This window comes from Triturus cristatus, chromosome 10, assembly GCF_964204655.1.
Source record: "Triturus cristatus chromosome 10, aTriCri1.1, whole genome shotgun sequence".
In the NCBI taxonomy this organism is placed as follows: Eukaryota; Metazoa; Chordata; class Amphibia; order Caudata; family Salamandridae; genus Triturus; species Triturus cristatus.
The window spans coordinates 158,374,489-159,527,921 of record NC_140593.1 but is presented as its reverse complement, the minus strand read 5'-3'; the positions used below and the strand labels follow the sequence as shown (position 1 = coordinate 159,527,921).

General features: G+C 44.8%; 3 protein-coding genes and 1 long non-coding RNA gene across 13 annotated transcripts; 3 read left to right on the top strand and 1 right to left on the bottom strand.

Annotated features, from left to right (window-relative positions):
- The first annotated feature begins 143,951 nt into the window (after positions 1–143,951).
- On the top strand, positions 143,952–173,554 carry CCNB3 (cyclin B3). Its single transcript, XM_085630714.1, has 12 exons — positions 143,952–144,089; positions 157,892–158,009; positions 158,398–158,481; positions 158,634–158,755; positions 159,942–160,062; positions 163,280–163,378; positions 164,946–165,038; positions 166,178–166,315; positions 168,651–168,806; positions 172,079–172,228; positions 173,015–173,145; positions 173,238–173,554. Exons 2-12 carry the CDS (start codon positions 157,914–157,916, stop codon positions 173,305–173,307), a joined length of 1,260 nt encoding a protein of 419 aa, XP_085486840.1. The 5' UTR covers positions 143,952–144,089; positions 157,892–157,913; the 3' UTR covers positions 173,308–173,554.
- A 74,094-nt stretch (positions 173,555–247,648) lies between these two features.
- Positions 247,649–936,492, bottom strand: LOC146789135 (diacylglycerol kinase delta-like). 10 transcript variants are annotated; one of them, XM_085630705.1, is made up of 30 exons: positions 936,259–936,492; positions 815,041–815,324; positions 470,301–470,411; positions 448,639–448,719; positions 409,369–409,473; positions 407,597–407,729; positions 402,452–402,558; positions 402,233–402,358; positions 401,302–401,404; positions 352,559–352,721; positions 335,070–335,178; positions 332,069–332,208; positions 329,358–329,439; positions 325,925–326,016; positions 325,519–325,618; positions 324,346–324,613; positions 320,815–320,919; positions 304,172–304,271; positions 303,457–303,564; positions 302,655–302,751; positions 296,855–296,962; positions 296,625–296,738; positions 295,441–295,575; positions 294,328–294,494; positions 294,074–294,191; positions 279,260–279,346; positions 275,715–275,834; positions 272,969–273,077; positions 255,680–255,810; positions 251,434–251,648 (listed from the first exon to the last, which is right to left on the bottom strand). In XM_085630705.1, exons 2-30 carry the CDS (start codon positions 815,230–815,232, stop codon positions 251,574–251,576), a joined length of 3,486 nt encoding a protein of 1,161 aa, XP_085486831.1. In that variant the 5' UTR covers positions 815,233–815,324; positions 936,259–936,492; the 3' UTR covers positions 251,434–251,573. The 10 variants fall into 10 exon arrangements, 9 of the variants coding, with proteins under 9 accessions (XP_085486837.1, XP_085486838.1, XP_085486839.1 ...); XM_085630706.1 differs by having other exon boundaries at positions 302,655–302,748; XR_014970027.1 differs by lacking the exons at positions 255,680–255,810; positions 815,041–815,324; positions 936,259–936,492 and adding exons at positions 247,649–249,631; positions 629,374–629,534 and having other exon boundaries at positions 249,701–251,648.
- On the top strand, positions 503,586–509,201 carry LOC146789137 (uncharacterized). Its single transcript, XM_085630048.1, has 3 exons — positions 503,586–503,714; positions 503,874–504,200; positions 508,824–509,201. Exons 1-3 carry the CDS (start codon positions 503,586–503,588, stop codon positions 509,199–509,201), a joined length of 834 nt encoding a protein of 277 aa, XP_085486174.1.
- On the top strand, positions 807,611–888,754 carry LOC146789136 (uncharacterized). The gene is made up of 4 exons (XR_014970028.1): positions 807,611–807,935; positions 841,786–841,835; positions 847,182–847,231; positions 887,557–888,754. It is a non-coding gene; the product is annotated as an uncharacterized LOC146789136 (long non-coding RNA).
- Positions 936,493–1,153,433: the final 216,941 nt, after the last annotated feature.

Here is a 1,153,433-nt window from a genome sequence, read left to right as displayed (position 1 = left end):
TCGTTTGATCGTGATGTGTTTTACAAATAGCATCAATTCATAACCGGTCAGACGTGCACTGGTGAGGTGCTGTGTCTTGCTCTCATTCAAAAGTGTATCCACAGCATGGGGTACCATGACTTTGAGGTCAGTATCAAGCACAAGTCCAGCCGATTGTCTTATCGAGATGGACACAGCCGCAACCGCTCTTAGACAGCTTGGGAGGGCACTTGCGACAGGATCAAGAACAGCAGAGAAATAAGCACAAGGCCGTTGCTTATCTCCAAATTTTTGTGTTAAAACAGAAAGCGCACAACCAGCTGTCTCATGGACATATAATACAAATGGCTTGCTGTAGTTAGGCGCGCCAAGCACTGGAGCCGAACAAAGCACGATTTTTAATTGCTCCAAAGACTGCTGGCATTCAGGCATCAATGGCAGGGGTTCATGCACATCTTTAGTAGTCAAAGCAACCAGGGGTTTGGTTAGTAGGGAATAATTTGGAATCCACTGGCGACAGTAGGATGTAATGCCAATAAAAGCAAGCACATCTTTGTTTGAGGAATGGGCAATTTAACAATAACAATAATACGTTCCGGAGTTAGCTTCCTACCCTCCTTCGACAGTAGCTGACCTAAATAGGTGACCTCCTGTCGACAATACTGAAATTTGGAAAGGGACACTTTATGTCCGTGGTGTGCCAGGTGCAACAACAATTTAACTGTACTGTCCCTACAGCCTTGTTCTGTGTCAGAAGCAATGAGGAGGTCGTCAACATACTGAAGCAATACATTACCTGCAGGAAGCATAAGGGAGTTCAATTGAGCCTTCAAAGCTTGACTATAGATACTTGGACTTTCAGTATAGCCCTGAGGAGCTCGATAGAATCTAAAGCTTCTGCCAGCTAGGGTGATCCCAAATAGGTTTCTGATATCAGGATGAATAGGAATACTGAAAAACGCATTTTTCAAATCAATGACAGAAAAGAATTTAGCAGAAGAGGGAATCATTGTCAGAAGAGTGGTGATGTCAGGAACCACCGGAAACTGGGGAATAATTATTTTATTAATTTCACGCAAATCTATCACAAAACGATAAACATCTTCGTGGTTATCAGAGGAACTTGGGGTTTCCCTTTTAAAAATCAGAAGAATAGGGCTATTGCAAATATTAGCAGCAGTCTCCTCAACCACACCTTTCTCACTCAAATCACATACGATCTGCAATAAGGCTCGCTCTCCTGCCTGTGGTATTTATATTGAGGGGCAAGAGGTAGAGTGGCACAATTTTTAATGTGTATCGAAACAGGCGATATCTGCAACAATCCCACATCTGTGTCGCCTGTTGCCCACAGAGTACGTCTTTAAAAGCAGTAGGAAGGAGCGCATCTTTGGACAGACACTGCTTAGCGCACACCACATCCGGACCAATTGTCATATAGACACCTTCTGGAGAACAATAAATTGTGGCATGCAACTTTTTCAATAAATCCAGGCCCATCAAATTCTCACCACAATTAGATGTCAACAAGAATGGCGAATCCACAGTGAAAGGACCTATGGTCAATGCAAGAGGTTTTGAAATGGGGCTTACAACCAGTACACCAGAAAAAAAAACCTACTGAAACATTAGTATGGCCAGACAGAGCCACCCCAGGGACCAAAGAGCGAGAAATAGAACTGTTTGTTGCACCAGTATTCACCAAAAATACCTTAGGCGAGCCATGCAAGTTCGCAGTAACATAAGGACCACGCTGATCTAAAGGTATTGAAACTGGTCCCTCACTCTTTCCCTGGCTGTTCTAGCTGTAGAACATTCCTGTCACCTCATCTGTGTCATAATCATCATGATAATACTGTTCGCCCCGAGGGTCATCGAAGTATTTATTATCAGAATGACCCTGTGAGGCAGCAGCATTCTGAACCCTGTCTGCTCCTCCATCTCCACGACCCCGTCCACGAGAACCTCGTCCTCTTGGGACCGCCACCTTCTGCAACACAGGACACTGTCACTCCTCCTTACAATACGCACACTGATTCGGCCCTACAGGCGGAAGCTGTCGGGCAAACCACCACGTCCTCTATCATTCCCTCTAGAAGCCTGCTGCAACAACACCTCCGTCTTCAAATCCTAGTCCTCTCCTTATCCTCATTTTCCCTGCGCTCATAATGCTGTGCCATATTCAAAATGACAGAAGAAGAGGTGGACCAGGTGCTCTCGGAGCCTGCAATCGAGTTGCAATCTCGGGGAGCAAATTTGAAACAAATCTATTAACAAACAATCAGACACCTCCCTCAAAAGACAAATCTTCCCTACTATAATCCAGAAACACATTTTCAAACCGAGTGAAAAAATCAGAAACACTCAACTTTCTTCTGACAAGTCGATAACTTGTCCCAATCAACCTTTCTCGGTGGAATAAGAAAATACATATATGTTATAATGCGACCAAGCAAAGCAAATATCTCTGCCCCAGGCTCATCACCTGGCTTCCTCTCCTGATCCCATGCTTTTATTTAATCCCATGTACCAGCCAATTCCCCAACATGATACCTGTACGTGCACTTGTCTCAAAATATCAACCGGAACCAGCAACCCAAAAATCATTTCAATATCCGCAAGCGTCATTACTGTTGAAGAGGCTGCCTCAGTCAATTCTTTATAATATGCAGTAAGATTTTTCCTAGGGTCAGGTAACTTAGCCTTAAGGGACAAAACCTCACCCCTTTTCCATGGAGTATAAACCCACTGTTCTTGGAAATGGGCTGCTTCAACTTGTCTGATAACAGCATTGTGCTGGTCCCTTAACTCTGGTATCACAGGGTGATATATAGGGTGAACCTCCCGCATCTGAAACTGGGATACTGTGGTGGAGCTCTTCTCAATCAGCCTACCCAGATAAGCAATAAATGTTGCGAACCTACTAAAAACTTGGTCAGGCTCCATATTACTAGCATATACACGACCCTTAATATCATATAAAATCAGCGGTTCTCTATCGTTGAAACACTGCTCCCACAGACCAATCAGAGTAGCGGACATATGCTTATTGGCATGCTGCTGTACAAAAGGCTCATAATCCTTCATCACATTCCACAAATCCTCCACACTGTAAATGGGATTTCCAGCCCACTGGGTTGCCTGATTATCTACTACCTTTTTCTATTCATATCCGATATCAGAGTGTACTAACGTTCGTCCCATGCGTTCCTTAAATTTCGTCCAGTCTCTATCCTCAGGGCCGCGTAATGGTGTCCCACTACTCAGTAATGTCGGGGGGATGAAAGAACAAAGTGGGAGTAGCAACAGAAGTAACAGGCACCATCGTTGCTGCCGACTGCGTCGTAGGTGTAATAGCTGGCGAAAGGGATGCAGAAACAATAGTTGAGGCAAGGGTACTGACAGTCATCATTGCCGCAGACGGCGAAGACAAAGAAAATACAGGAGGTGCTGTACCCAAAGCAGTCTGAACAACAGTAGCAGGAGCGGAAACAGCAGAGACAGAAAGATTTGGTGACTGAGACTGGGAGGGAATAGCGGGGTATAGTCTCTGCGGGGCATATGGAGGCAGGGGGTCTAGTATCTAGTGATTTTTCTACGAAAGTATCATTTTCTTCTCGGGCTACATAAGATTTATCAATATTCAATCAAAACATCCTATGTGCACGTTCTGTTATGTTCCATAGGTACCCTAATATAGGCCCGGGTAATATCCTACCCCTTCACCTACATTACCTCCCCTACACTACACAGTAACAAGCCTTTTAAGATTGAACCTTTACCTAGTTCTAGTCCTGGGCGCAGAAGGAGGGTTTTCCCCGAACAACAGTGTTCTATGACTTCATCATTTAGACTGACACAGTATGAATGAATATTCATAAGGGTTCTTGGAAACCAGGAAGGGGCTACATCCACCTGCATAATATCTACATACAAGGTTCCGCCCATACGTCATCGTTAAATCCAACAATGCTAATACAAGAAACAAGGGACAAAGGAACCCTAGATACTTTCGGTATAAATACAGCACCTCTTGCTAGTGTTAGTTAGAGGGAGCGAGACTTCCAGGCCGACACACTGATCAGAGACGCTGAGGCTCCTGCATGCAGACGCTCCAGCTGACAGTGGCCTAAACATCCCTTGCGGGGTGTCCTACTAGAGACCAGGACGGGGTCCCCCACACTCTTGCTTCAGGTAATTGGGTTAGACTAAACCTAGAGGGATTCTTGGCTTCACACCTACTCACATGCTAGGTACACTTAGGTACATCTAGATTGGCATCGTAGGAGTACGCATACTTTTTTTTTATCATGCATGTTATTTCCATGTATGAGTTCATGACTATTGCAAAATGGTAGAACTGTACTATTCTCTTATATTCGCTGTACTGTTGACTATATATGTCTGCTACTGTCTAACGGTTGTTACAGCACATATATTCTATACTAGAAGAACAACTGTGCAATAAATACTTATTGTAACGCGCCCGATTGTTTCTTCTGTGTAACTCTCTGAGACCGTATAAGTGAGCACGAATGACTGAGCGAAAAGTAGTACATTGTTTCCACAATCCTGGGAGATCAGAGTTGTCATGTTCTAAGGTTGCCAGAAACTATTCTCTCCCTGATAAGAGGAGATTCTAGTGGCACTGTGAGCTAGCTAATGCAAACAGGCTAACATTCTCGGTGGGGGTTCGCAGAGTCAGTCTGCCACTAGACCCACAGTTTGTTATCCGAACGCACAGATTCTGTAAGGAATATATAGGAACTACACGACATGGTGCCCAACGCTGGTTGGGTACTTATTTAACAGTAGAATCTGAGTAGTTCAGTCGTGCTATTCTCATAGACCCCTACTCACAAACCGCCAGAGACGTCTGGAGTGGGTGGGCTCAAACTCTGCCAAAGCTGATTAGGCGAAATATCCTATTTTTTGGCTGCTGGTTAATTAAGCTTGAAGGACACAGTGTTCCTAAAATTGTGCAATAAAGTCTTATCTTAGTTCCCTTGAACAAACCGCTTCTCTGTTACAAAATGACTGAAGGCAGAAATAACCCAGTAGTGGATCTGCACCTCAAAGGAGGAGAAAAAGATACAAACGCAATTCAAATTGCTCCAAAATTCAGACATTCAATCACCCTGAAACTATTAGACAATGGTTTATAAGCTAGGGGTGGCGTAGTAGCTTTCGTGATTGAGGCACATGAATCAAACAAAACAGAGGTATTTTATTCATGGGTTACATTCCCAGCAGCAGAGGCAAGAACACAGACATTTCACTCTTACACAGGGAGAGATACACCATTGGAATACGGTCCGTTCAAGGACATAGAGATTCCACTCACGTACCAGAAACACCAATACTGGTTTAATAGCGCCCTACCCCACATAAGAGGAAGCATAAGGAAGACCAGGAGCAACATGGCCGATATTAGCAGCCTACTCACCTCATAGAAACAATGCCACAAGGAGACCTAATCATCTAACACAAAGATTTAATTAAAATCTACAGAAACTTGACACAATTCGTCATGAGGACTTTCACAGTCCAACCAGCAACAGTTGCAACACATGGAAATGTAGATTTTCCACAGCCTGATGAGCAGAAAATCTGGATTTTATTAAGGACACGGATTATGCAATCTCCTTTTATTGCCAGCTCACACAGCAGCAACAATAGAGAAGAATTTAGAACATTGAAAACATTCTGAACATCTATGTAGTCCTGCAACAGGCAGCCATCTTCCTTCTTTTATGTGCGCTGCGAACAAGATAAACTTTAAATCCAAAGGAATTCCTGAAGAACAAAACCAAATCAAGAGGAGAAAGTTTCCAAATTCAATCGACGTTATTCTGAAAGAAAAAATATAAAATAGGTTATTCCACCTGGGTGGGTAATAGTGGTGGGATAATCTTAGCCTCCGTGTCCTTAATAAAATCCAGATTTTTTGCTCATCAGGCTGTGGAAAATCTACATTTTATGGCACGAAACGGAGGCCAATATTATGCAAGTTCAAAGTGCATTTAATACATTATCAATTGCATTAGACATAGGTTTAAAATAACACGTTTTGAACATGCTTTCATTGGACCAATCAGCCGCTCTTAAGATATCCTGTAAACTTCCTGTGGCATCGTAGAATGTTTCTCACGTTGCCTGGACAAAAGGAATGTTTATGATTGAGGGGTTTGGAATGATGTGAAGGAGAGAAGCAGTTGAAGCCAGCTTTCGATGCTTACAGCAGCTTCTGGTGGATGGGATCATTTACTTGCAATAAACTTGAAGAACCCGCAACTATCACTGACTCTAAGTGCCTCTTTACACTTCCTCCTAGTATAAAAGCTTTGGAGGCAGAAGCGCCTCTAAGGGAATGAGCCCCAAAAATAGAAGTGTTCCCCCCCCTTCAATCATCACATCTTTCACCCATCTAGCCAAGGTGGGGGGGGGGAGAAACGGCTTTGTGAGGGCTTTTGTGAGAAATTAATAGTTGAGTGACATTGTTTCTTAAATTAGAGGATCTCTTTTCATATTCTTTCAGACATTGCACCACACACAACCTTGGGTTTACTTGAAAATAAGGATAGAAGATCGTTGAGGAAAGAGTCTTAGTTCTTCTTTTAATGTAGAAACATACTCCTTCAGGTTGGTATGCCCTACGGGTGACGTCTAAAGCCCTAACATCGGATGTTCGCCTAAATGAAACTAGGCATAGGAGGGTCGTGAGTTTATAAGAGAGTTTTTTAAGAGAAGTGTTGATTATCACCCCAGTTTTCTAATACTTGAAGTATTAATTTAACGTCCCAAAGGGAAGTGTATTTGGGTATGGGGGGTTTGAGGACCCTAATGCTTCTCATAATTTTCCTTGTTAAAGTATTCTGACCGACAGGAAGACCGTCTATGAGACAGTGATCTGCAGAAATGGCTGATCTGTAAACGTTTATTGTCCTATAGGACAGACCTGACTCTCAGAGTTCAGAGAGGTAGTTAATCACGTGTACTACATCTGTTGAAATAGGATTGATACCCCATTGAAGACACCGGCAAATCCATTTATTCCATGTCAGTCTATAAGCTTTTCTAGTGCCTGAAGCCCATGACTCAGATATGAGTCTGAAAGCATCTGGCAAAAGGCTAGGGATTTCCCATTGTCTCCAGAAATCTTCCATGCTATCAGTGTGAGGGATCCTTCTTTTCGGAGAGGGTGTATTTCCCCTCGAGGGCCTAGAAGGAGAGTTCTGAAATGTGGTAAGAGGAGAGGGAAGTCTAATGGCATTTCTAGGACTATGGGGAACCATGCTTGGGATCTCCAAAGTGCAGTTACCAGAACTACTGTTTCTTTGAATCTCCGAACTTGAAGGAGAAATCTGGGCAGCATCATAAACGGAGGGAATGCATATGGCCTCTGACCTCTCCAGTCCTGTAGGAAAGCGTCTACCCCAGCAGCTAGAGGATCTGGTTTCCAGCTGAAGAAACGTGTTAGTTGAGTATTGAGTCTGTCTGCAAACAGATCTAAATTGAAGGGACTCCATAGGTGTTGGATGTGTAGAAAGATTTGCATGTTCAGTCTCCAGTTGCTGGAGTCTCTGAAGTTCCTGGAGAACCAGTCTGCTACTCCATTGCTCAGACCAGGAATGTATTGGGCTACAACGGAAATTCCTTTGCCCAAGCAATATCCCTAAAACTCCTTTGTCAGGTCTGCCAAGTCTTTGGAATGTGGCCCACCCATCTTGCTCATATATTGGACTGCTGAAATGTTGTCCATGCGAAGCATCACACAACATTTCATTCTCTCTTGAGTGAAACTCCCGACTGCGAAGGAGCACGCTAAGAGTTCCAGGCATGTTACTCTCTTGATCTGACCATAGTCCTCCTGTGGAAGAATTTCCACATATCGCTCCCCAGCCCTCTAGGCTCGCATCTGAATCTATGACCAATTCAGGATTTTCTCCGAAGATTGCCCTTCCGTTCCAAGCTTGTGCATTCTTGAGCCACCATTCTAATTCCTCTCTTGATTCTTGATCTAAGGACAGCATTTGAGAGTACGAGTGATTTTTGCGAAGGCATCTCTTTTTTAGTCTTTGTAGGGCCCGATAGTAAAGTGGGCCTGGATGTTTGAGGACAGGAGCCCTAGGATTCTTGCTAAGTTTTTTAGAGAAATAGACTTCTCTAATAAGATCTTTTTTATTTCCTTGCGTAATTTTTTAAGTTTGTCTCTGGGGAGACGTAACTCTGTCAGGAGGGTGTCTACGATGAAGCCGAGGAATTGGGTATCCTGTGATGGCGTTAAGCATAATTTTTTTTAATTTATTACAAATCCTAATTTTTCTAAGATTTCTATTGCCCATTGAGTGTGCAGGGATACTATGTCCTTGGACTGACCCATTATTAGGATGTCGTCCAGGTAAATTATCAATCTTACACCTTTGGCCCTGAGCCAGGCTGCTTCTGGTCGGAGTATCTTTGTGAAGCACCAGGGTGCTGAAGAAAGTCCGAAGGGGAGGCTGGAGAACTCCCAGGTTTTGTTTAGCCATGTAAAACGAAGGTATTTTTGGTGTGGGGGCCAGATGGGAATAGTGAGGTAGGCGTCTTTGAGGTCTAGTCTTGTTAACCAATCCCCTTTTCTTAGGATGTCCCTTAGCAGGTATATGCCCTTCATTTTGAAGTGACGGTAGACTACCCACTCATTCAAGTCTTTTAGGTTTATTACTGGCCTCATCTCTTTGTTCTTTTTCTCTACCAAAAAGATGTTGCTGATAAAGCCGGGTTTTGAATCTGTGGTTTCTCTGATGGCACTTTTGGACAATAGGTCTTGAACCTCTTTGGTTACCAACTTTGAATGATCCTGGGAGAAAGAGATTTCTGTTGGGGGTTTGTCTTGAAAGGGAGTGTCTAAGAATTCTATTCTGTAACCTTTGACTGTTTGTAATACCCAGGGGTCTTGTGTCTCCAGTTCCCAGTTTCCAGAGAATTGGGCTAATCTCCCATCCACCTTTATGGGGGAATCTGAATGGTCTTTGGAGTAGCGTACCTGATGAGAAGCCTCTTTGTATCCTGTCGCCTCTGGAGTTGCGGAAGCGGCCTCTTTGCCTTTGGGGGTAGAAGCTGGAGTAGGGTCCATAGGATTGTTGGAAACCCCTATTCCCTTGTGCCATATAGGGTCTGGAGGAAGGTGTACCTCTGCCGGGGAACCAACCCCTCGTTCGCCTGGCCCTTGCAAAAATTCTATCCTGAAAGACTTTTCTTATATCTTTTTGGGACTTCTCTATTGAGTTGAAGATTCCGACATACTTTGCCATTTCTTTAATAAAATCGTCGCCAAACAGTTGTCCTTGTGAAGAAGGTCCTCCTTCTTTGTTGGCGAGTTCAGTGAGTTTAGGACCTAGTTTTATAAGGATGCTCTTTCTTCTTTCATTTGAGAGGGCCGTATTGGCGTTGCCAAGGAGGCACACAGCTCTTTGCACCCATTCTCGTAATTCTTTCAGGTCGACCTGAGAGTCGTTCAAGTAGGCCGTCTCGGCCATCTCAAAAATCTTTGTAAGGGGGCCAGTAATATCCAGAAGTCTATCCTGGCAAGATTTCAAGCCTCTGTCTAGGCCTCTTCTTGGGTCTTTACCTCCCTTGTTAATGAATGAGACGACCTTTGCGTCCAGTTCAGGTGTGACGGTAATTTTGTCTGGGAGGGATGGGCGAGGGCATTCTGAGTGTAATCGTGATCTCACCTCCTTGGGGATCTCCTTCTGAGCCAGAAGGTGATATAGTCGGCTACGTGACGGGAGGGGGTCCATTCAGGTGATAATGGATGTCTTATCAACAGCGGGTCAAACATGATGTCCCCAAATGGGTCAAGGACCTCCATCTTGGAACCAGAGGTCTTTGAAGCCTCATTGGAATTCCCCTTTTGGGTCATGGATGAATCATCACAATCGGAGTCGAACTCTGATGAGTACGATAAGTCTATTTCTGGCTGATAAGTTTCATCATCCTCAGAGTCGCTTGATATAGGGACAGTGGGACCTCTTTCATGCCCATCCACAGTGTCTGATACACTGACTCTTTTACCGGCGTTATCCGGTAGACCCTCTGGGACCCTTTTAGATTTTTTAGATTTCTTTAGAGGGTAATCACCTGATGGCCTGTTTTTTTAGACATTTCGGGCCAGGAAGAGCATCCAGGTTGATTGGTTGAGAGCTTATTAGAAAGGGTTTCTAACCTTTTATTGATGGTGTCATCGAGCGACCCCATCAATTTACCTAATGCCTTATTAATTATATCCTCTACTTTGTTTTGGACTAAGGAGTCTAAATCTGGTTGATCATGAGACATTCTCTGCTTTTTGTTTTGGTTATATATTAAATGAGGTATAAATTAGATAACCAAGCAGGGAATGGAGATAAATCAATTAATGTATGAAATCGGGGATTAAATTGTGACAGAAAGGGGCAGTCGCGATGATAAGCTCCTCTCCTGGTGTGTTAAACTGTCGTCTCTGTTTTGAAGAGGGAAAACGGTGGAAAGTAGCAACATTTGAAGGCCCTTTCCTCTAATGAGAGAGGAGGCACTTCACTTCCTGAAATGGTTCTTTCCTGGTGCGGTCGCGTTGGAGGAGCGGCCGCACCTGGAGAGAGAAGGTCGGGTGAATGCCTCGATACGAGGTGAGGGCTAAAGTGGCTAAAAATGTTTATTTGATCATTTGTTTATGCGCTAGAAGTCGGGTGAGCCGACTTGCCTGTTTGCCATGGTCTTGGTAACAATGAGGGGACGGCGCGAGGCATGGGTGCGTCCGCGTTTATAAAATGCTTCGGGTGAGCCGACTTGCGCGTTGGTAACAATGAGGGGACGGCGCGAGGCACGGGTGCGTCCGCGTTTATAAAATGCTTACGTTAGAAAAGAAACAGTAGAAGGGCAGGAGTGGGGATTAGGGCTGTATTAGTAACGCGGGCTTAGGATAGCTGTGAAACGCTAAATATTGACGTCAGGGAGTCCACATTCTGAAGGCATGGAGAGTCTACACTAATGAAAAGTGAATAATTTGTGGAAGAATACGTTTAGATGAATATAAACAGAACAAATCATTTTCTGAGCTATACAATCATTATAAAGCAAAATAAATAAGTCAAATAAGACATAAGAAAGGTTATAAATGTCAAAGTTAGCATTACATTAATACAATTGAAAGAGAGAGAGTAAGGATTACTTATCTGGTGAGCAGCAGCAATAAAAGAAGGAAGATGGCTGCCTGTTGCTGGACTACATAGATGTTCAGAATGTTTTCAATGTTCTAAATTCTTCTCTATTGTTGCTGCTGTGTGAGCTGGCAATAAAAGGAGATTGTATAATATTGGCCTCCATGTCGTGCCATAAAATCAATCTCAGGGTACAGCAACTAAAATTACTCCACGAACGTTACACGTAGTAATGGGCAAAATGCCCACGAAACGCGAACAAATGCCATTCTGGGTAGCTCAGAAATTAACAGTTAGAGGCAGTATTCCCAGATACTACCCGATAAAAACACAGAATGCTAACAATTTTCTTGCCCATGGGGATAACACCACAATTAGAGGATTGTACCACTTGGGGTACAGTCTTTGCTGGCATTTATACCAGGACTCATGGTATTCCTTCATTAGCGGTGATACCGGATGTATTAAGACCAATACAGAAAGAGTACAGAGCAGAGCCTGCTCTGAACTTAGAGATGAAGTTACTAAATAACTATGACCAGGAATCCGCCATAATACTAGCTAATATTAAAGGGGAAGCAGCATCAGTGGCAATCCGCAAACGCCTAAGGGAGTTCGGTCTGTTAGATCAACAACACAAACTGCCCCAAATAATTGAAACTGCGTATGCAGAATTAGGCAGAGACAGTTTGGGTGGGAAAGCTTTAAAACCACAACTAATGGGCAGTCCTGAAAAGGACACTTCTAAGCAGGCACCTGCTTCTTCTAAAAAGAAGTGGGATAATAAAAAAATAAAAAACTTTACAGAAAACAGATCTCAATCCTGAGGTAGATCTCCTCCACAGGAGCACTCTGAAAAGAGGTACAACCTTAGGAATGGGGATAACATTAGGAAACCTGACAGGTATCAGGATACTGATACACGTTCCTCTCGTTCCTTTCAAGGCTCAATGAAAAACTTTGAGAGAGAAAGACGGTCAAAACACAAAGAAGAGTGTACTAAGTCCAGAGACCAGCAGAACGCTCAAGACTATACTTCCAAAAAAGAAGAAAAGCCAAAATCAAAACCTCAGTTTAAAAAGAAGAAAGTTGCAGGTCTGAAGATCAGACATGCCCAGAATTCTGAGGACACAACTTCTGAACGGGGAATGGGCTCAGACGATGCTAGACAGTGCGGCAGAAGTAACAATAGCTCGACAGAACTTGATGGAATTTCTGGTGACAGCGAACTTGGATGATTATATCACGGTGGAAACACCAGATACTGGGGTGAGCGTCCCACATAAGTTACATGAAATAACACTCCAGATGGAGGGGGACAAGCCCAGGAAAGTTAAAGGTCTCTTTTGGGAGAACTTGTGATCTGGTTATGACATCCAATTAGCTGAACAAGATTGGCCGCCAGCATTCTTTATGGAGTGCCCTTGGGGAGAAGATCTAATTTTTCCAGCCCTCTCCAACCTCATTCCCATACATATTAAACACACATATGCACGGGAGTGGGCAGTTGCCCTAGCTCCAGCATTATACAAACATCATGCCAGATGGGATGAGAATTCAACCCACCACGTGATCCCATTAAAAGTTTAACCAAATGCACAAAGGCAATATCCAATAAAGCAAGAAGCTAAAAAACAGGTCAGGGAGATCTTAGATCAACTTGAATATCAAGGGGTCATTGAAACATGCACCTCACCAATGAATAATCCTTTGTTTCCCGTATCAAAACCAGACAACTCATATCGTCTAGTTTTAGATTACAGACATTTAAACACATGCACAAAGACATGTGCTGTCCAACATGCACACAGTGCCCCATTAATGAATAACATTGTGCGAAAAAAATACAAAACCACACTTGATATCTCAAATGGATTTTTCTGCCAAAATATAGCGCCTGAAAGCAGGTATTTGACCGCATTCTCAGCGTTGGGGTCACAGTGACAATTTTGTCGTCTCCCTCAGGGGTATAAGAATAGCCCGGGGTTATTTTCAGCAAGGGTAACTGAGTTAATCCAAAATTTTGATGAGGAAGCATTGTCCTATGTGGATGATATTTATCTGACGGACAACGACGTAGAAAGGCACTTGACCAGGGTGAACACCATAATTAGGGGATTTGCCTCTGAGGGCTACAAATTTAACATTAAAAAATCAAAAATCGCCCACCTCTAAGTTCTATTTTTAGGATATGAGCTGTTAAGTGAAGGGAAAAGTCTGGCAGCTAACTTTTTAGCAAAGTGTGCGCTGCTCCAACCTCCAAAATCATAAAAATTTTTACAATCAATACTGGGATTCCTAAATTTCGGCAGAACATACATTTTGGATTATGCAGAAGAGTAAAACCTTTCTACGACTTAATAAAACCTGACTTTTCAGTTAGGCAATGGACACAGGAGCACACAAATATCCTACGTTCACTACAAGAAGACATGATAGCTTCAAAACACTTACAGACACAAGTAAACGTACACAACTTAGTGATCCATGTAATAGCAGGTCAATGCGGGTACACTTACTTAGCTATCAATGAAGGCGAAACAATACCAATCGCTTACAAATCACACCTGTACACAAACGCAGAAATGCGTTTCACTTCAACAGAAACAATCCTGACAGCAGTTCAGACCGCTGGAGCAAGAGAAAGAGCACTGGCTCAGGGGAAACGCATAATTGTCGTAACCCCGGTACCAGCTTTAGAAGCTGTTACAAAGGCTATCATTCTGAATACAAAAGACTTACATCCGAGATGGATACAATGGGCTAATTCTCTTACTGCAACGGACGCTGAATACAGATTTGATCCAAGTCTAAAAACACAAGCATTTCTGCAATATGAGCAAGAATATCCTCTACCGAATGAAATCTTGCCTCGAGGTCAGTATGAATACATCATTTACACTGACCGATCTGCTCAACCGGCCATAGGGAGTAAGCAACAATACAGCGCAGCATGTGCTATCGTTAAAGGTCGCATGCGGGATGGAAAGTTCCATCCAAGTTGCACCAAAACACAATTTTTAGGAGACTGCACGGCAAAGTTGGCAGAGTTAAGAGCATTTATACTGGCACTGGTGAATACGGATTACGAATTCCCCACACTGGTAGTGTGTGATCCCTTTTACTGTGTTCAATCGTACAATGAATATTTACATCATTGGGAACACAACGGGTTCAAAGAGGCAAAAGATGGCACAATTAAGCATAAAATGCTATGGGAACAGGTAGTTGAGTTGAAAAACGATCTACCAAGGACTCACATGATCAATACACTGAGTCATCAACTTAATGGCTTTCACGTTGAAGGGAATTCATTGGCTGATGCAGCCGCAAAGGGGGCTGTACGCACGGCTTCCGTAGCTGCAATCACTCGTTCAAAAACGAGGATAGATGGTGATATTATGGTTGCTGTGATTGCATTGCGCAAAGGCAGCTCAGCAGTACCAAAGAAATTTCCACTCAAGTACTCCTACAAGTAAGATGCAAACAACATTCCATATGCTCAGATTTCTGGAGTGGGGGATAGAGTAATACCCAATATGGATCGTAGATTGTTGCAGCACACAAGGGTTTGGGCTCTGCGCACACAGGTGTTACAGCGACTATTTCATTATTGAAACAGCGCTATTGGTGGCCAGGTCTAACAAAACAAATTAAGGACTATGTCCTGTAATGTGACATCTGCCAGCAGATGAAAGGCTCCACCATAACACGCCCGGCACAGACACCGTTATTAAACTCAGACAAACCTCTCGCTTGTGTGTATCTGGACCACTGCGGCCCCTTATAATCTGATGGGGCTTATAAGTATATCTTGGTGGCAGTGGATTCATGCTCAAGATTCCCATGGGTTCGGCCTCAGCACTCAGCTGACACTCGAATTGTTAGCAAAGATTTGCTATTGTTTATGGGGACATATGCAGTTGGCACGTTACATTCTGACCGTGGCCCGGCGTTTAGTTCTGGAGCTTATAAAGAGGCTGTGGAAAGTATGGGCATAGCATTGCGGTACTCCTCTCCGTACCATCCTGAGGGAAATTCAGTAGTGGAGAGGAAAAACCGTGACTTAAAGCAATCTGTAACAGCTAGGGTACTGGCAAGGGTGGTAGTTGGGTCAATCACTTACATGGGCTACAGAGAGCCCTCAACAACCAGCCAAGAAGTTCTCTAGGGGGTGTCACTCCTTACGAGGTCCTATGTGGGACGAGAATGTGGGTACCTGATCTTGATTGTGAAGGCGCAGTGGCGGATGATAAACCATTTGATATCCATGATCGTTTGGCTGTTTTACAGGATCTAAATGAATGGCCGATACTAAGCAGTAGGCCTTGTGGACTTCACAGTAGCAGACGCCCTCATCTCCCTACAGTCCAAGAAGTTCAAACAGAAAGGCTCTTCACGTTCTAAGAGCCTCCTGTACGGAATGAAGGGCTATGCAACAATACTATAGAACTCACTCATCTTGAACCCGACTTCAAAATCAACCTCAAAATGATAACCAGGTTGCAATTCGACCTAATACAGACGTTTACGTCAACATGCCTCGACGACAGCAAAATACGATTTCAACAAAACATTATGCAATTCCAACAATTGATCGAACTGCTTCTGGCTACTTCATGAACTTTGATACGTATTCCTTGGATCCAAGTGAACCAGAAACGACGCCAGGCCAACAAAAACATGCAAGCAACAAATCAAGAACTTTCTGCACTTTCTTAAAAAGACTTACCTGGTATTGCCTTGGGTAGAACTCTCGGTAATTACTGGGATACTGTTCTTTCTTTTCTAGCTAGGCTTAGTTATGACTTTTAGCATGCTTATTACTGGACGATCCCTTCAACAAAGCTCTACAGCCCAAAAGGTTAATTTGATTCTGAAACCACATCAGTCGTCACATCGTGAACAAAGAGACTTGTCATCAGTGAACATTACAGCAGTTCCTATACCGGATGGTATAGTTTGGGACAAGTTTCAATTAATCCTGTGTACACATATAAGTAAAAGTCAGTGAAGACAACAGTAGGAACAACCATCCTATACACCAAGTTAGAGCAATCCCTTACGGTGAATTCCTAAGAGCCAGAAGGAATTGCAGTGAAGAACTAGAATTTGCTAACTGCATTGGCTAGCGGCACTACTTTTAGTTGTGTGGTTAATTAAGATTACCCTTCAACTCGTAAACCTTGACTGATTTATCCCGCCTTTCTTTTCCACTTGTGATTCGTGTACCAAGCCGGGTTGGAATTATCACCGGCTGTGGGCAATCACTACGTTCATGCAACTTCTGTCAGCCCTGAAGAGTCGTGGGTTCATCTTTCCCTGACGAAACACGTGTCGGCTGGTTACGCTTCTCTAAGGATTAAAGAAAATCTGTTTCCTCCTAATAATTGTGTATATTTCGTTGTTCCTACTGTTGTCTTCACTGACTTTTACTTATATGTGTGCACAGGATTAATTGAAATTTGTTTTGTCATAGGGTCTTCCCTACACACATTAAGGGGTTATAAGGGTTTCCCCTTCCTGTTTAGCACCATATTTACTTGTACATTCACATACCCTATATGCAAATTTGCGGAGCGCCAATTCTTCCTATATACCAATACCCTTTTCTAGTATTTTGTTATCTTGTGTCTTAGGAAGGGCTGCCGCAGTGTTTTTTGCCTTGAATCAACTTTAGATGCATTTAATATGGATCGAGACAGAGAGGCTAATGAACTCTTTGGCAATCTGGCCAAAGGCGCCAACATCAATATTCCCTCTACTAGTGGGAACCCAACACAGAATGAGGGTCTTGGAGAGAAATTTATTAGATTAGAGAAACTAAAAAAATTGGAGAATGCAAGATGGTGGGACGGAGCTACTCTCAAGCAGTATCTCAGACTAAATAGAGTTCCTAGAGGCTTACGTTCACAGATCTTTCTGACATATGACGATCTGGACGAAGCCCTTTTAGCCAAATGGGAAGAGGCACTTAATGTTAAATCCAACACACTTATGCAGATCTTAATCGAAAGTGCAGAGAGGAAAGTGGGTAAATTACAAGCTGATATTGACATTCTAGAAATAGAAATCAAAAACCTCAATCTTAAGGAAGCTACAGAAAAGAATTACTCTATTCTTCAGGATGTATTATCTAGTCACCAGAATGAGATTAAGGATAGAAAAGCTAGACAATTAAAGCGTGATAAGATTGATTACAAAGTGGGCAGGGTCTTTACCTATGCCCGCAAATATGATACTCTTTTACAAACAGGTGCTCCACATGATAAATCAGCGAGAGTAGACACAACGTCTGTCTCCTCCAGTTCTACTTCATTAAGTGCCCCAGCATCTAGTGATAGCGATATAGAAACCAACCCAAGTGTTAGACGCATGGAGTCTTCTTTTTTACGAGAGGTCAGGACCATTCGAAGAGGAAACAGAACCATGGGTGCACGGGCAACACACGACATAAAACCCACAGAGGAAACAGAGGTAGGCAAAGGATATTACGGAAAGAAACTGCGGTCCGGCAACGAGCGGAACTAGCAGAAGACATAGGATCGAATGTACAAGTGGTTAATCTCTCCTCCAAAGAGCTTACTCAAGACATGAATTCTCTGTTAAGCAAGGGCCTTAGTTTCAATCCACATGAATCAGGTGACATCTGCAGACTAAAGATTGATCTGTTTAAGTTCATTAGAGGTCTAAAATTTAAAAAACATTTTGCTGACAACCCAAATGCGAATAAAACAGTTACAAACATTCCCTGTGATGATGTGTTTGGTGTTTGGTTCCAACAATTCAGGATATACAGGCCACTAAACTTCTTCTGTCTGTAACTGATATTGAAGAATCACCTTACACAATGGTACGACTACTTGAGGAACTAGATATAGACACTGATGTCACTCCATCTAGTGGTCTCAAAAACAAGTCTAAGTGGATCCCTACCCTTTCAGGTGGCAATGTTATGATACTTTTTACAAACGGGTTTTGGAAGATCTGAATACGCATGAATCCAAAAGAAATAGAACTAGGATTAAATTTCAGGATAACCTTACACATGGCGAACGTCTGGCACTTAAAACACTTACCAGTGATAGCGATATACTCATCAGAGAAGCAGACAAAGGTGGGAATGTTGTAGTTATGAATCATGCTGATTACAATAACGAGATTTTGTCTCAATTAAAGGACAATACATGTCATCATCCCATCACACACAACCCAATGGGGCCGCTTACTATACTTATCAACAAACACCTTTCAGAGTGGCACACTAAGGGCCTTCTTGATGATGATGAAGTCGCGTACTTGAAAGTATTCAGACCTACCTTTCCCATGTTGTACACATTACCCAAAATACATAAGCATCTTCCTTTCCCCCCGGGTAGACCTATTGTGTCTGACATGTGTGGTCCAACAGAGAAACTAGCAGAGTATGTAGATCTTTTTTTGGGCCCTTTGGTGCGGAACCTTGCATCTTATATTCAGGACACTAAACATATTCTGAGCATACTGTCTGACTTACCTTGGCAACCTGACATGATCCTTGCCACTTTGGATGTGGTGTCTCTGTACACCAGCATCGAACCTGATCTAGGTCTTAAAGCAGTTACTAAATTACTTGACAATAGACCAGCCACACAGTGGCTACATAATGAGATGTTGATCACTATGATGCACCTTACTCTACATAACAACTACTTTATGTTCGAGAATAAGTGGTACAAACAAGTCAAAGGTGTGGCAATGGGGTCGAAATTTTCACCTTCATTTGCCAATTTGTTTATGGGTTGTCTGGAAAACGAATGGATTTGGGGTACTAATGAAGCACCATGGAAAGATTCCATCATCTTCTGGGGTCGCTACATAGACGATTGCCTTTTATTATGGTCCGGTAACCAAACAGAATTGGTCCATTTTTGTTCTTACCTGAATACTAACAACTTTGGTATGCAATTCACTATGGAGCATAGCACTACTAACATTACGTTTCTAGACATGGAATTGTACATCAAAGATGATAAATTGAACAGTCGACTGTTTCGGAAGAGTACTTCCTGCAATTCTATTCTACATGCCGACAGTAACCATCCTATACACCAAGTTAGAGCAATCCCTTACGGTGAATTCCTAAGAGCCAGAAGGAATTGCAGTGAAGAACTAGAATTTGCTAACTGTATTGGCTAGCGGCACTACTTTTAGTTGTGTGGTTAATTAAGATTACCCTTCAACTCGTAAACCTTGACTGATTTATCCCTCCTTTCTTTTCCACTTGTGATTCGTGTACCAAGCCGGGTTGGAATTATCACCGGCTGTGGGCAATCACTACGTTCATGCAACTTCTGTCAGCCCTGAAGAGTCGTGGGTTCATCTTTCACCGACAAAACACGTGTCGGCTGGTTACGCTTCTCTAAGGATTAAAGAAAATCTGTTTCACCCTAATAATTGTGTATATTTCGTTGTTCCTACTGTTGTCTTCACTGACTTTTACTTATATGTGTGCACAGGATTAATTGAAATTTGTTTTGTCGTAGGGTCTTCCCTACACACATTAAGGGGTTATAAGGGTTTCCCCTTCCTGTTTAGCACCATATTTACTTGTACATTCACATACCCTATACGCAAATTTGCGGAGCGCCAATTCTTCCTATATACCAATACCCTTTTCTAGTATTGTGTTATAGTTTAGGACAAGGTTGATTTCGATATATTCGGCCTGACCGAACTTTTAAAAATTTCTCATGTATTCTAAAATTCATTAAGTGATATAATTACCTCCAGTACATTTTCTGATCATTGGGACTCTGAAGCCACTAATAACATGTTGTCTGATTTAGAGAAAACTGCCGCATTTAGAAGCACTGAAATGCTGGAAGGTACTTCAGACTATGACACTTTGTACTGTTATCAACATTATGGTCATCATTTCCTACACAAATCTATAACACATAGAAATGTTTTTGAGTACCAACAGAGGGAACATTACCCTACACCACCAAAAAGTAGTTCGCAAACATTTTCATATTTTTCATGGTTTAACACCACTGACCTGACCTCATATTATTATAAGGTTACACCGACATCGACACTGAAAATTTGGCTAACACCAAACAGATTTACTCTGCTTCCTTTATTGACCATTTGTCTGAACAGGGTTTTGAACTATGGAAGGACACAATAGACTTAAAATCAGTCTGGGGTTCTAGGGACTGGCAAGTCCAGGGAACAGAAGCGCTATTTAGAGCATGCCTCATTCCACAGTAGATGATATTTCTAAATGTCACTGTGCAGCAGACATCTTGTCTTGGACTGGCCAAGAACAAGGACCTGAACACACCTTGGTTTCCAACACCATCTCGGATGGAGGGGTGGCAAAATTCAAGTCCATGGGAATGGGCAATAGTAGATGACATGTTACAGTACAATAGATCAGACCCTAATTGGAAAGAATGGTTGGTTTGGCCCTTAGACACGAACAGATGTCATAAAAGATTCTTGGGTATCACCGAAGGGTTCAATATCCATAGGCCGGACCCACGCTATGTACAAAGAGAACACCCAGGGATAGTGACATCCTACAGTGTTGGGAAGTTGTGCCTTGATTGGCTAGAAACCTCAACACTCACAGAAGTGAAACAACACTTATCCTTACGCTCACAAGACATGGATCTTAGGGATTTTTTACAAGGTCCCAGGAAACCCCGTCAGAAACGTTTCATATATGCTGGTATTTATGTTGCCTATAATGAGATTTGGAAAATATCCCAACAAGAGGCCGCAGAGAGAATACGGTAAATAGACCGTACTAACTTAGAAAAATCATTAGCTGTGGTACACAATAAGTTAACAACTTTGACCTCCAGGATATATTCTTTAGGCAACATTGTGTCTTCTGCGATAGACATACTAGAAAAAGATATGGCCATATTACAACACGGGCAGTTACGTTCTATTATGTTAATAAGATGGACGCTACAATCTTTGCATGCAGTCTATGTGCCTTGCCGTTTTATCAACAGTACGTCTCTGTTTTCTGAATACAATCTAACAGATAAACAGGTAGAAATGGAACAAAGGGGAGCTAAATATACATTGCTGCGCATTGAAAAACTGGATAGATTACCATTTACAGTGGCAGAATCACCATCAACGGAATGGCTAATCCATGGTCACATAACTGCCATTCACTACTTTTCAGTTTCAATATTGCCTTGAGCAAAGGCAGGCAGGTAAATATGAAAAAATGGGTAAGGAATACATTAAGGAATGCTGGGAATTACCATACAGATTTCGATGCCAGAGTGGGGATCGAGAAGTGTTTCTAAGCGGTACAAACTCCAAGAACGCTTTGAGCGGTACTCTCATGTGACAGGATATTTCACTGCACGGAGCTTGTAATGGTTCAGTATCGAACATGTCTTGCCACATGAAAGGGACTCCAGCAGCTGTGATTACTCCGGTATTCAAGCTGCTCTTGAATGGGAGTTACTTGATGCTGAACAGTCAAGGTTGCTGTGGAATGCTTCCGGGCATTGCCTATCTGGTCACTGTGAACTCCAGGGTTACTTGCTGTATGCAAGTATTGTGTCCCCCAATGAATACAGTTAGGGAGGTGCCGTTATGGCCTTCGTTGAATGTTTCCTTTATACAATTTGATACTTTGAGCAGACTGAAAGCCATACTTTTAAAGCAAACTGTACCCTTAACCTCAGCCCGAGAGATCTTTGATCTTCAAATCACAAGGACCTCGACTGAGATACAGGCCCTTATACGTACAAACTGACCCTTTCATTTCGCAGAAATGGTGGGTCGTATCTTTAACATGTCTGATCCGAGTGGTATTGTACACCTATTAAAGACGATAGGGTCAGGATTTCTAAGCACCTTTCAGACAATCCTCGGAGTTATTCAAAACTTTATACACTCCGTATTTGGAAGCATTTTTGGAGGTCTACCTCTAATCCTGCTCTCAATAGCAGTAATCTTGATTGGGCCATCCATTGCATAGCAGATAAATGACAATCACCAACCAGATGGCAAAAGCACTCCTGGAGCGGAAATACAGTGAACACATGGTACAACATCTGGGCACACCTCGCCTGCGGGAACTGAGCACCTCTTGGTCCCTATCCTTTAGACCAGTCTGGATGGACTGCATCTTACCTGTTCTTCGATGCCTGTTTTGCGGAGAAGAATGTGTGTTGGATCTCTATCTGACACTTGCATCAGACACACCTACGGACTTGAATACCAGGCTGGAACCCTTGAGGTTCCATGCTCAGCAATGTCCTCGGCGTATTCCTATATTGATGGCTGTAGTCCTCGAGAACCCGCAAGTGCCTTTTACTACAACTGGGTTACCACAAGCACCAAGGTATCCACTACAGCACCAACTGCCTCTGCACCAGCTATTGGCAGTTCTGAGTATCATCTGTGCTCCATTGACGTACTCTGCAATGTGTTACAAGGACCGTCCCCTGCAGCGGCAAGCTAAGACGATGTTGCGTCTCCCAGCCAGGACACTTAATCTATAATTGGCTCGTCGTGTGCTGGGAAAGAATTCTGATTTTTCCTTTTCGTTTAAAAAAACAACTCAATTTGGAACATTTCCTAAAGTTGACAGTTTTGCTAAGAAAAGTATGGCCTTCTGACGCTTGTAGTGGTTCGACTTATATAAACAAACTCATCTAGGACTTTGGCTTAAGTAACAATTACAAAACCTCAGACTATTTTTAAAAGATTTTAATGTTTTAAAAATGTTTTTAAATGGCTCATTGACAATTTTATGCGCGTCTACCTAGTACAAAGAGTAGTTCGCTAGCATTTTTATTATTGTTTGACTATTTGGAAGAGGAGTGGGTTTTATGTTCCATATAGGTTCCCTAATATAGGCATGGGTAATATCATACCCCTTCACCTACATTACCTCCCCTACACTACACTGTAACTAGCCTTTTAGGTTTGAACCTTTACCTACTTCTAGTCCTGGGTGCAGAGGGAGGGTTTTTCCTGAACAATAGCGTTCTATGACTTCATCATTTAGTCTGACACAGTATGAATGAATATTCATAAGGGTTCTTGGAAACCAGGCAGGGGCTATATCCACCTGCATAATATCTACGTACAAAGTTCATCCCATACGTCATTCTCAAATCCTACAATGGCTAATACAAGAAACAAGGGACAAAGGAACCCTAGATACTTTCGGTATAAATACAGCACCTCTTGCTAGTGTTAGTTAGAGGGAACGAGACTTCCAGGCCGACACACTGATCAGAGACGCTGAGGCTCCTGCATGCAGATGCTCCAGCTGACAGTGGCCTAAACATCCCTTAAGGGGTGTCCTACTTGAGACCAGGACGGGGTCCCACACTCTCTTGCTTCAGGTAATGGGGTTAGACTAAACCTAGAGGGATTCTTGGCTTCACACCTACTCACATGCTAGGTACACTTAGGTACATCTGGATGGGCATCGTAGGAGTACGCGCTCTTTCTTTTATCATGCATTTTATATCCATGTATCTGTTTGTGACTATTGCAAAATGGTAGAACTGTACTATCCTTTTATATTTACTGTACTGCTGACCATATATATCTGCTACTGTCTAACGGTTATTACAGCATATATATTCTACACTAGAAGAAGAACTGTGCAATAAATACTAATTGTAACACGCCCAACAGTTTCTTCTGTGTAACTCTCTGAGACCGAATAAGTGAGCACGAGTGAGTGAGGGAAAAGTAGTACATTGTTTCCGCGATCCAGGGGAATCAGGGTTGTCATGTTCTATGTTTGTCAGAAACTATTGTCTCCCTGATAAGAGGAGATTCTAGTGGCACTGTGAGCTAGCTAATGCAAACAGGCTAACATTCTCGGTGGGGGTGCTCAGAGTTAGTCTGCCACCAGACCCACAGTTTATGTTATCCGAACGTGCAGATTCTGTATAGTAATATATAAGAACTACACAGCAGTTCAATCCCTATCTCTTGCTTTTCTCTTTCATGTGCTACAGCTTTTGGAGTCAATGTTTGCATTCTCCCCTTCCGGGCCTGTTTCTCTGCTTTCATTCGCCTCTGTTTAGCTTCTTTTTGCCACGTTCGAAGAGAATCAAACATACACTGCCTACTTTTCTTCGCAAACAATTTGTCTTGTAAGAAACCAATCTTTTACACATCAAAGGTACCTGTAAACGGCCACTGTAACTCGGCATTGTCCCTCGTATATTTGTGGCATAACGTACTAAACATTAGAGGGCCAAGGCCATGCTTCACATACATATCAAAATTCGGAGTGCCTTCTGAAGGCGCTGGCTGACTTTCTTCCGATCGAGCATCAGTAGAGCAACAACGACAGCCCAAACAAAACAGTTTACTGAGACCAGGCATTCTCAAAAGAAAACAAGTTCACTACTTATGCCTGGCAAACTATTTGCAAACACTTTTTCCCCAAAATCGGTCCTTAGACCGTACCAAATACAAACCAAAATGGTACCATATCTACAAAGAACCCCCAAAAAATTCTCACCTGATATATACAGGTCAAACAAATGTATTCTCCACTGCCGACTTGTCGGACCAAATGGTCAGATCCAAGGGTTTCACTGTTCCGGACTCCAGTCGGGATGACCACTGGGTGAGGCACCGTCTAGCGGGACAGAAGGGTCAGCTGCGAGTTCAGAAACTCTCTTGTGTAGGGATCCCTGATCCGTCCGTAAAATCCTACAATAGCCCCGACCTCCAAACCCGTCCGGCGGGAGGGGATGGCTTACTCACCCATAACGGACCCGCCCATAATGGAATTTTCCAAGCAGGGGCAGCTAACACAAAGAAGTACAATAGGATGGGATCCAAATTCTGAGGCCAGGCACACAGTATCTTCTACCCAAGAAGATCTCAACTACCTAACAGACCTGGAAATCCAAACCCTTCTACTGTCATACGAATCCCCTGCTTGCCACATCACAAATGAAGAAGAACTCTCTATTCTCCCAGTCCCTATCAACCCAAACAGAACATCCCATCCAACACACCAAGGAATAAACCTGAACAACCTCCAATCGTTAACCCCCAACCCCGAAATTCATGAGCCGACCGTAAAGAATTCCTCAAAACTCATCTCCTGACTTCTCCTAAACTGCCACTCAGCCTTAAAACACACCTCGGACATCGCCGACCTCACCCTGAACATGAAAACTGACATAACCATCCTCATGGAAACTTGGCTCAATGAATCGTCCTCGCCATGCCTAGACCTTCTAGTCCCCCCAGACTACAACATTATTAGACTAGACAGACCTCTCAAAAAGGGCGGAGGATTAGCCTGCACACATCGATCCGATATCCCCATCTCAAAGTTTTACTCCGAACCCATGGACTCCTGTGAAGACCTTGGAATCTCTGTCAAATCATCAGATAACCACTCCCACAAACTACATATCCTCTACCATTCCCCAGGTAAGAAAGCAGTATTTACAGGCCAACTTATGGAAGAACAAGTTACTTACCTTCGGTAACGCTTTTTCTGGTGGATACAGTATCTGCCTGTGGGTTCCTCACCTTGTGAATATCCCCTGCGCCAGCAACATTCGGAAACTTTTGTAGCAGTCCACACCGATGAGGTCGAAGACGACGTCACAGAGACACGGCTCCGCTCGCGACTCCGCTGACGTCACCGGCTCCAAAAGAAGACCTCGTCGGCGGCGTGATGATGTCAGTTCCGCCCTTTTTTCCGTGCCTTCGAGGCACACGGACGGACTGACAGCAATATATACACAGTATACACAGTGCATAATATACAAATCAACACACACAGTGTGGAGAATAAATAGGAAGGCAAAAGAAATAGCACAAGGGTGGACAACGGGGAGGCGGGTGGGTCAGTGAGGAATCCACAGGCAGATACTGTATCCACCAAAAACAGCGTTACCAAAGGTAAGTAACTTGTTCTTCTGATGGATACATCTGCCAGTGGATTCCTCACTTTGTGAAAAGATTCCCACAGCAGTCCCACTCCCGGAGAAGGGTGTCCACCCATCTATACCAGAAAGTCCTGAAGGACGGAACGAGCAAAGTGTCCGTCCCTCCTCACCTCGGAATCTAAGCAGTAATGCTTCGCGAAAGTGTGGAAGGTGGCCCAAGTTGCCGCCCTACAAATGTCCTCCACAGGAACACCTCTAGACAAGGCAGACGTAGAAGACTTATCTCTAGTAGAATGAGCCCTTAAACCCACTAGAGGTTCCTTACCAGCCAAAGAGTAGCATATCTTGATGCACAAGACAATCCATCTGGAAAGGGTGTGCTTGTGCACCACTCTGCCTTTCCTACAGCCAACAAAGCCCACGAAGAGCTGGTCATCAACTCAAAAGTCTTTTGTCCTGTCAAGGTAGAAGCTCACCGCCCTCTTAGGGTCCAGACGGTGAAGCCGCTCCTCCTCCTTGGAAGGGTGAGGGGGAGGATAGAAGGTAGGGAGGATAATGGATTGCCCCAGATGGAAAGGAGTTACCACCTTAGGCAGAAAAGCAGCCCTGGTCCTGAGTACCATTCTTTCAGCATGAATGGTCAAGAATGGGGGTTTTGAACTCAGAGCTTGAAGCTCACTTACCCTCCTTGCCGAGGTGATCGCAATGAGAAAAACCTTCTTGAAAGACAACAGTCTCAAGGGACACTTGTGTAAGGGCTCGAAGGGAGAACCCATCAGATAAGTTAAAACAAGATTTAAGTCCCATTGAGGCACAATAAAAGGAGTTGGGTGAAACTTGTTTGTAAGGCCTTTCAGAAACCGTAAAACAATAGGCGATTTGAACAATGATGGTTGATCAGGCAAACAAAGGAATGCCGACAAGGCCGAAAGATATCCCTTTACAGTGGCTATAGCAAAGCCTTGCTGAGCAAGAGACAAGGCAAGCTGAAGAATGTCAGATAAACGAGCCCTCGAGGGATCAATTGACTTCTCCCCACACCAGACCACAAATTTAGACCACCTATAGGAATAGATAGATTTGGTGGAATGACGTCTGGCAAACAAAATGACATCTACAACATCCGACGGGAGAGAAAAAGAATTCAGGTTGCCCCGTTCAATCGCCAGGCATGAAGGTGTAAGCTCTGGAGGTGGGGGTGTAGAACCTGCCCCTCCGACTGCGAGAGGAGGTCTGCCCTCAGAGGGAGACGGAGCGGAGGGCACGAGGAGAGGTGGAGAAGATCCGCATACCACACCCTTCTTGGCCAATCTGGAGCGATCAATATAACTTGGGCCCGGTCTTGGCGAATCTTCCTCAGAACCCGAGGAATCAAGGGTATGGGAGGAAACGCGTAAAGGAGTTGTGAACCCCAACTCAACTGAAACGCATCCCCCAACGCTCCCTGCATCGGATACTGGAGACTGCAGAATGACGGGCAGTGAGCGTTCTCGTGAGTTGCAAACAGGTCCACCCGAGGAGTTCCCCACATCCGAAAGACGTAACGAACCACCTCTGGATGAAGCCTCCACTCGTGGTTGGCGGAAAACTGCTGACTGAGACTGTCTGCACGTACGTTCAGATGATTTGCCATCAGACAAATCTGATGATCCTGAGCCCAAGACCAGAGACGCAGAGCCTCTCTACAGAGACAAAGAGACCCCACTCCTCCCTGCTTGTTGACGTAGCACATCCCGGTAGTGTTGTCCGTCAGGACTTGAACCGACTGACCGCGAAGGGAAGGGCGAAAGACCTTGAGCGCCAAACGTATCACCCGCAATTCCAGAAGGCTGATGTGAAGCAACCTTTCCTCTGGAGACCAAAGACCCTTGATCTCCAGATCCCCCAAATGAGCACCCCACCCTAAAGTGGATGCATCCGTTATTACTGTGGCCACCGATGGAGGTAGATGGAAGGGCTTTCCTTGAGACAGATTGCCCTCCACGCTCCACCAAGACAGATCCGCTGCAGCTTCTCCGGAGATCCTCACAGACTCCCTGAGATCTCCTTTGTGCTGATACCACTGCCTGCGGAGGCACCACTGGAGGGCCCTCATGTGCCAGCGTACATGGTTGACCAACAGAATGCAGGAAGCAAACAGACCGAGCAGGCGAAGGACATTCAGGACTGGAACGACCGCTCCATTGTAAAACAAGGAAATCATTTCCTGTATGTCGAGAATCCTTTGTGGAGGTGGGAATGCCCGACACACAGTAGTGTCCAGTACCGCCCCTTCAAACAGGCTGCGCTGAGAGGGCACCAGGTGAGATTTGGGTACGTTTATCGAAAAACCCAATTTGTACAACAGCCGAGTTGTAACCTGCAGATGATGAAGCACCTTCTCTGGCCACTCCGCTTTGATCAGCCAGGCATCCAGATAGGGGAAAACTGAAATCCCCGACCTTCTGAGATGGGCTGCCACCACTGCCATCACCTTCGTGAAGACTCGAGGTGCAGTAGTAAGACCAAACGGAAGGACCGCAAACTGATAATGCTGCGACCCTACCGTAAACCGGAGATACTTCCTGTGCGACTTCAGGATGGGGATGTGGAAATACGCATCCTGCAAGTCGATCGACACCATCCAGTCCTCCTGTTGCAGCGCTTGAAGAACCGGCGCAAGGGTGAGCATCTTGAACTTCTCTTGCTTCAGAAAAAGATTCAAAATCCTGAGGTCCAATATTGGACGCAATCTGCCGTCCTTTTTCGGAATCAAGAAATACCGGGAATAGCATCCCTGACCCCTCTCCTGCTCTGGAACCACCTCTATCGCACCTTTTTTTAGTAACGTCAGGACTTCCTCCTGCAGGAGAAGACGGTGGTCCTCTGAGCAAGCCCCTTGACAAGGAGGGTAATTTGGAGGAAATTCCCGAAAGGGAAGGGCGTACCCATTTTCTACAAGATCTAGAATCCAAAGGTCTGTAGTAACCGATTCCCAATCTTGTAGAAAATGGGTAAGCTGGACCCCCCCAGGACCAGCATGATCCAGAATGGTGGATCTAGGGCTGCTTTGCAGTGGTGGGAGGGGCTGAGGAGGAGGAAGAGAGCTGACTACCTCGAGTGCGACCTCTGACTCTGCCTCTGTAGCTCTTATACAGAGTGTTTTGCTGCTGTTGCTGCTGGGGCTGTCTGTTAGAACGAAAGGTTGACCTTCCGAAGCCCCTGTACCTCTTGAACGAACCCCTTGGCTGAGATTGACGGCCCAAAGATTTAGCTGTGGTCTTACTCTCTTTAAGAGTCTCCGCTTTCTTGCGAAAAAGTCCGGAGCCATCAAAAGGCAAGTCCAAGAGCGTTGACTGGACATCAGGGGAGAATTCTGAAGATTTAAGCCACGCACTCCTCCTGGTGGCAACAGAAGATCCCATGACTCTTGCAACTGAGTCAGCTGTATCCAAGCCACTTTGGATCACCTGACGTGCCGCTGCTTGGGTGTCCGAAAGGACCTCATTGAAACTTATCCTATCCTCTTCTGACAGCTTTGGGACTAGCTGCTTTGCTGAGTCCATAAGAGCATGGACAAAAGACAGGTGGCATTCGTCGATTTAAGGGCCATGCTGGCAGAAGAGAAGACCTTCTTGGCCGATTGATCCAGTTTCTTCGCTTCCCTGTCACTCGGGACTTGGGGAAAAGAACCTGATGACTTTCTGGAACAGGCAGCCTGAACCACCAGACTCTCCAGAGATGGGTGAGATGTCAAAAAGTCTGGGTCCCCCGGAGCTGCCCTATACCTCCTGGCAATAACTTTAGAAACTGCCGGAGCAGAATAGGGCTTACGCCACACCTCCATTACTGGCTCTATAATGGTGTCATTAAAAGGGAGTAAAGGCTCCGAAACAGTAGAAGGAGAGTGCAGAACTTCTGTTAGGATGTTAGGCTTGAACTCTGCAGAAGGCAACTGCAGATCTAAAAGTTCAGCCGCCTTCTTTATAACAGCATGGTATGGTGCCACATCCTTTGAAGGAGCATCAGAAGGAGGAGAAATCTCCAATTCAGGTGATAAGTCCAGGCCACTAGCCTCCTTCAACTCATCAAACACATCGTCCGATTCCATAAGCTCACCTTCCTCCATCAGGTATCTCTGTTCATCCAGCATCCTTTGGGCCTCCCTCCTAGACCTGATCCTCACAACCGGAGTTGGCGGCGCTGTGACCGAATCCGACGGCGCCAGAGTCGAGCGTGGATCCAATGGGACAGCTGGCGTCGAACGAGGTCGAGTCGGCGCCGGTGAAAAGGGGAGCGGCGTCGATGTCCTCGGTGCCGGTAAATGCCAAGACGGCGTCTCTGGAAAAAATGGCATGAAGGGAGCCTGAGGATCAGCTTGGGGAACTCCCAAACTGAAGGCCATTGGACCCATAGGACCCGAAGGTGCACCAGAGGGGTACATAAATCTGGAGAAAACTCCGTACATCACATTAAGATAATGCGTAGGGTCCTGACCTGGTCCTGGAAATGCAGGATGTTGTTCAGGCATCACCGGACTCGGGCCGACCGGCACCAACGGTGGACTCAGCGGAGCCGAAAGCTAACCCGGAGCAGGAGGTTCCTCACACGGAACCGGAGACGGAGCCGGAGCCGGAGATGGGGCCGGAGAATGCTCCGGTGAAGCCATAGGTGACGATAGGCCAATAGGAGAATCAGAAACAGGCGAAGGAGATACAAAGTCCTTGAGGCGTCGGGAGGGCGATGTCGATCTCGGAGCCGCATCCCTATCCGAGTGATGTCGAGATGAGTGCCTCTTCTTTTTCTTGTGCTTCTTAGACTTAGAAGCATGCCCGAAGTCGACTTCGACGCCGACCTCGATCTCGACCTCGATCTTCTCCGGCCTCTTTTTTCCTTCTTCATCCTTGCGGTGAACAATTTCGCTTCCCTCTCCTTAAGAGCCTTGGAGCTGATCTTGCGACAGCAAAGACATCCTTCCACATCATGGTCCGAAGACAGGCACCACACGCAGTCTTCATGTGGATCCGTTATTGACATGCGTTTCCCACATTCTCGACAAGGTTTAAATCCAGACTTCTTCGTCGACATTTCAGCAGAAGAAGAGAGAAAGAAACCAGCAGAAAACAAAGTAACAAGTACAGCTACAGAGAGAGAGTCCTGAAATCCGTTGACGTCGACGGCGTGGAAAAAAGGGACCTGACGTCATCACGCCAACGAGGTCTTCTTATGGAGCCGGTGACGTCAGCGGAGTCGCGAGCGGAGCCGTGTCTCTGTGACGTAGTCTTCGACCTCATCGGCGTGGACTGCTACAAAAGTTTCCGAATGTTGCTGGCGCAGGGGATATTCACAAGGTGAGGAATCCACTGGCAGATGTATCCATCAGAAATCATTACTACAAACGCTACCCCTCATTCCAACAACATATTCCTCTGCGACTTCAAACTCCATTGGCAAAACTCCCTAGACAAGCAGGTCAATGCTTTCAAAACCTTCATAGCTGACCATTACTTGATCCAAGCTATCTCAAAGCCCACTCACTCTAAGAGTGCAACTCCTGACTGGCTCATCTCTAAACAAAATACAATTGAATCTATCTTGATCACCCCTTGTGACTAGTCAGACCATCACATCATCACCTTCCAAATCTCCTCCGCTACCAAGAAAACTTTCCCGCAACAAAACAAACCTTAACAATGAATAAGAAACACTAAAAACCTTGACTGGAACAACCTATCCTCCCACTGTGAGAAGGTTCTCATCCCCCCCAACATCATGTCAGACCTCAATGACCTCACCGATAATCACAACTCCATGATGACCAAGGTCTTTGACTAAGATGCTCCACCAAAACTCAAACGAATTCCAGACAAAAATAAAAACGCATGGTTCAACGGAACCCTGAATAAAGAAATACGTAAACTTAGATCATCAGAACAGAAATGGAGACAACATCCCTCCCCCCTCCATCTTAAACTACTTCGGAAAGCTAGAAACTCCTATACCAAAAGTATTCTACAATCTAAAAAAGACTTCTTTAGATCAGAACTAGACAATGCCAAGAATAGACCAAAGAAACTCTTTAAAATTCTTAAACAACAATCTAACAAATTGGCTAAATCCTCACTCTTGACTTCGAAATCACAGCTTAGCAGTGAAGAATTTTCTTCATTCTTCACAGCAAAAACAAACTCCCTCAAACTCAAGCTTAACACGGCAGCAACTGACTCGGCCACCCCAAAGAACATTCAAGCTGAAAACGCTGAACAACCCGAGCTACCTTTGCCAAAAAATTACTCTTACTGGTCCACTTTCAAACTTTACGATCTTAATGACATCACCAAAACTTTAGCAACTATGAAACTCAACAACCACTTCAATGACCCAGTCTTCTAAAATTGACTTCCCCACATCTACCAAGTCACCTTCCCTCTCTGGACCAAAATCATCAAGGCCTCACTAGTACAAAGGCACATACCGGACTGCCTAAAACGGGCCAAGTCACCCCTATACTAAAGAAACCGGCAGCAAACACCTCTGACCCCAATAATTTCCGACCCATAACCAACATTCCCATGCTAGCCAAGGTTTTGGAAAAATGTGTTCAGCAACAACTGAACCAACACATCATGGACTTCAACCTCCTGAACATCCACCAATCGGGTTTCAGACCCGGCCATAGCACAGAAACAGCCATTCTGCATATAGTTGACGTCGCCCTCCTAGCTCTTGACCGCAACGAAACCTGTCTACTAGTCCTGCTCGACCTCTATCAGCCTTCCACGCGGTCAATCACGACAAAATCCTAAAAAGACTGGAAAATAGGATGGGTTTTTCTGGCATAGTCCTTCAATGGTACAAATCCTTTCTGGAAAACAGAACGCAATCGTTCATGGGGAACAAAAATCTTTCTCCCTCCTCACCGAACCTTCTAGGAGTACCACAAGGTTCTACTCTATCCCCCACCCTATTCAACCTATATGTCGAACCACTACAGCAGGCGAACATTGTCTACCACATGTATGCGGACGACACTCAACATCAAGATCTCCTCCATTGAAGACATAAAGACGATGTACCTGGCACTTGAAGAGACCGTCCACTGGCTAACAACCAACTTTCTCCAGCTAAACATGCAAAAAACTGAATTTCTTCTAATCTCTCCCCCCTAATAACTCCCTGGAGACAAAGGAATGTGCAAACACACATCAACCTGTTAGCTAAAAACGCACGCATTCACCTCAGCTATCTTAGAAAAATGAAACCTTTCATCGGGAACCCGGACCTAAAATCGGCAGTTCAGTCCTTAGTCATCTCAAGGCTGGAGTATGGATGCACCACCCTTGCTGGGCTTCCCAAAATCTCAACCCCCCCCCCCCTTTAAAAGCCTGTCTCAACGCCGCAGCAAGACTCCTAACAGGATCTAGGAAATTTGACCACATATCGCCACACCTAAAAGTACTCAACTGGCTACCTTATGAAGCGCAAATCCACCTAAAAATGGCATGCATCACTCACAAAGCGCTTCACCACAATACTCCCCAGTACCTTTCCCCAAAACGTACCTTATCTGGAGGAATTAGACATTCTAGGAGCGTCGATAATTTACTCCTAAAACCCTCACGTTTCTGCAAGAAAAAAAACTCTGACAGAGCATTCTCCGGAGCAGCACCAAGAATATGGAGCTCGCTTCCTCCTTACATCAGAAAAATCTCCTCTACTCCTCTGTTGTAAAGGGAAAGCAAAATCATTCCTGATGTGCAAATTTCTCCTGTAAACTTTCACATGGACCATTCCAGTTCTACATCCTTAAACTTGCCCGTTCTCTCCCATTAAGGACACCCTCGCCCCTATGACCTGTTGCTCAGAACAACTCTCCCACCTGCGTCCCTCCAAACTTTGACGAAACATGTTGATTCTATGTATGCTATATTTTGCTAATTGTTTTATTCGTACTGTGCCCTCATTGTAAAGCGCTCCGATACCCTACCCTGGGTCTGGTCCGCGCTATACAAAACGCTAAATAAATAAATAAATAAAATTCTGGCCGTGCCTGCCGCTAGACTGGTGGGAGGAGACCTCTATCTAGTGGTAAAGGAATACGATAATAAGAACAGTGTATTCATTAGCAGAGCAAGGCCTAACCTTGGAGAAATTAAACTTTCCACAGCCTGTTTCACAAGGAGAGAATAAGCAGCTAATGACATGATTCAAAATGGAGGCTAAACATAAAATGGTGCAGTGAATGCTAAATTACATAAAACAAATGCACGAACAGAATAGCAAAAACATGTTCATTTCGTCACATATTTCAAGACAACGGAGCGTTTGTAGTAACTTGTGGTGGTGGACAGTGTCAAATGCAGCTGAAAAATCAAAAAGCTATAGCGCAACAACTCTGTTCTTGGCCACTGTACGTTTTAAGTCATCCTAAATGGACTAATTGCAAACTTTGTGCCTCTGCCTGGTCTGAAGCTGGACTGTTGGTCTGACTATAAGTCAATTTTTCTGTAAATAGGAGGAGGAGGAGGAGGAGGAGGAACAAGAGGAGTAGGACCAAGAGGAACAAGAGGAGGAGGAGGAGGAACAAGATGGAGGAGGAGGAGGAACAAGAGGAACAAGAGGAGGAGGAAGAACAAGAACAAGAGGAACAAGAGGAGGAGGAGGAACAAGAGGAGGAGGAGGAGGAACAAGAGGAGGAGGAGGAGGAGGAACAAGAGGAGGAGGAACAAGAGGAGGAGGAACAAGAACAAGAGGAACAAGAGGAGGAGGAGGAACAAGAGGAACAAGAGGAGGAGGAGGAACAGGAGGAGGAAGAGGAGGAGAAGGAACAAGAGGAACAAGAGGAGAAGGAGGAACAAGAGGAGGAGGAGGAACAAGAGGAGGAGGAACAAGAGGAGGAAGAGGAACAAGAGGAGGAGGAGGAACAAGAGGAGGAGGAACAAGAGGAACAAGAGGAGGAGGAGGAACAAGTGGAGGAAGAAGAGGAGGAGGAGGAAGAAGAGGAGGAGGAGGAGGAGGAGGAAGAAGAGGAGGAGGAGGAACAGGAAGAAGATGAGGAGGAGGAACAAGAGGAGGAAGAAGAGGGGAGGAGGAACAAGAGGAGGAGGAATAGGAACAAGAGGAGGAGGAGGAACAAGAGGAGGAGGAGGAACAAGAGGAACAAGAGGAGGAAGAAGAGGAGGAGGAGGAGGAGGAACAAGAGGAGGAGGAGGAGGAGGAGGAACAAGAGGAAGAGGAGGAGGAACAAGAGGAGGAGGAGGAGGAAGAGGTGGAGGAGGAGGAACAAGAGGAGGAGGAGGAACAAGAGGAGGAGGAGGAGGAGGAGGAACAAGAGGAACAACCCCTAACGAAGATTGGTTGGGGAGCAGAAACTCTAACAACAGAGGGAAAGAGCAAAGCAGGCCCTCACGCTGGAGAGGAACCAGCTGGAGGGATCCCTGGCCGGAAGAAAACGAAGAGGACAAGCCACCCAGAGAGAGGCGACGGCAGAAACCCAAGCAGAGGGCCCTTGCAGAACGGGGAGGAAGGGCGGGTCATGAAGGAATCTGCAGGTAGAATCGTCTCTACCAGATACATTGTTACCAAAGGTAAGTAACTTGTACATTTGATAGAGACTACTAGCCGCAGATTCCTTAATCTACAATAGATACCCTAGCCATACCCAGAGGGGAGGAGGGCCTGCGAGAGAGCCTCCCCACCAGGAAAGACACAGGGCCCCAGCCAGTGGCATGTCACAGGGACATGAAGAGAAAGGCCAGGAAAGCCTAAGCCCAAACCAGGGAGAACTGCCCAACACCCCGCAGGGGCAGACAGCGCCCGAAAAAGCCCCAAGGAGCACAAGGACCACCTGAACCCCAGGGGAGAAGAGGTAGAACCGAAGGCAGGGCCCACCTGAAGAAACACATACACAGTGACAGAAAGAGCCGTACACACACCATCCGCACGTAGCGGACAAGGCAGGGGACAGCTGCGTCGCCAAAAGTGCTGACTGAAGAAGAAAGGCACAAAAGACATCAAAGGCCACAACGGCGTAGTAGAACAAACAGGCCTGCACTGGCAAGCACAGTCAGCAGCAGACAACACCACGGAACGGTGCACCCAGGACAAGGACAAGCTAGACGCCAGCCGAAGGCAGAGGCCAGGAAGGGCCAGGACACATCACAAGGGAGGGGCCGGAACACACTGACCCACGAAGGAAGTGGAACCAGGCTGAAAGAAGGAAAGAAAGAAAGAAAGAAAGAAAGAAAGAAAGAAAGAAAGAAAGAAAGAAAGAAAGAAAGAAAGAAAGAAAGAAAGACGGGGGACGGACCACGCCGTCCACCAGGGGACCAAGGCGGACAGAAGTTGCAGGTCGGACTAGGCTAGCGACACAGCGAGCCGGGAGAGGGACGGACCGGGGCGCAACGCAATCCACTCCAAAACCACCAGCAAGAAGATCGCACCTGCGACATACTGTGACGCCACGGAGAGCAGAAGCCCGAAGGACGACTAGGAACACAAATGCATATTTAAGAAGGCACAAATCCAACAGCTGTTTTGTAAAAATAAACTGCAGGAAATGTTTGCCCAAAGTCCAACAAAGCCAAAAAGTAGCTGAAAATGAACAAGTTCCCTTGAAATTAACCAGTCATCAATTAATGAATATTGACAAACGAGAGAACACTTAAAAACCATTTATACGTATAGCTAACATATCTAGTCCATAGCTAACGCATTGTTGGAAACAAGAACTTTACATAAAATATTCTATCAATAACACCTGCAAATGTTCTCTTTTCATGGGTCAGTTAATCTACACCGGGCACTGTAGCATGAAAATATAGTATTGCGGGAGGCATGGCTTATCTACATGTTTAAAGATTGTTTATCATGTAGCTGGAACTACATTCAGTCGGTTTTAAAGGTAAGGAGCTAAATTCCCGTTACTTCAATGGCCAATGTCAGTCACTTTTAGACTTGCATTTTTGCAAGTAAGAAGACCTAAATCCTCATAAATTGGGAAAAGGCCGAGTATCAGAAGAAGTTTTCAAACAATGCATGTTGGAGACCTAGGTGTGGATGGCCAAGGAGTGGATGGAGAACCACTGATTAAAACTCAACTGTGACAAGACAGAGCCCTGTAGTGGGTGTGAAGGCAGACCTGTGAAAGCCTACATTATGGTCCAAAGTCCTTCGCATATGTTCTGCACCAAATAGGGTAGGAGCAAACCTGGGCCTCTTCATTGACGTAGACATACAACCAAGTGAATAAGTCTCACCAGTCACCTGATAATGTTCTTTCCAATGTGAAAACTATGAAGAAGCTTGCTCTACCCTACCATGAATGGATGCCCATTGGGGTATCACAAGTAGGTTACAGAATGACGTGCATGTGCACATGGCAAATAAATCTAACAATGAGAATTCAAGCAATCTAAAATAATATTGCTAAACTAACAAATAATGCCTCTTCATCCATTCAACCCTTATTGCCTTCCATTTGCTGCAAGGATCACTTTTGAGGTTCTATATGCCTTGTGCAGAAATGATATACAGAACATCTCCAAATTCTTCTGCACAACACAGTCATCATATAAACCTAACAGATTATTCTGCACATCAATTTATTATCTGCTGAATGTTTTGCCATTCAAAAGATGTAAATTAGGAGGAAAAGTCATTATTTTGGCCCCTAGTCACTTCTCATAGAACCTTGATGTATCCAACACCTGCTCCTTTTTTTTAAACCTTTCAAAATATGGCTATTTTCTAAGACATAGCCTCATTTTAGACCATATTTACATAGATTGCAATCTTGTTTGGTCTGTCCTAGTGCCAAGAAACTCTATGGATGTACGAGGCCTGTAAAAGATATGAAATAATATCTCTACATATATTTATTTATAAAGCATATGACTACCCCAATGGGATTTACCTCCGCTGCTATGAGGTAGTATGAAAACAGTCAGCTTAAAATAGCCATGTTTTTAATAACTTACAAAACTCCTGGTGAGAAGTGAAGGCATGGATTTTTAAAGGAAGACAATTCCACAAGGTAGGGCCCAGACAAACAAAAGGCTTGCCACCTTGCCTCAATATTAATATAAAGCAAGGTATTTTGGCAAGATGCTGGCTTCTAGAGTGAAGGTTGTGCTTTGGAGATTAAAAATGTACTAGTGAACTAAGATAAGTAGGGCCTTAATGGTTCGAAGCCTTGTTCATATTGCACAAGGTTTTAAACTGAATACGCTTCTCAAGTGGTAAATAATGAAGAGTGGGTAGATGTGGAGAAACAGATGAAGACATTGGTACATGACATAGTAGATGGGCACCTACATTTTGCACAATCTGGAGAATCTTCAAAAATATTTTTGAGGTACCCATACTGAACACATTTCCGTAGTCTATTCTTGAAATGATCAGAGACTGTACAACAGTTCTTTGTGCGGAAAGAGGAAGGAGCCAGAGAATTTTCCTGAGGCATTTAAGTAAAGCAAAGCAGCAGGCCGCAAACGTATTTATTTGATGATCCATAGAAAGCCTGGCGTCCAGCCAGACACTCAAGTTCTTAACCACCTTGGTAGAAGTGTGTAGAAGCCCAAGATCATCTGGCCACCATTGAGGACTCCAGAGCAGTGGTTGATTGATCATCACTAGCACCTGCGTTTATTCACAATTCATTTTGAGGAAGTTCTTCTCATTGACCCGGCCCCTCAGTGAGGCAGCGGCTAAAGTTAGATGACACATAACACATCATGACATAAGTATACATGCTGAAGTCCAGCCTGGGAATTGCATACTGTCTGATGATGAACCTTCTGCCTCATACTCATTAGGTGACCTGAAACAGGAACTGCCTGTTAAACCAAACGGACCTCAGGGGCATTAAAATACACAGAGACCTGTGGCTTGCATTTGTACAATTAACAACTGAAAAACAATTTGAGATTTTGCAAATTTATCACCAAAGCAAATCTGATTGACTGAGTAAAACTTTTTGAGATTTTCTAATTTAGCTCCAGAGTGAAGAAATCTGAAAAACAAATATGATCTCTGCCAAATAAAATTGAAATAAAGCACTTCTATTGTAAGTTAATATAGTCAAGGTGGCCAGTGCTCAATTGATCACATTGTGATATATAGTGCAATAAAAAGCATGTGTAATTATTGGCACAAATAATTACATTTGTTTTATTTTGATTGAATTGCTTTTTGATTGAATTGCTTTGGGGATAAACTCAAAAATCTTACACATTGACACAATGAAAGCCCTTATGTCAGGCTCCCCCACGGACCCCTGCCTTGCATAAGTGCTGGCCTCGGTAGCCGAGGTAATTAACCCAGCTGCTAATATTGTACTTAACTCCTCGCTGAGGAATGGCCTGGTGCCATGCAGTGGAAAAATGCCAAAACTCTACCACTGCTAAAAAAGCCTTCTGCCGACCCTTTGGTGGCATCCAACTACAGACCTATCTCACTCCTCCCGTTTTTTTCTGAAGCCTTAGAAAAATATGCGAACTCAGTCATCACAGATTATGTGGAAACTAATAACCTTTTCCACCAGAGCCAGTCCGGTTTTTGATCCAATTTCAGCACTGAGGCAGCTCTGCTCGAAACTTCTGAGTCCATTAAGGAGAAGCAGGATAAAGGAGGAAAAGCGGTGTTGATCTTGCTGGACCTCTCCAAGGCTTTTGATACCGTGCTACATGACCAACTCTTGCATAGATTGTAGGAGTGCGGCCTGGGTGGCACGGTGCTTAAGTGGTTCTCCTTTTTGTAGGATAGATACCAAGAGGTCTGGTCACCTCCTTTCGCCGCTCCTATTTCCCCTATGAAGGTGGGTGTCCCTCGGGGTTCTAATTTGAGCCTCACACTTTTCAACCTCTACATGTCCCCCTTGTTGAAGCTTGCGGTGCGACAATAATCTCCTATGCGGACGACACGCAGCTTCTGTTTACATGTAACAAGGGCGAGGACTTTGTAGGAGAGAAGATCAACAAATGCCTGATTGGGGTTTTTAGATGACTCAGAGAGAATCAACTTAAAGGTAACCCAGAGAAATCGGAGATAATCTTCTTCGGCTCTCCTTCTCAGGAGGAGTGGTGAAAATGGTGGCCATCAGACATGTCACCTCCGCTCGCCTCTGTTAACACGGTCAAGAACCTAGGTGTTAAGTTGGATGACACCCTGTCCATGAAAGTCAAATCCAGTCAGTCTCAGGAACTTGTTTTGGCCTCCTGTGGATGCCCAAGACATTTTTCCCCTTATTGCCTCTCACCCACAGGAAGACTGTGGTCCAAGCCCTCATTGTCTTAAGGTTGAACTATGTAAATGTCCTGTACCTAGGCCTCCCGGAGTACCTACTGAACAGACTTCAGGTGGTCCAGAATGCGGCCTCATGCTTGGACCGAAAGCTCGGATCTCACCTCACCTGAAGGCTTTGCATTGGCTTCCAGACCGAAGAAGAATCTGGTTTAAAGCCTTGGTTTAGGCTTTTAAGGCTTCACAAGTTACGGGTGCACACACTAGCTGAGAAGGAGAGTCTCACACTATTTACCCGGCAGAACCCTGAGGTCATCTTCACTGCATCAGGCAGTTGTCCCTAGGTTTTCCCGTACTGGAGGCTGCTCTTTCCAAGCTCAGGTTGCCCGAGTCTGGAACTTCCTGCGGGTGAGAAGATTCTTTACTGAGTCTGTTAACAGGGCCTTCAGAAATGTCCTGGGGATACTTATCCTAACTAGAACCAGTAGGTGTCACAGAGCATAAGTCCAATACGTTTAGTCGCCATATGGGTGCACGGATAGAGAAGCTGAGTGGACGAAATTTACGAAATCGAATATGTACTGTAGATACAGAGCTGAGTGGAGGAAAAAGAAAATACATGTAGGACACTAAAAACAGCAGGACGGTAACAAATAGGGTGGGTGAGAGACACTCCGGTATGGAGGGTTCAGGCTGGACCCTGTCAGGCAAGGAGCCCGATACCAGACTGATAACTTACACACTGGTTAGTTATAATGCTGGTGTGTAGGAAACTGGAATTGATTTTGTTTGCAGTTGTAATCCCACGTGTTGCCCCTTTTTTGACTACTATATACTGGTAGTCAACTGTGACAGCACACCGAGGCCTGCTAACCATACCTCAGTGCCAGTGGCTCCCTTCTAAACCTCCTGCGACTGACACAAGCTTGTGTGCTGACATGCTGGACCCAGATGATGTGTTACACCCGCGCTCCTCTGACTGGGCCCCCTCTGAAAAAGTCGCCCAGTATGTGGCCAGCAGGATTCGCCGTCCGCTGGAGCCTGCTACTCGGAATTGCCTTAGGGCAGAGTGTCCCCGCCCTACTTTAGATGGGAAGGTGGCTGCGACTCCCGACATTGACCCCAGAATGGCGACCTTCCTGCAAAAATGTGTTAAAGACCCTAAAAAGGGTATAGACAGGTCCTGGCTAGCCTGCCAAGAAAAGTTGTTGGATATCTTGGGGCCGATTACCAAAATTTTGGATATGGCAGAGGAAGCCAAGGTTTCGGACTCGTTAATCTCTCTAGAGCATCTCTCCTCATGGGCCCAACGCGTGGTGGTGTTCCTTGGAAACGCCAACTGCGCGCTTTCCACAGAAAAACGCAGGTCTCTCCTTATTAAAGTAGATCCCAAACTCGGAGACCTTGCGGACACTGAGGCGGGTCCTGTAGCTCAGGGTGGCCTTTTTTGTGAGCCCTTCATCAAGGAGATAGGGAGCTTCGTTAACACCTTCACCTCCCTAGATAGGGCTCAAGTTTCCATCAGGAAAGTATTTCGACCTCGGGCTTTCAGAGGGGCCGGACGAGGTAGGGGCCGCTCGTCCGGCCGTCCAAACCAGACCAGAGAACAAGGCTCCAACCAGGAACAATACCAAGATCAAGCCCGCTTTGGAAACTTCTACCCCACCAGGGGAAGACAAGGCAAGAACAGAGGCGGCAGAGGAGGAGGCGGCTCCATTTCTTCCCTCTGAGTATTCGCCCTTCTTCCTTTCTAAAAGTGGGGGGCCGTCTGGCGCATTTTTTTCCAATGTGGACTTCTATCACGGGGGACGCTTGGGTTCTACAGACAGTAAGGGGTTTTCATATCGCGTTCCAGGGAACCCCAGTGCAGTAAGTGCCTCCCAGACCACTTTGTTTTTCAGAAGTAGACGCGGGTTTGATCGACCAGGAGGTCCATGCCCTTCTGTCCAAAGGCGCAATAAAAGAAACTGTGTTGCATCCAAGAGGTTTTCTCAGCAACCTCTTCCTTGTGGACAAAGTGGATGGGGGTCAACGCCCGGTTATCAACTTGCGGGAGTTCAACGAGTGGTTGGTTTACCGCCACTTCAAGATGGAGGGGATCCATCTCCTTCGAGAATCCTGCGTCCAGGGGACTGGTTGGCGCGCCTTGATCTCAAGGACGCTTATTTAGCGGTGCCCGTCTTCCCTCCTCACCGCAGGTTCCTTCAGTTTCAGTGGCGCAACAAAACCTACGAGTTCACCCTTCCTTTCGGTCTGTCCTCCGCTCCCTGGTGTTTCACCAAGGTCTTGAGGCCGGCAGTGGAACGCCTTTGAGCGTCAGGTTTGAGACTCATTGTCTATTTAGACGACATTCTGCTGATGGCGCAGGATCCGAACACCCTGTCTCGACATATGCAAACCGCGGTAGATTGTCTCCAGAATTTGGGGTTTGTGATAAACGAACACAAATCTACTCTGGTGCCCTCTCAAAGAGTAGTTTTCCTTGGTTTTCTGATCGATTCGGTGGAGTCCACTCTCAGCCTTCCTGCACACAAACTGACGAAGATTCGCCACGAACTTCTGAGAGCTTTAACGCTGGCTCGGATCTCCCTCCGACAATTGGCACGGATAGTTGGGCTTCTGTCTGCCTCCATTCAGGCCATCTTTCCCAGGCCGCTCCATTACAGAGCTTTACAACGCCTCAAAGCGGAACATCTCCGCAGAGGTCGCCCTTGTTCATTCAAGGTGGCCCTGACAGCAGAAACCAGGGAGGAACTTCGATGGAGGCTGTCCCACATGGAAGCCTGGAATAGGCGGGCCATCTTTGGTTCTGCGCCCGATATAGTTATCGAGTCAGACGCGAGCAGATCAGGATGGGGCGCGAGGTGTGGCGACTTCACCACGGGGGAGTCTGGTTTCCGTCGGAACAGCGGTTGCACATCAACTGTCTGGAGCTTTTGGCGGGTTCATTCGCCATCAAGTGTTGGACCAGAGAGTCGGTTCGTTCCTGCGTCCTTCTCAAAATGGACAATGTCTCCGCGGTCCGATATATCAATCATCTTGGGGGCACTCGCTCGGGAGCGCTTTCGGACTTGGCGGCAAATCTCTGGCAGTATTGCCTGGATCGTCAGATCTCGGTCACGGCAGAATATCTGCCCGGCCAGGACAACCAGGTGGCAGATTTTCATTCACGGCACTTTCACGATCTGAGTCTCTGGAAGCTCCACCCAGGGGTGTTTGCAGATCTTCAGAGCCTTTGAGGTCCCTTCTCCATCGACCTATTTGCCTCCCGCCTGGATTTCCAGCTGCCCCGGTTTTACAGTTGGAGGCCAGACCCTCTAGCGGAACAGACGGATGCTTTCCTTCAGGATTGGAGGAACGAAGCGGGCTACGCCTTTCCCCCGTTCCCAATGATAACCCGGGTTTCGGCCCAGGTTCGCCAACAGGGAGCGTCCATTGTTCTAATCTCGCCACTTTGGAGGTCTCAAGTCTGGTTTCTGGTTCTATTGGAACTTTCCTGGGATTCTCCGTTCCTACTCCCCCAGTTTCCTGCTCTTCTTCTGAGTCCGGACGGACGTCCTCATCCACTGATCGAACAAGGCTCCCTGACGCTAATGGCGTGGCAGATTACAGGGGACGATGGACAGTCCCGGGCCTTTCAGGAGTGGCTGAGACTTTCCTGTCCAAGGCCTGGGCAGACAGCACTCTCAAGCGTTATCGCTCCACATGGAGACGATGGTGTCGTTGGTGTCTGCGACGGAATTTCAATCCCGTGGCAGCGGATGTGACCACCATCTTGAATTTTTTGGCCTCCCTAGCAGAGGATGGTCTCGCGTACAGAACCATCAACACCTTCAGGTCCGCCATTTCTGCTGGTCACGCTTTAATTGATGGTACGCCTGTCGGGGAGCACCCCTTGGTTTGTCGACTCCTCAGGGGTATAGGCCTGTCACTTCCCCCGTAACCCAGTTACGGGATGTTATGGGATGTTAACAGAGTGTTGAACCTCTTTCAGTCTTGGCAACCGAATAGGTTCCTGTCCAGGAAAGAGCTTTCGGCTAAGATGGCCATGCTGCTGTGCCTGATTTCTTGAAGACGGGTCTCTGATGTCAGAGCTTTGGATGTCTGCGGTAGGATCTTTTCTCCCACCGGTGTCATGTTCACTGTTCGTAGGCGCACCAAATGTGGGACTACTACTGTCACCTATCCTGCGTTCCCTGACTCCCCCAAACTCTGAGTTGTGGCCTGTCTCAAAGACTACGAGGAGATGACAGAGGTGTTGAGACCCCCTGGGGAAAGCCAGTTGCTTATTGCGCTCAAGAAGCCTCATAAGGCGGTTTCTTCTCCCACGATTGCACGTTGGGTTCGTTGGATTATGCAGGAAGCAGGCATAGATTTGCGAGTTTTTGGTGCTCATTCTACAAGATGAGCTATGGCCTCCAAGGCCTTTACCCTGGGAGCTCGTCTGGAAGACCTCCTCAATGCAGCGGATTGGTCTTCAGACTCAACCTTTAAGCGGCTTTATTTCAAACCGGTTATTGACATGGCTCATCTGGTTGTGAGCAAGCTTTAAACGAGCATAATCCTCGCCTCCGGTCCTGACATAGAATTAAAAATTTCCTAGCTAACGTAACGGAAAGTTTCAATTCTATTAACGACTCGGAGGCGAGGATTATCCCACCCAGGGTACAACTTTGTTGTCTTCCCTCCCTCGTATTTGGGTAAGTAAAGTGTTTACGTGACATTCTGGTATTCTGTTCTAGTATATGCTTTGTCACTTTCCTCCTTAGGGCTAATCCTTAGCCATTACTGTCGCTTACGCCTTCTTTTAATTTTCCAGGGGATTCGAGTAAACAAGACTCCTGATTTGAATTTGTTGGCTGACTGAGCGACGAAAGAGGAAGGGTTGTCACAAATAGAGGACTGTCAATACCCTAGGGACTCCTGATTGGTGCATTGAAGAGGACAATCTATCTGTGGACACTCTATGATTTTAATGTTTATTCCTATGGTTTATGGGAATGGTAGTTTGTTTTGACTTTGAATGGCTGCTATCCATAAAGTGAAGAAAGGATAGCATAATCCTCGCCTCCGAGTCCTTAATAGAATTTAAACTTTCCGTTACGTTAGCTAGGAAAGTTTTCAATCCACTCACTGTTATTGTCTTAGCAGAAAAGGTCACTTTATTAAGACAGGTAAAACAGTATATATATTTCCTTAAGCAAAGACTAGAACAAACATTGTCATATAAAAACCCCCTTTTGCGTTATGCTTCATCAAAATCCCCAAAAACATTTTATCATAATAAACCCAAATATTTCCAACAAGACTTTCAGAAATACACCCCATGTAATGCACAAACCCCTCATTTCCTTTCTCCTCCTTTGTTTATTGGCCTTTTTCTCCCCCACCCCAGAGGGATGGATAAGCCCGCTCCAGACTATCCAAACCCCCCCAAAAACGCTTATTAACAAAGAACCACTTGAAGAAGGAAAAAACTGATACCTGTCCTAATGTGACGTTCAAGATTTTTTTTTAATTTTTATTGTATACATATATACATGTATAAATAGGGTGGGTCAACTAAAAATAGCCGCTAAATCCCCTCAGAAGTGACCTCCCGCCATAACCCCACTTATTTAATACCTACCTGCAAGTCCCGCCCCTCTACCTACCTACACCTATCGCATCGCGTGGATTGTTCCACCGCGTGAAAAACCCCAGGGGGACACCGGCTCGCGCCAAGTTCCCCCTGGGTCCCCATCGCACAATAACAACAATCCACTCACTGTTATTGTCTTAGCAGAAAAGGTCACTTTATTAAGACAGGTAAAACAGTATATATTTCCTTAAGCAAAGACTAGAACAAACATTGTCATATAAAAACCCCCTTTTGCATTATGCTTCATCAAAATCCCCAAACGCATTTGATCATAATAAACCCAAATATTTCCAACAAGACTTTCAGAAATACACCCCATGTAGTGCACAAACCCCTCATTTCCTTTTCCCTCCTTTGTTTGTTGGCCTTTTTCTCCCCCCTCCCCCATCCCAGAGGGATGGATAAGCCCGCTCTAGACTATCCAAAACCCCCAAAAACGCCACCCAGGAAAACCAAAGAATGTTCCTGGCCCCACCTCCAAAGCTTGCTGTAACATAAAATTATAATACACTTTTATTGCACCAAAGATTTTCATTCCAAAAATTTGCCAACAAATCTCTCATCTCCAATAAATAATATGCTTGATCCATCTGAGATAAATGGACCCCATCCTCCCGAAATAGATTATCTTTAGTACCTGTGATGCTATCGTGTGACAATACTTTAATACCCATCGCCTGGCAAAAAACTTTAATTACCCGATTAAGCTTCCTGCGGGCCTTTTCAATTGCAGTGTGATTGCGAGCCCCCCTCCAATGTTGCCTGTAAATAAACTCTGTCCATACCAAAGACGTACCCGCCCAATTGTTCTTTAATACTGCCAAGTCCAATTTTATCTGCATAATAAGGGATAAACCCGACAACGGCACTAAGTCATGTTTCACCTAGATGGATAATTAGCATGTCAGGAAAGCATCTTGCAGACGACAAGTCTGTTAACGTGGGAAACAAACACTCTCACCTCATACCACCTTATCCTTTCCAGAAAACTTTGTGCCCTTTGCTGGGAAGTCCAAGTGCTCTGCCATATATCTGCTGCTCTGCAAAGACGGCTGCCCATTTAATGAACGAGTGTCCCACTATCCATGTGCGCATTTTTGTTGACAATGAACCTTTTACACAACCTAGACGGAAAAACAAAATTAGCAACAGTGCAATAAAATGTTTTATTTCCTGACATAGCGAGTACAACAAGCAGATTTCCACCTACCAATCCTCTTGATATCCTCCCAACCCCAACCCAACCTGGCCGCTTCAGTAGCTGCTCCTATACAAAAAAAGTGTGTCTTAAACAGTAAGGTTTTTTTTTCCAAGTTTAACCAAAATTTTTCGTAAAACAGCCAACAAATGAGCACTGGAAAACTTAGTCCCATTCAAATGAGAGAATATTGCACCAGGCCCGAAAACAGCCGAATTGACAAATGACTCCCACTCCCCCAAAGGGCAACAATCCGGCACACCACTGCTGTTTAAGTGTACCCACGTGCCTTTACCCAGTTGATCAGTTTTTGACCTCTTCAACCAAATCCTCAGTTTGTTACCGTGTAATTGAACCTCACTGCTTTGAATACCCATCTGATCCCTCAAGCCCAATAATTCGGAGACCCTGAAAGCACCAAACAATAACCAAATCATGCAAAGCCTAAAACGAGAAATCTCCAAAACATCATAACAGCAAGCTAGTAATTGTGACAACAACTGTTGCAAACGAACAAACGTAACTGGTTTGCGTAGTGGCAAAGAATAAGTGCGTTCTCTGCTGAAACCTTTCAACATTCGTCTTAACAAAACATCTTCCACCAAGTCCTGACCCCACCATAATTGGCCATAAAAGGAAAGCCCAGCCAATTTCCCAGAAATGGTTGTGTGTGACAAGCCCCTGTTAATCAAATGCTACACAAACTGCAATATGAAACGTTTGTTACCATTTGAATTCCCATCAAAATTGAGAGAGTTTGCATAACTTAAGAATTCGCTCCAAGTCTGTTGATAACTTCGTCTGGTGGAAGGAGCTATAGATTTTTCCACCAATGCGATGATCCTCAGTTCCCCAGCACCCAGGTGTTCTGCGGAATCGGAGTTTTGAAGTAGTGTGCCCCTGGCGCCAAACTGCGGAATTTCTGCCAATTAAAGCGAGACAACACGTCTGCTATAGAATTGTTAATGCCCAGAATGTGCAATGCTCTGAAAACAATATTCAATTTGAGGCTCTGTAACATGAAAACGCGCAACAGGCGTAGTACCTGTAGATCTTTAGCTTTTTGATTATTAATAAGATCTACCACAGACATATTATCGATGTGAAAAAGCACACACCTGTCCCGAAATTCCTCACCCCAAACTAGCAAAGCAACAATAAGAGGGAATAATTCCAGGAAGGCAATACTGCTGCCTTGTTGAAGCCAATGAGGAGGCCATCTCTCTGCACACCAGCGGCCCTCCCAAAACAGACCGAACCCATGGGCCCCAGACATATCTGAAAAGAGCTGTGTCTGCCAAATGGTATTGTCTTCAACAAAAAAGAGTGAGACTCCATTAAAATCTTCCAAAAATTTGAGCCACAGGAAAAGATCTCCCCTGATGGCCCTAGTAATTCTAATCTTGTAGTGAGGAAGGTATGCTCCTCACATTGCCATCCCCAAACGTCTGCAAAACATCCTGCCTGCCCTTACCACCCGACAAGCAAAATTTAGGTAGCCCAATAAGCACTGAACCTGCCTGAGCTCAATTTTGTCTTTGCCAATAACATCCAACAAAAAGAACCTGATTTCCTGTACCTTTTCAGCCGGCAAACGAGCCATCATAACCTGAGTGTCGATTTCTATTCCCAAAAAAGTGAGCTTGGTGCTAGGACCCTCAGTCTTTTCAGGAGCCAGTGGAACACCTAATTCTATAGCCATGTCCTGAAAAATGCTTAAAGCTCTTTGACACTGATCTGAATGTTCCGCTACAATGAACATAAAGTCTTCCAAATAATGACATACATATTTGTGACCACTTTTCTTTGAAAGACATCATTGCAGGAAGGTACTAAACATTTCAAAAAGAGCACAAGACACTGAGCAACCTATAGGGAGAACTCTGTCTACATAAAATGCTCCATTAAAAAACATGCCCAAAAGCTCAAAATCTAATGGATGTATTGGTAATAAATGAAGAGCTGACTGAATATCACTTTTCGCTAACTCTGCACCAGTCCCAACCATCCGCACCAATTTCAATGCATCGTCTACCGAGGCATAAGACACATTGGAATCAGCTGGAGAAATTAAATCATTAATAGATTGACCCTCAGGCCAAGATAGGTGGTGAATTAAACGAAATTCCCCAGCCACTTTCTTGGGTACTAAGCCCAACGGTGTTACAATCAAATTTCGCATGGGGCACTGCCTAAAATGACCCGCTATTCTGCCTGCTTTTAACTCTACATCCAATTTCTTTTGCACAATCTGTGGTGACTCCTTAGCAGATTTCAAGTTATCAGCCCATCGATTATATCTTGGCCCTTGATAACCAATCCTGAACCCATCCTTAAAACCCCAATAAAGTTTTGAAGCAATTTCGGAATCTGGGTACTCAGCCAGCCCTGATTCCAGAATCGACAACCTAATTGGGGTATGAGCCCTTTAGTATAGGTTGAAAAACTGATCCCCTTCTACTTTGGAATCTCCCTTGTTCCCCAAACCTCTGATTAGTGAAACATTGTGTAATGGCATGTTTCCCTCCACATTGAGAACATTCATGTTTGAATCTACAGAACTGTCTGATGCAGATACCCCGGTTAAAGTTCCAACAGGCTCCAGATATTGAAAACTGCCCTCTACCAAACCAACCCGCCCTGATTTGGGCGGGGGGAGGCTGAAAGGGCCGGTATGTCATAGGTAAACCACTTGCTGTATGTGTCGTTGCAGGCGGTTGGGTGGAGGACATCCACTGAAGCCAAAGCTTTGTATCAACATCGCCTCAAGGTTTGTCGTGGAAGATACTGACTCTATCCCTGAATTCCTCGCCGTAGCTGAGCCACGCAAAACCACCAAAGTGCAGTTGGGCCTTACGAATGATGTCCATGTATTTAATTGCCCTATCTTGATGTTTCTCACAATACACACTCGCGTAGATCAAAAATGCTGCAGTCCAATTCTCAATGTTCTTAGGGACCCTGGGACTTCTAGAAAGCTAAATCAACAAGAAGGGAGGGGGGGCCAAAAGGGCTTTTGGTAAGGTCCAGCTAAGTGTGCCCAAAGTATGTAAACAACAAGTGACAAAGCTGTTCCTAAAGGGAATGGGAAAGGGAGTACCATGTAGGAAGATATCTGTTATGGATATTGGAGCCCTCACACAGCCATCGGGATATTGTGAATCACATACCCTTCAGGATGTAATGTAACATCATCGGGCTGCTCCTACGTCGAGTCGGCTGGTGCAATACCCGACGGGCTCTTGTTTAGAGAGCACTCTTGTGGAGATCTTCTATATCCAAGATAGCCGGTTGTTCAACTGAAAAAAGTGTGGGGCTAGGTGATAGTGTAGATGAATATTAAAAACGGGAGGGAGTACTATCTCAACAGTTTTATTACGATGTATCCTCACCTGATTAAAAACATGAGGTGAAGTGGTAGTAACTCAGGTCTATGTTCTGGGTTATCTACACTGCCTCGTCATGGTCAACATGTTTCTCACTATAACTGAGCTGTACTCAAGTGATTCGTCAGGACCTAGAAATTCTATCTACAGGTCTATCCAAGAAGATTATGTGATAGACAACAAGCGTTTATGTGTATAACTGGTATTGTTACCTGCGGCTCGGTCTACCTGCATGGAAAATGGGAGACCAAAATCGTTAAAAAACGCTCATTCGCAAAACAGTTATCGTACATGGTGCGGGTGGAACGTGCATTTACAGTGAAGGTGCACATTCTGTGTAGGGAGGGGGAGGGGAATAAAAACACACAAAACCACGTGAAGTGATCACTCTAGAGAGAGTTACAACAGCAGTAGTTGGACTTACCCTATCTACTCCATAGGATAAACCACTGCAGTCCCTGGTAGGCTTGCGCAAGGAGTTCCTTGCGTACTGTATTGGTGTATGGGAGCAGTATTTAAAAACAAGTTAGGTAGACACAATACTCCAGGGTCATTAACACCCCTTCTCTTGGATGTCACAGTATTCAAAACCATGTGAAAGTAAAAGGTTGAAATAAATACAATACTACAGGGTCATTGACACCCCTTCTCTCGGATCCATACCAATCATATATTGCAGATGAAATGGGAATCAATGGCTATAGATGGAGTTTAGGAGGTGCCAGGTGAAGCCTGCTTTCAGTAAGGTGAATCAGAAAAAACGCGTTATCTGAAAATCTCACGAGGAACGGAAAATAGGAGCGTATCTCATATAAATGCTCCTTATCACAATTGTTGTGTTAGTCTATCTGTTCCCGTATGTATCGATGGAGGAGCAGGTCTCAAACTAGATAGAGCCGAAGAACTAGTAACTCGGCGTGACATAGCTATGTAGTTGTTAATATACATGGTAGAGTTAGCGATACTTCATAAAATCAGTAAAAGACATGAGGGTTTTACTTACTGACATGCCGAGTCCGTGTCGCTCGTAGACCTACCCCGCACTACCAGGACTGGGGGGTGGGGTTCTACGGTCTCGTGTGTGTTTAAAACGGCTATGCGTCACGGTCCATGTCGGTCTAGAATGCAATACTCATTCGAGATAGTGGCTAGAAATGGCCGCCATGTTGGGTGAAATACGAGTGGAGAAGTCGTCGATCAACCAGGAGTTGGTTGTAAAGTACATAGTTCCGGTTTAGTAAGCATTGTCTACTCTTGGTGATAAAGTAACCGGAAAAGTGCTGGAGTTTCATGAAAGCTATCAGATCTGGTTGGTAAACGGTTGTAGGTTAACCCCTAATATAGTTATGAAAATGGGTTACCACACTACAAATAAACAAGTAAACGAGTAAACCATGGCAACTGGATCTTAACAGCCATATATATAGAACACACGTGCATAGAATGAGCTGGTTGCTGTCCCCATAATAATTGCCTGAATGTAGAGCTTGATGTTGCAAGTGTGGGGGTCGCTATACAAGTGAGCTAATCAGAGAACAGGGTGGTGATTACAGAGCCTAGTATGCGCTATGTTTTAAGGTGGAATGTGTGGCCTAAAGGGTGGTACCATTCAGTCCAGTAGCAGTGTTACCTCTGTATGTGAGGAAGCTAGTGTGGTTGCTCAGAAGCTTGGTGTATCCTAGATCTCAAGGGGGTTTTAAGGAACACCATGGAATGGCGTCATTGAGTCCTGTGGTGTCTGTGCCACTTTTATACACCCACCGTTGTTCTTTGATTAGTAAGGCTTCTTTGGTTATGTTCGGAAATGTTTCCAGAATAAGCCATCTGAAGGAATCGGGGGGGTGTCCTTTCTCTAGAAAGTGCGTGCACATTTTAGTGTTTGTTCTTTTACAGCAGAAATTGCTGCGATGCTCTATGATGCGTGTCTTAGCAGAGCGTGTTGTCATGCCTATGTATTGAAGTGTGCAGGGGCATGTAATCATATAAACACAGTTGGTGGTATTGCAATTGGTGTGGCGTCGCATTTCCCACTTGAAATTGTCGTTAATATCAACTGTCTTGTGTATGTCGGTGAGGTGACATACAGAGCAGGAGCCACACGGGTAATGCCCGGTCACAGGGGGCAGCTCCCATAGTGTTCTTTGTGTTATCTGTCTCTGTGTTCGAGGACGAGTGTGTATTATAGAGTCCCTCAGGTTCCTGGTGCGTTTGAAAGAGAACCTAGGTGTTTCTAGGGTCATTGAGCCCGTGTTTAGTATCTTCCAGTGCTTTTTGATCACCTTGGTGATCTGGTTAGATACCGGGGTGAATGAGGTGACACACGTGATGTTCTCCGTTTCGCTCTTGATTCTGGGTTCTAGTAGGGCCTCTCTAGGGTTATTTCGGGCTCTTTTGTTGGCTTGGGCAATCTGTTTCGCTGGATATTCACGCGCTTTCAGATTCCTAGTTAGTTTTTCAGCTTCAGTCTTGTAGTCAGTTAGATTGCTACAATTACGTCTTATCCTTAAGAATTGTCCCACGGGAAGGTTATCTCTCAAGCTCCGCGGATGATGGCTGGAGTATAGTAACAAACTGTTACGATCCGTTGGTTTTTTATATAGTGAAGTAGAGAGTGTACCTCCGTGGAGGTTGATGTTCAGGTCTAGGAAAGGGATACTCCTGTCTGACACTGTGTGTGTGAATTTAAGGTGTGGATCTAAAGTGTTGATCCAGTTGCAAAATTCTAGACAGGTTGACATGTCTCCTTTCCATAGTATCAAAATATCGTCAATGAACCTCCTCCAGAGGTAAACATCAGTATTATAGGGGTTGGTTTGGTTGAAGATGTAGCGGGACTCAAAATCGGACATGTACAGACAGGCCAGACTGGGCGCAAAGGTGCTACCCATACAAGTGCCCTGTGTCTGTTTGTAGACCTGTCCTCTGTATTCAAAAAAATTCTCTGTCATGGCTAGGGTAGCACAGTCCATAATGAAACTTATGGGAGTGTTGTGTTGCCATGGTTCAAGTTGAAGGGTGTTTTCCACCACTTCGAGTGTGGCCCTCTGAGGTATGTTGGTGTAGAGGGCCTGCACGTCTAAACTCAACAGTAAGGTGATTTCATCTGTCGGGGGTAGAGACGATAGGAGTCTCAAAAGATCTGAAGTGTCTTGTATGTATGATTTTGTCTTGTGTACAAGCGGTTGAAAAAAGAAATCACAAAATTGTGACAAGGGTTCCAACACTGACCCAATGCCTGATACAATGGGTCTCCCGGGTACAGGGAAAGTGCCTTTGTGGATTTTTGGAAGGATGTAAAAGTAAGGGGTGCGTGGGTTCTTTTTTACCAGGAAAGTGGCTTCTTTCTTACTTATCCAGCCTTGGCTCTCAGCCGAGAAGACCAAGGCTGTGATCGTAGTAAGGAGACGTGGGGTAGGGTCAGTAGGGACAGGGGTGTAGTAAGTTTGGTCACTCAATTGTCGTCTACATTCTAGTTCGTAGTCCACTGTATCCATTATTACTGTGGCTCCCCCTTTGTCTGCCTGTTTAATGGTAATGGAGGTGTCATTGGACAAGGTGGAGACTGTCTCTGTTTCAGCCTTAGACATGTTATTAAAATGTCTAGTATTGATGATTTTGGCTAGATCCTTAAGAACAGCCTGTTCAAAAGTAATAACTTCAGGTGGAATCATATTGGTACTGGGGGTGAAAGTGGAAGCATTGTGTAAACCACTATCTGTCCGTTCAGGAGCCTCAGTGTTGGTAAAAAAGGCTTTCAATCTAATTTTCCGGAAGAATTGTTGAATCTCACATTGCTGTTTGAAGGGATCAATCTTGGGAGTTGGTACAAACCCTAAGCCCTTCTGTAAAACCCTCCGTTCCATTTCACTTAGGTTTCTCTGAGAGAGATTAACCACTAGGTCTTCTTCTTGTTGGTCGTGTGACTCCGTGTCTCCATGGTTCTCGGAGTGTCTTCCCACTGGATCCTTGTTCCTTGTCGCTGATTGTTTTTTCTTCTTTGCCCGTGCCCTCTGCCCCAGCCTCTGCCTAAAAAAGGTAGGTTAAACATAGGGGGGTAAAATTGGGGGGGGGGGGGGGGGGCGTTGTGGTGGCATAGGGTAAGGTGGTGGGCCCTGTGGGTGCGCCGAATATTGCCAGAATGTCGGATGTTGGTAAGCCGCCATTTGGAAGTCGGGAAAGAACTGGCGATTTCCTCTGCGAGAGGTACCGTGATTCGCCGAATCGGTACTGGAATTGCTGTTGCTAGATGAGCCTCTTCTAGAGGAGTTAGACCCGGAGTCTCCCGAGGTATTAGAATTTGGAGGTATGAAGTCTTCCTTCAGGTAAGGGTAGATTTTTTCTTTGTCAAAGTTATTGACATCCTTTTGTAGTTTTTTGACTTTTTGTCTCATGAGATATTCGCGATGTTCGGCCATCTCATGATTAATTTCAGTCAGCTTGGTCTTAAAGAGTGTGGATGTAGTTGCACTCTTTAATGTGCTTTCTGCCAGTTGGATCCTTGTCAGGAGGGTCTCTGCTAGTCTTTTCGCTGTACTGATGATTAATATAAGGAGGTCCCTGGTACATTTCCAGGAGACCTTAGACCAGTCGACTTTGAAGGTGCCGTCTTCCAGGAAGATTCGTGGAAAGATTTTGACTATCAAGCCATTAGGTGCAATATTTGCCCTCAGGTATTCAGTCATTAAGGCGCCATGCAGGGTGATCTTGACCCAATCTCTTTTCATAGATGAAAGGGACTGCCAGTCTTCTGTCTGACTCCCTGTGGCTGCCCCACCGTCTGCACCAAAGATGGATGGTGCATTAAGTATTTCATCAGCTAAGTCATCGCCAAAACTGAGGCCTTGGCCTTCCATTTCTATAGGGTGTGATATAAGGCTATGAGTCACCGGTTAGTGAGAGTGAAACACAAGGTGTGGTTTTAAGGGTTGCAACCAAAGTAGTTGACAACAGGGTGAAAGTCTAAAAAGGGGGATGTACACAAGTTAACCCACCGTTAAAGGCCCCACGGATAAAAATCCGTGCAAACGTAAATCAACAAGAAGGGAGGGGGGGCCAAAAGGGCTTTTGGTAAGGTCCAGCTAAGTGTGCCCAAAGTATGTAAACAACAAGTGACAAAGCTGTTCCTAAAGGGAATGGGAAAGGGAGTACCATGTAGGAAGATATCTGTTATGGATATTGGAGCCCTCACACAGCCATCGGGATATTGTGAATCACATACCCTTCAGGATGTAATGTAACATCATCGGGCTGCTCCTACGTCGAGTCGGCTGGTGCAATACCCGACGGGCTCTTGTTTAGAGAGCACTCTTGTGGAGATCTTCTATATCCAAGATAGCCGGTTGTTCAACTGAAAAAAGTGTGGGGCTAGGTGATAGTGTAGATGAATATTAAAAAGGGGAGGGAGTACTATCTCAACAGTTTTATTACGATGTATCCTCACCTGATTAAAAACATGAGGTGAAGTGGTAGTAACTCAGGTCTATGTTCTGGGTTATCTACACTGTCTCGTCATGGTCAACATGTTTCTCACTATAACTGAGCTGTACTCAAGTGATTCGTCAGGACCTAGAAATTCTATCTACAGGTCTATCCAAGAAGATTATGTGATAGACAACAAGGGTTTATGTGTATAACTGGTATTGTTACCTGCGGCTCGGTCTACCTGTATGGAAAATGGGAGACCAAAATCGTTAAAAAACGCTCATTCGCAAAACAGTTATCGTACATGGTGCGGGTGGAACGTGCATTTACAGTGAAGGTGCACATTCTGTGTAGGGAGGGGGAGGGGAATAAAAACACACACAACCACGTGAAGTGATCACTCTAGAGAGAGTTACAACAGCAGTAGTTGGACTTACCCTATCTACTCCATAGGATAAACCACTGCAGTCCCTGGTAGGCTTGCGCAAGGAGTTCCTTGCGTACTGTATTGGTGTATGGGAGCAGTATTTAAAAACAAGTTAGGTAGACACAATACTCCAGGGTCATTAACACCCCTTCTCTTGGATGTCACAGTATTCAAAACCATGTGAAAGTAAAAGGTTGAAATAAATACAATACTACAGGGTCATTGACACCCCTTCTCTCGGATCCATACCAATCATATATTACAGATGAAATGGGGATCAATGGCTATAGATGGAGTTTAGGAGGTGCCAGGTGAAGCCTGCTTTCAGTAAGGTGAATCAGAAAAAACGCGTTATCTGAAAATCTCACGAGGAACGGAAAATAGGAGCGTATCTCATATAAATGCTCCTTATCACAATTGTTGTGTTAGTCTATCTGTTCCCCTATGTATCGATGGAGGAGCGGGTCTCAAACTAGATAGAGCCGAAGAACTAGTAACTTGGCGTGACATAGCTATGTAGTTGTTAATATACATGGTAGAGTTAGCGATACTTCATAAAATCAGTAAAAGACATGAGGGTTTTACTTACTGACACGCCGAGTCCGTGTCGCTCGTAGAACTGTTGAGATAGTACTCCCTCCCCTTTTTAATATTCATCTACACTATCACCTAGCCCCACACTTTTTTCAGTTGAACAACCGGCTATCTTGGATATAGAAGATCTCCACAAGAGTGCTCTCTAAACAAGAGCCCGTCGGGTATTGCACCAGCCGACTCGACGTAGGAGCAGCCCGATGATGTTACATTACATCCTGAAGGGTATGTGATTCACAATATCCCGATGGCTGTGTGAGGACTTCTAGAAAGCTCCCATTCCTCCTCCTTGGACCCTTCCTTAGCGTGAATGTCCCTATGGAGTACTTCAAACACATCAACAACTTGTGTTGCCAAATCCTGTTTTTTGTCTTATCTGAAAGATGCGTCCCCAATGGCATAGCTATACCCATATAAAGGAGCTTCTTATGAATGTTAGCATCAACTCCCTCCACCTGCCCAGTACTGGAGTGTTGGAAACAGCCCACTCCCACTCCGCAGGGTGGTGATGGACTCCCCGAACACACTGTGGTAGCTTGGCTCGAGTGGTCCGGAAACAGGCACCGTGCTAAGCATACAATATACCCATACAATAACCATGCGTGCATCCGTTCCAAAAACGACTCTACACCGTAAAAATTATGAAAATATGCTTCTTTATCTTTTTCTCTTAGTTGCTGATTGGAAAAATAAATAAGACAATCACAATATACAAAGTTAAATAGTGCAGGTCAAATAAATACTGTCTGGAGATTCAATAAATAGGGATGATCATAAATACAAGGGACATAAATATAAGTGCAGGTAATACAGGCAATTAAATATTCTGAGGCAATAAATACTGAACCAATAAATATTGTACACCAACAAGTCCTGTAGACCAATAAATATAGTGAAGCAATAAATAGGTTAACACAATAAATACAGTGCCCCCAATAAATAATTAAAAGTATACAGCAGCACTCATGTAATCAGATCACTTTTCAATTCCTAAGGGCTGATTTGGCCCAGGCACAGCTTGTAGGGTTGTGGAAGGCTTGAGGGGTTCTACTCCCTGGCTGGGACAATAATTATAATTTATTGCACAGTTAATTAAAACCAATGCGATACAATAACACATAATAAAATTTGTTACAAATCTACAGCATAAATAATTCATCTGTGTAAGTTAAATCAAATGTCCTGTTTTGCTGAGTTAATCATGGATCAGTTTTTGGTAGTTTTTTTTCTACTACTTTTAAAAATTTCACAAATCTACAGCTCAGCTGAGGGTCCTGTCCTGAAAAGCAGGTTAGCACTGCATTCCTTCGTGTGCGTACCCCCTGTAGAATGAAATGGCGTTTCAGCAGGAGCTTCCTTTCTTCGTGCAGTTCCTCACACAAGCATAGCAGGTGCAGCATGTCTTCTGCCCCTTTGCCGCATAACCTGCATAATGTGCCTGCTTTCGGTCTCAGCCAGTGAGGAAGATGGAGGATGCATGGTAACAAGCCCAATCTATATCTTAAAAAGCACAGTTTGATTCTTTTTGTGTAACCTAAGGCAAGGTAAGGCTGGGAGGCTTGTGTCAGGTATGTATTTAATACCATCCAAGCATGAGATCTTTTTGATAGGATGGCTTTATCCTGAACCCATGACTGTAGCTTGATCGATTTTTTCACCAGTTTGTTGAATGTTTTATGATCTACAGGGGACGCCCAGAGCCCTGCCAACCCGGTGTTCCTTATGCTTTTTTCAAGGTGTTTTGCAGCTGGTGAATTTTGGGTCTGTTCTAGCTCTTTCCATAGATATTCGTTCAGCGTCCCTTCGGTCATTTATCTTATTTTATCCCAGGAGCAAATATATGCCCCCTGTCGTGCCAATAGCTGTGACCGAATTCCAAACTCCAGTCTGATCTGTGCTGGGGAGGATCGCCTTGGAAGGCTGAAGATGATTCTATATGCCGACACAATTGTGCTGTCAAGTATAACGGCATCTCTGCCTCGATGGACCTCACTCCCATATGTTAGTGTTGGTAACAGTTTGGCACGTATCACATGTAGTAAGGGGGACAGAGAAGGGCCGGAGAGGTTGGTATTTAATGTTTTTAAGGCAATTGCCAGAACAGTGCCTTTGCCTCTTATGCTAGCCCTTTGTTCGCTGAATTGGCCGCCACTGTCAATCTTCACGCCTAGATATTTATACGACGAGGTGTCTTTAATTCGGGTGTTGTTCCAGAACCACAAGAAAACTTTCTTCTTTTTGTTGTTATTGATTGTCATTGTTTGCGTTTTCTCGAGGTTCACTGTTAAATCATTTAACTCAGAATATTTCTGGGTCATATTCAGAAGATTTTGAAGCCCAACTCTTGTGTGGCTTATTAACACCAGGTCGTCTGCATATAAGAGGCATGGTAAATTGAGGCCTCCTAATTTTGGCGAGTGTGAATTGCAGTTGTTTAGTAGGGGCACCAAGTCCCCCAGGAACAGGTTGAACAATGTGGGGGCCAGCACGCAGCCCTGCTTGAGGCCATTATTAGTTGGCTGGGACAAGGCTGAGGCCTAAACTGAGGTAGATCAAGGGGGGAATACCAGTGCCCTGGCTTTCTCTCTCCACACAACCTCTCTAGGTTAGTCCCAGTTCACCCCTGGCACAGTCAGGTTGGTTTCAGCACCTCCCTAGCCCCTTAGAGCAGTCTCTCAGGTCTCCACAGGGCCTTAGGCGCCCTCTACTCCACTTACTGCCCTTTTTCTGATGTTCCGACGCCGCTGGAGTCGTGTCGATGCCGTGGGGCGGTTCCGGTTTGGTCTCGGCGGCCTCGGCACAATGTCAGTTCTAGACGGCGCCGGTAGGCGGTTCCGGTCCGATGTCGGCGGCCTCGGTTCGATCTCGACCTCCGATTCGACGGCGTCGGGCAGTCTCTACTCGATGTCGACCTCGGGCGGCTCCGGTCCGATGGCGCTCTCGGCTTCGATGACGTCGGCCGGCCTGGCCTCGATGTCGACTTCCGGCGACTCCGGGGTGCGATCCTCACCCCCGACCTCCGGTGCTCCTCCTCTCAGGTTCCGGGCGGCTCCGGAGTGCGATCCTCACTCCCGACCTCCGGTACACTTCACCTCGGTCTCCGACGACTCCGGAGGGCGGACTTCACTCCTCCGATGACGCCGCTCGCTCGACCTCGGTTAACTTCCTCCTCGACCTCTGGTATTTCTCACGACCTCCGTCGGCGCCCTCTCACGACCTCAGGCGGCTCCGGGTACGACGTCTGCTTCTTCAGTCAGCGCCGCTTCTCCACCTCGGGCTCCAGGTCTTAGGCTACTCGACGCCGGACTCCAGGGAAACCAGTTTCCAGGTCAGGATCTTGCTGCTTTCTGCTTCTAAGGCCTGTTCCTGCTGTCCAGGTCCTTAGGATGAGTTTTTCTGGCTTCTTCCCACACAGGGCTACAGGCTGGGATCCATCAGTAGGGACAAGTATCAAGGGTGGGTTTATGGACCCCACTCCAGGCACAAGTTTCCACCCCTGCTGCTTCACTCCTTCCTCCTTCACTGTTGTGCTGCTCTCTCTTCACCAGTCAGGTGCCAACTGCCAGCTCCAACTGCCAACTCTCTCTCTTAGCTCCCCAACATTCTAAACCGCCTCCAACTGTCACAGGGTTCTGGAATGTTCTGGAAGGTGCTAGCAGGTTCCAGTGGATGCTGGTGATGTCACAGGTGGCCACCATTTTGTGCTCCAGGCCCTCAGACAGAAGTTTCAGGGGTAGCTAAAATGGCTCCCTGAATCTGCAGCAACACTAAAAACGAAAACAAATGAGGGAAAAAGGGCCAAGTCCTACATAACCCCCTTCCAGCCAAAAGCCAGGGTAGACCGATCAATGCCTTGATGGTCTTCCCTGCTTGGGGCGAGAAAAGGTGGACGCCGGCCCGCAACGGCAGGAGCTCCCGCAAGTTCTCCTCCGCTCTGGAACCCAATGGTTCCCTAACAAACCTCCCTGGACCAACAAAACCACCCCACTGGGGCTCCCTAGCTAGTTGTGGCCAGGACCGGCCCCTGGGCCGTCCAGATGTCTCTGGCCCGGGTGATCTCGCGGAGTGGGGGGCAGTAGCCCCAGGCCTGTAGTGCCCGTTGACCACTCCGGTCCTCCTCCTTGCAGTCCTAATCTGCCTCTGGTCCTTCCTCCTGGGGTTCACACCCTTAGTCTGACCAGCCTTCAGGGGCGAGGCTCTCCTCCCCCTAACTCTCCTTCTGGGGCTCCTCACCCTACCCTGCGAGGCACCCTCAGACCAACACTTCCTCCTCAGTCTAGGGCCTTGACCCCTCAACTGATCCTTCAACCTAGGGTCTAAACCCTTAGGCTGAGTCGGTGCCCGAGGCGAGACCTTCCTCCCTCTGCACCCCCTTCCAGATTTCAGCACCCTCCTAACGGGAAAAGTACCCCTGGAAGTCAATTTCGGGGGGACCCGGTTAACAGAGGCCCCACCCGCCAGGTCAGGCAACCCCTGAGCCTGGCATCCCAGCCCAGGACCTAAACCCTGAAACTGGGCCAACCCCAGAACCTCAGGCGCGCTGGTTACAGTCGCCCTGGGTCCTCCTGACACTAGGGGCTCCCCTGCACTGGAGGGCACATCGGGACAGCCTAGGCTCCCAACCTGGGGCTCCCTTGTGGAACTCTCCAGGCCCTGAGACTTCGGTTGGGGCACCTCGGGACACCTCCCCGTCTCACGCCTTCCTACAGATAGGTCGTGAGGCCCTACAACCCTCTCTCCCTGGGACCTAGCTGGGCTATCTGCCACTTCTCCCACCTCGCTGGGTTGGGAGATCCCTGCACTACCCCCTTCAGGTTCCCACCCCAATGCCTCCTCAGACACCCTGGTGATGTCATCCTGGGGTAAATAAACTTCTAGCTCCTGTGGAGCTTCCGGTATGCTGCCACCAGTGTCCTCGCTGGACACACTTATCTGGAGGGCACGCAGCTCCAATTCCTTCATCTGAAGCTCGTGCGCCATCCTTCTCTCCTCCATCTCTTTCTCCAGCCTTGCTAAGTCCCATGTGAGCTGTCTTTTCTCCCTCCGGTCTGTTAACTCCACTTTAGACAAGCCACCGCTAGAGGCACTGCTGCCCTTCCTAGAAATGGTTCTGCGCCCTGCTGACAGGTTCCCCACCTCAGGTTGGTACATCTCAGCCCCCTCGGGGTCAGGCTCTCCATCCCTGTCTTCCTCCTCAGCCTTGCTTTCTCGGCGTGCCTCCCCCCAAGCCCTTAAGCTGGTTTGGAGTGCACCCTTCTTTGCTCCTGGGGGACAGTACACCCCCTCCCGCTGGCAAAACTCCCTGAGTTGGGCCACAGTGTACGTTTCTAGATTTTCTAGTACAAACTCCATCTTGCCCACTCAGGTTAGAGGACAGGTTTTGTGCAGTAACTATGCAGGGGGGTACCTTTAATAATACCTCCTCCCACCACCAGAGTAAATTTGGAAAAAACAAAAACCCACAATTAGGAAGGCCGCTTTTGAGAAAACTCCCGGTGTAGGCCTATGGACTACCCACAGTTATTGTTGAGTATGCGTAGGCACAGCTCTATCCCACCGCTGCCACCAATTTATGTTGGAAACAGCCCACTCCCACTCCGCAGGGTGGTGATGGACTCCCCGAACACACTGTGGTAGCTTGGCTCGAGTGGTCCGGAAACAGGCACCGTGCTAAGCATACAATATACCCATACAATAACCATGCGTGCATCCGTTCCAAAAACGACTCTACACCGTAAAAATTATGAAAATATGCTTCTTTATCTTTTTCTCTTAGTTGCTGATTGGAAAAATAAATAAGACAATCACAATATACAAAGTTAAATAGTGCAGGTCAAATAAATACTGTCTGGAGATTCAATAAATAGGGATGATCATAAATACAAGGGACATAAATATAAGTGCAGGTAATACAGGCAATTAAATATTCTGAGGCAATAAATACTGAACCAATAAATATTGTACACCAACAAGTCCTGTAGACCAATAAATATAGTGAAGCAATAAATAGGTTAACACAATAAATACAGTGCCCCCAATAAATAATTAAAAGTATACAGCAGCACTCATGTAATCAGATCACTTTTCAATTCCTAAGGGCTGATTTGGCCCAGGCACAGCTTGTAGGGTTGTGGAAGGCTTGAGGGGTTCTACTCCCTGGCTGGGACAAGGCTGAGGCCTAAACTGAGGTAGATCAAGGGGGGAATACCAGTGCCCTGGCTTTCTCTCTCCACACAACCTCTCTAGGTTAGTCCCAGTTCACCCCTGGCACAGTCAGGTTGGTTTCAGCACCTCCCTAGCCCCTTAGAGCAGTCTCTCAGGTCTCCACAGGGCCTTAGGCGCCCTCTACTCCACTTACTGCCCTTTTTCTGATGTTCCGACGCCGCTGGAGTCGTGTCGATGCCGTGGGGCGGTTCCGGTTTGGTCTCGGCGGCCTCGGCACAATGTCAGTTCTAGACGGCGCCGGTAGGCGGTTCCGGTCCGATGTCGGCGGCCTCGGTTCGATCTCGACCTCCGATTCGACGGCGTCGGGCAGTCTCTACTCGATGTCGACCTCGGGCGGCTCCGGTCCGATGGCGCTCTCGGCTTCGATGACGTCGGCCGGCCTGGCCTCGATGTCGACTTCCGGCGACTCCGGGGTGCGATCCTCACCCCCGACCTCCGGTGCTCCTCCTCTCAGGTTCCGGGCGGCTCCGGAGTGCGATCCTCACTCCCGACCTCCGGTACACTTCACCTCGGTCTCCGACGACTCCGGAGGGCGGACTTCACTCCTCCGATGACGCCGCTCGCTCGACCTCGGTTAACTTCCTCCTCGACCTCTGGTATTCCTCACGACCTCCGTCGGCGCCCTCTCACGACCTCAGGCGGCTCCGGGTACGACGTCTGCTTCTTCAGTCAGCGCCGCTTCTCCACCTCGGGCTCCAGGTCTTAGGCTACTCGACGCCGGACTCCAGGGAAACCAGTTTCCAGGTCAGGATCTTGCTGCTTTCTGCTTCTAAGGCCTGTTCCTGCTGTCCAGGTCCCTAGGATGAGTTTTTCTGGCTTCTTCCCACACAGGGCTACAGGCTGGGATCCATCAGTAGGGACAAGTATCAAGGGTGGGTTTATGGACCCCACTCCAGGCACAAGTTTCCACCCCTGCTGCTTCACTCCTTCCTCCTTCACTGTTGTGCTGCTCTCTCTTCACCAGTCAGGTGCCAACTGCCAGCTCCAACTGCCAACTCTCTCTCTTAGCTCCCCAACATTCTAAACCGCCTCCAACTGTCACAGGGTTCTGGAATGTTCTGGAAGGTGCTAGCAGGTTCCAGTGGATGCTGGTGATGTCACAGGTGGCCACCATTTTGTGCTCCAGGCCCTCAGACAGAAGTTTCAGGGGTAGCTAAAATGGCTCCCTGAATCTGCAGCAACACTAAAAACGAAAACAAATGAGGGAAAAAGGGCCAAGTCCTACATGGAGTTATCTACACCAGTAATCTTTTTATCTTGACTTGCATCCTTATTCGCCACTGCAATGTTGTTTACTGTTGATGACTGATCTGCCCCCTTCCCTACACCCTCCTCCGTAATCAACCCTACTGCCTCAGACAAAGAGAAATCACCCACACCCACAGATCATGTATTGCGGTTGAGACCAAGAAGCCCAAAAATGAGGCTTAACTGTCGTTATCTGAGCAGCACGTTTCTGAAATTCTTTGGGATCATCACGCTGACGATGACCGTGTCGCTGTTCCTGAGCCGTTGCGCTGTCCGCTCTTGACTTCTGCAACATTCTAAAAACATTGGTTGCCCCCGACCCTCCCTTTGAGGAAACATGATCGTGACTTAACGAATGTGCATTAACATCAGTTCCTTCCCCAAAATCCCCTTCATTGATAACCTCAGAAACATCCCCATAATGAAATTGCTCATCAAATGTTACCAAATCAGCATTACTACTTCCTGGCAATCCCCCCCCCCCCACCCCCCCCATCATAAAACTTCCAATTGGTCACAGGCATCCGCTCCGAATGCCCGGCCGTACACCAAAAATCAGCACCTGATCCGCCTTGTGTGCCTGCTTTTTTGCCCAAAGCCGCAAAACACTCCGCATTCACAAAACTGGAAACACCAGACATTGGCTGCGAAAATGCTGATGGTGGAACCTTCCAGCCGCTCTTGCTAGGAGACGCTGAAAAACTGTTAACCCCAGCCCCCCGTTCAGAGCTACTAACTGAAGTCGGCGGGGCGTTAGAATGTTCCACCCATACCCATTGCCCACACTGAGGACCAAATGAAGAATCAAAATTAAACTGAGGGTGACTAGGAGAAGGGCGTGATGCCGGAAAAAGAGACTCATTTCCTGATGAAAACCCTAACTGATCAGTAGTCGGGGCATTGTGCTCAATATGTGGAAAAAACTCCACTTCATCAAAAACCTCTTGGACATCCTCACCAACTGGAGACTCTGTTTGGTCAAATTGCCCCGTAGCACATGAATCCCTAATGAACAAGTGGGATTTATAACCAGGGGGGACTCTCGGCACAGGGGACTGAACAACACCTGAAATGGCCCCCACTACTGCTGACCCACCAACTAGGAAACTCACAGACAAATGCTTATTATCAATATTCCCATGAGCAGGAGACAATGCTTGAACCCCCAAAGCCTCCTCCCCACTGTCACTTGAGTAATCCACTAAAGCAGCAAAGCGTCTTTTAGGAAACACAGAGGGCGCTATATTTATCTAGGCACTTCCCTTGCTACAATAAGCGCTCTTTCTGAGCACCTAATCCTTCGAAAGAGCCCTTTTTGCAGGGGAGGGGTTCTCCGGCAAAAAACACGAACTGGCCGCCCTTTCAATAAAACCGCGCCCCCTCTCCACACCTCCACAAAGGAATGATGCAGAATGGCTCCTAGAGGCGGCCCCACTCCTACGTGGAGTACGCCTCTTAACCCGGCCCACACTAGGGGTGGAGACTGCCCCCAACTGACCTTCCTCCCCAGACGGAGCCGAAGAGCAACGCGAAGAAAACAGTCTGCCGCCACCTCTCCGCTGGGAAGAACGGCCGCGTCTCTGCTGCTTCACAGGCACCTGTTCACTGTTGAGTGGCACTAGCGGAGCTCGGCCGTGCGACGGCAAACATGCTGCCACCGCCTCCGCCACTCCTAGCACCGCATTTCGTCTCGGGCGTTCCTCGCCTGCCGCCACAGCAGCAGAAACACCTGGCTTCAGAAGGTTCTCCTGACCCGCCGCACACAGGACGCGAAGCGCGTTGCGCACAGCAACACCCTCCGCCATTAAAGCAAACTAAATATAAAGTAAGTCGTACTGAATGACAGGTGACGACACGCTGCCAGGGACAAAGCGTCAACAAAAACTAGCCGCTAAGTCCCCTCAGAAGTGACCTGCCGCCAAAACCACGCCTATTTAATACCTACCTGCTAGTCCCGCCCCTCTAACTACCTACACCTATTGCGCCGCGTGGATTGTTCCACCACGCGAAAAAACCCCAGGGGGACATCGGCTCGCGCCAAGTTCCCCCTGGGTCCCCATTTAGCTGGGCCTTGATTTCTTGTCTGCTCGACTCACTTTCTCAAAGAGTGAAAAAGGCTGGTAGGACAACCCTTAGTCACTAACCAAGGCAATAGTATAATGGTTGTTAAGGTGCGCTCACAATAGCCTCTTTGGATTTTGCCAAGTTGTTTCTGTGACAGCAATGATAGAGACAAAAGTCAGATCCCTCATATTGCTACAGAATATAATTCTGTTACACCGCCCGCAAGATAAACACGTTCCACAAAGCAAATGTGTCTACCTCCTTAGGCTACCATGCTTTACAAATAAGCCAAGACAAATCTAAACTTATGTATTTTTGATCTTAAATAAACAAACCTTGGTTGACTTGACGCTTTAATGGTGCTGACATTTAAAACCATGTTTCACATGTTGTCTCACAATATCAAGTAGCAGTAGACACCAGTATAAGGAGGTGTATTAAAAAGTCTCCAGTGATGTCTCCTGTCATTTTAGTTCAAATTGAACCAGGCATTTTTGATGATGATTTACAAGAAACAGTAACTGGTTGCTATCGACAGGATGTCCAAGATAACTTTCTTTTTTCTTTTTTTTTGCATTGTGCTCGAAACCTAAAATCAAGATATCAACAGAATGAAGCATAGTCCAATGCATAGCAATGTGTATTATTGCATCGAGAACATACATAAACATCCACCAAAGTGTCTTGGTGGTGAACTATATAACTATCCTAATCCCCTCATTTCCCACCTTAGCCCCTTTAACCATTATTGTCCTGTAATGACCGCAAACCAGAGAAGGTTCTCCAGGCTATCCTTCACTATCACAGCCCATCACAATCAGCAGTTGGTTATTACAGTAACCAGTTGTGGAGCTCTGGGTGGGATATCTTTTGGTGTATTATCCTAAACAATTGCCAATTTTAGTGCAAATCTGTCCACGGTGTCAAAGGTTACAGGCAAAGGAAAAAAAGCATTTTCAATGGAAAAAGGAATCTGAACCATAATTATACAGTGGTGACTGTTCTGCGTTGATTACATATATATGTATGTCAATCAATAAATCAAACAAACAGGATTTATAAAGCGCTGCTATTCTCCTTTGAGGGTATCCAGGCACTGGGAGCCATGCTGCTCTGGGGGAATCAGTTGAACAACCAGGTCTTGAGTCCCTTTCAGAGTTCGTGACAAGAGGGTGAGGTCTGGAGGCGAAAGGGGAGGCTGTTCCAGATTTTCGCGGTGAGGTAGGAGAAGGAGCTTTTTCCACTGTTGCTTAAGCAAATGCGGGGGTTGTGAGTAAGGGAGAGGGAGGCAAAGCACATAATTTTGGAGGGATGGTGCAAGCTCAAGCAGTGGTTGATGTATGCTGGTCCTTGATTGTGCAGGGCTTTGTAGGCGTGGGTCAGCATTTTGAATTGACATCTCTTGACATCTCTTGTGGACCGGGAGCCAGTGTAGATTCCTGAGATGTGTGGGTGATGTAGGTCCATTTGGAGAGGTCAAAGATGAGTCTGGCTGCTGAGTTCTATATGGTCTGCAGTCTCTTCCGGAGGTGTGTGGTCATTCCTACTTAAAGTACGTTGCCGTAGTCCAAGTGGCTAGTGACGAGAGCTTGAGTGACAGCACATCTGGTTCTGACTGGGAGCCATTTGAGGAACCAGGCGGAGGAGACAGCGTTGATCTGGTTTTTTATGGTGAGTATGATGTCCAGGATGATGCTGTGGTTCCAGTTATGGTCTGTGGGAGTGGGTGAGGGTCCTAGTTCACCAGGCCACCAGGTGTTGTTCCGCGGGAAGGTGTTGTTCCAGAAGATCAGTACTTCTGTTTTGCCTGTGTTGATTTTGAGGCAGTTGTTTTGAATCCAGTTGGTGATGCTGGTCATGCACAGGTGGAAGTTGGCCTTTGTGGTGGATGAGATGAGCTGGGTTTCGTTAGCGTAGGATATGATGTTCAGTCCAAAGGTTCTGACGATGTTGGCCAGGGGGGCACATGTAAGCATTGAACAGTGTAGGGCTGTGTATGTGTAGGTATGTGTGTATTTATATATGCCATGCTCTGTTTAATGCCAACAGGACCCCCGGCCAACATAGTCAGAATATATACATGTGTATTTGTACACACACACACACCTCCCCCCTTTTTAATTCTTCTAACTTACTAAAGGGGGAGCCTCCAGTAAAGCAGGCCAGCCTATCAAGAAGGTCACTGTGAAATGTTAAAATTGTAAATACTTAAATCCAGGAAAAGCAGACAGATCATTGTCTGCTTGCAATTGGGCAAAAGTTTTAATGTTGTTTTCACTTTGTCTCCCACCTTAGTGATACTAATGCTGTCCCTTCCCCTAAACCTTTAACGCCCCCCTCCACATCATTGTACCGACCCCCAGCATCCTGCCTTACTTTTCAAGTGACCCCTTCACCCTCTCCAGGCTTGAAATGTTGCGGTTGTCTCCACCAGCAGTGGATACTTTTCCTTACTCTGGAAAAGTAATACAGATAAGAGTTGTCACAGCCGGATTATCTAGTTGTAATGAGAGTTCAGTACTTGTGGCTTATACCCAGTCATTCAGAAGAAGAAGCTGGGAGACCAAACAATCAATTTGCAGGTCCAATAGAGAGCTAACTGTGCTACGGACGGGGATCCGTGTGCAATGCATGTGAAAATTATATATCCTTTCAAAAAGCGTACGATGTCCCCATCAAAGAGTGTGTCTGCTTATACCAATCTTTAACGTTTTCCTGAAAATTAGTCATCATAACCTCCAAATTATGCTCGACAAAAGTGTCCCAGCCCCTAAATACCTCTACACCATTGGTCATGATCCTGGCTTACTGAATTTTAAAGCTCTGCATTTGCAAACGTCCTGCCTTTCAACATTACCTTAAGCAGTACAGATTTTGGCCAAGTGGTCACGTATCTGGTGTATTCCCTATTTTGCTTAAAGATGTGTAGTATTTCCGAAATCATCCGGAGAGGATTTGCTGGATTTAATATGGTGTCTTCTGCATAAAGCAATATCCAATTCACTATTGTGCTTTGCTATTTTCAAAAGCCCGAATACACGCCACTGTTCTAATACTGCATGCAAGGGGCTCAATTGTCAACACAAATAGAAGCTATGAGGGGGAAAGCCCTGCCTTGTCCCCTCCCCAGCTTGAACAACAAGGAAAGCACTCCATGTACTCCCAGTGTACCTGTGGGTTCGGTATAGAGCAAGGTAACTCATGCACAAGATTAGTTCAGTCAGAAAGCATTTGAGGACCAGCATGAAGACCTTCCAATCAATAGAACCACATGCCTTTTTGGCCTCCAGTAAGAGGATCGCCATTGATTCTTCTACCTCCTGTGCTCTAGCCAGCCAGTAATCCAGTCCACAGAGATCACACTCACCAGCACCTCTGCAGGACTTTAGTTTCAATTTTGAGGAGACAGCTCAAATGATTTGAGGAGCAGTCAGACCTAGGTTTACCTCTTTACTTATGATCCCAATTGTAAGAAATTGGGTTGTTGATTAACTGGGGTGTGAGCCCCTGGTCAAACAGCAACCACAATCCTTGACAGGGTGAGGCACAAGCCAACCCTACATTAACCTGTCCCTAACCCTCTGGTAGACTGCCACAGAGCCGTCAGGCTTAACCTAGAAGCAATGTGTGAAGCATTTGTGCAATACTTCAAACAGTAATAAAGTGTAAATAAAAAACCACACAAAAAGGATCCCGCACCAAATTAGATAAACAGTTATTTAGCAATAAATAATACAAGCCACAAATGACAAAAAAGCAATCAGTAGAGCCAGAGATATGTAATTTTAAAGATTTCAATAAAAATAGCACCAAAAAGCACCAGCTATGGGTATCTGGAAGGGCCGGACAGGGACAAAATCACAAGTTCAGTTTGACCGTGATGGGGCGCAGACTGGCTACAGGGACTGAGTTAGGCCTGTTGAACAGAGTACCTTAACCCCTTCCCTGCTCATGACGGAGCCGCTCCGTCATGAGCCACGGTTGCCGTGTGCTCATGACGGAACGGTTCCGTCATGTTACGGCCGTTGGCGGCCGCTCCGCCTACGCGGCGCTGTTTCCCCGCCTGTGCGGGGGGACAACGCAAATGGGCGGAGTCATGACGGAACCGTTCCGTCATGAGCACAGCTCAACCGTGCCTCATGACGGAGCGGCTCCGTCATGAGCACAGCGCCACCGCGCTACCCCCCCGCACCCCCCAGCACCACGGCGGAATTCCCGCCGCGGTGAAAGGGTTAAATTCGTATTTGCAGAGAGTTGCGAGGGTCCACGTTGAAGGAACATTCCACAGCAAAAGGGCCTGCATTGTCATTAAGGATCACGTCGACGGGGCTTGCGATGCGAAGTCCGGTGTCAAGGATGTATCACCTAATCAAGGTGACGTGTCTGTTCCAAGAAGCTGTCAGGCTGCGACGCATAGTTCAATGTCTTTGTCGAGGCTTCCGTTGACAAGAGATGGCAGGGCCTGCATTGAGGGAGCAGTGCGCAGCAGCGGTTTTGATGAGGCTTTAGGCTGCGATGTGGATCCTTGCGACAGAATGATCCATGCAGCAGAACCGAAGCACTATGTCAGTTCTGCTCAGTTGCACATACATCAGACGAGATGCATCGATTTTGTTGGATCCACAGACTGGCAGAGCACCTAAGGCCCACTTCCAAGGTACCATGACTGGGGTGGAAGCGCTTGGCAGGGTATACTCACAGATGTTAGAGTCCAGGTGCTGGGGTCGAGGTTGTTGGAGCCTTCTGTCCCTTAGCCTCAAGTCAGTAGAAGGCCAGCCAACTAGCCCTTGGAGTCCTTCTGGAGTCAACAGATGCAGACCCAGTCATTCTCACTCAGGCAAGGGGGCAGCAGGCAGCTGGTTAGCACAGTAGGGCAGCAGTTCTTTAAAGCAGCAGACGTGTAGTCCTTTCAGCAGCACAGTTCTTCTTCCTGGCAGAGTATCCACAGTTCCAGAAGTATACTGAAGAGTTGGTGTCTGAGGTCCAATATGTATCCACAGTTGTGCTGTTGAAGTGGACAGAATATTCTAGAGGGTTCCCTTTATGTCCCCAAGCATCCTGGTTTCCTTACCCTGGCTGCAGACTAACTACAGGGGGTATGTAGCCCTTTCTGTGGAGGCAGGACACAGTTTATTCAAGTGTAAGTAGGGCTGTGCCCAGCTCTGCCCTCCCATCCTGCCAGTGGTGGCCCATCCAAGCACACCTAAGTTCTCTGATGTGTGTGGCAGTCTAGTAGGAATACACAAAGACAATTTGTCAGCTACACCAAGTCATGTGAACCAGTGCCAGGCTACAGGCACTTAATGGTTAATGCCAGGCTACAGGCACTTAATGGTTAAAGCAAAAAGTGCCATTTTCAAAACTGCAATTTAAAATCTGACTATAATTTCAAAATTGCAATTTAAAACAAGACCATACCATGACAGAAGATTTTACATAATGATTCCAAAGACACCAAACATAAACGTATTACCTGTTACCATTCGGAAATTAAAGCTTATTAATAGTAATGAGGTAACCCCAATTTTATCCTATGGGAGAGGTAGGACTTAAGGTACAGAAAATATAATGTAAGTGTTTTTCACTAACAGGACATGTAAAACTTAAAAGTACAATCCCAACTTTTTAAATACACTGCATCCTGCCCTCTGGACTGCCCAGGGCTTACCCTAGTGTTAACTTATATGTTTTAGAAAGAAAGGTATGGGCCTGGGACAAAGTTTAATTTGCCAGGTCAAAATGGCAGTTTAAAACTGCACAAACCAGCTGCAATGAAGAGCTGGAGACATGCTTAAAATCCTACTCAAGTGGGTGGCACAATCAGTGCTGCATGCCCACTACAAATATTTACAGGCCCTGGGCACAGGTAGTACCACTTTACTAGGGAATTGTAGGTAAATTAAATATTTCCATTGTGTACTGTAATAGCGTGTTTTCGTTGCTTCCGTTTCCACGTGTCAAAGTGTTGTCTGGGACGCTCTTGTCTCTCTCCCTCCTTATAACTCAAAGGTCTTCAAACGTTTATATTCTAAGACTCCTTCCCCCCCCCCCCCCCACATGTCAGGTTTTCACTCTGCAGAATCCAGTCGCAGCAATATGCTCCACCTCCGGACCTTCCAAACACCCTGAAGTATATAATGGTACAGGGTGTTCGAATGATACGGCGAGGGAAAAAACCCCTAAAAGGGGAAAAAACCTCAGGAGGGGAAAGGAAGGGTCAGCAGGGAAAGAAGCTGTAAAACAAGACACACAGGTTAGTACATTGACTACATACTACCCTCAATAATGTCTCGCTAGAATAAATGATAGGTCACCTGAGTTGACTCTGCTTAATATCTTCAAATCGACGGATCTCTCCTGGTATTCCCTCTCCCCTCTCTAACGTAAAACTATGACACCCAATGGATTCAATCTTATAAATCACATCTTGCCATAGGTCCTATTCCTGGTGCAAACCCAAGGCTCTACGAAGAAATGAAAAGAAAGTTCTCGGTGTATATTACTTCATATACTCCGGTTGCATCCAAAAACTCCCTCCGGACCTAGAATCCTCCAAGCACGGTAGGGCGTAGTGATCAACTACAGCCGTCCGCGTTGGCACTTGTAATCCACAAGGAGAGCTTACTTTGTGTCGGTAGTGCAGAGGATTCCTTCCCCTTGCACTCCGCCACTTGCATCCACCACACGATAACTCCGGAGGACAACAAACAACCAGTCAGCTCCCATGAGCCGCAAACCAACGGTCAGGACTATAACTTAGTTCCGCTGACAGTAACCTGGCTCGGAAGCACTTCCTAGAGCGTCCGCTCGTATAATGCTTCAAGTGCGTTGAGTCAGTCTACAAAACGATACCTGTTCGTAACGAAGTGAATCTGCGCCCACTCCTCGGATGCTGCAGCCACTCAGAAACTCCGGAAGCGAGAGCAGCCGCTCCCGCTGAACACCACAAAATCACGAACGTCTTCCCCACCGCCTTGCCTTTCTATATCCGGTCCTGCAGCAAGGGTTGCTGGGAACGGTAGTTCGAAACCCATTGAACCTGGGAAATGTAGTTTTAGGCAGGCGCAAAGGCTAAACCCTGACAGTACGTCCTCCTCCCAAGCGCCTCCTAGGACCAGGTTTGGACGGAAACCTCCGATGAAAGGACGCAATGGCTCTCGGGCGTGCACGTTACTCCAGGGCTCCCAGGAGTCATCCTCCACCGAATAACCCTTCCAGGAGACCAAAAACCAAAGCACCCTCCTACGCAGACTTGAATCACGTATGGACCGTACTTCGTATTCGAGACCTCCGTCGCCGTACACTGGTGGGGGACACCTCCTCTGGGACGTTAATGCTTTCTTCAATAAGTGCACATGAAACACTGGATGGATCCTTAGTGAGCACGGCAGTCGCAGTTTGTACGCTACAAGATTGACTTGTTTCACTATAGGATATGGCCCAATAAAGCGTGGATGAAATACACTTCGCAGCTTAAATCGGATATATCTGGTGGACAACCACACCTTGTCTCCCACTTGGAACTGAGGACCGGGGTTCATGTGCTTATCCTCCCAATGCTTATACACCTCTTTGGCCTTCACTAAATGAGTGTGCACCACCTTCTGCACCTTCCTCAACATACGTAAACGAGCCATCACAACGGGCTGGTTGCCAACTTCAGAAGGGATGTTGATGGGCAAGGTGTTAGCGTCGTACCGGTAATTGGCTCTGAAAGGTGACATGCCAGTAGAGCTATGCCACGCATTGTTATAGGCCAATTCGGCCAACCATAACAGGTCCACCCATGATTCGTGTGCTTCTTTAGAATAGCACCGCAGGTATTTCTTCAGGGTCTGATTTAGCCTTTCAGTCTGCCCGTCTGTCTGCGGGTGAAAGCTCGTTGAAAGTGCTGCTTCAATTGCCAGTGCCTGACACCAGGTTCTCCAAAAGCGGGCAACGAACTGCGGCCCCCTGTCAGACACTATCACCTGGGGAAGGCCGTGTAGCCGGATGACCTGAGAAGTCAGTAACTGGGCGGTCTGGCTAGCCGTGGGAAGATTCTTACATGGAAGAAAATGACCCATCTTAGTTAGGTTATCTACTACCACCAAGATAGCCGAACACCCCTTATCCATGGGCAACCCCGTTATAAAATCTAGGCTTATGTTCTGCCACGGACGAGCAGGCGTGGGCATGGGCATTAGTTGGCCTTTCATTCTGGTGTTCTCCCCCTTAGCTCTGGCACACTCCTCACATTCCATCACCCACAGTTTGGCATCCTTCACCAAAGAGTCCCACCAAAAGTATCTTCGAAGCAGATGCACTGTCTTGGTAACTCCTGGGTGACCTGCCATGGGCGTTACGTGACACCAAACGAAAGCTTTTTTCTGTATATCAACCGTGGGCAGGTACAGACACTCTCCCTGAAAAGGCAGCCCTTGTCTCACCACCCTTCCTGGTTTACCCGCAGCCCATCGTTCCCATGCTACCAAAGACCTAGAACTCCTAACCGTTTCCAGGAAATTCTCAGCACGAACCACACACACCACCTTTGTGGCCGGAATAATGGCCTGGGGAGCTGTTTCTTGTTGCTCCCCGGGCACCACCTGTCGAGACAACGCGTCTGCTTTCCGGTTGTCAATGCCAGGTCTATAGGTTACCACAAAGTTGTACTCTGCAAAGAAAAGCATCCAACGCATTTGTCGTTGCGTTAAATGCCTAGCTGAGGTCATATACTGAAGGTTTTTGTGGTCGGTGTATACTGTTACTGCCTGGCAAGCCCCCCACAGATAGTGCCGCCACTCCTGAAAGGCACGCTTGATAGCCAAAAGTTCTTTTTCGGCTACAGTATAGTTGACCTCCGCAGGGCTCAACTTTCTTGACAGGAACGCTACAGGATGGAGATAGCCAGTGTGTGCATCACGCTGAGATAAGACAGCCCCTATCGCTTCCTCCGAAGCGTCGGCTTCCACCACGAAGGGATGTTCTATTACCGGATGTGTCAAAACCGGAGCCGTAGTGAACGCCTTCTTTAAGGCCGTGAATGCCTCATTGGCTTCTCTGGAACATACAAACGGTACCCCTTTTCTCAACAACCTAGTTATAGGTACCGCTGTTTGAGAAAACTGCACAATGAACCGGCGGTAATAGTTGGCGAACCCCAAAAAACTCTGCACTTCACGCACGTTTTTTGGGGCTGGCCATTCCTGCACTGCCCGGACCTTCCGATCCGACATCTGCAACCCCTTAGGACTGAGGTTCACCCCCAAGAACTCCACCTCATGTACACCAAACTCGCACTTGCTTAATTTTACATATAAGTGATGTTCCCTCAACCTCTCCAACACTCGGCCCACATGCTCTGCATGACAAGATTCGTCCTGGGAGTATATCAGTATATCATCTATGTACATGACCACAAAACGGTCCACATAGTCCTTCAGCACGTCGTTAATAAAGAATTGGAAAGCCGCCGGGGCATTACAAAGCCCAAGCGGCATCACCAAATACTCGTAGAGGCCGTATCGCGTCTTGAACGCCGTCTTCCACTCGTCCCCCTCGCGTACTCTGACCAGGTGATAAGCCCCCCGCAAATCCAAACGGGTATAGATCTTTGCTTCCCTCACCTGGTCGAGCAACACCGAGATGAGGGGGAGAGGATAATGGTTGCGTACGGTGTTTTTGTTCAAGACGCGATAATCCACACAAGCCCTTAAATCCCCATTGGTTTTTGCAATAAAGAAGATGGGAGAGGCTGCCGGGGAGCGGGAAGGCCTAATAAATCCCAAGCGAAGGTAATGGTCTATGTACTCCTTTAGATGAACAGTTTCCGGTACAGACAATGCATAAACTCTGCAAGTTGGGATTGTAGCACCCTCCACCAAATCAATACGGCAATCGTACTCCCAATGTGGGGGTAACGTTTCCGCCCTGACTTCGCTGAACACATCACTATAACCCCTGTATTCAACTGGGAGTTGAACGTTGGTTTCCACTGCCGTAGCTGCCAAGTACGGGGTAGCTAACACTGCAATGTGAACCGGAGGACTGGGTGACATATGATCCTAGCAAAACTCGGGCACAAAACGGAGCGCCTTTGTCCTCCAATTAACAACGGGGTTGTGCCTTCGCAACCAGGGCATGCCTAAGATAACCTCGTATTGAGGGGCTGCAATGATATTTAAGGTCAAAATCTCAGAATGCGTCTTCCCTTGCGCCACAACAGAGAGCCCTACCTCACTAGTTCTTTCCGTTATCTGGCCTGATTTCAACGGCTGCCCATCCACCGCTAAGACTTCCTCAGGATTCTCTCTTGGAACACGGGGTAAGGCCAGACGGGACACCAAGCCTTCGTCTATAAAATTGCCCGTTGCACCTGAGTCTACCATTACCAAAACCTGATGGATCTCGTGTTCACATTCAAGCGCCATGCTTATGACAAGATGCGACTCAGTTTCCCCTACCCCAATGGTGGATAACGAGGTGAGTTTCCATTCATGACCTCCCTCCTCCCCAGGTCTTTGGTTCTCAGGCTATACATTATCAGCCACTAGGGAAGAGACTGTGACGTGCTTAAATCTATTGGCACTAGAGGTCTTGGGTTTTGAGGGGCATTCTTTAACGTAGTGCCCCTTCTTACCGCAGTACATGCAGAGACCCTGCGTTCTCCTGACTTCTCTCTCCTCTTTGGATAACTGGGCTCGAAGTGCTCCTATTTCCATAGGTTCAGGACTGTCTTCTAGCCCTCCCAATGGCTTACGAGGGGACCGCTCATAACTGCCTGACCCCCTGTCCCATCGTCTCCGGCTACCCCCTCTCTCTGTCATACGACTATCCAATCTTAACACCAGATTGATCATGTCCACACACGTTGTAGGCTGAGGGTCCACTTGGGCCACTACATCTTTCAACTCCTCTTTTAATCCTTGGTAAAAAAGAGACATTCTTTTTTCCTCTGGCCAGTCCGCCTCAGCCACCAATCGGTTAAACGTAGTCAAATACGTAATCAACTCATTTCTTCCCTGCCTTAACTCCAAAAGTTCCTTGTCAGCACTAAAGGTTGTGGCTCTACGATCAAACATTTTCTCAAATTCTACCTTAAAGGCTGACCAATCAGACAAAATAGGATCATGGCGCTTAACTAACGGCACAGCCCAATTGGCGGCGTCCCCCGCCAGATAGGATATGGCGAAGGCCACTCTGGAATGGTTATTAGGGAATGAGGCTGGTTTACAGGAGAAGTGTAATAATATCTGTGTTAAAAACACTTGTGTCTTACGAGGGTCGCCTGAGAACCTTTCGGGGGTAGCCAAAGGAATGGGTGGGGGCACCGTCACCTGAATGGAAGATGCAGGAGAAGAGGCATTAAAAGGGTTCCTAGACAACAGTTCTACTTTGTCTCTTAAAGCAGTAGTTTCGGCTCTAGCCGACGCCAACTCCTGCTGGACCAGGACTAACGCATGTAACACATCCTCCATGGACGCCATTATTACTGCGACTGAACCGGGGAGAATGCAATTCTTGGGTTCGTGATTCTGTCAGGTTTTCACTCTGCAGAATCCAGTCGCAGCAATATGCTCCACCTCCGGACCTTCCAAACACCCTGAAGTATATAATGGTACAGGATGTTCGAATGATACGGCGAGGGAAAAAACCCCTAAAAGGGGAAAAAACCTCAGGAGGGGAAAGGAAGGGTCAGCAGGGAAAGGAAGCTGTAAAACAAGACCCGCAGGTTAGTACATTGACTACATACTACCCTCAATAATGTCTTGCTAGAGTAAATGATAGGTCACCTGAGTTGACTCTGCTTAATAGCTTCAAATCGACGGATCTCTCCTGGTATTCCCTCTCCCCTCTCTAACGTAAAACTATGACACCCAATGGATTCAATCTTATAAGTCACATCTTGCCATAGGTCCTATTCCTGGTGCAAACCCAAGGCTCTACGAAGAAATGAAAAGAAAGTTCTCGGTGTATATTACTTCATATACTCCGGTTGCATCCAAAAACTCCCTCCGGACCTAGAATCCTCCAAGCACGGTAGGGCGTAGTGATCAACTACAGCCGTCCGCGTTGGCACTTGTAATCCACAAGGAGAGCTTACTTCGTGTTGGTAGTGCAGAGGATTCCTTCCCCTTGCACTCCGCCACTTGCATCCACCACACGATAACTCCGGAGGACAACAAACAACCAGTCAGCTCCCATGAGCAGCAAACCAACGGTCAGGACTATAACTTAGTTCCGCTGACAGTAACCTGGCTCGGAAGCACTTCCTAGAGCGTCCGCTCGTATAATGCTTCAAGTGCGTTGAGTCAGTCTACAAAACGATACCTGTTCGTAACGAAGTGAACCTGCGCCCGCTCCTCGGACGCTGCAGCCACTCAGAAACTCCGGAAGCGAGAGCAGCCGCTCCCGCTGAACACCACAAAATCACGAACGTCTTCCCCACCGCCTTGCCTTCCTATATCCGGTCCTGCAGCAAGGGCTGCTGGGAACGGTAGTTCGAAACCCATTGAACCTGGGAAATGTAGTTTTAGGCAGGCGCAAAGGCTAAACCCTGACACCACAACCTCAAAGTAAAGAACAAAGTTCTAGGCCCCAAGTGACTCTGTCTTCTACAATATTTGACAGCACAGCATGTTAGAAGTTAAGAGCTGTTTGCTTTGGGCAAGACTGCAAAATGCCTGAAATCGCCACCCATTCCCTCTAAATATGAAATACAAACTGCGCTGTGAGGCCTATATGACATTCCTGGGGCCACCTATGCTGTAAACAAAACCAGGCTTTACGCAATCCCCTCAGAAAAGTGACTTCTACCTTTGCAGGGCAGAGCAGAGAGAAATATTATTATTACTCGCAAGACTGTGCTAAGAAGGTGCTTCCAAAAATAATAGCACAAATGTGTATACATACAGGTGGTGCATATATAAGTACATAAACACATGTTCATACTTTTTGCACATGCAATAAGCTGCTGCAGTCTTGTATTTGATAGCGATTGTGCTGCGTTTTATACACAGCACCACATGCAATCCTGCAGGTTTCAAATTAAAATCTGAGAGAAATAGTGCAGTTGGCTTTGTGCAACTTGCACGGTGCATGTTCTGATCATGAAAAGTTGAGAAGTGGCATAGGCATCGTAGTAGGTTTTCCCCGAGTTAATATTTTCATGAATTAATAATGAAGATGGATAATGATTTTTTACAAGAGATCGAATACGCAAAATGATGATTAATAATATTTGCAGTTGAAACGAGTTTAATATGATGTGTTGAAGATTTTAAGGTAATTTAGCTGTGCCCCCTTTTCACAGAACGCATATTGGTTACCATCAATGGTGTTCTGATGCTGCTTATTCACTCCTCTTGCTCTTCCCTTCCCATCTCATCCCCTAGGCATCTTCTCCCCACAGGCTCCGCCGAAGCAAAGACTAAGATGATGTCATAAAAAGTTTTCCTAAAGCGCATGTATTGTGAATGAACTTTTGAGTGTTCCTAACCTGCAACATGTTTCAACATTCTTCCGCTGTTGTTCTGTTGTTGGGCTCAGCACTGTTCATTTTTATGTTGTTTATTGTTTAAAAGTTTCATATTGTTTTGGAGATATCAAGATAGCAACAACGCAAAAACTGCCCAATATTTTCATAAAAGAGGGATAGTGCTATAAGCATTATATTGATAATTTAATCTCTGGTCTACAACCTGATACTTACTATCAGTTCACTATGAAACTGTTTTTCTCTCATTTGCTATGCAAGAAATGGGTATAAGAACCCCTTGGTTTTGGGAGCGAACCAGAAGACTTTCCTGTTCTACTAGAGACTCTGCCCAATTTATTTCGGCGATTACTTTCTATACTACTAGGTATACTGTGCGATTTCTTTATGGTTTTGCTGTTTATCTGAAATTTATAATATTTCGGACTAATGACTACTCAGTATAGCTCTGCATTTGCGCCTACAGGTCATAGATTCTATGTTGCTTGATTTCTGGGAATTTTGTAACAAAACTCTTTGACTTTTCTCAGATCCAGAACTCAGGGCCTGATTATGATCTTGGCAGTCTTACTGCCGTCCTGCCATGGCGGCAGGAATGAGTACTCCGCCAAGCTGAATGCCTTCCCACCCACTGTATTTAGATGCTTCTGCTGGAGTACTCTGCCACCGTTAGGCTGGCAGTATACCGCCTTGGCGATTTAGATGTGTTATATTCCATATAGGTACCATTTCATAGCCTCCGGTAACTTCCCTACCCTTCACTTATATTCTCACCCATATTACACTTGTCACGGTTTACAGGGACTGACCTTTTACCTAGATACGACACTGCATTCAGAACGCGGGTTTTCCCTAGTTCGAAATCTCATACATTATGCATGAGGATTCTTGGAAGCACAGCAGGGAGACCATCTCCTGTATAATATCTATGTATAAAGTTCATACCCGACGTCATCCTTAGGCCGACACAGTAATACAGCGAGGAAGGACCCCTGGGGAGACCTGTGGGTAAATATACATCACATCTTGCTAAGATAGACAGAGGAGAATGAGACTTCCCAGTCGACACACTCACCAGAGACACTAAGGTTCCTGCATGCAGACACTCCAGCTCGCAGTGGTCTAACATCCCTCGCGGGATGTCCAACTCAAGACCAGGTAGGGGTCTCTCACTTCAGGTAAAGGGGTTGACTAAATCCTAGAGGGATTTTTGGCTTAATACCTACACACAGGCTAGGTACATTTAGGTACATCTAGTTAGGGAAGCATTGTAGGAGTACGCATCCTTTTATCATGTGTTTTATATACTCGAATGTATTCATGATTATTGTAAGATGGTAGAGCTATACCATCCATTTACCTTTATAGTACTGCTAATCATTTTTATCTTATACTGCCTAATGGTTGTTGCAGCTCATCTCTTCTACACCAGAATAACAACTGTTCAATAAATTCTTATTGAAAACTCCAAGCCTGTTTATTCTGTGGATCTCTCTAAGAGAAGCTAAGTAAGCACAAGTGACTGAGCAAAAGGTAGTATATTGTTTCCACGATCCTGAGGGATCAGGGTTATCCTGTTCGATGGTTGCCAGGAATTATTCTCTCATTGGTAAGATCAGATTCTAGTGGCACTGTGAACTAGTAGGTACAAAAGGCCAACATACCCGGTGGGGGTGTTCAGAGTTAGTCTGACACCAATCCTACAGTGTATGTTATCTAAACTTGCAGATTATGTATACTTTTTATAGGAACTACACAACAGATGTTCCCGATGGGCTGGCGGTCTCTTGGCGGTAGAATCCTGATGGAGTGAGGTTTCACTGCTGTAAGATAGGTAAGTACATATATATATATATATATACCTATATATATATATATGTTGTGTATGTATCATAATGTATATGCAGGTTATGTGCACTGTCTGTTTTGTTGCATGTAAAATTGCACAAGCCGAAAGTAACTGTTACCATACAACACATAGGAGAAGTGACAGAGAAGCTAGTCTTCCATTCTGACAACAACGGGGTAGCTGAGTGCCATGGTCTGGGGTAGCAGCACAGGAAGGCTCTGGATAATGGCATCTCACACCTACCTTTCTGCCGAGTTGCTCATTGCAGTGTCCCTGCCAGGAAAAGCTTGACTGAAAGGCAGATCATAATCTGGATAACAGGAAGCTTGGTGGGACTCCCTCCAAGACCTGCCTCTGGCTCTCCCCCCATCAACGTGGAAGCAGGAGTCTTGCCGATGGCGGCGTGACTGCGGCGGTCTTGTAGCCGAGATCCCGCCGTGATCAAAATCTGGCATTCGGACTGCCAAGGCAGCGGGAAGAAAGACCGGCTAAAAAAGCGACTGCGGGACCCATTCCGCCAAGATCATAATCAGACCCTCATTTATTGAACAGTTCCAATTATGTATTTGCAATTCTACTAAAATTCATTGAAGCGATTAATACCAACTCCATGAACCTTGACTTTACATCACACATCAATAATTCTAACATTGAATTCTTGAATGTCAAAGCCTACATTAGGGATGGTAAATTGAAAACAACTTTATTTAGAAAGCCTACATCGGGGAAATGCTACGCTTCATGCAAGCAGCGCTCATCCCAAACACCTCATAGCGAGTATACCCTATGGGGACATTTTAAGGCTGAAACGTATCTGTAGCCTAGAATCTGATTTTATCAAGTGCCTACTAGATACTTTGGACAGACTTAGAGCTAGAGGGTATCATGAGAACATTATAAATGAAGCTATAAGAAAGGCGAGCATTAGACCTAGAACTAGTCTTTTCAAGAATGAGGACAGTGGTACCCACAATTCTTCTAGTGACACAATGTTTCCAAACAGTGAGAATAACAGTCCTAGACTAATTACTACCTACAGTAATGAGGAGAGGAAAATAAGGTCGATAATCAAATAGAACTGGCTCATTGTCCTCACGGATGGTGTGTTACAAACTAGATTACCTGAAACTCCCTCGATCACCTTCAGGAGAGCGAGATCCATGGGTTCTATTCTTGATAAAAGTTGCCCTGAGACAAGCAAAATAACTACTTTGCTGAGGCCAGCTCAGGGCTTCAAAAAATGCTCATCTTGCAGGGCTTGTAAGTTTGGTATTAATAAGACCAACTATGTGACTCCATTCAGTGGAAAAGAATTAGCCATTGCTGGTAGCTTCAATTGCAGAACTGATTACGCAGTATATGTCCTGACGAACAAGTTACTTACCTTCGGTAACGCTTTTTCTGGTGGATACAGTATCTGCCTGTGGATTCCTCACCTTGTGAATATCCCCTGCGCCAGCATTCCACGGAACTTTTTTTCCCCAGCTCTCTGAGCCGACGTGGACGACGTCATATTGCTTCGGCTCCGCTCGCGACTCCGTATGACGTCACCGGAGCCATAAGAGAGCCACGTCGGCGTGATGACGTCAGTTCCACCCATTTTTTCCGTGCCTCCGAGGCGCACAGGTGGACCAACGACAGATTCAAAGTATACACAGTATACAATATACAATCAAATATACACAGTACATAAACAAAAGGAAAGCTAAACAAAATAAGCATTTCCTACAAATGTACCAGAAAGCATAACAACATCTCAAACAAGACAACTTTTAAGGTATACAAAGGTGGACAACGGGGAGGCGGGTGGGCCAGTGAGGAATCCACAGGCAGATACTGTATCCACCAGAAAAAGCGTTACCGAAGGTAAGTAACTTGTTCTTCTGATGGATACATCTGCCAGTGGATTCCTCACCTTGTGAATAGATTCCCACAGCAGTCCCCACTCCCGGAGGAGGGTGTCCACCTTCCTATACCAGAAAGTCTTGCAAGACAGAGCGCGCGAAGTGGCCCTCCCTCCTCATCTCAGAGTCCAAGCAATAATGCTTTGCGAAAGTATGGAGGGAGGCCCAAGTCGCGGCTTTACAAATATCTGCCACAGGAACACCCCGGGCCAAAGCGGATGTAGATGATTTAGCTCTAGTTGAATGAGCCCTAATGCCCTCAGGAGGAACCTTACCAGCCAGGGAATAGCAGATCTTGATGGCAAGGATGATCCATCTTGATAGAGTGCGCTTGTGCACCGCTCTTCCTTTGGAATGTCCAACATAACCCACGAAGAGCTGATCTTCCAGACGAAAGTCCTTCATTCTGTCCAAGTAAAAGCTTACAGCTCTCCTTGGGTCCAGGCGATGAAGCCTTTCCTCCTCCTTGGAGGGATGAGGAGGTGGATAAAAAACAGGGAGAGTAATAGACAGCCCCAAATGAAACGGAGTAACAACTTTGGGCAGGAAAGCAGCCCTGGTCCTGCGCACCATCCTTTCAGCATGTAATATTAGAAAAGGGGGTTTAGAACGAAGAGCTTGAAGCTCACTCACCCTCCTTGCCGAGGTTATGGCTACAAGAAAGACCGTCTTAAAGGACAACAGCCTCAAGGGACAACTATGAAGAGGCTCAAACGGGGACCCCATCAGAAAAGTTAAGACAAGATTAAGGTCCCACTGCGGCATTACAAAAGGAGTAGGAGGAAACTTGTTTGGAAGGCCTTTGATGAACCTCATTACAACCGGAGATTTAAATAATGACGGTTGATCAGGTAGACATAGAGAAGCCGATAAGGCCGAAAGATAGCCCTTGACCGTGGCCACAGCACAGCCCTGCTGAGACAAGGAAAGGGCAAACTGGAGCACCTCAGAAAGATGTGCTTTTAAAGGGTCAATGGATCTCCCTCCACACCATTTTACAAACTTGGACCACCTGTAGGAGTAAATGGACTTGGTGGAGTGTCGCCTGGCCGATAAAATAACATCCACCACATCAGGTGGGAGAGAGAAAGAACTCAGGTTGCCCCGTTCAATCTCCAGGCATGAAGGTGTAAGCTCTGGAGGTGGGGGTGTAGAACCTGCCCCTCCGACTGCGAGCGGAGGTCTGCCCTCAGAGGGAGACGGAGCGGAGGGCACGAGGAGAGGTGGAGAAGATCTGTGTACCACATCCTTCTTGGCCAATCCGGGGCGATCAAAATGACTTGGGCCCGGTCTTGGCGAATCTTCCTCAGAACCCGAGGAATCAAGGGTATGGGAGGAAACACGTAAAGGAGTCGTGAGCCCCAACTCAACTGAAACGCATCCCCCAACGCCCCCTGCATCGGAAACTGGAGACTGCAGAATGACGGGCAGTGCGCATTCTCGCGGGTGGCAAACAGGTCCACCCGAGGGATTCCCCTCGTCCGAAAGACGTGACGAACCACCTCCGGATGAAGCCTCCACTCGTGGTCGGCGGAGAACTGCCGACTGAGACTGTCCGCACGCACGTTCAGCACCCCGGCCAGATGATTTGCCATCAGAAAAACCCGATGGTCCTGAGCCTAGGACCAAAGACGCAGGGCCTCTCTGCAGAGACAATGCGACCCCACTCCTCCCTGCTTGTTGACATACCACATCGCGGTAGTGTTGTCCGTCAGGACTTGAACAGACTGACCGCGAAGGGAAGGGAGGAAGGCCTTGAGTGCCAAACGAATCGCCCGCAATTCCAAAAGGTTGATGTGAAGCAACCTCTCCTCCGGAGACCAAAGACCCTTGATCTCCAGATCCCCCAGATGAGCACCCCACCCTAAGGTGGAGGCATCCGTTATCACCGTGGCCACCGATGGAGGTAGATGGAAGGGCTTTCCTTGAGACAGATTGCCCTCCACGCTGCACCAAGATAGATCCGCTGCAGCTTCTCTGGAGATCCTGATCGACTCCCTGAGATCTCCGTTGTGCTGATAACACTGCCTGCGGAGGCACCACTGGAGCGCCCTCATGTGCCAGCGTGCATGGTTGATCAACAGAATGCAGGAGGCGAACAGACGGAGCAGACGAAGGACCTTCAGACCGGAACAACCGCTCCATTGTGGAATAAAGGGACCATCTCCTGAATGTCGAGAATTCTTTGAGGTGGAGGAAATGCTCGACACACAGTAGTGTCCAGTACCGCCCCTATGAACAGGTTGCGTTGAGAGGGCACCAGGTGAGATTTGGGCACGTTTATCGAAAAACCCAATTCGAACAACAGCTGAGATGTTACCTGCAGATGATGCTGCACCATCTCTGGGGACTCTGCCTTCAGAAGCCAGTCGTCCAGGTAGGGGAAAACCGGAATCCCCGACCTCCTGAGATGGGCCGCTACCACTGCTATCACCTTCGTGAAGACTCGAGGTGCGGTAGTAAGACCAAACGGGAGGACCGCAAACTGGTAATGTTGCGACTCAACCGTAAAACGGAGATACTTCCTGTGCGACTTCAGGATTGGGACATGGAAGTACGCGTCCTGCAAGTCGAGCGACACCATCCAGTCTCCTTGCTGCAACGCTTGAAGGACCTGGGCAAGGGTCAGCATCTTGAACTTCTCCTGTTTCAGGTAACAGTTCAAGACTCTGAGGTCCAGTATCGGACGCAATCTGCCGTCCTTCTTGGGAATCAGGAAATAACGTGAGTAGCATCCCTGACCCCTTTCCTGCTCTGGAACCACCTCTATCGCACCTTTTTGAAGCAAAGCTAGCACCTCCTTCTGCAGAAGAAGCAGATGGTCTTCCGAGCAGTAACCTTGGCAAGGAGGGTAAGGGGGAGGAAACTCCCGAAAGGGAAGGGCATACCCAATCTCCACGAGGTTCAAAACCCAAAGGTCTGTAGTAACAGATTTCCAACCCCGCAGAAAGTGGGACACCCGACCCCCCACAGGTCTTACATGATCCAGGATGGGGGATCTAGGGCTGCTTCCCTGAAGCCTCATTGGGAGCAGAGGAGGAGGAAGAAGAAGAGGGGTTGCGTCCAGAACCTCTCCGACCCCTTTGTCTTCCTCTATAGGACCTATAGAGGAGATTCTGCTGTTGTTGCTGCTGCTGCTGCTGCTGCTGCTGAGGCTGTCGGAAGGAGCAAAATGAAGACCTTCCGAAACCCCTAAACTTTTTAAAACCAAAACCTTTAGCAGGAGCTTGCAGACCCAAAGATTTAGCTGTTACCCTGCTGTCCTTAAATCTCTGTAGGGCGGAGTCAGCTTTTTCTCCAAATAATTTTTGTCCATCAAATGGCAAATCCACCAATGTGGCCTGAACATCCGTAGAAAAGCCAGATGAACGGAGCCATGCCTGCCTTCTCATGGCTATAGACGAGCCCATTATTCTTGCCACTGAATCTGCTGTATCAAGCCCCGATTGAATCACTTGTCTTGCAGCAGCTTGAGTATCTGCGACCACCTCCATGAAGGACGCCTTATCACCCTCAGGCAGCTTAGGGGCTAAAGACTTCATTGAGTCCATTAAGGCATGCACATAACGACCCAGCAAGCACGTGGCATCGGTAGATTTAAGTGCCATACTTCCTGATGAAAAAGTTTTCTTAGCTGCCTGGTCCACCTTTTTGGACTCCCTGTCCGCAGGAGACTGAGAGAACGCTCCCGAGGCATGCTTCGAGCAGGACGCCTGCACAACTAGGCTCTCTGGAGACGGGTGCGTAGAAAGAAAATCTGGATCCCCAGGTGCCACCCTGTATTTTCTCGCCACCTGCCTGGAAACCGCTGGAGAAGAAAGTGGTTTACGCCATACCTCCAAAACAGGCTCCAAAATAGCCTCATTAAAAGGCAGTAAAGGGTCAGAAGTCAAAGTAGGTGAATGCAACACCTCTGTCAGCAGGTTAGATTTATATTCCGCAGAGGGTAACTGCAAGTCCAACAGCTCTGCGGCCTTCTTTATAACCATATGGTAAGGAACCAATTCCTGAGGTGGAGAGGATCTAGATGAAGTATGCTCCCACTCAGGGGTCGTATCCAGGCCACTAGCCTCTTGTATCCCTTCAAACTCATCAGAGGACGTGTCCACTTCACCTTCCTCTACCTCCACTCTATACCTTTCCTCATCCAAGACCCTTTGGGCCTCCCTTCTCGACCGAATCCGTGGAGCCGGCGTCGTCTGCGTCATACGCGGCGTAGGTGGAGCCAGAGGTGTAGGAGTTGGCGGCGCCAAAGACGGAGTCGGCGGCGCCAGGCGCGGTGCCGAGGGAGTCGGCAACGGCGTCGAGGAAGGCTCCGAAGCATGACGATCCAGCCGAAGTCGCGATGGATCCCCAGACGGCGCTGGAAACTGCCACAAAGGCACCATCGGCAGAAAGGGCATAAACGGGGCCTGAGCATAATTCTGCGGTACCCCTAGAGTATACGCCATAAGACCCACGGGACCAGTCGGTGCACCGGATGGGAAGACAGCCCGATGGAAGATTCCATACATTGCATTTAAAAAATGCGAAGAATCCGTACCCGGAGCCGGGAACTGCGGATAAGGAACCGATCCTGGATCCGTCTGCAGAGTACCTGGGAACGGCGCCGCAGTTTCCTCTACCGGAGCCGTAGGATCCTCAGGCCCTGGAGAAGGCTCCTTCCTTTGTTCCTGCTCATCTTCAGAAACAGACGACTCCACTGGAACCGGAGACGGCGCCGAGGACTGCGCCGGTGACCACGCTGGAGTCCGCTTCGGCGAAGGAGATCCTTCTGGAGACTTAGAAGGAGAAGGAGACAAATCCTTACTTCGGCGTCGAGGCGAAGTCGATCTCGACGCCTTGTTCTTCGAAGACCGGCGCCGAGAGGAATGCTTCCTTTTCTTATGATGCTTTTTCGACTTCGATGAACGTGAAGTCGACGACTCCGGTATCGACCTCTCCTTCTTTCTACCTCTCTTCTCCTTTTTGGCCTTGGCCATAAAAAGCTTCGCCTCCCTTTCCTTCAACGCCTTCGGATTCATCCTCCTGCAGCTTGAACAATCTTCGACGTCGTGGTCAGATGAAAGGCACCACAAACAATCATCATGGGGGTCTGTCATAGACATGTGGCCCCCACATTCCCTACAGGGCTTAAAACCCGACTTCCTCGTCGAAGACATAATAGATTTTCTCTAACAGTAACACCGAACAACTACAAAGTAGCAGGAGAGTACTGGAAAAACCGTTGCGCGTTGACGGCGTGGAAAAAAGGGAACTGATGTCATCACGCCGACGTGGGCCTCTTATGGCTCCGTTGACGTCATACGGAGTCGCGAGCGGAGCCGATGTATTATGACGTCGTCCACGTCGGCGTAGAGAGCTTGGGAAAAAAGTTCAGTGAAATGCTGGCACAGGGGATATTCACAAGGTGAGTAATCCACTGGCAGATGTATCCATCAGAAATGCACCTGTGGCCTTAAGTACGTTGGTAGTACGAAGCTACAGGTGCATGTCAGAATTCTGCAACATCTACGAGCTATCCTACATAGCGATCCCACATACCCAGTAGCGAGGCATTTTAAGAGAACACATGAAAATGATGTAAATTGCCTCATTTACTTTGTCATTAACAATGTTCCCAAACCTCGACGAGGAGGCAATAGGGAACGTCAGCTTAGGCAACTTGAGACAAAATTGATTTTTGAACTCGATAGCAAATGGCCGAACGGTTTGAACAATACTGAAGACATGCATAACTTTCTTTAATTATCAATGACAACTTTTGTCTATTTAGCATATTTCTCTCTGCACTTCAATTTTGTACCGTCTTGGCGCACAGCAATGTGTATGAATTTGTAAATACTTAAGATTGCTATGGATGTTTTTAGGCAGATGTCTTTTGATTATGATGTAATGAAAACAATTTATATATTTTTTTATTTCTTTATCCATCTTTGCTGTTGCATCAATTTTATAGTGATATATCTCAGTATAATGTTTTTAGATTAATATTTGTATGGGTTTAACAGTATTGACCAGGACTAAGTTTTTACTGTTATTAATATATTTAATTTCCTTAAATTATACTGAAATATTATCTTACAATGCACTTTTGCACTATAGTACTATTTTGCACGTCATGTTTTTGCTGCTAGGTACTTATGCACTTTATTCTCTTTTTTCAATTACAGTAAATAGGTTTTAGAGACAACACATTAACAGGAGGAACTTAGGCAATTCCCCTGTTGCTTTGCTATATAAAGATTAGTAAGAAGCACATACCGCAATAAGGATTTATTCTGTTTAGTATTTTAAAATGCACTATTTATATGTCCATTTTATAACAACCTTTATCATTTTAGCCATACAATGAAATGTGGTTATTTTATGGTATTAGGACTGAAAACAATAGTGGCTCTCCATTCTTAAAGCAGTTATTAGTGCGAGGAAGTTTGCCATGTCTAATGGTATTGTGATGTATTGATACAATTACAGTACATGTTGCATTTTTTCACAGACTTTGTAAAAGTGCATTTATATATCTTAAATTTATCATGAACTATAAATAAGATCATGATTTTTTGCAACTTTCTGTCTATATACATATATTGTGTTATAAAGTTCCAAAACCTAGTCTGTTTTCACTACCTATTGTCATGTGACATGGTAATCTTGTTTGTGGGTGTGCACTTAGCAAACACTTAAAAACTATCATGACGACATTGCTCTGCATGTGAACAAGGGCTCTTGTAGCCCGAAACGCGTCATCATTGTTGTGAGGAACAGGTTGAAATAAAACATCTTGCCTGATATCGCTGGGTCCGTCTCTCCTTCATCGCTGCTTGGAAGTTGCTGGAGTCCGTGAATCTTTGGGAGATATATATATATGTATATATATATATGTTGTGTATGTGTCATAATGTATATGCAGGTTATGTGCACTGTCTGTTTTGTTGCATGTAAATTAGCACAAGCCGAAAGTAACTGTTACCATACAACACATAGGAGAAGTGACAGAGAAGCTGGTCTTCCATTCTGACAACAATGGGGTAGCTGAGTGCCATGGTCTGGGGGCAGCAGCACAGGAAGGCCCTGGATAATGGCATCTCACACCTTCTTTCCAACCTTTCTGCCGAGTTGCTCATTGCAGTGTCCCTGCCAGGAAAAGCTTGACTGAAAGGCAGATCATAATCTGGATGACAGGAAGCTTGGCGGGACTCCCTCCAAGACCTGCCTCTGGTTTTCCCCCCATCAACGCGGAAGCAGGAGTCTTGCCGGTGGCGGCGTGACTGCGGCGGTCTTGTAGCCGAGTTCCCGCCATGATCAAAATCTGGCATTCGGACTGCCAAGGCAGCGGGTGGGAAGACCAGCTCAAAAAGCGACTGCGAGACCCATTCCGCCAAGAACATAATCAGACCCTCATTTATTGAACAGTCCCAATTATGTATTTGCAATTCTACTAAAATAATGTTGGGTCTGACCTTTAGGGCAAGATCAACCCCAGAGCAGAACCACTTGAAGTAAATTATAGGTGATTTGAAATTTGGGGTGTCCTGAATTTTGGATTTCGGAATTCTGCTCCCACAGTATCAAGCAGCTTAGTGCACTGCCCCTGGATGTGCTATTAAGCTTCCAGATGTATGCAGCCCAAGACCACTGCCATAACTTTCTCTTTCAATGTTTGTATCTTTTCCAGTTCACTTTTCTTTTGATATCTAATTCTAGCTTGGGTCCATCCTCTGAGTAGTGTCTTGTGTGGCCCCCAGACTACTGGATTAGTCTGGACCAAGACAACATTGTCTTGGAAATAGGCTACAGCCACCTGTACAAGAGCTTTACCCATCTCAGTCTCACAGTTCCCATACATTCAATCTCCGTACAGTATAAGTACTGTGCCTAATACTCCTAATCATCAGGAGGAAGGGTGAGAGATCGGATATTCTTGAGATCAAGTATTCCACTTAGCTTACATGAGGAATCTCAACCGTTGGATAAAAATGTAGTCCAATCCAGAATATGTCCCATTCACGCCACAAAATAGGAGTAATGCCCGTCCCCAGAATCCTTAAGGCACCAGAAGTCTGAGTGCCCCAAAACCCTTGCAAACTGTGCGAAGTGTGTTGGAATTCCTCCAGCCCATTGTGTATGAGATGACCTATCCTTGTCATTAGATGATGTCACATCATTGAAATCTCCTCAAGCATGTATATGGAGCTAGACCTGTAAAGGTAAGGGACAAACTTTGTCCAGCATAGATTTCTTCTGCCTGGTGGTGCCTAAACATTAAAGAGGAAGTGGTCTGATCTAACCCTTTCCTGGAGACTCCAAAGTAACAGACACTAGTGGCTGATCAGGCATTTGGGACAGCAAACAGACTGACTTTTTCATTAGTATGGCGATTCCTCAGGAACCCCAAGAGAGGCCTGCCAGCACCCGGGTGTGTATTTCTCCCTCCTCAGGAATCTATGAACCGTACCTATTAAGTAAGGTTACTCAAGGAGTACTAAGTCAGGATCTGACCTAAAAGGGTACTGGGCCACTATGCCCCCTCTTTACCTTGTCCTTAAGACTCGTTCACCAACTTCTTGTCTTTTAGCCACTATGTAGACAATAGGAATAGTTCCTACAGAGCTGCACTCTATTTCTAGGAGGAGTGGTCGCTTTCTACCTCCAAGTATAGTTTCCAGTTCCAATCCTGCCATGCCAACCATGCTCTAGACATAGAAAGTTAACCGAAACCAATGGGTAGGTAGCATCCTTACCATTAAAGGCCTAAAGAAAACCCATCCCAGCCCCACTCCACTTTTCCATACAACTGACTCAACTGCTACCACCCCAAGGGAGGAAGTAATTTACCATCTAATCCCCCAGTAACTGTGTAAATTACCTAAAACCCAAACTGAGACACCTTCCACTTAAACCAGTGAAGATAGGTAATACAGACACAGATGAATAATATAACTCCCAATACACACACAGTAGTCCACTTCCAGTTCACACTCTGTCCAATTCTCACTTTATATGTACCATTTCCTGCACCATAAAACATTTTTGCTTGACAATCTCCCTACGGTCTTAGGTCATTCAGTTTAGCTTCAGTGGCCAGGAAGAACCCTTCTCAGACGGCCACTAACTCGCCTTCATCCCCCCTTCCTTTAGTAGTGCGATGGGCAGCTAGTTCCACCATCTGCACTTCTGTACATCTTGCAGCCATGTTTTGGGTTCAGGTGCTATATGTGCCTTTTACCCCATTGCTATATGCCTCCTAGCTATTATTAAAACTAGGTTGATGAAAGTCATATATACTTCAGTGGTTTTGGCCATTGCATTTGTTCCAGCAAGCATACCAAGAAGTCAAGCAAAACAGGCCAGCTGCGACCACTCCTGCAAGTTCCACAATGGAGACCCAAAACACCTGGATTTGTGGCACCCAAAATAACTTACTGGCTATTCTCTGAGGGGACAGATATGTCTGGTGTAGATAATTTATTTGGATAAACTTAAATTGTGGTTTCCTGGCAACTATTTTGGGGTTTCCCAGTATGATGGACGGCACTATCTGTGATGTCTCTTGTGATGCATCACTGACAGGCATCTTGACACGTTTCCTCAAAATATCTAATTCTTGGTATTCAAACATAGAGGCGACCCTGAACAAAGCAGTCAAGGACGAACATGTGAGTCAGGCCACAAAGCAGGGACAGAATGGCTGTAGCGGGCACCGGGCATTTTCCTGGTGGGCTAGAAGGGTGGGGTCCGGTTTTAGACCTGTGGGGGGGGGGGGGGGGTAGTTGTTACTGGGGGCTGATTTTGCAGCTGTGCTGCAATATCGGCCTCCTGTAACAAAAGCGGGGGTGGTGCTTCTCACTACCGGGGCCAGTCGAGCAGATTGCCAGGGCTGGTTGCTGTTCCTAGTCCGGCTGTGCCACAAAGGCCACCCCATGCCCCAAATCGACTCCACGTACAATGAAAGACAGAATATGATGGCACTAAGGAGGTAATTTCACACATTCAAATGACTGCCCAACCATACAGCAGAAATATTCAGCCCCTGGAAAACTCAGTCACTTTGCCGTCTTTCATTTCTTCTGCAGCCTTAAGGAGCAGGCAACTCTGTTATGGCTACTCTGCCAGACTCTTCTCCAGGCAACATGGAAGAAGAAAGTGAAGGTGTTGTACACGTGGTCTACACAGCAGGTAGGAACGGGGGAGGCCGATGCCCACAAAACTCATGCTGCCCAGGGCGGAACGCCTCCCCGCCCCCTTCCTCACCAATCCTGTTTGCAAGAAAACCAAAGGAGCAGCATATGATAAAGCAACTCGTTTGCAGACCTGCCCTTCAGCGCACCGAAGATAATGTCTCAGAACTAAAATACTCCTATCTCAATGTTTTCTGCACTAACTGTATTAGTGTTGTTTTCTTAGTCGGTCTTTTAGTCTGTGTTCTGAGCACACTTTTCTTTAACTTTTTGTAGGAGTGTAGTGTTGTGCATGTGTATCACTGAGCAATCTACGGAATTCTTTCACCTCTGCTTGTTCTACGAATTGATATAGCCCCGGTGACGTAGGATACCAAATTAATAACAAGCAGAGCCTGTGCTTAATTGCTTGCTTGGCCCTGCTACAACTCAACACTGTTCATTAGTGGACCACCGACAAGGCCCCCCCAACACCACAGCTGCCACCTTTCAAGCCCACACACATGTTAAAGCCCATGTGCCAAAACACATTATTAGTGTGTTCAAGATGTTGACTATAGTGAAACTACAGAGCATGACGCTATTGGGAAACTATTTTGCACAAAAAGAGCAAGAACAACTAATAATTTGAATAATCTAATATAACTGGTAATTTATCTTGAACCAAGGTGACAACCGTATGCATTGTACCCTACACATTTCATTGCATTCTAATTCCATTTATAGTGGGTTTACTACCACTGGGGGCAAGAAGCACTGTACTCCAAAATACAAGGCTAGTGGTTAACCCAGTGATAAGTTATTTGGTATTGGTATTGCAAGGAAAAACCCTAGTGTGGGGGCAAATAGGGCTGATAACCGGGCAGGAGATGAACGGTATAGATCTTGTATTACTTACATACATGCCCCTAATATTATAAGACTATGTGTGCTAGGACCTTTGCGGTTCTGGCCGGACTCAAAGGAGGAAGTATGTAACTTGCTGGGGGGTGTTAAGGTGTGGTTATTAAACGATTATGACGTAATCAGAGAACAGAGTGAGCTTATATGCTGAGGAATAAAGATGTATAATCCAGAGCTCCAGGTGTGGCATATTCATTCACATGCTTCCAGGTTGGGGAGGAAGCTACACCGGGGGACTAGTGTCAGATCTGTGCCCTGAAGTAAGAAATTAGACTGCTCTCCTTAGAAGTTTGCAATGATACAGCAAACAAACCAGTTCGAAGTTGGCGTGTGTGGAACTGAAGCCCCACTCCAGCCCATATACGGCCCTCAAGAAGGGGAAGGCCCTACAGAGGAGCACATTCAAAAGCCTGTCAGAAAACCACTGGTAAAGTCAAGAGCAGATACACTGCACTGCATCAAAACGCAGAGCCACTATCCATGCAAAGCAAACGCTAAAGGCAGTGACAACCAGGTAAGAAAGTGCAGACATACTTACCCGCAAGAGCGAGGAAAGTGCGACATAACTTCAAATCGGGTGTGACGACCAGGCCAGTCAAGCTGCTGATGCGTGCACAGTGGCGAGTGGCATAAGGTGTAATGGTAGTCCTTCCGAATAGTGAATAATGGCTGCCTTAAGAAGCGCAAAGTAAGGGACAGACCCATTTCTGAAACCACCACAACCATTCGACATGGCAAAGAAGCACAATATCGGTGCCAGATGGACTGCATGGATTGAGACATTCAATCATTTCATAGATGCCCTATAAGAGGTAGCTGATAACAAAATCATTAAGAACATATAGAACCTTGCTGGTGAGGGAGTAAGAAAAGTGCTGAAGAAAATATTACAAACCAACGAAGTTTCATACTGTCAAATCAAGGAAGCGTTGGAAGACAAATTCAATCCGATGCTGAACTTTGACTATGTAAGGTACATTTTAAATCAAGCACGACAGCTAGCTGGTGAAATATGGATGAGTTTGTTGAAAGACTCGATATGCTTATCAGACTCTGCAAGTTTAGTACATTTAATGATGAATATGCCATACGTCTCCGAGTTATCAATGGCTGTTTTTCAGACTCCTTCAGGAGACGCATGGTGATAGAGACCCTCAGCTTGGAGAAAGTACTAATGGCTGCCAGGTCCAAAGAAAGAGAGGATCGACATGCTGCTAATATGGAAGCTAGAACGGCGAAAATGAATCAGCGTTGGCCATGAAGAGTAAGGACAAATGCCGACTAGATGTATGCATGTCACCGTCTATAAAGAAGAAAAAGCTGTGCTTCCAATGTGAGTTTTCATATCCACATGAAGACATATGTCCAGCCGTAGGCCAGATTTGCAAAGACTGCAGTGAGGAGAACCATTTCATAACTGTTTGCAAAGCGAAATAGAAACCAACTATGTCACAGAGCTAAGAAAAAATGGATGGCAGAAAGTTCCAGAAGGCTTCTCGCCACACCCACAAGACAAGAAGATGGCATCAGTTACACAAGTAGAAACCAAACAAAGTTGATCGTTATCAAGTTCATCCTACAGAGGCTTGTCTTCATCAAGCACTAGTGAGGAAGATGGATGTATGTTGATGGCATCGGCCAATGAACGGCAAGCACTTGTAGGTCTGGCTGCTTGCAAGGAAGAACCAATGACAAAAGCAAACCTCCAAACGAAGCAGCAAAACTCATTTGGACATTGCCCCAAGATTACAATAAAGGTCAACAGTCGCCCCATAGCTTTCATTATAGACAGTGGTGTGTCAATTAACATCATGCCAGTTGAAAAATTCAACTGTTTATCTTCTGTACCACGTCTCCACCTGTCAAACATGAAATTATACACATGGGCTGCTTCTTTTTTTTTCAAAACTCTTTTCATTGAGTCAGCAGATATAGTAATTGCAAGCATTACAAAGTAGTGAAAGCATACAGTAGTCAGTATATTCATTTCTAAGCAGGTGACTATTATATAGCATTTGTAAAACAAGAAAGTAAACCATTCGGGTCCGTAAACAACAGCCACAAAAATTCTTAACATCTGTGTCGTATACCGCAGAACAAAACCCTGGTCATTCCCATCAAGCCTATCTATGTACAACATATCTAATTGAACAGCCTTACTGCCCCATGATGTATCTCTATATGATTTCAACTTCCCCAGGTTGTGGCGGAGGTGGTTCCAATAAGAGACCCCTAAAATCCGCCCATCGTTTCCATATTTTAAAGTGTTTCCAAGGGCACCCTCACGCTTTAAAGATGGGCTGCTCCTAACCCATACACCAGTCGAGGCCCGTCCTCCAAGCACTGAATTTAGGTGGAGACAGATCTTTCCATGCCCTTGCAATATCCCTTTTAGCTAGGGTAAAACCCAAGAACAGTAAATGTCTTATGTAGATGTTACCCCCAATTTCGTCAGTGATTTGCAGAAGAACAAGCTTAGGAGAGAGAGGTATGTCCCAACCTAATACTTCAGATAAACAACAAATACTCCCCCTTCAAAACCGTCCCAGTACATTTCAGCTCCAAGTTGTATGCAGTAGTGTACCTTCCTCGCTGCCACATCGTAGGCACATAGGGGAGTCTATCAGCCCCGCCCTCCAAAGTCGATATCTAGTAAAAGAGGCGCAGTGTAAATACTTGAATTGGATAATCCTGAGACAGGATGCAATTGCAGCGTATCTCGGGGACTCCAGAGCTTCTCTCCAGTCATCGCTGTCTAAGGGACCCAAATCCGTCTGCCGTTTATCTCGGAGGGGATCTAAAGTCGTGGAAAGATTTGTCACTAATGTTTGGTAAATCTTTGCGTTTTATGATTGCCCAAATCCCCCACCACCCCACCCCGCGCATTGAATCTGTCCACACTCTGAAAATTACTCATGTAGCTGGCAGCAGCTTACGCAGCTCTCTCGGCCTATAGAGCAGTCTGGGTGGCAACATATCTCCCATCAGCCATTTCTCTACCCGATAGGCCGGGTCATTGCTAATTCCATACCACCAGTCGTTCAAGACCAAGAGGTAGGATGCTGCAAGATACGATTGAATATCGGGGTCGCTATACCCCCACAGTAGGTTGATTGAAAGCATGTTTTAAGTGGTACCCTAGCGGCCTGATCTTGCCACAGAAAGCGGCTCAACCTGGAGTTTAGCTGTCGAAACCAGGAGATTGCTATGTGAAAGGGGTGGTTCTGTAGTTGATATAGGAGGCGGGGGAGGGATACTATTTTGAATATTGCCGACCTGCCCAGTATGGAAAGGGGCATACGTGTCTGAGACTCCATCTATGTCTGAGTGCGCATCCAGATGGGGGCAATGTTCTTCTCCCACGACACCGAGTGGGTGTCCGAGAAGTACACTCCGAGATATTTCAGTCCGGTTGTGGCCAACGTTACTTCTGTCGTCCAGGTGCCCATGTCCGAACTCCCACGGATAGGACAGAGAATAGATTTCCTAGCATTCATATATAAGCCAGTGTGCTGGCCGAAAATCTGCATGATGCGGATCATACGCGGTCCCGTCCGATGTGGATCCATAAGAAAAAACAGGACATCAGCCGCATAAAGAGCGATCCGATCCGAAAACACCCCCGTCCATTCAAAGCCCCTTACCTGTGCGTCGATACGAACCCATGAGGCTAATGGTTCCATAGCTAAGGCAAATAAATATGGGGAGAGGGGGCACCCCTGCCGGGTACCGCGTCCTATAGAGAAGGGATCGGATACCGCACCAGCTATTCTGACCGAGGCCAAGAGGTCGGTATATAAAAGTCTAATATAGGACATGAGGCATGGGCCTATGTTTAGGCGTTGCCAAACAGCAAACAGATAAGTCCATCCCAACGAATCAAATGCTCTGTCGATGTCTGCAAAGAGCAGAGCCGCCGGACCCCCGAGGTGATCAATTGCCGCAACCCCATTGTGCACTCGTCGGATGTTGTGACGGGTAGCCCGATGGGTCGTAAAGCTGGCCTTATCCGGGTGAACCAGTTCCGACATATATGGGAGAATACGATTGGCCAAGGCTTTGGCCAATAATTTAGCCTCGACATTCAGCAATGAAATAGGGAGATATGAGGAGTATTGATCTGGGTATCGGCCAGGTATGGGGAAGACCGTGATTTCAGCATGTCGCCAATCCGGCGGGAGTCTCCCCTCTTCGAGGGCCGTATGTATCACTCCCAGATAGTGAGGGAGGAATTGAGTTTAGAACAATTAAAAAAATTCACATGGGAAGCCATCCAGACCAGGTCCTTTACCGGATTCTTAGGTCAACCAGATTAGCACTCAGCTCCTCAAATGTCAGCAGGGCATCTGGAGCTGCCCTTGCGGCATCCAAAATAGCCTTGGGAGGCAAACCGTCAAGATATTGGTGAATCAGAGGTTCTGGCAGGGCGTCATTGGGAGCAGAGAGCTCTCTATAGTATGCCGCAAAAACTAGTAGCAATTTGGGTAGAATCCGTGCGTCCGGCCGTCACTCTCGAGAATACCCGGTATGCTCACTGGACGGAGAGGTCGCTGGCACGGGCAGTGAAGAAGAGACCTTGATTTACCGCCCCATTGATAAATTCTACTGCGGGACGCCAGCCAAACCTGTCTGGCCTCATCATGTAGCGTATCAGCATAGATTTGTTAGAGGAGCAGTTGGCGGCGATTCAGCCCGCCGTGCTCACCTCTACACTTCTGCTTTAGTTCCAATATGTGTTCCTCGGTCTGAATCAGTGCCTCCCAGTGCTTCTTCTGTTGAGCGGCACAGTACGCAATATCTGCTCCCCTAATGGTGGGCTTCATAGCTTCCCAGAGCGTGACTGGAGAATCCACAGTTCTCGGGTTATTGGCAAAATACGCCGTAAGTGCCTGATACATGTGTGAATTATATTGCGAGTCTTGGAGATGCCACGACGACAGGTGCCATCGAAAGGGGGGACGAGTACCCCTAGGCGCAGAGTCAGGGCCACTAGAGAGTGATCCTATAAACCCCTAGGTAATATATCTGTTGCAGCGATTCGAGAATAATATGAGCTTGGTATCAATATATAGTCTAGCCTGGAGAAAGAGTCCTGGACAGCCGAATAATACGTATAACCATATGTAGTTGGGTGTAGGTGTCTCCATGTGTTTAACCATCCCATATCTCCCATTAGTGAGTGCAGACGTGTATCCCTCGGTGTCTCAGGTGCAGCGAGCGACCGTCACCTGATCTGCGCCACATTGTTCCAGTCCCAACCTATAATAGAGAGGCCCATAGGTATCTCTAGCAGCATTGTCGTCAGGTGCTCTACAAACGATTCAGAAAGCGGGGGTTGCATATATAATGCCCAGTGTAATGGTCTCTCCGTGCAGTGTCCCCCACACAATAATGTACCTACTCTGGGGGTCAAACCACATTTTAGAATGTATATATAGGACTTGGCAGTGAATGAGGACTGCTGCCCCTTGGGAGCCCCTGGTGAACCCCGCATGAAAAACTTGAATATAGCCAAAGCGAGCGAGGTACAGTGCCTTGATACCCATAAGATGGGTCTCCTGCAGTAAGAGAACATCAGCTGTGGCGCGCTTGGCCTGTCGAAGGACTGCACCTTGTTTGATTTTAATTAGCGCCCCATATGTTCCAACTAACCATCTGAAGCCTACTAGCGGGGTCCATTACAGGGCAAGGCATCTAATAGAAAAGTGGAGTTTTGGCATTTAAACCACAGAAATAAGCGAGTAGAACACAGTATCATCAATAACATTTAACAAACCCAACCCAACCCCTCCAAAATACCTCAAAACAGCTGAAACATCTGTTGGGGTAAGTATTGCGCATCTGCCCCAACGGGAGCAGGGCACAACCCCATACCAAAAGGTTCTCAAAGAAACGGTCTGCGAACATACATAAAGTTCTCAGATACTAGAAAAGAGTTATGGGGGGGGTGGGCCTCATGTATGCACGTGAAAAAGCAAATGTCATCAGCACTGCAACCATTGTAATGAAAGCTCTCCAGCCACAAGTCATGTTGGTGACGGGTCTCGCCGAGTCTCTGCTATCCAGGATTCAGAGGCACACCGTGACTTGGAACGGCGTCTCGAGTGTGATCTACGGGCGGGTTTCACCTTAGGCTTGGTCGCTTGTCACATGCTTTCACCGGATGATGATTCAGAATTGAACCGTGGTGGAGTATGCGGTCTGTGTCTCTGTTTCTCATCCGTCTAGGCGAAGACTTCCTCTGGGGTATCAAAAAAATGAGTATGTGACTTTTAAATGACTCGCAGCCTGGCCGGAAAAAGCAAAGCATATTAGATCTTAAGGCCCCGCAGCTGGGCTTTAGCAGCTGTGAAAGACTGGCGGCGTTGTTGTACCAGACGCGTATAGTCTGGAAAAATTAAGATATGATGAGATTCAAAGTGAAGTTTGCCAGCCAGCCTGGCCTGGGCAAGGAGGGCGTCACGGTACTGAAAGTTCAAGAGTCTAGCAATAACGAATCGCGGCCAGGCCCCGGGTAAAGGTTTTTGCAATAGGGCACGCTTCGCACGTTCAATAATAAAGCACTGCGACAATGCCGTCTGAGGGTTCCAACTCGCTATCCATTTCGCAAGGAACTGTTCCATGTTATTGCCTTCACACCCCTCCGGAAAACCTACAAATCGAAGGTTGTTCCTCCGCACTCTGCCCTAGGCATCTTCCGCCCTGATCGCCTGCCCCTTCGTAATGGACTCCAGCGAGGTCACCCATGCCTGGAGGGACACAGCTGTATCTTCCACGGTGGAGATGCGGGTTCGGCCTCAATGATCCTATCCACCGCTTTACGCAAGTCCTGACGGATGAGAGCATCATCAGATCCCACTTCTCCAATCTTGGCTTCAAGCGCCTCGCGGGACTGGGTTGTCGCCGCCATCAAGGCAGCATTGTCCGGGCAAGCAGGGCTCTGGCATGATGTCTCTTCTGCGTGTGCCCCAGGTCCCGCATAGCGATCCAGGGTACTCTGTTTTGATAATTTGTCCCTAGTCATTGTTAATGCTGGCGATTAGACAATGACCCAACAATGAGGAGTATGACGCCACTAGGTATAGTTGGCCGCTGTCACTGCACACGCAGCAGGGAGTCCAATCCTTCGTTGCGTTCCAGATCGGCGTGAAGACAGGCCCAGAGGCAATCTGCACACAGGCCACACCAGGCCTAGCCCGGCCGCTTCTGCGCACGGGTGCCTCGGTGCCCCCTAATGGGTGTCACCAATCCGCCCAATCGTCGTACAATCCCAGTAGTGAGTGGCCGCAGCTGGGTCTCAGACAAATCCCAGAAGGCCTTAACGTACGAAGGTCATGCGCCAACTCTAGCGAGGATCCACAGCCAAACAGACCTGCACTCCCTTGTCGCAATCCTGGATCTCTGGGGGAAACGGGGGGGCCACAAGAGGAGCCCCACCACGATCAGAGGCAGCTACTCCGCTGCAGCCCCCCACTGCACATATGTCGATGTCTGTCCGATTGTATGAGGGGAGGGGGCCACACGGGACAGCAGAAGGCCCAAGGGTAATTTCAGGAGGGGGGACCCCACCGCACGGTCACAACTTCAAGTAGGCCTCAACAGCACCCCACGAGCACCAGGTGACGCCGGGGGACCCGTTGCACTCACTGCTCTGCCGTCCAATCACAGAAGAAGGCCCGGAAGAGAGTCGAGGCCTGATGCTCCCGACCGTATTGTTAGCAGTATCTAGCGCCGGCAGCCACTGCAGACCGGACTGCCGCCACAGAGATCAGGGTCTCATTTCATGCGGCCCAGGGGAAGGCTAATGCCCCATGCAAAGTCCGCCGGGGCGCGACAGCATTTCGAGCAGGGGGACCCAGCGGTGGCCTCAGCTAGGCCCCAGTAATGCTGTGCCACTGCCACGGGCTCCAGAGCATTCAATCCATCCGCAAGATGGCCGCCAGCCTGTGGAGCTGACAGGGCCTGCGCCAGGCTATGCGGAGTCCCTTCGATCGCAGGATCCCGTAGATAGCAGAATGCGAGCAGCACCAATGGAGGACTCAGGTGGGGCGTCCGGGGGCACCACACCACCCACTCTGGCCCCCAGAGGCAGCGGTCGGACTCCAGTGTGCGGTCCCACCGATCCAGCTCCGGCACGGCAGCAGCGGATTACGGCGTGAGCCCGATCATCGACCCGCTAGCTGCAATCGTCTCGGAGCGAACCTCTAGCTGCTGCACAATGTGTCCAGTATGTAGCTCGAGGGTTGGAGGAGTCCAGACCAGCTGATGACTAGGATTTATTTATTTATTTATAAAGTTTTATATAGCGCTAGCTAGACCTGTAGGTATCAGAGCGCTTTACATACAGAAAGGAAAAGAAAGATTGCATTACATCGCAGGACATGAGGATGCATAAAGATATAAGCAAAGACATAATACTTATGTATACAGTGAAGGGGAGAAAAACGCAGGTGGATGAAACAGTCAGATAACCACCATCATTGAAGGTCAGAGTGAGAGGGGAGTCCATTAGGTTATTGATGCCTAGGTTGGTTGACTTGGTCGGTAAAGTATTGGTTGAGGAGAAGGAGTTTCAGGTCCTTTTTAAAGCAAGAGGGGTTGCATCTGAGGTCAACAGGGAGTGCGTTCCACATCCTGGGTACATTACCAGAGAAGGATCGGCACTGGGTCGCTTTCCTTTTCAGTTTTGGAGGGATGAGAAGAAGTAAGTTGGTGCTTCTCAGAGTTCTGGATTTTCCTGCTTTTACCAGTTTGCTGTTTAGGTAGTTGGAGGATTGTAAATATATATATATTCACTGAAAAAACCATAGGTTTCACACACGTTATAGTTAGGAATTATCATTTACAAAACCTTGCAAATTCACTTAAAAAACCATAGGTTTCACACATGTTATAGTTAGCTGTACATTTCACTCGTAAAAAAACAATGAAATTCCACGTTATAGTTAGATCAGGTAACTATAACTTGCGCGCCCACAATAAACTGCTGATGACGTCACATAGTACATCACTCATGACATGGTCAGTGACATCACTCATGACATCAATGATGACATCTGAAATTACACATTGTGGATTGCGGTCGCGCAAGCTTACCGTACGCATACCCCGCGATTTTTTAAAAAAAAATTTACATTTATTTTTCGTACTTTTGGGTCCTTCTTGGACCCCCTGACAAACACTAGGGGGTCTGCAACTCTCTTCGTTGCCCCCGTTTCACGTTCCCCACCTTTGTTTCTCAGTGCGAGAGACATAAAATGGCGGCCGACACTTCCTGATTTCGACCGATTCGAATGTTTACAGTCATGTAACCACCAATCAGAATTGAGCTCGCGCACGGCACCGTACGCGTACGGTAAGCTTACGGTAAGCGCACGGAGCGCGCTTACAGATATATATATTGATTTAAATGCTATTTTCTCAGGACCTACTGAACAGATTTACACCAGACCTACAAAAGGCACTTCCTTGACCTGAGGACTACCTCTCTGCCAAATTTCAAGTAATTCTGTTCAGCCGTTCGGGCTGTAGCTGTGTCTAAAGGTCCTATGGAAAAATGCATGGGGAAAACGCGTTTTGGGACCCCCCTTTTTTCTCAGCCCCCGCTTGACGAATCCCCCCGAGACTTTCAGGGTAGGAGCGGAGCGTAGCGCCCCATTAGTTTTGAAAATTTCGCGAGCATTCGTCGACCGGCGCCAAAGTTATTCCAAATAGAATGTTACGGATTTCCTATGGAAACAGGGTCCTAACTATAACTATCTACTGGCGACCGCCAGTAGATAATATATATATATATATATATATATATATATATATATATATATATATATATATGATATTATGCAGGATATCGAACAAGCTCACAGAGCTCGTCTAAGATGCGTCCGCCATGTCGGACCTCTTGGCCACGCCCCACATGGGCTGCTTCTTAAACGTTGCAGAGCGACTTTGAAACATAAAGCAGTATAAGTGCAAGTGCCGATTCATGTTCTTCAAGGAGCTTCGTCCAGTGCTTGCCTATTCAGCTTTGCAACCGCTGCTGACATGGGAATGATATCTATCAATTACAACCTCCACACTCAATCTGAAGTTGTGATTCAGTTACTGCTCTTATTTCATGACCTGCATAGGCTCAAGACAATTAAAGTGTGACTTCACATCAATGAGTATGTTCGCCCTGCAGGCCAGTGGCACTGCAGAGACTCTTTCCACTTGCAAGAAGCCGTTGAGAAAGAATTAGAAACACTATGCAACCATGCGCTCCACTGGTCCTACACCACTGGTGTTGACCATAGTTGTGGTGCCAAAAAAGGACAGTGAGGGTGCAGTGCGCAATATGTGTTGATATGCGCCAGGCGAAATAGCAATCATGAGAGAAAGACATCCTGGACCCCATATAGCGGACATGATCATGCAACTGAACGGTGCCAAAGTTTTCTCCTGTCTTGACCTGAACAAGAATATCATCAACTCAAGTTGGAAGACAATTGCAGGTACATCACTACTTTTCGACTCATGTTGGTTTGTGCAGATACAAAAGGCTGAGTTTTGGAGTGTCGTCAGCTGCAGAAATATTTCAGTAGGTTATATGTTAGATAATTCAACTTGTCACACATTGTTTTAATAACAGTGATGACATACTGGTGTTTGGAGCAACAGAAAAGGAGCACGACAAGGCTCTTACACACGTTTGCCAGTTATTTGCTGAAGCAGGTCCCTCTCTGAATGCAGCAAAATGTGAGTTTCACAAAACCAAACAAAAATTCTTAGTACAGATATTTTCTGATGGGGGAATGACTTCTGACCTGCATAAAGTAAAGGCACTTGCCCCTCGCAAGATGTCACCATGCTGTGATCCTTTCTAGGTATAGCCAGTTATTGTTCAAGGTACATTCGTGATTTTGCTACTGTAAGTGCTCCATTTAGAGAGTTGACAAATCAAAATGTCCCATTCCAGTGGTCTGTTAAATGTGATCAAAGTTTCAAATTAATAAAGAATGAAATTGAGAATGCAAACCCAGATGGCCTACTTTGACCCCAAACTACACACTGAGATTACAGTAGGTGTGAGCCTGATGGGGCTGGAAGAAATCTGTGCTCAACATTATGGCCAACATAATGATCAGAGATAGATTGTAGCCTATGCCAGTCTGAGCCTGTCTGAAACAGAATGTGCCTATTCTAGCCAGAGAAGGAGAGTCTTGCTGTAATGCTGGCCTGCAAACATTTTCATGTGTTTCTGTACGGAAAACATTTCACCATCATAACAGACCACTAAGCGCTACTTACTATCTTTGGAAATCCGAAAGCCAAGATGCCCCCTCACATTGAGAGGTGGGGCCTAAGACTGCAAGAGTACAATTATGCAATTGTACACAAGCCAGGTAAAGAACAGAACACTGCTGATAATTTTTCATGAGTACCGCTACATCGTCACAGCTCGACATCCAAGACAACTGAGGAGTACATCAACTTCATTGTGAAGTTAAGTATGCCAGTGGCTGTAGGAAAGTGCCCCTTGTTGCATGGTTACCCCTCACTTTTTGTCTGATACCTGATGCATTTCAACTTGATATGCCCTGGGTCCCTGCCAATCAGCTTCCCAGGGTCTGTGTTCTTTTCCCAAAACTGTACCTTTGTGCCCACAATTGGCACATCTCTGGCCACAGCTAAGTCCCTTATAAAAGGTACCATGGGTACCAAGGGCATTGTGGCCAGGGAAGACCTCTAAGGGCTGCAGCACCTATTGTCACCCTTAGAGACCCTACACCTTGACACCCACACACTGCCATTGAAGGCTACGTGTTTTGGTGCAGAGAAAAGTGAAGAGTCGACATGGCACACATCAATATGTGCCATGCCTGCAATCCACTGACTCTGGCCTAGGTAAGTCAAACCTCTAGCAGGTTGCACTAGACCAGGTTGAGGGTACAGTTGCATGAGCACTGTATTCCTACAGTGTCTAAGTTCATTCTTAGACATTGAAAGTGCAGTAAAGCCATTAAGAGAATATGGTCACTACAAACTCCACAGCTCCATAATGGCTTTACTGAAACCGGGGAAGTTTGGTAGCAAATTTCTCAGCACATTAAACCCACACTGATGGCAGTGTGGGATTTAATATAAAATGCACTCAGATGGCATCTTAGAGATGCTCTCTGAGAAACGACCAGCCCTGGTGTGGTTCTTGAATGGCTGCCTGCCATTTGCCACCACAAGACAGGTTTCTGGACCCCTGGGTAGAGGTCCTATGCTCTCTGGGTCTAGAAACAAAGCCATCATAGGCAGAGGTGTCATGTTCCCTCCCCCAGGATGGGCTGGGTCTCCAAAGGGGAAGCTTTGAAGGCCTGCCGCCTTCGTAAGCTGTCCCTGCCTTTTGCTACCCCCAGCAACTGACCCACCGGTTCTGGCCCCCAATTTGGGTGAGAGAATCGGCGGGAAAACCAAGTTAGGAGGAGAGGTGTGCCCACCTTTGCCATCCCCACCCCTCAAGTGGGGGAGGCAAGGTGAAGCACACATCTCAGTCCCCTCCATCTTGAAGATGAGGGCATGCCAGCCAATTAGAGAGAGGCTCATGCCCCCCTCCCACTGGAGGGTGGCATAATAGGGGGTTTACTCACCCCAATGAAGGAACCTATTGGTCCTGACCTGCACACCCCTGTAAACGCCCTGAAATTTAGTATTTAGGGGTGACACTGAACCTTGCCTCCTCGGATTTGAGGAAGAAAGAAGGAACAAAGAGTTGTGCTGACCCAGGAAGAAGAGGACACCAACTGCTTTGGCACCAGCCCTACCTGCCTGTCCCGACTCTGACGTGCCCGCAGCAAAACCCAGACGTGTCCAGCAGCCCCCCAGGACCCGGAGTACCTGCCCTGCCTTCATCTCAAGGACTCTGTCTCCCATGAGCACCGGATTTGCTCAACCCAAGACTCCAAAACAGAACCTGGATCCAGGTGGCTCTGTGGTTCTGCATCACTCTGCACCCAAGACCCACAGCCCGAGTTTGAGTAGCCCCACATCACGAGGAGGTCTACCCAGCGACCCTGACGTGGGATCTGGTGATCCCTGACCTACCTCGAGCTTCAGACCGACGTTGGCAGTCTCAACCTGACCCGTGACTGGAGCTGGTAGGTAAATCTGACGCCTAAAGACACCCCTGCACCCGACGCCCCTCGGCGGCCCAACTAAGTGTCCAGGCATCCCCCAAGAGCCCAACTTACCTCTCTTGTCGGTGGTGGCCTTCAGGAAAACTCTTTTCCAGCAGCTTTTACTTCCAACCGGGGGTCTCCATTGAAAATCACAGGGCTCCCGACGTCATCTTGGCACTCTGCATTCGGCAGCCGCTGGTAGTGCAGCTCCTGTGCTTATTGTTGGCCCTTGCAGTGCTGATCTGAACCCCAGGAGCATTGCTCCCACAATCGAGTGGCCTGCTCGTAAGCAGCCCTTTACCGAAGGCCACCTAAACCCATTGGCTAACATTGTGCCCCTACACTCAGAACCTGGCTGCCCTAGTGCCGCTGGTGGTGCGATTTGAGTGCCTAACTGAACCTTGGTTCTAACCCCCAAAAGCAATTCTTGCAGGTCGTTTTCCCTGCAAACTGATAACCTTCTTTCCTCCCATAGGAACCAATGTTATAAGTTTTGTTTAAAAAAATTTCTGTGTTGCACTGACATGTTGTATGAAAACCAAAGTAACTTTCGTTGAATCATAAACAGTCATACTTACCTGTATTTTGTAAGAGCCATTGTGGGATATCTCGGCATATAACCACAAGTAGTCAAAGTAACTGAAATATAATCTAAAAGTAATCAAAAGTAACTCCTGTGCATTCTAAACTGTTTTAAAAGCAAATATAAACCTGTAACGATTCCAATTCCCCTTTTTCTTTTTTTAAATCATTTTATTTGATTTTACCAAGAGTCAGAACAGTTGTTACAATAGATTGTTGCAATATAAAGACAATTCTGCGGTATCACCATATTAATGCATAAGCTTGAAAAAAAAGAGAAATAGAGGGAGAGGGAGGAAGAGAAAAAAAAGGGGTAAATGAAGATCGGACTATAATATCTCAAATTGTAATTAGTTCATAGAAAGGGTGGCAAGCTTTACCCAGTGAAGACGAGACCAAATCCTTTCAGCTTTTTTGATTGATTTGGACCCCTGACCTTAGCAACTGCAATTCCACATTCATAGATTTGGAGCAGCATTGCCCAGAATTCAGTTACTTTAGGTGGTATAGGATCGATCCATACCCTGGCAATACATAAACGAGCACTGACAACTATAATCGTAATCAAAGAACTAAGGCTGGCATCAGTCCCGGGTTTATGACCCAACATAATTTCCTTATTGCTCAGATGAATTTCAAATCCCAGATGCACTGAGATCAATTGGAATAGACTATCCCAACATTCTTTCAGCTCGGGACATTCAGCGAACATATGAACTATATCGACAAAATAGAGACGACACTTGGGGCAGTATGACCACCCAGGGGTTCCAGACGTTGCCCACTTCGAAATATGATTTGGTGTATGATAAAGTATACAGATTGTTCTAAATTGCTGTAGCGTAAGGCTAAGCAAGATTAATGACTGATCTAATATTGCAAGTGCATCCTGTATTACGTTAGCCATGACTGCGATTGCAAGGCGCTGACTCCATCTTAAAGCTAATTGTATACTGTCATCCTGGGTATAAGACATGTATTTCTGATACATCGTGCTTATGTTTATTAGAGTTTTCTACCGAAAAGGCTGGTAGAAACAGGTGAGGAGTTCAGATGTTTTCTGATCATTACTAAACTCAAACCTATGTAAGTGATAATCCCCCACTTGTAAGTATTTGAAGAAGTAGTGTTGCAGAAGCCCATATACATCCAGATTTAAAGCAAAAGTCCGGAACCTCTGTATGTCATACAAATACCCCAAGTTATGTACGCCCAATTGAACCCAGGCATGCCCAGTATTATCAAGAAATATGTCTGGGAAAGATGGATTACCCCATAATGGAGTATACGGTTGAGCTGCTGGTAAAGAAAATTTTATACAGACTTCACGCCAGATCCGAGCTACATCTCTGATTACCTTGAATCTGACCCTATTAAAGTAGATAGGGTCCGCTAGCTCATGTAGCGAGTACCTGATACCAGAGCCTAATGCTAATTGATACTCGAGTGCAGTCAGCCTAAGTTTCCTCCCAGTTAGTAAACTTTGGATCCGACCAGTGAATCATCCCCAAAAGTATAATCGGGTAACTTGAACCCTTCCTGGATGGAGGGTAATTTCAAAAAGCGAATAGCTCGCCTAGCCCTCCTATAACCCCATATAAAACTACTAACTGCCCCCTCAAGGCGTTTAAAAAAAGAGTTGGGATCCCGCACGGTATAAGCGCGAAATAAAGAAAGAAAGAAATGTCTGCAGTATATTCATTTTGATAATGTTATAACGGCCCAAGAAGCTCAGGGGAAGCCAATGCCATTGCCGCAGTTTAGCATTTACTGTTTTCAGAAGAGGCTCATAATTAGGTGCAATGGCATTTCCCACATGACAAGATATGTAGCTGTGTCTGTAGTTCCTACTAGCGGGGTGGATGATTTGTAGTTAAGAATTACCTGTGTTTTGGATAAGTTCAATTTGTACCTAGAGAAGGCGCCAAATTGGTCAGTCTCCTTTGATATGAGATTGACAGCCAAAGTCAGAATAGTAGCAAAGACTGTTATATCATCAGCATACTCTGTTATTTTAAGTTCAATACCATTAATTCTAACAGGCTGTACGCTGTTATTTAGTATAAGATGTCTTAGATAAGGTTCTACGTAGAGGGCAAACAACAGAGAGCAAACTGGGCACCCCTGACTTGCGCCTCTGCATATTGTGAATATAGTGGAGGAGTTGCCTCCCATCAGGACCTTAGCCACTGAGTACTTATGGAGGAGCGTCTGCATGTGGAAGGCTCGGGCGGAAACAGAAGCAAGGAGGCCATATAGGGTTAATAGTGGATCTTTTATTACGGTGGGTTACAGGTTAAGCCAAACAAAATATTGGCCTATGTGTTGTTTCCACATTAGAGCGCACTGTTCGTTGTATGAGTTCATAAGATATACAGTGTCTCTCTCCTCTCGCTCTTCTTCTTCTTCTAAGTGTTCTGCGTCGTCAAGGTGGGGTCCCGGGTAGCTTGCGGTGGAGGGGAACAACAAGGAAAAGGAAAGAAGCGGTAAATATGGCTATTATGGCTCAAGCTATCCTTTCACCACACCCGAGTGGTAGAATGTGAGGAATAGTGGGGTAAACAAAAAAATACAAATGTAGACATATGCCTGTGGGTGGGATAGGCAGACTCTCTCTCACATTTCCTTTCGTCCCTTTTCTTTTACCTGGCTTCATCACTTGATATTGGAAGCCTTTTTGATACAATACGAGGAAAGAAACCGGAGGGGCTTAGAATGGTGAGGACAAACATGTGCGCAAAAGAAACAGTGGATAAAAGAAAAGAAAGGGTTTTAAAACAAATAAAATTGTTCCTAGAAGCGGACTATTGTTGCATTCATTCTCCCTTTTGGATCAACCACCCCCTCCGTTTTTCTTTTGCCCGTGTCACGACTGCGTGAGGCCGCAACTCTCCAGAGTTGCGGCAGACTGCTCGCCTCCTGCTGGGACCACCACTCCTCGGACCAGCTGTCGGGAGGTTCCTCGTCTTCCGCGTCCCTAATGGGGCTGTCGTCTCTCTTGGTCTCTCGAAGGTCGTCTCTTTTCGCCACGAGCGCGGTGTCCTCCTTTTCACCCCAGTTGGTTTCCTCGTTAGTGTTCCTCCTCTCAGCACCCTTCTGGATATTGGCGTCCCCGTCCCTGGTTGTTGTTCCTGACTCCTTTTCTCCTCCCTCTCTTATTTCCGATTGGGCCAGAGAAACCACTTCCTGGTCACGTGGTCTGCCAAGTTGTTGGAACGCGGTATCTCCGCTCTGTGGGAGCGAGGGAGAGTCAGTTTTTAGGTCTCGCCTGAGACAGCGCTTTAGCGCTGGCTCGCGAGAGCTTTTGTAAATGGGGGATCTGGAAGTGCAAACGAGTGCTTTCAGGCCTCCAAATAAAGTGCATGTGCGCCGGGCGCGTGCACCATTTGGCAGCCTGCACACCATTTGCTTTCACTTTCGCGGCCGCTTTGATGTTTGATTGCGATCACTTTCACTTTTGCGGCCGCACGGCCGCTTGTTTACTTTTCATATTATGTACGAACATTCTATTCTTGTTATAAAATTGCTGTCCAGACTCTTATTGTGTGACATAACCCTCAAGCAGACTCCTTTCTTCTCCCCACATAGTCGCAGGAAGAAGTCTGTGATCTGCTGCATGCCTCTCCTTTCCAGAACATTTTACCCCGAGTCTATATCAAAGGTAAGACTTCTTGTCATTGCTGGCTGAGTTTATGCTAGCTAGTCCTTCCACTTTCACTCTCCCTTCCTACTCCTCTGTACAGAGTACCACATGTACTAGAATGATTCTGCCGATTTTGAAGTAATCGCGGTCAACAGGCATTTGGAAAAATACAGTCAACGAGCCCACTCCCCCCTCCCCAAAAGAGTGTCATGCTAATGCACACAAACTTTACTCAAACTGATAAAACCCTTGGCTCATCAGACCTCCCATATGCCAGGGCACAGGCCCGAAAGTGCACTTCTCACCTCAAATGCTTTGCTATGACTTCATACAAGTAGCACCGTTTGTCAGCCATTACCTTGTTAACAAACATTGCTATTGTTATTCTTTAAGGCACACTAATGGCCGGTTCTGTCAATCCAACAAAGCAAGATTATACCTTTCAACTAACAGCATTCTAGAGACAAACAAAAATCACGTAATTGAACACTCCTCTGCACTTCTGTATAACGTCAGCAGGGTATGGCACGCACAACATGAAATAAACTAATTTGCACGCACAACATAAAATAAACAAGCATTTGCAATGCAATAGGTCTCGCATTTACGCAAGCTTAGGCTATTGGCTTTGTAAATGACAACGCCTTTTATTTAGGTTTTAAAAAGCATAACAAAACAAAAAAGGCATTGTCATTTACAATGCCAATAGCTCAAACTCGGATAATTGCGAGACCTATTGCATTGCAAATGCTTGTTAGTGTTGATTGCTGTAGATCTCAGCTCTCATCATCGTCATCGAGCCGCAAGACGTATGGAGACCATGGAGCGGGTGGTGAGTAAAGGGGTACTGGGGCGGGTTTTTTTGCAGGGATCCTCACATTGCACCAGTGTTATAAACCGACTATCTAACGCTCATGCACCTGTTGTCAGCCAGAGTGTATCCCAAGTGACCCGGTCAAAGGCCTTGTCTGTGTCCAACATTATCATGCTGATACAGTCCATGGTTTTCCCAGCAACGTCAAATGCTGCAATTGCAGTATTGATATGTGCCATAGTGTCCCTACCGGGGACAAAGCCATACAGTTGTTCTAAGACTAATTTGTGTATGAGTGGGGCAAGACTTGTAGCTAGAATTTTAGAGAACACCTTAGCGTCAGCATTTATCGGGAAGATTGGACGGTAAGAGCTCCTTTCCTCGGGTCGTTTCTCTTTTTTAAGGAAAACCACAATATTAGTCAGCCAACATGATGCTGGGGCAGCTCCTTCATTGCTAATAGATGTAATCAGACCGAAAAATTCTGGTGCAAGGATATCCGTGAATACTATAAAATCCAAGAGGTATTGTATTCTCTCCGGCGGCCTTCCCCGAAGGTAGAGCACTAATAGCTGCCTGGACCTCCCCTACACCAATATTCTTTTGTAGCATGAGTTGCTTCTGAGGATCAAGTCGGGACAACCCGTTCTCCTGAAGAAAGTTTACAACAGGCTGATGATTGTTACTAACAGGATTTTTATACACTCTCTGATAGAAAAGAGTGAATTGCTCGGCTATCGATTTAGGATGGTTGAATGCAACCCCGTCATCCCTCAAGATACAATTTATGGTACAACTTGTGCTTTTGTCAGAGATCTGGTGTGCCAAGAGGTGACCCACTTTCTCCCTGTATTCATACTGGAGCACCTTGTTCTTCTGGTAACTGTCAGCCACCTTCTCAGTTAGTCCCCTGTTAAGCATTTGAGGCCTCTCAATTAGCCTTAAATATATGGACTGCTCACATGGGTCTTTGGAAAGAATCACCTGCGCATGCTGCAATTTTAGAGCCAGACTGTCCTGTCAACATTGGGCCGCTTCTTTGTGCCTCTATTTATTTCTATTTCAAATACACCGGAGTGTTACCCTCCTAATGTATGCCTTCATACAATCGCAAACAGCTGCAGCTGGAGTAGAGACTTTATTAATTTGTATGTATTCTACCAGTAAGCTTTTTATATATATACCGATACTCCATATTAGCAAGAAGGTGACGAGGGAATGAAAACGAGTGCTCGCTTTGCCCCCCTGCTTGTATTGTCTGCATGGTAAATATTAGAGGATTGTGGTCTGATGTGATCTTAGGACAGATCTCGATATGCGCCCCTCCAACATCTGCTCTTGCGCAAGTATCATGTCAATTCAAGAGTACTGCCTATGAGGTGAAGAATAATAGGTGTAACCTGGTAGTAGAGGGAACAATGTTCTCCATACGTCCACTAACCCATGCAGCCGCATGATTTCCAAAATAGAAGCATGAGTTCTGGTCTGCTTGGCGATTAATAGAATTGATGCCGTAATCAATTACGGAGTTGAAGTCAGCCATAAAGATCAGGTTGCCGGAGCAGTCCAACAATTCCATACTTAAATAGTCAAAGACCACTAGGGCATCCATATTTGGACTATACCCAACACAGATAGTATATGTTTGCCCACTGATTGCAAGCTGAGCTATAGCCCACCTCCCTCTACTATCTGCGGAGGTTCTGAGAATCCTGGCTGCCAAGTTCTTAGATTTCATTATAGCAACCCTGTATAGATACTGTCTGGGACGTGCAAGTATTGCTGTCATACCCCAATTGTTTTAAAACTTTTCGATCTTTATACGCCAAATGGGTTTCGGTTATTCCCAGTATATGCTGTTAATAGGCTTCCAGTTCCTCACAAATTAGTTGCCACTTTGTATTTTGATTTAACCCAGCCACTTTCCAGCACATACGTTTTAACCTAAACATTGTGTTAATCTCAGATTGACTCGTTCCCTATCTTCAAACTCATGTTGACTCCCTTCTTCCCTGCTTATGCATTCTAGATACCATTTCTGACTCTTGAGACTGCCTCAAACCCACCACCCCTTGATATATGATATAGATAACAGACAGTGCTTCCAGCCTTCCTGTGACCCTTCTATCCCCCAGGAACCCACCCTTGCCACCCCATGCCCGGAAAAGGAATCATCCACCCCCTTTGCTGTCAGCTGGATTGGGAGCCGACTGGGGGCACCACTGAGACTGCACCCCATACCTACCCTCACCACTTAAGAAGTTAATAATCAGTCCCCGTGTTTTTGGCACACACAAGTCTCATGACTTATTGTCCAAGATATATTCCCCTGAAAGTCATTCAAGAAAGGAAGCAAAGCAGCAGCCAGCCATGTAGGACCCACTAACTTAGGGTCTGAGAAACCTCCAAATCAGTGTACAAAAACTGTGATAGTTCATCCTTAGTGACCTTAAGTTGCGCTGGTTCTTGTAGGAACACTTGTGCCCCAACGGACTTTAGTGGGTCTATTAGCTGACGCATCTTTCCGTCCACCATATCGTTCTAATCACAATTTCATTTCCTTGTAAAGTTTTGCATTTGAAAGTATATTCTACTTGCCTGTGCCAAGTCCTGCTTGGTTCTAGAAATGAAAACATAGGTATACCTTTGTATGCTTACCTAATTGGGGTCTGGATTCTGTCTCTGAGTGTGTGCCATCAGTTTTGATTGAGTGAATACAATAAATGCTTAACACACCCTCCTGATAGGACTAACTACTCGACCACACTACCACAAAGAGAGCTGTTATTGATTATCTAATTTAGCCCCCGCTGTACCTCTGGGGATCACCTATACTCTGTGGCACTATACCTTACTTTGGAATAGTATATGCAGAGCCAGCTTGCTACAGTGGCCATTTCAATCGAACAGATTATTGAGGCCACAAATGCTAACAATAAGATGCATATCTTCAAAGACATCATTCTGACTTAATCCTGTAAAAGGAGTGATCGACCTCTTGCTGACGATATCGAATTTAAAAAATTCAAAAATGTACAGGGTGAACTATCTGTGACTAAAGAATGTGTTGTATTGAAAGGCTCAAGAACTGTCATGCCTGAGAGCCTAAGACAACAGGTCATTGAACTAGCCCAGGAAGGACATTGTGGCATTTTAGCTTCCAAAAGCACCCTAAGAGACCAGGTGGGGTTCCCCTGCTTAGGCGACCGAGTTAAGAACGAACTAAGAGTGTCATCTTTGCAACTGCCTTCCCCCAAAGTGACCCAGCATCCATCAGCTGTATCTGACTTTCCCACAAAGGCTTGGGAAAGGACTGCTGTTGATTTATTTGAGCCCTTAGGAAACGGACATCATCTCATGATAGTCACTGATGAGTATTCACATTTCCCTTTGGTAGAGGAGTTATCATCTACAACCCATGAGAAGGTCATTGAGCGTCTAGATATCTTTGCAGCGTGAGGTATTTCTGCCATCCTCAAATCTGACAATAATCCACGGCTCAGCAGCAACGAATTCTGAGAGTTCCTGGTCAGAATGAATATCAAGCATCAAAAGAGTACACCTCTGTGGCCCCAAGCAAATGGTGCAGTGAAACAGTTTATGGGTACACTCTAAAGGGTGATCCGGCAGGCATCCATGGAGGGGATTGAATTAAAACAAGCCCTTCGTGCTTATCATTCAACTCCTTACTCCACTATGGGTGAAAGACCCACCACCTTTCTATTTGGGAGTGGGAGAGCCATCGGAACCAACCTGCCACAATGGACAGCAGAGCGATCCTTGAGTGCTGACAAGGTTTGTGTCACCGACACTGCTCGAAAGCGCAAGATGTAGACATACACTGATCAGCATTGGAGAGCCCGAGAAACACCTTTCAGTGAAGGTGATTAGTCCTGATCAGGCAGAAAAGAAAGCTGAAAACAGAGACTCCATTTGCTGTTGATCCCTTAAATGTTGTGACGTGCAAAGGACATATAATGACTGCCCATCGTCTTAGGCAGTGTATCACAAAGGACTTGTCAAGCACCTACCCCTGCAATTGTCAGCTCCTACACTTACAGATAAAACTATTCCGCCAGACAGCCAAGATCACGCATCAGTACCTATACCATCGGTGCCTGAGCAGAGTGCATCTTAACCACTTCATGCCACTTGATCTGGTGTGCCAGCGCCTCACTGACTCTTTGAAGAAATGTAATATATTTGCTGGTTGTACTTTTTATTTAACAAAGAAGGAGATGTAGTTTTGTGAGACTATTTGTGCTAGGACCCTTGCGTTCCGGGTGGACTCCATAGAGGAAGTACGTAACTTGCCAGGAGGTATTTAGGTGTGGTTATTGAACGGTTCTGAAGTACTCAGAGAACACAGTGAGACTGTATGCTTAGAAATTACGACATACAATCCAGAGCTCCATATGCAGCATATTCATTTGCCTGCTTCTGGGTTGGAGAGTACACGACAATGCCAACATTTTCAGAATGGAAAGTGGGAGATTTTGCAAAGAAATAAAATCAGGAAAATTTATTTTTCCTATAGGCTTATAGAGTCCTGCCAAGTATCACGCACCAGGTGTGACGCTAACACATTTCAGTGTGGTGCTCCGCATCACCGCACTGAAATGCACTGTCACACATATGATGCATTCTCCCTAGTGTCTAAGCTGAAGCGCTGCCTAACTGGCGTGTGACAGCAGGCAATGGTTCTTGCAGGCTTGGTATGCTCACCACTGAGCTATGGCTGCTGGTAGGTTAATGCCTGCAGTGATACAATGTATCGGTCTCAGGAGATTCCTGTGGCGCTGCGCTGCTCTAAATCAGACTGTAGTGTAGTTCCTATTTTCCTTATAGGCTCTGTGCATTGGAATAATATACACTATAGTTTTTGCATAGGACTACGGTCAGTATGCTCCTATCGAGTACATTAAACTTAATTACTTATGTGTGCCAGCTAACTCAGAGGTCACTAGTAACTTCTCGAATAAACAAGAAGGGATTAGTTTCTGACAACTGCATAAACATGACAACTTTGTTTCCCTTAGAATCGGAACGCGTCTCAGATTCGTGGAAACAATAGATAACAGTTTCACCCAGTCAATCGTGCATGCTTAGTTTCTTCAAAGTTACACAGAAATAGATAGACGGGCGTTTCAATAAAAGGGTTTATTGAACAGTCTTGTTTCTTGTGTAAGAGATATGAGCAGTTACAATCATTAGACAGTAAGCAAGATATAATACGCACAGCGTAAGCAGTAAGGAGAAATAATACTGCAATAGCATTGTCTTTTAGCTATGACATATATTCATATATACATACATAAATAACACAGGCTAAAAAGTGAATACTCGTCTGATGCGTCTAAATAGTTCTACCCCAGTGTACCTAACCTAAGTGTAGTACGAGGTAAGAGTAGGTGCTGTTTTCTATAGTATGGTATATACTAAGTTTTTATGCTAAGAGGCCCTCTAGGTTATAGTCAGCTCCATACCTTTAGAATGAGAGAGGTGGGAATCTCTTTCCGGGTCTCAAACTCTAACACCCCGCGAAGGGAGTCAGAACCCTGGAAGCTGGATTCTCTGCGAGCAGGGATGACAGCGTCTGGCCAGTGCGTCAGACCGGGATATGGTCTCTTCCGAACTTGCCGTGGTGAACCATGCAGTCAAGTCATGCCGAGCCGTGGTTTGCCGTAGTAAGGGAAGGTATATTTATACCTGGAAGGTGCTTAGGAATGCTAGCATTGACGTAAAGTCGGGCAGAGGAAGACGTCATGAATGAACCCCTAGGGAATAGTAGTTCATGCATAATAGATGAGTTCTTGGAGAAATCAATAATCCTAGTAGGGAAAGTACCAATGGCTTACGGGTCTGGTTTCTAAGAACTCGTTGTGACATGGGTTGGACGGATGTAGGTGACCATGCCTGTATTTGGTTAGCATGGCTAATGCCTAAATAAGGACTGGAATTCTATGCCTAAATAAGGGCAATGCGAATTGTGCCTATATAAGGACATGATTCAGGGAAACCTATGTACAGGCATCTAAATCGAAACACAACACCCACTCCATTGACGAATGATCGATATTACTAAATGCTAAACATGCTAAACACATAAAATTGAGTATCACATGTTCACTAAAAACATTTGTAACAGCATACTAAAAGAAGTCTTTGTTAAAAAAAAAAAAACTTTGCTAGTCATGAAATGCAAAGGTACTGTACATATTAAAGCAATGTTTCATTCTAAGCATATATTTCCAGTGAATGCTAAGTGAATGAACCGAAATATGTACACATATGTAATGAAATGGTCTATTTTTACTGAAAGGGAAAAAAAATAGTAGTTCAGAGCCATTTCATGTCATGATTACATAAATGCGAAGAAAGGTGACAATGTGTCCCTGGAAGTGTTTCAAAGAAGTCTGTTCTCTATGAATAGTTCTACTGTAAGCAGTTTTCAGCCATAAATGAAAAAGTCAATATACACAAAAGTGACCGTAGAAAAGTCCCAAATTTTGTCTTGTTTTGAAAAAAAAACCATTTGAAGGCCGAATTCATAGATTACATGGTACACTGTGAGCCAAATCAAAAGTTATTTGAAGATGCTGGAGAAAACATGAAATCTTCTAATCCTGTAGACAAAAATGTGTCTACCATTGTCAATGATAGGTCGATTACCTCATTTGGAAGACTAACTGCACATAGATGTGATGTATCGTCAGTAGCAGTGTTTGTTGCCGGTGTTACCTGTGTACCTGTTGATCCATCTCGTACCTCAGCAATAGCATGTTGCGTCTGTGAGATCTCAATGAAAGCCGTCATCAGGATCGGTAGCCTCTGGGGACAACACAGAGCATGGGCCGTTATCGGGTCCAGCAGAGTATCGATATCCGTTGGCATGACTGATGGGAGTGTTAGACAGATGTCTAGCACGCATTCTTCACCGCAAAACAGGCAGCATAGAACAGGTAAGATGCAATCTTGCCAGATTGGTCTGAACGACAGAAACCATGTGGTATTTAGTTCTTGTAGACGAGGTAAAGCCAATAGCTGTACTATGCGCTCAGGACACTTCCTTTCCAGGAGAGCATTCTCCAAGGTGCTGGGAGTGACGCTGGTGGATTGGCTTGCCATAGCGTAGCAGTAGGAATAAAAACAGGATTCCTACAACGAGTGCTAGAATTAGCGGCAGACCACCAAACACCAAGTGCATGAAGTTTAGAATGATTCCGAGGACTGCTCGAAAAGGTGTTAACATTCCCGAACATATGGTCTTAAATACATGCACAATACCGCTCGTATCAGCAGACATGTTTAAGATACGTCCCAACATTTCTGTGAAATGTGTAGGGAAATTTGTCCTTAACAGAGCCTGTATCTCAGCCGAAGTCCTTGCGACTTGTAGATCATAGGTTTCTTTGGCCGAGGTCAACGGCACGGTTGTAGATGATAACTCCTCTACCAAAGGGAAATGTGAATGGCTTTTATTCTGCTTAAAGTATCAATTCGTATAGAAGAGATGTTCAGTGAAGGCCATAAAGGCGACTCCCTGACTGTGTCTATTTGGGAGAACAAGACTTGCATACAGCAAATAACCCTGGAAGTAACCGTTACTATATATGGGATACCTGGCAACATGCCACAACAACTCTGATCATTCAACATGAGGTAACTCCCATTTGAAAGTTGTCCAAACGTTGGATTAATCACAGCGGCTGGTGAACCTTGCAGGTGGCAGGATAAATTTGCAGTGGAACCGCTACAGGCCCCGTGTAAACTAATATCCTGACATATGAGTGAACCGCTTAGTGCATTTTCACAGTGTGTACCGCTAATAAACACTTCACGCCCCCCACTCCAACATCTGTGTGTGTAAGGTAAATCCCAGGATGTCCTGATGTATTCTTTACCCAACCTTTCATATTTGCCTACTGGCATGTGTTTAAGGCAATACTGAAAATGGAAAGTTGTAACAGGCAGAGTTATTTTGCCATATATGATCCATTCTGTAGCTGGTTTTTCTGCTACAGTAAATGGCAATTTTTCCAGGTTTTCAATGCTCAGCAATGTATACTTTGCTCCCCTTTATGCCAGTCTGATCTGTTTATCAGTGAGATTGTAATCAGAAAACAGAGAAGAAGTGTTGATGAAACGCCAAGGCACATGGCCTGCACACAAGTTTTGTAGCTTCCAGCCTAATAACAGAATAGAACGTAATTGAGACTGGCCATGACGCAGCAGGACCAAATCTTGTTCCACAATGTCTATAGCAGAGGATACAATGTTGCCCAAAGAATATATCTTGGATGACAGAGTCGTTAACCCATTGTCGACCACAGCAAGAGATTTCTCTAAATAAATACGATCAATTTCTCGTATTCTTTCTGCAGCGTCTGCTTGAGTAACCGTCCATATTTCGTTATAAGCAGCATAGATGCCGGCATATATTAAATGTTTTTGATGCGGTTTTCTTGGAACTAGCGAGAATTCCCTACGGTCTGAGTCTTCTTTAAGTAAAGAGAAGTGTTGTTTCATATCCTCTAGTGTAGATGTCTGTAGCCAATCAAGGCATAATTTTCTTACACTGTATGTTGTTACTACCCCTGGATGCTGTCTTTGAACATAGCGTGGGTCTGGCCTATTGATTGTTAAACCTTGTATCTTGTCCAGGAATCTTTCTTGACAGATGTTTGTGGCTGTGGACCATAGCAACCATTTTTCCCATTCGGAATCTGATCTGTTTTGTAAAATAGTATGTACGTCGACCACCCCCTGTGTAGTGCTATTACTTGCAGGTGTAGGTATGGTCGGTGTGTTCATGTCTTTGATCGTGGCTAACCCAAGGCAAGACGTTTGTTGGACAGTGTCATTCAAAAACATTATCTGCTGTGGGATAATGCAGGCTCTAAACAAAGCTTCTATCCCCTGTAATTGCCAATCTGTTGTACCCCAGACAGATTTTGTGTAAATTGTCTCTTTCCAAAAGTCAAAACCCTGTCTAGAAAGATGGGCAATAAAGGCTGCAGAATAAATTTGTTTGGTATTGGTTAACATATTTTTCGTTCCTGTTTTGTTCACATTTTTAAAGTAAAACATTTCCGGATTGGACGTATTGTACCCTGAAAAATATGGAAACTTCATTGCAAACATTTTTGAGCTACCCCTTGGTGGTGTAGGACAATGTTCCCATTGGTTATACATAAATACATTTCTAGGTGTTGCAGATTTATGCAAGAAATTATGACCATAGTGGTTGTAACAAAAAAGCTGTTCATAGTCTGTTGAACCATCTAAGTATTCATGGTTAGAGAATGCAGCAGACCTTTCTAGATCAGACATCATGTTATTAACAGTCTCAAAGTTCCAATCACCAGAATAGGTACTAGAGGTAATAAAGTCACTTAATGATATCTTAAATAAGTGTGGAATCTTCAAAAGTTCAGACGGACCGAATATATCATAATCCGTTTTGTCCCAAACTATACCATCTTGTATAGGAACGGCTGTGATGTTCACAGCTGACAAGTCTCTTGCTTCACGATGGGATGATTTGTGTGGTTTCAAAAGTAAGTTCACGTTTTTACTTTCTGTGTCCAAATGAATGTATCTTCCATTTATCAGCATGTTCAGAGTCATTACTAAAGCTAGCCAAAGCAGTAAGAAAAATTGTTAGACCTGTCAGCCCTTTGGGTGGTCCCTCCTCATCATTATTTATTTTGTCCCACTTTTGCCTCAAACCCTGTTAGTATTTTTCCTTTTTGGGAACCACCAGACTTTTTAGTGTTGATGCAGGGTCAGGGAGCCATTTTCCCTACCCCTGGAACTTCTGTCTGAGGGCCTGAAACACAAAATGGTGGCCACCCATTGTCACCTGAGACATAGCTGGAACCTACTAGTACCTTCCAGAACATTCTAGAACCCTGTGACAGTGTGAGGCAGGTTCAGAATGTTGGGAAGCCAGCTCAGAGTTGGCAATTGGAGTAGGCAGTTGGCACCTGACTGGTGAAGGGAGAGCAGCACAACACTGAAGGAGGAAGGAGTGAGGCAGTAGGGGTGGAAACTTGTGCCTGGAGTGGGGTCCAGAAACCCACCCTTGATACTAGTCCCTACTGACTGAGCCCAGCCTAGAGCCCTGTGTGGGATAAAGTCAAGAAGAACCAACTCAAGGACCTGAACAGCCGGAACAGGCCTTGAAAGTAAAGAACAGCAAGTTCCTGACCTGTCTATTGGTATCTTCCTGGAGTCCGACGCCGAGAAGCCTAGAGACCTGGGGCCGGAGGTGAAGAAGCGGCGCTGACTGGAAAGCAGACGTCGTACCCGGAGCCGCCAGAGGTCGAGAGAGGGCGCCGACGGAGGTCGTGGAGACACCAGAGGTCGAGGAGGAAGACACCTGAGGTCGAGTGTGCGGCGTCGACGGGGGAGTGAAGTCCGCCCTCCGGAGTCGCCGGAGACCGAGGTGAATCGTGCCGGAGGTCGGGAGTGGAGATCGCACTCCGGAGTCGCCGGAACCTGAGGAAAGGAGCACCGGAGGTCGGGAGTGGAGATCGCACTCCGGAGTCGCCGGAACCTGAAGGGAAGAGCACCGGAGGTCGGGAGTGGAGGTCGCACTCCGGAGACACCCGGAAGTAGGGAGATCGTGTCCCTGTGACGCCGGAGACCGACATCGAATCGAGGCTGCCCAGCGACATCGAGCCGAGGCCGCCCGCCGACATCGATCCGGAACCACCTCACGGCGTCGACAGGAACTGACATCGAGCCGAGGCCGTCCGCCGACATCGATCCGGAACCGCCTCACGGCGTCGACAAGAACTGACATCGAGCCGAGGCCGGCTAGCGACATCGAACGGGAACCGCCTCACGGCGTCGACACGACTCCGGCGGAGTCGGAAGTTCATAAAGAGGGCAGTAAGTGGAATAGAGGGCGCCTAAGGCCCTGTGGAGCCCTAAGAGACCATCCTGGGGGCTAGAGAGGTGTTAGGACCAGCCTGGGAGTGCCAGGGGTGGACTGAGACTGATACAGTGACCTGTGTGAGGGGTGGTGTAGGTTGGGAGAGCCAGATTCCTAGATTACCCTTGATCTACCTCAGTTTTAGCCTCAGCCTTATCCAAGCTAGGTGAGACACCCTCAGGCCATCCACATAACCACAAGCTGTGATTGGGCCAAATCAACCCATAGTACCTCACAAATGTGACCTGATTTGAAAGTGTACTGATGGCTTATATTTATTGAGAGTATTGTATTCTTTGTATTTATCCTATTTATTGTCTCACAGTATTTATTGTCTCACAGTATTTATTCCCTCGCAGTATTTATTTGCCTATGTATTTCATGCACATCTATTTATTCATTGATTATTTATGATCTGAGCTTATTTATTTGACCTACCCTTTTTACAGAAGAAGCTTTGTGTACTGTAAGTGTGTTATTATTTATTTAACCTGCAACTAAGAGAAAACAAGATAAACACAGAGATATTTTCATAAATTTTTACGGTGTAGAGTCGTTTTTGGAACGGATGCACGCATGGTTATTGTGAGGGTGTGACGTACACTTAACACGGTGCCTGACCCCCGACCGCTCGAGCCAAGCTACCCCTTGTGTTGGGAAACACCGGGTGACTGCTAACCCGGTTGCCCGGGGTTTTCTAACAAAAATATTCCAGAAATAATCCATATTTCAATCCATGGTGAAACCAGAGAAGGCTTTTTCACGTGATAAAAGAAGTCTTGTGCTTGTTCTTTGAAAGTTCTTTTGGCTGGCGTTGTTTCTAGTTCGCTGGGATCCTCTGAAAACTTATCAAAGTTAATGAAATAGCCAGAAGCAGTTCTGTCAATGGATGAAATTGCATCAGGATTCGTTGAAATCGCTGGCACCAGTTGATCACGTGTTACGTTGGTGTAGACAGGTGTATCAGGACGAACTGTTATTTGGGTTTCAAGAGGAATGATAGCATTGTTGCTTAGTCCTTCATTTCTTACTGTTGGATTCTCAATGCTAATGAGTCTTTCAGTTTGAACCTCTTGGATAGTAGCTAGAAGAGTGTGTCTGCTACTTGGTCAGAGTCCACAACGCCTACTGCTTAGTATTGGCCACATAGTGTGGTTTGATGAAGTCGATGGACACAAATCTTTTGTCCTTTTTACCAGCAAGGGACGGCAAAAGTACTGTTCTTGATCCGTGGATTGCTAGGACAGGTACCGGTTGTCTGTAAGAAGGCCCAAATTCCTTCTTGTCCGCGATCTTCTCTCTGACTAGATCCCCAAGCTTTGGGATCCAGACAGGCCTTGCTGGGACAGCTGGATTTTCCCCAGTGGTGGTTGGCTTCAGGAACACGTTGCTTTGTTTCGATCTTAGTTCATTTAAGTTCTGTAAAACAGCCAAACGATCTTTGATATCAAATGGTTTATTTTCCACCACTGTGCCTTTACATTCGAGATCAGGAACCCGCATTCTTGTCCCAAATAAGACCTCATATGGAGTGACCCCCCCTAGAGAACTTCTTGGCAAATTGTTTAATGAGCGTTGGACCTCATAAAGATGTTTGACCCACCCTTCACCCAAACCTAATACTCTACCTGTTATAGACCGCTTTATGTCACGGTTTTTCCTTTCCACAACAGAATTTTCCTCAGGATGGAATGGAGAGGAGTACCGCAATGCAACGCCCAAACTGGCCACGACTTCTTTGTAAGCCCGAGAGCTAAACGCAGGGCCCTGGTCAGAGTGTAGCGTGCCTATTGCGTATGTGCCGATAAAGACTCGCAAATCTTTTATAGCAGTTTGAGCGTTAGCTGATCGCTGAGGCCACATCCATATGAACCTTGACTTAGTGTTTGTGGGATTGCATTTGTCCAAAAGGACGCCTGCACATAGATAGTCTAATGCTGTCTAACAATGGTGTCTGTACTGGGCAGGCTACTTCGTAGTCTGGAATCTAGTGGCGTTCTGCACTGCGATCTCTATTGCAGTCTATGCAGTTATTGATGAAGATGTGAATAAGTGTATTCATTCTAGGCCACCAGTACATCTCTTTTAATGTTAATATTGTTTTAGAGATCCCCTGATGTGACAGACTCTCTCCCAGATGTGCTTCATAAATTAAAGCTGCTCTACGTTCCATGTTTGGAATTACCCTATCCCCCACTCCAGGGATTCGAGCAAACGGAACATTGTTCGCATCAATTATATCCGAGTATTTGAGTGGAAATTTTTTAGGTAACGCTACACCACTGCCTTTGCTTGAAGCATTGACAGCCAACTATACTTTGATTAATTCGTAGAGAGGTTTAACCCTTTCTGCGTATTTTAGAATGTAAGTTCTTCTAAAATTCAGGAAATCTAGAATCGACTGTAAGTTTTTCAGCGTTTTTGGGAGGTTGGAGCAGCGCACACTTTTCTAAAAAGTTAGCTGCCAGGCTTTTGCCTTCACTTGAAAGCTCATATCCTAGGAATAGGACATTGAGATGAGCAATTCTTGATTTTTTTAAATTGAATTTGTAGCCCTCAGAGGCAAAGCCCAGTATAATGGTATTTACCCTGTTCAAGTGCCTATCCAGGTCATCGTCTGTCAGATAGATATCATCAACATATGACAATGCCTCGTCATCATAAATTTGTAGTAACTCTGTTACTCTTGCTGAGAATAACCCCGGGCTGTTTTTGAACCCTTGTGGGAGTCGACAAAAGTGACTCTGGGTCCCCATTATTGAGAAAGCTGTCAAGTACCTACTTTCAGGTGTTATGAAAGAAACCAGATGAAATATCCAATGTGGTTTTATATTTTTTACGCACAATGTTATTCATTAGTGCTATACTGTGTGCATTTTTGACTGCAAAAGTTTTAGAACAAGTGTTCAGGTGTCTGTAATCTAAGACTAGACAATATGTGTTGTCTGGTTTGGAAACAGGAAACAAAGGATTGTTCATTGATGAGGTGCATGTTTCAATCCCCCCTTGGTATTCAAGTTGATCTCAGATCTCCCTGACCTGTTTTTTAGCTTCTTGCTTAATTTGGTACTGTCTTGGGGCAGAAGGTTTACATTTTAATTGGATTTTATGGTGAGGTGAGTCCTCATCCCATCCTACATGATTTTTGTATAACGCTGGAGCCTGGGCAACTGCCCATTTACTGGCATAAGTATATTTTAAATTTATAGGAACATGGTTAGAGAAGGCTGGCATAATGATGTATTTGCCATGTGGGCACTCCCTGACAAATTTTGGTGGACAGTCTTGTTCTGCTAGAAGTATGTCATAACCCCTTGAAAGTTTTTCCCAAAAGAGTGCTTTCACTTTTCTTGGTATTTCTCCCTCCATCCAGAGTGTTATTTCATATAACTTTTGTGGAGAACTAACCCTGGTATCTCCAGTCTCAACTGTGATGTACTCATTCAAGTCCACTATCTCCAGAAGTTCCTTCAGGTTCTGGCGAGCTATTGTAACTTCTGCTGCACTGTCCAGCATTCTCTGAGCCCATTCTTCGTTCTTGAGTTGTGTTCTCAGAATTCCCGGCATGTCTGATCTTCAGACCTGCTACCGTTTTCTTAGTGAACTGAGGTTTTGAATTGTTTTTCTGAACTTTTTGATCGTCTCTGGACTTCACGCGTTCTTCTTTGTGATCTGACTGTCCTCTTCTTTTGGATGTCTGTGACGATGTCTGAAAGGTACGAGAGGAACGTGTATCAGTATCTTGATACCTGTCAGGTTTTTTCAAATTATCCCTATTCCTGAGGTTATACCTCTTGTCAGAGGGCTCCTTTTGAGGAGACCTACCTCGGGATTGAGAACCTTTCTCTTTTGAATGTTGTTTGTTATTTTCCCACTTCTTCTTAGAAGATGTAGGGTTGTGTTTAATTGAGTTCTTTTCAGGACCCTCAGACGGTTGTGATTTAACCAGTTTACCACCCAAACTGTCTCTGCGTAATTCTTCATAGGATTTTTCTATTATTCTGGGTAGTTCATGTTGATATTCTGTTACATCAAATTCCCTTAATTTTTGGTGGATCGCCACTGCTGCTGTCTCCCCTTTAATATTAGATAATATTATTGTTGAGACCTGGTCGAAGTTCTTCAGTAATTTCATACCTAGATTCTGAGCAGGCTCTGCCCCGTATTCATTTTGAATTTGTTTCAGGACATCAGGTATTACCGCAACAGACGGACCCCCATGTGTTTTAGTATAGATGGCAGCAAAGACTGTGCCCACAAGTGGTGCAGTCTTCCAGATGTGGTGTGATCCCCATTGGTAGACAGATTGTTAAGATTCTGTGTTTCTCATGTGGGCTAGTATTAGGGAATACTGCTTCAATTTGAGTAATTTTTTGAGCTATCCAGAATGGAATTTGTTCATGTTTTGTGGGCATGTTACCCATGACTGCGTGTAAAGTCTGTGGAGTAATTTTTAGTGTATTCCCCTGATGAGAGGTTTGATTTGGAATGGTTATTGGTGGTTGGACTGTTGAAGTCTGCATGGCATATTGTACTAACTGTCTGTACATTTTTATTAACTCTTTGAGTTGAGTGAGTAATTCCTCGTCTGACATATCTTCGATATCAGGATGAGGTGTGTAGCTGGCTAAAATCGGCCATGTTGCTCCTGGTCTTCCTAGTGGATTGAGCCTGCTTATGTGATTGTGATGTTTTAGGGCGCCTTTAAACCAGAGCTGATGCACCTGGTATGTGAGTGGGATTCAAATATCCTCGAAGGGAATGTATTCCTCAGGTGGTTCATCTTCTTTGAAGAAGTGAAACACATGTGTTGCTGGATTTGATTCTGGGAATGTAATCCACGAATAGAATACCTCTGTCTGAAAAGATTCATGTGCCTCTATCACAAAAACTGCTCTACCAGCTCTTGGTGTTAGGCCATGTTTTATAAGTTTTAGAGTGATGGCTCTCCTTAAATTTGGTGGGATGTGTATAACACCCACACGGTTTCATTTAAACCTGTAGTATTAAAAGCTGTTTTGACTGGATCAGTCGTAGCCGTATTATTATCCCCGTTTTGGGTCATTGTTTTTGAAAAATGTAGATGAAATTTCAAGGAAACAAAAGATGAGGTGCACAATATTTTGGAAGACTGTATCATACAACGTTGAACAAACCAAACAGCTAATACATAGGATTCTCGTCCTACTCAGCTATCGCGGATATTATCCCTACCCACTCCAGACATCTTATGGAGAATTATGAGTAGGGTTCTCTGAGAAAAGGACGACTGAGTTACTTCAGTGTCTAGCGTTAAATTAGTGCCTTACCAAACGTTGGGCGCCATGTAGTGTAGTTCCTATTTCCCTTATAGGCTCTGCGCATTGGAATAATATACACTATAGTTTTTGCATAGGACTAAGGTCAGTATGCTCCTATCGAGTACATTTAACTTAATTACTTGTGTGTGCCAGCTAACTCAGAGGTCACTAGAAACATCTCGAATAAACAAGAAGGGATTAGTTTATGACAACCGCATAAACATGACAACTTTGTTTCCCTTAGAATCGGAACGCGTCTCAGAATCATGGAAACAATAGATAACAGTTTCACTCAGTCAATCGTGCATGCTTAGTTTCTTCAGAGTTACACAGAGATAGACAGGCGTTTCAATAAAAGGGTTTATTGAACAGTCTTGTTTCTCGTGTAAGAGATATGAGCGGTTACAATCATTAGACAGTAAGCAAGATATAATACGCACAGCGTAAGCAGTAAGAAGAAATAATACTGCAACAGCATTGTCTTTTAGCTATGACATATATTCATATATACATACATAAATAACACAGGCTAAAAAGTGAATACTCGTCTGATGCTTCTAAATAGTTCTACCCCAGTGTACCTAACCTAAGTGTAGTACGAGGTAAGAGTAGTTGCTGTTTTCTATAGTATGGTATATACTAAGTTTTTATGCTAAGAGTCCCTCTAGGTTATAGTCAGCTCCATACCTTTAGAATGAGAGAGGTGGGAATCTCTTTCCGGGTGTCAAACTCTAACACCCCGCGAAGGGAGTCAAAACACTGGAAGCTGGATTCTCTGCGAGCAGGGATGACAGCGTTTGGTCAGTGCATCAGACCGGGATATGGTCTCTTCCGAACTTGCCGTGGCGAACCGTGCAGTCAAGTCGTGCCGAGCGGTGCAGTGGTTTGCCACGGTAAGGGAAGGTATATTTATACCTGGAAGGTGCTTAGGAATGCTAGCATTGACGTAAAGTCGGGCAGAGGAAGATGTCATGAATGAACCCCTAAAGAATAGTAGTTCATGCATAATAGATGAGTTCTTGGAGAAATCAATAATCCTAGCTAGGGAAAGTCCCAGGGCCGGACTGGCCATAGCGGGCACCGGGCAATCCCCCGGTGCGCCGAATGGGTAGGGGCCAGTTTTGGGCCCCTGGGGGCCGTTTTTGTTACAGGGCCACTTTTGCAGCATAGCTGCAAAATCGGCCCTGTATCAAAATCGCCCGAAAACCAGCCCTGGCAAAGATCTCGGCGTCACTCCCCCACCCCCGGGTGGGGAGGGGGCGGCCGAGCACTTTTTCAGGGCCGGTTGTGGTTCCCAGTCCAGCCCTGGAAAGCCCTGATGGCTTAAGGGTCTGGTTTCTAAGAACTCGTTGTGACGTGGGATGGACGGATGTAGGTGACCATGCCTGTATTTGGTTAGCATGGCTAATGCCTAAATAAGGACTGGAATTCTATGCCTAAATAAGGGCAATGCGAATTGTGCCAATATAAGGACATGATTCAGGGAAACCTATGTACGGGCATCTAAATCGAAACACAACAAGACAGCCTGCCACCTGAAATCACGAGGTAGAGCCCTAGAGCCAGGCCCATTTAGGTTATATGTGGTGTGGCACCGCAGGGGACATCATCATGTCCTGGAGCCAGAGCCGGGAGTTTGTGAGCAGCTGGCTACTGGTTTCCGGCCGCAATCATGGCCTCTGCTGGCATCGCTGCCTACTGCTCTCACCGGCCCTGGCGGGCCGCCCTTATTGACAGCCGCAGTACAGGTCGAGTTTTCTGGTGAGTTTATCTGCAGTGAAGTTCTCATTTCCTGAGGCCTCACTTAAGGTTTTGTGATTGTGTTTTTCTTGCTGCCTTGCCTCATTTGCAGATAATGACCTCTGGAGACCGACCCCAGTCTTTCACTGTAAACGAGTTTCAAACGTGCTGAAACATCGATATGCAGGAGTAGAAATAAAACTGTTAAAAGGTGCTTTGATTCAAGGCAAGTTTCTAGGAATGTGTCATTGTTCGGGCTTTTTGGGGGTTTGTGTCTGCAGCCCTCCTTGGCCAGAGCCTACTTCCCAGGCCTATTCGGCACGTGCAGGTGGAAGGCTGATTAGGACAGGTTTTCATCTTTTGTGCATTAGGCAAATCCTCGGCTGTGTAGTTTTACAGGTTTCTCTTATTTGCCCAGTGATTCAGTCAGTGGCGAGCAAGCCCCCTGTAATTAAACATCCTTGTGTTGCAATGCAGAAAGTGGCGCCTGGGAGCTTACTGCAGTCTGCACTTGCCAATCACGCGGCTTGGGAAGAAGGTGGCGCAAAAGGGTGGCATGGATATACCTGCTATAATGCAATCACAGTGGGGTGGGCAGCATTGACCGAGTGGTTAGTGCCCTTCTATTTACGGTGCTTTTCAGAAGATGAAATATCTTCTTGGAGTTTCTTGTTGCTCAAATGGGTGTAATTTATGGTATTTATGTTTCCTTTGTTTTCACTGCTTGATTTCGTTGCTTGATTTTGCAAGTAAGAAAGTGTCACTCGTATAAGTTGAAATGTCACTCATAAATGTACTGAAATTATGAAAATGTCACTCATAGCAATCTAAAACTTTGGCAGCTATGCTTATATCGAAACAAATTTTTAAACAACAAGGGGGACCCAAATTAAGTTTGCCAGGGACCTTGGGAATCAATTATTATACATAACAGTGGTCCCTAGAAAAAAGTGGAGATGAACAAACAGTCAATAAATACAGACTCAATAAGTGCTGTATTGGTTAAACATGTCCAGCCGGACAGAGGTTAAATGTTTAATTTATCAGCATTTCTATGAGATATGAACAACCAAAGATACTGAAAGTGGGACACAAGCCTGCATCCTACTACAGAAACATAGAAAACATACCAACACGTAGTTTGGGGAACATTTAAGGGATGCTCAGGTAACACTCACGGTTTGTTCTCAAGAAAAGTATTTCACAATTAAGGTAAACAAATCGCAAGGAAGACCTCTACGTGGTAAATGGTAACATCACAGTTTATGCATTAGGCGTTTTAGGGTGTCGACGGCGTTTCGATCCAAGAAAGTAATGCGTGGATCATCTTCAGGACATTAAATAAGCATGCCTGATTATAGGTGCCTTAAATTACGTGAAGGTTCAAGTCGGTCGGTCAAGGGTTATAGATGGTCTCAATGGGAGTTGCTTGGGGGCCCGCAGGTGGCATAGCAATGTTTAGCAACACGGTAGGTAGTTTAGAGGCATAGAATTCCTCAATGGGGCGTGGTGCTGTGGCCTACGCGTGTTGATTCAAGAAGGAGCCACAGGATCAACTTCCGTGGATGCCCCCGCATCCACGGACGTTGATCCCCCTTGACAGCACATCGCATCCCTCGGCTGCAGGCTATCACGCCCTTCGAGCACACGCCCGTGGCTCCTTCTTGAATCAATACGTGTAGGCCACAGCGCCACGCCCCCATTGAAGAATTCTATGCCTCTAAACTACCTACCGTGTTGCTAAACATTGCCACGCCTCCTGCAGGCCCCCAAGAAACTCCCATTGCGGTCATCTATAACCCTTAACCTACCGACTTGAACCTTTGCGTAATTTAAGGCACCTATAATCAGGCATGCTTATTTAATGTCCTGAAGATGATCCATGCATTACTTTCTTGGATCGAAAACGCCGTCGACACCCTAAAACGCCTCATGCATAAACTTTGCAGCACGCCGGAGGTGCGAGGGAGAGAGAGAGCGGAGCAGAGCAGAGCAGAGCTGAAGCGGAGCTGTAACGGCGGGAATCCGGCACTGCCGCCACCATCACCGTTACCGATACCGCTAGCTGCTGTCAATCACTGCTGTTTAGAGCCGTAGCACCAGCGGAGCTCCACCGCCCCGTAACACCAGCAACAGCACTTGCACTAAGCGGCCACTAAGCAGTTACAGCCACAGACAAATCAATCAACTATAGCCGCCATCGTAAGCCGCCTCTACAGCCACACATCAGCCGCAAAACGGGGAGCGGGGGCCCAGCCTGCACTCGACCTCTTCACCAGTGGCGGAGGGCACTAGTGAGCTGTCTTCTGTGATCGCCAGAAGCCACAGTGAAACCGCAGGCATAAGCCGTTCCCGCCGTTCCCGCTGCAAGCAACCCACGAACCCCCCAGGCTTTAGGCTACGGGCTTTAGGTCCCCAAGCCTTGGGGAGCTTCAGATATCGGCACTCTTCCCCCTGCGCTGCCACCTGCGACTGAGTACTAGAGCCTGGAGATGGAGGAGGCACAGCGGCGAAACTGAACTCACGGTGAGCACAAAGGGGGCAGCGCAGCGAAATCTTCTCATTTGAGCAGCAAAGTGGGTCCTCGCCTCTGCCCTCGCGCTCAGTCATTGGAAGCGAGTTGAGGAGTATGTAAAGAATCGGCAGAGGGGGCAAACTAGAGCAGGAGGAGCAGAGAGGAGCAGCGAACTAAGGTGCTAGTAGCCCTGGTTATAGATAGGTGGTCTGATACCACTGAGGGGTATTTGTCAAGCTAACTGCTAAGCACCAGTCAAACTGCTCGGTCCTCTGAGGTGGTGTAGGAAAGTATCAACTAATACCACATTCCCCTGGCTGCTTGTTTTTGGGCATCTTTTGACACAATTTAGACGGCCGGACAGCCCTGGTGATATGAGATCAGGGCGTATTCGTGGTTGGCCCACGAACAAAGGGGGGGCAAACAAACGCACTAATAAATGTAAAAGATCGCCGAAAGAGCTCGATGGGACAAGAGAAGAGCCACTGACCAAATCCAGGCACACAACCCAGAAGGAAGGCTCACTAATTGACTTAACAAACGTCAATCCTAACAGCCCGCGTAGCGAGCAATTGACACAAGAAAAAAAGAGCAGCAGAACAAAAACCAGTCTTGCAATGCTCCAACCGAAAATCTACACAAAGTTTAATTTTTTTTAAAATGCGGCGGACACACTACTCTCAAACACCAATGAATCTCTAGGTTTACAGCAACCCATTGAACCATCTCAGCTTTCTCAGCCCGCGCAGCACTCTGGCTTACAGGCAGACAATAACAGCAACGGAAGCCCCTGCCCTACGGCCAGGGGGCCATTACAAGTGACATCAACCCCTCAGCGCAATAAAAGCTGCATCACAAGGGGCGCGAAAACCAAAGGGTTTCAGCCAGGAATGAAAATTTTCTTAGAAGCAAATCTGATCCAAGTGCATAGGGCAAATAACAATAATAAAAAAGATCAGCCAACAAATATACCCCACAAAAGCTTCACAGACCCCCGCACTTATCCTAATGAAACTTCTTGCGAGGGCAACACATTTGGTACTGGAGACGAAGCCAACGGTTCTATGAACTGTATTGCAAAAAACAAAGAACAAACTAAGCATCCCAGCAACTACAACAACACAAACGTAAACACCAAAAAGGAGCGCTGGGAAGTAAATGATCCAATCCTGAGAAATCAAAACCCAACTCAAATTGAACAAGTAACGGATCATGATAGTACGTCGAGGCCTGGGAAGAACATGGCCCGCACAGATAGGTCATCAACCTCGCCACTAGAGGCAATAGAAATATCCTCATTCCTGGGAAAAGAAGAGTGGGAAGATCTACTAGCTGCTTACACTCAAGACAAAGGCAAAAGCAAGTCAAACATCAAAATGTTGAATACGCCTATCACAATAAGCGACATCTCACATGAACATCCAGTGACGGATGAGGAGGCACCAAAGATGGGTCAAAAAAGCCCCATAATTCCTGACAATCACGATGAAACCCCAAAGCACGAAAATGCCTGGTGCAGTCTGCTTAAAACAATACAACTCCTAGTAGAAGCCGTCAACTATCAATCGGATAAAATGGACACTCAATTGACGCTACTTGACACACTGGCTGTATTTGTGGTTGCCATTGATGGGAAGTTGGGCACGCTAAACACGCTTCTTCAAAACAAACTGGCTCAGCCGAATCAAGGATTTGGGATTACTAAAGAAGGGTGCAGATGCGGCCCAATCATTGACAAATTGGCAACTTTACCGACAATATTGAGCAATCTGTGCACACAGCTTAGAAAGCCATCCAAGTGCAAACAATGCAACCCTCGCAACAGTTCCTTTGTGGCTGACACAAACAACTCAAGGATCAAAGAAACGCCGGTGAGCAACAGACAAGGCAATTGCAAATTAAGAGCAACTCCATCTACAATCCCAACAAGTACAGGGACCTGTGAAACCGGAACAACAGAAATTCCACTCTCGGTAAACTCTGAGGAAGAAAAAGCAAGCCCAAAAACGAACGCCAAACAAAGACGAGCAAAAAAACGCAAAGGCAGGAAACACAAAATTGTCTCTCAACGTAAAGGCTTTATGCACCTCTTTGGGAATGTTCCAACTATGGAACGAAGCGCAGCTCAATCCGAGAATGCCTTGTGCCCACCGGAAATTGAGGAAGCCATCAGTACATCTGAGACTCCCACTAAGACAAAACTTCCTAACAAGACGGGGTGTAATATTAAGCCCAAAACAAAAACCAAGGAACCACCCGGGATCCGCATACAAAAAGAGCTTGAAACAGGAACACAAAATTCACACCCCCAAACCGGTGAAGCTCGCAATATTTTCCTTGAATCCAGCGCGAAACAGGCACAAAAAAGTGGCAGACAGCACGGCCCCAACTTACAGCAAATAAAAAACCAAGAACACACTTGGGGTGCGAAGCCTGGGAACAAACAAGGATCAGAAAACGCAGAGACAGGCATAGGGCAGCCAGCAAGTTATTCACTGATAATTACCCAAGAAGCACCGCCCACGAAGAGAGAAGAAGAAACAACATCTACTATAGGGTCAGCGGATTTTACACTCAACATCTCCAGGCCCGGCGAAATGTGCCACCCGGCCGGGCAACTAGCATTGAACAAGCATACTATCAGTCGTGACCTAAGAGTAACTGCACTCAACGCAAATCAGGCCAACACAAATGCAATACGACTAGTAGAGGACATGCGACTCAGCCCCCGCAAAAAAGAGGGAGGGCTGTCAAATGAACAAAGAATCGCTGAGTCTCCTGTTCGAACCCAGCAAACACCTGGCCGAGAGCTAAGAATCACTGCACCTAATTCTAACCAAACGAAAACAACTGTAAAAAGCCTAGTAGAGGATATGCGATCTAGTCAACCAAAAACAGAGAGTGAGCAGACAAGTGAACAAGGACATACAACAGGCGTCGTTTGGTTCAACCCGAACTACTGCTCGCAAGGAAGACATGATATACTGAATAGGGGTAACATCCTACGACTGCTATCTCATGTCACCTCTTTGGCAGAAGTAAAAAGCTCAGACCTGGTATCCATTGAATTTGTAGTCGATGAGCACACAGGAAGAGAAAAAACAAAAGCAACTTGGACAACCTTGGCAATCTCACAAAAAATATACGCTGAGGCTGAAACCTTTAAAAACTGGGGGATCACAATAAAACCATATATAAAGCCTAGATACCCTGAAATTCTTGCCCCGGTGGAAAAAGAGGCAGAACTAACTACTACGAAAAGCCTCAGAAATTCGGTCCTGAGAGGCGCGGCAGGGCCAGAGGGCAATAAGGTTGATCAATATAATGACAGTGCCCGACGTATAGTAGACGAACACATACAACCATCGGAACTGCCCGATCCAAGATGGATAGCCAGAACTTTAAATAACAACGAATGACAAACCGGCCTCAAGCCAGGGGAGGCCGCACATGACTCATTAAGAACATGCTCATGGAATATTAATGGCTTGGCCTCCAAAATATCAGACTCAGAGTTTATGACATACATCAGAAGCTTCGACGTCGTGGCATTCCAAGAAACATGGCTTGCAGACCCCCTGCACCTTCATGGCTACTTACGCTTTTTCTCCGCTGCAAAAAGGTCAGCTAAATACGGGCACCTTCAAGGTGGCCTAGCAACTTATATAGCGGCCACAAGCATTTTGACGGCAAAAGAAGTCGGCCCAACTCTCACAGCCTTGGTGGTGGTAAATATTCATCTGCCACAACTTATAATAGGCTCCGCCGAAAATGACATCACTCTAATCAACGTCTACATTCATCCGAGAAAGAAAAGAAAAGAAGCTAAAAACCTTTGCAGCTTCATGGAGTCTTGCATAAGGGAAAGACCTACAACAAACGTTATTCTCACTGGGGACTTCAACCTCAACCTCATGGGCGCCACGCAAGAAGACGAGCCACTAATTCAAAATGCAATCTGGGATATTCCTTCACAAGCAATTTCACAGATTTCCAAGCAAACAAAATTAGGTAATAAGATTCTGGAAGATCTGGTACACTTCAACATCAGGGCCTTAAATGGAAGGACATCTGGAGACAATCCCCCAGCTGCAACTTTTCATTCAACAAGAACAAGCAGCATTCTAGACTATACCTTCATTTCATTACCATTATTTCAGTTTTTAAAATCATACCGGATAGGTCGTAGCGGAGACAGTGATCACTGCCCCCAAGAAACCACCTTTAAGATTGCAAAACCCAATTTTGAACTCTCGAAAGAACCAAAAGAGTCAACCCATACCGTCAACTTCAAAAAAATTAAGTATTCAGCAGCAATAGACGGAACCTTAGCGGAAAGAGCAAAACAGCATTTTGGGAGTTGCACTGGATACAGCGAAATCACAAAATGGGAACAATTTACAAATACTATGTCCATGTACACTACAAGACCTGAAATACAGCCACAATTAAGCAACGAAAGATCAAGCAAATTCTCCCAAGAACATAAAGGAAAAATCAGAGGCATAAAAACCTCAATCTATCGCACAATGAGAGAACTTCAACAGAATCCTATGAACCTAGTAAAGCGTGATCAACTACGGAAATTAAATTAACACTGAAAAAATCAAAATGGGAAGCAAACAAATCCGCTGAGGATAACCTATGGGCGAGACTACACTCTGACATCAAACGGAATGACGGGGCAAGGTTCTGGAAATCAATAAACTCATTTAAAAGACCCATGCACCATGGGGTCTCATCTAACATCTCAGAGGACAAATGGGCAAACTATCTTGGCAGCCATTTTCACCAGGCTGCGGGACATAACCAGGACCATGAGTTTGACACTCAAAAATCTTTAACGAGCAACAACACAAGCTATACAGAAGGGCAGATTCGAAATGATAGAGAGAATCTGCTGAACTTACAAAACATCATTCAGCGTTTAATCAAGAAGGGAAGAAGAGAGGGAGCACCAGGGCCGAATGGAATCCCGCCAATTCTCTATAAACAAGATGTGGCAGGCTGGGCAGCAGCCCTGGAACCGCTTTTTCTGGAGATAAGACACTACAACATCCTGCCAAGCTCCTGGAAGGGCTCAATTATCTCCCCAATTCACAAGGCAGGAGACAAGGCTTCCCCTCAAAACTATCGACTGGTGGCTTTAATTGACAATGAGGCAAAATATTTTGCAGGCATCCTACTAGAAGAGCTGATGGCCTGGGCAACAGAGAGATCCTTAATCCCGGCAAACCAGACAGGCTTTGCCAAAGCAGTAGGGACAATGACGAACATCTTGAGCATGGGCATGCTAATAGATAAGGCAGAATCTAACAATATGCCCATACACTTCTGCTTCATTGACTACAAGGCTGCTTTTCACCATATAAATCGGAACCTTTTATGGTCTAAACTAAACGATTGGGGGATACCTAGACCCCTTTTGAACCTGCTAATCAACCTTCACACAGAGACTTGGGTACAGATAAAGGTGGGGGATGGATCCGCCCTGTCCAGGCGCATACCGACCAATAAGGGCCTGAAACAAGGCTGGCCCCCACCCTATTTAATCTGTTCCTAAGCGACCTTGTCCCCATTTTAAATGGCTGCAACTCCCTCGCCCCCAAATTAGGAGGACTGCAACTACCTTGCCTACTTTATGCTGACGATATCGTCCTTAAAAGCTATACCAAGGTAGGACTTCAGCACCTCCTGAATGCAACACAATGCTACTCAAGTAAAAATTAGCTTACAATAAACCTGGAGAAAACCCAGTCAATGACCATCAGCAAGAAAAGAAACAAATCAACATCATGGTACTGGGATAAAATAAGAATCGGAGACACGCCCATATATAAATATCTATGAGTGAAGATTGATAACGGAGGGCAGTTTTCCGCCCAAAGAACGAGCATTCGAGGGAAAGGGATATCTTTGGCAATTTCGCTAAAGTCTCTAAACAACAAACTTTCTGGCCCGTCTCTCCTGCCCTTGACGCAAGTAATCCGCGCTAAACTTCTCCCATCGATTACCTACGGGAGTGAGGTGCTTAGAGGAAGAGACGCCAAGACCCTTGATAATACAATAACAGCTGCCTACAGAATCATCTTCAGCCTGCCCAAGCAAACCTCACCAGCTCAAATCAGGCTTGAATTTGGCATTGATCAACAGATCCTGGCAAGGCAGGGAGCCTACATGATAGCCTGGGACAAAGTGAGGAAATCGATACAAGGAACATTAAATGAACATCTGTGGATGGAGTTAGCCCAACACCCGTCCTCAGCAGCAGCCAAGTTCCTACGGGACAGCCTGAAGAACACGGGATTAGAGCAGCTCTGGGATACCCCAGCAAACCACACAACATTCAAAAAATTGGTCAAAAAATCGATCAAACAACTATCATGGGTTCAAGACAAGGCAGCCCTTTCCAAAAGAACGCATGGCTGGATGATCCTAAACTCGTATTCAAAAAGGCACCACAGTGCTACTTTGGTGAGGGATATTCTAAATCCACCAAAATGTGCTTCTTAAAGCACAGGCTGGGCCTGCTCCCCTGCATTCAAAATTTTCCAATCTGGATCAAAATAAAAGCTGATCCTCTTTGTCGGCTATGTGGTTTGGGGCAAGAGGATATGCTGCACTTGATCTGCTCTTGTGAGAAACTACGCGATGAACGAAAACACTTGTTGAAACACCACTTTAATCAGCAAGGGATCCGCACACGAAGAAAGGCAGTTCTTGTTTGCTTTTCTTCCCACGATCCTCGCATGAATTGCAGCTTTGTAAAATTTATGAAGGCAGTGGGAAAAAAGATGCCAAAAATTAATCTATAACGGTCCCTGCATCATCGACTTAACATTGCTTGTCGATTGACATTACTGACCATACGAACTCATGAGGAAACCGAGAAAGAAGAAATAACCCTACTAACATGAAGTGCACAATTTTATTCTGATTTTACTTAGAATTGTATTTTTACCATACATTTTCTTAATTTATTTTGTATAGCAATGGTGTTAAGTAACTATGCTAATAAAAATTACTTACTTACTTACTTACTCATGCATAAACTGTGATGTTACCATTTACCACGTAGAGGTCTTCCTTGCGATTTGTTTACCTTAATTGTGAAATTCTTTTCTTGAGAACAAACCGAGAGCGTTGCCTGAGCCTCCCTTAAATGTTCCCCAAACTATGTTTGTATATTTTGTATGTTTCTGTAGTAGGATGCAGGCTTGTGTCCCACTTTCAGTATGTTTGGTTGTTCATATCTAGGGCTCCCGGTTTTCCGTTTAAACGGATTTTTACATATAAATACAGACGGAAAACAATTTTTCCCTTGTCTGTATTTATATGTAAAAACGGCAAAAGACGCAAATTTTGCCACGCTGCGTGTGTTCGAATCCAGAGTTCTCGCCATACCACCTTCCTGCTGCTGGAAATTCCTTCTAATCCTTCCAGCCAGGGTCTTTTAGTGACAAACAAAGACGAGGCGGGGAGGCGCGGCCCATAATCCCTCGTCGATTTCTCAATACCTGCTTCGTGTGCTTTAGGACTGTATGGGGGCACAAAATACCGTCAACATGCTTTGAATCACTCCCTGCTGGTGTCACAGTCATCTCTCCTGTCCCTAAAGAAGCAGACAATAAACAAAGTGTACACACGCCCTGTCAAATGGTACACCACGTTTTAAGAGCACAGAAACCCATCTCCCACTGATATTTAAAATCTTCGGTTACTATGTGCCAACAGCCGTATAACCTGTTTGCACGTTACACGATGACTAAGTAGCAGGCACGCAACGCCCATAGGGCTCAAAGGCCTTTTGCAACCCCCCCCCCCACTCCCCATCCTGTGTGTCAGCCCGGCTGAGACAGCTTCGCGGGCACACACAACACAGCCGCTTCACAGGTCTTTAAAAGACCATTTTTCTTGCTAACGAGGCCTTGTTGTGTTTTCACCCTTACTTGGAGCCCCTGCATCTCTCCACTCTGCATATTGCTGGAATAATCAGCCCCCCCACGACATTTTTTGTAGTCCCCCGCCCCCGAAATTTGGCTGTAGTTGCGCCTGATACCATCAATCTTATGCGAGGACATTCTGCAACGGGGGTGGCTTCGTAATTTCCCATTGTCCACAAAGGTTCTAACCCGCAATATGAAGGTAATTGTGTTAAAAGGCTGCTGAAGGGTATTTATTAGCATTCTGAATCACCCCGGGAAGGTAATAGATCACATTTCGTGCCGAGGAGGATATTTAACTGAGAGAATGAAAAGCAGGCACCTTTCCTATTTCAGGCATTTTGAGATCGGTAATATGGTTTTGCCCACTTGTCCCTAAAGTTTGAGAATGGAAAGGCTCCAGAGACCCGTGCATGATAGGAGTTTTCTGGTAAGCAGTTCTCATTAATTTAGCCACCCAAGCATTACAAACTCTAAAATTCTTAATATAAAACAGTGAGCTATTAATTCTCGTCGTAGAACTGCCTATCCACTGCAAAGTATACATTAGAGCGTAGCTTAAAGTTGCAAAAGGGGTAATTTGGTTAGAAATCGATTATTATTATCCAAGAGAACTCCCAACTATGCTGTTTCTTATACAGTTCTGAGTTTGTGTTTCTCCACACCCAGCACTCCTACAATGTACTGCCTACGAGTATGGACGACGTGCGACTCCCACAGTCTGGCGTCCGTCTTATTGCACCAACACCCGCAGGTCTTTAAAAGGCCAGTTACTCTTTAACAAGGCTTTATTGTTCTTTCACCCCTTCTTAGAGCCCCTGTATCTTCACTTTGCCGATTGCTGGTAGAATTAGCCCCCTCAGGCGCCCTGGATTCCACGCATCGCAACCAACCTCCATCCCATGGCTTTAGATGGAAATACAGAAGCGCTGGCATGTTTGCTCCTGATAAGTGCTTGTACTCCATCCTAAACTGTTTTATAGCAGAACTGAGAAGCACAGGTACTCTCCTTTTCAAATTACTCAGTACCGGACCATTTAAAGCACTGCTAAAGCCACAACAAATCGCTAGTTTAAGTGAGCGCATGTGGGCATTGTCAATTTAAATAAATGTGGAAAAATACTAGCCGTAGAGTGTTCTTTTGCTTGTGGCAAAAATAAATATGGATAAATACAGAAAAAATGCCCAAAAAATAAATATGGATAAATACAGACGGAAATGGCAAAAAAATAAATACCATGAAACCGGGAGCCCTATTCATATCTCATAGAATTGCTGATAAATTAAACATTGAATCTCTATCCGGCTGGACATGTTAAACCAATACAGCACCTATTGGGTCTGTATTTATTGATTGTTCATCCCCACTCTTTTCTAGGGACCACTGTTGTGTATAATATATGGAAACAAAGGCAATTTTACGCTGGAGTTACAAAAAATGATGCAATATGTGGCTTTAAAAATCGGGAGCCTCCCACCTGAATCATCTATTGCCATGTATGTATTTCGTTAAAGCGCCCATGCGAACAGAGAAAAAAGCCCACCATTATACCTACAAACCATGGATATCATTATTAAATACCATTCTGTGGGCAGCATGCCAAGAATAAAACCCCAAGTTCCCAAAAATAAGACATCCAGAAGAATGCACTGCGATCGAAAAGTGCTTTCAAACTCACTGTTAGCTAATCGGGTGTTCTAGGCATAGAAAATATGGAGCTAGTTTAAAGCAGACGGGGAAGAGGCATTGGTCCATCACTTACATGTCCCCTCAAATCCACCTAAGTAATTTGCCCACCCTAGCCAACCGTGCGCATCCAGCTGACTCAAACTACACCCTCCTCTGGTGCTTCGGAAATTCTGCCCACACAAGTATTCATAGCCAACGCCTCATTTGCCGTTGTCGATGAAGAGGCATATTGGAACAGTAGCATATTCTGCAAACAAAAAGACCGTCCTTTGGAATGAACAAGGTAAACGTAATTTTGAAATTAATGTATCCCCGCTCGAATACCTCCTATTCAAGTAGGAGTAGGACTACTGAAATACTTGTATACATCATTTTCATTTGGTGAAAACCCTAGAAAATGCATATTTTTGTTGAATATAAGAAAAGAACTCCCATAACAGAATATATATTTTTGTATTATTCAAGTTATATTTGTATTAATAGTAGTATTATTATTGGTAATGCGCTTGCGCAATAAAACGTTTCTTGTAAGATGGCTGCCACGAACACACCATGGCTTTACAGGGCTGTCCTCTTTCTATATCTTTCTTAAACATTAACCAAGGGCATTTAAACCAAGCTGACCCTCTGAGGCTGGGCGTGGTTGACTACTGCGTCGCCTCCTGAGGGCGCCGCCTTTCTGCAAAATCTTGTGGCTCTAATTGGTTTTCGCGGGTGCGGATTTTTCAAAGATTCCAAATTCGTCCCCGCCCCTTAGCAACCGCATTCTTGCTGGCATTGTGATTGGTTAGAAGATGACCAATCGGTGTCCGGTGGAAGTCTACCGCAGTTTTCAAATAATTCTATGCGAAGGCACAACACAGGACCTGTGCAGTGTGTGGACCAGCATTGGAGACAAAAAGTACGGCGTGCAAAGAGATCTTAGGGATACATTAGAGCTGCTCCGGTGGTCTGTGTAAGAAGGTAAGGAATATTCCCGTATTTAGTGGACCTTTCTGAAGCACAGCACGATCATAGTGGAACGAAGCAGAGTGGGTATATGGTGGTCTGTTGTGAACAAAGCTAAGTACGGATTTTGCACACTTACAGTGCGCGCAGAGACATCCATTAGTGGGTGGTCGTTAGGCTCGAGTAGCATAATGAGTAGGGAGAGTATATGTGTATGCCACCATGCCAAGCAAGCTGTCTAAGTGGGTTGAGAGCTGTTGCGTGTTTGTTTGTAATACCTGGAAGTCGTCCATAGAACGTAAAAGGATACTCCATTAATTGTGTATCGAACTTTATGAAAAGTATTTTTTGTTTTGTGCTGTGACACATTGGCGTTGTTGGGCAGCCCTACCGTGTTTTTAAACTGGTGTGCGTGTGTAGCTCGCTCCCCAAAATGAGTGTTCTTGTCTGAGCTTCCTCCCCCCGGTTGCAGTTTCTGAGGGGCTCTGATGTGGGTTTCGTTTTGTTAAAATGGACGTGCTTACGATGGTCCTGTTGGCACTCTGCCACAGTTCTCCAGGAGCTAGATGAGTTCACGATAGGTGTTTGTGGTCTGAGGTCAAAAGTTGCTGTTTTAGAGACTATACCAGGTAGGAGTCTCCGTTTAAAATTATCAGGGAATTAAAGATGGAAACTATGGCGACTCTGCGCTACCGTGTGCGATTTGGACCAGGGTTTGGCGTTAGGTGATGGGCAGCCTCGTGGAGTAAGCGGAATAATAAGTTTATTTTCACTGTGAGTCATGTGACACAACTGTGAATGTGCTCGTGCAGGCCCCTGATGGCAATACAGCGCTTTAGACATCGGCGTTAGCATAAACATTTGTGCTGTCCCATAGCAGTGCCATGGGTATTTGCGCTGTTGAATAGCATGCATGTAATGGTTGCTTAACATTACATGCCACGATGGTTTTTGCATCCATGCCCTGCTTTCCCAATTACCAAAATAAAGTGCTGGTCCTACAAGGTAGGTAGGCACAGATCCCTCCAATATATTTAACCTGTCAATGGAAATTTCAAAGCTGGACAGGCATGCTATCCTAAGTACACCGATTTGCTCCTTCCCTGTCTCTGCCCGATGCTACAGAGAACTAACTGTCTGGAACACTGGTCTGGATTTCAAAACGGGACTAAGTATTTGCATTTATTTAGAATTGATTTAACTATTATTGACCCATTCTCACATGTTGAGGCTGCTCCCCGCTAGAGGGCGCTGCACTGGGCGGGGCTGCTCGCTTCAGAAAGCTGTCATTGTTAGTGGTACTGCAGACCCCGCTCACTGGTTTTGTGGTAGGGAAACCCGAGTTTCGCCAGGTGTAGGAGCTGTTCCTCTGCATACTGCAGTTATGGCTTAATGCAAATTGACTGCTTCTTGGAGATTGTCCAGGCCGGTGACCTTTTAAATGGCTGCGAAATGACTTCCAGGATGTGGATTTTTTTGCTTTACCGAGATGTTATGACTGACGTTGGAAAGCAATGGCTTTATCAAAGTGTAGATTAAACTCGCCTTGTGCGTGATGCAGTTCTTTAGCAAGTGTGATGTCTACAAACTGGGTCAACATGCAAAGAGTGCACCTTTCAAAAAAGGTAGTGCAGACACCCATTCTGTATCGGTGAACCATAATTTGCCTCGCACATTTTCTTTAAAACACATTAACTATGGCTTGTATTGCATTATACATGGGGAAATGAGTCAGATCTTTTCACCACGTCGTTCCTCCCGGTAGATATGGGCGCACAGGTTGTGGGGCAAAAACGGCACTTTCACAACCATATCTGCATTCCACTTACACCTGACTCACCGGATGTTTTCATATTTAGGAGCTATTTATAAATATGTTTAAGTCATATCCGTGGCCTTAAGTGTAAGGATAGAACTCACAGGTGTTGGCAAAGCCCATAGCATGCAAAGGCAGGCATTCTCAAATGCTGTTTGAGTGTTGCATGCACACATTTTGCTTGTTTAGCACATTAAACTAAGCTTTATTGGCTTTCCCAATGAAGTAGCAGAAATAGGTTTGTTTTCTATAACGAAGGCATGCATGAGATACAAAATTTAACGTGATAACCAGTGTGACCATTCATCATAATTTCCACACTTTAAGTAGTTTCTCATGCTCTTTCAAGTAGGCGGAATGCTACATCAAACATCCAATAGCAGGAGGTGAGAGAAATGCTCACATGGCCAAAATGCACTGCGTATTTTAAAGAATTTGTAGCAATAGGTCTTGTAGACTGCAGAGTTGTTAAGCCAGACCCAAAAATGAGGAGCAGCATATCCAGCACAGACGACCATTTGGTTGAGGGAAAATGACTGCTCTGAGCCACTGCACTGGAAGCCTACTTCACATCCACCTGGTAGTGACCACGCCCACTCACTGTTGAGGATTGTGCTTTCAGCATCTTGGCTGGTTTCTATAAGGCAGGAATTGTGCCCGGTGGAAAGTCCATAGGGCTGCTCATCAGAGGCTGTTGGGCATGCATCTGTCAACAACTGCCCTTTCAGATGCTGATCTGTATTCTCGCTAGAGCAAATTCGATTTTAGCTACCTGATGGTTCACTCACTGACCGGAGGATGTATTCATGTATTGCTTGTGTGAAACACACAAGGATAGTCTTGTAAGAATAACTTTAAGAACATACTTAAAGAAATTGATTCAGTGAGCTCAATCATGTTTAATAGTTTGGCTAGCTGGAACTTTCCAATTAAAGAAAAGCCCAGGCTGCAATGGTAGTTCTTCAATGATGTCATGCTTCCACTGCGTCTGTGAGGAGGCTTTCCAAAGACGACCTACATTAAACCGCTAATGAATGATTTGGCCAACCATTGGTATTACTGATTATGATTTGATGCTTTCGGCAATCCGTTGTAATCCGTTTGTGCTAAGCAAAGCAAAAATTAGGCAATTTTGAAAAAGCACCACTCTAATGTTTAATGTAGATCTCAGTTTTTGGTGAACGCAGTGGAATATTAACTCACCTGAACTTGTTGCGATTAATAACCTGATGTGCAAGTTCCTTTTCTTCATATACTTTATTGGATTGGGTGTTTTTTTTTCTGAATAATTTGTTAAATGTCTACATTTATGCCTTGTGTTTAAATTGGTTGTAACGCGCCCTGTTGAATGTGTGGCCATTTGACTGAGACACCTTTATTGTTCTGCACTACTGAGGCCAATAGTTCAGAGTGAAGCTCTTTCATCTGCTTTACTAACATTTCTAGAGCGCACATTCACCAAACAGTTTCTTGGCAGTAAAACTAAAGATTAGAAAATTAAAGCTTAGTGAAAAAGCCACGTTTTTTGCATAAAACTGAAATACATTAAGTTGGCTTCAACTCTGATTCCATTCAGATTCTAGAGCCACTGGGCTAGAACAAAGAGAGGCTGCCACTCTGACTCTGGCTTTAAAAAAACATTAGGAACAGCCACCAGTTTACCAGTGGAGGATCATAATGTGCGATCGGTGATTTATCTAAGAGTTGGATGAAAGAAGGAGCTATTCCCTGGAGTTCAAGCTGAATATTCTGGTTGCTGTGAAGCCAGTGGAAGATTTGAGGTAGCAGACAAGCATGTGCGAATCTGGGAGTTCAAGATCACCTACGCTGCCCAATTTTGGACCTCTTGAAGGTTCTTTAAGAGTGGATGGTAGACAAGGAAACAAGTTGGTGCGGTCCATTCTAGATTCAATTATCGTGGTGACAGTGGTCCTTTTTTCCATCCTGTCACAAATGGAATCAGTTTCTTCAGGATTTTACGGTGAAAAAAAACCCACAAAGGAAGCTTGAGAGGGCATCTAAGTGGCCATTGATAGAGCACTATCAATTTTTACACCAGAGATTGCCAATTTCTACTGACCAATGTGTATCAAGCCAAAGGTCAGACTTCCATTAATAATTGACTCTTCTGTTTTATCTGCGTGCACTTTGTCAATACTTCCCATTCAATTTCAAGCAAATAAACTTAACTGATTAAATGCCTAATGGGAAGGTGGGTTATTGTCTTAGTGCAATAAAATTTGTTAATAGTTTTCATACATACACATCTTACTTGCCAGATGGTGTCAAAAAAGTTGCTCCTGGTCAAGATTCAGAATGGTGTTATTGTGTAACACTGGCTGCCACTTCTTTTGGTGGTTGGCAGGTGAGGAGTGAGGCCATCTGCTTTGCCTTGGGAGTCATTGTTCAGTGTCTGTGGCAGTAGCGGCTCCTGGAGGGAGTGCGGTGAGGAGGAGGAAGGGTCGCGGGTAGTAAACTCTGGCATATGGCCGAACGGAGGTAAGTACATAATTAAATAAAACGAATTACATTGCGCACGCTGCAACGCCAAATGGCGATGCAGCGTGCGCAATGTAATTTGTTTTATTTATTTATGTACTTACCTCTGTTCTGCCATGTGCTAGAGTTAACTACCCTGCCCCTCTCCCACCTGCCTCACCGCCCCGCAGCACTCCCTCCAGGAGCAGCTACTGATCTGTGGCTATTCTCTCTACTGGCCATACTAAACATATCTGAGTGCACTACTGTGAGTGGAGGACTGCCAGTGTGTGTAAGTTGCACAAAAAGAAGTCCAGTATAGTGAAGCTGGCTATTAGCCACTCCAGTAGATAAGAACCCCATATTGCAATTTTGATCTTTCTTTATGTATCCTTTATTCCAAAGGTGTGATTCTCATAACATCCGAAACAGGCAGCCGACACGTGTTTCGTCCGAAAGGACTTTCTCAAGGCTGCAAGTGACAATGAATATCCAATTAAAATGTATCTATCACATCACAAAATCCATATGTACAAACAATGTATAGGTACGCAGTATGTGTACTGGTGACAGTACATCCAATGTACTTGTAACCATAAAATACCAAAGCCAGAAAGCACTAAATGCTAGCACCAAGAATAAATCAGAAAGGTGCATGTGAAGAAAAATTAGGTTACAACAAAATTATAAGAGGAGAGAGCCAAGATAAAACCTACACCCAAATGTGATAAAGGTGCAAAGATCCTTATTTACAAGGTGCCCTAAACCAGATAATGAGAAACCAACCAAACAAACTGTGGTCGCCCTTCTCTGGTGGGGCAAATGTGAATTCGATGAGTGCTAAAAACAAGATTAAATGAGGGATGGAGGAGGATTCCATCATTACCGTTATATCACTATATACATCCGAAGTGCAAACAGAAACCGAGGCAATGCACACAGAAAGATCGACCCACTAACCAATAAAGCAATTGATCTCCAGTGCCAACTAGTATATTGGCCAACTAATAGTGCCATGCAAGAATCAGTAAGATACACTGTTTCTTACTTAAACACGAAAATTGACCATTGTGGAATTAAGAGTTCTCTGTCCATATGAAACGTGTACCACCTTCATTAACGGTGTAACACTTAGTAGGATCACTGTCACGTACGACTCGCAGTATCTGGTATGCATATACCCATTATAAAGGCATTCAAGTCCCCTCTAGAAACCATGATGGGGCGGGGATATGATAGTCAAAAATTCTATATCTTGCACAAGAGTTGTGATTGAAAAGCCCACATCCATAAAACTGCAAAGCCACAGGTCTGTACAACCGTGGTGCAAATGCACCTGCATCGGCAGCCCATTATTGCTGAAACAGATTTAAACAAGAACAAACAGGCGCAAATATCATGGAACCTTGTATACAGACAAGCTATACTCAAAACTGTACGACTTAGGCACCCTTACTTAGTAAATATATATACACAAACACACGGGTGCCGCCAATTATCCCAAATATCAATATCCGCAAGTAAGCTGTTATGTCGGCTTGTAACAATAAAATATATGGACAGTGAGTCTATGTAATATAGCTAAACATACGTAGCACTGCCACATGTGAAGAATTAAAGTGTTCCTAAGTATTTGGTACAGTGGTAATGTGCCCACTTTCAAAACTACAATAGAAAATCATTGATTTCTTTCCTTTATCTACACAAATTAAAAACCTGAAATGCAGCATAGATTGGCAAAGTCAAAATAAAAAATGCCAAACAAGTAAAAACAAAGACTCGAGAAACAAAGTCTAACGCGTTGCCTGCAATGTAGAGTCAGATATCTTCTCTCACTAAACTTCCGTGTACACAATCTAGGCCCTAACTCAAACAAACACGGTCCACATAGTCCCTGACCACAGGAATTACTTGCAAAAGTGGGCAGTCTAGTCGCGCGTGGTCCTGGAGTAAACGACAAGCAACCCCAAGACGCCGACGTATAAATCTAGTAAAGGTGCATGGGAATAGAAACAGGTGGTGGTTAGTCCGTAAAAAGTTTGGTCGCCATATTTAAATGGTCGAAATCGCAAACACTCTAATCGAACCAAATAAGCATAAGCAGTATAGATAAGAGAAATTCGTCTCTCAGCAAGGACACCCGGTGCAAAAGAAAGCTTAGTGCCAGGTTACTTTGCATCATATCTGCATATGTAAATGTATAGCCACATGTATTCTCATAATTAACCTGCTATGCACATCCATATATACATATGCTTAGACAGTCCTAGTCCTCTTATTTTATGATATTATTAAAAATCATGCATTCCAGTTTATATGTGACTCAGTTAATGCTTGGTAAACATATGATAGACTGATTGGTGTATGACACAGAAACCTTGGGTACAAAGTAATGTAGGCCAGCTGATAGTGAAATCTTTACAAATTTCCCAATAGAGATACCTTCAAGTATGTTAGAATTCAAAACCAATGCTAAGCGAGGGCACATGACTGGGAAGCGCTACATAAATTTGGCAGTGTATTTGTGAGTGTGCCTGCTCACTTCACACATCCTTTACTGTGAAATTACTGCGTTTTGGCTCGTCTGAATATGTTGTACGTGTGCATGGCCATGCATCATAAAGAGTAGGCAATGTGGTAGTTTACGATAGTCACCGAAATCGGTGCAATAAATGGCCACATTAAAATATCAAAACTAATCTGCTTTTCTGAGAATAGAAATAAGCAAAAGATAACAGAGGGTGGACCATGATGAATCCAGGGCTCGTGAAACCCTTAATAGAAGTAAAATCCCAGTTGAATCTGCGAGTCACGAGTAAGAGGTCACGCACCCAACAAACAGACAGCACAGCAAGTGCTGGAGCGTGGGCGGCTTGGCACAGTCCGACAACAGGTTCAGCCGTCAGTCACTGCTTAAAATAACTGCCCCCCTGGGCCCCCACACAAAAAAACCAGATGACCTAGGCGGTAGGTTTAAAGGGCCAGTTCAGTGCAGCCCAAACGCATGAAACCATGCACTGGCAAAGAAAATAGCTTTGGTGTTTACTCCCAGCCTTTTGGCTTTTGTTGCTTCCGTGTGAAATGGATCCAAAAAAAGAAGCCCGTGAATGGTGCGTGCACACGCGCCACTGCGAGCCATGTGCTTTCAATTATTGCGCCCGTGTCTGGGCACGATAATTGAAACCACGTGGCCTATTGGTGTCTATTACGCGCACCAAGCGCGTAATAGACACCAATAGGCCATGGGCGGAGCAAATGCGCCCGCCTTCGGCCAATTGCGTGCAGTCTTTTATAAAAAGACGCACGCAAAGGCCAATCGGGTAGCACAAAAGTAAAAGCACACGCACAAGTGTACAATTCCAGGCTCCGTTTCGGAACCCCGGACAAAAGGACTCTTGCTGCGCGAGCAGTGCCGCGCACTGCATCGCTAGGCGCGAGCCCTAAAAAGTGATGAGCATGTTTGCACTAAATCTGACCACTAGCTTTTACTCAGAGCAGCATTTCAACCTCTTATTTTTTTTTTTTAGCCCACCGTGCCACCTCAGTTTGCACCCAGCCATATACAAATTAGTCTTAACCCTGCTCTAATGAGTAGGAACAGTCCAGCCAAACTGCCTGGTCAGGTCCTCCCTTAACTGGAACACTAGCATCCCAAGACAGGGTTTGGAGTTAATCATTAGGGTGTAGGTTTGTTTCAATGGCACAGTAGTGAGCAAGTGACCACGTCCGGCAATACCCTTGTGCCATTTAGGGTGTTGGGGTTTTCTGGCAAAAGGATGAGGGGTTAGAATACTACCCTGAAGAATTGCCAATGGTAGCTCTTTTGAAAACAATCCCCCCCCCCCCCCCCCCAACCGCCTTTTGTTTGGTGATTTTCAAAGCCACATCAACCCAGCTGAAATCCCAGTTACCCAAAGACCACCAGGATCTGTATACAAAATTGGTATAACTACGGATGAACCTGGAGGAAGTGGGGCGGCTGTGTCATGAACATTTGTTCATGTTTTAAGATTCTCTTGGACAAGATACTTTAATTTATATAAAGTAGTATTTATTTGTTAGCATGGGTTTCTATTTGTGTTTACTTTGGTTGCATGAGCGATGTCTTGCCTCATGTGTTTCGTGTGTGACGTCCACTTGTTGGCCCACACATTTCAGTGCTTGTTTTGTTTGTGTGCACCTACAGCAACCGTTAGGTGACAGTATGAGTTGGTTTGTGAATATTGACTTTTCCTTATTGTGTACCAGTGCTTCTCCCATTTGCATAGATAACCTTTTTTGTCTCTTGCCTTAGGGGCAGGATGCATTGTCATTCTACTCTGCAGCTTGCAAACACTGCTTGAAGCCACAGCAGTTAAAAGTGCAAACAATGCTTGAACGAAGATAAACTAATGGCGAAAGCAACTCATTTAAAATGTTGACATCAGCTCCATTGGCTGCGAGCCTGGTTTTTGGAGGTTGTTAGTGTTTGGTGTCAGTCCTCGTCGATGCATCGTTTCTTTCAGTCCTAATACATACGGGGGTGGGTTGCATTTTGAGCCCCGATTAAATGCTAAAAAGGCATTCTGCAGTGCAAAAACATGTATTTTCTGTATACATTGCATGTACGAGATTACGCAGTGAATGTGGGACGATCCAGAGTACTTTTGAGATGTAAAATAGTTCTCAAACTTGGAGAAACAAATAACCAAAAACATAAGAACATCACTATTCCTCTGGGTGCAGTCAAATCTCACAATATGTCCTGCTGACCACTCTTTAAAGCACTCACTTGTTTCTACTTTGCTGGAAAGTGTTGTCGCGTGAGAAGGCACACCAGCGTGTGTGCGAAAGGTCACTTTAATGAAGCAGGTGCTCCTCACACTTGTGACATCATATCCTGGCCATCGCCTTACAGACTAACATTGTACCGCACTAAAATGTTTATATCCTCACTACATTTTTTATGTCCTGAATAATACACCCATCCTCCCCACAAGGACCACCCTGAACATTTCACATTCCCAACAGGTCTCAGATGTTCTTCAACACTCCTGCGCATTACTGCAAAACTCAATTTGTTGCATACCTGAACTCCCAACAACTGAAGCACCTCGCCCCTTCCTCCTACCTTGGTGACCGCTGTGATGTATTAGCCAAAATGGTGGCCAACCCCTTTCCCCAGTGACAGTTAACCCCTAGCCCCGCCCGCTCCTGACCCCTCAGCCAATAAGGTTCGAGGAGTGCACCATCATGCCGTAACGGCAGGAGGGCGAGGCTCTCTTGTCACCTGCCCTCAAACCCCAATTGTCGGCTTAAGCGCACATGCAAACATCTGTTTATATAAAGAAAGCATCATAAAAACAGCCCACTTTTCCTTCTGAAACCTTGTAGGAAAATAACTATTTTCAACCAACTCACCCACTGTTGATCATTTCACAACCTCTGAAGCGCGTGCAGTCTGTGTGTTCTAGGATTCCACGCAATGCACGGCCTCACCCAATGCACCTGCTGCTGCAGAAGGCTACCGGCTACAGAAGAGTTGTCAGTGTGCAACTCTACCTTCCTTAAGCCATGGGACTGTCCGCACGGTTTCTTGCTCAAATTCCGCCCGTAATGTTAGTTTATCCTCCTGGAATGCAGAGCTATTGCTCCATGCGAGTCTTCTGTGATTCTGTACCCCAGCTCTGCTGAGGCACTACGTTTAAAGAGGTAGCAACTTTGTCATTATCAAGTGCCACCTAGTGAAATACCCAGCAGTATGTATGCCAAATACTATACTTTTGTACAACTCCCTGCAATGGAAAGGGCCGCTTCCAGTGGCAGTAACACTGGATATATGATGACCCCGAAGCTGAATACCACTTTTAGGAAATGAAGAGAGTGCCCTGGATAAATGACACACAAATGATAAACGGAATGCAGGACAAATCAAAACATTCACCCCCAGTCAAGAGATCTGGGTTAAATCCATCATTCTTTTGCTCACCATGCCACCCCAGTTTAGACCTGGCCATATGCAAATCAGTCTTGACCCTGTGCCTCATGGGAACAGTCCAGCCCAAACTGCCAAGCCAAGTCCTCCCTGGACCGGAAGCAAGCATCCTAGGACCGGTTTCGGGTTTTCAACCTTAATCAGCCAAGATAGCTTGAATCCAGTGGCACAGTGAGCCCGGTGCCCACGTCTAGGTATACCCAGTGTACTTGGGGCAAGAAAGCAAAAGACACACAATTGAACATCGCATGGGCAGGTTTTAGTCCTCTATTGTTGAAAAACCTATTGCGTACAAGATTTGTGATCATCCTTTTGATTTGGGGGTCTTTGCTGTCATCTTGAAGAAAAATAGCATGTACTGATTTTTGTAGTTTTCCCTCTGTGCAGTGAATATATAATGAAATGATAATTTAGTTTGCTGCACATGGTGTATTCTTCATTCGAAACACCTGATTTTTAAGCATCGTCATGTACGTAAGTAGGATCATGTTTAAAGGTCTTATCAAGCACCCTTTTGTAACTGGGCTTGGGCATGACTTTTCATACTGGCTGTGAAGCCACACGGTGGGTGTTAATGACACACTAAAGGCCTGCCCCCCCCCCCCCCCCCCCCCCCTAGGTTTGCAGTTAACTGTCCTCTTGGTTTCAAATTGCCATTGCCGTACTTTTTTTCATTGAACTTTATTTAAATTAATACGTGTTCCAGGGATAATGTACTCCAGAACTACTGTATTTAGGTATGTCATTTTACGGGAACTGAAATTTTGTAGGTTTCAGTGTAGGTCATATGAAACTTTCTTCTACTTTTTCATTCTGTACTAACTTTGTGGATTGATATTTCATATCGGAAACCATGTGCTTCTATTACAACATGACTTAATAAACACCAACTATATATAAAGATGGCTTGTTCTACAAGGGTAATAGCTTAATCAAGTAACAGTAAGTCTTGAAGTCTGCCATATTGAGTCCCCAGTGTTTGCTGTATTTGTTAATACAATCAATAAAGATATGCAAAAATTAACTGTAAGCATGTTAAAACGTCTTCAGTCCGAAACTGACTGCTAGTTCAGGATGGAGCATGTGTGAATGTACTGTCACTGTTCGCATCAAGGATTATGCACCAACCTAACTCAGCAGTTCATATGCATCTGCATACTTGGGGCCTAATTTAGATCTTGGCAGACAGGTTACTCCGTCACACTGGTGACGGATATCCTGTCTGCCAAAATATAAATCACATTATAGCCTAGGGGATTTAAATTTCAGCGGACAGGATATCCATCACCGTTGTGACATAGTATTGTATGTATATTCATGTAGACAGTCTACATTGAGGGGAGAGTACATGCTTCCTGTGTAGCCCACCCTGCCAGAATCCTGCTTCAGTGTGTGGGTGTTGGGGCTGAGGATTAAATTAGTTAAAACTTGCCATCTGATTTTTGTGTGGTTGGGAATGTCTTTGGAATTGTAGCCAGTCTGGAGTTGGCGCTTCACGACTGTGCTTGTAATCTGCAGACTGCTTTGCTTATGAGGGTAAGAGGGGCATTCGGGTGGGGGTGAGAATTGAGATAATTTCTCGAATCTTCATCCAGCACATTCCAGAGGATTTTGGTCTTTGTAGAGCTCCAGGTATATTTTGGGTTATTTAGCAATCATGTGAGGGAGAGGAGCTTCACCTGTAAGTTTGCTCGCACTTAAATCTTTTTTTCACCTTAGTGTTCACTCATAAGTAGAGCCACTGGAATCTTCCGGCAGGAGAGGGCCAAATTGTGGCAGGGTTGGCTAAATGATTTTAGTTAAACTCAAGTTAAGTGGTATAGAAAGCTTTATATAGTATATCAAAAAGAGATGTACTGTGCAGAGTCCAGGTATTCCCCCTATAAGTGGACAGGGGCTTGCTCTAGCAATCCGAAGGTGCTCTTTGAGGGCATAGGGTGGTCGAGCAACCTTCGACTTATAATAGAGGAGTGCTAAACATCTGCCAAATACACACACAGTCAATAAATGAGGCACATGACTCCATAAGGAGATTCACACCAATTTATAAAAAGAACACACATAGGTGCAGAGGTTCATTAGTGTCGGGTGCCCAATGTTAGTCTATGGGAATCCGTCTTCCTGAAGAGGCTACACGTTTGGATTGGGAGGCCAGTTGGGCTGAGCCAACAAGGGGGCTCAGGCCACACGCTGCTTTTGGATGTGGGGACAACTTTGGTCCTTTTGCCAGGGCCTAGGGGCAACCGGTGTTGAGGTACTTAGAGACGTCTTGTTTTCGTCACTGGAGACACTGGTGGTTTAGGGGGGCCAGCACACAGGCTGCAGGCAGTGTCGGGAAGTCCACAGTGGACAAGTCCAAGGTGGCCTTTGGCTCTGGAGGGTCTGGAGACCACCCTGGCACCGCTGGCCCTCTTCAGCTTGGGCTCGGTGCAGTGGTGCTTTCCAGTGTCAGGTTTTGGTGGTCTGGTGCCCTCACAGGTCTTGTGCGATGCCTGCAGGGAAGCAGCACTGCTACTCCACAGGAATTCTTGGATAAAGTGCTGGCAAGTCTCACATGCTTTGGAGACACAACGGCTAAAGGACACGCTGTCTTTATTTAGCACAATTGTCAGTCAGTGGACAGGCCAGGAGGGTTGGCACCAAGTCAGATGCTTGGTCCAAATACAGCAAGAAGCAACAGAAAGATGACCAGTCAACCTCTGTGAAGGGCCTTCTACTGTGCAGCAGCATATTTTTTTGTAACTTTTAATCCTTTTGTGCTAGATGAATGTGTGGCAAAAGCAACAAATTCATTATTATGTGGGAAAAGTGCAGCAGCCACAAAATCGCACGATCCCAGTGGCCCTGCTTATAAGGGAATTTGCATGTTTGTGTTTCTGCTAGCAAGGCATCAGAAGGTCTTTAGAAATTGAATTATTATACTACAGCTATTCAATCTTTTAGTAGGATAGGAGTTCTCTATGGGGGTAGTTCAATGTTGAGCCGGAATTGCCTCTAGTATGCAGAATACAGATACCCTAAAGTACTTTAGTTTTTCCAGTATCCCCTTTCTCCTGTGGTTTGGGCTTGTTGCGTTTTCTTCTCAGGAAGCATCTCATAGAGGGATACGCTAAGTGTGCAGTGCTTTTTGCACAGATTACCATTGTCAAATAGTTCCAAATGGACACATGCAGATAAAAAAGCATTGGTTATGCTGGTGTGAGGGTCTTGTTTATATAGTGCTGTCTTATGGTGGTGGACGGCTAAATTGCACTTTTTGTATGGCGGTTGGTTAGTGGAGTGCTCTTATGTGGTGAGTAGAGAGATAGTTGGACCCTGGATTTTTGCCAGATCTTTGGATAGATGGATTCTAGCCTCTTTTGGCATCCCCGAATGCATGCTAAAATCATTGTGAACATTGCTTTCTGGGTGGCTTACAGCAACACGGTGATGGCTTTTACTTTGCAGTGTGGTGTCAAGGGGACGTGAAGCTGACTGCACATGTGTATTTGCTTTTGAGTAACTGTTCTGTTTTTTTTTTCTTTTGTTGTTTTTTTTTCACTCCGGCAGCTTTTTTGGAAAAGGCTGAACGATGATGCCCACCGCCCGTAACCCAAGGGCTGGGAACAGTAAACTACCACGAATGCCAGGAAAACATGTGGCAACACAGAACACCAACCCTGAAAAGGTAAGTGTGGTTCTTTGTAGATGTAACCTCCATACTTGTAATATTTAAATTCCTTAGCAAATATCTACATGACACCATGCAAAGTTGATAGTTTTTGCAAACCGTCAGTAGGTCTTGTTACTTATGTTGAATTCTCTTCGTGTTTATTTTTGCCCATTGGAGTTAAATTGCCTCGTGCATCAGTCCTAGTCTGTATACAGACCTGCTGAATAGCAGTGGTCTTTATTTACTCTGGAAAGAGGTTCTTCCACACCTTGCCCCCAACTCCTTGACAGTGAATGTAGTCACTTAAGTTTTTGTGAAGATGAAAAAGCTGATCTTGCATACGTCCACCAATGGGGGAAAAACTGTTATGGTTACTCTTAATTTCTTTTTCTGTTTTCTTTAGGATGACGCAAGTCAGACCAAGCGGTCTCCATCTTCTCCTCAGGGAGCACCCAAGAAGCGGTCTGCCTTCGGAGACATTACTAATGTAAGTATGCATACACCCTTTCATTACGGTAGCTCAGTGGGTTTATGCGGCGATGGCCTAATAAGGTATATAATGTCCGGGTCCAAAACGTCATGGGAGGTTATAGAGGAGCTTGAAGGTAAAAGTGAATAATGCATATTTTATCCTAACAGGCTCACAAGAATCCCGTAGTGCAGCTTAAGAAGAAGGATGGTGTCAAACAAGCTTCCAAGAAAATTCAGAAAAACAACGCTCCTCCAGGTGTATCCAAACACAATGAAATTAACCTGAAAAAGTAAGTATCTGGGCAGATTTGAGGGGTGTTTCCAGCGTATGTCACACTTTAAATTTCAACACAAATTGATACATTTACTCCAAATATATGCTGGATACAAAAAAATATTTAAAAGCTTGTCTACTCACAGCACTACTTTGGCTAAAGAGTCTTAGTACATCGTTTCCAAACTGGTTACTCCAAATATGAGAGCACAGCGGGGTTTGCTCTACACGCTTAAGCGCATGGCAAACAGTTTATAAGGGAAAAGCCTTGTGTCCCACAGCTTACTTGCTACAACTTCCAGGAAGAACTTGTGTGTTAAGAGGTGCCACCAACATCTTATTCTGCTTTGCATTGAAACCAACTTCTAATGGGCATTCCCCTAAACAACACCCTGCAAAGCATACTTTATTACATATATTGCTTCTAGAATCATACCAACACTGGACACCTGGTCACAGCTCTTTATCTGACACTGATCAAGGCAGCCAAGCTGTTTTTGGAAAGGTGCTTTACTGTTGCACATCTAAACTCTATCCTGGGAAACGTAAATGATGAAGCCTTGGCACAACGCCAATAACTTCTGGATTTTACCTTCTAACAAATTGAATGTTGAAATGCCTACCAGACCGTCCGTGCAGACCCTTCCAGTGATGAAGGTCTAAACTAGTATTGCCTCACCGTTGGAGGAGGCTTTGCCTCAAGCAATTGAAGCCATGTGCTGGTACAGTGGTGTTCTACACAGATGTCAACACGGGTATCTCCCAAATTAAGCCACTGTGAGGAAGACCCCACCAGGAGTAGTACACGTGCATCTGCCATGGATTCTGCTGCTTGGCTCAGGAGAGCGGTCTTTCCACTCCAATGTACTTAGAACCTTCCCCTTTCTCATCTGAATGTGCATTTGAAGCCTCATTGAACTTCCAGCGACATGCATCTTTTGGAGCTTCTCTGAAGGCCAGATTATCTTTTAAATAATACCACTGTGCATATTAGACAAGCCTTTATGCTGGCCCCGCCGGCGGTTCTCTTATGCATTGCATGTTGACTGCAACTGGGATGCCTGTGGCTCTTCGAAATCACCTCTGCATTTGGATACCCAGAAGATCCCTTAAATGTTTTGTGGAGTTGACTGAATTACTTGCATTTGCTAAGCTACTTCAGTTTCGTTTTGAACTTTGACTCCTTATTCTTCCTGCTGCAGGTCTATAAAGAAACCACCCTCCGAAGAGACCACAACAAAACCTGCGGACATTGTCGATAAGGATGTCATTGAGGTGCCCGTTGAGAAGCCCCTCCCGGTGGAAGAGAAGAAGCCTGAACGGGTAACGTGGCCCAAGGCAGCCCATTTGATTATGCCTTAGTCTCCATTGAAATGCTTTGGCCTGTCATGGTTTGGGACTTTTCAAAGCTTGTTTGCTCACAAAGTTGTAACATATTTTGGGTTACAATGTTGTGACTTTGTGCATTTCTCCCTTTTCTATATCTGGGGCCGTATTACAAATAGGATGCCCGGTACTGTTGGCACCACAGCATTCCTGTGTGCAGACAGGACCGCAATCCCATTTACTGGTAATGCTGCCCTTACAAAAGATGTGAACTTGCTACTGGTATAGGGTACCCAGGTGAGCAATGTAAGGTCTTTCAGAGCCAGCACACCCTTGTGGATGATAGTGCGCTATACAGATCTACAAAACCTAGAAGGGCTCAATCCCTGGCTATGCCAAAAGTCCCATCCAAATCAATCTTTCTCTGTTTGCGACTACCCAGTTTAGGGTCTTGGGCCCACCACCACTATGCCAAGACCAAACCGAAAAAGTTGGGCACTGGATGCTGTCATAGTTACTGTAACTGAGCATGAAGGTGCTCCAGGAGGCAGTACCTGCTGAACGCCTTTGTCTGAAAAGCCAGCATTAAAATAATCCTCCTGTTTGGTATTTCACCCCAGTAGGCTCGTCTGGCTAACATTGCCCAGGAAAGACCATTTTCTATCTTGGATCACCTGTCTTCCTGAATCGCTCCTCTGATTCAGGGCGTGGTCTGCTAGGATTTTCTTTTTTTTAATAGATTTCTGCTTTTACTAGTTTACAGCAAATAGGTTTTTTTTTCTTAGAAAGGAGACAAAGGAGACAAATTGATTCTATTTTTAAAGTGATTGAGGTCCACAGGCTTTTCAAAGACTAAATGCCAATAGGATGAAACACATTTTTTTTACTAGGTGTTGATCCCCAATCGGTGTGGCACCGGCGAAGCCAATTTGATTTTACTAAACGCATTTTGATTGTTCTGCCCTATACAGCATGGGAAATGGGTCAGCCCACTCTAGCCATAGGCTAACATCACTGTAATTGCATCCCGCTTTATTTACAAGGAGCACATACAAACACAAAGTTCTGTCCGGTGCAATTCCCACTTCCCCCTCACCCCCTCCCCACAAAAAAATTCACAAAAAATCATGACAAATAAAACTGGCATTCAAACAGTCAAAAGGCTGACCGCCAATACCAAATATGTTGGCTTTACCTGTGCTTATTTGTTCCAGTGAATACATAGGTAAATCTATTGCCCTATTGTTCCACAGAATGATGGGCTCTAGTCTGCTGCTTCAAGTTCACAAATGGAAAATGTACAAGGAGAACCACCTCGCTTCTCAACCCTGCTACAAATAATTAATGAATGATATTTATGGAGTGCAAAGTTATCCTATAAACAGTGTCCTGGCACTAGAGCTCTGGGTATACTCCTGTAGATTAAATTGTAAAAAGCACGGTTGATAGTTTCTTACTAAATTATAGATGGTCGTTAGATGTGCGAAAATCCAGTGGGACGGAGTTTGAGTTTGCAGCTGAAAAAGCACAGCAGCCCCCTCCAAGCATGCCATTATAGAGGCTGATGCCCTGTAAACATTTGCCAGATGCTAAGTGCAAGGCTCTAGGAGGCACAAAACCCTTTATAAAGATTGCATGTACAGGGGCCCTGAGTTTTGCAAAATAAAAATAGGGCATTGAGGATGGATCTTTTCAACACTGGTAACTTTTGAAGTGCGCTAAAAGGGTGTGAAATAGAAAGGTACAGAAAAAGGTGAGCAGCACCGTTCAACTATCTGCAGTCTGCACAGCAGGTAAGCTGGCTAGCCCATGTATGAGGTGAAGAAATGGATCCTGGGAAGATTTACTGCCTGAATCGCAGTCTACTGCAATCCTTTGGAAGTCATTGAACGAGTTTGAGAAGAACACCCAAATGGGGGAAACAAACATGAAGATACAACCGTGGCGATTTCTTTTGATGAGCGAAAGTCGTAAAAGCATTCCAAGACTGGAAGTCAAGGGGAGAGTCACGGGAAGTGCATTTATTTATATTGGCCACCAATTGGTTGACCAAGTCAGGAGGAGAGGCCCTATTGGGGGCTTTACTTCTTGTTAGTGAGGTTTAGAAGTTGATGCGTGAATCAGATGGTTTGGGGTTGATAATGCAATGATCCAATCAAATAAAAACATTCAAAGCTCAGATTAGAAAATGCACCTTCTATTTGCACTGTAGATGGATGCAGTGCTTAAAAATTGAGACATTTTCCCCTTTGCAACTGTTGAAAATTATTGATGACTGCATTCCTTTTGGTTATTAATAAATGCTACCCTCTTGTAGAAAGATACGTCCCAGGTCCAGCATACAGCCCGCTACCCCAAATATAATGTGCAACTAGAACCTTAGCCTCGCCCGCTCGCCGGTTTTTCCCACGGATCTAACCTAGTGGCACTTTGAATGTTTGCCTTTTGCAGCCCTACTTAGTCACTGAGCATTCTTCAGAACATATTTTCAAAGTCTGGCACAAGTAGACTTGTTTGTAAATGAAGCATCTCCGCACAAGCTGCTTTTTGAAGGACATGGTAGGAGTTAAACACGGTAGAACTGTAGGAAACGGGTGATGTTTAGGGACAGGTATAGAACACCTGCAGGTCAGAAGCTTGGTTTATCTGAAAGGCTGTTTACTCACAAATAATCCCATATGTGTACAATAGTCTGATCGCCCACCCACCCGTGCTCTTCAAGATGGCACCGATCCAGATGTGCAGGCTGGCGATTCTTTAGTAACGGTCAGTGGGAGGCTGCGGAGCCAACCGCTGTTTTAAGATTAGCCCAAACTGAGTTTAAGATGATCCTAATTTCTTAGATGTGGGTTTTGATTTGCAGGTTGGTGATCGATATTATGGTAAGAGGCATAGGTTCTGGTGTTTCCATGAGAACCACAACCTTTTTTCCCCCTTGTGTGACCATGTATCAAGCTTTAGTTTGAAAAAGGCTCTTTTGTGCATTTTTGGAGTGACTTTACTGCACGCTGGATATTTTTTCGCACACCACTAAAAGATTCCCCCAGTCTTTAATTGGGACAGTTTACATTACCCTCAAAGTAATATGCCGGTTGCTTCATCAGACTATCTACTTCACCAGTTGCATTGTGCCATTGGTAATTTAAATACATCAAAAAGTCGGTTAGCTGGCATGAAGAGTTTTGTAACCTCTTCTTGCTGATTTTCTTTTCAGGTGGCTCCAGTGATTGACAACGTTGACAAGGATAGCGATGACCCCTCTGTCAGCTCTATATATGCCACCGAGATATTCAGCTACATGAAGCAGAGAGAGGTAAAGAGCGGGGGGGCTGCGAGATAGTCGAGGAATGGTTTACAAAATCTCAACTAGTTCTCCAGTGGAAGTTTTGAAGTGTCAAATAACTTCTTTCTCATGATTCCTGGCTCCAAATGGCAAATAATGTTTGTGTTGCCCAATAGTTTGAGTGTGAATTTAGTGCTGGTAGCACTAAGAAGGCAGTAATATACAGGCACTCTTGCAGCGCCTTCCAAGCACATACCAGCTTCCATTTGGCGGGAACTCCGCAATATACTACGAGTTTATATTTCTGCAATGTGCCATGTAAAGTGGACTGAGTCTTTTCTTGCAACACTGGTGCCATGTTAGGCATGAGATTTGTGGTCCTTTTCAGTTGTAAATAGATGGCGAAGGTACCCGGATGAGTTATCCCCCACCGAGTCTTGATCCAAGTTCTAGACACAAGGTTGTTTCTAGATAATTCCTATATTGTGTGTGTTTGCCTTTCTAGCAGGCAACTGGCCGTCTCAATGAAGAGTAATTTCCCCTAGCAGTACAGTCTGCACAATATAGAGGTTTCTTGACCAGTACAAAATCATGTTTGATGTAGATAGGGGAGATTGTTCTGCATGGTGGGAGGGGAGAGAAGGGTAAGTTTAGGGTGGAGGGCAGAGGCAATAGGAGACTTGCCACAAATGGTAGAATTGTGGACTTGAGTTCCTGATACCCTGGGCAGGTGTAGGGCTTGTTTGTGTTGAACTTTTGTAGGACAGGGGAGGTTAGTTGGTAGTTTTAGCATGACTGGGTTGTGATTGCATAAAGGCAAGTCATCTCGTGGTTTTTTATGGCGCCTCATGTCATAACTTTAACATCTAGGAGTTGAGGAGAAGGAAATGGAATTGGCTTTAAGCATGTGTTGTCAGTTAGTCCGATATGCTCTTGGTGCAATAAACAGCAATCACCTAGCCTTGGGTGGATTGAATGACCATCTTGAGGTGAGGATGGCGTCCAGCAGCTTTAAGGCTTGGACCACAGATCTTGAAGCATGATGCAGTGGAAAAATTAAGTTTTGTGACTCTGAAAGACACTTCCTTGAGGCTCATTTGGATGGTCTACAGGAACAAAAAGGATTAAGTGATTTGAATTGCACATTCTCAGCCTCATGTTGTAGCTGAAATGAGCCTGCCTGTAGTAGTCAAGGACTTACCTTAAAAAAGAATGCATCGTGAGGTTTAATTTCACAGTATGTCCCTTCCTGTTTACCTATCCCATGATCCTAACTGATTTAAGGGTGGAGGGAGGATGGAATTGGAACATTAGCCATATAAATCTCCCCCCGCCAAAAGACCTACATTCATTCTTCAGACTGCTCACATTTAAAAAATATTGGCAGTCTGACGAATGAATAATCGAATTCACGTTTAATGTTAGCGGCGAATGGTTGTGACGGAGCCCCTCTTGGTTGTGGGACGCAAACGCCTGCAGACCTTCTAGGTGCCCTGTTGTGGCTTTGGCAAGCTCTGTAGGGGAAGGTGCTGATCGCAGAAAGGTCCCGTGGGCAGAGTCTGGGTTCCTAACGGCTCGTGTTCTTTCTCTTTGGCAGGCGAAGTTTGTGATTCCCAACTACATTTCGACGCAGCAGGACATCAGCAGGGAAATGAGGGCCATCCTAGTCGACTGGATGGTGGAGGTTCAGGTGAGAGGAGCCAGGCGTCCATACACAAAATTGTCGGGTCATCTTTCCAAAATCTTTAACAGCCTATTTCATAATTCTACCATTCTCCTGCTCAAGCGATTCCCATCATGTGGCTTTAATCCCCGTTATGCTACTTGACTATCTCGGGCGAGAGGAATTAAACACTGTTGGAAGGCCAAATTATGCTTCACAAAAAAGGGGGAAACTGCGCGTCCTGGGGCAATAGTTTCCTCTTTAGTCCTTAATGTCAGGGCAAAGCTTTCGCCTCCTTATCAGTTTTGCACTCAATAGAGCAAGTGAAAGTTGACTATGTCACCTTCCCAAACAGTTTGTTGCTGCACCTGCACTTTTTTTAGTATTCATTTTAGAGTAGAATTTTTTTTTTTATGTCAATCTACAGCGTATGCAGCAGATGATAGATTATCTAGCTAGTGTGGTAAATCCGGAATTATGCTTAAAACTCTGCAGAGGTTCCTAATCCCAGTGTCCCTGTAGATCTTCAATGAACACTTTACGGATAAGGAAACTTTCACGGTCCATGCACACTTCCAGTTTTCAGTGGGAGCATGTGCTAAAGGTTCACCCTGTTCATCTGTTTTTATAGACTCCATCCTCATGGTACTGTTGCTTGGACCCCTGATGAGCGACATACCCTTGCCACCTAGACGCTTCGCTTTGGAAATGGCAACATAGCAGTTGTACTGTAGCAAGGAAGTTGTATTGCCTAGCTCCACGTTCTGTATCACCATGTAGCCTTAATTTTTTTTCAGTGCAGGAAACTAGGTATTCATGCCTTTTGTCTCGTTAGTTCTTTTTATTTTGGGGACTTTGTTTTTTTTTAAGTGCGAATTTAGAGTATTGCATCCTTTAGCAACACAGTTGCTTAATCTTTGTCTGAAACATTTTAAATCCAGGATTTCAGACCGTTTTGTCTCTGGCACTTGGTGTAGTTTTGACCTCCCTAGGTCCCTTTTGTGTTCCGTCCCTTCGCTCCCACAACCCGCTTGTTATCCTTAGCACATGGTTCCCTCGATTTCTTTTTTTTCTCCATATAATTGGGTGAAAAACATTGACCGCCTTCTAGTGTGATATTGCAGTAAGGCGGGCAGGAGATAATGCCTTCCTTGCTCGTTTTTCAGGAGAACTTTGAGCTCAACCATGAGACGCTGTACCTGGCTGTGAAGATGGTGGACCACTTCTTGGCAGTGTCTGTGAGCATGAGGGAGAAGTTGCAGCTCATCGGCTCCACAGCCATTCTGATCTCTTCAAAGTTTGAGGTGACTTCACTTTCTCATTGCATTATATAAGTTCCAGCCTTTTAGAATGGAATTCAGCAGGGGGGGCTTTACAATTAATACAGAGGATGTGGCCTGCAAGCTAGAGCGGTCGACCTCAAAGCTGGGGAACCGGTCGTCCTCAAAGCTGGGGAACCGGTCGTCCTCAAAGCTGGGGAACCGGGTTCGAGTCTCAGCAGGGACATGCCACATCCTATGATTCTGGGCAAATCACTAAATCTCCCCGTGCCTAACAAAAATGAATGTGTCTAACGCAACTGATGCACATATAAACTGCTCTGATACCCTTGGGCCGTGTTTGCGCTCTATATATAGATGGAGATTGGGAGAGAGAGATAGGTTAGCCAGTGTGATAGACAGCCTTTCCTTCGCCTAACGCGTTTCGAGTCAATCTCTTCAGAGGCATTCAGGAAAAGTACGTGCTTGGCGGGCAGCTACTTCCTTTTATAATGTCACGCCCCTTATTCGCGTTCCATATGTCTTATTGGAATCGTAGTTCCACAAGCATTTCCAACCTTAATAGCGGTGCGTCCGCCTCAAAATTAAAAAAACTGGTAGCTGCTAACCTACTTGTCCATACCATGAATAAAGGCTGGTAACCTTCTCTGGCTCGAGTGCAGCCCATGGGGCTACCTGTTTGTTGGATTTTGAGGCGGACGCCCGTCCGCTGAGTCTGCACCACCCCATGATCCCCAGGGGGCCACGGGAGCGGATACACCACTCTCACAGTGGAACAGCGAGCCCGGATTGAGGACTGGTATGTAAGCTGGGGCTCACGTTTGGGCCGTATTTGTGACGGGAATCAGCGCACCGCTATTAAGGTTGGAAATGCTTGTGGCACTACGATTCCCATAAGACATATGGAACGTGAATAAGGGGCGTGACATTATAAAAGGAAGTAGCTGCCCGCCAAGCGCGTACTTTTCCTGGATGCCTCTGATGAAGAGATTGACTCGAAACGTGTTGGGCGAAGGAAAGGCTGCCCATCACACTGGCTAACCTACTTGTCCATACCATGAATAAGGGCTGGTAACCTTCTCTCTGGCTCGAGTGCAGCTCATGGGGCTACCTGTTTGTTGAATGTGTGTGTGTGTCTATATATATGTGTGTGTGTATATATATATATATATGAAATGTATCATACACAAAAATTTAGACGGTTTTGTCATCTTTTGGAGCTGAACTATGGACTACATGTGCAACAGTTAGAACACGGGGTCTCTGATCTACGTTATCCGATGCAGGAAACATTTGCATGTTCTCAGCTTCCTTTGGGCTACTTTGGGTTTTCTGCTGTTTATTTCATGGCTAGCCAATGGGGCAGAGAAACCAGACTGATAAAGGTTTATATTGAAAATAATAAGATGTCTTGGTTGATATGGCTGGGCATCCCGAAATAGACCAAAAAACCGAGTGTCCAAAAGGAGAACATGGCTTTGCAGCCAAGTTGCAGGTGAGGGCCACAAGTACTGGTTCACACAGTTTATGGGGCCACAGGGCATATTGTAGTGAGTCTGGTTGACACTCCCAAGGCAAGAGACCATTTAAGGACCCAGCTCCTCTGCCTTTCAAAGGAGAAAGTGATGAAATTAAGGTGTTTCCCAGTAGGTTCGTATTTAAAGGTCCTTACCTTAATAGTGTCCAGTTGTGGTCAATGTTTTCAGGTAGCGTCACCTGTTTTTCATTTCTGTAACTTGGACCTTTCCAAAGCTAATTGGTCAATACAGTAATTGAACCGATGTAAATTATTTAGCTGAGCTGTAGCCATGACTGGTTGTCTAAATTGTGGCGTCGTTCAGTGTCATTTTATTGACCCACATGGAAGATGCTCCCATACAATGACTGGAAAGCTTGGAGTGAATGTTTGCTACTGCGTGGGATCTCTTTGAACAGCTCACTAAAGCTACAATGATTTAAAGAGCTTGTCCCAGAAATCTAGAGCCAGCACAGCAGCCTTATTAGACACTTGCTGCAGGTTGTGTAAACTGTTGATGTCGGATGTGCAGGGCAGTTTGTAATTAAATCTCTGCCATGAGTCCTGCATGAAGCGGGTAATCCAAACTTTACGTAAACAGGTTAAATATAATTCAAAAGGGCAGTCCGGCTGGATCTGGTTTTGTGATGCAATGTTGCAATCTCTATGGATAGATCGCTATTCTTGCATCATCAGGATAGCTGTTTGCATCTATGAGAGAATCCAGATGGAGTTTGTTCTTTTTAAGATTTGTTTTTTGTTTTTTGTTTTGTTTTTTTTTGTCCTGTAGAGATAATTACTGTGGCACCTATTTGTACTAATTTAGTGATTTGTTTGTATCAGGAACGCTGCCCACCCTGTGTCGATGACTTCTTGTATATCTGCGATGACGCGTACAAAAGAGATGAGATCATCTCCATGGAGATGGAAATTCTGAGGAAACTGGACTTCGACATTAACATCCCCATCTCGTATCGCTTCCTGCGGAGGTTCGCCAAGGTAGGTCCTGACTTCCATGGGGAGCGCACCAGAACTCTACCATAGCAATTGTATCAGGATGCTGATGGCACATGCAGACTCTTCAGCCGCCTATATCTTTCTTGCCTCCTAGTTTCATTGGCTACAGCAGAGATATACTGTCACTATGCTGTAGTTCTCTTTAAATGCCACATAGCGAGGGTCTTCGTAAAATGCTGGTACGGTCTCGTCCTTCAGAAGTGTGGTGTATTTCCGTCTGCTCCAGTGGACTTAAGCAACATGCGTGTAGTGCTCTAAGCAACTGGGATTGGCTGTGGACGTGGGCATGCCAGAGCTTCGCACCCACACAGCAGCGCGTTTTCATTACCTTCCTTCCCATTTGTTAGGCCAACATAGTGGATCCACTTAACCAGCCCATTATCTTGTGATGATTTCCTCTGACACCGCTATCCCAGCCCCCTTAAACCATGCACCTCTTAATCACATCAAAAAGGTCACCTGCACCATTTGTGTCCTCGTTTTATTTGTTTTTCCATTTTTTTCCCCCCCGGAACACTTGTTGCCATGATTTGGTCCCACCAAGGTATGTGGATAAAAGTTGCTTCTTGAGTTTGTTTGACAACTCACCCATACTCTTTTTCCTATTTCCAATGACTGTTGGCTTATGCTTTTATATTAAGGCTTCAACACTTGCATTATTTCCAGAATTCAGATTGGGGCCCTCGCAAAACCGGTCTTAGGTTTGATGGATCTATTGTATTGTGGGCCTGGATATTTTTTGATAAGAGTGGTATGGGCACATGGACCGCACCAGTGAGGGCAGACTTTTTTTCCTGTGAATTCCCACCCAGTTCATTTGGGTCGAAAGCACAAAGACAATCTTGGGGTTTTCCTGTAAAGGGTAGAAGGTTGCACTTTCAGTTTTTGAAGTCTTCCATCTTTTCAGAGAAAGATATCCACGTAAGGGTACATCTTTGCTTTTAGAATATTCCATGTCACTGAATGAATTACTACAAACCCTTGCTACTAATTACAGAAACTGCTATAGGCCACTTTTTTTTTTTCTCCTGATGAGGGAATCTGTTCCTGTGGAGCAAGCCAGTAGAAAAGTTTGGATAATAAATTCACACTTTGGTCTGCCTCCCTAGTTGGGTGTTCAGTTTAACCCAGTTCTGTAGTAGGGGATCTGTGTATAGTCATAATCTAGTGAATAGTCCCGCCCATGTGCGTGGACTCCGGAGCAATAAAAATAATCTCTAAAAGGTGACAAATCATGCAGACCTGCATACACCTTTAAGAGAGAATTTAATTTAAAGACAGATAATGCAGCCTATACCCACAGGCTACACTGTCCAGTACTTCAACTAGAATTCCACCAACATGCACAAACAGCACTGCCTGTCTAGTTTTTCTCCACACAGGAAAAAACCCTGCCTCTACCAGCAAAAGCCTCTGGAATGATAGAGAGGAAGGAGCGGACAGACAAGCCCCATAGGCTGATATTTGTACAAATACTCTCTTTTTACTAACTAGCTAACTGCAGTCAGACATGATTACTGGGGCTATGAACTCTGGAATTTCTTCTCTCTCTTCACCCCCCCCCCCCCCCTCCCCCCCACCTCCCCGGGCTCTGCAGCCCTGATTCACACCTCAGTAACTCCCTCTCTGCTGCTTGAATAAGCAGAGGGGGCACTGCAAGAGTCTAAACCTTGGGTACTCTAACATTTTCCCCAAGGGCTACAGAGTTTGGTCTGTTATACGACCAAGGGCCGCAACGATGCCAGCAGGGTGACTATATTTAGGGGGTGAAGGGTGCTAGATGGGTTTGAAAGTAAAGTTGTTGCTAAAGTTAAGTGGTGTTGGAAAACCTTCCTTTCTTTAATTCCAATTAACCTTTAAATGAAGTCTTGCCTGTATAGTTAGCATCTTTTTAATGATATTCCTGAATCGAGTGAACAGCAGCTGCTGTTGGTCAGGGGCGGCATCCAGCTCCCGGGTTGTACTTCGAGTATCATTGGTAGGGACAAAAGAGCATTTGTTTTGAAGATTTCCAAGAGGGCGGGTGAAATGTGCAGGTTCACCGAACCGCCCTTAAACTGGGATATTTGTGTTTTAGGAGGATGTCTGGATGCTGCTACATTTTTTTAAAGACAGTGACCGACCGGGCAAATCTGGGATGTCTGGTCGTCTAGCTTAAAATGGATTTGAATTATTTTGGGGGGAGAAAAACAAAACCTAGTTCTGTTCAATGGTGTCGATTGCCGTGTTTGGGTGTTAAACTGGTACTAAGGAAGTGTAGTTTTGCCCAGACAATATTATTAGATGTTGAAATGACAAAATAAAATATTATCACAAATTGTTCAGAATTATGCTGCATATTTAGACATTTAATTTTTGTAAATTTTTTTCAACCCTACTGCGTAATTTGGTTCTCCGTTAAATGATTGACCTTAAATCGATTTTCAAGCTGGAGTAAAGGTAGACTTGTGCAGAACTCGTCACAGAAGATATTTTTGGTGTATGTGATTGATCTTGATCAATAGGAATCCCAAATGACTAACCGCAGCACCTTTGACGGAAGCAAGGCATTCATGTAGATCAATGGCTGCCTCCGTTTTGTCCATAGTTAGTTTTAGCCGGTTAGATTTCATCCTGCTAGCCACAGCACATAGACCATTATTGGATGTCCTCTGTTTAGGATTTAAATTAAAGTCTGAATGATCTAAAGTTTAGCTATGGCAACATCAGAAGTTAATGCATGTAGGACTGAGTGAAGCACCATCGGGAGTTTAACATGTCAAAGTCTCTTTAAAATCTGTTTCCAATGGGGGAAATGAGAGTGAGATCTTCCACCAAGGAAAATAGATATCCTACAAGAGCCTTATCACAAATACTAGATCCTAGCTGTCCTTTTGATAAGACCGCATGAGACATTGCATTGACTAGCCGATGAGAAACCCAGCAAGATTGGAGCTAAAGCATTGTCCTGATCTTGATTTAATCCATCCGGTTTTAAGTGGCCTACCTCGGATCCAAAACTGGCACTAAACTTTTATGAGCCAAATCCAGCAACAGTTCTGTTGGGAAGAACTGCGGGTGATACAAAAAAAATTAACACTAGATGAGATCCCGATTTACTTAGTAGAATGGAAAATTTCAAGCTATGAAATGATGTAGCTAGACATTCAGTGAATTATTAGCCTGTTTATTCATACATCACAAGTAATCAGATAAAGTCGATTTTTTAAAACTGATTTTTGTTGGTCACTGAGCTTCCTCTTTCTTGCTAACAGTGTGCACGTGCAAACATGGAGACACTTACCCTGGCTCGCTTCATCTGCGAGCTGACTCTGCAGGATTACGATTATGTCCAGGAGAGTGCCTCGAAGCTGGCGGCTAGTTGTTTGCTCCTGGCACTCTGCATGAAAAGTCTTGGAGGATGGGTAAGTTTCTGCTGGCACCATTCCACCACTTACCACCCAGTGCCCTATAGATCGATTAGTAATGGGCATCGTAATTGTGTTAAACATTCACTTGCATATAATTAGAATTCCCAATCTAAATATTTAGATGGCATGAACTGTACCTCCTTTTGGTTTTAACATAAAGGTACCTCATAGTTTCCACAGTGTAACTTGGGGGAGGGGGGGACAAGGGAATAAATGGCAAGTCTTTCTCATTACTGGATTATATTGACTGGCACCAATGGGTAATACAGTCCTTGGCCCACTTGCCATAAGTGAGAAAAATCTTAAACTTTCTGGGATTTTCTCCGACTTTTAGTCCATTTTCTTGAGTGGATTACATTTAAGAAATCTCTCGAATAGTAGTGTGAAGAAACGAGCATTGGAATGGGCGTAACTGGTGTGAGCTGAAAGTATTCAAGAAAAAAAGTCTAGTTCTAAATCTGCTTATTCTACTCTATATAATGTAGAGTGCTGGCATAGCTTGTAAGACCACTCGGCGGCGTTATACGGGGTAAAAGGATAAAGGGTTATTCCCCATCCATACATGGGGGTTTATCAGCCTTTCCCCTTTATCAAGGCAGATTGGCACCATATAAAACTGCCATTGTAAAATTGTGGCTGTCACCCAAACCATCACCAACCCTCAATGGAGCAATCTGATTAATATTTTTGTTAATAACAAAAGCTTTGCACCAGAATCCAGCACATGAAAGATGAGGATTAACTTGATGTGTTTTTTTTTTTTTTTATTGTTTTTTTTAGACTCCTACCTTAACACACTACAGTGGGTACCAAACAGCAGATCTCACCCCTCTGGTCAAAAGACTGAACTTCCTGCTGACTTATCAGAAGGACGAGAAGCTGAAAGCTGTCCGAAATAAGTACACTCACAAGTAAGACGTAAAAACTGAATATTGGTAGAAGGAAAGCTTGGGATGGATTCTCCGTTTGAAAAGTGTTGACTAATTTATGCTTTTGTGTTTAGGGTTTTCTTTGAGGTTGCCAAAATGGCCCCCATGGACATGTTAAGCCTGGAAGAGGCCCTGAAGAGCTAACCTTGGAAAGAAGAGCTGCACTTTCAATGAAGTTCTTTTGGCTGGCTCCACTTTGTATATAGATTGTAAATTCATATATATGTTTTAAATATTCAAGTGTTCTGTCTTAAGTTAAACTAAATTGTTGTTGTAAATATTTTCTTACTCAGATGTTGACTTGTAGACCACATATAAGCTGTATTGGAGGTTCGCAGAGGCGGGGTAAAAAAAAACCATGAGATTTGTAAATAAATATGTGAGGACTGTTCTTAATAGTGGTTCTTTCATTACTCCAGGTCTGGAAACAGGATATTTTATTGCACTGAGTTTGACTGATCTCACTTTCTGGTACCAGATAGATTGTTTTACCTTCTAAATGTCTTTTTTCTTTACTCTTATTCCAGACTGAAATGCATCATTAGTTGTGTTGGAAACCGGGCAACCGGGTTAGAAGTCACCAGGTTCCCAGCACAGTGGTAGCTTGGCTCGAGCGGTTGGGGGTCAGGCACCGTGTTAAGCGTACGTCACACCCTGACAATAACCATGCGTTCATCCGTTCCAAAAACGACACTACACCGTAAAAATTATGGAAGTAAAGATGAAAATATATATGTCTATCTTATTTTCTCTTAGTTGCAGGCTTCACATCATAAATACAATACAATAGGATTTTCCTTCAAAAGAGCAGGTCAAATAAACAATGCTACTTCAGAATTTCAACAAATGGGTTCAGGTCATCATTAAGCAAAGAATAAATAGATGTGCAATAAATACAGACTGCAAATAAATACTGTCAGACAATAAATACAGTGCAAGAATAAATTAGTGGAAGACAATAAATAAAGCACCTTCAATAAATAAGGTAAAGCAATCAATGACAATTACAGATCAGATCACTTTCATGAGGTCACTTGGTCTTACTTTGCCCATACCCAGCTTGTGGTCATTTGGATGGCATGGGGGTGTCCCACCTAGATTGGTCAAGGCTGGGGCTTAAACTGGGGCAGAACAAGGGTAACCTAAAGATCTGGCCCTCCAAACTACACAGCCCTTTATGGAGGTCACAGTACCAGTCTCAGTTCACCCCTGGCACTCCCAGGCTGGTCCTAACACCCCTCTAACCCCAAGGATGATCTTTGGGGCTCCACGGGGCCTCAGACGCCCCCTCTACCACTTACTGTCCCTTCTTCGACGATCGGCGCCGTGTCGACGCCGTGAGGCGGCTCCGGTTCGATGTCGCTGGGCGGCCTCGACTCGATGTCGCCGGGCGGCCTCGACTCGATGTCGCCTTCCGGCGTCGCACGGACACGGTCTCCCCGCTTCCGGGTGTCTCCGGAGTGCGATCTCTACTCCCGACCTCCGGCGCGCTTCACCTCAGGTGACTCCTTACTCGACCTCTGACGGCTCCGGGTACGACGTCTGCTTTCTGTCAGCGCCGCTTCTCTACCTCAGGCCCCAGGTCTCCAGGCTTCTCGACGTCAGGACTCCAGGAGGACACCACTGAACAGGTCAGGAACTTGCTGTTCTTCCTCTTTAAGGCCTGTTCCAAATGTTCAGATCCTTAAGATGGTTCTTCTGGTCTTGGTCCCACACAGGGCTTTAGGCTGGGCTTGGTCAGTAGGGACTAGCATCAAGGGTGGGTTTCTGGACCCCACTCCAAGCACTGGTTTCCACCCCTGCTGCCTTACTCCGACCTCCTTCTATCTCTGTCCTCTCTCCTCTCCAGTCAGATGCCAACTGCCACCCTGAGATGGCCTCCCAACATTCTAAACTGCCTCCCACTATCACAGGATTCTAGAATGTTCCAGGAGGTTCTAGAAACCTCCAGTAAGTTCTGGTTATGTCACAGGTGACAATGGATGGCCACCATTTTGTGTCTCAGGCACTCAGACAGAAGTTCCAGGGGTAGGGAAAATGGCTCCCTGACCCTGCATCAACACTAACAAGTCTGGTGGATAACAGGGTTTGAGGCAGACGTGAGACAAAATAATGATGAGGAGGGACCACCCAAAGGGCTGACAGGTCTAACAAGTTGTGACATGATTGGCAGCAAAATGCTTGCTTATCTAGTTCCTTTTTGATGAGATGTTTACTTCTTGTCTGCTTTCACTGTAGCAGATTAGGTCAATTTAACTCACTGCCATTCCTGTTCATTTTACATATTCTTAGCCCCACTTTAAGTTGGGTGTATGTCAGTCTTTTACGATAAACAAAATGACATCTGCTAACTTCAAACCTGTGGTTTTTTTGCAGTACAATGCATGTTGCTTTTGATTTGAATGAATAATCTTAGAAATCCTACTTGCAGGTGCTTGTATAGCAGTGGGTGATTTACTATATTTTTGGTATAATTAGTGCGTAAAGATCATACTAGGCCGGGAACTATTCATTTAGTCAACCACCTACTTGGGTTCTTCTGAATGATTCTTACCATCTCTTGAGGTTTTATCATCTTTTATACAACCAAGCAATCTAAGCCTAGGATAAACTTTGCCTTTCTGGATTAGCTGGCACAAGCTATGTCCACTCCCATTTCTAGCATGGAATCCATCTTTCAAAGGTCACTTTTTTTGTGCAAAAACAAAAAAGGAGCTCTCCTAGACTAGACAAACTTTTTTTTATTTTGTTAACTTGTTGGCAGGTCAGCAGAAGGAAATTCTTGCTTTTTGCCTATACCTTAATTCAAGGGTCCTGTAATGTAAGCGCTTCAGGTGCATTATTGTTTGGCATCCATACTCTGACTTCAAGTTTTTGTTCTCTAGCGATACGTCTATTAACTATTATTTTATCAATTTCAGTTTTTTTTTTCCCCCCTGAATCTCAAGATATGCTGGGGTCTCACTTGGCCACTTGCTGGGAATTTTCCTAATCGTCTTTGGTGTGGGTTCTGCTCACGGACCTCCGTATGTGCATTTTCTGAATGAGCTTCTATGCTGTCAGCAGATTCATTTTAACGTTGGCTCCATTATTGGCTGGGGTTTTTTTTTTTTTTTTACTCCTAGATAATGTCCTGTTGTCAGTCACTCAAATTACTTATTGTCTATATTCTACCTTAATCATTTACATGCTCGAATTTTTTGTTTTTGTAAAGTGCCTTTAAAAAGCTTCAGTGACTTGTGTACGGTTTGTAATTGTTTTTTTTATCTGAAACAAACACGTTAGTTATAGATTCCTTACCTTAGATTCCTTACCTTAGAATTACCCCCAGGCGTCCGACTAGTTCCGGAAAGTTTTTTCGTCAGCAGTATCTCTGCGCGTCGGAAGGTGGCGTCGGTCGGCTCCACGTCCGGAGTCGTGGCTGTCGGGATGACGTCGCAGCAGCTACTTGGACGCCACCCTCGTGTGCTGGCGTTCTTCATTTTTCCGCACCAGCCAGCGCAGATTTGTGAAGAGCGGTACCTCAGTCAATTTTTGCCTAACTTTTTCTCGACTTTAGTAGACTTCTTGTTTTGAGTCTCCGACTCCAAATAGGTGCACAAGGGATGCCCGGTTTCAAGGCCTGTGTTTCCTGTAACCAACTGATGTCGGTGACAGATCCGCACAGCTTGTGCCTCTTTTGGCTGTAGCATGACCACTACCCCAAGTCCTTCTTCTTTGTGGGAGCGGTCCTGAAAGCTGCTTGAACATCGGCAGTCGGCTCCGCACCATTTGAGGTCACGGTCGAGAGGGAGGTCGGGGGACTGGTCGCGGAGCCACCACCATTCCCGTTCGAAGTCTTCGCTCTCTGGGTCGGGTAAGTCGAAGCATAAGAAGTCGACGAAGCATCGTCACTCTTCAACTTATTCTCCTCGTCGGTCGATCTGACGAGGCACGCGGGTGGTGCCTCTCCAGCGGCTGCGCGCGGAGCCCGTAGGGTCAACTCAGTTTCCCCTCTTTCCGGGACCCGGAGCGACCCCTGCCCAGCTTCGTACGTTCTACGAGGTGATGCATGCCATCTTTGGGTGGACCGACTCTGCCGGCGCGCCTTCGGGCCCCGTGGACTTGGTTGGGGGGGGGGGGGCCTTTGCTGCTGGCGGTTTTGGCGCCACATGCCCCCCCCTTAGATCAGGCCTAGATCCAAATCGGCGCCGGTTGACCTCGTTACGCCTCCACTGGTGCTGCTTCTAAGGGCACCACTACCGCGTTCGAAGCCGGTTGGCCCCGGCCCCCATCCTGACGTGGGCAAGGAGTCTGACCCGGCGCTGGGTGGGGTTTTTGTGCCCCTGTTCACTCCTGGAGCCTCTTTTCAACCTGAGTGGCACCCAGACGAGGAGGACTGGGAGGGGTCAGGGGACCCTTTAACAGATCAGCTAGGTTCTGACCAGGACTGGAGAGAGGAACTGGGGGGTGCCAGTGATTTGGACACCTCCACTGACCTTGGCATGTTGGCACCTCCTACCGTGGCTATGGAGGAGGGAGCGTTATACGCAGTGGTGTTGCGTAGGGCAGCCGAGGCTCTCAACCTTGAGCTTCCTACGGTGGTGGTCAGGACTAACCTCCTGAGAGAGGTGTTTCAACCGGCTGCGAGCTATTCGGAGCCCTTGCTGCCGTTTAACGAGGCCCTCACAGACTTCCTTTTGGGCACGTGGTCCAGGCCCAACACTGTGGCTCCCATGGACAGGATGATTGACCGACGCCACCGCCCATCTCCGGGCGCCCCACTTTACTCCCCCAAAATCCCTCCCCCCCCCCCCCCCCACCCGGAAAGCTTGGTAATTCAAGCTTCCATTACCAAGAGCGCCTTCCGTGCCGCTCCACCGGAAAGGGAATCCAAGAAGATGGACCACCTTGGCAAGAACATTTTCTCTTCCGCCAGCTTAGGACTGCGGTCCGTAAACACTGCATGTCTCTTGCTCCGTTATTCGCACTCAGTGTGGGATACGGTGGGGCAAGTGCTGCCTCAGTGTCCGGAGGAGGCCCGGGCAGTGCTCTCACAGGCTGTTGCCACCGGGAGGGATGCAGCAAAGTTTTACAATACGTTGTGGGCTGGACACCGCCGACTCTCTGGACAGGACCATTTCAACGTCTGTAGCGCTTCGTCGCTACGCCTGGATGATGTCCACTGGCTGTCCAGAACACCTGGATGGACGTGCCCTTTGATGGCGGTCACTTTTTGGCGACAAAGCAGACAACGCCCTAGAGCGCTTCAAGGACTCATGGGCTATGGCCAAGTCCATGGGCCTCTCTACCCGCCCGGCGCAGTCTACTTTTCGCTCCCTTCGTGGCGATGGAAGGGGTGCCCCGCATGTCCCACTCAGAGCCACAGGCCGCAGCAAGTTACCCAACCTTCGCGCGGTCGGGGACGTGGAAACAATCTGCATCGTTCCGGGAGCCAGCGGGCGGGCCAGTCAACCAACCCCATCAGCCTCCATACCCTCATAGTCTGACCTTTCAGGTCCATCAAATGCCAGTGGGCGGCAGGATTCACCATCGCCTCCCCCACTGGCGCACCATCACGTCGGACAGGTGGGTTTTGCAAAAAGTCCGAAGGGGCTACTCCCTCCCCTTCGAGGCTACCCCTGCCACTGCATGTCAGAGGATCATCTGGCCCTTCTCCAGCAGGAAGTTACGGCTCTCTTAGCCAATGGAGCCATTGAGCGTGTTCCTGTCCCAGAAGTAGGTTGTGGTTGTTCCTCCAACTACTTTCTGCTCCCAAGAAGGACAAGGACCTGCGTCCTATCTTGGACCTCAGGGACGTCAATCGCTTCCTCGACCTCAGGGACGTCAATCGCTTCCTCTGGAAGGAGAAGTTCAAGATGTTGACGCTTGCTCAGGTCTGGTCTGCCCTCGACCCGGGAGACTGCAGGTAGCGTTGGACTTGTAGGATGCTTATTTTCACATTCTCGTCCTGCTGGCCCACCGGCGTTACCTGCGGTTTGTAGTAGAGTAGGATCTGCTTCTTATGGTTACCCCCCCCACACACACTTTTTGCTGATGTTTCAATGTTTTTCGACTTTAGTCTGGTTGGGACCCTGCTATTCAGGGCCCCAGCCTAGCTGCTTCCTCTCTAAATTGATTGCATGTACTTTAGGTACACTCCAGATTGGATTCTGGGGTACCCTTATAAGTCCCTAGTATATGGTTTACTATGTACCCAGGGTATAGGTACCCCAGAGGCCTACCAGGGGCTGCAGCATGTATTGTGCCACCCCTGGGAAGCCATTTAAATTGACACAACCGGCCTGCTATAGCAGCCTGTGTAAGGTGGTGTATGCACCCCGTACTGAGATATAGGTTACCTATATCTCTCCTTATCCCTGCACATGTAAGCCGATCAGTCACCCCTATGGCAGGCCTTAACAATCCTGAAGGCAGGGTTCTGGGTTTCATGTGAGAGGGTGCCCATGCATGAGCAGAGCCCCTCTGCAGCTTTCGGAACCTTTATTCCAGGGTTGTTTGTGATGCAGCCAAACCATATACTCTTAAGTGCATTATAACCTCGCGGTAAATGCTATCTTTGGAATGGCTGCATGGAACTATGTTGTGTTTGGTGTCAAACACCTTGGAATCATACCCCCACACCAGTAACTGGTGTGGGAGTATGATCCCACCCTTTTAGAGGGAGAGACATGACAGCACCGGTATTCCCGGTACCAGCTTAACAGACCCTGTCATTACAAAATGGATGCTGCCAGCCACAGACACAAGTCTGCCCTCCTGCTGCTGGACGAAACTCCGGCAGGGGAGGCCTCGACAATAGGTTTCCTGTCACAGGGGGTGTAACCACCTCCCAAATAGGCTTTAGTGTATTGGGGCTGGGTGGGTTCACTCAGAGTGCTTTGTCTGCACTGGGAGCACATTTGGTGTCCCTGTGCATAGTCCAGCTCAAACCGATTGCAGGGGCTACCAGCCCCTGCTCTGGCACGAAACTGGACAAAGGAAATGGGTGTAGCCACCCCTCTTTACTGACCCTCCCATAGGTGGGTCCCCAGAGTTTGTCCCACCCCTTCCTTGGGTATAAAGTAGGAACCCCGGACAACAGGACTGTAGATTTACCTGGACAAAACTCTGCTACAGAATCCCAGAACTTCTACTACCTACACGATGTTGGATGACCGAAGAATCTCCCTTGGATTAAAGGAGTTACTCCTCTTCATGGCAGGCACCAAAGACGCATCTGTCCGGTTTGCATCAATGTTGCTCCCAAAGGACACAGACTATTTTGCAACACAGGAGGTGGGTTTCCAAGCTTCCCAGAGGCCAATTCGTCCTCTCAGCAACTTTGAGATCCAAAACCCTCATGGGGACCGTGCAACCTGAACCCCTGTGGACCGTGACCATTTGCAGCAGCATATGCTTCTTGGCAATCCCTGAGGCGGTGCTTTGGGCTACTTGTAGTCCAGACCCCGAGCAGTGATTCCACCGAAGATTGCTGGCCTACACTCCTCTAGTGACCCGTGGGCTGGTATCTAGTGATTTCTCTCGAAGTCCCTTTGCGATCCCTTGTCTGTCGACTTGTGGGTCCCTAACGTTCAACGGGCTTTCCTGGTTGCTCCAGATGTGCCCTGACTCCATCGCTTGGGGAGTCCACAGGACCTTGCTGGTCCACACCGAAGCCATTTTTCTCACCGCGTGGGTTGCTGTTGCCAAGACTTGTTGGTCTCCAATCTGGAAACTGACCCCCCAGCACTCTACATCCTTCGTGGGACAGCTTGCCTGTCGACTGTGGTCGTCGACGCCTCCTGGTCCGCATGGCATTGGAGTCCAGCTGCACCTCTTCGCACCTGAAACACCCGACATCGGTGGGCATTCGTCTATCGTGCCCCTGGTCACTGGCAAGTGACCCAGACTCTGTCCCCTCTGCTTTCAGGTTCTTCACATCTTCGATCCAGGCTTGGATCACACCGGACACTTCTCCTTTCTACAGCAGCAGCACATCGCCATTGAAATCAATGACGATTCCCAACACCATTTGACACCTATGCACCCGACTTCCCTGGGTGAGGTAACACGAGTACTCCGGTGCTCCCGTGGGTGCTGGCCCTAGAACCCCCCCCCCCCCCCCCCCCCCCCCCCAAGTCTAAAAGGGTTTGCTCAAAGTCTTCTAAGTGTCCTTATTCTTTAAAATTCCAACCGCGACTTTCCTATTGAATTGTATGGGGCTCGCGGCTGTATTCTCACACTGCACATGTCTCCCGTGGGTCTTCTGTGTCACTGCTTTGGGTGGTTCCTTGGGGTCCCAGCGATTCTACATGCTCTAGGCACTGTGTATGGTCAAGTTGTGATTCTTGTACCACTTAATATATGGTTTGGTCTCCCCACCCCCCCCCCCCCCCACCGGGGGCCATTGTATATTGTGTTATTTACTGTCGTTTAATAACTGTTATTGTGTGCCTTGCTCGCTGACTTCATAAAGAGGTTAGTAGAGTGTTTAGAAATAAATACCTATATTTTAAATGTATATCGCCTACTGGCGGTCGCCAGTAGGTAGTTATAGTTAGAACCTATTTTCCAAAGGAAAAGCATTTTTGGAGTAGTTTGACGAATAAATGTGAAATTTTCAAAACTAGTGGGGCGCACCGGTCAGCTCCTGTCTTGAAAGTTTCAGGGTGATTCGGCAAGCGGGCCAGAGATAAAAAAGGGGGGGGTCCCAAAACGTGTTTTCTGTTATTTTCCATAGGAAACTTTAGACACGGCTACAGCCAGAACTGCTGAACGGAATTATACCAAATTTTGCTAAAAGGTAGCCCTTGGTTCAGAAAGAGCCCTTTTTCGGTCTCGCCGATTCAGCACGCATGCGTTGCTCGGAGAGACATTTTGTAGATGAGTTTTCAAAGTGCTGCTGGCTGGCCTAGAGCCTGCGTTCACGCGTGCTTGCACGCACGCGCGAGCCTGCCGCCAGCAGTCTTTCACGGGTCATTAGAACCGGGATGACTATCACTTTCGCATAAGTGAAGAAATAGAAAAAAAATCTTGCTTTACTTTTGCTATAATCCCGGCACCCACGCTTTACTTTTAATGTCCAAAGTAAAGCGACAGTGGCGCGATGCTTGTTATCGCGCGCGCGGCCAATGCTTGTTGTCATTGCAGAGTGCCCTGTTTTTGGTAGCTTCAAAGTCAGCAGCTCTCATGGTTTCTTGCTCTTCACTTACCCGTCTCAGCTTGCAGTTCCCTTAATCTTCACTTAATCTTCCCGGTACCATCCCACACATGACCACCTCCCACCACTGCTGCTTGTGTTTGCTTTTACTTTACCCAGCACAGTTTCCTGCTCGTCTGCCTCTGGACTTGGTCAGCCCCGGCACGCAGCTTCCTTTCTTTAGCCGTTTCTCTACAAAACTGAGGACTGTATGCTTTGCTGGCAAGAAACCCCCAGGACATAAGATTGCTTTCAAACTGCCAACACAGCCGTTAGTAGCTCTGTATGCATAAACCCTTCCAGCTTCCCAAACCCATTCAGCGCACAGCTAATCATCAAAATGCACTTTTTAAAAAGAACATATTTTATCTAGATGTGCACCGCGCTTCATGTTGGCGCACAGCGCCACTTTTTAGATTACACTACAGTGGCATTTTTTAATTACACTACAGGGGCAGGCAAATGGAGCTTCTATTATGCTCTGCTTCGGGCCGCTTATTGCCCCTTAATCTCCCCAACGCCGCCCCCACACTATCATCTCCCAACGTCGCTGCTTGTGTTGATCTGGCGCTCTGGGGGATCGTACACTCGCTCACGCTGCTTGCTCGGGCACACAATTTCCGTTAACACGTGTTCAGTGACAACTTGCATCATCCTGCACCTAGGCTCACCCTCCTGCATGCCTTTGGGATGGGAATCAAACCAGAGTGGTTCCAGCCTTACCGGATTGCGATCCACAGGCTTAGGCGTTTTGTTTGTCTCCACAATGGCATATATCTGGGGGCACTACATCTTGTTACGGGGTAGAACCTCAACAAAGACCCTGCTAGGTTAATGGAAAAGTACACTGAATGACCATAATAACTGTTAGAGGTTTGAAGATGTTCCTGTGACGGCATTTCTTACCGTATAACCTATGAAAGGAACGCAGATACACTGTGACCTACACATTTATAGTGAATCAAGTGTTTATTTCGTGATCTGTTGCATTGCCTGCCCTGAAGGTCTTTGTCTTTTATGCCTTTCAAAGTCAGTATAATAAGTACTATATGATATTCTCGGTTAGTATGCATAGTAATAATGGGCTTTCTGCAAACCTCGGCAGCTTAAAAATCTGTATTGAAAAATGCTTCCTGGGCTAATGGGGCCAAGCCTTTCACATCAATCATGTTTAACAGAGCCCATTTCTGCCCACACTAGCTCCCACATGGGTGCTTAAAAAAATTATATATCCCACTGCAAGCAAATAACCAAAAGTATACCAAGAGCTCCAACTTTCACAAACGCGAGACCGATTCCATTTCAAAGGCTTGTTTAATTTCGACACTTGCACTTTATTTGACTGTACCTTCATTGGAATAGGATACCCAAAAAGTAGGAAGACATAAATTCCTTTCTTTATTAATCTTTTGGTGACCTTTTTATGCTACACTTGTACTTTGAGGTTTTTAATCCCTTTTATGCACTGTACTGTTTCGAGATGTTTTGGTATTGTCCTCTTCCTTTATGATGTACTATTATGGTTACTCGGATAACCGAAATAAAGTTTAACTTGAACTTCAAGTCCTGCAGTTCACTTTTGAGATGCAATTGTGAGCAAGGTTCCAAGAGACCAAAAAACAACAATGCTTCTGCTTGAAAGGGTATTAGGGTGGCTGGTTTATTAATTCAAAGAAATCGCCCTTAAGGGAGAACTAGGATTTCCACAAAATAGCTTCCTTCATCGTGGGATTGTCAAATATTCATTAACACTAGAATAGGAGAACTATCCCATCCCTGGAGTTTGGAGACAGCTAAACGGGGAAAAAACAACATGCAAACCAGTAGCACAGCCAGGCTTGGCCCACTAGAGTGTCTGTTCATGAGTCAATGTAGTGTGTGGCTGAAGCGTGGATTGACCTCCAGATTGCCTGGTGCAGATTTCAGCAATTGAGGCACTTTTTGCTAACCGCACCGCCTACCCTTTCTCTTCAGGAATGACCATTTATACTACCCGAAGAGTGTAGAATCTTCCTTAATATCCGCTTGATGGTTATTTTGGGAAGGAGAAGAACTGGCATAAACGTGGGGGAGGAATTTTTTGACTAGTGTATCAAATAATACTTTCTTTGAAGTTGTACTTTAGGAACCTTGACATCAAGTTTAGGCATTTGGAGTGTCTTGCAGTGTTCCAACATTACCACCGAAATGGCTGAAGAGCTAAAAGGAACAGTCTGATTATTGCAATCTGTTCTCTAGCACTACTGAACTTCTACTTTAGAGTCATCTAACCTAGTTCAAAGTTGGACAGGGGTTTAGGATATGTTTTCATACTAGTCGTACTATAATTTGTATGACAAAATTTAGAAGATTGATATCCCGAAATGCACAGAACTGGCTATCCTTAAAATACTTTGAACACTCTTGCTTTGGACACTTATCAACGATCAGCCTTTCGGATAATCAAGATAAAACAAATTACAGAGCTAGAAAAGAAATTGATCTGCCAAAGCATCTGAGAATTATAAAAAAACACCCTGTCCTCTGAATGATACACTTTTGTGATCTATGTATCCAGGATGGTTTATATGGATTATGGATTTTATTGTCAAAGTTTATCTGAAGGCCCAACAAACATGGACGATAGAAGGTATTCTGCAAATCTTAAATCGCCTTTTGAGAGGAGTACGCCTTGATCAACCATCCGTCTAAGTCTGGGAAGCCAAATAACCCTTGACATCATATTAGAGTTACCACCACTGCCATGTTTCCAGGTCCCCATTTTAAGGCGAACAGTAAAACTCTGTATAGGCAATGTTGACAGAAGACCTTAAGACCCAATTGTTCATCTTTTTACAAATTGGTATGTGAAGAAATGTGTCCTGTAAAATCACGGGCACACATCCATTCCAGTTAGGCGTAATTCTGATGCAGAGCAATCATTCTGAACTTTTCTTCCAAATCTGTATGCAGCCTTTAGGTCTAGCAATGAATCAAATTTCTTTTTTGCTTCTTTCTTTACCAACCAAAAAAATCTTATAACTTTTTCTGTGTGTTCTGATGGGTACTTCCTACCAGCTGGACCAAGACAATTTACCTCAAAAGGGTTAGTGGAACACTAGGGCATAGAAACTTGGAAAAATTATCCCTAAAGCTATTCTCAACAACATCTAATACCTACTTGTCATTTCTTAACCTCTTCCATGCAAATAGCTAGTTGACTTTAACACGTTCCACAGGCAGTCGAGCAGAGAAGTTAAGAGTGACTAGTTATTGTGTGGTGGTTGTTTGAGACTTTCTCAATGAGTCTGACTACTGCTGGCTTCCTCTGCCTGTGAATGCTTCTGCTCCTTTTGACCGTGTTTGAACCTACCGGTGGGTGACTCCTCACCACATAACTAGAGCGGTACTATCACATTCTTATTTTCTCCAAAACTTCATTCTTCTTTGGGGTGTGCAACATTTGTGTTACACAGACTTTTATCAAATGCCTTATTATTGGGCTTGGAGTAGTTTTATACTTTTTCTTAGTTTGCACATGTAACTTCTTTTATTGTGAGTGTTCATACGGTAATGAAACTGAATGTGTTATCTTTTCTAGCATTTACTATGAAAGTGCATATGTGGAGGCTTGCTACATTTTCCTCTAGGTCGACCAAGTCTTGCAAGGGATGGTATCCCAAATGACATGGAGTACAAAAAAATAAACATTTTGCCACACTTTTAAAAATAAAATTACATTTTTCACATGCTGAAAGACTTTCTTTTGACAAAATGATATGCAATATTATATGTGGCGCCCAAATTCCGATTATCAAGCAAAAACCAAAACCTAATGAACTTTGCAGTTTTTAGTATTTTTTTGCAAGAAATATGCATAGATTCAAGAAGGAAACTTGAGACTCCCTACCTTCATCTTTTAATCTGAGCACATGAGACCCGACAAGGGAAGATCCAGATAATGAGGAGATCCTAAATCTTTTATATCCTCTATGGGTGCTGTAGGGTAAAGACTTTAAGACTTCTCACTGATGCAACCACAACATCAGTGAGATCCCCACAGACCTTTTCCTATCAGTTCTCTTCCTGCCTCCACCCTATCCATACACCTGTTTTTATTCTCAGCGGTTTGTGTCTGTTACCTGGAGTGTCAGGCCTTGGTCTACTCCAACACTCGTTTAATATGGTGTCTGTCAATGTGGAGACCTCTTTAGAGAACAAGATCTGGTCACTAGTTGTTAGAAAAACACACTCCCACACCGGAAGGGTGGTGGTGTTCTCCCAGACATACTGTGGTAGCTTGGCTCGAGCGGTAAGGAAGGCACCGTGTTAAGCATACGTCATACCCACACAATAACCATGCGTGCATCCGTTCCAAAAACGACACTACACCTTAAAAATTATACTGAAAATATCTCTATCTTCTTTTCTCTTAGTTGCTGATTAAATAAATAATACAATCACAGTACACAAGGCTTTTCCTGTGGAAGGGTAAGTCAAATAAATAATACTTCAACGATTCAATAAATAAGGTCGATCATAAATAATCAGGGCATAAATATAAGTGCATTACATAAAAGGCAATTAAATATTACGAGGCAATAAATACTGCGAGAAAATAAATACTGTGCGACAATAAATACTGTGAAACAATAAATACTGTAAGGCAATAAATACTGTGAGGCAATAAATAGGATGAATACAATAAATACAGTGCTCTCAATAAATAATAAAAGCCAACAGTGACACTTGAAAATCAGTTCACATTCCTGAGGTACTATGGGATGATTTGGCCCAATCCCAGCTTGTAGAGTTTTGGATGACCTGAGGGGTGTACTACTTGGCTTGGACAAGGCTGAGGCCTAAACTGAGGTAGATCAAGGGGGAATCTAGAGATCTGGCTCTCCCACACTACACAACCCCTCTGTATTAGTCTCAGCTCACCCCTGGCACTATCAAGCTGGTTCTAGCACCTCTCTAGCCTCTAGGATGGTCTCTTAGGGCTTCACAGGGCCTTAGGCGCCCTCTATTCCACTTACTGCCCTTTTTATGAAGTTCCGACGCCGCTGGAGTCGTGTCGACGCCGGGAGGCGGTTCCGGTTCGATGTCGGCGGCCTCGGCTCAATGACAGTTCTTGTCGTCGCTGGTAGGCGGTTCCGGTTCGATGTCGACCTCCGGCGGCTCCGGAGTGCGATCTCCACTCCCGACCTCCGGTGCTCCTTTCCTCAGGTTCCAGCGACTCCGGAGTGCGATCTCCACTCCCGACCTCCGGTACGCTTCACCTCGGTCTCCGGCGACTCCGGAGGGCGGACTTCACTCCCCTGTCGACGCCGCACACTCTACCTCAGGTGACTTCCTCCTCGACCTCTGGTACTCTCCACGACCTCCGTCGGCGCCCTCTCTCGCGGCTCCGGGTACGACGTCTGCTTTCCAGTCAGCGCCGCTTCTCCACCTCGGGCTCCGGGTCTCCAGGCTTCTCGACGTCGGACTTCAGGAAGTTACCAGTAACCAGGTCAGGAACTTGCTGTTCTTTACTTTTAAGGCCTGTTCCTGCTGTCCAGGTCCTTAAGATGGTTTTTCTTGCTTTCTCCCACACAGGGCCCCAGGCTGGGCTCAGTCAGTAGGGACTAGTATCAAGGGTGGGTTTATGGACCCCACTCCAGGCACAAGTTTCCACCCCTGCTGCCTCACTCCTTCCTCCTTCAGGTTTCTGCTCCTCTCTCTTCACCAGTCAGGTGCCAACTGCCAACTCCAACTGTCAACTCTGGCTTAGCTTCCCAACATTCTAAACCGCCTCCAACTGTCCCAGGGTTCCAGAATGTTGCAGAAGGTTCTAGTAGGTTCCAGTGATGTCACAGGTGACAATGGGTGGCCACCATTTTGTGTTTCAGGCCCTCAGACAGAAGTTCCAGGGGTAGATAAAATGGCTCCCTGAATCTGCATCAATACTAAAGTCTGGTGGTTCCCAAAAAGGAAAAATTCTAACGGGGTTTGAGGCAAAAGGGGGACAAAATAAATAATGATGAGGAGGGACCACCCAAAGGGCTGACAGGTCTAACACTGGTCCAAGACCATTATGCCCTATCACATTATTATAGAAGCTGTAGGCTTGCGAGTGCTGGCCTAATGCCAGTCTGCAATTATGTTAGCTGCAGCTGTGGAATAGAAACTAGCATCTGTTGGAGGTATTTAGTACTAGCCATCCTCAGTGAGACGCCCCTCCTGTAGCAAGGACCCCCCCACCCCCATTCATCCGTGTTCTAAAACATTCAGAATTTAATTTCCAGTTTGTTGAGGCAATTTCTCCTTATGGACCCTGCAGTCAGTTGAGGTGGGTACCACAAGTGCAGAGAGGGCAGCAACATTGCACTCTCGGCATTTTACTGGAGCCCAACTTAACAGTGGTCTGTCCTTTCTTTTCCCTTGAAAATCCAGCTTAATGTACGTTGGAGCCCCCTTGCTGTCTTCCAATCTGCTAAAGGACATCTCATGAAGTATGCCACAATGCTCGATGTGAGAGTCCTGCAGGATGAATGTATGAACTCATCATGGCGCTTATCTTTGCTAAGATTTTTCAACAGGAGGAACACCTATCAAAAAGAGCATTATAGTGCCTGAAAAGCAGTTATTAAATAGTTCTTACTGGTTACATAAAAGAAAAAAAAACTTTCAGGAAAAAAAAAAGTTGCATTAGATTGCCAATGCTATAAAATGTCAAGTGGAGCAAAAAATTCCAGGGTAATTTACTTTATTGAAAAAAAGAATAAAACAAAATGCTATGTTCGTGAATCATACAGCAAAACACGGACTGCTAACAAGCCTTGCTGTGTATTTTGGGCCAGTGAAGCTTCTGTAATAATATTTAAAGGGATGGTGTCAGAATTCCCATAACTGAAGGGCGATACCTTGAGGCTTCAATACCATTGAAAGTTTTAAAGCAGGCATGTCTGTCAAATGTATTTTAAATGTTACTGAATTTTAGTCTAATTGGCTTTATTTAGATACAAAATGTTGCCACCTGTAGGCATGTTAAATTTATGAAATGATGGTCAAAATCAAAACTATTCTTTTAAAAGGTTTCCAAGGACTCCAAAAGTAGGCGCATATGTTCTAGCATTTATCAAAAGAGATTTAAAAAAACTCACAACAAAATGCTTAAATAGAAAATAATGAATGCTAATGAATTTTGTAGATAACAAATTCTACTCGGGTGAAATTGCATCAAACATTGACAACATAAAACAAGCAATGTTTAAAAAACATTTTTAAAAACCTTCTCAATATACCACCAAGTAAGACTTTCAAATGCTTACACATTAGACTCCTAATATTTACTCTAAAGACTGCAAGCCCTATGACAATCCATTCCATTGATCCGGATAAAGCTGGTAGCCGCCAAAGCACCTCCTACAATCCTCATCACAAGCTACACTTCCTTCAATAGAACATGTCACTCACTATAAAAATACAACTAGACCACATTGTTACTGAAAAATCATAGCCTAGGTCCCTTGGATAGTCAGTCAAAAGGTACTTTATTTCGAATTTAGTATATAAATTCATAAAAAGTCACATACATACAAAGTTGAAAAACACAGCCCAAATTTAAAACAAAAAAAAAAGTCAAGTTCCTTTGACAGGTTTAACAATCCATATCCGCTCTTGATTTCAATATAGATTTTAAAAAACGGACAAAATATATACAATCCATATGCAATAGTTGTAAAAACATTAAGGCAGGTTTAACTTGGGTAAAATTCATTTTCTTTAAGATTGGAATCAGGTTTTCCTTGAAACTGAATAAAATTTACAAAAAAACAATGTTCTAAGTTTTGTGGTGAATGACCATCACAACCACATACTGGTAACATCTGTCCCAAATGACCCACTTTAGGTCTAGCCACTAAGAGGTGGTATGTGTTGCATCTAAACCTAGTTAATACAATTTTTTCGTGGGAAGTAAGAGTAGACAGTAAGTAAGGCTCAGCAGTAGGGGTAGTTATTAAAGTGAGGTATGACCGGACACTAGGTTTGGTAAGCTCAATCCCTTCCCTTTCTTGCATCCTATAGTTCAGAAAAAAAGTTTTAAACAATGTGATATACTTTTTAAGGATCTCTTCAGGCTTGGTAAATAGAGAACCCCTTCCAATTAATTCAAATCCCCTTTTGATGTAAGTGAACCAAGGGATTCGTGCCATGTTCTCTAAAGCCAAGCAATCCCTAAGTATGTTGTGTCAAGGGTATGTCAGGGTTGAGCCAGCACTGAAGCCAAAAAATCATGGGACTCATCGCTATCTGGTCGGCTATGTAGGGTACTCCCAGTTCTTCATGAGCCACCAGGTTTGGAGTACTTTGCGGAACACATAAGTCTTTTTAGGAACTTGTTTTCCTCGACCTGTATAGGTTTTGTGTTGGGCCTAAGATCCGGGGGTAGCTTGGCTTAAGGGGGAAGGCCTATACTCTTTCACATGGTGTGCTTGCACCACACTCGTCTCGCACTCCAGCGCACCACCACCAAAAAAAAAAGACGCTACACCAAGAAGCTGGAAAAGGTGGAAAAACTTTCTTTCCTTATTTCTCGTTTCTTCTTTTCTTTTCTCTTCAGAACAAATCAATTATTACACCACCCACAGCAGTGGCTTAGCACTTTGAATAGAGTCAGTCGATTTAGTGCCGCACATAACAATGACCTGGCATGTTGAATTGAGTGAAGAACTACACAGTCGCATATGATACTGACATTACCTGGTAAAGGGTCAATAAATAATATACCACACATAGCATGAACATTGCACTGTCAAGATAGTCATTAATTACAAGGCCGCACTTAGCATGGGCACTACTTTAAATAGGGTCAATAAATAGTATGCAACACATAGCATGAACCTTGCACTGTCAAGATAATAATTAGTTACAAGGCCGCACTTAGCATGGGCACGACTTTAAATAGGGTCAATAAATAATATGCAGCACATAGCATGAACATTGCACAGTCCAGATAGTAATTAGTTACAGGGCCGCACTTAGCATGGGCACTACTTTAAATAGGGTCAATAAATAATATGCAACACAGCATGAACATTGCGCAGTCAAGATAGAAATTCGATCGCACTGAAACCCAGACCCTAGGAACCTAGCGCTTCACAGCATGACATGGCACATAGCGCTACGCATGGCAGATTAATAGCGCCTCACAGCCGGACATGTAACCCCGCGCTGTACATAGGCCCTCCAGTGAAGCGGTGCCTCCAAATTTCCAGAGCGCTTGGGGACTGGCGCTTCAGCGGGGCCCCTAGTTCCACAACATGGCCCACAGTATTCTGAGCTTCACGGTGGCAGGCGGGTCAGTTAGGGAGCTCGGCAGGCTACATATAGGGGCCCGGGTCGGTCTATCCCCTTGTCGGGGTCAGTGGAGGCCCACCCGGCTTGCGGTGCACTTCCCCGGGGGAGGGGCGAGTCCAGGGCCTCTCTCCGGCCTTCCGCCCGCCTCCCCTAGGGGTTACCTGAGTCTTCGACCCTCGCGGGTCACAGCCGTCTGCTCCGGCCCTCAGGTCTGGGCAGTGCACACTTCAGCTCCCTCCCGGCGATGTCCGGGTCGAAGGGGGATGGCGCGGGGCTCCCGGACGGGCCAGACGTGGCCTGGGAGCTCCGCTGGGTTCCAGGGATTTCCTCGCAGTGGCAGAGGTCCGCAGCCGCCAATGACACTACGGCGGGGGCGCGGCCCAACCAACCAATGGCACTAAGGCGGGGGCGGCGTTTGGCAGCCCGCCCCCGTCAGGTGATGCGAGTGTTTGGCTTCAGGCCTAGTGCGGCCCACAGGAAGACTCTGCGACGCCTCCCCCTCTCAGAGGGCCGCGCCTCCAACCACCGGGACAGCGATTCTCCTCAGGGAATCCTCAGCGGGGCGGCCCAAGTCACGGGGGCGATCTGCAGCTTAGGAGCGATCCCTCTTCACAGTCAGTTCTCCTGGGACTGCGGCGCTGATCACTTCCCCACCTCGCCCAGAACAGCAGTCAGTTTCAAGGTCTGGGCATTCCAGGGCTCTGGGCAGTAATAGAGGTATAGGGCGTTGGGCCGGTGAAGGGAACTCCCTATCTTTATGCCCTTCAGGGGTCCTGGCTGGGCAATTAGCCCTTCTTGACGGCTTGTTCCCTAAGGTCAGAGGCTACCGGTCTGGTTGGGTCAGGTCACCAGATAGAGGGCGGTGTCAACCAGGGGGATATAGCAGGCCCTTAGGACGGTCAATTTCTCCCCTTTTAGCGCACCCTCCTCCCCACTCAAGCGCCTGCCTCCTGGCTTCTCACCTCACACCATCTACCTAAAATGGCCGCCGCCCCTCACCCCTTTATAGAGCCTGGGCCCTGACTAGCCAGAGAGACCCAGAAGGTTCTGGAATCCCTCATGACAGCCTATGGCCCAGGCTCGGAGGTGACAGTTTAGGCCACCATTTTGTAGAGGAGATCTCGTTTGCCCTCCATTTTAGGGGAGCACCTTGCGCCTCATCCTCAATTAGTGAAGATGGGCACCCAGGGCCTCTATGTTAACACCAAAAAAAATATAGTGGACAGAAAAAAAATGAGAAGGGGAAGGGACACAAAGAAAAAAATTGAGGAGGGAACCACCAAAGGGGCTGACGGGTCTAACACGCGTCCCCCCCCCCCCCCCAGCTGAAAGTGGGGAGAGCTACCCAACCCCTTGGGAGTCTTCACTAAGGCGGAAATACCTGGATAGGCCGTCAGCATTGGCATGGTCCACTCCTGGGCGATGTTCCACCCTAAAGTCCATTCCCTGTAGGGAGATGGACCACCTCAACAACTTGGGATTCTCGCCCCTCATCTGCATCAGCCACCTGAGGGGTCGGTGGTCGGTCTGAACCAGGAAGTGTGAGCCAAACTGATATGGCCGCAGCTTCTTCAGAGCCCACACCACCGCAAAGGCCTCCCTCTCAATTGCACTCCACCTCTGTTCCCGGGGGAGTAGTCTCCTAAACAGGAAAACCACCGGTTGGTCCAGACCCTCGTCATTAAGTTGCGACAGCACTCCCCCGATGCCATGCTCCGACGCATCTGTTTGGACGATGAACTCCTTGGAGAAGTCAGGGGCCCTGAGAACAGGTGCCGCACACATTGCCTTTTTCAAGGTGTCAAAGGCTTGTTGACACCCCTCGGTCCAGATTACCCGTTGAGGTTGCTTTTTAGAAGTGAGCTCAGTCAAGGGGGCCACGATAGTACCGTATCCCTTGACGAAGCGTCGGTAGTAGCCAGTGAGGCCCAAGAAGGCTCGAACCTCCGTCTGAGTCTTGGGGGGGTTCCCAGGCCATGATGGTTTCGATTTTGGCCTGGAGGGGTTGCACCTTGCCCCGACCCACCAAGTGACCGAGGTACACTACCGACCCCTGCCCGATCTGGCACTTACTGGCCTTGATCGTCGGACCCGCCTGCTGCAAGGCCTGAAGGACAGCCTGAAGGTGACACAAATGGTCCTCCAAGCTGCGGCTGAAGACAGCGATGTCATCCAGGTACGCAACCGAAAAGGCCTCCATCCCAGAGAGGACCTGGTTCACCAGCCGCTGGAACGTGGCAGGGGCGTTCTTGAGCCCAAAGGGCATCACACAGAACTGGTAGTGACCCTCAGGTGTGGAGAAGGCTGACCTTTCCTTGGCTCCATCTGTCAGGGAAATCTGCCAGTACCCGGATGTAAGGTCAAAGGTACTGAGATATTGGGCAGCTCCCAACCGGTCAATGAGCTCATCCGCCCTCGGGATGGGATGAGCATCTGTCTTTGTCACAGAATTCAGTCCCCTGTAATCCACACAGAACCGGAGTTCTGGGGTAGTGCCCGGTGGGGCAGCTTTGGGTACCAGTACCACCGGACTGGACCAGGGACTACTTGAAGGCTCAATCACTCCCAGCTCTAGCATCTTGGTAACTTCTCCATGGATGCTGGCCTTCACCTTATCCGACAGTCGGTAGGACTTGGACTTCACAGGTGGGCTGTCCTCTGTGTCCACATCATGGGTACACAGATGAGTCCTTCCCGGGATAAGCGAGAACAAGGAAGCAAACTGCTCCAGAACTTGGCGGCAGTCTTTCTGTTGTTCGGGAGTTAGGGATGGTGAGAGGATCACTCCCTCCACCGACCCATCCTTCTCTTGGGACGCAAAAAGATCAGGAAGAGGTTCACTTTCCTCTTCCTCTGACCCATCAGTCACCATCATTTAATTTAATTTAATTGTGGGTTTATATAGCGCTAGAATCGACTCCCGGAGGAGTATCTCCGCGCTTCGACCGCTGGGGAACCCGTCCTGGCTCACCCTGAGAGATGGTCCCTAATGGGTATCTCTAAGGTGCGACCAAGCATCCCCGGCGGTCTGGGGGGGCCGTTGTGAAGATGAGGCAAGCTAATGCCCAGAGTTGCCGAGTGTGGTCCCTGACTGGAGTAGGCACCGAGGCGAGAATTATCGAGCCCGCTGACCCTGGTCCATTAAAGTGACCTCGGGTCTCTCTTGGTGAGGCTTGAGGCGGTTGACATGGAGCACCCGATGGGGCTGTCTGGGGGTCTTGAGGTCCACCACGTAGGTGACTTTGCCCTTCTTCTCAACCACCTCAAAGGGGCCTGACCAGCGATCCTGGAGGGCGCTAAGCTCTCCAGGTTCCATCACCCACACCTTCTGGCCAGGCTCCAGCTCCACCGGGTGAGCATTTCGGTCATACCATTCCTTCATGACCGTCTGGCTGGCTTCTAGGTTTTCAGAAGCTTGCTTCTACAACCTAGCCATTTTGCTACGAAAGGCCAGCATGTAGCTCACCACATCCAGGGGAAGTTTTCTGGGAGTCTTTTCCCATCCATCCTTCACCAGGCTGAGGGGTCCGCGCACAGAGTGTCCGTAAAACAGCTCGAAAGGGCTGAAGCCCACTCCCTTCTGTGGTACCTCCCTGTAGGAAAACAGCAAGCAAGGTAGGAGGACGTCCCATTTCCTCCGCAGGCTCTCGGGCAGACTCCTGATCATGCCCTTTAAGGTTTTGTTAAACTTTCCACCAGACCATTGGTCTGGGGGTGATAAGGGGTGGAGAACCGGTAAGTGACTCCACACTCTTTCCACATAGCCCGCATATATGCCGACATGAAGTTGTACCTGTGTCCGACACATCTTCCTTGGGGAATCCCATCCGGGTAAAAATTCCCATAAGGGCCCGTGCCACCGCAGGTGCAGTAATGGTCCTCAGAGGGATAGCCTCTGGGTACCGGGTGGCATGATCCACCAGAACCAGGATAAACCTGTGACCGGCAGACATTGGTGGATCCAATGGCCCGACAATGTCGAAGCCCACCCTTTCAAACGGGGTGCAAACGACAGGCAGTGGTTCCAGGGGAGCCTTCAGCTTCACCCCTGTTTTCCCACTAGCTTGGCAGGTTACACACGTCCTACAAAAAGTGTCTGACGTAATCCTCATCTGAGGCCAGTAGAAATGAGTGACAAGTCGAGCAAAGGTCTTGTCCTAAGTGTCCCGCCAAGGGTATTTCGTGAGCCAATCCCAAAAGGAAGGCTCGGTAACGTTGGGGAACCACCAAGGCCCGGGATGATCCATGCACCGGAGTCTTGGGTTCGCTATAAAGGAGACCATCTTCCCAGTATATGTGGAAGTTCCCCGAATCGTTACCCGCTGCCTGGGCTTCGGCCTGCCGCCGTAAACCCTCAAGGGTAGGGCACTCCTTTTGGGCCCGACAAAACTCCTCCCTAGTAGGTCCTCCCTCCACCTGCCAGTCTGCAGGGGTAGGTAAGCCCTCCAGGGAAGTTACATCCCCCTCCGTAGACTCCGGGACCACTTCAGTCGCCCCATCCACCTTCGGGGGTTCAGATGCCAGGGCAGGCTTCCCTTGACCCCGTTTACCCTTTCCGGCAGCTGGTTGGGCCTTTGTCCCAGGCTTCAACCTCTGTGAACTCCCTCTTCGGGCAGTCACGGACCGTGTGTTGGCACACGTCCACTCAGGTGTCCCCAAAATTCCCATGTGGGCCCTGAACTCGACCTCCTTCCACGCCGAGTGTTCAAGGTCATTCCCCAACATGCAGTCGACCAGCAGGGCTTATCGCGACTCATAGAGGACCCGCAACCCCTCCCCACTCAAAAGGAATCTGGGCCACCGGATAGTGTCCCTCTCGGTTGTCAGCCATCACAACCGGGTGGACTACATTGGGAACCACCTGCCCTAGGCACACCAGCTGACTCCTTACCATAGTCATGCTGGCTCCTGTGTCCCTCAGAGCCTCCACCCTCTGGGCATTGATGGTGACCCATTGCCTGTACTTGGTAGTATTCGAGGGCACCTGGGTCTTAGGAACCATCTCACAATCCCCTAGGGACACTAAGGTTAGCCCTGTCCACTCACCTACCTTATCTAGGGGCAACTCCTCCCCAAGCACTACACTCGCCACCCCAGGGGTCTTTCCTCCAATGGGAGGGTGTGGCCTCTTGGGACACTTGGCATCCCCCTTATAGTGCCCAATCTCACCACACTCATAACATCGGACAACCCTAGGCTGCTGACCACGGTCAGGATAAGGGGGTTTGTGGGGGCCAACCTTAGGAGGGAATCCTACTCCCTTCCCTTGTGAACTCTTTTGGGGGCCTTTGGAGAACTTTCTTTTTGTCTCCCCCCCTCCTTCTGGGGGGCGCCCTGTCCAGCCCCTTGGAAATTCCCTCCAGTCCCTTTTGAGGATACCCGGGTACTGGCCCAGATATCCGCCTCCTCTGCAAGCTTCCTAGGATTAGTTAGCTTGCTGTCCACCAGGTGTTGACGCAGCTCCGGAAAACTTTTCTCGAGGAGGTGCTCCTTTAGAATCAGATTATACAATCCCTCGTAGTCCTTTACCTCACTGCCCTGTACCCAGCCCTCCAAAGCCTTCTTGGCGTAGTCCAGGAAGTCCACCCAATTCTGGGTGGCCAACTTTTGACTGCCCCGAAACCTCTGCCTGAATTTTTCAGGGGTAAACCCAAATTTCCTGACTAGGGCGACCTTCATAATGGGGTAATTGGTCTGATCTTGCTGTTCCAAAGCTAACAAGGCATCCCTCCCCACCGGAGGCATATACCTGTATAGGCCACCCCCCACTGAGCTACGGGGACCCCATGGGCTCGTAAGGAGACCTCATAGGCAGCCAGCCATTTAACGATGTCATCCCCGACACCATAGCTGGCGACTACATCTTTTGGCAGGTAGGGCCTGGGCTCCCTGGGGATTTCTCTAGGTACGCTGCCACCAATGGGACTGCTGGGGGTTCCCAACTGTAGGGCTTTGAGTTCCAATTCCTTTAAATGGAGCTCCTGGAGGAACCTCCTCTCCTCCCTCTTTCTCCAAACGGGCCAGTTCCATTTTAAACTGCCTCTCCTCCCTCCTGTCAGCTAAGTCAGCGGATGATAGGCTTCCCCCCGAAGCGCTACTACCCACTCTTGAAGGGGCACTAGGTCCTGCACCCATGTGTCCACTCCCAGGGGGGGAAAAGTAATTCTGGTTCTTCTGTGGTGTCCAGTTCTGGTCCCTCCTCCGTTTCCCGCTAGGGTGGGCCATGACCCAGGCTCTCAAGCTAGTTTGGAGTTCTATTTTCTTTGCCCCTTGCTTGAAAAACACCTCCCTCTCCTGGCAGAATTCTTTTAGTTGAGTTACCGTATATTCTTCCAGCCTACCCAACTCAAACTCCATCCTACCAGGTGGGACCCAATCCCGCAGAACAGAAGTTTACAATAAGAGACCTTTCCTTTAAGAGGAGATACACCACAGGACAGGACAATTTTGAAAATAAAATTCCAATTAGGGAGGCAACCTGGAGAAAACTCCAGTAAAAACAATCAGGTGTAGGTTGTGGCGCGCGCCAAACTGCTACTGAGCGGATGCAAGCACAGATTCAGGATCCCACCGCTGAACACCAACTTGTTGGACCTAAGATCCGGGGGTAGCTTGGCTTAAGGGGGAAGGCCTATACTCGTTCACATGGTGTGCTTGCACCACACTCGTCTCGCACTCCAGCGCACCACCACCAAAAAAAAAGACGCTACACCAAGAAGCTGGAAAAGGTGGAAAAACTTTCTTTCCTTATTTCTCGTTTCTTCTTTTCTCTTCAGAACAAATCAATTATTACACCACCCACAGCAGTGGCTTAGCACTTTGAATAGAGTCAGTCGATTTAGTGCCGCACATAACAATGACCTGGCATGTTGAATTGAGTGAAGAACTACACAGTCGCATATGATACTGACATTACCTGGTAAAGGGTCAATAAATAATATATTCAATAAATAGTATGCAACACATAGCATGAACATTGCACTGTCAAGATAATAATTAGTTACAAGGCCGCACTTAGCATGGGCACGACTTTAAATAGGGTCAATAAATAATATGCAGCACATAGCATGAACATTGCACAGTCCAGATAGTAATTAGTTACAGGGCCGCACTTGGCATGGGCACTACTTTAAATAGGGTCAATAAATAATATGCAACACATAGCATGAACATTGCGCAGTCAAGATAGTAATTCGATCGCACTGAAACCCAGACCCTAGGAACCTAGCACTTCACAGCATGACATGGCACATAGTGCTACGCATGGCAGATTAATAGCGCCTCACAGCCGGACATGTAACCCCACGCTGTACATAGGCCCTCCAGTGAAGCGGTGCCTCCAAATTTCCAGAGCGCTTGGGGACTGGCGCTTCAGCGGGGCCCCTAGTTCCACAACATGGCCCACAGTATTCTGAGCTTCACGGTGGCAGGCGGGTCAGTTAGGGAGCCCGGCAGGCTACATATAGGGGTCCGGGTGGGCCTATCCCCTCGTCTGGGTCAGTGGAGCCCCACCCGGCTTGCGGAGCACTTCCCCGGGGGAGGGGTGAGTCCAGGGCCTCTCTGGCCTTCCGCCCGCCTCCCACAGGGGTTACCGGAGTCTTCGACCCTCGCGGGTCACAGCCGTCTGCTCCGGCCCTCAGGTCTGGGCAGTGCACACTTCAGCTCCCTCCCGGCGATGTCCGGGTCGAAGGGGGATGGCGCGGGGCTCCCGGACGGGCCAGACGTGGCCCGGGAGCTCCGCTGGGTTCCAGGGATTTCCTCGTGGTGGCAGAGGTCCGCAGCCGCCAACGACACTACGGCGGGGGCGCGGCCCAACCAACCAATGGCGGGGCGGCGTTTGGCAGCCCGCCCCCGTCAGGTGATGCGAGTGTTTGGCTTCAGGCCTAGCGCCACAGGGACAGCGATTCTCCTCAGGGAACCCTCAGCGGGGCGGCCCAAGTCACGGGGGCGATCTGCAGCTTAGGAGCGATCCCTCTACACAGTCAGTTCTCCTGGGACTGCGGCGCTGATCACTTCCCCACCTCTCCCAGAACAGGGGTCAGTTTCAAGGTCTGGGCATTCCAGGGTTACGGGCAGTAATAGAGGTGTAGGGCGTTGGGCCGGTGAAGGGAACTCCCCATCTATGCCCTTCAGGGGTCCTGGCTGGGCAATTAGCCCTTCTTGACGGCTTGTTCCCTAAGGTCAGAGGCTACCGGTCGGGTCAGGTCACCAGATAGAGGGCGGTGTCAACCAGGGGGATATAGCAGGCCCTTAGGACGGTCAATTTCTCCCCTTTTAGCGCACCCTCCTCCCCACTCAAGCGCCTGCCTCCTGGCTTCTCACCTCACACCATCTACCTAAAATGGCCGCCGCCCCTCACCCCTTTATAGAGCCTGGGCCCTGACTAGCTAGAGAGACCCAGAAGGTTCTGGAATCCCTCATGACAGCCTATGACCCAGGCTCTGAGGTGACAGTTTAGGCCACCATTTTGTAGAGGAGATCTCGTTTGCCCTCTATTTTAGGGGAGCACCTTGCGCCTCATCCTCAATTAGTGAAGATGGGCACCCAGGGCCTCTATGTTAACACCCCAAAAAATATAGTGGACAGAAAAAAAATGAGAAGGGGAAGGGACACAAAGAAAAAAATTGAGGAGGGAACCACCAAAGGGGCTGACAGGTCTAACATTTTGTCACACCACGTCCCCACAACTCGCTACCGTAGGATGCTATGGCAATACTCTTTGCTCTATAAACCTGTAGCATAGCCCCCGTCGGTTTCTTCCCTATTTTGAAAGCAAAATTAAAAATTGCAGCATTTGCCCGAGCCAACTCCCCCCTTTTTTTGTGTATCACGGCATCCCACTTAACTTTGTCATCGAATAAAACTCCTAGATAAGAGAACACCTTGGTGCTGGGGATAGAATCTCCCCCCGTTTTAAATAAAAATGTCTTAGTTGAGCGTTTACCCAAACTCATAGTATGAGACTTTGTACTATTAATATTTAAATCTAGCTTATTCATAAATCCGTAAAAGGAATTTAGCAAGGTCTGAAGCCCGATTTCAGTTCTAGCTAATAGTACAGCGTCATCCGCGTATAGCAAAACTGGAATACCCCGTCCAGCTATACGCGGGAAATCTGCACCGGTCTCTAACAGGGTCCTCTCAAGATCATTAATGTAAAAATTAAATAAAAACGGAGCCATGATGCATCCCTGCCTTACACCTTTCTTAATAGGGAAGTCATTCGTGACTTTCAGATCTTTACCATACCTTACATTTGCTCGGGTTGAAGAGTGTAAGTCCCGTAGGAAGTTTATCAACCCCGCATCTACTCCTCTCTCCTCCATGGCCTGCCAAAGCTTTGTCCTGTTAACACAGTCAAAAGCTGATGAGAGGTCCATGAAGGCGAGGTGAATTGAGCCGGAGTACACCACAGTGTATTTGTTAAGCAGTAGGTACAGGTTAAGGCACTGTGTGATGGTAGAACGCCCTTCATTGAAACCATACTGACAGTCTGTTAAAATCTTATTATCAACTGCCCATTCCTTCAGCCTATTTAAAATAGCCCGCCCCATTACCTTCACGACCGAATCAATAAGTGATATTGGTCTATAGCAGCTGGGGTCGTTTCTGTTACCTTTCTTGAAGACCGGCACTATAGTTGACAGTGCCCAGCTATTCATACAACCTTCAATAGCAGCCGCATTAAAAACCGAACAGAGAATGGGTGCCCAAAATTGGGGGTCCGACTTGTATAGATCAGGTGAAATCCCATCAGGTCCCGGGGCTTTATTGCTTGTCAGACCCATGATTCCATCTAGAATCTCCAGTTCAGTAAAGGTTATAGCTGGAACGTCTCCACGACTCACTGTTATGGTATTAAATTCAACCGGGCTATCAAACAGTACTTTAAAATGATGAACCCAATCACCTTCACCGATGTGAGCCACCAAACCATCCCATCCCATCTGATGGATAGTCAGATTACCAGATCTGTTGTCAACCTTTTGTGCAGGAGATACTGTGACAAGCATTTGCAAGGCAATAGGTCTCGCATTTACGCGAGTATGAGCTATTGACATTGCAAATAACAATGCCTTTTATTTTTGTTTTTCAAACATAAATAAAAGGCATTATCATTTACAATGGTGTTGGAAAACTACTCCCACACTAGAAGGGGTGGTGGTGGTCTTCCGGACACACTGTGGTAGCTTGGCTCGAGTGGTCAGGAATCAGGCTCCGTGCTAAGCATACAACATACCCAAACAATAACCATGCGTGCATCCGTTCCAAAAACGACTCTACACCGTAAAAATTATGAAAATAACTCTCTTTATCTGCTTTTTCTCTTAGTTGCTGATTGGAGAAAATAAATAACAATCACAATATACAAACTTTTTAGAAAGTGCAGGACAAATAAATACTGGCTTAATGATTCAATAAATAGGGGTGATCATAAATACTGAAGGCATAAATAAAAGTGCAATACAGACAGGCAATTAAATATTCTGAGGCAATAAATACTGTAACCAATAAATATTGTGCATCAATAAATACTGTGGACCAATAAATACAGTGGAACAATAAATAGGTTAAATACAATAAATACAGTGCCCCTAATAAATACTTAAAAGCTGACAGTGACACTCATGGATTCAGATCACTTTTGAATTCCTAAGGGCTGATTTGGCCCAGGCACAGCTTGTGGGGATGTGGAAGGCTTGGGGGTGTCTACTCCCTGGCTTGGTCAAGGCTGAGGCCTAAACTGAGGTAGATAAAGGGGGAAAATACCAGAGACCTGGCTCTCTCTCTCCACACAACTTCTCTAGATTAGTCCCAGTTCACCCCTGGCACAGTCAGGTTGGTTCCAGCACCTCCCTAGCCCCTTAGAGCAGTCTCTCAGGTCTCCACAGGGCCTTAGGCGCCCTCTACTCCACTTACTGCCCTTTTTCTGATGCTCCGACGCCTCTGGAGTCGGGTCGATGCCGGGAGGCGGTTCCAGTTCGATGTCGGCGGCCTCGGCACAATGTCAGTTCTTTGACGACGCCGGCAGGCGGATCCGGTCTCGATGTCAGCGGCCTCGGTTCGATCTCGACCTCCGATTCGATGGCGTCGGGCAGTCTTACTCGATGTCGACTTCGGGCGGCTCCGGTCCGATGGCGACCTCGGCTTCGATGACGTCGGCCGGCCTTGCCTCGATGTCGACTTCCGGCGGCTCCGGAGTGCGATCCTCACTCCCGACCTCCGGTGCTCCTCTCCTCAGGTTTCCGGCGACTCCGGAGTGCGACCTCCACTCCCGACCTCCGGCACGATTCTCACAGGTTCCGGCGACTCTGGAGTGCGATCCTCACTCCCGACCTCCGTTACCCCTCACCTCGGTCTCCGACGACTCCGGAGGGCGGACTTCACTCCTCCGATGACGCCGCTCACTCGACCTCGGGTGACTTCCTCCTCGACCTCTGGTATTCCTCACGACCTCTGACGGCGCCCTCTCTCGACCTCTGGCGGCTCCGGGCACGACGTCTGCTCTTCCAGTCAGCACCGCTTCTCCACCTCGGGCTCCAGGTCTTAGGCTACTCGACGTCGGACTTCAGGGAAACCAGCTTCCAGGTCAGGATCTTGCTGTTCTCTTGTTTCTAAGGCCTGTTCCTGCTGTCCAGGTCCTCAGGATGGTTTTTCTGACTTCTCCCCACACAGGGCTCTAGGCTGGGCTCCGTCAGTAGGGACTAGTATCAAGGGTGGGTTTATGGACCCCACTCCAGGCACAAGTTTCCACCCCTGCTGCTTCACTCCTTCCTCCTTCACGTTTTTGCTGCTCACTCCTCACCAGTCAGGTGCCAACTGCCAGCTCCAACTGCCAACTCTCTCTCTTAGCTTCCCAACATTCTAAACCGCCTCCAACTGTCACAGGGTTCTGGAATGTTCTGGAAGGTGCTGGTAGGTTCCAGTGGATGCTGGTGATGTCACAGGTGGCCACCATTTTGTGCTCCAGGCCCTCAGACAGAAGTTTCAGGGGTAGCTAAAATGGCTCCCTGAATCTGCAGCAACACGAAAAAGTCTGGTGGTTCCCAAAAAGGAAAAATACCAACAGGGTTTGAGGCAAAAGTGGGACAAAATAAATAATGATGAGGAGGGACCACCCAAAGGGCTGACAGGTCTAACACGCGTCCCCCCCAGCTGAAAGTGGGGAGAGCTACCCAACCCCTTGGGAGTTCTCATCACTAAGGCGGAAATACCTTGAGAGACCGTCTGCATTGGCGTGGTCCACTCCAGGCCGATGTTCCACCTGAAAGTCCATTCCCTGTAGGGAGATAGACCACCTCAACAACTTGGGATTCTCCCCCTTCATTTGCATCAGCCAACGAAGGGGTCTGTGGTCGGTCTGAACCAGGAAGTGCGAGCCAAACAGGTATGGCCGCAACTTCTTCAGAGCCCATACCACTGCAAAGGCTTCACGCTCTATTGCACTCCACTTCTGTTCCCTGGGAAGTAGTCTCCGGGATAGGAAGACCACGGGTTGATCCAGACCCTCTTCGTTGAGTTGCGATAACACTGCCCCAATGCCATGTTCTGATGCATCTGTCTGGACAATGAACTCCTTGGAAAAGTCTGGGGCCCTTAAGACCGGGGCCTTGCACATAGCTTTCTTCAATTTCTCAAAGGCTTGCTGACAAGCCTCCGTCCAGACTACCCGTCGAGGTTGTTTCTTGGACGTGAGCTCCGTGAGGGGGGCTACGATGGTACCGTACCCCTTCACGAAGCGGCGGTAGTATCCCGTGAGACCCAAAAATGCTCGGACCTCAGTCTGTGTCTTGGGGGGTTCCCAGGCCATGATGGCCTCGATCTTCGCCTGGAGGGGTTGCACCGCTCCCCTACCCACCAAGTGTCCAAGGTACACTACCGACCCCTGCCCGATCTGGCACTTGCTGGCCTTGATCGTCAATCCAGCTTGTCTCAGGGCCTGGAGAACAGCTTGCAGGTGACGCAAGTGATCCTCCCAGCTGTTACTGAAGACGGCTATGTCATCCAGATAAGCAGCAGAGAAACTCTCCATTCCGGTGAGGATCTGGTTTACCAGGCGCTGAAACGTGGCAGGTGCGTTCTTGAGCCCAAAGGGCATCACACAGAACTGGTAGTGGCCATTGGGCGTGGAGAAGGCTGACCTTTCCCTTGCTCCATCAGTCAAAGAGATCTGCCAGTACCCAGAAGTAAGGTCAAAGGTACTTAGATATTGGGCAGCTCCCAGCCGGTCAATCAATTCATCCGCCCTAGGGATCGGATGAGCATCAGTTTTGGTCACTGAATTCAGTCCCCGATAGTCCACACAGAACCTCAGTTCTGGTTGGGCACCCGGTGGTGCAGCTTTTGGTACTAACACCACCGGACTGGACCAGGGGCTGCTAGAAGGTTCGATCACTCCTAGCTCCAGCATCTTAGTGACTTCACTATGAATGCTGGCCTTCACCTTGTCTGACATCCGGTAGATCTTGGACTTCACAGGTGGGCTGTCTCCTGTGTCCACGTCATGGACGCACAGGTGAGTCCTACCCGGGACAAGGGAGAACAACGAGGAGTACTGCCCCAGGACCTGGCGACAGTCCTCCTGCTGTTCAGGAGTTAGAGATGGGGAGAGAATCACTCCCTCCACCGACCCATCCTTCTCTTGAGACGCAAACAGATCAGGGAGAGGCTCGCTTTCCACGTCCTCTCCTCCGTCAGTCACCATCATCAAGATGACTTCGGGCCTCTCGTGGTGGGGTTTGAGGCGGTTGGCATGCAGCACCCGCAGGGGCTGACGAGGGGTCTTCAGGTCCACCAAGTAGGTAGCCTTACCCTTCTTCTCCAACACCTCAAAGGGTCCTGACCAGCGATCCTGGAGGGCACTAAGCTCTCCCGGTTCGATCACCCACACCTTCTGGCCAGGCTCCAACTCCACCGGGTGAGCATTGTGGTCATACCACGCCTTCATCACTGCTTGGCTGGCTTCCAAGTTGTCAGAAGCTTGCTTCCACAACTTAGCCATTTGGCTCCGGAAGGCCAGCATGTAGCTCACCACATCCTGGGGAAGCTTTCTGGGAGTTCTTTCCCATCCGTCTCTCACCAGGTTGAGAGGTCCACGTACAGGGTGCCCATACAGAAGCTCGAAGGGGCTGAAGCCCACTCCCTTCTGTGGCACTTCCCTGTAGGAAAAAAGTAGACAGGGTAGGAGGACGTCCCATTTCCTCCGCAGGCTTTCAGGCAGACTTCTGATCATGCCCTTCAAGGTTTTGTTAAACCTCTCCACCAGACCATTGGTCTGGGGGTGGTAAGGAGTGGTGAACCGGTATGTCACTCCACACTCCTTCCACATCGCCCGCATATACGCTGACATGAAGTTGGTCCCCCTGTCGGACACAACTTCCTTGGGAAAACCCACTCGGGTAAAGATTCCCATCAGGGCCCTAGCCACAACAGGTGCTGTTATGGTCCTCAGAGGTATTGCCTCTGGGTACCGTGTGGCATGATCCACCAGAACCAGGATAAACCTGTGACCAGCTGTCGTTGGCGGATCTAACGGACCCACAATGTCGATGCCCACCCTTTCAAAGGGGGTGCTAACGACGGGAAGTGGTTCCAGGGGAGCTTTCAGCTTCACTCCTGTTTTCCCACTGGCTTGGCAAGACACACATGTCCGGCAGTAGGTATCGGACGACACTTTCATCTGAGGCCAATAAAAGTGTGGGACAAGACGGGCGAAGGTCTTGTCTTGCCCCAGGTGCCCTGCCAATGGTATCTCGTGAGCCAACTCCAGAAGGAAGGCTCGATAACGTTGAGGAACTACCAAGGCTCGTGACGATCCATGTAGGGGTGCCTTGGGTTCACTGTAGAGGAGGCCATCCTCCCAGTAAACACTGTAGTTCCCTTCAACGTTCCCTGCTGCCTGGGCTTCGGCCTGTCGCCTTAGCCCCTCAAGGGTAGGGCACTCCCTCTGGCCCTGGCAGAATTCCTCCCTGGACGGGCCTCCCTCCACGTGCCACTCGGCCGGGATGGGTAGGTCCTCCAGGTTGGTAACGTCCCCCACCGCAGACTCCTGGTCCACCACCTCCGGTGGCCTATCCGTCCTACGGGGTGGGGACGCCGAGGCAGGCTCCTCCTGTCCTCGGTTCTTCCCTTGACTGGCAGCTGGCTGGGCCTTTGTTCCAGGCTCCAGCCGAAACGAACTCCCTCTTCGGGTAGTCGCGGACCTTGTGCTAACACAGGCCCAGTCAGGTGTACCCAGCATCTCGGTGTGAGTCCGGTATTCCACCTCCTTCCAAGCGTTGTGCTCCATGTCATTCCCCAGCAGACAATCGACTGGCACGGCAGGGCTTACGGCAACTCGAAGTGAACCTGCAACCCCCCCCCATTCAAAGGGAACCTCGGCCACTGGATAGTGGCCTGTTCTGCCGTCAGCCATCGCGGCTGGGTGGAGTACATCGGGGATTACCTGCTCTGGAGACACCAGTTGGCTACGCACCATAGTCATACTGGCTCCTGTGTCTCTCAGAGCCTCCCCTCTTTGGCCGTTGATGGTGACCCATTGCCCATACTTTGCGGTATTTGCGGGCACCTGGATCTTAGGAACCATCTCCCGTTCTCCCAGGGACACCAAAGTGACACCCGCCCACTCCCTTCCCTTAGTTAAGGGCATCTCCTCCCCGAGCACTACACTAGCTACTCCGGGGGTCTTTCCTCCAGTGGGGGGGGGTGGTCGTTTCAAGCACTTCGGATCTCCTTTATAGTGTCCAACGCCACCGCACTCATAGCAATGGACAACCCTTGGCTGCTGACTCTGGCCAGGATTAGGGTTTCTGGGCGGGTTAGCCTTAGGGGTGAATCCTGTTCCCTTCCCTTGGAAGTTATTTTGGGGGCCTTTGGAGAACTCCTTTTTCTTTTCCCCTCCCTCTTTCTTCTGGGGGGCGCCCTGTCCGGCCTTTTGAGTATCCCCTCCAGTCCCCCTTGTGGACACCCGGGTACTAGCCCAAATGTCCGCCTCCTCAGCAAGCTTCCGGGGACTGGTCAGCTTGCTATCCACCAGGTGTTGCCGCAGTTCAGGGAAACATTTCTCGAGCAGGTGTTCCTTCAGTACCAGGTCAAACAACCCCTCGTAGTTCCTCACTTCACTGCCCTGAATCCAACCTTCCATTGCCTTCTTCGCATAGTCCAGGAAGTCCACCCAATTCTGCGTGCCCAGTTTGTGACTACCCCTGAACTTCTGTCTGTACTTTTCAGGTGTTAGTCCAAACTTTCTGATGAGCGCCAGTTTCATGGTGGGGTAGTGGGTCTGCTCATCCTCCTCGAGGGCCAATAAAGCATCCCTACCCGCTGGAGGCATGTACTTGTACAATCCCCCTCCCCAGTACTTCTCTGGAACCCCATGGGCCCTCAATGAGACCTCATAGGCCGCTAGCCACTTGGCGATATCGTCGCCCACTCCATAGCTAGCTACTATGTCCTTTGGCAGGTATGGTTTAGGTTCCCTGGTGATCTCTTGGGTTTGGCTGCCACCATTAGGAACAGGTTGTGCCCCGATTCTCAAGATCTGAAGATCTATTTCTTTCAGTCGTAATTCATGGGCCATCCTCTGCTCCTCCTTCTCCTTTTCCAGCCTTGCTAAGTCCCATGTGAGCTGTCTTTTCTCCCTCCGGTCTGTTAGCTCCACTTCAGACAAGCCACCGCTAGAGGCACTGCTGCCCTTCCTAGAAATGGTTCTGGGCCCTGCTGACAGGTTCCCCACCTCAGGTTGGTACATCTCAGCCCCCTCGGGGTCAGGCTCTCCATCCCTGTCTTCCTCCTCAGCCTTGCTTTCTCGGCGTGCCTCCCCCCAAGCCCTTAAGCTGGTTTGGAGTGCACCCTTCTTTGCTCCTGGGGGACAGTACACCCCCTCCCGCTGGCAAAACTCCCTGAGTTGGGCCACAGTGTACGTTTCTAGATTTTCTAGTACAAACTCCATCTCGCCCACTCAGGTTAGAGGACAGGTTTTTGTGCAGTAACTATGCAGGGGGGTACCTTTAATAATACCTCCTCCCACCACCAGAGTAAATTTGGGAAAAACAAAAACCCACAATTAGGAAGGCCGCTCTTGAGAAAACTCCCGGTGTAGGCCTATGGACTACCCACAGTTATTGTTGAGTATGCGTAGGCACAGCTCTATCCCACCACTGAACACCAATTTATGTTGGAAAACTACTCCCACACTAGAAGGGGTGGTGGTGGTCTTCCGGACACACTGTGGTAGCTTGGCTCGAGTGGTCAGGAATCAGGCTCCGTGCTAAGCATACAACATACCCAAACAATAACCATGCGTGCATCCGTTCCAAAAACGACTCTACACCGTAAAAATTATGAAAATAACTCTCTTTATCTGCTTTTTCTCTTAGTTGCTGATTGGAGAAAATAAATAACAATCACAATATACAAACTTTTTAGAAAGTGCAGGACAAATAAATACTGGCTTAATGATTCAATAAATAGGGGTGATCATAAATACTGAAGGCATAAATAAAAGTGCAATACAGACAGGCAATTAAATATTCTGAGGCAATAAATACTGTAACCAATAAATATTGTGCATCAATAAATACTGTGGACCAATAAATACAGTGGAACAATAAATAGGTTAAATACAATAAATACAGTGCCCCTAATAAATACTTAAAAGCTGACAGTGACACTCATGGATTCAGATCACTTTTGAATTCCTAAGGGCTGATTTGGCCCAGGCACAGCTTGTGGGGATGTGGAAGGCTTGGGGGTGTCTACTCCCTGGCTTGGTCAAGGCTGAGGCCTAAACTGAGGTAGATAAAGGGGGAAAATACCAGAGACCTGGCTCTCTCTCTCCACACAACTTCTCTAGATTAGTCCCAGTTCACCCCTGGCACAGTCAGGTTGGTTCCAGCACCTCCCTAGCCCCTTAGAGCAGTCTCTCAGGTCTCCACAGGGCCTTAGGCGCCCTCTACTCCACTTACTGCCCTTTTTCTGATGCTCTGACGCCGCTGGAGTCGGGTCGATGCCGGGAGGCGGTTCCAGTTCGATGTCGGCGGCCTCGGCACAATGTCAGTTCTTTGACGACGCCGGCAGGCGGATCCGGTCTCGATGTCAGCGGCCTCGGTTCGATCTCGACCTCCGATTCGATGGCGTCGGGCAGTCTTACTCGATGTCGACTTCGGGCGGCTCCGGTCCGATGGCGACCTCGGCTTCGATGACGTCGGCCGGCCTTGCCTCGATGTCGACTTCCGGCGGCTCCGGAGTGCGATCCTCACTCCCGACCTCCGGTGCTCCTCTCCTCAGGTTTCCGGCGACTCCGGAGTGCGACCTCCACTCCCGACCTCCGGCACGATTCTCACAGGTTCCGGCGACTCTGGAGTGCGATCCTCACTCCCGACCTCCGTTACCCCTCACCTCGGTCTCCGACGACTCCGGAGGGCGGACTTCACTCCTCCGATGACGCCGCTCACTCGACCTCGGGTGACTTCCTCCTCGACCTCTGGTATTCCTCACGACCTCTGACGGCGCCCTCTCTCGACCTCTGGCGGCTCCGGGCACGACGTCTGCTCTTCCAGTCAGCGCCGCTTCTCCACCTCGGGCTCCAGGTCTTAGGCTACTCGACGTCGGACTTCAGGGAAACCAGCTTCCAGGTCAGGATCTTGCTGTTCTCTTGTTTCTAAGGCCTGTTCCTGCTGTCCAGGTCCTCAGGATGGTTTTTCTGACTTCTCCCCACACAGGGCTCTAGGCTGGGCTCCGTCAGTAGGGACTAGTATCAAGGGTGGGTTTATGGACCCCACTCCAGGCACAAGTTTCCACCCCTGCTGCTTCACTCCTTCCTCCTTCACGTTTTTGCTGCTCACTCCTCACCAGTCAGGTGCCAACTGCCAGCTCCAACTGCCAACTCTCTCTCTTAGCTTCCCAACATTCTAAACCGCCTCCAACTGTCACAGGGTTCTGGAATGTTCTGGAAGGTGCTGGTAGGTTCCAGTGGATGCTGGTGATGTCACAGGTGGCCACCATTTTGTGCTCCAGGCCCTCAGACAGAAGTTTCAGGGGTAGCTAAAATGGCTCCCTGAATCTGCAGCAACACGAAAAAGTCTGGTGGTTCCCAAAAAGGAAAAATACCAACAGGGTTTGAGGCAAAAGTGGGACAAAATAAATAATGATGAGGAGGGACCACCCAAAGGGCTGACAGGTCTAACACGCGTCCCCCCCAGCTGAAAGTGGGGAGAGCTACCCAACCCCTTGGGAGTTCTCATCACTAAGGCGGAAATACCTTGAGAGACCGTCTGCATTGGCGTGGTCCACTCCAGGCCGATGTTCCACCTGAAAGTCCATTCCCTGTAGGGAGATAGACCACCTCAACAACTTGGGATTCTCCCCCTTCATTTGCATCAGCCAACGAAGGGGTCTGTGGTCGGTCTGAACCAGGAAGTGCGAGCCAAACAGGTATGGCCGCAACTTCTTCAGAGCCCATACCACTGCAAAGGCTTCACGCTCTATTGCACTCCACTTCTGTTCCCTGGGAAGTAGTCTCCGGGATAGGAAGACCACGGGTTGATCCAGACCCTCTTCGTTGAGTTGCGATAACACTGCCCCAATGCCATGTTCTGATGCATCTGTCTGGACAATGAACTCCTTGGAAAAGTCTGGGGCCCTTAAGACCGGGGCCTCGCACATAGCTTTCTTCAATTTCTCAAAGGCTTGCTGACAAGCCTCCGTCCAGACTACCCGTCGAGGTTGTTTCTTGGACGTGAGCTCCGTGAGGGGGGCTACGATGGTACCGTACCCCTTCACGAAGCGGCGGTAGTATCCCGTGAGACCCAAAAATGCTCGGACCTCAGTCTGTGTCTTGGGGGGTTCCCAGGCCATGATGGCCTCGATCTTCGCCTGGAGGGGTTGCACCGCTCCCCTACCCACCAAGTGTCCAAGGTACACTACCGACCCCTGCCCGATCTGGCACTTGCTGGCCTTGATCGTCAATCCAGCTTGTCTCAGGGCCTGGAGAACAGCTTGCAGGTGACGCAAGTGATCCTCCCAGCTGTTACTGAAGACGGCTATGTCATCCAGATAAGCAGCAGAGAAACTCTCCATTCCGGTGAGGATCTGGTTTACCAGGCGCTGAAACGTGGCAGGTGCGTTCTTGAGCCCAAAGGGCATCACACAGAACTGGTAGTGGCCATTGGGCGTGGAGAAGGCTGACCTTTCCCTTGCTCCATCAGTCAAAGAGATCTGCCAGTACCCAGAAGTAAGGTCAAAGGTACTTAGATATTGGGCAGCTCCCAGCCGGTCAATCAATTCATCCGCCCTAGGGATCGGATGAGCATCAGTTTTGGTCACTGAATTCAGTCCCCGATAGTCCACACAGAACCTCAGTTCTGGTTGGGCACCCGGTGGTGCAGCTTTTGGTACTAACACCACCGGACTGGACCAGGGGCTGCTAGAAGGTTCGATCACTCCTAGCTCCAGCATCTTAGTGACTTCACTATGAATGCTGGCCTTCACCTTGTCTGACATCCGGTAGATCTTGGACTTCACAGGTGGGCTGTCTCCTGTGTCCACGTCATGGACGCACAGGTGAGTCCTACCCGGGACAAGGGAGAACAACGAGGAGTACTGCCCCAGGACCTGGCGACAGTCCTCCTGCTGTTCAGGAGTTAGAGATGGGGAGAGAATCACTCCCTCCACCGACCCATCCTTCTCTTGAGACGCAAACAGATCAGGGAGAGGCTCGCTTTCCACGTCCTCTCCTCCGTCAGTCACCATCATCAAGATGACTTCGGGCCTCTCGTGGTGGGGTTTGAGGCGGTTGGCATGCAGCACCCGCAGGGGCTGACGAGGGGTCTTCAGGTCCACCAAGTAGGTAGCCTTACCCTTCTTCTCCAACACCTCAAAGGGTCCTGACCAGCGATCCTGGAGGGCACTAAGCTCTCCCGGTTCGATCACCCACACCTTCTGGCCAGGCTCCAACTCCACCGGGTGAGCATTGTGGTCATACCACGCCTTCATCACTGCTTGGCTGGCTTCCAAGTTGTCAGAAGCTTGCTTCCACAACTTAGCCATTTGGCTCCGGAAGGCCAGCATGTAGCTCACCACATCCTGGGGAAGCTTTCTGGGAGTTCTTTCCCATCCGTCTCTCACCAGGTTGAGAGGTCCACGTACAGGGTGCCCATACAGAAGCTCGAAGGGGCTGAAGCCCACTCCCTTCTGTGGCACTTCCCTGTAGGAAAAAAGTAGACAGGGTAGGAGGACGTCCCATTTCCTCCGCAGGCTTTCAGGCAGACTTCTGATCATGCCCTTCAAGGTTTTGTTAAACCTCTCCACCAGACCATTGGTCTGGGGGTGGTAAGGAGTGGTGAACCGGTATGTCACTCCACACTCCTTCCACATCGCCCGCATATACGCTGACATGAAGTTGGTCCCCCTGTCGGACACAACTTCCTTGGGAAAACCCACTCGGGTAAAGATTCCCATCAGGGCCCTAGCCACAACAGGTGCTGTTATGGTCCTCAGAGGTATTGCCTCTGGGTACCGTGTGGCATGATCCACCAGAACCAGGATAAACCTGTGACCAGCTGTCGTTGGCGGATCTAACGGACCCACAATGTCGATGCCCACCCTTTCAAAGGGGGTGCTAACGACAGGAAGTGGTTCCAGGGGAGCTTTCAGCTTCACTCCTGTTTTCCCACTGGCTTGGCAAGACACACATGTCCGGCAGTAGGTATCGGACGACACTTTCATCTGAGGCCAATAAAAGTGTGGGACAAGACGGGCGAAGGTCTTGTCTTGCCCCAGGTGTCCTGCCAATGGTATCTCGTGAGCCAACTCCAGAAGGAAGGCTCGATAACGTTGAGGAACTACCAAGGCTCGTGACGATCCATGTAGGGGTGCCTTGGGTTCACTGTAGAGGAGGCCATCCTCCCAGTAAACACTGTAGTTCCCTTCAACGTTCCCTGCTGCCTGGGCTTCGGCCTGTCGCCTTAGCCCCTCAAGGGTAGGGCACTCCCTCTGGCCCTGGCACAATTCCTCCCTGGACGGGCCTCCCTCCACGTGCCTCCCTCCACGTGCCACTCGGCCGGGATGGGTAGGTCCTCCAGGTTGGTAACGTCCCCCACCGCAGACTCCTGGTCCACCACCTCCGGTGGCCTATCTGTCCTACGGGGTGGGGACGCCGAGGCAGGCTCCTCCTGTCCTCGGTTCTTCCCTTGACTGGCAGCTGGCTGGGCCTTTGTTCCAGGCTCCAGCCGAAACGAACTCCCTCTTCGGGTAGTCGCGGACCTTGTGCTAACACAGGCCCAGTCAGGTGTACCCAGCATCTCGGTGTGAGTCCGGTATTCCACCTCCTTCCAAGCGTTGTGCTCCATGTCATTCCCCAGCAGACAATCGACTGGCACGGCAGGGCTTACGGCAACTCGAAGTGAACCTGCAACCCCCCCCCCCATTCAAAGGGAACCTCGGCCACTGGATAGTGGCCTGTTCTGCCGTCAGCCATCGCGGCTGGGTGGAGTACATCGGGGATTACCTGCTCTGGAGACACCAGTTGGCTACGCACCATAGTCATACTGGCTCCTGTGTCTCTCAGAGCCTCCCCTCTTTGGCCGTTGATGGTGACCCATTGCCCATACTTTGCGGTATTTGCGGGCACCTGGATCTTAGGAACCATCTCCCGTTCTCCCAGGGACACCAAAGTGACACCCGCCCACTCCCTTCCCTTAGTTAAGGGCATCTCCTCCCCGAGCACTACACTAGCTACTCCGGGGGTCTTTCCTCCAGTGGGAGGGGGTGGTCGTTTCAAGCACTTCGGATCTCCTTTATAGTGTCCAACGCCACCGCACTCATAGCAATGGACAACCCTTGGCTGCTGACTCTGGCCAGGATTAGGGTTTCTGGGCGGGTTAGCCTTAGGGGTGAATCCTGTTCCCTTCCCTTGGAAGTTATTTTGGGGGCCTTTGGAGAACTCCTTTTTCTTTTCCCCTCCCTCTTTCTTCTGGGGGGCGCCCTGTCCGGCCTTTTGAGTATCCCCTCCAGTCCCCCTTGTGGACACCCGGGTACTAGCCCAAATGTCCGCCTCCTCAGCAAGCTTCCGGGGACTGGTCAGCTTGCTATCCACCAGGTGTTGCCGCAGTTCAGGGAAACATTTCTCGAGCAGGTGTTCCTTCAGTACCAGGTCAAACAACCCCTCGTAGTTCCTCACTTCACTGCCCTGAATCCAACCTTCCATTGCCTTCTTCGCATAGTCCAGGAAGTCCACCCAATTCTGCGTGCCCAGTTTGTGACTACCCCTGAACTTCTGTCTGTACTTTTCAGGTGTTAGTCCAAACTTTCTGATGAGCGCCAGTTTCATGGTGGGGTAGTGGGTCTGCTCATCCTCCTCGAGGGCCAATAAAGCATCCCTACCCGCTGGAGGCATGTACTTGTACAATCCCCCTCCCCAGTACTTCTCTGGAACCCCATGGGCCCTCAATGAGACCTCATAGGCCGCTAGCCACTTGGCGATATCGTCGCCCACTCCATAGCTAGCTACTATGTCCTTTGGCAGGTATGGTTTAGGTTCCCTGGTGATCTCTTGGGTTTGGCTGCCACCATTAGGAACAGGTTGTGCCCCGATTCTCAAGATCTGAAGATCTATTTCTTTCAGTCGTAATTCATGGGCCATCCTCTGCTCCTCCTTCTCCTTTTCCAGCCTTGCTAAGTCCCATGTGAGCTGTCTTTTCTCCCTCCGGTCTGTTAGCTCCACTTCAGACAAGCCACCGCTAGAGGCACTGCTGCCCTTCCTAGAAATGGTTCTGGGCCCTGCTGACAGGTTCCCCACCTCAGGTTGGTACATCTCAGCCCCCTCGGGGTCAGGCTCTCCATCCCTGTCTTCCTCCTCAGCCTTGCTTTCTCGGCGTGCCTCCCCCCAAGCCCTTAAGCTGGTTTGGAGTGCACCCTTCTTTGCTCCTGGGGGACAGTACACCCCCTCCCGCTGGCAAAACTCCCTGAGTTGGGCCACAGTGTACGTTTCTAGATTTTCTAGTACAAACTCCATCTCGCCCACTCAGGTTAGAGGACAGGTTTTTGTGCAGTAACTATGCAGGGGGGTACCTTTAATAATACCTCCTCCCACCACCAGAGTAAATTTGGGAAAAACAAAAACCCACAATTAGGAAGGCCGCTCTTGAGAAAACTCCCGGTGTAGGCCTATGGACTACCCACAGTTATTGTTGAGTATGCGTAGGCACAGCTCTATCCCACCACTGAACACCAATTTATGTTGGAAAACCACTCCCACACTAGAAGGGGTGGTTGTGGTCTTCCAGGACACTCTGTGGTAGCTTGGCTCGAGTGGTCAGGAATCAGGCTCCGTGCTAAGCATACAACATACCCAAACAATAACCATGCGTGCATCCGTTCCAAAAACGACTCTACACCGTAAAAATTATGAAAATAACTCTCTTTATCTGCTTTTTCTCTTAGTTGCTGATTGGAGAAAATAAATAACAATCACAATATACAAACTTTTTAGAAAGTGCAGGACAAATAAATACTGGCTTAATGATTCAATAAATAGGGGTGATCATAAATACTGAAGGCATAAATAAAAGTGCAATACAGACAGGCAATTAAATATTCTGAGGCAATAAATACTGTAACCAATAAATATTGTGCATCAATAAATACTGTGGACCAATAAATACAGTGGAACAATAAATAGGTTAAATACTATAAATACAGTGCCCCTAATAAATACTTAAAAGCTGACAGTGACACTCATGGATTCAGATCACTTTTGAATTCCTATGGGCTGATTTGGCCCAGGCACAGCTTGTGGGGATGTGGAAGGCTTGGGGGTGTCTACTCCCTGGCTTGGTCAAGGCTGAGGCCTAAACTGAGGTAGATAAAGGGGGAAAATACCAGAGACCTGGCTCTCTCTCTCCACACAACTTCTCTAGATTAGTCCCAGTTCACCCCTGGCACAGTCAGGTTGGTTCCAGCACCTCCCTAGCCCCTTAGAGCAGTCTCTCAGGTCTCCACAGGGCCTTAGGCGCCCTCTACTCCACTTACTGCCCTTTTTCTGATGCTCCGACGCCGCTGGAGTCGGGTCGATGCCGGGAGGCGGTTCCAGTTCGATGTCGGCGGCCTCGGCACAATGTCAGTTCTTTGACGACGCCGGCAGGCGGATCCGGTCTCGATGTCAGCGGCCTCGGTTCGATCTCGACCTCCGATTCGATGGCGTCGGGCAGTCTTACTCGATGTCGACTTCGGGCGGCTCCGGTCCGATGGCGACCTCGGCTTCGATGACGTCGGCCGGCCTTGCCTCGATGTCGACTTCCGGCGGCTCCGGAGTGCGATCCTCACTCCCGACCTCCGGTGCTCCTCTCCTCAGGTTTCCAGCGACTCCGGAGTGCGACCTCCACTCCCGACCTCCGGCACGATTCTCACAGGTTCCGGCGACTCTGGAGTGCGATCCTCACTCCCGACCTCCGTTACCCCTCACCTCGGTCTCCGACGACTCCGGAGGGCGGACTTCACTCCTCCGATGACGCCGCTCACTCGACCTCGGGTGACTTCCTCCTCGACCTCTGGTATTCCTCACGACCTCTGACGGCGCCCTCTCTCGACCTCTGGCGGCTCCGGGCACGACGTCTGCTCTTCCAGTCAGCGCCGCTTCTCCACCTCGGGCTCCAGGTCTTAGGCTACTCGACGTCGGACTTCAGGGAAACCAGCTTCCAGGTCAGGATCTTGCTGTTCTCTTGTTTCTAAGGCCTGTTCCTGCTGTCCAGGTCCTCAGGATGGTTTTTCTGACTTCTCCCCACACAGGGCTCTAGGCTGGGCTCCGTCAGTAGGGACTAGTATCAAGGGTGTCTAAGGCAATTAAATATTCTGAGGCAATAAATACTGGTTCCTGGGAGGTCGGGAGTGAGGATCGCACTCCGGAGCCGCCGGAAGTCGACATCGAGGCAAGGCCGGCCGACGTCATCGAAGCCGAGGTCGCCATCGGACCGGAGCCGCCCGAAGTCGACATCGAGTAAGACTGCCCGACGCCATCGAATCGGAGGTCGAGATCTGTGTGGGAGTGGTTTTCCAACAGTCTTCAACCTGCCTTTGGAGTACTGAAACTTGAGATTGAAGATGAGTAATGTTCTTAGTGGTATCCCCGATTGAGGAGACGTTTTACGCGAGTATGAGCTATTGACATTGCAAATAACAATGCCTTTTATTTTTGTTTTTCAAACATAAATAAAAGGCATTATCATTTACAATGGTAATAGCTTAAACTAGGGTAAATGCAAGACCTATTGCATTACAAATGCTTGTTGTTAAATGGTGTAAATCCGTTCAGTAGTTCCTGAGAAATTAATAAAATAGGTTGCAAAATCAATTTCCCATAGGAAACTTTAGACACGGCTACAGCTCAAACTGCTGAATGGAATTACACCAAATTTGCCAAAAAGGTAGTGCTTGGTTCAGAAAGTGTCCTTTTTTAGGTCTCGCTGAGTCAGCGTGCATGCGCTGCTTGGAGAGACGTTTAGTAGGTGAGTTTTCAAAGTGATGCTGGCTGGTGACAAGCTTGCGTTCACGGGTGCCTGCACGCGCGCGGCTGGCAGCTTTGCAATATGTACAGCCGCAATCGCTTTCGCGCGCGCAGTCTACGTTCACTTTTCATCCGCGCACCACTCGCGTTTCTGGCTTTTCTATTTTATAGATATACATTTTTCTGCCTCTGTCAGCGCTTTCGACCTGCCTCATTTTGCACTGCGATTTGTAAATTGTGGTACACCTACCCTCCCCTCAGTTAATCAAAATACTCCCTAGGAGCTGAAGAAATCTGTTGTACTGTGCCTGGCCTTCAAGTGGTGTGGTGGCCAATTAAAGCAAATCCTCCTTAGTCTTCTCTTTTTAGGTATCGCTTTTTTTTTTACATTACTAAAGCTTCCCGCGTCGCGCAGCCAATGCTTGTTACTTTTGACATGTAATTACCATATCCTGGCTGTGCGAATATGGGCGCTTACATTTATACTGTTATTTTAGATGCATGAGAATACAGCCTGGGTACACGTCTTTGCAAAGAGACAACCAGCTGGACGACTTTTGCACAACTCCACGATTTCTTGTTTAAGAAGAAAATTATAATTCAGGGATATGTCTCTAAGATAAGTTCACATTAATAACTTGCCCGTGAACACATACAAAAAATATACCTCCTGTATAATTATGAATAATATGTAAGATTTCTTAATAAAGAACCATAATGTTTAAAGATCAAGCTTGCTATTTCTGTCTAAGCCGAACTAGAAAATTAAAATCTCTTATAAATTGACATTCCCTTTCTGCCTCCAGTGGTCTGAAGGTCTCTTGATGTGTGTTATGAGGAAGAAGCTGTTTCACTGTCTCTTGATTGATTTTGTATTTTTATCCAGCCTATAAACAGCACAGTTTAAACAGGTTATTTTATATATGTCCTACGTCCAAGTGTGTAAAGAGCTCTGACGTCAACAATGGCGTATTCTGCACTACTCAAAACTTCGAAAATGGATATAATTTATCACACTTTTCACTTTCACTCAATTTGAGTAAATAGTGCTGCCTCGAAATTCCTGGGTGCTTTCTCTGTAGGAAGCTATGTCTCCGATGATTGACTCTGTAGCTAAAGACGGTAAGCGGTCAAATTTGTTCTGGCATTGTCAATGCACCCTGAGATTTCCCAGAACGATGCACTACGGGCTGCAGTCATATGCCTCGGCGACCTTCATGCTAGAGTGGTTTTAGGACCTCTCCGTATAATGTTTATTTTCCCCACTCACCAGCGAGTGACATTTCGCTTGTCCTAGCTAAATTTTTTATTTAATTTCCGCGTTAGTCTCTCCTGCCTTTTCACAGCACATCAGAAAGTCTTGTCCTTTTCAGCTTCCGTTTTCTGGTCCTCGCACAGCGACAGCCTTCTGGCGTTTTTTCGACTCGGAGTCACAATTTAGTTTCTTGTGTTGACATCCCAGGGGCGGCGTTGCTCCGCTACAAATGTAAGTGTAGGAATGTATCACTGTACATCCTGCCAAATTAGAAACATCCGCTGTACCCATGAGGAAAGGGTACTGGCCGCATCACTTAGAATGTTGATTGTTGCACCATCATCTTATGTTGCAACATTATAAAATTGATCAATAAATATATGCGATCTTTGCGTATGCTCTGTTTCTACACGAGTAACCTAGCGTCTCAATTTTAAAGGGTGCATGCTGTGCACACTCATTCTTTCCAATATCTGTTTTCTTTATCAGTAAGCAGACAGATTGCGCCGATGCCGCATGACAGTCTGTATCTATGGCGTGCGAGTTTGGCCGCAAGCCAGTGCATTACGTTCCGTACGGAGTCAGGGCGTGACCAGGTTTTGACAGCGGGCGGGGACTATTTTGTTCTCGTCGGTAGATCTGTGAGCAAATCTGGATACTGTCTGGGAAGTCTCCCTGCATCCAGTTCTGCCTCCCGATGCTGGGATGTGACCTCATTCGGAAACCTTTTAGCTGAATGGAGGAATTAATCGATGGGCGAAAAATAGCACGGTACAAAAAAAATGCCAAAAAGCTACATTGCAGTTTACCATTTCTGGGTGGCATTGAACTGCGGTGTGTTAGATGTGCCTTAGGGTGTGTGTGTGTGTGTGTGTGTGTGTGTGTATGTATATATGTATATATATATATGAGTCAGTTTTGCCCTTAGAAATCTATTTGTGTGACTCCTTTACTGACTACACTTCATAGGTGAGATTGCATCAGTTTTTCTTCATGACTTGGGGCCATATGTAGAAAGCAAAATTGCGATCGCAAACGCCGAAATTCGCCGAATTTCGGCGTTTGCGATCGCAATTTTGCTAAGTGGTATGTAGGAAGGCAAATCTTGCGTGCAAAATAAGGAATCGCTAAATTTGCGATTCCTTATTTTGCAATTGCATGCAATGTAAGGAGCACCAAAAAAGTGCAATTTGGCCTTAAGGAATCGCAAATTACCACCAACTACAGGTTGGTGGTAATTTGCGATTTCTTTCAAAAATGCATATTTTTGCATTTTTCAAAGTGGCATGTGGTGCACACACATGTCCTTAGGGAATGTATGTGTGCCACATGTGCACCCATGCTCATTTCAGGGGTGCAACAGGGTGTCCTTTTGACACCCTGGCACACTTGAAATTGCATTCTCAATTTGCGATTCTCTAATTGAGAATCGCAAATTGAGAATGTCTTCCCATTCATTCCTATGGGCCTCTAGGCCCATAGGAATGAATGGGGAGGTATTCCTTAATTGCGAATTGCAATTCGCAATTAAGGAATATGTAGGATTCGCAAAATTATTTGCTAATCCTACCTACATTCCGTTTTGCAATTCTCTAATTGCGATTCCCTAAAAATTGCAATTAGAGAATCGCAAAACACGTTCTACCTACATATGGCCCTTGGTCTCTGGCAGAAGTTAAACATTGATCCAGTTGGAACTTTCGTTTCTCACACCGTGGGTGTTTTACAGTTCTAAGTGGTGGCAGTTATTACAGTGTTTGGATTGTTGTAACCTGCAGAAGATTGAGTCTGGGTACTGATCTTCCTCTAAGTGGCCTTTTTACTCTGAACTCCATGAACATATCCACATTACTTGTGACTGTGTTATTACTCTGGATGTCTTTCACCATCAGGCCTTTTCTCTGCATCATCCGAGGTCAAGGTCCAACATGCACATGGAACACCTGGATGTCAGTCCTTCAGTAGCTTCAGGATGGGTCTCCTAGAAATGAGATCCATTTTGCTTGCTTATTTTATCACTGTTCTTTATTCTTTTTTTCTGTTAGCTGCCACCTCTGAGTTGGAGAGTACAAGTCTATATACTTTCTTGCGTAGTTGTTCCCACCATTGTCAGTCCTAAGAGGAAGCTTGCGGTGTATTCAGATACTTCCCAAAGCGGAAATTCTCAATTCAATGTTTATGAATTGTTCTTCAGCAACACAGGTGTTTTCTTTAGGGTATGCATGATGTGTAGCCACTGGGCATGATTTTGCAGTGCTAAATGCAGTCTTCAGGTATTTCTTAAACCTACCTACCCAGAAAGACAAACCATTATTCATCTTAATTTGATACATAAATCCATGCTTGGCCATCATGTTCCCAATCTCCAGAAGTTAACTGTAATAGCTTCACCTCTGGAAGGGCTCATCTTTCACGACCAGCAGATATCATCCCTCTAGGGAAGATACATTTTGAGATATTAACAGAGCAGACATCCATGTCCACATTAGTCTTTTTCTCAGCTTCCCTCTGCATCCATCTTGCACCTCCGGAAATATGTAAAAATCACTTTGGTCACTTCATTTTGGAAGACGGCTTGATGTTGGGCAGTTCAAGCCATCCAGAATTTGTCGAAGGAATGTCTGCAGTAGGTCAGGTCAGTGTATGCCCTTGACCTGGAAGTATATCTTGCCAGGGTGTTCCATAGCTGCAATGGCGTGATCCCACCCTCTGGACATTAAGGTTGAGTCAGGTGGCGATGATCCTCTGTAGCTCCTGAACTGTCATTCCACTGCATCGCATTCAAGTATAACACTTTTGTGTACACCATATTGTTAAGAACATGTGGTTTTTGGTGCCGTCCATAATGATAGTAGCTTTCCACAATTTGTTGTACTGAACAAGTCAAGTAGCTTTATTTCGATATCAAGTATCATAAAAGCATCAGACAATCCTTCGAAAAAGGAAAAAATACAATCTTATTAAGATGAATAAAATATGACAATACATAGGTTAAACAAGCATTGGCATAGCCAATAGGTCTCGCCTTGGGGACCTTATAAGTGTTTAGCCATGCAACGATTGATGTTGTTGCACCAAGGATTTTGTGCTGCATAACTAAATACTTATAAGGTCCCAAAAGTGAGACCTATTGGCTATGCCAATGCTTGTTTTAAATGGTGGAAATCCGTTCAGTAGTTTTTGAGATATTAAAGGAAAAAAATCTTTATTATATCGGGATGGGACCTAACTACACAAGCACAGGCTTGGTTCTAATTGGCTGCCAACACTTCAATCCAAGAAGTGTAGGCAGCCATCTTGGTGCAATGCTTTTTAGGTCTCTCCTAACTTCGCAGCGCATGTGCTGTTCATTACACAAACACCACTGCATTGCCCTAAACCCTAAAACACTACCCCCTGCACAACCCCCTACACTGCCCGAACACCACTGCACTAAACCCTAAAACACCATCATAACACTCTCCTAGAAAGTCAAGAATATTGGAGTTGCCTCCTCATAATCACCTGGAAAACACATTTACTCCTGGGTTTGACAGGAGTAAGTTTGTGTGGCGTAGTCCCATAAAACGTGTGAGTTTGAGTTAGCACCAGCTTTTGCATGTCGACACACCCAAAAAGAAAGCCCCCTCTATGTACCCCCTGCAGTTAGCACTGCTCACATGGAAATCCCACCATATCTGCAGAATTTCTATGACAGCAAATTCAAGTTCCAAGAGTAAATTCCCACCATTAGTGATTTTATAGATCAAGAATTAAATGTTGACCTTACAAATTACTTTATTTGCGCTTCTAAAAGGAACTAACGTGCTTAATTAGCATTGTGAATCAGGGCCAGCGTAATTAGGGGCGTGTACTATTGCCAACAACGGGATGTGTAACACCTAGATAGCGTTGTATAGTTCTATCCATTTCTAGGCGTTGTGCTAAGCGTTTCTGGTCTTGGAACCAACCAGGCACGAGTGCCCCATAAAACCACTTTTTTTTCTCCGTTTTATGGAGCCCATCTAGACCCGAAGGTATTTAGACGCTTTACATGAGCTCCAGTTACATTACACAAGGACACATTCATGGACTTACGGCATCATGCATTGGTGCATTGGATGGCCGGGAGCTTGCAGCGTTCATTCTCCGCTCCGGACACCTCAGAGGTGTTGGGCCGGGCCATGGCTTCCTCAGTCGCTCTCAGTCGCCATGCTTGGCTTCGGGACGGAGTATTCCCTGAGAGTATTCAGGAGCGACTCATCGACCTTTCGTTTGATGGCAGCCTGTTGGTCCATGCCACGGCCGACCCCGCCATCCAAAGGCTCTTGGCAGGGCTCTGTCCTCCTCCGTCCCCTCCTCAGTGACCTCTGAGTTGGGTTGATTCTGGACCTTCTTAAGCTGGCTGTTCTGGCTGTGCAGTGTGTTTTCTGGCCATTATGTCCTTCCTTGGGACTTTGGCATTGTTGGCTGCTGGACGGCCCTTGTGTTGATTGTGTTTGTTCTGCAGGAGTTGTTGCGCAGGCTTCGCCCTGGGATTGGGCTTTCTGCTTTGTTTGGGCTGCTTGTCAAGCCTTCAGCTGGGTGTTTTTTTCCCCCTGGCTCTTTTGTTTTTTCCTCTGCTGCGGAAGTTCTTCCTAAGAGGGTTCCCATATCTTGGGACTTAACGACCCTATGTGGGGTAGTGGTAGCTGTCATATAGCTTGTGCTCTGCTATAGGGTTCCGGTCGCCTTCGAGTACCTGTTCTCCATGGTGTTTAGGTAGGTTGCTTTTGCTTCCTGAGGTCGTGCGCGCGGCCACTCGTAGTGGTGGCCCGGGCATCTCCTCCTCTCCCTGCTCCTGTCCTGAGGTCTGGGATGTTCATGTGTTCTCCCTTGCCAGGCGTCGCCTACTCTGCCTTCCTGGGGCCTCGGGCTGTTCTTCTTGCTTCTGGCTTTGACTGCCCGCGCTGTTCTGGCTGGCAGGTTGCTATCCTTCTGGAGTGGGTTTACCATCTTTTCCCTAGTTTCCTTGGGCCCTCTAGGCTTCTTCTTCTGCTTTCCTTTCTTGGCATTGGGCGGAAGCTATGTTGCCTTGTGGGGGAGTGGGGTGCTTCGGCCTCTCAGTCCTTTCCCTTGGTTCCTCTGCTGTGAGTGTACAAGCCTCTTCAACCTTCTTTCCCTCCTACATCCCCTAGGGGTCAGTGGTGTTCTGCTTGCGGGGGTTCCCTTGGCCTGAAAGGGGCAAGGTTCTACCTGGTCCACAGATCTGGGCCCCTGTGGGGCCCTCTGTTCTGCAATGGCTGGTGGGGTCCTTTCGCAGACCCTCTTTCCCAGGGGTATTGCTAGAGTGTCTATTCTACATGAAGGAATCTGCGGCTAGTAGTCTCTATCAGATGTACGAGTTACTTACCTTCGGTAACGATGTATCTGGTAGAGACGATTCTAGCTGCAGATTCCTTCATGGCCCGCCCTTCCTCCCCTATTCTGCGAGGACCCTTGGGTTGGTCTTCGGTACTCGCCTCCCGGTGGGGGACTGCGTCTCCTGTGAGTGACTTCCTTGTTCTTGACGGGTGACTGTCTGGGGGCGGTTCATTCCTCCTTGGTTCTTTGGAGGATGGGGTTCCGGTGTTCCGGTGCCCTGCTGCTCTGGCTACTCCAGGTTTGAGGGGGATTGCTTCCTATCCCTGTCCTCCCTCCCCTCCTTCCATTGCTATCCTCTGATCAAGGGTCATCTGGCCAGGTCTTGCCCTTGTGGGTGGTTGCCCTCTAGGTTGGGGTGGCTTGGAAGTTTGTTGTTCCTGTCTGTCTTAGGACTGGTACTATTTCTTGCTCATGATGGGGGGGACTGGATTTACTAAGTGTGCCATTCGTTTACGCATGTTCTTTGCCTCCGGGCCACAGGGATGGGAGGATGTCTTTGTGCTGGCAGGGTGACTGCGTAGGTTTCTGCTTCTTCTTTCCCTGCCCTTGGGTTCTGCGGTGTTGGCACTACTCTGGTGGTGGTGTTAGTCTCCGTTTCTTTCCTTTTTACTGCTCTTCGCACCCTGTTCCCATGCTTCCACAGTTTATCTGGTGGTTCCGTGTTGTGGTGCGGAAAAGTTCTCCGAAGAAAACTGACGTAGGCGCGCCGGGGCGGGTCTTATGTGACCTCGCTGACGTCACGTACGCGGGCGACGCCTGGGTGGAGTTGTGTGATGTCGCCTCCCCCGGCGCGCAGGGTTGCTGTAGCAAAAATGTTTCCGGATCCAGTCTCACGCCTGGGGATAATTCTACGGGAAGGAATCTATATGAAGGAATCTGCGGCTAGAATCGTCTCTACCAGATACGTTGTTACCGAAGGTAAGTAACTCGTACAACACCACCCCTGCATGACCCCCTACACTGCCCGAACACCACTGCCCTAAACCCTAAAACACCACTCCCTGCACGACCCCCTACACTGCCCGAACACCACGCACTGCCCTAAACCCTAAAACACCACCCCTACACTGCCCGAACACCACTGCACTGACAACCCTAAAAAACCACCCCTGCACAAACCCCTACACTACCCGAACACCACTGCACTGCCCTAAACCCTAAAACACCACCCCCTGCACGACCCCCCACACTGCTCAAACACCACTGCACTGCCCTAAACCCTAAAACACCACCCCCTGCACGACCCCCCTACACTGCCCGAACACCACTGCACTAAACCCTAAAACACCACCCCCCCTGCACGACCCCCTACACTGCCCGAACACCACTGCACTGACAAAACCCTAAAACACCACCCCCTGCACAACCCCCTACACTGCCCGAACACCACTGCACTAAACCCTAAAACACCACCCCCTGCACGACCCCCTACACTGCCCAAACGCCACTGCACTGACACAACTCTAAAACACCACCCCCTGCATGACCCCCTACACTGCCCGAACACCACTGCACTGCCCTAAACCCTAAAGCACCACACCCAGCATGACCCCCTACACTGCCCGTACACCACTGCACTGAACCCTAAAACACCACCCCCTGCACAACCCCCTACACTGCCCAAACACTACTGCACTGCCCTGAACCCTAAAACACCACCCCCTGCATGACCCCCCTACACTGCCCGAACACCACTGCACTGCCCTGAACCCTAAAGCACCACCCCCTGCACGACCCCCTACACTGCCCGAACACCACTGCACTAAACCCTAAAACACCACCCCCTGCATGGCCCCCTACACTGCCTGAACACCACTGCACAGCCCTGAACCCTAAAACACCACCCCCTGCACAACCTGCTACACTGCCCGTACACCACTGCACTGCCCTAAACCCTAAAACACCATCCCCAGCACGACCCCCTACAGTGCCCGAACACCACTGCCCTGAACCCTAAAACACCACCCCATGCACGACCTCCTACACTGCCTGAACACTACTGCCCTAAACCCCCACCCCATGCATGATCCCCTACACTGCCCGAACACCACTGCACTGTCCTAAACCCTAAAACACTACCCCCTGCACGACCCCCTACACTGCCCGAACACCACTGCACTGCCCTAAACCCTAAAACACCACCCCCTGCATGACTCCATACACTGCCCGAACACCACTGCACAACCCTAAAACACCATCCCCTGCATGGCCCCCGACACTGTCCGAACACCACCGCACTGCCCTAAACCCAAAAACACCACCCCCAGCACGACCCCCTACACGACGTCTACCCAAAGACCACTGCACTACCATTGCACTAAACCCAAAAACACCACCCCCAGCACGACCCCCTACACGACGTCTACCCAAAGGCCACTGCACTACCCTAAACCACAACCCCCCTACACTGCCCAAACACCACTGCACTGCCCTAAATGGTCAAACACCAACCCCAGCACGACCCCCTACACTACCCGAACACATTGCACTGCCCTAAACCCTAAAACACCACCCCCAGCACGACCCCCTACACTACCCAAAGACCACTGCACTAACCTAAACCCTAAAACACTACCCCCAGCACGACCCCTACACTACCCAAAGACCACTGCACTATCCTAAACCCTAAAACACTACCCTCTGCACGACCCCTACACTACCCAAAGACCACTGCACTATCCTAAACCCTAAAACACTACCCCAGCACGACCCCTACACTACCCAAAAACCACTGCACTATCCTAAACCCTAAAACACTACCCTCTGCATGACCCCTACACTACCCAAAGACCACTGCACTACCCTAAGACCACTGCACTACCCTAAACCCTAAAAATCTACCCCCAGCACGACCCCTACACTACACAAACACCACTGCACTACCCTAAAAATCTACCCCCAGCACGACCCCTACACTACACAAACACCACTGCACTACCCTAAAACACTACCCTCAGCAGTACCCCCTACACTACCCAAACACCACTGCACTACCCTAAAACACTACCCCCAGCACGCCCCCTACACTACACAAACACCACTGCACTACCCTAAACCCTAGAAAAGTAACCACCACCCCATGCCCAATCCCCCTTACCTCTCACTCCTCGTGGTTCTTCTCTCCTCGTGGTTCCTACTTCATGTCGTCTCTGAGGGGCGGTGCACGTCGTTGTGAGGAAACGGAACAGCCTCTGTTTCCTTACAATGTGGATCGTCTACATTTTTTTAGAACTCATGGTCATTTACCATATATACCTTTACAACAAAATTCGTTGTAAATGCATGCGTGGTAAATTACCATGCATTCTAAAAAATGCGTTGTAATGATTTCGCGATGTACAACGCATGCGTGGTAATGCATGTATTGTAATGGTATCGCGAAGTAAAAAAGTCGTAACTGCTGTATACTGATCAAAGCTGGCCCCTGTTCTTCAGTGAGTCGTTTATTTGATAAATTAGGAGGAAGGAATGTGTTTGTTTTATTTTTTACCGAAAAGTGCATTCCCGGCTGTTGTATTGTGAAAGTGTTTGCGTGGCCTGGTTTCACTTCCAGTGAGAGAGTGGAAGAGTCTGTTTGAATCTAAAGGGGTTCTGCTGTTGGACGGGGCCGGCATGACGCGTCATCAGAAAACACAGCTAATGGAAAGCGTTGTCCCCGAAGTGTGGAGCAGTGCCATGAGCGGTCAACGAGTGTGCGTCCCACCGCAGTATGACCGTACCGCGTGACCCATGTGCTGCCTCCAGTGTACGGAAGGCAAAAGTGGCATCCATCGCAGGTCCTTTTGAAGACCATTGTGGCACTAATTCTACATTTTGGAACTAGGGGATTTTAACCTCGTTGTTCCTGCCAGATGCAAAGAGAAGATCCTGTGTTATTCAGTGCCCTTGTTACCTTTTTTGTGGGTAGTGGTGCTTGTCACTTCGCTGCCCCGTCGGTGCACACGACAGGGCTCCCCACCTCGTGTGCCATCTGCAGGGTCTCTGCCCTTGGATCACTGTTTTCGGTTTCTGGAGTGGCAACATAAACAGTTGCTCCCAAAGGACTATCCTGAACACTTAGGTGAATATCCCCTGCGCCAGCATTCCGTGGAAATTCTTTCCTAGCTCTCCCATGTCGACGACAATGCCATAATAGCACGGCTCCGCTCGGGACACCGTATGACGTCATAGGAGCCATAAGAGGACCTCGTCAGCGTGCTGACGTCAGTTCCACCCATTTTTTTCTGTGCCACCGAGTTAAACAGGTTGACCGACACATTTTCACATGTATAAAATATATATATATATGTGTGTGTGTATATATATACAAATGCATAACCAATAAAGGCATAAAGAAATAACAACAGATCAAGCATTTCTCACTATTAAAACATAAGCATGATTAAGACATTAAAAACATTCATGCCAAACAGTAAAAGCATCTTTTTGGTAGAAACAGGTAGACAACGGGGAGGCGGGCGGGACAGTGAGGAATCCACAGGCAGATGTGTATCCAGCAGAAAAAGCATTACCTAAGGTAAGTAACTTGCTCTTCTGATGGATACTTCTGCCTGTGGATTCCTCACCTTTTGAATAGAATCCTCAAACCGTACCTCACCCGGAGGAGGGTGTCCACCTGACTAGACCAAAAAATCTTGCAAAACAGATCGAGCAAAATGGCCATCCCTCCTAAGCTCCGAATCCAATAATAATCGAATAATTTTCAGTCAAAATTATATTGAAAATACTTTAAAAATACTTTTATGAATACATTTTGATAAGCACTTAAAGGAAAACTTTTATTTATAATTAATGTAAAGATATTTCATACTTTACAAATTACGCTGAAGTTGCGACCCCAGCACGACTTTTCAAAATGGCTACCGGAATGCACGCAGCCGTCGTGTAGTGTGCGTGACTTCTGTATAATATTAAAAAAAAAAAAAGAATGAATATAGTTTTCCTAACTAAAAAATATTCACAATTTTTTAAAATATATGTGTGTGTGTGTGTGTATATATATATATATATATATATATAGAGAGAGAGAGAGAAAATAAAAAAAATATTGGATTGAGGCACATTAGACTTACACATTTTCATTTAAAAAATCTTTGAAATTCACTGGAAAAACTATAGGTTTCAGGCACGCTATAGTTAGAAATTAGCATTTAAAAAACCATAGAAACTAACTGAAAAAAACATAGGTTTCAGGCACGTTATAGTTAGTTGGACATTTCACTCGTAGAAAACCATAGAAATTCTGGCATTATAGTTAGTTTAGCTAACAATAACTCGCGCCCCCGCAAAGCACTGCTGATGACATCACATATTACATCATTCATGACATGGTCAGTGACATCACTGACGACATCTGCGCAGATCAAGGGTTTCAGTCTTCCCCTATCTTCTCGACTGGCTGTTGAAGGTGGGCTCGCCCCAGGCAGTCGTCTCCCACCTCCAGACTATGGCCGACCTCCTGCATTCGCTGGGGTTCTCTATCAATGTGCTGAAGTCGCACCGATTCCCTCTCAGAAGCTCCTCTTCATCGTAGCGGTTCTGGATACGGCGCAGTTTCGGGTCTATCCTCCTGAACAGCGAGTCCAGGATATTCGGGCTTTGATTCCGATCTTTCAGCCTCGATCCCGGGTTTCGGTCAAAATGACCCTGATGCTGCTGGGACTCATGGCTTCCTGCTGGTCGATCATGCCAGGTGGCATATGAGGGCTCTGCAGTGGGACCTAAACTTCCAGTGGGCGCAGCATCAGGGGAATCGGTCCTATTGCGTCCAGATCTCGGAGGGCACTGCTCAACAGCTGCGGTGGTGGCTCATGAACTAGGATTGGGTCAATGACAAATCCCTCTCCCTTCCTCAACGAGATCACACTGTAGTGACGAATGCATCTCTTCTGGGATGGGGCTGCCACATGGGAGAGGCGGAGATCAGAGGCCTCTGGCCATTAGCAGAGTCCGGGCTTCACATCAACCTTCTGGAGCTCTGGGCGATTCGTCTTGCACTGAAGGCATTCCTTCCCTCTGTCCGGGGAAGAGTAGTGCAGGTGTTCACGGACAACACCACCGCCATGTGGTACTGCAACAAACGGGGCGGGGTGGGGTCGTGGACCCTATGTAAGGAGGCCCTCCGCCTCTGGACATGGCTGGAAAATCAGGGCATATCCTTTTTGGTTCAACACCTGGCAGGTTCTCTGAACGCCAGAGCAGACTCACTCGGCCGCAGGTGCATTATGGATCATGAATGGTGGCTTCATTTGAAGGTGCTGCAAGGTCTCTTTCGACAGCGGGGAGAGCCTTGGTTAGATCTATTCGCCACTGAAGAGAACACGCAATGTCAGCAATTCTGCACGTTGGAATTTCCAAGGCGGCACTCGCTCTGCGATGCTTTGTCGTCGTGAGTGGCATTGCGGTCTGTTGTAATCCTTTCCGCCTAATCCACTTCTGCCCAGAGTGCTGAAGATCAGGCGCGACTGGGCACAAGTCATTGTTGTGGCTCCGGATTGGGCACGAAGAGTCTGGTATCCCGAGCTGCTCAACATGGCCATCGATCCCCCAATCAGACTACCTCTTCGTGAGGATCTTCTGTCGCAGTAGCAGGGGACGGTCCTCCTCCCGAACCTGTCCAGTCTCCACCTCCTTGCGTGGAGATTGAGCGCGGGCAGATGACTTGTTTTGACCTGCCTCCCGAAGTCTGTGACGTAATCTTGGCAGCCAGGCGTCCCTCCACTAAGACTATGTACACATGCAGGTGGAACAAATTTGTGGCATGGTGCACAGCAAAGGCTGTGGATCCCCTTTCTGCCCCTCTTTCTGACATACTCTTGTTCCTTCTCTCTTTAGCCCAGCAGGACTCTGCTCTGGGCACTATCAAGGGCTATCTTTCAGCCATCTCTGCCTTCCTTCGGTTACCATATCAGCCTTCTCTTTTTAAGTCCCCGGTAGATAACCATTTCTTAAAAGGCTTAACACATCTGTTTCCTCTAATCCCCTTTGTTATGCCTCAGTGGGACTTGAATCTTGTGCTAACCTATTTAATGTGTGCTCCCTTTGAGACGCTCCATAACTGTTCTTTACGTCTTTTGACTCTTAAGATTACTTTCCTGGTAGCCATCACTTCTGCTAGAAGGGTGAGTGAGCTCCAGGCTTTCTTCAAAACCTTCTTTCCTGTCTGTTCATCCGGACAAGGTAGTTCTACAGACCCATCCATCCTTCCTTCCTGAGGTGGTCACTGCCTTCCACATCGGGCAGACCATTACTTTGCCCACCTTCTTTCTGCCTCCTTCAAAGGAGGAAGAGAGGCTCCACCGTCTGGACCCAAAACGTGCGCTTTCCTTCCAGCTGGATCGCACAAAACCGTTCCGGGTGGATGATCAACTTTTTGTGGGTTACGTGGGCGCAATGAAGGGTTTGTGCGTACACAAATGCACCATTTCTCGATGGGTCGTGCTGTGTATTAAGGCTTGTTATTCTCTGGCTAAAAAGAAGCCTCCAGTTGGGCTACGCGCTCACTCCACCAGGACGACGGCAGCCACTACTGCCTTGGGAAGAGGAGTGCCTCTGAATGACATCTGTCAGGCGGTCACGTGGGCATCGCTGCACATGTTCACCAAACACTACGGCCTGGACAGCCAAGTCCGGAGAAACGGCTTCTTTGGCTGTTCTGTTCTCCAGGATTTTCTGGTGTGATCTTGGTTTGCAGACCCACCCTGCGGTTGGTATTGCTGGGGTATCTATTCTGAGGTAAGGAATCTATAACTAACGTTTTTCTTTCAGATGCACAAGTTACTGACCTTCGTTAATTATATATATCTGTAAGAAACATTAGTTATAGATTCCTTACCGCCCCACCCATCCTCCCCATTGTGCAAACTGGTTTCTAGGGTTAAGGACATCCTTTCAGGGCCCTAGTTTTGTGCACCAGTGGTCAGTGTCTTGCATGGCTCTGCGTTTCTGGCGTGGAAAGTTGTGTACAGAACTGACATCTGCGCACAAGGGCTTCATCTAAGTAGCTGCCGTGACGTCATCCCGGTGACCGCGAAGCAGGTGACGGACGCAGAGCCGACCGACGCCACCTTCCGACGTGCAGAGGTACTGCTGACGAAAAAACTTTCCGGATCCAGTCTGATGCCTGCGGGTAATTCTAAGGTAAGGAATCTAAAGTAAGGAATCTATAACTAACTAATGTTTCTTACAGATATATTGTTACCAAAGGTAAGTAACTTGTGCTTTTTTCTTCTCTGAACTTGTCGGGATGATTAAAGTGTAGATCGAGTGTAAGCAGTAATTTCCCACCTGCGACTTTTCAAACTGCAAGGCGGACATAGGAGTTTCTACAGTCTTTAGAGAAGCACAGGCTTCAAGCACTGAAACTGCTGGCCTAGAGTGCACTTCACAGGACGAGGTGCCGGGATCCAACTAGGGCAAATACTGAGTGTAACGAGACGCAAAACTCCTAAAACTGGCAGGGCTGCATCTGCCATTTCAGTGCCCTTTCCCCTATTAGCCAATCTACCAAACAGCTCAAGGTTTACTAACCTTACTGGCCATATGCGATTGAAGCAGACCTCAAATAGCACACAATAGTCTCCAGTCATAAAAAAAACCTCATGTAGCATTCATCAGAAGTCCAGTTCCTGTGCTCAAAATACCCTCTCCTTACTCTGACACAATTCATCACCATTAACGCATCTTGGTGTTCAAGACCTTGATGCAAAAAAGACTTCTAGAAGGTCTTAAGTATTTCAAAAGTTGTACTTTCTTCTACTACAAAGACATTCAACAGGATGCATCTTTCAGTTTCTCACAGGAATTTGATGTCCTCCACTCCAAAGTCTAAAATACAATTGTTGACCCAGGTCCCTCTAGTCCTAATATAACAGCCATGGTAGATCTTACATTAGGGCACCAACAGCTGAGGCCAAGACCACATCACCTGTGCTCTTCAAACTCTTCAGCAACTAACTGTAGCTCCTTCAAGGCCACCTGAAAGAACACGAGTAATGCACCATGCAAGGCCAAATTTCCTGCAACAAACACCATGCACTTACCACTCAATGACCATTCCCAGGTTGAGAAAATCCTGCATCAGTGCGACCTCCTTTGCGTTTGAAAACTCTGTCCCAGCAAGAATCAAAGGTACTTGATCACCTGGTACTCGAGGCACTCTATAGATGTCTTGTCCATGCTGTATGAGCTGCCCTCCCACCGGCTGTCAATCCTAGATTACTTTAAGCTCCACAAATAAAACAACTGATTAACTGACCTACAACCCATCTTGGGGATAGTAGGTTACTCCTGTATCTCTCACATTCCGTGAAGTGACAGGACTGGAGTATCCTTCTAGCCCTCACCCATCACAGCCAGTGTACCTCACATAAGACAGACTATCAACATTAACATACTGGCACTCTAGTTCTTCGTAGCCGCACCAGTACTAAAAGAGGGGGTGTGGGGCAGACAATGGAATGTGGGGGAATCTCGAAAGTGATGAATGGAATCCCTAAAGCAGGCTCCCTGATTAGGAAATTACAGCTTATGTTCTAACAGCAAATGGAACTTAAATTCTTTGGTAGACCTGGTAGGAGAGAGGTTCCATATCAACATGGTGGTGGAGAAAAGAGGCTCAACACCTACATGTGACAAGCAATACTTGTATATGTTGGCCCACAATGTGAAGCAATCGCCTGACTTTGTGCTAGTAGGGCGATTAACACAAGATTTTGGAAGAAATCTAGACCTGTTGATCTGACTGTCCACAAGTGAACTCCACTTTGTCATAGTAATGTAATGAAAGCTAGGGCACTGGTTGTGGCCCGGTGCTAATATCAGGGTCGCCAGTGGATAAAGAGACCAAAGGCGATAGACCACCTGATAACTGGAATAACGCCTTTACTATGAACCGCCAGTGCTCCTACGTTGATGGCAATATGCAACACAAGTGAATAATATAACATTGCGAGGCCACTTGAACACCTTCCCAGAGCCCTAGCTGAAGGGCCAAAGAGTAGCCATTGCTGGACTTAACAGCATGTTGAGTCCCATCTAGCAGAGGACGGGTTTAAGCAGATACTTACAGGAACTTTACTCCATTGGGATACGCTTAAAGTGTCAAGGAAATGTATCGGAGCAATAACTGCATCACCAACATGCTTCCCTGGAACCACCAATCATTGCTCTCTAGCCCAGAGAAGGTAAGTTTAATTCAGTCCTGTAGGAATTGATTAGTTTAGGCAAAGGGGCAACTGATTCAGTAAAACTGGGATAATGGTTTTAATTTCTCCATAAAAATTACACACTGTCAAATGAACGTGTTTTGAGTGACCTTCTAAAATTTCGACAGAAAATGTAGATTCTAGACTTCAAACTACAAACTAAGTTTCCATGTGTTACATAATTTGGCACCCAAGAAGGACCTGCGTGCTGATGTCAGTTCCTTTCTTTCCGCGTCTACAGAGGCTGATCTGCCCTCTTGTCTCTGAGACATTTACATCAAATGTTTTCTAAATTTCTAGTGTTTAACGGATATCTCCCCCTAAAACCGCTGCTTTGAAGCCCTGTAGTGACTGTTGCAAATGTCTTACAGGTCCCCATCAGCTGTGCCTGGGGTCGAACCATGACTCCAAGGCCTGCAGAGACTGTGAGTCAATGAACCCGAAGACCATCCGGGAATGCAAGGTGAAACTCTAAATCACCAAGCATAAGATTCCCTGATAAGACCGTTCCAAGTCTCACTTCAAATTCAAACTTCACTACTGGTCCTGTTCCCAGAGATGTTGGAATTGCGCCAGTCGCTCAAAGTCTTGAGGTACGCGTATAAATCACAAGATGCCAAATCAGGATTCTGCTCCTTTGTGCCACTTGCATTCCCCTGAACAGGAGCGGGGTAGTACCATGCTTATTGATTTTGCTGCCAAAGTCCATTTACCGGGGCTTTCAGCCTTGTCTCGTCAGAATGAAGAGTTATACACAGCTATGCTGCGGCTCTTTGGATCTCTGACCCCCCCCTCTGATTCGCCTTCCGCCCCAAGGAGCTGAGAGGCCTTCCACCTGAGGTACTACCGGCGGGCTCACCCTTCGTGCCAGTTGGTCTCTACATTCTTACCTTGACTCCGGCTCTTGTTCCGACTGGGCTTGTGTTGCCATAACCCACACCAGCACTGAACATGTTAATGCCGCCCGAAGACACAGCCTGTTTGTCACTTCCAACGCCGGTACGATCTCTGCCAGTTTCATGCCGAAGGCACTGCTTGACTTGCAGCCTAGACAACATTCTCTCCAATCCCTTTTTGGGACTGACTCTAATAATGATTACGACCCGTTGATGAGTTTGCTCAGCCCTACCAAGATGACAATTGATATGAGGACTTCCAGGAGGCTAGCGGCTTGGATACCTTTTCGGAGACAGGTCTATTTCCTCTCCCCTTGGCCAGCCACAGAAGATTCAGACTCTTGCGCCATAGTTATGTGTAGGATTGCCAAAGTACTTGACTTCCAGCTCCCCACATTGGAGGTGAAAACTAATGTCTTGATAGAAGTCCTCCAACTTGGGCAAAGGTCTTTCAAGTATGACAGGATCACTGAATGCCAGGGCAGACGAGCTCAGCCAACAAAGCCTAGTGGATCACAAATGGCAGCCAGAGGTGGAACACGGTCTCTTCTGCTAATGAGAATGGGCTTGATCTGTTTGCCACCACTCGGAACTCACAATGTAGGCAGTTCTGTGTTTGAGTTTCCAAATCATCTCACTTGGAGACGCGTTCCTTCTTGAATGGAACTTGGGACTCCTGTATGCCTTACTGCTGATACCACTCCTGCTCATTCTACCAGGACCAAAGCCCGCACTGCTGCATTGGCTCGTGGAGTCTGTCCTAGACATTTGCCAGCATTATTCCGCCATCTAGTGGTTGGGTCCAGAATAGTCCGGTTTTTTTTTTCTTCTTCTTGGGGCGTAGTCTACCATCATCGTTTGCGTGACGTCAGACAGCGCCCCAGAAGCAAAGGGGGACATTCTGAAGATTTGGATGAAATCCCTGAAAGAATCCAAGAATTTGAATGAAAAAACCATCCATCGACTATGAAGACACCGGAGAAGACCTCCGGATACCTTTACCGTCGGGGGACCCTAATGGAGTAACGACGCACATGGAACAACAGAGAGCGAGGTAGGGGCCATTGAAGATACCCCTTTCAAATACTGCCCAAAGTGCCACCACAAGTTTGCTCTCACGGCGAGAAGGCAAAAGACACACAATTGATGGACGGGATGAACTGGAATGGAATGGTATGGAATGGTGAGGAAAAAAACAATGGATTTAGGCCCAGATCTCTGTACTGGGGTGAATATATGACAATGTTCTGCATTCTGTCCATCAACAGTTATTTTTGCATTTGTCACCACAAGTTTGCTCAGCACGACGTTTGTAACCTCTGCCTGCAGAGGGATCACAAGGATAAAGACTGCGCGGTGTTCGTGTCGAAGACACCCCAGGTATGCTGAAAGCAGAAGGAGGACAATTCCGAAGCCATGCTCCAAAGCCAGAAACAACCTTCGGTGAGGGACTTGGGCCTCTCAAGCGACGAGGATGACCAAGGAGTACCCGCAGAATCGACACACGGGGTGTCAGATGTCGAGATACTCGAAGGGGACGCTGAGAAGAGGCGTACTGCGAAGAAAGGGACAAGAACACTGAGAAAAACACTGTCATGGTAAGGAACCCTCAACCGTCTGAAACCATGGGCCATGAAAAAAAAGGTGCAAAAGGCAGACCAGGTGTCGAAGAAAACGATGACCGAGTGTCAGCTGTGACCAAAAGAACCCCATGGATCCCACCCTAGGGATACCAAATGGGGAAGATCATCGGAATCGACAAAGGCAAGCTCCGAACAAGAGACCACACCCTTGGAGCCTGAAACCACCACACCCAAGAAGATGATCTACCCGGCCTCAGACGCCGAACGGGTCCTCCAGGTGGAGAAAGACGCATGGAAGTGGAAAAGGCAGCACTCCTTCAATGGAAGGAGTTTGACGAGGCGCTGAAGGAATTCCGAATTCCAACAGGTGACACTGAAAATGCCAAAGAAGAAGAAGATATCCTCAAATCTCCATTAGACCCCGAACAGCATGAAGAGAATGTCGAAGCGGAGCTAGATGCTCCAGAAGAGGAGGAAGCCTCTGGGACTTTTGTGGAAGAATGGAATAACCTCGGCACAGAAAGCCCAGAAGAAGAGGTCTGTAGCTATCCCTCGAAGGCTTCTCCACCAGACGACATAGACTTCTACAACAGCCTCATCAAGAGAGCAGCTGATAATTTGGGGTCCCCTAAGAAGAGGAAAAAGGAGACTCCTACTTACTCAGAGACGTTGGCACCATCTACCAAGGGGATACAATACCTCCCAATGCTACCAAGCACCTTGGACCAGGGCAAGGAGGCTTTCAAGGACACTGTCTCTGCAAAAGGGGTAACCCCAAGGGTGGAGAAAAAATATGTAACCTCAACATAAGACCCAAAATACACTCCGGAAAACACAGTGCCAGACTATATCATTGTCACCACGGCAAGAAAAAGGGGCAACGCCCACTGGTCCACCTCCAGATGGAGAAAGAAGTAGTAACACCGTGATGCATTGCAAACTCCAATGCTCTCCTCAACAGGTATGGCCACCAACAATGGGATGACATCAAAGAACTGATGAACAAGCTCCCAAGGAAGGATAGAAAGAGGGCAAAATAATCATACAGGAGGGAATGAACATAGCTAACACCTGCCTGAAATCAGCCCTAAACACAGCCAGCAGTCACATGTGCACAGGGACAACGTTGAAAAGGCACACCTGGCTCCGAATATCAGGCGTCAAGCAAGAGGTCCAAACCTCAATTAACAGAACCTTCACAGGAGACTTCCTGTTTGGAAGCGAGGGTGAAGAATCACTTAACAAACAAGCATTTGCAATGCAACAGGTCTCGCATTTACGTGAGTTTGAGCTATTGGCATTGTAAATGACAATGCCTTTTATTCATGTTTTAGTTTTTGAAACATAAATAAAACGCATTTTCATTTACAATGCCAATAGCTTAAACTTGCGTAAATGCGAGAACTATTGCATTGCAAATGTTTCTTTTAAAAACATGAGGCTGGAGAGAAAACTACAGCTGTCTATAGGTCCGACCTTAAAATGCTCTTTGCAAAGAGGTCCACTGCTCCTGGGAGCTAGGGTCTGCGCTATTTCCAAAACATATATCTAAGAAATGACACACGCGGAGATAAGACAGTCTGCCCAGGACCACACACATGGGCCTCTATGTCCGCCCGCCACCGTAACGGAGCACGGTCCCGCCATGCACATTAGGGCGCGCCCGCCACACTGGTGGGTGCATCCTGTGCCTTTTCCATTGCGGGTGGATCTGCTGGCTGAAGACCCGCCCGCAATGGAAAAGGACTGTGCACGGCACTGCCATGCACTACATGGCAGGCACCATGTGGTGCCTGCCACATAGTGCATGGCAATGATGGGGGGGGGGGTACCATAGGCACCCCCATGTGCACCCCCCCCCCTTCACCCTGGGGGTCCGCAACGGGCCCCCAATGCAAGGACCGTATGCCATTGACCGCCAGCATCCTAATATGGATGGCGGTGTCTCGCAGACACCGCCACCATATGCAGGCACTTTTTCCGCCGGTCAATGAGTCGACCGGCGTAAAAGCGGTGGACGGTCTTCCCATCCGCCGCGGACCCCCAGCCATCCTAATGTCATTCTAGTGAGGATGGCGGGCGAATCGCCCCTGCCAGGCCGGCGATAGCTACGGCCCGCCCGTCGGGGGCGATCCGCCCACCATCCTAATGGGCCCCATAGTGTATTGACAGCGAAGCTGGAATTAGAGCCGGGATCTGATGGTTTCCCACTTGATAATTTAACGGTCAGACCTCACTTTTCCAGGTGTGTGTAAAATATGTCATATTGTAGTGACGTACGTTGAGAATCGAGGCTATGAAATAATTAGATGTTTTATCATTGCGTGTCGGCGGCAGATTCTGCTTATTGGTTTGCAGTAAATACCAGGTGTCATTAGCCTTCAACCCAATGGTACTAATTTTATTTAATTGTGAACAATGAACGGTACAGTTCACTGTGCGTAGATTGAAACCTGTTGCCTGCATTAAACTCACACATCCCCGCACCGAGCTCAGAACTCTTATTTTTTTTATTTATTAATTCATTGAGCGTAAAGTAAACCCGTCATGCCGACGAGCATGTAAACGTGCATTTTTGGTCATGTTTTTAGGAAGCTAAGTATGGAAATGTCAGGATTTTCCGACAAATATGGGGGCATATTTAGAAGGCGGCGATAGAGTGGCGATAATTTTATCGCCTGATTAGCAAGGTCACGCTAACGCGTGAAACCTTGCGTTAGCGCACCTATTCTTAACGTCCAGCTTTGCATCTCTGACCTGACATGAGAAATGTCGCTAAGCCACATTTCTCCTATCATCAAGCCCCACGCCATGAAGCATAGCGGCAGGAAAAGTAGCGATAACCCCTGTTATCGCTACTTTCCTTACGCCTGCTTCAGGACTGACTTAGCCATGATATCCTACGGAAGGTGGATATCATGGCTAAGTTTGTGAGTCCCTATCAACAAGCTAACGCCACATTTCGTGAGATTATCGCTGGGTTTCCAGCGATAATCTAACGTTAGGCAGTTAGCGCTATGATTTTTATCGCTATTGAGATAAGCGTTGCTAATAGCACGCTATCTCAGCGATAAAAATCCACGCTAGCCGGCGATAATTATCCTAGCGCCAAGTGCGCTTAGCGATAATTATTGCTGGTTGTTGCTAATATGCCCCATAATTCCTAACGCAACAGTCATTCCCTTTGTTTCTTCGAGGTAGTCTGTTTCTGAGCACCAATAGTTTTGAAAATAAAAGGGGCACAGACCAAGCCATAAAGAGATTTGCCCAGGATCACAGAGATCACAGGTGGAAGCCAAATTCAAGCACAGATCGCCCCAGCTGGCCCTGCATGATCTTTGTAGAAATATAATGTATGAATGCGAATAGTGATCATGTGAGTTCGAATTGTGTTCGTTTAGAGAAAACCTCAATCGGAAATGCTTTTCAGACATTCTGCTATTAAACGACGTGTACTTAACCAACCCTGTGCCACAGATTAAGATGTATGATACCTTACAATGTGTGGTCTCTGGCGTGTGCCATAGGGAGCTTGTCCTCCTTAACGGAGGGGACCTGGTACTCCACCCTGTGCTTCACGGAGATGGTGGGCATTCGGTACTGGTGAAGGGTGTGGGGTAGAAAGTACTAGGGCCTGCAGTACTGTCCATGTCCACCAATGGGCATCAAACCTCTTCAGGAGTAAAGGAACAGATGGAAAAGGAGAGAAGCCACTGTGCTGGCAAGGGAGACGGGAGGAGGACGAGTCCCAGGATCACACAAAGCTTGCTGTCAACAGGGTGGAGCTGGGATTAGAGCACAGATCTTCTAAATTGTCAATGCAAACATTTAGCATCTAGAAAACACCCCCCCAAAACTGATGACATCGCTGCAACAGGTTCCGCCAGGAAACTTTTATTTCAGGAGACTTTCGCCTCTTCGGTGTGAAATTGCACGCGCATATGACGGCATGTTCTTTATTTTCGCACACACATTCTTGCTATGTCGATAAAAGTCCCATATCCATCCGCCTGTCTGATACATTTCTACAAAGGCTCTCTTTTCAGGGTGTTTTTAATTAAAGCGCGTGTTGTAGTGCAGCAGGGAGTGAGTGGGCAGGGGGTGCTGCGTGCAGGTCATGGGGTCATGGTGCTCTGCTTGTTCTGGGGGCGGGGGCGTTAAGAAGCAGTAGTGCCACGGCCCGATTGGGCAGGAAGGGCACCCATATATATTTCATGTAGCTGAGTAGGATAATGAGGGTTACCCTAAGTAATCAGCGCGTTACCTTCTCTAGCTTTCCTCTTCTTATTCCTTACTTAACTGAGAAATTAACGAGGCCTGAATCTCACCATCTACTCTGCAGCAAAGCACACGAGGGCCCGGAGTAATGCGAGGAGCGCCTAGAAGAAGGCCCTAGATGAGTAGAAAGAGCGCAGCATCGCAGGTGGGACTGCAAGAAGCACACAGACCCAAACATTAATGGACGCCCCCGAGAAGAGGCGCCTGCCCCAGAAACGGGCCGACAACGGACACCGTGGCATGAGTGAGGGCCCGGCCAGTACAAGAGCAGGCAGAACACAAGCACGCTGACCTGACAAGCGAGAGCCCAAGAAAGACTTAGGCCAAGAGAACAGGCGCTCGGCCAGCCACACAGCCCACCTAGGGTCTCGCTATTGCGAGTTTTTAACCTATTGGCATTGTAAACGTTTAAAAAAATAAATAGGGTGGTGGTCCTGAAGAGGGCACTGCCCTCAACATAAAACTTTTGAAAATAAAATTTAAACTGAGCGTGGTGTCCCTAAATCGGGCGCCCCGCTCAGCATCCAAATACAAAAAAAAAAAAAAAGCAGCCGCAATTGTCCCTATTAGTAACAATAAACAAAATAGTGCTCGTCCACTACATAAAGCGTACTGTGTAACACGCCAAGTAAAAGATCCAGTGCTTATGGGCGGTAACAAATGGCGACAAGGCGGTACCCAGGAGGGACTAACCAGCCTTATAATGAATCTGAAGCCAGCGTTTACACAAGGCAAGGACACGAGCTTCCACTGCGTACTCAATTACAGCATGCCGCGCAGATTGAGCAGCGCATGCGCGCTGCCGCTAGGCTCAACCTAATTAAAAAGGACAATAAAATAGTCAGGGCTATGGGAGCCCTACAAGACAGGAGGTTTTAACACCAGAGACCCACAGGAAGGGAAGTCTTCATAACGGGCCAACAACAAACTCAAGGCAGCGGACAGCAGTCAAACCTGCAGTCCAGATACCAAGCCTGGCAACAGCAACCAAGGCCGCCCTTTCAGGGCAGAGGAATAAACAGGGTGCAAACATCGAGAGGGGGAGGAGCAAATTCCAAGTGACTTGCCCACAACAAAAGACCCCCACACAACACCAGTGGGAGGCAGGATAGCTCACACCTACGCCAATGGAAAGACGTTACTGACAGTTGGATTTTAAATGTGGTATGCCACGCATATTGTAAAGAACTAACCCCCACCAAAAACTAAGGGGCAGATTTAGGTTCCCTGGCGCATCCCTGCAAATCAGCATGGATGCGCCAGGGAAGATGCGTCACGCAAGTTTGCCCTTGCGCCACTGCAGATGCGCCGCATTTACAATGCGGTGCATCGTGGCGCAAGGACAAGCAGATGCGTGACGTATCTGCCGGCGTAAGGTTGGCGCAGTGCTGAAGTTGTGTCGCAAGTGCGACGCAACTCCAGCACTGTTCCAACCTACCCTATCCCTAACATGGTGCGTCAAGCCTTATGCCTGCTTCAAGCAGGCGCAGGGTTTTGACGCATCAGCGTTGGGAAAGTGACTCAGTGAAATCTTATAGATTTCACTGAGTCACTTTTCAGGGGCGTTCCTGCGACGGAACGCCCCCCCCCTGTGTTGCAACGCCCACATGAAACCTGACACAGGTTTCATGTGGCGCAGGGCTTTACACCGTGACGCATCTCCATAGATGCGTCACGATGGAAATCAGGCGCAACGTGGCGCAGGGTTTACGCCGCCGCTGCGTCACAAAAGTGACGCAACGGCGGGTGCAAGTCCCACATAAATCTGCCCCTAAAACGTTCCAAGAAACAGAACTCTTACAATTAAGACAAGAAATAAAGGAACTCCTGCAAAAACAAGCAATAGAGAAGGTACCAGAGGAAACTATTCACCTTACTTCTTGGTCCCAAAGCAAGATCTCCCGCTAAAACCAATCTTAGACCTCAGATTCTTAAACAAATTATTTAGCAAACAGCATTTCAAAATGTTTACACTACAGGAAGTAATCCCACAGCTGCAAAAAGGGGACTTCATGGCAACAATAGATCTAAAGGATGCCTAGCTTCACATCCCCATGAACCAAGCTTTGGTTGTTCAACGAGAACACACACTACAAATTCAAAGTCCTGCCTATTTGGATAAAATCTGCACCAAGAGTATTCACGAAGGACCTAGCAGTGTTTGCAGCATCCCTAAGAAAGAAATGAATCCACATCTATCCCTACCTAGACGACTGGCTGGTGAAGGCAAATTCAAAGCAAAGATGTTACACACATGTCCATCAGATGATCACGACACTGCATTTTTTTTTAAACCACAAAAAAATCAAAACTGTAGGAGCAAGATTAAACTCCAAGGTTGCACGGGCATAGCCGACCCAAAAGAGAATACAAGCTATCAGACAAAACCACCTGTACCAGAGGACTGTCATGAAAATCATGGGCATGACAACATTATGCATCCCCCCCTCATCACTCATGCACGCCTCCACATGCGTCCTCTGCAGGAGTGGCTTTGCGGCAGTTGGTCACAAACCACAGGGAGTTGGGAGGATCTGTGGTTGTAACACAAAGGGTTCAGGAGGAGATACAATGGTGGGCATCCAAGAACGTAACACTAGGCAGAACTTTCAAAACACCAACTCCCTCTCTGGCCATCACAACAGTTGCGTTCCACAAGGGTTGGGGAGCACATTCAGGAAACCTAAGGGTACGAGGTCAATGGAACAATGCCGACTATAAAGCACATCAACTTCCTAGAAATGAAGACCGTGTTCCTGGCACTAAAGTCATTCTAAGCCCACACAGGAAGGAAGGCCGTATTAATCCAAACAGACAACACCACAACTATGTTTTACCTCAACAAACAGAGAGGAATGAAATCACTCACCCAAAGCAAACTAGCTCAAGAAATATGGAAATGGGCCAATTCAAGAAAAATCAGCATACAGACAATTCACCTGCCAGAAAAAGACCATACTGAAGCAGATCAATTCAACAGACAGAATAGCAACTCGCACAAGTGGGAGATAAAACAAAGGACCCTGTAACAGGTCTTCAGCCTCTGGCGAACCCTAGAAATAGACCTAATCACAGCAATGGAGAACAAGAAATGCTAATCCTTCGCCTCCAGGTTTCAACATCACCTGCCAAAAGGGAATGCGCTGTCACTAAACGGGTCAGGGACATTTGCATACGTTTTTCCTCCGATTCCTCTACTACAAAGTATTCTGGAGAAAGCCAGACAACTAGGAACAAATCTAATACTCGTAGGCCCTCAATGGGCAAGACAAACCTGGTACTCAAGCCTACTCGAACTGTCTGGGGGACAAATGATCAAACTCAAAGCAGACTCGGACCTCCTGATAATGCAAAGAGGGCAAATCTTTCACCAAGAACCAGTTATGCTCAGCCTAGCAGCCTGGTGCAGGTACATATCGTTCGGACATTTAAACTTACATAAAAGAACAATGGAAATACCAAAGGAGGGAATAAAACCAACAACAGGGCAATGCTACGCAGCTAAGTGGAAACAGCACACCATATGGTGCACAAAAAAAACCAATAACCTAAGCTTCATTTTCACACAGAATACAGTGCTCGTATATCTGACACACTTGCTTGACAGTAACATCAACTAGTCAAGCAGAATCCGGCAGCAATTGTAGCCTACACCAGGGGAAATTCATGTAAAAGTTTCTTCACAGCACCAGTCATAAAAAGATTCCTTGAGGGGGTCTAATAGGTTTGCACCCCCAAGAAAGCCTCCAGCCATGATGTGTAGCTTAAACACAGTCCTAACCCAACTAATGACAACCATTTGAGCCCATGCACAAAGCAGAACTCAAATACATCACCATAAAGATTGACTGCTTAATCGCCATAACATTTTTACGATGAGCAAGTGAACTATAAGCCTTAACTATTGAGGAACCCTACATGCAAATCCTCAAGGACATGGTTATCCTGAGGATAAAACCGTCAATCCTTACCTATGGTAGTAAGCAAATTCCACATGAACCAAAGCATACAGCTAGCAGTTTTCTTCTAAAACCCGCAAACACAACTAGAAAGAAGCCTTCATACCCTGGACATAAGAAGGGCTTTACTATATTATCTACAAGAGACATAACAACTCCATAAAGGCAATCAATTGTTCATCTATAACTCAAGGTCCAACAAGGAAGCACCCGTGACAAAGGGGATAATTGCATGTCGGATTGTAGAGGTAATTCAAGTATGTTATGTCTTAGCAGGAAAAACTCTAAACACACAGCCAAAGGCCCACCCAACAAGGAAAAAGGGGGCAACCCTGGCCTTCATGGCCACCATGCCAATGGACACCATATCCGCTGCGGCAACATGGGGATCCCCACACATCCACCAACCATTACTGTGTGGATAAACAGATGAATAAGGAAGCCAAACAGGGACAAAAGGTACTTCAACCCCTGTTCACAAAGTCTTCCTCAACTTACCACAGTCACCCCAAGGAAGGGGAAATCGCTACATAATCTAATGCACAGCATGTGAATCCAGAAAACGATTCATGCTGCAAAATGAAATGGTTACTAGTAGGAGTAGTTTTGCAGCTTGAACGTTTTTCTGAATTCACATGCGACCCACCCACCTCCCTTCAGAGGAGGAATGCTAACAGGTGAGACTAAATATCACAGAAACCTAAGAACTAACATCTAGAGACAACAGGATGTAAGACATCACCTAGAGCAAAAAGTAATCTGAAGATGGCTACCACGCACAGGAACATCTGGCGCGCTGTCTGATGTCACACAAGGGATGGAACTAGCACCAAATGGTGGTCGACGACTCCCCAAGCAGAAAAACAAGACTATTCCGGACCCAACCACTAGATGGCAGAATAATGCACAGCATGTGAATCCAGAAAACTCTTCAAGCAGCAAAACTACTCCGCAGGTAATTAACGATTTTGTTACTTCAGTAATGCTCTTTCTGGTAGAGATTGGCCACAGATTACGCACCAGCCCTACCATCCTCCCCATTCTGCTGTTGGACTCTACCCTTTAATAAGATCTCAAGTCTAAGAATCTGCACAGTGTCTACTGATTTGCTTTTGGTCACTGTGTATGGGGGCACGGACAGTCTTGAAAGTAACTAACATCTGCTTGCAGAAGTGGCATCTATATAGGCCATGCAAGTAATTTCCAGAGCGACCGACATCAGTGTGGGAATATTCAAAAGGTTTGGAATCTGCTGCTAGAAAGTATTACCGAAGGTAAGTAACTTGTTTTATCGCAAACCCAGGTTTGAAAGACTTTTAAAATCTGGGTTTGGGTCAAAATACATGGGTGGATGCATGGGAACACCCAAGTTCCACTCATGTAAAATTTGCCTGACGCAAAGTAACGCAAGGCAGTGTTATGTGCTGCCTTTAAATAGTTAGACTTTACTAAACCATGCAAAGTTGTTTCGTGTGGATTAGTATTTTTTTTTTAAAACACTCTTATTTACTTTCAGCAGTAGCGCACAAACATAATTATAGTCGGAGCTATACAACATTACAGTAGTGGTGATCCCATCCTACATATTGTATATGCATATATATGGCAGGAGTCGTTGGTCCGAGTTATTTGTGTGGCTTAGTAAATACCACAAAGGATTTAGTTTCGGACTGCGCACAAGTAACACAACCTGATGCAAAATCATAGTAAATTTGGGCCATGGTGCCAGAGAATAAATTATTCTCATGCACCGTATACAGAATAAGTTATCCTTTCAACATAACTTGCCATAGAACAAGGAGATTGAAGAATATGGTTGGAGAGCATGGATTGACGGGGGCTTCTTTTTACAAAGTAAGATATGGGGGGGGGGGTTACAATCCCTCTTTTCCCCCAGTTTAAATAAAAAAAGAATCAACACAGCACAGGGTTAAGCCTCAGGCTTTATAGTCAGCAGCACAACGTTATAACAAGTGAAAAAAATATACAGCACAGTCAAGTTGAAACATTTTCTACAACACTCCCGTAGGAGACGGTGAAGGGCCAGACGTAGGAATTAACCACATTTCACGAGCTATGGGACGTGGTCAAAAGACTTATCCTTCCATGAAAATGGCGCTCGTTCAAAAAGTACCTTGGTGACTAGCAATATGTTCTTTGTGAATGAAAAAGTGCATTTACAAGTCAATATAACTAAAAACAATAGCAGCCCTCGGATTCGTTGCCTTCAGTGCATTACGTATTCAGGGCAGATCTACGGTTGGGTGGTAAGGGAAGATCTCCCATTTCTAGAACAAGCACAACATCTAAATGAGAATCAACCAATGGAATTTCTTCCACCGTTGTATACATGCCGGAAGTATTTCCATTAGTGGATTATCCTCTTGATGTAGCATGCTCTCCAGAAATCACAAAAGTTTCCGCAACCACCCAACTCCAAATCGAATGCTTAATTACTATACCTGAGCGATATGGCATTCGTTAAGGTCTATCTTGTTTCAGGGACTAATTTACTGCCAGACTGTCTGAAAATGTGTCAAGTCATATACCTTTCGGGCAATGCCAATTAGAAGGTGGTCAACATGGTTGTTCAGGAGGCAAAGTGTTCAGAGTAGTAAAATGTCCAATTCCTGCTATTTGAATCTGGTTTCATCTTGCTTGCCTGGTGTGTACAGCTTGCAAAGAGCTCTATTGCCTCAGTGTATTAAAGCTTGGTAATAACTGCTTTTACTGTAAAGCCACTTAATGGTAGTGCTTTTATCCACCTCAGAAGGTTGACCTGGTAAATCAGTCTTCCTATTATTTCTATAGCAGTAATGGATAAAACTTTTAGAAATATACAAAAAGTTGAAAAGTGCTTTTAAACTTAGGGGCATATTTACAAAGAAATTCACAAGAATACGGCGCACCCCTGATTTTTTTTTCACCTTGTACCGGTGCTGAAAAAAGCTGCCTAGCACTAACGCAGACATCCTTGTGCCACGGTGCCTGCGTTGCTTCTTTACGTGCAGGAAGGAATGCCATCCTGCCCATGAACACTCATTAAAGGGGATTTGCTTCTTCTATGTGTGCTGCAGCATGCAGCACATATAGAGCAAAAAATGACAAATAAAAGTATTTCTCCTCATTGTGCCACTCTAACATCTGCTTTTCAATGGCAGTTTTTGGCACTGCCCCAGATTTACAGATCCTTGTAAATCTGGGGCAGTGTCAAAAAGCAATGGGTGTTGCGGTGGAGCGCCCACAGCAACACCCATTGCACGCCCCTTTGACGCAGATGACTGTGTGAAAGGGTTTGATATGTACAATGTGGCGTTAAGCCACACAAAGTGGCTTAGCGCGGCATTGTAAATATGGAGCAGAGCATTATGCCACTGGAGCATCGTAAAAAGTGATGCGATGGTGGCGCAACGCCCTTGTAAATATTACCCAAACTTGCTTTGTAATTTGGGATGCAAGTTTCAGAATATGCTTCTGCATTAAGAATGCAAACCCTTGCCACCTTGTCGAATGCATGTCCCTCCAGGGAGTCTAATTCTTGATAAATTAAAAGGAGGATGCCCTATTTGGGGGTATCTTTTGACTGGACATTTTGTATGAGAACTAGCTTGGTGATGGCCCTATTCGTGCTCAGAACTGTTCTGGTTTCGAGATGACAGAGCTCAGAGTCACAATCCAGGGAAACTCCTGTAAAAAGGGAAGCAGTGAATTTCTGGGACTCCTTCAAGAAGGTAGTTAGTTGATTTATACACATGAAAAGCTCAACTTGAGTGCAGCCCAAGTTTTGTAATTCACTTCATACTTGTAAAAGGATTTACTCGCACTGAGTAGCCAGTGTGAGTAAATCTACTCTTGGTAGTGGGGAGTTGCCAATCCATGGAAGGAATGGGCATGGAGTTGGAGGTCTCCTATAAATGTATGTTTGTTGGTATTCCCAAATTCATCTCTGACTGCCTTTGAAACAGTCGGAGATTTACTCATACAAACGGCACCAGTCTATCCCTTGACAGAGCTGAAAGTGAAAGGGGGCACCACCACCCTGGAACTGATTAGGTTGTCTGGGAAGGCATTTCTCAGCAGGGAGAAAACTTTATTCCTATGATAGTCCAGTTTCTTCACCCATGTTTGTATGCAGAAACATACCAAAGTATATTTTTGTGAAAAATACCTGAGTGTATTTTTGCAAGCGAAAAAGGAATTCGCTTTTTCAGGATTAGGCCTCAAGCTGCGACTGGTGCACGTTTCTAAGCACAAAATGGAAACATTTTATGGCTTCTAAACATTTGATTCTGCTTCCATGTCCCTGTGCATTTAAACTGTTTATCGCAAAACTTTGGATAGCCAAGGTGTGTTTCTGACCAGTCATGGATTATTATGGTCAATTCATCCATTTAACTGAACATTTGCCTGAGATGAAATTTGCAGTCCTGGGCAGGAGAAACCTTGCATGAGGCCAGGGCGTCCCTGATCCGGAAGTGGCTTTGCCAGGTGAACAACCGACTAATAATCTTGGTTAAACTGATGCTGCAAACAATGCAGTCTTTAGGCTCCATAACCTGGAGCACATGGGTGAATACACATATTGCTAGTCACACTGAGGCCCAGCCAGATGCCACCGGAGTGGAGTTACAACTCTGTGATGGTGTGGGTGGTTGGCGATAACTTGCAGAATCTTTAATGCAATATCGCAGTTAAATCAGCAACAAATACAATGGCACTTCTGTCTCAGGAATGTACAAAACCAGCCATTTTCCATTTTACCAAGCTGATCATGCATGCAAGAGCTGTGTGATGTGCAAAAATGGCATTCAAACACCCAGAAACATGGGAAAACATATATCCAAAGAAGAGATACAGTGGTTATAAATGGCACTGGAACTGACCACTGACGCTTGTAGCAGTATTCAGGACACTTCAGCAACACATTACTGTTAGCGGCATACGTCTACTACTTGGTCGGGGTTGTGTTTATGTACCCATGGGTTATGGTGCATGATCATTCCGCGCATGAAACTGGTGTTCCCATCCTTGCTTCTTCTTCAGGACAGACCTGAAGGCCCACTTTCTACACTTAAGGTGGCCATCGTTTGGCTATCACTCACGTCCCTATCTACAGAGGCAGACTCCGGCGGGCCTCAAAGATCTTTGTCTGGAAACTCCAATGACCCTTTCGGGCGGCATCACTTCGAGAAGGGTAGAGGGATACTGGCATTGACGGGGAACCCTCTTTGCATCCAATTTTCAATAAGTACGATACTACAAGAAGCACTACCTCTCCAATAAAAACAAATAAATATTGCTCTGGTCAAAAAACAAAGTTCACAGTTAAATACAGTAAGTCAAACTTCCACGACCTGCTTCAAGGCAACGGGCCACAGTTTCACAGGTTTCATTCAAAGTAAACATTCCCTTTGTTCTCCATGTGCTACATGCAACATACAGTGTAAGTACCATTCCTCGGCTGCTAAAACAGAACCCTCAAACGGCCAAATAAGAACTCAAAGGCTCCTTTCCGTGGGAGACTTGAGGCCTAGTGTTGTGTTCTAGCCACACACAACAAGCATGTTTCCAGCTTTGTGTCCGTCCTCTGGGCAAGATATGATATGCGGAGAATCCGTTCCTTCTCAAGATAATTCCAGCCTCGGAAAATACACAAAAAGCAAACTTTCTTTGGCCAAAAATGGAAATGTAAACTTCCAAGAAGTCTTCTTCAAAGTCTGTGTGAAATGTCTCAATGATTGGAGGTTTTATGTATATCTGTACATATAATTGTCCACTGGTCCCAGGAGGGCGCTGAGATCCTTCGAGACATTCTTCTCCCGAACATCCCAATCTTCATTGTTCCTGTGTCTACGGGTGGCCACTGATGTCCTTAATTCCCTGGAGGATCCGCTTCATATGGCCCACCTTTGAAATCCCAAGATCCTGGAAGAAATCACAAATGATAGAGACGCATTGTTAATCTCTGAGGTTAAATAGCACAGCCTACTTCGACTTGCCTAACATTCCCTGGAAGTTTTGTTTAATAAATTTCTGTGCTTCTACATACATATTATTGAGCTTCTTATTTGTTTAGGACATAAATGTATCAGAGTAATTAGTCAAAATGGCTTCTATCTCTTCCATGATGGTTCTATTAGCTCATTGGAAGTTTGGAAGTGGATAGGAGTGTTTCTCCTTGCAACACCTGTAGGATATTTTGCAACTCGTATGGTGTAATAAACCTGCCTTTTGGATCTTTCGATACTAAGGCTTTCAGTTACTAAAGTTTCAGTGGAAGCTACCAAGACCCAAAGCAATATAGAGTTGCACATGAGGTAATTTCATATTGTAAGCACAATGACGCTCTCCTTTGCTCTGCTTCGTATGAGCGCATGCACAAAAACGTAGTAAATCTGGTCCCATGAGTGCTTTGCACCTGTTATAAACCCCTGTTTATCCACACTCGGCACCCTCGAGCTTTTAATAGATTAGAAGAAAAGACAACAACATGTCACCCCGGGTATAAGGCCATCCAGTCTGATGTCACTTCCTTTTTGCCGTTTAAGAGACTATGGTCATATGATGTTACTTCAGTAATGTCCAGGAGTTTGCTAAAGGTTACCACTGTATTAGCTACCACAGCATCTCTATATTTCATTAAACAGTGATTGTATCTCCAGCATTGTAATAATAAATTAACCGGTCAATGTACAATCGGAAGCATGGCGTGCGTGTGCTGCAACATTGCTTGATTGGTCTCTGCCATGTAGTCAACAAGTATTTGGTTTTGTTCTTAGGAAGAAAATAGGATGGAGTTAATTAATTTTGCTCTAGTTCAAGGTTCTCTGCTATTTTAAAAGTGCAAAAACTGCCAGACCTTAAATCACTGGCATTGGAAAATAATGTAGAAAAGTTCAGGGATCTGTTTCGCCCGCCACACTGCCCCATACCCTATGCATCTCCACAATCCCCAACGACTGGATCCAGCTTTGCATTTACGACAGATATGCTTTGACCTTCTATGCCACCATGGAGTACCTCCTATGTCCTAAATCATGAGGTTTCTGTACTAATGCAAGTGCCCTTTAAACCCAAACTTGCTTTTTAGTCTTTGGAGTTTGGGATGGTGCAAGTCAGCTTCCAACTGTGCAGTGTATGCAGCCGTTCTCTCTAGGTGAGCGCTTTGGAGCTGCCACTCTTAGTTAGGAAAAACCTCTCACCAAACCCAACCTGCTTCAGGGTACAACCAGTGTTTTCTGGGGTACACCTTTCTAATAAAGTGTGGGGACATTCATACTTGCTTTTCCTCCCTTTCAAATGATTTGCAAAGGCCATCAGAATTTTAGGAGAAACAAGAACATCGATGATAGCCCTGGCTTGGCCACAGCCATTTCTGTACCTTGAATAGTCTAATTTTGGACTACCAGTGAGGTTTAGACAATACACAAGAGCCAAATCTCCACCCAACTAAATAATGTCTACGCTGTAAAGCATGATTCCTTATAATTGGTTGTCAAACGCATCATGCTTATTCTTCTAAAAGTCTACTTAATTTCTCCCAAGCTTAATTCATTTTCTTTATTGTTTAGTGTGTGGATGGTATTATGTTATATTTCTCTAAATTCCTGTACTTTATATTGTAATTTGAGGTGCATTTTCACATCCGGACGTGCCTGTAACAATGACATAATGTCATTACTAAATAGTTATGTCACTGTCTTTTACTTAAAATCTCTGTTTCTGCCAAGTTTGCAGTCTGTCCACTACGACCTAGACTGTAGCATGTCTTTTTTCTCTTAATACATATTTATGTTGTTGGCAAATACATTCTTTTTTCAAATCAGTCAACCAATTGTCTATACTAGATTCTATGTGCTGTGCTTGCAGGGCTCAAGAAAAGAATGCCAGCTTAAGGCCAGATTTATCAAGGGCTTGCGTGATGCAAGTGAGATTTACAATGCCACGCAGAGCTACCTTTCTGTGGCATAGTAAATCTTGAGTAACGCAAGGCATTCCATGGGTGGAAAAGACCATATGAATAAAAAATAAATATTTAAGTTCCCAGATGATCTACAAGTCTGTGTAACATGCTCACATCTACACTTCACTTCTCATTCATATTGCTGACGCAAAACTCTCAGACAGGCCATCTGTGTGAACACATCTCTGCACTTGTACAAATGATAAAACACAGGAAACAAAGCAACAACACACAGTGCTTCCTTCCCCCCGTACAACAACAACCCTTTCTCTTAAAACAAGTAACACCAACACAGGATGTGTGAAGAATGCTATTATTTCATCAGACCTGGAAGAATCTGACCATGTACCAAATGGACCTTGCAAATATACAATTCCAAACCCAGAAACAACCTTCTATGACTTAGGGCCTGATTTCAAGTTTGGCGGTCCATGGGACTGCCAAAGTCGTGGTGGTAGTCGGGGACCACTGCACCAGAGGTCCGAATACAGCATCTGGACCTCTAGAGAACCTTTGCGATCCCTGGCGGTGGCACGGCGGTTTGAGGACACAATATGCTTGGTGGTGTTGCTGCGGCACTGCCAAGCATATTATGAGTTTCCTCCCTGCCCTCCTATTCATGGCGGTGAGTCTACCATGAAAAGGCACCTCCAGTTACAGCACGGCATGGACTTTACAGTCCATGCCGTGCTGGAACGTGCAGCAATTGTCCCACTGAGCTGCCTTTCTATGGCTCTCCTGCATGCCTTTGAAAGGCAGCACCTTCGGCCAGCTGCTGCAGGACCGCCCGCCCTGATTACAACTTGTAATACGGCGGGCAGTCAGTGGTGGAGTTTGACAATGTGAGAGCGGGGCGGTGGCATGCCGACCCGCTCCCACACCGCCAAACTCACTTTCAGGCCCTCAGTAATATGTTCAGCATCTCTAGCTCTCCTCCCAGAAGAACAACTTCCACAACATGCTTCTGCATCCTCAGTATAATACACTTTGACAACAATCACTTGAGCCCAGGCAATATTTTTGGCTTTCCTCCATCCTAGCAATATTTACAAAGACTGGCCTTCAATCTCGGTGGAACAAGCCAGTTTTTCCACACACCATGGATTGATTCATTGAATATTCTCAAATCAGGCAATAGTTGCATAGATGTTTTACAACCCAGAGAACTCTCACTCTTCCCTACCCCATAATTACTCCCCTAATACAATGTCACATCTCCTCACTACCACAGTTTTTCCGTGACACGCTACATCCCCCCACACGTCCCATACTGGTTCTGACACGCCACGCTGGATCCGCTGTATTCCAATGACTCCAACCCTGAAGGTTGCTACTTTCATGCAGACTGTTCATCCCCTAGCCGAACTAACATAACGCATGGTAGAATAAAACTACATCTATTGTATGTCAATTCTTCTAAGATCATTGCCGAAGATCCTGTTGAGCCTCTTCCTCTAGAGTAGGGGTGTTCTGCAAAGGTCAGGAGTTCTATGCCCATGACACATTTCAAGATAGCTTCATAAGATAAATGTACATGCAATTGATTTAAATGGGACAATTTATATAGTCGGTGGTTTATTCTAAAATTCTGGTGTGGAGTTGGCTTGCTGGGAACAACCTTGGACGCCCCTGCTTTTGCCACAAGCCCACCCCCACATACTGCTAGAACTATCTTTGCCTGCACCAGGCTCCATTATTCCATGGTTTATATATTTGAACATGTTTACGGAGTCAATCATTTCCATTGTAGTCCTACTTCTGAGTGTCTTTACCCTCCCGATTCTCAGATGTTGACAAGTTCCAAAAAACATGAACCGTTACGGATTTGCAATCTAAATGGTAAGCAGAAACAGCTTTTGTAGGCTATTGGCATCTAGGTTTGATGATGTAGGAAATGTGGGTATCCCGAAAGGGAAGAGTTTGGCGGAAAGCATGGGGTGGAGGCAAGCTCTAAAAATGGAGGTAGGGGTGAGACAGTAGAGAGACGAAGTACCTTCAAGTCTCTTCTTTCCAGCAGTACCAGCTCTGAGCCCTGGATGTCGTGACGGGTAAAAATATCTTTGTATTCCCCTAAACCGAGGGCATCCAGCCAGGCCGCCACTTCCTCAGTGCCCCACTTATCCACTAGCAAAAAAAAAGGGAGACGGAAAGGAGACTGAGAGAAAGAAACAGAAGTAGAAACTAAAGCAACACACAACAGAGTAATCAGCAAAGCATGATGAAATAAAGTAAGGAACAGAAGCACACACATAAATATATATGAATATATATATTTTTCAGAATATATGTATGTACACAATGGCAGGCATGAGAAATAGGATACAGTATTTGCCACAATTAAAAACTCTACAGAGATACAGTGTTTGTCCTAAACTTAAACATCTACGTCAAATTTCGAAATTAAGGAAGCTTATGTGATATGATCACACCTTTTAAAGTAGAATTTTGCTGTTTTTCTTTATTTTATTAAACAATTGATTGTGCTCATTAGCCTCCTGTTAATTTAGCTTATTTTCTCTGTTTCCTGACTTTTCCCTACTGATCTCTCCTTTAAAAGAATTTTTTGGGGGGACATCTTTTTTTTTCTGGTCCCTCCCAGCTCTTCCTGTACCGGTCAGAAGGTGAAAATATCGTTGAGTTTAACATGTAGCTTTGCACCATCATTGGGTCTTACATAAAATATACATGGTTTGAATCGCAAACCTACTGTTTCTACCCTTTATTAAAAAACAAAATTCACTTTATACCCAACTGGCAGTCACTATCTTACTTGGAAAAGATGGGTGCGTCAGCATATAGTGCATCCTCATTTCCCAAGAACAAATGTAACTTTTCGAAGGTAATATTTGAGTGAACTGGTTGCAGTGTCTCATTTTTACAAACTGTGAAATCTGAAATATTTCAGTTAGCCTGTTTTGGAGAGAAAGTACTAACATTATAGGCCTAAAAGGTTGGCATTCAAACCAATTTTTGGAAGATTAAATTAATCCACCCTAAAATTTGGGGGAGTTGATGTATTCTTAGACACACAATGGAAGTCAGCAGTCAGTGGTTAGTTGAGGGGAAAATCCATCAGTGCTGTTCAATACTGATAGTAAAATAGAAGGCAGACTAGCTTATGAGCTTTACGAGTTCTCATTTCTTCTAATTTGAGGAAAGGAGGTGAGCTACTGTGACTCGTTGGGATGTCCGTGGAATTCATACTACCGAGTATACATCGTGGTGGCTCTTGAAACAAGAACAGTGTACAAGTAGTGGAAATTACAGTTCCTTCATCAATATTAATTATGATTAGGGCTCCCGGTTTTATGGTATTTATTTTTTCGACATTTCCGTCTGTATTTATCCATTTTTATTTTTGCTCTCTTTTTCTGTATTTATCCATTTTTATTTTGTGTTTCTGTATAAATGCTGCAACAGGTATGTTTCTACATTTATTTAACTGATAAATGTATACTCGCTTTTAAATGTCCAAAAGGTTTCAGCAGTATACAGTGCAATAGCGTTATCTAAAACAACTTGCATTATAAAATAGCATAAATAACTGTAGATCTGCACTTAATTACGCTTAATTAGGAAACCTTTTGTCTTTTTACATCTCCCCTGCCTCTCAATCTGTATACCTACCGACCTGGCACTCATGATTGACAATAGAAAAAATAATCCAAAGAAGGCCTATTTTCTACATTTTTCTGTATTTAAAAATAAATACAGACAGGAAAATAAATAGTTTTCTGTCTGTATTTATCTGTTAAAATCAGTAAAGACTGAAAACTGGGAGCCCTAATTATGATTTACTGCTTTTAGAATTGTCCCATGAGTCTTTACTGGGCTGGTCTTTGTCCCAGTTGAAACTGGCCGTAATAATTAATACCTTTGCAAGCATTTGCTCATGAATGAAAATGTACGACTGTAAATCAGAGACTGAACTAGTACAAAGAGTTTACAACCGTGTTTAGAATTATTGCAAGAGCATAAAATTAGTATAGCAATATTCTTGTTAAGGTCATGGGATCTTTTATTAAGAGTTTCTACAGGGGAATGGGTGGGTTTTTCCAACATGAGCAACAAATCGCTCTTCTCTGTGCTAATGGTTTGAAAGAGTTTAATACTGAGTTATGTGGCCATTCTGCTGTAAGGTCACAGTGCAGTTTGTATGTCTGCTATTTCAAAAGTTTAATATTCAATTCCTAGATTTGGAATTTTATGCTGTCTCTTCCTAAAGAACAAGTCTGTTACTGTATTATACTTTTTGAACCTATTTGAACTTGCCTTTACATGTGAACATTTTTCTTACATTTTTATTGTGCTTTGTTACTATCTGTTGAGTTTTTCATCAATAAAATGAACTTTAATGAACTGTGGACAAGAAGTGAAGGGAAGACATTATAGAGAGAGAAAAAGGATGTAGGCAAGTTTTAGAGTACTTCTGATGCTCCAAATCTGGAAGTAAATGTTTTAACACAATGTGATCGAAGGAAGCTTTTGACTTTATGGGTCATAGCTCTACTATTTTTTAAATTAAAGTATCTAAAATGCTTAGCTGGAGCACCCTTTACAAGTGATGGATGATCATACATGTCTGTTGCCCACCGTCCCCTACTGTGTACACTGAGTAACTATGTAGTCAATGTTTGTCTGAAATGGAAAAAGGACAGTATGATACAACAGCTGTGCATGTTTTGTTCATCTGCCTATCTATGGAACACAAATGAATAATATCAACAGCACACAACATATATTTTTCACACAAACAAAACGAAGGAATACAAAAAATGAAGGAAAATTCTCAAACACCAAATCCGACTGGTCTTCCTGGGCATGAAATAGGAAAAAGTCTTGTATATTTGCAGTACATGAATTAAAAGATACACAGATGATAGGCACATTTCCCTTTTCTCTCTTACCCTTTGAAAAAGCTCCTACTTCTGTTTCCAGGTTTCTTTTTATATGGTTCGAACAGGCATGCTTCAAACCAAAATGGTGTGAGTAGATTGGAACATGTTTCTGTCACTTATGCCAAGTGTCCTGTATTTGGCCTCCGTCTCTCTCATTCAGTATCTTGCTTTACTACAAATTGCTCACAGCATCACTGACTTAAGGGAAGGATTGTAAACTATTTTTTATAGTAAAGAAAGGATGTCCTGTGGATGACAGTGTCCTAAGTGTTCTAACCCACTCCTTTCCCCCAGAGTGGGAGCAGGAAGAAATTTTTCTAGCTGTATGATTTTGTAACCCTCAGCGCAGAACCCTAAGCTAATCTTGGCCAATATACCTATTCGATATAGCTAAAGTGAAATTAAAATTTGCAACCCCTATAAATCATCATTGTGGCAAACTTTGCTCTTTCAGGGACAATCGAGTGCCCAATGATGGAAACCTGCACTTAGTATAGACTTTCTTTTGAGCTAGCTCTACTTACAAGTAAAGTTAGATTGTATATGATGTGGAAATAAAAGAAAGTGTCAAAGCAGGAACAGGGTGCTAAGACCCTGCAGTCACTGGACAATGAGGAACTGGACGCCTCTTCCGGGCAGCTGATGGGATGAACAGGAAGTGGTGGGGGTCCCAAGGCTGTCTTTGGAACTGGGACCACAAGGTAGGAACAGAACCTGCTCTGCACGATAGCGTTCCGCTGAGCATGCATCCTTTTAACCTTAGTAGAGGAAATGCACAAGCTGCACCTACTAGGCTCTGTGTGCTCGTTCCCCTTAAGGCACGACATCTGGGGAACAAAGATGGGTGAAGATTAATCAGTTTTCTGAGCCAAAGCATTACTCAAGGTTGGTGAGCAAGACCATCCTCGGTCGTCCCTGCAGCTGTCCACTGTATTACAAGTGCCCTGCCGCCCCCATGAAACAAACGCAGCCCAAGGAAGTTCACCAGAAACCCCGGTGGCTGATCCGTGATTGAGCGGGACCACCATAAGGACAAAAAGAGCACCCCAGAAACCATAGTGACCACTCTGATATCAAGCTCAACTGCCGTCCCCCAGTAAAACAAAATAGGCCCATAACTCTAAATGACATGTCTGTTTTCAGGCACAACTGCTTAGAATCCAAAAAAAGCACCGTCGCTGGCTTTAACTGGAAGATCTCACACGAACACAGTGCCATTTTGAAACCTATTTTGGTGGCCATTTTGAAATCAGGCACTTAACAAGTCCCTAAGAAATAAATGGTAAAAAGCCATTTTGAAGTCTGACAATTCAAAAACGTGGACATTGTGAGTACCGAAAGAGCTGATCTTAGAACCAAAACCTAAGGATTAGCCCCAAAGAAGCAACGCAGAGAGAACACCGCAACCAAACCACTAAAATGGCTGGAAAGGGCAAGCCTCGCTCTATCTTTTGTTGTCTCTTACTATTTGACCAATAGGACTCCCAGACCAAAGGAGCTAGGTGGGAAAAATGGATCAGGTGATTCGAGCATTACCTGCCAGCCACTTGCAAGAACCGTACTGACAAATAAGTCAGAGACCTTTTCCTCAACCTGATCGGAGTCGATATGGAAGATTTAGTCATAACATTCCCACTGGAGGCCATGACCACATACAAAGGCCTGATCAAATGCATAAAAGAAAGCTTTAACTCACAGAGTAATGTTGACTACGAATGCTACACATTTAACACGGCATGTCTCATTATAGCCATATCAAAACGAAACACAAAAATACGTATTTGTGAAGACCTGCATCTGCCAAACACGGCAACAGAAAGAGAGACACATCCAGGAGCACACCTAAATGACATGATTATTTGCCTAAATGGAGCATGCATATTTTCCAAGCTAGACCTCTTTAAAGGATACCATTACTAGATCTAGACCCTCAGTCACGATACATCACAACATTCTCTAAGCACCTAGGGCTATTCAGATACAAACGCCTCCATTTCGACATGTCATCTGCTAAAGAAAAATTTCAACAAATGGAGAGGAAAGTCATAATGCCCGTAAAAATCTGTTTAAACTACAGTGATATCTTAGTGTTTGGCTGCACAAAAGAGGAACATAACAAAGCATTATAGGAAAGGGTGCTTCCAGATCCAACTAAGGTTAAAACTCTTAACAAAACTCAAGTGCCAGCCAATGTTACTGACGTGAGATCTACTGTTACTGCTATAGTCATGACTTTGCCACATTGAGCGCTTCACTCAGAAAGCTCACCAAACCAGGTAAACAATTCATATGGACCTCAGAATCGGAGAAGCTCTAGAGAACATCAAAGAGTCAACAGTATCTGTAGACTATCTGAACTATGTTGACACCTCTCTATGCACAGAACTGGTAGTAGATGCCAGCTCAGTAGGACCGAGACTCTCAGAGGCAAATCCTTGCATACGAAAGCAGAAGCCTAACAGAGGTGGAAAAGGCATATTTGTACACAGGGAAAAAGTGCCTGCCTGTTGTATGGGTCATCACGTTAGTGTATGGAAACCCATTTACGATCGTAACACATCATCACACACTGGAAACCTTCTAGGCAAGCTGAAGGCAAAGATTTCCGCATGCATATAAAGTTGGGGAATATATCTAATGGACTATGGGGCCGATTCACAGAACTAACTTAAGACAAAATCCTAAACTTACTACTATTGGTATTCACAGAAGTTAGGATTTTGTCTTAAGTTTGTCTTAAGACAAACTTAAGACAGACTTGAGACAGTCTTAAGACAGACTTAAGACAGTCTTAAGACAGACTTAAGACAAACTTAAGACACACTTAAGACAGACTTAAGACAGACTTAAGTTAGGATTTTGTCTTAAATTTGTCTTAAGTCTGTCTTAAGTCTGTCTTAAGTCTGTCTTAAGTTTGTCTTAAGTCTGTCTTAAGACTGTCTTAAGTCTGTCTTAAGACTGTCTTAAGTTTGTCTTAAGTTTGTCTTAAGACAAACTTAAGACAAAATCCTAACTTTTGTGAATACCAAAAGTAGTAAGTTTAGGATTTTGTCTTAAGTTAGTTCTGTGAATCGGGCCCTATGATTTTAAAATTGTGCACAAACCTCGAAGACAACATAACCCGGCAGATAAAGTCTCTAGACACCCTATGCCAAGCACCCGCCCGCATGCTTGATGGCAGAGGAGCACATCAACTTTGTACTGTGGCAGAGCTCAACCCAGATCATGCTGGAGGAACTCATGCAGGAATCACACAACGACAATACACTGGAAGAGGTGAGAATCATCCTAACAACGCAACAATGGAGACACACCAACGACAGTTAGTAAAATAGAGCAGTCGTCAAAGTCGAGCTACCTGCATTTAAGAATGTGCTGGATGAGTTTTCTGAAGCAGAATAGGGACTACTCCTTCATGGCACCAGGATTGTCATACCACAGGCACTGCATCAGTGAACCAGCAACCTCTCATATGAAAATCACCAAGGGATAGTAGAAACCAAGAAGATGTTCAGAGAAGGAGTAGGGTTCCTAGGACTAGATGGTCTGATGGAAGAAATGATTCACACATGCCACCTATGTCAAAGCACAGGGAAGCCATCAAGAGCAGAACAGCTATGTATGTCTGACCTCTCAGACGCAGTGTGGTCAATAATGACAGCTGATTTGGTATGTATCGCTGGACACCGGCAGATTGACATCGATGAGTGTGCTCTTTGCCCTTGAGACACAACAGGAGTAACAGAAAAACCTAAAAGGTCAAATTTTAATTTGTGCTTGGAAGTGACTGAATAAGAGGCCAGTTACATCTAGCCCAAGCCAAAGGGGAGGGTCCATTAACTAAAGACCTCAGTTCAGTGCACACTACACTGCTCCTGCTTCCCCACCACGAAGCCTCCCTACCCTCAGACCAGCTTTATTCAATTCTATACTATGGAGAACGAGGCAATGAAAAAGATAACATGTACTACGGCACACAGACGGGTATAGCATGGTACAAACAACGGCCCCAGGCAGCCCTCTGACCCACATCCCGGTGGCCAAATAATCTCAGGAACAATCTGTGGCCCAAAAACTCAACCCTTCAATGCACCGCCCATATTAGGCATTGGGTAAACAATAAAATCAGAAGATAGTGAAATCCCAGACGATGAGTGGTGCATCCACTAACATTTTCAGTAAATCAATAGACAGGACAATGGATTATTTTGAGCTAAAGGAGCAAAAGCAGGTGATCTCATAAAAATGTAATTTTGTTCAAGCCCTATATATCTCTATGATTTATGTACCACATACTTTGCAACAAACATTAATGTTCTTCTTTTAGACTTCAGAGCAATGCTAGATACCTCTTTTACCAGCAGAATCACCACTTTATTTTTTAAATCACAGATACTGACCACTGTTTTGGGGCACCTAGAAGCAGTGCTTTATTTGTACCGGTGGTTGCAGGTGGGGCCCACCCGCACTCATTTTTAGGGAGTGCCACTTATTTTTCTTCAACAAACTTTGACCCAGAGCAAGTGTTAGAAGAACACAAAACGAAGGAAAGAAGGAAAAACACACAAACGTGTAAAAAAGAACCTGCAATAGGAAGATAAGGAAGCAGGGAGTGTCTGGTGGTGGATTAAACTGGCATCTGGTTGTGTTGAAGAATACACAGCCTTGGCATTCTTCAGTGTTGTTGATTGCGGGCATCTGAGCAAAATGGAAGGTACCAGCACTTATTCTCTCACAAATTAGGCACTTTCTAGATTACAATGAACGCTGTTTACCCTAACTATTGAACAAGTGCTTGTGGAAAGTTTTACTAATATTTTGTTGAGATCAGAAATCGTGGTAAAACTTTATTGGGCATATATCTCTGTCATCCTCTTTGCTACCAAGGTAAGCACCTGCAGAAATCAGCACATTGAAAGCTTCAACTATATTCACAATTAAACATCCCTCCTCACATTTCCTCCAAAAACATTTTATTCTTAAGCTCCCCTATTTCCATGTCCTCCTAGGAGGCTTAGATTATTGCATTAGTTCACACTCTGGCCAGCCTACTGACTACATGAAGAAGTTCCTTGTCACCCAAAATAGGGAAAAACTTGAAAGTTAAAAAAAAAAAAAGTCCTAGAATAAAGGGTAAAAATGCAATCTCTGTAGCTATGAAAGTTATCACACAAGAAATACCTAAACTGCGAACAGAAGAATCACAGCGAAACATAACTTATATTGGTAGCGCAAGTGTTAACATACCCCTGCTAGGCTTGTACCACTAGCCCTAATACAAAAGGCCAAGAACCAGAGAAGTAAATGTGGCAATTAACATAAATGTTTATAAGACACTAATGTGAGTTACCAACGAGGATTCAAATGTACACATTTATGTTCTGTAAAAGAAAATCACTTCCTCCCACTCTCCTGTTTTACGCAAGTTATGTTATGTTTAGCACACTTTCACCAGCTAGGTTATCCTGGCGCTGAGCAGGTGTGTGGGTCTAGACCTGCCGATGCTAAGCTGCGTAACTGAAAAGCCAGGTCTTCAGCATCTTGTGGAATTAATTTGGACAGGAGGAGGGTCTGATGTAAAGTGAGATGCTGTTCCACGCTTCAGTAGCACCGTAAGAGAACACCCGTTCTCCTGATCTGATTCTATGTATTTGTGGGATGTCTGCAAGCAGGAGTCCAACGGAGTGCAGGTGTTTGGGTGGTTGGTGGAAGGAGATGAGACTGTTCAGGTAGTTGTGTAGTGCCTTGAATGTGTGTGAGGAGTTTGAAATGAGCGTGTTTGTGGCGATTACTCCCTGGTCTCAGAAACTCCAGCCCTGGTGATCCTATTGGACACTGAGTTATCTGAAACCCCTTTACCAATGGCAGTTCCAGTATGGGCTGCTTCCATTGGGCTATTTATTTTCTGCTTCCACCAGTGCCAACATGTTGAGATTGGCTGGAGGCAGCTACATAAGCTGCCTCCAACCACTCTTTATTGTACGACGGAAAGCTAAAGTGGAGATCTGCATGATCATTGTTACCCACCAGGACTTATTCTTCAGATAATAGTATTACACCGGGACTTCGTATCTAAATAGGTACATTGACCAACTTTCTCTAAAAAGAAATATACTTCAAAGTCAGCGTTTGTATCTCAGAATCACAGAAGATGCATGTGCTGACAAGGGAAGTATGCTATGTTACATCCATGTTTCCAGCTATCCATCCAATCACCCATCCATCCTTTGGCTCTTCCCCACCTGTTCATTCTTCATTCAAACACACAAGTTAGTCCAACACACACGTTTGTTGAGGTTAAGATGTGGATAACTGTCTCCAAGAAAGGATTGACAGTCTGCAACAATAAATCATATCTTTGAGGGATTCTGACATATAAGGACAAACTCGGTTCCTTCTGCTGCACTGCCAAACATTATAGAAGAAAAAATGCGTCCCTCCACCATTATACGAAGCAGGGGCAAAACGCAGGTGCCTGCAGCAGGGGGGCAAATATGCAGGGGAGCTACGTTAATACTTTCCCCACAATGTATGTGTGATTTACAGTGCAGCACATGTTCAATGTGTGAAAAGTTAGTTGTACAAAACCCAGTCTCCTTGTTGTTAATGCCTGCCACAAGGAGTGATTATTATTTTTCTCAAAAACCATGGGCGGTAAAATAGGAACGCCCATGTACCACAATTGCGATGCCCCTTAACGCAATGTAGCATAAAGCGCTATTTGTATTATGTTTAGGGATACTTTCCAGGGCAGAGAAGGATTTGTGCTAGAAATGAAATAGTTTACCAACAATTTGTGTGGGTTTGTGGCCTTTTTTAAGACTTTACATTGCCAGGCACAACTATAGAAAATATGTAAAGAGAGAAAATATAGATGAGGCTGATAAGAAATGGGCCTCACTGCATAAAGTAATTTAAACAGAAGACGCGAAAAAATTTTGGCATCTAGTGGGGATTTCTTCATCCTTGTATAGGCCAGTAAGAGATTTTGACATTTCTTTCAACATTTGGGAGATATATCTCAAGACCCATTATGCAGCTTATGACACTACAACTTCTACATTAAATCAATATACTCATAAGGGTTTAGAAGTACCAGCTAAGCTGTTGGCATCATTAACAACTAAAAGTTAGAACTCGTGAGCCCCCGGTCCCAATGGGATCCCAATCGCCATAATGGAACAGGATCCTTCGTGGTGGTGCAGAATATTGAAACCAGTTTTTGATTGTGCCCTGCAGACCGGTGAGATACCAGCCTCATGGCAAGGATCGATGATACAACCACCCACAAAAACGATAGCAGAAAGGATCCAGCTAATTTTCGTCTATTAGCGCTTTTAGACGCTGAGGGCAAACCTTTAGCTAAATACTCATTGTTGCACCTAACAGGATGGATACCATCTAACGACTTGCTGCAGGCCTTCCAAACAGGGTCATAATAGGATTCACAGCTGTCCATAATATTGTAGCATTGACACTTCTAATAGAAAAGACACCCTAGAAGGCCACTATATGTCTGTGGTTGGTGGATTATTCATCCGCCTTTGGTCAAAACTCCACAAAATGGGAATGGATGCCAATCTGCTGCACCTTATAATCGCACTACATTCAAACTGTTTGGTATGAATCAAGTTATCAGACAGATTGCACGTCTCCCCAAAAATTACAATTGAGAATGGTCTTAACAAGGCTGTGTTCTAGCTCCATGTCTTTTTTCACTATACATCCCAGACATGGGTAATAATATGCAGAAACCAGAATTCTTGCCACCAAAACTGGTAAGATTTCCTGTACGGTGGAGTCAGAAAACGCCTATATTTACCTGGGATTTCATTTGGATTGCCAGTTAGCACTCACACAACACCTATATTATCTAAAAACAAAGGCCACCACTGTAAGAAATGCATTAAAACAGTTTGCTCAATTATACGGCGGGAAAAGCGTGCGATTAGGCCCACAATAACAGCTTTTAGGGCAACATTGATTCCCCTCTTGATACTCTTCAATAATTCTAGATGAGAATAAACTAAAGAAAATAGGAAAAGTGTTCATCTAAAATGCTCCCCTCTTATTTAACTTATGAAATTCTACCCCACATGCAAAGATTAGACTAAAACTAAACCCTCCATCAATTGAGACGGTTGACTTAACTCAGATGATCAATTACTTTTGAGGTAGTGCCTCTGCAAATGTGGATTCCTTGATAGGCCTGATATATCGAGACTGAAACAGAATTCTTCAATTGATTCTTATCTTTACCCAATCAAATCACTGCAGCTCTCCTAGGTCATAATTTTCTGTCCATTAAGGATCTTTCGACGTTGCCTCAGTTTACTCGCAAAAAAGTGATCAGGAAAAGCTTTCAGGGGTCGTTTCACCTGGGAGACTTACTAAATGCATCAACCTATAAACCTACAGAGTCACTTATGGAGTCTTATCTTCAGCTTAATATGGAGTCTTATCTTCAGCCTAACCAAGAGTATATTGACTCCAATCTAGAGGCATCAATAAAACTAATATTTCTGAGATCCCGCTTATTATATATCCAACTGAATGAGTTTGAAGGCCCCTGGAACTCTTAATTAAGCTCTCCTGCTTGTAGACTTGAATCTTTAGATCATAATGTCTGTCTCTGCCCCAGGCTGAATGATATCCCTGGAAAATATTTGCTACCTTCCTTCAGGCAGTTATCTTTGCACACTTTGAAAGAGGCTATCACAGCTTGCTTTAGGTTACAATCAAATTCCTTCATCGAGAAACTAACAAGATTTTGAGACATATCTTATGATAGACTAAAAGAAAAAGACAGCATAAGTAGGCAAAGGTAACAGCTTACATCTTATGTGCAGTAGAACAGCAGGACATCTTTATTAATTATGATCCCTAGGAATGATAATCTGTAATTGAGTGATTATTTATCCTTTCATCCTTTCCTTCTTCTTACGCTTGTTTAACATATGGTACATTGTAATGAATTTTACAATTCATAGAATAAATATTTTACTACCACTGGCACAAAGTGTTGCTAAATCTGCCCCACATTGTTCAATTGCAGCTGTCTGCCCTGTGAATGTGTATCAAGTGGTTCAGTACTGTTAAAATGGGTAATTCTGCACAAATGTGTTCACAGGTTTTACTTCTCCTTCCGTTTTAAGGACATTCTCCGTTGCTTAAACACTCGTATGCAAACAGATGTGTATCTCTGGCAAGGGTCTGTGGCCCTGTGCAAGATTTTTCAGCAGCTTGTAGCCAATTAAAGCAGAACGTTAATATTGTATTAATTCGGTTTCTAAATGCCCCCAATTTTAGTCCATTAGAGAAACGAGGTACTGTACAGTAACAACATTTTACCAAGATCACACATTGCAGACACATGAGGAATCTAGCGCTACACCGTAGGTCCCTTGGATCCAGCTGCAGCGCCAATAATTTAACCAGCCCACTGGCTGTAATTTGTTTAAAGGCAGTATCATCTCCAGTCCCCACCTTCATCGGCATCAAGGATGGCTACAAAAGTGGGCACACGCTTCCCAATTTATCTGACAGACTAGAAGCGGGTGACCTTTCACCAGGACCTCAAGACAGAAACTTACTTGGGTTCATGACAACAATGTTTTACTTCCTATGCCTGGCTCAATCCAGACAGCAATGATACCCACCTTGACCTCCCAGTGGCATGGGCACACTCCCAGTACTCCAGACAGCAATGGTACTCTCCCTGTCCTCCAGGCAGAAATGATACTCTCCCTGTCCTCCAGGCAGAAATGATACTCTCCCTGTCCTCCAGGCAGCAATCATACTCTCCCTGTCCTCCAGAAAGCATTGGTACTCTCCCTGTCCTCCAGAAAGCAATAATACTTGATCTGTCCTCCAGACAGCGATTATACTCTTCCTGTCCTCCAGACAGAAATGATACTCTCCCTGTCCTTCAGACAGCAATGATACTCTCTTTGTACTCTAGACAGCAATGATACTCTCCCTCTCCTCCAGACAGCAATGATACTCTCCCTGTCCTCCACACAGCAATGATACTCTTCCAGTCCTCCATGACACTCTCCCTGTCCTTCAGATAGCAATGATACTTTCCCTGTCCTCCAGACACGAATGATACTCTCTCTCTCCTCCAGACAGCAATGATACGCTCCTCATCTCCAGACAGCGATGATACTCCCCCTGTCCTCTGGACAGCAATGATACTACCCCTCTTTCCAGACATCAATGATACTTCCCCCTGTCCTCCAGACAGCAATGATACTCACCATGTCCTCCAAAGAGCAATGATACTCAGCCTGCCTTCCAGAGATCAATGGTACTCTCTCTGTCCTCCAGACAGCAATGATACTCGCCATGTCCTCCAGACAGCAATGATACTCTCCCTGTCCTGCAGACAGCAATAATACTCTCTTCCAGAGAACAATGATTCTCTCTCTGTCCTCCAGACAGCAATGATACTCCCCATGTCCTCCAGACAGCAATGATACTCTCCCTGTCCTGCAGACAGCAATAATACTCTCTTCCAGAGAACAATGATTCTCTCTCTGTCCTCCAGACAGCAATGATACTCCCCATGTCCTCCAGACAGCAATGATACTCTCCCTGTCCTGCAGACAGCAATAATACTCTCTTCCAGAGAATAATGATACTCTCTCTGTCCTCCAGACAACAATGATACTCTCCCTGACCTGCAGACAGCAATAATACTCTCCACCAGAGAACAATGGCACTCTCCCTGATCTCCAGACAGCAATGATTCTATCCCTGTCCTCCAGACAGCAATGATACTCTCCGTGTCCTGCAGACAGCAATAATACTCTCTTCCAGAGAACAATGATACTCTCTCTGTCCTCCAGACAGCAATGATACTCTCCCTGACCTGCAGACAGCAATGATACTCTCCACCAGAGAACAATGGTACTCTCCCTGATCTCCAGACAGCAATGATTCTATCCCTGTCCTCCAGACAGCAATGATACTCTCCATGTCCTGCAGACAGCAATAATACTCTCTTCCAGAGAACAATGATACTCTCTCTGTCCTCCAGACAGCAATGATACTCTCCCTGACCTGCAGACAGCAATGATACTCTCCACCAGAGAACAATGGTACTCTCCCTGATCTCCAGACAGCAATGATTCTATCCCTGTCCTCCAGACAGCAATGATACTCTCCATGTCCTGCCGACAACAATGATGCTTTCTCAGTCCTCCAGGCAGCAATGATTTCCACTCTGTCCTCCTGACACCTACACCACTCACCATAAGCTGCAGACAGCAGTGCTATTCACCTTGCCTTACTGCCAGCAGTGATACTCTCTCTGGCCTTCTGATGACAATCCCTGTTGTCTAAAACAAGGGCTTATCCAGAAGAATAAAATACCCTCACTTGTACCATACCTCTAGTCACACAAGCATGTGAAGCGACCAAACTTGACCCTCCTTAGAAGACCTTCATTTAACCATCCGCCCTTTTATGCCTATGTGTACTCTTTCATCTGCCCATTTCGTCCACCAACTTATACCTCCATCCTTCCACTCATCCGTCTATCAATACATCCATGTTTCCAACTATCCATCCAACAGCCCATCCATCCTTCCACTCTTCATATCTGTTCATTCTTCACCCTTCCACCCCTTTACCCTTTCATCTATAAATAATATCACTTTTCCATCAATCCTTTCACCCTTCCATCTAGACAGCCTTTCACCTTCCATCCATTTATTCTTTCACCTTCCAGCTTACCCTTCACCTCTTATTTGTTAATTTACTTTCAAGTTTCCGTCCTTCCACTCTTCTTTGATCATTCTCTTCTTTTGTCCATCTTTCTATCTGCCCATCTTTTGTCTTTCACCCTTACTTGTTATTTTTTCCTATAGTTCTCCTGCTCTTTTTTTATATTTGTCCCCATCTCCGTGTTTTCCCCTGTTGTCATCATTTAATCATTTATCTTTCCGCTTCCTTTGCTGTGCAGGTCAGCCCACCTCCCACGCCCTCTGCCATATGGTATTTCCTAATAATATTGGTTATGGGCATTTGTCTGCAGACTTGAAGACAGAAGAGGCTCATAATGTTTTAGTGACACCCAGATCACCAGCCCATGGGCCCAGTGGAGGCCCCTTCTTAAGGTGCTCAAGTGGGGTTCACTACTCTACTCCCTCTATGTAGCCACTGGAGCAACCGTGACCTCCTGGCAGCAACAACACTCTACGAAGCCTCTTGTGAGCATTCCTACTCTACCTGACCTTCATAGAGCAGTGCTGCTCACCCTGACCTCTCACAGCAAAGCTATTCACCAACCACCTCCCAACAGTGCTCCTGTCTTGGTACTTAGCAGCACCTCCACACACCATTATTTTCTCATCGCCAAGAGACTCTCGCTATCCTGCAGACAACAGTGATATCCAACCTGACCCCCATACAGTAACACTACTCACCCTACTCTCCAGATAGAAGAGCCACTCCCCATAATCAGCTGGAAGCAGAGCTACTTAGTCACCTCTGGCAGGAGTACTACTGGCTGTGACTTACCTCTAGCAGCAGCACCACTCACTGGCAGCCTCTGGCAGCAGTACTACTCAGTGTGACCTCTGGCAGATTTACTGCTCACTGTGACTTCTGACAGCAGTGCTAGTCACTGTGACCTCTAACAACAGTACTACTCACTGTGACCTCTGGCAGCAGTACTACTCACTGTGACCTCTGGGAGCAGTGCTACTCACTGTGATCTCTAGGAGCAGTGCTACTCACTGTGACCTCAAGCAGCAGTGCTACTCACTGTGACCTCTGGCAGAAGTACTACTCACTGTGACCTCTAGCAGCAGTGCTACTCACTGTGACCTCTAGCAGCAGTACTACTCACTGTGACCTCTAGCAGCAGTACTACTCACTGTGACCTCTGGCAGCAGTACTACTCACTGTGACCTCTGGGAGCAGTACTACTCAATGTGACTTCTGACAGAAGTACTACTCACTGTGACCTCTAGCAGCAGTGCTACTCACTGTGACCTCTAGCAGCAGTACAACTCACTGTGACCTCTAGGAGCAGTGCTACTAACTGTGACCTCTGGGAGCATTGCTACTCACTGTGACCTGACCTCTAGGAGCAGTACTACTCACTGTGACCTCTAGGAGCAGTACTACTCACTGTGACCTCTAGGAGCAGTGCTACTCACTGTGACCTCTGGGAGCAGTGCTACTCACTGTGACCTCTAGGAGAAGTGCTACTCACTGTGACCTCTAGCAGCAGTACTACTCACTGTGACCTCTAGGAGCAGTATCACTCACTGTGACCTCTGGCAGCAGTACTACTCACTGTGACCTCTGGGAGCAGTGCTACTCACTGTGACCTCTAGCAGCAGTACTACTCACTGTGACCACTGACAGAGCAGTGCTACTCACTGTGACCTCTAGCAGCAGTACTACTCATTGTGACCTCTAGGAGCAGTATCACTCACTGTGACCTCTGGCAGCAGTACTACTCACTGTGACCTCTGGGAGCAGTGCTACTCACTGTGACCTCTAGCAGCAGTACTACTCACTGTGACCACTGACAGAGCAGTGCTACTCACTGTGACCTCTAGCAGCAGTACTACTCACTGTGACCTCTGGGAGCAGTGCTACTCACTGTGACCTCTGGCAGCAGTACTACTCACTGTGACCACTGACAGAGCAGTGCTACTCACTGTGACCTCTAGCAGCAGTACTACTCACTGTGACCTCTAGGAGCAGTATCACTCACTGTGACCTCTGGCAGCAGTACTACTCACTGTGACCTCTAGGAGCAGTGCTACTCACTGTGACCTCTGCCAGCAGTACTACTCATTGTGACCTCTGGCAGTAGTACTATTCACTGTGACGTCTAGGAGCAGTACTACTCACTGTGACTTCTGACAGCAGTACTACTCACTGTGACCTCTGGCAGCAGTACTACTCACTGTGACCTCTGGCAGCAGTACTACTCACTGTGACCTCTGGCAGAGCAGTGCTGCTCACTGTGATGTCTGGCCGCAGCAGTGCTACCCACTGTGACCTCTAGGAGCAGTACTACTCACTGTGACCTCTAGGAGCAGTGCTACTCACTGTGACCTCTGCCAGCAGTACTACTCATTGTGACCTCTGGCCGTAGTACTATTCACTGTGACCTCTAGGAGCAGTACTACTCACTGTGACCTCTAGGAGCAGCGCTACTCACTGTGACCTCTGGCAGCAGTACTACTCACTGTGACCTCTGGCAGCAGTACTACTCACTGTGACCTCTAGGAGCAGTGCTACTCACTGTGACATCTGGCAGCAGTACTACTCACTGTGACCTCTAGGAGCAGTGCTACTCACTGTGACCTCTGGCAGCAGTACTATTCACTGTGACCTCTAGGAGCAGTATTACTCACCTGATAGAGAGCCGCTGGACTTCTGCTTCTGGAACTTCTCTTTCTCTTTCTTGGGCTTCTGGATCATTTTGAGCTTGAAGCTGCCCTTGTTTCCGTCCCTGTGGTTGTCCTGAGTACCAAATAGAGAAGACAGTAGAGTATGGGCCATAGGGAGTCATCCTCAAAACACAAATGCAATCTGAGATGCGCATACCCAAGCGTTGCATTATGAATGAAGAAAGACCTCGTGCACGCCCATCAGACCATCCAACCATCTTTCAGAAACTACTTCTCAGGCAAAGCAAACTCACTGAATGGCATCTTCTCTCCCCTATCGAGATACTGGGTGAGGGTCACAAAGTATGTAAAGAAATTAAAGCAGGATTTCTCCATCCACTTGTACGTGGTGCAGGACAACTCAGGTTCTCAGCAATTACTTTAACGAGCCCATTCAGGATATGCATGTACGGTGCGAAATAGCAGAGGCGGCTCCTCCGTAATGGCAGAGGAACGTCGTCTCACATGCCCATCAGCAGACAATAAATAAAATGATAACCATGCAAAGTTATTATCATTTTATGTATGCTGTCTGAGCCCAATACAACAGTATAGGGAGGAGCAGGGCCGAGCATGTCAGGGAGGAGTAAAGTGCACTCATGTGTGTGCATGTGTGTTTAGCCGACCGTTTGAGTAGACCAAACACACATGCGCACTTATGTTTCTCCAACCTGGCTGTGTTACACGGGCTGGAGAAACAGCACAGACTCCAGTGCACCGTCTGAGCAGCAAACGAGGCCACTCAGACCAATCCTGGTGCTGCTCTCGTGTGAGAGTAACGCCTGGATTGGGTGCGGAGCCTGTGCCCTCAGGGCCTATCCTCTTCCGGCTGTCGGATGCTGAGAGGAACAGCGATGCAGGCATCAGCTGGAGTGGAGCGGGCAGCAGGTCAGTCTTTTTTTTTTAATTCTTAGAGTTTATTCTACTCGCCCATTCCGCCGCCCTCTCCACCCGTGGCCGCCCTACTACTTTAGGTCGGCGTCAGCCGCCACTGTAAAATAGCATCTTTTTTGCCTGAGGGTTATGATGGGATCTACTGGATGGTAATTGGAGTCCCCACAAGTATATTCCCACACTCTTAACCCAGTTGTAACGTTTCACTAAAACCATTAGGGTGGAAGTAAAACTGAACGCCATTTAGTCACCCTATACCTTACAGGCAATGAAATCTGACCATCTATGACCGGGAAGACAGGGTATAGTCAGAGTCAGTGGAACTATGCGATTCTGCTGCCACGTTGTTTTTTGTACAATTTTGGATTTGCTGCATTTACCACACAATCCATCATCAACTAAACAACTTGCTGATTTTAACAAAAAAAATGTTTCTAGGTCAGAAGGATCAAAGGTTACCAAAAATCGCTGCCACGCGTGATGCCATGCAATGCAGAGCAGGCCCTTTGCAAAATGATCACTTTCAGTGGCTGATTGATATATTTAAGTGTTAAGCTGATATTAATGAGGTGAAATGTTTGTGCAGATAGACAAAAAAACATGTAAAAATGACAAATTAATAAAGCAATGCAACAAAATGTGGCGAATAATGCCACATAATTTGCATTTTCTTGTCACTTAAATTAGTCAATCTGGTTACAAAAGTTGGACCTCCCATTCCGCAGATTCCAATGGCTTTGGGAAGAATACATTGTATTTAAGCTATATTTATTGAAAATGTGATATTATAGTCTGTTAGGGCAACGTGATTCAAAACAGTCAAGAACACCAACTTCAGTAATTAAATCAGATGACTTAATGGGTCTAAAATATCAACAGGTTTTGGAAGCAGAAATTTGGGGATAGCGGTTACCACTCTGAGCTGACCTAAACAATGCTTCTGCTCAAATCACTGTTAACTTTTGTACGCGCCTCAATGTTGCACCAATAACCAGCATGAATGCGTATTCAAACAAACATTGGTAATGCCAATAGTTCTGTGCTTAACGTGCTAACGCATAGAAACACAGCCTTAGCACATTAAAGACAATGTAATATACAAAAGGCCATTGATAATGAAGGCTCCATGAACTTCAATACAGTCCTGTTTTTGTTTTTATGTCAAACAAAAATTGGATGGTTATAGAACCTTCACTCAGGTCCTTCATTTGTTTCTATGACATAAAATGGCGGGCATATGTACACTCTCTTTCCCATTGGATTGCTGTAAATGCTGGTAATATTGAGTAAAATCCTGAAAGGCTGCAGATTACAGAACACACACACAAACACTCTCTTGCTCTCTCTCCTAGGAGCTCAACAATAAATTGGATGGGGACAGTGCTTAATTTGTAAAATAATTAAGAGCTAGGGCTCTGACTAGGAGGCCACTGCAGCTTGCACCACCCATTGCCCTGTCATCGTTGCCAAAACAACAACTAACCATCTCTCTCGCCTGCAAGTGCGACAGTGCAGATTATTTCTGGGCCCAAAGCTAAAGGAATGGCTGGGGAGGCAGGTGTTAGTAATTTTTAATGTGCATTGTATTCATAAACACCCGTTGTTATGCTCATCTCTAAATTAGATGAACAGCGCCACCATGTGGCAGACTGTCATAAGTGCAATGTTGACAATTAAGGGCTGGTACCAAACGCTGGAGACCAATTAAGTGGCGGTGCGGCGCTCCAGAAACCTCCAGCTCAAATTAAGCACTGGATGGGGAACGTATTTGGAAAGCAGATCTTCAAACACAATTAAGTTGAACAACTGAACACACCTCCTCTGATGAGTTGATGATATCGGTCATCCAGTGGATGTCAGCCAGTTTCTTGAGGTCTTGGCTCACGGTGTTGAGTGAACATTGCAATCCTTCTTCCTCCTGAGGGGAGTCCAACTGCTAAAGATATTAAGAGAAAGAGGAAATGAGCGACTAAGTGACAAATTTAGGGTTCTGCAGGCAGCCTTTTCCCCAGGCGCGGGGACAAAGGCACCACATCTTAAACCCAGTGTATTACTGCCTGCTATTATTGCCTGAATGGAGGGGATCTTTTCAAAATGGTGCGGGCCAGCCGCCATGTTAAGACAATCAGTTGAAATTCATTTTTGCTCAGCAGAAACAAACCTATAAAGTAGACTTTTTTTCAACAGCACAAATATCCCCAAAGATCAGTGGACAATTCTTCTTTTTCACTGTTTGCTTCCACCATGGTTTAGATGAAAGTCAAGAACAACAAAAAAAAAGAGTGGCGGAAGACACCGCTTTATTAGGGTGGGCCTTTCTAATGCTCCAAAGCTGGCGGCCCTGTAGCTACCATCTAAAGGCTTCCTCTGGTGGAACCAGCTGAAGCTCTGCCAGTGGAAAAAACGTGGTCCGTCCACCTCTGAGTCTGTGTAGCTGCAGGTATGGCAGACAGGGCACCTGCTGATTTATGGCATATGCATGGACATCATTAAGTGGTCACCACCAGGGGTCGCAGCTGTGACCACTGGCTTGGCCTGTGCGACCCCTGGCCTCAGAGGTGGGTGGCAAAATCAGTGCCAAGAACATAGGGGGTGACTCAGACTCCATATTTTTTCTCCATTTTTCACAATACTAATAGTGAATAATATTCTAATAATTACTATAAGTGTAAAAAAATGGATCACATTTAGCAGGAATGGACCTGTGGTGGGAGCAGAGGCTAGTAAAACATGCATTTAAATATATGTTGTGTTTGTGCTAGTGGGTGAGAGTGTATTTATGTGTGAGACAGCGTGTGGGAGTGAGTGAATATACGTGAGTGAGAATGTGGTGGCATGCTTGCAAATCTGTTGTCATCCCTGGCGTACTGAAAGTGATTCTTGCATTAATACAGACAACAGTGGTGAAATATTAGTGCTGGAGTACTTGAGGCAGTGCATGACATACGCTTGTGACAAAATACAGGTACTGGCACACTAAAGGCAATTCTTGGCATAATAGGCATCCATGGTAAAATACTGGTAGAGGCATACTAGAAGCAATTCTTTGCATATGATGCATCTGAGAAAAAATGCTAGAACTAGCACATTGAAATGATGTCTGTGCAGGGGGAGCAACACAAAATGCTGCCCCTGATATTCTTAGGTAGTTTTTGGTAATTAGGGTCACCCATGGCAGTTGGACGGCATAAATGGAAATATTTTGGCACTGACATATGGTGAACCCATGACAAAATGCTAGCCATGGTACAATGGAGCTAGTTTTGATGTATGGTAGTATCCATAACAGATTTTTAAAAAATAGGGTTAATTCATTTGGAGCATCAGGTTTCATTGGCTCGGCACACCATTAAATGATGTGAAAATTCAATGAGAGCCATGCAAAAGCCTATGACGTTTTAGCAAATGTATGTGAAAATTGTACTTTATAATTAGGGCTCCCGTTTTTTTTTTTAACATTTCTGTCTTTATTTGTCCATATTTATTTTGGGACATTTTATCTGTATTTATCCATATTTATTTTGTGTTTTGTGTATAAATGAAGCTGTAAAACTGTGCATTTCTATATTTATTTAACTGATAGACGCGCATTCATACTTTGACGTCTGTCGTGATTTGGCTATTTCAGCTGCCAAATATTACGTAACAATACATCCACTAAATATTAGCATTATACCACAAATGTATGTTGACATATGCCAATATTTCAAGAAATTTCATCCTGTTTTTTAATTTCCCATTCTGTCCATCTGCTCAGCTGTTGGGCTACAATTCATGAAATACAGCACGGAGATTCACTTGAAAGAAGCACAATTTTCTGTATTTTTACACTTTAAAAAATAAATTCAGACAGAAAACACAGTGGTTTCTGTCTGTATTTATCTGTAAAAATCACTTAAAATGGAAAACAGGGAGTCTTATTTATAATGCACTATATGACCACATTCTTTTCAAAAGTTCTCAGGGAGGGGACAGCCTAGTAGTGGCCTAGCTTTTTCGTTTCACTCGCTAACTACAATACAGGGCAAGTATTACGTCCTCAAAATGTAAAAGATCAAGTCAGCACTATAATCTAGGCGTTCTCTAAAATACATGTTTGTCTGTGTTGTGTTATTTTATTAATCATGCAATTATTATGGAATTTCTGTGATAACAATTATTGTGCTGTCATCATGATTAAGGTCATGTGACATGACTTTTTAAAACCAAATCAGGGTGAAGGGTCATTTGATGTCACTTTTTGTGATGTGCTTAAGGTCAAATGGTATGTCACTTCAAACACGGGCCTCATTTATTGGTTTTGGCCTTGCGGCTGCGCTGCCCTACGGCAAAAGAAAAGGGATTGAATGCCCCATATCTATTAGATACGACGCATTCTTGTCCTTTTCCCTTGCACCACCGCACAATGGGCTGCCGTGCGCCAACGCAGGCACCATTACACCATGGTGCAAGGGTGCCCGCGTTGCGGGGATGAAGGGAAACCTTCCTGCACAAAAACAATCACAAGAGGCTTTTTCCTCTTTCTATGTAATGCAGCACATATAGAAAGAGGAAACACGTGGAGGAAAAAAGATATTTCACCTCGTTGTGCCTCCCTTATGCCTACCCTGAGAACGCCCCAGCAACACTCATAGAACGCCCTTTTCAAGCAGTTTTCTGCATGAAAGAGGCACATATTTTTAAGGACAGAAAAGCCATGTTATGTGGCTTTATGTGGTCTTATAAATATGCCAGTGGCACACTGCACCACCGGAATGTCAAAAAAGTGACGTTCCGGTGGCGCACTAGTGCTGGTAGGGCCTCATAAATGAGGCCCGCGTATTTTACACATGCAGAAGTATGTTATATCTCTGCAAAGTGTATATTCTACGTACTTGGGGGCCATGGCAGCGACTAGTAAGGAGTGGCCAAGAACACAATGCATTACACAGCAGTACATTTTTGTGTGTTTACAAAGGTGGGAAGTGCATTTCCTACACTTATATGAGCACCAAATATATTTTTAAATTACTTGGCTGTGCAGAAAGTGCAGTAATGTGCACAATACAGTGTAGTGCTTATTTACAAATACAGGAGGCGTAAACAACTGGGAAAAACCTTTTTCACATTCTTAACTCCTGATTCACAACAGTACACACTGTAAACTAGGCAAATACAGGTTTATAAAACAGGCCAAAACCCTGGAAATTGCCGAAAAGTCATACCATTACATGTGTAAATTACAAAACGTGTATTTACACATGTGAACAAGAAACACATGCATTTGTTGGGGTAAATTACTCATGTCGTAATTTACACCTATCTGTGGGAGACAACGTTTAGAACTTCTTCCCAAACTGTGACCACCACAACACAACTCACCATCTTTCCTTCCAGAAAGGCTTTGGTTTCAGTGTACAGCGCCTTCACGCTCACTGCCACGTCCACGGCCACATTTCTGCTCAGAAACTAGGAGACACGGAAAGACAGAAATAAACAACGGACAAGTCGGTAAGAAGGCTTCTGCGGCTTAATAGGGCATTATTAGGTTCAGTGATATAAATGGCTGCTGAAGAAGCACGGGCGTTATTACTCTTTCCAGAAGAAAATCCCAATGTATTTTATCATCTTTCATGCATGAAATTAGGAATACTCACCTCTGCCAGTTTCCCAAGATTGGGAATATAAAAAAAAATGAATATGGAAAAGCGGCAACATTTTGATGCCAAGACATTTCTAGGGAAAGTTTGCATTATTTTGTCCAATTATAAATGTTCCCAATTAGTAGCTGGGGAGAATGATGCATGTTAAGGGTTTGTGAAAACTGATACAAATAATGGGAAATATGAACACAACCGAACTGATTAACAGCAACAAATGTGAAGGAATTCCCTGCAAAAGTATCTGGAAAGAAAATCTGGATTTAGTATTGAATCATTTCCTGAAATTATATTTGCGCAGGAGATTTTGTCGTCTATATCTCAGAGTTTACACAACAAAAAGCATTATCGGCAGCCAATGCACATCCTCAAACTCCTTCCTATTAAAAAGATCTAATCCGCTACATTTGCTCTCTGAATAGTATTTTTTGGACACAGATTTACTTCCACCTCTCTCTCATCAGAGCTCCAGCTCCGGCAGCTCTAAAGCCATACCTAGATATTATACACAACACTTTGTACAGCCTCCTCAGAAAGTCCAATTGGTCAAGAACCCTACTTTCACCTGGCTGATCTCACAAATTGATGGCCCATCATCTTCCTCACCAACTTCAGTCTGACCCAGTAGAAGGCGGTGGCTCTGTAACTCCATGGCCACAAAGTTATGAATATACATTTTTTCTAATGCTAGGAATATGAAAATGTATGAAAAAGTGTGTATCTTAAACAAACAACAAGTCCCATCAAATGCATGTTCCCAGCGTGTTAATCTATCCTGTGAATGTTACATCAAATGGTAATAATTAAGTTCATGCAAGTCCAGTTCTAATAGTTAAACCTTACTGTTTGAGCATAATATTATCAGGTGCTACTATTACATAGAGTTTTTGAAAAGTTACTGACTGCAAGAATGCTTTGCCCCCTGATGTTTATTGTTATTCTAGCACGTGTTCAACAAGCTACCAGACTCAGCCATGTTCATTGTTTCTTCTAATGCTGTTGGACAAGATACCCGGATAAGATTCTGCTTAGTGTTTATGTTAACCATCTTCAACGGGTTCTTTTACTAAACCCTAAAAATCCTCACCAATCAGGCCATATGTCAGAGAGGAGCTTTGCCCTAAGGATACCGGACACGAAGAGCGCGACTTCAGCACCAACTTCAGTCAGAGGTTCCTGTGTGCTGGGTGGCCATCACGGGGGACTCACAGGCTGTGCACTTACCCACCGCTTTTGATCAATGTGAGGATTGTGGTGTAATAAATGGTATGGCTGTGCGACCTTACCACGTAATACACTTGCAAAACAGTCTTGGATCCACTCAGGTGCATTAGTAAAACCTTTAGCTCACCCCTGGGTAGATGTGCTTCAAGACGCAAGGCTTAAACAAGGGACTAGTGTAAAGCTCCCTGGAAGACAAGGAGAAGATCAGGGGGCAGCAAGGAGTATTTTTACAGTTACCAGGTCAGCAAAGCAGTCTGAAGTCCAGTTCCACACTTTACATCAAGATCGCCATAGACTTAAATAGAGTGGTCCTGATGCTGTGGAAGCAGGTTGCTGAGGATGCCGAAAGATGCTCCGTTTGCTGTGAGGTCAACGGGGGTGTCTTTGCAATTATTCCTCAGTCCACGGGTAAGGTGAGGCAAATTTGTCCACAAGGGTCGGCGTCCTTTAAAGTCCTCTTTGCCTCGGCTGGGATACCGATCTCCATACACAGCTGGTCCAGCAGTATCCTTTGGTGACCCTCTGGTGTCCCTCTTGGGTGACCAATCTGGACTTAGATGACATTCTAGAGTTGGACAAACTCGGGTGCAACTTTTGGCCATCGAAGAATGGTATCTTGGGGTGCCCAGTGGCGATTTGCAGAAAGCGGCTACTGACTGGCTGGAATTCGCTTCCTCAGCTTTGATGACTCTGGTGCTGGTTCCAGTGGGTCAGCTGACTGACCCTTGGAGTTGCTTCTTTGGTATGGGTTTAAGGAGTGACCTTTCCATGAACCAAGAGCCACAGACACATTCTTCTCTTTGCTAGCCCAATGTGTGGCAGGTGCAGAACAGCGGATGGTGCAGCCTCTCTTGCTAGGTCACAGGGGCAGCAGGCAGTCCTTCTTAGGTCCTTTCTCCAGTTCCAGCGTGATCTGAGATTCAGGGTGCCAGGGGTAACATATTTATGCACAGAAAGTACCCTGGGGGGATAATTCAATCACTAGCTAATGGTTTACCAGGATCCCTCCGGCCCTATGACGCCCTCCGGCTGTGTGTGGCACATAGCAGTCCCAGAGTGCATTATTCTTCAAACTCCAAAGATGTCTCAACCCTTCCTTGGATGGTAGGAGCTTGGCAGCCGACCCTATAGGTATGGCTACCTGTGGGCTTCACCCCCAGGGAAAACTGGTTTGAGCACTGGTCTCCTCTAAATGTTCCTGCCGCCAACCTGTCTACCTGAATAAAGGGGCAAGACCTTCAGGAGTGTGATTGCCATTTGCCCACCAAAAGCGGCATAGTCTTTGTAGCTTGCCTTCTGGGCCACCACCCTAAGTGACATCCTGCAACAGGGAGATAACACCTCTCCCTGTTCCATGCTTCTATTGTTCCCGAGCCTGGGAGTCATTCACACTTCACCGCAGGAGGGCAGAAGGCTGTGTGGTGGCCAGAAACTGTGCGAGGCCACTAGACAAACTGCCAACAGAGTGGTAACTTTCTAAAAGTTGCCTTTCCTTAAACGTGACATTACATTTGACTTGGGTATTAGGTCGGGTTTAATGTTACAATTAAACAGTTTACGTTTATTATATTACCCAGCAGGGACACACTGTTTTACATGCCCTGGCTACCCTTGGTAACTTTTACTAGGGAATTATATGTAAGTCAGCTTATGCCAATAGTCAATTCAACATACATTTTGTAATAGGTTAGAAAACTAGAACTGAAGTCTGGTTGGCAGGCCTCAGTGCAATCTCAGAGTCGAAAAAACAGCAGCCTCAGTCCAAACCTCTAGGGGTGATCATGCAAAAAAATACATTTCCTTACAATCAAGCAGGCTGGCTTTGTATACAGAACAATAAGGAATTGTTGTTCTGAAAAAAGGTATGTGGAGGCAACACACCACTGAAGCTCAGAATTAGGCAACTTATTTACTAAACTGCTTAAACTAGCATAGTGTCCAAAAATAGCACAAAGAGGCTGTTAGGACTACAAAATGCAATAACCCTGTTAGAATTGTTCCTGTTGTTTCAGTAGTTATACATTGCTTTCATGCATTGCTGTTTGTTTTCTGTCTGGTTACAATTCATATTATATGCACTAGGTTAGGATTTGAAAATGAACATTCTAAATGTGCATTCTGTTTCATAGTGCTTTTTGAGTGGGTTATTTCTTTAATAAAGTGGGGTTGGATGTTTATTTATTGTCCATCTCATGGGATTGATCATTATCAGAAACACTTGATTGATCAGTGGTTTGTGTATTGGTTGGAGCTCAACTGGAGTTTCTGAATTGGGCTGGCACATTGAGTAAGTCCTTAGTGCTAGCATGTCAGAACACTGTGACTCTAGGGGGACCTAGAGAATCTATCAACAAGCATCGCCACAATTTCATCTACTACGGGGACCTTGAGAATGCATCAACAAGCACCACCACAATTTCATCCACAATGGAGACCTAGAGAATGCATCAACAAGCACCACCACAATTTCATCCACAATGGAGACCTAGAGAATGCATCAACAAGCATCACCACAATTTCATCCACAATGGAGACCTAGAGAATGCATCAACAAGCACCACCACAATTTCATCCACAATGCAGACCTAGAGAATGCATCAACAAACATCACCATCGTTTCATCCACTAGGGGGACCTAGAGAATGTATCAACAAGCATCACCACAATTTCATCCACTATGGGCACCTAGAGAATGCATCAACAAGCATCACCACAATTTCATCCACAAGTGGCACCTAGAGAATGCATCAACAAGCATCACCACAATTTCATCCACTAGGGGGACGTTGAGAATGTATCAACAAGCATCACCACAATTTCATCCACAATGGAGACCTAGAGAATGCATCAACAAGCATCACCACAATTTCATCCACAATGGAGACGTAGAGAATGCATCAACAAGCATCACCAAAATTTCATCCACAATGGAGACCTAGAGAATGCATCAACAAGCACCACCACAATTTCATCCACAATGGAGACGTAGAGAATGCATCAACAAGCACCACCACAATTTCATCCACAATGGAGACCTAGAGAATGCATCAACAAGCACCACCACAATTTCATCCACAATGGAGACCTAGAGAATGCATCAACAAGCATCACCACAATTTCATCCACAATGGAGACCTAGAGAATGCATCAACAAGCACCACCACAATTTCATCCACAATGCAGACCTAGAGAATGTATCAACAAACATCACCATCGTTTCATCCACTAGGGGGACCTAGAGAATGTATCAACAAGCATCACCACAATTTCATCCACTAGGGGCACCTAGAGAATGCATCAACAAGCATCACCACAATTTCATCCACTAGTGGCACCTAGAGAATGCATCAACAAGCATCACCACAATTTCATCCACTAGGGGGACGTTGAGAATGTATCAACAAGCATCACCACAATTTCATCCACAATGGAGACCTAGAGAATGCATAAACAAGCATCACCACAATTTCATCCACAATGGAGACGTAGAGAATGCATCAACAAGCATCACCAAAATTTCATCCACAATGGAGACCTAGAGAATGCATCAACAAGCACCACCACAATTTCATCCACAATGGAGACGTAGAGAATGCATCAACAAGCACCACCACAATTTCATCCACAATGGAGACCTAGAGAATGCATCAACAAGCACCACCACAATTTCATCCACAATGGAGACCTAGAGAATGCATCAACAAGCATCACCACAATTTCATCCACAATGGAGACCTAGAGAATGCATCAACAAGCACCACCACAATTTCATCCACAATGCAGACCTAGAGAATGTATCAACAAACATCACCATCGTTTCATCCACTAGGGGGACCTAGAGAATGTATCAACAAGCATCACCACAATTTCATCCACTAGGGGCACCTAGAGAATGCATCAACAAGCATCACCACAATTTCATCCACTAGTGGCACCTAGAGAATGCATCAACAAGCATCACCACAATTTCATCCACTAGGGGGACGTTGAGAATGTATCAACAAGCATCACCACAATTTCATCCACAATGGAGACCTAGAGAATGCATCAACAAGCATCACCACAATTTCATCCACAATGGAGACGTAGAGAATGCATCAACAAGCATCACCACAATTTCATCCACTAGGGGGACCTAGAGAATGTACCAACAAGCATTACCACAATTTCATCCACTAGTGCACCTAGAGAATGCATAAACAAGCATCACCACAATTTCACCCACTAGGGGCACCTAGAGAATGCATCAACAAGCATCACCACAATTTCACCCACTAGTGGCACCAAGAGAATGCATCAACAAGCATCACCACAATTTCATCCACTATGGAGACCTAGAGAATGCATCAACAAGCTTCACCAGAATTTCATCCACTATGGAGACCTAGAGAATGCATCAACAAGCATCACCACAATTTCATCCACTAGTGGCACCTACAGAATGCATCAACAAGCATCACCACAATTTCATCCACCAGGGGGACATAGAGAATGCATCCCCAAACATCACCACAATTTCATCCACTAGGGGGGTGTAACGCCCTGAACGTCTCAGGATCGTTTAACAGACACGACAATGAGGACGCAACCACTTGTGAAGGGTTAGTTCTTTTAATGAAGGCAAATAAAATACAAAGAACAAACAAAAGTTATAGTCACTGGAATCCTCCAGGCTAAGTACGTTACCAGCCCACAGCACGGATGGTCCTAACCGTCCTCTGCATATACGCCGATCCCGGCGTATGCCAACAGAGGGCAGAAATGAAATGGCCGACAATGCCAATCGGTAGGCTGTGAGGGGTACGAAGAGTGTTGGGGAGAATCGAGGAGTCAGGGAAACACCCAGCCGGGGTCTCTACCTGAAGGGAGCAGCCGCTCAACCTCTTCCTCAGACTGCACCGGGACGCGGAGTCACCTCCTGGTGATGCGTCTCCGATACCCCAATCACAAGCAAGAAGACTGAACCGAGAGCAGCCGCTCGATCGATCCTGTGGACTTCCGAGTCTGTAACGCGGCAAACACCTCCTGGTGTGCGTTACAGCTGGCAGTCCCTGTGTCTCTGGTCGGGCTGGGAGTTACGACTCCAACCAGCAAAAGCGCCACTGCGCTTGGACTCAGCCGAGTCAAAAAGCGAAGCTCAATGGTTGACCGGTAGAGCTTCCGGGTCCTTCACAGGTGACGATGGGGCAAGACACGGCCCAGGGAGTAACGACTCTACCTACCTCCGTTCTTGCCTTACTGGAGCACCACTCCGGAACACTGCTCTTCACGAAGCAGGTACGTCGGTGTAAACACAATATCCGACAGCCTTGTACCTCCCGGTTCCTCCCTTTATAGGGCGTGTTTTCCTTGAGTTATGTAACAGCTCTCCTGTTTACATAAGGGCGTGTTTCCCTTGAGTTATGTAACAGCTCTCCTGTTTACATAAGGGCGTGTTTCCCTTGAGTTATGTAACAGCTCTCCTGTTTACATAAGGGCGTGTTTCCCTTGTATGACAGGAATTCTTGACAGTACATCCTCCCTCTCAGCGGCTCCCCACGGGTCCAGCGCTGGCAGGAAAACGCCGATGGAACAAGGAGACCAAGCGCGGAGCATGAACCCCTTCAGCCGGTTCCCATGAATGCTCCTCCGGGCCATAGCCTTTCCACGCAACCAGGTACCACAGCTTCCCCCTGCGCCATTTGGACGCCCGTATGCCCGACACTTCATACTCCACCTCCGACTCCACGCATACCGGCCTAGGTGTCCCAGACGGCTTGGAGGGTGCTGGTTTGAGCAATGATACATGAAAGACAGGGTGTATCCGCAATGACTGGGGCAAGCACACCTTCACGTTCACGGGACCCATACACTTGGTAATTCGATAGGGGCCCATGTACTTGGGATGGAACACACTGTTCTTTCGAAACCTCATGTTTCTTGTGGATATCCAGACGTAGTCTCCAGTGCGGTACAGTGGCCCGGGCCTTCTCTTCCTATCTGCCGCAGCCTTGTATCTTCTCTTGGCCTCTATTAGGACAGCCCTTGAGCGCATCAACGTGTCTTTTATGTGTGCCACCCTGTCCGCTGTGGCGGGAATCCTGTCCTCTCTGAACGGATGTAGAAATGGCAAGAACCTGGGATGTTGGCCATAGTTGCTATAGAACGGAGATGACTGTGTGGAGCTGTGAGTGGCGTTGTTATAGGCTATCTCTGCAACCCATAGCAAGTCGACCCATTCTTCCCTGCCCTGGTCCACAAAACATCGCAGATACTGTTTGAGCGTTTGGTTCAGGCGCTCGGTTTGGCCGTCCGTTTGAGGGTGGTAGCTGGTGGACAGGGCGGTCTTAACATGCAGCGCAGTGCACCAAGTCTTCCAGAATTGCGCAGTAAACTGCGACCCCCGGTCCGACACGATCACCCCAGGTAATCCATGCAGTCGTACCACATTCTTTAGGAGTAGTGACGCCAATTCCCCGGCCGTAGGGACTCTCTTGCAGGGGATGAAGTGCCCCATTTTCGTCAAGTAATCCACCACCACCAGTATTGCCGTCATCCCCTGGTCTACCGGTAGGCCCACCACGAAGTCCAGTGATATGCTATCCCATGGTCTATCCGGGGTCGGAAGTGGATGTAAGAGCCCTTGGGTTCGGCCATGGTCGGCCTTCATGGTAGCACACGTAGGACACTCCTGTCCCCACCTCCTGACATCCACTCTCATGGTTGGCCACCAGAAATGCCGTCCCATGCTAGCCACCGTTTTTTCAAAGCCCAAATGACCTGCGCATGGAGAGTCATGGCACCAGATGAATGCTTGTTTCCTAAGCCTAGGCGTGGGTATCAATAGGCACCTGCCCTTCAGGGGTATCCCGTCCTTCAGCTGCCATTCTCTGTGACTGAGGAGCCACCTCCGCCATGCGAATGACCTGATCCCTCTCTTTATTCCCCTCAGGAAAGTATCCGGTTGGATAACCCCCAATACCATCCTCGGGGAAATGATGGAACGCTCGGTTGCAGGCAATGGTTCCTTAACTGCAGATTGACGGGACAGGGCGTCCGCCTTCCGGTTTTCCGTCCCCGGCCGATATGTGATGCGGAAGTTGAACCCCGCAAAGAAGATCATCCACCGCAGCTGCCTGGGAGAAAGGTGTCTAGTGGCCGTCATGAACTGTAGGTTCCGATGGTCCGTGTACACCGATACCACATGTCTTGCCCCCATCAACCAATGCCTCCATTCGGTGAAGGCGTCCTTGATTGCGAGAAGCTCCTTCTCCGCAATATGGTAGTTGCGTTCGGCGTCGTTGAGTTTGCGGGACATGTACGCAACGGGATGAAGCACCCCTGTGTCGTGGTTGCGTTGGGACAAGATAGCCCCCAGCGCCACATCCGACGCGTCCGCTTCCACCACGTAGGGGAGATCCGGATCGGGGTGAGCCAACACCGGCGCCTTACCAAAGGCGCTTTTCAGGGCCTCAAAGGCTTTGTTCGCTTCAGGGGACCAGACAAACTCCTTGGACTTCCTCAGTAGCTGTGTGATTGGGGCCACCACTCCTGAAAATCCATCTATAAACCGCCTGTAAAAGTTGGCGAAGCCAATGAAACTTTGGACGTCCTTCACGCTTTGGGGCACCGGCCATTCTTTCACCGCCTTGATCTTTCGTTCTGCCATCTCCTGTCCCTCTGGACTCAGCATCACTCCGAGGAATTCCACGGATGTGACGTGGAAGTCACACTTGCTGAGTTTACAAAACAGCATGTTTTCCCTCAGCTTTTGGAGCACAGCTTTGACGTGGTGTACGTGCTCCTCCACACTGGACGAATAGATGAGGATGTCGTCGATATATACGACCACGTAGATATCCAACTCCTCTCTGAATACCTCATTCAAAAAGTACTGAAAGGCTGCCGGGGCGTTGCACAGACCGAACGGCATGACGAGGTACTCAAAAAGGCCGAACCTGGTCTTAAAGGCGGTCTTCCACTCGTCTCCGTCCCTCATGCGCACCAGATGGTATGCCCCTTTCAAATCCAACTTGGTGTAGATACGAGCTTTCTTGACCTGTTCCAGAAGTACACTGATGAGAGGCAAGGGGTACCGATTTTTTATGGTTATCGCATTCAATGCCCTAAAGTCCACACAGGCTCTCAGCTCCCCATTAGCCTTCGGGATGAAGAAGAGTGGCGAGGCGGCCGGAGACTTGGACGGGCGGATGAATCCTAGCTTGAGGAGTTTATCCAGGTACCCCCGGAGATGCACGTTTTCAGGCTCCGTCAGGGCATACAGCCTGCCGCTGGGAACGCTGGCCCCTGGCACCAGGTCGATCTGGCAGTCAAACTGTCTATGTGGTGGTAGCACTTCCGCCTTCACCTCATCAAATACATCCTCAAAACTGTGATAAGCCTGGGGGAGAGCCACATCTTTTTCTGCCGCTGTAGCCACCGTCTGACTCCCGCTCTCATCTGCGTCAAGGGATTCCGTTCTTATTCCACAATGCAGGATGCAATACGGTGACGTCATTTCGATGCGATGTGTTGGCCAATCCACAAAGGGGTTGTGTTTCTGTAGCCACGGCAATCCCAATATGACGCCATATTGGGGCGCTCGGATGATGTTAAAATCGATTTGTTCCAAATGGCTCCTCCCATATCTCATCGGAAGGACCCCCGTGTGCTGTCCGATGGGCCCCGTCACCAATCGCCTTCCGTCTACCGCATAGACGTCTTCGGGTACTGCTTTGGGAAGAAGCACTAGCCCTAGCCTGCATGCCTCGTTGTGGTCCATAAACATGCCAGTGGCCCCTGAATCTACCATGGCCACAACGGGTATCCACTGGTCATGCACTCCCACGTGCACCGTGATAAACAGGTGTCGTTGTCCCTTAGTGACCGAGTTGGAAAGTGAAGGGATGGATGAGTGACTCCGAGATGCCCCTTCTCTGGTCTTGGAGTCCTCTAGTTTTCCGCCGGTATGTCCACCACGGCTGTTACCGACCGGTTGGCCCGATAACGTGACGTCTTCGGTTTGGCAGGGCATTCACGTACGTAGTGGCCTTTTTTGCCACAATATAGGCACAATCCTTGTTTACGGCGTGACTCTTTCTCCGTGGCTGTGAGGCTCGCTCGTATTGCGCTGATGTCCATGGGTTCTCCCTTGGATGCGGTGGAAGTTTCAGGACTTCCCACCGTCACATAGGATGGAAGGGATTTTCCTTTTCTCCCATGATCCCCCTTTCTTTCACTTAGCCTATGTTCCAGCCGTAATACCAGGTTGATAAGGCCCTCACATGTCTTGGGTTGAGGGTCAATATGAGCCACGGCGTCCTTGAGCTCATCGCACAGCCCTTGATGGAAGAGCGCCGTCTGTTTAGCAACAGGCCACTTGGTTTCCGCAACCAGCCTTCGGAACGCGTTGAGATACTGCACCAGGTCGTTGGATCCCTGTCTCAACTCAAGCATTTCACGGTCCGCCGTGTACGAGTCAGCCCTTCTGTCGAATACCTTCAGGAATTCCTCGCGAAAAGCACCCCAATCACATAAGAGGGGGTCGTCCCTGCTCACCAGAGGTACGGCCCATTGTGCCGCGTTTCCAGCCAAATAGGATATAAGGAAAGCCACACGAGCCTGACTCGTGGGGAACGCCTTTGGTTTGCACGATAAATGTAGCGCCACTTGTGTGAGGAATACCTGCACTGTGTTAGGATCCCCACTGTACCTCTCTGGTGTTGCCAAGGGGATGGCTACCGGCATTTCCACTACTACCGCAGGGGTCTGGTTCGTGAGGGAGGTGCTGGGCGTGAGCGGGTCCATTTGGATAGCATCCAGTCTGGCTTTTACATCGGCTGTTTCTTGCCTAGAGGCAGCCACTTCAACTTGCATGGCCGCTAAAGCAGCCAGCACATCATCAAGTGTTGCCATGTCTGTTATCGACCGGGAGACAGTTAGTGTTATTAAGGTCGGATATTTTGTAACGCCCTGAACGTCTAAGGATCGTTTAACAGACATGACAATGAGGACGCAACCACTTGTGAAGGGTTAGTTCTTTTAATGAAGGCAAATAAAATACAAAGAACAAACAAAAGTTATAGTCACTGGAATCCTCCAGGCTAAGTACGTTACCAGCCCACAGCACGGATGGTCCTAACCGTCCTCTGCATATACGCCGATCCCGGCGTATGCCAACAGAGGGCAGAAATGAAATGGCCGACAATGCCAATCGGTAGGCTGTGAGGGGCACGAAGAGTGTTGGGGAGAATCGAGGAGTCAGGGAAACACCCAGCCGGGGTCTCTACCTGAAGGGAGCAGCCGCTCAACCTCTTCCTCAGACTGCACCGGGACGCGGAGTCACCTCCTGGTGATGCGTCTCCGATACCCCAATCACAAGCAAGAAGACTGAACCGAGAGCAGCCGCTCGATCGATCCTGTGGACTTCCGAGTCTGTAACGCGGCAAACACCTCCTGGTGTGCGTTACAGCTGGCAGTCCCTGTGTCTCTGGTCGGGCTGGGAGTTACGACTCCAACCAGCAAAAGCGCCACTGCGCTTGGACTCAGCCGAGTCAAAAAGCGAAGCTCAATGGTTGACCGGTAGAGCTTCCGGGTCCTTCACAGGTGACGATGGGGCAAGACACGGCCCAGGGAGTAACGACTCTACCTACCTCCGTTCTTGCCTTACTGGAGCACCACTCCGGAACACTGCTCTTCACGAAGCAGGTACGTCGGTGTAAACACAATATCCGACAGCCTTGTACCTCCCGGTTCCTCCCTTTATAGGGCGTGTTTTCCTTGAGTTATGTAACAGCTCTCCTGTTTACATAAGGGCGTTTTTCCCTTGAGTTATGTAACAGCTCTCCTGTTTACATAAGGGCGTGTTTCCCTTGAGTTATGTAACAGCTCTCCTGTTTACATAAGGGCGTGTTTCCCTTGAGTTATGTAACAGCTCTCCTGTTTACATAAGGGCGTGTTTCCCTTGTATGACAGGAATTCTTGACAGGGGGCTTAGAGAATGCATCAGCAAACATCACCGCAATTTCATCCATGCCTATGAATTGAGTTTCTGTGCCCGCTACTGCATGCAGATATCAATAATTTAAGCAATTGCTGACACTGTGAAGGTCAAGAATCAAAACAAACTCTGACTCCTTGTCCATTTCAATTTCTTGACAGTATTTGACACTGATGATTACCAAGCCCTTGTCAATACCCCCACCATCTATATGAGTATCACTCAAATACTCCTCAATTCTTAACTTACTCTCTTGTTGAAATACAACACATTCAGGGAATGTATTACCGATAGGGCACACTGTCCCTTTTTGCACCATGCAGCTCCTTCAAACTTGTGCACTAGGCGCATTCAGGGACAATGAACCCTATTACACCCCCAGGCCAGACACGAACTTGTGGCTGCTCTAAGGGCAGCACGTTAGTGAAAGACAAACCAACTGATTGAAGCAGCCACTCTGTCGTTCACTATGCAGGTAGGAATCTGCCTGTACTTCAAAGGGGGGGAAAGTGATCCCTCAGGTTGGTGGGTGCAAAAAGTGACTGCACCCACCTGCGGCAAGATGTTGAAGGATGCATTGGTCCTCCCTTTCCTCCCTCCCGAAGGGTGCCATCAAGTGGGCATATTTATTGTATGCCACCTTTTTGTGGTGCAAGTCAGTGTGCCTCGTGAAGGCCTTTTTGACACTGCACCCACATCCATAACATGGCACAGAGGCACTGTCCTTCTTTGAAAAAGTTTGTCTTTTTATGTTCTTTTAGAGTCTAGCATGTTTTTGGCTCTAGTTTTCAAGTGACTGAATTTTAGGAAGAAATCCTAAGCAACTTGGTATCAGCTAAGACTCCTCAGCCAGGTCAAGCCCTCTTTCCTGATTCAGAGCTTACAGTCTACATTACAAGGCATTGTCATTACACACATTGACATGGGCAACATTCTGCTCACTTGCCCAGGTGTCTTTCCTCAACTCTACGATAGCCTTTATCAATGCTGCTGCCAAACAAATGACTCTTGACTCAAAATCATTATCCTCACTGTGTACCTACACTAGCTATTCATTTTAGCTCACATCAACAAATTGTGCACCATATACAAAGATAACCACACATCAAAACTGGACTGCACACCTTGCCCCAAAAGTCAGCAACCAGCCACCTGCAGTACCAACGCACACACACACACACACACACACACACACACACACACACACACACACACACATATATATATATATATATATATATATGTTCAGCAGTCCTGTATCACTTTGCACAGCTTCCCAACTTCAACAGGTACAGACCACAAAGTGCGGCGTAAAAAGTTTTTATGCTTATTTATTCTTCCATAGTCAGCATAACGCGTTTCGGCTGTGAACACACAGCCTTGATCACATGACCCTCCGGTGAAACACATGATTTATATAGGGTGACATATTGGATGTTCAAGTTACGTTACGTGACGGTCGAAAAAAGGAGCTAAACAAAATACTTATATTCACACAAGTATATGTTAAATTCATAAATATATAAATAACTTAATAAATAAATTATTATCATAGTTAAATATATAAAATGTAGAAATACATATATATATATCCAGTAAGTGCGTACAGATGGGGTGCAGCCTGAACGTCGGCTGTATATATATATGTATATATATATATATATTGATATAGCATTGTGGATCATGGTCAGGGCTGCTGAAATTATGCGATTGTACAACTGCGGTGTTTTTCGCATAATTGTAGAGTTCCAGCATGTAGCACAAAATCCATCATCTGCTACATAAGGTGCAGACTTTAAAAAAAAATATGTTTTTCATCTCAAACGCTTCAAAGGTTACTGACAATGAAGCGACACGTGTTGCCGCACATCGGAAGGCCGTTTCAAAGGTTGATTAGTCACGTTTTTGATGCTAATTGCTATATTTGGATGTTAACCTGGCATTAATGAGGTTCAACCAATGCCCAGAGAGTGTTAAAAAATGTAAAAATGACAAAATAAAAAAAATACTATCATAGATTGTGCTGCATTACGCTGCATAGTTTGTTTTTTTGCCACATAATTTACACAACCCAGCCACATAATTTCACCCTCTCATGCCACATAATTTCAGTGGCCCTGATCTTGGTATTAAAGTTTGCTTGCATTTTCAATTTTCAATAAAGGGCTTTGTTTTAGTGCACTATATAGAGAGCCAGTTCCCTACATCTACTAAACTAATAGGGAATTCTGTAAACAATTACTTTTAACTAAATATGCTCCACCTATAGGTTGCAGAATTCCAGACTGAAGTTGCCTCTCTACATCTGGACTCTAAAAGGAATTATGCTCTTACCTCTGGAGCGTTGTTGGCTTTGTTGAGGAAGGCTTCATTAAGCACCATGGAGCTGCAATTCACTGCATGTGCTAGCTCCTGCTCCATTGTCTTCTGGGTTTTGGCTGTCTCGTGGATCCTGCATTGAAACAAACACATTGAGAAGCATGGTCACTGGCTGCAATGCCATTGTCCACTCTGACGTTAACCTCTGTTGCATCCGATATCATACCGCTATAACCAGGTGAGGCAACATATGGAAAATAAGTGCTTACCTGCTGATTAAGGTTTCAGCAGCCTGAGCAAACTGATGCAGCTGATTGTACTCCTCCTCCGTCACATACTCCATGGACTGCTGTGAGTTCAGCCTGGGCCGGTGATTGGAGCTGTAGTTATCCCCTTTCCTCTTGTCCTGCCAGGATTTGAGAGTGTTCTCGAACGCCTACAGAAAGATATGAGGACTCATAAGCCAAGCAGATAGACATGCAAAGCTTAGCATCAGTTGATCACCATCGCCCAAGCAGTTTGACTTGGTCTGACACAGGCCAACCTTAGGTTTGTGTCCAACAACCACTTACAAGTTCCAGTTGACCAATGCTTTCAGCATTGAATCACAGAAGCAAAGATTCCAATGAAGCTGGGATCTGCATTTCTTTTAAAGAAAACAAAGATAACATTGTACCACATAACGGCAAATGAAGTCTGTGCTTTTGGATACAACATATTTCTCTTACTGGGTGCATGTTTGTATTTATTTATAAACAATATTAATGGAGACCATACTGCACTCTATGCTAAACTCAAATTTCCCATAGCCAGTCAGCTACTTCTCTCTGTCTTTGAGCCATGGCTTTTAGGAATTAGCGGCAGACTTAAGACTGCTGGTGGGTGGCAGCCTGTATTAGTTTGCGGAAGGTGGGCTGTTCCCTTATCCCCGCTGCTTACTCGAGTTAATCACGAAATGCCACTAGGTGAGGGTTACACTAGTTACCTCAGTTTCCTTATGAATATTCACTTTTATTGCTGCCCTACGGCTGGAGAATTCACAACTGCATTGAGGTTCCAACACCACATACTCCTGAAGTTCAAACATGCTACATATGCTGCACGCTCCTCACTCCATTAAGTCAAGCATGAAACCAAACTGTGGCTGTCAGCATTGGACAATGTTGCACTACAATTCAATATCCAGAGAGAAATGTAATTTACTTTTTTGTTGAACTTGATGCAAACACCAAAAGAATGGGCACTTTCCACTGGTGGTCTGGTGTCTGAGAGGGGTTAAATTTTTGATGTGAGGAGAAGATGAGATGAAGACCCGGTTGATAAGCCTGCCTAACACGAGGCCGACAGTGGGGAGATACAGCGCTTTGATCTTGTGGACTCACCCGGTCTCTTGTTAGCATCTGGGCTCTGTTCTTGTGTTGGATCTTGATCATTCCTGGAGGCTGGATCCAGGCTTCCCCATCCACCTGCACCGGAACACCCTCTTCTCCCAAAATGGTGATCTTCACCATGCGGCACTACCGGGACATAGACAGAGTGGATTTGAAGTATAATTCAATGACACTAAACAGCTATAAGTAGGTGCAGTCAGAATCTTTTTAAAATGTGTTCAGTATCAGCAAAAAAGCAGAACAACATCGGAGTAAAGCATTGCCAAAGCCAATAGGTCTGTAGTAGTTAAGCCAAACCTAAGATCTTTGTCTAAAGCAGTGACGTGAGTTGGTGTTTTGCAGCAAAAGAGTCCTCATGATAGACTGAAACAGGATGTGGGAAAGTACTGGGAGACAATGTAGATTCTTGACAAAAGGGTTTTTGTGTTGAACATGAGCAAGAATAACAATGGTGGGCCTCAATTCTGCACCTTTTCCACATGTGGAAATGTGGTTCTAGTGCTTTCATGTAAACAAATTTCCAACAGTCTATCTAAGAGTTGATAGGAGCACAGGTAATCAAAAATGGGGATGCTAATCAAGGTAAGATTTTAAGTATCTGCATGGCCGAATGCTGTAATTCATAGTACTGATAACTGCTGCAGTTTGACACTTAACTGTACTTCGAAACATAAAAGCAACACATTTGCGGAGGGGAGGGGCAACTATCCATCCAGAGTGGAGGAGCTATAGATGTGGCTCGACAACCCCTTCAGAAATACACAAACTTAATTGCATCAGATCATCTTTCTAGGAAACTATGGATAGGCTGTTGGACCTTAAGAGGAGGATTTCATTCTTTTTACATAGGCTGGTCAAGGGCGTCATGAGCACCTCCATTGCTTCTGCTCCCATCATCAGCAGGATTCCTCCTTTGTAACAGTCTCGAAGCTGCAGGAGACTCTAGCTAGCACCCATGTCTGCACACTCCCCTTTTTACTTGAAAACATCCTTGGTCAGTGTAATTGCAATTGGTGACTAAAAGGTTCAGCAATTGGAAGCAGACCACGTTGCACGCAGCCATAGCCACTGATCCCACCGCCTTAGCTGACCTTTCAAAAAGGTTTAGGAGAAATATCTCTGTCTTCGAAGGTGACCATACAACTAGCTTCCAGAGTTTGAGCCAGGTGACCTACCTGTGCTATGCGATGATACTGAAGGTTAATCACCCGAGACACAGCCATCTGAATGCTACCAAACACAGCCACAACTTCTAGTTTCTTGTCATCAAAAGATGGTGCACCAAAGTTCTACAAAAGAAAGTTTGTGCAAGTTGCTAGGATTCGAAATAATGTGAAAAGAAGGTAACATGTTCATTCCTTCGGCAATCTCTTCAGGCATTGCATCCCCGACTAGCATGACTTACGTTATCTTCCTTGGTGCCTCCCCAGAAGTTGATTCCGCCAGCATAACTTGGAATGTTCAGCACAGCTATGCCCTGTAGGCTTGGCAATGAAATGTTGACACCATCACACTGAAACAAGGGAAAAAGAAATGGTTCAAAGAGTTCCCTTGTACATTTACATCAATCAGAACCACAATGTAGTATCATTGTATGATTACACCAGTAAACAATAAAGTATAGGTTCACAGCATCTGTTTACAATCGCAACACTTATTACCAACGTCTATTCTTATAGCATCTCTGTATGGTTTTGTGTACATCAGTAAGTAGAGAAATGTAACAATAAAGAATCCTTGCTTGATCCTACAAGAAACTACCATTGTGTGTTGTTAAACAAAGAGTCTTTTCACAATTAAACTTGCAGTACCAGATAGTATTATCACAGAATCTTTGATGGATTACACCAGGAAACTGCAAAGGGTTGTATCACAGTATAGTTTTGCGATTACATAATTAATTACCAAAATGGATCTATGTAGAATGATACTCTTAAATAGTAAAGTATAATATCACAGTATCTATACATACAGCATTAAATGACAAGGTGTAGTATCACAACATTGTTGAATGATTATATACAAGTAAATATCAATGTGCAGATAGTATAGCTCCATTTTGGTATACCTACAAAAATACATACCAAATTGTAGCACCACCACATATTTGTTTGGTTATACCAGTAAATACTAAAGAATAATATTCTCAGCAGCATTTTAGAGTCATACAAGTAAATGAAAAAGTGCAGCAGCATACGTCAAGAGTAGAATCGCTGCATTTATGTACAAATACACCAAAAAATACCAAAGTGTAGCATATTTACATCTTCATGATGTTACAATACAGATATCAAAGCATATTATCACATCTGTGTGATTACACTACTAAAAACCCAAAAATAATATCACTGCATTTTTTATGACTACACAATAAATAGCTAAATATAGCATTACCACATCTTTGTGCAACTGCATGAATAAATATCAAATTCTAGCATCTCAGCAGACTTTTACAATTACACCACTAGCAATGACGAAAGTGTAGGATCACAGTTGCTTTGCCTTTTGAAGTCAGCAAATATCCAAGAGTAAAACCATAGCACCACCGTATGATTGCACTATAAAATATTAAAGTGAATTATTATTTTACTGGTATACTAGTATGATTACGTCAGTCTCATAACTACAGGTTTGTAAGATTAGTCCTGCAAATGGTAACTCATCATGTTTGCACTGTTATACAAGTGAACACCAAAGTGTGAAGTCTAGTAACATAGTGATGTATTAACATAAAAACATAGTATCTTTGTACGAATGCACCTGTAAATATAAACATGTATGATCTTAGCGTCATTGTGGTAAGCAGAAGTACATATCAAAATGATTCTTTGTAAGATAACAAAACTAATAACAAGTGCGGTATTATGGAATCTTTGTATGCTTGCACCAGTAAAAGCCAAAGTTTGGTGTCACTGAATCCTTGTATGATTACACCAGAGAAATATCAAAGTGTAGTATGTCAACCTCATTTTAAATAGTACATAAAAAACGTGTATCACAGCATCATTGCACAGTTATATCAGTACATACCAAAGTTTATTATGACAGCATATTTGTACTCGCACAAATGCAAACAAAACGAGCCCATCATCTTTGTATCATTATACAAGTAAACACCAAAGAACTGGCTCGCAGCATCTTGGTAGAATTGCAAAAATATATAGCATATACCAATATGCAGTATCCAAGCATATTTGTATCATTATACAAATAAATAACAAAGTATAGTATAACAACACCTTTGTCATATAGCAGTAATGAATAAAGTGCAATATCACGCCATTCTTTGAATGATTACAAGGGTAAATACCAAAGTTTACCGAAACAGCATCCTTGTACAATTACACAAGGAAATACTAAAGTACAGTATTATACCATTTTTGAATGAGTATGCAAGTACATACTAAAATGTAGCATCATTGCATCTGTATCATTTCATCAATAGTAACAAGGTGCTGTATATAGTAAGGTACTCTGATGCTATTTTCAAAGTAAAAAGAGGATCACTGAAAATTTGGAAGAAACTAAAGAACCCGGATTCAAGTGAGAAGTTATTTGGTCTCTCTAAATGCAAACAATATCTCTCTTTTTTAAAAGGTCATATTGCCCCATATTAAAATTTTTATGTGCTGACCTATCCAATGTGGTTCTTTCTATTAAACATATCACAACTCTCATCTAAGCATTGCACATGACCATACTGTGAGGGAGCCTTTGAATGTGTGGTTGTTTAAAAAAAAAAAAGAGATGGAATCTAGAGCATATCAAGAGTATATACTAAAGTGATACTTGTCCAGCTGGGGCTGTTTGCATAGGGAAAACGCCTGGGTCGAATGTTGAATGAAACGCAACCATCGAATTGAAAATGTTGCTTGTGTCCTATTAGTGTCAAAAGAAATACATGAAAGCTTGAGATCGTTAACCGATGGGCCCTCCGCAAAAGCAATTCTTGCATAATGTTTGAATGCGTGCTTTGTTAATTTCCAGAAAGGCACTCTGTTGGCGGATGCTACTTTTACCCTAAAAATGTATTAAAGGTTGATCCGGGGATAGATCTCACTAAAGAAACTTTGGTCAAGAATATGTTTTTTTAAATTTATTTGAAAAGGAATGTTGCAGGCCCAGAAAGACAAATGAAATGAACTCTAAAACAAATATCCAGTAAGCATTGTCCTAGGACCGATGACATATACAAATAAATAAGTATGAGTATCTTAATTGGCCATGAACCTACACATACACAAGCCATAAAATGAATTTATTTCAAACAAACGCAAATATGCTATGTATTTCCAGCATTTCTATCCCTGTGCTGAGAGCATCTTTCATGTAAGGGGCAGAATTTGTAGATGGAGCCAAGTAATCTGAATGAATAAATCCCATCTTTATTAAACTTTAACATGCTACCTTGTAAGTATGCTTACAACTTAAAATCTGATGGCCTTGCTTCAAAGCTGTTTCCTGTTTCTCTGTAGATCAAACTTTTCACAGCAGAGGTAAAATCGTGTCACTTGTCAGAATTCCCAAAGGCAAAGAAATTGAAAACACACAAATAAACTGAGCTGCTCCCATTATAAAAAAACATAGACAATATATCTATTGACTCTATTCAGTCCTGGCATAAAGTATTTTTCCCTTTCTTTCTCTCTTCTATCTTGTGTTCCATTGTGTTTCATGCACTTTATTATATGTTACTTATTATTGTGTGAATTGATCTGCTTTCTTTGTATGCTATGCTACATTAAACACAAGTGTTAAATAACAGTTATAAATATCCTTTTATTTTAAATGCATCTAGTCACAATAAGAGATGCAATAGTTGGCACAAAGCAAGACTCCAGCAAACCTAAAAAGGAGGCTGTTCTCTGGCTTATGAAAAAAAGAGGTGCATTGAATCACAGAAGCCACCCCAAATCACCCCAACTCTTGGTAGGCTGCACTGTTTGCCAGTCAACCCTGGATCATTTAAACAGCCTCACTCATTTGCACAGAGAGGTCTACAATATGAACTGCTCTCAGGCAGTGCCTCCACTGCTCCCGAAAGCTTTCCACACAGCTCAAGGCATTCCTCGTTCACATATTTGCCTTCCTTCTGCTGAAACCATGGGCACCCCCTCTCAGTCTCTGGCTGCGTGAGTGGGCTTGGGCCCTACAGAGATGAACACTGTTTCCTTATTTGTTTCCCTTCTCTGCATCAGCCCTGTGAGGAAACTGGAATACAGTGAATGGCGGCTGACCTACTATCTTCTCATAACTACGTGAACCACGTAGCACTTGCTTTCTACAAACGAACGCCTTTTATAGTGGTCCAAATAATATCAGTAAAATGCTATAGAAAACCTATATCAGAGGTATGTGTTTAGAGACAGGGAATTGTGTCTTAATTGGGTGATTTAAGTACATCAAATTGCAAATAAATAGTCTCAAGGGTATGACTACTTGCTGATAATCGGGCACTTTTGCCCATCATTTGCTGTGCCTAACTTGTTCAATAATAGCATTCGAACCCCCAACCAGTGGAAAGTAACTCCTTAAGAATGGAGTTGGAGCAAGTTCCCATTGGCATTGGGTGGCTGCCAGAGGCGCAACTAGAGCCAAATTTCGGGGGGGGCTGAGCAAAAATTTCGGGGGGGCTGAACTTTAAGCAATAGGCAGAGTGGAGCTGCAGGGGCTCTTAGAAGGGGTGAAACAACAGCAAGGCCTCCTTAACATGCAAATGGTCTTTTAAAGACCTGTGAAGCGCTCGGGTGCGGCTGCTTTTTTGCCCGGGAAGGTGTCTCATCCCGGGCTGCCACACACGAGGGGGGGGGGGGGGGGGACTGAAGCCCTTTGAGTCCAATGGGTGTTGCGCGCCTGGTGGCTGCAATAAAGGTGTAAAACTGTATTGGCAGCGATGCAATCTAGATAATCTAGTTCCAATGTTACTAATGCCTAATTGGCATGCTGGTGGCTCCTACATTTCTGGAATTTATAATCTATGATGAAACACCACATTCTGCATTATTTACAGGGTGCACAATCTATGCCAAGGCAAAATTGTTATTCCACCTTAATGTTGACTGTAAAATATCGTGATACAGTATATCGTTTCAAAAATATCAAGCAGAAAAATCAAGATTTTGTTTATATAAGTAAGTTTAGACTTGCTTTACTTAACTCAACATATATGTACCTTGGTGATAAATATATCTTCAAAGTATGTATCGGTGAAGTCAAGAATTGTAAATTAATCCTTGCCTAAATGCACATACCTTATTGATATTTTTGTCCTCAACATTTTTGAGAAAAGATTCTGGTACCGCTATGTTTTGGTGATGATATTTTGACATACAACCACAATATCTTTATTCTAGCATCATAAAAAGGAGGAAATTCAACCAATACTTCACAGGCAGTGCACCAAAACTCTGGAACTCCATATCCCCAGTCTCAATCAACACTTTGCATCATAAGTCAATGACCTCTGAAGTTATCTCCCTCCTGATCTGCTGGGCAAGGGTTGAAGGCAATTTAACCCTAATTAATCTTCTTTACTGAGCAGGATGCCTGCATCCAGATCACCATGAGGCTGTTGCTTGTCCAGGAGTACTCTCCATCGTACAATAAAGCCCTTGCCGGCCACTGAGAACTCCCTCATTGTGTCCGCTTTTTATGTGCAACTTGTCCGTTTGTAAAGCGCTCTGTCACCCTTGGGTCATATCCGCGCTATGGAAAACCACAAAATAAATAAATAATAACGACTTGTGCCATGCAATTTTATAAGTGCCTTTCCGAACCACAGAAAATTGCAGCAGCCAAGGCCATGGAAAGCTATCCCCAAAGTAACACAAGTTTTCTTTTTAAATGAAAGTACCATTTAAATGTAGTTTTCGCCACTGCAGTTTTCAAAAACAAAAGTTCTGATTTAGAGATTCCTTGTAATGTAGAATCCACTGACTCCTGGAAGATGAAATAAATTCACCATCTGCTGGATTTCCACTTGCAGAATTACCACCGGCAGCGTAAGGCCATCATACTACAAGTTGGCCATAATTTCGATTGAAGAAATCCTGCTGACGTTGAACTTATTGTGCCTATCACGAATGAGCAAATTTTGCACTACTGCCCACTTCTAATTAGAGAATTAAGTACTACCACATTGAGAGGTAATAGAATATTGTTCAATAACTTCTCTAGGCATATAGTTTAGGGCAGTCATTCCTTACCTCCAGCTTCACCTTCTGTTCCAGGTTCTTGTAGGTCTTCTGGAGCAATTCCTTGGTCCCCAGCACTCCATACCACATCATATTTCTGGTCCGGCTGCTGCCGAGAGGAGCATGGGTTAAACAACTTTATTGGCAACTGTAAGCATGAAGCAAAGCAAATACCCATGCTCTGTGGGGCACACTGATACTTGAAACCTCATGTATGAATGCTTGAGGATGGGGGCAGGGGTATGTGTAGACTACATTTGAGCAACATATAAAAATGGCTTAGACAGCGTAATGTTTATGAAGATCACATTTCTTCAAGCAAGTGTTTTTAACTGTAAGATCCATGGGATATTTAGAAATTAAGATTCTACCACAGGACATTCTGATAATTTGGATATGACGAAATGTGCTTTCTTTCCAGAGCGAAATGCCCCAAAATGTATGTCAGAGGGTCCTGTGGTTTACAGATACTCGAGGGGTATGTGCAGGTAATCAAGATAATCATATTGTTCACCAAAAAGATGTTTTTCCCCATTTAATATTACTCGCCTTAGCAGTGAGATTATATGGTAGTGTCGTCCAATGGCACAATGCCTTCCTTGAAGGAGACAAACTACATTCCTGGGTCACCAGATCATACAAAGTGAAAATCCAAATTTTTGTAGGATTGTGATGTAAGACAATTGCAACTATTTTTACAGTTATCTGATGGTCAAAATGCCCAGTCCAGCAGCTGATAGAGGGTTGTTTCACAGGCTTTCCCTGCTAAAGAAACATAGGACATAGCCAGTGAGTGATGGCTGCATCTCCATACCTGCACTTTTTGGGATTCTCGTCTCTTTTGTGGTTAAATTCCAGTGAGATCTTTGCATCCAGTCCGATACCAAAGTAGTTGTTCATAGTGCATCTTTCCGAGAACTGTCTGTATTGAGAAATTACACAATTTAATGTAGTTTTGCTAAAAGAGGAAGATATAATTAGGTTGTAAAACTGCAACAAAGAATAGCTCTGGTTAACTTGTCATGTCTGTTCTACTAGAACATAATTCTTTCTGAAATAGTCTCGGTGGGATCTAAGCTCGGAGATTCCAGGAGAGGGGATTTGGTAGCCTTTTAGTCCACCCGCAGACAATTAAAACAAGCATTGGCATAGCCAATAGGTCTCGCCTTTGGGACCTTATAAGTGTTTAGCCATGCAACAGTTGCATAACTAAATACTTATAAGGTCCCAAAAGCGAGACCTATTGGCTATGCAAAGCGGCCGTGCGGCCGCGAAAGTGATCGCGATCAAACATCATCGCGGCCAAGCATGGCGAGCGCGCCCGCGCACATGCCCTGTAGCTCTAGGCTGGCCTGGTAGCACTTTTTGTAGCCCTCTCAATAAGTCTCGCCAGACCAGCGCAGGCGCTGGGTCAGGCGAGACCTAAAAATTAATTAGGAGCAGTTTTCTAAAACACAGATAACCCCAGGTAACAACTCCCCACTAAAAACCTTTGATTATAGCTGTGTGATGTCTACCTCAATACTTACATAGAGTTAGGATCCTCTGTGAAATGAAGGGGACTAAATGTGTCCGATCTGTCCAGAAAAATAGACGACGTCGTGGATGACACTGTACCCCGCCGAGAATCTGTCCAGAAAAAATAACCATTAAGAATTATACATGATGATCTATCATATGTCGGTCGCTGTTCCATGCTGCTATATTTGCCATTCCTCAGAAGTACTTTTCACCATAAAAAGTTTGCAGTGATACAAACTTTCACCTCGCAAATGTTGTTGCTAAAACAGACTCTGGTACATTGTTTATTGTGTAAATGATATTATCCTCTTTGGTACAAGTAAGACAGTTGCAATTGTATTGTGAGGTATTCAAAACTGTATGGCTGAGAAAATAACTATTATTACTTAATAAGTGAAACTTTCTCATTACTTAATTTCACATTCAATCTACTCTCTGCCTCATATACTAAAGCAAATGAAAATCAGTCAATTAAACAAATACCTGGATTTTTTCAACATAGAACAAATATTTTCAAGTTGCATGTTCATTGTTTATGTCTATTTGGACAGAAATAGCACAACTGCATTATCGGATTCTCTCCGTCTTATTTCTCTCTCTCTGTTCAGGAAGTACTATTGGACATATTTACCACAGGATAGAGACTAATGCAGTATTCAGTAAAGAGACAGCTTTGAAGCAGAGCAGAGTATGACTTCTGTTCAGGAGTGATCGTGTGAAATGCGTCAATAGAAGGAAGTCCACCCATTCTGCCCTTAGAACATGGGTACTCGCAAACATTTTCCCGGGGGCCGAAAAGTTTGGTCTTTGGTATGACCGAGGGCCGCACTGATGCCAGCGGGGTGGTGGTCGGGTTGTAAAGTGGGTGTAGCGGAAATGAGCATGTACATCTAGTGGCTGAGCTGAATTGTACAATGTGAAACCAGAAAACGTGGGGTGAATCCCAGTTTTCCCACTTGCCTAAATTGGGTAATCCTGGGCAATTGTTTTATTTCACTTTCCCTCCTTTTTTCTTCATTATCACATGTAAGAGGACCTCAAAAAACATGATTTCAGGATGCGTGCTGTACAAAACCATCTTGTGTGTTTGGTTCTAATCACTAATAGCACTGTTGTCAGGAGAGGGTAGAGCCTGAACGTTTTTAAATTGAAAAGTTTGAAAAGTATCCTTTAAAAAAAAAACTTCTGAATGCACTGCTAGAATCTGATTTACTAAGCTGAAATGGTTCTGCAGGTTAATGATATAAACTTTTTGAATTTTTAAGAGACTATAATATTTTTCCACGTTTGTTGTCTTTAAAAATGAAGGTGTTTCTAGAATGAAGGGGTGCAGTACACCCTAGTTACTGCCTTTCTTTAAATGCACTTAATATTTAAATAAATGCTTTCTATTTACTTAACATTTTTTTAATGGTAGTGCTGAGTCCAGTAAACAGCAGCCCAGAGCTGCTGTTGTCCAGGGGCTGCATCTAAAGGTCAAAAGGGCTGCGTGCGGCCTCCAGGCCATACTTTGAGTATCATTGCCCTATAACATCATCTGTTCTAAGTGGCGCGACTAGAGTGTTTCCAAGGATGGCTATGAACCAGGAACAAATGCAGATATATGGTCTGCAACAACTACTGCTGAATAAACTCCATATCTTACAAAATGCTGCCACCCGGCTCCAGTTAAACATTCCGAAATTCCAGCCCATCTCCCAAGCAATTGTTGATCTACATCGGCTGCCAGTAAAAAACACGGGTTACATTTAAGGCCCTCTGCATGGCTCATTCAGCACTGCATGGTCAAGACCACCTGTAGTCAAGGTTATGTTGGTATGCTCATCATAAGTTTCACCTCAGTTTCAGACAGCTCGCTAGCGCCAAGACGCCCAAGGGCATTTGTGTGCTTTATAATAGATAGGAAAGCAAAATTTTTATAAAGCTCACAAATGCCCTTGGGCGTCTTGGCGCTAGCGAGCTGCCTGAAACTGAGGTAAAGCCTATGGGAGTGTTAGTTAGAGATAAGTCAGGTTTTAAGCCATTTCCTAAAATGATTCAGGTTGGATTGAGCTTTTAAATGCATGGGTAACTTGCTACACATCCTTCCAGTGGACAGTATAAAGCTTCTCCCGCCCCAAAGAGCGCTGTTGAGCTTTGAAACTGTTATATTCCTGGAGACGGTAGATCGTAATGTTCTATTGGGAACAAAGATAGATAGATAGATAGATAGATAGATAGATAGATAGATAGATAGATAGATAGATGATAGATAGATAGATAGATAGATAGATGATAGATGATAGATGATAGATGATAGATAGATAGATAGATAGATAGATAGATAGATAGATAGATGATAGATGATAGATGATAGTAGATAGATGATAGATGATAGATAGATAGATAGATAGATAGATAGATAGATAGATAGATAGATAGATAATAGATGATAGATAGATTGATAGATGATAGATGATAGATAGATAGATAGATAGATAGATAGATAGATAGATAGATAGATAGATAGATAGATAGATAGATAGATAGAAGATAGATAGATGATAGATAGATAGATAGATAGATAGATAGATAGATAGATAGATAGATAGATAGATAGATAGATAGATAGATAGATAGAAGATAGATAGATAGATAGATAGATAGATAGATAGATAGATGCTAGATGATAGATAGATAGATAGATAGATGATAGATGATAGATGATAGATGATAGATGATAGATGATAGATGATAGATAGATAGATACATAGATGATAGATGATAGATGATAGATGATAGATGATAGATGATAGATGATAGATGATAGATAATAGATAGATTGATAGATTGATAGATAGATAGATAGATTGATAGATTGATAGATAGATAGATAGATGATAGATGATAGATGATAGATGATAGATGATAGATGATAGATGATAGATGATAGATGATAGATGATAGATAGATAGATGATAGATGATAGATGATAGATAGATAGATGATAGATGATAGATACATAGATGATAGATGATAGATGATAGATGATAGATGATAGATGATAGATGATAGATGATAGATGATAGATGATAGATGATAGATAGATAGATGATAGATGATAGATGATAGATAGATAGATGATAGATGATAGATACATAGATGATAGATGATAGATGATAGATGATAGATGATAGATGATAGATAGATAGATGATAGATACATAGATGATAGATGATAGATGATAGATGATAGATGATAGATGATAGATGATAGATGATAGATGATAGATGATAGATGATAGATGATAGATGATAGATGATAGATGATAGATGATAGATGATAGATGATAGATGATAGATAGATAGATGATAGATGATAGATGATAGATGATAGATGATAGATGATAGATACATAGATGATAGATGATAGATGATAGATGATAGATGATAGATGATAGATAGATAGATGATAGATGATAGATGATAGATGATAGATGATAGATAGATTGATAGATGATAGATAGATAGATAGATAGATAGATAGATAGATAGATAGATAGATAGATAGATAGATAGATAGATAGATAGATAGATAGATAGATAGATAGATAGATGATAGATGATAGATGATAGATGATAGATGATAGATAGATAGATACATAGATGATAGATGATAGATGATAGATGATAGATGATAGATGATAGATGATAGATAGATTGATAGATGATAGATAGATAGATAGATAGATAGATAGATAGATAGATAGATAGATAGATAGATAGATAGATAGATAGATAGATAGATAGATAGATGATAGATGGTAGATAGATAGATAGATGATAGATGATAGATGATAGATGATAGATGATAGATAGATAGATAGATAGATAGATAGATAGATGATAGATGATAGATGATAGATAGATAGATGATAGATGATAGATAGATAGATAGATAGATAGATAGATAGATAGATAGATAGATAGATAATAGATGATAGATAGATTGATAGATGATAGATGATAGATAGATAGATAGATAGATAGATAGATAGATAGATAGATAGATAGATAGATAGATAGATAGATAGATAGAAGATAGATAGATGATAGATAGATAGATAGATAGATAGATAGATAGATAGATAGATAGATAGATAGATAGATAGATAGATAGATAGAAGATAGATAGATAGATAGATAGATAGATAGATAGATGCTAGATGATAGATAGATAGATAGATAGATGATAGATGATAGATGATAGATGATAGATGATAGATGATAGATGATAGATAGATAGATACATAGATGATAGATGATAGATGATAGATGATAGATGATAGATGATAGATGATAGATGATAGATAGATTGATAGATTGATAGATAGATAGATAGATTGATAGATAGATAGATAGATAGATGCTAGATGATAGATAGATAGATAGATAGATGATAGATGATAGATGATAGATGATAGATAGATAGATACATAGATGATAGATGATAGATGATAGATGATAGATGATAGATGATAGATGATAGATGATAGATGATAGATAGATTGATAGATAGATAGATAGATAGATAGATAGATAGATTGATAGATTGATAGATAGATAGATAGATAGATGATAGATGATAGATGATAGATGATAGATGATAGATGATAGATGATAGATGATAGATGATAGATGATAGATAGATAGATGATAGATGATAGATGATAGATAGATAGATGATAGATGATAGATACATAGATGATAGATGATAGATGATAGATGATAGATGATAGATGATAGATGATAGATAGATAGATGATAGATACATAGATGATAGATGATAGATGATAGATGATAGATGATAGATGATAGATGATAGATGATAGATGATAGATGATAGATGATAGATGATAGATGATAGATGATAGATGATAGATGATAGATGATAGATAGATAGATGATAGATGATAGATGATAGATGATAGATGATAGATGATAGATACATAGATGATAGATGATAGATGATAGATGATAGATGATAGATGATAGATAGATAGATGATAGATGATAGATGATAGATGATAGATGATAGATAGATTGATAGATAGATAGATAGATAGATAGATAGATAGATAGATAGATAGATAGATAGATAGATAGATAGATGATAGATGATAGATGATAGATGATAGATGATAGATACATAGATGATAGATGATAGATGATAGATGATAGATGATAGATGATAGATGATAGATAGATTGATAGATGATAGATAGATAGATAGATAGATAGATAGATAGATAGATAGATAGATAGATAGATAGATAGATAGATAGATAGATAGATGATAGATGGTAGATAGATAGATAGATGATAGATAGATAGATAGATAGATAGATAGATAGATAGATAGATAGATGATAGATAGATGATAGATAGATAGATAGATAGATAGATAGATAGATAGATAGATAGATAGATAGATGATAGATGATAGATGATAGATGATAGAAGATAGATAGATAGATAGATAGATGATAGATAGATAGATAGATAGATAGATGATAGATAGATAGATGATAGATGATAGATGATAGATGATAGATGATAGATGATAGATGATAGATGATAGATGATAGATGATAGATACATAGATGATAGATGATAGATGATAGATGATAGATGATAGATGATAGATGATAGATGATAGATGATAGATGATAGATACATAGATGATAGATGATAGATGATAGATGATAGATGATAGATGATAGATAGATAGATGATAGATGATAGATGATAGATGATAGATGATAGATGATAGATAGATTGATAGATAGATAGATAGATAGATAGATAGATAGATAGATAGATAGATAGATAGATAGATAGATAGATAGATAGATAGATGATAGATGATAGATGATAGATGATAGATGATAGATAGATAGATACATAGATGATAGATGATAGATGATAGATGATAGATGATAGATGATAGATGATAGATAGATTGATAGATGATAGATAGATAGATAGATAGATAGATAGATAGATAGATAGATAGATAGATAGATAGATAGATAGATAGATAGATAGATGATAGATGGTAGATAGATAGATAGATGATAGATAGATAGATAGATAGATAGATAGATAGATAGATAGATAGATGATAGATAGATGATAGATAGATAGATAGATAGATAGATAGATAGATAGATAGATAGATAGATGATAGATGATAGATGATAGATGATAGAAGATAGATAGATAGATAGATAGATGATAGATAGATAGATAGATAGATAGATGATAGATAGATAGATAGATAGATAGATGATAGATAGATGATAGATAGATAGATAGATAGATAGATAGATAGATAGATAGATAGATAGATGATAGATGATAGATGATAGAAGATAGATAGATAGATAGATAGATGATAGATAGATAGATAGATAGATGATAGATAGATAGATAGATGATAGATAGATAGATAGATAGATAGATAGATAGATAGATAGATAGATAGATAGATAGATAGATAGATAGATAGATAGATAGATAGATAGATGATAGATGGTAGATAGATAGATAGATGATAGATAGATAGATAGATAGATAGATAGATAGATAGATAGATGATAGATAGATGATAGATAGATAGATAGATAGATAGATAGATAGATAGATAGATAGATAGATAGATGATAGATAGATAGATAGATAGATGATAGATAGATAGATAGATGATAGATAGATAGATAGATAGATAGATAGATAGATAGATAGATAGATAGATAGATAGATAGATAGATAGATAGATAGATAGATAGATAGATAGATAGATGATAGATGGTAGATAGATAGATAGATGATAGATAGATAGATAGATAGATAGATAGATAGATAGATAGATAGATAGATGATAGATAGATGATAGATAGATAGATAGATAGATAGATAGATAGATAGATAGATAGATAGATAGATGATAGATGATAGATGATAGATGATAGAAGATAGATAGATAGATAGATAGATGATAGATAGATAGATAGATAGATAGATGATAGATAGATAGATAGATAGATAGATGATAGATAGATGATAGATAGATAGATAGATAGATAGATAGATAGATAGATAGATAGATAGATAGATAGATGATAGATGATAGATGATAGAAGATAGATAGATAGATAGATAGATGATAGATAGATAGATAGATAGATGATAGATAGATAGATAGATGATAGATAGATAGATAGATAGATAGATAGATAGATAGATAGATAGATGATAGATAGATGATAGATAGATAGATAGATAGATAGATAGATAGATAGATAGATGATAGATGATAGATGATAGATGATAGATAGATAGATAGATAGATAGATAGATAGATAGATAGATGATAGATAGATAGATAGATAGATAGATAGATAGATAGATAGATAGATAGATAGATGATAGATAGATGATAGATAGATAGATAGATAGATAGATAGATAGATAGATAGATAGATAGATGATAGATAGATAGATAGATAGATAGATAGATAGATAGATTGATAGATGATAGATGATAGATAGATAGATAGATAGATAGATAGATGATAGATGATAGATGATAGATGATAGATGATAGATGATAGATGATAGATAGATAGATGATAGATGATAGATAGATAGATAGATAGATAGATAGATAGATAGATAGATAGATAGATGATAGATAGATGATAGATAGATAGATAGATAGATAGATAGATAGATAGATAGATAGATAGATAGATAGATGATAGATAGATAGATAGATAGATAGATAGATAGATTGATAGATGAAAGATGATAGATAGATAGATAGATAGATAGATAGATAGATAGATGATAGATGATAGATGATAGGATAGATGATAGATGATAGATAGATAGATGATAGATGATAGATAGATAGATGATAGATGATAGATGATAGATGATAGATGATAGATGATAGATAGATAGATGATAGATGATAGATGATAGATGATAGATGATAGATAGATAGATAGAGATAGATGATAGATGATAGATGATAGATGATAGATGATGATAGATAGATAGATAGATAGATAGATAGATAGATAGATAGATAGATAGATAGATAGATAGATGATAGATAGATAGATAGATGATAGATGATAGATGATAGATTGATAGATAGATAGATAGATAGATGATAGATGATAGATGATAGATGATAGATGATAGATGATAGATAGATAGATAGATAGATAGATGATAGATGATAGATAGATAGATAGATAGATAGATAGATAGATAGATAGATGATAGATGGATAGATAGATAGATAGATAGATAGATGATAGATGGTAGATAGATAGATAGGATGATAGATGATAGATGATAGATGATAGATGATAGATAGATAGATAGATAGATAGATAGATAGATAGATGATAGATGATAGATGATAGATAGATAGATGATAGATAGATAGATAGATAGATAGATAGATAGATAGATAGATAGATAGATAGATAGATAGATGATAGATAGATTGATAGATGATAGATGATAGATAGATAGATAGATAGATAGATAGATAGATAGATAGATAGATAGATAGATAGATAGATAGATAGATAGATATAGATAGATAGATAGATAGATGATAGATAGATAGATAGATAGATAGATAGATAGATAGATAGATAGATAGATAGATAGATAGATAGATAGATAGATGATAGATAGATAGATAGATGATAGATAGATAGATAGATGTAGATGATAGATGATAGATGAGATAGATGATAGATGATAGATGATAGATGATAGATAGATAGATAGATAGATGATAGATGATAGATGATAGATGATAGATGATAGATGATAGATAGATAGATGATAGATGATAGATTGATAGATAGATAGATAGATTGATAGATAGATAGATAGATAGATGCTAGATGATAGATAGATAGATAGATAGATGATAGATGATAGATGATAGATGATAGATGATAGATGATAGATGATAGATAGATAGATACATAGATGATAGATGATAGATGATAGATGATAGATGATAGATGATAGATAGATTGATAGATAGATAGTTAGATAGATAGATAGATGATAGATAGATAGATAGATAGATGATAGATGATAGATGATAGATGATAGATGATAGATGATAGATGATAGATGATAGATGATAGATGATAGATGATAGATGATAGATGATAGATGATAGATACATAGATGATAGATGATAGATGATAGATGATAGATGATAGATGATAGATGATAGATGATAGATGATAGATGATAGATAGATAGATGATAGATACATAGATGATAGATACATAGATGATAGATGATAGATGATAGATGATAGATGATAGATGATAGATGATAGATGATAGATGATAGATGATAGATGATAGATGATAGATGATAGATGATAGATGATAGATGATAGATGATAGATGATAGATAGATAGATGATAGATGATGATGATAGATGATAGATGATAGATGATAGATGATAGATACATAGATGATAGATGATAGATGATAGATGATAGATGATAGATGATAGATAGATAGATGATAGATGATAGATGATAGATGATAGATAGATGATAGATAGATAGATAGATAGATAGATAGAAGATAGATAGATAGATAGATAGATAGATAGATAGATAGATGAATGATGATAGATGATAGATGATAGATGATAGATAGATAGATACATAGATGATAGATGATAGATGATAGATGATAGAATAGATAGATGATAGATGATAGATAGATTGATAGATGATAGATAGATAGATAGATAGATAGATAGATAGATAGATAGATAGATAGATAGATAGATAGATAGATAGATAGATAGATAGATAGATGATAGATGGTAGATAGATAGATAGATGATAGATAGATAGATAGATAGATAGATAGATAGATAGATAGATAGATGATAGATAGATGATAGATAGATAGATAGATAGATAGATAGATAGATAGATAGATAGATAGATGATAGATGATAGATGATAGATGATAGAAGATAGATAGATAGATAGATAGATGATAGATAGATAGATAGATAGATAGATGATAGATAGATAGATAGATAGATAGATGATAGATAGATGATAGATAGATAGATAGATAGATAGATAGATAGATAGATAGATAGATGATAGATGATAGATGATAGAAGATAGATAGATAGATAGATAGATGATAGATAGATAGATAGATAGATGATAGATAGATAGATAGATGATAGATAGATAGATAGATAGATAGATAGATGATAGATGATAGATAGATGATAGATAGATAGATAGATAGATAGATAGATAGATAGATAGATGATAGATGATAGATGATAGATGGATAGATAGATAGATAGATAGATAGATAGATAGATAGATGATAGATAGATGATAGATAGATAGATAGATAGATAGATAGATAGATAGATAGATGATAGATAGATAGATAGATAGATAGATAGATAGATAGATAGATAGATGATAGATAGATAGATAGATAGATAGATAGATAGATTGATAGATGATAGATGATAGATAGATAGATAGATAGATAGATAGATAGATGATAGATGATAGATGATAGATGATAGATGATAGATGATAGATGATAGATAGATAGATGATAGATGATAGATAGATAGATAGATAGATAGATAGATAGATAGATAGATAGATAGATAGATGATAGATAGATGATAGATAGATAGATAGATAGATAGATAGATAGATAGATAGATAGATAGATAGATAGATAGATAGATGATAGATAGATAGATAGATAGATAGATAGATTGATAGATGATAGATGATAGATAGATAGATAGATAGATAGATAGATAGATGATAGATGATAGATGATAGATGATAGATGATAGATGATAGATGATAGATGATAGATAGATAGATGATAGATGATAGATAGATGATAGATACATAGATGATAGATGATAGATGATAGATGATAGATGATAGATGATAGATGATAGATGATAGATGATAGATGATAGATAGATAGATACATAGATGATAGATGATAGATGATAGATGATAGATGATAGATGATAGATGATAGATGATAGATAGATTGATAGATGATAGATAGATAGATAGATAGATAGATAGATAGATAGATAGATAGATAGATAGATAGATGATAGATGATAGATGATAGATGATAGATAGATAGATACATAGATGATAGATGATAGATGATAGATGATAGATGATAGATGATAGATGATAGATGATAGATGATAGATGATAGATGATAGATAGATTGATAGATGATAGATAGATAGATAGATAGATAGATAGATAGATAGATAGATAGATAGATAGATAGATAGATAGATAGATAGATGATAGATGGTAGATAGATAGATAGATGATAGATGATAGATGATAGATGATAGATGATAGATAGATAGATAGATAGATAGATAGATAGATAGATGATAGATGATAGATGATAGATAGATAGATGATAGATGATAGATAGATAGATAGATAGATAGATAGATAGATAGATAGATAGATAGATAATAGATGATAGCTAGATTGATAGATGATAGATGATAGATAGATAGATAGATAGATAGATAGATAGATAGATAGATAGATAGAAGATAGAAGATAGAAGATAGATAGATAGATGATAGATAGATAGATAGATGATAGATAGATGATAGATGATAGATGATAGATGATAGATGATAGATGATAGATGATAGATGATAGATGATAGATGATAGATGATAGATAGATAGATGATAGATGATAGATGATAGATAGATAGATGATAGATGATAGATACATAGATGATAGATGATAGATGATAGATGATAGATGATAGATGATAGATACATAGATGATAGATGATAGATACATAGATGATAGATGATAGATGATAGATGATAGATGATAGATGATAGATGATAGATGATAGATGATAGATGATAGATGATAGATGATAGATAGATAGATGATAGATGATAGATGATAGATGATAGATGATAGATGATAGATGATAGATGATAGATGATAGATGATAGATACATAGATGATAGATGATAGATGATAGATGATAGATGATAGATGATAGATAGATAGATGATAGATGATAGATGATAGATGATAGATGATAGATAGATTGATAGATAGATAGATAGATAGATAGATAGATAGATAGATAGATAGATAGATAGATAGATAGATAGATAGATAGATGATAGATGATAGATGATAGATGATAGATGATAGATAGATAGATACATAGATGATAGATGATAGATGATAGATGATAGATGATAGATGATAGATGATAGATAGATTGATAGATGATAGATAGATAGATAGATAGATAGATAGATAGATAGATAGATAGATAGATAGATAGATAGATAGATAGATAGATAGATGATAGATGGTAGATAGATAGATAGATGATAGATAGATAGATAGATAGATAGATAGATAGATAGATAGATAGATGATAGATAGATAGATAGATAGATAGATAGATAGATAGATAGATAGATAGATAGATAGATAGATAGATGATAGATGATAGATGATAGATGATAGATGATAGATGATAGATGATAGATGATAGATGATAGATGATAGATGATAGATAGATAGATGATAGATGATAGATGATAGATAGATAGATAGATAGATAGATAGATAGAAGATAGATAGATGATAGATAGATAGATAGATAGATAGATAGATAGATAGATAGATAGATAGATAGATAGATAGATAGATAGATAGATAGATAGAAGATAGATAGATAGATAGATAGATAGATAGATAGATAGATGCTAGATGATAGATAGATAGATAGATAGATGATAGATGATAGATGATAGATGATAGATGATAGATGATAGATGATAGATAGATAGATACATAGATGATAGATGATAGATGATAGATGATAGATGATAGATGATAGATGATAGATGATAGATAGATTGATAGATTGATAGATTGATAGATAGATTGATAGATAGATAGATAGATTGATAGATAGATAGATAGATAGATGCTAGATGATAGATAGATAGATAGATAGATGATAGATGATAGATGATAGATGATAGATGATAGATGATAGATGATAGATAGATAGATACATAGATGATAGATGATAGATGATAGATGATAGATGATAGATGATAGATGATAGATGATAGATAGATTGATAGATAGATAGATAGATAGATAGATTGATAGATAGATAGATAGATAGATGATAGATGATAGATGATAGATGATAGATGATAGATGATAGATGATAGATGATAGATGATAGATGATAGATGATAGATGATAGATGATAGATGATAGATACATAGATGATAGATGATAGATGATAGATGATAGATGATAGATGATAGATGATAGATGATAGATAGATAGATGATAGATACATAGATGATAGATACATAGATGATAGATGATAGATGATAGATGATAGATGATAGATGATAGATGATAGATGATAGATGATAGATGATAGATGATAGATGATAGATGATAGATGATAGATGATAGATGATAGATGATAGATGATAGATAGATAGATGATAGATGATAGATGATAGATGATAGATGATAGATGATAGATGATAGATACATAGATGATAGATGATAGATGATAGATGATAGATGATAGATAGATAGATGATAGATGATAGATGATAGATAGATTGATAGATAGATAGATAGATAGATAGATAGATAGATAGATAGATAGATAGATAGATAGATAGATAGATAGATAGATAGATGATAGATGATAGATGATAGATGATAGATGATAGATGATAGATAGATAGATACATAGATGATAGATGATAGATGATAGATGATAGATGATAGATGATAGATGATAGATAGATTGATAGATGATAGATAGATAGATAGATAGATAGATAGATAGATAGATAGATAGATAGATAGATAGATAGATAGATAGATAGATAGATAGATGATAGATGGTAGATAGATAGATAGATGATAGATAGATAGATAGATAGATAGATAGATAGATAGATAGATAGATGATAGATAGATGATAGATAGATAGATAGATAGATAGATAGATAGATAGATAGATAGATAGATGATAGATGATAGATGATAGATGATAGAAGATAGATAGATAGATAGATAGATGATAGATAGATAGATAGATAGATAGATGATAGATAGATAGATAGATAGATAGATGATAGATAGATGATAGATAGATAGATAGATAGATAGATAGATAGATAGATAGATAGATAGATGATAGATGATAGATGATAGAAGATAGATAGATAGATAGATAGATAGATAGATGATAGATAGATAGATAGATAGATGATAGATAGATAGATAGATGATAGATAGATAGATAGATAGATAGATAGATAGATAGATAGATAGATGATAGATAGATGATAGATAGATAGATAGATAGATAGATAGATAGATAGATAGATAGATGATAGATGATAGATGATAGATGATAGATAGATAGATAGATAGATAGATAGATAGATAGATAGATAGATGATAGATAGATGATAGATAGATAGATAGATAGATAGATAGATAGATAGATAGATAGATAGATGATAGATAGATGATAGATAGATAGATAGATAGATAGATAGATAGATAGATAGATAGATAGATAGATAGATAGATAGATTGATAGATGATAGATGATAGATAGATAGATAGATAGATAGATGATAGATGATAGATGATAGATGATAGATGATAGATGATAGATGATAGATAGATAGATGATAGATGATAGATAGATAGATAGATAGATAGATAGATAGATAGATAGATAGATAGATAGATAGATAGATAGATAGATAGATGATAGATGATAGATGATAGATGATAGCTAGATTGATAGATGATAGATGATAGATAGATAGATAGATAGATAGATAGATAGATAGATAGATAGATGATAGAAGATAGAAGATAGAAGATAGATAGATAGATGATAGATGATAGATAGATAGATAGATAGATGATAGATGATAGATGATAGATGATAGATGATAGATGATAGATAGATAGATGATAGATGATAGATAGATAGATAGATAGATAGATGATAGATGATAGATAGATAGATGATAGATGATAGATAGATTGATAGATGATAGATAGATAGATAGATAGATAGATGATAGATAGATAGATAGATAGATAGATGACAGACAGACAGACAGACAGACAGACAGACAGACAGACAGACAGACAGATAGATAGATAGATAGATAGATAGATAGATAGATAGATAGATAGATGGACAGACAGACAGACAGACAGACAGACAGACAGACAGACAGACAGACAGACAGACAGACAGACTCCAAGGATGCCCTTCTGTTCAGCTTTGGAGTGTCACAGCTTATCATGTATTTGACAATGATTTGCATTGTCTACATGCGCCTGAGACCACTTTAAGGGGCTGTTCCTGGGGTATCCACCAGATGGCTTATGGAGCACAGAGGCACCCGAATAAGAGGCGGCAGTCTGGACACAGAGGCACCCGAATAAGAGGCGGCAGTCTGGACAAAAAGGTTTTTAAGTTCAACTCATTGCAATGCCTGGGTGTGATTTAAGGGACGGTTGTGCAATTGAATAGCAAAACGTCGAAACGTGTTCTTGTAGACTTCAGGGAGCCACAAAATCAGTAATGAATCCTCAGGTGATAGCTTCTATATGTGACACGAGTGTGCACAACACTGAATTGCATTTTATGAATCTGCAGAGACAGAATTTGCTTGACAACTGTGAGCCTTAAAACCTGACTAATTAATGGAAGCCAACCAGTGCCTATAGATTCTAAAAGAACATATTTTAGTTTGGTAAATTCGTATCAATTTACTGCTTGTTAGCCCGAAAGCATTGGCAAATGAGCATGTTAAGTGGAACAGTACACTAAATATTTTGAAAATTAAATATTTCTTTTTTAGATGCGCAGGATTCATATCTCATCACGTGGAGCAGTTGAATGACAGGAAATTGAAAGCTGGCTTTCTGCCATTCCTTTTCCCAAAGTGGAACTGAAAAGAAATTCTACATCTTACAAATTTTGCCACAGAATTCATGCAAATGGCTTAAGAACTCATAAAGGTCTGCTATGGTAACCACAACAAATAAAATCTAGAAAGAACAAAAATTAAACATTGAAATGTTTTTTAAAATATTGAAAGAGGTATTTCCTTTTCACACAAAAAATAGCATATGGAGCATCAAAAGTACACAAACATTTTTGCTGCTCAAGTAGACAAAGTGGAGGAGAAGTGCAAATAGTATTTTAAAGCACAAAAGTGAAAAAAGAGAAACAGAAGCAGGAAAAGGTGAGTGATGGGGTTATATTTCCCCAAAAGCAAGTATGAACTGTTTACTTGTCACCGGTGCTGAGCAGCTGAAGGTCATCATACCCTATGTCACTTTCATTAAGAGAGCAAATCTGAATCAATACAAAAGGCATCCTTGAAATACTGCATTCTTTCAATAAACTGAAATAAATAATCTTACTGAAGGTATCGGAGTCCTTGCTGAACTCTTCGGAGAGCTCCTTCTTGATGGAGGAGGACGAGGGGTTTCTGTAAACCTGAGTGTGCTTGTTTTGTTCATCAACAGCTGTGGGATGAAGAGGAAAGACATAACATAGATGTATTGTTAAAGTGTTAGGTGATGTCCTTGACTTTTTGAAGCAAAGCCCAAACAATGTCTTTGTCTTGGATTTGAAAGACCAAATCTCTTTTCAAGGCCTGCATCTAAGTTCTGGCAGTTCAAGCGCACCCTGCTGGAGTGCTTCCTGCAAGCACACAACTTACTTGTGCACCCTGCTGGAGTGCTTCCTGCAAGCACACAACTTACTTGTGCACCCTGCTGGAGTGCTTCCTGCAAGCACACACCTTACTTGTGCACCCTGCTGGGTTGCTTCCTGCAAGCACACACCTTACTTGTGCACCCTGCTGAGTGTTTCCTGTAAGCACACACCTTACTTGTGCACCCTGCTGGGTTGCTTCCTGTATGCACACACCTTACTTGCGCACCCTGCTGGGGTGCTTCCTGCAAGCACACACCTTATTTGCGCACCATGCTGGGGCGCTTCTTGCAAGCACACACCTTACTTGCGCACCATGCTGGGGTGCTTCCTGCAAGCACACACCTTACTTGCGCAGCCTGCTGGGGCACTTCCTGCAAGCACACACCTTACTTGCGCACCCTGCTGGGGCACTTCCTGCAAGCACACACCTTACTTGCACACCCTGTTGGGGCGCTTCATGCAAGCACACACCTTATTTCCGCACGATGCTGGGGCGCTTCTTGCAAGCACACACCTTACTTGCGCACCCTGCTGGGGCACTTCCTGCAAGCACACACCTTACTTGCGCACCCTGCTGGGGCACTTCCTGCAAGCACACACCTTACTTGCACACCCTGCTGGGGCACTTCCTGCAAGCACACATCTTACTTGCGTACCATGCTGGGGCCCTTCCTGCAAGCACACACCTTACTTGCGCACTATGCTGGGGCCCTTCCTGCAAGCACACACCTTATTTGCACACCCTGCTGGGGCACTTCCTGCAAGCACACACCTTACTTGCACACCCTGCTGGGGCACTTCCTGCAAGCACACATCTTACTTGCGTACCATGCTGGGGCCCTTCCTGCAAGCACACACCTTACTTGCGCACTATGCTGGGGCCCTTCCTGCAAGCACACACCTTATTTGCACACCCTGCTGGGGCACTTCCTGCAAGCACACACCTTACTTGCGTACCATGCTGGGGCGCTTCCTGCAAGCACACACCTTACTTGCGCACCCTTCTAGGTTGCTTCTTGCAAGCAAACACCTTACTTGCGCACCCTACTGGTGGTGCTTCTTGCAAGCACACAACTTACTTGTCAATTGCAATTTCAGGACAATTGAATTCAGAACCCACTGCCCCATGAGGAATCATCAGTTGCAGTCCTGGAAACCAGTCACCAGGGGCGATATTACATGGGTGTACATATGCACTTGCTTTGTGTGCTCCTGGGGCACTATGGTGTAACAGACGGGCCACAGACACTTGTGCAGCCTCTTCTGTGATAATGATAGTGCTGCCATATATGTAGTGCCAGCTCTATCTTCAGAGGGTGTTACCTGGTTTGCATGGGGCTCATCCCTATGCAAATTAGGTAACTACAGTGCCTCTGCACCCACGCTGTATTACGGACCCAAGCGAGGAGGCAAACAGGTGCTTAGGATGTGCACTGACAGTGCGCTGCAAAAAGGTGATGAACCGTCTGTGCACCTCTGCAAGGCATGCCTCTAGCAGGGAGGAAGGAGGTCCCATGGCAGTCACTCTCTGCACCTGCCTGCTATGGGATCTCTCCACCCTCTTTAAAGTGCAGGTGGTATGCTGCCTACACAGTGAAACATAGGCTTGAAAACAGGTACTTCAAATTTCACTGAATGTGGAAGGCAGGCATGGGCTGGCACGTGCCCTGAGGGCAGCAAATTCATTTTAATACGGCGCACTGTCCCTGTTTGGGCCTTGCGTACCTGTTTAAAGGTGCGACGTGGTACAAACAAGTATAGGGCGCCCTATCTGTAGCACGAGGCCTAGTGTGCTTGCATTTTACCCGTTTTTGATGCACAGCAGTCACTTATTTACCCTATATTTTAAACAGCACTAAGTAGCTCCTGCATCTGGCAGTCAGGTGCAGGACACCATTGGGAACGGAGTGTATGTCAATGGGATCCACTGGGTTGTGGTACACTTATCTTAGTATCCTGTGAAAGGAATCTTTCGTTTCTGTGAGCTTTAGAGGGTGTCATAATCCCTCATGGTTACATATAGCTGCGTTCTGTGTCCACTAGTGGTTTCCTTTGACTGACATCCCACCGAAGCTCAGGCAGACCCCATCACTACTCCATTTTAGAACAGAGATGAAAACGCAACATCTCTGGAATATGGACTGACCTCCCGCAGCATATAGGAGCCTCCTCTTCGCTTCTTGAGCTACGCAACAAGTGGAAGACCTGGCTCTTCGAATAACTCTGCAGGGATCACATGCCTTCACACCTGCTCAAGCGCCTGGATACCCTCACGGGTGATAAGTGCGCTATATAAACCGCCATAACATGGGCTCCATATTGCACGTCAAAGTACCAAAATGCCAGGGCTTGCGCCATAACACGCTTTAGGATTGCTGTTCACTTCACTGGGGTTTTCCTCCTCAACAGCCTCCAAGTTCCTGTTGAGGGGATAAGGGAAGGAATATGGAGTGAAAATTACTCCAAAAGGAGAGCAGGGTTCTTAAAAAGAGCCCTGTTTAGTTAATGTCTCTGATGCTGACTCCAGAGAGCGGAGGAAGGAGGAATAGTTTTAAGGGTACCAAAGGACATGTACTTCACACACCAGTCGGTCATAAAAGAAACATGGGTCCTCACCCAACTTGACAAACCCCCCTTCGCATGTGCATGATCATCCTCACCCTGACTCCACCGCGCCGAGTACTCACTGACACGAATAGCTAGACTCGTCCCTTGTAAGGAACATTAAATAAACACAAACATACAAATATGTACATGGGTAACATTTGTGGTGCTGGAACAGTTAAAATGAGCATAGACCATTAAAAAAAATTAAAAGCACAAACTCCTGAAAGTTTCAGAAAAGATGGAACACAAGACGTAGGAAAATTTCTATTTTGACAGAGCTCAGTAATAGAAAGGAATTCTAAATATAGTAAACTCAAATATCCCTTCTTGCAATCTGCGTGAAATACGAAATAACAAGATATGGATTATTTTTCTATTTTTATTAAAATTGTTATACTTGGGAAGTGTGGAGGAGCATGAAACACTTCAAAGGGCTTGGTACATGTTCAAGTTTCAGTGTCCACTGTACCTTATGACAATTACTTCAACTTCCGCCCTTGCACTGACTTACTTTTCCCTCATTGGCTAAAACATGTGTACAATTATAAAAAATAAATAAGATTTTTTTTTTTTTTAAATACAATACTGCGATGGCAAATGTAAACCCCGCTCTTCGACCATCTTACCCTTTTCGGTTTGCTCAATGATCTGCCTCAAGGCCTTCTTCAGGCTGTTGGCACGCAGCATAAGTTGCTCCTTCGACTTGAATATTCTGGGCACTGCATTGGGTCTGAAGTCTTCCATGGAATCCTCCTTTACGCCGGTTTCTTTGCGGTCCTCCTTCCCCTCTGTGTACGCCGTAGTGTTGCTGATCCCGGAAGGCACAATGATGGCCTGCGACTCATCATTCAGAGCTAGGACCAGGGAGTCTAGCTTGTCGTTAAGCATTTTACACTGAAAAACAGAACATAGCATCGCAGTCAGAAGGTGGCACATTTGGACGGCCATCATTTCAAGTGGAAGTACTTCTCAGTTCAAAAAAATTACGCAGTCAAGCAAAACATTGTTACAATGATGTATCTTAATTAAGGCTCCCGGTTTTATGGTATTTATTTTTGGGAGATTTCTGTCTGTATTTATCCATATTTATTTTTTGCTCATTTTATCCGTATTTATCCATATTTATTTTCTGCTTAGTTAAAAAATGAAGCTGCGATAGTTATATTTCCAACTTTGTTTAACCAATAAATGCTTACTTATGTTTGAATTTCCAATGAATTTTATCCATTTAAAGCACACTACAGCAATCTGAAATCATTTGCTTTGTAGAACAGCTTACATATCTGCAGTTATTTAAGCTTTATTAGGAAAACATTTAAATAAATTTAAAAAAATATTTTTTACTCCTCTACCTGTCAATCTGCACAGCTATTGACCTCGCACTTGTGACTGACAGTATGGAGTATTATCTAGAAGAAACCATATTTTCCGTATTTATCTATGTCTAAAAATAAATGCAGACAGGAAAATAGATGGTTTTCTAACTTTATTTATCTGTAAAAATCTGTAAAAATGGAAAACTGGGAGCCTTAATCTTAATCGATTCTATTGCATCTCTGGAAAATATTTTTTAAATGCTCCGGGTAGCCTATTTATTTTAAACAAATGCATTATTGCAGGTATGGCTAGAAGACTAGAAGAAAAACTCAGTGTCTGGGTGTCCTGGGAGCATCTGTGGTCTGAAAACCTCTTTGCCTGTCCCTTACTTGCCATTCCACGTGGACTGAATGTGGAAGAAGTGTTGAGCTGACTCCGTGCATCTGACGGGGAGGATCCATGTAAGCAGTCACAGCTCTTACCTTCCTGGACATAGCATCAGCTTCCTCCTTGTTCTCGGTGACCCGTTCGTAAGCCTTTCCAACCTCTGCCACAAATTCATTCACTGTTTGGCACAGGAACCTGCAGCAAAGAAAGGTCAGTGCAGGGAAAATCAGAGATAGAAGTAAAGAAGCAAGGTGATGTAAGAAACATGGGTAGACCAAGACAGAGGGCTTGATTTAGACCTCCGCAGACGGGTTACTCCGTCACAATGCTTACGGATATCCTATCCATCGAAAAATAAATCCCATTATATCCTGTGGGATTTAACTTTCGGCGAGTGGGTTATCAGTCACCGTTGTGACGGATTAACCCATCCGCAGAGATCTCAATCAGGCCCAGAGTGAAGGAGTAGGCATATGACCATGCAAGGAGGACAGGACTTACTTCCCAGAAGAAATGACATCACAGTGTTTGTCGGATTCCAAGATTTTCGCCAGGTGAATGGCCACGGAATCCGCGTATTGGGCTATCTGCGCCTGCGGAGCGAAAATAGTAAGATGTATTAGAAGATTGGCAGCTGTACACACATTTAGTGATTTTTTTCAGGCATTATCATTCACAAGTAGAAACAAAAGACTCAACAGAAGACTCCACTCGCTCTATGATGCAACGACCCACGGTTTCCGTGCTGTGGCAGTCTGCCTTTAGGTAATATTGCTTTTGGTTATAGCGCATTATAACGTTCTTACGCCCTCCTTACAGACAGCGACAGATGGGAGATACGGGGCATGAAAAGAACCGACAAAAAAACAAAAGTGCCACTCAGCATATGGTGTGTCAATTTACTATACGGCCACCTCCAAGCTAAAAGCCAGCCTTGTTTCATGGCTGGTGATAAAGGGGCATATAATTATAGTGGGGCACTTTTTGGGAGTTGGGTGTGATTATTGTTTTCTTTTTTCACTTTCTATTCATGGTGCGTATGCCTGCAAATGTTTTTGAATTATACTTTATAACTTCTCATTGTGTCTCTCTCTGAAGTTACTCCATTCTGTAGTACAGAGATGTGTGTACATTCTCCTATCTGATTTAAAGACTAGAAGGTTCGCGATATTTGTTGACATGATTTGCATAGACCGTTACTATGAAAACTACATAAAAACTTTAAAAAATATATATATAGCCCACCCTGCGGTGCCAGTGACTGAACTCAATACCGTGTTAGTTGCCAATACAATATATGAGGTGGTTGCTGCATTCCAGTTACCTTTGGGTTGATCGGCTTCTTTGGCTGTCTTTGGTAGTTGCGTTATATAAAACCAAAATCACGTAAAATAACATTAAATGACATGACATACCATACAACGCCATAACCTAACAAGATATGGACAACCTCTCATCCACAGGCTTGCTTCTTCCGAAGCAGGTGGATAGACACCTTTGAGGAGGCACTAGATTCACCACTTTCGGTGAAATTGGGGCTCATTAAAAAAAATGACATACGGACAGGTACCCACCCGGCCAGTAGCTTAAAGACACGGCTAGTATTTGTTTGTCAATGCCAGTATAAAATTACGAAAACTCCGTAAAGCTGTTTTTTTTATACTGTGCCATATAAAGAGAGAACAGCAAACACTAAAAGAAATCTCTTCAAACTAATTTTAGAGAACTCAAAATTATACTTACATGATTATTACAGAAAACAGAGGCACACTTGCTATGTTACAAAAGAATACAGAAGATTGTACACAAATTCCTATTCAGGTACCAACTTGTAAACCTTTCATAATTTCTAAACATGAAAAAATGTCAGGTATTTTTCTAAGAGAAGAACTGAAACCTTATATTACTGTGTCTCTGATACTCATTTCATGTCATAATAGTATTTACTTTAGAGTTTCTCACTACTCTTTAACGTGATGGGTACAGAGTCACATTGGTCCTTTCTACAATGTACAAGTTGTGTTTAGAAGATAGTACTCATAAAGGAAATGCTGACGTCAATGGCATGGGCACTGAGACGTGATTGTTACCAGAATGTCTTACATTGTCCTAGGGATAATGGAAAGGGAGATAAGACTGTCGTGCACTGACCTGGTGTCTAGTCCCCAATACTGAGTGCAGAGGCAGACTGGAGCAAGCGGGCTATACCATTGTGTGACCGGCTCGTGTGCAGAGGGTAAACTCCTGCTGTGGAACCATTAGGATGGACGACCATTACACCTATCGCACGGGATCTATTTGATAGGGACCCTCTGTTTGGCTGAACATTTCACTTTATATTTACATGCTGTAAGCCATCGTCTTCAACACCGCCCCGCGTGCAAGTGTGATGTGGGGGTGCAATCTCAGGTTCTTTGAACCAAGGATTTGAACCAAGCACAAAGAGTCTTCGCCTGCTGTTAAAAACAAGAGTTCAAAGTTTTAGTTGTTCAGCTGGTAGGACTCTCCCCCTTCCTTCCCAATTTGCTCTTCTTGATTGAGTTTGACTAAGTACTGGTGAGTTTTGTGATGGTGACGGGGAGTGCCCTTACTCTGCTGGAGACACAACTAACTGAACAACAAGCTCTTTGCAGAGTCAATGTCGGCCGGTGCTCCAAGAGGGAACATAAGTCATAATTGCTCTCCAGAAAGAGGATCCAGCTGGTCCCATGGCACCTATTACATCATGATTCCTTCTTAGAAGGCTGAAGAATACATTATTTCAGGTAAGGAGACGTCAGTGGAGACCAAGGTGAAAAAAGCAGGCGTATTTCTGGTTGAGAGTATGAAGCTGCAGGCACAGATTTCCAACACAACAGTTTTTGGCAGTTCTGCTGTGTAACTGATCTCCTTCTGCTATTTAATTTGGATGAAAGGGTTTGATTTCAGTTGATTTTAGAGCTGTCATAGGGTCTCTTAGGTCCACTGACTGTAACTGTCCAACAAGATGCGGTTCATTGGATCTTTGGGCGAGAGAATGAGATCACAGTAGCTGAGCACACACTTCTCTACCATAGCTGGCGGAATGAGGGATAATTCGAGAACAGGAGCCAGTATAGCATTTAAACTTTTAATTATGCTGCACTGCAATATATCCATTCAAAGGTCTGTCTCTGCCTTCCTGCCAGGAAGGTGACATTCCAAAATCCCAACTTCCTGTCCACTTCTACATGACTTTCACTTTATGGGGCATCCACCCTTTCCGAAGCACAAAATCAAACTGTTGGGAAAGAAGGGTGTAATAGTCCATTTTCCATTCTGGGGTTTTACTATTAATGCCCTCCTTCAAATCAGGCCCTTAGTACAAAGCACTCTTTTGCCATTTCCAAGCGTACAACATTGGCCCCCACAATTTGTGAAGTAAGGCATGAAAGCGTCGGTCCAAGAATACTCAAGATGCTATGGGTGAGTGACGTTTCATACTTCGTCCTTCTACAGCTAGTGCTCTATTGACACAGATCTGCCATGGAATACATTATAAGACTAGGAGCATCTCAGATGCACATGAGGGGGCATATATTTTATTCACAAACACTTGTCCTTGAGCCAATCTGGAGACGCCTAGAATATCTTACACTCACTACTGTTCCTACTGTACCTAATGGCCCATACTGTGTCTTGCTCTCTAACACCTTACTGGAGCAACTCTGAAGAAACTCGGAATAACGTATCAAGAACAGAATCAGGTTCTCAGGTGGATAAGATGTGTAACCATCACTGGGTTCAACATAACGCACAGCCCGTTAGCACCAAGTGCTACAAACTGGACCTTGGGGACATGTCAGTACGGCACGCAGAAGATGAATAAATATGTCAGTTTTACCAGATGGGCAAGAACAGCAGAGGCCCGTGGAGCTGTCGCAACAGATGTGACTGCGTATGAGAAGCAACGTACCTGTATACTGGACTCAACGTTTTCATCTTCTTTAATGGAAGGAGGTGAATTTTTGGGAGACTCGTAGGTAAATATGCTCCACCTAAGAGAAAAACAACAGTGGTGTAAAAATCAATGTTATGATTAAGCAGATATGCTTAACCCAATTAGGCCTTCCAATCATACCATCCAAGTGACAGATGTTGGTCTCCAAGGTTTTACCCCAACACTCAGCCTTCCATCACGCCGCACGTTCCATCCAGACCCAATGTCCATTACAGCAGCTAGTCTATAGATATATGTTGGGCTTCACTGCTACAAAGGTAGGGTCAATCCATAATGTGAGAGAGAGAGATGGTTTCTACGTCCAGTTTCTAGAAATGGTTGCGGCAGGGCTGGACACCATGGAGGTCACTCAGAGGTCAGTAGAGGGAGAATCGGCTACTCCTCCCTACCGTGGCTTTTAGTACACCTGGTACTGCACCTGCTACCCTTGGTCTCAGGGGTCATGAATGCAGGTGAATAAACAGAATGTACACTGGTCTTTCAGTGCTGTTTATTATTAGTAGTTGTCAGTCCTTGCTCTTGCCTTAGTGTGTCTGTAGCTAATAGGAGGCTGTTGGGGCACTGAGGCCTGGACAAGAGCCCCACCCAGTATTGTCATTCAGCATCAAATGGCGTGTGATGTCACTTCCGCTGGCATTTTGTTGAATTAACATCCCTGGCTCAGGCAAGTTCTGGGCTTCGACTAAGTGCTTTGCCATTAGCTCAGCCTGCTGCGGCTCCTCATTCAAGACACTCTGCCATCCTAGAAGTCGGGGCAGGGTGACCGGCTGAATCAATACTTATTTTCCATCTGCACCTGATCACGATCACAAGGCCCACTTTGAGTTACCAGGCATGTTTTTGATCACTTCATGCCAATCTGACTTTGGCTCTCAGACATACATGCATGAACTATGCACCATCTGCCAGCATCAACCCTCCCTTCTTTTTAACTTGTTTGCCCATCTCCCATCTCTTTCTGGTAGCGCAGGCGTTCCTAAGAGAAATAGCGACACACCTCACGTGCGGGAACCCACCGGGTCCTCTCTGAGCCCTAGCACTGACTGAGCCCTCTTGTAGTAGGTTCCAGACACCCCTTAGATGTGGCTGTCATGCATGTGCAGTGTGAGTGCACAAACTGACTGAGCCACGTGAACTGAAGTATCTGCAAATCACAACTAAAGGGAACTCATCTTCCCTGTTAAGGTTGGGTGTACACAACATATAATCCCTACTACAATAGTTTCCATTTATATACTTTCTCCGAAATGCTTTATTTTGTTGTGTATTTCATCTATAATTGCCAGCAAAGGCATTCATTTCCAGCAGCATGGAACAGCCTACACGTGTTTTGCCCCCTGAGGCCGTGAGTCGGGGGCTTTTTCAAGCCTGGTGCTTATATGTCTGTGTCGGGGCCGCCTGTCCTGCTTTGGGATGCGTTTATACATTTGTGTCCTTTTTCCTTTTTTACAGGTACATACCGACACAAAACCATCAGTTCCTTTGAGTGCATTTATTTTAAATGTGGAAAAAAACAGCAAGTAAGCCTCTTTTTCAGTTATGCTCAATGTTGTTATTCATAACCGCCCAGCAACTTGCTGTGCAGACTGACAGGGGAGTTAAAAACAGGGAGAATGAAGCTTTAAACAGCAGCACACGCACATATCTTTAAACTATAATATTATTTTTTTCAGAAAACAAGAAAAACAAGGCGCAGATGGATGTTCTAGTTGGATTACTTACGGAACTATCCGAATATGAGTTTAAAGTCAAAGAATGCAATAAGTGTGTATTTGAAATGTGTTTCCACTTGCTGATGGACTGGGATCTATATTTAAGTCTATGATCGCTCAAAAGATTAACATTATTAATGTTGGTGTTAAAGAGTAAACTCAAACCCGGAAGTGACGACACACTTTACTACCAGATGATATGTTAAGGCAGGAGGAACATATACCTTTGTTTTTCACTCCTACTTAACGTCGGACACATCTTTTTGTGCCATGGCAGATTACTGTGCAATAAATGAAACAGTCCAATTAACATTAAAACAGGCCAGAATATTTCAGAATCCAGTCATAAATGTTAAGGATGGAAAAGTGTTTTAAATGTTTATGCAAAACTTCTTTAGATGGAGACCTTCAACTTGCTCATCTCTGAACAAACACATAGAATGCCTCAGATCCAACCTTAGCGTTCCAGAGAGGTCAAGCCAGTGCTTAATTTGAGAAATAAAGTAAGTGCCAGGGCCCATCTCTGTAGGCTACTGCACTGTGCACCACCCATTGCCCCTGCCAGGGCTGCCAGTGACAGAACCAACACAAGTAATAACCATAAAACTACTAAAAGTGTGACAATTCAAACTATTGCAGTCCACCCAAAGCTATAATTATGGTGCGAGTGACAGGTGTTATTCGTTTTTCATAAATGGACAGACAGCGCCACCCTGCGGTGGACTGTGACTAGAGCCAGAGTTGACAATTAAGTGCCGGTGCCGAGCACTGGAAACCACCGGCTCATATTAAGTACTGGGTTAGCTTTGGATTAGGTGGAAGGGCACCCACTGCTTTGATATTCCTGGTCACCCCCTAGTGTCCTTAAGCATGAGTTACTGCTGCAGCCTCGAAGGACCGCACCTATATGGAACCTATAGCACTGTGCGGTGTTGCATTTTGGCACTCGCTTACCTGTCCAGCATTTTGGTGGTGGCCCGCTCCAGTTTCTCCAGGATCTGAAGAAGCTGAGCGTCGTCGTCGCACAGACTGCCCCAACCCAGCACTCTGGCAAGGTCATTGCCCGTCCCCAAGGGCAGGACACCGAGCTGGCACTGCAACAGACAGAAAGGGCTCTGTGTGAGCAAAAAAGGCATCTTGGGAAATGGGCAACAGAAACTGAACTAGAAACAGAGGGGTATAAAAGCAGGCAAAGATCATAGAGTATTATAAGAGCTATCCGCGACACTGGCAGCTTTAACATTTGTGTGTTTTTGTCATATGTCATCCTTTATTTATGGAGAAATGTCTATTTACTATCCTACCATGATGCAATTATTGAAAAATGACATCCATCCATATGCAAAAAGTTCAGGTTCACTCTGCTTTGTTATCCAAGCAAAATATAAATATTAACTGTTTAAAGAAAGCAGCAGCTTGATTCTTTAACTAGGCTAAAAGAGGCATTTGTTGGCACGCTTTCGTCACCACCATCACTTATCCAAGCTGGGACCCAGTGCAACATCCCTGAGATGCAGCCATAGGTTGCAGGGGGATTCCTTCACCTGTACATAGCTCTGACTGATGTGTGGTAACATGAGTTAAAGTCCATTCTTTTCCAGAAGGAGGTTCAGATGCATTTATCTTAGCATCGCGCTGGTGTCTGGCACAACCGGGGTGCTGCAATGTATCTGCCTCGTCCTTACTTTTTCCTCAAAAACTATTTAGACATTAATATGTATTTTATCAGCACCCCAAGCACAACTCACAGCACCCCTTTTAAATGTCAGTGTTTTCCTCTGGACCCTCGTTAAGTCATGAGGTCAGAGGATGGGTAGGGTCTGGATGGCCAGCAGGGTTGGGCTGAAATCAGTCGTGCCTCTGACAGGCCATCAGGTCTGTGGCAAGGTCTGTTACATACCATTCTCAGCACTGAGTCGCACACGCCTGGACCATCTTTCAGGGGCTTGTAGGAAAAGGCTCATGAAAGAACTGCCCTGTGTCTTCCAGTTGTACAACAGAACAACACATGCCGTAACAACGCATGCCTAAACAAGGCGGTCTCAAACACGACCTCGTCTTTACCACTCATGCCTTTACCAAGGACATGCGTGGTTAAGGCATATGCGTGGTAAAGGCAAGCGTTGTTCTGCTTGCGTTGTAACGGCATGCGTGTTTTAGCCCGCCTTGTTAATGCAGTTGCCCGTGTCGTCCGAAAGCTGCTCAGTCACTTTCACCTGGCACGGATGGGGCACAGTTGGTATTACATGAGATCTGTGCTACTTGGAGCCCAGTCATTCCGGACACAGTTAATCCTGTGCTAAGTGACTGTTTCCAATGTTCGAGTCCTACTAATGCCACTACTATTACTACCACTCGTGTTCGTAGCAGTAATGGTAGTATTACTAGTAAAGATAGTAGAAGAGGTATTCAACTGCTGCTTCTGTTGGGATTGCTGTCACCAAAACAAATGTTGGAAGCCGCAGTGTACCTACTACTGGCATTGCTATTACTCCTACTGGTACTACTACTGGTACTACTACCACCACCACAGTGGAGAAGTGTGGCTCAATGGTTAGCGTGGCAGACCTCGATGCAGAGCACTGGTCCGGGACCAGGGTTCGATTCCCGTCGCGGCAGAGTCTCGGGCTATAAATTCCGCGGACCGGATATTCTCGCCTCAGTGCCTATTCTAATCATGGGTCCTACGCTGCAACTCTGGGCAATAGCTTGCTTAATCTCCACAACGGCCCCAACAGCGCTGGGACGCCTGGCCTTCACCATGGGGGTGCCCAGGAGTGGACACCTCACATGGAAAGCCAGGAAGGGTTCCTTCAGCGGTATGAATACAGCACTGAGATACCCGTAGTGGTGATCGGCGCTATATAAAAAAACATACATTTACATTTACTTCTATCACTCCTGCTACCTCTAAATAGTAGTACGGTATGCGTGTAACCAGTCATACTATTAGTTCAGGTAGCAGTGGCGCTACTAGGGTTACTACTGTTGGTGCTCTACTAATGCCACTATTAATAGCATGCAGCAGTAGGTATTTAAGAAGCGAACAATCATTTCCAGATTCCATTCTGTAGGGGTTTGCAACAGACTGTAGAATAAGGGTACTTTACACTTCATGCACAAGTGAGGCACAACCACTCAAAACAAGTGGTAAAAAGGCACAATCATGAGAAACCCCCTTAAAGCAAGTGGTAAGGGAGGCACAAGCAAGGGACAACTCCCTTAAAACAAGTGGTGAAGGAGCACAACCCCTTACAACAAATGGTAGAAGAGATACAAGCAAGGGACAACCCCATAACAAGTGCCAAAGGAGCACAACCCCTAAAACAAGTGGTAGAAGAGGCACAAGCAAGGAACAACCCCATTTAAAACAATTGTGATAGAAGAGGCACGAATAAGGAGTAACCACTTTAAAACAAGCGGTAGGAGAGGAACAAGCAGGGCACAAACACCTTAAAACAATTGGTAGAAGAGGCACAGTAGTTTCAAAACAAGTGGTATAAACTGTATGCTTGATTTGTTATTCCACCAATGGAAACTAATGGTGTAACATTTTATTTAGTTCAGTTATTCCAGTGTTTGTATCCAAAGGTTTTTTTGTGTGAACAGTAGAGCAGTGATTCTTGGTGATGCAAAAGGATTGTGAAAAAATGAATGTAAGTCAACATTTGGTTTGGCTTCTGGCTGTATTGTTAGAGATGTTGTGTTTGTTTAGTTGCTGCTTAACTTTCCACTGCAAATACACAGCCTGGAGCTAGAAAGAACAGCCTGGAGCTAGAAACACAGCCTGGTGCTAGGAACACAGCCTGGAGCAAGAAACACAGCCTGGAGCTAGAAACACAGCCTGGAGCTAGAAACACAGCCTGGAGTTAGAAACACAGCTTGGTGCTAGGAACACAACCTGGTGCTAGGAACACAGGTCTGATGCAGAGGAACAAAAATCTCCATTTCTCACTTGCTTGTGCAATCCCAGCTTGTCGATTTCTGAGAGGACCCAGCCCACGCTGCCATCGCCTCCGCACACCAGGATTCGGAAGGTGGAGAACTTCAGGAACAGACGTAGGCTGCCAAGAGAATAGGAGACAAGGTTAACTTCTGCAAAGCCAAGCTACAGAAGAAGTAATGGTGACTTAACTGAATAACAATGCATTCAAAGTACCTAAACGTGCACATCAGACCCCTGATCGCCTACCGGTCTTCATCTATGTGCACACTCAGGAACCATATTCCACCTGCTCCCCACAAAGCTATCTTCTGTACCATGCATCTGTAGTATCCTTGTCGTACACTCTAGCAGGGAGGATGTGTGATGCAATCTTCTGTACCATGCATCTGCAGCATCCTTGATCGACACTCTAGCAGGAAGGGTGCTTGATACAATCTTCTGTACCATGCATCTGTAGCATCCTTGATCGTACACCCTATAGAAAGGATTCTTGATACAATCTTCTGTACCATGCATCTGCAGCATTCTTGGTCGTACACCCTAGCAGGGAGGATGTTTGATACAATCGTCTGACCATGCACCTGTAGCATCCTTGATAGTACACCAAAGAAGGGAGGATGTGTGATACAGTCTTCTGTAACAATGCAACTGGAGCATCCTTGATCCTGCACTCCAGCAGGGAGGATGCTTGATATAATGTTCTGTACCATGCATCTGTAGCATCCTTGATCGTACACCTTAGCAGGAAGGATGCTTGATACATCTTCTGTATCATGCATCTGTAGTATCCTTGATCATAAAGAATAGCAGGAAGGATGCTTGATACATCTTCTGTACCATGCATCTGTAGCATCCTTGATCGTACACCATATAAAAAGGATGCTTGATACAATCTTCTGTACTATGCATCTGCAGCATCCTTGATCGTACACTCTAGCAGGAAGGATGCTTGATACAATCTTCTGTTCCATGTATCTGTAGTATCCTTGATCATACACCCTAGCAGGAAGGATGCTTGATACATCTTCTGTACCATGCATCTGTAGCATCCTTGATCGTACACCCTATAAAAAGAATGCTTGATACAATCTTCTGTACTATGCATCTTCAGCATCCTTGATCGTACACCCTAGCATGGAGGATGCTTGATACAATCTTCTGTACCATGTATCTGTAGTATTCTTGATCGTACACCCTAGCAGGAAGGATGCTTGATACAATCTTCTGTACCATGCATCTGTAGCATCCTTGATCATACACCCTATAAAAAGAATGCTTGAGACAATCTTCTGTACTATGCATCTTCAGCATCCTTGATCGTACACCCTAGTAGGAAGGATGCTTGATACAATCTTCTGTACCATGCATCTGTAGCATCCTTGATCGTACACCCTATAAAAAGAATGCTTGATACAATCTTCTGTACTATGCATCTTCAGCATCCTTGATCGTACACCCTAGCATGGAGGATGCTTGATACAATCTTCTGTACCATGTATCTGTAGTATCCTTGTTCGTACACCCTAGCAGGAAGGATGCTTGATACAATCTTCTGTACCATGCATCTGTAGCATCCTTGATCGTACAGCCGGAAGGACGCTTGATATTATCTTCTGCATTGAGTTCTGTATTGAGAAGGGATTCAGTGTTGCTATCCCTCTCTCTAGTATTTTGGTTCTCCAGGCCTTTCTAGTGCTTCTGTCTTCTTCTTGTCGTAGTTTACTCTCTGGTTGATGGTGACCTTGAAGAGTAGGCCAAGATATTAAGGCATCGAACACTCTCTAGTGTGCATGAAGTGATTCCTTATATTCAAGGAGGATGGTGCCATCTACAGGCAGGCCCAGTTCTAAGAACCTTGTTGCTTTTGACCTTTCATACCCTCTTTAGGACATTTGAGGACAACTGCCATCACAACCACTTTCCTTTCCTATCCCGCATTGCTTCATACCCTTTATTGCTCCGGTCAGACTCTAGTTCACTTCTGAGCCTTTCCATTACCTTCCGGAAAATCTGCTATCTTTGTCACCAAGAACCGGGCCTTCATCGTGTCTCTATCCTCCCAGCGCCTGGTCCTTTTTCTCATCACCTTCCCCATCGCTGCTTCAGACACTGTTCTAATTCATTACAACTTTTCCTGTCACTACCGCAGACCCACACAACCTCCCTTGTTACTTACTCATCATAACTACCATAACCTTCTATATCAATGCTCCTAACTCCAGTACACTTCTCTGTTACTTCACCTGACCCCACAGTGATCCCATTATTACCTTGAATGTCTTCCTTTGACATCTCCTTTCAGGGCGCTTTATCTTGCGTCAGTGTCCCTGGTCCTATTCGTATAACATTGACTCTCACCTCTTTAGAGCATCAGGACTACCTGGCGTTTCCCCTGTTGCTGCTCCGCACCTCTGGAACCCTGTTGCTGCTCTCGGCCATTATAACCTTCCTAGTCACTGCTCAGGCCCCACAGTTGGCTTCTGTTTCCGACCCCATAACCTTCTATTGTCCCTGCCTTAGACCCCATAACATTGCTCCTGTTTCCGACCCCTGGCGTTAGCTGTCACAGGTTTGAACCCCATATAATTGCTACCACTCCTGATCCCATAACCTTCCTTGTCACAGCTTCAGACCTCATACCATTGCTCCTGCTTCTGACACCCTAACCTTTGTTGCTGCTGCTCCCCTCATAAAAAGTTCCTGCTCCTGAGCCCATAGCCGTCAGTGTCGCTGACTTAGACCCCATAAGATTGCTATTGCTTCTGACCCCATCATCTTCCTTGTTGTTGGTTTAGGTCCCAATACCATTGTTACTACTCCGAGTTGTTAACCTCCCATCACTGCTCCAAAACCCCATAACAAACCATTGTCACTGCCCCAGCACCCATAACAAACCCTTGCCACTGCTCCCAACCCCCATAACAAACCCTTGCCACTGCTCCCAACCCCCATAACAAACCCTTGTCACTGCTCCCAACCCCCATAACAAACCCTTGTCACTGCTCCAGCCCCCATAACAAACCCTTGTCACTGCTCCCCACCCCATAACAAACCCTTGCCACTGCTCCCAACCCCCATAACAAACCCTTGCCACTGCTCCCAACCCCCATAACAAACCCTTGCCACTGCTCCCAACCCCCATAACAAACCCTTGTCACTGCTCCCCACCCCATAACAAACCCTTGCCACTGCTCCCAACCCCCATAACAAACCCTTGTCACTGCTCCCCACCCCATAACAAACCCTTGCCACTGCTCCCAACCCCCATAAAAAACCCTTTTCACTGCTCCCCACCCCATAACAAACCCTTGCCACTGCTCCCAACCCCCATAACAAACCCTTGTCACTGCTCCCAACCCCCACAACAAACCCTTGTCACTGCTCCCAGCCCCCATAACAAACCCTTTTTACTGCTCCCCACCCCATAACAAACCCTTGCCACTGCTCCCAACCCCCATAACAAACCCTTGCCACTGCTCCCAACCCCAATAACAAACCCTTGTCACTGCCCCCAGCCCCCATAACAAACCCTTGTCACTGCTCCCATCCCCCATAACAAACCCTTGTCACTGCTCCCCACCCCATAACAAACCCTTGCCACTGCTCCCAACCCCCATAAAAAACCCTTTTCACTGCTCCCCACCCCATAACAAACCCTTGCCACTGCTCCCAACCCCCATAACAAACCCTTGTCACTGCTCCCCACCCCATAACAAACCCTTGTCACTGCTCCCATCCCCCATAACAAACCCTTGTCACTGCTCCCCACCCCATAACAAACCCTTGCCACTGCTCCCAACCCCCATAAAAAACCCTTTTCACTGCTCCCCACCCCATAACAAACCCTTGCCACTGCTCCCAACCCCCATAACAAACCCATGTCACTGCTCCCAACCCCCACAACAAACCCTTGTCACTGCTCCCAGCCCCCATAACAAACCCTTTTTACTGCTCCCCATCCCATAACAAACCCTTGTCACTGCTCCCAACAACCATAACAAACACTTGTCAATGTTCCCAACCCCCATTACAAATACTTGTCACTGTTCCCAACCCCCATAACAAACACTTGTCAATGTTCCCAAACCCCATAACAAACCCTTGTCACTGCTCCCAACCCCCATAACAAACCCTTGTCACTGTTCCCAACCCCCATAACAAACCCTTGTCACCAGCGGCGGCCGGCGCAGGTAATTGCGGTGTGGCGGGGCAGGAGTCCGACAGATGATGGAATAGTTAAAAATAAATAAAACCTATTCCATCGTCTGTCGACTCTCTCCTCGCCCCTCCCCGCTTCACCGCCCCACCGCGCTTACCTGCACCGGCCGCAACTGCTTGTCACTGCTCCAACCCCATACACAAACCCTTGTCACTGTCCCCAACCCCCATAACCCTTCTCACTGCCTCCAGCCCTCATAAAAAACTCTTCTCACTGCCCCCAGCCCGAATAACTAACCCTTGTCACTGCTCCCAGACCCCATAACTCTGGTAACTGCTCCATGCCCCCATTAACGATCTTTGTTACTCCTCTAGGAACCTTTAACTATTTTCTGTCAATGCACTGGGGCCCCATAACTATCCCTTACTGCTGCTCAAGCCACCCCCCACATAAGTATCCACTGCCACTGGTCCAGGCCCTCATAACTACCCCTCGTCATTGTGCCGGGCCCCCATAACTACCCCTCGTCATTGCTCTAGGCCCTAGTAAGTATCTCTTGTCAATGCTGTGGGCCCCCATAACTATCCCTCATCACTTCTCCAGGCCCCCATAACTACCCACTGCCACTGCCCAGGCCCTCATAGCTACCCCTCGTCATTGGTCTAAACCCTCATAACCATCTCTTGTCACTACTCTATGTCCGTATAACCATCTCTTGTCACTACTCTATGTCCGTATAACCATCTCTTGTCACTACTCTGGACCCCATACGCATCCCTTGCCACTGGTACAGGCCTCCATAAGTGCCCCTGCTACTGATGCAGGCCCCTGCACTTGTTCCCTTTTCACTGGCACCTCTAAGTATCCTGTATCACTTCTCCACGTCCCTATCACTGTCCATTGTCACTGCTTTGGATCCCCCATCTCTCAGCCTATTCACTGATCTGGACCCCTAAAACAAACCCTAGCCACTGTCCATGCCCGCATTAACTAGGCCTTGTCACTATTCCAGGCACCATAGTGTTACTTTCTCGCAGCTTTGCCCCCAATAATTATCCCCTGGGAAATCTCTAGGCCCCCATAACTATGCCAGGGCAATGAGTAAGGTCCCTGTAACAATCCCTTGCTGCTGCTCTATGGCCCCATAAATGTCTGTGTGACTGCTGTCCAGTGCTTAATTTGAGCCAGTGGTTTCTGGTGCTCGGCACTGGCACTTAATTGTCATCACCACACGTATGACACTCTGCCACATGGTAGCGCTGCTCATCTAATTTAGAGATGAGCAGAACAACTGTTGTTTATGAATACAATATACATGAAAAAATACTACCACCTGCCTCCCCAGCCATTCTTTTAGCTTTGGGGACCTGGAATAATCTGAACTGTTGCACTTGCAGGCGTGAGAGATGGCTAGTAGCTGTGTTGGTACCGCCATTGGCAGCGATGGGTGGTGCAAGCTCCAGTGGCCTCCTGGTCAGGGCCCTGGCACTTATTATTTTACAAATTAAGCACTGCTGCTGTCTCTCCTCCATCACTGAGGACAGAATCTGTTTGCCCTCCCCCTGGGAGTCTCTCCTTTTTGCCCATTCAACAGCCTTCTTCATGACAGGCCTTGTCTCGCTGCTTCTTTACAGCTGTCACGTGGCCCTTCTCTGACGAGCCACCCACCAGCCTTACATTCTGATAGTCCTGTCTCTGCTCTGCAGACTCCATTCGGTCCACTTCAGAGACTGCAGAGAGTGGTCTTCAGCACATCTCCTCGCCCACGCTCACTTGTTCAGACTGAAGAGGCGAGGACCGCTGCCAGAGCACCTCCACTCTGCTGAGTGCACAAAACCCCCCAGGACAGAAGATAAAGTGGTTTCAGTCCTTGTGAAATGATTGTCCTCGCGGGTCGCGATCACGAGGCAGCAGGTTGCGCGCTCCAGCTCTCAGGGACTCTTGTTATTCACAAATACACATGAATTAATTCAATGAAAGTAAACAGACTGTTCAGGCACCCCCTAGGTGCTTCTGTTTAATTCTCCCTACATAGAGTTCCAAAACTGTGACAATTGTGACTTGCTGCAGTGTGATTTTTGGTGAGATCCGTCAAGCTTCAGTCCCGTTTGTGCCATGTTCCAATTGAGCTCCCTTAGGACTCTTTGCTCCTCGATACAAGAAAGTACGACAGGATAGAATTGCACCAGACTTGGCATGTAAATAAAAAGTTCCAGTCTGGTCAAGAAGAGGTTACATTTAACGATATCTGGACAGTTAATTTGCGGATCCGATGCCGATTTGCAAATTCATGGACGGACTGATTCGCTTGGACCGAGTTTTCTGATCTTCGCTTTCGGCATTACCTAGCCCTGGAAATTCCCCTGTGCATCCTGTGTAATACGCTGGACGCACAGGGGCATTTCACTGGACCACATCTACTTGTTGCTGTTGAACTTTCGCTTCGCTTTACTTAAGCCCTGATGAAGTTCTCCGTGAGAAAATGAAACGTGTTGGCTGAGCTGAATGTGTCATTAACATTTGGGAAATATTAATTGGAAATAAAAACTTTTCAAACTACAAGACTTTCTTGGACTTCTTTGCCTGGCGCACACACACTTGTTGCTGCATTTTAGTGATTTGTGAATCCAATTGAAAAAAATATAGGCGCACCATTGGACAATGGTGACTTTTCTCCCATCGTGCACTGCAGATTCCTGAGATTGGCTGAATATTTAGGACGCTGCTGCTCCGATTGGCTGGCCACCCCAGAAAAATGTTATTGCGGATGCTATTACCCAGTATGGTGAACTGAGCACCGTGTTGGGAAAAAGAAAACGGACATGAGGGGGCAGGGTGAACTTACCCTGAACCCCAGCCTTATTTGGGGAGAGGGGCCAATGGGACCCAGCCAGCAATAAAAGAAATATAAAAAAATATTTTTATCATGAGATTCACGTATCTTGGTTCCCTCCTGGGTCTGCTTGGCCCAGGAATCGTGAATCCAACATAGGATGTGCAAGTCCTGTAAAAATAATGGGGGAAAGAGTATTTAGTGTACTACTCAAGGACGCAGCGTGTGGCCACGTCAGTGTTGGCCACACACTGCGGATCGGGAGCAGGGCCTGGCTGCAGTCCATTGCCTGCTGCCAACACCTCTTGTGCATGGCCTTTGGGGGTTGGCCACATGCGGTATGATGGATCCCTGCAGCCAATCCCCTTCTATGAAGAAGCTCAAATGGTGCATGTTGGACATAGGGCACCTGCGGCCAACCCTCACTGCACAAAGCAGAAGTTTGTGTGCAGAGGAGGGTGGTCTCCAGCAGAGGCTTGTGCACTGGGTCAGACCGACGACTGAGCATGTCAGCCCACCCTCCTATGCACAGCCAAAGTCGGGATTGATTACTCGCGAAGCGTTGGGTGCAGGGCCAGGCTGCAGGCCAGCCCCTGTGCACTACCTTCACAGTGCACATTTAAAGTCGCAGGGGGCTGGCTGCTCGTGGTTGTTGGGTGCAGCGAACTCTTTGCATGTAGTATATGATCAAAACAAATAAAGGTAAAAGGGAAGCAAAGGTTTACCCTGGTTATAACACATTAACATATGTTTAAAAACACCTTAGAAATTCACTTAAGAAACACAGTTAAATTGCAGCTATAGCTATGAATTACAACTGAAAAACTACTGGGATTTGTAAGATATGGTTAGGACCACAATCCATACCTTTATAACAGCCAAGCAAACATTAACTCGTAACCCAAATGCTATGCTTATGAGGTCACAATATTTATGCCGACAAATACCCAAACCGGAAAGCAGAATGTAATTAAACAACAAATCATACTTAAACCGATAAATGAATCTACACTCAGAGCCGTCTCTTTTTTTTTTTTTTTTAAAGATCTGTTTTTATTTTCTACAAACAAAGTAGAACAGAGGTCCAGATAGACACAGCGTTAAGCCTACAACCCATTTAGGGCCGGCCAAGTTTCAAAAGAGCCGTCTCTTTCAAAGTGGTAAGGGTAATGTAAAATATAATCTTATCTGTAGAATGACTTCACATTTTTTCATTGGATCCGCTTCATTAAGTTTGGGGTAATGACCATTGCATTTGGAGTGCGTGTTTTGGTTTGCACGGTCCGCGGCAGGGTTCGCAAACCCACAGTAAGGCTCCAAGGTTCTCAAACCCTGCCTTAGGGTCTGCAAACCCTGCAGCAAGATCTCCCGGACATTTATTGGCCACATCTTTGTGTCATGACCCCTGAAGGAAGTCCAATGAGAGCCCACAAATCTCTAGATTTTTAGGTTTTGTTTAATAACCATAACTTCATCTCAACAGTGATTTTCTTAAAGTAAATTTCAGTGGTTGTTTTACACATATGTTAAGGTGTGAAAACTAATCCTACCCATAACTTCACTTTAAATGTAGTTTTTCAGTGAATATAGCCATACATCAGACAGCACAGCTTCATATGAGAATTAAAATGGGAATAACCCATTTTTAACACCTTCTTCCCCCAGCCATATTCGTGGATCTGCACGAAACTTGCCTTTCTCAACCCAAATGTGGTGAACTTTTTGCTGGAACATTTTGTGCGGATTAGTCAAGCAGATTGAGGGTAAGAAAACACAAAAATCCTTATTATTGGAAACTCTGACCTATCAGTAACAATAGAGGCTCTAGTAAACAGATGCACAGGGTGTAATATGCTATTTATTACCATTTTTCAGTGTGGGGAAGGACCATGACTGATTGAGGCAACGTTTCTAATAGGTCATGATGCCCCCCTCAACAATAGTAATAAACAACATATTACACAGTGAACATCTGCATATGTAGTTTATACCAGGCCATTTTTTATGGGTATTTGTTTTACAAAATTGTATTTAATCGAAACCTAGTTGCAGTGGTTCAAGGTTTGTGTTATGAGTCAAACTTCCTTTGGAGAGGCCTTGTAACCATTAGGTTAGTTGTTTCCCTGTATAAAGTCCTTGTAACATGCTATCTGAGAGGCAATACACAGCGCTTGTGTGAATTTTAGTGTAATGTAATAACACACATGTGAATGTGAGATATTAGTACAGTTAAATGAAATAATGTTGTGTCATTGTGCCACATTTATTTCCACTGCCATAGAATAGAAACATTCATGCCATGGTAATGAAAATAAATGTGGTCCAAAAGAAAGCTAATTAGAGCAACTGTACTATTAAACACACATTCATACTTTAATACTATAGTGCAAAAATCAAATTTCGGTTTTTCACAACAAAGTAAATGTCAGATTCCAGTTTATTACCACACTGCAGGGAAATAGACATGAGAAAAGCATGGCTTAGTGCATCATAGATTGCGTCTTATTTGCATATGGATACAACTTTCCTAATAGTCTTGAAGCCTGTTTAATGTGATTTTACCTCACCGCATGCATTTAACCCCTTGTATCCAGGTTCCATGCATCACCTTTGTCCTAGCAATGGTTTTGCCTTAAGAGACTGCTGGAATAGCAGCCAAAGCAATCTTCCAGCTAAGATAATGGTCAAACGAGAAAGAATTGAAGTGTTTTGAAGATTTAGATACAAAGAATCTTTGGGAGATGCGGAAAGACAATACAGCATGGCCAAATCAATATTTACAGAACAGTGTTAGGCACCGAAAGATAGAGCAGAACACACTCTGCTGCTTGGTTGGAAGGAAATCTGCTTGAAGCAGTGCCTAATTTGAGCCAGTGGTTGCTGGTACTCGGCACGAGCACTTAATTCTCAACAACGGCACTTATGACAGTTTGCCAAAGGGTGGTGCTGTTTGTCTAATTTTGAGATAAGCGCAACAACAGAGTGTCTATTATTCAATATACTATACAAGTTAATAATGCCTGCCACCCAGGGAATTCTTATGACTTTGGGTGGGCTGGAAAAGTCTGAATAGTCGCACTGGTAGGAGTGTGATGGTTAGCAATTGTGTTGGTTCTGGAACTGGCAGACAGGCACGGGCAATGGGTGGTTCAAGCTGCAGTAGCCACCTTATAAAGGCCCTGGCACTTACTTGTTAACAAAACATGCACTGGTTTGAAGATGAACTTTTAAGGGCAGGGTGTCCGAAAGCATGCAGACTTGTGAGGTACAACATAGTGGGATTTTGACATTTTCTAAATGTGATCGGCTAAGTGCTGAGCTGAGGGTAAGAAAGGAAATCGAATGATGCAAAGTGCTCCAGGGGAGTTTGTCTAGAGACTCCCACTATGGTGTTGTACGTGTGTTTGAGAGGGACTGTTAAATGTACATATTCCAGTGGATGTATTAAAACAATGCATGTGATTGGTACATCGCAGCTGTGATTGCTTTATCAGATGAAAAGTCCGAGTGGGCATACACTGCTCACGTCTATGTGCTGTGCCTATGACACGTGGGTCTCACTCTTCCGGTTTGGACCTGCTGATGTCATTACGATTGCCGGACGGGCAGAGCTGGGGCATAATATGGTGGCGGTGCCTTGAAGGCACCACCATCCATATTATGATGCCGGGTTCAAAAGGCCTTTCTATGGCGGCTGAAAGGTTGGCGGAAATTGCTTTGGGGGCCCGTTGCCATGCACAAGGTGGCAGGCACCGCGTGGTGCCTGCCACGTTGTGCATGGCAATGCGCAACATGCTTATAGCAGCACCCGCCGCAATGTCAAAGATGGGGAATGCGACCGCCACGGTGGTGGTCGCATCCTAATTGGCGGTGCGGGACCGCCACACCACTGGAGACCGGTCCCAGCACCGCTAGGGTGGCAGGCGGACTAAAGTCAGCCCGCCATCCTAATGGGGCCCTAAATACGGTGGGATCTGTGCTGTTTTTAAATCTAACCAGTAACATGATTCATTTATCGAAAAAGTCATGAGGAAAAGTTCCCAGCGTGAAATCTATTTATGAAATTGTTACAGGTCAAGAATTAAATTCCAATGTCTGCGAACAGCAAACTGGAGACCAGTGGCGGCTTTTGAGGGTGGGCTGGGGAGCTCTGGCCTTTCATCTGTTCGAGTTATGGATGGTAATTGCAAAAAGCAATTACCATCCTATATACCTTATAATAAAGGCATCCACTGCCCTGGCCTCCCTAGTCCCCTCCAAAATGGACGCCGGCAGTCAGCCAGTTTAAATTCGGCATGTGTGCTAGTGTGGATTTTCTGCACCCTACGGGCTGACGCGCAGCCAGCCTGGGTCTTCAATGACGTGATAAAGCATCACACTCTGAGGCAGCCCCAGGTGTGTACAGTGTCAGCCTTGTACTCCTGAGGGTGCTTGTCAACTCTTTCAAGCTGTCTCTTACTTACCACCAAGTTGTCACGGGGTGATGAGTCGGGAAAGGGAGGGTGTCGCATCCTTTGCAATAGGGTCTGACATCATAGATTCAAGAGACTCAACTCATGGCTCTGAGGCCGGGCCACGTGCTGTAAACACATACATTACGCATGTTTCTCTGCCTTAAGAGTGTTCCAGCCAGCCAGAAAGCATTTCAGGAGCTGCCAGCTTGTCCATGTGGAAAGAAAGCGCAGCCGACGGTTGGTATGCAGCGCCCCCTTCTGCAAGACCAAACGGACAGCAAGACTGTTGTTACGGTAAGTGTTGGCTGCAGATGTGGGTACGAGGCAGGATGGCCTGCCTCATCACACGCCGATGTTGGTGCCATGCACGTGGCTTAAACCCGTGCCACCGAATGAGTCGACCGTGCATCACGCATCCCTCAGGTGGGCACACGACTGATCTATCCTGGATGCCCGCATACACATGTGAGCAGTGCTGCACGTCATATCAACACATTATTCAGGACATGTTTAGTGTGTTTGATGCATGTCTGCATTCCTTGGCCATGCTGTGGTGCAGTGACAAGCATCCTTTCTCTACTCAGTTTGGGCCTAGTTCAGTGACCCTGGCACCCGGGGCATTGCAGCTTTGCATGCGGAGATTGATCGGTGCAAAGACATCTGACCAGACTACTGCAAGGTTGACATCTGCACTGAAGGAATAGAATTTTTACACCAGTACATTGATACAGGCGCCATGTTTGCACTGACCATTTAGTGGAGCTGTTGTTCATGCCCTGGTCGGTCAGCATCCATGCTGCTGTATGCTGCTCAGTCTGTGTGGATGTCAGTGTAAATATACCCTGCTCAATGCAACGTGTGTGTAATATAGCCCAGCACAGCTGCGAAGGATCAAGTATTTGCTCTCCTTCTCTTTCTCTCTAGCCAACAAAGTAACATGGAGAGCTGAGCCAAGGGTCTGGCTCGGCTCCTAAAGCTCGTGCACGAGCCGAGCCCTGAAAATGTTTGCTGTGTATATCAAGTAAAATATTATGATGTTTCTTCAAAACTCAAAAAAGTGTATTTCTTTACCAGCTGGAAGCTTTGAAATTAATGTGCCACATTATAGCTTTGCACTGAGAAGTGCTTTTTAAAAGTAATAGTTTTTAAACGAGAAGCATTAGTGAATTAAGAAGCAAAACAGAAGTCATGTAAACCCTGTACGCAGCCTGAATTTTTATAGAGCAACATTACATTCCATTAAATCAAACACAGTAGTTTTTTTTACAATTAATATCCCAAAATCACATATTAGAAAGTGTTTTCATACATGAAAAGGGGGGAAATTGATTTTTGGTGAAATACATTTTTTATCTTTTTGTTCTTTGTGCAGTTTTTTTATAGCACAAACCCAAATGTGTTGAAGCGCTCTACATGAACACCAATCACATTGCATAAGGTCACTTTCATTTTTTATCAGCACAGGGCAGAAGAAGTGATTTGCTCAGAATCACAGGCTGTTCAGTCAATGCTGAGACCAGGACCCGGTTCCCCAGGTCTCAAGTCAGCAGGTCTGGCCATAATGCCAAATCTTGTGTAGAGGGAGGGTGGCAAGCTGAAGCCAGTATAAGAACTGTATTTTTAGTTCATTTATCACAAAGATAGTGCTGAAAACTGCACCAAAATACACCCATTTTTAAAACTGTTCTCTGGGGGTGAACCTCCACAACCCCCTTCATAAACGTCGACCTCGCTCGCTTCGACGCTCGTGTTATAATTCATGTATTGAGCCTACACCCTACCACTTTTGAACTCCACCAGCCGCCACTGCTGGAGAACCAGCTCGGGCCGGCAAGTGAGATGTGCATACAGTCTGCATGCAAGACAGCTTGATGGGCCCGCTGAGTTTTACGTATGTCTAAGTTGATAAAATGAGTTTGGTTGAGTTGGGTTTTTCACAATGCCTGAGATGCGAACCGGCAACTCTGTGGCAGTGGTTGCTGTAGAAATATTCAGACGCTGAAGAAGCGTGTGATCCAGGCAAAATATACTTTTGCTTCTTGAGTCCTCCCAACCCTCTATGAAGAAGACAGTTTTCTTGGAATTTCCTTGTAGTTTGATGCCTCAAAGTGATGGCGCCCTAAAGCACTTTAAGAAAACGTGTGTTCAGTAAACGGACAATATTACAATTATTTTGCTACATGCACGTTCGCCCCTAAATTTTCTATAGAGAAAACGTATTGAAAGAGAAATTAAATATACTTCCCTGAAAGAGGCCCCTCGTAATTTATTAAGCTGGGCAAACTTTTCCTGCTTCGCAGCCTACTTTGGAAGTTAAGAAAGTCTTTGGCGCCACCGTGTGGCTCTTAAATATACGACATTTACGGCTCCTTAACATGTTCTAGTACTTTTCGTTTTAGTTTTGGATCCAGATCGGGCATGTGCGAGTTTTGGACATCAGAACTGAAAATCAAGCTGCCTCGAATCCTATCTTAGAAACTGACATTTCTTTCTGGAGCAGGGTTATAGTCGCAGATGTTCTCTTCTACCAGAATCAACACTAACTCATCTTGGAAAGCAAGACTTTGCTTCACATTTAGGTGCCAATTACGATCCTGGAAAAACCGGGTACGAACCGTCGGTCGGAGCGTTTTCTCCGTCCGACTCGTACCCGGTTGTAAAACTTTACAAACATGGAAGTACGATTCGCACGGAAACACCATTTCCGTACGAATCGTAAAAAACACAGACCGACGAAAATATACATACGAATGTTATCCGGGAATGCTCCGACGTCGGGACGCTTTCAGGCAGCGTTTCACGACCCAGGAAGTACGATTCGAACCAACAGCAGTCCGGACGGCAATATTTTCACGGCACCCAAAAAGTGCCGGAAAAGCGAAGTACGCCGCGAAACGACCAGATTAGGGGGCCCGGTACGCGCCGTACCCCCCCCCCAGCCCCCGTGATTACGCGCCGAACCCCCCGTGTATGTACACCCGTGTACGTTCGAGTCGTACCCCCACCCGTGTATGTACACCCGTGTACGTTCGAGTCGTACCCCCACCCGTGTATGTACACCCGTGTATGTACACCCGTGTACGTTCGAGTCGTACCCCGTGTATGTACACCCGTGTACGTTCGAGTCGTACCCCCACCCGTGTATGTACACCCGTGTATGTACACCCGTGTACGTTCGAGTCGTACCCCCACCCGTGTATGTACACCTGTGTACGTTCGAGTCGTACCCCCACCCGTGTATGTACACCCGTTTACGTACGAGTCGTACCCCCACCCGTGTATGTACGGTGCGTACCCCCAGCGCGTGTATGTTTGGCGCGTATGTGGGCACATATCTCCATGGTTGCTATGGGAGTTCGGTGCGGACGGTGTTTTTTCCATACGGTTGTGACATCGGACGCACGGGATGGATCGTACTTGCGCGGTTGGACTTCACTTTTCACGTTTGTACGGTAAATCGTCCGGGGACGTGTCGGACACATTTTCCGACCTGAGGACTTGTGGGGAATTATTCCCAATGCGATTCGTATGGAGTTTTTCCCATGCGAATCGTACTTGGCGGTTTGTACGGCACTTATACGATTCGTACGGTAAAAAGACCGGATACGAGTCGTACGGGGAAAATTTTTGCAGGATCCTAATCGGCACCATAATGTTGACTCCAGGGAACTCTCCTTATTTTCAACATGTCCTTCATATAGGGAGAGGATGTGGCGTAATGGCCAGAGATGCCGACTTCAGAGATGGGGATCCAGGTTCAAGTCTCGGTGTTGGCAAATCACTTAATCTCCCAGTGCCTATGGACAGCGTCTAGAGACTTTCATGGGTGATTAGCGGCACTATACAAATCCAAGTATTATAATTATATGAAATAATAATGAGGCTCCATAAATGAAATAGGCTTGCTTCTTATTCATTTCTATGAAGTATTCAGCCTGCTGGCACAGCCTAATTCAACCGGGTTCCTGTGCAATATTCGTGCTGCCAATCCTTAATTCCATCCGAGGTCATTAGGGGCTTTGGTGTTTATTTATCAACCTATTGCCCTAAATGTGTTTAATTTTGTGTGCAATATTTCCTGTTGTTCTAAGATGCATTTGCCCTGATGAAAGCTAGTTGGTGCTTATTATGAGGGTTGAAACATGTCAAAACTCTAGCAGACTTTCTAAGACTGCTAGCCAATGCTGTACAGTATGCAATTTGAGATGTTTGAATGTCCTTTAATTTTCTATCTCTGTCTCTTTGTGAAATCTGCATACAAAGCTTAGTTCTTTCAAGCCACAGGACCCTAAACCCTGTTGCCAATTCTTTGATCAAATTGTACATTTACTTGATACTTGTGCTTGTCATGAAAAATTAGGCAGACACCTATAGAATATTCTAGAAATCACTGATGTTGTTCCCATATTGATTTATTGATTCATTATTTAATAAGAAGTTTTGTAAGGCATTACTTCTAGTTATTCGAGTACTTCAGAGAGCTGATGCAGGATAAATAATTAAGGCAGGAGGAAGGAGATTTAAGTAACTGGATGTGTTAATAACTCTGTTTAATGCTCATTTGTGACACCTAATTCTGCACATTGCTCAGTTTAAGTCAGTGTTTCCCAAACTGTGGGTCGCGACCCATTGGTCGGTCGCCAGCTGATTTTAGGTGAGTCACAAAAGAATGAACAGTAAAGATGCCTTTAAATTTTGTGCTTATCTTTCACATTTGGTGCTTCAAAGACAGAGCTCAAATGACAGCCTATATGTCTTCAGACAAATTGCTACTTATGGGATTGGTGTTTACTTTTCTTCTTTGACTGCAAAGTGAGAGGAGTTTTTAAAGTGAATTATGTGACAATCTTGCTGAATTACAGGAAAGTGTGGTGTCCTGTATTTGCAACACACAACAAAATGTAGATTCCTGTAAATGAACTGTATTAATTCGGTAGTTAGGAAAACCAAAAATCAAGAATATATATTTTTTTGCAATTCTGAAGTGTGCTGGAAACAGAGATTTTAACAAACTAATCATAACACTTTACTTGGGGATGCACAAATAATAAATATTCAAGTCGATTTCCAAACATTATTACATGTGCGCTGTATAGTATTATCAATAAAACTGTGTCTGTGCAGTTAGTGGCCACTTCAGTAGAAAATGTGCTGTCTGTAAATGACAACAACGGTTTAGTTTCATTAAAAAACCACCCATTCTCATGTCTACTACAGTTAGGTGGGTTGTGAAAGTTTGTAGTTCTAAAAAGTGGGTCGTGGTTCTAAAAGGTTTAGGAACCTTTGGTTTAAGGCAAGACAAAATTGAAGCGTTTCCTAACCTGCTTGTGATTAGGTTTAGATCTCGCCTTATGATTGAGAGTGCTGCACAGTCTGCGTTCTTGAATATCCAGGATCCGGTACCATGTTTCATCCTCTTGAAGGGGTGTTGGCTGAATGGGGATCCCTGGCACTTGCAATCTCAGGTGCCAGTTGCATTGAATATTTTCTGGATTTACACAGGTAGTACGCTTTACGGAGGGTGATGGGGATATTGAATGTTATCCTGGTGTCACCAGTGATCTCTCAGGGAAGGTCTGATGTGGTTGCTCTTGCAGGAGGTTGCCCACATTCTGTCTGATTTGCAGTCTGCGTAATCTGGCATTGAGATCCTTGGGGAGACCAGTGAAAATGGCCTTATCCAGGTGTGCCAGGTGTGCCAAACCCAAAGATCTTGCATTTATCACTCAGTGAAAAGTTTGGAGCGAGTTTAGATTTATCGAAACTTCATAAGTTAAAGTTACACAAATGAAATAAGCTAACTTAAAAAAAAAGAATGGATAATCAATACATTAAGAACATACCATCAGCAAATAGAAAAAAATATAATACAGGAAAAATAATGAAAGGTTAATGACTTTATCATACTTTTGTTATTAATATTGGCGTATGTATGGATCAAAAATTGCCAAAGCCCTTCTACAAGCCTCCACCCTTTCAGCATGGTGGTGACCCCCCCTCCCCCCACAGTAGTGTCCGGTCTGTGAAATGCGCTACAACGCACTCTACGTACCCAAGGTGCGGCCCCCCGTTCATGAGGTCGAAGACTTGTGCAGGGTTCAGGAACTGCTTAAACTTCCTCAGGAACTTCACTCCTTGGTTATCTCCACTCTTGGAGTTTACGAAGACCAGGAGGGGGCTGGAGCAGGATGGCGGGCAAGTGGCCTTCCAGAACCCTGGGGGGGGGGGGGAGACAAAAACAAACAATGAGTGGAACTAAAAACACAGTGAGCCATGCTCCTTGGACCTGAAGATCCAGCCTCGCAGGTGGGCACAGATCTAGGAACAAGGCCATTCTTGTACCTAGTGCATGCAGTTTGAAGGTCAAAATGCCTAGACTGCCAGCATTAGAATCCATTAGTGTACAGTTACAATTAATGTCCTTGAACGAGGGAATATATGCCTTCACCTATGTCATTACTGGTTTAAGGTCAGGCTTTGGAAGTCAGAGATCCCACTGCAAGTAAACAGACCATTCCAGTGCCACACCAAACACTTACCTATAAGCACGTGGAACAAACAGATGCTCTTCATTGCCTGTACTGTACTCAACGGAGAGATATGTTTAGGGTCTGGCACAGCATTAACCACCCAATCCGGCAATTCAGAAGGATCCGGCCGAACTAAACAGCCCGACTCCTACCAACGCTGCACTTTAGCCCCTGAGCAATAGCCGAACCATTACCACACAACAGTATTCAATGTACAGTGTCTATTGGAAGGAGCAGTAGGAAACAATTATACTGATATGAACAGCTATCACACCTTACCAGTTTTAGCACTTTGAAGTGGCCATGAGATGACTCACTCAAGTCACACTTAGGACCCATGTTGGGGTATCTTATATCAGTTTCCACTCTCCCTCCCTGTTTGTGACTCCTGGCTTCATCTAGATCCGAGTAAAGATCTTACAGGTGAAGGTGACTAGGTTCCAAATTGGATTTCAGCTTTCAGACCCCTGAGAGTGGGTGATGCTCCCATCTCACGCGCTTTCTCCCTGGCACTGTTGGTTCTTGATCAGGAGATTTCTCTGCACCATGTTTAATCTTCCCTGGTTTCAAAAGTCTGCGGGGCCTCTTCAAATGTCAACCCCCTGGCCTACCCAAGCCCTCCTCCAAGACTCAGGGACAGCAAGGACTGTTCGCAACTAAAGAGACTTTTCAAACTTTTGACAAGCAACCTCTTTGCGCCAACTCTTTTCGGAAGACCTAGTGCTGCCAGGTTAAGCTAAACTTAAACAAGGACGTGTTGAGTTTTGGCCCAATCCAAACATACTGAGCAGCTACTCTTTCTGACCCACATTACTGTCAATTAATTAATGTACCCAATCAACTTTTTTAGTGCTGCATGTTGCTTCAGAGAGCTAGCCACAAGATGAAATCAAGAAGAAAGGACCTGCACTGGGAAACATAGGGACTTGGAGGCCATATTTATAAGAAAGTCACGCAGCAAGTCTTCTTGCTGTGCTGCCCTGTGTGATACGGAAGGGGCTGAAATATGTCATATTTAAAAGAAGATGGCACATTCCTACCTTTGGCCCTGTGCTGGAGCCGTTTTGGCTGCATAACGCCAACGCAGGAGCTCTAGCACCATTGTGCCAGGAAGCCTGCGTTGCATGCAGGGTTGTTTTTGTGCAGGAAGTAGTACAAAAACAATCTTAAGAGGCTTATTCCTCTTTCTATGTGTGCTGTAGAATGCTGCACGCATAGAAAGAGGATTTAAAGAGAACACATAAAGATATTTATCCTCATTAGGCCTTCCTTGAGAAGGCGTATCTTTTTGGCACATTCCCAGGTCTACCACTTGTGGCAAATCTGGGAATGCGTCAAACTCCATGTGAGTTGTGTGGGAACGCCCATGCAATGTTCATAAAATGCCTACCTAGGGCAGAGAAATGGAATGCAGAGATTTGCGCTGCGTTGCATTACTCTGGATTTATGAAGTCCCTCCAGGCCAAACAAGGTGCCCTTGTTTGGCTTCATAAATCGCATTTTGGACTTGCGTCATGCATGCACCATGCTGTGTGGTGCAAAAGCGACGCAACCCCAGCCATAAATATGCCCCTAAATTTATCAACGTTTTCACATATTCTTCTGACACATGAAACAGCCACTTTCTAATATAAATGATCCTATTCTCCCATCTAGTGGCTGAACTAGAGAATACATCACACCAATTTCAGTTTCCTTTCAAGTACACATTTTCAGAGCTCCGACAAGCTTTCAGTTTCCTACTGCAAGACAAGTGGAAAAGATCCTGTAAGGTCAACGTTGAGTGAGACCTGTTTGACTCCCATGGACAGTGCATGTGGCCAGGGCTTCACAGTAAAGGGGCCGGAGAGCCGGAAAGATAGAGCCAAAACCACAACCGCACTTTACGGAATTTTAATTTTAAGGAAGCTTGCTATTTTCAATAATGAGGCAAATTACATTGCCAAACCACTATATGGCGACCGATGCCATCTTTTTTTTCCTTTTTATTAACACTTAGAAAAGTACTAATGACACCTGCTAAAAACAAAATGAAGCGTTCAGAGGGCCCCACATTGCAGTGGCCCCAAACCTCACAATAACTTCTGGCAAGCCTACAGGTGGTCACAGCAGGGGTGCAACACAAGCCCCTGCAGCACAGGGGGGAGGGCAGCCGCCCAGGGACATCCAAACTAACCCTGGGCGGTGAACTCTGCTCCACTCGCCGAGTTTGCGGAATTTCCTGCACTCCGCGTTACGCGGAGATCACGGAGTTCCGAAAAACTCCGCTTCGCGTCGCAGAGTTTTTTTCCTCGCTCGCGTTCGTCAACGTCAAGTTGGCGACCGCGGAAAATCACCCTCCCGGCAAGATTTATCTTATTTCGCGATCGTCAACATGAAGTTGACGAGCGCGAGCGTGGAAAATTAACATCCTGGCGAGATTTCTCAATGTGTGGGGGGGGGGTCAGGTTTCTCATTGCGAGCGGTCGCGTATGCTTGCGACAGCTCGCGTTGAGAAACTGCCCGTTCGCGTTGAGAAACCTGCTGCTCGAGTAAAAATCTACTCAAGCGGCAGAAAAGGAAAGCAGGGACCGCTTGCACTGTGCATGGTTCAGTTCGCAATGATTGCACAGGGCGGACAAGCATCCAGCACTGTGCAATCACCACAAACTGCATTTTTCTATTGTACTCCGCCGCTCACGTAGCTCTGCCTAGTGCGGCAGAGTTTTTTTTGCACTTCGCATAGTGCCCCGTAGAGCAACTCTGCGAACTCCGCCCAGGGTTACTCCAAACCCATCCCCATTCATTTCAGGCCAATGATTAAATGACTAAATGTAAGATAATAGATACTAAAGGGGCCCTCTTCACATTTTGCGGGGGGTGGGGGTGGGTCATTTTGCATTATGCCCCACAGTAGAAGTGGCATTAGGAAGTGGTAGCTATAGCGGAGACACAGATAGGAACTCAATTCTTTCATGAACCATGAAACGTATGTCAGGAGAATTTTTTCACTGCCTCGCGGCACTTAACTGCTAAAACAACTGAAATGTAAGTAAAACTAACTAACTGAACTGCAACTATCATAATACCTTATCAGGACTGGTGCAACATGTTCAGTTTGCGAACCACACCTTTTAAATGCGATTTTAACACAGACCTTAATCAAACCTAGACCATTCCTAGCCACTACTTGTCACCTCATCCACTATGGAGGCTACTGAACTAGCCAAACCCAGTTGTTCCTGGAGGGAAGACCATTGCCAGATTGTCAGCCTAACAGCATGAAATAAAGACATTTGTAAAACAATGAGTGCTAGTGCCCAAAGCTCTGCTCAGAAGTCCGCGACCAATTCTATTAAGTGTTTGTGCGCTGAATACCAAGGCGTAGTCTTGATGTCCGTTTCATGCCGCCTTAAGTCACTACCAGGCCCTCCCTGCACCTTTATCTCACTCTTACAGATTCCTACCTTCTCCCTTTGTGACTTTTTTTTCCATCTTTCCCTTCCTTCTTTCCTCTTTGGGCGTTTTCCCTTACTCTCAATAAATGTCCAGTGAGGAAAAATAAGTGCTGGTCCCGCCCCTCCCCCCCCAAAAAAAACAGTAACCACCGGCTGAAATTAACCACTGGTTAAATACAATTACTATCAATGAGAACTTTTTGGCTAGCTAATGGTTATCCTGAAAATGTGGCATGGATCTCGTCTTTATACAAAAATACTTTTAGGGGCAGCTCCTCCACTAAGGTGGAGGAGTGTTGACCCACTGCCAATCAGTACTGCAAAAAAGGAAAAATAAAATGATAATAACGCGGGGTAATCACCATTTTATTTTTCGTGCTGAGGCAGTTTTGCAGGGCGGGACTAGACTAGGCAACACAGGGGAGAGGAATGGTGGCATCCGCTAAGTGCCCATGACTGTTTAGCTGACCGTCTTGAGCCGGCCAAACATTCATGCACACTTTGCATGCTCTCAACCCAGGCTGCATTACAGACTGGGTAGAGAACATGCCCAGGCTCCCATTCCCTGTCTGAGCACTGAAATATGGCGCTCAGACAAAACACAACACTGCATTGCAGCGTTGTGATTGGCTTAGGGAGCCTGGGTGCTTCCAGCTTCCTGTTCGCAGATAAGCCAGGAAGAGGACGGAGGTGGCTGGCCGGCTGGCCAGCAGGCAGGTAAGTGGCCTTTTTTTTAACCCCCACCCCTCCTTCCTCCTGCGCTCCTCCCTACCACTTCCCGGGAGCAGCTGCCCCTAGATACTTCCCTCCCTATCCTAATCAGATACAGGTCTTACTTTCAAACCAGACACTCGAAAACGCTTTCCCATGGCTTTGCACACGCTGTATCATCATCGCAAATCCTTTTAAAGTAGTTAACAACAAAAAAGGTGCAATTTAGAACTCTTCAGAGAAATGGGCAACGACAAATGACTGGGTAGTCTCCTGTCTAAGCCATGTGATCCCATTTGTTCAGGGAGCCAGAACCGCAGTCTGATATTTAATGGCTGCGGCAAATTGGTTGGCGTGATTTAAAAGGTGTGATTCAGAGCATTTAATCAGTGCCGGTCCCTTCTTCGAAGCCAAATGGGGCTCCGGCACGAAGAGCGAGCCGCAGAACTCATCGACTGCCACTGACAATATGCCCAGTCAGTGTCTGACACTCATCAAGGCTGATCAATTTCAACAGGGAGTCAGGAAAACACAGCACAGAGGGCTCCGCTGTGAATTCACAAAGGGAATATAATGTCTTTCTTTTGTGTCGTTGGCGTAAACCAGCTACTGCCCCCACAGCTCGTGTGGATCTCGACGACACAATAAGAGCAATATAGGAAAGTGGACAAAGGATACACCCAATAACACATAGAGAAGTGTGAATAAAACCCAACCAAATACCATTTTCTCATTGGTCAGTAGTTGACGACAGTCCCCATGATGTCTACCCTTAACTCGAAATCGACTTAAAAGATTGCCATTACAAAACACATGCGAGTATAAAGGATTTTTTTTATCCCTCCGACATCTTTTGATTCCATATGAATAACATTCAAGTCAACACACAAAGCATTCCCTGAATTGTCCCCAGGAGAGGTGGGCTCCCCTACGAGAATGTGCTATTACTGTTCGTAATCTACACTTCTGCATTGCCCATTAGAAACCCACAATAGGTGGTTCTGTGCCAGAATAACAATAACGAAGATATCGTCTGACATACAAATCGTGGTGTAATGCATTTACAAAAATATTGCTCCATTGGGTGTAGATTTTCTATTATTAACTCCTCAGGGGTTAGAATATTTTTGTCAGACAATATTTAGGTCACACTATTCTGGTGCCAAGAATTGCATGACCCAATTCAGGAAGGACCTCAAAACCTGGCTCTTCGACTGAACACCTTAGCACAGATGGTTCAGCAGCCCCCCCACCCCCGCCCCAGCGCCTTAAGACTCTCACAGGTGGGTAGCCGCGCTTTACAACCTGATTGATTGATTGATTGATTGATTGAATGAATGAGCATTGGGGAATCAAAACTGTCCCTGAAAGTCTTTCATCAGAATTCCAAATATTGGATCACTGACAGAATATCGGAAACAGAAATATAGTGTGGACATCATTTCGTGTCAAAAATATTAAGGACAAAAATATCGAGAAGGTATGTGCAAATAGGTAAGTATAGATTTGCTTTTTCTTAACTCCACATCTACGTACCTTGAAGATATATATATATACATCGTCAAGGTGCATATATGTGGAGTTATATATAGGAAAACGTTGTTTACTTACAGAAATTTACCTTCACGATATTTGTGTCCTCGATATTCTTGACGCAATATTTTGGTCCACAAAATTTCTGTTTCTGATATTCTGTCTAAATACCCTTAAAATAATTCATTGGGTGACTCAATAGGCAGAAACAACAGTGATTTGCGTGCACAGATAGATTTGGCATTAGACTGAAGAATTTGTATGGGTTGAGTGCAAGTGCACGGAGTCAAGGAAGCACTGACGCTGTGAGACGAAAAGCTGACATTATGGCCAGGGTGACATTGAGATGGGAGACAGCATCATGCTGACAGGACTCAGGTAACCTCCACATGTTTAAACCACCCTACCGACAGCCAACAATGCTACTGACACGTGAACATGGCAGAACGAACCTACTCAACTAATATATCATATGGATTAGTCCAGTCCTCCTGGCATGGCAAAGAAACAGTCCTTCTCTGACATCTTTCTTTGAGGTGGCAGTGGTGGCCTATCTCTAGCAACCAATGCCAGCACAACTATTTCATTTGACATACAATTACAGAACAGAAACAAGCACATGTCAAACCTAAGATGAGTCAGAGGAGCATCTCGCCAAACTGTGATTGGTTTTGGCGTTTCTCTCCAGTGTTTTGAGAAGGGAAGTGTTTGGTTGCTTCTAGTGACATAAGAGCATGACAGTCAGTTTGGAGGGGAGGAGTGGGGCAGGAGGATGGATGGCTTGCTCACACTGAAGAAGCAAACAAAGCAAGAGGCTAGTGTAAGCACAAGCATTGGCATAGCCAATAGGTCTCGCCTTTGGGAGCTTATAAGTGTTTAGTCATGCAGCACATTATCCCGGCTGCTGTGCCCTCTAAGCTATCTCAGGAGGAGTGAAGCCTAGGAGTGGGGGGCAGGGCAGTAACAGGCAAGCAGCAAGGAGTGTGAGGGGCAGGGCAGGCAACATCAATTGGAAAGCAATGATGCAAGGGGGAGGACAAGCAGCGACAACGGGGAATCAACAAGTGAGGAGAAAAAATGAGGATCAGGGGGGAGCACTGAGGTGTGTTGAAAAAAAAGGGCTGTGAACCCAGGCAACACACAACAAAATGTAGACACCTAAATGACTAGGTTTGAATATTGAATTGCTGATTTTGAAATGTACCCTGGTGAGGACTTTTTTCATCCTATGCAATTATTTAAAATCACATCATCTCCCTGTGAGCTATCGGATTCGGTGTGTCGGTGCTTTACCTGATACGTTGATTCATGTAGTACATGTCCATGGTCACATTTTGTTACCACTTTAAACTTTTGTGGTCACATTTTACACAATCACATGTACTGGGGAAATAGTTGTAAGCTTTGAGAAAGGCTTGGGAAGAGAAGGCGAGGACTGGGGTAAGTGTACAAGGTTCGTAGCAGTGTGGTAAGAAGTGTTACACACCAGCAACATAAAGAAAAAATGCACGATTATGCATGTAAAAATTGTTTACTGTCTGGGTGAACAGTAAACCCCCTTCTGTCCTCTATAAATTTCTTGAGCCCTTACAGTGCTCGTTGTGGTGCTGTGTCCAGCAGTGGACAGTACTGCCTGTCATAATAATGAATCAACTGCATTAACACCAACAATCGGTAAAAAAGAAAACAGAAGGCCACTCATGCCAGCACACACCTATTTGCATAGAAAAATGTAGACACACACATAACACGCCCACAGACACTCAGAAAAACATACACACAGCTAAACATATAGAAATATTTAAATAGGCACACACACAAACAAGACACAAAAACACAGAGCCATGAGCATATACAACCAAATACACAGACACACAGAAAGAGGGAAATTAATATATATATATTTTTAAAAGTCCCAGTGTAAATGTTCAATGCAATCATTGAACACACATTAAATATATTCATTTGGCTTATATTCTATGGGTACTGTTCCTCTTGCAAGTGGAATATATGTGAAGGGCGCCTTCACCCTTTGGGGTTGTGTCCGCGATATAAAACTACTAATATATGAGGTAATGCCCAAGGCTTTAACTGGGATGAAAAAACTGGGGAGGGTCTCTCAAGGGTGCGTGGCCAATGTAATTAAGGGCGTGGCTTAAAACACATAAGCTAAAAATCAGTGCTTAGCATAGCGTGCCGCCCCACTTGTATTTTGCTGTTTCTGTCATTGCATCCAGATATACGATACAACAAGTAACATCATACCTAGAACAAGTCTGGACTATTGTTAGTGGCATAAGATAAATAAGCAGCAACTAAGGCTTGTATATAATATTGAAAAAGCTTTCACTTAAAGCCCTGGTGACACCACGACAATGTTGCTGCTCCTGAGTTTCAAAAAGAGAAGGGAAATCCAGAGAGAAAATTACTCACTTTAAAGGATTTCCTTTCCCCTAACAACGCTCACCTGGCATGACGTCTTGAAGTAACCTCTTTACAGTGAGAAGTGAGCAGTGTGAGCAGCGCACAACGAGGTGCCTGCTGTCACTGCAGTCCACGAAAAAATAGACCGCCTGTGCCAGGGCACAAAACAGAGCCCGATAGAGACCCGTTTCGTGGCCCCCTTTAAAACAAGCATTTGCAATGCAATAGGTCTCGCAGTTACTTGAGTTCAAGCTATTGGTATTGTAAATGACAATGCCCTTTATTTAAGTTTTTAAAACAAAAATAAAAGGCATTGTTATTTGCAATGGTAATATCTCAAGCTTGCGTAAATGCGAGACCTATTGCATTGCAAATGCTTGTTTTTATGACTGCCTCGAAGAGAGGAACTCGATACAGCTCCCATGAGGTTGTTTGGAAATTGCTGGTTGTGATGCACGCTGTGTTGTTGTTACTTTTTTTTAACTCGGCAGAGTCTTTTATTGTAGGGTCCCTGTAAAAGAGAGATGTAGATGTTTCCCCGCGATTGGGACAGGGCTGGAGTAATTTACACAAACAAGTCACGGGCATGCAAACGCATGTTACAAGGCACTAACCAGATAAACTTTGCACAGAGCTTCCGCGGCCTCAGTCCCCAACACCAACACCAAGAGATTAGGGGTGAGGAAATGTGGCAATGTTGAATGGGCAGGCTCCTCTTGCTTGTGCTGTTTTTAACGCACATATTCACCCAGCGCATATTTTTTCTCCAAGAGAGTCTCTAGTTCAGTCTCTTTGTGGGACTGACTCCAAATTCTAGTTTTCATGTTGTCAGGACAGACATTTCCCTTAAATGCCGAGAAGGCACTGCCATTCTACACAACAGAAGCTTTGAAATGCAGATTTGTGATGGTCTGCAAGTTTGGGCATGATTTATGCATTCGTCTATATTGGCAAGTGTCGGAAGTACTACATTTCTGAGGCCCGTTTGCTAGGACGTGAAACAGGTATGCCCTGGCCATTCTTTAAACAGCATGCCGTGGTTAGCACGAGAAACACTGCATGCCAGACTTATTTCCCTTCTGTGAGGGGCATCCCGTAACACGGAAACCTCTCGATTTCCCCTCTCAACTAGTTTTGTTTTTGAAAGATTAGGGAAGGCACAAACCACAATAAAACGTACACGAGAGAAGAGGCCAGAAGGGAATGATCATGGAGCCAAACAACTCCATCCTCAGGGATGAAAGGCACGGGGGCAAGATGGTAAAAGTTGATTAGTGTGGCAGTAAAGGAAGATGTTTAGTTTTATAAGGGCACTTGTCGTGGTGCACGGCTGGGGAGAGGAAGGGGGACCCTGTAGTAAAAGAACGCTATCGTTGTTTACAAGCCGGCTATGCTGACCTCATTGAGGTCGCTGCACGGGATAACATACAACTGTCCACAACGAGCACACTCTTTACCGAAGTGATCTAATGGAAAGGAGCCTTTGTCCGGGGGACGAGGTTTAAATGTTTTGCTTCCAAAATTCATCGCAGTGGACATGATGACAAGAGAAAAGAAAACAGCGTCTGGTTATTTTCTGCTGATCTACAATGACAACTGAACGTTAACACAAGACTGAATATAGAAACCACTTCCTGATTGTGGGTATATAAACGGCATCCTCATTCGTGTGCCTCGAAAGATTCTTATTGGTTAGATAAAACTGTACATTTGATTGGCTTTGAAGGCTTTTCTAACGCACGTGTTAGGTGAGAATGCTTAGCGCGGTGCATTAAAAACAAGTAGGACAAGCCCGGCGAAGCGTGGCGCGTGCGCGCTTGGGGGCGGGGGAGCGGACCCTTTGAAGTGCTCCCAAAAGGCGGATTGCATGGCGGCACGATGCGCGTGATTGTGCGCGTGCTAGCCATGCAATCCGCTTTTTGGGAGCACTTTTTAAACCCGCTCTCTATAGTCTCGCTTTGCGATCGCTTACGCGATAGCAAGGTCGAGACCTAAAAACTGCTGGTGCTCAGCACCGGTGAGACCCGGCCCACTTAAAGCCCTGGAATTGCCAGAGAAAGAAATATTTGCTCTACGACAGTATTAACCCTTTCCCTTACACATAACATCGGTGCCTACTGATGAAGAACTCCAATTGAATGTTTCTCTTTTTCAAACAGGCAGTTTACCTTTCATGTTATAAATGCCAGCTCCTAAGTCTTCCACAGTCTTCACCCCATGTCAATTTGAAGTGTTATCAAACAGAAAATGAATGCTGTCTCAGCAGTCGGCAATATAGCGGGTCCTGGCTGCTGCTTCTGTGCGCTGAACAGACACCTTTAATGGCAATTATGTATGTAAAAGACAAACATGGCCGCACGGGTGTCTCTTGGAGGTTTGGTAGGAAATGGTTAAAACACACATCATGAAGCTGACATTTTTTGTGCAATGTGATATGCGGCTTCCAGTGATCTACAGCGCAAGAGAACCTGCGTGACTCTTTCCTTTCAGAAATACATTAACACACTGCATGAAAGGCCTCTCGTGAGCTGGGGCCGCTGGGGGCTGAGGTGAAGGGGAAGGGGCACCCGGGGCAGTAATGTTCATGTTATATTATGAGCTCCACTGTAAACATACAATGACGGACGGATTGGGCGGTCAAGCAGCAACGTTTTTACCTGTTTCTAAGTTGGCCGCCGTTCGTGACTCAGTCACCGTGCATGCATGTCCACTCTGGCTGTCCAGTTTGAGGTCCTGTGCGTGAGAGTGCCGGTGTTTAACACCTGTTGATGACATCGACGTACTGAGGTAAAGGAAACAAGCTTACCTGACAAACACGCATACTGTACCTATGCCATTGTTTTATCCCACTACATTGTCTCTTCACTAATAAATGTTGTGCATAACATTCAGCTATAGGTTAAACCAGCAAATGTGAAGATTAGCACGAGCCTTATAGTCTTCTACGTAGAAGAAGGGGAAGGCCGGTGTCCGACGGCATTTGTGAGAGTGCACATAGTGCCGGCTGTGTTTGGTAGGACTGACGTGGCAGCGCTCAGAGGCACTTGTATTCAGGGAGCTGCACTGTAATCTGAGACTTGCCTGTCTGCTGAAAGGGCGAGTCACTTCTGTGAAACAAGCGTCCCACGGAGGAGAAATGAAAAGTTACACTGAAGTGTGACTCGGAGCCAGGCAGTCATGCATTAAAAGTGACGGCTGCTACAAGCTCCATTGGGTGGGGGATAATTCTTAAATATGTTGACATTGATTCATTACATCCACTTTTCTGCTTGTTAAGCAATTCTGCCTCCTAGGAAGTGATGATGCTCATGAATATTGAACAGCAGCTCCAATTCAGTTTCAGCTTACCCTTAGTGCTGCTGGTGCAGAGCAAGTCGGTCTCTGGCAGAGCTATGTGCACGAGGCGCCACTTGAGTCCTCTAGTGGTAGGCGCGGTAAAAAAAAAAAAAAACAAGTTAAACAAGCGCAGCCATAAATCTGGCATCGTTCTTTCCTGTTATCTTTGCTGTCTGTCCGATTCAGGGAGCGTTTGGTTCTTTCGGGTATTTTTAACGGCAGCACGTTATGAAATAAAACTTTCATTGCCCCGGCATCTGATTCGCAACTAAATAGATTGAGAGGGACAAGCCGCGCGGCACCTCTGTCATGGAAGGCAGATTGCGAATTGACCCAAAGTTTGGAATCGGGCATAAAGCAAAGATGTGGTTAATGGCGAAAAAAAGCTGGGAAATTCAACAGCACAAACTTTTCGGGACATCTCTCGGCTAACAAAGTGTGTTGCCTTTTGAAAACCCTTGGTGCTGTTCACCAAGGCAAAGGTTTGCAGAGGCTCCCGCGGACTGTAGTAACCCTGGGATCCGAAAAATATCCACATTCAACGATGTGCAACGTATAAAGAGAAGTGCAAAAGGGTAGGCAGATTTCTGCAGGCACAGCTGTTTAACTGCACAGGTGTTTAAAGTCTAGACCGTTTGTTGTAAAGAGCCATAACTAAGTATAAACATTTGCGTGAAACGGAGAAGTTACTGAAATGGCGGCCTCGAAAAATGAAAGTGATCAACAAGCATGTAGAAACGATCCATGGCCGTGAAAGTCGCGCGAAAGTGAAAGTGATGGCAGGGACGCGCTCTGTGGTGGGGGAGGGGCAGAGCGAGGCGCTTGGGAGAGCAAGGCCTACTGAGCCATATAAGCTATATGGCGGCTGCGCGCGTGCACGCATGCGTAGCCGCAAGCTTGAGGGTAGGAAAAGATTGTGGTAGCACTTTGAAAACCCCCTTACTAAAAGTCGAGCAAGCAGCTCATGCGCTGCTCTAGGCTCGACCTAAAAAACAATAATGCATTGGAAAAGAAAAACAATAGTAGGGCTTGTACCATGAGGTTGTTTGGTACTGCCTATAATGGAGAAAACATTTCTACAAGACGCAACACTGATCTAAACCAGACACCAACCTGAAATCCAATTTGTGAAGGGCGGTGACCTGCCTGGTAGCCTTAAAGGTGGAGCGCAGCTGTACCCAGACTAGTGACAACTCCAGCCATGGGTTTAAAATGGTAGACAGTGATGAAGTGACAGGTACAACTTCTGACAACTTACAGAAAAAGAAACATTGAATGAGATTGCAAACATAATGGACGCTGTATCTAATACATGCAGGGGCAAAGGTTGCATGGATCCGAAGCAAAACCCACTGCATCTTAACCCTAAACATAACTTGGCATCCAGCCCATAGCCCTGAGCACTGAACATGACAATGACCTCTAAGAATAGATCTGTATCCTGGAATGTTTCTCACAGATGCCAGAAAGGTGCTGCACACACCCAGCAAAATCTCCCACACAGACTGAACTAAATATAGCATGCAGGTGGTAATTAAGGAGACCACAAATGTATTTGTTAAGAGCAAAGCAGCCACAACAGTTAAAATAGCACAGAACTGCTGTGCGAAGATGCTGGAAAGTCCCTCTCACAGTACTAGCACAAAAGAGAAGAAGGCTGACAGCAAACATAACGTGTCCTCGCACAACAATGGGGCATCCTAACTGGGAGCAACCAAGCGCACAAGCGCAGAACAGGACAAGGGCAGGCGGTAGCCTTATCAACAGTAATCCACAGGATGAAATAAACATGCTGATTTAGCCAACCATGTCCCCACAAAGAAGATTCAAGAAACATCTTCTCTCATCAGAAGGTCATAAACTTATCGTGGACTGTCGACGCATTTTTAATACGAGCCAATCGGGGCACAGGTTTCAGTTCAGAAAAAAAACTCTGCTCTAGCCTAATTTGGTCTGAAGCACAATGCAGGTGAGCTGACACTGCTGCAGCTTTGATCAACATGGATTAACAACGAAGTATTATTGTATTCCTTCTCAACAATACTGAATTGTGTGGGGGACTTCATCTTGGATAGACTGCCAACACTGAGAACATCAGAGGGACTGTGCGCATTTTGGGATGTTGATTTCCGTGGGGCTGAACTACTCCTAAAGCGAGAAGCATTTGGAAGTGATCAGAACTCAAGACCTTCAAACGCAACTGCAAATGACTAGAAAGATGTTGGTGCACAAGCAGAGACCCCTCCGACTGAACCGCTTTCAAATCAGCCCTCAATAGATACCACCATCACCTCAAGGATACTAAATGAGATGCCCTGATTGACCGCATCGAAGCAAGTGCCAACCACAGCAACAACGTTAGAGAGTTCGCCAGCTGGTCAGCCACGGAGAACACAATCCGTCCTTCCCAGGAACTCTGCGACACACTGGCAAACTACTTCCACGGCAAGCTATCTATCATTTACAGCAACTTCTAACCTCAACCCACCGACCTCTACCACCTCCTCACTCCAACAGACACTACCCACAGCCACCCGCTCACCGCCTGGAAACCTTCCCACCACACAGAACACGACATGACCTCAATCCACTGCCAAGCACCCATCTTCCGTTGCCCCCAACATCTTTTCAACCTCGGACTAAAACAAATCAGCACTCAACTCACCACCATTCTCGATGCCTCCATCACCATGACCCCCTTCCCCGATGGATGGAAACACGTAGAGGTCAGACCCCTCTTGAAGAACCCCCCCCCCCCATTGAACCCAGCAAACCAAAAAACTACTATCCCCTCTCGCTGCTCCAGTTCCCCGCCAAAGTCTTTGAGAAGGCCATCAAACAACAGCTCACCGAACACCTAGAAAGAAACAACCGCTTGATTCCTCCCAATCCAGCTTCTGAGCCAACCACAGCACTGAGACCATCCTGATCACTGCCATGATGACATCAGAACCCTCCTTGAACGGGGTGAAACAGCAGCCCTGATCCTCCTCGACCTTTCCAAAAAGAACAATTGATGGACGGAATGCTGCACAATGTCAAACATTCACCCCAGTACAGAGATCTGGGCCTAAATCCATTGTTTTTTGCTCCCCATGCTTTTCCAGTTCAGACCCAGCCATGTGCAAATCAGTCTTGACCCTGTTCCCTTATTGGAACAGTCCAGCCCGAACTGCCAGGCCAGGTCCTTCCTGGACTGGAAACAAGCATCCTGGGACCGGTTTCGGGTAATCACCCCTCATCAGCCAGTCTAGCTTGACTCCAGTGGCATGGAGAGCACGGGACCCATGTTTGGGCATACCTGTCCCTCCTCGACCTCTCAGCAGCATTCAACACCGTATCCCACCACATCCTCATCAGAAGACTCCACCACATTGGCGTCCAGGGAGATTACCTCAAATGGATCACACCCTTCCTCACAGGACTCACCCAGATAATTCACCCACCACGCTTCTCCTTAGAGCCTTGGAACATCATCTGTGGTGTACCTTAAGGCTCACCCCTCAACCCCACCCTGTTTAATACCTACATGACACCGACATCATCAATCCTGTCAAACCTCAACATCATATCCCACACCGACAACACCCAACTCATACACTCACTCCAAACCCTCTGCAAGCCAAGGAAAATCTTCAGATGGATCCCAGTCAACACCAGAAAAACTGTCACCCAAGCCCTTGTCACCAGCCGGTTGGGCTACGGAAATGCGCTCTAAGCCGGAATCACCACCCAGCTCCTCAAGAGACTCCAGACCAAAGAAAAAGCAGCAGCCACACTCGTCCTTAACCTCCCCAAATAGACTCCACCTCTCCCCCTACCTCAGGGACCTCCACTGGCTCCCAGTTCAGAAGAGATGCCATGCCAAGATGCCTACAATGCCCTCCACGTCCAGGGACCAGCTTAAATCAACCGCCGCATAAACTTCCAGCAACCCACCAGACACCTGCACTGCGCCTCCCTCGCACACACTGCATTCACCAAACCGGCAGTAGAAGTCGTTTCTTCTCCTACCTCGCCGCCAGGTACTGGAACAACCTACCTCTCCATCTGTGAATGCTGCCCTCTCTCACGGACTTCAGAAAGGGACTCAGGGCCAGGTTGTTCGACTGAGACCAGCAAAACCGCAGTGCCTAGATACTGCTATAAAATTACCGATTTATTGATTGATTAGCCGAGTTTTACAACTGAGTGGACTTGTGAGCTAGGAGCCATCCTTCCCTCACTTGAAGAATGATTGGCTCAGTCGCTGTGAACAGCAGTCATGAATACCACGTCAAGAAGCCACCTGAGACTGGTCTGCTGCTGCCCAGCCCTGCTGCCATCTGAAAGGCAAAGCCCACAGGGAGGCCCTTAGGAATTTAGTGGTATCTGGCACCTGTGGTTCCAGGAAAAAGAGGTAAACATTGACATAAGGATTATCTAGATGCCCATGAGTAGTCTAGGTATCTGAGAGCTGGCATCACACGGGTGGGTCCTTCTAATTAGCTAGTGTGGTAGCTCATTCACATTCAATCTCTCCCCTACAGCCTGGCAGTCAGATTCCCTATTGGAAAAAACACGGGAACAAATCTCTCAAGGTTAAATATGGAGCTCTTTGGATCACTGCATGAGATCACTGCACACTCTTTCAAGAAAAACCAAGAATCAGCTTATTAAGGGGAGTCTTCTGCATGTAACTCTGCATTCAGTTACCACTCCCTTCTGTTTTAACGATGGACTGGACCCCCACCTAAAGATCTGCAAACATCAGCTCACTTTGTTGGTGAGGCACCTCACTGCATGTCATTCCTTTCAATTGATTTGATCGTTCAATGGAAGATGCAATGGATGACTGTCGCCCACAGGTGTCTCGCATCCCTCATTTAAAAAGATGCATCCTTGCACCTGGAACACCTGGCAGCTGCAGAGCTGCAAGCGGCCGAAGGGCATCTGGTAGGGCTATGCACCCTTGGTACACATCTGTTTGGGTCTCCTTCTTCTCACCTCCTCCAAGGTCCGATGCTTGATGTGCAACTCTACATTGACATGACATCTAGAGTTGATGGACGTATACCGTCTCAACTGAACTATCCAATCACGACTGACTTACTAACATGCACACTATCCAAAAACCACATCACAATTGGAAGACCCAAACATACAAAAACCCATGACCAGCCAGACTGACCTTTCACACAGATAGTTTAGATGCGCTATGATCTCTGGACCACCACGATTCTTAGTCGTGGGATTGGAGAATGGAGGGAAATCCCAACCCTGCAGGAATGTTGCCCATATGCACTACCCACAGCAGGCAGACCCAAGCACTCTACATGTGCATGCTAGATGAAAGGATACCTCCAGGGCACCCACTCTCAAGTGGGTGCACCAGCAACGCATAATCAGACCGACACACCAAGAACGCATAATCAGACCGACACAGCAACAACGCATAACCAGACTGACACACCAACAATGCATAACCAGACCGGCAAACCAACAATGCATAACCAGACCGACACACCAACAACGCATAACCAGACCGACACACCAACAATGAATAACCAGACCGGCACACCAACTATGCATAACTAGACCGGCACACCAACAACGCATAACCAGACCGGCACACCAACAATGCATAACCAGACCGTCACACCAACAATGCATAACCAGACCGGCCACCAACGCATAACCAGACCGACACACCAACAACGCATAACCAGACCGACACACCAACAATGCATAACCAGACCGGCACACCAACAATGCATAACTAGACCGGCACACCTACAACGCATAACCAGACCGGCACACCAACAATGCATAACCAGACTGACACACCAACAATGCATAACCAGACCGGCAACCCAACAACACATAACCAGACCGACACACCAACAACGCATAACCAGACTGACACACCAACAATGCATAACCAGACCGGCACACCAACAATGCATAACTAGACCGGCACACCAACAATGCATAACCAGACCGACACACCAACAACACAAAACGAGACTGACACACCAACAACGCATAATCAGACTGACACACCAACAATGCATAACTAGACCGGCACACCAACAACGCATAACCAGACCGACACACCAACAACACAAAACGAGACTGACACACCAACAACGCATAATCAGACCGACACACCAACAACGCATAATCAGACCGACACACCAACAACGCAAAACCAGACTGACACACCAACAACGCATAATCAGACCACCATACCAACAACGCAAAACCAGACTGACACACCAACGAATAACCAGACTAACACACCAACAACGCAAAAACCAGACTGACACACCAACAACGCATACCCAGACAGACGCGCTGACAAGGCATAACCGGACTGACACACCAACAAGGCATAACCAAACTGACACACCCTGGGCCGGCTCTAGGGCAGTGCGATCGGTGCCACCGCACCGGGCGCTAACTTGGGGTGGGGGTGTCATTTTTGCAAGTGTATTAACATTTTAAAAGCACCTGCTGCCATGTTCCTCGCCTCCAGCAATTTTTAGACATCAATGTCAAGATAACTCTGTGATTAATCATCTTCCTGAAAAGAGACCAGAGTTTGTCTAGTGGAGGTTTTGACTCATCCTAAGGTAGCACAGAGGGTTAAAATGCCTCCTGCTAAGAACGTGTACTATGCAGATAACAAAGTGTAAATAAAGTAAATAGGTCAGTAGGTTACTGCTTCTGTAAGAGGGGTCTTTTTGTAACTTGTTGTTTATAAGTCAAAATCCTAATATACAACATTGAGCTATTAACTGTCATCAAAGAGCTGCATGCAAAATGCAAGATATATGTTAGAGCTATATGTTTTTTTGCCCAGTCTTTCATTATCCTAATCTTGTGAACAGGGTTTATTTGGGTAGAGATCAATTCTTATTATTAAAGAGAACCCCTAACAATGAAGTTACGTTTTAAATTCGGAATTTGTGCTTTTCCAGGATACGGACTCAAACATTATAGCCTACGAGTATCAATGACATACATAGTTCTGTCTGAAGTAACATTTCCTATACACTGATTAACACACATATGTATGTGTGATGTAAAGTGCTCTGACACCTTACACTGGTATGAGCGGTGCTATAATACTAAAATAATCTGAGAGACAGTGGTTATGGAGACTTGAGGGCCACTGTTAAAGGGTGCTAGTGAGGGAATCCGTGGCAGAGGTTGTCATTGGGGGGTGGCACCAATAGACAATCTCGCACAGGGAGCCACCAGTGTAAAAGCAGGCCCTGGACACACCAACAATGCATAGCCAGATTGACACACCGACAACAGATAACCAGACTGACACACCGACAACGCATAACCCGACTGACATATCAGCAACGTGTGACTGGAGTGATGCGCCAACAAGGCATAACCAGACTGACACACCAACAACGCATAACCGGACTGACACACCAAAAACGCATAAACAGACTGACACACCGAGAGCGCATAACCAGACTGACACACCGACAACGCATAACTGGACTGACGAGCCAACAAAGCATAACCGGACTGATACGCCAACAAGGCATAACCAGACTGGCACGCCAACAAGGCATTGCCAGACTGACACACCAACAACGCATAACCAAACTACCAAACCAACAATGCATAACGAGACTGACACACCAACGACGCATTGCCTGACAACGCATTGCCAGACTGACACACCAACAACGCATAACCAGACTGACACACCAACAACACATAACGAGACTGACACACAAACAACGCATTGCCAGACTGACAAACCAACAACGCATTGCCAGACTGACCCACTAACAACGCATAACCAGACTGACACACCAACAACACATAACCAGACTGACACACCAACAACGCATTGCCAGACTGACAAACCAACAACGCATAACCAGATTGACGCACCAACAAGGCATAACCAGACTGGCATGACAACAAGACATAACCAGACTGGCACACCAACAACGCATATCCAGACTAACACACCAACCTCCTTACACTGGTATGAGTGGTGCTATAATACTAAAATAATCTGAGAGACAGTGGTTATGGAGACTTGAGGGCCACTGTTAAAGGGTGCTAGTGAGGGAATCCGTGGCAGAGGTTGTCTTTGGGGGTTGGCACCAATAGACAATCTCGCACAGGGAGCCACCAGTGTTAAAGCAGGCCCTGGACACACCAACAATGCTTTGCCAGATTGACACACCGACAACAGATAACCAGACTGACACACCGACAACGCATAACCCGACTGACATACCAGCAACGTGTGACCAGAGTGATGCGCCAACAAGGCATAGCCAGACTGACACACCAACAATGCATAACCGGACTGACACACCAAAAACGCATAAACAGACTGACACACCAAAAACGCATAAACAGACTGATACACCGACAACGCATAACCAGACTGACACACCGACAACGCATAACTGGACTGACGAGCCAACAAAGCATAACCGGACTGATACGCCAACAAGGCATTGCCAGACTGACACACCAACAACGCATAACCTAACTGTCAAACCAACAATGCATAACGAGACTGACACACCAACGACGCATTGCCAGACTGACAACGCATTGCCAGACTGACACACCAACAACGCATAACCAGACTGACACACCAACAACACATAACGAGACTGACACACAAACAACGCATTGCCAGACTGACAAACCAACAACGTATTGCCAGACTGACCCACTAACAACGCATAACCAGACTGACACACCAACAACACATAACCAGACTGACACACCAACAACGCATTGCCAGACTGACAAACCAACAACGCATAACCGGACTGATGCACCAACAAGGCATAACCAGACTGGCATGACAACAAGACATAACCAGACTGGCACACCAACAGCGCATATCCAGACTGACATACCAAGAACACATTACCAGACAGACACACTGACTACACATAAACGGACTGACGCTCCAACAAGGCAGAACCAGACTGACACACCAACAATGCTTAACCAGACTGACATACCAGTAACGCATAACCAGACTGACAGAGGAATGCGTAACCAGACTGACACAGCAACAACACATAACCAGACTGGCACACCTACAATGCATAACCTCCTGACAAACCAACAATGCATAGCAAGATTGACACACCGACAACAGATAACCAGACTGACACACCAACAACACATAACGAGACTGGCAGTCCAACAACGGATAACGAGACTGACACACCATCAACGCATTGCCAGACTGACAAACCAACAAAGCATTGCCAGACTGACACACCAACAACGCATAACCAGACTGACACACCAACAACACATAACGAGACTAACACACCAACAACGCATTGCCAGACTGACAAACCAACAACGCATTGCCAGACTGACACACCAACAATGCATAGCCAGATTGACACACCGACAACAGATAACCAAACTGGCACACCAACAACGCATAATCAGACTGGCACACCAACAACGGATAACCAGACTGACACAGCAACAATGCATAGTCAGATTGACACACCGCCAACGGATAACCAGACTGACACACCAACAGCGGATAACCAGACTGACACACCAACAACGGATAACCAGACTGACACACCAACAATGCATAGCCAGACTGACACACCAATAAGGCCAGATGAAAAGTCTGAAAACAAATAGTGCTTTTGGATTGAGCTTCAAGCTTCAAGCCCAACATTTGCAGATACCACCTGCAAGCAAGACCTCCGAAGGCCTAGAGACTGGGGACTGTTGCACCACACAAAAGCCATACAGGACAGAGCAGAACCTTTTCTCAGAACCTACAGCAGGGTGTCTACTCAAATAAGACGAAGACAGGCACAACATGCACTGCATCAGCTCCATCAGTGACACAAACCCCCATGAGGCGCTCACTCCTGCGGTGCCTGCTAGGAGCATCTGTCCCGGCTCAGGCGCTTCATTAAGCGAGACATGCTTCTTGACGGGTGCAATCTGGGTGCGGGCCTGCTCGGCATCGAAGCATCTATTTGGCGAGGATCAGAGATCTGTCGTGGAGGGCTGGCGGCAAGCAAATTCGATTATTGTAATTGGCTACTTATGCCCTCTCAAAAGGCAGTGCTGCTGAGGCTGCTGAGGGGGGAGGCGGCTCCAGAAACCTCGTCTCGGAAGCACCTCGAGGGCTCCGCGGAGCTTCGCAGACGTGGAATTAGTTTCACTGACTCACAGATGCCACCTCACCAAATCCCCTGGGGTGGCATCACACACCCTTTGATCCCAATGACATCACAGCGTTGAGACGGTGTTACACGTTGAAAAAGGAGCTAGCGGGAACTAAACAATGAAAAAAAACGACTTTTATGGCCCTGTTTACTTCCTGGTCCTCCCTTCATTACCCCTGAGACCGAAGGTGATCGTTATGAAGCAAGCTCGGCACAAAAACCACCTTTTGACTTAAGTATTTATACTTACTTTCAACTCTGATTTGATGTATAGCTTATGACAAAGAACGGGACTTGAATTTCCAGACAAAGAGTAGCGGTTAAGGGACGGGAAAATACCTTCCACACAAAAGGAAGCGAATGAATGAGCAAATGTAAACAGATTCTACCCGAAGGACAATTATGTACGAATTGTTTTCCTATGAATTGTTTATAGAGCGCCCTGACACTGCAGCATTGCTCACTGGCGCTATAATCCAGATTTATAGATGATGTGCATGCTGCAACTCCGGGAGGCATAGGGAAACATCCTAAACTATTATAGGGTTTAGGAGGGTGCAGACATGTTTCAGCTGGGTGCTGAAAACATTTCTGTGTTCAGGTTTCTGCGAAGTGAGATTAAATGTCACTTCTGCACTGGGTGTACCGGAACAGGAAATGAACTACTCCTCCTGCAAGTTTTATACAACTTTGGGAGTTTGATAAACAGGGCCTCTGCAGTGAAAGGCGTTTGTAGTGAAGGCACCAGCCAGCACTGGCCAAGCGGAGTCCATTCAGAGACATCCAGCCGTATGTCAACAGTGCTAGAGTGGGGGAGGGGGTGCCTGTGGCGACAGAGAGAGGGGGTAAACACGAGCAGAAAGTGGCAAGGAGGAGAGAGAGCACAAAACCACACACAGGAAAGTGCCAGAAACCACAGAACACCTGTATTCATAGTGACTGCAAAGCTCCTCACACTGAAGCATGGACGATCTCTCATTAAAAGAGCTGACGACCAAAACACCTTCCAAGATGCCAGGCACAGAGGGCAAAGAAAGGGAGCTCAGTATATGGGGAACTGTCGATATGCTGTGAATGCTCTTCCGTCAAATGCCTTCTTGGATACATTGATCAAAATACAAAAAGAATGAGGCCAAGGACGAGGCCTCACAAGTGACAACGTGTGGAAATTACATTTCTAAAATCTCTACAACGCCAAGATATAGAGAAAAAGAAAACTGGACCAGATAGACACCTGCAACACACTGGGCAAACGAGAAAGTGCAATTCAAAACATTCACCTTATGCATAGCAAGCCCTTCAACACCATCATCATTTTCTCTCCTCACTTTGCCTAGCGCATCATTTTTACTTCTTTTTTTAAAATCGTTTTCCTAATATGTTAATACTTTTTTAGACAAACGAGCTGACATACTAATCAATTTAGAAATCTAAAATTCAAAGTCCAGTAGAAATCTAGTGACAAAAGGAGAGCTAATTGGACACATGAGAAGCATACAAACCAGCATAGAAACCTCGAACATGCACAAAACCTAATAAAATGGTCAGGTACAGAACCCTTACTCTGCAATCAGCCGTGGTAACAACTATTCAATCTGGAAATCAGCAAGAGACAATCTCCCAGAGAATGGATGGAGGTCGCATCACCATTGTATGCAAACATTGTCACTTGCAGAGTCCCATGAACTATATGAACCTAGGAAACGAGTTCTGTGACACTCTAAAGCACATAATCTATACATGCTGCAACAGCACAGAGAAACCTAAGAGAAGTACACTCTTCACAAATTCAAAAATACTTAACAAAATACATAAAGAAATATATTTAGAGACACCACCAGGCTACCATAAAGAATGCATACTGTAATCATGTGTCAATGAGCCACAGAATTTCATTACAAGACCGGAGGCTATCATTATACATTAATCCTTTAATGCAGATCACAAGCAGCCGCACTACATCATAAAGGCAAAACAGTTCTAGAATGCGGTGAGCAGAAGCAACAAAAAGCATGAGAGACAAACAGACTGCCTCTTTTAAATGCGGCTCACAAGCAGATAAGTCTATCTTTTACTTGCTTATTAATTTCACAATGTCTTAATCATTGTACCCCCTTTTATATATTTATTTGCCTTGATTTACCTTTTCTTATACTCCCTTCACCATTCACAACCTTCTTTTTTTATATCTGGCGCTTGTTTCCCCTCTCGCCCTCATGGGTGACCATGGTGCCCCTTTCCCCGTCACCCCTCCTCACACGACTTCCTATTAAGGTTGTCGCTTCCCTCCGCTCACCCCTACCTCTCTCCTGTCTCTCGTCAAGCTTCTCTTCCTTTTATATCTGTGAGCGCTTACAAATCTCAAACGCGCTGGTGTGTCAAACGCGCTTGAGTGTCTCCTTGCCGACACCGCGTTCATTAGGCCAGCGCGCTCCTTGCCTTTGAATTTCTTTTTAATTTCGGTATTTTCTTAGACGCGCTCGCTTCCCCCTCGCGAGCGCGTCGCTAACAGGCTCAACTAAGGAAAGTACCTTAGCAACGGCGCTAAAACATCAGGCTTTTTCTCACGGCCTTTTCTCTTCACCGGCAGCAGCTGATCTCGAGCGAAGTTTTCAGTTACTTCGCTTTCACGATCAGCTGCTGCCGGAGAAGCCTCAACTGTAACCAATATTTTTTCAATCGATTCCTATCATATAAATAGGGTTCCACACCCCTAATATTTTTTTCAGGGTCAAGGTGCTCTCTTTTTTTAGCCCCCCTTCTATATTATATATAAAAAAAATAAAAAAAAGGATATTTATTAATAATTTTAATATATACCTACCATACCACAAATAAAAAAAAAAAGTAAAATATATTAATTAATAATTTTAATATATATAATTACCTTACCAAAAAAAAAAAAAAGAGAGAGAGTATTTCGGCCTCTATCAGCTACTTTCCTTAGAGCTTATCCTTAACCTTTCCCATTATGTCTGACTTAGACTCAGACGAGGCTAACGCAAGCTCTCCAATTCATGACGATAATTCTTTTAAAATGTTTCTACAAAAAGAAATGAGATCCTGTATGCTCTCTACCTTCAAGGAAGTTATGTCCTCAAAAAGATCTCTCTCCCTTCCCAATTCTGATTCTACAGATGACCCGAGTATCTATCGCAAAAAAAGTAAAAAATCTAAGAACTGCGATTATCCCTCTGATTGCAATTTGGGAGGTCAAAGCACCTCAAACGATATGGGAGGTCGTAGCGCCTCATTTATGATGGGAGGCCATCGCGCCTCAAATGACTATAGTGTCCCTCGCGGCACAAATGTGATGGGTGCCTCCAGCGGCACAAACTTGATGGGTGTCCCTCGCGGCACAAACTACAATTCAAGGCAATCTGACGCAGTCTCTGACTCAGAAGAAGAGGAAGGAAATTTTAACAATCCCTACGATGAATTCGTATTAGACTTAGATGACCAAGACCTTGAATTCAACAACACCCCTGACCTCGATTCCCCTTCCTCAAAAAATGTTATCCTTAACCCTCTTGGAGAGGAAATGTTCTCCCCCCTTAGTATTTCACACCCCAATAGTTCAAAATGGTTCCCACAAGAACATGTGTCTAAATTTATCACTAGGTGGCTGAGAAACTATCTCGAAAGAGAGACAAGAAACACCCTGAGATCAGAGTGTCCTAGACCCTCTATCCAAGATAAGGTCTCCCAAACCCCCAACCTTGACCCTGACCTTATTAAATTTCTATTTAAATTGGGAAAGGACCCTAGAAAAGGTCTAGAGAGAGCCCTCAAAGGTTGTCAAGACCGCCTACTCGACATCCTTGGTCCACTCACAAGGATCCTCGACCTTGCCGAGGAATCGCATATCTCCAATACCCCCCTTGACGTTAACCTCATTCGAGGCTGGAGCCAAAGGGCAATAGTTCTCCTTGGCAACGCAAACTCTAGCCTCAATATAGAAAGAAGGAGAACTATCCTCAACAAGATCAACCCGAAACTGGGTGACCTGGCGGAAAAAGAACCCTCTGAGAACCCCAAAGGGCTCCTCTTCGGAGAGGACATGATTAAATCCATCGGAAAGTACGTTGCTACTTTTACTTACCGCCCTGGACAGGGCCCAATCCAATATGAAAAGAGTCTTCAACGCAAACCTTTTTGGACAGGCCGGAAGAAGAGGGCGTTCTTTCGGCCGTGGTATCCAAAGGCCCTTCTCATCGTTCAGGGGTACCGGAAGAGGGTTCTACCCATCTAACCAACAATTCTACCCACAACGAGGCAGAGGACCACGAAACAGAGGCTACAGGTCCAGAGGAAACGCCAACAGCTCCAATCCTCAAAGTAAGTCTCCCTCTTTCTTCCGTTTCTTCCCAAGTAGGGGGCAGACTAAAATACTTTTACCACATTTGGGAATCTATAACTCAAGATCCATGGGTTCTCGAAACCGTGCAGGGTTTCAAAATAGATTTTATAGACATTCCTTTTCAAACAAATCCCCCTCAACCGCTAACTCTTTCGGAAGAACATCAAAAGATTGTAGAAGAGGAAATCTCTTCAATGCTTCAAAAAGGAGCTATCGTTCAAGTGCCATGGTCACTAAAAACCTTTGTCAGCACTCTTTTCCTCGTACAAAAAAAGGAAAAAGGATGGAGACCGGTCATAAACCTTCGGGAAGTGAACAAATACCTAGTTTACAGACACTTCAAAATGGAAGGCATTCACCTTCTCAGAGATCTTCTCCTGAAAGGAGATTGGTTAGTCAAACTAGATTTAAAAGACGCATACTTTACCATCCCTATGGCCTTAGAACATCAGCCCTACCTCCAATTTATATGGAAGAATCGCCTCTTTCAATTCAAAGCTCTTCCTTTCGGGCTTTCCTCTGCCCCTTGGTGCTTTACCAAGATCATGAGGACTATCGTCTCTCTTCTGAGAGAGAGGGGTATTCGCCTCATCATCTATCTGGACGATATCCTCATCATGTCCCAGCTCTACTCCCAACTTTTAAAAGACCTCAATTCTACAATGAATCTTATCGAAAGTCTTGGTTTCATTATAAACAGGGAAAAATCTATCTTAACTCCCTCAAAATCTCTAGAATTCCTAGGGTTCACTGTAGATACCTCGAACTGCCTGCTCCTTCTCCCTTCCAAGAAAATTGCGAAAATTCGAAAAGAGATCAGATATGTTTTGAAACAAGAATCTCTAACACTCAGGGAATTAGCCAGACTCCTAGGTTTACTTTCCTCTTCCATCCAAGCTATCTTTCCGGGCCCTCTGAATTACCGTGCCCTTCAAAGAATAAAAGCAAAGGCGCTCAAGCTTGGCCTCTGGTACGGAGATTCTGTGACCTTAGACCTGGAAGCCAAATCCGAACTCTCATGGTGGCTAGAAAACTTGGATGCATGGAATGGCAAAGCTATCTTCGGATCTTCACCGGAATTTATCCTGGAATCGGATGCCAGCCTTCACGGATGGGGTGCTCGCCTCCTCGACCAAAACACTGGTGGCGCTTGGTCTCTCGAGGAATCTTCCCGTCATATAAATTTCCTAGAACTTACTGCAGGCATGTACACTCGAATGAGTTTCAAACACTCTCTCCAAGGGAGATCCGTCCTTTTGAAGATGGACAACATCTCCGCAGTCTCTTATATCAACCGCCTCGGCGGTACCAAATCTGCAGACCTATCCGCCTTAGCCACGAAACCCTGGATGTTCTGTTTAGAACACAAGATCTCTCTCAAGGCGGAATACCTTCCTGGAAAGTCGAATCTTTCTGCGGACTGGAACTCAAGATTCCTTTCAGACCTTACCGATTGGAAACTCAACGTGAATGTTTTCAATCTTATCTTCCACTTTTGGGGTCCACTGGATGTGGACTTGTTCGCCAGCAGACTAACCTTCCAACTTCCGAAATATTTCAGCTGGACGCCGGACCCTGGAGTGCTAGCGGTGAATGCCTTCCTCCAATGCTGGTCGAACCTTCAGGGCTACGCCTTCCCCCCCTTTGCCATGATCCAAAGAGTCCTACAAAAGGTCAGAATAGACCAATGCACTCTGGTTCTGATAACCCCCTTTTGGCCTTCTCAAGCATGGTTCCCGACATCTCTGGAACTGTCCTGCGACATCCCCTTTCTCATCCCAGCGAGCAAAGGTCTGATTTCCAATGCAGACGGAGAAGATCATCACCTAATCATTTCAGGGAATTTGAACCTTCTTGCTTGGAAAGTGTCAGGCAATCCAACGAATTGTCTGGACTTTCGTCATCAGCTCTCACTCTCCTCGGTGAATCATGGGCACCTGGAACGCACTATAGGTACAATAACATCTGGAAAAGATGGGTTTGTTGGTGCATGGAGAGGAACCTGGATCCCGTGGAAGCTCCTATCGTCAACATAGTTAATTTTCTTGTCGAACAGTTCGATAGAGGATTAGCTTATAGATCTATCAATTGCTACAGATCAGCAATTTCCGCTGGACACTCCCTTGTCAACAATAAGACGGTAGGTAAAAATGTTATTATTTGTAGAGTCATGAAAAGCATTAGACTCAAAAGACCACCTAGACCTAAATACCAGACTATTTGGGATGTTAAAGCTATCTTTGACCTTTTCTCTGCTTGGCCTGATAATGCTTTTCTTAACAGGAAATGCCTTTCGCTCAAACTTGCTACTCTTTTATGTTTAATTCCTTGTCGTAGAGTTTCTGATGTGAAATGCCTAGATATTTCTTATAGACAATATGATATGTTTGGAGTTAAATTTGATATATTTAGAAGGACTTAAACTATGTCAGACTCTATTTTTTATCCTCGTTTTGATCTCTGCAAAAGACTGTGTGTTGTAGACTGTATGAAAGAATATGATCAGAGATTTAAAGACCTTCGCCCTTTAAATGCTAATCAACTCCTTATCTCTTTTGTTAAGCCCTTTAAACCTGTTTCTTCCTCGTCCATTGCTAGATGGGTCAAGTCAGTTATGAAGCTAGCTGGTATTGACCTTTCTAGATTTCAAGCACACTCTCTCAGAGGTGCCATGGCAAGCAAATCTTTCTGGTCTGGTGGTAAGTTGAATGATATCCTTAAAGCTGCTGATTGGTCAAATGCTTCTACCTTCGCCAACCACTACTGTAAACCTATCGAGCACATGTCTGATGTTGTCCTTCAGGGCTACCAACATGCATAATGTAGCCTCCGGTCTTGTAATGAAATTGCGATTCTCATATTAACATGACTAGAGAATCTAGATTTCATTAAAGACACGGAGGCTATCATTATCCCTCCCGTCCCACCCTTGGACGGAGTTGCTCTTGAACTATTTTAATAGAACTTGGCTTATTTGTATTTACATGTGCTTGTAATTCTTTACATCTACCTCTTAGCGTATTTACATTTCATCTTTCTTTTCAGACCGCTCCACATGATGTCCTGCTACATTCCTTATCCAGGTTCAGACGTCTCTCCTTCTTCAGGCTCAAGTTACGTCTCTCCTTCTTCAGTCTCAAGTTCAAGTTGGATTTCTTCTTTGGACTTCCGCTGTTTCGCTTCATTTAAAAGAGGCAGTCTGTTTGTCTCTCATGTCTTTTGTTGCTTCTGCTCACCGCATTCTAGAACTGTTTTGCCTTTATGATGTAGTGCGGCTGCTTGTGATCTGCATTAAAGGATTATTGTATAATGATAGCCTCCGTGTCTTTAATGAAATCTAGATTCTCTAGTCATGTTAATATGAGAATCGCAATTGCTCCCAACAAAGTCTGACAAACAAAAAAAGGAACACATTCACTACCACTTGACAAAGTAAAATGGACCTCCAAGTCCCAGACAGGCTTCTAGAAGAGCAACAAAGACATCTTTTTAGCTCAGTGCAGTACAGACTCAGTTAGCCCCTTCCACGCGGGGGTAATTCTCCAGCAGCGTGGGGGAGAGGGCCGGCGGCGGTGGCGCTGTGCTTGTGACGAGCCCAGCTCGTCATGAGGCACAGTGGAGCTGTGCTCATGACGAACTGAGCTCGTCACGACCCCGCCCACTGATTGATTCTCCCGCACAGGCGGGGAATCAATCGCGCGTGGGCGGGCTGCGACAGTTATGACGAGCCCAGCTCGTCATGAGCACCGAAGCGGTTAAATGAACAGAAGAAAGACGATACACATCCGAAACAGACCGCTTCCCATAGAAACACACTGAATAGCACTACCTGATCTACAAGCGTAAGAGTTTAAAGACAATTATGGAACCCATTGGAATACATCAAAATGGAATGCTACAGAATTGTAGTAGAGCAAAATACCAGTCATAGCGATTAACACCAACACAGGCAACCATTGACTGCATAGAGTGTCCATACAGACAGGTTTGAAGGTAGATGCGAAACAGGTGGAAACAGGAAGCAGCACCAGCCCATATTTGTCAACAATGTGACTTGCACCTTATGAAAAAGTTACACTTCTGTATGTACTGCCCAGATATTAACTTCACAGGGCTTGAAGATAACCACAAGAGACCCAATTTGCTGTGATGAATGACTGCGCCAACATGAAGGCAGCAGAGTGCTTGTCAGAGCACGCACTGCCCCAGAGATTCAAAAGTTCTTGTTGCAACACCTGTGACTATTTAAGTTTTGGGAAAGCCATGCCCATAAAGAGAGCAAAGAGCAACAGAATGCATTCTGAGGTGCCACATTGAATCATGTTCAATTCCATAGCTAGACACTCTACATATGTGTAACATAAAAGACATTTAAGTGGGAATCGAATGGCCACACCGAGGCAGATGGTGTGGGCAATGAACAGTCAGGCAAAGGGTGTCACAGTAGGATTAGCAGCTCATGTGCTTTCCTGGTGGCCCTGGGGTAAGAGAGGCAATGCCGTCTATAACTACTCATGTTCAGAATTGGTAGCTCTCTGGAAAGCAAGCGTGAGTTTTTGACCCAGGAAGAGGGAACAGAGTTGTGGGGGTCAGGAGAGGGAAGCTTTGAATCCCTCCCACCACCCAATGTGACAAAGGAGACGTAAACAAACCGACCTCCATTTAAACCATATATAGAAATAAGACGAAGTTATAACTATTGGTAGTAGGTACTATGCATTGATTTCCCGGCCATGTGCTAACCCAAACCAAGATGGCTGCATGCACTTCTGGGTTAACACAGAAAGGGATATATGACAGTGCTCAATAAGGTAGGCAACAAGTGAGTGTATGTAGCACATCACAACACTACAAGGGTTTGTCTTCTTTGCGATCATCACCCGTTTTTTTTTGTGTTTTTTTTTTGCAGAGTTTTATATAGTGTGAACTTGACCCAAAGCGACTCAGGTATCAGAGCTGCTTTACATAGCACCAGTTACGTTACATGAGGACACACATTAATTTTTGTTAGGCATGGGGAGATGAAGTGATTTGCCCAGAATCACAGGATGTTCAGCGACATTACCGAGACTCGAACCCAGTTCCCCAGGTCTGAGGTCGAGAGCCCTAGCCGTTAGGCCAACTCCTCTCCCCAATGCATTCCCTGCTTTGTGCAGGTTACTGTTTCTGTCTTGTACTACTGCTGGTATTGTGTTTTAGAGGATTGTGCTGCTGTGTATGAGAAGTTTTTTGAGACTTTTAGCATTTTTCCTTTCTCTAGATGTCTTCCTCCATCTGTCTCCGTTTCTTCTTGTTTTTGGCACCTACAAACTTTTGCACTACACCGCCTACCGATCTTGTTACCAGTGAGGTAGGAAGACAGCGTATGGAAAGGTCAACCTTATAGCGCCTCTGACTTAAGAAGTTTGAAAATAAAAAAGAGATATTATCACACACATCAAAGGCAGGTTCAAAGCCTCAGTACCGCAGCCTGCAGCTAGATGTCCTTGCATAAAGTATATTGCTAATACAGGCTGCAGCAGTGATGCTCAGAAGCAACAGATATCCTTAAACATATCGAAAGTATTTCTAAGATGAGGTAACACTGTTCACATCCAGCTGTCCTCACAAAGAGAAACACAGGGAAACGATCTATTTGCTCTATCACCAAGCAGATTTGAAAAATGCAATAATTTGCTGCTGCAGTAAAATCACAGACAATGTGATTGGTGAAGTCACAGGAGATCAACACATACGTCACTAGTGATACATCCTTTGAGATCATCCATGTTCTTATTTGTAATGTCCTGATCAGCGTATTAAGGGGACGATGGTCACATACCTAACCATAACTGGGGAAGTTCATTGTACTTGTTGAATCATAAATATAATTCTATATTTTAAGGGATTTATTTAGCTAGTGTTTTACTACCTCATTTGGTAATTGCTTCTAGTCGTGTTCACGTGAATTTTGGGGGTTTTGAAAATGATATACTTTAAGAACTGCCCAGAGGTTTCCTGTTTCTTGACCTGCCGGGCACTGGGCATGGAATGTGGCCTTTAACCACACACTATAGCGCGCAGCCACACCCCTGTAGTCACGTGGCACTGAATGTGGCTGGTTTTTGGCACATGCCTTGCCTTTTGAGACCCTGCGACAGTAGCATTGCCCTCAGCTCCAGTGGGCCTGGCTTGACACTGTGTCCAGCATTCGTTGGGCACAGGGCCATGCCGTACCCCAGCCCCTGTACCTACCAAAAACATGGTTTGAGGGGGGTCTTGGTCACTTGCAGGGCTCTTCCACTCTGTGTAACATGTGCCTGGTGTAAATTGCTTTACCATGGCTGCTGCTAGTTTCCGCTCTGGCTCTGCTTAGGGTGTGGCAGAATCAGACTGCTTTATTTATGGAAACTCTAAACCTGTTTCAGGCTGTGTATACAACATGAACTAGACTTCCTGGTTGGAAGCAATGGCCACGCCCACTCTCCTTACTCATTCCAGCCTTTGCAATGCATGCACGTGTAACCGGCTCCTGCTGAGGCTGAAATCCCCAGTACAGTATTAAAAGCATACGCTTGGAAACCGATTTATGTAAAGCGTCCAAACATATGTTTACAAAATCTACAGGGAATCCCAGCTCCAGCAGCAGCTTAAAACATTTCCCTACACAGGAGTGCTGATGAGAAAATCAATCACTAACGACTTGAGAAAAGCGCTGCAGAGTGCGCTGCAGGCTGCGAGTCTTAAGAAAGAATTGTTTTCATGGCTTAAAATAATAGCTCGTATAATAAAATTACGTCTATGCTCTGTTTTAGGACAAAGTAAGGTAAGATCAAGGCATCTTACTCGTCTGATATGTGGCTAAAAACTCACATTATTGGAAGGTTTCTCTTGATGTGCTTACTTGAAGTTGCTTCAGAAAACGAGAGGGGGCCAGGAAACTAGGGGCGCCATTAAACGAAAATGCCAGACACCTCACGTGCATTTTTAAAGACACAACTCGGGAAAATGTTCCTTTCCATCACACTTCGCTCATGCCAGCCTGTGTGTCTCACTTCAATTGGGGAGCGAAAAATATTCAATTTGTTGGCATAATTCCCTGATGTTCCAGACGAGGATCTGTGGCTGTGGAACTCAGTAACTGGGAAAATCTATTAGAAAGGCACCTTTTATTATGTCCTACGTTAAGGTGTCAAACGGTTTAGGAAAAACACGTGATGCTAGGGGGAAGGGCAGATGAGATGGCTGGCCTGTGGGAAGACCCTCATCGTACACAAATCTGTTTAATTCCTAAAGAAACTTCCCAATAGATTGTCATACCTAAATTATATATTTATACTCTGTGAGAAGAAGCTTACCCTGGTTTGCAAATTAGCCGTGAAAAACCTCCAATCATAGTCATATTTAATAGGTTTGCAGGGATTTCTTCACCAGGAAAAATATATTTTTCTGGTGGAGAAAAAAAGAAAATAATTGAGGAGTAAATGAACATGTCTGCTGCAGCTTCTATGCACTATAAACAATCTCCAGGAGGAAGTGTAGCGACTACTGAAGTCTGTGACTCTCATAGATATCAATGACTATTCCAAGGGGTTTATGAAATACAACAAAAGCTGGAAATCTACTCAATTTGAAGGAGTAAAGTTATGATGAGTAATGTGGGTCAACTCTTAGGTGTCTATAGTCAGCATTAACACAAATTCAAAGTCATAAGAGAACTCCGACAAAGAGATGCAGTAATATTCCTAAAATCACACCATTTTTTGAAACCAAAGCCGGGATTAAAATCGAGACCTCGTGGTAGTGTATTTGACAATCTTCAGAAGATCACGTCATCCAAGATACAACAGCTTCCTGATCCATGAGATCACTCATGGTCACACCTTCTTCGCCAATATTTAGTTTATCCCACCATAAACAAATGATGAATGCCACAAGGATGGTATTTGTCATCCTCACAGGTATCGCTCTACATCACTATCAGCGTTCTACTGGGTTGAACTGTCCTAATCAATTTTTGAGGAACATACATTGTAATTTTTTTTCATTTTTTGACTATGGCACATTTTATACTCATTGGGGAATGGATTTACCATTGTTTACTTCCCTTTACACATCTTGATGATGCATTTATGTTGGCAAGGTACAAAGACGTAGAGTTAAATAGAGTACATAGACACATCTATATGGATTTAGGATGTAATAAATCCTCGTTTAGATACCGCAATCCTTGTGGCTTCAGTCCTTGAGAGCGCGCTGACTACGCATTGTTTTTACGGATTTAATTACCGGTAGCTCCGCCGGTAGCGCCCCACCTCCCACGGGTTTCCGGGTGCCCGGAAGGAGCGTTTGCCTGTTGTGGACATTATATATATATATATGGTCTCATGGTAGCTGATATTTAAGTTATCATATGTGTTGTCCTATATCTTGGATATGATATTCTGGTAGGATACGACCAGTATCACAAGATATTCAAAGACAAAAAGTAATCCGTCTGTTAGATTGGGAACCTAGAACCAGACGCACAAAGACATTTTGTGATAACAGACCTTGCGATTTGCAAAATCACCAGTTTTGTAGCTGCAAAATGAATTAACCTTCTTCCGCGAGTAAGAAAAGCTTTTCCAACCAGCATAATGGGTTCAGTGACTAATACCAATCAGGAAGGGATTTGAAAGGGATGTACCCTTCTAGTTGTGATTCTGTATGGCATGTCTTAATGATTTGGGACCATAACTACAGTTGCAAACCACTAATCAGTTACCCATACCTCAATAGAGGTGGTAAATTACCCTTGGGACATCTTACCCGTTGCCAATGGTGTTGGCAGCCTTGGGGATGGGACAGTGGGTAATTGCCTTCTCTCCCTGTTGTTTTCACATGTGGGAAACTTAGGGGCATATGTACAAGCCCCTATTTCCACGGGAATGTCACTTTTTGTGGCTTAACGTGGCTTAACACTGCCTTGTAAATAAGGCCTCCTTTCAAGCTATGCTTAGCGTGAAATGTGTGGGCAGTGGGTGTTGTGGTGGGCGTTCCACCTCAACACCCACTGATTTTGAAGCTGACCCCTATGTATCAGGGTGGCGTAAATAGGAGGCAGCACCAAAATTAAGACCAGGGAAAACCTTGTCTTAAATTGGCCAAATGAGGAGAAATGCTCTATTTCTCCTCGTTTTTGCTTTTTCCATGTGCACTGCCTTGTGCAGCACACATGGAAAAAGCAAAAAGCCTTGGATTGTTTATGTACAGGAAGGTTCATCTTCCTGCACATAAACAATCTTTAACCCGTTGACCGCTGCGTAAAATCCGCCGCGGTGCGGGTAAATTCTGGCGCGGGCGGGGCCGCGTCGGCCAACGGACATGCGCAGCACTACGGCGGTAGTGCTCGCGACGGCCGTTGGCCGATGGGCGCATGGAAAGGGTTAAAAAAATATGAAATTTTGTGACTTCCATGTGTGCTGCAGTAAGCACACATAGAAGTGAAAAAATAACGTGTAAAGAACACTTTCCTGCACATAAACAATCTTCCCTTGCACCAGACACCCTTGCACTATGGTGCAAGGGAACCTGCTTTGGTGCTACACGGCTAAGTGCAGCGCCAGCACAGGGGGAAACTCAAGGCTGCACCATATTGTTGTAAATATGGTGAAGCCTTGCGTATCTGAAGTGGCAGAGTGAGGCGTTAAGCCATGACGGCTAACGCCTCACTCTGCCGCTTCCTTGTACATATGCCCCTTAGTTCTTTTAATACCAGTACAGATTCCTTTAGGCAACACGGACCACTCTATTAAACAAAAGTTAATAATCAGGAAGCAGGTCGTCCTGAGACCCTCTGAGAATGGAGATTTTGCAATGTGACCTATTAGTACGTAGGCCGCATCATAAAATGAAAGAATGGACATGTGCACGATTTGTGACTCCTCCTTGTGACCAGTCTCTTAGTACACCCCGCCCCTAGTTAAGAACATCAAGTGCAAAACTCTTTAGCAGCAGACATGGTTAGTCCCACTGCGGCTGGCATTTTCCAGTTTATGCAACAGACGAAATACTGCTGCACCAGGGAGATAGCGAGAAGAGCTGGAACTAAGCTGACCACGCAGATGGGCTTAGTGAAAGGCGGACCAGCGTCAATGTAAAGAAATGTAGGCCAAAGTGCAGCTCAGCATGCACTTCTTTAACAGAAAGATTGCAAAAAGGATTTGACATACTTTTGCAGTTTTAACGACCAATTATTTTAGCATTCACAAGCATGGATGAGCAAATTATACCCCATCAAGGTATGACACAATGGGTTTATGTCAACTCCCTCCAGGGTCACCCAGGAGGACACAGCGGGAGGACAAATGACCATTAATGATCACGACCTTGATAAACTGATCTGAAAGATGGATTGTTGACTGGAACTCAGTGAGTTTCGTGTGCATTAAATGGAGTTGTGAAGACACGCTTAAAGGAGTAAAAACAGAGGGAAATTGTTTGATCCTCTGCACATCCTCGGCCCGACCAGGGGTCCCTGGTATACAAAAGTCAGTAGGTGTAGGTTTCTGTTGAAAATGGTCTGTGACGGCGGGAAAGTGACGCACACACTTGCAATAATATCCTAAAAGGAAACACACGGGGCTCCAGCGCCAAGCCTGTGACAGCCTGCTCTGCAATGCAGCACCGCAGCCTCCATCAGCGCGCGCCGCCCACGCCGGCGGTGCCAAGGCGCTGTTACTCACAGCCAAGCCGTGGGCTTTAAAAGGGGGGCATCACTTTACAAAATTAAACTGAGAGCAAAATGTTGGTGATCAGCAAAGCATGCCGCTGAGAGCCTTCTTGGAGGCAGCGCGCCGGTTCCATCTACGAGTGGGGGAGGGGGAGTCTCACTGGCCTGCACCTGCTTCTCTCTCTAGCGCCACGTGCACTCGGGTGGGCGCTAGGAGGCGGCTGCGGCTCGCAATGAATCATATTCATTTATTTATGTCCAGCACCAAATGTTACCATGCAGCTCCTATCGGGCTCTGCAGAACATGCGACGGGTGTATGGGCAGGGCTCGAAGTGGGACGAAAAAACTCGCGGGTCTCTCAATGGGGCGTGGCCGATGTAATATAGGGCGTGGCTTAAAAGCACAGTAAGCTAAAAAGCTGTGCTTAGCATAGTGTGCCGCCTAACATGTATTTTGCTGCTTCTGTCATTGCATCCAGCTATATGATGCAAGAAGTAACGTTACACCTACAACAAGCCAGGACTGATGGCTTGGTCAATGCTTGTCAGTTGCATAAGATAAATAAGCAACAACTACAGCTTCATTATATAGAATATTGAAAACCCTCCAGTTCTGACATGATAAGACTGAAATAGCTTTGACGAGTCGTTTTGAAGTTACATCACAGGCAGTGAAGGCTGGCACTGCTGCAGAATTAAGATTGTTTTTCACCCTGAGGGTGAGGGCAAAAACGGAGAGCCCGAGAGGGACCCGTCTCAGCACCTGATTTTTAGAACTGCTGCTCGTGAGCACCGGCACGACCCGGCCCACTTAAAGCCATGCGTATGGGTACACAGGCGAACAGATGTGGAGGTTAGTGAAGCGGGAAAGCAAGTCGGAGACGGAACTAGTGCTCCAGAAGTACTTCTTTATGTACTCACTAATGCTACTCACGGTTCTCTGACGCAGACCTTTGCCTACTTCTGTCCTGTCTCTCACGTGTAGAGGTTCCGCCACGAGTGCGGAGATCTCACATGGAGGTATACGCTTTCGTAGTAAATGTCGGAGGCATAAGGAGTAGTGTTTGCAAAATAATGAATATGTGTGTGAAAGGTTTCCCCTAAATATTTTTAGGTCCAAGAGGAGGGGAGAGAAACAATTGGGAATGAAGAACCTCTTAACTGACCTATATTATTTGTACAGTCTTAATCACTTATTTTTAGCACAAACCCCAGAATACAAGATTATTCAAGATACATTCAAAATTTCTTTTTGTTATTTTGTTGTTTTTATTTATAGCAAATTTATAAATAGCAAAACATGCATGTGAATTCTATTGACATATACTTAATATATACATAATACATTCTTACAAACAATATTTCCACATTAATGAAATTTCATAGGTACTAATAATTGTAGAAAACGACACAATTTGAAAAAAACCTTGTGGAAATGAACCCCCAGGAGAGAAAGAAAAAGCCGTCATATCAACATTCTCACCAAGCATTCACTCTTTCATACCTTCAGACATACCACATGGAGTGGGGAAAAGCAAATTATTCATAAAAACCCAACCACAAACAACTCTGGTGTGAGATCCAACTTAAGTTTTGGTTCAAAAATATATATACATTTAAGTTTTGGATAGTTCTTGCTAGGTCCTAAGATACTGGAATCAGGACAGTTGGAATTGAATTCCTTTAGGGATCTTCCAGGTGTGTAGTTGGTACTCCCGGTCTACGTACGTTTCGGAGACTGTATATAAGTTTGATGTCTCCTTCTTCAGGACCAGTGTATTTATAGAGGTATCTTAGTCTTCTGAACGGCGAAAGAATAAGGGTTCTCTCTATGTGGGATAACAAGGACAGAATTTCATGTGTAAGAATCTTGTAAACATACTGGGGATGGGTAGTATTAAAAGAAAACTTATATGTGGTTGCTCTAGTTTAGTTAGAGCCACTGCAGCTAATACATAAGTTTGGCAGCATCATTATATCGTTTGTAACAACTTAGGGCCAAAAAAAGGGATAGTGCCCAAGAGTTAAATAACCAGAGAGGGTGCTTCCAAACAGAGAAAAGGTGCTATAGAAAGAATTAAAGCCACTATAAGTTTACTAAGTGTAGCACTTGCTAAGAAGAAAAGGAGAAAGAGGAATGTTATTATAATATTCGCCTACATGTGTTATTTGCGTGGCCTCTCGTTTCTCGACCTCTGATCTATGTTTCAGCTAGTGCAGTTAGCACGGCGATTTTCCAAAGGTGTAGCTCTATTAGGCGGGAAAGATTGAGAGAAAGGTGAGGCCTTAACGATTACCAATGTTATAAATTTGTTACTTCAAAATATAAAAAAGTAATCTCACCTTCATAAAAGTGAGTAGGCATAAAGAGTTATATGCCTCGATATGTTATTCCATTGGTAATTCATACGTTCTGTTTACTCCAAAGACAAAGCGAGAACGTGTGTTCACACAATTTACAATATTTTTCATCAGGTCCATCTAAAGATAAAAACGATGAAAGTATGTATTTAGCAAAGATAAATTAGCACAATGATCCTTCAACAGGTTAGGATTTAGAATTTGGGTGGACTTGTGGTTCTTACCCAAGTAATGTACTTTCATCGTTTTTATCTTTAGATGGACCTGATGAAAAATATTGTAAATTGTGTGAACACACGTTCTCGCTTTGTCTTTGGAGTAAACAGAACGTATGAATTACCAATGGAATAACATATCGAGGCATATAACTCTTTATGCCTACTCACTTTTATGAAGGTGAGATTACTTTTTTATATTTTGAAGTAACAAATTTATAACATTGGTAATCGTTAAGGCCTCACCTTTCTCTCAATCTTTCCCGCCTAATAGAGCTACACCTTTGGAAAATCGCCGTGCTAACTGCACTAGCTGAAACATAGATCAGAGGTCGAGAAACGAGAGGCCACGCAAATAACACATGTAGGCGAATATTATAATAACATTCCTCTTTCTCCTTTTCTTCTTAGCAAGTGCTACACTTAGTAAACTTATAGTGGCTTTAATTCTTTCTATAGCACCTTTTCTCTGTTTGGAAGCACCCTCTCTGGTTATTTAACTCTTGGGCACTATCCCTTTTTTTGGCCCTAAGTTGTTACAAACGATATAATGATGCTGCCAAACTTATGTATTAGCTGCAGTGGCTCTAACTAAACTAGAGCAACCACATATAAGTTTTCTTTTAATACTACCCATCCCCAGTATGTTTACAAGATTCTTACACATGAAATTCTGTCCTTGTTATCCCACATAGAGAGAACCCTTATTCTTTCGCCGTTCAGAAGACTAAGATACCTCTATAAATACACTGGTCCTGAAGAAGGAGACATCAAACTTATATACAGTCTCCGAAACGTACGTAGACCGGGAGTACCAACTACACACCTGGAAGATCCCTAAAGGAATTCAATTCCAACTGTCCTGATTCCAGTATCTTAGGACCTAGCAAGAACTATCCAAAACTTAAATGTATATATATTTTTGAACCAAAACTTAAGTTGGATCTCACACCAGAGTTGTTTGTGGTTGGGTTTTTATGAATAATTTGCTTTTCCCCACTCCATGTGGTATGTCTGAAGGTATGAAAGAGTGAATGCTTGGTGAGAATGTTGATATGACGGCTTTTTCTTTCTCTCCTGGGGGTTCATTTCCACAAGGTTTTTTTCAAATTGTGTCGTTTTCTACAATTATTAGTACCTATGAAATTTCATTAATGTGGAAATATTGTTTGTAAGAATGTATTATGTATATATTAAGTATATGTCAATAGAATTCACATGCATGTTTTGCTATTTATAAATTTGCTATAAATAAAAACAACAAAATAACAAAAAGAAATTTTGAATGTATCTTGAATAATCTTGTATTCTGGGGTTTGTGCTAAAAATAAGTGATTAAGACTGTACAAATAATATAGGTCAGTTAAGAGGTTCTTCATTTCCAATTGCAAAATAATGAATGCCTGCTACTGAAAGAGTGGGGGTTTAGAAAAGGACATGCAAACACTAAAAACAAACCCAAAAAGAGTAAGACAATAGCTGATCACCAAAGGTACACCTACGTCTAGTACAAGAGTACTACTGACAAAACATGCTCAAATATGTTTCGGCAAAGCCTTGGAGTAAGTCAAGCACCACACATGGCCAATGACTGGTAGTGCAATGCACAACTCTAGGAATAAACAGTTGCAGGAAATTGCACTAATGCATATTGTAAAAATGTTGGTGCTATTGGGGTGGGGATACTGTAGGGCGAGATCCCTCAATTCCTGACTGCTTACTTTCAACAAAAGCCAGTGATTATGATTTTTCTCCCTGACATGGGAAAAACCAGAGAGACCTGGAGATACCGGGTCCTTTTCTATGTGGCTTTCCCCTGTCCTTGGAAGAAGGTCGCTGACATTATCGGGTTGCTCTGAACTGGTAGACAGTATCAGGTAGGTAATATTGTACAGTTAATAAAAACCATTACAAACCATCATCAATAAAAACTGTTTTGTGTGCCTTGAACAGCATAGAAAATTATATTTAATACTGTGGTAAGATGTAAAAAGCTACAATTAAAAAATGCTAAAGCTAAAACTATTAAAAAAAATATATATATAGCGGGAAGGAAAATTGGCCCAGTGGTGAGTCACTTCTATAGACAGTATCAGAGTGAAGGCTGGTGGGGATGAGGAGGGACAGGCAGGAGGACAATGGATCAGTGCTGGCTTGGCTCCATCGTGCTGCTGCAGTGGTCAGGCAGGGGTCCGGCAGCACTGCTGCCCACAGTCCCTTCCCTTGCACCATGTAACAGGCAGTGTCCAGTGTCTCTGGGCCAGAAGTATACGGTTTGGCGTTTGCGGGACTGATAGTTCTGGGCCCAGAGATACCCAGACTTGCACTTGGCAGAATTCACCCTGGAGTTGTCGCTTCAGATGGAATTCCATCGCTGGTACCCAGGCATGGGCTTGCACTTAAGAATTTGTGTAAATTGTTGACTTTCTAGCATGTATTGAAGTGTTCCAAGGGGTGCGCCTAGAAAGTTGCAACTGCCACAGCTTCCCAGAATCACTCACGTGTTGTCATTTCTGCATTCAGATATGCAGCATGTCCACATTCCTGCCTGAGTAAATACGACTTAGAAGTGCATTTGTAGAGTTTTACTTTATTTTGTTTCTATCACGAAGGAAGTCCTTTGTCCTACCTGCTCATCAGTTTTGTGGCTGCTCTCTCTACTGTCCTCCTCGAAACAGATGTACGTCTGTCCACGACAGGAGCAATCTCGGATTCTTTCTCTCGTGGGAAACTACCAGCAAACAGTGTCAACAACTGCACACTAAGGTTTGTGGGCACTCACCGACTTTTTCATGTGTCCCCACCCAGGAATCTCCAGCTCTGAGCAGATTTACTCATAGATAAAATAACACCAGGCTGTGTGAATTTTAAGTCGGTGTAAACCTAATTCACGAGTGCAAATTCACACTTTGTGAATGACTGCTGTTAATTTCCACCTATAGACAAACTGCGGGTATTCGTCTCTTTTGGGTGTGTAAATTCGACCAAAAGGAAGGTATCTAGGAAATTACATTGGTAAAAGAAGGCTAGACATACAAAAGTACATTACTAAAACTAGAAAAAAACTCAGTGTGTCAGCACAGTGTTAGTGAAGCTCAGAACATATAACATAATTCATATGTTCAACTGTGGGTTTCTTCGAATGGCGCCTAGTTTGATGACCGCGGGAGGACCCTGTTGGACCCTCCACAGTTTATCCTGTCACCAGGGCTAGGTGGCTAGGTACCTAAGAACCCTAAGTTAGCCAAGTTATGTGATTTACATATAATCTGTCTGTGGCCCCTCTCTAAGGGCACATGACTTCATTCGCAGTGATTCTCCCCATCAGAGCCTCACTCCTCCATCTTTGCTCCCTGTCATGCCATGACACTTTATAATCTGATTTTAAACCATTTTTTCTCCGTCTTCTCCTGAGTCCCATTTTAGCAACACATGTTAAAGCTCTGGTCAGGGATTAACCAAGCACCCGACAGACGGTTACAGACCCAAGGCCAGTGCACCCCTCCATCAGCCGGGTGGAAGCCGGCTGCTTTCATCAGCATCCTTTCTAATGGATCCCGTGCACTTCTGCACCACTTCACATGCACTGGAAGAGACCCTCTCAGAATAACAAGCACATGCAGAGGAGTCAAGACTGGTAGTCTACACACATTCAATATCCTGGATTCATTAGGAAACAAATGAAGCGTTCAGTGTACATCAGAAATCGTGACACAACCACAAAGTGGTACCACGAGGTCTCTTGAACTGTTCGAGAATCTCGCTTCCTCACATTTCACTGAAGTGTGCTGTAAAAGCCATCGAGGTGATCCAGCCGAGCAGACTCAGCCATCTATTCATCGGACGTCAAGCATAATTAAACTGGTAGTGGTAAGGTGCCGCTAGCCGATTTGGCGTTGCAGCGCGCGCAATGTAATTTGTTTAATTTTTTAATTTCTTTACTCAACTCCGGTTGGCCATATGACGGAGTTTACTACCCCCCCACCCTGTCCCTCCCCCCCACCACCCCACCGCCCCGCAGCACTCCCTCGAGGAGCCGCTACTGGCTAGCTACAGATATTGAAACAACAGAACTGTATTATAAAAAATGATTCAAGTTTTCCATTTCTACTGATGTTTACAGATAAATACAGACAGAAAACAAACTATTTCCTGCCTGTATTTATTTTAAAAAATTGAAAAATACTGAAAATTGTGCTTTTTGTAAGTGACTCTCCTTATTGTTGTTCACGAATTCCAAACCAACCGCTAAACAGATAGACGCCATGGGGAATTAAAAACAGGATCAGATTCCCTTAAATACAGGCATATGTTAACATATATTTCTATGTAATGCTAATATTTACCTGTCAGTGTACTGTTTTGTTATATATGGCTGCTTAATTTGCTAAAACACAACAGGCATTAAAATACGAGTGCATGTTTATCAGTTGAATAAATGTGGAAAAATAACATTTTACGACACCATTTATTCCAAAACAGAAAAAAATACGAATAAATACCAATAAAATGGCAAAAAAATAAGTATGGATACATACAGACGGAAATTAAAATAAAAAAAAACATAAAACTGGGAGCCCTAATTATAAATAGAGCTCCTAGTTTTATATGGTATTTATTTTTCCACCATTTCCGTCTGTATTTATCCATATTTATTTTTTGGCCATCCTATTTGTATTTATCCATATTTCTTTTGTGTTTTAACAATAGGGTAGTAACATGGTGTATTTCCACACTTACTTGATTGAAAAATATGCAGTCATACTTTGATGCCTGTTGTGTTTTAGCAAATTAAGCAGCCAATATAGCAGAACACTACACCCACATGTACATATTAGCATTATATACAAATATATGTTAACATATGCATATATATTTATGAAAATATCATCCTGTTTTTGACTCCTCATGCTGTCTATCTGCTCAGATGTTGGGTTGAAATTCATGAAGGATTGAGTCGAAAGTCACTCACTAGACGCACAATTTTTCTATTTTTTTCTGCTTTTAAAAATAAATACAGACAGGAAACACACTGTTTTTTGCCTGTATTTGTCTGTAAAAATCAGTGTAAATGGAAAACTGGGAGCCTTAATTATAAAGCTCTAAACAAAACACATTTTTCTTATCAGAGAAATAATTTCCAAAATTAAATAGAGTTCACTGCAGTACTGCACAGACACACTAGTACCTCCCTTGATAGAATGGACGGTCATTCATTTTCACCTAGTTTCGACCTACAACATTCTTTGTGGGCGTGGTTATAGTGCAGCATCTCTTTCATCGGTGAAGCAATGTTGCTAAAGATGTCACTAAAAGACAAGAACAGCCGGGTGGCATCTCATGTTCAGAGGCCAACCCAACCAAGACAGTAGGCCTTATAGAGGTCAGTCCCCCAGTCAGCAGAGGCATGTCTTACGCTGAAGACCGCCGCCCTCGCTTCGGGATTCCCACCAGGAGGCAGAGCTGTGGCAGCGGTGGCTCCATTGAAGGCACTGATGCTTTGCGGAGCAGACACCGCTTAAATCACACGCTCAGCAGTGTTTTTTGTTCTTTCAAAAACAACCTCCCAAGGTGGGATTTTGTTATTAAAAAACAAAAAGTAAATGTTCCTGAGTCACCCTAAGATTTCTCTCAGTGCGTAGGGAGGTAATTTCTTTGTTCTCCTGTTTGGGACCACCTCGCGGTCCCTACTGGAAAAATGTATGACAGAACTATCGCAATAAATAGTGTGGACTTTTTACTCATACTCTGACCAATGGCCCAATGGGGTTACCACTCTCTAAGTGTATAACCTATCATTGCGAGCGTGGGATGTCCCTTATGAGTTCCTCATGTGTTCTCTGCTCTCTCTAAATAGGACCCTCAAGCGGGTGAAGTAAATATTTGAGGCCTGCTCGGTCCTCTAGGCCTCAGCACTTGTAATATGGCGCGAGTGCAGAGGGAAATGTATTTCCTTATTTGCATGGGGCTGTGTCGCAGGTAAATATTGGTCTTCCTCTTCCACATTGCCTGACATGTTTGCAGGTGTAATGCGCATTGCATAAGGGGCCAGGCAAGAAGTATATGAAGCCTCTTGTATTATGCAGAAGAGCCCCAGGAGCACAAAACGTTGCGTAACTGCCCGCGGAGCTCCACCAGCACTTCCATAATCTTACTCCTCGAACCCTTTGGGCATCCAGTCAAGCCTGCTGCAGCAGAAGTATCCTCCCCACCAAGGTACAAAAGCAGAAATGCCTTTCTAGCTCACATACACCAGAGCTTTGTTTTCAAAGATATTTGTCCATCTGAAAAGCTGAGTCCTTGTCGTGCATTAGCGGGTGTTGAGCGGGCACACACTTCCGGCTTTCAGGCTACCATTGTCATGCCTTCAGCACATGCTTACACAAGGCTCTTGAGCTGGCTTTCCCAAGGTGACTCTAAAGAGCTTTTCACAAAGCACTGGTGGAAGGACCGCAACCCCTGGCAGCATCTCTGAGGGGTAAGCGGGATGGAGGTAGATATTAAATGAACTCTGTCGTGACAAGGGCCGAATGGAAGGTGAGGGAGTGGGCAGACCTTCACAATTCATTTTGCAGAAGTCTTGCAAGGCAGAGAAAAGCAAGGGCAGTCACAACAGGAGCAGGACAGGCCTGTAACACACGCTATTGAGTCACTTCTTGCCTGGGAAGTCTGTTTTGAGAGATGGGATTTTGACTCGATGTATCAGGTGCAGCGAGCGATGTCTCGTGGCACGCATGTGAGGCCAAGAAATATTGTGGACAGGTGAAACCTAGCCAGAAACCTACATGCCAATCTAGTAAAGTGAGTGGTGTTCAGAGTCTCTTTGACATGAGGACTTGACAAGAGCTGTCAAGGACACAACCCCACCCCGCCATCCACCTATCGACACCTGGTATCCTACCCGGCTCTCACTCTTCTTGTGCTCCTCTCTCGCCTCATCCATGTTTATCCATAAGCAGTGCCTTACTTTTCCCCATATGATGAGAATGGGTAGATGGAAGAATGGGGGAAACGTAGACTTCTTCCTGGAGTTTTGAGGGCTCCAGTCTTATACCAGTGCACCGTGTAAGGCTGGAACCAGTGGGCTTTACACCATTGAAATACTTGTTATATGCCCTACATATCTATTCTGGTTTTCCGTCTTTTCATTTTATATATATGTTTTGTTGTCTATACAATTGTTTCATTTGTTGAATGTGAGAATGTGGAGTGGCTGATTGGTGTAACTGATGTAAATATATGTGTTTGTATTTGTATATTTTATTGTATAGAGCTATATATGATATATGGTTTATTTGACCATTTAATCAGTTTTGGTAAAAATTGTATATTCCATTCAGGATTTATTTATTCTTATTGTATCTATGTTTCTGTTGTTTCTTTTTTCTTGTTGACTTGCTCCAATATATATAAATAAATAACAAAAAAAGAAATGTCTTTTGAAAAGTAATTACAATTTATGTATTTATATTTTCAAATAAATATTGTATTCATTTTATCTACTTTGTTAAGCTTTGCACTATCCCCTGATTGAAATTCAGGTGTGGTTGTTATTGTTTTGGAGACGTTTTTTCGCTCCTTTATTATTAGGTGGCAGGTGACATCCTCCTCCCTTTTTCTGAGGGTGGAATTTTCTTTATTTTTATACCAGTGGTACAGCCAGAGATCTGTGACTTTAAGAAGATTTGAACTTTCTGGGCGCTCGATAAGAGGTCTTTGATAGGCAGCGATGCAAGGCAAACACCTCTAGAGTAAACATTTGGAAAGAAACTAGAACTCTCATTCATACTGTGTTTGTTTGGACTTTACTGAACATAACCTGGAGCCAGAGATGGGACACAATCTGTAAGACCAACACCTCTATCATTCAGTTTTCTTTTAATAGCACCACAATCTCTCTAGTATGCCCATTCAGAAGCATCTACAAGGCCACCCCATTACTAAATTTGCAAATGCATAAAGTATATCATGCTGGGGAATTGTCATAACTTCACATTCATTTTACAAAATCAGAGTGAAATTTCTGCATTTCTGTGCTGCATTGGGTGCACTGCCCATGTCTGAAATGGGAGCGCCCGAGATCTCCGCACTTCAACCTGAGGTAATATAGCACTTCAGGCACAAAAGGGGACCCATTAAAACATTGGGCAATGCTGCACCACAATACCTCTCCTACCTGTCCCAGAAACTGACCCTATTGGGAGGAAATAGACCCTCCAGAAGCACAATCTCCTTACTTCTAAAGCCACAAAAATTCAAAAAAAGAAAACTTACAACCTCTGGAATGGTCCCAAACATTTGGAACGCTCTGCCCACGGAGATCCGTTACAACCCATCCACACTCCTCTTCCGGAAAGAGTAAACATGTTTTTATCCAACAAATTCCTCTTTCACTAGGACTAAGCCACTGGTTCCCCTACCCCCACCCCCACATAACCTGTACATCACTACCTCTGGGAAAACTAAGCCTGTACTCTCCCCACCCTGTAACTCCTTCCCTCTTCTACCACGGAATTTAGCGTTCACATATTCTACCGTATATTGTCTTGTTTACATCTTTTACATTCCGTTACTTTGTATTTTTATTTGCAATTATTTAACCTGAGTAATTGCTTCTTTTTTGTTTACATATCCCACTGTACTCTTTTTTATCATTACTATGTATTTTTATTAACTCTTTATGTTCCTCGCGTTATCCGGTTGTGGTTACTCTGTAAAGCGCTCTGACACCTATGGGTCATGTTCGCGCTTTTTAAAACTCCTCAAATAAAAAACAAATAAATGAATAGTCCATATTCTGTTTCATTCCCTTCTAGCCACTGTACTGAACATCTTGCTTATTCTCCTCTTTTCCCACTTATGACCACATTTGGAAAGCACACAGAAAACTCATATAAGCATGTGGTTATAGGCAGCCTCGAAGCGATACACCTGACCGGTACATGCGCATGCGAACATACTTCTGCTTCACACCCAGCTGTCTGGCCAGTACTCACCGTCTGAGTCGATGCTGTTCAGGGCTGTGGGCGGGATGATGGACACTTTGCACTGTCCTAATGGGCATTTCTTTCCCAGATGTTCTTTGCAGGCGCTGTGAACCTGGTGATCAGGAAATAACAAAGACAAGGGTCGGTTCTGTCCTGACTGCATCCTTCTCTTGTCCTTGGCTGTGCAGTGCGGCAGGTTGATCAACCAATCAGAGGGTAGGAAAGAGTGCACCTTTTCTGCACTTTCTTTTGACTGGAAGATCCCACTACCCAATAAGAGAAGGAAGGAAAAATGACTATTTCTGACCACAGAAGTGGTGTTTACGACAATCTCGCGGCAAGTCTTTACTTACTTTTATAACAAATAGTAAGCAACATCTTAGAAATTACCAAGGGTGCCAAAGACTAGAATCCCCCGAAATTAAAATCAAACATGTTCTATCTGCATTTCTGTGGTTGGCCAGTACCACGGCTTAAATTGAGCCATCTACATTGGTAATTGTATCCTCTTAGTCTCTTAGCTATCAAGACCAGCAGCTCCATTATTTAAGAATTCCAATCTAGAACAATCCTTCCATCCCTACCCTGAACTTCTCAATATTTACATCTCCATCCACGTGAGAAGCCCCATGTGGAGCTACAAGGTACATTCAAGAAACTATACCCTTATGTAAGGTACACCATCCTCACAGTCCCTGGCTCTCTTAATCCAAGGTAATAAAAGCCCATTTGGCAAGTAGCCCATCCATATTGATTCTAATGTCATGTGCCACCCGGTGACTTTAAAAATCACCAACGTCTAAGGATAAGACCACGTTATCGAAGCTACTATACATCTTGAAGTCAAGAGTTTGGATGTACGTCCTACTGAAACATACATACATGCTGAAACAGACAGAACTTTTCATGAAAAGAAAGGAAGGGTGAGCAGAGTCCTTACAATGGCCTTGCACCAGAGACACCGCCAGTCCTGCAGCCGCCTCACACTGCCGCACGTTCGGTCACATACAGCACACCTTGCGCTGACGGGCAGGTTCCCTTCTAACCACTGGTGCGGCATGGTGACCTTTGGGGAGAGAGAAGAAGGAGAGATTGGAAGAGGAGCATGGCCTACTACTCCAACTAAACAATGATTCTATGTCAGAAAATACTCCCTTACCCCATCCTCATCTTCAATGATGTCGTTTCCTACGGAGGCCAGCGTGGTCCACTTGCAATTGTTGGTAGCCCTCACAGCGCAACGTTTGTGGGCTTTGAATTTACAAACTGGATTTCAGAACAAGGGAAAGGGTAAGGATTGTTAATCAATTTCAATTTCCAGCATGATGTCAAACAATGAAAACATGTAAATATGTATATTGGCCGTTAGGTTATACTGTCATTATTCAGCTTGGCAGATTTACTATGTCAGGTCTAACTAATTCAGGAGCTAGAGGTAATTTCTGGTAATGGTAAGTTATTGAAATGGTAAAAGGCGTGATTTTTTAATTTTTTTATAAACACAAACATGCCAATAGTTAGAAACGAAATGTTTTGAGCTATTTTAATGAAATGTTTTAAACTGTTTTAAAATGTTTTAAACTGAATGAATTCCAAAATAAATTTTTCAACCTTTTCATAGAAAACTCCTTCCCCAACAACCAAGTGTGTGTGCAAGCTGCGGGCTACATCCAGGGTGTGTGTGAAGGTAGCCATGAGGGTATCATCTCATAAGTATGGGCATTGTGCCCCCGTATTTAGCAATTGAGGGAGGAAATGCTGACTAGTTGTTCTGGGTCACGAGGCGTGTGTGTGTGCCCAGTGATGGCATCACTCTGCCTCAGTGTCCTTTCCTTCTCTATTCTGCGGGTACTGTAGATAAGAGGAATGTATTAATATAGCCTTATTGTCCGCCTTAGTGTGCTGTACCAGCCATTAAAGGCCCGCTCCAGTGTTAAAGGTCCAAGCCGAAGGCAAGGGCCTTTCACAAGGGAGCGGGACTTTAATGCAGGTATAGACCAGCTACGGAGGGCTATAAAGCTATTAGAACATTCCAAACTAGAGGGAGAATGTTCTAACAAATGCAGCAAAGTGCTCCGTGAGGCCTTTGTTCACAGCGAGAGCTGTGAAGGACCCCCCTCTGGCTCCGTGAGGCCTTTGTTCACAGCAAGAGCTGTGAAGGACAACATTGGAACTTTGATGCTCCTGGCTTCTACCGGCCATTAGAAGCACAGATCACTTCATTGTTTTCAATGGAGCTTCCAAAATGCCAATGTTCTAATTGCTGTTTGAGATCACTGATGTATGCCAGCGCGAGTAGTTCCTATATCTGCATAGAATTTATTAAGCAAGGGTGTCTCATAGGTTGATTTATACTCTAATGGACCGATATAACAACAAAGCAGAGGACATAGAATTTAGGACTTGTTTCCATCCCAAGGTAAGATAAGTTTGGACTGGAATGAGATTTAGATTCAGCGCTGAACACTGATCATAACCATGGCCAGGGCCGGACTGGCCGTAGCGGGCACCGGGCATTTCCCCGGTGGGCCGCTACGGTGGGGGCCGATTTTGGGCTCCTGGGGGCCGTTTTTGTTACAGGGCAGTTTTTGCAGCATAGCTCCAATATCGGCCCCTGTAACTAAATCGGCCAAAACCGGCCCTGGCAAAGAGTACGGCCGCACCCCCCCGGGGGGCAGCTGAGCACTTTGCCAGGGCTGGTTTTGGTCCCAGTCCGGCCTGGCCATGGCATCAACATTGCCACGGATGACTTTCCTTGTGAACTGGGTGCAGTAGGGGTTTGTTTACTACCAGTGACCACATATCATGCAATTGATCCCCAGACTGCATTGATTTGTGTTTTCTCTGAAATAGGAAGCGGTTTTTGCTTCATGACCCAGCAGACCCTGGTGTACTGAGCCCACCCAGAGTATGATGTATCTGGTTTCCTGAAAGAAGCTTCATTAACGCATGCGGGAAATGATGCTGTTCAGTAGAGATCACATGTCAACCTGTGGTTAATGTTCTGTGGGTACACCATTGCCAATGGCAGTAGAAAACGAATACTTTATGCCATGTGCTGGCCAATGAGGATCAATTCGATATTTTAGTAATGTGCCTCTCTTGTTCCACGTCCACAGAAATATCTAGGTCCTTAGCAAAGCTATCAATAAAATATCCATCATTAAAGAAGATTCCAGGAGTGTAAGTGATCTGAAAACAGGGCAAATAGATGCAGAGCAAGGCAGGGGCATTAAGCGTGCTAAATTACAAGAGGGCTGCAGGCAACTATATGTGTGTGAACAGAGAGGTCTAAGAATCGGTACTGGGCAGGAATTCTTCCACTCTAGCTGTGCCTCTTCAATGCCAGCGTTGCCCGGTGCGTTGTCAGAGCCAGCGTTCTGTACAACGAATCAGTGCTGTAAGCCATGACTTTGATACATCTGGAAATGACACTGATAGAGACGCTAAGGGCCTCTTCTACAGTTCGGAAGAGAGGGAGGTCCACCGTAAATTGGGGTAGAAAGCAAACTAAATAGGGTGGCTCCTCTCCCCTACCCAGTGTCAGGTCTGCATACTGATTGCTGGGGGATTCCTGCCAGTCCACCAGAGTTCAATCGAAGAAGCGGTGTATCTGCCTCAAGCACCTTTGATGTATCAGGAGGAGGACTCTATTTAGGGTGTCCCCTCCAGTGCTTAATTTGAGCCAGTGGTTTTCGGTGCTCGGCACTGGCACTTGTCAGCACCAGTGCTTGTGACAGTCTGCCACAAGGTGGCACTCTCTGGCTAATTTAGAGATGACTACAACAAAAATTAATTATTAATTCAATAAACATTCAAAATATCCTATTACCTGCTGCCAAAACATTCTCTAGCTTTGGGGAACTGAAATAGTCTGTATTGTCACATTTGTGGGCGTGTGACTGTTAGCAGTTGTGTTGTTGCTATTATTTACAGCATAGCTGGGGCAATATGTAGTGGAAGCTGCAGTGGCCTCCTGATGAGAGCCCTGGCACTCACGTTTTTTTTTTTACAAATTAAGCACTGGCCTCTCTATGCATTTTTTCCCTGTCCTGCTCCATTGATGGAGCCAGACAGGAAAACAAGCAATGCTGATCCGCACAGAGAGAAAGCTCCCTGCGCATCGGGGCCATGGTGGGTTTTTGCCTGTTTCAACATGGCGGCTCGCTGGGCATCTGGCTGTACTGAGTGAGCAGCCACTGCACTGGAGGATGGAGTTCCGGCACATAGATTCTCACTAGTACAACAGGTATTTCTAAATCTGGCGGTCCATCGCTGGTGTTGTGGAGCCAGGGTCAGCCCTTAACTTGAACCAGCACATATTTTTGGAGACTGGCACATATTTTTATTAATAGGATGTTGACCAAGAACAAGAGAGTAAAAACTCAAAATGGGGAAGGAAGAAGGAAGAGAAGGACAGAAAAACAGTGACAAAGAAAGCAAGCATGGAAATGAACCTGAAGACTGAGATAAAGTGGCAGCGAATGTCTGGAGGTGGGCCTGGGCAAAAATGTGGGTCACGTCACTCATTCTTATGCAAATAAAGCAGAGCACAGAGCCTCCCCCAGCAAGGTGTGTCACCTGCAAGGGTCTAAATAAAGCCCTAACTAAAACTGTGGTTAACTAAAACTGTGGTTAACTGAATATTGACTTCTTCCAGGAAAGAAAAGACTCCATTCTTGCATTTCTGTAGTGAGGAAGAAAGGATGCATGTGGTGTACACAGTCCCCAGACGGTGCAGGCCCTGAGAGGAGACAGCATTGTTCTCCTGATGTATTATGGAAGAGGGCACATGCAGAATGGTCATGGTACTTATTTATTACCAAATACCTAAAAACAAAAGAACACATTGGTTTGTTTTACTCTGAAAGGATTCTACCAGGCCTTTTGATTTTAACAGTTGAAGCTTTGAAACAATACCTCATATTTAGGCTAGACAAGGTCAGGCTGTCGAGGAATGGGGGCAGATCCTTTCAAGTGGCAGCTTCTCGTTTATGGAACTCTCTGCCACTCGGTCTCAGACAGGCGCAAGACCTCCTCACGTTTAGGCGGAAATTAAAGACCTGGCTGTTTCAGCTGTAAATCTTTCGGATTACTTTTCGCAAGCAGAGTTTCTCTTTCTGTTAGTTGTTGTGTGGTCTTTGTTTCAGCGCCGGGACACTCCTGGGAGTAGCCGCGCGCTTTATAAGTGCCATATAACATAACATTTATACAATGCTTTTGGGTGACCCAGGAGCATTCAATAGATCAATGAGAGAAGCTGAGGGGAGTCGGATTCAGGGAAAAGCTGCCTCGGCGGCAGTGAGACAAATACAAGTGGCCCAGTTGGAGATGGTGCTTTGAAATAAGAGACATGTTTTAACAAGCTTTCATACCTAAGCAAATGTAATATCCCTAAGGCAGGCTGGTACAACGTTATGAAATAGAGGGAATACATGTGAAATGTCGTCTTGAACCTTCACATCAAGATTATAGATTTTACGTGGAAGAATTGGGGATCAATGAATGAATTAAATTGGGGGAATTTAGAATCATGGCCAAAAATAGATCTATTTGTGTATATATATTTCATTGTATACATTATTGGTTGTGTAGCACAAAAGGATGACAGCCATGTGCACAAAGCAAAAATATAAAAATCACATGAATATTAAGCATTTTGGGGGGGATGCTGTGTCTGTAAAATGTATGTTTTTAGTGTATTGGAACATATTGCATATGTGCCTCTTTAGGCGTTTATGACTCGACATAAACTTCCTTTCAAAGTGTATCCAACAAATTCCGCCAAAAACTTGCAGAGGGAGTCAGTCCAGTACTGAAATGACACACAGTATATCCGGTGTAATCAAGTTTATGGAGATTAAGGAGGGAAGAAATTGGAAGTTTACAACCATATTTTTTTTATTTTAATTTGTATTTTTTTCTTTTCTGGAATTTTTTGTCCACGGCCAAACGTAGTTTCAAGCCCTGACATTCCTATTCTAGCCTTCTTTAATGTAAAGCATTTTAGTATATGTATGGAGAAAATAACTAAATACATATCTATGGAATTAAAGAGATGGAAAAGACAGCAGGGAGCTGTGAGATTCCCCAGAGGAGAAGACCCACTTAAACAGGTTGCATATACCAAAAACAACAACGCAAAACAAAAGAACTGTAATTTATAAATAGCAGGAAATCCATAGAGTTAATGGGCACTTTTTTAAAATAAAAATGGACACCGGTACTATGGTGGGATTCTTACAGAAGAACAGAATGAGCAAGAGACAGGGACAGAGAAAAGTCGGGCTGTGCAGCACCTTACCTTCACAGGACAGGCCGTGGGAAGTCACCCCAGACAGCGCTTCCCGACAGACATTGCAAAAGGTTGGCCGGGCGTGGGAGCACGCGTACCAGTTGTGCATTCCAGAAAAATGCTCCATGTTGAACTGCGTGGCCTACAAGCATCAAATACAAGGGGTAAGTATGCATGCATGAAAACATATTGGTGGCTGTCTGTTGAGGGACAACCGCAAACGGTCTTCTTTTGTGTTTGGATTGGCACACTGGTCCAGTTCTGAAGAACAGTCGCCCAAGACATGCTCACACAAATGGCAAAATATTTGGTGAAACTGCCAATCAATCACATCTGAATAGTCGCCAAAGACAGGCTCACGCAAATGGTAACATATTTGGCGAAACTGCCAATCAATCACATATGAACAGTCGCCAAAGACAGGCTCATACAAATGGCAAAATATTTGGCGGAACTGCCAATCAATCACATATGAATGGTCGCCAAAGGCAGGCTCACACACACGGCAAAATATCTAGCGAAACTGCCAATAAATAACATCTAAACAGTCACCAAAGGCGGGTTCACACAAATGGCAAAATATTTGGCGAAACTGCTAATCAATCGAATTTGATCATGCTCCAAAAACAGGCTCACACAAATGGCAAAATATTTGACGAAACAGTCAATCAATCATATCTGAATAATTGCCAAAGACAGGCTCCCACAAATGGCAAAATAGTTGGCGAAACAGCCAATCAATCACATCTGCAACTGGTTGGTGGTGCCATCATTTTTATAGAACTTAATTTATAAACAGGGCATGTCACATATCCAAGCGGTCCCTGGCTCGCAAATCTACTTGCTGTAACCTTCCGCAGTGGACTGAAACAAAGTCACTGGCAGAAGGCCACCCACATGGCTTGTTGCCTGATACTCAACATGCCATTCATACACTCCCATACAGTAATCCGTACCTTTCCAAACCTCATGGAACATTATCTTCAAAGGTCTATCCACTTAGAATTCTTTAAATTGGGGCAGCTTTGGCAACTGGAAACATTGGCAGTGACAGCCAACCACAGAAGCCATCAATTCATCTTCCACCCCTGGGTGGATCCTGTGCAACTTCGGTGCTATAGACAGGTGCATAACACAACACAGTACAACACAAGGAAGCATCAGATCCCATAACATGAAGTTCTCAAACTGGACGCTGCATGGCTTGGTTGCAACATATTTAGTTTTCAGAAGGCGGCCTCGGCATTAAATGTAGAACCTCGGCGCTGAACGTTTCACAGACTCTTTGACTGCCACCAATGGTGCATTGACTGAGATCTGCGGGAAGGGCCATCTCTGCAGGCAAGCAAGACGCAGGCAAAGCTTCTTGAATAAAAGGATGGATTTGCACTGGACATAACATGAAGATGGTCTTGGAAAGCATAACAATTGTTAAAGCCATCCTGTCACAGAAGAAGCCAGTCGGCACCACTTCCAATCACTGACTTGTTTTTAGGCAGCTTTTGTAGCAGTCAGCAATAGTGCATTGAACAGTAAATTGTGTGGGTACATTTTCTGATTAATTTGAAATGGTCTCTTACTTTGGAGGCTGGACTATGAGTTAGGCTCGGAAGAATGCACACACACAGTGGCACATGCACACGCTTGCTCTGAATAGCTTACACACTGATACCCAGGCAATGACAGCACTTGACTTGCTCCCCAGCAAGTCAATATCACATCCACCGCACATAGCGCTAGCTCATCGCTGTCGATTCGCATCCAGCATGCCGCGCACCTACCTCATGGATCTCCCACTTCTGGACAGACTTGAGGGCACTGATCCAGTCCTCCATCTCCTTCCTGTTCTCTGCGCAGAGGATGAGTTTTCGGAAGGGGGTGATCACCTGCAGGAGATGCACAAGAGGAATCCCAGGGTTAAGGCGCGCAGTGACCGTCCGACGATGCTCCCCAGATCCCATCGATCCCCAGCCCGGCGGACCAGGAGGAATGGGAACGCTAACTGCGAAAGAAGAGAGCGTGCGGGGAGGACTATGATTCTCCCGTCAGGAAATCAATAGATGTCTATTGATCAGATGCGCAGGCTGCAGGAGAGGGCAGGAGCGATGCAGCAGGCGCCTGGTCTGCAGGCAGCCTTTCTGATTAAGCGATCTGTTGGCGGTGGCGATGTGGGACGCAGGCTGCCGGGGAGACTATCCAGATGATGCCACTGACCTTGGTAACATCACATTTGTTGCCCCTTCATGGGCTTACTCAACTGTCTATGATTGGGCAGAAAGAAGATCGGACGGAGAACCAATGGCAGCACACTGGGGTCCATGAAGGAAGAGTTGCTAGGGGGGAGACTATGTGGAATGAAGAAGTGTTCAGGCAGAGTTATCTGTTCAGTCGACTTATAATAAAGATTTTAATATCCACAACATTGTAGAATATTTATTGTTCGATAGCACATACTGTGGAAGTGATAAGTGAGTGATTCCTGCCTATGAATGTAATGCTCCCGAAAACAAGGCTGCTTGATGGAAGTGGAAAATCAATCCCAAGCGCTGCAAGCGTCTGCATGGCCCCCACCATTAGACATCCACAGTGCAACTGTAGGAGTCTCTGTGTGGGGGGGTGCAGAAGGTGGGACTTTGTCTAGACACCATGTTTATAAGGCGATGCCGCTTGGTTTGTACCAGTTATAATTCCAGCCCACTGGAAAAGTTAGCCAAGACAAACTACACATGTACCAAGTTTGGAATTGGACCCACTCAACAAGCACAGGTGTCCCTAGCAGCAGAGATGGCGGTCCAGCAATCTTCTGGCGGTGATGATGCACCACTTACCAGAAGCAATAGTGGTGCCTGCCCCAGTGCCACATCACACTCAAACACCGGTCATGATAATAGGGCGACCCCCTCACTCCAGGCTATTATGTACACTGCCTCCAGTCCTGAACTTTTCACCTGTAAATCATTGTTTTCAGGTGTGTTAGTCAAATTAGTACACTGGAATCAAAAGTACACTTCAACACCCAGAATGCACTAGGCTATCACACAAAGGTGCCGGCCTGAAAAACAGTGTCTGTGATGACCTGGAGAGAGATGGTCACCATAACTGTTCCTCAAGTATACCCTGCTGTGAGCCACTGAGCTGCCTTGGTAGAGTTTCTTATATATCTATTCAAGTTTATTGAGTACAGATTTAACTTAAAAAAAGATCTTCACAATGATTGAATGCAGCACAGTTATATAATGACAAGCACCCATTTCATAATGTGGCATAATGTTCAATATGAGAGATTTTGATAGCTATAAAGAGCAAACTAACCAGTTGTAGGCATCCCAACGAGGGCTTAACACTATACAGTTCTGGTGCACCCCTACTCCTTTCATGCCATCCATGCTGCTCCACTATCGCGAGAATGCCCGCTGCCCACCCGATAATGATGTCAGTTCATGCCTGTAGGTAAAGCTGAGTAAAACGGATTAGCTTCCTTCACTTGTTAGTTTCCTGCTTGAAGAAACAGCGGTGTGAACATACATTCGTCACAATGGCAGGGTAGCGGAAATTACATCACACTCCCTGTGACCGCCAATGACATCACAATGCTGACCTCTTGCCCCACTCATCAGCAGCCTCCTATTGGCATTGTGGAAGGGCGAGGAGTGGAAACCACAGGAAATGAACGTGGCTATTAAAGCCCTCTTTGGTGGTTGGTCCTGCTGCTGACGCCAACATCTCTGAGATCTGGGGTAGCAAGGGCAGTGTCAAGGGCACTAAACGACACGTCAAGGGTAGCAGTTACTACCCCTAACTACCACAATTTATGTTCATGTGTAACGGTTGTACAAGCTTTTTATGAGACTTGTGCAACAAATGGTAGCTTAACAGGACATGTGCAATTGCTTCACTAAACCTGGCACATAACCTACATATTTCTAAATTAAAAAAATATGTATTTTCAGAGAGTTGTATTTTGGAGGACACCCTCCCACACCACTGTAGATCCAATACCATGACCCAGAGCCATCAGGTTTTGAGTAATAATCATTTTTGATTTTGTTTAGTAAATGTGATGTGTTGACATGCATATCATGGGTATAACATGAACAACTGTTTCACTGTTACTTTCCATGTAGCACAGTTCTTTTTAGCTGATATTAAATGCAAATTAAAGTGAATCCGCTTAACTTGTTTATGCAGGACTTCTGAGCGCCTTCTTTCTTAAGCTGTGGGTTTTCCAGGGAGGGGTTGATATGTTGCTACTAGGCAATTCAAATAAGTCACACTGCTTATACTTTCTGCAAATTGCTGGCTTGATCGGTTCTCCAGACAAATCTTTAGTAAATGGACTTAGTGATATAGGTTGAAATGAAATTGCAAATAGTGGAAACACTTGAACTGATGAAAAAAATCTAGATAAAAACAAATACTTATACAGAGAGAAGCGTATTGTATTTTTACATTGGACACAGTCAACCTCTTCTGGATTAAATGAGAGACTTGAGTTTATGGCGTTTTTGTAGAACATACAATAACTACAATGGAGCTAAAAACAAGAGCCATGCTAACACGGGCTATAAGGTGACTATGCATTTACTGACATTTTGAACAGGGCAGATGAAACAGATGTAAATTGTAACTGTCAGAACCCCTGTCAGAGCGCCATTGGGCAAGCAGGCTTTACTGGGCCTAACCCTGGGGATTGAAGACTTTACTCCTGATGTCCCTGGGACAGACCTATTATGGATTCTGAGCAACAGGTACCCCTTCTGAACTTGACTCTCAGTAGTAACATGGTTGAGCAGTCCAACGTTGCCTCTGGTAGACGGTGGGAATGGGGGATGGTGTTTGGGTTGGAGGCGTGGATGCAGAGAAGTGAACACAGGCTCATAACTCAAAATGCGTGCAGCAGATATAAATGATTGTTCAGCAAAATACAAACTTTTGTGAAAAAAGAGAAGAATTGTATTTCTACCACTATCCACACAAAGGGAAGTATGACATTCACAAACAACAGCAAGTTCCCCTGCGGTCAGGGGTCTAGTGTTTTGTTAGGAGCCCCTGCTCCCACTCCCTCCTTGCTTCTAGCAGTAGTGGTTATTCCCCATTCACTATAGGCAACATTCAGAGTAAGCCGCACTAGTAGTCTGAGTCTCAAGAGTCCACTATGACACTATTTGTAAAGTAAATAGTGTTCCAGCACCGCAACGTCAATTAGCAGCAAGTCCACTGGGGTCGACTGGCCAAAAATCAGTCTTACCCACACCTCGCAGGATCGTAGTGAATGCAGTTCCTGAGCACGCCCCGTCCACGGGTACTGGAGCACAGCAGTCGATTCAGGTGAGTTCGCTGCAAGTGGCCCAAGCGTCGGTTTGCACTCAGCAGTTGGAGAGCCCTCATACGCTGTTGTGCCAAAGCAGAGACCAGAAATTCTCAACGGCTCCTCTTTGCAGTGTAAGTCTCTGTTGCTTCCCACGAAGGAGGAGGGTTGTGATATGAAGCTCTTGGTTCAAACACTTCATCCCGAACAGGTGCACAGGGTCCCACAGCGGCTTCAGTCCTCTTGGAAGTGACACCGACCTGCGCACATGACTTGCTGTTCCTGTTGATCCCCTCTGCCATACGGGGTCACCATCTCCTCAAAGTACACTAGCTTTGGTTCAATTGACAAAATCAAGTCCTTGGCGGCAGCCCTTCTTGGCATACAGGGTCACAGCCCATTACCACACACAGCAATGGCCCTTACCGCATGGAGTTGTGTCATGGCAGCCCCTCCTGACATATGGGATCGCCACTCCCTACTATGCACTGGCTCTAGCTTGATCAATGTAGCAATCCACATGGCTCGGTGTATAGCAGCCTTCATCTCACATACGAGGGTCGCTGACTTCGATCTGCACAGGGGCAACAACTCAATCGATCCAGTAGCCATCACCTCACACTTCTCAAAGGGAGTCCACTTCACAGAGCTCCCCACTCGCTCGCTCCAACGCGCTCCTCTTTCTCACAGGGCACACTGGTCTTGGCACGCAGGCAGGTGCTGGTGCTCCAGAGCAGGTGGTCTTGGATTCTCTGGGTGAGTCCCCTCACCCAGCAGCAAATCTAGTAGGCCTTGTCCCACTTTTCTGGTCAAAAGGCAGAAGTGTTATATAGCGTCCCCACCTCACACAGTCCGTCTGGCTGATTGGCAGATTAAACATTTTGGGGTCTCAAGCTCCACCTCGTATGGTCCATTTCCAAACATCAAATGTGATTCAGAGTCTGAGTCTATGAAGTTTATGTTGGGGGTCTGCTTCTTTGAAGTGCCCACTCCTTTGCTCTCTTGAAAGCAGTCTGTCACAGCAGGAGCGACTCCAAAGCTGATAGCCCCACAACACAGACCATGGGAGTGACTAGTGTTCTCACCTGGATGTCAGCCACAGTGATATGTGCATCAAAAGGTTAGTCCAGGTCCCAACCCTACTGTTTATGATTCCCTTATCTTATTAGCCCCATCATTTTACTGATATTTGCCTAAGCCCCTTGCTTGAAACCTCTCACTGAATCAGAGCATCCTTTGAAGTGCACAGGGGATGCCTGGCTCTCCCCTCTCCAGTGTGTCCCACTCAGCTTTCAGGAATACAACAATACACAAAGCTGGTCTGAGAGGATTCCTCTGTCTTCTCTCCATGTTTCACCAAGAAGGCCTGGCTCTTCCAAGATGGAACCCAAGGCCCTCCATCTATTGTACCATCCACAGGCACACATACACCCAGTGCATATATACAACCTACACACACTGCACAGCACTGCACCCTGCACCACTCATTGGCACACACACATCCAACATATCCATTCACCATGCATGCACTGAAGAACACTACATCCTCCACATATTGTACCACTCATAGACAAACTCACCCCCTGCACATGCCCTCACCATGCGCACACTATTCTATACTACATTATACCTGTATTGTGCCCTTCCCAGGCATACAAACTCCAAGCACATACAATCACCATGCACACACTTCTCAGTACAGCATTATCCCTGTATTGTACCCTTCCCTGGCACAGTTTCGTAAGGAAAGATTACGGGGCCCCCCTGCAATGTACACGGAGGTGCCCCCGCTCCGGCTTTTATCCGGAGCGCTCAGACCTGAGTACTGTGTTGAGGGGGGCCCCCTGCAGCTGGGAGACCTCTTGCACCGCTGGGGATGCGGGGGTCTGTGTTACGCCCCTGGCACAAATACACCCAGCGCAGATACACCACTTATACGCTGCACAGCAGTAAACACCAAACCGATGTAGGCTAAAGGTGAGGTAAGCACACAATAGCCAGTTACTCTTGGGACTCCTCTGTACCAAGAATAACTGACCAGGATCACAAATGTTCTTATTTCAGGTTAGCTAGTGTAGTCAAAGCACTACGTAGAGCGTAATTGATGCAAGATGGATGCACTGAAAGGATTTTTGCTTGTTTCTAAGTAGATTTGCTCTGATATTATACATATTTATGTATTATTTTAAATGCAGATTTTTTTAATGCCAACTATCAATTTTATCGCTTGATTTAGTTACAATTAATTCTGTAAGGTAAAAACCTATTCTAGAATAATTAAAAGAGCTAATAAAATAAAACAGACAGTAAAGCATTAATACAAGGCCTAACAGTAATCCAATCATGAGGGGATACACATTCACGGATGTAGGATTCACTATGATAAACAGGTTCATGAATTTATGAATTGGCTCTTTATCTACAGTCTTGTCTACTTTCTTTCACTAAAAATTATGTCTGGACATGTGCTGAGACTACTTTGTTTTTAGTTAGTTGTAGTAAATGGTTGTTTGTGCTGATGATCAATAAAGTTTACGAAACAAGTGAGTTTTGTTTAATATAAAAAGGCAATCCGCGAGTGAAGATGGGCTGAGGGCTGCCACTTCCAGCGACTGTGTCTTTTGTGGATATCCTGAATATCTGGCATTTATTTGGTCCTCTAGGACAGAGGCAGGACACCAGTGCTTAATTTGAACCGATGGTTACCGGGGCTCGGCACTGGCACTTAATTATCAACACTGGCGCTTATGACGGTCCGTCATATGGAGGTGTTGCTTGTCTAATTTAGAGACAGGCGATAAAAAGCAATGGGGTAGCCCAGTCTAGTGCAGAATCTGGGGATTTAACAGTATAAGTAAAACAGTGGTTCTGCCACCCTAAAGAATCAACGGAACTTTGGTAAATTATTTCTCTTTAAGTAAATGAGACCAATCAACAAATGAGAAAAAGAGGGGGAGGACCTTTTGTCCAAACCACAAAACACAATACTCATAACTTATGTCCAACAATATTTTATCTGTTTTAAGAAGAATAGTGTATATTTATCATGTTACATGTATTTTCATACACACAGAATCTCTCTTTTGACTTACATTTAAGACTACAAAGTGCACATACATTGAAATATTTACATGTCACAAAAACGTTCCACAGAACACATAAACATACATTACATAGAAACATTATATTTGAACACAGTGCGAAAAAAAGGGACAAAAAGAGAATATCAGCCCAGTGTGAGATTACTCTAGTAACTAATTTGAAATCCTGGGTGATCAGCTACACTTGTCATTAAAGCGTCGACGTTTCGACCCCTGAATGAACACGATAATTAAACCGTCGTGATGGGGTCTTCCTCGGGACTAGCTGCAAAAATCTGTGTGTTGCCTTTATGGGATTTCTGAAGGGGACTGCAATCCTATTCATGTGCCATGTATATTCTTCCCGGGTAATTCAGGTAAACATTCCTCCGGCGTCCAGCGCACGGGGCTCCGAGTGGATATGAGAAGGCGGCTCACGGGGGATTGACTTCGCCTCCCCAGGCCTTTTTACTTCACTTCAAAGGCTCCACAATCTCCTTTAGAACATAAAGAAAGATTAATTCCTTCCTATAGCCGAGCGGCGGGCAACCCTCGTCTTCGGCAGTCCTTTAGTGTGAGCTCGTCTTCGGCAGTCCTTTAGTGTGAGCTCACACTAAAGGACTGCCGAAGACGAGGGTGGCCCACCGCTCGGCTATAGGAAGGAACTAATCTTTCTTCATGTTCTAAAGGAGATTGTGGAGCCTTTGAAGTGAAGTAAAAAGGCCTGGGGAGGCGAAGTCAATCCCCCGTGAGCCTTCTTCTCATATCCACTCGGAGCCCGGTGCGCTGGATGCCGGAGGAATGTTTACCTGAATTACCCGGGAAGAATATACATGGCACATGAATAGGATTGCAGTCCCCTTCAGAAATCCCATAAAGGCAACACACAGATTTTTGCAGCTAGTCCCGAGGAAGACCCTATCACGACGGTTTAATTATCGCGTTCATTCAGGGGTTGAAACGTCGACGCTTTAATGACAAGTGTAGCTGATCACCCAGGATATCAAATTAATTACTAGAGTAATCTCACACTGGGCTGATATTCTCTTTTTGTCCCTTCTTTTCGCACTATGTTCAAATATAATGTTTCTATGTAATGTATGTTTATGTGTTCTGTGGAACGTTTTTGTGACATGTAAATATTTCAATGTATGTGCACTTTGTAGTCTTAAATGTAAGTCAAAAGAGAGATTCTGTGTGTATGAAAATACATGTAACATGATAAATATACACTATTCTTCTTAACCCCTTCAGTGCCACGCCCTTTCCCCCTCCTGTGCCGGGCGTTGCACTAGTGGGTGGGGTTCATGACGAGATAGTCTCGTCATGGGCACAGCGCAACCGTGCTCCATGACGAGACTATCTCGTCATGGGCACTGAAGAGGTTAAAACAGATAAAATATTGTTGGACATAAGTTATGATAATTTAGAGACAAGCACAATAGTTGTTTATTAATTCCTTATAGATTAGCAATGAATAATACCTGCCTCCCAAGCTATTTTTTTTTATAGCTTTGGGGTCCTGGAAAAGTCGTTATTGTCACACTTCTACAAGTGTGATGATGAGAAGTTGGTTTGCGACTGTCATTGGTAGTGCTGACAGGGCAAGGATGGTACCAGCGACAGTGGCCTCCTGACGGGGGCCCTGGAACGTATTATTTTACAAATTAAGCACACACCCCTGGCCTTGTTTGCATCAAAGTGCATGGGTCTGGTGTACCCAGCTGAATAGCATCCAAATTATGGCTATAGAGCAGACTGTAGTATGTACAACTGACACTCAGCTTTTTTTGAATAAATAAAGAGATTTGCTCGTATTTGACACATGCAAATTGCATTCAGTGTATTGTGCATGCAAAATAATTCGATTTGTGGCCAATGTGATGTCACAGGCAGGTCTGGTGGACGGGTATGGTGGCTCGCACAAATGAATGCAGTGCAAGAATCTATGGTTAATCTCGTGATCCCAGGTTTCAATACCTGTGCGTTACTCAGCCTTTCATCCAGTGGAGGTGGATAACAAGAGTACCTACCTATATGCTGGGTAGCTATAAACATATGCCCTCCTTCGAAGGCACCAAGAAATCTCCGTAGGGTGGATGCATGCTCTGCAAAGGTGCCTGTTAATTATGTAGACCAATTCATCTGTAATCCCGATAGGAAATGGAAATGTGAATTTACACCTTGAATCAGAATAACATTGTGTGGAGGACACATTACCACACCCGTCAATTTGCGTTTCACAACCCAGAACAGGTCGAAACATAAGGTTTTACCACCTTACGGTGAAAACTCATAATGATGTGGAAATGCTACTCTAGTTGTATTTCCGTGGTATTTTTGAGATTCTAGTGCTTTCAGATGCAACATTCCCAGCCTCACCTCTTGGATAAACACAGGAACAACATGTTGCAATAGTGAAAAACATTCAGAAATATCTGCACATTTACTTCAATACTTTTTTTCTCTCTGAGTTTTACATAAAGCAAACTTGACCCACATGTATCAGGGTGCTTTACATGAGCACCAGTTGCATTACACAAGGGCACATTCGTTTTTGTTAGGCACGAGGAGATTAAGTGATTTGACCAGAATCACAGGATGTTGAGCATCATTGCAGAGACTCAAACCCGTTCCCGAGATTTGAGATCGACCGCCCTAGCCCTTAGGCCACATCCTCCCCCTTGGCTATCTGACTGCTGATCGCGCCCCCCCCCCCCAATGATCTGCTGTAGCTAAAAAAAAGTATATTTTATGATACAACTAGGTAAGACAATATGTTGGCTATTCGACTGAAGCAGGAAGAGAGGTTTGGCCCTGCGGTGTGCAGGCACCTAGGTAATGAACAGGCTAACTGAAGGCTGAGGAAAGATTTAAACTGTGGGCTGCATAATTCTATTCTTGTTTTGGGTTGTGGTGGGATAAGAATTTGTGCCAGTCGTAGCCAAAACAAAGTCATCTAAGTGAACTATAATATAAATGTTAGCAAAAAAGTGTTCCTATAGTTCCTCAAAGAAGACAGAGAAATATGAACGCAAAGGCTTCAGGCGGATAAAACACACCGTACAGTCGTCAGCAATTCGTCAGCTAATCTTTTGGCCGTGTTAACAATAAGGATAAGGAGATCTCTGGTGCACTTCCAGGAAATTTGTGACCATTCGATTTTAAACTGGCCGTCTTCCCAGAAAATCCTGGGAAAGTTCTTTACTAAAAGGCCATTGGGTGAAATGTTAGCCCTGAAGTATTCAGTCATAAGTGCTCCGTGTAGGGTAATTCTTACCCATTCTCTCCTCATATCCGATAGCGATTGCCAGTCGCCTGATTGGCTGCCAGTGGCGCTCTCATTGTCAAGGTCCAAAATCGAGGGAATCCGGAGGATCTCAGCTGCGTGATCATCACCATAACTAAGGCCCTGGCCGTCCATTTTAGATGGTCAGGGTGAGTTAAGGGTGGTAGAAATAAGTCGAATTGATTGAACCACCGAAATATAGGGGTCAATGTGCAAAAAGAGAGAGAAGGAGTGTTGGGGGATAGAACCAGTCTCACCCACCAATAGTACGTCCCACGGGTTGAAGCCGTGCAAGAACTGAAGAACAAATGGAGGGACAGGAGAGGCCGTTTTCCAGTCACAGGGGAATGAGAGGTCCAAAAGGAACAGGGGCCCCTATCACAATAATAGCAAAAAAGTGTTCCTATAGTTCCTCAAAGAAGACAGAGAAATATGAACGCAAAGGCTTCAGGCAGATAAAACACACCGTACAGTCAGTGTGGAAAATCCTTATGTCGGATTTAAATGCCCTCACACACCCTTGGGCTGCTCCTCGTCGGGCCGGCGGTGCAATGCCCGACGGGCTCTCTAAAAAGGGGCTCTTTGGCGGAGATCTTCAATCCGACTGCCTTATAATATAAATGACCATTTTCAGAAATGTTTTGCTCACATGGGCCATCGCCACAGGGAGCAGGCAGCTACTTGTGGTATATTTCTGTAAAATGCTGATTGTATGCTTGGAAAAAAACAGGCTTTTTATGAAAGGTGGCAAGGTGGGAGAGATGATTTTCAGCTGCATTGGAACCATGCATTGGGAATTGTGCTGTTTTCAAAGAACAAACGCGTCAAACCTATTTTCATCCTTATGGGAATTGCAGACATTTTCAACAGCAACTGCTGTGATGACACATCTCTCAAAGCCCATCCTGGTGAGGGGTCGGATGTAAGATGACGCAGGCTCAGCCATGTGTTGGTCTTGGACATAAGGTGTGAATTGTATATTCGGCTGGGTTTGGTTTAGTTATATGTTATGTATAACTCGTTTCCTTTTATTATCATCGTTATGTGGGTTTATCCTGCTTCCCCCTCACACTATCTTATTTTGGTCTGCCCCATCTGCATCTGTTTTCAACATTCTGTTGAGAGTGATTACCGTGGTAGGTCACAGAGACTGGGGGTGCCTGCTTCAGTGGTTCTTCACCTCACAATAAATCACCTCTCCACTTCAGTTGGTTTTCTAATTCTATGCACTTTGGCGAGGAAGAAGGGGGAACAGTTCTATTCAGAGGCACTTGTGAATAATAGAGTAGGTGGTGTAAAGACATTAAATGTAAAAAAAAAAATCTTGAAATACAAAAAGACAATAACAACCAAGGCAATGCCTGCCTTCTAAATAGGTATAACCCCGGGGTACATTTCACCCCAAAACAGCGACCCTTATAAAAAATTAACACATTCAACTAACTCATTCGAGTCAATTAACATAAAAACATCCAATAAGGACATTCCACTACATTGATACAAGCAATTCCCAAGCATGAGAAACCCCCTTCAAGCCGACCCACTCCGAGGCACAAGTGTCGGTCTATGCAAAGTCCTTCCCGCAACATCTGAAACGAATCCAATCTTTTGCCACTCAACAAAAAAGCAAAAAAAATATCTCTACATGCAGACCGTCAACAGTGCCACACATCAACACTTAAGCACCATAGGCAAAGCAAACCATTATAAAGGCAAACAAAATTGGAAACACAAGCGTCTAAAACATCTGCAGCAGGACTAGTGATTGGTTAAGAATGGGAATAGGTACCCATTTTCAATTAATGCTTCTCCTCTTTGATTGATGGCAAATTAAAAAGGCAGTAAAATGTGACAGCACAACATACAGTAAATGACCTGTTACTGTACGTCATTGGGCTGTGCCAGGCTTCCAATGACTGCAGCAAGAACAAGGTTACGGGCCAACTCCTTTGTGATGCCACAAAACTCCAAGGTAAAGAACGCAACACATTATGGCAGCGCTATGGGCAGTTCATCATATCTCACATAGGACACCCATACCAAGATACAGAGAAACACACACTCATTGTACACAGTGTTTTAGGAAAGTCATCACTTATTATTCACAACTCAGTGCACACACAAAGTGTGTGGGTAGTTTGTAGAGAGCCCAATGATCCCACCCTCGTAATTCCCATGATGCTGGGAAGGCTAGCAAGTTGTTGAACATGTCTCTGTCCCGAGGACTAAGAAGAAGAAGAAAGGCAAGGAAAACTGTGTACCATCTGATGTCAAAGGTTCTATAAGAGAAACACAAAATGGTGATGCTAGAGAGACAAAAAATATCATTCCGCTCTTGCTCCGATGTCAGAAGCGCCCTGGTGCTTTGTATTATTAGCTGTAATCAGAACAACAAGCAGTCAACCTCCTGCAATACACCGAAGCCGGAAACACCTGTGTGAACAAGTGTGTCCACACCAGGTGTCGGCATATTGCTGGGTTACAACAACCAGTTTAGAAAGTGGCTTGTATCAATCTTCTTCAAATATGTTGTAGCAACAACGCTCGAGTTGAATAGTGTCGTGCATTTCCACAGGTACTTTTCTGCATTTACTCTGCATGTCTGCAGGCGCGGCAGCTCTGCCACGAGAAAGAACACGTTCCTAAGGATTTAAACAAGGGCTAGGAAGTGTGATGGAGACACTCATGTCCTATAAAGAAGCGCTTGAATGCAGCAATATTACTCTCTTTTGCCACCACTACCCTACCTCACCAGAAGACACCACCGTGAGGGGAACGGACTTCAGCAGCAGGGTCTCTCGCTCCAGTTGCGCGGGAAACGGCGCCGGGCACTGAAGGGACTACATCCCCCAGAGTTCTCAGCGAGGCGCCATCCGCTTGCATCATCCAGGGGCGCCGGAGGTCTTTAAAACCAACAGGGACCTCACGCAGCGCGGGACGCTTGAATGCAGCAATATTACTCTCTTTTGCCACCACTACCCTACCTCACCAGAAGACACCACCGTGAGGGGAACGGACTTCAGCAGCAGGGTCTCTCGCTCCAGTTGCGCGGGAAACGGCGCCGGGCACTGAAGGGACTACATCCCCCAGAGTTCCCAGCGAGGCGCCATCCGCTTGCATCATCCAGGGGCGCCGGAGGTCTTTAAAACCAACAGGGACCTCACGCAGCGCGGGACGCTTGAATGCAGCAATATTACTCTCTTTTGCCACCACTACCCTACCTCACCAGAAGACACCACCGTGAGGGGAACGGACTTCAGCAGCAGGGTCTCTCGCTCCAGTTGCGCGGGAAACGGCGCCGGGCACTGAAGGGACTACATCCCCCAGAGTTCCCAGCGAGGCGCCATCCGCTTGCATCATCCAGGGGCGCCGGAGGTCTTTAAAACCAACAGGGACCTCACGCAGCGCGGGACGCGCGCGGGCGAAGCCCGGGCCAAGGGCGGGCCCGTCCTTGCCCGTCACTGCCTGGAACGGACTGGGCTGGGCAACCCCTCTAACGTTTCCCGCACACCACTTCATCTAAGGTACTGTTGCCCCATCTTTCTCCACAGGCGCCTTGCATACAACAGTGTCATGTGAAATTGATCATTTATTTAATTATTATTTTTGCTCTTGTTGTACCAGCCCACCTTGCAGCTTGTTCTATTGGCCATTATTATGCCACCGAAGGACAGCAAAGCCAGGGCGGCAAATGCTCATTTCACGGGGACAATGGACCAATTTGTTACTAAAGTTAATTGTGTCATTGATCAAGAAATAATGCTTCTGGAGCGCCGCGTCTCCCAGGATCTGGCAGCCGCCAGAAGGTCCTCCCTGGGATACCTTGTTAATGCTCGGTCTCCAGCACGTCAAACTTTATCCCCCACAAGCTCAGCCAGATCTGACACAGATCCATCAGCCCAGGAGCTGCCAGCTAGCGGAACGGTTGCTGATACTTTAGTGGAGGACCAGTCCTCGGTCCTCGACTCTTTGTTATTGTCTCCTTGCCCACTGCCGTCTGCCCCTAGCACAGCCCCGGAGTGTAGCACCAGGCAGCTTCGGGAGCGTAACTTGGGGGCTATTCCCAAAACAAAACAAGGGCGCCCGCCCAATATTGGCAGAAAGGGCAAACAATCCAAAAGCAAACATAAGGTGCCAAATCAAATGGGAAAAACGAATAAAACCCCTGACATCACCGAGCAACCCTTACAGGGGGCCCCACTGGATGACTCTGTCCCCCAATCTATTTTAACATCAATAAGGACAATGAGCCAGGAGGAGGGAGATGGGCAAAGCGTAGTGGCCAAGGGAGGGACCCCTGACCCATTGCGCTTGCATGACATACGGGATTTAATTAGGTCCTCTCTTTGTCCCGTGCAGGACAGATTACTCAAAATCGAAAAACATCTAGCCAGGATCGAAAGCATCCTAGGGGGTCTGTCCATTGCACCAAGCACCACTCCTAGTCCAGAGGCCCCGAACCCATCCGCCAACCCTAGAGCTAAGAAAGTCCCGTTGGCCCCTAAACCTTTACCACCAGCCCAAACCGAAAGCCAACCCTTAATTAAACCAAACATCCCCATCAGAGCAGGCAACCCAAGGAACCCCATCTTGTCCAGTAAAACAGATTCAAAAGAGGTTGCTAGGCCCTCAACATCAGAGTCTATAACTATGGCTAATACTCCCAACTTACCTCCTGAAACAGCCCCATATGTTGTAATCTTGGCAGGAGTGCCCGAATTGGAGAGTAATGCACTTGAGTCACCCGCAACCCTAAGGAATAGGGTTGTGTACTGGCTCAACACAAATAGACCATTACCTCCGCACATCAGCGCCAAAATTCTTATGGTACGACGGGTTCCATGGGTAGGCCATTTAGCCAAAAACAAAGGGGGATTGCATCCTAATTAACTTCAAGGACACCAAAACAGTTGAGTATATTTGCAACTGGAGGTCGACCACCATAGGATCATGTATTTCAACTCTCCCCTTAACCTATTTTTATCCCCCTGGTCATTTCACAGAACCTTGGACAGTTGTACATGGAAAAGGGAGAGGCCCTCCACTGGGGAGTCGGCCTATACATCTGCCACCCTTAGACTTTATTCCTACAGTAAATCGTTTTAGCAGTCTTGAAGCTGTCGATTGACTGGAGGACAGTAAAGTTACCCCAGCCTCTCCTCCGCTTCTCTCAGTAAGTTGTCCCCTAGAGCCCACTCCAGTGACTGAACATTTGGGGTCGAATTTATCAATCATGTTAACGAGCCCGACGAGGTCCATTATTAGTCCTGACCCCCCTCAAATTTATCCTTCAAGTGCTTCAACTCCCGGGGTGTTTACACCTAGTCTTCTCAAGATTGTCTCCTGGAACATAGCTGGTTTACGCAACAAGCTAGACCTCCCTGACTGGAACGCATTCATAGAAGAACACGATATATGTATCTTCCAGGAAACCTGGAGTGTCGATCCAATATATAAATCGGGGTTCTGTTGCTTTTTTATACCAGCTATCTCGTCAGGCCGTGGGCGCCCCTCCGGGGGCCTCATGGTTTGGATCAAGGCGGATCTCAACCTGATGGTCACCATTGACGGTCGCTCCACGCCTGATATAATGAGACTCACTATCAAAGACACTCAGAACAGTCCACCCTGGGAACTTCTTAATGTTTATTCTCGTGGCACTCAAGGGGGTGCTAAGTCGCTTACCATTACAGCCCTTTCAGAGATACTCTCTGCATGCACCTCGAACTCTTATCTTCTTGTCGCCGGTGATTTCAATTGTTCTTTTGAACCACTTGCCGCAGAAGATTTATTGGGCGCACATGACGAGGACACTAGATGGAATATCCCTTTTCTCTCCTTGAACCCCGTTAAAAGATGGACTCCTGCTGTAATTCAAATGAATGCCATAGCGTTGGAATTCGGTTTAAGAGCTGTCAATGGGCGCACCCCTTCTGATCTAGTGGGCGCTAATACTTTCAACAGAGTAGGCAGTCAAAGTAGAATAGATTACATCCTAATTGACAGGAGGGGATGGAAATTTGTCGTTGATATGGTTGTAATACCATCAACATCCAGCGACCATAACCCCCTGTCCCTCACCATGCGTGAAGTCTGGCATAGACAGGCTATTTCCCCTCTACCAGGTAAACAGCTATTGACCAAGAAGCTTGAGCCTTCCAACTGTGGCAGATCCCTTAAATGGTCCAAAATTGCCCTTAGCGACACTAAACTTCTTGCGTTGGAGAACATCCTCGCTGATTACACCACCAGGCTTTCTTCACTATCCGAGGACAACTCTAGCTATACTAAAGTCTATGTGGATTCTATGAATGCAATTGGGGCATTGTTTATTGACCGCAGGAAAAAACCTAACTCCAGAGTTGAAAGAGAGAATGATTGGTTCAATAAAGATTGCAGAACTAAGAAAAATCGCCTAATTTCTGCAATCAAATCCAATAATCCCAGTGAGGTTAGGCAAGCGAGGTTGCTTTATAGGCAAGCCCTCGCATCTGCCAAAAAAGCCTGGGAAGAACAGCGATGGGTTTCACTGAAATTAGCGAGCCATGCAAAAAATGGCGAGCTTTTTTGGTCCATCATGAGAAGATCATCCAGCTGTGCCCAGGCGCAAATCCCTAACCACATCACGGATGGGGAATGGTTTAACCACTTCAAGAACCTGTACGCAGGTCCTGAGGTTGTGGTAGACCAGCCAACCAGCCCAGGGTCTGTAGTAAAATTCCATGATCATATCTTGTTCCCAAGTGTTGAGGAGAAGGAGGTTCAAATTGCAATTGACAAGATTGTATCTGCCAAGGCACCAGGTCCTGACGGCATTCCGGGAGACCTTTTCAAAGCGAATCCAATAGGCTGGGCTGCGTTCTTTACTATTTATATCAACAGTCTATTGAGTGGATCCCCGGTGCCGGAGTCATGGAAGGGTGCAGAAGTAATCCCCATCTTCAAGAAGGGTTTAAGGGGAGACCCGGCGAATTATCGCCCAATTAGCTTAATCGATTCTGGCCAGAAGCTGGTCGGCAGGGTACTTCTGGAGAGGATACATTCCTGGGTGGACGAGAAAGGGATTCTAACCAAGTTCCAGGCGGGTTTTAGGGCCTGCACCAGCACCATTGACCAAGCATTCAGGTTAATGCTTCTTTACTGGAAGACGGTCACCATTGGCAAGGGTGCTTTATACCTTGCGTTCATTGACCTTAAAACCGCCTTCGATTTGGTCCCCCGCGATCGTTTGTGGTCGATTTTGGAGGAGTTGGGCATCCCTTCCTACATCTTGAAACTCCTCATCCGAATGCATGAAGAGAACTTTGCCTGCATTAGATGGGGGACACAGGGCCAGAAAACTAAAAAAATTCCAGTGAATAGAGGGGTTCGACAAGGGTGTGTCATGGCACCAACACTTTTTACACTATTTGTGAATGGCGTGGTCTCTTTTCTGCTTGAAGTCGAAGCGGACGTTCCCGCTCTGGCGGGTGATAAAGTTCCCGCACTTCTTTTCGCAGACGACACTTTGCTAATATCAAAAACTCCGTCTGGTTTACAGAAGTTGTTACAGCGCTTCTCTCTGTTCTGTGAGCAAAGAGGCCTCGTCATCAACACCGCCAAGACTAAACTCCTCTATTTCAATCCCTCAAAATCTTCTGGTTCTATTCTGACCCTAGAAGGGAAACCTCTTGAGCGCGTCGGAGAGTTTGATTATCTGGGAATCAGAATCTCCGACAGGCTCAGATGGCAGCCTCATATAGATAAAATGGCACTTAATCTTAAAAGAGTAATTGGTGCCTTGGGAAAGGAATTCCGGGCCTCTACCTCTAAACCTATTACCCCAGTACTAAACATCTATGCTGCAAAGGCGGTGGGTAGCGCACTTTATGGCGCCGAACTATGGGGCTACAGCTGTGTTGACTCACTGGTGACCAGCGAAAATAAGTTCTTTAGGGAACTTGTATCACTCCCCAGGGGCACTCCGACTAAACCACTCCTTAGCGATTTTGGTAGGCGCTCAATTAGGGATCTAGCCACCCTTCGCCCTCTGCTATATTGGGCGCAGCTGTGGCGAACCCCTGAGCTCTCTAACTATGCTGAAGGGCTCAGGGAGGTTATGAACATGCAAGGTGCCCATAAAATTGAGTGGCTCACAAACACAAAAAAACTTCTGATCGCAACCGGCCTTACAACTGTTTGGCCAGCGGGGGCACCATTATCGAAGATCGAAGTTAAGCGAGCCTTTTGGGCTTGGGTGGATGCTTCGGAACAAAGAGATCCCAATATTGGAAGGCTGACAGAGGTTTTTTATCAACACAAATCAACTATCCTCTTAGAACCATACCTTGACTTCATCACTAAGCCCAGGGACAGGTCGCTCTTTATTCAGTTTAGGTTCGGGACGCTCCCATTACGTAACCATACTAGTAAGTGGAAACCCCCCCACAAGACCATCCCTGACTGTCCATTCTGTCCTGGTGCCACTGAAAACGTCTCCCATTTCTTCTTTGCATGCCCAGCCTATCTATTACCTAGGACAAAATGGCTTAGACCCGCCTGTTTACTCTTAGGAACAAGGGATCACATTGTCGCCATGCGAATCCTTAAAACCACCACCAACACCACCTTAGTCTGTGGAGTGGCCAAATTTCTAGGTTGGGCATGGCTAATCAGGCAAAAATCTATCAGTTTTAATTAAATCTTTTAAATTACTGTTTTTAATCCCCAAAGCTGTGAAATCTAATACACTTTTTAGATATTTATTGCATATTTCAAATTGGATTTTTCTTACGACATGTTTTAAAAATAATGAATTTGTAATTGTTTTTATGTGTCTTGTGCTTTTATGACATCACGTGTCGAAATAAAGCTTTGTTGATAAAGAAGCGGGTCCACCCAGCTGGGTGTAATGAGATCCCCTCGGAGGTTTGAAACTGCGTTCAAGAGCTTAGCCAATGGCCTCCTTCCTCTATGGGGTCACAGAGCTCCACTGTGCTTTACAATAAATATCTTTATAAGTTCATAAGGGTACCTCAAGAAACATGATACATAAGGTAAACTAGGGAGTGCTTTATGCCAAACACAACTGCGCTAGACAAGAGTCAACGGAACAAGGTACCAGTCAGCATCACACATATGCCACGTGCAAACCCAAGCATGCAACTATTGCAACATTCAAACTCCCTCGTCCATAACCCACTCTAGAACTGGCCATACTCTCCGCCGGCTTTCATGGGTTCCCTGGGCTGACACTCACCTGTAGGCCAATCCAGTAATTCACAAATGGATCTTCTAAATGTATTTTAATGTTATTCGTATACAGCAACAATGCTGGGCAGTACAAGCTTCAAGGCGCTAACAACAACTATTCCCAAACAGACCCGCCTAACTCAAATATTAACCAACAGCTATAAAACTCGTATCCAAAAGATTTGAATACGCGCACACACACCCACATGATTGTAAACACACACCACCACGCACACACACAATGACTTGCACAGAACGGTATAACTTGGACACAAGGAGTAAATGGCTAGCACTGGACACAGGAGACTGCACACAAAGCAATGACAGCCAACAAACACTCAAATACATTCAAATAATTCACAAGGTCCACACAATAAAGTGGCACTTCTACACACCGACAACCTCCAGCCCTCTTCCCGAGTTTGAGTAGCTGTACAATAATGACAAACACAAATATTCTGCAAACGTTTCACAGTCGACACGCACAGGGTCCACTTTCTGAAGAAACGTGTCATCTCGCTTATATTTAGTTTTAAAGCACCAAACACCACACGGAAATAGATGAGATTGAAACATTTCAATGGGCGATACACTGACGCGGCGTGATTTGACTGCATACCGCTGGTTGCCTTGGCAACCAGGTATTCTGAACCGTGAGATGAAAAGGCAACGCACTGCAGGACGTCCCCTGTCTGCTGCTACAGGACGAGCACCGGAAGTGAGACGGACGGAGGAAGTGCGCCCCATCCCTTCTGGGATGGAGTGCACCTGCATCTCCCGCATAACTGTGTGTATGTGGTACATTCAAAGGTCCTCCCAGAAACCACATATGAGGGCAAGTGTCCCATGACCACCTCTGACTCCTCGTCCCATGATCATATTTAATGTAGCGCTCAGAAGTGACCACAGCGGGTGGTGGCATCTTTACCTTCCCGCTGTCCTCAACACGCTATTCTCCATTCAGTGAGATATTACTGTTGAAGGGGAGACAACCCATCCACGTGGCTTCTATATTTACAAATATCTTAAACCCTGAAGGGAGTATGTGGCGTAAGGGCCTGAGCAGCCGACTATGGAGTTGGGGAACAAGGTTATAGTCTCGGCATTGACTCAAACATCCTGTGATTCTGGGTAAATCACGTAATCTTCCCCCGCCTACCCGAAATGAATGTGTCGTTGTGTAACGGAACTGGTGCTCATGTAAAGCACTCCAATACCTTGGGGTTGAGTTCAGGCTATATAACACTGCAAAGAAAAAAAATAGCAAAAACAGAGACATTTCAGTGTAGACTGAAAGCTGCACTACATAGGCCTTCCTTATCAGTTGGCCGTTATCTGATTCCATATTTATGGCATCTAATAAAAAAAGACCTCAGAAGTTTGGTATTCATTGGGTCATATGTTGTGGATCCGTATGTTCCCGTAAAAAATGGGTATCCTCCCTATACTTATTGATAGGTCATATTCTGACATTTATTGCATAACTCGCAATGAGGGATACAGTATTACTCTGGGCTTTAAGTGGGTTAAGTCCCGTCAGCAGCAATAAAGGCCTTAAAACTGGTCTTCTGTTTCACTTGAAGAACTAGCAAAAAGAAAAAAAAACAGAGGCCGGAGAGGGATGAGAAAAGGAGTGAGAAAAGATAGACAACAAGAAGCCCTCCCAGTAACCTCTGACCTGCTGACAATCCCTTATGACCCATCCACAGCCTTTGGGTTTTGCCTGCACAGCGCTTGTGTTGTTCTTTCCAAATGTCTTATACTAAAAGTTTTAAAGATCTTCAAAGGGGCTTAGAGCCTGCCCATTTTTTACCTTTACTCATGATTGGCTGGTTCCCACGTGGCTGCCACATCACATCACTCTCGTTTCGTTGCTTCCTAATGGTCAAGACCTCCTCCTCACCTCCTCCTGTGCTTTTAGTCTGCTTCAAGTCTTCGTCCTGCTGTGGAGCCGGGACAAAGTACTGCTTCCTTTGGCCAATGTCCTTCCACTGCAGGCTCCTGCAGGTACTCTTTTTGTCTCCCAAACCCCAATCTCTTTTGGTCCAGCCCCACCAGCTTGTCATTTTGTTTCCACTTGCCCTCTTCCCTCGTGTTGCTCAACCCTCCCCACACTGCTTCGCTGTACTGCACTATAAAGCTGTTCACAGTGACGAGGTTATGTGTGTGTATTCTGTAAAACAATACATTTCAATGAAACTCTGCCTCTAAGCCAAGCTGGCTGCTAAAGATAAAGGCCCTGTGTGTGGTGCAGTTTTATCTTCCTTGATCTGTAATGTGCTCCTTTGGGTGTGACCCACCCACTGGGCCATACCGCCACTGGAGCGATGTTCATTGAAGGATTTTCACGCCCTACAGTGAGTAAACTCTCCCACCGCCAGACGGGCCTGGAATGAGTTCTATACATTATACTTTTGAGCATTTTCAGGCATCAATTCATTAGCACCTTACAGTCCGAAATAAATTATCTATTTTTAAAAAGGGGGCTGAAGAGTGAGGGACCAAAAATGACATTTTCGCGGCCTCCCAATGTAAGTGCGCCAAATATTAACCCTTATAGCTCTGGTGGCATTAATGATGCATCTAGACAAAGCAGATTTCCCCTCAAACTAGTCCATATAATACCATAAGGAGTGGCCGGTGAGCAGTGCAGGTTTTATAGGTCAGAGGGAAAGAGATGCTGTGTTTCTTTCTTTGTGCAGAGCTGTCGCATATTTTCTGGCTGTTCTAGTGCTTACTGGGACTCGCCCTTTCTGTGCGACATTTACATTACCTTTGTATCAGCTGCTGCACAAAGGTGTGCAATGCATTCTGTCGTTCATCTCTGGATCAAAAGGAAATAACGATCAACACTGGCTGGGTCAGTGCTTTTTTTTTTTAATTTAAGCTATGTTGCACAGCAGCCCGCGCTACTGTGCAATATGTACTAAAAACATTGACAAAGCCAATAGATATCGCATATACGAAACCTATTTGGTTTGCCAATGCTTGTTTTTTCATAGGCGGCTTAGTGTAATTTGGCTGCAGAGTGATCAGCCAAAGACCTGCAGCAGATGGAAGAGGCAGCCTCACTCACCCCCTGCATCTTTAAAATGTAATCTTGGTGTAGCAGCACATCAGTGTTGCGCTGAACGTCAGGGCAGGAAGAAACTAAAATGTCTTCCAAATGCAGAAAATGTAATCTTACAAGTTTCTTGGTACTTAATAATAACTCAACACCCAATTCAGTCATTCTCATTTTCCGGTCCTAGTTTGCTTGCATTCCGGTTCAGGCAGTACCTGGCCTGGCAGTTCAGGTTGTACAGTTCCCACTGGAGCAGGCTCACGACTGATTTGCAAATGGGTGGGGACAAACTGAGGTGGCATAGTGGGTGAAAAATGATGGATTCAGAAGTGGCCCTGAGCTTTTGCCAGTGACTGAGATTTATTCAAGTATTCCATCCATCACCTGCGACGGGTATGGCCAAATGTGGGACCTGGGCTCACTGTGCTACTGGAATCAAGCTAAACCTGGCTGGAGAACCCATAACAGGGGCGAAACCGGTCATATGTTGCTTGTATTCTGTTTCCGAGAGGACCTGGCTGGGCAGTTTGTGCTGGACAGTTCCCACTGAGCAGGGCCAAGACTGGGTATAACCTGAGTTGGCACGGTGGGCGAAAAATGATGGATTGGGATGCGGCCCAAGCAAGCCAGTGGCTGAGATTAATTCAAGCATTCCATCCATCACCTTGTTGTTGTTGCAATTTACGCCTAAAGTGTGACGGGTATGCCCAGATGTGCGTCCAGTGCTTAGTTTGTGCCGGTCGTTTCTGGTGCTCAGCACTGGCACTTTTTTCACAGGGCCGGGTCTAAATGATTTTTCTCCCCTGGGCAGTAGGTCTGGTAATTATTACAAAATAAATACACCTGTCCTCCTTCAGTGTCTGCCTGGTATGTATTCACAGGCTGGCCCACCCTGTTCCAGGCATGCTGAATGTGCATCATCATCACGTCAGTGATGTCAGCAGCGCACGCCTGCCTTTCAGGATGAACATTGTCATTTGCATTGGGTAATCGTGGCTGAGGAAGCGTTCATGGCTGAGCTGGGACAAGGCTGGCTGGGAAAGTGCAGGACAAACTTTTCAAGACATTGTAGAGCAAAATAAAGTACGTATCATCCATTTATATCGCTTGCACTGAACTGAAATCATCTGGAGCGGTCTCTAAGGGCCATATGCATGAACTCATTTTCCCATAGACACAGAATGGGCAAAACCCTTTGATGCCTCTGGCTCTAAATCTGTATTTGACATGCTCGTGGCCGGGGCCCACCGCCAACCGCAGTCACTGTCGGACCTAGGTGTGCATGTGTTTAAAAAACTGTGCACACTCTTAATGGCCGTGCTGCATGAGCCTGGCAGTGGCAGCCTTACGGGGAGCATCTGGGCAGCAGACACAGCAGGGCATGCTGAGCAGCAGACACAGCAGGGCATGCTGAGCAGCAGACACAGCAGGGCATGCTGAGCAGCAGACACAGCAGGGCATGCTGAGCAGCAGACACAGCAGGGCATGCTGAACTGTAGACGCCCGGCTAGCCTGAACAAATTAATTAGAGCACCAATCTGATTAGCACACTGGTGGCCAGATGTGATCCCCCCTCACAGATCGGGCAAGTGGAGCAAATTATTGTCAGCGCTGGTATGGCCCTTTCTGATACTGCTGCACGTGTGTTTGCCTTTAAAAGGAGTACCATGTGCATTTTTGTAGGGTTTTCTTTTCTTCGCTGTGGGTATCAGCACTGGCTTCCGACCTCAGGAGGGGGAAACAGGATTGCAATGTGCAAGAAGTCCACATTTGTTAGAAGAAATAGTTGAAAGAAACAGCAGATATCTGAATGAGAAGGACATTTCAAGCCCACAAGTTGCTTTTGACTGCACCAAGATGAAAAGACGGGCTGCGGGGGGGATAAGAGCCATGAGCACACAAAATCTTTTAAAAACAGCACCCATCATCCAGAATCAAGTTAAGTGCTTTTTGGATTTAAAAAGTTAATGTCAATGGGCTCAAGAAGGTAAGAAGGTTACCTAATGGCAGGAAAGAATTTATGTATATGAATTCCACTTACTTGCTCACATACAGTTTTATATTTGCAACAAAAAAAGAATCTCTGAAGATTCTATTTTTGTTGCAAATATAAAACTGTATGTGAGCAAAAACAGGTGTATTTATGAATAAATCCAACTTCCACTCAGCGTTTGTTATGGCAAACAGATCTAAGAACTTTTTCTGCTTAAATTGTGCGTGGATGTTTTAAAAAAATATATATTTAAAGCTCTAGTCACATACATGGACACACAAACTCGCTCAAGTGGCAATCATGTGGCGTAGTGATTGCAGCTGCCGACAATGAAGCAGAGGTAAGCAGATTTGAATCCCTGGGCTCAGCACCTTGTGAATTCAACAATTCTCCCTTTTCTTGAAAAAAAGTATAAGAAAAAAAGTATAATGTAGTCTGAAGTGTTTAGAAGTGCTGGTCTGTCCTCTGTCCGGGTTTGCACCAGGTAAAACTTCCAAAAATAAAATGTGTATTTTGCCTGTCAACCCTGCTCTAATTTCATCTAGTATGAACCAAGGAAAAAGCATTAATATTTGACATCAGAAAGAGATGCGCATCTGATCATTTTGACTGAATTCCACAGTGTGAAACTAGAGGACCTGGCATCATATCCATGTTCCCTGCTTTCCCAATTCATGTGATCAAAGACAAATGCTTTATTTCACAGAGCTACCTTTTTGACAAAATCGTGTTTTAAATGCAGTATTCGCTTTCATTTTTTTCCCAAACTTTTCTCAGGGTGAGAACATCCTACCAAAACCTTACTTTAGCAAGGCTCGCTCGCTGAAATTCAAATCAGTATTACACTTGGCTTTCAGCCATACCACTTGTGGATGTGGGTGGAGCCACTGGAAGAAGTGGATGGAGCCGGGGGAAATGAGTGTGACCTCCTAAGAAACGTTTTGGGCACCTGCACTTATTATTTTACAAATTAAGCACTGTGTGAGTCCCATGCTCGCTGTGCCACTGGAGTCAAGCTATACCTGGCTGAAGAGCCCATAATAAGGGCAAAACCGGCCCTGGGCTGCTTGCATTCTGGTTCAGGGAGGACATGGCTTGGCAGTTCGGACTGTTCTCACTGGAACAGGGCCAAGAGTGATTTGCATATGGCTGAGCCCAAACTGAGCTGGCATGGTGGGCGAAAAACAATGGATTGGGATGCAGCCCAAGCAATTGCCAGTGGCTGAGGTTAAATCAAGCATTCCATCCGTCACCTTGTTGTTGTCTCATTTTATAATCTTCAGCTGAATGAACACTTGAGTTACTTTTGTATAGTCTCAAACTTGGGCCATCTGCATTACAGGAAGTGTTTGCATCATGGGCGTAGCTAGATGGCCTACCTATCGGCACTGGAATTTGTGACCTAGAGCCCCATCCTAATCTCCACAGCAACTCACTGAACATTCTAGGATGCAAACCTGCAACCAGCAGATTACACACAGCAACAGAAACATGAGCCACCTGTACTAATTCGCCGTTATTAACAGCTGACACTAGCTGAATTCACATCTCTTTAGTGGGTCTCTTAATGCGTTGAGTTATAACTTATAGTACCAGCTGATACACTTGGCCAAAAGATGTTACCTTTTAAGATAGCCCAGTGGACTCATCACTTGGGAACTTTGTAGGAAATGGGAAGGTCACAGATTTAAATTTCGTTTTGTTTTCTTTCCCATACTGAAAACAAGCATTGGCATAGCCAATAGGTCTCGCCTTTGGGACCTTATAAGTGTTTAGTCATGCAACAGTTGCATAACTAAATACTTATAAGGTCCCAAAAGCGAGACCTATTGGCTATGCCAAGCAGCCGTGAAAATGATCGCAATCAAACATCAAAGCAGCCGCGAAAGTGAAAGTAATCGCGGTAAAGCGCTGCACGCGCGCCCGCGCACATGCACTGTAGCTCTAGGCTGGCCTGGTAGCACTTTTTGGAGCCCTCTCAATAAGTCTCGCCAGACCAACGCATGCGCTGGGTCAGGCGAGACCTAAAAAGAGTGCTATGAGGTGGGTCCTAAGAACCCCTGCTGTGCAAGTACTGCATCAAAGGCAATGATGGAGGATACAGTGCTTGGGTAGCAAACTGCAAAATATTGCAGTGCTCTCTATTTCTCTATTTACAGTTATTCTACTTGTACACAAAAGCTCTATTTGTGGAGGCGTGGGAATCTTATCCCCTTATACTATGCCACAGTTATTTTCGTGGGCCTTGCTTGCATCTTATAAAGGAGGTCTTAGATTTTAGGCCACGCCCCCATTAGAAACAGGAAGTCCTTCTGACGTGACATCACCTGCCCCATCTCACGCGCACCTGAGGGATTCTCAATTTCGTACACTCGAATACCGGCCGTTTTCTAAACCCTTAATGTGACCTCACACATGCGTGTCAGATAAAAGAATAATTTTGGAGGTGTTCGACATCCATTTCAATAAATCACACAGTACTCCCGGCTTAGGAACATGTCAGTTCAGTGTTTCAGAATGCGTATCTCTGGCGTCCGCCCTGTGAAGAAAATGCGGCATCTGATTGTCTTAGCAGAAGATATATCACCCACAACCCTTTAATACCGTATTGCATATTATAGAGGGTATAATACGACCCACACGATAGTTAGGAGTTGAATCACAACTCTACAGCGCTCCTCATCTTTGGCATGAGTCACACAGTACCAATACAAGGCATAATTGTTCATTTGATCTCATATCCTTCTGCCCGCCACATTTGTCATATTAGAAGTAAACACTGATCCCTCTTAGCAGCACCCATACTGTGGGGCGACAACTGGGACCACAAACCAGCCATGGCAAAACCGCTCCCCCCTTAGCCTTCTGGCCCACCGGAAAAACACGGGTGTCCCCTACGGCCAGTCCGGCCCTGGGCGACAAACAGCGTGGTCTGGTCTGGCCTGGAGTGGCCTGCTCCCCTACAGACCTGTGGGAGGTCAGCAGAACGGTAGGACTAGAACCAGGAGATGAGGCATAGGGGTGACTGTGGGGAAAGAAGATAGAAGCAGGACACGAGGAATGGGGGATGAGTGTGGGAACAGAAGCAGAACCAGGAGATGAAGCACAAGGGATGAGTGTAGGAACAGAAGTAGAACCAGGAGAAAAAGCACAAGGGATGAGTGCGGGAACAGAAGTAGAACCAGGAGATGAAGCACAAGGGATGAGTGTGGGAACAGAAGTAGAACCAGGAGAAAAAGCACAAGGGATGAGTGCGGGAACAGAAAATAGTATCATGAGATGAGGCACAAGGGATGAGTGTGGGAACAGGAACAGAAGTAGAACCAGGAGACGAAGCACAAGGGATGAGTGTAGGAACAGAAGTAGAACCAGGAGAAAAAGCACAAGGGATGAGTGCGGGAACAGAAAGTAGTATCATGAGATGAGGCACAAGGGATGAGTGTGGGAACAGGAACAGAAGTAGAACCAGGAGACGAAGCACAAGGGATGAGTGTAGGAACAGAAAGTAGTATCATGAGATGAGGCACAAGGGATGAGTGTGGGAACAGAAGTAGAACCAGGAGAAAAAGCACAAGGGATGAGTGCGGGAACAGAAGTAGAACCAGGAGATGAAGCACAAGGGATGAGTGTAGGAACAGAAGTAGAACCAGGAGATGAAGCACAAGGGATGAGTGTAGTAACAGAAGTAGAACCAGGAGAAAAAGCACAAGGGATGAGTGCGGGAACAGAAAGTAGTATCATGAGATGAGGCACAAGGGATGAGTGTGGGAACAGGAACAGAAGTAGAACCAGGAGACGAAGCACAAGGGATGAGTGTAGGAACAGAAGTAGAACCAGGAGAAAAAGCACAAGGGATGAGTGCGGGAACAGAAAGTAGTATCATGAGATGAGGCACAAGGGATGAGTGTGGGAACAGAAGTAGAACCAGGAGAAAAAGCACAAGGGATGAGTGCGGGAACAGAAGTAGAACCAGGAGATGAAGCACAAGGGATGAGTGTAGTAACAGAAGTAGAACCAGGAGATGAAGCACAAGGGATGAGTGTAGGAACAGAAGTAGAACCAGGAGAAAAAGCACAAGGGATGAGTGCGGGAACAGAAAGTAGTATCATGAGATGAGGCACAAGGGATGAGTGTGGGAACAGGAACAGAAGTAGAACCAGGAGATGAAGCACAAGGGATGAGTGCGGGAACAGAAAGTAGTATCATGAGATAAAGCACAAGGAATGAGTCTGGGAACAGAAGTAGAACCAAGAGATGAAGCACAAGGGATGAGTGCGGGAACAGAAAGTAGTATGTTATGTTATGTTAAAAATACTTATTAAGCACACGTACACCAAGCGGTTTCATGGCGCTAAGAGCAAAGGGGACGCTGCATTGATGGGACAATTACCTTACTGATAAGCTTTGGAAAACAGCCAGGTCTTAAGCTTTTTCCTGAACTGAGCATAGGGGGTCGCCGACCTCACTTCTAAGGGAAGCGAGTTCCAAAATTGCGGAGCCAGGACCGCAAATCTAAGCCCTCCATGCTTTTTGCGTTTGAATGGTATAGAGGTCAATAGGTTTAGAATGGAAGAACGCAGTTCTCGGGAAGGGATATAACGCAGAATCTTTGAAGAAATAACAGCGGGGCCATTCCCGGCAAGGGCTTTAAAGATGGTACATCCCAGCTTAAAGGCGCAGCGTTTGGCCACTGGAAGCCAATGAAGACTCTTCATCAAAGGTTTGACATGATGTCGGCTGGGCTGACGGACGATTAAACTGGCCGCGTGGTTTTGCACCAACTGGAAACGGTGTAATTGATATGCTGGAATACCAACATATAATGAGTTGGCGTAATCAATACGCAAGATTACCAAGGCTAGGATGACCAAAGTCAAAGCCTCAGTGGTCAAGATTCTACTGATCCTCCGGATTCTGCACAGGTGGAAAAAGCAGGCGGAGACCACAGACCCAATCTGGGCTTCCATGGACAGATCGACACTAATCACAATCCCCAAGCTCTTGACGGAGCCTGCTGGAAGTGGGGAGCTACCCAGAAATGAAGGCCAAGGTAGACTGGAAATTGGGCACTGAAGAAATGGAAGAACTGATATCAAACACCAGCTGCAGATAGTCAGCATAGTTAAATGTTTCAACCATTCTTTCACGTAGTGACCAGATCAAAGGTAATAGAGGTACAAATTAAAAAGAAGGGGCGACAGGGAAGACCTATGAGGTACCCCACAGGTCAGTTTCATTTTTTTGGATGAGAAATTGGCAAGGCGGACTGCTTGAAATCAATTGCTGAGGAAGGAGGAAATCCACTTCAGCGCCAGACCCTGGATCCCGGCATTGCTGACACGGTCGATCAGGAGACCGTGATCGACCGTGTCAAAAGCAGCTGATAAATCAAGGAGTACCAAGTCCTGGGTGAGGCTCTTGTCAGCCCCACTTCTGAGCTCATCCATAACTGCGAGGCGAACTGACTCTGTTGAGTGTGCAGGTCTAAATCCTGCCTGATGAGGATCAAGGAAGTGGGAGTGTTCAATGAAGGAACTAAGACAATTCGCTACATGAGCTTCCAAAATTTGTCCTAGGTAAGGCAGCAGCGAAATGGGGCGGTAATTACTAAGAACCAGGGGATCAGAGTTGGGCTTCTTCAGAACTGGAACAACTTCAGCACTTTTGAAGGTGTTGGGGACAATACCAAGTTTAAGGGAATTGTTAAGAAGTGCGAGAGGAGGGTCCGGGCAGGTAAGAAAAGCTTCACGTAAAATGTGAAGAGGGGTGCAATCGGTGGGAGAACCGGATCCAACAAATAAAATTTCCTTTGAGATAGGGGTATTTGATCAAGTAAAAGTGACTTTTGACATAAGATTGGAGAGGCCATAGAAGAAGGCCATAGAAGAGATAGAAGGAGGGATACTTGTAATTTTCTCAATGGAGTAGGAATTGAGAGAGTCGTATAAAGATTGCATGAGAAGGCATGAGTGTGGGAACAGAAAGTAGTACCATGGGATGTAGCACATGGGACTAGTGTGAGACCAGATAGACGTACCATGAGATGAGGCACGGGGTATGAGTGTGGGAATAGAAAGTAGTACAATTAGATGTGTAAAAGGGAATTGTATGAGAACAGAAAGAGAACCAGGAGATGAAGCGCGGGGATGAATGTCAGAACAGAAGAAGAACTAGCAGATAAGTGTGGGAAAATAAAGTAGAACCAGGATACAAGGCAAAACGGGAGACTATGGTTATAGAAAGTAGAACCAGAGAAATATGGAACTGGAGGAGGCAATGGATGAATGCGGGTACAGAAAATAGAACTGGCACAGGGGATGAGATTGTGAACAGAAAGTAGAACCAGGGTATGAGGAAGAAGGGATGATTAAAGGATGATTGTTAGAAAATCAGGAAGAACAAAGAGTTGAGGCACAGGGGATGAGCCTTGGAGCAGACAACCAAGGGGGAGATGGATGGAAAGTGTAATAAAGTCGAAAAAGAGAGAGAAATAGGAGGTTCTAATTAAAGTTGAGTGTGGGAAATTAAGATTATACTCGCAGCACTTTGTGAAGTTGCCAGGCTTTGGAAAGCTTGCAAAGTTAGTTCACATCACAAAACCTCAAGCAAAAGAAGTTTTTGAAGAAGGATTTTATATAAAGTAAGTTATCTTGAGAGAATCCTTGTTTTTCAGGCAATTTCTTTCTTACAAACCCTACTTTTGCTAGATTAGTCCCAGAATAAAATAATTCACAAAATTTCACAAAGGTTGGTTACAAAACAAAGTTTTGTAACACTTATCAGGAAATAGATGTAGGAGGAGATGTGGCCTAAGATTAGAGCTGACGACCTTAGTCCTGAAGAAACAGCTTCCAATCCTGGCTTCACCTCAACATCCTGTGATACTGGGCAAATCACGTCCTCTCCCCGTTCCTAAAAAACTTGTGTACCATAATCTGGTGGTCATTTAAAAGCCTCTAATAACCTTGGACCAAGCTGGTGCTATATAAAACTGCAAAACAAAAGAAACAGAAAAAACAATAAAGACCTTAGTAGGTAAATAGTTCAAAACGTAAACTGTGCAATTCATAGAGAATTTAAAAAAACATACAGTTTGAAGCAGAAGGGCTCAAAAGGAATAAAATGTTTTGTTTACATTTTTGTGTAATTTATCCCCTTCAGCGCGGCGCGGATTTCCGCGCCACGCTGAAGGTTCCGTGCGCGGGCGGGGCCATGTCGGAACGGTTCCGTCATAAGCACAGCCCAACCGACGTGCATGACGGAACCGTTCCGTCATGCGCGTCGAACGGGTTAAATCTATTGTATGTTTTTCAAAGGAACTGACAAAAGGGAAGTGCTGTCGGTTCCTCCAGCTTCCATTCTCCCCTTCTCTGCCCTCTCCCCCCAATGGCAGCGGAGATTTCGAAATTAATGAAGGGAAATATTATGAAGGTAAAGATGGAACAGAAATGGACACAGGGTAATTTTCCTCTTCGGGCTCACTCGTTTACATCACAAGTAGTGCAAACATTTTTTTGATAAATGAAAGCAGTATTTATTGCATTTAAACTCCACATTTCCAACTTCTGAAACTGTGTGCGTGTGTGTGTGTGTGTGTGTGTGTGTGTGTGTGTATATATATATATATATATTCACTTAAAAAACCATGTGTTTCACACATGTTATAGTTAGCTGGACATTTCCCTCGTAAAAAAACAATGAAATTCCCCCGTTATAGTTAGTGCAGGCAACTATAACTCACGCGACCGCAATCCTCTGCTGATGACGTCAGATATTACATCACTGTATTTAGACACCTATTTACCCATGTCTTCTTCCATTAATCTTTAGCTATACATATATTACAAATATTTATTTTTCAGAAAGACACATATGTAATCAGTGATGTAGTATCTGACGTCATCAGCAGAGGATTGCGGTCGCGTGAGTTATAGTTGCCTGCACTAACTATAACGGGGGAATTTCATTGGTTTTTTACGAGGGAAATGTCCAGCTAACTATAACATGTGTAAAACCTATGGTTTTTAAAGTGAATTTGCAAGGTTTTTTAAATGCGAATTCCTAACTATAACGTGTGTGAAACCTATGGTTTTTTAAGTGAATTTGTACGGTTTTTTAAATGCTAAGTTATGTATTTATTAATATTTTTTTTTGCAGGTTTTTCACCGTGCGCGCACCGTGCGCGCGCTGTGGGCACTCGGTGCCCTTCGCGCACCAAGCGCCCACGAAGCGTAGTGCTTGCCGTGCACGCACCGTGCGCGCTCCGTGTGCACACCCCGCGCATTTTCGACAAAAAAATAAATGTTTTTTTCACCCTTGGGGGTCCTTCAGTGACCCCTGACAAAGGCAAGGGGGTCAGGAACTGTCCAGCCTGCCCCCTTTTCACGTTCTCCACCTTTGTTTTTCACTGCCTCAGACTGCGAGAGACAAAATGGCGGCCGCCACTTCCTGATTTCGACCGATTTGAATATTTACTGACATCTAACAACCAATCAGAATTGCGCTCGCGCACGGCAGGGTGCGCGCACGGTGCGCGCGTATAGATATTGATATGGTTTTAAATGCTATTTCCTCAGGCAATACTGAACAGATTTACACGAGACTTTCAAAAGGCACTTCCTTGACCTTATGGCTACCTCTCTGCCAAATTTCACGTAATTCTGTTCAGCCGTTCGGGCTGTACCTTCGACTAAAGGTCCTATGGAAAAATGCATGGGGAAAACGTGTTTTGGGACCCCCCTTTTTTCTCAGCCCCCGCTTGACGAATCACCCCGAGACTTTCAGGGTAGGAGCTGAGTGGAGCGCCCCATTAGTTTTAAAAATTTCGCGAGGATTCGTCAACCGGCGCCAAAGTTATTCAAAATAGGATTTTTAGATTTCCTATGGAAACTCGGTCCTAACTATAAGTATCTACTGGCGACCGCCAGTAGATAATATATATATATATATATATATATATATATATATATATATATATATATATATATATATATATATATATATATATATATATATATATATATATATATACATACTAGCTTCTAGCATTCTCCATAGTGCCTGCCTCAAGCTTTGCATAAGGAAAACAGATTGCAAACGTATACATATCTGCAGTGGCGTACCTTGGTCAGTAAGATTGGGGGAGGGGGGAGGTGTGAGCTTCAGATTTTCCGACCATCACTCTGGTATATCATGTTAGTGATTATATGTGAAGCAGCGCATGAGGGCCACTAAAAGGCCAGGGGAAAGGGAAAGGAGTGCGGATTGTGATGGGTACTTAAATATACAGTATTTTGTAAGTCCTTAATAACAGAGACAAGTGTATGTGTGTGTTTTTTCTGTCTGAGTGAGTATTTAACAATCCCAGGTGAAACCCGACAGGCACCTTACCATGCCCCCTTGGATGCTCCTGTGCCCAACTATTTATTAAATCATGCATTTATTAGGGGGGGGGCTGCCACACCTCAAAACACCCCCCCGAAGCTACGCCCCTCCATATCTGACATATATTGCCATGTGGAAGCAGTGTCCCTGGCAGCGAGTTCCCCCAATATGCCATTTTCAAATGGTATTACAAGCATGAATTTCTTACATGGCCATATTAAAGCACTGTCCCTGGTGGCATGTTCTCCAGATGTGACGCTTTTTGTGGTCACTGCAAACCTGGATACATTCCTGAAGGTCTGCTGTCCCTTGGAGGCTCCCATCCCCTCATGAATACATTCTGAAGGTCTGTTGTCCCTCGGAGGCTTCCATCCCCTCATAAATACATGCTGCCAGTCTGCTGTCCATGGAGGCTTCCATCCCCTCATGAATATTAAAAAGGTAGGATTTCTTGTAAACACACTGCTGACCTGTGCGGGATTAGTGGGCACAGCACAGTGCAAAGGCTTACTATCCACATTTGTAAAGCGCGAACAATCACCCGTAAGGGTCTCTAGGCGCTGGGGGCCGTCGGAAAGATTAAGCAAGCTATTGCCCAGAGTCACATGATGCTGGGCTAATCTGCCACCGACGCCGGGGACCGAACCGTGATCCCCAGATTCCGGAGTCAGTCGCCCTGGCCGTGGCGCCACACCTCTTCCTTATGTGGTAGAGCAGGTGCTGTGCAAACACTATGAAGTATTGCTCACTGGCCAAGTACATCTGTATGGTGGGTTCATTCCTCCACAGATAGATGGTGGGTACATTCCTACACAGCTGGATGGTAAGGTACATACCACAACAGCTGGATGGCTTGTACAATCCTTCACAGCTGGATGGTGGGTACATTCCTACACAGATCGATGGTGAGAACATTCAGCCGGGTGGTGGGTACATTCCTCCATAGCTGGATGGTGGGTACATATTTCCACAGCTGGATCCTGGGTACACTCCTCCACAGATGGATGCTGGGTACATTTAGCTGTATGCTTGGTACATTCCACCATTGATGGATGGTTGGTACATTCATCTGGAATATGGTTGGTACATTCCTGCATACCTATATGATGGGTTCATCCCTCCACAGCCGGGTTGTGGGTACATTCCTCCACAGCTGGATGGTGAGTTCATTCTTCCACAGCTGGATGGTGGGTTCATTCTTCCACATGTTGCAGGTGTTTTTGCAAAGACTGACATGCATGGAAACACGAATATAATGGTATATCACTGGACGCCATAATATATTCCGTTATTTAAAAATACAGGTGTTGTGCAGGATCACACGTGCTCAATGTGGTTCACAGGGCACGTTCTACATCCTAAACATCGGCAAACAAATTCTGTATACTTAAGACACCCCAAAAAGATCGACGAGGGCCCCATTATCAACGCACCGCCCGATGGAACACAAAGGTTTTTAATTGGCGTCTGAGCAGCGAGCCGTCTTTAAGTGACTTCCGGCCGCGGGCTGTATTGATCTACCTACACACGCGTCCTTGTTTCACCCAGGACTCGTAAATCAGGCTTCTGGACGAGCCTGTGTTGAGCTTGCTCGCGTGGCAACTGTTTCGCAGATATAAATCAATGTATTAAAGCGACCTTCTCCGTCTGCGGCGCTTCTTTACATGAATTTACATAGTTAATATGAAAGCGGAGCAATCCGGCGCCGTCGTGGTCTGTTGTCTCACTGGCACCGTATCGGCATCACCTGAGTTCGAAGGACCGCACTGCAATCCGACGCAGTCCGGATTTTAGGGCTGAATTGACAACAAGCTGTCTGGAGCCCTACTCTTACCAATTCTTTAAAATATATAAATATATACAACTGGCTTAAGCTTCGCCTACAGGAGTAGGCTCTCGCACCTTCTGCTATTGGCTGTTTGGTGTAACGTTCCACTTTTAGTGAATGCTTCCATTGGAATCCCTAACGGACTCATTTCCATCTAAAATGAATACTCGGTAATCAAACTGTTTGTCACATTCATTGAATTATATCCAGAAAGCAATCCTTTCTTCCTACTTTTTTCCTAGTCATTGGCAAAGCCAATAAGGCTGGCTTTAATGTGCCAGGCTGCATTTGTGCAATCAGTGCGTGCAAAAATCAATTGTTGGTAACTCTATTTGCTTGAGTTAGCACATTACAAGCAGACCTCCTGACTTCGTCAGTACTTGTATCACCCTGCCAATATGGCTGCCTTGTCCTACATCACACGAGGCCCGAAGGACCTGCATTACTTTCTGCAGCATTCCTGCATTTTTGATTCACCATGACAACAGGGCTAGCATGTCCTACAGCACTTATACACCTGGCAGACTGACAGTGCAATCAAGCATATGTCGGTTGCCTGCCCAATCCTGCCAACATTACTGCCCTGTCCTGCACCACTTGAGGTCGAGTGGGCCCACACTACAGTTTGTGCATGCCTGTATTTGCTTGTGGTAGTACAATAAAGCCAGGCCTATAGGCTTTTCTAATACTTGTTCTCTTATCCGGCCAATATGGCTGTCCTGTCCTGCGCCATCTTAGGTTCGACACACACTGCAGGCAGGCACATTCCTGTGTTTGCTTCACTCTGCCAACATGGCTGCCACATCCTGCATCGGTTAATGTAGTTGGTCAGATTCCTGTTTTTTGCCTCAACCTGCCAACATGGCTACCCCTCCTGCACCACATGAGGCCTAACAGATCAGGAGCAGTCTGACAAATTCCCTGTATTTTTGCTCACACTGCTGGCTGTAGAGTTGTAAGTCATGAGCGTCACTCTTGACGCACACATACCATATCTTCCGGTGCGCACACCCACAGGCTTGTGAGAAGGGAGCGGCACCAGCATCTCTGGGCCTGCTAATAATCAGGCAAGCACTCAGGGGCACTACTTTTAGCCACAAATAACCTGGTCATACGGAACACATTATGGACTTTATACTTTATGTGCAATGGTATTAAGTACTCCCAGGTAGGGCTACGTTAAATTGTCCAATCATGCCTACCTATAAGTATTCCTCATTAAAAATTGTTATCAACCATCCACATCTACTTTCCCATTCACCAAGAAAAAAAGGTGAGAGAAGTCAGAAAGTGCCTTGGTAAGCACCACCCATGGAGTTACTGGTTGGTACTCACCAGTTTGCTCGTTCTGTCATCATTGGCAACTTTCTTGACAGAAAGAAAAAGTGTGTGACCTAATCCTTTAGGCTCATGTGAAGTGGTGAAAGAATAATAGTGATGTGTAGGTGATCGCATCATCTATTGTACATCTAAGTCCCGTAGTGTAAAAAGGTGAAGAAATCTCCTTATAAAACCGAGCTATATTTCCAGAACACAATGTCTGTCCCATGACAGCATTGCCATCGCTTGGCTGGTTCCAAGTTCTCCTTTTTCTCACAGTCAATGCTGTTTTCACTGGAAGATGCCCCAAATATCAGTTAGTAAGGCGGAGTTTCAAGTCCCAGGTTCTCGGCTTCAGCAATCCAAGCAATGGTAAACTTTGATGTAACAGACATGCCTGCATGTTCTCTCCAAGCCTTATCAATAAGATGTTTTACACACATTTTATTGGGTCAGTTCTACATCTTTTCTATATGGGATTATAGCTAACATCCTACTCACAAGTCTACACAAGGAAGCTTCTAAGGTGCTGTACTAGCGTCTTCCAGAATTTCCTTTCTTGAAGACCGATCTTCTCTGATTTCTCTACAGTTTCTTCAAAGAGGCTAACCCAGCTGAGGCTGCTGGACAGAGTTACCCCCTGATACAGGAAACATTCACACCCTCAAGGAAAATTGGTCTTGCCTTAATGTTCCATTGGTGTGTTCTAAACGCTGTAGACTCCGATTCTGCCATATTTACTTTAAGACTATTTATGGTGCAGTATGTTCCTACAGCAGTAACTGTGCTTGTAGACTCTTCAGAATGGGATCAATCAATCATTGACTAGCCTATTTGTGAATTTACATAGACTCAAGAATGTAAGGCAGGGTACAAACCATTTTGTTTGTTCATGAAGCCCTCACCCACCAACCTAGTTGGTGACATGCTTCATCATTGGGCCCACCCAGTGACACCGAGTGTGTCCCGGGTGTGCTTCGACGCCTGGATACAGCGGAGCAGGTATGTATCTGAGTGTGCAGTGTAGTGACGTGAAGGTGACGATTTAAAAGCTATGCAGGGATCCCAGTACCCGAGGGTAAATTATATTTTAATAACTGGGTCACTGCTAGCATTAAAAAAGGCTGTTGGATGTTATAGGAATGTTAATTAGGGTTTCCTACATCCAGGTGGGGTCTACATGTTTCAGCCAGGCCTTTATGAATAAAACTGGCTTTACTCAGGACCAAAGTGTGTAGGTGCAAATTACTTAGATTTAAGTGATTGTGTTATTTTGAGAAATGTGTAGCACTCGCTAAGGTGCTTTACATGTGAGAGGGGGATTTCCTCTTAGAGCATTAGTTGGCTTGTTGCCAAACATGCCCCATGGAGTAGTCCGGCAGAGGAATGGACCGATACTTTTGGTCAGTGTCTGCGTTGAGCCTCCAGTCGTCTCTGCGGCCTCCGTTCTACACATTTCTCAAAATTACACAATCACTTAAATCTAAGTAATTTGCACCTACACACTTTGGTCCTGAGGAAAGCCAGTTTTAATCATAAAGGCCTGGCTGAAACATGTAGACCACACCTGGATGTAGGAAACCCTAATTAACATTCCTATGACACCCAACAGCCTTTTTTAATGCTAGCAGTGACCCAGTTATTAAAATATAATTTACCCTCGGGTACTGGGATCCCTGCATAGCTTTTAAATCGTCACCTTCACGTCACTACACTGCACACTCAGATACATACCTGCTCCGCTGTATCCAGGCGTCGAAGCACACCCGGGACACACTCGGTGTCATTAGTTGAGCCCGATGATGAAACATGCCACCAACTAGCTTGGTGGGTGAGGGCTTCATGAACAAACAAAATGGTTTGTACCCTGCCTTACAGTCTTGAGTCTATGTAAATTCACAAATAGGCTAGTCCTTTTTGATCTCACGTGTAAACCCCTGGGATACGGACTAGCTACCTAGTCCTCTCTCTCTCCTTTGATAGTGATATCAATCAATCATTGACATACTATAATACCAGTACTTAAAAAAAGACTACTGTAGTTATAACCTGTGATGCTGTGAATGCCACCCGCTACAGACGGTGTGTATACAGTGAAGAGAGCAAGAGATAACAAAAGGTCTTTTTGATTGACCCAACTGGACTAAAATTCTGGACAACAATGGAGGAAACACTGGACTGGGACTTTGGGTCCTTGTTGAGGTGGAACATGGGGTTCTCAATGTGATGTCGTTTTTTGATAGCCTAAAGATCACAGGAGATACCTAATAAAAGGCATAGAGTACATGTGCTTGTTTTCATAAAACAATTTCATAAAACATATGTGACATCAAAAACAATAAACACATTTATGATCTGGGATCAGACACAGTGCAAAATCAATGTTAAGCTAAACACCCCATTTAACTGTGTATGGTATGCGGGTCAGGAATGGGCAAGAAATGGGCACAAACAAGGGACAGGCCTGGTGGTAAATCCTAGTCCTCTATTTCCTTGATTCTGCATAGCATTTATTACAAGCAGATTTTTAATATCGCACTAAAATGTGTCTTACCGTGAAGCTGTTGTTGATGTTCTTCGTGCTGGTCTCGGCGACGCTCGCATCAGATAGGTCCATCTCATCAAATATAAGAGACTGAAACAAAGAGAACAAACAGAGGCTCGAGTCAGAGGACGGTGGCCAAACTCTCATAGCTGTCAACTGAATGGTCAGGTTCATCTGTATTAGGAGAAAGTGAAACTACAAGACCCAGCATGCCAGGTGCTGTTTGCAAACGCCGGTCTGGCTGATACCTCCTGGGAATGTGCCTCTACCCCTGTCCTTTCTTTGGGATGTGGAAACAACACTTGAAAGGACTAGAGAACCACACACATCTCGGTAACCTTCCCAAAGTGCGCGAGATGTACATGTAGATGAGGTTATAGGATGATAGTTCTCCGACAGAAGCCTGTACTTCAGTTTTCCAAATACTTTGAAGAAGTTATTTCAGTAGTTGATTTAACACAACCAGGCATGAACGAGGTCAGACCTAGGTTTTCCTTTACTGAGTAGTTCTTTCTGGAAGGTTAATCATGGTTTATCACCTGAATCTACTGGACTAAGGTACCATGGCATGACAAAGAAAAACCCAGGACTGGCACACTGTGTCCCAGGTAACATGGAATCCACTGCTAGCTTTATCTGAGTCATTACTATTTTAAAAGTGCAAGTAATTAATTAATCAAGCCCTTAGCTGTCACGAGCCCCAGGTCATGTGTGATACCTTCAGCCAGTATAGGACTTGTAGTTTCACTTCTAAACAAAGACTTACAGTGGCACTTTCAATCAATCAGTATTTGTAAAGCACGGCTTATCACCCCGGGGGGTATCCAGGCCCTGAGGTACGGTGAGCCTCAGTCGAAGAGCCAGGTCTTCAGTCCACACCCGATTTCGGCGAGTGAAGGAGAGGTTCGGAGGTGGAGTGGGAGGTCATTCCAGGATGTGGTGGTGAGGTAGGAAAAGGAACGACTTCTGCTGCAGCTTCGTCTGATATGGGGGACATGTGCGAGGGCGAGGGATCAGAGTTGTCGGGTCAGTTGGTGCAAGGTCAGGCAGTGGTTGATGTAGGAGGGTCCGGTGTTGCAGAGGGCCTTGTGGGAAGGTCAAAAGTTTGAACTGGCATTTCTTTGGGACGGGGAGCCAGAGGAGGTTTTCTGAGGTGGGGGGTGATGCTGGTACATTTGGGGAGGTTGAGGATGAGCCTGGCTGCTGTGTTCTGTATGGTCTTTAGTCGTTTGAGGAGGTGGTTGGTGGTTCCGGCATAAAGTGCATTCCCGTAGTCCAGCCGACTCGTGACGAGGGCTTCAGCCACTGTTTTCCTGGAGCTGACGGGCTTCACCTGAAAATCTTGCTTAGCATGCGGTGGGTGTGGAAGCAGGAGGAGGCTAATGAGTTGACCTGATGCTTTATTGATAGATCCATATCCAGGATGATGCCGAGGCTGCATGCCGCGGTTGGTGCAGATAGGTGAGGGTCCGAGTGTTGTGGGCCACCATGTGTCGTCCCATGGGGAAATGTTCCTTCTGAAGATGAGAGCATCCGTCTTGTCTGTGTTTAGTTTCAGTTTAGTTGGATTTCATCCAGTCGAGTTGCTGGTCATGGTGTTCTGGAAGTTGCATCTGGTGGTGGCGCTGTCTTCCATGAGGGAGAGGATGAGTTGGGTGTTGTCTGCGTATGAGATGGTGTTGAGTCCGTGGGTACGGAGCTGAGGGATGATGCCTTGGGGGACTCCGCAGATGATGCTTTTGGGTTCGGAGGTAAATGGTGGGAGGTGGATTTTCTGTGTGCATCCTGAGAGGAAGGAGGTGATCCATTTGAGGGCATTTCCTCTGATGCCGATGTGGTGGAGTCTGGTGACAAGGGTGTGGTGGGATAAAGGTGTCAAAGGCCGCTGAGAGGTTGAGGAGGATCAGTGCTGCTATCTCGCCACAGTCGAGGAAGGTTCGGATGTCGTCTGTTGCAGCTATTAAGGCAGTTTTGGTGCTGTGGCTGGAGCGGAAGCCAGACTAGGAGGCACTGAGTTGGTTGTTTCTTTCCCGGTGGTCGGTGAGCTGGTAGTTGATTGCTTTCCCCAGGACCTTGGCCGGGAAGGGATTAGTGAGATGGGTCAGTAGTTCTTGACATTGCTGGGGTTGGCGGAGGTTTTTGTTAGGAGGGGATTCACCTCTGCCAGTTTCCAGGCATCAGGGAAGGTGGTGGTAGAGATGGATGAGTTGAGGGTGGAGGTGAGAGCGCTGCTGATTTCCTTCTGTCCCATGTTGAAGGCGTGGTGGGGGCAGAGGTCTGCCGGAGAACCAGAGTGAATGGAGGTTATGATTGCTGTGGTGATTGGCGTAATGAGTGGAGTTCAATTGGTGAGATGGCTGTAGGACATGTCGGTGTGTGCGCCAGGAGGGGTCTGAAGTTGGTTGGCTGTGGATCTCTTTGTAAGTGTTATTGGCTAAAAAGATAGGACTGGCTGAAAGTGTTAACATGGCATGGGCTCAAGGGGTAGTTACTTTAAAAAGATTTTAAGTTTTTAAAAAAGCACGCAAAAACAACAGAAGAAAGATCTATCCAAGCTAGCGAGCAGGACTTAGAAGCTTGGTGAACTTTAGAAGCCTCGGCTGGTATAACCCGCAGGTGGCCCAGTGTCACGAAGGACACCTGAATCTAGTCTGACTGTTTAGCAAAGAGCACAGTGCCTCCTGGGACTAAGGGTTTTGCCTTTAACATTATAAAGAGTGGCTCTACAATCCCAGTATGCAGAATGCTTTCTGTGAACAATTCAGGATGGGCTGCTGCTTTTGTGCTTGGGCCACTTGCCAGCTATAACAATCTACAGCCGGCCCTAGTAGTATTACATAACCTGCTACGAGTTCCCACGCCATGTGTGACGCCTGGCAGATTAGATAATAGCATCTTGCATTTTAACACTGTAATTATGCTTCCATTTCAACGTTCTAATTATTCTTGCATTTTAACATTGTAATTAATGGGGCTCATACATCCCACTACGAGAAGTGCAGGCCCTGGCTGAAGGTGTCACTCATGGCAGAGAAGAGCAGTGCTTCCCAAACTTATTAGAACCACAGCCCAATTGTTCGACCCACCTAGCTTTTATGGACATATGGAGGGTGATTTTTTAATGCAATTAAAGCATTGTGTAGTAGCGCACTGTGATTTACATGCAGCACATTTTCCTTTGAAATGGCCACTACATTTGCACAAACATACAGTTTTACTCATAAAATTATATTGCACACAAATGATAATGTGTGGAAATCTAGTTTCAGTGAATATTTATCAATTGTGCATCACCAAGTAAAGAGTTTTGATTAGTTTTGATCCAAATACAATCTTTGTTTCCGTCACACTTAAGAATTACAAACAAATGGGCTTCCTCTTTGCTTTCCTAACTGCTGAATGTGTACAATCCATTTACAGGTATTTACATTTTGTTGCAAGTTACAAAAAAGAACAGCCTACAGCCTTTCCTTTCACACTCCCTGTACCCCAGTAAGATTTTCACATAATTCACCTTATTGAATTTATCTGAATGCAAAGTGAGAGGAGATTCTATACACCAACACATGTTAAAAAAATAAGCAGCAATTTCTCAAAAGACATCCTGACATCTGACCTCTGGCCTTGAAGCACAGCAAAAGTGACAAGATAAATACAAAAATTAGAAGCTTCTTTATTTATTGCTTGGTCTTTCGCGACCCACCAAAAATAGGCTTATGACTCACAGCTGGCGAAGGCCTGGCCTGGAGTCACCTAGTAGTGTTGCAATCAGAGTACCTGACTAGCTGTTGGTTACTACTGGATGGCCACTCATGTGCCATAAAAACGTCCAGGGTCCGAATCATGAATCCACTCTGTGCCTGCACCCAGGTGCAGAAAGGATCTGGGTACCCAGGCTCATCCCTTCCATGGGTGTTTCTTGCATCCTTGAGACTGGGATCCTGATTCCTAATGAGAGCCGAAGGGCAGGAAAATGCAGAATTCAGCCAAAAAACTTGGACTGGATGAGCTACTCATGAATGGAACTGGGAAACTTGAGAGTTTCAAAACCTCTCCCAAAAGTAATAAGGATGTGACAACAGGCATGGATCCAACTAGTCTGCAACTGACCACTCTGTATTCGTATCACGTAGTTTTTGTTTACCTAATGCTCAGAAATATTTTCTTGCAAAACTAATATCAAAACTGGAAAAGTGATGGCCATTAGGGCAGTCTCACCTTAAGTACCATGGCTTAACGACTTCCCACTTTGCACTCTCTGATCACCTTTTTAAACATTGTTCCGCCTGTGAATTCCACCAGGCAGTGCTTTAAGTGGAATGAAAACATTGGCAAGGACTCTAAGAGGGGTGTGGCCTGAGAAGTGTATCCTAGAAACAAATCACAAGCATTGTGGCTTTTTTAGGTAAGGGCATGGCCTAATATATGCGAAATAACATCCTATGCCTGACAAATTCATAAATGGTTTTACTGGACCAAAAATAACAAAAATCAGGAGGCAACAAGATATTTATTTAAGTACACAGCTCCCTGATTGATACCTATGCCTACCATAGGAAAGTCAAATTTTCAAAGGGAATAACGTGGTTATTCAATTGAAATGGAACTGTGTAGCCAGCCCTAGATGGCAGTGGAAAATTGCAGAATCCATTGTGTCACTTCATCTCGTCTAGGGCAATGCAAGGTTCAAGTTTGCCAAGGCTCAGCCATAGCACAACTGGGGAAGTGCCACCTACACCTCCCTTTTTGGTGCAGGAACATGAGCCATGAACTGCCCGCATTGAACTACCAACAAAGCCCTTTCATACTGTGTGTCGCTAGCTCCTGCCCAGCAGAAGGGCTGGTCTGAAAGGGAAGATCTGGTCCAACTCTACGTCTTGCTTCTCATCAGTACAGCTGATTGGTGGTGAAGATTTGTTTTCCCTATGTTTCCTGATTTCTTTTTAAACCTCCCCCAACATTACTAAACTTATGAAAATATATGACCCTTTTTCCAATTTTATGTAAACATCAACAAAACCCTGCCTCTCGTCCTGAGTGACCAATATGCAGAGAGAAGCAGGAGAAGCGAGGAGGGAAAGGCACAGTGGAGGGCTGAGAGGGACACAGAGGGTTGGGGGGAGGGGGTGCACAGAGCTCTCATGTTTCTTGATTCCATGCTTGACTGGCTTATCTTGTCGACATGTTGTTTCATTACATGTTGGTTTCTGCAGTCTTTTTTATCCACTATACATTGAGGGCTGCAGGAGAGAAAGAGAAATGCTGGACTGGATAAGCTAACAATGCATGGAGTTGGCAAACGTGAGATCACAGGGAACACAAGCGGGAAAGAGGTAGAGGCAAGAAGGTGAGGCACAGTGAGGAAAATCGAGGGAGCAACAGAGAGCAGACATGAGAGACCTTGAAAAGAAAGAGTCTCACTATTTTCCTGGACCACAGAGACTGCAATCATCACGAATAGTGAAAAGAATCTCACTGCTCCAAACAATATAGTATTTTGACTGCTGGTGCATGCTCCACTCCTCATTCATTGCAAAAAGGCAATTTTTGAGCCTTGTGTAATAATTTGATACCTACACTAGATGGCACTGTAAGACTCCTCCTTTGCCTCCCCTTTTGGAAGCACCGTTCATGATTGGCAGAAGTATAATGCAACTGCCGCCTAATAGAAACATTTAGTTATACGCCGATAGTTGAAAAGGAAGGTGAGACAGTTTGCTGGTAAGGAGCAGTACTACCTGTTTTCTACACACCATACCACTCCACAACACTCTACTCCACTCCACGACACTCTACTCTACACTAATCCACTCTATGCCATGCTAGTCTATGTCACTTCGCTCTAGGCCACTCTAATCCACTCTACGACTCTACTCTACAACACTCCACTCTACAACACTCGACAACACTCCAGTCTATGACACTCTACTCCATTCCACTCTATGACACCTACTCCACTCCACTCTACGATACTCCACTCTTCTACACTCCACTCTATGACACTCTCTGCCACTCCACTCCACAACAGTCCAGTCTATGATGCTCCACTCTGACATTCCACTCTATCTCAATCCACCCTACAACACTCTATGCCACTCTACAACACTCCTCTCTCAACTGTATGTCATGGTACTGCACTCTATGCTACTCCACAACACTTTACTCCAGTCTACGGCACTCCACTCTACAGCATTCCACCCACTCTACAGCACTCCACTCTTCTCCACCTACAACACTTTACTCCACTCTGTGTTACACCACTCTATTCCCCTCCAGTCTACGTCACTCCACTCTGACATTCTACTCTATTCTACGCCACTACACTCCATGTAATTCCACTCTATGACACTCCACTCTATGTCACTCTGTGACACTCCACTCCACAACACACTACGCCCGTCCTCTCTACACAACTCCACTCTATGCCACTCCATGACACTCTACTTGACTCTATGCTGCTCCACTCTACTCCCTCTATGCCATTTCACCCCAGGCCACTCTAATTCACTCCACTATACTCTATGACACTCCACTCTACTCCATCTGTGACCCTTTACTCCACTCTATGCCCCTTCACTCTACGTCACTCCACTCTGCCACTCTAGTCCACTCTATGACACTCTACTCTACTCATTCCAAACTCTACTCCACTCTACTCTACTGCACGCCACTCTATGCCACTTCACTTTATGCCACTTCACTCTATGCCACTCTGCACCACTCCAAGCCACTCCACTCTACAAAACTCTACAACCCACCGCTCTGCGAAACTCTACTCTACTCTATGACACTCTACAATAGTCTACTCTAAAACACTCCACTCTACGACACTCCATGACACTCTACTACACTCTATGCCAATACACTCTATGACACTCTACAGCACTCCACACTAGGCCACTCCACTCTGTGGCACTTTACTTCACTCTACATGCGCCACTCCACTCTACGACACTCCACTCTATGGCACTACACTTTGTTCCACTCTGCACTCTACAACACTTTACTCCATTCTTTGCAATGCCACTCTATGCCCCTCCACTCTGCATCACTCCACTATATAACACTTTACTCCACTCCACTCTATACCACTCTAATCCACTCTGTGCCAAGCTATGCCACTCCATTCAATGATACACTATGCTACTTCACTCTACTCCACTCTATGCCATGCCACTCTACTCTACTTCCCTCCACTCTATGCCCCTCCACTCCACGACACTCTGCTCCACTCTATACTACTCCACTCTAAGCCACTCCACTCTAGGCCAATCCACTCTGTGCCATTCTTCGCCACTCCACAACACTCTACTCCACTCTATAACACACTACTCCACAATACGCTATGACCCTCGACTCTACGACCCCCGACTCTACGGCCCTCAGCTTTACGACCCTACAACCCCCCACTCTACGACGCTCCACCACACTATGCTCCACTCTTCCACACTCTACCCTACAACACTCCACTCTATGCCACCCCACTCTACACTACTTCACTCTATGCCACTCTACGCCACTCTACATTACTCTATCCCAATGTATACCACTCCCTTTATGCCACTCCACTCTATGCCACTCTACGTCACTCCACTCTTTGACACACCACTCTATGCCGCTTCACTCTATGACACTCTAATCCACTCTATGCCACTTTACTCCACTCTACGCCACTTTATTCCACTCTACGCTACACCAGTTTACACTCCTCCACTCTATGCCCCTCTACTTTACAACGCTCTACAACACTGCTTCACTCTATGCCAAGACACTCTATGCCCCTGTACTCCCTTCTCTGCACCTCCACTCTACGCCCCTCCACTCTGCGCCACTCTACATCACTCCTGTCTACACCCTCCACTCTTTACCTCTCCACTTCACTCTACTCCACTCCTCTCTAATCCATGACACTCCGCTCTATGCCACTCTACGACACTCCACAACACTCCACACCACTCCACTCTACAACACTCTATCCCAATGTAAGCCTCTCCCTCTATGCCACTCCACTCAATGACACTCTACTCCACCCTACGACACTTTACTCCACTCTACGCCACTTTATTCCATGCTACGCTACACTACTTTACACCCCTCCACTCTATGCCCCTCTACTTTACAACGCTCTACTCCTCTTTGCTCCACTCTATGCCAGGACACTCTATGCCCCTGTACTCCACTCGTAGCATCCCCGGAAAAGGGTCTAACAGAAAGGAAGTCATACATTTCAATGCCTAATATTTTGGAAGCCATTCCACTTTTTTAGAAGTCTAAAAACTGCTATGCCTCAAATGTTAGTCGAGCATGTCTACAAAAAGACAACGGAGCCCAATGGTGAGATTAGCTACCAGTGGCATCTGACTGGCTAATTGCTTTCAGTTCTGATTCAGAGCAGGGCAGCTCCTCTGGAGCGGTGAAGCCGCTTCCCTTCCTATAGTGGGTCTCCCAAGCCTTTGGAGCAGCAGAGACAGAACAGCAGCTCAGCTGCTTGTGTTAGTAATCTCTCGTAGGAGCGAACCCGTGAATAATTTTCTTTCTGCAGAGCACCTATCACTAGATGCTGAACTTCTGTACACTAAGGAGCTTCCATTTAGATGGCTTTTAAATATTGTAGTTTGTGTTCGTGGTATTCCTGTTTTTAAGGTTTCTGAATTGAGATGTGGAGAATGTTTAATCTAAAAACGAAATTCCACTCTTTCTCACTTCAACGCAATGCTCTTCTGATTTAGAGTAATTAAGCCATGCTACACTCTTGTACATACACAAAAGCTATACAATATCTACATGTGTGAGTTTGTGTGTCTGTGTACAATTTGAAGAATTTTCAGGAATTGCGCCCTCTCTTACCCTAATGTGCTAAATCAGGATTAACACCACTATGCAGTACTTATGCTGCAGCATTCGGGGTCATGCTTATCAATTTTGATTTATATTTATATATCCTGTCCTCACCCTCAGAGAAGCGCAGATTTGCATTAATCCTACGTCACAGAGGCCCTTATCTGTCCTGCAAGCCAATGAAATGGTTTGTGTCCTACTCCCACCTGCAGAAGAAGATGGTCTCGACTAAAACATCCCAGATTAAAATACCAGATATATAGACCACCAAGGAAACCACATGCAGCCAAACAGATGCATTAACTACAAAATGGATGTGGATGGTGCCCCTGCAACATGCACTTTACGGTATCAGCCTTCCAGGCGCTCACGTGGGTCCTCTTGACTAGAATCAACAGAACACTAATAAAGTTAGACCTCCCTGGTCAGTACACCATGACAGTCAGCCAGTCATGGCTTTTCATGCAACAATACTAAGCGTGCTCTGAATCCAACCATACCAAGTGCACCCATTCATGTGTGACACTTTAACCCAGGTTTGACTTTTAAAGCACCCACACTTTGCACGCTGAGACATACAGTAGGAAGAGGGAGCTCACGAGTCCTAACATGCATTATAGTTCGGGCCACTGGAATTATGAGATTATGCGGCCACTACGACTTTCGCATAAATATAGATTTGCCACACTTGGCACATAATTCATCATCTGCTGCATAAGTGCAGATTTTAACAAAACAAAAGAGTTTCTAGTTTTAACGGTTCAATGGTTCAAAAGTTACTGACAGTGCAGTAACACGTGTTTCCGCACGACGGAAGGCCCTTTGCAAGCTGGACAGCTCACCTTTTTGTTGCTTATTGATAAACTGGTACTAATGAGGTGCAGCCAACCCCATAAAGTGTTACCAAATTTAAACGTGACCAAATGATGAAGTAATACTATTACCAAATGTGTCGCATTATGCTGCATAATTTGCCTTTTCTTGTGGCATAATTTACTCAACCTTGCCACATAATTTGTCCCTCTTCTGCCGCATAATTCCTGTGGCCATGATTATAGAATTGTGCTACGCAAACAAATGATGGACGGAATGTTGAATAAATCACATTCACCCCCAGTCAAGAGATCTGGGTTGAATCCATCGTTCCTTTGCTCACCATGCCACCCCAGTTTAGTCCCAGCCATATGCAAATCAGTCTTGACCCTGTACAGTTCAGACCGAACTGCCAATCCAGATTATAGAACAGCATAAAAAGCAAGGCCGGCAGAAGGTGTCACACACGAAGCTGGTCACATTAACCGCTATGGAAATTGGAGGCCCGTAATTATAATGGAAAAAGCAAATTTACAAGTGCCAGCAACAGAAGTGCCAGGATTTTCAGTGCTCTAGGCAAAATAACATATTGGTGGCTGGGTGCTCACCGTCTACTGAAACCATCACTGGCAAAGTTATTATATCGCTTTTCGGGATGGGCGTGGTTTAGTAATAGTTTATTGATCTGTGTGTGGGCATTAGCTGTCTCGGAAAGAAAATACCGTCATTATTATCGCTGCACTTTTAAAGAAACCCATGTCTTGGTATGTCTTTACATTGCGAACAAAAATACGGTAAACGTGTTATCATAACAGCGAAGTAAAACGAATAAACATGTAATTAGTGAACAACACTGAATATTTACGACAGAGTAAAATATCCCTGCAGCACACACTTCCTAAAAAAAAATAATCTTAAGGCATCAATTAAAATATCACCACCTTGGCAGAGATAAAAAAAAAAAACAAACGAAGAATACACACTAGCTTGCAATTACAAGATGCACGTCATGTTGCACCCGCAGTCTCACAAACGGGCTATTTTATGCCACTGCACTAAAAACGAATGGAACACAAATTGGAGAATGCAACCATACAGAAAATGCCTATTTAAGTAATGGCAAAACTGGAAAAACACTAACAAAAACAGCTGATGTGGGCCACCCAAAGCCCCCAGCTCACAGTATTTTTTGATTTTTTGAAGAACAGGTGACAATAGATTATCCACATAAAAAAGGTGCTTGTTCCTACATCAAAGAAGGCATTTTTGGGGGCCTATGTCAGTTACTTAGAGGTGGTGTTGCAAGGCCGCTGCCTTAACTAACCTTCACTGTGTCACTGGCCCCATATCCCATCATGCTTTGTTCTCTTTTATTTTATTTTTATTTTTTTATTTATTTTGTTAAAGAATACAATCACAAACGTTGTTACAGGGTTAGCGTAGAATGAGTAGTAGTCGTGTTTACATTGGTGCGTATACAGCTAGCCCCTTCTGTCATTATTTTGAGATTGAGGGAAAGGCAAGAAGGAAAGGACAGTAAAAAATTAGTGGTGAAAAACCGAAAGAGGTAAAGGACAGGCACAGAGAGAAACAGTCGCTGTACATTACATTTGGCATACACAGTGCATGACATCTGAGCTACTTTCAAGATGTTTGAGTCCGCATGCAGGCCCCATCGGGCTATTTTGGGGAACAGCGCTTTGAGTCAGTGTCCGATCCCTAGCTTTGAGGCCTGAAAATCAAGCTGAAAGACAATAACAAGGTGTGGGGTGCAGTGATGGCTGCGCAAACACGAGTTTAATAAATGCTAAACTTCTGGGTGCCGTTAATATGCCGCCAGTTCTTTCTATTGTCAGCAACAGTCTAACCACATTTACCTGGGGGTGGGGGTACAGGCAGCCAAAAGCAATCTAGAAGTTCTCACTGGTGGGTTACTGTTGTCTACAAATATACTTTTATCTAAACTCACCCATCTTGAGCATAAGCTGATGAGAAGTAGCACGAATGAGCTGTGGAGGTCGTCAATTTGTGTGAAAAGTCGAGAACCCCTTTTTGATGCTAGTTTCAAATCTTATCGAATTAATTGTTTGAGTCTCAGAAAAATCACTGCACGCCCATCTTATCAATATTGGGACCACTTATGAACCTGTCCTGTGCCAGCCATGATGGTGTGTGTGTTTTCAGTGCCGAACGCACAACAGCATTTTGCTCAAAGTGCTACCTGAGAATCACAAAAGGCAGTTTTTGGGGCCTCTGCTGTAGTTTGGTGCTGCCACTAGGTGGTGACCTAAGAATGCTGGCTTACATTGCTTTGTAGAAGCTTAGACACTGACCCCAGCATGAATGTTAGATGAAAATGTGTCATTTACATGTGCAGATTTTCGCTGCATGGCAATTCTAATTACAGCCGGGAACCAGACATCTCAGATGCTAATTCAGCCTTTCATCCTTCCAAGGATGGTAAACTAAGCACCAACTAAGGACCATCAAACTGGGTAATCACAAGCCTCCTGATGTTTCAATCCAAGACGAAGCTCGCAGCTGCTGCCGCTGTCAAACTGAGGTGATCTGATTCACAATGTACTGTATAAAAATATTCACTGCATTAGTGACCTGAGAAGTTCATTGTTTTATGCAGGTGTCACAGAGACTTGGAAAATATTCAAAACGGTCCTTTGGTTTAGAAAAAACGTAAGGAAATCCAGGGGCTTATTTATGAGAGGCTTGCGCTGCTGGAGCGTCACTTTTTCTGATGTAACGGCGGCCCACGCCTCTCAAGGAGGCCACGCAAAGCCACTTTACGTGGCCTCATAGATATGGAGTAAGACAAAGCACAGCAAGTCGCTGTATTGCCATACTCTGCGCCAGGGAGGCATTCTATGGGCGTTGCCGTGGGTTTTCCTACACAACACCCATGCATTTTGATGCTGCCACAGATTTACTTAACCACGTAAACCTGGAGCAGAGCCAAAACCTTACGCCTCCCTAAAGATAAAATACTTCAATTTCTCCTCGTTTTTCCTCTTTCCATGTGTCCTGCATTCTGCAGCACACATAGAAAGAGGAAAGCGCATCTCAGGATTCTTTTTGTGCAGGAAGATGTCCCTTCATGCAGTGTAGTGCAAGGGTACCTGGGTTGGCACTAGGCAGCAAATTGTGCACCATAGCAGGGGGAAGGTGCAGGAATGCACTATTTTTCATAAAAACGGTGCATTCCTGCCCTTTCAAATTGGCATAGGGCAGCACAGCAAGAAGACTTGTGGCGCGGCCCTATGCCAACCCCCCCACATGAGGCCACCAGTGCTTAACTTGTAAAGAATAAGTGCTGGTGCCCAGGGCTCTGCTCGGCAGCCCGCAGATGTTGTGTTAAATGCCAGCGTGCCGAATACCAAGGATGGTAGTCTTAAATCCACCTCATGCCCCTTCGATCCACTACAGAGACCCCTAGCCTTTCATCTCACTCTTGCAGGTACATTCTTTCTTCCTTGGTGACGGGGTGTCTGTCTTTCTCTTCCCCCGTCTTTCCCCTTTGTGTGGTTTTCACTAGGTTGCCATGTTAAGTTGAAAACGAGGACATAGTTCATCACAAAACGTTGCTTTGTGATTTTCCTGCAGGTGTAATGTAGGAGTGAGTAATGTCCTGTAGTGAATGAAGTGTTCACACTTATGCTTCCAAAATAGTAAAAAGCCACACCATGCTGTTAACACATACATCTGAATTAGATTTACAAAGTTTGGGGATTTCTCAAAGCTGTAACAATCTAGCATTTACAAGTGAGTAAAGTACACATTTTGGAAATCTAAATAAATCCTGGAACACCAGCTCCCTGCACATGGGCATAGAATTACTCACACATAATACTACACCATGCTGGTGTAATATAAAATTAAAGCAAATCGGTTTGTGACTGTGAATTCTAGTTTTGTGATTTGGCACTTGCAAAACACTATTCTTGACACAAACACATTTTCTACACACCTAATTTAACTTAGGTGAGCAAATAGATTTGTGAATTGGGCCTGTTGAGTTATTTACATCAGAAGGTTCAAGGAGGTCCCTGCAGAGGCAGGCTGCAGCCCTCCTCAGGCCCCCGCTGGTTTATGTAGTCATTATTTTTCTATACATATGCAAATAACAATGTGGATGGGTAAGTATCAATTTTCCAGCATAAGTTTGTGAGTGACGTCACAGCCAACGAGCAGAAGCTTGGGGAGTTGAGTTGCAAGTCCAAGGAACTGGATGTAAATATCAAGGTAGGCTCAATGGGCATCATGTAGACACAGAGAGAGGGGGGAGAGAATCTTTAGAAGGCATAACGCAGTGCCAACTCCTTATCTATATACCTAAGCACAGCAGGACCGGTAGGCTCTGTGTAGATCCAAGCATCACAGTTTGTGTCCTAGGATACACAGGTTTATGTGCATAAGGTGAATATGTTAAATATCGGTCTTTAAATAACATAATCACAAGCATGACATTCTTTAAAAAGAATGCAACCCGTCGCCCACACGATGTGGCATGTGTTACCATCTGGGCTGCTCTTCCGCCAGCGCCTTTACAGTGCTTGATGGGCTCATCCTGGGCTCTTGGAGTCTTCTGAAAAAATATTTGTTTGAAGATGTATATGAGAGACCAAGGGTCTCCAAGAAAAACTGTTGAAATTGCATTCAGAGGGAAGCGGGGGGAGTCAATTTTAATGCTGTGTTGTGAAAACCCTAAATTATGCAAGATTTAAAAAGTGTGAAACTAGCCATTGCTTTTCAAACTCATGAAGAAAGTGCTTTTGATATTATAAATACTAATCATCATTATCTGCACTACATCAACCTTATATGACCTCGAATAATTAATTACCGGGGGATAATAATGTTCCCCTCCCTGTGTGGCTATGTTGAGCTGCACCGCATATGTTTTAGTGATGCGATCTCATAATTGAGGGTTTGGGCACCGCCATGGGTGGATATAAACCTCCACATGTCCTAAGGAAATATCTTCTGATGAGGGACACAGGAGTAGATTATGACACATTAATCCGGATTAGGGCTTTGGGACCGCTAGACATGAATACATGAATATTAAACACCGGATTTACCCCGAAGATAACTCCCACCATGGTGCTCGGATGTAGATTATCAGGCATCATTCGGGGGTGGGGGCTTAAATTGTGTCTCGTTTATAGAGTCGGGGGGCAGCAGTCATTGCTTCGTTAGTAAAATAATAAGAGCCGGGGCCCAAACTCTTTCTCAAAGGCCACAGACAGCGCTGAAGGGTGTCGGGATCTCTTAATACCAAGGCTACTAGTCTGGACTCCACCTCTTGCCTCTTTCTTCCTCTACCAGGCGCTTCCCGCTCCTTCGTTTCACCCTTGCAGGTTCTTTTTCATCCGTGCGTTCACCCTTTGTTACTGTTTTTCCATTTTACTCCCCCTCCTACTTTTCTTTGCTTGCTGTGGGTGAAAGACGGATGAGTAAAAGTAAGTGCCAGTCCCTAAAAATAAGTGCAGCTGAGCCCCATCTGCAATACACCGGCCCATAGCGCATGGACCGCTGTGATGCATCTGCAATACACCGGCCCATAGCGCATGGACCGCTGTGATGCATCTGCAATACACCGGGCCATAGCGCATGGACCGCTGTGATACATCTGCAATACACCGGCCCATAGCGCATGGACCGCTGTGATGCTTCTGCAATACACCGGGCCATAGCGCATGGACCGCTGTGATGCATCTGCAATACACCGGCCCATAGCGCATGGACCGCTGTGATGCATCTGCAATACACCGGGCCATAGCGCATGGACCGCTGTGATGCATCTGCAATACACCGGGCCATAGCGCATGGACCGATGAGCCCCATCTGCAATAGACCGGCCCATAGCGCATGGACCGCTGTGATGCATCTGCAATACACCGGCCCATAGCGCATGGACCGCTGAGCCCCATCTGCAATAGACCGGCCCATAGCACATGGACCGCTGTGATGCATCTGTATGACAGCTCAACCCCTTCCCAAGTCCCCACTGCAAGTAATATGCTAAATCCAAGAGTCCTAGTGGAAAAAACCATGAAAATTTAGAGCCAGGGCTGCTTACTCGCATGATGATCAATAGTCACGGTCATGAATCCCCAGGGCATGAAATAATTGAGCATAAATCAGCATTACTGTGCAGTTGGCCTTTGTACGGCAAGAAGCCATGGCTAGCCCTTAGAGACAGTCAGTAACACCAGGTGCTACAATTATATGGCTGAATGTCACTGCCGGCACTGTCCTTGCTACATCTGGTTTTATGGGGTCATTGACTGTTCACTTCCTGTCATTTCTATTTCCCGCTCTTGCCCTATTCTCTCAGCAGGACACAGAAAGCTATTGAGGAACTAAGGATGGGACAAGAGTTCAACCTTGTGATCTAATGAGGGCGTTGAATGGTGTTTGATGTCACTTCTGCTGCAGCTTCTAACGTGTTGGTGAATAACATCCTTGCAAGGAGCGGAAGTTAAAATTCAAGGTCAAACATGTCAAATTTAGAGGCTGGCAAGAACAAGCCAAAATCTGAATTAAGCTACGATTCGTATTGTACAATCAGCTTGGTGAACAATGGGGGCAAATGTGCAGCCCATGTGTGGTTCCACTAGTCATAGGAGGCAGTAAGAGGGGCAGAGTCGACGGGCATGGTATACACCTGAGTGCATAGGCAGGAAATCTAAGCACACCGTGATGCACACTCTCAGCTTCATGCCCATTTGTTTTTTTTTTTACTTTTATTTATTTTATTAAATGTAAACCACAGTACAAGCCACAGAGTGGTAATATAGTGGCATGGCAGCAATAAAGCAACGCCCTGATCAACCCGATACATATTTATCAGCTCTTTCTCTATTGCCCCCCGGTTTGCATCCCACCCTCACGACATTAACAGAGTGAGCATCTCAGACCACAGTTCCAAGTCATGCTGCAGCTTTGGTTCCGTTCTGATCATTTTCATTCTAATCTCCTCCGATATGGCCCACTCCTGAAGAGCCCATTTCTTTCTGGTTAGCATACTTAAAAGTGCTTAACTAAGCACTTTCACTGAAGAGGCGGTGCTGACGAGACGTCCTCAGGCAACTCATTCCATCCCCTGGCACTGAACTGAGCGCAGTTCCCCTCTAGTGCCCTGGAGGCGACAGGACTGTTTTTATGATGTTAAGAAATAGAGTAGGTGTTTGATTCAAGAGAACAAATAATTGAATGTAGACCACTCCTGAAGGGCCCATTTCTTTATGGTTAGCATACCTAAAAGTGCTTAACTTAGCACTTTCACTGAAGAGGTGGTGCTGACAAGACGTCCTAAAACAACTCATTCCATCCCCTGGCAATGAATTGAGCGCAGTTCGCCTCTAGTGCCCTGGAGGCGACAGGACTGTTTTTATGGTGTTAAGAAATAGAGTAGGTGTTTGAGGGCACTTTAATTGTTGCAACAATGAGTAGGAGGATGTTTGTTAACATGAAACTGCGAGCCACTGTGGCCCGTGTCTCAGGCTCCTGCATTTCCTTGTTTGTGGCTTTGGGTTTCTCTTCTTTTTAGGTTATATTTTTCTAGCGCATTCTCTACCCACCATCTTGACTTTTCCATCACCCTCTTCTTATAAGGGTAGGGCCACGGCTCCTACAGTTTGCCCACAAAACACCTGCCAGGGCCCTGTTCCTTTGCCCCTCCCACTTACTTACCAACGACGGACACACACTACACTTACTTCATCACTCCTCTCAGGGCATCCAGCACAGGGTGAGGGAGTATTCTATTGGCATCCTTCCTATCTGGACCTGCTGGGGCCTGAATCCCCCCTTAGCACTCTTTTATAAGGTCCTCGAAGTATGCAACCCACCCTTGCTTTCCTTTTCTGTAATCTAGGCACATTACTTCAAAAGCCTTACAAAATGATGACCACTGACAGTCCGTCCGTAAATTCTATCCATACAAGCGAGTGGCACCTTCATCTCTTCTGGGTGGAGTCCATAGTCCCATTATCTGAATGTTTCCTTGTTTTGCACCCTCATCACATCTGGGCTGAACCCAAAGTCACTCCACTGGTTGCCCATGGTTTGTTTGGGTTGTTCCTTCACCACTTCTTGGTGGATCCCATTGCCCTGTTAATGAGGTATCTGTTGACTTTCTTGTGTTGCCCCATAATCAATTCTGAGCTACTCCATAATTATTCTGCTTATGGACCTGTGGATTTACATGGGTTGTACCTTCACCGCTTGTTTCAACCTCGTAGATCAGTATACAGTGGTGATAATCTACTCCCTTGGATCCCACTAACACCCCGAAGAGGAGGGGAAGGCACACCAAACGTGCTATGCTGCCAAATTTTGCGATAAGGTATGTCAAAATAAATGCTGCATGACCTATTCATCTCGTAACCAAAGCTCACGGTTTTCAATTTTTACAGATAAATACAGACAGAAAACAATGTCTTTCCTGCCTGTATTTATTTTTAAAAGTGGTAAAATACAGAACATTGTTCTTCTTTTGACAGACTTTCCATGCTCTGCTTCGTGAATGCCAGGCCAACTGCTGAGCAAATATACAGCATTGGGAGTTAAAGATTACAGGGTGTGATTTCCTTAAATATAGGCATATGCTCACATATATGTGTATACAAATGCTAATATTTAAATGTGAGTGTAGTGTTATGTGATATTTGGCTGCTTAATTTGCTAAAATGCAAAAAGCATCAAAGTATGAGTGCAATTTTCGCTGTTAAATAAATGTGGAAATATACCATTTTATGACTCCATTTATTCTCAAAACACAAAGTAAATTTGGATAAATACCAATAACATTGACAAAATATAAATATGGATAAATACAGACAGAAATGTTAAAAAAACTAAATACCATAAAACCTGGCGCCCTACTCATAACCCACTATAAATCAGAGCATGTGTCTGGATCTCCTGCACCTAGCCAACTCTTCACACATAAGTTATAATACACCAACGATCCTCTGCAACCAAGCATCCAGGTCCTGTAATCACTATTACAACGATTCTAGATACATTACAGCTTAAATACACAACTAACAAGCTCACTACTGACACTTGTTTTCATCTTTCATGTGCCAATGTGCTTGTGGACCCCAATTGCCCATGCCAGCGCTGCCAACGACAATACCTGCGCAACTATTAATCATAACACTCCTACAAGTGTGATAATTCAAACTATTCCAGGCCCCAAAAGCTATAAGAAGGGCTTGGGCAGCAGGAATGAATCGTTTTTAATGTGTAAATTAATAAACTGATGTTCTGCTCATCTTTAAATTACACAGACAGTGTCACCATGTGGCAGACTGTCATAAGTGCAGGTGTTCGCAATTAAGTGCCGGTGCTGAGCACCAGGAACCCCCGGCTCAAATTAAGTACTGATTTTGCACCATGTTCTGATTGGTCAATTATTTAGACTCAGTGGTGATCATCACTAGTTTGGTTGTGAAACCTATATTTCTCATTTTCATCTTTGTGTGACATCAGATACAAATATCTCCTTGAGTCTCTTGTAGTATGCTTGGTACAGTGTAGGGTAAGGCTGTTCATCGTTGGTCCAAGAGGATACACACCAGGTTTGCAGGATAACCTCCGACTGTGTGCATTATCTACATTTATAAATCTGTGTGAAATGCTTTTTGAGGGCACCTAGTAAAGCTGGTATAGTTCAAGGCCTCCACTGGAACTACACTTGACAGCCCTGCTTTAGAAATAATCAGATAAGCGGGCTGCCTCATGCATCGATCAGTGGTTAATTTGTAAAAAAAAAAAAAAGTGGCAGGACCTTCTTCAGGATGCCCCTGCATCTTGCACCACCCATTGCCCCTGCCAACGCTGCCAATCACAGTAGCAACACAACTACTAACCTTGATACTCCTACAAGTGTGACAATTCAGACTATTCTAGGCCACCCAAAGCTATAAGAATGGGTGAGTGGCAGTTATTAGTCATAATAAATGTATGTTGAATTACTAAGCAGATGCTGCTGTGCTCATCCCAAAATTGGACAAGAGTGCCACCATGTGGAGGACTGTAAAAAGTGCCGATGTTGACAATTAAGTGCTGGTACTGAGGACCAGAAACCACCGGCTCAAATTAAGCACAATAGTCCTATGCTGAGGCCCCCATTTACAGAGCTCCTTAAAAATGGATGGTTGGTCTGTCAGGTGCGCATGAGGTCAAGGAAAAATCAGACAATGGGGATATCCGAGGCAGGACCAAGCAGTAAATATCTCGATACAGCTATGAGCACATCTGAAACTGTCAATTCTGGATGTAGGTCAGTTCACCACTTAAGGAACCGGCTGTGTCTGTAATTTGATATCATGTGATTTATTCCTCTCTGTTTTGTGTTCTTCTGCACAGCACTCTGGAGAAAGGCTCTACCAATTCAGTAAAATATAAATAAAAACATCCCAAACCCAGGGCAGAAGGTGCACTTCCGGAGGCTCAAGAACATAATTCCTCCATGGCAGCGCTTACTGTTTTTAATGTGGTGGGAACCTTTAGATGTCCTGCATCCTCATCATCTTTGCGACAACTTATCCCCATTACAATGCTTGTTATTCCTGGGCAGTGTTACTACTACTATTTTGTGTTTTTGACTACTTGGCCAGTCTGTTCCGCATCCATTTATGCCCCACTTCTACTAGTTGATTCCTTTGTTTGCCTAACAAGTGATGTGTTTTTGCTGGATCTTTTTGTCTTGTTAAATCTGTTTCATTAATTTTATTTTCAATTAGCGACTGTGGTTCAACTATTCGTAATATCTTGTCAAGTATCAACTTTTCTTGCACGATGAGCTAGTGAAACCAGTAAACATAACCAGGTCAACACTAATAGAGCGGAGGCGAAAGACAAAAAGACACAAAAGACAAAAGTAAACACAAAAGACAAAAAATAACTGGGGGAGAGAATACAAGATAAGTAATGGCAATGCTATGATGGAGTACATTTAAACCATGCATGTAATATTTCCTGGCTCCCACCTTTCTTTTCTTGTTTATTGCATGCAAGCTTTGGACATGTTGTCGGTCCTCGCGACAGTAAAAAAAAAAAGTTTGTGTCTCTCCTCTTGAAATAAATCTATTGGTTTCAGGGTAAGCCATGCTACTGACAACAATAAACTGACTGCGACCATCAATTGTCAATGCATGGAGCATGGGCTGACTTAAAGCAAGCTCAGTGGATAAATGTATGAATCTACAAGCTTCTATGTTGGACTATTAGCAACCCAAAGCACTGCTCTGAAACAGCGAAGACAAAACTAATGACCCAATGAAAAATAACTGAGAGTAGTCCTGAGGCCAGGAGCAGAGGTTAAGAACAGTAGTGAGGCCTCAGTTTGGTACGAAAGAGAGCATGATTCAGAAACTCATCAAGGTGGGAACTCAATCTCAAGCCATTCCTTAACATGAATAGTCAAGCCTTGAGAAAGTAATTTGAGAATGTGGGACGAAACAAGTCCTTGGTCTGGATGTACATAGGGATTGTATGACAGAATCGCTCATGCGCTTTGCACGCATACCTTTTCAACGCCAGCATTAGTTACGACGCGTTCCTTTTGCATGAAACGACTTGCCTTAAGGGGAAGCTGGACTTTGGATTAGTACCATTTGCTATTCCAACTCCTGTCTGCGCAACAGTAGTGAAGGTATTGGACTTTAAATCCAACCCCACTCCACTAGTGTGCCACCCCCATAGCAATTCATTGTAATGAGTTGTGTGCTGAACAAATGAGTGGTAACGACGCGTTCGTTCTATTGCCGGTGCTGTAAAGGCACAGTGTGATTCCAGCTTCGTACTAACGGATGTTTCCCGTACGTAAGTGCAGAAGACACATTACCTTGAGCACAGTTCAATACAAAACTACTTATGTAGGCACCTTGCCAGCCAGTCAGTCTCTGCGGCTGCCTCCAGTCGTTGACTCTTACCATCCACACCAACCGGCCTAATTTAACTCTGAAAGGAATGGACCACGCTTGTCGTACCTTTGAATCCTTGGCATAGTAGAGCGTCCTTCCTCGCAGTTTGAAATAGCGCCTCTTCCATCTCTGAAAAGAGCTGGTCTGCTTCAGTAAAAGGCCCTCCTTCACACTTTTCTGAAATGAAAAGAGCAGACCATTAAAATGGTGTCCAAGTCCTTCATCCCCTCCCTTCCCCAGCAGCCAAACTTCCTTTCACTTAGCTTTTTTCTTTTCAAACACGCTACCTAATTGGAAGGTACTTAGGCGCGCCACAGGGATCTCTGAACCGCTCAGAGCTCCTCTGATTAGATAGAAAGCTCCCTAACCCCTCAATAAAACCAGAACTTTTTTAAAAATGGTAAATTATTTCAAATCCAACAAAAGTAAACAAAACAAAAATCACCTTTACATTTCTTTAAAATGACTGCAAATGAAAGCAATATGTTTGACCTGATTTTAGTACTGTCCTCGATGTGTTATGGCATGTACATAGGCACAAATATCAACGCCTGCTTGTGGTTGGTTTGTATCATCTGAACACAAATAACAGTTTGAATGCAAATTCTGACTTCTGTGCATCTCAAGAATACATCAACCTGTAAATAAGGGTAGGCTGAAAGGAACAGGACTGAAGAATGCTGGGACCCCTGTGGGAAAAGGCTACAGGACTGAAGATTGCTTAGATCTATGTGGAGCAAGATATGCTTAGGGTTTAAAAGTGCTTAGCTTCTATGGCATAGAGCACAGACCTTAATCACATTAAAGTACTCCACTATTGTTCTTATCAAGTTATTGATTGTAAGAAAAGAGGAAGAGGCGCTGTGATGTCCCTAAGTGAAGCAACCACGTATGGAGTGGTGTAGGAAAAGACCTTTCTTTTATTTATTTTCCCTCACACACCCTAGTGATGTCATGCTTCATCATCGGGACACCGCGACCCCTATAAGTCGCGGTGGGCTCGACCAATATTTCAGGGAGAACTTAGATAATATACCAGACCAGGGGGATAAAGATTAAAAATTCACTGTTAGACCCCTGTATCCCTTTATTCTTGGGTCTGACAGGAATATTAAAATAGTGAATAATAGGGTCGTATGCAAAATGATGGTCCTAAGACCGTAGGGCCAACATGTTTCAGTCCTTGTGTGCCCAAATAAATTGGTGCTAGGACTTTCTTCAGGGCTGTGTCATCCCCTGGTGTAAACAGAACTGGGAATTACCCTATTCTATTTAAATAAAGGGCAGGTAGCTGCTCCTTTGTATGTCGTTATTAGATTAAAAGTTGTGTCACTCCATCCACGTGGAATCACGCTTTTACTGGGATGTCCGGTCTGCCCAGTCTCTCCCTTCTAATAACCTATGTGGCGCGGATACCATCGGTTTGTGAGCGGTTCTGTATGTTTAGTGTATTATATATTTAGAGCACAGACCACCAGTGGGATGGTGAACCATTCACTTCTGGCCTTGAGATGAGCAGAATTGAGAAGCCTTCAGCAGGATCAAGAGGCATCTATGGACATGATCTAAACAAGTATTAAGGCCCTAACCTGGGGCAGAAGGGCCTCGGAGCTTGATGTTTCCAAAATCAAATCAACCTCTTCATCAAAACACTAGAACACATTTGCAAGGCCTTTGCCTGTCTCGGAACTGTGGGAAGCAGGAACACATAAGAAACAAAAGGTAGGCCCCGCCCTGTCTCATGACGCGTTGCTGAAAAATAAAACAGTAATAAATAAATGTTATCACTGTTTTATTTTTCAGCTGAGGTGACGCTCCTCCGCTCAATTGAAGGAGCCGCTCCTGTAAATCTCCGGCATAACGCAAAATGTTGGGGCCCCCTTGCAAAATGTAAGGAGGGGGGCCTGTCTCACAGACATGCATTGGTCGTGGACTGAATGGGTCCCCCCTGAAGGTCTGGGGGCTCCCTGGAGGGCTGGGACACCCCTGCCCTGCAGGGGCCTGTGTGTTACGCGCTCGGGGTCCATAAAGCACGTAGTAACCGAATGGTAGCTGTTCCTGTGCAGTAAAAATATAACGTAGAAGGGAAGATGGACGACGTCACACTGTAAGGAGAAGGAGGCTCAAAACACTGCGCGATGAAGGAACGGGACCGTTTAGATGTATTTCCTACAGCAGAGAGGTGCTATATATGTACATTCAGGGTTAGCACCCGCTGACTAGCAGCCACTCTGGAATGGCTGCTATGTGTCAGTAGAGCTAATGCTGAGATACAACAGGTGTCTGCTGGCACTCTGAGGCGTGATGGGCGCAGCGGAAGTACACAGTACAGCAAAACAGAGTCCCAGAGTTTATTTCATGTACTAATGAGTAAGTAATATATGCTACGGAGCCACTTAATATGCAGAAAAATCTCATCGGGGCCGCATTTAATGCCACATCTTCCAATCAAGCAATCCTGATGATAAAAAAAAGATAACGAGAAAAATGGGATGAAAGGTTGCAGGTGTGAGTACCAGATGTCCCACCCTGCTGTTTGTAAATGTTTTCTTTTGCGAGTTCCCCTAGTTTGTGTAAACGGTGGTGACACTTTCCAGATAATGACTCCGTAGCCCCGCAGGTAAAACATTGCTCTGAGGAGGGGAAACCCCCAAACTGTCCCCTCTGAAATCTTCTTTTTAGGGTGAGAGATCTTTGACGTCTTAAAAAATGGGAAACTTGTTGGTGGTCGTCAATGACAGTTTTTATAGGTAGCATGTGCAGCTTTCCTAAGCCCCAGGTACAGTCAAGTCAGCCTCATGTAAGATTGATATCATTTCTCCACCCTTAGTGTGTTTGAAGTAAACATTTATGAGTTGTACATATGTGCACTTTTTGGTGCGATGATGGATGTGTGCATTCCTCAAAGGTTCAAGTGCCCCTCTGTCTGGAGACCCACCCAGAAGGCCCACTCTAAGAACAAGCATTGACAAAGCCAATATTTTTTATTGCAAGAATCTGGCAAAAAATCGAATGAAAGAAGTTATGCCACCACCTAAAGCTGGGCTACACACTTGATTACATTTTTTACATTTAAGAAAACATTCAATAATGTGTCTATTTTAGTAGTTATACATTTTTTTTTAATGCCCATGCATTTTTCAATTATTATTTTTGAAGCCGACAAGATAAATCACCACCCGACGAACAACTCAGACCACAGCCAACATCAATGTTACAATGTCACCGAGCACTTCATACAAGCAACTTTAAAAAAGAGAGAGAAAATAAACCACCATCTCGTCTCTCGAAGTACAAACAAACTGAATAGCCAATATTTAGGATAATATAGAAAAACACACTTTGAATAAGCTTTCTCATGGAAGAGTAATGCCCTATTTTAGATGCATGTGAACAATGTGACCAGGCTTTGTACAGTTACTCAAAATAAAGGGAGCCAGTGAGTAAAGTGGGCTGACCCACTGCTCCACACTGTATGCTCTGGTAGGCGGAACGGAAATATGAATGACAATTAAACAGGCCAATGGATGAAGCTTACTGACCAAATCCCTCTATGTGTGTATAATATGTATGAATGTTTTGGAAAATCTGTTGTCTGGAGCGATAGCTGAAGCTGTCTCAAAGGCTAGACTTACAAAAGCAGGTGCTTCAGGAGACAATGCAATCCCAGGCAGAAGAGGAAATTCTATAAAGAAGAATTGTCCAAAGGGGAGGCAGGGGGACGGTCCGCCCCAGGCTTCACGAGTTTTGGGGGCAACGATCTCCCCCCGCTTCTACCTGCGGCCATTGCGGGGCAGCAAAAGCAGGAATGGTCAGTATCCCCCCACCCCCGCTCACACCGCAGCCGTTGTGGAGCGGCAAAGGCAGGGACAGCCAAGGGCGGCCAAATGTCTAGCTACGCCACTGAATACACAACCAGCATAGTTGAAAAGGAAGTTCCAGTGAAGAAAGCCTGCAACCTTGTCTGTCCCCTGCCAGGCTAAAACCCAAAGAAAAAACCCTGCAAGATAACCCACTGGGGCTGAACTCCCTGCCAGGTCCCCAGAAAACAAAATATACACATGCGTATTGGCAACTGGAAAGTAACACTTACCAGCCTCTTACCAAATTGACCTGTAGTTCTTATTTAGTGCCTGGAGCGGAAAGTTTCCCGCCTCACCTAAAATGGAACCACACCTGGAGAACTGCCTTTGATGCTTCCGTTCTGAGCGCATTATTAACGATTTTGAGCAGAAAGCCCACTATGGCCAGCAACAAGAGACCCCGAGGATATGTCATAAGAGACCGAGGACAACTGCCCAGTAAATCTAATTAATGCAGTTACTCAGACATGTAAGACTGTTCCCATGCAGTACCTGCTTGCCTACATCAGGAACATACCCTTTGTATTAAGCCCATCATTCCCAAGCTTCTGTCCAGCGTGGCGTGGAGCATGCCCCCTCGAACATCCTAGGGGCTGAGTACTGGAACAGAGCCCACAAGCAACAATTTGGAGTCATCCACCAGTGCAGGAAGGCTATTCCAGTGCCCGAAGGGCATTGCAGTTGGTAGACTACAACTGATAGAAAATGAGATACTAGTCCTTGTTGCCTACATTGACCCCTAACCAATAATGCGCTACCACGAGTCCTTTGTATGCTGGGGGAACTATTTCCACTACAACAAGTTGCAACAGGAATTGCTTTACTTGTTTGGCTTCTTTCTTGAAAAATACTAACGAGAAGCCTAGAACCTTGGGGAGCATCAGGTGTGCGTGCCCTAATATCTCAAAAGATTTCGTTACTGATGGCTTTGTTAGGTGCTGTTTTGTAAATGCTCGATGCCACGTGGCTGATTCAAAAGGAGTGTTCCAGCTTGTTTCCATACCATGAAGTCAGTCCCATTCCCGCTGCATTCAAGGAGTCATTCAGTGAAAAACACAAACGTTCTTTTTTTTCTATTTCCAATCCCACATTGCCAGCCATTACCAATGATGGGGATTTCAAAATACCACTTTGATGACGTCAGGATTGGTTGTAATGCTTATTGAGACTATTTTCAGTGAATGGCCCCTTTAAAGGGACTGACCTGCTGTCATCAGCATATTCAGAAGATGGGTGGTTGAGTGTTAAGAGCTGCTGTGACTTCATTTTATACAATAACATATTCAAAGCGGCAGACATGTCCTCTTTTGTCCATTCTGAATCGAATCGCTGATCGTCGCCAACAATGTCTCCCTTTGATTCATAACTTATGGTAAGTCCTTGAGACGTTCTGTGATGTCATCATTATATGGTCCCTTAAAATGCCAACTGGATGCTCTGAAAGAGCCACTGTTTGCACGTTAGTGCGAGGGGGTGAATCCCAAGGCTTATTTTCTTGTGATCAGCGAGGTGAGTTGCTTTTTGTTTAATTTAAAAGTTTACTCAACAATTTGCCTGAGCAGTAGAACCATCGGCCCTTGCCCTATCTGGTGCCTATGGGTAATGATTGTGTAAGCATTCAATTTTATGGCATGACACGCAGGCCAACATTATGCAAATTCTCCTTTATTGCCACAGCTCAGCAGTAACAATGAAGACAGCAGCAACAAAGAAGGATGATGGCTGTGTGCTCACGGTCTTTATGTTGTTTTACAGAATGTTCACAAGTTCTATGTTCTCTTCATTGTTACTGCTGAGCTGTGGCAATAAAGGAGAATTTGCATAATATTAGCCTCCGTGTCTTTAATAAAAATCCAGATTTTCTGCCCACCAGGTTGTGAAAAATCTAAATTCTCCAGGGAGACAGGGGTTATGTTATGTTATCTCCTTTATAGAGCTCAATGGTTACTCCAAACGAAGTGTCACCACGTTGAGGTTCCACACTTCAACAATGACCTGAGCTGAGCTGCCTAAAGGAAAGAAGATATTAAGATTGTCTAAGAAAAACACGTTTTTAGTTCCTTCCGGTAGATTATTTCAGAACCGTTCCTGCCTCAGATTGACAGGGAGAGAGTCCCACAGTTTTACAACTGGATAACCTAAAGAGCGACCTCCCATACGTGCTCTAGTTATCTTGGGGACTATAGTGAGCGACCTCCCATACGTGCTCTAGTTATCTTGGGGACTATAGCGAGCGACCTCCCATACGTGCTCTAGTTATCTTGGGGACTATAGCGAGCGACCTCCCATACGTGCTCTAGTTATCTTGGGGACTATAGCGAGCGACCTCCCATACGTGCTCTAGTTATCTTGGGGAGTATAGCGAGAAACCTCCCATACGTGCTCTAGTTATCTTGGGGACTATAGTGAGCGACCTCCCATACGTGCTCTAGTTATCTTGGGGACTATAGCGAGCGACCTCCCATACGTGCTCTAGTTATCTCGGGGACTATAGCGAGCGACCTCCCATACGTGCTCTAGTTATCTTGGGGAGTATAGCGAGAAACCTCCCATACGTGCTCTAGTTATCTTGGGGACTATAGTGAGCGACCTCCCATACGTGCTCTAGTTATCTTGGGGACTATAGCGAGCGACCTCCCATACGTGCTCTAGTTATCTCGGGGACTATAGCGAGCGACCTCCCATACGTGCTCTAGTTATCTTGGGGAGTATAGCGAGAAACCTCCCATACGTGCTCTAGTTATCTTGGGGACTATAGCGAGCGACCTCCCATACGTGCTCTAGTTATCTTGGGGACTATAGCGAGCGACCTCCCATACGTGCTCTAGTTATCTTGGGGACTATAGCGAGCGACCCCCCATATGTGCTCTAGTTATCTTGGGGACTATAGCGAGCGACCCCCCATATGTGCTCTAGTTATTTTGGGGACTATAGCCAGAGCAGCACCAGAAGTCCTCAGACATCGATTAGGAGGGAAAGGTTTGATCAGAGGATAGAGATAGCAAGGACTCATCCAGTTCATAATTCTGTGGGGTTACATCATTTGCTCCAGATTAAGGCTGCACCATATTTAAGGGGTGTGTAAAGCATGCTGTGTGAATATGGTGTGAGCCTTTCATTCTGGCTTTTCCCTTCCTGCTGGAGGAAATCTTTCCTCACAGACCGTCCTTTTTCTGGTCTGGCTTTCTGGCAGATTTTGCTCTCATTTACTGTATCACTGAATTTGGAGGCTTCCGATCTCCACAACGGCTGTTACACCTCATTTTGAGGATCACTCGCAATAGAGACCAATTACTGTCTGGAATTATTATAGGCAGCAATCACATATCTAGTGCTTTTCTTGTCCTGGTGACAATCCCGGCAGAGAAATGGATAATTATTGTGTCACGATAATCTGAAAGTGGACTTCCCTGATTCATGCACTGTAACTTTGCATGCTTTCATTTTTGCCACTGTTTTTTCCTTATTTGTGTTTCACCTTGCATCGTTTATATTTTACACATCACAAGCACTTTGTGTTCACTCTGCACTTCATCAAGCACTTTCATAATGTACATTCATGCTGCCTTACATATATTTAATTATTCAGATTGAATCAATGCAGCTTGATTTCTATTTATGTGGTTATATTGTTTTTTGTTGTGATTCATTTCAGATGTATTGTATGTGATTTCCCTTCTAGTGAATCCCTTTGGGCCATTGTTAATTGCTGTAAAAATGTTAAGCAGACAATTTATATTTCAAAGTCAAAAGTCACTTTTATTTTCGAAACTGTTCGCAAATGGTTAAATTATAATCTAATTCCAGAAGACGGCGAATTATTAATATAAAATAATTCTAAATATGCAGATAGTTATTTACAGTGTTTTCACAGATGGTTTTGCACTCTCAGATTCTTTCATTACATTTCTACTTTAATTAACAAAGAACAGAAGGTAAAACATTTCCATTCTGTCATTCTTAAAATACTTGGCATCTGTGTGTCAGCTTTCACTTGGGTTTGGTTAGTTTTCATTGAATTCTCGCCCAGGTGAAAACATCTCACTCAAGTTATTTTCCTTGGCCCAACCCTTTACATTTGAAAATTCCCTCTTCTCACTGCACCGGGCTGTGTTACAGGTCAGTTACTGCCCTTAGACTGTGGATGTGTCCTTAAACCTCCTCCTGTTTCTATGCACCAGAGTATTGAAAGCGGCATCCCCTACGTACGGGGTACCAGCTGTACCCCATCTCTCAGGTGAACAGGACCAGTTCAGCTTTCTACTATGCACAGTGCCCCTCGCACCATGGTGTCTAACTGAGGCCTGCTGGCTGCAGTGCCTCAGGTCCTGGTCTGACGCTAGGCCTGACCTTCGCTAGAGCCGAGGGATGTGCTTCCCAAAGGCCAGCCACACTCACCTCTTGCTTAGTCCGATGTAGGCACTCACGCTAGTCCAATGAAGCTATAAAAGCCCATCTAACCATAGTGCTTTTAACTGCAGCACAGCATTCTAAGGCACTAGTGAAACCGCTTGGTGGAAGTGCCCATGGTGATCAATGCATATCAGTATTAACCAGTGCTTAATTTGAGCCGGTGGTTTCATGTGCTTGGCAACGGCACTTTATTGTCAACACCAGCTTTTATAACAGCCTGCCACGTGGTGGCGCTGTTTGTATAACTTTGTGAGGCCCTGTTTGTATAATTTTGTGAGGAACACAACAAAAGTTGTTCAGTAATTAAATATATATTAAAATCACTAATACCCAAAGCCGTAAGAATAGCGTGGTCGGCATGCATTCGTCACTTTTAATGTAGAGTGACGCTTGTATGAGTGTGATGGTTAGTTGTGATGGGACTGTCATTGGCAGCGCTGGCAGGGGCGATTGGTGGTGCAAGCTGCAGTAGGTTCATGACAAGCGCCCTGGCACTTCGTTTTTATTTTTTTTTTACAAATTAAGTACTGGTATTAACCAGTCGAACCATAAACGAGGCCATAGAGACTGATTTATAAAACAGACATTTATTGAGGGGGTAGGTTCAAAATTTTGTCTCAGTTTGCAATGTTTGCACTTCACTCAATTGACAAAATTACACAGACTTACCAAGGTTCTCAACTATGCCCAACAGGAACAGTGTGAGGCAGACAGCAAAGTTATTACCACAACCTCGCAAGAGCCTGTGAAAGGGACTATTTTGCAGACATATTTAGAAAACATTTTCTCTTCCTATTTGTTTTTAAAAACATGGCAAACTCTCATTTTCAAAAGGAGTGAAAAGGTTTTAAAAAACGTTTAAAGAATTGCTTGAAATCCTTTGGAAGTGCTACCAATTGAGTGGCTTAAAGTGTTGAATACCCCAAATATCGGTGGAAACGAATATCAACAGCACAATATTGAGGGGGAAAAATACCACCAGGTTAGTCTAGATTTTCTATAGTTAACTCCCCATATGTGAACCTACGTGGTACATGCATCTTCAAGGTCCATAGATTTGGAGTTAGGAATAGTAAATACATACTTCTCTCTATGCAATTACCTTTTGATATTCTTGCATCTTGAGGTTGTTGATGTCAATACTCAGTAGTACAACCCTTTGGAGCATTTTACACATTCTACGTCTCCAATAAGTTCCACTCACTGTATTTCCCTCCAACGGAAAGCAGTCCTGATTAATGGTTTCTCTTTACAGATGTGGGATACAATACACTGGCCTACCACACTGGCATTTCAGAAACAGTAAGAAAGTGAAATTGTCCCCTGTTTCGCCAGCCACTGTGCATGTCCTATGAAGGCAGTCATCCAATCAGACGGTACCAGACATTTGAGAACAGTCAGAAGCCAATCACATGAGCATTTAGAAAGAATGGTGTTCTAGGATATCGCTAAAGACAGCATGAAAAGTGAGTAATAGAAACAAGTTGTTTAAGGACCAAAAGAAATCCACGTCATCACAGGCAACTTTTATCCAAAAATCTTTTTTTTAATGGAGTTTAGGTGAGCAAGTCTGAGATGTATCTGCCCACATTACATGGGTTATAGATTGGAAGAAACGCAGCAACAAAAACGGTGGGGTCTGAAAGGCAATGCGTCTCACAAAACACGCCAGCAGGAAAATACACAAAGGTCATTCATCCTTTCCAATTTACTAGATAAAGGAATGCGAGGAGAGTGAGAAAAGGAGAAGCGGCATTGTGGCTACATTGCAGGCCTCAGATTCTGGAGATGTGTTTTCAGTCCCGACGTCTCCATTTGGCCGAAGTGCATGATCCTGGGCACATTTCCTGGGGTCCGTATGTCTTTTTGATTTGATGACTCTGTCGTGTCAATCACATTTTATTTCAGCTCACTGCAGTGCGGGGCAAAGGGTAAGTCATTGGCTAACATCGCTCTGAGTGATGGCATTCTCTTCTTTCACAATAACACCGCACAGGCAAAGATGTTCCCTTCAGTGTCACAGGCTACTGTGGCAATGTGTGCTTTTTGAGAACAAATATTCTTGCTTTTAGCTAATGATCTACTAATGTGGGTGTGGGCCTGGCAGCTCCCCCAATAAAGCTTTACAAAAGCCATGGATGAAAAAACAAGAGAAGCACTGACAAAGCCAAAAGGCTGACAGCTAATGCCCAACCTATTGGCTTTGCCAATGCTTGTGTTACACTGGGAGTGCCTACAAGTGGCTGAGTTTGTTTTGTGCGAACAACATCTTAGCCATGCAAGAGGCATAAAGCAAACGAAGAGATGCAAGAAGGAGTGCACCAGGACACTTGAGGGAATGATTTGCAAAGGTCTTTCTGGATTGAGGCTGTGGGGTATTTTTCGTTCCCTGAATTATTTTTCAGTTTGATGCAAATAACAAGAAGACACTAGACATGGAGATTGGTGTGCGACTGCGGAGTTCCAAGTGGTTCAAATATGAGGGAGGATTTATCCTTTGCCTTTCGCTTTGGTGTTAAACTAAAATTGATAGCATTGTTTTGTTACAGAACCTTATGAGTTTTTGTAGTTGTTTTTAATGGATATTGTTTTTCTTTCTGAATTTCCAATGAAGCATTCATTGGAACTTCGAGCCAATCCGGATCTCTCAATTTTCAGAAAGATCCTAAAACCGTGGCTGTTCGACATCTAATGATGTTCTTCACCCATTGGTTTACTGAGTAGAAAAACTGTTATTTCGCGCCGGGACACTCCTTTTAGTAGGCATGCACTTTACAAATGACGTTTAATTTCTTTTCATTCATTTCATTGTTTATAGTGCCTAATTTTCAAAAACAATAACTGCGAAGTCCCAATGTCTTTCTTATAAGACCGCAGCCCGTGCCGTCCAATAATGGAGTGCTCAATACCAAGGCTGCCTATTCCCGATTCCACATCTTTCTTCCACCATCATACACTTCCTCTCTCCTTATCTTACTCTTGTTGTTTCGTTTTCATCCCTGCTTCTTCCCGTTGTCACTGTTTCTGTGTTTATCTTTGTCCTCCTTTCTCCCTTTTCTGCTTTTCTCTCATTCGCTGGGGGTCAAAGTCTGATGGTGAAAAATAAGTTCTGATCCCCTAAATTAGTGCTGGTGCCCAACACCTGGAAGCGCATGCACAAATTAAGCAGTGCTTGCTTATAAATGTTATGACTTATTGCCACATAGATTGTCATACAATTAAATGAACACCAGTGCTGGAGACATTTTAAAGCATGTTGGTGTTTACTGGCACCCTGCTCCAAATTGCATGAAATTAGCTACCAGTGAAATGCAGGGTTTCACCCGAAGGCCTGGAAGGATGTTCTATACAATGATAGTCCCAACGCCTGACATGTTTCCAAAATCAGGGACACTTTGCAGGCACAGGTAAGTTGCTGACATTGCAATCTGGTACAGTTCCACCAAATTGGGCACAAAGGCACTCTCTGAGGTGGTTTCAATTAACAAGAGGAATCCACACATGGAGGAAAGACTTAGCTTGTTATGGACAGTGGTTAATTTGTAAAAAAATAAGTGCCGGGGCTCTCGTCAGGGGGCGGCTTGCACCAGCCTATTTCTCCTGTTAGCGCCGTCTAAAACAGAACCAACTACTAACAGTGAAAGTGGGGAGAGGGTGTGGTGTAATGGCCAGGGCTGCCGGATTCAGAGCTGAAGAACTAGGTTTGAGTCTCAGTGTTGGCTCAACATCCTGTGATTCTAGGCAAATCACGTAATCTTCCTGTGCCTATCAAAAATGAATGTGTCCTTAACTGGTGCTCATGAAAAGTGCAGGTGTTGATGATTAAGTGCCGGTGCTGGGCACCGGAAACCACCGGCTCAAATTAAGCACTGATTATGGATATGCTTACTGACCACATGCAGCCTCACATTCCGAAAGCTGCCTCTCTCTTACAGGCACAGGGCCTTGAAAAACAAATTGGGACAGGCAGGAGGGGGTAGGAGTTTGAGAACCTCCAGGCAGAGCTAACTCAGAGCATCCAGGATATGGGAGGAGTAGAGTCTGTTGAACTCGAAAGACTTGACTTGATATGAAGGATCAAAGGATGTGATTTCCATACACTAGCCTAGGTCTTATCTTCTGAAATATTAGCAAGTAAGGTTTGCTTTGGCGGAGCCCAGGCTCAATGATCTCACAGTTTATGATATTTTTCAGCGCCAGTCATCGCGCTGGGTGGCGGATCCTTTTGTGGATTGGAATCTAGACCTCTCTAACCTGTTTGGGATTGATAGAAATTGTTTGACTTTCCTGAGGATGGGTTGCCCTGATATTAATGTTTCTGTGCATTCAATCTGTAGTTAGATGCAGCGAGCAATCAGGGCAGACTTTTGTGGGTGGGCCAGTCAGGACGCCCACCCAGAGAAGTGTAAGCCTATTTCAGGGCCTGCACTTTCCATAGTCAGACAAGGTGGTGCCCACTTATAGGAGTTTGTGAAGACTTTCCTGGAACTGGCCTTACTGCAGTGTGTCTGTCCTGGGGATCTTGAGTCTGGTGTTCAGCTCTGATTTTGAGGTTGATCAGCTAGTTTGCTTTCTTTCCCCTTATTTCAAGAACAGCCTGATCTTCGGTTCTTCTCTGAACTTCAGGTGTTTTGTATGCTTTACACATTAGCTGGCAGTGCAGTTGGTCCAAAGGCTTTAAGTGGGATGAAAAAAGTGTGCGGGTCTCTAAGAGGGGTGCGGCTTATGTAATTAAGGATGTCTCTTAAATACTTATTCTAGATTTCTGTGATTGCCACAGCGTGCCACCTGACTGGTAGGTTTTTATCCTATCTGAGCTTTCTGTTATAGCATACAGATATATAACATAACAACTGATATACACCTAAAACCAGCCAGGGCTATTGGATTTGTGAATGGTGGTTAGCTGTTTACGATAAACGAGTAATAACAATGATTTTGTTGTAAATAATATTTAAAATATTTTACCTCTAAAATTGTGAATTAAATCTGACTGAGATCTGTGGAAAGAGTACAATCACAAAAGACATGGGTTTTTGCATATATGATCTGCACATCCACGAATACAGTAAAACACACAAATGTACATATATATTTCGAATCGCATATAGAGGTGCTGTCACGGTGTCAACAATACCCACCCATCAGGGTATAAACAACCATGGGACGAGTCCCAAGGCAACGTACAAAGTCAAAATACACCTGAGCACACCCAAGTAGAGTCACTATAATCCAAAGGTTTTAGTCAGAACCTCAGCAACATGAATAGTAGTTTGGAGTGTCCTTTGTTTTCCCTTTCTTTTTGTAATTGGATATAAAGAAGTTTCCCAATCAGGTCCTGTTGCAGATTATTTTATTCAACAAACAACAGCGCAGAGCAGCAGCAGCTGTGGAAAGGGTACTTGTGTTCAGAGTCTCTCAATCACTCCTGTAATGTTCATTCTATTTCAGACATGTACACCCTTTTTTCTCCACAATTCAACCATCTGCATATCTTGCACCTCATCTCTTTCCTCTCCAGGACCCTCTTTTCAGTCGCTCCTGCATGCATTTTCTCACATCACATCCCCTTCACTTCCCCACCCACACTCACCTGTAAGAACCTTTGCCTTGTCAATATTATTGCAACTGTGGACCTCCTGCACACACATGTGCACAGAATCACAGCTGCACCTGGAATACATGGCATTTGCTCTAGGAGCTCAGCAGAGAGGCCAAGGACTGACTGACCATGTATTTTGACATCTTTCTGTCCCACTTACAAGCACTGTGAGAACATCAAACTGCCTTCAGCCTCAACTCCAGAACTCTCAATCATGGCCCATTATAAACAACTGGTGGTGACTCAGTTCAAAGTATGCACAATGCATGAGCAACATGTGCACAACAAAATACAGAAGCAAATACAGAAGCAATGCTGTAGAAATAGCTAACAATCTTAGGGAATGCAACATTAGGTAAATGATGTGAAATATAAATAGGAAATAAATCGCTGACATGGATTAACTTAAAGTTTTTTACATTCATCGTTCAGAATCCGAACAGTGTTTTTGCCACTAAAGATAAGGACATGAATATAGGGTCTGATAGGGACTCGTTTCAACCTCCATATTTAATTACTACTGGGTCTGAGACCCAGAGGGACCTGGCCCAATTAAAACCCTTGTTGGCACCAGATATTTATTTATGTCAGTCAGGGATCATTGAGGCAGCTCAAGAGCACATTTAAATTTTTTTGCTGTTTTATTAATTGGGCAAAATACCGGATGTAGGTGATTTTCCTAGCTTTTACACAGGTTACAGACATTAAAAAATACTGTTAAAAAGTGCCAAATGGCAACCTTATCTGGCAGCGAGTCCCAAAGCTTTCCCGAAAACACTGTGAATGCTCTTCTTACAATGTTCTTTTTCCTGTAGAATGGAATGATTAGACGAGGTGTTCTGCTTAGGGCCTGTCTGCGGAATTTTCCATGCAGATCTGCAGAACTTTCCTTGGATGTCTTTGTAAGTGATGCACAGTGCCTTAAAGGCAGAGCACCAGCGCAATGCATGAACTCTGGTGTAACTTGTTCCCTTGCATGAAGGTGTAGTAACAGCAGGGCCCCTGGAATTATGCAGAAAGGAAGAACCAAATTATGCAGCAGTGTTTAATAAATTATGCGGCAAGAAAATGCTAATTATTTGTTACAAGGGGGTACGTTTTTTGATAGTATCCGATAATTATTTTTTCATTTTTCCAGATGTTAACACTGTCTGGACAAAGTTTTCACCTTATTAGTACTAGTTTAACACCCAAATACAGCAATATGCATCTGAAAGGTGATCAGTTAACCTTTGTGAAGTGCCTTCTGCTGCACAGCAACAAGTATTGCCACACTTTTAGTAACTCTGGATACGTTTGCACTAGAAACATTTTTTTTGTTAACATCTGCAAATTATGCCACAGAGAATGGATTATGTGGCAAATGCGGCAAATCCATGATTATGGGAAAAATGCCACACCCGCAGAATCATCGCAGACTTCCAGTGGTCCTAGAACAGTCTTGCTGCGGTGCTGTCGATCCTTTCCAATTTGCATAGCATTGAGCAAGGAGCAGGGACGGCTTCACTGCTAAGGAGGAGCATCGCCCCACTGCTCTCAGAGCACGAAAAAGGAAAAATAAAATGATAATAACACTGTTATTATCATTTTATTTTTCGTAGCTACGGCGCTGCGTGAGGGCGGGGCTGGTGTCAGAGCCTTGGAGGAGTGGTTTGCACACCGTCTTGGGCCGGCCAAACAGTCATGCACACTTTGCATGTTCCCCACCAATGCTGTAATACACAGCCTGGTTTAGGAACATGCACAGGCTCCGATTCCCCATCAGAGCGCTGAACCACGGCGCTCAGACCAATCACAAGTAAGGCTCCCTGTTTTCCGTTTTTACGGATTTTTACAGATAAATACAGACAGAAGACAATGTGTTTTCTCTCTGTATTTATTTTTAAAAGTGGATAAATACAAAAAATGTTGTTTCTTTTAAGTGACTCTACGTGCTGTCTTTCATGAATTATAGGCCAGCAGCTGAGCAGATGAACAGCATGGGAAATTAAAAAACAGGATGACATGTCTTTAAATAAGACATTTATGGTATAATGCTAGTATTTGCCAGTGGATGTATTGTTATGTAATATTTGGCAGCTTAAATAGCTAAAACACGACAGACATCAAAGTAAGAGGTGCAAGTCTATCAGTTGAATAGATATGGAAATGTACAGTTTTACAACTTAATTTATTCGCAAAACGCAAAATAAATCTGGATAAATACAGATAAAATAGCCAAAAAATAAAATATGGATAAATACAGACGGAAATGGCCAAAAAATAAATACCATAAAACCGGGAGCCCTAATCACAATGCTGCATTGCAGTATTGTGATTGGCTAAGGGGAGCCTGTGTGTTTCCTTCTTCCGGGTCGAAGCAACGACGGAGGAGAGCCGGCGGTCAGCGGCTGTGAGGAGGTAAGTGTTTTAAAAAAATATATATTTTGTCCCCCTAATGCCCCACCACCCGCGTTCCCTGCCAGATGCCACTGGCAAGAAGCTTCTAAGTGTAGGACATTTGCTTTGTTAATCCATGACATCCCAAGGGCGAGACTGGCCTGTAGTTTCTATCTGTATCCCAGGTGAATGAAGTTGAGTCACAAGGTCTGTATTGTATAGAATGTGCTCCTTATGACTTCATTCATGTGTGGGATCAGAGACAGGTTGGTCTGAGGTTTCGTACCGTCTTATATATCTTTAGTATTTCAACCCTAGGGCCAGCAATTCAGCCTTATGGTCACACAAATCTTTCAGACCAAAATAGTAAGATGACCTATATTTTAATTGCATATTAGGTAGATGTAGTCTGTGATTCAAGCTATTATGACTCATTATTCATAATTGCATGCCATTCTGAAAGTCGTATCTTACTTCCTCCCTACGGCACTCCCACATTATGTAAATAGGATGCCACTCAATTGATAAAACTTGTTTTTTGTCTTTAGATAAATTGAAATACTGAAGCTAGGAAAATGGGTTGAGCGAACATTCGCTGTCGCCGAAGCAGAAGTAAAAATAGCGACTGGGCGGGACTCGCCGGGTTTCATTCCAGACATTCAGGGCGGCCTAACGGCAGGATCTGCAGTGTCATCACCACCACGGAGAGGTGCTGGGAGATGTCCAAGATACAACGCTAGTCAAAGCTTTGGCTCTTACTTAATGCATGTAGGGCAAGCAGCCAAACATAGGGTTTACTACCACCTGCTACCGTCCCGGAAGTGGGAATGATCATGCCGGCTCAAGCGGTTAGCCAAGGGAACGAGGCATTACTTTTGTGCTTAGATTTGCAGATTCGTTACTCGTCTCTCACCCTCACACCCGCACCTCAGGCATCGATTCTGAGATCTTGAGTAAGACGACTAGTGTCATTGTCTTTCTTGCTGATATCATGTTTCACAGTTTTTGTAAAGTGCATTCATGCCAACATTTCGAAACAAGAAAGAGGGAGATAATGAAAGAGAAATCTGGGAAATGTATTTTCTCCACTGACTAACATTGAACCAAAGGGTATTTTAGGCAGGAGACACCTAAAATCACTGGTGGCCCTCAAAGTTTGGAACAGGAGCAGCTCTGAGCCTGGGAATGCACAGCATCTGGTGAGAGAACGTATTCAGAACCCTTTCATAGAGGTTGCTACCTGTGTGCCTGTCTAGAGTACTTTATGGAAATTACACAACAGTACTTTAATGCTACTCACTCACTCTTTAGTTTATTACTACATGTGTGCTACCAGTCCTGTATGTGTGAGAGAATGATATTATGTTCCGTCTACTACTATAGGCCCTTAACGTATTATTTGTGTTGGAGAAGGTTGTGTTGCTGCTCTACATGTTATAACATTATTGGGTTGTGTAGCTACAGAAAAGACACAAAAAAAATCACATTGCTAATGCTTGTTTTAATGCATGATGTGAGCGAAAGAATGTGGGGTCAGAGTTTACTTTTGAATTTACATATATGTAACGAGCATTTTTTTAAATGGAGTAGTCAACTTTATAAAGTTTTAAAACATAGCTGATGAGTTTGTAGATTTTTTAAAGCATAGCCGACTAACGGCCAATTCTGGGATTTTAGCCAACTGCACTTTGTATGCTGGGGTTTTGAGCCCATGATGAAACTGTTCAAAGCAAAACTTCAAGCCCCAGAATGCAACATGCCCTTGGTTGAAGAAGGCAAATAAAAGATGATGGGATCCTCTGTCCTACTGCGAAAGTCCAGAGTTGTGAAATACAAAGTAAAAGTTGGTTTTAGGTTTAGTGCTTTTTTCGGGTTAAACAGCCCAGCGGGTGAGAGGGCAGAGATCGCCTTTCAGGTGTAATTGGAGCATCTCACTGTAAGGCTAAGATTATCACTCCTTAGAAAACCTGCAGTAGGCATCATTCACCAGAACAATGTGAGCAGCAGCAGTGAGTCAGGGCCGGCTTTAGCACTGGTGGTGCCCGGTGCGACAATCACTTTTGGTGCCCCCACCCCCCTATGATGCCCTTCTCGAATTCTGTCACTACAACCAGGCAAAAGTGCCCCTCATCTCTTCAATCATAAGTTATTGCTAAACACAGCACCCCGCTGAGGCCAGAGCCCCCTCCACATGTCAGCGCCCAGTGTGGCCGTACCAGTCGCACTGCTCTAAAGCCGCCCCGAGTGAGATTGTCTAGAGACACTCAGAAAGGGAGACTGATGTCCTGTCACTGCTCTTCCCGACATGCCCACAGCCTCAAAAGTGGTGAAGCTTAGGTGGCCTGCTTACACCACAACTGCAAAGTGTCCCGCTTAAACAAGTACAGCACACGCCGCAGGTGCTGCTGCACGAGGTCTGCCAATGTCTAAAAGAAAGCTATTTTTGGCTTTAAAAATCAGGAATCTCCCATCTCAATCAGGTCTGTTGACATGTACGATGCACACCAGTATTTTCTTGGCCACTCAGAGCTTTTAAGTGACACACATATGTGTCTGCAGTTTTGGGTTTGACATTAACAAGTGTTATGTGCCAGGGTCCGTGGACATGGCAAGCCCAGTATACAGTATGGAGTTGAACTGGGTTTTCCATGTGGTTGCCTTTCACAATACCTTTCAGTCTGTAGAATTACCACAGCTCTCACACTACTATAGATCTTGGTGCCTCTTCCTCACCTTGTAGCCTTTTATTTTCCACTGATGCTTTTCTCTGTCAACAAATATAACATACATTAATTATATACAGGGGCACTGGAATTATGCGATTGTGCGACTGCGGCAATTTTTCGCATAATTATGGATCTCCTGCATTTGTAACATAATCCATCATCTGCTGCATAATCTGCAGATTTTACCCCCCAAAAAGTTTGTTTCTAGCTCAAACGGTTTAAACGTTACTAAAAATGCAGAGACACATGTAGCAGCGCAGCGGAGGGCCCATTGTAATGGTTGACTGATCACCTTTCTGTTGCTAACTGCTATGTGTGAGTGTTAAACTGGTGCTAATGAGGTGCAACCTATGCCCAGATAGAGTTAACAAGTGTAAAAATGAGAAAATAGTGAAGTAATACTATCAGAAAAGGTGCTGCATTATGCCATAGAATTTGCATTTTCTTACTGCATGATTCGGTCAACCCTCCTGCATAATTTGGCCCTCTTCTGCTGCATAATTCCTGAGGCCCTGTTATATACTAACCCATCAGGACGTATTCCAGTGTTGTCCACTGATTGGCAGCAGGGCCCGCCAGGGCAAAGAAGCTCTGGGTAGAAGGGAAGGACTTTCGGTGCTCCAGGAAAACTGTCAGCTTGCTATTTGGGCATGCTTCCTCTCCAAGCAACAGTGCTATTGTTGTGGCCATTTGTTTGAATTCTGAGCCTTTTGTGGTGGTGCAATAGGCCGCGTCTAAGGTGGCCATAGTATAGCACCTTCTCTCTCTGTGGAGCTCCTTCTAAAGTTCCTGGCAGTGTGGAGCTACACCAACCCAAAAATCTTTTCTTCCCTCCACATGCTCTCTCAGATAATGTATATAGGGGCGGAGTGCTGACGCAGTTGAATGTGACATTCATAAATATCGCTGTTGCGGTGTTAAAGTTGCAGTGCTGCTATCTGTAGGGCTGTTGCTGCTGCCTGGGGGGCCATCTTAGGGTTGGTAGTCGATGATGCTGCCTACAGGGACAGGCCGAAGGCTCAGCTTCAGTCGGGACGAGTGATGCAGCCTAAGAATAACTTAGAGCAACACTTTATTTCTAATAATTCATCTTACATCCGTTCTGAGTTCACTCTTCCAGGCAGTGAGTTATTCAATTTATTGATATGTAATTGGAGTCATATATTCCTAGACTCAAAAACAATTTCTGTAAATATGGAAAAACAGTTTGTAGCCTCGAACCCCATATGTTTTTCTTATTTACTTTTCTGCAGGTTATGGTAGTCAATAGGCAGGTGAAAACAGGAGCTTTACTGGTTCCTCCTTCCAATGGCAATAATTCAGCCTAAGCATCTGATGCATTGAGTACTTATTTTATCTCATCTGTGCCAGTGCCCCAAGGAACAAAGACTGATGCAAATAGGACCAATCGCAATCCAAAGGCACATCCTAACCCACACCTGTTGGACCCTCCCGCTTGCTTGGCAAGTCCAGCACCCAGACACTTCTATACCTCTTTGAGGGACATCCAAAATGTGCAGCTCAAGTCCATCATCAAAGTGATAAACAGTAACACCTGGTTGTAGGACTGACAATGAAAGGATGAGCTGCAGGTTTGCAAGATTGAAGATGAAGTGGGTATCCCTTGATGATCAGGAAAAAGCAAAATTACTGGTAAAAACAATAAATAAGCAGTAATCGCTGATAAAGGTTGCGAACAGTAACTCATATAGAAAACAGTTGAAGGTGGTGCTTACAATAGTATGGTACATCAATCAATGGTCCCAACATCCATGGTATGGGGGCGACCAGAGTCATTGGTGGCACCACCAAAAACAATTCTAGTTAATCACTCTGGAGCCACTCAGGACTAGAAAAAGAAGGCTGCGGACTCGGCCTATAGGCATGTGAATATGGGCGAGTGGAAATCACAGGCCAACAAGCTTCATAACAAAAGCAAGGGGATAATAAGAATGCGTTTACAACGAAGCACTAGTCCAATGCCTGGAAAGAGTGATTATCTTGATCCTTGATTTAACAATGGAAAGCGCGTGCCCAACAAGTCTAATAGAGATGTCTTGGCTGGAGGATTAGCAAAAGGCAGAGAAGTGGATGTGACCTTCTTCGTTCTTGCATTTGGTTTGACACCGAAGATTTTCAAAGGTATTAAACAGTTCTATGATGGGGGGTAGATTCGTAAATTTGGTTGGCAGCTGTCTAAGGGAAAAGGGGCCGGAAACCATTCCTTTGAGAACAATGACTGTGAATTGAACAAACTTCAAGAGATAGGCAAAAAGGGCATATGATGGAGAAATGTGCACTCTGAGTTTAGACAACCACGACATTTCTTTGTAATGCTGCCCCTACAACCTAGAAACCAGGATAGAAGGAGGCTAGAGGGAAGAGGCTCAGAAGTAATATTAGAATATATTTGTTGAGAAAAAAATAATAATGCAAGGTATTTAGGATGATCTGGGATGGAAATGGGGGAGCATAGTACATAAGCAAGGATCCTATGCAGTAGATTTAATTTGACAACATGCATGAAATGAACAGATTAAAAGGACATGGACATCTTTATTGGTGTTCACGTGCTATATTTCGATAAAAAATTACAACCACTCTTCAAACCTCAGCATTGGTTGTTTTTCCTACCACAGATTGTCAAAACAGAAGTTACGTTTTCCCCAATAAAGACCTTCAGCCAGAGTGTCCAACTACATGTTAACTGTCTTCCGGGATTATCCCAACCTCAGATTATCCAACAAGAAGTTAATGCCCAGGCAGAACTTCATCACCGGGTTTATTCCAACCTCAGATTATCCAACGAGAAGTTAAGTGACTGCCCCGGCAGAACTTCATCACCGGGTTTATTCCAACCTCAGATTATCCAACGAGAAGTTAAGTGACTGCCCAGGCAGAACTTCATCACCGGGTTTATCCCAACCTCAGATTATCCAACGAGAAGTTAAGTGACTGCCCCGGCAGAACTTCATCACCGGGTTTATCCCAACCTCAGATTATCTAACGAGAGGTTAAGTGACTGCCCATGCAGAGCTTCAGCACCAGATTTAACCCAACCACAGACTGTCCAACTAGAGGTTAAGTATCTGCCCGGGCAGAACTGCAGAGTTGGATTTAACTGAACCATGGACTGTCCAACTAGAAGTTAGGTTTCCATGTAGGCAGAAGCCCCGAGGCAACATTTGTTGCTATTTCAGATGCTCTACCCACTCCACCCCGGCCTTCTCACAGTCCTTTAGTTGAGTGTGGCCTTCCACATGATTGACGACACAGCACTGAATTGACTCAGCTGTCTTACCAGAACACTTTTCATAATCACAGCAAGCAAATAGTCGTTCATTGTTAAGTCTCAGTGCGTTGTCGGGTCCCAACAACTTGATAGAGCTGCACTGAAGCCATCCTATTAACTTAGCAAACGGCGCTCAATATACTCACAACATATGTTTAATCTTAATATATAGGAGAACGTTTTGAATCTGCTCAGAAAGTGAAGGAATGTATGCATGTTTTCTGGACAGATTGTTCTAAAGTAGGAATGTGCATAATTGTCACTGCAGGAGTGCAACCTTACATAACTCCTGATTATCAGGCTACCTGTAAGGTGCACTATGTGCTGCTTTCTTAAGGTTTACACTTATCACATAGCTTTCTCTTTTGTGAAACGTATTTGAAACAGAAATTTTTTTCAGACACTGTAAAGTCAGACGTGTGATGCAGATGCATAAACTCTGCCAACAACATTCACCCTGTGACTTATAGAAACTATATGGAAATACCCTGTTGCAGGTGTCTCACTAGGCTTTTGGACCAGCGACATTTTAAGGCATGGGCAAAGTGGGCTCTGGCCCACGGCCCCAGCCTTTTAGGGGGCCCCAGATAGAGCCAGCTCTGTTCTGCAGGGGAGTCTTGTCCTAATAACCTTGAATAACTCTTAAACAGATTGTTTTAAATACAGTGTTTCTTTTATTTACTTTTAAAGTGGGTGCTGTTTGAGAGTGTATCCAGGCATTTTGCAGAGAATGGTTGTGTTTATGTTTCATGCAAAATCCCTAAAAAAGTTTATTTTAGATCAAAACCAAACTTGACATATGAGAAATGGGAGGGTGTCTCAGAGTGCACTAATATTAGTGAGCCACTGCTGTTTTACAATATTGAAAATACATGTCACTAGCCCTGAATATTAGATGTAAACACATTTAGAGTTTGGACATGTGTGACTGTGCACTGTGAGTGACCTGGCTGAAGAGGGCATACAACAGTTGAAACTGGATCATTAATTCAAAGATGTTCCAAACAGGGGCCCCCAAATACAGGGGTGGCAACCACCAATCTAAAGGGGAGAGGAGGCCGGTGGGAACGGGGTTTGGGGTTGGGTTTCCTCTACTTTAGGGACAGTATGGTGAAGGAAATTCTGCCAGTGGATTAATCCTCAGGATAATCCACTTCCTATAAAAATGGAGGACTTTATGTTACCACCAAACTCTAAATCACTCCCTTAAAAAGAGTTTGCATGTGAAATAAGTGTGTGTTCCAAGTGGATTGACACACATGATGGACAAACACGAAGGTGAGTTACTGTGATGTCAGTAAGAGGACTGCACATCTAGTGGATAGCAGCTCTGTGGCAAGGTGTGTGCTAGAGCAAAAAGAAGTGCAGTACCTGAAAATCTGCTGAAAGTGTATGCTAGAGCTCCCTGAAATAACTAATATGTACCCATAAGGTGGTTTATAAAACTACAAAATAAATAATAATACATTAAAACAGACACAATCGTGAAGAGTATGGTAACACTCACTGGACCTCGCAATTTGTTCTGATTCTGCAGAAGCACAGCTGTGATTTCTGAAGATGGAGGCCGAATGTATTCTTGTTAAAGTGTGCGTCTGTAGACTGTTGCATCAGGGACTGGACATACCGGTGCCTATTCACAAAGGCACTCTGGAGGACATAAAGTGGTACTCCTGTAGCTCTCTCTTACCTACTCTCGCAAACCTTTGTGAATTAGCCCCCAAACATCTAAATTGTGAATACTCAGGGACTAATTGTGTAGAATTAGAACCAACCAAGATGACTGTGTCCTCTGTGCACATTTTCTAGTAAGAAATGTGTAATTTTAGGGGCGAGTGACTCCCAGCACCTCAGAGGTCATGAATAATGGATGTAATAGAATACATCTGGATCTGAAGAACGTGCCTCCATGTTGTCCAAAGCAGGTGCACCTTAACATGTCAGAGGTTCATTTATTGATCCAATATATCTCTCTTGAGCCAGATGGGAGCCAAACAAAATCTAACTACTTGGACCATGGATGTCATGTGGTCACAAGCAGAGTTCACCATAATAGGTGTATTTGTAGAGCAAATATTGACCTTAGAGGTTTTCTAGGCACTACTGACAGAGAACCGATATTTATTGTTAGCCACCTCACCGGCACTTACAATGGGCCTTCTGGGATTTCAACCTGTAATCACGGAATCAGACACAGATCCACGCAGTGGATGCATCAGTTCACCGCGGCACAGAAGCAGGATGAACAACTTGCAAGATCCATTGTACAAATTCAGCTGAAATACTTAAGCCTGAAGCATAACATAAACACTGGGTTTGAATGCCGGAGCCAAAATGTATATAATTAGTCCTTTTAAGGTCAAAAATATGTCAGTGAACTAGGGCGTTGCTCTGTAACGCTCTAAAATGCACATATCTCTGCATACTTCAAGTGTCAATGGTAGGGTAAAGGGTCATACAAGCTTCTAAAAATTGCACAGTGAGTCACAGTTCCCTGAACTATTCTCCATCCAAAACAGCTGCTGTTGCAGGATGCATAAGATTGGAGTCAGATAATCTGACGGTGTGATCCGCAACCAGGCCCGACAACGTCGCCAAATTCTTCCTGATTCTATCCAAAGAACCAATGCTAACCGCATGGTCCATCTTCACCCCAGAAGAAACCGACGCAATCATGAAGTCCATCCACTCAGGGGCCCCATCAGACCCCTGCCCCAACCACACCTAATTCAGAGGACTGCATCCCTTCTGAGACATGCTCACACCCATTCTGAATGCTGCCACCTCTTCTAGACCTTCCCAGATGCTTGGAAACATGCGACTGTCCTATTGCTGAAGAAACCCTCCGCGGACCCTGCAATGCTCGCCAACTACAGGCCAATGTCCCTGTTACCATTGCCTGCCAAGGTCTTAGAGAAAATCATAAACAGACGTCCCACCAAATACTCCAACGGCCACCAACTACTTAACACCACTCAGTATGGTTTCAAACCCAACCACAGCATGGAGACTGCCCTCATCACTGCCACAGAAGACATCCCCATGATTCTGGATGGAAGAGACACGGCAGCTCTCAACCTCCTGGACCTCTCTATAGCGTTTGACCTGGTTCCCACCCCATCCTTATCCAACGCCTACATGTTATCAGAATCTAAGGACACAGAGCCTGCTGGATCTGCTCCTTTTTGACTAGAAGACCCATTCAGTCAGTCTGGCAACGCACACCTCGGACGTCCACAACCTCATCTGCAGAGTTCTGCAAGGATCCTCCCAGAGCCCGACCCTCTTCAACGCATACGTGTGCCTTCTAGCCAGCATCATCCACTCTCATGCCATCAATGTCCTTTTCCTACACCAACACACAGCTCATTCTCTCCCTCATGGCCAATAAGCCCAATACCCGGATCAAGTTCAATGCCTGCATGCCTGAAGTTGCCCACTGGATGAAGATCAACTGATTGAAGCTGAAGGCCGACAAGACCGAAATCAAAATCTTTAGGAACAGCCCTTCTCCATGGGACTCCACCTGATGGACAACAGAGCTAGCGCCAACATCCCCCCCACCACTCACGCCAAGACCCGTGGAATCGCCATCACCCGCAAACTCGTCATAACTGCCATCACCGCCTCATGTTTCCATACCCTGAAGCTGCTGAGAAAGATTTTCATAGGGCTCCCAGTCAGCTCCTGGAAACTCCTCCCAAACACCCTAGTCACAAGAAAGCTGGACTACAAGAACACTCTCTATGCTCGGATCAACAGAAAACTCACCCGAAAGCTGCAGACCATTCATAACTCGACAGCCAGAATCACTGCCAAGCTCCCATGCCTCAGTCACAACACACCACAGATGAAGGAGCTCCGCCGGCTCCCCATACACAACACAACACTGACCCAGCAATAACAAAAACTCAACTGCTTTCACAAACCTTCCAGACACCTTCACTCGTCCAGACTCCTTCTCGCACACATCCCCCACACACACGAAAACATATCTGGCCATCAAGCTTTCTCCTACACTGTTCCTAAAGCATTGAACGACCTGCTGCTACACATAAGAGCCCCCTCCTCCCGTCTTGAATTCTGCAAGGAGCTGAAGACCTGGCTTTTCGAGCAGCCCCACTAGGCCCTGGGCGATGCTAAACTCACACATGCGTAGTGCCAGGATACCTTCTCGGGCGATAGTACGCTCTACAAATCTGCATAACATAACACAACACAATACAACATAATATCTAGATCTTTTGATGAACAATAATTATATGTGTCATTTTCACAGAAGTTTACGACCAAATTTCCTTCACTGAGACCTGCCAGGAATTCACAAAGGAATTCTTGAAAGGGACGCAAGCCCATTTAAAAATGTTCTGCACCTGTGAGTCCTAATCAAGGCGGGGGGCGGGGGGAATGTGGTCGCTTGTTGTGTTCCAAGGTATGGTTAGCGTTATAATCTTGTATTTAAGGAATTTTACTCAAGAACAGTGCTGACGTAAATACTCTTTCTGGGAAGGGGAATGGAACACCACCAAATTTGGAGAAAAAAACCACACAAAAAATGTGCATTTGTACGAGGGATCAGTTCCCCTGTTAGGAGTTTTTCATTCAGCAGGAATGTGATCCCGGTTTGAAAGAATTTAATCAAGAATTGAAATTAAAAACAAATTTAAAAAGAAAATCACATGACCTCCTAGGACCTGTGCGCACTGCAGATTTCCATGCAGATTGCTGGACATTTTTGTGAATTCCAAAAAAGTAGTAAATATATACTCGAAAGTAGATGAAAATCATCGAGTGTAGATTTACTGTTTTTCCCAATCGCGATAGCTGCCCGCGTCTCTAAAGCTCTCGCTACTGCACGTCAAAACACATAAAGGGAATTTCACCCTGAACATGCTAATGTCATTTCAGCCCAGAAGTAGGCCCTTGTTTTCTAAACAGGCCTTCTCAAAATAGATTTCCCAGCATAAGGTCGATAGCTATTTTTAACTCAGTGCCCCGGGGAATTCTCTGTTAAAAGCGTTCACGGCGGGATTCCCTTTTACCATCAAACCCATCTGTTTGAAATTCACAAATATATTCTGTTTGTACATGTAGTTCTAGGCAAGGTTGACGTGGATGAGCAATATGAAAAAAGGGGACGCATCAATGAATTCCCGAATTATTTTATGTGTGCAAGATGGGGAGAAAATCAGATAATTCCATTTGCTATTTACAGGGCTTCTGCACGCCAAGATTCAAACTCCAGATGGACCAATTAAAAATCCTATTAGTCCATCAGTCGCTGCTCTGCAAATTCCATTTAAAGGCTTCTCCATTGAACAGCCTGTTTCCCCATTCACGAAACAAACTAAGTCATAAAAACGAGAGAAATTAAGATGGATGAGGATAGCGCCGTTGTGGTACGCAGCGCTTTGCAGAATACAGTAAATAAAATTAACCCAATGTCTGGAATGCTAAATAGGGGGCACCTCATCATGCTTATGCATAAAGCAGTACCTCAGTGCGCATACAGACCCTCAGGGTAATCTCTTGTACTGGAAGATGGGCTGCAAGGAAGATGTTGGTGACGATGCTGAGACATTTATGAGCCCCCCCCTAGTTCAACATCTACATGACCCCCTCGCAGATGTCGTCAGATCCCACGGATTCAGCATAATCTCCTACGCAGTTGACAATCAATCGGTTTTCTCACTCACTGAGGACCCCACCAACGCCAAAACCTACTTCCGCGACACCATGACCAACGTAGCCAAATGGATGAGAGACAACTGCCTCCAACTCAACTGCGACAAAACTGAAGTACTGATCTTCGGGAAGAACACTTTTGCATAGGACCACAGCTGGTGGCCTGCAGAACTCTGACGGACCTGCACCTATACCGACCGACAATGCACGCAACCTCGGCAGTCAACTGACCATGAAACGACAAGTCAACGCAATCGCCTCCTCCTGCTTCCACACACTTCGAATGCTCTGCAGAATCTTCAGATGGATTCCACTCAACACACGAAAGGCGGTCACTCAGGCCCTAGTCACCAACCACCTCGAAAACAGCAAAGCCCTCTATGCCGGCATCTCCACCTAACTCCTCAGCAGACTCCAGACCATACAGAACGCTGCAGCCAGACTCATCCTGGACCTCCCCAAATGAAACCAGATCGCCTCCCAACTAAGAGATCTCCATTGGCTCCCCATCCAGAAGAGATGCCAGTTCAAGATCCTCATGCATGCCTGCAAAGCCCTCCACGACCTAGGACCTGCCTATATCAACCACTCAACTTGCACCAACCTTCTAGACACCTGCACTCCTCTTCACTCGCCCTCGCACCCCCGCGTCTGTCGCAGCCACAACGGTGGATGCTACTTCTCCTACATCGTTGCCAAGACCTAGAATGCCCTTCCCCTCCAGCTCTGCAAACCCCCTTGCTGGCAGACTTCAGAAAGTGACTCAAGACCTGGCTCTTCGACGGAGACAAAGTGCCCAGATACCCCTAGGGGTGACAGTGTTGTGCTTTACAAATGCTGCCTGAATATAGACATTTTGACCTGCAAAATGGCCCAGTTGTGTAAACTATACCTTTCTTAGAGCTATATTTATTTAATGTAACATGTAAGTTTGAAAATTACAATGATTTGTTTTCTATCATACTGCAGCCTTGAGCAAGCAAACTAAGTTTAGAAACACGTGTTCGCTATTTATGAAGGACCACTGTGGAACGAGAATTCAACTCATGAAGATTGTAACTTCAGGATGTTTTTGGATTATGGACTATGGACTTTTTCATATGAAAATCCTTATCTCATGGAATGTTACATTTAATGGATAATTGCCATATGATTACAGGGATTAAAATACTAATTGTGTGCAATCAACATTGTTTGTTATAATAATATCAAGAAATGTCTTTGGGATGTGTTCATAGTGCTTTTATTAGATTGTGAATGATATGTACCATTGGGATAATTGATGGTAAACTGTTCATGGCGCCGTGCACATATCACAATTAGAAGAAAACATACGCACTCATCAATGTACTCCAACTTATACTTAGTTAATCACAATTCCACTGGTTAGTGTGCTCGTGGGTATCACCCTCCACTCATGGGTGATGTAAAGTCAAAAACCAAATGTACGTATAGAAAACGACACGAGTCCCCTTAATCACAATTCAGGTACTGCAAGGAGTCTCCACTCTTAATCAATATTAATCAATATTATCGTAGTTTCATTCCATCTGTCTTAATAACCAAAAGTTCCAGGTTTCAAGAATCATTCATTTTATTGGTGTTTTGTTTCCACAGTGTGACCAACTTCCAGGTGTGTAACCACTGCATTCCTTAATTTCCATCAACAACAGATGGCTTCACAATCCCTTGCTCCCCAGATCCCAAATACATTTCAGGCCTGGGAGACCCTTCGTCAGGGGAAAAGCGTACTCCAATCAGAAGAAAACAATAACAATTAAATATCTTGTATCTGGTACATCTCAGCAATAACTTCCATTCAAACAGGCACAGGAAGGTGGTCAGACTGTGGAAACGAAACACTAATAAAAGGAATGATTCGTGAAAACTGAAACTTTTTGGTTATTAAGAGATGAAACTATGATAATATTGATTAATATCGATTGACGTGGAGACTCCTTGTAGTACCTTGAGTAGTGCTTAAGAGGACGAGTGTAGTTTTCTATACGTGCACATATTCTCAAACACCATAATAGAATAGTCATATAATACATGGAATTCTGCAATCCCAGTATAAAGACTCATCTCTAATATCTTTATAATAACGACTTCTGACGCACCCAGTCACCAATTATAAAGAAATGATGTAGCCGCTCAACTGTAATAACTTATTACAATAGAGTTCTGACATCACACTGCCTGCTGTCAGAGCTAGCAGCAGGACAGAAAGGGAGGTCAGGTCACTGCAGCACTTTAAAGAACTAAACCGAAATGTGGCTTTTCTTTCTTCTCCTTTGATTTTATAGCTGTGCAGTGACAAGCAGAAAGGAAATATTTAAGGCAAAATGTTTATGTTTTGAACTTTTTAGGTAATTATAGAAAAGTTACAATCTTTCTGCATATAACTACACATTTTGAGCTACGGCGCCTTCTTTTTAAAAAACAAAACTGACTTGTATTAAGCTGATCCTAATATCGTTTCGCAACAAATATCTTTTTGATGTGTGATTTTGCGCTACAGATTTTATTTTTATTCTTCACATTTGCAAACATGCTCTGTCTTTCATATGAAAGAGCTATTCGCCAAGTTTTTAAATGGTTTGTGGGAGAGGTGGTGGTGTAACCATGTATTTTAAGGAATACAGTACCCCCTGCAGTAAATAATAAGGATATTGAAAGTCACCTCAGAGTTCCATAATACTTATAAACGAATTTGATCTTCGGCCTTGCTCCTCTATGTCATCATGGAACTCCTCTGTGACTTGAAATATCATTAGAATGTACGACGAGGGTAGTTTATCCCGTATATGTAATTTCAATGAATCTGGGAATATTCTATACCAAGGTTTGACAAATTTGTGGTGAGAGAACTTTACTGGGGGTGAGCAGAAGGCTGATATGGAGGTCACTTGTGGGGCAGAGGTGACCTGGTTGCCACATTGTTCACTGGGGCAACCAAGACAAAAGGAGATTATCTCCTTAAAGAAACACCTGGGAATCCATATTTCTAAACCAATCTTGAACCAAACAAATATTGCCAAATACAACTTTCACTCCTATTTATGATTCACTTCTATCATTATTCCTCAGTCTTTGAACTCTGGCCTCATCTCACAACCCCTTCTTTTAAAAGCACTGTTCTAACAAAATTGCCTGTATTCTACATATATATGAAACAAATGCCTTCATCAACTTGCTACACTACACTATGCTCGCTTACTACTTGGGTATGATTGCTGACAAGAAAATGCAGGCAGAAGTTCCACACAAAAAATCTTTATTTCAGTTGCCTCATTCTTTGTGAAAGACTAAATGAAAAGGATCTATGTGTCCTTAATGAAGTCTCCAACTCCATTTTTTATACATTAAAAATATATTCAAAGTCTCCTACACATGCAATTGTTCTAAAGAGTTTGGCAAATACAATTGTTATGTTTTTGATTAAAGGAGAGTGAACTTCATTGGTGTGAGGGGCATGGGCCCCTTAAGTAGTGATCCGAAACTCTCAACCAGCAGTTGCTACTGATGGTGTAAGTGATCACCACTTATTGCGTAATGTAATCATTGGGTTTCGCAGCTGGGTACTCGCTTCCCCAGGTAAGTGATGCCTCCAATTGAGGGAGGGTACTGGTGGGATCTGTGCAGTGAAATCTAAAGTTATATCCTATATTAAAATGTGAAATCTTAATAAGGGTGAAGAGATTAGGGGTAAGATTAAAAGGTGAAGTGGTGATGTTGTATGAGCATGCCAAATGTCCTTAGCATCACACATGGAAGGTCAGCATGTTTCAGCCTTCTTTGTCATAGCGGGTCCAGGCCTTGGTCAGGCCCTTGGTGATAGTAGTCAGATCTCTTTTTGAACGTTATACTCACCATAAGTCGGATTTACTGATGCAGATTCTGTATGTTCATTTGTATAGACCTGCATTGAGCATTATGATATTAGTGGCTTTGCCTCATAGGCATCAGGTGAGGCAACAGTCCCGTACCAATTTGATGCATAATGGGCCCCTGCTGGCGTTACTAGACTGGATACCCTGACCATGCATGCCACAGCATGGCCATGCAAATGTACAACAAAGAAAGAAGTACTCACCTCCCTTGTGAGTCCACTGTCGCAAGGCAGTAACATCAGAGAATTGTGGGATAAGGGATATGGTTCTTTATTGCCTACCACTCAAGGAGGGTTTTGTTTATTTCTTTTCAGATTGGCTTAACAGCAAAACCATCTGAATGATGTGTCTTACCTCAATCAAGAGGTCCAGCATAACAAAGGATAAAGAAAGAGAGAACTCCATGGGACTTTAACCTTCATTAAACATCCTGTAAATGAGGTGCGCTTCCTCCAAAAGAACTACGAACAAATGTGAAGCGTTCAGGAACACAAAAATTCCTCAAGAGATGGGTAGGTTCCGAAAGGAGTGTGTAAAATGTTAATTCCACCGCAATCATTGTGCAAAACTAAACATTCTGCAATTTCATGAACTTACTAAACTCCATATTTTTCCTTCAATTATGCCTCAGTTGAAATTCTTCAATTTTGCGGGCAAAAAATACTGCACAAACCTTTTTGCTAAAACATTTCTTGATAATTGGCATGTGCGTGTTTTTTCTCCTGTAAAACCTCTCTTTGCAGACTATTTCTTCTCTCAAATAGAAAAAGGAACTTCCGAAACAAGATGAAATTTGTGGAAATGTTATCCTACAATTTGGGACATCCCTAGGTTCCGATCCACCAATTTTAGTGGATATTTTGAAGTAGGATGGATGAAATATGTTTGGGCTATTGATAATTGCCACAAATAATATTCATGAGATATGTTTGCATAACATGATGTAAGGCGGGCCCTTTGCATAGTCAATGGTGCTGGACCATCGGCTACCATCCTACGCAGTTACAGATGCCACAAGAACCTATAGAGCCTTACACAATACCCCAATGAGACTCCCAGCAAGATACGAACAGCATCACCGCAGCTTCCTGTTTCCTGTCAGGACAACTTCCGGTTGTACCACGCCGTTAATCCAAAGAAGCGTCACTTTGTCAATTAACAATTGCTAAACTTAACTATTGGTATTCGTTGAAGAACTCTACTAAATACAGGGAAAAAAAACATTTTTTGAATGGAAATCAATGAGACGAACTCCTGCCCACCGCATACCAGAGAAAAGAAACATAGGGGTGAAAAAATTGCACCTGGACTTTAAGCAGTTCGGGTTACCACTGCCTTGTCTCCATAGCAACTGCCTCTTGTGACAGGTATTGAAACAACAGTGTTGGATAATCCGCCTCTGATAGGTCTGTCACGGTCTCTGATAGGGATTAACTTCGGCAATCTCTTGACGCCTGTCAAATGTTTCTCGCTCACTTCCTCCAGTCAGGTAGTCGGAATGGCTTTCAGATCACCTGTCTCCCTCGGTGCACGTGCCCGCTTACAAGTCTATCTGTCTCTTTCTGTCACCATCATGCTGCAGGAAGCCCTTCTCTGCGCCTGTGGGGCAAACATCGACGGCAGGCGCGTTCGTCCTAAATGTAGGGGGTTTCTTGCTGTAGGATAATAAGTGTCTTCGTCACTCGATGTGTGTGACGGAGCTCCGAGCGCTGCCCCGGGGGTTACTGAAGACACTGATTGGTGGACCCCGCTTACACGGGTCTCTAACCTTCTTCCCTGTCCGCAGGATGAGTGGGATTCGGCAGCTGAAGATCAGCTTTTCCGGATGGGTGCTGGGCCCTTTAACTGGGAGTATCCAGAATCACAAGTCCAGCCCTGCAGTGACGTCACGACGCGAGGTCCTACAAACGTGGGTGGAACCAGGAAGTCGACGGACGGCGAACCCTGGAGGAGTGTTGGAGTCGCAGAGAGCAAGGAGCACGGCGAGAAGGAGAGCGAGGAGCAGCCGAACCAACCGGAGTACAGCAGGAAGGCGGAGGTGGAGAGGACCACAGGATACGGATCCGGCGAAGCGCCCTGCCACGTTCCCGGGGGAGGAGCGTGGCTAGGACAGGTACGGGACCGGGTAGCGGGCTGGATGGGGAGGCGGGACCGTCCACAGTAGTCGACGACCGCAGCGTTTCTCCCTAGGCCTTATTTGTGTTTAAAACCCCATCCCTCACGGTTACGGTTGCGATCACTGGAATCTATTGTTTGTGGTTATCACAAGGTGATCCCTCACTCCCCTGGTCCTGGTGTTAGGTACAAGTACACATATACAAAGCCTAATAAGCCCCTTCTCTTTCCTTCTGGGGACCGGCGAGCGCGGACCTTGGGGAGACGAGAGACCGGACCCCTCCGTGGGAGAAGACGGCCCCAAGACCTTGACCGACGTATCATCACGGATCCGGCCCGGTTTGCCCGAGAAAGACTGACTATCAGAACAAAACGCAAACTTATAGCAATAAAACCTAAACTACCCCGACCCCGTGTTCCGTCTCTCCTTGGTCCCCCGTCACACGTGGTGTCAGAAGTGGGATTAACATCTCACTCCGTCTGTGAACCAAAGATGGAGGCCCTCGTGCAGCATCTGATTCACGGCCAGGAGAAACTCAGCTGGGCCGTCGAGAGGCAGATGACGTCCGCTCAAGCCGACAGAGAACTGTTCCAAAATTCAATGAAAGCCCATCTCGAATCACTGCCCAAGCCAATACCGGATATGCCCCCTCCTGTCCCCGTAGAAAGACGACTCCCTTATTCGAGTGCAGCGGGGGAGTCCTTACAGAAGTATGCCCCCGGCGAAGACCCGGATGCCTTTTTGACTAACTTTGAGCGGGCCGCTCGTGCCTGTGGATGGCCAGAAGAAAAGTGGCCCTTCTTTCTGGCCCCGCTCCTGTCCGGGGAGGCCCAAGCCGCGTACCAGGTGGCCAACCCTACCGGAGCCACCGGCTATCAGACCATCAAGGAAATTATACTGGAACACTTGGGGCTTGATGGGGAAGCCTATCGGTGCAAGTTCCGAAAGGAAAGAGGGGTACCAGGAGAAAATCCCAGGACCCTATACTTCCGCCTAAAAACGGCGGCTGATAAATGGCTGAAGCCTGACGCCAGCTCCAAGGAAGAAATCATGGCTAAGATATACATGGAACAATTCCTAGAGGCTTTGCCCTTCGGAACCCAAAGATGGTTAAGACAGCACCCACACTTAACCCCGGAACAAGCGGTGGACATGGCTAAATATTTTTCAAGAGCTCAACCCCGCCTGGAGGTTGAGAAGATGACCAAACCACCGGGGGGAGGCCGACCCGAGAGAAAAGCGGCCCCTCCCACTGTACTACCCCGTGCTAAGACTCACCGCTCAGAATCCCCAATGACCCGTGGTCCTCAGTGCTTCGAGTGCGGAGAATGGGGCCATATCGCCAGGATGTGCCAAAAGAAGAGGACCGAGGAACCCATGGACGTGGGGTACCTGCCAAAAAGCGTCCTCTACTCGGCTGAAATGGGCCCGTCATTTTACGTACGTGTGGGGTTGAATGGCTTTTCCTTAAGTGCGTTATTAGACTCCGGATGCCGGCAGTCGGTAGTCCAGAAACGTCTGGTGTTGCCCCAGCAATATCTAGCCCAACAACAGGTTCACATACGGTGTATACACGGGGAGGTCCGACCCTACCCTTTGGCCCTGGTAACGCTTAAGCCCATGAACAGTCCCGCTTGTACAGTGAGGGTGGGGGTGGTGGATTCCCTACCCGAAGACATCATCCTGGGAGTAGACAACCCAGATTTTCTATCAATGTTTAAAAAGTCCACGAAAGGCGAGACACAGGGAAGCGGGAGGGTCACCTCTGGTCTGGTCTCAGCAGATCCGTGGATTTCCGACAGGAGTTTCCTTTTTGCCCAGGGCAATGACCGCACCTTGTTCAACGCCTGGGAAAGCGCTCACATACACCAAAACCACCCGACAGACACGTATCCCAGATTTATCATAAAAGATAACCTTTTATACAGGGAAGGAACCAAGGATGGGGGTCTCCAGCTGTTAGTGCCCCAACCTTTCCGGGAACAGATATTGTTCTTCTCGCATGCCCATCTAACGGCCGGTCATGCAGGGAAAGAAAAGACTACCAGTGGAGTGTTGCGGTTTTTCTATTGGCCAGGTGTTTATAGGGATGTTGAGGAGTACTGTAAGACCTGTGACATCTGTCAGAGGACTTCCTCATATAAACCCCGAGCTGCTCCCCTACAACCCATGCCCATCATCGGGGTTCCATTCGAGAGGGTGGGTATGGACCTGATAGGGCCACTTCCTCGTACGAAAAGGGGCCATCTGCATGTTCTGGTTATAGTGGATTACGCCACCCGCTTCATTGAGGCTTTTCCTTTGACCACCCCCACCACCAAGAACGTGGCAGACAAAGTGGTGGAACTATTCTCCAGGGTCGGATTCCCGAATGAAGTCGTAACAGACCAAGGCACCCCGTTTACTTCCCGTCTCATGAAGGAGGTGTGTAACACCCTGAACATCCACCAGTTGCACACCTCAGTGTACCATCCCCAGACGGACGGACTGGTGGAGAGGTACAATCGTACGTTAAAATCTACTCTGAAGAAGATGCTGACGGCGGAACGCCAAGAGTGGGACAAATTGCTCCCCTTGGCCTTATACGTGCTGAGGGCCCAAGTGCAGAGTAGTACTGGATATTCCGCCTTTGAGCTCCTATACGGGAGACAGCCTAGGTCCTTGCTGGAGATAACAAGAGACGCCTGGATACACGAAGGTTCCCAAGACCACCGTACCGTCCTGGAATATACATCCCAGCTCCAGTCCAAGTTAGGAAAGCTCAGGGACCTGGCTCACGACAACATGGAAAAGAGCCAAGCCAAACAGAAGAGATTGTACGATAAAGGAAAGAAATTAAGGACCCTGCAGAGAGGAGACTGGGCCCTAGTGCTGTTACCTACCAGCACCAGCAAGTTCAAGAGCGAATGGCAAGGCCCTTACCAGGTGTTGGACACAATCGGACAGACCACATACAAACTGCAGTTGACCCCATCCCGAACCCAAAGTTATCATATTAACTTACTGAAAAAGTGGCTGGGACCCATACCAAAGAACGCCCACTTCTTACTTCCCTCACACCGACAGAGCAAGTCCACGGTGGGAGACCTGGTGATAAATCCCGAATTAGCAGAAGACAAAACAAATCAGCTACTCGAGACTCTCCACCGATTTGATGAGATATTCTCGGACTCTCCGGGGAGGACCCCGCTTGCAGAACATACCATCGAAACGATACCGGGGAAGGTAGTAAGACAAAAGGCGTATCGAGTTCCAGCAGCCAAACGAGACGCCATTCGGAAGGAAGTGCACGATATGTTAAGGCTGGGGGTTATAAGACCATCCACCAGTCCGTGGGCGTCGCCCATCGTGATGATACCCAAGCCTGATGGGTCTTCACGATTTTGCATGGATTTCAGGGCGTTGAATAGCATATCTTCTTTCGATGCATACCCTATCCCAAGAGTGGACGACCTCATTGAAAAGATAGGTGATGCCACCTACATAACAACGTTGGACCTCACTAAGGGGTACTGGCAAGTACCCCTACGGGAACAAGACCGGAAGAAGACTGCCTTCTCAACGGACCTTGGGCTTTTTGAGTTTACGGTGTTACCATTTGGGCTCCACGGGGCCCCAGCGACTTTCCAGAGACTAATGAACTAAGTATTGTTGCCCTACTCCTCTGTTAGTTCGGCTTACCTGGACGACATAGTGGTGTTTAGTCGCTCGTGGGAGGACCATCTGCTCCACGTCCAAACAATACTTCACGCCCTACGTCAAGCCAACCTGCACATCAATGCCAAGAAGTCTAGGGTGGCGTTTAACCAGGTCCAGTATTTGGGGTATGTCCTAGGGGATGGGGTCATCGCTCCCCAAGAAAGGAAAATCAGGGCTATAGGAGAGGCACCCTTCCCATCCACTAAGAAGGAACTAAGGGGTTTCCTAGGTCTCATCGGATACTATAGGCGTTTCATACCCTCTTTTGCAAATCTGGCGTCTCCCTTGACGGATCTCCTCAGGAAAGAGTGCTCTTCTCATCACCTGCGCTCTCCCTCCCCGGACGCAATGAACGCCTTCCAGCAGCTGAAAACAGCTATCACGACAGCTCCGGTTCTTCTATCCCCTAATTTCCAGAAACCATTTATTGTAGCCACTGACGCATCAGACACCGGGATAGGGGCGGTTTTGTCCCAAACCGATGACGATGGACACGAACACCCGATCCTGTACGTCAGTCGCAAGTTGTTTCCCCGGGAGCGGGCCTATCCCACCATAGAGAAAGAATGCCTTGCGGTTAAATGGGCGATAGAAAAACTGCGCTACTACCTTGAGGGGAAGCCATTCATCCTCTACACCGACCATGCCCCCTTACAGTGGATGCATCGCAATAAAAGCAACAATCCCCGGGTCCTCCGGTGGTTCTTGTCCTTACAGCCATTTGCATTTACGGTACACCACCGCAGGGGCCGAGACAATGGCAATGCTGACTTTCTTTCCCGAGTCTCATCTCTCCCCGAGCGGGAGCAGCCAGGGGGGGTGGTATGTGACGGAGCTCCGAGCGCTGCCCCGGGGGTTACTGAAGACACTGATTGGTGGACCCCGCTTACACGGGTCTCTAACCTTCTTCCCTGTCCGCAGGATGAGTGGGATTCGGCAGCTGAAGATCAGCTTTTCCGGATGGGTGCTGGGCCCTTTAACTGGGAGTATCCAGAATCACAAGTCCAGCCCTGCAGTGACGTCACGACGCGAGGTCCTACAAACGTGGGTGGAACCAGGAAGTCGACGGACGGCGAACCCTGGAGGAGTGTTGGAGTCGCAGAGAGCAAGGAGCACGGCGAGAAGGAGAGCGAGGAGCAGCCGAACCAACCGGAGTACAGCAGGAAGGCGGAGGTGGAGAGGACCACAGGATACGGATCCGGCGAAGCGCCCTGCCACGTTCCCGGGGGAGGAGCGTGGCTAGGACAGGTACGGGACCGGGTAGCGGGCTGGATGGGGAGGCGGGACCGTCCACAGTAGTCGACGACCGCAGCGTTTCTTCCTAGGCCTTATTTGTGTTTAAAACCCCATCCCTCACGGTTACGGTTGCGATCACTGGAATCTATTGTTTGTGGTTATCACAAGGTGATCCCTCACTCCCCTGGTCCTGGTGTTAGGTACAAGTACACATATACAAAGCCTAATAAGCCCCTTCTCTTTCCTTCTGGGGACCGGCGAGCGCGGACCTTGGGGAGACGAGAGACCGGACCCCTCCGTGGGAGAAGACGGCCCCAAGACCTTGACCGACGTATCATCACGGATCCGGCCCGGTTTGCCCGAGAAAGACTGACTATCAGAACAAAACGCAAACTTATAGCAATAAAACCTAAACTACCCCGACCCCGTGTTCCGTCTCTCCTTGGTCCCCCGTCACAATGTGCATGTTCTCACCAGGAGGGGGAATGTGAACTGGATACATACTCCTGTTGATACCCGTATGTGGAAGCAGTGCTTAATTTGAGCCGGTGGTTTCTGGTGCTCGGCTCCAGCACTTAATTAATTGTCGCACAAGCACTTAATTGTCCACACGTACTTATGACAGCTGCCACATGATGGCGCTGTCTGTATAATTTTGAGATGAGCAGAACAGCAATTGTTTATTAATTCAGTATGCAATAAAAACAACTAATATCTGCCGCCCAAGCTATTTTTATAGCTTTGATGGCCTGGAATAGGCTGAATTGTCACACTTGTAGCAGTGTGCTGGTTAGTAGTTGTGTAGGTTCTGTCATTGGCAACGCTGGCAGTGGCAATGGGTGGGTCCAAGATGCAGAGGTCTCCTCACTACAGCCCCACCTTATTATTAATCGCTGGGGGGAGTGTGGGGCATCGTCTAGTGGACGTTTAGTCTTATCAGAAGCTTTGGTGAGGCTCAGATCCTAAAGGTGATGGTGGGGTTTTCTGTTTTTATGGAGACACCTAGTGATGGCTAAGGGAATCCTTCTATTATGATATATAAATAAATTTAGCAGTGGCAGTGCAGGGCCGTGAAAAGAGCAGGGCATGATGCAAGTGGCACCCACAGGTCTCCACCCGCGCGTGAGTGCCCAGTGGGAGTCCGATAATTGACATATACCCACAGCATCAGGTAGGGTGGTCTTTTTTCCGCATGCCCCTGACTGTCTTGCTGTCAACGTATCTGGTGAGCGTTAAGTGATGGGCCACGTATGGATGTGCCCGAGGGTTTGATAGTGAGGGTGACCACGGGTACGAAGCCCAGGCGGAACAGCCGGTGGGTGGGCCTTCGGGGTGGTCTGATTCCCTTTGCCTTTTGAAGTGGCCCAAACCTGGCAGCTGGCATGATGCTGGGAACCCCACAACGGGAGCCAATTGACCTTTAAGTTCTCTCAAATACATACTTACACATACAGACATGCACACACTCTCTCATATAAACCCACACTCGCATGCACACAACATACATTCAAAAGCACTTTTTACTTACCTACGCTGCTAATAATATTATATTATTCACTATTACAGTAATAGTGAATAATATAATATTATTCACTATTAGTGTAATAAAAAAAAAGACGAAAAACAAGCAAATTGGAGCCCCAACCAGTCCCTGGCACTGATTTTCATACCTCTGAGGCCAGGGGTCTCAAATGCAGTACTAGGGGTTGCAAGGGAGAGGTCAGAGGTTGCACCTGCGACCCTTAAATGAAGTCCATGCATAGCCCTTGCTGACTCATAATGACACTGGAAACGTGCAAATGCGTGCAGTAAGATTGGAGGCATTTTGGAATGTTAACTATGTAGGGAGGAGAGAGTGAACAAAGAACGTTTATGTACAAAGCCTCTTGCTAGCCAATTATCTGTAATGTGATGGAAGTGACACACCTTTATGATGTTCTAGGATATGATGCATGCCATTTAGTGTGGGTGCAATTTAAATGCTGTCCAAGCTGACAAACGTTGAACCGCACATGTCCACCACTCCCATTAGCATCTCACATCTTCCTTTTACTAACCCAACTGAGATGTCAAGAGCACAACTTAGCAAATTTACCAAAACTGATTCACAAGAAAAAAGAAAGAGCATACGACTACTCTGCTACCTATTTCACTCTAACCTTGGGTACCAGAGTAGCGTGCGACTCGCCACAAAGTGCTTCAGTGCCTTGCCAGGAGCTCTAGAAATACAGTTTACAATTACAATAAATGCCAGCTTTGCAAAACTTCATCAGTGTGTGACAACTATCAGAAAAAATATGTTGAGGCACTACTTTTTCACCCAAAAATATTTTTTTGTGACCAAGTTCTTCACAAGAAGTAGGTTTTTGAGAGTAGTTGAGTACAAACCCTACATTTGTGCGATTTTCATTCCACAAGTTTTTTTTTAAACATTGTTGAAATTTACAAAAATAAAGACTTCACAAATTCTGAGAAAGAAGGAAAGTTTTTCTAACTTCATATAATCCTACAGGCAGTTAAGTGACTAACATGTTTTCACCATTTATCCACTCATTCTTGCTCCCCATTCTGTGCGATTCAGGAAAAAATGCTAATTAGCTGGGTTTGGTGGCTCAGTGGATAAATTCATCCACTCCAACAATCTGTGTTTGTCCTGATAAACACCGGTTTGAATCCCAGCTAGTGTGCTAAACCTTAGATCTACCTGAGGGTGATTTAATGAGTACCAATGAGTTGGGTATCAATAAATATCCGTTGCTCAGAGCCATAATGTGGTAAGAGGTAAACATACAAGTTACATATGTACATGTTATGTTTATTTAGGACTTTAGCAATTATTTAACTTTTACTCTCTAGTTAATGAGGACCCTTCATTTGCTTATCTACAGTGCTTAATTTGTAAAAGTATAAGTGCCAGGGCACAAAGTTTTGCTCCGAAGCCACCGGCTGGGGCTATCAAATGCTGGGGTTGCCGAATATCAAACCTGTGTAGTCCTGATTCCATTCCACCTCATCCATCTATAATCAAACACCAGACACTCCCTGCCTCTTTATTTCACTCTTTCAGATTATTTTTCATCCCTGCTTTCTCCCTTTGTCACTGTTGTCTTTTCTCTTCTTCCACTCTCCCATTTTGTTTTTCTCAATCTTGCTCTGGGTCAAAGTTGGAGGAGGAAAAATAAGTGGCAGACCCCAAAATTGAGTGCTGGTGGACCCCACCTGCATTGACAGGCTCAGATTAAACACAGATTATCTCATGGTGAATGCGGTAGGCGCCCCTGAGATACATGCCTTCACTACTTCACTTTACTTTATCGCTTGCCTTCTCACCTGTTGGCCAACCTACCTGCTCATTACTTGATCCACATCTTCGATCCGCTTCTCTCTTCTCCTCAGACACTTTTCTTAATTGAAGTGTATTCTGAAAATGCTCTTTTTTAAATGTCACACCATTGCATCCACTCAGTAATGATAACAGAACGGGCATACCTCACCGGTGCAGCTAGTAAATGCTTCCTGGGAATTATTGTAGGCTAATCTTCATTTTTTAGAAGCAAAATCCTATTGCAGTCTGTAAAGTTGAGTTAAATTTGACCAGGGTCTCTCAGTTTTACCACAGAAGTACTCTGTCTCTATGGAGGAGCAGCGGCACCAAGGAGAAACTGAAATCAGAGTGGAGTCAAGAATCTGGACTCTAGTGGCCCAAGCATGACGTCTCCCAGGAGGTTCCTTCGGTAGGACCAAGAGTCAAGAACTGGAACTCCACAAACCAGGTATGCTCTCTACTGGGGTGGTTCTTTGGCAAGATCAAGAAGCGTCAAGGAATTGGACGGCAGAGCCCCAAGTATGATGTCCCAAGAGCTTCCTTTCAGCAGAAAGAGGAAAAGTCAAGAGCAGGTCCAAGTATGCTGTCTACAGGGAGCTTTCTTCGACAGAACGAGAATCAAGTGCAAGCCCGAGTATGCAGTCTCTTGACGTGTTTCTGCGGCAGTGAGAGAAAAGGTTCAGGAAAGCCCAAGTATGCTGTCTCTTAGGGGGTTTCTTTGGCAGAATGAGAAAGAGCCAGCAGCAGGCCCAATATGCTGTCATCCAGGAGGTTTCTACGACAGAGAGTCAAGGACAGCTGAACTATACTGTCTCCCAGAAGATTTTGTCGACAGAACAAGGAAAAGTAAAGGACAGGCCCAAGTATGCTGTCTCCCGGGAGGTTTCTTTGGCAGAAAGAGATGGAGTCAAAAACAAGCCCAAGAATGCTGTTCACCAGGAGATCCAGCCAGAGTTGAGTATTCAAACTGCTCAGGATCACATATGCCGTCTTCTGCAAGGTTCCTTCAGCCAGGACAGCAGAGCGAAGAGATGGCCGACCCTTAGCCACACCTGGAATGGAGCATATATAGTTGAGACAACCTGCACGTTTGCCTGCAGTGAGCATCACACACGGAATGGCTTGTGAATTCAAAGCTGTGGCATTGCGTCCTCGAACCAACCTCCAATCAGCTTTGCTGCCAGCCTGGTTTCGACACTGTTGTCAATGGGAGGATGGCTTGGCGCGGGCATGACTCACTTATGATGTATCTGGCATGCATTTGACAAAGTGCCATGCTATTTCAGTTGGCATTGTCACTAGGCTCGGACTCTGGCCCAACAGGAGCTAAAAAAAGATCTCGGGAGCAGCCAGTTGAAGGGCTGTTGGAAGCCTCGGTATTTACTCTCCTTCAGGGCGGGGTGTGCCATTCTGCTGCTACACACAAGTTGCTGCACCCGCGCTAAAAAAAGAAAGCCGCCCAGCCGCTCACTTTCTGAAGGGTGATCAAAGCGCGTCACCGCCACGTCTTCAAGTGACAACTGGGACACCGTGACTTCCTGGAGAGGAGCGCGCGCAGCAGCGTAACCGCACGGCACGTCTGGGCCCCTTCCCGGCAGTGCCGATCACCCTTAGAAAAAAAAAAAAACCATACAGGCATGGCCAGGCCTGTGGTTACTGCATCTCAGGCCACGGATGTACAAAAATATTAAAAATAACCGACCGTTCGGCTCTCTGGTAAGCCCTAACGAAGTAGGTCAGTGTTCACCAGGATCCCCCTTTGAAGCAAGTGCCCTGTTTTTAGATGAACTATGTATAAAGGTCAACCAAGATATTTTTGAACACATTGAAAACCCAGCATATTCTTAAAAATAATTGAAATGTAGCTGCACTCTCCGCCACGTACCGCCGATGGGAGGCAGAAAGGCAATTTGTAAATAGAAGAAGATTTTCGTTCACCTGCTCATCTTTTTGTGTTATTTAAGCTACAATTTTTTCTTCCAGGTCTTCAGTTTAGAATCAACATACATCTCATGGCTGCTACAGAGCATGTTGATTCTGTAAATATCGAGAACTGCAAACAAGACAGTTTGCCGTAGTTCTGTTACTGCATGACAGAACTTTTTATTTGCATCTGAATTTGATAAATTATAGAGTTTAAAAAATATCATGTAATGACGTAGTAGAAAGCAATGCTCAAGGCGCAGTGCCTAAATTAGACACTCGCGCTTTATTTTTATTTTTTTCTTACTACATAAGGGGTACTTTGAATTAATGTGAAATCCCTGGAGCTGACAAGTTGGCTCAGGAAGTTGCTCACTGCTGACATTTGTTGTGATATGCAGGTCACCTGTTTGAATCCCAGGAAGAGCAACAACTTTTCATTCTTCCAAGGTAAGTAAGTTGAGTCCGATTATAATGGGCAATGGTACAATTTGCCATTTACAAAAACACTTAGAAATTGCAGAAGGATGCTGTGATGTGTTACATAAAAAACAATTTATTAGTATTGATTTATCCACATTTTTAATTATATTATTATCAGAACATATTGAGACTACAATCACTCTTTATATGACTTCAGGATCTTTGGCCAATGTGTCGCTACGATTCTTAAAAAGAAGTGACAGTGAGTATGTTTAGTTGAGATGAAATGCAATGACCAATTCCGACACGTGTTTCACTTCCTGTTTGCTACTGGTTAGTACAGTAGTTTACAAGGCCCTCTGTGGCTTGTATCACTGAATTAAAGTGGCATAACTCAAAATATCAAGCAATTTAGCTTGCTCATAGACTCATGAGGAGGAGCAAAACAGGAGTCAGCACGTGAATTAATCATTACATTTCATCTTACCCAAATATACATATGATGATTTCATTCAATAAACATAGTGACACACGGGGCAAAAACCCAGAAGGCATATAAACAGAGTGAGTCCAGAATCAATAAGTTCTGAACCGCTATAGAATCTTGGTTTTCTGGTTTGGCCAGCTCCAGCAGGACACAAGGATACAGTGCCACAACTTTAATTACTACAGGCTGTTCTACTCTGTACTAACCAAACTGACCCACTCAGCAGATGTATGCTCAATTTATTGTTATTTGCCACGTCACATTTAGCTGCAGCTTTGACCGTGTGCGGCTGGAGCAATGCCCCTTTGCCTTTCAGCTGGAGGGGGAGACGATGGATAACCGAGCCACTCTCCTCGCCAAAAAGTCTGTAGTTATTTACATTGCAGCACATTAGAGGTAGGTGGACTAATAAATTTACAGCGAGATCAGACCCACGGGTCTAGTTTGGCTCTAAGACCCCTTGCATAAGCCGAGCCATGAAAATTTGGCATGTAAAGCGTGCAATAAGCCTCAGGTAAAAATTTGATAAATTCTCTTCAAAACACAAACAAGGGCATTTCTGTAATGTACAGAAGCTTTTCACCTCTGTATATCAGATTATATCACTGCATTGAGCGGCATTTATTAAAAGTGATAGGTTTTAAACATGAACTTAGAAATATTCATGTCCCCTGCACTGACGACTATGTCACTATGGAACTAAGTGGCAAGTCAGTTTTCAGGTTCATCCGATTTGTAGTCTATATTCTTATTATACATGGAGCAGCATTATAATGTATTAAGTCAAATACAAGAGATTTTTGTGCAGTGTAGTAGTGCACATTCTTAACTCACCTACTAGAAGGTGCTCTTGTATGTGACAACGAAATAAAGGATGCTTTATGTCTCTTTGCGTCCAGCTCTTAACATCAACTTCATTCCCACAAATATTGGAAAACACATATATATTTGTGATAGGATTTAATATTCTAACTCTGCCTCAATATTCACTTGTGAAAGTTAATAATGGCGGGAGACCTTAACGACACAACAGAAAAGTTCTGAGGAAAATCACAGATAGCCTGTAGAATAGACCTAAAATAGTATCCTTTTTTAGAATAGGCAACAGGATAACTTTATTTTCTGGCAAATATTTACCACACTCTCCCTATGATGCTTAAATGTAAGGGTGCCCCCAGATATACTGGAAAATTCCTCATAGCACACACCCAACAGTAGTAGTGTATTAAATCACACTCTTATCACACCGACCCTCGACCAGCATGTCTCCTCCTTTGAAATACTACAGAAAAATAAGAGTGAACAATGGCCGCTGAGTTTTCTACTGAACCTATAAGTATCAGAGGTCACAAATTACTATCATTAGCAGCTGTGGGGTGGGGACCACGTTCGGACACCTCAAATGGTCTCAAGCTTAAAAAACCAGGTTGCAAGGATACATTAGGGAAATCGTTTATTTACTGTTACCATTGAAAATAGAGACTCTGCTTCCAACTAGAATACGGCTGTTTTCAAAAGCAAAATCCTAGGCTGTAGAAAAGCAGTGTGGGAAGCCAAAGAGAGGTTCCAAGCAAATAGATGGGAACACATAAAACTTTGGGTTCATACCCATACCTCGAAAAGGTTTTGGAACCTGGTGTTGAAACATAACAAAGACGTGAACATTAATTACATACATATCAAAGACTGGGAGAAGGTAAAAATAAGCTTAGCAACTTCAGCATCTGGAATAGTAAACATAATCTCTACACCCCATTCCGCATTAGCACCAGGTCCAAATGGCCACCCGCTTAGTGCGATGAAGGCCAACCAAGAATTTTGACATCATCCACTGAGCACCATGGGCAGCCGTACACTAGAATTAAATAGAATGCTTGACTCATGGAAAGGTTTTATAGATGCTATCAGTAAGCCAAGGATTGAAGCAAGGATGCATGCTCCCCTCTTACTGTGCAACTTAAACACATCCAATATGAGTCAATATTTGGAGGGCGAAGGGCATTTTCCACCAAAGCTAGGGGTGGGCATGTGTATGATGGTGACACTGTCCATTTATACACAACCCCATTGTCTTGGGTGTTTGGAACCTTTTAAGAATATAATCAGTTAAATAATCTGATGGTAAATACCTAGAAAACCATAATACCAGTCTACGGAGTGAGAAAGCCTCCAGATGATATCGCACTATGTATAGCCAAATTAGATCAAGTGGACACACGTGCTTATCTAAGTGTATCTGAAGAAAAAAGGGCAGTCCACTTGCAAGCAGGAAAATGTAAGACCTCTCAAAAATAGCCCACGCAGAGAAAATTCAACATCAACCTCTTAGTGGTCAGAACAAGCTATTCTTACTGTAAACGCCTGATTGGTACCTTTAATCTAATATGTCGCACTAACATTTGTTGGTGATATGGGTGTTGGGCTGCAAAATCTGATTAGTAACATTCTGATTAACTCAAAAGTCAATGAGGGGTTCCTAGCATGGTCTGCATGCTGGAAGCAGCATTCATCAAATATGGTTATAGGTCAAGAACTGTACGGCAGGGGACCCTGAAGAAGTTATTCCGGGAAGAGACTCCAAGGAGAAGAAGGCTAAAGGCTACAATGTGGACCAAGCATACAGAAACAATCTTGGAATGCATAGGGATATGAGAAAACTGATTAAATCCCTCTCTCATTTCTAAGAGACAGTTAAGTGGAAAAGCAGAAATCTATTGCACTCAACAGACCTTGAAAAAAAAAGAATTGAAAAAAGCCAAACACTTATGGGCAATAGACACTTTGCCAAAAACGCAGCCATTGTATTCGGATAATATGAAAACTGATACAGTCGTAAAATTGTTCACATTTAAATTCTTTCTAATTCCCATATTACATCTCATGACAAACTCGATAAAAGCAAGACTGCAAATGCAACCTCTTGTGCTGCGATTATCAGGAATTGTTACTTCGGAACATCACATAAAACTATTGAAACCGCTCTAACGCAATATTAGGAAATCAAAATGATAGGTGAAGCACGGCTATGTCAGGTGGAATCTAATCAACAGCTAGTAGGAATGGTCACCAAAATCATGGATCTGACTTATAGTAAAAAATAAAGGGCCTCATGTACAAAGGGGTTAGCATTTGGAAACACTCTGATTTAGTAAGGTAAATCAGAGGGTTTGCAAACGCTAAAAACTTTTTTTTAAATGTACTAAAACCATTTAACGATTCTGAAAAGTTTTTCTGAATTATTAAATAGGTTTTTGAAACCATATGGAATCACTATTTGGAAGGGATGTGTTAAGGGCATCCCTTCCAAATACAGATGGTATATATTAATGTTTTGTGACTAAAATCCGGTTGCAAAACATTATTATTTTACCACCAATTCAAAGGAGGTGGTAAGCCATTCGCAAAAGGGAAGGGGTCCCCAAGAAGGCCATTCCCCTTTGTGAATGCTGGAAAAACGTCTATGGGAACACTATCTACTTCTAGAAAAATGTTGTGCAACCTTTCCTTTTGTTTTTAAACACGTTCCAATTTCCTTGCAAGAAAAAAGGCTGCATTTAAAAAACAAAATTGCTCAATTTAAAAGCAATCACCAATATAGCGGTCTGCTGCCCCCAGCATGTCACTTTCTTATGATAGCGGCCAACCGTAGTGAGCCACAAATAGTGATAGTGATCTACCGCATGAAAATTGATAAGGTAGGTCAATTTGTGAATCACTGTGATTCAGTATTTTTTTAACTGACCTATAAGACGTAGGTCAGTTCACAGAACACAAATGCATTCAGTACAAGTCAGTGCACAAATTGCAACCACTTTTACTAAATTAATTTTAGTACATTTCAAATAAAAAAATCCCAAGCTGCGATTCGTTATTAGTTGTAATTCACAATTTCTTATTTGAAATCATTGTACATGAGGTCCAAGGTGATTTTAATGTATCACATGAGCTTCTCATGGAAAGGCTGAGGCACAAGAAGATCTTGCAAATGACTACAGAGGGGCCGATTCCGATCCGGGTCGGAAGGGCATCGAACGCGATCCGGCCGGAAAAACTACGAGCCGTACGCGTGTTTTCTGCCCGACTCGTACAGCTGTACGAGCGAGCTAGTATGATGCGAGCTACATGAAATTCACGACCGAGTCGTTTCCGGGTCTGAACCGCTCCGTACGTCTCGGTCGTAAGCTAACCGTGGCGTGGAATGGATGCGATTCACGACCGAGCCAGTACGATGCATGCATCGGACAGCCTGTGCGAGCCAGAGTGTCCGGCTCCCAAAAGCTCCTAGAGTTGGACTTCGGGGGTCCGTGTCGGACCCCCCTACACCCGCAGCCGTACGACTCGCACACAGGGGAGACCCATGGGTCTCCCCCACACTGGCATATACGGCGTGGATGGCACCGACGCGTACCCACTGTAGGGGGCGCAGTCGTTCGAGACGTACCCATTCAGTCAATGGGAGCGCATGTACGCGTCGTACAACTGGATCCCATTGACTTCTATGGGAGTCTGACCAAACCGAGTCCGACAGCATATGTGCGCATCGTACTCGTTCGGTCGGACTGTAGGGGTCTGCCTCGCTCGGAAAACACTCCAGATCCGAGTGCTTTCCGACCCAGATCTGAATCGGCCCCAGAGTGTAAGCTTTACAAAACAGGAATACAGAAGTTGGCAGACAGAAAATTCATTTCTTATACAAAATGAGAATATATCCCATCAGATGCACATTTGTGTAAAGAACACATGCAAATTGTTAGTGCTCTGATGTGGCAAAATTAATGGAAAATAGAATGTTAAAATTGCACTGAATTTTTATTTTTATAAGTTTGTGTAATGTACATCTATTGTACTGAATCTCTACTTTAAATTGAATTGTAATGATTTTATTGAATCTACCACAAAATAATATTGTTTGAATTTCCACTGGGGAAAGTGCACATAATTGTGGTGAGTTCCAAATGTACTATTCTAACTTTGGCCACAAACATTGGGGAGAGTATATATATATATAAAGGGAGTACAATGTAACGTTTTACCTTCAGTCCAATGAACATCAGGAAAAATGCATGTATATTTGTGGGATCAGATGTACTATTCTATCTTCAGTCCCATAAACAGTGAATACGTGGATACATTTTTGGGCTGAGCTTTACTATTCTAACTCCAGTCACACTTTCATCTGGGGGGAATGCATATAGTTTGGGGTGTTGGAGGTATCAGGATTACTATTCTAGCTCCAGTTCTACTAAAGTTTAGGACAGTGCTTATATTTGGAGGGGTGGGTTGGGAAAGATTACAATTAATCTACATTGGAGGAAGGTAAATTTACTAGTCTAAGTCAAGTCCCACAAACATTAGCAAGTGCATACATTTGCAGAAGGAGGGTTCTGGTTTACTATTTTTACTCCATTCCTAATAAAATCGGGGAAAGTCCAATTATTCGAGGGGTTCAGATATACTATTCTAGCTCCAGTCATACAAACATTAGAGAAAGTAAATATATTGGGTGGAGTTGAGATTTACTGCTCTAACTCCAGCCCAATATAAATTGGGGAACAAAATATATTGAGTGGCAAGAGTGAATTACTAATCTAACACTAGTTCCATAAATATTGGTGAAAGCATATATTTTTGGTATTTACTGTGCTCACTTTGATTTCACTCACAATAGAGAAAGTGCATGTATTTCGGTTGGGGCAGATTTACTATTTAAATTCCAAGGCTACTAAAATTGGTGCCTTTGGATAGTTATTTTTCTTCAGAGTTTATATAGCGGAAACTTGACCCGGAGGTATTGGGTATAAGAGCGCTTTACATGAGCACCAGTTGTGTTACACAAGGACACATTCATTTTTTTTGTAAGGCATGGGGGATCAGGTGATTTGTGCAGAATCACAGGATGTTGAGCGTCATTGCCGAGACAAGAACCCGGTTCCCCAGATTTGAGGTTGGGTGCCCTAGCCATTAGACCACATCCTCTCCCCTATATTTGGAAGTTATAAATTACTATACTAAATCCCATCTCACTAACATTGTGAAAAATTCCAATTTTAGGAATGTGACATTCTGATTCACTGTCATACATCTAAATAATGAATGTTAAAAGAAGAATATAAATCCCACAAATGTAATTACGTATTCTGTCAAAAGACATACATTTTTATTACTATTATAAATTAAACATATCTCATTAAATTAATTTCTTAATACCTTTCATATTTATTTTTTCAAGATGTCAATATACATTTAAAAAAACAAGTAGTAAAAAAATTGTAATTATTTAAAATAATTAAAACTGCAAAAATAGAAAGAGAAAAATACCCACCCATTTTTTATTCATTAAGATTTTTTTCAAAACACAATTATAAATTATCTTAAAAACTGAACCAGAAAATATTTTCTTCAAATAAAATTGTCACAATTACAATACTAATTTAAAAATAAATTAATAATTAAATACATTACTATGTTTGTAAATTAATCTTCCTAATAATATAAAACTCCATTGATACTTATTAATTTTCATATAAATTATTATATCATTAAAATAAAACACTACCCGACCCATCTTGCAATAAACCCAACCTGACAGAAATAGAAAAAGTGATATTTTTCAATCAATAGAGTGCATGCAAAAAATAAAATGTAAAACGAATAAGATAATGAAATACAAATTACGTATAAAATATTTTTTTATAAAACACCACCAACCAATACCCCAATAAACCCACCAACATAAAAAAAAATAAGATTGTAAACAAATTCAAATTATCTAACATCTAAAATAATATATAATTATATACAAATAGGTAAAAAATTACCAATTAACATAATTCCTTAAAACTATATTATATTCAACAATATGTTTTGATACTATATTTGAAACATAATTTTGGCCACAAAATTATGGTGAGACGATATTTTGGAGTCAATATTCAGGTATAACAACCCAAGAATAGCTTACAAGGGCCACATGTTACCACATTCTAATGTGAGTCTTTCTGCTTTCCCCATAACATTTATAACATTCTACACTCTACAATGGGTGGAATGTTCTAATACCACTACAGACCTCAGTGATCTTGCCTGGGGCTTTTATTCTGCTAAGAGGGCCTTTAAGACCTGATATAACCCTCAGCTGCATATCATAATGCTATATAAAGTTATATAAAGTGAAAGACAGAAAGCATTAGGAGTCCCCCTATCACAACCAAATGAATGGATGCAGCATTATGACACATTTCTTATGCTGAAAACAAAGTATCATAGTACAATTGCCTTCAACAATAATTAAAGAAGACACAGGCAGACAAAACCATGTCACATTTTTGGGACTCCGAAAAGTGCAGAGGGGTTGATTGCCAAGAGATTTTTGATAAGGACTTTGGCAGGTGCACTGTAAATAAAAATATAGATCCTATAGCAAGGGATATATTTATGGCTCCTTGTGAAAACTGTATGTGGCAGACACACTCCATAACTCTCCCTACTGTGGAATTTCTGGTAGGATAGGTAGGTGATATATCTGTATCAAGATTAGGTGTGAGTGACAAATTTCACTCCACCGGCAGAGTTGGCGGAATTTGGCTGAAAATGCGTTACATACATAACGTGGAGTTTTGGCTAAATTCCACCAACCGCTGCAAGGTGGAGTTTTTTCTTGCATGTGATTCGCCAATGGTTTGATGAATGAGTTGACCCATTGCAGGGTTTGGGAGCCTTCAATTCCTTCCAGAATTCCAACTATCTGGAGATTACACCTCCGTGAATGGTTTTCTAACTCCTCCAGTTTGTTCTCAAGGAGTTTCTTGCTTTTAGCTACATCCTTGGCTTCTCCCAATACAATAGTCATCTGGTCCTCTAGAACTGAGATCCTGGCTTCTGCCTCCTGGAGTTGAATTGGGAAACTTAACATTGTCTCCTCGATTTTCCCTACTAGATGATGAAGTGAGGCAAGTTCCGCTTTCTGGGATCTCTTTAACTCACGGACTTCTTCCAGAATTAATTTCAGCATGTCACGGACACTAATCTGGAATTCACCAGCTGGTTCCATATTTGGGCTAGAAATGACATTAAGGGGTGGACAGCGGAGGAAGAAGAGCTCCCTACCACTATCGCCTTGGGTGACATCAAGCCAATAGGAGATGCCAGTTCTTGCGAGGGGGCCTGAAGCTGTATCGATGACTCGACTTGAGGAGTTATTGGAGAACCAGGGGCACTGGAGATGACGGCAGCCTGACCAACATGACCAGGTACTTCTGTTGGATCTGATTGCACCACTTGTCCCCCATTTGGATCAGCCAGCAAAGTTGAAGAGGTCAGTCTAACCTGACTTGGATTTGAATTTTCCCCCAGGGAAGTCTCCATGATTGTAAAAAAGTCAGTTTTCGGGTTGCTTTGCGAATTTTCCTGACTGAAGGGGGCCAAGACTGCTGCTGCTAGTACTGGAGCAGATGGTACTATGACTCCCGAAGGTTCCTTAGAAGATTTCATAGCTGATCTAGGGCCTAGAAATGGAGATTGTAGCATTGCTTTTTTCAAAAATAATGCAAATTGTTTTGCTTCTTTTGTCTCCTTCACCTTTTTAGGTCCTTCGGCCCCTGAATGATCCTGTAGAAATGTAACTGAAGTGGCAGAAGGTACATTATTATCTGCCAAGCCCACCGTGCCCGTGCCCGTGCCTGCCGGCTCTTAGGATGCGACAAAGGAGAGCTCCTCCTCTTCTGAGCTTTCTAGAGTAGAGTCCAAACCGAGCAGATTGGGGGCATTGTCCTTACTGGCCAATCGGGCTACCTCTTTTGCCTCTTTCGCCTGGGCTCGGCGGGTTTTAACTTTGAGACGACCTTTAAGCAGTTTCCCCTTTTTGGCCTCTGCCTTACAACTCCTTACAGCTCCCGGTGTAGTGTGCTCCTTTTAAGCAGTCTCTCCCCAAATGCGCAACCAAGCGAAAGAAGCAATGAAGCAATAAAAAAGCAAAAAATCTTAATTGTTTTGCAAAAATGTCAAAAACAAGAAGACTAAACGAACTTCAAACAGCCTGACTATAGCAGCTGCCAGGCAAAATAATCCAGCAGTTTACCTATACAGTCCAAAAAACAAAAACAAAAACTGAAGGCTGAAGGCTTTGAAGTCTGTCATAAGAGCAGCCGTGGAGTTAAAGGGCACGTAAAATGTTGATATTAGATAGTGAAATATACCAACGCTCTTAAGAAAAGCGCTGAAGGAGGCACCGTATTTAATTTGCCAAGCGTACAGACCAGCGATCTTTTGTCTGTTGCTTAAGTCCGGGTTCCCCTGTCTCCACACAACTTCCAGGGAAAAGTTTGCTGTCAGCTGAGCTCACGACTCTACTCTACACCCAGACGTGTTTGGGGTTTAATTTCCAATAGGGAGGCCTCCATTCCCGCAAGTCACCAGTGCCATGGAAACACCGTAGTTCCCTTTCACTCCATACATCCACTCCGTTAAGGGCATAACATCGAGGCTCAAACCATGCAAGTGGAGACAATTAATCAGCAAACTTTCCGCACGAGTACGGCTTCTGTCCGTTGGAGCTCACGGCTCTACACCCAGCACTCGGCATCTATGCTGATCAAGCGGCTGCCATCGCTACCAGCGCTGCCGTCGCTCAAATCAGCCCCCTCTTCTCACATGCTACGGGACCGTCAACCCCGCGCTGGGAGCCTCGCCGTCGCAAGCGAGCGAGCAATGCTCCGTGGTTGATCCAAAGAGATTTGAGCTAAAAACCGCATTCAGTCGACGAGCTCAGACGAGCTCAAAATTCATGGAGGCGCCAGCCACTGCATGCCAGGACCGATCCACCATTGCTGGGGGCGGGGCAGTGTTCACCTGCAGCTACTCGGAGGCGTGGTTCTCCGAAGTCCACATCCCCACCAGCCGGTTCACCTGCCAGGTGGTCGGTGGGGTCACAACCGTTTGCGGTGAGAAAGCTTCCGCTCAAGAAGAAAATCTACTTGAGCGGCAAAAAAGATCCAGTACCCTCTGGCACGCCGTGTGGTGCCATTTGCCCTGATTTTGGAGCACGGTAAGCTCTCAGCGCTAAAAATCAGTACGAGCAGCACAATGTGCCGATTTCCACCCATTCACTGTCTCCTTGGAATCTTGCAGCGTTTTCATGTAACCCCTAATCAGTCAGTCAGCCAGCAATCTTTATTCAGTTTCTTCGATAAAAACCATAAAAGAACAAGGCTAAAATACAGATACAAATATCCACAGATAGAATACAGGTAAAAACCATATCCATGACTACATGGAAAAGATTAACTTCACATCATTATTCAAAGAACACTCTTCTCACACTAACTGCACCAGATTAAAAAAGAGCTGTGTTAAAACAAGTAAACTCATCCGGCATTAACATTAAGGGACCGATTCCGATGTCGGACGGACTCAGGTCCGTCCGACATTGGTCAGGAGCCGTAACCGACCGACCTGCTGTCGTCGGTTACGACCCTGCTAGTACAATGTGACCATTCGTATGCAAGTCAATGCAGGCATGCATTCCGAGCGGAGTGCATGCCTGCATCCTTGAAAGCAGGGGTGCAATTTATCCCTGCACCCTGTGGGCAGCACCCCAAGGACAGTTTCCGACTGCCTTTTCGTGCCGGAAAAACCAGCACGAAAAGGCAGTGAAAAACTGCCATTGTACTCCCTCGGTCGCAAAGAGGCGGCCGGGGGAGTACTGGGAGATTTCCAGACGGCGGACGGGCTCTTCGAGCCTGTCGTCCGCAATCCAGAAATCCGTGTCGGATTCCTTTCCGACCGAGCCCATCGGAATGACTCGGTCGGAAAGGAATCCGGCCGAGATGATCCGAATCAGTCAGAAGGGCTCCGACCGTCGGTTGGAGCCCTTCCGACCGGAATCGGAATCGGCCCCTAAGTAATAAAATGTAGGGCAGACTTGTGTAAAGTGCTTTCCTGTAAACAATGGTGTAATAAAAGACCTTCTTAAGCATTTATAAAAAAGGGCAAAAAATAATAAAGCGCATCGTATCCTGGACTGAATGATTATCAGAAGTACAAAAAGTGGGGGTAGAACCGTAATAGCTATCACAAGGCACAGCTAACAAATGATCTATTAAGTTTAAATAGAAGCGAGTGAAAAGAAGCCAATGAAAATCAGGCATGTTAAAATTGAGATACGGTTCAATTAGTAACATGGTCTGCGATGGTATCTAGACTCTTACGGTTTATTTGTCCTTAGCCAATGAAGCTCTCTGGTTGGCCCGCCATTCCACAAATGCTTTCTTAGTCCAGAGGTCGTCCTCTACAACTAAAATTTCAGGATGGTTGGACATTTCAGGGAGCCGCAGCCTAATGAAACCAGCCTTAATATAACATCCATGGGACACTAGAAGCGCGGTCAAGGGCCAGTCAATCTTTTAAAATGGAGTGATTAAAATGCTTTGCCGGGCAAACCCACGCCGAGATCCAGAGGAGAAGTGGCCATCAATATATCCTCTAGGGACCCAATCCCAAGTTTCTTGTGGATAATAATGGAGGATGTACTGGGGGGTTGCGGGGGGGGGGAGGTTGAGGAGAGAAAGTAGGTTTCTGAGAAACTTGTTTTCAAGAACTTGCAGTGAAAAAACATGAGTGTAGCCCAATGAGTCACTGTCATCTGATGCTATGGCAACACATTTGGCTCTGTAAATATCAATCATTGCCTTAATAGACTTATGGCCCAACCTAGAGGCAAAGTTGAACATAGGCGCTATGCTCCTAGAAAACAAAAGTCCTCCGGCCGATATCAAGGGGGACCACAAAAGGGAGGAGTTGAAAAGAACTCCCTAATCAAAATGAAGACACCTTGTGAATTTTTCATCCATTCCAATGTCAAATAAAACTTCAAGAAGGGAATATGTCATCTTTGGGACCCTTCGCCACTCTCCATGGAGACGTCAAGGAAGATGTGCCAATATTTTTGCACCAAAGAATGACGACATTGTTGTAGGATGCACAAGACAAGACACCAATGGAAGAAGAAATAAAATCTTAGGCATCGGAAGTTACAGACCCTCTTCTCTGGTTACAGAAAAAGTAGAATGATCTTTTGGAAAGGATAGAGTTTTAATGCTCAGTATTGGTGTACATATACTTTATGTGGGGCATATTCTCAAATGCAAAGTAGACCCTGGTGGAATTCTTTTGCACACTCTTACATGCCTTTGTGAATTGGGTCCAAAAATGTCTAAAATGGGACTATAAAGTGAATATTCAGGTAATATTATTTACAACTTCTACAAATAAAGGTTCTGTGCCCGCTTTGCACGTTTACTACTAGGGAGTTGGAAGTTCTGGGACCCATTCATAAAAAGATGTAAAAGTACATAATAGTTTACTACTTTCTATACTCATACATTCTTGTGTCAATCGCCTCCTATACATTGGAATTTTATTGCACTTTTTACTCATAGAAATAAAGCCTGGATGCCACGAATAGTCAAGTCAAGTCAAAAAGCTTTATTTCGATAAGAATTATCATAAAAGCATATACAAGAAAAGCATGATAAAAATAGGAGTTCATTAGGGAACAAATTTTACAGCAGATTCCTGATAATAGCTTAATGACTGGTTTAAAAAGACATATTAAAAATACAAATTTAAAACTGTGATTTAAAAAGACATGTAAAAAAAGCAATTCATTATATCAACTAGTGCAGTTATTAAGTTTGTTTCTGATAATCCAGGACCAGCCCAGGAATTTTGCCACAGCACAAACTAACACCAAACTTGTGTCAGAACGAAGAATACGTAAGGCAACTCGATAGTTCGAAATGCCCAGGAGACGACAGGCAGGGGCTAACCATCGTTTTCTTGGATTACTATACACTGGGCATTCAAACATAATGTGCGCTGTACTTTCTACTTTTTCGGGGCATATCGGGCAGGTGGCAGGGGTCTGATAGGGAGGCTTCCATTTGCTAGTAAATTCGCGAGTGGGGAGGGTCTCAAGTCTGAATTGAAAATACAGTGCTCTGTCCCTAGGTTTTGATATAAACTCAAGGAAGGGCTCAAAGTTAACTGTCTGCTTAAAAGTATAATAGGCTTCAGTTAGTCTTCCAGGATTTGAGCTACTAAGATCCCGATTGTCAATCCAAGCCCAATAAGCTTTTTTGAGATCGACCTTACTCACAGGGGCTCCGTGTTCCCAGAGGTCATTAAGACCAAGCTGGGTAAGAGATTTTTTAATATTACGTAGCCAGCTTATTTTTTGGGAGCCAGATGTATTCATTATTTCTCGCAGGCCCTCGGTATATTTTTTCAACTCCGGGGTACGCCATAAGCGAGCCCAAAATAACAGGGGGCGTAGCCTAGCGATGTCTTTAAATGAACGCCTACCCAAGTCACTAAAAAAAGGTTTCAAAGGAGTACCCCTGGGCATTGATACTAGTTCTCTTAGGAATTTATTCTCGGACAAAGTAAGTTCATCTGTGTTTTTGAACCCCCACAGTTCGGCTCCATACATAGCCGAACCTAATGCTTTGGCCTGATAGATCATTAATGCGGGAGTAATTGGCTTGCTCCTCGAGGATCGATGTTCTTTAGCAATTACCCCCGCAGCCCGCTTATGACTAAGCAGCATTTTATGGATGTGGGGCTTCCAACTCATATTGTCGGAGATCCTAATACCTAGGTAGTCGAATAATTTGACATATTCTAGGGGGACTCCATCAGAAAAAATAGATACACTAGATGATTTACGAGATTTAAAAGAGAGGAGCTTAGTTTTTGATGTATTAATGACCAAGCCTCTCATTGAGCAAAACAAGTAAAATCTGTCTAAAAGCTTCTGTAACCCTGCTGGTGTTTTAGACAATAGCAGGGTATCGTCGGCAAATAAAAGAGTTGGGACTTTTTCCCCCGCCAAAACAGGTGCGTCCGCCGGGACTTCTAGCAAAAATTTCACCACTCCGTTCACAAAAAGGGAAAAAAGAGTGGGCGCTAGTACACAGCCCTGGCGGACTCCTTTGCTGACTGGGATCTTATCAGTACGCTGAGCTTGACTACCCCATCTCATCCTGTCAAAATTCCCCTCATGAAGGCGTACCAGGAGGTCGAGGATATAAGGCGGAAGACCCAAGTCATAAAGGACAGACCATAGACGGTCACGGGGGACCAGGTCGAAGGCCGACTTCAGATCGATAAAGGCTAGGTGGAGATTGCCCTTACCAATCTGAACAGTTTTCCAATATAACAATAGGAGCCTAAAGACCTGGTCAATCGTGCCCGTGAATGGCCTGAACCCAGCCTGGTAGTGTGATAAGATGTCATTGTCAGTGACCCATAATAGAATTCGCTCCAGCAGGACCCTGCCAACCACCTTCTGACTAACGTCAATAAGGCTTATTGGCCGGTAGTTAGCAGGGTCCTCCCTGGAGCCCTTCTTAAATATGGGTATGACCTCCGCCCCCCTCCAAGACTCGGGGATAGGTAGTCCCTTAAGAAGGGCGTTAAGTAGGATGGTAAAATAGACAGCCCAAGATTTGGGGTCAGAGCGGAACAAGTCTCCAGGTAGGCCATCTGGGCCTGCAGCTTTAGCTGGGACCAATCTATTGATAGCAGACATGACTTCTGTTTCAGTAAAGGGATCATTCTCAGGCGGGGTTAGGTCTGTGGAAACAATAGCAGAAAAAGCACCGGTACTTTGTGCACTGTCATCTGAGTAAAGTGTCGAAAAATGGGTAAACCGCTCGTAGTTGGTGATATGGTTAGGAATTGTGTCAGGTGCCTGACCTTGGGAGAATCTACAAAGGTTCTAAAATGTGGTCCCATCCCTTGCTAGGCTGGCATCTTTTAAGGCCAGCCAGTGAGATTCTTCCCATGTACGCTTTGCGTTATCTACAGCCTTCCTATATGTAGACCTAGCATTCTTGATTAGGATGCAATCCTTAGTTTTAATAGCAGATACAAGCATTTTTCTGCTGGATCTGCACTCAGAATTGAACCATGAACCGGGTGTTTTGTGTTTATGGGAGTTGTTAGAGGAAAGAGATATAAAAAGGGACCCAATTGACTCAATGGTGTCTGCATGGATAGACACGGCCCTTGATTTCTTGTTAGCATCTTCACAAGCTTGCCTAAGTTCAGCCGTTTTTAATAGCAGTATTTCTTTAATAGTGGACAGTTTTTGGGTGTCAACTGCAACTTTGGGCCATTTGAGATATCTTTTACAATTGGATGGAATAACATCTCTTGTAAGCAATGTCGGACGATGATCAGAGGTTGATTGATCAGGGGTCCATGGACTCTTTAGAGTCAGGCAAAGGGGGTTATGGTCACTGTCGATGGTAGGGACAATAACCATATCCACTGCATAATGCCAGAGTCTTCGGTCGATTAGGATGTAGTCAATTCTTGATGGGCTAGTGATTCTATTAAATGTAGAAGCTGCATGGAGGTCGGAAGGAAGTCGACCATTAGCAGCTCTCAGCCCATATTCCATAACCAGAGCATTCAATTGAATTACCACTGGTGACCATCTCGTTACTGGGGGGACAGAAAGGGAGGGTATACCCCACCTAGTGTCTTCCTCTGCAACATCCAGGATGTCTTCGGTGGCAAGGGGTTCAAAAGTACAATTCAGGTCTCCGGCAGCCAAAATAAATGAATTCGGAGGGCAAGAGGAAAATTCCTCTTCTAAGATAGTAACAGTAGGGGACTTGGATCCTCCTTGGGTACCCCTAATGTAGATGTTAAAAAGCTCAATAGTTGGCCCCCCTTTCAACCCATTCAGGGTTAAGTGAAGCACATCTGGGGACGGACATTGTACATGTCTAACTCTACAGGAAAGGGCTATATTAATCCATATTATGAGTCCACCCAAGGGGCGTCCACGGCCAATAGTGACCGCGGGGACGCAATAGCATGAAAAACCTGATTTAAATAAGGGTGTGACACTCCAGGTCTCTTGAAATATACAGACATCGAACGTGGCTATAAACCTATTCCAATCGGGGAGTGAAAGTTTAGCTTTCAGACCCGCAATGTTCCACGAGATAATTTTAAGAGTCGTATTTGGTACTGAAGAGGGGGAAGTGGCGGGGTCCAATGAAATCAAAGTTGGAACAACCCTTGTTAGTGCGCCTTCCCCCCTGTCCCCATTGAGAATGGTGGAGGATGATGTTAGGGGGGTCAATCTATGATTGGGGATAAGAGCAACTTGAGTTGCTTCAGTAGGAGGTGGGGACGTGTGGGACACAGTTGTTAGTCAGTCAATTTGTCCAAGTGAGGATGTTCCCTCGAGCCTTTGATAGGGCAACCCGCTTTTCCACCCCACAGGGGCATGGCTCAATGTAGAAGGGTGTTTAAACTGAATGGAAGAAGAGTCAGAGGAGGAAGATCTATACTCTAGTGCAATGAGGCCCTCAGCTAGATAGTGGTTAGCTAAAGTCAATTCAATCGTGTCCGTTGGGGAATTATTGGATCTTAGTCTGCGAGCCCTCAGGAGGTCATCTCTGATAACAGATCGACAACCTCTAGTGTGGCGGATCCAATGCGTAACTTTGTTCTTTAAGGACTCTTCACACTCATACCTATTACTCTTGGGGACTCCCACCATATGGACAATGGGCTGGGAATTGGCCCTATGATTTTGTACTGCGGAGGATTTACAGGGTGAGTTGGGGGCTGCAGATTTTGAAGAAAGATGACACTGATTAATTGTAACATTGTCATGCAACATTGGGTGCATTCTTTTGTTAGAGGTGGATAAGCTAGTCCCAGCTCTGGTAGATGGTATAGAGTTTAGTCTGGCTTGGTAAGATGGGACTGGCGGTTGGATGGGCGTGGTTAAACTAGAGTCAGTAATAGTAAGAGAAGAAGTGCATGGTGAGTGGGGATAAGGAGCAATGCTTGTTGGTACAATTGATGGTTGCGAGGGCTGTATAAGGGGTCTTTTCACTTCTAATAATAATTCCTTAACTAATACTTTTAAGTCACTAATTTCGAGTTTCAGTGCATTAATGGTTTCCATAAGTAAACCCGGCGCTGGGTCTGCAACTGTCACCCATTGATGGCTGTCCATATGCGGAGGCGATCCAGGAGCAGGAACTCCATCGCCAGGAAGGTCTAAAACGACAGGTATTGGTAGGCTAGAAGCAATGTCACAAGAGTCTACAAAGTCATTGCCCAAGTCAGATAAGACCTCAAAGCGGTTTTTGCACAGAATGACAGTGGGTTCAAGAGGTACCCTGTTATCCACAGAAACACAAGGGCTTAAAACTTCGGTAGTTGATCCAAGGATAGTAGAATGGTTTTGGGTACTATCCAGAGCTGTTGATGTTTGTAGAATAGAGGGAGGTGGGGCGGTTTTCTTTGTAAACATTTGGGGGATAGTAACAAGGCCTGGGCAGGGGTTGCTCGCAGGTACAGGAGACGGAGGCAAAGACATGATAGTTAAATCAGGATCCAGGAGCGTAGTACAATCATCGGCTAAGGATTCAATACGTTGTAAGGTGGAAGATGGAATAGTTTTCTTAGTGGATTTACGGGCCTTGTTTCTTTTGGCCACGCTGCCATTAGCATCCATCATTTTCCTTTTACCCATTATGGCTCTGGATCTGTCCCGCTAGAAGGTATATCAGCAGAGTACACTACAAGCGTAACAAAAGTCCCCACAAACACAGCACAAAATTGTACCTTCAGATGATGTAGCGCCCGATGTTGTTGAGGGAACACGCTGGCCTCGAAGCTCGGATGACAGGGACGTGGCCCAGCCCTGCCTCCTCCTGCCCCGGACGGCCACAAACGGCCCGCCCTCTGCCCGGGCTCAGCCCGGCGACGCCCGCGACGCGGGGAAAGGGTCTGCAAAAGTAGCGCCACCGGGCGCGATTTCCGCCGGAAATGGGCGGTTCCTAGGTGGAATGCTGGGTGTTGTAGTCCCCCCCCCAACAGCGGCCTTGATGGAAGGAGAGGCGGCGGGGGAGGCTAGAAGCAGCGTTGCCACGAATACATTACTTCCCTACAATTTTTTATTTCTACTGTATTATATTTACCTTTGTATGAAAAGTCCATCAACAAGATAGGCATTCAACAACGAGGCAGATCAGACTAAAAATGAATATTCATTAAATATTTTGGTGAACACTTTCAATGCTCGTCACAACTTTTCAGGGAATGTGCATATCATTAACCATTCGAAAAAGCATAATGATAGGTTATCTGAAAAAATCTACACATTTATGCTGCATAGGTCACGCCTTTATGATGCAGAACATCCAATAACAAAACCTGCCGCCATGTTGTTGCACGGGTGGGTGCAGGGGCAAATTACAGGTCATAGAGCATGATTTACAAAAAAAAATTTCGATTGCACACCTTGCGATTCGTAAAATAACTGAGTATGTGACTGCAAAATTCCTTTTTCTAATGTGCAAACGCGCTCGTTGAGTTATATATATTTTTACAAATCGTCTGATTGGCTGCCAACAACATGGCAGTCATTACAGGACTCCGGGACTTAGTCCTCTGTCCTGATGTAAATAGAACACAATAATAGAAGGGTGCGGGGTAGGGATACCCTGCCCGCACCCCCCTCTCACCCCAGGCCTCATGGCAATTTTTTGCCGCTGTTCCGCTGGACTCCTGCAGGATTGAAAGACAAACATAATGGAGGCTTGCATACAGAAGGGGAGGGGCCAAGCAGCCCCCCAATCTGACCCATTATAGGCCCTGGGAGCCCTCCCCAGTGCCACATTACATAAAGACAGGGGGGCGCTCTGCCCCCCTCCTCATGCAAATATAGGCCCGGGGAGCACACGCCCAGGGCCAAAATACTAAAAGAGCAGTGGGGGCCTATGGCTTCCTACGTGAGCTTACAGAGCCTTTGGGGACCCCATTCCCTGGGGCCAATATATATTATAGAGGGCATGGTAGCCCACACCGGGGACAGATATGCCAAAAAAAGGGGAGGGAGTTTGTGCACCCCCCCCCCCCGAGCACCTATGGTCCCTGGGTAGGCTGACATACTGTACCTCGGGGAGCGCATTCTTGATGCAGAGAAATATGATGACATTTCCACCAAACAAAGAAGCAGTTACTTCATATAATTAAGAGGAGGTACCCCTTTTGGTGGAGATTTAACTCTTAGTCTGCAGACTCATCATCTTCTCTATCTGAGGATTCATATTGTCACTGATTTCTGTATGAAGACACTCGAGGAACAATCAAATTGCCAAAATTACACTGCGCAAGGTCACTAAGACATTATCTTGTAGTCTTTTACGCAGCTGTAGTGTAGAGTATGCACTAGACGAAACCAAAGTTCAAGTGACCGTATAGTTAAGTGTGATAAAAAGATAGAAATTCACTGACAAAAACAAAGGTTGAAGTAGCGTTATGGTTGGGTGTGACATCAATTATATAATTTGAAATACCATCAGTGATGTCATAGAACATGTCACTAACCCCGGGCGGGGAACTCCGCTCTGCCAGCGGAGTTTACGGAGTTTTGCCTATTCCACGCTCCGTTGATAACGCGGAGTTCAGGCAAAACTCCAACTTTGTGGCGGAGCGGAGTTAGGCGGCCCCTCCACCCTCCCTAATTTAATTATTTAAAAAAGGCACTTACCTACTGTGGTATCTCTGGGCTGCCTCCTCCTCACCATGGTCTCTCTCTTCTCCTCGTCCTCACTGTCCTCGTCCACGGAAACCCCTACGTTGTACGTTTTGGGTGCGCGCATTACATACTACATAGGGGTTTCCGTCGACGAGGACAGTGAGGACGCAGAGGAGAGAGAGACCATGGCGTGGAGGAGGCAGCCCGGAGACGCCACAGCAGGTAAGTGCCTTTTTTAAAAATTATTAAATTAGGGAGGGTGGAAGGCAGTGGAGCGGAGTTGTTTTCCAACTCCGTGGAATTCCGTGTAGTGGCACTTCGTCAGCTCCTCCTGGGCATACATGTCACGAGTGATGTATTATGTGAGGTCATAAGCAGTGCATGGCGAGGACGCAAGCTACAGTAAGTCCTGCTAGCTATAATTGGTGAATTTCTGTGTTTCTTTAGTTCAAAATGTTAATGTTGTCACTGACATATTCACCTAAATATAACGTTACTTTAACCTTTGCTTTTTTCTGTGAATTTTTAAGGTTTTCTTTAAACAAAAACAGCTCTTTTTATCACAAATAATTATAATGTTACTCTAACCTTCGTTTTAGGATTAGCAAATGCCACCCACGCCGAGCTGAAAAATGACAAAAAGCCTTTACCTCTGCAGACACAGAACTACAGCTGTGGGTTGGTAAAACACCATCCAAGCCAACCTGGAATGAATAAAAGCCACCATAGGAGCGCTGTTAATGGCCACAAGTATCCAAGAAGTCTTTCGCTGGCAAAGCAAGTGACAAATATGGTAGTCTTGCTAGTTTCTCGTATTGTCCTTAGAAATCAAAAACACTCAGGGCCTTATTACAATGTTTGGCAGACTTTCGTCAGCCGGACACCGTTGCGGAAAGAACTGCCCGACATCAGGTCGGGGGTTCTGACCGCAGTATTTTGATGCGACCACCCATGGTGTGGTCTCATATCTCCATTTCTCAATGGATGCTTGTGCAGTGGGCAGCAAAGGCCCGTAGCACAAGCTTCCATTGAGAAATGGAGGTTTTGAAACATCCCTGCTCCGTATGGCAGGCAGCTTGCGGTGCCTGCCATACAGTGCACGGATGTTTAGGGGGCTCCATAGGTGCCCTCCAGGCCCCATTGCGGAGGGCCAGGGGGAAGGGGGCTGCTAGGGGCTCCATAATGTCGCTTTCCGACAGCCTTTCAATGTCGGAAAGGCCAACATGGAATGGCTGTTGGAAACCGACATCATAATCCCAACGGTGGAGCAGCCGTCATTAAGGGATTATGCGGTCTGTCCGACAGACACGTCGGAATCCCCCCGCAGGTTTACCTCCGACTGTCATCCTAATACGGCGGTTGGACTGTATAACTAACACGACGGAAAGCCTCTAACCAATGATGGGAGGCTTTACGTCTGCCATCGTAATGAGGCCCTCAGTAATGCTTTGAAGAATCAGACACACCCAAAGGTAACGAACCAACTTTTAAGACTTGAAGCAGGGGCAACTGGTGGTTCAAGCTGACGAAGGCCCTAGTACTTATGTTTTTTTACAAACTAAACACTGTCAGGAGGCTGGGCAGAACTCCTGGTCATTTGTGCTACATTCGTCAGTAAACAACATCTGAGGTCAGTGGCAGACCAACCGCATGCTCATGTCCTCCAGCTATCCCTCCCAGAACCCAAAATAACCAACATTCTTTGATGGGAACACTGTGAACACAACACTTCATTTAATGGGGAATTATATGTAGAATTTAAAACAGAACATGTCATGGGTAAGGTTGCTTACAATACCACTCACACTACACATCATCCCCTTTATGGAAAAACAAAACATATAAGCATGAATAATGTACAATAGCAAATTGTCTAGTTTCATTCAGCCAATCTCTTGCTTTCCACAATGTGTGCATTTCTTGTTTTTCGCTTTATTAAACTTCCATCCATTCCTCACTATAAGTCAATCTGTCTTCAGTACTTATTCACATTAACATACACTGACCCAGTAATTTTCTGGGATCACACTGCAATAATCCTGCACAGTGATTCACAACCAACACTATTCTTTCCACATATGATCATCAATTTCTTTCATGGGAATAGACATCCCACAGGCAAAAATCACTATCATCAGGTATGCATTTCATATCATTCTCAAATTCTTGCAAATGCATAGATCAACTTCTGATTCTGGCAGAAGCTCTTATCAAATCTTCAGTGGCCAGTTTTGGTTTGGTATGGGATTTATTTCATCACACCCAAGACTGATTTTTCCCCCCAAAAAGTAATTCCAAAAATGCTCATGAGCCTATACAATATGCAAGTGTTTTTCTGTTACCGAGTACTTTTCCTTGATCCGTGATAGTGAGCACGAAGCAAAAATGACTACAATTTCTTTATCAGTTGGATTGACCTGTGTAAGAACCAACCCAGATCCTGTGCTACGGGCATATGTAAAGACTGTGGTTTCAGCCTAGGGTTAAATCCTTGTAGACTTGGAGCTTTACAAATTGCATTCTTGATTTCCTCAAAACTCTGTTGACAGACCTCGAATTTGAATTTTTCAGTAATGCCCTCGTGATGAGTTTCTTCTGATAAATTTATCAAAACGTTTTGAGTAGAACTTGACAATACCAGGGAAAGAGTTGAGTTACTCTTTTTGGCTGTGGTGTTTGGGCACTCCTAATGACTTCTTATAACACTTGTTATTGCAGCTTGATTCCACTTCAACTATTCTCATGACTCCGATACGTGAGCTTGTGCTTGCCAACTTTGCACTTACTGATTCCTGCAGTCAAGCATGTTGTCTCAGGTACCTCCAGTACCTTGCATAAACTTGTTCATCGTGTTAATTTTTGTTTCTGGCCATCGCCTTTATGTTGCTTGAAGACAGGCAACACCTGGCATTTCTCTAAATAATTCAGACATCAGCCACTGAAGCCAGTTCAAATGGCTTGTGGCAGAAATGAAAAAATCTAAAAGGTGTAATAAACACTGTTAATGCTTTTCTTTCAAGTGAAACTAGTCAACCATCATTTTATTACTTAAACCTCTGAGGTCAACACAGAACCTTACTTTACCATTCACATTTTGTGAATCATGTGAGTGGCATTAGATTTCAAAGTAATTCTGTGGGCAAACCCAGTAAGTTTACCAAACCCTTTCTCAATAACCTTCTCAATAACCTTTGGTACTTGCTTGCAACCCAGGACCCAGTATTAACTGTCGCACACGGCAATCACTTAGTCAGCACTATTTGGGTCAAGTATGACATTCAATAATTGTTTGTCCCTCCACCCCAAAGTTGATAGTGCTTCCTTAGAAATATAAAGCTTACAAATAGCTTTTATTTTAAAATCTGAAAATTAAAGGTCTAAAAACAGAAATGTAAGTGTTCACCTGTGTAGCCCTCAGAATTGATGCTAGCAGGTAAAAGGTGTCTTCTAAAATGCTTTGTACAATAATGGTGCATCATGAACTGGAGTCTGACTCAACTTGCACTGGGATACCTTCAAAAGTTATTGTGCACAGTGGTTTATGGGAATGTTCTACATGAACTTTAATGTTCAGAACAGCATTGTGTTTGTTGTCCATGTTACTCATCAATGAATCACCGTCATACTCTGACACATGTGTTGTTCTCGGTGATGCATGACACTTTGTATTTCTTGTTCTTTCTTTCTACCCATTGAAAAGTACCCTATTTTGCTTTATTTTAATGCAGATTTATATAGTGCGAACTCGACCCGAAGGTATTAGAGCGCTTTACATGAGCACTGGTTACGTTACACAAGGACGCATTCAGGCATGGGGAGATTAAGTGATTTGCCCAGAATCACAGGATGTGGACGCGACCCCGAGGCTCGAACCCTGGTTTCCAGCACCAAAGTCGGCAATCTAGCCGTCAGACCACACCCTCTCCCCTATGAGGCCACATTTAGACGCTCAGCACTGTATGCAGGATATTTGGAAAGCTGAACTGAACACTGAGGACTTCCGCATTAGTAAAAGGAAGGGCCACCACTCCTTGCTTGTTGGAAGTTTCTCTTTGGCTTATCCCACTCTACTTACAGATCTGTCTTCCCTTCAGAGATTGTGTTCACATAGTCACTCACAGCACACTGTCTTTGTGTAATGCAGTGTTGGTACAGCTTTAGACAGTTCTGCGTTTTTAACCATTGGTGTAAGAGAAGAGTTTCCCCAATACAGAATCTTTCTTGAATACTTCAATTGTAAGACTGAATAACATCTTGGTCGTGTATGAGTTTCATTTGAATCATTCCGAAATTGCAGTTGATGGCCAATTTCTTTAAGGAGAAACTTAAAACAAAGTCTTAGTCCACGTGTGCTACATTCATTTTCATTGATTCGTTGTTAAACAGGACGTTCGTTTATGTTGTTTAGTAAAGTTGCACTGCATTCTGAAAAAACAGCGGTCCACGGGTTTTTGGGCAAGCAACGCGCCAAATCGTCACCAAATCACTATGATACTCGTGCTCTGCACCGTCACTCTCTGATGTGGCTAAACAGGGCCGGCTTTAGGGCGGTGTAACTGGTGCGGCAGCACTAGGCACTGACCTCCGGGGGGGGGCACTGTGTTCAGCAATAACTTACGAAAAGCACTTGCTGTCGAGTACCTTGTGAGTCCAGCTTTCAGGCAGCAATAAAAATGTCAAGATACATTGTTATTAATGTTCCTGCTAGAGAGTGCGCTCCTCGTTTTGTCTAACAAATGTTTTGACTTACCATAAAGGCGTGCAGAGGGTTTATATACCTGCTGCAAAGAACAGATCTGTATTTTATGTGGATAGCTGGGTGGATTCGTAAAGCCAGCCTTTACCAGCGCATGGGCCTGATTTCGATCTTGGCGGATATCCCGTCCGCCGTATAGCAAGTGCCGTGGGATATAATGCACTTGTAATACAGCAGATGGGATATCCGTCACGTTTGTGACGGAGTATCCCATCTGCCAAGATCTAAATCAGACCCTATGTGAGAGAGGGGCTACGAAGAAATGAGGGGCACTTTTGCCGGGTGGTAGTGAGGGGATCCAAGCAAGAGGTCATGGGGGGAGGCGCCAAAAAAGACTGTGCACCAGGCACTACCCTTGTTAAAGCCAACCCTGTGGCTAGCAAACAAGAATCATATACACAGTCAGTCAGGTCGCCCCTCACTCAGTAATTTAGAAGCACAAAATGACCTGACTAGTTCAGAACAGTTATCTTATTTGTCTTTTTTAGGACACAGGGGGAGTTTCTAAAGACATTAAACTTCCCTCACAGGACGGACTTATTTCCAATCACCTATTAGTCCAACTGTTCAATTTCAAAATTCGCTAATACACCACATTGCATTTCATGTGTCAAAAGAAAATTGAAAACATGAAAGAAAAGGAAAAAAAGAGCGATGTGTGTCCAGGTTTTTCAGAGGTGAAAAAACCAAAGAAAGAAAACAGTGAAGATGTGTACAGATGCACTGTGAGTACTTGTGTCTCTCAGTGCCCACTGGTCCCCAATACGAAAAAAGAGAAATTCAATTCTCTAAGTTAAAATGGGGTACAACTCGAAAACATACTTTTATTTAGTGCCGTGAGTGTCCTCAAATTAAAAGAATGGCATGTATTTGGCCTTTTTCAGAAGCGAAAGGCCTTTCGCAAGTGAGTTGTACCCCATTTTAACTTAGAGGATTGAATTTCTCTTTTTTCACATTGGGGACCGGTGGGCACTGAGTGACACAAGCACTCACAGTGCATGTGTACACGTCTTTACTAGTTTCTGTCTTTGTTTTTTTCACCTCTGAAAAACTGGGACACACATCTCTTTTCTTTCCTTTATGGTCATGGAAGTTACCGGTGATCATAACATGGGCAAACTGGTGAGTACCAGCCAGCAGCTCCCTTGGTGATGCTTACGTGAGGTACTTTCTGACCTCTCACACATTTTTTTCATTTTTTTCTTTTTCACTTTTTCAATTTTCTTTAGACACATGAAATGCAATGTGGTGTATTAGCGAATTTTGAAATTGAACAGTTGGACTAATAGGTGATTGGCAATAAGCCCGTCCCGTGAGGGAAGTTTAATGTCTTTAGAAACTCCCCATGTCCTAAAAAAGACAAAAAAGATAACTGTTCTGAACTAATCAGGTCTTTTTGCGTTTATAGGCTAGCAAACAGTGGTCGAAGTGGGCGGGAACGGCAGGGCGCGGCGTGCCCCTACTTCTTTAATTCTATAGCTTCCGTTCCCCTACTTTTTTATTTTGAACATGCGTCCCGGGACGTCAGAAATATCCACGGCCTTAGAGAAGGCTCGGCATTAGTGGCTGTTCGGGGACGGGCGGGGAGCAGGGAAGGAAAAGGTCTCCGTCTCTTGCTTCCTGCCCAGACGAGACAAGGACAGTGTCCGCTCCTGATCTGCCGCTGGCAGCTGCCCCACCCACCCTCTTTCTTACTCCTATTCCCTCTCTGTCTGTCTAACTCCTCCTCACTTACCGAAAACCATGACTCAAGAAATGGTTCTCACCCTCTTTCTTTCTGTTGTTCATTTGTTCGCCTGTGAAACGGATGCAAAAAAGAAAACTACTTTTGCTGGAAATGCCGTTTTGACATTTTTCTATTCCAAAGTGCAGCCTCGGAAACAAAAGGTTCATAATATGAAAAATCAATAAAAAAGACAAGACGGAGTGTTCTTAAAGTGGCCAGATTGGTTTTATTCAAACCCCAAAAACATTAGTGTCACTTCACTGAGTTTGCCAGTGAAGCGCTGTTTTCCCCGGTGGGGAAGTGCGCCAAACCTGGAGGTACTGCAATACCTGTTTGATGAGTGGATTGGAAAACAAAATGTGTACGGCGGCTTTGTGTTAACGAATTGGGGGGCATATTATCAAGGACGGCATTAAAATTATCTCCGATTTAGCGGCAGAAAACTGCCTCTAAAGCGGTGATCATGGGCTTGATATTATGCCCTAGAGAATTCCAATAGAAGCCCAGGTTCACACCAGAACATGGGCTTCTATTGGAATTCTCAAGGGCATATTATCAAGCCCATTATCGCAGCTGTAGCCGCAGTTTTCTGCCGCTAAACCGGCAATAATTTTTAACGCCGTCCTTGATAATTTGCCCCGTGGTCTTTTTAAACCATACTGCTTACGTCTTGTAAGCATATAAGCAGTGGACATTGAAATAGGTCCTTTCTGGGCCCTGTAGTTTTGAGGCAAAGAAAGGACCCAGTAGTTTTCAGGCAAAAATACTCGTTGATTTCTGCATAAATGTAAAAGCGTTAGGTTCACCATGTTGTTTCTGCTTACATTTCACATGCTTTATTTAATCTTTCATTCCCTATGAGTGTTTGCTTTTTCCAGGATGTTGTTACTTTTTCCTTTAGGCAGCATATTGCGTAACTTGAATTGAGTCGCATCCAGTTGTTTATAGCAGGTCAAATTGGATTGTAGTTGGAGGCAGTGTGAATTTCTCTCAGTGGGGCAGTATGGTGTTCAGTGAGGGAGTGGATGTAGCACTGGGGGCAGAGCTGCCGAATTTAGAACTAGGGAACCAGGTTCAGCCTTCATGAACAGTCCCCCAGACCACTCTCCTGAGGGAGTACATTGCCATGCTAGACCTTAGAAGGCCCTGCAAAACCGGCAAAGCCCTGGTGTCTTAGCACCAGTAGGTGGACCATAGCAGTGGCAAGTGTGGGTTCACCTTGAAGGCTTGCCCACCACAATCCATACTGAAGTTAATCTCCAGTTTTGCGGGCAGGCCTGCGAAGTAGCAGACCCTAGAGCAACAGTGACTGTCACTGAGGTCACCGGACCCCTGAGAAGAGCTGGCTCAAGGGTGGTGCGACCGGTGTGACTGCAACGGGTGCTGACTTTGAGTGGGGGCGTTGTAAATTATGGTTTTAAAAAGCACTTTCTGCCTCCTTCCTGGCCTACAGCAATTTTCGGCAATAATAAAAATGTCATGATAACTCCGGCGAATAAACTTCTTCTTAGAGAGAGATCGGAGTTTTGTCTAGTGGAAGTTTTGACTCAGCGAAAGGTCCCACATCGCAGCTGGGGGCATCTGAATACCTGTGCTCTGTCGTGCCTGGAGGGGCTGTGTTTGGGGTCGCTGGCCGCTGTTGAGGGTGAAAGGGGCTGCTGGATGGACTACAGCTCCCAGGAGCCCGTGCCTGACCGCACCTGAGTCGCGGCCCGCCCACCCGCCCACAAACATTTAAAAACGCTCGCGGAACCCGCTGGCGCGGGTCCCGCATCGCAGCTGGGGGCATCTGAATACCTGTGCTCTGTCGTGCCTGGAGGGGCTGTGTTTGGAGTCGCTGGCCGCTGTTGAGGGTGAAAGGGGCTGCTGGATGGACTACAGCTCCCAGGAGCCCGTGCCTGACCGCACCTGAGTCGCGGCCCGCCCACCCGCCTATTGGCTCCAGTATCCCTCTAATTTCATTCGATTCCGCAGCGCGGGACGCGCCGCGGGACGCCCAGGACGAAGCCCGGACAAAGGGTGGACAGTCTGTGACAGTCCGGGACAGGAGGGGGTAGGAGGGGGCCGTATACAGGCTTTTTTGTATGTTGTTAACCTGCCTAACTTGTTGTGTGATCCGCCTAAACGTTACTGCTATCAGGGTAGGGCAGTGAGTTGTATGGTGGTATAATGGGAAGCTATTATTTGTGCTAGGCAGCCATATACAGCGTAGGTTTATAGGTTGTTGCATATTGTGGTGTTAGTCTGTTGTTGAGTATCGGTACTGGTCAAGCCCGGCTTATAATGTCTAAAGCTAAACCAGCGGTTGTGTCCACTACTATGGATAACTATCTAGTCAAGATGGTTGATAAAATCAACCAAGAACGGAGGAAGTCATTAGGACGGTCGGGGTCACAAAGTTTGAGTCCTCCCTCTCTTAACCGATCGGCCCCCCAGTCAATTACTAATCCAGATGTCAGTGCTTCCTTAGATCCTATGGATAGTTCCATCTTGGTTGATCCAATGGATATCATAAGTGAGGCTAATGTTACTCCCGGGCCCCCTAACGATTTAGAATCTGGTCAAGAAACTTTTTTTGATCCAATAATTCCAAGTGTGCAGGCATCGAGGCCACAAAGATTATTACGTTCATGCAGGAACAATAGCAAGATTAATCAGCCTAAACGAGGGGGGAATCGCTCCACCAAGAGAGCCGACCCTTCATTGTCCAATGCTCAACGTGACCCAAAAACGGTACAGGATGGTACCACGATCACTTTAGATAATGAGCAACTTGATTTTTTGATAAATGCTATTGATGCCAAGTTTGATTTACTTGTTAAACCCCTATTGACCAAACTTGCTATAATCTCAGATGAAGTAGTCAGATTGGGAGGTTTATTGGATTCATTCATTAATGCCGGTACGGGAGCGAAAACTAACGATAATGAACATGGTCCTGTTGAGGTTCCCTCTAATACTCCTAATTTAGTTCTAACGTCGGCCGTGAGTAGCAATCCTAATTTTAGTTCTGGGAATGATTGCAAAGCTGTTCCTGCTGTCCCCAACTCTCTCCCGCAGTTGTCGGGCCAAACTAAACCTTCCTTTAGCTCAGTACTAAGGAAGCAGGTGGGTTCCAATGCAAATTTTAATAGTTCAAGTAGCCCTCAGCCGGATTTACCGCCGACCTGTGCACCTTTTGTGGCAGTTTTAACTAATGTTCCTCCAGTAAGAGTGTCCGGAAGCAACCACGGCTTTGATGAATCTCATTCGTCACTAAAGAATAAAACTGTGGATTGGCTCCACCGGCAGTGTGGCTTCCCCGTAGCCTTATCAGGGGATATCTTAAGCACTAGAAGAACTAATTGGGTAGGCAAATCACGTAAGACCTGTGGAGGGGATTGTATTGTTATCAATTTTCGAAACCCACAACTTACCTCCACGGTGCTGATCAAAGCCGCATCTCTCCCTACACGAGACCAAGGAATTTCTCTACGCCCCCTTGGGTACTTTTATAGAGACCATGATATTCAACCTGATGTTGAGCGTCACCGATGGAGGTCTAGAGATTTGAACATGTGTGCTGGTCCTACTATTTCCACGTCTAATAGATTCCAGCCCCTGAGTGGGCTTGATTGTAACGATTGACTGGTAACCTTTGGTGGACCCAGGGACTGTGGTCGTTCCCTTGGGAGAGGGGAGGCGTAGTGTGGTCCCCGGGGTTCCAGAATCAGTGGAGGCTATTGGTATAAGTGGTATCAGTGTTAACCATATTGATGTCCCAGTCGATTGTGGAATTGAAAGACTGACCACTGACGATAGAGATAGGGTTGTATCAACTAAGCTCACTGTACCAGACAACTGGGGCCTGTGCTCAATTGCCTGTTGGAATGTTGCTGGACTCTCACAAAAGGATGTATGTTTAGGTTGGTTTGATTTCATTAACATTTTTAATATTATTTGTTTTCAGGAAACCTGGAGTCTGGACCCCATTAATTACAAGGGTTTTGTTTCTTACCATTTGCCGGCTGTGGCTTCCACTTCGGGCAGAGCAAAGGGTGGGCTTTTAACCTTGATTTCAGTGGAAGTACCACTCACTGTTAAGAAATACGTACCGATTGGGGCCCATTCCCAGATTCTATGGCTTTATCAGGAGCTGGGTAGAAATATCCTTTTAATTAATTTTTATAATAATGTATTTGATAATACTAGGCAGCAGGTAGTGTTTGCTTTAGAGTCCGCTTTGGCAGATATAGTTACGGGAAACAATATAGTATTTGATTTCATTTGGCTAGGGGATTTTAATACTGCTGTGTGTCCATCCCCCGCCCACAGGGTTTGTGGTTTTGTAAATTGCTGGGGGGAAGGCGTCTCTCATTTTCCCCATAATCCTTATGGAGATTCATTAAACAAAATCTTGATGACCTATGATATGGAGATGTTGGAGAATATGAAAGGTGCCTCTGGTGAAACCATCCCTACATTCACGGGCCGAAATGCAAATACTGTGATTGATTTTATTTGCATTTCATCTAGCCTTAACCCGTGGTGTACAGCCCCTCTGGTAGTTGATAATTTAATTAGCGATCATAACTGCCTAACTGTGGAGGCTGTCCTCTGGAAGGCGAAAAAAGGCCCCAATTTAAACATAATAGCTAATATTGAACCCCACAGACCAAATGGAACCAGAATTAGGTGGAAGGGGGACAAAGCTGATATTCTGTCCAACTCCATTATCATCAATTGTGTAAACGAAATTGCTGGTATTTTAGAGAGCAAAGAACTAACAGATGTAATTATACCCAAGTTTATAAATATTAATCTCATTATTGATGCTAAATTTACTAAGCTTCTTAAGGGTAAGTCGTGCGGGCACAGGGGGTGGTTCGACCATGCTAGCACTATTGCCCTTAAGGGTCTTAAAGAGGCACTTGTAGCCAAACCAAGGGATATAATTTTGGTTAGGGAGCTTAGAGCCATCTATCAGGCCGCAGTTAAAAATAGGAAGGCCGAACTAAGACAAGAGGCATGGGACAAGCTAGACCAGGCGGCTGAAACTTCGGATTCCTCCCTTTTCTGGGCTACAGTTAATTGTCCCTTTCTTAAGAATGAGGAGATGCCTGAACTGACGGCAAACGTTAGTGCAGAATGTTGGGTTTCCCACTTCTCCATGATTTTTGACTCGGATAAATCTATGGACGTAGGTGGAGGTGACTGGCCAGTCATTCCTTTAGATATATCCACCTCCGAGGTTCAGGATTGTATTTCTGTTAGTAAGGGAGGAAAGGCCCAGGGGCCTGACGGGGTGCCCATAGATGTCTATAAAAAAGAACCAGAGATATGGGGCCCGCTATTAACTAATGTGTTCAATGCAGCGGTCTGTTATGGTGTTCCACACACCTGGAAGGAATCTATTATAATCCCTATCTATAAGAAGGGAGAGAGGAGGGACGTTAAGAACTACCGTCCAATCTCCCTTCTAGATTCCTCTGTGAAAATCATGAGCAGGGTGCTTCTGGTCAGATTAGAAGAATGGGCCGAATCGAATAACATATTGGCAAATTCCCAATATGGTTTTAGGAAGGGACGAGGGACAGTAGAACAGTGCCTCAACCTAGAACTTCTTATAGGGAAGTATACGAAGGCCAAGAAAGGTTCTCTTTTTCTCTGCTTTGCAGATTTGAGCAGTGCCTTCGATATGGTGAGCCATAAGATCCTATGGGAGAAATTACTGGAAATGGGGGCACCGGAGGGCATTGTTTATTTCTTGGCCCGGTTATACGCTAACCTTAGTTCAAGTGTTCGTTACGGCCCGGGAGGGGAGCGCACCCCTAAGTTCCTTATCAGACATGGTATTAGACAAGGGTGTGTGCTTGCCCCTCTACTTTTTACACTCTTTATTAATGAGGTTGATTCTGTTTTAAAGACTGTTGTGGCTGACGCCCCAAAAACTCTTGATTTTCACGTCCCAGTTTTACTTTATGCGGACGATGCCGTTATTTTATCTAGGACCCCTATTGGCCTTCAACGCCTAATGGACAGGTTTTCTCTGTTCATTAAGGAAAGGAAGTTGATGATTAATAAAACAAAAACTTTTGTTATGGAGTGTGGTAAGGGCTGTAAAAAACCGCATTCGTTTTTTATTGAAGGGCATAAGGTCCAAACGGTGGACTCTTTTAACTACCTAGGTATTACCTTTTCCAAGTCAGGTAGCTGGTCCAGCGAGATCAACCATGTTAGGGCTAGAATGGCGAAATGTGCCCACGGGGTGTTTCAGTTCGCATCTAAAATAGGGGATAAACGGCTTAAAGACATGCTGAAAATCTATCAAGTGAGGTGTCTTTCTATTGCTCTTTATGGTGCTGGTATTTGGGGGCATGTTTCGACTGGGAGTCTACAAGTGGAGGAAAATCTCTTCCTAAAAAGACTCCTAAGTTTACCCATATCGGTTTCTACCGATTTGGTGCATAGGGAGTTTGGAATTCAACATCTCTCAGATTCTGTCGCCCTCAGACCACTTATGTTGTGGCGTGCAATCTGGGAAAAGGAAGAGACCTCCCTAAATAGAGCTATCATTAAAGATTGTTTCTCTATTGATAATCATCTAAAGATCCCATGGGTCAAATTTGTCACGGGTAGTTTTTTTGAGATCTATGGTCTTAATGTAATAGAGGATTGTTATGCAGCCTCTAGTTTGAACAAAAATGAGACGAAATCTGTTTTTATGAGCCATAAGTCTGAGCGGCGTGGGAGGGCCAGTGATAACTTAACTACCTGTTTGTTCTACGGAAGTTTCTGTGAGACGATAGGGTACCAACCGTATTTGAGCTTTGTTACCAGACCCTCCCATCGGTTCGTACTGACAAGATTGCGTTTTGGGATTGTTCACCATTTGGTGGCATTTCCAAGTATCAAAAAACACCCGATTGGCCCTTGCCCATGTGATAATACTACCGTACAAAGCACCATGCATTTTTTATTGTTTTGTCCACTTTATGGCAATTTTCGTTCAGCTTTTGTAAAACCTGTATTTAAGAAGTATGGAGTTAGGATTGTAAAAGATACCATGAAATTGTTATTTAACCCGCCACCCGATGTCTGTTTCTTTACTGCCACTTTTCTTCTTCAAGCCATCAAAGCAAGGCCTAGTATGATATTTTAAACTGTCATTTAATGTATTTTAACTGTCTGATTGATTTTGTATAAATGATGTATGTTTTATAATGCAATGTATGCGCTTTTATGAACTTTGTGTTTAAGCTCCGAATAAAGCCTTATGAAATGAAATGACTCAGCGAAAGATAGCGCAGAGGGTTAATGTGCCTGCTGCAAAGAAAATGTACCATGCCCATCACAAAGTGCACATATTGTAAATAGGTCAGTGGGTTACTGCTTTTGTCAGTAAGATCCTTTTGTTACTTGCAGTTTATAAGTTAAAATCCTAACAAAGAACAGTGAGCTATTAACTTTCATCTGAGAGCTGCATACAGACTGCAAGGTATAAACTAGAGCTTTATGTTTTTTTCCCTAAGCCTTTGATTATCCTGATGTTGCAAAAAGTGTTCATTTGGATAGAAATCAATAATGATTATTAAAGAGAACCCCCAATCATGGTATTAAGTTTTAAATTCTGAGTTTGTGTTTCTCCAGATCAATCACTATTAAACTATACTGCCTACTAATATGGTTGTCATGTGACTCCTACATCTTGTAGTCCTTTGTCTTATGTAACATTACCTATACAGTGATTTACACACGTAAAATTGATTGTCGCTGTGGTGACGGCAGAAAATACATGGCTAGGAAATAAATGGCTTGTGCTTCCATTTTTAAGCATATTTGGGACATTCTGTGATTAGAAACATATCCCTCTTTGTGAATTTATTTTAATGTCAATAAATCATATTAATCGTTAAATAATCATGTGTATCCATTGGTTGAATTACAAAACATAATAAGCTGTAACTGGTCAGTGAAATGCCAAACAAATACTAAAGATTGGGATGTTTTGTCAATCCTGGCCACACCTCGAACTCCGCCCACTGACCCCATTCTCGGGTTATTCCCGCCCCCTGATTCTCCGCCCACAGTTCCCCTACTTTTTTTTCCCCACTTCGACCACTGCTAGCAAACAATAAACAATGAAGGTGATGCACACTGAGCTCGGGGGACCTGACAGAGGAACGTATTAAGAAGCCGAAGGTGCAGCAGGTGCGTGCAGCTTAACCATCAGTACATAGTTGAACTTGCTATAAGCAAACGTCCATAAAGCGCTACACCAGTTCTCTCACCTTGTTCCTGTATTCCATGAGGAATCAGCCACAGTGGCGTTTGCTACACCATTCCAAGCCTTGTTTTTCTTTAATACATAGAAGAGCCTCATTGGTACTCCTGGCCAACAATGCGTAGGTCCAAGCAGGCGCGGCTGGCAAAGGTAAGAGCGGTGGGGCGGTGCCCCATTTCCGGGAGCGCAAGGTAAGTGATTTTATTTATTTATTATTTAATTTTACCTATCCCGTCGTCCGTCGACTCCTCCCCCAACCTCCCTGCCCCATCCCTGCCCCGTACCCGCTCCGCACCACTGGTCTTAACTTTGCTGGCTGCGCCTGAGTACAAAGAAGTGGTATAGTGTACTTTAGTGTACTTGTCACCAAACTGTAGTAACTTCACCCTGCACAAGAGCTGCAGTTACATGGTTAATTGTCAGGAAACTGCCCCCAGGTCGTTGGCCAGCTCACCTCCACCAGCTGTGCCTCCCAGAGCCCTCCCTATACAGCACACATTCCTTCATGAACCTACAGTGAGCACAAAACTCCACTAAAGGGAGGCACACAGATGGAATCCCCTGCAGAACAATCGCAGATGAAGGCTGTTTACACTGCAGCTCCCCACCCTACAGGGCCGCACACTGCAGCGGGAAGGAATGACTTTCCACTGCCTGCAATTTGCTCTGATGCAGTTTTACCCTTTGCACACTTACAACTTTGCAACGCAGCAAAGTTTGAAGAAGCTGCAGGGGAGTCAGGAAACTTTGCAACTTCGTACATCTGTACTTTTAACGTACATTGTTGCCTAACCAATTGTTAAGCGATCTGAGACCCTTTGTCGCCTGGGACCCTTCCCAGCTCCTTGACCAGGGGGCTGGTTTTCACACCATTCTAGGTAACTATTATTTCTGTGAATGTGTAGATGTTCTTTTCTCTCTATCCTCTCCTTTCTGAGCATGTCATTGCAAAGTATAAAGTATGCGTTTGATGATTGATTAACTGAATCTTCCTTCCTTTGTGTGACGGAGACTGTACTGTACTTTAAAGTGGTTCACATGAAAATAATTTAGATAAAGACTTAATATTCTTCCCGAGTCTGTGGTCATTTCAATAAATGTGAGAAAATGATTTTATGTCATTTCACCATCAACTAGTTCAACTAATGGTCCATCGACCAGAGGAAAGAACTTTTTGATCAGTGAATAAATTGGTTGAGAATTCAAGGTAACTAATCTGGGAATTTCAGCACACAAAAATAAACTTAGACTACAGCGGCTGTTACCAGGATGTGTGTGTGTATGAGTGTCTATGAGCCCAGGTGAGTAAATGGTATTGGAGTACCTGTTACTGGTTCACCGCTCGATCAACCCTACTAGGGTAAAGTCTGCGCTAGATAAACCTTTTAAAAATAAATAAAAAATACAATCTACCGATGCACATAGACCTCACGACTCGCACGCTCACTGCTGATCTATATTTCAAACTTTTTCTTCTCAAGCTGACCCACTTCCGTTATTTTCAGCTTTCTATTGCATTTCTAACCAGCCTCTGAGTCAAAGATCTGCAAAAGAAATGGCTCCCTCATTTTTGGACCCCATTTGCAGCTCAGCCTGAGCTCTCAGCTCAAGGCCCCACACTCATTGCCACCCCAGGCAGGTCGCTGCACCTGATAAACATCGCCAAGCAACACTTTCACGGCCAGCACGAGGCCGGATCACGCCATTGCCGGAGCTGTTTGCCACTGTTGTCATGGAAACTAAGGTTTTGGGGGGAGTTTCAAGGCTTGGCATCTGCAGTGATGTGTAATGTTTTCCTTGCAGTACAATACTGCAACACATTTCTGATTTGCTTACAGAAAATGATGTATTGGAGGTTCGAGGAAGTCCTTGAACCCTGCGTGGTTTGCATTTCCCTGACAAATCCTTTTCATTATTGATGAGTGAAGTGGCGGAGGGAGGATGGGGAGCAGAGGAGAGGAAAGCAGATGCACCGGGTGCTGGTCAGGGGTCTGAACACAATTATGAAAATACTAATATGGCAATTTCCACGAAGTGCTTAATTTGTGCCAGTACCGGTGAATGCAGCTGGTGGGCACTGGAACTCCTTTTGGAGGACCGAATCACAGTTTTCAATATCAGACTTTAAGTCACACCAAGAGCGAGAATGGCAGAAAATGGATTTAGAGAGCAGAAGTGAAAGATACAAAACAGTGACAAAGTGAGAAAGAAAGGATGAAAAAGCTGCTGCAAGAGGGAGACAAACAAACAGTGCATGTAGAGTAATGGAAGAAAGAGGCATGAGGTGGAAACAAAACTAAGCAAGTTTGCAGTGGCAGCTCCTCCGCAGTGGCGGAGGTGAGTCCCCACACTGGCTCAGAGCCGGCAGCTGAAAAATAAATTATACTGTATTATGGTTTTATTTTTCAGCTGCTGGCTGAGCCAGCGTGTGCAGGGAGGGGCGGGCCGGGCCATGGGAGGGGGGAGGAGGAGGTCTGGTTTGTGCACTTCGCAGTGCACATGGGTGTTTGGCTGTCTGTTTCAGGCCGGCCAAATTGACATGTGCACTTAGGTTTTCTCCAACCCAGCTGTATTGCTGTTGGCGAAACAGCCGAGACCCCCTGGGCATGAGCAAGTGTTGATCCAGCCCGCTCAGGCCATTCTCCACGCACGCTGCTCTCATGCTTGAGAGAAGCGCAGGAAGTGGATGGGGAGTCCGTGACGCGTCCCAGGGACTAATGGAACCAGGAACTGGAAGCAGAGGAGCACGAGGCGGTCAGCCGCGCCAGGCACGTCTTTTCATTTTTTTTTATTATTAACCCCCCGTGCAATCCTCCCGCACCCTCTCCACCCACCTCACCAATCTTTATGAGTCGCCCGCCACTACAAGCTTGGTATTTGGCAACCCCTGGCTTCCAGCAATACCAGCGAAGGTCCCAAGAAATATCAGACTGTCATTTCCTCTCCTCAAACCAGCACCTTTCAGGACTGTGATGAGGAAGACCTGCACTCAGAGTAATGAAGAATGCCGACAATCAGTGCTTAATTTGGAAAAGAATGAATGCCGGAGCCCAAAGCTCTTCTTAGAAGCCCACGGCCGGTGCAGTTAAATATGTTGGGTCAAACATCAAGGCTGTCTAGCCCTAAATCCACCCCATGCCGCTGTATTTCACTTCTAAACACCCTCTGCCCCTTTCCCTCACTCTTGCAGGCTCTTACTTTCTGCATTGTGACAGTTTTTTCGTCTTTCTCTTCCATGTCTTTCTGTTTTGTGTGATTTCCCTCCCTTGCTCTCAGTAAATGTCTTATGCAGCAAAATAAGTTCTGTTCCCCAAGAAACAGTGCTGTGGCCCTCACCAACAAACACAAGCTCAAATTAACCACTACCAGTAAGTAAATGGGTCATTTTGTTTAAGGTTTTTAGGGGTAGGCGTTTTATAGCTGCAGCATAAGGACCTCTTTTCCTTCATCAAGTGGGGGTAGAGGGTATGGCTGCATTTATATACAAATAACTAATGCCAAGAACTGATCATACCACACAGAAAATACGTATAGTGATTCCCTTAGAACATCACTCTCTGTGAAATAAAATAATTGCCATAAAAGACAAATATGAACACAATATAACATACCCCTTCTAATACCGAGCTCTCAACCAACCAGCACCCAGCTGATCACATATAGCACAGCCTACAGGCGATTACCAGCGGGCCAACCTTGTACACAGATCAACCTCTTCTCACACAACCTTGCCCAAAATCAGCATTGAGGTAATACCAGCAAAACGACAAATAGCTCATAAAAAATGTCTCATTCCTTTAATTTCTGGCAAGGCAGTGAGAGAAAAGACTAAATAGAACACTTTGAATAGCCAAATATACAAATCTACTCTTAGAAATAATTAGGCCCATTAAACATGATATAAGGGGCAGGTGATGGGGAGAACTGATTCTAGCTGGGTGGCAAGGGAGGGACATAGGAGGTCAGGAACTGATTCGCAGGGTTTAATTAGCCCTATGCCTTCCTTTCCATGACATACAGATTGGTGGACTTACCTCCCACCACAGGTGTGTCTTCACCGCCAAAGCAGGCGGCATGGAGCCAAAAGAGATTGATAGACAGTGCTTAATTTGAGCCAGTGGTTTCTGGTGCTCGGCACCGGCACTTAATAGTCAGCACCGGCTCCTATGACAGTTTGCCACTCAGTGGCCCTATTTTTTAAATTAAGAGATGAGCACTGTTACTGTGGTTAATTAATTCAATATACATTAAGAATGATTAATACCTGCTGCCAAAGCCATTATTTTGACTTTGGGGTCCTGAAATTGTCAGAATGATCACACTTGTGCTGTTACTCTAATTGACAGTGGCAGTGGGCAGTGTAAGCGGAAGTGTCCTGGTAGAGCCCTGGTACTTTTTTACAAATTAAGCACTGTGGACAGAGGAGGTGCCACTGACAATTCACTCACCTGAAGACCCCTGCCACAATATTCCTAGCTGTGCTGGCAGGTATATTAAATATATTCATTTTCTGGAAAACCGTAAACCACCATTTTATGTCATCCGGGGGATAGGGGAACCCACCGGTAACAAAACATGAATGAAACATCAACATGGCGGTGAAAAAAATTTGCCACAAACAAGGAATGTGGGGCCAGCAGAACAGCACATTTTGCTACAGTGACAGGACATGCAATTCCTGGCATTTCCCTCACCTGACTAAATTCATGACTCCTTTGGGCTGTGCTGCTCAAAGTCCAATCAATGTTTATAGCCTGTGCAGGTTAAGGGGGAGACTCATCCTCTATAAAAGGTGATGATTTCCTAAGTGCCTCCTGCTTAGTTACATGTTCCACAGAGCTTTCCACGAGGCTCAGGCCCTCATTACGAGTGGCCCTTTAAATGTCTGTATGTCCTGTGCTTGAAATGGAAAAATAGAAGTGCAGGTACTCTATAAAAGAGTACCTGCTTGTTTCTGAGAAGTGCCGGTACTCTCCAATTAAAGGTATTACGTGTTTTTTGAGAAGTGCAGGCACTCTCCCTCTCAAAATAAAAAAGTGCCTGTACTCAGTACCAGACAGTACCGGTCCATTTAAATCATTGTGTATGTTTGGTAACTTGTGTCACCGCCCATGCCGGAATTATAAGTAAAGCAGCTAAAACCACAGCCCTGCAATTTTCAGCAGGTCAAACTGCCAAAATGTCCTGGGGGGAAACATGCCTGGTAATCATTGGAACATGCATATTTTGGGGGCAGTAAGAACATAATCAGGATGTCATTCCCCCAAAACTTGCACCCGATAAATTTGGGGTGGCGAAGTGAGCTAAAGAACGATGATGAATTCAACCCAGATCTGTGACTAGTGGTGAGTGTCTGAAAAGTTTCTGCACTCAGTCCATCATCTCCTTGCGTTTGCTTTGTACTTTATTTGATTCATAAACAAAAAATGAGTGAAGTTCACATTTTTTATTTAAATTTAATTTTAAAGGGAATGTGGACCTTAACAAATTGTCGTTTTAATTGTAAAAAAATGAAGCATTACGTTTGACTGTAACCTGTCGCTTTGTCTTTTTTGCTCCTAGTGCGTGCCCTCTTTTTGTTGTCACATACCAATGCTTCTCCAATCGAGGCATCCAATTGCCCTTACTAGATCCAGTTTGCTGCATTTGCACGACTCCCACAAATCAAGATCAGGATGCCAGCTCAATATTTAGCCTCCATTTTAAAATTCTTTTTAAAACTTTCAATTTCCAATTTTGCATTTTATATCTTTTTATTTCATTATTAATCCACCTATATTATTTAACTTTTAGACAGTCTCGTCCCCTGCGTAAGTAATGCGGACCGTGTATCACACTAAGGGGTTCATGAACACGGAGTGAGCAAATGCATCTACATCACCACTCCAAACTAAGTACCTCACAAAAAGTAATGAGATGCTAGTAACCAGAAATAGGCCACTACTGTGTCTTTCAGCAGAAAGCAATAGAAAGAGAAAAAGAAACTGGTAACCTTGTAAAACACCTCACGCTCCTCTCTTTCTTTTTGGAGAGTTGTAGCCCACACTGTATACCTTGCGGTTGCAGTGTGTAGGAGGGGACCCAATGATGAAGCATGTCACCCTTGGGTGAGTGAGGGTTCTCATCTTTATAAATAAAGACTTTTTCTCTTTCTATTGCTTTCTGCTGAAAGACACAGTAGTGGCCTATTTCTGGTTACTAGCATCTCATTACTTTTTGTGAGGTACTAAGTAATGCGGACCTCCACTGGCATGTGAATAACAGATTAAAAATCATTGGGCTAGAGCTTTTCAGGACCTCGCCTGGGTTACTGAGTAGAGCCAGCCTTCTTCTGTTCACCATGATTGATGTAAACACATATTACTGCACTACACTGCATCCAGTAGCGGCTGATGTCATGTTTGAGTGGTGGGGGCAATGGGGAGGGAGGAAGAACAATGACAGAAAAACAAAATAAATAAAAATGACGTACCTGCCGCATCGACGCTCTTCTGCTCCTCATCAGCACAGGCTCCCAGACTCTCCTGCGGCCAATCCTGACCCTGCTCTTATGCTGCTGCTGGCAACATGAGAGCAACGTCAGCATTGGCCTAAGCTCCCTCGATTTGCACTCCCAGAGAGACTGGGAGCCTGTGCCTGTTGTCTCCATCCTGGCAACGCAGCTCGGGTTGGAGACACCTTCAGTGTGCATGTCAGTTTGGCCGTCCTGGGACGGCTGGCCAAACCCACATGCGCACCGACAACAGTGCCTACCACTCCAACTCGTGACTGCCCCCCGCCATAGCCCCGTCCCCAAGACTCGCCCCGGAGAGAATAATTAAATGATAATAAACCTGGTTTATATCATTTTATTTTTTGATTTTTGCAGCTGTTGGCAGTGGGGCGACGCTCCTTCCCGATAGCATAGAAGCCGACCCTGACTGCATCGCACATGGCTGGAATGGAATTACTGCAACAATCTAGGGCTCAACAAAAACTAAAGGGGCAAAAAGGACTTATTTAGTGCCAGGGATAACAACCAGTGTACAAGATCTTCATGCCTGTTTTCACACTGGCACCCCCTGCAGGTTGAGCAAACATGGCATGGTGTGATGGGCTCTGCTCTCTTTTGCTAATAACTTCAAGCTGGGAGAGACAGGAAGTAGTAATCTCCCCCGAAATAGATACAAACCAGCCACAAAAACCACCTGCTTTTGTTATTCCCCATTTATTGTGTGAAACGCTTACTTGCGCCTTGAACCCGGCACCAACTGGCAGGGCTTTAAGTGGGCCGGGTCTCACCGGTGCTGAGCACCGGCAGTTTTTTAAAGGAGGCCTTGAAACGGGTCTCTATCGGGCTCTGTTGTGTGCCCTGGCACAGGCGGTCCGTTTTTTCCGGACTGAAGTGACAGCAGGCACCTCGATGTGCGCTGCTCACACTGCTCACTTCTCACTGTAAAGAGGTTACTTCAAGACGTCATGCCAGATGAGCGTTGTTAGGGGAAAGGAAATCCTTTAAAGAGAGCCATTTTCTCTCTGGATTTCACTTCTCTTTTTGAAACTCAGGAGCAGCAACATTGTGGAGGTGTCACCATGGCCTTTTCAATAACATATACAAGCCATAGTTGCTGCTTATTTAACTTATGCAACTAACAACCATTGACAAAGCCAATAGTCCTGACGTGTTGTAGGTATGATGTTACTTGTTGTATCATATATCTGGATGCAATGACAGAAAGAGCAAAATACAAGTCGGGCGGTACATTATGCTAAGGACAAATCTTTAGCTTACGTGTTTTCAGTCACGCCCTTAATTACATTGGCCACGCCCCTTTGAGAGACCTCCCAGTTTTTTCATTTCACTGGCAAATGATAATGGTGCTGTATGGGGCTGTAGCTCCCGATTTTCTGCAAATCACCAAAGGTCGTCGGAAGCAGCCTCTGTGTGTCAAGAAAAGAGCATGCCTTGTCTGGCTGGTGACTCTCTGACACAGAGAGACTTGTACCTCTGAAAATAAACTCCTGAACTAGAACCTGTTTTTCAACTGAAATATACATTGCCTCTGTAAAGCATGCATGGCCCCGGAGAGTTGAGTGGCTCTGTCACCCGCCTGTTTTAGCTGACCCCGGGAGCCCATTGTTCCCGCTCAGTCGATGCCAAGCCCTGGCCTCAGCGGGGGAGTCCAGCCTGAAACCCGAGCACCGGCCTCCGGCTCTGTGGCACGGACTCCAGTAACATTTACCTGCGCTCGAGGCTGGAGGTGAAAGGACGAGGAAGCTGGCGACAGGTACCCGCTCTGTCACATAGCACATTAGGTAAATGAATTTTAAAAAAAATGCAGTTTTATGTAGCGCGAACTCGACCCGAACGAGCGCTTTACATGAGCACCAGTTACATTACATATTCATTTTCGGTAGGCACTGGGAGATTAAGTGATTTGCCCAGAATCACGGGATATTGAGCCGACACCGAGACGCGAACCTTCCCCAGTTTTGAAGTCGGCAGCTCTGGCCATTAGGCCACATCAGCTTGGCCTGAGGGGCCTGCAGCCTGCTCGGCACGGACCAAGCTCACGGAAATAATAAACGACAAGTTTTGCTCTGGGGCAGCGCGGATCCCTTGGTGACCTCACTCTGCCACTGCTCCTGGTGGGCGCTTTGCCTCAACTTCAGCCAGTCTGAGGCGCCATTACACCCGTCTGAGCGTCTGGAAAGGGGACGCAACTTGGAGATATGTAATTCAACATCTCCCATTTATAGGCCTCGAACTGTTAGGAATAAAGCTTGAAGAATAGGTGAACAAGCTAGCCAAAGACAACAAGCCTTTGCAAAGCCATTACTACTATCATGCATTTTGAGTCCAGATTCAACATATTTATAAAAGCCTGCTACAGCGGAAAACACATAAAACGATTGCCTTCTGTATAGAATGCTTTTAAGCGCTAAATAATGTCATGGATGATGATTCAGTCTCCTTTCAATATGTAAAATAGTCCCTCTTGCCTTGCAAGAACTCCATAGGAGGTGGAATGATACACCACACAGGCAATAGCATAACGTGAAAGGGAAAGGCTCCTATTGCACATCTTAATTAATTAGTAACTATACGTCTTGCAGATAGCTGCACGTGCAAGCCAGACCTAAAAAGGTGCCTGAGCGGGTGGGTGGGCTCCAAACCATGGTCATCTGCTGGAGTCAGCCCTTTGTGTCTGTCATCTTCATAAGCTCCAAGGTGCCCCCTGTCAAAGCAGATCCTGGGATGGTGAGGCTGCTGTGTGCAGCAAATTCTGGCTTCACCCTTTTGTCAGCCAGACACTTCCTTAGCCAGGACCGTGACAGCTGTAAAGGCCATATCCCATCTGAGACCATCTCCATTTCTTCAGGAAACGGTGAAACGCAGATGTCTCTGATTCATGCGCATCCCAAGTGATCAAGCACAGGTATGTCTCTTCACCACGACCCAGTTTTTGTTCAACCTCTCTCTCCCATGAGGTCCGCCTTCCTCAGTGCTAGTTGCGCTCTGTGAGCAAATAATGCGGTAACACCAGTATGGCAGGAATAACTGAGGCTAGAAGTCCTCTCCATTCTACTCCTCATCTGAAAACCATCTGACAAATTCTGGGCAGTCCTGAACCAGGAATGAGTAAACCACTCTATTCAGTATTGCACATTCAAGAGGAGGAACAGTTCATCGTAGAGTTGATGCATCGGGCACTTTTCGACTAGTGCTTGAAGAGCAGGATGCTGATGTACGTCTTCCCATACACTCAGAGGACCATGGTTTTCTTCTCTTTAGAGTGGCATCCTGCTATTACCAGGGCGAGGTATTTTAATCACCTGCACCAACAGTTGTCACAAAGGTTTTAGTGGCGGTGGTGGCGGATATTGTGCACGAGCAACAAGTTCGATTCTTTCCTTGCTTGGACAGTTGGCTAATGTATGCTCTGTCTCCCAGATGCAGAAGATGCATGGCCGGTCCGTAGTCCTGCTCATAGCATCCGGCATCTTATAAACTAAAAAAACGTCCCCCGCCCCATCATTCCAAGACTTGACTTCCAAAGGGTTCCATGGTATACAGTTATGGATTGGGTGTGCGACATTATGAAATGTAGCTTCTGCAAAATTCATGAAAATTACCTGGAATTTTGCAAAATTCACTTTGCAGTTTCTCACTAAATACACTTTATGGTATCTCATGAGAAAACTGAATGTGAACCAGTCCGCTCTAAGGTCAAAAGTAATTGAGGAATCTCAGGATCACTTGTCCATGTCCACTTCTTCCAGCTCAATTGTGCCAGGTGGTCACCGGGCACAGATTATGGTCTAGAACAGGGCATGTGGCTCCCTAGACCAGTGATCGGTAGAGACTTAACTATCCTCATAGCTTTAGGTAATTGAGGCTGGAAGGAAGCTATGCCAGCAAATTCATTTTCTAATTGGAAATAACTTTTTTTTTAGCTGAGGAACTCCTTCCAATAGAACATGAAATCCTTTGTCAACTTGTGCTGTAAGCTGATTTCTTTGTAAAAGGTAGAACGCCAGTCACCAATACAAATAAAACAAGCACTGGCAAAACCAAAAGTTAGGGATTTAAAGGGCTAACACAAGCAACTTTAGCTGAACACTGAATGCAGCCAGCTGAGAAGACAGATAAAGTTATAGTTTTAAAGTAGCCCTAAATGCTGTTCAATGTGAGTACACAAGTGGCGGCGGGAGGATATGCCCAAACAGTCAATAGCATTAGGGGAAAGATGAATACTCCATTGGACTGACCAAGTCGAGACTGACAAAATCACAAGCCAGCAGTAGCGGCTGACAGTAGTGGTGGGTGGGGATGGGGTTTTAAAAAAAACTGAAAAGAAAAATTCACTTATCTGCCGGCTTCCGCAATCTTTGGTCGACGCAGGAAACAGGAAGCACACAGGCTCCCAGACTCCCCTAGCTAATCACGACACTGCTATCACCAGCATGATGGCAGCGTTGTGATTGGTCTGTGCACTGTGGTTCGGCACTCAGACAGGGAGTGGGAGGCTTTGCATGTTCTTCACCCAGGCTGTGCAATACAGCAGGGTGTAGAAATGCCAAGTGCGCATGACTGTTTGGGCGGTCCAAGACGGCCGGCCAAACCATCATGCCCACCACTCCTCACCTTGCTTTGTGAGCAGCCCTGCCCCACACCTGCACAGCCTGTCGTGAAAAATAAAAAGATAACAACATATTTTATGGTTCCTGTGAGGCGACGCTCCTTCGCCTTAGCAGAACAGCTGCCGCTGCTTGAAGCCAGTGGCTGAAAGAGGCTAACCAGAGAAAGCCAATGGTTGAAAGAGGCGGTTTCAATGACCGCTTTATGTATATGTCTACTAATAGGTACGTTTCACAGTCACAGTGACAAAACCCAAAACAACGCAACATAAGTGCCAGTGTTTCAGTTTGAGCTACATGCTGAAAAAGTTTTGGGAAGTTCTTATGCATTCAAGGACGATACCTGGTAGACAGAAATGCTGCAACCCCTTTTGGTGGTGCTGTTCTGGGAACACAGAGTCCACTTGGTGTCGAAAAGGGACATTATTAAATGAAGTAGCTCAAAACACAGACAGGTCACCTCCAACACTTCTACGCTCCTGTGTCTCATCTCCCACCAAGATATTCACAAGCTCTCAATAGCTATTACAGTGTCAACACTGAGAAAATATTTAATAAGCTCACAATATCTTTATATGTACTGCACCATAGCACCAAAAATGTACTGTATTTATTGTTGTGGTAGCAACCAGTATCTCAGAAAGGTTTTCGAACTTGTGTTGTCTTTCACAGGTGCATGATTTTTATTGTTAGAATTTATTTTGCACTGTTAGTGAAAAAGCGATATAGACCAAAGCTTTTCATTCATGTTTTCCTATTTCACGCTGCAAGCATGTGTAACAAATAAGAAGGAAAAGAGAACTAGGTGGCTATGTTTAATAAAGAATACATTTAAGAGATTAACCAATACAGATAATTTTAATAGGATATGACGTGTGCTTCTTTGCAGGTAGGTATTGTATTAACATACAACAAAATAAAATATATTCTTATCGGCACATTGGAAAGATATTTGCATTGAATTACTGCAACTTTATGACATTATTTAAATACACAAGCATGACTAAAAAAAGAAATAAGGATAAGATTGGAAGTAAAAAATATTGGTAAAAAAAAAGAATTGTCCATCAGCCCTGGCGCTGAAGTGCACTTCTTTTTAGGCAGATGTGCACATGTGATCAGGAAAATGCCATCATTTGCAATGCCAAACAACTATTGACTGAAGTGGACTGATCCAATGCCCCATACTGTATGCTGCGGTGGACTGAACCAAAATGTGGATTACAGTTTAACAGACCAATGGAAGAAGGGAGCTGACACAAAGTCCCTCCTTTTACGGACTATACATGTATTTATTATTTCTTTATTTTTTGAATACGTGAGACTGGGAAAAACAGCTTAACACTGTCTCTAGGCTAGACCTAAAAATAGTGATAACTGTTGCATGTCCTGTCTGTATGATGTGAAGTGGTCCTGAAAAAATACCAGAGCACTGCCGTGGGAAAGTGAGATGCTTGCTTGATGGTCAGGGCCAGGCTAGCACAGCCCTCTACAGAAGGGAAAGTATTGTCCGGGAGTCTCTTGAGTTAGGTTGAGGAAGCAGAAAATATGACAAGGAGACAATGGGCCTTTCTTGAGTGGAGTTTTAGTCCTGGCTTCCGTCTGTAGTAATAAAGACCCAGGTAGAGACCAGTGGCGTGACAAAACTTGAGGGGGGCCCCCTGCAAAGTACCTGGATGACCCAGTCAGTAGTCCTCATCCCAGGGGCCCCTCACCTGTGCACAGGGCCAGAGGGGCCCCCCTGCGCTGCTGTGGCTAATGATAGAGACATGCAGATGTGCTCTGGATGGGGCTGCGTTTCTCAGGGACAAAGTGACCAGAAAACTCCAGGCCCTTCGGGTCTCCATATACCAGTCCAATTGGTCCATCTACACAACACAATTGTCATCTGGAGCTTCAGTCCAATTGTGTCCATTGTGTTATAAAATTAAAGCCAAGTACCAGAAGATAGTGTGCCCGATGACAGTAGGTTATCAGGTAATCTTACTAATAGAAGTTTCTGAGACTGCCATCACCTTCCTCAATCCCGGGACATGTAGCAGTGATGCAGAGGATATATTTTTAAACATAGACCAGATATACAGAACAAAATTGGTGAGTTAATTCAAGGCACTTTGAATTAACACTAAATTCAAGTAAAGCCTCCCCAGACTTTGTCTTTTTATTGATTTTGCTTCTTCAGGCTTAGGCAAGTGGCATCTGGCAAGAGCCGACGCGTTTCGTTCGTGAAGGGTAGAAGCAATGTCATCTGTTATGTTGTTGCCCTCACCTTGCCAATGACCGCCGACGCCTACTGGCCCCAGTTTACCGGCAAAAGTTACTGAGACATTGCAGGGAAGCATCGGATTTATGCTTCAGTAATAACTCAGCCCAAGTCTTAGCAAGAGCTGCGAAGTTTGTTAATATTATCCTAATTGCATTGCATAATGCTCAGCATTAAGAAACTGTCAAACTCTATCGTTACTTGAATATATGAACGTCGATAAAAGTCAAACTCTTTATGATAAGCACTGTGACACTTAATTTAAATACAGCTGATTTATAAATGCATACATATTTTTTCTTTTTCTTCTGCTTTTATTAACTCTTATATTTTAATCCTTTAATATTTTTAATACGTTTGTATGTTATGGTTTCAATTAACTGTAATAATAAACTTGGGTAGAAGCAATAATATATATATAATGTAAAGTGTTGATCATATATATAACTCACATCACACACTTGAATTGTCGTTTGCCTGAAAAATGTTTGCTGCTTTCAGCATGGTGGCATTTCAGCTCAGACCTTTCAATGATTGCCCTAGGGCTTACCTTTCTCAACTGTGCAACTGGCGTGGCCAATGCTGAACCCGGTGGTAAGGTAGGGTGGAGGCTATGTTCAGGGCCAAAGTACAAAATTCAGTGACAGAAAAGCAGACAGTGTTCAGAGGGGGTGGAGGTAGGGACAGCAACAAAGACTGGATTGGAAAGGGGCTTCCTTCTCTAAAGTGCTTAATTTACAAAACAAAAAGTGCCAGGGCTCTCGTCAGGAGGCCACTGCAGTTTGCATCACACATTGCCCCGCCATGCTGCCAATGATGAAACAACACAACTACTTACCATCACACTCCTACATGTGTGACAATTCGGACAATGCCAGCCCCCCAATGCTATAAGAATGGCTTTTGCCGCAGGTAATAGTAATTTTAAATGCATATTGAATTTAATAATTGTCTATTATTGTGGTCATCTCTAAATTAGCCAGACAGAGCCAGTGTGGACCATTAAGTGCTGGTGCCAAGCACCGGATCAAATTAAGCACTGCTTCTCTATTTGTGGAGGTCTGACAAATTTACCTTTACCTCAACGGGTCATAAACGTTACATTGACTGCTGGAGTAGCAGTGGTATTGAAAGTTTTGCTTCAGAATGGCTAGGCTCAGGTGAAATTTTCATTACGCTGGCACAGTCTTGTGTAATTTATGTATGGCATTTCACGTTACGCTTGTTACGCCGCATTCCCGAAATTTCACCCCCCAATGTCACATAATTTCAAACCCGTGGGAAAAAAGCTTATTGCTGTAGCACTGGAATAATGCGAATGAAAAGAATGGAGAAGGCTGTTGTTTGCAGCACTTGTGCTTTTTGCCCGTTTTTGCTTGAAATGCATCCTTTCGTGCATAATCGACGTAATGACGCATTTCACTCAAATCCAGTTTTTCCGTGCAACTAATTTCAAGTAATTTTTCCAAAATTTTGCGAACTCATGGGAAAGAAAATTACGTGAATTTTGCATAACTGTAGATAATGATCCCAAACTGTTCTTAATAAAGCATAAATCACTGCAGAAGGATACAAAACTGAGGCATCCCTTGACCCGAGTGTTATATACAGAACCCTGCAGCAGGGACATTAGACAAATAAACAACTAATGTCATGCCTCTCAAGGACTACTCCAACCCAAAATGATAAATATCATTCACAAAAATATTAAAGTTAAATAAATCTAATTTATTTTTTGTAAAGTTATAGTTATGGGTACACAGGTAAACAAGGAGACGTCTTCAAGCCACTGTCAGCTCTGGCTCTGACGCAAAATGATATCTTCTCTGGGTGGACAAGAAACCATGGAAACAAAACTTGATTTCTGGAACATGCTCTGGCTTCGTGGTGATGCATCATTAGATTGAAAAACCATACAAAACACAACCACAATATTGCAGTGGTAGAATGCTAGAAAACTGCCCAAGTCCTATGCCACAGAGCATCACCTGGCTTCATTGAAAGGGCAAAATCATTCTTAAACTACTCACTCCAATGTATAAAATCACTCATGACAATGCCTGAAATACATGTAATGCTGCGGCAACAAATGATGGATGGAATGCTGAATACATCAAACATTCACCCCCGGTCAAGAGATCTGGGTTAAATCCATAGTTCTTTTTCTCTCCATGCCACCCCAGTTTGGACCCAGCCATATGTAAATCAGTTTTGACCCGGCTCCTCATGGGAACAGTTTATCCCGAACTGCCAAACCGGGTCCTACCTGGGCCAGAAACAAGCATCCTGGGATTGGTTTCGAAGTATCACCCCCCCATCAGCCAAACTAGCTTGAATCAGGGGCACAACGAGCAAGGGACCCACCACTGGGCATACCCATCCCACTTACTGCAAAAAGCTCTGCAGCAACAAATGATGGACAGAATGCTGAATACATCAAACATTCACCCCTAGTCAAGAGATCTGGGTTAAATCCTTCGTTCTTTTGCTCACTATGCCACTGCAGTTTGGACTCAGCCATATGAAAATCCGTCTTGACTCTGCTGCTCATGGGAACAGTCTGGCCCAAAATTCCAAGCCGGGTCATCCCTGGACAGGAAACAAGCATCCTAGGACTGGTTTTAGGCTATCACTCATCAGCCAGGTTAGCTTAAATCCAGTGGCACAGCGAGCAAGGGACCCACGTCTGGGCATACCCATCCCACCCAGGGCGAAAAGTGCTGCAGCAACAAACACATGGAGAACACAATTGAAAGCAACCATTTTACCAATTAAAGTTTTTTCTCTTTAACTAACCTACAAATTTGGTATTTCTTGTTTTGGTGTTGCTGCACATGTACCACATGCATTTTTAGGTCTGGCCTACCAGAGAGGGCAAGCTGTCTGTTGGCAAAAAGGTGAGGGAGCTGTGTTATGAAGATAAAAGGAAAAGGCCATACTTTATGGGACCGGTGGTCCCTACCTGCTACTGAAGCGATCTATGCTGCTGTGAAAAAAAAGAACCTTGCAGAGAGCATTACGGATCTCATGTGGACAACCCTTATGTATCTAAGTATTAAGAACCAGGATGCGGCGTGTGACCTCACAGGATACTGTGTGAAACCTCAACAAATAAGGCCTGTCAAGCAAACAATGTGTCTGCAAGAGGGCTTTGTTAACAAGTGATGATAAAGTCAATGGGTCTGTTGTTTGTACTGGGTATGCACAAAGAGGTATTCAACATAGGGTACCCATGCACAGGGACCAAGACACCCACTATCACAAAGTCCAACATACATGTACCATTACACAGACCAGCAGGCAGGTGTCATTGAATCGTAGCTGATAAGTGGCTCTATGTCTTAGGAGACAATCAACCTCTGCCAATCCTGGCTTTTGCTGGTTAAACACTGCATTGTGGGACTTGTAGTGTTGCGTTCGTTCTTAGAACTCGTCCTACTGTCCCACAATGCAACTAGGCTAAAATCACAGGGCTGTCTGAAGACATCACTGATGACATGGAGTTATGTGTACCTACTATTGTTGTGGGGCAACTAAAGCAGTGTTGCTGAGACAGACATTACAAAAGGGTACAAATATGTGTTCCGGTAAGATAACTCAGTGGCTTAATGCACTTTTTACAAAAATCCCTGCTAAATCTGCAAGTCACAGATCAGAGCTCTCATATGTCCCAAATTCATGCATGAATAGCTCCTTGGACAAGGTTTTTGACTTTGCATTCTGGGACCTGAAGTCCTCATTTCACAATGGGATAAACATGACTACAAATCCCAGGTGGCAAGCAAAAACTGGGACACGTAGAGCTACTCCTCATTTCTGGACCCAGGAAACTTAAAAGCTCTGTCACAGATTTACGTCTCAGGTACATAACTCTTTGACACCGCTGTACAATTTATCCAGAATTCATTCTTTTCACCTTTCTTAGTCCAATCGAGACCAAGATTACAGTTCCCTGAGGGCATTGATTTATAAACTAGAAACCAAGGACTGGGACCAAGGTTTTTCTATGACGGATTCATCAGACAACTTTAAGTTAGGGTTGCCTCACTTTTGCATGTCAGTGGGCCACCTAGTTCCAACTTTGTACATTCACTTGACAACACAGTGCATTCTGGTAGTTGTAGTCTTCATTTGCTTCCTCTGAAACAGAAAGCCTGACAACGGTTTGTGTGAGGTAAGCCCAGGACTAGAGGTGGATGAGCCAACAAATTAACAGGGAGAGCCAAGCGAAGGCTCTGGCTTGGTTCCTATAGTCCATGTACGAGCCTAGCCCTGAAAATGTGAGCTTTTCCTTTCAAACATGTGGCTAATGATACCAGTTGTACAAAACCTACTCTCCTTGATTTAATAGGCTATAATGCTGCTCTATAAAAATCTGGGTCCCATACAGGGTTTACACAACAACTGGCTTGCCTTCTTACTTACCAAATGGTTCATGATAAAAAAAACTATCACCTTTAATACGTACTTCTCAGTGTAGTATTATAATGTGTCACATCGCATTACTATATAACTTTCCACATGTTAAAGAAATACACTTTTTAGGTCGAGCCTGGGTCGTGCATGCGCTGCTCTGTGAGCCATGCTGTACTGGGGTATGTACTTGAAGCCCTGCCCACTGTCTGCCCATATTTGTCATTGGCTTGGGTCATTGTCCTTCGTAAATGCTGGCTTCGGATTCGTTATTAGGCTTGTTAGTCCCTCCATAGTACCGCCTTGTCTTCATTTGTAACCTCCCATGAGGACTGGCCCTTTTACTACGGTTGTCATACGGTACGTCTTCTTTAGTTTGTAAGCACAAATTTCTTTAATGAGTTTCTCTTACTGCAGGAAGGCAGGAGGGTCTCTCATGCGTGGTTGTAATCACCGGCTTGTTTAACTCGCAGCAAACGGGGAGCTCTTCAGGGACCATGGGAGACAGAAGGGGGCAACTCAGCAACGCCTTTAGGGAGGTCAAAGGTGCGTGTTGTAAAATCCACTAGATCTGGCATGTTTATTTTCTGAACGAACATCTATGTTAAACATGAACATCCTTTAGGTTTGCTCCTCCGCTCACTTGCTAAAAACCATGACTTCAACACAGGGCTTTTTACCCTCTTTTCTCAATTTTTTCCTCCGTGAAATGTATCCAAAAAAGAAAGAAAATCTTTGGCTGCAAATGTCTCTTTGGACACACTCTCCAGCAACAGCAAGCGCAAACCCGACCCGAAGGTATTGGAGCGCTTTACTGAGCCGTTCTCCACTTCCAAAGTGGCAGCTTGATGCACTTTGCTTCTCGGCTCAGAGTACCTGTAAAGGGCGGGCTTTCAAATGCCTTTTATTTATGATTTAAAGTCCAAAACATAAATAAAAGGCATTGTCATTTACAATACCAATAGCTCAAACTCGCGTAAATGCCAGACCTATTGCATTGAACATGCTTGTTTGAATGTTTTTTTTTTTAACTGTTTTTATTTACGTTTGGAGTAACAAAAAGGTAAAAGACAACCAAACAAAAAGCAACAGATGTACCCCCCGTACTTTCTTTGCATATAGAGTCAATCAAGCTACAATTGGTGGGATCATGGAGTTAATAACATTACACTTCACTATTTCCAGGTCACTTCCCCGGTTCGCGCCCTCATGGTGACTATTACACCCCTCCCACAATGGATTTCTGTTCCAAGACTCCGAGGTCCACATCCACCCTTTCTCGTGAAATCAATTGCATAATGTCCGTGTCCTCATCATCGAGCTCTAGCCCATAATATTGTAACCATGGTTGCCAAATCTTCCGAAATTACTTGGGGCATCCCCTTGCCTGGTATACTGTCTTCTCTGCCCCCATGTGCACATCCATGCCAGCCCTCCAATCTTTCATGTTTGGGGGGGTCTGCTCTTCCCCAGTTCCTAGCTATGTTGCGTTTTGCTACTATAAGTCCAAGGTTACTTAACAAAGGCTTATATCTGGGCAAGTCCACATAAGTAGATATGCCCAGCAGGACATTTTTAGGGTCTAATGGGATTTGCGTCTCAAGTATATTAGTTAGTTCTTGTAGCACCTGCGTCCAATAGCGGTGAATTATTTGGCACTCCCAAAGCGTATGGATGTAAGAGCCCCTCTCAGTTTTACATCGTAGGCAATCGGGTGTTTCAGCACAACCCATTGTGTGGAGTCTCGCCCTGTCATAGTACACTCTATGCAATATTTTAAATTGAATCAGTCGTAGCCTGAGTTTTATTGCCACTTCTCTAGGGTGCATTAGGGCCATCTCCCAATCTATGTCCTCAACTTCACCCGTTGTAGCCTCCCATTTACGTCTCAGTACTAGTAGATTATCGGGCATATTATTGATTAGGGTCTTATATGTCCACGAAACTACCTTCTCAAAGATCTCCTCCTGGAGCAACCTGCCTTCCAATGGAGCGTATTCGGGAAGATCAGTAATGTCGGGTTTCTGTGCCACCCATGCGTGCCGGAGCTGAATGCATTTATAATATTGCCTGCCTGACAAGTTATACTCTTCCTGCAGCTGGGAGAAGGTCATCAAATCCCCTCGTCTAACAATATACCCCAGGCTAGTTATCCCAATTGTATCCCATCCTCTGAACCCCCTCAGTTTCACAATCTCTTGTACACGCCTGTCCTCCCACAAAGGGGTGGCCCTAGTAAACCGTTTATCCCATTTCATTTGGTGTTCTGCTTCTTTCCATGCTTCTATCACTCTCCTTGTTGCTAGCAGTAGGCCCTGTACTCCTCCCCCTCCTATATGTAATGTAGGTGAGAATGTTTTTGAAATTGGAGTCTCTCCAATGCATACGTGGGGTGGTTTCCAGGTGCATGCCCCCATTCGTTAATTACGGTGAGGTGAGCAGCCCTATGGTAGGCCCGAATATCCGGTAGCTCTATTCCCCCTTTGTACTGGCTGCGCTGCAGTGTCTGGAGTGCAAGTCGAGGGTGGCCTCCATCCCACAACAATGTGCGGACTTGGTCATCTATAGCCCTGAAAACTGACTCTGGAATCTTGTGGAACGTATTCTGAAGAATATAGAGGAGTTTTGGGAGGGTAATCATTTTGTACATGGCGGCCCGTCCAAGCAACGTCAGTGGGAGGCGCCGCCATCTGGCCACGTCCTCCCGGAATTCTTGTAGGCACAATGGATATTATGTGTGAGGCAGTCCGCCTCATTAAGAGGGATAAACAGTCCTAGATATTTAAAGCCCTCTGCCGCAATCGAAAAGACGCAGCGGTACAGACTGTATGTCCGCCGGGCCGCTGATGGGGTAGATAGTGGACTTCCCCCAATTAATGTTATATCCAGCTCGCTCACCGTACTCCGTGATTAGTTCGAAGACCACCGGGAGTGTTGTGTCCGGGCTTGCAATGTACAGCAGGATATCATCTGCATAGAGGGAGAGACGTACCTCCCTCACCTGCCCCTCTACGTCTTGGAACCCCTGCAGTGTCGGGTGCGCTCTGATTAGACATGCCAGTGGCTCAAGGACCAATGCAAAGAGCATTGATCCAGGGGGACCCCTGTCGAGTCCCTCGCTGGATGGGAAAAGTTGCCGATTTGACTCCGTTGTCCTTAATCTGGCTGGTTGAATTGGTATACAATAAATCTATCCACGACCGAAAGTTCTCCCCAAATCCAAATTTTTGGTGCACAAGTCGCATGAAAAGCCAGTGAACCGTGTCAAATGCCTTTTCGGCATCAAGTGACAAGAGCGTCCAGGGCCTATCTTCCCTTTTAACCATGTCGATCCTGTTTGCAAGTCAGCACAGTTTAAAGCGCGTGGAGCACTTGGGCATGAAGCCCGACTGGTCCTTATGAATCAGTGACGTGATAACTGTTAGCAGCCGCGTGGCAAGTATAGAAGCCAAGATTTTAGTCTCAGTGTTTAAGAGCGAGATTGGACGATAAGACCCGCAGTCATCTGGGGCTTTGCCAGGTTTCGGTATTACCACCACTGTGGCCTGACAGAGACCTAGGGATAAGGATCCCTCTTCCTTGGCTTCCGTAAACATTCTGAGGATGCGGGAGGCCAGTTAGTTACTGTTCCGTTTAAAGAACTTGCCCGGTAACCCATTAGGACCCGGGCTTTTCCCAGATATGTGCTTGTCTATGGCTGCCTGTACCTCCTCCAGAGTAAGATCTGTCTTTAGGGCCTCTATATCGTCTTGGCTCAGGGTTGGCATGTCAATAGCTCTAAGGTAACTATGTATATCACTCTCGTCGACAGTTGTCCTTGCCTGGTAGAGGTTGGTGTAGTAGCGCTGAAACGCCCCGGCTATGCCTACTGTGGTAGTATAATGTGTGCCTGCGTCCACGATCTGACTGACCTCTCTCCTTCCGGCTCAGCTATGCTAGGAGTTTCCCTGCTCTTTCACCTGACTCGTATAATCTGTGCTGTGTTGCCTGTATTTGCGACCGAACTTCCCTCTCAGTCAGTGCCCGGAGCTGCCTGCGAGTAACCTCCAGCTGTCTAAGTAGGAGCGCCTCATTTTCAGGGGTGACGCTATGCTCAAGATCAAGAAGTTGGCTTTCCAAGGTTTCTATCTGAAGATCTTCTGCTCTGCGTTTCCTCGCTATTGTGTCTTGCAGCCTACCTCGAAGGACTGCTTTAAAGGCTTCCCAAAGGGTGACCGCGGAGGCTTGTTTGAATTTTGAAGAGACTTTAGCATATATTATGTGATGTTTGTTGGATGATTTACATAGCAAACATTTTCAGAGTTCGGCTCGTGCGCGGGCTCTCAGAGCCGAGCCAGAACCTCGGTTCGGCTCTCCCTGTTAATTTGCTGGCTCTCCTACCCCCTACTTTCATCCTGTCGAGGCAGATAAAATGAGTACCACTCACTAGGCAACAGTCTTTCTCAACAAACTTTCTTAGGAGCTGAGACAATGCAGGAGAATTGTGCCAAGTACTGCATTTTATATGTTATCTCGTCACTACACTGCCAGGGCTCTTAATGATTTATTTATATAATTACATTTCACAGCAGCGAGAAACATCACATTCTAATTTTAAAGCAGCGCTCTCTGGTATTTTTGTCCTCTGTGAGATGTCCCCCTGTGCTCACGCGAGCTGAGATGGCGGACGTGCATCTCTGGAAAGAAACTGCATGGACCAGTTGTACTATACATTTTACATCAGGCACAAAGCGCCCCTCTTCCTCCCCTGTGGACTCCGAAGAAAATGTTAAAAGAGCTCTTTACATCTCGCCGCCTTCAATCAATTTACAATTTTAAGCAGCGAGAGAGAGAAATCGTGCGTGGAAGGATGAACTGTGTGGTAATTAGTATTTTCTCCCCCAGGAGGGGTCCCTGCAGGCATCTGCTGAATGGAGCGAAAATAACAAGGCGAGCTAAAAATAGCCGCCTGCAAGGTGGCCGCTCCCTGGAGGAGCGCGCGCGGGCTGCGGCGTTTCTTTTTATAGAAACACACCGAGCAGAGCTGAGCTGCGAGAGACAGCCCTGCCAGGGGACTTCGACGTACTCTCACCGACTGAGCCATGAGGGGGGCTTAACCAGTCTCAGTTCAAAGGCGCTAGACCTGCTGGGACTTGTAGTTTTATTCCTCCGCTTGGACTAGGGGCCTACAGCAGTGTATAAAAATACCTGTGCTTCCAGGCCAGCAACTACGTCCGGTGTCCCCGAGGTCACCGGAAAAATCCATACCACAGAGCTCCTGAGCTGGGTTTCTGTTTGACATCAGATGCATTCTGGGAGCTGTAGTCGTTCCAATTGAACTAAGAACCACGAAGATAACGATTTGAATAAATGAACACAAGCTTGGGATATTGTATCGCTAGTGAAAATGTATCTCACATTCCTCTTTATCAACTCCAGGACACTTCTTTCCGAAGTAGCTGTTGTTCTCTACAAATGGTTTCATTCATTGATTCAATTGCAGAAGCGGGGTAGGTTAGCCTAGTAGCTACATGTGGAAGGGACATTGTGCACATTTGTCAAACAGCCCCATGTCATATGGTCCAGTCCATTCAGTCCTGTTATTTCTACCACCACATCTTTGCATTCTGAGATTGGTTTTCCCTACTACACAATATGTGACTACACGTACCACAATGCAGTGTGAGGCTGGCTAACACCAGCTTTCCCTTAAGACAGGGTTCTCCAAAGTTGGTCCTGGAGGGCATATCCATGCCAGATTTTTAGCACGTATCCATTTAGATAAATGTATTTGTCTTAAAACCTGGCATGGATCCGGCCCGCCAGGGCCGACTTTGGAGAACCCTGCCTTAAGATATTGCACATGGCTTTGTGGCTACTTGACAGCTGACGTGATGCTTCTTCCCAGTCCTGGCCTTTCTGCTACCAATCATTCTTAAGAAGCGAATTAGACTCAACTGGCTCAATCAAAGCAAACCACAACTACAAATCCCAGAACACATTAGGTTGTCAAATGAAAGCACCGAACTGGTACGTAGGTGTACTGCTGTGGAGTAGTGATCAATCACCCTGACCTGTGCTCACCCACTAGGGATCCTGACTCAGAAAGGGGATGACAAGGGCCTTGTGGTAAACAACCTTCAAGTCACCAGCAGCTCACAAACTAATCAAGCTCCTACTTTCCCATCCTCAGTCTTCTAACAGCGCACACACAATTTGTATGCTTTATTTATTGATTTATTTATTATCTATCAAGGTTACCAGATGTACCCACCCCACCCCTGGTCATCCGGGACACCATGTTCAAGCTCTGGTCTATATATTTTACAATTATTGTTTTGGCATGTATAAGTACAATTGATTTAGCTGACGAGAACCAAGAAAACAACTCCCAGCATGCAACAACCTGTTGGAAGAAAGCTAAGGCATGACAAATAATGTCTTGTATGTCATGGGGTCATCAGGCAATCTCTGCGCTCCCAGGTTTCCCAGTTCCATGCATACGTATCCTATCTAATTCATGTTCTTTCGTTGCAGCTGGGCTTTCTAGTCCTATTCAACCCATTATAAAACCACTACAAGCGTTGTATCTTAAAAAAAAGAAACCTGGAATTGATGAGCAAACTAGGCATGGACTTGAGGGCCCGGTAATCCATGTCTACTCTGGATAATGAAACGAATCAGAAGACTGCTGACATTCACTATTTGCAAAATCTATTGCTACCAAGTTTCCCATGGCCATGCAAAACTAGCAAGGCAGTCCTAGTTTCCCCTAAGAAATCTGAGACTTCTAGTATTAATTTAACAGAGTATAAAACCAGGACTACAAGTCCCAGAATTCTAAGAAAAAAAACAGGATGTGCCTGGACCTTGGAAACGTGACACCTTTGGAAATCCACAGTCTTTTGCAAAATGCACCACATGCTCTTGTACACCTTCTACAGCTATCAAGTTTCTCAGTTCCATGGACGAGTGGTCCCTCCAGTCCAGGATTTTCTTTGTATTCTGGGTGTAGTGGTCCCGTTTCCCCCACTGTAACATTAGTACAGAAAGTTTCAGAATGGAAAGAAAAGGCCGTGAGTGGACGAGCCGCTCATGCATGGACCATGGGAACTGCAAAGCTCCGCTCCTACCTCCTTCGGGTTTGTGACCCGAAATTACGACTGTCTTCTCAACAGATGAAAGACTGGCCCAAGCAGCCTATAATGCAGCTCTCCAATTACGCCTGTTTTATTGATGAATCACTTTAGTCCTAGAGATGTAGATGAGGTACCAGCAGGGCACAAGTCGGGGTAACACACATGAGTAGACAGAGTCTAAACACTATTTTCACAGGATAGATGCCGTCCACCCTGCCAAGAAGTTGGGTCCCACTGAAATACGTTGAACTTGTCCCTGTGTAATTTTCAGCAACCGGGACATGTTCAGCAGCATCTGCACGTTGTCTGCGTTACATTCCTATTAGCAAAATACAGGCGGCAAAAGGGCTTTGCTATTTTCACCTCCATTAGGGCTAAAGATAAAGGGTGAAGTTAAGGGCCCTACCGGCCTCCTTATTTTCTTGTTTCCTGGCTGGGCGTGGTCTGGTGTCTTACGCTTAGATTCACATGCAAAGGAGTGAAACAAAGGCACACAGCTTGTTATCACTTCACAGGTACTTAAGAGAGGCTTGCTTTTGACTTAGTTCAATCCCTGTATATAAGATATATGCATGCATTGTACGAATGTCAGATGTGTTGACCTGTCCCAGTATTTACACAAATGAGAATTTAAATACCACTATTTTATTTCTTTTATAGCGCTACTTATCCCAACGCAGGGTGTCTGAGCACTTTACATCATATGTAACTGCCTCAGACTGTACTCCAACAAGATAGAAGTACTGATCTTCAGGAAGAACACCTCCAACTGGGACCACAGCTGGTGGCCAGCAGAACTCGGACCAACCCCTGCACCAACAGACCATGCACGCACCTGGGGATCCTCCTCGACAGCCAACTGACCATGAAACGACAAGTCTACGCAGTCGCCTCCTCCTGCTTCCACACTCTTCCCATGCTCTGCAGAATCACCAGATGGATCCCAATCAACATCAGAAAGACCGGTACTCAGGCCCTCGTCAGCAGTCACCTGGACTATGGAAACGTTCTCTAGGCCGGAATCTCCACCCAGCTCCTCAGAAGACTCCAGACCATACAGAACGCTGCAGCCAGACTCATCCTGGACCTCCCCAAACAATCATACATCACACCCCAGCTCAGAAGCCTCCACTGGCTCCCTGTCCAGAAGAGATGCCAGTTCAAGATACTCATGCAAGCCTGCAAAGCCCTCCATGATCAAGGACCGTCCTACATCAACCATCGACTGAAATCCAATCAACCCTCAAGACACCTTCGTTCCTCCTCACTCGCCCTCACCCCTGCATCGGTCGCAACCATAGCGGTGGACACTCCTTCTCCTACACCACCGCCAAGACCGAGAAGAACCTGCCCCTCCATCAACGCACAGCACACTCCCTGGCGGACTTCCGAAAAAGACTCAATATCTGGCTTCTCGACAGAGACACAGCACTCTCACTGCCCAGATAGCCCCAGGGGGTGACAGTGCTGCGCTCTACAAATGCTAATTGATTGATGTAAAATTATACATTGACAATAAATCATGTAAGTTCGTAAATCAATGTACAGGATGAGATATATAAGACTGTGATGGTTACAAGGTGTAGGAGTCACATGTCCTTCATAGCTCACTGTGCTATTAGAAGAATCACAATTTATGAGCTGCAGGTAACAAAAGGATCTCTGTGTTAAAAGCAGTAACCCACTTACCTATCTACATAGAATAAAAATCTATCATCTGCATGTTACGTAAGGTGCTTAGCAGGCGACATTAACCCTCTATGCTGCTTTGATTCAAAACTGGGAGTAGACAAATCACAGACCTCTCCAGCAAGAGCATTAACCTCCAGAGTTATCTTATCATCATTATTATTATTCTCTGAGGTTTACAAGGCACGCAAAGATCCCTGCAGCTGGTGCTTTAACCCTATATTTTAAAATGCAGACTTTGGAACCAATTAATCAGAACAGATCTACTGCCATGTTTCTCCTTGTTGCCAATTTCTTTGTAGCAGAGTTTTAAAATGTTTTTATTTGAGGCCCAGATTTCGCATTGGGGTTGCGCCATATTTTTTCTCATTTGTTAAATCTCATGATACGCTTCAATGTATTCATGACAAGTCTACTAAAAATATGTGTGAGGTCTTAATATCTGATGTCACTTCATGTGCGATCACTTCCTGTGATGCCACGTGCAATGTCACGTGCTGGGACGTCATGTGCTGTGATGTTACGTTCTATGCTGTCTCTTGCATACGGCCTAACTTGGTCAGCCCCCCATTTCTTTCTTTAGGACTTGCGCCCTGGGCACCAGGCTACGCTCCGTTGCATGGATTTTCAGAGTCCCTTGTCAAATTATATTTTATTGTTTGGGCGCTGCCTGATCCTTGAGAGCAAGACCATTTTTGAGGTAATTTCTTGCAAGCTGGTACCCTCTCGGGGTAGTGCCTTGAAGCAGCTGCTCGGCGTGGCATTAGCCTAGCGCTGGTCCTTCCCAGGCGGGCAACTAGAGCCACATTTCGGGGGGGGGGGGCTGAAAAAGATTTGGGGGGGGCCTAAGTCTTCCAGCCATAGGCAGAGTGGCTGTAAAAAGGGGTGAAAATACAACAAAAGCCTCATTAACGAGTAAATGGTCTTTTAAAGACCTGTGAAGTACTCGGGTCCGGCTGCAATTAGACGGACGCCAGCCCGCGAGGCTGTCTCAGCCGGGCTGACACACATGAGGGGGGAGGGAAGGAGGGGGGCTGAAGCCCGGTGAGCCCAATGGGTGTTGCGCGCCTGATCCTGACCACACTACAGATCCCACAGTGCATTCTGTTGTCAAAAGAGATACACTGTGCAGGGGCATCACTGCTAATGACATACAATTGCCTCATCAACCTGCGACCTCCACCCAGGTTACGTACCTGGCCGTGTCGCGCGAGAGATGCGCCTTCGGCGGCATTGGACGTCACCATTCAAGACCCACGCTGAGCTGTCCGTATACACGGGGCTGGCAGAAGGGATTTTATTCTAGGCTGGCATCGCGCCCAAGCCCTCGAGGACCCAACACGCCTTCAGGTGGCACCTTCTCCCTCGTGTGTGAGAATGACGCACCCTCGCATCTGCAGCGTCCCCGCCGGCCCCTGTCCCAGTGACCGCCTGCAAGGACTCCCCGCGAAGTCTGGAGCCAGCCTGAAAAGCAGGCTGCACCTGCTCGCCTTCGCCTGTTTTTTCGCACCCGGCTTCCTCCTCCCGCTGCACTTTGACTCCAGCAGAGCTCGTGCACTATTGTTCCTCTCTACCTCACAATTACACCCCAAAGAGGCAGCACTCGCGGCTTCGCACGTTACAATTCCCTTCCACTGATTTTCACACGGGCTCAAGGATTGTAGTTGTTCCAACCAAGGTCGTTTCTTTTGTGCCCAGGAGTCAGGGTTGAAGCTCTTTGCTCTCAATCAACACAAAGGTCAAAGGTAGAATCTGTCAGTCTCTGGGTGGGGCAGGTCTGTTGGTCTGGGGCCTGGGGCGCCTGACAAAGTAAGGGCTTCCAGCCAGGGGTGTGTATGTGAAGCAGACTGAGTTTAAGTTCGCATATTTTAAAGGAAATGTCGCAAACTTTGCAGATCACAAAGCTTAAAAGATATATGGGGCGAGGGAGGGGGCCAGGTTTAGTGGCGGTTCACTCCAGGGCTTTAAGTGGGCCGCGTCCGTCCGGGTCTCAGAACCGGTAGTAATTAAAAGCAGACATTGAAACGGTTTCCTATTGGGCACTATCATAATGTCCTTCCTCCCAAAAACTTTGAACGATTTCTAAACAATGAATGATAAATAAAAAAACGTTCAGGTAATCCATGTCATCCATTTAGTTGCTGATTATATTTCACATGTTTAACACTTTTAGGGAATGCAAGATTAAGTAAAATATTTCCAGAATGTTGTGTGTCTGTATTTTTTTTTTTAGTTTCATATTGCTCTTGTATAGTTCATACTTTGAACTAGGTTGCCTGCGGGTGTTTATAAGAGACCATAACTGAGAGCTCTGCACTCAGATGAGTCTGAAGGCATTGTCAGTTTCTTTCTCACAGTGCCTGTCAGTGGGTCAAAAAGGTTGTTCAACATGGTCATCCAATCCTTGGCCTCTCTACGGAGGTCGCAGAGCAATGGTCACATATTCCAGTTGCAATTGTGATTGTGTGCAAATGTGTGTGAAGAAGGTACACAGTTTTCTAAATATTGATATAGCGAAAGTGAAAGAAAATTCAGTGCGTAAAGGTGAGTGGGTGCGTTGTTTGTTTGTGAGTTGTGAAGTGAAGAAAATGTGAGGAAGTACTTTCAGGAGAGAGTTAAAAGAGGATGCTGAAGAGAAAAGAGATGTGTTGTAAGCTATGCAGAGGGACATGATGAGGAGGAAACAGGGCATACATGTCTAACATAGAGTGAAGATAATAGGACACTTTGAAGACTACTCCCCCTTCCACAGGCCTCAGTAATGTTGAATTCACAGTTTCAATTTCAGAACTGAAACATTTTCAATATTATTTACAAAATTATTCTCCTGGCTTGTTTTATGTGTCTTTTAATTGTTGTGTCATATATCTCACCTCAAACACTGAAAGTTCCAGAGAGGCTACACAATACTGGTTGGTTGGTAGGCTATGGGACTCGCAGAAATTGTTTGTGTTTAAGTCACACCTTTAATTACACAGACCACGCCCCTTTTAGAGACACTTCACTTTGATCATCTCACTTAAAGCCCTGATTCACTCCAAGGGCAAACTCTTGCTCAAGGTCACGAGAAACCATCCTAAGCAAGGTACCAAGTTTGGCACCCACTGTCCCTGACCTGCCCTAAGAAGCCCTGTCCCACAACCCTTGCTGTTCTCTTCCATTAACCCCTACACTCTGTATTCCAACACCACTTTGCCAGCACCCCCTCCTCACACCTAATACCTGAGTTGGGTGAATACAGGAAGGGTTTAGGTAGCCAGCATTTTCTACCACTGGTTATTCTGCCCACCGGGCATACGACAGACATTCAGTGGCAGGAAATTGTCATCTGAAGCGGGTTAACTTTGGAAGAAGGAGGGTAAAATTATTAATTTATGGTCATCTTTGTTGAGGACAACTTCACTGGGGACATGACATTGAATTTGTAAAGTGCTACAGCTACACATTGGCTGTCCAGGTGCTGCAAAGACGTTTATTGCCATGACCCAAGAGCTCTCAACCTTCTGGAATCTATGTATGAGTAGCTCTGGCAATCTAGGTTGTTTCTTTGCATTTTTATATTTGAGGTACAACATTTATCATGGGATTAACAGGATGACAAATGCCAGGATGCAAAGAAAAAACTTTTATATCAGCTGCTCAGTGACTGGAGTGGGGAAACGGAGATCCCTGTGAGCCGTTAACAGATGTTCCAATATCAGCTACTACTCTCAGCGTGTTCAAGGACGATAACCGAAGATCAGTTCTAAGTCGTTCACTGTTTACAGCGAGGTACAATAAAAACGCAATCCTAAAACCATTTTCTTGAGATTAAACTTCATATCTCACATACCATAAACCCAAATGTTTCTTCAGGATAGTGAATCAAGATAAAAGTACTCATTTTATCTGATTACTGAAAGCTTGAGTCACTCTACTACATTCTAACTGGTCTGTTATAGGTTACACAGAGCTTATCTCTGTGGTGGATGGCCCCTGCAATAATTACATTTTATTGAATTTTAAACTGCCACCAGGTTACATAGCCAAATGAGACCCAAGATCAAGCAGTGGAAACATGTTGAACCAAAAATCACTCAAGGATGCAAAATGATTCTGGCCCTGGGAGTGCAACTTTGAAACTTGCCAAGACTTCACCCGAGGAACCCATCAAAGTTGACAGCTTCAGAAGACATCTGGAGGTGAACCTACTCATAGACAGCTTCTCTTCTGATTCAACCAGGGAAGAATAGGGTTTTCATAAATTAAAGTTCATCCACCTTTAAAGCCAGTCTCCAAGGTGATATGAATGTCCTCAGTCCCGGTTGATTCAAAACTACCACTTTACTCCGAAGGAACTGTAAAGGTGGACAATTTCTGCCAATGCAGTAGCCCAGTGAAGAGGCTTCTGGTCACAAGCCAACACACAAAAAATAATTAAATAAGATAAAATCTAAATATATCATTTTTTGATTGACAGAAATGCAGAGCAGTGAGACTATCGTCCTTGTTGGGCATACCTTGTTACCCCTCCATCAAGAACCTGGATAGAACTGGTTGATGGATACGTCCAACCGGTTATTCTTTGATAGCAAGGTCTGAATGCTTTGTATTTCAATGGTTTTCCCCTTTACCCACCAAAATATCCCTTCAGTTCAATTTTGATCTTGCCCGATCACTTATTCTGCCCATAAACAATGTGGGGAAAATCAGTAAATTACTGAATCCATATTTTTTTTAAAATGTAGGCACCGAAACCCCTTCTCACAAATGGAAAACAGCAGTGAACGTCATGCTTATCTCGAGACAGAAGTTTGTAAATTCTGCACTTCTAACTTTCAGTGACATATTTAAATATATTCTGTCTGCTCTGAAAATAACCCTTTTCGAACTAAATTGATACAAGCACTGGTATCACCACCATAAACACATTTGCATAGCTTGGGATAAAGCAGGTGCCCATGCAGTTTCCTCTCAATTGTTGTGCAGCTCGTTGCCAAACAAACAAATTCTCAGTCAACATGTCATTATCATTTGTAATATCATTGGCATAATCGTTCAGACTTAATGGTCTCGCATTCAAAAACTGTAGACAAGTTTTTCGCCTATGGTATTGATGTATACTAGTATAGAGGCTACTGACATCCATGGTAGGCATATAGTTACCAGGGTCAATGTAAAAATTACTTGTCTTAGTCATGGCGTCTGCACCGTCTCTCAAGTATCTAGGAAGTGTTTTATATAGGTTGACATGTTTCTTAAACAAATACCTATGGTGGAAACTATGAGTCTCCCTGGTGAATATTTTAGCTTCTTATGGATCTTGGATAGTAAGTATAGAGTGGTAATTTTTAGATGGCGTGTTTTCAGACAAAGATATCCATGTATTCCAATTTACCTTCTTCCTTCAACATACACAGCATCTTAGAATATCTTTTTTTTTACCAAATATTTATGGTAATTACGCTATGCTCTCATATAACAATCATTGTCATTCAGCTGTGTTTCTATCTCTTTGACATAACCTTCTCTAGACCACTCCTCAACGTTCTCACCTTTGTCTGATGGTTTAATTATCAGTTCTGGATAATTTCTCAACTTCTTTAGAGCTTGATATTGTGACAATTTCATGTTTTTCTTCTGGCTAAAATGTTCTCTTCTCAGGTATTTCAATTCCCTAATTATCAGACTATGAAAAAATGTCAGTATAGTCTGTGGGCATTTTAGAACAGGGAAGGAGCTTGGTTTAAAATTGCATGTACTATGTGCATTTGTCTTAATTCCATATCATTTAATGTTTTCACAAACGATCTATTGTTAACCTCTTTCAATAAATCAAATTGATCAATATTCAATTTTCTAGATATAGAAAATAAGTGTCACAGAGACCCTTAGCGTTCTCCACGATCCATAGTTCATCCATCTTAGTTATTGGCATGTACCTTTTGAAACTTGTGTTTGCGTATAAACTGAGGGCATGAGTTATAGTTACTTTAGCGTATGAGTTATAGTTACCTGAGGTAACTATAACTGGTGAATTTCAGTGGTTTTTTTTGTTTAAAATGTTACGTATAACATTACGTTAACCTTTGTTTTTTTCAGTGAATTTCTAGTTAAAAAAAATGTAAGTAATATTTATTTACCATGCGTATAGCCAACCCCCCGGACAGTTGGCTGCAAAGGCTGGCCTGCAGCTCGGCCCTGCCCCAACCCCCCTGCAGGCAGTCAACCCTCTTGCACCCAACCCTCCACCGCACATGGCCTGCGTTGGTTCAGAAATGAATTTGAAGGAAGCTACTATGAAGAATTATGAAATTTAAAAAAAGAACTAGCGAACTATCAAATTTATCTAAAAAATAAGAAACAGAAAAAGATCCTACGGGATGAAACCGATTATGATCGGGGAAGGATCTTTACTTTCTCTAGAAAGTAAGATGATATAACTCCCAAGCCCATGATTGAAACTGGAAATTCTGCAAAACCAGCGAGTGTGTCGTCTAGCAGTACTTCTCTATCCTCTCTAGAGATGGGCCGAGTAACATTGAGGGGACCCCAACATCCTCCCTTTTTTATGCGAGGTCCAGCGATACAGGCTGGGGAACAAAAAGAGAAATCTAAACGTAGAACAAGGAGGGAAGCAGCACAAGAGTAGGTGTGCAAACAAGACAACAAAACAAATTGTCCCAAATGAAGAAATAGATGACAGAGAAGAGAATGTATCTCCTGACTTTGATATCGAACCCTTAATCTCCAATGAATTGTGCATTGTAAATCTATCATCCAAGAGCTTAACCGAAAAGGAATTGAATGTATTGCGAAAAGGCTTGAGTTTTTGTATTACTGAAAATTGTAATTTTGTGGACAGGGCATATTGATGTGCATAAATTTGTATGCAAATTGAAATTAAAAAAATATTTTTCTGAACATCCGTCTGCTCTAAATGTACTAAAAAATGATTAGAGCTTTTCTGATCTAACAATTGCTGAACTTGGTAATTGGCAACATTGGATGAAGATGATTTAGACATTCATATTGTGGAGACGGCAGGGTTAATAAACATCAGAGAAGATACAACAATTGACAGTGGGTTACGGAACAGGTCCAGATTCTTGCCCTCTAATGTTCAAGACACACATATTGATGAGTTTTTTCATAAAGTTACCCAAATATTACACCCGTTAGAGGATAGACATGGGATAGGCACACACTGTCAACATAGTCACAATCTCACCAAGGAGGAAAAGATCATTTTAAAATCAGTACAGGAAGAGCCCCAACTTGTCATACGAGAGGCAGACAACGGGAGAATATTGTGCTTATGGATCGAAAGGACTACTTTGATGAGATAGAGAGACAGCTAAGCAATGTTAGCTGTTACGAACAACTCAAAGAAAAGCCCATTCCTGTCATAGAGAGAACCATTAATGCTAGATTGCAAGATTGGCATGAATCTGGATTGATTTCAGATCAGGAATGTCGGTATTTACAGACTCATGATTCCAGGCACCCCTGTATATATATATATATACTTCCAAAAATCCACAAGAGGGGGGCCTTCTCGCCTGGGAGGCCCATCATCTCAGGAAATGGGGGTCCTTCTGAACACCTGTCGGAGTACGTGGATGGCTTTTTGCAGCCATTTGTAAAAAAACATGCCCTCCTACCTTCAGGATAGTAGGGATGTACTCTGAAAGCTTGAGGACTTTGAATGGAATAGTGACGAATCAATGTTCCTCACTATGGACATTGAGACCCTATACACGTGCATCCGGACGGAGTGTGGTTTCGATGCGTTGAAATATTTCCTGTATAAAAGGAATGTAAACACCTGGAGCACACAATTATGTTCTTAGAAATGGCTCGAATGATTCTACCCATGAATGTCTTCCTACACAATGGGACATGGTTCCTGCAAAAACGAGGTACAGCCATGGGAACCATGTTTGCTCCGTCTTATGCTAACCTCTTTATGGGTGTGTATGAGACGGAGCATGCCTGGGGAACTGGCTCGCAAAAGTGGAACAATAACATCATCTTCTATGGAAGATATATAGATTCATCTGGAATGGAGGTGAGGAAGAACTTTTTGCATATCACAGCTATTTGAATAACAATAGATTCAATGTAAAATTGACTATGAATTTCTCACGCGATAGTATGGAATTCCTTGATCTGAAATTTTATATATTTGACAACAGAATCCACAGTGAAATCTTTATAAAACAGACATCTTGTAACAGCGTGCTTCACGCTGAAAGTGCACACCCCGCACAACCATCAACGCCATTCCATATGGCAAGATGGTGTGTGCAAGAAGAAATTGTAGCCAGGAGCTCCAGTTTGATAAGAATCTTAAGATCACAAAACACAACTTCCACAGCCGGGGCTATACAGATAAATGTCTTAGGCAGGCAGAGACGAGAATCAGGAAAGTAGACAGGAAGCAAACTCTGGTCTCTAAAAAAACATTGAACAAGGACAAAAAATATCGGGACACTGTGGTCTTTATAACACAATATAATGCATACAGTGACCACATATATAACATTCTAAGGACGAATTGGCACCTATTAACATCTGCCCAGTAGCCAACAGGTACTGTCCCAGGTACACCTAAAGTAGTTTATAAGAAAGGCAAAACACTTAAAAATATGCTCTGCCCCAGCTATGTAAAAGATCAGACACCAAAAGGGGCGTCATGGTTGCCTAATAAGCCAGTAGGCTTCCATGTATGTGGGATGTGTAACAACTGTAATGTTGGACTAAATAAGAAATGCACCTTCAAATATAATATGGGGAGAGAATTCAAAATCAATTCCTTTATTAACTGCAATACTACATATATGGTATATATAATCGGCTGCCATTGCAATAAGATCTATGTAGGGAGCAGTATCCGCAGTTTAAAAATACGTATTCAAGAACACATTAGGGCCATTAAGAATAAGAATGACAAGTACCCGGTCTCAGTACACATACATAAAACACATCCAGGAGAACAAACTATATGGTTCCATGCAATTGAGAGTGTAAAGGCCCCTGAGAGGGGTGGGGATAGGGAGAAAGCTTTACGCCAGGCAGATGCATGTTGGATATGCTGCTTAAGAACTATCTCCATGGGTTTGAATATCAATAATGAAATGTATCACATCCTGTAGGACAACCAGAAGAGGTTCATAGTAACTTGTCAAATCTCTTAAGGCAGGGCACTGAAAAACAACACAGTAGATCTGTCTGTGAAATGTTTCTGGGACTTTGTAAGACCCATGAGGTGTTTTTTTTTTGTTGAGCTTATAAGCCTTGAGAAAATAATGGTGTCACTGCTGGAGAATGTCTCCCAGCATTTCCAGAGATTTTTCAGGTTTGTTTGTACTAAGAAATACCTTTCGTATTACTTTTTTGGGTTTGTTCATTAACAGCAGCACCATCACTTCGTCCGTTCAAGTGTTATGATTATGGATATAAGATCTTTATCCTAATTGTCATCCTTAAGACAAAAATCATAGAATACCACTAGTGGTCTTGTGGTCAAAATCCAATGATACGGTGGTGCTCACGGACACAGTATTTGTGACGCGTTGCATTCTTCTGTCGAGCACTTGGAGGTGTGAGCTCTCTTTATTGAGCTAACTCCCGAAAACTCTATTTTCGGAGAATCTCATTTGATTCCTTACATTGTACATGCCTTGGAGTCATACCTTTCTCATATTAATTTCATATAGTGGATACAAGTTGGGACTGCCGCTTTTAAATGGTGCCAGTATTACGGTGAGTCTGGCACCTTTGGTGTCCAATGATTTATGATATTTCCCACTGGGGATTTGCAACGTGGATTTCCATACTTTGACATGGTTCACTTTGCATAACACACCGTTTATGGTCTTACAATGTATCTCTCTTACACAATTTTGTATCAGTGATCATTATGGAATGGCGGCCGTGAAAATGGTGAAATAAGCATATATTTTTCTTCCCCACAATTGACATGTCTTATTTAGTAGCATTTTTAAGATATCCTTGGCCGGTCCATATTTTTAGCTAATTTATTTACTTCTAAAATGGATCTTAAAGATCACTATATAATGAACTGTACACAATACTATTCTGATGGACATTACAAAATGACGGCTGAAAAAACGGCGCGCCAAGCACCCTTTCGTTTTGATTTGCCTATCGAATTACGGCAAAATAGATTTTCTCTACCTATATTTAACATAAGAAACTATTTAGTATTATTAAAGAACATTTTGGGCTCTGAAAATAATCTGAGCCTGAATCTGATCGTATGCTTAGCCCATATTACCTATTGTTGTAATCCCTTTTAAGACCGTTTAAATATGGCAGCCACGAAAATGACCAACTAAACATTGCCCATCGAAAAAGACAATGCAGATTTTTGTCTTTATAATTGTCACAAAGCACCCTTTTCTGTACTATTAAGGAACTTTTTTCCTTTGGGCGCTGGGAATAATTTGATATTCGATCTGAACTATATTGTTAGTTCATATAACCTAACGCTGAAATTGATCTTGAGCCCACTACAAAATGGCGGATGCGTAAACAAGCCATTAGAAGACTCTTTTTCCAAATTGTGCACAGGTGACTCTCACAGCGGGCTATTTAAACGCCACAATTGTGACTCAAAAATGTTACGATTTTCACTACGCAAAGGGAGCTGTCCTTAGAAATATCAAGTAAGTCTGGAAGGGAAGGGATTTTCCTATCTTTTGTAACTTCTATGCCATAGTTTATGGAACACCGGTTCCATGCATCCCGCAGGACTTCGTATGTGGGGTATCGCGTTTCTAAACTGGGAGGGTTCTTTCTTTGACAACTTCCATTCCATAGCTTATAGTACAATGGTACCAGGTATCCCGTACGACCCTGCATGTGGGGTATTGTGTTTTATAACTTTGAAGTTATTATTTGCAACCCCTGTTTTTGACTAATTTTGAGAGTGTGAAACCTTTTGGGTAAAATTAAGGGCTTTTGTTTTTGCCACATTTTACGGGTTCTAAGTTTGTGATATGCATTCTATCCTTCCGGTCGCTTTTTAAAAATTGGCCACAACTCTATCTCTGGTGTATCTTTGATTCTCGGCCACAAATAAAGAACTAAACCTTTTGTGATGGCTATCTTAACAAGCCCTTTTTACTCTGTTTTGATATGGGCACCCCATATGCACTAAATTGAATTCGTAGAGCGGGGTTGGCCCTATAATGTTATTAATATATATCCCTCTATAATATAATAACTGCATGTTGAACCAATGGGTACTTGCTACTTTGTTTCTCTACTACAAGCCTGAAGAATCTCTGTTTCATGTGCAATTACCTTTCGAATTGCAGATAGACATGGGCCAAAAAGCCATGTCCGCACTGGAATGGATTATTTGAAATAGTCCATTAAGAATTTACTGAACAAGCTAAACTTACTTTGTTGATGTACTTGAAGAATATGAGGTATGTCCAACTGTTTATTCCTCTTATGAGAAATCTGCGTTGGATGTTAGCGCATTTGCAATATGTTTCCATCATCTTTCCCTCTCCATTTAGGTCCAACTGTTACTCCCATTTAGAGTGAGGGACCAAGTAGAAGCTCAAAAAAAGTAAATAAATTCATTAAGAAATACTACTTTTATTGTCATTCTTAAGCACCTTTGATGCATTTGATAACATCTTGAGTTTTTCTTTGTTGCTTATTTTGTATATATATAAAAATATGTATAAGATTTCTTCACATGAGTTGCCCCATTCCTCGTGAATATGTTCTTATGGATGGAAATACTTTTTGCAGTCAGTTTTCACAGTTTCTGCAAAGGTTTCAGCAGGTTCAAATTGTGTGAAATATGGCAAAAAATCCAAAAATGATGCCACTGGAATGTAAATATTTGTATATATTGTTTTTTGTGATCAATTTTGGTAATAGGGATTGGTTTTTCACTTTTTTCTTGGTAGTTTTTGTCTGAGCACCTGTTTTAAACTGTAAATATTTTGTGTATTTGTCACAAATTTTAATGTATATATTATATACTTATTTGTAGCCCTGAAAAAGACCTTCTGGGTCGAAACGGGTTGGCTACGGTTGTTTTTAAGAAGCTTTTTCAATACAGAAACCAAGAAATAAGAATAGGCTGAATTCATGTGCCTCTTCTTACGTTGCTTATATTTGCAAATTATACTAATCTTTTGACTTGTTAGAGTGCTGAATCACTATTTTCATTGCAAATTTATAGGATTTATTTCCTAGGAGGTTTAAGGGATATTGAGCCTCTGATTCTCTGCACCCGTGATTATTGTAAAAATATTAACCTTTGGACATTAAGATGGGTGCATTGACAATTACCCCATACCCCTTGTCTGGTGTTTATTGCTGTGTGTGGCTGTGCAGCAGGGGTTGGTGAAGGTTGTGCATGGCCAACCCCCTGCAGGCAGCCAAACCCGCTGCGCACGAACAGAGGAGGAGTGGCTGCAGGGCCTGGCTTTCTTTTGATATAGTTTTAATGAATGCATTTTGTGGACTGAAAAATGTTAAAAGAACAACTCTGAGGCATATTCTTTTTAGAAGAAAATAAAACCAAGATGTTTCCGAGTCTTTCTTTTAACACTTTTCAGCCCAGAAAATGCAATCATAAAAACTACCACAAGAAACCCTTGCATTACTGCTGAAGAGCATAGAGCTCCAGCTAGGAGTGTTTTAAAAAAATATGGTACGTTCTCCTGGGGCAAGATAGGAATGTTTTGAAAAAAATATATGGTAAGTTCTCCTGGGGCAAGATACAACACACCGTCCCCCAGAGTCCATAAAGAAGACACTGTAGGTTCTATGCACGGAGCGATCGTAGGCATACCCTGCTTGCACTATCCTAGGCAGGGAACTCCACTATGTTCCTGCCCTGCGGAAACAGTTGAAAAATGCTGCTCTCACCTTGGCTGGAGCAAAGGAAAGGTTTTGCCCCTGCCAGCACCCAGTATGGTGCTGGCTGAGGAGTCGACTGGCGCCACGGGGGCCCTGAGGCTCCCCGTGCCTCAAAACATAATAGACTTAGAAAACTTAAAAAACATTTCTCTGTCCTATTGAAGACTACTAGAATGCCTAATTAGGACTGAAACACACTAACCTTCTCTAGAAGGTAATACACAAAGCTGTATAGATTGAATCAAAATTCAGTCAGTGAAAAAAATCAAAGGTCAACGGTTAAGGCTAAGTTATAGTTAGGAAAACTATATTTCTTCTTTCTATACAAACCCAACTTAAACTATACAAACATTAGAAGTTCCAAAGTTAAAGTTAGAACTTACATTTATAATTAATGCACCACCTTCACATAACTATAAGTCATGCACCTCCGTATCCAGTGTTGTTACTTAATTCGCAACACCACATTCAGTAGAACTTGCACCTTCTCCATGCACTGGTTATACCCTTCTATATTATATAACACTTATGATATCTCAAATTACATATTTTGTGAGAACAAAGTGGCTGAAGATTGTGTGCACTACCCAGATTTCCTTGCTTCCTTTTTCGCATAATTTACGCAGCACTCTAAGCCTGAAAGGGTATTGTTTCGACTTTTACTGGACACTGCCTTATATATGGTCAAAGCCGTACTTCTCTCAAGAGCTCATAACAAGAGCGCAAAACATGTCAGAAGTTGCTTTTATTAATTCCAGGTTGGCTTGGATGGTATTTTACCAATACAAAACTGTAGGACTGTACCTGGAGTGGTAAAAGCCTTTTGTCATTTTTCAGCTTGGCATGGATGGCACTATGCTTATCCTATGACTAAAAACTTTGCTAGAAAAACAGACATTTGAGGTGAGCAGATTGATAATGTCATTGGTGTTGTAGGGTGCCCTATCAAAAGTTGCTCTCCCCGTAAACATGGGAACTAACCAGAGGTCCTTGCTTAATTGCACTATAAGCCGGAAAAGTTATTGTTCTATTGAAGCATAAATTATATATATATTTATATTGTAGATTGTGTCTGTCTCTCTCTCTCTTTCCCTCTCTCTCTCTCTCTCTCTCTCTCTCTCTCTCTTTCTCTTTCTCTTTCTCTTTATCTCTCTCTCTATATATATATATATTACCCAGTGGCGGTTGCCCACCCCCAGGGCCGAATTTAATAAATATGGTGAGGGGGGCACCCTGGGCCTAGCAAGGCTTGGGGAGGGGACCGCATGGCCCTCCACCCCGTTATTTTAAGTAGTGTCCCTTGGGGATGGGGTCCCCAGGGCCTAATAAGGCTTGTGGAAAGGGGGACATGCATTCCTCATCCCTTTCATAAAAAAAGGCGCAAGAGATGGAGCCCCAAGGCTTAATAAGACTTGGGTAGCGGGGCCATGGGGCCCCCTCTCCTTTAAGAAAAGAAAACAGCTTTGGGGGAGGGGGTCCCTAGGGCCTAATAAGGCTTGGGGAGGGTGGGCACATGGTCCTCCTCCCTTTTAACAAAAAAAGACCCTGTGGGATGGGGTCCCTGAGCCTAATAAGGCTTGGGGATGGGGGCAACGTGCCTCCCCCTTACCGTTATTAAAAAAGGCTCTGAGGGATGGTGTCCCAGGGCCTAATGAGGCTTGGGGACAGGGCCTCTTGGTCCCTCTCTCCTGTAAAAAACATAAGGCCCTGGGAGTTGGGGTCTCCATGGCCTAACGAGGCTCGGGGAGGGGTCCCTACCCTTTTAAAAACATAAAACCCTGTGACCCTGTGACCTACCCCCACCGTGCACAGCCTATGGCCGTGTGCAGCAGGGTGTTAACTTTTTGTATGGTAAAAAAATATTACTTTACATTCTAAAAATCTAGTATTTACTGTAAAAAACAAGGGATAAAGTAACGCTATAGTTAGGTGTGATAAAAAGATCTGTTCTTGTTGAAAAAAACCCTTAGAAATTCACTAAAAAAACAAAGGTTAAAGTAACGTTATAATTAGGTGAATATGTCAGTGACAACATTAACATTTTGAACTAAATAAAACCACAGAAATTCACCAGTAATAATTAGCAGAGCTAACTTGCGCCCCGCCATGCACTGCTTATGACCTCATATATTACATCACTCATTACATGTTGTATAACATCATTCATGACATCACTGATGACATTATCCAAGCTTCTTTTGTTCACATTGCTCTATTAACAGATATGCCATTAGAGCTATGAAATTAAGTGCAAAATAGCTCCAATTAATATGAAGCAACATTACTGCTATCATACATACAACCCCCATAAGTGAAGTAAGCTTGTGTCATGTGCAATGTTGACCCTATACTATGCACTTCATGGGTAGCCGAGTTCATGTTGACTATGAACCACAGATGAATCATTGAACCTACATTGAGAAACATTGAGAAACAAAGTGGATATAAGTAGAAAAGTGGGTACTCTTCCACGATCTACTCTATGGAGAGTTTATTCTGTACCTCACTGTTTGCAGACAGTAAAACTCTCATGAGAAATACCTCACAGAGCATTAAAAAGTATCTACTAAGAACACTGTATACTCTGTGCAAAACTTGTTCAAAGAGGGACTAGTCACTTAAAATAACCAAGGTCTGATGGTGCTAAAGATCATACTACCTGCAGCTTTCATGCAAAACAAGCACATGTACATAGGTTAGTACCTGGTGCACACAGTTTTGTGCATTAGGTAGAAATTGTCATTCTGAGACGATTCTATCTAATAACTCAAGGATGCTTACAATACTTAGTATGTAGTACACAAACTCTTTGCCCTGCTGGAAACTTTTTCTGCAGCACCAAAAACTTGTGTGTAGCTAAATGAACACAAGTCATCAACTGTCACCTGCAAACACAGATACTCTTCAGTACAAAGATTTATAACGTGTTCAATAACTCTACACACATATGGTGCATTAGGACGCATGCGTTTTGTAAACACTTACACCAATTAGCTGGACACAGGCTGTACAAAATTAGGTATAACAGTAATAGTGTAGTTACCTGCCATTATTTAAACTATATAAGAAATTAGCACACTCCTTGGATGATGCCATCAGTGATGTCATGAGTGATGTCATAAATGATGTCATAGAACATGTCATTAGTGATGTAACATGTGAGGTCATAAGCAGTGCTTGGTGGGGGCACAAATTATATATAGCTCTGCTTACTATAACTGGCGAATTTCTGTATTTTATTTAGTTCAAATGTTAATGTTGTCACTGACGTATTCACCTAACTATAACGTTACTTTAACCTTTGGTTTTTTCAGTGAATATATAGCCTGGGTGAAGGCCACTTCTGTGACTCGCAGACTCCTGCACTTTCATTTGTTATATCAAGAATTTTCCCCCGATGTCCTGATCACCTGAATTTATGGGTTATCCTTATTGGTGAAATGCTGTCCTCTTCGCTTTCATTCTGCTCTGGCATTACTGATGGCGCATCCACTAAATGGCAATCCTTGTTTAGGCTATTCTGCCAGGAGGCTCCATACTGCTGGTTCACTTGCTCGCCTGAACACCTATGCGCTACTGGAGCCTTCACTCTTTCGCACTCAATCGATGTTGGATCCTGCTGGCTGCAGCCATCATTTGTACTTGATCACTGCTAGAAGACTTTGGTTGGATGGTGCATCAAGGAGCCGAGAATGGTTCTTCTCTAGGGACAGTTCTACGATCCTGTGACGAAAGCCCTAGCGGAGCAGCGTAAAGTTAGGCTCCACCTCCTATTTATCATTTATATGCATTTATGTATAAATCATAACCAATGTGTTTTTAACTTCATTAATCTGAGTGTTCCACTCTAATAAGAATTGTAGCAGGTATTACTTCTTAGAATGTTAAGAAATCATAAATGTAGCTGTACTGAGTTAAATGATAATCAATGTAACTACATTTACTGAGTATGTTTACACTTTAATAATAATAGTTCGATTGCTAAGGATTAATAATACTATAATGTGCTCCCGTTTTGATTTTCGAGTTAGCTTAGCCTACCGCTGAGCCTTGGCTGAGCATGGCACACTTTGAAGCTTGCCAGCATGCTGTTTTCCTTTCCTCTGCAGGTGTGTTATTGAGTTCCTTGTTAGCTAGAAAAAGGTTTATTGTTATGTATTAGAATGATAATAAGGCCTTAGAAGAGAAAGCTGGCCGCAGACATGGAGAGATGATGGTGACGGGAGCCTCCTGGACCCAGAGTACTAGGAAAATGCATCTCTCAAGGACAAGCAGAGGTGTTCCTAATTGTGCGAGGAAAGGAATTTACGGAGTTTACCGGTTCCCGGCAAATGCCACTACGGGATTAGTTTTGGACTGTCGGAGCAAGATATGGATGTTCTGGAACCTTCAATTGTGCCTTTAATTAGTGTTCCATAATTAGCTAGAGCAGCCTTTACCCTGACGTGGAAGAAAGCAGCTCTCTCTGTTGGGTTTTCTCCCGAGGGGAAGCTTCATCCTAGACACTCTTTCAAGTCTTCTGAACTTCTACTGAGGGTCACAGGATGCTCGTACCTTCTTCCCGTCCTCTTTTCAAATACCCAGCTTTCTATAATTTCTTAAATTAGACAGAGTGAGTTTCTTTACATATTGATTGTTACTATTTTGTATTTCATCATAATACTTAAATGTAGAATAATTGAGCACGTAAATATTCTGGCTTAATCATTGCCAATTTTGCTGATTGATGATTTGACAAATATTTGGGAAATAAATCTTTACACTGAATACTCTTCTCTCTGTTGTTATTGTGAAGTCACATTAGTTTCACTGTATTTGAACAGCATTCCTGATGTTAGCTCCCTCTCCACGCTTCCAGTCGACAAACAAGGTCCATACGACCAGTGGGGGATTCTGTTTGATGATTTTACCAAGAGATTGAGATTCAAAAATACCCCCACTCCCCCACTAGGAAAATGCTGAAGGCTCGCGCATTTGAGCATGCTGAGCTGATGAAGCTGAGAGAGCAGAACGGTCTGAGATGGCTACATCTGACTTGTTGAAAGCTCAACATACCAGAAATGTTTCTTAAAGGAACATTAAATGTTTCTTCTCAGGAAGAAACTGTCTTTCGAAGCCTTTTATGCCTTTCTTTCAAAACAGGAAGTTATGAGACTAAAGACAGCTCAAGGTGGCACCCACGATTTTCCTAATGAAATGAGGGCAAGTTTTCCAGATGTAAATATCATCTGGCTCTTCAAGCAGCACAGGTGAAACTACAGGGTTTGTTTACAAAGATGACTAAGGCTATTGGTTTTCTCACCATGTGCATCACAAATATTGAACAACAAACGTCTGTGGTTTAGGTCTCACTGTCTCTATTATACAAGGATGTTAAATCATATTATAATAACTGTGTTATGAATAATCAGTGGAAAAGGATCTTCAAAATCACTCTTGCCACGGCAATCTGGGCATGTTAGGTGTACACGAGGAGCAGAGGACCAGGGCATGTGTAGCTTTGTGATACAAGTCTATCAGAAAGCATTCCCGTGCTCTCCGATTGGGATCTAGCTTTTCAGATACAACAAGCTTATTATTTTCCATTTCAAAAGCCAAATCAATCAGATATTAAACCGTGTGACAGGCTGATCCATATTAGCAATTTCTTGGCCTGGTAATCCATATATGATCTTGCTCAGCCTTCAACACCCAAAGCTTCACATTCTTTGTCAGATCTGACTTCTGTCACAGCACAGTTGAGCAATGATGCTGCTTACGACAAACAATATCTGTTCCCTTTTCAGGATCATGGGGCCAGAGTCAATTACCAATCAACACATTTAGCTCTCATTTAATGGCCAAGTACACTAGTGCACGTCTGAAATAAAAGCCAAAGAACTTTTGGATGCCTGGCATTATACAAGGACATTAGATGTTTACGGACTTTACGATATTTGGTAGAACAGAATACCTATTTAAAAAACAAATGTAAGATACGAATTTCAGTCTCTGCTGGGGGCTGATGATGAGTAGTGGTATAACTAATTCTAATTCTTTCAGAGTAGGGTGAGGAAAAACAGAAAGATTTAAGAGGAATAAGGAGGGTTGCAAGGAGGTGTGTAGGTATAAGTCACCCTGTTTTTTTTATTTTTTAGAGAGAAGGGTGGTGGGTGACTTCCCTGGAGTGTAAGCAACCAACATAACCTGGCTCATGTCTTTTCAAATTTCGAGTATTGGGTGGGATTTCACTTGTGCAGTGGGTTGGGCCCTGGTAGGGCTGTGGGGAGAAAATCAAAAATAAAGAGAAGAGCATCAATAAGTAAGTTGAAGAGACCTATAATCTTCAGTATGAAAATACAGGATAAAAGTGCATTTCTACAGTGCACATTGATTAGAATAGCCTTTGACCCTAATACCCTCAAACACATTCAATATTCATAACAAGACATGCAGGCACAGGTATGAACTATAGTTTTTTTGATCTATGACATGGTTACTTGTGACCAGTTATATTATTTCCGTAAATTAAAGCCTAGTAGTGGTAATTCCTGAATTGTGTTTTAAGAGTATTTGCAGCTTTGTGATTATCTACTAAAAATCATGCCCCAGGTTATTACATTAAATTACATCATGGAATGTCTTATCCAGTTTGATTCAAAATGTAGAATCAAACAGCTTTATCTGTGGTTGATTGAGAAAAGTGGCAATTCATGTTGTTTTCATTGTAATGAAGATCAGGGTAATACAGTTCACATATTTGTGGAATATGGTGTATTATAACCATACTGGACAGAGATGTTTAGGGAGCTTTCCCTGCTAGTGAGCCATCCTATTTTTTTGTCAAAATTGTGTTTATTAGCACCAAATAAGCGACAAAAGAAACAGACCATGACTATTGCAATACAACTGAGTGGACCAGCAAGCGAAGATTAGGAAATAAAGGAGTACCGACCCAAAACCGGACATGAAAGAGGCAAGCTTCACCAGTAATAACATATGCTAATGAAGGGGTACAGTAATGCGAAAAATAAGGCGAAGCAAGCCCTGAAACTATGCCCTAGAGGACCCCAGTGGGCCGTATCTTAAATCTAATAGTCCGGCGCCGGTAGTCTATGCAGAAAGGTAATGTCCATTCAACCCGCAGCCTCTGTGCCATGGAACAGCAAACTCGTTTTGTAATCAACTCAACTCCCCCAAATCCCACCCTCCCCACCCCACATACCCCATAGAGAAGAAGAGAGAGAAAAAACATAAAGAAAAGCAAAAGCAATAGAGAGAGAGAGAGAGAGAGGAGAGACTCAAGGAGGGAGCCCAGAGACCCAGGGCCGGAGACGGACCTATCAGGGGCGGGGTCAGGGCAATGCCTCATCCAGGCGGCCCTGTAACTGCGAAGTGGACTACCGAGCCATCCTATTTTACCACTAGGGAGCTCGTTGCTTTGGGATCCATCAAGGTATTTCCTCTTATCGGGTGGGTATAGCTTTTATACAATTCTTATTTCCTGTCTTTGTATTACCAAAAGCTGTGTTGTTAAGTAACTGCCCTCTCTATCGGTATGACTATGTTTATGCAATATGCCGGGATGGAAGTCTTTACAATAGAATCTTATAAACCTAGAACTACATTCACTCGCTTGTTGGCACTTCTTAAACAACTCCGAGAGAAATATTTGCCCTGAATATTCATCAGAGATCAGTCATACCTTTTTGTCTCACTTTTAATAAACTGCATGCTTGCCCTCTCCTTTCAAACTCTATGAATTCAGGTCTGATCACACACTTCGTAACTGTCATACAATACATAAACTACTTTTATAAATTAATGTAATTTGAAATGACCCATTGTATTCTTCTCTAACAAAAAAAGAGATTATCTGGCAGGAGAGACACATAACTTTATAGATAAAACCAAAATCCAAAGATAAGCAAGGAAAGGACTTTGGGTGTTTTTATATATGCATCCATCTCTGTCCATTCAAAAAAAAAAAATAGGTGCATTCTAGTAGCAAAAATTCTATAACATAGATGGCTTTTCCTTCATTGCCACTGTCCTGCCTGTCAAGCGACCAATATTAAGATTCTTCAATCCCGGTCATTCAAAACAAGAAGGAGTCGCTCTTGAACAGAATCTGAAAGACACATTTTATTAGTGGGTACGCTCAGATCTGAAACATATACTCTGCATTTGATGGATTTATACTATGACAAAATGTAATATTTAATTCTGGTCCTGATTTTATTTATGTGGGTGTAAAGCGACTAAGTGAAAAAATATCAAGAGCAATGTAAAGTGATACAAAGAAATGTTTCAGCCTTTGATGGAAGAAATGTTTCAGCTTAATTGTTTCATTAAAAAAAATGTTACTGATAATCCACAGGGTTTCCTTTTATGGGTTAATCAATGTTCTGCCCTAAATCCACTTGCTTAAAAGGACACGCACCATACTTTGCTATCTTTCAATTCTAGACACAAGAAAAGCGTCGAAAGACAGTCTTCGTTCTTCAAAAGTTCAGCTTGCCATTGAACCAACTTTGTAATATTATTTTGGGAGGGGCCGTGGTTGTTTCTGCAGTGAGAGCCCTTACCAGCCCACTGATCGCGTGGCTGTCTTCTCAGACGTGTCACAATGCTAGAGAAGAGATTGTGCTTCTATAGTGCATGTACCATAGCTTAACACGCTGGGAGATGCTGCAATGCGGAAGATGCTGTTTCCATGGCGATAACATAAAGCCATGTGGGGTGATGAAATGATGCAGATGATGTTGCTACACCAATGGTCTTTCTGTCTTTGCTGACGTCCCATCACTACCCTTCCAGGAGAAGCGCGGTTCTGGCTGGCAAGTTGTCTGTTCACGTTGACAGCCCCTTGGCCACATCGTCTATAGCACAGTGTGCGCTCTGTCTCTGTGCAGTGTTGCTCCAGTACATAGCGATGTTCAAGGAGGTGTTTTATGGTAGTCGCAGTGTTTAAGGATGGGGGTGTACCAGTACTGGAAGGGTTTAGCAGTGATGGGGAGACACTCTCTTTTCCAGCTGCGTCACGTGCAATGGAGGTGGGATGTGCAGTTTGCTCTAAGCATCTTATGGCAACATTTGAAGAAGTCGTGGGTTGCCAGTGGTGGGTGGTGCAGCAACACAGGGGCACCGGCCTGGCACATTTGTGAGAGTGTCACTGCCAAAACTGCTTTCCAGTGCCACAAGAAGTGATGTTCTGTACGAAACGCAAGGCCCTGCCAATGGAAGAGAGCTTTTTCTAATGGACGGTTTGTTTCAAAAGCAAAAGGATGTTGGATTCATCACGCCTCTCAAAAACAGGACCGATGCAATCATTGGACTATTGTTATTATTTTTTCAGCTTTATTTAAAAAAAAATAGCATTTAAAATGCGCAACTTGCTGAGTTCCACGTCGTGGTAAGTAATGGCCTGCGTACGGGCCCCTTAGCTCATTTGCTTGTCACTCTCTGATCCGGAAGTGGCCGTTTTCCTTGGAGCCCTTCTGCCTGGCGCAGATATCTGACCAGCGCCCCCACCTCCCCGCAGCTAACCACAAACTATCGAAACTGTGGGACCGAGCTCCTAATCTCGCAAAGCCAGGCTTCCCAGCGTCGTCACGGGGCCGCTCTGCGCGATAAAAGGCTTTGCTCGCTGCGTGCTGCTGCTGGTGTGAAACGTGTGGGCTGGCGGGCGGTTTGCTTTCTGCTGCTTCGCTGCTCCTGCCCTGGAAGGAAACTCAGGCGAATGCAGGCGCAAGTATCCCTGTGGTCTGGGAGCCTACGCAAGCATGCTCACTGGGTTGTAGTAACTGGCATCCACCCCCCCCCCCCCCCCCAGGTGGGAACACTTGCTTGTTGCCCAGAAACATCTCAAGACATCATTTTAGTGTGGGTACCCAGAAGGGGCCTCCTTGAAACTGGTGGAGCCCACGACAATGATGGAGAGCGTCCAGGGCCGGACTTACACATGGGCAAGCTGTGCCCAGGCCCAGGGCGCCAAAATTCCGAGGGGCGCAGCAGGAAGCTTCCTGACTTTATGTCATGCAAATGGCAGCTCGTCCAACCCACTTGGTCTCAATTGGGTCCCGTTAAATACTTTGTAATCAGCCCTTAATGTACCTCAGCGTAATTGTTAGCACCCCATCAACGCCCTGGACTCCTCCCATCTTCCTCACACTTCCTGCCGTCCCACTGCAGCAACAAACCCAGTCCCCACAACAAACACCAAATCTTCTTTCTGCCCAGGGCGCAGTCCGGGTCCATCTGATTTGGGGCCGGCCCTGAACCCACCCACGCCTAAGTCTGCCTCAAGTGCAGTGGTGCTGAGGTCACACGCTGCCTGCACTCCATTGGCCACACTCTGTTGTCCAAGCAATTGAATAAAAGGAACCTGAGCGTGCTTGAGGCACAGTCCGAAAGCGATACCCTGATACCATGAAAAAGTGGAGGCCAGGTATTGTCGGCGCACACTAGCCCAAATTTTACAATTGTCCCCAAAAAAAGAATTATATATCACAATCAATATAGACAACTCAAAAGCAATAGAGTGCTAAAGGGGAGGGGAGATGCCACCAAAGTTCCCAAAGGAATACAAGGTCCATGTAATATAAATAAATCCCTGAGCACTCCACAAGAGCACACTCCAAAGGATAGAATCTTCAGAGTTAATGTAGTCAGAAAAGGTCGAAAAGCTTGTATGCAGTGGTCTTCAAGAGATTTTATTTTTCACAAAAGGTTTAAGCATCAGAGTCCATGGTGCGCCGGCTCCTTCAGAGAAATACTAGCCAATACGTGTTTCGGCGTTAAACAAATTCTTTCCAACCAACTTCTTCAGGGCTGTTCTGAATATTCATTTTCATATTACAATGCTAAAGATGTGGAAGTAACCAATATACTGCGTGCAATATATTGTGTTACGGCCATACTTGGATAATTGTTGCAGGACGATACTTTCGGCTGCGGAGCACTCTCCCTTTTGAATCCGACATACATACTTAATTATGGAGATTTCCTTTTGAATTACTTTACTTTGCATAATTTAAAACCCGCCAGGCTGGTAAAGGGCACCCTGTGAAGTTAAATTGAAAGCCTCTGCAGTACCACCTAAGCATACTTTTTACTAACCACCAGCGGAGGTGACGGGGCAAGGTAGTGGGGGCAGGAAGAACCTCGCCAGTCATGGAACCCCTCTTCAAGTATCCATGACGACACCCTGGCAGGCCAAAAGAAACTCTACTGGGGTTGCTTTACTTCTATGCGCAGGGTGTGGACAGCACCTCAGACCCAATTTCTCCCCCCCCCCCCCCCCCCAAGATGTGGTATAAACAGCCCCTTTTACCAGGTCATTCATAATGAGAGCCTATGACTGTGAGAGTGGGGGCCTGCCAGCTAGTTTACTCTTTCCCTAGCTCCCTTGAGTCAGACTCTACCAGCCCAGTATACCTTACATAGTCAAGTATACCAGACATAGTAGATTACTTAGAACAACAAGGTATTTGGAAGTGCCCATCGATAGCTCTGCTGGCATCCAGAGCCCTCCTAAGAATTTTGGGGGCCCTGGGCAAGTTATATTTTGCGGCCCCTTTTTTCCAAACAACTTTGACGTTTTTGATCTAATTTCTGCTAATTGAAGCCTGCCTGCTGCTAAACAACATCAAATTATACTTAAACTTTCACACAAAACACAGCAGCAATATGTCTTGCGTGTGGTCACACATTTGCAAAAACACACAATTGTTTTAGGGCACTGAGCGTGGCATCTCCAGAAAATAGTTTATGAGTTACTGGAACAGAGAACTTCAAAGAGTAATTACAGCAGGAAGTGAAATGAACCTTGCACTGAAGTGAACCACTATAGAAACACATTGGCCTGCTGCAGGGCCAATATAACATGGAGCAGGCAAGAGCACCAGCTAACTTGAGTTAAAATAAAGGGCACTGAAGAAGGAGGTGGCCAGCTCTCATCTGTGCAGTGCTCAGAGAGAGAAAACATTGTGCATGAATGGATTTACAGCACGTCTTGTAGCAAACAGAGGTGCACGGCACAGGAACAGAAGACATACACTACAGGCTGGGCAGAAATTACAAAGGCAGAAGAAAAGTTAGAAGCCCAGATGAATGCATTAGTGACAATCAATCATGCAAGTTGAAATCCCTCGGGAAAGCAAACACTGCTGCACAAGGAAGCAACAAACTAGTAACAAAAAACAACTTCAAATTAACTGTAAAAAACAGCACAGTGGGAAGAGAACAGACGGGGAGCGATCATGAATAGGCATGCACCTTCAATAGGAAAAAAAGTAGCTCCCAAAAGGTAAAAAATGGAAGAATACAAGTCATTCAGTCAAAAGGATAGTAATAAAGGTTTGCTCCAGAGGGGGGGACAAACACAAGAGGAAGCAAAGGCAAGCAAACAAATGACATTGACAAAAAAGCAAACCCGTGATATGTAAAGGGCTGACCCAAAGCCCACTGCAAAGTGTTGGTGTTGCGCACAATAGTTTTTGACAACTAAAGCTGTCTCTACGCCTAAAAATATTTGTGCTTGTGGGCTGAATTATAGGTTCTTTGTGTCCAGATCTGTTAGTGAATGTCTAGAATATACCACCATGTTCCCTGTTGTGCTGCCAATCAAAGCCATCCAGTTTGAAAGCAGCCACTCTTTTCTTAGGTCAAAGGTAGCATTTACAGCCTTCACATCAGTAACCCAGGGTCCTGAAAGAGGAAGATGTGCTTGTGTGTAATCAGCATAGGTGTGAAATAATCCTCCTCTGTGACCCAGCAGCAAGCAAGGCAAAGGAGAAGGCCATAAATTGATAAAACAGGGTATGAAGAGATAGTGCCACTCTTGTGTTCTATGTCCTGGGTTTAACATTACCCAGGTAATATGTACTTTTAGATCACCCAGAAATTATGATACACGCACACACGCACGCACACACACACACACACACACACACCCAGCCACCCACCCACCAAAGATGAGCCACATGTTCATGGCTGTGACGCAAATAATAAGAATGGTTTGGAAACAGGTGGAGCAGCTGTCATTCATAAGATGGTACAACAAGCCGGGTCTGGTGGCTTTGTGGACTAAAGCACCCACTACATGAACCTGGGTTTGTACTCTTGGACACAGGTTCATCAAATCTAGGTGGCTGCACTCAGACTTTCACCCTTCTGAAGTTGATAAAATGAGTACCATTGAGTGTTAATAAATGCCTGTATTCAGTGCCAAGGTTCCCCAAGGGGGCTAATGTGTGTGCTTTACAAATACACGTGTTACATTGTAAACAGTGGGTTGTTTTAGCCAATGAAAAGTTGTCATATGAGTTGGCGAACAGTACGTTGAGGGTCCTGGATCTCAGTTACTAAAAGAGTGTCGGGTGGAGGGGGCGTGGCTCATTCAGAGCAGAGACCGGAATGAGCTTCACCATTGGCTGTCCCGCTCTTTTTGTAGCTCAACGTCCAGAGCGGATGGCGGGGATGGGTAGGGGAGGTCGGGTATGTTGTTATTATTGACTTACTTGAAATGGTTATTGAGTTTGAGTATGAACTATAAAGATTTTGTTGCCTCTCTTTGTTAATGATGTCTAATGCATGTGAGATTTAAGAATGATTTTATTTACCTGTTTTACAGTTGTATACTTTAATCTTAATGCCATTGGCAATTGTATACTTGAGACATAAAATACATTATCCCAAACAAAAGGAACTATACGTGCAGAGCTGAATTTTTCAATGTCATGTGCTAGGCATGTCCTAAAACATGTGACAGAGCGAGAACTACTAAAGGCGTCAGGGCTGTGTTTTTTATAAATAAAGTTCTTGGTTTGGTCTTGTGTGCTACTACAGACTTGAGTGATGACATATTTATTGCACAGGGGTGTGTAAAAATAGAAGGTAATACGTCACTTTCCCAGGTTTCCTAAAAAGAGAAGGTAGTACAGTCTTTTCGAGGTAAACTGAATAAATATCTACCAGTGATGTGGTTGGAGTCACTCAGCACTTAATTTGAGCCGGTGGTTGCCGGTGGGGGCCACCAGCACTTATTTTTGGGGACACAGAGGAAAAACAAACAGTTGGGGAAGACTAAGGATGAGAAAGAGGACAAAACCGTCACAAAAAGAGAAAGCAGTAACCTACAATAGTGAGGTAAGGGGACAGGGAGGGCCTGGTAGAAGTTTAAAGAGACCAGAGGTTAATTTAAGACTACCGTCCTTTGTATTAGACGCGCCATCGTTTAATAGCTCTGGCTGCGGGCTGAGCACCTGCACTCCTTCTTTTACAAATTAAGCACAGGAGTCACTTCAAATATTAGTAAAAAGAGGAGGATTTCCCAGTCTGAATGTAATGAATACAGACTGATTCAAAAATGGTATCCTCTCTGATAAAATATTATAATCTATATAATTCTGCCGAATTGTTTTCTTCCTAGACTTCTATATGGCATCAGGATCTAATCAATGGCAATACTTATATGTAATCACCGTCCCATGCGCACTGTTTATCATTTCTGTGTAGATCCAAGGCTTTTTAGTTTTTAACCCTAGAGTGTTTCAGTGGACTCCAAACAGGGGAGGAAAGAAAAGCCCAGATAGTTTCCAACATTTGAGAGTTTGAAAACAAACAGAAAAAAATACTCATTCGACTTATCTAACTTCCAACACCTCTAATAGGGGCCACTTCAGAAAGCAATATTCTTGACTCACAAACGAGCGGCAGCCATTAAACTCAAATTTCAGACCTACCTCCCAATGAAGCTATGCATGGTAGATAGACCTCAAGCCTGGTCCGAAGTACATGACCACCAAAGTGTACCTCATTCCTTAGGGATCATATTCAGGGTGGTCTCAGAGCTGGGCAGGATGCCCCATCTTCCTCTCTGATCCTGTACCTAGAGAGTCAAAGAAAGGCCCCTTTTGGGCGGGAGGTCCATCACGAAGAAGCATCATCTTTGGGGGGGGTTTATTGTCACCAAAGCAGTGTTGGACTTCAGACCCTTAGTTTTTTCAGTAGACACAATAAGCATTAATTGCAGATCTACAGGGAATCCTGATGTAAGGCTACATCATCTGCATCAAGCAGAATAGGGATATTATCACAATTTGATGTAGGGACATCCCTACGTGTTCTACTAATTTCTGAATCAAGACCATAAATAAAAATATAAAACAGTGTAGGAGGAACTAAACAATCTTAGCAAACCCCCTGGACCTTTGGAAACTACCAGTTGGTCCTACCTTGTTGGAGCACCTCGCTCCTACAAAAGCGTCCAAGAGCCCCCGCTTGTCTCAATGATTCAGCCATAACCGGAGATCTAATGGCCTCCCAATAGGGCGACTGATGAGCACAACCAAATGTTGTGGACCATCAATAAAAAAGAGAGCCTTTAGCAATCCATATGTCATCTCTAGGAGAGTCAGTGCAGGTGTTTGACCAAGAATATTAACATCATTATGAAATCCTGTCTGCAGGCTAGTCCGAATAAAGGTGCTCTGGAGCCCGTTCTCGGCCCTCCGCAACCAAGGTTTAGCAGGTCTGACAATAAAGAGGATGAAGGGATAACTGCCAGGGTAGGGACCATACTTGCACTTTACTAGGTCTTCAGTACAACCCCCAGCTCCTCTTTGAAAGACAATTTTCAACAATTTTTGGACATACACAGGTTGCATGTTTTAGGTGATTGTAGAAAAGATCTTCTGGGTTTTGTCCAGAACTGCACCGAAGGTCTGGTATCAGCAAACCATGTCCTAAATATTGTCTAGCAAAAATACTATGTCCTTGATTTCATTCAAAGAAATAATGCTGCAGTGGAGTTAATGGAAAATCTACACCCAATAGAGAGATATTTTTGTAAATGATATTTTAGCCACAATATGGACATCAGATGCCTTACCTTGTGTTTGGTAACAATAAGCATATACAGCCTGATAGATACTGGAGGCTTCCAGCTGCATTCCTTCACCATGGAAGGGTTGTGCAGCTGTGCCAACTGTTGTGCGAGTGTGCCAAGCAAGTTCTATTGATATTAAATATGTTCCTATAAAGGACACTCTTGTATATGTTTCTCTGTTGACTAGACAGTTCAGCTATTCGCAAATGAAATATTTGTCCAGAACAGTTTCTGATTTTTAGTACTAATAGCAAAAAATACCTGGCCTTCCAATTCCTTTGTTTACTTGTTTTTAAGACATCACTAATGTTGTCTAGGTTTGCCTTACAATAGAAGAGTGCTTAATTTGTAAACAAAAAAAGGTAAGTGCCAGGGCCCTTCTCGGGAGGCCACTGCAGCCTTCACCATCCTTTGCCAAAGCTAGCGCTGCCAATGATAGAAACATCACAAGTACAAACCAACGCACTCCTGTGACAATTCAATCTGTTCCAGGCCACCCATAGCTATAATAATGGTGTGAGTGACAGGTTTTATAATTTTTTTAACGTATATTGACTTTTTAAACGTTGTTGTTCTTTTCTCAAAATTTGATAGACAGCACCACCATGTGGTGGTCTAACACTAGAGCCGGTGCCGACAATTAAGTGCTGCCGAGCTCCGGATATCACCAGCTCAAATTAAGCACTAAATAGGAGTGGTCGATGGTGACTAAGAGTTGTTTCAGCATTTTGCAATAATTATCAACCAGGCTGTGCCTATCTTGATGTTGTATACTCAATGTCCGTCCTAGCAGGTTGCTATGAATCACCCCCCTCTATTCAGTTATTATGAGCAGCCATCCACCGTCTCTTCATCAATTACTAGTGGGTCTTTATCAATTTCAGGAAGGTCTGGTGGCTCAGTGCATCAATGCATCATATCCTGGTGGATGCTCTCAATCCTTTATCTTTCTCAGTTCGATAAAATTAATATCATTTATTTAGGTAAAATACACATCTAAGGCCTGATTTAGAGGCCCCTTGTGCCGTTAGACCGTCACTTTTTGTGACGTTCCGTGGCGCAGGAGCCTGCTCCATATTTTCGTGGCAGCACTGAGCCACTTTTTTTGGCTCAATGCTGCCTCGTTAATATTGTCCTCTTTATCCCCAGTTTTCTGCATTAGGGGCGTCCCAGCAACATCCATGGCATTTTGACACTGCCCCAGATTTACGAGAAATCGTACACCAGGGGAGGAGTAGGGGAGGCACAACGAGGAGAAATATCTTTATTTCTCCTCGTTTTTCCTTTTTCTATGTGTGCTGCATTCAGCACACATAGAAAAAGGAAAAGCCTCTTGTGATTGTAGGTTCCCCTTCCTGCACAAAAACAATCATCCCCTCAACACAGGCACCCTTGCACCATGGTGCAAAGGTGCCTACATTGGCGCACGGCAGCCCATAGTGCTCCGGTGCAGGGGAAAGGGACAGGAATGCGCCGCATCTCATAGATACGGCGCATTCCTGCCCTTTTCTTTTACCGCAGGGCAGCTCAGCAGGGAGGCCTGCGGTGTTGCCCCACGGTAAAACCTCATAAATGAGGCCCCTAATATTCAGTGCCAAGATGCCCCACGGGCTGAATGTGCACTTTACACATCCCAGATGGAATTATATCACACCAGGGGCTGTATTATATAAAGTGCTCGGGGGGCGCAACAGGTGTTTGCGCCCGCTTTGCGTGTCCCCGGGGCACTTTGGTATTACAGAATGGGCCTCAGACGCTTGTGCAGTCACTTCTGTAATACTAATAGTGCTGGCGCACATAAAGCGCTAGCGCATTTCCTCATTTGCATGGGGGCGTGCCCGTGCCGTATTACGGATGCGGGGTCAGAGGCAAAGAAGCTCTCAGGAGGCACACTGACAGTGCGCCACCTAGAAAGTGGTGCACTGTCAGTGCACCTCCTGAGAGCAGCCCTCTGAAGGGGGCAAAGAGGGGTCCTATGGACCCCCAGACATCCCCACTGACTGCACCCGCCTGCAAGGGGATCTCTATTCCCCTTTAAACGTGCAGACGGGTTGCCGCCTGCAGAGTGAAACACGGAGCGGCTTTAAAGCAGCTGCTCCGTATTTCACATGAATGCGCTGCCCTGGGGGGCAGCACGAGTTTGCGGCTGCCCCGGGGGGCAGCGCATTCCCCATAATGTGGCACATTGTCATTATTTGCGCCGGGCGCACCTTATTCTCAACATACAATGGAATAGGGAAAGTAAAATAAATAATAAAACCACTCACCTTGCGACCGTTGCATCGCCGACTCTTTATTTTCCCTATTCATTCTTATGTTGGCCCCCGCACCCACCCCACCCTACCTCCCCACTGCACATACATGCACCGGCTGCGACTGCACATGTGTAATGCGGCCCCAGATGGCAGTTTAGTGCAAGATGCAATACCAAAGAATGAGGTGGAGACTGGTAAACTCATTGCACCTAATTTCTTTACGTGTGAAATAGTTTACATGTATGTTCCAACTTCCAAAACCTATGTGACTCAATATTACTCACTCAAGACCGGATTGGGATAGTTGGCAACAGGTCAGAGTCCAACAATATTCCCGCCCCATGCTCCAATACCATGCTCTGGTGGAAAACATAGAAGCCACTGAGGTATTTTAGTAAAACCTTTGCACAGCAGTCTGAACACCCGGCGCTAGTTCTCAGCTTCTATTGTGTCAACATTTAGTTTGGGGACTCAAATTACTCATTAAAATCCACCGTACACTAATTAGTAGTCTATAATACTGTCCTGGCTAAACACAGGAGAGGCTAATAACTTTCCCAGCCCGGAAATGTTGCTGACGAAATTCCCCTGGCTCCGGTGATGGTTGTCTGCACCATAAACATGTCTCCTTTCACTGGCTGTAAGCAAACAAGCTGACTGTAACTGAGCCATCATGGCATCAGTGACCCAGAGGCTTAGGATGAAGGCTACCCAGATCCACAACTCCCTTGATGAATCATCTCATATACATTTCACCAGAGGCCAATGAAAATCAGCATATCCCTGTTAGAGGAGTGGGGGGAGGTGGAGTGGGGGTATTCCGATCTGAGATCTATTGGAGCAATAGACCTTGGAAGAAATGTGTCCCAATCAGATCATTGTAATTCAATTTCAGCCCAGCTATAAACCAGGAGCAGCTTCTCATCTGATTGGTTGTTCATTCACGGAGTCTCACTGGGGTTGGGGGGGTGGGGGGAAGTGGCGTGCTGAGGATGTTTTAGCCCTATTGTGGGTCACATCCACTGCTAGGGGCTGACATCAAAGTCCGCTTTTCTGTAGTTTCTGCAGGGATAGTTACGTCATACTTTAAAAGTAGTGTCATAGCTGCCAGGATACTCTGCAGGAATGAATCGAGAGATGCAGGGGATATGGAAACGGTGTATGGTAATCAAGTTCACTTTAGCCAAAAGGACTCTTCACAGGAGGGTGGGCAATGCTAACAGACAATTATGCAAGGCTTATATTTATTTTATTGTATGTATGGTTTGTGGAAAGCGCTACATGCCACCAGGTAGTAAACTTTGGTTAGAGTAAGGGGGGGAACACATTCAAGGCTGGAAGGACACTCAATTAGCCAGCAGAGTGGTAATGTTTGTTGCGTGAGCCCATAACCAATAGCTGAGGTGTGATGGGGGCCTTAGATGACTCAGGGAAGTCCTTTGGGACTTAGAAGAGTGAAGACCATAGGTATTCTGACCAGTGCGATTGCTTGGGTGGGTGGTGGTGGAAATTTGAATATTTGGTAAGCTTGGGCAGAGCTCCAGTATGTGGAACTCCGCGAAGTGCAAGAAAAACTCCACCGTGCTACGCAGAGCTCTGCAAGCGGCGGAGAGTGTTAGAAAAATGCAGTTCGCTGTAATTTTCAGCGCTGGGTGTTTGTCCACGCTGTGAACGTATCACGAATGGCACCATGCACAACACAAGTGGGCGCTTACTCGAGCAGCAGCTTTCTCAACATGAACAGGCGGTTTCTCAACGTGAGCGGTCACGAGCATACCCGACCACCCGCATTGAGAAATCCGACCGCTTGCATTGAGAGATCTCGCCGGGAGGTTGATTTTATTTCCCTCGTTCACGCTCGCCAACTTGATGTTGACGAGCGTGAATGAGGAAAAATCTCGCAGAGAGTTAGATTATCCTCGCCAACTTGACGTTGACGAGCCCAAGCGAGGAAAAAACTCTGCTATGCGAAACAACGTTTTTCGCAACGCCACGAGCTTTGCGTAACGCAGAGTGGAGAAAACTCTGCAAACTCCACGAGCGGAGTTCACTGCCCTGACTTAATAATTAGAAACGATGTAGAAACGTAGAGACAGTGGAGATAAAGAACAGATGAAACTCCAAGAGGAGTAAAGGAGCCTGCATGACATCACACTGTCATGGATAAATTAAGGGGAGGTTGGGTATTGCACAAACACGGGTAGAGGTAATGTACAATTAACGTCTTTGCTTCAGGGTTGAATATTTCATACAGTCCCATAAAATAAAATAAATCATACAAATGGTCTACTTGAGAGCATCCTGTCATTTGAGGCTCTTGAGTGGCCTGGCTTTAGTTTTGAGCTGCACAATAGGGCATATAGAAGTGAGGGTGTAAGCATATGTTCCTCTCTTACAAGACGGTGTTTTTTGGACAGCAGGATAATTCCTTTTCTAAAACACAACACAGTGTTCCAATTTGGTTTGAGTGAGGGTAGTTCTTTTATTTTCATTTATTGCCATGTCAATCCATTTCACTCATTTGATTATTTTTATAGACAGTTGTTACAGAAGAGAACTGCCGACACGTGTTTCGCCTTATGTGGCAAGTTGTTCCAGGACTTTCTCAAGGCCAATCATTATGCACATAAATCATATAATCTGACAGGAGTTGAAAATAATCCAAATTGCTTCAAGGTGGTATATGAACAATATCCAATATTTCCAGTACCCGAGTAATCTATCTTCTAGAATTCTGTCCCCATTTAAATCCGTGCATGGAATGGTCGAGCAGTGTACAATAGGGCATATAGTATGATAGGGTACGGCGTGTTTTGAGCTCACCAATGAAATGTGGTTCATCAGTCCAATCCCTTGATCTATTGCAGGTGTAGCTCTAAGCCCTCTGAAGATATAGTGATGTGGGCTGCTAAGGCCTTTGGGGCTTTCTCCTCAGAGGGCCAGGTCTTAGAGGCGAGTGAGCTAGTTTTGGACATTTCAAAAAAGGGAATCTTTTTTGTGCACTGGATCAAAAATTGTTTCAGCATTTTTGGTGTGAAACCGCTCTAGGGCGCTCTTTCAGACTGATTGATAGGGTGTGAGTTGTAGGCTAGCATAGATGGATGTGCTGAGTAAGGTGCTCTGCTCATGGGAGGCATGCAGGGAAATGCATGTAAGCATGAGAAGCTGCACAGAGTGTGAGAATAGACAGAGCATGCATGCGGTATCCACCACCTTCTAAGGAGTGACCTGTACTACCATTGACACTAGACGTGCAACCAATAGGAATGCAGATGTTATAAATTAGTATGTAATCCCTGCAGTTTACTCAGGAGGGACAGAGCTCCCTCCCACCGAAGGTGCAGCTAACAGTATGCCGTCTATTGTCAATTGAGGATATATAAAAATATGTATGTTCAAAAGGATTTGGTATAACGCACTCTCTGGTCCTGAGAGTGCGGTATACCAAATCCCTTTGTACAGAAACCTTCTGTCGGCGTGCTCCGCCGACGTATGCACCACTTCCCGTGGGTCCATGGTTCTGGAAGGAGCGCTGTTTGTTTTTGCAGAAACATGTATTTACACACATATATTCCTCTCTCGCTTTATATACAGATATATAGTGATATATATCACTATATTATATATATGGTAGATAGTTATAGTTAGGACCGTGTTTCCAAAGGAAATCTCAAAATTCTATTTTGAATAACTTTGGCGCCGGTTGACGAATCCTCGCGAACTTTTCAAAACTAATGGGGCGCTCCGCTCAGCTCCTACCCTGAAAGTCTCGGGGGGATTCGTCAAGCGGGGGCCGAGAAAAAAGGGGGGTCCCAAAACGCATTTTCCCCATGCATTTTCCCATAGGACCTTTAGTCGAAGGTACAGCCCGAATGGCTGAACAGAATTACTTGAAATTTGGCAAAGAGGTAGTCCTCAGGTCAGGGATGTGCCTTTTGCATATACGGAGTCAATCTGTTCAGAAGTTCCTGAGAAAATTGCAGTTAAAGTACATAAATATCTATAGCCGCGCACCGTGCGCGCACCCTAACGTGCGCGAGCGTAATTCTGATTGGTGGTTACATGTCAGTCAATGTTCGAATCATTCGAAATCAGGAAGTGTCGGCCGCCATTTTGTTTGTTTTGAGTGCGAGAGTGAAAAAGGAAGGTGGCGAACGTGAAAAGGGGGCAGGGTAGAGAGTTCCTGACCCCCTAGCCTTTGTCAGGGGGTCCCTGAAGGACCCCGAAGGCAGAAAAAAATATTTTAATTTTTTTTTTTCAAAAATCGCGTGCGCACATGGTGAAAACCCCCCCCAAAACATTTTTTAATACGTAGTTTATTGTAAAATAAATATATAAAAAATATAATAATAAATACATAACTTAGCATTTCAAAAAACGTACAACTTCACTGAAAAAACCATAGGTTTCACACACATAATAGTTAGGAATTAGCATTTAAAAAACCTTGCAAATTCACTTAAAAAACCATAGGTTTCACACATGTTATAGTGAGGTGGATATTTCACTCGTAAAAAACCAATGAAATTCCCCCGTTATAGTTAGTTCAGATAACTATAACTCGCGCGACCGCCACTCTATCAAAAGGATGATGTCATGAGTGATGCCACTGACCATGTCATGAGTGATGTAATATGTGACATCATCAGCAGTGGATTGCGGTCGCGCGAGTTATAGTTATCTGAACTAACTATAACGGGGGAATTTCATTGTTTTTTTACGAGTGAAATGTCCACCTAACTGTAACATGTGTGAAACCTATGGTTTTTTAAGTGAATATATATATATATATATATATATATAGAGAGAGAGAGAGAGAGAGAGAGAGAGAGGGATAGAGAGAGAGAGAGAGAGAGATATTCAAAGATCAGGCCAGAACACCCCAGAAACTGATCTGCAGCGTTTTAAAAGAGCACTGTGATCACCAAACAACATTTCCTCGTTCTGTTTTTCGTTCCAAAATGTAATGCTTCGCTGAATTCTATCAATGGAAAGGCAGAAGAAGGAAGTAAGGTCAAGAAAAACAAGTGGCTGAAGTAGCAAAATAGGAGTCAGTTTCCAGTATGAAGTGATGGCTGAACAATAGTCACCTTAACAACAACCAGGAAAGAGCTGAGGCATGTGACTGAGCACACAAAAAGCGACTTCATAAAGGCGAAAAATCCCAAGGATGAACATAAATCAACACACTGAGAGTCGCTCCAGTAGTGGTTGCTCAAGGGAGAAAGATGGAGCCACCTAGGCGTAGTAAGAAAAGAAGCCAAGCGTAGCAGAGGATAGTAAAAGAATGCAATTATTGTCAAAAGCCACTTTATTCGAACATTAAGGATCATAAAAGCAGATACATTTCAAATCATGCATGCAATAAAAATATTAAAACTTTATATAAAACAACTTGAAAAGCCTGGGGCTCCTAACATCTTTGATTTAGAAAGTCATATGATTCCTAACACGAAGAGCATTTTTAAGAAAAGAGCAGACACTGTAACAAGTCCTTGATGGACTCAGTGTTCGCAAACACACCAAGGCCGGTCTACATTTAGTCAGCCCCTGGCCCCTCAAAACTGGAATTAAAAAACGTCTAGTCATTGTGGTAGCTGATATGAGTAATTACCATGTTGAGGCAGCAGCATCTAAGGCAGGATTCTGCTGAGTAAGCATAGCTTCTTCGGGTGCTCTTTACTGGAGAAGCAGGGGCATCTCTGGTTCAGGAGTCACTCAGAGATGCTGACAATGTGTCAGGGAGTCATAGGAGATGTACGATAAGGATAAGGAAAAGAAGAGTACTCAGCCAATCAGAAGGAGGATCTCAACTCTAGCAGTAGGACCTCTGTTTTGAGGATCTGAGACAAAGACAATTCTGATCTGTCCACTTTGGCACGTGAGTTTGGTGATCAGGACTTGCTGACAGTCTGGTCGTCACCAGCGCACCTGTGACAGCTGAAGTGGTAGCTCTCAGGAATGGATATAAAGGGTAGCCTGCAGTCAATGAAGATGGTTGGTGACAGCGGGGGTACTTGTGGTACCCCGCCCAGGAGTGAATGGTAGAGGTGTGGAGGCAGCCTAAAATATGTTTGTCATGAATGTTGCAGGAAAATTACTTTGAATACGAGGGACAGCTGTACCTTCAAACATACGGAACCTCGATGGGTAGTGCCTTCGCCCCTAGTGTGGCGGGACTTTATGTCTTTAACTTTGAAAAAACTCATCTCCCCCCCCCAATGCCCTTTGTACAACACATCCTTTTCTATAAAAGATACATAGATGATGTATTTTTAATCTGGAAAGGCTCTGAATCTTCACTTGACGATTTCCTTATCTGAATAAACGGCTGTGATCCTAATCTGAAATTTACCAGCACGATTAGCAGAAACAGTATCACTTTTCTTGATCTAGACATTTCCCATGCTAATGGTACGTTGGAAACTAGAACCCACTTCAAGAAGACAGCAAATAATTCCCTGCTTCACTTCTCAAGCTTTCACCCTCGAACTCTGATATGGGCAATATTTGAGGTTACGTAGAAACTGCAGTAATATATCTGAATTCAGCAAAGCAAGGAAAAGAGCTCACAACCAAAACAGGGAATGCCTCCTAGAGAACACTCCAAAGGAAGAGACAACTGTACACCTTACATGTGTGACCACATACAACGCTGTGTCATGTCAGGTGGCCAAAATTGTCCAAAAACATTGGAAAATATTAAACACTGGCAAAAACCAATGGGCAAAACCAATGTTCTCCTATAAAAAGGGTAGAAGCTTAAAAGACAGTCTTGTTCACACAAGACTACCGCAATTAAATGCTCCTGTGAACACCTGTATACACAATGCATGGGGTTTACCTAAGGTCGCTGGTCACTACCCATGTGGTGATTGCAGCATCTGCCACCTGACAAAGCCAACTAATAAAATGAACCTGGAACCAGACAAAACATGGGAAATCCGCACACATACCAACTAATACAGACAATGCTATCTACATGATCACGTGCCCTTGTGGGTTGAGATATGAGGGTATGACAAGTCTCAAAATAAAGACCAGGATTTGCGAACACAGAAGCACAATACGGTGTAAACGAAACACAACAAAACTGACTAACCACTTTTTGGAACATGGGCACACTACCAATGACATGGAATTGGTCATAATTGAACACCTGACAACAAACAACTTGAACACCCACCAACAGCTGTTAGAAAAAGAACATCGTTGGATTTATCGTCTGTCTACCCACCAAAGAGGTGTCAATGACAATATTCCATGGAACAGCTTAAATAGATAGATCATGCTGTAACAACACCAATGAGACATTGTGCACAAAAGCATGGATGTGGCGGTGGCCATATAAATTCTATCACATAAGTCCATCTTATATGGAACTTCCGTGCTCTACCAGTCCTGTTGCTCATATTAGTAACAACATAATAGTAACATCACCAATGAGACATTATGCACAAAAGCACGGATGTGGCTTTGGCCATATCAACTTTATCACACTAGTCCATTTTATATGGAACTCCCGTGCTCTACCAGTCCTATTGCTCATACTAGTAGCACACTTGTTACCAACACACCTACCCCAATGACAGACTTGACACAAATACGGTGCCCGACCTAGTAATCCATTATTCGGTCCCGTTCTACAGGACACATAATTGCCCTGGCAAGCGTTGAACACTTAACACAATTGTCTGCCAAGGAGAGCATTTTCAATTAACTGAATGGTTTTCGTTAAGCGGTTCGTAAAAATAGCCTTTTTGCATTTATCGATTAGGAATTGCCCTAGTAAGCCTAGTAAACAACATTTTTTCCGCTCAACGATTCCAAAATATATCGCTCCAAATAGAGTGTTTAGGTCATTTCACTTCTAGCGGGTGTTAGAAATGCATGCCGTATCTGCGGTCTAGTTTCTTTCCTCAATCACGTGTGCGCCCTCACTCTACTCACTTCCGGTAACTCACGTACACGGTGCAATGCACTTGATGTTCGCGCTCCAGTATCTAAGAGTACAGGTGTTCTCAAACCCCTCTCCCGGCCCATGCCCAGCATATATACCTAAATATCAGGCACCATGGTGTTCTTCACTATCCAGTGGACGCCGAAGCAGGTTTAGCAACGGAGGAGCTCTGAGACAAAAGTAAGAACGTTCTATGCGTTACGATCGACAAGTGGTTAACGCTGTTACCACTGTTTCTTTCATGCCCTGACTTGATTGCAGTCACGCTTCATTTTCTCCTTCCTTTTCTTTAACACCACCTTCCCATAGAGTACCTAATAGGAGCTCTTCCCGCCCTGGATATGACTGACATGCAAATCTCGTGAATAACGTAATTACATTCAGTAATTTTCTATTTTTGTGATGCTCGATCGCCAGAGCTCACAGCGTTCAGTCTCACGCCTTTCTCGTCGGGGGAACTATTTAAACACGCTTAGAATATTAGGATTGTTTTTTGTCAAAATCCCTCACCCCATCGTGTTTATTATTTCCACGCGTAGGACAACTAAGCGCATATATGTTGTTCTCACCACATTTGTGGTTTATAGATGCCGCATGTTGCAATGACCTGCGCACATCACCAGCATGCTGACCGGCTTTATAAGCATGCAATAATTTTAACAGCAGTTGTGTCTGATCATGAATGCTGTTATACACGTTTGAGTGACACTGGTTGTGAATATTACCACAGGGGGAATAACTAAAGGGAATAAACTGTAATTTACGCATTATGTTCTTCATGTTACATGTTGTATTGTGTTGTCTATTTATCTCCCTACAGGATTCTTATTTTTACTATCACTGAAACTTGAAGGTCAGATGATTTTCGCATGGTAAACACACCTTAGCGAGTGTGTATATTTGCGCTACACACGTGGTTTATTTTTACCACTCACTTCCACACTTTGCACTTCATTCACTTATTTAATAGGTCCTAAAGAAAGCTCCAACAATCATTCTACTGAGCTGAAACATGTCCACCTGACCTAGGGATAATCTCGACGCAAATTTATTTCTCTTTCAGATTATCCACTATATATTTTTTAAGCATACCATGGGCCACTGGGAATAAAGTATTATATAGTGAGCTTCCCATTGGTATTTTTAATATTCACCACTTACACCACTTCATCCCACATAAACAAACCAAAACCCGCTCCACTGTAATCAGGTGTCGCAGCACAGCTGGGTAGCATTCATCTACCCAACTGGAAACCCGATGATGAAGCATGACACTAGGTTGGTGTGTGAGGGTTCTTTTAAAAAACCTCTGTGATGTTTTGACACCATCTTCATTAAGGGGTCACTCTTTTAAGTGGATCGTCTCCGTTGATTTTGCGATTACTACATAGGGACAAGGACGGCCCATGTAAAATAGTCCTACCTCTCTCGTTTGTTTTTTGAAACATGAAGGCGGTGAACCATCAACTCATTGTTTATTCAGTTCCTAAAGATAATTTGAGGAGCCTTTTGTGGTCAGCGGAGTTGAAAGCTGGTGAGAAGCTGAGACATTAAAGAGCACAGGGTTGTACAAGATAGGAGGCCACTCATATGGTGATGTCACTCTCCGCTGGGATTAGAGCCTGCAAGAAATGTCCAACTGATGATAGAGAGAATGGAAATTTGCTTCACATATTGGCTGTGGACATATCTTTCCTGTCCTTGGGGAAAAGTATCATTGCCTGGTTACTGCTACAGACTTGGACGAAATTCTACTCTAACTACTTGTGACATACGGATGCTTCAGGGTTTCCAGCTCTACTCTCATCTAGTACAACTGTTCATTTGTTTATATCCAGCATCTATGTACGGTTATACTAGGCACGACAACCACTAACCACATAAAGGCTCACTGATCACGTAAGGCAAGGTGATTGCCTGTGCGCAACATTACACCTGAGTTACGATGCCCACGTATTGCCTTTTGTTCACTTATGGTCTATTGGTCACATCTTGGATGATGATCACACATGGGATAAGATACACTGAGCACACATGGGCTTTTGTTCACATATGGTGTATTGTTCACATAAGGCATGGTCATCACATGTGCACTGATTACACGAGTGCCATTGTGTAATTTTGATTATATTATGGCTGTTCATTCACACATGCACCCCAATGACACAGGAAACCCTTTTAACCAGGTACTCTGGCGCATTCGGTCTATTTTTCAGACAAGATAGGCGTCAGACAAGATGCGTCTGATCTGATATCGTGTGGCACGTGGTGGCATTGTGTGTGTTGGAAGGTCTGATGTGCGGATTGTTCTGTTGGCCTTCAGCTGCTTGTGTGTACAGTAGCATCTGTGCACGATATTTGAAAATAGATGTGGCCCGTGCGGGTAACCGCAAGCAATAGGCCGTGGGTGGAGCAAAGGTGGGACATGTGCCCGCCTTTGCCCAATTGCGTTCTGTCTTTCTTAGAAAGACGCGCACAAAGCCCAATAGCCTATGACACAAAAAAAACACACACGCATAGAGCGTGTGGTGAGCTTTCAGAAGCGCTTACATAAAGTCTCGCAGAGCAGCGCATGCGCGCTGCTACAGGCTTGACCTAAAGAGGGATCGATTCATAAAAAAAACCTTACAAGCACAGGAACGGAAAGTAGGCCAGACACCAAAATAAAAGTGGACCTCATTAGTGAATAAAACAGCTAAAAAAGTGGCACACGTTTGAAAATCGGGCCATTTTTTAAAAGACAAGCTGTATAGGTGGTTTGCAAGGTAAAGGAGACTGCACACATTTGCAATTGCTGCAGGCAATGTCTGTGCCCATTTTAGGGAATTCAACTGCAAAAACCGACCCACCAGACCTTAAAACAGGCCCACAAACAGCCATGAAACGGCCCACACACAGACCCATCAGATCAGCCCATCAGGCACTGGCTGATTGCCCTATAGGCCCGTCCGACACTACCTACAAGTACGCTTGAACGTCCTTTCCTATTTTTTCCACATTACAAACCTTTCTAGGAGTATGCCAAGACAGCTGCGCAAGTCGCAGGATTCTAGATGAGCCACTCCATGAGGTCATGTTACTTTTGTAAGCATAAACATCGTCCTAGTGAGTCACTTTACGCACAGTAAATTCAGCATTGTGCAACTCCACAACATGTTTCACATGGAGAAACTCCTTTCACTTCACCCCCACAAAATCTGGGGGTGTTTCCCATCCCTCTCCAGACAGGTATTTGCTCCAGCTTCTAACTGGTGTGAATATACAAGCATTTCCATCCTGTGAAACAATCAGAAGTTTGTGATTGCTCATGAACTTCTTCTTGGATGTTCACAAACTCACAAGGCTCGCTACACCTGGTAACATGCACAAGCCACCTCGTAGTCCACTGTAAGGACATCACTTAATCCACCCTAATTGTACATAGCCATGGTATGTCATTAAGTGGGGAGTAAATATATTTAGTTCTGTTAGGTATTCTCTTGTGGATACCCAAACTGTAACGTAGCTGCCAAGTGTTCCCATGTCATGTGATAACGTTCGTTACGCCATACTTTTTAACCAATAGCAGGTTGCCTTCTGGAACTTGTAGTCTTTGCAAGCATGACCTCAAGAATGACGATTCTCAAATTAACATGCATGGAGATTCTTGATTTCATTAAAGACAAAGGAGGCTAACATGCAGTAACCCTTTATTCCTGTCCCAACATGCAGACCTTTAAAGAATATCAGTACATCACAAAGCAAAAAGAATGTTCAGAATACATAAATATCTAGAGCACGCAGATATCCTCCTCTTTTTAGGCTGCAACAAAACAGGAAAACAAATTCCTCCTCCGTTGACGAGCATTGTCTGAAAGAAACCATAGAACTCCAAACTAACGTACTACCATGTCATAAGGGGTCAATGCAGAAACCCTAAAATATTCAATATAATCTTAATTATTACATAACATCTCTTCAAATTTTTAATAACATGTCTTCAAATCTATTATACTCACCATTCCTTATATCCACTCCTTCAGGGTGAGGAGGGTGGGATAATGTTAGCCTCTGTTGTCTTTAATGAAAGCAAGATTCTCTACACATGTTAACTTGGCCGGAGGTTACCATTATGCATGTTTAAAGCCATACAAAGCCACACAACTTACATGCTCCACAGGTCTTAGATAGAATTTTGCAAAAGTATTAACACTCAACCAATCTGCTAACCTAAGATCTCAGGTAAAGATCCAACTGCCGAAAAAAACCTTAGTGAAGAATGGGCACCAAATCTGAAAAGGTCCGCACTTCATCATAACCATATGTATCCATCTTGCTAAAGTAGCAGTCGATACTGATTTGTATTGTTTGACAAATGACAACAGTAACTGGTCTACACCATGCACCCTAAACTCAAGAACCTTGCTCTCATACATTCTGATACAACTCACCGCACACAACTTTTCACAATCATGAAAAAAGGGATAAAAAACGGACTCAAGCATGGTCTTCCTTCTTTTTCCAAATATCGAAATGCTTTCCCACAGGGGAACAAAATCTGTTAGATATTTCCAGAGCTTTATAATAATAATAATATTATAATAATAGCACTTGTAATGCGCATGGTTACACCAACTGGTGTGTCTCCACGCTTTCACATCAGAAACCCTTCTGAACGAGACTAAACAAAGTAATTTCACTAACTTGATGGAAATTTGTTTTAAGGAGACTTAATTATTACCTGGCCATGAAGTAAAAAGCTTGAAAATCAGGCTGACATCCCGAAGCAACTCATATTGAGCCCAGGGAGCTCTCCTCAATCTCACACCCTCCATCGCTCTTCTAATAAGAGCATCACTCCCAATCGCAAAAGTATTAATCAAGGCATGTCCTGTGGAAATAGCAGATCTATAATAGTTAATGATCCCATTAGTGAGGCCTGAGTTATACAAGTTTGCTAAGTAATTGGCCACCTCGGCTACAGAAGCTTCCACAGGATCAAGACCCCTCTCCATACTCCAACTACACCTTTTCTTCCACACTCCCCTATATCATTTTCTTGTTCCCAGTGCCCAAGACTCAGTCCAGTAAACCTTTAGCTCCTCTCAAAAGGCCTGAATATCTGGTTGTACCCCTGAAATCTTCCAGACAAGAAGGTTCATTATCCCTTCCACAAGTAAAGAATGCTCCTCTTTGTTTGAACCTACAAGTAGACCCAAGGATCCCATGACTAACTAAGGTATGGCAACTGCAATCTCCAACACCCCTGGGAACCAAACCTGTGACTTCCAAAAGGGAGTCACCATAATGGTGTTGCTGGTTTCTCCTCACTTTTCTCAGATCCCTCTGAATCATGGAAAAGGAGGTAAAGGCCCCTCCTTCCCCAATCCTTCAGGAAAGCATCTACTACTGCTGCCTCTGGGTCTGGCCACCAAATGAAGTACCTGGAAACCTGGAAGGTCAATCTGCTCCTTATCCTTTCATGCCGATATCCAATCTCAAAATATTTTTTATACCAGGTTCAAAACTTCATGAACTAGACGCTTTAGACAAGTCTCCTTTCACTCCTTCAAGCTCCTTCTCACATTCCGCTGTCCAAACAAATTCAACACCTTTTTTAACAACATCCTCATGCCGTTACATCCTTCAGCAAAATGAGGAATTAACTTGCTGTAGAATTCTGCTGCTCCTAAAAACGTTACCAGCTCATCCTTGGAAGTGGGGCTTGGCATATCTCTTATCGCTCTCACAAGACCTGCCTTGGGATGAATTCCACCAGCAGTGATTAGGTAACCAAGGTACCCTATTTCTCTCACTCCAAACCAACATTTCTCTATCTTCAAAGAAAAACCCACTGGTCCCCAATCTCTTCAATAACTCACATACTCTGCCATCATGGTCCTTCTAGTTTTTACCATATACTTGTACATCCCCTTGATACATTTTTACACCATCAACACCTTTGAGAGCACTCTCCATAGCTCTGAAGCAGACATTAAGCCAAAAGGTATCAGTAAATACTTATAGATACCAAATGGTGTAATAAATAAGGTCAATTCTTGGGATTGGGGATGCGAAGATATTTGATGGTATGCTGATGTGAGGTCCAATGAGGTGAATAGTTTTGAACCCCTCTGACAGCACAACATCTCTGTAATGTTAGGTCAGGGATAGTGGTCCACAACTACTGCCTTGTTTAACTCTCTCATATCAACGCAAGGTCTGGCCTCTCTGTTTGCCTTTCTAGCCAAAACCACAGGAGACACCCATTCCGTCGCCTCTACCTCTTGAATCACCCTTCATTATATAAACCTCCAACTGTGGCAGGCTAGCAAAGCTACCACAAAACCCCTAGTATAGTATATCACAACCATCTTCCACGTTTTTCTAAATCGTTCAAATGTGCCCCCAAGCCCAACTTGCTTGCATCCAATTCTAAGGTTATTTCGGGCACATTCCCGAAAATAGCCTTGCCGTTCCAAGCCTTGAGATTCCTTGACCACCAGTCTAGGTCCTCTCGTGTGTCCACTGAAATGGGTATGGAGTACCCATGCCCTAAGCCTTTTCTTAATCCCCAAGCCTTCAACCTCTGGAAGCCCTTGCAGTGTAAGGGGCCAGGGCAAATTGCCTGATTGGAGGATGAGAGAAGTTCCAAAATGTATGCAAGATTTTTTAAGAACATCATCTCTTTCAGTAGCACTGCCCTCACCTCCTTTTTTCATTTTCGTCCCCTTCTTCTGAGCTAGAATCAACTGAGATAAAACGGTATCTACCTGAAAACCCAAAAATTCCAGATTCTGAGTTGGACCAATGACTGACGTTTCTGTATTCACTAGTAAGCCTAGGCTCTCCAGTAATTCGCCCGTCCAAGCCAAAAGTTTTCAAAGTTCTAGCCTATCCTGGGACATTGACAGAATGTCGTACAAATAAATAATTAGCCGCACTCCCCTCCATCTGAGAAAAGTCATTACAGGTGAAGCACCTTGGTGAAACACCACAGAGCTGAGGACAGCTCGAAGGGGTGACAAAGGAACTGCTACCGGACACCTCTCCAGCTGAAACGCAGGTACTTGACTATCCCCATCCATAGATATCATAAAGTATGTGTCCCTGAGGTCTAACTTCACTAACCAATCTTCTGATTGTAAAATATCCCTCAACAGATGGATCACCTCCATCTTCAAATGCCTAAAGACCAGGAATTTGTTCAACTCTCAAATTTATAACAGGATGCCATCACTTGTACTTTTTCTTTACAAGGAACACTGTACGCACAAAAAATCCTGACCTTTCCTGATCTGGAACCCAAATCAATGCCCCTTTCTCTAATATCTGGGTCAACTCTGAATCTATCAGTAACATCTTCAATGCGTCTAAAGATAACTTCCTGGGTTGTCTGATCTGTACAAGGTAAACGTAATCCCAAAACTCTATTTTGAAACCTCGTATGGTTTCTAAAACGCAAAAGTCTCCTGTGATTTTCTCCCAATTGTGGATGAAGAATCTCAGCCTTCCCCTGACCTTTATTTGGAAAGAACCAACTCTTCTCACCTTGCAATCCGGAGCCTGAAGATATACCTCTTCCCCCACGGTTTCTCGAGTTCCTCCCTCTATGAGAGCAGAAGAAGTTTGAATATTGGTGTTACCATCTGTCATAGCTGCCATCATTTCTTGGCTCCTGTGTTTATGATTGGAACCTGAAGGCAACGCGGCTGACAGCCAGTCCCCTCCTGTCAGCCTGTCCAAAAATAGCCCTGGAGCCGAAGTCTCTACACATATTGGTCTGAGCGTTACTAAAAGTAGTGACTGTAGCAACATATTTTCCCAATGAATTTTACAAAGTTTTCCCCAAAAAGAAGGATCTCCCATATCCCAATCAGCCAATTTAGCGTTCATTCGCATCAGTACGGCTTTTCACCTCTTAGTAATTAGGCCCACATTGGTGTTACCTAGCATGCAGATGGTAGGTTGTGCCCACCCTCTCAACCTATCCAGATTAACTGTGCCACTCTTCCCTCTGGCCTCCTTGGCCATATCTAGAATGTAGGTTAGCAGGCCCAGGATGTCAAGTAGCTTGTCCTGACACTGTTTAAGGCATTTTTCAATTCCTTTCCTCTGAACTTTCCCAAACTTGAACAAAAAGGTTATAAGCTCTGGGTCCAAGTTAGGGGTGTTACAAATGTTGTCCTCCATAGAGGATCTGGGACACTCCGTTCGGATCAAATTGCGGGCCTCCCTATCCAGAGACTTCCTTACCCAGTGGCTCAAATATTTGGCAGCGTGGTCCATTGGCCACCATTCTGCACTACCCTGATGTTTAATCATTACAGGGTTGAACATCTCTCCCCTGAAGGGGTCCTTCAACTCATTGGAGCCGGAGGCCTGCTCGAGGTCCTCATCCAGGCTACCCAACAACTCAGAGGTATATTGGGGGTTAAATATATACTCATCCCAGTCCGTACCGTTATCATGATTGTCATCCTCAGTAGAATTCAAACTGGCTCGTAACTCTCTTGTGCCATGAAGGTCACTCTTATCAAACATGCCGCCAAGGGCAACGATTTTGTGCCCCATCAAGGTGGTCCTTACCTCTTGTGCTGCTAGGAGCACCAAACGTTATTGTAGCGCAAAGGCTACCTGTGCCATAGGCATGGCTTAATGCCTTCTCAGTATGTTTCCTCTTGTGGGAAACCTTTCCCCCAACACAGGGTTCAGAGGTGGAAGGGGGGTCCCCATCTGAGAAGGAAAATTTATTTTCTTCAGCTGGGGCGTCTTCCTCTTAGATAGTGCGGTGTCCACCTCTTGTCTTACAGATGACCCAAGTTCCTCTCCTGTAAATCATTTGATGGATTCCCCCATTAAATCATGGGCCTGGCTGTTAGAGCCCTCCTTAGCCTTGTAACTATTAAATGCCCAAACACACAGCTACAGCCAAGTAGGCCAAAACTGTTTACCAGAATAATCTAAGATCACCTCAAACAATTCAGGCAATTGTTAGAGACAATTTGCCTTGAAATACCGCTTTGATAATGTCTCAAAGTATTCCTTGGCACATATTTTGTCAATCTCCTAAAGATTAGGCACTGGCGCTCGCTGTCGTCCGCGTCGTTTGAAACCGTAACTGTAGTGGTTTCCAGGCAACACGCAAGCTAGCGCGTCACGTGGGTGGGAAAAACGAATGAAGGCCCACGGACGGCAGCAAAGAGTCGGCCATGTTGCGAGCGTGTTCAGGTTTCGCTCCCATCATCAGGGATGTTCCCTAGCAATGCGTTCAATGGAACGTTGCTAGGTCTCCCTTTCCAAGGCAAGTTTTGCAGCAGGGATAACCGCTGTAGAGATAGTTTCCCCATCAAATAAGGCAGCCAGCGGCAGGGAAGCCCCCCGTGACCGTGCTGCGCCTGTAACTGCACTCAGGAAGCACGATGGAAGGAGGCATCCGTAGCGGTTAGGACTGCATTGCTGTAATTGGCACAAACGCCGAAGCAGTAAGGGCTCAGCTTACTTCAAATATTTACAACAACATTTCTTCTTAATAAAATAGAAAGGATACTAACCTTACCTGGCCTGACCGTAAATTGGAAGGGCATGAAAGAAAGGCAAACAACATAACCGGCAATAAAAGTAAAAATAAAGCACCCATAAAATGTAAGAATAAAGCACTCAATCACAAAAGCACATAATAAAGAAAGCACATGAAAGGAGGTACTTATCCTGTCTGGACCAGCGAATAAAAGAAGAGGATATCTACATGCTGAGGATAGTTATGTATTCTGAACATTCTTTTTGCTTTGTGATGTATTGATATCCTTTAAAGGGCTGCACGTTGGGGGCAGCAATAAAGGAGTATTGCATAATGGTAGCCTCCTGTCTTGTAACGAAATCCCAGCATGCACAGCGTCATTGACTAAAATATCAGGTTTGCCGATGGGGCACACATTACAAAGGACGTATGGCGGCCGCTAAGTAGTGGTCTGGCCCCAAATGCTCTTAAGATTCAGATAAAAGAGATTCACACATTACTATGAATCAGCTTGGCAGCTGCAAGAACAGTTTGTAATGTAGTCATACGGGTAAACGCCGCAATTAAAATACCCTACAGTAGGACACACACTGCTCTATCTCGCTATTCCTGTGGGAGACACTGGCTGGCTGTGTGAAAGTGTAAGAGGTTAGCTATGACTACGAGTTAGACAACAGAGCTCTGAGAAAACCTACAATGGGTTCAACATAGGTGATAGTGAAAGTGTGCATTTGAGTGTTTCACACAAGGAACACAAGCAAGATGCTGACAAGGGGGCTGCTGTGACCTCTTTATCTGTTGTACAACTGATGATCATAACTAAAAACCCTGGCTGTGAAAGTGGTGTCCATAAATGAGTCACTGTGTCAGTGGTGCATGAGTTGGGGACTTTGCGGTAAGTGGTGCAAGGGTATCAAACATTAATGATGTAAGAGGAGCACCGGTGCACAGCTGACTTTGCAACTGGTGAAAGTGGATCAAACTTTGACAATGTAAATGATGCACAAGAATGTCACACTGACTGTGTGCTGGTCTGGAATGTTGTGTATGTGGTGCTTGTGTTCGAACCATTGACTATAGTGGTCACAGATATAATGTTGATTACGTCAGGCGTGCACAGCTATCATATGTTGACTCTGTGAGTGGTGAAAAATGTTGTGACATTGACTATGTCAGTGGTGCACAGGTATCAGACACTTGTTAGTAACTAGTGCATTGAGATTTGCACTATGTAAGATAGGGACAGCCATGCAACCGTTACTAGGTAAGTGGTGTACAGTTATACTAGATTGATTATGTAAGTGCACAATAATGAATCATTTAAAATGTCACTGGTGAACTCTAAGACATTAACTGAGTCAGTGGTGCAAAAGTATAGGTCCTTAACCTGGTAGGAATCATGTCAGTGGTGCACTTGTATGGCACGGTAACTATGTTAGTGATTCTAGTGAGCCATTCAACATGTCACTGATGCATGCCAATGAAATAGAGCACTAAGACATTCACTGTGTCCTTGATGCACAACTGTGTCAGCGATGACAGGTAAGAGACATTCACCATCCTAGACATGAACAAGTAACAGTCATTCGGAGTGTCAGTGATGCATGTACACGACACAGTCCACATGGCAGTGATGCACTAGTCTGAGACATTCAACATGCCAGTGACGCACCACTCTCAGAGATTCACTCTGTCAGTGATGCACAAGTGTGAGTTAATCCCTGTCAGTGATGCTGAGGTAAGAGACATTCACTATGCCAGTGGTGCACAAGTATGAGTCATTCAGTATCAGAGATGCACATGTATGAAACATAAACTACGTAAGTAATGCACGCTAAGGAGTCTTTCACCATGTTAGTGATGCCTAGCTATATGACACTCACAGTGTCATTAATGCACAAATCTGAATCCTTCAGCATGTTAGTGACGCACATGCATGAAACATTATCTGCATATGTGATGCACAAGTATGAATTTCACATCTAGTCAATGATGCACAGCTATGAGACATCTACTGCATTGGTGATGCACATGTATGAACTGGGCCCCATGTCAGCAATGCACACTTTTGAGTCATTCAGCATATCAGTGATGCACATGCAAGAAACATCATCTGTATAAGTGCTGCACAATTATGAATTTCACATCTAGTCAATGATGCACAGCTATGACACATCTACTGCGTCGGTGATGCACATGTATGAACTGGGCCCTATGTCACTAATGCACAAGTATGAGTCATTCAGCAAGTCAGCGATGCACTTGTATGAAACATAAACTAGGTAAGTAATGCACGAGAAGGAGTCTTTCACCATGTTAGTGATGCCCAGCTATATGACAATCTCAGTGTCACTAATGCACAAGTCTGAATCCTTCAGTATGTTAGTGATACACATGTGTGAAACATTATATGCATAAGTGATGCACAAGTATGAATTTCACATCAAGTCAACGATGCACAGCTATGAGACATCTACTGCATTGGTGATGCACATGTATGAACTGGAGCCTATGTCTGCAATGCACAAGTATGAGTCATTCTGCAAGTCAGCAATGCACAGGTATGTCACATTAACTATGTGAGAAATGCACGAGAAGGAGTCCTTTACCATGTTAGTGATGCCCAGCTATATGACACTCAGAGTGCCAATAATGCACAAGTATGAATCATTCAGCATGTCAGTGATGCACATGCAAGAAACATCATCTGTATAAGTGCTGCACAATTATGAGTTTTACATCAAGTCAATGATGCACAGCTATGAGACATCTACTGCGTCGGTGATGCACATGTATGAACTGGAGCCTATGTCTGCAATGCACACGTATCAGTCATTCAGCATGTCAGCGATGCACATGTATGAAACAGTGACTACTCATCCTCCATTCTATTAACTGCTGCACTTGTGCTGCTCCCCCTAATCATGCTGAGGACACCTACCTGCTTTTGTGGTTCCAATGTCCATTTCCTTTCCATTTACAGAACGTTTTCAAATGCTCAATTATATACTTTGCTTTTTTATGTGCATAGTATGATATTAACCTGCTAATAATATTTAATTTTCTAAACAGTCACCGAGCACCCCAGATTAGGAGGCCTGGGCCTACAGAGGTTCATGGACAAATGGTTAAGAGCCGCTGATGTAAGTAATCCACAAGTCTGAGTCATTCTGAGGAGCAGTTATAACACATTCACCATGTCAGTCATGTACATGCAATATACGTGTGATATACATGTATGGGCTGTTCTCTGTGTCATGGATTCAGGGTTAGGAGACTTTCAGAGTGTTAGTGATGCATAAGTCTGAGTCATTCTAAAGAGCAGTTATAACACAGTTGCTATGTCAGTGATGTACATGCGATATACATGTAATATACATGTATGGGCTGTTCTCTGTGTCAATGATACTGGGTTCTGAGTCTTTCATAGTGTTAGTGTTGCACAAGTCTGAGTCATTCTGAAGAGCAGTTATAATACCTTCACTATGTCAGTGATGTACATGCGATATACATGTGTTATACATGTATGGGCTGTTCACTGTGTCAGGGATACTGGGTTAGGAGTCTTTCAGAGAGTTAGTGATGCAGAAGTCTGAGTCATTCTAAAGAGCAGTTCTAACACCTTCACTATGTCAGTGATGTACATGCGATATACATGTGATATTCATGTATAGGCTGTTCACCATGTCAGTGATACTGGGTTGGGAGTCTTTCAGAGTGTTAGTGATGCACAAGTCTGAGTCATTCTAAAGAGCAGTTCTAACACCTTCACTATGTCAGTGATGTACATGCGATATACATGTAATATACATGTATGCGTTGTTCCCTGTGTCAGGGATACTGGGTTAGGAGTCTTTCAGAGTGTTTGTGATGCACAAGTCTGAGTCATTCCAAAGAGCAGTTATAACACGTTCACTATGTCAGTGATGTACATGCGATATACATGTAATATACATGTATGCGTTGTTCCCTGTGTCAGGGATACTGGGTTAGGAGTCTTTCAGAGTGTTAGTGATGCACAAGTCTGAGTCATTCCAAAGAGCAGTTATAACACCTTCACTACGTCAGCAATGTACATACGATATACATGTGATATTCATGTATGGGCTGTTCCCTGTGTCAGGGATACTGGGTTAGGAGTCTTTCAGAGTGTTAGTGATGCATACGTCTGAGTCATTCCAAAGAGCAGTTATAACACATTCGCTATGTCGGTGATTTACATGCAATATACATGTGATATTCATGTATGGGATGTTCTCAGTGTCAGGGATACTGATTTGGGAGTCTTTCGGAGTGTTAGTGATGGACTTAAATTAAACATCATTCCTGTAAGTGATGAAAAATAAATGCACGCGTGAGTCATTAACTGGGCCGGTAATGCACAATACGTCCCTGTGACATGTTCATACGTGTGAGACGATGGTTGTGGAAGTAGTCACTACAAGAAAAGTAGTGACAGGTGGCGTTGTCCCGAGACCGGCTGGCTGACTGCAGGAACGCGCGGAGGGGTGAGCACGTGAAAGCAGATGTTTGCAGAGTACGAATGGAAGGAAGGGAGAACGGAGGCAGATAAGAACGGGCAGACAAGGAAACTCCATTCACTTCCTAAAAACCACCAGGCAGAGAGCAGCCTAGTGCCAATGTTGAGAGGGTTATGTCTTTATGCAAACCTGGATATCGACGAAAGTCTCAATCGCAATCCTCTCGGGCATCTTGCGTCGGCCAGCCCGCAGTCTCATGCTCCCAGGGTCTCACGGCAAGCACAGCTCCGCCGGCATCTCTCCTCCTCGCCGAGGACATTCCTGTATCCTCTCAGCCCGTACAAGCAGAGGGAGGACCAGGCATCCTTCCAGCCAATCAGCGGGCGCATGCAAATGAGGAGTACCTGCCGCAGCCTGGGCCATCCCACCAGGCAGGTAAATACGGAAGTGAGTCAGGGGGACGTCTCCGGCTGGCAGGGCGGGGAGCTGCTTAAAAATAGATCTTAAGGGAAATGTAGAAAGAGAAATAAGTGGAAGAACCAGTCGAACCGGAAGGCTCGCGCTAACCTGAGACGAGTGTCCCACACAGCCTTGAAAGGAGCTGTCAGTCAAGTGTGCCCGAAGCGCATCGGGTTTTTTTTGTGTGCATGTCCTCGTTCTAAAAGTGCTTTTTTTATCTGGGCGTGTGAGCCTGTTTCTCTATTTAAAAATACACAGGCCCTCATTTATGGGATTTTCGCGTAGGGCAGCACAGCAAGTCACCTTGCTGTGCTGCCATTTTGGCGTAGTCTTGCTGTGCTGCCCTACGCCAAAGTGAAAGAACAGGAATGCACTGTACTTATGCGATACTGTGCATTTCTGTCCTCGCTCCCTGCGCTGGCGCCACTTCAGCAGCCTAGCGCCAACGCAGACACCCTTGCACCACCATGGTACAAGGGTGCCTGTGTTGTAGGCATAAACAATCCTTAGAGGCATTTTCCTCTTTCTATGTGCGCTGTAGGAAAGTACGAGGAGAAATAAATACATTTCTCCTCGTTATGCCTCACCTCAGAAGGCATAAGGATTTGGCGCTTCTCCATGTGTACATGCTCTTGTACGTCTGGGGCAGCATCAAAATCCATGGGTGTTGCATGTGAACACCCACTGCAACGCGCATGGAACGCTTCTCTAGTGCAGGGTAAAGCAACGCAGCGATTTGCGCTGCATTGCTTTGCTCCATATCTGTAAGGCCATTCAAAGCCACAGATGGTGGCTTTGCGTGGCCCCATAGGTATAATGATGTAATCTGCGCCACCAGAGTGTCACAAAAAGTGACGCTCCAGCTGAGCAGGGTGCCCAAAAATTGTGCCCCACAGAGTACACCGAAGATTACTCAATTGCCGAGTGATGGAAGAAGATTGTCGAGCATGACTTGTGGTCAATCCTCCACAGGGTAGTAAACACGCGAAATTACAGCAAAACTATGTGAGAAGATGCATCAATTGCAAAAATGCACCCTAAGATGCATTTTGCGCTAATAAAATAACTCTAAATGCAACAGAAAATTAACAGTAGCAGCCAGCAGCTGCTCGCGCTCACTAAATTCATTATGTGGTAAGACTTTTGTGCCAAATTGCTCATAATTATGCAAACTGGCATAATTGCATAATTTTCTGTGATTTTGGAGCAAAAAAGTAACACGGAATTGCTAAAATGACTCCAGGGTAATTACATTTTCTTCTTGTCCTAATTAAAACCTGCATATTAGAGTTTCCCCGAGATATTGGAGGGTTTTCAGTACCCTCCACGCTCTCAATGAAGCTCTCTGTAATCATATCATATCGCTATGATCATACCATGCTGAATTTGAAGAATCTATCAATAGCTTGTGTGATTTGTCTATAGAATCTTTGGGATTCTGTTTTTCGTGTTTTTTACCATTTTTCTTGTAGGTGACTTGTCAGGCTGTCTGTGCTATTTATAAGTAAGACAATTACCATATTTGCTTAAAATATGACTAATTTAGGACTATATCATTTTATGATTTTGTATTTATCTGCACTTCTTTTTTGGGCCTTCATGGCAATCCACGCATTTTTCCTCTGTAACGCATTTTTGATTATTCAGGAAAAAATATTGTTTTTGCTCTATTTTTGACCTAGAACTCAGTCGTTTATGCGTCTAATATTTTATTCCATTTAACCCTGATATATTGTGCTTTCCCTGATGAGGAGTGTAGTCCCTAACAACTAGATCAGCTCGAGACTCTGAAGGCAAATTATTTTGGTAAACATTTTGGGGTGACCATTTCTGTTCAGGAGGGGCACAAAGAGCACACATGAAGACAATGTAGCGCTTCTAATTCGTTCTATTTTTTTTTTTGCTCTCTCTTTTTGGATTTTAAGTCGAGAAGGTTTTCCCCAATGTTTATCACCCGCAGAAAAAGGATGTTGCCATGTGATATAAAAGCCGACTCCAAATGCTTTTAGGAGATCTCCGAGAGGACGCGTGTAGATATTCTACAGGTGCTTCAAAGGTGGGACTGGTGGCAGAGAGGAATACTCAGGTGCAACTTGAGTGATTCAGTTATGGATGTTTCGCTGTAGGGATTTGAAGGACTGACCACTCAGACACTCGGATCTTTTTGCACAGCCAGCTGACTAGGATATTGTGGTTGATTGTGTCAAAGGATGCACCCAAATCCACAAGAATGAGCAGATGCATTGTGTAATGTGAAGGAGGCCACCAACCATGCACATCACTGCAGTTTCTGTCCTGTGAAGGAATTGGAAAAAGGCTTCAGGTGAAATGATAAGTTTGAAAACATTGGCTGGATTTTGGGGTTGAAACAGATTTGGTCTGATCTGCCCTGGCAAGAAAAAGCCTGGGTGGGCCATGGAGAAGGCTTGGATTACAAAGGGGTTCAATGGAGTGATTTAGGAAAAGACTCTTTTTTTATGAAAATGGGAGAACTAGGATCTTGATGGGGAACCAAGCTGATTTACTTTTTGTAGAGCTGCCTGGAAGACCTCATGCCAACAATTCTTGAAAGAGGCACAGTAAGAATTAACAAGAGAGTGTCTATAAGTCGACTGCCTTTGACTTTCATATGTTTTCTATGGCTTGCATTGCTTGCATGGGCCGGCCATTATGGCCACAGTATTTCATGAATGGTCACATTAGCCCACTTGTGTTCCCATTAGGTTTTGGTGCTGGGACATCAAGTAGACCTTTTGCTAAATTGCAGATGCAGTATGGTGTCTTTCTTATAATTGAGTTAGTGTGTACTCTTCAAAGCATTTACTTTGCTAACACAATGTCATTTTAATTGCTGATTAAAGATTTGTGTTCAGGAAGTGTATATGCAGGGTTGCTGAAAGCTATCCCTGTATGGCTAAGGAGAGCCTGCGTTCCTTCCTTAAATTCACCATAGCAAGTTGTGGCTTTTTTTTACCCCAGCCTCAGCACACATGCCATTCATGTCTTCGGTTAGGGATATATTTTTTGAGACATATTGTGAACTAGAGCATGGCTGCAGAAGGCCTCAATACTGTATAAAGTAGCAAAGCAGGTCTTTTTACTGGCCCATGCCAGGGACAGCCACCTGCTAGCCCCCCCATCTGTTTTTTAAAGAAGTCTTCCTAGATGCATGGAATCTGATAGAACAAATTGCTCCACATGTGTGGGTGCTTACTGAGCACAACTAATGGCCACTTGAAGAAAATTACACCATCTGCCAAGGGTTTGAAATTAATTTCCACATTTGTGAGTGTAGGTTGGCCATGGAGACTATTATTCTGTTGAATTCTGGAATACATAGGTAAGTGGAAAGGAGGGTTTGAGTAATTAACTGGATTTAAATCAGGTTCCAAATAAATTATCATGCATATGCTCAGTTGATTTGATGATGCTAAATCCATTGGTCGACGATGTATATGAGGATAGTTATAAGCTGGTCAGAGACCTGCAGGTGGCAACATTGCGATGCCTATGTTATTGAGGTAGGTCTCAACAACAGCTGATGATTGAATGCCAGGCAATGTGAAATGGGGTTTGGACCCCACGGGCAGCTGTACAGAATCCTAGAGGTGTCTAATTCATCAGTGTGTTTTTTTCTGATGAGCGACAGCTCTGAATGTGGCATTATGTACCACGTGTAGCAGCTAAACACAGTCTTCAGAAGCCAGCATTGAGGACGTTATAGTAACACAGCCTGGTTAGAGCACCAACTACACTTCTGTCACCAGTGCTTAATTTGCAAAATAATAAGTTCCAGGGCTCCCGTCAGGAGATCACTGCTGCTAGCACCACTCATTGCTCCTACCAGCACTGGCAATAACAGAACCAGCACAACTACTAACCACCACACACCTAGCAGTGTGAAAATTCACACTATTCTAGGCCCCCTTAGCTATAAGAATGGCTTGTGTCACAGGTTTTAAACCTTTTAGTGTATATTGAATTAATAAATAAATGTTTTTGTGCTGATCTCGACATTTGGGCAGTTTACCACATGGTGGCGCTGTTTGTCTAAGTGCCAGTGTTGACAATTAAGTGCCAGTGCTGAGCACTGGAAACCACTGGTTCAAAATAAGCACGGCGACTGTCTCTGGGTGGCAGAAACACAGGATACCGCTTAGCAACTGGGAAGAGTCAGCATCCATTACTTCTCCCACCGTCTTAATTTTGCCATCATCTGTGTGCAAGCCCCTCCTGTATGCCACATGATCAAATGGCTAGAGCACCAAATATCTTTGCATAGCCAGGAAAGCTCTGCCACCCTGCCCCTGTTTGACTTTGTCTGGCCCGTCCTTTGTTTTTCCACCTGTGGATGCAACAATCTGTGAGTCCACTGATCATGTTCTTTGATTCTTGCTGATGTTCAACAAGTCAGGGCATGCACAAATTTACCCCAATCGACAGTCGTGGGCGGCTCCATGCCTTTCTTACCAGGCTATGGAAAAGTCTGGGTGGTGAACTCCACTCCGCTCGCGGAGTTTGCAGAGTTTTCCGCACTCCATGTTACGCAGAACTCGCAGAGTTCCGAAAAACTCAACTCCGCTAAGCGGAGTGAAGTTTTTTTCCCTCGCTCGCGTTCGTCAACATCAAGTTGGCGAGTGCGAGCAAGGAAAATCCACCTCCTGCGAGATTTTTCCTAGTTTGCAATCGGTAAAATCAAGTTGACGAGCATGGAAAATCAACCTCCCGGCGAGATCTCTCAACGTGGGTGCTTGCGTTGAGAATCCGTCCTTTCGCGTTGAGAAAGCTGCTACTTGAGTAAAAATCTACTCGAGCGGCAGATAGGAAGCAGCACCCGCTTGAGCTGTGCATGGTACCATTCTCGATGATTGCACAGTGCGGACAAGCACCTGGAACTGAAAATCACTGCTAACAGCATTTATCTATCACACTACGCCGCTTTCAGAACTTTGCGTTACGCGGCAGAGTTCTTTTGCACTTCGTGGGGTTCCGCTACACGGAACTCCACGAACTCCACCCAGGCTTAGGAATGGGACACTGAAGGTTGCTGACAGCTGATTTGTAGGTCAGGGGCACATGCCATTTTTATCTATATCCCTGCAGCTGAGGCAGCCTACCAGTCCGAGGCCCGTTGCCATCTCCTAGAATAAGCCTTGACTGCTTGCCTCTGCTGCTCCTGGAGAACCAAATTTAAGAAAGGAGTGTTTTGGATGTCCTAGAACAACTGCGGCAACAACACTACCATTGCGGATGCAGACTGGTAACCACTAGATGCCTCAGGACCCAGAGGAAAACCTTCTCGAGAACTAGTCTCTGTTGGGTTTACGGGATGGGAACCATTTCTGAGAAGTAACATTTCCACCCAGAGTTCCAAAAGCCCACTCAGCAGCAAAGAAATTGGATTTAAATGAATGCGTCAAAGGTTTGCAGGTTTTTTCTTAATAAACCCCAGTGCAAAAATAGGAGCATTTGTTTAATTCTGAGGTGAAGCGATCATTGGTTCAATAGGGGCAGTAGCACTTTCAAGACCCAGGGGTGGGAGGAATTCACTCAAATTATGGCTGCCTGTCACTATCCTACTATGGTAATAGGTGCCCATTTTCCTTACTATCAATAGGACCCTAGTCGCCCCACTTGAACACTGCACACCCTTACCTCAAGAATGTTCATGTTTAATCTAATGACAAGGGCCTTGGTGTAGTCCAAATGTACATAATGTTGCATACGAAACAAAGTGACTGGTTTGAGTTGCCTCTGAGCCATGGTTGCCGAATATAGCCTTACAGCCTGCTGATGAGGGCTATACAGGTTGTTAAAGGCCCTGAACCAGAGATATAGACCCGAGCTGTGTGTGAGGGCATGTAAAGTGGGAGACAGCCTTTAACAACTGGTATAGCCTAAGGCAAAAGGGCTATAAAGCTATTAGAACATTCCATTCTCTGTGGATAGAATATCATATATTTAAAAAGGAGAAACAGAAATACAAACATTGGAATGTTGCCATTCCAGGCTGATACCAGCCATTACTAGTCCATGGCCACTCCATTGTCGTCAAAGGAGCAACCAGTATTTTAATGGTCTAATAAGGCCTTATAGCCCCCAGTAGCGGGCTGTATCAGCCATTAAAGGCCCACTCCAGCGGTGAAGGCCCAAACTGAAGGTAAGAGTCTTTAACAAGAGAGCGGGCATTTAATGGCCGATAGAGCCCGCTACAGAGGGCTCTAAGGCTACTAAAATATTCCGCCCCTGGGAGCAGAATGTTTTCATTTGAAAAACAAAGGCCTCACGGACCCCAAAGGTTTTCGAAATCCCCTCAGGCTCCCTTAAGGCCTTTGTTTACACCAACAGATGTGAACAAACAGTGGAATGTTGAGAAACTGGCCATTAGAAGCCCGGAGCACTCCACTGTCTTCAATGGAGTGCTCAACATTCTAATGTTCTAATATATGTTGCAATTTCTTCATAGTATTTGATTTTTTTCATTAGTAGATATTACAGACAAATTCCACTGTGGCTCAATTTCCGGGAATTGCTTTGAAGTACACAGATGTCTGTGGAAGAGAACGTATTAAACATCTTTCATACTTTAATCGTATAATGCTCCCGCCTTTTCAATACTTAATCACACAGCCATTTACCTACAAAAAGCAGAGAAACGCACATTTTACCCATGCGCCCGGGCTCTTTTTCGCCTGAATGGTTTCACGTGTCGGCATATGCAGCCGCCTCCCGCCAGCCATCAAAAACTAGGCCCTCTGCATCAAACATCCTGTTTCATAAAGACATCTTACCCTCATCATGATTAATTTAATCCGCGGAGCAAATGCTGGGAGCCAGCTTGACATAAAAAAGCCATTAGTGCCGAACGTGTTGGGAAACGTGACATGCAGGAAGCGCAAGTGACAAAATACAGCTGAGGAAAAAAATGCAAAATCCAAGATTAGCCACCAGAAACCTGACACATAAACGCCGCAACCAAAAGGATCATCCCGGTTATCTGCCGAGGCAGGCAATGTGCAAGCATATATAGTCTGGTTCGCCCTGTGAGTCAAGGCCTGGTGCAGATTTTTGTGGGTCACCGTGGTGGGGGTGCTTAGTGGGGGGTGTTCACGCTAGAGGTCAGTGGCGTAGCTAGACCCTTTGCCGCCCGTAACACAGACCCCGGCAGCCCCCGCGGTGTGACGGGGCCCCCAAGCTCCAGGGGGCCCCCTCAGCACAGCACTGGGGCTGCAGAGCTCCTTATTCAGCCCGGAGGGGGCCCCGCCACGTGCCTTGCAGGGAGGCCCCCTCGAGTTTCGTTACGCCAGTGATTAAGAGCGGGGGTGCTGGCGATTCCTGCAGCCGCTGCCCCGCGACTGCCTCTGCTAAGAGAGGGAGGGACGCTGCCGCCCCAAAACTCGTGCCGTTGCTGACGGACTGCGCCACTGCTTGAGGTTCTTGCATTTTAACGCAATTGTTTAAACTTCAACAGCCTGGGGAACTGGGGAAATGGGAATCTGGTCAAATATGAAAAACGGAGGCCCGCTTGACAAGCAGAAAACACACACTAAAAGGAGCAAACCTGCCACAGCAGACATTTACACTGTGCAGTGCACGATATCAGTTCTCTTCACAAAGTCTCCCAATGATGAGCTGATATTGCAAGGTAAGGTAAGTGCAGTGGACAACCCAATATACCCTTGAGGGCTTGGGCAAATATGAATAAACAGGTAGAAAGGTGCCTTCAAGGGATTTGTTTGGTAAATAATTTGTATAATTTCGATTCTTAATTAAAGGTAGGGCAGTTATATACCTACAAATTTATTAATTTTCACTTTTTCAATACTTAAATCAGCTTAGTTTGTCAGAATCAGGATTGAATAAGGTGTGAGTGAATCATCACATATTAACCTGAATACAATAAATTCAATAAACCAAAAGGAGGAGAAACAAGCGTGTGTATATATAAAAATTGAATTTATATTTCTAGTTCAAAAAAGGGTACTTCAAATTACAACAATTAAATACAGTGAAAGGAAATATTTCAATATTTGATGCCTTCACTTTCAAATTGATCCAACACTTTTTCACAACAATATATAGCCATTTCTCTGGAAAACAGTGTGATTGTCGACGTTTCGGTCTTTAGGTTTTCTTTACCAAGACCATCCTCAGGACAATTTTATTTACAAGGTTGACCCCTAATAAAATAAAAGAACATTGTCTTAATTAACGAAAAATCAACACCCTAAATAACGATACTTTTCCTCCAAAAAGTATATGTCGTTTCCTTAGTGATATTCTTAATCATGCATCTAGGATATTACTCTAGACTTGTAGTCACAATTATTTCGCATTCCTATTGAAAAACATACTTGTTTTACATAAATGAATAAACAAAGCAATGATCCAGAACGAGTCATAATAAATAATGAAAAGCGTCAGCATAATACTATAAATCATTTAAACTCATTTATCAGTTGTGCTTTTTGATCATTGTTGTCAGACATAAAAAATGTAGGTTAGTCTTTATAAGCAATGGTAGTCCATTTTTTCTTATCCTCATCGTATTGATCTTAAATGTTGTCCCTATGGCTTTTTATGGGGGCAACATTTATAGAGGTTGTACATTTTCAATCTATTCCAGACCTCAAGGTATGTATATCTTAGTATCTTGACACTATCCCAGTGCAAATAGTCAGGATATTTAGCTTAATCCTACCAAGAATATTGTAGTATTTAACTGAAATGAGGGCACCAGAACATTAACGTGTCTTTGTTTGCAAAAATAGAAGAAAATAATGAAATCTAGTCATTATTTGATCTAATCTTTGTGCTAAAGTTGATACGACTTGTAAATACGTAACATGAGATGTGTTTGCACTTCTTCTAATGTTGTGAGCCCAAGAAGGTGATCAGGAGATATCAATAATGAATAAACATATTAATCTTGGTATTTCTAGTTCATAATAGGAACGAGCTTATCCAGATATTGAGAGACTGAAGTATATTAATCAATGAAGACATACCTCAAATCACTGCGGGTTATTTTATCCACTGAAAATCAAGCGGGACGTCCTAAATTCGTAACTAATCAGTATATTGTAGTCAAAGAAATTCAGTTGATTGTCAAAAAGCTCCCGTCTTAATCTAAGATCAAACATATATTCAATCAATTATTGGGTCAGCGGTAAACAAAGGATCTAGATTTTAGGCAGTGAGCTACTTAGAACATACCTGTAGGTTATTTAAATCTCAAAAGAGCCTCTGTGTGGCAAAACTACTCTTGTGTCTGTTTACCGACACCGTTAAACACTCAAGTGGTCGTGAAGATGTCAGCGAATTAATCTAAAACGAAGAAAATATCTAATTTAGTTTGAGGTTAGAAGTTGGAGAAGGGTCTTACACTCCACTGATTAACTACTTATAAAATACCTGGCTGTTCTGAAGGTTTGAGTCTTGCATGCACGTCTGGACGTCGAACCAACTGTAGTGTTCGTTTGACGACAGCATTTATGCTGTTTAGATAGCGAAAAAGGACTTGGGGAAGTTTGTCAAATGACTAAAACGCTAAAAGGTGGCCATCTTTGAATGGAGTGATTGTTCTGTTCATTCAAGATCTTGAGTGCCAGTATATGTTAAAAATCACTTTGTCTTCTCGCATTGTGAATATTTCATAATGAATAATCAATTGGATTGGTTATTGTTGTTATTGATCGTATTGTATCGTCCAATATAGTTGGAACTGACCAAACATTGCCATTTTTAGGAGTAATGTTACTTATAGTTCGATGTATAGAAGTGTTGAAATTTAGTCTTTCTAAACATCGATTTGTAAATTCATTCAAATAGTGATTTAAATATAGGATCAACGTGATTGCCCTTTAGTATTCCCTTTGTCACTATCTATTTTTTGATTATGTCTGACAGATTTATTCTGATGAAATACTTCTCTCCAGTGTACAGCAGATTCATCATTATTTTGTGTTTTCTCTCACGAAGTCTACCAAAGTTGATGTATGGAATAGAGATTTTGACTATAGCAATGTTTCATCATTTAATTGATTTAACATGTTTATGGTTAACAACGCACTTTAAATACGATTTGTGGCATAGTGACTATTGTTATGTACATTTTAGATTTGTATAGGTAGTTGTTTATACTCGAAGAACAAATCAGTGCTGCAAAATAAAATATTCTAGTTTTGTATAGGCAGTTTTTTATGCTCTAAGAGTAAATCAGTGCAAAAAAAGAAAATATTGAGTCGTGAAATGACTCTGATTAATTTATAAAGTTGAGTAAACGTCCCATTTAACATACTAAAGGGCAATCACGTTGATCCTATATTTAAATCACTATTTGAATGAATTTACAAATCGATGTTTAGAAAGACTAAATTTCAACACTTCTATACATCGAAGTATAAGTAACATTACTCCTAAAAATGGCAATGTTTGGTCAGTTCCAACTATATTGGACGATACAATACGATCAATAACAACAATAACCAATCCAATTGATTATTCATTATGAAATATTCACAATGCGAGAAGACAAAGTGAATTTTAACATATACTGGCACTCAAGATCTTGAATGAACAGAACAATCACTCCATTCAAAGATGGCCACCTTTTAGCGTTTTAGTCATTTGACAAACTTCCCCAAGTCCTTTTTCGCTATCTAAACAGCATAAATGCTGTCGTCAAACGAACACTACAGTTGGTTCGACGTCCAGACGTGCATGCAAGACTCAAACCTTCAGAACAGCCAGGTATTTTATAAGTAGTTAATCAGTGGAGTGTAAGACCCTTCTCCAACTTCTAACCTCAAACTAAATTAGATATTTTCTTCGTTTTAGATTAATTCGCTGACATCTTCACGACCACTTGAGTGTTTAACGGTGTCGGTAAACAGACACAAGAGTAGTTTTGCCACACAGAGGCTCTTTTGAGATTTAAATAACCTACAGGTATGTTCTAAGTAGCTCACTGCCTAAAATCTAGATCCTTTGTTTACCGCTGACCCAATAATTGATTGAATATATGTTTGATCTTAGATTAAGACGGGAGCTTTTTGACAATCAACTGAATTTCTTTGACTACAATATACTGATTAGTTACGAATTTAGGACGTCCCGCTTGATTTTCAGTGGATAAAATAACCCGCAGTGATTTGAGGTATGTCTTCATTGATTAATATACTTCAGTCTCTCAATATCTGGATAAGCTCGTTCCTATTATGAACTAGAAATACCAAGATTAATATGTTTATTCATTATTGATATCTCCTGATCACCTTCTTGGGCTCACAACATTAGAAGAAGTGCAGACACATCTCATGTTACGTATTTACAAGTCGTATCAACTTTAGCACAAAGATTAGATCAAATAATGACTAGATTTCATTATTTTCTTCTATTTTTGCAAACAAAGACACGTTAATGTTCTGGTGCCCTCATTTCAGTTAAATACTACAATATTCTTGGTAGGACTAAGCTAAATATCCTGACTATTTGCACTGGGATAGTGTCAAGATACTAAGATATATATACCTTGAGGTCTGGAATAGATTGAAAATGTTTATTAACAACCTCTATAAATGTTGCCCCCATAAAAAGCCATAGGGACAACATTTAAGATCAATACGATGAGGATAAGAAAAAATGGACTACCATTGCTTATAAAGACTAACCTACATTTTATATGTCTGACAACAATGATCAAAAAGCACAACTGATAAATGAGTTTAAATGATTTATAGTATTATGCTGACGCTTTTCATTATTTATTATGACTCGTTCTGGATCATTGCTTTGTTTATTCATTTATGTAAAACAAGTATGTTTTTCAATAGGAATGCGAAATAATTGTGACTACAAGTCTAGAGTAATATCCTAGATGCATGATTAAGAATATCACTAAGGAAACGACATATACTTTTTGGAGGAAAAGTATCGTTATTTAGGGTGTTGATTTTTCGTTAATTAAGACAATGTTCTTTTATTTTATTAGGGGTCAACCTTGTAAATAAAATTGTCCTGAGGATGGTCTTGGTAAAGAAAACCTAAAGACCGAAACATCGACAATCACACTGTTTTCCAGAGAAATGGCTATATATTGTTGTGAAAAAGTGTTGGATCAATTTGAAAGTGAAGGCATCAAATATTGAAATATTTCCTTTCACTGTATTTAATTGTTGTAATTTGAAGTACCCTTTTTTGAACTTGAAATATAAATTCAATTTTTATATATACACCCGCTTGTTTCTCCTCCTTTTGGTTTATTGAATTTATTGTATTCAGGTTAATATGTGATGATTCACTCACACCTTATTCAATCCTGATTCTGACAAACTAAGCTGATTTAAGTATTGAAAAAGTGATCATTAATAAATTTGTAGGTATATAACTGCCCTACCTTTAATTAAGAATCGAAATATACAAATTATTTACCAAACAAATCCCTTGAAGATATTGCAAGGTAACCGGTGTTTTACTGTACTGCAACCCTCATCAGCTCTTTCACTGTACAGCGCTCTGATGCCATGATGGTCATGTTTGCGCATTATAAAACACAATAAATAAAATAAAGACCAGACGAGCTGGGAATTTCTGCATATAGAGAGGGTTTCCAGCTCGTGTGGAGACTCTCCACAGCTGACGACCATAATGGGTTTTTCAACCTCCTCAGGTCATGGGCATCAACTTTAGAACCCTTTAATATTGGATAAAGTCCCTCCTCTAGATTCCCAAAATCGTGCATGAAATGTGTTTACTTCTGCTTGTTGAAGCTCCTTTTCTCTTCGAGAGACACTTTCCTCCTTTCCATCCCTGCACAGTTCTCTGTCACACTTGCATTTACCTTAATCTCTATTATTGCATTTCTGCACATTGCCCACACCTCATTTCAAAGATCATAGCAGATTTCTTTGTAAGTAATGCCCCTATATCCCCTCCAGTTCATATATTAATCCCACCATCTGCATGAACTTACACCTCCCCACTAAAGATCACATAAAACTCTGATTAATTTAAAATAACACAAAAAAAATACGCAGATGCATGGAATGGTTTCCTTGGGAGCACAAGATTAATCGCAATAACCAACAACAAACAGTAAACACTGGACTAACCTTTAACTTTGGGCTCCAGGAGCAGAGTGATGCTCGGCTAAAGCGGCTCAAAGCCTTGCCCGGGGTAGTAAGCGCTACACAAATCAATCGCAATACAATCGAGTTTTGGGGGGAAGGCAGGAGGGCTTGCTCAGGTCATTACTGAGCTCCAAGCTGCCCCCTTTTCCTTCCTCTGTCCCCTCTAATTGAACCTCCATGTCGAGTAAGGCTGGGATGGTCTAAAAGCTCTTGCCTTCTTTTCTTGGCCCTGCCCCTCCAAGCCCCCCTGCCTCCTCTTACACAGCACAGAGAAAATATGCTAAAGCTTGCCAGATCTAAAAAAAGTCCTCCAGCTTTGGGGAATTGGAAGCTGCGTCAAGTTTACTTCCACTTGGGCAAAGGTGGAAAACGTTGACCGCCGTGGCGAGCGGTGAACCGTCCCAGCTTTAGCCAACACTAGTGTTCTATGTGTAAACGTATGTGCATCCTCTACCCACCCTCTTGTCTTTCTCCAGGACCATAGGTAGAAATCCATGAGTGCTTCTGTCATAGGCATGTAGCCTTTGTACTATTTAGTGCTCCCCACTCCCTTGGTGGCTAGCTTTGAACTAATTAAATACCTTCTCTAATATAAATGTCTAAAAATAAATCAATCCCCAGGGGTAGCTCCTCCGCTAAGGCGGAGGAGGATCGCCCCACTGCTCTACGAGCAGTAGCTATAGGAAAACTAATATGATAATAACTAGCCTTATTATCATTTTAGTTTTCCGTTTCCTGGTGTGGGCAGGGCTGGACTGCCAGGGCATGGGCCAGGAGGAGTAGTGGTTGCTCCACTCTAAAGTGCGCATAACTGTTTGGCCAGTCCTCTTGGACCAACCATAACAGTCATGTTTACTTTGCATGTTCTGCACCCAGGCTGCATCACAGCCTGGGTGCAGAACATGCCCAGGCCTCTATTCCCCGTCTGAGCGCCAATTGGCAAGGGGAGTCAGAAGCCTGGGTGCTTTCTAGTTCCTGCTTCCCAGGAGCAAGAGGCGGAGGCAGCGAGTGGACTGAGAGGCGATGGCCGGCCAGGTGGAAAGCCTGAAGGTAAGTGTCTTTTTTTTATTATTATTGTTTTAATTTACACACTCTCCCCTCACCCCCTCGCCCCGCCACCTGTGATAAATAGCAGCCGCCACTGTCAATACCAGCAATGAATGAGTGTATCACTGTCTCCTCTATCTGCAAAACTGCACATAGCAGGGGTCACTGGAATTATGCAGCAGGAGAGGACCAAATAATGCAGCAGGGTTGAGTAAATTATGCAGCAATAAAAGCGAAAATATGCGGTACAATGTGGCACATTTTGTAATAGTACTACTTAATTATTTCATCATTTTTAAACTTGGTAGCACTGTATGGGCATTGGTTGCACCTCATTAGTACCAGTATAACATCCATATATTGCAATAAGCTACAGAAAGGTGACCAGTCCAGATTTACAAAGGGCCTTCCACTGCGGGGCAACACGTGTTGCAGCATTTTTTGTAACTTTTGAACCGTTTAAGCGAGAAACAATTTTTTTTGTTAGAATCTGCAGATTATGTAGCAGATGATGGATTATGTGGCAAATGTATAATTTTGCACAAATCACCACCGCCGTACAATGACATAATTCTAGTGGCCCTGCATATAGATAATGCATGCTAAATTAAAATAACGTTTTCAAATGTCTGTAAATCTAATAAACAGGTTAACAAAGAAGGCTGAGTCATTAAGATTTTTCTGAGATTTACTCTTGCACTACTTATGGCTATCTTCTGGAGTAAACCGTTAGTGCTACAAGAAGTCACACCTACTCACATCAAAATCCTTGCAGATCGGGCCTACAGTGTTTACTGGTAACACATTTGGGTGCCAATTCCGATCCGGTAAAAAAATTCCCCGTCCGACTCGTATCCGGATTTTTTTCCGTCCGAATCGTCAAAGTAGCGTACAAACTGCCAAGTACGATTCGAACGGAAAAAAGTCCATACGAATCGCATTGGGAAGATTTCCCCACACGTCCTCGGGTCGGGAAAAGTCACCGACACGTCCCCGGGCGAGAAACCCACCGTGCGGAAAAATAAAGTCCGACTGCGCAAGTACGATCCCTCCCGTCCTCCCCATTTCACAACCGTACGCAAAAAACACCGTCCGAACCGAACTCCCATAGCAACCATGGAGACATGTGCCCGCATACGCGCCGAACACCCCACCACCCCCCGCCCGCGTATGTACGCCCCGAACCCCCACCCGTGTATGTACGCACCGAACCACCAGCCGTGTATGTACGCACCAAACCCCCCCCCCAGCCCTGTATGTACGCACCGAACCACCAGCCGTGTATGTACGCCCCCGAACCCCCCCCAGCCGTGTATGTACGCACCGAACCACCAGCCGTGTATGTACGCACCAAACACCCACCCGTGTATGTACGCCCCCGAACCCCCCCCCAGCCGTGTATGTACGCACCGAACCACCAGCCGTGTATGTACGCACCAAACACCCACCCGTGTATGTACGCCCCCGAACCCCCCCCCAGCCGTGTATGTACGCACCGAACCACCAGCCGTGTATGTACGCACCGAACCACCAGCCGTGTATGTACGCCCCCGAACCCCCCCCAGCCGTGTATGTACGCACCGAACCACCAGCCGTGTATGTACGCACCAAACACCCACCCGTGTATGTACGCCCCCGAACCCCCCCCCAGCCGTGTATGTACGCACCGAACCACCAGCCGTGTATGTACGCACCAAACACCCACCCGTGTATGTACGCCCCCGAACCCCCCCCCAGCCGTGTATGTACGCACCGAACCACCAGCCGTGTATGTACGCACCGAACCACCAGCCGTGTATGTACGCCCCCGAACCCCCCCCAGCCGTGTATGTACGCACCGAACCACCAGCCGTGTATGTACGCACCAAACCCCCACCCCAGCCGTGTATGTACGCACCGAACCCCCACCCCAGCCGTGTATGTACGCACCGAACCACCAGCCGTGTATGTACGCACCAAACACCCACCCGTGTATGTACATACACGGCTGGGGTGGGGGTTTGGTGCGTACATACACGGCTGGTGGTTCGGTGCGTACATACACGGCTGGGGGGGGGTTCGGGGGCGTACATACACGGGTGGGTGTTTGGTGCGTACATACACGGCTGGGGGTTCGGGGCGTACATACCAGGGTGGGGTGGGGGTTCGGGGCGTACATGCACGGGTGGCGCTTGGGTGCGTACATACACGGGTGGGGGTTCGGGGCGTACATACCAGGGTGGGGTGGGGGTTCGGGGCGTACATACACGGGTGGCGCTTGGGTGCGTACATACACGGGTGGCGGTTCGGGGCGTACATACACGGGTGGGGGTTCGGGGCGTACATACACGAGTGGGGGTTCGGGGCGTACATGCACGGGTGGGGGTACGGGCCGTACTTCCACGGGTGGGGGTACGGTCCGTACATACCCCTGCCCACGCTCTGCGTGCCTGGGTACGGGCCGTACCCATGCCTTTGGTGTGTGGGTACGGTGCGTCCCACCATTGTTGCGGGCCGTGGGGTCCGCACCGTACACAGGCCTTGGGGGCGTGGCTACGGGTCGTACCACGCGTACCCCTACATGACCCCAGCAATGCTGGTACGAGCTGTACCAAGGCCTTTCTGACGTGGGTACGGGCCGTACCGCTATTGTTGGAGTGACGTAGGGGGACGCGTGGTACGTTCCGTACCCACGCTCTTGCGGCCTGGGTAGGGTACGTACCGGTTCGCGTGACCATCCACTTCCGTTGTGGCGGACGCTTGCGTTGCTGGCCTTGCCCCCACCCCCTGGAAGTGACCAGGCCCTGATGGTCAGGTATGTCCAGGCCATGTGTGATTTGGTACCATGTGTTGGTGTTGTGTGTCCTGCCCCTGCCCCCCCCTTTGCCCCTGGTTGTTGTGCTGACCTTCTGCGGCGTCTGCGTCGGTTCCTGTACGCCAGGTGGACTGCTAGGAGGGCAGGGATGGCACGTAGGTTCGGGTCCATGTCTGTTCGTCGCGTCCAGCTGCTCCTTGCGTGTGTCGTCCTGATTTCCCGGCAGTTTTTGGCAGCCGGTAAATATTTTCCGTGCGGGATGACGTCGGTTCGAATCGTACTTCCTGGTTCGTGAAACGTAGGCTGGATGCGTACCGACGTCACGTCGGCTCCTTTCAGGATCGGAATTGTGTTTAGTTTCTGTTCGGTCGGTGTTTTGTTCGAATCGTACGGAAATGGTGTTTCCGTATGAATCGTACTTGCATTTTCGGATGGATTTCGCACCGGGTACGAGTCGGACGGAGAAAAGGCTCCGTCCGACGGTTCGTACCCGGTTTTTACCGGATCGGAATTGGCACCTTGATGTTTAGCTGTGAAATATAATTACCTTCAGCCATGACCATGTAGTCTGTAGCTAATAAAAAATACCCCTAGTAATGAAAACTTTAGCAACACCATCCTTTTTCTGCATTCACCATTTTGTTGTGGCACTGTACCCTTAGGGTACTTGTAAACAAGGGAAACCCGTCAGGTAAAAAGGACCTGGGGTATTTACTATTTCAAAAAACAAATGGTCCTTCGAAATCAATTTAGTATAGGAAAAATAAATATAGCCCAGAATCAGTACTATATTACTTAGAAATGTCCAGCCGGACATGTAAATTTAATGTTCAACGTAATGAATTGGCTATAGAGCAAAACGAATAGTGTGGGACACAGTCCTGTGTCTTTCAACAGACAAAACCGGCTTAGGGGCAGTGCAACTGGTACAGCCACACCTGTTGCTGACCTCTGTGCTCTGTGTTTAAAAATCCCCTGCTGCAGAGTTGTTTGTGTTTTCAGGCAACAATAAAACTGTCAAGATGACTCTGATGATTAATGCTCTTGGAGTTTACTTCTTTTGGCAGTTTTGACTTATCATAAAGTGGGGCCGAGGTTTTATGTTCCTCCTGAAAAGAATAGGTACCATGCAGCTCACAGAACTGAGTGTAAGTGAACTATGAACACGATGTCATTTAGGGTTCGACCTGCGAACCCTGGTTTTCCCCTTAAGACTCCTACCACTGCCTTTGAGGCCCCTTGCCTCAGAGGTGGCAAAATCAGTGCCAGGATCACAGGGGCAGCTTGTCCTTCTGGACATTGCTCCACTTTCCTTGTTTTTCATCGGTTGTTTAGTACCCTAATAGAGAATATTATATCATTCACAATTAGTGTAATAAAGAATGGAGTACAATTCGCTGGAATATGACCTTCCCTGGCAGTAGAGGTGAGTGAAAAGCGCTTCTAAATATATGTTGTGTGCGTGCTTGCAGGAGACTGTGTGTTTATCTGAGAGAGAGAGAGTGTGCATGTGTGAATGCGTGTGTATGTATAAAGCATGCGTTTGTGGGTGCAAGTAAAGGTCCAATGGCTTGTGACGTCACTTCCGCTACCCCTGACATGTTGGTGAATTGGCGCTCATGATTATGAGTAGCGCTATAAAAAATGAAATGTATGTCGGAGAGGGGCTATGGAGCGCTGAGGGCCCCTGTTGGAGGGCGCTATTGAGGGACTTAGTGGAGCAGAGGGTCATTGAGAGGGGCGCCAAAAAGACTGTCGCACCGGCGCCACCAGCGCTAAGATCGGCCTGACTCTGCCTGCTGCCTCCGAGTTAGGCATCACTCGGGGTCGGAGGCTGTGGCAGGGGCGCGCGCGCACTCAGTGGTTCTGAGGCGCAGGCATCAGCCGGTGGCTCTGGAGAGTCAAGCGGCGCCAGAGGAGAGATGACATCACGTCACCATACCCTTCTACTTTTCATTTTCAGCGGCGCAGCAGGCTTCACAATAATATTAAACCTATTTAGCTCTCGTAAATCTCCGGATACCTGCTCGACAGAGGTGGTGACAGCTCATCAATAGAGCAGATATGCAAGTGAAACATTTTAGCTGACAGCAGGTGGCGCTGTTCGGCGCAATAATGCATCAGGTACTCTTAGCTTCAATACTGCTTCACACCAGGGCCTCCGAGAACAATCACAGCCCCCTGTTACCTGCAAAATCTTCCTTATGGTTGTAGCATCAACCCGTTAAGATGAAAACCCTTCCCTTATCCTGTCGTTAATTTGTAAAACATAGACTGCAGTGCTCAAAGCTCTGCTCGGAAGCCTGCGGCTGGTCAAATTAAATGTAAGCGTGCTAAATCATGCCAAGGCTGCGTAGTCATGACTCCACCTAAGTCCTCTTTACTCCACTACCAGACACCTACCAGCCCCGGCTCAAATTAAGCACTGCGTATGGCTCACTGACGGTCCCCATCTCCTACAACGTCTCCTCGGCTGTCCTGGTCTCTGTTACAACCAGCAGTTCTCGCAAACTCGCAAACACGTGAAAAGTGTCTGCATATCAAACTGGTCTATATTGTAAAATTGGATTGCCTCCTTTCCCAGCCAAACAACCTGGCCATGTATATAAGTTTTGATATAACGGAAGGCCCAAGCCTGGTAGATGAAAAGAAATCTGGGTAAAATTCTCTGTATTCTTTTGCAGCATTTTAATGTTCCCACTTTTTGCTTCAGCAATCATTTAGAAATAATTTAGACATCTCTTAAATATTTTGTAGTCATTTTTTATGTATTTGCTATTTAGATTTATATTTCTAAAAGTAAAAAAATACAGAATTTCAGTTCTTTTCCTATTTTTTCTCCAAGGCATAGACAAAAAAGTGCTGGCGAGGCAAGCAGAATACCTGCCAAATTGCAATCCTCATTTGTACATTCAGTCCCTAGGGCTGATTCCACAGCTGCATCAACCACCCTTTCCTGTCCCCCATTCCTCCCATGAATGCCAATGTTCCCCCCTGTTCCACATTTCTGGACTTCCCACCTCCAAGACAATATGCTGCGCATTGAAGACAAGTGCTTAGTTTATTATGCATGCTATGACTTACAAGTAGAATGTACCACCAAAAGTATGTGAGCACTGTGGCCTATTTCCACAATATTATCTGTCCACCTTATTTCCAGGGAGTATTTTTATACTAAAATGCACACAGCAATGAAAGATTATTGTTATTATTTGGACTTGTGTAGCGCTGTTTTTACCCATAAATGGGTGTTCAGGCGCTATAGTGAGAGGGGATCACTTACAGAACAAAAAGCCGCTGAAAAGGTAGGTATTTCTTAAAGAGCAGGTAATAAGATTTTTGATGATAGAATAATGGAGGAAGAGCCCAGTTCTTAGTTCCCAGAGAGGAGAAGGAGTCATGGAAGCCTGGGATTCGCAGAATAGAAATTGACTTCCCTGTTCTGCCAGGATGGGCCTACATTAATGCGATACAAAGCATTTATTTATTTATGTCATTTGTAAAGCGCATGAATCACCCCAGATGGGGTATCTCCGCGCTGAGGACGGATAGAGGTGATGACTGAGTGTTTAGAAGAGTGATGTTTTAAGTTTTTTCCTAAAAGAGAGGTAGTTAGTGCAGACACGAATATCCAGGGGTATCTGGTTCCACAATTGAGGGGCAAGATAGGAGAACGCTTTGCCTCCTAGTCTGGCTTGTTTTATCCTTGGAATGGTGAGGAGACCTTTTCCTTGAGAACGGAGGGTACGTGAGGGTGTGTATCTGACTAGTTTATCTGCCAGATATGTCGGTCCCATTTGATTAAGGCCTTTGAACACCAAACAGCAGATTTTGAACTGAATCCTTTTGCGTATTGGTAACCAGTGTAGCTTGCGGAGAAGGGGGAGGGAGGGGGTTCGGTAGGGTGCACTGGCTACCAGGCGAGCTGCTGTGTTCTGGACCACCTGTAAGCTGTTCAAGGAGGACTCCTTTGCGGCGATTAGCAGAGCATTGCTGAAGTCCAGACGGCTGAGTACTAAAGCGTGTACCAGAGTTTTCCGAGTGGAAGGGGGGAGGAAGTGAAATACTCTGCGGAGTAGGCCAAGGGCATGGAAGCATGCTCGTTTGGTGGAAGTTATGTGTTCGTCCAGATTGAGTTTACTGTCTATTAGGACCCCTAGGTTTTTGATCACTAGTTTTGGGGAAGGGGGCAGGCCTAGATCTTCTGGCCACCAGCTCGGTGCCCAGCTAGTAACTGCGTCCTTGAATAGCATTATTTCTGTTTTTCCTCCATTGAGCTGTAGGATCCTTTGTAGTGCATTGTGTGCAATGCAATAGTCATTTGCTAGAGGAAAGACTATCACCACAAGGGACATCGCAGTCAAGGGGCAGCATTCTAGTATTTCTTCTATTGTTTTCAATCATGACTCTAGGGCAGTCATTGTAGTCTTTTTTCCATTTCCCTAGCTGGGCACACAGGCGAAACTTCCACATTAGTCTTTTGTCTTACGTCCTTTAAGGGGAATGTTTTCTGGTGAAAAAAAGCTTAATTTGAAAGGTGAAACGAATTTGACTTAAAAAAAGCTGCAAGTCTCTTACTAGAAGGGAGGCTGAGGAGTTTCCGAGCGGATGACCCCTTGCCTTTATCTGAAACACATACAGCCTTACGCGGTTTCCATTCCACTGGCCTGTTTTTACTGGGCCGTGTTTTTTCTTTTTGTGAACCTGATGCAACAGAGGTGTACACATTGGGCCACATCACGCTCGCTCTGAGTGTTACAGTTGTTTGCTGTGGTGTTCTGGTCTCTAAATATAGCTCAGCGTTGCACAGGCTGGGTCTCTAGAAAGTGTAGGCGGCTAACAAGCACATACACCACCAAACCACATCCCTTCTCAGAATGTTTACCTCTGCCGCACGCTAAGTGACCAAGTCAGGGAGGTGCTTGCTTCCTATATTGAGTTTGTGATATGGTCCCAATGCAAGGTGCTGGCTTGTCAATGAGCGGGGACCCTAAATGGTGCACTAGATTTTTTGCATGATTCCCGGCCACTGGGTAGAAACATTTGCTTGTAATTTCTTCAAACTCATGAATGCATTGAGTCGAGAGTTGCATATTCATGTTGGAAGTGCATATGTCCACACCACGCTTACTGTTGACGTTTCCATGCTTCTAAGTGCTGGCCATTTATACTCTAAAGAAAAGCGTACCAGAATGGAAATTCAAGTATCTGCCCAAATGAGATGGCATAGAGGCCCAGGTCTGTGGTTACAGAATTAGTGCTGCATAACCTTACTTCCCACAAAAGTGTTCCAACGAGAATTGTGAAAAAAACATTTTGGCATTCTGACTGGTCAAATGACATCACTCCTAGGACATTATGGGGCTAGAGATACACACATGTGCCAATAAAGCAAGACTGACATGGCACCTAGCTGAAAACGCTAGTAAATATTGTGTGGAGTGTGCCTTTTTATAATAGTTGGGATTTTTGTTTTTTTAAGTAAAGGCAAAACTGGTTTGCAGACTATTGGGCACCAGAAATCATAGCAATGCAAATAGGAAATTTCCCTGCATGCCTCTTGGGTTAGGGATGAAGATGACTCATGGCAATGCATGTCTCAGGCAACAAGAGCATGTGGCAGAACTTGCGCTCTAGTGTTTATTCCACCTACTTGTTTTGTACTGGCTTCCTTGTGGCGTCAAGTGTATCTAACACTGCGGTGTCCTTGAGAGGCCTGGTGGTGGAATGTCCTTTCCCCCTTCGGCTGTGTTAGAAATGGAGCCATGTTCTAGATGCTCTGCCCTTTCCCAAGGACATCATGAAGATGTGCTATGTGGGTGTTCTCCTAGTCTCTTAGAATTTGGCAAGAAGTTTGCTTTCTCAAATTCTTCTTGAAGGTAGCTGGATAAATCAATTTCTTGAGTGTAGACAGAAATTGCTCAACAAAGAATTTCAATGGAGCAGTAGTGTAATTTCCGAGTTAGTACTGAATATGTAAGAACTCATGTGAAACCACCTCCCGCTATCCATTTTTAGTCTTTCCGAATCCCTCATGCCTTACACATTCATCACATGCGGAGAGCATCATTGCATCTACCCGTGATGCTGCCTGAATTATTAGTGGGAACCTTGGATATTCGTGCATGATCATTGACAATAATTCCAATGGCCACATCATGCTAAGTGGGTGAGAGCGGGCAGGAGCGAGCATGTGCAGGCAATCTAAAAAATTTGTGTTCATAACATCAAATGTGCAAAAAAGTGCATAGTTCATTTATCCATGATGACACGGCACTGCTCAGATGAGTGGTCCATAGAGGTCCAACCATGAGTTCAATGCAGCATCCGACAGTTGAATTATCCTGGCTCTGGACTTGCTATGATTTGCGTGTGCAGCCTCAATGACTTGCAACTGCAGGGTCATTCATAATGCAATGTAAGTTTTGCAAAGTATAACCCCATCACAGGTTAGTGACTGATCTTCATGGATGTGTTAAAATGATTTCAGTTTTTCTATTTCAGCGACTGAGGGATACATCAAGACATCAATAAGACACATCTAATATCTGTTCTGTCATCATTTAACCTACTTGTACAGTAGGGTGCAGAGTTGTCTGTTCTCCTATTTGTTCTTGCAATACACTTGCCGAATTTGTTGGATCTGTGACTGATTGAGCATTCTCGTAGGCTTCAGGCCAGCCCAGTGGTGCTTGTGTAATGTAATCAACATTTTTAAAGTGTGCAAAGCATTAACTATTGATCGAAAAGCCAGGTCTTAAGAGCTTTTCTAAGCTGCAAATGGTTAGGGATTGTTCGTCTGGTATGGATTGGGAGGGAGGAAAGAGCTGGCCAAGCTAAGCATATGGTTGATATAAACAAACATGCTTTACAAGAAATTCGGGCCTCTACATTTGTTAGCTTTGTGACAAAAAATGAGACTTTTAAACCCAGGTCTTTTTACAATTGGCATTCATTGCAGGGTTTTTCAGATGGTAAAATACATGGGCGTGTCCAAAGGCCGAAACGTGTTGACAACCAATGTAAAAAGGGAATTGGACACACAGAGAGACTCTGTAGACTTTTTCACCAAGGGCCATACTTCACCCAATATAGAATGCCCCTGGCCACTATCTAGTTTCCACCTAGCTCACTTAATCTTTATAGGGGTCTCAGAACAAAACAAATCTTCCTCTCTCCACATTCATCATTTTTTCTGGAAATCGGAGTGGTGTTTAGGAACCAAACCCACATATCCTGTTATTAAATACAAATTCATTATTTCATATTCATTCACTTTGGTGTGTTTGTTCACAATGTTAATTCACCTATCTTTTGAAAGAAAAAAAACATGATGAACTAAAAGGAATTCAAGTAGGTTGTTTAATTTTTGAGTTTAATACAGTACATTGAGGTATACTGTATCTTAGAAGTAAAGAACAATCACAGCACAATAGTCACTTCTTTGTTTTTGGGGGTCAACATCACCATAGACGCCAACTTACAGTGATGGTGAGAACAGCACCACCAAGCAAAAACTCATCTGGGTGGACACCTGAGCCCAAGACAGAACCTCCAAGGGTTGTGTCCCTCAAATCCTACACCACCTCTGAGTAAACCCTTGCCTGATTGACTCCACTACCCTGAGAGTCCAGTGCTAAAGGTGTCTCCTTGGTGATCTGTTTTAGATCCAGTGGGAGGGTTAAGGCCACTGACACCAGTAGTCTGTGCAACACCAGCACTAAATCATCAACACTGGTGCTTTTCATGAGCGCCAGCTATGGTTTGTGGAGGTTAAGTGATTTGCACAGAATCACAGGGTGTTGAACCAACGCCAAGACGCGATCCTGGTTCCCCAGCTCCGAGGGTGACATCTCTGGCCATTACACCACAGCCTCTCCCTACTTTTCTGCTTAGTAGTTGGTTCTGTTTTAGGCGACACTAACAGGAGAAAAGGGCTGGTGCAAACTGTCCCTGACGAGAGCCCCGGCATGTATTTTTTAGTTTGTTTACAAATTAGCCACTGAGTAAACGGTTCTGATTGATACAGTCTGAGCCCAGTAACCCCTGACGGCCCAGGCACTCCTAAAAAGGTTACCAAAACCATCCTATGACTTATGAAGAAAAAAGTATGTTTTTAACCTCTTCTGTGCCCATGACGAGATAGTCTCGTCATGGAGCACGGTTGCGCTGTGCCCATGACGAGACTATCTCGTCATGAAACCCGCCCGCTAATGTAACGCCCGGCACAGGGCGGGGAAAGGGCGTGGCACTGAAGGGGTTAACACGTCAGCAGACAAAACATGGGAAGTGCTAGTGTGATTCCTTAAACTTCCAGCTCTCTAATTCGGCTCTCGGAGGCACAAAGGTTTGACTGGTGGCTACTAGAATGTTCCTGTAATGTCAGACACCACAACATATGATGTTTGTGGTCAGTTCAAGCAAACTCTTCTATTCATAGTGGTCCCCAAAAAGCACAATATGGAATGCTCATGGAGTGGAGCTGCATTTCAAAATATAAACCCTTAACAGCACCAAAGGGCACAGGGCAATAAAGACAGTGGCCACTCAAATAGGAGGCGCTGCTCCTGTATCCTCACCTGTATTTATGGGCCAGTGCCCTCTACTGGTGCACACACGATGCATTCCGTAGATGATGCTCAGCATCCCCTGTGCCCTGTTGAGTGCATTTCTAACAGTTTGTGCTTTCCAGACTGCCATGTGTTTTGCACAACTATTCCTCAATTCTTACTGAGTAATTCCAATTTTCTTTACATCCTGTGGAAGTTGACAAAATATAATTCATTGTTCCCCAATGTGTCTTGGGCTTACTGTGCTGTATGTTGTCTTAATCAAAACATTTCGTACTCCAGAAAGCTTCCCCAATATCACACAATGTAAGTATTCCACATAGCAGACTGATGGGAGAGTACCCAGAGGCTGAGGTTAAATTTCAATAACAACCTGGTCAATCGTCTAATTCTGCTTCCGGCAGCTTGGCTGGGGTCAAAGACTTACTTTTCAGGGGTGGTGAGGAAACAAAACTTCAAACGTTGATATAGTTAAGAGATGACTGACACGACTAAAGCTTTAGAAAAAAAACATTTATTAACTACTAAACATAACATTTGCAAAAACGGACAGAAAGGGTGAAAGATAGATAAAAGATCCAAGCATTCGAGCCGCGTGTTCTCTTACAGGTAGGGCCCCTGAATGACGCAATAATAGAGGAATAAATCATGCATCAGCATCGACTACATTATGTGGCAAGAAAATGCAAATTATGCAGCATAAATCCGCATATTCTGTAGCAGTATTATTTCACTACTTTGTCATTTTGATTCACATGAATACTGTCTGAGCAAACCCTTTACCTCATTAGTACCAGCGTAACACCTGATTACTGTAATCAGTACACAAAGGTGACCAGTTCACCTTTGCATAGGGTCTGCCACTGCGCAGGACCATGTCCCGCACTGTGGACCTGTTTCGGCTAGAAGCTATTTTTTTTGTTTAAATCTGTAAATCTTGCAGCAGACTATGGGCCATATGTATGAACACATTTTCCCATAGACACAGAATGGGAAAGACCGTTTGCTGCACCTGGCCCTATGTGGCAAGTGCAGTAACTCCAAAAATATGCTAGAAATGCTGTGGCTGCAGAATAGCATATTTCCAGTAGCCTTTATAAAGGTGAAGCAACATAAATAATTGAAGAAGGGCCTCAGTTAAAATTTGATGAGACTACAAGGCCACCAGGACATAGAGTAGGTAGTCCCAACCTGTAGATGGCATGGTTCCCATCACTGAGTATCTCTGCCAGGGCCTTAAAACAATCAATCAATCAAGCATTTATTGAAGCACCGCAAATCACCAGTGAGGGTCTAGAGGCGCTGCAGATGTTGGCTGTTACATGGAAGTTTGATCATTCAAACACCCAGGTCTTTAGTTCTTCTCTGAATTGCCGGCGCGCCAGTGCGGTCCTGAAATGCGGGTTGTTCCAAGCCTTGGCTGGCAGGTGCGAGAAGGAGCGTCCTCCGATGTGGGCCCGGCAGATCCGTGGGGTGTCTATGAGGGAGAGGGAAGCGGTTCGAAGGTGTCTGGTTGGTTGGTGGAAGATCAGGTGTTTGTTGACGTATGCTGGTCCTTCATTGTGCAAGGCTTTGTAAGCGTTGGTCAGCATCTTGGACTTGCATCTCTTCTGAATCAGAAGCCAGTGTAGTTTCTTGAGATGGGGTGAGATGTGGGTCCTTTTCGGGCGGTCGAGTGCTTGCCGCTAAGTTGTAGATTGTCTGGAGTCTCTTCAAGAGGCGTGCAGTGATTCCTACGTAGAGTGTGTTTCCGCATTCTAGTCTGCTGGTGAGGAGGGCCTGCGTGAAGGTTCTTTTGGTGTATACCGGGAGCCACTGGAAGATCTTGCGGTGCATGCTAAGGGTGTGGAAGTAGGCGGATGAGACTGCGTCGACTTGTTTCTTCATGGATATCTTGCTATCAAGGATGATGCTGAGGTTGCGGGCGTGGTCTGTTGGGGGTGGGCCACCATGCTTCATTGTATGGCAAGGTATTTTCCCCATAAATGAGGACTTCCATCTTCTGGACAATGCTTGGGGAACTCAGAGAAAACTCCTTGCATGTCAGGGCCACTGTATTTTTTGTTGCACTGAAACACACTGCGTCTATGGGAATATGTTTCCGTAAAATAAAAAATAAAGGCTGAGCGGACGAGACAAACATGGCATCCCCACCCCCCGGTATTCATCTGTGCCTTCAGTGCATCCACTTCTGTCGCTAAAACAAAAATAAATATGTACATATGATAGCTGAGGACACCCCTCCCCCAACATGCCTTATGCCTGACTCCTTATATGGAGCTGCATCATTCTTTCCTTCAAAATGTACAGGCAACAGTAAAACATGTAGATTTATGTGCACACATGACATGCAACTGACCCTTTCCCATCCCCACTTGCCTCTTACGGTGACTGTCTTGTTCAGAAAACTCCTGCTTTTCCATTAGATCAGACAACCCTGCAGCTCTCCCCTAATGCACGAGTGGGCCTCTCACTTTCCCATCAGGTTTCATGATCAATAGCCAGCCAGACATGCGAGATCTGAGCAGCCAGGTTTTGATGGAAGCTAATCGCGTTTCCGGTGTTATTTTTAGCTTTCCTGTGATAATATCTCACCCAGAGTCTGGGCTGCTTTCATGAATGACTTGGTAACCCGAGTCCCTCCCGAGTCACAGGATAATTTGCTCTACACCGTGACTACATCGCCCATTTCACCCTCGGTTAATACAAATCTGGGTTCGCCAGGTGACTTTATAAAACAATAAACAGGAGCAGCTTCGCGTCGGGCATCCCAGAGGCTTAAAAAATACTAGCAACCATTTTGTTTATTGAAGAGTTTTGTGCACACCAACCACTGAGGTCGGTTTCGGTGACCTTCAAAGATTGTTCAGTGGTTTAACAGAGTTATGTATTTGCTGTGAACAAGATGTTTTCTTTAATAGTGGAAACATTTTCATTAATGACAGAATTCATATAATAATTATTTAAATCTAGCACATCACCCAAGCAAAAAGAAACTATCTTCTTCAAACCCCCTTCGTCTTGGAAACCATGTGTGGACGCAGGACACATAACCGCGGTCTGAGACTTCCATTTTCATACCCAGGCCCTGATTCACACAGGTAAACTTAAACTATTGTGTAAGTTTACAATTGTTTGCTATTCACAAAGGTATATTACTAGCAGTATCTTTACGACTGTGGAGGCTTGGCACATATACAGATTGGGCAGCCCTATTTAATGTAGGACTCATTAACCAGTTGGGCTGAGCCCAAAGTGTCGCATGAAGATAGCACATATTTAGTGGCTGTCAGAGAAACCCAGGTAATAAAATTTCCAGAGGATAAAAACTTAGCGGCATTTAGAACTAGAGTGGTAATGGCACTAGAGAAATCTGTACCACAGTCAGGTGCCGCACCACAAGGGTGGTGCACCGAAATGTCGGAGACTGAAGTTGTCACATTGGGAGAGATAGAAAACCCTCAGTTTTTCAGCCACATCCACTTTCCCCACACCCCTCAGTTTTATCAGCTGGGTCAAAATGCGGGATTTTGTTCTTATAAGGTACAGCAAAATTGATCTATGGTAAAAAAAGAATTCCTGATCCAGGTTTCAATTAATTAAAAAATAGGTCAAAGTTTAAATCTGGTATTTATTTTTAGGTAAAGTTGTTATGTTTGATCAAGAGCCTTAGACTTAGACGTGTTGATTACATCCGCAGCTGCCATATCATTGTATTTATTCGCCTGCTAGTGCCCCATCAAATCAGCAAGAAACCCATCTGAGGTGACTGCTGGGGAGAAAATCTTTTGTAAATGTTCTCCTGTTGAAGTAAAAGGCCAAGAGTTTCTTGCTGAGGCCCGGGTGCAGACAGGCGCAAACAGGTTTGCCTTTAACGCCCCACCTATGGGCATGCTCCATGCAAGCAGTCTGATTATATACCCGCTTTCCGCCTTGCACAGGCTCGTACAGTGAAGGGACAACTAAACTGTCTTCTACTAAAGTGGCAGCCACAATTAGGGCCAGCCACCTGACTAGCAAATATCAGAATAGGAGGATGACTAAACGTCTTGCATTTCCCTGGTCCCACTAGAAAACAGTCCCCAATCCAAAGGCATTTGTAATCCAAAACACAATTCAACCTCAGTGTAAGAACAAAGATAAAGTAAGTGTCCAAAAATGACAAAGTGCAACCTAAAACAATTTAATTACCAACTAGTTATCCTATCATCCATTCAATTGAAGAATTGTAGGGGATTTTCCATTTTCTTAAATAATGTTATTTAATGTATGAACAAAGAACCTAACTACTCCTTAAATTTTTTTAAGGTCTGGACTTTGAGACAGCTCAATATGTCTCCCCAGAAGTTTGTGTTCCAGAATATTCATTCATAATATATATACATAGAGGAGATTTTGGTCTGCATGCTTCCTCCGTTGGTCTTTTGAGTTGTCACTGACATTTTGCTTTCACCCACCACAACATACAGCAAGCTTTTTACACAGTATTTCTTCATTTCATTTGTTGTAAATTATGTTTACAAAATGGTTGTTTTCTTGCCTGTACTCCTGGTGATTTATGTCCTGTCTCCTTTCTAGGTTTGGTGTTAGTTTCCCCAAATAATTCATGCTCAATAACCACAAATAGAGGTGCTTTTGGCCCGAGGGCTTCTTTCATTACTTTCATTCACATTTTGCTTCCAACCAAACAGCTTGCAGCATGGGGTAATGTGGCTGCCCACTTTATCCATATGCTCCCCTAACTTTGAGAGCTGTACAAAGTCTGCGCACACTTTTCATATTGCCTAATAGTATTTCATTTCTCTTCAGAGACAAAGCTAATTCACATGTGCTTTCTTATAGTATTTTTTTTTAATTACATTTTAAATACTGGGTGTTTATTTTGCCTGCACTTCAGGTGCCCAGGCAGATGGCGATTTATTTTCCATCTCCTTTTTATAGTTGCTGTTATAATCCAATACTGTGGCTTTGTGGCTGCCTGAAATATGAGTGTTTGATAACAATAATAATAATGCATGAGGCAAATAAATGTTTGTTTGGTTAAACAACATAACTAGTACAACAGCCGCATCAGGTAATTTTTTTTAATTGATTACTTTTAGAGCAAGAATATGGTGCCTCGTTTAGGTGGTGACATTCTTTCTCTTTTTATTTTATTTTTGTTACATAGGCTTCCAAAAAAGCCAAATTAAAAATAGATCACTCCACTAGCTTGCCAAGGGCAGACCTATTGGCTTTGCCAAAGCTTGTTTTAAATGGGGTGTTTTGCTCATTGTGATAACAGACCCTGAGCACTACATTTTATCTGAGTACCTCGTCCACAAGAGTCCACTGCTCATGGCCTAAGTGACATCTGGCCGCACCGTGTGCCTAGTGTCCTCCACAGCTGTACACCGAGGGTCCTGGGGCAGGGCAGGCCTTTGGTCACGCTGTGTGACAGTGTCCCTACCGCCAAAGACTACTGTCTATTATCTACAGCAGGGTTCTCTAAAGTTGGTCCTCGAGGGCCAGATCCATGACAGATTTTTGAGCACTTATCTAAAAGAAGATATGCTAAAATTCTGGCATGGATCTGCCTCCTCAGGACCGACTTTGGCGAGCCCTGCTCTACAGACATGCACATTTGGCTGTGAGCACAGAGTATGGCCATCAAGGACATCCTGGAGCAAATATTCTATCTCAATACCCTCTATGCACAGGGCGAGGCCTCTGGCCACAAAATGAATGCGCTTTCCCAACCTCCATATCTGCTGGGGATGCCCATTGGCAATCTCAAGGAGGAGAGTGTGTGATCTTCAGATACCGCCTGATTTCAATGTCCACCAGCCCATCGGGTGGCCAACATGATGTACAGTTTCACCATCTCCAGGAACTGCTCGGCTCAAGATGAAGCCAACTTTACGCCTAGTTACCCCGCTGTGGTGCTGATGGTATTTTATGGGCCAAGGAGGTCTGAAACAGCTGCCCGAAGTCCAGCTTGCATTTGCAACCAGGGCAATGGGGGAAGCAGGGATTTTTGCAAGGGCACAGTGAGGGGACAAGGGCACCTTTACCTTTTCAAGAAACACTGGTGATACATCCCCTGGGCAAAACAAATGGTGTCCATCTTTATGCTACATTTCTACAGCCAAAGTCAGCCCATTTTTCTCTGGAAATTCACAACATAAAAATTGTGTTTTTATTGTGTAAGACCGAGCAATTTATGCTGCAGGATTGGTGCTTTGTTCAATGACTGAAAAGCATTCTCTCACAGTCAAAAGAGTAAACACTTCACCGCCTCGCAGGAAGGCATTTAAGACCCTATTTACATGTTTGGCCTTCCTCGTTTGCATCTGGCTCAGTCATTTACATGAAATATCGTGGGCTGATTTCCACAGCTAATAATCACAGACCTAGGCTATTAAGACAAAAACTGGAACAATGTCTCAGATGAGCGTGTTTGGTAATTGCTGTTGCAACAGCTATGAAACAGTACTAGTGCGGTTCACTGAAAGCCCTTTTTTCCCTTTTATTTTCAAAAGGCCCAAGTCCCCCACCCTTATAGGCGCGGTTTTGCAAGGTCTTCGCAGAGGAGGTGTATTTTCCTTTCCTTTGCTCTTCATCCCTACAACCAGTGTACATTTGGAACAGGGGCGTAGCTTCAGGGGGATGGGGGTGTTTGGGGTATTACACCCCCCCCCCAATAAGTGTATTTTCTGATAAATAGTTGGGTGCAGGTGCTTTCAGTCGGGCATGAAGAGATGTCTGTTGGATTGCACCACAAATGTTTACATACACACAGACAAACGCGCTCACACGCTCTCTCTCCCTCTGTTTTGAAAGGGCTCAAATGTGTTGGTTATTTTACAAAATGTCTTTTTTTCTCTTTTTTCCCGTACCAATCCGCATTCTGCTCCCTTTCCACTGCCCCTTAGGCCCCTCTCATGCACCTGCTTGTTATAAAATGTATTTTAACATTATAAACCAGCCTGATTGTTTAAAAAACTGTAGCTCACACCCCTCCCCCCAATTGTACTGACCAAGGTACGACCCTCTATTTGGATGCTCCAATGAGCCGAGAACAATGGGTGTCTCGGGAGAGATTTTGAAGTAGAAGCCCTTTTTGGAAGGTGAGGAAGTTTAGAACCCCATCTCCATAAGTCTCTGTTAGTGAAAGTAATTAAAAGAAAAGCAAAAGTTAAAAATATTAATTCAACTGAAAGAGCAGCAGCAGAGAAGTAAATATTAGGATACATTGCAGACAGTGTAGGGTGGGAATACTGAATCCTGAATATCGATGAGCCAGAATATCCTTACAGCTAAATTGAGGCATAAAATATTGAATGGTAAGTTTCTATACATTTTCTATACCTAACTGCACATAGATGTATCTTTGTGCTATATGTATATATCTTCAAGGTATGTAAATGTGTAGTTAAGAATAGTAAATCCTTACCTCTCTCTGTGCACTTACCTTTGGATATGTTTCCCCTTGATATTGTTGTAACGATATTCTCTTCCCTCGATATTCGGATATGATTTCCCAACTCACCATGTAGTAGACATCTGTAAGTTACAGGGATTACCAGTACTTCCTGAAGATGGTGTATTAAGGAGGAGAATTGATGCACAAAGCCATATTTTGTCCAGGAATAGAATGATGGAACATTTTGGAGAGAAGAAACCCTTTGGGAATACTACACCTAAAAAACAATCTTATCTGATTGGTGAATATGATGTGGTGGGAAATACTGAAACTTAGACCTTCAAGGGTGGGGATGCGGTTGGGAATATGAATGTAGTTCTTACGAGGTTCCCTCATTAGACCTCACTAGTAGGTAACCTGATTTGGCTGCAAACATTTGTTAACAGTCTAATTGGGACTCCAAATTGTGATGGAACACAGCAGAGGGTTTTTTTCTACACAGATGTCATCGGGACAAAATTTGGCAAAATTGTTGTGGATAACAAAGGGCTTAGAATGGGGGGAAAACACGCAGACAGTGGTGTGCAAACACTGATTCCCATTGTTATTCCTGTTTGAAAAACTCATACTAGCCCCGTAATCCTGCACCTCGGAATTACATAATACTGCAATATTTGTGAGTCCAAGTACAGGATCACTGATGACGTGTTACCGCACAGTCTGTAATGATGGTCTAGTCGGTTCAGGTACTTCTTCCCACCGTGTTAGTGATGGGCAGCTCCAAAAGGATTTGCAATTGTGGGAAGGCCTCTTTACTAGTTACAACATTTTAGAAAGGGGATGGGAAGAGTTCCCTGGTACTTCAGTTAATGGCCGTTATTGACTCTTGTACAAAGGTTTTCACAAAGAAAATATACGTTCATTTAATAAAGTGAATTTATCAGTAGAAACTGCTACATTATTCACAAACGGGATTAAGTAGAATCCACCAACCCCAATCTGATGGAACTCTGAAAAATGGCTCACAGGCGCTGGGGGTGAAAACAGCATTTTTTGTGCCTTTGTGAACTTCTCTTCTGTCTTTGACACAGGGAACAGGGTCTAGTTATGGATAACATTAAACAACTGGTAGACTGCAGAACAGTTTCTATCATTGGTGTGGGAGCAGCAGGCACACACTGGGTTAGGGATCACCTTAGATTTGAAGGGCACCTGCACGAGAGGATAATGATAATGAGGGACATCAAACGAGGTGGTATTCTGAACGTGCTGCAATTTAATCTAAATATCGTAGGTATTCAAGTTGTAGTGTCCAAAGAGCATGGATTTCCACCTAGTTTGGAAAGGGTCATTTCTTCAGATTTCTCTCATACGGATGATAGTGCTGTTATAAACCATGCTCCAAAACAGTCACAAAGGCATTCATGAATTGGGAATAAAGATCAATTTTTAAAATCCAATGCTGCTTACCTTTCCTAAAATGAAACCTTATATCTGTGCTATTAGAACTGAAATCGAATGCTTATATTTGGAGACTGTTTTAGATCCAAATTTTCCCAGAAGAGAGCACCAGGTGGCTAAGTTCAACATCACAGAATCAATATCTCTTGTCCTCATCACATGCTAGTGATGGGAGGAGGTATCTGCATTCACTAATCTTATCCCATTGGAACTCTTTGCCTTTGTCGATTCATCTTAAAGACATTTGCCGCGGTTCTGAAAACACTTGAAGACCCTTCTCTTTCAAACAGGATATGGCTCCGCGCCAGCAAAAGTCTTAGCAAATCACATAGGCTTGTATTTATTTATCTTACCAGAAGATAAAAGAGTTGGATTATTCCAAGGTGGTAAGGGAACTGTTGGATACTAAGAGTTCGACTTAGGTTAATTATTTTGAGAAAAATTTTCTTCAAAAGCAAAGAAGAGGTTTTGGTTAGAAGGACAATTTTGGTTTGATATCCAATGTGAAATCCCCAACATAACCGCATAGAACATGTTGTACCCTTTATGAAAATCCAATGTTTGGGGCTGTCCACTGGCAGTACGAATGTAGAGGAGTTTGTGGCAATGTGGCTGATTGTCAGGCTGTCTTGGTCTGGGACCCTGGATGGACATTCCTTGTTTTGAGAGGTGGTCTAGACTTGAAAATGAATCACTGGATTCAGTATTGCATGTAATAGTCAAGTATAGAGGATGAAAAGAATTAAGGGGAAAGTGACTTTATCCATTTCTAAAAGTCAAGATTGGAGTTGTCGAGGAAGAAAGAAATACAATGATATTGTTTGAAGAGGAGGAGAGTGCAGTTGCAGTGGCTATTGGAGTACCTACGCCGAGTACCAATTCCACAAGTCCTTTCACGTTCAGGTTCAAGGTAATGGTTTTCCTCTAAAGCCCCGCATGTCCTTTTACCAAGTCATATGGTTTGTCTGGATCACACCGGAACACTCTTCTTTTCCCCTTTAGACTTTTAGTAATTTCCATCGGTGGCCATGGTCGGAGACATTGTTCAACTTTATACGCACTACTTCATCCTAGGCATCTTTTTATCCTTTTTAGTGCTTAATAAAATACAGGTAGGGACTCCAATGCCACCCAAGCCGACACAGGTACTGCCCAAAAAGCAGCCGCAGAACAAGCTTTCCCCAATCCTTACGTGGATGCGAAAGAGTATTTAGAACCTCTGTGCCATCAAACCGTGGCACTTGTGCTGTGACAATGAGAGTGGCAACAATGCCTGTGGTATCAGTGAAGGGACACTGGGCACCCTGATCATTTCAAATGGAGATGGTGTCACATGCATCATCCAAAGCCAACATATACCCACCGACTGTTTATATTGCTTCTTTTACACTCTAAATAACAGACAATGAAAATGAGATGTCACCTTTTTATAAGGTTTATTCCGTCACATTCACTTCAATCCCTTACGTATTCTGTTTATTGCGACATAAAAAGGCGGAATAATGTATCCAGTTTGAAGGGCTTCCAATGTTAGGCCATTTTTTGTTTCATGAGTTGAGCAGTTGTGACCCCGAAAGTCTTAACACAGGTCGGAAGTAGGCTTTCCTTCATTCATGACTATAAAATTGATCGCAATGCAAGGAAAATCCAAGTCGCTGTTAATGCTTAGCCATCCTGCCAGGACAGACATGACTCACTGGGTGGTGAGATGCGATCATGTGTTAAAAAAAGATTATTGTCTGTATTAATTAGGAGAACAAATCCTTACCCATGGAACAGAAGGTGATGCAATAGAAAGTAGACTCCGTAACACCAGCACTCAGGACAGATTGTCTGTAATGGATGTGTGGAGCATGCGGGTTTGTGAAAGTGGGTGTGTGGATGAGAGACGAGAGCATAGATGAGTGAAGTTAGTATTTCTGTGAGTGATCCTGATTGTGTGGATGAGAGAGTAAAAGAGCGGATTTGTGAAGATTGTGGCAGAGATGGAAGAAGTTAGTAATTGTGCGAGGGATTCTGGGACTGTGAATAAGTGACAGTAATCGAGTGGATAGTGATTCTGGGATTGTGGATGAGTGGCAGTTAAAGTGTGCATGGTTGTATAAATGAGTGAATGTAATATTTGGTGAGTGATTCTGGGAGTGTGGATGAGTGAGGGTAAAAGTGTGGATGAGTGATGGTGGCAGCGTATATAAGTGGAGACAAGTCGGAATGAGTGGTTGGTATGGATGCGTGATGACACTTGTCAAAGAGTGATGGCAAGTGTTGAAAATTGAAGATGGGTTGCATTGAGGCACAGTGAGTGTGGATGAATGATGGTGAGTGTGGATGAGTAGCGATAGTGAGTGGGGCTGAGGGATGGCAAGTCTGTATCCATTATGGGAGGTGCTTAGGGCAGGTTTGGACTTGTCATAGCAAGCATGGATGATTGATGGCAAGTGTGAAAAAGGGATGGTGAGTCATGATACATAATGGTGGGTACAGACGAGTGAGAGTGAGAGTGAATGGGTGATGGTGAAGAATGTGAATGAGAGATGGCTAATCGGGATGAGTGATGCGGATGCAAACAAGCAATAGGGCATATAGATGAGTGATGGTGAGTGTGAAGGAGTAAAAGTGAGGTGTAGTAGGTTATGGAGTAGGTTATGGTGAGTTAGGATGAGAAATGGCAAGTGTGAATGCATAAGTAGATGAATGAAATTATAAATGTTTATGTGGGGCATCAGTGATGATTAGGAATGCTGAGTAAACTAAGGTAAATGAGTTTAACTGAATGTCCTTTACACATACCTACCAATTCACACGGTGCCACCATGTGACACACGATGTCGGCTCCCATCACACGGTCTCTCGGTGAGAAGCCGATATCACACAGTGGCAGGGAAAACAAGCTGAAAACCACTGTAAATAGGGGGTTTCCAGCTCGTTTTCCGAAGCTTTCAACTGCCGATGTCCATTAAGGGGATGTGAAAACCCCTCAGAACATCGGCATCAGCCTCAGCATGTTTCTTTTTTGGGGGGAGAAGGGAGTTTGAGGGTGGGGTGGGGTGGGGTTCAAAAGCGCCTTGTATGTACTTCTCGCAAGGCCCCACCCCCTCCTCACACTGTGAGATTGTTCTTGAGATTGGCCGGTAAGTTACATGAGGCAGGGTATGTGAGCAGTGGCGGCTTCTCTACAAGGGCAGAGGAGCTTCACCCCACTGCTGTGAAGAAGCGAAAGAAAGGAAAAATAAAATGATAATAAGATAATGTTATTATAATTGTATTATGTCCTGCTGCGGCAGCTTTGCGTGACTGGGCTGGGCTGTTCTGCTCGCAGGGCAGGGGAGGAGTGGTGGCACCTTCCTTAGTGAGAAATGAATGTTTGGCCGACTCTTTTGGACCAGCCAAAGCGCCATGCGCACTTTGCATGTTCTCCACGCAGGCTGCATTACAGCCTGTGTGGAGAACATGCCCTGGCTCCCAGTCCCTGGCTGAGCACCGAACCACGGCACTCAGACCAAGCACAATGCTGCAATGCAGCGTTGTGATTGTTCAGGGGAGCCTGCCTGCTTCCTGTTCCATTCCTGACACAAGGAGAGACGAGGCGGTATGGTAACTTTTTTTCTTTTCCCTTAACCCCCTCACTCCGCCACCGCCGATCCGTGCCGGCCACTACTGTACGTGAGATATGAGAGCAAGTAAACACCCGCTGATCCGTGCCGGCCGCTACTGTACGTGAGTTACGAGAGCAAGTAAACACCCGCCGATCCGTGCCGGCCGCTACTGTACGTGAGATATGAGAGCAAGTAAACCCCCGCCGATACGTGCCGGCCGCTACTGTACGTGAGATATGAGAGCAAGTAAACACCCGCCGATACGTGCCGGCCGCTACTGTACGTGAGATATGAGAGCAAGTAAACACCCACCGATACGTGCCGGCCGCTACTGTACGTGACATACGAGAGCAAGTAAACACCCACCGATCCGTGCCGGCTGCTACTGTACGTGAGATATGAGAGCAAGTAAACACCCGCCGATACGTGCCGGCCGCTACTGTACGTGAGATATGAGAGCAAGTAAACACCCACCGATACGTGCCGGCCGCTACTGTACGTGACATACGAGAGCAAGTAAACACCCACCGATACGTGCAGGCCGCTACTGTACGTGAGATATGAGAGCAAGTAAACACAAGTGGGTGATAACTGAATATCAGCCAGTTTGTCCACCTCAGGACAATATTCTTACAGCTAGACGCTGTTCAATGCAGATTCCATAACAACATACGCTAATTAGATTTCACAAACTGTGTGTCTGTCATTTTGAAGTTTTAATAGGTACATTACGGCTTGGTTTCAGTGGCGTAACGAAACCTGAGGGGGGCCCCCTGCAAGGTATGTGGAGGGGCCCCCTCGGGGCTCAATCGGGAGCTCCCGGGCCGGAAAATTGTACTGAGGGGGCGGCGGGGGGGCCTGTGTTACGCCCCTGCTTGGTTTTATATAGTGCGAACTCGACTGAAGGTATCAGAGGGCTTTACATGAGCACCAGTTACAGATGATTCATTGTCAATCACTGGGAGATTAAGTGATTCGCTCAGAAACACAGGATGTTTGAGCCTCCCCCGGACTCGAACCTGGTTCCCCAGCTTCACAGTCGGACGCTCTATCCGTTAAGCCATACCCTTTACCTGTTCAGGATAGTTGCTTATATTGCGGTTACATATAGTTATACTTTTTTTTTTTTTAACTCCTACCCCGTTTTTTTTTAATCGCTTGTAGGCTTTGTAAGTAAGGGGCATGAGAGATGAAGAGGAGTTTTAAAACCAACTCGACAGAAGAATAGAGTCTCTCCCAGGAAAATCCTACCGCAGGCTCCATTTTACACTCCCGCGCACTGCGCATGCGTTCATCATGGTGCGACAGCTGCAAAAGGCGGCTAGACCAACACGCATGGCGCACAGCCTTCATCACCGCATGATCTCCTAGAACTAATTTCTAGTGTGGAAAAAGCACGCGGAGAATTACAATCTGGCTTTTTAGTTTGAAAAGATTAAGGCCCGCGCTGCTGGGGTCTGTAAGAGCGCGCGAGCAGGATTAGAAGGAGCGAGCCGCGGGGCCGCGAGCCGACAGATGTTGCAGAATCTACAGACAACATTTGACTGGTTAAAAATAATCCCGTGAAAGCGCTTCCCATCACTCCGCTCTGGACTGAATACATGCCATGAAACTGGGTGACGTTAAAATAATGAAAACACAGAACGGAAACGTGAAAACTAATAGCTTTAAAAGTCAAATCCGGCCCAAAAGCTCCTTTGCTGGTTATGTCACCTGTACTGTAGTGACGCGTTGACAGACCCGCGCGAGCTTCATTTGAGGGGAAATTCTGTACCATCGAGGCAGGCAGCGAAATCAAGCGCGCATGTGTAAAGATGGGTCAGGCACAGAAGGTTAATAAGTAAAGCCTTTATTCAGGAGCAAGCAGGTACATGTCACAGCAACGACAGCCCCGCTCCACCTGAACCTCTCCTCCTATTCTAGAATCCAGCTGTGTGGCATGCTTCCAGTTACCATGACACTGGACGCATCATAGCAAGGATGTCACATCTTCTCTCTTTACATTGAACCAAACGAATACAAGATACTATTAAACATTAAATGCATTATAGTGACAAGAGTGAACAGGTTGAACACACAGTGTATGTAAAATGTTATATAATTACACAATTACAATGTGTGTGCCTCAGATATAACGTCACCCTACCCCCATACACTATTTTGTATCACATGACATAACTTTGATACTTTACAGGCAAGTTCACTGCCCTCCCAGTACGTGTTGCTTTAATGCCACTACAAGAAGGTTGTGCAGCACATACAATGGTACTTCCACTATGGGTAATAGGATGTAGAGAAAAGGAATGATCCTTCCTACTTCAGTAAAATCATCCCACATCCAATTCATGGATGACGATTTGTTTTCCGTGCTATAAACTGAGTAGGTGTGATCTTTATCACATTTCGCCATTGGACTGGGATGCCATATTTTATTGTCGCTTAATTTGGCCTCTTTTCAATAAGTGTCTAGGACTCGCAGAGGTGCAGAATCTCTGCTTTCCCCTTTTTGTTTACCTTTGTACCGAGCTTTATTTTAACCCAATCTCCGACTTTCAGATCAGCCTCCTTAGTGCAATGTCTCTTCTCATAATTGACTCTGTAGGATTCATGTATTTTGCGTAAGTTTGAGCGGACGACAGCAAGTGACCATTTTTCACACACTTTCTTACAATTCCATGCCACATTGTCTTTTGTAAAGGGTTCTATGCCTCTTAAAATCCTAAAAGAGCTGTAACTTGTGTAGGAAGGTGGAATCTGACTAGATGGTTGCCCCCACTTCTTTCCTGGTGTTTTGATGGTTTTTGAATTAGTTTGGCTGGGACCCTGCTATTCAGGTCCTCAGTCTATCTGCTTTCTCTTCTAAATTGATTTCATGTACCTTAGGTACATCACAGATTGGATTCTGAGGTGCCCTTATAAGTCCCTAGTATATGGTATACTATGTACCCAGGGCATAGGTACCCCAGAGGCCTACCAGGGGCTGAAGCATGTATTATGCCACCCCTGGAAAGCCCTCCAAAATGTCACCACAGGTCTGCTACTGCAGCCTGGGTAAGGTGGTGCATGCATCCCTTACTGAGATATAGGTTCACTATAGCTCACCTATCACTACACATATAAACCTATCAGTCACCCCTATGGCAGGCCTTATCAATCCTGAAGGCAGGGTGCTTGGTTATATGTGAGAGGGTGCCCAGGCATGAGCTGAGCTCCTCTGCAGCCTTCGGAATCTCTTCTCCGGGGTTGTCAGTAGTGCAGCCTGACTATATACTCTTAAGTGCATTATATCTAAATCGGTTAATACTAACTTTGGACTGGCTGCACGGAAACATGTCGTGTTTGGTGTCAAACACCTTGGAATCATACCCCCACATCATTCCTGATGTGAGAATATGATCTCACCCTTCTAGAGGGAGAGACATGACAGCACCGGTATACCCGGTACCAACTTAACAGAGCCCTGGCATCACAAAATGGATGCTGCAGCCACAGACACGGGTCTGGCCTCCTGCTGCTGACCGAAACTCCAGCAGGGGAGGCCTGGACAATAGGTTTACTGTCACAGGGAGGTGTAACCACCTCCCAGACAGGCTGATGTTTATTGGGGCTGGGTGGGAGCCCTCTCAGAGTGCTTTGAAGTCCTGCACTGGGGGCACATTTGGTGTCCCTGTGCATAGTCCAGCTCAAACTGGTTTAGGGGCTTCCAGCCCCTGCTCTGGCATGAAACTGGACAAAGGAAATGGGTGTAGCCACCCCTCTTTCCAAACCCTCACATAGGTGGGTCCCCTGAGTTAGTCCAACCCCTTCCTTAGGTATAAGGAAGGAACCCCTGGCAACAGGACTTTAGATATCCCTGGACGAAACTCTGCAACTGAATCCTGGAACTTCGACTCTCTACTCAAGACTAGAGGATGGAAGAAATCTCCCTTGGGGTCAAGGAGTGACTCCCCTGCTTGGCAGGCACCAACAAAGCAATTGCCGGTCTGCATCTCCGAAACTCCCGCCGGACGCAGAAGACTTTGCAACACAGGAAGAGGATTTCCAGACTTCTCAGAGGCTGACCCGAGTCCCCAGCAAAGCTGAGACCTGCAACCCTCGTGAGTAACGTGGAACCGGAACTCCTGGCCACTATGCACATTTGCAAGTGCATTAACTTCTCGACATCTCTTGTAGTTGTGCTTGGGGTTACTTGTAGCCCCTACCTCAAGCAGAGAATCCACTGAAGATTGTTGGCCTAGTCACCCGAGTGCCCCGCTGGCCACCATTTTGTGATTCTTCTTGAGGTCCCTTCGTGATCCCTGGTCCGTCAACTGGTGGGTCCCTGTGAAGGTAACTTTGATGTTCCTTGGGCTTCCCTGAATGCTCCAGACGTGCCCTGACTCCCCACCATGTAGTGAGTCCCTCGGACCTTGCTGGTCTGCACCGAAGCATCTTTCTCCTTTCTGCTTGGGTTGCTTTTACCAAGGCTTGTTGTGTCCAATCCGGACACCAACACTGCAGGACTCAACATCATTTGTGAGACAGCTCGAATCCAGCTCCTGGTTGTCCTCAACACCTCCTGGTCCTCATGGCTGAAGAGTCAAGCTTCACCTTCTTCACCTGAAACACCCGACATCGGTGGGCATTCGCCTATCGTGCTCCTGGTCACTGGCTAGTGACCCAGTCTCTGTCCCCTCTGCTTTCAGGTTCTTCTCGACTTCGATCCAGGCTTGGATCTCTTCAGACACTTCGCATTGTCCCGGCAGCAGCACTTCTTTGCCAGCTCCCATTGAAATCGACGACGCAACCCGACACCATTTGACACCTAGGCACCCGGCTTCCCTGGGTGAGGTAACTCGAGTACTGTGGTACTCCTGTGGGTGTTAACCCTAGAACTTCCTAAGTCCCAAAGGGTTTGGTCCTGACTCGTTTCTAAGTGTCCCTAATCTTTAAAAACCTAACCGCGACTTTCCCCATAGAAGCTAACGGGAGCTCGTGGCTGTGGTCTCACACTGCACACGGCCCCCGTGGGTCCCCTGTGTCACTACATTGGGTGGTTCCTTGGGGTCCCAGCAATTCTACAGGCTCTAGGCCTTGTGTCTAGTTAAGTTGTGGTTCTTATACCACTATTTTAGTATATGGTTTGGCTTGCCCCTAGGGCCTAACATGTATTTGTGCTATTTTACTGTAATATTTGAAGTGTAACTTATGTGTTTTGACGTCTAGCCTCATAAAGAGACTGGCAGGGTGTGTTTAGTAATAAATACATACATTTTATATATATACCTGGTGTGGTAGCCTTTCATTGGGGAACCACCTTTACAACGCAACTTTTACAACGCTATGCTATTACAACGCATTTTTTACAACGCAAACACTTTTACAACGCATGCTTTTACAACGCGTGCCATTATATGGTAAGTACTGTTACAACGCATATACCTTTACAACGCATTATGTGAAAATGCCTTTACAACGCATTCATTTACAATGCATGGCTTTACAACGCAAGATGTTATATGGTAAGTACTTTTACAACGCATATACTATTACAACGCATTTTTTTTTCTTTGTGTTTCCATTTAAATAAATATTTATCTTGTTTAATTATTTTTAAAAAAGCATTTGTAATTTGACAAAAATTATTTGTTTTTCAAAATATTAATACTAGAGTATTTTGTCTAGTAGAAATGTTTGGATGTATAGTAGTTAAATTAATACTTGAGTATTTTAATTATTTATAATAAAGCAATATTAATTTTTAAAAAGTGAGTAGTTAATTAAAATATTAAGGCTTGAGTATTTTGTCTAGTAGTAATGTTTGGTTGGATAGCAGTTAAATTAATACTTGAGTATTTTAATATTTATACTTGGCCATTTAGTTTAGTAGGAATGTTTTGTTGGATAGTTAAAAAACTAAAAGATTTTTAAAATATTAAAAGATGATACTTAATAATTACCAAATTTAAGAGTTGAGTATTTTTCTAAATTGAATGTGTTTTTAAAAAAAAATAATGGAGTATTTAATATTATAATTTAAATAAATATGAGTGAGTACCTAATTTAAAATACTAGAGTATTTTTATCACATATGAAAAGACTAGAGTATTTATAAGTACAAAAGACAGTGCCCTTTTTTAAAGTAATGGAAGAGTATTTTTGGTTTAATTATTATAAAAATAATATAATTTTATTTTTAAAATAAAAAAAAATATTATAAAAAATAAAAGAGTAATATATTTACAAATTTATCATTAATAAAGTTTTAAAATTAGAAAAAACATTTATAACTTACTTTTTGTAATAAATTCCCACGCTTTTCCATTGTAGTCTATGAGCGTCTTTGTCCTTCATTTATTTTGGCAGCCTTAGAATATACAACCCGCGGAACAAGAAAAGAAGGTACAGAAAGTGAAGTAAGAGAAAGTTTTGAAGGGAAAAGAAAATAGAGTCAAGGTAAGGAACATATTTAGTTAATTTACATTTATTTAATTACAATATTGGTGTTTAGAAAAATTAATTTAAAATAATGACAGTAAACAATTTTTGATTTCACATTTTTATTTGTTTTAAAAATCATGAAAAAAATAAGCATATTTTTAATAAATTTTTCAAAGTAAGTTTGATTTTTATTACAAAATATATATATTTTATTTACAGATATTAACATTTATTTACAGTAGAATTAAAAAAAGTAGTCCGCCATAAATTGAGATGCACGCGATGACGTAAGGACGTGAGCGTCGACGTAATGCGCCATTTTGCAGAGCATCGGAGGAGGAAGCAGCAGGAAGCTGATCTGCGTCCAGGTAGGAAATGTTTTCAGTTGATATTATAGATTAAACATTTAAAAGGGATACATATATAGTAAGGAAAGAATAAGGGGAGGTTGCTGGAAAACTAATAGATGTCTTAAATGTTGTTAAACATGTCCACATTAATGTCATTAATACATGACTATGTCGGGTCGCTTAAAGTAAGTTAGTTATTTAAAAAAAGTATGTAACTCTTACAAAATTAAAAGTTACTGTTCAGACAGTTGATTTGTTTATTTACGAAGTAAAATACGTACTGTCGAACTTCATTTCTAAGTTCAAAAATTGTGCGTACTTGTAAATTTTGTAAATGAAAAACTGAAATACAAATGATGATTCAGCTGCAAAGTGCATTTCGGAATATGGTTTGATTTGTATATTATACATCTGTTTGAAATTTGGTGATTGGTTTTGACGGGATTTAAATTGGAATTTTTCGGTAATTTGAAAAATGGAGTTCCGATAATGAAAAGTGGTTCACATTCGATGGAACAGTTAATTTGTACTAATTGGTTTATTTTGGTGGAAATGAAGATTTGTATTAAATAAAAAAAAAAACCCGATTTGTTTGTTTCAAAAAATTTTTGGAAAAAAAAAAATTTGTATGCCAATTGAATTTTAAAAATTACTATAATTTAAAGCAAAGCAGGAAAGTAAGTACATTCATTGTTTTAAAAAGAAAGAATGTTAGATAGATTTTCCAGGTAGTCTATAGCCACACACAACGAAAACTGTTGCAGAATTGCCAATAGTCTCTCAGACATTTCCCTTGTTTTGACTGTTACTCGTGGGTTTAGACTACCTGCGAGTGTTTGTGCTATTCTCATTTCTTGGAAACTTTGCTCCTTCTTCAAAGTTTCCAAAAATGAGTAGAAGTTAGGATGTGGTTTTCCAATTGTATGATTGAAGGAGTTATGCCACCCCTCAATGGCATTGTTTGTTTTGGCCTCTCCCTCTAAACAACTCGTGTAGCAGTTCCACCACTCCACATGGAATCGTGGCTTCCTCCTGCGACCCGATCTGCTTAGGTGTCCAATCCATGTGTCCTCAAAATAATTTAGAATGGGTGCCAATTTATCTTCGTTACTCGTATAATAAACAGATTCTATAATTGCAGTGTAGTACTCGTCCACACTATCGGGAGGAACAAAACAAAGTGCAGTTAATTTTTTAAGTTCAAACTGTAGTTTGCTATCCCGAGAATATTCTGCAACTAGGGATGTTTTCTGTAGTTTACGCCAAAATGCCTGCGAAAAATGGAAGAAACATCCCTGAATTTGGGTATCCGTGTACGTTTTGGTGATCACATTGATCATGCTCAATTCGAAATCAATAATTATTTTTCGAGGACTTGCAGATGTTTTGCTTTTAATCACTGATAAAAGTTCAGTGTATGTTGCAGAAGTCTTATCAGGTAGCAAACTATACACTAAGGGAATTACACTATTGTTAATTTTAGCATGTATAGTGTAAATTTGAGTGAAAGGATGGGGTGTACTTTTAAACGTCCCATCCATCATCCAAATTTCACTACTTTCTAACTTAGCAAGGTTACGTGGGGTACTAAAAATTAGAATACGTTTCTGAGGGTTTTCGTTGTCATGCAGAAGGAAAGGTTCATCAGAAAAAGAAATAGAAAGATCATGAGGTATTCTAATGTCAGAGAATGTATGTGGTGTAGACAATTGAATATTACTTGCCTGCTTTTGTCTCTGAATAATTCTTCTCAAATTGGGTATTATAGGCATGTTACTAGCAACATGACTGGGGACATGCTGTGCAACCTCCCTTAAAATTGATCCTGTAGAATCATTGGAGGTGCTTGCAATTGCTTTCATCTCATTTATTGTCTCTCTGATTTCTACATCCATTGCAGAGGCAGAGTGGTTATGTTCAGTGGTTTTCACAACCAAATTATCAACAGTAACCGCTCTGCCACTGCAATGGGTAGTGTAGTATTGCACGCACCTCCAATGATTTCTAGTTAAACTTATTCTTTCCTTACTATATATGTATCCACCATGGTTTAACAAATTTTTGCCCTTCCTGGATTTAAGGTAGTTGGCTGCTCCAAGGCTAGACATTATCTGAAAAAAGGAGAAAAGTTAAAAAAATTAGCATGATATAATTTACGATTTTTTGACAACATAACTTTTACTCTATCCATTATTTTGCCTACTGATGCACCTTCATGGAGTAAAAAAAGTAAATTGTTACCCCTACACTATCCAACACTTTCCCTACTGATGCACCTTCTTGGAGTTAGAATAGGAAATTGATACCCCTACACTATCCAACACTTTCCCTACTGATGCACCTTCCTGGAGTTAGAATAGTAAATAGATACCCCTGCACTATCCAACACTTTCCCTACTGCTGCACCTTCCTGGAGTTAGAATAGTAAATTGATACCCCTACACTATCCAACACTTTCCCTACTGATTCACCTTCCTGGAGTTAGAATAGTAAATTGATACCCATACACTATCCAACACTTTCCCTACTGATGCACCTTCCTGGAGTTAGAATAGTAAATTGATACCCCTACACTATCCAACACTTTCCCTACTGCTGCACCTTCCTGGAGTTAGAATAGTAAATTGATACCCCTACACTATCCAACATTTTCCCTACAGATGCACCTTCCTGAAGTTAGAATAGTAAATTGATACCCCTACACTATCCAACACTTTCCCTACTGATGCACCTTCCTGGAGTTAGAATAGTAAATTGATACCCCTACACTATCCAACACTTTCCCTACTGATGCACCTTCCTGGAGTTAGAATAGTAAATCGATACCCCTACACTATCCAACACTTTCCCTACTGCTGCACCTTCCTGGAGTTAGAATAGTAAATTGATACCCCTACACTATCCAACACTTTCCCTACTGCAGCACCTTCCTGGAGTTAGAATAGTAAACTGATACCCCTACACTATCCAACACTTTCCCTACTGATGCACCTTCCTGGAGTTAGAATAGTAAATTGATACCCCTACACTCTCCAACACTTTCCCTACTGATGCACCTTCCTGGAGTTAGAATAGTAAATTGATACCCCTACACTATCCAACACTTTCCCTACTGCTGCACCTTCCTGGAGTTAGAATAGTAAATTGATACCCCTACACTATCCAACACTTTCCCTACTGCAGCACCTTCCTGGAGTTAGAATAGTAAATTGATACCCCTACACTATCCAACACTTTCCCTACTGATGCACCTTCCTGGAGTTAGAATAGTAAATTGATACCCCTACACTCTCCAACACTTTCCCTACTGATGCACCTTCCTGGAGTTAGAATAGTAAATTGATACCCCTACACTATCCAACACTTTCCCTACTGATGCACCTTCCTGGAGTTAGAATAGTAAATTGATACCCCTACACTATCCAACACTTTCCCTACTGATGCACCTTCCTGGAGTTAGAATAGTAAATTGATACCCCTACACTATCCAACACTTTCCCTACTGATGCACCTTCCTGGAGTTAGAATAGTACATTGATACCCCTACACTATCCAACACTTTCCCTACTGATGCACCTTCCTGGAGTTAGAATAGTAAATTGATACCCCTACACTATCCAACACTTTCCCTACTGATGCACCTTCCTGGAGTTAGGATAGTAAATTGATACCCCTACACTATCCAACACTTTCCCTACTGATGCACCTTCATGGAGTTAGAATAGTAAATTGATACCCCTACACTATCCAACACTTTCCCTACTGCTGCACCTTCCTGGATTTTGAATAGTTAATTGTTACCTCTAAAGCATGGTACATTTAAAAATCTGCTGCACCTTACAATGTTGCTTGAAATTACCTTTTTCTTTTGAAATTGCTTTTCTTGCTGACTCTTGTTCAGTGGTATTGGTGTGTAGGCTTGTGTAGACACTTACAAGGTGATTTGTTGTGGAATCGATAAATAAATGTCTGGAAAAGTGAAAAAAGAAAAAAATTTGGAAACAGAACGATGATGAGAAATGTGTTTTTTAAAAATTTCCTTTAAAAATCGCACATGTGATATAAGTTGCAGCACATAACAATTTCCGTAATGCTAAACCATCCTTTAGACATAAAATATAATTCTGAAATGGGGAAATGTAATCATAACTGCATTGATTTTTTTTTGAAAACTTTAGCAATGTCATAGTTAGTGTAGTATTTTTAAGGTTAAGAATCCGTGCTGAAAATAAATACCTTGTTTCGTAGAACTCGCTTTTCTGGATGAGGTGGCTGAAGATGATTTCCTTTGTTGGCTCAAGATTTTAGTTGTGATTTAAAGTTGTTTTCTTTGGGAAAAAAAAAAGAGGAAAAAAAAATAATTAACGGTGGTTACAAATGTTGAAACTGAGTATCTTTAAAATTATACTGACATACAATATAACTAGTACTACATGACACTGTCCTAATCAATGCACCTTACTGCTGTAGAAATAGAGATATGTATCCCTACACTACACAGAAATATCCCTAATGTTGCTCCTTCCTACAGTAGAAATAGTATATTGTTTCTCTAAACTATCCATTAGTTTTCAAATTTGGTCCGTTAGAGGAGGAATAATTGCAAAAGGAAGGATTAATAATGTATAGTACTAAAAAAATGGAAAAGGTTACATACCTTTTCCAGTGGTTTTTTTGTTATCGTCCCTTTAACCTTATGCTTGTAGGAGGTTGAAATTTTTTGGGGGAAAAGATGTTCTCTGGTGGAAAAAAAAAAAATAATAATTGTTCATTTGTCAACGTTGGTTAGAAAAAAAAAAAAAAAATAACACACTTTGGTAATATGAAAAAGGAGTATGAGTAACAATTGGTGAGAGTAAACATACTAGACATTTGATGCATTTTTCAACTAAAACATAACAGGTAATTTCGAAACTGTTACTAAATTAGTAAAATGCAGAACATTCATGGACTTAGAATACAAATATTTGCCCTAGTAATATGAAACGCTGTTGCAGATGTGGTAACTAACTGAAGTCTTATTAGAAATTGTTACTCCAGCATCATGGTAATTTTTCGTTTACTATGTGGTGAGATTGAGTAATAAAAAAAAAACACCTTTGCCAAACATGACTTTAGAAAATTTATAAAAATAAATTTTACATGTAAAACCATTATACATAAATAACATTTACCTGAACAATTGAGTTTGACAATCGTTAACGAGGTGAGGATGCCAAAATAGGTGCAGCTAATGAGGAATGTCAAAATCTTCCGATTTTCTGGTTGTGGAAAATAAAAAACTTCTTTTAATTTTGAGTTTAATTTTGTTGATAATATATTGAAACATTAGATTTGTAAAGTTTTTATTATTAATTAAAATTATATTTTTTGTGGGTTATGTAAATATATTTTTCTAAAAACTAACGTTTAGAAATATATTAATAACTTACTAGTAGTTGTTCTGCTGTTATGCTTTCACGAGTGAATTCTGTGCTCTCTCTGAGGAGGTCGCAGTGCAGGTGACAGAGGGTCAGCTTATTACGTCTGCTCTCTCTGCTAGTTGATAATCAACTGAGTGCAAAATGGTGTCTCCCTTGTATTTATAAGTTTTACTCTGTGTCACTATTAATTTTTTAAAAAACTGCGTTCGATGTGTTTTTTTTAATGCTTTGTTTTACTGTGGAAAATGATAATTTACAAAATGCTTTTTCACAAATATTGTTTTCATTCATTTGCTCCGTTTTGGCATCCATTTTGGAACATGTCTTTTGGTATTGTTTACATAGAAACTGTGGTAGGACAAGTTTTACAAGTGAGATGGGTAAAATGGCGCCTATGTGTATGTGTGTTATGTTTCAGTTGGTTTACTTACTTTGCGATCTAATCATGTTAAAAATGTGTTTGTTCTGTTATTTATTGTTTCGTTATTTTTTAAAAGCTTAGTAATGTGTGAAAACGGATTTTTTGGGGAATTTTGAGTATTTATTTTAATACTCGAGTATTAATTTTAATACCCGAGTATTAATTTGGTAATGCGTTTCAGGCGGTTTACGTACAGTTATTCTCCACGTTTTAATACACTTCCCCACCCTAAAACCCCTAATTTCCCTGCATCCCGTGCCAGATTTTATTGTACTTTTAATTAAAAAAAAAAAAATATCGCGTTGTAATGGTATGCGTTGTAATATACTTCGTTGTAACAGCTGTTTTCAGTATTTATATAGGTTTGGCGTTGTAAGAGAATTCGTTGTAAAGTAATGCGTTGTAGTAGTACTAGCGTTGTAAAAAATGCGTTGTAAAGGTATGCGTTGTAATAGCATGCGTTGTAACGTCATACATCCCCTTTCATTTAGCCATTCAAGAGATTATAGACTGGTAAAACAAGCTGCTTTACATTCCTTCAAGACTTAGCCTGAAGGCTGCACTCCATAGCTACCACTAGGATAGCTTTCAATAAAGATTGTCTTTAACCTATCATCAATAAGGGACTGGTGCAGGGTGCCCACTATAACTAGTGGACAGCATATACCAGGCCAACTTCTCACAACTTGTACAAGTGGGAATAATTTTCTACGCCCATATAGTGCTAAACAATTCTTTTTCCCAATCCTTTCCAGGCTTGTACACTCCCCATAATCACCCTATTGAAGCACTCAACTATACCGTTCCCAGCTGGATGGTAGACAGGGGTCTTTTTCTCACAAATGCCATTCCTTTTTAAAAACATTTTTAAAAATTGTGACGTAAATTGTGGACCATTATCACTAAGGATGTTTTTTGGTATGCTTTCCCGTATGAATAATTTTTCCAAAAAATGTATAACTTCTTTCGAATCATAGTCCTCAGTAATCTCAATTTCGGGCCATTTGGAGTAGTTGTCGCTAAAGACAAGGATATGTTTAGTATTGCCCTGATCATCCACGATCGGACCAAGCCAATCAATACTTTGTTCCTCCCAAGGATGATCCGGGATATCTATGATGCCAAGACTGGGTTTAAATAAGTGCTGGGCCTTGTCAGAGTTTTTGCAAATGGAACATTGTTTTACAAAATTTTCAGTGTCTTTATCAATCCTGGGCCACCAGTAGAAAATTTTTATTTTATTTTTAAGTTTAACAGTCCCTAGATGGCCTTCATGATTGATTTCTGAAATTTTGGCACGTAGATTCGAAGGTGCAACAATTCTTTTGCCCCTGCCTAAGTAGTTACTATTGTCAATGGACAATTCCTCTTTGATCTCCCACATTGCCCTAAGGTCACCCTGCAGATCAGTTTTGTTAGGCCAACCTTTAATTACATAATTAGCAGCATCATTTAGAGTTTTATCATGTTCATATTCAGTGTCCCATTCTTTTTTAGAAATAGCGTTGGCAGATTCATAAACAATAGCTACATTGAAGTCATCCCAATCGGAACATTCAGTATTTTGTGCAGGTAATGGAGATCTGCTGAGATAATCAGCCACTTGGTTCCTTTTCCCTGGTGAGTATTCAACTTCGTAATTGAACTCTAAAAGCTTTAAACTCATCCCTGCCAGTCTGGAAGTAGCTTTGAGTATGCCCTCAGATGTTAATACTTTTAGTAAACGTTTGTGATCGGTGCCCAGTGTGAATTTTGTCCCCCAAATAAAAGCAAACTGTCTGAACTTCTCCATTGCCCAAACAGTGGCCAACATCTCCTTCTCTATAACGGAGAATTTCTCCTCAGCAAGAGATAGAGAACTAGATGCAAAAGCAATCGTTACTTCTGTGTCCACCTCATTAACCTGAGACAGAACTGCGCCGAATCCCTTGCCACTAGCATCTGTAGTGCTGATACTGTGGGCAAGGCCATCGAACGCTTGTAACAGAGAATCAGAGACTAACTCGTGTCTTATCATGTCAAAATCCTTCTGAAGTTCTGCATTCCAGTAAAACTCTTGTCTCACTTTGAGTAATTGTCTAAGGTTATATGTTTTGGTAGCAAAATTCTGTACATATTTGGAGTAAAACCCCGCTAGGCCAAGGAAGGATCTTATATCTTCTTTTGATTTTAGGACAGGAACGTTGCTGATCGCAGCGATCAATTTCTTCTTGGGAGAAATTCCGTCACCACCTACTTCGTGCCCTAGGTAGGTAACTGATTTCAATCCAAACTTACATTTTTTTAGCTCAGCAGTAAGTCCTTTCTTGGCCAGAATGCTTAACACCATTGTTAGCCGATCGTCATGTTCTTTCTCGTCACGTCCCATGATCAGAATATCATCCTAAAAATAGGTCACCCCCTTTTGATCCTTGAATAGTTTATGCATTAACCTATGGAAAACCTCTGCCGCCGAAGCTCGGACAAATGATATTCTGATGAAGCTGTAGCATCCAAAGGGTGTTATGCATGCAGTCAGGTTTTTACTGGAATCGTGTAGTTGGATTTGGTGATATGCGGAGGTTAAATCTATTGTAGAAAACCATTTGATGCCTTTGGATTGGGCTAAGAGTTCATCTATTCTTGGTAAGGGAAATTTGTCGACCAGGATGTTCTTATTTAGGTCCCTCAAATCAATACATAGACGCAAACAGCTGTCGGGTTTGCGTGCTACGACCAATGGGGCCAACCCTTCGGCACTTTCTACCGGTCCAATTATGGCCTTCTTTTCTTATGCACCTAGGTCTGCCATGACACCTTCCCTGACGCTAATGGGGATGTTCCTAGCTTTTGTGACTTACGGGAACTGCGTTGTCCTTTAACACTATCTTGTGTTAGAACCCTATTAATTTCCCAAATTCTCCTGAGAAGACTGTGGGGAATTGCTTGATGATGTTGTCAACAAATTGCCTGTCACCCTCATCTAAGAGCATTACTTGATCTTCGGTCTTAGAATTGAGGATAATTCCTAGTGCTCCCTGGTCAACTCAACCTAAAACTGAGGGTCCCTTTTCAGCCACGTATAGCTTACCTAATGCTTTTCTATCTTTAAATTGGAAGGTCTCTTCAATAAATCCTACCATGGGTATTTTTACTTCCGTGAATGTCACAGGTTGTATGTCGGGTGGTTCCAGTTTTCTGTTTAATATGTTAGCAAATGAGTCTTCCCACACTGTACGTTGAATGATGGTGTAGGGAGAGCCCGAGTCGGGTACAATTTGTAGAAGTACAACTCCAATCATTATGTCGCACACAGGTTTCTTTTTAGATTTAATATTTACATTTAAAACCACACTCTCAGGATCACACTCATCTTCTATGCACAATATGCCATCGTAACTAGAGGAGTCAGTGTTATTATCACCTTCTATGGTTTTATCCTCAACTCATCCAACAACTTTCTTGTTACCTCTATTTAATCTTCTCCTGCAAACCTTGGTAAAATGTCCAACTTATCCACAAAAAGTGCATTTGGCTCTCATGGCAGAACACTTTTTATCATTAGCAAAATGACCATTGTAACTACATCTATAGCAAACAGAGCCTTTGTATTCCATGTCACCTTTGCTAGAAGATGTATATTTTTTACTTGTGTCTGTGATAGCACGTTTATCATTCTTTTTTGCTTCTGTTTTTCTGTGAGAGACTTTACTGACGACAAGTCCCTCCTCATTGTTTTTCACAGCTACTTTAGCACACCTTTTTGACATCTCTGCTTTTTTTTATAATGGCAAACATTTCATTTAAAGGTGCATCCCCACACACCCATAACTTTTCCTGAATAGAAGAATTGTTGGAATGCATGACGAGTTGGTCTCTTACAAAACTATCGTGTAGGGTGCCAAATTCGCACAGCCGGACAGCGGCCAGGGCCTGCCATGCTGTCCGTTGTGCCTCAAACGACATGATTAGATGGTCCAGAAATGATCTCCTGAAAAGTAAATCCTGCCTAGGTATGCTTTCCACTAACTTTGGCATTGACATGTATCCCAGCCCCTGCGCAAACTGTCTGTGGGTTCCCGAGAACATGACAGAGCTCACGGTTACCAGTAGTAGGGAAGGCTATAAAGCAGAATGTAGCAAGCAAACAACTATTATTAAGGCGTGTCTGATCAATTGCAGAACTCTGGTTAAGCATGCGACGGACATATGGCTACTACTGGAAGAGGGTAAATGGGATGCCATGTTTCTCACAGAAACATGGCTCAAGGAGGATGCCACACCCGCAATTGCCTTGGCTGTCCCTCCTGGCTTTAAAATCTGCTGTGCACATAGGGTGGGGTCCAAAAGAGGAGGGGGAGTAGCGATTATATCTAGAGACTCATGGGAAGTTGAGGCTTCAGTGATGCCTAAGATAGGTGCGATGGAAGGCTTACATTTTTGCCTAAAAATTGGCCCCTCCATTTCACTTTCAGGACTCCTGATTTATAGACCCCCTGACTGCGCAGCTAGCGCCACCTCAGATGTCTGCAATTACATAGCACAGAAATCCTTGGCATATGCTAATTTCACGGTACTGGGGGATTTTAACCTTCACTGGGATAACCCGAATTGTACCCAGGCTGCTCAGTTGGAAGCTGCTCTTGCCGGAATTTGGTTCAGCAGGTAAAACTTCCGACTCACCAGGCAGGGCACACCCGGGACCTTGTGTTTACAAACTTGCCATCCTTGAGTACGAAGGACCCCCGCCAGGTGGTATGGTCAGACCACTATTTGATCCCTTTTTCAATCTGCCTGGGCAAAGAAAGGCAGCAGGCCGGTTCACGCATGGTCCGAAAAAGGAACTGGAAATTTAGGACCGGTTCTACAGGAGAGCCTACCTCCATGTACGTATGACCCTAATGTAGATGCTCTGGAATTTCACAACTGGATCTCTACGGCAATAGATACTGTGGCTCCATCCAGACTCACGAAATCACGGAGGCCACTGCCCTCGGCCCCGTGGTTTTCTGAATCCCTCAAACTGGACAAAAGTAGATGTAAATGCCTAGAACGCCAGTGGCGCACCAACTATGGCGAGATAGCTAAAGCTACATACAAGAAAGCCCTTAAAGAGCTACACAAAAGTATAAAAATGGCTAGAAGAGAGTACATAGCAAAGAGCATTAAGTCAGCAGAGAACTCAAGTAGGGAATTATTTAAGGTTGTGAATGCCTTCCTTAAGCCTCAAGAGCTACAATCTGAAGCCCAATCCTCTACCTCACTATGTGAGAATATCGCTGACTTCTTTGATAATAAAATTTGAATCATCCACAACACCTTCATGGATTATGTTGCAATGACTAAAACTGATACGAATGAGAGTAACCATCCACAAGCCTCGCTTAGCGAATTTTCTCCGCTTACGTTGCAAGACGGAATGGCTCTGATTCTTAGCTGCAAATCTGGATCACCAGAGGACCCCTGCCCCCCGAAACTCTGGAAGGTAGAGGCTCATTCTACAGTAAAGATGCTGATCCACATTTGGAACACTTCCCTAACAACTGGCACCTTCCCTGAGTGTGGAAACATGCCATTATTCTACCCCTCAGGAAAAAACTTAATGGAGTGCCTGGCGATTTGAGCAATTATCACCCTATCTCTCTTCTCCCAGCCTCCGCAAAAATGCTGGAGAAGTGGGCACAAAGTCTGCTATCTTCGTTTGTTGAGGAATTTGGCATCTTGCATGATACCCAATCTGGGTTCAGACCGGGTTTTAGTACCGAAACGGCCCTCTTGGAGGTATCAGAATCAATAAGAATGACAGTGGACGCAGGCGCATCAGCGATGCTGGTGCTCCTAGACCTGTCCGCTGCATTTGACACGGTAGACCATGCAATACTGCTGCATAGACTCAAGGATATTGGTTTGGGGGGGCTGGTTTTGAGATGGCTGAATTTGTTTCTCTCCAACCAGACACAACAGATTGCCTTGCAAGCACACAAATCCAAACGCAAGCAGATCTGGTGTTGAGTTCCTCAAGGATCAGCACTCAGCCCGCTCCTTTTTATTATCTATCTGGCCCGCATAGCCAATTGGGGTGTGAAGGCGATATCTTACGCTGACGACACCCAGTTGGTGTTCTCTTTTAAAGAACAAGCTGACAATGCCTTTAAGAACTTTAAGGGTTGCTTGACAAATATCTCCTTATGGATGAATAATAACAAATTGAAGCTTAACGCCGAGAAAACGGAGGTACTCATTTTTGGAAATGCTCTCCCGTCGCCCACGGACCTATGGCGGCCGCAGGAAATGGGTCCTCCACCCACCCTGAACAAAGTCTGCCAAAAATTTGGGGCTCAAATTGGAGACGGATCTCTCGCTTTCAGCTCAGATCATGCAGGTGTCTTCGACCTGCTTTGGCAAACTGAAAATTCATCCATTTACTACCTGAGGACTGTCGCCGAGTTGTTATACACGCCACGGTGACGGCTAGATTGGACTACGCGAACAGTCTATATGTAGGCTTACCTGCATATTTGATTAAAAGACTACAAATGGTCCAAAATGCGGCTGTGAGAATGATTACTCGAGTACCCTACCCCCATCATATCTCTCTGCACATTAAAATGCTCCACTGGTTGCCCGTGGCCAGGAGAATTGAATTTAAGGCCCTGACATTTGCTTTCTGCTCCTTACATGGTAAATGTCCGAGCTATTTGAAACGGCACTTATGTAGCTACGAACAGAATATGCTCCTGAGATCAAATTCTTTAAACCTATTTGCGTTCCGAGGTTCAAGAAAGCGCGGATTGAAGGGAGATCCTTCATGGTTGTGGCTACTAAGCTTTGGAATGCCTTGCCTAACTTCTTGCGACAGATAGAATCTGAGCCACTTTTCAGGAAAGCACTGAAAACCTGGCTTTTTAGCCTAGAATCGAAGGACTAGGTTAGAGTGAGGAGTTCTTCTTGCACGCACTTCTGTCTTGCTTTAGCGCCGGGACACCTCTGCTTGAGGTAGTTATTCGCGCTTTTTACAAATGCCGTTATTATTATTATTATAGCCAATTTTTTTAAGGAGGAAACATAGTTTTCCACAGACTCAGATTTATTTTGTTTCCTCTGAAATTTTTTGTATCTGTTGATACCAACACATACAATGGGGTGATAGTTGGAATCTAAATCCTCAAGAGCTTGCAAAAAACATTAGCATTTTCAGAGGGTCTTACCTTCTTCTCCATCTGATTAAAAACTCTAGAACCTTCTGGATCCAAACTATGTATAAACATTTTTTTCTTTCTAGATGGCGTAAATTCATCTTTGTTCTCCTCTTCTAATGCGGATATGTAATTTAAGAAATAGTCTTTCCAGTCAGACCACTTAAGTAATGGTTCTCCTGGACTAGGTAAGAACGGTACAGGTGGAACTAACGCACAGCCTTGGGATGCCATCCATGCAAGGTAAATATAACAATGTACTATGTAATAAAATATGATCACAAGTAGAAATTCTATACTATAAATGTATACCTAAACTTTAAATAGAGTCCACTGTAGAGTAATTATTTAAGGGTTGTGTACATCACCGTGTGTAGTCTGTAAATTAATGAATACAGTAGTATGGTGTGCACATCACCGTGTGCAAGGCTGTTCAATATAATTAAGGAAGTGAGTTGTGATGTGTTTAAAGTTTTAGTAGATATTCAATTTCTGAAAATATAAAAACAAGACCGCGTAGTCAGTTGTAATACCGGTAAGGTCTTGTGTGTTCCTGTCACTTGGTAGACTTCTCACGTAGTGTAGATGGAAGGCAAGGGCTTCTTCTCTTCCGGCGAAGTTCCGTTGGCAGGTTGCTAAGAGATGACCGTAAGCAAAGATGGCCACCACGCAGGGTCACGTTGCGTGAATTTACGTGAAGTCCTACGTCGTGCCATCGTGCTTGGTTGACATCACAGGAAGGATGGCATTCGGGTGAAGACGTCTTGCCGGTTCTCTTGCCGTCCGAACAATGCAGCCAGTAGAATTCGTGAAGAATGGAATCCTGTTCGTATTGAATGATACGGCGATGCAGTGATTCTGCCAACGGTTCTCTTGCAGGTATTGGTGCCGTTTGGCAGGGTGGCATTGCAAACGTATAGAATTCACACTTGTTCAAAAGAAAAACTAGTGAGCGGAAAGTACCTCGATCGATAGTCGTGATGTACGGTGGTCACGTGAGGGTTGTGGAATTTTATTTGGAAGTCCCTGGTGGTTGGTCTTTGTTTGGCTGTAGCAGGGTAGCGTCCTTAGTTAAAAACGCCGGATTTCCACATAAAGCCCAGTCTTTCACGATTCAATACTTGTAATCCTTAGATGAGTCTCCTTGTTCCACGGAATGGCCACAGAAGTTGAGAATGAAGTAAATTTCCACTATGGATATGACAAGCACCTTCTTCTGTTTGCTCCAAGTCTTGACCATCAATCGTCGCCAAAATATAAAGATGGGTCAGGCACAGAAGGTTAATAAGAAACACCTTTATTCAGGAGCAAGCAGGTACATATCACAGCAACGACAGCCCCACTCCAACTGAACCTCTTCTCCTATTCTAGAATCCAGCTATGTGGTATGCTTCCAGTTACCATGAAACTGGAAGCATCATAGCAAGGATGTCACAGCATGCGCTCTTATTCCGGCATTTTACCGTCCAACTTGGAGCAAAAGGGCTTCTGATGGTTTCAATTTCGTACAGTGAGAATGTGGCAGGCAAGGCCGGCCTTTAGCATGGGCGAGCTAGGCCCATGCCCAGGGCGCCAATATTCTGTGTGGTGCATGGAGCTGAACGCATTAAGGTTACGTCAACAGCGGCGCCCTTCTCATCTTGCTCCATCCTTCTCCGTGTCCCTACCTGTTCATTTCTGTGTGTGTAGCCAGTTTAAAGTGGTTTTAGTTCTTCATTATCATACGGTTGACGATGTTTTTAACACCACCTCAGCAGGGACTGGGAACGCAAACCAGCCCTTGAAATTGCGTCAGACTGGCCTGGTATGGGGCTGCTGGGAAAAACTGCTGCTGCGCTTTAGTTACGGGGGGTGGTATTACAGCACTGCTGCAAAACCATTCCCCAGGTCTCGTCTTTGGGGCCTTATAAGTGTTTAGTTATCCAGCACAATATCCTTGGTGCAACAACATCAAGTGTTGCATGGCTAAACACTTATAAGGTCCCAAAGGCGAGACCTATTGGATATACCATAACATGTGTAATTGTAACGCACACGTTCACCCCGAAAGGGGCTTCTTGGCGCTGAAGAACAGATGTTAATTGTTACCCACTTTTTTTACCCCTTACTAAAAGTCGAGCAAGCAGCGCATGCGCTGCTCTAGGCTTGACCTAAAAACAGCCCGTACTGGTCCAAAACTGGTCCCCCACCCTTTTGGCCCGCCAGGAAAAAAACGGGTGCCCACTACGGCCAGTCCGGCCCTCCCCTTTAGCTCCCTTGCTTGCCGTCCCTTCACCCTCAGACCCCTGCTGGCTCACATCAACAAAATTATCATCCACGTGAGGCAGCTGAGCTGTTGGTGATTTAGGTGAGCTGGGAGATGTCCGGGGATGTTTATGTTCAGGGTCCAGTCCCTGCTCCTCCAGGTACTGACCAGTGAACACAAAATAAGCAAGGGAGACAAATTTCTCTTTGCCCACACCCACGGTGGGCGCTATCTTAGCAAAGACTGGCCCTGGTGGCAGGCTTTTGCCTGGGAGGCTGTGGAACGAGACAGTGGTAGGAAAAAGTACCAGTCATGCTACAAACCATAGAAAGATGCACATATGTGTATGTTATTTGTAGAGTGTTATTTGTATAGTGCAAACCAAGCCAACTTGCCTGGCCTCGGCCATGAATGCTCATCACATTGTCTGATATGTTCATTGATATCGTGATCAATATCCGGCAAAAGTAGGATTTATAAATAAATAGATGGCCTAAGAACATGCGCCGGTGCTCATTTCATGCTGTAGCCTTACTGCCTGCACTGCACCGGTAACTACATGTTATATGCCAACTTCTGGATTCATAGGCCCAAGGCCAAGCCAGGGTCTATAATGTTTGGAAGGGTATATGACGTGGACCTAGCCTTTGACAGAATAGCTGTAACTAGTGCTTTATTTGTGCCAGTGCTCGCAGGCCGTGGTCTCCAACACTCATTTCTAGAGACCAGGACTTATTTTTCACTATCATACTTTGACCCAGAGCAAGGGAAAAATGCAGAAAATGGAGAAAGGAAGAAGTTTGGAAAGATAGGAAAACAGTGACAAAGGAAATAAACAGAAATTCCACATGCAAGACCTATTTCTGGGCCCTTGTTAAAAGAGATTTAAATTTTATTACCTAGCTTTAGCTAATTCAAGCCCTCATCATAGCAAATAATGTTCAATTATACATTAAAATTTCAGATTAAAGGGCACACAAAAACAGCCAACACCTCAGTCTTGTGGGCGTCCATTACCCAAGCAATACCAAAGAAAGCATAAGCAAGCATAACTCATTTTGCACACACTGTGGGTCATGACCCAGTGGTGGGTCCCAGCTGATTGTTATTGAAACTGGATAGTCTGAGCAATAAATAAAGATGCCTTTAAATTGTGTGTTTATCTTGTCACGTTTGCTGTGCCTCCAAGACATAGGTTGGGTGTCAGGCATCATCTTCTGACAAATTGATGCTTACTCTTTTAACATGGGATTGTTGTTTACTTTTCTTTCTCTGACTGCAAAGTGAGAGGAGTGTTTTTTTTAAAGTGAATTGTGTGACAATCTTGCTGCAGTATATCGTTTTTGCAACACAATAAAATGTGAATTCCTGTAAAATCAGAAAAGCAAAATTGAAGCACATTTTTTGTGATTTTGAAGTGTGCTGGAAATATATTTTAATAGGATCAAAACAAACCAAGACACTTTACTGTTGATGCACAAATGATAAATATTCACAGAAACTGGACTTCCACACATTTTCATTTGAGTGCTATATCGTTTTATCAGTAAAATTGTATGTTTGTGCAAAGTTAGTGGGCAGTTTAATGGAAAGTTTGCTGTCTGTAAATGACAATGCCTACCACAAACTGCTTTAGATACATAAAATAAATCGTCCTTCTTCATGTCTCATGTCCACTAAAGGTAGGTGGGTCACAATAGTTTGTCCTTCTAAAAAGTTTGAGAACCATTGATCTAGACTCTTTTGAGGGAGCTAATGCAGACATATTACATTAAGGAGTGCAGATAGTAATTGAAATCATAATATAATTGATGAATATTCATAATGGAAAATAGATCCCTTTACAATTCACATTCTCACTGCAGTTGTGAAAATCAAAGCGCTGCTAAGGGTGTTTCCAACATTCCATGTGTGAAATCTAATAATCTCTACTTAAATGTGTTCCCTTACCATACCCCCCTCTTCTCTATTTATGTGAACACTCCTATGGCTTGATAAAGACCTCCGACTCTGTTGAGTAAGAGAAATGGGAGATGCAGAAGACAGGAGAGAGGTAAAGAGAATAGTGTAGCGAGACGGGTGAGGTAGAGAGGAAGGGATATATTGTTAGAGTTGAGGAACAGAGATAAAAGAGTGAGGACGAGATGTAGACCAAAGAGACAAACTTGAGGACGCCTTAACAAACCATTGAGGTATAGGTTGACAAGTAGAAAGGTGAAGTAGCGACATAAGAAGAGAGAACTGGGAGGTGGAATGAGAAGAATTATAGAAAGATCAGGCAAAGAGTGTAATGTGAAAGAGAGAATGGTACAAAGAAATGAGTAAAGGGTAGAAAGAGAGGTGAGTTGTAGAGTGTAAAAAGTGAACTATAGTGCCAGGTGGGTGTGAAGTTGCGAAAGCAGCGAGGTTGATAGGGAGAAGAGAGAGAGAGTGTGTGTATGAGGAAGAGAATTAATTGTGAGGTACAGAGAGGTTGTAAAGTGGAAGAGAGATTAATAGATTTTTAAAGACAGAGGAGTGGTAGAGAGGGTGAGCTGAAAAAGACTGCGATGCATAGAGAGACTAAAGAAAGAAGGTAATGATAAAGGAAAAGGTAGATGCATAGAAAGAGCTAGCAAGAAAGATATGAGGTATAGGGAGCATAGTTCAGAGAGATAGATAGAAAAAAGAGAGAGAGAGAGGGATGGGAGTTGGAGCAGAGAGGTAGTGAACTGTGATGTTAATTGAGTTTGGGTAATGAGAGAGAGGTGGTATGGAGAGAAATGTGGTAGTGAGACAGATGTAAGTAAGAAGGAATTAGGTGTAGAAGTGGAGTACAGAATGACGAGGTAGAGGGAATGCTGAGAGCAGTGCTTAATTTGAGCCAGTGTTTTCCGGTGCTTGACTCCGGCACATAATCGTCAACACCAGTGTTAATAGCGCAAAGTCGATCCAAAGGTATTGGAGCGCTTTTCATGAGCACCAGTTAAGAACACATTTATTTTTGGCAGGCACAGGGAGACTAAGTGATTTGCCCAGAATCACAGGATGTTGAGCCTTCGCCAAGTCTTGAACCTGGTTCCCCAGCGTCAAAGTCGGCAACTCTGGCTGTTATGCCACATCCTGTCCCCACTTGTAGGGTTTCTTGCCAAGTAGTTGGTTCTGTTCTAAGTTGCGCTAATAGGAGCAATGGGCTGGTGCAAGCTGCCTCATGACGAGAGCCCAGGCACTTATTTTTTGACAAATGGCTGAGAGAGAGAGGTACAGAAGTGAGATAACGATTGAAAGAGATAGAGAACTGAGGTAACGAGAGCAATAAAGAGAGGCGAGATGGAAATAGGGCTGTGGGGTGCAAGGAAGATGTGTGAGATAGGGTGAAAACTAATGTAGAGAGAATGAGGTCGGTATAAATGTATAGATATGCATAGGGAGTGGTGGAGTCAGAGGGGAGGTCGTGAGAAGGAATTAAAGAAAGGTTGGATAGAGAGAGGTGTTTTGAGCAAGAAGTGAGGTAGACGTAGGTGAGGGAGAGAGAGTTGCAACAAATACGGTGAGGTAGGTTCATAGAGAAAGGCAGAGAGAGATGAAGTAGAAGATGTGAGGTGAAATATATAGAAATATAATTGTTTAATTACCCCCAAGTTCCAGAGAGCTCAAAGGTTATGGATGGGAGTGCCTAGCTGTAAAAAACAGATCTGTTTTTCAATGCCCACCCCCATCAATTTACTGGGGAGTGGGTCCCAGAGAGGTGAGGGTCCTGGGCAACTGCCCAGGCCTTACAACAGCTCGGATGCAAGAGTGAGAGAAAGAGACATGAAGTGTAGGTGGAAGAAGACATAGGCGCTTGTTGGAATAAAAACCTGGCATTCCGAAACCCGCGTGTTCGACAGTGGGCTCTTGAGAAATACCCTGTGCCATGAATTTATTTTTCTATTCTGACTACAATCCTTTGGCGCATTTTTCCTCAGCTTAAGGAATAGTTTTCTCATTAAAACATGGAAGGACAGAGAAGGTACATTGGACCCTGAAGCCAGAGGGGGTCTAATGCAATTACAGCCCTCTGCTATATTCGTTGTCAGAAATGGAGCTCTCAGCTTTCGGAGGCTCTAATGAGCATTGTTGTGAATTTCCTCCAGGTGCTGAAATAATAGGATCCCAGGTAGGGAGAGAGGACATCGACAGACCGGAAGCGTTACCAAACTGAGGGGCATGGCTTCCCCATCTATGGATCAAGGATACACAACAAACGGGTGCATATGTGGTTAGCACCCACACTCTTACAAATTGGGGTGCGTCGAAACGTGAGTGTGACGTGGCAGGAGAACCTCAAATTTACGAATGTTCACCCATACTGCAAAACTCGAAATACCTCCTAATAATTAAAGGTACCACATCCATTAGCATTCAGCTCCCTGGTTCTTATCAAAACACCCAAAACACGGGCTTGGGGGTAGGGCAATATCGTTAAATGCTACTGTGTTGTGCTTGGTTGTTTATGGGGAAGGGGGGAAAAAGTCGGTTGCTGTAAGGTATGCCTTTTGTTTGATTTGGCAGGTGTCTCTGGAGTGCAGGGCTCTGCGACCTATATGCAAATTGACCAATAAAATCTGTTTAAAAAAAAACAAAAAAAACCCAAAACACTGTTGCACGACTGCTACTAGATCTTCGCCCAAGGAAACATGAGATGTTGGAGGAACGAGATTCTCGGTGCAGGCAGCAAAGCTCTAGAATTTACTGCCAACTAAAATATTCTGGGGCAACTTTACAAAGAAGTAACACAATGCAGTGCAACAATTTAAGTTGCTGCACTGCATCTAAGGAAGAGAGCAGAACAGTGCTGTACCTGCTATGCCACCATAGTGCAAGGGTTTGTGCATGATGTCAGGTACAGGATTTGTGCTGCAAGGTTATCCTTCTAGTACAAAATACTATTGATACACATAGTTAAATAGTTTGCTAACTTTGCATGTGTGTAGTGCAGTACATTATAGCACACACGCAGACTTACAAAAGGTTTGAGAAAAGAATACTTTTGTTGCATACAACACCTGCCTCGACAAGGCATCATTTTCCCCCCCAATTCCATGGCTACCTTCCTTAGCAGATAGGGATTTGCTTCAAAATTCATGGTTGGTTGCATGGGAGCGCCATGTACCACCCATGATACACCCCCTTGAGACAAAGTAGTGCAAAGTAGCACAAAGTTACTTGTGTGCTACCTTCCAGCGCAATCATGTCTTGCCCTGGAAAGTAAATCCCAAAACTAACACGTTTCACTGGCTGTCATCACTCTTGTGATGCAAACCCCACACAAAGCGTGGAAAACTTTGTCATGAAGTATACAAGACCACCTGGGCTTTAGAAAAAAAGGCAAACACCTGGTTCTTGTCAAAATAATAATATAGAAGCAATGGTAACCTTATAAAACCAGTTTTATACCCCAGTTCAGGAAGTACCTCAAGACCTGGCTTTTCGGGTGACCCCATCACTCAACAGAGCCCCCCCCCCCCATCCAACCTAGTGCCTTGTGACCCTCACGGGTGAGTAGTTGTGCTTTATCAACCCTGATTGCATGATTGATTGATTGAAAAACAAAGACCTCAAAGTCAGATCCAAATGCTCTGCCTAGGAGTAATCTAGGACATGCGTAAGACATACACAAGAATGTGGCCAGGGCCAGGAGAAGCCTCTGAATATTCCACAGCTGTGCATAACAAGGCTCACCCTAGGAATGATGGCGGTGGCGAAGTGAGAGGAGCAGTCCACCATCATGGACATTGTATACATTTTACATTGACGTGCGGCACACCAGGCACAGTAAAGAGGAAGTCCCCCGATACTTAGTGATGGTCCCACCCCTTCCATCAGCAGCCTATGGCTCTGCTGGGGGAGCACGAGGGCTCAGTGAATGGGAGACCACAAGACTTAGGGTTCAAACAGAGCCACATGCCACGGAGTGGGGGAAAAAATCGAAAAAACGCAGGATGGAACATCTGCAACAGCTAGCCAGCTGCAGATCTTTCTTCACACACTCTCCATTATTTGTGTGCCGTTTTATGTCTCTACTAACAGTCCAACTCTTCTTTCTTCTCGCCTACAATGTTTGCGTTCCGGAGTAGCGTGCTACTCGCCGAAGAAGCGATTTGACACCTTGTCAGGGGTAGTAAGCGTGATATAAATGCAATTACAATACAATACACCGTACAGGCCAACTGACCCGATTCAGGAGGGAGACTGACGATTTTTGGTGCCAAAAATGGCTTTATTTTGGCTGTCTCCCACCTGAAAATGATTCTGCTTCAATAAGGGAGACATGCATTCTCCCAATTTTGTTTTTTAAATCTCCCACTTTCCAGTTGTACAACGTTGGCATCAGGGCACGAGTTGGGGATACACGCGGGTGGACAGCGTCCACCCACTTTTTTCACAGGGTGAACACCGTCCACCCTGCCAAGAATTTGGGCCCCACTAAAAAATGTGCTGAACTCGTCCCGGTGTACTTTCCAAACACCGGGACACTTTGAGCAACGCCTGCACGTTGTCTGCTTTCCATCTGCAACAAGCAACAATGTGCAGGCCGGGACAGGGCTTTCTTATTTAAAGACTCCTGCTGGGCCCATAACAAAGACCGAATTTGAGGGGTCATCAGGTCTCCTTTTGTTAGACTCTCCTAGCTGGGAGCAGTCAGGAGCCTCACACCTAGACGCAAATGCAGCAGAGGGGAAACAAAGGTTAGCACTTCACACATACTTAAAAGAAGCAGCTTTTCATTTTGTTCAGTCCCTGTTTAGTAGATATGCACGGACTGTAAGAATATCAGATGTGTTGGTCTTGCCCAGTATTTATACAAAGCAAATTACATTTATATGGAGCTTACTTCCTCTGAGGAGGCGTTGAAATAATTTAAGTACCACTATTTTTTCTTGTATGGACCTACTCATTCCAATGCAGGGTGTCAGAGCGCTTTACATCAACATGTGCATATTACATGCACAATAAAATATAAGTTTGTAAATGAATGTACAGGATGTGTTACATAAAACTGGGCCATTGCAAGGTGTTGAATAACATATAATCTTCCATAGCTCACTGTGTTATTATCCTCGCAACGCGCTCAAACGTACACATGATAGACCTGCTAAAGATATTTGTAATGGCTTTAGATCTGATGTCACTTCTTGTGATGCCACTTCCTGTAAAGTCGTGGCTTGTGATGCCACTTTCTATGATGTCAATTCCTGTGATGCCTTGTGTGATGTCATGCTCCATAATGTCATGCGTCGTGATGTCACGGGCCGGCATGTTGTGTGTGTGATGTCACTTGCATACTGCCAAACGAGGTCAGTCCCCCCACTTCTTTTTTAGGTCTCGCTTGAGCTAGCGCATGCGCTGCGCTGGTGAGACTTTTAGTCAGTGGGCTTAAAAAAGCTGACCACACTCTTTTTATGTGGCCTAAAGCGTGCGATTACGCGCACGGTTACGCGCACAGGCACCATCTGGCTTTCCTCCGTCATGGCTCATCAAGCGCATCGCTCTTTCACGGCTACGCTTGCTTTCCGCATGAGCACTTGTGTTTTCAGTCGCTCGGAGCTTCGACGGCCCAGTAAATCTGGCTCGCCTTTCTTTAATCAGCACGGTGCCCGCTTTCAAGATTCACCATCACAGCCATGTGCCTTTTATTTTATCATCACAGCGCCCACTTGCACCCACTTCATGGCAACCACTTTTCATGTTTCAGCATGGTGACCACTTCAGGAGGCCATGCGCCTAACTCTTATCTACACAGCACATGCTTGCACCCAATTCATGGCAACTGAGCTTCATGTTTCAGCATGGCGGCCACTTCAGGAGGAGGCATGCCTTTTAATTTATCAGCATGGTATCAGCATGGTGCCCGCTTGTTTTCTCCAGGGTATGTGCACCGGTTTAAAACCTGATGTGTTTAGAGCTGATAAACAAACCCCTCTGTTTCGTACAGCGCCCTCTGCTGTACCCGCACACACACCACGCCCCCTGCTGTACACGCACGCACGCACACATGCCATCCATACCACTGCTAAAGTTACATACTTTATACCTTTTGTGAGAAGTTGGCCTGGTATATGCTGCTCACTAATTCTAGTGATCACCTTGTACCATGCCAAACAACCCTTATGGTGGTGGTTGAAGTCAACCTTGATAGACCAGCTATCCTAGTGGTAGCGTGGACAGTGCAGTCTGCAGGCTAAACTCTTGAGGGCATGTGAAGCCAGCTGTTTTACCATATGTAACCTCCTTGAATACCAAATGAAAGGACACCACACAGATATATATTCAAAATATATATGTATTTATTTGCAAAAAGTATCCCCTATACTCTTTATGAGCACAGAAGCACATTCGTTTAAAACAAGCCAGTGTTTAAATATACAAAAGTTGCACAATTATGGATGGGCCAGGTGGCCAGCTAAACCATATACTAAAATAGTGGTATAAGAACCACAAATAGAAAGGAAAGAAGGCCTAGGGCCTTGGGAATCGCTGGGACGACAAGGAGCTAACTGTAGTTAGTGACCAGGAGGCCCACAGGATGCGTGTGCAGTGTTAAAAGTTACACGCGTGCACCTATTGATTTCAATGGGTGCGTAAAAGTTACAAAGTTACAGCAAAGGGAGTCTTCCGGATGGCCCAGAACCTAACAACTCGAAACCTAGACACTAGAGATGTTTCTCTACCCAGGAGCACCGGAGTGCCAGCGTTACCTCACCCACAGGAAGCGGGTGCATAGGGGTCAAAGTGCGTCGGGTTTCGTCGTGCAGGTCTATGGAGCCTGAGGATGAAGATGCTGCAGGCGGCCAGGCAAGAAGAGTTCCGGTGGATCCAAGGGTGGATCTGAAGAGTAGAAGACCTGAAAGCAGAGGGGACAATGTTCAAAGTCACTAGCCAGTGACCGGCGTGGAACCAGGAAGGAACCAGGCGATGTCGGGTGCCAACAGGTGAAGAAAGGAAGCTTGTCTCTGCAGCCACGTGGAAGTGAAGATGTCGATGCCGCCCAGGAGTCACTCACGAGCTGTCCCGCGAAGGCTCTAGCTCACAGCTTTCCAAACTTTTCATGTTGGTGACACACCTTTTAGAGAATCTTCAACTAGGGACACGGTAACGCGAGCGAGTGCAGCGAACTAGCCCAAACCACCTCAGGGGGGCTCCCCCCGAGAAAATTTTGACAAATTAGTGGCCAAATGGTGCATTTCCAAGCAAATTTGAGAAAGCAGGAAGGTTAATAAGGCAATTGTGAATCTGTTCTAACAAAGACAGTGACTGGCAAAACTGGTTGTAAGGAAGGTTAGGTTTGGGCCTGAAACAAGAATATAATCATGCACACATTGACACATGCCCCAGTGATTTACGGCACAAAAAGGGAGGGGGGGGGGTGCACGCAATGCCAACCCTTTCAACCATGCACAAAGTCCACCTGTTGCCTGGCTGAATATGAGTTATACAAAAATCCGTTCAGGAAGGGGGAATTTTGAGTGGTAAAACTATCATTCAACCTATCAGCCGGTCTCTGCGCATTGAACTCAGGTGGGACTGCTTTCCTCATTGCAGCGTGCCAAAAGGCAACAGAAATTAAGACCAGTGATATGTTTTTCCATTCAGTACTTTGAGGTAAAATTAACCGGATATAAGATATAAGGACAAATACTTACATGCCATATAAATTGTAACTATATCAAAATGTATGGGGACACAACATATCTCACGAAAACCATTCATTGATTTTTAAACTGAACTGAACTGATTTTTAAAAGAAAAAACATGACATTGAAGGTGGAAGAGCCACGCCAACATTGCCCATGGGAAATTCTAATTAAGTTGGAGAACCACATTTCTGAAACCTCAAAAATGGTTAGGAAATCAAACGGTTGCCCGAGCTGTGTTATCTTTCAATAATCTAGTTCTGATCTAGTCAATAATATCAAAAGACTTAAGATTGGACTAGAAAACAACGAAGCAAACACAAGAAGATGATGAACGGAACGCTGAAACTTTGCAGACACTGACCCCCAGTCACAGATCTGGGTTTAATCCATAATCATTCTTTAGCTCACTGTGCCACCTCAGCTCAGACCCAGCTATATGACAATGAATTTACACTGGAAGAGTAAGCAGTAAACACAGAGCTGGAATCTCAACCAATTTTGAAAGTTAGAAATATAAACAAAGCATTTACTTAACAGCAAAAAAAACACAGCTTGCTTGAAACGTGACTTTCGGAACGTACAAACAACCAGAGCGCAACACTACCTTGATGGCTAACTGACCAACTCTAGTTTTACAGTTATATACACAAACATCTCAATCCAGCATATAGTAAGGCTCACTTTAGTGCACAAGGAACAGAGCAGTCATAGGATGGTAAGCATGTAACACAGGTTATTTGAACATGGTTTTTCAAGTGCGCAGCTTTAAAAATGAATGTGTAGATTAGAATTAGAGAAGCCAAACTGAGGCAGCTTGCGTCTGTGATTACATGATCCACACTAATGGTAAAGTATCTTCTGAAATTTGGAGAAGCCTGGTCAGCCCCAGGTCTGTTATTGTTTGCTAGGCATAAATGTGCATACAAATAAGTGACATTTCCAGACTCGAGCACACACTCTCTCACATACACACACAGATATGACCCAAAGAATTGAATACCCGTGTCTAAACTTCCCATGGAAAAATGAATGGGAAAAACACATTTTGGGACTCCTCTGCCGCTTTCCTAGGCCCCCGCTTCATAAATCGGCCAAAACTTTCCATTCGCACCCTAGTTAAAAAGTAGCACTCTTTTAAAATGCTTTGAGGAGATTTGTCAAACGGGGCCAAAGTTATTAGCAACACAATAAAAGCATTGAGTGACGTAATATGCACCATGGTAGAACTATATTTACTATTTACGCCGTTGGTGCTTGTAATCACGTTTATCTGCTTCTGTCATCATTGCAGCACACGTATTTTATGCAAGAATAGCATTGGTTCAATAAATATTTTTGAAAACATCCCACTGTGTATTCTCTGTATATGTCTCTGAAAATAAGTGAGCATGACTGAGTGAAAGGTTCTATACTGTTTCCACGATTCCTGAGGAATCAAGGATGTCATGTTCAGTGGTTGCTAGAAACCATTTGCTCCCTGGTAGGTTGGGGGGGGGGGGCTTACGGTGGCCCTATGAGCTAGCTGGTCTATAGGCCAACATATCCGGCGAAGTTGTGTGGAATCAGCCTTGATACCACGCCCTTAGTTGAAGTTGCCCGAACAATGCGCAAGTCCTATGGGTTGTTAGGAACTACACAACACTTTGCTGTTTGTGCATTGAAAATTGCTCCTGCAAAAGGCTTTATATGGAGCGGTTGCAAATGAGACTTGACTGCATTTATGGTGAATCCTCGATTGTGGAGAAGCAAAATTGTCTCTTGAGTGTGCTGCAGGGACTGGTTGAGATTTACACTCTTTGGCAGCTTACCATCCAGTAAAGGAAAGAAGTGGATGCCCCCTCCTTATCTGTGCGGCGACAACTGCCAGCCACATGGTGAAGAAACTTGGGATGGAGGTGACATTGAAAGGTAGCACCCTGAACTGATAATGCTGGGCACTTACAGCAAATCTCAGGTACCACCGATGGGCTGCATGGATTGTTATGTGAAAGTAGGCGTGTTCGTGAGATGCATGAGATCTACACCCACCATGTGGTCATCTTGCCGGAGGAAAGGTATGACATTCTGCAGTGTTATAATATGAAAGTATTCTGAGAGGATGTATATGTTGAGAGGCTTCAGATCTAGAAGAGATCCAAGTGTGCTATCTTTCTTGTGGATGAGGAAGTATAGGTAATAGACTCCTGCCCTACTGACAGCGTGGTAATGGTTCGATTGCGCACTTATGAAGGACTGTTGGAACCTCTTGCAGCAGGTGAAGATGTTCCCCACTGAGAATGTACTTGCGTTGGGGGGGTAGTAATAGGCAATAGCCCTGCCAAACTAAGTGCAGTACCAGGGTGTTTGTGATCTGTCGCCATGCAGATTGGAAGTACTGGGGCCTTCCAGGTGTTAAATGATTGGGGTGAAGCAAGAGTCATTGTTTGGTGGGAAAGGCACCTTTACTGGCACCTCCTTTGCCCCTACCCCCATTTTTGTTGTTATGGTACACTCCTCAAGAGTGCCCCCGGGGTGACTGCTATTGACATTGCTCCTACTGTCTTTGAAAAGGTGCAGGTGTCTGAAGATTCGTTTTTGCTGTTTGCCCTGTAGTGTTCCCTCTGAAAAAACAATTTGAGGTGCTGATTGAAGAACGCCCATAGCCTTTGCTGTGCCTTCCCAGCATTTAATTTACTTGCAGCCAAAAGATGTGTTCCCGGTCGAACGACCAGTTCAACAAATACTGCGGGACCTCTGGCTTCAACCCTGGCACTTGCAGCCAGCCAGTTCTAGTTCGGAACTCTGTTGTGTCTGTTTGAACTCTACAGGTCTTCGTGCTCCTGGGCCCTTGATGCCCGCAGTTTATCTTCAGCCTACAAATAAAGAACTACTATATTCTTTATGAGAAGCGCCATCAAAACATTACAGACATTTGCTGCAAAAGGGCTCCTTTCTTTTTTTGGATCCATTTCACAGGGAAACAAATAAAGGAAAGAGAGAGTAAAAGTCGGATTTTCAGCAACAGAGAAGGAAACGCACAGAAGGAGAGGCAATAAGGGGAAAGAGAGGCAATAAGAATAAGGGGAAGACGTGAGAGAGATGAGGGAAGCTGCCAGCTGCAGAGTGGAAGCGGACAAAAAGGAAGTGAGAGAGAGTCCTTTTCCTTCTATGCCCACACCGCCCGTCCCCTCACGGCCATGAATGGCCGAAAGTTATCTATAAGCTTTCGCTATTTCTGCCGTCCCGGACACATTTCTAACAAAAGAAAAGTAGGGGACTTCGACCACTGGCTTTAATTCATCTTGGGGCCTAAACAGAGTTTGACAATTTGAAGCATTTACGTGGGGAGCAGAGGTCACCGTGGCAAAGGGAGAAGGCCGCGCGCTCGCGCATCTGAAAAGGGGTTTTATTTCATCCTGGGGGCCTAAACAGAAAATTATGGACATTTACCTGGGGAGCAGAGGTCACCGCCGGAAAGGGAACAAGGGCTCACGCTCGCATGACGCTTCTCGCTTCTCCTTCCTCCGCCTAGCCTACGCCAACTGCGTCACTGAATCCGAATGCAAAAGCATTCACCCTAATCTGGATGCAGACGTCATCGGCGCGCGACACACCCACAGGTGGGAGGCGACACACTACCGTGTCGTGCCACACACTTTGGAAAGCACTGCTCTAGCTGATGGCGGTGTCGGCTTCTTGATCGGAGCAAACAGGCCTTGGCTAATTCAAGCCACACAGGAATCGATGGAAGCTTGGTGCTCTAACCAGCAAGGTCAGAGGAGCTGCTCCTTTTCACAGGAGCAAGGGCCAGTCTGGAGCAACCAGACCAGCAGTGTTGATTGTAGATTTTGTCGCCAAGATGGCCACTAGCCAACGGGCCAGTAACCGGGATGACGCGTTGAGTGGCAAAAAGCAAAAGGGCCCCACGCAGATCTCGTGGATGCTGGAGGGCTGGTCTTTGGTGCAAATGCTGCTCGGTGTTGGGGCTTCTCAGGGCCCAAAGCACAGCATTGAGGATGCCTCAGGTGCTGCGCAGTCAGCTTGTTGTGGATTTCCAAGATGGCCGGTCCCACGTCTCTCGGTGCCTCCACGGGTCTCTTCTTTGCAGGGACTGTGGATCTGGCTCAGATGTCTGGGAGTCTGGGTCTTGTCGGGCTCTGAGCTTGGTCTCCTGCGGGAGGCGGCGGCAAAGCAGTCATTGATTTGCTGGATGGTGCCTGTATTCACAGGGTGGTCACTCCTTGGCCACAAGGGAGATTCTCTTCAGTCTTCTGTGCAGCAGAACGTTGAAGTCCAGTAGTTCTTCTTCTTAAAGTCGAGTTTCAGGATGATCTGAAGTCTTGGGACACAGCTCCTACTCTTATTCCAAATCTAGGGGCCGGATTACCTGCTAGGTCCCTCCTCTGGGTGGGACCAGGAAGGGGGGTGGTTACACCCCCTTTCCTTTGTCCAGTTTCACGCCAGGACTGGGGCTGGAGAGCCCCAGCTCCGGTTTGAACTGGCATATGCACAGGGACACCTTGTGTGCCCCAGGCATGTCTCAATCTATTCAGCCCTCCCTAACCCACTACACAAAATCCTGTCTGGGGTGGTGCAAGCACCTCCCCTGACAGGAAACCCTTTGTCCACACCTCCCAAGCTGGAAGGACTCCCAGCAGCAGGAGGGCAGACTTGTGTCTGTGGTGGCAGCATCCATTTTGTGATGCTGAGGCTCTGTCTAACGTTACCCAGGTTTCAGGTTAGGTACATGTCGTGTCCCTCTAGAAGGGTGGAATGCTACCCCCGTCGCCAGAATTGGCGAGGGGGTAGTATTCCAAATCGTATGACACCTTACTCGACATGTTTTGATAAAGCCAAACCAAAGTTAGCATTTGACCGCGAGGTACATAATGCACTTAAGAGTATATGGTATGGCAATATCATGAAACAGCTTAAGGACGTTGTTCCGAAAGCTCAGCTCATGCCAGAGCACCATCTCACATGAAACCAAGCACTTTGCCTCCAGGATTGTTAAGGCCTGCCATAGGAGTGACTGATAGGTTACCGTGTGTCCATATATGTTAGATATAGATATACTATATCTAAGTAAGAGGTGATTACACCAACTTACCCCAGCTGAGTGATCAGCCAGTTGTGTCAGATAGTGAGGCCAGGCCAGGGGTGGCATAATACATGCTGCAGCCCCTGGTAGGCCTTGGATACACCTATGCCCTGGGTACCTGGGGTACACTGTTACAGGGTCCAATAAGGTGAACCAGTTCCAATTGGTAATGCACCTAGTGTGCATTTGCATTAATTTAGGGAGAGAGCAGCAGGGCTGTGGGTCTGATTAGCAGGCCCACAGCCACACTAAGTCATAAAACCAGTGAAGCAAAAGCAAAAATTTGGGTGACCATAGGATAGCAGACCCTACTCTCCTACACATTTTATGTGCCAGAATTACTGGAAGCCCAATTTACAAGTGTATGTTGAGTTTGCTCCAGCACAATTCATGATGTGCGGCCAGAACTCCCCAGTATATCTGGCGGGTAATACAAAGCCAAATCAAACAATTTCACACAAAGCCACCTCATTTTCTTTTGCATGTGTGCATCCTTATAACTGGAAGCATAAAAGGCAACGCTCAGCAGTCACTTGATGAGGACTGCGGGCAGCGTAGTCCACAATAATGTTTCAGTACCAGCCCATTTTGTAATTGGCTGACAGGTGATGACCTACAACGTTATTGCAAACCTAGTGACATCAGTTCGTGCGAGTGCAGGGTGATGCCTATTGATAAAAGCATGGCATAGCCAATAGGTCTCGCCATAGGGACCTTATAAGTGTTTAGTTGTCTAGCATAATATCCTTGGTGCAACAACATCAACTGTTGCATGGCTAAACACTTATAAGGTCCCAAAGGCGAGACCTATTGGCTATGCCAATGCTTGTTTAGGACTTGTGCCCTGGTTGGCATGTATGCCCGGGCCTCAGCATATTTTACAGGTTTGAGAAGCAGAGCAGTTTCCCTCCCGAACGTGCATGCAGCTTGCGCTGAACATCTGCGCATGCGTGCTGTTCCCTTGCACGCAGCGTCCCTCCCGTGGCTTGTTCTTGACGCACTCCTGACAAGATCAGAGTCCTGAGGTAATGTACTCGGCCCCGCGCGGCCCTTAAGGCCCATAATGTGGGGCCAGCGGACTTCAACCCATATAATGGAAAGAGCGGCTCTGGGGGACAGCCGAAAGGAAACCACAGTTACATCCGACAGTTGTAATGAGGGCTATTTTTATCTACAGGCAGGCCCTTAGAGTCAGGGGAACAGAGTGAACACAAGCAGGCCTCCATTGAGAAGCGACAATCTGTGTGCATTCTTGTAGGAAAGCGATGGTATAACGTGAATAAAGGAAGTAAGCATTGGTATATTTGAAGAGCATTCGGGTCAAAATGAGTAACCCGCCCGCATTTACAATCTGCACCTTCATTGGTGAGTAGCGCAGACTGTAGAGTTATGCAAGGATGGAGGAGACGTGGTATAATGGGGAAGGTCCTATCCTAGTTGTGCCACTTCAACAAATGGTTTGATCCTGTGCACCTCTAGCTTTCGCTCCTCTGTTCTCCTAAAGATACCTGAGTGGAGTTAAACATAAACAAGTTTCCTTCATTTCTTAAAGCTATGCACATTTTGGCCATTTTACAATTCGCAATAACATTTCTAATAAGCGAGTGAAATAGACCAGTACTTTCTGAAATATTTTAAATGCTGTCTGAAAATAAGCCTTTCATCGGTTTTCATGGGCCTTCATTCTAGTCAGTGATACTCAAAGTATGGCCCTCCTGACGACAGGGGCGGCTCCTCCACAATGGCGGAGGAGCGCCACCTCTCCCGCGCCAGCAGCCAAAAATATGAAAATGAAAATGATAATAAATGCTTGTTGATTATTGTTTTTTTTATTTTTTATTTAGAAATCTGTTTATTAAGTTTTAAGTTGTGCAGCGAAAATCATACAATACAGCTCAGAATAGCAGAGAGCATAATTACAACTGATGCACAGCAAAGTCTCAGAGCACATCACACATAATTATGACACTTTACACCAGTTGAGGGGCGTGCAGTACTGACTAAAGTTGTAACCCGTGAGTCTGTAAGGATAACTATCATCAAGCGTGATGTTGCAGCCACTGCGCTAGCGGAAAGTAGCAAGTCGCAGTCTCGTTTGCCAAAGACGTATGCCGCTCAGTGCACCCCCTAATCGATATTCAAACATCTCTGAACTTCCATACTGCAACTGGGGAACTGTCCTTCCTGCCACATAACAACGAAAACAACATCCAACAGCAGCTCTCATGTTTTAATTCTAGGCGCCCTTCCCCCTCAAACCCCCCTCCCGTCGAGCCCCTCCCCCGGCCCCCACCCTCAGGAATGTCATGTTCACTATCATCCGGGCTGCGGCATGCAGGGACGCCAGAATCCAAGCAAACAAACCCAGCGCTGCGGCACCCTGTCAGATCAGACTGCCTCCCTGCGGCTAACGCGGCTCCTGCAGCTCGCCCCCGTCCCCAGCCAGGGTCACCCCATCGGACTGTAACAGGACCTGCAGCATCTCTCCCCATTGGGATGCGATCGGCGTCATCCGGAGGCCCAGTGTTTCCTCCCTCCGAAGTGCCACCTCCTCCGCCTTGGCCCAGACTAGAAAAGAGCCGCGCCACGCCCGCACGTGTGGTGCAGCGTCTGCCTTCCAGCACTTAGTGATAAGTCGCTTTGCCACTATGATACCCAGATCTATAAAACGAGATGCTACCTTGACCGGGGGTGGCCTATGAAAGAGGTGCAACAAGTAAGTGGGCCACTCAGGGGGGATCTCCCGTCCCATGCACCTGCGGAGCATCCCGTGTATCGCCTGCCAGTATGTGCTCAGTTCCGGGCAACCCCACAACATGTGAAGCAGATCAGCATCAACCTCCGCACAACGGGGACAGCTGGCATCCACACGGTGGAAATATCTATTAATGGCAGCAGGCGTTAGGTAGGCCCTATGCAAGACAAAGAACTGTATTTGGCGGAATCTCATATTTCTAGGTACCCTCCTCGGCCCTTGTAACGCCCTTTCCCATTCTTTATCCGCCATGGGGCGGGCAAGGTCTCCCTCCCATTTCTCGCGTAGTGCCCCCAAGCTTGGCGCAGCATGCGTGCGTAAGGCCGCGGCAAACCACTTAATCAGGTGTCCCCCTCGGCCCAAGACATGGAGATATTGCATCACCAAGTGTTGTTCCGGCTCCTCCCGTAGGTCTCCCCAGTGCCCTGTGAGCGTCTCCACCAGTGCCCGATGGCGGAGGAACTGGCCCTGCGCCAGCCCCATCTCCTCAGCAAGAGTCGCGAATGGCAACAGCTCTCCCTCACGGTAGAGGTCCTCTAAAGTGTGGATATCAACCGCATGCCAGTCCCTCAGTTCCGCGGCCCCAAGCGTGTCCCGGCCACAAGAGGAACCTTCCAGGGGCATAGGTGGGACATAAGGAATCCTGGTACTAGTGAGCCGGAGGCTTCTACGGTAGCATTTACACGCCACCGCTAACAGCACCGGCGCGGGTCGTGAAGCACCCGTCGTCGGGTGAAAGATCCGCAGGAGCTCCGCCACTGTCAGCGGAGGACCCTCCGCCGTTGCAGTGTCCTCCCGACACCTGTCCGCCAGCCACCGGGCCACCCATTGTAACTGTGCCGCCAAATAGTAGTGTTCAGGACAGGGCATTGCGAGCCCGCCCTGGCCGACGGGGAGGCATAGCTTGGGCAGTGCAACCCTGTGGCGTGCCGCTCCCCATACAAAATCCCGGAGGGAGCGCATGTGGCCCGCGAAGTTGATTATTGTTTTATTTTGGCTGTCTGAGGCAAGGATTGGACGTGGGGACAGAGATGACAGGCTGGTGGGGGAGCGTTTTGCACTGTAATCAGTGTGCAGGATGGTTTGGCTGTCCCTCTCAGGATGGCTAAACCGTCATGTGCACTGAAGCAGGCACAGGCTCCCGGTCTACCTGGGAGCGCAAATCCACGGCGTCCAGGCCAATCCTGACGCTGCTTTCATGCAGCCTCAGGATTGGCTGCAGGGCATTCTGGGAGCCTGTGCTGCAGTGCACGGAGCCAGATCGGAGCGTCAGAGCCAGTTCGGAGTGAGGATGCAGGGAAGCTATTTTTTTATTATCTTGTTGTCCGTCCCTGGATCACCCCTCTTGCTACCATTTTGCCCAGATACCAACCGCTACTGTCCTGACCTTTACATGTGGCCCCCTCACATTAACAAGCATTGGCATAGCCAATAGGTCTCGCTTTTGGGACCTTATAAGAGAATAGCCAAGCAACACTTGATGTTGTTTAATCAAGGATATTGTGCTGGATACCTAAACATTTATAATGTCCCAAAGGCGCGACCTATCGGCTATGCATTGGGGGGGGCCTTATAAGTGTTTAGGTGGAGCTATTGACGTTGCCAATGTTTCCAAGCTGTGCTGTAGAGAAGTGTGGCTGTTGAGCAGCATGCTGAGAAGTTGTAATTAAAAAGTGTAAGAAGCACTGAGTGATGCTGTGGTGTTTCTGAGTGATGCTGTTGTGGTGCTGAGTGATGCTGTGGTGAAGGTGAGTGATCCTGTGGTGGCCCTGAGTGATACTGTGGTGGCCCTGAGTGATGCTGTGGTGGTGCTGAGTGATGCTGTGGTTGTGCTGACTGATGCTGTGGTGGTGCTGAGTGATGCTGTGGTGGTGATGAGTGACACTGTGGTGGCGCTGGCTGATGCTGTGGTGGTGTTAAGTGATCCTGTGCTGGCCCTGAGTGATGCTGTGTTGGCCCTGAAAAATGCTGTGGTCATGCTGACTGATGCTGTGGTGATGCTGATTGATGCTGTGGTGTTCCTGTGTGATGCTGTGGTGGTGCTGAGTGATGTTGTGGCGAAGGTGAGTGATGCTGTGGTGGCCCTGAGTGATGCTGTGGTGGTGCTGAGTGATGATGTGGTGGTGCTGAATGATGCTGTGGTGGTTCTGAGCTATGCTGTTGTGATGCTTATTGATGCTGTGGCGCTGCAGAGTGATGCTGTGGTAGTGCTTAGTGATGCTGTTGTGGTACTGAGTGATGCTGTGGTTTTCCTGAGTGATGCTGTGGTGGTCCTGAGTGATGCTGTGGTGGTGCTGACTGATGTTGTGGTGATGTTGTGGTGGTGCTGAGTGATGCTGTGGTGTTCCTGAGTGATGCTATGGTGGTGATGAGTGATGCTGTGGTGGTGATGAGTGACGCTGTGGTGGTACTGACTGTTGCAGCCATCACCACTGTGACACTCGGAAATAGGCCATTGCTTTAACACATTTCAGTCCCAGCACTACAGTCAGGCAGAAACAAAACTCACCAGAACCAGCTTTATTTTATGAGAGGGGAGCTCAAGTTGGAGGCAAGCTTCTCTGTGATGGTGTTAGTCCCTTTGCATTACAGCCCATCTTTACATGAACAATAGACGTTTCAGAACATTCATTTTTATCGTGGAAGATTCGCGAACAAGTTAGCGATGTTTTGCATGCCACGGACATGCTACCAACAGTAGCCTTTGATGAAAATAACTGCAGAATATAACTGGTGTCGAGAAACCCCATAATCGCAAGAGCTAGTGGCATTACTAATTTCATACGAAAATGCTAATGGAAAACTATAAAAATAAAAACGTGCTGTATCACAAAATGTAATTTAAAGCGTTAATATCGCCTCACTTTCAAACATCCCACAGGAATGCCTAGCCATTTTAAAATTGTTTTCCAGTGTGATGCATTTATATATTCTATCATTGTTTACAAGCGGACTGGCATATTGAGACGTTTCAACAAATCTTGATTCTAAAGCGTCGTCCTTCATGTACAAGAAATAAGGCAGAAAATACACATATATGAGAGATGTAAACATAAAGTAGAATGTAGGCGACATGTAGCTGTTTACAAGCACTCTAAATAAATCATAAGAATGGAAGCGCCGTTTGTGCCGGTTGAGAATTGGAGTTACCAATGACTGCAACAACATCTTTCCACACTAGGCTACATTTCCCCTTAAATTAGTTAAAGGGAAAGCAGGGCCTATGGAGCGCTTCCACATTAAGATGTCGATCTCTAAACACAAAAGACCGTTGATCCGTTTACACTGTGGCTTCCTTCCTGTGAGGTCACATATCGGAGCCTGCCGCAGATATGCGGCTTCCGGTGTTGGTGACATCAGGGACAGAAAGTGAAATGTAAACAAACCAGGTGTTAGCCCCAAAAAGTAGACGTGGTCAGAGAGCCCAAATGCCCTCTAACCGAATATTGCTAGCCACGGAGAGAAGCAGTTTTAAATATATAAACACACAATAAAGGACACGAAAACGTCTTCAACATAAACCGGACTATTGATGTTGGTGTGTGCGGGGTAAAAATATACCTTTTGGAAAATGAATAATATAAACACACTAGCAAACGTAAAACCTGGTATCGTTAGCCACGGAGAGAAGCAGTTATAAATATATAAACACACACAATAAAGGACACGAAAACGTCACTGTGGATGCTGGAGGTGGAGCCATATTGAAGACCACGAGCATCCTCAAATGTAAAGATGCCCCAAGCGCTGCCTCGGCTTTGGAATGATTACATCTCGAAAGTGAAAGTTATCGCGATCAAGCGCGGCGAGCGGCCGCGTGCACACTCGCGTGCCCTCAAGCTTGAGGCCACCAAAAGCCTGTGGTGGCACTTTTAAAAGCCGCTGAATAAATGTCTCGCAGGGCAGCTCATGCGCTGGCTCAGGCAAGACCTGAAAAGGTGTTAAATGAACAGACAAACATTTATTTAAAGGTTAAATTAAGTTAAAGAAAGAAAGGAAGTAATTAGGGAGTACTGCACCTCTTAACTTATGGAACTTCATTTTTAAAGACATCTTCCAGTAAAAGTGTAAAAATGTATAAAGTCTCTTCAAAATTTAAGGTGAATTGGATTACCATGCAGAGCCATTTCACCTTAGTACATATGAATATATCAGTGCATTGAGAAGTATTAATCTAGAGTTCAATGTCAAACATGAATTTAGAAACATTAATTCTTCCCCTCACCCATACAACAATGCCAAAAGTTAACTAAGAGGCAAGTAACTTTTTTTGTGCACTCTTTGGGTGACCAGAGTTCCTATTATTAAGACCATTATAGTTCATTAAATCAATCACAGGAGATGATTTTGTACAGCGCACATTCTGAAGTCTGGGGTCCTCTTATATGTGATAATGAAGAAACAGGAGGGACAGTGAAATAAAACAGTTGCCTAGGATCACACAATTTGGTAAAGTGTGGAAGCCAGGAATAATCTCTGTTGTTCTGGTTTCACATTGTGCAATGCAGCCAACTAGAGGTATATGCTTTGCTTCCCACACACCCACCTTACTGCCAACTGCCCCTAATCGCCGCCCTGTTGGCATCACAGACCAAACTATTTAACCTCTGGGAAAATGTTTTCAAGTGCCCATGTTTTAGGTGCTGTAGCCTAGTAACAGATGTCCAGCGAATATCGGTAGTGCCCAAATGCCATCCTTCCCTGACATCATCTTTAGAAGCCAATTATGAAATAAGGGGCAGCTTCATGTCAGTCCTGCTTGAGCAAGCCTCAGATTCACTCCTGCTGTTCACAACTGACATAGATTGGCAACATCTCCCCTGGTCACCAAATGCGCGTGCATGCATGTGTGCGCACACATGCCCACATGCACACACATTGGCATATCAATCAATCAATCAAACATTTGTAGAGCGCACTACATACCCGTGAGGGTCTCAAGGCACTGGGAGGGGGTGGGGGGCCCTGAAGCAGGTGTGGGTCTGTCCGGAGTTGAGAGTGTGCAGTGTGCTGGCATCGTAGTGGCAGCGGTCAACCAGGGGTTCTAGCGCTGGGTGCGGTCCAGGTGCGAACGGGCGCAGACAGGCTTGCCTTAGGCGCAGCGGCCGCCATATATGGAGAGGTGGGAGGGAGGAGCAGCTGGGAGGCGGGAGGCAGGGGCAGCGAATGGGCAGTCTGGGGGGCGGGGCCGCAGGGGACGCAGCGGCGGGAACGGGAGCGGCGAAAGGAACGGAAGGCAAGGGCACAGACTCATGGGGGTAACGATGGGAACAAAAGGGGAAAAAAAGGGTACAGAATAATGCGGGCAACGATGGGAAACAAAGGAGAAGGGCACAGAGTCACGGGGCTAACGATGGGAACAGAAGGAAAAAGGGTACAGGAGAAAATACAGGCACAGGGGGAAGACAGACAACAGCAGTCACAGACACCAAAAAACAATAAGGGCACTACAATGAATGACACCGACAAAAGGACAGACCTGAGGCTTACCACTGGCCGCCAGGGATGAGGCGCAGGTGGTACCCTGCGGGTGGAGGAGGGCCTCAACTTTCCTCAGCAGCGGCATCTCGGGCAGGGTCAGGATGCATGAGCGGTGCTGTATGGAGGGGGAGCGACCCACCTAACAAGGTCAAGTTTCCAACCTGCTTGTGTGCGCATCCTTCAATGTATTTATTCTGGATTAAGTAACATGAATGTTGAAATAACATTATGTAAATGATGACGTGTAGAAGCATCTTCACACAATGGCCTGACAGCTTCACTAGTAAAGAACTACATTTTGGGCCTGATATAGATATTGGCGGACGAGCAACTCCATCACAACGGGAACAGACATCCCGTCTACTGAAATCTGAATATCCATAGGATATTATGGGACTTAGATTTCGGTGGATGGGATATCCGTATAGGTTGTGAAGTAGAAACCGGTACGCCGATATCTAAATCAGGACCCAAGTCCGTCATTCAGTATAAGGTTCATGTATAAAAGAAAGCCTTTTTTGAGGCAACTGCGGTCATATTTGAGAAACGATAGTAGTTCTGCGTCTTTTTCCAGGTGGGTGGACTCAGCTGGTTGTCCATAAAACCCATTCTTGCAAGTTCGATAGTTTTTTCTGAGTCACAAAATAGGTTTCTTATCTACCAAAAGTGCCACTTTGCAGTTGCCAACTATGACTTTCCAAACCGCAGTGTTTGAAATTGATGGCATCATATCGATTGATAACAGGTCATTTAAACTTCCTGTGATGAATTTATTCCCTTACAAATTGTTTGGACATGCTAATTAGTTAGACCGTTGCCCGAGCAGAGCGCTGTCCGTCATGGGTGTTCGAGGAGCGGATAATACGATTCTAGATGCAAGAAACCCAATAATAAATGGAGCCTCTGGACCAACCTGCAGCACCTGTCTCTTATACTCCTGAGAGCGAGATGCTCATTGGCCATCCCGTGATCACTTGAGGAACCCTCTACTTTTGGAACGGCACACGGATGTTGGGACAAAGATCCCCTTGGATGATACACTGCTTCCGTTAAGTACATTCTAGCCAGGTCCGGATTCTTCTTCACAACAGCCTCTGGGGCCATCTTTGAGTCCTCATATTGGTGCACTGAATTTGGAGAACAGTTGGATCTTCTACCAGTGTGCCCCTAAAGTTTGTCTAGTAAACCTCAGTCTTCAACCACAGGATTCTAGCAACCCTGCTAACTGGACGCTGGAACCTTGACTGGGGGAGTCAGGTTCACCTCTCATCAAATGTGTAAGGTGGACATACCAATTCATTTTGGGTGGTGTGTTTTGGAAGATTATATCTGCATGTTGTCAGCTAGCTGGGCTCAAACCCACTGAGCTGCCTCTCCTTCCACACAGGCCTGATGAGAAATGGCATCCAAGGGTAGAACTCCCATAGAAGAGATTGCTAAGGATACCACATGCATTGGTGCAGGACTAGCATTGTGTTTGACTCTGTCTTGTTTGTTTATTTGGGAGTTTTTTGTACTTATCTCATGGATACTTCAGAGAGCTCTACAGATTGAATGAAAGTTTAACTTTGTGGACTAGCAGAATTCCAACTATCTACAGGGCACAACCTCTATCTATTATCCCACCAACACTGACATGACCACTTTTACCTAGCCAAAGGCTAGTCTAAATCAATTTTTAGGAAGATCCCGAATCATAGATTGGGCTCAAAGTGTTGCACGCCTTTAGACTTTGAGCGCCTAAGAATTTGCCTCTGTGAGGCCAGAGTGTGAAGAAGAATCATAGTGTTGAGTATCCTGATTTCTTGCACCTGAACTGTATGAATAAAATGCCTTAAAGGCTTAAATATATAAGTAAAAAAAACAGAAACACAGGAAGTTATCGATTTAATCTTTTTTTTTAAGTTTAGCTTTATTAAGAGAAGAATTGAATTACAAAAAAAAGAGAAAATTTCATATATAAAGAGATATAACATAATATGCTTATAATCATCGGCAATAGCAATTTATAAAAAAGGGAGAAAGAAGAGGTAAACGGGGGGAATCAGGGAGGGAAAAAGAAACAAGGGAAGTAAAGATGATAGAATATTACATCATCAAAATTAGAAATAACACCTGAGATTAAAACTTTATAGGCATAGAAAAAAATAGGTTCTAAAGTGCTTAGATTAACTGTAATTGAAACCATACAAAAAAAGAGATCGATTTCATCTTCTAAAGACCTAACAGGAAAAGTCCACTGCATCAGTGAAATTTAATTTATAACGCGCGCTAATACCCAAGGGTGTCTAGGCCCGAAGAGCTCTGATGACAGTAGGTATTCAACCAAAAAATTGCAGTTTAAATATCGACCTATACTCAGGGTTTAAGTGGGATGAAAAACCTGGGGGGTTCTCTCAAAGAGGCGTGGCCTATATAATTAAGGGCTTAAAAATCTGTGCTTAACATAGTTAGCCGCTGGGCTGGTATTTTGCTGCTTCTGTTATTGCCACCACATACATGATACAACAGGTAACATTACACCTCAACAGCCAGGACTATTGGCTTTGTGGAAGATTGTTAGCTGGAAAAGTAAATATACTACATGAATACATACAACTAGGGCTTCGCTGTATATAATATTGAAAAAGCTTTAGTTCTAGCTCAAGAGGTTGTGGCGTACTGGCTGGAGCTGCCCTTTTTTGAGCTGAGGAAGCAGGTTTGAGTCTCAGCGTCGGCTCAACATCCTGTGTTTCTCGGCAAATCACTTAGGGGCATATTTACAAGGCGGCGATAGAAAATTATCGCCACTTTTGCGGCCGTTTTTGGCCAAAAAGCGGCGATAATTCTATCGCCTACTTAGCAAGGTCACGCTAACACGTGAACCCTTGCATTAGCGCACGAATTCTTAACGCCCAGCTTTGCATCTCTAATGAGATGCAAAGTGGGTGTTCCTGACCTGACAGGAGAAATGTCGCTAAGCGACATTTCTCCTATCATCAAGCCCCACGCCATGAAGCATAGCGGCAAGAAAAGTAGCGATAACCCCTGTTATCGCTACTTTCCTTAAGCCTGCTTCAGGACTGACTTAGCCATGATATCCTACGGAAGGAGGATATCATGGCTAAGTTTGTGGGGCCCTATCAACAAGCTAACGCCACATTTCGTGAGATTATCGCTGGGTTTCCAGCGATAATCTCACGTTAGGCAGTTAGCGCTAGGATTTTTATCGCTATTGAGATAAGTGTTGCTAATAGCACGCTATCTCAGCGATAAAAATCCACGTTAGCCGGCGATAATTATCCTAGCGCTAAGTGCGCTTAGCGATAATTATCGCCTGTTGTTGCTGATATGCCCCTTCATCGCTTGTGTCTACCAAAGAATACATGAATTTGTCCTTGCTGGTGCTCATGTTAAGCTCTTTGAGTTTTGCGCTGTAGAACTGCAAATCCATGACAATATTGACTAGCCTCTATCGACTAGCCTATATTGTGAAGGTACGGAGATGTGGAGCTAAGAATAGTAAATGTATACTTTGCTACTTTTAACTGGCCCTAATAAGGTGCAACTTTACTCATACAATATAGTTGTGACAGTGTCAACATAATGATATAATACACAGGTTGTGTCACATTATGCTACATAATTTGCATTTCTTGATGCATAATTTTGTCGGTCATGCTGCATAGTTTGGCCCTCTGTTGCTGCCGAATTGAAATGGCCCTGCATAAGCCCATAAATATGCCTTCTTCAGCCTTTGCCAATGCTTAGTGGTGGTTTCTCTACTAGGCTAGGGCTGGCAGTTCTAGCCTTAAGGTCTACAGTGTATCCCTGTATCATCCAGACACTGAAGCTGTAACTGGAAATGATGACCATTAGTTGATGTTCTTACTTTCCCTTTCTGCAGATACATGGAATGTGGCTTAAGGACCCGAGCTGCCGACTTTAGAACTGGGGAAAGTGGTTCGAGTCTCGGCAGTGACGCTGAACACCCTGTGATTCTGGGAAAATCACTTAAATTCCCCGTGCTTTCAAAAATGAATGTGTCCTTGTGTAATGTAACTGGTGCTCATGTAAAGCGCTCCAATGTCTTCGGGTCGAGTTCGCGTTTATTAAAGATGAAACAAAAAAAAACAAAAAAAAATTAGCAGAGTGCACAAACAGACGTAAAGGAGGGGGAGCCCCCCTGGGGTACATCGGTTTTAAGTGAAGGTGTTGTATTTTGACTTATTTAGATCCCGTCGGATGTTTCTAATTAAAACAAACACCGATTAAATATTCCCTCTGTTACTCCAGGGAACTGCCGCTTAAACGCACAGGAAAAACTGAATTTCTTATTAAGGTAATCCCAAATGAAGCCAGTTCAGGAGTGTTATGTAAGGTTGCGTGAATCCGCCTCTGTGAGGTCCCCTCAGATGCTATTATTACACACAAGAGCTGTTCCAAGTTGAATGCTGTATCTGGAGGGTATGGAATGGATGCGAGGACTTCCTCTGGTGGGGAGGGAGGGGGCTGAAGGGGGCACACAGAGAGGGTCTTATCCACTGCCACAGGGGCGCGTCTCAGACTCATGGGGCGAGAACTGGGGCCAGACTGAAGGAGAAGAAGGTGTCCGAGATGGGGAGGAGGCAGTCAGTTCCTGGTTACACCGTCAGGGTGGGAGGTGTCCCCCTCATTTCACCATGAGGGTCGGAGATGTCTTCCTAATTACACCATGAGGGTGGAAGGTCGCTTCCGGATTACACTGTGAGGGTAACATGCTTACCCTGATTACACTATAAAGGCGGCTTGTCTCTTCATGACTGCCCGCTGAGGAGCAGGTAGCTTCCTGATTACATTATATTGTTGGGGATCGCTCCCCGATTACTCCATGAGTATGGGGGATCCTTTCCTCAATATACTGTGCTGGTGGGAGATGTCTCTCTGATTGCTCCATGAGTGTGGGTATACTATTCCAGATTACACTGCAAGGATGGGGGGGTTATTCCTAATTACACGGTGTTGGTGGGAACTCTCTTCCCGATTACTCAGCGACGATGGGAGGCCTCTTCCTGATTACACAGTGGGGAAAGATGTCTCATCTTGGTTACACCAGGAAGGTAGATATTCTTTCCCTGATTACACCGTGAGGTGGAGTGTCTCTTCTTGATTACATCATGAAGGGGAATTCTCTTCCTGAGTACCCCATGAAGGTGGGAAGTCTCTTCTGGATGACACCATGAGGGTAGAAATTCTTTCCCTGGCTACTCTATGATGGTAGGATGTCTTTTCCTGACTAACGTGTAAGGGAGAAGTCTCTTCCCAGTTACTGTGTTTTGGGAGGTATCTCCCCGATGACTCCATGAAGGTAGGATGTCCTTTCCTGATTACACTTGTCTCTTACTGATTACACCCTGAGGATGAGAGTTCTCTTCCGGATTGTACTGTGAGGTTACAGGGCTTCTGGTGGAGTTACTTGAGGAAGGCAAGTGGTCTTTCAGTGATTGCACTGTGAGAGTGGGATGTCTTTACTGATCACAAGAATGTGGGGGCGTTCCTTACTGATCATACTATTGGAGTAGGGATGGCGTAGAGTGAGAGTGCGTGTGGAAGGTGAGTGGTCTTTCAGTGACAGCACTGTGAGGGCGGAGGGTGATCTCTTCCTGGTTGTACCGTGGAAACAAGGAGTCCATTACTGAAAACATGTGAGAGTTAAGGGGTCCATAACTGAATGCATCTGTGGGGTGAGCGGTCTCTAACTGAGTGCATTTAGAGTGAGAGGTCACTTCCTCACTAGGATGTTGGAGATAAAAAGGCCCTCACTGAAGAGTTGTTTGAGGTGTAGGGTGACAGGGTGAGGACGCTAAAGGTGAGAGATCTCTTTTCCTACAACATAGTGTCAGGCCTCTGGCCCTGATTCCAGTGTGAGAGGTGATGGTGTTTCGGCAATTACACTTTCAGGAAGAGCGGGCCTGCCTCAGCTCACTCTGCGAGTGGAAATGGTAACTCAGTGATTGCATCTCTTGAGTTCCACAAGAAGCTGAAGACCTGGCTCTTCGTATAACCACCTTTGGGACTTCACACCTACACACCTGCCTAAGCGCATGGATACCCGCTCGGTGATTAACTTGAAGGGCTAGCTGGAGTGACTGCTCAGCAACTTCCCATTTTGGTCAGTCTTTGAGAGCGAGGACATGTCTCGGAACGAGTTCCCCTGTAGACTGCCGTGAATCTTACTTAGGCCCTGTTGCTGGTGTCATCGCTGTATGCTCAATTCCCAGGATGTCCGTGAGGGATATCCAGGCTAGCAATTACTACCCCCTGGCTTGTGCTTCCAAACCCTGACACTGCCCTTGCTGCCCTGGCCATGAATACAGAGACAAGAAGCAACCAGGACAGGAAGAGGCACGGTCTGCCCTCTCTCCGGCCATCAGGTCCTTGATGGAGGCTTTTGAGTGGCAATGGGTGGGATAACGGATCAACAGTTCAATATTATTCGGAGTCTAATTGGGCATGATGTCACTTCCTCTACCAATGGCCCTTAGGAGAATCAACCTCCAAGAGCAGATCTTTCTGACATCATTATTTTCAAAGAAGTTACTTGCGCCCTCTCTCTAGGAGTCACTCTACACCTTTTCCCACATTATATTTGGTTTTTATCAAGTCAGATCTCTCTCAGGAGGCTCATTTACTCTTTAACTTGCCAGTGACATATGTGCTCTCTGCTAACATCTGCTGTCGTCTGAGGCTCATGAGGCTGAATCCTGGAAAACCCAACCTTTTACCCATCAGAGTTCAGAAGATGGAGCAGTAGGGCCAGTATGCCAGGCAATGGCACAGCAGAACTCTGGTATGAAGCACCACACACAAATCAAGATTGTTATTATGGTGACGAGGATGATGACTATATATATATTAATATTGTTATTGCTTTATTTAATAACGGCCTTTTCTTGCTATAGCAATTTGCCTTCTCTGACACCCCCCAGAAGACTATCTACCTTTCTAGAATGTGCGAGAACAGGCCATGGACCCCTGTACAAAATCAAGCAGTCTCCAATGGCTTTCTAGTAAGAATTTCATGGAAAAAGAGTTGTGCAATATTTGTTTATCCGTTGTCCACCTTTGGTGTCTCCTGCCGCCACCCCCTCCATTACACCCTTAACAGTAATAGTGATGGCTTTAGTACAGAGGGGAAACCAGGAGGACTTTTCACCTATCGAGAGAAGTCATTGCTTTAACAATTGAATTAATGACTAGTATAAGGTGATTATGCACAATCATTATGCACAGTATGTTAATTATGCACAATGTGCTGATGATGCACAGTGTGGGCCACTGACTCATGCCGGATCCAGCTGACTTGCACTCATTGCCTTCTCTTGTCCAATTTGCGTGGATTATCTACTCTGAAGAGCCCCTTCATGGCTGCTCCAGCATCTGGGACTGTCAGTGAAGGACTTCCTCGGTTAACCCCTGCGTGCTTCCCGAAGGCGGTCTACTTTCATGTGGATGGACAAAGGAGCGCGAGGACCTCAGAGCAACCAGAAGTGCGCAAAGGAGTCCTAAATGTGGCTTCATTTACATTTCAAAGAAAGTCTGAACTTTTTCCTCCAAGGATTAGAATAGATTTCCGAAAAAAGCAGAATCGGGTGCTCCATGTTCAGGTGCCTCATGGCCAGGCGCGCAACACCCATTGGGCTCACTGGGCTTCAGCCCCACCCCCCCCCCCCCATCGTGTGTGTCAGCCCGGCTGAGACAGCTTCGCGGGCTAGCGACCCTCAAATTGCAGCCACACCCGAGTACTTCACAGGTCTTTAAAAGACCATTTACTTGTTAATGAGGCTTTTGTTGTGTTTTCACCCCTTCTTAGAGCCAATGGCTGGAAGAATTACCCCCTCCTGAAATCTTTTTCAGCCCCCCCTCCCCCGAAATTTGGCTCTAGTTGCCCGCCTGCTCATGGCACAATGTGGTTCTGAGCGCCACCATCAAACACTCATGGTCTCAAATAGGTAGTCTGTGCAGAGGAGAGAGAAGCAGTGGTGTAGCAGCTGTTCTCTGTCTGATAGTGACTGCCTGACCCCTCAGTACGACCTTGGCGTCCCCCCCCCCACAAGGATGGGTGCAAGTAGAGACACCGCAGCATTCCTTCAGAGGTGAAGCTTACAATGTTGCCCGCACCAACACTAATAGTGTGGTACCTGCCTTCCCTTCAGGGAGTGCGTATATATGTACCTGCCTACCCACCAGGGTTCCCCAACAAGAAGATGCAATCCCCGAGTCTGCTCCCATACAAATGAATCACTAATGGCCCAAGCACCCTCTGTTCCTGAGTCAAAATTCTCTCAAGGCTAGGAGGCATACCATTAGCTCCCACCCTCCCTGGTGGCACACTTTTAGCAAGTCCACAGGGACCTGTTTTCCCCAACGCATCAATAATGCAGAAGAAGGATTTGCTCTCTGCATGATGGTGTGGATCATGCAAGTGGGGGCCCACCCAACTTTCCATGGAGGTGAGCTAGCTTTGGCCATGTTCATTTCCTATTGTAGACTTGACAGCAGGAACAGCTGCAGCACCTTCCTTTATATCAAAGTTCTTCTGGAGAACAGTAGTGGAATCAAACATCTATTCTGTTTCGAAGTAAACTATTGTAACATGGATCAGGCAGATTAACTTGTACTTCCGCGCTCCCACCTACCTTACAAAGAGCCACAAACCATGCTAACACATTACTCTCATTCTCACATTTTGGCACTGTCGCCCCTTGCCACCCCACCACAAAATTTAAACCTGTAGCATGAACAAACAAGAGAATCTTGCCAATAAATGAGCAATCGTGAAGATCGCAAGCTCAGAGCTTGCTAACTTGGAGTTCGCAATCTTGGAGGTCAAGTTCTTGGAGCTCGCAATCTCGAAGCTTGCGGTCTCAGAACGCACATGATCGTAGCTTGCAATTTTGTAGCTCGCAATCATGAAGATCGCAAGCTCAGAGCTTGCTAACTTGGAGTACGCAATCTTGGAGCTCAAGTTCTTGGAGCTCGCAATCTCGGAGCTTGAGGTTTCAGAACGCACATGATCGTAGCTTGCAATTTTGTAGCTCGCAATCATGAACATCGCAAGCTCAGAGCTTGCTAACTTGGAGTACGCAATCTTGGAGCTCAAGTTCTTGGAGCTCGCAATCTCGGAGCTTGCAGTCTCAGAACGCACATGATCGTAGCTCGCAATTTTATAGCTCGCAATCATGAAGATCGCAAGCTCATAGCTTGCTAACTTGGAGTACGCAATCTTGGAGCTCAAGTTCTTGGATCTCGTAATCTCGGAGCTCGCTGTCTCAGAATGCACATGTTCGTAGCTCGCAGTCTTGTAGCTCGCAATCATGAAGATCGCAAGCTCAGACCTTGCTAACTTGGAGTATGCAATCTTGGAGCTCAAGTTCTTGGATCTCGTAATCTCGGAGCTCGCGGTCTCAGAATGCACATGTTCGTAGCTCGCAATCTTGTAGCTCGCAATCACAGAGATGCCAGTCTTAGAGGTTACAGCATCGTTTAGTCAGGCTATTTTGCTAACCCAGGGAACTGAAGGGCTCTTTTTACCGCGCCCTTAAATTAAAAAAAAATCCAAATATACAGTTTCTTTTGTCGGATGACTGTGTCCACAGCACAGTGTTTGGTTCTAGACACTCCTTGTAGAACTTAGTCGTGGCCAGGAGCAGCCCGGGCAGGTAAGAGCAGTGGGGCCGGGTGGGGGGATTTTGACAGACAACGATGAGGGAAAATAATTGATTATTTAATTTTCCCTTGTGGTTGTGTGTTAAATACCCCCCCCCCCACCCTGCCCCACCACCCTATCCCTCTTATCTGCATGGTCCGCTCCTGGTCTTGGCAGATGAGGGCAGAGCTTAGGGAAAAGTGCTTCACATCTGTTCACCTACAGTGCAAAATCAGTAATTATATTGCCCCAGCCTCTCGAATCCTTAGTCTCCCTGCCAGCACAAACTCATGTGTGTGCTCTTAACCTACACTGCACATATGGGCGCTCTGTTAGCATGTGCTGAGAATGAGGCAATGCAGTTTTACATAGTGCGCTATATGTTATATACCCACGGGTGCAAGAGGATGAAAAGAGAGCAACAAAGATTAACACAGCACCTATAGAGCAAAGCGGTCTACAGGTTCTGTCCTAGAAGAAGAGGCTAGAAAATGATCACAGGGCAGGAAACAAATTCTTTCTTTGAAACGAAAGTGAGAGTAAGAATGGGACTTGTTACTACATTCTTTACACCCTTTCCTCTTCCTCCTACCCACGACCTCTTTCTTTATAAGAGACCCTCCTCTTACCTGTTGTTCTGTCTACAAAGAGCACTGTCATGTGGCATAGGTAAAGCTGAGCAATTTAAAAATGAGAAATTAAAGTAATAAATGCATTGGCCAAAAGCAAATCCCAGCCTAAATATAGAAATGGTAGAGATACCTCTGTCCCCATGATCCCTCAATTTTAACAAGGATCTAAAAAGATGGTATAGATACTTCTGTCCTCATGCAATCTCCAGTCTAAGAAGGATCTTAAAAGATGCTATAGATACCTCTGTCCTCATGCAATCTCCAGTCTAACAAGGATCTTAAAAGATGGTATAGATACCTCTGTCAAAACAACAAGTAGCGAGATGCACACCTATTTTATGTCAGTGAAAATTCATCTGAAACTTGACAATTATATTCATTGCGGGCGTGCAATGCCAGGTAAGCGCTCCGTCCAAATGCGCCGCATATGAACAAAAACTGTGGAACCTGTTGCAGCTCCAATACCGGCAGCACTGCCACTAATTCCATGAGTCCAATCAATTAAATCCTAATATTCTTATTCTTCTTGTACTCTTCCATTAATCCATTACTTTTTACTGCCATTTTTGAAATATCTTCAATTCATTTTACTCATTTCAGTCCAATGAAGGATCGTTCATTCAAACACAGGAGGCCAGATGGTATCCAAATGTCACGTATTTTATTGAATAACCCAATGCATTTCGGGATGAAATCCCTTCTTCAGGGGTATCTATAATGCAGAAAATTCATGAATATTAACATTATAGAACTTCAACTCATCTTTCAATAATACACTTCTTGTATTTTTTGTAAAACATGTGTCGATAATACATATTCAGTAAATCACCCCACTTATTGAAACCACACCATTGTAAGCGCAAAATAACACCAATTATTTACTGAAAAATGTAAAATGATCTGTGACCTTACATTTTTAACCCTCCCGATCCTAACAGCCTTCGCTTTACTTTCACTGATCCTCCTTCCATATACCCAACCCATTTCCCCTACTTAAACAGAAAATGTTTAAAATGCCCAAAATAATGCTGAATTGCTCCGCTCACCGTGACAAACATGGAAAATCCTTCAAGGTAAGTAAGCTTCATAACCTCTCTCGCTGCCAGCTTAATTTAGCGAAAGCGTGTTCCACATCATTGCACTCCAAAAAGTACACATGCACGTATCTTTTCACCTTGAAGCAAAAGAAACCCTTACTTCACAGCTGTTTTTTTATACTGGCAGATTCAAAGCATAAACCCCAGGTGCTCGAACTAATTACAACTCTCACGGAAGGTAACAACTGATCAACAACAAAACAACAAGTAGCGAGATGCACACCTATTTTATGTCAGTGAAAATTCATCTGAAACTTGACAATTATATTCATTGCGGGCGTGCAATGCCAGGTAAGCGCTCCGATTGGGAGGGTTAAAAATGTAAGGTCACAGATCATTTTACGTTTTTCAGTAAATAATTGGTGTTATTTTGCGCTTACAATGGTGTGGTTTCAATAAGTGGGGTGATTTACTGAATATGTATTATCGACACATGTTTTACAAAAAATACAAGAGGTGTATTATTGAAAGATGAGTTGAAGTTCTATAATGTTAATATTCATGAATTTTCTGCATTATAGACACCCCTGAAGAAGGGATTTCATCCCGAAATGCATTGGGTTATTCAATAAAATAAAATACGTGACATTTGGATACCATCTGGCCTCCTGTGTTTGAATGAACGATCCTTCATTGGACTGAAATGAGTAAAATGAATTGAAGATATTTCAAAAATGGCAGTAAAAAGTAATGGATTAATGGAAGAGTACAAGAAGAAAAAGAATATTAGGATTTAATTGATTGGACTCATGGAATTAGTGGCAGTGCTGCCGGTATTGGAGTTGCAACAGGTTCCACAGTTTTTGTTGTATAGATACCTCTGTCCCCATGTTATTCTTACTAGACTTTACCGCATAAAAAATAGTACTGGTAATGAAATATTTACCACAATACCTCTGTCCCCATGCAGCCTACAGTTTAAGAAGGATCTTAAAAGATGGTATAGATACCTCTGTCCTCATGCAATCTCCAGTTTAAGAAGGATCTTAAAAGATGGTATCGATACTGAGGAAATATGAATTTTGTGATCAGTTATGTCCCCTATCGTAGACCCCAGCGGCTCCATGTGCATGCTATAAGTACATGTATGTTCCCTCCAGTTCCAGTTATGAAGACGCAAATACATGTGCGTCCACCGTCAACATGTCCTCTTTCAGATCCGCCATGAATGGGTCAGATATGCCATTCCTAAGTATGAAAGGCCACCGACTTTATGTGGTTCACTTTCCACATTTTACAGATTCAGGCGAGTAGGCCCTGAATTCTGTCATCAAGCCTTTCCCTGCCTTCTGCCTCTGAAAGCTCCAGTCCGAGCCTGCATCTGTATCCATGAACTTTGTCCTACTCCCTGCGTGGCTAACGGTGCCTGATCCAGCCTGTTGCCTGCCAAAAACTGTATTTCACCTTCAAGATTATCTGCTCCGCTCCTCATCTGATGCATTCCTGTCTAGTAGTTTAGGTAAACATTCCTCCAGCTACAGTGCAAAGGGCCAGGCCTTGCTGTCCTCATGCAAGTAATTCATAGCCCCTGTTACCATGGAAGATTCCTGCCCCCTCGCATCTCATGTAGACACTTAGACGCTTGTACACGCACTAACAGTCAGTATAGAATAGATTTCATCATAGAGACCTTTCCTTTTGGATAATACAGTTCTTTAAACATAAGATATTAGATATGATTTGGGATTAGGTTGACATGACCCCTCAGACTTCTGTCTCCACATGTAGAGCTAAATGTCAAGTCCCCTTCACCCTCTAGTTGCACGTCAATCACACGTCATGCGGCTGCGCACGCATCTCTGCCAAATATTTCTGCTGACATTGCAGGATTCTCTTATGGATCCACCCACTTGTGACATCATGTATAATGACGTTTTCTAAGTTACGCCTATATGTCCGCCTTTTTGGTTACGTATGCATATTTTATCTATCTTATCAACTGTTACGCCTCCTGCATCTGTTTCACTATAATGCATTTCTTATAAAAGTGATTACCTGTCAATAATGTATTGCCCTTCCTTCCTGAACCCTCATGGTGATGGAATGTGAAGCCTGCAGTTCGAACTGTATTTCCTTTGTAGAGGAATAAAGCCTTTTAGAACCTCTAATACCACGGATTCTGCCTCTTATTTTTACTGAGTTATTCTTACTAGACTTTACCGCATAAAAAATAGTACCGGTAATGAAATATTTACCACATAAATTGGCGCCCGAACAGGGACACTTTTTCATCTCACGCGCCGGAGGTGCGTTGCAGGCCCGGTCTCCTGCCACAGCTGAACGGACAAAAACGCGTACCCGCAGGATTTCCTGTATCTCCCTCCGGCCAAGCGGGGGTGACTGAGGCTGCGATCAACACCCAGACGAGGCGGTGAGAAGTGCGAAGTATCCCGACCAGAGCCTAGCTGAGAGAGCAAGATCCGAGGTATACAGAGGCCCACCAGGTTCCGAAGTTCCGAGTCGAGTCGAGTCGAGTCCAGTCCGGTCCAGTTTCAGTTCAGTTCCGAGGCCTTCCGTTCCGAGCTACCCGGTGAGTACCATTGCCGGGGAGGCATTTAAACGTGCACATAGTCTGTGCCGGTCAAGACGGGTTTGGGTACACAAATCCGGTCTGCACTGTTTCAGCAGTGTATCTGTACTGTTTAGCAGTATATCTAGTATGTCTTGCATATAATTAAGTATTATTTAGTGTTAGTATTATGTCAGTAACTAGTTTCTTATTAGTTATCATCGTTCGTTAAACTGTTAAATGTTAAATGTTTAATACGTTCTACATATTGTGGTGTGAATGATTGTTCATTATTGTGTTTATTGTATTAAGTGTGTTCAAATAATAAGATCTAAAAATGCCGCTCTTTTCAAAACTAAGACAGATCAAAACTAGAAAAGGGGTACTCGAAGAAGCTGTTCCCATTCCACCTAGGGACACTCCAGGATACTTTATGTATCATAAGCATGGCCTAGATGCCGTGCTATTTCTTGATTTATGGGTGGACTACACCAAGGATTTACCAGAGAGACAGAGATGGCCCGCAGCGGGGACCTGGGATGCAGATTGCATCATGAGAGTAGAAGAAGAATTATGGAAAAAGAAAGCCAGACAGTCACAGAAAGATGCCATTGAATTATGGCGTAAAGAATCATATAGACGTACAGAAAAAGCGCTCAGACAGGAAGAGAAAGGTAGGGAGAATTCAAATAAAGCCCGAGAAAATTTATTAATTGAGGAAGGTACCCGAGTAAAAACAGAACAAGTAGACAGACAACGAAACACTCTTATGAATGGTATGTATCCTCTTTTGGCCGAAGGGTTACCTCAGGCCACCCCGGAAATACCGAAAAACTTGACACCCCCATTACTCCCGATAAAAGCACATCCCAAAACAGCAAAGGATGTTTTCCTTTCCTCCTATTTAGATGACGTAGCTCCCGAGTATGCTAATACCATACCACACACACCGCTTGCCGATGGTGTTCAACACCAAGAGCATCCGTCTGTATCTCCGCAGCAACAAACTCCTACGCCCATTCCCACAGGTCCGTCCGTTTCTACTGTTTTTCCCGCATCTACAATTTCTATCTTACGTCCAACAAATCCTTTCTTGCCCAGCACCTCAGATGGTGCTACAGGAGGTACGACAGACATGTTTGCCACACCGCCACGAAATAAACAGACCCTTAGAGATTTAGCACTCCAACGTACACCCCAACTAGCGACATCCGACATGTTTAAAGAACATCTTGTGGATTGTAGATACGATCCAGTGCCAGGTAAACAGGATAGATTGCTACTATCATCACTACGTATACGACGAGCTACATTGTATTTAATGACGATACCAGGAATGGTTGAACACCTAGACAATATATATCACTTTGTCCAAACAGGGCGAGGCCCAGAAAGTATTAACGAAGCTATGGAATACCAGAAAGTGGATGTACAAAGACAACTACTACGTTTTTTCATAAACTGCGTAATCAGGAACCAAGACAGGCCTGGGGCAGATCATGATACCATGCAAAAACTTGCCAAATGGGGTCAGAACATATCAGACGAGAAACATGATAGACAGGCGTGTATAATCGCCATGTATCGAAAGATCCGCAAGGAAGTAGAACGAATACATAAAGAAAGATGAGAAGCATACAGAATTGAATCAGAGGGAGAGGAGGAGCAAGAATCAGAACAATTAGAAACGATAGCTTACGTAGGTAGAGGAAAACCCCATAATAATACTAGAGGCTTTAATGATCCGATACGTCCGATACGTCCAGAATGTAACAGACACTTTCAAACCCCTATGTTAAATACAAGGTCCCCTGAACACCTATTCCAAGCCACTGATAAATTACTCCGAGATCGAAGGGGGTACCATATGCTCGATTCCATGGACGAACAAGAATTAGCCAGGTCAGCAGTACAATGGGCTGACAGTCCCAGCAAATACAGTGATGATGCACTAGCACACACGTTTCTGAATCTTGCCCCAGACGAACAGCGTTTAGCTAGTATATACATGATTCAACACCTCCTTATATTATATAAAAGCCAACACTCCGATCCCGTACCCTTACCTGACATATTGACAGAACTACTCACGAATAAATGGAGAGGGTCAGGTACTGATTTGATTAAAGAAATTCTAGAATTTCGAAACCAGTATATAATTTTCGTGTGCCCAGAACACGTTCCAGTTCCCACTATGGGAAGAAAAATGTATCACATAGATAGACTGAATCCGTTACGCGAAGTACACCCAATCAGAGGTGAAGGTAATAACTTTACACGCGTGTTTGTGTACACGCCTATAACTAAAATTGAATTATTAGAAATGAAGAAAGTAGTACCCAGCCATGACAAGGATCCAGCAGGTTTCCACCGTGAGATAAAAGACATGCTACTCATGGGAGAGTATACCTACCCCGACATTATGAAAATACTGAAAGTGTTAATGCCTGCCGGTGTTTACGAGAAACTCAAAGAAAAGGAATGGGAGGTGGGAGACCAAAAGATAGATTGGACAGCATTAGAAAACGAAGAAAAGGCCCGAGCTGCAGGATCAGGGCTTGGGGAAAAGACTACAGCACTACCAGGATTACTAGTGCAGGTACTGCCACGTTTATTAACTACGAAAAAGGAGGACTGGGGTGCAATCTCAGCCTGTAAACAAAAGCAAGATGAAGACACTAGTGATTTCTATTCCCGATTTGAAAAATGTTTTGGTATAAATAGTGGCATAAAAGCAAGTAGCGAGTCATATCCACATCTGTTTGTGACAAAATTAGTTGAAAATTCCCTACCGCAAGTTAAGAATAGAGTATTGAAATTTGAGAGTACCTGGCAAGGTAATACCCCGTCACAGATGTTACAGATGTTACAATATCACCACAATAGAATTAGAGAAGAACAAGAACATGAACAAAGACGTATGAAAGATACAAAAATGAAAATGCTTGTTGCTCAGTCAGTTCCAGCTGATGGTCATCAAAAGGGTGATTCAACAGGTCCAGTTAAAGGGACATGTAATTATTGTAAACAACAAGGTCATTATATACACGATTGTCCAGTCTTGAAACATAACATTGCCACAGGTAGAACCCAGGAAAGACCACGTCCACCTAGACAGGATCAGAATCAACAACAAATTCCTCAGCATGCACAACCTAGGTCAGCTCCGCAACAATTAGCTCCGCAACAGGCAGCTCCACAACAGACCATAGCACCACCACAAGCGCAGCCTATTGCTGCCACACAAGCGACAACGCAACAGATGTATCAGTATGCACAAGCAGATTATCCCGATTATCAGCGATACACATGAAATAGCCTAGAGAGGGAAGTTGGCTTACCCCTTATCGAGGTTCCTGTAGATCAAGAGGGACCTTATGTACATAGTGAACTATTAGGGGAAGACAGAAAGTTTTTACTTGATACAGGGGCAAGCAGAACAACTATACGACGCAGTGAAGTTCCAGGGGCACCCCTCTCAGGCTCACAGAATATTTCCCTTGGATTCTCAGGAAAGCCTATCATTAATGAAGTAACGCAACCCCTTCCACTTACGGTTGGTCCATTGACACGTACTACAGATTTATTGCTTACTAAATCATGTCCAGAAAACTTGTTAGGTATAAAAACATTGAAAGCTCTAGGAGCTATAATATGTTGTTCTCCGGAAGGAGTACGATTATTTTTACGTGACTTCAAAGGTCACTACGTGTCCAGAGACATGGATCACCGGCTGCAGAGTTTACCTACGCATTTATGGGCACAAGGCCCCACTGATGTTGGTTGCATGAACATTACACCATATCGAGTCACACTAAAAACAGGAGTAGTACTACCACGAATGCGACAATATAGGTTACCACCAGATGCTGTTGCGGCTTTGCTGCTAATCATTGACGAGCTCATTGCACAAGGAGTGGTTGTGGAAACCGACTCCAATGTATGTAATTCCCCGATAATTCCGATTCTTAAAAGAACGGATCCAAAAGCATCACCAGTATATCGATTGGTTATTGATCTGCGCGAATTAAATAAATGTATTGTACCACAATACCCTGTGGTCCCAGATATCTCTTCATTACTAACAGCTATTGACTCAGAAGCAACGTTCTTCACTGTAATTGATCTCAAGAATGCTTTCTTTAGCGTCCCAATAGATCCGGAAAGTCAATATCTGTTCGGATTCAGTTTAAATGGACGAAGTTTTAAATTCACACGCGCACCTCAAGGATTTACAGAAAGCCCCAGCATCTATAGCCAAGCACTAAAACGAGAACTTGACAGTATCCACATGCCTGTTAACACTGCCTTGCTTCAATATGTCGATGATCTGCTGATCACCGCCCGAAGCGAACCTGAATGTGAAACAGCGTCACTGACGGTTTTAAAATTTCTGGCCGACAAGGGGCACAAGGTGTCCCCTTCTAAGCTGCAATTCTGTGTCCAGCGAGTTGTTTACCTTGGGCACTCGCTGTCCAAGGAGGGAAGACAGCTTACACCTGATCGCATCCAGTTAATCGCTAACATGTCACCACCAAAGACACAAAAGGAGGTGCGGGCTTTTATAGGTCTCACTTCATACTGTAGGCAGTGGATCCCTCAATATGCATTTCTAGCAAAACCACTCATCCAGTTGACAACACAGGAGGCAGCCACATCGACTGTCCTCCCTTGGACTCAAGAACATACACATGCTTTTGAAAGCTTAAAGAAAGCTTTATGCCAAGCACCTGTTTTAGCAACACCATGTTACAGTAAACAGTTTACACTCTTTGTTACAGAACGCGAAGGTACTGCCTTGTCAGTACTCACTCAGGAACAAGCAGGATCACACAAACCATGTGCTTATTTCTCTAGTACATTAGATCCAGTAGCTCAGGCTCTTCCTGCGTGCCTGAAATCGGTGGCAGCAACAGCTTTAGCAATCAGACAAAGCGATGCCATAGTGTTAGGACACCAATTGACAGTACAAGTACCACACGCAGTAGAGGTTCTCTTGAACCGCACACAAACACAACACTTGACTATAGCGAGACTCACCGGTTATGAATTAACATTGTTTCAACCACACATAGAAATCAGACGTTGTAATACGTTAAATCCTGCCACACTGTTGCCAGTAAACGGAACAGATCCATTAGCACATGATTGTATTGAAGTCATTACTATCACGACGAAACCCAGACAAGACTTGACAGATATCCCTTTATCAGATCCAGACCTGACATTGTATGTAGATGGTTCATGTATGAGAACAAGTACAGAAGAGTTAGTGGCCGCTTACGCAGTCACAACAGACACTGAAGTCATTGAAACAAATTGTATTAACACTTTGTCAGCTCAAGCAGCAGAGCTCATCGCTCTGACACAAGCCTGTATTCAAGCCAAAAATAAGAAAGTCAACATATACACAGATTCACGTTATGCATTCGGAGTCGTCCATGACTTCGGCGTACTGTGGCGAGAGAGAGGTTATTTAACTTCTCACGGTGCTCACATCCAACACGGACCCCTCATTCAAGCCCTATTAGACGCGATTCATTTACCTACTGCAATATCGATTATGAAATGCAAAGCTCATACAAAAGTTACCGATATCATTTCCCAGGGTAATGACCTAGCTGACAGAACAGCTAAACAGACTGCTCAGAACCAGACTCATGCAACTGACGCGACAAAGACAATAGTTCCGACACCAACACATTGCATGACAGTTAAGGATCCCGCCCTTGATGTAATTGACATACAGACACATGCTACACCAGAAGAAATAAAGAAATGGACTGAATTAGGAGGGATCCAAACGGATCAAGGATGGATGACGAAGGAAAAATCTATATGGTTTCTTCCCGACTCCATGGTGCAAGTCATCATTAACACAATACATAGTCCAGCACACCTAGGAGAAAAAGCTATGCTAGACAGTATTCAACACATTTGGTTCAACAAACACTTGCGAGCAGCAGCCAAACAGAAAGTACGAACCTGTATGATATGTTGTCAGTTTAATCCAGGTAAAAGCATCCCCGTAGAGCAGGGTGGATTTCAACCTCCCGATCATGCTTTTGAAGTCCTCCAGATGGATTATATCCAGATGGCACGATGTCGAGGATTCAAATATGTTCTCGTAGTTGTCTGTGCTCTTTCCCGTTGGACAGAAGCCTACCCGGTTTCAGATTACACTGCCCCGACTACTGCCAAACAGTTAGTTCGAGAATTCTTCCCACGGTACGGTTTACCACGTGTTGTCTACTCAGATAACGGCCAGCCATTCTCATCCGAACTAATGAAACACGTTTCCCTTTTGTTAGGCTACCAATGGAAATTCCACTGTGTCCGACATCCCGAGGCAGCAGGTCTCGTGGAACGCCATAATCAGACTCTGAAAATTAGATTGTCCAAAATATGTAGAGAAAAAGGTGTCGATTGGATAGTAGCCTTACCAGTTGCGCTCTTTTACATGAGAATGGTAGCACATTCTCGAACAGGGCTATCCCCGTACGAGGTAATCTTCGATAGACCACCAAATATGTGGGGGACGCCTATACCTCGCAAAATCACTGATGTTGACTGTAATATGCTGACAGATTACCTAGCTTCCTTGATGTCTGCACTACAATCTTGTCGTTCACAGGTAGCTGCAGCCTTTCCCGATAACACAGAGGTAAAGCCCCATGACGTGGTTCCAGGTGACCTGGTTATGGTGCGGAATTTCGACCGGAAGACCCAACTGGAGCCTAGGTGGAAATCGCCTAAACTCGTTCTGCTGACAACAAGGACAGCCGTGAAGATCGAGGGACGTAAAGGGTGGTTGCACTCGAGTCATATCAAGAAATTTTATGGACTACCGTCCGATGTGAACACTCAGCCCTGTATTCCCTCACAGACAGACTCAAAGCTCCCCTTGGTTGAACAGACAAAAACGGAACTTTATAAACTGAAATTAAGGTCTAGCAAGTCAGACAATTTGATTGTTTAAGTCCTCTCCAAGGTGAATCGGTTGAATTTGTCTCTGACATGTATCCTCTAGACCGAAATAGAGAAAGAAATCGACAGATGCAGTTTAAAAAGCATGCGTATTGTAAATCACTTCGTAGTCATTGCACAGTAACATTATTAATTTTGTTTTTTCTAAGTCTTCTGATCATCATAATTAGTGTATTGCTTCATATGTATTACCCTACTTCTAAGCGTGCTTACAATGTTACTGCTGAACATTCTTTTAGCGAATTACCTCCGCATGAGTTGTCCTATAGATTTGCGCTGCGCAACAACACTTTTATTAGTATGTTACATCATTCCCATCAGACCAGCAATGCTACAAATTGTTGGATATGTGGCCGACTCCCTCCCTATCAGAACTATAAGGGAGTTTTGCCCCTCTTTCCGTACCCATTCACTCATAATGGCTCCTGTGGAGCATGGTTTAGTTTGATCAATTCCCTAGATTCTAATTCAGTAGTTTATCAAGACAACTGGGTATGGGGAAACCTGAACCTAGTTTTGCTTAAAGTCTGCTATCCTAACAAGGAGGGACTTCCCAAAAGAACAGGAACTGATCTAGAAAATGAAGTATATGGATTAGGTAATTTTACACTTAACCTCATGATCCTGAATGTTGAATCCGAAGCCACACCAATCTTGCCCGCTATGTCAGTATTCCCAGTTAAAGGGGAATTATGTGCAAGAAAGAATGGTTCCATACACATGGGCCATAGTAAATGCACCACTGTAATAAAATTCAGTGACCAAGGCAAATCTACGTTTAGAGCTTCCCGTCATTCCTACTTCGTATGTGGTCAGACCGCATATATACGTCTACCTCTAGATTGGGATGGTACCTGTTACATAGCATTCCTTCTGCCACCTGTCTTCCTAGCCCCTCCTGACTATCACAGAAATACCCATTTAGTACACAATAGGCAGCAGAGAGATCTCCCGATTGTCGATTACACTGAAACGGCATGGGAGCAATACACAGATTTCAATAAAGGTTTCTTTCCCTATATAGGTACAGTCACTAATAGTAAGCTGATACGTAGATTAACTAGAACCCTTGAAGCAGTAGTGAACGAGACTACTTCCGCCTTAGGCAATTTAACAGAAGAGCAGTCTGCTATGCGGATTGTTGTGCTTCAAAATCGTCTTGTCCTTGACGTCATCCTGGCCGATAGGGGCGGAGCTTGTAGGGTCATTGGATTAAGTTGCTGTGTTTTCATACCAGAAAACTCGCCGTCAGTATATAAAGCCATAACTCGCCTTCATAAGATTATAAGCCAGATACACCAGAGTCCAGGCACCTGGACTTGGTCCGGTTGGTTCTGGAGCGTGTTGTCAGCCTGGGGATGGAGGATCCTATCCTTCCTAGGTATTGGCTTTCTCATACTATTCAGTTGCTGCTTATGTCTACAATGTGGGCCAGCGATTTGTGGCCTGTGTGCCACATCGTGTATCCCGCATTCAAGTTTTCGTTCAAGATCCCGGAAGAAGAGAGAAGAACAAATGATGCTATATGAACAGATCGATGGATTGATGAAGATCGATATCTCCTGAGGGTCCGTAGGGGACAAGGAGGGAATGAGGAAATATGAATTTTGTGATCAGTTATGTCCCCTATCGTAGACCCCAACGGCTCCATGTGCATGCTATAAGTACATGTATGTTCCCTCCAGTTCCAGTTATGAAGACGCAAATACATGTGCGTCCACCGTCAACATGTCCTCTTTCAGATCCGCCATGAATGGGTCAGATATGCCATTCCTAAGTATGAAAGGCCACCGACTTTATGTGGTTCACTTTCCACATTTTACAGATTCAGGCGAGTAGGCCCTGAATTCTGTCATCAAGCCTTTCCCTGCCTTCTGCCTCTGAAAGCTCCAGTCCGAGCCTGCATCTGTATCCATGAACTTTGTCCTACTCCCTGCGCGGCTAACGGTGCCTGATCCAGCCTGTTGCCTGCCAAAAACTGTATTTCACCTTCAAGATTATCTGCTCCGCTCCTCATCTGATGCATTCCTGTCTAGTAGTTTAGGTAAACATTCCTCCAGCTACAGTGCAAAGGGCCAGGCCTTGCTGTCCTCATGCAAGTAATTCATAGCCCCTGTTACCATGGAAGATTCCTGCCCCCTCGCATCTCATGTAGACACTTAGACGCTTGTACACGCACTAACAGTCAGTATAGAATAGATTTCATCATAGAGACCTTTCCTTTTGGATAATACAGTTCTTTAAACATAAGATATTAGATATGATTTGGGATTAGGTTGACATGACCCCTCAGACTTCTGTCTCCACATGTAGAGCTAAATGTCAAGTCCCCTTCACCCTCTAGTTGCACGTCAATCACACGTCATGCGGTTGCGCACGCATCTCTGCCAAATATTTCTGCTGACATTGCAGGATTCTCTTATGGATCCACCCACTTGTGACATCATGTATAATGACGTTTTCTAAGTTACGCCTATATGTCCGCCTTTTTGGTTACGTATGCATATTTTATCTATCTTATCAACTGTTACGCCTCCTGCATCTGTTTCACTATAATGCATTTCTTATAAAAGTGATTACCTGCCAATAATGTATTGCCCTTCCTTCCTGAACCCTCATGGTGATGGAATGTGAAGCCTGCAGTTCGAACTGTATTTCCTTTGTAGAGGAATAAAGCCTTTTAGAACCTCTAATACCACGGATTCTGCCTCTTATTTTTACTGAGTTATTCTTACTAGACTTTACCGCATAAAAAATAGTACCGGTAATGAAATATTTACCACAATACCTCTGTCCCCATGCAGCCTACAGTTTAAGAAGGATCTTAAAAGATGGTATAGATACCTCTGTCCCCATGCACCCTACAGTTTAAGAAGGATCTTAAAAGATGGTATAGATACCTCTGTCCTCATGCAATCTCCAGTTTAAGAAGGATCTTAAAAGATGGTATCGATACCTCTGTCCCCATGCAGCCTACAGTTTAAGAAGGATCTTAAAAGATGGTATAGATACCTCTGTCCCCATGCACCCTACAGTTTAAGAAGGATCTTAAAAGATGGTATAGATACCTCTGTTCCCATGCACCCTACAGTTTAAGAAGGATCTTAAAAGATGGTATAGATACCTCTGTCCCCATGCACCCTACAGTTTAAGAAGGATCTTAAAAGATGGTATAGATACCTCTGTCCCCATGCACCCTACAGTTTAAGAAGGATCTTAAAAGATGGTATAGATACCTCTGTCCCCATGCACCCTACAGTTTAAGAAGGATCTTAAAAGATGGTATAGATACCTCTGTTCCCATGCTCCCTCCAGTTTAAGAAGGATCTTAAAAGATGGTATAGATACCTCTGTCCCCATGCACCCTCCAGTTTAAGAAGGATCTTAAAAGATGGTATCGATACCTCTGTCCCCATGCACCCTACAGTTTAAGAAGGATCTTAAAAGATGGTATCGATACCTCTGTCCCCATGCACCCTACAGTTTAAGAAGGATCTTAAAAGATGGTATAGATACCTCTGTCCCCATGCTCCCTCTAGCTTAAGAAGGATCTTAAAAGACCCCCATGCACCTTGCAGTTTAAGAAGGATTTTAAAACAACAATGCTTATGAAATTGTTGCTAGCCCTTCGATGTGCTTATGACTCCCCCCTTTCTAACCTGTAATTGGGAAATCAGTCATACTGATTCTGATAGATCTATCAAGACTGAATAACTGAAATGCTGTTTCTGGAGCAATAGAAACGCATGATCTCTGTGACTCTTTTCAAACTAATTATGTTGAATAATTGAGTTGTAAACTCCCTGACTTTGACAGTGGTGCCCAAAGTAGGATCTGATGGGCCCAATCCATGCCAGATTTTCTGGACAGTCAATGATTATAGAAATGGATTCCATTTCGATTCCCTGTATGTAAATGTATCTCATGTGGATATCCTAAATGTCTGGCATGAACCTGGCCCTCCTGGGGAGATGTTGGACGTGTCTGAGCAATGCCAAAACAATCAGTGGACTTTGTGAAATTATGTAAGGGCCCTATGTTTATCCCAGTTCTAGGTATAACCTTAGCAGAGTCTGCTTCCCCAGATGAAAGACCGGTGTTTAACAAACATACCACGTAAAATAACGCAAATTAATAAAATGCATCACAATTGTAATCAGTCTCTGAAATTGCTATGGTTTACATGACTATTGTTAAAAGTGTCTAGTTGGTAAGATGGCTCTGACTCAATGAAGTAATTCACCCACTGCGCACAGCTGTGTGTGATCAAAGGGCGAAGCTTTGAATTCCATTTGGGTCACTTAGGGCCTGATTTCCAGCGTGCCCATATTCAATCTATCCATCATGGTGGGGGATGACATTACACTCACCACCCTGATGGACAGAGGCCATATTTAGGGATTACCGGCAGTGATCTCTATGGGTTCATAGGACCCACCACAATAGTGGCTCCTCCGCAGGCGGTTTAATGTTCTTACACAAGTGCAGCTAGTAACTTTAAAAATCGGTGCAGCGCGGCGCAGAAAAACTCACTGAGATGCTGCTGGGCAGTGTCTCTCCTCTCCCGGATGACGAACTGGAAAAGGAAGGAAGGTGATTAACAACCTGCATGCCAATCCAACCAGTCCTGGAGCTGCTCTCATGCTGTTTTCAGCCTAAGAGGAGCTCCAGGATTGGTTGGAGCAGACTAACCCAGCACTCATTTTGAGGCTTGGAGCCTGTGCCTGCAATCCCACTGCTGTTTTACAGCGCTGGGATTGCTGGCTCTGAATTGCGCATGTCTGATAGGCCGTCTGTAAACAGCCGGCCAATTGGACATGCGCACTGAGCACCTGCAGATGTCATCCTCCAATCCGCAGGAATCTGCACCGCCCCAACCATCACACTCACGCTAGCGCGGCCGGCAGCACACAGGATGATAAAATGGTAATGACCATTTTATTACTCTGTGTTTACCTGCTGCGCAGCAGGCGGTGCGACATCCTCCGCCTTAATGGAGGAGCCGCTGCTTTTTGTACACTGACGATCTCCACTCCGCCAGACTGTGGGAGTAGGTATCTGAGGACAGAACCAGCGAGGGCATGCCGTCCGAACCCTGACAGTCCAGGCGACTCATAATAGAGTGGGCGGACCGACGGTGTGATGGACAGGGTGCTCCACCACATTAGTCAACTAAACTCTAAATTGGACCTTTATTGTTTAATTCTTCAGGGGCCGATGACAGAATTACTATTAAGTTATTTGTTAGCAAGACTGATCATTTATTGTGTAAAAATCTGAGGTAGCAAGCGTTGTATAAAAACGTTGTATTGCTAAAACTTGGAGTTAGTAGCTACACGGTAACCTCAGATCCAGTGCTCTTTGTCTTCTACGAGTGCCGCGTATACGTTTGAGTCGCTCCGGAGGAAAAGCATTCTCGTATCTGGCTCCAAGATACTGGAATAAGCTACCGGTTCCCCTTCGCAAAATCCCTATATATAGTACTTTTAGGAAACAACTAAAAGCCTTCCTATTTTAATTACACTCTCGATTTCCAGTCTGAGGTCAAAATTTCTAGATGAGCGCTGAGATGCCCCCGGGTGATTTGCGCGCTATAGAAATGAAAAATAACATAACACGGTATATAGCATTACAGAAAAGAGAAGCACAGGGTTTGCTCGGGGCTTTGAGTCCCTATATATTGGGAGTAATTAATATTAAATGGAACAAGAAACAGCGATTTTGGTTATATGTCTGTTTCCCCTGCAGAGAACAAGGCGGGGTTTTAAAGGGGAGATCCCACGGACAGGAGATTCGTGTCTCGTCGCTGCTGTATTAAGGACACGACCCCTCTCTCATTGGCAGCAGTGCTGTGACCCCACACATAAGGTACATATACCATGGCACGTGTAATAACACATGCGCAAATGCTGTTTACTGCTTAAGTGAGGGGAATTTGCAGTTTGGATTCACCGACCTTGTCTCAGGGCTGCAGAAGTGTGGGAAAGAACGCGCCAAAAGTATGTCAAACCGTTTCTAATGAATATAATAAAGAAAACACGTTGGATGAGGTTTCTTTCCGTGACTCATGCAAGGTGACATTCATCCTGGTGTATTTCTCTATTAATTATGTGATGTTTTCATTTAGAATTAACACAGCTGCAACCCCCAAACAAACAACAATTGTTGAGCCTAACAGGCATAACCAATGCATCATTAACATACAATGGCATTTACGTTTTACTGTACATATTGACACCTGTTTATCACATCATGTAATATGTGTGAAGTCATCATATCCTCACATTTATTAGCACGGATTTCAACACTAAACCCTGCCTGTAAGATGCACTCACACTGCAGGGGTGTGGTAAAACTGCACCAGAGCATACACAAAACACCCCGTCTCAGCACTTGCACATGGATTGTAAAAGGAATGAACTAGAAATGTGCCGCACTGCTGGCACAGAGCTGTGTGCCATCCCTTGGCAGGGGCACTGTAGAGTGCTGGGCAACCCTGGCTGCTAGTTTGGAACCCACCTCTGGCACAGGATCTTGATGCTCAGCCGTGGCCCAGCATCCCGAGAAGCACAAATGCAATGGGCAGCATTGATGGGGATTCAAGATCTGACTGAAAAGGAGCACTTTAGGACATTGTCAGGAGCACTTTAGGGCATTGTCAGGAGCACTTTAGGACATTGTCAGGAGCACTTTAGGACATTGTCAGGAGCACTTTAGGGCATTGTCAGGAGCACTTTAGGACATTGTCAGGAGCACTTTAGGACATTGTCAGGAGCACTTTAGGACATTGTCAGGAGCACTTTGGGACATTGTCAGGAGCACTTTAGGACATTGTCCACTCGCAGGAAGAGGATGGGCCAGAACCTGGTCACTTGCAAGGGGAGGGGGCTCATAGAGCAGTGTTCACTCATTCAACAACCCCCAGGTTTGAGAGTAAAACAGAGCATTATTATCAGTTCTGAAATCGACTGAGGTCTCCCTCTTCCTCTGTCATAGTTAACTTGGAGGTTCAGTGCCTCTTTCTAGAGATTTAGTAGCGCCTAGAGACCATTTTGAAGGGGCATATGCTATCTAGGCAGGGCATTACCACATCACACCACACATAAATATATATTTTTTTAAATGTGGTCCAAAATGGCATCATCCCTCGCCCACCCCTGCTGCTAAGTATTTTTGGCCACTTTGGCATGCTCGCTCTTCAGAGAGCAGTTGGATTGTTCACATCCCTTATGCCTTTAGTGAGGTGATGCTGATGGCCAGCAACCATCCCGTTAAAATTGTCCCAACTCCATTGGTCAAGACAGAGCAACTGTACACAGCAAAAGACATAAAACATTTCCATCGAGACAGATCAGAAGACATAAATACTTAAACACTACAGCACAAGAAAAGAATAATTCTACGTGAAAAAGTAAAACATCTCCAATGTATTTTAGCATCAGTTTTTATAGCCTCAGTTTTTAAGTAAGGAATTTTGGCATTCTGCGCTCTGCTGGGCTTTATTAAACGGAAGCGATGCTGCGTGCTCTTTCCTAACCTTCTGTATCTCTCAGTGTGTATTTCCTGTTCCTCGTCCACTTCACTAAACCCATTTACCTACCTCTACTACCAGGGTTCTGCAAGTGAAAAGCCATTTTGAGTGTCTGCTGCTGAATCACGTACAAAAATGTAACACCATTAAGAAGAATATAGAACACGTTTGATTTTTCAATGTTTTTTTTCAGTATTGGTATCCAGCAGGGTTTTTGGGGGTGGTTGTGACCTCCGTGGGTCAGGAGAGGCTGGAAAGGCAGCTCATTTGCAACGCAAGCGATGCCAAAGTCTTGCCAATACTAGGCCTGGGCGTAAAATTCCGCTCCGCTCGCTGAGTTTCTCCCATTCCTCGTAGAGAACATAGTTCTGAAAAAGCCTGCATAGCGGCGAGGACCAGAGTTTTTCCTCTCGCGCAGCTCGCCAACGCTGAGTTAGCGAGCGGGTAAAACCGTACACTAGACCACCTCCTGGTGAGATTTTTCAACATGGGCGGTGGTGGCAGGTTGCTACTGCTCGCGTTGAGAAACCTGCCATCTACTTGAGCGGCAGAAAGAAGCAGCGCCCTCTTGTTTTGCGTATGGTGCCGATCACACTGATTTTACAGCACTGGACAAACCCTCGGCATTAAAATCAATGCAAGCAGCGCAACTTACCTCACTCCATCGCTTTTGGAACTCCATGGGGCCCGCAAGAGTTTTTTCAGCAGTCCGTGAACTCCACCCAGGCTAGTCAATACATAATATGGAAACAGGCTTGTGCCACATAAACACCAGCACTGTAGGAAAAGCAGCAAATACCTCTTATTCTTGAACCATGGGTGGAAAAACACTGCTAGCAACAAGCAAACAAGTTATAACTATGTGCGCTGGCACAACAAGACTGGTCAACACAGTCATACTCAGGACAACACTCTAAACCAATGGTCAAAGTGTACGGATGGAGTCTTTAATAGAAGGGTTGGTGTCCTGGGAAGTCGAGGATTCTTCTAGAGCTTCTAGTAGTCTTCACCTAGCTGTGGACAGGTGGTGGCCTGAAGAGCTGGGAGCCACAGGTGTAAACACAGACCGACTAAAGCAAAGCATTCAGGATGGTAGCACCCTTCCAAAGACTGTTGTACAGGAGCGCGCCTTCCTCCATGTACGGAACACTTGGTGAGTTCAGAGTACTAAGCTTGGCTCCGCTATTCCATACGCGGTGTTCAATAGGCTCTTCTCAGTTATGACAACTAGCTCTGGGGTAGGCAGGCCACCCCAGGGATCCCTTCCATGGTGGATTGTTCTGGAAGGTTCTAGGGATGTCAGGGTGCACCAGCCATCTGGTTGTCTTTTCCTATTTCTTTGCCTGTATACCCTATCTATGAGGAAACCTTGGCTCCGGTGCACTTTTAGACAGGCACCTCATGGATTTGTCGAGTCCTCTCAGCGGGCGATAGTGTCCCATCCTCCGCGTATAGTAGCAAGCTGCACTGGAGCTCAACCTTCTCCGCTCAGAGGTGTGGGGTGGCCTCTGTGCAACCCCCTGTGCTTGCCCATGACAAGGATGAGTGAAGACATCGTCTTCCGTCTCCTGACCTCCCTAGGAGTCTTCCTTCATAGTGGTATCTGAGTAGGTCCGTGCAGCGCGCGGCTCTGAGTGGGTCCGTGCAGCGTGCGGCTCCCTACGTCAATCCTGGAACCACATGAGCTTCTGATAGATGGAGTTATAAAGGAGCCTCTCAGTGCACTTCCCCTCAGAAGGTGAGTACTGGTTGACAAGCATTGGACACGAGGCAGAGGGAATACTAAACATTTCGAAAATTAGAATTATAGTGTAACAACTCAAAGATACTGAGAACTAGAAGCAATACTAAGGGAATTAAAGGCAAACAGTGTTTCCCTAGTAGAAACAAAAGATCCCAAAATAATGGCAATCACAATATCACAAAAATTGACACCAGAACATTCCGTGACAACGCCTTCACTGTCATTGTCGCCAGCGAATGGAACAAGGTCCCCGATGGTATTCAGTCAACCACATGATTACTTCCCTTCCGCAAATGATTGAAAACGTGTATTTTTAAACTGCAAATTTTGCTTTTTTATTTTATCCTTGTAAGTTTCATAAAGCTTCTGCATATGTGAGCTCTATAAATGATAAATGCAATAGCATACAATACAATCAGAGATTAGTGTAATAAAAGATTTCTCTAGGGCAGCCTGACTCACAGAAGAGAACATCCAAGTAAACCTTGATATACATGTATAGGTGACCCCATTTGAAATCTGAAAATGTTATATTATGTTATTTTATTTTTATATAGCGCACAGATGCCGCAGCCAAGAGGCGTCCCGGCGCTTTTGGAGATGAAAAACACAACACAACAGAGATAACCAGAAGGGAATGAGACTAAGCTGTGGAAAATAGGAAGGTTTTTAATGACTTCCTAAAAGGGAGCAGGTCTGGGATGGAGCGAAGTGAGGCAGGCAAAGAGTTCCAAAGAGTTGCCGCCAGCACCGAAAAAGAACGTCCACCCATTCTTGCTTTTTTGAAGCGTGGAACAATGGCTAGATTAGACCCTGCAGATCGGAGGGCTCTGGAAGGGGCATAGTGAAGGATTGTCTGGGTGAGAATAGGAGGGGAGGCTAACTTAAGAATTTTAAAAGTTAAGCAAAGAGCTTTAAACTTAATTCTTAGACCTACTGGTAGCCAGTGGAGATCTTGGATGGTCCGATAAGCAGAGACAAACTTAGGAAGGCCGACCAGCATCCTGGCCGCCGCATTTTGAACCCGCTGAAGGCGAGCTAGTTCTGCCTGATTCACGCCCAAAAACAGAGAGCTGGCATAGTCCAATCTGGTGAGAACCAGGGCTTGAACTATGATCTGTCTGGTATCTGCATCAAAAAATTTGAAAATGGGCCGAAGGCACTGCAGGGCGCCGAAACAGATCCCAGCTACACGTTTGGTGTGGGGAGTGAAAGAAAGTTTGTCGTCAAGCCACACCCCGAGATTTCTGACTTCAGCTACAGGAATGGGAACAGGACCCAACTCAGATGGCCACCAATGGTCTCCCCATAGCCCACTTTCCCTGCCAAAGATGATAACCTCGGTCTTAGTGGCATTGAGTTGGAGTCGATTTTTCGCCATCCAACCTGCCACTGCCTTAAGAGCTGACTGAAAGGTAGAGGCATCCATATTGGAATCACCATTGAGTGCCACCGCCAGCTGCGTGTCATCGGCGTATGACACCATGGTGAGACCAAAACTGTGGGCTACCTCCGCCAGCGGCTGAACATACAAATTAAATAGGGTAGGGCTGAGAGCCGAACCCTGCGGGACACCCTGGAGAATGGGGCGAGGGGCAGAGACATAGGGCGGTGAAGATACTTTGAAGGTTCGATCAGTGAGAAAGGAGCGGAACCATTCAAGTGCCATCTCTCCAACTCCTGCCTCCACAAGACGCTGTAAAAGGATCTGATGGGAGACCGTGTCAAAGGCGGCACTAAGATCCAATAGGATCAGTGCCGCCGTCTGACCCTGGTCCAGCATTTTACTGATATGTTCCACCACAACCAAGAGAGCAGTCTCGGTGCTGTGGCCCGCTCGGAATCCATTCTGGGAATTGTCCAGTATGTTAGCTTCCTGCAGGTGAGAAGATAGAATACGGTTCACGTGAGCTTCGGCTAATTTGGCCATCCAAGGGAGAAGGGAGATGGGTCGGTAGTGCTCTGATTTTGTAGGGTCGAGGGAAGGTTTTTTAAGAATCGGTATAATAGTAGCCTGCTTCCAAGCAGTAGGAACACTGCCGGTGCTAAAAGAGAGATCAATGAGACTATGCATAGCCGGGTAGCAACACTCGGCGAGTTCCCGAAATTGAGTGGGTCTCATAGGGTCATCCGGCGACCCGGATTTGACTTTAATCGTCAAAGCTTTGAACTCCTCTTGAGTGGGACTTGAAATGGCTAGTAAAAGTTTAGAAGCCAATGGAGCGCTGGTATTCTCACTGATGGAAGGCTGAGAGAATGACCTGTAGATGGCCTCCACCTTTTCAACAAAGAACGAGGCCAAATCCTCACAATGTGCCATGGAAGCTGTAAAAGTAGTAGCGGTCTTTTTACTAGTGAGGGCCTTGCACACCCTAAAGATAACCTTGGTAGGATTCGTACTATTCTTTATCTCCTGAGAGTAAAAGGCTGCCCTGGCTGTGCATATGGCCCGATGGTACTTTCTGGTGCAGGTCCTATAGGCTGATTTAAGGTCAGCATCATAGGTTCTGCGCCATGCACGTTCCGCTTTTTTACAAGAAGATTTAAGCATCTTAAGGGATTCGTCGTACCAAGGGCTGGAGGGACTTGATCTAGTCTTACTCCACCTGGCAGGTATAAGAGTATCTAGTGAGTGGTCTAACCACTTACAGAAGCTATCATAGCCAAGGGAGACTTCCTTGGGGGGTTGAGGGTGGTGCTTCATCAAAAGATGGTGAAAGTGCTCTAAATTCAGGTTTCTCCAGGGACGTTTGAGAATATCAGGAGTGTTGTTTCTAGGGGGAGGGATGATAGTGGTGATATGCGTCTCGATCAGATAATGATCGGTCCAGGCCATAGGCTTGGGCTGGAGCACTGAGATATTGGTGGAGATATTCGTCAGGAAGGGGTCTAGCAAGTGTCCGCCAGTATGAGTCGGTAGTTCTACCAGTTGGATTAATTGGAAAGCTTCAAGATCAGCTAGGAGGCTATAGACCGAGTTGGAGAGTGGGGCATCCATGTGCAGGTTAAGGTCTCCAATGATCGTGAAATTAGCTGTTTTCATGACTAGGGAGGAAACCACCTCCAGGAGGCTGAGACGGAAAGCGCCCTTGGGACCGGGAGGCCTATAGATTAGCAGTCCCGAAAAAGTGAAGTGGGGATTTACTGTGATGTTGAAATGCGCGCTCTCGCATCCTGCTATGATGGTAGGATTCCAGGCGCACGGATAGCAAGTTTTTACCGCAACCGCGATGCCTCCGCCTCTAGCATTACGATGATGCGAGTGCATGGTGTATCCCACTGGGAGGGCTAAGTTTATGACAGCCGTAGATTGGTCATGCAACCAGGTTTCGGTGAAGAAGAAGATATCCGGGTTCTCATCAGTGATCAGAGAGAATACTTCTTGAGAATGACAAGCCAGTGATCTCACATTCAGGTGGAAAATGTTGAGAGTAGGACGGGTAACTAAGCACAGAGCAGGATCTGGCATATGGACCATAGGAGCTATTGATTGGAGACTCAAGATAGGCAGCGGTTTCGGAAGTTTGAAGGAACAGGTGGGACACTGGTAAGGCCCACTAAGAGGATCCAGGGCGCCATGATGGCAGCCACTTACCACACGGCGCAGTAGACACAGGTCTCCGGCAGATATCCTGGGAGAGCCAGAGTGACCTGCCCTAGCCCTGCCTTAGCGCTGACGGGCGCAGACGGGCAGGACTCTGGCGAGACTCAGGCGTAGGGAAGGCATGACCGCTACGCGTGACCGCTTAGCTCCAGGCGAGCTTTAAGTAGGCGAGTGGCGGTGAGAAGCGCTAGCGCGCTAACCCCCAAGCAAAGGAAGGGAACAGCCTTCCCAAGATGGCGTCGTCACGTGACCCAGGAGCCCCGGAGCCCAGACCCGCAAAATAGCGGTGGTTTCACTCAATATTATGTGCGGTGAGGGCCAGGGGGGGTCACAGCAGCAGATTAAAATCAGGGGGAATGAGAACAAGAATAAACACAAATACAAAATTGGGTGATTATAAAAATAAGCGCGAGCCACAATACAGCGCTTATCCAAGATCTCTGCAAACGCGGTGGTCACCTTCTCCAGGCTGACCCCGTGTCAAAGCTCACCTTAAGTAGGCGAGTGGCGGTGAGAAGCGCTAGCGCGCTAACCCCCAAGCAAAGGAAGGGAACAGCCTTCCCAAGATGGCGTCGTCACGTGACCCAGGAGCCCCGGAGCCCGGACCCGCAAAATAGCGGTGGTTTCACTCAATATTATGTGCGGTGAGGGCCAGGGGGGGTCGCAGCAGCAGATTAAAATCAGGGGGAATGAGAGCAAGAATAAACACAAATACAAAATTGGGTGATTATAAAAATAAGCGCGAGCCACAATACAGCGCTTATCCAAGATCTCTGCAAACGCGGTGGTCACCTTCTCCAGGCTGACCCCGTGTCAAAGCTCACCTTAAGTAGGCGAGTGGCGGTGAGAAGCGCTAGCGCGCTAACCCCCAAGCAAAGGAAGGGAACAGCCTTCCCAAGATGGCGTCGTCACGTGACCCAGGAGCCCCGGAGCCGGGACCCGCAAAATAGCGGTGGTTTCACTCAATATTATGTGCGGTGAGGGCCAGGGGGGGTCGAAGCAGCAGATTAAAATCAGGGGGAATGAGAGCAAGAATAAACACAAATACAAAATTGGGTGATTATAAAAATAAGCGCGAGCCACAATACAGCGCTTATCCAAGATCTCTGCAAACGCGGTGGTCACCTTCTCCAGGCTGACCCCGTGTCAAAGCTCACCTTAAGTAGGCGAGTGGCGGTGAGAAGCGCTAGCGCGCTAACCCCCAAGCAAAGGAAGGGAACAGCCTTCCCAAGATGGCGTTGTCACGTGACCCAGGAGCCCCGGAGCCCGGACCCGCAAAATAGCGGTGGTTTCACTCAATATTATGTGCAGTGAGGGCCAGGGGGGGTCGCAGCAGCAGATTAAAATCAGGGGGAATGAGAGCAAGAATAAACACAAATACAAAATTGGGTGATTATAAAAATAAGCGCGAGCCACAATACAGCGCTTATCCAAGATCTCTGCAAACGCGGTGGTCACCTTCTCTTGAAAAGAAGCCATCTAAGGCACAAGACAGGTGCCAGCATGTGCCCGTAAAGCAAATGAGATTAGTAGCACAGAACATGAACAAACATGACACTTTCGTAATGATGAAGTTTAATTACTTCATGATTTGTATGCGAAAATGTAGCCAACGTGTAGCAAGCATACAATAACATTTGAAAAATTATGCAAAAATCAACTACCTACAAACACAGAAGCGGCTATACTTAACACTGAGTCTTTCTACTATGTCTAGTGCAGTGATTCTTAACCTGTGGCCCTGGGTCCTCTAGGGGCCCTCAAAGCCTACTCAGGGGATTTATGATTACTTAGAAAAGTAAACAATATTAACAGATTAATAAAGTGTATGTAAATAAGCAAAATGAAATTTTAAACCGTTGTGTAAATTTTGTAGAAATTTGAAATCGGAGGCTATAAATTAAGTCAGTACCCTTAGATTGATTCGTGGGAGCAGTGCAAGTGCATCAAACAGAATTTAGCATAGACGATCAGTGACCTCAAATGAATGAAAAATGCTTCAACCTTAGAATTGCAATAAAAATTGGGCATTTAAAAAAAAGATTTGTTTGAGAATTAAATAACATAGTCAATTATTTGTGTATTTGTTTGATGAATGCTTGTTTCTATATTTTTCGTTATGTATTATTTTATGCTTCATATCATCAAAAATGCTTAGGCCGCGGTTCCGGGATTTCAGTAATGGCTCAGTTTGGGTCCCTGGACTCCAATAATGAATCAGTGGTTACCAGGTTCCAGTAAGGCTTGAGTGGCAGTCCACAGAAGTCAAAAAGTCTAGTTTAAACTGTAGAAGACACTGAAAGGTGATTGGAGATTACATCAGAGATGGAGTAGCAAGGGGTGAGAACTCTTCATAGGAGACACAAGTTTTTTTTAAATTTCTCTCGAGATAATGAAAACATTTTCTAAAAACAAAGATTAAAATAAAAGGATATTCCCTTGAGCATCATCATATATTTTAAATAAGGAGCTAACAACAAGAAATATACATATCCTAAATTGATGTATTTGAAATATATGCACTGAGAGTCTTCCCAATGGAAAGTAATTAATTTAACCAGCTCCAGATACAGTTTCAAGGACTGCGGAAGTCCTCAGAATATCTCGAAACAAAGACACTGGCACACCACATGCAACTCAAAAAGTATCCATGACCAGCTCCTTGCATGAGACTTGTTTTCCTCAATTGTTCACCCTGTGTTGTCCCATGACAGCAACAAGACTATAAACCCATATTCAGAAAGCCTGGAAATGGCTCCTTGGGCATAGGATAAATATAGGGTAAGGATGCCCTGCTACTTAAAGCAAAAGTGCCACCCTGGCCCTGATGAAGCTTGTTCTCAACAACATGTGCAAAAGCATAGACAACTTTGAGATGCTTCTCTCACGTGCAACTGGGCAGAATTACATTGTCTTCTGCTTCAGGAAACCCGGACAACACTTTCGGTGTGCACACGCTTGTCACCTAAGCTGGAATGTGTGTATACTCGGTTTTTGGACAAGCACATAAGGCAGAGAGTGATTGGTATCCTGCTTGTTGGAGCCCAAATACAACTTTTATCATTCATTTATTATTTATTAAGAATTCTTTTGCATGGGCGAGTATTTGTTGCCTTATCGGTTCAGTACGCTAGGCCAATCATACAAACACAAAAGATTTGTGGGTAATGCAGAGTCTTTTATTTGCCCTTTGATATGCAAATTGCTTTAGCTCCAGCTCCCCCTAATCCAGTTGCAATGCTTTTGGTGAGCTGCCGATGACTGAGCTATCTGGCGGACAGCGTAGGATTTAAATAATAACATTTCTCTTGTCAGTGGTGCTAGGAGCTTGAGCTTGACCGTCGACTGACACGTGATCTATAATATGCCACAGTCGCAAGATCTTCAGTGTAGCACAAAGGGGGGTAAGACTCAAATTTTACAACAATCACGCTGGCAGATAATGTTAAAATACATTATACAACAAGCAGGGGACATGAGAGGGACTAAAGAGGTAGTGGAAAAGGAGACAAGTGCAGATTGGGGTACTAAGTGAGAGAAAACAGTTTTTTGTCAAATAAACCAGCCTTTTTGAAGACTTTCTAAACAGAGAGAGACAGAGTATGTGTGTGTGTTTTTGTCTGTGTACATGTAAAAAGTCTTGGTGAAATCCGACAGACACCTCACCATACCCGACTGAAAGCACCTGTACCCAACTATTTACCAGGAAGCTGCATTTTTTTAGGGGTGGGGGGTGTAGCACCCCAAACAACCTCCCTGAAGCTACGACCCTGGACAGGGGTAGGTACCCTATTGAATGCATGCCAATAGATCCAATTCAGGTGGTGTTTTGAAACCAAAAATTGCTTTCTTTTGGCTGTCTCTTGCGTGAAATTGCATTTGCTTCAATAGAAGTCTATGAGGCAAATATATTCACCCGATAATTTTTTTTCAATCTCTCACTTTCCTTTTCTAAAATATTGACATGTATGCCTATTGTCAGCTGTACTTCAAAATCTGTTTTTTGTGACATTGAAAGGATTGGTGCTGGGTGACCTGCAATTTCGTTGAGAGCGTAAGTCATTTGGAAACATTTGGCTGTGAGAGGGAGTCTTCCCGCCTGAGTGCCGAGAAGTCATCCCAACGAGGGCGACCAACCCACCGTCCATAAATTTCACGGACCGTCCGTTAATTGGAAGTCCCGTCCGTTGTCGATGACGATCCAATTTACGGACGCCTTTTGTCCGTAATTTTGGGGGCTACAGCGACCTGCACTGCTCACCTTTGAAATGCCTCCGTTTTCTGAGAACTCCCTGCTGGGGCCGCCTCGCACTCCTCTGTGCTCAAGAGCAGCCCCTGCCCAGCCTCTCACAAACTGGGATGGACCCATTGTCCTTCTGTCTGCCAGCTGATTGGCATACAGAATGACAATAGGCCAGTCTGGGCAATTAAGGCATGTGATGGCCTGAAGGTATGGAAAAAGATTAACAAATTAGATAGGAGTAGCATTGTCCAGTTACTTTTAAAAACCAAACATATGCAATCGGCCAAGCATTTGTACAAGTTAGAGCTTCTGTTTACCTAATACCTAAACACATCCATGCTCAGGACGGCTCCCGGCCGTCATGAGTCACGGTAGTCATGTGCTCATGACGGCCGGGAGCCGTCCGACCGTTGCCGCTCCGCCCACGTGCGGCTAATTCCCTGCCTGTGCGGGCGAATTAATTAGTGGGCGGAGTACGGATGGCTCCCGGCCGTCATGAGCACACGCCCACCGTGATTTATGACGGCCGGGAGCCGTCCTGGGTACCTGGACGCCACGCCCAGCCATGCCCTACACGCATTACGGTGGAATTTGTCGCACGTGGAAGGGGTTAATATAAACCTATTATGACTTGCACTTATGTTGGTTGTCTAGTTACTTATATATTATTGCGTGATCTCCTCTGATGTGTCTTTAAAACTTGCCTTTTTTCCCAAAGTTTTTTCCTGAATTATGACTTTCTGTCCTGAATTTTTGTCCTGAATTTTGACCTTTTGTCCTGAATTTTTAAACTCACCGTCCTGAATTTGCGCCCATGCCAGTTGGTCACCCTAATCCCAACGCCCCAGAATGCTGAAACTTTACTCCGCTGAATGAGGCCGCTCGTGTGTTTAGCACAGTATGCAGCACCTATCTGTGTCTGTCAATGTAAACAGCTTTAATGAAGCGCCAACACTTCCCGTATGATAGGCACGCGATTTATAATATATTACAAGTTATTTAAACGGTGTTTATAATCTGGCGCTCTAGCTACTTCCACAGAGCCAGAAGAGGATAATTGGATGGCTCAGCTGTCACTCCCGCTCTGGCACGAGCCCCGGGCAGCCACGCTGCCAAGAGTTGACTGACAGCTTGTCTGTGGGCGGGGATTCTTTGCTCCCCTTCCATGCAGGAGAAGTGGAGGAACACTGTCTGGACTCCTGGATGCTAGATTTCTGGATTTGAGGTCTCGAGGACAAATGCTCACATATCAATCTGTGAAGGCACGGTGCAGGCATTCCACCAGAGGTGCTCAGAAAGCCACAGTTCGGCGATGGTGCAGTTTGGGCTGCTTTCTCCTCTCTCATTGTAGGGATACTGCCTGCTTGTTTTGTTTTTATATTATGATGTATTTGAGCTGCACTTTTATGGTATTTTTTTATACCGAATAAAGTATTATTATTATTATTACTGCCTGCTGGTGCGCACCTGGTGCCTACCTGCAGATTCATGACTCCTGGGCCCCTCTGTCTTCAGGTTCTCTGTCTTGTGTCTGTACAGCACTCTCAAATCAAAAGTTCCTTGAATCTCAAGTCTACACTTGACAACTTTTACTCCATCTCTGGTGCTATCATGAGACCCAGCAGACATCGCTCGCATACAGCACGGCATGATGGGAGGGCTCTTGGCGACCTCTCAGGAAGAGCAGACAGACAGACAGGTTCTACACTGGACATGCATGATTATCGAAGCTGTCTGTGTCATGGCTGATAGTGGTGGTCGACACCACATTCTTGTAACTTGCATAAGCAGTGTCAGCATAACCCAAGGTGCAGAGTGAATGAAGCTATGGTTCCTTTTGGCAGAAACTACAGCTTATAGGAAGCCCCAGTGGTGTCAAAGATCCCACGGGCAAGGGAAGCAGTAGTTGGGTGAATTGCATTGAAGGTTCAGATTTTGAGCTGAAGTGGTGGCTAGGGTACCATGTGAAGAGCGGTTCGTTCCTTCCATCTCGTTGCCAGGATATTCATCACCTTGCCTCTTCCCAGGTGTGCATTTGCATCCGCCTTTCAAGCCCATCTCTTGGTGCAACTCAAGGCATTGGGCCAAGTTTCAAATCCAAAGCATGTTCCATACCTACTTGTTCATAGACAGAGGGGATGAGTCTGCAGGACAAACTGGAAATGTCTCAAAAAGTTGAGGCTTGGAAAGTTCTTGTGTTCTTTGGTTGTTCTGGCAAAATCAGTTTCATCACTAATGTTTCCTATGTATTACATATGTATCTAGACTTGGGCTTATCCAGATACAAAATTACAATAAGATTTCGATTCCATTCTGTTGGCTCTGGCGCATCCTGGCGTTTCACCACTGTGAAACGTGTATGAAAGTTCTATAAATTGGCATATCAATATTTAGTGCTCCTGTGCCAGCATGAAGGCGGGCGGGATCAAAGACCACACCCATGAACTAAATCTCACCTGGGCACCTGAAGCAGGACATAGACTGAAAACAAGCAAAGATGCATCCAAAGAGATGAATTCATGTGGAACACTTATTTCTTCTCGTTCTTTTCAATAACATATTGTACCTGTGATGGTGTCAACGCACTTAAGAATTGACGGACGGCTTACTAGGTGGTACAGAACTGTCCAGCATTAAAACACCATACTTTCATTCACTCCCACTGCAGATACAGCAGCAGAACATAGAGCCTGCAGCACACCCATCGCGTTGACATGCGGAGCAGTGGATACTGCACGGGGAACTAAAATAGTCGGTTTTACTGGGAGCAGTGAAGACTTGTACTTAAGCTACTAATTTCCTTACCATAAACGGGTGGTGTGTGGAGAGGGATGTAATTATCTGGTACGATTTGGATAATTAGAAGGGATGGGAGGTCACAATCTAAAACAAAAAGATGTTTCCTGCCCAGTAGCACGTTTTCCTGTAGGTCAGAGTTGTGGGAGGGGATTGAGTTCGGTAGCGGTGGGGCAAGGGTTGAGAATGCCACCTTTAGTGTTCCTCCAGCATTTAGGAATGTGGAGACTGAGAGAGTGCTAAGCCAGACGGCTGATGCTAAACCTCAGAAACCTGCCCCTCTGATTGCCACTGCACCCGCATGTCCGTTACACACCCATCTGCCACATCTCCACCCTCATTCCCACCCAACACACAGCACCAGGACCCAAGGGACCCCTGAGTTCTGCTCCCATCATACATCAACTGGTTTCATCAAGAACTCTCTCCATCCCCCTCTCCCGGATTTCACAGCCACTGAAAATTTTAAGCCATTCTACAGTCATTTGCTTTTTACCCAGTTTGCCTTTTGACCCTCAGCTCTACCTATCCCAACCCCTGGATTACACCACCATCCAACCTAGATATACCAGCATGATCTTTTCACCTATAAATTATTCCATATCTCCACTCTGGCCCATGAGCACTCCAAGCCCCATACTTCCCCAATCTGAATCCTCTCTCTCCAGTTTATTGGCAAAGTTAAAATCTCTGAAAAATGACTAAGTTCCCTCATCAAACTAGCAGCAGTTCTAGTTAAAAAACGCAAAGCCAATCCAGTTGAGCCATAGAGCAACCTGGGTTGCCTGAGCTGGAGTTTGGGATCACTCTTGAATATTACCATTAAGCTTTCCAGGGATCTAGGTGTGGGTGATTGTAAACATCTCTGTCTCTTTCTCTCTCTCAGTCCCTCCTGGGGAGCACATTGCACATGCATTTGGAATGACAGTAATTAATGTCAGACTTTTCCTCCACACAAATTCCACTAGGCAGACCCTCAAGCATAGATACTACCCCTGGCTTGCTCTTTGTTATCCTTGGCACTGCCCTCGCTAACCCAGGTCTCCTCAGAAGGTATGAAAGGAGCAGGAGGAGCACAAAGTAAACAGGGTTCCAAAGGCCCTAAAGACTCTGAAGGCGTTATTGGGGGACGAAGAGTCTGGAGTGATGGACCGCCGGAGGAGATGGGGTGCATGCCCAGAGGCATTGCAGCAGAAAGAGTCTGGAGTAATGGACCGCCGGAGGAGATGGGGTGCATTCCCAGAGGGATTGCAGCAGAAAGAGTCTGGAGTGATGGAATGCCGGAGGAGATCAAAAGATGCACAGCAGCATTGTAGCAGGATGTTGGGAGTAATGAACAGCAGAAGATGGGTGAATGTGCACCATCACTGTAGGAGGAATAGTCTCGAATGAACAGCCAAAAGAGAAGGGTACATGTGCAGTTGCTTCGTAACAGGAAGAATCTAGAGTGAAGGACAGCAGGAGGAAATGGTGAGCCACTGAGCAGAATTGGAGCAGGGATTCTTGAGAGATCGAGATCCGGAGTAGGAGGGCGCATGCAAAGTGGCATTGTAGCAGAAAAAGTGTGGTGGAGAGCAGGGGAGATGGGCAGTCACTCAGCTGCATTGTAGCTGGAAGCGTGTGGTGGAGAGCAGGAGGTGAGCATTCACTCAGCTGCATTGTAGCTGGAAGAGTGTGGTGGAGAGCAGGAGATAAGCAGTCACTCAGGTGCATTGTAGCTGGAAGAGTGTGGTGGAGAACAGAAGGTGGGCAGTCACTCAGGTGCATTGTAGCTGGATGAGTGTGGTGAAGAACAGAAGGTGGGCAGTCACTCAGGTGCATTGTAGCTGGACGAGCATGGTGGAGAACAGAAGGTGGGCAGTCACTCAGGTGCATTGTAGCTGGACAAGTGTGGTGAAGAACAGAAGGTGGGCAGTCACTGAGGTGCATTGTAGCTGGACGAGTGTGGTGAAGAACAGAAGGTGGGCAGTCACTCAGGTGCATTGTAGCTGGAAGAGTCTGGAGTGATGGATCCTGGAGGACATCAGCAGATGTGCAGTGTCATTTCTGCAGAAATAGTCAGGAGGGATGGACAGCAGGAGGAGATGGGTGGTCACCCAGCAGAAATGTAGCAGTAAAAGTCTGGAAGGATGGACAGCAGGAGGAGATGGGTGGTCACCCAGCAGAAATGTAGCAGTAAAAGTCTGGAAGGATGGACAGCAGGAGGAGATGGGCAGCCATTGAGCAGCATTGTAGCAGGAAGGGTCTGAAGTGGTAGACGACAGGAGGATACAGGTATATGTGCAGCAGAGTTGTAGCAGGAAGAGTCTGGAGTGATTGATAGCAGGACAAGACAGGCAGTCACTCAGCAGCATTGTAGCAGGAAGAGTCTGGAGTGAAGGACAGCAGGAGGAGACCGGCACATGTGCAGCAGCATTGTAGCAGGAAACGTTTAGCTAGATTGATAGCAGGAGGAGACAGTCACTCAGCACCATTGGAACAGTAAGTGTCTGGAGTGATGGTGAGCAGGAGGAGATGGGCAGTCACCCAGCAGCACTGTAGCAGCAAAAGTCTGAGTGGTGGACAGCAGATGAGACAGGTGGTAACTCATGCAACGTTGAAGAAGGAAGCCTGTGGAGTGATGGGGAGCAGGAGAAGACAAGTGCTCACCCAGCAGTATTGTAACAGGAAGAGTGTGAAGTGATGGAGAGCAGGAGGAGATGGCAGTCATCCAGCAGCATTGCAGGAGGAATATTCAGAAGTGGTGGAGAGCAGGAGGAGATGGGCAGTCACCCAGCAGCATTGCAGCAAGAAGAGTCTGGAGTGGTGGTTAGAAGGAGGAGGCATGTGCAGCAGCGGTGTAACACAAAGAATGTGGAGGGATGGAGAACAGGAGGAGATGGGCGGCCACCCAGCAGCATTGTAGCAGGAAGAGTCTGAAGTGGTGGAGAACAGGAGGAGATTGGCGGCCAACCAGCAGCATTGTAGCAGGAAGAGTCTGAAGTGGTGGAGAACAGGAGGAGATTGGCGGCCAACCAGCAGCACTGTAGCAGGAAGAGTCTGAAGTGGTGGAGAACAGGAGGAGATGGGCAGTCACCCAGCAACATTGTAACAGGAAAAGTGTGACGTGATGGAGAACAGGAGGAGACAGGCGGCCACCCAGCAGCATTGTAGCAGGAAGAGTCTGGTGCTGAGGGCCTTGTGCTGAGCTAATCCCCGCCTCAGGCAGGGCGGGAGCAGAAGGAATCGGGGCAAACCAAGCTTTCGTGTCAAAGTTTGCTGTCAGCACGAGCGCCTTGTTTTAAAGTGATGCTGAGCCTCGGGCCTTTCGGTTGTTAGATGACGTTGTGTCATATTCACTGAACATCAACTCGCTCAGCGCCAAGTAGGTATTCGTGCAATCCAGGAGCGGCCCGTGCAGGTAAGAGCGGTGAGGCCGGGTTGGGGGGGGGGGGAACTTGACAGATGACCACAAGGGATAATCCCCCCACCCGGCCCCGCCAATCCTACCTGCATGGGCCGCTCCTGGTGCTGTCATCACCTGCCACTTTTACCACCACATTCACAACATAACATAATTAAGGCTCAGCATCAGCACTCTGCATGCACACAGTCCCCGTTTCATTTTTATCTCATTTTTTTTCTTTAATTTAATTCTGATTATACCACGATCAAATCCCTGCACAGGATGTCATTGTCTGCAGGTCATAGTTTCTGTCTTTGCGATATTTAGTTTCAGACGGTTATTGATCATCCATGTGTTTATGGCCCGAAGGCAATGATCAAGTTTTAAAATGTAGACGTCTTCCAGACCAGCCATTTTTAAAATAGATATGGGTGTCATCTGCATAGTTGTAACAGGTGGGGTTGAATGATTTAATCAGGTTTGGTAAGGGGGTTGGGTGGATAGTGAATAATAGAGGGGATGTGATGGACCCCACAGTTTAGTGTGTGAGGATCTGATATAAAAAATGGCACCAATACTAGTTCCCTGTCGCAGCTGAGAGGCCAAGAAAAAACTCCCTTCTCACATTCACGTATGGTATGTTAAACAAGAATTTGCTATGTGAAGAGATTGCACACCTGTACAGGACATTGACTCATGTTGCTCTTACGCAAGCAACTTTCATGACATTTCCTATTCCTGATACATAAGTGGTTGTCACTCCCTAAAGTGACCAGTCATTTAGAAGCAATGTCCAATATGGCATAGTGCTTTGATTTGCCAATAGTGCTGGGGCAGAAGTTTGACGGGCATTTCTCCAGCCACAATAACCTGCAGCGAAATACAGCCTGATAAGGTAATGTATCTGTTCTACAGATTGTTACTGTGTTAGCAGGAGCCGGATAGTTTGTTAGGTTAATGTGCCTGCGGCCGAGGGCTTCAAACATCCTAACTGGCAGTACTGTAAAACTGAAGTGACCCAATATAGCCTGTTTAACACAAATGACGGCTATGACAGACTATCTTTCAATATTGGTTTATTATCTAGATAACCCTCCCAGGGTCAACATGCTGAAGATTCATCTCCTTGAACAAAATATTGTGGCACCCATAATCAGAGAGTCTGAGGCTGAAAGAATTTGTATTATAATTGACCTCTCTAGACATCTCCGCAGAACATTGACCAACATTTTCAGATATTTGTATATTGTAATTTTCAATCTGTGTAGCATGAATCTGCTTTTTTAAATGTATTTATTTATTGTTTATTTATTTTAAATGTATTGACTCCTTTGACATTCTGCTTTACCTTCATCTAATTTATGGTCATAGCAAATATATTGCTGTTATGAGGCCCTATGTAATTAATGTACTAAATGCATACTATTTGGTGAACATTTAGGGTATAGTTTTCATTAGGAGAAGTGTGGGAACACTAGGTGGTAGGAATTTCATGGATCCTGATATATTATGGAATTTTCTTTCACAGAAATCTGAGGAAAATATGTGATTTAGCCTAGGTTTTTTGTTTTTGCAGGGCATTCTAGGTAAGAAATTATATTTGTATACATGCATGCTACACTACACCAGACAAGCCTTGGTACCTTTTTTCAGAAATGTCTGGCCCTGGCAGGTTTCTCTGGGTGCCGACTGAGCCCTGGCCTAAATACCACAGCTACCCACATCACCAGAACATGTCAATTTGCTAGGGAAAATCTTCATCTTTGCTTGTGTCTTAGAGGCCTTTACTTACACAGCAGATAGCTCAGTCACACAAGTGGGGTGCTATTGTGATCATGAGAAATGTTGGAACGCTGTGTGGCAGGACATTTGTGGATGAACGTAGATTTCATTAGGGCGGTCTTCTTTCACTTTTGTTTTGCTGTGTAACGTCAGTGTGCACAGCATCATAGGCAATAAGGCAAAATAAAAAAAATTAAAACGTGGGACTTGTGTGAAGCATTTTCCACACATGTCAAATTTGACTTTGGAAAATAAAATGTTTCTGTTGTTTTTACCAGAAACATTTTATTTTCCAGTAATGTGGGTGACCCTTTGAACTCCACTGCACTGTGAAATAATATGGTGGACATCAAGGGATCATTGTCTACCCTACAGCAGTTAAATCCCAAAAAATAAATGCAGCCTGCTGTCCTGTCCAACAAGAATTGACAACAAGCTGCAGGGATAGGATTGTCTCATTGCACTAACTTCTTTGTTACACGATCGTAGGGGACTTCTCCACTTCCAGGAGGCCCTCAAGATGGTAGGCCTCTGGGACTGGGGGACAGTAAAAAGCACAGTGGCCCAAGAAAGGTGAAAGGTGCTGCTAATGGCCATGCATAGTCTCTAGAGAAAGGTTCTGTTGCCATGCAATGACTAGGGAGAATGGAGAAGAGGGCTAGACATTGAGAAGTACAGAGAAGAGGTTCTAGAATAGGAGGGAAGATTGACAGAAAGAAAGGAGAGTAAATAGAAAAAAACAAAAGAGAGAACAGGAGATACAGGAATCAGAAGATATTTACAGCAGCAAACAGAACGGGATATTGGGGAAAATGTTATGAGAGGCAGCAGGGGAAGAGAAAGTAAGAGTCCTAAAGGAGCAACCTGAGAATTAAATACACATGGAGAGAAGGTGATTGGAGATTTTAAGTGAAATTTATAGCTTAACATTTTCTGGCCAATACACCTGGCCAACTGTGATTTCAAAGCACAATATTGTACGGTCTAACCATTGTTGCTTGATCCCCTATGCATTTTGCAAATTGCTTAACAATGGCAACCCATTGTTATTTGTTACTGTATGCTCTTGGTGAGAGATGCTGACCCCTTCTCTTTCAATGCATATCAGCCATGTCTACATTTGGTCGTATAGTAGCTGCAAAGTAAAACCTACTTGTACAGAAATCCAAGTTCAATGTAGGAGGTGATTTGGCTTTCTGGTGTACATTTAAATATGGCAGTCTCTTATTAACTGTTTCATAGCATGAAGTTTGACTTTTATCTTCACCTGTAGTAGTGCTGAACAAACCACGTGCAAATAAATATTCTCAATTTCTAGTACGCTTTCTAAAATAACCACTCAGAAAAAGGCATGCTCGTCCAAGGAAGAGGGTGCCACCTTTTGGGATTTTGTGCAAGGATTCTACTGCAGGTGAAAAAGTAAAGAATGTACATAATTCTAGATGTGGAGGGCTCTAAAAAATCAAAATGGAAGGTAGTATGCAAGCAGCATCAAACAGAGATGCCATCACAGATCAGAATCGTAGATGCCAACCGTGAAACCACAACCCAGAGCATTAGTGACAGTGCTACTGCCTGACTATCAACGGCTCCTCTAACTGGAGATGGAACTAGTTGCACAACTTACCTGTAACGATGAGGGTTGTATGCTAATGTCAGAGCCTACTTCAAGTCAATGCATTGACCTGGTGCTTTTGATGAAATGTAATTGAATTATCCATCTTTTATCACAACCTTATAGTGAAATTCATTGTGAGACCTTCCCAACTTCCCCTGTAAAACAACATTTCAATTCTACTTAGTTTTCACCATTGTTTGAGCCCTAAAATGTTTAAAATGCACTGGTCACCACTAATTTCCCAAAACGTTTTTGATGGATATGCTCCAAGCTCTCTGTAAAGTTCTTTAAAATAAGTGGTGAGTTAAATCAAAACTTCACTTATGAAGATGGTCAGAATTAGGAAACTCCACACTTTACGTGGCAGATGAATTTTCTTACATTTACGTCAGGTAAGGTTTATCCTTTCGGGCCTTCCTGGTGTGATGATTTCCTGATGCAGAATGTCCAAGGTAGACATCTTCCAGCAAAAACATTGGAGTGTGAAGGCCGGACATCCACCACCTAAGGCAAGAGGTGTGGGCGGGGGGCCTCTGCTGAGATTAGCTTATTTTTGTAAAAAAAACATTGATATGCTTTTGCATTGCCCAAAGTTTGAACAGTTTAGAAAATACACAAAGTTGTAAGTCAGCCTACTTTACAACCATCTAATCTAAATCGCATACAATTGATGGGATTTTAAGTAGGATTGTGAAAAGATGATTGAATGTGCTTTAATATGTACCATAAAAAACCCACATATCCTTTCAGATAGAATCACACGGGGTGCACGTGAGTATTAAAATCAGAATATTAAGTCCAAAATATCGACTAGTAAGTATAGTTTTTCTATACCTTACACCACATATATGTACCTAAGCAATATATATATACATATATATACATATATATATATATAAGTGGTAATTTGCACATTTCAAAAATTTGCACTTTATATAGCACATTTTGCACATGCGTATTTTGCACATTTACGTTGCGTATTTTTGCACACATGTTGAATATTGCCAAATTTTAAAACAACAAATATATGAATTTATTTGAGAGTAACATGACAATTTGCAGACTTTCAATGTATTCATACTAGAGATTTACAGCGTATTTTGCACATGCGTATTTGCACATTTATGTCATGCATGTCATGCTTAATTGTTTAATACGTGCAGAAATATATAACACGTATATTTTATACGATATGCATATATTAGTTTGCTCAATGTCAATGCATAAGATTTATGGTGCACCCACGTTTGAGATTTCTGACACAACTTGTTATTATGTATTAACACATAGTAAGTGAAGAAAGATACGAAAAAGAGAAAAAAAGAAAGAAAAAAAGCCTACACTGTTAGTATGTTGTTACTTTCCATTATCACGTGGTGTAATTGCAAAAAAACAAAGAAAAAAAGAGAGTATTTATGTTTAAATTGTACCGCTAATCCGTTGTGTGATCAAGGGCACTGGATGCCCGAAACGCGTCATGAGGAGTGATTCTATGAGGAAATAAAACTTACCTGTGACTGTGAACTTTCGTGTGGGACGTTGTCTTTCGTGTTCGCCGCAAGGAGGTACAGGAAGTGTTGTGATATATATATATATATATGTATCTTCAAGGTACATATATATGGAGTTAGGAATAGTAAATCTATGCTACCCTATATGCAGTTGCCTTCCAATATTCTGTCTTTGATAATCTTATACCACGATGTACTGGTGGTCGTTATTTAGTGGTGCAATCAGTATTTGGGAAAGAATGCACCTATAGAGTACCGCTTTAATGTTTGGTCATGGCTGAGGGCCATGTCTCCCAAAAAATATACTTCTGGCTACTGACCTGCACCAACAACTCTCATCTTTAGGAACTCCTGCCCAGGGAAATTCCAGCATCCTGCTAAATTTACTTATTAATAATTCCCATTCGCAAGGGCAACGTCACACCATGTACAACAATCAAGATTTTGCCTTAACATTTCACCTTCCATAAACTGAGGTGGCATGGCATGTAAAATAATGATGGACTGGGATGCGGCCTGAGTAATGACTGAGATTAATTAAAGCATTCCTCCCATCACGTTTTTCTACTGCAGTGAACAGATTGTTGCAAGTGCAATTTGTGCCTTATTAGGAGCTGAGCACAAATTGTGGTGACTTCTGTGTTCGAATGGACAGTTCCAACCACACAACCATGTCAGTGGTTCGAAGAAGAAACTGGTATGTTTATAGCACCTCGGGCACTGGAGCGAAGTCATACTTGGGGTTATGCAAAAGAGCATGTAGGACAGATGTGAACTGATATTGGATCTGATGATGAAAAAATAACGCTTTATTCGATTTAATTTAAAATCATAAAAGCATGATGCAGAGCACACAGAAATACTTAAAATCATTAAACGTTAGTGCTATTTTAAATATAAGGTTACAATAATCTAGTTAAAATAAGGTCTAAAAATGATGATAAAGCGGCTTTCCTGTGACTTCTTATAAACATAGGGCTTCCATCCCATACAGTAAAAGGATAAGACATCTGATGTATTTAAGTTAGTTCAAACGCTGACTGACCAACCTCGTATCGCGGGTAAAAGTCAACAGATGATACCCGGACATAAAAAAAGAGTAAAGTGCTGCTGCAATAATCATGTAAACTGCCAGTTTTTGACCAAAATAATCAAGGTGCCTATGAGATGGTGGTGTGTGCCCCTGTGTAGGTCTCTGGTTTCGAGTTAACTTTGAATATCCTCTTTTTTAGCTTAGACTGACTTATGAATTAAAGACGCCACTTTACAAGTCTTAGTGCTGGTCCTAGTTTTGATTTAAAATAAACAGGGGAAGCAAAGAATCCCAATGGGTTGCTTGATTCATCTGTCTCTTTTTTCTAGTTCCTTTGCCGCTGAGCTCAGAAACGTTATCGTCTTGCATGCCAATTGGACTGTTGAACCTCCTAATGATTTTATAACGGCGGATCTGCAGGTTCTTATTTTGTTGTTGCTTCAGTGTTGGCCGTGATAGAATTTTCCGGAGAGCTAGTAACACCGGGCAAGTGCTATGTAGATGGTGTGGTGATTTGTTACCATGACCGCAAAGGCGACATTCCAAGGTAGGCCAAGACCATTTCCATTTTGGTGTGAAGTCTTTGGATGGAGAAACTCCGAACCTCAGTAACATCAGGTTGAGATTTTTGATCTTGAAAAGTGTTCCAGAAGGTATGGTTGAGGTTTTAAGGTTTCATATGTTGGCATCACCACCCACGCATGGGTTTTGTGCGTCAAGGTTGCTTTATCTATTAGCTGTGATTGCAGCCTAATGGCTTTGTTGGTTGTTTATTTGAACTCGTGGTAGGCAGGTATTGTGTGCCAAGCCTCATTCAACTTTAAAGATGAAAGTGATTGCTTTAAAACAGAGTATATTGAATTATTCAATTTGGATTGTTTTTCGACTTCCAGCCAGCAGTGATGGGCAAGGGAGTTTGCCTTTACTTCCTCATTCTCCAGTAAAATTTAATGAGGGTGCCTAGTCTTGCCGGGATCTGTGTTCTTTAATCCAAACTCCAGCCTGATGTGAGCTTAAGATATGTAACGTGGGATTGAGAATAATTTCTTCAAGAGACTAGATTGTGCAGTGTTCGGGCCTGGCGCGTCGTTGGTTTTCAGCAGTTCTGATCTGTTCGAGATTGAGGACAAGAATTTTGCTGCTACGACCTTTAACAGATGATTTGTTGAGCAGTCGCTACATTTTTTGCAAGATTTTGAATGCAAATAGCAGCTGGTTTGCTTTTGCTCGCCTTAATGACAGGTATTGCTTGCAGTTAAGGTGCTGATCAAGTAGTACCCCCAGATATTTATATGTTACTGTTTGCCGTCCAGGTGAATCTGGATTGTCTTTTATGGGAGCTTGAAAAGCATATTACTTTTGTTTTGTGATAATTAAGGTCTAGTTGAGCAGTAGCTATATATCCTACTAACTGAGTAATCAGCCGCTGTAAGCCTCGAGGCGGTTTGCTGAGCAGGACGATGTCATCAGCGTATTGCAAGCTTGCTATTGGAACGTTTCCCAGTTTCGGGGGGGTCTCCTGGTGTTTGGCATAAATGGTTCCCTAGGTCCGCTGTGTAAATGTTAAACAGACAGGGGGCCAGAACACATAGCTTTGTTCTGGGGACCTTATGGAAAGCGTTGTTAAGATCTACAAATAATGCGTACAGGAAGCTTGATTTAACAATGGCTTGGTCGGCCAGGAGGGTGACTGCTGATAGATTCCTAAAGGTGCTCCTTCCCGCACTGAATCCTGTTTGTGTTTTAGGGATTACTTTTATGCTGTTAACCCAGTCCTCTAGGTCAGACAACAGGTTTGAAGCGTAGATCTTAGCTGTCACATCAATGAGTGCTATTAATCTATAATTGCTAGGGTTTGAGCGCACCCCCGTTTAATATATCGGTTGGAGTATACTTCCTTGCCACGAGTCTGGGATGGGACCTGTCTCCACTGCATAGGAAAACAGGGGGTTTAGATGTGTAGACCAGAAGGATGGATTTTTTTTTTAATAAGGCATTAGGCAGCCCATATGGCCCTGTGCCCCATCGGACCTTTGCTGTTTTATGTCATGCATTGCCTGCTTATACGTAAACTGTGGGCTAAACTCCTTTTGATTGGCCCTTGGTGTTAGGTGCACTCCCGGCTGGGTCTCTTCTTCTGTGTGGCTATCTTGAATCATAGGGGGATTAATGGATATTGGTGAGAAGATTTTGGTATTTATTTTTTATTTATTTGAGGGCGACGGAACCTTGAAGGTCATGTCCAGAGTTGAGACCGACGGAGTTTCACTCAGTGTTTCTTCAGTGGTTGCTGCACAAAGGTGAGCTGTATTATTGTATGTAACTGCTCTATGAGCTCTCCAGGTGTGTTCCAGACATTGGATCTATTACATTGGCAGACATTCATTCTTTGAAGAGCTTGCTCAGATCTTTTGATGTTTTTTGTGGGCTGTATTCCTGATTCCTGTGCAGAAAATGTGAGTTTGATGTTTTTACCCGATTAATCTAAGCTCTGAGAGACAATCCTGTTGCTGGTGTGCACTGCATGCAGGGACGGACTGGCCGCAGCGGGCACCGGGCAATCCCCCGGTGCGCTGCACGGGTGGGGGCCGGTTTTGGTTCTCAGTCCGGCCCTGACTGCATGGGCAATAGAATTACTATGTAGTACTTATCTTCTATTTAGCTCTAGAGAGTAAAAAGACACTTGCCCTGCGGCCCTTGCCTTGCATATATCGCTGTACAAGCAAAAGAGTTAATGTCATATTTTTTATAAGGTGTGGAATATGTGAAATATTATTGTGTAATTGGAATGCATTAATCCCGATTTGATGGCCCTGACGTTCTGTCGTCTCCCATAATATACATCTATATAAATACCAGTGCATAAATGCATTCATATATTTTAGGCCACTGCAATTATGTGATTTTGCGGCTGCAGCGTTTTTTGCATAATAATAGGTCTGTTGCCTTTGCCACATAATCCATCATTACTGCATTATCTGCAGATGTTAAAAAAAAAGATTTGTTTCTAGCTCAAACGGTTCAAACGTTACTACAAACGCAGTGGCACGTGTTGTCACGGACTGGAAGGCCCTTTGCAAAGGTTGACTGGTCACCCTTCTGTTGCTTATTGCAATAATTGGGTGTCAAGCTGGTACTACGGAGGTGCAACCCATGCCCAGACAGTGTTAACAAGTGTAAAAATTACAAAAGAATGAAGTAATACTATCACAAAATGTGCCGCATGGCGCTGCATAATTTGCCTTTTCCTGCCGCATAATTTACTCACCCCTGCCACATAAATTGACCCTCCCTTCCCGCATAATTCCAGCGGCCCTGCATATATTGTCCTGAAAGAGGGTGGCATTTGTTTGCTCTGCGCCACTGCGCATGAAGCGACCTGACTGCACCAATCGTTGAACATCTAAGGTCATTTGGTTGTTTCCCTGGTGCTGTTGCTATGGAAAGTGCCAACGATACCCCCAGGACTAAACAATCGATTGCTGATGTACAGATCGGGGAGATCTTTGCTGATTCATGCGCGCTTGCTGGGACGGTGTCCTGGACATTTCCTCCTGGATGGAGTGAGTTCCTTCCTCCCCAGTGTGGGCTGACAGAAGCGCACCGCTTGGCCGTGCCGGTGTTCAAACCCTGCCAATCAATAGCTCTTGTTCGGGAGGCGGCGCCCCTCGCAGCGCCTGCTGCCATAGAAAGCCGACCGAATGGATGGGGTTTGATGGTGTGTGAATGTAGCCGCCCACACAACTTGGAAAAGGAAAAACAGATGACTCAGGGCAGGCTCGTCAGCTTGATTCATGGAGCGAGAGTGGGAGACGGAGCCTCAAATCAGATGACAGAAGCGGGTGGGAATAAATGGCAGGGGGCATGTGCTTTGATCGACGCCAAGATGGTGGATGGAGGGCGGGGGTTGTTAGCGCGGCCCCTGGCGCTGCAGTGGTCCTCAGTTCTCGCTCTCTGTGTGCTGCTTCCCACTTATTAAGCAATATCTGTCACGACTCCACTCTGTAGTATCTTTCAGGCAATGTCACCTTGACAGTAGTGGGTGGAAACGCCTTACCTAACCCCCCTATCGTGGTAAGCCCTCGCCAAGCAAAAACAGCAAACTACCAGAAAAACAGCAGCCTTTTTCAGTACAGGTTCCATAAAAATTGGCTAAATACTTAAATGTGTTACATTTTTGTAAAATCTTCAGTTTTATGTGACCTGCAGTAAGTATGGTATTTTCTTTGCTTCAGTGTTCATCCCTGTCCCCTACAAGCACAATCCCAAAAATACATAGATGGGGAGGGGTGGAAAAATCAAAAGTTATACAAATGTCACACTCGCAGTTTGTGAGCCACATAACCCAGAAACATCCTACAGATGCATACAGCAGTGCAAATACTGAATTATATAGAATTTATAGGATTGCATCCGATAGCAGACAGATTATGGCAATCTTCCATGCTTAGGCCCCTGATGTGAGTGGAGGCAAAATTCCTGAAAGCTTTTTCAATACAGAATATGAAATGACTCAGTTAAAATCGTGAATAAGAGCCACAGCAGTAAGTGGACCAAGGAACCCAAATCAGCAATAAGCTGAACTCAGGTCATCGGTATTAATGATAGTTCTGGAACATCACCTTGGAATACGGACAGAAGCAGTAAATTATCAGTTTCATTGGAAAAAAAAGTATTTTTTTATATAAAATGCAAGATTTTCATTCTTAGTGAATTAGTTTTTGATTCAAACGTCGGCTTGCAATCTTCACCAATCACTCGTGCTATTGTCACACAAGGAGAAATGTTGTCACTGATGACCAGGGGCGTTGTGACACCCCCGCTTTAGCAGCTGCAACAGGGCTCTTTGTAGGCCTCTTCTGTCTGCAACTCAGCCTATGAAAGATCACAATTAACACTATAAGGGAATATAAGTGTTGGGCCCCAGGACTGTAAAATGCAACAAATTAAATACAGTGAAGGTAATTGAGAAAGACACATGAAAGAATGGGGAGAAGAACAGGGATGATAAAATGGATGAGCAAGCAGGCTTGCATTAGAAATAAAGATGGGTAGAGAGAAAAGGGAAAGAAGAAAGGAAGGGTGAAAGGAACGAAGGTTGAAAGAAAGGTAGTAAGGGTGGTAAGAAGGAAGAAGGAATGAGTGGATGGAAGGGTGAATGGATGGGTCGAAGGATAGGTGGCTGCACATGTAAAAGGATGTGTCAATGACAGACTCATTTGAAAGGTGTTCGAGGCTGCTCACCACCCGCTCTCTTGCCGCCTGCCACATCGCGGTATTTGCTTGATACCTGACCTCTGGTTGTACTGTTTTTTAGTGTTTGACCCCTGATTGTTCTGTTTTTCTGTTTTCCCCTGTGCCCTTGTTGTGCTTCTCCTTATTTCCCTTCTTTGTGCTGTGTGCCCTCCGCCCACTCTTCTGTCCGCCTGCCGCATCGTGGTATTTGCCTCGGTACTTGACCCCTGATTCCACTGTTTTATTTCTTGACCCCTGACTGTACAGTTTCATTTCTATTTCCATTGTGTCCTTTGCTGTGCTTGTCTCCCTTTTTGTGCATTGTTGTGTTTTGCTCCCCTCTCACTGAGTGTTTCACTGTACCCCTCTCCCTCTCCTCGCCGTTCCCTTCCTCCTGATTCCCACCGCACTGATCCTCGGCCCATCCCCCTTGCCCTCGCCCGTTTCCCGCCTCCCAGCTGAGCGTCCCTCCCCTCCCCTACATATGCAGACCGATGCACGCGCAGTGGGTGCACCGCTGGAACGCCAAAGGCGTGCCTAAGGCAAGCCCGTCTGCGCCCATCCACGACCCGACCGCGGCCAGCGCCATGAACCCCTGCTCCACCAGGTCCCACCGCTACAACCCAGCCACCGTCCATGCACTCAATCCCGGAAGACGAACCGACTGCGAAAGATCTTTGCCAAACACCACCCATGGGCAGTTCTTGTGCAGATCCTGCCGTAGATCCTTCATCATCGACAAACACCCCACCACCACCAAAGGCCCGCCGGATGCACGCACCGCCAAAACCCTGACATGCATCCTCCTCAACGTACGCTGCCAGCACCGACACGCCGTCGAGATCTGGGACCTGATCGACACCCTTTTGCCCGACATCGCCTTCTTCACGGAAACCTGGACCAACAGCACCGCCGGCCCCGACATCGCCCCCACCATCACCGACGGCTACAAGATCCAGAGAAAGGACCGCCCCCACCGCCCAGGAAGAGGACTCGCCATCGCACACAAGACCCACCTCCGACTCTCCACCTCCAGCACAAATGACCCCTATTCCAACACTGAGCACCTCCACTTCCAGATCCAGACCAGCCCCAGGGCCACTCTACGCGGCACCCTCATCTACAGACCGCCGGGACCTCGCACTCAGTCCACAACCACCATCGCTGAGCTCGCCACACCCCACGCCATCACCTCCATGGACTACATTCTACTCGGAGACCTCAACTTCCACCTCGACAACAGCAACGACCCCAACTCTACCACCCACCTCGACAACCTCGCCAACCTCGGACTAAAGCAACTGGTCAACACGCCCACGCACAGAGCTGGTCACACCCTCGACCCCATCTTCGCAGGAGGAACCAACATCAGATTCAGCCACACCTCCCAGCCCCACTGGACGGATCACCACTGCGTCCACTTCACCTTCAACACCACCACGGCACCCATGCCTGCCCAGCGCCCACCACAAAGGAACTGGAGCAAGATCACAGAGGAGCACCTCAACAGCACCCTCCTCCAAGACCCCCCCTGCGCCTCGACCGACACCAACTCCGCAGCCAAAGAATTTCACTGCTGGATCTCCTGCTGCGCCGACAAGCTCGCACCCCTTTGCCACCCGCCAAACAACGACTTCTGAAAGCAGCCTGGTTCACCACAGTACTCCAAGAAACCAGGCGCTCCCGCAGACACCTAGAGAAAACCTGGTGAAACAAGAAAACCACAGAAGCACCGGACAACCACAGGACCACCCTGAAGGAATACCACCAGCGTATAAGACACCAAATGGACCTTCGTAAGAGACAAAGTCCAGCCAATGCGTCCAATGCCAAGGAACTGTGCAACGTCATACAGCAGCTCACCAAACCCCCCAGTGAAGCCACGGACGTTACACCCTCCCAGGAACTCTGAACAGACACCGGACACCACCCCCACTCCGCCACCACAGACAAAACAACCGTCATGACCTGGAATCCTGCCACCATCGAACTCATCACCACAACCATAAAGAAAACCCACCCAGGGGCCCCAACGGACCCCTGCCCAGTGCACATATTCCACAGGGCCGCCGTCGCCATCGCACCCGAACTAGGACGGACCATCAATGCCTCCCTCAGATCCGGCATCTTCCCAGATGATTGGAAGAGGGCGGAGGTCATACCCCTCCTCAAGAAGCCAACGGCGGACCCAAAAGACCTGAAGAACTACCGGTCCATCTCTCTCCTCCCCTTCGCGTCACCGAGAGACTCATGAACGCCAAGCTGACCGCCATCATCGAAGAGAACTCCATCCTAGACGCCTCACAATCCGGATTCCACAGCAGCCACAGCACCGAGACAGCCCTTCTCGCCACCACGGACGACATCCGCACACTACTCGACCAGGGACACACTGCAGCCCTCATCCTCCTAGACCTCTCCGCAGCCTTCGACACCGTCCCCCATCGCACGCTCACAGCCAGACTTCACAACGCAGGAATACAAGGAGCCGCCCATGACTGGTTCCAATCCTTCCTCTCCGGCAGAACCCTGAGGATCAGACTCCCTCCCTTCCTCTCCGACCCCACTGACATCAACTGCGGAGTACCCCAAGGATCGTCGCTCAGCCCAATGCTTTTCAACATCGATATGGCCCCCCTCGCCGCCATCGTCAGACAGCATGGGCTTAGCATAGTATCCTACACCGACGACACTCAGCGTATCCTCTCGCTCACAAAGAACCCCGAAGACACCAGACTTTGCTTCCACGAAGGATTGAAGGACGTCGCTGCCTGGATGAAATACAGTTGTCTGAAGTCTCAAGCACGGAACCTCGGCATCATTCTCGACTCCTCCCTCTCCATGACCCGCCAGATCAACGCCGTTGCCTCCACCAGCTTCAACTGCCTGCACATCCTCCGAAAGACCATCAAATGGATCCCCCCTGACTGCAGAAAGACCGTCACCCACGCACTCATCACCAGCAGACTGGATGGACTACGGCAACGCCCTATACGCCGGAATCAACAGAACTCTCCTACACAGACTCCAGACCATCCAGAACGCCGCAGCCAGACTCGTCCTCAGAACTCCACGTCATGAGCACATGACCCAACAACTACGAGAACTCCACTGGCTCCCCGTCGAGAAGAGGGTCACCTTCAAGCTCCTCATCCACACCTACAAATCCCTTAACAAAATCGGAACCCAATGCCTCAATGAGAGAGTCTCCTTCCACGTACCCAAGAGGAACCTCCGCTCTGCCGGCCTTGCCCTAGCAGATGTCCCCCGCATCTGCAAACACAGATCAGGCGGGAGAGCTTTCTCCTACATCGCAGCCAAGACCTGGTAGGAGTTCCCGGCGAACATCAGACGGTCCCCTACCCTGCACACATTCAGGAAGGACCTCAAGACCTGGCTCTTCGACTGATCAGGAGCTGCCCCCTTATCCCACCCCAGCGCCTTGAGACCCTCACGGGTGAGTAGCGCACTCTATGAGCCCCTGATTGATTGATTGATTGTTGGGTGAAATGATCATTTGATAGATAGCATGATTTATTCATCAATGAATGAGCCAAATGATGATGTATGGATGGATGGATGCATACACAGATGACACATGTGTGAACAGATGGGTGGATGGAATAGTGAAAGACTGGGTGATGGATCAGAGACTAGATAGATGACAGAATGGAAAGGTGAATGAGTGGATATCAGTAGGTGAATGGATGGGTAAAAGATTGAAAGGATAGTTGCTTGGATGGAAGGGTTTGTCGCCTCTCTTGATTTGCTTGCTTTTGCCATTAGAGGTTTGGTCCAAAGTGAGGGGTATTTGCATTTTCTGATTACTCCTTTGTTGATGACAGTTTATTGTCTTCATCAAATCCCTGAGATGTCCATCATACCATAGGGATTTTCACAACCACCACGCCACGGGTACCCAGAATTGTGAATGCACAAAATAAGTGAAGGATGCACCACTATTATGGTGGGGAAGGCAAGGATGCTGTCAAGAACGGCAACAATACATCACAGATGAGCCATTAGCATGTCACGGAGAGTCAAGTTGTATATGTCAAGGATGGGCCAACATTATGCAAAGGACAGCCAGAATGTACCAAGAACGAGCCCTAGAAAAAGAGGGCAAAGCCCTACCATTTCTATTGCACAACCCCAAGAGATATAACTTCTAACATTTTGCATAGAGACCACTTGTGGGAAGAACACGTATCACTTCGACCCTACATCATTTTGCAGTCCATTGAGGTAAGTCACATAAAAACTCTAGCCTCTTGACTTCGAGAGTCACCCACATAATACCATAGGTTGCGGACATGAGCAGAGAAGAATAACTCTGACTGTTCAGTGGGTACCAGCCTATTCAGCTACTTTGTCAGGGAGTGAGCAGAATTAATCTATTGCTACTAAGATGGTTTCTAAGAAGAAGACTTCTTTTGGCTGCTTCCGGCAGAGCTCCCAGGTCACTAGAGGAAGAACTGCTTGAGTACTTAATCTATCAGAGAGGATTTAGAAGGAACTTTAGAGGCTGCAAGGTAAAGATTGTGAAAATGGGTTGGACAGAAACAATGTTCAGATACACAATGCTGTGCCTAGGAGGCCCACAAAGCATACTGTCTGACCTTTTCAGTGCTGTTCACCAGGAGTTCAGGGACTTAGCATTGTAATCCTAGTACTGAGGCCTCCCAGTCCTCTGGCTTGACTTGTGGAAGGTATTGGAGTGAGTCCCCCCAATTTTCAGCCTGGGGAGGCAAAATAATTCCTCTTACTGTTATCTTCCAGTGGTGTTTCTCCAGTTTAGTGAGTTTGGCACACACTAGGCATGCTGATGCCATCACTGCGCACAGCAATGGAGTAGAGCGGGTGTATATGTATCGCCACTTCCTCTCTCTGGGTTCAAGACACTTCTTAGATAGTTTATGTCCAGTTAACAAATCAGCAAAACCTCAGCGACTGTGAAACCAATAGACAGGCCCAATGACCAAGGACCTGAGCCAGCCCCCTTACACCTGGTTCTCCACCCATTCACCTTTTCTCAGCTCCCCTGAAAGCAAGATTGCAGTACGGATTGTACCCTTTCTGTTATTCCTCGAAGGAACTAAAATCTTGAGGTACCAGGGTAAACAAAGAGAAGGCCCATCTGAGTCAGAACAAGACCCCCACATCTCCCATTTCCCCTGCTTTCCTAAGCCCCGTGTGTAGCGGGGAGCACGTTTGAGGGTTTTGACCTTCTGATATTGAATAACAAAGTTATCCTCACTATTCTTTTTCAATACTGAGGATGAAAAAACCTATGAATGGGCACGTTAATCCTGAAGGTTGGTGAATTTCACATCTATTGTCTAGGAAAACTCCCTTCAACTGAAGATTCCTCCACAGCATGCACACTGATCATTCCTCTGCCCTATCCTGGCTGATGAGGGCAGAAAGCCCGAAACCGGTCCTAGGAAGCTTGTTTCCAGTCCAGGGAGGACCTGGCTTGGCAGTTTGGGCTGGACTGTTCCCATTGGGCGCAGGGTCAAGACTGATTTGCATATGGCTGGGTCCAAACTGGAATGGCATGGTGAGCAACAAAACGATGGATTTAGGCCCAGATCTCTGTACTGGGGTGAATGTATGACATTGTTCTGCATTCTGTCCATCAACTGTTCTTTTTGCACTACTTGTGAAAGCCCGCCAGCCAGCCTCGGCATAGAAAGTCACCCTTCTTGTTGGTTACATCCTGAACAAATTTTTTAAGGCAAATGAAAATGTGACAGGGTGGTCCTTCCCCTTGTGTAGATAATCATATCACCCATCACTGCTGTAATCGATAGCCCCACCCTGTGCGGGTGACACACACTACTCACACTGGTATACTACTGTTTCCTAACATCTGAAAGACCAAGCGAGCCAACCGACCCTCTGCTAAATGGACCACCATCATTCATGCCTCTGGCAGAATACGCCCAGGTAGTTGGGACACACAGTCCCTCTGTTTCACAAGACCCTGTGCCCGCCAGTGACCACTGGTGATGACTGGTGAACTTTCAAAGTGGCGGGGAAACATCGCAGCGAGCAGTGAATCAATCCGACAAAGTGAGGGAGGTTGACTCCCCCCCCCGGCCCCCCAGGAATACTGAGGGGGTGGTCTCCCAACTCCTGGAACTATTTCAAATTAAAATGGGCCAAGTGGTGCATTTTACAGCATGTTTTTTTTCTAATTGTTTAGAATGCCACAGGCTTTAGAGGCTGTTCTGAACCGGCACTAATTAAATGTGGCTGTACATTTATGGGACGCAAAGCAAACCTGCCATTCCCCAGAGGTATTTCGGGAGCATCAGCCTCCCAGACTTGATTACAAAATGAGAGAAAACTGCATTTTATGGCTCATTTCTCCTAAAAAATGGCGAAAGAGTGATATGTCTTAAAGGCAGTTCCGTTAATCCAAGAAGAAAAAAGCACTGACATCCGGTCAAAATGTATTGATCATCCCCTTTCACTTGAACCTCACACTTCCTTTCATTTTTCCGCGCTGTCTGTTCTCAGTCTATTTAGTGTCTAAGAATCTATTTGGAAAATCTCTCCTTATACTCACCCCAAACCTCATTTTACTACTATGATTTCCCAATAAACACTTTCTAGACTCTTCCCTCTTCTATCCCCTATTATCCTTTTCAATCCATCTAACAGACTCACAAGTCCACCGCTCAAATTAACTCAAATTTCACGATACTAGTCCACCATTAATCCTTTTTTGGGTTCTAGAGTAGCGTGCTAACTACGGAAAAGCACTTTGACGCCCCATCAGTGGTAGTATGCGCTATATATAAATACAATCACAATACAATACACAAGCTCAGTCCTTAAGCGTAGACTGATTCATCAACTTAGACAGACTTAAGAGGCAGTGTTGCAGCTCAGCTTACAAACCTCTTTCGATTAGGTAGCTGACATAGACCTTACACCAGGCCACATTTGAAAGCTGAGAAATTAGATAACATTAAGGGGCCGATTCCGATCTCCCTGGGAGAAGGCTCCGTCCGACTCGGATCCAGAAGGCTTTCCGACCGACTCGTGCTCCGGGGCTCCAAGCGCCCAAGTACGATGTGAACGAGCGCTGACGGACACGGGTTGCTTGGAGCCCCATTGAAGTCAATGGGAGCCTGTTGTACGACGCATACATAGGCTCCCATTGATGAAAAAGGTACGTTGCGCACAAGGTCGCCCCTTGTAGTGGGGACGCGTCTGTGCCACCCGCATCGTACATGCATGTGTATGGGGGACCCTTTGCTCCCCCCTGTGTTCGACTCGTACAACTACGGATGAAAGGGGGTCCAGCGCGGACCCCCGAAGTCCGCTTCCCGGAGCGTTTACGTGTCGGAGGCTCCGACTCGATCCGGCTGTCCGAATCGTGCATCGTACTGGCTCGGTCGGAAATTGCCTCCATTGCACAGCACGATTTGCTTACGGACGAGACGTACGGAGCAGCTCGACCCGGAAATGATTCGGTAGGCGTTTTTGTGTTTCTCACATCGTACTTGCACGCTCATACAGCTGTACGAGTCGGTCGGGAAACACGTGTACGGCTCGTACTTTTTATGGCCAGATCACGTTCGAAGCCCTTCTGAGCGAGATGGGAATCGACCCCTACGTGTTATAAGGTTGTTAAAATCTATTGATGAGGTGGTGAAATGCCTTCACATTAGTGATGGTATAACAACCTTAGTAGCAAGCTGCAGCAAGCACCCTCTGCGACCTGTGGAACAACATGAGCAATAAGCTCCCACAATTCAGCAGAAATTGTCTCACCAATACCATTTTAAAACCTATTTTGGAAATGCCCTCATTGAATAAATGAAGTGAGTGACTGAATTGTTAAAGGAATGTATAGAAACAGATATAACATTTGCTGAAACGTCCTGTGAGATCCTGCAAGAAGTTCAGTGGAAGTGGATCAGTGAGATGAGCATCCACTCGATGGCCTCATGTGAAGGAAGCGTACAATCTCAAATGCTCGTCTAGGATTACTTCCTCATCTTGGTGCTCGTGGGCAAGATGTAGCGGCACAGGGGTGGGACTGAGGGCCTTGGAGCAAGGTTTGCATTCTATTGGAAGGATAACATTCGCACCGGTAATCCAGCAATATTCCACGAGAAAGGTGTAAAATGTGCACCGCAATAAATCCTTCCCTACATGCTGGGTGTGAGTATCCCAGGGTGGAAAGCCATTGAATATTAATGTACACCAGAAATGTCACGAGATTTTGTGTACACACACACTTCTGCAAGGTGGGTACGTAGGGGAAGGAGTCTCTAGAAAGGGACAAATAACCCTAGAAAACGTTGTGCAAGGCAAGACGCCTGGTGCTTTACAGAGCTCTGACACCTACTGTGACCATCTCACTACAGGTCTATATAGACCACGTGTCCAGTACTGAACCTTTCACTTACATAGCACTGTTTTCAGGTGACTTAGTCTAGTTAGTTCAACACAACTAAAACAACCAGAGCACATTAGGCGATCACACAAAGGTCCAGGACTGGAAACATTGCCCATAATGGCCTGGAGGCAGATGGTCTCCCTAATTGAACAAAATCAGTAATCAATGAGTAGCTTCCCTAGTGTGGCCCTCTATCAACCTTCAAATCCTGGGTTTGAATTCCAGTAAATCCACTCAGCTTTTCATGGTTCTAAAGCAGATACAATAGAACTAAGTTAAAATACCGCCTGGAGTTTCTAGCAGTTTGCTCTGCATGCCTGTGCCAGTAATCACTATATCTGGACTACATTTATGCTCTCATTCTGCTACGAACAGATTTTCAGGTGGAATAAGTGCATTTTCCTGCTACGTAAAATTCAGTAGGCCTAGGAAAAGCACAAATGGGAACTTTGGAACTGATTTTGATTGGGTGACTTCGCTGCTGCTGGGGTGGGCTAATGCATTTATGCAGCATAAATAGAAACCCAGCAAGTATACTCCAAGAATGAAGTGTTATTAGGATTCTGGGAATGGTCAGCTAGAGCAAAACCTTTTACAGGACTCGTTGGAATGAGCATCTTTGGAGAGGCCTGGTGCATGTCCTAAGGAGGGCCTGCGGACCGCCTGGTGTGCATTCTCCCCATCCACCCCCTCGCCCCGAAGCAAAGCTCCTCCATAAAATCCTAAGCATTTCACAGGGAGTCATGGAAAGTCGGCTGAGTCAGTAAAGGTGGTTGATGCTATCCATTGTCGTCAAGGGGTGTGGGTCCTGTCACAGTGTGCTTAGGGCTGCTCACCTGTCACTGGGTGGATCAATAGAGCATTTACCAAGGCTCTCTGTATCCGGTGTGTGCATGGGGGTTGCCCTCTGCCACTTCTGGCTGGACTCCTTAAAGCACCTAACCTATGAAGCAACTACCGAAGTCCCATTGGCACTATTAATCACCAGTGGTAAAGGGCTTCCTGTCACTTGCAGGACCAGACACTAGGCCGTTGCCTTATTGAGTTGCAGCTTGACGCATGTGTACGTCTGCTTCCTTCGCACCTTTGTCTAGTTTTATTTGTGCCTGCACACACGACTGTGATGCCTGAGCCATGACTTGCTGTAACCAGAGTATATTTGGCGGTTGCTCCTCTCTCACTCCTTGGACATCTCAAAAGAACATCTACTGTGCCTGCATTTATCCAGTGCATGCCTGTGGGTTACTCCGCCCACATCCCTGCTTGGACTCATCGGATGATTTATAAACGCTGCCTGTAACCAGTGCATGCCTTTGGGTTACTCCTCCCATGTCTGCATGGACCCTTCGGATCATTTATCCTGGCTGCCTCCAGGCAGTGCAAGCCTATGCATTGCTCACTAGTCTCCTGGGTGGACTGTTCAGATGGTTTACAGTGGCTGCCTGTAACCAGTGCATGCCTTTGGGTTAGACCTCCCTCATACCTGCATGGACTCATCATATGATGTAGAGTAGCTGCCAGTAACCAGTGCATACCTTTGGGTTAGATCTCCCTATGCCTGCATGTACTCATCGGATGATTGATAGTGGCTGCCTCTAATCAGTGCATGCCTTTGGGTTAGACCTCTCCCATACCTGCTTGTACTCTCCAGGTATTTTACAGAGGCTGCCTGTAACCAGTGCATGCCTTTGGGTTACTCCACCCCTATGCCTGCATGGACTCTCCAGGTGTTTTACAGTGTCTGACTGTAACCAGTGCATGCCTTTGAGTTACTCCACCCCCATGCCTACATGGACTCTCCAGGTGTTTTACAGTGGCTGACTGTAACCAGTGCATGCCTATGGGTTAGCTCTCTGTTACTTTGGAGGGTACTCCTCAGATCAGTTACCAAGGGCTGTCAGTAAACTAGCAAGGTCCAATAGCTTTGTCCAGTGTTGCTCCAAGGTGAAGTCTATAGAACATGCAGAACTATCTTTCACTTTATTTCATTTGACTTCATGCATAGGGGGCGCTGCACAATTGCAGTGTGACATGAGGAATCCATTCGGTTGGAATTCGGCATTGAGAATCAGAAATTTCGGGTCATGAGAGGCTTCGTGAAGTTATGCCATAAATTTCACTCATCTGAATAGTTTATGCTGGAAAGAAATTAAAAACCAGATGGATCAAGACATTCCAAATTCATGGGGAGCCCCCCTGAGAAAATCATTGGCGGAGCTCAACATACAAATGACATGGGACAGCATGGCAGACCGGGCTGATTTCGGTAGATCGGTTAACAACGTAGCAAAGAAGAAGTCTTTCATGGAGATAAAATTGCAACTTCCAAACGTCGGCATGGGTGGACTGTGATTAACTCTTACACAACAATAAAGCCTCAGGCCTACTTAGAACCCATTTTAGTGCTGAGTTAAAAAAGAGCTTTGTAGATTACCGGTTGGGCATGCACGATTCGAAAGAACCTACTGCCATCCTGGAAAAGCAACCAACAAGTAGCACACTGCCGCCTATGTGGTTTTCGTAATGAAACACTAACACACCTGCTATGTGCATGCCCTGCAGTCAAGGATTTGAGGAGACTGTTTTTAAAACCCATTTTTTATGAATTGAACATTTGCACATGCAGGCAAGCCGTGATACGTTGGTTGGAAGGGACCTCCATAATCTTGGCCTGCCGGGGCGTAAAATATCTGGCAAAAGTAAGGAAACTTTTATGGCAAGTAGATTTAGAGGAAACTAAAAAAGCATGAATTAGGTCGGCATGGGTTTAGTTCAAGCATGGCAGCACTTCACAAGCCCATGAAACCAGCGGACTAAAAGCCGAACCAGTCATGGGATAGCTTGAATAATAGAAAATGTTGTAGTTTGCTTAAATTTTAATGTTCTGCATCTTTTTTTAGGCACATTTTATCTTAACAGGACCTAGTTAATTCATTTTCTTGGACAAATTCAGTCGCCTGAGTTCCTTGAAAAATCTAAATTATAGAACTTTCATAGATTATTTAAATTCTTAGTTAACCTCTTATGCGCATCATTAATGTCGTTTGGATTTTAAAAAATGCATATCTCGTTATAAATATTTTAAATTATAAATTGTAACGATTTTAAGTAATCATATACAATAAACCATTGACTTGACTTGACATTCTCAGGCATCACTCATAACACCACAACCCTTCCCTCAAAGGGTATGGTATACTCGTATACCCATAGCCTTTCTACCACACACAATAACAACTTACTATGAAGCAGATATGTTCTATCTCTCACTCCTCGAATCTCCATTGTACACTTACTCAGAATGACCTAAGTAAGGGTAACAGCACCACTAGTGTGGATCAAGCATACTACTGAAACGCTTCCCACATAGACCACACTACAATTCAGCACTCTTACATCCAACCCATCATTCCCCTTCAGTGTAGATTAGAACCTTCCATTAATACAATTTGGGACCTCTTCAGGAATATGTAGAGATATATATATACATATATATATATATATATATTCACTTAAAAAAACATAGGTTTCACACATGTTATAGTTAGCTGGACATTTCCCTCATAAAAAAACAATGAAATTCCCCCGTTATAGTTAGTGCAGGCAACTATAACTCACGCGACCTCAATCCTCTGCTGATGACGTCAAATATTACATCACTGTATTTAGACACCTATTTACCCATGTCTTCTTCCATTAATCTTTAGCTATACATATATTACAAATATTTATTTTTCACATATGTAATCAGTGATGTAATATCTGACGTCATCAGCAGAGGATTGCGGTCGCATGAGTTATAGTTGCCTGCACTAACTATAACGGGGGGAATTTCATTGGTTTTTTACGAGGGAAATGTCCAGCTAACTATAACATGTGTGAAACCTATGGTTTCTTAAGTGAATTTGCAAGGTTTTTTAAATGCTAATTCCTAACTATAACGTGTGTGAAACCTATGGTTTTTTAAGTGAATTTGTACGTTTTTTTAAATGCTAAGTTATGTATTTATTAATATATTTTTTTCTTCAGGTTTTTCACCGTGCGCGCACTCTGGGCGCTCGGTGCGCTTTGCACCGAGCGCCCACGATGCGTTGTGCGTGCCTTGCGCGCACGGTGCACGCACCCCGGTGCTTCAGTGACCCCCTGACAAAGGCTAGGGGGTCAGGAACTGTCCACCCTGCCCCCTTTTCACGTTCTCCACACTTGTTTTTCACTGCCTCAGACTGCGAGAGACAAAATGGCGGCCGACACTTCCTGATTTCGACCGATTCGAATGTTTACTGACATCTAACAACCAATCAGAATTGCGCTCGCGCACGTCGCACGGTGCGAGGCTATAGATATGTATATGCTTTTAACTGCAATTTTCTCAGGAACTAATGAACAGATTGACTCCAGATATGCAAAAGGCACATCCCTGACCTGAGGACTACCTCTTTGCCAAATTTAAAGTAATTCTGTTCAGCCATTTGGGCTGTACCTTGGACTAAAGGTCCCTATGGAAAATTGCATGGGAAAAACGCGTTTTGGGACCCCCTTTTTTCTCAGCCCCCGCTTGACGACTCCCCCCGAGACTTTCAGGGTAGGAGCGGAGCGGAGCGCCCCACCTATTTTGAAAATTTTGCGAGGATTCGTCAATCGGCGCCAAAGTTATACCAAATAGAATGTTGCGGATTTCTTATGGAAACACGGTCCTAACTATAACTATCTACTGGCGACCGCCAGTAGATAATAAATATATATATATATATATATATATATATATATATATATATATATATATATATATATATATATATATATAGATATAGATATAGATATATAGATATATAAAACAATCAGGAACAAAATGAATATACATATATAAATTGGACTAACCAATAATTAGACCGAGCACCAAGTATACCAATATAGCAATCGGTCACTTTGCATGTGAACAGTCACTTAGACTTGACATTAACATCAGGAATTGTTCCAGAATTGTTATGTAACAATATTCTATATTATCAAAAGAACCCCAACCAAATGAATATATGGTATAAAATAACAAAATGTATACAATTGGAAGATGAACATTGTATATAAGTACATATGTTGTAGTATTCTTCTTATATGCAGAAAACTACATATCCCACAATGCCTCATTGTTGGAACATGGGAGTAGAAGTATTAAATGAAAACAATTAACAGACTTCCCTAACCGTGAACAAGCCTTGATGGTGAAACGCGTTGGTGGCAGTGGTAAATAAACAACCTCTGATTGCAAATACTGGGGTGCGACATCCATTTATTTAAATATATATATATGTGTGTGTGTGTATATATATATATATATGTGTATGTATATATATATATGTATATCACTTCGTCACCATTTACAGCTTCAAATCCTTCAAAACAATACAGTCGCGCCTCCTAGTGGGAGTACGGCGGGGTGGTGGGGTGGGGCGGGTGATAGTAACGGAGTTAAGTACATAAATAAATAAATAAAACGAATTACATTGCGCGCGCTGCAACGTAAATGGTGTTGCAGCGTGCACAATGTAATTCATTTTATTAATTTATTTCTGCACTTAACTCCGGTCGACCGTAAGCTGGAGTATAAAACCCCCCACCCCGCCCCTCCCCCGCCCCACAGCACTCCCACTAGGAGCTGCGACTGTATATATATATATATAAAATTAGATTAGCATTACAATAACCGACCTGTCTACCTGAACAGATTTTCACGATGTGAAAAGGGAGGTGGGGGTCTTAGAGAGGGCGTGGCCTGGAAAGGGGTGAGCAGCGCTTCAACTCTATCACTGCCCAAAGAGGTATACACAGACATTGCAGGGGGTGGGGCTTTGGAACCCATTCGTGTAGGCAGCCCCTCCTACTCTCCCCCAAAGCAATGTGTCCTGTGTATGGGCAAGTTTTAAAACCTAGTTATTGGAGATCAAATCTGGCCAGCCTCCACAGGTGACATGGAAACCCAATCTGTGTACATGTCTTCCATCTCACCTAGTGCTCTCAATGTCAAACCGGCACTCCACTGGGTGACTTTAGGAAGAGTACCGCTATCGTGTGAAGAGTGCCGATATCATCCGGCCTTGTGTGAGTTGGAAGGCCTGCAATACCATGCATCATGCCTGGTTACTTACCATTAATCTTCATTACTCCGAGCCCAAGTCTTCCACGCCACAGTAACTACCAATGAGCAATAGATCCTCCTCTGCAGAACTTTCAAGCCAAAAATGACGTTCTAGTTGCTCTCATCCCTCCCTTAGATGGCTGACTTCCTCTTAACTTAGATTAATGAAAAAGGAAGCCCCACACTTTTCTCCTCCTGTTCCCTGCCATGCCTGAAAAATCTCTTTTAAGCTGAAGACAGGACAGGGAGGGGAGAGATTGGAAACCGGACTGTGGCAAAGCAGACCTTGGCTCAGAGTAATGGAGATTACCAGTAACTAACTAGGCCATTACCTCATCATCAGTCTTCTTCACCACAGAAATTAACAATGAGCTGATACCAAAGCCACAAATGGCTTCATGAGAGAAGTACAAATGCAATAGCCGTCAGATGTACATGTTATGACAAAAAGTCACATTTATCACTACAGATATAATTAATTTCACCACATAACATGTTAGATCTCACATTTTACAGGTTGCTGCTTGCATCTAAAACTGGCAAAGCAAATTCAACTGACATATTACCTCCCAACACCAGTCTATAATATAGCCTTATAGCCCGCCGTAGCGGGCTATACCGGCTATTAAAGACCCGCTGCAGCGTTAAAGGCCAGAGCCGAAGGCGAGGGACTTTAACAAAAGCAGCAGGACTTTAATAGCGGTATAGCCCTGCTACGAAGGGCTATAAGGCTATTAGAACATTCTGCCTCTAGAGGGCAGAATGTTCTAACAAATTAAGCAAAGGCTTCTCAAAGCTCGAGGGGATTTAAATCCCCTCGAGCTTCGAGAAGCTATTGTAAAACATTGGAATGTTGCTCTGCGGGCCGTTACCGGCCCGTAGAAGCACGGAGCACTCCATTGTCTACAATGGAGCTCCCAACATTCCAATGTTCTAATGATTCATAAACATGTGAGGAGACGACCATGTGGCCGCTTTACAGATGTCTTCGATTGACACTCTCTTAATGGATGCCCAAGACTTTGCCATATTACTTGTAATTCGCCCCTGGATCTCACTATCCAGATCTGAGCCTTGCCTTTCATAAGCTAGGGGAATAGCTTGTTTAAGCAATCTACTTACGGTAGAATTGGATGGCTTAAGTCCAATTCTAGTTGTTCAAAGGTGACAGAATGATAATCTACCCTTCTGAATCACTCAGTTCTTTGTAAATACACCTTCTTATATCTAAGAGATGTAAAGCAGTCTTCTCATCTGACTGGTGAATCGGAGAAAAGCTGATGACACTGCCTATTCTGATCTGATGACTAATGAAGGAATCTGTGGCAAAAAATTTGGGATTCTTAAAACCATCTTCTCCAGAAAATCAGAAGAAATGGCTCAGATTTAAAAAAGGACGCCAGCACACCAATTCTTTTAGCTGCAGAAAAAGCCACAAAAACAAAACTTTAAGAGTGAGAAATTTTGACTACACTGTTTCCAATGATTCAAAATGTAGTAGTTCAAAAGCTTTCAAAACCAAGGGAAGATACCAAGTCAGAGATTTCAATAAGAGTCATGGTCTTCTCAGAACCAAGGAGATTTTACAAAAATGGCTGCAAAATGATGTTGTGGCCGACATGGCTCTCGGGTGGGGGGGGGGGCGGTCGCGTGGAGGGGGTTGTGTGGAGAGGGGGTTGCAGGGGGAGGGGGGTCATAATAAAAACAGAAGTTACTTTGAGGCTGGGTCCCGCATCTTCTCTGCTCCTGCTCTCCTGCCTCCGAGTCGGACAGGAACAGGAAGCAGGCAGTCAGACTCCTGTGCAGCTGTGACGTGGCGCTCAGCCAGGGCTGGAGGGGTGGGCATGTTCAGCCTGCTTGATGAAGGGGCAAGTGCGCATGACTGGTTTGGGCGGCCCGAGAGGGTCAAACAAACAGTCATTGTGCACTCAGGAGTGGGCAAACCACTCCTCCGCTGCCCTGCTCTGTAAACAGAGCTGACCCGCCTACCCGCCTGCTTAGGAAACATAAAATGGTAATAACCAGAAGTTATTACTATTTTATGTTTTTGCTTCTCGCACTGCGAGAAAGCAGTGGGGCGACGCTCCTCCACCATAGCGGAGGAGCCGCCACTGCTGAAGGCTTTAAGAGCCACCACTTGAGCTTGTAAAGTCGAAAGAGCTAAACCCAAACTGAACTCATCTGATAAAAAATCCAGCATCTTGATGGGTTTCACTGCAACTAGATCGGATGATTTCCCATTTCTGAAAAGAGCTCCAATGTCTGGAATAGGACTTCAATGTCAAAAGGCATCTGTAATTCGGAAACAAATCCATGACCTCAGCTGAACAACCCTTTGATAAAAGGCTTACCCTTCCAAGAGCCAAGCCTGAAGGTATAACTTCTGCATCATGACCAGAGGAAAATGATCCCCTACTAGATGATAAGGTTGTGTAAGGATTTTCCAATGGGGCTGGACTGCCATTTCCAATAACCTCAGGAACCAGAGATGCCTTTTCCCAGCCCGGGACTATCATCAGTACCCATGCTTTGTTCTCCCAGATTTTCTGGAGTGCTTGGGACACCATTGAAATGGGAGGGAATGCATAAACCAGTTCCCCAAGCTGCTTGACGTACATTTCATCCAACCTCCATGCTTTCGCACAGGGAATAATTGTGCAAAAATTTGGAAGCCAAGCATTTTCCCTGCTGACAAAGAGATCCATTGTCAGATGCCAAATTTTCTTCTGCAACCTCTGGATCAAATCCTCCTTCAATGATAACGCACTCAATCAATCAAATATCTTTATTCGGTTTCTTTTTTAACCATATAGGTGAATAGAAGGATAAATAAAACATGATTATATATATACACACAGTACAAGCAGGATAAAATACATATTAATAAATAAATCCAGTTAGACTTTCCTCAAACTCCTAAGATTCATGATAGCTTTAGAAACTTGCTATACTAAAAATTATAAATTCATCGGACAGCATCTGTAAAAATATGAGTGCGGGTCATCCTTGAGAGAATCCCTTGTTCTTCAATAGTGGGATAATAAAAACTCTTCTAGATTCAATAAAAAGTCTACAAAACATCACAAAATATAGCGTATCCTGCAGAAACACATTGCAGTAGCGCAGGGACCCAAGGACCCAAGATCATACCATCCTGGAGGGAGAGCTAACAATGAGTGCAAGAGATTTATTCTAAACCTGGTGAGCAGAACACGATCCCTATTGTTTTTGACAAGGACGAGATAGGGCTCCATCATTTGAGTCGTTGTCAACAACAAATACCCCCAGACCATGGTTTCGTCAATTCAATCTCCTCTCTATACATAGATCTCCGTACTAAAAATGTGTCCTTCACCCATTTTCTGTCGGATTTGGATATGCTCTCAGGGTTTGTTAAAAAGCTCTGCCATTCCAAATACAGGAACGAATCATTAATGTATTTAACCCACAGGATTTTAAGAGCATGATCAAGCAAAAGACAATCTTTAAAAATCAGTCTATTCAGGCTAAGTTCCTCCTTGGTCCAAATATAATCCAACCCAGCAAAGGTCGGAGTGCTAATAAGACACACAAGTAACCAACTCCCACCTCTTCGTGAATACACTAGGATAGAGTACTTTGGGCAACACATAATAACTGCAGCAAAAATTTATTTTTTAATAATCTGAAAATGGCTAGCTGTCACATAGCCAACAATGTTGCTTCCATAGGCAACCTTAGAAATGGTGCGATTGCAAACGGTAAATTGTGCGTGTTAGTCACACTGGGACGCACCACCATCACAAAGGACTCAGTAAAATTAACTGCCAAGTCAAGCCCATCCATAAAGGCTGCAAAATTATTCAGAAGGGTTTGCAATTCTCCTAGCAGTTCTTGCAATCAAACCTGCATTATCCACGTAGAGCAACACAGGGAGCATGCGGGTCCTAAGTGTAACGCACTCATTGGTGGGAAGATCTGACTCGAATTGCCTCCCACCCAATTTTCCTTCCCCAGGAGATAAACTGCCCTCAAGAAATCCAGATTGGATTCTGCCCAAGTCACACTCACCTGTGTCACCAACCAAAGGGACTTGACCCTGCAACCCCCTTAATAGTTGAGGTAATCCATCCCTACCTAACTACCTTGTTGTCAGTTCGTACCTGCACATGATGCTCCAGCGTTTGAGAAGCAGACCCCTGAAGATAATACTATTTGATGTTTTTACCTGTTCCTCAAACTTCAGGGAATTGAACTGCTTTCAATTCCCGTAAGTTTGAGGAACAGGCAGCCTATAACTGATTCTATTCCCCCTGGATTGATGAGGATTCCATGGTGGCCCACCATCCTTAGATTGCTGCTGTCCATAGTCACCACCTGTGATGGATTTTATGAAATTGGAGACCCCTGACCAGATTCTGTTCTTTCAACCACCAACAGAATGAAGACCTGACCTGCTCTGAAATGAGAACCTGTTGACTGTATTCCTGTGAACAAGCTCTGGGGGAATTGAATCGAAAACATCTTATATCCTTTCTTCACGGCATTCAACACCCATTGGTCTGAAACTGATCTTATCCAGGCTCCCAGGAAAAATTACATTCAACCCCCGCCTCTGGCTTCTCCTTTTTATCTGGATCATTATCAGGACGCTGACTGTGATTAAGAGCTTCCATCCTGTTTCTGGGAGCGTGTTTTATCCGAGGGAGGGACCGCCCGGCCACGTCCTCTTCCCCGAAAGGGCAGTTTTGACTTGCTTCTAAAAGATGGTTCAAAAGCTCTATTATAACCAACAGACTTCCTCTTAGAGGCTAGAAGATTCTGGTTTTCTGCAGATCTTTTCACCACCCCCTTTAAAGGCACCCAAAATAATTTGGGGCCTAAAAATGGAATCTTCATTAGCAGAGCTCTTTGTGATGTGCCCTCCTTCCAGTTTCTGAGACAAAGTTGTCTTCTGGCCTGAATAGCTGAACCTGCCTGAGAAGAGGATGCAAATAATTTAGCCTAGGAAATATCCGACAACATTCTAGTCTGTTGCTCCATGATCGCTGGAATTGATGTAATATTCGCTCCCTGTTCCATAAACTCAGAATATGAGGCAACTCTGATGGAGATATTTCCTGCCGCATATGTGTTTCACTGCTGCTTCCACATTCTTATCAACTGGGTCCGAAGCGGAAACATGCCCTGAAATAATAGTGCCCTATGAAGCTATCCCTGCCAATAAAGAATCCACTTTTACTGACATGGGAAAGTCATTTGCAAAGTTCAGAATTGGGTACCTCTTCCATAAATATCTGGGAAAGGAGGGATGTTCCCTCTTCTGGTGCTGGGAAAAGAAATCATCCTGTTCGTCCATATTAGGTTCATCTGGGAAAACCATATCTGTTTTGATGTGTTAGAGCGCGTCTTTTAATTCCTAGCTTGCACCATTCTGTTTCAAATGTGGTCTTCCTTACCCTCTGGTTCTTCACTGGTAGAGGGATCCAGCCGAAGTTTCTCAGGAGAAGAAGGGTCCTCTCCTTCTTCAAAGGCAGTTGTAACTGCAGTACTAATCATCTGCTGTACATCAGACAACGAGGGTGGAACAGCAGACTCAGGCTCTATGCACTTCTCCATGGCTTTTCATGGCTCTTCCATGTTGCTTTATCTCTCTACAGCAACACTGTAGCTCTACTTCCCGCTTGCATAGATGCTAAGCAATGTGATTGATGGAACCTCACGTTGAGCTCTGTTGCCTAGCAATTGCAAAGAGCTGAGTCAGAATGCGGCATCTCTCCGTAACCACAAGCATCCAGAGAGGCTTTGAGTGCACGCACTCCCAAAGTAAGTGCCACAAACTTTTGGCGCATCACCATTCACTGCTTCCCCTCGAACCATGATCCACTATTCAAGGATGGTATATGGACAGAATATCGGACTAAAAATATCGGGAGTCAGAAATATTGGAAAACAAATTATGGGGTACACAGATATCATTATGAGCAAATTTCGTTGAAAAAAATATTGTTTTTTAATTAATTATTGATTGTTAATTAGTTAGTTAAGTGACTATATTTGTGTAATTAATGAAATATTTATTTATTTTTCTTATTTTTAAGTTGTGGGCTGCAAGGTTTGTAGGGCTCTCGGGTGGAAAGTTAAGTAATAGTTCATTAATAATATAATAATTTGTAATTCATTATTTAATTAATTTCTAATTATGTAGAATATGGAATACTGATTTATTGTACAATTTTTTAGTGCAGGATGCTAGGTATGAAGTGGTATAGGGTAGTTATTTAATTCATATTTAATTTATTATTAATTATTGTTTGTAAATAATTATTTGGTTGAATTTTAAATATTTAAATTGTTAACTATTTAATCATTATAATTTAGCTGCTTGGGTCTAAGCTTGGAAGTTAAATAAGTAATAATTAATTAACAAGTAATTATTAATTGTTAGTTAAATATTTAATTAATTTTAAATATGTAAATTATGGAATACTTATTTTGTAATTTATTTTTTAGATGTGGGATGCTAGGTTTGTAGGGCTATAGGGTGGGAAATTAATTAAGTAACAACTGAATAACAATTATTTATTAATTGATAATTAATTATTTTAATGATTAGTAATTATGTTAAGTGATTAATGTTTGTTTTATTTATTACATATATATATATTTATGTTAATTAATAATTTTATATTGAGAGTTTAATATTTTTCTATATTCATGGTGTTACTTAAATATTTAATGTATTTTAATAGAAGTACTTTCCCTACTCTTGTTTTGACCGCAGTAGGCATAGTAAAATTAACCTCTTTGCAATTTGACACTTTCCCTACTGTTACACTGTTTGGAGTGGGAGTAGTAAATTTTACACCTCCGAAATCTAACAATTTCCCTGCTGTTGCAAAGACTGGAGTGAGAATAGTACATTTTACCACACCAATGTTCAGCACTTTTCCTACTGTTGCTCTGACTGGAGGGGAATAGTAAATTTAACCCCTCTGACATCCAATGCTTTCCCTACTGTTGCACAGACTGGAGTGGGGATAGTAAATTTTACACCTTCAAAGTCCAACACTATCCCTACTGTTGGGCAGTTTGAAGTGGGAATGGTAAATTTCACCCTCCAAAATCCAACATTATCTCTACTGTTGTGCAGACTGGAATGAAAGTTGTAAATTTCACCCCTCTAAAATCCAACTCTTCTCCACTGTTACTCAGACTGGAGTGGGAATAGTACATTTCACCCCTCCAAAACCCAACGCTTTTCCTACTGTTGCACAGTCTGGAGTGGGAATAGCAAATTTCTCCCCTTCAAAACCCAACGCTTTTCCTACTGTTGCACAAATTGGAGTGGAAATAGTAAATTTTACCCCTCCAATGTTCAACGCCTTCTCTACTGCTGCGATGATTGGTGTGGGAATAGTAAATTGCACCCCTCCAAAATCCAACACTTTACTACTGTTGCATTGTTTGGAGTGGGAATAGTAAATTTTACTCCTCCGAAGCCTAATATTTTCCCTACAGTTGTGCTGTGTGCAGGGGGAATAGTAAATGTCACCCCTCCGAAATCCAAAGTTTTTTCTACTGTTGCAGACTAGAATGGGAGTAGTAAATTTCACCCATCAAAGTCCAATGCTTTCCCTACTGTTGCACAAACTGGAGTGAGAATAGTAAATTCCACCCCTCCGAAATCCAATGCATTTGCTACTGTGGCAAAGACTGGAGTGGGAATATTACCATTTTACCCCTCCAAAGTCCAACACTTTTCCTACCATTGCATCAGCTAGAGTGGGAATAGTATATTTAATATTCTGAGATACCATTAGTTTTAATAATGCTAGTTAAATAGAGCTTATCTCATTAATTGTTTTATATTTCTATATTTAACATTATTTGTTTTTATTTTAAAACTCATTGGAAAGTTTATAGTATTTGTAGGTAAATGTGTTTCTGGATTTTTCAATTTTTAATATTGTATTTAGTGTGTACATTCATTCATATATTGTATTTTATTAAATGTGTATATTTGTATGGTTTTGTTGTGTATGTGTGTTATATGTATAGATCGATAGATAAAGTCTACCATAATTTACAAAAATATTTATTTTAGATTATATAGAATGTAATAACATTTTAAATAAATTACTGCAAATATATATAAATATATATAAATATATATTCATATTTTTTAATTAATATAATGGAATATAAATATATTTTAATTATGTTACACACTATATATATATATATATATATATATATATATATACATATATATATATATATATATATATATAAATATATAAATATATATAATATGTATACACACATACATATATGTATATGTATATATATATTCAGTGAAAAAACCATAGGTTTAACACATGTTATAGTTAGCTGGACATTTTACTCGTAAAAAACCAATGAAATTCCCCCGTTATAGTTAGTTCAGCTAACTATAACTCGCGCGCCCGCAATGCACTGCTGATGACGTCACATATTACATCACTCATGACATGGTCAGTGACATCACTCATGACATCACTGATGACATCTCAAATGACATCACTGATGACATCACTGATGACATCATCCAGTGAATGTGTGTTTTTCTGAAAATTAAATATGTTTTATATATGTATATCTCAAGGTCGATGGAAGAATAAATGGGTATATAAGTGTCTAAATGGATGATTTTTATTTGAAAAATTGATTGTGTAACTGACTGATTAAGTGTATCATAGTGAATACATGGCTTAGTGAGTAATGTTTAAATATTTAAATATCTGTATCTGTCTCTCTCTTTGTGTATAAGTGGCTGCATGGGTTGGTGAGTAGCTACATGAGTGTCTATATAGGTTATTTGTTGGTTTTTTGAGTATCAGGGTCTGATGTCTGTATGGTTTGGTGGGGGGTATTACGTAGTGCATAGGTGCATGAATGAATGACTCAGTCTTTGTATGTGTTGAAGTCAGCATGTGTGCAGGACTCTATGGGTGCATGAGTGTGTGTATGGGTGTGTTAGTGAGTGATTGACTGTCTCTATAGTGTCTTTATGAGTAACTACATATGTTTTAAACTAGTATATGTGACTATTGGTGTATATAAGTGAGTATATGTGAGAGTGAGAGATTGAAAGAGTTCCTGAATGAATAAGTATGTGGTTCTATAAGTGATTGTTTAAAAGAGTAAGTATGTGTAAGTTTCCGTAAAAGTAAGTGTGGTGGTGTGTGTATAACTGTATATTTAAGTAAATGGATGTTTGATTCTTTATTAGCATGAGTGACTATGTGTGTGAGTAACTCCATGGATGACTGGCATTGTGTAACAGGGTGTATAGGTGTATGAGTACATATGATGAGTGAGTACATGTATGAGTGACTGTATAGGACTGTTGGTGAATGAGTGGATGTGTATGTGAATCTTAGAATTACTGAAGAGGTTGTTGTAATTGGTATTGGTATGTCCATTGTTTTGAAAATGTTAGTTTGTATTTTTGAGTGTGTGTATCAAAGGTTATATTAGGGGAAGAGGAGCTCTGCCACTCTATCTCAAGGATGATGTCATCAGTGATGTCATCAGTGATGTCATTTGAGATGTCATCAGTGATGTCATCAGTGATGTCACTGACCATGTCATGAGTGATGTAATATGTGACGTCATCAGCAGTGCATTGCGGGCGCGCGAGTTATAGTTAGCTGAACTAACTATAACGGGGGAATTTCATTGGTTTTTTACGAGTAAAATGTCCAGCTAACTATAACATGTGTTAAACCTATGGTTTTTTCACTGAATTTCTAAGGTTTTTTAAATGCTAATTCCTAACTATAACGTGTGTGAAACCCATGGTTTTTTCAGTGAATTTGCAAGGTTTTTTAAATGCTAATTCCTAACTATAACGTGTGTGAAACCTATGGTTTTTTCAGTGAATTTGCAAGGTTTTTTAAATGCTAATCCCTAACTATATCGTTTTTGAAACCTTTGGTTTTTTCAGAGAATTTGTATGGTTTTTTATATGCTAAGTTATGTATTTTTAATTAAAGATATTTTTTTTTATTTAAATAAAATTACTTTATATTCATTTATATATTTTCTGTATTTTTTTATAAATTATTTTTTTTAAAAATTCAATTTGGATATTTTTTTTTATTTAATTTTTTAAATTATTTTATGTCCACTTTTTTTTTTTTTATAAATTCTTGGGGTGCGCGCTCTGAGCGCGCACCTAGTACTATTTCGTAACTTTTTTATGAATTCCGGCGTACGTTATTTACGTACGCAAATATACTTAATGGTGCGCGCTGGGAGCGCGCACCCAGTACGTATGCGTACGTACGTACGCATGCGTCCTACGCCCTCGACGCGGTTTACTTCCGCATACGCTAAAATTATGCGCAATAACGGTCGCGTATACGCGTGTTCAACGTATGCGCGCTAGGTACGCGTATATGACGTATGCACCTTCGCGTTTACACGTTCGTGCATACGTCATCGCGGGGTGCGCGCACGGAGCTTGCGCAGTGCGCGCACCTCGGGTTTATACATAATAAAACAATATTTCTTATTGGTTATCATTACTTTCAGTTTCTAATTGTATCAATACCACACCCAATCCCCTCATGGCAAGTCATGTGATCAAGAATCTTCACTTTTGATTGGTTTGAAGTACTTTCTGTTCCAGATTCTTCCCAAACCACACCTACTCCCCTCATTATTAGTTCTGATTCCTTTGGAGAAGGAGCTATTCTGTTGTTGAGAGACAATGGCTGAACAGCAACCTACTTCAGACAGTGAGCAGGACACTCTTGAGAGGCAGAGGAACAGGAAGCAGAAAGACAGCTTTATATGGCAGTTTTTCACTTTTCCAGAGAATGAGAAAAAGGTAAATGCACCGAAAGTTACATGTGTACTTTGTAAAAAAGTCTTAGCTCGTGGGAATCCTAACAAGAAATATTCTTTTAGCATTCACACTATGTTGAGACATGTTTACAAAATGCATCCAGTATCTTATCGTCGAGCTTCTGGAGAAAACCCTCCACCTGCTCAGCCGACGACATCAGTAGCAGCTCAGCCGAGCACATCTTCGGCAGCTCAGGGGAGCACTTCAGCTGCGATGGTGCCTTCACCTGTTTCTTTACCTCTTGTTGGTCCACCTTGTTTGGCGAGGTTGTCTACACGGTGCACTGATTGCGGTTCTCTTATTTCTGTGGGGGAGACCAGTCTTGATCTCCTTCAGAGAAAATTTGATGCGTATACGTGCACTAGGCCATAGATGTTTTTTTCTTTTTTTGCGTTTTTCTCTTCCTGTTTCCCTCCATTAACTCAAGGGCTCTTTTAAGAGCCACTTATAAACTTAATCAAACAAATTTTGTTTTTAGAATTTTTTTTTGAAATTTTTTTGAGGTGCGCGCACCCTGCGCGCACCCATGGTTTTTTAAATTTTTTTTTTTTGAGAGACTACAATTAAAAATTGAAAAAGTGATTGTACAGAAGTACAAACCTCAAAACCCCACTCGCTTAAATGCGTTTTTTTTTTATTTTGTTTTTTTTCGGGTGCGCGCTGGGTGCGCGCACTCGGCGATATTTTTTTACAAAATATTAACCTTTTTTTTTGCCCTACAAGGTCCTACTTTAACCCCCTTACAATGCCTACTGGGTCTATTTCTACCCACTCTGCCCCCTTTTCAAGTTCTCCCCCTTTGTTTATCACCCCCTCTTTATGCGATTGACAAAATGGCGGCCGCCGCTTCCTGATTTCCACCGATTCGAATGTTTACTAAGATCTAACAACCAATCAGAATTGCGCTCGCGCACGGCGAGGTGCGCGCACCCAGCGCGCACTCTGCGCGCTTATATATATATATATTGATTTAAAGGCTATTTTCTCAGAATCTACTGAACAGATTTACACCAGACCTACAAAAGGCACTTCCTTGACCTGGGGACTACCTCTCTGCCAAATTTCTAGTAATTCTGTTCAGCCGTTCGGGCTGTAGCCCTGTCTAAAGGTCCTATGGAAAAATGCATGGGAAAAACTCGTTTTGGGACCCCCCTTTTATCTCAGCCCCCGCTTGTCGAATCCCCCCGAGACTTTCAGGGTAGGAGCGGAGCGTAGCGCCCCACCTATTTTGAGAAATTCGCGAACATTCGTCGACCGGCGCCAAAGTTATTCCAAATAGAATGTTGCGGATTTCCTATGGAAAAGGGGTCCTAACTATAACTACCTACTGGCGACCGCCAGTAGGTAATATAATATATATATATACACAAATATATGTATATATATATTATTAAATATTAGTGGAATATTTTTATTATATTCAAATTATGGAATGTAATATTTAACATTGACTACATTAGTCTCTATTTCTATTTAAAAAATCTATATTTGTGTTAATTTTCTGAGGATATTATTGTCAATGATATTTCCCCCTGATATTTTTGTACTTCTCATTATAAGTATTAGGATCATGATGTTATGGTAAATAATATTGGTTTTCTGATATTTTTGACAACGATATTCCTTACCAAGAAACTGTGTGAGTGATCCTTCAGGATCTATTCCCCGACAGTCCTGAGCTCGCTATGGCAGGGCCTCAATGTTGTGCCATGACAAGGTCTAAAACCTGCTTGTAGGCGGAATGTTGACCTTCAAGAGATATGGACTTTCTAAAGCAAAATCTCACCCCCTTACCGCAATACTTTAAATACCAAATACATTCTGCTTACCTCAATGTTTGCTTGAGGTTTTCTGATCAAAGAACAACAAACAAGGAGGAGAATAGGGTGGGGCTTCCTTTTGTATGTAATCTAAGAGAGGAATTCAGCCATTTTAGGGAGAGATGGAAGTAACTAGAGGTTATTTTTTGGCTTAAAAGGTTCTGGGGATGAGCTATTGATGGTTGGCAATTCCTGTGGCTGTGAGTTCAACCCTAAAAACTCAAGGGAAATGTAGTCTTCGGTTAAAGTTTCTGATGTTTTACTAATGCTTGCAATGGCTACTGAGTGGATAGAAAGCAAAGAGAAAAATTATTTTCCTTCCCTCTGTTTCCTTAATAGAATTGAAACTTTCCTTCATGTTAGCTATGCACTTTTATATTCTTAATTGAGTTTGATATCATACAATATACTAGATGTGCGAGTTGGAAGGCCTCCAAATCCACATATAATATCAGTCATGTTACAGGCACCTGCAGCACCCGGCTTGCCTACTAGGAAATACTACAGAGGCTAGCACACTCATAGCCCAGAAGACACCATGCAGGGACACTGCTTCCATTACAAAAGGTATCGTCCCAGCCTTATGTTACCCCTTAGTAGTTGTGCCAAATTGCCACAGAAGCCTCTGAAATTTGCTTTAGTGTGATAAGCATGAATAGGCATTCTGTGTTTGTGTAAGTTTATATTTTAAGTTAAGATGTTATTTTTTAAGAAGAACAGCTTTGGAAAAGAGGCTGTGTGCGTAACACAGAAAGAATGAAGGGTGTGCCTTTCAAGTTGTTGAGCTGATATTTTATAATTCTAATGATGTTGATGAAGGTTTTCTAAATTTATTTCACAAGGTAGTGTGGCAGAGTGAGGCCTTCATTTAAAATGCGGTACTAAAACCAGATATAAGATCATGATGCAAAATAACAGCAACAGAATGGGGAGGTATTAGTGCTTACTTTGTGCCAGTGGCTGCAGGTGGTGGGAACCAGCACTCATTTCTGGAAAACAGCACTAATTTTCCAACATCGGTCTTGGGCCCAGCCCAAAAGTGAGGTGGGCAGAAAAGGGAAAAAAATAAGAAAGAAAAGAAAGACAGTAAAGCAATCTTAAGAGAAGAAAGCAGGGATGAAAAAACCCTTGCAAGAATGAGGTCAAGAGACAGCAAAAGAAGGGTGGTGGAAGAAAGTGGCATGAGATGGAATCAAATCAAGGCAGCGTTGGCTTTCGGCAGCCTGAGCATTCAGCTATGCCAGTAACAACAGACAACTAATAGATTGTTGGACACCTGCTCTTATTTTTTATTTGTTTATTTATTTTACAAATTCAGCATTGGGCCATGTTATCATTTTGAGTCGCACAAATTGTTCATAATTTAATGTAGTCCCATTACCTCATATTTTTCGGCATTAACCTGTACTTCTGAGGGTGGTATAATCTATCCTGTCCGTTCAGTAATGTGATGCGTTATTACTGCATAGACCAGTGTAAAAACAGAGAAGTGCTGTAATTTGAGTGCTAGAAAAAACCAGAGTAACAGTAGAATATATACAGCAGCGTTTCTTAAGCTGTGGTCTGACGGACCCTGGGGGTCCGTGAATCCTACTCAGCGGGTCCACGACTGCTTAAAAAATAATATTAACAGATTAATAAAATGTATATCAATAGAGGATCAAAATGTAAATATAAATTGAAAACCAATCTGTAAATGTGAAAGAATTTGAAATTGGAGGCTAAAAGTTAAGTTGGTATTCTCAGATTGATTCATGAGCAGTACTTTAAATGGGCCGGCTTGCACTTTTTTATTTTGAGAGGGAGAGTACCTGCACTTCTCAAGAGGGACGTAATTCTTTTAATTGGAGAGTACCGGCACTTCTCAGAAACAAGCAGGTACTCTGCTACAGAGTGCCTGCACTTCTATTTTTCCATTTCAAGCGCTGTTCATGAGAGCAGTGTAAGTACATCAAACAGAATATATTATGGACAATGGGTGAACCCAATTAAATTTAGAAAAGCTCCAACCTTCCCATAAAAATTCAAATTTTGATTTTTTTATATTTGGTTGTGAATTAAGTCAAATATTTCATCATTTGGGTATTTGTTTAGCAAATGCTTGTTTCTGTAATTTTGTGTATTGTTTGTTGTTCAAATCCTTGAAATTGCTTTTCCAGGCTTCCCAGATTCCAATAATGACTCAGTGGGGTACATGGATTCCAATAATGGTTCAGTGGGGGTCCTCAGATTTTAGTAAAGATTAAGTGGTGGTTCACAGAGGGCAAAAGGTTATGATTTTCAGATTTGCAGCAGGCAGGAAATGGGTGCATTGATTGCGCCTGCTGATCAATGGAATTAAAATACGATAATGAGATAATGACATGCTAAATAGGTATACAGGTGTTGCCAGAGCGCCTGCGGATTCATGCAGGTTTAGTGACACTCTTGGCCGTAGCTATTAATAGTGCAAGAGGTGCAGTGGCACCAGAGCCCATGGATGGGAGGCGCCCTCTGGACCGAGGTTTATGGCTGCTTTTTACTCCCAAACTGTGGGTTGGGAATCCATTTTCCTCGCTCGCTTAGGGCCCATGAGACCTTGGCCACTACACTGTGAGTGAATGCATGCTGCTAATGCTGTCACAAGCTAACTGATATTTTATTTCAACACCTGCTTGCTACCCAGTGCATCACGTTCAGACAGACAGACACTCGCCTCCCAGGGAGTCTGACAGCAACAAAATGCAACCAGACTCTACTCTAATGACTGGAGCATTATTCTCACAAGTCTACTTACTACACAGCGAGCCGAAGCTTTCTTCAGGCAGAACTAAAGACCCCATATGAGCACACCAACGAAAAAGTGAGCATCAAAGTGATATTGAAAACGAAAGTTTGTGCTAATATTAGAAAAAAACATTCTAACAAGAAAGCGAACGCTGCGGGGGGTAAAGAGGAAGCAGCGCGCGCGAGAAGGTGTGGCTGTCATGCGTGAAGTAATTAGAGGGTTGCGAAAATGGATGAAATAGCAAAAGCAATGCCGGTGTAAATGTTGCTTCAGTGGGCCCGAACTGTACTGATCTTAGCTACGAAACTTCCTGTCAAAGAGCAGGGGCCCAGCAGGAGTCCACAAGAACCAAATACATGCCAGGTTTTGTGTTCTGTGCCCACAGATGGGGAAGGAAAGCACCCAAAAACATTTCTGCTCCCTCTGTCCCTCTTAGTGTGTCTGTCCCACTGGCTTTAATCCTGTGTGTCTCCCTTTCTCCCCCTCCCCTTTCCTCTCTGGCCCCTCATCCTTTCTCCCAGGAAGCAGCCTTTACAACAAGGTTTTTACCTCGTTGTGCCTTTACCACATATTTTTACCACGTGCATGCCTTTACCATGCATTTAAGGTAAGTTGGGAGGTGTGGGGATCTCCCTTACACCAATACATTGTTTTTATATATAAAAACAATGCTTGGTAACGGCATGTGTTGTAAAAGCATATGCGTGGTAAAGGCATGTAATGTATTTCTCTTCGTTGTACCATCGTACAACCCTTTCTCCTCTGCCCTGCTACCACCTCATGTATAAGCGAATATGTATAAAACTCTGTCTCCACATCGGGGGGACAGGAGTGTTTTCTGGGCTCATACTGGCCCCACATTTGCTGGGACAGAAGTATACTCTGGGCACGATCATAACCCGCATCTGTGGGGAAAGGAGTCTGGGCTCTACAATCCCGCCCGTGGGAATGCGCATGTCTTAAATGCTGTGAGAATCAGAGGTTACTGTACGCTTCTTGCGCACCTACCTCTGGGGGATTTGGGTTTGTGTATATGGGGGATAGAAAACGAATAGTACAAACCACAATGCCTTTATCCACAGTAGCTGATCTAAAGGGGGTCTTTCTTTATGTGTCATGGCATTATATTGCAGCATTTGTAGAGAGCTTTCATACCCCCGATGAAGCCTGGACACTTTCTGGATGGCTGAGTAAGTAGCTACTCATTTTGTCTAGAGTAAACTATAGAGTTTTGTTTAGCCCATGGTTTGTTTGGTGTCATGCATGGGTGCCACATTCTCTGGGGCACTGGGCCTCGAGCCCCAGCAATATTTTGTCTGAAGGGCACCAAAGTTTGGACTCTGCGTGGTAACAGAGCAGCTTACACTTGGGCTCTGTTTTCATTTTCTCAAATCAGATGTTTTAAAATGCTTCTGCTGCTGCTACTCAGTTGGCCACAGAGGGGCAATGGTTGTCAATGATGTTTTGACATTGACACCCCCCCATGGGACCTTTTAACCCCTTCCCCGCTCATGACGGAACCACTCTGCCATGAGCCACGGTTGCGCTGTGCTCATGACGGAGTGGTTCCGTCATGCTACGGCCGTTGGCGGCTGCTCCGCCCACGCGGCGCTAATTCCCCGCCTGTGCGGGCGATTAGCGCAGTGGGCGGAGTCGTGACGGAACCACTCCATCATGAGCACAGCTCAACCGTGGCTCGTGACGGAGCGGTTCCGTCACGAGCACCACGCCACCGCGCTGCCCCCAAACCCGCCCCCCCAGCGCCGCGGCAGAATTCCTGCCGCGGCGAAGGGGTTAATGTGATACACTGTAAAGTTTGTTGCATTTTAACAAGCCAAAAGACTTTGGGCCCGATTACGAGTTTGGCGGTGTTAAAGTGGGCTGCCACGCCAGCGCCCCTTCTGAAGATCGCCAAACTCGTCTACACACTGCTCGCCAGGTTATGATTTTATTCGTGGTCTGGTGGACGTTGCTTTGGCGGTCCCACTGAGGTGACTTTCTAAGGCTCATATATGAGCCTTAGAAAGGCAGCGCCGTGGGTCTGCAAAAGGGCGTTCCTGCACGGCATGGACTGTGAAGTCCATGCTGTGTAGGAACAGGGGGTGCATACAGACAGGGGGGCACACCATGTGCCCCCTGCATGTGCCCTCAGACCCAGAGGCAACAGGGAGCCCTGTAGGGCACCCTTAGTTCCTCACCCCCACCCTTTTCATGGCAGCCTCACCACCATGAAAAAGGTCTCAGATAGGAAACTCATAATATGCATCAGCATATTGCGGCCTTATGCCGCTAAGGGATCACGGATCCCCAGCAGTTGCAGTGGCCCTTTGGTGGTCTGACCGCCAAACTCGTAATAGGGAGGTCGGACCGGCGGTGCAGTAGTTCCCGCACCGCCACCACAGGTTTGGCACCAATCAGACCGCCAAACTCATAATTAAGCCCTTAGTCTGAGGGTAGAACTCTTAATCAGGTGAAAGCACAAAACGTATCTGGCCGAAAAGTGGAAATCGTTGCTCCTGAAATTTGAATTTGTCCTGCCCAGAGCTTTTCCTACCAAAACCAATGGCCTCCGCAAGACCTTGTTCAGTGGTTATCCAGCTTCAAGAGGACTTCAGCAGATACATCCATCAACCTTGCCACGCTGGAGGATTTCGACTTCCATAAAAACGACTAAGGGCCTTATCACGATGGACCGCCGTAGATGCGGTAGTCGCCGTATTATGAGTTCAGTGGTTGGACTGTCACTGGACCGGTGCAACCACGGGAGATCCTTGATCCCATGGCAGTGGTGCAGTGGTCTGATGCAGCAATACTCATCTAGTTAGACTATCCAGTAACAACAAAGTGTAGCGGCTTCACACACTCTGCATGCATAAATACACTTTTCACCAACTTGGTACTATATTCTGTGATACATATAAAAAGCAAGAATTTTGCTCCATAGGTTCTCCAGTGGCAAGGCGAGCCCATATTCACAATTTCATCAAGGTCTCGTCTTGGTAAATTAACCTGAGAGCGCATCACTGGGGCCTGAATGTTTTATTACCAGAGTGTGTGAAGTCTCTACACTTTGTTATTTTTGGATAGTCTAACTAGCAGTGGTATGAGGGAGTGTAATCCTTGGTCCTGACGAAAGCCACATGGAAGGGTGGCTTGAAACATGTAGACCATGTAGAAAGAAGGGTCATTAAAACCGCACATATCTTCTACCTTTCTTTCCGTTTTAATCAGCCGTCTGGAGCACAGAATAAAGCACAGCTTTTCTACCCGGCAGGTATTCTTAATTCACAATAAAACCCCTTCAGCTCCTATTTACCATCATCTGGTGTATACCATTCAGTGCTCCCGTGTATCTCACAGGTAGCAGTATGCCCCATTCTGCAGCGGCACGGGAATAACCCTATGATGAAGCTTGCCACCAAGGGGTAACACTGGCTGGTGAGGATTGTGCAAAAAATTCCTTGCCATTTTTCTCCGTGTAGGAGGTCTACCACACACTACGGAGTAGGGCTCCAGGTTTTTCCGATATTTATGTAACTAGGAGGACAAGCCCCTCTCTGGGAAATTCCTCTTATGTCTCCCTATTTCTTTGATACTGTAAAATACACTGCCTGACCCATTTTCGAAGAACTTTACTCTTACCTAAAACAAGTCTGCCTCACACACATTGCTAGTTTGCTTGCTTAGTGGAATTCAGGGTAGATTTTATGCCCCATCACTTTCAAAGATCAACAGTCGCCACTGGTGAGCATAAGTGACAGGTAGTAAAGAGGGCAGTATATGGATGAAGGGGTGGGGCAGAAGCAGAGATCTGGCAATGAATTTAACAGATTGTCCAATGATAAAATAGGTAAGATTGTTTACATTTCACAGGTGTATATACTTCCCGAATGATCTAGCCAACACAAATAATTTTGTTAAACTAGCTCCTGTGGTGTAATGTATGAAGTTTGGGGGTGTGCTTCAATTAAGGTGAACTCTTCCTTTCAGGTCATTATATGAAATGTTTCCTGACCTGGACTTTTATGTGACAGCCTACTGCATTCTGGGTGCTGTAGTCTTGTTGTGCTCCCATTTAACTAATTAGACTTACCTGAAATTAATGCTTTGGGGGTGAAAGGTTAAGGACTGGAGACAGTGTCTGTAATGACGGAGTAAGGTAGTAACGCTGTCTCTCATCGTGTTACAGCTGGGTGTGGCAGGGTGTATCTATGATGGTGAATGCAAAAGTGAGTTAGAGAAAGGATCATACCAATCTTGTGACCAGTGCATATTGCAGGTTACAAGGTAGAAATTAGTTAACAAAATGGAATAACATTTTATGCAAATTAGTCCAGTCCCACCCACAGGAGCAGCTTGGTGGTCCTGCCAGGGCCTGTATATTCTGCAAAATATACAAATCCCCCTACAACAGTTCCTGACTTCTCAAAGACATCATGACTACAGTGAAGTCCCTGTCCCTGGCAAGCAGGAGTTCTTTTAGGTGGACTTGCTAGACGTTCCTGTCATGACTAGCCAATACAGCCTAGGGCAATGGTCTCCATAATTTTCTGTAGTGAGAGCTACTTCTGGTCAGTGAAAATCATTGTGAGCTACTGAAGGCTAAGCAACTTGTGCAGACACCTGCAGGCCCAGCTTCATTGACCTGTCAATGTCCTAATGTCCTAATGCCTAATGTCCACAGAGCCAGATACTCTGGTTTGAACAAAATATTTTGACTATGGGCAATATGAGAGGACTGCCATGTGTGCCAGTGAGAAGGTGGTCTTTAGGGATGAATGAACATGTGTGCATATCTACGGGATATATTTTTGTGGATGACTGAGAGCCTGTGTTGTATGTACATGAGGCACAGGACATATCTTTTGCCATATGTGACACAATTACAGCTACAACACAAACATGCAGCCATTTTTGTTTAAAGTGATGAAACTACTTCATCAAACATTGAGACATAATTGGCATAATTAAAAGTGGAGAAAAACATGAAGACATTGTTTCATAGAAATATTTTTTTCACTTTAAATATCTCCCATTAAAAAATGACTGTATTTTCAGTTATAAATATGTTATAAATATGTTGGGAGCAAGAGGCCTGCTGTTTTATGTGACACTCTGACATGGGAGAATATTAAAATGATGAGCTAACTTAATCATTAAGGTAAATTTTCATTGTAATTTTCTCCCATTTAAAAGCATTTAGAAACATGACTTTTATTAAAGAGCTAAGTACCTCAGTGCTTCAGTTCTTCACCTCTGTGCCGCAGCCTCGTTCATAAATCTGACTGAACACTGCTCCTTATGGGGCTCTGCTATCTGCAGCCCCATGATAATAACTTAAAATGAACACAGCCTTCCCTTAACCTCAAAGGAAAAGTGACCCTGTGCTTATTTAAAAATGAACTCAAGGCTGCAAACTACTCTGAAGGTGTCTGTAGCTCACGATGGACTGGTTGGAGACACCTGACCTAGGGTCTTGGGCACTCCCGTTTGTTCCATCCTTCTAGTATTTTGTCGATTTTAACCCTTATGTCCCCTTAAATAAGAGAAAAGCCTTTACTTGTATCAATACAATTCTACTCTCATTTTTATTTTTTCTGGTTTCATGTTACTGCTGTATTGTTATTTAAACAATTGTATAAACTGATCAATAAATTTCACAAACATAATTTGCCATTTTTATAGCCTCTAAGTGCTTAGGATGTCAGGGCGTTGTTTTAGGCCGTTGCACATGTTCGTGTCCCAGCATCCTACTCCCAGAAGACATGAACCAGTGTCCACCTTCCAGCGCACCTGTCCCATTGTCCATCATCAATGTCCCAGGGTCAGCTGTTTTTAACAGCCATCTAAAGTTGGCTCAGTAAGGTATGCTCGAGTCCTTCGGTTTCTGAGATGATTCTTCCATGATGTTTGTTGCATCTGATCACCAGTGGCTGGAGTCTACGGCCTGTCTAGAGGCGCAAGACGCAAGGGAGTCCATGGGACCAGAGGAAGGGGTAAGTGCTCTGCTGAAGAGCCAGCGACTCTTGAAACTCACACACTGAGAACCAACTTGTCTTGAGCCTTATCCCACCCTTCTCCCAGTGACATGGGTCATCAAGTCAACATGTGATATACTTGTTAGAAGATGGAGGGTTCACACAACAGGGATATTACTGTAAGCTTGACAGGATGTCTAGGCTACGTGCTTGAATTAGTTAAAAAAAAAAAACACATCCCTGTGAATAAAGCATGTGACTTTTCAAGGCTAGGCTATAGGGCCAGCTTTAGCACTGGTGGCGTCCGGTACGACAATCTTTTTTGGCGCCCCCTCCCCAATGACCTCCTTCTCCACAGATTTGTCACCACCACACAACATTGTCCATCATATATTCAAAGCCCCTCTTTACCATGCATTTCATTTGTTTTCCAGCGCTACTCATGCCATTGTATGGTGTCCGAGAACTTTACATCAATCACATTTAACAGGGTGAATGACCTTTCCAACACGGTCGTTACACCGCGGTATGTTTACATCGCGGTCATTACAACACAAGTTGTTACAACGCTGGATGGTGCTATACACTAAGGATTAGTATGATTCCAACACTGTCCCTTCTGTTACGTAGGCTGGAGTTGGAATAGTAAATCATACTATTCTGAAGTCCAGCGCCCTCCAACGCAAGTCGTTGTAACTATTTGTGTTGTAATAACTGCGATGTAATGTACCGCGGTCTAACGACTGCGTTGTAACGTCACATATTCATTTTACAGAGACAATGAATCATAAGTGTGAAGATCAGGCTATAGGAAATGTTACACAAGACAATGAGGATTACAAGGTGTAGGTATTAGTCATCCACACTAGTAGGCAGTATATTTTAAGAGTGCAAGCACAAAGTCAGGATTTAAAATGTACCTCATTGGTGGCGTTGGCTTTACTAATAAGAATACAGTTCTACCCAAATTTACCCTTTAAGCAACATTAGGATAATGAAAGACTCGAGGAAAAAACAAAGTTCTAACCTATACCATGCAATTTGTATGCTGCTCTTTGATGACAGTTCACAGGTCACTGTGCTATATTAGAATTGTAACTTATGAACTGCAAGTAACAAAAGCATCAGTGTGACCAAAGCAGTAACCCACTGAGCTATCGACATGATATACAGTTCAGTGATCTGCATGGTACGCATCCTTTTTGGTCAGATAGCATTTTAACCCTCCGCGATACTGTATGATGAGTCAAAACTGCCACTAGACACAACTCATCTCTCTCCAGCAGGAGCAGTAATCAGCAGTTAGCTTGAAACTTGTATTGTTGTCTAGAAACTGCTGGACACACAAGGAACTCAGCAGCTGGTGCTTTTAAACCCATAAGTTTTTTGTAAGCACAGCGCCCTCGAGCTTAGCGCATGGTGCAACTGCACCGGTCGCACACCAGAAAGCCGGCCCTGCTAGGCAATGTATGTCTTGCATGTGTGTCCCTTATCATTTCTACACAATATAGTCAAGTAAAACATCTAATGATTACACCAAGAGTGTTTTGCAAGGAACGTAGAGATTCAAGGTTCCACTTTGAGAGCTCCAAACACACAGAGGCCTAAGTGGGCATGTTTGTTCCTGACTTGAACAATTATTGTGCAAAGCCCGAGCACAGCATAGTTACCTCTGAGCCAGGTGTTCCTCCCTCTTGGCCAATCAGATTCAGCCACACCCCTGCTGTCTAGTCAAGCATTGACAGGTGTCACCCCCCCCCCTGCCAGCAGCCACAAAACTCGAAAAATAAAACAATAATAACACCGGCTTATTATCATTTTATTTTTAACACGAGTGAGTCTTGAAGCGGGCCTGCCGATGACAAGCTGGAGGGGGAATGTTGGGCACTGTGATCAGTGCGCATGAAGGTCTGGCTGGTCATCTCAGGCCGGCCAAACCGCCATACGCACTGAAGCTGTCTCCAACCCGAACGGCGTTGGAGACAGCAGACACAGGCTCTCAGTCTCCCTGGGAGCGCAAATTGAGGGCGCTCAGGCCTATCCTGACACTGCTCTCATGCATGAGAGCAGCATCGGGATTGGCCGCAGGGGAGTCTGGGCGCCTGTGCCGTGCAGCAGAGGAGCGCCGAGTCGGCGATGCGGCAAGTAAGTGTTTTTCTTTTTTCTCGTGGTCTTCCATTGTCCACCCCTCCCGCCCTGCCACTCTGCCCTGATACTAGCTGCCACTGTTCCATATGACAGGGTCACTGGGATTATGCGACTCTGTGGCCACAGCCTTTGCTGCATAGTTATGGGTTTACCGCTTTGACAACATATAGCACCATCTTCGGCAAAATTTACTGACTTCAACCAAAACAAAAAATATTGTTTTTAGCTCAAACAAATACAAAGTTCTAACAAAAAATCTACACAAGGTGCAACACAGCGCAGACGTTTTTTAAGGGTTAACTAGTTGCCTTTTAGTTGAATAATAGTGCCAGAGACTATGCCGCATTGTCTGGCTTAATTAATATGCCTTTTCTTGCAACATAATTTTGTGAACTATGGCTAAAAATGTAGGCCTCTCTTGCCGCATCATTTAATTTGCCCCGCATAAAACCGTTCCTCGATGCAAAGATGCCTGTCGGTATGAGGTTCTCAGCATGAATCATCGGGTTCCTCGTGTATTTGTCATGATGGTGCCATTTTCTCTTACAGTTCCTTCGTATTATATCTTTCCTGGAAACGTTATGTTACTTTTGGGTGGAAGTGCTGCCAAAGTCCAATAAAGCACAAATGCGAGCAAACAGTAATGCCTGTTGTCTATTAGGTGCTTCCACTGCTGGGTTCAACGTCATTCACTTTCTGCGCCCTTAATTGGCTCATTTTGCACCGTGAATTGTGAGGTTTTAATGGTGTGAATTGAGCTTTTTGCCTTCCATTATGCAAAGAAGGCTGCATAGCTCTTTGAAACGGAGGTGATCCTGCGTCATAAAGCTAATTTAAAATAAATAATACATTGGCACCAGATGTGTGTGCTGCTTCCTTAGAAGATGAGAGGAATATATATATATATATCCTACAGCTACCTGTTGTATTATCCCATTAGCTCACTCTGCATCAGAGATCGCCAATTACTGCGTGCGGATGGTGTCCTCACTTCAACTTATGCTTCCATCAGTGCCCCCAACACCTGCTCCCACTCTCACTGCATGTCAGCGCTGGTGGCCCGTGGATTCTGCGTCCGCTGCTGACGCGTCGCTGGCAGCTGCAGCACTGTATGCGCTATTATTGAGAGCGGCCTTTCCCTCTCAGTCGACAGCCTACCCCTTTCTCTCATCCCTAGGCTGTTCATGTCATGAATTCCCAAGTCTCATGTTGCAGGGCATTTCCGGTTCATCCCTCCCACTGGCCAAGCTATGCTTGTTGGTTGTTCCACCTGTTTTTTTCTTTGCCTAAACATATGTAAAGCGCTCTGATACCCTCTAGGGTCATGTTCGCACGATATAAAACTTTATAAATAAATAAGCTTGAGGTATGACAACCTTGTTGGTGCCCCCTCATCTGACTTTGTGCACATTCGCCATCAGTGTCTTTCACTTTGACTGCCGGGGAGTCAGGAGGGGAGGTCCGCTGAAGTCCCACCGAGGCTGACTCTGTAATTGCAGTGAAGGTTGCCGGAGACGGTAATCGCGGCCTTCCCGCGCAGACGGTGGAGTGCAGGGCCGGCTCATCAGGGCTGGCAGCTGGGTGTCTGGCTCCCTGTGACTATGACGGATTGCCCATACAGAAGGAATGCGTCGGATACTTACAACCTGCCGCCACCATGATTAGGTCTGGGCGCGCTGCCAGCGCGCTCAGCCATTCACTGCCCGCGCTTCCGGTCGCGCGCCTGATTGGCCTCATGCAGGCCTTTGTTATTGTCACTGCGGCGGTAAGTGGAGGTCACGCTGATTGGACGCCTACGGTAAGCGAGGGGCACAGGGCAAGGAGCGTCTCGGACGCGCCACATTTACATTTTAAATCCCCGTGATATTAGCTGTAAGGCAAAGGACTGCGTGCTTTTAAATGGCAGAACATGGGTTGATGATCGGCTAAAGGTTTAAATCGACGCTCTGACCTGTGTTGATGACGAGCGAGGGGTCTGTGAGGCTGCTGCACCCCCGTATCTATAAGTGTGGCATGATATGTATCTAAGCATGCATGCGAACGGTCTCTTATCACTGTATGCAAATATTGCCCGAGCTGCCCAAGTGCAAACCCAGGGCTGTGTTGCCACGATCAGTGTGGTGTGATGCAAAATTATGGGGCCCCCTACAGAATGTAGTAGACTCTGGTCTCTCCCATCTCACCAATATACATTGGATTTAGGCTAAATGGAAGCCCCCTTGAAGGTTAGCCCCTCTCCTCGCTTGCGCTGCAGGGGCCTGAGATATACCCCCGACAACTAGGCCAATAGAACCACATGTCAGTGGATTTCTGCTTTCTGGACCCATATCTTCCACAGTTCAAGTGTTCTCATGCACCCCCCCCCCCCACACACACACTCCGACTCCCTATAAAACCTTTAAAAGCTTCAGGTATATGATATTCTCCCCACATGGATTATGAACACTACAACACACGATGGATGGAATGCTTGATTATATGCAGCACAAAACATGATGGATGAATGCTTGAATTAATCTCAGCTACTGGCAATTCCTCTATCCTTCATTCCATTAAGTTGTTTTGTTAGCTCCCATGCATGATATATTTATAGGGACCAACCATGTGCAAATCAGTGTTTACCCGGCCCCAAAAGGAACTATTTATCCCAAAATTCTAGTCTGTGCACCTGCAAACAGGAGCGCAAGCAACTCCCGTCCAGTTTCAAGTTGTTGGGCCTTCTTTGGAGGTGCAGCTTGGGTCTTGGCACACCCCTTCCCCTTAGGCAGACTCACTTAGCACAAAAAGCGATGGGTGGCATACGTGAGTGGTTCACGGCTAGTGTAATATATAGATTATAACATAACTATTCTACATGGCAGATCTAGAAGCATGCTGCTATCAAAAGGACTAGTACACTTTGAAGTAAAGGTATTGATAGCTAAGCCGTCCATCTCTAACTAGGAAGCGAGTTGAGACATTTCCTTTAGCAGACACAAGCTATGCTATCCTTTCGCTTACTAATTCATAGATCACTCCCATAAGTGGCATGGCATAAAAAGACTTTGCCACCACCAGTTAAAATATCTCACGGTGTGCATTGCACCTGCACATTCTGGAGAAATCTGAGACTTGACATTTTTTTCCGAGGGACATTTCTGTCACTCATGTTTCTGTAACACATGTAGACATTGCCGTGGAGTAGTCTATAAAGCAAGGTAAGTGCAGGTTAACAGATGGGATGCTACTAAGAGAAATAGAGTCCCTATCGTTTTCTTACACACAGGAGGAAACAATACTCTCCAAGAATTCAACTTTGTTTGATTCGAGTACCGCCCTCTAGTTCAAATCATTAGAGAAGAAGCAAGCAAAGGACCACATGTATATAAAAGGTATCACATCATGCAATAATTTTATTCTTGTCAGTAGGGTTGTTAAAAGACTCTTTTAACAACCCTACTGAAAAGAATAAAATAATTGCATGATTGTATTGTTTTTTAATATCTGTACTGATTTACTATTGCATTGATTTTATTGTTTTTAAATATCTGTATTGACTATACTTAGTAGAGTACAGTTTGTCTATTTGCGACAATCATGAGAAGTCAATGAAATTTAGATTGTAACCTATAACAGGAGAAAGAGGAAGGCATCTTCCTAAACATAAAGTGGCCAAAAGTGAATTTGTTTATCGTTTATCTTTTAATACATTTATGTGATACCTTTTATATACATGTGGTCCTTTGCTTGCTTGTTCTCTAATGATTTAAACTAGAGGGCGGTACTCGAATCAAACAAAGTTGAATTCTTGGAGAGTATTGTTTCCTTCTGTGTGTAAGAAAACGATTGGGACTCTATTTCTCTTAGTAGTGTTACTCTTACCCTGTCCCTTTGCTCAGCAATAGGGTGACTCCCTTTTTTTTTTTTAAATAACAGATGGGATGCACACAGAACACCATGATGCACAGCCAGTTTAGGAAGTGGGAGGAGCCCAGAGGTCAGGTTCATATTCTGGCTTCTAGAAGCAGACTCCAAAAAGCAGGTTCTAGCAAAGCTTCTGTCTAAAGCACCCCCTACTGCCTCTGTGGATGTGCCCTGCAGGTAGGCAACCCAGTGAAATACTATGTAGATCTCAAATTCCAACATATATACAGAATTCAGACCCTTGTACTCTCCTGGCATTAATATTTGTGCAAATGAATTCCCAAACAGAATTGTAAGCCTAAAATTCCGGAACTCCCCTCGCTTCTACACAAAACAAGTTGTGTGGTTCTGGGCAAACTACTTTATGTGTTAATTAATGCCTTAGTGTTATTGACTGCCTGGCAAAACAGCTTAGAAACAGACTAGATGCTGGTGGGACCATTTCACCCGAGTTGAGGGAGCTCCAATGACTGATTCTCCTAGCCGTATCTCACATCTTCAAAACTACCTTCAACCTCACCATCTCCGGTGGCTCTCGGCACACCCCCAGCTAGGGCACTATCCGATATTGATCAAGAAGTGCAGAAAAAACCAATGCAACAGGCGCTTCCCATCTGCGCACCCAGGATCTGGAACAACAATCCTGTATCCATCAGGATGGCTCTAAAACTGCTCCAATTTAGGAAAGAGCTAAGGAACAGTACATCACAATGCAGTAACAGTCCACTTTCACTTCCAAAGATGGATTACTCTTCCAGTTGCACATTGACTGTCTTTGCCTTTGACCCAGTATAGCACTACACTGTCTTCCTGGCTTGGTTTGCTATTTATAAATACCACATACATGACACAAGTGCTACATTAACAAGCATCGACAAAGCCAATAGCAATGAAATCTGCCCCAAACATGTAACATCCATGCACACAGTGACAATAATAATTGTATTTTGATATAAATCTTCATAAGGCATTTCTGACATTTCAAATCACAGTAAATAACAAGTGTTACTAACATCTAATTTAATTATATCGAACACATCAGTCTCAAAAGGATGAAGGGCTGAGTCAGCTGTGCTAGGATTCTAACTTCCCAACCCACTGGCCAGCGTTTTATTCACTAAGTTTTCCACATACAAGCAAATACATACAAGCAAATATTGGGACAGGGCATTCTACAAAGATACATCGGTTTACACATACAGGCAATATAGCCACAGTCACCTAAACACAGAGGTCAGCACACAGGAAGCCAAGCACACAGACCAACAAGAACCCACAGACAAAGACCACATGGCATACAGTCACCCATATGCACAAAGAGATGTGTTATGTTCTTTTACTGTGCTAAACATACGTTTGATGTTTATGATATCTTATTTTTTAGTCCCCGCTTTTAAGGAACAGACAATAATGTACAAAGTTCTTTTTAATTTACCTTAATTTGTTGCCAGTTTTTGTTTTAAAAGGTCTAATGTTAACCGAGTCCTTTTGACTTTACTAAAATTATGTGCATAATGTACTTGTCGAAGCTTCCAGCCAGCCTTCCTCATACACTGCTCTGTTATCAAGTCATTCACTTATTTCATCTGCCCACAGAACGAGGCACCACCCTCCTTCAAGACCCCCCCCAGCGCCACGACCGACGCCAACTCCGCAGCCACGGAGTTTCACCGATGGTTCTCCTGCTGCGCCGACAAGCTCGCACCCCTCTGACACCCCGCCAAACAACGCCCTCTGAAGGCTGCCTGGTTCACCACAGAACTACAAGAAGCCAGGCGCTCCTGCAGACACCTAGAGAAAACCTGGCAAAACCAGAAAACCACGGAAGCACGGAAAAACCACAGGAGCGCCCGGAAGGAATACCACCAGTGCATAAGAGACACCAAACGGACCTTCATCAGGGACAAAGTTCATACCAACGCGACCAACGCCAAAGAACTGTTCAACGTCATACAGCATTTCACCAAACCCCCTAGCGAAGCCAGGAACTCTGCAACAAGCTCAGCACCTACTTCCATCTTAAGATCAGGGACCGCTACAACAACTTCAGCGAACAGACGCCGTACACCACCCCCCTCCCCACCGCCGCAGATAAACCAACCGCCATGACCTGGAATCCCGCCACCATCGAACATATCACCGTGACAATGAAGAAAACCCACTCAGGAGCACCAACGGACCCTTGCCCACCGCACATCTTCCACAGGGCCACTGCCGCCATCGCACCAGACCTAGGCTGGATCATCAACTCCTCCCTCAGATCCGGCACCTTCCCAGATGACTGGAAGAGAGCGGAGGTTAAACCCCTCCTCAAGAAACACACGGCCGACCAAACGGACCTGAAAAACTACCGGCCCATCTCTCTCCTCCCCTTCGCTGCCAAAGTCATGAGAGACTCGTAAACGCTCAGCTGACCACCTTCATTGAAGAGAACTCCATCCTAGACGCCTCCCAGTCTGGATTCCGCAGCAACCACAGCACCGAGACGGCCCTCCTCGCTGCCACTGACAACATCCGCATGCTACTCAACCAGGGACACACTGCGGCCCTCATCCTGCTAGACCTCTCGACACCATCTCACATCGCATGCTCACAGCCAGACTTCATGACGCAGGGATACAAGGAGCCGCCCTCGACTGGATCCAATCCTTTCTCTCCGGCAGAACCCAGAGGATCAGACTCCCTCCCTTCCTCTCCGAACCCACAGAGATAAACTGCGGAGTACCCCAAGGATCATCGCTCAGCCCCACGCTTTTCAACATCTACATGGCCCCCCTCGCCACCATCGTCAGACAGCATGGGCTCAGCATAGTATCCTACGCCGACGACACCCAGCTCATCCTCTCACTCACGAAGAATCCCGAAGACACCAGACTCTGCTTCCAGGAAGGAATGAAGGACGTTGCAGCCTGGATGAAAGACAGCTGCTTGAAGATCAACTCAGAGAAAACCGAGGTCCTGATCCTCGGACCCTGCACCTCCGCCTGGGACAACACCTGGTGTTCCTCCGCCTTTGGGAGTCCACCCACCCCCACAGACCACGCACAAAACCTCGGCATCATCCTCGACTCCTCCCTCTCCATGAACCGCCAGATCAACGCCGTCGCTTCCACTAGTTTCAACTGCCTGCGCATCCTCCGCAAGACCTTCAAATGGATCCCCCCGATTGCAGAAGTACTGTCACCCACGCACTCATAACCAGCAGACTAGACTACGGCAACGCCCTCTACGCCGGAATCAACAGAACTCTTCTACACAAACTCCAAACCATCTAGAACACCGCAGCCAGACTCGTCCTTGGGACACCGCATCACAAACACATGACCCAACACCTACGAGATCTCCACTGGCTCCCCGTCGAGAAGAGGGTTACCTTCAAACTCCTCACCCACGCCTACAAATCCCTCCACATCATTGGACCCAAATACCTCAACGAGAGTCTCCTTCCACGTACCCAACAGGAAACTCCACTCCGCCGACCTCTCCCTGGCAGAGGTCCTCCACATCTGCAGAAACAGAGCAGGCGGGAGAGCCTTCCCCTGCAACACAGCCAAGACCTGGAACGAGCTACCTGTGAACATCAGATGCTCCCCATCCCGGCACACGTTCAGGAACGACCTCAAGACCTGGCTTTTCAACTGATCCGGAGCTACACCCCCCCCCCCCACTCACCCCCGAGCACCTTGAGAGCCTCACGGGTGAGTAGCGGGCTTATAAACCCCTGATTGATTGATTGATTGATTGATTGATTGATTGAATAAGCCCACCTCAGCCATTGCCTAACTTCACTATGAGTGACAGCATTTTGCCTTTTCATTAAGAGTGTATGCACAAAGTAGTTCCCTTAAATGCCAGGGACTATTGTGGCAATGTGTGCTTTTGAGATCAAAATCTATTTTTGCTTTTAGACAGTGTTTTTGTTTTTTAGATTGATGAGGACCTGGCATTTTCTGCAACAATACATGTTCGCAAACACCATGGAAACAAGCATTGAAAAAACAAAAAGGTCGTGAGCCGATCCACAGCCTGACCTATTGGTTTTGTCAGTGCTTGTTTTAATTTTTAATGATTGTTTCCACGCAATAATCACCGTCATGCAAGAGATATAACACAAAGCAGAACCCAACTTCAAAATTGTAGGTTATGTTATCTTTAATCAGAAGATTTTGCTATGCATCACATAGCAACCACAACAAATGCCGCCTCAAAGCGCTCTGAATACAATAGCTCTTGTGTATTCCAACGCTAGTCAAACACTAATGAAAAGAACCAACATTATATTAGAATGTGGGAAAGATACAGTTCACTTCTGAGTCATGACACTTGTGCACCTCTCTCTCTCAACCAATCTCAAAGCAGCAAGCAGTTCCATCTACAGACCCCTGGCGCCATCTTGTATGTAAATATGCAATCATGTGATATGCATGATACACGCAATATTAAATCAAACCTAAAAACGCCCATATAAACAATGTTTCCTGTGCCCCAGCGTTACTAAAAAGGTAACAATTATTGTGTTAAACTAGATTTCTTATAAGTTGGACACACCAGCTTTGAACACTAAAAGAAACGAACATGGGACAGAAGTTGCTGATTCATTTGTGATATTGTCACACTTTGTTGCACAATAAACGGAAATACCAGCAATACGTCTAACGACGAGTTGAGGTATATTTCACAGAGGTGCACAACTTTACATTCATTACTGGTGCAGGCTGATAGATAGGAAATGAGTGACTTGGGGTGGTGCGCGGGGGAGGGGGGGGACGGTTTTTGCTCGGTAACACATTCTATGAAAACTGTCAAAATGTCAGTTGAAGTCACAAAGAAGCTCGAGGTCAGGGCAAGCCTGGGCTTCAAGACTACCCACTTTCAGCTGCATTGTGGGACCGGAAGCATTCTGTTGAGCCCCACTTTCACTCCATGCAGTAGTGGGGACATTGGTAGATTCGCCCTACGTCTCTTACCTTGCTCCTGATCTGCCCCGAGGTGGAGACCTTGCGGATGAGCTTGTGTGAGATCCCATCTTGCTCCCCCTCACTGTCCGAAGACTCTTCGCCTACGGCATCTGGCTGGGCCAACCTGTCCATATCAAGGGAGGACACAGACTCCCTGCCTTTCCTCTCAAAAAGGTCTCCTGGTGAAAGCTTCTCAGCCATCCTTTGTGGTTGGAGGTGCACGCGTCAAGCAGACCGGTGGACTGAACGGGCCAGCTCCAAGTTCTCCTCTCTCTGGTTGGCCTCATACAGTCCTGCAAAGTTGAAAAAACACAGTTAATGTGAAATAACGTATTTAGATCTGCTGAACAGCATTCTGTCTTTTTCAAGATAAAACTTACATTTCTTTGTGTTTAGATTCTCAATACCCAATGCAAAGGATAAGGTCTTGAATTGTTTTTCGACCAACTGCCTAGAATAACCTTAGGAAATTAGTGTCTCCCATAATGCTTCAAGGTGCGGTGTGCAGAGTGCGTTGTTTAAGTAGCTTGACCAAGGTTTTGGGCAAGGTAAATATCTGGTGGAGTCTGCTGAAAGTGCATGCCAGGTGGTGGCTCTGAAGGTATGTTCCATGGGTGACTTATCGCATAACAGGTGGTCCGAGAAAAGGGATATGAGTTTCAGCGATGGTTGAGGTAATTCCAACCTCATTTGCATTGGCAAGTATAGATAGGTAGATGAAAAACTTGCCCGAACAGGTTACACTGTGAATGACCTAGCCTGGGAAGGCTGCCAAGCTATAATTGATGGATGGAAGACACATGCAGTCTCTCGTGTCTTTGTGAATTGGCCTAAAATATCTAAGAAGGAAATACAATGGAAATCAAATAGCAATATTCACATACAGTTAGTACAAACGGAGAGAACTGTGACCTCTTTGCTCTTTTACCAGTAGGGAGTTGGATTCTGGGCTGATTCACAAAAGCATGTAAGGGAATGTAAAATGGTGCTCCTGTAATAATACTTTCTTTACTCATAAATGGTTTTGTGGATTGGCCCATTTTGTGAAATTTATTAGATTGTGTTGCTCTTTTCTTAAAATGGAGAACATTAAATATTGAGAACCTCCAGGTCTAGATTTTCTTGCCTGGGATAAAAGAAATAGGAACTTTGAGCCTGAATGGAGCAACCTCGCAAGATCATACGGGCTGAAACGTGAGGCTGAAGGGGATTTTTAAGTCTTTTAGTTGATACTATGCCTAAGACATCGGGGGCAGATTCACAAAAATCTCACGCAACAAAGCACAGCAGGCAAATAAGCTGTGCTGCATTGTGTGAGAAGAAGAGAGCAGGAGAGCGCCATATTTACAGAAATATGGCCCTCTCCTCACTTCTCCTTAGTGATGGCGCAGAAATTTGCTACCTTGCAGCACGGACACACGTTGCACCATAGTGAAAAGGTGCCTGCGTGAGTCTAGCATATGTTCTGTACTGGGAGGATGCCCTTCCAGTCCAAAATGCTATGCTCAGACTAACTTTAAATGTTTTCCCACTTTGTACGAGTGCTGTACAGTGCAGCAAACATACACAGGGTGAAAAGTAAGGAGAAATTAAAGCATTTCTTAAAACCCCTATTTAAAATGGATGTTATTATCTCATGCTAAACCTTGTCTACTTTTTAAAGTAAATAGAGTTTAGTGTCAGAAACCTTTGGTGGTTGCATGGGAACACCCATGCCCCACCCATGGTACGCCCCCATGGTGCCAAGTAATGCAAAGCAGTGGTAGGTGCTGCTTTGTGCTACTTTCGAGTGTTTTCCAGGGCTAAATAAGTTTAGAGCTGGAAAGTAAATTAGTAAAAAAAGATTTTGCGTCACTTTTCCAACACAAAGAGTTCTCCAGTAATATTACCTGTTCATAGGATGATGTTTCACAGATAGGATGATTTAGCAGTGAAAAAATCCTTTGTATGTAAGTTTGTTCCTGTACTCTAATGCATATTTAGGATAATATATTAACCTCCTTTTCCTTTTTTCATGCCATAAAGCTAGCCGATGGTCCCTCAGGTCATTCTGGGCACCTCTGAAAAATAAACGAAGGTAGTAAAGCAAGGCATGAGATTTCCCAGGGCAAGCTGAATTGGCCTTCTGTAATGTCTAAATGACACGAGAGACTGTGAACCCAATTAGTGAATGGAATTATAAAACCAGTTCTCTCCTGTGACAGCAAAGTCTGGAGCCCTGGCTACTAGCGTCTGTGCTATAAACCGGTCTGATGATAGACCTTCCACTGCTTGTTAGTATGGCATATGTATGTCTACAGCGAGGCACCGTGTACACATGACTCGCACTAACGTACGCACCCGCAATCCCCTTAAAGTCAGTGCTTGTTGCAAAGGGCGACATAACACACCAAGATGTACAGTGCTGGAATGCAACAGAGCTTGATACGATAGGGATCTTTTCCTCAATGGCACTCGAATGAGTTTCCAGACACTAGAAGATACATGGAACCTCCTTAGAAGGCAGTTCCTGCTCCATGGAAGGGTGTGCATGCTCTCAAATGACTATGGGCTATAGATGCTGCTGAGCCCTCAACACACACAACGATGCAGACATTATACATGATGGGCGGAGGCCGTGAGATGATTACATGGCTCTACAAAAGCACTAATTGAGATGACGGGGATCTCTCTCCGCCCAATGAGCGATACATGGGAAAGTGGGTCGTGCCTTCAATGAGAAGGAGTGACAAAAAGTGCTGGACTACCCGAAGAAAGTCTCCCATAGTGCTAGATTCATATAACTCCCATTTAATATCTTACATAAGGCATACCTACAGGCAACTCCACCAGGCTGTAACACTCCGCAGTCATCAGCCATTTAGTAACTCTGGCAGCATATGTAAAAGTTTGTTTTCCTGGGCTCATGGTTTTCAAATTTTTGGGGAGGCTAAGTTAAACAAAACGATTATCGCCATGATTAGATATTTTAACACGCAAAGACACTGTGACAATGCTGTATAACAATGTACATGTGGACTTCGCCCAATCCATATATACAAAGCAAAGTTCCAAAACATCTTTTCTTGACTACAGAAGTAACCATGTATTGCTATAATGGCTTGCATAACATATGAAAGTTTAAAAATACCAATACAGATTTGTGTTAAAAAAAGAAAAATAACAGTGAGATTGAATAGTTCCCTACTGATCACAAGGATGGGACCCGGGTCAGAGACAAAAATGTTGGCCTCCAAAATCTCCTTGACAGTCCTGGCTAGCTTAGTTGACAAGTCAAGGTTTACCTCATGGGAGGTGGTATCATGATTGAGGAGGTACAGTAATTGTTACACACAATAAATATGACTGCCCTATGGATATTACTTGAAAAGAAGTATCACTTTATAAAATATCTTTAAATTCATGGTGCAGTAAAAATTGAGAGTATTGTGTTATTCTTAAGTATGTAGACCACATGGTTCAAAATAAATATTTGTCAAAGGCAGGGCCCATGATACGTGAATTGTCCAATGATTTAGGTAATGTTCTAACTAGATTTTGAGGCAGAGCCTCCCATAGTAAACTATGGGTAAATGGTAGCCTATGAGAGTTTAGCACCATGGAAATTTCCAGCCTAGTCTAGAGTTTAAGAAGGTGTATGGTGTACTTGGGAAAGAAGACACTCCACTCTATGCCACTCCACTCTAATCCACTCTACTCCACTCTGCGCCACTCTATGACACTTCACTCTAGGCCACTGTACTCTACTTTATCATTTCTAGAATCTTAGTGGGTAACCATTAAAGATTTGTTCTTTTGACTGTCCTTGAGATCTCATGAACCAAAACTTGCTTTCAGAGTCGGTGACCCCACTGGGACCATAGAGTTTTATCTGAACATTTACTGTAATCCACAGGAGATACTGAGTCACCCCGTCCATCATATGGATATTTGTGAGCATTGAGGCTTAGGCGTAATTTTACTATACATTTTTAGCATATTAATAGGCCCATCGCCTCTCCCTAAAAGCAACTTCTGACCATGCCTGCTCTGTGTTTTCCCATTGCCCTTGACATCAATGCAGCACATTTTTGTGTCCTGCAAGATCCCAGGAAGGATGACAGCTGCTCCGGTGCCATCCTCTTGAGTGACTTGCAAACGATCGACCATTGTGGTTCCTGGTTCCATAAAAGGATACAGACAAGTTGTATCGTTTGCATGTGTCCATGTTTGCATTGAAGTCATTAAGGGTAAGAAATGGTCTGATGGCCAGACTGTTGGCTGTGTAATAAGGAGCCCAAGGGGCAGATTAACTGTGGTCACTGCAATGCAACACTACATGAACAGGAGCAGTGTTGCATTGTCTGAACTGAGGAATGAAGGTCCGAATTACACAGCAGGGTTCACTAAGTGACACGGCAAGAAAGTGCAAATTATGTGACGTAATGCAGCACATTCTGTGGCAGTGTTATCTCATTATTTTTTCATTTTAATATATATATTAGTACTGTCTAGGATAAGTGCCATCTCATTAGTACGCATCTAACTCATAAATACAGCAATCAGCAACTGAAGCATGACCAGTCAATCTCTGCAGAGTATCTGCCACTGCAGAGCAGAATGTGATTGGCATCTTTTAGTAATTTAGGTCATTTTACATATATATTTAAAAAAAATCTATTATGTATATAAGAATAAGTGTAAGTTTATGCACTGCATATATATCTTTCTCTATAGTCAATCCATCAAGATTTATAAAGCGCGGCAAATCACCTGTGAGGGTCTTGTTGATGTATGCTGGTCCTTCGCTGTGCAAGGCTTTGTAAGCGTGGATCAGCATCCTGAACTGGCTTCTCTTCTGGATCGGGAGCCAGTGTAGCTTCTTGAGGTGGGGTGTGATGTGGGTTTCATCTAGGGAGATCGAGAATGAGTCTTGCCGCTGAGTTTTTCATTGTCTGTAGTCTCTTCAGGAGGCGTGCATTGATTCCTACATGGAGTGTGTTCCCATAGTCCAGCCTGCTTGTGGTGAGGGCCTGTGTGACAGTCCTTCTGGTGTAGACTGGGAGCCACTTGAAGATCTTGTAGCGCATGCATAGGGTGTGAAAGCAGGCAGATGAAACTGAGTTTACCTTTTTCTTCATAGACTGCTTGCTGTCCAAGATGATACCAAGGTTGCAGGCGTGGCCTGTTGGGGTGGGAGATGGGGCGAGTTCAGCAGGCCACCATAGTCATTCCTTGGCAAGGTGTTGTTTCCAAAGATGAGGACTTCCGTCTTGTCCATGTTGAGCTAGAGACAGTTGTCCTTCTTCCAGCTGGTGCTGTTACTCATACATCTGTGGAAGTTGTCTCTGGTGGTGGAGGGGGTCTTCTGACAGTGAGAAGATGATGATTTTGGCCAGGGGGGTCATGTACGTGTTGAAGTTGGTGGGGCAGAGGGATGATCCTGGGGGATGTCGCAGATGATCTTCTTGGGTTTCGAGGTGAACTGTGGGAGACAGATTATCTGGGTTTTTCCGGTGAGGTATGAGGTGATCCATTTCAGGGCGTCTCCCTGGAATTTGATGCGGTGGAGTCTGTTGCTCAAGTTGTGACAGGAGACGGTGTTAAAGGTGGCTTATAGATCCAGGAGGATGAGGGCTGTTGTTTTGCCGCAGTCCAGAAGGGCCATGATGTCGTCTGTGGCTGCAATCAGGGCTGTCTTGATGCTGTGGTTGGTTCTGAATCCAGATTGAGAGGGGTCCAGGAGGTTGGTGTGTTTGGTGAGTTGCTGGTTGATTGCCTTCTTGAGAAACGTCGCTGGAAAGGGGTACAGGGAAATAGGCTGATAGTTCTTTGCTTCTGCTGAGTTGACTTATGGTTTCTTCAGGAGGAGCCTCACTTCAGTGTGTTTCCAGTCCACCGGGAAGGAGACTGGGGTGATGGAGGTGTTCTGGACTTTCTCGAGCTCGTCACCATTCGTCTTGCTGCCGAGTTTGAATATGTGGTGGGGACAGGGGTCCGTGGGTGCTTCTGAGTGAATGGAGTTCATGATGGAGATTGTGGCTTGAGTTGTGAGAGGGTCCCAATGGGTGATCAGGTGTTCGGGGTTTGTGTTCGTGGATGTGGGCAGGCTGATGCGGTGGTGGTGGTGGGGGGTTGAAGTTTGAAGTTATCGTAGATGACTGAGATCTTGTTGTGGAAGAAGTCCACCAGGGTGTCACACAGGTCTTGGGAGGGGGTGATGTAGGTCTCAGTGGCTGTGGGGTTGAGGAACTCCTTAACATTGGCGAAGAGCTCCTTGCTGCAGTTTGTGCTGGCTTTATGTGGTCTGTTAGGTCGTTCTTCTTTGTTTCTTTCAGGAGGCAGTGGAATTGGTTGAGTGCTGTTTTATTTATTTATATATTTATTTAGGAGTTTTATATAGCGCTGGCTGGATCCGATGGTATCAGAGCGCTTTATAGCATATACAATTATGAGCGAGTAGATGGTACAGGTAATAGGTAGAGCAAGAGGGAACGCGCAGGGTGGGGAACATGTACATAAGCAGAGGGGAATGGGATGCAATATAAACCAGACGATCATCGTAGCGTATTGCTTGTTCAATTGGATTGTGCAAAGAGAGTTTTCATGATCCGTGACAGTGGCATCGGTCCCACATTAAGGTAGGGTGGGGCGTTGGCTGAGGAACATCCTATGCTCTATCGGTTCGTTCGAGAGCGGTCAAGGTGGTATGGTCTCCTGTGTCTCTGCCGGTGCGCCTTTCCTTGCTAATTGCAGGCAGATGCTTTTGGTGGATTTCAGCTCCGCTGTGAAACCGCTGGCTCTGCTGGCAGGTCATTTGGATTTGGCTGGCTTGGCAGGGGTGATGGTCGTCGGTGCATTCTGTGATCCATGGGAGATTTTCTTTGCATCCTGTTCCGGGTTGGAGCTTGTGTCTAGGAGGTGGGAGTTGAGAGCGTTGTTCCACTGGTCTTCTGATATCTCATTCTAGTTTCTGCACGTGGAGCTAGAGGGCATGGTGCCAGTGTTGGTAGGTACCGAGATGGTGAAGTGGATGCTGTAGTGGTCAGTCCAGGTGAGCTGTGAGACGTGCTTGTACTTGACTTTGTCGCTGGACGTGAAAATGGGTCAAGCGTGTGTACTGCGATGTGGGTAGGGTCAGTGACAAGTTGTTTGAGGCCAATGTTGCTCATGCTTTCCAGGAGGTTGGTTATGTTGGTGTCGCTGGGATCCTTGGGGTGGAAGTTAAGATCCCCTAGGAAGATGTGCTCGGAGTCTATGGCGATCTAAGCGATGAGGTCAGGGATGGCTTTGCAGAATCTGGTGCATGGTCCTGGTTGTCGAGGGTGCCTCTGATGGTGCTTTCCCCATCTGCGTGGAGTTGGAAGTTGAGATGCTCCATCATCTGAGGAGGTCATGCAGCGTATGGTGTCCTTGTGGATGATGGCAGTTCCACCACGTTGTTTGTTGGTTCGGTCCCAGTGTGTTATCTTGCAGTCTAGGCTTGATTTCACTCAAGCCCCTTTTGCACTATGGTGTAAGGATGTGGCCACTGGTGCAAGGCAGAATAAGTTACGGCAGCATTTGAGAAGAGAGACAAAATGGTATTGTGTTAAACTTTGTCAAAGCATAGAATGTTGTGCTGGAAAGGTACCCTTCCAGTGTAAGCCCAGGCTTGGTTTTGCTCAAACCTCTTTGCACTATTGTACAAGGGTGTGGCCACTGGCGCAAGACAGAATAAGGTACAGCAGCACTCGAGGAGAGGAACAGCACAATATGTTAATAGACGCGCTCTCTCGTTTTCACTGTGCCTCGTAAAAACAGCGAATCTGTCCCTTCATTTCCCAAGACCAAGCACTAAAAATTACTTTAAATGTTGTTATTATCTTGAGGCATTCACTGTGTGTTCAAAACCAGAGGTCAAATGTCAGGCTATGTTTCCTGACAAACTGCTGCTTATTCTTTTAACATAGAGACTGGTGTTTACTTTTGTTTTCTCTGACTGCAAAGTGAGAGGGTTTTTTAAAGTGACTATCTGACAGTCTTGCAGGGATGCAGGGAGTGTCAAAGGAAAGGCTGTGGGGTGTCGTTTTTTCTAACACACTTCAAAATGTAGATACCTATACAATGATCTATCCAAATATTTCAAAATATGTGAGCAGTTGGAGAAGCCCAAGTGAAGCGCCTTTTTGGTAATCCTGAAATTTAATGCAAACAAAGATTTTAACAGGATCAAGACACTTCATTTGGTGGAACTCAAAAACCACAAATTATCATGTGTGCACTATATATAATTTTATCAGTAAAACGGTATGGCTGTGCCAATTTCGGGGTCATTTCAGTGAAAAATATGCTGTTGATAAATGACAGGGGGCACTCATTAGGCCTATCTCTGTGACAGGTGCTCCAAAATGCAACATCAGCCACATACTGCACCCTTGTGTCTCTCTCGCTGAATGGACGTGGCTCGTTTGATACACTCTTTCTCTGGGCGATGCTTGGATTTTTCAGAATCTCTATAAGTTTATTGATGTAGTATTGATGGCAGCGCTCCCACTATGAACATTCTTCCAGCATCCCTGTGTGCCATGCGCGTTAACCTAAATGTCTCATAACAGAAATCCAGAGCATGGCCAAGTGGCTGGATGTGCAGGTTTGTGAAGCATTATTGTCAATTAACAAGGCAGATCTGCGGCTGCCTCTCGAGGGTAATGGGGAACTGATTTGATTAGCGATCGCGACCTTCTTTACCACTAGAGAGGCGTCCCTCAGTCACGCCTCGGAGTATGGAAGGTTTGTGGTGATAAGCACCACTTTATTTACAAAAACATAAGTGCAGGACCCCAGGAGTTTCTTCGGAGCGCCCTGGTTGCAGAATGCCAAGGCCGCCTGGACTCGATGCCGCCTGAATTATGTCTCTTCCTCCCCGTGCACTCTCTGTTTCTTTAGCTCCCTCTTGCAGGCTCTTCTGCATCGCTTTAACTCTGTTTATCACAGTTTTGCTATATTTATCTTTTTCTCTCTATTGCCCTTTCCTGCCTTGCTGTCTCTTGCTCTGGCTCAAAGTCTGATGATGAAAATTAAGCCCAACTGCCGAAAAAATGAGTTGGTGCCCATGACCTGCAAACCCCTGCACAAATTAAGCCTATCACTTGCTGTGAACTGTTGCACGCTGTTTCAATCCTGACGCGTTCCCTTTTGGGCTACATTCGCACTGCATGAACAGATGGTGTTCGGTTCTTGGTTTCAGAGGGACCAGGTGTTTCTCTCGCTGCTCTACTGGTCAAGAAAGGAAGTGGCCAAAATCATGGCTTTCCTGTCCAATATTTCACTTTTAATGACGCCTTTTTGCCCTGACAGCAGTGTCGAAGCAAGGGCTTGCAGAGGCCTAATGTAATCAAGGAAGAGGGCTCCCTTGGCCTTCTGTTGGGTAGTAAAACGCAGCCTTCTTCTCGCAGCAATGGCCACCCCTCCCCTGGGCCCTGGTGACACAGGCATGAATGATGGCTCGCTGTGCGCCTCCTCCCCTGCCTGATGGCTAAGGGTACTCCCAGTGCAACCAGATTCGAAGTGTGTGTTTAGGCCAAGTGCAGGCAAACACATGACCCGACATCCTTACCAGAGCGCGCCTACGCGCATAATGTCCCGCGCAGCGCTGCACCACTGGCCATCCACAATGCGACACACCGCGCCAAGAGCCCGAGTGTGCAGGAACATTGCAGTACATGATTCACTCGGCTCACCAGTGCCTGGATCTCGCGCCCCACTATTCCTATTCACGGCCACAATGTCATCCATCCCATTATTCGCGCGTCGCAGTGAGATTGTCATAGCAACAGTTTCTAGGCTCCCTGCCTCTTCCATCCAGTCCCACCGCTTCCCTTCTTCCCTCTGGCTCCCTAAACTCAAGTTTCCATTCATGGCTGCCTGAGAGGGTCCCCCCTTGCACTTCACTGGCTGTGCCCAGAGACCCTCCAATGACATTGTCGGGGGCCTGAGCCCTTGTCATGCCAGTCAGGCTGCTACAAACCCTCTTTCTCAGCATCAGATGTGGTAACAAGCAACAATATTTTTTGAAAAAAGGCCACTGCTCATGATTGAGATATTGATATTATCTATTAATCGAATGCCTGAGGGCGTCTTGGCGCTAGCATTTGAAAGATAAGCGACAAAGGAGGAAAATAAAAGATTGAACGCCTGATTTAGAGTTAGAAACATGACGGATATCCTGCCCGCCGTATTACATCCCCATTCTACTCTGTGGAGATCGTAATACGGTGAACGGGATATCCGTCATGTTTGCCCCGAATATTCCATCTGCCGAGATCTAAATCAGGTCCTGTGATTTAAGTAAAGCCCAGGCTAATACGAGCAGGAACCAGCTCTGTGCCTTAAACCCCACATGGAAAAGGTGAACAGATGCATTATTTTCAATTATTCAATTGAATAATAGAAAAAATTGTTTTGCAACATTTTTTCTTTCGGGTAGTTTAAGGCTATAGGTTATGTCCAATCTTTTGTATAAGAATCTGAAAACAAGTAAAGCGTTAAACACGAAACGATTGAAAGCAATTATTAAGAATAAGGAAAAAAAACAAATGTATGCTTTTTTTGTCTGAATCAGCATAAAAGCAGGGCTTCAGATATTCTTCGTCTCTGTAGATAAACAGCTTCTTCCCAGGGCTGAATAGCAGACACTGGCGGGAACCAGCAAAGCGCCTATGAACAGCCGCCTCCTATGTCCCTTTGCAGGTGTACAGTGCTTTCAGGTTACAGCTGCTAACACTCTTTATACTGGAGGCTTTTATTTATTTTATTTTATTTTGAGAGTTTTATATAGCCCGAACAAGAAGCTTGCGGGTATCAGAGCGCTTTAAAAGAAAGGTGTATATATAGTAGAAAAATATATGATTGAGTCTAGTACACAGAAATAGCTAACAATAGATAACATATCCATTATAAGGTTATATACATAATTTTTAGAAACATTTTGTCCCTGAGAATATAATTCAAATCTTGTTGAGAGAGGTCCAATACAGGGTAGTAGCTAACAATCCAGATATAAAAATTGTTCACGTAAACTTAGACATGAGGATCGATTTCACTTCTTTGTTGAAAAAGGCATTAGAGGGGTTCTGTCTTGTTTCTGGGGGTCAGGCATTCCAGATCCTCGGGCCATTCCTGAGAAGGACCGGATATATGTTTTTTTCTTGGCAAATCTTTGCGGTTTCAGAATAAGATTCCTGGAGCTCCTGGTGGATCTGTTACCACACGAGAGTGTCAGTTTTTGTTTTAGATAACTTGGGGTAATGTGGCGTAGGGCCTTGTGCGTCATACATGCGATTTTCAGATGAATTCTCGCCTCGAAGGGTAGCCAGTTGAGAGCTCTAAGGTCTTGAGAGATATGACTGTTTCTTCTGGAGCCTGTGATTGGTCTAGTCGCTGTGTTGATTGTGGCTCTTGGCGGGGCCGTCATTGATCTGGGAAGGCCGCAAAGGGCGACACTCCCATATTCTACTCTTGGGATTACTAAGGCTTGCACTGCCTGTTCGAAGTCATTTGCGGGCACAAAGGGCTTCAGTTTTCTCAAGGTGTTTATTTGTAAATGTGCTCCTTTTGTAGAGGCACCGATGTGTTTCTGCATGTTTAGTTTTCTGTCCAGCATTATTCCCAGTGATTTTGCTGAATCGACAATGAGTGGTTGACCTTTGAGTGCTGTTAGGTGATTCAGCCAGTCGTGAATTATGGTAGAATGGTTGGGGAGAGCAATTAGGAGGAATTCAGTTTTGAGGGTGTTTAGTTTCAAATGGTTTTCAGCCAGCCAGGACTGAGGTTTTTGCAGCTTTGAGTTGAGAGATTTGATGTCTTCAAGTGAATGGATCTTTATGTAGAGTTGTGTAACATCTGCGTACCTGTGATAGTGGACCTTAGATGCGCTGAGAAGTTCGGTGATGTCCAATCCTTAAATCCCACTGTAGCGGGCTATACCGGCTGTAGGAAGGTGGATATCTGACTATGGTTACCCCCAACTTTTTGCCTAGTGTCTAGTTGGTTTTTCGACTTAGTTGGCCTGAGATCCTGCCATTCAGGGTCTCAGGCTGTCTGCTCTCTCTTTAAAATGGACTCCATGTACCCTAGGTACATAACCAATTGGTAAGGATCACCTTATTGGACCCTGTACAGTGTACCCTAGGTACCCAGGGCATAGGTGTACCCTAGGCCTCCCAGGGGCTGCAGCATGTATTATGCCACCCCTGGTCTGGCCTTCCATTCTGACACAACTGGCTGATCACTCAGCTGGGGCAAGGTCGTGTAATCACCCCTTGCTTAGGTGTAGTATTCCTATACCTAACTTACATATAGACACATGTGTACCTATCAGTCACTCCTATGGCAGGCCTTAACAATCCTGGAGGCAGGGTGCTTGGTAACATGTGAGATGGTGCTCTAGCATGAGCTGAGCCTGTCTGCAGCTTTCGGAACCTTGTCCTTATAGCTGTTCTATGATATAGCCTACCATATACTCTTAAAGTGCCTTATAATCTTAGACGGTTATGGTAACTATGGTTTGGCTTTATCGAAACATGTCGTGTAAGGTGTCTAACACTGTGGAATAATACCCCCATGCCATTTCTGGACATGAGAATATTAATCCCCCCTTCTAGAGGGAAAGACATGTTAAAATCATACTTCAACTGTTAGCCTCTGACCAAAGCCTCAGCATCACAAAATGGATGCTGCTGCCACGACACAAGTCTGACCTCCTGCAGCTGGGAGTGATCCCAGCCAGGGAGGCCTGGACAATAGGTTTCCTGCTTGGGGAGGTGCTAGCACCTCCCCAGACAGCCTTTAGTGTATTGGGGCAGGGTGGGCTGAAAGGAATGAGACATGCCTGGGGCACACAAGGTGTTCCTTGCATAGTCCAGTTCAAACCGGCGCTGGGGCACTCCAGCCCCAGCTCTGGCGCGAAACTGGACAAAGGGAAGTGGGTGTAACCACCCCCTCCCAGGTCCCACCCATAAGGCGTGACCTAGCAGGTATCCCAGCCCCCCAGATTAGTATAAGAGTGGGAGTTGGGCCTCAAGACTTTAGATTATCCTGAACCTGCAAAACTGAAGAGAAACTCTGGACCTTCGACATTCGACGAAAGAAGAAGATTGAAGAATCTCCCTTGTAGCCAAGGAGTGGCTACCCTGTGCAAACAGGCACCATCAAGAGACTACCCTTTGCTTTGCCCACGTTCTACGAGGAACCGACTGCAGAGCCCGACCAGAGCCTTGACTTCCAGACTTCTCCGACCCTGATCCACATCGACAGCAAAGCTGAGATCCGTGGAGGCGACGAGCGACGTGGGACCGGCTACCTGGGAAAAGTGGCTAGTAACTTAAAGCGCAGCTTCTGAGGTACCCTCGAAGTTGTGCACCGGGGATTGAGAAGCCCCAACCCCAAGCACCATCTGCACCGAAGATCAGCCCCCCACACTCCACGAGTCCTGCGTGGGGCCCTTCTGCATTTTCCTGCTTGCCGCGTCTGTCCGGTTGCTTGCCCGCTGGCTAGTGGCCTTTGTGACGACGCACCCTGAAATCTTCTGCGCTGGTTTGGCTCCTCCAGACTGGCTCCCGCTTCTCTGCAAAGAAGAAGCACCCCAGACCTTCCTGGTCTGAACCAGAAGCAAGTCCTCCGTTCTTCGTGGGTTCCGCTTGCCAAGGCTTGGTGAGTCCTAGTCCAACTTGGACGCCGCCGACAGCAAGAGCCTTCGTGGGACAGCTCGCCTCCTGGTCCTGGTTGTCCTCGACGCTTCCTGGTCCTCCTGGCTGCAGCGACAAGCTTCACCTTCACCTGCAATCTTCACGACATCGCCTGGTTCCTTCCTGGTTCCACGTGGTCACTGGCTAGTGACCTTGACTCTGTCCCTTCTGCTTGCAGGTTTCCTCTCTTCTTGATCCCAGCCTTGGGATCCACCGGACACTCTTCACTGACTGCCTGTCAGCATCTTTCTTCAGGCATCCATAGGAGTCGACGACGAAAACGACGCATCTTCACCCCTATGCACCCGCAGCCTGTGGGCTAGGTAACTTGGGTACTCCGGTGCTCATCAGGATAGTGACTATCCTAGTGTCTAGTTTTCCAGTCTCAACTTCCTAGCTACTCCGGAAGTGTCCTAAATCTACCGTTTTCTAAACTGTACTATTGCTATTGACTTTTACGCATTACGCGTGAGTGTTTCCACTCTGCACACGAATCCCGTGGGCCTCCCACTTCCTAACTAACGCTAGTGTAGTGTAGCCCCAGCGATTCCCTAGGCCTAGGCCTATCCTATTTCCGTGACAGTGGTTCTTATACCACTTACTTAGTATATGGTTTGCGTGGCCCCTAGGGCCTAACTGTATTACTTACCTGTGTGACTTAATGTATGCTTAAATAAGACTGTGTTGTACTTACCTCTAATCTCATAAAGAGTGTTGAGGGTTTGACTAGAATAAATACACTTTATTTTATATATATATCTGTTGTGGTGTCCTTTCATTTGGTATTCAAGGGATTATATATGGTATCACAGCTGGCTTCACATGCCATTCAGAGTTTAGCCTAAGACTGCTCTTGTCCATGCTACCACTAGGATAGCTGGTCTATAAGGTTGACTTTACAACCAATCACCATAAGGGTATTTGGACTGATGTAGGGTGTACACTAGAACTAGTGACATCATACATCAGGCCAACTTCTCACATTGGTGAGCAGCGGTTGGGATCTGAGCTTGCTGTTGTAATACCATTGTAATCTTGAGATACTAAATTGAAAGATCACACAGATATTGTCTAGGTACATATAACATAGATTATAATACTTAAGTCCTACTGGACTTAGTAGTTGTAGGTTGAAGGGAGTAACACACCCTGACTACAACTACTAGAGAGGTTTAGTAGAAACAACTAGTGTAGGTAGGTGCACACACCACACCCTCACTAGATCATGTCTCTGAGAGGAGATCAAGTAGATGCTCTCTCAGGAGGGTCAGGTCTGCAAAAGACCCCCTCTAGATATGATACCTTAACATTCCAGGAGATGAGACACTTGTGTACCTCCAGAGGAATAAAACAGGGTGCAAACCCTACCCTCCTTCAGTTAAGACAACTCCTAGAGGAGTATGATACTCTTAGGGCATCTCAGGCAGGTACCCTAGATACAGAGGAGGGTCTACCCACCACAGAGAAGTCAGAGGAGACTTCAGATGAAGAGGTAGACAGCCAGGGCCAAGTAGGAAGACTTAGCCAGGCTAACCTAAGCTTACATGGGAGTTTGCATGGGGTCCCCCCTTACAGACCCCCAAGTAGGCTTACACAGAGAAGCAGGAGGGACAGATCCCCTTCAAGGGAATCCATCCACTCCCATGTCTCTAACATCTCTAATGCTTCCTCTCACAGGGGAATGACTTCCCCTGAGAGAAAGGAGCATGAAGCCAGAATGAGGGAAGCTAATCTGAGGATTCAGAGGGAAGAACTTGCCCTTGCCAAAGAGAAGCTTGCTCTGGCTAGAGAACAAAAGTTAAGTGGGTTAGAACCCACTGGTGGCAGCAACATTCCTAGAGATAGGGATAGGTCTTATGACCATAGAAACCTAAGCAAGATAGTCCCCCCATATCAGAATGGGGATGACATCCACAAGTGGATGACTGCTTTGGAGAGGGCCTGCAAAGTACAGCAGGTACCCCAGAGTCAGTGGGCAGCTATCTTGTGGCTCTCCTTTTCTGACAAAGGTAGAGACAAGCTCCTCACAGTCAGTGATGAGGATGCAAACAATTACAAAGTCCTGAAGAGTGCTCTGATAGATGGGTTTGGCTTAACCACTGAGCAATATAGGTTGTTGTTCAGAGACACCCAGAAGACACAGACACAGGACTGGTCTGATTTTGTGGATTGTGCCACTAAGGCTTTGGAAGGTTGGTTACAATCCTGTATAGTCCTGCAAGGTGCAGGACTATACAGGATTGTACAACTTGATTATGAGGGAGCAGATCCTTAGTAATTGTCAGAACCAGCTTCTCCATCAACACCTGGTAGACTCAGATTTGACCTCTCCCCAAGAATTGGGAAAGAGGGCAGATAAATGGGTCAGGACCAGGATTAGGCCTAAAAATCAGGGTGGTGACCAAAAGAAAGATACCACCAAGCCTCAAGAGAAGGGTGGGGATAAAGCAAAAGAGAAATCTTCCTCAGGGCCCCAAAACTCCACACAGGGTGGTGGGTCCCAAGCTCCCTCCTCTACCACAGTTAAAAAGCCTTACTGCCATGAGTGTAAAACTCCTGGGCATTGGAAAACTGACAGCAGTTGCCCAAGGGCTAAAAACAAAACTGTTCCTCCAACTACTCCTGTCACACCACCTATTACTGTCAGCAGTAATCCCCCAGGTGGTGGGAGTGCCCCCAAAAATTTGGTTGGGTTGTCTTGGGGAACACAGGGGGATCCTGGCTTAGCCAATTCCCCTACAGCAGCTACTCTTGTCTGTGATGGTGGCATGGGGTTTGCCAACTTCACTGCCTGTCCCAACACTTTGGGTAGGTACAGACAGGAACCCTACATCAATGGTAGAAAAGCTGAGGCCTACAGAGACACTGGAGCTAGCATCACTATGGTGGCCCATAGGCTAGTTCCCTCTGAGCAGCTTTTGCCTGGCTCATACCAGGTAACTAACATTGATGGCAAACAGAACAGTCATGCCATGGCAGAGGTATGTCTCAGCTGGGGAGGTGTCACTGGCCCTAAAAGGGTGGCAGTGTCTCCAACCTTGCCTGTGGACTGCTTACTGGGGAATGACTTAGAACTCTCAGCTTGGGCTGACGTTGAACAAGACACCCATTCTAAAATGGTAGGCCTTTCACAAAAGGGTAGTGGGGTTGTGCCAGCCACAACCCCTGTCCAAGTAGATTTCCTCCCTGAAAAGGTTGGAAGGGCAGTGGTAGCCACAGCCCAGGCAAAGACAGACTTCCCTGTAGAGATTGGCAGAGCTGTGACAGTCACAGCTCAAACACAAACTGAGTGCCTTCCTGAAAAGGTTGGCAAGGCTGTAATGGTCTCAGCCCATACTCAGACTGACTTAGGTGTAGTGAAGCCTGAAACTATGGATCACTCCACACAAACAGAGAGTAGTGGGGAGGAAGAAAAGTCTCCCTCTCCCCAGACATTGGGAAAAGGTCAGCCTCCTCAGGGATCTGGCCTCACCCCTTGTGAAGGAACTGCCCCAGAGGTAGCCAGGCCTGGCCTGGCAGAGCCTCTGATGTCAGTGGCCCCTTCCAAGGTGGGACCCAGTCTGGTGCAGGTAGCCTGCCTTTCTCTACCCTGCCTCAGTCAGCCCAGGGCTGCAGAGGTCAGGGAGGCCAGTGGACCCCAAGAGGGCCCCTGTCCACCAGAACCCCCCCCCCATCAAAAGAATGAGGATTGCCTGGCTAGTAGCCCTAGCCAGGTGATGGGTAAAAACATTCCTGAGGGATCCCCTTTACAGGTAGTTAGGGACCTCCCCCAGAGGGATTCTGTTGGGCACAGGCAAACCTGGGACCTTAGGGCCCCAAACCTGACCTGTCCCTCCAGTAAGCCCACAAAAGGGACCCAGCCTCCAGCTTTAGGTAGCCAGAGGCTGACCCTGAGAGCACAGTGCAACTCAGTGAAAGAAAGAAAGGCATCCATGGTGGAGGATGATTGGAGGAAGCTGAGGCCTCACTTTGAGGACACTCACTTCAGTACTCCATCTCAACACCAGCCTTTTACTTTGCAAAGACACACCAAAGGTAGTGATTCCCTATGGTGGAGACCCTATGATACCTTTAGGGTGAGGGATTGCTTAGTGGACCATGAGACAGGGGGTAACCATGCCAGTGCTGGTTCTTCCTTATATGGCCACTTAGGCAATAGAGGCTTACCTTGTCAAGGCCAGCCTTATCTCCTTTCGTTTGGGGGGGGGGGTTGTGTAGGAAGGTGGATATCTGACTATGGTTACCCCCAACTTTTTGCCTAGTGTCTAGCTGGTTTTTCGACTTAGTTGGCCTGAGATCCTGCCATTCAGGGTCTCAGGCTGTCTGCTCTCTCTTTAAAATGGACTCCATGTACCCTAGGTACATAACCAATTGGTAAGGATCACCTTATTGGACCCTGTACAGTGTACCCTAGGTACCCAGGGCATAGGTGTACCCTAGGCCTCCCAGGGGCTGCAGCATGTATTATGCCACCCCTGGTCTGGCCTTCCATTCTGACACAACTGGCTGATCACTCAGCTGGGGCAAGGTCGTGTAATCACCCCTTGCTTAGGTGTAGTATTCCTATACCTAACTTACATATAGACACATGTGTACCTATCAGTCACTCCTATGGCAGGCCTTAACAATCCTGGAGGCAGGGTGCTTGGTAACATGTGAGATGGTGCTCTAGCATGAGCTGAGCCTGTCTGCAGCTTTCGGAACCTTGTCCTTATAGCTGTTCTATGATATAGCCTACCATATACTCTTAAAGTGCCTTATAATCTTAGACGGTTATGGTAACTATGGTTTGGCTTTATCGAAACATGTCGTGTAAGGTGTCTAACACTGTGGAATAATACCCCCATGCCATTTCTGGACATGAGAATATTATTCCCCCCTTCTAGAGGGAAAGACATGTTAAAATCATACTTCAACTGTTAGCCTCTGACCAAAGCCTCAGCATCACAAAATGGATGCTGCTGCCACGACACAAGTCTGACCTCCTGCAGCTGGGAGTGATCCCAGCCAGGGAGGCCTGGACAATAGGTTTCCTGCTTGGGGAGGTGCTAGCACCTCCCCAGACAGCCTTTAGTGTATTGGGGCAGGGTGGGCTGAAAGGAATGAGACATGCCTGGGGCACACAAGGTGTTCCTTGCATAGTCCAGTTCAAACCGGCGCTGGGGCACTCCAGCCCCAGCTCTGGCGCGAAACTGGACAAAGGGAAGTGGGTGTAACCACCCCCTCCCAGGTCCCACCCATAAGGCGTGACCTAGCAGGTATCCCAGCCCCCCAGATTAGTATAAGAGTGGGAGTTGGGCCTCAAGACTTTAGATTATCCTGAACCTGCAAAACTGAACAGAAACTCTGGACCTTCGACATTCGACGAAAGAAGAAGACTGAAGAATCTCCCTTGTAGCCAAGGAGTGGCTACCCTGTGCAAACAGGCACCATCAAGCGACTACCCTTTGCTTTGCCCACGTTCTACGAGGAACCGACTGCAGAGCCCGACCAGAGCCTTGACTTCCAGACTTCTCCGACCCTGATCCACATCGACAGCAAAGCTGAGATCCGTGGAGGCGACGAGCGACGTGGGACCGGCTACCTGGGAAAAGTGGCTAGTAACTTAAAGCGCAGCTTCTGAGGTACCCTCGAAGTTGTGCACCGGGGATTGAGAAGCCCCAACCCCAAGCACCATCTGCACCGAAGATCAGCCCCCCACACTCCACGAGTCCTGCGTGGGGCCCTTCTGCATTTTCCTGCTTGCCGCGTCTGTCCGGTTGCTTGCCCGCTGGCTAGTGGCCTTTGTGACGACGCACCCTGAAATCTTCTGCGCTGGTTTGGCTCCTCCAGACTGGCTCCCGCTTCTCTGCAAAGAAGAAGCACCCCAGACCTTCCTGGTCTGAACCAGAAGCAAGTCCTCCGTTCTTCGTGGGTTCCGCTTGCCAAGGCTTGGTGAGTCCTAGTCCAACTTCGACGCTGCCGACAGCAAGAGCCTTCGTGGGACAGCTCGCCTCCTGGTCCTGGTCGTCCTCGACGCTTCCTGGTCCTCCTGGCTGCAGCGACAAGCTTCACCTTCACCTGCAATCTTCACGACATCGCCTGGTTCCTTCCTGGTTTCACGTGGTCACTGGCTAGTGACCTTGACTCTGTCCCTTCTGCTTGCAGGTTTCTTCTCTTCTTGATCCCAGCCTTGGGATCCACCGGACACTCTTCACTGACTGCCTGTCAGCATCTTTCCTCAGGCATCCATAGGAGTCGACGACGAAAACGACGCATCTTCACCCCTATGCACCCGCAGCCTGTGGGCTAGGTAACTTGGGTACTCCGGTGCTCATCAGGATAGTGACTATCCTAGTGTCTAGTTTTCCAGTCTCAACTTCCTAGCTACTCCGGAAGTGTCCTAAATCTACCGTTTTCTAAACTGTACTATTGCTATTGACTTTTACGCATTACGCGTGAGTGTTTCCACTCTGCACACGAATCCCGTGGGCCTCCCACTTCCTAACTAACGCTAGTGTAGTGTAGCCCCAGCGATTCCCTAGGCCTAGGCCTATCCTATTTCCGTGACAGTGGTTCTTATACCACTTACTTAGTATATGGTTTGCGTGGCCCCTAGGGCCTAACTGTATTACTTACCTGTGTGACTTAATGTATGCTTAAATAAGACTGTGTTGTACTTACCTCTAATCTCATAAAGAGTGCTGAGGGTTTGACTAGAATAAATACACTTTATTTTATATATATATCTGTTGTGGTGTCCTTTCATTTGGTATTCAAGGGATTATATATGGTATCACAGCTGGCTTCACATGCCATTCAGAGTTTAGCCTAAGACTGCTCTTGTCCATGCTACCACTAGGATAGCTGGTCTATAAGGTTGACTTTACAACCAATCACCATAAGGGTATTTGGACTGATATAAGGTGTACACTAGAACTAGTGACATCATACATCAGGCCAACTTCTCACACCGGCCATTAAAGGCCCACTCCATTGTTAAAGGCTTTTGTTCACAGCAACACCTGTGAACAACAAACATTGGAATGTTGGAGCTCCGGGCTTCTACCAGCCATAGAAGCTTGGAGCACTTCATTGTCTTCAATGGAGCTCCCAAAATTCCAATGTTCTAATATAGCCTCATAGCCCACCGTACCGGGCTATACTGGTCATCAAAGCGGGCCTTTAATGGCCAGTAGAACCCACTATGGAGGACTCTAAGGCTATTAGAACATTTCGCCCCTAGAGGGCAGAATGTTCTAATTTGTAGAGCAAAGGCCTCACGGAGCATGAGGGGGTTGAAATCCCCTCGGGATCCGTGAGGCCTTTGTTCACAGCTGTTGATGTGAACAAACATTAGAATGTTGATGCTTCGGGCTTCTACTAGCCGTTAGAAGCCCTGAAAACTCCATTGTCTTCAATGGAGCTCCCACCATTTCAGTGTGCTAATGGTTGTTTGGTGTGTTTTTTAAAAGTTCTCTCTAATCATTTACTTGTTTGCACCCTTTTTGAGTGAGTCAACCACTTGCAATGGAGATCTGTGTGCGCATCCAAAGCCACAGGTTTGAGTTCCATTGGCCCTCCTCTGCTTTTTATTCTTTTGCAGGTAAAAACCTAGTTTTGCCTTGTTAAGAGTGCACTGCAATGGTATTTTGCGGCCGTAATCAGTGGTTGAAGTGGGTGGGATCCATTGGGAACCATGTTCCCCGTCTTTTTTAATTTTACACTAACAGTTCCCAAAGGTCCTGAAAGTGCCATCTCCCAAACATTAGATAAGATGGTCCCTGCCACAATGGGCAAATCCAACCATTAGATCAAGGTGTCTCTAAGGTTTACGGATTCCCTGAGGATTGAAAAGACTGCTTGTAGGAAACTGGAACATAAATGAAGGTCATTAGAAAAGAACTAAGACAGATTAACTTAAAAAAGGCCCTTAGAGGCTAACTTGACAACATCAAGCTTGCCAAGAAAGCATATATTGTAAATTAGCAATGCAGCTAACTCACACAAAGAATTGTATAACATTCTTAAAGAGTTTACTAATCCCAAATCGTGTGAGGCAACTAATCCTCACCTAGTAGGACTTGGTAGAAGAGTTACCAAAAATTACCAAAATCTATAACACCTTTGCAAAAGAGAATACATGTGAAGCAAAATGGAGCATAGTATGGAGGGAAGTACCCGTCCAGTTATATTGGAGGACTTCAACATGGTAATGCAAGAGGACGTTAGCGCTTTGATAAACAGAGTTAAGTCAGGATCTCCAGAAGACTTTGCACCTCCTTGTATTATGTCTGACCCTGGCCCCTGCTCTCCTTCACGGTGTTACAGACCTGATTAATCTTTTATTGCACCTGGAATTAGTCCCAGCAAAATAGAAAGCGGCTAGGATTAAAACTATTCTTAAAAAACTCATGTCAGATCCTAAAGAACTAGGAAATTTAAGACCCATTTCTGTACTTCCTTTTCTGAGGAAAGTCACAGAAACATGGGTGAACACACAATTGATAGCATTCTCAGAAAGCCGCCATCTACTCGACCCTTCCCAGTCAGGTTTCTGCTGTGCATTGCATAGCATGGAGACACCCCTCGTAGAGGTCTTAGACCATATAAGACTTTCCCGTGACGATGGACACTCAGCAATGCTGGTCTTATTGGATCTATCAGTGGCATTCGACACCATCTTCCACGCAGTCTTAGCTAAAAGACTGGAGGAGATTTGTGTCGACGAGGAAAAGCTTGGGCTGGTTAAAGAACTTTCTGAGTGGATGGACACATGCGGTGCAGTTAGAGTACTTTGTCTCCAGAACCATATCCTTGGACAGGGGATTGCCACAATGATCCACTTTAAGCCCCACTCGTTTTAATATCTATGCGGCACCACTCGCACAAGTGATAAAATCATATGGATTCGAGGACAACTCTTAGGTAGATGATACTCAGCTTGTCATCACAATGGGACCAAATCCGGAAGATAGCAAAGTAAGATTCTGAGACTGCATGGATCATATTGCCACATTGATGCGGCAGAATTGTCTGCAAATGAATACAAGCAAAACAGAGGTAGTACTGTTTGGGAAAGCCTAGTCGATCTGAACAGAAGACGGGTGGCCTATGAGTTTGGGTTTAGTTCCAACTCCAATGGCAGTGGTAGATGAAAAATTGTCCATGAGGGAACATGTAAATTACATCACGGGCACTTTGATTTGTCATTAAGAATGCTTTGAGAAAAGTATTTCAATGGGTAGCACTTCAATCAAGAAAATTCCTAGTCCAGGCCCTTATTTTTAGTCACCTGGACTATGGGAATGTGTTAATGGCCACTATAAATAAAGGCTGTTCTCAAAATTTCAGGTGGTCCAAAATACTGCAGCACGTTTAGTTTGCCACCTTCCTCCCCTTTCTCCTTCAGTCCCATCATAAGAAACCTTCACAGGCTGCCTATAAAAAAGCAATCACAATTAAACTTCTCTTTCTGGTCTACAAATCCCTTTATGGGAACGGACCTCAGTAGTTACAGAAAAAACGTAATTGGTATGCCCCCACCAGGAGTCTAAAGTCCTGCGGGAAACATCTGTTACACCCCTGCCAGATTCACACCGCTAGAAATGGGGGCGGATCATTTTCGTACCTAGCCCCCCCCAATGCTGGAACCAGCTCCCAGTACATCTCCGTGTCAATACCGGCCACAGACAATTCAAAAAAGCTCTTAAAATATGGATGTTCGAACCATGCTTTGAGTCTATTATTCAAATATCCTAATCCGTAGCCCATGTCTGAAGATACGCTGCAGTGCCTAGAGACCCTCAGGGTGATTTGTAGCGCCCAATAAGTACCAATAATAATAATAGTAATATGTCTTCATGCCTTGCCCCACCACATTCACAGACCACTCCCCATTGCACTCACCGTAGTCCCCACACCTTTTATGCACTTCAACCTCTGGCTGTAATGTCCCCCATGCAGTATTAGAATCTCTGAGGGTCGAATCGGGTAATAACTCACGTTTCCCCCATTCCTAGCTGCGAAACTCAGCATCTACAAGTGTTTGTTTTTTTCCCCATTCGGTTTCCCCCAGGGATTACTTGGTGAAATGTGAGAGGAAAATTTTAATGTCTAGGAATCCAGATTCTGGGGCAAATCTGTTGTTTCTGTGGAAACCAGGATTACCGGATACTCAGATCCTGCATTTCGTAAATAAAATGTCTTGGATTAACAATCATGAGGTGCAACAACAATTACATAGATATATCTACCCAGAAACAAAAATAGTTAATCATTCTAAGTCTTTCTTCTTGTGTTGCAGTCAGGGGCATCCATTTCAAGACACTGCGGGGGGGGCAGGCCGCGCGCAGGATTGATCCGCGGCGTAACGTAACTTTGCAGCAATGCTAATATGAGCCTTTTGATAGTCGCTCAAGCTATTTATAGACATCAAGAGAGTTAACATATGAAGACGGAGCTGCCATGTTTAATGCCGAAGACAATTAATTAGGTCACTGGGGATATTCCCAACGCATCAGTATTTTCCTGATGAGCTCTAGTGAGATCAGAACAGAGCAAAACTCTTGATGATTGCCAAACATGCCAGGGACATCTGCTGTGTTTGGGTTGCTGTGTTTGAATTGAGTCTAATGTCGATCCCTTGACGTGTGCAGAACACCACACGTGGTCCACTGGGGGGCGTCATTTGCATTTAACTAATAGCGATGCTTGGGCTGCTGTTCGCATCTTCTCTGGACTACTTGATAAAGGCAGTGGTTCAACTAGAGGTGTGCAACATGTGCGTCATTTTGTCTGCGTAATTATGCAGCATTTCAAAAAAATTATGCAGAATTACCCGAAATGCAAAACCAGCTTCGGGTGCTGTACTTTTGCACGAAATGTGCTGATTTTGGACGCAATGATCCATTTTGTAAAAAAACAAAATTGTACAAAAATCACAATCGCTGAAAACAGCAGCTGCTCATGTTTCAACCAATAGCATTGTTCCTGTGTGCATCTACCACATTTTTGCTACGAGCAGGATTTAACTACGCAATGTGGCATCATATAGTAATTTCGGGATTTCGCATACGCGTAGCACAAATTTACCGAAATCACGCGAGTTTGCGGTAGTGTAATGTAAATTTCACCCAGGCCTAGTTTTAACTGTTTTAACCAGTCAGACTCCCGAGGCCTGATGTATTAAAAGCATGGAACCAGTGCAAAGGCGGCATGGCGCCAAGTGGCAGGCTTTGCGAGGGTAAAATACCTTAGGACAATGTGTTAAAATGACGTGCATGCCTTTGCACCTAATGTTGTCAACATTGCGGTTCCTTGTACATTACGAGGCAAAGGGCGAGGCAGGGGGTGCAACCACTCCCTTTCTTGCAATTTGAAAGGAAATGAATGACTGCTTCGGGACGTCTCGTGCGGTCTCAGAGCAAGCAGAGGTGGCCGCCTTCTGCTGTCAGTCAATGCCAGTTTGCAGTGTTAAAGAGGTCCAAGGGGGCAGGTGCCACTGTGCAAGTGACAGCGGTGGCATCGGAGCAGGCAGCGGTCCCATGGACTGCTGCTGGCTGTCCCCAAAAGCCGCATGCAATTCACAAAAACGTTTACAAAGGTGTGGTGGAAAACACCTTTGCAGCTTCGAGGAAGGCTAGAGAATATTTGGGTTAGACGCCGCCCTAAATGGGTGGAGCGGCAGCACACCCCCTCCCCTTTTATTTAAAGTTCACATCCTTAGTTTGCTCACCAGACCATGGCTCAGAATCATGGCTGTCGAGACGGAGGCATGGGGAATATGGACAGAAGGTATTACCCACTCCTCTGAGGAACACCGCACTCTCCAGGAGCAAAGACTGTCGTGATGGAGGCAAGGGGAACATGGGCAGAAGGTACTACTCACTCCTCTGGGGAACACAGCACTCTCCAGGAGCAAAGACTGTCGTGATGGAGGCAAGGGGAACATGGGCAGAAGGAACTATTCACTCCTCAGGGGAACACAGCACTCTCCAGGAGCAAAGACTGTCGTGATGGAGGCAAGGGGAACATGGGCAGAAGGTACTACTCACTCCTCTGGGGAACACAGCACTCTCTAGGAGCAAAGACTGTCGTGATGGAGGCAAGGGGAACATGGGCAGAAGGTATTACCCACTCCTCCGGGGAACACAGCACTCTCCAGGAGCAAAGACTGTCGTGATGGAGGCAAGGGGAACATGGGCAGAAGGTATTACTCACTCCTCTGGGGAACACAGCACTCTCCAGAAGCAAAGACTGTCGTGATGGAGGCAAGGGGAACATGGGCAGAAGGTATTACTCACTCCTCTGGGGAACACAGCACTCTCCAGGAGCAAAGACTGTTGTGATGGACGCAAGGGGAACATGGGCAGAAGGTACTACTCGCTCTTCTGGGGAACACAGCACTCTCTAGGAGCAAAGACTGTCGTGATGGAGGCAAGGGGAACATGGGCAGAAGGTATTACTCACTCCTCTGGGGAACACAGCACTCTCCAGGAGCAAAGACTGTCATGATGGAGGCAAGGGGAACATGGGCAGAAGGCAATACTCACTCCTCTGGGGAACACAGCACTCTCTAGGAGCAAAGACTGTCGTGATTGTCAGGGCCAGTGCTCTTCTGAATCGCTCGGGAGCAGAACGTCGCTGTTCCCAACGCCCCTTCCCAGCTCTCTGGACCACTCGCCTATTGATACGAGTTGGCCCAAGAAACCCAGGGGGGGGGGGGGGAAAGGGGAATTGGACAGAGAAGAGACAGTCATTACGTCTTTTTCTTTCTTTAGTGTTGTCACTCTTTCTATCTTCCACTGCGGTGATAGTAGTGGATATACTGTAAAGAAATAATCACATTTAATAAACGCTCTATTTACACTCTACTCCTCTATGCTCTGAGTGACCTTTCCTTTTTAATATCCACCCTAACGTTAGTGACCAATGCTCCTCTTCTGTTGTGTGGTGGTGTTGTCTTGGGGGTGTAGTTACTGTAATGACAAGCAATTTCTTTTAAGTTTTGTCTTTACTCTCTCCCTCTACTTAACTTATATTTTCTTATTTCTTTTCCCTTCTATAGGTTCGCTTACCCAAGATACCACTGAAGGTGCCTTTACTGGATTCTGGTTGGTGAGTACTTCAAAGAAAACGAGAAAAGCATGCGTTTGCCTTCCTTCGCTTACAAGTTCATTTTTTGAGGGAAAAAATAATTCTTCCAAAAAATACTCCGTGCTGAGCAACGGAACAGTCTTACTTAGCGTTCCGAATACTTGGACTTGATTTTCTCTCTGCTTGACGAAAAAACTCTCCTCACAGACGCGTGGCACATAAACGATGACTTTCTCTCCTCACGACTCCGATGAAGTGCGCCTCTCCACCGGGCTGACACCTGGATCCTACTGATTACCATGGAACGCTAGAGCGCTAACCTGCTGCTCAAGCGTTCCAACTGCGGCGGCCATCTTAGATCCCAGTCTTACTTTATTTCGCTTGGGGATCGCTGTTGCGTATGGTCTGCTGGTCCTGACAGTACCCCCTCTCAAAGGACGTCCTCCCGCTCTGGGCTTATTAGGAAATCTCTTGTGAAATTCCCTAATTAATCGAGGAGCATGAATGTTTGAAGAAACTTCCCAAGCTCTTTCTTCGGGCCCATAACCTTTCCAATCCAGCAAATAGTACATCTGCCCATTTCGTATCTTGGAGTCCAAGACTCGCTGTACCTCAATTCTTCCCCTAATTCAGTTTGGATTGGTTTTGGGGGTATTTTAACTCGTAGATCTCTTGAAACCTTTTTCAATAAGGAGACATGAAAGACCGGATGCACACGCAATCCTTTGGGCAACTTCAACTGATAATTTACGGCACTTAGTTTTTTCTCAATCTCATATGGCCCTACAAATCTTGGCTGAAACTTCCTAACCCCCTTAAGCCTAAGGTTCTTTGTGTTTAGCCAAACCTTATCTCCAACTAGTAAGTCTGGTTCCTTCCTTCTTCTTTTATCAGAATAACATTTGTAAGTCGCCTTTGCCTTGGTTAAATTGTCTGTGGCTATTGAATGCACTCTCGTCATGTGATCAACTAAGTTTGTTACTGCTGGAACATCTACCTCTTGAAAATCTACAGCTTGATGGGGATGTCTTCCTGTGTTTAAATAAAAAGGGGAATAACCTGTGGACATGTTTTTTGCATTATTGTGGGCAAATTCTGCTGCCCACAGATAATCCGGCCAATCTCCTTCCTGTTCTAATAAGCATAGTCTTAGGTACTGCTCTAACTCTTGATTTGTGCGCTCAGTTTGGCCATCTGTCTCTGGGTGATAACTAGTCGTGTACCTAGAGTCAATACTTAGTTTCTTAGTGAAGGCCTTCCAGAAATGGGATAAAAATTGGGACCCCCTGTCTGATATCACAACCTTGGGTATTCCATGGGCTCGAACTATGTGTTGACTAAAGGCATGCGCCAGAATTTCCGCCGTGGGAACTCCCTTCAATGGTACAAAATGTGCCATCTTAGTAAATGCATCCACACACACCAAAATCGTATCATAACCCTTGCTGGATGGTAAATCTACTATTAAATCCAAGGTTATTGTGTGCCATGGGTGTGGTGGTGTAGGCAAAGGTTGTAGTAACCCTTGCGGAGCTTGTCTTTCCGGCTTTCCCCTAGCGCAAATGTCACAAGTGGCTACATATTGTCGAACATCCTTTGCCAAACTGGGCCACCAAAAACGTCGCCTCACTAGATCTTCGGTCTTTGTTATTCCCTTATGGCCTGCCAAAAGATCATCGTGACTTTCCTTCAAGGCCTTTTGCTGCATTTCTGCTGTCGGCAAGTAAAGGACTCCATGATGATATGGTAAACCTTCCCGAACCTCTCGACCAGAATCTTCTCTCACCCATTCTTCCAATTCTTTTTCGGACATAGAGAACAGCTTCTTCTTTTCCTGTGATTCTCGCAAAACTGCTCCAATTATTTTCTCCAAAGGGATGATGGTCTGGACCTTAACCTCCTCCATAACTTCTTCTGTCCCTCTCCTAGATAAGGCATCCGCCTTACCATTTTGTGCACCTGGACGATAAGTCATTATGAAGTCATAGTCCGCAAAATATAATGACCATCTTAACTGTCTTGGTGTCAAAGTTCTCGCAGACTTCAGGAATTTCAGATTTCGATGATCTGTGTAGACTGTTACCATATGTCTGGCCCCCATTAGGTAGTGTCTCCAGTCCTTGAAGGCGTCCTTAATTGCTAACAACTCCTTCTCAGTGATGGTTTAGTTAATTTCCGGTGCAGTCAACTTCCTAGAGCGATAGGCCACTGGGTGCAGTTGACCAGTTGACTTGTGTCTTTGCGATAGCACTCCTCCTAAGGCCCAATTGGAGGCATCCGTTTCTATGAAAAATGGCTCAGATGGATCTGGATGCAATAGAATTGGGGCGGAAGTAAAATCCTTTTTTAACTGCTTAAATGACTCTTCTGCTTCCTCTGACCACTCAAATTTGACGCCTTTCCTTAGTAGCCTTGTCGTTGGAATTAGTTTCTGAGAGAAATTTTGAATGAACCTCCTGTAGAAATTAGCAAATCCGATGAAACTCTGGATTTCCTTCACGGATTTCGGAGATTCCCACTCCAGAACTGCCTTGATTTTGCTTTCGTCCATAGTCACACCACTGGGAGCGAGCACAAAACCCAAGAATTCCACGGATGATACACTAAAAGCACATTTCTCCAATTTGACATAAAGACTGTGCTCTCGCAATTTCTGCAACACCTTCTTGACATGCTCTTCATGTTCTTCCACGTTGTTCGAATAAATGAGTATGTCGTCTATATACACCAATGCATGCTGATCGATAAACTCCTTTAAAACATCATTGATGAAGTGCTGAAAAGCTGCTGGGGCATTACATAGGTCATACGGCATTACTTGATATTCAAATAGGCCATGTTTAGTCCGAAATGCCGTTTTCCACTCATCTCCTTCCCGAATTCGGACCAGGTGGTAGGCCCCTCTCAAGTCCAGTTTTGTATAAATTTTGGCTTCCTTCACCTGGTCCAATAATACGGAAATCAAGGGCGAGGGATACCGATTCTTAACGGTTATTCTATTTATTGCCCTGTAGTCAATGCAGGTTCTTAATTCCCCACTCTTCTTTGGAATAAAAAAAAGTGGCGAGGACACGGGGGACTGTGACGGTCTTATAAACCCGTTCTCCAGATATTTGTGCAGATACTCCTTCAGGTGCTCATCCTCTTTCTTTGTCAGAGCATAGATCCTACTACATGGGAGATTGGATCCGGGTTCCAGTTCTATCTTGCAATCGAAGTCTCGATGCGGAGGAAGCCTTTCCGCTTCCACTTCACTAAAAACATCTAGGTACTCTGCATATTCTTCAGGTAGTTCTATGGTGCTGATCACACAGATCGTGGATTTCCCTTCGCTTAAAAGAAGGGCCTGAGTTTTTTCTTGATGTCTGTGACCTCCCAGATAACAATGTTCCTTACAATAATCTGAGTTCAAGGTCACGGTACGGGCTCCCCAATCTATTGTAGGGTTGTGTTCGGTGAGCCATGGCAACCCCAATATTAATTGGAACTGTGGAGCATCAATCAAATTGAATTGGAGATCTTCTCGATGACCTTCTTCAGATTCCAACTCCACTATTTCAGTATGACTCACTATGGGTCCAGATGAAAGATTCGTGCCATCTACTGCTCGAACTGCCTCACTTCTTTCCTTCTTGATGGCCCTTAACCCAATTTTTTCTGCGAATTTCAGATCACAGAAATTGCCTGTTGCTCCCGAATCTAACATCACTGTGACACGCCTTAATATTTGTTCTCGGTAACGCAGCATCATCATTAAGATCAAATGCGGAGCCGCAGACTGCAAGGTATGAGCCAAGGTATGAGCTTCTGGAGCTGTTTCTTCATCTGCAACCACCAGTCCAACTCCACTTACTGGTGGTGCAAGGCGTTTCCCGACGGCTTCTGCTTGAGCTTCTTCTGACAATCCCGAACAAAATGCCCAGTTCCTCCACAATATAGACATTGCTTGTTCAACCTCCTTCTTTCTTTCTCCTCTTTGGAAAGTGGACCTCGAATCGTCCCAATCTGCATGGGCTCACCCCCACGGGCAACGTCGCCTTCCTTGCTGCCTTCTGTTCTCGCCCGATCAAACCGAGCCACACTTGGACGATAATCTCGCTTCCTTTCTCCTCTTCTCTCTCCTTGACGGAAGTCAATTTCTAAGACTAGATCGATCAATGCTGATATCTCCGTGGGTCGATTGGGTACTTGTGCTAATGCATCTTTCAACTCATCTTTTAAGCCTCGATAAAACACAGCAGCTCTTTTGTTCTCTGGCCATTCAGTTTCTACCACCAACTTATTGAATTGAGCCAAGTAAGCTACTAAGTCTCTGCTTCCCTGTTTTATTTCCAATAGTTCATTGTCTGTGGCCTGGGATACTCTTCTTCTGTCGAAGATACGCAGGAATTCCTTCTTGAATTCATCCAAATCATATAATAATGGAGCGTTACTGGTGACCAGAGGCATAGACCACGACGCCGCATCTCCACTTAAGTACGACAATATGAATGCCACTCTAGACTGCGCATCGGGAAATAATGCCGGACGACACATAAAATGTAGTGTGCATTGGGTCAAGAACACCTGTGCCTTTTGGGGATCACCACTAAAACGCTCTGGGGGCGCCAATGGAATTACAGGTGACAAGGAATGAATTACTTGTGTCCTTATTTTAGGCTGAGTGACTGTAGACTCACTGGCAGCTCCTTCTGAATTAACTGGGTACCTAAAACTTGGATCAGAGACTATGCCACTCATTTTTAAGTTTAAATCTGTGGTTTCCTTTCTCAATTCCCTATTCTCCTCTCTAACGGAAATTAATTCTCTTTGGATTCCTTCTAAAACTTCTCCTAATTTTTTCAAGTCCAAACCTTCAGCCATTCTGCTCAAGAGCGAAATAAACACGTGGGCACTTCACTCTGTCAGGGCCAGTGCTCTTCTGAATCGCTCGGGAGCAGAATGTCGCTGTTCCCAACGCCCCTTCCCAGCTCTCTGGACCACTCGCCTATTGATACGAGTTGGCCCAAGAAACCCAGGGGGGGGGGAAAGGGGAATTGGACAGAGAAGAGACAGTCACTACGTCTTTTTCTTTCTTGAGTGTTGTCGCTCTTTCTATCTTCCACTGCGGTGATAGTAGTGGATATACTGTAAAGAAATAATCACATTTAATAAACGCTCTATTTACACTCTACTCCTCTATGCTCTGAGTGACCTTTCCTTTTTAATACCCACCCTAACTTTAGTGACCGATGCTCCTCTTCTGTTGTGTGGTGGTGTTGTCTTGGGGGTGTAGTTACTGTAATGACAAGTAATTTCTTTTAAGTTTTGTCTTTACTCTCTCCCTCTACTTAACTTATGTTTTCTTATTTCTTTTCCCTTCTATAGGTTCGCTTACCCAAGATACCACTGAAGGTGCCTTTACTGGATTCTGGTTGGTGAGTACCTCTTCTTCTAACTTCTAGAGTACTGCTACCGTGTCTTTTTCCTCTTCTTCCTTGTGTCTAATCTGTCATGAATCTGCACTACTGTAATGCCTCCTAAACAGGTTTCTTGAGCGTTCCCCTTACTGCTACACTTGAGGGTTATCTTCCCAAAGGAGTTGATACTGCGCACTGTCCTATTAACACGCTACTCTGTGGTAATATCTGTGCAATTGAACTCTCCGCTGTGGTTAGGAAGTCGGGCTCACTTCACAGACTGGCAAACTGGATTTTTTCAACTGTGACGCCTTAAGTAATTATTATCACTGAAGATTCTCCTCATTAACTTTGCTTCTGTAATATATTTGTGCCTATGAACAATACTTCAAAGAAAACGAGAAAAGCATGCGTTTGCCTTCCTTCGCTTACAAGTTCATTTTTTGAGGGAAAAAATAATTCTTCCAAAAAATACTCCGTGCTGAGCAACGGAACAGTCTTACTTAGCGTTCCGAAAACTTGGACTCGATTTTCTCTCTGCTTGACGAAAAAACTCTCCTCACAGAAGCGTGGCACATAAACGATGACTTTCTCTCCTCACGACTCCGGTGAAGTGCGCCTCTCCACCGGGCTGACACCTGGATCCTACTGATTACCATGGAACGCTAGAGCGCTAACCTGCTGCTCAAGCGTTCCAACTGCGGCGGCCTTCTTAGATCCCAGTCTTACTTTATTTCGCTTGGGGATCGCTGTTGCATATGGTCTGCTGGTCCTGACAGTGATGGAGGCATGGGGGCATGGGCAGAAGGTACTACTCACTCATCTGGGGAACAAAGCACTCTCCAGGAGCAAAGACCGTCGTGATGGAGGCAAGGGGAACATGGGCAGAAGGTATTACTCACTCCTCTGGGGAACACAGCACTCTCCAGGAGCAAAGACTGTCGTGATGGAGGCAAGGGGAACATGGGCAGAAGGCATTACTCACTCCTCTGGGGAACACAGCACTCTCCAGGAGCAAAGACTGTTGTGATAGAGGCAAGGGGAACATGGGCAGATGGTATTACTCACTCCTCTGGGGAACACAGCACTCTCCAGGAGCAAAGACTATCGTGATGGAGGCAAGGGAAACATGGGCAGAATGTAGTACCACTCCTCTGGGGAACACATCACTCTCCAGGAGCAAAGACTGTCGTGATGGAGGCAAGGGGAACATGGGCAGATGGTATTACTCCCTCCTCTGGAGAACACAGCACTCTCCAGGAGCAAAGACTGTCGTGATGGAGGCATGGGGGGCATGGGCAGAAGGTACTACTCACTCCTCTGGGGAACACAGCACTCTCCAGGAGCAAAGACTGTCGTGATGGAGGCAAGGGGAACATGGGCAGAAGGTATTACTCACTCCTCTGGGGAACACAGCACTCTCCAGGAGCAAAGACTGTCGTGATGGAGGCAAGGGGAACATGGGCAGAAGGCATTACTCACTCCTCTGGGGAACACAGCACTCTCCAGGAGCAAAGACTGTCGTGATAGAGGCAAGGGGAACATGGGCAGATGGTATTACTCACTCCTCTGGGGAACACAGCACTCTCCAGGAGCAAAGACTATCGTGATGGAGGCAAGGGGAACATGGGCAGAATGTAGTACCACTCCTCTGGGGAACACATCACTCTCCAGGAGCAAAGACTGTCGTGATGGAGGCAAGGGGAACATGGGCAGAAGGCATTACTCACTCCTCTGGGGAACACAGCACTCTCCAGGAGCAAAGACTGTCGTGATAGAGGCAAGGGGAACATGGGCAGATGGTATTACTCACTCCTCTGGGGAACACAGCACTCTCCAGGAGCAAAGACTATCGTGATGGAGGCAAGGGGAACATGGGCAGAATGTAGTACCACTCCTCTGGGGAACACATCACTCTCCAGGAGCAAAGACTGTCGTGATGGAGGCAAGGGGAACATGGGCAGATGGTATTACTTACTCCTCTGGAGAACACAGCACTCTCCAGGAGCAAAGACTGTCGTGATGGAGGCAAGGGGAACATGGGCAGAATGTAGTACCACTCCTCTGGGGAACACATCACTCTCCAGGAGCAAAGACTGTCGTGATGGAGGCAAGGGGAACATGGGCAGAAGGTATTACCCACTCCTCCCTAGGAGCAAGGACTGTTTAAAGAGGGGCAATGGGAACATGGGCAGCAGGTCCTACCATTCCTCTGGGGAACGTAGCAGTCTCTAGGTGTAAGGACTGTCGAGTCGGGGCAAGGGGAACAGGGGCAGCAGCTCCTACCCACTCATCTGGGGAACATAGCACTCTCTAGGAGCAAGGAGAGGGGTTTAATCTTGAGATGGCTTCAGCATGCCATGGGGTCCATATGTGAACCTGTCTGTGTGCCTAGGCTCATGCTATGTGTAGGCCTTTGTGCAGCTTGGTTGAAAGGAAGACGACATACTAACTACAGTGTCTGCTGCCTTTCCCACATGTAAACACCAGCTGCATAGAGAGAAAGACACAAATAATGAAGGTGCCAGTGCTCGACCGTCACTCTGCCAATATAGAACGCCGGGATAACCTTTATCAGCAATGATGGGTGTGTGTTTACAAATTACAATTTATGTTACCATAATACCCACAAAAGCATACCATCCTGACACAGTAGCATTGCAAGCATGCCGTTGATTGCATAAATATTGATTACAAGAAGTGAAAAGATGCCGTTAGGGTATTAACATATTTTCTTTCTTGGGAATGTTTCATGGGATACACATGGCTGTACGAATAAACACAAAGAAGGGACATGGGTGTAACTCCCAACAGTACAGCCAAGATGGCAGATGCCTACTGCTTCACTGCTGCAGTAATGCTGCCAGTTAGTGCCCCAAAGAAGGTCTGCAATTTATTATCTATAGTTTGACTTTTTTTCAACCATCCAAAGAATTAGAATTATTTGCACTATTTTCTTTATTTAACAGGAGAGTTCTATTACCACTACTTATAAAGGGTGGGACATGATCAGTGCACTTAAGTGGAATTCTGTGGACATTTCTGGGCATAATGAATGGCAGCGGGGTGCTTAATATCTGTTTACTATGTTCCTTCAAAAGTCTTCTAATGAAATAGCAAATTGTGCTTTCTACTTAAATGATTTCCACGCACGTCCCAATGCAAACTCAACAACATTTGTGAGGCAATATATGAAGCAAGACATGTTCTTGCTTGTGGATTGTGCTTTATGTTTTTTTGTTTGGTTTAATTGAATATATATATATCTGACTCCATTGTATTGAATATCCTTTTTCAATTCTCACAACTTCAGATGGAAAAGGCCTAGATTCCACTTTTTCAATGTTAGCAGTTTAGCGCAGAATACTTTCTACATCCATTACCAGGGATGCCAAGCTACTGTTTTGGGAACTCTCTAATTATACATTTGTTTGCTGACAAATTACATTGTTCTTGACATAGTTAGTTTTCAATTTATCTTGCCTGACCTACAATTCAGTGTTTAGTGAGCCATTACTTTCTTTGCTGTGATTTCCAGCACACGGATTGCAATCCTCATTGTTGTTTAATAAGGTAGATTATGACTATTTTGCAAAAACATCATTATAAAAAGCATTGACGTACGTGCCTCAGATAAGAATACTGTATGTTAGTTTGAACACTTTCAAATTCTCATACTAAACCAAAAAGAGGATTGCATGAAAGAGGGCAAACAGGGTGCCCATCAACATTCCTTGGACAGGAAATGACAATCGTGAAATTGAATTTCATAATGAAATTGAATGTCCTACCTACTTTGATCAGCACGTGCATGAACACAGTAATCGTGAGGTTTTCCAGCATAAAGACATGTCTCACTTGTGCTATTTCAATGGTAATATAAAATGTTAGTCTTAAATGATTACGAGTTTGCCGGTCAGACCGCTACAGCCTTCAGGACACCGCAGCGCAGACGGTCTTCAGGCTGCCATATTGCGAGTTGACCGCCGGGCAGCCGGTGTGCTGGCAGTGGTCTTGCGATAGTGGCATGCTTCAGCTCACTGAGTGAGCCTGAAGCCAATGCTGCCACACACCAGTGCCTGCACTGTCTTGTGTGCACACAGTTGCCATGCACCATGTCATGCATGGCGCACAATGCTTGCACAACAGTGCAGGCATAAGGGGGCGCAACATGTGGCCACAGCCACACTTTCCAATGGGCTATAATGCCCAGGGAGCCTGGTTGGGGCCCCCTCCTTTCCTTTCTGCCAGCCTTTTCATTGCAGGATGCCCGCCAACGAAAAGGCTGTCAGAAAGGCAACTCTTAATATGCATGGCAGGATTGGTGCAGCATCCATTCCTTGCTGCTTTACACTCCGTCGCCACAATAGGAATGGATCCAGGATCCTGGCGTTGGTGGCTGTCTTGTATCGGGCTGGCTGTAGTCCAACTGCCATACTTGTAATACAGCGGTCAGACTGCCACCCCTTGTTCGACCACCAAACTCGTAATCAGTCCAAAATCAGTTTTCACACGCAGGGGTATCATTTAAAATGTCTTTTATGTTGGCTTTTTAGGGCCCTAAGAAAGTTCAGTTCCGTGTATGAAAGTTTTGTTGGTTGCACAGTGCTTGTAAACCAGTTCTTCATTAGAGTGAACATCTATCAGTTCCATAGGCAGTTAATCGATAATGAGTGGCCTCCAAATGCATTCTCTCTCTCTCCATAAATGAACACCTTTGTCACCATCAGTAATCACTCTCATACTCAGTGACTGCTCATCTCTGCTTGAACCCACAGATGGCTACTTCGTTGGGAAACTCAAGGTTCGCAGTTTGAATATCTTTTTTTAGGACAATCTAAAGAGCCCGCGTGTGTCCAGTCTACAACTCATTCGTCAAATTTTGCAAAATGCACAGTTTTAACACCTTGTGACATGTGCAGCGTTTCTCAATTTGTTTGCCGTTGCATAAATAGAAGATAATTTTCATCGTAGTTAGATCCAGCCAAGATAAAAAATGTATGCAGATTTTTTCTTTGCAACTTTACCATCACCTGAATTTTATTTTTGTGTATGTACAATGGAAACCATATGCAGTTTTCTGTTTAGGTTTGTCTCTTTCAACATAAGTTTTCTCAAAAGTTCACATTTTCATGCACATTTTGGAAATGAATAACACTTTAAAACTTTATGAAATTTCAAAACTTTCCATAAAACCTCATGAAAGTTGAGAGAAAAAACTACACAAACCTACGCTCCTTGTATGTGCCAGGTGTTTGTGCAGGGGTGAGAATCATGGGGTTTGGAGTACACACCGTACTATTGCATTTTTCCCCAGACAAATTTCAGAATATGAAACCTTTTGAAATTTACTGGGGGGGAAACATGCATGAAAAGTCAGATACGAGCAGAATTTGGTTTGGTGAACACTGATCCACACCTGATTCCCCATTTTCAAAGTGAAAATTCAGAATAGAGTTCACTTAAAGGACCACCGAGCTTTCAGCGAACAAGTAGCACTCTACATTAGTGACCATGAGTATGAGTTCAACTGGATTAACATGGACATGGATTCACTTCCCCAAATGGTTTTAAAATACCGCTGCAAAGCACCTGCCAACTCTTTGAAACATTTTACTGACTGAACCCTTTCACAGTGTGTCACCCTTTGGGATTTCTAGACATTCCCCAGGTGTAAGTGGATTCCCCTAATTACCTTCAAGATGATTTCCTGATGTTGCATCTGTACTACCGTCTCCCAGACTGACCTATCAGAGCCTAAGTTGGGTTTCCCAAGAAGTATTTCCATCCATATGTCCATCATTTCGCCCTGTCTTTCTTTACAGTGATACCGATAATCATGCCTCGCCATGTGCACCATAAAATAACAAGCATTGGCATAGCCAATAGGTCTCGCCTTTGGGACCTTATAAGTTTTTAGCCATGCAACAGTTGCATAACTAAACACTTATAAGGTCGCAAAAGCGAGACCTATTGGCTATGCCAAGCGGCCGTGCGGCCGCGAAAGTGAAAGTGATCGCGATGCGATCAAACATCAAAGCGGCCGTGAAAGTAACTGCGGTAAAAGCAGCGCGTGCGCCCGCGCACATGCACTGTAGCTCTAGGCTGGCCTGGTAGCACTTTTTGGAGCCCTCTCAATAAGTCTCGCCAGACCAGCGCATGCACTGGGTCAGGCGAGACCTAAAAAGTGCCCGGGGCACAATGACAACTGTGGTAATACAGAATACTTTGGTATTAATTCTGCAGGCATGACTGCACTCAATATCCTATTAGCGTCAGCTTCCAACCCCCACTCTGCAGACGAGGCCCTCTCTGCGGTGCAAATAATGCTGTTCCTTTTCGAATTCCAGAACCTGGTACCTACCGGCATCAGAAAAGTGGGGTGTTGATGCAGTGTTGACGAAGAGAGAAAGAGTGGGTTGTATGTGTTGGAGCAGGGGTGGGGGAAAGGCATGGAGTATCCCATTATCAATGAAGTAACCATCAAAGACTGATCTATGGAGGAGCTGCCCCCGCGGTAGAACTGAGCACAAGTATTCCTAGGGTGAGGAGGCACTGAAAGAACAGGAAGTGGCTAATGTCGTAGGAAGCAGGTGCTTTCAGAGCACCAACCTTGCGGACAAAGCGAGTGCTTGCACAAACAGATGGTACTAAACTCCCAGGAGCAGGGTGTAATAATGAAAAAACCAAAATATGGATTAGGAAATGATGAACCCGAACCGAAATGAAGAAAATTGAAAATGTCTACTATGCTTTTAGATGGAAATGAAGGAAAACTATCAAAATTGAAAATATTTATACTATAGTTATCATGTTAATTGGAAGGGGTAGTGATTCAAATTAGGGTAAGGGTTACAGATAGGCAAGGTCTGTGGTTAGAGGCTTGATTGGGGTATGGGTAGAGTTGGGTTAGAGTACAGGTTTGGTTAAGGCTTGAGGTGGGATTCAGGGTTAGGTTAGGGTTAGCAGTTGAGTTAGAGTAGGCTTGGTATAGGAGTAGAAGTAGGGTTAGGTTGGAGGTTAGGTTAGGGTGGAGGTTGGGTTAGGGTAGAGGTTGGGTTTAAGGTTAGGTTAGGGTTAGTGATTGAGTTAGGGCTGGCTTGGTGTAGGGGTAGAAGTTGTGTTAGGTTGGAGGTTGGGTGAGGGTAGAGGTTGGGTTTAAGGTTAGGTTAGGGTTAGTGGTTGAGTTAGGGTTGGCTTGGTGTAAAGGTAGAAGTTGGGTTAGGTTTGAGGTTGGGTTAGGGTAGAGGTTGGGTTTAAGGTTAGGTTAGGGTTAGCGGTTGAGTTACGGTAGGCTTAGTGGAGTGGTAGAAGTTGGGTTAGGTTGGAGGTTGGGTTAGGGTAGAGGTTGGGTTTAAGGTTAGGTTAGGGTTAGAGGTTGAGTTAGGGTAGGCTTGGTGTAGGGGTTGAAGTTGGGTTAGGTTAGAGGTTGGTTTAGAGTAGAGATTGGGTTTAAGGTTAGGTTAGGGTTAGCGGTTGAGTTAGGGTTGGATTGGTGTAGGGGTAGAAGTTGGGTTAGGGTAGAGGTTGAGTTTAAGATTAGGTTAGGGTTAGCGGTTGAGTTACGGTAGGCTTAGTGGAGGGGTAGAAGTTGGGTTAGGTTGGAGGTTGGGTTAGGGTAGAGGTTGGGTTTAAGGTTAGGTTAGGGTTAGAGGTTGAGTTAGGGTAGGCTTGGTGTAGGGGTTGAAGTTGGGTTAGGTTAGAGGTTGGTTTAGAGTAGAGATTGGGTTTAAGGTTAGGTTAGGGTTAGCGGTTGAGTTAAGGTTGGCTTGGTGCAGGGGTAGAAGTTGGGTTAGGGTAGAGGTTGGGTTTAAGGTTAGGTTAGGGTTAACTGTTGAGTTACGGTAGGCTTGGTGTAGGGGTAGAAGTTGGGTTAGGTTGGAGGTTGGGTTAGGGTAGAGGTTGGGTTCAAGGTTAGGTTAGGTTAGGGTTAACGGTTTAGTTAGGATAGATCTTGAGTTAGGGTAGAAGTTGGCTTGGGGTTAGAGGTTGAGGTTAGTGTTCCAGTTAGCATTAGTGCTAGAAGTGAAAGTTATTAGGTTCTATATTATGACTGGTCTTAATTTACAGGCTAACGGTAAATTAAACAGAAATCAGCATTATGAATTATTCTTTTGAATTTATCATTATTCTATTTCTGTATTATGGTATTATTTATTTTCACCCAGGTCCCTTCAAAGACCTTTTCTGGAAGAGGCTCTGCCAAGGATCTTTCCAACCCTAGTTCCTTTGGCCTGGTGCAGCTCCCCACCCTCTGTGACATTTTTCAGCCCACCACTCCTGCACACCTACCCTGAACCCCCAACTTCTGAAGAGTGCTATGTCCTACTGAACAGCACCCTCTCATACTGAGTGCAGTGATACAGAGAAACACTGTCATATTAAGCATCACTGTGATATTGGTCAATGCCATGTCATATCAAGCAGTTTCATACTGTACATCACTTTGTGCTAGTGGCCAGCACTGTTTGATATTGAACAACGGCAGTGTGTGCATCCCAGCTGGAAGCAGTACGCAATGTTGGAGAGTAGTGAGTCAGTCCGTCTTAAAGATTCATTTAGAATGATAAAAATCCATAAAATGTATCGATTAAACTTGATTTATAATCCGTGATATAAATAAAACAGGTTGAGAAAGCAAATATGGTGCCAGGCGTACATGTATCGCCCATACATACAGTTAATGTATGCTAATTCAAGTTTCCACTCAAAACACAGCATATGGAAATAGGATTGTGTCACATTGAGCAATGATGTATCATACTGGACCATAATGTGTCATACCTGGGAGCACTGTGTGATATTGTGCATTTGTTAATACGTTTTAAATACTTTGTCACAAAACATTGGCAAAGCCTGGCTTTAATGTGCTAGCACATGTAAACACAGACATCCACACAACCGGTTTACTTGCCTTGCATGCACAAATGTTGTGCATCAAATTAAAGCCAACCCCAGCTGTAACAAACGAGCAAGATGATGGTTTTCTGCTCAAAATACATAGTCCCTCATGTGTTCAAATGGAAACACTTCCTAGAGGACGGCATGATACACCAAGCAGCCAATGGCATGAGGTGAGATAGCAATGTTCCTCCTGGTGGAGCCAAAGCCCACTTTGTATATTCTGAAGAATCAGAAACAATAGGTCAGGCAAACAACTGCGGTGTAAAGCCAGACTTAAAATCAAGAGTGTAAGTGTATTTTTTTTAGTTATTATATCTTAGATTTTCAAATGTCTACAAATGATGCTCAAAGCAACTTCATGCAAGCCTAACATCTCCATTCTCAGACTAAGTATCATTTGTTTTCTATTAATCCATGCTCCCAGATTGTCATATATGAAAATGGGAGCTTTTAAAAGAAGTGAATTTTCAGTCCTTCAGTTAAATGCTTTGGACTCAATGGGCTCGATTCACAGAACTAACCTAATACAAAATCCTAAACTTACTACCATTTTCGTATTCACAGAAGGCACTTACTCATTTTGGTATTCACAGAAGACACTTACTCACTTCGGTATTCACAGAAGTTAGGAATCCTAACTTTAGAACTCCTAAATGCCTTCTGTGAATACCGAAAGTCTTAAAATTAGGATTTTTCTCAATTTAGTAGTAGTAAAGTTAGGACTCCTAACTTTAGGACTCCTAAATGCCTTCTGTGAATACCGAAAGCCTTAAAATTAGGATTGTTCTCAGTTTAGTAGTAGTAAAGTTAGGAGTCCTAACTTTAGGACTCCTAAACTGAGAAAAATCCTAATTTTAAGACTTTCGGTATTCACAGAAGGCATTTAGGAGTCCTAAAGTTAGGACTCCTAACTTCTCTGAATACCGAAGTGAGTAAGTGTCTTCTGTGAATACCAAAATGAGTAAGTGCCTTCTGTGAATACGAAAATGGTAGTAAGTTTAGGATTTTGTATTAGGTTAGTTCTGTGAATCGGGCCCAACGGTCTTTCAAGAGCACTGCCTACCAGTAGGGTTCATGGGCCCCACTTCTAACATCTAAATAAATGTGCTGGGCTCAGCATGTATAGAGACGCATCTGCCTACAAGACACTTCATTTAATAACCTCTAATACTGAATTAATGTATAAATGAATATGTCCCTGTTGGTAGCACCTTTATACCAACATTGAAAGGAATACATCATTTTGTGAGACACTCATGGGTCTGCGTTTTATTTGGTGAACTATCAATTGCAAATATAACTTCTTCTGTAAGAGGTTGTAAAATGTTTCTTTAATACATTCAGCCTCAGTTCAAAACACAAAGGATTGGCTGGCTGAATTTAGCAGATTAGACAGAAGCTGATCAGCCTGTATTGTAAAAGTCTGATTGGGATGTGGTACCTAACCCAAACCCGGGAAGGATAATCAGCTTGCTGGAGAGCCCAATTACTTGGTCCTGAGAGGGAGACAAACATTCCTATAGTTTTGGAGAGAAAATGGGTTTACAATTCAGACAGCCCCTAATGAATTGTTTTAGGATTTGGATATGTCATAGTAATAAAAGTTGTGAAGCTTGGCTTAGGGAATGTTTAGGATTAAGGCTTCCATTTGCACCAGCGAAGGATCATTTTCCTATACAATGCCAGGTTGTCCTTGACTTGTAACACTGGAGGATGTAACAGAGAATCCACATACTGCAGTGGTCACTTTTGCCAACTAGGAGTACATTAGGGCCTTGTGACATTGAAGGATGTAACATGGACTTTAGATAGATACTGTGTTGGGCATTCCTGGTAAGTAGGAGTTAATTTGCTCTAAATCTCTATGCCTGGCAATGAAGAGCTGGAATAGGAGAAACCTTTGCTTGAAAAGTCCTCCGGAACCATGAGAGTTCTAAAAAGTCAGCTGCAGAATTCCTGAGAAAACAGCATGGAAAAAATGCCTGGCTTAGCATAAGAACCAGTCTTTGCCAGCACCTTCGCACAGTCAGAGATTTTTTGGTTCTGGCCACTGAAAAGAGAACACTTCTGTAGGTCAAGTAAAAGAGCGACAGAACAAAGGAATCCATCCAGGGCATCCAACAACCTTGTATTTAAGAACAGCCATGTACCGGCTCAACGCAAGTTTTTGTTATTTGTTTATAACTTTACTAAGGAAGCCTAGCCAGTCTGCCCAACTGAATGATGCCTTTATTGGATACAGCCCGAGAACCTTACTTGATTATCAAAATTGAGTTTGACAATGATGGGCCTGATTATGATGTCGGTCAGACGAGCGTCTGACCGACACAGTAGCGGAATGGAACCACCCGACTATTACTTGGCGGTTCCATCTGCAGTATTAGGATGCGACCACCCAATGGGTGGTCGGAAACATCAATGTTTCTATTGCATCTTGTGTGGCGGCCAGAAAAGGGCAGCAGCACAAGCTGAAATCAAAAAAGGATATTTTCAAACATCCCTGCACTGTGTGGTGCCTGCCACAAGGAGCAGGGATGTTTAGGGGGGCATGAGGGCCAGGGGGGAAGAGAATCCTTCTAGGGGCGCTCAAAGTCACTTTCTTCCTACCTTTTCATGGCGGGTGGACCACCATGAAAGTGCAGGTTTAAAGCAACATCGTAATCCTGCCGTCGGAGTAGAGGCTGGCTACGCTGCCATTTCGAGATTATTATTTCACCCGCCAACTGATGGGCTCAGTTAGCCCCTCCGAAGCGGAGCAGAATTCCCCCACGGGTTTCCCTCCAACCGCCAGTATCATAATACAGCAGTCGGAAAGAAACCTGTGATGTCAAGCAGAAAGCCTCCGACGAGCTGTCGGATGGCTTTCCGCCTGACATCCCAATGAGGGCCAATGTCGCAATGCTTTCAAGCAGCTTGATTGACTTCTACCAAATCTACAAGAACTGGACGCCCATGAGCATGACTAACCTCAGCCCAGGTCTTGCTTGAATGGCCCATATTGTCAATCCTTTGAGAGTTAATCCCTGTAGCATGAAATTGGTTTCCACAAACGTACTTGTTAGCAGGGCTTCCCTATGAATTACACTGAAATAATTATACCTGGTTTACTGCAGCTTCTCTTCATTGTTTTCCTTCCATTGTTTTTGGAATGCCAATTATATTTTTATTTGTATGAACCTGGCTTGAGCTTTATATTAACTCTTAACATCTTTAGGCTATTTGAAATGTTTAATCCTTAAGAAGTGGTTGAATCCCTTCTGTGAAGTTGCTACATAAACTTAACCTAAGCAATAACTTGAATAAAAGTCTTTGACCACTCCTCCTCCCCAATCGCGTTGGGGGGATTTTCTGTACCATGCACCCATCCATTCACCCATTCTAAGCAAAAATCTTCATTTATAAACCTGCTCACCAGCCCACAGAGCCACATGCAAGGAGGGTACACAGTTAAGACTGAGGGAATTTCAAGGACTTTTTTTCCTTCAGAAGGATCTCTTCTTCGATCGACAGCCTTTGCCAAGAAGTCAGGTGACATTTTTAAAGAAGAAAGAGTCCTGTTGCCAATGGGATTAGAAGTAGAGTTAAAACTAAATTAGTCAATTGTGGGATTTGTGGGAAGTGGCTGGACCCAGGGAGATAGAATGCTTAATGGGTGAGATGCCATTGGGGAACTTAAGGCTGGGTACACGGTTGTTGGTTGCGCTGCAGCAAGAGGATGTGTGATACAAAGGGCACGCATGGGCCATGTATTCATGTTCAAGCTCACTTGGTGCAAATAAGTCTTGGAGGCACGGCTGTGAAAGCTTTCCCATATCTTGTCCTCTATAGAAGAACCTATTTGCGGCTCAACAGAACTTGGGAGAGTACGCTCAGCAGTGCTCGCAGCTCAGCTTGTATGTGTTCTAACGCGCTCTCACAGTTCTCTTTGCTCACAAACAGCCTCGTTACGAGGTCGCTTTTAATTCCGAAGGGGCAAGTAACAGCAGTTCTCCTGGTAATTCCTAATTTTTCAGGGAATTCTCTAGGTTCAATCCAGAACTCCATTAATTATACACCCCCATAGTTAATGGGAAAACCGGTATCCCTCACTTGTGGAAGAGGTGTGGTGCAGTGGCCAGGGCAACTGACTCCGGAACCCAGGGGCTCACGGTTCGATCCCCGGTGCCAGCGGCAGGTCAGCCCAGCACTATGTGATTCTGGGCAATAGCTCGCTTAATCTTCCTGACGGCCCCCAGCGCCTTGACACCTTCGGGTAATTGTTTGCGCTTTACAAATATTGGACATTTGGAGGTAAGGAGTTAACCCTTGATGTCTGGGGCATTGGGAATGAGCCCCTAAGGTAGTCTCCTGCTCCTTGTAAGAGAGAGAGAGTTGCAGATGAAAGCGACTGCAGACAGCCTATACCAGGCGCCTTGGCGGAGCCCGAGTGATGTCGCGGCTCTGAGGTTTTCAGGATTGATACACGCGACGCTCTCAGGAAGTTAAGCAAGAGAGTGATGCCACAAGTAACCAACACTGTCCTTGGGGTGACCTCTTCCATTCCTAAAAAGCTTCTTTCCGTACATACATTCACAGATTGTTAAAAAAAATATTTAGCTAGAGTATCTTTTTTGGGCCAACACAAAGGAATCCTGTTTTAAATATAAAACATTTGTATCTACCTAAAAAATAATTGCATGTATAATGTTGCTTAACCATAATTTAGCGAGCCCCGGCTACTCACAGATTTAAGTGCTCGCTGCTCAGGCCTCCACCTCAACATCTCATCTTTTTGAGTTAGATAAACTGAGTGCCATTATATTGAAGTGAGTAACAGTGACACCTATTACGGTAGTAACCACTGTATAGACAGTGGTCTCTAACCTTTTCTGTAGTGAGAGCTACTTCTGGTCAGTGAAAATCATTGTGAGCTACTGATGGCCAAGCAGCTTGCACAGACACCTGCAGGCCCAGCTTCATTGACTTTGAGTCTAATCTCCATAGAGCCAGATATATGGTTTGAATCAAATACTTTGACTAGGGACACTATGACAGGGCTGCCATGTGTGTCAGTGAGAACGTGGCCTTTGGGGATGTATGAACATGTGTGCATACATACGGGATATATTTTTGTGGAGTGATGAGAACCTGTGATGTAAGTGGTTGTGACACAGGACATATCTTTCGGCATATGTGACACCATTACATGTATAACACAAACATACAATCATTTTTGTTTAAAGTGAAGAAACAACTTCATAAAACATTGAGACATACTTGGTTTGATTGAAAGTGGAAAAGAACATTAAGACATTGCTTCATAGAAATAGTTTTTTTCACTTTAAATTTCTCCCAATACAAAAAATGATTGTATTTCTTAGTTATAAATCTGTCACAGTATCCACTTGGCACTGGGAGCAAGAGGCCTGCTGTTTTATGTGACACTTTGAAATGGGAGAAAATTAAATTGAAGAGTTAACTTAATCATGAAGGTAGTTTTTCATTGTAATTTTCTCCCATTTAAAAGCTTTTAGAAACATGATTTTTTTCTCATGCTCTGATATTGAGTTGCCAAGGACTTTTATTAAAGAGCTAAGTACCTCAGTGCTTCAGTTCTTCACCTCTTCACCTCTGTGCCGCAGCCTGGTTCATAAATCTGACTGACCACTGCTCATTACCAGGCCCTGCTATCTGCAGCCCCATGATAATAAGGTAAAATAAAAATAGCCTTCCCTTACCTTCAAAAGGAAATGTGACCCTGTGTTTATTTAAAAATTAACTCAACTCTGCGAGCTACTCTGAAGGTGTCTGTGAGCTACTTGTAGCTCACGATGGACTGATTGGCGACACCTGGGGTAGACACTTATTATTAATATTGATGTTGTTTTTGCTGCTGTTTTGTTGTTGTTATTCTTATCATTATTATTACTATTATTGTTTTTATTGTGAATGGTATTGTTATTATTATTATCTATCTTTCCCTATCTGTGGGCCATCCCACTGTACACTCTCTGCTCTTTAGCACGGTTTGAATACCCTATTGGACACTCTCTGTCTACCTTTGGGCCTTTCTATCTCAGATTGGTTTAGCGTTACCTACTTTTGGGATTTCCTATCCCCGATTGGATAGTCTGGTCCCCCACTGGTCTCCCTGTCGCGAGCCGCATACCTTGACGCCTCTCCTCCTGGTCACTCATGCTTTCTCCAATTGAAGTAGATAGACAGAAGCTCTCTTTGTAAGTGGTTTCAGCCCAGAGTTTGACTCAGGTGTTGTGTTCAATTTCTGCCCTTCTGATCAGCATTTAGGGTCATGGTTGAGGTACAAAAGGTGCTAGAAGTAGGCTCTGCTGCTACTTTTGCAGTGGCAGTCTCTCTGAGATGATGGTCAGCCACGCTTTACAGCACAGATGATCTTCCTTCGTCCTTCCGCACACACAGTCGCGATTCTGTTGAAGGAGAAGCTGCTCGGCCTGCCCGCAGTGTATTTCCCCATTCTTCCTCTTCAGTGTTCCTCAGCGTGCATGATGCAACCGTGAGGTGTCCTCCGGTGCTCGCACTGTGCATCTTGAGCAGAGATCTTCTGTTGTTTCAACCACAGCCTTCTGAAAACAAGTGGCGCCTGCGGTATTCATTGGACTGGCACTGAATGTTCTCTGTAACCTTCATACCCTGTGAGCTCAGTTTACAAATGAAGGCTCTGTGGATTCGCTGGACTATCACATGGCAACCAGCGGTACTCATGAGTGCAGGGAATCCATCCACTGAGAGACGTGCATGAAAGAAGGCTTACTCAGTCCATGCATCTATCCTGAGAGCACAAGAGAGTGATTCATCAAATACCATCACACTGGTGTTACTTGAGTGTGAATGTCAAGGTGTCTCTGCCAACCACTGCTGCAGATTCACAGCAACTCTAATGCAGGGAAGAAGAGGCAAGGCAAAGGCCAGTGTGGAGCCCAGCAGAATATGCGCCTCTACCCTTGCAGGGGAAGTCCCAACAGCACACCCATTGCACCAGCAAGAACTCACAGAAGGAGGAGGAGAGGGTGATACAGAGGGATTGAGCAGGGATCAGACAGTGTACAAACCTTATCTATTGTTTTAGAATAGTAATAACAGAGGTAGAAACCTTTACATGAAAGTGGTTGTCTACACCTTTGCTCACCTAGTAGCAGAAAGTTGGAGTAGTTATTCAAAGTATGATGATCTAAAAAGCTGACAGCATTCTGTATTAGGAATTTACAAGCACCCGTTTTATTAGATGCCACTATTTAATGCACACAAATATACAAGAAATGGAGAACAGGCATATACATGTGGCTTTAGTAGTCAACGTTCTACTAAATCCTAAGGATAGTATGCCTGAGAGTGTGTTCTGTCTGAGATACCACCAGATTTTTGTGCTGCCCGAGGCCATACGATGATGATGTATTTTCTGAGTCTTACCAAGGTCATGCCCTATTTAAAACCTGTTGTGGCCATCTCCTCGCTGAGGTTCTACAGTGACCCCGGGCTGAGATCCCACTAGGATTATCTCCTGGCTAAGATCCCACGAGGATTGTGTTGTGACTAGGATCCCACTGAGATCATGTCTTCATTAAGATTGAACTGAGCTCATGTCCTGGATGATACTCTAATGGAATTTATTTCATGGCTGAGATCGGTATAGTACCACGTCCCAACTGGGATCCAAGAGCAATCCTGGTGTGCCTAGACTTTAACAAGCTTGTATCCTGGATAGAATGCCTACAGGTTCTGGTTTTTGGATTAGAACCGTTCAGGTTAATGGCTTGCCTGAGAACCTAACACCTTTGAGTGCTGGGTGAGATTCATCTAGTAATGCGGCAAATGCTAATTTACAAATACACATGTTATGCTAGGTAAGATTGCTTATGGGCTGGGACTCAATCAGTACAATATTCTGGACTGTGTCTACCCTGAATCATGTCCTGGATGAGAACTTACCAGGTTTGTCTTATGGAAGATACCCACGGGTATTATGTGGGGTGAGACAATGTCAGGGGCATCTAATATTCAGAACATTAGCAAGAACGTGTCTTGTGTCAGACCCAACAAGGGTCATGTCTTGGACCTGACGCCATCAGCATCAAATCCTTGATGGTACCCTACCCAAATCAAGTATCGTCTTCCATCCTATTGAGACCATTAGTCACGGAGCATGGATGATTCCCTTTGATCCAAGGTTGTCCTATGTTTGGCATGAACATTTAGACTTTGGGAGGCTTTTAGTTTGAAAATAACTGAGACGTACACCATGTGATGGGGGTTTGTTTTCTAAAGTACATGTTTGTTTTTTGTACCACAAAAGAGAGACAAGGTCTGTTTCTATCATCTGAATTTTCATTCGGATTGGCTACATGCTTGGGCCAGTAGCAATGGGTCAATGCAAACAAAAACAAGAACAGGAAGATTCCTTCTGGCACTTCAAATAAGATTTGGTAAGAAAAAAGCAAAGAGCTATCCTCCCAAAATTTAGAAAACAAACCAGTGTATTTACATGAGAAACAATTTGACAGATGACTCTTTGAAAAATAGCATTGAGTCCCTTTTAGGTTTCAACAGGTCAGGTCTGCCCTATCATTACCTCTCTTGAATAAATATGTAAGTGCTATTTGATTGAAACAAAACGCCTACCCTCTTTATTCAACTCATGTGCTATCTCCCTATGGAAACTAGGGTGTGTTGATGCAACAGTGAAGTGCTTAATTTGAGCCGGTGGTTTTGGGTGCTCAGAACCTCCAATTAATTGTCAGCACCAGCACTTATGACAGTCTGCTACATGGTGGCACTGTTTGTCTAATTTACAAATAAGCACAACAACAGTTGTTTATTAATGTAATATACATAAAAGTGACTAATACCTGCCACCCAAGAAATTGTTATAGCTTTGGGGGTCTGGATTAGTCTAAATTGCCCCATTTGTAGACTGTGATGGTTAGTAGTTGTGTTGGTACTGTGAATGGCAGCGTTAGGGGCGCAATGGCAATGGGTGGTGCAAGCTGCAGTGGCCTCCTGACCAGGGCCCTGGTACTGATTATTTTTACAAATTAAGCTCTGACAACAGGTACTTTCTAGCCTTTATTGAAAATCCCACATTCAGAGATGCAGGTAAAGCAGAAGCAAAAGGAAACTGAAACAGAATATAGAATCTATAGAATAAGAGATAACAATAAACCTATAGAACATGAAATGTTAGAGCCTGGAAACTTGTTAGGTGCCAGTTCACTGAGCAGATATTATTTACTCCTCCTGTGCATAAAAAGCTCCAACAAGCAATAGTAATATAAAAATGTAAGTATTAAGGCATAATACCACCAACAATATAATCATTACATTTTGTAGGCAGTTCAGTTTCCCGTCTAGCGTGGCAGACATGGGTCCCTTCATCTGCTGTTAGCATTAAATATGATTTTAGGGGTTTATTTCCACAGATCAATCTGAATTTAAATCACCAATGGATACACGTTTTCCAGAATTTTCATTGGAATCAGAATGGCTTCCTGTAAAATGTGCATCACAAGTTTCAGCATGAACAGTACCTATTCCATTAGATACCCCTCCTTTGGAAATTGCAAGTCTAGAAACACTCTACCATGTACCAATATTTAAAAGGGCAGAGGTTCCATCCATATGTACTATTTTATACACTTTCCTAAACTTAGTATCCCATTTTTCACCAATTTCAGCAAGCAAAACTTCACCAAATCACCAACTCAGTAAGCATGCTGTTTACCCTTTAACAAACCCTTCCCTTTGGCCTGTTTAATGTGCATATTCTATTTCACTTTTTTGGGGCGGAAGTTTTATATAGCATGAACTCGACCCAAAGGTATCGGAGCACTTTACATGAGCACCAGTTGCGTTACAGAGTTGCACATTCCTTTTGTTAGGCATGGAGAGACTAACAGGCACATGCATCAATGTTAGCTTTTGCGATTTCTTAATTGCGATTTTTAAGGAATCGCAATTAAGGAATCGCAAAAGCCTATGCATGTAGAAATCGCTTTAAAAATAGAGATTACTAAACATTCCTTAATTGCGACTCGCAAATTGTGACTCGCAATTAAGGAATACCTCCCCATTCATTCCTATGGGCCTAGTTCAACTTCATGGTAATTTGCACCCCCTGTTAGCGAAATCGCTAATTTTAATGCATTGCATTTAAGGAATCTCAATTTTCGATTCCTTAAATGCAATCGCAATTTAAGTAATCGCAAGTTAGAGATTACTTAAATTGCGATTTTTGCATTTGGGATGATGCATCCCAAATGCAAAAATACCGGTCGCAAAGGGGCAGATTCTGAGAATCTGCCCCTTTGCGACCGGTTTTTCTTTTGATGCATGTGCCTGTAAGTGATTTGCCCATAATCACAGGATGTTGAGTGTCCCTGCTTAGACTCCAACCCCGTTCCGCAGATTCGAGGTTTGACTGCTCTAGCCGTTAGGACAGGGTCATTAAGCCATTCTGGATTTAAGCGGTCTGAGGCCTTCTTCCTTTTAGTAGATTCAAAGGGGAGATACTAGTAATACTGTATGGTGTGCAATGATATGGCCAAATCAATTCAGAAATATGTTCCTTAACACCCAACCTGGATTTGATGGCAGGTTGCACAATTGTTCACCATGACCTGTTAAACCCCTCAACCAACCTTTTCATAATAGGTGAATATAGAGGTGAACATTTGCGTGTAATACCCATATCAATAAAAAAACGATTCAATTTATGTGATGTAAATATATCACCATTGTTAAGCACAAAGGACGATGAGATACCCTTCTTTAGCATCAGTGCTGAGATAGCTTACCCCTTTTAATTTTGCCCAGTTGGAAATATAACAAATAACTACAAATGCATATACTTTCCTAGAACTCCATCCTTTGCATGATCTCAATAAATGCATAGCCATATGGGGCCCCTGGAACGCCTACCGCGGGGGAATCTGTACCCCGCCGTTATTGCCCGATCCGTCACCGGCCCCGTCCCCTTAGCCAGTTTATCTCCCCGGTCCCGGGCACTGAGTCCACCTAATCCCAGTCTTGACCTTTTCCCCCCCCTTGCTACTCCTATGGATTGGTAGGGTCCCCCCCGCTAGGGGAGCACATGCTGCTGTTTCCGATTGTGGGTTGCCTTGTGGATTTGTTCTTTTGTTGTTATTTATATTCAAATGAAACCGTTATGTGGGCCCGGATGGTGTGGCTACCACCGCTTCTAACTCCTGTGCATTTCCCTTTGCCGCGGCATGCGCGCTATTGTTTGTATCACATGCTCCTCTTGCTTGCTAGCGGCCGGCCTGAAGGTTGTAGGCCCATCTTTGTATATTTTTTTAATTTTGTAATAAACGGTTTCAAAAAATAAATAAATAAATAAATGCATAGCCAGCTCCAAGGGGATCAAAGGAAAATCGTAAAACACAACTGCAGGTGCATCTTTCTTTAACATCTTACCAGAATTTAAACAGCGTCCACATGCCTTGACAAAACTAGAAATCTGATCATTCATATAAAGCTGCCAGTGATATGCTCTCACCCTTTCTTTAGTACCCATTTCTCCAGTCCACCCACAACGGGCCAAAATATGATCTGGCTGTAAGTAGGCTTTGGTGGGATGAAACAGTTGCACTTCATAGTCTACTCATCAGGCACACAAAAGTCACCCTTCACCCTCCAGAACACTTTGTTTCTGACTCCAGTAATTTTTCTCTCAGCCATCCATTGAGCATAAACTCATGTGTTTTCCGTAGTGTCTTCAATAACACATCCTCTGGTGAAACTTTTAAACTTCTTCATTTTCCTGATTGACAGCAATCACAGCATCTTCTACAAATGCCATCGGTCTGCCTAAAATTGCTCTCCCGTGTACTTTGTGAAAAGAACCTGGACAGACATGCCATCCTAACAATTAAAACTTTCAAGAACATACATCATAGAAAAATTGGATTTATACAAATTGGCTAAACTCCTAATGAACATGCATGTGGCGTTGGTAGTCTTATTAATATTCATTCTTGATATAAGGGGTTTGTAACTTCTCCTAATATTGAATGATTTGCTACAAATATAAGACTTAAAGTGTTCTATACCCTTTCTCTTTCTTTTTTTTCTCTTCTCTTTCTTTTTTCTTTTTCTTTTCTTATTCTAATTTCCTTACGGATCATACATCAATTTTTGTATGTGCTCCATGCATCCGTATGGTAAACAGATGATGGGCACTCTGAGGTCAAAGTGAATGCGCTGTGGATTTTTGTATATATTCCTTTTGTAAATGCTTTGAATCGTTCATAATTCTACAAGTATTATTAATAGATATGATGTTCTATCATACACTATTTTCTATGTTAAAGCATAATTCTGTTGTTCATTAAAGAATATTTATTATCTTATATGTCATGTAGCTAAGATCAATGAAGTCTTTCTAAAACTTAAAATAAAGTGTTTTACACCCTACACAAAAGCAAGCACTTCTCTTTTAGGGTGAAATAATTTATGTCAGATTGATTGAGAGCCTAAGAAACAAAAGCATTGATGACTTTCTTAGACCCTCTATTTTGAGTGAGAACTGCACCTATTAAGCTGGCATCAAGCATGACAATGGTATTCGCTGAATCAGAAAATGAACTCAATGGGTAGGCATTAACTATAGGATCATTGATGTTTTGAAAAGCCTCATTATGTTCCTTTGTCCAATTAAACATCAACCCTTTTATGAGTAATACCCTTAACAGAGATGCTACCATTGAAAATTTCTCAATAAACCAAGAATTAAACTAACAAAGTCCTAAACAGGACCTGAGTCGAAACATATTAACAGGTTTCTTAACCTCTTTAATAGTCTTTAGTAAATCATCTTTGGGTGCAATAGCATCACCTGGAGTCCTGTGACCTAGATATTCTTCATTAGAAGCTAAAAGCTTTGCACTTATGAAGGTGCAGTGTCATGCGTCTTTCATGAAGGATACCCCACACTCTGTCTAGAATCCGGTTACATTTGTCAACAGACTCTGCAAACGCAAGGATAGCATCCTGAAAGGCCACCATTCCCACGATGCCCGCAAATAGGATATGCATACTTTTTTGGTGCACAGTTAGCAGATACCAATCCAAATTTTGAATAATCTAATTACTCCTTCTGGAGTGCTTAAAGTAGTGATATAATGGGAATTCTTTGTTAACTCAATCTGGTAGTAAGCACACTTACGATCTAATGGGGTAAACATTTTCGCTGCATCTAGTTTACCGACAATTCTTGAATGCGCGGCAATCCACCACAATCAGCTTGTTTTCTCACCTTAGGTTAACACACAAACTTCATATTCTTGATATTGTTTTAACCAGAACAAGCAGAGATACCCAAGCTGAGGCATGAACCAGTTCAATAACACCGAATCCCACATCTCCTATAGCTTATTGGATAACTCCAGCCCAACAACCTTTCCTACTTCCTTGCAAAATACATTCTTTTGTTCATCTACTAATGCCTTTTACATTTTCATTATGAATTTGTACAATCAGCACTTGCATACCCCCCTATATTAGCACCAAAAAAAGGATTCCAACACATACATTGGCAAAATGTCAACTTTTCACTCATTTAAAATATACCTTTCCAATTGTGGAACATGCCCCAAATGAAGCCACATGTGTCTTAGCACAAGATTGCTAACATTTAACTTTCAATTGAGCATTAGAACCTGTGAATACCTCTCCTTTCTATTTCATTTTATCCTTTCTAATTGTTTTCCAGATACAGCAGCTACTTCATTATTTCTTGACTGATTCAAGGTTTTAAAAGAGGAAATCGGCTGTTCTGGTCCATTGGCTGTGCCAGTTGTCTCCAAACATGTAGATTATAATGTCTGAGTAGCTTTTTTGTTAATTATTAATTGAATATCTAATAGTCACTTGGCCATGAATGTAGGTATCTACGTTGGTTCCAAAAATCAGAAATAGCTGCCATCACATTAAGAATTGCCTATTAAGAATTATTCAGCTCATTAATGAGTTGATGCGGAGTATAAAAGTTAAATCTTCCAATGAAAATAAGTAGTTCTACCCTAAAGTTTGCCTTTAACCTAGCCAATACTTCTATGTAGTAGTCATAATGTGTGGCATTAAGTCCTTGAGGTGGTTGTAATTGTTGTAAGATGTACAAAGACTTCTTCTCTCTCCACTCCCCAAAGAATTAATAAGAAACTTTTATTCTGGTCTGAATCAAATACATTGCCATCAATCACTAGCATGTGATTTTAAAAAGTCCCAACCATTTCCCCAGCTTCATATTTGACTGACCTGTTTCAGTCAAGATCAGGTGTAGTGCATTACCACACTGCATTATGAAAAGTGGTGAGATGAGGACAAACACAATAATTATGTGTACAGCGGCGGCTCATCCGCAAAGGTGGAGGAGCGTCGACCCACTGCTCTCCGAGCAGTTAAAAGAGGAAAAATAAAATGATAATAAAGCATTGTTATTATCATTTTGTTTTTCCTACTGCAGAGGCTCAGTTGGGGCAGAGCTGGGCTCCGTGACGCCAGAGCACTGCAGGGGAAAGAGTGGTGAGTGCACTCTGTTAATGCACATGACGCTTTGGCCGTCCCAAGTCATGAGCACTTTGCATGTTCTCCACCCAGGCTTCATTACAGACTTGGTTCGAGAACATGCCCAGGACACCAGCGCCTGTCCAATCGCCGAACCACAGCTCTCAGACCAATCACAATGCTGCATTGCAGCGTTGTGATTGGCTGTGAGGAGTCTGAGAGCCCGGGTGATTCCTGCTGCCGTACTCGAGGAAGATGAAGAGGACCAGGTAGAGGTGGCGGCCGGGATGATTCCAGGTAAGGGTGTTTTAAAATAAAATCTTTTTCATTCTGGCTCCCCTCCCCGTCTCACCACTCCCGGCCGGTAGCAGCCGCTATTGTATGTAAATGTATTTCCTTAATTAAGCATTCTGCCAATGTCAAGATCAAATTTTAAATGCAAGATAATGTTTACAGCACACTTGCAGGAAGCATATAGGCAGAGTAAATATTTATTTTTCTCTTCTACATTCCCTACCCTCCAGGGAATGAAACACAAGATGCTTTGAGAACATTGCTGTGGTGCACTGCCAAGCCGCAGATGACAACTTAGGCCTCAACTGTTTTTTAAGGCAGTGTGTTGCCTTGGCCACCATTATTACTTAAGGCCCAAAATAGGCACCGCTGTAATGACGTCACATGCAATGGTGTGCTTGCGGTTCCAACAATGCTGTGAGCCGACCAATGGTGCTCAGAGACAAACACTATTTACAAAGAACCAGAGTTGGAGATCTGAAATGTCTCACACCCCAACTTCCTTAGGAGAAACAGCTGATGATTTAGGCAAGCCTGCTCTGGTCAGTTGTTCACCAGTTCATGAATCAATTCTCTCCTTGAACCCCCAAAGGCACAATTTCCTACCTCCTCCATGATGCTCAGAGGAAGGTCCACTCATTTGCTGGCAGCTGAAGGATTATCAAAAGATCCTCTACCGCGCAGGCTTGGAAGCAGCACTTTTGTTGAAAGACGCAACGGCACCACACAGGGTGGTTCAGGATTACACCTCCACCTCCTGCCATGCACCCACACATAAGATTAGCAGTGGACACCAAGCAAATCATCATCAATATGCAGTAATTGATAATGGTACAGAACTAAGTTCCAGCCTTTGTTCAGGAGCCCACACACACAAATGCAGGTAGGTCAGAAGTAACAGTGAACTGAATTGGAATATTGAATCTATAGAAGACAAAAAGTAGCAATATAGAATACAAATGTTTTGACATTGGTGGGTTCCAATTCCATGTTGATTATTAAGGAGTCACTGCAATGAGCAGATACCACAACTATATTAAAGGTCAAAGCTTTTTACCATCCGATCTTATCAAAGAGATTTGACAAAATGGAAATAGGTTGCACTTCTTCGCTTAAAAATATCTTAACGAGTAACAAATACCCCAGTCAACATCAACAAATAGCTTGAAATCAAGATATACACGAAAGAAAAGATGAGGAGACAAGACTTTTCGCTACGCATGTATGACCTGAATCAGAACCTGCCTCCACATCCTTCTCGCTATGGCACTTCGGACATTCGAAGGGTAAATAACGATTCATCTCTTAGAGGAGCACTTCCTCAGTCATCGATTTAAACCTCACAGCTTCTCAGGACATCAAGTGTTTCCAAGAGGAAACCTTTCTTCTCACCTCCTACCATTGCACATGATCATGGTTGGCTCCCAACCCTTCCTTGTCAACACTCAAAGTGTTGGCTGTCAACTATACTATGTACAGCTGTCAGTTGTGCCCTAAATAGGTTTGACCCTAATACATATCAACACGTACACATATGCAAACACATATAGTTGGACTATGCTGTATCACCTCCAAATATAATGTTCTAGCAGATGGCAGCCTCTTTTTGCAAAGTATATTGAGCCAAAAGGTATCATGTGCCAGAAATGTATTTCTTACGGATAATGTGAACTTTCTGAAGTGGAGGTTGGGAACAGGATGAGTACATATGAAAAAGATATTTTTGATTAATAAAAATATATGCATAACATAATGAAAATTTTGCACTTAAAAAAAAACTGCAATTTCCTGTGCTTGACCAAACCAAGCCTAACCTCCATCTTTGATTTCAAGGCAGCCATGATGGGTGTGCTTTTTGTTTCTTGTCTTCTTACACGCAACAAAATGTGCACTTATGATGTGCTCTCTATTGACGTCCTGTCCACAGAGAACTCTGTAGAAGCTTCCTCTGTTTGGCAACAATTTAAGGTCCTTCCTGCCTGTGCTACTGAAAGGCTTTTCTTCTTTTCAGCTTGTGTATTGTGTGTGACTATAGATATTTACTTTCACGTCCACTGACATGAAGACAGTAGGGTCTTATTAATATTTTACTTAGTTCAATATTGTTGCATATTGCTGTACTGTGATTGGTTAAACCCATGAAATATATTAATTTACGCTGATACCATGACTTTTGCTCTGCATTTTGGTATAAAAAAAGCTTCGCGTTGGAGATGAGCCGGTCTGGTTTGGGCTGGCTCTATGAGAGCAGAACCTCGTTATTCTGTCTCTTGCTTAGGACTTAGAATATTTTTACACTAACTTCATGTTAGGCTCTTTGCTGCATTTGACTACGCCTAATGCTATTTCCCTATATTGATTTACAAAGTTATTGACTAATCATTATATAACGTTTACTCGTCTCAAGAAGGCTTATTTAATTGATTATGCATGCTGATTTATTAGCTGTCATTCTAATGTCCTCAGGAACACATTGCTTCATATGTTCCAAAGCCACAAGAGAACCAAAGCGACTGCTCTGAGAATGCTCTGAATTGTTAAATGAAAGTGCAGCTCATCATGGGCCGGATTACGAGTTTGGCGGACGGGTTACTCCATCACAAACATGACAAATATTCTTTCCACTCTTTTATGAGTTCCATTATGTTCCATCGGATATAATGGAGCTCGTAATACGGCGGACAGGATATCCGTCACATTTGTGATTGGAGTAACCCGTCCGCTAAACTCGTAATTAGGCCCTAAGTGTGGCGCCCCTTTAGGTGGTTAAGTAATATTACCACCATTGGACTTGATCAGGGCAGATTACCTTGGGCCAAAAGCCATGGCCACTATCTCCAATTCAGTGAAAATGATATTCTTGCACGTGCTGCACCCTAAGTGCATGACAGCGTTAGCGGAGCACAGTCTGGTCGGAGCTATTTGCATGGCTGGCAAATAGCCACACGTCTCTGGTGAGGTTTTAAGCCAGCCCTACCTTTTAATGTACAACCCTTTCCTGCTGGGAATTTTTAACCTTTACTTACAATGTTGAAGCAAAACTGCAAGTCAAACAATGCAAAGAGCTAATTATCCAAAAAAGCCAGAAGTGAGTGAAGGTGTCCCACTCACACCTAGCAGGGAGGGCCCATGGCAGCAATGTATTTGATGATGCAAGGGAGGGTATAAGAGTGCCTACCCATGATGTAATGCTTGCAGCTATGTGGCAATAGGCACTAGCTATGTCGGGTTGCTAACAAATTAAAGTCTATAGCTACCATTCTGCATATTTTTTCATTTCGCATACATTTTAAAATTCCCAGAACTGAAATTGATTTTTTTCCCCCTGGTTCAGCAGTATTTGAGCCACCAGGCTATCTTACACATTTTTTCTTTTGAGGCATCGGCAGATGAAGTAATTAGCCCTGTGTGATCATCTACTGTAACTATTTTGACCAGATCTTTCTAAGGTGCAACATTTGATCCATCCCTGGAGCTGAATGAGGCAGTAAGCAAGCTGGAGCAGGGACCAGAGACAGTGACGCAATCCCGGTATTTCTCAATCTGGCGCTACCGACAGGATTATTTCGTTATAATTGGGTACATTGGTATGATTATGACTGCACTAATGAGATACTGCTAACATGAGTTCCAAGGCATTAGCAGTGTGTTCTCATTACCATGCGTTGTTTTTACACTATTCCTTGCCCAGAAACCATCTTTCATTATTAATTCATAGCAGTGCTTGATATAGCGCAAACCGTACACCACAAGGGTGGTCGGAGCGCTTTACAGCACATTGAAAACAGCAGGAATACAATGAGAGGCAATCAAATCAGAAAGACAAAGATCTGGTCACATAACAGCTGTACAATATTAACCATGCTAACTGGAACCTGTAATACAAATAAATATAATATTAATGAGAGTTATGACTTGCTAAGTTTACTGAGCCAATGAGATTTGTGATACATATAATGTAAGCTTTATATAGGATCGGAGAGCGTATCAAATTGCGCATCATGCACATCCAGTTTGTATGAGTATTAGAACATTGGAATGTTGAACATTCCATTTAAGACAATGGAGTGGGGTGGGGCCAATATCGGCTGGTATTGGGCTTCTGCACCAACATTCCAATGCTGTTTTTTCTGTTTCTTAAAAAATAAATTACCCTCAGTGCTTGCAAAGTTCTAATATGCTCAGGTTAAACTGGTAGTTAAAGACCCCAACCCTTGTTATAGGTCATCGTGTATGGCTCGGGCCTCAGGAGGAGGGCCTTTAACAACCGTTAAGGCCCCCAGCAGTGAGCTTTAATGCAATAGTGTTTGAATGTCATAATCATGCAAAGTTTGCTGCTGCCTACTTAGCAAGTTGCAAATAGTTGTGTTGCACAACAAGGATTTTCATCAACAGAAGGCAGAAACAAATAGTGAATAAATCAAAGTATTTGTTGATGTAATTATTGAAAAAAATCTCTACAGCCAGGTTCTCTCCAGAGTTAATGAGTGAGAATTATTGCACATGAAAGAGGAGAGGCAAGCTATAAAGAACATACAGTAATTCAGTTGAATCATGGACACAAAAGATGTGCACCTTCTCATGGCACTATAGCTAAGATTCAGGCATTCCTCACTTCATACCACATTGTCATTATCAAGGTAATCGACAAAGGTTTCATGTACACATTAGAATGTGATGATGTTTATGTTCCCTGGAAAAAATACCAGTTGACCAGTTTCAAATGGTTTCTATTAGATCTAACTGTGGTATTTGGGTAACTGGACATTGATCTGCATGTGCTCAGCAAAGAAAAAATCAAGGGAAATTCAACTCATTACAAAATACCAGCTAAAACCAATAGCCACCGTTAGACCCCACAAGCAGCTCCAATATAATAAATAAGAAAAGGACTTAATTGCAGTTCAGCAGAGACACAAGAATCTGCCCCGTCTTTTCCTTCTTAGGTAAAGGGGGTCCCTTTGGAAACCTTGAACCCATGTTCCTGCTCTTGTGCCCTGTGGTTTTAGGAGCAGGACCCCAGTGGAGTTCTGCCTTTCTATGCATCATTAGGAAGGACTAGGACAAGTTCTAGCGCTAATGACACCCTCCTTCACCAAAGCGCTAGTTACGCTCGGCCCTGAGTCCAGATGACCTTTTCAGGAGGTCTTGGCGAGCAACAGCTCCTAAACCCAGTGCGAGCTTCATCTCAGGCCTAGGGCCTAAGACCGGCTGGGTTCTTCCTGGGCTCAGTGCTTTCATATCCCTCCCTCAGGGGCGGCTGCTCCACGATTGTGGAGGAGCGTCGCCCCACTGTTGAAATGCAGCGGACAGAAAAAAAATTAAATGGCAGTAAAACTATTTTATTGTCATTTAATCTTTCACTTCCAGTCAGGAGCCGAGGGCCGGGCGGGGCCGTGGTGCAGCGTCCGCACAGGGGGAGGAGGAGTGGGAGGCACTAAAAGTGCACATGTTGGTTTGGCCGGCCGTCTTAGGATGGCCAAACTGACATGCGCACTTGGATATGTCTAGGCTGTTCCTTGGAGATATCTGCAGTGCTCAGGGGCACAGGCTCCCAGTCCCTGCTGGAGCGTGACTTCGGCCGCTCTACCCAATCCCAGGGCTTCTCTCATGCTGGCAGTAACAGCATTAGCGAAGCGCTGAGACTACATTGGGTCTGGGAGTCTGTGCTCATGGTAATTGCAGTGCTGGGACGGGAGCAGAGGAGCGGCGCCGGAGCAGAAGATCGCAGTTGTCAGCAGGATAGGTAAGTCTACATTTTTATTGTTATTTTTTATTTCTGTGCTGCCTCACACGTCGGATTGGCAGCAGCCGCTTCTGGTCCCTTGTATTTATATTTGTATAGCACTTTTACTGCCCCTGATGGAGCGCTGAGTGGCATGGATCGGTCATGTGTCACATTCATTGACATGGGCTACCCATGATGTCTTATCATGCAAACCAGCTATGTGGACTATATCCGCTCTGCTGAACATTTCTGACCCTGCTTTGTTGTAAGTGATCTGCACGCCGCTTCTACTAAAGGCGCTCGGAGACATCGTTTATGCTGTACATAGGTCTTCACTAAATCCATGCAAAAACAACAGTTGATGGACAGAATGCAGAACAATGTCATACATTCACCCCAGTACAGAGATCTGGGCCTAAATCCATCGTTTTCTTGCTCACCATGCCGTTCCAGTTTGAACACAGCCATATGCAAATCAGTCTTGACCCTGTGCCTCATGGGAACAGTCCAGCCTGAACTGCCAAGCCAGGTCCTCTCTGGACTGGAAACAAGCATCCTAGGACCGGTTTCGGTGTTTTACCCCTCTTCAGCCAGGATAGCTTGATTCCAGTGGCATGGAGAGCATGGGACCCACGTCTAGGCATACCCTTCCCACTCGTCTGGGCATACCCTTCCCACTCGGGTGACAAATGCAAAAACAACAGTTGATGGACAGAATGCAGAACAATGTCATACATTCACCCCAGTACAGAGATCTGGGCCTAAATCCATAGTTTTCTTGCTCACCATGCCGTTCCAGTTTGAACCCAGCCATATGCAAATCAGTCTTGACCATGTGCCTCATGGGAACAGTCCAGCCCGAACTGCCAAGCCAGGTCCTCCCTGGACTGGAAACAAGCATCCTATGAACGGTTTCGGGGTTTCACCCCTCTTCAGCCAGGATAGCTTGATTCCAGTGGCATGGAGAGCACGGGACCCATGTCTGGGCATACCCTTCCCACTCGGGGTGACAAATGCAAAAACAACAGGTTGATGGACAGAATGCAGAACAATGTCATACATTCACCCCAGTACAGAGATCTGGGCCTAAATCCATTGTTTTTTTGCTCACCATGACGTTCACAAAATCCATACATAAATAAAAATAATAAAGTCCACGTCTGGAAATGGGATAAGAATGGATTTGGATGAGGCAGAATAGGGTTGGTACCCTTAAGAGCACCAGTAAGTCATCGAGGCAGTGCTTCACACCAGGTGCTTAATTTATTGAACATCAAGTGCCAGGGACCAAGGTATTTGTCACGAGTCCACTGCAACTGGCACAGCCCACAGCACCTGCAACTGCTGCCAAATGGCAATGACAGAGCTAGTTTCATTGTTTTTAAAAAAAACATTCTAGTGATGAACTCTTATAAAACAAAATAGACACACATTACCAACATGTGGTGGACTCTCATACATACATGCGGAACACCGGCACAAATTAAGCACTCTTCCCCTCTCTCCTCCACAGCAGCCCTCCACCCCAATCCAACTTGACTCATTGACATTGTACTTAAATATATGCCCTTACAGCAGTAGCATTCTGTTTACTGTAGATTATATATTATCGCGCTCTTCTGTAAATATTATAGTTTTATATATGTATTGCATTCCAATTACAAATTGATATTGTTCTATGGTTACTACTCACTTTTCTGTGGAATCTAAAATGCAATAACATAAATTTAAAAACAATTACAGGCATTCACTTGATCCCCTCGTGGACTTCATTAAATGCTCTTGAGCGAATCCGCTACTTCAAAAACCCCACCTATATCAAAGTGGCAGCTTGTAATATCTTTAGGAAGAGAAACTTTATTTTCACGATTCTTTTTTTTTAATGGATATCAAACAAACCATAAATGTTCATCCCAGATTGAAGGTGCACTGCAATGGTCCAGCAACTTCCTCAGCAAATTGACAGACTCAATTTCCATGGCAGCCATCAGTCTGGATTCGGATGCAGCAGGGTGGAAAGCCATCTCTCGATGCTGTGATTGACGTCGACGCCCCATCAAGAAACATAGACAATAGGGAAATGCTCTGCTATTTCACTTCCGCTTGAGTAGCTCAAGATTCATGTCAACATATTTATTCATCCCAACATTATCGCCCTCGCTCAAGAGCACAACAGTGAGAGAGAGTGGGCAACATTGGACTGGATGATGGTCCATTAAAAAGGCCCAGAAATGTCAGCCTTACACGTCTGCATTAAGCTGTAAAGATGCAGGACATGATTTTGCTGGTGACCCGGTGGAGGAAATGTCAGCAGAGATCTGTGTGCTGAATACATTTTTCTCCAAGGAAAAAAGCCTCTTCCTGGTCAACACTAATTTAAATTATGCAGGCATAACTCATGTAATTTGGAGATTTCTGCATTATGCTCAATCAATCAGGCGGTACTTATATAGCACAGCTTATCACCCAAGAGGGTATCCAGGTGCTCTGCTGCTGGTATCAGTCATAGAGCTAGGTCTTTAGTCCCTTCCTGAAGTGAGTCAACGAGGGTGACGTATGGAGGTGGAGGGGAAGGGTGTTGCAGAACTTGGCAGCGAGGTGGGGAAAGGAGCGTCCTCTGGTGCAGCAGCGGCAGATTCGTGGTATCTGTGCGAGAGCGAGGTGCCCAGAGCAGAGGTTCCTGGGAGGTAGGTAGAAATGCAGGTGGTGGTTTGTGTAGCCGGGTCCTTGGTCGTGGAGGGATTTTGAGGCATGGCTCAGAAGCGTGAACTGGCATCTCTTCTTGATGGGGAGCCAGTGGAGGTCTTTCAGGTGCGAGATGATGTGGGTTCTCTTGGGCAGGTTAAATGTCAGTTTGGCTGCTGCGTTCTGGATCATCTAGTGTCTTCTCATGAGTTGGGTGATGGTGCCCAAATAGAGGGCATTGCCGTAGTCCATTTGGCTGGTGATGAGAGCCTGCGTCACAGTTTTTCCGGTGCTGATGGGGAGCCACTTGAAAATTCTGCGGAGCATGCTGAGAGTGTGGAAGCAGGCTGAGGAGACAATGCTGACCTGACGTTTCATGGAGAGTTTGCAGTCCAGGATGATGCCAGGGTTGTGGGCGTGGTCTTTTGGATTGGGGGTGGGTCTGAGTTCCAATGGCCACCAGAAGTCGTTCCAGAGCGAGGTGTGTCTGCCGAAGGATGCTCACTTCCATTTTGTCTGTGTTGAGCTGCAGGCAGTTATTCTTCATCCAGGCTGAGACGTTCTTCATACAGTTGTAGAAGTGGGTCTTCGTTGTGGTCGGGTCCACTGAGAGCGAGAGGACGAGCTGAGTATCGTCAGCGTAGAAGACTATGTTGATGTCATGGGAAGTGATGCTGTCTCGAGGGGTGTTATGTAGATGCTGAAGGGGTAAGGCTGAGGGATGAGCCTTGCGGGATGTGGTAGATGGTGCGCTTGGGTTGTGAGGCGCAGGGAGAGAGACAGATTCTCTGTGTGCGCCCGTGCTTGTTACTTGGAATTCCCACAATTACGCCATTAATCAACATCACATGTTTATGCCACCATTCGCGGAAAAAGTATAGTGAGCTACCAGAAGGCGATCAGAAGTTGTTTGTGGCAGTTTTGTTTCTCACACTAGTTTTTAGGTCGAGCCTGGGCAGCGTATACGCTGCTCTGCGGCATGCTGTTTTGGAGTATGGAATTGAAGCCCCGCCCACTCTCCACCCATATTTTTCATTGGCTTGTGTCATTGCCCTTCGTAAATGCTGGCTTGTGATTTGTTAATAGGCTTGTTAGTCCCTCATTAGTACCGCATTGTCTTCATTTGTAACCTCCCATAAGGACTGGCCCTTTTACTTCGGTTTTTACACCGTAGGTCATTTTTAGTCTGTAAGCACTATTTTCTTGAATGAGTTTCTCCTACTTCAGGCATGAAATGCTTTCCTGCAACATTCAACGTGCCATGAGTGCTTTCATTTTCCGCGTAACCCAGGACAATGGTGGTTGCTTCTTTGAATAGGTCTTGCATTTACAGGAGTTTGAGCTATTGGCATTGTATATGACAATGCCTTTTATTTATGTGTTAATTAGCAAAACAGATCAATAAAAGGCATTGTCATTTACAATGCCAGTAGGTTAAACTCTCCCAAATGTGAGACCTAGTGCATTGCAAATGCTTGTTTAAGAATGGAATGCTTCCTTTCAACAGAAATTGACACAAGGGCATATATTTAATGCTAAAATATAGCGCTAATTGATAGATTGGCGTTTCCCGTAATTTTTCTGAAATTTCATGTCATTATGTGAAAGCAAATGACTTGAATTTTGCACAACCCTAGTCAACGCCACCACACATTTTGAAATGTTCCCTGCCAACTCCCACCCTGGTGACATATTTACTCTTACCCCTACCTGGCAATGGGGCAAGAAAAATGTTCTCCCGCCATATAGGCAGACTTACACCCTAGTAATATTACACCACAGTGGTGTAAAAATACTTGAGAGTAAATGGATTAGTGAGTGTAAGTAAATGGATTTGTGAGTGTAAATTCATGTTCTGTGAAGATAGCTGAATTTGCCTCGTAAATCAAGCCATTTGCGTATGTAAGTCATCAAACGTGCCAATGGCTTTGTGAACAGCCCCCTGTTTCAGAGGCCTGCTTCCTGTCTAAGCCCTATATAAAAGGGAATGGGGCTTAGTGCAAATCTCTTTCCAAAGCTGTCTCACCCTTCTGCTGAGCTGGTCATTCCTCGTTGCAGCACCGCGTCATGTTTTGTGTTCACCACTAACTTCACATCGATTGTAAAATATCTATTGTACGGGATGGAGAACTAGAGCGGTTCATGGTACAGGTCATTTCCGGTCTGTGGTCTTTTCCGGTTTACTGAGTCCTCCTATGAAAGCACTGCACGCTGAGGCATGGCAGCCCGTGTGCCATGTCAGGTCGGACTCTTTGGTGTGAAGTTAGATTTCCAGAGTTATTGGACATTTCCGAGGTAGACCCAGACCCCTTTTTCAATATCCATCTGTAAATGTCTGATGCCCTGCATCATTCTGATCCAGTATTCTTCCAAGCGTGATGACTTCGATCATCTAGTGCTTTGAAGTGACTGAAAGGCACCATGTGGGTGCTTTAGAAAACTCCCTAAATAAATAAACACATGTATATACATATGTACATGCATACATACATAAATGGGCCACAATTGGCCTACCTTTCCTGAAGGTAAGTCCTACATCATTTTCAAGCATTCTGTCGAATATTTCATGATCAAAGTCCACATGAGCTGCTTTTTGGCAGCTTGCTTAATGTGATCTTAGATTAGGAGACACTAGTATAACTTGATTCTGTTACATTGCATTTTTCCAAATTGATCTTTCAGTCAAACGTGTCCTTGTTGTGTCCATAGAGAGCAGTTTGTGAATTCAAGTGTCTGAGTTAGGGAAAAGATTAGCCACGAATTCCTAAACGATTGGGCGGTGGCAGAGTGTGGTTGAGCCGACATTGTCATTAGGATCAAAAGGGAACTTTTATGGGGTGGGGAGGGGTCACAGGCTCTCCACAATGACTGTGTTCGGGAAATGGAACATTTTAGGGCCCACTTGGCCAGTGCCACTGATTAACACAAGACAAATGTAAAAGATATTTTTACGGAGGGTTTGGGGGATATCCCCTAGAAATTCCTAGGGAATGTTCCAGCAATTGCACCTCTCTGAAGCACGTGGAGCCAGTAATATCGGTCTAAAATAGATATAAGAAAATTCCCAATTTGCCAATAATTTCAGGTGAATAACTTTCACAACTGTTCCCAGTCTTACAGCCTCATTCTGAGTGCTGTGTAAAAATCACCAGCAAAAATCATCTGGGCCAATACTGCTAGCACATAGAACGGGTTTGTTTTTGCACCCGATTAGCAGTTTTTCCCTGTGTTAAGATGATCTTTACATCGTCTTCCCCCAATTTTCAACAAAGCAGGCGATGAGTCAGGAGTTGTGCTGTAAACATGAGGCTGGTTAGCCCTTGTACATTATATGAGGAATGTAGCACTGCTTACAAACTGCACTCTACAGCACTAACTATTCTTATGGATTTCAATGAGCCTATGAGGAGGATGATTGTGAATTCATCCACACTAGGATGCTTCGAAGAACTTTATCAATGAAACTGCAGCGGAGAGGTATGCTATCAACACGCAACATAGTAAGTGGGTCTTTGTTGATACAGATAGATTAGAGCTAGGCTGTGGGGATTACTGAATGCGCGGAGCGGTGTACCCCAGGGTTCTGGAAAAAGCTGGTGTTTTTTATGATTAGAATTATTGCTTGGAGCTCGCATGTGTAATTCAACAGATACAACGCTGCTGGCATATGTAATGCAATCAACATATCTCTGCTGTCATATGCAATGCAACAGACACAACACTGCTGGCATTTGTAATGCAACCGATATAACGCTGCTTGGATATGTAATGCAACCGACACAACTCTGCTGGCATATGTAAATATGTAATGCAACAGATTCAACATTGCTGGCATATGTAATGCAACAGACACAACACTGCTGGAAAATGTAATGAAACAGACACAACGCTGCTGGCATATGTAATGCAACAGACACAACGCTGCTGGGATATGTAATGCAACAGACACAATGATGTTGGCATATGTTGCAACAGACACAACACTGCTGGCATTTGTAATGCAATCGATATAACGCTGCTGGGATATGTAATGCAAACGATATAACGCTGCTGGCATATGTAATGCAACCGACACAACTCTGCTGGCATATGTAAATATGTAATGCAACAGATTCAACATTGCTGGCATATGTAATGCAACAGACACAACACTGCTGGAAAATGTAATGAAACAGACACAACGCTGCTGGCATATGTAATGCAACAGACACAACGCTGCTGGGATATGTAATGCAACAGACACAATGATGTTGGCATATGTTGCAACAGACACAACACTGCTGGCATTTGTAATGCAATCGATATAACGCTGCTGGGATATGTAATGCAAACGATATAACGCTGCTGGCATATGTAATGCAACCAACACAACTCTGCTGGCATATGTAAATATGTAATGCAACAGACACAACATTGCTGGCATATGTAATGCAACCGATACAACGCTGCTGGCATATGTAATGCACCAGACACAACGCTGCTGGCATATGTAATGCAAGAGACACAACATTGCTGGCATATGTAATGTAACAGACACCACGCTGCTGGCATACGTAATGCAACAGACACAATGCTGCTGGCATATGTAATGCAACCGATACAACGCTGCTGGCATATGTAATGCACCAGACACAACGCTGCTGGCATATGTAATGCACCAGACACAACGCTGCTGGCATATGTAATGCAACCGACACAATGCTACTGCCATCTAAAGTGTAACAGACACAAACATCCGTTATTCATAATGCAATAGATACAGGATGGCTGACCACAAACAGACTGAATGTGCCTCGCGCACATAACAGACAATGTCGTTGAGGAACATAACAGACATAAAGGGCCGGGGAACTTAACTCAACAGATACCTTAAAAGGAGAACGCATCAGATAGTTTGTAGATATGCAAGATTATCAGTTAGTCACAGCTTGGATGAGTAAAACCAACACAGTGTTGCATTGCAGAAGGAGATAAGACCTCTATTGATCCTATGTAGTCATTCATTGCCCATCCTTAATCCATTTATAAAGTGTATTGGCATTGATATATGTATCATACCTGTGAACTTGAACAAAAATCTCACTGTGTGAAGAGGGGGTGAGGTCTTAGAGGGGGCGGGGCCTCGTGCCTTGAAGTACCCAAGAGATATGTTTGAAGCCCACCCTGGCCCCAACCCTCCCCCCGCAAAAAAAGCGTGCTGAGGCTGGTGCCAATGTCCTGGGGTGTTGTCACACCCCTTAATGGACATCCGTAGTTCAAAGCCTCAGAAAAAGAGCTGGAAAAACACTATTTACAGTGGTTTTCAGCTTGTTTTCCCTGCCACCGTGTGATATCGGCTCCTTACTGGGTGACCATGTGATGCTAGCCGATATCGTGTGTCACACGTTGGCACCATGTGAGTTGGCAGGCATGATGCATTCATACAATTATATGTCAGAAAATATGATTTGTGGATATCCCAGTGGCCAGTGGTCAGGGCGACTGACTCCGGAACCCGGGGGCTCACGGTTCGATCCCCGGTGCCGGCGGCAGATCAGCCCAGCACCATGTGACTTTGGGCAATAGCTCGCTTAATCTTCCAGATGGCCCACAGCGCCTTGACACCTTCGGGTAATTTTTCGTGCTTTACAAATACTGGACATTACATTACCTGGCAGAATGTGTATGGGGATTATGGTCCAACAACAACATATGCTTGGTTCTCATTTCACAACAGCTCAGAATGTGTGTGTGAATGATTGCTCAACAACATCCCAATGGGTGTGTGTGGCTTGTGGGAATTTCTGTAAAGTGGCCTATGCCACGTGTAAAACATTTCTCCAGCTCTGGCTTTTTAGCCAAAGGAGCACTGCATTCTGGAATTAGAAGTTTATCTTGTAATTTTGCAAGTATGAGCTCAAAAATCGCAGCATGCAAACTGCTAGTGGTTAAAAAACTAGGACGGGCGTGAGATGTCATGTGACTTAGCGAAACATAGCAGCTATGATTAAGCCAGCATCACAATGCAGAAGCTGCAGGTAACTCCAGAAATGCAATGTCACGGGGGATCAGCCACGCATGACAAGCAGTGCCACATAACAGGGAGTTATACAGCCGCGGCCCATGCAGGTAAGAGCGGTGGGGCGGTGGGGCCAGGAAGGGGAGGATTTCGACGAACGATGAGGAGGGGAAATTAATTATTTATAAAATTTTCTCTCGTCGTCGTCCCTTGAAATCCTCCCCACCTCCCACCCCCCAGCTGGCCTCACCGCTCTTACCTGCACGGGCCACAACTGGAATTAGCTACAGCTGGATAAAGGGAGGATCCCTTCCAGTGATGCACTGGAGCTTTAGAATGGGCATGTTTCGATGAAGAAGGCGGGTGTAACGACTCAGCTGTGGACTGTTGTGGGAATGACGCGTCTGGTGGTCCAGCACTTGCAAAGCCTTCATTCACTTTAGGGTAGCCAGATGTTGCAGTGGCTACACCTAGTCTCAGAGGTCGTGAAGTCAGTGGTAGGAATAGAAAGCAAAGAGGGCTTTCTTAGCTGTGTTTACATACTTTATTTTCCACACCTTTCTCATTCTCGTACCCTGTAAGCAGCAAACAATATGCTGCTGAGGGGCTACTGATGTGACAAACCAATAACCTTTAATGATATGGTGGGTCAAAGGGTATGTGATGTCACTTGTGCTAGCCTTCTCACGTTGATGTATTGGCATCCATGAACACTTGAACCACGTGACTGGCCATCGCTTGACGCTACATCAGGAAGTGTGATGACCTGTCAATGACCAAGTAACTCAGAAATTCCTATCGGACAGGATCTGAATTTGGGCTTATTTCTGATACTCTCAAATCTATTCAAATGCACATGGACATACACTGGCCATGGTGGTGTACAACTAGGGCTATGGGGCCAGGCTTATCATAGGATTGCGTTGCAGGGTGATGCAATGGCAACACAATCAGATTTACCAAGCTGGCCTTGCATTGCTTAGTAAGCCTAGAGTAACACAAAGCAGCGCAAGCCACTGCCTTGCGTTAATCTGTTAGGAATGCCTTCCATGGGTGGAGCGTGGGTGTCCCCATGCATCAACCCAAGGCAGGTACAACTGGAAACACGCCAATAGGCTATACTTTCCCAACTAAGGTCTAACAAGGGGAAATATCTTTATTTCTCCTCATTTTGTAGGTCTCGCATGCGCTGGTCTGGTGAGACTTATTGGGAGGGCTCCAAAAAGTGCTACCAGGCCAGCCTAGAGCTACAGTGCATGTACGCGGGCGGGCGCGCCGCGCTTGACCGCGATCACTCTCACTTTCGCGGCCGCTTTGATGTTTGATCGCGATCACTTTTGCGGCTGCACGGCCGCTTGGCATAGCCAATAGGTCTCGCTTTTGGGACCTTATAAGTATTTAGTTATGCAACTGTTTTATCTTTCTAAATGTGCTGCATTCTGCAGAACACTTAGAAAGAGGACAAAGCCTCAGAGGATCCTGCCTACAACACGGGCACCCTTGCACCATGGTGCAAGGGTACCTGCTTTAGCACTAGGCAGCACACAGTGCACTAGTGCTGACGGTGGGCAGGAATGCACCATATGATGGTAGATATGGTGCATTCGTGCTCTCTATATTTGATGCAGCCAAGCAAGTTGTCTTGCTCCGTTGCGCTCCTCCAAATAATGATGAATCTGGGCCTCAGTGTATAACTATGACGCTACCTTGGTGGCTAGGTTGGTGCTATATCATGTAACATACAGATTCAATACATGTCCCTGAGATTGACAAGGCAGGTGGCAGAAGTGACAACCAGACAAACAGGCCCATCTGTTAACGTAATAGACATCCCACCACAGGAGGCCCTTATTTGGAGGAATATGGATGAAAAATGCACGCGGTTCTAGAATTTCTCCTAAACATGAAAGTCTAGCAAAAGAGTTAGACCACAATAAGGAAATTACAGATTCCACCTGGTGCAGTCCTCCTGGCAGAAATCACAACATATGTTTGTAATCAAAACACAATTATTTTACATTTAAAACATCCTTGTAGGTATCGCCCATAGTAAATAGCAGCTGATGCTAGTGTTGTTCTACTGCAGGATTGTTTGAAAAGTGATTACAAGTATTGCAGGGGTTTGATATGCAGCATATGTTACCATGGATCTTGCTTGTGAATTTATTTACTAGTAATTATTTTAATTTGTTTGTTTAGGCTTTTTAGAAGAAGACTCTGAAACCCCAGGTAAAATCGCAGTAAATGAGAACATTCCTACGGAGCTGTATGATAGGATGCACAGAAGAATTACTTTGAGAAAGAAGTGTTGCCTACCAGTAAAACAAGAAAGATTAAGAAGATATAGAAATTGCTTGGATACTCCAGGGAAACCTCTACCTATCCAATTCTTTCATAGAAAATTAGCGTACAAATATTGAATAGGTTTTTCCACCTCAGACAGCGCCCGCACCACCAAGACAAACTTCAAACAATGCATGACCAGAGTTGGATGACAGAAAACTGCCTGAAGCTCAACACAGAGAAAACTGAAGTGGTGATCTTTGGGAATAAGAGCTCACTTTGAAACTCCATCTGTGGGCCGCCACTCTTGAACCCACACCACCCCAACCGACCACGCTAGGAACCTAGTCTTCATCCTAGACACCAACCTCACCATGAAGTTCCAGGTCAACGCCGTCACCTCCTTATGCCTCCACATCCTCAGCATGTTACATAAAATCTTCGAGTGGCTCCCACTGGACACCAGACGAACCATCACGCTGGCCCTAATCACAAGCAGGTTGGACTATGACAATGCATTCCAAGCCGGCATCCCAACCCATCTCCTTCACTGACTTTAAACCATCCAAAATGCCACTACCAGACTCGTCCTCGACCTCCCGCACTGAACCCACACCACTCCCCAGAGAGCTCCACCGGCTCCCCATCCAGAAACGCTGCTATTTCAAACTTCTCACACACGTATTCAAGTCACTACAGAACGCTGGACCTGCATACCTCAATCACGGGCTTCACTTTCTCTAAACCACCAGATATCTTCGCTCAGTATCACTCTCACTCGCACACACCCCGCATCCACAGAAGCAGAATAAGAGCCGATCATTCTCCTACCAAGCTACCAAATCCTAGAATGACCTCCCATAAACATTAGGTCCTCCTTCCCACTTCTTGAATTCCGCAAGAAGCTGAAGACCCGGCTATTCGATTACTCTTCTTGCAGGACCATCGAGACTGCCTGTAATCAGGCCGAGCCTCACCACACGCCTATAGTCACCTACGCAGCTCCTGGATACCCTCAATGGTGACAAGCAGTGCTCTACAAATCCACCTTACATTACACTATATAAAATTGTAAGTCGGTAACTGTAAATAAAACTGGTGTTTTTTTACCTGCAGTTTCTGAGTGACTTGCTCTTTGCTTTCATTCAGAATCCCTCAGTGAAAGCCCTTCTTGCTATTCAGTTATATACCTATATTTCTTTATCATTTCTCTTTTCATGTGTGCTTCATGCTGGAGTGTTTGCTATCTGCATGGTACAGATTAATGTTGAGTAGTGGCGTAATGGCAAGTATTTTGAGTAACATGCGTAACTTTGAAATCAGGAAATTACCTGAATTTACCAACCTCAGAGTATTGAAAGGCTGGGTTGGTGCCCTTACTGGGATTCCAACCAGTGACCTTCAGATCATAGGAGATGTCAGCAGTGCGTGTTTAACGCACTAGCTGTTAAACCATGACAAAAATGAAAGCTCCCAAACAATACCAAGCCTTAGTCCGTCTACCATGTCATCCAAGCACTGCAACAAAGAACCCAGGAGACCTGGCTAGAAAATGAAGCCTAAAAGAAGGATCTTTGCTCCCTTATGCAGAAGTACCTCTAGTGCTTTTTCATTCAGAGCCAGCCCTTCTGGCTACTCTAAATGCAAGGGTTGTGTTGTGTGCATTATATATAGCACCAGCCTTGTGTCTGTTGGAGTGCATATGGCAGCAGCCTTGTATCTGTTGCATTACATATGGCATCACCCTTGTGTTTGTTGCATTACATATGGCAGCAGCCTTGTGTCTATTGCCTTACATATGGCAGCAGCCTTGTGTCTATTGCCTTACATATGGCAGCAGCTTTTTATCTGTTGCATTACATATGGTATCACCCTTGTGTCTGTTGCATTACATATGGCAGCAAACATTTGTCTGTTGCCTTACATATGGCAGCAGCCTTGTATCTGTTGCATTGCATATGGCATCACCCTTGTGTCAGTTGCATTACATATGACAGTAGCTTTGTGTCTGTTGCGTTAAATATGACAGCAGCTTTGTGTCTGTTGCAGTGCATATGGCAGCAGCCTTGTATCTGTTGCATTACATATGGCATCACCCTTGTGTCTGTTGTATTACATATGACAACAGCGTTGTGTCTGTTGCAGTGCGTATGGCAGCAGCCTTGTGTCTGTTGCGTGTCTGTTGCAGTGCATATGGCAACAGTCTTGTGTCTTGCAGTGCATATGACAACAGTCTTGTGTCTGTTGCAGTGCATATGGCAGCGGACTTGTGTCTGTTGCATTACATATGGCAACAGTCCTGTGTCTGTTGCAGTGCATATGGCAGCAGACTCGTGTCGGTTGCAGTGCATATGGCAGCAGCCTTGTGTCTGTTGCGTGTCTGTTGCAGTGCATATGGCAACAGTCTTGTGTCTTGCAGTGCATATGACAACAGTCTTGTGTCTGTTGCAGTGCATATGGCAGCGGACTTGTGTCTGTTGCATTACATATGACAGCAGTCTTGTGTCTGTTGCAGTGCATATGGCAACAGTCTTGTGTCTGTTGCAGTGCATATGGCAGCAGACTTGTGTCTTTTGCATTACATACGGCAGCAGTGTAGTGTCTGTTGCATTACATATGGCAGCAGACTTGTGTCTGTTGCATTACATGACAGCAGCCTTGTGTCTGTTGCAGTACATATGGCAGCAGTGTTGTGTCTTTTGCATTACATGGGTTATCAGCATTCTGGCTGTTTTATGTATGTCAGCAGTGTTGTGTCTTTTGCATTATATATGTTAGCAGTGTCTATTATGTTACGTATGCCAGCAGCATTGTGTCAGTTCTATTAGGCATGCCAGTAGCATTGTGTCTGTTGCATTATGTACGCCAGCAGCATTGTGTCAGTTGTTTTAGGTATGCCCACAGCATTTTGTCTGCTGCATTATGTATGCTAGCAGCATTGATATGCCTGTTGAGTTATGTGGACCAGTGGTATTATGTCGATTGTATTAGGTATGCCAGCAGCATTGTGTTTGTTGCATTCAGTATGCCGGCAGTGTTGTTTCTTTTGCATTATATATGTTAGCAGTGTCTATTGTGTTACTTACACCAGCAGTATTGTGTCGGTTGTTTTAGGTATGCCAGTAGAATTCTGTTGCGTTATGTATGACAGCAGCATTGTGTCCGTTGTATTAGTATGCCGGCAGCATTGTGTCCGTTGCATTAGGTATGCCAGCAGCATTGTGTCCGCTGCGTTATGTATGCCAGTAGCATTGTGTCTGCTGCATTATGTAGGCAAGCAACATTGTGTGTGCTGCATTATGTATGCTAGCAGCATTAATTTGCCTGTTGAGTTACGTACACCAGTGGCATTGTGTCTGTTGCATTCCGTTGGCCCGCAGCATTTGTTGCTATTGTGTCATGTATGCCAACACGACTGATGTGTCTGTTGCATCATGTACTCCATCCATACAGTATCTGTTGCAATACGGTCTTAGTGACATTCTGTAAGTTGCTTTATGTAGCCCTGCTGCACTGGATGCATAGACGTATGTGATGCTGTGGTGATACAACATCCTCACTATATCTGGTGTGTTTGTTTCACCTATTTCTATTGCATTCTGTCACAGCCACATTATATGAATTTTTATATAGCCCGTGCAGTACTGAGTGTGTTAGTCAGTGGTAGTCGCATTATGTCCTCAGCAATGTTATGCGTGTTGCCTTTTTCCCACAGCAGAATTGTGTGTTGAGCAATGTCCTTACCCACATTATGTGTTGAGTAATACTCCAGTTTACCTTGTCCTGTTGCATTCTTGTCTTTAGCCACAATGCGTCTATTACATTATGCTGCCGAGAAACATTGCATCTTTTGCATTATGCTCCTATGCCCCAATATATATGTTGCATTATACTCTTGTGCCACACTGAGTCCCTTGCATTATGTGGCCCCACCACATCTTGTCTGTTGTATTATGCCTTCATGTCACAAAATGTCTGTTATTATTTATAAAGTTTTGTATAGCGCAAACATGACCCAGATGGGTATTAGAGCGCTTCACACTTTGGAAGGGTAGGAAATAATAAAGGGAAAAAGCTGTGTCATTTAAGTATGCTAGCAAGAACAATGAGAGAGGGGGTATCAAAGAACATCACATTTTTATTATTAAAAGAGCTTATATACCGTAAACAGCTGGAGACAGATTGGGTTTAGTCATATCTCACTACTCAAACAACCAGGGGGGATATTCTCAAGAACGTGTGATAACTACCGCAAAAGTAGCTTAACAAAACTCTTCACATCGCAGTCTCTCGCGGGAAAATAACACTGTGTTAACGTGGTATTCTCAATCCGGCGGCACCATGCGATAGTCCCACGACAACGCGTCAATTGACCGCGTTAAAACCAACGCGACGCAGCAAAAATGCGAAACACAAACACGAAAAAAGTTGCGATGAGGCCAAGCGCGATACCAAAATCACCGATAACCAGCAACAGGCCTGCAAATCCCACGCGTCATGCGGGAAAATTCACAAAGAAAGCAGAACAAGAAAAACACACCCAAAACAAAAGAAACTGCGTAGCAACATGGATGCACCCGGACCGAGTGCAGAGGCCAACGCGAAGCCCACAAGCCTCACAGACCACGAGCAAGGAACCCCGGGGTCGGGGAAGGGCAAGGAGAAGAGGAAGAGGAAGACGGGGTGCAGTCCACCGGAAAACCAGATCAGCGTCACAGAGGTGACAGAACACTACCATCAACTGAACGCCAATTTGATCAATGTGAATGCAGTCGGAGTGACAAGGAGGTCAATGGAGGAGGCCAAGAGGCACTGGCATGATGTGAAAAGCCAAACCAAGCACAAACCCGCTGCCAACAGGAAGGCAGCAACGGTGACAGGAGGTGGGAGTCCTGCGCCACAGGAGGAACTGGAGGAAATGGAGGCCACAGCCATCAGTGTGGAGACGGTGCAAGGAGTCGGGAGTACGGACACAGCACGATAGGACCTGACACAACATTACCAGGGTGAGCAACGACCAGGGACGGAGGGGACGGTGGGAGATTGACACAATGGCACACATGCACAATGATGTGTAGCACACTGCACACCCACAATGACCCAGGATCATGTCCCTGATCCCCGTGGCACACTGCAGCACACACACATAGCAATCACAGTACATCCCACAACAATGTGGTACAAAGTGCAACACCGACACTGCAGAACAGAGGACACAACTTGGTCTGCCCCTGCACAGAAACAGGCCAAATCACATCTAACATAGCAGGAAACTGTGAGAATGAAATGTACGTGTACAAGCCCACATCCGTCATGTAGTCCAAATGTCCACTGTCCCGCCAAAAAATTTCAGCACCTCCCAAACAGTCACAATGTACATTGTCATACAGTCTGCATGTAAACAAGAACAATGTGCCTACATACATGTCAACACAATGTCAACATGCATCTCCCCTTCACATTGCAGAGAGACAAACAACACCTCCAGCACAGCAGACCAGACAACTTATCAGTGATGCAGGAGAGGACCACTGCACCTCCGACACCGACGCCCTACAACAGCTTATGGACATCTTAGGCAACCCACCCCCAGGAGCAGGGCAGTCAAGCTACATAGAGGAGACCTCAGCCCCTGCACAGACCACACAGCAGGAAGCACCCGCCACCACGGCTGGCTACCAACACTCCACCAAGGCACCCATCGCATTCCAATGCCAGGTGTCAGAATGCCAAAAGGAGTTGGCCGAACAGGTGCGGGTGGGGTCAGAGCTCATGGAAACCGAACTGGACCACATACGTGAGTGTCTAAGTCCCATCAGGGACCACATACACCCCACAAAGGAGACCCATACTGCAACAGAGACACATGCATTTGCACATGTACTGTAATGAACCACACCCAGATCCCCGGAATTATCATTCACACACCCACGCCGGACCTCCGTACGACGGGCCAGGCCACCCATCTTACGTATTGAGTGGGTGACAACAAAGCTACATGTCCAAGGTCTCACCCGCTGCCAGCGGGGACATGGTTGCGTCCGCTGTACACAGCTTAATGTAATGTTGTAGGGGCCGGGGCCCCCATGAATACATCATGACCACACGGACACACGCAGTTAGTTTGTCGGAGTGGCTACGGGCACTTGCGCCCAGCCCCTTTATTGGCAGGGTCACATGTACAGTGACGCCTGTGCTGGATGTGTGTGGGGTGAGTGTAAGCCAGCCCACAAGGTGTGGTTGGTGCTGGCAACAACTACAACAGTGAACACTATTGAAACGGAAATAGAAAACACCAGCATTACAGAGACAACTGCGGAGCATCATGGTGGTATCCGGAGCAAGTACAGAGGTCACCCAATGAGCAAACAGAAGTGTCCATGAGCTGTGGTGCACTGAGTTAGTGGCACCTGTAGTGCTGAGCAGGGAATCAGGTAGAAGATGGCATCCATGACAGGTGTGAGCAACTCTGATAGTCTGGCAGTAAGACACTTTTGACTTTGGCTTTTGGCTTTTGGAGCTGGTCCTGGCGGTGGTGGTGTGTGCCTCCTTCGGTGATGCGACGTCCGGGCCGGTCAGGACTCGATTTGATGTGTGAGCCCTGGTGGACCCCAGTTGAGGCTGGAGGCAGCGGACAGTGCAGGGTCGCATACACATGGCATTGATTACCCAAGGCCATCGTCTCAGAGGCCATCCAGTATCTCACCGGACAGGGTCCCTGACGTGAGCTGCACAGAGTTAGTAGCCCCGGATGCACTGCGGCCGGCACAGGCACACCGCCACGGGATGGTGACTTGCGGTGCAGTGAGATGGGGCCACGCGAGCTGAGCGGGTCCTCATCGTTGTCCAAGGTGAATGTGGCAGAGGGTTGCGGGGGACAGTGGAAGGTATCCTCCAGGGTATGATGCAGAGGGCAGAAGCCGTCCAGTAGCGGAAAATGGAGGAGTGGAATGCGACTGCCTCGTTTTTGACACCAAGTCAGTATCACGGACATGATGATGATGACAACCCTCAGTCCACAGACTCAGTCGCCACCAAAGTTCAACCAGAAAGTATCCATGGATGTCGGGGAACAGACTTAGTGGCACCGGAGCTGAAAGTGGATGCAGTCTACGATGAGGCCTGTACAATGATATCAAATCTGCCATTGATGAATCAGGACTGAGTTCTGAAAGTGTGACCTACTCGACCGCAGTGTAGGCCAAACGCTAATCAGCGAGCTCCTCCTGGAACTCTAAAACACGACGTAGAATTGGCATATGGGGGTGACTTGTGGTTGACTGAGGTAGGAGCACCAGAGGTGAGCAGGTGTTTAGTCAGAGACGATGCCGTGTCCTGCATGGTACGGACTGGATTGGATTTGTGTGAGGCTTGCTGGACCTCATTGTTGGCCGAAGGCGTAGTCATCAAGGGCCCGCAGACACGTGTGGTTGGGATGCTATGCACAGACCTGGTGGCACCACATTGAAGGGAGTATAGTGATTTAAACTCTGCATTAACGTGTGTACTCGGACATCGTATAATCAAGACTCAGTCCCACATGTGTGACCTACTCAACTGCAGTGTGGGCCGAAGGCAGCGGTCAGCAGGGGCCCACAAGCATGTGTTGTTGGCTTGCAAAGCACAGAGTTTGTGATACCAGGGCAGTTGTTGGTAGTGCTCGATAACCTCCGTAACGATGATCCTTTTTTCCTCTAGACTGAAACGCGTCTTCCTCTTACACCTCTCCTTGCATGCAATGATATGAACTCTGCCATAAAAAAATCAAGATTCAGTTCCAAATGTGTGACGTACTTGTACGTATGTGTGCTGTGTATGCTGGTGGAGAACGTCAACGAGAAAGGAGGGCTGCGGGCCTTGTTCGAGGAGGCCGTGATGGTCTGAGCAGGCTGCCAAGGTCGTGGGCGTCGGGCTTAGAGATTGCATGGGCATGTGGTGGGCCTTCTTTGACACACGCCGGTGTCAGCAGATGAGCAGTGAGGCCTGGGTGCGCAGGGGCGGGCAGGACGGATTCGGGGACCAGTGGACAGGGGTACAGCAGGCGCACAGGATCGCAGGCAACTCAGCTCATGACGACGGCACCGGCCTCATGGCGGGGTGAGAGGCACCACCCTGGCAGAGACCTTGGGCATTCCGGAAGAGAACCACGCCCACGCTACGTGCTTTTTATTCACACCCCTACACTGGCCTGGCGTATGCCGGACCAGCCCACTCCGCTCACGCTTACAGGGGGGGACGTAACAAGCTACATTTTCACGATCTTCCCCACTGGCTGGGGTGACATGGTTGCGTCCACTGTCCACAGCACTCCATACACCAGTAATGTATGTCGACCTAGAAATGTGTGTGGTCTGCTTACTTCAGTCTGGCCATCACATCCACGCCACACTTGGCATTGTGTACCTTCTCATTCATGGGTCACTTGCCTCCTTCGCACATGCCTGGTTCCCACCTCTCCCCACAATCCGCTATTGTGTGGCTGATATGCCATGCCTTTGATGGCTCATGTACATGGCTGGCCCAGGTTGCCACAGTAAGTTGTGCTGTCGTGTCTGGTGGGTGGGCACATTGTTGGGCATGTGGTATGTGAGTTTGGTACGTGTGCATTTCCAGTGTTGTGAGTTGCATGATTGTAGAGTTGGGGTGTGTTGTGTGTTCATTTGGTACTTATCAACATGCAGTGCATTTCCATGGGTGCCATCCTGGTTGCGCCGGTTGCTGATGGACTGTCGGAATGAGTGGAATGATGCACACTGACTGGGTAGTTGGCGACGGCGTTGGTGGCGATTCCCCGGTGGTCCACGCCTGCACATTGATGGAATGCGTGTGCTTTCAGTTGAGGTAATTGTGTGCAATGTCACCAGGGGGCAAAGGTAGGACATGTGTGCAGTCAATTGCCTCCTAACACGTGTGGGAAGCCAGCAATGGCGTAGATGCCTTGCTTGGTCAACAGCTGTTCCTGCGCAGTGGGGGGAGGAGATAAGTACTGGGGTACCAAGCTGATGATGGCATCCAGGACAGTTGTGATGAACTTGGATAGGGCTGGCTGTGAGACTCCTCCGACTCGGCCGGCGGTTTGTTGGGAGGTACCAGAGGCCAACAGGTGCAGCACAGCCTGCAGCTTTGTCCGAGGTGGGATGTCGGTTGTCCACTGTGCTAGTGCCGTTGGCCTGTGGGCAATGATGTTCAGGATGCGGAAGATGGTTGTCCTTTTGGGCCTGTAGTCGGCAATGACATTCTCTGGTGTTAAGTCTGTGAGGGTGGTGTATTTTTGGAGGGTCCACTGTCTTTTTCTGCGCTGCCTCTGGGGTGGTGGCGGTGGGTGTTGTTGCCCTATTGGGGCTCCGGGCTGCATGCTCAGTAGCTCCATGGCATCAGTTGTTCTTCATGTGTGGCTCTGGGTTGTGCTCCCTTGTCTGTTGCAAGTTGTCGACCGGCTTTGCACCAGGTCAGAGCAGGTGTTAATTTCCTGCTGCTAATGCGCCTTATTGCATGTTTTGTGATCTTATCGCCGATGTGGCTGGTCATTGAGAATGTTGCGGTGTGGTGTTGTCGCGGCTTTTTGCTCGGGAACGCCTACTCTGCATCTCATTAGCGATAGTTGCCAGGATCATCCATGGCGATGTTTTTTGAGAATGCTATCGCCGGAAAACTGGTGATATCGGCTGTTTGCACCACCTTGTGAATGGGGCGATAAATTTATCGCGACTTTGGCTGTGCTAAAGTGCCGATAACTCGGCGATAGCTCCTTGAGAATGTGCCCCCAGGTCTTTCAGAATTTCCAAAAGGAGAACAAAGAAGTGCAGCCTCTCAAAGTTAGCAGAAAACTGTTCCAAAGCTTGGGGCCCATACAGGCAAAGGACAGGCTTCCTGAGCGAGTCCATTTGACTCTAGAAACTACGCATAGAGAAAGATCCCTGGAGCATAGTGAACAAGTCGGTAGATAAGGTTTCACTAGTCCATGCAGATAGCAAGTGCTAACTCTTGATCTAGCACAGTGCATAAAGCAGAGAGTTTTAAATAGAGTACCCTTCTCCACCTTTAGCTTCTGCAAATCCTTCAGGCGAGAAGAGGTTGATGCACTTTTTGGGAGTCTGTAAAGTAGCGTGGGTGCCGGGTTTTGCACCACTTGCAACCTGTTTTAGAGAGGCTCAATGAGCTCCCAGGTAAAGGACATTGCCGTAGTCCAACATGGATAGAATAAGGCCTGAATGACTGTCCTTTGGGCAGAGAAAGGAAGAATCCAAAGTTTTTTTTGCAGCCATTTCAGAACCCCAAAACAAATTGCAGCCACCTTCACAACCTGAGGCTTCATGGACAAATTGTTATCCAGTAAGAAACTGAGGCTTTTCACCTTTTAAGCCGGTGCAGGAAGTGCACCTACATTTTGAGGCCAATGCTGTGGGCCCCATAAGGCCAGGTTCTTTCCCAGTACCAGAACCTCCATCTTTTCCCCATTCAGCTTCAGAGCATTTGAGTTCATTCACCAAGCAACCACGGCCAGGCATGAATCCAAGGCCACCGAGGAGTAATCCTACGCGGAAGAAAGAGAAAAGATAATTTGTGTGTCATCAGCGTAGGAAAACATGATCAGGTCAAAGCTCTCCACTAGTTCAGCCAAAGGTTAAACATGAATTTTGAACAGGGCCGGACATAAGGCAGAGCCCTGAGGAACCCCTGAAGTAAGAGCATGTCATGTGGAGAAATCATTTGCTGAGGAGACCGGGGAGGTACGGTCTCTCAAGACAGATGTCATCCAAGATGAGGCTGTGCCGTGTAGCCCTGTTGAAGCAAGTCTCTCCGATAGTAGAGCATGTGACACAGTATCGAAAGCAGTGCTGAGATCTAATAAGATCAGTGCTGCAGTCTCGCCCTCCTCCAGGAGCCACCTGAGATTTTCTCTGACTGCTAGAAGGGCGGATTCCATACTGTGTCCTGCTCTGAATCCCGACTGAGAGGGGTGTAACAGGTTGTGTGTCTCCAGAAAGACCGCATGTGTCTGTTGACATGCTTTTGCAAAGGTTTAGCCATTATAGGAAGCATCGAAATAGGTCTATAATTGGACAAGTTCAGAGGGCCCAAGTTAGGTTTCCTCAGGATGGTATGTTTCCATGGTTGAAGAATGCACCCTGCCTGGGGGGAGGAGTCCACGAGGTCCAGCAATAACTGCAGGATGTCAGTATCCAAAGCACGATATTTGGCTGGAGGGAGAGGGTCTGTGGGAAAGGGTCTGTGGGCGAGCCTGAGTTTCTGGACTGTATTAGTGGTCTGAGTAACGCAGATCCAATGTATCCCATGCGTTGAGTTTCTGTCCGGTAGGGGTAGGGGATGCAGAGGTGGGAGTTATGACTAACCGGATGGGGGCCTCCATATCTGAAGGTGACATTATGAGGCCCTGCTGAGGCCAAACATGCCCCTCGGGTTTTAGTGACAGTTGAATACCCTTTACATTTTTAACAAAAAAAGGTCCACTTCTTCACACTGAGATTGGGAAAGGAAAGGGGGGAGCACGGTAACCTAGTAGGCTCACTAAATCTGTTGCATTACTCCCCCTTGCCTCATTGTGTCGGTTGTATTACACCCCCATGCGATTGCCACATTGTGTCTTTTGCATTATGCTCTATGCCTACCTAAATATGTTGCATTACACCCTCTTGCCACATTGTGTCTTTTGCATTTACGCTTCCATGCCATGTCATTTGTATCCCGTGCATTACACTCTCATGCCATGTCACAGTGTGTTTGTTGCATTACGCTTCCATGCCACGTCATGTCGTGTGCGTCTGTTGCATAACGCTCCCATGCCACGTCACGTTGTGTCTGTTGCATTGCGCTCCCATGCCACGTCACATCGTGTCTGTTGCATTACGCTCCCATGCCACATCGCGTCGTGTCTGTTGCATTACGCTCCCATGCCACGTCACGTCGTGTCTGTTTCATTACGTTCCCATGCCACGTCACATTGTGTCTGTTGCATTATGCTCCCATGCCATGTCACATTGTGTATGTTGCATTAAGCTCCCATGCCATGTCATGTCGTGCCGCGTGTCTGTTGCATAACGCTCCCATGCCACGTCACGTCTGTTGCATTACACTCCCATGCCACGTCACATTGTGTCTGTTGCATTATACTCCCATGCCATGTCACATTGTGTCTGTTGCATTACGCTCCCATGCCACGTCACGTTGTGTCTGTTGCATTACGCTCCCATGCCACGTCACATTGTGTCTGTTGCATTACGCTCTAACGCCACGTCATATTGTGTCTGTTGCATTATACTCCCATGCCATGTCACATTGTGCCTGTTGCATTATGCTCCCATGCCACGTCACGTCGTGTCTGTTGCATTACGCTCCCATGCCATGTCACATTGTGTCTGTTGCATTACGCTCTAATGCCACGTCACATCGTGTCTGTTGCATTACGCTCTAATGCCACGTCGTGTCTGTTGCATTACGCTCCCATGCCACATCACATTGTGTCCGTTGCACTACGCTCTAATGCCACATCACATTGTGTCCGTTGCATTACGCTCTAATGCCACGTCACATTGTGTCCGTTGTATTACGCTCTAATGCCACGTCACATTGTGTCTGTTGTATTACGCTCTAATGCCACGTCACATTGTGTCTGTTGTATTACGCTCCCTTGCCATGTCACATTGTGTCTGTTGTATTACGCTCTAATGCCACGTCACATTGTGTCTGTTGTATTACGCTCTAATGCCACGTCACATTGTGTCTGTTGTATTACGCTCCCTTGCCATGTCACATTGTGTCTGTTGTATTACGCTCTAATGCCACGTCACATTGTGTCTGTTGCATTACGCTCTAATGCCACGTCACATTGTGTCTGTTGTATTACGCTCCCTTGCCACACTGTGCCGTTCTGGTGCCGTCCACACTATAATATACACTCTGAAGAGACGCTTTTCAACCACTTTATATTTTCATTCATGTTTCAAACCTAAAATTAATCTCTTATTCAGTTATTTGATTCTTTACTGCTTTATGTATTTATGTATTATTTAGGATTTTGTAAAGAGCTGGACCTCATGTTACAATAACTTCAGAGCACTGAGGTGCACAGAGGGGAGGAGGAGCAGAGTAGTAACATTACGAAGGATACAAATAGGGCAGGAAGGTGGGTGAAGAGCATCAAGGAGACTTTCCTGACTTGAGAATAGTCTGTTCCAGTTCTGAGTTGGTGATGCAGGGCATTCTCTGGGTCGCTTTGGTCATGGATGTATATAATAATAATGCATGACCGTGCTCGCATCAGGAATGAGGGGTTGAACAAAATGTCAGCAAATAGTTTCTTTTATAAGGAAAATTCAGAATTATTCAAGACACTGATAAAAGCAAGAAAAACTCCAATATAAATAGGTATGCTCGTGTTTTATTCCCCTTGTTTTCCTCAGCAAATATGTAATTACATTTTGGATGCTCAGCAATACCATTCTGATTTTACTTCATAAATCCAAAATTGGCAAATAGCTGTTTTTACTACAACATTTGTAATAAATAAGCATAAAAATATTTTGCAGGAACTGAATATTTCAATACTGGCTTAAGTTCCAAAACTGCTTAGTCAAAGCCTACCTCCTATAATCCAAGTATGGAATGTTTGAAACACCCACATTGAATGCATGCTCATTAACCGACCAGGTTAATTATGATATGAACAGGAACCAGTGCTTAATTTGAGCCAGTAGTTTCCGGTGCTCAGCACGGGCACTTAATTATCAACACCAGCACTTTTCGTGAACGCCTATATGGACATTTATGTCCACATTTATGTCCACGTGGAGATTAAGTGATTTGCCCAGAATCACAGGATGTTGAGCCGATGCTGAGACTCAAATCTGGTTCCCCAGCTCCGAAGTCGGCAGCTCTGTCCATTACGCCACATCCTCTCCCCACTTTCATGGTTAGTAGTTGGTTCTGTTTTAGGCGTCGCTAACAGGAGAAATGGGCTAGTGTAGTGCAAGCTCGCTCCCGATGGGGGCTCCGGAACTTATTTTTCTACAAATAAACCGCTAGGGGTACGCCTGCTGCTACACATATTGCAAGTATGAGTTCAGTATAAATATTGGCAGGTGAAACCTGAAGATATTTATTGCGGGAAATGCCCGGTATTTCTGGGACAAGCATATTTTAATGCAGTAAGCACCAAAATCAGCACGTTGTTACCTGAAAACTCATAGTAGGGCGATATTTTTCACGCCCCATAAATTCCGACTCAGCAGATTCTGTTTTTTTCGACTGCAATAAACATCACACCAATTACCGGGCCACTGGCAATGACGGCCTATAACGGATTGTGTGTTCTGGCACACGTTTTGCAGGATTTCCACCGTGGCATGCACGGCTGTCCTGATGAGAATGGCAGCGGTTTGTACAGGCCGGCCCCCTAACATTATCCTCTGGGTCAACAAACACATACAGAGTTTGGATAGGAAGGGACAACTCCAACAGCGAGTCAATGTCAGGGCCCTGCAACCTGCATTCCTCGCTGGAAGCCATGTCAGGGCGCATCAGTGTCACGTGACTGCACACGTCGAAATGAAATGTCAGACTTCCGCCCTTCGATCAAAGGCAGCTCAGGGCAAGGGCATTTCCTGCTCCTGTACCCGAGCATCCTTCACCTCGCCGGTGTGGACACCAGAGCTACTATATTTAATCCTCCTCATGAGTGATCACCAGGGCCAGACTGGCTGTAGCGGGCACCAGGCGTTTTCGTGGTGGGACGGAAGGGTGGTGGCCGGGTTGGACTGGTCGGGGCTGTTATTGTGTTACTAGGGGCCGGCTTTTCACCAGTAATGCAATATCGGCCCCCTGTAACAAAAGAACAGCAGCAGTGTTTCCCACCAGCAGTACCCCACCCCCAGGCCTCTCTGACGCAATTGCCAGGGCTCGTTTGCGTTCCCAGCCCAGCCCTGGTGATCACGAATAATGTTAATGAATCCACGGATTCAGATACATTTTGTGTCATGAGCCTAACACCAGCTCTTGGCATGGACAGCACAAACCAGACAGTACCACAATGTATACATTGGTGAAGTGTGACTTGGAGCCTCCTCAAATCAAAATTACTTATTTAATATACGGTGCTACAAGTGGCTACACAAACAAAAAAAATCCTCGTAATGTTGGAATACGTTTCTTCGAAGTACAGTTAAATGACTTGTATTGGATATTGTTTTTAAAAAAAAATATTTCATAAGACTTTATATTATGATTTTGCTTTTTCTTTTGGTATGCTAATGTCAGGTGGGCTGGAGATAGCTAAAGAAAAGAATTAATCAATTCATTGTAATGTAATAAAAGGTTGATTTGTAGAGCGCTACTTACCTCTTGCTAGGGTATCCAGGCGCTTCATCCATTCTAAAGTTGAGAATTAACTGCTACTTGATGCTCCTGAAGTAGCAGACCTTCAAAGTGATCCCCCTGAGGTGGTGGAAAGCACATGGGCTTTTGTTTTGATGACATTACATATTATTTGCAGAACATACATCTCTTTAGAGAGCTTTCGTGGTGGTCCTGCTCCTCAGAACTGTACCTACTGCCAGCCCCTGTAGTGTAGTGAATCCTGGAATTACATCATCCCAGCTATTTATCAGCATTACCAAATTGTCTGCCAAATTCTACATTCCCTGTGATGTGTAGGGATTTCACTTTTAGGCCCAAGAGTAAAGAGTTACAGTGACCCAAATGGAATCATATCGCTGAAAGGATCAAAGGTATTTTATTTGGTACTGTTAAAGATTGAAGGATTTACTTAATTACTCATCAATGCCCCAAAATGTCTTCATTTGTTCTTTTTTTTAGTGATAGAATCCGATTTAAGGGAGCCTGTCGGGTCTTCTGATGCATTCATTTCCTAGCTGTCTCATATCTCAACAGAGAATTACTCGGTATGTCCCAGGCAATAGTTTGAAAGGCAAATTTAAAGGGCCTTTGAACATCCTTGCTTTCAAACTCCCCTCCAAATGGGGGAAGCCTTCTCTCTTTTGGTCCCATCCATCTGGAATTCCTTAGCAAGTAATGGGCTTCAGGCTCAATCTTAGACCGTATTCAGAGGTTTGTTGAACATGCCTGTTCAAGATAGCTTTGCGAAGAGACGCATCTCTGGTAGAGACCGCTGTATGCCCCACTGGATGATGCTGAATTTGTTGGTAATATGTTGAAAGGTTAACAGCACAGAGCTGGCAAGAGGCTGATTTCCCCACAGGATCAATAACTTTGATGCATCAGTCTTACAGCAAAATGGGTGAAGATAAAACAACACAATAAGCAATATAAAATGATCCCTAGGTACCTATTCACAATAGAGTGCTCACACAGCCCATTGTGAGAAGTGATCACTCTCCGGGTAAACACTAAGCTAACAAAATCCTTACCACTATACATCAGTACTATAATAAGGACATCCGTTCTACTATACTTACATGTTATGCTAAAAGCATCCTTAAAGCTATACATGAATACTATACAAAGGACATCCTTACCGCTACTCATGAATGCTATGCAAAAACATCCTTACCACTATACATGAAGAATATACTAAGAAAATCCTTTCTGCTGTGTATGAATGCTATGCTAAGAACATCTTTACCGCTATGCATGAATGCTATACTAAGCACATAGTTACCACTATGCATGAACACTATACTAAGAACATATTTTGCTCTATGCATGATACTATACTAAGAATATCCCAATGACTATACATGAACACTATACTAACAACATCCCGACCACATTACATGAACACTATATTAAGAGCATCCTGACTGCTATACATGAACACTATATTAAGAGCATCCTGACCGCTATTAATGAACACTATACTAAAAACATCGTTACCGCTATACATTAATGCTATACTGAAAATATCCTTACCGCTACATATGAATACTATACTGAAAACATCCTTACCACTCTACATGAACAATATACTAAGAACATCCATACCCCTATACATTAATACATACTGAAAATATTCTTACTGCTACACATGAATACTGTACTAAAAACATCCTTACTGCTATACATGAGTACTATACTAAAAACATCCTTACCGCTATACTTGAATACTATACTGAAAACATCCTTACTGCTATACATGAATACTATACTAAAAACATTCTTACCGCTATACATGAATACGATACTAAAGACATCCTTATCGCTACACATTAATACTATACCAAGAACATCCTTACCGCTATATATGAATACTATACTGAAAACATCCTTACCGCTACACATGAATACTATCCTGAAAACTTCCTTACCGTTATACATGAATACTATACTGAAAACCTCCTTATCGCTACACATTAATACTACACTTAAAACATCCTTACCGCTATACATGAATACTATACTAATAACATCCTTACCGCTATACATGAATACTATACTGAAAACATCCTTACCGCTACACATGAATACTATCCTGAAAACTTCCTTACCGTTATACATGAATACTATACTGAAAACCTCCTTATCGCTACACATGAATACTACACTTAAAACATCCTTACCGCTATACATGAATACTATACTAAAAACATCCTTACTGCTACACATGAATACTATTGTGAAAACCTCCTTACCGCTACACATGAATACTATCCTGAAAACATCCTTACCGTTATACATGAATATTATACTGAAAACCTCCTTATCGCTACACATGAATACTACACTAAAAACATCCTTATAGCTATACATGAATACTACACTAAAACATCCTTATAGCTATACATGAATACTATACTGAAAACCTCCTTACCGCTACAAATGAAACTATACTGAAAACCTCCTTACCGCTATACATAAATACTATACTAAACACATCCTTAGCGCTCCACAAGAATACTATACTGAAAACATCCCTACCGCTATACATGAACACTATACTGAAAACCTCCTTACCGCTACACATGAATACTATACTGAAAACCTCCTTACCGCTATACCTGAATATCAGGCTAAAAGCATCCTTACCGCTAGACATGAATACTATACTAAAAACATCATTACCGCTATACAGGAATACTATACTGAAAACATTCTTACCGCTATACATGAGTACTATACTAAAAACATCCTTACCGCTATACATGAATACTATACTCAAAACATCCTTACCGCTATACATGAATACTAGGCTAAAAGCATCCTTACCGCTATACATGAATACTATACTAAAAACATCCTTACTGCTATACATGAATACTATACTAAAAGCATCCATACCGCTATACATGAACACTATAATGAAAACCTCCTTACCGCTACACATAAACATAAATACTATACTGAAAACCTCCTTACCGCTACACATGAATACTATACTGAAAACCTCCTTACCGATATACATGAATACTGGGCTAAAAGCATCCTTACCGCTATACATGAATACTATACTAAAAACATCCTTACCGCTATACAGGAATACTATACTGAAAACATCCTTACCGCTATACATGAGTACTATACTAAAAACATCCTTACCGCTATACATGAATACTGTACTGAAAACATCCTTACCGCTTTACATGAATACTATACTAAAAACATCCTTACAGCTATACATAAATACAATACTGAAAACATCCTTACCGCTATGCGTGAATACTATACTGAAAACATCCTAACCACTATACATGAATACAATACTGAAAACATCCAAACCACTATACATGACTACTGTACTAAAAACATCCTTACCGCTATATATGAATACTATACTAAAAACATCCTCACTGCTATACATGAGTACTATACTAAAAACATCCTTACCGCTATACATTAATACTGTACAAAATACATCCTTACCGCCATACATGAATACTATACTAAAGACATCCTTACCGCTATACATGAATACTGTAGTAAAAACCTCCTTACCTCTATATATGAACACTATATTAAGAACATCCTTACCGCTATACATGAATACTATGCTAAAAATATCCTTACCACTGCACATGAATGCTGGTCTAAAAACATCTTTACCGCTAATCATGAATACTGTACTAAAAACATCCTTAACACTATACTCGCCTGCCAAGTTAAGAGCATCCCTACTACTATACTCGAATATTATACTAAGAACATCCATTCTGCTATACTTGTGTCCTATGCTAAGAACATCCTTACTGCTATGTTTACATGCTATACTGTGCTATACTAAGAATATCCATACCGTTATACTTACATGCCAAGTTAAGAATATTCTTACCACTATACTCAAATATTATACTAAGAAATATCCATACGGCAATACTTACATACCAAGTTAAGAATATTCTCACCACTATACTCGAATATTATACTAAGAACATCCATACTGCTATACTTCCGTGCTGTGCTAAGAACATCCTTACTGCTACGCATAAGTACTATACTAAGATTATGCATTCTGTTATAGTTACATGCGATGCTAAAAGCATCCTTACCTCCACACATAAATACTATACTGGAAACATCCATTCTGTTATACTTACAAACATGCTATGCTAAATACCCCTATACATAAATACTATACTAAGAACATCCATACCGCTACACATAAATACTATGCTGTGCTATACTAAGAACATCCTTACCACTATACTCAAATATTATACTAAGAACATCCATACCACTATACTTATAAGACAAGTTAAGAACATCCTTACCGCTACACTCAAGTATTATTCTAAGAACATCATTACTGCTTTACTAACATGGCAGGCTAAGAACATCCAACGTGCTATATCGATGGCCCCCAGCTCCTGGATATCATTAGGGGTGATAAGTCATGCTTCACAGATCTGGATTTTTTATTATTATACCTAAATACAATACAAAGAATATCCTTACCACTATAGTTACACGCTATACTGTGCTATACTAAATATAATTTCCCACTATACTTACATGCTATACTATAGTATACTAGAATATCCTTGGCAGTATACTTAACACGCTATATGTGCTACACTAGAATATCCTTACCACTATATTTACATGCTATAGTGTGCTATACTGAGAAAATATTTACCACTTTATACTGTGTTATGCCAGAATATTCTTACCACTGTATTTACACTCCATACTGAGCTATACTAGAATGCCCTTACTACTATACTTACTTACACACTATACTGGAGTATCCTTATTACTATACTTACTTACACGTTATACTGTGCTATACTAGACTACCCTTACCATTATACTTACAGCTAATCTGTGCTATGCTAAGAATATCCTGACCACTATACTAAAATATTTTACTAAGAACATCCTTACCACTATATTTACACGCTGTTCTATGAACATCCTTAGCGCTACACTTAAACACTAAGGTACGATCCTCCTTAGCGCCATATCAAGAACTTCCTTATCACAGTATTACGTTTTCATATTAAAACTCAAATGTTAAGAAGGGCCAAGTGTCTAAATACCAGTACCTCAGGATATGTTTCATTACGAATACTATCACCTGTGACGTCAAAGACATTCAATTTCACATGAAAAAACTTTCCATACAGGATGCCACGCAGGCTACCATTTGAGCTCTTTTTGTCTTCTGTCTTGTTGTGAGATTCATTTTGGAGTCTTATTCACTGTCATTTATGATATGACAACAAGTTTGATATTAACAGTAATGATTGACATTCCAAGACTCCATGATGTTTGTTCCTGTACTCCCAAATGTATCACTCTATTGTTGATAATGAGTTCCTTATTGCCATACAGAAATAGTATACTAAGAGTATCCTCACCGCTACACTTACGTGCTATACTAAGAACATCCATAGCGCTATACTTACACGCTAGTATAAGAACATCCATAGCACTATATCATTGATCATGAGTTCGCTGTGTTTTTTTTAACCATTTCTATTTCAGTGCAACATGCCAAGGCCCAGATTTACTAAAAATCAAATACAGCAGAGCCTTTTGAAAATATACCGCACATCAATGCATACACAGTAAAAAACTGTACTCCAATTGGCCATGCTTATGCATTTTTAGATGACTCTAAGCGCTACACTTGTGTGACATTTGGACTCGAGGTACACCCTCCAATATTAATTTCTCCATGATGACACCCACCCAAGGGAAAGCTGTGTACAATGTGTAATTTCATGATGTTAAGTACATGAACATCACACAATATTCTGTTTGCTGATAATTTACCTAGGATTTCAAATCAATCAATCATTATTTGTAAAGTGCGGCTTGTCACTCGAGAGGTTATCCAGGTGCTTGCTGTAGGTCTCATTCGAAGAGCCAGGTCTTGAACCCTTTCCTCAAGTCGGTCAGCGAGGGCGAGGGTGTTCCAGGCTTTGGAGGCGAGAAAAGAGCATACTCCAGTGCAGTGGCGGCGTACACAAGGGATCTGCACACCAATGACATCATTGGCCATGCATATCTATTTTTTATGTGACCCTAAGCGCTACACCATGACACAAGAGTGGCACTAAGATTTCATGCAAAGCAAGGTTGAGCTACCTAGTAGATCTGGCTCTGCGGGAAATCCTAGGGGTATTGGTGCTGTTCCAATCCTGTCATGCCCCCCTTCACATTGATAATCCATTTTTGGCACTATGAGATGCAAAGCCATCTGGTGTTAGGCTTGTGGCAAGTTTTCAACACAAAATGTATTTTGTGCAAAAAAGTAGATTGATGCTGGCTTTTGCTTCACATGAGCCCTATGTGTTCCCCAAGCTACTTGAAGGAGGTGACTGAAAAGAGGGGTCAATGCTTTGCAACAAGCCAGAGGCTTAATGAACTTCAATGCACAGTTGGCTTAACATATAATGAGTACTACAAATACTTAAAAATAAAATTCTCCCAAGTTCAGAAGACATTGCAGTCACTTACAAGGTCATTTTAAGGTCAAGTCTTGGATTGGAATTTATTCCTGATTAGTCCTCACCTTTTCCTCAACAGTTATGGATGTGTAACTTTATTTTTTCCATCTATCTCTGATAGGTCACATTCAGGTACTGGGGTGTTGAAGTACTGGAAAGGTCTGGGTGCTGGTGGGTGAGCTGAAACTTTAATGAACCATTGCTTAATTTGTAAAACAAAAAGTAAGTGCTAAGGGCTGAGGCATTTCCCAGGAGACCACTGTAGCTTGTTGCTTACATGTTGCATTTGCCCCCCCCTGTTTGTATTGGTGCCTGTGCCCCCAGTTTACTTTACCATATGTGCATTTGATTTTTATTTATATATATATATATATTTTTAGGCACGCATGCGTGGAAAGGCTCTAGCTTAAATACAGCCTGCTGCAGTAGGCAAACGTAAGGGGGGCATGCCAAAATTGTGGCAAAATTCAATTAAAAAATGCTTTTTACCTCCAACGGGGTCCCTGTGGGACCCCCAACTTATCTGGTGGGTCAGGGTATTCCTACCCTGCCCCCTTTTCTTTATTTTTTACTTTTTTGTGGGACTCAGCTTCAGGCCGAGTCCCAAGATAGCTGCCAAAACCTCCTGGTTGAAGTGTTGACAGCCAACCTAATTTTAGTAGGATTAGCGAGTCCACTGCAAGGACTCTCATCCCCAGATATCTATATTTTTTTTACTTAATTATCTCTGAAACTTCTGAATGGATTTACACTGTTTTCATGACCAACATCTAGCTTTCTGCCAAATTTGGTGTAATTCCGTTCAGCGGTTCGGGCTGTAGTCGTGTTAAAAAAATGAAAAATCCCCATGGACATAAATGGGGAATACGCATTTTGGGACCCCCCTTTTTCTCAGCACCCGCTTTGTGGATCTCCCCGAAAATTTGAACACCACAGCTGAAGCAAAAAGGGGATGTTGTTTGAAAATGTCATGATGATTCGTCAAGCGACGCCAAAATTATAAGCAAAACAACAAACACTTTTCCTATGGAAACTTTGATCCTAACCATAATTTCCTACCTCGCCAGTAGGTGATATATATATATGTATATCATAAATATTACCTAATGGTCACCATTAGATAGTTATAGTTAGGACGTAGTCATATGAAAAGCGTTTTTTGACTTGCTTATAACTTTTGCACCGTTTCTTCATAAACTTTTTCAAAAAAAGTGCCCTACTGTTTCTAGTTGTGCATGGAAAGTTTCAGGGGTGATCCGTCAAGCAGGGGCCGAGAATAAGGGGGGTTCAAATAAAGTGTGTTTCCCATTTTAAATTCCCACAGAGATTTTAGTCAAAAACTACAGCCTGAACTGCTGAATGGAATTGCACCAAATTTGGAAGAAAGCTAGTTCTCGGTCCAGATAGTGTGCTGTTTGTGATTTGGTGAAAATCCGTTCAGTCTTTTTGAGCTATTCAAAGGAAAACAAATTTGTATATTTAGAGGCACGGACCCTCTTTAAATCCAACTGATCTCGTGCTGAGATCTGATCGGTTACCAACACTTCAACCAAGAAGTGTTGACAGGCATTTTGGGACTTGGACTCAGTCATGTCGCAAGCAAAAAGGCAAAACATAAGAGAAGAGGGCAGGCTAGGAATACCTTGATCCCCTAGGCCTGGTGCTGGGGTCCCCCAGGGACCTCCACCAGGTCCAAAAAGCATTATTTTTAAAAATCATGAACATTTAGTGAATCCCCATAATGGAAATCCCAGTGTGGTTTTCCACGCTTGTTTGTATTTGAGCCCCCGGGTGGGCCGGGTCCTGTGGGCATATTGATTTATATTTTATGGGGAGGGGGCGCGAGTGGCCTCCCTCCCTTGACCGATATGGGTCCCGGTGGCCGCCACCTCCCCAGGGCGAGGCCAATGTGTAAATATGAATGGGCCTTCTGTAGGCCTTTAACGGCCTGGGGAATGCCACCTCGCCAGGGCAAGGCTGATTGAGGTTAAAGGGGAAAGAGGCAGCGTGTCACCCCTCCTGTTCAACCACTCACATCCACTCACATACCCACGCAGCCACTCATACACCCATACAGTCACTCACACGCCCATTCACAGACCCATACAGCCACTAACACGCACTCACAAACCAAAATAACCACTCACACACCCAGTCACAGACCCATACAGCTGATCACACACTCACAAAATGATTCACATACCCACTCACACACCCATACAGCCACTCATACACCCACTTACAAATCCATGCAGCGACTCACACACCCACCTACAGACCCATACAGCTACTCATAAACCCACCCACACAGCTACTCATGCACCCACTCACAGACCCACACAGCCTCTCATACACTCACTCACTGACTCACAAATCCTCTCACACTCACTCACACACCCTCAAAACTACTCACACACCCACTCACACTCCCATACAGACACTCACACAACCACTCACAGACCCATATAGCCAATCACACACCCACTCACCGACCCATACTGCTACTCACACACCCACTCACAGATCCACAGACCATAAATTTGATACAATTTATCGACAGTCGGGCCACACCCGCAGCTTAGTTGCTCTTCTAGACGTCCAGACTGTGCCCATTTGAGGAGTGAATTTAAGTCCCCTAATAGCTCATCAATGCCAGCTACAAAGACCACTAGAGTGTTGAGGAGTACCAGCTGTATGTCCATTTGTTTCTGATTGGTACTTAAGAGCCTCAAGAGACAGCTGCATAGTGTTCAGAAGAGAGGACAACACGAAGCGTCACCCCTGGCAAGGTTGGCCCTGTCTTCTGTCTTTGTAATCTAGCTCAGGGCCTGCCTTCCAGCCATGTGGCCCAGGAGGGGCAATAGTTCCCTCGGGTGGCTCTGCAGCTATGAAGCCAGCATGTCCTTCCATTCTTGAGTGCCAGGGTACGAGAGCATCCCCATTGCTCCTTCCTGGTGCTCTTGATGCTTCAAAGTTGGGAGACGTAATTTATCACTACTGTGCGGTGAGGAGAGCTGAAATGGGGAATGCTGCAGATCCATAGAGGAATCTATTCTGGGGTCTGATCTGAGGTCTGATTTTTCAGTCCCAAATTGACTGCATTATCCTCCTGGATTGGGATTAGAGATTCCTTTAATTAGCGATTCTGAAACGTTCCATTATAGCTTTTGGCCTCTTGCGGGTTGCGTGTATCTAAATCCCTGCTTGAGTCAGCAGGAGAGTTGGGATCAGTTTCCCTTGTTGATGTAACGGGGGAACTGGAGAGCCTCACTGGCTAACCCGAGCCCGTCTTCTTGGGCCATCGTCCCTGTCTGCTTCGGTGCAAACTGGGCTTGTCTGTAGATAGTAGGCCCAGTGACATTGGGTGACCTAGGCCTCACCCGATCCCCCGCCCCCCCCACCCAGCCTGTCTTCTATGGGGGTGCTAGGTTGCTGAGTGGAGGCCTTTCTTGCTTGACTGCCAGCCTCTTGTGGCTGTTAGGTGGTGGCAGGCCTCAAAGCCAACAGTTGCTTGATAACAGAGAGGAGCCAGCATCTTTCAGAAAGCAACATTACAAATATATTATCTTGGCTTTGACCTTCACACTCCTGCTTAGTGTATCCTGTATTTTTGTCCCAATTGAAATTAGTGGCGACCCTGGCTGTGGTTGTGATTGAGTTTGTGCTGAATACAACCTCCTCTTGCATTTTCAGACCTTGTGGAGAGAGCCCCCCTTGTTTTCCCAGACCTCATTAGGGGTCTTCGGTAGGTCTCCCATGGCTGGTGTTGTTTAGTGCAGTTGTGTTTGCTGTTATAGTGAAGGGAGAGCAAGTGTCAAGGTGCTATGGGCTCCCCTGAACCTTTATGTGAGATGTGCTGTCCACTCTGTCAGTTGGGCAGCCACTCACACACCCACTCACAGTTACATTCTACCACTCACACATCCATGCAGCCACTCACACACCATAGTCACTCACACACCCATACAAAACCACTCACACACACACTCACAGACCCATACAGCCACATATACACCAACTCTCAAAGGTTACACGTTGCAGTTAGGAAATAAAGTTTAAAAAACCTTTGAAATTCACTAATTAAATAAAGATTACAGGGATGTTATAGTTAGTAAAGAACGTTAAAAAAACTGTAGAAATTCACTGAAAAAAACAAAGGTTACATACACGCTATAGTTAGGAAACAGAATTTAAAAAACCTTAGAAATTTACGAGAAAAAAAAGCAAGGGTTACAAGCACATTATAGTTAGGCTCAGATTTCCCATGCACAAAACCATAGTAAGTCAGCAGGTATAGTTACCTGAGCTAACTGTAAGTTACGCCCCCTCAATGCACTGCTTATGACCTCACATATTACATCAATCATGACATGCTCAGTGATGTCACTGATAACATCTCAAATGTCATCACTGATAACATCATTCACGGAACAGAACCACTTACACACCCACACAGCCACTCACACACCCATACAACCACTCACACACCCACTCACACACCTAGGGCTCGAGAGTCAATAAATAAACCTATTTGAGGAGAGGGTGTGCGTATGACCACCTCCCTGAGCCAGTTTAGGAGCCGAGGACCAAATCCACTGAGGCCCATCGTATTCATTAAAGAGGGGGAGGGGCATGCAGCCCTCCCCCCAAGCGAATTACGCCCAGGCACCCATCCTGTAGGGATTAGCACGATAATCAAAGTGGAGTAATGCGCGTGGCCAACCTTTTTCAGCCGATTATGCCCCCAGGGAGCCCATCCCATGGGTCCGACATAATTTTAAAAAGGGAGGGAGGCACATGGCTCTCCTTCCGTGAGCCAACAAACGCCCTGGGGAGTCCATCCCATGTGGCTGGCTCACTCGAATATATGACGTTACAACGCATACAATTACAACGCATGCTTTTACAATGCAGTTATTACATCGCAACTACCATTACATCTCATGATTTTACAACACATGCCATTACAACGCATTTTTTTAAACTACTATTACAATGCATTCCATTACAACGCATACCATTACAACGCATACCATTAAAATGCATAATACTTTTAGGGTAACAGTAGGGTAACTGTTGGATAGTGTAGGGTTAAAAATTACTATACCCACTCCAGTGAGTGCAACAGTAGGAAAAGTGTTGGATAGTGTAGGGGTAAAAATTACTATTCCTGTGTAACCCAAAACCCATACCCACCCTAAAACTAAAAAGTCTCTATTACTTACCTTATAATGCGTTGTAATGCCATGCGTTGTATTAGTATGCGTTGTAATGGCATGCATTGTAGTCACATGCGTTAATCTTTAAAAAATGTGACTCATGCAAATTTGAGGACCTGCCTCTTACTGGTTGCGAAGCAGCTTTATTTAAACTTACTTTGACTTCTCAGTTTACTTTCTCCGGTATGCTGGTTCATCGGCCCCCAGGACCGTCCGGTCCTTGGGTATCATCATTCCCAGACTTAATTGCCCCCTATCTACTTAAAATGGCTAACTTCACCATTGTAGGTGATTTAAATCTCCATCTTGACAATACTGAGTGCACAACTAGCAGCGCATTGATTTCGGATCTGGCTGCTATCTATGAACTTACCACTTTGCAATAGGGGCCCGACGCATATGGCAGGCCACCTATTAGATCCCATCTTTTCTAATTTATCTTACATTCAATGTCCTCCTGCCTTTCCCTTGTGTTGGTCAGATCACTTTGCGGTCAAGTTCTATTTTACTGACCCAGAGAAGTTGTTTACATCGGTATCTGGATCACAATCACAATCAAGGAACTGGGGAAAATTGGATAAGGAAGCATTTAATCGAACCCTGTCCAATATTGCTCCCATTATGGATTCAATATCAACGTCTTCTTTGGAAACTATTTACAGTTGGATTTCTAATGCAACTGATGACTGCCTTCCAACTTCTGTTAAAAAACTGCATAACCATCGTCCCCCCCGCTCCGTGGTTTACAGAACAACTAAAAACCGAAAAAAAGTAAATGTAAAGCATTGGAAAGATGCTGTAGGAAAAACTATTCCCCAGAATCCAAAATTATATACAAAATCGCCTTAAAAATATATCAAGTTCTATGTAAATTGGCCCGAGCGGAATATGTTTCCTCCACTATTTCCAATGCAAAGAACTGTTCACGTACTTTGTTTTCTATGGTCAAAACGTTAGCTGGCTCTGATACTCAGCCTACTTCTCCTATTCTAGATGAATCACAATGTAACACTCTCGCTAACTTTTTTATAAATAAAGTGGAGCAAATATATCTAACACTAGATAAAACTAGACCATTGGCGCCTATTCAGTCAGCCCCCTTGCCAGAGCCTATTTTTTCTGCTGAATTGTCCACAAAACTGGAAACGTGCTCACCTCTCAATATTAATTCTTTTAAAAAACAATTTAGGCAGCCTTACGTCAGGGTGTCCTTATGATCTCCTTCCTGTTTCTGTATTTCAGCAACTTGAGTTGCCATCCTTAAAAATTATTATGGAGCTACTTAACGCTTCGCTCAAAGAGGCCATGGTTCTGCCTGATTGGAAACATGCCATGGTCCTCCCACTTTTGAAAAAGGCTATTGCTGACCCTGCCCAGTCATCCAATTTCAGGCCTATCTCCCGGCTCCCAATTTTTTCCAAAATCTTGGAAAAACATGTTAACCTCCAACTAATAGAGTTTATCGAATCCTCTAAATTTCTGCATTCGACCCAGTCTGGATTCCGAGCGGGTTTTTCGACTGAAACGACTTTTCTTGGTGTCACTGAACTGTTACGGCAACATTTAGATAAAGGTAACACTGTGGCCCTCATACTGTTAGACTTGAGTGCTGCATTTGACACGGTCTCTCACACCGTGTTAATTAAATCCTTGCAGTCTCTCGGTATTACTGGTACGGCACTTGGCTGGTTGTCTTCTTTGTTATCCAAGCGGACTTTTCAAGTCTTTTTTTCTAGGGCTGCGTCAAAATTCCACTCTCCTCCTTATGGGGTACCTCAGGGGTCAATTTTAAGTCCTCTTCTGTTTAATGTATATGTACAACCTTTGGCAGCGATCGCAGAAGAGGCTGGGTTGTCTATTTTTTCGTATGCTGACGACACCCAAATTATTTTTTCCCTTTTTGCAGAAAAGCTGCCAGGACCCTCAACCCTTCAAGTTGGCTTGAGTAATATTGCATCTTGGATGCAAATCAATCTACTAAGCTCAATGGTGAAAAAACTGAGGTCCTTATTCTAGGGAAAAATAAAGACCTGTGGGGTCCCCAACATTGGCCCAGTACAATGGGCCCTTTACCTGTGCCCACCTCTCAAGTCCGCAACCTGGGATTTATCATTGATAGCAATTTATCTATGAAGCAACATGCAGTAAAAAACTGCTGCCACCTGCTTCACCATCTTAAAATGGTTGAAGAAAATCATCTGGATGCTCCCTAGTGCGACCCAAAAGACCGTTGTCAAGGCCCTTGTAACATCTAGACTGGACTACGGAAATATTCTTTACTTGGAAACAAACAGGGATGTATGACGTAAGCTTCAGGTGGTGCAGAATTCTGCCACAAGACTGCTTTGCAAACTTCCAAGAATGTCCTCTGCTTCTAGTGCCTTGAGAGAGCTACACTGGCTCAGAGTGGAAAATCGGACTAAGTTTAAAGCTCTGAACTATATGTTGAAGATCAAGACAGGTACTGCCCATCAATACCTGCAAAACCTATCAGCCCTCCCGCCTGTTGCTTTCCACAACTCAACAAAAATTTGTGGTTCCTAGGGTCAAGTTTACAAGAATGGGTGGTCGCTCTTTTTCCTATCTTGGCCCACTCTTGTGGAATTCTCTCTCCATATTGATTCGTAGAGAAACACTTTATACGAATTTCCGTAAACTACTAAAAACTTGGTTGTTCAATCAATAATCTTTCACTTCCTTGGTTCCTTCAGCTCTGCGCTGGGAACCCCTTTTTGGGTAGCTGTGCGCATTATAAAACTATTTTAACATAACATGACATAACATGTGTTGTAATGGCATGCATTGTAATGGCATGTGATGTAAAGTCAGTTGCGTTGTAACAGCTGCGATGTAAAAGCAGTGCGATGTAATGACTGCGTTGTAATGGATGTTTCCCGCTCACTCATTTTGTCCCAGGGAGCCTACCCCCGGGACAATGTTTCCCTCTCTGCAAGAGCGCAGGCAGGGAAGACTCGTCTGATCCCACCCTGGGAAAGTGGCAAAAAGCCTCCCGCTGAGTGGGAGCAGACATTTGTTTCCTTGCCCACGCTCTTACGGTCTAAAAACATCTGCTCCTGCTTAGCGGGAGTTATGCTGGCTCCTGATGCGCCCAGGTTGGGTACATGCATGGAGCAGGCGGGGCCGCTGGGGCCCTGGACTCCACTCGTGATCTGCAACATAGTGTCTTGAGGGTGCCCAGACTGGGCACCAGGGCACCCACCTAACGCACTGGGAATGGGGCCCCTGGGGCCACTATTGGCTCAGGAGGGGGTCCACAGACCCCTTCCCGTTTGAAAAAAAAAAGGTCTAGTGCATGATGTCCCCAGGACCCTGAAGGCTTGAATAGAAGGGCTGCATACCCCCTTGCCTCAATAAAAAAACCAGACCTGGGTGATACGGTTCCAGGGGCCTGTAAATGCTCGGTGAGAGGGACCATGACCACCCTCCCTAATATTTATAACAAATATTTATAAAAATAGAATTGCTGACTCCTGCCAGTACCATCCATCAAGAAGGGCCCAGAAAAAGGGGGCCCTAAAACATAATTTTGAATGTTAAATTCAAAGGAAATTTTGTGACGTGATACAGAAAAAAACAGCACAACACAATTACACCAAATTTGGCAGAAAGTTAGAACTTTCCTCAGAAAGAGTGCTTTTGTTATTTGGTGTAAATCTTTTAATCCGTTTTCTAGAACTTTGCTTTTCCAGATGTGCTTGGGGTGATCATGAAGAAGTTTGATTTTACAGATGTGCTTGGGCGGGTATGAAGAACTTTTTTTCCCCATAGTTAATTTTGGTCATACAGGACCAGTACCGGTCCTGCGGGACCGAATGATCTGATTGGCCGGCCGTAACCTGAAGAAAAATGTTGCTGCCACCATTGCAGGGCTCGGTGACTCGGTCCCCATGTCCTGAGTTTAGTTAAAAATTTAATTTTAGAGGTGCAGGGTAAGGAAACCCTGACCTCCTGGCTCTTCAGTCAAACTTTTTTTTTATTGAAAAATTGTAACACGAGTAACACAGTACTACCTTGGACCTTGCGAGACTCTCCTTGAAGTACAATAGAAGTCATACCACAGGACAATGCAAGCTTCACTGAGTGAAGCTTGCATGGTCCTGCGGTACTACGGAGGTGACACTTGGTCAAAACATTTTTTTTTTTAAATATAGCAAAAATATTGGGTCTGGGTTTGAGGGGGGAGTTTGTCCGTCTGTGGGTGGTTGAGCGTAGAGACAGACGTTACAAAAACTATACTCAGCAGGGAATATATTTTTTAAAATATTCACTGAAAAAAACAAAGGTGAAAGTGACATTATAGTTAGGCATTGTAATAAGATTTTAGCTTACGTTAAAAAAAATTGTCACTGAAATTATGTAATTTAAAGTGCTATGAGTGCTGACATATGTGATGTTATGAGCAGTGCATGGTGGGGGCGCAAATTATAGTTAGCTCAGTAAACTATAAATGGTGAATTTCAGTGTTTTTTTTTGTTTTTAAACATTAGGTTTTTCCCTATTTCAACACCTGACTATAGAGCCACTTTAACCTTTTTTTCAGTCATATATATAGATATATATATATATATATATCTATATTCACTGGAAAAAACATAGGTTTCACACACGTTATAGTTAGGAATTAGCATTTAAAAAACCTTGCAAATTCACTTAAAAAACCATAGGTTTCACACATGTTATAGTTAGCTGGACATTTCACTCATGAAAAACCATTGAAATTCCCCGTTATAGTTAGTGCAGGCAACTATAACTCACGCGACCGCAATCCTCTGCTGATGATGTCAGATATTACATCACTGTATTTAGACACTTATTTACCCATGTCTTCTTCCATTCATTTTTAGCTATACATATATTACAAATATTTTTTTTTCAGAAAGACACATATGTCATCAGTGATGTAATATCTGACGCCATCAGCAGAGGATTGCGGTCGCGTGAGTTATAGTGGCCTGCACTAACTATAACGGGGGAATTTCAATGGTTTTTCACGAGTGAAATGTCCAGCTAACTATAACATGTGTGAAACCTATGGTTTTATAAGTGAATTTGCAAGGTTTTTTAAATGCTAATTCCTAACTATAACGTGTGTGAAAACTATGGTTTTTTCAGTGAATTTGTACGTTTTTTTAAATGCAAAGGTATGTATTTGTTTATTGTTTTTTAAGGTTTTTCACCGTGCGCATACCGTACATGAAGGCACCGTACGCGCGCTGTGGGCACGCAGTGCGCTTGGCGCACCACACGCCCACGTTACGCAGTTCGCTGAAATTTTCTGTTTCTACCGTACGCGCACGCTACGCGCACTCCGCGATTTTTCGAAACAAAATTAAAAGAAATTTTGGCCCTTGGGGGTCCTTCTGTGACCCCCTGACCAAGGCTAGGGGGTCAGGAACTGTCCACTCTGCCCCCTTTTCACGTTCTCCACCTTTGTTTTTCACCCCCTCAGACTGCGAGAGACAAAATGGCGGCCGACACTTCCTGGTTTCGACCGATTCGAGTGTTTACTAAGATCTAACAACCAATCAGAATCGCGCTCGCGCACGGCAGCGTGCGCGTACGGTAAGTTTTACTGTACGCGCACGGTGCGTGCTTATACATATATATATGCTTTTAAATGCTATTTTCTCAGGCAATACTGAACAGATTTACACCAGACCTGCAAAAGGCACATCCCTGACATGAGGACTACCTCTCTGCCAAATTTCAAGTAATTCTGTTCAGCCATTCGGGCTGTAGCTTGGACTAAAGGTCCTATGGAAAAATGCATGGGGAAAACGCGTTTTGGGACCCCCCCTTTTTCTCAGCACCCGCTTGACGAATCCCCCCGAGACGTTCAGGGAAGGAGCGGAGTGGAGCGCCCCACCTATTTTGAAAATTTCGCGAGGATTCGTCAATCGGCGCCAAAGTTATTCCAAATAGAATGTTGCGGATTTCCTATGGAAACACGATCCTAACTATAACTATCTACTGGCGACCGCCAGTAGATAATATGTATATAGATATATCTAGCTTCTATCTACGGATGCACTCGCTGTTGTATTCAGCTGCTTGGTGGAACTGTGTTTTGGGAGATTGTTGGCGTGCCTGAACCACCGCTGCCAGCGCCTGTCATCCTGCCAGAGCGCCGACTATGGAGTCAGGAGTGCCTCGACCATATGAGGGACACCCACATTTGTCTGTGTGATCGAAAACCAGCGGCTGGCAAGGGTAGCAGCTCAGTTTCCGAAATAACAAATAGTGGCCACCCACATGAGACAACACTAAATTGGGCTAAATGACAAAGGCCATTAAAGACTTGAATAACGTAAATTGAAAAATGGTGAATTATGGGACATTGAGTCCCCGATTACCTGCTATTCATGACGATGCAAAATGGGTCGTTTCTGATTGGTTCTTGCCCCACCAATGGAGTGTTTATTAGTAAGGACTGAAAGCTGAGCGGAATTTTAAATGGTTTTAGCACTGAAGAAGGTAACAAACCGAAATGAATTTGCGATAATAAACCGTTTCTCAAGATTCCCGGAGTGCTCTGCATCTTGGAGTTGTTGTGTTACATGACGGACTCACCTGCCGTCTACGGATGCACCCGCTGTTGTGTTCAGCCACCTGGTGGAACTGTGTTTTGGGAGATATATATATATATCTATAAACGGTATATAGATATATCTATCTATATATTCACTTAAAAAACCATAGGTTTCACACATGTTATAGTTAGGTGGACATTTCACTCGTAAAAAAACAATAAAATTCCCCCGTTATAGTTAGTTGAGATAACTATAACTCGCTCGCCCGCAATCCTATGCTCATGACGTCACATATTACATCACTCATGACATGGTCAGTGGCATCACTCATGACATCACTGATGACATCATCCTTGTGATAGAGTGGCGGTCGCGCGAGTTATAGTTATCTCAACTAACTATAACGGGGGAATTTCATTGGTTTTTTACGAGTGAAATGTCCACCTAACTATAACATGTGTAAAACCTATGGTTTTTTAAGTGAATTTGCAAGTTTTTTTAAATGCTAATTCCTAACTATAACGTGTGTGAAACCTATGGTTTTTTCAGTGAATTTGTACGGTTTTTTTAAATGCTAAGTTATGTATTTATTATTATATTTTTTATATATTTATTTTACAATAAACTACGTATTAACATTTTTTTTAATGGTTTTTCAGCGTGCGCGCACCCCGCGATTTAAATGTTTTTTTCTGCCTTCGTGGTCCTTCAGGGACCCCCTGACAAAGGCTAGGGGGTCAGGAACTCTCTACCCTGCCCCCTTTTCACGTTCGCCACCTTCCTTTTTCACTCTCGCACTCAAAACAAACAAAATGGCCGCCAACACTTCCTGATTTCGACCGATTCGAACGTTGACTGACATGTAACCACCAATCAGAATTACGCTCGCGCACGTTAGGGTGCGCGCACTGTGCGCGCACGGTACGCGGCTATAGATATGTATGTGCTTTTAAATGCAATTTTCTCAGGAACTACTGAACAGATTGACTCCATATATGCAAAAGGCACATCCCTGACCTGAGGACTACCTCTTTGCCAAATTTCAAGTAATTCTGTTCAGCCGTTCGGGCTGTACCTTCGACTAAAGGTCCTATGGGAAAATGCATGGGGAAAATGCGTTTTGGGACCCCCCTTTTTTCTCAGCCCCCACTTGACGAATCCCCCGAGACTTTAAGGGTAGGAGCTGAGCGGAGCGCCCCATTAGATTTGAAAATTTCGCGAGGATTCGTCAACCGGCGCCAAAGTTATTGAAAATAGAATTTTGAGATTTCCTATGGAAACACGGTCCTAACTATAACTATCTACTGGCGACCGCCAGTAGATAATATATCTATATCTATATCTATATATATACATATATTATCTACTGGCGGTACAGCCCGAACGGCTGAACAGAATTACGTGAAATTTGGCAGAGAGGTAGCCATAAGGTCAAGGAAGTGCCTTTTGCAGGTCTGGTGTAAATCTGTTCAGTATTTCCTGAGAAAATAGCATTTAAAAGCATATCAATATCTATACGCGCGCACCGTGCGCGCACTGTGCGCGCACCCTGCCGTGCGCGAGCGCAATTCTGATTGGTTGTTAGATGTCGGTAAACATTTGAATCGGTCGAAACCAGGAAGTGTCGGCCGCCATTTTGTCTCTCGCAGTCTGAGGGGGTGAAAAAAAAAGGCGGAGAACGTGAAAAGGGGGCAGAGTGGACAGTTCCTGACCCCCTAGCCTTGGTCAGGGGGTCACAGAAGGACCCCCAAGGGAGAAAAATTCTTTTTTTTTTTTTAAATTGCAAGGTGCGCGCAGCGTGCGCGCACGGCACGCACTGCGAACCGTGGGTGCTCGGTGCGCGAAGTGCACCGTGCGCCCACAGCGCGCGCAGGGTGCGCGCACCTCGCGATTTAAAAAAAATTAAATAAAATTCACGGTGCACGCACGGTGAAAAACCTGAAAAAAAAAAATTAATACATAACTTAGCATTTAAAAAACCGTACAAATTCACTGAAAAAAACATAGGTTTCACACACGTTATAGTTACGAATTAGCATTTAAAAAACCTTTCAAATTCACTTAAAAAGCCATAGGTTTCACACATGTTATAGTTAGCTGGACATTTCACTCGTAAAAAACCTATGAAATTCCCCCGTTATAGTTACTGTAGGCAACTATAACTCACGCGACCGCAATCCTCTGCTGATGACATATGTGTCTTTATGAAAAATAAATATTTGTAATATATGTATAGCTAAAGATTAATGGAAGAAGACATGGGTAAATAAGTGTCTAAATACAGTGATGTAATATCTGACGTCATCAGCAGAGGATTGCGGTCGCGTGAGTTATAGTTGCCTACAGTAACTATAACGGGGGAATTTCATAGGTTTTTTACGACTGAAATGTCCAGCTAACTATAACATGTGTGAAACCTATGGTTTTTTAAGTGAATAAATATATATATATATATATATATATATATATATATATATATATATATATATATATATATATATATATATATATATATATATATATATATATATATATTTCTATACATAGAGATATATATAGTTTGCTGGTAAAAGTATAAATGTCTGTGTTACTAGATATAGAAATGTAAATAGACACACATATATATATATATGTAAATATAAATATAAACGCTCCACTGCTGTTTACACAAACAGAAAGGACCAGCACTCCCGTTGGCATTCAATCCAATTTAGGATTTATTTCGGTGCAAACTTAACAAACAGACGTGTTTCAGCCGTAGCCTTCGTCAGTGTCGGTTAGCGTCACTGAGGAGAGAGTCAATATTGACAAGGTGCATCAAAACAAAGAAAGGATTACACATGAAAATTCATTAGCGCCATATTGAAATGTGAAAACCAACATAATTGTAATTCATTATTGTTAGCAGTCATTATATACAATAAATTGCTGTCCTATTTCATGATTTAAGTATAAAAGATACTAATTTATAATTTCACTCCTCCAGGAAATTATTATTCTGCTCTACTTATCTTTATTTATATTAAAGAAAAACGCACATTATAGTCATATGTTAGCGTTTTAAATAATAATTCAAAATGTGAAATTTATTATACAGCCCTGAATGGGCTTTAAATTGTTTTGATGTCAATTATTATAATCTTTCATTTTCGTGCCGAATTTTTAGAGAATGCTGTTCTAATTAATTTTCATCATAAGTGGGTTACCAATTCTTCTCCAGCGTTTAGCCCATTAGGGGACTTGGTCTGGAGTTCGATAATATATCTCGACTCCAGACGTCGTAACCTCTTCTCTCTGTCTCCACCTCTGATTTCATTGGGGACACAGTCTAGACAGAAAAACTGTAATAGTGATCTGTTGCTGTTGTGGTGACTAGCAAAGTGACGGGCAACTGGATAGTTTCCATCCTTATTGGCAATTGCCCTTTGGTGTTCCAGCACCCGCATCTTTACTGCATTGACTGCACTGCCCATGTAGCGATAGCCACATGTGCATTCCAAACAATAGACCACATGTGTCGTGGTATAGGACAGCAATTTATTGTATATAATGACTGCTAACAATAATGAATTACAATTATGTTGGTTTGCACATTTCAATATGGCGCTAATGAATTTTCATGTGTAGTCCTTTCTTTGTTTTGATGCACCTTGTCAATATTTACTTTCTCCTCAGTGACGCTAACCGACACTGACGAAGGCTACGGCTGAAACGCGTCTGTTTGTTAAGTTTGCACCGAAATAAATCCTAAATTGGATTGAATGCCAATGGGAGTGCTGGTCCTTTCTGTTTGTGTAAACAGCAGTGGAGCGCTTATATTAGCGGTTCGCCACCGCTGGACCGGGCACCCGCTCTAAGAAGAGTGCGGGTTTCAGACGGCGAAACAAAGGAGCGACGTAAATAAATATATATATATATATATATATATATATATATATATATATATATATATATATATATATATATATATTATCTACTGCCGGTCGCCAGTAGATAGTTATAGTTAGGACCGTGTTTCCATAGGAAATCTCAAATTTCTATTTTGAATAACTTTGGCGCCGGTTGACGAATCTTCGTGAAATTTTCAAAACTAATGGGGCGCTCCGCTCAGCTCCTACTCTGAAAATCTCGGGGTGATTCGTCAAGCGGGGGCCGAGAAAAAAGGGGGGTCCCAAAACGCATTTTCCCCATGCATTTTCCCATAGGACCTTTAGTTGAAGGTACAGCCCGAACGGCTGAACAGAATTACTTGAAATTTGGCAGAGAGGTAGTCCTCAGGTCAGGGATGTGCCTTTTGTATATATGGAGTCAATCTGTTCAGTAGTTCCAGAGAAAATTGCAGTAAAAAGCATATACATATCTATAGCCGCGCACCATGCGCGCACCCTAACGTGCGCGAGCGTAATTCTGATTGGTTGTTACATGTCAGTCAACGTTCGAATCGGTCGAAATCAGGAAGTGTCGGCCGCCATTTTGTTTGTTTTCAGTGCGAGAGTGGAAAAGGAAGGTGGCGAACGTGAAAAGGGGGCAGGGTAGAGAGTTCCTGACCCCCGAGCCTTTGTCAGGGGGTCCCTGAAGGACCCCGAAGGCAGAAAAAAACATTATATTTTTTTTTTTTTAATCGCGGGGGTACGCGCACCGTGCGCGCACGGTGAAAAACCATTAAAAAAAATAATAATTTAATACGTCGTTTATTGAAAAATAAATATATAAAAAAAAATAATACATACATAACTTAGCATTTAAAAAAACCATACAAATTCACTGAAAAAACCATAGGTTTCACACATGTTATAGTTAGGTGGATATTTCACTCGTAAAAAAACAATGAAATTCCCCCGTTATAGTTACTTCAGATAACTATAACTCGTGCGACCGCCACTCTATCACAAGGATGATGTCATCAGTGATGTCAAGAGTGATGCCACTGACCATGTCATGAGTGATGTAATATGTGACGTCATGAGCAGAGGATTGCGGGCGCGCGAGTTATAGTTATCTGAAGTAACTATAACGGGGGAATTTCATTGGTTTTTTACGAGTGAAATATCCACCTAACTATAACATGTGTGAAACCTATGGTTTTTTAAGTGAATTTGCAAGGTTTTTTAAATGCTAATTCCTAACTATAACGTGTGTGAAACCTATGGTTTTTTCAGTGAATATATATATATATACACACACACAAAAATAATATGAAATAAAATATGTTAAGGGGATATTGAAATGTATGAAAATATCTTCTTGCCAAAATAATATACTACAAAATAAAACTATGTTAATTTTAAAAGATATTTAGAAAAACAATTTTTTGAAAAAGATGTATTTAAAAAACAATGTCATAACAAAGAAGCAATAACTGTGCTTGTTGTCAGGTGTATGTAATTGCAGGTCACTCAGTGAAGAATCCTGGTTCTATCCTCAACAATACCGATGGTGATGTGGGGCTGCCACAAAGCAAGTTACAAATATGACCATTTCTAATCAACAGAAATGTTTGCCCTTGTTTCTACTTAGCTAATAACATAGTGTGTACTTGTAAAGCGCACATTCACCCAAAGGTATCTTGGCACTGCCTATGAGATGTTTAATGTTACCTAACTCAATGGTACTCATTTTATTGACCTCAGAAGGCTGAAAGGCTGAGTGGACCCACTGGGATTTGAACCTGTGATCATGAGGTCAAACACAGGTCTCAACAGTGGATGCTAGTCATGACAAAATGATCACCCTTTTTCACAAATTAATTTGTTTGTGGCACAAACGATGTGTTGCCTAAAATATGCAAAAAAGGCTGTTTGGCGGAACTAATGCAGTTCCATGTGATGGGAAATAAAATGTATTGAAACAAACCTTATTTCTGTTGATGAGGAAGAATCATTTTGCTGCGAACGCGGAAGTTGCAGGTTTTCTGTGATTCTACACGACCTTTCTTGCTGCTTAGAATGCAGTCCATGCCACTACTGAAACTCTGCCCTCACTCCGCGAGAGTTGAATTACACTCAGGGCGCACTGTCCCGTTTGTGACACACCTTCAGCTAGGTGCGGCAGGCAGATACAAGGACAGTGCGTCCTATTACAGATTCTGTGAGCTTGTGGCTGCCTCGGCGGCAGCGCATTAGTGAAAGGAGGAGCGGCTGTTTGACGCAGCGTCCCCAGCCTTCACTTTTTAGGCAGCACTGCCCTGCAGTTCAAAGTGGGGACAGAGATCCCACTGCAGGCATGTGCAATGAGTGACTGCACCCACCTCCAGGGGTCCATGGGGCTCCGTCACCCTTTCAAAGAATGCCATTTGGGGGCGCACTGACAGTGTGCCACCTGGCCTCCTGATGGCCTCTGTGCCTGCATCCCTAGTATATCGTTGGCACAGAAACAAAGTGTTTCCCTCATTTTTATGGGGCCACAACTTCATACAAATGAGAGAACACTCCTTTAGGATAGCGCTGGTTCTACATTTGTGCATGCACCAGCTGTATTACGGAAGCGGCGGCGCAAGCATTTGCAGGACTTCTGTATTACCAAAGTGCCTTGTGGGCACAGAAAGCAGGCACACATGCCTCTTAACCCCAAGGCCCTATAACATAAAGTTTAGTTAGATGCTCTTAGGTGTAAAAGGTTTTAGGCATCCCAGGATTCCAAGACAACAACCTGTCAACATGGCCGGACTGGGAACCGAAGCCGGCCCTTGCAAACTACTTGGCCGGCCCCCCTGGGGGGAAAGGGGTGTGGCCGAGCGGTTTGCTAGATCTGGTTTCGTCTGATTTTGTTACAGGGGGCTGATATTGCCGACCCCCGGTAACGAAAACGGCCCCCAGGGGCCCAAAACCGTCCCCCACCCTGGCGATCCCCCGGGGAAATGCCCAGTGCCCGCTACGGCCAGTCCTGCCATGCCTATCAAGTTGGCCAACCAACATAACTCTGGCATTTGATTATCCAGATGCGCGCTTGGATGGCATGATAAGCCATGGGAGCCAGGTAGATGAGCCCAGAGGCGCGTAATATTTATTTATAATATATGGGATTCTGCAATCACTCTTTAAAAGCCTGTCTCTAATTTCTTTAGAATAGGCGACTTGTGACACACCTAGTCACCTATTAAAAAGAAATTACGACAGAACTCAACTGTAATAACTTATTACAATTACGTTCTGGCATCAAAAAAGCCTGCTGCCAAAGCCAGCAGCTGAGCGAAACAGGCCGTCAAGTCATAAAGCACAACTAAAGCAGCTGTTTAAAGAATGAAAATGTTGCTTTTCTTCTGCCTTTTCATCTAGCTGTACATTGACAGGTAGAAAGCATATATGCATGGCATCATATTTATTTGTTGCAGTCCTTAGGAAATTATAGAAAAGTTATAATCTTTCTGTATGTTTCTAAATATTTTTCAAAAACTGACATATTAAACTGATGCTATTTTCTTTTTTGCCGCAAATATTTAACATCTTTTTTGAAGTGTTTAATTTTGCACAAGTGATTCTATTTTTATTATTCAGGATTACAAACATGCTCTTTCTTTCATATGAAAGTGATTTAAGTGGTTTGTGGAAAAAGGTGATGGCATGACCTTGTATTATAAGGAATAATCTACCCTCTGCCATACATGATGAGGATAATGCAGGACACCTTGGCCTTTCGCATTGTTCCTCTATATCAGTGATACTAAAAGTACGGCCTGGGAGCCACTTGCGGCCCTCTTGACCTTGACTTCCAGCCCCCCTGGTAAACAGCAGCAATAGCTGCTTTTTACTTCATGAGCACTAATATTCAGAATTGTTTTTTAAACGGGCAAGCATTTATTTGCAGGTCAAATGAAGTTACTACGGCGGCGTCCTGCACCACTTAAACTTTAGTTAACCTGCAAATAAATGCTTGCATGTTTATTTAACATTTATTTAGATCTCCTTACACAATCCCTGATCCACCCAGACCTCTTACCGTGACCCTGCTGGCATCAGTGGGGCCCTCTGCCACACCACATACCATACTTTGTGGCCCCTGGGCAAATGTTTGCGAGTACCCATGCTCTATTAGGTTACTGAACTCCTTGGTGACTTGCAATCAATGCAATGTCCTTATAATGTCCGCATGTGGGTACTTTATTCCATATATTTCAGTTTTTATGTAGCACACCAGTAGTCCAGATAAACATCAGAGCGCTTTACATCTTTATGAAGAAACAATGAAGCAAAAAGTTTGAATATTTGATTGGACGACCATACAAATAATTGGCTAAAAATGTGTAGGAGTGTAGCATTTTGACAGTAATAGGTATGGATAACTAAAAGTAAACCACAAAAGGTCACAGACATGGTGAACAAACGGTAAACCACAGAAAGTCACAGACATGGAATACAGTCAGAACACCAGAAAAAGTCACAGGCATGGGGAAGAGGCAGTAAATCACAGAACGCCAAACGTGCAGAAACAGACAGTACACTATAGAAACTCTCAGGCGTAGAGAACAGGCAGTAAACCATAGAAAGTCACAGGCATGTAGACCAGGTGGTAAATCACAGCGAGTCAAAAGCATGGTAATAAGCAGAACAACACAAAAAGTCTCATGCCTGGAGACCAGGCAGAACAGCACATACTCAGGGCACTGCCTTTGGGAAGGTGTGAAATACGTTAAAGGCTCAGAAGAAAGTGTTCATTAGCTGATTGGAGGGTTGATCACAGTGCATCATTTAAAGGGTATCCCTGCTTTTTTTTGCCTTCTGCACCTTTTAGGGCCGCACCCACCAGAAATGCTAATTTACAACATTTCAACCCTTTTTTAGGTCAAGCCTAGCGCAGCGCGCATGCGCTACCCTATGGGGAGGCTTCATGTAATCACACCAAACTTCTCTGTGTGGGTCAGACTCCTCCCACACATTTGATTGGCCTTTGCGTGTGTCTTTCAGTAATGAAAGCATGCAAATGGCCAGAGGCGGGTGCATGTCCCACCTCTTCTTGAAATGTTCACGCCCATAGCGTTTTGGTGTCGGTAGCAAGCAGCGGCGCGCATTGTAGCAGCTGCATTCCTCCCTTGTTGTTGTGGATCATGTTACTAAATAAACACAGCGCAATCGCTTTCACTTTCGCAGCCGCGCTGTGTTTTGTTTTGTTACTAATGTCATGAAACCAGTCGAGCAGCTTCTGTGTCTCCAAACTGGGCAGCAGTACTTGTGTGATTTCTTCTTCAGACCTGCCCCCACGGCAAATTCCCCGAGCGCCACCTGCTTATCAGCATGCATAGAACCGGAGTGATGTTCCTTAGCACCCACGAGCCTGACCTGTCATGTTCATAGACTCGATTGTGGCCCTCGCATCATTAATGACATTCTAGCCCCAACGCATATCTTAAATATGAGGGAAACAAACACAAAACAACTGGCAGCAAAACGAGTAATGCTTTACCGCCCAAAAGTGTCGAAGATCACACCTACACTCCAAATAAAAATGATTTCAGACATATTTTAGAAAGGTTTAAAGGCTATGGCCTACCAATGTTTGAATCAAATGGTCAAAATAAGAGTGGGCAATAGGTTTACTAATGAAACAACTTATGCATACGTGGCTTAATTACAATAAAGATATGTTCTGCGACTATACAAGACTTTATATGTTAGCACAGACTTAGTGGTTTTGTCAATACGTCAACAAGTATTCCACCCCTCCAACTACACACCACATGCCTCAGATCTCTGGTTACAGAAAGCCCGTCCAGTCTCATGATTTTTTTTATTGGAATACTGAAAACGACACGTGCACTCCCCCCACAAACGCACCCCTAGCCTATCAAATAACCTGATATGATAGTCTACAGTAGGTTAACTTAATAACATAAATTCAGCTCAGCAAATGTCTCAACGTATTTTATCTTTAAACATGTTTGCTTAATTATATGATCGATTGTTGATTAAAACTTATGAGAGACTGTTTAAGTATTTTATGACCCACATAAACAAATGCGGCTTTATACTTGTCAAGTAATTTTACATCAAGAACACAACAATAAAGTTTCTAGCACTAGGACAAGACAGCAAGAGAATTAAAATGAAAAATATATTTGGCATTCAAATGATCTTTAGTATACATACTTGTATGTTTTTTCATGATGTATTCTGGAATTGCCGTCTTTTGGCAGACATTAATGTTGTGCATATTTGTGATTATTGTTAAGGTGACAGTTTTGCTTTACATAATTCAATGTTAATGGCAAAGCATGGAAAGAGGCAACAATGAATTTTCTGGTGTATCGAATGTTGGCGCTTGGGCTGGGCTCAGCAAAGTCGCTTTATTGCAGACATTATTTAGTGCAGTTTGCAGTATTGTGCCAGTTGTATTGGAGTAACTTATGTGAATTGAGTCCAAGTTACACTTTTTTGCTGTCATTGTATTTGGATTGCCGGCCTTGTGTCAATACTTGTTACACCCACTTTGGCAGCGATTGCTCTCTTATAAGATCCCAAAGGCGAGACCTATTGGCTATGCCAATGCTTGTTTAAAATATGTCAGAAGTTTTCGATGCCACAAGAATATTACTGGACTGGTGTTAGAGTAGTAAATAAGCTTCCTGGGCTCTATTGGAGTAGGCTATACGTCCACAAATATTCTAGGATTGGGGTTAGAATAGTAAAGTAGCTGAAACAGTGTCCACAAAGCCTTTGGCCGCCTTGCTGAGATGGGAATCGAAGAGGGAGGAGGGAACATCTAGTGGCGGTTTAGGATAAGTGGAGGAAAAAGGAATGTTAGCAGGTATATGGGTGGTGGGTGGGTGCCTGCATGTAGGCAAGGTGAGTGGCTAGAATTTTTTTTAAAGAAAGTCACATACCTTGCTTTGCTGCACATCCGACATCCTCCTCACTTCGGTCCCTTAGCTCTGAGTGCTACTGCTTCAGCCAATTCCATTAACCAATCCTGGTGCTACTCTCATGCTTGCAACCAGCATGAGAGAAGCGCAGGGAAGGGATGGAGCGGGCTGGCTGGATGCTCCTTCAGCCCTTTAGGCCTGTGCTTGGTCTCCACCCAGCTTTCGAAGACAGCTGAGTGGAGAGCTGCAAAGTGCGCATGTCACTTTGGCAGAAGCAAGAGAGCCGGCCAAACTGACATGCGCACTTTGAAGCATCCAGTTAGCTCCTCCAGTCCTCTATGCTGCCAATCGGCAGCAGAGGAGGGCATACCCCCATTTCTCCCGGATGGGGGCAGCCTGGCAGCTGTGGCGCGCCATCTGAAAAATAAAATGGCATTGAAATAATTTCATTGCATTTTATTTTTCACGATTAGCACCGCTGCAGCGGGCGGGGGGAGGGTGCCGCTGCCCGCCTTCATGCAGAAATTGCAGCTGAATGTCAGGAGGAAAAAGATGGCACACGATGAAGAATGACAGGATAAGAGTGCCCAAAAAAGAAAGAAAGGAAGACAGGGCATAGGGCAGAACAGACGTCATGGTTCAATGTACCAGAGAACTGAAGAGGCCCTGCAGTGAGTGACGTCACAATACATCACAAAAACCCACTGACATCATCAAAGAAAGCAACATTCTAGAACGCCTATTGTTGGTGATTGTTGGAGATGCAGGACTGTGCAAAGACAATGTTTTTTTTTAATCCCATGGATAGACTCTGAAGTGGTTTATTGGTGTTTTTTTAAGTGATGCGAATACCAACCAGCTAGGACGTGCCCCTGGCGCCAGCCCTCGGGGTGCAAAGCCCATTCCCAGGCTCTGTCGGGTAATAATGCAGCTGTAGTTTTCATTTTCTAGCTTTAATCTCATCCCAAGGAGATTGCGCCATGGCTGCTTTTAGACACATAAAGGCTCTTCGGTCCTAAAAGCATATTTTGAGTGCGGGTGCTGCAGAATTCTGAGTGTAAACACCAGGAGTGCACCTCGAGTGCCTTCTGAAGAGCTCTGCAGCCTGAGGGGTGGCTGGAAATCCATCACTCTATCAGGCCTGGATCACAGATGCCTACAGATGGCATGTGGTGGGCAGCAAGAAGGTTTTTAAAGCTTTGCTGCGCACCATTGGATGGTTCGCTGGCACTGTTACTCCTCGGCCTTGTGATGGATTATCTTTGCACTCAGAGGGTTACTATGGGTGCCGTATACCGTGTTAGTCCTCCCAGCATGAATGAAGACAAACACGGCGTCGCCATGCAGTCCGCACCCTGTACATTCCCAGCACACAAGCCTCTCGTGTCTGATTGTTCTGCATGCATTGATGCCTGTCCTAGCCCACGCGCCATATAGGAGCATGAATCATGCAGTCCTGACAGTGCCGCGCGCGCTCCAGAGGTGGCCCGATCCAAAGAGACGCAGGGACTTCTTGCGTCGCATGACTTTCAAATGACTTCTAAGCGCCAGCCGCAGGCTGATGACTGACATCCTGGCTTAGCAGGTGGCTTGGGAGAGGAAGGTCCACACACCTGTCTCATACACAAGAAAAGGCTGACCAGGACCCACTGACATACAGAGAAGATGGATGGGTGGATGGATGGGTGGGTGGGTGGATGGATGGATGGATGGATGGATGGATGGGTGGGTGGGTGGGTGGGTGGTTGGGTGGATGGATGGATGGATTGATTTAACTATAACCTTCGATTGCATGGATGGATCTGCATAAAATGTGACATTGTCATTCTAAATCCGCCAAAGTTCATACAGTTCCGTGCAAGGGGAAAAAGTTGAACGTTGTGGGGCCCAAAAAATGTGCTTGGCCATTTTAGCTCTGGCAGGACAATGTGCTTGCGCCTTCAACAAAACCCACTGAATGAACTCACATGAAACTGCATGGAAAGTAGAATTTTACTCAGAAACATGCTTTTGTTTCTTAAGTTTAAATGCACACTGTAGTGTTTGGTGTATGTGTTTACAAAAAAGTCCCGGTGGGATTGAAAGGTTTAGCAGAACTTTATGTAGCTAGCTGCTGTTTATAGTCACGATTCAGTGATTGGTGACTCATGTCAATCACATTTGAATATTTTGAAAAATGTGATTAGCTGTAGAATTTTTCTCTCACCATCTTGAAAATCGTAAATCAATTCTGATTTGTGGCTTTCACGCTGAAGAAAGCCACTTTCAACAGCAGTGGGCAGCGCCATGAAAGGTGGCGCACCGAGCCCAAGGGAGTTGTGCGGGGGTTCCCAGAGGCGAGGAAAACTCACATGGAAGAAAATAACACTGCCAGAAAATGTACCGCATAATGTTGACAACGCCGCCATAAAATGAGGTCCTCCATGCCACATAATCCTAGTAGCCCTGCCAATGCTAAAGCTGTACAGAGTAGTATGAATGCCGTCAATATAATGATGTATATCGCGGTTCACAGGCAACTGTGAAATATTTTGCATATTTCATGCTTCTCTGTAAAATATGTTTTCTTTTTACTACTGCACTTTGTGCGTACATATTAATGTATGGATACATATAGGTATTGATATGTGTCACTGAAAACTCTAAATAGAAATTACAGCACGCTTCATATATTTATGAATGCATTGATAGGCAGGTCAATAGATAGAGACAGGTAGGTAAGTAGATAGATAGATAGATAGATAGATAGATAGATAGATAGATAGATAGATAGATAGATAGACAGGTGGGTGAGTGGGTGAGTAGGTAGGTAGGTAGGTGGGTATGTAGGTAGGTAGGTAGGTGGTAGATAGATAGATAGATAGATAGATAGATAGATAGATAGATAGATAGATAGATAGATAGATAGATAGATAGATAGATAGATAGATAGATAGATAGATAGATAGATAGATAGATAGATAGATAGATAGATAGATAGATAGATAGATAGATAGATAGACAGGTAGGTGAGTGGGTGAGTAGGTAGGTAGGTAGGTGGGTATGTAGGTAGGTGGATATGTAGGTAGGTAGGTAGGTAGGTATGCGTGGACCGTTGAGAGGAGGGTAGAACGGTTGAGATAGATGTATGGTTCTGTAGATAGATCAGAGTGTGGCTGGGTCGGTGGATGCATTGCTAAACATAAACGGGCAGGGAGACCATAGATAGAGAGCAGTGCCATTGACAGATTGGTAGTTGAACAGAAAAGGAGATTGATGTATCCATACATGGTAGATAAATAGGCAGAAAAACATGTGTACATGTAGACAGCTCTAAAGGTACATGGATGGATAGATGAATGGATGGATGGATAGATGGATGGATGGATGAGTAGATAGATTAATGGATGGGTGAACATATGGACAGTTAATCAGATTGATAGGCAGCTAGCTAGATAAACATGGGTGGATGAGCGCAGTGCGGAATGGGTGAGTGAGATATAGAGCTCAGTGGACAGGTCAGTACGTAAGTAGCTATGTTGAAGGATGCATTGATTGATGTACAAAGGCACATAGATGAAAGGTGGGGGGCGAGGGGCAGATTGGTGGGTACGCAGAACATTATATTGGTGACTCCAACCTAGATAGATAGATAGATAGATAGATAGATAGATAGATAGATAGATAGATAGATAGATAGATAGATAGATAGATAGATAGATAGATAGATAGATAGATAGATAGATAGATAGATAGATAGATAGATAGATGTTTTCTAGGTGCGTGCACAGTTGGTGGTTGAAGCTATAGCTTATAGCTGAAGGTAGGTGGATGGATTGGTGGGTGGGTGTATGGGTGACTGGTTGGGTGGATGGCTGGGGACATACACAGTCGGTGGATGAAAATATAGATGCAGATAGATGGATGGATTCATGCATGGATGGATAGATGGGTGGATGGATGAATGGATAAATGGATGGATGGTTGGACGCATGGATGGATGGATGGATGAATGGATACCTGCATGGATGGATAGATGCATGGATGAATGGGTGGCTAGATGGATAAACAAACAGGTGGGGAGACCTGGACACGAAGAGATCAAACATGCCCAGACCGCGGGGATCCCCACGCAGACAGACGCCCGCTGCTCTCAGCACGTTTCCTGCTCGCTGCGCACGAGGTGCTGTACTCGCCTGTTTTGGAATCTTCGGCTACGGGTCCCTCCTGGACAGGAATGCGCTGCTCTCCCCTTCCGACTGTTCATGGCACTAGTAAGCACAGAGCCAATGGCATCTCGGGCCGATGTTACCCTCCAGGTAGGGGCTGTGGGAGATCCCGGGCTCCGCGCACATCCACCAGGGCTGCTCCTGTCGGCTCGCTCACCCTCCTCCTCCTCCTCCCAAGGGCTGCTGCAGCCTGTTTACCTTATTAGCCCCGGGTCCTGCCGAAGCCTGGCGCGTTCAGTCCATCGAGCATCCTGTGAATGTCAGCCGGGCAGGAGCGCAGCATCCCCCTGCCTCCTCCTGCTGGGTCAGACAGGTTCTGCACTGCTCAGCCCCGTCCCCAGCAGCAGCACTGCTGTCAGATGCAGTCCCACCTCAGGCTCGGCTCTTCTGCTGCGCACGCCTGCTCAGCCTGTGTGCCTGTGTCCGCGCCTGCTCAGCCTGTGGTGCGCCTGTGCCCGCGCAGAAGCCTCGCTGATGGACACACCTGCCGGATGCGGGACGCGGACACCCCAAGAGGTCTCAGCCTGGGAGACGCACCATCATCGCACGTGCACCGGGCGGGTGCTCTTATTGAAACACAAACTGCATCCCGATCAGTGATGGTGCTGGGACCCCCCTGGTCGAGGCCCCCATCCTTTCGCAAGATTCTACCCCACCCCCTTTTTCAGTGTGCAATAACAAGCATGAAAGTGCATGCACTGCTGAGAGAGGAAATGAAGATGCTTGGTGTCTGCTCAGACAACGAGGGGCTCAGGAGGGAAGATGACCGGGATCCCTGGGGATGAAGAAGGGAGTGTGCTGAGGGTCTGCTAGGGAGGATAGAGGGAGGCTGCTGCGAGTCTGCTAGGGAGGATAGAGGGAGGGTGCTGAGGGTCTGCTAGGGAGGATAGAGGGAGGGTGCCGAGTGCCTGCTAGGGAGGATAGAGGGAGGCTGCTGCGAGTCTGCTAGGGAGGATAGAGGGAGGGTGCTGAGGGTCTGCTAAGGAGGACAGAGGGAGGGTGCTGCGAGTCTGCTAGGGAGAATAGAGGAAGGGTGCTGAGGGTCTGCTAGGGAGGATAGAGGGAGGGTGCCGAGTGTCTGCTAGGGAGGATAGAGGGAGGCTGCTGCGAGTCTGCTAGTGAGGATAGAGGGAGGGTGCTGAGGGTCTGCTAAGGAGGACAGAGGGAGGGTGATGCGAGTCTGCTAGGGAGAATAGAGGAAGGGTGCTGAGGGTCTGCTAGGGAGGATAGAGGAATGGTTCTGAGAGTCTGCTAGGAAAGATGGAGGGAGGGTGCTGAGGGTCTGCTAGGGAGGACAGAGAGAGGGTGCTGAGGGTCAGCTAGGGAGGATAGAGTGAGGGTGCTGAGGGTCTGTTAGGGAGGATAGAGCGAGGGTGCTGAGGGTCTGCTAGGGAGGATAGAGTGAGGGTGCTGAGGGTCTGTTAGGGAGGATAGAGCGAGGGTGCTAAGGGTCTGCTAGGGAGGATAGAGGAATGGTTCTGAGAGTCTGCTAGGAAAGATAGAGGGAGGGTGCTGAGGGTCTGCTAGGAAGGATAGAGGGAGGGTGCTGAGGGTCTGCTCAGGAGGACAGAGGGAAGGTGCTGAGGGTCAGTTCAGGAGGATAGAGGGAGGGTGCTGAGTGCCTGCAAGGGAGGATAGAGGGAGGGTGCTGAGTGCCTGCTGGGAGGGTAGAGGAAGGGTGCTGAGGGTCTGCTAGGGAGGATAAAGGAATGGCTCTGGAAGTCTGCTAGGAAAGATAGAGGGAGGGTGCTGAGGGTCTGCTAGGAAGGATAGAGAGTGGGTGCTCAGGGTCTACTGGGGGATAAAGGGAGGGTGCTAGTGGTCTGCTAGGAAAGATAGGGGGAGGGCGCTGAGGGTCTGCTGAGGAGGATAGAGCTTTTGTTGCTGAGGGTCTGCTAGGGAGGCTAGAGGGAGGGTGCTGAGGGTCTGCTAGCGATGATGCAGAGGGTCTCCTAGGTATGATAGAGGGAGGGTGCTGAGGGTCTACTCAGGAGGACAGAGGGGGGTTGCTGAGGGTCTGCTAGGGGGGATAGAGAGAGGGTGCTGAGGGTCTGCTAGAGAGTATAAAGACTAGAGAGTATAAAGAGAGGGTGCTGAGGGTCTACTAGGAAGGATAGAGAGTGGGTGCATAGGGTCTACAGGGGGATAGAGGGAGGGTGCTGGGGGTCTACTCAGGAGGACAGAGGGAGGTTGCTGAGGGTCTGCTCAGGACGATAGAGTGTGGGTGCTGAATGTCTGCTAGGAGGATAGAGGGAGGGTGCTGAGGGTCCGCTAGGGGGGATAGAGAGAGGGTGCTGAGGGTCTGCTAGAGAGTATAAAGAGAGGGTGCTGAGGGTCTACTAGGAAGGATAGAGGGTGGTGCTGAGGGTCTGCTAGAGTGTATAAAGGGAGGGTGCGGAGGGTCTTCTGAGGAGGACAGAGGGCAGGTGCTGAGGGTCTGCTAGGAGGACAGAGGGCGGGTGCTGAGGGTCTGCTAGGGAGGATAGAGAGTAGGTGCTGAGGGTCTTTTGAGGAGGATAGAAGGAGGGTGCTGAGGGTCTGCTAGGGAGAAGAGAGGAAGGGTGATAAGGGTATGCTAGGGAGGATAGAGGGAGGCTGCTGAGGGTCTGCTAGGAAGGAAAGAAGGAGGGTGATGAGGGTCTGCTAGGGAGGCTAGAGGGAGGGTGCTGAAGGTCTGCTGGGGAGCAGAGAGAGTGGGTGCTGAGGGTCTGCTCAGGAGAGAGCGGGGGTGCTGAGGGTGTGCTAGGGAGGACAGAGGGAGGGTACTGAGGGTCTGCTGAGGAGGATAGAGGGCGTGTGCTGAGGGTCTGCTGAGGAGGAGAGAGAGTGGGTGCTGATGCTCTGCTGGGAAGGATAGAGGGAGGGTGCTGAGGGTCTGCTAGGAAGGAAAGAAGGAGGGTGATGCGGGTCTGCTAGGAAGAATAGAGGGGTGGTGCTGAAGGTCTGCTGGGGAGGAGAGAGAGTGGGTGCTGAGGGTCTGCTAAGGAGAGAGAGGGAGGGTGTTGAGGGTCTGCTAGGGCGGAAAGAGGGAGGGTGCTGAGAGTCTGCTAGGGAGGACAGAGGGAGGGTGCTGAGGGTCTGCTGAGGAGGACATAGGGAGGGAGTTGTGAGTCTGCTAGGGAGGATAGAGAAATGGTGCTGAGAGTCTGCTCAGGAGGACACAGGGAGGGTGCTGAGGGTCTGCTAAGGATGAAGGAGGGAGAGTGCTGGGGGTGTGCTGAGGAGGACAGAGAGCGGGTGCTCAGGGACGGAGGGACGCAGAGTCGGGTGCTATGAAGAACTGCCGCTTGCGCTTGAGTTCATCTCTTCCCCCGTCACCTCCTGCCCACCTCTGCACCAGACCGCACTCTCTGCCCTTCCTGCTGCTGCCCTCACGTGAGGTTTTCAGTCCCTTTCACGCTGTTCGCAGTAACGTTTCCATTTCTTTTCAACGCAGGCTGCCTGCCCTGCTTTTACTGCAGTCTGCTTGTTATCGCTCCGTCCGCTTGCTTCGCCCGTTTCTTCCTTTTATTAAATATTCCGCGTTGGCATGCACAACTCTTAGCCCGCGCTGCGGCCTCCCCTCCCCCGCAGAGATGTCACAGTGCCTCTGAGGTTTCACCAGGAAGGCTGGCGGGCACTTGACCGGCTGTGGCAGTTATTGCACGCCCCCTCCTGCCCAGTGGCCTGTTCTCCCTGCCGACTGGTGTCGGTGCCACATATTGGCATTGCCACATTTTTGTGCCATTGCGTCACTTTGTTTTACACTGCCTCGTGCTTTGGCGCCTTCTCTTCTACCGCACCCTTGTCAAGTTTACGTGTTTTTGTTTTACTGTTTTTTGACGAACTTCCTCTCTGTGCCCAACGAGGGTCTGCCACGGGTGGATGATTGCATCCGATGCCAGCTGGCAGCGGCATTCCTAGGTGTAATGTCCCGGATTCCCGGGCCCCTGCCCATCCCAAGCTTAGCACCTGTTTAGGACTTCTTACACACATTGCTGCACTGAACCATATGCTGTTTGCAACACCCTGGGTTGTTTATTAAAGAGTGGAGCAACTCCGTGCTTAAAAATGTAAATTGCCTTTGCATTTTTTCCAGTTACTGTCCATTGTCTAAAATGCACACCCTGCTGTACGCAGATGATGTGATTATTCTCGACCTTACTCCATTCGGTCTTCAAAGGAATCTGGATGCACTTTCAACATATACTGAAAGGAATTGTTTAATCCCAAACATAGCAAAAACTAAAGTAGTCCCTTTCCGAGGAAAACAAAAACATACAAACTATAACTGGACCTTAGGAGGGAAATTGCTGGAAATAGTGGAGGAATACACCTATTTGGGGCGTATTTTTACTCAAACTTTAAAAAATCTTTCCCACCTCCAGCACTTGGCCCACAAAGCAGATGTTCACACGGGGCGCTCCGAAGACTGGACTCCTCTACCGGGCGCAGGCATTTCTTATCCCTTCTGCAGGTCTTCAGTACAGAGATTCCATCCGTTGTTTCGCATGCTCTCAAACACATCCCGATAAGTCAATGGCATCCAATACAACTTAAAGAAAGCCAGAGCCTCCGGAAACGAACTAAAGCGCCTCAAGCTGTGCCCGCGCAAGCCCTGCGCCTCGAGTTTTCTCTAACCAGTACGTATGCCAGGGGAATTACCAACATAACACGATGGGCGTACAACATCTTGCACGCAGAACCAGGAACCCTAAGAGCACTGCTAAGATCGGAAATCTTTGATCAAGGATCTACAAAATATGTTTTTTTATCAAAATCTAACGTTTGCACTGAAGTTAACAGACTGTACAGTGGATCTGCTGAAAACCTGGACCCCGGTACAGTTGAAACTTTTTTTAAAACACTCAGCTCTAAGAATAAGTTACGATCTTGACATTTTACACTGTTCAAAACTGCTACTGTACAAGGCATATGCAGACTCAATGGAATTTAAGCAAAGGCAACACTGTCTTACTTTTACTTTAAGTCACGGCGCCCGGCGATGCATGATTTTACTTCGACTTGGGATTCTCCCTTTTGAATCCCTAATTTGCAATTGGACACCAAACAAAAATGCCGGAAGCCTATGCGACCTCTGTCAAGGAGGAGTTCAAGACTTGATACATGCTCTGTTCGTATGCCCTAATCCCATAGTTGTTGCTGCTAGAAAGAGGTTCTTAAAGCCAATCCAAACAAAGTGCAACTGTGCAAATGTACAGGGTTTGATTTCTCTTTTAAAATCACCTCCTAATGAATTTACCTGTTATAACCTGTTCAAATTTTTAAAACTTTTTATAAATTTGTATTAGGATGAATGTTACAAAGTCCTTTTAGTCACAGATGTAATCTTGCAGTTTTTAAACTCCTTATTTGTTGTTCTCAGTAGAGAACTACATTAAATTAAAAAAAAATTGGGCTTTGATTTTCCAGTTACTGTCATGAGGGATGGAGCCATGTAGCTCCATCTTCCAAATTTGGAAGATGCACCCAAAAACAATCCCTGTGGACATTCAAGTTGACACAGCTTCTACTGGACATAGTTACAGACATCTGTGCTTATGGACTTCCAATGAATTTCTCTGTAGAATAGTTCAGTGGGTCCCAGTTATGTTTTTGAACTGGTTATCAGTGTCACTTGGTGCCCTTAGTTTCTGTTTCCATTTTTATGGAACTATAAGAATATCCTTTTTTCACAGCCGAAACATATGGTCAGTGTTATTGACGTAGCTCACAGTTGCCACTAGTGCAGCTTTGTAGCTCTTTTGCCTTGCACCAGGATTGTGTGCAAAGCCATAGATGTGTGCTTGTAAAGAGGATTGGGGTACGCGCAAACCCATGCAGGTGTAGTACCGAAAGGGTATGTGCACAGGCACGCATGTATTGTTGCAAACACTATTGGGTTGTTGGGACAAAAAAGTCCCTTGCATGTTACTGACCGTGTACCCCTTCCTTGAGGGCACCGGCAGCGGTGATATCTGGATCGTTGGTACCGATTTTTGGTCAAGAGCAAACATGGATCATGTTTGTGTGCTATGACCTAGGCCAGCCTCATGGACTGCAGTCTCCTTAGACCTGGCGCTGCGCCCAAAGCGCTACCCTCAAGTGGTGGAAGGCCTGCATTGGATTGTGTGCGGCACTGGGATGTATGTGTGCCTGTAGGAAGGTGCAGTGCATCTGGAAATAGCATGTGTGGTTGCGTGCTTGGTTCTGGGATGCGTGTGTGCCTATGAGAAGGGACAGAGAAAACCACAGGAGATAACCCATAGACCCAGTTAAGACCTGGGGAGATGAAGTATAGCAAACAACAATGTCTCAGCAGGTAATTTTTAGTAGGCAATTTCATAAAATGTAAAACATCAATTACAATAGCAAGGAAAGAAAGGGAGACGGCCAAGATTTATTTGAGACGTGCGGTCTGTTTCTAAAAGGTATATAAACAGCAGTAGTTATATCAGCACTACTGCATTATATGCTGGTGTAACCCGAACATTTGTGGGCACATAAGGGCTTGTGCAAAAAGTGAACGGTGCAAGTGACGCATGAAATAATTTGAGGAACAGCAAAAACAACGGCGTAAAGAATACGATTTGAAGAATGGTTACAAAACAGTTTAGTGGTTATACAAGAAATAATCCACTGATTTAGGGAACCATTAAAATGCCCAAGGATGCGCTGAGCGACCACTAAAGAAGCCACTCAATCAGTGCATTATCTCTTGAAGTGCCACTATACTGTTCTGTAACAAATCTTCAAATCATATTCAATACGCCCTTGTTTTCGCTGTTTCTCACATTATTTCACATGTCACTTGCACCGTTCGCTTTTCGCACAAGCCCTTATGTGCACACAAATGTTTGGGTTACACCAGCATACAATGCAATAGTGCTGATATAACTACTGCTGTTTATATACTGTTTAATACAGACCGCACGTCTCATATAAATCTTTGTCGTCTCCCTTTTTTTCCTTGCTCTTGTAATTGACGTTTTACATTTTATGAAATCTACTAAAAATTCCCTGTTGAGACATTGTTGTTTGTTATATATGATAAGGTGCAAGGATCAGGAAATAGCACCTGGGATTGTGTGTATGCGCCGAGATGCATGTGTGCCTGTAGAAAGGTACAGTGCATCAGGAAATAGCATGCATGATTGCATATTCGTGCTGGGAAACGTGTGTATCTGTCGAAGGTACAGTGCATGAGGAGATAGCGCACATGGTTACACATACGGATGGGGATATATATAGGCCTGTGAGCTGGTACCACATGTAGGAGAAAGTGCACAGTGCTGCATAAGTGCGCTGAAATCAGGGCCGGACTGGGATCAGAAAGCAGCTCTGGCAATTCTGCTAGACCGGCCCGGGGAGGCGGTGCTAGTGAAAAGCAGCACTGTTGCCGCTTTTGCAACAGGGGGCTGATATTGTAGCACAGCTGCAAAACCAGCCCCCCCACTCGAAAACTGGCCCCCACCCTTCGAGCCCACTGGGAAAACACCTAGTGCCTGCGACAGCCAATCCAGCCCTGGCTGGGATGTATGGATGCGAGGGTAGAGCACTTTGGAGGCTGCACATGTGTGTGCTTGCCATGGACACAACACATGGAGAACACTGGGTTCCATTTTGAAAAACCCAGGGATTCTTTGATTCTGAAAGGAGGTCACTGGTCAAAGGGGCCTGGGCACATCCGAGGAAGAAGATGGGGCTGATAAGAGGATCGTAAGGAGTAGGGTTCGGGCCCTTGGGTAACCTTTTGATGCACATGTCACTGAGGCTGACATCCAGGTGTCACCACTCTCTTGGCCTGTATTTGGGCTATCAATATTGGAGACTGTGCTGCTGTGATAGACTGCTCTCTGGAGGAAGAGAACGACCAACGAGTGGGCACTTCAAAGTGGCCAACCACCAAAACGCAAACTTCAAAGGCTGAGACAGTAAATCGCAAGTGTGTCTGGAAAAGAATTATAACAAGCATTGGCATAGCCAATAGGTCTCGCCTTTGGGAACTTATAAGTGTTTAGCCATGCAACAGTTGCATAACTAAATACTTATAAGGTCCCAAAACCGAGACCTATTGGCTATGCAAAGCGGCCGTGCGGCCGCGAAAGTGAAAGTGATCGCGATCGCAATCACGATCAAACATCAAAGTGGCCGTGCGGCCGTGAAACCGAAAGTAATCGCGTTAAAGCGCGGCGCACGCGCCTGCGCACATGCACTGTAGCTCTAGGCTGGCCTGGTAGCACTTTTTGGAGCCCTCTCAATAAGTCTCGCCAGACCAGCGCATGCGCTGGGTCAGGCGAGACCTAAAAAGGGGAGCTTTAGACTTCCAAATTGTCAAACTGGAGCTGTACATAAGTGTGGGGAAGCTCAGCACGAGTTCTGCCTGTTGTGACCAGGACTGGGTCCTAAATGTCTGCCAGTCTCCCATATGGGGTGAGGGGACATCAGCCAGGAGGATCAATAACACTCGCTGGAGCCCTTGGCACCGGCTTCTGCCGAAACCAAAATCAATGGGCCCTGTGAGGTGAAGGAAGCTGCCTGGAGGGAGTGAGGTCCAGCGGGGATCCCGTTATGTGGGCCACAGGAGCAGAGTGTGATATTCTGGCCTGTTGGGACCGGCGCATCGATCAGGCTGTTGGGCGATGTGCCAAAGTCTGCAATCCCCTTGCCAGATAGGGGTTGTGGGGACAAAAGATTGCCATCGCCCTATACTTGCTGCTGCGACCCTACCTGCGTGTCTGGAATAAGGGGGCGTGAAGGAGAAAAAGTGTTGTCGTCCTGAAACAACATGCAGCTTAGAAGACAAGGTGGGCCGGATCAGTGAAGAATGAGAGGAACTACTTCATCCCTCCCATCCAGGAGCACTAGAGACCTGCCCCCAGATTTCAGAGAGACTTACAGTATAAAAAGGAGCGCCAAGGATGGCGGCCGCTGTGACTGCTGCTTTGCGCCGTATGGGCACAGTAGGGCCGTTGAGGTGCACCTGGAGACCCCGAACTGCCACTCTGCGATAGCAAATAAGATTGACATTCGACTGCCGGGCCCTGGGGAACTCTGATTGATGCGCTCCAGCATGGCGACATGGTGATCTTTGCAACAGAGTTCCTGTAGAATTCTGAGACTGTAACGCCTTAGTGAGCCAGGCTTGGATGTCGAAACCCGTGATTGGGAAATAACCGTCTACCATAAGCGAAAAAGTGGGACTGGAAAGTTAACTTGGGTAACACAAGTGGGCTTGCCTCAAGAAGGCTGTGTATATCATTTGCAGGGTATTGTATCGTACTTTGTGTAAGTAGATCAGTACTCCTTTTTCCATAAAACAATGTATTTGACTCCTTTCTGAGAATCCTTGAACTGCTCGACCCACACTACCCCTGAGAATCAAGTACTGAAGGGGGACTTGGCCCAGTTGCTCAGAGCCCATAGTAGAGCAGGCCCCGGGACATCAGGCGTAAAAGGCCTCAACCGCCATCGAGCGCCAAAAACTAACACCATTCAAAAGGCGGCATTAAAGTGATGCAAAGAGGAGAAATACTTTTATTTCTCCTCGTTATTTGCTCTTTCTATGTGTGCTGCATTGTGCAGCGCACATAGAAGGAGCAAAAAGCCATTAATGATTGTTTTTGTTCAGGAAGATATTCGCTTCCTGCACAAACACAATCATCCCTGCCTGCGTTGGTGCTAGGCAGCTTTTTTTTAGCACCGGCATAGGGGTCAGCACAGGGATATGCCATATTCTTGTTAGGACGGCACATCCCTGCATTTTGAAATAGAAGCAGCTTGGTGCAGCAAAATTGCCTGCGGCACTGCACTGCGCTATTTACATGTAAATATGCCCCATAGAGTGTAGTGGATGCAAAGGCTGTAGATGTGGTCTGAATTTGATGCAGGATTGATGCACTCCAGTGACAAAAGTGGGTGGGGGGGGGAGATGACACCTGCGCCGTTTGTGATGGTGCTCTTCTGGGATTTCAGGCAGTGCAAGCATGCAGAAGTAAGTACTGTGAGATATGGCCAGGGATGTGGTCCAATGATGCCCCAGCGAAGATGCCATGACATCTAGATGATGCGGGTTGTACCTCTAATGCATAACTTCACCATAAGGATTATTCTTGTTTTGTAATGGCTAAATGCATCAAAGGTCGCCTGGATTTCTAGTATATAGGTAGTACCCTCAGATACAGCCAAAGGTCCTAGAACCGTGGGGACAGCAGACCGCACTAGAGGGTCGACACACTTCAGCTGCAGGTGCCTCTTCCAATTAGTCGGGGGACGAGAGAGTGGTGTCTCTTATCACCATTGTTGTTCACGCTGGCCATGGAGCCATTGGCCATGGAGTCATTGGCCGTATGGGTCAGGATTCGTGCCCGCTTTGAGTGGAATGTGAAGCTGTCTGATAGGATTGCCCTTTACGTGGACAATGTCTGTTTTCCTTACAAGCCTTGAAACTTTAGGGCCCGAATCCTACAGATAATGCATTTCTTTGGCGAGACCTATGGCCTCCCTATGAACACCTCAAAATCCAATTTATTCCCTGTCAGCGGCTATGCGTGGGTGGCAGAATAGGCATTGGGACTGACTTTGGCTGATAGGGGTTTCAAATATTTATGGGTATTCATTTTCTTGGAGGTGACAGCATGGTCTCGCAACTTGGGGGCAGCATTGGCATACGTTAAAGTTGAGGTGAGGGTTTGGTCGCTCTTACCATAGACACTGACGTGCAGGCCCGCAATCTTTAAGATAGTCTCCCTACCCCGATTGTTATACCAGTTACAAAATTACCCATTCGCTAGTCTCTGGTCGTGGTTCCGTCATGTGGATGCTGTTCTCGGATGATTCCTAGGGGTGGGCGCCCTCAGAACCTGTTTTAAATCTACTTATTGTGGGGGCATCGCCACAGCCAACATATACCTGTACTACTCCGTGTCTCACTTCTTGATTCTGAACTATTGGTGTTATGGACACCATAGTGACCCAGCATATGCTGTTGAGATGTGGGCGATGGGTGACACCCCCATCCTGGCCAACCAGGAGTGTAGTGCGATCTCTTCCACTGGCAACACAAGTGGTATTTAATGTGTGGAGCAACTCTCTGCAGCGTATGGGATGGTGGGGGAAGCTGACAGAGTGGACGCCATCATGTCAGGGTGGCGTGCTTAGGTGACCCAGCTAGAGGGCTTTTGGAAGCGGGACATGATCGGGATCTCCACTCTCGGAGATTTAATGCAGGGTTATGTGCTGAAAATATTCCAAGACCTACAATGTGATTACTAACTGCATTGTAGCCACTCCCACTGATACATGCAGCTCCGTCATGCTTTCACCTCCTATCTTAAGGACCTCATGGACCTACCAGAATTTAGCCCAATAGAGGGCAAACTCTTTTGGGAGACCTGTGGCCCCACACAATAGCAAAAGTTTATCAGATGCTAGTCACGATTAGCTCAAACACATTACTAACCCTCAGGACGGTATGGGAGACAGACATTGGCCAATTGGACAACAACAACTGGACAAAGGCATTGTGGGCTTCTTGCGAGGCTGCAATCTCGGCCCGCCTCCACCTGATACAGCTCAAATATCTTCACAGAGCCTACTATACGAGGCATCGGCTTTGGCGAATGAGAACGATGGACTCCCCGACATGCCTTCGGTTTGCGGCAGAAGAAAGTACATTCCTCCATACTGTGTGGAGTTGCAAGGCGCTGGACAGGTTCAAGACTGATTTGCATATGGCCATGTCTAAACTGGGGTGGCGTAGTGGGCAAAAGAACGATGGATTTAACCCAGATCTTTTGACTGGGGGAGAATGTCTGCATTGTCAGCATTCCGTTCATCATTTGTTTGTTGTAACGCTTTTCGCCCTAAGTGGGATGGGTATTCCCAGACGTGGGACCCGTGCTCACTACGCCACTGGATTCAAGCTATCCTGGCTGATGACGGCTGATAGCCAGAAACCGGTCTAGGATGCTTGATTCCGGTCCAGGGAAGACATGGCTTGGCAGTTCGGGCTGGACTGTTCCCATGAGGCACAGGGTCAAGACTGATTTGCATATGGCCATGTCTAAACTGTGGTGGCGTAGTGGGCAAAAGAACAATGGATTTAACCCAGATCTTTTGACTGGGGGAGAATGTCTGCATTGTCAGCATTCCGTCCATCATTTGTTTGTTGTAACGCTTTTCGCCCTAAGTGGGATGGGTATTCCCAGACGTGGGACCCGTGCTCACTACGCCACTGGATTCAAGCTATCCTGGCTGATGACGGCTGATAGCCAGAAACCGGTCTAGGATGCTTGATTCCGGTCCAGGGAAGACATAGCTTGGCAGTTCGGGCTGGACTGTTCCCATGAGGCACAGGGTCAAGACTGATTTGCATATGGCCATGTCTAAACTGTGGTGGCGTAGTGGGCAAAAGAACAATGGATTTAACCCAGATCTTTTGACTGGGGGAGAATGTCTGCATTGTCAGCATTCCGTCCATCATTTGTTTGTTGTAACGCTTTTCGCCCTAAGTGGGATGGGTATTCCCAGACGTGGGACCCGTGCTCACTACGCCACTGGATTCAAGCTATCCTGGCTGATGACGGCTGATAGCCAGAAACCGGTCTAGGATGCTTGATTCCGGTCCAGGGAAGACATAGCTTGGCAGTTCGGGCTGGACTGTTCCCATGAGGCACAGGGTCAAGACTGATTTGCATATGGCCATGTCTAAACTGGGGTGGCGTAGTGGGCAAAAGAACGATGGATTTAACCCAGATCTTTTGACTGGGGGAGAATGTCTGCATTGTCAGCATTCCGTCCATCATTTGTTTGTTGTAACGCTTTTCGCCCTAAGTGGGATGGGTATTCCCAGACGTGGGACCCGTGCTCACTACGCCACTGGATTCAAGCTATCCTGGCTGATGACGGCTGATAGCCAGAAACCGGTCTAGGATGCTTGATTCCGGTCCAGGGAAGACATGGCTTGGCAGTTCGGGCTGGACTGTTCCCATGAGGCACAGGGTCAAGACTGATTTGCATATGGCCATGTGTAAACTGGGGTGGCGTAGTGGGCACAAGAACGATGGATTTAACCCAGATCTTTTGACTGGGGGAGAATGTCTGCATTGTCAGCATTCCGTCCATCATTTGTTTGTTGTAACGCTTTTCGCCCTAAGTGGGATGGGTATTCCCAGACGTGGGACCCGTGCTCACTACGCCACTGGATTCAAGCTATCCTGGCTGATGACGGCTGATAGCCAGAAACCGGTCTAGGATGCTTGATTCCGGTCCAGGGAAGACATGGCTTGGCAGTTCAGGCTGGACTGTTCCCATGAGGCACAGGGTCAAGACTGATTTGCATATGGCCATGTCTAAACTGGGGTGGCGTAGTGGGCAAAAGAACGATGGATTTAACCCAGATCTTTTGACTGGGGGAGAATGTCTGCATTGTCAGCATTCCGTCCATCATTTGTTTGTTGTAACGCTTTTCGCCCTAAGTGGGATGGGTATTCCCAGACGTGGGACCCGTGCTCACTACGCCACTGGATTCAAGCTATCCTGGCTGATGACGGCTGATAGCCAGAAACCGGTCTAGGATGCTTGATTCCGGTCCAGGGAAGACATGGCTTGGCAGTTCAGGCTGGACTGTTCCCATGAGGCACAGGGTCAAGACTGATTTGCATATGGCCATGTCTAAACTGGGGTGGCGTAGTGGGCAAAAGAACGATGGATTTAACCCAGATCTTTTGACTGGGGGAGAATGTCTGCATTGTCAGCGTTCCGTCCATCATTTGTTTGTTGTAACGCTTTTCGCCCTAAGTGGGATGGGTATTCCCAGACATGGGACCCGTGCTCACTACGCCACTGGATTCAAGCTATCCTGGCTGATGACGGCTGATAGCCAGAAACCGGTCTAGGATGCTTGATTCCGGTCCAGGGAAGACATGGCTTGGCAGTTCGGGCTGGACTGTTCCCATGAGGCCGAGGGTCAAGACTGATTTGCATATGGCCATGTCTAAACTGGGGTGGCGTAGTGGGCAAAAGAATGATAGATTTAACCCAGATCTTTTGACTGGGGGAGAATGTCTGCATTGTCAGCATTCCGTCCATCATTTGTTTGTTGTAACGCTTTTCGCCCTAAGTGGGATGGGTATTCCCAGACGTGGGACCCGTGCTCACTACGCCACTGGATTCAAGCTATCCTGGCTGATGACGGCTGATAGCCAGAAACCGGTCTAGGATGCTTGATTCCGGTCCAGGGAAGACATGGCTTGGCAGTTCGGGCTGGACTGTTCCCATGAGGCACAGGGTCAAGACTGATTTGCATATGGCCATGTGTAAACTGGGGTGGCGTAGTGGGCACAAGAACGATGGATTTAACCCAGATCTTTTGACTGGGGGAGAATGTCTGCATTGTCAGCATTCCGTCCATCATTTGTTTGTTGTAACGCTTTTCGCCCTAAGTGGGATGGGTATTCCCAGACGTGGGACCCGTGCTCACTACGCCACTGGATTCAAGCTATCCTGGCTGATGACGGCTGATAGCCAGAAACCGGTCTAGGATGCTTGATTCCGGTCCAGGGAAGACATGGCTTGGCAGTTCAGGCTGGACTGTTCCCATGAGGCACAGGGTCAAGACTGATTTGCATATGGCCATGTCTAAACTGGGGTGGCGTAGTGGGCAAAAGAACGATGGATTTAACCCAGATCTTTTGACTGGGGGAGAATGTCTGCATTGTCAGCGTTCCGTCCATCATTTGTTTGTTGTAACGCTTTTCGCCCTAAGTGGGATGGGTATTCCCAGACATGGGACCCGTGCTCACTACGCCACTGGATTCAAGCTATCCTGGCTGATGACGGCTGATAGCCAGAAACCGGTCTAGGATGCTTGATTCCGGTCCAGGGAAGACATGGCTTGGCAGTTCGGGCTGGACTGTTCCCATGAGGCCGAGGGTCAAGACTGATTTGCATATGGCCATGTCTAAACTGGGGTGGCGTAGTGGGCAAAAGAATGATAGATTTAACCCAGATCTTTTGACTGGGGGAGAATGTCTGCATTGTCAGCATTCCGTCCATCATTTGTTTGTTGTAACACTTTTCGCCCTAAGTGGGATGGGTATTCCCAGACGTGGGACCCGTGCTCACTACGCCACTGGATTCAAGCTATCCTGGCTGATGACGGCTGATAGCCAGAAACCGGTCTAGGATGCTTGATTCCGGTCCAGGGAAGACATGGCTTGGCAGTTCGGGCTGGACTGTTCCCATGAGGCACAGGGTCAAGACTGATTTGCATATGGCCATGTCTAAACTGGGGTGGCGTAGTGGGCAACAGAACGATGGATTTAACCCAGATCTTTTGACTGAGGGAGAATGTCTGCATTGTCAGCATTCCGTCCATCATTTGTTTGTTGTAACCCTATTCTGGGCCTAGCACTGGCAAAGAGGAATATAGCCAGGGAGTGGAAGGTGGAATCCTCACCGTCACTTGCAATGTGGTAGAAGTTGTTGGATCATTGTATGGGGCTGGAGGTTGCGGTGTACCAGGCTAGGGGATGCCTCCAGAAGCACTCCAAAATCTGGCAAAAATTGGTTAACTACAGAGGGATTGCTTTGGAACCCATTACCATAGTAAGCTGCTTACTCAAGGCAGAAATTCTGGGGTAAGAGACGGGTGTACAGGGGAATGTTTTTCATGATTGATACTGGACTTGTGGGTTATTTGCATTGTCGCTTGATATTTGGAGATGGAGGATCAACTGTGCAGGTTGTTTATAGTTATACTAATTTCCTTATACTGTGTGTACTTATCGGCTGGTGCGGCCATGCTCTTCTGCAGAAACCCAATAAAATATTTTATGAAAGGAAAAAAAGACTCACTTCATCTGAAGTGACAGCAGGGTCAAGGGTTAGGTCCAGTTGAAAACCATCAGCTGGGCAGTTGCAGGAAAGGCCTCTTGTATCTTGTTGTTTCCCGGTAGCTTTAATAGTAGGTCAGCCTTCAAACCCCTGGAGTCCTCTTCCTGAGATCATGTCTAGTCTTGTAGGCTCTTTTAATGCCACAGACAGCGGGCACAGTCCTCGTATTCCAGTGGGTATGGATGACTCCAGGCTCCTTTCTAACCAATGGGGTAAAAGTTCCCAGGGGTTACTCTACCCACTTTTATTTCGCTTTTCCTGTATGTCCTACTGCAAACAATCCAACATTGCCTCTCTCTACCTAAAACCAAGAAGGCAGAACCTTTCCTAGCCTGTCCAGAGCTTGTGTGTCCACCGCAGAGGTCCCACCATAGAAATGAGCATCCCTTCCTCTGTGGTCACTCAAAACCAGATCTGAGGGAGGCTCCTCTCCCACTATGATGTGTGCTTGCCTGATGAGGGGAATAAAAGAAGGCCCTGCCCAGGTGTCAGCTAACATTTGCCTGTGACAGCGTAGTGTGAGGAAAGTGGAGCACTCCTCTCTATTTATACTTCAAGTCTAATCACTTGATGTATGTTGGTATTGATACAGATATTTTTAGACAGCATGTCTACCACTGACAGTGGTCAAGTCTAATCACTCGATGAATGTTGCCTGTGACAGGGTAGGCCTATTTCAATTTAATCAAGTTCCTGGGCACAGCCCAATGGCCATCCTGTTAATGGAACAAAAACACCACCCCACGCCCAGGATCTTTGTCCTTCTCTGGGAGCTGTTTTCACACCTCATTATGGGGCATATTATCAAGGCAGGCGATAAAATTATCGCTGCTTTAGCGGCAGAAAACTGCAGCTAAAACGGCAATAATGGGCTTGATAATATGCTCTATGGAATACCAATTGAAGCCCATGTTAGATGTGAAGGACATCTAACTTGAGCTTCAATTGGAATTCCATAGAGCATATAATCAAGCCCACTATCGCCGTTTTAGCTGCAGTTTTCTGGCGCTAAAGTGGCGATAATTTTATCACCTGTCTTGATTATATGCCCCTAAGGGAGTTATTTGTCTGCCAGGTGACATTAGGATTTCATGCCACTGGGCCCCCAGAGGTTTTAGTCAGGAAAAACATAACTTTAGGTGTGTCTGCAAACCAGCCCCTGTGAGTGTGGTATCAGTCCCCTGCGCTTGCTTGTGTGCAAGTCTAGCCCTTGGTTTGGGTGTTTGTGTGCTGCCCGTGTCTGTGGCTTTGTGAGAATGTGCAGGTGTGTGTGTGCTTGGGATAGGTAGGCTGCTAGGAATCGTGGGTGGTGCAGGGGTAGGAGGGGTGCGGGACTGTTGGAGGAGGGACACTGCTGCCGTCAGGGAGGAGGCCACAGACTGATTGGTCCTCTGTAGGGCAGACATGCCCGATGAAATGCCCTCCATGAACGACACCAGTTGCGTCAACAGAGTGGTGTGTGCATGAGGACACTCAGCATCAATGTCTGCCCTACATGGATCTGTCTAAGTAAGTCCACAGACTCCTCACTCAGGGCAGCAGGGGACACAGGGGCAGGGGGTGCGGTGCTTGGCACAAAGGAGACATGCTCCCGAACGCGGGAGCCTCCACGGACCTCTGGGATGGGAGTCGATGTGAGGGTGGTGATAGTGGTGGTGGGGGCGGTGGTGGGGATAGCCTCACTAGCTGGGGTTTGGTGGCTGCTGACACCCGCCTCCACAAGGGTGTCATCCTCAGAGCTGCTGTGGCCCTCAGCTTGGGGTGATGGTGCTGACGACTCCTCGGTGTGGCTCCACTCGCCCTCCGTGCCACTGGGTCCCCCCGACTCCTCTCCTTCTGTCCCTGTCAGGCTCTGTGGCTCCTCCTGGTCCGTGGAGCTGTCCCCTCCTGTGGCCGTGTATGTATCTGGATAGGAATAGGAAGAAAGAGAACAACATCAGTCACCTGCACTGACTGCACACACCACAGTGAGTACATCACATCACAGGGCAAGCCCTGGCATCAACAGCTGAACACTGCTCAAAGTGCCAACACTGTTTAGAATAAGCCAATTGTCATTCTCAACATCAACCATGGCGCACATATCCCTCCTTGACTTGCACCCATATGTCTGTTGCATGTTGGATGCTAATACCTCAATGTCCCGACATGCACCACTCACACATCAGTTGGACATGCAAGTGAACATGTAGGAGTATGTCACTATACACATAGCACATCTCTTGCCACTGACTCAGTACAGGTGTCTGGATGAAGGGATGGGCATTTCACATGCTTGTGATGCATGCCAGCAACACACACTATGATGTTCTCATGTCCTGATAGTCAATGCCACAATGGGGTGCATGGCGCACGCTTGAACACAATGCAGGATCACTCATAGCAAATTAAATGACATGTCACTGGCATGCCTGGAAAGTCAGTCAACACTGTCTCCTGTCACAGGGGCAGGGCATCTAGACAACAACAGTATGCACTGTGTCACAATCATAGCTCAGGGGTAAAGCAAACTCTGCAGCTGACAAGTGCACTTGCCCATCCCCTGCAAACAACATATCCAGGACCCAGAAGCTCCACATCATGCAAATCAGACATATGAGTCTCTGCAAACACAACTCCATGTACATTATCACATCACAGTCTTCCGTGCATGTAACCCAGCTGCCGGAAGTACACAGTTGCATACACCATTGTGCGCTGTCAGATGATCACAAACCTATATGTCACACAGGTCTTGTCTCACACAGTCATATCTCAGATGTCCTGCTGACCCTCAAAATCATGGACACCCCAGTTGTACGTAACAGGAAGCCACACCATAGTGACACAGAGGCAGACGCCTGAAGGCACATGTCACTAAGCACAACCTGTAAGTTGATACACAGGAGTGGGATTACAGAGTGTTTCTAAATGCCCTTGAGGAGGCATGACTGCCCAGGTCTACGTGAAACAGTGTTTGGCCCTGGACAGTAGACAGGTGGCTAAGCAAGTGTGACATACTTGATATACACACTCCTGAGGCCCACAAATTGGAGTCCCCTGCTGCATGGTTTTGTTTGAAATACCCCAGCCACATGTGGCAAGTCAGACCAGCAATTGGAACACATATCAAGGGCACACACAGATCACATGTCAGATAACAGGCATTGGGCAAACAATTGAACCACCCATGAAACACACAACAGAGTCACGGGGGCATATGCTGTCCGTTAGCTGAGGCATAGCTGACTGCAGGGACACAGTGCCCTAGTGACACAAGCAACAGACTGCAGGGGCCACACCTGTGGAACAGATGAGGAGACTGCATCACACAATTGAGGGACCTGAGTATTGGACTACAAGACCTACGTAATGTGGAAGTGTGACCAGGCCAAAAGACTGCAATTCTCATATCAGACATAGTACACAGATTAGGCATGGACTTACCCCCTTCTTGCTGCTGTATGGCCTTCAGCTGCCTATCCTGGTCCGGGAAGACCACTGCCAGGATCCGGAGCATGTGGGGGGACAGGGTCCAGTGTCCGCCCCTCCTGCGTGGAGGTGACAGCTTCAGCTGGACTTTAGCTGTCCTCCGGGTCCAGCCCCGAAGGTCCTGCCACCTCTCCTGGCAGTTGCGGATCCGGCGCTTCTAGACCTCCACCGAACGAACTGCCCGGGCGATGGTCAGCCATATCTCCTGCTTCTGGTGGGTATCAACCTGTGAGGATGACAAAGTTAAAAGTACATTAACACACATGCCCCATATTTGTGATGCACACATTTGGATATACATGTCATAATCACAAAGGGAAATGAGGTACACAGGTAGTGCAACCATGGGGAAGGGCAAATCACCTGCATGTCTGAAATGTTAACAATGCCTGGGAAGTTTAGGCTTACACTAATGCACTTTAGCAGCAGAACACCTGTTCATTACATGTCCCTACACACTTTTGGGGATGAAAGTAGTCAGTGAGAATGCTTGCCACTGGTATACACACTTCTAGTACTGCTAGTCAGACAACATGCACAATTAGGAAGGCAGTAGACTGCACACTCACCTGCTCCCCTGGTTTCCCATACAGCTTGCTTACTGTGGAAGGAGCCCGTCCAGCAGGTCCTGGTTCTCCTCAGTGAAGGCTGGGGCCCTCTCCAGAGTACGTGCCATAGCAGGAGCCAGAGGATGCAGAGACAGCAGCAGTGGTAGCAGGGATGTGGTCCAGGAGCATGTAGTGCAGGCAAGTGAGCTCCCTGGGGGCCAGCCAGCCTTATATCTGTGCTGCAGAGGCAGAATCTGTGCCATGTGTCCCAAGTGATAGGTCCAACACGGTTACATTCTATGAATCTGGCCAATCCATGGAAATGTACGACTCGTACACGCCTTCTGCATCGTTCAAATCTTCACCTTCATGAGACACTAGTAATTGCAACATTGTTGTAGGCATCCAACTGAATTTCCACCGCACAACTCATACAAGTTTTGAATCCGCATCCGTCTCCAGGACAGTCCAGAGCCAATGGGTGCGCCCGGCTCGGTCAACTGACAGTACAACGCGTATTTTGAAAATACACATGAACCCGTCTCCATACGATTCAATGGCCAAGGTGTACGCCTGTCTCGGACCATGCCTGCCCGACACGTATGCATGATAGTCACCTGCGTCGGACCTCATTGCAGTAAAAGGCAAAGCGTACGCACGGCTCGGTCATGAACTGTGCAATGCGTACGCATTGTCACCCGAGTCCGAGCTCATTGCAGTCAATGGCAAAGCGTACGCACGGCTTGGTCATGAACTGCGCAATGCGTACGCATTGTCACCCGCGTCGGACCTCATTGCAGTCAATGGCAAAGCGTTCGCACGGCTCGGACATGAACCGTGCAATGCATATGAATTGTCACCCGTGTCGGAGCTCATTGGTGTGACTATTAGACGGATTCAACACACAATTACTTGCCAGGGACACCTGTGCACACCTACCACACTACAGCATTGCCCACACAGTGTCCCACGGCATGTAAGGCTGCATTCCCTGTGTGATGGGGGGGCACATTTGGTTTGTTGGGTGGCACTTTTGTTCAGCCAGGCTGTGCACGTGTACATGGGGGCAGAGTCCTTTGTATGTCGTGCACATTGCCACTGTGATGTGCAAATGGGCACGAGTCACGGACACAGTTTCATGTTGGGGCATGTCACATACACCCTGAGTCCTGGGGGTGATGGCATGTACGTCACAGTGAGACCTGTAGCCACAATTCTGATGTGCACCCACAGTCTGTGTGCATGTTGTGTCTCAGATGTGGCTGATCAAATATGCCCAATGGGAGACAGTCTCCACATCCATGTGGTATATGCATCTACCTTGATGGTGTGTGTGTGTGTCTAAGAGACGTACATGTGTTGTCTGTTCCTTCTGTTACTGTTCCGACTTCGGTTCCTTCTCATTCTGCTTTGTCCCCTGTTCTTTTGTCACCTTCTCCTTCTGCTCGATGGAGAATGACTGATGAGGTTGCTAGTCTTTTTTCTCCTCTAATGGGTTCATTGGGTAGGTCTCCTGTTGTAGAGCGTAAGCAATTGCGTAGCCAATTGCCTGGTCCTGATGAACGGACAGTGCTGGATCACTTGGCGCGTAAATGGGTTACCTATCCTTCACACTATGATCTTGAGGGTGTTATGGATGTTTTCCATCAATGGGAAGCACCGAAACAGAGATACGTATTTGATATGATGTGTTCTTTCCTTCGTGAACAGTGGGAAGATAGTGAGGTAGGGCAGACTCCGCCTGAGTTGTTCCGTGTGCAGTCCGAGTTTGCGAAAGGAACTATAGTGGGTCTTGATGTTGAAAGAGCAGTTGCGACATTGTTGTCGTTTAGGAGTGAGTTTCCTTCTAGGTCATTATTTGAGCCTGATTCTTCAGTTAGGAGAAAGGCACGTCAATATCCGATGCGTGAGGTTCCTCCCGTTTGGAGACCTGGTGATGCGCAAGCTAATCCACCTGTTCTGCCGCATTTCCAGCGGGTTTGGGTACATGTTCCATGGAAGCGTGCCGAAGTCCTAGCTCTAAAACAGACTCTGCCTGATCCACGTAAAAATCCTGCGGGGTTTTATAAGGAGCTATCTCAAACTGCGGGTTCATGTATTATGAATTTATCTGATATAGATATGTTATTTGGGAATGTTGTTCCACAGCCTATATGGAGTAAGATTCGTCATACGGATCATGTGCAGGAATTGGGTGATACATGGAATAATCTTAGAACTGCAGATGAAAGACAAATAGGTGGTGCTAAACCAGAGAATGTGATTGCTGATCTCCCTGGTAGAATTATTGATTATATGAAGACTTTGATGCCTGCTATGCGTGTCAATTGGGACAAATTGTCTGCATGCAAGCAGAAGAAAGACGAAACAGTGACCGACTTTTTCACTCGATTTGAAGAGACATTTGCAGACCACAGTGGTCAAGACATGAGTACAGAAGGTGGTCAAAGGTTGTTCGTAGACAAGTTTGTGCATAATTTGCTTCCCGAGTTGTGCAATAGGTTGAAGGATTCTGAAAGTGCTTGGGCTGTTTCTTCGTCAGCACAGATATTGGCTACTGCCCAGTACTATGAGAATAGAAATAAGGATGGGATAGAGACCAGTACTATGAGAATAGAAATAAGGATGGGATAGAGAAAGCAGATAAAAAGACTAAAGAATTGAAGACTAAGGTTCTTTTGCAGCAAGCATACCCGCCTCGCAATACCCAGCGTGATTATCAGCAACCCCAACAATATCAGAGAAACTCGCAAAGGTTGGAGTCTTCTCAACAGCGTTTCCCTGTAGGCCCTAATCAGTGTGCGTATTGAAAAGAAGAGGGTCACTTCAAGAACAGTTGCCCGATATTATTACAGCGCACGAATGGTGTTTCTTGTATGAGAGGTCGGGGTGTTCAACAAGCTCCGCGAGGTCGAGGACGTTGTATGTCTCAGATTGCGCGTTCCTTGCCTCCGCAGAATTCGATGAATTGTTTTGATCAACAGAATGGTGCGTCTGGTAGGACGGCTCAGTACTATGCGGATGATTATTACGTTGAAGGTGAGACTATGGAAGGTAATGATTGTTAGGACAGCCACAGACAAAGAAAGGGAGTCGTTTCAGTTCCAGTAGATCAGAGTGGACCTTATGTTGAAGTGATTGCATCAGGGGTGTCTGAACCTTTTCTGTTGGATACTGGTGCTGCGAAGAGTTCTATCATGCACACCAAACTCCCTGGCGCACCTTTGTCTGGCTTAACGAATGTTTCAGTAGGTTTTTCTGGCGCCCCGGTTCCTAATCCGATTTCTAGTCCTTTGTCTCTTTCTGTTGGACCTTGTGACTTCGAAGCACCCCTCATTCTGACGACAGGTTGTGGTGAGAACTTGTTGGGCTTGGACTTGTTGAAGAGATTGTATGCAACGCTTTATTGTTCTCCTTCAGGAGTGCAGCTTATATTGGGAAAGAGAGTGATCTCTCCGATGTATTTGTCTAAAGACCAACTTCCAGCTGAATTGTCTTCTCTTCCTGATTCTCTTTGGGCTACTGGTCCTAATGATGTGGGTCTTTTGGAGATTCCGCCATATGTTGTGACATTGAAGGCGAATGCTAGATTGCCACGCATTCCACAGTATCGCATCTCAAGTGATGGTGAAAGAGCACTTTTGGCGATCATCTCTGATCTAATTGAGAAAGGTGTGATTGAGGAAACGAGAGGTAATGTGTGCAATAGTCCGGTTTTGCCTGTTCTGAAAAGAACCGATTCTTCACAACCTCCTGTATATAGGTTTGTGATCGATCTTCGCGAGGTGAATAAGATTGTTGTTCCACAATTCCCTGTTGTGCCTGATATCACAGCTTTACTGACTTTGATTCCGGCTACAGCCACGTGGTTTTCGGTGATTGATTTGAAGAATGCTTTCTTCAGCATCCCGATTGCCGCGGAGAGTAGAGATATCTTTGGCTTCTCTTTAGGAGGCCGAAGTTTCCGGTTTAAACGCGCTCCTCAAGGCTATTGTGAGAGTCCATCGATCTATAGTCAAGCTTTGAAGACGCAACTTGATTTGTTGGGTTTACCTGATGGTGCTGCCCTTATTCAGTATGTTGACGATCTTTTAGTCGCTGCTGACAATGAAGAGACTTGTAGAGAGGCTACTCTGTTGCTGTTACTTCACTTGTCTGATTTCCATCATAAGGTTTCTCTTTCGAAGTTGCAGTATTGCCGACAAGAAGTTACCTACTTAGGTCACCTCTTATCGAAGGAGGGAAGAAGATTGACCCCAGAAAGAATTCAAGCGATTGCGAAAATGAGTGTGCCTACGACACAGACAGAAGTGCGTGCATTTCTAGGTATTACATCGTACTGTAGACAGTGGATTGCTAATTTTTCGTTGCTTGCAAAACCTTTGATAGCCCTTGCTGTTAAGGATACTCCGAATCCTATTCCTTGGACTGACGAATGTCAGAAGAGTTTTTCAGAATTGCGTGATGCCCTGTGTTCGGCTCCTGTGTTGGGTACCCCCGATTACAGTAAACCTTTCACATTGTATGTCCACGAGAGAGAGGGATGTGCATTGTCAGTTTTGACTCAACAGTTTGGCGATAAGCAACGTCCATGTGCTTATTTTTCGTCGACTTTGGATCCGGTAGCTAGAGCGTTGCCGAGTTACTTGAGAGCTACAGCGGCAGCGGCTGTTTCAATCCGACAGTCTGCTGGTTTGGTGATGGACAATACACTGACTGTGATGGTTCCACATGCAGTGGATACCTTGTTGAACCATACCAAGACACAGCACTTAACTAGTGCTCGGTTGTCAGGTTACGAATTGACCTTGTTAGCAAGTCATGTACATATAAAAAGATGCAACATGTTAAATCCAGCCACGTTGTTGCCGATCTCAACTGAGACAGATGATACCGAACAGCATGATTGTTTTCTTAGGACTGAGGAAGAAACGAAAGGGAGGATAGACCTTAGGGACACTCCTCTTGCAGAATGTGATGGTACTCTATGGGTTGATGGTTCGTGCTTCAAGCTTCCGAATGGTGATACGACTGCGGGATATGCGGTTACGACTTTGCATACGATTGTTGAAGCTGCTCGTATCCCACATAATTCAGCACAAGCGGCAGAGTTGATTGCATTGACAAGAGCGTGTGTGTTGTCGAAAGGGAAAAGAGTGACTGTGTACACTGACAGCCAGTATGCGTTCAGTGTTGCTCTTAGCTTTGGACGATTGTGGAGAGAACGTGGGTTTCTGACTTCGCATGGGACCAAGATCCAACATGGTCGGTTGGTGAATGAACTTCTTGAATCTCTTACTTTGCCGTTGCAAGTTGCGATCGTGAAATGCAGTGCGCATAAGAAAGTCACGGATGATGTTGGTCGTGGTAATGCGTTTGCAGATGAAGTCGCGAAAGAGACTGCGAGAGATATGATGAGTCGAATGTATGTTGCGGGTCCGGCGAGATGGATTCCAGATAGAAGTATGTGTGAAGATACGATTGAGAGTGTGAAATCCATCCAAGCTGAAGCTACAGAGAAAGAGTTGAATGAATGGAGAGAAAGCAAGGGTAAACTGGACTCGAATGGTTGTTGGGTTGAGTTGTCAGAGCATCAGCGATGGTTGTTGCCTGATGTGTATGTACTTCCAGTGGTTACGATGGCACATGGAATGGCCCATATCAGTGTGAAAGGGATTTGTAAGTTGTTGGCCCCAGTATGGCAAAATGCTGGAATTCCTAAGTGTGCAGAGAATCTGGTCAAGAACTGTATCGTTTGTTTGATGTACAATCCTGGTAAGGGAACTCCAACTCCAGCTGGTCATTTTGCTCCTCCCACGTATCTGTTTGAGGCGTTGCAGCTAGATTTCATCCACATGGAGAGGTGCAACAACCTGAAGTATGTCTTAGTGGTTGTTTGCTCTTTTTCTAGATGGGTGGAAGCCTACCCTTTGAAGGACAATACTGCCTTGTCCACAGCTAAAGCCCTTATTAAGGAATTTTTCCCTAGGTATGGGTTGCCGAGAATGGTCTGGAGTGACAATGGGAGTAAATTTGTGGGTCAAGTGATGAAGAGAGTGTGTGATGGGTTAGGTATCCGGCAGAAGTTCCACGCTGCCAATCATCCCCAGTCAGCTGGTCTAGTTGAGTGCTACAATGGCACGTTAAAATTGAAATTGGCCAAAATTCAAGCAAGCTCTGGTCTACAATGGCCTGATGCTTTGCCGTTAGCCCTTCTGTCCACAAGAATAACTGTGCATTCGCGAATGGGTCTGAGTCCTTATGAGGTTGTGTTGGGTCGCCCGGCAAATATTTGGGGAGTGCCGCGGCCGACAAAATTTAGTGAGATAGAACACCCTGTATTGCTTGACTACCTGTACGAATTGACAGCTAAATTGCGTGTTCTGCATCAACAGGTTCATGATACTTTGCCACAGGTTTCTGAAGATCCAGGGCACGCCATTGAACCTGGCGCGTGGGTGCTCGTGAAGAATTTTCAGCGAACCAAGAACGAGCAGCCCCGCTGGACAGGACCTTACCTGGTGTTGTTATCTACCCTTTCCGCGGTACGAGTGCACGGTAAAAAGAACTGGATTCACGGCGTACATTGTAAGAGGGTCCCTTTGCCTCTGCCGTACGACCGGTGGGTCCAAAAAGGACTTCCTGACTCTGAGACTGAGACCGTGCCTCGTTTTCTGCCTTTCAGCGATGCCCGTTTGATTGGAACGAACATTGAGCCAGAGAGCGACGATCTTCTTCAAGAAGCTGTACCTCCATCGAACCGTTTGAACACTTTTGAACCTGAGTTACTTTTCTGAGAACAGACATTGCCTGGCAAAGAGCGTTATAATTTGCGACCGAGAGTCGCGGGACAAATAACAAAATAAGTTCCTTCTTTGCTATTTTTAAGGTTAGCTCCCCTCCGAGAAACTATTTTTGATTTTTGTTTTTCGAACCACCATCCGGGTTCAGCTGTAGGGTCGCGGTGCCAAGTCCTTGGAGTGCAAGCTGAAGACGTTAGGTCGACGGTTCTGGTTGGTCTAAGGGCGTTCCCTGGACCGACAGGCGCACTCCTTAGCACGGAACACCCATCCACCGCGAGCAGCACGATTAGAGGATGGAGTTTTTCGGGATGGAGAGACCTACTAAAAGAATGAGCTTCAAGAGCGAAATGTGTATAATAATGAGTAGAAAGCGTTTTTTAATAGTATGTCTGTTTATACTGTTTAGTTTAATGATGTTTTTAATTGGATATGTGACATTCTCTATTCAAGTGACATTCATGCCACTACACAACCCATGCCTCCTCCTACTGTTTCTTCGCATTCTTTTAACCCTCTGCCCGAACATGAGTCCATTAGGAGAATGGAATTCGCTAATAATTCCTTTGTTCAGCTTCTGCACCAACACCAGCTAGTAGTGAACACAACTAATTGTTGGGTGTGTGGCCTTATGCCCCATACTACCGATAAAGGTATTCCTTACCTGGTCCTGCCATTTAGCTACAATGGTTCTGTGTGGGCATACAGAACAATGTTCATTTATGCCCGTGAAGTTCACCCCCTATGTTCTGTGAAGGATAATCCTAAGAATAGTGCTCTGGTCAAGGGTATAATCGACATGATTAGAGGAATAGGTTCTTATGAGGCTATCCCGAGAGATGAGACGCTAGCGTATATTGGATGGAACGTCACTGGATATGGAGTTAGTCTGAGTGGGAACCAGCGAGCGAAGAGATCCTCTCCGATTTGGATAGTACCCCATCAGGGTCATTACTGTCTGCAAGGTAATGGCAAGAATCCTAGAGCTCAGTTAGGGAAGAGTGTTTGCACTGAGACATATGTTTTTGCATCCCAGACTTCCCCACCGTTTCTAGCAGCTAAGGGTACCTACTTCATTTGCCATGACAGAGCGTATACATGGTTGCCCCCTGATTTCTCGGGCACATGTTTTGTCTCGTTCTTGTTACCTCCTACATTTACAGCTGCGGCAGATTACCACAAGATGAGAGTCGTTAGAGGTGTCTTCAGTAAGGAAGATACCGCAGGACAAGAATTGGGAGATTTCTTGAAGGGTTTTCTGCCGTTTTGGGGACCTATGGTTAACAGCAGGAACATACGGCAATTGACGAGAGTGGTTGAGTCCACCATAGTCGAAACTGCCGGCGCCCTTAGTAACTTGACTGCTGAGCTCCAGTCGGATCGCCTCATGACTCTTCAGAACAGAGTTGCGTTAGATGTCATACTTGCAGATAGAGGAGGGGTCTGTAAATTGATCCAATCGAGCTGTTGTGTTTTCATTCCAGACAACGCTCCGACAGTTTTCCGAGCCATCTCCAAGCTACATAAGATCTCCGAGTCCGTACATGTGGACGAAGGAGATTGGTCGTTAATGGAATGGTTCTGGGGATTGTTATCCACCTGGGGATGGAAGATTCTGATGGTCATTGGGATGGTATTAGCTATCCTTTTCCTGTTCTGTCTTTGTATACAGTGTGCTCCTGCTATATGTGGCCTTTTTGCTACCTCGTGTTCGAGGAGACCTGTCTAGAGAGAGTTACTAAGTACCAGGATGATGCTACAGCAACATCTCAATGATCTGATGAACATAGATCTGGATTCAGATTGACGTGAGTTTAGGTTATTGCCTATGTAAGGGCAAAAGGGGGGTCTGTGGTTCCGTGAATTCTGAACCCGTTCAATGAAGATTGTCGTATCGTGATGATTTTGGTGTCAGCGAACCGCGAATGACAAGTGCGGTATGCATGAGTGTTTTTGTCATGCTACACCGATGATTTCACTGTGTATTGGACGATCTAGTCTGAACCCTTGGGTTTCATTTTGTGCATAACCGCCATTTTGTGGTTGCCCTCACATAGTTGGCGCCACATCTGCTACCTGGCCGGACATACCCTACAGCACTGACCCCAAAGGTGAAGGTGATGGCAGCCCTGCAATTCTTTGCTACAGGTACCTTCCAGTACACTGTGGCTACTGCTGGTGGTATGTCGCAAACTATGTTTAGTCGGGTGCCACGCAATGTCTTGAAGGGGATGTTGCATTTCCTAGACCTGTACATCAAGTTCCCAAGCCCAGCTGAACTCCCTGAAATAAAGGATGCCTTTTATTCACTGGGGTGGATGCCGAACGTCATCGGATCTATTGATGGGACACATGTGGCCCTGATGCCACCACAGGCACATGAGCAGGCATACCGGAACAGGAAACCTTTCCACTTGATCAATGCTCTGGTGGTATGTCTTGCAGACATGTTTATCACACATGTGTGTGCACGGTTCCCTGGTTCTGCGCACAATGCCTACATAATGAGGAGTAGTCGCATTGCAACGCTGATGTCACAGATGCCAGCTCAGCATGCCTGGCTTGTCGGTGTGTACTGACTGTTTATCATTGTGTGTGTTTGTCAATGTTGTATTCCGCACTCCTACAAAACTCATCTACTTGTTCATTTTTGTGTGTGTAGGTGACTCCGGATACCCCAACATGTCGTGGTTGCTGACACCCCTCAGGAACCCTGTGACACCAGCCATGATGCGCTACAATGAGGCACATGGTCGGAGCAGGAGGGTGATTGAGCGGACATTCGGCCTCCTGAAAAGCCGCTTTCGCTGCCTGGACAAGACCGGAGGGGCCCTCCCATATGAACCTGCAAAGGTGTGCAAAATAATCCTTGTATGCTGCATGCTACACAACATGGCAGTGCGGAATAAGGCGCCTCTCATCCAGGATGTCGATGACCAACCTCCGGCACCTGTGGAGGATCCCGGCCTGGGCCAAGATGCCAGTGATGATGAGGATGAGGGTGACGTCCGCTCACAGCTCATCAACAACTTCTTCACCTGAATGTGAGTTTCCAGGGTTGTTATGTCAATGTATGGAGTTAGCCTGGAATGTGTTGTGGCTGCTCTGTTGCTGTCTGTGTGTCTGTGTGCCACTTGACTGGATGTGTGCAGTGATGTGTCCATTCAGGTGGTTTGTACTCCACAATAGGGTAGTACTGCTAACTTGTTTTTGTGTAGGTTTATTGTGACATGTTTGGTGCATGTGTATTGCATTTCTCTCCTGTTTTGCTGTGCTTTTGACTGTGTCTGGTGTCTGTCCTTCACAGGGTAATTTGCCTGTTGTTTGTTCAACACTGACCCCCAACACCCAGAATCCGACAGCAGTGTGGGAGTAGTCAATTGACATCAAGTGATGTGCCACACACACCTGGACTACAATTCTGAGACACTCTGTGACCGTGTGTCCACCGCAACGTACTATTGCCTTGCAACTATTGTGGAATAAACATGTTGCTGATGTGTAATGAACCTGTGCTATGCTTTGTTAGGTGCGTTGTCTGTATTCCCACATGTGAGTGACATTTGCTTGCCTCACCACTGACTGTGGATAGGTGTTGTGGTTGTGCATACCTATGTGTTTCAGGTCACCATCATTGTGTGTGATGAGTAACATGGCCATGGTGAGTATGTGTTGTGTGGCCATTGTGGTGTGTCTCCCTCACATGTGTCACGTCACCATGACTCACCTGACGTTGGTCACATTGTTGCAGTATTTGGCATGCACTGTGTTGTGTAGCAGATCGACATCTCCATGACACATGACAATTTGGAATCACAACAGAGGCAAGTATGATGTACCGGTGAGTTTATTTTCGAACATGTGTGAGGAAAGTGCACAGGATGGGGGGTGCTGTACACTGGTTTTGGAATCCAAAGTTCACATTAGAGTTGGAAGTGCTGGTAGATAAAATGTCCAGAGTGAAGTCCACAGTCATCTGCTACATTGGCCCAACATGAACATTCCATGTCATGTGGGCGAGTTGTGTGCGATTGGACAAGGTGAACGGGTTGCGCACAAAGAACATTGTCCAGAATAGGTTTAGAGGCCCTGGGGGATGTGCTGGGACATCTGCCTCTCACATGTCCTTCTTCGGACGACCCCTCTTCTTCCTGGGGGGGGATCCTCAGGTGCAGGCCTCTGCGGTGCAGGGGACTCTCAGCCAGAGTCCTCCTCCCTCCCTGTGGCCCTGACAGATGGTGTTGCAACAGATGTTGTGGCCACACAGGGAGGTGTGGACAGGTTTGTGGAGGCATTGGAGTATGTCACGATGCATCGCAGTAAGGGCAATTCAACTTGGCCTCCATGCAGGCATAGTGGGCAGCCTGCTCCTGTTGCATGTCCTTGAGGATCCCCACTACCTGGCCAAATCCTCCGGTGCTATCCTGGTACGCATCTATGATGCGTGCCAGTTGGGGGTCATCATGCAGTCCAGACCCCTCTGCCAGGCGCGCCCTCTGCCTCCCACCCCTCCCAGCACCCCTATCCACATGGGCAGGACCAGCGGCGGGACGCACAGGTGACACTGGGACCCCTTGGGTGGTGTTGCTGGTGATGTTTGCTGCAGCTTCCGTGGGGTCCTGTGTCCCTGTGCTGTCGGTGTTCAGTGGCCTTGGTCTGTCCATGTTGGCGGGGGTGCCCTGTCGGTGTCCAGATGCTGGAGGCATGGGTACAGGGGGTGGAGATGTTGATGCTGCTGGTGCTGCATGATGACTCACACCGGAGGGGCCAGGTTGGTCGTCATCATCCTAAGAGGACAGGGACAGAGTCAAACCAGAGAGCTCAGTGTCCACCAGAGTCTGGGCCTGGGAATCCTCTTCATTTGGTGCTGGGTCCCCAGCACCACCTGTGTTTGGAAGAGACACACAATGTGAGTTATGTTTCTACAGGCATCAATGGTTCACAAACATGACATTTTCTACTGTACGAACAGATGCCTGCCTGTACACTGCTTTTTTCCAGCTTGTCACGGACAGAGTTTGAGATTGTTGTTGCCCATTTCCCAGCAGGGCCTTGTGCTCCCCACAACAGAGCCCAGTGTCAGACATCTTGTCAGTCCCTTCCCACTCCCTGTGAGGCCAGCATGGTTCAGTGTATGCTTGCTGGGCCATGTAGGTGGGTGTAGATTGTCTGTGACTGCGACTCCCATCATGGTCTTGGCTACACCCCCCCTTCCCAGCATGCCCATACTTCCTCCCTCTTGACTCTGCTTTCCTGTGAGGGGGTGTGACAGCAATGGCAAGATGGCTGACTGTGAAATCCTGGTGTTTGTTTGGCTACAAGTCCAAAGAGAGCCCCTGTGTTTCACACAGCAGCACCCAGTACGGGGTATCTTTTGATGATATTTCACTGAGGTGTGGGTCAATGCATTCTACCTGGTGAGTTGTGTGGAGTTTGTGTTGAGGGGGGGGGGTGTCTCCACATGCTGGTAAGTATGGCTGTCAGTCCTCCTTCCCACTCGGCCAGACTTCCCTTCATGAAACGTGCTTCCATTGGAGGGCGTGCAAGTTGTCTTTCAGGATGTCAGTCAGTGGTGTCCTGCTTCTGATTTGCGCACATGCCCTACCACGGCCTTGTGCTCCCCACAGCAGGACCCAGTGTCAGCCATCTTGTCAGTCATTTTCCACTCCCTGTGATGTGTGCATGTTTCAGAGAGGTGTTGATGGGCTAATCAGGAGTGGGAGCATTATCTGTGACTACAGACCCCATCATGTTTTTGGATACACTCACTTTACCTGCATCCCCACAATTCCTTCCTGTCAATCAGCTGCACTATGAGGTAGTGTGTTTGTGGTGGCAAACTGTCTGGCAGTGTCGATTTAGCTTTGTGCCACTGCCTTGCTCTATTTGTTTGTAGGTTGGTGCTTGTCTTGACACAGTTCCAAGTCACTATGAGATGGCAGGTATTGTGTTTGTCTGACTGGCATGCACATCTTGGAATGATTATCTATTGGTTACTGTGGCTTTGCTTGCGGTGCATGGTTTCACTGTCCCCTTGCCACACAATCTAGGGTATGTTGTTTGTGTACTCACCAGGCTCTGGTATGTCTGTTAGCCCATGGACGCTCTCTGGTGGTAGGATGTCCCGCACTTTCTCCTCCCAGGTCCTGAAGTTGACTGGTTTGGCTGGAGGGCCACCGCCGGTGCACTGACTCAGGGTGTGATCTTTTTCGATGAGTTTCTTGACCCCCCTGCGCACGTCATACCACCTGTTCTGGATATCGTCCTTTGTGCGCCTTGCTGGTGCCTAGAGCGTTCACCTTGTCCACAATCCTCGCCCACATCTTTGTTTTCTGTGACATGGGGTCCTTTGGACCAATGTACCAAACAAATGTGGCTCTACTCTGATGATCTCGTCTACCAGCACTTCTAACTCATTATCTGTGAACTTTGGATTTTTCTTTGGGGGCATGGTGATTAGTGGTGGTGGTGAGGGATGTGTGTGTGAGGGTGCAAGTGAGGGTGGATTGGTGTTGGTTTTGCTGGCTGTATGTGTGTGTGCTTTTGGATGAGGTGCTGATGGTGTGTGGGCTGTGTGATGGGTGAGTTGTGAGTGTTTCTGTGGTTGCTGTGTAATGGTGTTTGCTGCTGGCTGTGTCTCCTGTTTGCAAGGGATCATGGTAGTGATTGTAGTCCTTTATATAGTTGGAGTTGTGGGTGTGTCTTTGTCCCAGGTTTTTTTTATTTGATATTTATTGGCTTTGTCATTGCTTGTTTGGTCCTTTTTTTGTCTTTTTTCCTTTGGGTTTTGTAGGCATGAAGGAGACGTTCATCTGACGGAAAAGGACGCTGATGTTGTCTCGTGCGGGCTTCTCCGCATCGTTCACGCTGCCTATCTTCTGTGTTTCATACGCGTCGGTCGCAGAGGTCTCTATTACTTGTGGGCCCGGTTTTCTGTGCGTGTCGGTCGTGCGGCTTGTTCTCCGTGCGAGTCGGTCTGGTTTTACACTCATTGCATCGTACTGCGCGGGTCGGACATCGCGGGTACGGGTCAGTGGGGTTTATTCCGGGTTTGTGTCGGTCGGTGAAAATCGCGGCGGTTTTCCAGCAGGATCACTATTTTCCCTACTGCTCGGTCATACAGCTTGTATTCCGTACGTGTCGGTTGTAATTCACACGTGTTCCATCGTACTGCACGGGTCGTACGGCGCTGGTCCGTGTCGGTCGGTCTCCGGTCCGGGTCCGTGTCGGTCGGTACGTTTTGTGGCCGGAATCGGAATCGGCCCCTTAGAGTTATGCCAATTCAAAAGGGGATCCCAATACCAGGCTGAACCTGGAGAAAGGGCACATTTTCTACAGAGCCAAAGTGGATGATTTTTGGAGGGGGGGGGGGAGTTTAATACAGATTCATCAAACAGCACTGATGTTAAAAAGAAAACAAATATGCTTTTTTCCCTGTGTTTTTATATACAGATCTGTGTGCTACTTGTGTGCTGACATGGAAATGATGGACACACTTGTTAAACAGTGTACCTTTGTGGATGTTTCCCATTTCCAATCATTGTGTGTACCATGTTTGTGAGCAACATACTTAAAATAAAAACTATGTAGGACACCTACCAGAGAACTTTGGATATCTAATGCAAAAAACATACAATCTGTGTCATAAATGATTAAATCAGGATCTAGGCAACACAGGGGTGCACCCTAGGAGCTTTCAACCACAACACCTCATTGCATTATGAAGTCTCAGCTGGTCTCTGTTTGTATGGCCAGCCCCTTGTTCCTCCTTGATTTTTCCTTTCAAATGAGACTAGTTCGGCACCTAAAACATATTTTAAAATATTCGACGCAATCTATATTTTAACTTGAGATATCCCTCACTGTGGCTTTGGAGAGTGGAGCATGAGGGAAATGGCAAGTAGTGCCCTTCACCAGGACATGTTCAGCTAGAGGGGCCTGGACAACTTCTACTTGCTCATTGGGCAGGTTACCTTAAGGTCTGCAATAGGGTTAAACATGTCGATTTATCTTTCTAAATAACAAACATCTTCTTACATGTCTAAGCATGTTTTACTTTTAGAATTTCATGAGCAAAGATCTCACAAAAAATGCTTTGTGAATCAGTCCTCTGAAGTCACGGTTAATTACGATTTAAGGATTATTGACAGAATCACAGGCACTTTTATACAAAGTATTACATTTAATAGATATGTTTATATGAAAATATAGGTAGAAATTGTATATGCAATCATTAAAAACGCCTTTACAGCTTGAGTATTTTTGACAATTCTAAAATGCCTATAACAGTCACAAGTGAAGGAAGACTTTTTACTGGACTAGTCATTGACCTTCTCTTGTGTGTCAGGAAAGTAGATCTTGATAAAGTCTGCAAGTTACACCTTTTATGTCATGTGGGGCCTGATGAACTATCTGGCCATCTTGCAGCTCCTCGCTTAACTTGCTTGGTGCAGCGCTGCATATGCCTTCCTTATGGCACATGAAAAAGCCTCAGGGCGAAGCGGCTGTTTGCCATGAGGTGTTCATACCACAGTAACAACAGGTATGTACATCCTTGTCCACCACAGTGACTGCAGGGATGGAGGCCAACAAGGGACAGAAGACTACTGTTGGACCATCCGGTTTTGCAGTGTGCCAGTCTCCTCGCCACCCCAGCTCCCCATCCATCTATCACTCCCAGAAGTGCCTGTACTTCTGTGCTTTCTTTGAAACTAGGAGCGGAGGCATAGACATGCGCCCTAAGTAAGTGAGGGAATGTTTTACTATTCTAACTCCTCTCCCCTAATATTTATAGAAAGTATTTGTGTACATTGATATTCTTAAGTTAAACTGGTATATTAAAAATGCAGGCATGCTATCCTTAAGTTGAATTGGTATATTAAAAATGCAGATATGATATCCTTAAGTTAAACTAGTTTATTAAAAATGCAGGCATGATGTTCTTAAATTAAACTGGTATATTGAACATGCAGGCATGCTATTCTTAAGTTAAACTGGTATATTAAAAATGAAGGCATGCTCCTCTTAAGTTAAACTGGTATATTCAAAAGGCATGCTATTCTTAAGTTAAACTGGTATATTAAAAATGCAGGCATGCTATTCTTAAGTTAACCTGGTATATTGAAAATGCAGGCATGCTATTCTTAAGTTAAACTGGTATATTAAAAATGCAGGCGTGCTATTCTTAAGTTAAACTGGTACATTGAAAATGCAGGCATGCTATTCTTAAGTTAAACTGGTATATTAAAAATCCAGGCATGCTCTTCTTAAGTTAAACTGGTATATTCAAAAGGCATGCTATTCTTAAGTTAAACTGGTATATTAAAAATGCAGGCATGCTATTCTTAAGTTAAACTGGTATATTGAAAATGCAGGCATGCTATTCTTAAGTTAAACTGGTATATTAAAAATGCAGGCGTGCTATTCTTAAGTTAAACTGGTACATTGAAAATGCAGGCATGCTATTCTTAAGTTAAACTGGTATATTAAAAATGCAGATATGATATCCTTAAATTAAACTAGTATATTAAAAATGCAGGCATGATACTCTTGAATTAAACCGGTATATTGAAAATGTAGGCATGCTATTCTTAAGTTAAACTGGTATATTAGACATGCAGGCATGCTATCCTTAAGTTAAACTGGTATATTGAAAAGGCATGCTATTTTTAAGTTAAACTGGTATGTTAAAATTACAGGCATGCTATTCTTAAATTAAACTGGTATATTGAACATGCAGGCATGCTATTCTTAAGTTAACCTGGCATATTAGACATGCAGGCATGCTATTCTTAAGATAAACTGGTATATTGAAAATGCAGACATGGTATTCTTAAGTTAAACTAGTATATTAAAAATGCAGGCATGATATTCTTAAATTAAACTGATATATTGAAAATGCAGGCATGCTTTTCTTAAGTTAAACTGGTGTATTAGAAATGCAGGCATGCTATTCTTAAGTTAAACTAGTATATTAAAAATGCAGGCATGCTCTTCTTAAGTTAAACTGGTATATTGAAAAGGCAGTCATGCTATTCTTAAGTTAAACTGATATATTAAAAATGCAGGCATGATATTCTTAAATTAAACTGGTATATTAAAAATTAAGGCATGGTCTTCTTAAGGTAAACTGGTCTATTGAAAAGGCATGTTATTCTTAAGTTAAACTGGTATATTAAAAATGCAGGCATGCTATTCTTAAGTTAAACTGGTATATTGAAAATGCAGGCATGCTATTCTTAAGTTAAACTGGTATATTGAAAAGGCAGGCATGCTATTCTTAAGTTAAACAGGTATATTAAAAATGCAGGCATGCTATCCTTAAGTTAAATTGGTATATTAAAAATGCATATATGATATCCTTAAGTTAAACTGGTATATTAAAAATACAGGCATGCTATTCTTAAGTTAAACTAGTATATTAAAAATGCAGGCATGCTCTTCTTAAGTTAAACTGGTATATTGAAAATGCAGGCATGCTATGCTTAAGTTAAACTGGTATATTAAAAATGCAGGCATGATATTCTTAAATTAAACTGGTATATTAAAAATGCAGGCGTGCTATTCTTAAGTTAAACTGGTACATTGAAAATGCAGACATGCTATTCTTAAGTTAAACTGGTATATTAAAACTGCAGATATGATATCCTTAAGTTAAACTAGTATATTAAAAATGCAGGCATGATATTCTTGAATTAAACTGGTATATTGAAAATGTAGGCATGCTATTCTTAAGTTAAACTGATATATTGAAAATGCAGGCATGGTATTCTTAAGTTAACCTGGTATATTAAAAATGCAGACATGATAACCTTAATTTAAACTGGCATATTAAAAATACTGGCATGCTATTCTTAAATTAAACTGGTATATTAAAAATGCAGGCATGCTATTCTTAAGTTAAACTGGTATATTGAAAAGGCAGGCATGCTATTCTTAAGTTAAACAGGTATATTAAAAATGCAGGCATGCTATCCTTAAGTTAAATTGGTATATTAAAAATGCATATATGATATCCTTAAGTTAAACTAGTATATTAAAAATGCAGGCATGATATTCTTGAATTAAACTGGTATATTGAAAATGTAGGCATGCTATTCTTAAGTTAAACTGATATATTGAAAATGCAGGCATGGTATTCTTAAGTTAACCTGGTATATTAAAAATGCAGACATGATAACCTTAATTTAAACTGGCATATTAAAAATACTGGCATGCTATTCTTAAATTAAACTGGTATATTAAAAATGCAGGCATGCTATTCTTAAGTTAAACTGGTATATTGAAAAGGCAGGCATGCTCTTCTTAAGTTAAACTGGTATAATAAAAATACAGGCATGCTATTCTTAAGTTAAACTGGTATATTAAAATTGCAGGCATGATATTCTCAAATTAAACTGGTATGTTGAAAATGAAGCCATGCTCTTCTTAAGTTAAACTGGTATGGGGAAGAGGCGTGCTATTCTTAAGTTAAACTGGTATATTAAAAATGCAGGCATGCTATTCTTAAGTTAAACTGGTATATTGAAAATGCAGGAATGCTATTCTTATGTTAAACCGGTATATTAGACATAAAGTCATGCTATTCTTAAGTTAAAATTGTATATTGTAAATTCAGGCATGGTATTCTTAAATTAAACTGGTATATTGAAAATGCAGACATGCTATTGTTAAGTTAAGCTGGTATATTAGACAAGCAGGCATGCTATCTTTAAGTTAAACTGGTATATTAAAAATTCAGGCATGCTATTCTTAAGTTAAACTGGTATATTAAAAATGTAGGCATGCTATCCTTAAGTTAAACTGGTATATTAAAAATACAGGCATGCTATTCCTAAGTTAAACTGGTATATTAAAAATGCAGGCATGCTATTCCTAAGTTAAACTGGTATATTGAAAATGCAGGCATGCTATTCTTAAATTAAACTGGTATATTAAAAATGCAGATATGATATCCTTAAGTTAAACTAGTATATTACAAATGCCGGTATGATGTTCTTAAATTAACCTAGTATATTAAAAAAGCAGGCATGCTATTCTTAAGTTAAACTTGTATATTAGAAATGCAGGCATGCTCTTCTTAAGTTAAACCGGTATCTTGAAAATGCAGGCATGCTATTCTTTAGTTAAACTGGTATATTAGACATGCAGGCATGCTATCCTTAAGTTAAACTGGTATGTTAAACATGCAAGCATGATATTCTTAAATTAAGCTGGTATATTAAGAATGAAGGCATGCTCTGCTTAAGTTAAACTGGTATATTGAAAAGGGATGCTATTCTTAAGTTAAACTGCTATATTAAAAATGCAGGTATGCTATTCTTAAGTTAAACCGGTATATTGAAAATGCAGGCATGCTATTCTTAAGTTAAACTGGTATATTAGACATGCAGCCATGCTATTCTTAAGTTAAACTGGTGTATTGAAAATGCAGGCATGGTATTATCAAGTTAAACTGGTATATTAAAAATGCAGACATGATATCCTTAAGTTAAACTGGTATATTAAAAATGCAGGCATGCTATTCTTAAATTAAACTGGTATATTGAATATGCAGGCATGCTATTCTTAAGTGAACCTGGTATATTAGACATGCAGGCATGCTGTCCTTAAGTTAAACTGGTATATGTAAAATGCAGGCATGCTATTCCTAAGTTAAACTGGTATATTAAAAAAGCAGGCATACTATCCTTAAGTTAAACTGGTATATTAAAAATGCAGGCATGCTATTCTTAAGTTAAACTGGTATATTAAAAATGCAGGCATGCTATTCTTAAGTTAAACTGATATATTGAAAATGCAGGCATGGTATTCTTAAATTAACATGGTATATTAAAAATGCAGACATGATAACCTTAATTTAAACTGGCATATTAAAAATACTGGCATGCTATTCTTAAATTAAACTGGTATATTAAAAATGCAGGCATGCTATTCTTAAGTTAAACTGGTATATTGAAAAGGCAGGCATGCTATTCTTAAGTTAAACAGGTATATTGAAAATGCAGGCATGCTATCCTTAAGTTAAATTGGTATATTAAAAATGCATATATGATATCCTTAAGTTAAACTGGTATATTAAAAATGCAGGCATGCTATTCTTAAATTAAACTAGTATATTAAAAATGCAGGCATGCTCTTCTTAAGTTAAACTGGTATATTGAAAATGCAGGCCTGCTATTCTTAAGTTAAACTGGTATATTAAAAATGCAGGCATGATATTCCTAAATTAAACTGGTATATTAAAAATGAAGGCATACTCTGCATACGTTAAACTGGTATATTGAAAAGGCATGCTATTCTAAAGTTAAACTGGTATATAAAAAATGCAGGCATGCTATTCTTAAGTTACACTGGTATATTGAAAATGCAGGCATGCTATTCTTAAGTTAAACTGGTATATTGAAAATGCAGGCATGGTATTCTTAAATTAAACTGGTATATTAGAAATGCAGACATGATATCCTTAAGTTAAACTGGTCAATAAAAAATGCTGGCATGCTATTCTTAAGTTAAACTGGTATATTAAAAATGCAGGCATGCTATCCTTAAGTTAAACTGGTATATTAAAAACACAGGCATGCTATTCTTAAGTTAAACGGGCATTTTAAAAATGAAGGCATGCTATTCTTGATTTAAACTGGTACATTGAAAATGCAGGCATGCTATTCTTAAGTTAAACTAGTATATTAAAAATGCAGGCATGCTATCCTTAAGTTAAACTGGTATATTAAAAATGCAGATAAGATATCCTTAAGTTAAACTAGTATATTAAAAATGCAGGCATGCTATCCTTAAGTTAAACTAGTATATTAAAAATGCAGGCATGATATTCTTAAATTAAACTGGTATATTAGACATGCAGGCATGCTATCCTTAAGTAAAACTGGTATATTAAAAATGCAGGCATGCTATTCTGAAGTTAAACTTGTATATTAAAAATGCAGGCATGCTCTTCTTAAATTAAACTGGTATATTGAAAATGCAGGCATGATATTCTTAAGTTAAACTGGTATATTAGACATGCAGGCATGCTATCCTTAAGATAAACTGGTATATTAAAAATGCAGATATGATATCCTTAAGTTAAACTAGTATATTAAAAATGCAGGTATGATAGTCTTAAATTAAACTGGTATATTGAAAATGCAGGCACGCTATTCTTAAGTTAAACTGGTATCTTAGACATGTAGGTATGCTATCCTTAAGTTAAACTGATATATTAAAAATGCAGGCATGATATTCTTAAATTAAACTGGTATATTAAAAATGAAAGTGTGGAAATATGGATTTTTCTGATCAGTTATGTCCCCTATCTTGGACCCCCACGGTTTCATGTATGAATCACAAGTACATGTATGTTCCCTCCAGTTCCAGTTATGAAGACGCAAACACATGTGCGTCCACCGTCAACATGTCCTCTTTCAGATCCGCCATGAATAGGCTGGATATTCCATTCCTAAGTATGAAAGGCCACCGGCTTTATATGGTTCACTTATGCCATTTTACAGTCCAGGCAAGTAGGCCCTGATTCTGTCATCAAGCTTTTCTTTCCTTCTGCCTCTGAGAGCTCCAGTCTGAGCTTGCATCTGTGACCATGAACTTTGTCTCATTCCCTGCGCGGCTCACGATGCCTGACATCAGCCTGTTGCCTGCCAAAAACTGTATTTCACCTTCGAAATTATCTGCTCCGCTCCCTGCCCAATGCATTCCTGTCTAGTAGTTTAAGTAAACATTCTTCCAGCTACCGAGCGAAGGCCCGGCTTCTCTGTCTTTATGCAAGTAATTCATAGCCCTATTATTATGGAAGACTTCTGCCCTCGCATCTAGTGTAGACACTTAGACGCTTGTACACGCACTAACAGTCAGCATAGTCAGTATAGAATAAGATTCTACTCTAAGAGACCTCTCTTTTGGATAACGTAGTTCTTTAAACATAGGATGTTAGATATGATTTGGGATTAGGTTGACTTGACCCTCTAGACTTCTGTCGCCACATGTAGAGCTAAATGTCAAGTCCCCTTCACCCCCTAGTTGCACGTCAATCACACGTCATGCTGCTGCGCGCGCATTTCTGCCAAGTATTTCTGCTGACATTGCGAAATTCTTTCATGGAACCACCCTATTATGACATCACACCTGATGACGTTCTTTAGTTACACCCAGTTACGCCCACTTTTGCTACGTATGTATGTTTTATCTTCACTATCAATTGTTACGCCTCCTGCATTTGCTTCACTGTAATGCCTATTGTATAAAAGTGATTACTTATCAATAAAGTATGTACTCCACTTCCTGAACCTCCGTGGTGATGGAACTTGGAGTCCACGATTCGAATCGTCCATTGGAATAAAGCCCATTCCGAACCTCTAATACCACGGATTTTGCCTCTTATTTACTGAGCTATTTTTATTATGTTTCTGTATCAAATTAAGTCCCGGTAATTAAATTATTTACCACATGAATGGCGCCCGAATAGGGACACTTTCTCATCTCACGCGCCGGCGGTGCGTTGCAGGCCCGGTCTCCTGCCACAGCTGGACGGACAACAACGCGTACCAGCAGGATTTCCTGTATCTCCCTCCGGTCAAGCGGGGGCGACTGAGGCTGCGATCAACACCCAGACGAGGCGGTGAGAAGTGCGAAGTATCCCGACCAGAGCCTAGCTGAGAGAGCAAGATCCGAGGTATACAGAGGCCCACCAAGTTCCGAAGTTCCGAAGTTCCGAGGTTTCCGAAGTTTCCGAAGTTTCCGAAGTTTTCGAGTCCAGTCCAGTTCAGTTCAGTTCCGTTCCGAGGCCTTCCGTTCCGAGCTACCCGGTGAGTACCATTACTGGGGAGGCGTTCTGACGTGCACATAGGTTGTGCCGATCAAGACGGGTTTGGGTACACAAATCCGGTCTGCACTGTTTTAGCAGTGTATCTGTACTGTTTAGCAGTATATCTAGTATATCAAGTATATAAATTCAGAATAATTCAGTTAATGCCGAGTATTATGTTTAGTGATTAAGTTTTCTTAGATCGTCATCATCATTGTTGCTCATTTAAATGTTAAATGTTAAATGTGTTAATACGTCCTGCATATTGTGGTGTGAATGACTGTTCATTATTGTGTTTATTGTATTAAGTTTGTTCAAGATCAAGTATCAGATCCGTTCGCAATATGCCGCTCTTTTCGAAATTAAGACAGATCACAACTAGAAAAGGGGTACTCGAAGAAGCTGTTCCTATTCCTCCTAGGGACACTCCAGGGTACTTCATGTATCATAAACACGGCTTAGACGCTATATTATTTCTTGATTTATGGGTAGACTACACCAAGGAATTACCAGAAAGTCAGAGGTGGCCCGCAGCTGGGACCTGGGATGCAGAGTGCATCATGAAAGTAGAAGAAGAGTTATGGAAAAGGAAAGCTAGACAGTCACAGAAAGACGCCGTTGAGTTATGGCGTAAAGAATCTCATAGACGTACAGAAAAAGTACTCAGACAGGAAGAGAAAAATAAGGAGAATTCAAATAAAGTCCGAGAAAATCTATTAATTGAAGAAGGTACACGAGTGAAATCAGAACAAATAGACAGACAAAGAAATGCCCTTATGAATGGTATGTATCCCCTTCTGGCCGAAGGATTACCTAAGGCTACTCCGGAGATACCAAAAGACTTGCCACCCCCATTATTTCCAATAAAGGTGCATCCTAAGGGGCATCCTAGAACCGCAGAAGATGTTTTTCTTTCCTCATATTTAGATGACGCAGCTCCCGAGTATGCTAACCCCGCCCCACATAGACCGTCTGCCGGGGAGGTTCAACGCCAAGATCCTGTATCTGTACCTCTACAGCAACAAATCCTGACACAAGTTCCGGCAAGCACATCTGTTTCTACATCTGTTCCTACAGCTGCTTCTACAGCTGTGTCCACACCTATAGTTGCTGTATCGCGTTCAACGAATCCTTTCACGCCCGATACCCCAGACGGGGCTACCGGAGGTGCTACCAACATTTTTTCTACGCCACCCAGAATAAATAAACTTACTTTTCAAGAATCAGTACATCCACGTACGCCCAAACTCATAAATTCCCGCACGCTTAAGGAACTTCTTGTAGATTGTAGATATGACCCTGTGCCCGGAAAAGAGGACGAAATGATCCTGGCATCATTACGTATCAGACGAGCTGCGGTGTATTTAGGGAAGCTACCAGGAATGACTGTGCATCTAGATAATATATACCATTTTGTCCAAACAGGGCGAGATTCTGAATGTATTAACAGAGCTATGGAATACCAGAAAGTGGAGATACAGGGGGAACTGTTACGTTTCCTCATAAATTGTGTGATCAGAAATCAAGACCGACCGGGGGTAGATCCGGAAACAATGGAAACTCTTACCAGATGGAGCCAGAATATATCAGAAGGGAGACATGATAGGCAAAAATGTATAATAGCCATGTGCCGAAAGATCCGTAAAGAAATAGAACGCCTACACGAAGAGAGATTAGCGGTTGACCAGTTTGAACAAAACGAGGAGGAGGAAGGATCAGGACTGCCCACAGGACAGTCAGAAACCATAGCCTATTTAGGTAGAGGAAGATCTTGTAATAGTACTAGATGTTTCACTGACCCGATACGTCCGATATGTCCAGATAATAACAGGAATTTCCAAACACCTATAATAAATATAAGGTCCCCCGAGCATTCGTTCCAAGCCGCTGACAAATTACTCCGAGAACGAAGGGGTTATCATTTACTCGATTCTATGGATGAACAAGAATTAGCCAGGTCAGCCGTTCATTGGGTTGACAGTCCCGGAAAATATGGTGATGATACAGTAGCACACACATTTTTGAACCTCACCCCAGATGAACAGCGTTTAGCTGGGATTTATATGATTCAACAACTCCTTATACTATATAAAAGCCAACATTCAGATCCTGGTCCCTTACCTGATATATTGACTGAACTACTCACGAATAGATGGAGAGGTTCAGGTACTAAGTTAATTAAAGAAATACTAGAATCAAGAAAGCAGTACATTCTTTTTGTATGCCCAGAACATGTCTCACTGCCCATCAAGGAAAGAACGACGTATTACATGGACAGACAGAATCCCTTACGAGAAGTACACCCAATAAAGGGCGAGGACAATGAGTTTAAACGTGTATTTGTATATACGCCCATATCGAAAATAGAATTGTTAGAAATGAAGAAAGTGGTACCCAGTCATGACAAAGACCCAGCGGGTTTCCACCGAGAAATTAAAGACATGTTACTCATGGGAGAGTATACCTATCGCGACATTATGACAATATTAAAGGTATTAATGCCTGCTGGCATTTATGAAAAACTCAAGGAAAAAGAGTGGGAGGTGGGAGACCAAAAGATAGACTGGACAGCATTAGAAGCAGAAGAAAAGGCCCGAACTGCAGGAGCAGGGCTTGGGGATAAAACTAAAGCACTACCAGGTTTACTAGTACAGGTACTACCACGAATGCGACAATACAAGTTACCACCAGATGCTGTAGTGGCTTTACTACAAATCATTGACGAGCTCATTGCCCAAGGAGTGGTTGTGGAAACAGACTCCAATGTATGTAATTCCCCGATAATTCCGATTCTTAAACGAACAGATCCAAAGGCCCCGCCAGTATATCGATTGGTTATTGATCTGCGTGAATTGAACAAATGCATTGTGCCACAATTCCCTGTGGTCCCAGATATCTCGTCATTACTGACAGCTATTGATTCCGAAGCAACATTCTTTACTGTAATTGATCTCAAGAATGCCTTTTTCAGCGTCCCAATAGATCCGGAAAGCCAATACCTGTTCGGATTTAGTTTAAATGGACGTAGCTTTAAATTCACACGCGCACCTCAAGGATTTACAGAAAGCCCCAGCATCTATAGCCAAGCACTGAAACGAGAACTCGACAGTATCCACATGCCAGTAAACACTGCCCTGCTTCAATATGTCGATGATCTGCTGATCACCGCTAGAAGCGAACCTGAATGTGAGAAAGCATCACTGACAGTTTTACAATTTCTAGCCGAAAAGGGGCACAAGGTGTCCCCTTCCAAGCTGCAATTCTGTGTCCAGCGAGTTGTTTACCTTGGCCACTCGCTGTCCAAGGAGGGAAGGCAGCTTACACCAGATCGCATCCAGCTAATTGCTAATATGCCAATACCCAAGACACAAAAGGAGGTGCGGGCTTTCATAGGCCTCACTTCATATTGTAGGCAGTGGATCCCTCAGTATGCATTTCTAGCAAAACCACTCATTCAATTGACAACACAGGAGGCAGCCACATCGACTGTTCTCCCTTGGACTCAGGAACATGCACAAGCTTTTGAAAGCCTAAAGAAAGCCTTATGCCAAGCACCTGTTTTAGCAACACCATGTTACAATAAACAGTTTACACTCTTTGTTACAGAACGCGAAGGTACTGCCTTGTCAGTACTCACACAGGAACAAGCAGGATCATACAAACCATGTGCTTATTTTTCTAGTACATTAGATCCCGTAGCTCAGGCTTTACCTGCATGCCTTAAATCAGTGGCAGCAACAGCTTTAGCAATCAGACAAAGCGATGCCATAGTGTTAGGACATCCATTGACAGTTCAAGTACCACATGCAGTAGAGGTTCTTGTGAATCGAACGCAAACACAACATTTGACTATAGCGCGACTTACAGGGTATGAATTAACATTGTTTCAGCCACATATAGAAATCAGATGTTGTAACACATTGAATCCTGCCACACTTTTACCTGTAATCGGAACAGACCCACTAGCTCATGATTGTATTGAAGTTATTACAATCACGACGAAACCCAGACAAGACTTGACAGATGTCCCATTGTCAGACCCAGACCTGACGCTGTATGTAGATGGTTCATGTATGAGAACAGGTACAGGAGAGTTAGTAGCCGCTTACGCAGTCACAACAGACACCGAAATCATTGAAACAAATTGCATAAATACCTTGTCCGCTCAAGCAGCAGAGCTCGTCGCTCTGACACAAGCCTGTATTCAAGCCACAAATAAAAAAGTCAACATATACACTGATTCACGTTATGCATTCGGAGTTGTACATGACTTCGGCGTGCTGTGGCGAGAGAGAGGTTATTTAACTTCTCACGGTGCCCACATTCAGCACGGACCCCTCATTCATGCCTTATTAGATGCAATACATCTACCCACTGCAATATCAATTATGAAATGTAAAGCTCATACGAAAGTTACTGATATCATTTCTCAAGGCAATGATCTAGCTGACAAAACAGCTAAACAGACTGCTCAAACTCAAACATCCGACATGACAAAGACAATAGTCCCGACGCCAACACATTGTATGACGGTTAAGGATCCCGCTCTTGACGTAATTGACATACAGACACATGCTACACCAGACGAAATAAAGAAATGGACTGAATTAGGAGGGATCCAAACGGATCAAGGATGGATGACGAAGGAAAAATCTGTATGGTTCCTTCCTGATTCAATGGTCCAAGTCATTATTAACACTGTACATAGTCCAGCGCATCTAGGAGAAAAAGCTATGCTAGACAGCATTCAACACATTTGGTTCAACAAACATTTACGAGCAGCAGCTAAACAAAAGGTTTGTACCTGTATGATCTGTTGTCAGTTTAACCCAGGAAAAAGCATTCCCGTAGAACAGGGTGGATTTCAGCCTCCTGATCACCCTTTTGAAGTCCTCCAGATGGATTATATCCAGATGGAACGATGTCGAGGATTCAAATATGTTCTCGTAGTTGTCTGTGCTCTTTCCCGTTGGACAGAGGCATATCCGGTTTCAGATTACACTGCCCCGACTACTGCCAAACAGTTAGTTCGAGAATTCTTCCCACGATACGGTTTACCACGTGTTGTCTACTCAGATAACGGCCAGCCGTTTTCATCCGAACTAATGAAACACGTTTCACTTTTGTTAGGCTATCAGTGGAAATTCCACTGTGTCCGACACCCCGAGGCAGCAGGTCTCGTGGAAAGACATAATCAGACCCTGAAAATTAGATTGTCCAAAATATGCAGGGAGAAAGGTGTCGACTGGGTAGTAGCGTTACCAGTTGCACTCTTTTACATGAGAATGGTAGCACACTCTCGAACAGGGCTATCCCCGTATGAGGTGATCTTTGGCAGACCACCAAATATGTGGGGGACGCCTATACCACGCAAAATAACTGATATTGACTGTAATATGCTGACAGATTACTTGGCTTCCTTGATGTCTGCACTACAATCTTGTCGTTCACAGGTAGCTGCAGCCTTTCCTGACAACACTGAGGTGAAACCCCATGACGTAGTTCCGGGGGATCTGGTTTTAGTGAGCAACTTTGATCGGAAGACTCAGCTGGATCCTAGGTGGAAGTCGCCGCAATTGGTCTTGCTTACCACAAGGACAGCCGTGAAGATCGAAGGCAGAAAAGGCTGGGTACATTCAAGTCATATCAAGAAATTTCATGGACTACCATCGGATGTAAATACCACACCTCGTGTGTCTTCACCCATTAACTCAAAACTTCCTTTGGTTGAACTGAGTAATCACGAACAATACAAACTAAAACTTAGGTCTAACCAGTCAGGCAATTTGATTGTTTAAGTCCTCTCCAAGGTGAAGCGGTTGAATTTGTCTCTGACATGTATCCCTTAGACCTGAATAGAGAAAAAACCCGAAAAATGTTGAAACGACATGCGTACTGTAAATCACTGCGTAGTTATTGCACAGTGACGTTATTAATTTTGTTTTTCTTAAGTCTTTTAATAATTACTGCAAGTATATTGTTGCACATATATTATCCTATTTCTAGACATGTTTATAATGTTACTGCTGAACATTCTTTTAGTGAATTACCTCCGCTTGAGTTGTCTTATAGATTTGCGCTGCGCAATAACACGTTTATTAGTATGTTACATCATTCCCATCAGGTTAGCAATGCTACAAATTGTTGGATATGTGGCCGACTCCCTCCCTATCAGAATTATAAAGGAATTCTACCTCTCTTTCCATACCCGTTCACACACAACGGCTCCTGTGGAGCATGGTTTAGTTTAATTAATTCCCTAGATTCGAATTCTGCAGTTTATCAAGACAACTGGGTATGGGGAAATTTGAACTTAGTTTTACTTAAAGTCTGCTACCCTAACAAGGAGGGACTTCCCAAAAGAACAGGAACTGATCTAGAAAATGAAGTGTATGGATTAGGTAATTTTACGCTTAATCTTATGATCCTAAATGTCGAATCCGAAGCTACTCCAATTTTGCCCGCTATGTCAATATTTCCAGTAAAAGGTGAATTATGTGTAAGAAAGAATGGTTCCATACATATGGGCCATAGTAGATGCACCACTGTAATAGAATTTAGTGATCAAGGCAAGTCTACATTTAGAGCTTCCCGCCATTCCTATTTCATATGTGGTCAGACGGCATATGTACGTTTGCCTCTAGATTGGGATGGTACCTGCTACATCGGATTTCTTTTGCCACCTGTTTTCCTAGCTCCTCCTGATTATCACAGAAATACTCATTTAGTACACAATAGAGAAAGGAGAGATCTCCCAATAGTCGATTACACTGAAACAGCATGGGAAAAATACACAGATTTCAATAAAGGTCTCTTTCCATATATAGGTACCGTTACTAATAGTAAGCTGATACGTAGATTAACTAGAACCCTTGAAGCAGTAGTGAACGAAACTATTTCCGCCTTAGGCAATTTAACAGAAGAGCAGTCTGCTATGCGGATTGTTGTGCTTCAAAATCGTCTTGTCCTTGACGTCATCCTGGCCGATAGGGGCGGAGCTTGTAGGGTCATCGGATCAAGTTGTTGCATTTTCATACCAGAAAATTCGCCATCTGTATATAAAGCCATAACTCGCCTTCATAAGATTGTAAGCCAGATACACCAGAATCCAGGCACCTGGACTTGGTCCGGTTGGTTTTGGAGTGTATTATCTACCTTTGGATGGAAGGTCCTAACCTTCCTAGGTATTGGCCTTCTCATACTATTCAGTTGCTGTCTATGTCTACAATGTGGACCAGCGATCTGTGGTCTGTGTGCCACATCGTGTATTCCACCACCAAGATTTCATTCATCCCAGAAGAAAAAAGAAGAACAAATGATGCTATATGAACAGATCAACGGATTGATGAAGATTGATATCTCTTAACGGGCAAGTAGGGGACAAGGAGGGAATGTGGAAATATGGATTTTTCTGATCAGTTATGTCCCCTATCTTGGACCCCAACGGTTTCATGTATGAATCACAAGTACATGTATGTTCCCTCCAGTTCCAGTTATGAAGACGCAAGCACATGTGCGTCCACCGTCAACATGTCCTCTTTCAGATCCGCCATGAATAGGCTGGATATTCCATTCCTAAGTATGAAAGGCCACCGGCTTTATATGGTTCACTTATGCCATTTTACAGTCCAGGCAAGTAGGCCCTGATTCTGTCATCAAGCTTTTCTTTCCTTCTGCCTCTGAGAGCTCCAGTCTGAGCTTGCATCTGTGACCATGAACTTTGTCTCATTCCCTGCGCGGCTCACGATGCCTGACATCAGCCTGTTGCCTGCCAAAAACTGTATTTCACCTTCGAAATGATCTGCTCCGCTCCCTGCCCAATGCATTCCTGTCTAGTAGTTTAAGTAAACATTCTTCCAGCTACCGAGCGAAGGCCCGGCTTCTCTGTCTTTATGCAAGTAATTCATAGCCCTATTATTATGGAAGACTTCTGCCCTCGCATCTAGTGTAGACACTTAGACGCTTGTACACGCACTAACAGTCAGCATAGTCAGTATAGAATAAGATTCTACTCTAAGAGACCTCTCTTTTGGATAACGTAGTTCTTTAAACATAGGATGTTAGATATGATTTGGGATTAGGTTGACTTGACCCTCTAGACTTCTGTCGCCACATGTAGAGCTAAATGTCAAGTCCCCTTCACCCCCTAGTTGCACGTCAATCACACGTCATGCTGCTGCGCGCGCATTTCTGCCAAGTATTTCTGCTGACATTGCGAAATTCTTTCATGGTACCACCCTATTATGACATCACACCTGATGACGTTCTTTAGTTACACCCAGTTACGCCCACTTTTGCTACGTATGTATGTTTTATCTTCACTATCAATTGTTACGCCTCCTGCATTTGCTTCACTGTAATGCCTATTGTATAAAAGTGATTACTTATCAATAAAGTATGTACTCCACTTCCTGAACCTCCGTGGTGATGGAACTTGGAGTCCACGATTCGAATCGTCCATTGGAATAAAGCCCATTCCGAACCTCTAATACCACGGATTTTGCCTCTTATTTACTGAGCTATTTTTATTATGTTTCTGTATCAAATTAAGTCCCGGTAATTAAATTATTTACCACAAAAGCATGCTCTTCTTAAGTTAAACTGGTATATTGAAAAGGCATTCTATTCTTAAGTTAAACTGGTGTATTAAAAATGCAGGCATGCTATTCTTAAGTTAAACTGGTATATTGAAAATGCAGGCATGCTATTCGTAAGTTAAACTGGTATATTAGACATGCCTGCATGCTATTCTTAAGTTAAACTGGTATATTGAAAATGCAGGCATGGTATTCGTAAGTTAAACTAGTATCTTACAAAGGCAGGCATGATATTCTTAAATTAAAGTGGTTTATTGAAAATGCAGGCATGCTATTCTTAAGTTAAACTGGTATATTAAACATGCAGGCTTGCTATTCTTAAGTTAAACTAGTATATTAAAAATGCAGGCATGCTCTTCTTAAGTTAAACTGGTATAATAAAAATACAGGCATGCTATTCTTAAGTTAAACTGGTATATTAAAATTGCAGGCATGATATTCTCAAATTAAACTGGTATGTTGAAAATGAAGCCATGCTCTTCTTAAGTTAAACTGGTATGGGGAAGAGGCGTGCTATTCTTAAGTTAAACTGGTATATTAAAAATGCAGGCATGCTATTCTTAAGTTAAACTGGTATATTGAAAATGCAGGAATGCTATTCTTATGTTAAACCGGTATATTAGACATAAAGTCATGCTATTCTTAAGTTAAAATTGTATATTGTAAATTCAGGCATGGTATTCTTAAATTAAACTGGTATATTGAAAATGCAGACATGCTATTGTTAAGTTAAGCTGGTATATTAGACAAGCAGGCATGCTATCTTTAAGTTAAACTGGTATATTAAAAATTCAGGCATGCTATTCTTAAGTTAAACTGGTATAGTAAAAATGTAGGCATGCTATCCTTAAGTTAAACTGGTATATTAAAAATACAGGCATGCTATTCCTAAGTTAAACTGGTATATTAAAAATGCAGGCATGCTATTCCTAAGTTAAACTGGTATATTGAAAATGCAGGCATGCTATTCTTAAATTAAACTGGTATATTAAAAATGCAGATATGATATCCTTAAGTTAAACTAGTATATTACAAATGCCGGTATGATGTTCTTAAATTAACCTGGTATATTAAAAAAGCAGGCATGCTATTCTTAAGTTAAACTTGTATATTAGAAATGCAGGCATGCTCTTCTTAAGTTAAACCGGTATCTTGAAAATGCAGGCATGCTATTCTTTAGTTAAACTGGTATATTAGACATGCAGGCATGCTATCCTTAAGTTAAACTGGTATGTTAAACATGCAAGCATGATATTCTTAAATTAAGCTGGTATATTAAGAATGAAGGCATGCTCTGCTTAAGTTAAACTGGTATATTGAAAAGGGATGCTATTCTTAAGTTAAACTGCTATATTAAAAATGCAGGTATGCTATTCTTAAGTTAAACCGGTATATTGAAAATGCAGGCATGCTATTCTTAAGTTAAACTGGTATATTAGACATGCAGCCATGCTATTCTTAAGTTAAACTGGTGTATTGAAAATGCAGGCATGGTATTATCAAGTTAAACTGGTATATTAAAAATGCAGACATGATATCCTTAAGTTAAACTGGTATATTAAAAATGCAGGCATGCTATTCTTAAATTAAACTGGTATATTGAATATGCAGGCATGCTATTCTTAAGTGAACCTGGTATATTAGACATGCAGGCATGCTGTCCTTAAGTTAAACTGGTATATGTAAAATGCAGGCATGCTATTCCTAAGTTAAACTGGTATATTAAAAAAGCAGGCATACTATCCTTAAGTTAAACTGGTATATTAAAAATGCAGGCATGCTATTCTTAAGTTAAACTGGTATATTAAAAATGCAGGCATGCTATTCTTAAGTTAAACTGGTTTATTGAAAATGCAGGCATGCTATCCTTAAGTTAAACTGGTATATTAAAAATGCAGGCATGCTATTCTTAAGTTTAACTGGTATATTGAAAATGCAGGCATGCTATCCTTAAATTAAACTGGTATATTAAAAACGCAGGAATGCTAACTTGCATGCAAGACAGGCTCCCTGTACACAGGAGCGTAAGGGAAATTGATAGACATGGAGCTTAAACAAATACAGCACTGGCATTACAGGACTTGGGCCTTAATACCACAATATTTGGACCATAGTGAAAGGTATATCAGGGAAGCATGTAGCCGGGCCTGCAACAACGCACACGACAGCAAAGAGCTGTTCAGCATAGTGAAGGAACTCTCCAACCCCAGTGCCAACACCAACGACATCCCACCCTCACAAGAGCTGTGCGACTCACTGGCCACCTTCTTCCACCGCAAGATCGCTGATATCCACGACAGCTTCAACACTACGACCGCCCCGACTACGGCTGATTCCACCTCCCCCGCAAACACCACGTGCACCAACCGCCTGACCTCCTGGTCCTACGTCAACGACAACAAGACACGCAAGGTTATGAACTCTATCCACTCAGGATCTCCGTCAGACCCCTGCCCACACCATGTATTCAACAAAGCAGACACAACCATCGCACCTCAACTACGGAGGGTCATCAACATCTCCTTCGAGACAGCGACATTCCTGGAAAACTGGAAGCACGCCGAAATCAACGCCCTCCTCAAAAAGCCCAAGGCTGACCCCAAGGACCTCAAGAATCTCCGGCCCATCTCCCTGCTCCCTTTCCCGGCTAAGGTCATCGAGAAAATCGTCAACATGCAACTGACCAGCCACCTCAAGGACAACAACACCCTAGACCCGTCCCAGTCCGGATTCAGACGAAACCACAGCACCGAGACTGCCCTCATCGCCGCCACAGACGACATCAGATGCCAGCTAGACAACGGCGAAACATCAGCCCTCATCCTCCTGGACCTATCAGCCGCCTTCAACACGGTCTGCCACCGCACACTAATGACTCGCCTCCAAAGAGCCGGAATCCAGGAGAAGGACCTGGACTGGACTACGTCCTTCCTCACTGGCAGAACCCAGAGAGTCCGCCTCCCACCTTTCCGATCCGAAGCCACCGACATCATCTGCGGCGTACCCCAGGGCTCATCACTCAGCCCGACCCTGTTCAACGTCTACATGGCCCCCCTCGCACAAGTGGCCCGCCAGCACGACCTGAACATCATCTCCTACGCCAATGACACCCAGCTCATCCTCTCCCTCACAAAGACCCGCACAGCGCCAAGACCAACCTCCATGAGGGAATAAAGGCCGTCGCCGAATGGACGTCTGAAACTGAACTCAGATAAGACGGAAGTCCTCATCCTCGGCGCCACCCCCTCTGTCTGGGACGACTCCTGGTGGCCGACCTCACTGGGTACAGCACCGACACCCACGGACTACCCACGCAACCTAGGATTCATCCTCGACTCCTCCCTCTCCATGTCGAAGCAGGTCAACGCCGTCTCCTCCTTCTGCTACAACACCCTCCGCATGCTCCGCAGGATTTACAAGTGGATCCCGACTCAAACTAGAAAACTGTGACCCAAGCCCTCGTCAGCAGCAGGCTGGACTACGGCAACGCACTTTACGCAGGGATCCCGGCCAAACACCTACGACGATTGCAACGCATCCAAAACGCCTCCCCCGACTGATCCTCAACATCCCTCGCCGCAGCCACATCACCCCCCACCTGAGAGACCTACACTGGCTCCCCGTCAACAAGAGGATCGCATTCAAGCTCCTCACCCACGCACACAAGGCACTCCACAACACCGGACCAGCCTACCTGAACAGCAGACTCAGCTTCTACACCCCCACCCGTCAGCTTCGCTCCGCCAGCTTCGCCCTCACCGCCGTCCCCCACATCCAACGAGTGACCTCCGGTGGCAGGTCCTTCTCCTTCCTCGCCGCCAAGACCTGGAACACCCTCCCTACCCACCTGCGGCAGATCCAAGACCTGCTCACCTTCAGAAAACTCCTCAACACCCGGCTCTTCGAGCAGTAGCAGCACCCCCTCCCCCCAGCGCCTTGAGACCCTCACGGGTAAGTAGTGCACTCTACAAGTAACTGATTGATTGATTGATTGATTGATTGATTGATTGATTGCTTTAGACCTCTTGATGCCCAGCGGGACAGTCGTTTTTGGCGACCCCACAATGACAGCCTTCTCCCATAATTTCCTCACTACCACTCTCCAACAATGCCCCTCATCTCTCCATAGCCCCCTCTGAAACACATTTCATGTTTTTATATCACTCTTCATAGTTCACTTGCACAAGTTCTGTGATCTGTATGGTACACGTTCTTTGCAGCAGGCACCTTAACCACCTGCACTACTTTATGATGAGTCAAAATTGCCAATAGACAAAATTCCGATCTCTCATCAGTAGGAACATTAATCACCAGAGATAGCTTCACATTTTTATTGTTGTCTGAAAACTGCTGGACACAAGCAAGTGCACAGGCTTTTAAGCACATACATTATTTTTAAACAGAGCGCCAGGTGCGACTGCACTGGTCGCACCACCCTAAAGCCGGCCCTGCATGCGGCAGTGAGTTGCCCAGTGGCGAGAGCTTGCATACACACAGTAGAAGCTTTCTAAAATGCACACCTGTGGGTCTGCTAATGTTTATCATCTGTCCTCGGAAGTTAGTAAACCCTTCAGCGCTTGACCAACACAGGAGCAGTAGAAAGCATTTGTGCGTTCGACTGCAAATTGCAATGAGAGGATCATGCGGCATCTTTCCTCTTGTGGCTTGCTAGGAATGGCAACGTGCAGGCGCGCATACCCATTGGGCTGAAAGGGCTTCAGCTCCCCCCCTGTCGTGTGTCTCAGCCCCGGCAGCTGCAGCTCGAGCTGCTGTATGTTTGACTGGGCAGTGTCTGGAGTCTTATCTCCGGCACGCCCGCGTTCTTCATAAGTCTTAAAAGACAATTTGCATATTTGCATACCTTTGTAAACTGGTTACCAAGTCTTTGTTTTTTTCCTGGTTCCAGTACCCCCTGGGCCCCCACTCTGCCTGTTCCTTACATTTGGATTTTACTTTTACTGCCATAGTGTGAGAATGCATTTCATGAAAAGAAATATAAAGTAGTGTTGCCAAAAGAAAAATACCATTTGTTGTTTAAAGAGCCTGCAAAGGCCTGGACTTGACACTAAATAGGATTATAAATAGAATCATATGTATTCATTTGTAATGTGACTTTTCTGTCTTTGTTCCCTTTAATTATCAGTCATGGAACATTCATGCAGCCCTAGAACACAATTAAAAATATTATCTATGTATATTTGCTGTTCCAAGTATGCACAGATAAGTGCTGAAAATAGGCTTTAGGTGACTGCTTATTTTTGTAATGTCTAGGACATCAATATAATGAGCCGGCGTCCCTAATCACAAGACTGGAGGTTTGTTGCAGGATGAGCACAGTATTTATTTCCTCCGCCCTCGAGCCGTGAACAGGGCTGGTCTGGGAACGCAAACAGGCCTTGGCAATTGAGTCGGACCGGCTGCAGAGGAGGGAGGTGGGGGCATGCGTGGAAAACACTGCAGCTGCTTTTGGTGCAGGGGGCTGGTATTGCAGCACTGCTGCAAAACCGCCCCCCTGTACCAAAGACGGCACCCACCTGTCCAAAACCGGCATCCACCCTTCCGGCCCACCGAGAAAACGCCCGGCGCCCACTACGACCAGTCCAGCCCTGTCCCTGAATAATGCCATTATATCAATAGTTTAACTGATATCTGAAACCCTACGCCAGCCCTCAACAACATGCTGAGTTACTTCGAGTGTCTGGGAATGCACCCTGCATTCGGACAACTCACTCCTCACTCTCGCTCTTCACTTTCAAACTCATTCTGCACTCACAGTGATCACAATGCACTCACACTGATCACCATGCACTCACGCCATTCACCCTGCACTCACAATGACCACACAGCACTTATGCCCCTCGCCATGAACTCACACCATTCTCCCTCCGCTTAACCTGTGGTCACATGAGCACACCGTTCAGCCTGCACCCACAGTGATCTCTCTGCACTCACAATGCACTTGCACTGTTCACCCTGTATCTCACCCTGCACTCACACAAGCACACTACTCACCCTGCACTCATGGGACACTTCATACCTGTCCCCCTCACTGCTCACTCTGCAATCTCACTCAAACAAGCCCATTCTAACAATAAATTAATTCGTTCCACTCTGCACTTACATCCGCACCCAAATTCATATGGTCACCTCACTCACCCTGCACTCACTCCTCTCACCCTACTCTCACACTGTCGCATTGCTCACCGTGCACTCACATGGGCACTCCTGTCACCCACACAGCGCAGAGGGTTAATGTGCCTGCTGCAAAGAACGTGCTCCATGCAGATCACAGAACTGAGTGTGAGTAAACTACGAGTAGCCCTGAAATTAAATGTTTGTCAGAAAGGAGCTATAGAGAGATGAGGTGCATTGTTGGCGAGTGGTAGTGAGGGAATTCATGAAGAAGGAGGAAATTGGGGAGGGGCGCCAAAAACAGACTGTTGCACAGTGCGCAGCTAGTGCTAGGGCCAGCCCTGGCTGGGAGTCTTAGCCCCCCCAAAGTTTGGGTCTAGTTGAGCCCTGGCAATGTGTGTATTGCAATATGAAATGACAACTGTGAATCACATGGAAATTTCAAAAACTGTAACTTTGCTTTCATAAAACCGGTTGCATTGTGCAGTGATACATTCCAGATATTAGAAAAGTTAATGCTCCTGGCACATTGTTTAACTAAATACACTACTGACCACAAGACTTCTTTTCTTGATTCGAATAATTGGTAAATCTGTTCCTTAGTGATATTTTTCAGATAGTTAAAAATCGTAAAAGATGTTTTGGGTGGGGAGGCATTAGGAATAAAACATGAAATATCGCTACTTGCTCATCCATCCATATGTTAAATATTTAGTGTCAGCGGCTTAATTCACAAAAAAGAGTTTCTCATCAGAGATAGATTGGCACTCATAAAGCTGTGCCAATATTTGCTCCTCTGCAGTAACTCAGGGAGCAGATTATTGGGTGCCCAGGAGAAGTGTCATCTTAAGTTCACCTTTTGCCTCAGAATCCAGCTGAGTGAACGGAGAAGATATCAATAAAAGCCTTTGTGTGCCAAAGATTGTGCTTTCATGCATTGTGTGGAATGAAGGACAAAAACACAACCCGTAAAATCTGCTCTTGAGCCATACCCAAGCAAAAACGTCCCAGAAGCTGTGCTTTTAATTCTGAAAGAGTAGGAAGCAGCACAGTACAGGGCCAGGTATTTGAGATGGGGAAGCAGCACATAAGGAGAGAGCTTGAACGCACACTAATCTAATGGAATGCTGAATGAAAAAGAAAAACTAGTTCTCTAAATGTGAGCTGTAGAAGATTACACGTCAACCAATCAAAAGACTTGTAAAGAGGCTATGCTCCAGGGGAGGGATTAACACACAAAGAGGAAGGCAAGCCATTGAGTAAGGATCAAACAAATGAGAGTGACAATTATGCCAAGTAATGATTAGCTATGGGCAGGCTGTAAGCCCCACTGTAAGTTCACAATAGGTCTTGCAGACAGCTTGTGTTGTCCAGTAGGTGAGACCCAATAAAGAAAAAAAAACAAGAGCGTAGCACAAAAAATGTAATGAACAACTTGGAAACACTTTCTGGCTGACAGGCTTTACAAAAAATTATAATAATTAATTTACAAAAGTAAAATGCCATGCATGAAAGGGAGCATATGGGAGTGAGAGGAAGGGAAACATGAGAACATGTGTGTGCCGATATAGACAATATGGGAGGAGGAGAAGCAGGAAACACATGCACTCCAGTGGAGTGCTCAACAGCAGATAGTGATATAAACTCCTCACGTATGCTTTGAAAGGAATAAACTCATCCAACCAGGACTCTGTGAGACCAAAATGCTCCTGGGTGGGACAAACACCGCAATAGGGAGGAAAGCCATGGAATCAAAAGCAGGCCGCTGACACGGACAACAAGGGTCTCCGGTCATAGCTCACACAAAAGCTGAGCCCTAAGAAGGTACTCGATGCAAATTATAATTTCATCCATACATGAGCAAATACTTTCCAACAGCTGACTGACACACTGCATAGACAACTGATTCACTACAACTGACCTTACTCCTAGACTATTCTGGGCCATATCAGTCCCAGGTATGGAAAACCGGCCTCAAAGCGTCCAGAATTACCAAGTTGTATTCAGCAGGGAATATGTAGCCCTTTGTAAGTCAATAGCATGAGCTATGGAACAGGTCTTCAAGCGGTGTCAAGAATTCCTGTCATACGAGGGGAGGAAAACGGTAACCAGCGAAAACGGACTACATCTCCCAGGATGCTTAGCGGTTGAGAGGTTATGTAAACAGGAGAGCTGTTACATAACTCAAGGGAAACACGCCCTTATGTAAACAGGAGAGCTGTTACATAACTCAAGGGAAACACGCCCTTATGTAAACAGGAGAGCTGTTACATAACTCAAGGGAAACACGCCCTTATGTAAACAGGAGAGCTATTACATAACTCAAGGAAAACACGCCCTATAAAGGGAGGAACCGGGAGGTACAAGGCGGTCGGATATTGTGTTTACACCGACGTACCTGCTTCGTGAAGAGCAGTGTTCCGGAGTGGTGCTCCAGTAAGGCAAGAACGGAGGTAGGTCGAGTCGTTACTCCCTGGGCCGTGTCTTGCCCCATCGTCACCTGTGAAGGACCCGGAAGCTCTACCGGTCAACCATTGAGCTTCGCTTTTTGACTCGGCTGAGTCCAAGCGCAGTGGCGCTTTTGCTGGTTGGAGTCGTAACTCCCAGCCCGACCAGAGACACAGGGACTGCCAGCTGTAACGCACACCAGGAGGTGTTTGCCGCGTTACAGACTCGGAAGTCCACAGGATCGATCGAGCGGCTGCTCTCGGTTCAGTCTTCTTGCTTGTGATTGGGGTATCGGTGACACATCACCAGGAGGTGACTCCGCGTCCCGGTGCAGTCTGAGGAAGAGGTTGAGCGGCTGCTCCCTTCAGGTAGAGACCCCGGCTGGGTGTTTCCCTGACTCCTCGATTCTCCCCAACACTCTTCGTGCCCCTCACAGCCTACCGATTGGCATTGTCGGCCATTTCATTTCTGCCCTCTGTTGGCATACGCCGGGATCGGCGTATATGCAGAGGACGGTTAGGACCATCCGTGCTGTGGGCTGGTAACGTACTTAGCCTGGAGGATTCCAGTGACTATAACTTTTGTTTGTTCTTTGTATTTTATTTGCCTTCATTAAAAGAACTAACCCTTCACAACTGGTTGCGTCCTCATTGTCGTGTCTGTTAAACGATCCTGAGACGTTCAGGGCGTTACAAAATATCCGACCTTAATAACACTAACTGTCTCCCGGTCGATAACAGACATGGCAACACTTGATGATGTGCTGGCTGCTTTAGCGGCCATGCAAGTTGAAGTGGCTGCCTCTAGGCAAGAAACAGCCGATGTAAAAGCCAGACTGGATGCTATCCAATTGGACCCGCTCACGCCCAGCACCTCCCTCACGAACCAGACCCCTGCGGTAGTAGTGGAAATGCCGGTAGCCATCCCCTTGGCAACACCAGAGAGGTACAGTGGGGATCCTAACACAGTGCAGGTATTCCTCACACAAGTGGCGCTACATTTATCGTGCAAACCAAAGGCGTTCCCCACGAGTCAGGCTCGTGTGGCTTTCCTTATATCCTATTTGGCTGGAAACGCGGCACAATGGGCCGTACCTCTGGTGAGCAGGGACGACCCCCTCTTATGTGATTGGGGTGCTTTTCGCGAGGAATTCCTGAAGGTATTCGACAGAAGGGCTGACTCGTACACGGCGGACCGTGAAATGCTTGAGTTGAGACAGGGATCCAACGACCTGGTGCAGTATCTCAACGCGTTCCGAAGGCTGGTTGCGGAAACCAAGTGGCCTGTTGCTAAACAGACGGCGCTCTTCCATCAAGGGCTGTGCGATGAGCTCAAGGACGCTGTGGCTCATATTGACCCTCAACCCAAGACATGTGAGGGCCTTATCAACCTGGTATTACGGCTGGAACATAGGCTAAGTGAAAGAAAGGGGGATCATGGGAGAAAAGGAAAATCCCTTCCATCCTATGTGACGGTGGGAAGTCCTGAAACTTCCACCGCATCCAAGGGAGAACCCATGGACATCAGCGCAATACGAGCGAGCCTCACAGCCACGGAGAAAGAGTCACGCCGTAAACAAGGATTGTGCCTATATTGTGGCAAAAAAGGCCACTACGTACGTGAATGCCCTGCCAAACCGAAGACGTCACGTTATCGGGCCAACCGGTCGGTAACAGCCGTGGTGGACATACCGGCGGAAAACTAGAGGACTCCAAGACCAGAGAAGGGGCATCTCGGAGTCACTCATCCATCCCTTCACTTTCCAACTCGGTCACTAAGGGACAACGACACCTGTTTATCACGGTGCACGTGGGAGTGCATGACCAGTGGATACCCGTTGTGGCCATGGTGGATTCAGGGGCCACTGGCATGTTTATGGACCACAACGAGGCATGCAGGCTAGGGCTAGTGCTTCTTCCCAAAGCAGTACCCGAAGACGTCTATGCGGTAGACGGAAGGCGATTGGTGACGGGGCCCATCGGACAGCACACGGGGGTCCTTCCGATGAGATATGGGAGGAACCATTTGGAACAAATCGATTTTAACATCATCCGAGCGCCCCAATATGGCGTCATATTGGGATTGCCGTGGCTACAGAAACACAACCCCTTTGTGGATTGGCCAACACATCGCATCGAAATGACGTCACCGTATTGCATCCTGCATTGTGGAATAAGAACGGAATCCCTTGACGCAGATGAGAGCGGGAGTCAGACGGTGGCTACAGCGGCAGAAAAAGATGTGGCTCTCCCCCAGGCTTATCACAGTTTTGAGGATGTATTTGATGAGGTGAAGGCGGAAGTGCTACCACCACATAGACAGTTCATGACGGCCACTAGACACCTTTCTCCCAGGCAGCTGCGGTGGATGATCTTCTTTGCGGGGTTCAACTTCCGCATCACATATCGGCCGGGGACGGAAAACCAGAAGGCGGACGCCCTGTCCCGTCAATCTGCAGTTAAGGAACCATTGCCTGCAACCGAGCGTTCCATCATTTCCCCGAGGATGGTATTGGGGGTTATCCAACCGGATACTTTCCTGAGGGGTATAAAGAGAGGGATCAGGTCATTCGCATGGCGGAGGTGGCTCCTCAGTCACAGAAAATGACAGCTGAAGGACGGGATACCCCTGAAGGGCAGGTGCCTATTGATACCCACGCCTAGGCTAAGGAAACAAGCATTCATCTGGTGCCATGACTCTCCATGCGCAGGTCATTTGGGCTTTGAAAAAACGGTGGCTAGCATGGGACGGCATTTCTGGTGGCCAACCATGAGAGTGGATGTCAGGAGGTGGGGACAGGAGTGTCCTACGTGTGCTACCATGAAGGCCGACCATGGCCGAACCCAAGGGCTCTTACATCCACTTCCGACCCCGGATAGACCATGGGATAGCATATCACTGGACTTCGTGGTGGGCCTACCGGAAGACCAGGGGATGACGGCAATACTGGTGGTGGTGGATTACTTGACGAAAATGGGGCACTTCATCCCCTGCAAGAGAGTTCCTACGGCCGGGGAATTGACGTCACTACTCCTAAAGAATGTGGTACGACTGCATGGATTACCTGGGGTGATCGTGTCGGACCGGGGGTCGCAGTTTACTGCGCAATTCTGGAAGACTTGGTGCACTGCGCTGCATGTTAAGACCGCCCTGTCCACCAGCTACCACCCTCAAACGGACGGCCAAACCGAGCGCCTGAACCAAACGCTCAAACAGTATCTGCGATGTTTTGTGGACCAGGGCAGGGAAGAATGGGTCGACTTGCTATGGGTTGCAGAGATAGCCTATAACAACGCCACTCACAGCTCCACACAGTCATCTCCGTTCTATAGCAACTATGGCCAACATCCCAGGTTCTTGCCATTTCTACATCCGTTCAGAGAGGACAGGATTCCCGCCACAGCGGACAGGGTGGCACACATAAAAGACACGTTGATGCACTCAAGGGCTGTCCTAATAGAGGCCAAGAGAAGATACAAGGCTGCGGCAGATAGGAAGAGAAGGCCCGGGCCACTGTACCGCACTGGAGACTACGTCTGGATATCCACAAGAAACATGAGGTTTCGAAAGAACAGTGTGTTCCATCCCAAGTACATGGGCCCCTATCGAATTACCAAGTGTATGGGTCCCGTGAACGTGAAGGTGTGCTTGCCCCAGTCATTGCGGATACACCCTGTCTTTCATGTATCATTGCTCAAACCAGCACCCTCCAAGCCGTCTGGGACACCTAGGCCGGTATGCGTGGAGTCGGAGGTGGAGTATGAAGTGTCGGGCATACGGGCGTCCAAATGGCGCAGGGGGAAGCTGTGGTACCTGGTTGCGTGGAAAGGCTATGGCCCGGAGAAGCATTCATGGGAACCGGCTGAAGGGGTTCATGCTCCGCGCTTGGTCTCCTTGTTCCATCGGCGTTTTCCTGCCAGCGCTGGACCCGTGGGGAGCCGCTGAGAGGGAGGATGTACTGTCAAGAATTCCTGTCATACGAGGGGAGGAAAACGGTAACCAGCGAAAACGGACTACATCTCCCAGGATGCTTAGCGGTTGAGAGGTTATGTAAACAGGAGAGCTGTTACATAACTCAAGGGAAACACGCCCTTATGTAAACAGGAGAGCTGTTACATAACTCAAGGGAAACACGCCCTTATGTAAACAGGAGAGCTGTTACATAACTCAAGGGAAACACGCCCTTATGTAAACAGGAGAGCTGTTACATAACTCAAGGGAAACACGCCCTTATGTAAACAGGAGAGCTGTTACATAACTCAAGGAAAACACGCCCTATAAAGGGAGGAACCGGGAGGTACAAGGCGGTCGGATATTGTGTTTACACCGACGTACCTGCTTCGTGAAGAGCAGTGTTCCGGAGTGGTGCTCCAGTAAGGCAAGAACGGAGGTAGGTCGAGTCGTTACTCCCTGTGCCGTGTCTTGCCCCATCGTCACCTGTGAAGGACCCGGAAGCTCTACCGGTCAACCATTGAGCTTCGCTTTTTGACTCGGCTGAGTCCAAGCGCAGTGGCGCTTTTGCTGGTTGGAGTCGTAACTCCCAGCCCGACCAGAGACACAGGGACTGCCAGCTGTAACGCACACCAGGAGGTGTTTGCCGCGTTACAGACTCGGAAGTCCACAGGATCGATCGAGCGGCTGCTCTCGGTTCAGTCTTCTTGCTTGTGATTGGGGTATCGGTGACACATCACCAGGAGGTGACTCCGCGTCCCGGTGCAGTCTGAGGAAGAGGTTGAGCGGCTGCTCCCTTCAGGTAGAGACCCCGGCTGGGTGTTTCCCTGACTCCTCGATTCTCCCCAACACTCTTCGTGCCCCTCACAGCCTACCGATTGGCATTGTCGGCCATTTCATTTCTGCCCTCTGTTGGCATACGCCGGGATCGGCGTATATGCAGAGGACGGTTAGGACCATCCGTGCTGTGGGCTGGTAACGTACTTAGCCTGGAGGATTCCAGTGACTATAACTTTTGTTTGTTCTTTGTATTTTATTTGCCTTCATTAAAAGAACTAACCCTTCACAAGTGGTTGCGTCCTCATTGTCGTGTCTGTTAAACGATCCTGAGACGTTCAGGGCGTTACAAGCGGTGGATATGCATCTTTCCAAAATAGTCCGAAGGTACCAAGAGGTATTTGTTGGTATCCTCCATCCTCAGCTGCTCCCACTAGGTGAAACTGAGATCTACCACCACCATCACCCGCACAGTAAATGTGTCATATATTTCCGCATGCAAGCTGATGACCGTAGGGGAGCAGTGGGGTCTGTCAAGGAGTCTTGGATTGCACTCCCACCATCCAAAGATAAGTGTAGGCTAAATCCCTCTGTCTCTACTCTACAAAGACCTAAGGTGTTCTATTATTGCGGGAGGATCTGGGATTTCTTGTATTGAGAGAGCCACCATCGCCGTGCCTGCATCCTACCCCCAGGTATCAGGTCTGCGGTGGGTTATTACTCTGACACCAAACTGCAATTTGTGCCATAAGTAAATGCTGTCCCTGGACTGGCATTTTACTATCTAATGTTCTATTGTATCATCACCTCTAACTGATTCCCCCAAAGGGCTGCACAGATCCACTAACTAATCATGGCGTCTGTGACCCTCAGTTAAAGCAATAAACACTATACCAGCTGTAAGGCAAATGGCCTTTACAAACTACAACTCAGCTTTTTCTGCACTAAAAAAGCTGCTATGTTTGACCTACAAACCATCCTTTGGTAGTGTGACTAGCAGCCCCAGTACCTGCTCATTTTGCCTGCTGTCTGTGTTAAATCAAAAATACTTTCTACATCAACCAGAACTATTTAAAGTTCAGAAGGTCTCTGAGGACCTGTTCTGCTTCACCTATTCATCTGAAACGTATATTTATGCACGCAGATGGACTTCGTACAGTGTGAACCTAGTCTCCTTCTTCAGTACTTCCCCATCACACTCAACATTTGGAAGCCGCCACTTGGCAGCCAGTGGCGGCTGCGCCAATCAAAACTGGTAGGGCAGCCGGGGCAGGGAGGGGGTGAGAGGGGAGATTGGGAAATTTAAAAAAAAACACTTACCTGCTGCTCCGTTCTGCTCCCATTGCCGGCCACCTTCTTCCTCCTGCTCCTCGCATCCCAGAAGCCCAGAAGTGGATGGGTCTAAAGACACACACTACCCACCCAATCCAGACGCTCCTCTCTAGCATGAGAGCAGCACCAGGATTGGTCTGAGAGTCTGGGTTTGCCGCTCAGACGGTGCCTGGGAGAATGTGGGCATTCTCCAACTCGGCTGTACAATACAGCTGGGTTGGAGAAACACAAGTGTGCATGTGTGCTTGGCCGGCCTGAGACAGCCAGCCAAACACACATGAGCACTTACCAGTGCACAGTACTTCTCCCTGTCCTGGTCTGGCCTCGCCCCGCCCCTCCTGTCGGACATAAGTAACTCTGACGGAGATAAATAAAACGATAATAACAACGTGTCATTATTGTTTTATTTATCATCTGCTGGCAGTGGGGCGACGCTCCTCTGTCATTACGGAAGAGTCGCCCCTGTTGGCAGCACAAAATGAAACCAAGATCCCTCTCTGGCGCGCTAAGGGCCAGATGTACGACCCGGTTTTGCATGCGCAAATGGGTTTGCAAACCCGTTTACGCATGCAAAAACTTAATGGGCCATGTGCAAAGCCTATTTAGTGAGTCGCAATTTATTTGTGACTCGCTAAATAGGTTTTGCGACTCACTACTTGGAAGGGGCATTCCTTTCCAAATAGCGAGTTTCAAAACCATGTACTAATGTTTTGCAAACGCAATTGCGGTCGCAAAACACTCGCAATTACCACCTACTTTAAGTAGGTGGTAATGCATTCGCAAATGGGAAGGGGTCCCCAGGGGACCCCTTCCCCTTTGCAAATGCATATGAAAATAATTTTTAAGAGCAGGCAGGAGACCCAGGGACCCCTGCCTGCCCTTAAAAAATGAAACAAAAACGTTTCATTTTCTTTTTTTTAAATGCATCCCGTGTTCCTCTTAGGAAAACGGGATGCATTTAAAAAAAACTGCTTTATTTCAAAGCAGTCCCAGACACGGTGGTCTGCTGAGCCCAGCAGGCCACCATCCTTGGGGAGGCCTGTCATTCCCAATGGGCTCGCAAGTTGCGACCCCATTGGGAATAACAAACAGTGTTAAACACACTGTTGTACATTTTATTTTGCGCCTCGCAATTTGCGACTCGCAATTAGGCACAAATTGCGAGTTGCAAAATAAAATAGTCGTACATCTGACCCTAAGCTATCTTCTTGGTTTTGGGCTTAGGTTATATTTAGTTGCATATTCAGATTCAAATGCCAGAAACGTTCCAAACATTTTTAGGACAAATAATAAGCAAGCAGAAGAAGGTTGCTTCAAAGTTTATTTAAGAAGTCATATCAGTGACGAATAACAGCTACCTTCCTATGCGCTGTTTGTTACATCAAAAAAAGAAAGAGAAGGCAGACAAGTAAAAACGAGTTCTCCTTAATAAAAATTTGTTTTCCATTTCCTTTTTCTCGTTCTCCACTTTTTCTGTCTCCCTACCATCTTCCTATTGTTCAGAATAAATATTCCCTGCCAATAAAGTCAAAAGCATGGTTAGCAACCTATGTGGTAAGGTTATCTTACGCGCCGACAACCCACATTTAATATAATTGTATAAGCATACACTCTATTCACCATATGTCACACTGGTTTAAAAGGACACCGACCTCGTAAAAACCGAGGACTGTTAGTCAATTGATAAAAGGCTATCCATCTCAGGCTCAGAAAGACATCTCATTTACATATTGGATTCTCTATTCCTTCAATCTCAGCAATTGGTAATCATTTCTTTAAAAAAGACTTTAGACTCCTGCCTAATCTAACAATTTGAAAATTCTGATTTCCAATAATGCACATTTGTTGAATAAATGCCTCATTTTTATTTGCAATAGATCTTTAGGAAAATCATAGATCAGTGTTGTTTCCAAAGTTAAGGTGATGTTAACTTAATTTTTTAAAGAAATGTTTTAGTTTGCTACAGGTCTTCAGGGATGATCCAAGAGATATGGTTCTTGTAGGGAACGGTGGCATAATTCACTTCTAAAAGTTGGAATTAACATTAGCAAGATGTATTATGTAATGTTAAGTTAGTCCCGTCAGGGCACAGTCGTTTCTCAAAATTACTGGCTAAACTGATGACTGATATCCATATCTCCTTTCAAACTTGTTTTAATCCCAGAAAGAAATCCTTCTGTAAAAAAATAATATATTTTGGAGGCTATCTCTCCAACCAAATATATATCTCTATCTGAAATTAGTGGGTAATCATCCATGTTCCAAATTCTTTATAACATCTGTTATTACTCCATCCAGGGTTTGCAGGGTATCTCATTTTCATGATCCAATCTACTATATTAGATATGTTATTTAAAACGTTCACACTATCACATAATGGTCTTTAGTTTATCATTCCAGTCCGATTCGCCTTTTATCAGTTTGACTTTAGTTAGCTGACCTAAATTCTACAACAACAGGACCTGATTTTCAAAGTCTCACAAACATTAGTGAAATTCTTTATCTATTTTAATTATGCATCAATAGGGCAGGTTGATGTATAAGTGAAAAATGAAATATTACTATTTTGTGTATCTTATCTATTTATGGAGAGTCTTAGTGGTACATGAGGTGAAGACTCGGTGAAACCTTATGCAAATATATGAAGCCATTATATATTGTGCATTTGCAAGCTTCATTGCAGGTCATAGAAACCAGTACTAACTTACCTGCAATTCTCTTGCTCGGAGAAAGATGACTGCTAAAACATACTTTAAATCAAAAACAGTAGAAAAAAGTGAAAGATAAAAGAGCAAAGATAATCACATTTGGGCTATAATTTAATTTAGTTACCCATTTGTAAGTCCTTCCATTGGACCCTTTACTCTTCTCCTGGGTCCTGCTTCAACTTCAGTGCCTCTGTAGAAATCTTTCTAGACCAATGACACCACTCCAGCAAGATGTTTTGGACTTTTAAGGTATTATCCTAGGCATAATATCTTCAAGCTGTCAAGGAAAGGGCATCCACAGATACAATGATCAAGGTGTTGGACTTGGCCATTTTTGCAGGGTCATCCCTGAACTGTTTGCCTTCCTCCTGGTATTTTGTTGACATGGTGTTGGTGGTTTTAGGACTCTGGGCACTTTATCACTGCTGTCCAGTGTAAAGTGCATGTGCCCTCTACGGTAAAACGTGGTAAGAGTGGTCTACACCTGTTTAGCTAATTTAACTTGCCTGTCAGTCTCTTGTAAAGTGGAATCCCACATACCCAGGGCCAGTAAATTAAATGCTACTGGTGGGCTGCAGCGCTGATTGCGCCACCCACCAAAGTAGCCTTTCAAACCTGTCTCAGGCCTCTGCCATTGCACGGCCTGCGCTCGCAGTTTACTGCCGCTGTGATGGGGCACATAAAGTGGGTGCCATGTCTGTGACTCCCCTTTTTACTACACGTCAGTCACCCCTAAGGTAGGCCCAAGCTAGCCCTATGGGAAGGGTGCAATGTAGGTAAAAGGTAGGACATGTGCCTTAACTGTAGCATGTCCTGGTAGTGACAAACAGACATTTTGGTTTCTCACTACTGTGAGGCTGCCCTCTCATAGGGATGCATCGGGGATTCCCTGATATGAAGCGCCAAGAAACCGATGGTGAAAGTGTGCGGTATAAATATTTTAACATAACATAACATAACATAACATATGTGCTTCAGTGGTAATTCCTGATCTGAGAGGAGAAGAGTGGTCAAGTTTGGTATGTTTGGAATAGTGGTAATAAATGTTGCGCAATGGTGTTCGCAGATTTATTATCACTATTTTAGAAATGCTACTTTTAGAAGTGGACATTTCTGTGTGCTATGTGTCTTTGTGCCTGCCTGATGTGTATTGCATGTCTGGCTCTGGAGAGTCAGCACTAGGCTTAATAGAACAATCTGCATTTGGAGTGGTGGGAGGAGTAGTGATGCAGATTGGGGTGTACAAAATCTCCCTACTTCCACGGATAGAGTAATTTCACAGTTACACGCACATACACTCACCATACACTAGGGCCCATTTCACTAACATACACTCAAATACTCTACCAGCATTGAACCTGTGGAAAGAAACCTTCTAAAACTCCTGAACCCCACACCTACACCGAGGTCGATAAGACCTAGCTATTGCAATTGTCATAATCTAAACAATCTATACATCAATAATCAAATAGAGTACTCAATAATTGACAAGAAATAATCACCAACACTGTATTTAAAATTATGATTCTTTATCTAAAATGAGTCAAAAGAAATTAATCAGAATAAATCATTTTCTCATAATTACCTATTCTAGCTAAATGTCAGAATGGGTCATCAGGATAAGTCTCTCAGTAGAAATCTCCCAAGTCACCGTCTTCACAGCATCCATCCTCACCAACGCAGGTTTGGGAAGAAAATGGCAAAGTGGCCAAAACGCAATGACACAAACCCTCTCTAGTCTAGTATATTTATAATAATTCAGACAAAAGAAAGAAACATTTAATATTACTTCATCCGCCGAACCGCTGAGCAGAGCGAGAAGGAAAAGGATATAGCATCGCTACATTTGAAAAATCTCCGCTCAGAAAAAGTCACAAAAATAAAAAGACAGAACAGGAACTAAATATTAAATGTATCTTCTCAACTTCCACACATTTCCTCTGGTGAGCTCAGAGTTTAGAGTCTTTCTTTAAAGCTCCTTTGTTTTCCAAGGCTGCCAAGGCTGTCCCAATGCATCTGGAGACTTGCCCAGATCTGCTGCTGTCCTCACGGAAAGTTTTAACCAGGCAAGGACTGTGGACAGATGACTCGCATCCATATTCAGCAAGGCCTTTTCCATCACAAATTCTCACTCGAAACCTGGCTTCAAAAGTCAGCCATCTTTGATTAGGCCACAATAGGCCACAATAGACCATCTTAATTAAAAGAGACAAAACAACGTTACCACAGCATAGTGATTGAACAGTGTTAACCCCACTAAAACCCTTATGTGTATGTAATTATCTAGCTTTAGCAACACAAAAAAGCATTAATTCAAAAGCGTTTCGTGCTTAAAATAAACAGCACTCAGCAACGTTTATTTAATAAAACATGCACATTTATTAATAGCAATACAAAAGCGTTCCCACGTGTCGGTTTTCTTATCATTAGTATGTTGGTAAGTTTAAACACACACTTACACAAAACAAATAATTATTAATTAATGATTATTAATTTTAATCATGACAAATAGACAAACCAGAGCTTCAAAACCCTATAGATTTTCAGTTAGAAAATCCTGCTCCAGCAATCCCCCCTTTGGTGATTTTATCACCAAATAACCCAAAAAAAAAAATATTCGTGAAAATTTAGTCCCATTTTAGGAGAAATTTGAAATGTCTTTTTCCTCCTTACACAACACTACACACCAGACACTCTTTCATCATCCCTCTTTGTTTCTAAGTAGACACTCTCCCTTAATTCTTCTAATTCAATTTCTTGTGGTTCTCTTTTCAACCTTTTATTTCTCTTTTCATTATTTCTTTTAATTAACTTCTTTTTCCCTCCCCTGTTTTTACAACACAAACACACCAATCTCAATATCAATAAAGCAACAATTATACAAGTTAAAGGAAACAATATCTTACCTATAATAGTACTACCTATTTTTACAATAAAACTCTTAACAGCTATCACCTTATTAGCTATTTTAGTCCAGATACTTTCAGCTTCAAGTGGTACTAATTCTTCATGCAAATCAGTCATATTTTTGATATAGACCTTCAGGTCTTTGCTTTCATCTGGAATGTAAGTGCAACAATGTTGAACTTTCAGCATTCCACAAACTCCACCCTCCTTAGCCAATAAAATATCAAGAGCAAGTCTATTTTGCATAGACATAGCACGCACGGCAATTAATTCCGTATTCACCAAAAGAAACCCTCCAGCGGTATTTGTCGATAAGCGATCCACCACTGTTGACAGTTTCCGAATCCCATTAGCATTTAAAGAAATTCCCACTGCTGGAATTAAAGCTCCAAAAATGTCACCCACAATTTCAAACCAAGTTTCCCTCTTGAAGCGCATTAGTAAATTAATATGTTCTACATCTTCTATTCTATCTATATGAAAAATCTTTGGAAAAACCAGGCCCACATAACACGTGCCATACCAATGGTCAGGCAACTTGTAATAAGCCTTGTTCCCACAAACATAATACACTCCTGGAAAAATTGTATCTTCTCCACCTCGGAAACCCCATCCTGTTGCAATGAAGTATGTATCATGACATTCACTAGTCCCAACAAAATATGTATCATATTGGGATTTCCCTCTTGTAATGCACAGCTTACCCTTCTGTGGTGCATCTAAAGCTAAAGTTGGACTAGCTCCATTTCTCAATTCTTTTCCCATCTCAATGTCCCAAATTGTCTCACTCACTTTATATTTCCCTGCCTTTTCATGCATACTCAATCTCCTCTCCTCCACCATGTTCAGGAAAGCTTTCTCCTCTTCTTCCAAACTACAAGTTAAATTATTCTTAAAAATGTAATCTAATGTTAATTCTTCTTTCTCAATAAAAATCTCACCAAAAATGTTAGCTTCTTTAGCTGGATTCAGCTCTTTGTTCATTGGCAAGTGCCCAAAAATACTATCTTTGTTAGACATCTTATAATCTATTTTCCCTAACAAATAAAAAACACTACTTAATACACTACAAGAAATTCCATACGTAGCTGGTAAATGGTGATAAGTAACACCTTCTGAAATGGATGCAGGTAATTGCATACAAACGTAGCAATCCCTTACTTCCATTGTTTTCACATATTCATATAACAACTTTGAAAAAACATTACTAGAAAAATCATTAATTGACCTATCTTTATGCATGTAAGTATTACTAATTCTAGTTGGAACTACTTTTTGCGAATTCTTTTCTACATTTGTCTCATTCTCAGTATTTATTTCAAATGTACCTATTGAAACTCTAAATGTAACTAATAAAGCTAAAATACCCCATAGTAGCATTAATAATCCAGTACAGCAGCAGCACATTCTACACCATCTTTTTAAGAAGGCACATCTACTTTGATTATTCTCTATGTTAGCCATTTTACTACTTTGACCTTGTCTTTTGACTTAACCTCTATTACTCCACTACTGTAATTTCTCAAACTTTGGATTACTTCAGACAGCTGAGTTTCAGACTTTCTCCTTTTCACTTTCTCCAAGTGATTTCTTCAGTTCACTCAATTTGGATATTCATCACTTTTCACTCCTTCTTCTTCAGCAACATCAAATTGTATCAGATCATCAACAACATCCTGTGCATCTGACTCTTCTCCAATGTCAGTCAGAATAACTTTTAAGATTCCAACAGATTCTTCCTTTTCCTCAACCACTTTTCTCAAGATCCCCTCCGGATTATCTCGAGTCACTGTTTCTTCTTCTCCTTCTTCAGACAGTGCCACATAAGACCATTCCGGTGATCTGTACTTTTGGTTGGGTCTTCTAATTCTCTTTATTTCCTCAGGTTCTCTTGACTCCTTTTGCTCCTTCCTTTTTACTTCGTTTTGACTCGACACTTCATTCACTTGTTCAGCTTTCGATGTATTTCCTCTTATCAGTCTGTATCTCAGCCTCTTTACTCTGTTGTTAGGCCAAAAATCTCCTCTTACGACTTTTTTCGGTCTTATTTCTGTATTATTTCTTTCTCCAATCCAAGTTCTCTTTCTCAGAACTCGACCCTTTGATTTTTCACTTTCACTTTCATCCGATTCTGTTTCAAATGCCTCTTGTTCTTCAGCAGTTTTCTTTCGCTCTTGTTCTTCAGCAGTTTTCTTTCGCTCCACAGTCTTTTTCACCACTATTTGAGACTTCCCTACTTCTTTCCCTCCTCGGGTCTCCGACACGCAATCTTCTTGCTGTCTACTTGTCCCTTCACCTAGCTTATTAGAAGTGTTCCCTACACCTCCTCGGGGGTCTTCCGCAATCTGTCCCTCTCTATCTTCTTCTGACCCTACTTCTTCAGATATAATCTCAAGTGGTTCTTCAATCTCCTCCTCTTCTGATTCAGGAGTAATTTCTGTGGAACTGCTCTTTTCTTTTCTTTTTCCTCCACTGCTTTTTGGAACTTCAGGCTCTCTTTCAGATTCAGATCTCCTTTCTGAAATTCTCAATGGTTCTCTTGAACTTGAAGCCTTTTCTGCTTCTTTTCCTGAACTTTGATTCTTTCTCACTGGTTCTGGGTCTTCATCATCACTGGAATCTGACTCTTCAAAATACTCTCTACCAGTCCCATCCTTTGGGTTTGGAACTCTCAGAGTATGACTCGCATGCACCCAGTTTTTCACACCAGCACACTTCACTGCAGTCGTCGTAGTTAGAATGACTTGTCTTGGTCTTCCCCACCTTGGAACCAAGCAATTTCTTCTTCTGTGAACCTTAATCCTCACCCAGTCTCCTGGACTCAGATCATGAGCTTGCTTCTTCTCAAGTGTAGTAGCTTCTTCTCCAATCTGGTGAAACACAGAATGGACTGTGTCAGCCAGGCCTTTACAGTAATCCAAAATCATGTCATCAGTTATTGTCATCAACTTATTGACAGGTACATATGCATGTCGCATTGCACGTCCCATTATGATTTCATGCGGACTTAAACCAGTAGTTCTATCTGGAGTAGATCTAATAGTCATTAGCACTAGAGGCAAGACATCTGGCCATTTCATGCCAGTGGCTAAGCACATCTTACCAATCCTGTTCTTGATTGTGCCATTTATCTGCTCAACCACACCAGAAGCCTCTGGTCTGTATGCACAATGTAGCTTCTGCTGTATGCTTAATGCTTCACAAATCAAACTCATGAGTTCATTATAGAAGTGTCCACCTCTATCAGACTCAATCGTTACCGGAAATCCGTACCTAGGAATCAACTCTCTTAACAGTAACTTTGCCACTGTTACTCCATCATTTCTCCTAGTCGGATAGGCCTCAACCCATCTTGAAAATAAACAGACTACCACTAGTACATATCTCAGTCTGTTCACTTGGGGCATTTCAATGAAATCAATCTGCATTCTTGTAAAAGGACCTCCTTCTCTGCCTATTGTTCCCAGACTCACCACTGTCTTCTTCCCAGTGTTAAATTGCTGGCAAATCAAACATCTTTGACAGATACTTTCTGCAATTGTCCTAAACTTTGCATTGTACCAGGTCTGCTTAAAAGACCTAATCATTGAATCCCTTCCCAAATGTCCCTGGCCATGATACATCCTTGCCATTGCTGACAGCATGGAGTTCGGCATTACTGGTCTGCCATCTCTATAGACCCAAACATGGTCTGTCTCTCTCGGGGCACAACCTGCCTTAATCCAATCTTTCTTTTCTTCCTCCTCTGCCTCACCCTGCAACTGTTTCACTTCATCCCATGTCTCTAAGACATTAGTAAACATCACAGAACAAAAAGACATTTCACCCTCTCGTTCCCGATTAATAGATTGGTTTTTTTTGGCACAATATTGTGCAATGTCGTTAGCATATCTATTGCCAACTGTCACAAAATCATCTCCTTGTCCATGAGCAGCACATTTCACAACTGCTAATTCTTTAGGCAGCTGTATCGCCTCAAGCAATTTTCCAATCACTTCAGCATTCTTTATTGGAGTCCCACTCGACGTCAAGAAACCTCTTTGTAGCCAAAGTTGGCCAAAGTCATGCACAACTCCAAATCCATACTGACTATCAGTCATCACAGTCACTCTCAAATCTTTCCCAATTTCACAAGCTTTTGTCAATGCAATTAATTCAGCAACTTGCGCAGATTTCACTCCTTTCAATGATGATGCTTCCATTACTTCTGAAACCTTACACACTGCATATGCTGCACATAGCACACCCTCATCATTCCTCAGGCATGATCCATCCACAAACAACACATGATCACTCTCATGCAAGGGAAGATCCCTTATGTCTGGTCTCGGTTTTGTACAGTAATCAAGCACATCCAAACAATTGTGATCATCTTCTGTTTTCACACCTACATTCTCAATATCCGGCAACAATGTCGCTGGATTCACATTCACACATCTCTCAAGAGTCACATTTGATGCTCCCAGAATGACTTTCTCATATTTAGTCAGCCGACTATGTGACATGTACTGAGTTCTGCTTCTTGTCAAAAGAATTGCCACATTATGAGGTACGAATACCCTTACAGGATATCCCATTATGATTCCCTCACTCTGTTCTAGGCTTCTGCATGTTGCAGCCACAGATTTCAGACAACCTGGTAAACCCACAGCTACAGGGTCAAGTGTCGATGAGAAGTACGCAATAGGCCTTCTCAGTAATCCATGCTTCTGAATTAACACTGAAAGTGCACATCCATTTCTCTCACTGCAGTACAATTCAAATTTTTTTTCATAGTCTGCCATACCCAAAGCAGGGGCTTCACACATTCTGCTTTTCAGCTCTTCGAATGCTGCCATTTGTTCTCCATCTAGTTCCAATGGGTCTGTCATCTCACTTTTAGTCAGCTTAATCAGTGGCTTTGCTATCAACGAAAAATTAATTATCCACTGACGACAATAACCCACCATTCCCAGGAACATTCTCACTTCCCTCTGGGTCTTTGGGGCTTTCATTTCCCTGATAATTTTGATCCTGTCATCAGTCACTTTTCTCAGACCTTTCTCAATATTGTGTCCAAGATAATGCACCTCTTTCTTGCAGAATTGTAATTTAGCTGGAGATACTTTCAACCCTCCATCTGCCAGATGATTCAGTAAAGCTATAGTATCCACTTCACAAGCTTCACGTGTCTTTGATGCCACAAGTAGGTCATCAATATACTGCACTAATACTGAGTTTTCAGGCATAATCAAACTCTCCAATGACTTTTTCAATAACTGATTGAATATTGAAGGACTCTCTGTATACCCCTGTGGGATACGACACCATGCTAAGATACGCTGGCCAAATCTAAATGCAAAAATCGGCTGGCTGTCATGATGCAATGGAATTGAAAAGAAAGCATGACACAAATCAATCACTGTATACCACTCAGCATCATGTGGAATCTGATACAAAATCACTGATGGATTTGGCACAATAGGACAACATGCAACCACAATTTGATTAACTTTTCTCAAATCCTGTACGATCCTGAACTTCCCATTAGGCTTCTTTAGCCCCATTATCGGTGAATTACACGGACTACTCAGTAGTTCTCTCAGAACTCCCTGCTGAATCATTTTCTCAATTATAGGAGTTATTCCCTCAATTATTTCTGGTGTCATTTTGTACTGAGGAATGTTAGGATAAGTAATTCCCTCTTTCACTGAAATTTTCACAGGATCTACATTATTCATCAATCCCACATCCTCTCCAGTAAAATCCCAAACTGTCCTTTTCACTGTGTCTCTCAGCTCTTGAGGCAAATCCTCCGGATCAAACACAGCATATGCACCAATTAACTCACTTTCTCTATTTTCTAGAGTCATTCGGTACAAAACATCCTCATCTGGTGTTTCAAAAGCTATTCCATCTGGTGTACAAAAAATTGTACAGTGTATTTTACAGAGTAGATCCCTACCTAACAGGTTCACTGGACTTGTGTCACAGACGATAAATCTGTGCATGTCTGAAAATTTCCCTACTTGTACTCTTACTGGTTCAGTAAGACGTGTTCTTATTTGTGTATTGGCTACACCAACTACTTGGATTGCTTCATCCGAGAGAGGAAGATTTCTAATATCTGTTGACCTGACAGTTGATCTTGTCGCACCTGTGTCTACTAAAAAAGTAACACCTTCTTCATTTATTTTCCCATCCACAAATGGTCCTGCCTGGTCTATTTCTAGAGTTGCACCAAGTATGCACTCTTCCTCCTCTCTTCGGCACCGTCAATAATCACCCTCAGACTCACTCCCTTCATTCTTTAACAAGTACTGTTGTACCTGGTTAGAACGCCTTGGTTTGTTTACCTGCTCATCATTGTAGAATCCCGAATCCGGATTATACTTTTGTGCTCCTCTATTCTGCGGCAAGGGCGGTTTTGGCTCTTGACTCTGCTGTCTCACAACTTTCTGCTGTTGCTGCTGTTGATTTTTCCCCTCGTTCTGCACCTGTTGATTCAAGGAGTTTCCCTCATTATTCACTAATGGTGGATTGGTACATTCTGATCTCCAATGTCCCAGTTGGCCACAGTTGTGACATGGGAACTTCTTTTTTGCTTCCTCAAGATTCCCCTTTCCTTTCCCTGCATACCTAGGTCTATTCCCTGCATTATTTCCTGGATTATTCGCCTGTTCCACCAACTGTGCTTCCTGTCTTTCCGCAACTTTCACCTGTGCCCACATTGCTTTCTCTTTCAGCTTTCTCTGTTTTGCTTCAATCTCATCACTGAAGTATTTTGCATGTCTCAGAATCTCATCTATTTTCTTACTCTGCCAATCCACAGTATGCTCACGAATTCTTTCACTAATCTCAGGTCTCAGGCCATATACAAATCTGTATACAAAATGACTCAAATCCTTGTCACCCAGGTGTTCATCTCCACTGAATTGTTTAAATGCCAGTATCAGCCTCTCGTAAAAAGCATGAACTGATTCTTTTGCTTCCTGATGTGTTCGATCTATTTTAACCCAGTCTGTTTCTTTTGGAGGTACTTTATTTTTCAGGTATACAATCACCTGCTCATACTTTCTCATTACTTCTGGATCTGGTGCTCCTGTTCTCTGATCCCTTGGATATTCCTCAGTAGGCCAACTCACAACTATTTTACACTCAGCCCACAAGTCTGCTGGAACAATTATATCAAACAGACTATTCAGGTCAATCCACAGCACTTTTGACAATTTCACAAACCTGTCTACCTGCCTGTACCACTCGACGGGCTTTTCTCTCAATCGAGGGAAATCATTCGTAAATGATAAAATATCCTGTCTGGTCCATGGAACATGTACATATCCTCCTCCAGGTATTTCTCTCATAGGATAAGTATCCACTGGTTTTTCCTTTTCTCTCACAGAAAATGCTGAATAAGTCCTATCCCCTGATTCTTCTCTCTTTTTGTACCATCTATCCTTCCACTTTTCAACATCACCCCATTTTCGCAATAAAGCGATCATCTCTTTAATCTGTCCTGTTCTACCAGTACCATTCAAATTTTCTATGTCTTTATCTGTAAAATCCATCCTGTAAGACTTCTGCAAAACTTTCACTTTATCAATGTCAACTCCATAATCATTTGCTATTGCTCTTAATCTGTCATGTGTATTTCTCGCTCTCCAGGTAATGTTCTTACACATAAACAATAATTCACCATCATGATGATTTTTTAGAATTTCTGTTGGAACTGTCCCTGCAACAAGCTCTTCTAATTCTACACGTAACCTAGCAACATCAATTGCTTGTGAATCTTTATCCCTCTTTTGAAGAACTTTCATCCATTCATTCAGATCCTCAGCTGTTATTTCAGTAGATTTTCTCACTGGAACCACTTTCTTCTGTGGTTCTAAAATCGACATCCCTGAACAACTAGCTTCACCAGCATCCAGTCCTGAATTAGACTCCTCTAATCCTTCATTACATGTGTCATGTCTGAATTTTCCTGCCCTTTTTCCTGAATCTCCTGAAGGACCAGCCAAACTTGTCAATCTATTCCCAACGTATGGAATAACCAAACCATTCTCACCCTTCCTCTGCTTATCAAAAACAGGCATAACCGGACCTATGGTTACGGGTACCGTAACAGCATCTAGAATTTTGTCAGTTCCTTGATCTTTTCAGTCAACTCCGATGTAGTTCTGGCTAATTCTCTCGTATTTTTGCCACTGCTTCTATTCTCTCTCTCCCTGAAAGGATTACCACTTCTTAACTCAGGTGTCACATTTTCTGTCTCAATGATACGATGCGTATCTCTTATCGGAGAAACAATTGGTGTACTCTCTTCTGGTTCCGGTCTATATGGAGGTGGTCTTTTGTAAATCATGTCATTTAAAACCTCATCCTCATATTCATTAACTCCATATCTTCTCACTTCTGCCTCAGGAACTCTTTCTGCTCCCTCTTCAACTGTTCTCACAGGATATAATCCCTCTGACATACTAGCATCTCGCCATCTCGTCATTCGATCATGATGAGTTTCACGACCATGTCTCCTCCCGAACATGTACCTATAGTTGCCTCCAGACCTCTGTTTCTCCAGCTCATGTACTTCCTCTTCCCATTCCACTAAAGCCTCGAATTGTGTCGGCCTTGGTCTTGGGTCAAGACATAACATCTTTTCCCGTAAATTTTTCAACACGGCCAGATTAAATGAACCATGTTCTGGAAATGCTAAAACTCCATCTTCTTTAGTATACTTAACCCAATTTTCCAACCATATACAGGTATGATACCCATATCTCGCAGCCATGAAGGATGCAGGCGTTTTCGATGGAGGTAACAATTCACCCTCTCTCGTTTTAACATCTTTATCCTTGTCGAACCAATTTTTAATCTTTCTGAACAAAGATTTTTTCTTTTTCTCTTCTTGGTAATACATTTTAACGCTTACCAAAACTTTCTAATCCCTTCCGTAATACAACTACACAATATGATTTTCTAACCAATAACAGCGCGACTCACACTAACGCACCAATCCTGGAACGTTTACGTCACTAGAATAGCTCCACCAATCCTTGCGCGGCTCACACCAACGCACCAATCTCAGCGCGAGCACTATTCTGATCTAATATCCAATCAGAGCGCGGTCTGTTTGACGTCAGCAGTCGCTGCAGTTTCTCGCTCCTGTCTCCTGTCAGTCGTCTACCCCTCCTTCACAAAATTTCTCAGTAGACTCCGTGTCAAATTTCTACAAAATCTATTAGTTACAACATATAAACATCTCCATTGTCTGCTTCGCTAACCATAGAATAGTAAAGAAAATCTATTTCACAAGAATTCCGTTGACACAGTAGCACATCCCTCTACTCTGCCCTTCTAACATTCATTCATTCATTAATTGTTTCCTCTAGGACTTGTCCAAAGAGTCTTACAATCAACTAAATATACAAACATTCACGCACATTCATACGAGAAAATATAGTACATACACACAGAATCCTGCTTTTCCCGAGAACAGCGAACAATCTGCTCCACTACAGAATTGTAACACACGTTAACCAAGCAGCTTACCTCTGCCCAGTTTCTCAAACAAGCTCAGAGAATACCTATTACTTCTCCCGTGATAAGCTTTAACGGCGAACCTTACGGATCCCTGGGACTTAAAACCAGAGTTTCATAGATAACCTTCACTACCATACGCACTCCTTATATACCAGAAATATCTCTAATAGTAACATATAACAATGTCACTGATTCCGAACTCAGACTATGTGAATTTTTCCTGCATACATACAGGACCAACAATCCCGTCTTTCCCGAGAGCAGCATATACTTCCCTCTGCCCTACTACGGAACTGCTACTAGCTCCCAAGTTCCAGAAGCACTACATATAACTCAACATGACGACTCCAACATATAGTATTAGTACATATACCAACATCAATCAATAATCAATAATCAATAAACTAATGTACAAGCAATCTAATCAGATCAAGACAATCATCAATAACCATCATCACTCTGCTACCAGGAACTTGATGCAGATTGGGGTGTACAAAATCTCCCTACTTCCACGGATAGAGTAATTTCACAGTTACACGCACATACACTCACCATACACTAGGGCCCATTTCACTAACATACACTCAAATACTCTACCAGCATTGAACCTGTGGAAAGAAACCTTCTAAAACTCCTGAACCCCACACCTACACCGAGGTCGATAAGACCTAGCTATTGCAATTGTCATAATCTAAACAATCTATACATCAATAATCAAATAGAGTACTCAATAATTGACAAGAAATAATCACCAACACTGTATTTAAAATTATGATTCTTTATCTAAAATGAGTCAAAAGAAATTAATCAGAATAAATCATTTTCTCATAATTACCTATTCTAGCTAAATGTCAGAATGGGTCATCAGGATAAGTCTCTCAGTAGAAATCTCCCAAGTCACCGTCTTCACAGCATCGATCCTCACCAACGCAGGTTTGGGAAGAAAATGGCAAAGTGGCCAAAACGCAATGACACAAACCCTCTCTAGTCTAGTATATTTATAATAATTCAGACAAAAGAAAGAAACATTTAATATTACTTCATCCGCCGAACCGCTGAGCAGAGCGAGAAGGAAAAGGATATAGCATCGCTACATTTGAAAAATCTCCGCTCAGAAAAAGACACAAAAATAAAAAGACAGAACAGGAACTAAATATTAAATGTATCTTCTCAACTTCCACACATTTCCTCTGGTGAGCTCAGAGTTTAGAGTCTTTCTTTAAAGCTCCTTTGTTTTCCAAGGCTGCCAAGGCTGCTGTCCCAATGCATCTGGAGACATGCCCAGATCTGCTGCTGTCCTCACGGAAAGTTTTAACCAGGCAAGGACTGTGGACAGATGACTCGCATCCATATTCAGCAAGGCCTTTTCCATCACAAATTCTCACTCGAAACCTGGCTTCAAAAGTCAGCCATCTTTGATTAGGCCACAATAGGCCACAATAGACCATCTTAATTAAAAGAGACAAAACAACGTTACCACAGCATAGTGATTGAACAGTGTTAACCCCACTAATACCCTTATGTGTATGTAATTATCTAGCTTTAGCAACACAAAAAAGCATTAATTCAAAAGCGTTTTGTGCTTAAAATAAACAGCACTCAGCAACGTTTATTTAATAAAACATGCACATTTATTAATAGCAATACAAAAGCGTTCCCACGTGTCGGTTTTCTTATCATTAGTATGTTGGTAAGTTTAAACACACACTTACACAAAACAAATAATTATTAATTAATGATTATTAATTTTAATCATGACAAATAGACAAACCAGAGCTTCAAAACCCTATAGATTTTCATTTAGAAAATCCTGCTCCAGCAGTAGCACCTGGGACTGAATGGGACTGTGCCTGCCTTCCACAATGCTGGCTCCGCCCCCGCTGTGGGGTCTCTGGGGCCAGAGCCTACAAAGGAGGTGGTGGTGCACCTTTAGAGAAAGGCTTGAGTGCCCCCAGAACTGGTTTGGACCGGGCGCAGAGCCCTAAGAACAAAGACCAAAGTGGTATAAATATTGGGGCTGTGACCCCATGAAAGGTGCTGTTGTACTTATTTGGGAACTACGGGCCCAGGAGGAACCGCCATTTGGGGCTCCCTACTCATGGAAGTGAAGCCCTGCTGAAGAGCCCCAGTGTGCTGGCCTGCCTGGGCTGATCAAACTGGGAGGAGACTCTGCCTCTAGAGCGTGGTGAGCGCTTGATCCTGCCCTGCAGTATTTTGTCAGCTTTAGCGCTACTAGAGCGCTGGATTTATTGGAGGTGTCCCCTCCCCTTTTGCTTAGGGAAAATTCTTTCTTAGCGTTAGCGCTACGAGAGCGCTGGATTTATTGGAGATTACCCCTTGCCTTTTGCTTGGGGGAAATTCCTTGTCTGCCCGGTTCTAGGGCCATCGAGCCTCCGTAAACCGCAAAACGAGCGATATTCTGACCGAGGGGTGCCTATCTCAGAGGCAGTGCAGCCGCTCGTGAGCAGCCGCGCCGCAAAACCAGAAGTCAGGCCACTGCTATGCCTGGTTGTGGGCGGGGTGGAACGACGGCTAGAGTGAAAGAGCCTAAAGTCAGGTGGGAGCCTACCCCGCGTTCGTGGGCTAAAAGAAGGAGGGAAAGCCCAGACCAGGAGCAGGGGAAATTGCCCCCAAAACCGACAGAGACTCCACAGAAGCCAGCGGCAAGAGGAGCCGTCCCTCTGGTGTCTCTGGGCCCGGCGAGACCCGACGGGTGTCTTCGCACTAATGAAGGTATGTGAGCAGTAAAGACAGGCACCGCGAGTTGGCCGACCGCTCCCGACATTCCCTACTGGCACCATTGGAGTGTCTGGGGACCGAAGTGCCTTGGACCAGGGGCGTCCATATTCAGACAATGGGCCGCACTGTTGTTCTCAGCCCGTGGGAGAGCCGGAAGTCAGGCAAGCCCGCCTGACTGGGGGCGGAGATTCCCCAGCAGAGCAGAAGCCAGGCTGAAGTCGCGTGGCAGGAGAGACGCTGCCGAGCCAACTTTCCAGCGGGAGCCCACCCTGCACTGCAGTGTCCGGAAGTGGCCCAGAGGGACTGTGGGACCAGCAGAGACTTCGCCCCGTGATCCCTGAAGCCGGCCCAGGAGGAGCGACGTGAGGCCGCAGTGCAGTTACCAAGGCCATCGATAGGCCACACAACAGCCTTTCTGAGCCTGAGTGGGGGTGAGTCCAGCCACTGCTAGAGTGCTTTCACGGGGGCGGGTGAGACCGAGTAAGGTCTTCCCGCCCTCTGGGAACATTGCGCTACCTGTTGGTAGCCGTCTGGGGACTGAGACCAGGCAGAGGCCCTTCTACATCCCTTGGATTGCACCGGAGAAGGTGCCATAAGAGAGCAGGTCGGGGTGGTGACCCTCGACTGGAGTCCCGATCCTGCTCAAGCCATTGTTATGACAGGGCTAGACCTCGACGGAGGCCCCCGAGTCTAGATGGAGAAAGAAACCTCCACGAAAGAGTGCAGAAGCGCTGTGCCCCCTGAAGGGGTGTTGATGCCCAGGATGGTGCCAGTAGGGGATGCAACCAGATATCAGGAGCTGGACATTTCAGAAGTGGCATAAGGAGCATGGGATGATGCTAAGTGTGTACTAAGGTGCACAGATAACCGGATTTGGCATACTGTGCGGTTATGTTCATACCTGCGCAGTGGGTGATGAATTATGGAGATGATGCCCTGTATTGCTGATGATAATATGCCTAACAATGCTCTGCATAAGGTGGTTGTGCTAAGTGTACCCTATTGCCACTAGTTACTGGTTGCCTTGCTAACGGTGCACTGATGATATAGGATGATGCCTAATGTGATGAAGGCATAATGTGTTTATACCTAATGTGGTCACTGGTTACTGTATAAGTGCTTATCCCAGTAGTGGTGGTGTTTATCTTTTTTTTCTACTTGTGTGATTCTGATGGTTCTGACAGTGGTCCGGTTCACCCTGTCCTGTATATAATCCCCTGTAAAGTCATACCTAATGCCAGTTGGCACAGTATATATGTGTGATTATGCTCTGGTGTGTTTATAAGTCATACAAAATCTACTTTTTTTTATAACCTTGTGTGGAGTCTCTTTTGTGGTGCGCCTAGTGTGTCGCTGCTGTGTTAGTGGGTTGCGCAAACGCTTTACATATTGCCTCTGGGATAAGCCTGACTGCTCGTGCCAAGCTACCAAGGGGATGAGCAGGGGTTATCTTCAGCATGTAACTCTATTGCCTTGACTAGAGTGATGGTTCCTGCCTGGCTTAGGTGCTTGCCCTAGCCAATCAGAAATCCCATTTCTAACAAGGGTGCTTCCCATTTTCTGAAGTTTCAGTCGATTGGTAGAACACTGTGCCTACTTAGAGCGAACATTACGTGCCTTCTAAATTCTTCCACATGGACGGGAGAGTTGGGCATTTTGTGCTGCTCTCAAACATTATGGCTGCCAAGGCATAACAAGACTTTTCTTTGTTTTTTGTTGTCTCTATTTCTGCGATTTGTCTGCTTTTCTTTTCTTTTTCTCAAAATAACCTTGTGTTTTCATTTCTTTGGTAGCTCTTAAAGGATTTAAGAGAGCGGTTGTAGAATTGTCACTTCTTGCATGCTTCATAACCAGATATTTATTTTGTAAGCACTTTGCTTCGGCCTTATGGAAGATTTCCCCATCAATTCTGACCGTTCACACCCTGTGTGGGCCATCTTCACTTTCGATGGCAGTTTTGAACAAGAAGTCAGCTTCCTAGTAAAACAGAACCAGGTTTAAAAAAGTGAACTGAAGTACAGAAACACCTTCAGTTACGTTTGTAAACTCCAGTTTGCTGTTTACAATATGAATTTGCTTTCGTAAAAGGTTTTACTAGTGTGGCGTAATATAACGCGTGAGGAAGTTTGCTTGAGTGTGTGTAAGGGCAGGCATGCCTGCCTACTTACGTCAAAACCCACAAACGTGTGGATTTGTGGGTATTTATAGACGTTTCTGGTGCCTTCCTGCACTTGACACTGTCAGAGATGCTTCTGTCAAGGGCCATCCATGGTGAGAATTGAAAGGGAACAGCCTAAAAACTGGTGTGTGTGTGTGTACGGAAAAAGGTTTTTCTTTAAAAATATATTTTTCCTTTGGAGCAAAAACAGTTTTAACGTCCGGGTACTGCTGAGACGATGCACGGAGAACTGGGGTGGCCATTCAGTGTCGAGTTTATGAACACGGGAGTAAGGCTGGGGTCTGCTGTTTGGGTTGAGTAGGAGAGAGGAGGAAAGCTACTATGTGGGGGAGGTGAGTATCGCTGAAGGCGAGGTGAGCATCGCTGAAGGCGAGGTGGGTATCGCTGAAGGCGAGGTGAGCATCGCTGAAGGCGAGGTGGGTATCGCTGAAGGCAAGGTGAGTATCGCTGAAGGCGAGGTGAGCATCGCTGAAGGCGAGGTGAGCATCGCTGAAGGCGAGGTGAGTATCGCTGAAGGCGAAGTGAGCATCGCTGAAGGTGAGGTGAGCATGGCTGAAGGCGAGGTGAGCATCGCTGAAGGCGAGGTGAGTATCGCTGAAGGCGAGGTGAGTATCGCTGAAGGCATTGCTGAAGGCGAAGTGAGTATCGCTGAAGGCGAGGTGAGCATCGCTGAAGGCGTGGTGAGTATCGCTGAAGGCGAGGTGAGCATCGCTGAAGGCGAGGTGAATATCGCTGAAGGCGAGGTGAGCATCGCTGAAGGCGAGGTGAGTATCGCTGAAGGCGAGGTGAGCATCGCTGAAGATGAGGTGAGCATCGCTGAAGGCGAGGTGAGTATCGCTGAAGGCGAGGTCAGCGGTGAGGTGAGTATCGCTGAAGGCGAGGTGAGCATCGCTGAAGGCAAGGTGAGTATCGCTGAAGGCGAGGTGAGTATCGCTGAAGGCGAGGTGAGCATCGCTGAAGGCGAGGTGAGCATCGCTGAAGGTGAGGTGAGCTTCGCTGAAGGCGAGGTGAGCATCGCTGAAGGCGAGGAGAGCATCGCTGAAGGCGAGGTGAGCATCGCTGTTGGCGAGGTGAGTATCGAAGGCTAGGTGAGCATCGCTGAAGGCGAGGTGAGCATCGCTGAAGGGGAGGTGAGCATCGCTGAAGACGAGGTGAGCATCGCTGAAGGCGAGATGAGCATCTCTGAAGGCGAGGTGAGTATCGCTGAAGGCGAGGTGAGCATCACTGAAGGCGAGGTGAGTATCGCTGAAGGCGAGGTGAGCATCGCTGAAGGCGAGGAGAGCATAGCTGAAGGCGAGGTGAGCATCGCTGATGGCGAGGTGAGTATCGAAGGCTAGGTGAGCATCGCTGAAGGCGAGGTGAGCATCGCTGAAGGGGAGGTGAGCATCGCTGAAGACGAGGTGAGCATCGCTGAAGGCGAGATGAGCATCTCTGAAGGCGAGGTGAGTATCGCTGAAGGCGAGGTGAGCATCACTGAAGGCGAGGTGAGTATCTCTGAAGGCGAGGTCAGCGGTGAGGTGAGTATCGCTGAAGGCGAGGTGAGCATCGCTGAAGGCGAGGTGAGTATCGCTGAAGGCGAGGTGAGTATCGCTGAAGGCGAGGTGAGCATCGCGGAAGGCGAGGTGAGCATCGCTGAAGGCGAGGTGAGCATCGCTGAAGGCGAGGTGAGCATCGCTGAAGGCGAGGTGAGTATCGCTGATGGCGAGGTGAGTATCGCTGAAGGCAAGTTCGATAACAGACCCTCAGGCCATAGCACAGGAATTTGTTACCTACTATCGTTGGCTCTACTGCCCCTCGGGCCTGCACACCCTGGTGCGATGGCTACTTTTACAACTGCCTTCTCCATGGCGAGCTTTCTGATGTCATTGGGGACTCACTGGAAAGACTCCTTTCAGTGGAAGAGTTATGACAAGTAAATCGCTCAGTTGCAGTCGAAGAATCCTGGTTCATATGGGTTTCCGGTGGAATTCGTTAAATGCAAGCCAATATACTATCCCCATCTTATTTACGTGCCATGCTTGAGGCCTCCATAGTAGAAGCGGCGATTACTGCTATCCCAAAGTCTGGTCGTACAGCTAAAAGATGTGAATCGCAGAAATCAAAGGGTTAAGAGCCATTGGTCTAGTTTGTTCCCAGGAGGGAGGGAGGTAGATGTTCAGAGGTCAGTCTCATGTTCTAAGTTTCAGGTGATGTGGGGAGTCTTTAAGTACCTGGGAATGTTCATTGCAGGCTCAGACTCACAGGTCTGGGTGGGTAGCGTGACCCCAATGTTCTCCAGTAGTAGGCTCCCCTTTCTCTTGTCCTTGATGGGAAGTGCGGCTCTTTTCAAAATGGCTGCCTTGGTCCAAGCTCCTTTAGACCTCATAGCATAATTCCATACAGAATTCTATCACATTTCTTTCATCGTGTGGCTTCTATGCTATGGGCTCTTGTTTGGAGCAATGGGGTATCTTAGGAGCCATCACAAAGTGCTACAAACAAACATTTGACGGAGGCCAGGGGGTGGCTCCTGTCCCTTCCTTTTACTGATCTGCCCAGTTAGTCAGTGAATCGCTTCGAGCTGCGCTGGGTCCTGGCGTGAACGGTGGGCGATGAGTGGGCATCCATCAATCCGCATTTAATAGGGCAGCATTCCCCCTCCAGATTTTTCCCACCCACCGTTTGAGTAGTTTATCAAATTAGAGTGGACTCCTTGGAAGTGTTAGGTTGACAAGATACGCTGATGAGTAAAACACTACTGTGGCATGGCACACACATTCCTCAAGTGGCAGCCTTAAGCAGCTTCGTTGAATGGGATACTTTAGAGCTCTCCACCACCGATGCAATTGTGATTCTGAATTATGTGCGGTTATAGGTTTATATCCAGGAGGAGCTGGAACCTCCCCTTACAATTCAACTGTGATCTGCAACTCAAAAATGCATTAACTCTGAACTTGAAGGCAGTCAAGAACCTTCCAAACTGCAAACTACTTGAGACAAAACCAAGCATGACAAAGCTCTCAGACTAGACTAAAACATCTCGATCAGCTACAATCCCCTAGTGATAAATACACCAGGCATGTTTGCTGCACAGCAGCCTTCCTATGCAGTAGATTTGGGCCCCCCTAGAGCATGGAGATTGGCAGGCTGCACTCATGGTCCATTAGAGGTTTCAATATCATCTCATTTCTTGTTGATTCGATACAACTATTTGCACCGAGTAGACTAACCTTGGCACAAGAAGCGTAACACCTCCCTAGTGTGTCTGAGCTGCCAAGTGGAGGAAAGAGCCTTCTTCCATCAGTGCTGGAGCTGGACCATTTTGCAGCAGGTCTTCTCAGAAGGTGTTGTTGGGACTCCCTCTGAAGTGCTTGGGAAGCAGATTACCTTAATCCCTCAGGTTGTATTACTGAATGGACTTGATGGCTTACAACCGATAGATACAAGCAAGCATTTGCTGGCTTGTGTGTGATCCTTTCTAAAGGGGACAGGGCCCAAAATCAGAGGGCAGCAGAAGCCCCAAGCAAGATAAATCGGTAGCTGGAGTGGATTAGAGAGGCATTCTAGAATTACTGATGATGGAGGCTCATGGACACCCCCAGAAATGTTGGAAGATTTAGGGGCCATGGCTTAAGGTATTTTGTTTATACTGTTTATTGTTTCATTTCCCAGGTACAGATACAGCAGTTACTCATGATATGTGGTGTTGTTGAATTGTGAATGCCTTCCTACCTTCTAAAGACCAGATAGTGCAACTCTTTTGTTTAATGCAATGCTTTAATACATTTCCAAAATGCCAATAAAATGGTTTAGAAAAACCCTAGAATTCTCAGTGAATTGAAAAAAGGTGGAAACGTACTTCCAATGTAGATGTAAGGCTTCAAGAGTCCAACAGCTGTGACAAACCAGGCCATATATCAGAACCCAGCCCAAAATGAGTGAACTGCTGTTTTTACCAGTTTCATCCAATTTGGAAAGATGAACTGCAAGTCTCCACTAATAATTGTCACCGCAACGCTTAGTCTTTAATAAAAAAAGATGGCGTTAATGCTCTTGGCGTTTATGGCTTCTGTATCCATGAAAAACTGGATCAAAATCAAGTGATTCGCTGCAGTGGCATTACAGTGGTGAGTAACTAGTCACAGTTGTGAGTAACCAAGGTGGTAACCCACTGTTCTAGTGTTACACAGGTATGCTCTTGCTCCCACTTTGTTCCACTGCCTTGCCAGTATCTCCAGAGACCCAAGCGCGGTAGTGGACTGGCACTTGTTGGTCTCATCCACATTACTGCTGCTTTCCAGGTTTTGTTGTATTTGTACTGAGCAGGGGTGGGCAGTTTTTAGAGGATGGTAGGGACGGGTTACAGGAGGCCATGGTTTTTTCAACATCTGGAGAGCAGGCCACATTTTATAGGTCTCCCCATCTGCCCCTGCATTGGAAGCATGGGCAGATGATTTGAGTGCCCATGCATAACATAAAATTATAGATGAACACAACATGACTATCTGGGATGTTTTCCACCCTGGGGTTCTGACTGACATCATAAACAACTCAAACTTTGCTCCCGTTGTATATGGTTAGTGTCACTCAGAGCCCTCCAGTGAAACACCCTTCCTGTTGTTCACAGTTTCTCATCCATAATTCCACATTTTATTTGACCTACTTGCTCACCTTTACAGCTTTCGAATGCTATACGGCATGCAGTCACAAGATTAATCTATGGATCACGTACATTTCATCAGGAGGAGATGAGGTCTAGTCACTAAGCTGCTTACCCTTGAACTAGGAGACCTGCTTCTGTAATCCTCAGCTTCACCTACACAAATAACAAAATTCTATGCTAATGGCTTTGGAATTGATTTACAAAATGTCTTGGGCACACTATTCACACTTACATGCACCCCAAAACAGTGTGGTACTGGAATATCCTCATCAGAACATCGTCTACCACAAATATTGTGTCTCAAATATTGTTTGCAAAAATATCACCTCATTGGAGCCCAGAATTGAAAATCTGCATGCCCTGGAATAATATTTTTGTAAACGATATTCAGGATGCAATATGTATGTCAGACGATATTTCTGTACACTATATTATAATATATAGCTATCTGTGACTGCCAATCAAAGATCGTGACTCATAGAATCTGCATCGGCTGAACTTTATTTTCATAGGATACTATTTTGCCGATGTGCAGTCCAACAGGAGGCCAGATATTTCACAGTCATTAGTGGTAGTTAGTTAATGTTGTGGTAGTGTAGGATTTAACATCAATAATGTGACGAACATCCATAAAAGTATAGCTTTCCACGTACACACAAACATATGCAAGGCAAGTTTGTTGCATAAACTAGGGCTCTGGCCTAGTTCTACAAGGTTTGGTGTCCCTGTCCACAGGAACCTGGACTTAGTTTAGTGCACAAATGCTTGAGCGTGAAAATCCAGGTTATAGTAGCCCTACACATCCCCATTTGACATACCTGTTGGTGTGGCATCCGTGCTTTCTGGGTTACTAACAGTCCTGTAAAAGGGGCAAGGGATACAGTAGTAATTCACACCCAAGTGTGTCCTTTAGAATAGCACACACAAGTATTATAAGAGAAGACCCAATATATCTTTTAAAGCCTTTATTTCAACATTTTTATTCTGTTGCATAGTACATGAGTAATAACCACGCAGAATATAATTAGAGCAGCACTAATGCATGTCACTTGCAGCGAAAATTATAGGAACATTTCTAACATGACTAGAATGTTTCCAGCAGTCTACTTCTAGGCACTACACTAAGCATGGAGTAGCTAACTTGCCTCAAGAGTTTCTTGAGATTCAGCACAGTGCATACTTGTTCACAGTGAAGAATCTTTGGTTATCAGACTTCGGCCAGGACACAGCGTTCCCTCAGAAAGAAAACACACATCAGCTGGTCTCAGCTCCTCATCCCTCTGTATCAGCTCTCAGCACAGGAATGGGTGCTGCAGCACTACAGAAGTCTGGAAGGAACTCTTGTGATAACCTGGGCAAAGACCTCCTCATTCAGTGGTCAGTTTATGGGGTTTATTTAGGGTTGACAAATGCAAAAACAACAATTGATGGACAGAATGCAGAACAATGTCATACATTCACGCCCAGTACAGAGATCTGGGCCTAAATCCATCGTTTTTTTGCTCACCATGCCAGTCCAATTTAGACCCAGCCGTATGCAAATCAGTCTTGACCCTGCGCCCAATGGGAACAGTCCAGCCCGAACTGCCAGGCCAGGTCCTCCCTGCATTGGAAACAAGCATCCTAGGACCGGTTTTGTGCTTTCAGCCCTCATCAGCCAGGATAGCTTGACTCCAGTGGCATGGAGAGCACAGGACCCACGTCTGGGCATACCCGTCCCACTCGGGGTGACAAATGCAAAAACAACAATTGATGGACAGAATGCAGAACAATGTCATACATTCACACCAGTACAGAGATCTGGGGCTAAATCCATCATTTTGTTGCTCACCATGCCATTCCAGTTTGGACCCAGCCATATGCAAATCAGTCTTGACCCTGCGCCCAATGGGAACAGTCCAACCTGAACTGCCAGGCCCTCCCTGGACTGGAAACAAGCACGGGACCCACGTCTGGGCATACCCACTCGGGGTGACAAATGCAAAAACAGCAATTGATGGACAGAATGCAGAACAATGTCATACATTCAGGGTGATGCCCTGAAACTGGTCCCAGGATGCTTGTTTCCGGTCCAGAGAGGACCTGGCTTGGCAGTTTGGGCTGGACTGTTCCCACAAGGAACAGGGTCAAGACTGATTTGCATATGGCTAGGTCCAAACTGGGGTGGGTGGTGAGCAAAAGAATGATGGATTGAACCCAGATCCTTGTGACTGGGGGTGAATGTTTGCATTGTCCAGCATTCCGTCCATCAATTGCTTCTTTTATTTAGGTTTGACCATTGACTTTTACCCTACTTTGGGGGACTTTACACATAGTTCGAGACATAACCGGTATGAACCAGAATGACGAAAATACGTCAACTTACACTACATGTTTATTTTGCATATTCACTGTCAGGCCTTAAAATGAAGATATCAGTAGCTTAGGAACTTGTAGCAATTTTGTATCACTTGTGTCATTGCTTGGATGAATCGACTCTTTCACGAGTTCTGTGAAAGATAATGACATGTGGCAAATGGGCCAAAAGCAGACAGGCTAACTTAAATTAACATGCTCAAAATGGAGTCTGGCCTTGGGATCTTTGCGAAAACTTCAAATGCTCATTTTAATATTAAACCTATGCCTTCATTAACTAGGAGTAAGTGCTACCATGATTTACAGTAAAATGGCTCAGAGAGTTAAATGCTCACTCCTGACCTCTGCAGTGATCTGGTGATTGTCTGGTTGAATCCCAGCAAGGCCACTTCAGCCTGGTACCCTTCAATGATCAAAAGAAACATGCCTGTGAAAAAAATAAAAATCTAGTGGTGATAATTGATTATATCCTCTCTTTAGAAGACCAAATAAAGTCTAAGTTGTGTCTTTTCCTTTCGGGTTCTGAAGAGAATTATTTGTTTGCTCCATGATTCAAAAATGGGTCAGATATTAAATGCTTTTGTTTGGACCAGGCTTGACTAATATAATGCAGTGTATTCAAGTTTACCTTCTAAATCTCTAAAGAAGTTGCAGCTAGTCTAGAATGCAGTGGCCAGATGAATTCCAAGAAGTCAGAATCTACCTCCCTGAGTTTGGCTCAACTACAATGGCTGCCAATGCAAAGGATAAAGTTCAACGCTTTATGCTTGGTCCATATATCCGTGTATGGAAGAAAGATTCTGCAGAAGATTCTACTTTTACATCCCAAAACTAATCTTAGATTAGAAAAAGGCCTGTAGGTTGAATTTTCCCAACTTCAAACGAGCTACTCTGGGTGGTAGATCCTTTGTGTCGCAACATCAAAACTGTGGACCACTCTTCCTCCCCCACTTAGAAGTGAATCCCCTGGGATAACGTTCAACAAATTGTTATTGTGCTCTTCGCTATTACCTCAGTTCTTGCCACTTTCAATGCCAAGGTACTATCGGGTCAACATGTGTTTTAAAAATAAGGTAAAATGAAATAAAATTAAAAAACTTGTGCCAAAAAATTGGTTAATAGCAACATCTATCATCCGCTGCACTCAGAAACACAAGAAGTGAAGTATGAAGGGCTTTATTAATTTCAGAAGTGCAGGAAAATGTCCTGTATACCCATATGTGTTCAGAGGGTGTGAAGGAAGAAATTATGTCACATTAGGATCAGGGTGATTTGTAATGAAGCCCAAGCAAGTGGCCGTGTTTGGGGAATTTCGTAGTAAACGGAGAAGAGCAAAGTTTTTGAGTTTGCCCTGTGTAATGTTGTTGGCATTTGCAAATTCCATGCAACCGCATATCCAGTCCAACATGGATGAGAAATGGCTGCAGGGATTTGATTTGGTTGCTCAGGGCTCCATCTTTGTTTCCTCACCTTGTGCGCCCCTCCAGATGACGTCCACAAAACCCAATGCTGGAAGTCCCCTAGTCTGACTACTAGGATTAATGCAAAAACAACAGTTGATGGACAGAATGCAGAACAATGTCATACATTCACCCCAGTACAGAGATCTGGGCCTAAATCCATCGTTTTTTTGCTTACCATGCCGTTCCAGTTTAAACCCAGCCATATGCAAATCAGTCTTGATCCTGCACCCAATGGGAATAGTCCAGCCCGAACTGCGAGGCCAGGTCCTCACTGGACTGGAAACAAGCATCCTAGGACCGGTTTCTGGCTTTCAGCCCTCATCAGCCAGGATACCTTGACTCCAGTGGCATGGAGAGCACGGGACCCACATCTGGGCATACCTGTCCAACTCGGGGTGACAGATGCAAAAACAGCAATTAATGGAAAGAATGCAGAACAATGTCATACATTCACCCCAGCACAGAGATCTGGGCCTAAATCCATTGTTTTTTTGCTCACCATGCCGTTCCAGTTTGAACCCAGCCATATGCAAATCAGTCTTGACCCTGTGCCTCATGGCAAGAGTCCAGCCCGAACTGCCAAGCCAGGTCCTCCCTGGCCTGGAAACAAGCATCCTAGGACCGGTTTCAGGGTTTCACCCCTCATCAGCCAGGATAGCTTGATTCCAGTGGCATGGAGAGCACAGGACCCAAGTTTCGGCATACCCGTCCCACTCGGGGTGACAAATGCAAAAACAACAATTGATGGACAGAATGCAGAACAATGTCATACATTCACCCCAGTACAGAGATCTGGGCCTTAATCCTTCGTTTTTTTGCTCACCATGGTATTCCAGTTTGGACCCAGCGATATGCAAATCAGTCTTGACCCTGCGCCCAATGGGAACAGTCCAGCCCGAACTGCCAGGCCAGGTCCTCCCTGGACTGGAAACAAAGCATTCTAGGACCGGTTTCGGGCTTTCAGCCCTCTTCAGTCAGGATATCTTGATTCCAGTGGCCTGGAGAGCACAGGACCCACGTCTGGGCATACCCTTCCCACTCGGGGTGACAAATACAAAAACAACAGTTGATGGACAGACTGCAGAACAATGTCATACATTCACCCCAGTACAGAGATCTGGGCCTAAATCCATCCTTTTTTTGCTCACCATGCCATTCCAGTTTGAACCCAGCCATATGCAAATCAGTCTTGACCCTGTGCTTCATGGGAACAGTCCAGCCCGAACCGCAAGCCAGGTCTTCCCTGGACTGAAAACAAGAATTCTAGGACCGATTCGGGATTTCACCCCTCTTCAGCCAGGATAGCTTGATTCCAGTGGCATGGAGAGCATGGGTCCCAGGATGCTTGTTTCTGGTCCAGGGAAGACATGGCTTGGCAGTTCGGGCTGGACTGTTCCCATGAGGCACAGGGTCAAGGCAGATTTGCATATAGCTGTGTCTGAACTGGTGTGGCAAAGTGAGCTAAAGAATGATGATGGATTCAACCCAGATCAGTGACTGGGGGTGAGTGTTTGAAAAGTTTCAGCACTCCGTCCATCATCTCCTTGTGTTTGCTTTGTTCGCCCTAAGTTGGCAGGGTATGCCCAGACGTGGGTCCCTTGCTCACTTTGCCACTGGATTCAAGATAGCCTGGCTGAAGAGGACTGTTAGCCCGAAACCGGTCCCAGGATGCTTGTGTCCGGTCCAGGGAAGACATGGCTTGGCAGTTCGGGCTGGACTGTTCCCATGAGGTACAGGGTCAAGACTGATTTGCATATAGCTGTGTCTGAACTGGGGTGGCAAAGTGAGCTAAAGAATGATGATGGATTCAACCCAGATCTGTGACTGCGGGTGAGTGTTTGAAAAGTTTCAGCGCTCCATCCATCATCTCCTTGTGTTTGACTACTAGGATTGCCTGCTTCAGAAGCCCTGAGGTTCCCACTTCAGCACAGAGACACTTAAAAAATAAGCATTGGCAAAGCCAATATGATGGGCATTTTCTGTTGATCTTTTGTTTTTGCCAATACTTATTTTGTTTGCGAATGGTTTTTGTATGAAGACCAAGTAACCTGGTATTAGTGCTGAGTATGCTGCTGGATCCTCATCTAAGTAAAACAAGTCTTATCTAAAAGCTATAATAAATACATATTTTGTTTTTATCATAAAACAACACATTGTAACAGACATCCCTGGCACTGAAGGGGACTACTTATTGTGCACATTATGCAAGAGCTGAATGCTGTCACTCACCTATTGGCCAGCCAGTGGGTGAAATAGGCTGACCCTGTGCCCCATGCTGTGGTGGCTGCGAGCAAAATGTGAATGACACTTTAGCAGACACTAATGGATGAAGGGTACCGATTTAAAGTCCCTGTAAGTATTCATAATTTATACATTTTTATTAAAAACAAAAGGACATAGATAGCACCAGGCCTAAAAAGCTTTGCCAACATTTAAGAATTTGATGAACGTTTACCGAAAAACTATGTGAAGTAGCGAGGCACTGAGCTTAGAAACATAGCAGGTCCAATTACAGTACATGGAAAATTATTTCAATGTATGTACGGAAAAAAGGAAAATGTACAGTTGCAAATGAAGCCTTACCCTGTGCCCCGGATGATCTGGAAATGTAAAATTAGAGCTGATATTTGTAGATCATGGAAACTTAAAACATTACCCAGAGGACCCTGGTGGTTTTATAAATCACAAAATTAGCAAATCTTTGCAAATCATAAACCAAGGCATGCCTGGATGTACTGACATTGTTTTACGAATCAGGCTCTTTATGTTGATGTTCCGCAAATTGTAAATATGTCAAATGTGTGAATATCCTTGATGTAAGAAAACTGCTTTGTTCTGCCTAGCATTGACCCTGCCCCCTAACCACATTACAGGCCGGTTTCTGGCATCAGCTCTCAAATGGACGCCAAATACCTCAGTGTTCCAAGGACAGCACCTCCAGTTTGGGATGTTCCTCATCCAATGAAAATGTTCTCTGGAAATGCCTAAATTGGAGATTAATAGAACAACCCAAAACCTGTATCAACTCCACTGGTTTCCTTGAAGTGTCAGAATCTTTTAGTCTAGCTTTCAAGGCTTTACAATTCAGAGGATCAAGATGCATGGGTACAACACCCCCGTTTTATGTGGGTTAGATTCCATCCGTAGTGAGGATGTGTTCTGTCGGGTACCTCTAGAGTGAAGAAAGCACAAACTTCTTCTGTAACCCTCCTTCGCTGCCAGATGGTCCACTGGGGAGACATGATTCTGATGCAGTTAGGAAATCTTCCTGATCTAATCGGTTTGTAAAGGGTTCCCGACCGACTTGGATCGGGAGAGTCTGACCAACTGAGTATGATGCATACGGATGCTTCCAGATACGATTTGGTTGGACTCCCATTGACTTCTATGGAAGCCTATGTTCCTAACCTCAGCGTAATCTGGCCCTCAGTCAGGAAGACACATTCCCCATCCGATTTGGAAGGAGCAAATGCCGTTAGGCGGCCTTCCTAACCGCATCATAATCGGGCCCTAGGTGGGAATGCTTTCCTAACCGGATCGGAATCAGGCTCTTAATGTTAATTGTGGCATTTTCGGGCATAATATTTTCGTATTTTATTTAACTTTGTTTCTATAGAAAATATATTTTAGCAAGACTGCGGGCCTGATTTAGAACTTAGCGGATGGGTTACTACATCACAATGGTGACGGATATTCTGTCTGCCGAAATATAAATCACATAATATCCTATGGGATTTATATTTCGGAAGATGGGCTATCCGTCACCGTTGTGATGGAGTAACCCATCCGTTGAGTTCTGAATCAGGCTCTGTGTTTGGTTTGGATGAAGTTTGTTTTTTAGACATTGTAGATAATTGGTAATTAGATATTGCAATAACATCTACTGCTGTGCCGAATTTGAAAAGCAGGGATTATAATAATGAAGATTATCAACAAAAGCAACAATAAAAATAATAACACATTCTTCTAATACATAGCATTCACTGCAAACGCTTTGTCAGTTCTCAGTGCCGTAAACAAAAATCAGGAGCTTCTAGTACCCAATTTAATAGAGCACATTTTTTCGACTGTGGGAGTATGTAAGACTATTAAAGAAAATGTATTAAAAAAAGGTTAATATTATCAATAATAAAAATCATACTAATAATATTTTAATGCATTGTGTCCACTACAAACATCTTGCTGGTTCACAGTGCTGTATATAAATGCAGATGGCACTACTGCCCAATTTAACAGTGAATATTATTTCGACTTTAGGAATATGAAGGATTAATTGAGCCGCAAGTGGAATTTATGACCAGCTGATCAGAGCATGTCAACAATAACCACAAACTAGATGTGGAGATCCATGTTTGGCAAACATATCCTTTTATGGACTTAGGGCCTAATTACGACTTTGGTGGTGTGGCAGTGGGCCGCCACGCCAGCACCCTGCTCTAACACCCCCAAAGCCGTACTGACACCTCCCGCCAGATTACAAGTTTTCTTTTGTCTGGCTGGCAGTGCTTTGGTGGTCCCACGGGGGTGCCCATTACAAAGGCACCGCAATAGGAGGGCCAAAGGCTGTTCTTGCACGGCACAGACTGTGCAGTCCATGCCGTGCAGGAAATGGGGGTGAATGAACATAGAGTGGGGCAAAGCTTGTGCCCCCCTGCAGACACTTCATGGCCCTGAGGAAACAGGGGGCCCTGTAGGCCCCCTTTGTTTCCTCACCGCCACAGTTATCATGGCAGCCAGGGACAAGATTTACAAAAAATACATGCAACAAAGCGCAGCAACTTAAGTTGCTGTTCTGCGTTGTGTAAAAGGAATAGAGCAGTACAGCACCATATCTAATGAGGTATGGCGCTGTTTTCCTATATCCCTGCACTAGTGCACTTTAGGCTGCAGTGCACCAATGCACACACCCTTGCACAACAGTGCAAGGGTGTGTTCAATCTAAGTAATAGTTGTTGTACTGGAAGGGGTATCTTCCAGTACAAAAAACTATCCTTTAACACCTTCCTTCTCTGTATGTGCGCTGTGCAATGCAGCACGTATGCAAAGTAGGAAAAACAAGAAGAAACAGAAATATTTCTCACCTTTTTGCCTACTTCGAGGAATTTGGTGCAAATCCCTACCTACAGTTTTTAGCAGATAGATATTTACATCGAAACCCATGGGTGATTACATTAGAACATGCCCATATACCACCCCAGCAACTCCCCCTTGACGCAAAGTAGTGCAAAGAAGTGCATAGCACAACTTTGGGAAAGTATCCAATTTATATCCTGATTTGCAATTAATAGTAAGTCCCAGCATAACACTTTGAACTGGGTTTGTCTTGCAAAACTATTGAACACCGAATGCAAAGCATTAGTAAATCTTGGCCAAGGAGCGCAGTGCTCTGGAAGAAGAATATTTCATTAGCCCCTTAGTAAGAAATTTGGGGGTCCACTGTAAAAAGAATGGTGCACAATACAGAGAGCTTTGAATGTAATTCGTTGTTGGATTGGCAGCTAGTGCAAAGAGTTTAGAATGGCCGTAGCACAGCCGAAGCACTAGGCTATCAGTAGGTGAGCTGTATGATTTTGAATAATTTGTAACCGGGCATTGAGGAGACTTTGTGCCTAGATACAGACTATTGGAATACTCCAATTTGTACCCAATTGGGACCATGATAGAAAGCGATCTGCTACGAGCAAAGAAAAACTGCAGTGGTGAATGAAGCTTTTAAAGACAAGAGGGGTGACGGTACTAAGGGCCTGATTATGATGCCGGTGAGTCTGACACCGATGGCTCATCGGAGGTGGACCCACCAACATTGGCCCCTGCGGTCCGCCCGCCGCATTTCGATGCGGTAGGTGGAGGCATCTGGCGGAGGGACCATCCGCCAGGCTTCGGACGGGCTCAAGGAGCCCATCGGTGCGTCGGAGGGTCAGTAATCTCTACAATGAGGTTGGTGCCTGCTCAGGCACAGCCGTAGTGCTTACAATGTCCCTTTCCACCTGCCCTTTCATAGCGTTTCACCTGCCATAAAAAGGCAGGTGGAAAGTGACTTTAGGGGCCTTTAGCAGGGCCTCAGTCCCCCCTGGCCCTCCACTATGGGGCCTAGGGGCACCTTTGATGCCCCCCATCCCTACACCATGTGGCAGACCATGCATTGTGCCTGCCATATAGTGCAAGGATGTTTTAAATGTGTTTATTTGCTATCGGGGCTTGTGCTGCAACCCGCAGCACATGCCGCAATAGGAAATTTTCACATTGCAACCGCCATGAAGGCGGTCGCATACTAATCTAGGCAGGTGGACTGCTGACTTCTACTCAGGAGCCTCTGCCACGGTGCCGGTTGGATGAGAGTCTGACTGGCTTCTTAATCAGGCCCCTAGTCATTGAGGCATCTCTGGAACACATTTTCAAGCACTTTCCTCTTTTATTTACTGTTCGAAGTAAGCATTGATGACGGGACAAAATACCAGCTTGTCATGATTTCCCTAACTTTTGTACCCGGCTGGCACATTAAAATACTGGTCATGACAGTAAAAAATAGCTAGGTGGCAACATTAGCTGAATCAGAGGGCCAGGGTAGAGGATGTGGTGTAAAGTTTAGAGGATGTGGCGTAACAGCCAAAGCTACCCACATTAGAGCTGGGGAAACAGATTCGAGCCTCAGCATCAGCTCAACATCCTGTGATTCTGGGCAAGTCACTTAATCTCCCTCTGTCTGCCAAAAATGAATGTGTCCTTGAGCTCATATAAAGCGCCCCAGTGCCTTTGGGTCGAGTCTGTGCTATATAAAAAAAGACTGCAAAAAAAAGTGTAAGCCAACCATTTGGTGGACTTTTTTCTCACAATGAGCCGGCAAAAATCTGCACCCCTTCTATGTGAATTTTCTCCATGCTCGTCCACCTGGGAATACTTGCAACGTGATAAAGGTGACCCGGCATCCCCAGTTTACCAGGACTGTGCCAGATTTCCACCATCTCTCCTGATAAATTCCAGTAAATTTAGCACATATACTGATTTTCAGAAGGGGTCGATTAGCACTGAGTGAGTCCCGTTTTCAACTGTAGTGTGGGATTAGCCTTTATCAGAAATTAAGTTACGGTAAATGATAGTGTTATTAAAAGTTACATTTAATTACCTTTAATGCTTCTTTGTTCTCTGTGTTGGTGAGTGCTGTGAAACTAAGCAGGGCCGGACTGGGAACACAAACCGACCCTGGCAAACTGCTCAGCTGGCCCACCCTGGGGTGAGGGAGAGAGCAGCCGAGCAGTTTGCGACGGGCGGTTTCGGCCGATTTTGTTCCAGGGGGCCGATATTGCCGACCCCCGGTAACAAAAACGGCCCCCAGAGGCCCAAAACCGGCCCCCACCCTAGTGGCCTACCGGGGAAACACCGGGTGCCCGCTATGGCCAGTCCAGCCCTGAAACTAAGGGACTGATCTAGATCTTGGCGGATGGCATACTCCATCACAAACGTTACGGATTTATCCCGTACGACAAATTACAAGTTCCATAGGTGAAATGTTACGTTTTTCCTTTTCCAAATCTAGGGGCATATTATCAAAACAGGCGATAAAATTATCGCCGCTTTAGCGGCAGAAAACTGCCGCTAAAACGGCGATAATGGGCTTGATAATATGCTCTGTGAAATTCCAATTGAAGCTCAGGTTAGATGTCCTTCACATCAAACATGGGCTTCAATTGGAATTCCATAGAGCAGATTATCAAGCCCATTATCGCCGGTTTAGCGGCAGTTTTCTACCGCTAAATCGGCGATACTTTTATCGCCTGTCTTGATAATATGCCCCCTTGTAACTTTAGGTGCAGCCTATTCATACATTGGCTTTAAGTTCTTTCTGCATCCCTCTTTTATCAGTGATATATTACTTGTTGTTTGCTAGTGCCACGAAGCCCTGCTTTTGGTGTACGCTGCGCTTTACAAGTTCAGATATTGTTGAACCAATAGCTTACTCAACCTCCAGGTTCACTGTGGATTTTATCTACATATTGCAGCTATTATAAACACCGGTTTGTTGTTACTTAAATGTCAGTTTAAGCGAAGGATTTCCACACATCATTTCGTGTGTGTAAATAGCCAAGGAACAATACTAGCTTGAGTGGACAGTTTAGGTGGCCATTTCTTCAGATGTTGCTCTTTTCTGCCCTCTACCGGACTGAAAGCGTATATTCCGGTAAAACAGAACACTTGTTTCAAAATGGCTCATTAAAACTGTTCGGAGTTCAATGCAGGGCAAAAATATTGTCTGTTCTGTTGGTTTGTTTAAAATATTCTGTAACGAGCATTAGCCTCATTTTCTCTAAAAAGTGACAAATAAAGCCTTGTTGCAAAAGCACTTTTTAAACACTAAAAATATTTTGACTGGAAGCAGGGTATGAAGATAGTGTACTGTAAGGATAACAAAAAAGCATATTTTTCTTCTACCCCCGTTATATTTTGTTCACAACATTCTGGCACTGAATCTTTATAGTGTTTATTCAGTATTGTCCCCTGTGTTGTAAATAGCTAGTGTTTGCTTCTTCGGGGTTTGAGTCACTTGGTGGGGCCCGCGGGTGTCCCCTAGGAGTACTTACTTTCCACAGGGGTGAACCCCAGCTCAGTCAACTGTATCTCTCCACGAATACCACCTATGGCCAGATTTGCAAAGGGTTTGCATTACTTTCATAGCGCAGACCTGACGCAAAATCCTTTTCAGGATTTCCAAACCAACGTATATTGGTATTTGCATTGGTTTGAAGGAACAGGTAGCAGAAATCAGCACAAAGCACTTTTTTGCTTTACTCTGCATGAAGGGGGTGTTCCATGGGTGGTACATTGGTGTTCCTTTGCAGCCACCCATGGTTTTTGACACAATACCCTATCTGAAAAAAGTAGAAGACACGGTTTTGCCCCAAAATTTAAAGCCACTTGAAAGCAGATGTTAAAAAGGAGAAATGATTTACCCACTTTGCATGTGTGTTGCTCTATACAGCACACATCTGAAGTGGAAAACATTTTAAAGTTAGTCTAAGCATAGTATTTTGTAATTGAAGGCTACTCTTCCAGTACACAGTTATGCTAGACTCACACAACACTTTTGCACCAAGGTGCAAAGGTGTATGTGTGTCATGCTGCAGCCTAATTGTGTACCAGCGCTATAGAGAGAGCAGGGTAGTGCCATATGTTTGTAGATATGGTGCTTTCCTGCTTTTTTCCTGTCACGCAACACAGCGCTGCAACTTTTGGCGCTGCGCTGTGTGAGAGGAACGTAAATCTGCATCCTAGTTCACTCCTGAACAGCCCTAACACTGCACTATTGTACATGCCCACAGAGCTGAGGGAGCTTGCCTGCTTGCCGTGGGCATGTCGGAGCATTACTAAGAGTCCCCAGAACAGGCCACCAAGGGGGAGGACATTCTCAGAGGTGAGTGCAGGCATCACTGGGTAGAAAAGACTGCATCCCCCTGGACCTCGGACAGCATACACAGTCACGAAGACAGGTCCCAATCTATCAATAGGCATATATAAAGCGCGGCTAATCACCCGATAGGGCATTCTGTCACTTCAAGGGAACTGTCCAGAGGGGAAGGTGTGTTCCTTTGTTATGTGTTGTAGGCCGGGAGGCAAACATTTTGTCAAAAGTCCAAATGCCTGAGTTTGAGGCTACACCCTATAGGTGAATGCACACAAAGGGCAGAACATCCTGGTAACTTTCTTGTAGCTCTTCTTTGTACCCACAACTCTGTGATTCATTTTGGCTGCTGGTTCTGAGAACACAGAGGTCCACTCCAGAACCAAACTAACCCTGACCCCTATTATGATCCCTGCATTTGAATTTGTCCAATGACACTCTGCTTTCCCACCACCAAATACCAGGTTTGTGTTCATATATTCATACATCTGGCCTGCCCGTCGGTCATTTGATGATATATAATATGGTATTTAGCACAAGGTTTGTGGTGGGAGCAGCCGCGGTCCATGCAGGTAACAGCGGTGGGGCCGGGTGGGGGGGGTATTTCGACAGCCGACGACAGAACATTCATTATTTATTTAATTTGCCGTCTTCATCGTCCGTCGAAAAACCCCTCGCCCACCCGGCCCCACCACTCTTACCTGCACGGGCCGCAGCTGGGTGGGAGAGGGGGCCTGTAATGACCCCCTCTAACTTCGGCCTGGGGGAAGTTCTGTGTTTAGGGCACTGCCTGCAGGAGAGGAAGGCTCACTGTTCTGCAGTGCCCAGAAGCATTTTGCGCCTAACTGGTACCATGCTACCCACAATTGGGGCCATTCTAGTATTTCTGAGGGTTGCTCTTAGCAAGGTAGGTGATTCTTGCATCCAAAAAGGATGTGAGACTGAAAGGAAAGTGAAAAAAGAAAATTGTAAAGATTATTACACTGCATATAAATTGGAAAGGGGAAAATAGGTGTGCATGTTATGTAAATGTAGATGTCCTTGTATAGCGCACGACTACCTGGAGGCATCTCGGCGCTTGTACGAATACTGCTGAGGAACCCTTCCTGGCATGTCCCTGTGAAGTGTCCACTCCTGGGCACCCCCAAGGTGGGGCCAGGCATCCTAGTGTTGTTGGGGCCATTGTGGAGATTAAGCAAGATATTGCCCAGAGTTGCAGAGTGGGACTCATGATTAGGATAGGCACCGAGGTGAGAATTATCAGGTCTGAGGAAATTGAGCCCAAGACCTGCCGAGGTGGCAATTGAACCCTGGTCCCGGGCCAGACTTCTGCATCAGGGTCTGCCACTCTAATCATTGAGCCACACTTCTCCACACGTTGTTTTTTTGACTTTTTCATTTTAAGTATTTCTGGAGCAAGTATTAGTGGCAAGATTGATAAGGCGATGAATTACAAATTATGTATATTCTGCTTACATTTTCCACCTTGACTCTGTTTGATTCGACTAAAGTTATTTTGCCATGAAAGTTGCAAAACTATGCAAGCAAAAACAAGCTTTGGCAGATGCCGTCACTCACAGTGAATGTAGCCAATTCAGTGCTTAATATCTAAAAATTAAGTACCAGGGCTCAAGTCATTACTCACTGGTCCACTGCAGCTGGCACAATCCATGTCTCTTTTTAACTGCAGGTTTAATTTCAAGTTTTATCATTTTTAAAGCTATATTAAATAGTTTAATGCTCAACTAATGAATGTTGGTTAAAAATACACACACAGCACCACCATGTGGTAGTTTCTCATAAATATGTGTTGGTGGTTACAAATAGGTGCTGGTGCGGAGCACCAGAAAAAAATGGTACAAATTAAGCACTGGTACAATGGTTGAAGTGGGCAGGCCCATTGCCCTCTACTGTATGCTGTAGTGAATGGAAGAACAATGTAAATGACACAAGAATACACCAACCGATGAAGAGAATTGTCAGAAAGTCCCTGTCATTAAGTACATTATGTACTTCATTTTACTAAAATCAAAAGATCTTGGCTAATGCCAGACTTAGACAAAGTATTCCATGCACCCAGATGTGATGCCAATTAGGTGTGCATTAAGCAGCTCTCGTTCAGGAAGAGATTTGACATAGTGTTTTGCTTACTTAATTTAATTCTCCTTTTACGCTATTAGCAACTTGTATCTAGAATGCTTGGAAGCAAATAATTGATGTTAGAACTGTACTAGCACAGTTTCCACCCTCAGATGGAGACTAGATGTAGCTATGCTTCAGGGATTGCTTCAGAAGCAGAGGTGGAGGGCTATGCCCAAACCAAGAAGCACCAGCCTGGCATCAAACCAGAGGGGGGGAATAGTGGCAAATTGACCCTCACGTGAAAGAGATAGAAAAATGGCTGGTTGTGGAGAATGGTGCAGGATCTGTGGGAATATCAGCTTAATTTATATGGCTGACACCAGGAGCTATAGCTAGGGTACATGGTCCCGGTACAGCCGAAGACCACAATAGATACCGCTGCAAGGGGCGAAAGTTGGCAAATAGGATGGGGGGTGTAAGCTGCAGATATCCCAACAATCGCACCGGCATATAGTGCTAAAATACATTATATGACAAGAATGCCGCATGGCCTAGGCTTAAGGGAGAGGGATGTGGATTGGCCGTGTACTACATAAGAGAAAACACAATACTTTGTAAAATAACAAATATTTTTGAAGACTTTCAATACAGAGAGAGGAGCGAGTGTGTGCGGGTGTTTGTCTGTCTGTGTGTGGAAATATTCCTGGTGAAATTCGACAGACACCTCACAATACCTGACTGAAAGCTCCTGTACCCAATTATGTACCTGAAAATACATTTATTAGGGGGTGTAACACCCTAAACACCCCCCTGAAGCTACACCCCTGATTGACGTCACTGACAGGGCCAGCCTCATTCCCTCTAAATGTGGATGAGCTGCAAAAGGTTATGCGCAATAGCACGCGTAAAGTGATGGTTCCTACCAGTAAAGCAGTGCCACGAATGTGGGCCACATGTCCCTGATTGACAAGCAAGTGGCCCTCTACTCTGAGGACAGGCTGCAGAAGCGAACCGATAATGCCTTTGGCCGGGCTGGCAATGATTTGTCCTCTGGATTTATTTGAAGGTGTCTTATGCTTACAGAGGTGGAGTGGAGGTTGGACTGCTACTTTGTGTTAAGCGAGGTCACACGTACGCAGTAGGAAGTGTGATGCAGCTTCCATGCTGTGAGTTGGAGAGAGAGGGAGGGAGGATGAGCTGCTGCTTTTTATATTGTATTGGGATTGAAGTGGTGGTAGGAAAGGGACAATGTTCAATAAATATTTTTGCTATCTAGAAAATGTTTAATCATTTGCTCCGATAAAAAATCATTCGAATTTTAAAAATCACATCTCAGAAGCTAAACTAAGAATGGCATCAACTTGTAGATATGCTGTTTAGTGTACAGTGGCCATTATACATTCTCTCAGCTCAAAAACACAAGTACTGTTTTTTATATGTGCTTTGATTCTACTCGCCATTTGGCAGCTGCCCTGAATATTGACACCATATTACCGATGGCGCTCAATATTGAGGATAAAATATTGGAAATAAAATATCACCAAGAAATGAGTTCTAGATTTTCTATACCTAACTCCACATGTATATACCTTGGTGCTATATATATCTTCAAGGTACCGAGATGTGGAGCTCAGATTCGTAAATCTATATTCCCCCGTATGCACGTACAATCTGATATTTTATCTCTTGATATTCTGTCCTCGATATTCTTATACCACAAAACTCAGAGGGTCGATATTCGGTAGAACAACCAGTCAAAACTTTTACTTTCTTCTGTGTCTATTAAAACAATGAATCAGCAGATTATTAGAGCTTAACCTCCTGATCCACGTTGAACCTTTGTTCTATGTAATTCCAATAGCTATGCAAAAAGAACAATTGATGGACAGAATGCAGAACAATGTCATACCCCTGTACAGAGATCTAGTCCTAAATCCATCGTTCTTTTGCTCACCACGCCATTCCAGTTTGGACCATGGATAGCTTCACTCCAGTGGCATGGAGAGCACGGGATCCACGTCTTGGCATACCCGTCCCACTCGGGGTGAGAAATGCAAAAAGAACAATAGCTATTCCATTCCTTTTAGCGTTATGGTCGCGGTTACTCCAACATGCAGGTATTTCAGAAGCCACTTGTGCCTTATTTGCCCAAGATGTTAGAAAGTAAGACATCTATAGCCAGCTGACTACGTGCAGGATCCGGGATAGATTGCCATTGCATACAACATGTACCCATCAAGTGTGATATCTGTTGTTAGTGGAAGTAGATTTCACATTCCAAAAATATTCACATCTGGGTGTTAGAGGTTTCCGAAACGTAGTTTCGTCAGTGTGAAGGGGGTGAAATGTTTCTCATGACATCACATCAAATACAGTGCACATCTGGAGGAAGAGGTGTGGCGCCTCGGCCAGGGCGACTGACTCCGGAAGCTGGGGATCACGGTTCGATCCCCGGCGTCGGCGGCAGATTAGCCCACCACCATGTGACTCTGGGCAATAGCTTGCTTAATCTTCCCGACGGCCCCCAGCGCCTAGAGACCCTTACGGGTGATTGTCCGCGCTTTACAAATGTGGATTATTATTATTATTAAATATTAAAATATCCATTGAGTAGCTCTGCATGTAAAATGTGTACATCTTTGCTAATGGTTGTGGTAAAATATCATGAATGCAGCATAGTGCACTCCACTCAGCCAAATCATATTTCGCCCCATGGTGTAGAGAAGTGTTCTGCCCCTGCTTAGGGGTGGACACACTAGTTTCTTCACACAAATTCGGGTGATGTTGCAAATGTTGCCTCCTGGTGAAGATTTGCAAATTCGCCCGGCTTCTGCCATGCCACAGTTCAGCATGGCCAATCTGCCACTATATACTCAGGCGGCAATTCCATGCCTCAGATCGTTCCCTGATGACACGTTCTGCAGTAGAAAAAATATTTGGTGCCTCCTGCCAACAGGTGAATGGTGCCAGGGCGTTTCCTTGCCAGCACAGCCTTTCATTCAGTTTTCATGTTGTAACTTGCTTCATTATTTGTCAATGAGGGTTCTATAAACATTGTCAATCGTCTCGTCCTGTCGCGTGGCTCTCACGCATAAAGGGAGCATTATTGTAACATGAGCAGCAAAACCCAAGAGGCCCACCTTCGCCTCTTCCTGAATAAACCAAGAACTAAAATGGCGTCGTTGGATAGGTTTAGGTTGCATTCCCACAGTCCATGTGAATGTGAAGCTGGTAGCAGAGAAAAATCACAGCTGCTCACCTTTTCCAAAAGTCATGTACAAATGAAAAGTAACAGCATTTAGGAGCAGAGCTACTCACAAGCAGCAGACGTGAAGGACAGGAATATTAATCTTGTGTGAGTTAAGATGAGGCAAGGAAGCACTCGACACGTTTCAGATTTTACCACTTTTCAATTGAGTTCCGTTCTTCTTCTGGAGATACAGGATAGCAAGGACTAGCTTGGGCCAGGGTGATGTTTGACATAATCAGATAGAATGTCTTTGCTCACTCCTTCGATAGTAATCTTGCACAGTATTGCATCCCATTAAACAATCAATCAACACCTCATAAAGATGGACAGTGGTTATTGAAAAATAGTGGCGGGGAGGTTGAATGAATAGGTGTGTGTACCATGCGCACCAGGGGCCATACTACACTAAGTACCCTGGCGACGCAACGGGCATTTGTGCCTGCTTTGCGTGCTCCCGGGGCACTTTGGTATTACAGAAGGGTCCGCAGACATCCCCTTCTGCAATACTGAAAGCGCTGGCACAAGAAGAGCGCCAGCGCTTTCTCAAAAGGGCTTTCCCTCATTTGCATGTCAGCGTGCCCCATGCAAACGAGGGAATCCCTTTGCTCTGCGCCCGCGCCGCATGATATACATGGGCACAGAGGCAAACAAGTGTTCAGGAGACGCACTTAAGTGGCACACTGTCAGTGCGCCCCCTTGTAACCGCCCTCTAGAGGGGGGAAAGGGTCCTATGGAACCCTCAGACATCTCCTTGCAGATGGGTGCAGTCACTCACTGTACCTGCCTGCAAGGGGATCTTTAATCCCCTTTAAAAGTGCAGGCGGGTTGCCACCTGCACAGTGAAACAAGGAGCTGCAGCTTCACAGCAGCTTCGTTTATCACCTGAATGCGCTGCCCGCAGGGCAGAATGATTTTGCGGCTGTCCTGGGGACAGCACATTCTATGTAATAGCGTGCACTTTCTCAACTTTGCGCCTGCCGCACCTGTATTAAGGTGCGTCAGGGCGAAAACAGGGAAAGAGCGCCCTATACATAATCAGACCCCTGGTTGAATATACGTCTTGCCTCAATGGGGAGTCAGTTGAGTTCCTGAAGCATTGGGCGGATGTGGTCAGAGCATCCTGTGCCTGTGAGTGGACGGGCCGCGAAGCTGAATGCAGCTTTTAAAGGTGTAAATTGAGATTTTCAAATACTGACTAGAAGGGAGATTCCGTAATTCCCTCTAGAGTGGTCTAGGATTAGGACCACCATCTTGAAGTCTTCAGCCAGGATGAAGAGCCCCATGCCCTCAGGAGGCTGATTTGGCGATAACCATTTTTAACAAGGGCACTAATGCGGACCCGGAGTTCAGGTTTTTGTCTAAGATGAAGACCAAGTCCTTAGCGCTGGTGGTGATGATAGGGTTGGAATTAGGTGGAAGTGCAGTGTCGAGCTAGTCCTTAACCAGAGTAGTTTTGACAGTAATAAGGGTTTGATTGATTTGGAGGAAGCTTGGCGCTCAAGCGTGTACGTAGTTGAGTAAAGTGAACAATGGTGTCCGGTGCAACTAGGTCAGGGGTGACAAACCCAATGAAATTATCCCTGCAATGCGTAGGTCAAGACCTACATCAATAACTGAAAATGAGATCCTGTGCACACGTATGGATAGTTATCAGGTTCTGTATGTATTCAACATGAGCCAGAAGGTGTGAGAAAAATTCTTATTAATGGATAAACACTGGTCGACATCAGGCGTGTTGCATGCAAGATTTCTTTTAATGAAAAGTTTCAATTCAATATACAAAAGAAATTAATCAGCCGACACGTGTTTCGTCACAACGTGTAGCTGTTGTGACTCATCAGGGCTAAGGAAGGAAAAGGAATAGGGAAAAATAAATGAAAATGAAAGAAAACGCAAGGTAAAATGACCACAAAAGGATTAAAAATGAATAAATAATAATAAATGGAGCCATGTCAACAGTCAAAATGATGAAAGCCAAGAAAAAGGATGATGTCATAAAGACCGGCTCGACGTATGGTGTTGGTGAAGGAGACGGAGGATTCTACGGTGTGCTAGGAAGGGGGAGCCAATTATAACAAATGGTCAAGCAAGCTTGTGGTCAACGCAAAACGGAGAGTGTAAACAAGTGAGGCAGGCAAAATGTTGCAAAACATTAGAATAACCGTGTAATGACTAAGTCTTACAAGAAAGAGTGAGTGAGTGCCTATGATGCAAAACATTAAAATAACCGTGGAATGATTAAGTTTTACAAGAAAGAATAAGTGAGTGCCTATTGTAGGCAAGGTGGAAGGTAGAAGTAAAAGTAAGAGGTCGTGTAACGTGTATACTACAGACTAGTAATCCATAGTGGAGAAGTGCGAGGGCAGTAATGATCTAAGCTAAATATAGTGAGTCATGCCAGTGAGAGGATATAGAAAGGCATGAGGAAGGATTCATAGCAAATGGCGATCAAATCATGAAAGAGAATTCATAGAGTAAACACATTAATGGTGGAAACAATCAAGGACGGAAAACAGTCATTGGAGAACACATGTTGAACTGGAAACGACCTGAAGGTCACATGGGGTCAAAACCCAACATAAACTTTAAGAGTGAAACCTTTTGAAAAAGGTAACGGTACTAAATGATGATAATCATAGTAAAAACAAAATTGCGAACTAGCGTATAAACTGAAAAAACAGGAAACAGTAACAAAGTCAAAAATGACAGTAACAGACATAAGTGCACACAATGCAACAGTAAGTAGATCGTGTCTGTCAGTGGCAGGAGTTAAATGGAAAAAATGCATGGCAGGTACAGGGCACAAGTTTGTAAGCAATACAAGGTAAAATGCTAATGAGAAAAAACATCCTGGGTAGAAAAACAATAGAGAAACGTGACAGGAGCACAGATTAAGTCGTGAATAAAAGAAAAAGAGTAAGGGAAGTGGCAGCTACCTGTACGGAAGGTATTGTATATGTCAATAAAGACCTCAGTACGAAGTCACGCGAGGAGAAGGACCCGCTGAGGAAACGGCGGGAACTGGGATCGCACGGATAAAGCTATAATAGCAGGATCTGTAACCATGAAGAGACAGGGAATGTGGATCAGTACAGGTAGAACTACAAAAAAATATAGGGAAGGGGAAGGGGTGTGTAGTGCAGGGCCTTACCGGTTGAAGAGCGGTCTCGGGTATGGGATCAACTCGCGATTCCAGGGTGCGGAATGGCGAGTATCGGAAAGACCGGAAGTAAAATAGTCTCCAGGTCTGGAAACAACTAGAGCGGCTGAAGGTGCTTCCGGTTGTAGAACCGGAAGTGAGGACAAAGGGTAGCGTGAATGGGTCGAGTGGTAAAACTGAGTAACGTGCATGAAGGGTAGCGTGAATGGGTCGAGTGGTAAAACTGAGTAACGTGCATGAAATAGAGGGACGGAGGGTCAACAGAGGGAAAGACACAACAGGGGTGATATTTACCGGGGAAGATAAAAGGAGAAAAGGATAGTAAGTGTGTTACTGAGTATGAAAAAACATCAGTAAAGGTTCAAAAGGCACCTGTAAAGGAATATAAGAAGAGAAACAGGGGTGGTACGAAGGTAAGAGTGTGACAAGAATAAACTTGGACAACAGAAAAGACAAAACATGTTAAAGTAGAATGGAGAGGCCAATGAGGCTAAGTGACAATAATCGTGGATATCAACAAAATGCATGAGATAAACACCTGAAACGCGCAAAGTAGAGAAAATAGACCAGAATATGCACATATAAGTAGGGTAAAATACCCAAGTCAAAACGGTAATTTGGTGTAGATAAGATGCAGCTGGCGGGCCAGTGGGAGTAAGCAGATAGAGTTACATGATTTAGCAGAAAACATAATGTATGAAGAGTCAAGACCCTAAGAAGTACTGAAGCTCGTGGTCAATGTTGAGACCATGTTTGACCGACTGAAGACGCATGATCCATGATGCTTCCTGTCTTCTCAGTCTTAATTCACGATTACCACCCCTGACACTATTTTTGGCGATGTCAATTCCAAAAAAAGTCAGGCTCTTGCGTGGTCCTTGAGTTTTGCATGTAGCTATGTGCGAAGCCATAGGGTACTTGGCATCTTCGTTGTGCATAGCTCTAACATGTTCGCTGATGCGTTCTTTTAGAGGTCTGATCGTACTTCCCACATATTGTAATTTACAGGTGCATTGTAGAATGTAAACGACAAAGTTGGTGTTACAGTTAATGTTAGCAGTGATGTTGTATTTCTTGCCATTCCATCCACTGAAATCCTTGGTGCCATTCATGGCCCATTTGCAAGTTCCACAGCTTCCACATTTGAAAAAACCGACCGTGTGACTGGTTAGCCAGGAGGAAGTTGGAGCTGAGCGTGGTGTGGTGGGGCACAGTCTGTTTCCAAGGGTTCTTCCTCTTCTGAAGGTAATTTGTGGGTGTGCTGTTATGTTGTTTCTTAGCGATTTGTCGGTCAGTAGAGTGTTCCAATGTTTATTGAAGCTTTTGCGCATGGTGGTGCTGATGGCATTGTACTCTGTGATGAGTCTCACAGTTTGTTTGTCTGTTTCTTTAGAGGTTTTGGGTTGTAGGGTAATAACTCTTCGGATATTTTTAACCCTGTTGGTTGCTTTCTTGATGATCAAGGGTTTATAACCGCGTTGACAGAATCTGTGTTGCATGTCGTTGAGACAGTCTTTGAATTCAGATTCTTCGCTACAGTTTCTCCTGGCCCTGGAAAACTCTCCGTAGGGAATTGTTCGTATTTGATGCAGGGGATGTGCACTGCTTGCGTGAAGGATTGCGTTGCAAGACGTTTCCTTGCGAAACAGCTTGCTGTGTAGGGTGTCATTTTTCACGTACAGTCTCCTTCACCAACACCATACGTCGAGCCGGTCTTTATGACATCATCCTTTTTCTTGGCTTTCATCATTTTGACTGTTGCCATGGCTCCATTTATTATTATTTATTCATTTTTAATCCTTTTGTGGTCATTTTACCTTGCGTTTTCATTTATTTTTCCCTATTCTTTTTCCTTCCTTAGCCCTGATGAGTCACAACAGCTACACGTTGTGACGAAACACGTGTCGGCTGATTAATTTCTTTTGTATATTGAATTGAAACTTTTCATTAAAAGAAATCTTGCACGCAACACGCCTGATGTCGACCAGTGTTTATCCATTAATAAGATTTTTTCTCACACCTTCTGGCTCATGTTGAATACATACAGAACCTGATAACTATCCATACGTGTGCACAGGATCTCATTTTCACTTAACCAGAGTAGGTATGGCTGTGTGTCATCAGCATAGAGGTGCAAGGATATATTTGAGCGTCTCAGCAAGGAACAGAGAGGCCCCATGCATAGGCCCATGAGGGACATCTTGAGTGAGGGAGAATGTGTTAGAAACAAAGGTTGGCAATTATTTTTGCTGTGTGAGGCTGTTAAATAGAAGTCGGGCCATTTCAGGACAGAGCCTCTCATCCCGACAATAATTCAAGGTTTTTTTAAGCTCCCTAAAAGGGTTTGTGTGGTTGACTGTATCAAATGCTACTAAAAGTCACAGAGGACAAGAAGGCAAGATTCTCCGCTGTCTAGTGCGTGGAGGGTGTCATCCTCTATGGGAAGAATAGCTGATTCCCTACTGCATCTGGTTCTGATGACTGGTTCTAGGTTGTCCATGTCTTTATTTTTCCTTGATGTGGAGGGATAGTTGTTGGCATTGCAGCTCTCAAGGATTTTCACTACAAATGGGAGGTTGGCTATTGGTCAAAAATGTTTCATGTCCTTTGGGTCGGCCTCTTGGTTTTTTTTAGTGGATGGGTGACTATGCCCTGACCCAGAGAGGAGTTCACTGTTCGGGTTAGGAATGGGGTGACTGAGTTACTGATGTATTTTAGAGTTTTGACTAAAACTGGATCAGAGAGGTGAGCAGAGAGTTTGAGAGCTGAGACGGTCTTCTTTACTACCGTAATTGAGACCTCTTGGAAGGACAGCCATGTTGCTGTGCATTTCCCTGATAAGTTGTCAAACGGCATTTGAGATAGAGCTTGAGGTAGGGAAAAATCCAGGGGCATATCACCAACAACCGGCGATAATTATCGCTAAGTGCACTTAGCGCTAGGATAATTATCGCCAGCTATCGCTGGTTTCTATCGCTGAGACAGCGTGCTCTCAGCGACGCTTATCTCAAATGCGATAAAAATACCAGCGATAGGTACATATTGTGCGATTATCGCTGGAAATCCAGCAATAATTGTACAACGATCGGCGAAACGTTGGTGATAGGGGAGGGCAGACTTAACCATGATATCCACCTTCCATTGAATATAATGGCTAAGTCAGATTAAAAGCAGGAGTAAGAAAAGTAGCGTTAAGCACGGGTAGCGCTACTTTTCTTATCGCCATGCCAGTTAGCGGGAGGTTTGATAATAGGATAAATGTCGGTTAGCGACATTTCTTCCGTTATTTGGGGGAAGAACGCCCACTTTGCATCTCATTAGAGATGCACAGCTGGGCGTTCAGGGAAAGGGTGAAAACGCATGTAAACACGCTCTAACGTGTCCATGCTGATAGGGCGTTAAGATTATCGCCGCTTTAGCGGCAAAAAGTGCAGCTAAAGCGGCGATAATGCCCTTGATGATGTGCCCCCCCAGTCTTTGTGTTTTGTCATGGAAGAAGGACAAGAATTTCCCACAGTTCTCCTTCGAAATAGGATCGAGGGGGTATAAAATCGACCACACGTACAGCACCCGCCCGGTCCGGTAGAGTGAATGGGTAGGAACACTTAAGGTTCTTCACGCCGAAACTGTCACTACACCTTAGTGTTTACCTCTACCAGTACACGATGCCGTTAACCCTTGACCCAACCTGGGTCTTGGTATAGATCTACCGGTACCACATTTTTTAGGGTGCTGTACGTGTGGTCGATTTTATACTTCACTGAGGGCTTGACCACCACCAAAAAGTGTAGGTAGTTCGAAGTCTGGTCCTGAGGAATTGCCATCAATAGATAACAGGCAAGAAACATGTTGACCTTTTTCACTAGCACATATTCTCACATACCTTAGAGTGAGAGTGTGCGTTTTGTTCTGGTTTTAATCAGGGTAGTGACCACAACTCATTAACATTGTTCTTAGTGGACCACTAATCCCAGTTTAATTCTCACATCCCTACACATCACCACCACCTACACTATATACATATCTGCTAGGGCCCTCACACGCACTACACCCAACGGCATTGGGAATAAAGATCTCCGCCAAGAAGGCCCCATCATGGGTGCTTGATCGGGTATTGCACAGCCGACCCGATAAGGAGCAGAAACGATGATGAAGCAAGACACCTGATTGTTGGGTGTGTGAGGCTCTTTTTCCGAAAGGAGGAAATACTTCTCCTGCACGCCTTATTATCCACACTCTGGTTAACCCTTTGAGCTCTTACCAATACCTGCACCATACATTAGGAACTGCATACTACTTCTGTTTTCACTGTCTTTTGGGCATGTATGCTGGACCTAAATAATAAATATTTAAATGCCCATAGTTCCCCTCCTTGGACAAGACAATTCAGACTATTTCAGGCCCTCAAAGCTATAAAAATAGCTTGGGTGTTAGGTATTTGTTGTTTTTACTGCATACTGAATTAATAAACAATTGAGGTTCTGCTCATCTCTAAATTATCCAAACAGCGCCACCATGTGGCAGTTGTCATAAGTGTAGGTGTCAACAATTAAGTGACGGTGCCCACAATAAAGTGCTGGTGCTGAGCATCGGAAACCAACTGTTCAAATTAAGCACCGCTGTACATCCCCTCTTAGTTAGGGGACTCTGTCTCGTGGTTCTGATTGGTAGTAACCTGCACACGAACGCTTCCTATTACATATGTTAGGTTTGCTATGGGGACACCTCTCATATTCTACAACCAATCTAAGTGCCTCCATGCCCCAATATAAACCCATCAAGTATGCTCCCAATAAGAAAGACAGGGACAAAGCTGGTTGGGGATCAAGTACCAGAAGTGTTTTTACAAAGCCTCTGTCGCAGAAGCGCACAATGTGTGAAGAACAACTCTGGCTCTCAGGAAAGCCACACAAAAGCATAGACATGAACATCCAATCTGCACTTAACTTACTCAGGAACCCGAGTGACTTACATAAATCAGTGAGGTAACATACTTCTCTCCTGTGCCATCACATGCAGATACATTTCTGCACTGCTCCTGGTATAGCTGCAAGAAGAGTCTCACACCCACTCTATGTGGTAGCACAATATGCGGTAAAGCAGGAACTAATTGTGAGAGCAGGTGTGGGTCAGGCCTCACTGGGCCCCACTCATGCCCACTTAAGTATTGGGCTGTGCCTGACACCCATTGGAGAAATGAAAGGCATGTGACAGTGGTGACAACGGTTGTAAGAAAATATCTGTGGTCACAAACCACATCTGGCAACCTAGGCCTCCCCCTCATGTTCCCTTTAACATGCTCTCAGGGGAAGGAGGAGAGACACAGAGAATTGATGAATAGAAAGAGAGAGAGATCGGGGGATGGAAGAAAGCAGGCCTGACTTGAACATTTTTTTCCAGGGATGGTTTTGGTTCCCAGTCCACCCCTGGTAACTCACCCTGCATCGCCCACTTGCTACCCACAAAGCAACATTGCAAGTTTGAATCTAGTATTGTCCCCTCAACCACATTGCGCCTTGCCTTGCATGGACAGGCTGCTCAACACAAACTCAGGGAATCTACTTCCTGGTGGCTCAATCATGCCTTGTGCCTGGCTGTTTAATCCCTGGGTTCCCTCAGTCCTTCCTTCCAGGTTGAGACTCTGCCCTCTAAAGCTCGCTACAATGGGGTGCGAAGCCAGAAACCTGAAAACCATGGCAGGAATAGCATGGAAGGGGCCATGCAAGGGTGACAAGTGGGTGTTGTCCACAAGCACCAACACACCCTACTTCTAAGACTCATTTATGGAAACCTCCACTCACAACATACTCTGCCATGCACACATCACTAGCCAATCAGACCGCAACACTTGTACAAGTCAGCCAAGTACCAGTTGTATCACCATCTCTTAGAACATCGAACCTCCCTGGTGGACCACGTTATCTTCCCCAGAGCATCCAAACTCTTGTCTCACACCTAGAACAGGCCACTGCTGCTGTCATATAGCTCTTGTGTGCACTGTCACACATACCTGTAGGCTAGGTAGGCCTGTATTATTGATTGGAGTACTTGATGCAAAGTAACAATATTCCCTTATCCCACAGTGAGATCTTGGACTCTCCTCTTCATCTTCAGGTTCCTCGTGTAGGAGAGTAGGATCTGCTTCTTATAGCTACCCCCACTTTTTGCTGATGTTTCACTGTTTTTCGACTTTAATCTGGCTGGAGCCCTGCTAACCAGGACCCCAGCCTAGCTGCTTTCTCTCTAAATTGATTACCAGTACTTTAAGTACACTCCAGATTGGTTTCTGGGGTACACTTATAAGTCCCTAGTATATGGTATACTATGTACCCAGGGCATAGGTACCCCAGAGGCCTACCTGGGGCTGCAGCATGTATTATGCCACCCCTGGGAAGCCATCCAAAATGACACAACAGGACTGCTACAGCAGCCTGCGTAAGGTGGTGCATGCACCCCTTACTGAGGTATAGGTTCACTATATCTCTCCATATTACTGCACATACAAACCTATCAGTCACCCCTATGGCAGGCCTTACCAATCCTGAAGGCAGAGTGCTGGGTTTTATGTGAGAGGGTGCCCATGCATGAGCAGATGCCTCTGCAACCTTTGGAACCTTAATTCCGGGGTTGTTTGTGATGCAGCCAAACCATATACTCTTAAGTGCATTATAACCTTGCGAGAAATGCTAACTTTGGGATGGCTGCATGGAAACATGTCGTGTTTGGTGTCAAACACCTTGGAATCATACCCCCACACCATATGATCCCACCCTTCTAGATGGAGAACCATGACAGTACCGGTATACCCGGTACCAGTTTAACAGACCCTGGCATCACAAAATGGATGCTGCCAGCCACAGACAAGAGTCTGCCCTCCTGCTGCTGGCCAGAGCTCCGGCAGGGGAGGCAATAGGTTTCCTGTCACAGGGAGGTGTCACCACCTCCCAGACAGGCTTTAGTGTATTGGGGCTGGGTGGGTGCACTCCAAGAGTGCTTTGAAGTCTGCACTGGGGGCACATTTGGTGTCCCTGTGCATAGTCCAGCTCAAACCGGTTGCAGGGGCTACCAGCCCCTGCTCTGGCGCGAAACTGGACAAAGGAAATGGGTGTAGCCACCACTCTTTCCTGACCCTCCCAAAGGTGGGTCCCTAGAGTTTGCCCCACCCCTTCCTTGGGTATAAGATAGAAACCCCTGGCTACAGGACTTTAGATTTACCTGGACGAAACTCTGATACATAATCCTGGAACTTTGACAATTTACAAGGCGCTAGATGACTGAAGAATCTCCCTTGGAGTAAAGGAGTTACTCCCCTGCAAGGCAGGCACCTAAGATGTATCTGACTGGTTTGCATCTCTGAAGCTCCCGCCGGACTCCGAAGAGTTTGCAACACAGGAGGTGTGTTCCCAGACTTCTCGGAGGCCGACCCGAGCTCCCAGCAAAGCTGAGACCCGTAGCCCTCGTGGGGTCCGTGGAACCGGAACCCCTGGACAGCGTGCTCATCTGCAAGTGCATATGCTTCTCGTCGATCCTTGAGGCTGTGCTTTGGGCTACTTGTAGTCCACACCCGAGCAGTGTCTTCACCGAAGATTACTGGCCTACACTCACCAAGTGTCCCGTGGGCTGGTATTGTGTGATTCCTCTCAAGGTTTCTTCGCGATCCCTGGTCCATCGACTGGTGGGTCCCTGTGGAGGCAACTCTAACTTTAATTGGGCTTACCTGGTTGCTCCAGATGTGCCCTGACACTCCATTGCTTGGGGAGTCCCCAGGTCCTTGCTGGTCCGCACCGAAGCATCTTTTCTCTTTGTGCGTGGGTTGCTGTTGCCAAGGCTTGTTGGGTTCAATCGGAGCAACAACACCGCAGCACGCGACATCCTTTGTGGGACAGCTTAAATCCAGCTCCTTGTCATCGTCGACGCCTCCTGGTCCTCGTGGCTGCAGAGTCAGGCTTCACCTCTTTGCACCTGAAACACCCGACATCGGTGGGCATTCGTCTATCGTGTCCCTGGTCACTGGCAAGTGACCCAGACTCTGCCCCCTCTGCTTTCAGGTTCTTCTGATCTCCGATCCAGGCTTGGATCACACCGGACACTTTTCTTCTTCCCGACAGCAGCACTTTGCAGCAGATCGCCATTGAAATCAATGACGATTCCCGACTCCATTTGACACCTATGGACCCGGCTTCCCTAGGTGAGGTAACTCGAGTACTCCGGTGCTCCCGTGGGTGTTGGCCCTAGAACCCCCTAAGTCTAAAGGGTTTTGCTCAAAGTCCTCTCCTAAGTGTCCTTAACTTCTAAAATTCCAACCACGACTTTCCCATAGAATAGTACGGGGCTCGCGACTGTGTTCTCACACTGCACACGTTCCCCGTGGGTCTCCTGTGTCACTACCTTGGGTGGTTCCTTGGGGTCCCAGTGATTCTACGTGCTCTAGGCACTGTGTCTAGTCAAGTCGTGGTTCTTATACCACTTTCTTAATATATGGTTTGGTCCGCACCTGGGGCCCATTGTATATTGTGCTATTTACTGTGGTTTTAGAACTGTATTATTGTGTATCTTGGACTCTAATCTCATAAAGAGATTAGTAGTGAGTGTTTAGAAATAAATACATATATGTTATATATACCTTGTGTGGTTCGCCTTTCATTTAGTAATTCAAGAGGTTATAATCTGGTAAACCAAGCTGCTTTACATTCCTTCAAGACTTAGTCTGAAGGCTGCTCTCCATGGCTACCACTAGGATAGCTTTCAATAAAGGTTGTCTTTAAACCTATCAACAATAAGGGTTGTTTGGACTGGTACAAGGTGCCCACTATAAGTAGTGGAAAGCATATACCAGGCCAACTTCTCACACCTCGGTTAGTAAATTTTCAACTGACAAGCTTCCTTTTGGCGATATTAGGATAGGTGCTAGGAAATACCTTGTTGACATTAGGATAGTCACTAGGAAATACCATGTTGACATTAGAATAGGAACTAGGAAATAACTTGTTGACACTAGGAATTTCCTTGTTTACACTAGGATAGACACTTGGAATTACCTAATTGACGTTAGGATAGGTACTAGGAAATATCTTAGCCTTATTCAACTATCCATCTAAGGGTCTGATGAAGATGCCGGTTGGACTGGCTTCTCTAGTACTTTCGGAGGCAGTCGGACCATCGAAAGTCTGTTCGGAAGAGGTCGGTCAGAATGCCAAATTACGATGCATGCATCATGTACTCTGACCGACCACTGAAAGACTGCCGACTCTGACAGCTTTGCTCCGACCACCGAGCTGGCAGTTGGAGACAACTTGCATCCATAAAGCTGTACAGGGATCTCTGACCGCCGTCCAGATAACGATGTGGGTTTCCGACAACCCGACCGTGGCGGTCCAACTGGCTGCCTTGAGTCGTAAGAAATTAAGGATTTGAGGTGCATAAACACACAAATCTGCTTCTCTTCAGCAGTCTTCAAGTCCCCCCTACACCTCAGCAGCTGATCCCCGATCACAACAATCCTGTGGATGCCAGAATCCAGGTAAGCCCTTCTGCGGTATGTATCCCATTGACTGGACTGTGCACATTCTGCCACACTCCAATAATGGGGGGCACGGTAAGCAAGGCATATGCTCACATATGTTATGCATGTGTGTACATATTGCATGTTTTCTGTGACATCTGTACACAATTGCAGTGACTTATTTAAGGATATGTGTTCTGCCATAGCTGAGACTGCCGCAGTAGCAGTGGTTGCATCGTAATCCGGGAGGGGAAGCTTCCTGGCCTCAGCGGTCAGAAAGGGCTCGCGAAGGCGGCAGTCAGACGGTCGGTCCGACCGGCATCGTAATGAGGCCCTACGTTTTTGAGCACCTGTTTTATGCAAAGATACAGTCCCCACTGAGGTTGTGAACCTGGGCACCTGAGCATCTTCTTGTGCATTCATTTAGATCTTCTTCATTGAAGTCACCAGCTATCTCACCAGTAGGACACAATGAAGGTGAAGGTGGATCTCTGTGGAGGAAACATTTCTTCTACAGGATCAGAAGGAGTGTTATGATTGTCTACAAATGCTAGGGGTTTGACGTCTGACAGGTTGTGATTTAGAGAATCTGTATGAAAGCAATACAGCGAAGAGTGTTTGATTGGCCTGTGGGTGTTGGTGAAGTGACTGGGAGATAATTGGCCATGGTGTGTGAGGCAGCATTGATGAAGCTTTTGGCCGACTGGAATGCAAAACCAAAACCAACACTGGCACAAATGCTCAAATCAACACCCACAGTAGTAGACCACAACTACAATGGTGCAAACAGGATGGCGGGACATGGCAGATCTTCCAGTTCTCACCCGCAGCCTACGGGAGAAATACCAGATTTGCCAAATGTCAAGTCCAGCCCTGAAGGAAATTGAGCACTGCATCGCATGACTTTGCAGCAGTCTATTAAGCTTGTGAATTAATAATTGTTTAGAGTATGGATCCTTGATATTGATGGGAGAATATTGATGATTATAAATTTCAAAGCCATAATATCGTGGGTATCATAATATCGACATTTTGAACAATGATGGTAAGTATATTGTTTTTCTTGTTTAACAATAATATTGAAGTTTTAAATATATGTTACTTTAGTATTTTGGATTTAAATATCAAATTTATGTTTTTTTTATTAATAATGTGTAATCAAGTTTATTATTCGTTTTTTTATATTGTTTATTTTTTTAATATTTTTATTTTTAAATTATTAGTAAATGTGTTATTGTAATAATTTTCAGTTTCTTGGGTTTTTGGTGGGTGAGTTTTAAAATGAATGTTTCACATTCATTTTTGACTTATTAAAAATATTTTATTATCATTAATTAAATCTGAAAATGCATTTATTTTTTAGGTTTCATGTTATTCATTTTTTGAGCTAATAAGTTTCATATGGGTTTTAAGTGAAGAAAGTTTAAAATAATATTTATGATATTCTTATATTTTTAGTGTTAATTGTCTTTTTCTACTTTACTATTTACATATATATAGATGTTGGTTTATATTCCATTTTGTTGGGTTTATAGGTGGTTATGGGTGGGTAGTGATTTAACATTTTTAAATTCTATTTTTTCATAGTTAAGTATTTGTGCATATGTTTTGGTTAAAATAATTTAAATATTTCTTATTGTTTTAATGAAAAACTAAATAAAGTGTTTTGTCAAAGAAATGTGTTTCTGAATATTTAGAATATGTTTTTAATACTTGGTACTAAATTAAAATAGAATTTTATGAATTAAATTAGTCTATTGATATAAATGTATGTGTCATATATTACTTCAATTATTAAATCATTTATACTTATATTTTTTTATTGGTTTTGTTCTCTAAATACTTTTTGCTACTTTTTATCTTTAATAGGTAATAAATATCTGATATAATTACCTTATTAATTATTTTATTTTATATTTGTTTATGTAAATGTTTCCATTTTTTTCCTTTAACGCTGATTAGTTTGGAGTGGGAATAGTAAATATGACCTTCCTCCAGAGTCCAACGCTCACCCCAGTGTTGCTTATTTTGGAGTAGGAATAGTAAATTTGACCCGTCCATAGCTCAATGCTCTCCAGAATACTGTTGTTTCATTTGGAGTGGGAATAGTAATCTGACACCCTCGCAATGCCCTACCCTTCCTCCCCCAGGCCCCAGCGTCCAACTCCTTCCTAAATGTTCCTTAGTCTGGAGTGGTAATAATAAATCTGACCCTACCCAACATTTCTTAGTGTTTGAAGTAGAAATAGTAAATGAGACTCCCCCCCCCCCCCCCCATGAATCCCGCGCTTTTTTCCCAGTGTTGCTTAGATTGAAATGGGAATAGTGAATCTGAACCCCTTTCCCCAAAGTCCAATGCTTTCCCCTGTTTTGCTTAGTTAGCAGTGGGAATATTATATCTGTTTTTAGTTTAGAGTGGGAATAGTAAATTTGACCCCCTCCCAAACATTTATTCATTTATTAAAATGCAAATGTATTTAAGAAATAATTATATTTTGTAGCTTAATATAGTATTATTATTTTTAATGTAAATACATTTATATGTGAAGATATTTAATTTGAATTTATTTTCTGATAAATATGTTATTAAACATTGTTATTTTAATCTTTGGCAAATTAAATATTTTTTACATTAGAAAACGTGTATTGAGTTTTTATTATTTGTAATTCAAAACATATTTTAAGAATAATTACAAAATAAATTCATATCAATTATATAAAAACATTTTTAAAAGATATTGCAAATTTAAAAAAATTTAAATTCAAAACTGATTTTACTTGTTACATCACATTTTGCTTTTTAATATGTTTGTTAATTTTAATGTCACGTTGTAAAACTCAATATTATTGAAATCTATATTTAGGCATTAGATATTTTTGTAGGATGAATTTTTTTTAAGTATTATTTTTTTACTTTTATTTATTGGTAAAGGGTTCACTATATCATGGTTGTCTATATTTTGACTTCAGTATTACTGCAGATTGATGTTTTACCGTCATTTTTCAGGACTATAATCATTGGTTGGTCCGGAAGGAGTTGGCAATAGACAGAGAAGGTGTGAGAGACATGGCAGAGGCAACCCTCCTGGGGGGCAGAGACATGATAGTCTCATAAGTTTGTATCCTTCCAGATCTTTGTTATACTTGGCCAAAGTGATTACAACACAACAGTATGGCATGGGGAATTGGTTTCCACCTTCAGCCTATGATGTGTTTTAATGAAGAGATTTGCTATCTTAACACACAGAGAGAGTGATTGTTGGAGTGGAATACTTTTATTCTGAACCCACTTTCATTCTGTCCAAGATCACACATGTACTTTACTGTGGTGGGAGTGAAATGAGGAACACATTTAGGGCCTGATTATGATCGTGGTGAACCCGCCACCGAGAGGCTGCTGGTGGCGGGTTCACCACGATCTTGAGGCCTTTTCCCCCCTGCCAGATTGTGATGGCGGGTGGTGTGCTGGCGGGCGGAAAGCCCGACTGCCACGGGTCCGACAGTAGCAATTGTTCCGATTGCCTGTCGGACCGTCCCACATCCCCAGAATGGTGGCGGCACTGCCTGCCTGATTAGGATGCTGTATCCCTGCCAGCCATTCCATGGCGGTTCAACCGCCATAGAAAGGCTGGTGGGGAAGGACTATGGGGACCCGTATCGGGTCCCCCTTTCCCACGGGCACTTTGAGTTTCCACTTGGGGAGGACCTTCATTGTCCTGCACCATGTGGCAGGCACCGCATGGTGCCTGCCACGTAGTGCAGGGAAATGTTCAAGGTGCCTTTTTAACATTGCGGCGTGTGCTACAGCTAGCAGCACCGGCCGCAATGTTAAATATTGTAGATGCGACCGCCGTGGTGGCAGTTGCATTGTAATTACATGTGTGGGAGCACCGCCTTATAGGCAGGCAGTCCCCATCCCCGGGACGATGGCAGACGGACATCGTAATGACCCCCTTAGTTTTGACACTATGGAAGAGGCCGCTGCAACTACACAAGCACACAGGCCATGATTCACAAAAAAGTCATTAATATGACATAGAGTCATACTTTCACAAATGTGCAGATTTATGGCTTGTTCCCCGTCATAAAGCTCTCCTGAAGCACACCTGGGAAGACACTAGTCAGCAGGTTTTCAGGTGCATGCCAGGAAAGATTTTTTTGAATTCCTGCGCGCACACGTGAGGTGATATTTCTGTTACCATATGTGTACATAGTGTATAAGGGCGCTTTTTCTGTTTTCTTATAATGGCACTTTTTCTGTTTTCTTTTTCCCCACAGCAACTTTTTTTCATTCAGGAAGAAACACTTTCCCCTGCACTCCTCACCAATTTTGGGGTTAAACTCTTCCTATCTTGTAAAGGGTTTTACTTCTCCCCTTTTCAGGAGTAAGTCTCTCACCATTTCCACGGAGAAAGTTGCAGAGAGGGGTTGCTGAATGACCCCAAAGTAGCAAGCCGAGGCCCTCCCAAGTGTAACCTCTACACCACTTACTGATAAATATGTCAGCGAGGGATTCTATTTTGCAGGAGTTAAAAATATAGAGGGAGTTACAGGATTTACAAGAACAAGGTTCCGTCCTGTGAATACTTTGCACTCGTAAATCCAGCCATTTGTGTTAACGCAATTTTACGAGAGCGTGTAGCTTTGTAAACCGAGCATCAGTTATATGATATGGGGAAAGTTTATTGACTGTGGCAGCACAGTAAAAATGGATTTCCCAAAAGACCTCGATTGGTGTATGATGAGAGAAAAGACAGTATACATGGCCCGGGGCTGCCACCGAAAATGGTCAAAGATCTGGGCCCCCTGGAATGAATACCGTGGCAACATATGTACTCCTCCCTGTACCTTTAATAGTGATGATCCCCCTCCCCGTGATTTCCAATGCATTATCCTACTGTACCTGTATGTATTTAGATTTCATTGTACTTCCTATGATTGACTTATGTGGAACTGTACCCGTATGTCGAGATTGTTTAATAAAAAGGTTTATAACAAAAAAAAAAATTGATTTCCCATTGCTTTTGTCTTTACACTCCCCTGGCATTGAAAGGAAACCAAAGAGTATCAGCTCCTGGCATCCTAAGGAGGGCCAAACCATGAGGTGCCCGCACTGCCTCAGACTGCAATGGGCCTTTAATGTAGGTTTCTGCCTGCCTCCTTGCACCGGGTGAAATATACGCCTGGATAAAACATCTGGAGGCCTTGCCAAAGGTTCTGTGTGCAGCAATCTTATCCTATTGAGATATCATGTGACTAAAGAATTCCAGGGATTGGATCTCTACCTGGCAGCAGGGCCGGACAGACCACAGTCATTGGCTGCAGCAAGCACACATGCAAAAACAAGCATTGGCATAGCCAATAGGTCTCGCCTTTGGGACCTTATAAGTGTTTAGCCATGCAACAGTTGCATAACTAAATACTTATAAGGTCCCAAAAGCAAGACCTATTGGCTATGCCAAGCGGCCGTGCTGCCGTGAAAGTGATCGCGATCAAACATCAAAGCGGCCGTGCAAGTGAAAGTAATCGCGGTCAAGCATGGCGCGCGCGTCCGTGCACATGCACTGTAGCTCTAGGCTGGCCTGGTAGCCATTTTTGGAGCCCTCTCAATAAGTCTCGCCAGACCAGCGCATGCGCTGGGTCAGGCGAGACCTAAACATATAAAGCATCTTTAAAACTGTCCCACTTTGCACACGTGGTCCTTTTCTTGAGCTATCTCCCTCACTAATTGGGGCACTTTTGTTTTGGTGCACAGGCCTATTTCCTGTCACAGACCAGCTCTCGCTGGCAGTGTTTTTGAAGAGATGGAATCATTTCGGTGACATAATCCGCATAACTATGTATCCGCTGCACTTGCCCATGAGCCCAATATTTTTTTTTACTCAAATGGATCAAAAGTTACAAAAAAAGAGCCACACTTGGTTCTATGCAAAGGCATACCCTTCATCAAGGGTAACAAGCCACCTTTCAGTTGGTTGCTGACTGCTCTATTGGGATGTTAAACTGGTACTGATGAAGTGAGCCTTTTGACACACAGTACTATTTTGGTGTTAAAATAACACCATAGCGAACTGATATTGCCGGACGATGCCCTGCATTATGCTATCTAAATTTGTTCTTTCGAGCTGCCTAATCGAGTCAACCCTGCTGCATAATTTAGGTCCTGATTCAGAGTTTGGTGCTCCAATGACTCCGTCAGCGACGTGACGGATTTTCCATCCGCCGTATTGGGAATTGGTGACCCCAGTTCTAACAGAGCCCATTATATCCTATGGCACTTGTAACACGGCGGGCGGGATGTCAGTTTGTGACAGAGTAACCTGTCCACCAGACTGTAAATCAGGCCAGTAGACCTACTTGCCACATAATTCAAGTGGACACACTTATGTCAGTGAGTGACTCAAGTGGGCTTTCAACACTATTAGCGCCGGCTGGCCGTGTTTTCATCTTCATGGTGTTGGAAGGTGAGGTACCCATGTTTGTCACGATGTGACAGCGTCATATTTACGTGCAATGATGTATGTAAACAAGGGCTCATTGAACGCGGTGCCCCTCATGTTAGAGATGTGAGGTAGGCGCAGGTAAGGAACAGGGCTCACCATGACACTGCCCTGCACCAGTGGGTAGTCAGTGTGTCAATGGGCCCCAGGGGTGTAACGAAACTTGGGAGGGGCCCCCTACAAAGTACATGCACACCTCATCCCCCCCCCCCCCCAGCCCCCTAAGCTCTGGACTTAGTCCGAAACTCTCAGGCCAGGGGCCTGCCAGTGCCGGAGGGGCCCCCGGAGCTCAGGTCCCCTCACCCGCACCGTGAGGGCTGCAGGGGCTTTTATTACGTCACTGATGGGCCCTAGTGCATTGAAGGATATGTGTATGTGGCGGCTGTTTGAACTGTCAACTACAGCAATAATCAGTCTTCATTGGGCCCCTCAGGCCTCTGGGCCCTGGTGCCAGTGCCCCTGCTGCACCAACGGAAGCCACACCCTTTCTCTGGACCGTGCGCACCACCATGGCAAAGCCTTAAACCCAAGCGGGGATGTTGTTACCGTGCAGCGCCACACCAGCGTTCTGCGCGCGCCTCTTGAGTAAAGCCCTTCAACTTCTGTCCTTGCGTCGCATACCAACAATGCGCGCCGTGTAATCATTTGCTCTGCAGAAATGAAGGAATTTGTTTTATTCCAACACTTTAGCTCTGTAAAGGATGGACAGCCGCATTGCAGATTCCGAGGAGGCCACAATACTTCTGTGTTGCTAGGCAACTTCTGAATGAACTACGCAAACAGTGCGTCGTCCTCTGCTTTAAGCACATAGCACTGTTGACGAGGTGTTACAATGTTCCTGACATACAAAACTGAAAGGCCTATTCACGATTTTTGTTAATACACGATTGTCATTCACTCTTATTTTTATCTTAGTGAAAAGAAATGGCTGTGCTTTTTCCCAGCACTGAATGTGCAACTTCGCTTCTCTCCGCTCCATTCTCTTCTACCCTACCTTAGGAACCAACATTGAAAAAAAAATCTGCCTGCCTTTTTTGGAGGTTTCAAGATCTATGTCTGGTTGGCTCCAGAAGCAGAAAGACACAGAGCTTCATGGTGGCCGGGATGGGCACCCTGTCCAGATGTCCAATGCCACTCTATGCAGTGGCTGGGAGGGTCACCCTGTCCAGATGTCCAATGCCACTCTATGCGGTGGCAGAGATGGCCACCCTATCCAGATGTCCAATGCCACTCTAAGCGGTGGCAGGGAGGGTCACCCTATCCAGATGTCCAATGCCACTCTATGCGGTGGCAGGGATAGGCACCCTGTCCAGATGTCCGATGCCATTCTATGTGGTGGCAGAGATGGCCACCCTATCCAGATGTCCAATGCCACTCTATGCAGTAGCAGGGATGGGCACCCTGTCCAGATGTTCAGTGCCACTCTATGAGGTGTCAGGGATGTGCACCTTGTCCAGATGTCCAATGCCACTCTATGCCATGTCAGGGATGGGGACCCTGTCCAGATGTCCAATGCCACGCTATGCGGTGGCAGGGATGGTCACCCTATCCAGATGTCCAATGCCTCTCTATGGACAGGGTCATGGATGGCCATCTTATCCAACATCCAGTGTCACGCACCTCCGTCACAAGATGGACATCTTAGCCGCACATCCACTGCCATGCTGCTCGGTGGCAGGGATTGTCATCTCACACGGATGTCTAACGCCACTCTCCACAGAAGCATACATGGCCATCTTAACCAGACATCTAATGCCACTCTCCGTGGTAGCAAGGACGATTATCTTAACTGAACATCCAATGCCATGCTATGCAGTGGCAAGGGTGTTCATCTTATCCAGACATCCAATGCCATGCTCTGCTGTGGCAGGGATTGTCATTTTATTCTGATGGCCAATGTTATGCTCCATGGTGGCAAGGAAAGTCATCTAATCCGGAAGTTCAATTCCACGCCGCAGGGTGGCAGGTATGGTGATCTTATTCTGCGGTCCAATGCCACGCTTCACGGTGGCAGCGAGATGGTCATCTCGTCCTGATTTTCATTGCCATGCTCCATAGAGCAGGGATTGTCATCCTATCTAGATGTCTAATACCACTCTCCATGGTGCCAAGGATGGCCATCTTATCCTGATGTTTAATGCCATGTTCCATAGTGGCAGGGGTAGTCATCTTATCTGGATGTCTAATGCCACACTCTGCTGTGGCAATGATGGTCGTCTCAACCGGACATGCACTGCCTCGCTATGCCGTGGCTGAGATGGGTATCTTATCCAGACGCCCCATGCCACAAACTACAGTGGCAGGGATGCTCATCTTATCTGGGCGTCCAATGCCACGCTCCTCAGTGGCAAGGATGGTCATCCTATCTGGATGTCTAATACAACCATCCGTGGTGCCAAGGATGGTCATCTTAACCAGACCTCCAATGCCCTGCTACGCAGTGGTAGGGATGGACAGGTTAACTAGACTTCCAATGCCATGCTCTGCTGTGGTAGGTATGGCCTTCTTAACTGGACGTCCAATGCCACCCTCCGCGGTGGCAGGGAAAGTCATCTCAACTGGACATCCAAAGCCACGCTTCTCAGTGGCAGGTAAAGTCATCTTATCGGGACGTCCAATGCCACGCATGGATGGTGATCTTATTCTGAGGTCCAAGGCCACTCTTTGCCCTGGCAGGTATGGTCATCTTATCTGGATATCCAATGCCACACCCCACGGTGAAAAGGATGGTACCCTTTTTCTGAGGTCCAATGCCACTCTTTGCAGTGGCAGGGGTGGTGGTCTTATCTTGACGTTCAATGCCACACTCTGTGGTGTGATGGTGGGTCACTTAAATACAAAAACAGTAATTCTCTCACCATGTAAAAGGGCACACACTCATTCACTTGTTTCATAAATGTCTTTTTTCTCTATTTATCATTCCACCTTCAAAGAATTTGGTTCAATCTAAACTCTATTGAATCTTGTTTCCTCAAAAAACAACTTTAGGATTCAATTCAGATGTTAACAGTGACATGGACCATACAGGGTCTGTGAATGTGAAACTGAGGTGCAGTTTCTGATAAGAAGGGTGAGTAGTAGCATGTGAATCTTCTTAAGAGATGAAAAGCGTCCCAGGACCAAGAGAGTCAAGAGCCAACCCCGGCAGATCCTGTATTTGGAGGGTTGAGTTTCTCCACCAGCATGCCCAAAATCAAGATTTACCCACATTAGGAAAAGAGTTGGAGGAACCATAGGGGGATGAAATACAAGCCCTTTTTAGAGATATTTCCCACACTGTTTTCAAAATCATCAGGATGTACGAGCCTGGTGCAACACCACATTACTGCAGGACAAGAAATAGTCATCACACAAAGATTGCATCAAAGTCCTGAGGCAAGGTGGAAAAATGTTCCAGAAGAAGTAAAATAAAATAAGCATGGATTATTAAGCATCCTATAGTGAGTGGAATTCCCAATTGTGTTGCTCCTAAAACTGGATGGGCAGAAATTGGCTTTACAATAATTTTCAAAAAGTAAATAAAATACACATCCAATGCTGAAAATGTATGAGACATTAGAACAATTGGAAATCACCCTCATTCTTATCCATCATAGATCTTACCACGGTGTTACTAATAAATTCTACTTTTTTTTAACCAACAAGGACAAGACAGTCTTCTCGACACCTATGGACTTATATCAATTTGCAGTCCTGCTCTGTGGGTTTCATGGGGCACCTTCCACATTTCAGAGATGGATGAATCATCTACTGTCAGGGGCGGCTCCTCCGCTATGGCGGAGGAGCATCGTCCCACTAGGTGGCAGCAGATTAAAACACATGAAAAATAAGATGCTAATAACAACAGTGGGGAGGAGGGGTGATGGGCACTACTAAGTGCAATTGACGATTTGGCTGACCAAACCGTCATGCGCACTGAGCATTTCTCCACCCAGCTGTGTTGTGCAGCCGGGTGGAGTAAACCCACAGGCTTCCAGGCACTGTCTGAGCAGCAAACTAGGCCGCTCAGATCAATCCCACCGCTGCTCTCCTGCTGGGTCCCGCCAAGCATATTGATCCCTCCTGACTACCACAACACTGCCAGAAAAAAGGCAGTTCCCTGGTGGCTGCGGTGGGGCAATGGCGGTCAGACCGCCCTAATCGTAATAGGGCAGTCTGGAGACCACCTTGCCCCCATGAGACTGGCGGTCAATGGACTGCCAGATTCGTAATCTGCTCCTTAGTATTCTGCCAATCCTCCATTACCCTAAACATTACCGTTCCCTGTCCTTCAAAATATTAAAAAATAAAACATCTGTTAACATTTACCCTTGACATTGCACTCACTTCCTCTACCAGATATTAAGCATTAAAATATCTTTTGACCTGACATCAGCTCTCACCACACCCTGGCCATTTTTCATCTCCTCAACCCAGATATAAACTAAAAGTTCCTATAATCTTGCCATCCTACATTGACCCGTGTTGTTCCTGAAGTCGTTCATGAAATTTAATTGCATTGTAGGCGAGTGTTCATCCTTCTGTTTGTGATTGAGGTAAGCAGGTGAACCAGCCTGTTTCCCTATGAGATCACCACCGGACCCTTATGCAATGTATCGATCTGTACATGAAAAGCGGTGGACAAAACATTCCAGCAAAACATGCAGAATCCACCTGTTGGAGAAATGTTGTGCGAGGTACAAATTCTCCCTTTTTCGCAAGAGAAGGCAGTCCTTTCTTCTATGTGTGGAGACTCCGAACTCGTAAAGATACTACTTGTAAATCCCTTTTTGAATAGTAAACATAGAATAGTAGGTTTACCTTTGTCAATCAGGCCTTCGTTGTTTTTTCCCTCAACCTTTCGTTATTCTAAGGTTGCTAAAAAGGGGTTCCTTTGGGTAGTAATACATTTGTATTAGTATGACACCCCCAATCAGTGTTACATTTTCAATCTTGAGTTTGTGGGATGGATTTATTAACACTTTGCACCTGGTTTGCATCTTAAAAGTGATGTAAACTTGGTGCAAAGTGTTGTTTTGGGGGCTTACTTTCCAGCGCATATCCTGAATTGCATTGGACAGTAACCATAATGTAACATAAAGTAGCACTATGGGCTACTTTACATGGAGGAGGCATAGCTCGGCTGGTACATGGACGTTCCTGTGAGCCTGCCCATGGATGCTAATCCCTAGCTACTAGAAAGGGATTTGCATCTAAAACGTATGCCTCCTCAAGGGCAGGTGTAACGTTGGAGAAAAGATGTATTTTCTCCAAACCTTTCACACTTTGTCAAAGCATGCAATTATGTGCTGTAACGGTACTGCTCCAGTATAAACCCTATGCTTGCTGTCACGCACATACCATTGCACGTTAGTACCAGGGTGTATGTATTGCAGGATGAGTCCAGTGGCGCAAGGCAACCCAAGCTATGTCAGCACTAGAGGAGTGAGCAACTGCACTACATCATAGGAGATATGTTGTTTGTTCTGCTCTCTCCTTTCCTTGCAACGCAGTGCAGCAACTTTGGTTACTGAGTTGTGTGAAAACATATTAGAACATTTTAATGTTTGGAGCTCCATTGAAAACATTGGAGTGCTCCAGGCTTCTAATGGCTGATGGAAGCCCTGAGCTACAACATTCCAATATTGCCATTCACAGCTGTTGCTGTCAACAAAGGCCTCATGGAGCCCGAGAGGATTTCAATCCCCTTGGGCTCCGTGAGGCCTTTGTTTTATTTGTTAGAACATTCTTCCCTCTAGTGACAGAATGTTCTAATAGCCTTATAGCTCTCTGTCGCTTAGCTATACCAGATTAAAGTCCTGCTCCCTTGTTAAAGGCCCTCGCCTTCATCTCAGGCATTTAACGCTGGAGTGGGCCTCTAATGGCTGTTATAGCCCGCTACGACGAGCTATAAAGCTATAGTAAATCTGTCCCTACGTTTCTACAGACCAAGCCCTCTTGAGATATACCGCCTACCAGTATGGATGAAATGTGACTGGTCCACCTTGTAGTCCTTATTGCCTTAAGTAACATTCCCTATGCAATGATGTACAGACTTGCATCACTCATTGTCTCCAGATATGTTTTAATGTAAAACGCTCTCACAGCTCATATTGGAATGAGCAGCACTATAAAATAAAGGGTCTAAGGAGAAATGAGGGGTGCCATTGGAGAGTGGTGATAAGGGAATTTGTGAAATAGGTCATGGGGCGGGCAAACAATCACTTGTGAAGGAAACAGAAAGCATACAGCATTTGACATATTTAATTAGCTTGATGCACCAATGGCTTCCTCTGTGCATTTCTTCCAAACCCACTGCCCTCTTATCTCACCTCTCTCTCAGTTGATTAAAAATGGTGGAACACGATGATGATGAAATTGCAAACAGCGCACAGGCTGTTACCCCAAAGAGGAGCTGCTCTCACAGCATGAGGGCAGCGGAAGCATGGGATAGAGCAGGCTATCCCAGCGCTCCTAAAAGCACCGGAGGCCTGCCCTTTCTCTAACCCAGCTGTCTAAGACAGCTAGGTTAGAGAACTTTAAAATGCGCATGTCTGGCTGGCAGTCTCAAGACAGCCGGCCAAACAGACATGCGCATTTGAAAGCGCACAGCTCCCTGCTGCTGCCACTCGGCAGCGCTGGCCCCTCCCTGTTCTGACACTTAGTTAGGGATGGGTTGCTGAAACATTAAATGGCAATAAATAAAGGTTATTACCATTTTATTTTTCATCTCTTGGGCTTTTGGGGCGACGATCCTCCGCTCAAATGGAGGAGCCGGCCCTGGACACATTTTTGGACACACGGGGAGCCTTTCTCCAAGATCCCTGATCCACACCCTTTTCACTGCCTGGCCATCTCTTCTTTACCTGCCGCGCCTCACGTCCCCTGGTCATCACATGGATCTTTGCCTGACTCCTCTGCCTGGCCTCCTCTGCATTACTTCCTGAGTTGTCCGTGGAGAGGACCCCGCACAGGGGTCATGGGCGTGAATTCACCAAAATGCCAGGGGGTCCTGGAAGTGACACTGCACGCCATTTGGCCTTTACTTTGACTTACACACACATGCTTACACATACTATCACATTCACACACTCTTGTGCACATAAACACACTTGCGCGCAAGCATGCATACAACATACATTGAACAGCATTTTTTACTTACCGTAGCTTCCAAATAGGGCCATATTGCAGATAATGTACTCCATGTTTTATTACACTAATAGTGAATAATATTATACTCTATTTGTATAATAAAAAGACTGACAGAAACCAGGCAAGTGGGGCTCCAACCAGCGTCCAATAGGAAGAGCTGCCCCGGTGTTCCAGGCACTGATTTTGCCATCTCTGAGGCCAGGGGTCGCAAAAGCAGCGCCAGGGATAGTAAGAGGCAGGTCAGGGAGACGCAGCTGTGACACCTGACGACCCCTAAATGACGTCCATGACACAGTTGGTGCCTTGAACACCAAGCAGGTTCCCACGAGTTACCTTGCTGTACCCTCCCGAATGATAGGTTGCCCCGCTGCAGGATGTTTGGCCTTTCCACCCTCCGTACGCTGCCCCCCCTTCTTGATGCCTCATAGGCTGCCACTTTTGGTACCTCTTCTCCCTTTCCTCCACCCCCCAGTCCACTCCTGGGGGAGGTAGCCCAATCCCCCCCTCCCCCCCCCCTGCTGCCCACTTCCCCGTTCTGGATGTCCAAGGGGATGGCAGAAGCTCTATCATCACCTTCCTGGACAGTGATGCCCCCCCCACCCCCAGCCGACGACTGTGTCAGTCTTTTCTGCTGGACTCCCCCACGCCCCGGAACCCCCTTGTTTCCCTATGTGGTTTGTGGTGCCGTTCTGTTATACTTTTTGTCGACTTGTACTTATGGTTATGTTCTCTGTTCTTCCACTTGTTGATACTATTATGTGCTCTCGACTTGTAGCATTTGTGTTTCTTTCAATAAAAAAAGTTTTTAAAAGCCTCTATATTTGAAAACAACATCCGCCCACTTGCAAACAGGAACTGAGGGGCATATTTATAATAACTGACGCATCCCTGCATATCAGCAGGGATGCGCCAGTTATTTTGCGCCCCAGCTCCGCCATCATGGATGCGCCGCATTTATAATGCGGCGCACCATGGGGCAAAAATGGCACAGATGCGTCACGCATCTGTGCCGTAAAAGTGGCACATTGCTGGAGTTGCGTTGCAAGCGCGACGCAGCTCCAGCAAGGCTCTGGGGTGCCCTATCTCCACAATGCTGCGTCAATCCTTACGCCTGCTTCAAGCAGGCGCAGGGTTTTGACGCAGCATGGGCTCAAAAGTGACTGAGTGAAATCTTGTAGATTTCACTCAGCCACTTTTAGGAGGCGTTCCTGCGACGGAACGCCCCCCCCTTCACTGGAACGCCTACTTCTGGCGCAGGGCTTTACAACGTGACGCATCTCCCAGATGCGTCACGTTGTAAATACCCCGCAGCCTGGTGCTGGTTTTGCGCCGCCACTGCGTCACAAAAGTGACGCAACGGCGGCATAAAAGTGGCGCAAGGCGCTTATAAATCTGCCCCTGAGTTTCCATATATTCAGTCCTCTCCACCCCCACCCCCTCAAAGAACTAGTTTGCTCGCACAAAGCAAAATGACAAATGGATAGTGGAATGTGCAAAATAAGTAAAACATATGTAACATATGTGCATCTTCTGTTTATGTGAGTTAGGGCCTAAACCATCTTAGTGGTAGCGACAGCATACAGCGCTTCATTGGCTTTTGTCTAGATGTGCGCTATGGAAATACCACATACATATATACATACATACATACATACATACATACACACGCCCAAACCAGTAGCTAGGGCTGTCCAGTAGAGGTATAGCTGCTTTGGTAGCGCGGCGTTCAGTGTTTCATATTGTAAACAGGCGCCTGAATATGGAAGGCTTGAATTTTGTGACTAAGTCAGCCTTTCATTCTTCTAGGGCATCAAAATAAACACAGCTAGGGGGCTTGGCTGTGAGTTGTGCAGTAACCCCGATGTTACTGTTCATGAGAGTTACCGTCTGCATTGAGATTACCACTCATGGGGAGATACCACGGCTTGAGGGGCTTGAGAGGTTTATAGTCTCGATTTCTTTGGGGCAACCGTGTAATATTCTGAATTCCCACAGCCAAGTATTAATTGCACCGAGGGTATTGGGACTTCCAGGAGCCAGAGTACCCACACTAAACTCCCATATCACCAGTCAACCACCCCTGAGTTGGAAAACACTATTAACAACGCTACTAAACTGCAGGAGTCTCGTAACAAGAGGCAGTAACAAGCATTTGCAATGCAATAGGTCTCGCATTTGCGAGAGTTTAAGCTATTGTAAATGATAATGGGGCATATGTATCAAAATCTCCATTTGCAATTCTCAAATAGCGATTTTTTGAGAATCGCTATTTGAGAATTGCAAAACGGGATGTATTTAAAAATTCACACATATTTTGCGAATCTTTAAAATTCCTTAATTGCGATTAGCAAATTGCGAAATCGCAATTAAGGAATACCTTCCCATTCATTCCTATGGGCCAGGAGGCCCATAGCAATGAATGGGAAGTCTTTCTCAAATTGCGAATCGCAATTTGCTAATCGCAAATTGAGAATAATTTTAAAGGTGCAAGGGTGTCATGATGACACCCTGATGCACCCCTGAAATTAGCATGTGTGCGCATATGGCGCACATACATGCCCTAAGGGCATGTATGTGCGCCACATGGCACTTTGAAAAATGCCAAAAAGTGCATTTTTCAACGAAATCGCAAATTACAACCAACTTGAAGTTGGTGGTAATTTGCGATTTCTTAAGGAGAAATCGCACAACTTGGGTGCGTGTTACATAGCATTTAAGGAATCGCAATTTGCGATTCCTTAAATGCTTACGCAAAATTAAGAAATCGCTAAATTAGCGATTCCTTAATAATGCGATGCGAAAATGGCAAATACATCTCATTTTGCGATTTTGTATTCGCAAACGCTGTTTTTTTGCGAATTGCAGCGTTTGCGAATCCAAAATCGTTTGATACATTTGCCCCAATGTCTTTTATTTATCTGTTTTGCTAATTAACACATAAATAAAAGGCAGTGTCACGTACAATGCCAATAGCTGAAACTCTTGTAAATGTGAGACCTGTTTCCTTGCAAAAAAGCATCTGCCATTGTCCCGGGCTGCTTAGAAAGTGAAAATGCGCATGGTGCGCTGAATGTTGCAGGAAAGCATGTTGTGCCTGCAGTAGGAGAAGTTCTTTAAAGAAAATAGTGCTTACAGACTAAAAAAGACCTACCCTGTGACAACCGAAGTAAAAGGGCCAGTCCTCATGGAAAGTTACAATGGAAGACAAGGTGGTACTAAGGAGGGACTATCAAGCCTATTAATGAATCAGAAGCCAACATTTACGAAGGACAATGACACAAGCCAATGACAAATATGCACGGAGAGTGGGTTGGGCTTCTATTTCATACTCCAATACAGCATGGTTCTCAGAGCAGTGTTTCCTTTGCCCAGACTCGACCTAAAAACATAGGTTGCATGGACTACCTACTGGAAAAATGACTTCATCAAATACCCATGGCACGAGATTGTCGCAGAGACCTGATTCATTTTCTCCCAGACCCTCCAGTGAGCAGGGATCCTCCTGCCTATTAAATCTAATTGGATCCAGCATCAATGCAGCTGTGCCCGTGGGACCTGAGTTCTTAACAAATTCTTCTGAAGTTGAAACTGTGGGATTTGCATCTCTTTTAGCTTAAATCCGGCATCTTTTACCATCGGGGATTATGGAGAGATGTGGGAAGGATTTAGGCAGAAGGATAAGCATGAGAGAGCAGGATGAACTATTTAAGCAATATGGGCTGAAACGGAGCAATACAAAGGAATTCATACACTCTTCCCTCATGCATGTGCATCTAATGTTTTAACATCCCATCACTCACACCATTTCCCTTCAGTTCACAGCAAGACATAGCGACAAAACATGTGTGCAGCAATGGGGGGATAGATGTCCATGGGGGTTTTTGACACCCACTGGACACGGCCACGGCGAAAGGGCTTGTGCAGTGGGAGAGGTGACCGGCCTGGCAAGAACCCAAGCCCTGCGGCCCAGCCACCGCTGCACACGGCAAAGTTTGTGCGCAACGGGGGGCTGGGGAGGCCGGCGAGTTGGCCCCGAAAGACGCCACAGGCTTTTCCCCACTGCACATCCTCTATGGCCATGTGCAGCAGGGAAGCTGGCTTCAGGTTTTCTGAGGGGGCTGGGTATATGTTCAAGTTAGGATATGATTAAAAAAAAAACACAGAGTGATGAAAAATTTGGAGTCATTAGCAGTGCATGATGGGGTCGCAATTTGCAGTTAGTACACTAAACTTTAACTGCAAATTTCTGTGATTTGGGGATTTTTAAAATTAGTCTTATCTCATTTCAACACCTAACAGTAATACACATGATTTTAACTTTACATATCACTTTAACCTTGTGTTTTTTCAGTGAATTTCTGGTTTTCCTTTTAGGTAAGATAAGACCTTATTACCGTACCTAAGTATAATGTCACCTTTGTTTTTTCAGTGAGCGTGTGTGTTTGTGTGCGAGCATGTGTGCCGGGCCGGACTGGCTGTAGCGGGCACCGGGCGTTTCCCCGGTGGGCCGGCAGGGTTGGGGCCAGTTTGGGGCCCCTGGGGAGGTGCTTTTGTTACCAGGGGATGGCAATATCGGCCCCCTGTAACAAAATCGGCCAAAACCACCCCTAACAAACAGCTCGGCCGCCCCCCCTTCTCCTTTGGGGGCTGGCCGAGAAGTTCCCAGTCCAGCCCTGCATGTGTGTGTGTGTTTGTGTGTGTGTCAGGATTTTAGTACAATAGAGAAGAGAGACATCAGTCACACATAATCTCTGCACCAACCCATGCTTCAGTCACCACAGAATGACCTGGTTCAGACAAGGAAGGGACTGAGACCAGTCTATTACTGGCTTGTACTCACTTGTCTATTTTTTCATTGTTTGTTTCCTGGTCATCCGTTTCCTGCTCGTTGGCATCCTGGGGATCAGCTCTGATGTCCTGGTCCATGTCTGGTCTCATTATTGTATCCACCTCCCTGCATCCGAGTAAGCCCTTTGATCCTGTTGCTGATAACACCTCACCACACAAGATAATATTTGATATTTACGGTATTTATTGTGCACTGCCCCTTGCACAATAAATGGGTCAAACATATCCAGAATTCATCTCTGACACCCACTGAGAACCAGTCAGTCGACCATTCAGTCTGTGTTTCCCCAGCGCCGCCCTGCAACAGCTGGCCCTCCTGTGTCTTCTCTCTCCCTTCTGTTCTGTCTCTTGAGAGGTTTGCGAGTTATCCATACCTCGAGGAAGACTCTGGGGTGGACGCGGGTCTCCGTGCTCTACATCTTTGGCCAGGGCTTGATGCTATATGTATTTTACATATATGTACCTAATTTAAAGTGACATTTAGTTACGGTGTAAACTCTGAAAGCTATTGGAATTCCACAGGTACAGTAAGATGTGCAAACTACAGCTCATGTCCAGGACACACGATGATCAAAGCCTTACACATGACGTCACTGATGACATGACAGCATTGATGACATCCCTTATGGGCTCTCAAATCCCTTCCGTAATTACATCAACAATGAGGTCACATATGTCATCATCATTGACATCATCACTTGACATCATATTTTGATATAATAAAGTTGTTGCACAATGACATCTCTCTATACCTAACCCACAATTATTGTAAACATATTTTGCGAACTTTTATTTTCTTATACCATCTACTGGTACCTCTGTCTTTCTTTACGTGGTTTCTGTGCTCCGTTCAGAGTGCACAAGGGATAGGAGACCTTTACAATCTTTGTAGCGAAGAACGTCAACTTGGCGCCCAAAGTTGTTGTTCAGGGAACGTGGCCCCTGAGAGGCCAGAAGGGTTGGTTGGAGAGCGTCTCGGAGGAGTTCCGTTTTCAGGAGTTTCCTAAAGCACATGTGATTAGTTTCACATCTCAGGGATGGGCTGGGGGCATTCCACAGGCTTGGACCAGCCTTGTACTCCCAGGGATCCGCCTCCAAGTTTCATCAGCTTAAACTGGATCAAGGTGTCTGGATGGGATGTAGAGTGGAGCTAGCTTTTGTAAACATTTTGGGTCATTCTCCAAGAAGTCTTGTGGATGATGCAGACAACCTTACATTTTCATTTTAAATTTGATTCCATCTGGTAGTCGGAGGAGTGCTTCCAGAGCAGGCTTGGTGGGGTCTCCCTTACAAAGCGCACGGCACCTTCTGGCTGTACTATGGGGCAGATGCAAATGACTCTACTGCTGTCCAGATGGATTCCTTCTCCCCAATGATCTGTGCACAGTAGTAGGAGTATTAACATCCGAGACAGCTGGAAGTTCATCACTTTGACAATAACAGTGACTTGCAGCACAAACAATAGTGCTGAGTTTTTCAGTATCCCCAGATTAATAGCCTGGGGCCTCGGGGTCTATGGTCCCAGGTTCTGGAGGGAAGTTGAAGGTTACTGACATGGGCTCACTTTCTCTGATTAGGATAATCTCAGTCTTGCCTCAGCTCCTGCTGAAAAAGCCCTCCTTCGTCAAGGTGAGGCTGTGGTCCAAGCATGAGGTGATGGTAATAGGGATATTTGGGTTGTGTTCAGCTAGAAGTGACTTCGGCTGTCCTCTGCATGCAAAATACAGTTTATTTGACTCTGCCTCAGAAGCTGTGCCCAGCCGAGTACAGAGATACTGAATAAACCGAGTACCAGCCGTGAGGACCATTCACCTGCTCCAATCCTGATTTTGTAACTTCTGCTGGAGAGATAACATTGGTCTCAGGATGGGGCAGTGAACTATTCCTGCCCATTTGGCTAACCTGTCCAACGAAACCGTGTGATCGCAGTGTCAAGGAGGATGAGCTCTGCTCTCTTACCTTTATCCGCTGAGAGGAGTTCCTCCCTCACTTGTTATGCAGGGGCGGCTCCTCCGCTATGGCGGAGGAGAGTCATCCCGCTGCTTTTAAGCAGTGCGTAGTAGAAACATAAAATGATAATAACTTAGAGTTATTATCATTTTATGCTTTGTGTCCTGCTGCTTTGCGGGCCAGCGGGGCTGCTCTACTCTCAGGGCAGGGCAGGGGAGGAGAGGGTTGCCCACTCTTAAGTGTGCAATGACTGTTTCGTTGGCCCTCTCGGGCCGCCCAAAACAGTCATGGGCAGTAACCTGTTCTCAATGCAGGCTGCATTATAGCCTACATGGAAAACATGCCACTCCTCCAGCCCCTGGCTGAGCGTTGTGTCATGGCACTCAGGCCAATCACAATGCTGCATTGCAGCGTTGTGATTGGCTTAGGGGAGGGAGCCTGGCTGCCTGCTTCCTGTTCTTGGAGGCCATTACAAAAAATGGGGTTTTCCCAAGGAAATCAGGGACCTGGGAATCGAATTAGTACAACAGACAATAGTCCTGACTCAATATTTAGCGAATCAGCAGTATGTCATCCAGTTCATTATTTGTTAAGTTTAGAGCTAAATATCATTTCGCAGAGCTCAAACAACTCAATTTTGATACTTCACCATGAAGCGATACAACATCCACTGATTGATTAAGCGATATTTATTTATGTACAACAATTTATGGTTATATAAAAATTCGGCGCATGGTTGCTCCAGAGGGAACGTGCATAAGATAAGGGTGCTAAGAGGTGAATGTGTTGGGTGAGAAATTTCAGAGAGTAGTGGAGAATAAGGTAAGTAACAAAAAATATACGGTTTACAATTCACCGTACAAGGTGTCCTGGTCACGTAACAATGAATACAGTCACAATTTTTTGTACAGAATCAAATTCATATTTTTGCACGTTGGGTGAGGGACGTGTACCAGGCTCATTTATGAGGGGGTGTCGACGTTTCGACCCGTCTTGGGGTACAAAGGTGATTTGATGCCTTGACCATGCGGGTCTTCTTCAGGACAACAAGGGAGATGGGCAACCTGACGTGTTCCTCAGCTTAGCTTAAGGATCTAAAAACAAGGGGCAAAACAGATGATCAGGATGTTGTATCGCAGATGCGATTAACAACAGGCAATGCGGGTGTATGCTTACCTAGTGTAATCCCAGGGGTTGTTTAACCTTGGATCGCTAGTGGCAATAGTACACTGACCATGCGTGTGTTCTGGTCGGATAATATTTCATAAACACCGGAACTGAAATTAAATAAATGAACAGTGTAAGGGCCAAAGGTCAGTCGGCTCACTCTGATTCGGGGATGGAGAAGGGGTGATTTAAAACAGTACCTGCGACGCGGACTCAATCCGTTCTGCAGTGTGGTCACAAGGAAAGGACTTCAACTTAAGCTTCTCATTTCCGAGTGCTGGCCATTCTAAGGGACAAAGTGAGTGAATTAAGTATCAATTGGACAGCATGGTGAGCTAAAAAGTCAAGAAGGCCTGCCGGCGTCCTTACCTGTCTCAAGTACAGGGTGTGTTTCTCGTGGCGTCTCAACCGGCGTCTCAACCGGAGGGAATACAGGCGCATGCGCCCTAGATAAAAAGCAACCGGGTAACCGTACACGTAGTGACGGTGCGTCGGTAAGAGTCAGAGTGAAAAGACTCACCGAGGCGTTCAAAAAAGCTAGTGATGTCAGTCTGAGGTCCAGAGGGCTTGGATCATGGTCTACAGTACCAGGAGGGCATATTGACTTAGAATTGAGAGCCTAACTCGTGGTTCGATAAAATCATTGGTTCTATCACGCATAAATGGATTATGACAATCATAATGAATTACGGCAATCTGGGATCCATTTACATGAATATACAGTTCATGAGGGAACATCGCTTCTTAAAATACATAGTTAACACCAAGGACTAACGGCGACGGACGATAGAACAACAATTCCAACGTATATACAATTCAGACATACATACAATTACATACAATTAAGCATTGGCAAGTCAATGTAGAGGCCTAAATGTTACAGTATTGACCAATTGAAATCCGGGGCACTCAATTGAGGTGTTGACAGACAAAAGCCACATTTCACACTATTGATCAGTTGTAACCATGAGCAGTAGGTCAATGGCGGGAGATGGTATCCTAACCGGTACTCATGACGGAAATCTGTCTATTAATCTCCTCCAGCTCATTCAATCCTCTGTGGATAGTGTCCAAGGAATCTATCCATCTGCATTCCCTTCTGTTAAGTGTAATGCTGAGGTCACCTCCCCTGGGGTTTGGTTTGATCTTTTCAAGGACCCACCATTTGAAACTGTCAGCCGCATGATCAAACTTAGTAAAATGCTCAACCAAGGGTGCTCCCACTGTTTTACAGCGTATACGGCTGCAGTGTTGGAGGATGCGACACTTAACTTTTTGAGTCGTCTGACCCACATACATAAAGTCGCATGGGCAGACAATTGCGTATATGACATCAGATGAGTTACAGTTACTGAAACCCTTCAGCGTGTGTACCTTTCCGTGGTGTGTGAATGTGTTAATTTCTCTGGTCAGAGGGCAGGCTTTGCAAGATCCACACTTATGGTGTCCCGTAACGGACGGGACACCCCATAAAGTGGTCTGACCGATATTAGGTGGCATGGGTAGTAGGGATTTAACCAAGTGATCTCGTATGTTCTTCCCTTTCTTGAATGCATGTAAGGGGATAGGCATGTTACCCAATTCATCGGACACTAGGTGCCAATGTTTGTTGACTATCTTTTTGATCTCATTGCTCTTTGTGCAGAATGTTGTGACACACACCAAGCGATCTTCTTTGGTGGTCTCTTTAGATTTAGGGGTCAACAGAAATTCCCTATGGTTGTGCCACGCCCTTTTCCGGGCTTTTTTGAGAAGCCTGATGGGATAGCCGCGCTCTACCAACCGTGATAGGAGCCCGGCAGACTCATCAAAATAGTCTTCCCTTTTAGAGCAATTCCTACGTAGTCTCAGGAACTGTCCAAAGGGTAAGTTGTCTCTGAGGTTACGAGGATGGTGACTCGTGTAACGAAGTAGAGTGTTCCTTTCACTGCTTTTCCTGTAAAGATTCGTGTAGAGTTTGCCCTGCTCAGATATTATACAAATGTCAAGGAAATTGATCTTTTCTGTGCTATATTCCATGGTGAATTGTATGTCGGTCGAACAAGTATTGAGCCAATGATGGAATTTTTGAAGGTCTTCCACATTGCCACGCCATATGATGAGCACGTCATCGATATACCGACGCCAGAGTTCTATCTGTGCCCTGTATGGGTTAAGTTCGCTCAGGACATATAGCTGTTCATAAAAACTCATAAAGATAATGGCCAGATTCGGTGCGAAGCTTGCCCCCATTGCTACGCCCTTGGTCTTATTGAAGAATTGTCCCTGAAAATTAAAATAGTTCCTGGTCATTGCAATCTCAAGGAGTTTAATAATGAATTCTGTGGGAACTAGGTGTGGGGCCGGTCTCGTGTCAAGGGCCTGTTCCATACAGCTCAAAGCTTGTTGTTGGGGGATGTTGGTGTATAGGGCACATATGTCCATGGTCGCAAGTATTTGGATATTTGGGTCAAAGGTGTAATCATCCACTAATTTAATAGTTTGCATCGAATCCCTCAGGTATGTGGCAGTGTTCTCAGCTAGAGGTTTTAGGAAAACATCGATATACTTACATAGAGGCTCTAGAATAGAACCACAACCGGAGACGATTGGTCTACCCGGAGGGTCTTTCATCCGCTTATGTATTTTGGGGAGGGTGTAAATAGTGGGTATTCTGGGGTGTTTATTGTTTAGATAATCATATTCCAGTCTACTCAAAAAACCCCCATCCAATGCTTCTTTTGTAACCTTGCTAATCAATTTACCTATGTCCTGTGTAGGGTCTTTTTTGAGTCTAGAATAGTTGCCTTCCACAAGTAGTTGTGACTCGAGTTCCCTCTTATAGTCCTCTGTGTTCTGTAGGACAATGGCACCCCCCTTGTCAGCGGGTTTGATTACAATGTTGCCGTTTGTCCTTAAAGATTCTAAGGCAACCCGTTCTTCTTTGGATATGTTATATCTAACATATTGTCTTTTGGAAAGGGCAGTTATCACATCCCTCATTACCACTTGCTCATAAGCCAATATTTTATGTGGTACAGTGTGTGTTGGGGGATTGAATCTGGATGGTGGTCGCAGGCCACTGCCTGAAAAGACAGGTTTGTATGGAATCTTGAGGAAGAAATGTTTAAGGCGGACTTTCCTGAAGAAATGGTGTAATTCTAGTTTTAAATTGAAATCATTGGGCATACATGTAGGGACAAAGGAGAGACCTTTAGAGAGAATTTCATGTTCTTTAGGAGTAAGTGCATGGTTTGATAAGTTAACTATGGGGTTGTCTGGCTGATAAATCACCATCTGTAATGCTGGCGGCGTGTTTGGATTTCCCCGTGTGTCTCCTGAAAGTGTGTCTGTTTCTTGGATTGGCCTCTCCCTTGATTCCACATTTGTCCTCTGGACCCCCTGGGTCTCCCCCAGGGGCGGCCACGTCCTCGTTGGCCCCACCATGGTTCCTCTGCTAAAAAAGGTTGCTGATTGGGGTAGTTTGATCCAGACGTTGAGGGTGCTGTACTAGGGCCCGGACGTTCTAAATCACTATCTGAACTACTCCCTAGTGATGAGCCTGAAAATGTGGTATACCTTCTGAACCCACTTCTCCCTCTGCTCGCAAAGGTACCCTGTTGTTCCCTTACGTAGTAGCCTTCCTGGAGGTAGGGATAGGTTACTTTCTTATCGTAAAATTTGATGTCCTTAGCTACCTTATCAAGCTTTGTTGCCTGTTCTTGGAGTTAGAGGCAGGAGAGCAGGAGCAGAAACGCGGGACTCGGTGGCAAGGTAAGCCTTTTTTTTTAATTCCCCCCTCCACCCCAGGGCGAACTCTCCCCCAGGGCGAACTCTCCCTCCGCGCGACCTCTATTACCCTCCCTGATCCCTCACCCGCAAGCCATGCATGTCCGCCACTGCAGTTACGGTGTTTAGGTGTCCTCGAAAGTCTGAGATCAGACTGGTGATAGTGGGTGAGGGGAGCTTAGTTCTGCATTTGGTTTTTCAAAGGTGGGGTGATCAAAGCATTCTTCAGAGGAGAGGGTTAGGTACACCTCCTGATCAGAGAGAGGCATTTATCATATTTGTAGCATACCGTGCACATGCACGAAGGGGTTATTTAGGGCATGCAGCGGCTCATGAGTCTGCAACATGTAGTCCCCTGCCTCAAAGTTGTGGGAGAAGAAGAGGAGGTCCTGGAGGTCCCTCCTTCTGTTCTGTGTGATAGGGCTTGTTTAGGTACCCGCAATAAGGGTTTAAGGGCCTGCTTGTGTGATGGCATTTTTAGTCTCTTTGTTGTAATTTCAGACACCTGGGTGCCGATCACGATCAGGTAAAAAAATTGCCCGTCCGACTCGTATCCGGTCTTTTTACCGTACGAATCGTACAAGTGCCGTACAAACTGGCAATCACGATTCGCATGGTAAACAGCCCATACGAGTCGCATTGGGAATAATTCCCCACACGTCCTCGGGTCGGAAAATGTGTCCGACACCTCCCCGGACGATTTACCGTACAAACGTGAAAAGTGAAGTCCGACCGCGCAAGTACGATCCATCCCGTGCGTCCGATGTCACAACCGTATGGTAAAAACACCGTCCGCACCGAACTCCCATTGCAACCATGGAGACATGTGCCCGCATACGCGCCGTACCCCCCCCCCAGCCCCCGTGAGTACGCGCCGAACCCCCGTGTATGTACACCCCTGTACGTTCGAGTCGTACCCCCACCCGTGTATGTACACCCCTGTACGTGTCGAACCCCCCGTGTATGTACACACCTGTACGTTCAAGTCGTACCCCCACCCGTGTATGTACACCCCTGTACGTGTCGAACCCCCCCGTGTATGTACACCCCTGTACGTTCGAGTCATACCCCCACCCGTGTATGTAGGGTGCGTACCCCCAGCGCGTACATACACGGGTGGGGGTACGACTCGAACGTACAGGGGTGTACATACACGGGGGGTTCGACACGTACAGGGGTGTACATACACGGGGGGGTTCGACACGTACAGGGGTGTACATACACGGGTGGGGGTACGACTCGAACGTACAGGGGTGTACATACACGGGGGGTTCGTCACGTACAGGGGTGTACATACACGGGGGTTCGACACGTACAGGGGTGTACATACACGGGGGGTTCGGCGCGTACTCACGGGGGATGGGGGGGTACGGCGCGTACTCACGGGGGCTGGGGGGGTACGGCACGTACTCACGGGGGCTGGGGGGGTACGGCGCGTACTCATGGGGGCTGGGGGGGGGTACGGCACGTACCGGGCCCCCTATTCTGGTCGTTTTGCGGCTTACTTCGCTTTCCCGGCACTTTTTGGGTGCCGTAAAAATATTGCCGTCCGGACTGCTGTCGGTTCGAATCGTACTTCCTGGGTCGTGAAACGCTGCCTGACAGCGTCCCGACGTCACGTCGGGGCATTCCCGGATCACATTCGTATGTATATTTTCGTCGGACGGTGTTTTTTACGATTTGTACGGAAATGGTGTTTCCGTGCGAATCGTACTTCCATGTTTGTAAAGTTTTACGACCGGGTACGAGTCGGACGGAGAAAACGCTCCGACCGACGGTTCGTACCCGATTTTTCCAGGATCGTAATCGGCACCCTGATGTTGCTGTGTAGATGATGGTGATGCTCTGAAGAAGAGGCGGTAGGCAATGTGATTTTGGGCCTCTGATATTCCTATGGGGAGCACAATTACTAACAGGGGTGATCTACCGCATCCTTCCCCTCTGAATGATATAAAGCATATATTTTATTTTTAATACAGCAAAAAAATCTTCAATTTCCCTTGACACCATTTGAGGACCATTGTCAGTAAGTACAGAATCTGGAATTCCTTCACAACAAAATAAAGTTTTGAAAAAGTCAGTAAGTTTTTTGGTTTCAGTACTGTTCACTATAACTTTCTGTCTATTTTGAATATTGGTCCAGCAGATGTGAAGATGAAGCTCTCGAGCACTGGGGTAGGTAATCCAGTCTTTATTTAGACAGGTCAACCACTACCAGCACAGCGTCTGGTTCAAATTTCAACTCACCGACCACTGAATGTCCATTTACATGAATACATTCTACAGAATGCTGCATACTGAGCCTCCCTGTACGTTTTACAGTATTATATGACAAGACGAAATGCCACAAACAGCAGTAAGTAGAGAGTGTCATCTATGATATCATTTGAGATGTGATCTCATGTGTGATGACATGAGCTGGGGATGTGCGTTATAGTTTGGTTAACTTACATAATTGGTGAATTTCTGTGCTTTTTAAGGTTTGCATTGTTACTCTGAAATCATTTTAAATGTAGTTTTTGGGGTTTTTCTTGGGTTCTTATAAACAAACGATAGTTTAATATTAGGAAATGTAGCTCTGACTTTCCACCAACAACGTTTTGTACTATTTTCTTTTTTTAAATAATGCCACTAGCCTCATACCAACCAAAGCCGCTTTGAGCTGCCTCCAGCCTTGTGCCGCAACCCCTCTGCACAGGTCCTGTGACAGCTAAAGCACTATCCAAACCAGTAGGTTCTAAGCACAGGGCCTACTCATGGGCCAGGCTTGTACCCAGGCCTTGGCCCCAGGCCTTGCCCCAGCCAGCCCAGATACGGATGACTGAAGCCCGTACGTAATAAACTTCGACATTCTCCTATTTGCAGTAGAGGGCCAATGGGACAAGCTTCTTTCTACACCCCTGAGACCTGGGATAGCAGGGGCAGTCAGCTGCAGGGCACCAAGTGGGAAGCTAGAGTGAGTAACAGTTAACCTTGGCTATTAGTAATTGGCACCCATGCATACCACAAGAAATACCTGAAGCTAAAATCCCTATGTAAGACTTGATGTGGCAAATATATGTCGGGATATTCTTATGCCTCAAGGTTCAGTTATTAGAAATGTTGTCTTATTTACCAACCTTATTTTCCTAATGTAATTATCTCCATCTCAAAATCTCCTTCTAAAGTACCTATCTCCATCTAAAGTCTCCATCTACAGTAACTATCTCCATCTAAAGTCTCCATCTAAAGTAAAAATCTCCATCTAAAGTATCCATCTAAAGTAACGATCTCCATCTAAAGTCTTCATTTAAAGTAATTATCTCCATCTAAAATCTCCTTCTAAAGTAACTATCTCCATCTAAAGTCTCTATCTAAAGTAAAAATCTCCATCTAAAGTAACAATCTTCATCTAAAGTCTCCATCCAAAGTGCCCTTTTTAATGCTCAATCTAAACAAAATTTGAAATACACCCATTCTAGTCTTAGGCTTGAAGCATTTAGAGGGGCCCCCGCTTCCTGCTGCCTTAACAAGGCTCCAGTAGCATTGGAGGGAGGTTTTGCTTGCATAAGGTGGCAGTTTAACAGCCTCACCCCTTCATCAATTAATGATGGACTAGATAATGGGAACAAAATACATTCTCCAGTGGCTAACAAGGCCCAGCCACATTCTACAGGTCCTTCTGATTGGGACTGGCATTGTCTCCTGTTGAACGTCAGATCCCTTCCTAAACATACCATTGTTATGTTATGTTAAGAAGTTTGTAAAGCGCTCAACTCACCCTAGGGCATCTCGGCACTACCTGACAGACTAACATCCTGAGCAGGGGGGAAACCGGAGTGAATGGTGAATAGTTCAAAACAAAAAAGCTTTCAACTTTTTCCTAAAAAGTTTGTACTTAGGAATTGAACGCAGAGTCTGGGGAAACTGATTCCAATATTTTGGAGCCAGATATGAGAAGGTTCTGCTTCCAGTCCGATTAAGACGGAAACGTGGAACCTGGAGAAGGCCCTGTAAACTAGATCTGAGACTCCTAGATGGACAATATTTAAAAAGTTTGTTTTGTAAGTAGAGAGGACCTCTTGAGATTTGGGACTCACTTTCATCAGGGCCCATAGATCTATGCTTCTTAACAGAAACTTGGCTGAAGCTCAGTTCCTCCCCCGTCATTACGGCGGCCATCTCCGTAGGCTTCCGAATCCACAAATGTGATAGATTAGCTAAGATAGGTGGGAGAATAGCAATAGTACGTAAGGAATCAATTAAGGTTTCCATTATAGAGCATCATAATGATACCAAACTAGAAATCATGGTATTTAGGATTGATTCACCTACTCATCATTGTTGGAAAGGGGCCCTAGTTTACCGCTCTCCAGATCCCCTCATGAACTTCTCAGTTCGACTTATGGAATTGATTGCCCCACATATCATCTCCTCTAACAATTTCCTCTTACTTGGAGATTTTAATGTCCACAGTGAAATCTCCTCTAATGCAGAGGCCTTTACATTGTTATCGGATTTAGCTTCCCTTGGTCTGAAACAGAGCAACACCGGCTCCACCCATTTAGCGGGACATACCCTCGATCTTATTCTGACTACTTCCTCTCACATATATTGTGAGGCTCCTTGCCCCCTTACCTGGACCGATCATTCTCTACTTCGCTTCCACATAAAAGAGGGCAGAGCCTTCGCTACTCCTACGACATCTTCATGTAGCTGGCGAAGACAGCGGCATAAAGTAACACCAGGCCCTTCTCGAATATCCTTTCTAGCACTGCATATTCGACGACCGAAAACATTGAAGAAAACCTAGCTAACTATAATGCTCTGATTACTTCCACACTTGACCAACTAGCCCCCTTAAAATTCCTCCCCTCTAAATCGAATAGAGCACAAACAACTTGGTTCTCTCCTATTCTACGGGCAGAAAAAAGCCATTGTAGAAAGCTAGAGAGGCGCTGGCGGCTTTCCCATAGTGCAACTGATAAAGAAGCCTATAAGCTCTGCTTGACTCGCTACCATAAAAATAAAAAGAAGGCTCGCAAGATGCACATTGAGTCCCAGCTGAATCAGGCAGGAAATGCCCCTAAGGAGCTTTTCCGCATTTTAAATTCATTCATCAACCCCAAGTCATGCCATAATGATGCAACACCCTCACAGGACCTCTGTGATAAACGGGCTAAACACTTCACTCAGAAAATTGAAGACATCTATGACAATATTATCAAAGATAAAGATCCCCAACTAACTAACACTGTATTCTTCCTACCTCACCCTAACCCCACAAACCTTTTAGATTGCTTCCCCCCTCTAACCATAGACACAGTGGAGTCCCTCATGAAAACAGTCAAATCTGGCTCTCCATAGGATGTTTTACCTGCCAAGACTTCCATGCTGCTTCACAAACAGCTGGCTCCATTGATCTGCCCTATCCTTATTTCCTCATTGACCTCGGGTACACTACCTGCCGAATGGAAAGTTGCCCAAATAATACCTATTCGGAAAAAACCCAACGCTTCTCAGGAAGATCTATCCAATTACCGCTCTATCTCCTTGTTGCCTTACTTGGCCACACTCCTGGAGAAACATGTGAACCATTATCTTTCTGATTTAATGGAATCAACCGGTGGTCTAGATTCCTCCTAATTGGGTTTTCGTCCCAAATTTAGTACAGAGACAGCTTTAGTTGCAGTCACAGACAATCGCCGACATTTCCTAGATAAGGGACAAGCGGCACTGGTAGTGCTGCTGGATTTGTCAGCAGCGTTTGACACGATATCCCATACTTTTCTTCTATCCAGACTAAGAAATGTTGGTATTCAAAATCAAGCCTATCTGTGGCGGGCTAATTTCCTAAACAACCGCACCTCAAACTGTCACTTTAGGTTCTTTACACTCCTCTACATCAAAGCTGACTAAAGGTGTGCCCCAGGGATCCTGCCTGAGCCCCACGTTGTTTAACATTTATGTGGCCCCTCTGGCAGATCTTCTGAGGACCCTGGGCTTCATCCCTGTTTCCTATGCCGATAATACCCAGCTGCTAATGGCATTTGACAGAAATTCTGCTAACACTCAGTTGGCCTTCTCTGAAGGTATGAACTCAATTTCGGAATGGATGAGAAACAACTTTCTCCAGTTGAATGCCGGTAAAACGGAAATCATGCACTTTGGAGAGGCACCCTTACTTTGGTCCGCAGAATGGTGGCACTCCAATTTGGGTCCCACTCTTACTCCCAAAACAGTGGTGAAAAATGTAGGCGTGCATTTAGATCTGAAACTCTCGATGGAAACACTAGTTTCAGCTACCGTGGGTACCTGCTTCTCTACATTAAGTCTTTTGAGAAAGGCCTTTCCTTTCCTCCCTTTGACAGTCAGGAAAACTCTGCTACAGGCCCTTGTGGTAAGTCATCTTGACTACTGTAATGCCCTCCTGATTGCAGCCTCTGAAGCATCACTCAATAGACTTCAAGTGGTTCAAAACACTGCCGCACGCCTGGTGTCTAATTCCCCAGCCAGAACCGCTTCCTTACCTCTACTTCAGGGACTCCATTGGTCGCCTGTTCGGAAATGGATCAGCTTTAAAATCTGCTGTCTAGTACATAAGGCACTCCACGGCAAAGCTCCCAGTTATCTTAGTGATAGCCTCACGCGCCATCAGCTCTCCAGAACACCCCGGTCTGGATCGAAATCTCTTCTTGTTGTTCCCCGGATTAAGAAATCACACTCTGGGGGAAGGCATTTTGCTATCTTGCCCCCTCATATTGGAATCAACTTCCTCTTCACCTTCGTGAATGTTCCAATTATCTCGAATTCCAACGACTTCTTAAAACCGTGCTTTTCAATCTCCTTCGATGACTCTGTAATCCTCCTCATCTACCCGATGCTGACCTCTATGCACTACTATAGCGCGGAGATACCCCTTTGGGGTGATTCAGGCGCTCTATAAGCCACATAAATAATAAATAAATAATCTCCATCTAAAGTAACTATCTCCATCTAAAGTCTCCACCTAACGTAACTATCTCCATCTCAAAATCTCCTTCTAAAGGAACTATCTCCATCTAAAGTCTCTACCTAATGTAATTATCTCCATCTCAAAATCTCCTTCTAAAGTAACTATCTCCATCTAAAGTCTGAACCTAATGTAATTATCTCCATCTCAAAATCTCCTTCTAAAGGAACTATCTCCATCTATAGTCTCCATCTAAAGTAACTAAGGGGCATATTATCAAGACAGGCGATAAAATTATCGCCGCTTTAGCGGCAGAAAACTGCCGTTAAAACGGCTATAATGGCCTTGATAATATGCTCTATGGAATTCCAATTGAAGCCTATGTTAGATGTGAAGGACATCTAACATGGGCTTCAATTGGAATTCCATAGAGCTTATTATCAAGGCCATTATCGCCATTTTAGCGGCAGTTTTCTGCCGCTAAAGCGGCGATAATTTTATCCCCTGTCTTGATAATATGCCCTATACTCAGTCTAAAGTAATTATCTCCATCTAAAGGATCATGAAGATCCACATCTCGCATCTCCTGTATGTTTTACTCAACAACCATTCACCAACACCAGCAAACAACAGTCCCTCTCCATTGACCCTCACGACTTCAGGCTTCAAAGCCTGACACATTTTCTTACACACATTAATCCCACAGACAAGCAGACATAAAAAAAGCGAACAAGTTGTTCAACTACAAAATAAAAACCTTTTCAAGAAGACTGTGTTGTAAAGCTATTAATAATAAAAAAGCTTACACAAAGGCAGTGACAGGATAAGTGCGACAGCATCTGCGGAAAACGAAGGTTAATGTAGAAACCTTACAGAATCTGCTTTACTCCGATTCTTTTTTTCACTTGACCATACATTACAGCTAGTTTTGAGGTCTCGCCTACGCAGCGCGCATGCGTTGTATAGGAGGGCCTTTAGCCGCCGCTCTGCTCATTTTGAAGCACACACTTGTGCATGTGGCGGCATCCCCCTTGCGGGAGCGAGCAGCGGCGCCCGTGGTAACTGAAAACATGTCTCTCGCGCCGCTGCTGCTCGCTCCCGCAAGGCACATGGCAGCACAAGCACGAGTGCTTGTCCCTCACGCTCGTTTTCATGAACTTTCACGTGCGCGCTTGTTTCAAGCCAGCTCAGGCGTTTGGAACCAGCGGCGCGCGCAGGTGCCAGTTGCTGTGGGGAGGTGGCCTATATAATGAGAGCCACCCATGGCACGACATATGTATCACTTAGACTCTAACATTTTAAGTAGCATGCTACCCGCCCGCAAAGCACTTCGGCGCCTTGTTAGTAGGTGATAGCAATACATACTTCTACAATACAGTAGGGTGGCATACTTCCAGTTGTACCATGCGCCAGCCTTGAGCTATACTAGCCAAAGTGGTGGGGGAGAGCGCAATGTGCATGGCCACCTTCAATGTATGGGCTAGCAGCTGGGCAGTAAAGTGTGCTACTCGCCATGAAAGCACTCCAAAGCTCATCGCAGTTAGTAAGCGCTATATCAATGATGCAGTCACAATTTATTTATCTTTGCACCTTTACATAACGCGAACCCGAGCACAGGTATTGGAGCGCTTTAAATTTAGCCGTTACACTACACAAGATCCAGTTAAGTGCAATTCACTACTTGTGAATCTAGGGTACGAGCTATTCTCGTGTGCACCAAGTGGTTTGGGAGTGAGGCAGATAAACGGCAGCCACAGGCGCTGAATTTTTACTCGCACATGTCCGTGGTTAGGGAGGGTGTTCCTTGCTCTGCATGCCGCCGAAAACTTCCCGGGGAGGCTGCAGTTTGGCTTTACCCACCCCTCCAGGGATAAGACTGCCACGTACAGGGATGGGTGGTGGCTGCTTCCCTTGTCTGTGCATGCACAGTAGCAGCGGGGGCTGACACTTTCCACACCCCTCAAATCTCGACGTTACACATCATCAGCCGGCTCCTGTCTGCAGAACACATCTGCACAGACTGCAGAACCACAGAGCCACATGCGCAGTCTTATAGCTTACTTTGCTGTAGTGCATCACTTTTTTTCCGCGTTTTATGTTTATTTTTTGCCAAATGCGTTTAGTAAACGTGTAATCTGCAATAATGGTTTTAAATAAATTTCCAAGCGAAAGTAATATATTTCACATTTCTCACTGATGTGTCTGCCTGAAAATATAGGAAGTTTGTTTCCGGTCCAGGGAAGGCATGGCTTGGCAGTTCGGGCTGGACTGTTCCCATGAGGCACAGGGTCAGACTGATTTGCATATGGCCATGTCTGAACTGGGGTGGCAGAGTGGGCTAAAGAACGGTGATGGATCAAACCCAGATCTGTTGACTGGGTGTGAGTGTTTGATTGGTTCTGATGCTCCGTCCATCACCACCCCCTTTTGTACCGCTTTGTTCGCCATAAGTTGGCAGGGTATGATCAGACGTGAGTCCCTTGCTCACTTTGCCACTGGATTCAAGCAAGCCTGGCTGAAGACGGCTGAAATGCCAGAAACCGGTCCTAGGAAGCTTGTTTCCAGTCCAGGGAAGGCATGGCTTGGCAGTTCGGGCTGGACTGTTCCCATGAGGCACAGGGTCAGACTGGTTTGCATATGGCCATGTCTGAACTGGGGTGGCAGAGTGGGCTAAAGAACGGTGATGGATCAAACCCAGATCTGTTGACTGGGTGTGAGTGTTTGATTGGTTCTGATGCTCTGTCCATCACCACCCCCTTTTGTACCGCTTTGTTCGCCATAAGTTGGAAGGGTATGCTCAGACGTGAGTCCCTTGCTCACTTTGCCACTGGATTCAAGCAAGCCGGGCTGAAGACGGCTGGAATGCCAGAAACCGGTCCTAGGAAGCTTGTTTCCGGTCCAGGGAAGGCATGGCTTAGCAGTTCGGGCTGGACTGTTCCCATGAGGCACAGGGTCAGACTGATTTGCATATGGCCATGTCTGAACTGGGGTGGCAGAGTGGGTTAAAGAACGGTGATGGATCAAACCCAGATCTGTTGACTGGATGTGAGTGTTTGATTGGTTCTGATGCTCCGTCCATCACCACCGCCTTTTGTACCGCTTTGTTCGCCATAAGTTGGCAGGGTATGCTCAGACGTGAGTCCCTTGCTCACTTTGCCACTGGATTCAAGCAAGCCTGGCTGAAGACGGCTGAAATGCCAGAAACCGGTCCTAGGAAGCTTGTTTCCGGTCCAGGGAAGGCATGGCTTGGCAGTTTGGGCTGGACTGTTCCCATGAGGCACAGGGTCAGACTGATTTGCATATGGCCATGTCTGAACTGGGGTGGCAGAGTGGGCTAAAGAACGGTGATGGATCAAACCCAGATCTGTTGACTGGGTGTGAGTGTTTGATTGGTTCTGATGCTCCATCCATCACCACTCTCTTTTGTACCGCTTTGTTCGCCATAAGTTGGCAGGGTATGCTCAGACGTGAGTCCCTTGCTCACTTTGCCACTGGATTCAAGCAAGCCTGGCTGAAGACGGATGAAATGCCAGAAACCGATCCTAGGAAGCTTGTTTCAGGACAAGGGAAGTCATGGCTTGGCAGTTTGGGCTGGACTGTTCCCATGAGGCACAGGGTCAGACTGATTTGCATATGGCCATGTCTGAACTGGGGTGGCAGAGTGGGCTAAAGAACGGTGATGGATCAAACCCAGATCTGTTGACTGGGTGTGAGTGTTTGATTGGTTCTGATGCTCCGTCCATCACCACCCCCTTTTGTACCGTTTTGTTCGCCATAAGTTGGCTGGGTATGCTCAGACGTGAGTCCCTTGCTCACTTTGCCACTGGATTCAAGCAAGCCTGGCTGAAGACGGCTGAAATGCCAGAAACCGGTCCTAGGAAGCTTGTTTCCGGTCCAGGGAAGGCATGGCTTGGCAGTTCGGGCTGGACTGTTCCCATGAGGCACATGGTCAGACTGTTTTGCATATGGCCATGTCTGAACTGGGTTGGCAGAGTGGGCTAAAGAACAGTGATGGATCAAACCTGGATCTGTTGACTGGGTGTGAGTGTTTGATTGGTTCTGATGCTCCGTCCATCACCACCCCCTTTTGTACCGATAGCAGAAAGTCCACCTACTAATCACTCTCTTTGAAAATGGGATGGGGCGGGGGCAGGATTATGTCTCTGTTGCCAAAAACACTGACCTCTGTGCTCTCAAATGTACTGGAGTTAGATCTGAAATTGTGATGGGCTATTCAGAGACTAATCCACTTATGTGGTCTATGTAATGTGATGTGAACTATCACCTGCAAGGATATCCTGGCGCTGAGCAGTCATCCCTATTGTACGTTTGTTAATTGAAAATCCAGGTCTTCAGCTTCTTGCAGAATTTAAAAAAGAGAGGAGGACGCTCTGATGTGGAGTGGGAGGCCGTTCCATGCTTTAGAAGAAATGTAAGAAGACACCCGTCCTGATCTGTTTCTGTGTATGCGTAGGATGTGTGCGAGAAGAAGTCCTGTGGAGCGGAGTTGTCTGGGGGGCTGCTGGAAGGAGATGTTCAGGTAGGTGGGGCCTAAGTTGTGTAGTTCCTTGAATGAGTGTGTAAGGAGTTTGAAATGAGCACATTTGTGTATTGGTAGCTAGTGGAGCTCCTTGAGGTGCGGTGTGATGTGAGTTCTGTGTGTGAGGTTGAGGATGAGTCTGGCTGCCAAGTTCTGGGTGGTTTGTTGTCTTCTAGTGAGTTGCTTGGTGATTCTGGCATAGAGGGTGTTCCTGTAATCCAACTTGCTGGTGACTAGGGTGTGATGACAGTTTTTCTAGTGTTGCTAGGGAGCCATTTCAAGATCTTTCCCAATATCTTCAGGATGTGGAAGCAGGATGCCGTCACAACATTGACTTGTGCAGTCATGTTCAGTTGGCTTTTGATGATTATTCCAAGGCTCCTGACATGAGTGCTGGGAGTGGGTCTGAGTTTCGCTGGCCACCAGTTGGAATCCCATGGTGAGGTGCTTTTGTTGAAGATCACTATTTCTGTCTTGTCTTTGTTGAGCTTGAGATAGGAGCCTTCTATCCAGATAGCAACCTCAGTCATGCAGGCAGTGAACTTGCTTTTTGTGTTGGGGGTCCTATCCAAGTGGGAGAGTATAAGTTGCGTGTTGTCAGCGTTGGTGAGGATATTGATGTTGTGTGCACAGATGACGTTGGCCACAGGGATCATTGGTGCGTTAAAAAGAGGGCGGGCTGAGCGATGAACCTTGAAGCACTCCTCAAATGAGTTTGTGGGCTTCCAAGGAGTAAGGTGCTAGGCTGACAGCTTTCTTTCTATCTGTTAAGAAGAAGCGGATCTAGTGGAGAGGGGGTCCTTGAATGCCAATCTCGTGCGGATGCCTGATTGGGACATGGTGTGACATCATGTCAAACACTGCAGAGAGGTCCAGGAGAATGAGGGCTGCCATGTTTCCTTTGTCGAGGATCATACCAATTCCATCTGTTGCAGCAATAAGTGCTGTTTGTGTGCTGTAGTTGGTCCTGAATCCAGATTGCATGGCATTGTGGAGCTGGTGGATGCTGAGGTGGTCAGTGAGGCATTGTTTGATTAGTTTATCTTGGACATGGATATGGTAGGAGGGAGATGGATATGTAGTAGGAAAGTGTATCCGGGTCAGCGGATAGTTTCTTGAGCTGGGGCATGACGGTAACATGTTTCCAGGTCTCCGGAAATGGGGCTGAGTCAATGGTGGTGTAGAGGATGGCTGTTAGTTCTCCACTTATCAGTAGAAGTCCTTTGGTGAAGGCATAGTTGGCAAGAGTCAGATGTGTGCCCCAAGTGGATGTTGGTAGCAGCAATTTCGATGGTGGTGACAGCTGACCACTCGGTCAGGGTTTGTTCTTCGGCCGTGATGGGAAGTTGAGTTGTGATGGTGATGGGATCCGGTTGAGGGTCGAAGATGCTGCATATGAAAGTGATTTTTTTTTACAGAACAATTTTGCGAGGTTGTTGCAAAGGCCTTGTGCTGTTACTGGAAGCGGCAGGAGACACGGTGAAATCTTTGATGATGGCAAAGGTTTTCCTTCTGCTGTTAGTGCTGATGTTAGTGCAATTTGCAAGTGATGTGCCCTTGGTGTTCCATATCTGCTGCTGGTAACGTCTTAGGGCTTATACGAAGATGTAATTATTTGTGGTGGCTTGTTCACCATTTGAGCTTCAGTTGCTTGCAGTGACGTTTCGTTATCCTGAGTTCCTCTGTGTACCAGCTGGTCTGTGGATGGGATCTTGCTTTTGGGCTGTGCTTGTGGGGAGCTAGGATGTCCATACATGTGATGATCCAGATGTTGAGGTTCTTGGTGGCTTTCAGACAATTGCTGTTCTGCTCAGGCCCGTGAGCGTAATGGATGGAAGCCCACTCCTCTTCTGTGATGCTTTTCTAGCTGAGGCAGGCGGTTCCTGTGGTAGTAGGTCTGTGGTGGTGCATGATGGGTATGCTTAAACTAATGAGGGCATAGTCTGTCCAGTTCATAGTTACTGGCTTGTCAACTGTGATGGTGTAAATTGAGGAGAAAATAAGGGTCCAATAGGTGTCGGGTGGTGTGGGTGGGTTCAGTAACATGCTGGGAGAGGCTAGGTTTTGCAAGGTGTGGTGGGGTAGCAGTGACAGAGTTGGAAACCAGACTAGGGTGGTGTAACGAGGGCTTTATTTTAGAGAGCACTTTCTTTTGACGAGCTGTCAGTCGGAAGCTAGCAAAAGAGGAAGAGTCCGGCTTGCTCCGTCTTGGGGACTCCAGAGTGAAAAAGGGGTCGAGTTCCACCGTCTGGATCTCCTTTTGTCGTGTCCTCCGGGTCTCGTCGATGGTCCGGATCCACAGACCAATGAACCATACGAAAAGAAACAAAGGAAAGGAAACCAAGGATTAGGACGGTCGCCCTGCACTGTATATAAAGGGGCCGGGAGTGAGGGAAACCGAGTGCTCTGGTGTTTCTGTCACCTCCGTACGGAAATGTGCTCCGGTGCTCAGTGAGGGGTGGGAGTTAAGGATTAGGCGATATGTACAAGCGCTATGCAGGTACGTGTTCTCACAGGGACTGGTGACTCCTTCTTCCCACCCAGCCCGCTACTCGGCCCCGTACCTGTTCTAGCCACACTCCTCCCCTGGGAACGTGGCAGGGCGGCTCGAGGTATCGTTGGCCTCCTGGCTCGTCGGGGGTTCCTCCAGTCGTTCTCCCTTCGAGCGCGTCGCTCTCTCCTCCGGTCCAGATCTCACGGTTCTCCTTTCTTCTCCACTCCGGTTCTCCTCTCTCCTCCAGGGAAACGCCGTTCGTCTCCTTCCGGGTTTCTCCTGCTTTTGAACATCCCACCAACGTGACATCGTCCAGGGGAGGGGTTTCGTCCTGCTGGAAGGCTGTGCTAAAGGAACCGCGTTCCATTTCTGGAGCCCAGGCTTGCGGGGAATACGAGTACCACTTTAGGAAGGGTACCTCCGGCTGCTGTAAGGGAATACAAGGGGGCAAAGAAGCGTCTGTTGACCAACAGTTCCATGATGTCTCTAGTGACTCGGGTATGTCACCCACCCCGTCACACAAGGTTTTCTAGAAGGCTGTAGAGTTTGGGTTGGTGCGGTCTTCGAGGTGAAAGTTAAGGTCTCTGAAGAGGACGAAGGTGCTGGCTTTGATGATGAGGAGTGTGACAAAGTCTGTGATGTTGGTGACAAAATTGGTGCAGGGTCCTGGTGGGCTGTATATGAGTGCTCTGCCCAGGGAAAGGTTGGTTGTGATACATATCTTTAATGTGAGGTGTTCCATGAAGCTGGTTGGGTTTTCCATGTAGGTGGTAGAGCTGATGGTGTCTTTAAATATAGTGGTGACTCCGCCTCTGGAGTGGTGCTATCAGCATATTGTCCACACCCTGACAGTGTATCACAGGAAGAGCCAGGATGTGATCCTCTGACTACAACAGAATTTGAGAAGCAGGAGTTTCAATCCACAAAAGCCTGTTTCCCAGTTTTTTGAGATGGGCTCTTGTCACTGTGCTATCGGTTGATATCAGCCTGCCTTGTGATCGCAGCAGTAAGCATGAGCAGCGCTCTCGGTCCTGCTGAAAGCTCCTTTGAGTTGAAGGAGCCGTCAGGCTCCACTAGAAGCCATGTGACCCCGCTCTGAGATCGTCGCCAAAGATGCCACCCACCCCTGGCTGCTGGCATCTGCGGTCACTGGAGAAGAGGGGCCAAAAGAAGCCCCTCTGGCTAGACTTGATGGAAGGCATCACCATGCAGCAGCTTTCACCTGTCTACTATCAATAGACCTGTAGTCTCGTAGTGTACGCTACCAGGATAATGTGGCCAAATATCGTGATACAAACATTTTGTGGCCAAAATATCAAGACTCATCTCTTCTGAGAACCCATGCACAGCTCAGTGTTAATGAGTTTCATACATGGAATGACTTCTCGACTGGGTCATTCGCCTCTTAGATTCATTCATGTGCTTTTTAGATCTGTCGGTCCACAGCTCCTGCTGGGGTAATATAATGATCAACTCAATTCTGCTTTTAATTTTTCACCCATACTTTGTTCCAGACACCGTGAATGCCCCTTTTGTGGGATATCACAGTGCATGGTTCAGGGCAGCACAGGGGTGCATTTTGAGAGCCCCCCCCCCCCTTCTGAAAGTGTATGTCTCAGCACTGGGATACCAGTGGCAGCCAGGAAACAGAGGAAGGAAACTGGAGTGCCAACATGGAAGTGCAGACACACTATAAACAGAAGTTGGGGAAGGGACACTCCCACTCCAATATGCACACATACACACACAGACCCAAAACGCCCTGCTTTACCCTCCATGTTCAGACCAAACAGCATCAGACCAGCATCCCATCACACACAACAGCTGCAGGAGTGCAGACCTCTCCAGCAGATAACAGGACAGCCCTGCCAGATGCAGTTCAAGCTTCCCTCTCACTCATTATATGTACATTACAGGTGTCAGCATTGAAAACCTTATACTAACACAGAAAACAGTTGCATCATGGGTAGAAGCAGTGCAGGCGGCCCTGTGACACTGAGCACAGGTACTGCCCTGATCCTGGCACTTTATTTGCAGACGTCAGATTCTTTGACTTTGCAGGGTGGAGTGCGCATTAGAAAGTAAGGCCCAGTCAACCATTCACCCTTTGGTGGCCCCCCTTGTTTCTCCCTGTCTGGAGCTAGTCTGTGAAGTGTCATTATTCATGTGTGTGAAGATCTTGGGGTGGGTCTTAGGAGATGCAAAATTTGGGTGGCAGGGCAACCAACAACTTTCTCTTCTTTCCTTTCCTTGCTTGTCTACCTGGGCTGCATGCCAACCGAGTCCCTCCCTGCTTGCCAACCCTACTGAATTGGCAAGTGAACTACTGCCGAAGCCTCAAGTCTCACCTAGGATTTTGGAGGTTGAGTTGTGCTCTCACTTGCAGCAGGCTAAATCACGCAGTGCTTAATTTGAGGTGGTGGTTTCCAGTGCTCGGCACTGGCCCTTAATTGTCAACAGCAGCACTTATGACAGTCTGCCATATGGTGGCGCTGTCTATCTAATTCAAATATGAGCACAGCAACAGTTGTTTATTAATTCAATATACATAAGCAATGACTGATGCCTGTCACCCAAGCCATTCTCATAGCTTTGGGGGCCTGGAATAGTCCGAACTGTCACACTTGTAGGACTGTGATGGTTAGTAGTTGTGTTGGTACTCTCATTGACATGCTGGCAGGGGCAATGGGTGGCACAGGCTGCAGCGGCCTCCTGACGAGGGTCCTGGCATGTATTGTTTTTACAAATTAAGCACTGGACTCGCACCGGGTCAGGACTAGAACCTGAACTCCAGATGCAGCTTGGTCCAGATATCTTCTGTGTGTTGAGCAGCATGTAGGAGCTTTAGATTAGAAGCTTCAAGAAGCCAACCCATCCCAAGAAGACCCCTCCTAGAGGACCCGTCAGTTGATGGGAGGAGCTAGTGTGAAGCCCTGGCAGTACCGCTCTGCTCATTGTGGAAGCCATAAGACTATTTCAGCAATGCTTTGGGTTTTGTTATTTACTTTACATAAATATAGATGTCTTGTATAATTTCACTGATGTCACTTCTTATGTTGTCATTGATGGCAAAGGTTGCGTGCCATCAATTCTTGTGATGTCATCAAATATGGTAATCTTGTGATGTCGTCACATATGCTGATTTTGTCCCACTCCAAAGAAAAGTAATACAACGAGAGTTCGACAACACTGATGAACCCCACAGTTTCATATAAGTCACCCTGCCCTTTTTGGGCAGACAGTGAGTTGAACCTGTAAAGAGGTCGAACAGCTTCTTGAGCAGGGAATTGCCGACGACAACTGCAGTGTTTTGTAGCGCCTTGAAGTGCGTGCCTCGCAGCAGCAACTACTTAAGATCCTGACTGGCATTGCCAAGTCCTCTCCACCCCTGTGCTGCTAGGTTGTGTCTAAAGCCAAGACTGGCAACGCGAGGGCTATTTACAAACAATACACTCAACAATTAAAGCAATAAATTAGAGACATTATTTAAAATGAGGAGAAAAGTGCAAGTCGCCTCGCTTTCCATCAGTATGTTAATGCGTGCACTTATTTCAACTACCTCATTCTTAGCTCTTTTCAGCAGTATTAGGCTCGACTAATGCTTTGTACCCCCCGTCCCCCCTTCCTTCGGTGCCTGCTTTGTTCATCGCCCACCCCCTCCCCCCACCTCCTTCAGTGCCTGCTTTTAGCCCCGCCGTGCTTGCAGAGATCCGTACACAGCGGCGCTCCTAATGGGTACATTAGCCTCAGTGTTGTGCCACAGCCAATCGCTAATGCGCCTGCCTCTGAGGACTCGTTCTGGTGAGTCACCCCATTACACCAGCAGGGCACCTCTAGGCCTCGCTGTACTCTCTGCCCACCGGGGCCGGTGGCAGCAGAAAATTAATGTGCACGCTATATTTAAAACAAAATGGCGTGTCTTCTTTCTGCAAAGGCTGCGTGGTTGGCACTGCCCTGCCTTCACCGAGACTACACGCAGGACACATGTTCAGGACCTCATTCATGGGAATTTGGCGCAGGGCGGCGTAGCCCTACTTCAAAATGAAAGGGCAGGAATAAACCGTATTTATCCATTTCTCCTGTTAGCGCCGACTAAAACAGAACCAACTACTAGCCATGAAAGTGGGGAGAGGATGTGGTGTAATGGCCAACGGTGCCGATTTCGGAGCTGGGGAACTAGGTTTGAGTCTCAGCATCGACTCAACATCCTGTGATTCTGGGCAAATCACTTAATTTCCCTGTAAAAAGCACCAGTGTTGATGATTAAGTGCCAGTGCTGAGTACTGGAACCCCCAGGCTCAAATTAAGCACTGGTTTTTGTGCAGGAAGGAGAATCCTAAAAGGCGTTTTCCTCTTTCTATGTGTGCTGCAGAGTGCAGCATACATGGAAAGAGTAATAAACGAGGAGAAATAAAGTTAATTCTTCTCGTTACGCCTCACCTTAGGAGGTGTAAGGTTTTGGCGCCTCCCCAGGTTTACACGGTTTTTAGGTCTCACCTGACCCAGCGCATGCGCTGGTCTGGCGAGACTTATTGAGAGGGCTCCATAAAGTGCTACCAGGCCAGCCTAGAGCTACAGTGCATGTGCGCGGGCGCGCGTCGCGCTTTACCGCGATTTACTTTAACTTTCGTGGCCGCACGGCCGCTTTGATGTTTGATCGCGATCACTTTCGCGGCCGCTTGGCATAGCCAATAGGCCTCGCTTTTGGGACCTTATAAGTATTTAGTTATGCAACTGTTGCATGGCTAAACACTTCTAAGGTCCCAAAGGCGAGACCTATTGGCTATGCCAATGCTTGTTTAAATCTGGGGAAGCGTCAAAATCCATGGGTGTTGCATTGACACACCATCCGCAACGCCTATGGAACTCCTCCCGAGCATAGAGTAAGGCAACATAGTGATTTGCGCTGCCTTATCTTACTCCAGCGACAGCCGGAACAGGTAAGCGCGGTAGGGCTGGGCAGGGGCAGAGCAGGGTGGGAGTGGAGGAAGTCGACAGACGACGGAATAGGTAGAATTAAATGAATAATACCTATTCTGTCATCTGTCGACTTCCCCTGCCATGCCCCACCCTGCCCCGCCCTGCCCAGCCCCAACTCCCCACTGTGCTTACCTGTGCCAACCGCGGCTGCCTTACTCTATATCTATGCGGCCATTCAAAGCCACGCACCATGGCTCTGAGTGGCCTCATAGATAGGATTTCAAGGTTTGCGCCACCGGAATGGCACAAAAAGTGATGCTTGGCAGCACAAGGGACTCATAAATATGCCACTTAGTGTAGCGCAGAATGGCATAAGCAGCGCAGGAGTCCCTTGCGCGCGCTGTATAGAAAGTGAAGGGGCGGGGACAAAAGGCTTGCGGTGATCACGGGTGAGTGCGACCTCTTGGGTAAGGCTTTGGCACCTGTGATTGAGCCACAGCTATCCCCGGCTCACCAGCATCATAATTTAAGAAGTTTGTAAATGTTAAATGAAGCATGATGTAAGCCAACTCAAGTAGGGGTAAAAATCTACTGAGCTTGTTCTACCCACGCATGGCAAGGCATACCTTCAACACCGTCAAGGCCGCATCAGTAGCCATGATATGCGTTGTTGTCTGATGAACTTCAAGATGCTGCGTTTCTTCTACTGAGCGAGTCTCCCCTCCAAGGGTGAACACTTGGAGCTGCGTATGATCCTTGTTTTGACCTGACTGCTGGTCCTTAGACTGAGATGGAGCCGGTGGGCCGAAATATTTAAATTGTTTCATTGTTGCCATGGTCATCAGAGAAGAAGAACACAGGAAAGAACTGCTGATGCAATGCATGGACCCTTGTCGAAGAGATTATTCTTGAACTTTCTCAGGAAGTACTTCAAGCCCCAGAAACACATCAACTATGAGCATTCAGCACACTATTGGCTATTGACTCTTTTGCCACATGCCTTATGGAAGAAGGACAGACTTCAAAATTGACAAGTATGCCAAACGGCAGCCCTCATCCTCCTGGACCTCTCGGCTGCCTATGACACCATCTCCCACCGCACACTAGCCACCAGATACCACGATGCCGGGAATGGCCCTCGACTGGATATGCTTATTTCTCACAGGCAGAACTCAGAGAGTCAGACTCCCACCCTACCTCTCGGAACCAACAGAGACCAACTGTGGAGTGCCCCAGGGATCCTCCCTCAGCCCCATCCTCTTCAACATCTACATGGACCCCCTCGCAACCAACGTTAAAAACCACAGGCTCAACATTGTCTCCTACGCCGACACCCAGCTTATCTTCATCCTCACCAAAAAACCCAACATCACAAAACACAACTTCCAAGAAGGGATGAAAGCCGTTGCCACCTGGATGAAGAACAGCTGCTTGAAACTCAATTCAGAGAAAACGGAAGTCCTCATCCTTGGCTCCACCTTCTCCGCATGGGACGACTCCTGGTGGCACCTTGGAAACCCCCCCCCCCACCCCGACGAATCACTCACGAAACATCTGCATCATACTAGACTCATCGCTCACAATGGACCGGCACATCAATGCCCTATCCTCGACCTGCTTCAACACCCTCCACATACTCCGAAAGACATTCAGATGGATCCCATCCGAATCCAGAAAAACTGTCACGCACGCTCTAATCAGTAGCAGACTGAACTACAGCAACGCTCTCTATGGCAGAATCAACAAGAAACTACTTTGCAAACTCCAGACCATCCGGAACGCCGCAGCTGGACTGATCCTAGACATCCCCATCGTAGCAACATCACCCAACACCTCCGCGATCTCCACTGGCTCCCAGTCGAAAGAAGAATAACCTTCGAACTCCTCACTCACGCATACAAGGCCAGCCACAACACCGGACCAACAAACCTGAACAACCGCCTCTCCTTACTTCCTACTTGATTCTTTACCATTGTGTTTGACCTAGTCTGACCGTCATTAAACCTAATTCAGCTTACTTTGCAAAGCCATAAAAAGCACAATATACATAAGCACAATAAAAACATAAAACAAACAATTCATCCTGAATAAAACCATAAAAACTATATCCCTGTCATTTTCTATTCTCTTGGCCCAACCACCAAAAGCGCTCCAGCTCTTTATGGATACATTTGCAGCCTGTATGTGAGACTTGGACCTAAAGGGTAATTTTAAGAAATCTTTTGTAATGACTTGTCGGGATCCCACCCCCCTAAAGAAAGGTTTCAATATTTATGGTGTCACTTTAAAACAAACTTATACGCAAAATAAGCAGAATAAAGTTTGTTTGAAATAGTCTTTTGGACTATATGCTCTTTAGCGTGGACATTGCCGGAGGTCACAGCAGTGTATATTTCTTTCCGCTATTCCTAGATATTTGAGAAAACTTTCAAGAACACCATCATTGGTTGGACACCCAGTGTTTGTCTTGTGTTTCTTACAATGTCACCTACAAAAAAAAAGTGACATATAAAATGAGGGCTCCTGTTGTTGCTGTTGTTGGCGAGGACAGTACAATTGATCCTTCTGAGCACTTTTAAGCAAGACCTTATTCAAAGTTTGACGGATATCAAATGCCACTCATCTAGACTTGTCCAAGTAAGAGATTAATCAGATGTGTTATCATCATCTGCAATAAGTTCACAATATTAGATTTAATGATTCAGCATAAATCCAGCAGTTAGAAATAAGATGGAGCTACACACAAGTGTGAGCAGTGATGCCCTCACTGGTCTCAAACTGCCACACAATAGAGAATTTGGCTAAACAATATATGACTGTTTAGCTCTTACTTGAGAGTATATTCATAAGCAACTCAAAAACAATTTTAAAAAGTTGGTTCAAGGACCAGACCAAAGACCTCCCTTCATCAAAGTCCACACTTAGGTCAATGTTTCTATCCGATTGAAGTAGATACTCAACGTCTTCGTCAGTCTCTAAAAACAAATCAAGAAAAACATTATTATTGAGATGCACAAATGTAAGCTTAACATTGTAAATATCAAAAGGGCTCTTCAGAATTTATTTTTTATTTACAATGGCAAATAGGTTACATAGGGTCGAAGAAAGACTTGTATTGCCAGCCCTCCCGGAGATAAGTCTAAAACAATTGTATGTATCAGCAGGGTGTAATCATATGAAATGTGAAATGACAGACAAATGGATAACACGCCCTGAAGCCTTTAAACTCTGTTGCCACAGGAATCACCAGAAAGACTGCCGTGAGGGGAACGGCCCGACCTGGGAGCCAAAACAGAGGTTTTCTGCCTTTTTCGCCGCCGTGAGGGGAACGGACCTTCAAACTTAATTTGCCGGCATTCCTTGCTCCGGGCGCTAGCCGCTGACGTCACCTGGCAGCGCCCGGGCTGCATTTAAGCCCACGGAGTGCTCCGCAGCGCGGGACGCGCTCTGAAGCCTTTAAACTCTGTTGCCACAGGAATCACCAGAAAGACTGCCGTGAGGGGAAAGGCCCGACCTGGGAGCCAAAACAGAGGTTTTCTGCCTTTTTCGCCGCCGTGAGGAGAACGGACCTTCAAACTTCATTTCCCGGCATTCCTTGCTCCGGGCGCTAGCCGCTGACGTCACCTGGCAGTGCCCGGGCTGCATTTAAGCCCACGGAGTGCTCCGCAGCGCGGGACGCGCTCTGAAGCCTTTAAACTCTGTTGCCACAGGAATCACCAGAAAGACTGCCGTGAGGGGAACGGCCCGACCTGGGAGCCAAAACAGAGGTTTTCTGCCTTTTTCGCCGCCGTGAGGGGAACGGACCTTCAAACTTAATTTCCCGGCATTCCTTGCTCCGGGCGCTAGCCGCTGACGTCACCTGGCAGCGCCCGGGCTGCATTTAAGCCCACGGAGTGCTCCGCAGCGCAGGACGCGCTCTGAAGCCTTTAAACTCTGTTGCCACAGGAATCACCAGAAAGACTGCCGTGAGGGGAAAGGCCCGACCTGGGAGCCAAAACAGAGGTTTTCTGCCTTTTTCGCCGCCGTGAGGAGAACGGACCTTCAAACTTCATTTCCCGGCATTCCTTGCTCCGGGCGCTAGCCGCTGACGTCACCTGGCAGCGCCCGGGCTGCATTTAAGCCCACGGAGTGCTCCGCAGCGCGGGACGCGCGCGGGCAGCGCCCGGGCAAAGCCCGGGCCAAGGGCGGGCCCGTCCTTGCCCGTCGAGGTCCGTTCGAGGCCGGGCTGGGCAACCTCACTGACATCTGTTGCAGGACACCTGACCTGTAAGTGCTGCTGGTGGTGTGGCTGGGTGGCTATGCTATTTGCCCTTATGCATTTGTTTACCCCCGGTGTAGCATTGTTTATTTTTCCTCTATAAACCCCTAGGCGTCCTTGTGATATTTCTGCCTCTGTGCTACTTGATTCATTTGGACTTGGTTATACTACCTGGCATTGCCCCATAGGTCACGAAGGATATAAGCTGTCACTATCTGTGGGCTGATAGGGGTTGCAGATAAGCCTGTCGCGGGCCAGTGGCTCTCATTGGGACCTTTTGAACTATCCTACCTGTGTTCTCCCCCAACCGCCCTGTGTGCTGTTGCTGTATTTCCCTCCCGCCGCCGCTTCTAAAACATATCGCGGCCGCTGTGTGGAGGACTCCATCTCCTAGGCACCGAAGCACCGGAAGGCGGTTCCTGAGACTTTTGCTGACGTACCTGGAAGCTCGCTAAATCCTTGCTTGTCTCCCGCGTTGCGGGAACAGCGTGCGGGCAGCGGGCAAAGGGCGGGCCCCCTGTGGCCCAATTAGATCGGACTGGGCCAGGGACCTTAGTTGTGCGCCCACTACAGACATTAGAACTGTAAACTCTTTGACTTCCTATTGTCATACTTGTACTATCTAAGGGGTGACTATATTGTTGATATAATTAGCTATCACATTTCGCCCATACGAAGTTCAGATCTTATAGGGGAATAGTACCATCCTAAAACCCACAGGAGCATTAAGTGGGAATAATATGAGTAAGATCAAGTGCACACCAATGGCAACTCGCTCAATTTCCAGGAAAAAGGCCCAGGTTAACACACCACTCCCTAGCATTACCGCTATAGACAGGATGCTTCAAAGGACCATAGGAGTTGTGGTCAACGCGATTGAGAATACCGAAAGGCGCCTCTCATTACCCCCAAGTATGTGTCTATCGACCCAACCGACTGAGGGCATAAATATTGGTGCAAATACCTCTATTATTACCGCATACTCACAGGATTCCATTCTTATGGGCTCATTTGCTGGTTTCCCAGTAACAGAGACAAATCAGATAATTCCCTTACAACAAATTTCCCCCCCTGTGTTTATAAGTCGGGAAAGTAGGCTGTCAGTGACCCCAAACACTCAGATAAACATAGAATCTCCGCCACTTATTAACACCTCAGAAGGCGAGGTAGGGACGGATGTCTGCATCATTAATGAAGATAGTAATGCACCTGACAAAGCTAACCCCTCATGTAATCATCTGAGGGAGAAAGGGCGTACAGACAAGCTGGAACCCAAAAGAAAGGTGAGGGCTGCTAATAAATCAAGGGTAAAATCAAAAGCTGCAAGGCCCAAACATGGATCAGGGCAGGGTAGAAATGTGAGCCCTGTGTTAAGAATCACCAATAGGGTAACAAAACCTATAACATATACAGATCAATCACAGAAAACAGCTACTCAGGGAAACACATGTTACGAAACTGTTGATACTGTTTTATGTAACCAGGAAAGTATTAACAATTCCCGTATGGATAACTTCATGTCTAGAATGGAACAGTTAATGAAGTCGCTCATGCTTCCTGTGAATGAAAGGGTAAAAATAATAGGGGAAAGGTTGGAGAAAATTGAAAAAGCCCAACAGCAAAATATTGAAATCATGTCGAAATTTGCCAAGTCTTTTCAAACACAGAGCCAAAATAATATTAATGACAAGCCAGGGCACCCACGAAATAATGAGAACAGTTTGAGAGATGCGTCGGGCATTATCAAGGATATTCAATTATTCCAGCGACTCACATCTTTAAACAATGGGCATAAGGAGTCGCCAACAGCCCCTCAAAAGAGCCTGGATGGGGCAAAAGAAGCGCCATCTCTCCCTAGTGTACAGATTGGAGATCTAGGTATAGAGTGCACCATTGGGAAGGATGGGAGTAAGTGGGCAGCCAAGGGATCATGCGGTAACAACAGCAATGCCACTCAGGAAAAACCCGAGAGACTAAGGCCACTCAGTAAGAGTACATGTGTCGATTTACCACCAGAATCGCACCCTTTCACCGTGGTCATGATAGGAGTACCAACTTTAGGAGAGGGCAAGTCAGAAATCTACATTGAACTGAAGAATAAGGTCAGCCACTGGCTATCTCAACATAGGCCTATTCCCCCATATTTAAATGGTCAAATACTCAATGTTAGAAGATTAAATTGGGTGGGACAGAGACAAAAGGATTATGAAGGTGACAGTATTATTATAAATTTCAAAGATAGACGTTTAGTAAATTACATTAGTGGGTGGAGGGAGGGTGACTTAGAAAGTAGAATTCAAACAGTGGACCTTACCTATTTTTACCCACCTTCCCCGCTTTCCCAAAGAAACTTGTCTCTAAACTTTATACAAGGAAACAGGCCCTTCGATTATTACGATAATCGACATATGGCTCAAAGTCACCCATGCCTAAAACCCATATACGAAAATAGGCATTTTGACTATTACGACAATCAATACAGGATACCCATTTATAATCGTTTTGATGCCTTTAATTCTCAAGGTTTAGAGGGTGTGGATTGACCTTTTGAAGAGATTATGACACTACCAATTTTTAACCCATTTGAACTAAAAGGTAGTGTAATAATCAAAGAACAGGCTCAGGTAACCTTGAACCCAGTAGACGAGTGGCTGGCCAGCCCCAATTTATTGCCCGTAAATATTTTCGGAGACCAGGACAAGAATAAGAAACACCCAGAGCAACCGGTGGCCGCTAATGAATCATTGATTAACAAAAAACCACTTAAAGATTAATCTCCATATATGTGCGAACCTATAAGATCCCCAATAACAGACCAGAATAAAGTCTATGATTTAAAAATACTTAGTTGGAACGTCGCCGGCCTTGTGTGGAAATATGGATTTTTCTGGTCAGTTATGTCCCCTATCTTGGACCCCAACGGTTCTATGTGCATGTTACAAGTACATGTATGTTCCCTCCAGTTCCAGTTATGAAGACGCAAATACATGTGCGTCCACCGTTAACATGTCCTCTTTCAGATCCGCCATGAATAGGCCGGATATTCCATTCCTAAGTATCAAAGGCCACCGGCTTTATAAGGTTCACTTATGCCATCTTACAGTCCAGGCAAGTAGGCCCGGATTCTGTCATCAAGTTTTTCTTGCTTTCTGCCTCTGAAGCTCCAGCCTGAGCCTGCATCTGTGACCATGAACTTTGTCTCATTCCCTGCGCGGCTCACGAAGCCTGACATCAGCTTGCTGCCTGCCAAGAACTGTATTTCACCTTCGAAATTATCTGCTCCGTTCCCTGCCCAATGCATTCCTGTCTAGTAGTTTCAGTAAACATTCTTCCAGCTACCGAGCAAAGGCCCGGTTTCTCTGTCTTTATGCAAGTAATTCATAGCCCTGTTATTATGGAAGATTCCTGCCCTCGCATCTAGTGTAGACACTTAGACGCTTGTACACGCACTAACAGTCAGTATAGTCAGTATTGAATAAGATTCTACTCTAAGAGACCTCTCTTCTGGATAACATAGTTCTTTAAACATAGGATGTTAGATATGATTTGGGATTAGGTTGACTTGACCCTCCAGACTTCTGTCGCCACATGTAGAGCTAAATGTCAAGTCCCCTTCACCCCCTAGCCGCACGTCAACCATACGTCATGCTGCTGCGCGCGCATCTCTGCCAAGTATTTCTGCTGACATTGCGAAATTATTTTATAGGTCCACCCATATGTGACATCATAACCAATGACGTTTTTCTTGTTACACCCAATTACGCCTCCTTCAGCTACGCATGTGAAATGTTATCTTTGCTATCAATTGTTACGCCTCTTGCATTGGCCTCACTGTAATGCCTATTGTATAAAAGTGAATAATTATCAACAATGTATGTACTTCACTTCCTGAACCTTCGTGGTGATGGAACCTGGAGCAACCGATTATAATCGACCATTGGAATAAAGCCCATTCCGAACCTCTAATACCACGGATTCTGCCTCTTATTTACTGAGCTATTTTATTATGTTTCTGTATCAAATTAAGTCCCGGTAATTAAATTATTTACCACATGAATGGCGCCCGAACAGGGACACTTTCTCATCTCACGCGCCGGCGGTGCGTTGCAGGCCCGGTCTCCTGCCACAGCTGGACGGACAACAACGCGTACCAGCAGGATTTCCTGTATCTCCCTCCGGTCAAGCGGGGGCGACTGAGGCTGCGATCAACACCCAGACGAGGCGGTGAGAAGTGCGAAGTATCCCGACCAGAGTCTAGCTGAGAGAGCAAGATCCGAGGTATACAGAGGCCCACCAGTTTCCGAAGTCCCGAGTCGAGTCCAGTTTCCGAAGTGTTCGAGTCGAGTCCAGTCCGGTTCAAGTTCAGTTCAGTTTCCGAGGCCTTCCGTTCCGAGCTACCCGGTGAGTACCATTACTGGGGAGGCGTTCTGGCGTGCACATAAGTTGTGCCGGTCCAGACGGGTTTGGGTACACAAATCCGGTCTGCACTGTTTCAGCAGTGTATCTGTACTGTTTAGCAGTATATCTAGTATACCTAGTATATAAATTCAGAATAATACAGTTAATGCCGAGTATTATGTTCAGTAATTAAGTTTCCTTAGATCGTATCATCATTGTGCTCACTTAAATGTTAAATGTTAAATGTGTTAATACGTTCTGCATATTGTGGTATGAGTGACTGTTCATTATCGTGTTTATTGTATTAAGTTTGTTCAAGATCAAGTATCAGATCAGTTCTCAATATGCCGCTCTTTTCGAAATTAAGACAGATCACAACTAGAAAAGGGGTACTCGAAGAAGCTGTTCCTATTCCTCCTAGGGACACTCCAGGGTACTTCATGTATCATAAACACGGCTTAGACGCTATATTATTTCTTGATTTATGGGTAGACTACACTAAGGAATTACCAGAAAGTCAGAGGTGGCCCGCGGCTGGGACCTGGGATGCAGAGTGCATCGTGAAAGTAGAGGAAGAATTATGGAAAAAGAAAGCTAGACAATCACAGAAAGACGCCATTGAATTATGGCGTAAAGAATCGTATAGACGTACAGAAAAAGCACGTAGACAGGAAGAGAAGAGTAAAGAGAATTCAAATGAAGTCCGAGAAAATCTATTAATTGAAGAAGGTACACGAGTGAAATCAGAACAAGTAGACAGACAAAGACATGCCCTTATGAAGGGTATGTATCCCCTTCTGGCCGAGGGATTACCTAAGGCTACTGCGGGGATACCAAAAGATTTGCCACCCCCATTATTTCCAATAAAGGCACATCCCAAGGGGCATCCTAGAACCGCAGAAGATGTTTTTCTTTCCTCATATTTAGATGACGCAGCTCCCGAGTATGCTAACCCCGCCCCACACAGACCGTCGGCCGGGGAGGTTCAACGCCAAGATCCTGTATCTGTATCCTTACAGCATCAAATACTGACACAAGTTCCGGCAAGCACGTCCGTTTCCACATCTGCTCCTACAGCTACTTCTATAGCTGTGTCCACACCTATAGTTGCTGTATCACGTTCAACGAATCCTTTCACGCCCGATACCCCAGACGGGGCTACGGGAGGTGCTACCAATATTTTTTCTACGCCACCCAGAATAAATAAACTTACTTTTCAAGAGTCAGCACATCCACGCACCCCCAAACTCATAAATGCTCGCACGCTTAAGGAACTTCTTATAGATTGTAGATATGACCCTGTGCCCGGCAAAGAGGACGAAATGATCCTGGCATCACTACGTATCAGACGAGCCGCGGTGTATTTAGGGAAGTTACCAGGAATGACTATGCATCTAGATAATATATATCATTTTTGTCCAAACAGGGCGAGATTCTGAATGTATTAACAGAGCCATGGAATACCAGAAAGTGGAGATACAAGGGGAACTGTTACGTTTCCTCATAAATTGTGTGATCAGAAATCAAGACCGACCGGGGGTAGACCCGGAAGCAATGCAAATTCTTACCAGATGGAGCCAGAATATATCAGAAGGGAGACATGATAAGCAAAACTGTATAATAGCCATGTGCCGAAAGATCCGTAAAGAAATAGAACGCCTACACGAAGAGAGATTAGCGGTAGACCAGTTCGAACAAAGCGAGGAGGAAGGATCAGGACTGTCCACAGGACAGTCAGAAACCATAGCCTATGTAGGTAGAGGAAGATCTTGTAATAGTACTAGACATCTTACTGACCCGATACGCCCGATATGTCTAGAAAATAACAGAAATTTCCAAACACCTATAATAAATATAAGGTCCCCCGAGCATTCGTTCCAAGCCGCTGACAAATTACTGCGAGAACGAAGGGGTTATCATTTTCTCGATTCTATGGATGAACAAGAATTAGCCAGGTCAGCCGTTCATTGGGTTGACAGTCCCGGAAAGTATGATGATGATACAGTAGCACACACATTTTTGAATCTCACCCCAGATGAACAGCGTTTAGCTGGGATTTATATGATTCAACAACTTCTTATACTATATAAAAGCCAACATTCAGATCCTGGTCCCTTACCTGATATATTGACTGAATTACTCACGAATAGATGGAGAGGTTCAGGTACTAAGCTAATTAAAGAAATACTAGAATCAAGAAAGCAGTACATTCTTTTTGTATGTCCAGAACATGTCTCACTGCCCATCAAGGAAAGACCGATGTATTACATGGACAGACAGAATCCTTTACGAGAAGTACACCCAATAAAGGGCGAGGACAATCAGTTTAAACGTGTATATGTATATACGCCCATATCAAAAATAGAATTGTTGGAAATGAAGAAAGTGGTACCCAGCCATGACAAAGACCCCGCGGGTTTCCACCGAGAAATTAAAGACATGTTACTCATGGGAGAGTATACCTATCCCGACATTATGACAATATTAAAGGTATTAATGCCTGCTGGCATTTATGAAAAACTCAAGGAAAAAGAGTGGGAGGTGGGAGACCAAAAGATAGACTGGACAGCATTAGAAAATGAAGAAAAGGCCCGAGGTCCAGGTTCGGGGCTTGGGGACAAAACTAAAGCACTACCAGGTTTACTAGTTCAGGTACTGCCACGTTTATTAACCACGAAAAAGGAAGACTGGGGTGCAATCTCAGCCTGTAAACAAAAGCAAGATGAAGACACTAGTGATTTCTATGCCCGATTCGAAAAATGTTTTGGTATAAATAGTGGTATAAAAGCAAGTAGCGAATCATACCCACATCTGTTTGTGACAAAATTAGTTGAAAATTCTTTGCCCCAAGTGAAGAATAGAGTATTAAAATTCGAGAGTACCTGGCAAGGTAACACCCCATCACAAATGTTACAAATGTTACAGTATCATCACAATAGAATTAGAGAGGAACAGGATCATGAACAAAGACGCATGAAAGACACAAAAATGAAAATGCTAGTCTCCCAGACAGTTCCAGCTGAAGGACATAAAAAGGGTACGACACATTCCGGTGAATCAGCAGGACCTGTAAAAGGGACATGCAACTACTGTAAACAACTAGGTCATTATATACACGATTGTCCAGTCCTGAAGCGTAATATCGCCACAGGTATTACAAAAGAAAGACCACGGCCACTTAGACAGGATCAGAATGAACAAGGAGCACCGCAGCATGCACAGGCCATGCCAGCTCCACAACAGTCTATACAGTTTGTGCCAGCCGCACCAGCGTTGCCTGTTGCTGCCACACAAACCACGACACGACAGCTGTACCAGACCGCACAGTACGACTATCCTGATTATCAACGATACGCATGAACCAGCCTAGAGAGGGAAGTTGACTTACCCCTTATCGAGATCCCGGTAGACCAAGAAGGACCTTATGTACATAGTGAATTATTAGGTCAAGACAGAAAATTTTTACTCGATACAGGGGCAAGTCGAACAACCATAAAACGTAGTGAAGTTCCAGGGGCACCCCTCTCAGGCTCACAGAATATTTCCCTTGGTTTTTCAGGAAAACCTATTGTTAATGAAGTATCACAACCTCTTCCACTGACGATAGGACCCTTGACCAGAACTACAGATTTATTGCTTACTAAATCATGTCCAGAAAACTTGTTAGGTATAAAAACACTGAAAGCTCTAGGAGCTATAATATGTTGTTCTCCGGAAGGAGTAAGATTGTTTTTACGTGATTTCAAAGGTCATTATGTGTCTCGAGATATGGATCCCCGACTGCAGACTTTACCTACACATCTATGGGCACAAGGCCCTACTGACGTTGGTTGCATGAATATTACACCATATCGAGTCACACTAAAGGCAGGAGTGGTACTACCACGAATGCGACAATACAAGTTACCACCAGATGCTGTAGTGGCTTTACTACAAATCATTGACGAGCTCATTGCCCAAGGAGTGGTTGTAGAAACAGACTCCAATGTATGTAATTCACCGATAATTCCGATTCTTAAACGAACAGATCCGAAGGCCCCGCCAGTATATCGATTGGTTATTGATTTGCGCGAATTGAACAAATGCATCGTGCCACAATTTCCTGTGGTCCCAGATATCTCGTCATTACTGACAGCTATTGATTCCGAAGCAACATTCTTTACGGTAATTGATCTCAAAAATGCCTTTTTCAGCGTCCCTATAGATCCGGAAAGCCAATATTTGTTCGGATTTAGTTTAAATGGACGTAGCTTTAAATTCTCACGCGCACCTCAAGGATTTACAGAAAGCCCCAGCATCTATAGCCAAGCACTGAAACGAGAACTCGACAGTATCCACATGCCAGTTAACACTGCCTTGCTTCAATATGTCGATGATCTGCTGATCACCGCCCGAAGCGAACCTGAATGTGAGAAAGCATCACTGACAGTTTTACAATTTCTGGCCGAAAAGGGGCACAAGGTGTCCCCTTCTAAGCTGCAATTCTGTGTCCAGCGAGTTGTTTATCTTGGACACTCGCTGTCCAAGGAGGGAAGGCAGCTTACACCCGACCGCATTCAGTTAATAGCTAACATGCCAATACCCAAGACACAAAAGGAGGTACGGGCTTTCATAGGCCTCACCTCATATTGTAGACAATGGATCCCTCAGTATGCATTTCTAGCAAAACCACTCATTCAGTTGACAACACAGGAGGCAGCCACATCGACTGTTCTCCCTTGGACTCAGGAACATACACAAGCTTTTGAAAGCTTAAAGAAAGCTTTATGTCAAGCACCGGTTTTAGCAACACCATGTTACAATAAACAGTTTACACTTTTTGTTACAGAACGCGAAGGTACTGCCTTGTCAGTACTCACACAGGAACAAGCAGGAGCACACAAACCATGTGCTTATTTTTCTAGTACATTAGATCCAGTAGCTCAGGCTTTGCCTGCATGCCTAAAATCAGTGGCAGCAACCGCTTTAGCAATCAGACAAAGCGATGCTATAGTGTTAGGACATCCATTGACAGTTCAAGTACCACATGCAGTAGAGGTTCTTGTGAATCGAACGCAAACACAACATTTGACTATAGCACGACTTACAGGGTATGAACTAACATTGTTTCAGCCACATATAGAAATCAGACGTTGTAACACATTGAATCCTGCCACACTTTTACCTGTAATCGGAACAGACCCACTAGCCCATGACTGTATTGAAGTTATTACAATCACGACGAAACCCAGACAAGACTTAACCGATGTCCCATTGTCAGACCCAGACCTGACGTTGTATGTAGATGGTTCATGTATGAGAAAAGGTACAGGAGAGTTAGTGGCCGCTTACGCAGTCACAACAGACACTGAAATCATTGAAACAAATTGTATAAATACCTTGTCCGCTCAAGCAGCAGAGCTCGTCGCTCTGACACAAGCCTGTATTCAAGCCGCAAATAAAAAAGTCAACATATACACTGATTCACGTTATGCATTCGGAGTTGTACATGACTTCGGCGTGCTGTGGCGAGAGAGAGGTTATTTAACTTCTCATGGTGCCCACATTCAGCACGGACCCCTCATTCATGCCTTATTAGATGCAATACATCTACCCACTGCAATATCAATTATGAAATGTAAAGCTCATACGAAAATTACTGATATCATTTCTCAAGGCAATGATCTAGCTGACAGAACAGCTAAACAGACTGCTCAGACTCAAACATCCGACATGACAAAGACAATAGTCCCGACGCCAACACATTGTATGACAATTAAAGATCCCGCTCTTGACGTAATTGACATACAGACACATGCTACACCAGAGGAAATAAAGAAATGGACTGAATTAGGAGGGATTCAAACGGACCAAGGATGGATGACGAAGGAAAAATCTGTGTGGTTCCTTCCTGACTCAATGGTCCAAGTTATTATTAACACTATACATAGTCCAGCACATTTAGGAGAAAAAGCTATGCTAGACAGCATCCAACACATTTGGTTCAATAAACATTTACGAGCAGCAGCTAAACAAAAAGTTCGTACCTGTATGATCTGTTGCCAGTTTAACCCAGGAAAAAGCGTTCCCGTAGAGCAGGGTGGATTTCAGCCTCCTGATCACCCTTTTGAAGTCCTCCAGATGGATTATATCCAGATGGAACGATGTCGAGGATTCAAATATGTTCTCGTAGTTGTCTGTGCTCTGTCCCGTTGGACAGAGGCATACCCGGTTTCAGATTACACTGCCCCGACTACTGCCAAACAGTTAGTTCGAGAATTCTTCCCACGATATGGTTTACCACGTGTTGTCTACTCAGATAACGGCCAGCCGTTCTCATCCGAACTGATGAAACACGTTTCACTTTTGTTAGGCTATCAGTGGAAATTCCACTGTGTCCGACACCCCGAGGCAGCAGGTCTCGTAGAAAGACATAATCAGATCCTGAAAATTAGATTGTCCAAAATATGCAGGGAGAAAGGTGTCGATTGGGTAGTAGCATTACCAGTTGCACTCTTTTACATGAGAATGGTAGCACACTCACGAACAGGGCTATCCCCGTATGAGGTGATCTTTGGCAGACCACCAAATATGTGGGGGACGCCTATACCACGTAAAATAACTGATATTGACTGTAATATGCTGACAGATTATTTGGCTTCCTTGATGTCTGCACTACAATCTTGTCGTTCACAGGTAGCTGCAGCCTTTCCTGACAACACTGAGGTGAAACCCCATGACGTAATTCCAGGGGATCTCGTTTTAGTAAGGAACTTTGATCGAAAGACTCAGCTGGATCCTAGGTGGAAGTCACCGAAATTGGTCTTGCTCACCACAAGGACAGCCGTGAAGATCGAGGGCAGAAAAGGCTGGATACATTCAAGTCATATCAAGAAATTTCATGGACTACCAGCGGATGTGAATACCACACCTTGTGTGTCTTCACCCATTGACTCAAAACTTCCTTTTGTTGAAAAGAGTAATTCCGAACTTTACAAACTAAAACTCAGGTCCAATCAGTCAAGCAATTTGATTGTTTAAGTCCTCTCCGAGGTGAAGCGGTTGAATTGTCTCTGACATGTATCCCTTGGACCTGAATAGAGAATGCACCCGAAAAATGTTGAAACGACAGGCGTACTGTAAATCACTGCGTAGTCATTGTACAGTGACGTTATTAATTTTGTTTTCCTTAAGTCTTTTTATAATTATTGCAAGTATATTGTTGCACATATATTATCCTATTTCTAGACATGTTTATAATGTTACTGCTGAACATTCTTTTAGTGAATTACCTCCGCATGAATTATCGTATAGATTTGCGCTGCGCAATAACACTTTTATTAGTATGTTACATCATTCCCATCAGGTTAGCAATGCTACAAATTGTTGGATATGTGGCCGACTCCCTCCCTATCAGAACTATAAAGGAATTCTACCTCTTTTTCCATACCCATTCACACACAACGGCTCCTGTGGAGCATGGTTTAGTTTAATTAATTCCCTAGATTCAAATTCTGCAGTTTATCAAGACAACTGGGTATGGGGAAATTTGAACTTAGTTTTACTTAAAGTCTGTTACCCTAACAAGGAGGGACTTCCCAAGAGAACAGGAACTGATCTAGAAAATGAAGTATATGGATTAGGTAATTTTACGCTTAATCTTATGATCCTAAATGTCGAATCCGAAGCTACTCCAATTTTGCCCGCCATGTCAATATTTCCAGTAAAAGGTGAATTATGTGTAAGAAAGAATGGTTCCATACATATGGGCCATAGTAGATGCACAACTGTAGTAGAATTTAGTGATCAAGGCAAGTCTACATTTAGAGCTTTCCGCCATTCCTATTTCATATGTGGTCAGACGGCCTATGTACGTTTGCCTCTAGATTGGGATGGTACCTGCTACATTGGATTCCTTTTGCCACCTGTTTTTCTAGCTCCTCCTGATTATCATAGAAATACTCATTTAGTACACAATAGACAGCAGAGAGATCTCCCAATTGTCGATTACACTGAAACAGCATGGGAAAAATACACAGATTTCAATAAAGGTCTCTTTCCCTATATAGGTACCGTTACAAATAGTAAGCTAATACGTAGATTAACTAGAACCCTTGAAGCAGTAGTGAACGAAACTATTTCCGCCTTAGGCAATTTAACAGAAGAGCAGTCTGCTATGCGGATTGTTGTGCTTCAAAATCGTCTTGTCCTTGACGTCATCCTGGCCGATAGGGGCGGAGCTTGTAGGGTCATCGGATCAAGCTGTTGCATTTTCATACCAGAAAATTCGCCATCTGTATATAAAGCTATAACCCGCCTTCATAAGATTGTAAGCCAGATACACCAGAATCCAGGCACCTGGACTTGGTCCGGTTGGTTTTGGAGCGTGTTATCAGCCTGGGGATGGAGAGTTCTATCCTTCCTAGGTATTGGCCTTCTCATACTATTCAGTTGCTGTCTATGCCTGCAATGTGGACCAGCGATTTGTGGTCTGTGTGCCACATCGTGTATTCCACATCAAGATTTTCGTTCAAATTCCCGGAAGAAGAAAGAAGAACAAATGATGTTATATTAACAGATCAATGGATTAATGAAGATTGATATCTCTTGACGGGCAAGTAGGGGACAAGGAGGGAATGTGGAAATATGGATTTTTCTGGTCAGTTATGTCCCCTATCTTGGACCCCAACGGTTCTATGTGCATGTTACAAGTACATGTATGTTCCCTCCAGTTCCAGTTATGAAGACGCAAATACATGTGCGTCCACCGTTAACATGTCCTCTTTCAGATCCGCCATGAATAGGCCGGATATTCCATTCCTAAGTATCAAAGGCCACCGGCTTTATAAGGTTCACTTATGCCATCTTACAGTCCAGGCAAGTAGGCCCGGATTCTGTCATCAAGTTTTTCTTGCTTTCTGCCTCTGAAGCTCCAGCCTGAGCCTGCATCTGTGACCATGAACTTTGTCTCATTCCCTGCGCGGCTCACGAAGCCTGACATCAGCTTGCTGCCTGCCAAGAACTGTATTTCACCTTCGAAATTATCTGCTCCGTTCCCTGCCCAATGCATTCCTGTCTAGTAGTTTCAGTAAACATTCTTCCAGCTACCGAGCAAAGGCCCGGTTTCTCTGTCTTTATGCAAGTAATTCATAGCCCTGTTATTATGGAAGATTCCTGCCCTCGCATCTAGTGTAGACACTTAGACGCTTGTACACGCACTAACAGTCAGTATAGTCAGTATAGAATAAGATTCTACTCTAAGAGACCTCTCTTCTGGATAACATAGTTCTTTAAACATAGGATGTTAGATATGATTTGGGATTAGGTTGACTTGACCCTCCAGACTTCTGTCGCCACATGTAGAGCTAAATGTCAAGTCCCCTTCACCCCCTAGCCGCACGTCAACCATACGTCATGCTGCTGCGCGCGCATCTCTGCCAAGTATTTCTGCTGACATTGCGAAATTATTTTATAGGTCCACCCATATGTGACATCATAACCAATGACGTTTTTCTTGTTACACCCAATTACGCCTCCTTCAGCTACGCATGTGAAATGTTATCTTTGCTATCAATTGTTACGCCTCTTGCATTGGCCTCACTGTAATGCCTATTGTATAAAAGTGAATAATTATCAACAATGTATGTACTTCACTTCCTGAACCTTCGTGATGGAACCTGGAGCAACCGATTATAATCGACCATTGGAATAAAGCCCATTCCGAACCTCTAATACCACGGATTCTGCCTCTTATTTACTGAGCTATTTTATTATGTTTCTGTATCAAATTAAGTCCCGGTAATTAAATTATTTACCACACTTGAACCCAGACTAAAGGATAAAGACTGGGTTGAGTTAATTACAAGGTACGACATAATTATGTTCCAAGAAACTTGGGCACCATATAATCTGCACATCAATGGATTCCACTGTTATAATATACCAGCGCGTAAATTGCAACATGGTCGGGCTATTGGTGGGTTGTTCGTAGGTCTTAGTATAATGGCCGGGGGAAATCATAGGGCCATCGACACTGATAATGTCAACATACAGGCCATTGAGTATAAGCGGAAAACCCCTTTTGTCTTAATAAATTTTTATAACAATGATTTTATAACAGTCCCAAATAAGAATTTTATAGCACTGTATAATTTCATCTCCAAATTAGTTGATAGATGGGGAAAAATAGCTGGGCCCGAAATTGTTGTGGCTGGGGATTTTAATGCTCAGCTCCCAAGAAATGTATGGCAGGTAGAACAGCGATCGGGGCATCTTGCCAATCAAAGGGGTCAGGAATTGAGAGCCCTCTTAGATGACCATATCCTCAGTAATATAATGGATTATGGACCAAAATTATCGCAGCAGCAGGTACCCACACACAGAGGACTAGTTAGTACCTCTACTATTGATTTTATCTTTGTCTCCCCTGGCATGGCTGATCGCATAATGGAAACTGATACGGTAGTTACTGACTTTGGGGATCACAACCCTGTAACTGTAACATTTAAACTAGCGCCAAAACCGGTTTACAGTTCAATGCAGGGAGCTAAAGATCTAAGTGTAACCACTGATAAATTACGGTTAAAGTGGAAAGGTATAGATAAAGCAGGAATCATGGAATCTTTGTTAGGGGAAAATCAGCAGTGTATAGATTTTTGCTTAGACCCAACAACTAGTGGCCAGTTAATTATAACACATTTTAGTAAAATATGTGCCACAGTTAGGACTATGCTGCTGGTCCAAGCCCCTCAGAGCCCTAAAGATCCCAGGTGGTTTGACCACAGTTGTTCCATGGCAAACAGGAACCTACGCAAGACACTTACAGAAATCCCTAGAGTTGGAGCAAAAGTAAGTGTAGCAAGGAAGGCTTACAAATTAGCCCTAGAGAAAAGGAGATCTACGCTCTTGGGTGAACGCTGGGAAGCATTGGCTCTGACTGCAGGAAGGAAATCAAGTAATTTATTCTGGCCATCAGTAAAAGAACTCCGGAATATGGGCCAACAATTCACCCCAATCAGTTGTACCATTTCCGCTAGTTCCTGGGAACTACACTTCTCTAAAATTTATGCTGCCCCGGTAAAAGGCCCAATTACTAACATCCCTCAAACCTCTGTCAATTTAAAGATAACTATGGGAGAAGTGGAGGAGGCAATTGCCCAGAGCCTCGGCAATAAGGCCCCTGGCCCAGATGGACTTCCGATAGATCTCATCAAATGGCAACCTGATTTTTGGGCACCCATATTGGTGAATGTTTTTAATAGTCTGCCCGAATCAACAATGCCTGATACATGGAGCACCAGCATAATAGTCCCAATTTACAAGAAAGGGGATAGGTCTGATCCTATAAATTATAGACCAATCTCATTGCTAGACAATACACTGAAAATATTAGGTCGTGTTATCTATCATAGGTTAATTACATGGACAGAGGAAACTGGGATATTATCCCCCTGCCAATTAGGATTTAGATCAAGGGTCGGCACAGTGGAACAATGCCTTAATCTTAAATTAATTATTGATAAATACAACATTGCCCGCTCTGCACCCATTTATTTAGCTTTTATGGATTTGTCATCCGCCTTTGATTTGGTTAATCGGTCCAAACTTTGGACTATTTTATTAGAGTATGGTTTGGATATCTCCCTGGTCCACTTTTTAGCTTTTTTACACATGGACCTAAAGTCCAGAGTGAGAATAGGCGTAGGTGGGGAACTGTCTGGACCCATTGAAATCGGAAGAGGAGTTAGACAGGGGTGCGTTTTAGCACCCCTGCTTTTTATTATTTATATAAGTGGGCTCAGTAATTACCTTGCAAAGTTTAAACCGGACGTACCCTTAATAAATGGCAAAGCCATACCCACTCTTCTGTACGCAGACGATGCGGTGTTAATGGGCCGTACGCCAAACTCACTCCGTTCTTTGGTTCTTAATTTCACCACATTTATGGATGACCTGGACTTACGAGTCAATTTTAAAAAATGTTTTTTAATGGCATGTGGTCCAGGCAAACGACAATTGAGTCCCATACAGGTCGGGGGAGAAAAACTTATTGTAACCAATATCTTCCCGTACTTAGGTGTGACCTTTGCTGCGAATGGCTTATGGTCTGGGCATTTGGCCCAGGCCACGAGCAAATTCTCAAAGGCCACAAACTCGATTTTAAGCATTCCCAAACCAAAGAGATCGGGAGTTACTAAGGCGATTGTTAAGATTTTTAAACTTCAATGTGTCCCAGTGGCAATTTATGGAGCAGAAGTTTGGGGCATTGGGAACAGCATCTCTATTCAGCGAGTAGAGAATCGGTTTTGTAGGAGACTATTAAATGTGCCAATTTTTACATCCAATTTTATCACACATCATGAATTAAACTTAAACTTTATCTCAGATTTTGTCAGTTCCCGACCAGTGCTATTTTGGCACTCGGTCTGGATGAACAAATCAGCGTCACTTACGCAAGAGATATTAATTGATTGTTTAAGCTGTGATAGGGGGCTGAAGATCCCGTGGATTTCTTATATATATACAAATTTGCGAGAAATAGGCATGGATAATATCTTTATTAATCCTACCCATGCCAGCAAAATTAAGAAATCCGAATTAAAAGAGGCATTAAGTGCACTGTACTCCCAAAGGAGACTCAGGAGGGAGCAAGAGAAACCAACAGTTACGAGGTACATGGATATAGCAGTACCCATATATCCCCTTGCACTATATTTAACACTACAATTGACAAATTGGGAAAGAAGTCTTCTATGTCGTCTGAGGGCTGGAACTATTAGGTATCTGTTAAATTTTCCTCTGGGCTATCAGGAAAGTACGACTATGATGAGCTGTCCCTGCAATGGGCAAAGTAAACAAAGTGATTTGCACTTCTTTTTTCTCTGTAATTTCTATTCGAAATACACAAAACGGTTTTTAATTTCTTATTTTAAAAAATTCAGACCAATTAGCTTGGTCAAATCTTATCAGGCACTGTTAACACGTGAAAATGAGGAAATAATTTTTCGTGTTTGCACTTTTTTAAAGATTGCTGTCCATGCGCGCAGAACGATGGAAATGTAAATAATAATGTGTTTTAATCTGAATGTTTTTTACTGGGAAATTAGATTTTTTCGTGTGTTATAAGATGTGCTTTTATGAGTTGTTACAATTCGAATAAAGATTCTTTGAAACTTGAAACTTGAAACTTGATAATAACAAAGATTTCCATTGCCACCCAATTTGTTTACAGCAGTGAGGAAGCATTGTATTTAATTGAAATATATCTGATTGATCTCTCATATACACGCGTCTAGATCAGTGTTTCCCAAACCATGGGCCAAAACCTGATTTTTGGTGGTTCGCAAAAGTCCAAAGAATAAATAAAGATGCCTTTAAATTCTGTGTTTGTCTTGTCACATTTCCTGCACTTTAAAGGCAGAGGTCAAATGTCACTCTATGTCTTCTGCTGCTCATATTTTCTAACATGGGGGCTGGTGTTTATGAACTCCTCTCACTATCCAGTCAGAGAAAGAAAAGTAAAGTGAATTATGTGTCAATCTTGCTGGGGTGCATGAAGTGTTAGAGGACCCAAAGTCAACACGACATCCACTATACCACTTACCTGTGTAACAACATATAACTCCATCTCTAACAAAGTCGCTAGAATGATCCAGACAAATTGGAAAATCGTGACTTCAGGCAAACTTCAATGGGAAAAACCACTGTTCTCTTACAAAAGATCAAAAAATCTCAGAGATAGTTTGGTATCAACCCGCCCTAACAAACCAACGACAACACCTAGCACTGTGCTCAGTGCATGGGGCTTACCTCAAGTTACCGGCCATTTCCCTTGCGGCAATTGTAGTATTTGCCATCTGACACAAACCACAAAAACCCTACACCTTGAGGAAGGTAGAAACTTGGAGCATCAAAAGACACATGAACTGCAACTCAGCCAACGTGATTTACCTAATAACTTGCCCATGCCACCTGCGTTATGTGGGCATGACCAGCAGGAAAATAAAAACCAGAATATGTGAACACCGGAGCAACATCCGTTGCAAACGCAACACCACGAAACTCACAGACCACTACTTGACAATGGGACATACTACCAATGATATGACCTGGGTAGTAATTGAACAACTTGATGCCAACACAAGAAACATACAAGACCAGCTGTTCGAAAAGGAACAACGTTGGGTTTACAGACTATCTACCCAAACAAAGGGTCTCAATGACAATGTGCCTTGGAACAATATACAGCGCAAATAACTTTCCTGATAGGCTCCTACCACTTCCCATCTCTTGGCACAAAGGATATTAACCTTATCTAACACAGACAAGTATCTAAACGCCCAATCAAATCTGAACAGATACCACCGTTGTAGAATTGGCATTAAGCACCTACACTATGGGTGTAAATTTTCTACTAGATTCACACACTCGCTGCTTTAAACATACAATATTATTCGGGCATGCCCCGTTTCGGTCGTAAGTTGGAACATCTACGACCATTCATTTTAGATTACTCTACAGTCCCACGTGTAGCCCGTGATAAGCCTACTACTTGGAAGACCAACATTATCATGTACGAATAGGTGTAGAATTTTACATACCCTCAATCGTCATATAGCTAAGTCCCCGACCACCACATATAGCCCATGATATGCATGCCCCGTTCTATACGGACAAGTGCAGTATTTACAATCATTACTGAGCCCAGTTCTTCCTGATAACCCCCTTAAAACTTTATTAACACCTCTTGGTCGATAAATCACACTGGTGCTTTACGCATGCGTCCAGAACTTAGTATGAACACACATACGCGCTCATGCGCAGGTATTTCAGGTCAGCGCTCTAGATGATTTCTGGGAGCACCCGGCCCACACACGTGACCACACTTTTTAATAGAGACAGCACAGTCAGCCGTACAATGCACAACAGCGGATCTGACAGGCTGCGTAGGTCATTCCGTCCTTCTCCCCCTGACAAAACGTGAGTACCGACACCCGTTGAACCCTCTCCAGGAGCCGCCAGCACTTTTAATCCTTCACCAGTATTGATTATAAACTGTATCCTTGCATATCTCCACATCTCGTTAGGGTCAGCATGGGGTACAGCAGAGACCGATCGGATCCTTGAGGCATAACATACTCAGAGTTTAAGTGAGACCGCCATTGTCAGTCTTCTATGTTGTTAATCTTTAGTTCGTTTTTATGTTAAATGTGATTTAACTTGGCAAGAACCACGCGCTACCACCAGATCCTTATTATTTATTTTTTACATTTAATATTGGAATCGTAACGACTCACCCAATGTGCCAATAAGCGATTTCATCGATGAGAACTAAGAGCGCTATAACTACAAAGCACGCATTTACCCCTTGTCACAATTCAGAACCTCCGGGGCACATTGTAGCCACGCACGGTTTATTATTTTTTTATTTACTTATTTATTTCTTGTGGATAGCCATCATGCATGCTCCCACCCAGTCACATGCATGATGCCTTCATCTACAAATACAGGAGCGCGCATGAATTATGATGCATGGCAAACAACTGAACGCTATATACCTGCATTCACTAACCTTTTCATTTACAGGTACTCCGACCAGAGGATTTGTGAGTAATATTACAATCCACCACACTCACAGCACACTTTAGGGTGTGTGCTGATATTTACACCCACGTGGCCACCTTTTCTGGTCACTCACTATTTTGGTCCTGACGAAAGCCTTCAGAACAAACTCAAAGGCTGAAACTAGTAGACCTAAGTAATTTAAGGGATACCAAGGTACATACTATACCTATTAGAGATTCCGATGCTATTTTTACATATGTCCTAGGACCCTTTTATTAAAACATTTACAAGGGTTATTCCTAGAGACATTTTTAACTCATAACTGCACTTCACATATCACTTCACTGTTTTTCACAAACAACCTGCTCCGCTGTAACTCAGGCGTTGAAGCACAGCTGGATTGCATTAGGTGATCCAGCTGGACCCCGCTGATGAAGCATGCCACCTACTAGGTAGGTGGGTGAGGGGTTTCCTAAAACTACCTACAGTTGTTTGCACTCCTTTCTATTGAAGGTAGTGGCAAGGACCATTTGACCACAGTTACCTCATAAAAGGACTTGTTCATCTTGTTTATATATATTCTACCCAGGGAAAAGGACAAGTCAACTTTTTCCTTACTCTCTCTTTGTTTACATATATTATGACAGCGCACAGCTGTGAGAGCTAAAACTTCTTTCCAACCAAAGATTTAATTGTATCTGGTGTTGACCTCTTTCTTGTGAACTTTACTTAGATCACTCTGACAACATGGCTGAGAACGCGGGACTCACTTTTACGGATGAGGATGTCAGTAACATCTTAGCAGCATCACCACTGTTGGCAGACTTCAACGTGGCACAAACTATCTCACAAAGTGCTGATTGGGATAATTTATCAGAAAACTCGCATAAGAACAATATTACATGGCGTGATACTAACTGAATACTTATGATCCAACACAGCCCTAAAGGGATCGATCGTGACAAATGTCCCACGCATATTTCTGGATGACGCAGCTTTCCGCAGAGATTGGGCCCAGATCGCATGGCATTGCACAAGAGATTGGATTATTTTAATAATCCAAACAGCCAAAGGACTTTCGGATGCCATCTTGATCGACATCCAAGCAACAGAAAACCATTTTAAGACCACCTTAACCTCATATAAAAGACTTGACGAGGTAAATAAAGAAATGGCTGACTACAAAGACAAGCTCACTCAGTCTAAAATTCACCAATTCCAAAAGGATCTAAAGAAATTTTCATTTGTGAACACTTACCCATACTCAGATGCTGACTATAAAGCACCTATAAGATCAACACAATCCATATCATCAGATGATGGGTCCTCCATGAGTAGCGGATCCAGTACTGAAAGCTACGGGTCGAATAATGGAAATTAAAAAAATAGACAACGAGGCAGAGGCAGAGGAAGAAATACGTACTGGCAGCATCCATGGCCCAACACATACCAAGGAGGACAGACCAATTACCAAGGGCCTTTTCCCCCTATGCCGCACCAGATGGCCCCACCTATGTTCTATGGTTGGAATCCACATTTCACACAACCACCACCACAATATGGCAACCAAAGTCAACGGTTCCCTTTTTTAGGATCTGGCCAGAGAGGACACGGGAGACGACCGCGGAAAGGACAAGTACACTGGGAGGACAACGAGAACCCGAGCTCCAATACACGCAGCAAGACAAAGGAACCACAACCAGGAACAAGTGCAAGCAGACTTTAGTTACGAACCTGTCTGACCACATCCTCACAGATGCAGAGGAAGAGGTACTCAATAGAGGATTAGGTTTCTCACCCACAGTGAAGCTTGATAAATTCAAACTCCACTGCGAGCTCTCTGAATTCTTCCGTAAACTAAGACTGAAAGCCTTTTTTGAAAATCAATTATCAAAAGAAACACAGAATGAGGATAAGGGCGACACTACCCTGAAATTAAAATCCACCTTTGTTCCACCTCCTCATACAACACCTGCAGAACTCATCGCCTTTGAGCAAGCAATTTACAAAGGGATAGAGAACACCCCTGAAGAACAGGTTTTCAAAAACCCCAGTGCAAAACACTTTGCCGCCATCAAAAGTCTAAAAACCAACGAAGACATCATCATAAAACCGGCGGACAAAGGAGGAGTGATAGTCATTCAAAATTGCAGTGCATACCACACTGAATGCCTGCGCCTACTGGATGACCCAAAGAACTACAAGGTACTGACACAAGATCCGAGTGAACGACTAAAAACCAAAATAAAATTTTTTGTACATGAAGCTGAAGCAAATGGCTACATCAGTAAACATGAAGCATCGTTCCTGACCTCTGGGGGCATCTCAATACCCTATTTTTACACCATCCCAAAGATTCATAAAAATCAAATACCACCACCCGGCAGACCCATTGTATCCGGAATAGGTTCACTTCTAGAACCTCTATCTCGCTTCTGCGATTTCTATCTACAACCAGTGGTACAATCAACTCCTGCATACTTGAAGGACACTAAAGACCTACTGAACCAGATAAATAATCTTCAGTTCAATCCGTCAATATCTATTCTAGTGATCATGGATATAGAAAGCCTGTACACTAGCCTGCCTCAAGATGACACACTAGAGGTTATTCGCACATCACTAGATAACATTGTTTGGAACCACAGAACACCCAAATCCTTCATCCTAGAATGTGCAGAATTAGCCCTAAAGGAGAACTTCTTTGAATATGAAGGTACCCTCTTTTTACAGCAGTACGATACTTCGATGGGCAGCATGGTTGCACCGAGCGTAGCTGGACTGTATGTGTCCAATTTCGAAGGACAACACATCCTGAATCCACAATCACCATACAGCAAAGACATCACATTCTATAAAAGATACATAGATGACGTCTTCTTGATATGGACAAACAGTGAACAAAGACTTCATGAATTCTTGATTTGGATCAACACTCTGGATCCCAACCTACGATTTACGTACATCACAAGCCGAGAAAACATCACTTTCCTGGACCTAGAAATAGAAGCACAGAAAGGGGTCCTCATGACGAAAACGCACTTCAAACCCACTGCAAAAAATTCTCTCTTACACTTTGAAAGTTTTCACCCTAGACCACTGAGGGAGAATCTACCCTACGGACAATATCTCAGACTGCGCCGTAACTGCAGTGAAATCAAAGAGTTTAAATCTCAAGCAGAACTACTGACAGAAAAACTAAAGAACAGGGGTTACCCTAACACAATTGTCCAAAAAGGAAAAAAAAAGAGCAAGAAATCAGAATCGGGAAAGTCTATTAGAACCCAAAGTCAACACGACATCCACTATACCACTTACCTGTGTAACAACATATAACTCCATCTCTAACAAAGTCGCTAGAATGATCCAGACAAATTGGAAAATCGTGACTTCAGGCAAACTTCAATGGGAAAAACCACTGTTCTCTTACAAAATATCAAATAATCTCAGAGATAGTTTGGTATCAACCCGCCCTAACAAACCAACGACAACACCTAGCACTGTGCTCAGTGCATGGGGCTTACCTCAAGTTACCGGCCATTTCCCTTGCGGCAATTGTAGTATTTGCCATCTGACACAAACCACAAAAACCCTACACCTTGAGGAAGGTAAAACTTGGAGCATCAAAAGACACACAAACTGCAACTCAGCCAATGTGATTTACCTAATCACTTGCCCATGCCACCTGCGTTATGTGGGCATGACCAGCAGGAAAATAAAAACCAGAATATGTGAACACCGGAGCAACATCCGTTGCAAACGCAGCACCACGAAACTCACAGACCAGTACTTGACAATGGGACATACTACCAATGATATGACCTGGGTAGTAATCGAACAACTTGATGCCAACACAAGAAACATGCAAGACAAGCTGTTCGAAAAAGAACAACGTTGGGTTTACAGACTATCTACCCAAACAAAGGGTCTCAATGACAATGTGCCTTGGAACAATATACAGCGCAAATAACTTTCCTGATAGGCTCCTACCACTTCCCATCTCTTGGCACAAAGGATATTAACCTTATCAAACACAGACAAGTATCTAAACGCCCAATCAAATCTGAACAGATTCCACCGTGGTCGAATTGGCATTAAGCACCTACACTATGGGTGTAAATTTTCTACTAGATTCACACACTCGCTGCTTTAAACATACAATATTATTCGGACATGCCCCGTTTCGGTCGTAAATTGGAACATCTACGACCATTCATTTTAGATTACTCTACAGTCCCACGTGTAGCCCGTGATAAGCCTACTACTTGGAAGACCAACATTATCATGAACGAATAGGTGTAGAATTTTACATACCCTCAATCGTTATATAGCTAAGTCCCCGACCACCACATATAGCCCATGATATGCATGCCTCGTTCTATACGGACAAGTGCAGCATTTACAATCATTACTGAGCCCAGTTCTTCCTGATAACCCCCTTAAAACTTTATTAACACCTCTTGGTCGATAAATCACACTGGTGCTTTACGCATGCGTCCAGAACTTAGTATGAACACACATACGCGCTCATGCGCAGGTATTTCAGGTCAGCGCTCTAGATGATTTCTGGAAGCACCCGGCCCACACACGTGACCACACTTTTTAATAGAGACAGCACAGTCAGCTGTACGATGCACAACAGCGGATCCGACAGGCTGCGTAGGTCATTCCGTCCTTCTCCCCCTGACACAACGTGAGTACCGACACCCGTTGAACCCTCTCCGGGAGCCACCAGCACTTTTAAACCTTCACCAGTATTGATTATAAACTGTATCCTTGCATATCTCCACATCTCGTTAGGGTCAGCATGGGGTACAGCAGAGACCGATCGGATCCTTGAGGCATAACATACTCAGAGTTTAAGTGAGACCGCCATTGTCAGTCTTCTATGTTGTTAGTCTTTAGTTCGTTTTTATGTTAAATGTGATTTAACTTGGCAAGAACCACGCGCTACCACCAGATCCTTATTATTTATTTTTTACATTTAATATTGGAATCGTAACAACTCACCCAATGTGCCAATAAGCGATTTCATCGATGAGAACTAAGAGCGCTATAACTACAAAGCACGCATTTACCCCTTGTCACAATTCAGAACCACCGGGGCACATTGTAGCCATGCACGGTTTTTTATTTTTTTATTTACTTATTTATTTCTTGTGGATAGCCATCATGCATGCTCCCACCCAGTCACATGCATGATGCCTTCATCTACAAATACAGGAGCGCGCATGAATTATGATGCATGGCAAACAACTGAACGCTATATACCTGCATTCACTAACCTTTTCATTTACAGGTACTCCGACCAGAGGATTTGTGAGTAATATTACAATCCACCACACTCACAGCACACTTTAGGGTGTGTGCTGATATTTACACCCACGTGGCCACCTTTTTTGGTCACTCACCATTTTGGTCCTGACGAAAGCCTTCAGAACTAACTCAAAGGCTGAAACTAGTAGACCTAAGTAATTTAAGGGATACCAAGGTACATACTATACCTATTAGAGATCCCAATGCTATTTTTACATATGTCCTAGAACCCCTTTATTAAAACTTTTACAAGGGTTATTCCTAGAGACATTTTTAACTCATAACTGCACTTCACATATCACTTCACTGTTCTTCACAAACAACCTGCTCCGCTGTAACTCAGGCGTTGAAGCACAGCTGGATTGCATTAGGTGATCCAGCTGGACCCCGATGATGAAGCATGCCACCTACTAGGTAGGTGGGTGAGGGGTTTCCTAAAACTACCTACAGTTGTTTGCACTCCTTTCCATTGAAGGTAGTGGCAAGGACCATTTGACCACAGTTACCTCATAAAAGGACTTGTCCATCTTGTTTATATATATTCTACCCAGGGAAAAGGACAAATCAACTTTTTCCTTACTCTCTCTTTGTTTACATAAATGTGTTAGAGGAAAGGCCATAGGATGTCATTTTGTCGATAACATACGGCAAAATGTAAATGCTTGTAAATTACCTATACACATTCAGCAGCTAGGAAAGCACAAATGAAGCACATTTTTTTTATAATTCTGAAGTGTGATGGAAACAAAGAATTAAAAAGGATCAGAACAAATCAAGACACTTTACTTTGTGATGCACAAATGATAAGTAATCACTGAAACCCAATTCCAATGCATTATCATTTGCTGGCAGTATAATTTCATCACTAATACTGTGCAAATGTAGTGACCATTTCAATGGAATATGTGCTGTCTGTAAATGACAATGAAATGTCACACAGTGCTTTAGTTACATTAAGCAATTGTCCATATCATTTCCATTAAAGCTAGGTGGGTCATAAAAGTTTGTCGTACTAAAAAGTGGTTTGTGGATCTGAAAGGTTTGGGAAGCACTGGTCTAGACAAGTGGCATTTACCAATCTCCAAAATTTGACAACACTCTCTTTTATAGAGTCTTCATAAAAACTTTGAGCTGTTTTCACGTTTTTTGATCCAGGTTTCTCTTAACAGGATAAAGGGCAGCCCCATGTGAGCACATATATGGATACGACTTAGCTCATCAATAGGAACTATGACAGTGGTTTTGTTTATAGTATTAAGGAGGATTTTGGTTTAAGTGGCAAAACTGAGCAGAGGTAAAAGAGGTGCCACCAGCAGAACCATAAACCAAACCCAATAGCAAGTCAGAAGAAGTAGTTTCTGAGTCTCTGGCAGCACCTAATTGACATCCCAGATGGAGCTCTCAGTACGAAGAGGTGTGGTTCCAGAACATCGGTGTCAGAACATCATGTAACATAAATCTTATATCATAAATATATTCTTTAAAAAAAAAAGCACTGATTTAATAATAGAAAATCTACACCCTTCGAGATTATATTATTGTATACAATTTAGGACATGATGTTTATGTCAGACGACAATCCTGTATTCGATATTCTGCCATACAACCCTCGGGATAGTTACGAAGCTGCCACACTTCCTAGCCCCTGATAAAAGATGTGCTGTGTTAGACTTAGCATCTTTTGGAGTGTTTCCCCTGAGTTTTTGCTTTCTGACCTCCCGGTTTTGACTGGCGTAGTGTGTCTGCACACTTTTCTCACTGCTGATCAGTGGTAAAGTGCAAGTACTCCCGTGGTAAATTGTGTTATGGATTGGTGTTTCTATGATTGGATATCTGATTTACTTGTTAGTCCCTAGTAAAGTGCACTGAGTGTGCCAGGGTCAGTGAATCAAATGCTACTAGTGGGCATGCAGCACTGATTGTGCCACCCACGTGAGTAGCCCTGAAAAGGTAACTCAGAGATGCCATTGCGGAGTCTGCGCGCAGTTTGTAACTGCCATGTCGACTTGGCCAGTGCACCCACTTGCCAGTCCCTCACCTTCCCTTTTCTTACATGTCAGCCACCCCTAAGGTAGGCCCAAGGTACCCCTGTGGGCCGGGAGCAGTGTAAGTGAAAGGTAGGACATGCCCTGGTGTGTGTGGCGTGTCCTGATAGCTAATTATGGCCAATTTTGTTTTTCACCATTCCAAGGTTACCTGTTCCCCATAAGACAGAATGGGGAGTTTGTTTATAAGATCTTATAAACATAACTGGCCCGGGGAATTAGGTAGGAAAATAAAGTTTAGTATGCCTGAACTCAGAATCTAAAGATGCACCTTTTCGTGAAGGTGATTTTTACATTCTGTGTTTGAAAAAACCCCTTTTAGAAAGTAGATATTTTCTTGCTCAGTCATCCTGTGTGCCTCTCTTGGAATGTGGATTGCCTGTCTGGGTTTTGGATGACAGAAGGTTGTGGAACAGGAGTGGCTCCAGATAGTCTAGGTGGGTCAGGAAAGGGCTGAATATGCCTGGGCTGCAATTGGCAAGGGGGAGGAGATTTTCTTGCACCTCAAAGGGCCTGGTCTGCCTCTGACCATGCCGTCTCGACCGCCTGCCAGGAAGTCACACCAGAGAAGGCAAAACTGGTTCTGGCTGGGCACAGACACTCTCTGCTGAAGAGACCGGCTCCGGAAGTGTTTTTCATGTGACCAGGTGGGTCACTTGAAGGGGGACCCCAAGTGCCCTAAGGGGGCACAGCCACCCATTGGTGGGCAGTCCAAGGTGTTGGCTAGTGTAATGCTTGGGGAGGAGGAGTACCCACAGGAGGGTGGGGACATCGCAGAAATGACCCAGAAAACCCGGTGCCCCCTAACACAAAGAAATACAGCACCTGGGTGACCATCAATGGGAAAAGGGTAGAGACTCTCAGAGATACTGGAGACAGTGTGACCTCAGTCTGGTGTCACCTGGTCTCTGAGAAGCCGGTAGTCCCAGGGGCATTCCACCAAGTAATTGCGGTGGACAGTTCAGAGCACCAGTGTCTGGTGGCACAGGTTCCTTTCGAGTGGGGGGGTCTCAGGTCTCTTGAGGGTGGATGTGAGCAATTCCATGCCTGTAGATTGTCTGCTAGGTAACAACCTGGAGCAGTCCTTATGGAAGGATGTTGAGCTCAGGTCTCACTTGGAGATGCTTGGGTTGCCAGAGTGGGCATGTGTGTCCACTACATCAATGGCAGCCAGAGAGGGTGATCAAGAGGACTTGGAGCCTAAAACAGTGGCCCAAGTCCCTGCCAAGAGAAAGGGCAAGGGGCACGGGAAACCGTCCCCTGAAGTTCCCACGGACCAGGAGGAGGCGGACCTTGAGGGGAACGCCCCGGTGCCTACAGGGGAGCAGGTAGGTGAACTGGGGGACATCTCTGAGCTGACCCATTGGCAGCAAGAAGAGGGTCCCAACAGGGAGAAATTCTGCAAGGAGCAGAAGGAGTGCCCTTTACTGGAGGATCTGTGGCGGAAGACTGCAGCCCAGGCAGCTGGTGATTAGTCCAGATCACATTGGATCTGCTGGGAGAATGATCTCCTGTACAGTGGGCCTATGGTCGCTGAGCCTGGGACAGCCCATGTGCTGGTGGTACCCCAGCACTTCAGGACCGTCCTACTGGGTCTGGCTCATGACGTGCCTTTGGCAGGACATTTGGGGCAGGACAAGACCTTTGACAGTCTTGTCACCCACTTCTTCTGGCCCCAAATGGAAAGGCAGTCCGATGGACATTGCAGGTCTTGCCCAACTTGCCAGACAAGAGGTAAGAGTGGGAGGAAGGTCAAAGCTCCTCTCCAACCTTTTCCAGTGGTTGGAACACCCTTTGAAAGGATTGGGATGGACATTGTGGGGGCACTGGATCCCAAGACAGCCATGGGCAACAGGTACATCCTGGTCTTTGTGGACCATGCCACCCGGTACCCAGAGGCCATCCCTCTCTGGATAACGACGGCACCAGTGGTGGGCCGGGAGTTAATGGGGATCTTTTCCCGAGTGGGGTTCCCCAGAGAGGTGGTTTCTGACAGGGAGACCTATTTCATATCCAAGTATATGACATCCCTGTGGAAGGAGTGTGGTGTAACCTACAAGTTCACCACCCCTTACCACCCACAAGGTAACAGTCTGGTGGAGAGATTCAACCAGACCTTGAAGGGCATGATTAAGGGTATAACAGAACCCATGAGGCGTAAGTGGGACATCCTCTTGCTGTGCCTTCTCTTTGCATACAGGGAGGTACTACAGAAGTCTCTTGTGTTCAGTCCCTTTGAGCTTCTGTATGGTCACCCTGTGAGAGGACCTCTGAGTTTGGTGAAGGAAGGCTAGGAGGCAGCTCCTAGAAGAACTCCCCAGGACGTGTTTAGTTACATGCTGGCCTTCAGAAGCCAAAACTGCCTGCTTCAGGAAACTCGCTCAGGTGAACCTGGAAGCAAGCCAGGAAGAAATTAAGAAGTGGTATGACCAGAATGCCACTCTGGTCGAATTTCAACCTGGGCAACAAGTGTGGGTCATGGCCCCAGTGGAACCTTGTGCCTTGCAGGACAAGTGGACTGGGCCATTTGAGGTGGTGGAGCACAAAAGGGATGTCACCTACTGTGGTAGCTGGAATCTTCTGATGTAGCTGTGATGCGATAGAACAGCATCACAGCAAAGATTCCAAGAATGACCAGTATTTTCTGTGTTGCTGAAGGTTGTGGACGTTTATTGTATTCTCCATTAAACATCATCAAGAGGCTGAATTTGAATCTGACTGGATTACTACAGATTTTGGCGACAAGTTGGTCCTGAGCAGAGGGCAGGAGACACCACAGCCTTCATCTCTGGAACGCCGCTAATTAGTTAATTAGCGCTATGGAAGGATTTCTCTTGTCGCTTCTTGGCAACATCTTCCTTCAAACTGTGAGTTATGTGGCGATTTTAGTTGTCAGCGCTGCTATATTTCATTGATTTCTTACTTGGCTTAATATTTAGTCAAGAAGTTGGCTTTGCGTGTTCACTGCTCGCTCTGTTCCTTACCAAGCTACTGAGCGCGAGCACCGTGTTTTAACATCGCACGCAAGTGCCTCCTGCTAGCGCTGCTTGCTACCTAGCTACTGAGCGCGAGCACCGCATTTTTATCTCACACACGAGTGTCTGATGCTCGAGCTCGCGCTCTCTTTCAGCAAGTGAAGCTGTGGGCCGCATTGCACGCTGCTCGTTACCTTGTAATTGAAGCGTTCTCCATGCTGGATGTCTAACTTATTACCTGCCCGATCCTGCCACAAGTATTAGGGCTACAGCGAACGTGAGAGGGGAGAGCTTCATCTAGTTGCTTACTGCCACCATGTTAAAAGATTAAGGAAATTAAAGAAGAACTCACGACTTACTTTCCTACAGTGAAAAGAAAGGACTCACAACTTCTTTTCCTGCATTGAAACAAACAACAGACTAGAGCTAAACCTTATGCAAAAGCTTGAATTTTTGATTTATGTTAGTTATTTTAATAAATTATTTTAATTGGTTATTTTAATAAATTATTTTAATTGGTTATTTTAATCAATTATTTTGATGAATTATTTTGAATTGTTGTTTCAGCTTATTGTATTAGATTATTATATTATTCTCGTGTTTTAGTTTGCTAATTAAACTTTATTGCAGGTATGTCTGAGTAAAGTATGTCAGCACCTCCAGGTTTTTTACCAGTTCCAGGGGAACCATCAATTCCCTGGAAGCAATGCAAAAACATTTTTTTTACTTACCTCTTAGCTATTGGAGGAGACAAATATGGTCCTTTGAGGAAACAATCTACACTTTTACATCATCTTGGCGTCGAAGAAAGGAGAATATATGATGATTTGCCTGAAATATCACTAGGGATGGGAAATGGTCAACCAATGAATCTTTACGATATGTCATTACAGAGGTTAGAGAAACATTTTACCCCTAAAGTGAGCGTCCTTTTTGAAAGACATACTTTTTTTGTAGAGTACAAAACCACGATGAAGATATAATGACATATGTGGCTTCTTTGCGTGCCCTAGTAGTTACGTGTGAATTTCAGGGTTTATTTGACTCTTTGATAAGGGATCAGATTGTGAGATGTACAAATAATAAAAAGGTGAAAGAAAAGTTACTCTCAAAGGATCCTACTTTGGAAGAAGCTATCCAGATTGCTCAAAGTATAGAAAACACAGCTGAATGGATGAAAGAAATTGACAAAGGAAAGGGTGTAAGCGGAAGTGCAGAAGTAACAATGGGAAAATAAATACCTGCTGAAGTGAAGGAAGTTAAAAGAGAAATTGTCAAGAAGCCAGTCAATAAAAACAGTGAATATGTGCCTGTAAAAGTTGGTGAGAGGCCACCCATAATTTGTTTTAGATGTGGGTGTCCAGGGCATGTAAGCTCTAGTTTTGCATGTGCAGCGAGAAATTCTATATGTAGGTCTTGTGGAAAAAGGGGGGATTTGGCAAAAGCCTGCAGATCAAAAGGGAGTGCACAAATTACCAGCGTCAAGGAAATTGAAGATAAAAGCAAGGACCGTGAAGTGATATTCTTTGCTATAGATGCTACAGAATTGGTTCCATCTCAAGTTATTGAATCTGTGGAAAAGTTTAATCTTGACTCAGTTTTGTATATACATGACAATAGTTTAAATGTGAAGAAGGAGAGTACAGAGAAACTAGAAAAGTCTCATTCTGAAATCACTTTATATAAAGGTATAGTCACATTGTTGGCCGACTCTGGTAGCCTGTTTACCTTAATTTCCAAATAAACTTTCTAAAAAAACTTGGGTGGACAGATCAAGGATTTATTCCAAGCGGATGTGAAAGCAGTCGGATATGGTGGAACCAAAATTAACATTTTGGGAATGCAATGAATGAACATTATTTTCAATCCAAATGGTGTTCATGGAACGGTTTATATCACACATGAAGGAGCTGATCTTTTGGGATGGCGGCATCAGAAGGACTTGAACATTATACTTAATCCTAATGCTGCAGAGACGGTTATGTTGGTTGAGCCAGTAATTGAGCATATATCGTCTAAAGTTGATGTGGAGGATGGATAGGCAAAAGCATTTATGAAAAAGTATTCCCATGTCTTTTCTGATGATTCAGGAGTGTTAAAGAGATTTTCTCATTGTATAATCCTCAAGAAAAATGCTAAACCCGTTGTACATAAGGTTAGGACAATACCGTATATGATGAGGGAACCACTTCAAAGTGAGTTGGACAAGTTGCTAAAAGCCAATGTGATAGAACCTATAGTGTCATCTGAATGGTTATTTCCGATTGTGATTGCCTCCAAGGAGGGTAATAAAATTCATTTATGTATAGATTTGAGAGATTTAAATAAAAATATATGGGTCGATAGACAAACTTTAACAAACATTAGAGAAATGTTAAGCATGATGGCGGTGGCAGTGACTTCAGTGTTCTGGACATGTCTTCAGCTTATCATCAAGTAAACCTACACCCTGACTCACGTCCATTGACTTCTTTTGTAACACCTTTAGGAGCATTTCGTTATTGCAGAATGCTTTTTGGTTTGGCGTCAGCCTCTGCCGTGTTTCAACTAATTATGCAGAACATTTTTAAAGGAATGGAAAGGGTGTTGTGTTTTCAGGACGACATCATGGTTGTGGGGAGGTTGTTTGAAGAAAATGATGAATTAATGGTAGAAGTTTTGCAAAGAATTGGTAGCCATGGATTGACTATCAAAAAGGAAAAATGTCAGGTAAGACTAAGAGAAGTCAATTATTTAGGTCATCAGATATCTGTTAATGGTATTAGACCCAAAGGTAGCATTTTCAAGGCTATAGAGGATGCTCCCTGTCCAATTAACAAAGAACAGTTGAAATAATTCTTAGGGCTTGCTGAATATTGCTTTAAATTTGTACCAAATGTTGCTGATCTCGTAAAACCCATATGACTCCTTCTTAAAATAGGAAGTGTGTTTGAATGGAATTCTAAATGTGAAGATGCGTTTGCTAGTGTAAAAAGATTTATTTCCCTTGCTCCATCTTTGGGTCATTTTGAGCCCAATAGAAAATCCATGGTAATTACTATTTCGAGCAATGTTGGACTTGGGGCAGTTCTAATGCAGATGTCTGAGGAAGGTGAGAAAATTATTGGTTTTGCTTCACGTAGATTACAAGGAGCAGACAAATCTTATTCAGCCATAGAAAAGGAAGCTTTAGCTTGTTGCTGGGGGATGGCACATTTTAGGTATTACCTGTGGGGTTTGCCTTTCGTTTTGAAGACCGATCATAAACCGCTTATTCATATTTTTAAAGGTGGTCGTGGTCTAGATGGAAGTGTAACTCCTCGTATTTCAATGTTGCTTTTACCTGTGCTATATTACAATTTTGTAGTGGAGTACGTTCGTGGGAACAAGAATGTTATTGCGGATTGTCCGTCTAGGATGCCAGTGGAGGATGATTCATGTATGCAAGTTAAGGAGGACCAAGTAGTTAGTGTTCATGGTGAGTTTGCAGTTGGACAAGAAGAATGGAAGGAGGCAGTACAAAATGGTTAAACAATATTTGACAGTGAGAGATGAGCTTAGTGTGCAAGGGGACAACATTTTAAGAAGGAATCGCATAATTCCCCCTAGTTTGTTGAGATCGAGATTGTTAAATATTGTTTAACCACATCCTCACTACCATTACAATTTTTCCAACAATTCACAATGAGCTCCATCAACACCTTATGCTCTTTTTCATTTTGTACTGCCTCCTTCCATTCTGCTTGTTCAACTGCAAACTCACCATCAACACTAACCACTTGGTCCTCCATAACTTGCATACATGAATCATCCTCCATTGGCATCCTAGACAGACAATCTGCAATAACATTCCTGTTCCCACGAACGTACTCCACTACAAAATTGTAATCTAGCACAGATAAAAGCCGCCTTGAAATGCGAGGAGTTACACTTCCATCTAGACCACGACGGCAAGATATGGAGCTTTGGGGATTTGTGTAAAATATCCCATTCCAGTAGTGTCTAAATGATATTGTAGTGCATTTTATTCTTATAGTGTACATACAAATATTGCATTGTGTTGTTTAGTTCTTCCTATTTTATTGCTTTAGTTAGCATTAATGTACTATTACTTGTGTTTCTTTGTACCCTGAAAGTTAACAATTTTTCTCTTCTTTTAGGGTAATATTGGGGGGAGATGTGTGGTAGCTGGAATCTTATGATGTAGCCATGATGCGATAGAACAGCATCACAGCAAAGATTCCAAGAATGACCAGTATTTTCTGTGTTGCTGAAGGTTGTGGACTTTATTGTATTCTCCATTAAACATCATCAAGAAGCTGAATTTGAATCTGAATGGATTACTACACCTACCTTTTGGATATGCAGGCTCCCAGGAACCCTTTGAGGGTCCTCCACGTGAACTGCCTCAAACCCCACTTCGAGAGGTCCGAAGTGAGCATGCTCTTGGCGACAGATGATGGGACTGAAGAGGAGAGTGAACCTCTCCCTGACCTCCTGTCTACCAAGGAGCACGATGGGTCAGTGGAAGGTGTGATCCTCTCCCCTACACTGAGCCCAGAACAGCAGAGCGATTGTCACCAGTTGTTGGGACAGTTTGCCCCACTGTTCTCTCCGACCCCAGGTGTTACTCACTGGTGTACCCATGACGTGGACACCGGTGACAGCCCTCCTGTGAAGCACAAGATTTACAGGTTGACTGACCGGGTCAAGGCCAGCATTAAAGAGGAGGTCTCTAAGATGTTGGTGTTAGGGGTGATCGAGCCTTCCAGCAGTCCTTGGGCCAGCCCAGTGGCCTTGGTCCCAAAGACTGCTGTACCCGGTGCCACACCAGAACTGCGGTTTTGTGTGGACTACCGTGGGCTCAATGCCATCACCAGGACTGACGCACACCCCATCCCCAGAGCTCATGAGCTCATTGATCGGTTGGGAGCTGCCAAGTTCCTCAGCACGTTTGATTTAACATCTGGGTACTGGCAGATTTCCTTGACTGATTGGGCCAAGGAGAGGTCAGCATTTTCAACCCCAGAAGGACATTACCAGTTCCCGGTGATGCCCTTTGGGTTGAAGAATGCCCCTGCCACCTTTCAGAGGATGGTCAACCAGGTGTTGGCTGGACTGGAGGATTTCAGTGCCGCCTACCTGGATGACATTGCAGTGTTCAGTTCCAGCTGGGAAGAACACTTGCAGCACCTCGGTGAAGTGTTGAAGGCGCTGCAGAGGGCAGGCCTCACGATCAAGGCCAGTAAGTGCCAGATCGGGCAGGGTTCAGTGGTGTACTTGGGATACCAGGTAACAAGCGGCCAGGTGGCGCCCCTACTACCCAAGATGGACACCATTCTCGCTTGGGAGTCCCCCAAGACCCAGACAGAGGTGAGGGCCTTCTCAGGTACAACAGGAGGTTTGATAAGGGATATGGCACCATTGTTGCCCCCTTAACAGAGCGGACTTCCAGGAAGCAGCCCAAGAAGGTGATCTAGACTGAGTCCTGCCAGAAGGCTTTTGATGCCCTGAAGGCCGCCATGTGCACGGCATCCGTGCTCAAGTCACCCGATTTCTCCAAGGAATTCGTCGTGTAGACTGATGCTTCAGAGCATGGAGTGGGAGCGGTGCTCTCACAACTGAACGAAAAAGGCCTAGACCAGCCTGTAGTCTCCCTTAGCAGGAGACTACTCCACAGAGAACAGAGGTGGAGTGCCATAGAAAGGGAAGCATTCGCTGTGGTATGGGCACTAAAGAAGCTGAGACCATACCTGTTTGGGACTCACTTCCGAGTTCAGACAGACCACAGGCCCCTCAGATGGTTGATGCAAATGAGGGGTGATGTTAGACCTGGCATTTCTTGGCTTGATTACCCCTGACTTTTTGCCTCTACCTCCTCTATTTTTGATGCTGTGATGGATTTCGTTTTACTGGCTTAGATGCTTTGGGCACTCTGCCACTGCTGATCAGTGTCAAAGTGCAAGTGCTCCCCGTATAAAGGGTAATGGTAATTGGTTGTCCATGATTGGTATGTTTGCCTTCCTAGTAAAGTCCCTCGTAAAGTGCACTATGTGTGCCAGGGCTGGTAATGCAAATGCTATTAGTGGGCCTGCAGCACTTATTGTGCCTCCCACACAAGTAGCCCAAAAGAGAGAACTCAGGCTTGCCACTGTTAAACTGCCTTGTTGTCCTGACAAGTGCGCCCACTTGCCAGGCCTCACCCTTCCCTTTGTATGCGCATCAGACACCCCTATGGTAGGCCCAAGGTGCCCCCTGGGCAGGGTGCAGTGTATGTGAAAGTTAGGACATGTACTAAGGTGTGTACCATGTCCTGACAGTGAAAACTGCCAAATTCGTTTTTCACGGTTGCAAGGCCATCTTGCCCATAGGACAGAATGGAGGAGGCTGTGTAATGAGTTTCCAGCCTCTTCCCATAGGCTTAAGATGGAGAGGTGAAGTTTAGTGTGCCTGAACTCGCAATTTAATAACACATCTTTTTGTGAAGGTGTTTTTTGCATTGTGTGTTTAGAAACCACACTTTTAGAAGTGGCTGTTTTTTTGGGTTCTAACAATTCTGTGTGTCTCTGCCTGGTTGTAGATTGACTGTCTTGATTTGAAGGTGATAGGATCTGGGGAATGTCTTGACACAGGGGAGTAAGTGAGACAGCCACAGTTGACCTGCATCTGGAGTGTAGGGGGAAGGAGTAGCCCCTGGAGGTGAAGAGGCCTGGGCAGCTGCCATTAAACAATGTCTCCATCTCCTGCTGAGTGATTGAGGATCCAGACCCCCACTATCAAAGGAAGAAGGTGTCACTGGCAGGGAGACACCCAGAACTGGTTTGGACAGGGGTCAGTGCCCCCTGAACACAAAGACTTCAAAGACATTTAAGGGTATAACTATGAGAGCTGAAACCCCTGGACTTTAGACTGATCAAGATTTAAAAGGATTGAAACTACTTCACTGTCAAGAGGAACCTCTGCCAAGGAAGAAACAGCTGAAGAGACTGAAGGAAAGGACTGACCCTTGCTGTGTGTTCTGGGGCTGGTCTGTAGTTTGCTGATTTAACCATGGAGAGGCTAAGGGACTTTGCTGTGTGCTGTGTCCCCCTGCTTGAAAGGACTTTGTTGTGTTCTGAGTCCTGAAGTAACTTGTCCCCAAGGGCCCAAGGAGAGCTGGCTCCCTGTTGTGGAAACTCGGGAACATAAAAGTTTCCAATTGTGTCTCAGCGACGCAGTGTGCGTGTGCTTTTTGCAGCCTGAGACCTTCGTAAGAACTGCTCCGTGATCGTGTGCACCAGGAGTCCAAGTGAGACACAGCAACACTGTGTGCGTGTGCATTGTGCAGCCTGAGATCTTCGTGAGGATTGCTCTGTGAACGTGTGCACCCGGAGTCCAAGTGAGTCTCAGCGACTCTATGTGTGTGTGCTTCATGCAGCCTGAGACCGTCATGAGGATTACCCTGTTTTCGTGTGCATACGGAGTCCAAGTGATTCTCAGCAACGCTGTGTGCGTGTGCTTTGTGTAGTCTGAGACCTTCGTGAGGATTGCCCTGTGATTGTGTGCACCCGGAGCTCAAGTGAGTCTCAGTGACACTGTGTGCATGTGCTTTGTGCAGCCTGAGACCTTCGTGAAAAATTGCCCATCGACTGTGTGTCCCTGAGCAGTCGTGTTCTCTGAGTCTATCAACAGCGTGATCAGAAGTGCTGCGATCGTCATTGCCATCGGCCTGGACCGGCATCCCCAGAGGAGCTGTGAGAATTCACCACCGCCGGCCCGAGCCTGCCTTTGCCAAGGAGAGACCTCGAACGTGGTCGCATCGGAGGACCAACCCGCAAGGAGAGGAGAGGCGAGGGGAGGAGTGGGAGATCGTACCCCCCATGTAATGCTCAGCGAGCTTGCGTGTGTCGCCGCCTGGGGCGGTGAGCGGGCTCCGAGAGAAATGCTTTCAGCCTTTCCCAACTGTGCAACGCAAGCCTCCGCTCAAGTTCGTATCGCTGCCGTACTTGCCAAGGAGTGGCAGTACCGGGGCCGGAGTGTGGAACTGCACTTTGTTTTCAATCATAACAGTGCTGGGGGCATATTTTGGCAGTAGCCGACTGCGAGTCAGTAAGAATGGCATAGAGACTGTCCAGATAACCGCAATCGTCCCAGAGTGCATTATTTTTGCAATACGAACTGCCTGATTGTTGCATTACGAATTGCATTATTTTTGCATTACGAACTTTCTGATTGTTGCATTACGATCTGCATTATTTTTACATCACGAAGTGCCTGATTCTTGCATTACGAACTGCATAGCATTGCATTAGGACTGCATTGGATCATTGAGAACTGCTCATTAATACTGAAAGAACCTACAAAGGCTTGCTGGCCTAATAACCGGCAAGGTGAAATATTACAAAGTCGCATATGTTGGATTTTTATCGTGTGGTCTCATCGTATATCTTTTTTTATAAACATATAATTGTTTTTTATGAAACTCGTGTGGAGTCCATTTGTGGTGTTATCACTGGGTTACTGAGAGCGTGGTTGCAAATACTTTACTCATTTGCCTTGGAGAAAAGCCTGGCTGCTCGTGCCAAGCTACCGAGGGGGTGAGCAGGGGCTATCTGAGAAGGTGTCCTTCCTTTCCCTGACTTAGAAGCAAGGGTCTCTATTTGGACTAAGGTACCTACCTCAGCCAACTAGAGACCCCCAGTTCTAACAGGTGAGAATCCAAAACTGCTGAGGTGGTCTATCTCCCTACCGGGAATGGACTTTACAGTGGAACACCGTCCTGGCACAGAACATGCCAATGTAGATGGTCGGTCCAGCTTCTTCCGCTTTAGTGAAGAGAACTCCAAGGAGAGTGGGTAGTTCTCCCTACTTTCAGCTGGAGGGGCCATGTGTTAGACTTGGCATCTTTTGGCGTGTTTCCCCTGAGTTTTTGCTTTCAGACCTCCCGGTTTTGACTCTGTTTTTGCTGGCGTAGTGTGTCTGCGCACTTTTCTCACTGCTAATCAGAGGTAAAGTGCAAGTGCTCCTGTGGTAAATTGTGTTATGGATTGGTGTTTCCATGATTCGATATTTGATTTACTTGTTAGTCCCTAGTAAAGTGCACCGAGTGTGCCAGGGCCTGTGAATCAAACGCTACTAGTGGGTCTGCAGCACTGATTGTGCCACCCACGTGAGTAGCCCTGAAAAGGTAACTCAGACCCGCCATTGCGAAGTCTGCGCGCAGTTTGTAACTGCCATGTCGACTTGGCCAGTGCACCCACTTGCCAGTCCCTCACCTTCCCTTTTCTTACATGTCAGCCACCCCTAAGGTAGGTCCAAGGTACCCCTGTGGGCCGGGTGCAGTGTATGTGAAAGATAGGACATGCCCTGGTGTGCGTGGCGTGTCCTGGTAGCGAATTACGGCCAATTTCGTTTTTGCCATTGCAAGGTTACCTGTTCCCCATAGGACAGAATGGGGAGTTTGTTTATAACATCTTATAAACATAACTAGCACGGGGAATTAGGTAGGAAAATAAAGTTTAGTATGCCTGAACTCAGAATCTAAAGATGCATCTTTTCGTGAAGGGGATTTTTACATTCTGTGTTTGAAAATACTTTTAGAAAGTAGGTATTTTCTTTCTCAGTCATCCTGTGTGCCTCTGCTGGAATGTGGATTGCCTGTCTGGGTTTTGGATGACAGAAGGCTGTGGAGCAGGAGTTGCTCCAGATAGTCTAGGTGGGTCAGGAAAGGGCTGAATATGCCTGGGTTGCAATAGGGGAAGGGGGAGGAGATTTTCTTGCACCTCAAGGGGCCTGGTCTGCCTCTGACCATGCCGTCTCAACCTCCTGCCAGGGAGTCACACCAGAGAAGGCAGAACTGGTTCTGGCTGGGCACAGACACTCTCTGCCGAAGAGATCAAAGGATTTTGGGATAGAAATATTGGGGCCCGACCCCTGAACTTTAGAACTCTTTTGGATCAAGAAGACTGCCAAGAAGAAGAGCTGGAGAAGCTGTGAGGAGGAACTACCACTTTGCTATGTGCTTTGCTGTGTTGGCCTGCAGTGGCTGCTTCTGTCTTGGGCGGTGAAAGGACTGGACTGAACTTTCTGCGATCTACTTTTGTGAGTTTCTCCAAGGGCTTGACGTAGAGCTTGCCCCCTGTTCAAGAAGTCTTAGGAACAGCAAAGACTTCAAACTCTTTTGCCCCTCAGCACTGGGGACTGTGTGTTTTGTGCTGCAACAGAGGAAAAAGCAACCCGACGCCGTCTACGACACCGCTGCCGACTCTGTGTCCTGAAGGCACCGCTGAGGGCACCGCCGCAACACCACACCACGACCCTGGTCTCACGACGATGCCTGCTGACGCTGCCACCGAGCCGCTGCTCGCACACCGACCTATGGGCACCGCACTCCCCACGCCTCGCTTCACGACGATGCCTTGGCCTCCCCAACAATGCCGCTTCATGCCAAAATTGACGCCACTGCTTGTACCGTGGTTCGAGAGCACCGCTCGTAAAGTTACACGATGCACCGCCCTCATCCCACACCGCAGCCTTGGCCTGCCGGCACCATAAACTCCAGTCGACAGCGCTCCAGCAACGATGACGCCGCTGCTTGCACCGCGGCCTGCCAGCACGGCGATGAGCACTGCATTCACTTTGCACCGCGACCCTGGTCTCACCGACAATGCCATCTGACGCCTCCACCGAGCCGCTGCTCGCACCGCAACCTGAGGGCACCACACGCCGCACCGCTGCACTTCACACCGCCACACCCGATGCCTGCCGACGCCAGTGCTCCTGACTTCAACAGAGAGGAGATTGATCTGCAAGGTGTGTGACTGCGAGGGCCCTGACGACTCCTGCACCGACCTCCAGAACCGACGCCTGCGGATGCCGTGATTTCGGAAGCCCAACGAGAGGTCATCGATGCCCTGCATTTCTAAAAGGTACTGTTTGCGGGTCTTCCCGACACCGTAGCTGGCCTGCGACTCCGTGGTCATCCAGAACTGTTTGGATTTGTCTGCTCACTACGCCGTGGTAGCCCGGGACGGAGCTTTCGACATCAGGGAACTATTTTTCAAGCCTATTTTGATAACCAAAGACTTTTAACTACTGTATTGTAGATTTTTCTCATTTTTGGTCTTGTCTTAAGTATATCAAAATATTGGATATTTTTCTAAACTGGTGTGGTGTCCTTTTGTAGTGCTTACACTGTATCACTGTTGGTTATGTGCAAATGCTTTACACACTGCCTCTAAGGTAAGCCTGACTGCTCGTGCCAAGCTACCAAGGGGGTGAGCAGGACTTATTTTCGGAGTGTAACTCCCTTATCCTGACTAGAGTGGTGGTTTCTGCCCGACTTTGGCACATGTCCTAGCCGACCAAAAATCCCATCTCATATTGCACTTCATTCATAGTAGCACGTGAGGTCTTGAAGACTTTAAAATATATCCTTCTTTGCTTGTTCAGAAGATGTTTGTCTCCAAATTCTCTATAGTAGAGATCTGAGGAGTCTAGCCTGTCTCTAACTGCCCTTATTAAACTAATGATTAGGCAGTTTTTCAACTATTTAAACCTTTTTCAGTGAATAAGACCAGGGTGATCTGCCCAGAAAAATTTAAAAAATGGTGGCCCAGACCATTATAATTTACAATATTGATTACTGCACATACTTATCCGAGAATTTGTTTCAAACCATGGTCCATCTGTACAGGCTGCCTGTTCTGTTTCTACAACACCAAAGATGTTGCATGCACGACCCCGGTGTTGCTGCACCTGCAAAGACCATTGGTCAAGGCTCAAATTTAATTTGACTTTTTCTGGCACTGTACTTCTCTATTTTGATAAACCTGTTTCTTCTCACAAACCTACCAGAAGCCCAGGCTCCCAAGAGCCGGGCTTTCAACAGATCCCTAGAGTTAAACATGTGAAAGCTGGGACCATTATATGCTCAGCGCTTAGATACGATGTTCACTCTAGTGTTTTATAAATGCAAGTGGAATGGAATGCAATGGCCATGGACCCAAGATGCAAGTTTGATATTTCATTTTCATCAAGAGGGCGGGGTTTCCTTTCCGCCAGCCAGAGGAACAGTATTGAGAAGTGACCAGAACTTCGATTTGGGGACCTGCTGTTTGCAAGGCAAGCCTGGTACCAAAAACCCAACCTGTCACTGGATTTAGAAGCAGTGCATGTAAAGCATTTGTCTAAACATTGGAGCACATTAATTTAATCAACTGTCAGACAATGTTGTGCAGAAACAGAGAAAATGCTGTTGTGGTCAATCGCCCGTGGTTCATGCAACACCACTTAAGACCAAGAGTGGGGGAGCAGTGGTTCGACTCTAACCTTAACGCCTCTGTGATTTACTCTTGCGCTGTGATTATATATGGCCACAAATTAAGGACCCTATGTACAAAAAAACATTGTACTTTGTGTATTTCCTCACCGATTGCAATTAACACTATATGGGCAAGAGGAGTAAACAGTGATAGGTCTAATGTGATGGTGAAAAGCATTCATGCATCTTGTAGATGCTGAACGAGAAGCCCAAAGCTGTCAAGAGACAGGTGACACAACCATACGTCAACAGCTGGAGTATATACCAGAGGGAGCAGGCAATCTAGCTTCGAAGGGCTCCCCTTAAAGGGAATGTGCGGACATGTAGTGTTCAATTTACGCATCCGCGGTTTCTCCACAAGAGCCGGAGAGCGGCGTCCCCCCACCCGCTGAGAGCCGCCCATGAAAAAATAAAACAGCATTGAAATAAATTATTTCATTACCATTTTATTTTTCCGATGTGCACAGCGCGCCCAGTGCTCCAGCCAAGAAAGGAGCGTGTCCTCGGCTGCCGATTGACTGCATAGAGGATTTTGAGCCCTGGCCAGACGTTTCAGACCAAAGTGCGCATGTCAGTTTTGCGGGCCGTCTTGCAACCGCCAGCCTGATATGCAGCTCTCTACTCAGCTGTTTTAGACAGCTGGGTGGAGAGCAAGCATAGGCCTAACAAACACACAAATTGGTAGTGATGGTATCAAAGGATTGCACATCAATCTTAAAAATAAATGGCTGTTAGATTTTAAGGTGCTAATTGTATTGGTGACCCTCAAGGTAGCCAGAAAAAGACCTTTGGAGCATTTATCTATACTTGCATTTAACATACCGAAAGCCTTGAAGAAGTTACGTTGTAGCGAAACATGTGTCGGCTGTCTTTTCATCACTGCCAACAGGAGAGGCAACATGATCTTGACCTCCGTGGAAATTTAAGGATTATGTTGTTGTTTTTGGTTCACATCCCCATTCTTCTGTTGTATTTATTCCTATGATTCCTTGAAACGTGTGACGTTAAATATCAGTGTGATGCACTTTGATCCTAGAGTTTGGTTTCCTGTGAGCTTACATATTGACTCTGGATGTGTTACTTTGTCCTCATTATCAGATAATTTATAAAATACCTAGAGTGCCGAGGTACATTGCATTTAAGCAAGCATAGGCCTCCAGGGCCGGAAGGAGCATCTGCCCATCCCGCTCCATCCAATTCTGGAACTTCTCTCATGCAACATGAGAGCAGCACCAGGATTGGCTAGGGGAGGTCCACAGCAGAGTGCAGTTTCACCGAGGAGGACCAGACATGTGGCAGTCAGTAAGTACTGTTTATTTGACGTTTATTTATTTAAAATGTTAGTGTTTATTTAGGTGGAGGGAGGGGTTGCTTTATATTGGCTTTTGGAGGGAGGGAGTGCATTATTAATTTGGGCTGTTGGGAGGGGTTGATTAATCATGGACTTTTGGAGGGAAGGGGCGTTTTATTTTGTTTTTTTGGGAAGTGGTGCGGCACTTCGCTCGCACACCACTTTCAATGGCGGCCGGCCGCCACAGGAATTACAAAACTATTTGCACATGCAGGGGTAACTCCTTTCGGGCTCTCGTTATTATTTGTCTGAAGCGGTATCCATAGGGGATAACACTCCAGTCAAGTCCATGCTTTCGCTGAATCCAGATTTAGTATTATTGGGACTTTAAGACCTGATCATTCCAGGCCTGGAAGCACAAGACCTGGAGTCTTGTGAGGTAGCTGCTGCACCCACCCCCCAACCACCCTCAAACTTCAACATGGGAAAGCATAAAAAGCTTCCCATAGGTGTGGTGAAAGAAACTCTGCCCTCCCACCAGCCCACAAACCACCTTTAACACTGCAGGGCCAAGAAAGAAAAGCCCCCGCGAAATTTGCCCCTTGATATAAGCACATGGTAAATGTGCACGGTTCTGGACCTGTTGTCTTCTCCCAGAAGGGGGAAAACATGCAGAATTGGACCCAGTATTTCTGGGGAAAAACTTGCAAATCCCTGTTGTCTCAAAGAGCTATGCAGGCTTATATCGTAAATTCGCTCTGCAGAGATAATGGAGAACTTGGAATGAGGGCCTCAGTCTTTAAACACGTTTGTAGGTTTTCACAAAGTCCTAACAAGGGTACGGGCTAATCCCTTTGTACCAGGTAGGTAAATGGATCACCCTCAAAATTGGTGGGTTTTGTGGGGGGAAAGTGTGTTCTCCACAGGGAAAAATATTTTGTCCATGATGATGATAAATGAAAAAAGTAGCAAGTGCCAGTGCTTAATTTGAGCCAGTGCCACCGGCACTTAATTTTCAACACTGCACTTATGACAGTCTGCCACATGGTGGCACCGCTCATCTAATTTAGAAATTAGGAAAACAACGATTGTTTATAATACAATATACTTAAAAAATGACTAATACCTGCCTCCCGGGCCATTCCTTTAGCTTTGGGGACCTGGAGAAATCTGAACTGTCGCATTTGCTGGTGAGAGAGATGGTTAGTAGTTGTTTTGGTACCATCACTGGCAGCGATGATGGGGCGATGGGTGCTGCAAGCTGCAGTGGCCTCCTGCTCAGGGCCCTGGCACTTATTATTTTACAAAGTAAGCACTGGCAAGTGCCCTTGCACTGGTTCATGTTTTCACATGCACAGGGGTATATTTTGGTTGAGAAATTGGAATTCTCAAAACTTTTCCAGGATTCTACATGGAAAGCTAGAATTGGAGCAGCTTTGTAACATTCTAGGCATAACCGGGAAAAGTTTAGAGAATTTCAAAAGAGATGTAAATCTGCACCCATGCAAAGGTGTCTTTGGGAGCACCTTGAGAACTTTGGAGCAGGTTTAGAGTTTGGCAGACCAGATACTCTTTCACAAATGCAAAAGAGTACCCCGCCTGATTTAAAGTTGGGCCGGCCATCAGCTTTCTGTCGGCAAAGTCCCCGGTGGCCATGTTGACGGAATCCTTACTCCAAAGGCCCCACGGAGTAGGGGCCATCGGAGGACCACCCACTCTATTTATGGTGGATGGTGTCTTGCCCTTTTATTGTGTGCGTCACTGCCAGGTAGAACTTGGTTGTGAGGGATAGATAAAAACAAATAATGACCCCCACAACGAGGTAAAAATATTCTGGGGGTTAGTCATTTGCTTTGCTATAACAATTCCCACTTCGGGTTTTTTTGGGGGGAAAATCAAAAACTTTGGTAAATTTTGGTGAACAGTTGTAAAAACTGCCTCCTGACGTCCACCAAACCTTTTGTACCCTGACAGGAACTGCCACGCCGGATATCTAAAAAGTCCATCAGGGTGGCGGATGTAATGTCATTTGACACCCTGACTGATTGTACTCTGCAAAATTTTTAATCTGGTACTTTGCAAATCAGTCCCCAGTGCACTCTAGGGCAGTGCTTAATTTGTAAAAAAAAAAAAAAAAAAAAAGTGCCAGGGCTCTTGACAGAAGGCCATTGCAACTTGCACCACACATTGTCCCTGACATGCTGCTAAAGATCTTAACAACACATCTACTAACCATCACACTCCTACAAATGAGACAATTCGGACTATTTCAGGCCCCCAAAGCTATAAGAATGGCTTAGGTGGCAGTTGATAGTAATTTTTAATGTATATTACATTAAGAAATTACTGTTGTTGTGTTCTTGTCTAAATAAGCCAGTCAGTGCAACCTTGTGCCGAACACCAGAAACCACTGGCTCAAATTAAGCACTGCTCTAGGGAGAATTAGAATATTCGAATATTCCACATTCTTAAGACCTAAAGATTTAAATGGGTATCACCCACATACTGGAGCACTGAGATTTTCTTTAACGAACAAGCATCCCACAAGATTGAATACATGGGGGCAGATTTACAAGCCCCTTGCGCAACTTTTGCGTCACTTTTCCCATATTAAAAGTGACGCAAAAGAGGCGCAAGGGTCTTGTCTGCCCCATGTTTTTTTGTTGCACTCAAACACTGAGGTGTCCAAATCTTGTAACTACAGGTGCTCATGTTACCAAGCGCACTGGTGCTTTTTATATCCAAAAGGGTGAAGGGCTGAGTCACCAAACTGATATCCAACCCCGCAGGCCTGCATTTAAATGTGGGACTCCGCAGCAAGCGTGTTAGCTCACTGAGCTACCATACCAGGTTTCAGAAGCCTCGCAGCCGGTGTGTCATTTATCCCAAAATTCGCGTCTGCAATAATTGGCAGGTGGTTCCTCGCTTAGAAGGTCACACGTCGTGAATTGTTTTCTGCGCGCGAGGAATGTTCACATCCAAGGCGTTTTTTTGCCTTTTGGAGGCAAGAGAGCTGCGAAGCCACCGCTGCGAGAAAGTACCAGGGGGCGTTCGCATTTCACGGCAATTACCCCTCACCTCTCCCAAGGGCACCGCAGTCCCGACCGCAGACCGGGAGGGGGCTGCTTGGTAGTC

What these genes read in the sequence shown, in the direction of transcription:
- CCNB3 (XM_085630714.1), top strand. Translation starts at nt 157,914, where the DNA reads ATGATGCCCACCGCCCGTAACCCAAGGGCTGGGAACAGTAAACTACCA. An exon ending in CCTTCGGAGACATTACTAAT is followed by an intron (nt 158,482 to 158,633) that starts GTAAGTATGCAT and finishes TTATCCTAACAG; the next exon opens with GCTCACAAGAATCCCGTAGT. An exon ending in TGAAAAGTCTTGGAGGATGG is followed by an intron (nt 172,229 to 173,014) that starts GTAAGTTTCTGC and finishes TGTTTTTTTTAG; the next exon opens with ACTCCTACCTTAACACACTA.
- LOC146789137 (XM_085630048.1), top strand. Translation starts at nt 503,586, where the DNA reads ATGGCTTTCAGATCACCTGTCTCCCTCGGTGCACGTGCCCGCTTACAA. An exon ending in CAAACATCGACGGCAGGCGC is followed by an intron (nt 503,715 to 503,873) that starts GTTCGTCCTAAA and finishes CCCTGTCCGCAG; the next exon opens with GATGAGTGGGATTCGGCAGC. An exon ending in GAGGAGCGTGGCTAGGACAG is followed by an intron (nt 504,201 to 508,823) that starts GTACGGGACCGG and finishes CCCTGTCCGCAG; the next exon opens with GATGAGTGGGATTCGGCAGC.
- LOC146789135 (XM_085630705.1), bottom strand. Translation starts at nt 815,232, where the DNA reads ATGGCTGAGAAGCTTTCACCAGGAGACCTTTTTGAGAGGAAAGGCAGG. An exon ending in GTCTCTGGTGCAAGGCCATT is followed by an intron (nt 401,405 to 402,232) that starts GTAAGGACTCTG and finishes CCTGATCACCAG; the next exon opens with GTTCACAGCGCCTGCAAAGA. An exon ending in ACAGAGGATCCTAACTCTAT is followed by an intron (nt 303,565 to 304,171) that starts GTAAGTATTGAG and finishes TTCTCAATACAG; the next exon opens with ACAGTTCTCGGAAAGATGCA.